Source organism: Schistocerca gregaria, chromosome 2, assembly GCF_023897955.1.
Source record: "Schistocerca gregaria isolate iqSchGreg1 chromosome 2, iqSchGreg1.2, whole genome shotgun sequence".
NCBI lineage: Eukaryota > Metazoa > Arthropoda > Insecta > Orthoptera > Acrididae > Schistocerca > Schistocerca gregaria.
Genome location: NC_064921.1, coordinates 27,339,596 through 28,493,028, shown reverse-complemented (window position 1 = coordinate 28,493,028; position 1,153,433 = coordinate 27,339,596). Strand labels below are relative to the sequence as shown.

Here is a 1,153,433-nt window from a genome sequence, read left to right as displayed (position 1 = left end):
GAAATGAATGCTAGTCCAAGGACTGTCAAAAACATTTATCTCTGTGATCAGTAGAACGCCACATACGTCCCCCTTCAAAATCGGGCAGCTTTCTGGAGCATAATGACACCGGCGCTTTCACGCACGGTCCGATTACTGTTTCTTAACTATATCACAGGAAGGCCGTTTTGGTTAGTGTTACAAGGCCAGATCAGTCAATCATCCAGACTGTTGTCCCTGCAACTACAGGAACGGCTGCTGCCCCTCTTCAGGAACCACACGTTTGTCTGGCCTCTCAATAGATACCCCTTCGTTGTGGTTGCATCTACGGTACGGCTATCTGTATCGCGGAGGCACGCAAGCTTCCCCACCAACGGCAAGGTCCATGATTCATGGGAGGAAATAAACAATATACCCTTGTGTTTCTCCCGGCGTATTTGATAATCAAAATATCCACGGGTGTACTGCCGGTCTATAGTGTCCAACGGGCACAATATTTCAGCGATCAAACATGTCGCCATCATCAGGTGAACTGACGGACTGAGCTCCTGTGAACGCGCCGGCACGGAGATCCGTACGCTATGGCTGCTCAGGGGGAACTGGGTTCGGTCGCGGCGGCGGCCGATTTAAGTACCCTCCGCCCGCGGCGCGCTCCCTCCGCCGTCCGCGCCCCGCGCCACGGTAGCGCGGTGGAACAGATTGCGACGGCGTCTGAGATGACGTCGGTGTGATGGCTCTGTCCGCCGTGGTCGTCACAACTATGCGTTTGCTCGATTTACTCTTGATTAACCCAATCGCTGGTTCCCAAGCCTTGCTAAGATTATAGCCACAGTCACGGTTTATTAGGTCGTCATTGGTGCGAATTTCGATGGCCTCTCTAACAACGCTTTCCCAGTATCTCGATGTCTGTACCAGAATCCTCGTGCGGTCATACTCCATAGCGCGATTTTCCGACAAACAATGTTGAGCGACCGCCGACTTGCTCGGATACATCAGTCGAGTGTGCCTCTGGTGTTCACGGCATCGATCCCCGACGGTACGCATCGTCTGACCAATATACGACTTGCCACATTGACACGGAATCTGGTACACGCCGGCCTTCCTCAAAATGAGGTCATCTTTGGCGCTCCCCACCAGTGCACAAGTTTTATTCAGAGGACAAAACACAGTTTCGACCCGGTGTTTCTTCAGAATGCGGGCGATTTTCCCCGAGAGTGCGCCTGTATATGGAATAAATGCAGTGCCTACCTCCTCCCTCGTGACTTCATCCATCTCAACAGGATGTGATGCAGTGGTTGGGCGGAGAGCATGTTGGATCTGCCACTCTGAGTACCCATTTTGCGAAATACAGTTCTCAGATGTTCCAATTCCTGAGGTAGACTCTCTGTGTCAGAGATAGTGCGCGCCCTATGTACTAGAGTTTTAAGTACCCCATTCCTCTGTGAAGGGTGGTGGCAGCTGTCTGCGTGCATATACAGATCAGTGTGTGTTGTCTTTCGATACACCCCATGACCTAGGGTGCCGTCAGCCCTTCTCCTGACCAAGACGTCAAGGAAAGGTAATTTACCCTCCGTTTCAGTCTCCATAGTGAATTTGATGTTGGGGTGTATGGAGTTTAGATGTGTAAGGAAGTCAAGGAGTTTATTCATACCATGTGGCCAGATGACGAACGTGTTGTCCACGTAACGGAAAAAGCAAGTAGGTTTCCATTCGGATGACGACAGGGCTTCCTCCTCGAAGTTCTCCCTGTACAAATTCGCTACCACCGGTGAGAGTGGGCTACCCATGGCGACTCCTTCCGTTTGTTCGTAGTATTCTCCATTAAAAAGAAAATACGTGGAAGTCAAGACATGCCTAAAAAGTTCAGTGGTATTCTCGTCAAATCTCTGACCAATCAACTCTAGCGACTCTCGCAGGGCTACCCTCGTAAACAAGGAAACGACGTCAAAACTCACCATGATATCTGACTCATCCAACCTGAAGCTATCAAGGCGTTTAACAAAATATACCCTTGAATTTCCTGTTATGAGATCCTTCCTCTCCACCAGTTTCCATGTATTCCATACACTGAATTGAATCCCCTAAATTGTTTTAATAAACAGTATTCCAAATAATGCCTAAATTGTTTAAACAATATTCCATACACTACAATCTAATTCCCTCCAAATGATCGATCAACTGAGTTTTTTCCCGTCAATTTCCGGAGGGGGAAGGTGGATGGGGAGGGGATTTACCAGAGGGTGGGAGGGTTTAATTAATTTATTAACTTAATTAAGTAGGGAAGCAAACTGATAAGAGTGAGAGGGGCTATCCAATAACTCAGACCTGAAAGTGTACCTGTAGCAGTGAGGGTGAGATTTCCTGAGGGGGTGGGCGCGAGGGAAAGCAATAGGTTAAGTGCCTGTCAACCAGAAGGAAGGATCCTTTTAGCAGAGCAATAGGTTGCATACCTATCAATCAAAATAGAACAATAGGTAAAGTACCTGTCAATCAGAGGAGAAAAAAGGTTTAACCCTGCTTGTATCACTGCTTCCGACGCAGGCAGCCCACAATGGATTTATCGAAGGTTTCCCTACTTCTTCCATCGGGAAACTTTTAGGGGGGCACTTATGTGCAGTTACCATTGTTAACAAAGTTGTTATCACCAAGCATGTTCGTCCGTGGTAGCTGAGTGGTCAGTGCGACGGAATGTCACACCTAAACGGCCTGGTTTCGATTACTGGCTGGGCCGGAGTTTTTCTCCGACGAGGGACTGGATGTTGTGTTGTCCGTATCATCATCACTACATTATCGACATGCAAGTCGCCGCAGTGGCGTCAACTCGAAACACTTGTACCAAGTGAATGGTCTACCCGACGGGAGGCCCTAGCCATATGGCATTTCCATTTCCATCACCAAGCATGAACGTGCATTTTCTTCCTTTAAATTCTTGCTCCTCGGGGATTAGGCAGGCTGTTAGTTTGTTGGCGCACAGAAAATCTAATAACAAATCAAACTTAAATAAACATATCTAAAACTGGCAGCATATTTACTGTGAAGCAAAAATTCGTATGGGACAGAAAGTCGGTATTTTTTTGTCGATATATCGGTAGATGGATACATTTCTTCGATACATCAAGAGCCGATGATTATATTTTTTTAAAATATCGATACATATGATTCCCGATATTTTTAAAAGCATCAACAGTCCTAGTGGAAGATTTAGCTAATGATGTGGCCTATCAGAGTGAATGGGATGGCCGTTCGTGGATCTGAAGCGACGCCCTACCGAATGAGATTCCATTGCACCACATCGCTTGGTGGTGTCACAAAGAGAGCGCTGTTAGTCTAACGTGTGTGTACAGGGTGATTATAATTAAAGTTAAACTTTCATACCGATGTAGAAGTAACACCATTGATCAGAAAGACGTCAGATTGCAACGGAATATTATCGGAGAAAGGAGGAAAACGTATGTTAGAAGAAAAATAAATAGTTACAAAATGTAGCAATAGATGGCACTGTAAGTATCATAATTTAATAGTGGTCTACTACAATGCCAAATGAATCATACAACAATCCCTAAGGTGTACTTTGACTTTAAACAAACTGTACTACTCAGTGTGCATGGGTGTGCACGTGTGGTACGGTTAGTTACGTAAGCCCATTCACCACGGCAAGGTCATATCACTTCGGATGGGAAAAATCGGTTTTTAATTGTCCTGAGGCTGGATTATTTGCGAGGATTTTTTACTCTGAGAAGCGAACCATTGTATGAATTCCTAATTAACAGGAACAGGTATTTCCTCGCAAACTTCCCGCGCGGGACGAGAAAAGACTAAAATATGGTTGGTCGGCGTTCGGAAGAATCTGTATAGATGGAGAATATTCTGTAGTTTCGAGAATATGATTCACCTTCTGCAATTACGAGGGAGGGAGCCGAGCTTTGTTGGGAAGCCAGCGGTGGAGAGAAAAATGTCTTCTTCCGCTTTGAGCGAGCGTGTTCGACGGTTGCTTAGTATGAGCTTTTGTTGGCACTGGTTGATTGCTGTCTTTGCTCTCAGATTTTATAGTTAGTGAACGGTTAGGCGTTGTACTGTTGCGAACTTATACGATTTTGGACTTCGCCTCCGAGTAGGGAGTTGTCGTTGTGTACGCACTTCTGTTTATACGTACGTTGAGACGTTATCAGAATTCCGTCCTTGTGGCTGGCAGTTCGTGTTTCTCTTCTGTAGAACACAGAGAGAAGAAGATAGTATTAGAGTACACTAGTCAGAGGACGGCCTTCTGCCGTTCTAGTGGTTGAATGAATTTTATATACATTCTTCCGTTGTCGCAGTCGTATACGAGAACCATGACTCCGACGCGCCGGATGCAGTACATACGGTTATATTGCTAATCTCTTCGGCGTATTAGGGCTATAAAGCTAAAGAGCTGTGATTACGTAACTTTATTTCCACTGAAGTTGCACACCGCTGTAGATCATCTTTGAAATAAGTGTATCACGTAGCCAGATTTCGGCAGTTGATCAGTAATATTAGCTAGGAAACTCATTTGTATCTCTTTGTGTCCATTGGACATTGATATATAAACATTTGTGATATATAAAGCAGTTTTAATCTAAAATAAATGTATAAGCAGAAAGAATATTTATCATTTTGTAGTTACTTGTTCCCTTACTCATTCATTTATGTTTTATGTTGTAATTTGTGTATTAAAGAGTAAGTTGGAGGAAATAATATCACCATTAAAATATCCTAAGATCTGCTTCAAGGGGTAGACAGACAGGGCCAAATCCACATTTTCGCGTTCAGTATTTTCCATTGAGCACATTCATTTCTAAACCTGCCTGGAGTAGCATGTTGGAATGCTGCGTCGCCACTCGTTGGTTCAGACATCTACGCTACAGCGCTTATGCCGATGACCCTTCTGATTGGCTGTCATCATCGAGACAGATTCTAGCACTTTCCCAGACTGAACACGGCACAATGTTGCTGTTGCATGTTTTCAACCGCTCACAGGAAATGGAGAGACGTCACAACAGAAATGCTTAGGGGATCCTTGGTCGACCGGCTATATTCCAAGACAATGTCGCTCCTCGGGCAACGGAAATTGTCCAGCGCATTGCTACAACACTTCTGCGAACCAGCAGCCCAGCAGGGGAGAGGTTAAGGCCTTAAGGCATACTGTATTCATAGCGCTGCGACGAGCCAGGCCCAGCACTGTGACCTCAGAGGTCTACCTCAGCGAAGGCAAATTCACGAATCTCACACCAGAAGCCACTAACGTTGAGTTTCCCTCCAGCACAGTTAAGAATATTAAGCTGCCAATTTTACTCATAATCGCAAAGTGATGTACGTTACGAAAGTTTCAAGATAATCTTAGGAACGTTGTAAGTCAGCCACTCTTTTATGCAACGGAACTCCTTGTAAATAGAACCATTAAGCTGTGATATAGTGCAACTATTCCTTATCATAATCAAACTCATGATGCAATTAATCAGTATTATAACGCTATTTGATTTCGACAGTGAAAAAGGAAATGAAGAAAATATCTCATACTTACGTAAATAGCGCAACTTAAACGCAATCATGGGATGAAATTTTGATATCCTTGACTAGGAACGTCACTCGTAAGATACTAGCAGAATTACTAAAAGTAGTAGTAGTCAACTTGTAGTCTATAGCTGTGGAATGCGGGTCGAGGCCCATCTTTGTAATTGCAATAGTCAAGTACGAAGAGTGAACGGTTGTTGACGATGCGCTTCAAAACTGTTTGAACGGGGTGCAGTTCGAAGGATTTGAAAACATATGCTTGTTAAGTAATACTGGCCATATCAACGGATATACATTCTGTAATTTAGTCGGGGAACACACACTTTATCGTCTCTGCTACAGCGTTCCTCCACACACCGGTTGTCCTTAAGAACTGCCTCCACAGCCGTACGAAGTACTTATTACTATAAATAAGAGGAAACCATTGGAGAAATGGAAGCTTTGGTTTACAGAACTGTTAAGTAGACAAAGGTGCCAACTTGCCACACGTGAACTCAAAACTGGGGCGGATAAAGTACATCTCAGAATATGAGTAAATATTTAATACATTGGCTTATTAAAATTAAAATGAGAAACAGCGTATGCAATTAGATCGTATAAATGTTTTCAAAATGTGGCAATCGTAGGACAGAAGTCACTTGGCTTCCAAAAAGCATGTGTACGTGAATTGAGAGTGTAAGCTATCACAATGATTCAAATATAATCACACGATTTCATGAAAAGCATGAAATGAGCTAAATAGCTCGAGACATTGATTGAGTTGACTGCATAATATTAGGGATTGGACGATGAGAAGAATACCCGGCGACCAACTTCAAACTCAACGAATCGACACAGACAGAAACTTTGTAACACTGCAAGCGTGGATATATGCCCGCCTTCCGAATTCGTAGCACGTTTAACACAAGAAATGTGTAAAATTAATCTGAGCGATGCAAATGCCACACGAATGAGATCACAGCAAAATCTTCACGGTGAGCAACCAATTTAATAACAGCAAATATACTGACTGGGAAAAAATCGCAGAACCAAGAAGCAGATGTGCAACATAAGAGAAAGTTGGTAAGCGTCTTTCTACATCTAAAAGATGATGTGTCTTCGAATTTCACGCTAGTCGCATGAGAGTGGAACTAGTAGTGCGGCTATTTGCCTTAAGCATACACTGTAATGGCCACGGCCGTTAGTTACCTCTGAGAATTGACGCGCTGAGTTTCCTTTAAGGCGACAAAGACACCATTACTCACTGAGTTTAAACAGGTCGTGCAGTAGTCCCTGTACACGTTTGCTGGCAGTGGTAGTCGCGGGAACCTACGGTCGCGAGAAGACTGAGGTCAGGACGGTCACGTGGCAGTACCGAGAGGGGTGACTATCGTGTTCGACACGTGGCTCTGGCGCATCGCACTGCATCTGTAGCAGCAATTTGGGCAGCAGCTGCTCCCAGGGCATCGCCTGTTATACTTTCCCGATGGTGCGCCCACCGGTTCTGACAGTTGTCATTCGAGGGATTCTAAACTCCCTTCAAAATGACTATGTGAAGGAGTCGCTTGAAGAGCTCGGTTTCGTGGCCACCGTCGTGGACTACCACAAGATTCCTGGCGCGAACAAGAAGTCGGGTTTGCGGGTCGTCGTGCTGCCTGACACGGACCGCCATCGTGAAATTTTCCAACTGACCAGGCTCTGGGCCCTGGCTGTGACGGTGGAGAAACTTCGGAAGTCACGTGGAGTCCTGCACTGTTATCGCTGCCAGGGCTTCAACCACGTCGCTCGCCATTGCACCATGCCGGCTATGTGTGTCCGTTGCGGCGGTGGTCACGAGAGTAAGGCCTGCACTCACCCTCGGCAGGAGCCTGCGAAGTGTGGCCTTTGTGGTGGGAACCACCCGGCCAACTATCGTGCTTGTCCGAAGCACAAGGAGGCCAGTCGGCGCCAGCGAGGGTTACCACCGTTGAACGCCAAGCGCCGCTCACCGCGAGGCACCACTAGGAACACCGTGGCGTCTACACGGGCGGCAGCAGACTCTCGCGCACAGCCGCCTACCTTGATGGAGCGGCGCCGAGCCTACGTCCTGCAGCGCCCTACGGCTGCCGATGTCGCCAGGGGTGGGGTTCAGAACCCCGCTCTTGCTCCTGGGTTGGACCTGTCGCAGACTTCTTTTCCGGCGTTACCACCGCGTCGCCTTCCGGATGCTGGACGTCAGCACCCCTCCGGGAGTCAACCCCACGATGCCGACTGTGACGTGAAGACTCTTCTTCACACTATGCTTGCTGCTCTTGCGGAGATGACCAAGGCCATTCACGCACTCCCAGCTACTATTGCAGCCGCGCTCGAGGCGACCGTTCGAGGAGCACTACGTGCAACCAACGAGGCACCCTCTACCCAGCATGGCTAGAATTAGACGCCTGGAGGATCTCTGCATTGTTACTTACAATGCCAACGGCCTCTACCACGACCTCCTGGACCTGCGGCACTTCCTTCTTGACCATGACGTGGATCTCTGCCTTGTCACGGAGACCCATCTGAAGCCTGCACTCCGGGCCAACATTGCTAACTATCGGTGCTACCGTACTGACCGACCGACGGCCGGGGGCGGCACTGCCATCTATGTCAAGGCCAGTATTCGTCACTATGCTGCACCCACGCCGCCGCTCCAGACCTTTGAGACGACTGCGGTCGCGGTTGAGACCTCTGCCGGCCTCGTGACTTTCATCGCGGCCTATCGTCCGCCACGTGGACCTCTCAACATGGATGAAGCCCGAGCGCTGCTCGAAGTTCGTGGCAGGCTCTTCGTCGCAGGCGATCTCAATGCAAAGCACGCCGCGTGGAACTCTATCACCACGACGCATAATGGCCGGCGACTTCTTCGCGTCCTGGACCAGGTGGACGCCTATGCCTGTGGGCCAGACACTCCCACCTGTTTTCCGTCCAGGGGCGCTCCGGATGTCCTGGACTTTGCGATCACCAAAGGGCTGCGGCAGTTTCTCACGGCGGAGTCAATCCATGCGCTGAATTCCGATCACGTCCCTGTCCTCTTCAGGCTTGCTGTCACCCCATCGTCACAGCCTGCTCGTCGGGACCTCAAGAGGACGGACTGGGACAGTTTCCGTGCCCGCCTCACGAATTCTGTTCATCTTCACCCTGAGGACGACGCTCGCGACGTGGACTGGGCGGTTGATGAATTCACCGCCGCTGTGGGGAATGCTTTGGATTCTTCCACTCCGCGCCCTCGACGATCTCCACCGCCGCGGCCTGGTCTTCCGCCGGACATCCTCGATCTCATCCGTGAGCGAAATCGGCTGTTCAAGGACTGGCGGCTTACAAGGGAAGCGGCATGTCAACTTTCTCCGCCGGACCATCAAGTCCGCCATCATTGAACATAAGAATCGTCAGTGGGCGTCGCAGCTATCCTCCTTTACACCGGATGCGCACTCCTGGGACGCTGTGAGATTTTTCACCAAACGGAAGGCCTCCGTTCCTCCCCTGGACGTTCCTGCCGGCGGCGCTTATGCACCTTTGGACAAGGCCAACGCGTTGGCCGACGTCTTTGAGGCGAACTTTCGCCCCATCGATGACCCCATCGATCTGCAGCATGTTCACCACCTGGAGGGGGCTATGGCCACGTACTTGGCGGAAGACACTGGCGAGGAGGACGATCTGCTCGTTCCCATTACTCCGGCGGAAATCAAGTCCACCGTTGCTGCCTTATCGTCGACCAAGGCGCCGGGTGCTGACGACGTTCCTGGTGAGGGTCCTGAAGGAATTGTCGCACGTCGCTTTCGTGATACTGGCCACTATTTTCAACAGCGTCATCTGGACGTCCACTTACCCAACAGCTTGGCGGCGTGCGATTGTTGTGGCTGTTCCTAAACCGGGTAAAGCCCGTCAAGATCCTCGCAACTACAGGCCTATCAGTCTGCTGCCTCACCTCAGCAAAGTCTTCGAGAGGCTTCTGCTGCACCGCTTACGGGTCTTCCTGGACCACCGACGCATTCTGCCGCCTGAACAGTTTGGCTTTCGGAAGGGGCATTCCACCTGCCTCCAGTTGATCCGTGTGGTGGAGGAAATTACCCTCGCCTTCAACAATAGGGAGTTCTACGGCGCCATCTTCTTGGATGTCTCGAAGGCGTTTGATAGTGTGTGGCATTGCGGGCTGCTGTACAAACTCAAGGACTTGGGCTTCCCGAAGAAGATCGTTCATCTCCTCGCCTCGTACTTGCAGGGATGCCGCTTTCAGGTGCGGATAGGCGACGCCCTGTCCACGACTCGGCTGATAACGGCTGGCGTTCCCCAGGGCTCTGTCCTGGGCCCCACGTTGTATTCCATCTACACGTCGGACCTCCCTCGGTCTCCCCGCGTCGAGAGGGCCCTGTACGCTGACGACACCCTACTCTACACACGTAGCCGCTGGCCAGCAGCTCTCCACCGTCAGTTGCAGGATGCATGCTCTGACCTCGAGACGTGGGCGACGAGATGGCGTGTCTCCTTTAATGCCCTCAAGAGCCATGCCGTCATTTTCACCAGACGACGCTCGCCACAAGTCCAGCCGATCCGACTGTTTGGTGTGGACATTGAGTGGACCGACGCCGCCACCTACCTGGGGGTCATTATGGACCGTCAACTGACGTGGCAACAGCAGGCAGCGGCTGTCCGCCTTAAAGTGCACCAACGTCTGGGGGCCTTGTAGCCCCTCCTCAATGAACGTTCTGCACTCTCCGTGAGGAACGGGCTTCTAGTCTACCGCCTCTTTATCCGCCCTGTGATGGATTACGCCAGCGTTGTCTGGGGCAACGCCGCCACTAAGCACATTCATTGCCTTCAACAGCTACAGAACAAGGCCCTCCGCCGTATTTTTCACGTTCGTGCCACGTTCCCATCTCGCTTTCTCCACGAGGCAGCCCAAGAGGAATACGTTCTGGCTCGTTTTCAACGCCAGGCCAGACTTCTCTATCGTTCCGCTGGGGACTCTGCGAATCCTCTCATCCGGAGCCTCGGTGCCCCGTCTGATGACAGAGACCGCTATAAGCGGCCCAGTGCGCTACTTACTCGCTAAGATGCAAAGTATCGCTCTCTTCTTGTGATTCAGATTTCTCCACCGCCTGCATGATGACATATAAATGAACGTGATGCCCCTTCTTTCCTTATTTCAATCTCCTGTTAGTAGTAAATGCCTCCTTGGTAAAAACTACCTTTCCTAAGTCGATGACACTCTGATGATGCGGACCGGGCAGCAGTTGGCACCACAGTTACACAACCAACTGTTACAAATCGGCTACGTCAAGCACAGCTCCGAGCTATACGCCGTGTAGTGTGCATGCTATCGGCCCTAAACCACCTCCATTTGCGACTTCATGGTGTCAGGTGAGAGTTTCTCCTGGAGGTCCGTTGTGGCTTTCTGATGAAAGCTGGTTGTGCCTCGGCGCCAGTGACGGCTGTGTGTCCGTTAAAGGGAGGCCAGTCGAGGGCTTGCAACCAACCTGTCTGCGTGCCGGACACACTGACGTACACCTGGAGTTTTGCTGTGGAGTGCGATCTCGTATGACAGCAGGACCCCTCCACAGTTATACCGTTCATCCCGACTGCAAATTTCTACGTCAATCTGGTGATTCGTCCTTTTGTGCTGCCATTCCCGAACAGGATTCCAGGGGGTGTTTTCCAACTCGATAGCTCTCACCCACATACCGTTGTTGTAACCTAACATGCGCAACAGAGTTTCGAAATGTTCCTCGGCCTGCTCGACCACCACAGCTGTCTCCACTCTAGCACATATGGGACGAAAACTCAGGCTTCATCGACAAACAGCGTTAACCATATGTGTTCTGACCGAGCAAGCGCAACAGGCATGGAACTGCATCCCACGAGCTGACGCTCAGTGCCTGTGCAACACAATGCACCCACGTTTCGGTGCTTGCATTCAACATTCAGGCGATTACACCTGTCATTAGTGTATCTCCATTTTATATTTGCAATTGTTTATCTTGCGCTTACATTAAGCTGCGATCTTGCAATGTCGAAAGGTCTCTGTTAGACTCCTTTCATGCTATTTTGCTCGATTTATTGTTGTTTACATTTGCACCTCTAAATTTACTGTCGTATTTCTAAATTTATCTGGGAGGAGACGCAGCAGTGGAATATGTTACGTTGACATATAAACACGAACAACTTGTCATACAACCCTTTCAAACACATTTTTATATACAATTCTTATCATACACTGTTGCCTATGAAACCCACATTCGCCTTCTTTATGTAGTGTACGTGATATTCTTAAGATATTGTCATCTTCTTCCCTTCTGGTGTGAAAGGATGAATGAGTGTTTTTGTAGCTGCATGCTCGGTGGTAGCAGAGAATTTATTTCTGCTAGAGAACAGCACTACCAACGTCTGAGAAGGAAGATTTGATTCCCAAGGCAAAGGTGTTTGTCTCCTTGGTGTGGTTCTCGCCATTCCTTGTCAAGTTGCTAAAGAAAGCCACCTCTGTGCTCACTTCCTATTGGATCTGTGGGGTAGCCTCGGACGGGACCCACGTTAGTCAGTCTGCGGGCAGTTTCCTGTGTGATAACATCGTCGGGTAACCGCGTGTTTGGTGAAATGAAATTCTTAAGTTTTCAGCCTAACTGAAATATTAATTACTTTTCTTATAGATTTATATCGAAAATGGTTTTTACATTACTTTAAATCGTGATGCAGTGCGATTTCAGTGTTCGTTTCGGACTTTATTGCGGTAGTTTCTTTGTTTCAAATCCCATAAAGGGAAGTGGAAGCACGTTAAGTCATGAGGAGTAATTATGATTAAAATCATCGCTATTTAGTGTATATGTGTGTATAAGCCTTTTTTCTCGTTGAGATTCTTCAGATTAGTAATTTATCGTTGTGTTCAACCCACGTGGTGTGTGCTTTGTTGTAACAGTACAAAATGCTAGTAAAAATTGTTTATCGGGCCACCAAGTCACTACTATGGCATTATTAACGCAGCTGGAAAGTTTCTTTTGTAAGTGTTGTGTTTGCATTTGACTTCATTAAAATTGTCGTGGACTTACATATTTTCTGTAATATAACTGTTCACGTGGAACATGTGGTGTAGTAACAAAACTAGCCTTCAACTAATCTTTTGCATAATATTTCGCGTATTCAAACTAATTAATCGCTATCCCGAGTATCTTTCCTGTTTCACAATTTCTACAAATATTTTTATAGGGGACTTTTGTAAGATTGTGGATATACCGAACCACATGATCTTTGTTTAAACCTCCAATAACAGTGTTTTTGATCCATTGAGAACACGATTATGCTAGGAGCAGGATTTCTTTGCCTAAATAGAACGGATTGGTGACAGTTCAGTTCCTTTTTTGTGTGTATCGTTGAACTATCATTGCGTGCTTGTTTGAATGCGGTATTCCATCCTGTTTCCTATTCTTTCGGTTTCCTATTCTTCCAAAATGACATTTTATGTCTCAGTAACAGTTTTCTTAATTAATTTACAATACTAAATAAGCCACCAGCTTTGAGACAGACGTAGCATGTGTTATCCGTTTATTGAACACTGATGAATTTTAAAATAAAAGTTTAAACTTGCTTTCCTTTTCTTTAATCTAGTTTACCCCATTATCTGTTTACTTAATATAATAATAAAGCGATAAAAATGAGCTGATATTGTGGGTGACTAGTGCATAGATTTAAAAATGTATAACAGTAATAAAAGTTTATATATCAGTCACCCATGCCTTTTTTTCACCCTAGGTTCGTTTTAAAAACACTAGGCTCATTATAAAGTTAATCACTTAAATGTGTCACCTTGACAAATGTATTCCCGAAATTTCATTAGTCTTCATTAATTAGTTTTTTGGTGTTGCGATTTTTTCCCGTCAGTGTAAATGCAACATTATCTTCAGTAACTGCAAATACGCCGCACTACAGCCAACTTCCAGCCATAACTGTCCCGTAGGATACGATAGATTGCAAGAATGTAATTTTAAATGCCAGTGCTCTGATTGGCTGATTGCGCCCTGATGCCGTGAAAGGTGACCACGTTCCCTCCACAACATCTGAAAGGTCTTAAAATCAATTAACCAGAGCTGCATATATCGATACTCGTTAACAAGTCGTGTTTGCGAGATTATCAGAAAATATAAGTTCGCTAATTACTGAATGAAAATTATTGATAAATTAAGAGTAAAGTGTTCATTGGAGCCATTCCACCCGTCACGAAACACACACCTTGGCTCTGTACGTTGTCATTAGAAGACTCTCCTTTCGTAACGCGTTCTGAATTGTAAGCCGTCCTTTGAAATCCATGTCACTGTCAAAGACCTATTGCTGAAGAGCACCCCAAAGTTAGAGGGCATAATCCTTAGGTCCGGAGTGGTAGTAACTCCATCGTGGTACATCGTCTGTGAATGGTAATGAAGCTTGACCGTAGCCGAATAGGACGGCAGAAGAGGGCAAAGCGTTAAGGGATTACACGGCTTCCCATTGTGTGGCGCGAGGACGCAAGCCAGTGCGCCGGAGCGGTCGCAGGCGGGCAAGTCGCTACAGATAATCCTGATTAATGGCCGCGGCGACGGGCCAGTTGCCAGCAGGGCCGGCTCACGTCTGCTGAAGAGCGAGAGGGCGCCACTGGCAGGGCTCCCGGGGGTTCCTCAAACACCTGCCACAGGAATGTTGCAGGTTGAGCTTATCATAGAGAAGGTTGCACGATAACAAGAAGCAGCCATTCACGCTAACGTTGTGGAGACCACCTGGAATAACTTTCTGTCCCGTTATCGGGGCCGTATTTACGCGCAAGTGTCCAGGCGAACGTCGTAAAGGGGCCAAAACAATAAAAATTTAAATGTAAAAGGTGAACGTATTTATTTTAACCCTGCAACGGAATTTAATGAAACGTTGAAATTACCTTGTTTGTGATTTTGTAAAATACACTGAAAAGCCAAAGAAACTGGTAGACCTGCGTAACGTCGTGTAGGGCCGCCGCTAGCACGCAATACGACGTGGGGTGAGCTCGACTGCCTGCGGTAGTGGTGGAGGGAAGTGACGCCGTGAATCTTAATGGGCTGCCCGTACATCCGTTACAGTGCGAGGGGTTGCAGATCTCTTCGGAACAGCACTTTGCAAGGCATTCCAGATGTGCTCAGCAATGTTGTGGTGGTGGTGGTGGTTTGTGTTTAACGTCCCGTCGACAACGAGGTCATTAGAGACGGAGCGCAAGCTCGGGTTAGGGAAGGATTGGGAAGGAAATCGGCCGTGCCCTTTTCAAAGGAACCATCCCGGCATTTACCTGAAACGATTTAGGGAAATCACGGAAAACCTAAATCAGGATGGCCGGAGACGGGATTGAACCGTCGTCTCAGCAATGTTCATGTCTGGGGAGTCTGGTGGTCAGCGGAAGCGTTTAAATTCAGAAAGGTTTTACTGGAGCCACTCTGTAGTAATTCTGGAGGTGTGTGGGGTCGCATTGTCCTGCTGGATTTGCCCAAGTCCTTCGGAATGCACAGTGGACATGAATACATGCAGGTGATCAGACAGGATGCTTACGTACGTGTCACCTGTCAGAGTCGTATTAGGGATCCTATATCACTGAAACTGCACACGGGTCACACCATTAGAGAGCCTCCAACAGCTTGGAGAGTCCCCTGCTGACATGCAGGGTCCATTGATTCAAGAAGTTCTCTCTATACCCTTACAGGTGAATCCTGCATAGACTCGACACAATTTGAAACGAGACTCGTTCGACCAGGCAACACGTCTTCAGTCGTCAACTAGTCCAGTGTCCGTGTTGACTGGCCCAGGCGTGGCGTAAAGCTTTCTGTCGTGCAGTCATGAACGGTACACGAGTGGGCCTTCGGCCCCGAAAGCCCATGTTTCGTTGAACCGTTCGCACGCTGACACTTGTTGATGACCCAGCACTGAAGTGCGCAGCAGTTTCCGGAAGGGTTAGACTTCTGTCACGTTTAACGTTTCTCTTCAGTCGTTGTTGGTACTGTTTCTGCAGAATCTTTTTCCGGTTACAGCGGTATTGCAGATTTGATGTTTTACTCGTGAAATGGTTACACTGGAAAATATCCACTACTTCGCTACCTTGCAGATGCTATGTCCCATCGCTCGTGGGCTTACTATGACACCACGTTCAAATTCACTTAAATCTTCATAACCTGTCATTGTAGCAGCTGTAACCGATCTAACAACTGTGCCAGGCACTTGTCTTATGTAGGCGTTGCCGAAAGCAGCGCCGTCTTCTGCATGTTTACATATCTCTATATTTACAGCCGTGCGAGGTAGCCGCGTGGTCAGAGGCACCTTGCTACGGTCCGCACGGCTCCGTCCGACGGAGGTTCGAGTCCTCCTTCGGGCAAGGGTGCGTGTGTTTTCTTAGCGTAAGTTAGTTTAAGTTAGACTAAGTAATGAGTAAGCGTAGGGACCGATGACCTCAGAGTTTGGTCCCATAAGACCTCACCACAAATTTCCAAATTTTCTGTATTTACATACGCATGCCTACACCAGTTTCTTTGGCGGTTTGGCGGTTCTAAGAATACACCCTTTCTTCAGGAAGCTCTCTTATGAGCTCAAATGCTAATTCTTTTATAAAATTACGTCTCGTTTTTTCATTCACTCAAAAATTACTCTTATAAATAATGAAAGTAATTATGGCAGCAACATTCAGTGCTGAGTAGAACATTACCAAAGGCCATCGTCTGTCTGGTACTCCTGGCCACGTCATGGAGAGATAATTCATCGCCACAGTCTACCCCCGCCTCGGCTGATTGTAGCACGATATGATCACTTGTTTCTTACGGCCGCCACGCTCTGTACCAATCGTATCACCGAAGTGCATAGAAGATAATAGATAATAATGTAGCAGTCTTTCCTTTCTTTGACACACAGGAATCACAAGTTAAGCCCTCTTTCAACAAACAGGAGTGCCATTTCGGTTTCTTGAGTATGTGCACTCTGGTGGAAGTCTGGCTTTGTTTTTTCTAACTGTTTCTAATATACTTACATTATGTTCAGTTTCCATATAAGAGGATATTACGTAAGATTTTAAATCTGGTGTTTCCGAATGGCCTGTAAGCTGTTTTCCTCAGTATTTTTCCAGACGTCTCTAGCAAATTTTGGCATCAACTAATGAAAACCTCTTTATGCCATATTTTTTGATGGGATGTAACCTTTTAATCCAAGTCTACCTCTGAGTGCTAAAAGCAAATCATCAAGTGTGGAAAATTCTCCCAAGCAATAGTACTTCTGACTGTAATCTAGAAAAGTTTGAAATAAATCTCTCACGGGTGCTAATCCGTCAACTTATCTTTCTGGCCTAAATGTAAGGTCATCAAGGTGAGTTACTCTCATCAGCAACCTGAAGCGAAAGAGTGACATGTGAGCAGGAAAAAATTCTATTCCTGAACCATTTTTAGCCCAGAACTCCTCAAGGTTTGTCCTTCCTCACTTAAACATACCCAACAAATACAGTATACCCATAAATTATCTTATTTCTTTTTCTGACATATCTCTGACTCTAGATTTATCAACATAGTCTTATTTTACATTATAAATATCAATGCAAGTAGTTTCAGTTATTTCTGATGTCATTGCTGGACTAACGACGAAGTTGAAACACTCACTGTCAATTTTTGCTTGTTTTGCGGTACCGACGACACCAGGAAGTTTCTTCACGATGTTGCAACTTCTAATTCGCTCAATCTAACAGGAAAAATTTTTCTTCCATTTTGCAACATTCTCCCCTAAATAATAACTTGCTTCATCTTGGTTTTCTGACTCGTTTCTGTCATCATCCACTTCTTCTTTGTCATCCGATGGCTCCGAACTGCTATTGGGATCGCTAGTTATGCAGAGAGTTGGGTCATATTCTTCATCTTCTCCACATTCTTTCGATTTTGCAACTCCTCGAGCAAAGCTGTTCTTATTAGAACATCAACGCACGAAAACATTTGTTAGCTTGACTCATTTCTGGAATTACAGCCGAAATGAGGAGTAGACATGCCTAATGATTATAATGAAACTTAGTGTCTATATCGTTATTACAACTAAAAAAATATTTACCTTTTCTATTACACATACACCAATGGGTGGCTTGGGTCTCCTAGACTTTTGGGAGAACAAGTGACACATAAATACAGTAGCAATGCCACCAAAACATCAACTGGTGCTAACCGTCACTTCTAGATACCAAACGAAGGCAGAAGGGAAAAAGTTTCAGTTGTGCCGTCTGTTGTTATCTGGTGAACTTGTTCATTTTCTTGAAGGTCTTCAGATTCAGTCCACCCAAAGTAGGATTAATGGCGTTCTGCATACTTCCTTATAATAGTACGAGACGTAGACGTATTCTTTTTTTTTGTGGACTTGTTCAGCGAACACCTATCCATCACGTCTGATTCATATTGGTTGTGTAGTCAACAGCCCTTTGGAAAACCGCTGTGAATTTAAAATGGTTAGTAAAATTTTCGTAAGTTTGAATTGAATTCTATTTCGTATTTCCTTGACGCCTCATTAGCCTTCACCCTAACTACGATCCACAGAATTTTTTTCTTTCCGTCATCACACGGGGATTTTTTTCTAGCTCTTACGTACGAGTAAAAACTATTTTCAGATGACTTTATTCCATGACGCGATGTAGCGGGAAATGTTCAAGATGTCATAACATCCAGTGAGTGTTTTAGTAGGAAAAACTGGATTCCAATAGACAAATCCTTTTTTAAATATAAATGAATCCTTATGAAAATATTTTAATTGGAAGAATTATACTACTAATTGAAAGCAATTCCAGAAATTTAACGACATACCTATTATAGTATTATGAGGGCTGCACCGGACACTGCTGTGCAGCACATTCCTGTGAGGCCTGTACTTTTCAACGTAGGGGAATAACTGCTGTATAACAGCACTGCCAGAAGAGATTTTCGTATTTTGCCATGTAATCCATCATCACAAATATGAAGATGTACATTTATACAATTAAATGCAAGTATGCTTGTTTTGCGTCATATGCGTTTCACTTCTTTTTATTTATGAAGTATTTTCGTCGCTCGTAATACATTTTTGTTTTATGTACCGGTACACACTAAATGTGAATGATTACATGTACGTTACTATGTTACAGTTTTTCTTCTTGTTCTCTTATTGATATGTAACAAACAACATTTTGGAGCACAAGTTTCTAAAGGTCAAATTACTGTTGGGTTCTCCTGACAATTTTGTGATCTGATTAATGCATGTGTGTCGTCCTGGAGTTTGTTTAGTTGCCTTGAGTAGGCGTTTTCGAACATATATGTGCTGAACACTTAGCTTTCACTTTGTATTAGTTATGTGTGTTTGCTCTGTATAGTGATGTCAACTGTCGTTATGTATTTTCGTTTGTATTTTGTTCCTGTTGCGGTGTTTCTACGTAGTTTCATATTTGTATCCTCGCGTGTGTGTGTGTGGGAGGGGGGGGGGGGGGGGTTACTGCTCTGGGGAACTGGGGAAAAGGGGAATTTCGAGTGGAGACAATAGCAAATAGTACGTTTTATATTATATTTAACTGTTTCAGACGCTGTGGTTCCGTTTGAAACCAACTAGGATTTTCACATTCCATGGGATATGCACAATAGCTACATGTGTAGCCACCCTTCAGGTCTTCAGTAGATGTTTCCCTATAGCGCCTTCAGCTTGAACTATTTTATATGTTTCGAAACTTATATGTTAGCAGTTAGACACGGAAACGTAGGAGCCACTTTTGTATGCTTTGCACAATTGTCCTTGTTTTCAAACTGTGATTGAATTTATCTCTAAAAGGCATGTTTTTCGCATAGATTAGGTACATAAAACTGTCATGCTTAAATTACACTGTGTATTGGGATAATAATTCAATTTAGGTATTTATTTTCATAATTATTGTGGTGGTTCCATTTGAAACCACTGCGTTCTAAGGGCAACATGATCAGCTGTGGCAGTTTATTGTATTTCTAGTTTAACACCATATACTCTAGCAGAACAAGAGAAGAGGATATTCTGGCGTGTCTTTTGTAAGAGGTTTCTTCTGATGCCGACTCAGACTGACAGTAGCAGTAAAAATGGAGATGATGTGTTAGCTGAAGATAGTGGCCTCGATTTCCGAACAAAAACATCAGTGTCGGCCTGCATTATTTCAGAAAATGAGGGCAAAGAACTATTTATTAAAAAAATATCTTAAACTGTTGTTTCCCTATACCCAACTGCAGATAGAAAGTGCACTTTACCTTACCACCAAAGTAATGACATTTCATACGCAGTGGCCAGGGCTGGACTGTCCACTAGGCAACGTAGGCAACTGCTTAGGGGCCTCCCGCCCCGGTAACAAAACTTTTTTTTGAAAATGTTTCTTAGAGTGAAAATTAAATTTGAAGATTTGTGTGTAACAAGTCATGCATTACAACTTAATCCTTGTTTTTTCATGTTACATCGTCATATTTCAGTGCATTTTGAAACGCATTTCAAATTATTGTAGGTCTACGATAATATTATACTTTATGGCGACGTTTTTATTGCCGTCTAATCAGAGGATGACATGGCAAGAACCTCTTTTTTTAACGAAACGCGCTTCAGAAATCCTACATTATGAATGAACATTTTCTGATACATGTAGTAATTTATTCTACGACACTTTCATGAGGTTGGCAGTACTGGTTTGCTCGACAAAGAGCACTGGGGGAGTCCCCGATTGGTTGGATACGTTTGTCGTATCATAAACAAGAGTTTCAAAACACTTTTAGTTGCTAAATTTTCATTTTGTCTTTGAGATCGAGAATTAATCGGGATTAAAGAAAACACGTGGGGGGGGGGGGGGGGGGGAGGTGGCCCAACTTGAAGCGTCATTTATCATTCCCAAACAAATATCTTTATTTAATAACAAATCAGCCACCAATCATTTGACAGTTACCAAGATTCTTGCGAAATACATACAAATACCAAAGATTTTTAAATTAAATTCATAGTATATAAGGACATTTGCATAATAAATGAAATTAAAAATAGTACTCAAAAAATGTCAATTGTACAACACAATCAGTTAATTAGTTAAATAAACTTGCGGCGGCACTCTGTTGCCGCAACTACATCGCTACTGTGGTCCAATCCCACAATACGACTTCAATATAAGTTCGACGAACTTATTCTGCTGTCATGTAGACAGGACACAGCCAAGCTGCCCAAAGGCTATCTACATGTGCAACAGAAGAAACAATAGTACCTCACTGATTGCCACAAGCCTGTTGAGTATTTAAGTACTTAAACTACGGGGTCCCTAAATACAATTAAACTAACAATAAAAATATTAAACCCCTAAATTTTTTATGAAATCAAGGAACTCAGAGCTCAGTTTTCCCAAAGACTTTCATCATACGCCCTCAAGGACCTTATAATAACAGAACTACTGAGTCCATTACTTCCAAATCCGGAGACACCCCCGCCTTGGCACGATACCAAAACAATAACAAACTACTAAACCTAAGGCTGGAACGGGAGTTCCGCAGAGTAGCGTGTGACCTGCCAATATTTAGCCCTCGTGCGATGACGATAAAGGTGCCAGAGCAGAAGGAAATCGCGACCCTGCCCCGGAGCAGCAGAACAGCAACACGTCGATCGCTGTCGATACAAGGCTGTCAACGTATACTAAACAACAAACAGCAAAACTAGTTTCATGAAAATAGACATACACAGTAATAGTTAAAGGGCCAACTGAAAATTCAAATATTAAAACTTCATTAAGATTGCAAGTTAACCTTCCCAGCAATAACAAGAAGTGATGTACAGGTCACCTAAAAGAATAATTACATAACAATTCAAACCAGATTTAAAAATTATATTCTTTTACTGGGTCCTATTAGGTGCTAATTGAGACTGCAATTCGGATACGCACCAAATACAGACGGCCGGTTAAACTGTACACCTATAACCCGAACGGCTCCTCAATGGGGGGTACGAGTGTGTGCAAGTACAAGCACGGTCACACACGTGACCCACACGTGCGTACCTTTACGGTGAGCGCACACAATTTTAGTTACAGGTCAAATCCAATAACTCGCTCCAGGAATGGCCATGAGGCTTATAAAAAACAGAAATTACAGTCAGTAGTATCAACTGCTCAATACTACCGAACTATGATTTGAAGTACAAGATCAACACTGCAAATTGGCGCATGCAGAAACCTTCAGATTTTGGCACACAGGAGTCGCCGAAAGCCATTATGAAACTGCATTCCTGGCCAGGTCACACCGGCTACAATTAACAGCCTTTAAGTAGAGGAAAGGTGCCTAATATGAGAGACACTTTTGTAAACCCATTTGAAAGACCTAAAAGTAAGTGCAGTTGTATTTTTTATGATGGTAATAAGATCTTACATTATTTATTATATGCAATAATAAACAATCTTTCAGAGTAGTTATTAAATCTTCACAAACAAGGCATTTCATAGAAATGAGATCAAGGTTTCCTAATATGAGAGAGTAATAATATTTTGCTTTAATTATTTTATTACATAATAATGACATATGAATACACAGTTTTTACATGATCATTCATTTGTTATCCTTCAATCATTTCACACTACTTAGGTTTATATTTACGACATCCGGGGCAAACAGAAATGTCTTCTGTGACACCGCAATCTTCGTGAGCCCAGCGATAACATTTCGTGCACTGTGCCCATTTCTCCCCGTGTTTGCCTTCAGAAAAGCGCCCACTACAAAACAGACACTCTGCATCGTCGTCATCACTGCTGTCTGACTCCCCACTGTCATCGAGATGGACATCGGATGCCGAGTCACTAGACGTTTCTTCTCCTTTAGGTCAACGATTGGAACATTTTCCACTCTTCTCCCCAAATAACTTTCTCGTTGCTTTCTTAGCTTCAGCCTCTGATTTCTTCTGTTTAAATTCTTGCAATTGCTTCACATAAGGAGTTGAAGTTAGTAACGCAGTAGAGCACGAAAGCTATGTTTGACCTATTTGACTAACTATAGATGGTTTTGCGATGTCTCGGAGAGGCCTGATGTCTGCCGGGCTGACAGCTTGACCATCACCATCAGTAGTTTCATTTGCGTTTTTGGCACCTCTTTCTTAACGAGCGTTAGCATGTCGATGAACTGAAAATTCATGTTCCCTAAAGATGTTTGTGTTGCATGGGATGAGACCTATTTTTCTGAAGGCATTCACAGATGCTTCCATTTTTGCTGCTCAGTTGTAAGCTGCCCTGAACAACTTGGCTATTAATAATGAGGTGATAACACTACCTGGGTTACTTGCCAACCACGTCTCTATCTCTTGGGCATAGTAGGTTTTCAAAGGCCCCATAAATGCGACGTCAAGTGTCTGCATTTTATGCTCTGAGTGAGGTGGCAAACATACAATATGAACATTATTTTTACGTGCTTTAACTAACACATCGAGATTCTTTGTGTGGGAATAACGCCCATCAAGAATCAAAATGACAGGGTCAATTGAAGATGGCTTTACATGACTCACAAAATGATCAAACCACTGAGTAAAAATGTGAGTTTGTATCCAGCCACTTGGATGACAAGCTGATATTGATCCTGCAGGTGGACCGTCCTTCAAGTTCCAGAAAACATTCCAATTTCTGATCATAAGACTAGTCAAAGTAATCCCTGTTTATGATAATTTAATCGAATTAAAATAAACGCAATTGCCAAAATTTTACTACAATAAATGACTAAATATTGTTATCTCATGATAGTATTGCGTAAATTACATATAAAAATTCGTGAGAGAACTAGTTCCCCAATATGCGGTAGTTATCGTAATATGCGACACTGTCGCGTAGTTGGATCCCCATACTATCGCATATTAGGAATTTCGCCATCTTTCACAAAGAATCACGAACTTGCTAACAACGTTCGTTGGAAAATGAACCTAATTGTCAATAATTATAGGTAATACCGTTACAAATAACAACAATCAAAGAGTGCAGTAATATCCACTCACTTTTAAGCTGAAATATTGTTTCAACACCGATGCCGCAAAAACTCCAAATACAAAAAATTTTGTATCAACCTCTACGTACTGTGTCCAGCTCAACTATGCCGTCCTGTGTCTCCGTCTGGCACGCAATAGACGTGTTTAAGAAACTCTCCACCAGAGTGCAACCCCTAACATGAACACAGTTGGGGTGTCTCATATTAAGGAACTTTCCTCTACAGTACAGTCTCCAGCGATAATTTCAAACAAATGCCAAGGATGGCCACAGCTTCAGGTCTTCGGACAGGCACCGGATAATACTGCCCTGCTGCTCGTGGCTGATAACAAGTTGTTCAGTACATCTCGGCGTATTTGGCAGACCACAACTGACACACGCACATCGTACCCAGGTTGCACGCTACGAGAGCCGCTCCTTGCCAGCTAAACGCGCCGATAGCCACGGTCAACGCTGCAGGGAGACGCGGGTCGCCCCTAGCCTGGGGTCGTCAGTGGCGTCGACTCGCAGTGATCGCCGGGAAGCCGAGGACTCGTGCACACCTGTCCAGCTGCAAGTCCGACCAACCACTCGCCACCACACAGCCCCAGAGAGAACACACAGCCGAGGGCAAGAGTCGACGGTACGGGCGCACAAGTGGCGCTAGTATGATCAAGTGCGCCCTCAAAAAGCTCGGTGCAGAAACTGCGATTTGCAAGTTTTGCGACCGCGAATTACATTTAAAAAGTTTTATTGTGGTTTGTGCTTCAAAACTTATGTATTGGGATACGAGTGTTAGCCGCGCAGGATTAGCCGAGTGGTCTAAGGCGCTCCAGTCATGGCTGGTCCCGGCGGAGGTTCGAGTCCTCCCTAGGGAATGGGTGTGTGTGTTTGTCCTTAGAATAATTTAGGTTACGTGGTCTGTAACGTTAGGGGCTGATGACCTTAGCAGTTAAGTCCCATAAAATTTCACACACGATATGACTGTTAGATGTTAACAAGGACTTCAAGTGCTTCTACTAAATCGGCAAGACGACGAGTGTAATAAAGTTAAGTTATGTAAACGATATCGCGTAACTTTAATTACGAGATTTTATGTTACATACTTATTTTTTCTAATATTATAGAATGTGATGAATGTGAACAGCTGAGACTGCTCCTGTGTAAATATACTCCATTCTTCATTTTGTCTCATTCGTCTAATAGCAAGGCAGAAAAATAATAAATGATGTAATGATACAAATGCAGACGATAGTTAAGCATTTAGGTTCAGTTAATTATATTTAAATGGGTGAGTAAGTGATTGTCAAATGAATTCTTCATTTGTATTGCCCTAGTGTCCGTAGTTGCTTTACTCACAATTTCATTTTACTTCTTGTTCCACACCTTCTTCTGTAACTCACACTCCATCACACTGCTGTGCATTTATGCCCATTCATCATGGTTTCTCCCTCCTTATGCTGAAAAAAAAAAATCCTCCATCACTACTCGTTCCCTACTCTTACACAGTATTTAAATACACAGAAACATAACTAAATAGGATTACAAACACACAGTAGTATATAAAAAAAAAAGAGTGTAGGTCTAAGAGAAAGTAATGGAAAGGTTATGTTGGCAAAACAACAAAACCCAAACCACAACAAATACATAGAAGTAAGAAAACAAACAGAATACAGTGGACTGTAAAAAAAGTGTTATGAAAAACATAAGAAATGCGTAGTGCTGCGGGACAACTAAATATTTCACCAAAATAATCAGTGTCTAACCTAGAAAAGTAACGATGTGCTAGCAGACGGCATTTCCCGATGTAAGCGAGAAATCAAAGGAAAATCAGTGGCCGCCCCGAATTGGCCGAGCGGTTCTAGGCACTTCGGTTTGGATCCGCGCGACCGCTACGGTTGCATGTTAGAATCCTGCCTGGGGCATTGATGTGTGTGGTGTCCTTAGGTTAGTTAGGTTTAAATAGTTCTATGTTCTAGGGGACTGATGACCTTAGAAGTTAAGTCCCATAGTGCTCACAGCCATTTGAACCATTTTGAAAATCACTGTAAGTACAAATCAACATATTCTTAACGAACTGCTTTTCGACCTAAAAGCAAATTAAAATTTGAATAATTCAATTAAAGACCACTGATGATGGTTTACTTCAATAAAGCGAAATGCGTCTGGTGGAAAAAAATCACACATTTTTTTCAGTTGCAATGACAGAACCAAAAAAAAAAAAAAATAAGTAAATAAAACATCCCAAGGATTGTCAAATATTATTTATTAATTTCAGATCCGTACACTGATCTGCCAATTATTTACCTTTTCTTTCAGGAACAAAATGTCGGGGTACCTGTGAAGAAAAAACACCAAAGTAATTGGGGAAAACGTATAAAGCGGCGAGAGGAACAAAAGAAGCGTGATGAACAATTAAAGAAGGCATTAGACGTTTCTCAGCTCTTATTTAGTCACAAACCACGGAAAACTAATTTTTCGTGTCCAGTTACGTCTGAGAGCCACACCCAGTAGAAAGCCCTTGAAAGTTTGCTGAACGGTCTGGTCAGAGTCAAGGAACAGCAGCTTCTGTGGGTGTAGAGGTAAGCGACGTCGATACCGAGGACTAGTTACTACACCAAAACGCAGTCCATCTAGGAGTAGACTGCCAGCAAGACACTCGTCTATGGCCAAACATTACCACCGAAATACAAAATTTTTGGTGTACTGTTTGAAGCCGACAATACGACGATAGCAAAGGTTTTTTCTCAACCTATGTTTTTTCGAAAATATATAAGTGGTAGTAAAATTTTGCGAGAGTGACTCACGTATCTCCGTCTACTGGGAAAGTGTGCTGCTTTTCATTTGGTCTTGTTGTTGATGCTCAGACCCAATCATAATTTCAAACTGGATTTTCTGATTGGAAGAATTCTTCGCTCCAGATTTAATGGCATGAGAATAATACGCTCCGCCGAGTATGTGTACAGACACTGATTATTAGTCGGCAACGTAATCACGGGCGAATCGACACCTCATTGGAAATTACATTCAACAAAGGAGGACAATACTGGGTGAAAGTCTCACTAAGAGTGGTCCTGGTGATGAAACTTTTGTCATCCCGTGGATTAGCATTGCGTTGTGATAAGGAATTTATTGGGACTCAACATAATGGCGACTCTTTGGAGAACTTCAGAATTAATCGCAGACTGCGACGCGTTTCTTGTTCGCATGTAGCCAAAAATGGCAATACAGGCAAGGGAAAACATAATTTTCTTCAACGATTTGCGAGGAATTTGCTGATATATTGGGCAATAAGATTTAAAAATCCATTTTTAATGTAATTATTGAAGCCAAATATTTCTTAATAAGCGTCGATTCGACACCGGACGTATCTCATACTGATGAGTCGTCTGTGTTGCAGAGATACGTTACGTCAAATGGAGAAGTAGCACAACGTTTTCTTGCATTTATTCTCATAGCAAGCCAGAAAGGGGAGGAACTAGCCACCACCATTTTAAATTTTTCAACCAATGTAACAATGATACACAAAATTTGATGGGCGAGACTTACGATATAGCGTTAAATGAGTGTGGTTGTTACAAATGTCTACAGACGCATGTTAAGAAAATAAATCACCCCGCGCACTATGTTCCACGTGCAGCACACTCACTGAATACGGCTGGAGTACGTGCTGCGGCTAGTTGTTTTGGAGCAATCTCATTCTTCGGATTTGTGCAGGCAGCTATACAACTTTTTTCGGCGTCAGTACATCCCTGGGCAATTACGCTTCAACGTCTTGAAAAAGATGATGAACGTAAGCAGCACTCGTCATTAGTTCTGAAAAGACCACCCGACACACGGGGCGCTTTGTCAAAAGGTTACAACATTTTCTAAGAAGCTTTGCAGTCTATTTCTGATGATGGGACTCAGATGTCGAAAGGGCAGATATCTGTTAAATGATAAGGAAGAAAAGAAAATGATGTAATGGCAGTATTCTGGGATGATATACTGGTGAGGAAAGAAGTTAAAAACTGATATTTATTTGCCTGTGCTCTTTAGAGAATCGTCGCTGTAACTAGAAGCATGCTAGGAAGTTAATACTCTGTCGCGATTTCTAACAGGTGCCTAGGCAAATACCAACCATAAAATTAGAAACGCTTGAGCAAAGTTTAGGGAACACAATTCCCACGACATTGAGCCTGAGTTTATAGACGCGATGATGCAGTTCACGTACTTCATCTTACAATTTGAGGATGCCACAAAAGATAAAACCGCACCTTACGGGAAATTGTAAAAAACTGATTTCTGCTAATATTGCACAATCAGCTTTCGAGAATGTAATAACAGCATTCCAGATATGTAAATAGAAGTCTGATAATTACAAACGCCATGGGCGAACGTAAATTTTCGAAATTACAAATAGTCAACAACTGTCTTCGTTCATGAATGTCTCAGAACCGTTTAAATTCATTGACGATAATGGCGCCTAAAATATATGTCGGAAACGATTAAAAATAATTGTTAACATTTAATCAAATTGTACTTTACGCAATGATTTAATAATAAATTCTCTTACTTTCCCTTCATTTCTTCCATTTTTTTTTATTGGATAGGCTGATGGTAGACCTTCGAAATGTTATAAAAGAAACAGCGTAATTACGAATAAAATTACGTTGTGATAGAAGAAAAATTTTTAGAAGCTTAGAAAGGGGTAAAGGGACTCGAAGACGTGCGTTTTCTAGGCGCGCCGCCAGCTTAATCCGAGCCTGGCTGTGACTTCATTTGAAACCACAACTTATGTGATCAACTAATCAGTGTTACACTTTTTTTTAACATTTCTTCATATTGATAAGCATTTGCTTATGGAATGCTTTGATTAAAAATGTTGCGTCTATTCCACTCTCGAAAGAATAATTCGAGAAAGGATTTAATTTAATCAAAGCAATAGCGGTTATAACGAATACGAACCTGCCATAGTGGATAATATCCTTACAAAGAAAACTGTTAAAATAGTTACTACACTCGGCACCTCTATCATTGAGTCCAGCCTAAAGAAGAAGTTTTTTCTATTCCTTACTTGGGGTCCATCTCCGATCAGATTCAACTCCTTCTTCGTAATAAATACAACTGTAATGTCACCTTTTCAACCAATAATAGTTTGAAAAAATTTTGTTTCGTAGTTCAAAATCGACACGTTCTCCTTGAAAATTTCTGGTGTCAATACGATTCTTTGCGGTACCTGCTCTTCTTAGTACATAGTACAAACAGGACGTGCCTTTACAGTCAGATACAAAGAACATCTTTTAAGAAAAAAAACATCTGATACAGGTCACACGCCTAAAGCTGTTCACGATATCGACATTTTGAGCGCTGAGAAGAAAGGGCGTAGATTAAATGTTCTCGAAGAATTAGAAATTTTTAAACATCTTTTTCGAAATGATGGCCTCATACCTAATGAACAGCTACAGCTACGTAATAGAAGCTTCTTCAACGGTATGATGCCATTACTTGATATTTGATTTCGTGTTCCCTCGTGCAGTTATCGAAATATTTTTTCTGTCTAAGTCGATTCATAATTGTTTGTTCATTAAAAGGTTTATATTAACTAGATTTCAAGTTATACCGTTTTTCTACTCGCTGAGTTATTCAGCTCCCTTTGCAATTCTGTAGTGGCGTTTTCAGATGTTATGTAGACAAATTGTTACCATATCTGCTGCTGTCAGATAAAATATTATCTCTTACTTGATGTATTAAACAATTTTGATCACAGTATTCGCCTGTCTGTATTTTGAATGTTAAGTAGCCTGTTTGTATTTGCAGCTACTGGACGGCACTCTTGGTGCAATGTTCACCTGCCCGCAATTGCTAACGCGGGCGCCTCAGCCTGATGATCCCGCAGCTCGACATGTGTGAGCAGTCCGTAGGGGCTTGCCTTCTAGGTTTTCTATTTTAATAATCTTTGACTAAAACATTATCGCTTGACATTTATTTTATACGTGACATGTAAGCACTATGCCTGTTCTTCTTATACTGCTAGTCAGTAATTACACCTAAGAAAAAAAATTTCCTAAAACTTTGTACTTACGTTATAGAGCAGTTTAAACGTTTTATTTCTGATGAAGGCTTTCTTAGTAGTGGCCGAAACCTAGGTCGAAAAGACATCATTTTTGTGACCGAGGCTGTTATCACGTTATTACTTTAATTTTATATATGAGATGCCTTGCAATGCGTTGTTCAGAAGAGATCTCCATGCCCTCATACTCTTACGGATGTAGGACAACCCTGCAAGATTCATGGTGTCAATTCCCTCCAGCACTACTTCAGACATTGGTCGACTCCATGTCACGTCTTGTTGCGGCACTTCTGCGTGCTTGAGGGAGCCTACACGATATTAGGCAGATGTACCAGTTTCTTTGACTCTCAGTGTATAAATTGCCTGAATCAAGACACGCGTAATGTTTCCAGAGCAATTTCTCCCAAAATGGAGGTTCCTACGTGGTCGTATACTCTTCCATTATTCTTTATTGAAGTGCAAATGTGCAGTTTCAAATGGTTCAAATGGCTCTGAGCACTACGGGACTAACCTAACTAACCTAAGGACATCACACACATCCATGTGCGAGGCAGGATTCGAACCTGCGACCGTAGCGATCGCGCGGTTCCAGACTGGAGCGCCTAGAACCGCTCGGCCACCCTAGCCGGCAATGTGCAGTTTAAATAAAGTGATTGAAACACAGAGGAATAGAGTAGCTCTTGGTCAAAAATTTGGGTAATGTGGTTTCTGTGGCCTTTGATACTGGACTACTAGAGTGAGGATCCGCCGATACTGATGCAGCACGTCCACATGTTGCGTTTGCCAAGTGAGCTTACCGTAACAGAGCGCTGTCATCAGTGTAGCCTGTGACAACCTTTGACAGCAATGATGCGCGTGCGGGAAGCTTGTAAGGTATCCCTTCTATTCAAGCCAGTTTTACAATCTTGAATCGTGTCTGGAGATATCATGCAGCGCTCAGTGAATAAAGCGGTACCGTAGGAGGCACACCACTGGGATATTTCTTCAATTTCCAAGCTGGCTGAAGGAGCTAGTGGACCAAATGGTTTTGCCAGTGGACGGTGGTGTAAGGTTCTGGGTCTAAACATGAGAACGTCCGTTGCGTCAGCAGGGAGATACGTAGGGAAAGCGCAGTTATGCTGGCGCTAGGCAAGTGATTGCTCAATAATTATTTGCTAATGAAAGTCGCTTTTTCTAATACATATATTAGGATAGGCCTACAGATCACATGTACTTTCTCACAACAACACTACAGCGCCACAAATGTTCAAATGTGTGTGAATTCCTAAGGGACCAAACTGCTGAGGTCATCGGTCCCTAGACTTACACACTGCTTTAAACGCTCACCCATGCCCGAGGGAGGACTCGAACCTCCGGCCGCGCATTTCGTTACGTGGCGCCTCTAACCGAGCGTCAAAACGTCACAAACAGATCATTTTAATAAATAAATGAATAATGTTTAAGCTAACAAAAATGTATGCACGCCTACGAAAAATAACGAGGTACAGGATGAGCCATCAGTCGCCGATACAATGCCTTCCGATCTAGAAGCGTCTGGCGTAAGGCCATGATCTCAGGAAATCGTTAGTTTTCAGTTAATCATTATTTATTGTTTAAATATTGTCAGTGTGTGGTGTTTAGTAAATAAATGCGTCTTAATGAGATCCGTTTTCAACGTTATTACTTATAATATAGCTTCCAGCTTCGTCATTTAGAATCACAGAATGTAAAATTAAACTTCACAGAGAACCCGATAATGCTTCCGCGAGGGACATAACTTCGAGAGCTTATCAACAAAATGGGTAGAAAGAACCCTACAAGCGGACTCACTAAAACAGTCCAAGAACGGAATTTGAATCCCTGCCAGACGACATGGACGTCGAAGACCCCTAGAGGTCTCTGCACCATTCCCCCGTAAGCTGTGGTAACGCGAGCCTCCTGGCCCGCTTTTAGTGTGAGGGCACCACAGTGGAACACGTGGTTGCAGCGGCCAATAGCGGTAGAGTACTTATGCGCCTGCCTGTCTCTCAGTCTGCCAGACCAACCTCACGTACGCCTCAGGACGTATCGCCTCGCATTAGACAGCGTATTTACGTGTTTTCTTTACGTTCTTTACGAGTGAACGTGGTTGTCTTGTTTGGTTTTCTTGACTCTGTTGTTCCGTTCTTGTTGTTGTTCGTTCTGTCCTTCGTTGGTCGTGTCCGTCCTCTCCCGTTGTGTTGTAATTCGCGGGTCGCTCCGCAGGTCCCGCCGCGTTTCCGTCACTTCAAGCCCGCGACTGTTCCGGTCGCCGTTACACCATGTCTTTCATACGATATTGTGCTGACAGCAACCCAGTATCAGAACGAGGCTAGTGGGCAGTGAGTAGTGTATACTGAGATCATGGATTGCAGCAGCTGGTGGTGGTGGTAAGTTGGATGTCACCTCTGTGGCACAACGAGGATTGGCAGGCGGCTTAGTATACACGACGCACAGCCCGAGGCGACCGCAAAAACGTGCAGGTGCCCCGACTCGAACGCAGGACCCTCAGAGTTGGGCTGGACTTTCAGACGATGATACCCTAAGAGTAGCCTCGCCTGGGTGAACACAGTTCGAAGTATGAAACCATCTGGGCTCTCAAACAGTTCGTACAAGGGGAGTTCAATAAGTAATTAAATGTATTTATTCCGAATACAGGTTGGCTTTGTTCAGGATTCCGGAACACCATGTTATTCCCCACACCTTGGCTGAAAACCCTATTTTACCGCATAATCCCCGTCCAATGCGACGGCCTTTCGGAACCTTACCGGGAGGACCCCGTTTGCTTTGTGGTACCACTCTGCTGGTCGACGTCGGAGCCAACGTCTTGCTGACTCAACAACCTTCTCGTCATCCACTTACTGTTGCTGCGGAGTGAGTCCTTGTTTGGGCCAAACAGATTCAAGTCGAAACGTCCGAGATCCGGGATGTAGGTAGGTGAGAAAGAACAGTCCTGTGAAGTTTTGTGATCTCCCCTCAAGAGCGCAGACTTGGGTGAGGCCTTGCATTGTCATGAAGAAGGAGAAGTTAGTTTGCGTTTTTGTGGCGACGAACGCGCTGAAATCGTTTCCTCAGTTTGCTGAGGGTAGCAGATACACTTCAGAGATGCTGGTCGCACCATGAGGGAGGACGTCAAACGGAATAACTCCTCCAGAGTCCCAGAGGACCATCCCCATGACTTCAGCAGTTCGTCAGTCGAAGGGGGGTGTAGCGCCACTCCACTAATTCACAAATTGTGACACGGTCGCGGTTTGAAACAGTGATTCAGAAACTCTAGAATGAATTTATTTTGTTTCTGCCGATTGTCACAAAACTTTTGGCCCTTAGACTACCGATTTCGATCAGCAATTGCCATCTTCAGATCTGTAGCGATGGAGACAGTATGAATTCGTCAGTACCGTGGTCCAGTTTACATCATATTTTAAAGATGTGTGACTATGCAATTCTGATTTTGTGTATATAATGAATATGTTCTCTAGACACTTCCTAAAGTAGCCTATAGTCTTCCTCAGCGTTCAAGCTATCTCCATATCAAATATCAACGAAATCGATTCAGTCGAAAAAGCATAACAGAGATACTGTCGCGTTTCGATACGTATTACTATTGGTTATCAGTTTTGATTCATTATTTAGTATTTTGGAGGGCTTTCTGGTATTTATGGTTAAGCCCTATTAAGCGTTCTGTATGCATTAGCCAGGAATTTTCTCATATTTTTGTTGTCTGTGTTTCGTTTATTGTAGGAGAATTTTTCATATTTTTGAGTTACAAGTTGAATGCACTGCAAAAATTTTTAAAATTGCAGCATGTCATCAGGCAGCGTACACATCGAGACAGGTTATTGTAAACTGGGTGCACGAATGCATGTCTAATGCACGTCTAACAAATTATTTTAGTGCCTGTGGAGTACATGATTCTAATTCATCTATTATTGTGTTAAGCCTGACAGCAATAACTTGTGTAAATTTCATTGTTTTCTGTAGGGAACAGCACTGACCTGTAACCATATAAAATAGTTTGGCTTTTTAAGGGCAAACAGGTTTTCATTGGCAGTGTCCACTCTTAGCTCCTCGCTGTCTTTGTTTCCAACATTTAAAAGCTGGTCCTCTCATCAACATCCTAGTTTTGCATTTGTTCACAGTTTGCCTACGAACGCTAACACGTACTCTCGTGCCCGAGGCGCAAAAGGTGAATCTAGGGTAGCGGTACTAGCTCTTCAATGGGTACTTATATACTCGACTAGGACCGATCCTATGCTTTCTCAATAGATCCAACAGACTGTGGAGCTGCATATCGTCTGACCGCATTTGCAACATCTGAACCGCCTCTTATTTGGTAAACTTATCTGTCCCTCAAGCTTTTATCCAAACTAAAAGGAAGGAACTCGACACCAGCACCACGGTCGTACTTCCTGCCACTGAACACACCTGATTCTTAGGACTGGGATACACGTGAACTTTTTGCTGCCAGGTTGTTTGCTACTCTCAGATAGTACTCGCAGAAATGTGTACACTACAGGGCGAATATTCGCTGTTAGTTGCCGTTTGATAGTTCCTTGCGTGTGCTTTATGTAAGTGTCTGAGAGTCTTGCGAGATCAGATGCCGCACGCGTTTACACACAGCAGGCTGAAAGTTGGTGTGAGAGCTGAATTATTACTCTCCGCGACAGTTTTCGGTTGTAGTTCTGTGCGCGAATGAAGAGGTCGCGACAGAAGAGCGTCGGGCTGCAACTGCACTTTTAATACGTTTATTGGCAAAGAAAGGGCGTAAACTACAGGGCTCGTGTTAATCGGAGAGAGGATCGGGTGGCGTCATGATTTTGGAGCATGCAAGAATCTCATCTTAGACCCTGTGATGGAAACTCCACAACAGCATCGAAATATTATAGGAATGACAACGCACATATGGAATAAATATTCTTCATAATTGGACACAAAACTACCTAATGGTTCAAATGGCTCTGAGCACTATGGGACTTAACAGCTGAGGTCATCGGTCCCCTAGAACTTAGAACTACTTAAACATAACTAACCTACATCACACACATCCATGCCCAAGGCAGGATTCGAACCTGCGACCGTAGCGGTCGCGCGGTTCCAGACTGAAGCGCCTAGAACCGCTCGGCCACTCCGGCCACCAAATCTACCTATCTAGATACTATTATGCGTAAATGCATTCGCGTTAAAGACGGACTGCTTGAGACACTAATATTTCTAGGATCAGTTACGTTCATTATCTTTAATATTTGGTAAAGTAACAATTACTTTGAAACAACATTACACAAATTTCATCTTGTACCCTAAGAAGTTCCAAAGTCAAATAGGTCGAATATCTGATAAATGTATCATATTAGGACACACATTTATTTGAACATTTTTACTTGTATTGACTTAAGGAATCTCTCGTAAATTCCTGAACGCCTGTTCTTCAAAACCCAATATAATAATACAAACAATAAATACCATGTCGGTAATACAGCTCTACGTAAATTCTATAATTATAAATACAGCTGTATTACTTGCAGTTAAAAGAAAGTTCTCCGAGTTGCAAAACTATTACTTTCAAAACATAACTTCACTTGCTTCTCTGTGTTAATTAGTTTATGCTATAAAACTAGTTTGCCTGATTTCTTCACTTGTTGATAATCTGGCAAATTTCTTCTATGGAGGTGTTCTCAGCAAACAAACTTTGCATCTTGTGTCAGTTCGGTAGTCCACTAACTATATGTTCCATAATGATGTCCTTTCCTCATACAGACTAATTAAATGCACAATTCCATACGTAGTCCAGTTCCTGGCATCTTTCTTCACTACTTTATTTATTATCGTGGGATCGAGTCTATTCAATGACATTTCTTTTTATTTTTTGTTTGTATGGTTCTCGAGCGAGACGTCGGATGACATGGTGAAAACTCCACAATACTTCATCAGCGCAACTGGCCGACATCTCCGGGTGCGACTAACACACTGTTAAGGCATTTTTTTTCTTTATTGTTATTTTAAACACCTTGTACAAAGGTGGGCTGTCAGCAGCATAATACGCTGCTCTTCAGCCGAGAGTAATACAATATAAAACATAATACAATACAAACGGCGTGCAAAACTGTAGACACTGAAAAACAATATACACGAAGCCATTCACACTGGACAAGAAAAAAACACTAAAACCTGTGGACACGACACACAAAACACAACACAGACGACTGCGACGGCACAGGTGAACAGTGGTGGCGTGACACAGGTGAACAGTGGTGGCATGACGGTGAAAGAACACTAAACACAAAACGAAGGCACACACACGAGACACTGGAGACACTGATGGCGATGATCTCCGGCGCGCGAATGTCAACTGAGCGTGTAGGAGTCATGAGAGGAGGAGGGGGGGGTGGGGGAGGGAGAGCAGAGATGCCACGGGCAGGGGAGATAGTGGCAAGGGAGGAAGGGGGTGGGGAAGCCCAGGGGAAGAGGGGTGGAGGAAGGGGGCATGGGGGGAAAGGAGAGAGAGGGAAGGGAGGCTGCCCAAAGGAAAAGACACAGGAAGTGGGAGGGGAGGGTCAAAGTTAATAGGAGGGGTAGATGGAGGGAGGGGAGGAGGACATCATCAGGGAGGGGAGCTGGTGGAAGCCACCTTGGGAGAGGGTAAGGAGGGTGGAGAGATGGAGACCGGGTGGGATGTGGGAATACAGGCATGGCAGCAAGGGGGGGGGGGGGGGGAGAAGATGGGTGAGACAAGTGGGTGAGGAGGATCGAGTTTACGGGAGGTATACACGATCCGTATCCTTTCAAGGAAAAGGAGGAGGTGGGGGAACGGAATGAGGTCGTACAGGATCCGCGTGAGGGAGGGGTTAAGGCATGACTAGAGCCCCCTATTTATGAAAGTCTTAGGCTGAAACTGCACATGCGTCGAGGCGCCATTATTCTATGGCCAATAGCGACGATATCAACCGATAGCTGCAAGGACCGAAACGCCACCTACAAGATGAAGAACCAAAGACTTCGGCGCACGCGCCGAGGCTGCCGCTGCTACTCTGTGCTGCCGTCGGCCTCCCCAGCGACCTCTGTCGGAAGCCGCAAGCAAAAATGCGCGCCCGCGTAGGCGCGTGTCAACAGAATATTTATGTTGCTGGCGAATCTTCATCCGTCGTATGACCAATAGTACTCCTCTCTGCTCGATGCGGCTTCAATATGGCCACTGCTGGATCCCAAGCTGTACTAAGCTGAAAGCCCGTGTCTCTCTTAACAAGATGTTGAGCTACGTATTTCAACTGCTTCCTTAATAACACTGTCCCAGTACGAACTCGTCGATGCGAGTATTTTGGTGTGTCGATAGTCCGTAGAATGGCCTGTACTGAGACAATGCTCGGCCACTGCATACTTCTCTGGTTGCTCCAGACGAGCGTAGCGTCGGTGTTCAGTACATCTCTCTTCTACAGTGCGACAAGTTTGTCCGATGTACGACATGCCGCAGCTACAACGAATCTCGCAAACACCGGGCCTTCTTAAGCCAAGGCTGTCCTTAGATGAGCCCAAGAGAGTTCTGAGTTTTGCTGGCGGACGAAAGACACATGTAACTTTATGCCTCTTCAATAATCTTCCTATTTTTGAAGAGATACCGCCGATGTATGGCAAGATGACCATTCCCCTTTTGTTCTTCACCTTCTTCCAGTTCCTCACGTTGGGTACCCCTCTTCGGGTGTAAGGCACGGCCAATCTCCCATTCGGAGTATCCATTTTGTTGGAAAGTGGTTCGCAGATGGAGTAGCTCATTGGATAAGCTGTCTGAGTCTGATATGGCTCGTGCTCTGTGAACCAACGTCCTAAGTACGCCACTTCGTACTTATCCAAAATATGGTGCTCTGGTCATGCCTTAGCAGTGTGTTCGTCACACCTGGAGATGTCGGCTAGTTGCGCTGATGAAGTATTGTGGAGTTTTCGCCATGACATCCGACGTCTCGCCCGAGAACCATATATACAACATGTCCATCGGGAAAGCCTCAAGCAACACTTTTTATTTTTGTTTGTTAATTCTATATAATATGCATATGATGTTTCTGTATGTTATTTGAAGTGTACAATTGCTTAAATCTAGAACCTTCAAAATAGGCTAACAGGTAGTTCTGTTCGTTTAGGAGGTAAAACGGGACATTTCTTCGCTGAAAATCACATTCTTCAAAACACACAGTTCTGCGGGTGCTTGTATTTAACATGTGCATGACGACGGCGAAGTATGTTATCAAGTACCTTACATTCCCTTAATATACAGGCCTCATATTCAGATGATTGGAGTTCGTTTTCAGTCACCACATTGAGAAGATACAACAAATTTTCACTCTCTGACTTAAGCCCTTAGATACTGGTTGCCGTCACGGCCCCGTACTTTAACGCCCCATTTCGAAACCTGATTACTGTTTTCATTCTTATTTTTCATTTATCTACCCGTGTCCGCAGAAGATTACTACGCGTTTTCCAATGTTTAACAATGTCTCCTTTTTTCTCAACTAGTTGTCCGTTTGGTGGATTAAGAAAATAAATAAATTAAATGAATGAATGAGAAAATTATTTGAAATTTTTTATGGCGAAGTTTGTGTAGTGTACTTTGACTCATAATCAAATCCAACCACCACTTTTAGCAGAAAGGATCCGTTATGCGTCGTTTTCCGTGAAATTATTGCTAACACGTGAAATCTTCAGCAATATCAATGACTTTCTTTTCCGAGTGAGATTCATACGGAGGAATGCCGCTGTGTCAAACCTGCTTTCACGCGATGCTCGTGTTATTCGGAATGACTTTTTCCAAAGCTGTTTCATAAAGGAAGACTACACTGTAGTTCCTTCTCTAGATTGTCGCACTGCTGGGAAGATGGCAGATATCGAAATAGATGACTGAGGGATATAAAAACTATTAAAGTCTTTCAAAAGAGGGAAGGCCGCTGGACTTGATGGTATACCAGTTCGATTTTACATAGAGTTCGCGAAGGAACTTGCCCCCTTCTTGCAGCGGTGTACCGAAGGTCTCTAGAAGAGCGTAGCGTTCCAAAAGTTTGGAAAAGGGCGCAGGTCAACCCCGTTTTCAAGAAGGGACGTCGAACAGATGTGCAGAACTATATCTCTAACGTCGATCAGGTGTAGAATTTGGAACACGTATTATGTTCGAGTATAATGACTTTTCTGGAGACTAGAAATCTACTCTGTAGGAATCAGCATGGGTTTCGAAAAAGATGATCGTGTGAAACCCAGCTCGCGCTATTCGTCCACTAGACTCAGAGGGTCATTGACACGGGTTCACAGGTAGATGGCGTGTTTCCCGACTTCCGCAAGGCGTTTGATGCAGTCCCCCAAAGTCGTTTAATGAACAAAGTAAGAGCATATGGACCAATTGTGTGATTGGATTGAATAGTTCTACACCTACATCTACATCAACATCCATACTCCTCAAGCCACCTGACTCTGTGTGGCGGAGGGTACCCTGAGTACCTCTATCGGTTCTCCCTTCTATTCCAGTCTCGTATTGTTCGTGGAAAGAAGGATTGTCGGTATGCTTCTGTGTGGGTTCTAATTTTTCTGATTTTATCCTCATGGTCTCTTCGCGAGATATACGTAGGAGGGAGCAATATACTGCTTGACTCTTTGGTGAAAGTATGTTCTCGAAAGTTTAACAAAAGCCCATACCGAGTTACTGAGCGTCTCTCCTGCAGAGCCTTCCACTGGAGTTTATCTATCAACTCCGTAACGCTTTCGCGATTACTAAATGATCCTGTAACGAAGCGCGCTGCTCTCCGTTGGATCTTCTCTATCTCTTCTATCAACTCTATCTGGTATGGATCCCACACTGCTGAGCAGTATTCAAGCAGTGGGCGAACGAGCGTACTGTAACCTACTTCCTTTGTTTTCGGATTGCATGTCTTTAGGATTCTTCCAATGAATCTCAGTCTGGCATCTGCTTTATCGACGATAAACTTTACATGATCATCCCATTTTAAATCACTCCTAAGGCGTACTCCCAGAAAATTTATGGAATTAACTGCTTCCAGTTGCTGACCTGCTATTTTGTAGCTAAATGATAAGGAATCTGTCTTTCTATGTATTCGCAGCACATTACACTTGTCTACATTGAGATTCAATTGCCATTCCCTGCAACATGCGTCAATTCGGTGCAGATCCTCCTGCATTTCAGTACAATTTTCCATTGTTATAACCTCTCGAAACACCACAGCATCATCTGCAAAAAGCCTCAGTGAACATCCGATGTCATCCACAAGGTCATTTACGTATATTGTGAACAGCAAGGATCCTATGGCACTCCCCTGCGGCACACCTGAAATCACTCATACTTCAGAAGACTTCTCTCCATTGAGCGTGGCATGCTGCGTTCTGTTATCTAGGAACTCTCAATACAATCACACAATTGGTCTGATAGTCCATATGCTCTTACTTTGTTCATTAAACGACTGTGGGGAACTGTATCGAACGCCTTGCGGAAGTCAAGAAACACGGCATGTACCTGTGAACCCGTGTCTATGGCCCTCTATATACTCCTTCCACCTTTCAGCTCTCCCTTCTTTGCTGAGAACTGGGTTTCCATCAGAGCTCTTGATATTCATGCAAGTGGTTCTCTTTACTCCAAAGGTCTCTTTAATTTTCCTGTAGGCAGTATCTATTTTACCCCTAGTGAGATAAGCTTCTACATCCTTACATTTATCCTCAAGCCATCCCTGCTTAGCCATTTTGCACTTCCTGTCGATTTCATTTTTGAGACGTTTGTATTCCTTTTTGCCTGCTTCATTTACTGCATTTTTATATTTTCTCATTTCATCAATTACATTCATTATCTCTTCTGTTTCTCAAGGTTTTCTATTAGCCCTCGTCTTTTTACCTATTTGATCCTCTCCTGCCTTCACTAATTCATCTCTCAAAGCAACCCATTCTTTTTCTACTGTATTTTCTTCCCCCATTCTTGTCTATCGTTCTCTAATGCTCTCCCTGGAGGTCTCTGCAACCTCCAGTTCTTTCAGTTTATCCAGGTCCCATCTCCTTAAATTCCCTCTTTCTTACAGTTTCTTCAGTTTTAATCTATAGTTCATAAGCAATAGATTGTGGTCAGAGTCCACGTCTGCCCCTGGAAATGTCTTACAATTTAATACCTGGTTCAAAATTCTCTGCCCTTACCATTATATTATCTACGATCTAGTTGTGCTCTGTACAAAATTCTACCAGGCGGCTCCCTCTTTCATTCGTTACTCCCATTCCATATTCACCTAGTACGTTTCCTTCTCTGCCTTTTCCAGTCATCCATGACTATTAAATTTTCGTCTCCCTTCACTATCTGAATAATTTCTTCTACCTCATCATACATTTCATCACCCTCTTCGTCATCTGTGGTGCTAGTTGGCATATAAACTTGTACTACTGTTGTAGGCGTGGGCTTCGTGTCTATCTTGGCCACAACAATGTGTTCACTATGCTGTCTGTAGTAGCTTACCCGGACTCCTATTTTGTAATTCATTATTATACCTACTCCTGCATTACCCCTATTTGATATTGTATTTATAACCCTATATTCACCTGACCAGAAGATCAGTTTGGATTCTGTAGAAATGTAGGAACACGTGAGGCAATACTTACCCTATGACTTATCTTAGAAAACAGATTAAGGAAAGGCAAACCTACGTTTCTAGCATTTGTAGACTTAGAGAAAGCTTTTGACAATGTTGGCTGAAATACCCTCTTTCTAATTTTGAAGGACACAGGGGTAAAATACAGGGAGCGAAGCGCTATTTACAATTTGTGCAGAAACCAGATGGCAGTTATAAGAGTCGAGGGACATGAAAGGGAAGCAGTGGTTGGGAAGGGAGTAAGACAGGGTTGTAGCCTCTCCCGGATGTTATTCAGTCTGTATATTTGTAAGTAGGCTGTTTAGGTTTTTTTATTGGTAACGCCACGTAGCGCTGTGTATGAAGATCACTGCCTGTGCTGTGTGCAGTCTGTGGCTGGTTGGCATTGTTGTAATACTCGCCGTTGTAGTGTTGGGCAGCTGGATGTTAACAGCGCATAGCGTTGCGCAGTTGGAGGTGAGCCGCCAGCAGTGGTGGACGTTGGGACAGAGATGGCGGAGTTTTGAAATTTGTAAGAATTGATGTCATGAACTGATATATATATTATGACTATTAAGGTAAATACATTGTTTGTTCTGTATTAAAATCTTTCATTTGCTAACTATGTCTATCAGTAGTTAATGCCATCAGTAGTTTGAATCTTTTGTTTAGCTGGCAGTAGTGGCGCTCGCTGTATTGCAGTAGTTTGTGTAACCAAGATTTTTGTGAGGTAAGTGATTTGTGGGCCATTCTTTCGTAGGGATTTATAAAAGTCAGATTGCGTTGCGCTAAAGAAATATTGTGTCAGTTTAAGCACAGTCGTGTATAATTTTTCTAAGGGGACGTTTCATATTGAGCAAGAAGTGAAGGAAACAAAAGAAAAATTCGGAGGAGGAATTAAAATCCATGGAGAAGAAATAAAAACTTTGATGTTCGCCGATGATATAGTAATTCTGTCAGAGACAGCAAAGGACCTGGAAGAGCAGTTGAACAGAATGTACAGTGTCTTGAAAGGAGGATATAAGATCAACATCAACAAAAGGAAAACGAGGATAATGGAATGTAGTCGAATTAAGTCGGGTGATGCTGAGGGAATTAGATTAGGAAATGAGACACTTAAAGTAGTAAAGGAATTTTGCTAAATGGGGAACAAAATAACTGATGATGGTCGTAGTAGAGAGGATATAGACTGGCAATGGCAAGGAAAGCGTTTCTGAAGAAGAGAAATTTGTTAACATCCAGTATAGATTTAAGTGTAAGGAACTCTTTTCTGAAAGTGTTTGTATGGAGTGTAGCCATGTATGGAAGTGAAACGTGGGCTATGATTAGTTTAGTCAAGAAGAGAATAGAAGCTTTCGAAAAGTGGTGCTACAGAAGAATGCTGAAGATTAAATGGGTAGATCACATAACTAATGAGGAGGTATTGAATAGAATTGGGGAGAAGAGAAATTTGTGGCACAACTTGACTAGAAAAAGGTATTGCTTGGTAGGGCATATTCCGAGGTATCAAGGGATAAGCAATTTAGTATTGGAGGGCAGCGTGGAGGGTAAAAATCATAGAGGGAGACCAAGAGACGAATACACTAAACAGATTCGGAAGGATGTAGGTTGCAGTAGGTACTGGGAGATGAAGAAGCTTGCACAGTATTAGAGTAGCATGGAGAGGTGCATCAAACCAGTTTCTGGAATGAAGACCACAACAACAACAGATTGAGCAAAATGGTTCAAATGGCTCATTTGACTTAACTTCTGAGGTCATTAGTGCACTAGAACTTATAACTACTTAAACGTAACTAATTGAAAGACGTCACACACATCCATGCCCGAGGTAGGATTCGATTGTGTGACCGTAGCAACCTCGTGGTTCCAGACTGAAGTGCCATAAACCGCTCGACCACCGCGGCTGGCCAAATTGAGTAGTAGGATCGGAAGACTACATCCTTGTTTTATACCCTGTTTTCATCCGAGCGCTTCGTTTTTGACCTTCCACTCTTACTGTTCCGTCTGGTTCTTGTACATATTGACCTCACACCTATTTTTCTTAGGATTTCGAGCACCTTACCCCATTGGATATTGTCGAACGCTGTCTCCTGGTCGACAAATCCTATGGACAGATCCTATGGCCGCTCTGGTGGCTTTTGTTTTCCTAAAGCCAAACTCACAGTCATCTAAAAAATCCTCAATTTTTCTATCCTTATGTATGTTATTATTGTCAGCTGATTGTGCGATAATTCTCACACTTGTCGGTTGTTCAAATGTACAGTATTGAGTTGGTCATGTTTTTCCGAAAGTCTGATGGTATACCTCTAGCATGACACATTCTACACATCTACGTGAATAATCGTTTTGTAACGAATTTCCCGAATGATATTAGAAATTCCAATGGAATGTTGTCCATCCAAAACTGGATGCTCTATCTCTTCCCTGTCGACTCCTGTTTCTTCTTGTATCGCATCAGATGAGTTCCTCCACTTATAGAGACCCTCAATATACTGTTCTCACCTATCCGCTCTCTTCACCACAATTAACAGTGAAATTACCATTGCACTCTTAATGTTACCTCCGTAGCTTTTATTTTCTCCGAAGGTTGTTTTAACTTTTCTGTATGCTGAATCAGTCGATCTTTCTATTTTGTCACTTTTTCGTGTAGTCCTTTTGCTTTAGCTTCCCTGCATTTCCTTTTTTATTTCGTTCCTCAATGACTTGCACCTCTGTATTTCTGAATTTCCGTGAATGTTTTTGCACTTCCTACCTTCGTAGATCAACTAAAGCACTCCTTCTGTTATCCATATTTTCTTTGCTATTGCATTCGTTGTACTTAGGTTTTTCTCTCCTACTTCTATGGCTGCTATTTTTAGAGATGCCCATTCCTCTTCAACTGAATTGCTTAATGAGTTGTTCATTATCGCAGTTTCTATAGCCTCAGAGTACTTCAAACGGATGCCTTCATTCTTTAGTACTTACGTATCCCATTTACTTTCGCATTCATTCTTCCTGATATGTCCCTTAAACTTCAGCCTAGTCTTCATCATTACGAAATTGTGATGTGTGTCTATAAATGACCCTGGGTATACCTTACAAACCAATAAATTTCAGAATCTCTGCCTGATGTTGATATAATCTAACGAAAAACTTAGTATATCTCCCGGCCTCTTCCAAGTAAATATCCTACGGGGGACTCAGTTTATTTCAACTTAAAGGAATTAAACTGTGGAGAACAATAGAAATAAATGAAATCTGTAATTATACAGGGTAAGAACGACATCCAGCGCTGATTAACTCAAAATAACGTAAATAAACTAGGCACAGTCCATTCAAAACCGAAAACACTAACCACAAATAATGAGAGACCAGTTCTAATTTCGTAGTTTCCACAGAAATCATACACCAATTAGTAAACGATCTCATGGGAAGTGTTCAGTCGCTGCAAGTTTTGTGAAGACAAGTGTTGCATAGCAGTGCCTCTGGACGGTCACTGCACCTGAACCCGTGACCTCACGGGGAGTGAGCCAGGTGCGGCCAGCGTCCAGCAGTCGCCGCGCTCCCTGCTTCCTTTTACCCCAAAATTACGTTGTGCTGCAGCTGACAGATGGAAGTTCCAATATCGTTTTCAGCACGGCTGCCAATAGCTCCCCCCACTTCTTCGTGTGCTCATCCCGTGGCCCTTCAACTGCAACGCACTTCCTGGCACACTTCCATCTCGTTGTTTCTGATATCACGACCTCTCCAGCTGGTAAAATTACGACTGACGGTCTCACATTTTGGCTGCCATTTGTTTTTCCGTAGGTACTGATATGGGGAAGACCACACTTGTGTCGGTAAATGGGTACTGTAGCTGCCTTGTCCTCTTAACGTTTGCTGATAACACTAACACAACGGGATGATATATTCTCTGTCTGAATAAGTAAATAAATAAGAACTTCAAATCAATACCAAATGTCTCTCGTTTGCTGATGACCTAGCAACAATTACCAGGTCTGTTACACGAGCTACACACGCCCTAGAGAAGCTTAGTGATATCGCTGTCAAAACTGGCCTCTAGATCTCTCAGAAAAAGAGAAAAAGACACAGGGGATGGAATTCAAGCACACAGAACAGATATAGCAACAACAACTCTTGTTCAACAGTTCATGTACTTATCGTAAAACTGTAAGGAACACTTGACAATGAAAAACAATAAAATTTACTTGTAGATACTGCGCAAAGCCTACTCTTTAACCTGGGGTGTGTATAATAGGGAATTCTGTGCCACCAAAGCTTTAAAAATGCACGACCGCTGGAAGAACAGCAGATTCGTAATGACAGGATGAAAAAGTTTTGGGAGGATAAAAACGTGAGAACTACAGCTATCTAACTTTTCTGGGTGCTGTCTAAATGGCCACACGAAATGACAATAATAATAGTAAAGGCGCCGCAGTGCTCTGCGAAATTAAACTCTACACTCAACCGTGATAAATTAGGGTCTTTCATAACCTGTTAAATTTGAACGTAATGCAGGCTTAATCGGTGATTATTGTATGTGTGTTTTCGCCTCTTTTCTTGTTCAATCAAATTCCACGCCACACTCAACACTAAGCAAACAATTTAAGCATACTGACCTTTCAAAAGTGTTGCTCTAATAAGGACACTGGTGCGTACTTGCTTTCAGTGATTTACTGAGAACCAGTATTCAGATCCCGCAAAACTGAAAGTAAAAATCACTTTCTTGACAATTTTTCAAAGAGCGCAATACATTTTACATCCTCGCAGCGGCGCAAGGATGACATTTGGTCGTTTTTCAGTTCTTCTACAGCAATACTGAATGTATTACGTTCTACAACATAACGAATGTCAAAAATTTTCTTCAAGAACTGACGTAGAAGTGGGTCGTGAACATGCGACTGTGTCAAAGACTGCCACAGTATCAGCAGTCAATCTGAAGATAAGTACGCTGGAATTATTTCTGTTTATGATGTTAGCACGAGGTGATATGACGCTGAATAAATATAAACAAAATGAGTAGTCGGGTGTCCATGTATACTCCTAACTAGAACGTTTATAAATATTACTTAATAAGGCTGCTTTGTTTCAGGTTTTGAGCGCTAGTACAGAGCTTATTAAGTTCTGTCTAGTGTTTACATAATTAACTACCTCTACCTTATACGCTTGTATATAATCCATGATTCATCACGAAAAAAGGGCAGTATTTTCCAGGCTGGTTTCTGCAATGTTAGATAACAGATGAAAACAAAATTGTGGCTTTGAAGATAAGATGAAGTGATTAGGATAACACACACATACCCACTGTCCATAAACGAAGTAAATCTACAACCTGGGCGGGAACTGAACCCAGAATCCCACAATCTGGATGCAGTAAGACCACGAGCCACATACAACTATATTGACAAATGGTTCGAAGACAACCGTAGCAGCCACATCCAGGGAGATAATGGAACAGCCTTACACGTGGTTGACAGCCAACACCTTAACGCTCAATATTGCAAGATATGATGTTACGCAGTTCAAAAAAAAAAAAAATTAAGAGTGACTGACGGATATCAAAACTCTAGAGATCATTGGGCATGCTCTCGATGAGGCTCCATGTGTGAAGTTCCTGGCTATCCAGCTGGGTAACGAACTTAAGTGGCAACAGCATGTGGATAAGTCAACCAAAAAGCTAAGTTCTCTGTGCTTTGTACTCAGAAATCTCTCTCGCAGTGTTTATCTGCACACAGGACTGCTAGTATACTTTGCGTACTTCCACTCAGTTCCATCCTATGATACAATCTTACAGGCTAACGTGAAAAAAGTATTTAGTCTAAAGAAGTGTACAAGAAGAATATTGTGTGAAGTTGACAACTGAACGTCTTACAGAAGCCTCTCCACGGACTTAGGAATCGTTACACTCGCACGGCCAACATTTATACTTCCCACTGATATTCGTGGTTCATAAAAACAGTGACTCACTGTACCACAATATAGACTATGTATCCCCCTCTAGTGTTCAGTAACGGATTTTATATTCTGGTGCAGAAGTGTATAAGAAGCTGCCAGTGGTCATCAGGCAGGGAACCGAACATCCCTAAATATTTAAATACAAAGTAATAGAATACTTCACTAGCCGCTAGGTTAGCTAATGCGCTGCTTCCTAGACTTGGGTACGCGTGCTGGCCCCGGATCGAATCTGCCTAGCGGATTAACAACGAGGGCCGGTGTGCCGGCGAGCCTGGATGTGATTTTTAGGTGGTTTTCCACATCACACTAGGTGAATACTGGGCTGGTCCCCACGTCCCATCTCGGCTACACGAGTCACAGACATTTGAAAACGTTCCCACTATTCCAAGGCTTACACTATACGCAGACAACTGGGGTACGCTCATTCCTCCCCAGGGGGGTATGGGGTGGCGACAGGAAGGGCATTGGGCCACCCCATGACAGTAACATCGCCAAATCCATAGTAACAAGGCCGACCCGACGTTGAAAGTGGGTCAAAGGCCCAAGAAAACGGTGATGAAAGTAAAAGAATATTTCATTACCCACTTTTGGGGTAGGGAGGAGCAGACAAAAGTGGCCTGGAGAACAAAGTTCCAGGTACAAAGAACCACAGCAGAGGAAATGAAATACAGTACTAACCTGACTATAGCAAATGCTGAAAGTGACCACCATTCGTCGTCTCTTGGCACTTTTGGGCCCTGGTCAGCAAGTTTCTGAAAATGGATCGAAGCTTGGCTCCTGAAATTGCTCCAGTCTCATGCAGTTCTTTAATACTATGAGGGTTGTTACGATACACATTATACCTAAGTGCTCCCCACACAAAGTAATCGCAGACTAACAGGCATAAAGATTCACATAATGTGCTCCAAGATTCGGCCGGCTGAATAGGCGGTTGCTCGATCCTGTTGGAAGTGACTGTCTTTCCCTCCTCCGTTAATGCTGCCTCAATCAGTTTCAAAGTGCTAGCAATGTAATACACCGAAGTCAGCGCCTGATGGAAGAAGAAGGGACCAGTAACGTGGCACACAGGCACTGTACACCAGATCCCAACCTTCTGATCATTCAGTGGTGTTTCGTGGAAGTTATGCGGGTTCTCCGCTGTCCAGAACCTGTGATATTGTGAGTTGACATAACCGCTCAGGAGAAACCAGGTTTCATCAGACGTAAAGAACAGATTCATGTTCAGGCCATTCATTATTATCTTAGTGAACAGCGACTCACAGAACTTGAATCACTGAGGAGCATCTGTTGGTTTTAATGCCTGGACGACAGGTGGAGGATTCGTCCGCATGATCGACGTGATATTCAGGTCTCTTAGGAAAGGCGTCGGGTTGACTTGATAGGACTCTGAAGCTTTTTCTAGTGAATTGCAGCCACATTTTCTGGTGTGCGGGCACGTTTCGGAATGTTTTCTTTATATGTTCAAAACAGATCCTATCTGACGCCATATTATAACTAAACGTTGCGTAGCACTCTTTGCTGGCACTTTGACACCATTAAACTAATCAGCAAACACACTGTTTCCAAGGCTTTGATGTCACGTAAGTTTCGAGTAGGAACACCTGCTGTCTCACTGTAAGGGTCATCCTCCCCTTTGTACTGCTCCACTCACACTGACCCAGCCCGCAATACACTCTGAACCTCTTGTTAGATATTCTAATGCGTTAATCAGAACCGATTTACACTTGAAAGAAATTGGTCCAATTTTGGCAAATCTGGCGCTATATATGCAAGAAATACGCATAGAAATGGTTCCGTATGTAATAGATAAGAACCAGGATGTAGACAGAATGAGACAAGTGTGAAAGGCATAATTTTAATTTTATTATTAACTACTGCTTACATAATTTGATCAATAGCAGCATGGGAAACATCGAAGAAATGCTGCTAAAACGACGTCATCAACAGTTGCTCGCAGCAGTTGTGGTTAAATCTGAGTTGCGTGCTCCTGTATATTGTACTTCAGATCAGGTAGAGGCCGAACGTGTTCTGGTAAAAGCGTTCTTTTAGATACCCGCAGAGCCAGAATGGATTTGGTTCATGCCATGCATCTGAGAAACGCCTGGAGGTAATATGTTGGTGGAAGTTTGTACTAACTAGATTGTTACTGGGAGAGCGACATGAGGTGTTGCCGCATATCGCACGAGGAAGGTGGTTTTCACAAAGTCGCATTCTTCCAACGCAGGAATTACATACTGGAGGTCTCGATAACGCTCAAACGACACGGTTCACATGACATGCCCTCTGGCTGTATTCTAAGAAGAACAGACTGAGAATGGAGGTGCTTGTGAATCCACGCCACACAGTCATGTAGGGCGAGTTCATCGACTCTTCGTGCACAACACGCAATTTAACAGTGTCGAAAATTCGGCAGTTCTGTGTATTCACCACACCCTGCAGTGTAATATGGGTCCTATCACTCCATAGAATATTGCCCAGTCACACGTCATCAAATTAGATCCCTACCAGAAACTGACGTGCAAACTCAGAACGTTGCTGTGGATCACGAGGTTTCAGTTGGATCTTGTAAGGGTACCAGTGTGAAACGGATCATGAAACTTCCCGTGCTGTTGACCGTACCACCGACAATTCCAGTGACACTGCACGAGCACTAGCACTACCCGAGGCGCTTTCTGTATGATCGGTTACAGGAACAGCAACCTCGTCAATAACCTCCACTCGGATTGGACTCCTTCTTCTTCCAAGTGCCACACCAATTTCACTCGTGTTTTTGAATTTCCGTATCATATTCTTTACAACATTTAATGATATCAAGCCTCTCCCCAGACCTTTTAGTCGGTGATAGTCTCTCAATGTATCTCTGTGATTGCTGCCATCACACAAAACAGTTTAACCAACAGTGCATTGTCTCTCTTCTCGATAGCCATCCCGTTAACTCAAGTTATGACTTGTCAAATGACAACTTAGATGTCATAGCGTCATACAAACAGTGCATAGACCCAGATTCGCAACTGGTGGCCAAAATTGTAACTAATGAGCTCCACGTTAACAGATTAGCATAGACAGGGTGAACACTAATGAAACCGACAAAATGCAGGGACGGATTCAGGAGTGGAAATGGAGGAAGAAAGAGCCTATGAACACGTATCGGAAGTGTACGGTACGTGTGCAACGACAACAGATGGTTCAAATGGCTCTGAGCACTATGGGACTTAACTGCTGAGGTCATGAGTACCCTAGAACTTAGAACTACTTAAACCTAACTAACCTAAAGACATCACACACATCCATGCCCGAGGCAGGATTCGAACCTGCGACCGTAGCGGTCGCGCGGTTCCAGACTGTAGCGTTCTTTGTCTTACACCATTGGCGGACCACATTTACTATGGTTCGTTTCAGTATCCTCTAGAAACCGGGCGTCCAAAACTGCTATAAGCACATTTCGCCGCTTCCGTGCACTTCTGTCAGTCTGAAAGGACCCACGAGCACACAACTCGTTGTGGGATGTGGTTGGTGTTCGTAAGGGTACTTGTTTTGTTACAGGAGCGCAGCCTCTCGACTGTTTCCAACTGCTTGGCCGTACAAAAACACCATCTCGCCTTGTGCCCGACATGAATACCGGACCATTATGCTGCTTACGATATGCTGCGTCAGTCATACAGCCCACAACACAGGACGAAAACACTGCACGTGGTCATAGGATCCTTCATTCGCCAGGACCCTCTACCATGAGAACGAGGCATTTCCGTGCACATGTTCATAAGATATTTTTTCCTCCATTGTCAGCCAGGAATATCAAGTATCGTTACCATACAATAGGTACAGCTCACATTGGACTACCGTGATTAGCTGCAGTTTTATTATAACCACGTCATTGGGATTTCCGGGAGGGGGCCACCAAGGAGGAGGTGACCATGAGAAGAAGACTGAACAACTAACTAAAGGATAAAGTTCTACGAGTCGGGGCGTGGAATGTCAGAAGCTTGAACGTGGCAGGGAACCTAGAAAATCTGCGGAGATAAATGCGAAGGCTCAATCTAGATACAGTAGGGGTCAGTGAAGTGAAATGGAAAGAAGACAAGGATTTCTGGGCAGATGAGTAGAGGGTAATATCAACAGCAGCAGAAAATTGTATAACATAAGTGCGATTCGTTATGAATAGAAAGGTAGGACAGAGAGTGTGTTAGTGTGAACAGTTCAGTGATAGGGTTATTCTCGTCAGTATCTACATGAAACCAACACCGACAACAATAGATCAGTTATGCATACCGCAGTCTCAAGCGAAAAGTGAAGAGATAGAGACAATATACGAGGATATTGAATATGTAATTCAGTCCACAAAGGGAGATGAAAATCGAATAGTCATGCTGGATTGAAATGCGGTTGTGGGGCAAGGAGTTAAAGAAAGGGTTACTGGCGGATATGGGTTTGGCACTAGCAATGAGGGAGGAGAAAGACTAATCGAGTTCTGCAATTAATTTAAGCTATTAATAGCGAATAATCTGTTGAAGAACCTTAAGAGTAGCAGGTATACTTGAAAAAGGCCAGGTGATACAGGAAGATTTCAGTTAGATAACACCATGGTCAGGCAGATTTCGAAATCAGATGTTGGATGGTAAGACGTACCCAGGACCAGGTACAGACTCAAATCGCAATTTAGTAATGGTGAAGAGCAGGCTGGAGTTTAAGAGACTAGTCATGAAGAATCAACATGCAAGGAAGTGGGATACTCTAGAATTTCTCTGAGGCTATAGATAGTGCAATAATGAGTAGCTCCTTAGGTAGTTCAGTCGAAGAGGAATTGACATCTCTAAAGACAGAAGCTAGAAATAAAACCATACTTACAAGACCCAAGACAACTGCGAAGATACCATGGATAACATATGCAATACTTCAGCTGATTGACGATAGAAGGAAGTACAAAAACATCTGGGGAAATCCTGGAATACAGAAATACAAGTCACTTGGGAACAAAATAAATAGGAAGTGTAGGGAAACTAAGACTTCGAAAAGAGAAAAAATTTTCGGAAGGACGTTTCAGCGGATAGAAAAGTCAAAACAACTTTCGATGAAATTAACAGCAAGGGTGGCAACATTAAGAGGTCAGTGGAAATTCCGTGCTTTAATGCAAAGATGAGGGCGGATAGGTGGAAAGAATACATTGAAGGCCTCTTCGAGGGTGAAGACTTGCCTGATTACGTGATAGAAGAAGAAACAGGAGCCGACACGGAAGAGATAAAGGATTCAGTACTAGAATCAGAATTTGGAAGAGCATTAGACAACTTAAGATCAGATAAGGCAGAAGCGACACATAACATTGCATTGGAATTTATAAAATCATTGGGGAAGATGGTAACAAAATGACTATCCAAGTTTATATGTAGAATGTCTGAGACTGGCGATATTCCATCAGATATTCGGAAGAAACATCATCCACACAATTCCGAAGATACCAAAAGCCGAAAACCACGAGAACTGTCGCACAATCAGCTTGTTAGTTCATTATCTAAGTTACTGACAGGAATAATAAACAGAAGAATGAAAAAAAATGAGGTGGTGTTAGATTATGATAAGTTTGGCTTAAAGAAAAGTAAAGGCACCAGAGTGACGTTGCAGTTGATAATGAAAGCAAGATCGAAGAAAAATGAAGACATGTTCATAATATTTGTTGATGTGGAAAAAGCGCTGGACAATGTAAAATGATGCAAGACGTACGAAATTCTCAGTAAAGGATAATATACAATATGTACAAGAACTAGGAGGAAGCAATAAGACTGGTAGACCAAGAACGAAGTGCTCGGATTGAAAAGGTTTTAAGACAGCGATACTGTCTTTCGCCCTTATTGTTCAATCTATACACCGAAGAAGCAATATGGGAAACAAAAGGAAGGTTCAAGATGGCATTAAAACTCAGGGTAAAAGGGATATCAATGATAAGATTCACTGATGACATTGCTATCCTGATTGAAACTGGAAAAGAATTGCAGAATGTGTTGAATGGAACGAATGTTCTAATGAGGACAGAATATGGATTGAGAGTAAATCGAAGAAAGGTCAAGGTAATGAGAAGTAGCTGAAATTGTAACAGCGAGAAACTTAACATTACCATTGGGGATCACGAAGTAGACGAAGGTAAGTAATTCTGCTATCTAGGCAGCAAAATAAAGTATGACCGGCGGAGCAAGTAGGACATCAAAATCAGGAAGCGAAAAAGGCTTTCCCAACTGAGAGAAGTCTTAGTATCAAAAATAAATCTTAAGGCATTTCTGAGCCTGTACATTTTGAGCACAGCATTCTATGATAGGGAGAAGTGGACTGTGGGAAAACCAGAACAGAAGAGAATTGACGCCTTTGATATATAGTGCAATAGAAGAATATTTCAAATTAGGTGGAGTGATAAGGTTAGGACTGGAGAGGATCTTTGTAGAATTGACAAGGAAAGGAATGTACGGAAAACACTGATGGGAAATAGGGACAGGATGACAGGACATTTGTTAAGGCATCAGGGGATAACTTCCATAACACTAGAGGGCGCTATAAACGGTAAAAGACAACCAAAAAATTATTGAGGACGTATCATGCAATTCTTACTTGGAGATGAAAAGTTTGGCACAGGAGAAGAAGAGAGGCCACATGAAACCAGTAAGAAGCCTGATGACTCGAAAAAAAAAAGGAGTACAGAACTGGAATATGTATGTGGTTGATGTACTGTACTTATGGACAGGTGCCACTAGAATGTTAAATAAATGTTTTTCAACATCTGAAGTCAGACCACAGTAACATAAAGAAGGAAGCTATCACCATTTCAGACATTAGCATTGGGGCAACATTCATATGGCCCCACTCTCCATTGTTGCCAGATGTATACTAGATGGCAGTGATGAAGTCATTAAGATGGCGGTGTGTAGACTTGGCAACAGCACATGACGTCCTCCAAGGTGGCTGCCATGACGTCATCCAATATGGCGGATTCTGGTGGAAAGTTTGAATTTTGCCTGGACCCCTCCCCAAGAAAAATAGCGAAAAGTTCAAATTTCAATAGGATAATGCACCACACCCCACTTATCTCTATTAAGCAAAGAAAATCGCGGGAAGATAGCTTACTTGGACTACCTCCACTAACCTGTCACCCGACCACCACTTCTTCCTATTAACTAGCGCCAAGTTTGAATTAAGGAGGTAAACGAATGACAATTAGGGTTTTATTACCAACCTAAGAAAATCGCGGGAAGATAGGTAATTTGACCTACCTCCACTAACCTAAGCCACACGACTGCCAATACTTCCTATGAGCCTGAATCTCGTGGTCGTGTGGTAGCGTTCTCGCTTCCCACACCCAGGTTCCCGGGTTCGATTCCCGGCGGGGTCAGGGATTTTCTCTGCCTCGTGATGGCTGGGTGATGTGTGATGTCCTTAGGTTAGTTAGGTTTAAGTAGTTCTAAGTTCTAGGGGAGTGATGACCATAGATGTTAAGTCCCATAGTACTCAGAGCCATTTGAACCATTTGAACTTCCTATGAACTGGCGACCAGTTTGAATTTTGGTGGTGAACAAAGGTCAATTTGCACATCTCCACTAAGTTGGGAAAATGGCGTGAAAGAAAGAACACCTGTACTAACCTCAGTCAGCCATCTGCCACCCCCTCCTAAGGATTCATGGGAAAAGGACTTGGACATAAGTCTTTATTTAATCATTTTCATGCTGTACAGCCACCTAGTGTGTTCGCCACGAATTCCAGACTCCAACTGACTTAGTACACATCACCACCAGTAGAGGGCGCTCTCATCTGTGACGTAATCAAAGATGGCGACAAACACTGTGCCCCCAAAGAGGTCTGGACTCAAACTGAGTTAGTACACAGACCGGCACCAGAGGGTATCAGATGATGACACAGTACCGTTATACAAGATGGGGGTATATGTTGTGTTCACTACAAGGCCCAGTACATATTGACACCACCATAGAGTGCTACTGTGGACTTAGAATGAGTTTTGGCGAAAGCCACGCACATCTGGACTGGGAACAAAATAGTTAAAGTCTCCACCACGATCCCCAACCGACCGCCACGTCCCCTTACCAACCCATGTTGTCGGGCTAACGTACACTAACGTGCACTAACGTGTACTAAAGTCTACTAATGTGTACTAACGTGCGCTAACATGCAGAGTGCATGACATCATCCCATAGAGGAGTGAAATGGTGGGAAAACACCTCTGAAGATGAGGGACATAAGTTTCTATTTTGCAGACAAAGTCTCTACCATGAGATCTAGACTCCAATTGACCTAGTACACATTACCGCCACCAGAGGATACTGTCATCCCTCCTGTGACCTAATCCCAGATGGTGGTCTGCAGGGGGACATTGGCGCAAAAATGACTGAGGCTGCGCTGGGCTTCTGGGGGGAGTAAAGAAGGAGTGCTCGCTATTTGTTTTAGAACATTTTGTTTAGGGATGGAATACATTTATCACACTGACACAAAACATTCCCTCTGATGTGCTTGGGGACACAATAAAAAGTCTGCAGACATGCAAACAACTACTAATTTTCCGAAATAATTTCAGTACAGACCTGCAATCTGCTCCTAACTAATGCAGCACAGTGATTTGTAGACACGCTCACTACTCGTAACCTGTCCAAATAGCACATGGCATATCCTACAGGACTGCTCACAAAATAACGCCATCAACACTCGAAAGCACAGCCCCCCCCCCCCCCCCCAAACCCTGTCCACTGGACCACAAAGTGACGCAGTCGTCAGCTGTCAGACCACGCACAGATGCCCACACGTATGATGTGGGGTTCTCCCTTTCACACTCCATTTCTGAGAAATTCCTATCCAAATACGTAATCACCTAGAGGCCGTTGTTGACGCGATCGGACAGGAGTGAAGACTTATATACAGAGCGCAGATGCTCCAAGCTTGGCCACACACATGGATTCGTATCTACCCTCCCTCTAACTGCGGTCCGGCAAAGACGCTGCAGAAATCCAGTCCAGAATAGCACAAGCTGCTTTCTCCTTAGCGATTCTAACGGAATATGTGTGAGGTGTGGCTGACGCATCGCAGTGCATAGCTACTTACTATCGCAAGCACATCTAGCAATTTTATTTTTGTTATACTGAAACCACATTGCTATCTAAAATAATAACCAAGTAGAATTCTAAAAAACTGCATAGTGTTCCAGATAATACTTACTCTGCGCTTTTGTAGAAGTTTTCGTGTTTTCTGGGCTCGTATGCACGGAAATTCTTGCCCAAACAGAACCTCTTTACGAAAATAACGCAGAATAACGTCAAAAGCAGTCTTCCTCAAGGACTTAACATGGTACCCACTCCATCCTGCTCTAAACATACGCAAATGTTCTCACAGCTATGTAGAGGCTCCTATATCCCAGCACAAAGGATGTGAATAAATCGAGCATTATGATTGGATGTTATTGAATTTACCTGCCGAATTACTGATGCCGCCGGTATCCAAACCCCATCCACCTCTTCTTTGTGGGACTTTCCACAGTAAAATTATTTTGCACAGATCGCTAAAGTGAATTGAGTTACACCCATAAACTTGTCTATAGATCATCAAATACAAGCCAAACTCACAAGGATATTGGAACCCAGGAACATATCTACCATTGTAACTACAATTAAATATTACCACTGTTGCTACAGTCTGACACTGTGACACTGTTGTACGGTTAATGTCTCCTCTTGATGGCTATTCTTCTGGAAGCAATCTCAGTATCTATAGCGCACGTGATTTTCCACATAAAAATCTCTCTCGTTTATCGATGTGCTGAATCTATACACCCCTCATGATAGAACATACAGTCATCCTCTCTAGTCATCCCATAACATAAACCACAGCAAATTTTCAATGCAGTATATACACATCTTACACAACGTAAGCGACAGTAACTTTACAACGCAATATATGCACATTTTACACTAACAGTGCGGTTACCTTTTATATCTGTATAGCACCCGAAAAAATTATTGTACGCCTACACTCACACTGACTTTGCACGATGCTCCTCAGTCGTAGGGAAGCACTGTCCACCTTTTCTTTCTTTCTACAGATGTGACATACAGTGGCAATAAACTATTTTACATTGATCGTCATATTGCACCAAAAACTAAACCTCGCAAAGTCCCATACATATCGTCAAATACGGAAAAACAGCTACTCAATTGCACTGTCCTCCCTCTCGGGCTAGGAGCTTGAATATTAGTGCCTGAAACCGATCTCCAACTCAGCAATACATCACCGCATACAGCGTCGGTGTAGCAAACATATAATTCGTATCCTATGCCATACAAAAGCAACACTTTTACATCAGAAAGCCGTCACTGAATCGAAGTCACTCTCAGAACTGATGTGTAAAGACAGGCGTGTTTCCCCCTCAGTACAAACACGCTACTGTTTCTGGTCCAGACCTGCTTGCTTGCGATTCTACACCCATCTCCAGACTCGGGGATTACAAGAATACAAGTATTTCTACATCGTTTGCCATATCATTATATCATTTTAGTGGTACTTCTCGATATCAAGCGCACACAGTAGCTTCCCGGTCACTCACGCAACATAATTCCGAAGATATAGACAGGAAATTATTTCTCTACAATAGTTTAAATAGTTCTAAGTTCTAGGTAACTGATGACCTCATATGTCAAGTCCCTTAGTGCTCAGAGCCATTTCAACCATCTTACTTCTATTTAGGCACGACCTAAGCACAGTCTGACCTTTCAGCGGTGGACGACACGTTTACCAATTAGATAAGAAAAAGCATACTTCAATCTGGTGTCTCATGTGAAATATTTTGAAAGTACGTCTCATGCGGCTAGAGGATGGACTTCCAACTGAACACTATCAAAACTATATATATCTTGACCACAGCCCAAAAGTAGTTGTGGAGAACTTAACGTTAACAGCAGCGGTAACAATTCACAATGGCGAATCAGAAGGACCTCCGCTATTGGTTTTCGGAGCGAGGTAAGGAGTGCAGCACCAAGCAAGGAGCTACTCAGTTAACCGGAATTAGGGGCCAGCCCGAAGTATGGGCACTTTATCCTACAGTTTAGTTTAATAAGAAGTAAATTGTTATCAGAATTGTTGCACTTTCTTCTCCAGGCCAACTCACACAATTTACTTCAACTCCAATAAAACTACTGTTGAAAAAAAAATCCCGTCAATTTTTGCAAATTTTTTCTCATTCTTAGCTACGAAAGACTGTAGAAGAAACTACAGCGTCTACGACAATGGAACGCCGTTCTCAGTTTTGCGCCATTTACGAAATGCAGATCGTCATTAGGCTGATGAAAGCCCTGCGAGTCGGTACTGCGTATTCGAGTTGCCTGAGGCGTGAAAACTTCCATTTTCATGAAGGGCACAGTGAGCTGCAGAAACAAAAGCAGGGAAATTTAATTAAGTCGTCTTGTTCCTGAGAACCGCAGCTGACAAGGGAGCAATTCTCTGCAGATGGCGTACGGGCACTGCAGGTCAACAATGCGCATCATGTCACAAAAAGGGAGGCCTCTTGCTGCTAGGAACTGGGGCAGCTGCCACAAGGGAGAAGTGAACGTCGTGTTACGTACTCCTTCATACATCTCGCTTTGTAAACAACATGAGTTGCGACGTAGCGACGAATTTGAGATACCAGATTCTTTGAAGAGCACACGCTCCGAAACTAACAGATTGTATAGGTATGGTGTAAAGATTTCAAGGTTCGAGTACGTTTTTCACAGAACAGCGTTGATTCTTTTCTTTAGGAAGACGCCTGTGCCGTCTCGTATGATGAATTTATATTGGGTCTATGTGGGTCCATTGTGGTTTCTTAGAGGATAGCAATGACAGTTATTGATCATAATGCACTGTTCATATATTTGGGAAAGATCAAGAACTACAGAGCCAGACCAAGAGTTCCAGCGACATAAACGGCTACTTTGCACAAAATCGGAATCAGAGTTAAGAAAAAAAGGTCGTTAAGTGATTCGTGTGGAGTGTTTTTCTTTGCGGCTGTGAAACTTAGACTGTGAAGAAGAGAAAAAGAAACAAAACTGAAGCATTCGATATCGCAGTTTGGGGAGAATGGAGAAAATGAAACGGGTATATAAAGAGAAGAACGGTGATGTACTGCAAAGGATAAAGGAATAAACAACCTTCCTGAAACTGGTTAAGGAAAGGAAAACAAAGTGAGCGCGTCATATACTACGAGGAAAAACAACTATAGCAACAGTTATAGTAGGTGCAGTGGAACGACATAATAAAGTAGGCAGAAGAAGAATAAAAATGCTGGATGAACTCAAAAGAGGAAGATACCAGATTATGAAGCAGTTGGCCTGAAACAGCCTGAGGTGATGACAGCAGTAGGGACAGGAACCTCCCAACAGGCAGAACCCCTTAAGATGATGATGATGATAACGATTACGATTGGTGCGAATATTATTCAGTAAACTCAGTCCTTTCGACTATGAAAACAAGAAACGTTGTAATAACTTGCTGCAACAGAATCACGAGCCATCAGAAATGCGGTCTGCTTATAGGTCTATTTGTAATAAAAATATTGGAACATTAAGTGCTAAATTTACACACAAGGAGAGAGTGCTGGCATTTGTGTGGATGTGTGTGTGTGTGTGTGTGTGTGTGTGTGTGTGTGTGTGTGTGTGTGTGTGCATAAGTTTGTGGAGACAGCGAAATTTTGTATAATTCTTTACTGAAGTATTCTTTTCGGATTCGAGAGATCTTTATTCTTTAGGCAGTTGACAACACAGACTCTTCTACTTCATGAAGTCCACAGAACATTTATTTTATTGTGATCTTTGTTCTATACGATATATAAAATTTGCAAAAATTGGTCTCCATTCTGAGGAAACTGCAACACAAAATCAGAAGTAATAGGAGCTTTCTCGTTTCTCTCAATGAGCATATCACGCAAGAAATAACCTGTCAACCACAGAAACTATCTGTTCTCCCAAATGACTTTTGTAATTTTTACCAGAGGACTGTCCTTCGATGAGCTAAATATATCGACATGTATACTCGTCGGTTTCTTCGGAATACCATGAAGAATTATTCACAGTATTTTTCATTACAGATACTTCGAGTTCTATGTTGTCCTGAGAAGCGGATACGAAGATCGAAGTACAACTGCTTGCGCGGACGAATCTCTAGTCCAGAATTAAACGCGAAGCACACTGTCCAAAAACAGCTATAATTATTTATCATTAATTATACAGAATGTTGTTATTGACATCCATAATTGTTTGTCGATGAAACCTATCTCAGATATGAACACTACAGAAGGTCTCAATTAATTGGATGGAGTACCCAGCTTTCACTACGAATTGCTGGAGTTCTAATGACGTAGTTTTATGGGTAACTAACGTATGTCTCACTGATAACAGGTGATAGGTCCGTCATCATTAGCTAATAGTGTACCACGTTACATCCCCTTATAATTCCCTCTTTAAAGAGAACGTAAAACTTGCATTGCAGTGACGGGCTTTATGAAATTGCAAATCCTTACTAAGCCTGGATTATGAAAAATATAATTATGTCAATAAATAACAAGTTTATTTAGAACGCGGACCTCGCCAATTTTAATAACTTTATCTGATTCACTAATAACTTTATCTGATTATCCACCACATATGCACAAATATTAATTTTTCAGTATAATCTGCTTATTTTAGAATTAAAATAGAACGTGTTTCATTATTGCTTCTTTGTGCCTCTATTACGGTAGAGATGTTCTTGCTCGTTTTTCAAGAAAAATTAATTTTCACATCCCTGACATGAGACTCGAAAGAGGTACTACTATAGACGGTGTATGACGTAGTCAGTCATACTCTTTACGAGCCTCTGGTTCTCTGGAACATTCGGAGCAGAGCCCGCCTTTTCCCGCAAGAGTCACTGTCTTTCTTTTTCGTTCTACGAACTCCAAGCGCTACCACTGACACCCCTTTATGGGAGGTGAAAGCAGTCGTTGAGGCTTTGTGTGGATCTAGTGCACGCTGCAAATGAATAGGGTGCAGATATTGATAAAAAATGAATTTTGAAATTTTCTCTCGTTTGGTAGAGCAGCAGTGAGCAATTGATTGGTATATTCGTTGATAGCGCACATAATTAGACATGAAATCAGTGGACAAATGAGAATCATTCTCTGTCATCCTCAGTTAGCAGGATGTACTGCTGGGCTACATTATTGTACTAACAATTATTACACCTACATGGAACTGTTTTAGCAGAATAATTTGATTTAGAAAAGTAACACAGCAACGAAAAACGTCCGTGTAAAAATAGAAAAACACGTACCTGCTAATATGAGCCTGGATGGGTGTAGCCATGTTAGGAAGCGCATTATTTACGAACATAATAAGCGAAGTAAATGGTATGAACTTTTATCCTTTCAAAGCTACCTTTGTCACCTAAAACTGAAGAACTTCAATATTCGTAAAAGCAAGACACACGCTTTTGTTTCAACACGGATTTCAGGTTTCATACAGAGAATGTTCTCTTTGTTAACTATGCCTAACTCATGTCTGGCAGTCGCAAAGAAAACCTTTTGAATTAAGAATCAGCAAAATACAACAGGAAGAAGATTGCACACTGTCTTCTCCAACTCCAGCGATTAAACTCATCATTTTAATCAGACTACTTATCGAAATCTCATGGACTATCTTACAAGTGAATTACTTTAGCAGTTCTACGATTCTCTGAGTATGAGGTGGTATCACAATCAGATCCGTTCATAATTCCTTTTCAGTACTAGTAAATGTAAATGTACAGTTTCTAGTGTTACGTAATTTGCGTTATTTGATATAAAGCTTTTAGCTCAAAATGCGAAAGGATGTTATACAACGATCAGAGTACTATACAGTTTGTATTAAACCGAGGGATTCCTCTAGGAATAAGGGAGATATGAAATGCCTTTATAACCATAGAAACTCAAAGCTAGCTCAAAATGTCAACAGTTCATCATTTCGTTAATGGCAAGGGGCGTTACAGACTGTAAACAAAGAAACAGAATCGCCAGCTGTGTGCAGAGCGTCCAATTCGGCTGGGTAAGCACAGCAGCGCAAGCAAACAAACAAATACGCAAAGTCTCTGCAACCAGTTATTCCTGGCCGCTGACCACGGCATAGCAACTGTAACTTTTTGATAGTAAACTGCGTGTCAATAATGGTTCTGAGCACTATGAGATTTGACTTCTGAGGTCATCAGTCGCCTAGAACTTGGAACCTAACTAACCTAAGGACATCACACACATCCATGCCCGAGGCAGGATTCGAACCTGCGACCGTAGCGGTCGCTCGGCTCTAGACTGTAGCTCCTAGAACCGCACAGCCACTCCGACCGGCGCGTGTCGATACCGAAGTAGTTCTGTCAAAAGATGCGTTAGAATCTAATGAGTTCCAACTGAATGACATTCAAAGGCAGCGATTATGATAATTACGGGGACGATATTTTTCTCTGTACCTTACAAAATAATGATCGAAAGGAACATTAATTTAGGTACGGAATCGTGAGAAACGTTACCTTTCCTGCGGAATTAGAACCATGAATTATTTAGCTACTTTAGAGAGAGCTGTAGCAACAAGTTATAATTCTCTGAATAGTGGCCTGTGCTCCCAGTTGGTGCACATCGACAGCACAGAAAGATACGTACATAGCTTCTTTTCTGCATTTACTTCGCAGATTCTTACTTACATTGCGTGGGAGTTTCGTATAGGAGGTGTAATTTCGAGTTTTAGTTACTGTAATCGTAAATTCAGGCAGATTGTAGCGCAGTTGTTAGGCATTTGTACAGGTTAGTTCATACATTCTTTGCGTGTTTCCCTTTCATTATCTAGGCACGGACTCGTGTTTCAGTAACTGTTGTTCAACATCGATTAGAATGGACAGGGACTGTGGTTGCTGTGTTGGCATACCTTCACTTACAGCTGCAGGCGGCGCTCACTTCGGTCGCACATCTGGAGGCTGTTGCCAATGGGCACCACTGTGGGGAGCCGGACTTGGGTATCACGAGGATGTCAACCTCGTCCCGTCTGTCCCCAGATCGGTCTGCCGCTGTGGTTGCCCCGGCTGCTGGCCGCAGTGGGGCTGAGCCCTCACCTGTGGTTGATTGGGAGGTCGTTCCAAAGCGTGGCAGGCTGATCAGAAAGCCTCCCCGGTGCGTCTGACAAACAGATCTCAGCTACTGTCTCTGGCTGAGCCAGATGCAGCTGCCTGCCCTGTTTCAGAGGATGATTCTCAGCCTTCAAGGTCTGGGCAATCACAGAGGGTGGGCTTATTGGTAGTTGGGAGCTTCAATGTTAGACGCATAATGGGGCCCCTTAGGGATATGGCGGCTAAGGAGGGGAAGAAATCCAGTGTGCACTCCGTGTGCATTCTGGGTGGAGTCATTCCTGATGTGAAAAGGGTCCTTCCGGATGCCATGAACATAGGGTGCAGCAAGCTGCAGGTGGTGGCACATGTCGGCATTAATGACATGTGTCGCTCTGGATCTGAGGAAATCCTCTCTGGATTCCAGCGCCTATCTGATTTGGTGAAGGCAGTTGGTCTCGCTTACGAGATGAAGGCAGAGCTCACCATCTGCAGCATCGTTGACAGAACCGACTGCGGACCTTTGGTGCAGAGCTAGGTGGAGGGTCTGAATCAGAGGCTCAGACGGTTTTGCTACCGTGTTGGCGGCAGATTCCTTGACTTGCGCCATAGGGTGGTGGGGTTTCGCGTTTCGCTGAATAGGTCAGAAGTTCACTACTCTCAGCTGGCGGCTACACGGGTAGCGGAGGCTGTGTGGCGTGGACTGGGTGGTTTTTTAGGTTAGAAAGGTGCAATCTCAAAGGGTGCATGGCAAATGCAGGACGTGCTTGGATCAAGGAACAGTCGGAATAGTAGTTGTAAATTGTTGTAGTTGTGCTGGGAAAGTCCCTGAGCTTCAAGCACTAATAGAAAGCACAGAAGCTGAAATCGTTATAGGTACAGAAAGCTGACTAAAGCCTGAAATAAGTTCTGCAGAAATTTTTACGGTCTCAGACGGTGTTCAGGAAAGATAGATTGGTCATAATAAGTGGTGGAGTGTTTGTGTATGTCAGTAGTGGTTTATCTTGGAGTGAAGTCGAAGTAGATACTCCGTGCGAATTGGTATGGGTTGAGGTTATGTTTAACAGCCGAACTAAGTTAATAATTGGCTACCTCTACCGACCCCCAGACTCCGATGATATAGTTGCTGAACAGTTCAGAGAAAATTTGAGTCTCGTAACAAATAAATACCCCACTCATACGGTTATAGTCGGTGGGGACTTCAAACTTCCCTCGATATGTTGGCAAAAATATTTGTTCAAAACTGGTGGTAGGCAGAAAACATCTTCCGAGGTTGTCCTAAATGCTTCCTCCGGAAATTATTTCAAGCAGTTAGTCCACGAACCCACGCGAATTGTAAATGGTTGCGAAAACACACTTAACCTCTTAGCCACAAACAATCCAGAGTTGATAGAGAGCATCATGACTGATACAGGGATTAGTGATCACAAGGTCGTCGTAGCTAGGATCAATACCGTTCCTTCCAAATCCATCAGAAACAAACGAAAAATAATTTTATTTAAAAAAGCAGATAAAGTGTCACTAGAAGCCGTCCTAAGAGACAATCTTCATTCCTTCCGAACTGACTATGCTAATGTAGACGAGATGTGGCTCAAATTCAAAGATATAGTAGCACCAGCAATTGAGAGATTCATACCTCATAAATTGGTAGGAGATGTAACTGATCCCCTATTGTACACAAAACAGGTCCGAACGCTGTTGCAGAGGTAACGGAAAAAGCATGCGAAGTTCAGAAGAACGCGAAATCCCGAAGATTGGTTCAAATGGTTCAAATGGCTCTGAGCACTATGCGACTTAACATCTGTGGTCATCAGTCCCCTAGAACTTAGAACTACTTAAACCTAACTAACCTAAGGACATCACACACATCCATGCCCGAGGCAGGATTCGAACCTGCGACCGTAGCAGTCGTGCGGTTCCGGACTGAGCGCCTAGAACCGCGAGACCACCGCGGCCGGCCCCCAAGATTGGCTATAACTTACAGACGCGCGAAATTTGGCGTGGACTTCAACGCGAGACGCCTTTAATAGGTTCCACAACGAAACATTGTCTCAAAATTTGGTAGAAAATCCGAAGAAACTCTGGTCGTATGTAAAGTACACAAGCGGCAAGACGCAGTCAATACCTTCGGTGCGCAGTGCCGATGGTACTGTTACCGACGACTGTGCCGCTAAAGCGGAGTTATTGAACGCAGTTTTCCGAAATTCCTTCAGCAGGGAAGACGAATTGAATACTCCAGAATTTGAAACACGAACAGCTGCTAGCATGAGTTTCTTAGAAGTAGATACCTTAGGGGTTGCGAAGCAACTCAAATCGCTTGATACGGGCAAGTCTTCAGATCCAGATTGTATACCGATTATGTTCCTTTCAGATTACGCTGATACAGTAGCTCCCTACTTAGCAATCATATACAACCGCTAGCACACCGATAGATCGGTACCTACAGATTGGAAAATTGCGCAGGTCGCACCAGTGTTTAAGAAGGGAAGTAGGAGTAATCCATCGAAATACAGACCTATATCATTGACGTCGGTTTTCAGTAGGGTTTTGGAACATATACTGTATTCAAACATTATGAATTACCTCGAAGGGAACGATCTATTGATACGTAATCAGCATGGTTTCAGAAAACATCGGTCTTGTGCAACGCAGCTAGCTCTTTATTGGCACTATGTAATAGCCGCTATTGACAGGGGATCTCAAGTTGATTCCGTATTTCTAGATTTCCGTTCCTCAGAAGCGACTTCTAATCAAGCTGCGGGCCTATGGGGTATCGTCTCAGTTGTGCGACTGTATTCGTGATTTCCTGTTAGGAAGGTCGCAGTTCGTAGTAATAGACGGCAAATCATCGAGTAAAACTGAAGTGATATCAGTGTCCTGGAACCTCTGCTGTTCCTGATCTATATAAATGACCTGGGTGATAATCTGAGCAGTTCTGTTGGGTTGTTCGCAGATGACGCTGTAATTTACCGTCTAGTAAGGTCATCCGAAGACCAGTATCAGTTACAAAGCGATTTAGAAAAGGTTGCTGTATGGTGTGTCAGGTGGCAGTTGACGCTGAATAATGAAAAGTGTGAGGTGATCCACATGAGTTCCAAAAGAAATCCGTTGGAATTCGATTACACGATAAACAGTACAATTCTCAAGGCTGTCAATTGAACTAAGTACCTGGGTGTTAAAATTACGAACAACTTCAGTTGGAAATACCACATAGATAATATTGTGGGGAAGACGAGCCAATGATTGCGTTTCATTGGCAGGACACTTAGAAGATGCAACAAGACCACGAAAGAGACAGCTTACTCTAACTCGTTCGTCCTCTGTTAGAATATTGCTGTGGGATCCTTACCAGGTGGGATTGACGGAGGACATCGAAAGGGTGCAAAGAAGGGTAGCTCGTTTTGTATTATCACGTAATAAGGGAGAGAGTGTGGCAGATATGATACGCGAATTGGGATGGAAGCCATTAAAGCAAATACGTTTTTCGTCGCTACGAGATCTATTTACGAAATTTCAGTCACCAACTTTCTCTTCCGAATGCGTAAATACTTTGTTGAGCCCAATCTACATAGGTAGGAAAGATCATCAAAATAAAATAAGAGAAATGAGAGCTCGAACAGAAAGGTTTAGGTGTCCGTTTTTCCCGCGTGCTGTTCGGGAGTGGAATGGTAGAGAGATAGTATGATTGTGGTTCGATGAACCTTCTGCCAAGCACTTAAATGTGAATTGCAGAGTAATCATGTAGATGTAGACATAAATGTATATTTTTTCAATCTTGTAGCTGTGTCTTTAAACCCAATACGTATAAATTTGTTTCAATCAAATGTGTATTAGTTTTAGTAAGGGAGCTAGAAAAATTAAAAGTTTTAGGGAAGATCTAATATGGTATACACAATTGGCTGTGTTGTGATGCACATGCTGTTGTCAGAATGTTCATTCAAGTAAAGTCTTTAAAGGAGATTCTATTTTACTGAACGCACAAATGAATTCACCTTCGAAACGACCTGTTGACGAGACTTGCAGTTGGTGGTGTCCTCTGTAATCATGTGTTCGTTACCATAAACAAGATTTTCTAAGTATTCCCACTAAAAGAAATCTGCGTGTATTCCAAGAAATCTGTTGTTAATTTGCTCACGACACTCGTTGAATTGTCTGGTGACCATTATGTTGCATCCACATGCTCCTCTAAAGTTTGGTCTGATATTTGGAAGGAGATATACTAGATCATCGATGAAAGCTCAATATTTCTTACCTTTCAGTGTATCTGCGAAGAAGTGTCGATCGATGATCTCATTTCCAAGAATTTCACACCACACCGTTATTAACTACCTCCTTTGACGATTAAATTGAAGCACCCACGTTTAGTCGGCGGGCAAGTAGGTTACGTGATGAAAGCGGGCACAGCAATATTGAGGATTGTCCTCGCAGCGGCAGACCTCGTTCTGCACACACTCCAGACAATGTGCAGAGAGTTAACGAATTGGTGACTGCTGACAGACGCATCACAGTGAATGAATTGTCACGCTATGTTGGGATAGGGGAAGGAAGTGTTTGCAGAATACTGAAAGTGTTAGCGCTAAAAAAGGTTTGTGCCAGGTTGGTTCCCAGGGTATTGACAGTGGCTCACAAAGAAACAAGAAAAAGGTATGCAGCAAACTTTTGGAACAGTACGAGAATGGTGGATATGAATTGCTTGGAAGAATTGTGACAGGTGATGAAATATGGCTCCATCATTTTTCACCAGAGATGAAGAAGCAATCTATGGAGTGGCATCATGCAACTTCACCCAAGAAAAAAAAACAGAACCACTTCTTTTGCTTGAAAAGTTATGGCTATGGTGTTTTTGGATTCCGAAGAACTCTTGCTTGTAGACATCATTCCAAGTGGAACCACCATAAATTCTGATGCATATGTGATGACACTGAAGAAACTTCAAGCTCGGCTGAGTCGTGTTTGACCACATAGGCAAAATCAGGATGTTTTGCTGTTGCACGACAATGCACGGCCACATGTCAGTCAAAAAACCATGGAAGCTATCACAAAACTCGGATGGACAACACTGAAACACCTGCCTTACAGTCCTGACCTGGCTCCATTTGACTATCATCTCTTTGGGAAACTGAAAGACTCTCTTCGTGGGACAAGGTTTGAAGATGATGACTCCCTTGTGCACTCTGCCAAACAGTGGCTCCAACAGGTTGGACCAGAATTTTACCGTTTAGGTATACAGGCCCTGGTTCCAAGATGGCATAAGGCAGTTGAGAGGGATGGAAATTATGTGGAGAAATGAAAATATTGTTCCTAAAGGATGTATCTACACACTGTAAAACTTTCAAACTTGTAGAATAAAAGAGTTAAAAAAATAGTGTGCATTTCTTTTGGAGTGACCGTCGTAGATGAAAAGCTGATACCAATTGTTGCAACAGCTTCTCGTAAGCTGACAGGAGGATCGTTGTTTATGTTAGTTAGAAAGCTTGTGCGTATCCTCATTTGTGGGCCGTCTTTGTCTCCTACCGCCGCAGCTTCTCAAACTACTTGTTTCTCGAAGTTGTTGTTCAGCACTTAAGAACGTAATGGCTACAGGAGCTCGTCAACCAGCAGTGACGGCTGCTTCATTGGCACGGTGTCAGTATTCGCCGAGCGTCAGCAACATATCAACGTAGTCGATGGACGAGAATGCTCCGTTTATTCTACGTCAGTACACATGGAAGACTAAATTTAGTTTGTTTCATCATGCCGAACTTCCTTGTTGCGGCGGAGTAAGGATAGATTCTACGAAAAACATGACTTCAATTAGCGTGTCGAGGAAGGTCGTCGCAGTTCAATATCTCGTCTGCACAACATTTAGAAGGTGCATTCAGTTGTGTATTCAGGGAAACTGACTCTCACTTAAACTCCTCATTCAAATGGAAGCAGTCAATTATGTACAGTCGTGCAAAATGAAAAAATGGCTCTGAGCACTATGGGACTCAACTGCTGTGGTCATCAGTCCCCTAGAACTTAGAACTACTTAAACCTAACTAACGTAAGGACATCACACACATCCATGCCCGAGGCAGGATTCGAACCTGCTACCGTAGCAGTCGCACGGTTCCGGACTGCGCGCCTAGAACCGCGAGACCACGGCGGCCGGCCGTCCAAAATGATCCATGGAACATGTAACTAACTAACTAACTACATACTGGCAGTATAACTGAACTGGGAGACTTTTTTACACGTGCTATACTCATAAAGTAGCAATGGTAGGATTTTTATCTTTACTTGTATTTTGACATCTTGTTTTTCCAAATTTCATAATTTTAGGTCAACGGGAAGTGCCCTACAGGTTTCGATGAACGAAATTTGTGACATAAATGGCTGTATCTTTTGACTGTATGGACTTAGAAGCTTAAATGCTTTACACCTCCACGGAAACATGTAACTTAGTATTGACATAAGTTTTAACTTGATACGTTTCCTGCTTCGTCAGAAAAAGGGGTCGTACAGTTGGTCAGATATACACATGGTCAATAAAGTGATCCTATAAGGGTGCCATTTATACCAAATGAGGTTTTTTTATTTTTTATTTTTTGGTCATCAGCCTTCTGATTGCTTTGATGCGGTCCGCCACTAATTACATCTGCTGCATGTATTCCAATTTCTGTCTTCCTCTACAGCTCTACACCTCCCTGTAGGACTATGGAAGTCATTCCCTGATGTCTTAACAGATGTCCTATCGTCCTGTCCCTTCTCCTTGTCAGTGTTTTCCACATATTCCTTTCCGATTCTGAGCAGAACCTCCTCATTCCTCACCTTACAGTCCACCTAATTTTCAACATTCATCTGTAGCATCACATCCCAAATGCTTCGATTCTCTTGTGTTCCCGTTTTCCCACAGTCCATGTTTCACAACCATGCAATGCTGTGTTCTCAGTTACTTCTTTATCAAATTAAGGCCTATGTTTGATACTAGTAGATTTCTCATGGCCAAGAATTCCATTTTTGCCAGTGCTAGTCTGTTTTTTATGTCCTCCTTGCTCCGTCCGTCATTGGTTATTTTGCTACATAGGTTGCAGAATTCCTTAACTTCATCCCTCAGGTTAGCAACGTCATCAGCCGAACTTATCATTGATACCCTTTCACCTTGTATTTTAAATCCACTCCTGAACCTTTCTTTTACTTCCATCATTGCTTCTTCGATATATAGATTCAACAGTACGGGCGAAAGTCTACATTCCTGTCTTACAACATTTTATATTCCGAGCATTTCGTTCTTGGCCGTATGCTCCTATTATTCCCTCTCGGCTCTTGTACATACTGTATATTACCCGTCTCTCCATATACTTACCCCCATTTCTTCTCTGAAGTTCGAACATCTTTCACCATTTTACATAGTCGGACGCTTTTTCTTGGTCGACAAATCCTATGAACGTGTCTCGATTTTTCTTTAGTCTTGCTTCCATTAACAACCGCAACGTCAGAATTGCCTCTCTTGTGCCTTTGCCTTTTCTAAAGCCAAACTGGTCGTCATCTAACACATCCTCAATTTTCTTTTCCATTCTTCTGTGTATTATTCTCGTCAGCAACTTGGATGCATGAGCTGTTAAGCCGACTGTGCGATAGTTCTCATACTTATCAGTTTTTGCACTATTAGGAATTGTGTGGATGATATTTTTCCGAAAGTCACACGGTATATTGCCAGACTCATACATTCTACACACCAACGTGAATAGTCGTTTTGTTGCCACTTCCCCTCAAGATTTTAGAAATCCCGATGGAATGTTATCGATCCCTTCTACCTTATTTGATCTTAAGTCCTCCAAAGATCTTTTAAATTCTGATTCTAATGTTGGGTCCCCTATCTCTTTTAAATCGATTCCTGTTTCTTCTTCTATCACATCAGACAAATCTTCCCCCTCATAGAGTCTTTCAATGTATTCATTGCACCTATCCGCTTTCTCCTTTGCATTTAACAGTGTAATTCCCGTTGCACTCTTAATGTTACCACGTTTTTAATTTCTTCGTAGACGAGCATTTGTTATACGATGTCATCACATCTTTCATGGAACCATTTCGTTTTAGCTACCCTGTAGTTCCTATTTACTTCATTCCTGAGCAACTTGTATTTCTGCATTCCTGAATTTCCGTGAACGTTTTTATATTTTCTTCTTTCATCGATCAGCTGAAGTATTTCTTCTGTTACCTGTGGTGTCTTCGAAATTGCCTTATTTGTACTTAAGTTTTTCTTTCCAGTTTTTGCGATTGCCCCTTTTAGTGACGTCCATTCCTGTGCAACTGTACAGCTAACTGAGCTATACTTTCCTGGTGTATCTACAGCCTTAGAGAACTTAAAGCGTATCTCATCGTCCCTTAGTGCTTCTTTGCCTATTAGTTCTTCTCTACTAATCTCTTAAACTTTAGCTCACTCTTCATCAATACTACATTGTGATCTGAGTCTGTATCTGCTCCTGAGTACCCCTTATAATCCAGAATCTGATTTCGGAATCTCTGCCTGACCATGACGTAACCTAACTGAAATCTTTCCCGATCACCCGGCCTTTTCGAGTATACCTCTTCCTCTTGAGATTCTTGAACAGAGTATTCGCTATTACGAGCTTAAATTTATTACGGAACTCAATTAGTCTTTCTCCTCTCTCATTCCTTGTCCCAAGCCCATATTCTCCTGTAACATTTTCTTCTACTCCTTCCCCACAACTGCATTCCAGTCCCTCATGACAATTAGATTTTCATCTCCCTTTACGTACTGTATTACCATTTCCATATCATCATATACTTTCTCTGTCTCTCTATCCTTAGCTTGCGACGACGGCGGGTATACCTGAACTATCGCTGTAGGTGTTATTTTGCTGTCGATTCTGATAAGAACAACCCTATCACTGAATTCTTCCCTGTAACCTACTCTTTGCCTTACCTTTCTATGCATAACGAATCCTACTTCTGTTGTACCATTTTCAGCTACTGCCGGCCTCTGTAGCCGAGCGGTTCTAGGGGCTTCAGTCCGGAACCACGCTGCTGCGGCGGTCACAGGTTCGAATCCTGCCTCCGGTATGGATGTGTGTGCTGTCCTTAGGTTAGTTACGTTTACGTAGTTCTAAGTCTAGGGGACTGATGACCTCAGATGCTAAGTCCCATAGTGCTTAGAGCCATTTGAACCATTTTCAGCTGCTGTTGATATTACCCTTGTCTTCTTTCCATTTCGCTTCACTGACCCCAACTTCATCTACATTGAGTCTTTACATTGCCATTTTCAGATTTTATAGCTACCCTACACCATTCAAGCTTCTGACATTTCACGCCCCGACTCTTAAGTCATTATACTTTGATTGACTATTCAATCTTTTTCTCATGGTCGTCTCCCTTTTGGTAGTCCCCTGCCGGAGATCCGAATGGGGGACTATTCCGGAATCTTTCGCCAATGCAGAGATCATCATGACACTTTTTCACCTGCAGGCCACATCTCCTGTGGATTCACGTTATGTGTCGTTAATGCAGTAGTTTCCAATTGCCTACTACATCCTCATGCCGTTGATCTTAGCTGTTACTTTCGCCTTTAGGGGCAGTTTCGCACTCCTAGGGCAAGAGAACGCCCTGGACCTCTGTTCGCTCCTCCGCCTTCGTTGACAAGGCCGTTGGCAGAATGAGGGTGACTTCTTTTGCCGGAAGTCTTTGGCCGTCAATGCTGATTATTAATCAAAATTTAGCCGGTGGCGGGTTTCGAACCTGGGACTGAAGGCGTTTTGATTACGTATCAAAGACGCTATCTTTTTTTGTTGAACTTATTTTGTTAATTATTGTTCATTGGGAGCGGACGTCCCACGACACCTGTTCAAGTTCATCATCTTTGATCTGTTCACTCAGGTTTTTATTACAGAGGGGAGCTAACCCGCTGACCTAACACTGTGAGCTACCGTGTCGGCGCCTCGAGACAACAGGTGTCCTTTACGCAACCCTAAAAATAATGGTCTGTCTAAAAGATTACATTTCGTTGCTGTAAGTCTCTGTAAAATAAATGGATAAGTGATGTATGTTCATAACACCGCAGAGAAAGTAGTGTTTCTTGCTATAAGCTATCTAAATAAATTTTCTTTGCAATTATTTTGTAATTTGCGACGGAAAACATTTTATGTGAAATCCATATAAGTGCAGCACATATATTGGAAATTAATTCTTTAACCATGCACAATGAATGCCTTTCCTTGGAGAAGCAAGTTCATTGAATTAAAATGCTTAATATAGGTGACGGTAATAGGTGGGTACCGTATGTAGTATGTCTCTGCTGATGATGAGAGGGAGCTATCAGTACAACGAAAGGAAACACTGAAATTTACGTGTCATCTCTGAAAATTTTATTTAATTTCTTTTAATTTACATCTTTTTGCCGTAGTTCCACTATGGATATTGTTGCTAGATGTCGGTGTATGGTAAGTAAAATTTTAATTGGTTATTTTATGTTCCAGTTTTAACTTGCACATATGTGCCGTTAGTTAAAAATTATGATGTTCAATACATGGCAAAAATACATGCTGCTATGAACCGATGTCCATTTAATGAGATGGCAGGGTTGTTCTAACTCCAAAAATCTGTAAATAAATTGATTAATTTGTTTAAAATCGTGGCACTACTTCAGAATGATCTACGTTGTTTCATTATGCACGTATACCGCGCATTCATTCATTTTATTGTAGCCCGAGATGACAGCATAAAATTCTATTAAAAACCAAGACATATTTTGAAAGGTAACAGGTCTACTATGTTTCAGAGAGAGTACTTAGACAATTACAATCAATGTTTCTTGGAGTCATAATATTGTTACATATTAAATGATCATTCTGAAAACAATTATGAAAGGCATAGAACGTAAATACATGTAAATTCTGTGAAGTATAAATGGTGTAATTGCCTCGAATAACGGAGCCGTTTGCTTCAAGTATCAACAAAATTACTGCTGCATTAAATTTTATGTTAGACTGTACAGTTAATATGGCAAGGCCATCCGTTAGACGATGAATTAAAAACTGTGCAATAAATGTGACAAGACCATCCGTTAGACAGTGAATTAAAAGAATGTGACCATTATAATGGATGTGTGTCTAAAAGATACTCCTTTTCAGCAGTGTTACGCGCCGGATCTGGTAATGACGGCTGATATCGTATCGGTTGTTGCCATTTAAGGGAGGCTGTGGATTTCAGCTGCTGACGGGCTGCACTGACGCGTGTCGTACTTTTATCGTGCCTGTGTGCTATCAGCAAATGGGTGGGATCTGACAACGTTATGACGATGGAATATAGTTACATTGTATCGTTATGCTGCTTCAACGATCAGAGCTTGCGCTAATTCAGCTGTGTTCGAGATAACTGATGAAATCATCGGCTATACTTCCGTTGAATGGACGTACTTAATTATTATTTTATAATGTTGTTGTCAGCTCATTGCAGTATACTTTTAGATTTTGTAACTTTTACCTCATCGACGACGATTAAGAGCGTCAAGAAAAAGTTATTAATATGTCATTGCCAAAACCTAACGTCAGAACTTTACTTTCCACCCTCGAATGGGGTAATAAAGAAATAAATTGTATTCTGAAATGACCTTATACTCCACTATTTATCTCGCTTTATGGAGTAGTATGTTGCCTTCAGTAGCAACAAGTACATCCTTCACATCATTTTGTTGATACTCAGCTTCCTCAGAATTGTCTTTAGAGTGTTTGCTATTGTCTCACAAGTATTTTATTCGCACAACGGTAGGCGCTTATAGCTAAAATCGAGCCACGCCTACCAAAGAGGCAGAAGCACAAACCCTCCTGAGAGATACATACGTCCACACAATTTAATATTTGTAAACGGTACTCAGCGTGTTATAGCTATCATCAACAGCTCTTTTTAATCGTATACAACGAATGCAATTACTGTTGTTACTAGCCATATAAATCATGGCGTATTACATAATGTGACAAAATGAGCGGACTATTTACAGCACATTATAAAAGTACATTCCATTTCCCCCAGCATAGCAATAAAAGTGTGAATGATAATTAGTAAAGAGATTACTGGTTTAAATTATCTTAACGGCTGCAGTAGCTCAAATCAAACAATGAAATCAATTTACGATATTTCATTCCTCTCATTAAAGCAGCATAAACTTGAAACTGAATTGGGCCACGTTATTACGGAAATTAAAAATGGTCGAATATATTTCACAACAATACTATAACGAAACGTTAACTACCCCGCTACGTCAGAGCATAACCGTTACAGGCTTACACTGAAGTCCCGAAGCATCTACGTAACATTTACGCGTTGTTAGAATGTACCAGTAACAAATCGGACAGTCCGCCCCTGAACTGCTTCGACGTCTTCCTACAATCCGACCTGGTACCAATCCCAAATACTCGACCAGTACTCAAGAATAAGTCGCACCAGCGTCCTATTTGCAGCAGTGGGCTGTGGGCGTGAGGGTACTTTCTTTCATTCCTTGTATTATCAGTCTAGATCATTTTCAGCATCATTCTAGAGCACCACAATTCACTCCCTTGGATTCTCTTCTCTTGCTGTATTCCGAGAATCTATGATTTACTACCACACAATGCTGTACCCAGACTTGTGGTGTCACCGCCAGACACCACACTTGCTAGGTGGTAGCCTTTAAATCGGCCGCGGTCCGTTAGGATACGTGGGACCCGTGTGTCGCCACTATCAGTCATTGCAGACCGAGCGCCGCCACACGGCAGGTCTAGTCTAGATAGACTCCCTAGCACTCGCCCCAGTTGTACAGCCGACTTTGCTAGCGATAGTTCACTGTATACAGACGCTCTCATTTGCAGAGACGACAGTTTAACAGAGCCTTCAACTACGTCATTTGCTGCGACATATCAAGGCACCATATTCTTCAAGAATGTATGCTTAACAGATAACATTGTGAATCATGTACCGTCAAGAGCGACGTTCATCATTAATGGATTAAAGTTAAGTATCAAACTAATTACGTCCGCTTTCTGAATTCTAATTCCTTGTCATGTTCCAGACCTCACGTCAGTATAGTCCTTCCCTCCTCACACCAGCCTGCGTGAGCTAAAACGCGTGCATTTCGGTCTCCTCTAGTAACACGGTGTTGGCTCTTCTGCCAACACAACAGAACTTAACATTCTCAGCAGTTTCTATCTCAAATTAAGAACAATATTTCGTACAAGTAGATGTTTTTTAGTCTTCTTGACTGGCACTAAGTCCGCCCCTATAGCTGAGCGGTCAGCACGGTGGGCCCGAGATCGATTCCCGGATGGGTCGGACATTTTCTCCGCTCAGGGACTGGGTGTTGTTTGTACCTCTCTGACGAGGTTATCCTATGACAAGGTAGAAAACAAAGTTTTAGTTTACTGGTACTAATCTGCCATTTACCTCGTCCTTGCTTCATCCGTATGTTTTATGTTATGTCCAAGAGGGCAGGGCTCCTTCACTTCATCTACTTACTGGCAAACTGTTATGATGTTAAGTTTATCACTAATCTGATTTCTGCCACTGGCAACACTTTTTCTTACTGTCAGTCCATGTACTGTACTCATTCCTTTCAACAACGTCATCACCAAATCTTATTATTGATATCTTTCCATCTAGGCATATAATCCCACTCTTGAATTTCTTTTGTTTCCAGTATTGCTTCATCTATATACAAATTTAATAGTAGGGGCGGATGACTGCGTTCCCGTCTTACACCATTTTAATCCGAACACTTCATTCTTGGTCCTCCATTCTTATTGTCCCCTCCTCGTTCTTGTACATATTGTACATTACCCGTCTTTCCCTAAAGCTTAATCGTATTTCTCTCATATTACACCATTTTTCTGCTGTCGAATGCTTTTCTGGGTCAACAAGTTTTACGAACGTCTCTTGATTGTTTCAGAACTGCTTCTCCGGTGCCTTTACATTTCCGAAAGACAAGCTGAGCGTCCTCAAACACATCCTAAATTTTCTTTTCTATTCTTCTGAATATTATTCTTGTTAGCAACTTGGATTCATGAGCTGTTAAGTTTGTAGTGCGATCACTGTCTCACTTATTTGCTCTTGCTCTCTTCTGGATTTTATGAGCAATATTTTTTTCGATAGTCTGCTCTCATATCTCAAGTCATATAGATTATTCTGCACATCAACTTTAATAGTACTATGGGTGCCACTTACCCCAATTAGTTTAGAAACTCCGAAGGAATGTCGTCTATCTCCTCAGAATTATTTGTTCTTAAGTGATGAAGACTCTAACACTGGATCCCCCATGTCTTCCATGTCGAAGCCAATTTCTCCTTCTATCACGTCATCAGACAAATCTTGCGTCTCATATAGGCCTTCAGTGTAGTCCTTTTAGCTATTTCCCTAATCCTCTTAGTTTAACGGTAGAATTCCCATTAGCTCTTAATGTTGACGCCTTGGACTTTAATTTCAGCGAAGGTAGTTTTTCGTTTTCTACGTTGGTGTCCAAAATTAAAGCAACAAACGGAAATTTGGCAAGGTTGCGTTTATTTTGCCCCAAAACAGTGTAAATAAGTGATTGTAAAGTAGAAAGAATGTAAAAAGCAAATAACGTAAACAACCGCAACGTGCATAACCGTAGACAAAAATGTTCTTTTTTCCGACTTAACGGATTTGCACACACATTCCGACAACTGGTTAACGTGCTCAGTATGGGGTGTGACCACCTGTGGCAGCAATATGCGCCTGATAACGAGGCATGCTCTGAATATTGACATCAATCTCATGTGAAGGCAATGACGCCCTTTCTTCCTGCAGAGCTGCTCGCAAGTCTTGTGGAGTGGTTGGCCGTCGCTGACGTGATGCAACTCGTCTCCCTAGTGCATCCCTCACGTGCTCTGTGGGCTTCAAACCCGGAGAGCGAGCAGGTCCCGCCATGTGCGCAATATCTTCCATTTGCAAGGAAACATCAACCACCCGAGCTCTACGAGGTCGAGCATTATCGTCCATCAGTACGAAGATTGGGTCCACAGCCCCAAGGTCTCATCAGGATACCTGACAGCAGTTAAACCCAGCCGAATGAACTGCACAATTTCATGAAGTGGTGTTCGAGTGGTCAACATAATCCCTGCTCGCAACATTACGGGTCTTCCTCTATATCGATCTCTTCCCACAACGTTAGGGTCCCGAAATCGTTTTCCACGTTCTCTACAGATGCATATCCACCGAGAATCACTCTCCAGAGCAAATCATCTCATCGGTGAAAAGAATATTGGCCCATTGTTCGACCGGCCAGGTGGCATGTTGACAACTCCACTCTAGACGCTCGCTTCTATGAAGACGAGTTGGAGGTGCACATACATCAGGTCCCTGACAATTAAGACCACTCTGCCACAGCCTTCTGTTCACAATTTGCCTCGATACAACATGTCCAGTGATGCTACGAGGTCAGATGCCAGTTGCAGTGCAGTACTAAGGCGGTACCGTTATGCCCTTGCAGCCAAATAACGATCCTGTCTTTCTGATGTCACACATGGTCGACCCTGACCAGGTCTTCGTGATACAGTTTTCTACTGCCCTGCTTTTATTTTTTCTATGGCTCTCCACTGCGGAGAGCGCGCGTGGTTGTGTGTGTGTGTGTGTGTGTGTGTGTGTGTGTGTGTGTGTGTGTGTCTGTTTGTGTGTTCAAGTGTGTGAATTCCTAAGGGACGAAATAGCTGAGGTCATCGGTCCCTAGACTTACACACCACTTAAACGAACTTAAGCTAAGAACAACACACACACATCCATGCCCGAGGGAGTCTCGAACCTCCGGCGGGAAAGCCCGCACACGCAGAGAGTCTGCTAGGCGTCTTCTCTGTGCCATACTCCACGGTCTGTGACTGTGTACACAGCGATTGTGGATGTGGGGCCATCCGGTAAACACTACCCCACTTGATAGGTGCCCTGACTTCAGTGTCGACATGGTTATCCGTTGACCGGTATGCAATCTTCCGTGCAGAACACGATCGTAGGGACACGCATTGATAGTTCGAGTGATTATATTGTGAAGTAGACAAAGGCTGGGGAAAAAGTGGTTTGTTGCGCAAATTTTGGACACCAGTGTATATGCTGAATCATCCCTTTCGATGGCAGGTTCCTTTTCGTTTTCTTCAGCTTTTTGCTGCAACCATTTCACCTTGGCTTCCCTGAACTTTATTTTATTTTTAAGACACGTAAATTGCTATACTCCTGTCTTTCCCTGATAATTGTTGTACTTATTCACTCGTCGATCACTTGAAGTATTTCCTCTGTTACTCAAATGCTCTCTGCAGCTCCTTTCCTTTAGCTATATTCGTCTGCCCAACTTCTATGATTCCCTTTTTTAGAGACATCCAGTACTCTGCAACTACATTGCATTCTGTGGTGTTCACTATCGCAGTATCTACAGGAACAGAAGTATCTTATCATTCGTCAATACTTCAAAAGCATTCCACGTCCCACATTAATTCTTGTGGACAATTCTCCAATTCTCTTAACTTTTAGTGGACTGTTTATCATTACTCAGTAATTGTGAATTGAATTTATATCTACTACTGGAAACGCCGTACAATGCACGATCTCATTTCGCAATCTTTATCTGATAATGTAGCACTCCAACTGCAATTTTCCAGTGTGCCCAGGCGTATTCCAAGTGTACTTCCGCCCCTTGTCACTCTTGAACAGAGTATTCGCTATTATTATATGACATTATTCTCCTCTATTATTCCTAGTAACCAAGTCCGTATTTTCCCTTATTTCTATCTTCATCCATTCCCTACCGCCGCGTTTCAATCCCCCGTGGTTATTAGGTTTTCATCCCTCTTTACTCACCGTTCAATACTTCCTTATTCTTCCTCTATCTTTTTATCTTCTGCTTGTCAAATCGGCATGTATATCTTGCCTGCTGTTGTTGGGGTTGATTTGCTGTCGATTGTGATGAAAATAAACCTATAACTGATATATTCACCTACCTTCCTACTCCTACCGACTCCTACGCCTGTTACGCCATTTTCTACTACTCCTGATATGAACTAATATTCGTCTGACCACAAATCCTGATCATTTATCCATATCACTTCACAGTCCCCCAGTACATCTAGATTGACCTTTTTCTTTTCCCTTTTCAAATTACCTAGCTTCCCTACCACATTCAGACTCGACCCGTAGAACGTTACCAGTTCGTTGGTTTTCAGTCTTTTTTTTCTCATGGTTTCCGCCCGCTTATTGGTCCCCTCCCGGAGTAAAGAATGGGAGAATAATCTTATCAGTCCACCTAATTTTTCACATAACTCTATAGTATGATATTTCAAGCGCTTTGATTCTCTATTTGTCCGGTTTCTCCACAATCCACATAATTCTTTGTTCCAAAGGTTCTTCCGTAGGAATTTCTACCTGAAATTAAGCTCAGTGTTTGATGTCAGCAAAATTCTTTTAGCGGGGAATACCTTCCCTGCCTCTGTAAGTTTGCTTTGTGTTCTCCTTGCTTTGTCCGTCAAGCGTCATTTTGATTCCAAGGTAGAAGAATTACTTAACTTGTGTACTTCATGGTGCCAAATTTCGACATTAAGTTTATCATTTCTCACATTTCTGCTACTCGTCATTTATTTAATTCCTCTTCGGTTTACTCATGATCCAGATTCTGTGCTCATTAGATTATTCGTTCAACACGTCCTGTAATTCCTCCTCGCTTTCACTGAGAGTAGCAATTTCAGCGGTGAATCTTATCATTGACATCCTTCCGCCCTGATTTTTGATCCACGCATGAACATCTCTTTCGTTTCTGTCAACGCTTCTTCGATATATAATTTGAACAGTAGGAGATAAAGACTGCATCCCTGCCTTACACTCTTTGTAATACTGGAGTATATTTCTTTCTGGTCCATTCTTATTTTTCCATCTTGGTTCTTGTACATATTGTATATTAGCCATCTTTCCTACTTTCCTTAGAACTTCGTATACGTTTTGTCATTTTATATTGTTAGCACGTAACGTCGTTCCTGTGTACTTTTTGATTTCGCTCAAAGCATTTAACTGCGTTTTTGAGCAAAGGTATAATGACAGAAAATGCCTAAAGCTGGTCACTCAGAGGGCACCTTAATTGAAACATCTCATATACTGTACAGATATCGACTGCACACGAATCCTCAAAGGAGAGTTTTCAGGGAAGAGAGGGAAAGGAAGGAGGAGTCTTGGGATACTGAGTGATCTTGAAAGGGTAAGACGTCAGTAGGAGATTCAGGAAGAACCACATACTTGTCACAGGAGAGATACACCAAAGAACAAGGAACCTAAATTGTAGGTCTAAGTGACACGAGACATTAAACGAGTAGGGCAGTTTCGCGGAGTACTGTCGGCATTTTTTGGGGGTAATGGAGTTTGACGTACTGTTTTTGCGGTGAAACGCGAAACAAATAATGACAGCCGGCTGAAATTCTCCGTGCAGCGCGCGAAACACAGATGCAAGGCCATAAAAACGGAGCGTAAACCCCAGGGACGGGCCTCCGTACTGATCGGCCTTTATTTCTCCTAACAGCAATAAACGGGGAGAGCTGCAATTTAATGTGCGGCCATTTCACGGCTAGTTTCAGAGACTCGGAATCCGCTGCGACTGGCCTCACATGGATGGCGGATCAACACACACGGCTCCCATTATCCTTAAATACTGCTCCGAGGAACGTGTCATCCTCAGAAATTTATTGCTCCCTCAATTGATAGTCTATGCGCTATTATTGCTTCGAAGTGATGGCGTAGGAAGGATCTTTCAGATAGTCATGAGGAAGGTATACGTCATGGAAATTAACTGAGATGAGTGACATGAATTCACCGAATGTTTTCAAACATCGTTTGAAAGTACAGAAAATTCTACCTCATTTTAAATTTGTACAACTGAAGTGCTTCATATGTAACATCTGTAAATTTCCAATTGTCACAGTAAATAGAATAACAAAAAGGTATAGATACTGGAATAATGCAGAGCAACAATTATCAAGACTCGAGCAAGGGGAGGTTTACGTCCCCAGGTTTACGTCACGTCGACAACGAGGTCATTAGCAGAGAAGCACAATCACGGATTAGGGAAAGATGGGGAAGAAAATCGGCAGTGCCCTTTCAAAGGAACCGTCCCGGCATTTCCCGAAGCGATTTAGGAAAATCACGGAAAACCTAAATCAGATTGGACGGACGGAGGTTTGAACTGTCTTTCTCCCGAATGCGATTCCAGTGTGGTAACGACTGCAGCACTTCGCTGGTGGCAAAATTCGAGATGATACTAAATTATTCTTCCCTCCATGAACAACGGACCTTGCCGCTGGTGGAGAAGCTTTCGTGCCTCGACGATACAGATAGCCGTACCTAGGTGCAAACACAACGGAGGGGTATCTGTTGAAAGTCTAACCATTCATGATGGAGTCCATTTGTTCTATATCGTGTCTCCCTACCACTTTCGCGCAACGACGCTCTGAGCGTGTTTTTTAGGGAATTGACTAGTTTGAACCTGGGACCTGTTGCTGGTAAGAAGACGCCAGACCACACATGACATGTAGAATTCAGAATAGTTCAGTGGGACTAGCGATGATATAACCAAATACTTACTGATTTCAACGTCAGATCCACTGCACTCCCTGTAAAAGAATCTTAATACTAAATAAATTAAGTGGAAGGGATTCAAGGCTTTCCTATTTTTAGTTAGCTGGTAAAATAACGTCGAAAAAGCCGTTAAGTTCACATTTGGAAATTTTATTCTACTCACAAAAGATTGTTTATAAATTGCACTATTAATAAAAGGAAGTGTTTTAATACAGGATGGTAAAAACCAACTGCGTTCAATAAAAATGTGAACGAATATTCCCTGAATGGGTTTCCAAGTTCTACAATGGGTCAAAGGATGACCTATGCCATATCATATCTATAATCTAGGTTTAAATTAAGTTTCACAAAAGAGCAAACTATCAAAATGGTCTACAGTGACCCTCAGTTATCTTTAATTAGTTATCTAACTTGTCGTAAATTACAGTGGCTGATGTGGCTTCTCAATAACTATATAACAGAAAAATCATCGTGTTTTAGATTTTTACTTCAAGTGGCAAATGTGAATACCATGAGCTTTAATTTACGATCGACACTAGTATTACGCAAAAAGGGGTTTAACAGATGAGACTTCTGCAGTTCTGAGTGAAGCCTTATGCGCTCAAAAATGCGGCATCGCGAGCGTTCATTACCTTGTCGGTGTTTAGACAGCGTCAGGGCAGCGGCGGGCAGCACAGCTCCGCTCACCTCGTCATCTCGGAAGCAACTAACTTCTCCTTACTACAACTTACCGAAATTGGTTTAAAAAAACTGTCTGGCTGTGTTTTCATCTGACCATTCAGGGTCTCAATGTTAATCTTAAGCTCCACCTACAAAAATTCTGCCTATCCAATGAGAAACGTTATACTTTTCCTGGTGGGGCAATGTTTTTAAAGTTTGCAACGTAACAGAGACGCGAAAAAGTCTCACGCTAAAACTTGCGGGTGGTGTGGCCCTTTTTGTGTTATCGTAAGATCTATACTTTTTTTCTTGAGGGCCTTCTAGCTTAACACGGTTCTGCTCTCGGCTTCTCTTTTCTCGTTTTTCCCCTCGGAACTGCGTCTGTCTCACGGTGGGAGGGTATGACATGCATTTAGGCATTCTCGTGTTAGTTTGTGGTATTCCATTTGCTCACTCGTTACTCGTATTATTTTGGTTGATTAAATGTCACGATTTATTCGGAGCTATGTGGCATACTACTGGATTTGCTTATCATGTCAGGGTTTTCATGGAAGGTGTTGGATATGCCTGACACCTTACATATCACCACCCTTCGGACTTAATTTTTGCACTGAATTTAGGCAATGATTGAATCGTTGTCTAAGTCAGTCAAAAAAGTTCTAATTTATCTAAATTTTGTTGCGTACTGTTCAGCCACGTTATTCTGTTCTATGCTAGTTTGTATTACTAATTTATATTTTTATATTCTTCTACATTATAATTAAAAATGACAAGAAAAGAATATTTTTATGCTATTATAAATTTTTAATTATTTTCTTTCTTTATTTAAGTGTTAAGTTTGTTTTTTAAGAAGTTTGTTATCGAAAGGGAGGACTCTTTCACATCGATTTTCTTGGAAATATTGTTTTTATGTATGTAGTAATTAAGTAAAATCTATTTCTAACACATTTTCAAAATCTCATGTACAAGAAATTTTTTTGTTTCTAGACACTCATTTCAACATTGTTACACTAACAAATATGAATTATTTCCAAGAATTGCTTTGACAGAGAAATATACATACACAAGTATTGAGATATTATCCTAACAAATGGTACAAATGTAAAAAAAAGGGAAAACATCCAACAAGAACTTTTGTTCTTTATATACTGTCCATTTCAGAACTAATGACTTATTTTTTCGACAGTCTATTTTTTACTTGAGTCCATAGTCAATGTCTGTTATTTTGTAGTTTATTAGCTGTCTGGTGTGCTTAACTTATGTAGTTTTTCACATGTTTCTTTTGGGCAATTCCTACATCACATGATTTGATTTCACACATTCACACAAGCCTACGAATGTTCAAGCATGAGGTCGGCGAATGTTTTTGTACGAAGGTGATGGACTTGAGCGAGATGGATGTGGGCAAGTATTTGATGTACAGCTTCGTTCGTCGTTCCTTGTTGGCTTTGCAAGTGTGTGTTGCTGTTGTGGAGTTCCCATAATGGAATGGAGCTGTGAGTGCATAATCTCGTGGTTTACTGGCTTTGTATGCGTCAAAGTCATCGCTATGTGTCACTGAATGCTGTCGTTTTTCGTTGTAATACTTCGCAGACGACTAGTTTACAATAGGATAGGGATTTGGGAAGGTATGTCGTCTATTCTTCAACCATCTTTTTTCTTGGTCTCAATCCTGTGACTGTTCAACTTCTGTTCTTCCTGTTTTTTCTCTGCTTCTTACTTGCTTCTTGGTTCTTCTCTGGGCAGGATATGGAAATATGTATTGATAACTAGTCGCTTTGAAGTTCTCCTCTTAGTAACAGTTTGATAAATTGTTTGGGCGTGTCAATTTTTACTTTGTGGAAGTTTTCTTCAGTTTCATGCATCAGCGTGCTGTTTAATAGCAGTAGTGTGACTTTTACACGTATTTTTTGCCAGCAGTGGCTTGACCAAGTGGTCGTTTTTTGCCCGGTGTTTGCTGGTCCATCCCTGCACCGGTCCCTTCAGCAAAAAAATTTACAAGGGTCCTTTGTTGGTCTCCCTTCTACCTTGGAGGAATCGTGTCTTGCTAATTACGTCCTTTTCTTCCTTGATACTTGTCGCATTGCAACTTGTGGGTCGCTATATCTGGTCTTTGTTGGAGTTTTTACAATGGTTCTTACAAAAAGTTTTACTTATAATCATCTAACATATGTCTAGTACGTACATTGTTTTGCGCCTTCTTAAAAAGCTTTACAAATTTCAGCGCCCTTTCCGTGTTACAATTCTAAGATATTTCGAGTCTTAACGTCTACTCAAGACTCCTCAAATTCGTTTTTTATTTTTGTGTAGCGTCGTGGTTTATAGCATTTTAGTATTTCATGCTGTTAGACTATCTACACTTTATCCCTTCACCTTAATCTATGGTACTATTGGCGTTATAATTGAAACTACTTTCTCTTCCCACCTTCCTCTATCTTCATTCTTCTTTCTCCTGACGATCTTATCTGCAACATAATCTTGCAATATTGTGCTGATTATTTACCAGTAATAAAATTAATCTTCAAACTTTTTGATATGGCTTACATGGTGAAGTCCTAAGGTTTTGTCTGTTTTTGGGTTCATTAGTTCCACAGCATTATCATGAGCAATTCAGCTAATTATGACAGGTCCTTTGTATGCAGCATAAAACTTATGTATTTTGTGTTTCTGTTTGCTGGATGGATGGTGTGTTTTTACAAATACTTTCTGACCTAGTTAGGCATGTGGTCGACCTTCAGTCATGGTATTTTACCATCCTGGCAGGGTCGCCATTTTCTAAACATTCATGGTGGTGTCTGTTTTTTCTATATCGTGTCTCCCTACCACTTTCGTGCAACGATGCTCTGAGTGTGTTTTTTAGGGAATTGACTAGTTTCAACCTGGGACCTGTTGCTGGTAAGGAGACGCCAGACCACACATGACTTGTAGAATACAGAAGAGTTCAGTGACACTATATATGATATAACCAAATACTTAATGATTTCAGCGTCAGCTCCACTGCACCCCTGTAAAACATTCCTAATACTAACTAAATTTAGTGGAAGGGGTTCAGGGATTTCCTATTTTTAGTTAGCTGGTAAAATAACGTCGAAAAAGCCGTTAAGTTCACATTTGGAAATTTTATTCTACTCACAAAAGATTGTTTATAAATTGCACTATTAATAAAAGGAAGTGTTTTAATACAGGATGGTAAAAACCAACTGTGTTCAACAAAAATGTGACCGAATATTCCCTGAATGGGTTTCCAAGTTCTACAATGGATCAAAGGATGACCTATGCCATATCATATCTATAATCTAGGTTTAAATTAAGTTTCACAAAAGAGCAAACTATCATAATGGTCTACAGTGACCCTCAGTTATCTTTAATTACTTATCTAACTTGTCGTAAATTACAGTGGCTGATGTGGCTTCTCAATAACTATATGACAGAAAAATCATCGCGTTTTAGATTTTTACTTTAAGTGGCAAATGTGAATACCATGAGCTTTAATTTACGATCGACACTAGTATTACGCAAAAAGGGGGTTTAACAGATGAGACTTCTGCAGTTCTGAGTGAAGCCTTATGCGCTCAAAAATGCGGCATCGCGAGCGTTCATAACCTTGTCGGTGTTTAGGCAGCTCCAGGACGGCGGCTGGTAACACAGCTCCGCTCACCTCGCCATCTCGGAAGCAACTAACTTCTCCTTACTACAATTTACCGAAATTGGTTTAAAAAAAACTGTCTGGCTGTGTTTTAATCTGACCAATCAGGGTCTCATTGTTAACCTTAAGCTCCACCTACAAAAATTCTGTCTATCCAATGAGAGACGTTATACTTTTCCTGGCGGGGCAATGTTTTTAAAGTTTGCAACGTAACAGAGACGCGAAAAAGTCTCACGCTAAAACTTGCGGGTGGTGTGGCCCTTTTTGTGTTATCGTAAGATCTATACTGTTTTTCTGGAGGGCTCTAGCTTTTAACATGGGCTGGGGGGTGGTCCTTGACGTAACAGAGACGCGAAAAAGTCTCACGCTAAAACTTGCGGATGGTGTCGTCCTAATGGTTAGCTGGCATCGTCCCTTATCTTAGGGCCTTCTAGCTTAACGCGGTTCTGCTATCGGCTTCTCTTTTCTCGTTTCTCCCCTCGGAACTGCGTCTGTCTCACGGTGGGAATATGCATTTAGGCATTCTCGTGTTAGTCTGTGGTATTCCATTTGCTCACTCGTTACTCGTATCACTTTGGTTAATTTAATGTCACGATTTATTCGGAGCTATGTTACATACTACTGGATTTGCTTATCATGTCAGGGTTTTCATGGAAGATGTTGGATTTCCCTGACACCTTACAAGAGGCCAGACAAACGTATGGTTCCTGAAGAGGGGCAGCAGCCTTTTCAGTCGTCTGGATTATTGACTGATCTGGCATTGTAACACTAACCAAAACGGCCTTTCTCTGCTATTACTGCTAACGGTTCAAAGCAAGGGGAAACTACAGCCGCGTAATTTTTCCCTACGGCATGCAGCTTTATTGTATGGTTAAATGATGATGGCGTCCTCTTGGGTAAAATATTTCGGAGGTAAATTAGTCCCCCATTCGTATCTCCAGGCGGGGACTACTCAGGAGGACATCGTTATCAGGAGAAAGAAAACTGGCGTTCTACGAATCGGAGCGTGGAATAACAGATGCCTTAATCGGGCTCTTATGTTAGAACATTTAAAAAGTCAATGGAGAGATTAAAGTTAGATATAGTGGGAATTAGTGAAGTTCCGTGGCAACATAGTGAACGCATTGTTGTGGCCAAGATAGACACGAAGCTCACGCCTACCACAGTAGCACAAGTTTATATGCCAACTAGCTCCGCAAAAGACGAAGAGGTTGATGAAATGTATGATGAGATAAAAGAAATTATTCAGATAGTGAAGGGAGACGAAAATTCAAAAGTCATTGGTGACTGGAAGTCGGTAGCAGGAAAAAGAAGCCAAGGAAACTTAGTAGGTGAATATGGCATGGAGGTAAGAAATGAAAGAGGAAGCCGCCTGGTAGACTTTTGGACAGAGCGTAAATTAATCGTAGCTGACACTTTGTTCAAGATACATAAAAGAAGGTAGTATACATGGAAGAGGCCTGGAGATACCCCAAGGTTTCAGATAGAGTATATAATGGTAAGGCAGAGATTTAGGAACCAGGTTTTAAATTGTATGACATTTCCAGGGGCAAATGTGTACTCTGACCACAATCTATTGGTTATGAACTGTAGATTAAAACTGAAGAAACTGCAAAAGGGCAGGAATATAAGGAGATGGGATCTGGATAAAGTGACAGAACCAGGGGTTCTACAGAGTTTCAGGGAGAGCATTAGGGAACGATTGAGAGGAACGGGGGAAAGAAATACAGTAGAAGAAAGATGGGTAGTTTTGAGGTATGAAATAGTGAAGGCAGCTGAGGATCCAGTAGGTAAAACGTCGAGGGCTAGTAGAAATCATTGAGTAACAGAAGATACATTGAATTTAATTGATGAAAGGAGAAAATACAAAAATACAGTAAATGAAGCAGGCGGAAAGGAATACAAAAGTCTCGAAAATGAGATCGACAAGAAGTGCAAAATGGCTAAACAGGGATGGCTAGAGGACAAGTGTAAGGATGTAGAGGCTTACCTCGCTAGGGGTAAGATAGATACTGCCTATAGGGAAATTAAAGAGACTTTTGGAGGAAAGAGAACCACTTGCATGAATATCAAGAGATCAGATGGAAACCCAGTTCTAAGTAAAAAAGAGAAAGCAGGAAGAAGGAAGGAGTGTATAGAGGATCTATACAAGGGTGATATTCTTGAGGACAATATTATAGAAATGGAAGTGGATACAGATGAAGATGAAGTGGGAGATACGATACTGCGTGAAGAGTTTGACAGGGCATTCAAAGACCTAAGCCGAATCAAGGCCCCAGGATTAGACAACATTCCATTAAAACCACTGATAGCCTTGCGAGAGCCAGCCCTGACAAAACTCTACCATTTGGTGAGCAGGATGTATGAGACAGGCGAAATAACATCAGACTTCAGAAGAATGTAATAATTCAAATCCCAAAGAAAGCAGGTGTTGACAGATGCGAATATTATATATTTAATAAGCCACGGCTGCAAAGTACTAACACGAATTCTTTACAGACAAATGGAAAATCTGGTAGAAGCCGGCCTTGGGGAAGATCAGTTTGGATTCCGTAGAAATGTTGGAACACGGGAGGCAGTACTGACCCTACGACTTACCTTAGAAAATAGATTAAGGAAATGAAAACCTAACTTTATATAATTTTTGACTTAGAGAAAGCTTTTGCCAATATTGAGTGGAATACTCTCTTTCAAATTCTGAAGGTGGCAGGGGTAAATACAGGGAGCGAAAGGCTACTTACAATTTGCAGAAACCAAATGGCAGTTATAAGAGTTGAGGGGCATGAAAGGGAAGCAGAGGTTGGGAAGGGAGTGAGACAGGGTTGTAGCCTATCGCCGATGTTATTCAATGTGTGTATTGAACAAGCAGTAAAACAAATAAAATAAAAATGTGGATTAGAAATATAAATCGATGGGGAATAAATAAAAACTTTGAGGTTCGCCGATGACATTGTAATTCTGTCTGAGACAGGAGAGTGCCTGCAAGAACAGCTGAACGGAATGGACAGTGTCTTGAAAGGAGGATATAAGATGAACATCAACAAAAACAAAACGAGGTTAATGGAATGTAGTCGAATTAAATCGAGTGATGGTGAGGAAATGGAGGCTTAAAGTAGTAAATGAGTTTTGCTATTTGCGGAGCAAAATAACTGATGATGGTCGAAGTAGAGAGGATATAAAATGTAGACTGGCAATGGCAAGGAAAGCGTTTCTGAAGAAGAGGAATTTGTTGACATCGTGTATAGATCTAAGTGTCAGGAAGCCGTTTCTGAAAGTATTTGTATGCAGTGTAGCCAACGTGGACGATAAATAGTTTGGACAAGAAGAGAATAAAATCTTTCGAAATGTGGTGCTACAGAAGAATGCTGAAGATTAGATGGGTAGATCACATAACTAATAGAATTGGGAAGAAGATAAATTTGTGACACAACTTGAATAGAAGATTGGATCGGTTGGTAGAGCATATTCTGAGGCATCAAAGGATCACCAATTTAGTACTGGAGGGTAGCGTGGAGGATAAAAATCGTAGAGGGAGACCAAGAGATGAGTACACTAAGCAGATTCAGAAGGTTGTAGGTTGCAGTAGGTACTGGGAGATGAAGAAACTTGCAGAGGATAGATTAGCATGGAGAGCTGCATCAGACCAGTCTCTGGACTGAAGACCACGACAACAACAAAATTACTATCGTATTAAGATTTTTCGTGTCTTACTGATACACGACAGTCCATTACCGGATTGGTGCATCTGAAGTTCTGGTTATAATTTGATTTAAAATCTACACTAAATGAACTTTATTCCCATCGCTTAATAAAATGTAATAAATAATCACGAATAGGTCGTGTGCTTCTACACCAATGACTTCTTCTTCGTGGTGGCGGTTTTGGATTTAATTTTCGTTGTTGTTCAGTGGGGTACGTGATGAGCCAAGCCATGCACAATGGACGAGACCAGTGACCCGATATTCACAAACACCTGCCTTTTCAGAAGCAAGTGCAAGGCTAGGTGATTGCTAAGAGCAGGTACCGGACCCTGACAGGCTTTTCTCAGCCGTTTCGCAGGTCAGCCGCCTACGTGCAGTTTTTACACGGTACTCGTCGTGCTACGCGGTGCGGGTTCTGCGCTACATTCACAGAATGTGCCATGACAAACACATGCTCTCGCAGAGAATCTCAGAATATACATGCTCTCAATGTACGATAATATAAGTCAACGTAGAAGATTAGGAAAAAGAATTCCGTATTGGTCGGGTACAGTCTTAGTGGCTTGTTTATTGACACAGTTAACGTCGATTAAATACACTGTCCAGTCATATTAATGCAGCTACTTGTCAGAAACCGGAATAACCAGGTTTTTCAGCGCAGACTGCTGTGAGACACGCAGAAAGAGAGTCAGTGACGACCTTCACAGAGTGACACGGCCGCGGAGCCCCGCCGACTCCAGTGCCGTAGGTTTCTCCGTTGAGAATCTGTGGCGCCGAGTTTGGTGGCTAGATGAGTACTGTGAATTCATTCTGGTGCCCTTTGAACGTCGCACGTGCACTCCGATCTGTTCTGCTGATAAATGTCATCGTACCGAAGAAAACCACTCTTCCACGAAGGGGACATGGCTGCCAAGCATAGATTCATACTTGTGTTCATTCATTTGTGGCTTCCGGAATGATGGCGTTGCCCAGGAAATGCCACTAAAACATTCCCCAGAACCTCCTCTGGCCAGGATCCTCCCGACGATCGTCGAAGGTCGTTTGCCATCTGGGAGATGAACAATAAAACGTAGATAATCTGAAAATGCCACCTGTCACTTCTCAGTGGATGTCCAGTTGCGAAACTGCAGTGCAGATTCGCAAATTCTAGCCTTTGCCACCGACGAACAGCAGTCCGCAGTGGTGGGTCAACCAGGAGCCTGCTACGATGTGCCATACTTAGCGACGTTCGCTGCACTGTCGTTGAGGACACACTGTTGGCAGCCCCTTAGTTCACCTCGGCTACCAGCTGCTCAGCAAGTGCGCGTCTGTTCGCCCGTACACATCCCCACAGCTGACGTTCACCCTGCTGTCCGTAACCCACGACGCACCACATCTTCCTTGGCGCCTTTCTTGCATTTCGCCATTTCACCATGCAGGCGGACTTCAATCACGGCAGCGTGCGAACAGTTTACCTACTTATTCTTTTCGAAAATGTGAAATGCCGAAATCCAAGGAGCCTACCAGTCTGGGCTTCAGATACACCATGTGATCAAAAGTATCCGGACACCCCCAGAAACACACGTTTTTCGAACTAGGTGCATTGTGCTGCCACCTACTACCAGGTACTCCATATCAGTTACCTCTGTAGTCATTAGAGATCGCGAGAGAGAAGAATGGGATGCTCCGCGGAACTCGTGCACTTCGAACGTGGTCGGGTGATTGGGTGCCACTTGTGTCATACGTCTGTACGCGACATTTCCACACTCCTAAACATTCCTAGGTACACTGTTTCCAATGTGATAGTGAAGTGGAAACGTGAAAGGACACGAAAAGCACAAAAGTGTACAGGCCGACCTCGTCAGCTGACTGACAGAGACAGCAGACAGTTGACGAGTGTCGTAATGTGTAATAGCCAGACATGTACCCAGACCATCAAATAGGAATTCCAAACTGAACCAGGATCCACTGCAAGTACTGTGACAGGCCGGAGGTCAGAAAACTTGGATTTCATGGTAGAGCGGCTGCTCATAAGCGACACATCACGCCGGAAAATGCCAAACGACGCCTCGCTTGCTGTAAGGAGCGCAAACATTGGTCAATTGACCAATTGAAAGACATTGTGTGGAGTGACGAATCACGGTACACAATGTGACGATCCGATGGCAGGGTGGGGGTATGCCGAATGCCCGGTGAACGTCATCTGCCAGCGTATGAAGTGACATTCAGAGGCGGTGGTGTTATGGTGTGGTCGTGTTTTTCGTGGAGGGGGCTTGCACCCCTTGTAGTTTTGTGTGGCACTATCACAGCACAGGCCTACATTGATGTTTTAAGCACCTTATTGCTTCTCACTGTTGCAGACCAATTATTGGATGGCGATTGTATTTTTCAACACGATCGAGCACCTGTTCATAACGTACGGCCTGTAGCGGTATGGTTAAGTGTCAAAAATATCTCTTTAATGGAGTAGCCTGCAGAGAGTCCTGATCTGAATCCTATAGAACACCTTTGGCTTATTTTGGAACTCCGACTTCGTGCCAGGCCTCACTGACCGACATTGAGAGTGGAAGCTGTCATCAACGCTAAGGGTGGGCCAACACCACATTGAATTCCAGCATTACCGAGGGAGGGTGCCAGGCCTCCGGATAATTTTGATCTCACACTGTATATCGCTCCGTTTCCCCATCACGACAACGACTGCACTCTTTTCCGCGTCCCCCCTAACGTGCTTCATTGACCCTCCAACGCTAATGCTGCCATTGGTGGTGTCGCCGTTATGTGACTGGACTGCATATGTAGACGTTACGCTGGAAAGCTATATGGATATGAAGCGAGGAAATAAGCTCGGTTTGTAGAGAATGCGAATGGTCCACTACGGTTTCTTGGGAGAATTCTAGGAAAGGAGATCGTGTAGGGAATACCAGTGCGATCAAATTTTGAGTACTGCTCGAACGTTTCGAACCCGCTCCAGCTCGGATTAAAGGAAGACCTCGAAGTAAGTGGGAAGCGTTCTGATAAATTTGTTACCTGTAGGTCCTATCAGTACGTTCGTATCACTGAAATGTTTCGTTAACTCGAATGGAAATCAATTGCCGTGGCGGGGAGGGTGTAAGATGACTTTCTTTTGCGAATAACTATTGAGCACGTTTAGGGAACTGGAAGACTGGATCAGAGAAATTAGGTGTCGTACGGAGGCTTAAAGACAATCGCTTATACCTTGATCAATTTGCGAACGGGACAGAAAAGGTAATGAGCAGCAGTGGCGCAAGTGCCCTCCGCCATGAGCGTCTGCTGTGTGTTTCTCTGATGCAGTGTACCGACTCTGCACTCTGGAGAAACTGCGCACATGCTAATCATGTTGACGTAGCTTTTGATAAGACCGGTCGCGTAATCAGAGGGTGCCTAATACGGACACCAGTCAATAAGATCAAAGTAGTACCTCTCGATTAAGAAGGCAACTAAGAGCACGTACTGAAATGAAGGAACATGAAAAATATCCAATGCATCCATTGTTTAGAACTCACGCTCATTATCCATCACGACTGAGAAAAAGATTCTTCCTTACAACAGCACTATTTCCGACTTGAGCAAAAGCCCACCAAACTGAACTGTGGAGAAAAAGGTCCCCAGGAAGATTACGGACAGCAAAAGACAAGCAACAACAGGCTGCTATCTCCAATAAAGAACTTGACAGACCCTCAACATATTGAGAAAAGGAGTGACAAGGTACAAAATAACTTTGAAGAAGTGGAGTGTCAATGATGATATTTGTGGATGTAGGGCAAAACAGGACTCTGACACACTTGCTGGTTTGCAATGATACGAGCGACCTCTAGGTAATGGCAGGCTTGTTTGCAGTCTATGATCCTGCCGTTCTGACTGCTCGACATTAGACTCACGAAGCGTGAAATTCTCTCAGTCACATTAGTCTGTAGTTCCGGGATTATATTGTGTTTTATTGGTTTCTTCGGCTCTGATAGGTAGATAAATAGATAGGTAGGTAGATAAATAAATAATTAAATAAAGCTTTATTGTGCCTTACCGAGAATGTGTTTATACGCAGATGTAGACCCACAAAGAGCGCCATGTATGCCACTCCTGTGAAGTTAAGCTCATACGAAGGACGAGGGGAATACGTGTCGTCTTTCCTCCCTCCGAGAGGTTGTAGAAAGTGCGTTGAGGAATAAATCCAAGATAGGAACCCATGACTAGAAACATTATTCAACGTCACTACAGAGCGTGGAAGTTGTACGAACCGGCGCCTGCGCCTGCCGCTAGGCCACCCCTTCGGCAGCAAACCTGGCTTTGTAGGGTGAAGGATCGTAGACAGAAAGTCGCGCAGCGCTCTTTGTTATTCATTGTTTGTGGCTGACTGCCATGATAGCCAATGAAGAAGATGTTGCATAGAAAGGCCTTGGCTCCTATGAATGCAACGCTCTGTTGCCTCATAGGATGAGGTATCAGACACGTGCTTCCATCCGCAGTTTATTTTTCTTCCGGAAACCTCTAAAACGTCCAATATTTTTCGGTATACAGAAGAAAATTGAACTGATGATGGTAGCCCGTGACCGAAACTGTCATCCACGAAGGCAACGGAGTATTACCTAGCAGCAGCTACTTCCATGTCCTCCATCGGCGGTCCTGGCAATCAGTCGCGAACAATGAATAACAAACAACATTGCGAGACTACTGCCTACGGTCCGTCAGTTTACCAAGTCACAACTGCCGCGCAAGGGGCGGCCTAGTGGCAGCCTTGTTGGATGACGCTTCCGGACTCGAGTTACTGTCCTCGATTTGTTCCTCAAAAGACCCTCTACAATGCCTCGAAGTTTGTCGCAATACTTTTGGCACACTTTGTATGTATTGCTAAGTGTTCCGTATTTAATTGGCGCTAGTAGCAGTGATGCGAGCTTCCAGCAGGTCAGCTACAGAGAGGTTAGTCTCTGGTGGAAAAGAAGTAAACACCCGCCGCAACTCTAGATAGCAGCAAAGCTTGACTGCAAAATATAAATCTATACATACCTTGTGTACATATTATAATTTATAGTACTGAGCGAGATGGATTTCTCTGTGAGGTACTGGAAGGGTTAACAAAAGATTTCCAACTCTAGGCATATTTTATGATTTAACTAAGGCGTTTGATTGTGTTGATCACAAAATATTGCTTCGGAAGTTGGACCATTACAGAATACGGGGAGTAGCTCACAATTGGTTCACCTCTTACTTTAGCAACAGACAGCAAAAAGGTCATTATTCGCAGTGTTGAGAATGGCTGTGATGTACGGTCTGAGTGAGGTATGGTCAAATGGCGGGTACCCCATGGTTCACTGTATGGGCCACTCCTGTTCCTTATTTATATCAATGATATGCCCTCTAGGATTACAGGTAACTCTACAATATTTCTGTTTGCTGATGACGCAAGCTTGGTAGTAAAGGATGTTGTGTGAAACATTGGCTCGGTTTCAAATAGTGCAGTTCACGACATAAGTTCATGGCTTATAGAAAATAAACTAACGCTAAATTACAGTAAGACTCAGTTTTTACAGTTTCTAACACACAATTCAACAAAACCGTCGTTTTAATTTCACAGAATGGGCATATGATTAGTGAAACTCAACAGTTCAAACTTCTTGGTGTTCAGATAGATAGTAAACTGTCGCAGAAAGCCCACGTTCAAGATCTTGTTCAAAGACTTATTGCTGCGATTTTTACTATTCCAGCGGTGTCTGAAGTGAGTTTCCTTTGCTTATTTTCATTCACTTATGTCGTATGGTATTATATTTTAGGATAACTCTTCCCATTCTGAAAGGATATTTTCGGCTCAGAAACGGCCGTTTCGGGCATTAAGTGGTGTAAATTCCAGAGGTTCTTAATTCCAGAGGTTCTTATTGACCCCTGTTCACGGGTCCGGATATTTTGACAGTGGCCTCTCTCTCTCTCTCTCTCTCTTTCTCTCTCTCTCTCTCTCTCTCTCTCTCTCTCTCTCTATATATATATATATATATATATATATATATATATTCCTTACTGTCATTTGTCATTAACAATATTAGCTTATTCCCAGAATAAGCAGCTCTCACTGAGTTAATACTCGGCAGAAGTCAAACTTGCATTTGGATCGGACTTCCTTAACTCTTGTGCAAAAAGGTGTGCAGTATACTGCTGCATCCATTTTCAATAAGCTACCACAAGAATTCAAAAATCTTAGCAGTAATCTACGCGCTTTCAAATCCAAACTGAAGAGTTTCCTCAAGGATCAGTCCTTCTATTCTCTTGAGGAGTTCCTCAAAAAATTAACCTGATTCTTATGTTATATTGTTGATTGGATTTACTTAAACCTATGGATTGTTTTTTTGCATTGATTAACATTTTATTTTTATCTGTTATTACTTTTATATTGTAATTTCATGTACTGACACTCTCCATGGCCTCGGAGGTTTGCTCCTCGATTTGGTCCTGCGGAACTTGACGTGAAAATGAAACAAAATAAAAGTGGCTCAGTGGTTAGCACACTAGACATGTATTCGGGAGGACGACCGTTCAAACCCGCGTCCGGCCATCCTGATTTAGGTTTTCTGTGATTTCCCTGAACTGCTTCAGGCAAATGCAGCGACGATTCTTTTGAAAGCGCATGTCAGACTTCCTTCCTCATTCTTGCCCAGTCCGACGATACTGATAACTGCGCTGTTCGGTCCCTTCTCCCACAAATCAACCGATCAGCCAATAAACTGCAGTCCCCAGCCTCGTTTTCTCGTATGTATGTAAAGGCCAAGCTCAGTAATTGATTCAGGAATTCTGATACGGTTTTCACTAAACGATACTCTGATTCACGAGGAAGGCTTTTGTATATAAGTTTTGTTGCTACACCAGAGAAGTCGTCCGGCCGTAGATAGTTAGCCTACCGATGGAAAACCGGAGTGAGTCGCTACCAAATGTATAACTGGATTTTTCCTCGTCCCTGAAGGATTTCTTTAATGTCGGGGTTCATGGTGAGCAGTGTCGCTGCTTGACCGACAGTGCGGCGCGGGCTGACTCACGCGCCGAGAAGTAGCACAGCAGACTCGGAGGATACGGCATCGCCACCGGCGCGCCGGCGGAAGCTGGGGGTGGCGGACGCTGGGTTCGTGTCCGTGCCGCGCCCGGCTGCCTGCCTGCCGGACGTCGCCCCCGGCGTGTCGTGCGTGTGGCTCACACGCAGCTGCTGCGTCAGCCGGCCCCGGGGGTCTCTCTGTCCGACTACAGACGCTGTCTGTCCGTGTACACGTCTCAACCTGGTGGGTGTACAGCCAGGTAGATCGGCAGCAGTTCTTCCATTTCAATAAACTGTAAACATTAGTTTTCCGTAAAAGAATAATTCCAAACAATAAACACCGTGTTCCTTGAATCTCGGAATGAAATCGATACATTTCCGCACTGTGGTTTATCGAAAAAAATACGAATTCACCGTATATCGGGTCAGATTTGTGATTGAATACAGAACTCCCTTACTGATAGAACTCAACATGACTTCTTAGTGGTGAACACCGACAAATGTAAAGCTAATTTCGGGTGTACCACAAGGTGGCTTATGGGGCCTTCACTACCTACAATTTATATTAATATATAAACAGTAATAGAAGATATATTCCGGGGAGAAGAACAAAGTGGATTTAGGAACGGAGGCGCCCAGAACTATAAAGTTTTCAGTATTAAAAGTATTTTAGGAAAGCGACAAGTAATCAGTCTAGAAACGCATGACTTCGAGAAATTTCGCTCATTAGTACCAGTTTATGAACAATAACGGAGGAAAGAGGATATCCCATGCATTTTATACTATCGAAAACTTAAATAGAGATTCCAAAATAATCCTAAGAACAGGTAGCTCAAAAAACACAAGAAATAATAATTAATCAAGGCGTCACAATGTTGGCGGACACTGTCAGTCTTTAACATCTGCATGAAGGATCTGATAAGAACATGAAAGAATGATGTAGATGAATGTATACAGCTAAAAGAAGCTGTCATGCTACGCTATTCAAAGACGATGCAGTCTTATTACAAAATAAGGAAGCAAACTTACGGCATTCGCTGCTTAGATTATAGGGACTAGGAGACAATACTGTTGTCTGAAAATATCCACCACTAAAACTAAAGTTATTAATTATTATGGAAAACAATTAGACCGATGAGAAACCTTATTGAAGACAGGTCTCCAGTTTCAGTTATTTAGCGTGCGATATGAAGTTAAATAACGATAATGATGTTCAGAGAAAAAAACTAATTTCAGTGCATATGAGGAACTGTAAATAAAACCTTAAGGATCAAGACGAATGAAGACACCAAATTAAAGTTTTACAAAACGATAGCTGTACATGCCTTGCTCTGTGGCAATGAATTTTTGTTGCAAAAAAGGATATCAAAAGTGAGAGATTCATAATATCTGTCAGAGGTAGCTTAGGGAAGGATCTTACAAAATATTGGATTACACGAGAAGAATTAGGAAAATTCAACTAAAGAAAAATGTAGGGAGAAATGGAGGCAAGATCTTAAAGGAATGAAAGAAGTCAGAATTCCAAGCAGTGTAAACAAGTCCAAGCCCTCAGGAAAAGTAGGCAATGGGAAACATAGAAAAAGATGGTGTCAACAATGTAAAGACGCAACAGGATACTTTCTAAACCTTGAAGTGAAGAAAAAGAAGGAGAAGAAGAAGGAGAAGGAGGTTAATAACCTAGTGGATAGCGCTGGAGGCTTTGCGAAGCTATTCGCGGACCGTGTTGTTGCCAATAGGAAGGCTGCAGCGCCAGAAGACTGTAGGGATCTGCGGGAAGACACGCGGAGGATCGGACACTGGTGCGGGGACTGGTGGTCCCTCCTGGATGTGGATCAAAATAGGACAAGTGTCCGCCACATTACTGCTGAGAAATCACTGGAGAGAGAAAGCGCACCGAGCGAGATGGCGAAGTTGTCACCACACTGGACTCACATTCGGGAGGACGAAGATTCTTTATTTTGGCTAACTGTGATTTCCGTAAAACGGTTCAGGCCAATGTCGGGATGCTTCCTTTGAAAGGGCGCGGCCGACTTCCTTCCCCACCTTTCCCTAATACGATGGGATCGATGTCCATTCCGTTTGGTGTCCCTCCCCCTCCCCCCGTAAATCAGCTAACCAACTAACAGTAAGTGCCTTAAATTGCCGAGAAGGAGCAGTCCGGGGTGACCTAAACTGCAAAAAAGAAAAGGGCAATTTTTTTCGGGAGAAGTACCGAGAAGCGCGTTTCCCCGTGGGATTGTTACTCAGCGGGAGAAAGCGTTTCACAGATGCTCAACAACTCAAGTGACCGACTCCGCAAGAGACGTACTGTGTATCACGGTTTAATGTACGAGTACTTGCAAAACTTAGACGATATTATTCTTGTATTCTTCCATTCCATGAATTCTCTTCTGCCAAACTTTCATCAGCTGTTTAATATTAGGCGTATTAATGTTAAACACAATATGTGGGGGGAATCCCCGCCCGTGGAATCATGCACAAGTGAGATGAGAGGTCACATATTGAATTACCTGTCCTCAAAGCATCATATCTAATCAGGAATCAGCTATGCCACGTTTCTCATCATGCATCAAAATGAAAGAAGTACGCTAGACTTATAAACTCTCTGCCTCTCTGGCAGAGATTTGACATACTTCACGTTACACACAAAAAAAGAGAGTGAAGAAGGCTTCTTTACTGGTATGGAGACATCCTGAATGCAATATCTCCCACGATTGCCAAAACTGCGCGGTTCCTTCGTGCCCAATTTTTCAGACAGCCCAATATATGTTCGTTCCTTATGATCAAATTACCGCCTATTTTCAACTCGCAGTCTCCTAACAAATCAGTAAACATTACTGCTACAAACTGACTATTCACACGTTTAAATCTTCAGCTGGATACACGAAATATCCACCACAAGTAGTTACACGTTTGTATGTAAGCTAAAGTATTCCATCTACTGCCGAAGGTTCTCTTTCATTTCTGACTGCTTCTTAGAGCAGCAAAAACGGTATATTAACATCATCTCTATTTTAAAGTCTTATGGAATTCATTGCTATTATAATCACTACTATTATTGCGAAATCCAGTCGATGTTAAACAAAATTACTGTCAACTATTTTACAACGGAAATAACATATGCTATTGTGATCTGATCATCATCTACATTAATAAAACAATGATTTGTGATGCGTGTCGGCTTCTATGTCAATCAGATTTTCCAAAATTAGCTCAATTTAGTGTCAAGGAACGAAATCTTCATACACCAGAACGCAGTCCAGTGGGAGGCTCCGTCTTACACCAACTAAACGTTTCACAACAAATCGAAAATCATCTGTAACTTGTTCTATAAATTTAACTACAAAAAATACAATTCTAATCATATAAAGTGACAAAATAATTAACCTTAAAGTGAGTTATCAAGTTAATAATCTCAAAAAAGTACTTAATTCCTCTGAAGGACTGTTCATAACGTATTAAAAAGTATATATTTTTTTAGCGTCACAGGAAGTACCTTTATCCATAATTTAAAAGCGAAAGTTTCGTCGCTCGAACCAAATACAAAAGCATTAGTACTCCTGACGTTATACAGATATCATAATATGTTTTTTACTTCAACTGAAAACAGTTTAAACATATATTAATCAAAATTCTGTAGGAAATAACTGCAGTACAATATGTTAAGCGCACAAAAATTGGAAGTATTAGATAGTTGTTTAGTAACACAAATGTTAAAATTTTAGCAAAAGGCAAAACTCGTTCAGAAACATGTGCATCTTATCTCACTTTTATGTGGTTTATCTAATCCATCTCAGACGAAAAATAGTCTGAATTAGAAAAATGATTAAAATTCAAAGGGCGAGGCTGTCGAGTGTGATGGTTGGTTGGCCCCACAGTCAGCTAAGTGAATACCTTGATGGTACACATGTCTCGTGCCAGATACCCCCTTGCAATAATTTAGAAACGTTCTCATACTTGAAAATGAGATTTTCTCAAACTACTGACAGATGGGGCAGAAATCCCTTACAGGTGTGGCGGGAAGGGGTGAAACAGGGTGGTTGTGGTGGCATCAGGAAGGGTATCAGGCCATCAATTGGTCACTAACATTGCCAAACCCATGTAACAATACCGATCCCGTAGAGTTCCGGGAAAGTGGTAAAAACTATGCTGAAGGAGAACAACACGGATCCTTATTCCTCACAGATTAGGATATCAGGTCACATGAGACTCTAAGCAAATAAACTAGTGGACTAGGCTACAAAGGAAGGTTGTGCTTCTAACCCTTTGCTCCTTGTTCTCTCCTCTCGCGATCTGTCACTGTTCAAGAGGAGGGAGGCCATGTGCTGGTGAGAACTAAATGGTTGGAAGTTAGTGGCGATAAGCTGAGACCAAGTAACTCTTCAGTGCGACGACACCTTCCTTCAGGCCAAGGAGTCACAAGCATTAGCACCACATGGTTAAGAGATGGACGCAGACCCTTCGTATATGGTTTTCACCTACAGTTGGGGAGCCGACCAGCATGTGAAATGTGTAGAACACAGATTCCAATACATGATATTTTTACTCAGTGTGTTTTATTTGCTGAGCAGAAGCCTACTTAGTGTCTTGCATACAGACTGTCCACTAATCTGTTGACAATGTCGTGAATGTGATACCGGTTCCAAGAAAACTTAGAGGAAGCTTTTAGTGTGTTACTAAGTAGATAGTCTGGAACCTTCTGTCCCACAAACCAAACAAATAAGTAGATAAGACAGGCATTATTATATAATGTGCCTATCCTGCCCCAGTTGTAACTTGTTGTATGCTATTGTCCTATTTATAAGAGACTTTACTGACTGTTATTCTGAAATAGTTTTATTAGTATTCCATTTACTGTTTTAATGACACCCCATTAGGTCAATATTATATTTTCTGTCTTGGTTGTTATGTTCGAGTGTTCACAGTAGGTGGGCTATGGCGGCGCCAGTCCATTTTGTTAATTCGAGTTGCCTACATCAGGGGCAGATATACACTCAAGGGCAAACCTATTGTTCTCCTTTGATTGACACGTACTCAACCTATTGTTCTGCTGAAAGGATCCTTCCTATTAACTGACAGGCACCTGACTTATTTTTCCCCACCACCCCTCCCACTCCCCTCCACACTCATGAAACCTACAACCAACCGCTCCCCTCGCTGCTACAGGTACACTTTCCGGTTTGAGTTGTTGGAATAGCCCCTCTGACTTGTATCAGTATGATTGACTACTTAATTAAATTGATCAATTAATTAACCTCTCCCCCTCTGGTAAATCCCGATCCCCTCCCACCCGGGCATTGGCGGGAAAAAGACTCAGTTGATCAGTCATTTTGAGGGAAATCGATTGCTGTGTACGGAATATTGTTAAAAAAATTTAGACAATGTGTCAAATATTGTTTATTTCAACAATTTAGGGGATTCAAGGCAGTGTATGGAATATATGGAAGATGGGGGCTCTTTGTGGACAGGAAGAATCTCATAACAGGATATTGAAGAGTATATTGTTTTTTTTTTTTAAATTAGTTTTTGGGGGGTTGGATTTCTCTTGCTCATCACTGTCTGCTGTTTGGAATCATAAGGTCTTGTAAGAAGTAATTACATGGGGCAAACATGTTTCATAACCTAATGTTTGGCATTCTACCCTCGGTGACAACCTAATGTTTGCCCCTTTGTCAGCACTTAACCTATTGTTCTGCTAAGAGGATTTCCATGCACCCCCGTTTCCTTAAACTATTGTACCACCTTTGCTACCAAATTAAGTAATTAGTTATGTCCTCCCAGCATTTCCTGGCACAGTTTTCGAATTTCATATGCTTTTAAACCCATTTCTGGCATATTATTCTTTGTCATCCACCCCATTAAATTATTGTACTACATTTTACATAATAATTATCCAAATTACCTGCTGTTCTGCTCCATGTCATTCACTCATGCACACTCTCCACTTAACTATTGTACCGCTAACACCACGTTGATATAACAAAAACTCATGCAAATTAATTAAATCGATATTCTTCTCATTATGGGGCAGTTTTTTTTAATTCACAGAAACCTAATAGTCGGTAAAACCAATGAAACATAGATCGCTAGTAAAAAACACATCCTGCCACTCAGCACCTAACGCTAGTGCTGCCACCTCTGCACAAGTCCTCAGGAGTCCGGGTGCGATGGCAGCCCCCACAAAGTGACGACACGGCTGTCAGCTACCAAGTGACACATAGGTGTCCGTTTTGGTCCCTCAAGCATGAGGTACAGGCATCCCTTTCACACTTGACACCTGAGAAATTCCAGAGACTGCTCTTGATGTCAATATCCTCGAATATATTTTGTTTAAATCTATACAAATATTTTTAAATTTGTTGAAACGTTTTTGAAATTTGTTGAAATTTATTATCTACCACAGCATTAGTGGTTTAGTGTGGCGTTACCGCCACAAAAAGATGTGATATTAGTGCTTGTTGAGCTGTTGGTGTTCATTTAGTGAGATGTTGGTGCCAGAGAGGAGGAGTTTTAATAACTGTGTTACATGCACTCATTCAGCCTGGAAATAAATGCCTTGCATTAAAGATGCATTATACAATGCATGGAAACATCTGTCTCTGCTGAAAGTGTCTGTCATTTCTAAAACCTACGTAGAAGGTCCCACCACACGAGAGACAACTGCCTCTGATCCACCGGACAAAAAGAACTGACCTAGTTTGGGAGTTCACCGCTAGAGGGCACTGCAAGAGGTTACATGATCGTGTACTTCAGTCCATAGGAGCACATCATTATGATGATGTCACGTGTTTATCACAGCTGCACCTCTGCCCCAGCCTTGTCATCCCCCCAGCAGTCTGGAGGGCAAAACTAGTGGGAAAAGCAATCAGCCTGGTCTGAGCTGCTGGAGAGAGGAAGGAGTGTACTTTATTTATTTTTTGAACAGTTTATTTACGCACGCATTTCACCTAGTTCATTTATTACATTGACAAAACTCTCGCCCTGTCAGCGGTCTGGAGGGTGAAAGTTGGTCGGAGAAGGAATCAGCCTGTTCTGGGTTGCTAGAGAGAGGAACGATTGTACTGTATTTATTTTTGGATTCATTTATTAAGCGACGGATTTCACCTAGTTATTTATTATACTGATGGGAAACGCTCAACCTTATATGCTTGGGGTCACAATATACAGTTTACAGACCTGGAAATTTCTCGTAAATAATTAAGTACACTGATGTACAGAGACGCAGACAACTTGTAAATTACCCAAATAATCCAGTACACAACATACAGATGTGTGAACTAATTGTAGATCACTGAAACAATGCATGCAAACACGCTCACATAGCTTAAATACCCGAAAATAATTCAGTGCACAAACACTCAGTCCACGTAAAACACTCAACTTATCAGTGACTCGAGCCCTGGTTGTACTGGATGGAAAGCCTAAGTGCACCCCCTCAAACATGGAAACTGTCCAGATGCGGGAGAGGAAGGTTAGTTTAGTATTTTATTTATTTTGCTCGGAAAACTGATACAAATATCCACACTAGTTACATAATTAATCACAAAGATCGGTCCTAAATACACAACTATACATACCGCTGCACAACGACGGCCTAAAGCCGCAATATGTCGCAAAAATTCACTATACCATACATCTGGTGTTACCCTACTGGGAAAAAAAATTCGCAATACGAGTAAAAACCAGTGACAGAAACACTCAAACTCTACCCTACACTTACGAGCTAGGATGAAAAATGCTGGGGTTTAAGGTACAATCTTTATTCTTCTTGGTTGGAAATACGTTCTACTGACTACAAGCTGGTGTTGGACAGACAGGTGTTTTAAAAAAAGTGTATTACCTGCAAGCATATAGCATGTAACCCTGTTTGACATCAGGGTTCACTACACATGCCTACGTAAACTCACACGACAGCCCAGTTAACCGAAGCCAATACACAGATGATGGGAAAAATGCTGCACAGTTATAATTACACTTCGCAATTGTAGCGAAAAAAACCAGCAATAGTATTAATCAGGTCATAATGCATCACATATATTGTGCTTAATCGTAGTCCTAAAAGACTGCAGTTTAACATGCATTCACAAACTGCAGGATTGAGCCTCCAGCCCAGTGCTGGACGCCACCCGCATTGATAAAATCATCCTTTGCCAGCATAAAAGCAGGTATAGTTAACTAGGAGATAAAAGGGTGGCTTTCCCCAAACACATCTTGGTCGTCTCAAGTATAGTGGCACAGCCATCGCTAATGGCTAGGAGGCGGCGCAAGTCCTCAACGCCTCTCGTTCTGTGGTGGAAAACACTTTTGTTTTTTACATCATGTAGGATGCTCCAGTAGGGACCATACGAGAGCAACAGCCTCGTAGGGAACTCGAGCGCCGTTCTGCGCTCAATTATTTCAAAAATGGTTCAAATGGCTCTGAGCACAATGGGACTCAATATCTCGGTCAACAGTCCCCTAGAACTTAGAACTACTTAAACCTAACTAACCTAAGGACGAGACACACATCCATGCCCGAGGCAGGATTCGAACCTGCGACCGTAGCGGTCGCGCGGTTCCAGACTGAAGCGCCTAGAACCGCTTGGCCACTTCGGCCGGCGCTCAATTATTTAAGATCAACTCGATTCCTATAACAAAGCAACTATTAAAAGGAACATTCGTGACCATAATAAATCGCCTCTTTGACACAGTTTCATTTAATTTTATGAGCAAAATTGGCATACTATCTTAGGTACGACTGCACTCGCATCTCGTTATTTTGTGAAATCCAGAAAGTGTACCACCACCGATCACAAATGATCAGAAGAGAGAAACTTATCCCATCTGCAAAGACCTTTAAGTGGAAACTCGAGAAAATAAAATAAAGGAAACTGATATTTCCACTCGCAAATACCGTAGTCGGTGATGTAACACATTCCAAATCGCCCCTATAATTGACTATGTGTGTTTCTCATGTCTAGAGAATCAGCAAACGGGTCTTCCGCATGTTAGATGCACACACCACAATCGATGTTGTTTCAACTATATAAAGATGCGAAATGTGAAGAAGCAGTCAACCAAGCAATTTACATGGGAGGGAACAACGGCACAGCGCAAACGCACCCCCATAATGAATCTTCTCAAATTTCCACTAGATCACGAAAGCTGTCCAAAACATATTTAATATTAGTTCGCTATTCGGACACAGGCCACCGTCGCGCCAAGCACACATAGACAGAATCATCCTACGAAATCGGTCACATATGTATTTGATCGCCATACTTACAATTAGGTGTTACGATTGCGGTTTCAGTTGAATGACATTCGAAAATGAGCAAAGTATCGGAGATAGAGCCTGCTGACGGCTGTCACTCTGGAAATATAAGTGTCTGTACCATTCTTATAACTTGATATACTCCTCGCTTTGCTATCACAGTATTGCTCGTCGAATCCATATCTTCCTTACGACTGGACATAGTCATTTTCATTTGATGTCTGAACACAAACACATACTTTATAAGCCTGATGTTCATAGCGAAAGTATCACACATCACCTACTACTAAGTGTAGTACTTCATCAATTACTGATTGCCTGCAATACGAAATAATACTGACCAAAAATCAACGATGGTTGGACATGTCTTGTAAGTTTTCTTGCAAGTGGTACCACTGTGTCCTAGAAAGAGAGGAGTAATCGCTTTACAAACAGCGAGATGTTAAAAAGAACAACCATTTTACATCACAAGCTGTCTTGTTTCTACATGTGTATACAAGTGCCGGCCGCTGGTGGCCGATCTGTTCTAGGCGCTTTAGAATCACGCGACCGCTATGGTCGCAGGTTCGAATCCTGCCTCGGGCATGAATGTGTGTGATGTCCTTAGATTAGTTAGGTTTAAGTAGTTGTAAGCACTGAAAGACCTGAGTCGAAACAAGGCCCCCGGAGTAGACAACATTCCATTAGAACTACTGACGGCCTTGGGACAACCAGTCCTGAGAAAACTCTACCAGCTGGTGAGCAAGATGTATGAGACAGGCGAAATACCCTCAGACTTCAAGAAGAATATAATAATTCCAATCCCAAAGAAAGCAGGTGCTGACAGATGTAAAAATTACCGAACTATCAGTTTAATAAGCCACGGCTGCAAAATACTAACGCGAATTCTTTACAGACGAATGGAAAAACTGGTAGATGCAGACCTCGGGGAGGATCAGTTTGGATTCCGTCGAAATGTTGGAACACGTGAGGCAATACTGACCTTACGACTTATCTTAGAAGAAAGATTAAGAAAAGGCAAACCTACGTTTCTAGCATTTGTAGACTTAGAGAAAGCTTTTGACAATGTTGACTGGAATACTCTTTTTCAAATTCTAAAGGTGACAGGGGTAAAATACAGGGAGCGAAAGGCTATTTATAATTTGTACAGAAACCAGATGGCAGTCATAAGAGTCGAGGGGCATGAAAGGGAAGCAGTGGTTGGGAAAGGAGTGAGACAGGGTTGTAGCCTCTCCCCGATGTTATTCAATCTGTATATTGAGCAAGCAGTAAAGGAAACAAAAGAAAAATTCGGAGTGGGTATTAAAATCCATGGAGAAGAAATAAAAACTTTAAGGTTCGCCGATGACATTGTAATTCTGTCAGAGACGGCAAAGGACTTGGAAGAGCAGTTGAACGGAATGGACAGTGTCTTGAAAGGAGGATATAAGATGAACATTAACAAAAGCAAAACGAGGATAATGGAATGTAGTCAAATTAAATCGGGTGATACTGAGGGAATTAGATTAGGAAATGAGATACTTAAAGTAGTAAAGGAGTTTTGCTATTTAGGAAGTAAAATAACTGATGATGGTCGAAGTAGAGAGGATATAAAATGTAGACTGGCAATGGCAAGGAAAGCGTTTCTGAAGAAGAGAAATTTGTTAACATCGAATATAGATTTATGTATCAGGAAGTCGTTTCTGAAAGTATTTGTTTGGAGTGTAGCCATGTATGGAAGTGAAACATGGACGATAACTAGTTTGGACAAGAAGAGAATAGAAGCTTTCGAAATGTGGTGCTACAGAAGAATACTGAAGATAAGGTGGATAGATCACGTAACTAATGAGGAGGTATTGAATAGGATTGGGGAGAAGAGAAGTTTGTGGCACAACTTGACTAGAAGGAGGGATCGGTTGGTAGGACATGTTTTGAGGCATCAAGGGATCACAAATTTAGCATTGGAGGGCAGCGTGGAGGGTAAAAATCGTAGAGGGAGACCGAGAGATGAGTACACTAAGCAGATTCAGAAGGATGTAGGTTGCAGTAGGTACTGGGAGATGAAGCAGCTTGCACAGGATAGAGTAGCATGGAGAGCTGCATCAAACCAGTCTCAGGACTGAAGACAACAACAACAACAAGTAGTTGTAAGTTCTAGGACACTGATGACCTCAGAAGTTAAGTCCCATAGTGCTCAGAGCCACTTGAACCATTTTTTGTCTACAAGAATCCATGTTCAAAACTATACCCACTTAATAATAGAGGTATGATATTACCTCTGAATGAGGTGGTTTTATGTCCAGATGAATGCCGTAACACTGAAAACAGATAGTGATCGCTGGAGTGTATAGTATCAGACCAACAGCGCACACCCACGTCGCCGACAGTGCATTCTCGTAATAAAATTACCCAACTTAGAAAGTGATTTGGCAAAGGAACGTGGTATGAAACCAGTATTTGAACCTCCCTCACGCCACCGCCGCTAAATATTTCTCCAGTATCTGTAACGCATTATATCTCAATGCCGTATCAGAGGTTCAGTGATACATCGAATGTTCTATAGGTGATGGTTGATTGAGAAGGATCACAAACAGTAGGTGGTGTGAAGATTGAGGCCGTAGCTTTTTAGATCTGTAGTGCTATGCTATCCGCTAGAAATGCTGTTTCTGATTTCAAATCAGAATATATTTATAGTACATAACATACATCCATCTTCCTGGGTTCTCTACGATAAACTATCGAAGTTTAAAACGAAAAACCTACCTCCTTAAAACATCTGCTCTGTGTGATACTAGTACAATATAGCTTTCTAGAGATGTATAGTATCCACTGATCACATCCGATCGCGGAATGTTTTGGACATCTTTCGTGATCAAGTGGAAATTTGAGGAGATTCATACTGAGGCTGCTTTCGCGCTGGGCCGTTGTTCCCTCCCATGTAAATTCCTTGGATGACTGCTTCTTCACATTTCGCGTCTTTATATAGTTGAGCGAACATCGATTATGGTGTGTGCATCTAGCAGGCGGAAGACACGTTTGCTGATTTTCTGGACATGTAAAACATTTTATTTGACATTGTAAATTATAGGGGTGATTTGGAATGTGTTACATCACCGACTGTGGTATTTGCGAGTGGAAATATCATTTTTATCCTTTATTTTATTTTTTCGAGTTTCCACGTAAAGGTCTTTGCAGATGGGATCATCTGTGATCGGTAGCGGTACACGTTGCTAGATGTCACAAAATAACGAGATGCGAGACCAGTCATAACTAATACAGTATGCCAATTTTGCTCATAAAATTAAATGAAACTGTGCTTTGTCTATTGACGTGGAAAGAGTTGCTTTGTTATAGGAATCGAGTTGATGTTAAAAAATTGAGTGCAGAAAGGCAGGCGAGTTCCCTACGAGACTGTTGCTCTTGTATGGTCCCTGCTGGAGCATCCTACATGATGTTAAACCAAAGTGTTTTCTAGACCAGAACGAGAGGTATTGAGGACTTGCGAAGTCTAGTCTGTGACAGACCCGCCTCCTAGCCATTAGCGATGGCTGTGGCACTATAGTTGACCACGATGCATTTGGGGAAAGCCATCCTTTTATCTCCTAGTCAACTATAACTGCTTGTGTTGGCAAAGTGCGATCATATGAACGCAGGCGGGAGCCAGCAGCGGCTCACAAGTCTGTTGACAGAGTAGCTCAAACGAATGGTTCAAATGGCTCTGAGGACTATGGGACTTACCATCTGCGGTCATCAGTCGCCTAGAACTTAGAACTGCTTAAACCTAACTAACCTAAGCACACAACACACTTCCATGCCCGAGGTAGGATTCGAACCTGCGACCGTAGCAGTCACGCGGTCCCGGACTGAAGCGTCTAGAGCGGCTCGGCCAGCGCGCCCGGGGGCAGTGTAGTTCCATCCCGTAGTATGTAATTGTACAAGAAGGACCACACATGTTAGGAAGACAGTTTCCCCCAATCCATGACCCCGATCTATACTAGTGCTGGTTCTTTTCTCGACAATTTCGAAGTGTAATTATAACTAGGACTCATTTTTTCAATCACCTGTGTAATGGATCCAGTTAGCTGGGCTGTAGGATAATTTTTAGTAGGCGTGAGTAGTGAACTCGCACGTCAAACAGGTTTACATGCTATATGCTTACAGTTAATACACTTTTTAAACTCCCCTCTGGCCAACACCAGCATCTAGTCAGCTGAATGTATTTCCCACCAAAAGGAATAAAGATTGTACCTTACTTCACAGCTTTTTTCACCCTAGCTCGTAGGTGTATAGTAGAGTTTGAGTGTTTCTGTCGCTGGTTTCGAGTGGTATTGCGAATTTTTTTCCCGCTGGATAACACCACACGTATGGTGTAGTCAGTTTTTGCTATATATTCCGGTTTTAGTCCGTCTTTCTGCAGCGCTATGCATATCGATGTGTAATTACGACCGGTCTTTGTAAACTATTATGAAATTATGATCGATATTTGCGTCAGTTTCGGGTGGTATTGAGAAATGTTTTTTCCAAGCAGCATCAGAAACGTTGTATGGTATAGTTAGCTTTAGAGATTTTATGCCGTTGTTGTACAGCGCTATGCATATAGTTTTGTATTTAGGACCGATTTTTTCATTTGTTACGTAATTAGAACGGATATTTGTTTCAGTTTGCTGAGAAAAATAAATAACTTACACTAACCCAACCTTCCTCTCCCGCAGTTGGACAGTTCCCATATGCCGGGTGGTGCACTTAGGCTTTCCATCCAGTAGAATCAGGGTTCGAGTCACTGATAAGTTGCGTGTTTACACGTGCACTGAGTGTTTGTGCACTGAATTATTTTCGCGTGTTCAAGCTATGTGAGCGTGTTTGCATGCATTGTTTCAGTGATCTACGATTAGTTCACAAATCTGTATGTTGTGTACTGGATTATTTGGGTAATTTACGAATTGTCTGCGTCTCTGTACATCAGTATATTCAATTATTTACGAGTTGTTTCCAGGTCTGCAAATTATGTATTGTGACCCCAAGCATATCAGGGTCAGAGTTTTTCATCAGCATAATAAGTAACTAGGTGAAATCCGTCGCTTAATGAATGATTCCAAAAATAAATATAGTACAATCGTTCCTCTCTCTAGAAGCCCAGAACAGGCTGATTCCTTCTCCGACCAATTTTTCCCCTCCGGACTGCTAACAGGACGACTGTTTTATCAGTGTAATAAATAAACTAGGAGTTCAAAAATAAATAAAGTACACTCCTTCCTCTCTCCAGCAGCTCAGACCAGGCTGATTGCTTTTCCCACTAGTTTTGCCCTCCAGACTGCTGGGGGGATGACAAGGCTGGGGCAGAGGTGCAGCTGTGATAAACACGTGACATCATCATAATGATGTGCTCCTATGGACTGAAGTACACGATCATGTAACCTCTTGCAGTGCCCTCTAGCGGTGAACTCCCAAACTAGGTCAGTTCTTTTTGTCCGGTGGATCAGAGGCAGTTGTCTCTCGTGTGGTGGGACCTTCTACGTAGGTTTTAGAAATGACAGACACTTTCAGCAGAGACAGATGTTTCCATGCAGTGTGTAATGTATCTTTAATGCAATGCATATTTTTGCAGGCTGAATGAGTGCATGTAATACAGACCCCTGTCTGGCATTGACATCTCGCTAATTCACACTGACATCTCTACAAGCACTCATATCACAGCCTTTTGTGGTGGTAACACCACATTAAGCTACTAATACTGTAGGTAGATAGTAAATTTAAACATATTTCAACAAATTTAAACAAATTATATTAGAATTGAATGACATCAAGAGCAGTCTGAGGAAATTCTCAGGTGTCAAGTGTGAAAGGGATGCCACCACCTCATGCTTGAGGGACCCAAATGGACACCTATGTGTCCTTTGGCAGCTGACGGCAGTGTCGTCACTTTGTGGGGGCTGTTGGTGCATCCGGACTCCTGGGGACGTGTGCAGAGGCGGCAGCATTGGCGTCGGGTGCCGAGTGGCAGGATGTGTTTTTTACTAGCGATCTTAAGTTTAAACTATGTTTCACGGTTTCACTAACCATTAGGGTTCTGTGAATTAAAAAAAAACTGCCCCATACATGTGAAGAATATGTGTTATATCAACGTGGTGTTAGCGGTACAATAGTTAAGGGGAGAGTGTGCTTGAGTGGATGACATGGAGCAGAACAGCAGGTTAATTGCAGAACAATATGTTAATTTGCATAATTTTTTATGTAAAATGTAGTACAATAGTTAAATGGGGTGGTTGACGAAGAAGAATGCGCCAGAAATGGCGTTAAAAGCATGTGAAATTCGAAAAGTGTACCAGGAAATGATGGGAGGACATAACTAATTAGTTGATTTCGTATCAAAGGCGGTAAAATAGTTTAAGTAACAGGGGGTGACATGGAAATCCTCTTAACATAACAAAGAGGCAAACATTAGGTTAAGTCACCCAAAGTAGAATGCCAAACATTAGGTTATGCAACATGTTTGCCCCATGTAATTATTTATTACAAGACCTACATGTTTCCAAACAGCAGACAATGATGAGCAAGAGTAATCCAATTCCCACACACTAAACTTTTTGTAAATAAACAATATACCCTTGAATTTCCTGTTATGAGATCCTTCCTGTCCACCAAAGAGCCCTCATCCTCCATATATTCTGTTACTTTCTATGCACCTTTCTTTTGAGGCCACAAAGGCACACGCAGCGCCCCTTCCATAATACGGCGACTGAAGACGTCGTGTAGGCAGGCTACACAAAACTCAACATTTCCACTGCTGAATCGATTCTAGGGGGGTGGAATGGGAGTGAGAAACCATGGATCCAGCGGGCGACGACGTTTGTGATGATAAAAGTGTCGTTCATGACAATGAAATTTGCTGGACTCGTAATTTCCACATTTAGCACTATAGGTCGTATTGTGGTGCACCAGACGACCAGCACATAGGACTCCTCTCCTCTTGTCGTTCTTTGTCATTAACGCTTGCCTGACTATACTGGAAGCTCACGCGCCGTCTAAACATGGCGTCATACCAGAGCACCGTTACTGCCGCAAACTTACATCAGTTCAGCGCGGACTCATGCAGCCTTGTTTCCCTTCCAACCCCACGTTGGCCTGCGCCATTTAGTTTCGACCACTGTCGCGACCGTCCATAATACTGTTGCACGACGTTTCCAGTATGTACAAGGACAGGAAACACTTAGCTGCAAAGAGATAAAAATGAATGAATTACGTTTCTTTATTTAATCGATGTTTCGTCAAGTTAACGAGGTCCTTAAGAGAGTCGACTATAACAAAACTTCTCCCATCTTGTGTCCAACATATATCAGACTGGGGAAATAACTACTGCTATATCCACCTGTTTGGTGTTTCTTCCACACACCACACACCTCGTGTCTGCAGCTGCCCCACCAGAGGATCGTCGGTAAACGGCTTTCTCCAGCAGAGAGATACGAGGGTTGGCCAGAAAGTAAGTTCCGATCCGTCGCTAAATGGAGACCACAGTGAAAATCAGAAACATTTTATTTGCAAATCTACACTTTCCAGACACTTCTCTACATAGTCGCCACTCAGACATTTGTCAGAGCGTTATACCAAATTTTCAACACCATCGTCATATAAGGCTGCCTGTGTTTTCCGATATTTCTCTACGCTGGTCTATAGCGCGTAGCCTGCGCCCAAGTGTTGTCTTCGTCTACAGCGTTTCACGTGAACAGAGATGATACTCAGGACGAGCCAATTAGGTCTGTGTTGTGGGTGATCGAACACCTCCCATCGAAAAGGCTGCAGGGTCGTCTTCGCTGCCCCTGAAGAGTGTTGCTGAGAATTGCCATGAAGAAGGAAATGCGTGGCAATTGTGTTAGGTGGGGTGCATTCAGCAAGGCGAAGCCTCTTAGTGGGCCCTCTACTTGGCAGGAGATATCGTTGTTCTAGGCACCTTTACTCGCTCACACTGCGCTCAGAACTGAAAAGAGCGTCTTGATGCGATCGACGGTCATACTAGAGACACTACCCAACACATCTGTGCAACGTATCATCGGGTTTTCACTGTGGTGTCCATTTCGTGACCGATCGGAACTTACTTTCTGGACAACGCTCGTATTTGCTTGTATCGTCTGGGATGTTTACCACGTAGCTACATGACTTCACAGCGTCTGGTGGCTGCAGCATGCCTGTCGCAGCAGAGAGCGTTGGACACTACTTTGCTACTCCACGTAATGTGAATTCGCAGTGCCATTGAGATATCTATTCGCTCCCACTATTTAGACCACCCCGGACCGTGAAAAGTCAATTACGCGCTACGCTTCAGGTAGGAAGTACCAGCAGTTCCGACCGGCTGCATCAGCTGTTCGGTCGCAGCGCAATATCGCACCAGCGCTCCATGCCGGCAGACCCAGTCCCGTTCGCCGTGGTCTACACCAGAAGTACGTCAGCCGTCACACGCTGGCAGCGCCGGCCCAGTAACGCCCCAGGTGCTGCCCATCACAACTTCAGGGCTCGTCGTGTAGGCACATCACTCGAAATGTCACGGGACAGATATTTTGTTGTACGTAGTTGTGTGGATACTCATCCAAGGACATTATAACTGAGTCTCTTTTTGTTAATAAAGTTATTCTTTTAAAAGTGTCTTAGACCACTACTTAGAACGAGAATATTTTAACTTCAAGAAAACTGTAATGTATTCCAAAGAAGGCAAGCGCTCACAGACGTGAAAATTACTGAACCATCAGTTTAATAAGCCGTGGTAGCAAATTACTGACACGAATGACTCGCAGAAGAATGGAAACCTTGCTAGATGCAGGACTCAGGTAAGATCATACTGGGTTCCAAGGAAATGTAGGATCACGTGATGTCGTATTGACGTTTAGACTTAGACGAGAGACTGAATAAATGTAAAACTACATTTCTAGCATTTTTAGAGTTAGAGAAAGCTTTAGACAGTGATGATTATAACTCGGTCTTTGAAATTTGGTAAGGTAGTAGAATAAAATACGGAGAGCAAAAAGTTATCTAAAAGTTGTTCAGGTATGTGACTATTTGTAGAGTGGAAGGGTATAAAGAAAGGTAATGCCTGAGAAAGGAGTGAAACGGGGCTGTAGCTTATCGCCGACGTTGTTCAGTCTCTGCATTGGGCAAGAAGAGGAAACCAAGCACACGTTTCAAAAAGTATTAAATTTTAGGAAGAAGAAATAATAAGTCTGATGTTTTGCGATGACACTATACTTGTGTCAAAGACGGCGAACCACTTGGAAGAGCAGTTGAACAGAATGGGTATTGGCTTTAAAAGAAGTTATCAGATAATTATCATCAAAATTGAGACAGTGGTAACGAGATATACACGAGTTAAATCAGAAGATGCTGGCAGAATTAGATTAGGAAATGAGACACTAACAGTAGGTGATGACATATTTTCATAAGCCGCTGCCTCACAACTCGTAAATATGTCAATGATTTACCGCCAGGAGGCCATGGTAAACGTTCTTTATTGAACAACCAGTCAGTCCATGGATCTTCATCTGGTTCCTAAAAGCAAGAACACAATACTTCGCGATATAAAATAAATCCATGAAGTCCGTAGTGTTATCAAGTAGTAGTAATAAATACATTCAATATTTCATGATACTAACGATGTAATTTTATTATCTGATGCCATCGATTTTACGCAGACTAGGATGATTGTAGTACGTGAACCGGAACTGGTAGTTTGATAAAGAAATTTTTGGCGGCAAATCATGAAGATATACTGTAATGGTTGAGTTTTACTATTTGAGCAGCAAAATGATGATGACCAAAGTAGAGAGGATATAAAATACAGACTGGCTAAAGCACGAAAGGTATTTCTGAAAATATAAATTTCAATGCTGAGAAATGTTTTCTGAAGTACAAACATGTGAATATCGTATGGCATTGTTGGCTGGTAAATCCCAAGGGGTGGGTTTAGGCATCTGTAGGAAAGAGTGTTCTTCGTCCGCGCACAGTTGACCCTTTCATTGCGTATATGTGCGATTTGTGTCGTCCGTGTGTTTGTATAGTGTAGATGAGTGTAATGCATGCGTTTATAATGTAGCGTCATGTTCGTTTTGTAATTTGATGATGCGAGTTTAACGTCCCCTTTGCACGGACAGATCGCTGTCATCAGTGTAACATACCGTTACATCATGAGACACTGAGGGAAAGTTTAGAATTTCATCCACGACATTGGCGCAAAGACATTTGGTCAGGAACTTCGCGCCACCACCTCTCCTTCCCTTGTCGACCAAATACTGCCAGTGAAAACATCATCCGGTACCAGGATGCGAACAGGCTTACGTTCGAGCAAAGCGCCAACGCACACTTGTGATGCGGAGGTGCCGTCCCTTTTCTATTTTTTTTTAATAGTCTCAGTTTGTTCGTTGCATTTGTTCGGGTCGGACGTCCCGTGACACCCGTTGAAATTCCTTGTTGTTCCGTTCCCTTAGTTGTTTTTACTGGAGCAGCAAACCCTCTGACCGAACACGCTGAGCCGGCCGCGGTGGTCTCGCGGTTCTAGGCGCTCAGTCCGGAACCGCGTTACTGCTACGGTCGCAGGTTCGAATCCTGCCTCGGGCATGGATGTGTGTGATGTCCTTAGGTTAGATAGGTTTAATTAGTTCTAAGTTCTAGGCGACTGATGACCACAGATGTTAAGTCGCATAGTGCTCAGAACCATTTGAACCATTTTTTTGAACACGCTGAGCTACCGTGCCGGCATTTTCGTCCATTACCTGCTCCTACCTGTGAACTCGTTGCAGCAGATCGCCTGTAGGAAAGCCGAGCTCAAACCTACCGTATCGCAACTCGCACCAGACTGCATACAATGTAACTGCTCCAAGAATCGGGAAAAGGTCTTAGTTTTGAATGAAAGGTAGAAACACTGGAAAAACATTGGTACATTCTGAACTTTGATAATGTACATGTTCATTGCCAAGTCCGTGCTAATCTTAACAGTCATGCACAAACCCTTTCATTCACGTTAGCAAGTTTATGGTAACGTATATCCCGAAATTTGAACAGGTACTAAGCACGGATTGTTCTTAAATGAAAATGCTCGTCATACTACTGTATTACGTTTATCGGTGGCTAATGCACTCAAGTTCTTAGTCATAGATATGCTCAATATGCCACACGAAATTACTATCTTCTCTCATACACAAAATTACATAAAAAATTTGCACTTTCTGCAAAACACACCGGAATATATATGTCCTTCCTTTAAAACACTTTTGAAGCATATAGCAAAACGAAAACCGGCAAATTATTACTTCCTTTCGAGCTCATACTACACACGACTGTACCATTAAAAGGCTGAGCTCCGACTACTTTAGACTGCTGTAAGTATTTTGTATCTCCAAGAGGAAAGACGCGCAAAGAGTACTCCGTTCTGACTAGTCAGTTATCTTTAAGGCCAATAGAAAACTATTATTCTCCCGCGTTAGACCGCGCTTTTCATGACAAACAAATCCACAAATAGCACACATTCCAACTGTGTTTTTGTCCGAAACAAATATTTAACATTCTGATATTTTGTTTATATTTTACATTATTAACTGTTTTCATTTGCAGTCGAATTAGCTTTCCTTCTACCATAAACTTACTTAACATATTATGATATCAAAATGGTTCAAATGGCTCTGAGCACTATGGGACTCAACTGCTGTGGTCATTAGTCCCCTAGAACTTAGAACTACTTAAACCTAACTAACCTAAGGACATCACACACATCCATGCCCGAGGCAGGATTAGAACCTGTGACCGTAGCGGTCGCACGGTTCCGGACTGCGCGCCTAGAACCGCGAGACCACCGCGGCCGGCTATTATGATATCAAATTCCCCGTTGTCTGCATTCATACTGTTAAAATTTTCTACCGCTAGTTCACACAGCGTTTATCAGTAAAACAATGATCTACATATTTGCTTTAGCCCACATTCACGCATCATTCACACCACTAGAATCATACAAAAAATTCTGCAAACATAAATAAACAAAAAAATCTTCAAAAAATAAACATAAAAATTCGCAAAAATATTCTCTTGTCCTGTTTCTTGAATGACTCTGTGCACTACTGTCCTCTAGCAGATGAAAATTAGAACTACGTACTCGACTGAACTCGCTTCAGACCATCTGTCACTGTGCGCTCGTGGGTCATTCTCCCGATACACAGGCTCTGGACAGGTGCGATATGAGGCGCCACGCCTCATTCAGTCGACGAGTTTGGCTACAGAGCTGGCCCTGAAGTTCTTTTTACGAAGTTTAGCCTTGTACGAAAGTGATGTCTCGAAAAGAACAGAGTATAGCACGAAAACATCAACTAACGTCAACCGAGTCACACTTCAAGCAGAACAACACAAGGAATTCAAAATTAATTTAAAGAGCATACACCACCAAGATTACGGTTTGAAGATCCAAAAACACAGAAGACTGCATTTAATAACACTGAGAACTGCAGAATACTTGCTGACTACTTCAAAGAGCTACACAACTGCGATCCACCAAAGGGAGAATTCCATTTTGATAATTTAACCCAGATACAACCAGACTCAAAGCCACCACAAATGGAGGAAATAAGAGGTTTGTGAAACAACTAAAGGATAAAGCATCAGGAGAAGACTATGTAGTTGCGTAAATGTGGAACATTCTGGTAGCAGTATTATTCTATATCTAACTAATGAAGTTGGGACAAGCAACAGCTTACTGTCAGAATGGACATCGTCATTAACACATGCACTACATGAAAATGGAAAGAAAAGTGATCCTAACAATTCTAGAGTGATCTCACTCTTGCCAGTGGCTTATAAGATCTTGTCCACGACACTTTTAAAACGAGCTGAAGGACTATTCGACTCACAACTAGGAGAGTATGAAAGAGGACTTATGTAGCTGTGTTCAGAGCAAATATTAAATCTAAAGAACATTACAGAAATGAGGAAAATAAGAAACCTGAAATATGTAATAACTTTTGAACTAACAGGATTTGGGGATTATGAAAAACTCGAAGAAGCTGAAAGAAGAATTGCAAGGAAAGTACTGGAATCTAGAAGTAGTAGTAATGTTGAATACAAATTAAGAGCTGTATTTGAAAATCGAAAAGCTAAATGATGTAATGAAGTAAAGGAGACTACCGTTTTACTGACACATGTACCGAATGGATAGTCACGGTCTAACAAAGCAGCTTATCAGTTTACTAAGGAACTACAAAGTCAAACAGACATGGTTCACCGAGTTTGACAGAGAGACCAAAAAGACAGGAATTAGAATGGGCATAGCAGAATATTTTTTGGTGAAGCAACACAAAAGCAGAATTTCAGTAATGAAAGACGTCTGCAAAAGAAAGAAACTAAACCCAGGAAGAACAGGAACAACACTCTCGACGAATGAGTCTGGGAGCAATGAAAATTAAACACAAACAAGCGAAACCAAAGTTACTATATCGTGCCCTCCAAAAGGTTTATTTAAATAAATAATGAGGAAGTACTGAATGGAATTGCGGAAAGAAGGAATTTTTTAGTATAACTTCACTAGAGCAAGTGATCAGTTGACAGGGCACAGTCTGAGGCATGAAGCGATCGTAAATTTTGTAACGGCAGGCATTGTGGAGGGTTCAAATTGCAGAGAGAGATCAAGGTTTGAAGACTATAAGGGTATGAAAATGGAAGTAGATCACTATAGTAATGCAGAGATGCTTGCACAGGTTGCACCAGCGTGAAGAATGCAATGAAGCCAGTATTTGTAAGGCAGAGCACAACGAGGACAGTTAAAACTTTACGACACCTCATTATTCTTTATGTCCGACGATATTGCTGGTGGAACGTGTAACGGTAGCGCGTAATCGTGTAACATAACAGAACAGCGCCTATAAAGCCTTGCGACACTCGTATGTTTTTTTATTGTTTATTAGCCTTGTCCAACATTAAGTAAGCAGAGATGAAAGAATCTCGTTGAGCTATCGTGTGAAAAGCACGCACCCGTATACCAGGTTCGCAGCATGTGTGCTATACTTAAGCGGGGTGGGAGAGACGGGGCAAAAGGGGAGGGGGGGGGGCGGTGGAGCAGAGGCAAGTAAGAGGTGATTAGATGCCACGCAGGGACGTCACTGCTCAGAGCGCATAAAAACGGGCTTTACCCGACAAGCGGTCGGGCGCGCGGTTGCCCGTAAAAACACCGCAGGCGCAGCGCGACAAAAAGCCACTTGGGCACGCGCAGCTCCGCGTCACACAGCCAGCCGGCAGGCACTGGAGCCTAGAGCTGGAACCTCCTCCTGCTCTGCCTCCTCCCTAATGTGGCACACATTAACGACCAGAGGCGCCAACAAAGGCGGGCGTCTCCAGGCGACGGGCGGCAATCGGAAGCCGCGAGCGCTGTCGCCTACGCGCATCGTTCTGCCAACCCTACACCGCCAGAACTAAAGGAGAGAGCACCATTATCATTCCTGTGCCCGCCTCACTTCTTTGAAGACACGACTTCGCCCTTCTGCTGTAAAGGCAACGTGCTGAATCACAGAGGACCAACACTATCTGACATGCCTATGCAAATGCCTAATTCACTGGCCAACACTCTAGATCTATCCAAGTAAAACATAATTAATTGCTATTCATTTCGATGTGAAATAAACCAATATGATGGATATGTTTGCTCATCTCTCATTCCCTGGGGAAAACAGGAATTAATTTTATGAAAGAGGAAAATAATGCAATTTTGGTAATTTTATTGTTACGAATGAAGACTATCAACATTGAGCATGTCATATTTTGTTGCTAAAGAAGCCGTCGGGATTACATAAACGACCTTTCTTATGGTTAGGGAACTTATCTGCTCTCCTTTCTCACTAATTTTCTGTTTCTGTAGCTAAATTTTTCCAAATACACGTTGAATCAGTCACAAACTTACATTATCTTCATAAGTGTAAAAGAATTACCCATAATGTCAGTTTTCTTAAGCAAATTTATTTTGTTCGTATTTCAGAGTAATTAAACTTCAGCTTCCTACGTATATGTGTTAACACTGTGAATAACTTTTGGTATGTGTGCGGTGTCGTGACTTTTCCTTCTCCATTGCATTGCACGTGCATTGACTCCATTTATATAGAGAGGACGTTACCATTATGTCTACTATAAAATGGATGAGTATAAACGTTAGGCACTAGATATTTGCTGTAGATCAAGTGCGGTATGTTACCGTAGTTGGTGAAACAAAACAGTAAAGTCAATGCCATTCACAGCTATTACGACAAAGAGCACAAAATTTCAACCCTGTTGTTAATTAACTTCTAAGAAGATACCAATAGCTACGTTGTAGTAGGATCCACTATTTGGACTCACAATGCGACTACTTCCCAAGCACTTGTAGCTGTGTCGGTAACGAGCTCAGAAAGCTCTTCCATGAAGACATTTCAGCAATCGAAAGAAAGTATCAGGGCTAGTTGAACCCATATACGCTTGCAGGCTATTGTGGGAATGTCATGAGATATGCGATAGAAGTAGATTACGAACGAAAACTAAAAACAGGAACTCTGAAATAAATAACAACAGAGGTAAGTGGCCAAAGGAAGAAGTTGCATATACACACGTCACCTCGGTTTTGAGAGGTCCTCAACCTGTACAGAAAATTGGAATAGAGATCAACATAAATATAATTTACACTCTTTTTATTGCTGATTAAAACCACACACTGCATGTTGTACCACCATATAACGAGACCTTCAAAGACCGTGGGTGGTCCAGACTGCTGTACACACAAGTACCTCTAATACCTAATAGCACGTCCTCTTGCATTGATGCATACCTGTATTCGTCGTGGCATACTGTCCACAAGTTCATTGGTCCCTCAGAGTGGTTGCTGGGTCACGTCGTCCATAAGCAGCCTTTTTCAATCTATGCCAGGCATGTTCGGTAGGGTTCATGTCTGGAGAACATGCTGTACACTCAAGTCGAACAATGTCGTTATCCTGAAGGAAGTCATTCACAAGATGTGCACGATGGGGGCGCGAATTGTCGTCCACGAAGACGAATGCCTCGCCAATATGCTGCCGATATGGCTGCACTATCGGTCGGAGGATGGCATCCACGTATCGTACAGTCGTTACGACGCCTTCCATGACCACCAGCGGCATACGTCGGCCCCACATAATGCCACCCCAAAACAGCAGGGAACCTCAACCTTGCTGCACTTGCTAGACAGTGTGTCTGAGACGTTCAGCATGACCGGGTTGCCTCCAAGCACGTCTCCAACGATTGTCTGGTTGAAGGCATATGCGAAACTCATCGGTGAAGAGAACGTGATGCCAATCGTGAGCGGTTCATTCGCCATGTTGTGGGGCCCATCTGTACCGCGCTGCATGGTGTCGTGGTTGCAAAGATGTAGATTGCCGTGGACGTCGGGAGTGAAGTTGTGCGTTTTTGCAGCCTATTGCGCACAGTTTGAGTCGTAACACGACGTCCTGTTCCTGCACGGAAAACAATATTTTACATGGTGCCGTTGCTGTCAAGGGGATCCCTTGGGTGGCCTGAGCGAGGCATGTCATCGACAGTCCCTGTCTCTCTGTTTTTCCTCCATGTCGGGACAATATCGCTTTAGTTCACTCCGGGACGCCTGCACACTTCCCTTGCTGGGAGCCCTTCCTAACGCAAAGTAAGAATGCAGACGTGATCGCACCGCGGTATTGACCGTCTAGACATTGCTGAACTACAGACAATACGACCCGTGTACTTCCTTCGTGGTGGAATGACTCGAACTGATCGGCTGTCGCACACCCTCCGTCTAATAGGCGCTGCTCATGCATGGTTGTTTACATCTTTGGGTGGGTTTAGTGACATCTCTGAACAGTCAAAGGGACTGCGTCTGTGACAATTTCCACAGTAAACGTCGATCTTCAGGAGTTCTAAAAACTGGGGCGATGCAAAACTCTTTTTAATGTGTTTATATCAACTAGGAGCTTACAAAAATTTCTTGTGTTATTATTCTTGTTGTCCTACTTCAGCTTGGTTGGAATTGACTATTTTTGCGTCTGTGACAATTTCCACAGTAAACGTCGATCTTCAGGAGTTCTAAAAACTGGGGCGATGCAAAACTCTTTTTAATGTGTTTATATCAACTAGGAGCTTACAAAAATTTCTTGTGTTATTATTCTTGTTGTCCTACTTCAGCTTGGTTGGAATTGACTATTTTTGTAAAGGATAGAGCCAACTTTAATTTTTTTTTCTTTTAGAACCAGTGAGTTGACCACTAGAACACGAGTTGCTTACTCGCCAGTGTAAACATAGGCGGTAAGTATTGCGGTGTCAGTAGAGAAGCACGAACAGCAGAGTGACTCGGTGAGGAGAGCTCAGGTGGCCTAGTCATCGGATGTCCCTTGAGTAACAAATCGATCAGGGAAATGTTTCCAAAACTGCCGATGTCGACTGTTGCAGATGTGATTGGGAAGTGGAAATGTGAGTGAACAATCACAGCTATATAAATCAAGACCCGTCAGACCTGATGTACGGACGGACAGGGACCTTCGAGCTTAGCGGACGGCGGCTCTAAAAAATCGCGTGCAGTTACCGGAAGGAATCACCCATGAGTTCCAGAGTGCTAACAGCAGACCAGACAGCACAGATACTATGCGTAGAGAGTTCAATTGCATGGGGTACAAAAGTGGAACATCTCTTCAGAAGCCACACTTTTCTGTACTCAGTGCAGAGCGGTGCCTGAGATGGCGTAGAGAGCGATGCCATTGCACAGTGGATGACTGGAAACTAGTCATTTTGAATGATGGATCACGCTGTACCCAATGGCAGTCCGATGGAAGGGTTTGGATTTGTGAGAAACCTGGAGATATTTTCTGCGTATCAAGTGTAGTGTCAACAGTGAAGTGCTGGGCAGTTGTCGTTACAGTTTGGAAGCGTTTCTCGTGATCAGAGGCTTGTCCTCATATTGCCCTCCTGGAAAATGCTGACAAGGGAACCCCCCCATCGCACCCCCCTCAGATTTAGTTATAAGTTGGCACAGTGGATAGGCCTTGAAAAACTGAACACAGAGCAATCAAGAAAACAGGAAGAAGTTGTGTGGAACTATGAAAAAAATAAGAAAAATATACAAACTGAGTAGTTCCTCAGCTGCTCACGCTAACCACGGGACCACGGCGCTCGTGAGCTTATAGTCTCCTTGATGTTGCCTATGTTGCCCATGGACTACTCAGTACATATATTTTGATTATTTTTTTCATATTTCCACACAACTTCTTCCCATTTTCTCGATTGATCTGTGTTCCGTTTTTCAAGGCCTATCCACTGTGCCAACTTATAACTAAATCTGAGGGAGGTGCGATGGGGAGGTTCCCTTGTGAGTACGGAAGGAGATGAACGCGTTTTACAGCACTGCGTACTGCGTACCACAGAGGAACAGTTGGGAGACGATGACTGTTTGCGTCAGCACTGAAAAGTGACCTCTCATGATACAGTATCTGTCACACTATGGTTTGTGGACAGTAAAATTCATGAAATGGACTGACCTCAACAGACTGCCGACCTGATTCCAATGGAGCACCTTCGGGATGATTTGGATCGTCGACTCTGCTCCAGATCACAGCGTCCAACATCACCGCCTTCTCCTGTTGCGGTTCTTAACGAAGACCGGGCTGCCAATGTCCACAGACATTCCAAAACCTCGTAGAAAGTGTCGCCACCGGATTTCACGCCGTCATGAAGGGAGAGAGTGGACACACACCGCATTAATGCCCGCTAATATGTGTTCAGATACTTTTGATCGGATAGTGTATGACGTGGATGTCTCTTTGGGTGATCTGCTGTTCATGCATTTTCTGTCGCATTATTCAAATGTCTTGGATCACAATATCAATTCTTTAGACGATGACCAGTTTCAGTCCCCCAGGATGTGGCTAAGCCATGTCTCCGCAATATCCTTTCTTTCAGGAGTGATAGTTCTGCAAGGTTCGCAGGAGAGGAGCTGTTAATTTTGGAAGGTAGGAGACGACCTAATGACAGACGTAAAGCTGTGAGGACGGGGCTTGAGTCTTGCTTGGGTAGCTCAGTTGGCGATCACTTGCCCGCGAAAGGCAAACGCCTCGAGTTCGAGTCTCGGTCCGGCACACAGTTTTAATCCGCCAGGAAGTTTGTAACGTTGTTGCATTAATTTGCTCTGCAAGCGGTGCTGCTATTCATGACCATAAAAGTGGGATAAAAGCTGTGAACTGTCTGGGGTTAGTTAACGTTGCATTACTGCGCAACTGTTTCACCAGGTATCCAGTCAAGCTTACCAAATTCTCAACCAGACTAACATTAATTATAATCTTTTAATAGTCATACGACAACCGGTGATATATATATGTATATAAAAGAGAATTTAAATAAAAAGAAATAAATCAGTTTATATTTGGAAATTTATTTTAACATTGATCATTGAAATTGCAGCATATTAAACTTGATTCATAACTAAACTGGTGCCTTATTTAGGATTGTGAAAATGCGAGATTGTAATCTTACGGAACTCATCAAATATGGAGCCGAGATTGGGAGACTGCGTACAACACTGTATTCATAAAATAACACACGAAGAACGTTGAAACATATGCAAGAGGAAATTCACCACAACCAACCGATTCAATTTTCACCCAAACAAGTAACGTTCGTAGCGCAATCCTGTCCGTCATATAATTACCACACACTGTTATACTAAATTCATACTAACTCTCTGTGAAATCTTCCCTAAAAGAATAGCTGAGGGCTACTTTGATGATTACACCACATGCTTCACGTGGTCAACTTGGCTTACACAAAGAGTGTAACTCCACAATAATTCTGATATTTAAAATAAATTAGATCGAAAAACGATTTACAAAAGAAAAACCTTGAACTGGTCACTATCGTCTTGCCATTGACCTGATGGGCCAAACAACTGTATAAGCACGTGGTACTGGTCTCACAAAGTACACCCCACGAGGGTTGAACATAAAGAAAAGTTGCTATATTGGAAAATATTGTCAAGACGAGACGTTATAATCTCACGCACATTCGCTTTTAAGATTGATGATCTTAGTTAGAGTTACTGATCAACACGTGGTTCCACATTACTCACAAAGCAGTGACAAAGCAACTACCGGAATATATTCTGAACTTCACACTCGAATTACACTGCGTTGCAATTTAAGATAACATTAGATATTTTAGAGCTAAACCTGAAGTAAAGGTGATTAAATTTTCAGTTAGGCTGAACTTAAGAAATCCATTGTCCTACGGACTTAGCAGACACGCGCTTAACCGGAAAGCTTACCACTTCAGACGCTCGCCACGGACAGACTGACCTGCGCTCCTACCGAGCGTGCTTACCAAATACAAACGGAAGTGACCAGAGAGGCAGCTCCCTATACCAACATGACAAGGGACGGACAGGAACATACTAAGAATGGAAAACCTCTCTGCTTCTAGAAACCGTAGCTACCTGTTCCGACATTGGTCCTACTGTTCTCTAGCAGACAGGCTAGTCTGCTACCCTCAAGCATGCAACTAGAAATACATTTACTCATTCATCCTCTCACACAAAAGGGAAGGGGGATGACAGTATCTTATCATATACAGTATATAAAAGAAAGCGGATGTAGGTTCCGTATGAGACTGTGTGACGAATTACATATAAACTGTGTTTTAAAGTGTAGTAGTGTGACAGATCGTTCTTGTTTATGTGTAAAAGTAACACGTTTCACTGCTCAGTCTCCTCCCAGGTAGTCAGAAACACCACAGTAAATTTAGAAGAGTTTTTATGCCGTAAATGGCAACGTATTTAAGAAATTAACATGAAAGGAATCCAACAGAGACCTTTGAAGTTTCATATTAGAGGTTATGTTTACTTGACAATTTTCTTTCGAATCACTTCTGAAACACCTTGTTTTTGGCCAATCCTTGTATCGTCCGCTGTGGATTGCACCGACTTAGATCGCGGCTGCAGACAGGAAACCCAATGAAAAGATTTCCACAGTGTGGTGCTGTCGCGTCTTACGTTAGCAACTTAGATGAACTGCACGCACGTACTGACGTTTGCCGCATCGCATGCGGTGACCACACTATGCACCTGTAATGTGGGTTAAAAGCTTGGAGCGGTGCTCCGTCCACTCATATGTATATATTTCCTGTGAGTCTTGTAGATTTCGCACAGTCATCTTATGAAACTGAGGAAGTACTTGGAGCTAAACGACTAATACTGTTTTTGGCTCAAATCGTCGGTGAATGTTAGAAGCCCCTTGTTATTGCACCCGCAAAAAGTAAAAGCGTAAATTTCACCTCACAGATTTGAACGGTGTCATATTAAACAATTACCTGATATTGTTTTTCTGGCCTTCTATGAGACAAATGTGCTTCTAAAGATTAAGTTTAGATCGAAATGGAAACAATATGAGTTTTTTGCGTAGCTTCTTAACGCCAATTTGTAGTTGTTTCACGGACTGACAGACCACGAATGTCTCATATCAAACAGTACCTCATGACTTTCCCCTGCTGTAAACAGTTGTCGTTCACACCCTGCACATACATGGTGGTTCAGTGATGATGCTGTAAATTTTCAGGGATGATGGAGGATGGTAAGTGTATGAATCTCAGGTAAGGAACACTGGTCCGGAAACGACCGCGTCGAAAGATACGACAGGAAACCGTTCTGATACCTCTCAAAGTGGTATACATATAGCATATAGTGAAGAACATGTACTGTTGTTGCTAGGATTACCGCACGGCAGGCAAGTTTCAAGGGTGGTAGTATGGAACAAACAAGAAAACATGGGTTCTAAAATGAACTTGTTCATTTTCGATACTGTGAAACGCATCTCTTTCACCAGAAAACTGGTCACGGTTCTCAACGTATTCAGATGTTGTTACTTCTATCCGCTATTATTTCCTGTTGGCTTTCTTTGTGTCATGGATGAAACAAAATGTCCGATTACACGTGTAAAAAGTTCATGTTATGTTTAATATTTGAATAAAGGTAATAGTACCGAAAAAATACACAAGATACCGCATTGAGCGGTGTACAATTTGGTGTTTTAATTTTAAAAAAACCTGTCGCAAAAGCCACTCGAACATCGGCGAGTCTACGTATCCATTCCCCACGGTACTGCCTCGTCTCAACCATAAAAAAGACTTTTTATTTCTATTTCATTTTTGTGTTTTATTTAATTTAATTTTTTGTATTTTTTGAATTATATATCAACGAGACAAGTCTGGGTCACCATATAAGGCCGTCCCTGGGCTAAATCACAAATTCACACTCAGAAATTGAACTGAAACTTGTTTAAAGGGCTGTCAGTCACTTACATCTACACATCGTCGATGTGCAATAAACAATTATTAGCAATGAATACTCAATTTGCTCCACCAATCTTTATACACAGACCCCGCCGCTTTCGCTGCACTATCGGTCCTAGCGCAAAGTATTAATATTTGCAAAATTTACTTTCATTCTGCATAGTAATTTATAAAATTAAATTATGATGCAACATTTGGTCACATTTGTTTATTTTATCACATATTTGAGGATGTGACTTTACCCTACGATTCCAACTTATTTTTCATAACGTGAACGACCAACGGGGTATGGGAAGTGTGGGAGGGTACATTGTGCTCACAAAAGAAATCATTAAAAGTGTTTATGTTTCAGTAAAAAGTTAAAACAGTTACGGACTCTGATATAAGAAACCATTAAAGACAATAAATATTTTTTCAAGGTTTTAAAATATAAAGTACCAGCCTGGATTACAATATTTTCAAAAGGTGGGCAAAAACTACACACTCCCTCCCCCTTCCCGCCTCGTTCCCCCTACCTCACCTCATTATTGCGAGGGTTAATGCTTATTTTACAGAATAATAGATGAGAACTGTTTGCTACTGCTGAAAGTAAGTCAGTCAGTACTTTCAGAATGGTGTTATCTAGTTCTCCATTATAAAATTTCTTTTTTGTAAATCCTTGTCGCCTGTTTTGTGAAGGCCTCGTCGCTAGTGGCGTGGAGACCGAGTCTGTGAGTTCGTTAAACGGTTTCTGGTGCAGTACGCTATTAAGACAACTTCTCCCTGCCACTATTACGAGCTATGCCCCAAGGTGAGGTAATAGGATAGGAGAACGAATGTTCTGCAACACTCCAACAAATTAGTAACAAAGTGTCAGAAATGAGTTAAAAAGGTTTTCTTACGTTTGTGACTTGTTGTATAATGAGGTCTGCAACCCTGCTTGTAATACAACACAAAAAAGATCCTCAATGGCTAAGTGCAAATAATCGTAGGTAAACTTCACGGTACATAGCAAATCATTTTACAACTGTGTGTTCCTTTCTAAGAGTTCACTAAAAGACGTTCCCTGCCTAAGTCAGCCCTGGACGATAATCTGTAACCAACTGGGCGAGAGATGCTCTTCTATCTTCCGAGTAGACTTCCGTCCGTCGTCGGCCGGTCATTGGCGGATTTATTCGGCTGGCAAGTGTCCGAGACGAAGTCGATGTCCTCACCTTGAGCGCTGCCCGCGGCGCTGGTGGAACTCGCGCAAGTGGCAGGCGAGTCCCTATGGCACTGGCGGCAGCTCGCATCTTTGAGCCTGTCGTATCTTTTTCGGACGACACAGCACTTTTAATGTTGCAATTAAAAAGTTTAATATTTTTCTAAAACACCTACATTCGGCGAGACCATATTCATCTCTATGTAGGAAGAAAATGTGCCCCTCCCACGTCATCACCGATGGGCCGTACAGGAACCCCCTATCCAATTGCCTATTTGGTCGACTGCAGTACAAAAGACATTTATTTTCAGAAATTCAAATTAACAGCCTTCTTTCACTAACTGTGTGAGACTAGTGTGATGTAAGTACGGTCCAAGAAGATATCGATGCTCGTTTGACCTCACACACCACTTTCCATGCTGCATCCTCAAGGACTGACGATGCAACATTAAGCAATTGAACAAGTAAAAAAATGTCCATCTAATATATTTGTTTATTATAATATCGTTTCGACTACTGCTTTCTTCAGATCAAAACTGAGAGCTTGTAATACAACGTTCGTTGGTAGGTTTTTCTGATACTAACTTCTTTGACTATTTACAAGCTTAGCTCTGATGATGATAGTAGCTGAAACCACGTTATAAATCCAAGATTATTCTGAACGATCTTGACTGCCGTATTTACGAAAAAATGTAATGTAAAAAAGTTGAAAAAGTATAATTAAGTGAATCAAATGATTAAAACTAAAAACTAATGGAAAAGTGTATTACCCATTAATTATTGAAAAATGAATATAAATTTTATGTATTTCCCCGAAGCGAACGAGAGACCCGGCAACATTATGTTCGCTAGTTACAGATACATGTTGCACGACTGTGTTACTCAATTAGCGTCATGAGCGCAATTACCACTAAAACGGAGGCCTTGTGAATAAGATACCGCCTAGACATGCAAGGATGTTTTTCAGCGTACATCACAAAGTGGATCCTTCAGAACTTTCTGGGAGAAAAAATATGTTGCTCGCAAATGAGCAGGCAGCCGACTACTTTTCTCTTCCCTCTACACTGGATACGAATCTTTAAGTAGGTTCTAGGGGGAACAGCCACCCTAGCTTATGGCACGAATTCTTGGGGACAACACGTACTTTCACTGCAGTCAGTGGAAGCGGCGTCAGTGGTAGAGGAATGAGGCATGCGCAGCGCGCCGAAGAAGAGAGTAGCAGCATACCGGCGTGCCGAAGGCTATTCAGGATGGTAGACGGACCTATACTGACAACGTGGTCGCCGTGCTGCATCCGGTAAATGGGCGCGTGTGACTAGTCCGTCAATCATACACCAACACTGTAGCAGATTCGTCGCTTCGGATGGTAGAGATCGGATCACCCGGCCTACAGACTCCATTTGTCACATCGGATTTTCACCTGCTCGCTGCATTGAAAGCCGCACTCTTAGGACGTCACTACCGATCCAATGCTGAGGTGGAGCAGGCTTGCATTGCAGCGCGCCGAATTTTACCAGAGTGGTTTCTTCAAACTGACCTGCCACGCTGGACTAGCCGAGCGGTCTGTGGCGCTGCAGTCGTGGACTGTGCGGCTGGTCTCGGCGGAGGTTCGAGTCCTCCCTCGGACATGGGTGTGTGTGTTTGTCTTTAGGATAGATTAAGTTAAGTAGTGTGTACGCTTAGGGACTGATGGCCTTAGCAGTTAAGTCCCGTTAGATTTCACACACATTTGAATTTTTTTTTTTTTTTCCACACTGACCAATGTTTCAATACCAATGGCTATCATGTTGAAATATAGTGCAAGGTGTATAGTTCACGATGGCATGGCGGATCCGTTAATAGCAAGTTTGCGTGTGAAAAAACAATTATGAACCGTTACTCCCATATAGGGTGTTTGAGAAGGAATTGCAAGCGTTCTAAATGTTCTAAGAGGTGGTAGTAGAGATGAATTCGAGTAAAACAATCCGTATCACATGTGTTCAATACAGATAGTTACAGAGGTTGGTTTTTTGATTTCGTGGGTTCGTTTTCCAGTTGCTATAGGTTTTTTGGTGACTCATTTTTGTTTCGCAGCTCAAGTTATGAAACTGCACTAAAAATTGCGTAGTAGCATATTTCACCTGTAACTGTTTTTGTGATCTGTTGGCCGGTTCTACTGTATCGCTTCAGCATACCGCACGCGCTTACAAATGCAGAGAATGCCGATGTGGTATTTATAAGCGGATATGGGATTTGTAATGGGAACGCTGTATCTACGTGTAGAGCATGAGGTACATGATTTGACAGCACAGTACCAGATCACAGAGTGTTTACTCGTTTTTCCACCAAAATGTGTGAAACTTCTTTAGTGCCTAACAATCATATTTCATCTGAATGTGTAAATGAACGGAGTGTAATTGAAATAGGAACCCAACAGTTATTTTTCATCTGAACTCGTAAATGAACGGCGTGTAATTAAAATAGGAAACCTTCAGTTGCTAGAACGTAGCCCTTCAACTAGCACACACAGAATTTCTATGCGCATTGGTGTTCCACAAAGAACAATATGGCGAAAATCATGTATGAGCGGCCTCTATCCGTATGATTTACAGCGGATTCCACTGTAATTTTGTCGTTGGTTAATTGTGAATTGCTGAGTAGTCTTATTAACACTGTTTACTGATAAAGCCTATTTCACTTGTTACGGTGCATATTAGGTCAGAATCCCGAAAATGTAGCCATAATTTTTAAGAAAGTTCAGAGATAAGAATTTTCGTTTAATAGGTTGGCTAGAGTAATGATGGGGCTGTCTAATTCCTCTCTTACAAGCGCCCAGCTATTTCTTCCGAAGTTTGAATCTCGTTCGGATGAGATATTTTTGTTCAGCGATGTCAGATATCAGACCGGCAGTTTTATAAGTGGAGGCTATTCCACAAAGTATGTACTTAACTAAGAACATTTATTTCGTTATTGAAGCATTAATAAACAACTGATTTTTATTAATTAAATTCTTGCCAGAATGCAAGAAAAATTTATAAAAAACAAGCCAAAAAAGTTTTAGTTAGATTCCTCGACAGTCTGCCTTCTTTTTGATTATGTCCTGAAGTATGTACTATTATCATTGCAGATTAGCCATATAATCCAGCTACTAGCCGCATTTCTGGCTTTCAGCCATAGGAATAGCAGCCCATTTTTCTTGAGGAACAGAAACCAGTGAAGTTAGCGATGTTGGATGCTCGTGTCTGAAACGAAGCTGACGTTCTAACTCAACCCAAAGGCATTCCATTTGGTTCCAATCAGGACTTTGAGTAAGGCAGTCCATTTTAGATATGTTTTTGTCCACAGAACGTTGCGACACAATTGCTGTTTCAGGGCAGATAGCATAGTGACGCTGATCCAGTTCCGTCTCAGAACTATTCCTCTGCTGCATGCAGTGCACTATGCCGAGAAACGTGTGGCTTATGACGAGCTACTCCACCACTGTACATCATCCTTTGTAACTCCCTACGCACTGTAATTGTGCTAGCTGGAAACGGATTTTGCTACCAAGACTTAAAATTGGAAATAGTTCTTTAGTGTCCTAAATCATCAACACGAAAAATACGGGGGACGATATCTTCACTGTAAAATAAAACAAACTTGTATTTCCCCAGGTCAATGTATGGAATCTTTACAGTGAGACAACTGAGGAATGTATACAACAAATTTCAGGTAGTTCCACGCTATTCACCACATTTGGTTTCCCATGGCTTTAACCTTTCTTTGCGTGTGTAAAATTTTTGCCCATGAGAAGTTATTCGGTCACAGATAATCGCTCAGTCTCCCTTCAGCAACGGAATTTGGAGACACTGGAAAGCATTTCCTCATTTAGAAAATAACGTAGAAACCAACGAAAATTTTAGACCTTTTAAATCTAGAACATATTTTCCTTCTGTTGCAGAACTGCAACTAAAAAAGGATTTTGTCGCACGTACCACGTTTTACCTAAATGTCATATCATGAGTATTTCTTGTTTCTGTATGAATTATCGAGTATGTTGCCTGTGACTATCAGACCCAACAAAATAGTTATATTTCATTTAAGTACACAGAATCAATATATAAGAAATTCGAAATCCATCCTTTCGACCAGTAAAAATGATATTTATATTAACATACATGTTTCATTTTGTTGATTTAAGACATCGTCATTGGTTTTCAGTCCACTACAAAAGCATCGTATGTAACTGGAATCAGACAAAAATAATGTACGTAAAAGCCACACTTCAGTACTTTTTACAACGAATTGCTTTTGGGTCTATAAAGCAAATCAAAACACCCGTAGCTTTAATTCACAACACTGGTGAGGTATTAAATGAGTAAAACGAAATGTAGATGGTGAAATGTATGTGCATTATTTAGTAGGTGTAAAGACGGATTTAAATACGTTTACTACTGGTAAACCAACTACATATATTATTGCCCACACAAATGAACAGTTCCACAGAAATACTAAAAAGAGAAGTAGTAGTCTATTGTCAGAAAAAACATGGACATAATTATTGTTTGCGTTAAACTACGTTATGCCTGTTGTTTAAGCGCTGAGAACGACAGATGCACGTAAACGCTTTTGCAAATCGTAAGAAGAAATTCGTGAAGAAATGTCACCTTATTCTCTGTCAGATTAAAGCGCTAAAAAAATGTAAACTGCGTTGCAAACGCTTCGGATAATTTTAGAGGAACTGTTTTATGTCATATTTAAGAATACGGTATGCCGTAACATCATCTATTCCTTTCCGTACATCATCTAAATAAGAAGTAATAACACCATCCAAATTCCTCAGAAAAAGATGTACCGCAATTTCTATTCTTGTCGACAGGGTTCGTCATTATAAACTTGCCGTACTTTGTTTAGTTACTCACTGAAGGTTTATTTAGTGAAACAGAAATAGCTTGCCTAAGGAGTCCCACTCATATTCCAGAGAACGCTGATTTCATCGCCGGTGCAATCGCTTGGAACAAGACTCTTTGTGTTCAGTGCACTTGACTGATTTTTTCGATGCTGCATATAAATGAACTGATTAAATAGTACATGAATATGGATGCCGCCTAATAACCTCTTGTTCCGAGGTAAAATCTGCAACAAACGAAAAACGTTCACAAATTGTGGATGGCATTAAGGTCAGCTCACATCATGCAGAGGGAGTGCCTATCACTAATTTGAAGCCGAATTTGAAGTGAAATTTCAAACTTAACAGTTGCTTATGTCGCCATACATTTGCCTGTACCTTCCAACACTAACTCTTCGCAAATTGCTAGTCGTATATTCGATTTCAGAATATATTTTTAATTGAAATTGTTAAATACAAGTTTTCAATTGATCGGAAGGATCCATTTACCTATTTTTGTTTTGAGTCATCGTTCTTCTCACTGGTTTGATGCGGCCCGCCACTAATTCTTCTTCCATACCAACTTTTTCTGCTCAGAGTAGCACCTGCAAACTACGTCCTCAATTATTCGCTGGATGTATACAGTTTGTACGCTCTACAGCTCCCCCTTACCTTATCAGTCTACCTAATTTTCAAAATTCGTCGTAGCACCTCATCTCCACTTACTAGCGGTCATTAAATTTGGGGTGTGTCTACCCTTCATTCTTATAATGGCTTTAACTATGCTGCCGATACTTTCGACGAGCTTTCAGAATGTCTGTCGTTGAGTAAATCTTGTTCTTCCTCGAGAGCCGTAATCAGATGGAGTAGTCAAGTTGTACGAAGTAGACGGTCTAACCCGCCCCACAGTTGTTATATTGAGTTCAGGTTGGAAGTCTGAGAGCAGGCCAGCCCATTTCAGGAATGTTACTCTCCACAAACCGTTGCCTACAGATGCTAGTTTATGACTACTTTCCAATTTCAATAAACTTCACCAACAGTCGTATACTTTAGGATATTTTATTTTATTCTGAACACAACCAGTTTCGGCAATTCATTTTGCCTTCTTCAGGCCCTATACGCCTTTATCCAAATACACGAACTTACAGTATAGCGCCATAAAATACTGGATACCGTGAATTCCAATCGTTATGCAGATGTTTCGTACGAAGACGTGACAACTTCGTATGAAGCATTTATATAACGATTAGAATTAACGATATCCAGTGGTTTATGGCGCTATACGATAAGTTCGTTTATTTGAATAGAAGTGTATGGGGCCTGAAGATGGCAAAATGAATTGCCGAACTGGTTGCTTTCAGAATGAAATAAAGTACCTTAAAGTATACGGTTGTTGGTGAAGCTTATTGACACTGAAAAGTACTTACCAGCCGATGTCTCCTGGCAGTGATCGACCAACAGAGATTAGTTTACAACAAGGTGTTCTTCCCACGCCCGGGTTCCCGCGTTCGATTCCCGGCGGGGTCAGGGATTTTCTCTGCCTCGTGATGGCTGGGTGTTGTGTGATGTCCTTAGGTTGGTTAGGTTTAAGTAGTTCTAAGTTCTAGGGGACTAATGACCTAAGATGTTAAGTCCCATAGTGCTCAGAGCCATTTGAACCATTTTTATAACAAGGTGCATGGTCACGCTGAACTGTTCCTCTAATGTGAACAATACAGAATACTTTAAGACGTGTTCGTATCCTTTCACATGAAGCGTTATCTTGAGCGCAATAAGGGATCAGTCTCTAACCGCAAAACACACCCCCATACCGTAACACCATCCACTCTGTACCTTACTATTGATGCCACATATGTCGACAGATAACGTTCTCCTGGCATTCACCATACCCAAACCCATCCATCGGATTACCACAGAGCATCGCGTGATTCATAACTCCGAATCTCTCGGTTCCATTCGACCACTGTGCGGCAGCGCCGCTCTTTGCTCCACTTGAAGCGCCGCTCAGCACTGACGACAGAAATGCGTGCCTCGTGGGGAACTACTGTACTCCTCTACGCCATTGCTTTTAACTCTCTACGCCTAGTTATTGTGCTAGCTGGACTGCTGCTAGCACTTTTGGAATGCACAAGAGGTTTCTTCCGCTGATTTCATGTAATTTTTTACAAGCACTCTCCCAAACAATCGACGGAACCTGTGCATCCGTATATGAAGTCTGTCGGGTCTTGTTTCAACTCTGGTTGTCCCTTTCACGTTTCCACTTCACAATCACATCGCCAACAGTTGACTTCGGCAGCTGTAGAGGGGATGAAATGTCACGGACGGACCTGTTACCCAAGTGACGTCCACCTACCGGCCACTGAGCTTCCCTGACCGACAAATTCTGCTGTTTCTGCTTTTCCGCTGACAACACTGAGCCGTGGTAAAATTTGCTGTTTTGAAGAGTGCGCCGCAGCGCATAGTGTAAAGCCTTCTGTTTCTGGCGGTGGCGACGCTGTGGCAATCGCAGCTTTGGTGTCTCCCTCTGGTGGGAAAGGAGAAAAGTTGCCTGTTCACGTGCGTTTAAGGGGCGCAATGAGCTCCACAGTCGGTCAGTCAGTCTGAGTCAGTCAGTCGGAGGCAGTTGGTCTGCCAGGGCAATCTGTCAGTCTGGGTGACTCAGGTCAGTTGGTCAGCCAAGTTAGTCTGGGTCTGTCTCTCGTCCGCATTGGTGAGGCGGTTAGGGTCTGTCGGTCGTCCGGAGTGCTAGTATGTGTTAGGCCGCCAGTCTGCTCGAGTTTTCTCAAGCAATGGGCATTGGTGGTTGGATCGATCGGTTGGTCGGTCGCGCACTGGGACACAAGATGACTTGTCCGCCTGGAGCGTCGGCGCATGTGAGGTCGCCACGTGAGTCCAGTGGCCGCACCGTATAGCGAAGCGTATTGGCTTCGCGACCGACACGAGAGTAACAGGAGTTAACCCACGACATCGGTCTTTCTGGGGCGAGCTGCGACGCCGTGAGACGGGAGATCGGCGCGCTTTCCTGCGTCCGTTGAAGCGGCTGGCAGCGGACGGTTCGGGAGAGTGTTGGGCGTGCTACGCCAGGTCTTCGCCAGAAATCGCAGTTATTAGAAGTTAAGTGATTCCTGATATGTTGTTTCAGTTTCTTTTTAAATTCTAATTGTTTCTTGGTCAGTCTCTCCTCCCCGGATTGCTCGTTTGTCTCTCGTCCGCATTTGTTAGGTAGTTAGTGTCTGTTTGTCGGTCTGCCGTACGTTAATAGCTGCGTCTGTCATGATTGTCGGATTCGGTGGTAACGAATTTATAGAATTAAAGTGCAAAGGCCGAATTCCTGAAATATGGTTTTATTTTGCCTATCATCTTGCGAGGCACTATATGTGCAATGTAGAGCATGTTGTACACTTTATGTAAGTCTGAATTTCATGGGTTTTACTTAAATAGTCATTTTTATAAAATTGCCACCCTTACACCGTAAGAGCCCTTTCAAAGGGCACTCCGGACGACAGACAGACCCTAAGCGCCTCACCAATGCGGACGAGAGACATACCCAGACTAACTTGGCTGACCAACTGACCAGACTCGCCCAGACTGACAGACTGCCCTCGCTGACCAACTGCCTCCGACTGACTGAGTGCGGAGTTTTTTTTTTTTTTTTCCTTTGTTGAATTTCAATTCACCCCGAAGGGGGCGGGCTGGCAGCAGCATAGTACGCTGCTCTACAGCCTACAGACTTTTTTAAAAAACGGAAGAAGTAAAGAAACAAGAGAAACAGGCGATAAAACGGTAACTTAATGTGTAAAATGGCGGAAAATTGTGGAAAGTTTAAACAGAAAGCAAAGTGGTTGGCAATGTTAATAAAATACACAGGAATCAGACAAGTAACATAGTAGACACACAATTAAAAAACATGGCGACAGTCTGGTTTCTGTTCGCAAGAGATTAAAAAAAATCACTTCCAGCGACAGTATGATGGCCGTTCGCAGCACAAAAGACACACAACACGGAACACACACTGTAAAACACTGCACGAAAATGCCGGTACAAAGATGACACTCCCTAGCCAAGGGCAGATGGGGAGAGGGGCGACCTGGAGGAGGGGGAAAACAAGGAGGGAGGAGAGGAAAAAAAACGAAAAAGTGGGGGGACCAAAGGAAGGAGAGGACTCATAAGGGGGGAGAGGGGCAGGGCAGATGCGAGAGGGAATGGGAAAAGGCAGAGGAGGGAAATGCAAAAGGACTTGGGGGAGAGAAGGGGGCAGAGAGAGGGGACGTGGGGGAAAAAATAGGAAGGAAGGGTGGGGAGAGGGAGCCTGGGAAAAGGACTGAGGAAAGGAAGGGGAGTGAGGATCAGAGGTGATTGGAGGGATAAATGGAGGGAGAGAGGGCATCATCCAGGAGGGGGAGTTGATGGAAGCCACCTTGTGAAAGGAGTTGAAGGGTGTAGAGATGGACAGTAGAGGGGACACAACAGTGAAGACGTGGCTGGGGGCGGGGATGGGAGAGGAGAGGAGCAACCAGGGGGTGAGAGGGGATCAAGGCGGCGGTAGGTCTAGAGTATGCGGATATGTTCGAAGAATAGGAGCAGATGGGGGAAAGGAATGAGGTCATAGACGATCCGCGTGGGGGACGGGAGGCGTATACAGAAGGTGAGGCGGAGTGTGTGACGCTCAAGGAACCTCTAGGGACTTACAGATGGGGGGAAGGGGGGGTGCAGATACCCAGGCGGGACTGACATAACAGAGGATGGGACGGGTTAAGGATTTGTAGGTGTGGAGGATGGCAGAGGGGTGCAGCCCCCCTTTTCCGGCCAGAGAGGAGTTCGAGGAGTCGGAGGCGGCTGTGGGCTTTGGATTGGATGGAGCGGAGATGAGGGATCCAGGTGAGGTGACGTTCAATGGTGGGGCCAAGGTTGGTGAGGGTGGGGGTGAGGCGGACAGGACGGACTAGGCGGTAAGGGAGAAATCCAGGAGCCGATAGGAGTGAGTGGTACGACCAACGATGATTGCCTGGGTCTTGGAAGGATTGATTTTCAGGAGCCACTGGTTACACCAAACGGCAAAAAGGTCAGGGTGATTCTGGAGAAGGCGTTGGGACCGTTGGAGGGTAGGAGCGAGGGCGAGTAATGCGGTGTCATTGGCATATTGCAAGAGGTGTACTGGAGGGGGGGGGGGGGTTGGGGCATATCGGGACCGCAAGGCTAATAGCGCCCCTTAAATGCACTTGAACAGGCAGCTTTTCCCCTTTCCCACCAAAGGGAGAAATCCAAAGCTGCGAATGCCACAGCGCCGCCGCCGCTAGAAACGGAAGGCGACTGCTTTACACTATGCGTTGCGGCGCGCTCTTCAAAACAGCAAATTTTACCACGGCTCAAACACAAAGTGCGCTGCCACCTTCCGTGACAATCTAGTCCTCAGTTCTACATTTCAAAGAGGTGTCAAAATACAGGACTTGACTGAGCTCGTAGTTAGTACTGAAAAAAGTTTTGTAGGTGTTGTACGGCCCATTGTCAGTTTGAGGGCCCGCACAACACATTATCAAGGTGGGTTGCCGACCTCCGTTCAAGAGCTCATATCAGAACATCGCCAGCGAATGTAAACATCAACAGAACTTTCGTATAAACACGTCACTACTTCGTGAAAAGCCATGTGACAGAGATCCACCAATTGGAACTAACGTGACTAAGGTTATAGGCATGCAAGCAGAGTCAGACCGCCAGTGTGTATCTGTAACTAGGACAGCTCCGACCAATACCTACTCTGGCTCTAGCTCAGTAGACACTCCCCGTAGTATTCCGTAGAAACTGATATCCAGTTGGCCATAACGCCACTTTGGAATTGCGTAGCGTAGTATTTTGGTTGTTATTATTACGTTTCATTGTCTTGTAAGTTTTATCTGGCTTTTGCCACCACAAGAAATATTTTTGGAAATTAGTGCACGCGAAGAAGGCGTTTTAGTTAAATAAAGTGTGTTCAAACTTGATCGTTAGTTCTTTCCTGCTGACTGTAGGACATTACAGTAGGGTACTTTTGAACAATTATATATGCTAGTTTTTGGCTGTATTTTCAACGAACCGATACAAAACTTACTTCAAGCTGGCGGATTCAGCACAATAATTGCGTCTTCTTTATTAAAACAGTACCTGTTTGGAACAAACATCAGACCATTGCCATTAACTATCGTAGTGCGTCCCAACATGATCGCCATTAATACTTCCTTCATGTTCTCAAGTTGCTGTTATTCCGCAACTGTAGTCAATTAATGTAAAGTTGATACAGTTATTTAATTAAGTCAACGACTGATTTCTGCCATTTTGAAATGGATCTGAAGCTTCCATTATTAGTGTATAATGTTGTTGTTGTTGTTGTTATGGTTTTCAGTCCACAGACTGGTTTGATGCAGCTCTCCATGCTACTCTATCCTGCACAAGCTTCTTCGTCTCCAGGTACCTACTGCAACCTACATTCTTCTGAATCTGTTTAGTGTATTCATGGTTCAAATGGCTCTGAGTATTATGGGACTTAACATCTGTGGTCCCCTAGAACTTAGAACTACTTAAACCTAACTAACCTAAGGACATCACACACATCCATGCCCGAGGCTGGATTCGAACCTGCCACCGTAGCAGTGTATTCATCTCTTGGTCTCCCTCTACGATTTTTACCCTCCACGTTGCCCTCTAATACTAAGTTGGCGATCCCTTGATGCCTCAGAATATGCCCTACCAACCTATCCCTTCTTTTAGTCAAGTTGTACAACAAATTTCTCTTCTCTCAAATTCTATACAGTACCTCTTCGTTAGTTATGTGATCTACCCATCTAATCTTCAGCATTCTTCTGGAGCACCACCTTTCGAAAGCTTCTATTCTCTTCTTGTTCAAACTATTTATCGTCCACGTTTCACTTCCATACATGGCTACACTCCATACAAATACTTTCAGAAACGACCCCCTGATACTTACATCTATACTCGATGTTAACAAATTCCTCTTTTTCAGAAATGCTTTCCTTGCCATTGCCAGTCTACATTTTATAACCTCTCTACTTCGACCATCATCATTTATTTTGCTCCCCAACTAGCAAAACTCATTTACTACTTTAAGTGTCTCATATCCTAATCTAATTCTCGCAGCATCACCGGATTTGATTATACTACTTTCCATTATCCTCATTTTGCTTTTGTCGATGTTCATCTTATATCCTCCTTTCAAGACACTATCCATTCTGTTCAACTACTCTTCCAAGTCCTTTGCTGTCTCTGACAGAATTAGAATGTCATCGGCGAACCTCAACATTTTTGTTTCTTCTCCATGGATTTTAATACCTACACCAATTTTTTGTTTTGTTTCCTTTACTGCTTGCTCAATATACAGATTGAATAACATCGGGGATAGGCTACAACCCTGTCTTACTCCCTTCCCAACCACTGCTTCCCTTTTATGCCCCTCGACTCTTATAACTGGCATCTGGTTTCTGTACAAATTGTAAATAGCCTTTCGCTCCCTGTATTTTACTCCTGCCACCTTCAGTGTATAATATGATACATAAATAAATACTTAACAAACCAGAAGCTGAGAAATGATGCTTATAGTATAAATACGAAATGATATATTATGTACACTGTGCAGGTGATGAGCAATGTGGAAAGCGAAAGAAAATGATAAAAGTTAGTTATGTGGCAAATTGCATATTGAGAAAAATGGGTGTGTCATGATTTTAAAAAAATCAGCAGTTCGATACATTAAAATTATTAGCATGCTTTAACTTAAAAAGGAAACGTTCTAAAATTGAAATTTCCTGCTCTTTAAGACTAAAATGCTAAAATTAGCTTTTTAGATTATAAAATTTTATACATGGATGGAACAGCAATCTTAGGATGAAATCTTTTTGTAGAAATAATAAACAGCAAGTCAGTTGCAAAACGGAAGGTTTATTAAGGCCCATTTACCGTCGTTTGAACGTTAATAAAAACGTCTTCTTCAAAAGGAAATGCTGTCAACTGCATTACATGTTGTAGCAGAGGTACATTATAATATCGCCAAATGGCGTCATTAAAATAAAAAATTTCGCTTCCATAAGAACTGAAACACTCACAAAATGGTTGCTGTCATCACAGGAGCACGTAAATGTCGTATGATGTGGAGCTTCTTGTTCAACAATGGCCTTTGAACTGTGTACTGCGAAACACAGGTGCTTGCACCCGCACTGTACATTATCGTCAGACCTGCCACAGATCGCTGCCTTCCTCCGACCTCTACGTTTTGTGACGAAACGTGGTCGTCTAATACCTTGCGCTCTACTCGTCATTTAACCATATTTCAACAGCTTTCCACAGGTGCTCACGACATTAGTACGCCAACAGGCGACCAGCTTCGCCGTTTAATAGATTATCTTTTCCAGCCGCGACGACACAACAATGTGGCCTTTGCGAAAACCTCTTATCACTGTATATTGCTGAAAATGTCGGTTTATATTGACGTAGAACTGCCATGTGCATGTCTAATATGTAGAGAACACCCAGGTGTTCACGAATATTGCCAGCAGCATCAGCGAAACGAACATCCACTTCTTCTGGAGTGTCTGTCGCTGACTCCTCCACCAAACGCTTCATCCTCACCCCCTAACACACACACACACACACACACACACACACACACACACACACACAGAGAGAGAGAGAGAGAGAGAGAGAGAGAGAGAGAGAGAGAGAGAGAGAGAGAGAGAGAGAGAGATACATACGTCAGTAACATCTCTAAAACAACATCCACGACACGTAAGTTTGAACACCGTCTATGAACATTACTAGCGACAAAATCGGTGGATCTGACTATCTACTGGATATTCCTATCTTCTCTAAACAAGCTAAACTTAAGTATGTGACACAGAAATACGATATCTGCATGCGGCACTGTTACACGGTACTTAAAGACTATTTCAAAAATTATGCGATAGAGTTATGTAGTACAAATGACAATGCACCAACTCTGGAACTCGGAACAATGAATGATGTGATGATGATGTGAAGTGCCATTAAACGTAAAGGGACGAGTAAAGAATGCAAGAGCTGCTCTGCAAAATGAGAAAGTTCGTAATTGTTTGATTCAAGAAGAAGTAAAATAAATAAGGAGGTTAAACAAGAAAATGTATGACAGTGGCGAATGGCGATGGGATGGTTTGACAGTCGTTAAGATTCGAGTATCAAAGACCCAGGGTATCGTGAAATTCGCTGAGTTATCCTCCATTTCACATGTATTGAAATTCATGTTAAAGACAGTGAATAAGACACTTGAGAGGTAGTAGAGAAGGTCCTGGTGGGGGACAGTAAAGTTTAGAAGGAACACAGGCACAGGAGATGGAATACGATTCGTACAAATTTCGGGAGAGAAATTTTCTGAATAGGCAAGTGGCTTAGACTTGGGTTTTATAGACCTGGAAAAAGCAGCTGATAATGGGGCTTGTGATAAGCTTACAGCCATAATGAGAGGAAAAAAGAGTGAAATGAGAAAGCAGGTGACTTATAAGCTCATATTTAAACCAAAAAGTGAAGTGAAACAGTGAGTAAATGCACCATTTGTACTAAATTAGAAAAGGGGGTAACACGAGGCTGTTGGCTGTCTCCTACGAATTTGCGTCCGTAGTCAGATACTTATATAATATATTTGAGCCATGTCCGGCAGATGACAACCAACTGTGGAATGAAAATGAATGCATAGCAAAACAGTGTAGACATAAGGCTGACTGGAGAAACAGTAGAAGATTTGAAAGGTTTATATGCCTAGGCAGTACAACCCGAAAACCACTAAAAATGCAGCATAGAAATTAAAACTAGGATTGCAATGGTTAAAACCGGTATTTGGAAAAAAATTGGTAAATTTTCTTGCAGAACAGTGAGAAAGATTTGAAGAAATGACTGTCTGATAAAATGTTTTGCACGTAGTGTCCTCCTTAATGGTGCTGAAACGAGGATAATGAGGGAGACAGGTAAAGCAGGGTTCGAGACTTTCGTGATGTGGACGTAGTGGAATATGCAAAAAATAAGTTGGGTTGAGAAGATGCAAAATGATAAGACATTGACAATAGTGTGAGGACAGAGGCAATTACAGACTAATAAGAGGAAGAAAAAGAAACTGGATAGTACATGTATTTAGGAAGAAGGAGTGGCTAATAAAAGCGATCAGAGGTGTTATAGGAAGGAAGAAGAGACGAGATAGGAAGAAATTTCAGATCCTGGACACTCTACTGGAAGGCAGCACATAAATCAAAGTTCAGAAGCCTGAAAAGTAAACGAGAATCACCTGCTAATATGGCAGAAAATTTATGACGACAGCTACAGGACCCTCTTCCATAGCACCCGTGTCCGTTTGCATTATATCTGGAGGTAACCACTTCAAATCCTGGTGGTGGAAGAGGTCTTCAATTCCGTATTTGGCGAGCACGGGCATGAGACCTGGTGACGTCAGGTTCCCGGTCACCAGAATTTGCACCATTGTTCCGCATTATATTCGAAGCCTCTCCTTAGTCATTCGTGAAGTGAGGGCACTTTGCACTGTGATGGTCAGTGCATCGGATAGAGATAGTTAGGCACCCGTCCTTGGTGCTATCGTTGACAAGTAGTCTATGTACCTACGCTAGGTTGACATTCTCCCTTCGCTTCATCTACAACAATACCGCATAATCACTCACCACTGCCAATCGCATTACAAGGATACGTCCTCGATACTTCATAACAAAAGGAACAACAACAATGGCAAGTCTTTTGTTCTGGAACCTTGTACAGCGACCACACTGCAATTATGGGTCAGAGGACGTGAAAGGGAAGCAGTAGTGGACAAGGGAATGAGATAGGACTCTTACCTACACCCAGCATCATTAAATCTGTTCGATGAGAAACCAGTAATAGTACCATAAAAAGTCTGGAAAGGGAATTTAAGTTCAGGAAGAAGAATCAAAAACTTGGAGAGTTTGCCGAAAATACAGTAACGCTGTCAGTGACCTCAAACGACCTGAAATAACAGTTGAACGTAGTGGATAGTGTCTTAACTCCCACTGTATAACCTTTTCTTTTTTTTAGGAAATCAATTTCAGTTATAAAAATGTGGTAGGACCTGACACACACACAATACTATATATACACAAAAAACTATGTCATACGGTAACAAACCGAAAATTTTCACTAATTATTAAGTGTTCAGTTATAGAGAAATGGAAACATAATCTGTATTGTCATTAAGCATCATCTTAGATACATTAAAAGTCTGAATAAATGTGATCTAAGTGGCAGAAATAATTAACTCTTTCAGGTATTTTCGCGTGTGTCTACGTCCACCCGCCTTCAAGCGAAGATGATCGATTTTCAAATGTTTCTGCCAACACAGTGACGCTAAACACAGTCAAGCTCGATGCAGCGACACTGTGTGTGTTGCCACACTTCAACATCATAAATATAGGTGTGGTTACCTTAACATTGTAGGTGAATTTACTGTTCGTTGCTAAATGGCAACAGAATACAATAGACGGTTAAGAAGAGGCTGTAAGGTGAGTATCAATAAGAGTGACTAAATTAAACCAAGGGATGCTGAGGGAGTAACTTAAGTAAAACTAATAATAAAGGCAATCTAGCAACTAAAGTATAAAAAATTAAATAAACACCAGCCTGCAAACACTCAGGTTGATAACCTCAACCCAAAATTAAAAGTAAAGTAGGAACTAATCTAGCCTCAAAAAAATATAAAAAGAAAGAAGACTTAATCTAGCAAATGAACAATAAAGCATAATTATTAAAATTAAAACCATAAAAACAAAAAAATTAGAATGATATGAACTTAAATAAACTGAACCTCTAGCAGTAATTATTAAAGAACAAATCCAAAAACTAAGCAAAATTAAAATAAAAGAAAAATAATCAATACCAAAATAATATCTAATTATATTCAAATCAGCATATGAATAAACACAAATTATAAACACAAAACTCGACAGAAACATTAAAGAATGAACCAACCATCAACAATTATTCAATAAACAAAGAGGGATCAAAAAAATAGTTATAAATAAATACTTTAACATAAAGGTAAACCAAAAGAATAAAAAATCATTACCATGAGAACGAATTATTGAAACTAAAATAGAAAGACCTAAAGCACCCTCACAAACAGAAAAAACTAAAAAAATAACAGGAAAAAAATAATCATAATCAAATTCAATAAGAAAAACAATAATTAATATAAATAAAGAAAGAACAATATATTCTAATCTCAAAAGAACCATTAATAAATGTTTACATTTAGAAGAAAAAACATAAACACCAGCAAAATAAAATAACAAAGAACTACAAACAGAGAATGTAAACATTAGTTTTAATAGTTTAAAAAAAAACGCCAGTCTTGTAAACTGGAAATAAGTCAAGCCCTCACTTTTAAAACTTCAGAGGTGGAAAAGCTTCCATCATTGGTCCCCAAAACCGATATTTTAAATAAACTAACCACTGAAATGATTAAAATAATAATTATATCAGTATCAAAGGTAATAAATATTAATTTTATTAAATTGAGACACCCAATATCAGTAATGCTTTTTATTATCCTTCAAACTTTCCTAGTTGGATTAATAACAGGAACAATAATACAAAGATATTGATTATCGTATATCTTGTTTTTAACGTTTCTTGGTGGTATATTAGTCCTATTTATTTATATTACAAGAATTGCATCAAACGAAATATTTCAACCTAAATCAGTTACTATAATTATTACATTAACCATCTGAGTATTTATCATATCAACATTAATTATTCTAGATATAACCATATTTATAGACTTTTTCAAAAATACTGAAACTATAATTATTGGTAATTCAATCAATTATCAAGAAATAACAATATCTTTAGAAAAATTATATAACAGACCAACATTCATTATTACAATAATAATAATTATTTATTTATTTTTAGCACTACTTGCAGTTGTTAAAATCACTAATATTAATCAGGGACCTATTCGTAAAATAAGATAACTCACTAATGAATAAACCCTTACGATTAAGACATCCTTTAATTAAAATTATTAATAACTCTTTAATTGACTTACCTGCACCAACAAATATTTCATTTTGATGAAATTTTGGGTCCCTATTAGGGTTATGTTTGGTAATTCAAATCGTAACTGTACTATTTTTAGCTATACATTATACATCAAATATTGAAATAGCATTTAGTAGTGTAGGACACATCTGCCGAGACATAAATAATGGTTGAATTATTCGAACCTTACATGCAAATGGAGCATCTATATTTTTTATTTGTATTTACTTGCATGTACGTCAAGGAATTTACTACGGATCTTATATATATATATATATATATATATATATATATATATACATACCTGAATAATTGGTACAGTGATTTTATTTTTAGTTATAGCAACTGCATTTATAGGATATGTTTTACCCTGAGGTCAAATATCTTTTTGAGGTGCAACAGTAATTACTAATTCTTTTATCAGCAATCCCATACTTAGGAACAGATTTAGTTCAATGAGTGTGAGGAGGATAATGCAACATTAAATCGATTTTTTACATTCCATTTTGTATTACCATTTATCACTGCTGCTATAGCAGCAATACATTTATTTTTTCTTCACCAAACAGGGTCTAATAACGCTTTAGGACTAAATGGAGATATTGAAAAAATCCCATTCCATCCATACTTTACTTTTAAGGATTATATTACATTTGTATTAATAACATCACTATTAATTATACTATGTTTAATCAGTCCTTACCTATTAGGAGATCCAGACAACTTTGTACCTGCTGACCCATTAGTAACACCAGTTCATATTCAACCACAATGATATTTCTTATTTGCATATGCAATTTTACGATCAACTCCTAATAAGCTAGGAGGTGTTATTGCATTATTCTTATTAATTAGAATCTTAATAATCTTACCATTTTACAATAAAACACCATTCCGAGGTATTCAATCCTATCCTATTAATCAAATTTTATTCTGAATTATAGTAGTTGTTGTATGCTTACTAACGTGAATTGGTAAACGACCTGTTGAAGAACCTTATATTATAACAGGACAAATCTTAACAATTATCTACTTTACATACTTCTTAATTAATGTCCATGTTGCAAACACATGAGATAAATTAACTAAGGAATAATAAAGTTAATTAGCTGAGGAAAAGCATGTTTTGAAAACATAAAATTAGAAGTTTAACTCTTCTATTAACTTTTCTCAAAACATTTCACTAAATAAATGAGATAAATAAAATCTTTAAACCAACAAAGAAAATAAAAAAATTTAAAGATAAAGGTAAAAAACTTTTTCAAGCTAAGTACATTAATTTATCATAACGAAACCATGGTAATGTACCACGAACTCAGATAAAACCAAAAGATATAATTTCAAGCTTAAAAAAATATAAAAGAACAAAAATCACCACCTAAAAAAATTAAAGCTAATAATATTCTTATGTAAACAATTCTAGTATACTCAGCTAAAAAAATTAAAGTAAAACCACCCACACCATATTCAATATTAACTCCTGAAACTAACTCAGATTCACCCTCAGCTAAATCAAAAGAAGTACGATTAGTTTCAGCTAAACAAGAAGCAAAACAAGCTAAAGCTAAAGGAAAAGAAATAATAATAAACCAACAATAAAGCTGATAATCATAAAATCAAACATGTTAAAACTACCAATTAAAATAATTAAAGATAATAAAATTAAAGCTAAACTAACTTCATAAGAAATTGTTTGAGCAACAGAATGAAGAGAACCTAATAATGAATAATTTGTATTAGAAGATCAACCAGCAATCATAACGGTATAAACACCTAATCTAGTACAACATAAAAAAATAAAAATCCATAAGAAAAAGAACATATATAAGTTAAATAAGGAAAAATTACTCAAACAGCAAAAGAAATCATGAAATTAAAAACAGGGGAAAAATAATGAATTAGGTAATTAGATATAATAGCAATTGGCTGCTCCTTACAATAGCATCTCTAAATGGTTGTGGAATTCCAATAAATCCTACCTTATTTGGACCCTTTCGACTCTGAATATAACCTAAAACCTTACGCTATAACAAAGTTAAAAAGGCAACACTAATTAATACACAAATAATTAATAAAAGAAAATTCAAAATAAATATAAATAAATCATAAAGTATCAATACTATTTGTAGAAAAAATCTACATAAATGAATTCTAAATTCAACACAGTAATCTGAAAAAATAGTAATAAAATTAATATTAATCAATACAAAAAAAATATTTCAACCATATGGTCCTTTTGTACTAATATGGATTAATAGTCTTAGGATAGAAACCGACCTGGCTCACGCCGGTCTGAACTCAGATCATGTAAGGATTTAAAGGTCGAACAGACCTAATCATTGGGCTACTGCACCCAAAATTTTTCTTAATCCAACATCAAGGTCGCAATCTGCTTTGTCGATATGAGCTCTCAAAAACAATTACACTGTTATCACTAAGGTAACTTAATCTTATGATCATAAATTATGGATCAAAACAACAAACGTAAATAAATGATACAATAATGAAGAGTTTATCTATTCTTCATGTCACCCCAACAAAACATCATCATTAAATATAGAAAGACAAACAAAAAACTATATAAAAGTAAAATGTCAAGCTCTATGGGGTCTTCTCGTCCTAAAGAAGTATTTAAGCCTTTTGACTCAAAAGTTAAATTCAAAAATTTATTAAGAGACAGTTGATTTCTCGTCAAGCCATTCATTCCAGCCACTAATTAAGAGACTAATGATTATCCTACCTTTGCACAGTCAAAATACTGCGGCTCTTTAAAAATACGCTCAGTGAGCAGGCCAGACCTCAAAGTATTTTCAAAAGGTCATGTTTTTGATAAACAGGCAGAAATCAATTTTGCCTAGTTCCTTATAATAAGTTCACAAGGTAAAAATTTTATACAAATAAATATACTAATTCTATCATTATTACAAAAATTTTAAAATGAAATTAATAATCTTAATAGAAAACCTAAAATATTTATAAAATCAAAATAAAAAATAATGAACTAAAACGTAATCTTAAAGATAGCTGGTTTAAAGCTTACTATTATATTTTTATAAAATAAATTATAGGTTATTAACTTCAAAGCTTAAAGAATAAATAAGTTATTATTTATATTTAAAAAAATTAAATAAAAACAACTAACTTTAAAAAATTAAATTCTTTCTTAAGAAACTAGATATCTTGGGAACAATTAACATCTCCTTTCTATAAATAATTTAATAATAATTATGATTCATTAACTTTAAATTTTTTATAAATCAACCCAAATCGAGACAAGTAAAATAAATACTAAAATTTTGATAAACCCTGATACAAAAGGTACAATAAATAAAACCTACTTAAAAAATTTAAAATAATATTTCATAAAACACTTACATTATCAATAAACTATAATTTAAAAAATCAATTCTATAAAATATACTAAGACAAAATCCAATAAAATTTTTTATATTAAATAATTCGATAAACAAAAAATAAATATAATAAAATAAATAATCAAAATATCCTGATTTGCACAGAAAATTTTTCAGTGAAAGTGAAACACTTTACTAATAAGTTATATCTTGAACCTCTTCCTAGATACACTTTCCAGTACATCTACTATGTTACGACTTATCTCATCTAAATTGAAGCTACTTTAAAATAAAATAGAATAATCAATAATGAGAGCGACAGGCGATGTGTACACATGTCAGAGCCAATATCAGTTAAATTAAATAAATTAAATTACTATCAAATCCACCTTCATTAACAGTATTTCACCATCAAATCTGTTCTAAACAAAAATCTATTGTAACCCACCTGCCCTTAACTATAAGCTGCACCTTGACCTGAAATATCTTATAATTATAAATCTTGAGAATTATAGCTCTAAAAAGATTCTCTGATAATGGAGATATACAAACAAATAAATTAAGTAGAGTAAATCGTGTATTTTCAATCACGGGGTAGGTTCCTCTGAATGGAATGAGATACCGCCAAATTCTTTGGGTTTAAACACCTTAACTAATAGTACCCTGGTAACTATAATTAACATTTAAAATAATAGGGTATCTAATCCTAGTTTATTATTTAAATTTCACAGATTCATAAAAAGAGCCACAAATAAATTTTAACATTTCACCTTACAAATTTATATTTTAACCCTAATAATATAAACAACTGTTTTAACCAATAATATTCACTTGTATCAATCGTATAACCACAGCTGCTGGCACGAATTATGCCGATACTAAATCAATTGCTAAATCCCAAATCATTTGATAATTAAATCAAATTACTGCAAAAAGAACATTTAGTCTAACAAAACTTACATATAATACAAAGAAAAAGTGAATAAACAACAAGAATAAAACTTTTAGGAATAAAAAATAAGAAATTTAAAAATTTATTAAACTAAGAAAAAATAAAAGATTCAAATATTTAAAGAAAAAAAGAAAAAAACCACAAACATTAACAAAAAAAAGAAACGCACCCCCGTATGACCACAACAACAATACATAATTAAAGATTAATATGGAACATGTATAGCAATAAATGTATTATATTCTTTCTTATTTAATCTATCTTTTCACTAATAAATAAAGAAAGATTAAATAATATAATAAATATATTTTATACAATTATGTAATTTAATATAATATGGTATTGATATGAATTCTTTTTATATTAAGTTAATTTAATCGTTTAATAATTAATTAATCTAATTATATATATTTTTAATTATATTATTATAATTAATATAATTATTTATATTAATATAATATTTTATATTTTAAGTAAATTATTTTATTTATTATATTCAATTATAAAAATATTAAATATTAAATTACATATTATTATATATATTATATTATAATAACCTATTTTAAGCTAAAAACATAAGTAGCTATAATCCTTGGTAAATAAATGTATTAAAATAATCACTTAATAGATATAAGATAAACTTATATGTATTTAAATTTAGTTAAATGTAATTTATTAATACAAATTATTTATTATATATACGTATATAAAAAAAGAAACAGGCTAAATTAATCCACAATAAACAAAATAATACATAAAAGAATTTCAAAAAAAACTTTCAATTTATATATTAAATAAATGAAGTGCCTGATTAAAGGGTTACCTTCATTGGGTAAATAAAGTAAATTAAATTACCTTCATTAAAATTACATAAGATAGAATTAAACTACCTCCTTTAGTATCAAAAACTAACGTGCATCATACACCTTAATGTAAAAAGGTAAGCTAATCAAGCTAATGGGTTCATACCCCATTTATAGAGGTATCAATCCTCTCCTTTTTAATGACCAACAACTCTACCAAACTTCTCTTCCTATCAACATTAATGATAGGAACGATCCTGTCCATTTCATCAAATTCCTGATTTGGGGTTTGAATAGGACTTGAGATCAACTTACTTTCATTTATTCCGCTCCCAACAAGAAATAAAAATATAATAATAAACGAATCATCAATTAAATATTTTATTGTCCAAGCAATAGCATCGACAATACTATTATTTTCAATTTTGCTGATTCAAATAAAATATCCAATAGGATGGGAAACAGAATTTATCCCATCAATAATAATCAGATCTAGATTATTATTAAAGATTGGAGCTGCACCTTTCCATTTCTGATTCCCAGAAGTAATAGGAGCCTCAAGATGAAATAACTGTTTAACATTAATAACATGACAAAAAATTGCTCCAATAAAGGTCTTATCCTATTGTATTCAATTAAGAACTTTCATTTGAACGTTTATCATCTTACGAATTATTATTGGGGCAATAGGAGGTTTGAATCAAACATCCTTACGACAACTTCTAGCATATTCCTCAATTAGGCATTTAGGGTGTATAATTAGATAATTAACAGTCAGAGGAAACATCTGAGAACTATTGTTTATTATTTATTCACTATTAAGATTAATTATAGTTTTATTATTTAAGCAAATAAATGTATTTTTCATGAACCAAATTTTTCAGCCACAAATATAAAAACAGAAATTAAATTCATAATATTTTTATCTTTATTATCTTTAGGTGGCCTACCACCATTCCTTGGATTTCTACCAAAATGAATTGTAATACAATCGTTTATAGAAAACAATATAACAACTATTATAACCATTATAGTTGTATTAACTACAATTACACTCTATTATTACATATGTATTAGATTCTCAGCCCTAATTATATCATACACAGAAAATTCATGATCTATAAAGATAGTCTCAAAAATCAAGAATCATTCTTCTTATAACAGTAATAATTTCAACAATAGGATTGATTTCAACATCAACCTTAATTTCATTATACTAAGGACTTAAGTTAATCAAACTAATAACCTTCAAAGTTATAATTAATAGAATGATCTTTTAGGCCTTAGTAAAATTTTACACCTCTAGAATTGCAGTCTAGAATCATAATTGAATATAAGACCTAAATATGGTAAGAGTGAAAACATCTCATAAGTAGATTTACAGTCTACCACCTAAAATTCAGCCATCTTACCGCAAAAATGATTATTCTCAACAAACCATAAGGGCATTGGTACTTTATACTTTCTAGTTGGAGCATTAGCAGTAATAGTAGGAACATCAATAAGAATACTTATTCGTGCTGAACTTGGTCAGCCCGGATCTCTAATTGGGGATGACCAGATTTATAATGTTATTATTACAGCTCACGCATTCGTAATAATTTTCTTTATAGTAATACCTATTATAATTGGTGGGTTTGGTAATTGACTTGTTGCATTAATAATTGGTGCACCAGATATAGCATTCCCACGAATAAATAATATACGTTTTTGATTACTACCACCTTCACTAACCCTTCTCCTTACATCTTCTATAGAGGATAACGGTGCTGGTACAGTTTACCCTCCTCTAGCAGGAGCTATTGCACACGGGGGTGCATCTGTAGATCTAGCTATTTTTTCACTACACTTAGCAGTTGTATCATTCTTGTTGCAGTAAATTTCATTACAACAGCAATTAACATACGATCAGAAAGTATAACTTTACATCAAACAACTTTATTTGTTTGATCTGTAGCTATTACAGCCCTACTTCTCCTTCTATCACCCTCAGTTTTAGCAGGAGCTATTACTATATTATTAACAGACCGAAATTTAAATACATCATTCTTTGACCCTGCAGGAGGGGGTGACCCAATCCTATATCAACATCTATTTTGATTCTTTGGACATCCAGAAGTTTATAGTTTAATTCTACCAGGGTTTGGAATTATTTCACATATTGTATGTCAAGAAAGTTACGGCTGTAGTTTCCCATTGCTTTCAGCCATTCACAGTACCAGAACAGCAAGGCCGTTTGGTTAGTGTTACAAGGCCAGATCAGTCAATCATCCAGACTGTTATCAGTGCATCTATTCAGGAACCACACGTTTCTCTGGCCTCTCAACAGATACCCCTCTGCTGTGATTGCACCTAAGGTACGGCTATCCATATCACTGAGACACACAAGCCTCCCCACAAATGGCAAGGTCCATGCCTTAATCGTGCGGGTAGGTTAGAAAGTTTTAAAAGGGAAATGGATAGATTAAAGATAGATATAGTCGGAATTAGTGAAGCTCGGTGGCAGGAGGAAAAAGACTTCGGGTCAGGTGAATACAGGGTTATAATTAAAAAATTAAATAGGAACAATGCAGGAGTAGGTTTAATAATGAATAAAAAATAGGAGCACGGGTCAGCTACGAACAGCATAGTAAAGACATTATTGTGGCCACGATAGACACAAAGCCCACACCTACCACAGTAGTACAAGTTTATATGCCAACTAGCTCCTCAGATGACGAAGAGATTGATGAAATGTATGATGAGATAAAAGAAATTATTATGATACTGAAGGGAGACGAAAACTTAATAGTTATGAGGGATGGGAATTCGATAGTAGGAAAAGGAAGAGAAGGAAAACTTGTAGGTAAATATGGAATGGGTATAAGGAATGAAAGAGAAAGACGCCTGCTGGAATTTTGCACGGAGCATTACTTGATCATAACTAACACTTGGTTTAAGAAGCATGAAAGAAGATTGTATACATGGAAGACGCCTGGAGACACTAGAAGGTTTCATATACATTATGTAATTGTAAGACAGAGTTTTGGGAAACAGGATTTAAATTGTAAGACATTTCCAGGGGCAGATGTGGACTCTGATCACACTCTGTTGATTGTAAACTGTAGATTAAAACTGAAGAAACTGCAAAAATGTGGAAGTTTAAGGACATGGGACCTGGATAAACTGACAGAACTAGAGGTTGTAGAGTTTCAGGGAGAGCATTAAAGAACGATTGATAAGAATGGGGGAAAGAAATACAGCAGAAGAATAGTGGGTAGCTCCTAGGGATTAAATGGTGAAGGCAGCAGGGGATCAAGTAGGTAAAAAGACGGAGGCTAGTAGAAATCCTTGGGTACAGAAGATACACTGAATTTAATTGATCAAAGGAGAAAATATAAAAATTGCAGTAAATGAAGCAGGCAAAAAGGAATACAAACGTCTCAAAAAAAAGGTCGACAATAAGTGCAAAATGGTTGAGCAAGGAAGGCTAGAGGACAAATGTAAGGATGCATAGGCAGGGGTAAGATAGATGCTACCTACAGGAAAATTAAAGAGACCTTTGGAGAAAAGAGAACCACTTGTATGAATATCAAGAGTTCAGATGGAAACCCAATTCTAGGCAAAGGAGGAAACACACAAACGTGGAAGGAGTATATAGAGAGTCTATACAAGGGCGATGTATTGAGGATAATATTATGGAAATGGAAGAGGAAGTAGATGAAGATCAAATGGGAGATAAGATACTGCGTGAATAATTTGACAGAGCACTAGATGACCTAAGTCGAAACAAGGCCCCAGGAGTAGACAACATACCATTAGAACTACTGACAGCCTTGGGACATGCAGCCCTGACAAAACTCCACCATCTGATGAACAAGATGTATGACACACGAAATACCCTCAGACTTCAAGAAGAATATAATAATTCCAATCCCAAAGAAAGCAGGTGTTGACAGGTGTGAAAATTTAAATTTAATAAGTCATGGGTGCAAAATACTTCCATGAATTGAGATGTGAAAATTACCGAACAATCAGTTTAATAAGCCACAGCTGCAAAATACTAACGCGCATTCTTTACAGACGAATGGAAAAACTGGTAGAAGCCGACCTTGGGGAAGATCAGTTCGGATTCCATAGAAATGTTGGAACACGTGGGGCAATACTGACCCTACGACTTATCTTAGAAAATAGGTTAAGGAAAGGCAAACCTACGTTTCAAGCATTTGTAGACTTACAGAAAGCTTTTGACAATGTTGACTGGAATACTCTTTTTCAAATTCTGAAGGTGGCAGGGATAAAATACGTTGAGCGAAAGGCTATTTACAATTTGTACAAGAACCGGTTGGCAGTTATAAGAGTCGAGTGGCATGAAAGGGAAGCAGAGGTTGGGAAGGAAGTGAGACAGGGTTTTAGCCTATTGCCAATGTTTTTCAATATGTATATTGATCAAGTAGTAAAGTAAACAAAAGAAAAATGCGTAGTAGGAATAAAAATCCATGGAGAAGTAATGAAAACTTTGAGGTTCACCGATGACATTGTAATTCTGTCAGACACAGCAAAGGACCTGGACGAGCAGTTGAACGGAATGGACAGTGTCTTGAAAGGCGAATATAAGATGAACATCAACAAAAGCAAAACGAGGATAATGGAATGTAGTCTAATTAAATCGGGTGATGCTAAGGGAATTAGATTAGGAAATGAGACACTTAAGGTAGTAGATGAATTTTGCTATTTGGGGAGCAAAATAATTGATGAAGGGCGAAGTAGAGAGGACATAAAATGTAGACTGGCAATGGCAAGGCAAGCGTTTCTGAAGAAGAGAAATTTATTAACATCGAGTATAGTTTTAAGTGTCAGGAAGTCGTTTCTGAAAGTATTTGCATGGAGTGCAGCCAAGTATGCTAGCGATACATGGAAGATAAATAGTTTAGACAAGAAGAGAATAGAAGCTTTCGAAATGTGGTGCTACAGAAGAATGCTTAAGATTAGATGGGTAGATAACATAACTAATGAGGTGGCATTGAGTAGAATTGGAGAGAGAAGAAATTTGCAGCGCAACGTGACTAGAAGAAGTGATCGGTTGGTAGGGCATCTTCTGAGGGAACAAGGGATCACCAATTTAGTATTGGAGGGCAGCATGGAGGGTAAAAATCGTAGAGGGAGACCAAGAGATGAATACACTAAACAAATTCAGAAAGATGTAGGTTGCAGTAGGTACTGGGAGATGAAGAAGCTTGCACAGGATAGAGTAGCGTGGAGAGCTGCATCAAACCAGTCTCTGCAACAACATTTAATATTCGATGTGTATGAGACCCTAGTCGATACGGACACGGAATTAGTGGCCAGAATTTGGCTGCTTTTGATGCGATTCGAAACACACCATGGATATTTTTCAGCGTGCGTCAGATCCTTGTCCGCTGATGTCATACTTGCATTGAGGTTGTTGGCCGTCAGTTTCAGCACGTTTTATAAGATACAGTACAAATGGTACGTTCATTGTGTCAATGACGATATTTGTAGTTAACTAAATTAAATAAAAATGTACACAGTAATGTGATTTTATTCCTATCGTCTCCTATATTCTTTCCTGAATGTTGTGAGTAGTCGAAGGCCACCACCTTCAGTGCCCTGCATGTTGACAAAACAAAAAATGTAAGCTTTCTCCCCTGGCGGAACAGAGCTGAGGTCTGCTCGTCGGTGACACTCTGCCTCAAACTGGAGACGGCCACTAAGCCACCGCTGGCAGCTATAAAGCAGCCGCGCGGCTATCTAAGCGGGTCAGGCGCTCAGCCTGTGCTCTGCTGGTCCTATCGGCATCCAGCCGATGGACAGCGCCCTACTGGCCGGCGGGAGTTTGCGGAGGAGTGGGGTTGGTGGTGGGGGGGGGGGGGTGAGAGGGGGAGGGCGGACTCCAATTCCAGCACCCCTGTTATTTAGGGTCGCACTAAAACAAAGTGGAATGCGGTACACGCCCTGTATCTCCGACGATTTCAGCGAGTGACAATTTATTTAATGGCACCAGTGCCCTAAACAACTGCAATAAAGTGACTCTCGTTGTCTCTCTCTCTCTCTCTCTCTCTCTCTGTCTCTCTTCCCTTGTCTCTCTTTGGCTCTGAGAACTGACGACATGCTCCAGCAACGACATACAAGAGCACTACTCAACATTGTGATAAGAGACCTAAAGCTATTGATTCGGGTGAACGACTTTACACCATAAACCTGATCTTTGTGCCAGTAGATACACGAATCGGTAGCTGCTTTCGCTGCACCTGCAGCTGGATCAGGTACCATTTGGTTTTCAATCCAGCTATTTTGCGTTTAAGATCTGTAGCTGCCAACGCATTTTCTTATTCGATAAAGTACGTTCACAGTCATTGTTGGGTGTCTCTTGGGATATGGCTTATAAGTTCTATTGGAGGTTTTGTTTCCTGTTCATCCCAGACACTAATTTTGGGTCGTTTGTATGTTTCCAAAGGAAATGTGGTACTTAACAGAGCAGCGCAATTTTACATGTTCGTCTACCACTCGCGAAAATCTGTGTAGTGTGTAATTATCATCCCGCATAAAATGGGACAGAAATGTGAATCGGAGAATTTATTCAAGGCTTAAGACAATCAAAGTCACAGAGGTACCTCTTCGATAAATATTCATGGCTTAAACTTATTCAAGTCTGTGTGTGAGTAACATTTACTCCTGTCGGAGAGGGCTGAGTGACTTTGATAAACTTTTTAAGCATATTTTACCCGGGTGTGTTTTCCTTGTGTCGACATCCGTTGAAAATTTAATTGTCATATTTGTCTAGAACATACAAAACTACAGATGTGGATGAACAGCTTCCCGTAGTAGAGAGTGCGCCTGTCTCTGCACACATAAAAAATAGTGTAGAAAATTAAAAAAATACATAAATACAGTCTAAGACATAAAACAAGACACACCACGAAGGAATTTTTGGAATGGAACGGAAATAGTTAGGTGTTCTGTTCATGTACAGACAAACAAATGATTACAATTACAGAAAAGATATATGATTTACTCAAGAAAACGCCTTCATAGATTGAGCAAGTCGACGATAACGTCGTGGTCCACCTCTGTCCCCTTATGCAAGTAGTTGTTTGGAGGCATGTCGTTCTAAATTTTGTGCAACTGGTGCCTTAGATCGCTTCTAACGTTCTCTGTGGGGGAGAAATCCTACGGTCTCGCTGGCCAAGGTAGGGTTTGGCAAGCACAAAGACCAGCAGTACAAATTCTCTCAGCGTGCGAACAGGTATCAGTTTCCTCAAATGTAAGCCCGGGATGGATTGCCATGAAGGACAAGGACACGGGACATAGAATACCATCGACGTACCGTTGTGCAGTAAAGGTGTCATGCTATGAAATGAAGTGACGTACCAGATCATGACCCGTGGTTGTCGGGTCATATGACGAGCGACACTGAGGTTGGTATTTCACTGCAGTCCGTGGAGTCTTCAGTCACGCCTTCGGCCTGGACTCTCATTGACTGGAATGCAAGTGTCTTCGGTGATGAGCCCCACTTCAAAATTAGCCCTGATGACGATCTAAAATGAATCGGACGACGCACAATATTTAGGATACTCCATCGTCTTGTGATATCGTTCCAAAGGCAAATGGTAGTCATTAAATAGTCCCATGGATTAGTATTCGTACCAGCAGTGCTCCACTCCCCCTGATTATTTACACAATGTAACTTCCACGTATGAAACAACTTTAAATGTCTAGTTACTATACAAATGAGTCTATGTGTTAAATATTTGATGCTAAACTTGTAAAACCTGAAAAGATTAATTTAATTACCGCCACCAGTCACAACCTTTGTTGACTATTGTATTACTTATTTATTTAGCGACTTGTTTCGAGCGAGTACCTCACCTTCCGGCTAAATGGCATTGTTGTTGTTGCTGTGGTCGTCAGTCCAGAGACTGGTTTCATGCAGCTCGCCATGCTACTCTATCCTGTGCAAGTTTCTTCATCTCCCAGTACCTATTACAACCTACATCCTTCTGAGTCTGCTTACTGTATTCATCTCTTGGTCCCCTTCTACGATTTTCACCCTCCACGCTGCCCTGCAATACTCAATTGGTGATAGCTTGATGCCTCAGAACATGTCCTACCAACCGATTCCTTCTTCTTGTCAAGTTGTGCAACAAACTTCTCTTCTCCACAATTCTATTCAGTACTTCCTCAGAAGTTAGCCTATGTGATCTACCCATCTAATCTTTAGCATTCTTCTTTAACACCACATTTCGAAAGTTTCTATTTTCTTCTTGTCTAAACTATTTATCGTCCATGTTTCACTAGCATACCTGGCTACACTCCATGGAAATACTCTCAGAAACGACTTACTGACACTTAAATCTATACTCTATTTTAACAAACTTCTCTTCTTCAGCAACGCTTTCCTTGCCATTGCCAGTCTACATTTTATATCCTTTCTACTTCGGCCATCATCAGTTTTCTTGCTCCCCAAATAGCAAAACTCATCTACTACTTTAAGTGTCTCACTTCCTAATCTAATTCCCTTAGCATCACCCGATTTAATTCGACTACATTCTATTATCCTCGTTTTACTTTTGTTGATGTTCATCTTATACCCATCTTTCAAACACTGCCCATTCCGTTAAAGTGCTCTTGCCGTCTCTGACAGAATTGTAATGTCATCGAAGAACGTCAAAGTTCTTCCTCTCTATGAATTTTTATTCCTACTCCGAATTTTTCTTTTGTTTCCTTTACTGCTTGCTCAATATAAACATTGAATAACATCTGGGATAGGCTGCTACCCTGTTTCACTCCCTTCTCCACCACTGCTTCCCTTTTATGCCCCTCGATTATTATAACTGCTAACCGGTTCTTATACAAATTGTAAATAGCCTTTCGCTCCCTGTATTTTACCCCTGCCACCTTCAGAATTTGAAAAAGAGTATTCCAGTCAACATTGTCAAAAGCTTTCTGTAAGTCTACAAATGCTTGAAACGTAGATCTGCCTTTCATTAATCTATCTTCTAAGATAAGTGGTAGGGTAAGCATTGCCTCACGTGTTCCAACATTTCTACGGAATCCGAACTGATCTTCCCCAAGGTCGGCGTCTACCAGTTCTTCCATTCGTCTGTAAAGAATTCGTGTAAGTATTTTGCACCTGTGACTTATTAAATTTAAATTTTCACATCTGACAACACCTGCATTTTTGGGATTGGAATTATTATTTTCTATTTTAAGTTGCCCGCATCTCGTGGTCGTGTGGTATCGTTCTCGCTTCCCACGCCCGGGTTCGATTCCCGGCGGGGTCAGGGATTTTCTCTGCCTCGTGAAGCCTGGGTGTTGTGTGATGTCCTTAGGTTACTTAGGTTTAAGTAGTTCTAAGTTCTAGGGCACTCATGACCATCGATGTTAAGTCCCATAGTGCTCAGAGCCATTTGAACCTTTTTCTTTTTTTTTGAACTCCGAGTGTATTTCGGCTGTCTCATACATCTTGCTCACCAGATGGTAGAGTTTTGTCATGGCTGACTCTCCTAAGGCTGTTAGTAGTTCTAATGGAATGTTTTCTACTGCTGGTGCCTTCTTTTCACTTAGGTCATCCAGTGCTCTGTCAAATTACTCACGCAGTATCACTTACGTCCTCTTCCTTTTCCATAACATTGACCTCAAGTACGTCGCCCTTGTATAAACCCTCTACATACTCCTTCCACGTTTATGCTTTTTGTTCTTTGCATCGAACTGGGTTTCCATCTGAGCTCTTGATATTCATAAAAGTGTTTCTCTTTTCTCCAAAGATCTCTTTACTTTTCCTGTAGGCAGTACCCATCTTACCCCTAGGGATATATCATCTACGTCCTCACATTTGTCCTCCAGCCGTCCCTGCTTAGCCATTTAGCACTTCCTGTCGATCTCATTTTTGAGATTTTGTATTCCTTTTCGCCTGCTGAATTACTGCATTTTTATTTCTCCTTTGATCAGTTAAATTCAATGTATCTTCTGTTACCCAAGGATTTCTCCTAGCCCTCGTCTTTTTACCTACTTGATCTTCTGTTGCCTTCACCATTTCATCAATCAAAGCTACCCACTGTTCTTCTATGGTATTTCTTTCCTCCTTTCTTGTCAGTCGTTCCCTAATGCTCTCTCTGATACTCTCTACAATCTCTGGTTCCGTCAGTTTATCCATATCTCATGTCCTTAAACTCCCGCCTTTTTTTGCAGTTTCTTCAGTTTAAATCTACAGTTCATAATCAACAGATTGTGGTCAGAGTCCACTTCTTCCCCTGGATATATGTTACAATTTAAAACCTGGTTCCGAAAACTCTGTCCTACCATTATATAATCTGTCTGAAACTTTCCAGTATACCCAGGACTCTTCCATATATACAACCTTCTTTCATGATTCCTCAACAAAGTGTTAGCTATGATTAAGTTAAGCTATGATTACGTCTTAGCAAAATTCTACCAGGCGGCTTCCTCTTTCATTACTTACCCACATTCAATACTCACCTTCTGCGTTTCCTTTTCTTCCTTTTCCTACCATCGAGTTCCAGTCCCCCATATCTATTAAATTTTCGTCTCCCTTCACTATCTGAATAATTTCTTTTATCTCATCATACATTTCTTCAATCTCTTCATTATCTGTGGAGCTAGTTGGCATATAAACTTGTACTACTGTGGTAGGTGTGGGCCTTGTGTCTATCGTGGCCACAATAATGTCTTCACTATGCTCCTTTCTTTTGTTCATTATTAAAACTACTCCTGTACTATCCCTATTTGGTTTTGCATTTATAACCCTCTATTCACCTGACCAGAAGTCTTGTTCCTCCTGCCAGCATACTTCACTAATTCCCACTGTATCTAACTTTAACCTATCCATTTCCCTTTTGAAATTTTCCAACCTACCTGCCCGATTAAGGGATATGACTTTCCACCCTCCGATCCGCAGAACGCCAGTTTTCTTTCTCCTGATAATGACGTCTTCCTGAGTAGTCCCCCCCCCCCCCCCCCCCCGCCCCCTGTGACACGATGGCGGGACTATTTCACCTCAGGAATATTTCACCCAAGAGGACGCCATCATCATTTAACCATATAGAAAATCTGCATGTCCTCGGGAAACATTGCAGCTGTAGTTTCTCCTTGCTTTCAACCGTTCGCAGTACCAGCACAGCGAGGCTGTTTTGGTTTGTGTTACAAGGCCAGATCAGTCAATCATCAAGATGCAACTGCTGAAAAGGTTGCCGTCTCTCTTCAGAAACCACACGTTTGTCTGGCCTCTCAACAGATACTCCTCCGTTGTGGTTGCACCTACGGTACGACTATCTGTATCGCTGAGGCACGCAAGCCTCCACACCAACGACAAGGTCCCTGGTTCATGTGGGGCATTACAAAAACAATTTTACAATAAGGTCATTATGATGTTATGTAGTGTTTTCATAAATGGTGTGGTTAACCTTTGGAAGAAGAGATAGTAAGAGGCGGTGTCACTTTGGAAGCTGGATTTATGTTTGCATGAAAAGGTTTTGTAACAGTCACTCACTTTGTTCTTCTGACGTGGCAGTCTTGTTGTGACGCTCTCAGGTGTTTCCATTTTCGTGGCTCTCTCTACTTTATTGGTCACTGTTCACAAATTTTCACTAACGTAACAGTATCTCGGAAACACGATCACAAAAACTAAACTGCAGTGCAGTGGACAAGATGGTGGTCGAATTACAGCTGGTTTCGATTTAATTATCAATTTGTCAATCAATGTCTGTCAGATGTTTAAATGTGTTCTGGACGTCTTGTTATCCTATTATAGATGTAGGTTGACGAAATACGTTGCAAACTGAGCACCTGTTACAATATTATTGTAGACATCATTATATAAACTATTTATTTTACATATTTCTAAGCTATTGCTGGGGCTAGAGACTGTTTGTTATGTATCTTTTATTTGAAGAGTGCTGTAGTGAAACTGGAAAAGAAATGTGAATTTTTGAAGTGAACTATAGATCAGATACTCACCTTAAGACAAATTCTGGAAAAAAACAAACGATTACAAAGTTGACACACATCACCTCTTTATAGATTTCAAAGCAGCTTATGGTAGCATAAAGAGAGAGCAGTTATATTAAGGTCTAGATGAACCGGGAATCTCAAGAATGTTGGTAAGGCTGGTGAGAATGACGATGAGCGAAACACAAGGTAGTGTAAGAATAGGAGGAATGTTGTCCAATACGTTGAGTATTAAAAATGGAGTGCGACAAGGGGATGCATTGGCATGCCTTCCCTTTAATGCCGCCCTGGAGAAGGTGATGAGAAACACAAACCTTCTGAATAGGAGAACGATCTTCTATAAATCAGTGCAGATACTGGCTTACGCAAATAACATAGATATAATAGCAAGAATCCAAAAAGCAATGGAAGAGACATTTACAGGTCTCGAACAGGCCAGTAGAAACAAAGGGTTAATTATTAATAAACAAAAAACAAAATATATGGCAGCTGAAAAAGCACATCGAGAAAATATTCCAAATGCAATAACAATGGGCAATTATACATTTGAGAGGATTGAACATTTCAAATACCTGGGTTCGACAGTTGCACGTCTTAATGACACCTCCTATGAAATTTAGCAGAGATTAATACTAGCCAACAGAGCCTATTTTGCCCGAACAAGACTTATATCCTCGAGGTTTCTGACTCGTACCACGAAACTGTGGTAAAAATGTGTAAATCACTTATACGACCAGTGCTTACATATGCCTTTGAAGCCTGGACATGACGAATTATCGGCCCAATCTGTGAAAGAGGAAGATGGAGGAGGAGATACAACCATGACCTGTATATCATATACAAAGACTAACCCATCAGAAGGATAGTAAATCATCCAGACTGCGGTGGGCGGGACATGTGGTTCGCATGAATGATACAGAAGTACCAAGAAAAATATTGCAAGGAAAGCCAGGAGGGCAGAGAGAACGTGGTCGACCAAGAGCCAGATGGGAAGATTGAGTAATCTAAGATCTTTGGAAGATGGGCTATAGAAACTGGAGAGTATTGGCAAAGGACCGAGAGAAATGGAAGGAAATTGTAGAAGAGGCCAGGGATCATCATGAGCTTTAGAGCCAGGGAAGAAGAAGAAGAAGTCATTTCAGTCAGGATCCCGTATTTCCCATGTGGCCATCTATGAACATTTGCATTTCTTTCAAGATGCCTGTTTTCCTGCTCTTTTCTAAATTATGTAGTACTTCTAGATTATTCTCTATTGTAAGAGGGTGTCCTGTTTCATTTATATGTTTCGCTAAAACTGATTTATTCCGTTTTCCAAGGCTGAAACGGTCAATGTATTCTTTAAAGCGGGTTTTAAAATTTCTTCCCGTTTGGCCAATGTAACATTTGTTGCAATGGCTGCATGTAATTTTATAAGTTCCTGATTTGTTAAGTTTATCTGTGGGACGCGAGACGTCATTAATCAGTTTCTTTTTTAAGTTTTTGTTGGTGGCAAAGGTGATCCTGATATCCTGATGTCCATTTTTTTTAGCAGCTTGGCTATTTTGTCTGATATGACACCTAAATATGGTAACGTGATGTACTTTGGTTTTTTGATGTTTTTCGAGGAAGCTGTGTCACATTCCTGGTTGTTATTTTTAGTTGTGCCTTGTGATAGTGCGTCTGTTTCATGTTCGTGATAGCCGTTATTATGTGCAATGTATTTGACAGTGTTAATTTCTGTCTCATAGTCGGGAGCATTAAGTGGGAATTTCGGTGCTCTGTTTAAGAAGGATCTGAATGCGGCTTGTTTATGTGAATTGGGATGTGTGGAAAATTTATTAATGACTGTGTCTGTTGGTTTTCTGTGTACATTGACATTTAGGGTTTGCTCTGTGTTACTCGTTGTCATCCCTAGAAAATGAATTTCGTTATCTTTCTCATGTTCTATCGTGAACTGGATGTGGTTGTGTAAATTATTGAAAATGTTTAATAGAGTTTCTATTTTTTCATTCTATACAATGAATGTGTCATCAACATATCTGCAGTAGTGTACTATCTTCTGGGTTTTATGTCTTTGTTGTTAAAAAGTTTATTTTCGAAGTGGTTAATGAAAATTTCTGCAATGATTCCACTTAGAGGACTTTCCATTGCTAGGCCTACATCTTGTTTGTAGATTTTACCATTAAACGTGAAGTAACTCTATGAAAGAACAAGCTCTAGGAATTCTATTAACTCAACTACTTCAGCTGTGTGCATACTCTGCCTTTTTAATAAATTATTTCTGAAATATCTATGGCTTCTTTGGTGGGTATGCTGCTATATAACTTTACTATGTCAAAGTAGATGAGCTTTTCATTGGATGGGATATGAAGCTCTTTAATACTTTAAATTGCTTGGTAGCTATTTTTCACTGAAAAAGAGGTTTTAAATGAATATTGTTTTTGTAAAATTGAATGCAGCTTATGCATAACTTATGCCTGGATGATTTATAGCACTGACAGTTAGTCTGATAGGGGTATTAGTGAACAGTGACCAGGGAAGTCAAGAAAGCCACGCAAATGCAAACATCACAGTGCATCACAACGAGGCTGCCACGAAATAAGAACAAAGTGAGTGACAGTTACAAAACATGTTCATGCTAACCTCAGTCCAGCTTTCAAAGTGACACCGCCTCTTGCTAAGTTTTCTCTTCTTCCACAGAATAACCGCATCATTTATGAAAAGACTACGTGATATCTTTATGACCTTATTGTAAAATTGTTTTTGTAATGCCATTTAGCCTGAAAATGAAGTATTCCCCGGAAATATGCCTCTAAATAAATAGTAATAAAATAATCAACAAAGTTTGTGAGTGGTAGCGGTAATTAAAAAAGCTTTACATATTTCTTGAGACAGTCACGGTAGAAAAATAGTCAAAATGGCTGAAGACTCAAAATGTTAATAATGTTGGTTTTATTAAATTCGGATACTACCCATAGTCTGTGTGGTCTGTAAGCGAGTAAAAGCTTAGAAAAGGTTTGAAATTCTGTCTTAGGCTCGTTGGAAGTTGCTATGTGGACTCATTCTCAAATCCTAGTTGAAAATAGCTGGTATAATTTGCGCGGCTTGAGTTACGATGAACCAAGATATTTACACAGATTCTAAGTTTTATACTCGTGTTACTGTATTAAACCTTAAGCTCAAGACTACGGCTGCTTTAGAGTAGTTTGTAACTTTATTTTAAATTCGGTCAGCGGTTATAGGATATGCTGAAAATTAAATTTTTGTTAGTCCTTGAAGCGATTTCGAACCAACTTTGATTCCATGCGGAATCCTTGTGCACAGCGACTGTATATTATTATAAGGCAGGTTAGGAATACAGCACTCCGTCGTAATCCCATTGGTTTTTCGTTACCTTCGCATGTCCAGAGAGACTGACATTTAAGGTCATCTGGCGTTCACATGCTCATAAAGCGCGTAGTGGTGAATAGCAGCGGTTTTAGGAGTTCTTAGACAGTCTCCTCTTTCAAGGCAGAAACGTCACGATCCCGGAGAGAACTAGTATCGAAATGTTCTACTTTAATTATGACAACACTAGGCATGGTAGTATGAGAGAACATAGCTTCCTTTTATCAGTAGGTCGGTTTGTGTTCCATTCTCTTGGCACTATGGCACTGCTGTATATCTGTGTTATCTTCAAACAAATAAAAATCGTACAACCATTAGCCTTAAGTGCTAAATATGAGTCAGTGTGTTCAATCGTTGTTTGCAAGTAGCGCACGACAACTGGAGCTACATCAAAACCAACGTTAAATAAGAAATTTACGTCAATAGACGGTGTTAGTATGTATTTATGAATTGTACCGGTTAATATAGCCTTGTCATGTTGATTGTAATTGTGGTGTCACAGCCAGACACCGCACTTGCTAGGTGGTAGCCGAAGGTGTAAGTCAACTACCCTGGCCAGCAAGATCTCCGGATCTGTCCCCCATTGAGCATGTTTGGGACTGGATGAAGCGTCGTCTCACGCGGTCTGCACGTCCAGTACGAACGCTTTTCCAACTGAGGCGCCAGGTGGAAATGGCATGGCAAGCCGTTCCACAGGACTACATCCAGCACCTCTACGATCGTCTCCATAGGAGAATAGCAGCCTGCATTGCTGCGAAAGGTGGATATACACTGTACTAGTGCCGACATTATGCATGCTCTGTTGCCTGTGTCTATGTGCCTGTGGTGCCTGTGGTTCTGTGAGCACGTTGGGTGGCACGGGATACATGCGGACGTACATTGTCCTGTTGGTACAGCAAGTTCCCTTACCTGTCTAGGAATGGTAGAACGATGGGTTCGATGACGGTTTGGATGTACCGTGCACTATTCAGTGTCCCCTCGACGATCACCAGTGGTGTACGGCCAGTGTAGGAGATCGCTCCCCACACCATGATGCCGGGTGTTGGCCCTGTGTGCCTCGGTCGTATGCAGTCCTGATTGTGGCGCTCACCTGCACGGCGCCAAACACACATACGACCATCATTGGCACCAAGGCAGAAGCGACTCTCATCGTTGAAGACGACACGTCTCCATTCGTCCCTCCATTCACGACTGTCGCGACACCACTGGAGGCGGGCTGCACGATGTTGGGGCTTGAGCGGAAGACGGCCTAACGGTGTGCGGGACCGTAGCCCAGCTTCACGGAGACGGCTGCTAATGGTCCTCGCTGATACCCCAGGAGCAACAGTGTTCCTAATTTGCTGGGAAGTGGCGGTGCGGTCCCCTACGGCACTGCGTAGGATCCTACAGTCTTGGCGTGCATCTGTGCGTCGCTGCGGTCCGGTCCCAGGTCGACGGGCACGTGCACCTTCCGCCGACCACTGGCGACAACATCGATGTACTGTGGAGACCTCACGCCCCACGTGTTGAGCAATTCGGCGGTACGTCCACCCGGCGTCCCGCATGCCCACTATACGCCCTCGCTCAAAGTCCGTCAACTGCACATACGGTTCACGTCCACGCTGTCGCGGCATGCTACCAGTGTTAAAGACTGCGATGGAGCTCCGTATGCCACGGCAAACTGGCTGACACTGACGGCGGCGGTGCACAAATGCTGCGCAGCTAGCGCCATTCGACGGCCAACACCGCGGTTCCTGGTGTGTCCGCTGTGCCGTGCGTGTGATCATTGCTTGTACAGCCCTCTCGCAGTGTGTGGAGCAAGCATGGTGGGTCTGACACACCGGTGTCAATGTGTTCTTTTTTCCATTTCCAGGAGTGTAGTTCTTCCCTCCTCACGCCAGCCTGCGTGAGCTAAAACGCGTGCATTTCGGCCTCCACTAGTAACACGGTGTTGGCTCTTCTGCCAACACAACAGTAATATCTAACAATGCTATTAACGCATCTTCCAAAAATTGATTTGTATGAACTTTTATATTTCGTTTAAATTAATTATTTCATGGATCATTTAACCACTGCGATGCTAGCTACTACACTGGATTTTAGCTTTTGACGAATTCAGGTTTGTATGTAACCATATTTGATCAAGACAATCTCCAAAAAATATGTTTTAATTTTTTATTTTGAATATGATGCATCAATTCCATAGGGAACAGTTGAATTAGTTAATAATATTCACATAAGATCTGATGGATTGTTTCATCACTAAAGTATGAATAAATACATTGTAAATAGTCGTTTCTTGATTATTGTAAAGGTAATATGCAAATGTATCTGATGATTTTATTTAATGAACAGTGGGTTTTACACTATTACATCGCAGAGGAGCAGAGTTAGCTAGTTTTTGGAAAATGGTGGGCGTTACTTACACTACATGATGCAAACTGTGGCTGCTGTAATTCCTGTAAAAGAACAACCTCCGTTTCCTGCTGCTTGTACACCGATGAAGTGGTATGGTGACATGCACTGTTGGAAGTTTGTTGGGTTGTAACTCACTCAGACGATATGCTCAGTACAGGAATCATTTCTATTGGGTAAAGTGAGGTTTTATTATTTATTTTATGTAAATCATTTCTGATTCTCTAACTTCCTTGTATCCTACTACCGAAGACGGCTAAGTATAGTTGAAATCTGTATATGAAAGAATAATAGTAACAAAAAAAGCAGTGGCACAGCGACTCATTGCTGTATTCCTGTCTATCCTTATAGCCAATTAATAGACAACCTGTAACTGGGAGTATACTTCCACCAGTTTAATGTTATAGATTTGTTCATAAAGACTATGGCCACATAAACCATGTGTGACTTACAGAGGCTTCTGAAAACCTGTTTTCAGTGGTCAGATGCAACTAGTGCCAGCAGCATGGAATGAATGCGTTTTATTAACACAAATACATTAGACATTGATGCAAAAAAGCAGAAAGATGCATATAGTGAGAGATCGGTGCCTGCTTGCAATAGTCTACCATTATGACCAGACTAATGCAAATCTGGTAAGAAATATAAGCAAACGTCGTAATCGAAATGTCAGCCAGTGGAATGAGTAAGTCGGCCAGATTGGCCGAGCTGTTCCAGGCGCTACAGTCTGGAACCGCTCTAGCGCTAAGGTCGCAGGTTCGAATCCTGCCTCGGGCATGGATGTGTGTGATGTCCTTAGGTTAGTTAGGTTTAAGTAGTTCTACGTTCTAGGGGACTGATGACCTTAGAAGCTAAGTCCCATAATGCTCAGAGCCATTTGAACCATTTTTGGAGTGAGTAGTCGCACCAATTGCAAAGGTTATGACAGAAATGTCTGCTGCTTGCGGCAGCTGTGCTTTAAATCGCACTTAACAAGAGAGCTGTACAATGAATGTTTTGCTCATTTTTTGGGCAGTTGCTGTGCACACTTACGAGTAGACTATACACCTATCTGATTTTTGTAATTTTTTGTATTTCTGGTACTTGAAGATCAGAAGTCAAATATACCTCTTCCAAAGCATTTCGATGCAACTCTGAAAAGTAATCGAGAAAATTGCAGTCATTATCAGTATTCTAAACTAACGTAATGTTATTTCCACAAGCATAGTGGCTATGTATTAGAGCACTCACCTTATGCGTGTGTGGGGGTGCTGATTGGAGGGGGGGGGGGGGGTGGCATAGGTTCAACAAAACATAAATGAAAATGCTATGAGAGACGAAAATGTAAAACGAAGAACTCAAAAAAATACAATAAAACATGTACTAACTGAATAAAATTGCATATTTCGAATCCTGACAGAAACATATTTTTAAATAATGGTACATATTTTAACGACCTTCTTTGTTATGCACAAATGGATGACACTTAATTGTAGTAAATATTCATGGAGAAAAAGTAGAGTTGACTGAGTCTCATGGAAGTTTTAAAGAAAAAATACTCATCTTGTTTTTCTAAGGATCTCCTTCAATCTATTGCTTGAAATTCCTCCCAACTGGAACTCAGTTTCTCTTTTAGATGTGGAAACCCTATACGTTGACGTGTTTATTGAAATAACATAGACGACAAACTGATTCGTATGCAGTTTTCATTTTTAATAGCCCTAGATGCCTTGCCGGCGAAATACATTCCACTTGTATTCAACTTCAGAAAAACTTGACATCTCTCCTTTCTTCTTTTCCGCCAGACATCAATAAAGATATAGTCATACTAAGATCAAAACACAGAACATTAAATCGAAAATAATTTACAGAAAATGAAACTTACTCAAGAGCACAATAGAACAATTATGATAACATATATTCACATACACAAAAATTTATCTTCTTGTAGTACAGTAATTTTATGAAATTTGTTTTTTAATCACAGGTGTTAATTGTGTTAGCACATCATATACTATTTTATAGTTGGAGTTTAAACCATTTCAGATAAGATAGGAAAAGGTTGAAATAGTAAATTTGAGTGGTCCATACCGCTTATTGCATGGTACAACCCCTCTTCACACCCAACCCCCTCCCCCACCCCCCAGCCCCACCCTTCTGAGAATTTTGCTCGCATTCCACTACGAGGGAAAGTCTCGCAAGTGTGCACAATGTTTACAAATTTGGAAAGTAGAACATGCAGTCAAACCAGTGTTTACAAAGTATCGCATTCTGTAGCCTGAATAGTTGAAAGCAGGTAAAAAGAGGCGTCTAGTGTGCGCTGATTTTGGAGGGTGGTGTCCAATGGTTCTTCATACTGCTGAAGGTCTTGATGACTTTTTAGGAGTGGACATATCTCCCAGGTTTTTCCTACAACATTTTGTAGTGTATTAGCTTCAGGAACCAAAGTTCCCTAATCACATATGTGATGGCTCTCAGAATCGGAATTAAAAACAAAACAAAGCAATGTCAAAATGACTCCTTAAATGATTTGAAGTTAGGTGAAAAGAATACTTGGCAAACTCTTAGGCAAAAGCAAATACTAACTCACCAATGGAAAAAAATTGAAAATGGTTACTTGTCACAAAAAATATTTTAGATTTTGTCTGATATAATTATGCTGATGAATTTTGTACAAATACTAATTAGCAATACTAAAGAAAAAATACTAATAGTGAGACGTAATTGTAAAGCAAATATTAGTGTATTAAGGGTAAAAATACTAAAACTAATACTCAACAATCAGTAAATTTATGCTTGAATGGAGAAAATAATAAGATAAATGATTTGTTCTCTTATACATTTTACTTCCTGAAATTACTCAAATTTTTGAAAAGTTAATACTATTTGGAAAACAGTCTTTTCTGTTACTTTCATCATAATTGTAAAATACTATACCACTTGCAATATTGTAGAATACAATACCAATTTCACTACCTAAAATTGCGATACTGTACCTCAGAAGCAAGTCATCTGTGCCCTTTTGGCACTACAATGGCTTACAGTAGGATTTTACTTTGCCATTAGTTCATGAAATACTGTGTGGAGCATAGACAGTACTAAAATGTCAAATAATTTTATAAAGTTCTGTGTGCTACATAACCACTACTCAGTTGCAGGATAGTAGATTACATATATAATAGTTCAAATATAAGTCTGGTTTGCTAACATGGCACAACTTCAATTGAGTACACCAACACAGTAAAATCTATCAAACAACTAAAAGTTCTTTATGACAATTTAAGTTCAAGTCCAGTTGAGGATACTATATAGAGTGTTTAAACACACAGGCAAGTTCAGTATCAGTTTTGTTCAACTCATGGTTTTAGGCTACTATATATAAAATAACATATTTATAAGCACAATGGTGAGTGTCCATACAAACATGTCATGTAATTAACACTTAATTCACAAAAATGAAAGTGTTCTTCCCAGATCATGGGGTTGTCTGAAATTTACATACAGTACACATATGATATTATGTATCAAATGTTGGGAAGCAAGTGCCGACAGATTTCAATAACTCTCCTGGTATCTTTTACACACTTTGGTGAAGATAGGATTTGTCTGTTTCGGAGTTCTGTGTCGTATACATCTATATAAAATTGCATGTTGCCTTTTGCACTGTTTACCAATAGTACAAAGACAAAGAATAGTATACATACATAAGTAGTTATTAGACAGTACATTGAAGGTATTTACACAATGATAAAATGTTATGCAGTGTTTATGGGGTATGGGTATAGTATTCAATGGCAAAGTAGTCTTTGTACTTGTTAGTATCTTTCAAGAATCACTCCCATACTCATAGTTGGTTATATAAATAACAAAACATCAAAGAAAATATGTAATAGCACTTAGATATTTACGAGTCATAGTGTGGGATATGGTTGTACTGAAACACTTAAAAACTAGAATTTCTGTACAGATCAATGTTGATAATTACATGTTTCAATAAGTCGCTGTATGGTTGTAACACTTGGTACACATCAAGCACGAGACAAATTTAGTATAAAGTCTCCCATCTGCGGTAAAATATTTCAAAACTTAGTAAATACCTCAGAAAACTAACAAAATAACTCCCACCTCTCATTAGATTTTCAGAAACTATACTGAAACAGTTATATGTCTCAAGTATATGGTCTGCTACAATAAGTAGTTGAATTTATAAAGTCTTTTGAGTACTGAATATATCAACCATCAAGGGTTTAGATGTGTCATCCTGACTTATCTTATATGATTCAGTGTAAGTATACAAAAATTCATATGTTCAGAAATAAACAGTTTTCACTTCTCATTACTGTACCTTTCAACAGTATACAAGTATGAAGTGGTGTATAGGTATAGTTGTCAATTCACTCAATTACTGTGTTTAAGTGTCATGTTCTTCACATTAATTATCAATGAGATGCTTAATCACTTTTCAGTGTAGATATTACAAACATTTTGCCTAATAAGAAAAGATGTCACACTTCACATAGAATCAACTTTTTGCATAAATGTAACTGAGTATTTTCTTGCATCTGCTACTTCCAATCAAAAACAACTTGTATTATAAATCTTGCTGACTACATGTGTCATCCATAAACTTTCTCCACAGTAAGTAGAAACAGGTTCACTAACCAGTCCCTACCTAACATCTTCTCCTCATTACATCAGTAATACATCAATACTTCATTAAACACATCAAATATTTCCTCAGTGCATCAACATAATAACCCCACACAATACCCTCATAATATCACTTCATTACTCCACTAAATGCTCCATAATAATAATCACATAAGGAAAAAAAACCTACTTCATCTTACACAGTAGATCAACCGCACAAAATAACATCACATAGCAGCAGACCTTACAACTGGTATAGCTTTTACTCTAATAACAGAAACAGACATTACACTATTAATATGTTTTATGACTTTACAGTATGTATTCATTGCATTTTTTGGTATAACTGAACAAGTTTTTTTACTACAAACAGAAAAGCATCCTCCTGCATTACATTTGTACTCAGAAAATTATCAAATATGTGTTGACTCTCCGAATTTTACATAATCAGTGTTGTATAGGTTTTATGTTTCTGTTTACTGTAAAAAAAATGACTGTTCACGAATGTTTCTGCCAACTGAGAGGGTTCCAGTTCAACCTATCACCTCGACTATCATTATCTCTCACGTCAGGGGCGACTGATTATTATTTGTCCACTATCCACCTCTATTTTCAAAATTCCTATTACCATTTCTTGTCATTCGTTCCCTTGTTATGTCCTTGGTTAAAATTGTCATTACCATCTATATTTCTGTTATGATTGTGATTACTCCAGTTTGGCCTCCTGAAATCAATACTGTGTTGGCCAAATACGTTATATGCCCTATCCAACTACTCTACATATTTTAGGAACTGGTGTACAGAATCACCTGACCCATAAACTACCCCCATTTGAATTTTTTCTGGTAGTCTTCTATTGAGTGCATCTATTTGAGTTAATTCATCAAAAGCTCAGTCACAGTGAGCAAGTTTCATGATCTGAGCTTTGCAAAAAAATTCTGTTATAAGCCCTCTCTGCTCCCTGAGAATAGGACCATTTAAGAACTCACTATTTATCCTTGCCTGTTCAGTGACAGACCAAAACTTTTTCAAGAAATACCTTTCAAACTCATCTATGGATAAATTGCTACATTCAAGTTGGTTGGCCCTTGCCAAGGCTTCCCCTTCTAATGATCTTTTAATAAACTTAATTTTTAATTCATCACTCATACCAGGGAGGAAACTATCATGGCAAAGCTGTCTAAAATCAACTGGGTGAAAATGTTTTGTCACCAGGGAAACACTTTAGTGGCATAGTAGGATAGTTTGGTTGCACTAAATTACAGAATGTTTTTGGATGAGCCCCATCTTGTAAACTCAGACACACTTGAGTCTGTTATATCGTCTGTCTTCTGAACTTTTTCATCTAAATCTGAGGTAACATTGTCTGTTTTTTCATTTAGCTTATTTATAAAGGTTATATCTTGTTTCCTAGTGTCTTCAACAGTATCTTTACATCTAACTTCAACAACTCCTATCTCAGATCTGAGATCATTGTCGGCTTCCCCTATTTTCGTTTCTAAAGATTGTATGATGGATTCTGAAGCTTCTACCTTCCCCTTTACTTTTTTCACACGTTGATCTACAGCTTCCACTTCAGAAAACACATCAGTTTTTTTAACATTTGAAACTTGCGCTTTTAAGTGCATTTTCAACTTCTTGCGGCGTAATGAATAGTCCATTAAATTTCGGGGATGCAGCCGCGCAAATAAAATTTCCTCCATTGATATTTCGGCTGCATATCGTACAGCCATCCTCAGAGTGAGTCACAAGACTGACGATAAGATGCCAAACATGACCTTATATGCTCCACCGGGACAGTACTGCGCATACGGTCACAGATGCTGGTCGGCAACAAAGAAATACGTTTACACATGCGCGGCCTGTGTCGAAAGCATGTAGACATTCGATTCGCTTATCGATGTAAGATCGGCGGCGGTGACACGATGACGACTTCTTTGCATTTTAATTACTCCAAGAGCCGGATTCCATGCTTCGTCCAAATTAAAACCATTATCTCTATTTATTAAATTACTGGCTAATATAGTCTCTATAGCTTCCTTGAAGACAGATTCCCAAAAGGAAGAGGTAGGTGTTAAAATCTTCACATCACTGTAATTCATGGAATGCCCTGTATCAATACAATATTCGCTTCAGCTGACTCGTCTGGCTGTAAAAAGCGTGTGTATCTTTGATGCTCCACACATCTCTCATGAACGGTGCGTGAAGCTACAGAGATTAGATTAGCTAATAATTTAATAAATATAGGTAATGGTTTTAATTTGATCAACGCATGGAATCCGGCTCTTGCGGTAATTAAACTGCATAGAAGTCGTCATGGAGTCACCGCCCCCAATCATCCATCCATAAGCGAATTGAGTGTCTGTATGCCTTTGCCACAGGTAAGTGTATTTCTTTGCCGCCGACCAGCATCTGTTACTCCCTTGCCCAGTACTGCCCCGGTGGAGCATATAAGGGCGCACTTGGCATCTTATCGTCACGCCCATCCGGCCTTGATCTCCACCCCCCTACCTTTTATAAATCCCTTCAAATCCTTGAACGCCATGCTCTCTGCCTCACCTATCGCATCCGTTTCCCCTCCCCCACGCGGATCCTGTAGGATCTCATTCCTTTCCCCCACCTCCTCCTTTTCCTTGAAAGGATACGGATCCTGTACCCCTCCCGCAAACTCAACCCTCCCCACCCACCTGTCTTGCCCATCCTCTCCCACCCCCGTCCGCTGCCGCTCCTGTATTCCCACGTCCCACCTGGTCTCCATCACCCTCCTTACCCTCTCCCAAGGTGGCTTCCGCCAGCTCCCCCTCCCTGATGATGTCCTCCTCCCCTCCATCTACCCCTCCTATCAACTTTGATTCCCCCACCCCCACTTCCTGTGTCCTCTCCTCTTGGCACCCTCCTTTTCTTCTCTTTCCTTTCATCCCATCCCCTTCCTCCACCCCTCTCCCCCCGGGCTCTCCCCCTGTTCTCCCTTCCCCCTATCTCCCCTGCCCATGGCATCGTTTCTCCCCTCTCCTTCTCCTTCTCCCTCTTCCACCCCTCCTCCTCTCTTGGCAGGTCCCCGGACTCGTACACGGTTAGTGAACATTCGCGCGCCGGAGATCGACGCCTTGTGTTTCTGTGTGTGCCGTCGTTTTGTGCTTCAGTGGTTCAGTGTAATTCGTTTTGTGCACCTACGTTCATATGTGACAAAATTTCATCTATGTCTGTGTCCAAGTGTCTGAACAACTTTTATCTTGGACTCTAGGCCCGTGAACGGCTCCTTGTATTTTAAAAAGTGTTTGTCTCCATTTACATGTCCACCATATTTTTTTTCTCGCACATTGTCTTCATTTGTATCTTGTATGTTTCTCTGCGGCCGAAGAGCGGCGTAGTATGCTGCTGCTGGCCTGCCTGTAAACAGGTTTGAAAATAACAATAAAGGAAAAAAAAGTCTTATCGTCAGCTTTGTGGCTCGCTCTGAGGATGGCTGGACGATATGCGGCCGAAATATCAATGCAGGAAATTTTATTTGCGCTGCTTCATGCCCGAAATTTAATGGACTAATACACATTAAGCTCTGTTCTAATGAGATTACATTCTGAAAATATTGACTTTTGGTTTTCACAAAGTTTTTCCATTCAAGACAGTTTTTTCAAGTTTTTCACTATTTTCCAAGTTTTTCATTGTTTTTTCATTGATGACATTAATGCAGTAAACATGTCTTGTAAATTTAACTGTTTAGGTTTTTCACTCAGCATTGTTCCACTTACGTGCGAGTGTACTTGTTTCTCACAGTCTGGACTCGAAACTAACACGCTACTGTCTAAAAATCCCGAGTCTGCACTGATTTCATTTAACTGTTTCGGTTGACTGTTGTGTAATACATCCTGAAACATGTCTTGATCGGCTATGTCCTGTTTCAAGATAACAGTTGAAGCTGGTAGGTCTGGCATATTGATTTCATTGTTATGATCACGATCCATGTTTCGTAAATTTGCCTGTAAATTATCAGCGCAAGAAAAACCTCGTCAAAATGTTCAGCATTTCATGATACATATCGCTTATTTTTACGCTTCAGTCGGTATACATTCTTCTAATCGAAAGTGTTCAGTAATTCTTCTTCGTGTGACACTTCGTCTGCTCACTGAACAGCCAACATCTGTGTGTAGTTCCAGGCTTCAAACGCATGAATTTCTTTCCAGGTTTTCCATTTGATTATTCTCCATCATATCGTGCAGCTTACAGCACGTAATGCAGTGCTAGAAAACTTCTCGTTCAAACTAAGACTAACATCAGATGCCATTTAATAACAGAATTCAGAAAACTCTGGGGAGGCAAAGACTGTTTCACTCTCGGTGCGGAAGAGAATGAGCGAATGTCGACGGGCAAATGTAAGTAGAGATTCGTGGGTTTGTAAAAAGATAGATGAGCGAAGCATACAACTGACATCGACACACCTTAGCAAAAGAAACTGACGAGAACCTGAGAAAATCCTGGTCCTAAGTAAAATCGCTAAATGGGTACGAGACTTTTAACCAGTCATTCGTTGACTAACCTAGTCGGACAATATAAGCCAGCAAAAGGAAAGCTGAAATTTTTAATTTCGCTTTTCAAAATCGCTCACGCAGGAGGACAGTATAAAAATACTGTCGATTGACCATCGTAGACTTCCGTGTGGAGGACATACCAATAGGTGTCGGGGGCTTGAGAAGCAAGTGAAAGAGATGAAAGCAAATAAATTGCCAGGTCGGGATGGAATCCCAATTCTGTTTCATAAAGAGCCCTCCACGGCACTGGCCCCTTACTTAGCTTGCATTTATCACGAATCTCTCGTCCACCGCAAGGGCTCAATCGACTGGAAAAAAGCGCACGTAACTCCTGTATATAGGAATGGTAAAAGAATGTACCCGCAAAATACAAACCAATAGCCTTAACATACGTTTGCTGCAGAATTCTTGAACACACTCTCAGTTCCGGTATAATAAAATTACGTGAGATGGGAAAACGTCTGTGCTCAAACCAGCATGGAAAAACAAAGGCGTTTTTCGTTGCGACGGGATCTTCTCATGAAATTTCAATCACCAGTTTTCTCCTCAAATTGAGAAAACATTCTGTTGGCATTCACCTACATAGGGAGAAATGATCATCACGATAAAGTAAGAGAAATCAGAGCTCGCACGGAAAAATTTAAGTGCTCGTTTTTCCCTCGTGCCGTTCGAGAGTGGAACGGTAGAGAGACAGCATGAAGGTGTTTCATTGAACCCTCTGCCAGGCACTTTTTGTGAATAGCAGAGTAATCACGTAGAAATCACGTAGATGATTTAAAAAGCGTAGCTCATGAGAAGCACAGCTTGCTGGTTCCTCGCACAGTATCCTGCGAACCATGGATGGAGGGCAACGGGGAGGTTCTATATTCCTAGATTTCCAAAAAGCGTTTGACACGGTGCCCCACTGCAAACTGTTAACGAAGATACGAGTGTACTGAATGGGTCCCCAAATACGCGACTGACTGGAAGTCATTTAGCAGTACGTTGACCTCAACGGCGAATATTCATCGGGGATAAGAGCATCGTCAGGAGTGGTCCAGAGAAGTGAAATATGACCGCCATTATTATCTATATGTATGAATGATTTGACAGTCAGTGTGATCAACATTCTGCGGTTGTTTGCCGATGATGCCGTGATATACGGGCAGATGTTGTCGCTGAGTGGCTGTAGCGCAATACAAGAAGACTTACTGTTAGACAGAATTTGTAGTTGGTGTGGTGAGACTTAAATATAGAAACATGTAATGCAGATGAGAAGGAAATATAATCCTATAATGTTCGAGTACAGCATTAGGGGAATGCTGGTTGCCACAGTCACACTCATTTAATACCTAGGTGCAATATTGGAAAGCGATATAAAATGGAACGAGCACATAAAGAGGGCAGCAGGGAAGGTGAATGCTTGACTTCGGTTTATTGGTAGAATTTTAGGAAAGTGTAGTTCTTCTGTATAGGTGGCCGCGTATAAAACACATGTGCGACACATTCTTGAGTGCTGATCGAGTGTTTGGGATGCCGACAAGGTCGGATTAAAGGAAGACATCGAAGCAATTCAGAGGCAGCCTGCTAGATTCGATCAGCACGCAGGTATTGCGGAGATGTTTCGGGAAATCAAATTGGAATATCAGGAGGGAATGCGACATTCTTTCGACTGACTCTGTTGAGAGAGTTTAGAAAACTGGCATTTGAGGTGACTGCAGGACGATCCTACTGCCGACAACACACATTTTGCGTTGTTGTTGTTGTTGTTGTCTTCAGTCCTGAGACTGGTTTGATGCAGCTCTCCATGCTACTCTATCCTGTGCAAGCTGCTTCATCTCCCAGTACCTACTGCAACCTACATCCTTCTGAATCTGCTTAGTGTACTCATCTCTCGGTCTCCCTCTACGATTTTTACCCTCCACGCTGCCCTCCAATGCTAAATTTGTGATCCCTTGATGCCTCAAAACATGTCCTACCAACCGATCCCTTCTTCTAGTCAAGTTGTGCCACAAACTTCTCTTCTCCCCAATCCTATTCAATACCTCCTCATTAGTTACGTGATCTATCCACCTTATCTTCAGTATTCTTCTGTAGCACCACATTTCGAAAGCTTCTATTCTCTTCTTGTCCAAACTAGTTATCGTCCATGTTTCACTTCCATGCATGGCTACACTCCAAACAAATACTTTCAGAAACGACTTCCTGATACATAAATCTATATTCGATGTTAACAAATTTCTCTTCTTCAGAAACGCTTTCCTTGCCATTGCCAGTCTACATTTTATATCCTCTCTACTACGACCATCATCAGTTATTTTACTTCCTAAATAGCAAAACTCCTTTACTACTTTAAGTGTCTCATTTCCTAATCTAATTCCCTCAGCATCACCCGATTTAATTTGACTACATTCCATTATCCTCGTTTTGCTTTTGTTAATGTTCATCTTATATCCTCCTTTCAAGACACTGTCCATTCCGTTCAACTGCTCTTCCAAGTCCTTTGCTGTCTCTGACAGAATTACAATGTCATCGGCGAACCTCAAAGTTTTTACTTCGTCTCCATGAATTTTAATACCTACTCCAAATTTTTCTTTTGTTTCCTTTACTGCTTGCTCAATATACAGATTGAATAACATCGGGGAGAGGCTACAACCCTGTCTCACTCCTTTCCCAACCACTGCTTCCCTTTCATGCCCCTCGACTCTTATTACTGCCATCTGGTTTCTGTACAATTTATAAATAGCCTTTCGCTCCCTGTATTTTACCCCTGCCACCTTTAGAATTTGAAAGAGAGTATACCAGTCAACATTGTCAAAAGCTTTCTCTAAGTCTACAAATGCTAGAAACGTAGGTTTGCCTTTCCTTAATCTTTCTTCTAAGATAAGTCGTAAGGTCAGTATTGCCTCACGTGTTCCAACATTTCGACGGAATCCAAACTGATCCTCCCCGAGGTCTGCATCTACCAGTTTTTCCATTCGTCTGTAAAGAATTCGCGTTAGTATTTTGCAGCCGTGGCTTATTAAACTGATAGTTCGGTAATTTTCACATCTGTCAGCACCTGCTTTCTTTGGGATTGGAATTATTATATTCTTCTTGAAGTCTGAGGGTATTTCGCCTGTCTCATACATCTTGCTCACCAGCTGGTAGAGTTTTGTCATGACTGGCTCTCCCAAGGCCGTCAGTAGTTCTAATGGAATGTTGTCTACTCCGGGGGCCTTGTTTCGACTCAGGTCTTTCAGTGCTCTGTCAAACTCTTCACGCAGTATCGTATCTCCCATTTCGTCTTCATCTACATCTTCTTCTATTTCCATAATATTGTCCTCAAGTACATCGCCCTTGTATAAACTTTCTATATACTCCTTCCACCTTTCTGCCTTCCCTTCTTTGCTTAGAACTGGGCTGCCATCTGAGCTCTTGATATTCATACACGTGGTTCTCTTCTCTCCAAAGGTCTCTTCAATTTTCCTGTAGGCAGTATCTATCTTACCCATAGTGAGATAAGCTTCTACATCCTTACATTTGTCCTCTAGCCATCCCTGTTTAGCCATTTTGCACTTCCTGTCGATCTCATTTTTGAGACGTTTGTATTCCTTTTTGCCTGCTTCATTTACTGCATTTTTATATTTTCTCCTTTCATCAATTAAATTCAATATTTCTTCTGTTACCCAAGGATTTCTAGCAGCCCTCGTCTTTGTACCTACTTTATCCTCTGCTGCCTTCACTACGACATCCCTCAGAGCTACCCATTCTTCTTCTACTGTATTTCTTTCCCCTATTCCTGTCAATTGTTCCCTTATGCTCTCTTTGAAACTCTGTACAACCTCTGGTTCTTTCAGTTTATCCAGGTCCCATCTCCTTAATTTCCCACATTTTGCGTAAGATTCAGGAATTCAAGATAAGAGAAATTTGGGCTTGCACCGGTGCAAATAGAGAGTCGTTTTTCTCTTGCTTTATTTTCGAGCGAAACAGAAAAGGAAATGACTAGCAGCGATTCAAAGTACCGTCCGCCACGCACAATACGATGGCTTGCGGAGTATGTATGTAAATGTGTGTACGTAGGTTAGAGCTGCTGTCCGTCTGTTGAGAGTGATGTTGCTGTTTGTAGAAGAAACCTTGCTGTCCCTCGACTGCATCTGTCCAATCTGACATTTAACTCATTCTTATTCTTAGCGCATTCTGATTCTTTAATTTAATAGCAGTTGCGATAAACTGGAAGGATGATTGGTTTATCTACATTTTTCTATAAGGCGTGCTCAGTAAGTAATGCAGCATGCTTTTTCTGAAAGCAGGTTTATTTTATTAGGGATTCCAATGCACCGAGTTATTCCTCACTCTTTTGGCTATGAAACTCCACTTTTCAACACAATCTTCGTTCTATGCTATGGTCTTACGCCTCCTTACTGAGAGGGCCTGTATGCCCGGGTGGTACCACTCCACTGGTCGACGACGGAGACATCGTCTTGCTGCGTCAGTAACCTCCCCATTATCCACGTAGTGTTATGATCTGCCTCGTAACGCGCAAGCCGTTCAACACAGGTGGGCCTTCGTTGCTATTTATGGCTTTCTGATAGGTGGGGGGGGGGGGGGGCGGACGTAGTGGGCACAAATCTTTGAGTAACCCAATGGTGGACGAGTCAGCACTACCAAGAGAAAAGTCCAGTTATGCAACGAGGGTTTGATTGTGATCCGTCGATCACCTTGAATGAGGGTGTACGCACGTTCCAACATGGCAGGAGTCACAGATATGTGCGGCCGGCCGGCACGTTGGATCTCGAACAGATTTGTGCGATCTTGTTGGAATGATGACAGACACCTCGCCCAACGACACACCGTGCTTTTGTTCAGTGCCATGTCTTGCAGACATTTGTAGCTCTCTGCTGGAACCCACCGCCGTTGCAGAGGGCAGTTTGAAGGCTACTTATAGCGCCAGCACCAACAGGAATTTCATGAAACTACAAGGACTGAACCAATAATATTCCACGATGTCCTACACCAAATTCCGCATTTTTTTTTTCAAGCGAAATTGGCTGAGAAAAAAAAATTGTTGCATTATTTATTCAGTGCCCCTCGTACATGTACTGCAGTTGTTATTTCTACATACTCCTTCATGATCTTTTGGGGAGATCGACGTTTCGGTGTTGATGGAGACATGTGAGATGTTTTAAACAGATTCCTTACCCCATACAGTTCCCACTAGTCCTAAAAATTTGTGATTACAAATTTTTAATAGTTACGAAAATATTTGCACGATTTATAACGAAAACCGTGCGACATATGCAACAGATATGGTAAGGAAGTGTATTATTCACGTATTGCATAGCGAGAGGATCAGGGTGCAGATATTTTTTACACTAGCAAATTAATTTTATTATTATTCCACTAACTCGAGTTTAGTCGTTCAAAATCTGTGCACTGTAGTGAGTGGTCGATCACCTTTAGCAGAGTTATCCTGCGTGAAGGAAATGGAGGTAAATATTACGAGGTAATACACTTTAACATAAAAAAATGTATATAAAGTAAAGACGACACGGTATATTATGCAGAACGGTGGTAATTTCTAATAATGCAAATTCATTTGCGAACAAATTATTTGTACTTAAATAACGAATAACGTAGAATGGCACTGTATTTTCTTATTCTACAGAATTATATAATGTAGAATCCCATGGTATTCACTGTGTTTACTTCTTTTACGGAATTCAGTAACTAGTGTTTGTTCCCTAGGCTCAATGTAGTTTCTGTTTGATAAATAATTTATTAGTGGCTTGTAGGGAAAGGTCCTCGGTGGGCTAAGATCCAGACTACAAAATTAAGTTATAGGATTCGATCCCCTGTACGTAATACGATTTTCTCTGTTAGTTATATCTTATTTCACCTATAACAATGACAAAAATGACAAGTTGCGCCGTACATGTTAAATGTAGGCCCGCCTCCAGCTGGCTGTGTAAGAAGTGAAAGTCAAGGGCACAGCACCACGCCTAGTAAAAAAAAGCATTGCAGTCTGAAACCAAACTAGCACCACGTCCCAAGAAGCAACTATAGGGTGCTTAACAAAGTTACACCGACTGTCCACAGAGAGCCTTGTGAATCACCCCCTGTGACGACGCTGTGCGCAAACATACCGGGGACCGAACGAGGTGGTGAAGTGGTTAGTACACTGGACTTGCATTCGGGAGGGCGACGGTTCAAACCCACGTCCGGCCATTCTGATTTAGCTTTTCCGTGATTTCCCTAAACCCCTTCAGGCAAATGCTTCTTTGAAAGAGTATGACCGATTTCCTTCTCCATCCTTCCCTCGTTCGAAAAGACTGATGACCTCGCTGTTTGTGTCCCCCCCCCCCCCCCCCCCCCCCCCGCCAAAAAGAAAAAAAAAACCCTTATGCCGGTGTGGGGGGCTAACTTCCCACAAAGAGCATTAACACCACATGGAATGCAGATACCAACACAAGAAACGTATATAGACAGAATCTACGCATATCCATCCACACTGTTCTAAACTGCTAGAGGGTATATTGGTTCTTCGTCACTCTGTGTGGCAGCTGTAGCGTTCGTCCGGGAAAGATACACTCCTGGAAATGGAAAAAAGAACACATTGACACCGGTGTGTCAGACCCACCATACTTGCTCCGGACACTGCGAGAGGGCTGTACAAGCAATGATCACACGCACGGAACAGCGGACACACCAGGAACCGCGGTGTTGGCCGTCGAATGGCGCTAGCTGCGCAGCATTTGTGCACCGCCGCCGTCAGTGGCAGCCAGTTTGCCGTGGCATACGGAGCTCCATCGCAGTCTTTAACACTGGTAGCATGCCGCGACAGCGTGGACGTGAACCGTATGTGCAGTTGACGGACTTTGAGCGAGGGCGTATAGTGGGCATGCGGGAGGCCGGGTGGACGTACCGCCGAATTGCTCAACACGTGGGGCGTGAGGTCTCCACAGTACATCGATGTTGTCGCCAGTGGTCGGCGGAAGGTGCACGTGCCCGTCGACCTGGGACCGGACCGCAGCGACGCACGGATGCACGCCAAGACCGTAGGATCCTACGCAGTGCCGTAGGGGACCGCACCGCCACTTCGCAGCAAATTAGAGACACTGTTGCTCCTGGGGTATCGGCGAGAACCATTCGCAACCGTCTCCATGAAGCTGGGCTACGGTCCCGCACACCGTTAGGCCGTCTTCCGCTCACGCCCCAACATCGTGCAGCCCGCCTCCAGTGGTGTTGCGACAGGCGTGAATGGAGGGACGAATGGAGACGTGTCGTCTTCAGCGATGAGAGTCGCTTCTGCCTTGGTGCCAATGATGGTCGTATGCGTGTTTGGCGCCGTGCAGGTAAGCGCCACAATCAGGACTGCATACGACCGAGGCACACACGGCCAACACCCGGCATCATGGTGTGGGGAGCGATCTCCTACACTGGCCGTACACCTCTGGTGATCGTCGAGGGGACACTGAATAGTGCACGGTATATCCAAACCGTCATCGAACCCATCGTTCTACCATTCCTAGACCAGCAAGGGAACTTGCTGTTCCAACAGGACAATGTACGTCCGCATGTATCACGTGCCACCCAACGTGCTCTAGAAGGTGTAAGTCAACTACCCTGACCAGCAAGATCTCCGGATCTGTCCCCCATTGAGCATGTTTGGGACTGGATGAAGCGTCGTCTCACGCGGTCTGCACGTCCAGCACGAGCGCTGGTCCAACTGAGGCTCCAGGTGAAAATGGCATGGCAAGCCGTTCCACAGGACTACATCCAGCATCTCTACGATCGTCTCCATGGGAGAATAGCAGCCTGCATTGCTGCGAAAGGTGGATATACACTGTACTAGTGCCGACATTGTGCATGCTCTGTTGCCTGTGTCTATGTGCCTGTGGTTCTGTCAGTGTGATCATGTGATGTATCTGACCCCAGGAATGTGTCAGTAAAGTTTCCCCTTCCTGGGACAATGAATTCACGGTGTTCTTATTTCAATTTCCAGGAGTGTAGTTTTCCCCACCAGGAGCGCCACTCGATTTTTAATTTATAGACACGCTACACCTCCCCAGCAGTTCCTGTTCGTTTCTCTTATGTGTGTAGACAAAAGGACTTCTGGGAGCTCAAATTTGGATAGTGGAGTTACTTTCAGCTTATTAAATTTGCATTTGCAGTTGTTAAGTGAATTTCAATGTAAAATGTGCTCCTATATGCTCTGTCTGAGAAGTGCATAATTTGTGTAACATTTTCAGTTACCCCTGTCGGTTTTGGGGAATGGGATTGGATTTCTAAAAGCGGCCCATTCCTGGAGTCTGCCGTTGACAGCTTATTGTAAAGCGATGCAACCGTGTCGTTGTCACTTTGGGGTACACTAATGAATGAGCATAAAGTTACTGTCGTTCTCTCGCCAATAATTGTGGTAAACTACCTAGCTCTCTTCCATTGACGAATTGCTGCCACTTGTAGATTGAGCTGTATTGAGTGGAACCACTTATCGTACATCCACAGCATGTCTTATAAAGTGGGTGTCAATATGTTTGATGGGATAGAAATGACCATGTTTCAGTCTAGAACAATGACCTCCTACAATCCATTGCTTGAATTACATTGAAATATCTGAAGATCCATTACACCTAGGAGATCCACTTGCGTTGTGAAGGGAGTCAATTCAAGCCTCTGGGCGTCTATTTTGGGAGAACTGAAGCTGGGGTAATGCATTTGAAACCCCTTACGCCGTGACAAGTATTCCTGACAGCAATTGTGGAGACAATGAAATCGACAGTATGTTACATTTGGGACAGTATCTTTAATGCGAATTGAAAGCTTCAGCTGTTGAACTTTATTACATAGTAGCTCACTTAACAACTGCACTTAAGTATCCAATTAATAAACTGGAAATAACCTGAGTACGAGCTTAGTGAAGTCTTTTAGTCTCCCTACGTATGAGAACTGGTCAGGAAATTGTGTGGAGGTATATGATGTTCTCAAAATGTAAAGCGAGCATTGCTCGATGTCGCTGCAGTTTCCGTACACGATGACTAAAAATATATTTCTCTTCCAGCAGTATAGAATCGGGGTGGGTACTCAAATTCGAAACCAAACTTCCCTCAATGGTTCAGTTATGAGGCGACAGACGACGTCATGAGAAGTCCCTGATAAATTAACGGTGATCAGGGGCGCAAGAATCTCACAATTACGACTTTTGTCTCCTCGGCGGAGATAAATTAGCCACAAGATGCAGTTTGACCACAGTTTTCTAAAGATCGATAATTGATATGAAACAACATTCGCATAATTAACATACTTTGAAACATTAAGTACTATAAAATTTTTGATTTATAAAACTCTATTAAATTAAATTTCAATATTACGTTAAAAACACATAATTTCCCGAGACTTTACGGAATTCCGGAAATTTATTGATATTTCCTTGATTTTTTTCCAGGTAAAGTGTAATTCCCTGTGAATTTCAGGTTTTCGAGTTATTCCAGAAAAATCGCCATCCTGACACAGTGTTCAGAGTTTTACGTAGTTTCTATCCACATTTATTTCTTGCGTTAGTATTATTAGTAATTTCTATCTGTGTTCCACGTAGCGTTAATGCACTTTGTGGCAAATAACGACCCTCCCGGGCATGTCTGCACACTGCATCGCAAGCGATTCGTAAGGCGCACTGCAGAAGGTCGGTATGTATAACTTTGTGAAACGCCCTGTAGTTGCTGCTTATACTTTTACAGTTCGTCACTTGCGACAACATAGGGATCCTCTTGTAACGTGTTCTCATACCACTGTCCAGTACACAAAAGCTGCTGCTATCCACTTATTTCACGTGCCTGCCAGCATCACTTCTAAGAACATCGCTTCTGCGTTATCACCCATTAATTACGACTTTTCTTCAGTACCACGATGAGTCAAAACTGAAACCAATATCACACTTGTGAAAGTGAAGTGCTGAGAGGAATTTCATGTTGAAACACAACGTTTCGTCTCCGAATGCGTGGGGCGTTTTCATGGGGAGGGGAGGAGACGGGAAGGGGGGAGGGGCCGTGGGTTATGGCTTTTTCGAAGCTCCCAAGAATTCTCGTTTTATCAGTAAATTAAATGGCGTAGTGGTCTACCCGCAGGGTATGTTACCGAGTTTTGATGACGTATCGCTACTTATGATGCTTCCGGTTGATGAGGTACTGGAACAGCTGAATCGCATTCTTCCTTCAAATGCTGCAGAACTATTTAAATATTGTCCCGCGACCGCTTACTTAATATGAAAAGATGAGTTTTACGAACAAATAGATGGGTTATAGCGAATGTCTTAAGTTCTGTGATGACACATTTCTTCATTGAAAAATTCGCAAATTTCTTTGTAGAACAATTCGAAGAACTGTATTAGGAACTATAAAAAAAATCGTGTATATGGGAGCGTTACGTGGATGATACATTTGTGTTGTATGGACATAAACGTTAAGAGGCACACCGGGGAACGGCTCTGAGCACGAGCAGTACTGCAGTAGCCACGGAAAGGTCATAGTGGCGTACAGACGTCTGCGAAATCCAAGGTTTTCCTGGTTTTCACAGATGATGTTACTGGCCGCATTGGGAAGATCTTGACGAAACGGATTATCGCTGTAATTTACAAACCCCGGATGATAAAGAAGCATTTAAAGTTGGCTGGAAAAAGGAGAAATTTACGGGAAACCGTGAAGTCACGCAAACGTGTACTAAAATAAAGGTACTAAAATAAAGATCGAAATACGACTACACGAACACAAGGGCAACTGGAGAAGGGAAGAAACAGAAAGATCAGCTGTTGGGGAACACGCTTTGCACTCAGGAGGCCACCGGATTCTGTATGTAAGACTCAGTCGCTGCCAGCCTCGAGCAGAGATTACGATAGGCTATACAGCGCCGGTAAAGATTAATAAACTCCCTAACAATTTTAATTGGAAAAAAGAGGCTATGAAACTGAATGGTAGCTGTATTCCGGAGCTGAAGAAACTGTGCACCTGTCGTCTTCCACCGTGGGGTTCAGCAACGGCAGGCGACAGCAACCGACAACGGCCAACTGGCTCGAGTTTTCAGAACATCTGACGTCATCCGTGGGACCATATCGGAACGGATTTTTACTTCCGTCAGTAGTCAGCCAGTGTGCGCACTGGACCTTCGAATAGGCTACAACCTCTCTGAAGATGTCCTTCACTGACGGGGCTGAAACGTTGGATTTCAACAAGAAATTCATCCGTGCATAGTACTTTAATAAGTTAAAGTAAACTGTTCCGTGATGGGCACGGCACCACTGAATTCAGCCTGAATTTTCTGGTTTTGCTGCCCAGCAATACAGGAGACGATGCTGTCATCACCTTTCCCGAGGTGGCCAGATACTGCTCGTCGGTGGAGGGTCTTCAGCAGCGACCGTACACTGAAGGCTTCCACGACAGCTTGCCTCAGTTGATGGTGAGTCTTCCGGATTGTATAGGGGTGGCTGCACGGAGTACAGCCACGTGACCCGGAAGACTCATCCACGGTGGGAGTTCCAGCAGACCGGCGTGTCCACAGCAGCCGTGATTTTTTTTTTTTTTTTTTTCATCAGTCTACTGACTGGTTTGATGCGGCCCGCCACGAATTCCTTTCCTGTGCTAACCTCTTCATCTCAGAGTAGCACTTGCAACCTACGTCCTCAGTTATTTGCTTGACGCATTCCAATCTCTGTCTTCCTCTACAGTTTTTGCCCTCTACAGCTCCCTCTAGTACCATGGAAGTCATTCCCTCATGTCTTAGCAGATGTCCTATCATCCTATCCCTTCTCCTTATCAGTGTTTTCCACATATTCCTTTCCTCTCCGATTCTGTGTAGAACCTCCTCATTGCTTACCTTATCAGTCCACCTAATGGACTATGGTGCAACGTTCACTCACTGATTTAGTGCTGTGACCTTCCATGTGGGAGCGACGAGGCCCTAGAATGTTTATGGAATCATCTGGAAGTAAACAGGTATTTCGTGTCGGTCACTGTTCGAAGAAACCTGATTGCCATTCCTGCTGTGTCATCATGGTTATCAGTTATAAGTCAGCGTTAAGTGGCGATTGTTGGCTTTAATATTCTGTTAGTGCTGTCTCTTTCATCTCCTTGCAGACAGTTATTTTAACACCTGTAATTACGCAGTTGTCCCAGCTGCTCATGCAAATAAGATGGTTTTTCTTACGGTATGCTGTTGTTATTTTTCTATATTTTTAGTTTTAAATCTTGGTAAATGAATGTACATTATTAAAATGGTTTTCGTTTCATTTTTCACAATTCTTGAAAGGTATTTTACTGTCTCAGGGTTATTTATTTTCATTTGTTCTTAAGTTCTGAAACTGGAGAAAATATGGTCGACCGGCAAGGGGAGTTCCAGAAAGAATGTCGGGATTTTGAACAAGTAAAAAATGTAATTCTTCATGCTTTCCCGGCGTTCTGTTGACGTCTTGGATATTCGGGAATCCAGCCGGATGTTCGCGTCGTTATCGCACGATATTTCAACAGCGTGCCTCGCTGTCTTCTTCAGGTGCTACCTGAGACTGATCCTTGGGTCGATCGAGTCCAGTATTTATGCCTGGGAGGAGCTGGGCGTTCCCTAATCGGTCCGCGCCGAGTCGAGTGTTCCATCTGTGGTCCGCGCCCGCCAGACGCGGCTACATTGTCCGTCTCTGGTCGCCGGAAAAAAAAACACAGACAAAAGTCGCTGAGATGTGCTGCCGAGAGAAGGACGTACCTGCGCTTGCTAGCGACATGAAGGGTGTGGCAGATCGCCGCCCGGCAGCGCTTGCGCCGTCGGCGGCCCCATCTGGCCCCCCACTTATGACGACCAGTGCTATGGCTATGGACTTGGTGGACACAGCTCCGGAAACTTTGAAGACAGCGCTGTCTGCTCCGCTCCCCGATTCTGAAGATGAGAGCTCCGCCACCCCTCAGCCACGCGGACGAAGTGGGAAACAGAAGAGGAGGGCAACAGCCGTGACGGCCGCTGTTCGCAGCTCGCCGATTGAGAAGAGGGCCAAGCAAGATTTCGCCCCTGACGCTGATGGTTTTGTCTCGGCCCGGCTCACTGCAAGACGCATGCAGTCATCGACGTCGCTTCCAACTCCCGTCGCCAACTCATTCGACGAGCTCGCTGACGCACCGGACCAGCTGCCGCGCGATCCTGCGCCGAAGAAAGACTCCCATCTTCCGCCAGTGGTCCTCCAGTTTCGGCCGCCCTATGGGGAACTGCAGAAGTTGTTGCGCAGCTGGACAACGGCCGTGTATACTGTGAAGCCTACGGACGAGACCTGTACAGGGTCATACTCCAAACTGCTGTCGACTATCGCCGGGTCACTCAGGAGGCGTCTGATCGTGGTATCCCGTTCTATACCCACGCTTCCGCACCTGACAAAGTCTTGAAGATTGTCATCCGGGACCTCCCATTCAACATGGAAGCCGATCACCTGCATCGCGAACTCGCTGACCTGGGCTTCTACATACGGGCAGTCGTGAAGATGAAGTCGCCTAAATCGTGCTATGATATGCCGCTCTTCCTAGTTATCTGCTCCGACACCGTGGCGAACCGCAAACTATACCAATTGACGCGGGTCACCGACGTTCGGGTTCAGACCGAAGATCTTCGCTCCAGGAGAGGCCTTGTGCAGTGCTTGCGCTGCCAGGGGATCATTCATGTCGTGCGCCACTGCTCTATGCCGGACAGATGTGTTAAATGCGCCGGCGCCCACGCAGGAAGAGCGTGCCCCCGTCCGCCCACTGAGAAGCCGACTTGTGCACTCTGTGGCGGTGCTCACGTGGCCAGCTATCGTGGGTGTGAGGTGTGGAAGCGTGCCATCGCTCGCCAACGTGGCCAAACACCAGCGCCACATCCGAAGAAGCCAGCAACGAGACGGCCCGGCGTCTCTTTCGCGGCGGCAACGTCAGGGGCACCCTCCGCCGTCCCGGCTGCGTCGGCTGCTCCTGCTCCTGCCGCGTCCGATGCCGTGCCGATACCTGAGGCTCCTGCGCCTCCACCACAGCTGCTAGTGGCCGACCGGGGTACTGCCTCTCCCGGGACGTCGGCCAGACCGCGCCCCGCCAATCGCCTGCGCGGGGGTCAGCGCCCCGTGGGTACCCAGCGCTCAGCACCGTCAGTCGAGCAGCCCCAGGTGGACTCTCCAAGCGAGTCAGCCACGCCTCCCCCTTCCAGCGACGGGGCCGCGCCGGCTGCCTCCACCGCTGACCTGGCCAACCTCGTCGCGCAGCGCACTGCCTTGGTGGACAGTGCTACGAAGTAGATGGAAGTCCTGTCGCAGCAACTCACCGCTGCAGTGATGATGGCCTCTCCGGCCCCGACCGCTGTCAACACTCACCAGCTGCACCATGGGCAGCGTTAGAGGGCTCACGGTCGTCGCGTGGAATGCCAACGGCGTCCGCACTCAAGCTGGTGAACTTCGCCAATTTCTTCGAGATGAAGCCGTCGACGTCTGCCTTATCAACGAAACCCACCTGAAGCCTGGGGTCGACGTCAGGGCGGCCAAGTACTCCAGCTATCGCACCGATCGACTGACGGCGGGTGGTGGGACAGCCGTTTATGTCTGCAATGGCATTCGTCATCACGTGATACAACTTCCACCACTGGCAACCCTGGAGGCCACTGGTGTCGTCGTTCACACCTCGTCGGGCGCCATCACGTTCGTCGCTGCCTATCGGCCGCCGTCTCGTCCACTGGACCCTGCTGACATCGATGCTCTGCTCTCCTTGAGGGGGCAGGTGTTCGTCGCCGGGGACTTCAATAGTAAACATGTCTCCTGGAACTCCAGGATCACCAATGCCGCTGGCCGCTGCCTGCTCCGGGTAGCAGAACGACACCATGCGCTCGTGGTGGGGCCGTACGATCCGACAATCTCCCCTGCCCGTGGCCTCCCGGATATCATCGACATCGCAGTCGTCAAGGGCATCCCTCATCAGATCACCGCCACGACGAGGACGGCTCTGTCTTCTGATCATGTCCAGGTGGTTTTCGATATCGACTTAGACGCCCTGCAACAGTGCAGGCGAGGCATCTCACATGCTGGCATCGACTGGGGCCGGTTTCAAGCAGCCGTGACGGACTCACTCGCCGCGGCGCCGCCCCTGCAGAAGCTGGAGCGGAGGCAGCACTTCTGCACTTTGCGGCAACCACGATCGACGCTGCCAACATAGCAACGCCACCCCGACCTCGAACTCCGCCTGACTACTCCTGCCAGCTGCCGCCGGACAAACTTGCGGCCATCACTGAGAAGAACCGGGTCTACCGGGAGTGGCAGCGGACAAGAAATGCCGACAGGATGCGGTGGGATATCCGGGTCGTCATTGACAACCATCGCAATCGCGACTGGAATAACAAGGTCGCCACCCTCTGTCTTGACGACGGCACGGCCTGGCAGACGACGAAGCGTTTCCTACGCCGCACGCAACATATCCCTCCACTGCTGGTCAATGGTCAGGCTGTCTACGAACCAGCTGCGAAGGCTGATGCCCTCGCAGACGTCTTTGAGGCTGCGTTTATGCCGATCGAAGACCCGACAAACGCTGTCCACGACGACCTGGTTGCTGACCGGCTCGCACGCTACTTGGAGGCACGCGACGACGTTGACGTCATTGAAGAGACGTCAGCGGAGGTGGTGTCGTCCATCCTGCGTGCCCTGAACCCCAGGAAAGCTGCGGGCCCAGACGAGGTTTCTAACGCCCTACTCCAGAAGTTGCCGCCGGTGGCTGACACTCATCTCGCCGCCGTCTTTAATGTAATCCTCTGGTCCTGCAGTTTTCCTCAGTGCTGGAAGCATGCAGAGATCGTGGCGATTCCGAAGATGGGGAAGGATCTGCGTCAGCCCGCGAACAGCAGACCTATTAGTTTACTGCCGGCCGTCTCCAAGGTCTTTGAAAGGGTGTACATCAGGCGGCTGCAGCACCACATTGACGAGGAAGGCCTCCTGCCCGAAGAGCAGTTCGGATTTCGCAGGGGCCACTCGGCAGTTCACCAACTCCTACGGCTAGTGGAAGATGCGTTCGTCGCCCTCGAGCAGCGCGATTTCTTCGGCGCGGTGTTCCTGGACGTGTCGCATGCTTTCGACAGTGTGTGGCACCGCGGCATCTTGTTCAAACTTTTTAGACTTGGGGTTCCAACGTCACACGTCCGTTTCATCCATTCCTATCTTGCCGATAGGACCTTCCATGTGCGGGCCGCGGATGGCTTGTGCTCCGTCCGCCGCATCAACGCCGGTGTGCCACAGGGCTCGGTCTTTGGACCACTCCTGTATTCGCTGTACACTTCTGATGCGCCGAAGATCGACCGTGTGCGGCTCGCCCTGTACGCGGATGACACGGCTCTATATACGAGGAGCCTCAATGCCGCCGTCATGCGACGCCGTCTGCAGCTCGCCATTGACACCCTGGCAGCCTGGGCCGTCAAGTGGAATCTACAATTCAATGGGGCCAAGACGCAGTTCCTGATCGTCACCAGGCGACGCGTTCCTGCGGGTCTGCAACCGCTCACCGTCGGTGGCAGCCCTGTCCCGTGTCGTCCCACGGCGCATTACCTCGGCGTCACCATCGACCGCCGGCTCATGTGGGTTCCGCACATCCGCGAACTGAAGGCCAAAGTGCGGAACCGGCTTCGCGTCCTGTACCCGATGCTGAACCCCGGCTCCCGACTACCACCGCGTCTGGGCATCACTCTCTACAAGGCGCTGCTCCGCCCTGTACTCCAATACGCCGCCGTCGTCTGGGGGAACGCCGCCGACACTAACCTGAAGAAGCTGGAGACACTGCAGAATCGCATCCTTCGGCTGGCCTTGCACCTGCCTTACGATTTCCCCACCGCTCAACTTCATGACATCGCGGAAGTACCTCTGCTCCGTGACCTCTTCCAGGCGGCCGCCCGCACCTTTTACGAACGTGCTGGCCGGTCACACAACGCCCAAATCCGGACCCTGGGCCGCAAACTGCCGCGCAGCGTCAACACCCGCTGGCCACACCTGCTCGCTGCATAGCTAGCACTGCAGAACTGTGCTGAGGAGACACCCAAGAAGACATTCTACATGTGACGACGCATTACATCGGCATGCATGGGAGGCAAAGCACTAACTGCTGCGAACTCCATCACACATCGGAGGAAAAGTTATCTCCGTGCAGATCCACGCGACTCTGGTCGCCGGTGTTCCCTCCACGGTCAGCGCCCAGCCTGACCGTCTTCTGAAGTCGACTACACGATCTGAATCCTTAGACGACAATAAAGAAAATCCTGATGCTCCTCTTTTCCGACCCTCAGTCGGTGTAGTAAATGCCTTCGGGTAAATGCTACATTCTAACACTTGATGTAGTTAGATGGTAGTGGACTGGAGAACATGATCTGGAGTGTGTCAAATCTGGTCGCTAATGTCCGACACCTTGTCTCGCGGCTGTTCTCTCGGTTTCCACTTCTATTTCTTGTAGAATCTCGGAGTGCCCTGCGTTGAGTTTTCACAAGCTCAAGCGCTGGATTCCAGGCAGTGCTGATTTGGTATCCTGAGTCACGGTTGATTAGATTGTCTGTGACCTTAATCTCAATGGCTTCTTTAATGACACTGAAGGAGTCACTTGAGCTTATTGGAGAGAAGTTCGGTGGGGCTCTTCTTGACCTATTCAAGCATGTACTGACATCGACGTACTTCCTATATGGGAGTTAGTTTTATGAACAAACAGAAGGGGTGGCGATGGGTAGCCCTCTATCACCGGTGGTGGCGAAGCTATTTATGGAAAGGTTTGAAGATAACGCACTCTCTATAGCCACATATCAACCCAAGTGCTTTTTTAGGTATGTGGATGATATCTTTGTCATCTGGCCCCATGATAGAGAGAAGTTAGATGAGTTCCTGCTACATCTGAACTCTTGCCATCCGAACATTCAGTTCATAATGGAAATGGAGAAGGATGGACTACTTCCTTTCTTGGATGTTCTGGTGCAGAGAAAGGCAGATTGCACATTTGTACATAGTGTGTACCACAAACCTACGCACACTGACTTATACCTACAAGCCAGCAGTTGCCACCATTCGGAACAGAAGAATGGAGTGCTCAAAACACTGGTACACAGAGCACAAACTCTGTCTGATCCTGATAGTCTGGCCATAGAAATAGAACACTTACAATCAGTGTTCAGCTGGAATGGGTACTCCTCTAGAGATATCCAGAAGGCATTTCAACCTGCCAGCCGGCCAAAGGATCCAGAAGAAGAACCAGAAGAGGCAAAGAAGATGGCATACCTGCCATATTCCGGACCTATCTCGGCAAAGATCAGCAGGATTCTCCAGAAATATGTCATCAAGAGCATATTTTGCCCACCCACCGAAATTGGGGCTATGCAGGGGAATGTAAAAGATGACCTGGGGCTACGCAAGCCAGGTATTTACAATATACCATGCCAGTGTGGGATGTCATACATTGGCCAGACCACCAGAACTGTGGACATCAGGTGTAAAGAACACCAGAGACATACCAGACTCAGGCAGGCAACTAAATCAGCCATAGCAGAGCATTGTCTGGAACTTGGTCATTCAATGGATTACAATGACACCAAAATTGTGACACAAACCTCAAGATTTTGGGACAGTGTCATTAAAGAAACCATTGAGATTAAGGTCACAGACAATCTAATCAACCGTGACTCAGGATACCAAATCAGCACTGCCTGGAATCCAGCGCTTGAGCTTGTGAAAACTCAACGCAGGGCACTCCGGGATTCTACAAGAAATAGAAGTGGAGACCGAGAGAACAGCCGCGAGACAAGGTGTCGTACATTAGAGATCAGATCTGACACACCCCAGATCATGTAGTCGACTTCAGAAGACGGCCAGGCCGGGCGCGGACGGCGGAGGGAACACCGGTGACCAGAGATGGACAATGTAGCCGCGTCTGGCGCTTGCTACTCAGTTCGAGTTAGTCTTCCGTAGAGAGCGGGTGTGCTACGCGTGCGCTGCGATGAGTACAGAGTCTTCCTCAGCGAAGGGTGTGGCGGATCGCCGTTCGGCGGAGCTCGCTTCGTCGGCCCCCCAACTATGACGACACGGCCAAGGAAACAGGGAAACGACCTATTGATGACCTCTCCTAGGACCCTGGACATTGAGATGAAATCGTTCGAATCGGTATCTGAAGAAGATATGGACATGAGAGACCAGCTGGAAGCTTCTTCCGCGGCGCAGTACCGCAAGACGCAGCAGGATACGCGAACGAGTGGTCGCAGGACGAACACCAACGACGATGGCTTCGAAAATCCGCCAAAGAAGAGAGTTGCGCGAGGGCGGCCAACAGATACGACGCCATTCAAGACAATGGGATGTTACCCACTGCAGATTCGGCGCAGCAGCAGCCACAACAGCAACAACCACAACAGCAGCAGCAAGCACAGGCGCCTATCCTGCGGCACAAAATTCCACCAATTGTGCTGCGGTATAAGGACTCCTACATGGAACTCCGCGAGTGGCTAAAGACTCAGTCCAAGCAGCCCTTCACTGTGAAACAAGCGGGTGGCGTTAAACTGAAACTGACAGTCACCTCAGATGAAGATTATCGGACGGTAGTTCAAATCGTCGGTGAAAAGGACATTCCAATGTACACTTTCCCGACCGTGAGACCAGCAGTACTGAAGACAGTCTTTCATGGAATCCCATTTTCAGTTCCACACGACGACATCAAAGAAGTTCTAGAAGATATGGGATTCACTGTCATGGTAGTTGATCATCACAAGATGCCAGGAACACAACAATACACAGGCCTACGAGTTGTTGTGCTGACAGACACACCGCATCATCGTGAAGTCTACAAGCTCACACGAATGCTTGACCTTACAATTTCCGTCGAGAATCTCCGGAGACCAAGAGGACCTGTTCAGTGTTTTAGGTATCAGGGTTTTAACCATGTAGCCCGGCACTGCACCATGCCGTTCGTCTGTGTGAAGTGTGGCGGCCAGCACGACAGCAGACAGTGCACACATCGCCGAGACGAACCCGCTAAATGCGGATTATGTGGTGGAAGTCACCCAGCAAGTTTTCGGTCCTGCCAAAAACACAAGGACGCTAGCAGACGTATGCGGGGACTCCCGCCTATGAAGAACAAGACACGCAACGTGACTACAACCGCTGCCAGCAGCAAACCATCACCACCTCCTCCACCCAGCAGTGCCAAGGAGGCGTGGCCGAGTCTGATGGAGCGAAGAACTGCAAGAATGCAGCAACAGATGGCAGCTTCAGGAGCTCCACAGCGCAACGCATGGGGTATACCCCCACCAGACGCATCATCTGCGCCCACAACAGTGGAGCATCGCTCATCCTCACAATCGCCTACGCCGCAAGAAGGACTTCAATCGCCGCAGCGGCCACAACTAGGAATGCAAGACATCGCCGCCCTTCTCCTGTCCATTTCTGACACGATGGCTCAGATGAACTCCGCCATGGCAGAAATGCACCGAGCACTGCAATCCATTCCCACTACAGTTGCCACCACAGTCGAGGCGGCACTCAGAAGTTTCATGCAAGCCAGCAATGTATCATCAGCCACTCATCATGCCTTGAGTTCGTCGCTATGAAGACTTATGCATTGCCACGTACAATGCAAATAACATCCATCTGGATCTGCTAGAATTCCATCAGTTTTTAATTGATCACAACGTTGATATCTGTTTGGTGACCGAAACTCATCTGAAGCCCGGTCTTAGGGCAAACGTCGCAAACTATAAGTGCTACAGGACTGAGAGAGCGACGGCCAAGGGAGGCACAGCCATCTACATTAAGGCATCCATCGCACATTATGAAATGCTACCACCAGCAATTCGGACAATAGAAACGACGGCTGTTGCAGTAGAAACTTCAGCTGGCATTATCACCTTCATCGCTGCATACCGTCAACCCAAAGGACTTTTGGTTAAGGACGACGCAAAATTGCTTCTTCAACAACCTGGCAAGCTGTTTATCGCGGGCGATTTAAACGCCAAACATGCGGCGTGGAACAGTATTGTCACCACCTACAGTAGCAGAAGACTCCTCCAAGCGCTGGAAGAAACCAACGCATACGTATGCGGCCCTGAAGAACCCACACATTATCCAGCCAGAGGACAGGGCACCCCGGACGTACTGGACATGGCCATTACGAAAGGACTCAGTCAGTTCAGGTCAGCAGATGTATACCATCTCCTCAACTCAGATCGTCTACCAGTTATTTTTAACCTGAATGTAGCACCAACTCAGAGACCGCAACCACTCAACACCAAGAAGACTCGCTGGGACGACTACAGTGCAAATATACAGGCTCACTTAGACGACACTTCGATCGACGAGACCACCGACATCAACGAGGACGTAGACACCTTCGTAACAGCCATCACCGACGCCATCACTCATTCGACGCTACCGCCCAGAAGAGGACCACCACCACCAACCCATGGCCTGCCGCAACACATCCTCGACTCGATTCGCGAACGGAATCGCCTCTGTAAATAATGGCGACTGACGAGGAATCCAGACGTCAAACGACGTGTCAACGCACTGAGAAGAGACATTAAGGCGGCGCTAGCCCTACACAAGAATCAGCAATGGGCCTCAAAGCTGGCGTCCTTCACTCCAGACGCTAATTCATGGGACGCCGCCCGTTTCTTCACTAAACCTCGGACGCGGATCTCACCGCTGGACACTCCCACAGGCACTGTTTACACGCCGGAAGATAAGGCCAATGCCTTGGCGGATGTGTTTGAAGCAAATTTTCAGCCAATGAACAATGACGTGGACCAGCAGCACATCGCCAACATTGAGACAGAAGTCGACGACATTCTCTCACAAGAAGACCGGGAAGACGACGTCATACCACCAGTGACAGCAGAAGAAGTTCAACTTTACGTCCGAGCCATGAACAACAACAAAGCCCCTGGACACGACGGCATGCTAAGTAGAGCGCTCAAGCAGCTACCTCCAGATGCATTTTGAAGAATTGCGGCCATCTTCAACAAAATTCTCCGAAGTAAACGTTACCCCTCACAGTGGATACATGCTACAATAGTCGCCCTGCCCAAGCCAGGGAAGAGCAGGCAACACCCATCCAACTACTGACCCATCAGTCTGCTGCCACAGATCAGCAAGCTCTTCGAGCGTCTACTTCTAAAACGACTGATGCTCATCGTGAATGGCCGCCAGCTGCTACCTCCAGAGCAATTTGGCTTCCACAGCGGGCATTCCACAACACACCAGCTACTTCGAGTTGTGGAGTACATCACTCAGGCCTACAACAACCAGGAATTCTGTGCTGCGGTCTTCCTGGATGTTACAAAAGCCTTCGATAGCGTTTGGCACAAGGGCTTACTATGGAAGCTAAACAACTTTGGAGAGCCTTTGCCCTTCATCCAGTTCTTCTCCTCATATCTCGAAGAAAGAAGCTTTGCCGTCAAAGTCGACGACTCTCAATCGACCATCCGCCCCATACGTGCCGGAGTTCCACAAGGATCCGTACTTGGACCGATGCTGTATTCCTTGTACTCTTCGGACCTGCCACAGTCTCCCAGAGTAGAGAGAGCCATATACGCGGACGACACCATGCTATATACAAGAAACAGATGGACCGAAGCAGTGCACCGACGCCTACAAGATGCATGCCATGACCTCGAAGACTGGTCCCGCAATTGGCGTATCGGATTTAACCCCCAGAAGAGTCAAGCCATCGTTTTTACGAAAAGAAGAGCCTTTCGCATACAAGAAATCTCTCTCTTTAACACCGTATTGGAATGGCAATCCACAGTTACGTACCTAGGAGTCGTTATGGATGCGCAACTCAACTGGAAACATCAAGTTGACTCTGTTTGGAACAAGGTCAACCAGAGGATTGGTGCTCTCTATCCTATGATTAATGAGAACTCCGCGCTCTCAGTCGAGAATGGTCTACTGATATTCAGGATGTTCATCAGACCAGTGATGGATTATGCGTGCCTAGTCTGGGGCACTGCAACACATACACATCTGCACCGACTTCAGACAATGCAGAACTGGATTCTACGCAGAATTTTCCACGTGCTCTACATGTTTCCCCATCGTCCTCTTCACGAAGCAGCAGGAGAACCAGAAGTCCTTGCCAGAATTCAAGCCACAGCAAGAAGATTTTACGAGAGGAAGGATGCCTCAAGCAGATAACTAATCAAGAAACTGAGCGCACCGAATGGAGACAGAGACCGCTGTAAGCGGCCCGTGGCCCTGCTGTTTCGCTAATCGCAACAGCATCCACAAGAAGATGAAATAAATCAAAGTCAGTACCCAACTACCACCGTAATAAAGATGAAATAAACACCCCATGAAGTCACAAAAACAGTCCTACACTCACAATAGTAGTCAATGCTCTCGAGTAAATGCTACACTAACACAGACACATAGTCTAAGAAGAAAACGGAACGGCCACGTCTGGCGAGCGCGGACCACAGATGGAACACTCGACTCGGCGCGGACCGATTAGGGAACGCCCAGCTCCTCCCAGGCATAAATACTGGACTCGATCGACACAAGGATCCTTTAAAAGGGGCCGAAACCAACGGAGTGGAGGGGCACGCACGCGACGCACACACACGCGGTCACGCATTCCGAGTTGCGATGTCGAGGCGGAAGGACGTGTTTGACGCTCGAGCGAAGGGTGTGGCGGATCGCTGTCCGGAGGGGTCAGCTCAGGCGACTGAGTTGCTCCCGTCGGCGGCCCCATCCGGCCCCCCACTTATGACGAACCGGCGCCGACTACCTGACGATGACTTGGATGTTTCCTCTGGTGACGTTTCTCGCTCCCAGGAGCGCATGCTCGTGCGCATGCACAAGCTTGCACATGGGGGTGACTACCCCGGTCGTGAGGACGACGTAGCTGCCGTGGTTGCTTACTGCAATATCCGGAAGGCTGCTGCACTGCCGGGCACGGGGCGACAGGAGGCAGGTGAGCCGGTGAGGGCCTCGCCGGGCGCGTTGTCTGCGTCCCTGGCGACGGCGCTCTCACTGGGTGCGCCACGAGGGGCGGCAATGCAAGAGGTCGGTTCTCTCGTGGCTGCTCCTACGGCCCTGCAACAGCAAGAACCCGTTGCTACGCCAGTTACTGCCCCACCCTGCGCGAAGGGCACTACCGCGGTCTGGGCGGGTGCAAAGCCAACTCAAGAGGCCGCCGTGATTGCCGGCGACGACGACTTACCAGACGCTAATCTTGCGGAGGCTATTGCTGACGCAGACCGACGTGACGCTGACGATGCTCGTGCGCTCCGGAAGCGCCGTGCAGACGCGGCTGTCGACTCCGATGTCCGCTCCCAAGCCTCCGACACTGCTCGGCCGCGGAAAAAGGCCCCTAAGGCCTCCCGACCCGCCGCTGCCGCCGCGGCCCAGCTGGTCGCGACGGCGATGCGCACGAGGGGGCAGCAGCCCTCCACAGGGCCTCCTGCCGTGCGCCACCCTGATGAGGACGGGTTCATCGCCCCTGCCAGGCGGCACACGGCGCGGGCAGCTGTCCTACAGCCTGCGCCGCCACTGCCGACCGCCAACGCCTTCCAGGACGCGTCTGCTGACGTCGCGGATGACGCTGGGGTTCCGCCCAGGAAAGCGGCCCCGCGACCCCCGCCGATTGTGGTCCAATGGGACGGCCCTTATAAGCCGTTCGAGCAGAAGATCGCTCAGGCGGCGCCCCCTGCCAGTGTCAGGACTGCTGGCACTGACATTTACCGTCTCTCCATGACCAGTATCGAGGACTACCGTGCAGTCATGGATGTCATCTGCAAAGATGGCCTCCATTGCTACACACATCCGTCAGAGCCGCTCAAGCTGTTGAAGGTGGTGTTCTGCCGCCTCCCACTACAGTGTCCGCCAGTGAGTGATGGATCGCTGGTGGCAATAGCTGCAGGAGGCGGTTCGTGACACCATCGGAGCCACCCGCCTTCTTGGGGTTGTTTCGGCGGCACTGGAGTCCAACCTCAGCAGCGGTGATGGGTGCGATCACATCGGCAGCAGTCCTGGCGGCGAGGAAAACCGGGAGGCGGTCTTCCACGATACGGTCATGGTCGGCATCAAGGACGTCCGCTATCGGGCGGAAGTTGTCGGCGAACACGTCGGCGAGGGCGTTGACCTTGGCGTCCGGGTCACAGACAACCTCGCCGCCGACGTGGAGCGGAGGAACAGGCTGATGGCGGCGGAGGAAGCGCTTGGCGGTCCGCCAGGCACTCCAATCAGTCGTGGTGAGGGTGGCCACAAGGCCAGCCCAGTCACGGTTCCGGTGTTGGTCGATAGCGGCCCGGATTTCACGCCGTGCCCGATTGAGGCGGCGCTTGGTCGCAGGCTGGCGAGTGAGCTGCCACTCACGGAAGAGACGGTTTTTGGCGGTAATAGCCTCCAAGATGTGCGGCGGAAGCTCGCGGGACATCTCGCGAGGCCGCCTCAGCTGACGGGGAGACGCAGCGGCAGCATCGCTGAGAGTGTGCCGCGTAAGAAAGGCCAGCGCAGCATCGGCCCCCTCCAGGGCAGGATCTGGGGCACCGTCGAAGCGACCGAGCAGTTCATCTCGGAAACGGGCCTCGTCAATGCCGCGGAAGGTGCGGCGGTCAGGCGGAAGGGAGGCGCCGACGATGTCCATGTCGTAGACAAGCGGAAGGTGGTCGGACGACAGGGCACAGCGGACGGTAGCAGACGTAAAGTGCCCAACGCCCTTCAGGACCGCGACGTCGAGCACGTCGGACTGCCTCTGTTGGGGAAGAAGGTGTGGTCAAACGGACCTCGGACGACAGCGCCATGACGTTGAGTGATGTGAAGAAGGCGCCGCCCACTGACGTTGGTGACGCGAGAGTTCCATTGCAGGCTCTTGGCGTTCAAGTCACCTGCAATGAACAGTTTCTCTCGCAGCGTCAGCAGGGCATCAAGGTCGGCATCAAGGTCGGCCCCGTTGAGGCGGCGCTTCGTTTCTGGCTGCCGTGTGAGCTGCCACTCCCGGAAGAGGCGATTCTTGTTTGTTATCGCCTCCAGGATATGCGGCGGGAGTTGGCGCGACATGTCTCGCGGCCGTCCGGCCGCCTGGGGGTGGCCGCCTCCGCCGCAGCTAGTGTGTGCCGCGTGAAGAAGGCTAACGCTTCTTCAGCCCCATGCACAGCGGGATCTGGCGCGCCCTCGAGTCGGGCAAGGACCTCGTCACAAAAGCGCGCCGCGTCGATGCCACGGAAGTTACGGCGGTCGGACGGCAGAGATGCACCGATGACGTCCATGTCGAAGACCACCGGGAAGTGATCGGACGACATGGCACATCTAACGGTGGATGAGGTGAAGTGCCCAACACCTTTGAGAACGGCGATGTCGAGCACATCTGACCGGCCGCGATGGGGGAAGACGGTGTGATCATAAGGCCCCACTACTATCGCGCCATGCCGCTGTGTGGCGCGAAGGAGGCGGCGGCCGCTGGCATTGGTAATGCGGGAGTTCCACTGCGTGTGCTTGGCATTCAAGTCACCCGCAATGAAGACTTTCCCGCGCAGAGCCAGCAGGGCGTCGACGTCAGCCTCCTGAAGCAGTCCCCTCGGCGGCCTGTAGGCCGCAACGAAGATGACGACCCCCGCCGTCGTGGTGACAGCCACCCCAGTGGCCTCCACTGCAGTGAGGGGTGGAAGCTGAACTTCATGGTGTTTGAGGGACGCCTTGATATAAATACCCGTCACCCCGCCGTGGGTCAACCTGTCGGTGCGGTAGCACCGATAGTTGGCCACCTTGACATGCGTTCCCGGCTTCAGGAAGGTCTCGCACACGAGGCAGATGTCAATTGCCTCGTCGCGCAAGAACTCCCTGAATTCCACTTGCTGGGGGACCACACTGTTTGCGTTGAAGGTGCAAACGGTGAGGCCATGGATGTGGGGATAATCCATGATGCGGTGGAGTTGCAACGCCGGCCTGAAGGGCCGACGTGACCACGGTGACGAGCACCGGAAGCTGCTCGAGCAGCTGGCAAGAGCAAGAGCGAACGGAGCTTGGCTGCGTCGGTGGCTGAGGGGGCGGTGGTGGCCGCTGGGGCGGCCTCCGCCACTGGGGTGGCCGTTTGCGGCCACTCCGTAGTAGACGACTGCCGCGGAGCATGGGCAGCCGGTTGCGGTTGCGGGGCAGCACGAGGTGCCGTCCTCTGCTGCGGCAGAGTGTCATCGGCAGTCCGATGTGCAGCGGCAGGGGTGGCCCGGTCCGCGCGCCCGCAACGCCTGGGCGGGGCGGCAACCCGCGCCCTCTGCGGGGGGGGTGGCCTGCCCCCCGGGCGAAGCCGCGGACGGCGCGACCGGTTGCTTCGTCCCGCCCGCCGTAAGTTCCGAACGTCGGGCGGTGGCGGCTGATGGTCCGCCCTTGGTGGCGGCAGTAAAGCTGGTGGACGGGTGCACCTTACGAGAACGAGCAGCCCCTCCGCTCCTGCACTGCACTGCACTGCACTGCAATTCTCTGGATACATCTACCAGGAGGGAGACAGGCTAAGCAGCGAATCTGCTGTTCTTGTGTGGACCTCTAGAACTATTGTGGGGCCTCACGCTTAGGATTGGCCTATGGGAGCGGCCGCGTGGGGCGGACGCTGTGTCAAATGCGTCATAGAGGAAGCGGGAGAAACTACTCCCGCAGCAGATCAGGCCAAAGCGTGGTTGGCCTGCGGTGGAATTGGTGACACAGTCCGCGGATAAGACGACTGCCAGAGTGTTCTGCAGAGGCATAGAACACCCTGGCGGACTGCCTGAAGCGATCCCGCAGCAACGGGACGCCAGCTTCCTCATGAAGGAGCCTTGTTGAGTAACGAGGCGGCCTGTGGAGAGCGAGCCGCAGCGCCCGATTCTGAACACGCTGGAGCATCGCAACGTGCGATGGGGCGGCATTCCCCCACACAACAGCGGCGAACTCGAGTACCGGCCGGATGAGCGCCAAGTACAAGCTCAGGCCATCCCGAGGCGGGAGCGTGGCTGAGGGGTTCAGTAGCGGGTAGAGCGCCCGGAGACGCCAAATCGCCCGCCCCCTGATGTCGCGGATGTGCGGCAGCCAGGTGAGATGCCTGTCAAGGGTCACACCGAGGTATGTGCCGGTCGGTGACCACGGGATGGGGCCTCCCGAGATCGAGACAGGGGCAGCTCAGGAGGCAGCCGTCTCCGAGTGAAAACGGCCGCCTGGCTCTTGGCGGCGTTTAACTTGAGTTGCCACTTGGTGGACCACGCCCCAGGACATCGCACGCCAGTAGATGTAACTAGAGAATTACAGTGCAGTCCAAGGATCAAACAGTTCGAGAGTTAAAAACCACGTCGCTGGGATGTGCAGACACGAGAAGGACGTACCTGCGCTTGCTAGCGACATGAAGGGTGTGGCAGATCGCCGCCCGGCCGCGCTTGCGCCGTCGGCGGCCCCATCTGGCTCCCCACTTATGACGACCAGTGCTTTGGCTATCGATTTGATGGACAGCGCTGTCTGCTCCGCTCCCCGATTCTGAAGATGAGAGCTCCACCGCCCCTCAGCCACGCGTACTAAGTGGGAAACAGAAGAGGAGGGCAACAGCCACGACGTCCGCTGTTCGCAGCTCGCCGATCGAGAAGAGGGCCAAGCAAGATTTCGCCCCTGACGCTGATGGTTTTGTCCCGGCCTGGCGCACTTCAAGACGCATGCAGTCATCGACGACGCTTCCAACTGCCGTCGCCAACTCATTCGACGCGCTCGCTGACGAGCCGGACCAGCTGCCGCGCGATCCTGCGCCAAAGAAAGACTCCCATCTCCCGCCGGTGGTCCTCCAGTTTCGGCCGCCCTATGGGGAACTGCAGAAGTTGTTGCGCAGCTGGACAACGGCAGTGTATACCTTGAAGCCTGCCGGACGAGACCTGTACAGGGTCACACTCCGAACTGCTGACGACTATCGCCGGGTCACTCAGGAGGCGTCTGAGCGTGGTATCCCGTTCTATACCCACGCTTCCGCACCTGACAAAGTCTTGAAGATTGTCATCCGGGACCTCCCATTCAACATGGAAGCCGGTCACCTGCATCGCGAACTCGCTGACCTGGGTTTCTACATACGGGCAGTCGTGAAGATGAAGTCGCCTAAATCGCGCGATGTTATGCCGCTCTTCCTGGTCGTCTGCTCCGAAACCGTGGAGAACCGCATACTATACCAATTGACGCGGGTCGCCGACGTTCCGGTTCAGACCGAAGATCTTCGCTCCAGGAGAGGCCCTGTGCAGTGCTTTCGCTGCCAGGGGATCATTCATGTCGCGCGCCACTGCTCTATGCAAGACAGATGTGTTAAATGCGCCGGCGACCACGCAGGAAGTGCGTGCCCTCGTCCGCCCACTGAGAAGCCGACATGTGCACTCTGTGGCGGTGCTCGCGTGGCCAGCTATCGTGGTTGTGAGGTGTGGAAGCATGCCATCGCTCGCCAACGTGCCCAAACACCAGCGCCACATCCGAAGAAGCCAGCAACGAGACGGCCCAGCGTCTCTTTCGCGGTGGCAACGTCAGGGGCGACCTCCGTCGTCCCGGCTGCGTCGGCTTCTCCTGCTCCTGCCGTGTCTGATGCTGTGCCGATACCTGAGGCTCCTGCGCCTCCACCACAGCTGCTAGTGGCGGACCCAGGTACTGCCTCTCCCGGGACGTCGGCCGGACGGCGCCCCGCCAATCGCCTGCGCGGGGGTCAGCGCCCCATGGGTACCCAGCGCTCAGCACCGTCAGTCGAGCAGCCCCAGGTGGACTCTCACAGCGAGTCAGCCCCGCCTCCCCGTTCCAGCGCCGGTTGCCTCCACCGCTGACCTGGCCAACCTCGTCACGCAGCTCACTGCCTTGGTGACCAGTGCTACGAAGTTGATTGAAGTTCTGTCGCAGCAACTCACCGCTGCAGTGCCGATGGCCTCTCTGGCCCAGACCGCTGCAACACTCACCAGCTGCACCATGGGCAGCATTAGAGCGCTCACGGTCGTCGCGTGGAATGCCAATGGCGTCCGCACTCAAGCTGGAGAACTTCGCCAATTTCTTCGAGGTGAAGCCGTCGACGTCTGCCTTATCAACGAAACCCACCTGAAACCTGGGGTCGACGTCAGGGCGGCCAACTACTCCAGCTATCGCACCGATCGACTGACGGCGGGTGGTGGGACAGCCGTTTATGTCCGCAATGGCATACGTCATCACGTAATACATCTTCCACCACTGGCAACCCTGGACGCTACTGGTGTCGTCGTTCACACCTCGGCGGGCGCCATCACGTTCGTCGCTGCCTATCGGCTGCCGTCTCGTCCACTGGACCCTGCTGACATCGATGCTCTGCTCTCCTTGAGGGGGCAGGTGTTCGTCGCCGGGGACTTCAATAGTAAACATATCTCCTGGAACTCCAGGATCACCAATGCCGCTGGCCGCTGCCTGCTCCGGGTAGCGGAACGCCACCATGCGCTTGTGGTGGGGCCGTACGATCCGACAATCTTCCCTGCCCGTGGCCTCCCGGATATCATCGACATCGCAGTCGTCAAGGGCATCCCTCATCAGATCACCGCCACGACGAGGACGGCTCTGTCTTCTGATCATGTCCCAGTGGTTTTCGATATCGACTTAGACGCCCTGCAACAGCCCAGGCGAGGCATCTCACTTGCTGGCATCGACTGGGGCAGGTTTCAAGCAGCCGTGACGGACTCACTCTCCGCCGCGCCGCCCCCTGCGGAAGCTGGAGCTGACGCAGCACTTCTGCAATTTGCGGCAACCACGATCGACGCTGCCAACATAGCAACGCCGCCCCGACCTCGCACTCCGCCTGACTACTCCCGCCAGCTACCGGCGGACATCCTTGTGGCTTTCACTGAGAAGAACCGGGTCTACCGGGAGTGGCAGCGGACAAGAAATGCCGACACCAAGCGCCTCCTCAACAGGATGCGGCGGGACATCCGGGTCGCCATTGACGACCATCGCAATCGCGACTGGAAAAACACGGTCGCCACCCTCTGTCTTGACGACGGCACGGCCTGGCAGACGACGAAGCGTTTCCTACGCCGCACGCAACGTATCCCTCCACTGCTGGTTAATGGTCAGGCTGTGACTACGAAGGCTTTTCCGGCGTAATAATTGATAAAATTTTTCTCGGGTATGCAGCCGCGGTTACGGCACCTTCTCGCGCACGCGTTGTGGGTCTTCTGCGGCCTATATAGGGGCCGCCGCTTGCGCTGGGAAGTCAGTTCCGGCGAGATCGTGCACGAGCACTCTCACTTGAAGATGGCGGCCAGTTGGACCGCGGAAATATTGTGTCATGAAGACGTTATGATCCGGCTGCATACCCGAGAAGAATGTTATCAATGGTCAGGCTGTCTGCGAACCAGCTGCGAAGGCTGATGCCCTCGCAGACGTCTTTGAGGCTGCGTTTACGCCGATCGAAGACCCGACCGACGCTGTCCACGACGACCTGGTTGCTGACCGACTCCCACGCTACTTGGAGGCACGCGACGACGTTGACGTCATTGAAGAGTCGACATCGGAGGAGGCGTCGTCCATCCTGCGTGCCCTGAACCCCAGGAAAGCTGCGGGCCAAGACGAGGTTTCCAACGCCCTACTCCAGAAGTTGCCGCCGGTGACTGTCACTCATCTCTCCGCCGTCTTTAATGTAATCCTCTGGTCCTGCAGTTTTCCTCAGTGCTGGAAGCATGCAGAGATCGTGGCGATTCCGAAGATGGGGAAGGATCTGCGTCAGCCCGCGAACAGCAGACCTATTAGTTTACTGCCGGCCGTCTCCAAGGTCTTTGAAAGGGTGTACATCAGGCGGCTGCAGCACCACGTTGACGAGGAAGGCCTCCTGCCCGAAGAGCAGTTCGGCTTTCGCAGGGGCCACTCGGCAGTTCACCAACTCCTACGGCTAGTGGAAGATGCGTTCGTCGCCCTCGAGCAGCGCGAGTTCTTCGGCGCGGTGTTCCTGGAAGTGTCGCATGCTTTCGACAGTGTGTGGCACCGCGGCATCTTGTTCAAACTTTTTGAACTTGGTGTTCCAACGTCGCACGTCCGTCTCATCCATTCCTATCTTGCCGATAGGACCTTCCATGTGCGGGCCGCGCATGGCTTGTCCTCCGTCCGCCGCATCAACGCCGGTGTGCGACAGGGCTCGGTCTTGGGACCACTCCTGTATTCGCTGTACACTTCTGATGCGCCGAAGATCGACCGTGTGCGGCTCGCCCTGTACGCGGATGACACGGCTCTATATACGAGGAGCCTCAATGCCGCCGTCATGCGCCGCCGTCTGCAGCTCGCCATTGACACCCTGGCAGCCTGGGCCGTCAAGTGGAATCTACAATTCAATGGGGCCAAGACGCAGTTCCTGATCGTCACCAGGTGACTCGTTCCTGCGGGTCTGCAACCGCTCAATGTCGGTGGCAGCCCTGTCCCGTGGCGCCCCACGGTGCATTACCTCGGCGTCACCATCGACCGCCGGCTCACGTGGGTTCCACACATCCGCGAAGTGAAGGCCAAAGTGCGGAACCGGCTCAGCATCCTGTACCCGGTGCTGAACCCCGGCTCCCGACTACCACCGCGTCTGGGCATCACTCTCTACAAGGCGCTGCTCCGCCCTGTACTCCAATACGCCGCCGTCGTCTGGGGGAACGCCGCCGACACTAACCTGAAGAAGCTGGAGACACTGCAGAATTGCATCCTTCGGCTGGCCTTGCACCTGCCTTACGATTTCCCCACCGCTCAACTTCACGACATCGCGGAAGTACCTCTGCTCCGTGACCTCTTCCAGGCGGCGCCCGCACCTTTTACGAACGTGCTGGCCGGTCACACAACGCCCAAATCCGGACCCTGGGCCGCAAACTGCCGCGCAGCGTCAACACCCGCTGGCCACACCTGCTCGCTGCATAGCTAGCACTGCAGAACTGTGCTGAGGAGACACCCAAGAAGACATTCTACATGTGACGACGCATTACATCGGCATGCATGGGAGGCAAAGAACTAACTGCTGCGAACTCCATCACACATCGGAGGAAAAGTTATCTCCGTGCAGATCCACGCGACCCAAGGATCAGTCATAGGTAGCACCTGAAGAAGACAGCGAGACACGCTGTTGAAATATCGTGCGAGAACGACGCGATCATCTGGCTGGTTTCCCGAATATCCAAGATGTCAAGTAAAAAATGGTTCAAATGGTTCTAAGCACTATGGGACTTAACATCTGAGGTCATCAGTCTCATAGACTTAGAACTACTCAAATATAACTAACCTAAGGACATCACACACATCCATTCCCGAGGCTGGATTCGACCCGGCGACCTTTTCGGTCACGCGGTTCCAGACTGACGCGCATAGAACCGCTCGGCCACAACGGCCAGCCTTGAACAAGCGTTACAGAAAAACTGTTCAAGATAATGAAACAGTTTGAATGTCAAATTGAAGAGACAAAAACGGAGCTCCTTTCATACCTTAACAAGTTTCCATGTGAGCTCCGTTTGTTGCTCAGCAAACATGAAAACTGTACTCGAACAACGCTGTGCATTTTGAGAAGTGCTACAGTCATGATGGTTGTCGAAATTCTGTCCTGCAGATGCCTCAGATTTCGAATTTCTTCTGCATAGACAATGTTCCTTCGTAGCCCCAGAAAAAGAAGTACAACGGGGCAAGAGCAAGACTTCTGGGACGCCAGAGAAATGGCGCATGCCTACCTATCCAACCATTTGGAAATCTGTTGTTCAGTGTACTGCGCACTTCCAGAGTGTGATGAGGTGGGGCGCCACCGTGCATGAAAATGGCACGTTGACCAGTTCGTTGTTCTGTTAATGCGACTTGCGAATACACGAACAGTTGAAGAATATCCAAATAAGTTATACATGTTCTTTCGGCGAACAAGAAAGGGTCCTTTAACTTGGCCATAAAGTAACCAATACCCCATGTTCACTTTTGATGAAATGAAATGTCGCCTGGTGCAAGTCTTTTGAGGTGACATCACTTTGGCGACTTGCGCGTCGATGAGGATGAAATGATGAGGATGAAGACGACACGAGCACCCAGTCTTAGGCTGACGTTTGTTTGTTGATTTTTCTGGCTTTTCGCTAGCCTGAGTGGCTAGCATTGTCAAAGTTTCTCCCTCCATTGCGGGGAACGTTCGCAGATTATATGTACCTGGCGCGCCAACGTCCGAGGGCTTTTATGTGGTCATTTCCGGTGCGACTCTCCTCTTGCTACCTGGAACGGTCGTTCGCTGCAGCACGGGAATCCAGGATCCGTTCACCTTGAGGTTTTCTTCTTTGTTGTTGATGCTGTGATAGCTCTTCTCTGCAGCCAGAACATCCGTGCCAGCGGATTTTGCAAAATCACACCCGCTTGTTCAGAGAAGCTACAGAAATACACAGACATGAAAACAGCTTCAACAAAAAAGACGAAAGCCTCAAGTGAACGGATCCTGCAGTCCCGTGCTGCAGCGAACAACCTTTGCAGTTACCGAAAGGAGACCCGCACCGGAAATGACCACAAAAAGACCTTGCACTTTGGCGCACCAGGTACGTATAATCTGCCCTCCGCCACCAGGCATGGAGGGCGAAGCTCTGACAATGCCAGCCACTCGTGCTGGCGAAACGTCAGAGAAGTCATCAAACAAACGTCGGCCGAAGGCAGTTTGTAAATGGTAATAGTTTTATGAACTACTGATTTCCCTGATATGACATATTACAACTCAGTACCCGAACCCCTTACAACAGATCCCCGGCGATCCATCCTGTAGATATACACTTGAAGAGAACAAATTTCAAGTATCCCCTATGGCCACCATTCATATGAAGGTATGTCTCCTCACAGAAGGCCGTACACGTTCAAAAATACTACACGTGTTCCGAATGCATTGACAGCCATCGACAACCCATTCCCGGGGTTCATAGACACCTCCAACAGAGCTGAAATAAATCAAAGCTTTTAAATATCCCCACACGAAAAACTCATTGGGATCAAGTTGAGGGACCTGCCAGGCCATTTTACTAGCGGTCCACGACTGATAAATAGTCGCTGAAACCCTGCTTACCAGAACTCAAGTTTCAAGAATGATACTAAGATCAAACGAGGGAAGTTTATGACTTTTTAATTTACACTTCATTTGCAGTGTTTTGAAATTAATATGGAGTTAGACATTAAGAGTGCTGCAACATTGGTATGACTGTCTTGGAGGAAACGCCCTACCCGGAAAACTAATGGTTCTGGACCTACATTCTTTAGGATTATTTGCTAGTTTTGTTGTCCTCGTCCCCGTAATATTAACACCAGTACATCAGCCCCGTTCTCCCGCTTGCCTTCGTCCTAGTTATTAAACCACATACCACCCCTAATGTTGATCATCGAATATTTTTAAGAGGCAGTTGCTTCATAAAAACTACTTTTTGCTGACATCCAGCCGCTATATGAAAAATAAAAGTTTAAGAACTCAGCCTAATACCATCAGTCCATTACATTGGGAATAACGTACTGTAACTTCTTGCACGGAAGCTCTCTCTTGCCTATTAGGATTCCAAGAACACAGAAAAATATTTTCATTTGAAATAAAACCTAAACTACAACATTTAATAAACCTCTGAAGTAGGTCAGTGCACCACAAGCAGTGAAAAATCTGCCCTCGGTGCCTTTCCTCGGGTATCAGTTACCTACTATCTTTGCATAAATAGAAGATCTAGCACTAGATTTATGCATAGCACTAAACCTTTCTCCACCTTTTTCTCCGTCCTATCGGTAGGATTCTGAATCAAACTATTCAGCGACCTACTTCTCTCCAGGTTAGGGACACGCAAGTCGCAGAAGTGTAATTGAACTGAAAGACTTGCACTATTCCATTGAACCAGACGAAATCTTTTTATTGCCAACACTTTACCAACTTCACTGACCCCATATATATCACTTTATTTTCTTTCCATGCCATCTAATAGCATTAATGTACTTCAATAGATTCCTCCACGACTGGAAAATACTGGTAGCTTTCACACGAAACTCCGCAAATATCCAAATTATAGCCCTATTTTGTGGTACACAATATTTTCCAATTTTATACGAAAAATAGATTGTTATTTAGATTCTCCTGATGAATAACGTACACCTCTTGAGATAATTAACGCTATATATGAGAGAGTCATTGTTTTCCACGCGCAGGCAGGCTTTCCTCTGTCGGAGAAGCGAGTGTGCTTGGGTGAGACGGTTGAGTGCTGCTTGCGCCCGCCACTTCCCACTCCGCGGCGCCACTATCGCTCCGCTCTCAACGGCCGTTGTTTATTTTAAGCACAGCGGGTCGGCCGTTGTCGGATCCTGGCGAAATTGAATCTGCCGTTCCAGAGATACGAGGACGGGAAATGGTTTCCTGAAGACCCATAGCGAGCGTGCACTGGAATGTTTCTCCTCCGTAGTTTCATGTGTGGGCGTGTGCAGTCTCAAACACGGATCACAAATGTCATCGTAAATATTATCCACAACAAGCTGATTTTCTCGTCTACCGTTCAACCGCTCTTTCGTTCATTTAGCCTGTAGAAACGCGTACGCTTCGTGCGAATTTAAATTCACTGCCTATTTATATCCCGTCGAATATCCGTAGATTACGTTTCATAGCTTTTATGTAGAAATACTGGAAGCGTCCCTGTATTTGGCTAAAATGGCTCTGAACACTATGGCACTTAACATTTGAGGTCATCAGTCCCCTAGAACTTAGAACTACATAAACCTAACTAACCTAAGGACATCACACACATCCATACCCGAGGCAGGATTCGACCGTAGCGGTCGCGCGGTTCCAGAATGAAGCGCCTAGAACCGCTCGGCCACACCGGCCAGCGCTGTATTTGTGAGAACATAATTGCATTGGATTTTTTTATAGTGAAAGATTTTTGAAAAGATATATTGCTGCAATGATATTCTGATGAATACCAGCTGCTGCATTAAACAACTTCATCACTACCTATTTTACCCTAAATGACCATGTTCTGTTACGTGAACATATTTAAGAGAGAAACATTAACAGTGGGTACAATTTCTACACAAAATCTTTAGAAGAGAACTGGAAAGTTTTGTGGTTAAATTTTAAAACTAGAAATTCATATCCCTGTAACTGTAGGGATATGAATTTCTAGTTGGGTGACAATACCGGAACCTGGAAGACGATAACAGTTGCAGGTTGCCTTTGTAATGGCTGTCAGGGGCACCAAAAATTTCATTTTCTATATTTCTCGTAATTACAGACCAAATTTAAAAATTTAAAATGCTGACTTAATCTACACATTAAGAGGTATAATTTTATGCTAAAAGTTCAACCCAATAAGATAAATATCAGAGTTATAAACAGTGTGCGTGTTTTGATTCAGTGTAAATACTCAGACTTTATCCATCTAGTATTTGAGTATGAGAGCGCTTAGCGTCTTTCAACAAACTTCAGACATGGTTTCGAACCTTTATGAAGCTTTTTGCCTCGCTGACATGTTCCACAAAATGAAGAATGGGAAAAAGTTTATCACTTACTGCCAGCTGGTTGTAACTAAAGTTCAGCTACTAACTGAGACTCTGTGTGGGCTGCAATAGACGTACGGCAGCGAAATTTGGTAGTATTCTAGTGCTTTAGTGCGGGACCTATTTAAGCTGGAGGAAATTAGTTCCAATATTGGCCACCAAGGGCTAATCTGGCGCTGCAGAGTAACTCGTCGACGTCTCCAGTGCTCGTATTGAAGAAATTGCATAAGCGGAGATCGATAATAAAATCAGCATTATGCATTTCTCTCTTGTTTGACCTTTTCTGCCCACAGCCAGTTACTAACACCTTACATATGAAAACATTTCTATCCGTATTTTTTGCATTCATAGCACCAGATTCGCACCTTGTGGACAAAACTGTTTGTTTCCCAGGATAATTTGGTTCTAAATTAATGCATTATAATATGTACCAAGTTTCACTGCTATACGATAATTACAGCCCACAATTCACTTCTGTGAGAAGCTACGCTTTAATTATAACCACCTTGTTTATTTTCGCATTTGTTATTGTGGTTTTCAATCCATAGATTTTTTGGATGTGGCTCTCCATGCTACTCTGTCTTTTGCAAACCTCTTCATCTCCAAATAACTACTGCATCCTACATCCTTCTGAATCTGCTTATCGCGTTCATCTCCTGGTCTCGATTTTTGCCCCCTCCCTTATACTTCCCTTGGTGATCCCTTGATGTTCCATAATATGTCCTACCAGCTGGTCCTTTCTTCTAATCAGATTTTGACTCAAATTTCTTTGGCCCCCAATTCTATTCAGTACTTTCTCTTTAGTTTCGTGAACTACCCATCCAATCTTCAGCATTCTTCTGTACCACCACATTTCAAAAAATTCTATTCTCTTTTTCTCTAAACTGTTTATCGTCCATGTTACACTTCTATACATGGCTACACTCCATACCTTCAGAAACGTTTTTCTTGCCATTGCCACTCTACATTTTGCCGCGCGGGATTAGCCGAGCGGTCTAGGGCGCTGCAGTCATGGACTGTGCGGCTGGTCCCGGCGGAGGTTCGAGTCCTCGCTCGAGCATAGGTACGTGTGTTTGTCCTTAGGATAATTCAGGTTAAGTAGTGTGTAAGATTAGGGACTGATGGCTTTAGCAGTTAATTCCCATAAGATTTCACACAGGTCTGAACATTTTTGAACACTCTACATTTTATATCCCCTCTACTTCGACCATCATCAGTTATTTTGCTCCCCAAAAACTAAACCTCATCTTCTAACTTAAGTGTCTCGTATCCTAATCCAGTACCCCCAGCATCACCTGATTTAATTCGACTACATTCCATTATCCTTCTTTTGCTTTTGTTGATGCTGATCATATATTCTCCTTTCAAGACCCTATCCATTCCGTTCAACTGCTCATCCAAGTCGTTTTCTGTCTCTGCTCTTCCAAATCATTCGCTCTCTCTGAGAGTCATCGGCAAACCTCCAAGTTTTTGTTTCTTCTCCCTGGACATTAATCCCTACTCCAAACTTTTGTTTTGTTTCCTTTACTTTTTGCTCAACGTACAGATTGAATAACATCGGGAATACACTACAACCCTGTCTCATTCGTTTCTAAGCGACTGCTTCCCTTTCATGTCCCTCGACTCTTATAGCGGACGTCTGGTTTCTATACAAACTGTAAATAATCTTACGCTTCTTGCATTTTACCCCTGATACCTCAGAATTTCAATGAGAGTATTCCAGTCAACATTGTCAGACGCTTTCTCTAAGTCTACAAATCCTATAAACGTAGTTTTGCCTTTCCCTAAAACATCTTCTATGAGAAATCGTGGAGTCAGTATTGCCTCGTGTGTTCCTATATCACTCTCGATTCAAAACTGATCTTTTCAGAGGTCGGCTTGCAGCATCTTTCCATTCTTCTGTAAAGAATTGGTGTAAGTATTTTGCAGCCATGAATTATTCAACTAATTGTTCGGTAATATTTGCACCCGTCAGCACCAAATTCCTTTTGGATTGTAATTATTATATTCTCCTTGACGTCTGAGGGTATTTCGCCTGTCTCATACATCTCGTTCGCCAGATGGTAGAGTTTTGTCAGGGCAGGCTGTACCAAGGCTGTCAGTAGTTCTAATGGAATGTTGTCTACTCCTGGGGCCTTGTTTCAGCTTAGGTCTTTCAGTTCTCTGTCAAACTCTTGGAGCAGTATCATATCTCCCATTTTATCTTCATCTACCTCTTCTTCCATTTCCATAACATTGCCCTGAGGTACAACGCCCTTGTATAGACCCTCCATGTACTCCTTCCACCTTTCTGCATTCCCTTCTCTGTTTAGAACTGGTTTTCCACCTGAGCTTTTGATATTCATGCAAGTGGTTCTCTTTTCTCCAAAGGCCTCCTTAATTTTCCTGTAGGTTGTACGTCTTTCTCCTAGTGATGTATGATTCTACATCCTTACATTTGTCCTGTAGCCATTACTGATTTGACATTTTGCACTTCCTTCCTATCTTATTCTTCGACGTTTGTATTCCCTTCCTGCTTCATTTAGTACATTTTTATATTATCTCCTTTTATCGCTTAAATTCAATGTCTCGTGCTACCCAAAGATTTCTACTGCCACTCGTCGTTTTACCTATTTGATACTCTGCTGCCTGCACTATTTTATATCCGAAAGCTACTCATTCTTCTTCTACTGTATTCCTTTGCACCGTTTTTCTCAGTCGTCCCATTGTGCTCCCTCTGAAACTCTCAATAACCTCTGGCTCTTTCAGTTTATACAGATCCCTTCTCGTTAATTTCCTACCTTTTTGTAATTTCTTCAGTTTTAATCTACAGTTCATAGCCAATAAATTGTGATCAGAGTCCACATCTGCCCTTGGAAATATTTTACAACTTTAAATCTAGTTCCGAAATCTGTGTCTCACTATTATAGAATCGATCTGAAACCTAACGGTGTTTCCAGATCTCTTCCACGTAGAAAACCTTTTTTCATCATTCTTAAATGAAGTGTTAGTGATGATTAAATTATGCTCTATGCAAAATTCTATCAGGCAGCTTCCTCTTTCATTCCTTTTCCTAGTCCATATTCACCTACTATTTTTCGTTCTTTTCCTACTACAGAAATCTAGTCTCCCATCACTGCTAGATTTTTGTTTCATTTAAGTGTCAGAATAATTGTTTTATTTCGTCATACATTTCTTCGACCTCTTCATCACTTTTCATGAAGTAAAACTTCAGCATCAGACACGACGCTTTATTTTATTACTTCTTTACTACCGCCTCTATTCGCTACGCCGTTTTCTGGCAGTATCCACATGTTGTTGTTGTTGTGGTCTTCAGTTCTGAGACTGCTTTGATGCAGCTCCCCATGCAAGTCTATCCTGTGCAAGCTTCACGAGTACCTACTGCAACCCACATCCTTCTGAATCTGCTTAGTGTATTCATCTCTTGGTCTCCCTCTACGATCTTTATCCCCCACGCTGCCTTCCAATACTAAATTGGTGATCACTTGATGCCTCAGAACATGTCCTACCAACCGATCACTTCTTCTGGTCAAGTTGTGCTACAAACTTCTCTTCTCCCCAATCCTATTCAATACTTCCTCATTAGTTATGTGATCTACCCATCTAATCTTCAGCATTCTTCTGTAGCACCACATTTCGAAAGCTTCTATTTCTTTTTGTCCAAACTATTTATCGTCCATGTTTCACTTCCATACATGGCTACACTCCATACAAATACTATCAGAAATGACTTTCTGACACTTAAATCTATACTCGATGTTAACAAACTTCTCTTTTTCAAAAACGCTTTCCTTGTCATTGCCAGTCTACATTTTACATCCTCTCTACTTCGACCATCACCAGTTATTTTGCTCCCCAAATAGCAAAACCCCTTTACTACTTTAAGTGTCTCATTTCCTAATCTAATTCCCTCAGCATCACCCGACTTAATTCGACTATATTTCATTGTCCTCGTTTTGCTTTTGTTGATGTTCATCTTATATCCTCCTTTCAAGCCGCTCTCCATTCCATTCAACTGCTCTTCCAAGTCCTTTGCTGTCTCTGTCAGAATTACAATGTCATCGGCGAACCTCAAAGTTTTTATTTCTTCTCCGTGGATTTTAATACCTACTCCGAATTTTTCTTTTGTTTCCTTTATTGCTTGCTCAATATACAGATTGAATAACATCGGGGAGAGGCTACAACCCTGTCTTACTCCCTTCCCAACAACTGTTTCCCTTCCATGTCCCTCGACTCTTATAACTGTCATCTGGATTCTGTACAAATTGTAAATAGCCTTTCGCTCCCTGTATTTTACCCTTGCCACCTTTAGCATTTGAAAGAGAGTATTACATTCAAAACTGGCAAAAGCTTTCTCTAAGTCTACAAATGCTAGAAACGTAGGTTGGCCTTTCCTTAATCTTTCTTCTAAGATAAGTCGTAAGATCAGTAATGCCTCACGTGTTCCAGTATTTCTACGGAATCCAAACTGATCTTCCCCAAGGTCGGCTTCTACTAGTTTTCCCATTCGTCTGTAAAGAATGCGCGTTAGTATTTTGCATCTGTGGCTTATTAAACTGATTTTTCGGTAATTTTCACATCTGTAAACACCTGCATTCTTTGGGATTGGAATTATTATATTCTTCTTGAAGTCTGTTTCATACATCTTGCTCACCAGCTGGTAGAGTTTTGCCAGGACTGGCTCTCCCAAGGCTGTCAGTAGTTCCAATGGAATGTTGTCTACTCCGTGGGCCTTGTTTCGACTCAGGTCCTTCAGTGCTCTGTCAAACTCTTCACGCAGTATTGTATCTCCCATTTCATCTTCATCTACATCCTCTTCCATTTCCATAATATTGTCCTCAAGTACATCGCCCTTGTATAGACCCTCAATATACTCCTTCCACCTTTCTGCTTTCCCTTCTTTGCTTAGAACTGGGTTTCCATCTGAGCTCTTGATGTTCATACAAGTGGTTCTCTTATCTCCAAAGGTCTCCTTAATTTTTCTGTAGGCAGTATCTATCTTAGCACTAGTGAGATAAGCCTCTACATCCTTACATTTGTCCTCTAGCCATCCCTGCTTAGCCATTTTGCACTTCCTGTCGATCTCATTTTTTAGACGTTTGTATTCCTTTTTGCCTGCTTCATTTACTGCATTTTTATATTTTCTCCTTTCATCAATTAAATTTAATATTTCTTCTGTTACCCAAGGATTTCTACTAGCCCTAGTCTTTTTACCTACTTGATCCTCTGCTGCCTTCACTACTTCATCCCTCAGAGCTACCCATTCTTCTTCTACTGTACTTCTTTCCCCCATCCCTGTCCATTGTTCCCGTATGCTCTCCCTGAAACTCTGTACAACCTCTGGTTCTTTCAGTTTATCCAGGTCCCATCTCCTTAAGATCCCACCATTTTGCTGTTTCTTCAGTTTTGATCTACAGGTCATAACCAATAGATTGTGGCCAGAGTCCACATCTGCCCTGGTTCCTAAATCTCTGTCCTACCATTATATGATCTATCTGATAGCTTTTAGTATCTCCAACGTTCTTCCATGTATACAACCTTCTTTCATGATTCTTGAACCAAGTGTTAGCTATGATTAAGTTGTGCTCTGTGCAAAATTCTACCAGGCGGCTTCCTCTTTCATTTCTTTGCCCCAATCCATATTCACCTACTACGTTTCCTTCTCTCCCTTTTCCTACTACCGAATTCCAGTCACCCATGACTATTAAATTTTCGTCACCCTTCACTATATGAATAATTTCTTTTATTTCATCATACATTTCTTCAATTTCTTCGTCATCTGCAGAGCTAGTTGGCATATAAACTTGTGCTACTGTAGTAGGTGTAGGCTTCGTATCCATCTTGGCCACAATAATACTTTCACTATGCTGTTTGTAGTAGCTTACCCGCATTCTTATTTTCCTATTCATTATTAAACCTATCCTATTTGATTTTGTGTTTATAACCCTGTAGTCACCTGAACAGAAGTCTCGTTCCTCCTGCCACCGAACTTCACTAATTCCCACTATATCTAACTTTAACCTATCCATTTCCCTTTTCAAAATTTCTAACCACCTGCCCGATTAAGCGATTCTACGCTCCAATCCTTAGAATGCCAGTTTTCTTTCTCCTGATAACGACGTCCTCTTGAGTAGTCCCCGCCCGGAGATCCGAATGGGGGACCATTTTACCTCCAGAATATTTTACCCAAGAGGACGCCATCATCATTTAATCATACAATAAAGCTGCATGCCCTCGGGAAAAATTATGGCCGTAGTTTCCCCTTGCTTTCAGCCGTTCGCAGTACTAGCACAGCAAGGCCGTTTTGGTTATTGTTACAAGGCCAGATCAGTCAATCATCCAGGCTGTTGCCCTTGCAACTACTGAAAAGGCTGCTGCCCCTCTTCAGGAACCACGCGTTTGTCTGGCCTCTCAACAGATACCCCTCCGTTGTGGTTGCACCTACGATACGGCCATCTGTATCGCTGAGGCATGCTAGCCTCCCCACCAACACAAGATTCATGGGGGGTGGGGAGGGGGTGGGCGGGGGGGGGGGGGTATCCACATATACCACTGAAAATACCTGCAAAATTGCACGGGACATGAGATACGAGGTCACAAATATTGAAAAGCATAATGAACTCGCCCTTGCAACAAACGCATTGCAAGCAACGAGACTATATTCATCCTGCACTGATGAGCCAAAATATTATGACCAGATGCTTAATAGCTTGTCTCCTACTTCGGAACGAAATACATCACAGATTCTGTGTATCAGGGATCGGACCGCTACGGTGAGGGCGCCCGAAAGCGACGCAGATGTGTTCCACAGGATTTACATCAGGCGAATTTGTTCACCCAGACATCAACGTGAGTTTACTATAAGGTTCCTAAAATCACTGTAGCATGGTTCTGACACGGTGACACGGACATCGCTATCGGGGAAGACACCTAGAACGAAGAGATGCTGATGGTTCGTAACTGTCAGCGTGTCTTATATTAATACCACAGTTATAAATGCAAGCACAGAAGATCTTTTCCCACAGTATAATACTGCTCCCATCAACATATGTCCATGCATGCTGCATGTTTCAAGCCGCACTTCAGCTCGTCGACGACGTTCACATTTTTAGCAAAAATGTGATTCAACCGAAGAGCCGACACGTTTCCATTGATCAACGGTCGATTCTCGATGGTACCGCAAACACTGCAGTCTTAATTGACGATGTTTTTGGGTCGACATATGAACACATATGGGTGGTTGCTGCCGAGCTTCGAGTTCAACCATGTACAGAGGACGATGTGTCCAGCATTGCGTTTTTTCGGTAGAGATGCGACAGATCACTATCTTACTTTACGCAGCAGAAAAGCCTCCGAAACCAACATTCAGGAATTTGACGACTAGTGGTAGTTTCACTGTCCTACCTCTTTCCGTAGATGCTCATAACAGAACCACGTAAATATTCGACAAACCTCGCCGTTTTCGAGATACTCGTCCACAGGCTCTGCGTAATAATAACCTGCCCTTCCTCAGAGTCGCTAATCTCAATGAATTTCTCTATTTACTGCCCATATCTTAGCTAGGGTGATCCCCCGTCCGTGTTTGCTCCGCTTACACACTTTCGCTACCTCGTCACGTATCCACAGGGTCACAAGGAGGTATCCAACATCGCGGTTGACAGTGGTCATAATGTTTTGGCTTATCAGCGCATGTTTCATAAAGAGAATGACAAAGTCAACCTTTGAGCATAAGATAGAAACTTTTGCTCACTTGCATACTTAACGTCAAATATTTAAAACATTTGTAATAAGACGTTTGAAGCTGTTTTATACATAGGAGTTCCATTCTTTGAAGAATCGCTTTTTTGTGTAGCACAAATATACATATTTAACTGCAAACATCACAAAGACGGCGGTGGCCACAACTGGATTTCAGATTGACTCATAATTGTCATGTTGGCAAAGAACTTTTCAGAAATGCACTGTCCCAAGCAACTGGCAAGAATCTCAGAATATCTTATGCAACATACACATGTAGTTTTATTTCAGTCATCATGTGCTTGTAACAGATGCGGCAGTGAAACCGGCGGTTTTGCAGTCCCGGAAATAGAACGTTGCATTAAGAATCAGAAAACGTGAGTGTTGCCATTTGGAAACAAGCCTTTTGCCATTGACCCTGATATCAATACTCAGTCGAGATGGCGTCATGGGCGGATGAACAACGTACTGTTGCCGTGAAGACGTTTTAAATAACCAATGACATCTACGTGGCCGCGCAGCAGCGTGTATTTCGTGCTCATTACAGTCCCGTACGTCATGCACCAGTCCCGGCGGCACGTGCTGTCCCCATGTGGATGCAGAACTTTGGTAAAACAGTTGATACGGTGCAAAAGACGGTGAAAGTTATCTGTTTAGTGTTGGTTGTATGCTGAAACTGTATTTAACTGAATTTCTCGCCAACATCTGAAAACTGTCTGACTTCTAAATTCCGATTACAGTTACAGTTCTAGAATCGGCATGGTTAATTTGCTACTAAACATGAATTTATTTATGACCATTAATTTTTAGGAATTTGATTTTAATTAAACTGTAGTGCATCTGAGTATCTATAAATAAGGTGACATGAATCAATGATTCCCAAGAATAATCAGAATTTGTTATTGTTATGTAATTTGAATGTGAGCTATTACAAAATAGCACCTGTTGAATTTACATGAAATTTCCACTAACTAAAACTATTCCTAACATTCTGTCAAAAATGTTAATTTGGGCCTTACAACAAATTCTTACGTTTCAACAGATAACTTGGGCTTGTTCTGGTTGCAAATGATGATCTGAAATAAATCATTACCTGGCAGTTTGCCTTCTTCTTGTTCTTTCTGGTAAGTTAATTTTTCAGGAAATTAATTTTTGATTCTCTTTTCAAAATTATTTATTATTGTTCGCACAAAAGTTCAATGAGTGACAATGCAAATTTTACCGAACATGTTTGTTTGAGCAGTGAGAATATGCTTTGTGAAATATTTTTAGATGACAAAAGGAAGTGTTTTGAAATCCAATGCCTTTTATTTTACTTTAAGTAGAAATTTTTCGATGACCTACGTATTTATTTACTCGTAATCGTACAAGTTACACGACGAGCCCATTTTGGCTATTTGCCGCTACGAAGCGTGCGTCTTAACTGGTATGACGTGGATCATATGGCATGTTGGAACACTAATGTCGGTTGTCTATTTGTTATGATATGATAACGTTATTTATATGTTTACTTTTTATTTGCGTGGACTCGTAAAGTTAGTTTTTGACAGCTTTTCTGACAGCTCCGGCGTCAGCAATAAACCAAGCATTCAGAAAATCTGTCGAAAAATAATCTTACGAGATCACAATAATAAAAATTAAACATATAAATAATGTGATACCATTCTAAGAAAAAGACAACCGATATTTACTCTCCAATACGCGAAATGAACCACGTCACACGAGCTAAGAAGTACACTTGATAAAGGCAAATAGCAGAAACGAATTCGTCCTGTAAGTTTTATCACTACGAGTAAAAAGATACAAAAGTAAATTTCAGCTAAAATAAATAATTAGCGATCTGTTCCTCTACATTTTCATATTCGATAATGTCTGCCCCTAAAAAAAACTCCACTACAAAAATATGTTTTCTTGGTTTATAATGCAATATTTTTAACTAGTCTAGATGGGGGAATGCTAATGAGAATATTGAACACGTGATTAATAGTTCTCCCTGATTACTATTACATAGGTATTATTGGACACAATGTAGTTCTTTCACAGCAATAATTACTGAAGTCTTGTTTGCGCATAACAAACGTAAAAAAGATACCTGTTTCTGAAGTCGTGTCTCTTTGTACAATCGTCTTAAAGACCATCCTTCATCCCCAGGCTACACATCATGGAACATCTGAAACAGAAATCCCTATGCGCTGCTTCCCATGTCCAAGCTGCTCATGCAACTACTGCTCCTCAAGGGTGCGACTGGACTCGACTCTTACCTCCTGGCTTTCCCGCACTTTTGCCAATAATGCTACCTCTACAAACCAGAGACTGTGCATTGATCATGTATTCAGCATACAAAGATGTTTGAAGAGACGATATTCAGAATAAATAGAGAGATTTCATTACATATGGAATCGAAGAAGCACCAAGTGGTAATATACCGAACTAACGTTATCGTGATTTACAATTAAGTCTTCTAATTTATGAATTTTTTATAACTTTCATACTACTAAAGATGAATTTTTTTAGAATGTTTCTTGTTCCTATCAAGTAAAATTTAAAAATTCTTTTACTATCAACCCTATATATGTTGGTGTATGACCATTTGAAAAAATACTCAAGATTACATGACATTGTGAATCTTACAGCTACCGAAATGAAATCTAAGTCACCTGTACGTAGACTGTTTAGGTTTTTATGTTGGTGACGCCACATAGCGCTCCTTATGAAAATCACTAACTGTGCTGTGTGCAGTCTGTGGCCCGTTTGACTCATTGTTGCAATATTCGCTTGTACACTGTTGGGCTGTTGGATGTGAACAGCGCGTAGCGTTGAACAGTTGGAGGTGACCCACCAGCAGTGGTGGATGCGGTGAGAGAGATGCCAGAGTTTTGAGAGGGGCGATCCGGACGTGTGCCCGTCAGAAAAAGGAAATTTGTGGGACTGGATGTCATGAACTGATATATATTATGACTTCTGAAAACTATTAAACTAAATACATTGTTTGTTCTCTATCAAAATATTTCATATATAACTATGCCTATCAGTAATTAGTGCCTTCAGTAGTTTGAATCTTTTATTTAGCTGGCAGTATTGGTGCTTGCTGTACTGTAGTAGTTCGAGTAACGAAGATTTTTGTGAGGTAAGTAATTCATGAAAGGTATAGGTTAATGTAGTCAGGGCCATTCTTTTGTAGGGATTATTGAAAGTCAGATTGCGTTGCGCTAAAAATATTGTGTGTCAGATACTAGTGATGATCAGAATAAGTAAAGAGAAAACTGTCTGAGTACGCTGCGTTTTGCTCAGCTGTTTGTAAATCAAATAACGTAAGAGGTTTGCCAGCACAGTATTATAAGTCGAAACAGTAATATGTGAAACAAATTTGATTAACCCTGAGAGTAGTAATGTCACTTGGGCAGCAAAACTAATATCACTTGGACAGAAAAATACTTAATAACAACGTTATTAGGAAGATGGTAATGAAGTGATATGCATTTAGAACCAAGAACTGAATTAAACCATCTACAATTGTTAACGTTATGTTGACGAAAAGGTAAAATTTCTTAAGAAGTGAGTTGTCTCTTTCAATTAAGATATAAAATACCTGTGGAACAATATCATGCATTAGGAAGTGAAAATGTTTAACGAAAGGCAAATGTCACATGTAGCACAAGTTGTCTTTGCAAGGAAGCATTATTTGCTTCACATATTAACACTTACAGAGGAATATCTCGACGAAACTTGGTAGTGCACATTGGGGCAGACACAAGGAGGACAAGAGCTGAGTTAATTTCTTCACTGTTAACCCTGTCATCGACTGTCATCTGTGTTGCATGGGGTCCATGTTTGATATAAAGCCAGGCAGTAAGACAAAGTAGTGAACCCACATTGCAGTAGTGTTTGCATAGTGGGACACTTTACAGGATGTCCAGGCAAATGTGTTCCTTCAGTGAAGCAAAAGTGGACTTTCAATCTCAATAACATCCATGTGAGAGTTTCTCCCAGTGTAGTATGTGCATGCATGTGATTGCCTTCCATGTAAACAATAGTTAGACATTATGATGACTTCATTTACATTCCATGCTGGAATAAATGATTAATTAGATATTTGTAGATATTTGATTAACTGTACTGAGGACCAGCTGTCTCATAAAACCGGATTTGCTTACAATGCCTTGGAGTTTTGTATATTTGTTTAAGTGTGGACATAGTGTCTATGTGTAGTGAACAGTTTGCATTAAACTTATTCCGTAGCTATACAGAACAATATGAAGGTTATGTACCTATAGGCTAACTATTATGTTCATCATGTAGAGATCTCGGTAGGTAATCGTAAGAGAGTAAAGGAAAAAGAGCAACGAATGTTTCTACTTATTAAGAGCATACAAACTAAAACACATGTAAAAGAAGAGTATGAAAAATGAAAAGTGATCAATATGGCTTTGATAACTATACTGTGAACATCATTCAGAACAAATACCACATTTAAAAAAAGTCATATATTTCTTATTCCTAAGTTAATGACATCTTAGTGCAAAGTGTAGTAACATCTCATCATAGCGTAAGAAAACCTGTGAGCTATAAGCTTTGTATTTGTGTGACAGTGGAATACTCGTAGGTCAATGGCAGTTTAACTCTAACTTTTGAAAATTTACTATCAGATAATGACCCTAACAATAGAACTACATACTATTCATCATTACCTTACTACTGTTTCATTGCATGACCAGAAGAAACTCAGATTTTTTTTAATTACTCAATAAGAACCTCTCTCTAAACAACAAACCTAGTGCTCCTTATTCTTTGTCATGTCTCACTATATTAGCAATATTAGTAATATTCATATGTTATACTTCATATTTTTTCTCGACTTCATTATTCACATCTCTTCATTTGATTATTACTTATGTCTCGTAACATATCCTTAGCTTTTCTATCTTCATTTATAACGTAACTTCACTTTTCATATCTGTAAATGCCCCAAAAACGTACCTCATTACTTTTTTCTTGCCTTACTCTTTCTCCTTGCAGATAATGTACTTATTTCTTATCAATCATTCAGTCAAGCTGTATTACATTTCACTCTTGTTTACAAGTTTTCATTTTAATATTATCTTAATACAGCCAAAATAAGGTTCCAGTATCATTTAAATTATGAAAAATGAGCTAATAAGAAAAATGCTGTAGCATAAGCATAGTGTACTAGCATTAACAGAAGAAGATCGTTATTATTTGTTATACTTTACTTGTTATTTACTGTTCAACTGATTCATATTACTTATCACATATTCCTTTACTGTTACTCTGAACTGTTAATCAAATGGTTTTACGGAATAATGCCTGCTTATACCTTAATCTACAGATAGGGAAGAAAGAAGAAGAGTGGATCTCGAAATTAGAAATAAAGTTCTACTCAGCTGAGAGCATACCGTGTGCCACTATTATCTGCCAAGAAAAGGAGCTGTTGGCTCCCTACACAATTAGACACTATTTTTCTTCAAAACTACTCCTGTTCGCTGTCATCCCTTCTTCCGTGATACTCTCATCACTTCCACTATCATCCTCATCGACCATTTCCATTATCTCTTCATTACTTTCTTCGTTCAACGTTAATAGCGGAAATGCTATCATCTTCCCAAGACAGTTTTCATCTTCTAATTCCTTTATCTCATCATTACCCTCTTCAGTCCCATGAACAGCAATAATACTCTCGTCTATCCGTTCACTAATCTCATTTTCTGATTCCTGTCTCCCTTTATTACACCCTTCAGTTACATAACTAATACTAACACAAATTCCCGATCACTGCCCACATCTTCTAGTTCCCTATCATAATGCCAACTTGAAATATCAAGTTCCTGTTCTTTATTACACTCTTCATCATTATGATTATTTTGTATATCCCATCTTTTCCTTCTAACTATACTTGTATATTTTTCCTAAGCCTCTTACTTAAATTATTTCGGATTTGTTTCATTTCACCATTCATCTCCATGTCTGATAAACCTGCTCCACAGATACCCTTACTGAAATCACTAATCCAACTTCTCCAGTTTGCAGTGTCGTTACTTAACTCATTGACTAATACCCACCTGGTTCCTTTTAGTTGTAACAATTCAGCTTGAATTAATTATATATATATATATATATATATATATATATCGACTCATCGTTAACCACATTGCATGCGTAAATTTCTGGAATCTTGGTGCAGACTGAGTGCCTTAGATCTGTAACTGAGCTGCCTCCCCCATAGCAGAAAAAGCATTTTGGCTACTGTTATTCTCTTCTGGTAAAGTACAGCTGGCGTTTGTCCTAAATGTATCATTTTTAAAATTGTTTCCTTCACATCTGCCAGTATGTCTACATATACTGCATTTAGTGGTAATGTCGAACAAACTCCTTTACTAAATACTCTGTCACTCATGACAGTAATTGGACTCCCGGAATCCAAAACAGGAGATAATGAAATCTTTCCAATAGAGCAGGTGATCAAATGGCGAGGTATTATTTTTGTGTATTGCCATTCTCTCTCTGTCTCAAATGTCTTCCAAATGCACTATTTCTTTCTGTTTGGTGGAGTGTTTCCTGTGTCCACAAGCGATTTGTTTGTTTATCCCCTTGCCAGTCATTGTCATGACCTACCATTTCTTCTTGTATTGTAACGTGTATCTAGTGATCGTATTTCAATTGTCTCCAGATTCCGTTCTGGGCTAAACCTTCTTTGATTTCTTTCATCCTAATACTGTTTTTCTTCATAAATGCTGTGTTAAAAACTTCTTTGGTTCTTTGGCGCCTTCTCTACTTCTGCCACGGTGACCTCCATGGCTATGAAGCAGCCCCTGGAATGTCTGTCTTCTTGTAAGGCTGATGTCTTGCTGAATGTCTGTTGTCATCCGTACTATCATAATTTTTTTTTCTTGCATGCCAATGTTACAGCTGATGATGGTGTGGGTAGTAGTTCTGTCTGTGTTTATCACTGTCATTGTTGTTCATCATCAGGCAGTGAGGGTAGTTTCGCCCGTCATTGTTGTGACGATCATTATGCAGCAGCAGTTTCTCATTGTCAAATTCCAGTTCCTGCAGCACGCCCTCAATGTCTCAATCATTTTTACGACTGCCAACGCTATTTGTCTTACACGATTAGGTAAATTTGTCAGACCTTTTCGTATTAGTTCTGAGGGGCCGTATGGATTTGTGAAAAGTTGGTTCTTCTGCACCATGAACTCGAAAAAGCGCGCAGGACTTGCAACATCAGACTGGTTGTATTTCTTAAGGATAGAAATGCTGTATTTAATATGGTCTTGTGTTGTCGCTGTATGCATTCTTGCGACTGGTTCACCGTATAAGAAACTGCACATGCATTCGAATGTACGACTAGTTGGCCATGGATGTGGAAGGGAATAGTCAAATTGTTATAGCCATCCCTGAATTTCGTATTTCTAAAAGCTTTGAAATTTCTAAATATGATCAAATGCCTGTAGTGAAGTCCTTTATTGTGTGAACATGAATTTTTTCTCGCACCACAGGTTGTTGTCCAACAATACTGTCTTATAATGTTGTCTTATTGCCGAGTACGCTTATCCTCTTACCATGAGTCAGTCAGCTCATCAGAATTTGCAAAATGGACATTATCTCACCTCTGTCCCAACAGTTTCATTTTCAGCATACAAAAGCTGTTCGCGAATTATCTTTATCTCATGAATGCGATTTTCACTCTGCAGCCGAGTGTGCGCTGATATGAAACTTCCTGGCAGATTAAAACTGTGTGCGGGACCGAGACTTGAACTCAGGACCTTTGCCTTGAGCGGGCAAGGGTTCTACCAACTTAGCTACCCACGCACGACTCACGACTCGTCCTCACAGCTTTAATTCCGCCAGTACCTCGTCTCCTACCTTCCAAACTTCACAGAAACTCTCCTGCGAAACTTGCAGGACCTGCACTCCTGGAAGAAAGCATATTGCAGACATGGCTTGTCCACAGCATGGGGGATGTTTCCAGAATGAGATTTTCACTCTGCAGCGGAGTGTGCTCTGGCAGATTAAAACTGTGTGTCGGACCGAGACTCGAACTCGGAACCTTTGCCTTTCGCGTGCAAGTGCTCTACCAACATTCTCGGTTCCACACACAGTTTTAATCCGCCAGGAATTTTCATATCAGAGCACACTCCACTGCAGAGTGAAAATCTCATTCTGGAAACATCCCCCAGGCTGTGACTAAGCCATGTCTCCCCAATATGCTTTCTACCAGGAGTGCTAAATTTTTTTTTTATAGTTCTGCAAGTTTCGCAGGAGAGCTTCTGTGAAGTTTGGAAAGTAGGAGACGAAGAACAGGCGGAATTAAAGCTGTGAGGACGGTCGTGAGTCGTGCTTGGGTAGCTTAGAGCACTTGCCCGCGGAAGGCAAAGGTCCCGAGTTCGAGTCTCGGTTTAGCACACAGTTTTAATCTGCCAGGAAGTTTCATATCTTTATCTCATGTTTGTCCTGCTGGTTAATGGTCACTTGATCTCTTTTCGGACATTGTAACTTCTTCGGAATCAGGAAAGGGGGCAGGCCGAGTATCAAAATTTTTATCCATATTTGTCGATAAATGTGTCATAAGCGTAGTGAGTTCAACTTAATTTGTGACCTTATTCAAATGCTGATTTAATAACGCTAGACTTTGTTTCTGTTTGTTGTATGCACGTATTATGTTGTTCTCTTTTCCTATCTGCTGCGCAGTTTCGACAGTATCTAGCTGTTTAAGTCTGGGATGTTTTTTATTCATCTTAAACATGACATCTTCATTCACTTCTTTTGTAATCCCCTTTATTAGATCCATAGAGTTAACCATTTACTCACCTCTAAGTTGTTTGTTATTCTCTTCCTGCGCTCTGCTGTTTTCTGTAACTACTTACCTGAGCTCTTTGTTACCTTCTTTAATCTGTTTAAACATGTCAGGTATACTTTGTATGTTACTCTCATTCTCCGCTATAGGCTTACTATTTCCTGAGGAACTGGTTACACTCGTCTGTGTAAATTGCAAGGGATCCTCTTACCAAGCGCCACACTATTACTGCAGGACGGTAAATTTGCATCAGTTTCCTTAAGTGCTACAGTGACAGGTCTTAGCCTTCGTACACTAAACGTGTCTATTGTGATTACTCAAACCCTGTAAAAATATTTTCACGTGTGAAATCTGCTATCAGTCCTCACGTTCGTCTCTAATTAGTCTACTGTGCTCCTGTCCAACTGTCGTCATTGCGCCTATCTCACTTGCACTAATAATTTGAGCAGGCCTCTGTTCACTTACTGTTTCTACATCTAATGTTTCGTTTGAAAAGCCAGATCTCTAGTATTTGTTTGTATCTGGTCGTTATCGTCGGGTTAAAACAATTTAGACGGCAACAAATAAAAAATTACAATTTTCGAATACAGTCAATGAATAATTACATTGCATTAGTAATTAGAAGATTGCAAAAATCCCATGCAACACCCATGCGTGATGTTACTGATTCGTGAAATACAAGAAAAAGATCAAATCGCATCAACTGATTTAGATTGTAAATGCACATAAAGAGCAGAACGTCTTCATCTAATGACGAATCCAAACAACCAGCAAAAAGCACGTGTCATGAGCAGCAGGGTCGAAGGATGGAAGTCATGTGTTTAGTGTTATTTCTTTGTTGAAACTATTGTTTAACTGTATTTCTCGCTAAAAATCTGAAAATGGTCTGACTTCCAGATTACGATTACAGATTGAGATCTAGAATAAGCGTAGTTACCACACTTCTGAACATGAACTTATTTATGCAGATTACTTTTTAGGAACGTCATTTTTATTCATCTGAAATGTATCCGACCACCTGTAAATTAGGATGCATAAAAGAAAGAAATCAGAAGAATATTCCTAATGACTAACTATTACGTAATTTGAAAGTGCCCTATCACAAAAAAGCATTTGCGAATTTACATGAAATTTCACTAGTCGAAAACTGTTAGAAATATTTGGTAAAAAATGTTTATTTAGGCCTTACAACAAATTCTTACCTTGCAACGGGTAACCTGACTCTGCTCTGGCTGCACTGCAAAAGATGACCTTAAACAAATCACTACGGTGGCTGCTTGCCTTCTTGTAGATCTTTGGTTTAAGTTGATGTTTTAGTAACTTCTCAAAATTATTAATTATTTCTGAAGCAAAAGTGTAAGGCGTGGGAATGCTAATATGTCACGTCTAGGAGACTCGTTGCTAGATCTACATCTACAAGGATACTTTGCAAATTTTACTTAAGTGCATGGCAAAGCGTTCATCGAACTACCTTTACAATAATTCTCAGTTATTCACATATCTTTCCATGCGAGCTCTGATTTACCTAATTTTATTATGACGATCGTTTCTCCCAAAATATTTTCGAATTCGGAGGAGGAAGTTGGTGTTTGAAATTTCGTGAGAAACTTTTGGCGCAACAAGAAACGCCTTTTTTTCAATAGTGTCCATCTGAAATCCTGTATCATGTCCGTGAAACTTTCTCCCACAATTCGCGATAATACAAACCGTGCTGCTCTTCGTTGAACCTTCTCGATGTGCTCCGTTATTCCTATCTGGTAAGGATCCCAGACCGCAAAGCAATATTCCAAAAGAGGATGGACAAGCGTAGTGTAGGCAGTCTATTTTATAGATGTTTTATATTTTTTAAGTTGTATGCCATTAAAACGCAGTTTTTGGTTAGCCTTCACCACAACATTTTCTATAATTCCCTTCCAATTTACATTGTTCGTAATTGTAATTCCTAGGTACTTAGTTGAATTTGCGGCCTTTAGGTTAGACTGATTTATCGTGTAAACGAAGTTTAACGGATTTCTTTTAGCACTCATGTGGATGACCTCAAATTGTTCTTTATTTAGGGTCGATTGCCAAGTTTTGTAGCATTCACATATCTTTTCTAAGTCGTTTTGCAATTCGTTTTGATCTTCTGATGGGTTAGCTAGACGATAAACGACCGCATCGTCTGTAAACACTCTAAGACGGTTGCTCAGATTGTCTCCTATATCGTGTACATAGATAACGAACTGCAGAGGACTTATAACGCTACCTTGTAGGGCGCCAGGAATCACTTCTGTTTCACTCGATGACTTTTCGTCAGCTACTACGAATTGTGACCTCTCTGACAATAAAACACGAATCCAGCCACAAAACATACGCGGAGAGCTAAGATAGTCGTCCACTTTGTGTTCGTTTGCCACAATATCGGAACAGCTATGTGCATTTCGTAACAAACCAAAAATGATTCCATACATCTTTGTGCAAAGACCGTTAGCAAGTTAGATCAATAATGCAACAGACCAGTGGTTTCCGAATTTTTTGGAACGAGAACTACAGGAACATAAACATCCACGGGTCCCTTTGCACATGACGTCTGACTAAGTGTAGGCTACATGAACATAGGTTTAAGAATTAATGTGTATAATCACTTCTTTATTCTCTGGTGGCCTAGTGGCCTAGCACTCTCTAATCAAGGTGTAATGTCATTAAAGCTTATTCATCCAACAAAATCAATAGGAAGAATAAGCTCACTTCTTCACCTGCAGTTCTTTAAACCTCAGCGACTCGATTCCTTTATTCTTGACATTCCGCCGCGATCGATATTGCGCGTTGATGACAGACAGCCATTGTTGGAAAACCTGCCTCATATAAGTAGGAAGTTGCTCAAGCTATCAAAACTTGTAGGGCCGTGTTACATACTAGCGGATACTGCTGCTTCACTAAACTCCAAAACTTAGGTAGTGATAAGGAAACGAACTTGACTTTCCATTTGGAGTCAAATGAAATATCAACGAATTGCTGTTGTTCCTTAGGACTGCTAAGTGTTATTGGAAGTTCTGAAGTCAAAAGATCTTTGATGAAGTTGTGAAGGTCAGCTTATTCTGGAAAACACTTCAGAAAGTTATCAGTGAGTTCAGTTAAATCAACCACAAACACAAACTTCAATCCTTCACTCAAATGAAAGCCATTGTCTTCTAAAACAGTTGGAAGAGCCAGAGAAATGACATGTGTATCTCCATTATCAGACATTTTCTTCCACAATAGGAGCTCCTTTCTGAAGTCTCGAACATTGTTTGGTTATTGCAGAGTCTTTGTCTCATTACCTTGAAGTAATGCATTCTGTGATCTGAGTTTTTCAGTGATGTCAGAAAGGAACGCCAGCATCCTAGCATGGTCACTGTTTACGACCTTCTATCTGAAAAGCTTCTCTTGAACCAGGTAAGAATAAGGTCTATTCCTGCGTTCATACTCCGTTTCCAGGAAATTCCTACGGGAAAGCAAGCAAGAGTTACTGTAATACTCTCTCGAAAAAAAAAAAAAGTGCAACACCCTCAAGAATAAGATAATTTCATTGAGAAACGAGGTGACATTTAGGTCATCGCTGTAGGAGTATGTGGTAACAAATTCAGACAAAATGAACCACACACATCACAATAAAGGGTGCCAAAACAGTCGCATTAATACGCAGTGTTCCCCCTGTCCTAAACGAAGGAAATGTGTTCTCGCAGGCAAACAATCATAAAGGTGCCGAATGACATCCTGCGATAGATTGTCCCAGGCATCGATGCAAGTCACCAATGGTCCTTGCAGTCCCTGGAGAGTAATTTCCCGCTTCGTCAGGTCCCATACGTGTTCAGCTGGCGACAGATCTGGTAACCTCGGTGGCCAGGGCAATTATACTCCACGACGAGCACATTGGGTCGCAGAGGCCAAATTTGGACCTGTGTTCTTCTGCTGAAAAATCACATCATCTTGTTGTCGAAAAAACGCCAGTAACATAGGAATAGTAGGCTGTGGAATACAGCGGACAGATGCTATTTTACCGTGGAGAGACATCAGATGTAACCGTTCTAACTGATGGTCCTCCATACCAAGAAACCTGGGATGCTATTTGCTTATCATAGGCGAATGCACTTTGGAATGGGCAGCTCACCAGGTCTAAGCCGTAAACGTGTACCTCCATCACTGGCCTACAGATAGAAGCTACTCTCATCACTGAAGACAAAAGAGCGCCATTCCATTTTTCCAGTCAACCCTTTCATGACATCGAAGTAGTCAAGCTTGGTGGTGTCACGGCGTCAGTGAGAATCCGGTTAGAGAGCCACGTAATCGTAATCGCGCTGCTAGCAGACAGTTTCCAATGGTCTTTGATGACATCAGGTGTAACATGTGCCCGAATTTCACTCCTGGAGGGTGTCGGTCGGCCACCACTGCTTGAACAATGCGCCGATCTTTACTACGCCGACGTCCAGAAGCTGATCTGCAGCTGTGGGAATGTTCGACGATTCGTGTTGAGAGCAGCGACATACCGCCGTAGCTTTGTGCCCGACATGTCTAGCAGTCCGTCAATACGTTCATCTAGTTCGTGGCAGGCCGACAGTGCGACTCCTTTCCAACGGCTGAAGCTATACAGCAAGAGTACGTGGTCGTACCCTGGAATGAATACCCTAGAGTGAATGTTCGGAACACTGGCACGGTCGTACCCTAGAATGAATACCCTGGTGCGAATGTCGGAAACTATGTTCCGCTGTAAACTCAGCAGAGTCACTGCCTGCAGAGCCAAAGCGAAAGGTGCACAGACTGGACTCCTGAGTGCCTTGTGATTGCAGAATACGGCAACAAATGAATCGTTAATACCACAGTCCCTCAATATGCACCTGGGGCCAATGAACACAGCCGTTGAAGCTGTCGCAACTTTTTTGTGGCAGTGTAAATTAGGGAAATGTTTTCAGACGCATATCAATGCACTTTTGTCGAAAACATGTCGACTGTAGTGGCCGACTTTTACTGAAATTTACCACCTTGGTCACTGACTGAAGAAACCTCATGAAGGATAGGGCTCATGCTTTTTTATGTCAGTGTCTCTCGGTGGAGAAAACGGTGTATCTAAATAGCGTGAGAACATTCTTTACGGATCAGAGCTAGCAATCCGATGCAGATAAAAACGTCTTCATGGAATTTGTTGTCATGCGTAATTAGGAAGTAACAGATTAGATGCGCATCACTGTGCCTTGATCCACTGAATAGGCGTTTTCCATTGAACCGATCATTAATACCGTCAGACATATCGAGTCTTCGACGACTAATAGTACTGTGTGACAAGGGCACAGCTTGGCATCTGACCCACCTGCCACAACGGATAACATGACCAGAACAACTGGTAGAATAATGTCTTCCGCTCTGGTGTGATGTTCCTTGCTCTTTGGTACACGGTACACAACTTGGTCAGAACAAAGAAGAGCCCCTTTAGGACTCGCAGCTTGTTTAGTGAAAGTTTTTTCTGTCTTTTTTTTCAATTTGTGACAAAAGAATTATTATGCGTTTTTCTTCTTTTTTTCCTTCACTTGACTCCAAACGTCGTTTCACCTTATTCCGCATGCTTTTAGTAGCTAAGACTTTGAAATAAGTGACTCACAGTTATCTTTCTTCACATCTGTGATGTTCGACTCTTTGTTCCTATTTCACAGCTATCGTGGACGCGATCAGACAGCCGCAGAGATTTCCATAGCCCTGCCTTCTCTACTGTCTTATCGAGTAGCACTGCCAATCGCATAATATTTCGATCTTAACGCTGTTGTCTGAACAACAAAACATCTGTTCCCATCAGAGCAAAATCCTTTCCGTCCCACTCGATTGTTCAGCCACTTTCTTAGAGTCCTTTTCAGTAACAGGAACCTGACTCTGGAATATCCTCCCACCTTATGTTAAAGAACAGAATTAAATGTAAAGCTCAGAAGACAGTTAATGACAGATCTACTAAAGCAACAATAAGGATTACCACTGACCCTGTACCCTCTCACTGCCCTAGTACATCCTTCTTTCCAGTCAGATCTGTATCTTTACCATTTTTAGATGATGCTATGTCCTTAAATTTACTCTCCCCAGAACACGCTACATCAAAAACATCTATTTTAACAGGTATAGACTGTTTCTATATTTGCCACTATCATTATTGTTACTATAGTTATTATTACCATTTCTTTCCTTTCTCAGACGTTATGTCTGGTTAAAAATGGAAAGTGATACGGACCTTGATCAAGTGTGACTTCCTTTTAACTGTACGGTATATGTTACATTGCATTTAGGTACTTTCGGGTAATTGAACATGTATCAATAATGACAGATTTCTGTAGTTGTATATATATGTTTGGATGTAGCTGTTTTGCGTTCATGTACTGGTGGATATTGCGTGGTATGTCTCCTGTAGTTGACAGCATAATTGGTATAATGTCAACTTTATCCTGATGTCACATGTACTTGACCACATGTCCTTTTTCAATTTTTTCTCCTGTTTTCTTGTGTATATTTGTTGTATTGGGTATGGATATTTCGATTAGTTGTGTTAATTTCTTCTTTTTATTGGTGAGTATGATGTCAGGTTTGTTATGTGGTGTTGTTTTACCTGTTATAAGAGTTCTGTTCCAGTATAATTTGTATTCATCATTCTCCAGTACATTTTGTGGTGCATACTTGTATGTGGGAAAGTGTTGTTTTATTAGTTTATGTTGTATGGCAAGTTGTTGATGTATTATTTTTGCTACATGTCTTCTGGTGTATTCTGTATTTGCTAGTGTTGCACATCCACTTCTGATGTGATCTACTGTTTCTGTTTGTTGTTTGCAAAGTCTGCATTTATCTGTTGTGGTATTGGGATCTTTAATAACATGCTTGCTGTAATATCTGGTGTTTATTGTTTGATCCTGTATTGCAATCATGAATCCTTCCGTCTCACGGTATATATTGCCATTTCTTAGCCATATGTGTCGCTGTGTACGGGTGCTTGCCATGTAGTGTTTTCTTTTTCCAATTTACTTTCTTCGTATCTGTTGATGTTATGTGATCTAAAGGGTTGTAGAAGTGGTTATGAAATTGCAAGGGTGTAGCCGATGTATTTATATGAGTGACTGCTATGTGTATTTTGCTAGTTTCTGCTCGTTCTATAAAGAATTTTCTTAAATTGTCTACCTGTCCATAATGTAGGTTTTTTATGTCAATAAATCCCCTTCCTCCTTCCTTCTGCTTAATGTGAATTTTCTGTTGCTAAATGTATGTCATGTAGTCTATATTTGTGGCATTGTGATTGTGTAAGTGTATTGAGTGCTTCTAGGTCTGTGTTACTCCATTTCACTACTCCAAATGAGTAGGTCAATATTGGTATAGCTTTCGTCTTGTTTCTTGCTGTCAATTCTGTTTTCAGTATTTTTGTTAGTCTTTGTCTATATTTTTCTTTTAGTTCTTCTTTAATATTTGTATTATCTATTCCTATTTTTTTCTGTATCCTAGATAGTTATTGGCATCTGTTTTTTCCATCACTTCTATGCAGTCGCTGTGGTTATCCAATGTGTAATCTTCTTGTTTAGTGTGTTTTCCCTTGACTATGCTATTTTTCTTACATTTGTCTGTTCCAAAAGCCATATTTATAGCATTGCTGAATACTTCTGTTATCTTTAGTAATTGGTTGAGTTGTTGATTTGTTGCTGCCAGTAGTTTTAGATCATCCATGTATAGCAAATGTGTGATTTTGTGTTGGTATGTTGCTGTAATATTATATCCATAATATGTATTATTTAGCATGTTGTATAGTGGGTTCAGAGCGAGGCAGTACCATAAAGGACTAATGAGTCTCCTTGGTATATTCCACGCTTAATCTCTGTTGGCTGTGATGTGATATTATTTGAATTAGTTTTGATATTAAGTGTGGTTTTCCAATTTTACATTGCTATGTTCAGGAACTGTACCAATTTAGGATCTACTTTGTATATTTACAATATTTGTAGTAAACATGAGTGGGGTATACTATCAAAAGCTTTTTGGTAATCAATGTATGCGTAGTGTAGCGGCCTTTGTTTATTTTTAGCTTGATATGTCACCTCTGCATCTATTATTATGTTGCTCTTTACAACCTCATGCTCCTTTGCAGCAGCCTTTTTGTTCCTCGACGGCCGCGGTGGTCTAGCGGTTCTAGGCGCACAGTCCGGAACCGCGCGACTGCTACGGTCGCAGGTTCGAATCCTGCCTCGGTCATGGATGTGAGTGATGCCCTTAGGTTAGTTAAGTTTAAGTAGTTCTAAGTTCTAGGGGACTGATGACCACAGATGTTAAGTCCCATAGTGCTCAGAGCCATTTTTTGTTCTTCATTTATAATTTTGTTCTGTGTTTTATGTGTCATTAATTTCTGTGTAATGACTGAAGTTAATATTTTGTATATTGTTGGTAGGCATATTATGGGGCGATATTTTTCTGGGTTTTCTGTGTCTGCTTGATCTTTAGGTTTCAGATAAGTTATTCCTTGTGTAAATGTATCATGGACTGTGTATGGGTCTGCAATGTAACTGTTAAATAATTTAGTTAGATGTGAATGTGTTGAGGTGAACTTCTTTAGCCAGAAATTTGCTATTTTATCTTTTCCAGGGGCTTTCCAATTGTGAATAGAATTAGTTGCTCGGGTAACTTCATGTTGCAAAATTATCACTTCAGGCATTTGTGGTATCATCTTGTATGTGTCTGTTTCTGCTTGTATCCATTGTGCATGTCTGTTATGATGTACTGGGCTTGACCACATGTTGCTCCAGAAGTGTTCCATGTCTGTTATGTTTGGTGGATTGTCTACTTTAATGTAAGTGTTATCTATTGTCTGGTAAAATTTCTTTTGGTTTGTGTTGAATTTTGGGTTTTGTTTCCTTCTATTTTCACTTTCTTTGTATCTTCTAAGTCGTTTGGCCAATGCTTGTAATTTCTGCTTCTTTTCAACTAATTGCTCTATCGCTTCTTGATGTGAGATTTACTTAACCTTTTTTGATTTTTTTCTGATATTTCATTTCTTATAAATTGTGTTAGCTGTCCAATGTGTTTTCTCAGTTTTTCTATTCTGATCTGTAGCCTGTGTTGCCATGCTGGTTTTGTGGGTTTCTTCTGTGTGTTGGTTGGTTCTGATCTCTGCCTAGTGTGTATATTTAGTGTAGTGAGTGCTCCTATATAAACCACTAGTTGTAACTCTTCCATAGTTGTGTTTTCATTTATTTTGTTGTCTATCATTGTGTTGATAGTTGTTATTGTTGTTTCGACTTGTGTGTTATTTGGTGGTCTATGCAAGAATGATCTAATATCTGTATTTGTGTTTTTGTATTCTGTATATATATCAGCTGAAATTTTTCTTCTGTATCTAACATGCTTGTCACTTTGTGTTCTATTGGTGCTTGTTCTGGTGGCTGTCTTAAGATTTCGGTTGTCTCTGATTGTTTAATTGATGTGTGTTGTTCTTTTTTTGTTTGCTCTGGGATGTTTGAGTCCATTACTGTATTTTCTTCTTCTTCTGATTGGACATTATTTTGTTCCAGTATTTGTTGTACTTGTTGTTTGATGTTTTCTAATTCTGACTGGGGTATCCTGTTAATTTTTATTATTACGCGGATCTGATGAGCTAGTCGTTGTTCTGTTAAAAATTTTAACTCTGGGTATCTGGTAATAAATGTTGTGTATACTTGTGATCTGTATCCAGTTGTGTTGGTTCCTAAGTTTGTTGTTTGGTAATAACAGAAAATGAGGTGTCGGTTAACTTCATCTGACCATCTCATCCTCTGTCTCTGTTTTCCTTCTAGAGTGATTGAAGGAAGCATATCCTGCAAAACACTTCTATTTGGATTTAAATCGTTTTCCGTGTGGCTAGCAGTGTCGTTACCATTGTGGACGGGCATAGGGTTCAAGCGTCGTCCCCGACCATGACAGCGCTTGTCCGAGGCTTCATTAGTTCTGTCCTGAACCAACTAATCACACTAAAAGGGGGGTTAGCCCTATTAGTGGTTTGTTGTTTTCGTCGCCTTTTATGACTGGCAGAACGTACCGGAGGTCTATTCTTTTCCCGGGCCTCCACGGGGTTTATTATTATTATTATTATTATTATTATTGTGGTTGTTATTATTGTCACCTTAGTGATAGCAGCTGCAGTCGTACAAATACTATCAGTATTTCTATCAGTTCATGGTGTTATTTACTCAGATTGTCGCTTCAGACACTCAACTCATTTTAATACAATCTGTCACATTATTGTTACGTTTTAGGTAACTATGATATAAAAAGAGATAGTGTGAAATCCTGTTCCAAAGTAAGAGGTGGCTGATGGCCCAAATCATGCCATACTATACAAATAAGTAACGAAAGCAAATAAATATTTCCAACTGTAATCAACAAGGAGGTTAGAAGGAAACATAAATTGGAATTCAAGTAGCTGTCGTCATACTTCCTACGTTTACCTCTCTCATGTCTTTAGAACTGCGTGATGCATTTGAAATACGCTGATAATACAAAACATTGTTACCACTGCCCACTGTGACGTTGGATGCCGTCTGGTGGTGTTATGGGCTTGTGACGCGGTAAAAATAGTATGTAAGCGGAGCAGATACCGACGGAGCATCATCGTAGCGAAGATATGGGCTGCAAATGGGGAAATCCATTGAGATAAGAGACGTTTAGAAAGGACAGACCATTATTACACAGAGCTTGTCAATGAATACTTCGAAAACGACGAAGCTGGTCATATGTTCACGCACTACCATCATGAGCATATACGGATAGAGGTATAAGGACAGTGAAACTACCACTAGGCACTAAGCGGTTTGACGTCCACGACCCTTCACAGAACGTGGGTTTCCGAGGCTTGTCTCCTCTGTAAAGTAAGCTAGGTGGTGACCTGTGGCATCTCTGCCGAAAGGGCACAACGAGGACACGCGCACAATTGTTTCGGAACACACCGTTCATCGTACATTGTTGAACACAAGAGCGCCGGGGCACACCATCCATACGAGTTGATGTGTTGACCCAACGGCATCGTCAATTACGACTGCAGTGGGCACAGGCCATCCGGAGTCGACCGTCGATCAATGAAAATGTGTCGGCTCTTCGGATGAGTCACATTTCTGCCACACTAGTTCGATGCTCGCCTCCACAAACGCCGTCATCGTGGTGAGCGTCAGCTCGAACCTCCAGCACGCCACGCACGCAGACTGGTCGCAGCAGTACTAGGCTACTGGAGACATTCTCCCGCGCTTTTGTGGGAACTGTAGCAGTAATCGAAGGCGCGCTGACAGCTGTGAACCACCCACACCCGTTCATGCTACGTGTCTTCTCCGACGGCTATGTTCGTGTCTCGGAGCAAGAACCGTGCTACTGTGGTTTGAGGAGCGTTGTTAAAAACTCACGTTTATGTCTCGGCGGCCAAATTCGCCTGATGTAAATTCTATGGAACACATATTTGTCGCTTTCATATGCCATTACCGCGTAGGCAAATCAGCGGCCCGTTATTTACGTGAGTTACATGACCTGTGCGTAGACATCAAATGCCATATTTCTCTACATCTCTATCAACATACTTCCCAATTCATGATACACAAAACCACCGATGTATTGCATTCCAAAGGCGGACAAACAAGCCATTAAGTAAGTGATCATAATGTTTTGGCTTATCAGTGTGTTACGTTTTGTATTTAGGTTTAATTGTTTGTCCACGCCGACAGAGGAACACAAATCACAGAAGACAAACAACAATTAAAAACAAAGTTAAATAGCTGTAAGATGACAGATTCTGAATACATCATTAGTAAAGGGATTTTTATCACATGTCTAGTAAATAAAAGCATGAGGGAACTTACAGAAAGGCGCCCTTTCATAAAGACCCACGAAACACAAAAGGCAATGATGAAGAGACTTTTAGTTCCTCAACTATTTCTTTAAATAACTGCAAAACCAAAAATTACAGTAACCATTGATAAACATTAATAGAGATAGGGAGTATAATTTTATTTTGACATAGCGGGATGTTTTAATTTACGAAACCGCGCAAACCTTGAATCTGGGTGGCCGGACGGGGAGTTGAACCATCGTCGTCCCATATGCGAGCCCAGTGTGCTGACAACTACGCCACCTCGCTTGGCTGATCCCTAGAATGCCGAAAGACATTTCAGAGAAAAATGTTTCTCGGGAAGGATGATCCTAAGTGTATTAAATTTATCGCCTTGGTAGTAGGCTTACGACGATGTGTCATTCAGGCCACGGTTCTAGACAAAGCGTTGTTGGCACAGTGGAGTATGAGGAGGTGCAGATGGATTGAGCGTGAGGTGGTTTGTGAATAATTACCTGTCAACTTTTCCGTGAAAGACCCATTTCTCGGAATACGATGTTGAAAATACTCTGTAGCACAAATTACCCCTCTATCGTAAACAGTGTGTGCAAGCAGAAGGGTCAAATGATTTTTCAGTCTATATTACCATTTATTCACTGGGTTGTGCAGTGCAGTACTCCACTGCCGAAATTCCTGAAGTTTGTGTTCTTCACAAGTGAAGTTGTGAGGTCATAGTATTTCCGGGATAACAGGACCCAAGGTAAATTTTTCTTTGTTTGTCCTCTGATGTAGTTTTGAACGTAATGGAAATCAGTTACAAATATCTTTTCTTTCCCGAGTTCCGGAGTACAGATCTAACAGCAATACAATCCCACACTGCAAACATGTTCTTCTAGAAACCTGCACCGCAACTGTGGGCTGCGCCATTTCGACGTTAGCGTGTCCTCATTTTTACTGAAAGCGCTTTTATACACTATGTTCGAGGTCAATGCTCTTCCTTTCCGAGCAGCATCGGTCACGTCTGTGCGACCGTGGTCAAACTGTTCGAGCCGTTTCAATACGGTTGGATGAAACATCGCATTTCGTCTATATGCCGACAGTAGTTCACGGTGAATCTATGTGGAATTTAGAAATTTTGATCACGGGAATTGTAGTAATCAGTGTACTTCAATTTCTGAGTACATTTCCAATGGGCGCGATATTTCATTCGCGCACTTGATGCACTTGTTGTACTTCTTGCAGCAGAATGTTTTTACAGGGAAAACATTTACTGTCTGCTGACAATGGGCTGCTCTTGTTGCGCGGAGGTCTTAGTGGAAGACGACATGTCTAACCTTAGAAAGTTAGTACAGCAGATAACTATGTGTATTGAATAGATAACACTTCAAAAATTGTTTTCTATTTCAATTAAGGAGACGGGTCTGATGTCATTTTCTAAATGCTCCATGGATGAATTAAAAAGACCAAAATAATGGTACTACCTGCATTCTGAGTACAGTTACTACAGCGTGAAATTACTTCGAGACAAATTGTCACTCATTTGTGAATGATACCCTCCCCGCGTCATGCATTCGTTAGAAATACATCTTCAAGGCGGCGTTGCTACTAATTTAAATGCCCGCTTATACGCGGCCTGTCACACTAATGGGGACCACTGGCTTCGCTGGACGCCTGTATACAATAACCAACAACAGGTGGCACGTCGCATTACTACCACTGCACATTATATAGGGTACAGCAAATTAAAGTGGCCTGGAGTACAGAGTTACTGGGTACAGATAAACGCAGCAGGGGAAAGGAAATGCAGTACTAACGTGACTATAGTAGATGTTGAAAGTGAGCACCATTCATCTCTTGGCCCCGATCAGCAAGTTGCTGGAGGCGGATAGAAGTTGGTCTGCTAGAATTGCTGTAGTCTCATCCGAAATCTTCTGCCATCACGAAGTAATCGCACGCTGACAGTTCTGGTGACCTGAGAGGCCATCTGGCGCCTCGATCAGACTGACCTCTGTCAGCAACTATGTCAGGCTTGAATATCGTGTAAACGGGCTGTAAGGTTCGGCCGGCTGTTGCTCCACCCTGTTGGAAGTAACTCTAGATCTTTTAGTGCTCCGTTAAAACTGCCACAAATTCTAATTCAATCTAGTCCGCCCGTCCGGGCCACTTTTATTTGCCCCACCCTGTATAAAGCGTGTCGAGGGGACGCCGAAAGCAGCTCAGCTGTTGTCATAACCGGAAACGGAGCGATTTACCTGACGTCCAAACCGGCACGATCATTGGCCTGCAGGCCAAGGGTGGAACAGTTTCCGAAAAGGCTAAATATGTAAACTGTTCGCGTGTCACCGTGATTGAGGTACGCCGTGCGTGGCAAAATCTCGGTATCCAAAACCGGTGATGTGCCAGAGATGGTGCGGTGCACCACGGGCCAAGACGACAGACGTGAGCAGCGGCTGCACAGCTGTGTACGGGCGAACAAGCGAGCAGCTGCTGAGCAGCTGACTGGCTACCAGCAATGTATCCACAACGACCTTTCAGCGAACACAGCTCCGTATGGACTTCCGCAGCAGGCAGGAGGGGATACGCTCAAAGATGAATTTGTTTCCTGCTCTCTGTCTCTCCCTCCCTCTCTCTCTCTCTCTCTCTCTCTCTCTCTCTCTCTCTCTCTCTCTTTCTCTCTCTCTCCCACCCTGTTTCTCATTTTCATATTAACCAACTAGGATCATGTAACAACTTCAGTTCCTCTTTTTTCTTTTTGTTTAGCATTCTTCCTATGCTCCACCTTCTCCCCATATAGTGTTTTCCTTGTTTCTCTCCACTTTCTTCCGATTCCTTATATCTGCTGCCTTGAAGGCCTTCTAAATTTAGTGTTCTACTCTTCAGAAGATTTCTGTCTGTAATCTCTGGTTCTTTGATTTTGCTTGTTTCTTTATCTTTCATTATGGCATTTTAGATTTTTTTTTCTAGGTACGGATTACTTGTTGTAAATGTTCTTCGTCAAAATTATGCTCTCTGTATTTCTTACATCTACTGCAAATTTTTCTATTCCATTCTGTTCTACGCTTCTTCAAGTTATTCAAGTGTATTTAGTTGCTGTATTTTACCTATTTGTGGTTCTATGAATTTAGGTACATTTCTTTTCTCGTAACTTTTGCTTTTTTCAGCCCACATTTTTTCTTCCAGAAAATTTACTTGAATAAGTGCATCTGTCAGATTTTCTGAAAGTATTCCAAATTCAGTTGCAAAGGCCAGGCAGTTTATATTAATTCCATTTATTTTCCTTCTTAGAATTACTGGCACTCTTTAAGTACAAATTCCATACCCTAACTTTTTTTTAGAACGCAGTTAAACAGGAAAAATGATAAATCATCCCCTTGTCTAAAACCAGTTTTTAATTCAAATAACAGCTCTCCCATAAATTTGATCTTACATACCATCTTTGCTAGAGTTTCATGAATTATGTTTGCTAATTCTCTAGTGATTTTATGTATTGTCTCTCTGTCTAGCGACTTAGATGTTTTCTTGAAATCAATAAACAATACTGTTATAGATTTACTGGTTAAAATTCTGTGGTGCATTATTGATTTTAGGTTCAAAATGTGTTCTGTGCAGGACGTTCCCTTTCGGAAACCTTTATATTTGTTATTGTTCATGGTGTACTATTGATGTTGGCATCGATGGTCAGCATCTGACTTCAGACTATCGAACTGGTGATTTTGTGACTTCTTCAATGAGTGAACTGTCATGAAACCAGTAATAATTTTTTTTTCTTTTTTTCTCCTACCGGCAGACTTTCATTTATACAGGCCGTTTCCAAGTTTTCTTTATACTGTTTGCTTCGTATCCTAGAAATGGAATGGACCAAACAAGCGACCAATTCAAGTATATATTGAGGAAAGGTGTATTTGTGATAATCGATATCCGCTGTATAGTAATAAGGTATCGTAGGAGGTACTAATTTCTGGGTAAATATGCATATAACTGTTTAGATTTGTATACATAGCGCCATAATTGACGTAAGTTCACCTTTGATTTTATTACACCTTTTACTTAATTTCAACATGCTTAGAAGGAGCAACTGGCAATATCTGACAAGAGAGTCCTATCGCAAAACGAATAAGGAAATGTGTATTTGCTTCCTTTAGACTAAGTGAAACTGGTTCCTACATTGCTGTGTCACTTGAGTGAATTCCTTCTTATGTCATCGAAATCAGATTATCAAAACATGTCATGTCCAGTTTCACGAAATTCTTGAATTTCTTCGCATCCTTGGCCTCATTTCCTTCATTAACAGGCCTTCGTCTCTTGTTCCCAGGGTCAAATAACAGCAACATCTGGCTTTTCGTCGTCGTTCTCTCTTAATTCTAGGGGCTACAGACGCTGTCCAGGTAACATCGTGTAAAATAAATGTGTCTTCTATGTGAAAAATGCTGTATAAATGTAAATTTAGGTAGAATAATCTTGCGCCGAGACTATAATTCAGAACAGGGAGAAAATGATTCGATGATAGCTACATAAGAGAACAACAATTACTTAACAAATAGGAACATGTAGCTCCCATATATATATACTCCTGGAAATGGAAAAAAGAACACATTGATACCGGTGTGTCAGACCCACCATACTTGCTCCGGGCACTGCGAGAGGGCTGCACAAGCAATGATCACACGCACGGCAGAGCGGACACACTAGGAACCGCGGTGTTGGCCGTCGAATGGCGCTAGCTGCGCAGCATTTGTGCACCGCCGCCGTCAGTGTCAGCCAGTTTGCCGTGGCATACGGAGCTCCATCGCAGTCTTTAACACTGGTAGCATGCCGCGACAGCGTGGACGTGAACCGTATGTGCAGTTGACGGACTTTGAGCGAGGGCGTATAGTGGGCATGCGGGAGGCCGGGTGGACGTACCGCCGAATTGCTCAACACGTGGGGCGTGAGGTCTCCACAGTACATCGATGTTGTCGCCAGTGGTCGGCGGAAGGTGCACGTGCCCGTCGACCTGGGACCGGACCGCAGCGACGCACGGATGCACGCCAAGACCGTAGGATCCTACGCAGTGCCGTAGGGGACCGCACCGCCACTTCCCAGCAAATTAGGGACACTGTTGCTCCTAGGGTATCGGCGAGGACCATTCGCAACCATCTCCATGAAGCCTGGGCTACGGTCCCGCACACCGTTAGGCCGTCTTCCGCTCATGCCCCAACATCGTGCAGCCCGCCTCCAGTGGTGTCGCGACAGGCGTGAATGGAGGGACGAATGGAGACGTGTCGTCTTCAGCGATGAGAGTCGCTTCTGCCTTGGTGCCAATGATGGTCGTATGCGTGTTTGGCGCCGTGAAGGTGAGCGCCACAATCAGGACTGCATACGACCGAGGAACACAGGGCCAACACCCGGCATCATGGTGTGGGGAGCGATCTCCTACACTGGCCGTACACCTCTGGTGATTGTCGAGGGGACACTGAATAGTGCACGGTACATCCAAACCGTCATCGAACCCATGGTTCTACCATTCCTAAACCGGCAAGGGAACTTGCTGTTCCAACAGGACAATGCACGTACGCATGTATCCCGTGCCACCCAACGTGCTCTAGAAGGTGTAAGTCAACTACCCTGGCCAGCAAGATCTCCGGATCTGTCCCCCATTGAGCATGTTTGGGACTGGATGAAGCGTCGTCTCTGCGGTCTGCACGTCCAGCACGAACGCTGGTCCAACTGAGGCGCCAGGTGGAAATGGCATGGCAAGCCGTTCCACAGGACTACATCCAGCATCTCTACGATCGTCTCCATGGGAGAATAGCAGCCTGCATTGCTGCGAAAGGTGGATATACACTGTACTAGTGCCGACATTGTGCATGCTCTGTTGCCTGTGTCTATGTGCCTGTGGTTCTGTCAGTGTGATCATGTGATGTATCTGACCCCAGGAATGTGTCAATAAAGTTTCCCCTTCCTGGGACAATGAATTCACGGTGTTCTTATTTCAATTTCCAGGAGTGTATATCGGGGCGGTTAGTAGACCCGCAACCGAGCGCCTCCCCAGGTGGCGGATAGGGGAATGCCTCCTAGATACAGGTGGTACCGAGGAAATGAAACACTCGGGGCGGACCAAAACTACTAGTAGTGTCTGTTCCCAAAGAGGAAGGGTACAAAAGGCGTCTGCTCCACATGTCAGTGGCGGCCTCAACCAACCTCCTGATCTGGAAAGTCAGGCTGTAGTCGGCACCATGTCATACATCCAACTACTAAACATCATGATGGTACAACGAGAAAAATCTCATTACCCCGGACCCCAGTCAATAGACTGGGATCGTCGTGAGCATCGGATTCCGGGGGCTCACGGACATCATGAGAAGAATCGGAGCTTCTCAAACTCCCTCAAGACCAAACGCAAACACTACATCGGTACACTCAACGTGAACACACTGATGAAGACAGGAAAGATGAAACAACTGACAGACAAATTTCAAATCAAAATATGTGCACTGCAAGGAACCCGATTCACAGACGAAGACCATTTCAACACAGAGAATTTCAGAATATACAAAGGAAAACCATCGAGACAACTGAAAAACCTAAGGCTTTTTGGCACAGGATTTGCAGTACACAGGTCCATCACGGACAGCATAATCGACTTTTCGTCACCAAACGAAAGAATCAGCACCATCACAGTGAAATCAGCCAATAAATCCTACACAATAATCAACGCACATGCACCGACTAATGACTACAACCCGGACGAAATTGATGGCTTCTGGACGACAATGGAAGAAACTATCAGAAAAATTCCTACACATAGAATTGAAATAATACTGGGAGACTTCAACGCTAAACTAGGAAAAGAAAAGATATACAGACATATTACAGGAAAACATACTCCACACAAGGACACCAACAAAAACGGAAAACATCTGATAGACTTTTGCAAAAGCCACGATCTCGCCATTATGTCAACAAAATTCAAGAAACCAACACGAAAACTTACCACATGGAAATTCCTCAGCGGAAAGCAAGAACTACAAATCGACCATGTAATAGTCCAGAAAGACTCACAAAAAGAAATATTGAACATAGACACCCGTAAAGGCTACTTTGACTCAGACCATCGCCTACTACAGATCAGATTCGTCTTTTACCCAAGAAAAAGCTCCAGCAGAATAAAATTGTTAGACCAGATCCAGAATACGTTACTTTAAACCAGACACAAATATTACACAAAATTAAAATGGAGAAAACGACAGACTGGACACAACTTTCACGTAGAATCCGAGAGGCCATGAAACTAGCACAAGCACCACGCACTCGGAAACGTCGTTGGTGGAACCACACATGTGACCAAGCTATTGACCAACGAATCAGTGCAAGGAAAAAATTTAGCAGCCATAGATCCCAAGAGAATTGGATGAACTTCTTGAAAACACAGAAGCAATCGAGCAAAATCATTCGCAGTGAAAAACGACACTATGATAAACGGCGACTGACGGAGATCGAATGGGACTTCATGAAGGACAATACAAGAAACTTCTACAGAACGTTCAGAGAAAATATGACTGGATATCAACCACCCAACTTGTGCTTCAGAAGACCGGATGGAACCCTAGAAACCAATACCAAAAACAATTGTGACATTCTGGCAAAGTACTTTGAAAAACTGCTCAACACGGACCCCCTATGGAAGAAATGATGACAGAAACGAGCACGTACAATCCAGATAGTGAACCTCCAACTCTATAAGAAGTTAAAGAAATAATCAAGTCACTCAAGAATCGTAGAGCACCAGGAGAAGATGGCATCATCACGGAAATCTGGAAGTTACAAGACCCAGAACTCACCAAAGACATCCACAGGATCTTGGAAGACATCTGGAAGACCATGAAAATTCCTGACGACTGGAAAACTGCCCTGATACACCCACTACACACAAAAGGTGACAAGACTGACCCGAACAACTACAGAGGAATATCCCTACTACCGGTCACATACAAGATCCTCTCTAAAGCTTTACCGAACAGACTACAATGCCAGACCGACCACTTGATTGGGGAATACCAAGCAGGTTTCCGTAAAGGGCGGTCCTGTGCGGAACAAAGTTAAAACCTGAAAAAGATTTTACAACACAAACAGGACCTGATCATTACCTTTGTCGACTTCAAAAAGGTGTACGACTCTATCGACCGGAAAACTCTCTTCAAAATTCTAGCAGAATACAAAGTAGACAACAAAACACGGGCTATCAAAGAGCAAACTTTAACCAACACGACCTCCAAAGTAAAGTTCTGTGGGGAACTATCAGAGCCCTTTGAAATTCGCACAGGTGTCCGACAAGGCGATGGCCTCTACCTCTCCTTTTCAATCTGGTGTTAGATAGGGTCACAAAAAAATGGGAAACATCACAACAGGGGATAACAACAAACAACAGGGGATAACCTTAGGAAACTTACAGATTAAATGCCTGGCTTTTGCAGACGATTTGGCGATTGTTACGATGTTACGAAAGGTATAAAGGAAACAAAAGACGCTATTGAAAAACTGTACGAAATCGCTTCCAAAACTGGACTACAGATCTCTTACGAAAAGACACAGTTTATGAGCACAAAGAGACTCTCATCTCTGAACACAAAGTATGGCATGATTTACAAAACAGCAAACTTCAAATACCTAGGTGAAACACTACAATGAGTAGATATAACAGAGACTCAAACGAAGAAAGGAAGACTAAACTGGAAAAGGCATACAAAGTAGTGTGGAATCATTACAACAAGAAGTCTATCTCACAAAAAGCCAAATTACGCCATTACGACAAGGTGGTGCTCCCCGAGGCACTGTATGCAGCAGAGACCACACTAATCCTAGGGCATACACGTATCAGACAATTAGAAAAAATAGAACGGAAAATACTTAGGAAAATATTTGGCGCAACTAACAACAATGGAATATGGATGAAGAAACCTACAAAGGAACTGTACAAACATACGGAGACAATCACAGAAAAGATTAGAAAACGCAGACTACAATTCTATGGAGCCCTATACAGAATGCCATCACACAGGCTGACCAAACAGATCTTTGACTGGGTAACCACTAGAAACAACAAATGGGTGGCAGAGGTAGAAAACGACCTGAACCAACTCAACATAACAGCAGACACAATAAACGACAGAATAAAATTCAGAAACATCATTAAGAAAAGTAAACTACATGAGATACAATGTGACAAACGAACAGGCATAAAATGGACCGAAGAACGCAAGCAAGATCACAGCCAGAAGATGAAAGAAATATGGGCAACCAAAAAGGCAATCAAGATGAAGCCGAAGACGCAAAGCCGACGAGAAGCATGGACAGAGGACCGGAAACAGAAACACAGCGAGCGAATGAGGGAAGTTTGGGCAACAAGGAAGGCAGCAAAAGGAACTGGCCATGTAGTTTAGTCCAAATGCGCTCTTTAAGGGCAAAACACCAATAATAATAATAATATATATATATATTTGATTTGGGTTAACGACTTAACACGAAATCAGACATTACCCTTTGTGTCACGAATATCCCATTTGTATCATGGAATCGGATGATTTGACCCAGTCTGCTGTATGCTTGGGGCGCTGCTGCAAAGGTGTACAACAATGAGTTTAAATTTCATAAAGTGGCTATCAGTCCGCCATGTCTGAAGCAAACTGGAAACCCATCAGCCATTTTATCTGTAGTCAGGGACGGTATTTTTGTTTGTATATGAAAATATGCAAAAGCGTTATAATTATTCAATTGCAAACTTACTTTTTGCTGCTGATGACTAAGTAAGAGCTTGATTGACGAGATGGTTGAAAGTCTGCTCTCTTGGCCCGGGTTGTACGATTTCATAATTTTTTCTTTGTTAAAGATGTGGAAAATTAAAGACAGTTGAAATTCCTTGAGCAAAAGAAGCTTCTAATCATTTGTGTCGTACATACATTTTACTTCAAAGTGATTTTAGCAGATGTAGCACGTTAGAGTTCGAAACAGTGTGTCCAGTTTGATATTTGCTGCCCAGCCCTACGTTAACTCCTGTCACTTCGATTCGTGTAACTGAGCACTAAAAACACTTTAGCTGTATTTTAATTTATATTTCGCCGAACAAACTGCATACAAAAATTAAACGATTCACTAAGTAAAGCAGTTAATGTCCCATACAGACAAACGAGACACTCATCATTCTTAGTGTTCTTCAGAACACCGTCAATTTGGCTACACCCCATACAAATACTTTCAGAAACTGCTTCCACAAGGAGCGCTGTAGCACGTGTGTTGGTCACTCTGTTGTTGTTGTTTTTGTGGTCTCCAGTCCAGAGACTGGTTTGATGCAGCTCTCCATGCTACTCTATCCTGCGCAAGCCTCTTCATCTCCCAGTATCTACTACAACCTACATCCTTCTCAATCTGTTTAGCGTATTCATCTCTTGGTCTTCCTCTAAGATATTTACCCTCCACGCTGCCCTCCAATACTATATTGATGACCCCTTGATGCCTCAGAATATGCCCTACCAACCGATTCCTTCTTCTAGTCAAATTGTATCACAAATTTCTCATCTCTCCAGTTCTATTCAATACCTCCTCATTAGTTATGTGGTCTACCCATCTAAGCTTCAGCATTCTTCTGTAGCACCAAATCTCGAAAGCTTCTATACACTTCTTGTCTAAACTATCTATCGTCCACATTTTTCTTCCATACATGGCTACACCCCATACAAATACTTTCAGAAACTGCTTCCTGACACTTAAAACTATACACGATGTTCATAAATTTCTCTTCTTCTGAAACGCATTCCTTGCCATTGCCATTCTACATTTTATATCCTACTTCGACCATTATCAGTTATTTTTCTCCCCATATAGCAAAACTCATTTACTGCTTTAAGTGTCTCATTTGCTAATCTAATTCCCGTAGCATCACCCGATTTTGTTCGACTACATTCCAATATACTCGTTTTGCTTTTGCTGATGTTCATCTTACACACTCCTTTCAAGACACTGTCCAATTCCGTTCAGCCGCTCTTCCAGGTCCTTTGCTGTATCTGACAGAATTACAATGTCATCGGCGAGCCTAAAAGGTTTTATTTATCTCCATGGATTTTAATTCCTACTACACATTTTTGTTTTGTTTCCTATTCTGCTTGCTCAACATACAGATTGAATAACATAGGGGATATGTTACAACCCTGTCCCACACCCTTCCCAACCACTGCTACCCTTTAATACCCCTCGATTGTTATAACAGTCATCCGGTTCTTGTACAGATTGTAAATAGCCTTTCTCTCGCTGTATTTTACCCCTGCCACCTCCAGAATCTGGAAGAGACTATTCCAGTCAACATTGTCAAAAACTTTCTCTAAGTCTACAACTGCTAGAAACTTATGTTTACCTTTTCTTTATCTACCTTCTAAGATAAGTCGTATGGTCAGTATTGCCTCACGTGTTCAAACATTTCAACGGAATGCAAACTGATCTTCCCCGAGGTCGGTTTCTACCAGTTTTTCCATTCGTCTGTAAGGGATTCGCGTTAGTATTTTGCAGCTGTGGCTTATTAAACCGATTGTTCGGTAATTTTCACATCTATCAACACCTGCTTTCTTTGGGATTGGAATTATTATATTCTTCTTGAAGTCTGATGGTATTTTGCCTGTCTCATATATCTCCTTCACCAGATGGTAGAGTTTTATCACGGCTGGCTCTCCCAAGGCTGTCAGTAGCTTTAATGGAATGTTGTCTACTCACGGGGCCTTGTTTCGACTTAGGTCTTTCAGTGCTCCGTCAAACTCTTCACGTAGTATCACATATCCCATTTCATCTTCATCAACATTTCCATTTCCATAAAATTGTCCTCAAGAACATCGCCCTTGTATAGACCCTCGGTATACTCCTTCCACATTTCTGCTTTCCCTTCTTTGCTTAGAACTGGGTTTCCATCTGAGCTCTTGATATTCATACAAGTGGTTCTCTTTTCCCCGAAGGTCCCTTTAATTTTCCTGTAGGCAGTATCTATCTTATCCCTAGTGAGATAAGCCTCTACATCCTTACATTTTTCCTCTAGCCATCCCTGCTTAGCCGTTTTGCACTCCCTGCCGATCTCGTTTTTGAGACGTAGTATTCCTTTTTGCCTGCTTCATTTACTGCATTTTTGTATTTTCTCCTTTCATCAATCAAATTCAATATTTCTTCTGTCACCCAAGGATTTATATTAGCCCTCGTTCTTCTATCTACTTGATCCTCTGCTACCTTCGCTATTTCATCTCTAAAAGCTACTCATTCTCCTTCTACTATATTTCTTTCCCCCATTCTTGTCAATCGTTCCCTAATGCCCTCCCTGAAAGTCTCTACAAACTCTGGTTCTTTCAGTTTATCCAGGTCCTATCTCAAATTCCCACTTTTTCGCAGTTTCTTCAGTTTTAATCTATAGTTCGTAACCAATAGATTGTGGTCAGGGTTCACATATGCCCCTGGAAATGTCTTACAATTTAAAACCTGGTTCCTAAATCTCTGCCTTACAGTTATTCAATCTATCTCAAACTTTCCAGTATATCCAGGGCTCTTCCATATATGCAACCTTCTTTCATGATTCTTGAAGTAAGTGTTAGCTATGATTACGGCTTCCTCTTTCATTCTTTACTCCCATTCTGTATTCACTTACTACGTTTCCATCTCTTCCTTTTCCTACTATCGAGTTCCAGTCCCCCATGACTACTAAATTTTCGTCTCCCTTCACTATGACACGTAAACTCGTTTGCATACACCTTAGATGCACCGTGCAGTAGGAACGTAAGGCCATTGTTAGCATGTGGCGCGATGATGGGAGTACATGATGAAGCATTTGTTGACATTAGGTGGCTGCTTACCAGGTGTATGCGAGTTTTCCGGTGCTGTATACGTGCGCTGGACTCATTTTGGCGCCCTGCCATAGGCGACTTGTGTCGTATGAGCCACGTTACGGCGCTCATCCGCCGTTAGGCGTGTGACACAGTGCAGTGGCCCGTTAACACGGACACGTCGGCGGTTGTGAGCGACCCTGAATAAGCTCGACGCAGCCCGTGGGCACAGAGCGTAACCTGAGTTGCCGTCTAGAGGGCAGTGGAGCATTCACCACGTTTATGTGACTACACAAATATGGATTTCTATGAACTGTTTTTGTGTGGCTGATCCCGGCGGAGGTTCGAGTCCTCCTCCCTCGGGCATGAGTCTGTACGTTTGTCCTTACGATAATTTAGGTTAAGTAGTGCGTAAGCTTGGGGACTGATGACCTTAGCAGTTAAGTCCCATAAGATTTCACGCACATTTGTACACTTTTATGAACTGTTTTCCTCTGCTACTTCAACACTCCAATGTCTATTCGTTTTCCGCCATATGTGCACAGCGATTCCGTTCTCAGGTTACTACTTGCTTCCTAAATTTTGGACGAAGTGGGGGTTCGCAAGTTGTGACATAACCACAAGAAAGTTCCCAGCGATCGAGGAAAATATTTCCTTTATTATAATTCCAGTCTTGGATATCAATGCTTCTTTGTAATCAAGTTATTAACGTTCGGTCGTTAATAACTATCTTCAAGACAGAGTAAAAACGTGTTGCGTTAGACACATCATGCTGTTACAAGCGATGACGAAGTAAAAATCATTAGCCATTTCGGTTTCCTCAAACAAATAAAACTATAATTTCATATGTTTGACTTAGGCAAAACGGCTGATGATGTTGACGGCGTCATCACATGTAATGACGTGACATGTATAATTGGACGCATTTTACTCAGGCCTGAAGATGGACATTATCGACCGAAATCAATAACGAGATTACAAATAAACATTGTGACCCCAGACCAGAATAAAGGATAGAAATGGTTTTGTGTGCAACTGAGGAAATGAAGTTGTACTTAAGTGATCAGAAACTTATAAATTTCCTTAACTAAACAGAGGAGAAACAAATATTTCCTTTATGAGGCGGAAAGATGTACACGCATCCCGGTACCTGAAACAGCAATTATACTGTGCCGCGAGGAAGTGTACTACGACGGCTGTGCGGGGATAAGTAGTTGTATGGGATCAAGTATTAGAGTCCTAGTTTAACAGAACTTTAAAAGACTTGTGATCAAGTAAGGCAGAAAAGATATATAACATTTCTTCCGATTTTCTGAAATCATTAGGGTAAGTGGAAATCAAGCTAGTGTTTGAGTTGTGTAGAATCTGTGGGTCTGAGACATACCACCAGACTTTCGGAAAAATATCATTCACACAATTCAAAAAAATGGCAGGGGCAGTAAGTACTAGAAGTATTGTACAGTCAGCCTAACAGCTCATGCATCCAAGTTGCTGATGAGAATAATATACGGAAGAATGGAAATGATAATTGAAGGCCGTGTTGCATGACAGACAGTTAGGCGTTTCGAAAACTAAAGGCACCAGAGAGGCGTTTATGACATTGAGATTAATAAAAGAAGCAAGAATTAACGAAAATGTACATACGTTCATAGGATTACTCGACCTGGAAAACGCTTTCGTCAATGTAAGATGGTTCAAGGTGTTCGAAATTGTGAGAAAAACAGGAGTACGTTAGAGAGAAAGGTTGCTGTACGACCAAAACTGAGACCGAAATGCTCGGATTTAAAAGAGTGTAAGGCAGAGACGTAGTCTGTAGCCCCTATGATCTAATTTCCACATGGAAGCAGCAATGACAGAATTAAAATAAAAGTTCAAGACTGGGATTAAAATTCACGGCGGGTGGACATCACTGACAAGATTTGCTGACAACGTTGCTATCATCAATGGAAATGAAGACGTATTAGAGGACGTACTGAGTTGGAATGAACAAAGTAAAAGTGAGCTTCGCCTTTTATAACACTTCGGTACTTTGCGTAGCTGAGCACTAACTGGTACACAAAAACTGTGCTTCGCATTACCTGTTTTGCTATGAGTGCGAAATCGTCTGAAGTTTCATAAATTTTTATCGATTAAGATGAGTCTCTATTCTAAAGAGAAAGTTCCGAAAATGAATTTTAAATTAACAAACTCCAAAACGACCGATCAGGTTTTGGATACCATTAAACGTATTAAGTAATTTTTCTCTCACAGGGTACTTGTGGTAAGACATTACAGGACACGAGAAAGCTTGCCGGTGTTCACATTGGGGCAGTTTAATGAACAGAGTAGACGCATAATAAGCAAGGAGCGTGCTGTAACTGCTTTTAGATGGAATACACACAAAAATACTAACCCTATGGTTTCATATGGGCAAACGATAATGAGGTATCGATCATCTGTCAGCAAGTATTTGTGGACTAAAGGAACGCATCATGGACGTGCAATTATCTACACACACAGATTCGAAAGCAAGGTCCACCACTTTCCATTACTAAATGAATAATCAGTCAGCTCGTGATTCACAGCTAAAAGAAACATGATAATTAACACACACGATATGAGACGTGCGTCATGACTGATCAAACATCGAATTTGTTTCCATCTGAATTCGTGGTAAGTTATTTCCAATCACAAAGTGCCTCGCCTCTGCGTACAGCGAACAACAAAACTTGGTGAGAGAGTACTGACCAATCACCCACCAATTTCTTCTAGAAGCATCAGGCGTTTTTCTCCAATTAGGAGAGAAAACACATAGTCCTTTCGGCCTAAAATTTTTCATTCGAAAAGCTAACCGCGAAGCGGCACGGCTGGAGACAGAGATCAGAAACGGGGCTAGTACGAGTCTATTGTTACAGCTTGCATACTTCTCAAATCAAGGCGCGTCTGTTACATCAGTACTAATGGGCTTCCGTCCCTCCCTCTATCATTCTGCGAGTATGGCGCGTCTGAGAGCTGTGGCGCTGCGGTCGCTCCATACTCGTCGACTCTTTCTCTCCTACTGAAGCCTGCATGAGTGTGACACTAAGCGTGAATAATTATTAGTACTCGATTTTGCTGCTATAAAGTAGCACCGACAAGATGAAATGACCGATTGTCGGGATCAGATGGCCTTTAACTAAGCTACGTTCTGTGAGACTGTGGAGGGTGTAAGACGAAAATTAATTGATGCAGAGTACATAACTGCAGAAGTGTTCCAGTAGAGGTTAAGTGATATCTAGATTAAGTTTCACGCTATAGTCCACACTTCAGACGAAGAACACACACATTTCGTCCACATGGCCGGGCGGGTAGCGCCGAGCTCTGGCGCGCCCTCTCACGGTCCGCGCGGCTCCCCCGTCGAAGATTCGAGTCCTCCCTCGGGCGTGTCTGTGTGTGTGAGTGTGTTGTCCTTAGTGTGAGTTAGTTTAAGATAGATTAAGTAGTTTGTAAGCTTAGGGACCGATGATCTCAGCAGTTTGGTCCCATAAGATCTTACCACAAATTTCCAAACATTTCGTCCAATTCAAACAAAATGCTTGGATTCTTGTGTATTCTGTTTCCGCCACGAGTTGACTTACGTGCTGCGTCAAACGAAAACAATGCACATAGCAACATCAATGCGACAAAAATAGAGCTGTTTCTCTAATGTTTTGGTGGTTACTGGCTAAAAGCTGGCTCCGTACCTTATCATTTGTTTTAATATTTATTTTAGCAATTAATCACCATTTTGAGATTGCACTTCGTTTTTATGTGAAAGTGTGTATATGTCAATGTAGACGTCAGGCATTCTCTGAATAAGGATTCTCTGAATTAGAGATTAAACTAAATTTACGGCAGACTTTGAGAAAGCGTCATCTACGTACATGTATGATAAACAGAAGAATATTCACTCCTAACCGATCAATCATTATTTTGGTACATAACTTGCTTCTGTCATTTAGGAACGCCAGCCGCGGTGGTCTCGCGGTTCTAGGCGCGCAGTCCAGAACCGTGCGACTGCTACGGTCGCAGGTTCGAATACTGCCTCGGGCATAAATGTGTGTGATGTCCTTAGTTTAGTTAGGTTTAAGTAGTTCTAAGTTCTAGGGGACTGATGACCACAGCAGTTGAGTCCCATAGTGCTCAGAGCCATTTTTTTTTCATTTAGGTACGTCAGACATTTTGTGTCATTTCGACTTGCATTTTAGAATAGCAATAACGAAGAAATCATGATTTAGTGCAATAAATGAATAGTAATCTGCAGTTTAATGGCGGAAATTTCTTTCGAAACGTTAGCGTATGTAGGGGGAATGCTGTGAGTGCCTGGCTACGTTTCCGAACTCGTGTGCGCGCCTTGCTTTGTGAGTGGGTCGAGTCGCCTTGCAGCCGGCACAGCAGGCTCGCACGAAGAGGAGCGGCCGGGACCCGCGGTTCTGGACTACGGGCACACGCAGGCGGCGCGTTCCGACCTGACGTCACGGGACTCGCTGGCGATTTTAAAACGAGTATACGGAGCTCATTTCCGAGCTCTGCTGGAAACGCATTTCCCGTACGACGACACAGTGTCGCGGCAGAACTTCACCACTGGAGATAACTTCCAAAATAACGTTCGATTACCATCCCAGGCTCCTATTGCAGGGCTAAACAAAGAGCCTCCGCCTGAATTAGCCTACTTGCATACATCTGTTATCGTTCAAAATGAGTGATCATCTGTGTTTGGAAGAGGTGGTTATAGGTATATATTGTGCTGTCAGTTATAAATGAGGCGAGAATGGAAATACACAAATTCAGGTCCCTTGTGTCATCTTCCTCCCTAGCATGGAAAATGAGCGAATGCGAGCAGAGGAACGATTCTCTGCCGAGGACGTTAAGGCGAAACCATATATGAGAGGCTTTTTTTCTTTTCTTTATTGTTATTTCAAACCTGTTTACAGGCAAGCTAGCAGAAGCATACTACGCCGCTCTTCGGCCGCAGAGAAACATACAAGACAGAAATGATGATAACGTGAGATAAAAAAACGGTGGACATGTAAACGGAGACAAACCCTTTCTAAAATACATGGAGCCGTTCACAGGCGTAGAGTCCAAGATAAAAGTTGTTCAGACACTTGGACACAGACATAGACGAAAATTGTCACACGTGAACGTAGGTGCACAAAACGAATAACACTGAACCGCTTAAGCACAAAACGACGGCACACACAGAAACACGAGGCGTCGATCTCCGGCGCGCGAATGTTCACTAACCGTGTACGAGTCCGGGGACCTGCCAAGAGAGGAAGGGGGGGGGGGAGAGGGAGAGGGGAGAGCAGATACCATGGGTAGGGGAGAGAAGGGGAGAGGAGGAAAGGGAAGCCTGGGGGAAGCAGGGTGGAGGATGGGGACGGGGGAAAAGGAAAGAGAAGGGAGGGAGGGTGCCTAGAGGAGAGGACACAGGAAGTGGGGGCAGGGAGGATCAAAGTTGATAGGAGGGGTAGATGGAGGGGAGGAGGACATCATCAGGGAGGGGGAGCTGGCGGAAGCCACCTTGGGAGAGGGTAAGGAGGGTGGACAGATGGAGACCAGGTGGGACGTGGGAATACAGGTGCGGCAGCGGGCGGGGGTGGGAGATTATGGGCGATACAAGTGGGTGAGGAGGGTCGAGTTTGCAGGAGGTGTACAGGATCCATAGCCTTTCAAGGAAAAGGAGGAGTTGGGGAAACGGAATGAGATTGTACAGGATCCGCGTTGGGAGAGGGGAGACGGATGTGATAGGCGAGGTAGAGAACATGGCGTTCAAGGATTTGAAGGGATTTATAAAAGGTAGGGGGGGCAGAGATCCAGGCCGGATGGGCGGTTTTGCCTACAATGATCGCCTGGGTTTTGGAGGGATTGACCTTGAGCAGCCACTGGTTGCACCAAGCAGTGAACCGGTCAAGATGGGGTTGGAGAAGGTGCAGGGTGGGGGCAAGAGCAAAGAAGGTGGTGTCATCGGCAAACTGGAGAAGGTGGATGGGGGTGACGGCTACGGCATGTCCGCCATATACAAAAGGTACAGAAGAGGGGAGAGGACGGAGCCTCGGGGCACACCGGCGGAGAGAAAAAAGGTGTAAGAATCCGTGTTATGGATGGTGATGTAGGAAGAACAGTGGGAGAGAAAGGAGCCGATCAAACAGACGTAGTTAATGAGAAGGGTGAAGGTTTGGAGCTTGACGAGGAGACCAGAATGCCATACGTGGTCATAAGCTCGTTCGAGGTCCAGGGAGAGGAAGATAGCGGAGCGACGGGAATTAAGCTGGTCAGAAACAAGATGAGTGAGGTGAAGGAGAAGGTCATCAGAAGAGAACGACGGCCAAAAGCCACACTGGGTAATGGGAAGGAGGCGGTGCTGGTGGAGATGCTGGTGGATGCTTCGGGTGAGGGTAGATTCCAGGACCTTGCTGAAGACCGAGCTAAGGCTGATGGGATGGTAGGAGGAGACAGCTGACGGCGGTTTGCCAGGTTTAAGGAACATCAGGATATGAGAGGTTTTCCACAGGTCAGGGTTGTAACCAGTGGACAGGACTACATTTAGAGGCTGGCCAAGGTGGAGAGGAAAGAGACAGGAGCTTCACGAAGGTGACGGTAGGTGACACAATTGTGACCAGGAGTGGTGTTGCGTTTTGTGAGGAGTACAGCAGTGAGATCCTGTGTATTGATTGGGGCATTGAGTTCTGTGTGTGCAATGTTGTCCAAGTACTGGAAACCAGGTGCGAGGGGAGGGACAGAGGTGGCAGTTCGATTGCAGACATCCGGGAAGAGGGAATAATCGAAATGGGGATCATCGGGGATGGAAAATACATTGGAGAGGTAGGAGGCAAAGTGATTGGCCTTACTAAGAGTATCAGGGATTGGGTGATCATCATGGAGAAGAGGATCGTAGGAGAAGGGTTTAGTTCCGGGTAGGCGACAGTAGGCTGACCAGAACTTGGACGAGTTGATAGGAAGGGTAGCATTTAAACAGGTGCATGTCTGTCGCCAGTCCCAGTGTTTTCTTGGTCGTGAACAAATTACGAATGTATCACTGGAGTTGACGGTGGCGTCGTAGTGTGGCCGGGTCATGTGTGCGGAGGAAGGCACGGTAGAGACGACAGGATTCACGGAGGAGGAGGACAGCCTGTGGTGGTAAGGTAGGGGTGGATGGCGACAGTAAGGATGTAGGCCTCCACAGCCTCAGACAAGGTCTGCTGGAGAAAGGAGGCGGCTTGGGTTACATCGTCAGGATGGTTGTAGGTGAAGGGGTGGCTATCGACCTGGGTGGATAGGGTATCCCGGTAGGCATTCCATTTGGTACGGGAATAGTCATGGACGTACTTAGGGGAAAGGTCATTTCGAGGGTCGGGGCGGGGGCGACGACCGTCTGAAACGGTGAGGAGGACAGGGAGATGGTCGCTACCAATAGGCTCCAGGACATCCACAGTTATGCAGCCAAGGAGGTTAGGGGAGGAAAGGATAACATCGGGAGTGGTGTTGGATTCGGGACGGATGTGCTGGGGGATGGGGATGAGGTCACCTTGAAGGGAAGAGAGGAACCGATGCCACCGCCGTAACTGGGTGGCGGAACGACTGTGGATGTTGAGGTCGGCGGCGATCACGTAGGAGAAGGTACAGTTAATGTGGGAGAGGAAGTCGAAGGGAATAGGGACGTTACGGCGGATATAGATTGTGGCGCAGGTGACGGTAAGGCCAGGGAAGAAGGGACGAAGGATCAGGTGTGCGGTGGGGTCGGGAAGGAGAGGTTGGAGCCGAACTGGGATCTAGCGGTGGTGACCAATGGCAACTCCGCCACGCGCAGTCGGGAGGGGATTATTGGAGCGGTGAAGGAGGTAGGGTGAAGTGTGGATGATGTGGTGGGGTTGGAGGAAGGATTCATTGAGGAGGAAGGCATCCGCCTGGTGGGTGGCAAGGGTGTGCAGGAAGAGGTTCTTGTTGGCGGGAAGGGAGCGGATATTGTTGAAAAGGATACGGTGCTGTTGCACCATGACAGGGAATTAGACGAGGGTGGCAAGATGGGAGAAGGTGAAATGGGCCTGGTTGTTTGAGTAGGTGGCATACATTTTTAGTTGGAAAACGGAATGGGCAGCGAGGGATATCTGCTGGAGGGTGTGGGGGGCACTGAAAAGGATTAACATTCTGAAGGACGATGGTGAGGAATCTGATGATGCCATCAGCGGTAGGGGGTGGGTGAAGGGAATTGCCTGGAGGGGTGGGGACGTCCAGAGGGCGGACAGGTACGGTGAGCTCAGGAGTGGTAGGAGGAGGTCGGGCCTTACATTTCTGGGAGTAAGTGGGGTGAGGGAGGTTACAGGTATTACAGGAGGAAGGGGGACTGGAGATTGGGGCACTGCCGTAAAAAAGTGGGCTTGCCTACAGTGCGGGCAGGTGGGAGCCTCACGGCACTCAGATGTCGGGTGTGCATTATACCGCAAGTACCTCTGTCAGCGGAGGGATTGAGAAGGGGAACACTGATATCCAAGAGAAACTTATATTCTCCAGATCTTGGACATCTTTTTTTCCAGGGACAAAAACGGAATACACATGAGGAAATTCCCAGTTTTTCAATTTTATGACAGATACTACAGAAATGCGAGCCTAATAGGAAGCATGTGGATGACCTTGTTTCACCATATATTTAAAATGTCCTGGGTTGCTTCTTGATCGCATGATTTTAGAAAATTCCCACCTATTTCACTACCTTCACGGTGAATCTTTTGTCCCTTCTTGCGATCTGAAGACAAAGTGGAGGCAGAATATAAAATTCCACTGGTTAATGGCTGACCAGTTAATGAATGGTGCATTGTTCTTGAAAAGAAATTTGTGTTACATACTATTCGTCTCTTCCTTGTTGGTCGCATTGTCATCCCCTCTTGTGACTCCTGTAACTTGGGTTCGTGACGATCGTGCCTCCCACTGATCGCAGTGTGCGTCGTCCCTTCTACCACTCCGCCCTTGCATTATTTTGTTCCAGGTTGACGTGAGCAACGTTACTTCGGCTGACACAAACTGTCGCTTCCTTGCCGGTTACTCTTGTCGCGCGATATTGTGGCGGAGGTAAGGCGGTGAGCGTATGCGCAGAGGTAGTACTGGCCATATGGAAAATATTGACTTGCTATTGAATTTTACTGTCATTGAGCAGTGTTTCATTTTTCGCCATAAAACCTCTCGATCTTTTTTTCTTAAATGTATCACATTTTTCAGTTATATCTGTATAGTTTTGCTGTTTTGTTTCGTTATTGATTCTCGTTTTTTTTTTCAAGAAGTGCATGCGGATATCACATTTTTACTGTAAGCCAGAAACAGTCGAGAGACCCACATGAATGACGATGTTTTAATTGGCGTGTAGTGACTAAACATATGAACCGTGACACAAACAGAAGCGCACGCGATGTGGCTCAGGCGCGCGTCGCTTCACCACTGCGTCCCATTCCAGGTTGCTGTGAAGTTACAGAAATGCACGCGGCCCTGCACCTCGCCACACATGCTACGCCCCTCTCAGTTTGTGTCTATCGTAACGATATGAAGTGACGTTTAGCAAAATTTTCGGCAGGAAGGATTACTGCTCAAGAACTTATGAAAGAATCAGGTTCGCCATTTAGCTATAAACCCGAAACAGACAGCATCCCGTTAAGGAAACAAGGAAAATGATAACAGGTTTACTAATGAAGAGACATTGAGCCACAATAAAACAGTCGAAAGAATTGATGCAAAGCAGAATGAATGAGGAACGAAACTAACGTTGTAGTGAAGCTAGCTGACACTCTCAGCTCGTTTTCTGCATATATGCTGTGAACTTGCGTTCAGTGAGTCCATGCACCAGCTTTACGTCGAGTGGAAAAGGGAGGGAGTAACAGAAATCCCTTACCTCAAAAATTTCCTCCCTTCATACCTCTTTTGTGTTACAACAGATGACGTGCCACTGATCTCATTTGCACAAAGACTGCAATACGCGCGAGGATCCTATTTGCTTCCAACGCCCTGAGTGGAAGTCATAAGTTCTGAATAATGTTCACCAACCTGCAGTCTTCCACAATTGTTGTTGTTCTCTGTGCAGAAAAGAGCACGTAGGTGACGATCCGTTATCTTGAGGCTGTAATAAACTCTTAGCGAGTAACTCGTATTGTCTATATGTTAAATTTTTAATTACTCGTAGTTTGTTTATACGGGACAAGAATCTTTTTTTTTTTTTTTTTTTTTTTTAAGCAGGATACGGGAACTGCACAGTTATAGCCCACTTTACGAATCAAAAATGATTCCCATTCTTCACACTTTCATAGACAATAAACAAAAAAAAACGAAATGCGTATTTTCGTAATTGCTGTCAAACTAATACCGACCGCGGCAGACAACATGTCTGTCCCCCGCTACTGCTGATCGAGTTCTGCTCATAAAGCCGAACAACGTCGTCCCCCAGCCAAGTTATACGTGATCCGAAGAGCTTCGAACTACTTCTTCTGCATTTTCGTTTAGTAACTGTTTACTTTTTCTAATATTAAAACAGAAGTTTATCATTTTGGCACGCTACGTCCGTTCGCAGCAGCCAGTCGAGGAGGAGGACCACAATTTAGGCGGTCTTTTTCGCGATACCCGTACCGAAAAAAACCATCTGTCGTCGGTACTCCACAGCACATTACGTCATCTTCATATTGCTGCCTTCTCAACTGCTCTAAGAAGAGCTTCTTGTGGCTGAAAATGGCTGTAAAGCAAGAAATATCACAGCTTGCGCTTTTCATTTTGTGGCTTTGTTTTCTAATATCGGTTCAGTGCCATCTAAAATACGCCAGAGCTTGGTTTATGTTCCTTGTTTATTGACTGAAGATGGATAATGACTGCGCCTGTTGTGTACACAAACAGGGGGAACTGGGAACTGTCTGTAAACGGCTGGAAGTTGTGTTGGCTTCAGACGACAGGCTTCAGGCTGATGCTGTGGGCTGCGGTGGCGTTGGGACACCTGAGACGAATGCTTTGGTACCTCTGGAACCTCCGGGATCCCTGATGCCGCTGTCTCCCGAATCGAAAGTCCCGGAAGTCGACAGTTGCCTGAAGGTGATCGGCGAACACTGGCGAGTTGCTAATCTATGGGCGGAAGGCGAACGTGAGTGCCGGACCCATGACTATGCCCTTACGCCTTGAAAACAGCTCTGAGTTTTTGCCTGCTACTCAAAGTACATTTGAGCCAGCAAGGGGTACCTCGGCTGTCGGGAATGAGGCCGATCTCCCTGAGAGATTGGGACAAGTGCGGAGGGTGGGATTGCTTGTAACTGGGAACGCGGGAAGTCGGTTATGGAGCCCGTCAACAAAAACCGGCAGTCGGGGAAAGAAGGCCAATGTACACTCTGTTTTCCTGCCGGGTGTCTCGTCCGAGATGTGAAGGAGGCTCTGTTGGCAGCGGCTGAATCGTTGCTCGTGTAGGCACGAATGACGCCTGCCGCCTGGGTTCACAGACCGTCCTCGGTACCTATAAGTGGCTGACCAGTTCGCTGAAGACAGCTAGACTCGCAATCAGGTGGAAGTAGAGCTATTGTATTGCAGTATCGTCCTCAGAAACTATTGTGCTTCTCTGGCTTGGAGGGGAGTGGAAGGTCTAAATCAGAGGCTCAGACAATTCTGCGACGATATCGAGCGCAAATTTCTCGACTTCTGCTTTCACGTGTAGAACTGGTATCCCTTGATAGGTCTGTCGTGCTCTACACGCAGAAAGCGACTACCAATATAATGGAGTAGATGGAGCATGCACATGTGAGTTTGTTAGGTTAGAGAAATCTGTCCATAGCTCCGATACAATGCCTGCTAAGTCCAGAAAGAGTTACATTTTTTGTAGCTCGGAGAAAGAAAATGTTAATACAGTATTAGCTAACTGTAGAAGCGTCTATGGGAAGGACCCGGAACTAATCTCGATTATGGTAATATTGTATACATAATTAAATTACATTGTATACATAATACTTAAGAGAGAATGCTGGCTGAAACCGAATGTTAACGGCAATGAAATTCTTATTTCCGGTTGGAATGTTTATCGCAAAGACAGGATGAACATCGGTTATGGAGGATGTTTATAGCAATAAAATTTGCGATAATATCTGGTGAGATTAGTAGAGGCTTAGAATGAGAAATAATTTGGATGGAGATCAATTTTAAGAGTGGCTCAAAGACAGTGGTGGGACGCTTCTGTAGACCCCTGCCTCAGCAACAACAGTGGCGGAACAGTTGAGCGGAAACTTGGAGAATGTTTCACGTAAATTTCTTGGTCGTGCTACAATTTTAGGATGAGATTTTAAATTACCAGTTACAGAGTGGAGGACTCAAGCGATCTGGACAGGTAGTAGCGAAAGCGAATCACATCAAATTGTTCTAAGGGCCTTATCCGAAAATTACCTTAATCAATTAACCAGAGAATCCGTGAAGATAACATCTTGGACCTGCTGATGACAAACAGACCGGAACTTTTCGATTCAGTTAGCGTAGAACAGGGAATCGGTGATCATAAGGCCGTTACTCTGTCAATGAATATGGCTGTAAGCAGGAATATAAAGAAAGGCAGGAATATCTTCCTGTTTAGCAAGAGCGACAAAAGAGATATCAGGTTACGGAACAGGGCATTACTAAAATTTCATCTCCGGCACTGATAATATTAAGCATTAATAGACAAAGTTCAGTAACATCATACAATATAATTCAGACAAGTATGTCCCGAGAAAAGATGTGAGAGATGGAAAAGACCCACCGTGGTTCGACAACCGTCTCTGGAAGCTGCTACGAAAGCAAAGAGACCTACACTGCAAATTTAAACGTAACCAACGTCTCACAGATAAACAATAATCAGACGAAGCGAAAATTAGCGCAAGGAGGGTATGCTTGAAGCGCTCAACCAAGTAAAATTTTAGCTACCACTTCACAGAAAATTCTAAGAAATTCTGATCTTTTGTTAAATCAGTAAACGAGTCGAAACCATCTGTCCAGAGACTCTGGGACCATAATAGCAATGAAACAGGGAATGAAACAGAAATGGCTGAAATACCGAATGTCTTATTCCAAAACTGTTTCACAGAGGAGGATTACACCGCAGTTCCCCCTTTAAATCGCCGTGCGGGCGAGAAAGCGATAAGATGTCGAAATAAGTGACCAAGGGATAGAAAAGCAACCGAAATCGCTTAACAGTTGAAACGCTACTGGACCCGACGGGATACTAGTTCGATTCTACACAGAAAATCCGAAAGAACTTGCCCCTTTTCTAGTAGCAGTCCCAGTGATTAAAAAAAAAACACATATCATTCCCGTTTTCAAGAAGAATCGTCGAAAACAAGACGAACAAAACTGTAGGCCTATATCTCTGACGTCGGTCTGTAGTTTAGTTTGGAACACGTTTTATGTTCGCGTGTTTTTGGAGGATGCAACATGGGTTCCGAAAACAACGATCGTGTGAAAGCCAACTCGTTCTGCTCATCCACGAGACACAGAAATCAATAGGTACAGGAGGCCAGGTGGATACCGTATTCCTTGACTTACGAAAGGCATTCGATACAGTTCCACACGGTTGCCTAACGAATAAAATACGAGCGTATGGAAAATCAGACTAACCATGTGACTGGACTGAAGAGTTTTTAGTACACAGAGCACAGCATATCATTCTGAACGGAGAGAAATTTAGCTTCGGGCTAGAACTAGGTGAGTTTTATAGGACTATTACTTTTCTCAATACGTATAAAGGACCTAGTAGATATTGTCGGAAGTTCCGTGAGGCCTGCAGAGAGTCGACGCTTGGTACAGGAGGTAGCAGTCGACCCTCAACATAAACAAATATAACTTATTGCAAATACAGGGACAAAAAGTTCTTTTATTGTTTTGTTTGCATTATTGTAGAACAATCACTGGAAGTATTTTCTTGCATAAAATATCTAGGAGTTTGTGTGTAGAGCAATTTGAAGTGGAAGGACCACATACAATTAACCGCGAGTTAGGTGGATGCCAGACAGGTTTCGTTAGAAGAATCCTCAGGAAATGTAGTCCATCAACAAAGGAAATAGGAATTGATAGAGGAAATATAAAGAAGAGCAGTACTTTTCGCTACAGCTACATTTACAGGAGATACAAAGAAGAGTAATACTTTTCGTTACAGGTTCATTTAGTAAGTACGAAAGGATCACGGAAATGGTCAGCCAACTCCAATGGTAGACGTTGCAAGTTACGGTTTACTGTTAAAAGTTCCGAGAGCTTGTATTCTTAGAAGAATTAAGTAATATATTGTTTCATCCTATGTACATCTCGCGAAAAGACCACGAAGATAAAATTAAGGAGGTACGAGTCCGCACTGGGGCTTACCATACTCCGTATGGTAGCTTGCGAAGTACAGATGTAGATGTAGATGTAGGAGAGATGAGGGAGTTGTAGAAGGGGCAGGAGATGGTGATGTTGCGAAGTACTGAAATGGAAAACGTGGTGATACTGATGTTGTTATCTGTTGTCATGGAAACGTGACTGTCAGCAGGACGATTTGAAAAGAAGTGCTTCCTGCTATGACGTGAAGGATGGAGGTAAGAGAGATGTCAACAAAAGGGGAAGAAAAGGACGAAGATGAAGATGAAGGTGAATAGGGAAAAAAGTAAAATGAAGCAATGGAGGTTGCAGTGGAGAGATCAATATTAGTACAGACAGATCGAACCTATTCTTCAGAGGAAGCAAAATCCAGTAAAGGTGCTTTCCATTGGGAGGTAAAGTGAAAATTTTATAGTGAAGACAAATTTAGTTAGAAAACAAACTTTTGGGGGAACGAAGCTTAACAGATGTATTAATCGATGAGAGGCTAGATAAGACAAGAAATCCTTTAGCGACAAGGTCAGTGCCTACAAGAGGATATACAATCGAATATTTACGTAGAAACAGGCGAGCCATCACAGAAATACAGTACTATGAGTTACTCAAAGTTCACGAATTCACCTGATGTTTTACCAAGGATAGCGCAAAATTTCTTGTGCTCGTTAGACGAAACGAAACGAGAGAGAGTAGCGTGTCATTACTTATAACTAAACAACGAGCAGATAGACTGCGTCATTTAACAAGTAAGACACGTCAATTAAGAAGGCACGTCTACTAAAACAGGATAATAACTTATATCTCGATATTTTATTTAAGGAGAGAAGTTTTGATAAGTTTGATATTTACGGTGTGCTTCATTAAATCTGTTTTTATGTGTAACTGTTAAGTAAGAAGAGGTATGTTGTGTGAATGCATGAATGCAAATCAGTGAACTTGAGACCTTACGATACAGTTAAGACAGTCAGCCAACACCTGAGCAGAGCGACTGCAGAGACTCATTTGTAAACTCTTGGGCGTAGGCCTACACGTCACGTGCTGCTGCGCGAGACGTCCAGGCAAATGGCAGTTGCCACGCCACACAGCGTTTGTAAATGAGACATCTGACTGGGAAAGGGGCTTGACCCACGAATTGCATGGACAACAGGAATGGGTGAGAGGGAGTGAAGATATGAGCGAATACAGTTCTGTAAATAATCTCATGTATGTAGCTAAGTAACAATACGAAATTCTAATAATAACAATTAATTATGAGAATTTAGAGGCATATTGGGGAATATATTAGTATTTATTGGTATTCATATAACAGACTCTCTGCATTGTAAAATTGTTAATACTCTCTTCATTTTTTAAAACTGTTTCCTTTACTAAGTAAATGTTGTATGTACAAATCCGTCACTAGAAATTGTTAAGTCAACTAATACTGTTGATTGGTAATATTATTTTAATGTATTTACGTATATTGATTTTATAATTCTGGAAGCTTTGGACCATTAAGGAAAATATCAAATAGTTCAAATGGATCTGAGCACTATGGAACTTATCCTCTGAGGTCATCAGTCCCCTAGAACTTAGAACTACTTAAGCCTCACTAACCTAAGGACATCACACATATCCATGCCAAAGGCAGGATTCGAACCTGCGACCGTAGCGGTCGCTCTGTTCCAGACTGTAGCTCCTAGAACCGCTCGGCCACTCAGGCCGGCAAGGAAAATGTCATCTAATGAAAAATTTTTCACGAACATTCTGACATACAGTTGATTAACGTAGCAGTTCATGATAGGACTCGTGGTGTACCGAATTATTGGAGGAAAAGGCAGAATAATTTCGTAGAAAAAACTATTTCTTGACAGCCATGTCTCGAAGTATCTAACTAAATAACCAAAAAAAATTATTTTAATTATGCTACCCGTACTTATATATTGTACATGGTGGGAGATAATGATTACTTTTATTAGCTATACCAATGAAATTATACACGAGGCTGGAATTTGATCGCTCAATATCTTTGGTTCATGAATTATTATCAAGAAAATTTTCGTTTGTATGTATGATAATGAGATAAAATGTTGTCTTACTTCATAATTTAGGAAATATTTGCCCATGCAACCTACCAGGAAAATCATCAAACAACTTTAACAATATGTCGCAAATTGTGGATTGCTTTTTTCTTCAGATATACAGTATGGTTAAATGCCGATGAGGCCTACTCAAAACACTCCCACAAAAAACTCAGTTGTCTCAAAATATTTTTTAAACTGAGTTGTGACTGGGACTGCGTAAATTAAACAGACGACTGAATACCTCTTTGGTTTCAAATTAAATTTTCAAACAAATACTTACATTAATTCAGCAACGAACAGCAATCATTACAAGAATGAAATCACCCAAGGAATGCGATTCGCATGTGAAAGAGAATGCGAATGCAAATGGAAGAGTCTACGTTGTTTCGTCATGTATACACAAATTGTGAAAAAAACATTCTCGTCGCTTTATTATGTAGTTTGTGCTACGTCTCTACGATTTTGTTTCTCCTTACTCTCACATAATCTTAGCCGCTGTGTTTGAACATTAACTGTTATCACAAATACGTATCTAAGAAACCGTAAAAACTATGTAGAAACTCTTAAACTTAAGAAAAGAGGCGCCACGTGGAGGAGATTGGAATAAGTGAATGTGCTAGCTGCATGACTTAAGTATTTCAAAGTGCGACTTGGTAGCATAGAGGACCGGTCGCGAATGTGTTGTAAATCGATGGAGGGTTTAACGAAGTTGTGGACTATTTTGTTTGAAAGATTATCTCAGTACTATTAGGGCCAAGGTCCTAAGTAATTAATTTAAAATTAATAATCAACCACTTGTCCTTGTGAAAATTGGAAACCTGTGTTCACCATACAGACCTAAAGCAACCTGTCCTACACCTTTTCCAATCAGTTAAAGCTCATTTACCATGTACGTAGCCAAGATAGAGAACAGTGGAAAGTGTATATTTTTATTTTATTACAGTTTTGCAATTTTCGTTTAGTTAGTAGTTAGCATTAGAATAGTTCAAAAGAAAAAGCCAAGCAGTACATGAATCAGTTTTGAGAAATCCTAGTCAGATTAATTTTCGCTTAACATCCTCTTGTGAAATAAAGCAAATCATTAAATATTTGAAAAATAAATGTTCTGTTGGAGTAGATGATATCTCTAGCAAGATATTAAGACAAAGTGGAGCAGTTATAGCTGATGTTCCGAGTCCCATATGTAGTGCATCACTAACTCAAGAAATTTTGCCAGACTTAAAATATGCCGTTGTCAAGCCCCTCTACAGAAAAGGAAACACCACAGATGTCAATTATTACTGGCCCGTATCCTTGCTTACAGCATTTTCAAAAATCATCGAGATAATTATGTACTCAAGAGTGGTTAGCCCTCTCAACAGTAGTGGGATACTTAGTAAATCACAGTTTGGATTTCAACACTGATGTTCCACTGAGAAAGCAATATGCAATTTCATGTCCCATATAATAGAGTCTCTATATAGTAAGTCACCAACAGGAAATTTCTGTATGAACCATGAAGTTACGTTACAGAAACTACAATTATATGGTATAAGTGGTACAGCTTATGAGTGGTTTAAGTCATATCTACAAAACAAGTAGCAAAAAGTTTCTTTATATGGTTTAAGTGATTTAAGGAAGTTTCTCATTTCATCTAACTGTTCTTGATGTTTGTGAACGACCTCCCTTCTTATCTGAAATAAGAAGATAAACTGACACTGTTTGCTGATGATACAAACATCATTATTAATCCAGTGAAAGAAACTCCAATAGAAAGTTTTCTGCCAATCGGCTTGAACTGAACTTTGAAAAACCACAGTACACCCAATTTTCTACTTCAAGGAGTGCAGTTCCTTCAATAAACATAATACATCAACAGAAGTTAGTAGCCAGGGTAGAGCGTACTAAGTTTTTGGGTGTATGTATAGGTGAGAATCTTAATTGGTGAGTTCATATTTTGGATCTCGTAAAATGACTAGCAACTTTTACAATCAGAATAATTGCCGGTATTGAGGAACAGAAATTAGTAAGCTGACATACTTTGCATACTTTCAATCCTTGATGTCATATCGATTAATATGTTGGGGTAACTCAATACTTAGGCAAAAAGTATTCACTGCTCAAGAGAAAGTGGTTAGAATAATGTGGGGGGCCCATTGTCGTACATCTTGTAGAAATCTGTTTCAAAGGTTAAGAATTCTTATAACAGCCTAACAGTACATCTACTCAGTAATGAAACGTGTTCTCAACGACATGGATTAGTTTAAAAACAACTGTGACATCCATGATTATAACACCAGAAAAAAGGAAGACTTACGCTGTCCTCTACTTAACCTTTCTTTGGCACAGAAAGGGGTAAAATATGCTGCTGTAAAACCCTTCGATAAATTACCAGATGAAATAAAATGTCTGACAGACAGCAGTAATAGTTTCAAAAATAAACTGAAAACGTATCTCCTTGATAACTCCTCACATACCACAGATGACTTCTTGAATAGGAGTAAATACGTCTGGAGGTATAATATATGCATTTTGTGTCATGTAAGGGAATGAGGAAAGTAACAAAAATTTAAGCTTAAAAAACCTTTATTCATGCGTGCATTTCTTATGTTGTTGACACGTTCCACATCATAACGGTTACTGTGAGATTGATCAATGGGACAAGTACCTAACTAACTATCTCTCAGCCGCCATCTCATAGGTGTCTTGCACAGAATCAAAAATCCGACAGCGGCTCAGAGAATGATATCAAAGACGATATAAATTCATTTGACCTTATGAATTTAAAGATAGGTACTGTTGTGAAACAATAACAGTACAAAGCGTCCAGCTGACATACACGTTAAACTGAGACATTATATAGTAGTGGTATTATAAAACATATGCGTTCATCGACTAATCATGAGTACAAAGTGTTTAACTCCAGCTATAGTTCAAAGTGTTCCATGCTTCTAGTACTCACACAATTACAATCATTCTAATCTTGTACTACACTCTGTAGATCACATTTGCATAAAGGTTTTGAATTATCATCCCACACATCTACTTGTGACAGTTAAAAGTTTACTAACAGCAATCAGATAGTACTTGTGTCTTATTTGTTTATCCGTTTCATTGTGTGTACTGTTTTGTTAGGCTGATAGTGGATGTGTCATTTTGTTGCATTGACCATTATTTACCATATGCTTTCATAGGTTTCTTCGATCAATTTCGGAAACCGATTTGACTGAGGTGCATCTCGCATCAAGTTTATTCACTCAGTTAGTGGTTGTTATGGAATGTTTAGGTACTGAGATACTGTGTAAAGACAGTGTAGTGCACTCTGGCATCGAGACGATTAAGTACAGAGTGATATGGATATTGGTTTTCCAGTACCTCTTAACTACAAGCAGATGTAATGTGGAACACATCAGCTATTTACAGGCTCTGCAAACCTTCGCCAAACTGTCCTAACCTATACAGATAAATTCGTAGGAATTACCGTCAGCAGATGAAGCAGTTAAGTCCATTTTAAACGGCTGAAGTTTTTTCAGAGTACAGTAGATAACAAAACAATAAAATAAATTTGAAAAAATGAGAGAACAGAAAAAGAAAATATATATAAAATGGTATTAATAAATAGCAGTTACTCAAGTCTGAGACGAAGAAGTACAACATCTCTGACGCTGAGGATAGTGAAAAATGTATGTTTTGGCAGAATAAATAGTATGGCAAACGATGGACAGTGAATGTCGAAAATTTAAAAAAAAATTGTGTAAGCAAACAATGATATGACTGATTTAATTTTTCAGCTTACATCGGTTATATAGACACATATTAATGATAATTCGGAATGTTTTGTGGAAGAGAGGTATTGACTAATACTGATACGTCGTCATAGATATTACTTTTGCTTCCTTGCTGCAGAGAAGATACGATAAATGATTGGAATTTTATTTTTCTCATTTAAACAGTGGATTAAAGTTAATTCTATGGCGATACTCAACATAGACGTCTATACATCATCTGACTGTATAGTTAATCGTATTATGCGTAATAAACCAACGCAGAATTATCATGGGGACGTTCAGCCGCCGAGTGCGAGTCTTATTCCAGTCGACGCGACACTGGGCGACCTGCGGGCCTGCGATGAGGATGACAGGATGACGAGGACAACACAACACCCAGTCTCGAAGCAGCCGGGAGTCGAACCCGGCCACGCTGCATGGGAGGCAAGCACGTCACCACCCAGCTCAGCAGGCGGACATAATTAATATTTCGGTACTGTAGTACACTGTAATCTCTCATGATGCTTGTGATACTGGTATCCAGTCACACAGAATCACTAACAAATAGTCCGAGGTCCAGATAGATAGTCGGCACAGTTTCTTTAAATTAAAATTAGTTCATCCAAACGATGTTACTGAAGAGTTTTGCGAGGGCACACGTGACTGATCTGTCGAATTTACAAGTATATGCGAATACAAGTATCGCCAGTAGTAAAATTTCAGCTACAAGAATTATAAGTCTCTCTGAATCAGAATGATCTTTGAATTATGATTAAATCCACGTTTGTTACTTCTGTAACCACTGTGACGTGGTTGACTGTTACCTGAACGAGGAGACATGAATTTTCAAATAACACTCTTCATAATAAATCACTGATACTGTAAAACAAGCATCTATCAGGGTCAATGAGTTGATCGTTTCCCAAATGCCGCAATTTACAGTGTTAAAGAAAACGCTTGTGCACTGCATGTGGCTACCACCACCAAGCCTCATTCAAGACTCTCTCTCTAACAATTACGTCCCGTTCCGTGCTCTCGAGAGAGCGGCTGTCGATACTGTGGAGACGCGTGCAACGATATAACTGTCTGCTTACACATTATGTTAGAGCCAATTTGATATTCGTTTCACGGTGCTGCAGTTGGTGTCCAGGAGTGTATATCTCCTCCGCAGTTTGTTCCAGAAGTGCTCACCTACATGCGCTTCCACTCTGACGCCATTAGCCGCGGACATAGTTCCGAGTGGCCATCACTGCGGCTTCTGATCGAGTGTCAGGACGGAAGAAGTGCGGCGGGCGACGGCCGTGACGCAGTGGGAAGCAAGTTGTGAGTGGCGGCGCGCACAACTTGTGGGCAGAGTCCACTCGCCGGCGCCACGCTCGGGCCGTGTTGACGGGCCGCCTCTGGCGCCGGCTCCGTGTCAGCCGCCATTAGCCGGCCCGGAATCAGGATCCGGGTAATCCCCGCCAGCGCCGCCTCTCGCGCTTCCGCTCGCCGATCGCCGGCGACGGCTGTGATCGATCAGCGAGCTCTCGCAACCTAAGCCCTGCCCGGGCGTCTTAATCGCGCTCCCGAGGGAATTTCGCTCTTCCAGGGTGCGGCGGAACCAAAACAGCACTCCTCTTCTCACAAGCGATGCCACGTACAGCGAAATCAAAATAACACTCTTTCTCCACAAGGGATTAAATATGTGGCTGTTAAATGTCACTTGAACAACGTGTTCACTGTTAATAACTGAAATTTATTGCAAAATTCAATTAGCCTTTTGCTCTCTCACTCCTAATACCAAGCCCAATCCTGCCGTAACCCATTCTTCTACTCCTTCCCCTAAAAACGCATTCCAGACCCTCTTGACTACTAGATTTTCATCTCCCTTTACTTACTGAATTAACCATTCAATATCCTCATGTATTTTCTCTACCTCTTTATTTTCTGCTTCCATGCAAACTGAACTATCGTTGTCGGTATTGGTTTGCTATCTATTCTGATGAGGAAAACCCTATCAGTGAACTGCTCACAGTAACTCACTGTCTGCCGTACCTTCCTATTCGTAATGAATCCTACTCCCATTATAACATTTTCTGCTGCTGTTGATTTTACTCTATACTCCTCTGATCAGAAATCATTGTCATCTTTCCATTCCACTTCACTGACCCCTCTATATCTAGACTGAGTCTTAGCATTTCCTGTTTCAGATTTTCTACCTTCAGTAACACGTTCAAAATTCTGACATTGCACATCCCGACTCGCAGAACCTTATCGTTTTGTTGGCTACTGAATCTTTTTCTTATGGTTACTTCCTCATTCTCTGTCCCTCCCAGCGATCCGATTGGGGGGACTATCCAGGAATTTCGTGCCAATGGAGAGATCAGCATGACACTCTTTCAGTTGTAGACCGCATGCTCTGTCCATACATATAATGTGTCTTTAATAAAATTGTTTCCATTGTCTTCTGCATGCTAATGCCGTTGATCATTGTTGATTCTTCTGCCTTAGGGACCGTTTCCCACCGCTAGGTCAACAGAGTGCTCTGAACTTCCGTCGCTCCTCCGCCCTCTTTGACAATGCCGTTGGCTGAATGAGCGTGACTTCTTACGCCGAAACTGTTCTGTCACGTTTATATAAAATCTATTTGGTGGCGGTGTTCGAACTCAGGAACGAATATGATTTGATTACCGTTCAAAGACGCTACGCCTAGACCACGAATGCATGAGAGACGAAAAAAAGACGAACTGAGTTCTTCAGTACGTTTCAGCTAGTAATAACGAATACTCTCTTCCAGTATGACAAGGAGGGGACCTGTACTTGGTAAAGGCCGGTATATGCGAGAAGAATTCAGTTATATTAAATCATGGTCATCATATACTGGACTGTAAGGCGTACTCAGGAGCAGATGCAGAATCATACCGCAATTTAGTAGTGACGAAGAGTAGACTGGACTTTAGTCAGGAAGAATCAATGGGCAAAGCAGTGGGATACGGAATTACGAAGGAATGAGGAGATACGCTTAAGTTTTCTCTGGATATAGACACTTCGATAAGGAACAGCTCAGTAGGCAGTTCAGTTGAAGAGGAAGGGACTTGTCTAGAAAGCTCAGTCACAGAAGTTGAGAAGTACATAGATACAAAGAAGGTAACTACAAATAAGCAATGTGTAATATGGAGTTTCATCCAATCTAAGAAAACAAGGCCAAGATGGTTCGAAGAATGCGAAAAAGGTCTTAGGCAGATTGGTATCTCAGGAAGAGAAATTCCTGACAGGAACAAATTTAGAATGGCATCAACACCCATAAGACGGAGAGGCCCATTATCCGAAGACCATGAACAGGCATTTCTTGGTGAGAGCAGAAGATACTGACAGGAAGTCAGAGGTGGAACAAGAACAAGACTAAAGACACGAAAATGAATTTCGTTGTTACCACGCAATCCATAGAGGCTCAACTCGACAGTAAAACAATAAAAAAAACTTCAGTTGATAGATGAAAGAAAGAAGCACAAACATGTTCTCGGAAATTCAGGAACATAGGAATACAACTCACTTAGGAACGAAACAAATAAGAAGTTAAAGGAAGCTAAGGCGAAATGGTTGAGTGAAAAACGTGAATAAATCGAAGAAGAAATGATTGTCCGAAGGACCGTCTCAGCATATAGAAAAGTCGAAACAACCTTGCGTCAAATTAGAAGCATGGGTATTAACATTAAAATTGCAATGGCAGTTTCACTGTTAGAGGCAGAGCAGAGAGCAGATAGGTGGAAAGAGTACACTGATTGCCTCGATCAGGGGAAGAATGGTCTGACGACGTGCTAGAAGAAGAAACAGGAGTCGATATAGAAGAGATAAGAGAGCCAGTACTAGAATTTAAAAGAGTTTATGGCATTGGGATAGATAACACTCCATCGGAATTTCTAACGTCATTGGGAGGAAATGGTAACAAAACGACTACTCACGTTGGTGTGTGGAATGTATGAGTCTGGCGATATACCATCTGACTTCTGTCATGCTAACAATGCCAGAGCCGACAATTGTTAGAAGTGTCACATAATCAGCTTAACAGCTCTTGCTCCCAAGTTTGTGACATTAATAATGTACAGAAGGATGGAAAAGGAAATTGAGGATATATAGATGATGATCAGTTTGTTTTAGGAAAGGTAAAGGCGCCAGACAGACAATTATGACTTTGCGGTTGCTAACACAAGCAAACCTAAGAAAAACCAAAATGCGTTCATAGCATTTTTCGACGTGCAAAAAGCATTCGACAATCTCAAATGTTGCAACATGTTCGAAATTGTGATAAATGTATGGGTAAGTTATAGGGGAAGATGGGTAGTATACAATTTGTACAAGAGCCAAGACGGAGCAATAAGAGTGGAGGACCAGCAATGATTGCCCGAATTAATAAGGGTGTAAGGCGGAGATGTAGTCTTCCCCTCCCCCCCTCCCCCGCCCGGCACTGTTCAATCTAAACATCGAAGAAGCAATGACGGAAACAACAGAAAAGTTCAAGTGTGGAATTAAAACTCAAGGTGAAGGGACATCATTGATATGATTCGCTGAGACATTGCTGTCCTCATTGAAATCGGAATTACAGGATTTAGTGAATGGAATGAACAGTTTAATGTGTAGGGAATATGAGTTGACAATAAATGATATACGAAGGAAAGCAGAAGCAACAGAAATGAAAAACTTAACATCAGGATCGGTGATCACAAAGTAGATGAAGTTAAGGAAAGCTACCTAGGCAGCAAAATAACCAATGACGGACGGCACAAAGAGGATATCAAAAGCAGACTAGCATTGACAGAAAGATCATTCCAGATCAAGGGAAATCTGTTGGTATCAAACATAGGTCTTAATTTGAGGAGTAAATTTATGAAAATGTACGATTGGAGAACAGCATTACATGGTAGTGAAACGTTGGCTGTCGTAAAATCAGAGCAGAACAGAATTTAAGCATATGAGATGTGGTGCTATAGACGAATGTCGAAAATTAGATAGACTGATAAAATGAGGAGTTTCTGTGTAGAATTGGTGAGGAAAAAATGGTTCAAATGGCTCTGAGCACTAAGGGACTTAACTTCTGAGGTCAGCAGTCCCCTAGAACTTAGAACTACTTAAACCTAACTAACCTAAGGACATCACACACATCCATGCCCGAGGGAGGATTCGAACCTGCGACCGTAGCGGTCGCGCGGTTCCAGACTGTAGCGCCTACAACCGCTCGGCCACACCGGCCGGCTTGGCGAGGAAGGGTATATAGGGAAAACACTGACAAGAAGAAGGGACGGGATGCTAGGACATAACGAAATAAATTGCGTGGTACCAGAAGGAGCTGTAGAGGGCAAGAACTGTAGAGGAAGTCAGAGATCGGAATACGTACAGCAAATAATTGAAAACGTTTGTTGCAATTTCTACTCTGAGAGGAAGAGGTTTGTACAGGAGGCGAATTAGTGGCGGGCAACATAAGCTTGTCAGCACTTCCGTTACTACAAAACTAAAAGAAAGTTCTTGGGTCGATGGTAATTTAAAGAATGGTTTTTTAGTTTATTTGTTCCTGCTGTTAAAAATACTTGAGATCAAAAAATCTACCACACCGTGCAGTTGTACTGTTAGATAACGCCCCAACCATCCCCTTGGAGTCTGCACTTTTACAGGGTGACAGTAGCTGCATTCTTTCCCCGTCCCCACTATCCTCGAAATGACTTGAAGAAGCTAAAAAACGGACCAGGATGTTACTGGATTGTTCAAGTGATGTTACTGGAGGAAGTCGTCAGCGTTTTGTTGGAGTAATGTGAAGAGTGTTGTGATCCTTCTGAAGAAATGGAAACACATACACAAAGTATTGAATTTACACAGTTGCTGAAGGTTTTTTACCATACTCGCGGGGAAAGGTTCGTCCTAGAATAAATCAAGAGCTAGAAACTAGTAAGTCGGACAATACAGATTTAGTCACGGATTTGCAAACATTTGATAATGATATCCAGCCTGCTGATGTAGATGTTTGGCTAGCGGAAGATAAATCCACAGCTGTCACCAATGAATAATAAGAAGATGGTCAAATCATCGATTTTGTTGTGTAAAAGTATAGTATTGACCAAGAGGAGCCAGACGATAAGAGCAGGAAGAAGATGAAAAAAATTCGGCCAGTCTTCAGCAAAAGTTGCCTTAGTGACTGCCCTCAAATATTTGGAACAATGGCCTCGCAAATTAAGGTTTAAGAAACAGAAAAACAGTTTATGCTTTCTAACATAGTTTTCAGTATCTACATTTCTTTGTTTTCCTTTCTCTTTATTCGAATATATATAAGTTTTGAACTCTGTCAATGACGTGTTTCAATCTCCTACGATTATACGACATTTTTAGCATTCCGACCACTTCACGGTCACAACAGTGACGCTTAATCGAAGTTCTTCTGTAGTTCAAAAATCTCGCGTCCTTGTGCGATGTAACAGTCGCAAGATAAAAGTAACGTGTAGGTCTTAAGTTTATTGCATTTAGTGATGACTGCATGGAAGTACAGTGAAACAGGCTAAGGGTTGTATCTGATCTAAATAATGATTTCGGTGGTATGTGTGGATTACAATTGTATTTATTATAAACATATTCAGTCAAAGAAAATAGCAAATTAATGTATACTGTTAGGTAAGCATGCATACATAACAAATCCTGTCATTTCCATTAATTGAAATTCAGTCTTTTATCCCTTTATAAGTCAAGTTTACGGATTACTAACATATCAAAAGACAATTTAACCACTTGTGAGCTGATAATATAACTTGCTTTGCTCGGGATAACCGAGCTTAACCGTGCACATTCTGACGCCATCCCATCAAACAGTACTGTGTACAATAAAAGGTAATTAAAATTAGGAGGCGTTTCCGGCCAAGCGCTCCTTGGTTATTGTTGAGTGGTCTGACGGCCAGTGGGATGCTCGTACTCCCCTTATACACTTGTTGCCGTGTCGTCACCGGTACTCGCGGCATCGCCGTATGTGGGCATACGCTGACTCGGCGTTCGATGTACAGCTTCAGCTGCGTAACTGCTGGATCCCACACCGTGCTGAGCTGCAGGCCACCTTCTCTAGGGTGTTATCGGTGATTTTGGTTTGAACGGCTTCCTTAATTATGCAGTCCCAAAAGTCCGAGCCACTATAGATGTTTCATCAGATTTTATCAGGTAACTATTTTCTAAAGCACGCTCCATTAAAGCAAATTTCTCGTAGTTGTGTAGCCGATAAAACCTCCCATACATCCATCTGCGTATTGTTTGCCAGAAGTAAGACCGGCCACACTCGCAAGGTATCTTCTAGACTCCAGGTGCTATGTGACCTGCGGCGTCTAACTAGTCTCAGTAATTGACGGATTTTCGTCGGAGGCCTGAAAGTCCATTTGATCTTTTGGCTTTTCTGCAGGCGGCTTATCTTGCCCGACACGGAGCCACAGAACGCACTCTGGAACAATGGAGAAAGGAGCATGAGAGGCTTTATCGCCAAAGTTACCGCGAGAACTCTGATTTAGCCGAGCATGCTTTAGAAAACGGTCACTCGATAAAATTTGACGATACATGCGTCATGGCTCACACTAACGGATTCTGGAACAGTGTAATTAAAGAAGCCGTTGAAATAAAATCATCTGTAACACTCTAAATAGAGACGGTGACCTGCATCTGAACACGGCTTGGGATTCAGCTATCACGCGGTTGCAATGGGAACATCGAACACTGAGTTATGCCCACATACAGCCGTGCCGAGAGTACCAGTTACTTCACAGGCGGCAGCTGGTGTACATAAGGAGCGTACCAGCAGCCCGCTGGAAGAAACACCTCTCAACAATGGCCAAGGAGAGCATGGTCGAAAGGTCGTGTAATTTTAATCATTTGACACGGCTGGAAATCCGCTAACTTTTCATTCAGTGTTACCACTGCGAGACAGAGTACTGTTACATTAGCATTGTACAGGCTGTTCCCGTAAGAGCGTGCAAAAATGTAACAGGACGTAGGGAGTGCTCCACTGAACAATTTGAAGCAGGGAACCTGGGGTCGGAGAGGCCAGCTTAAGGAGATATGGAAGTAAACTTGTCAACCGCTTTTTCTATCATTACTGTTTTCCAGCTTATTTACAGCTAACTTGCGTACAAGGTAACACGTGCTGTGCTGTTTATTTACATGTACATTATTTCCTGTGAAGTAAAATAACTGATGATGGTCGAAGTAGAGAGGATATAAAATGTAGACTGGCAATGGCAAGGAAATCGTTTCTGAAGAAGAGAAATTTGTTAACATCGAATATAGATTTATGTATCAGGAAGTCGTTTCTGAAAGTATTTGTTTGGAGTGTAGCCATGTATGGAAGTGAAACATGGACGATAACTAGTTTGGACAAGAAGAGAATAGAAGCTTTCGAAATGTGGTGCTACAGAAGAATACTGAAGATAAGGTGGATAGAGCACGTAACTAATGAGGAGGTATTGAATAGGATTGGGGAGAAGAGAAGTTTGTGGCACAACTTGACTAGAAGAAGGGATCGGTTGGTAGGACATGTTTTGAGGCATCAAGGGATCACAAATTTAGCATTGGAGGGCAGCGTGGAGGGTAAAAATCGTAGAGGGAGACCGAGAGATGAGTACACTAAGCAGATTCAGAAGGATGTAGGTTGCAGTAGGTACTGGGAGATGAAGCAGCTTGCACAGGATAGAGTAGCATGGAGAGCTGCATCAAACCAGTCTCAGGACTGAAGACAACAACAACAACAACAAGGAAACAGGGAATTGTCAGAACTGTAGCTGCCTGTATGTGATTCGAAACACACCACACATTTGTCTTTTCCGCCGATGTCATGTTTGATGTGAGGTTGATGGCCGTCAGTTTCAGCACATTTTGTAAGATAAGTACGAATAGTACGTTCATCGTGTCAGTGATGGTATTTAAAGTTAACTGTAACAAAAGTAAATAAGGAAGTACACAGTAATGTGAACTGATTCCTGTTATCTCCTTAAACTGGCTTCTGCGTCCCCGGGTTCCCTACCTCAAACTGTTCAATCTTCTATGACCAACAGGTAAAATATATTAATTTGTGCACGCTGTTACGGAAACAGCCTGTACAATCTGCGCAAAGCACTTCGCTCGTGTGCATGTATGGAGAAGGGGGGGAGTTGGGGGAGGGGGAGTGGAGAGTATCTTCTATTGTTTCTGAGTCATCGCTCTTCCGACTGGTTTGATGAGACCGAGAAAAAATTCCTTTCTTTTCTCCATCCTCTCCTATAAGAGCATACTTCCTCAACTATGTGTTTGACCTTGCTGTAGTTGGGCGCAACTGACAGTCCGTACGTATGTATTTCTCTCTTTCTTTTCGGTCTCTTAAGACCTAAGAGTCACATGACCCATGTACCTTCCAGTAATCAATACTCTCAATCAATTACTTTGTTTCAGTTCCTTTAGAAATATGGTTGTCTCTCCTGCCAACCACAACATTATACATATAAACTTAGTAAAAAACACAGAGTCACTTGTTAAAATGTGAGCAGTTTTCCCACTGGGGTCAGCTCAGCTGTTCCAAGTGCTATCACAGTCTGGATGGATGTGCATTATCTGAGGATGGTCTGCTACTAGAGGCCGAAACTGGTCACATTTTTAATAAATGACTGTGCGATTGGGACTGTTCTCTTTACTGATTTCAGTTAAATGGCAGATCGCTGCTTGCCAATGTTTTCTAAATTACTCGTTATATACCTGCATTTATTGGTGGGTAGACCGTTCGCCCACCGTTAGCTGAGTGGTCAGCGCGACAGAATGTTACTCGTAAGAGCGTGGGTTCTATTCCCGGCTGGACCGGAGATTTTTTTTTCCGCTCAGGGACTGGGTGTTGTGTTGCATCGTTTCATCCCCATCGACGCGCAAGTCGCCTAAGTGGCGTCAAATCGACTTGCACCCGGCGTACGGACTACCCACTACCGTAGTCACACGACATCCCCCCATCCCATATACATATTAGAGTAATATCTCTTTTCGTTCTTTACTATTGATAAACTTATTGCTGCGTGTTACGTTGTTTCAGATGTAAATTAAGCTGATGCATCGTTCGGGGTCCACAACTGAGCAAAAAAGTTTCCTTTGTGGCACTTGAAGACGAAAGGAGCAGAGGCAAATGTTAACGACTGTTTGCATTTCGTTTTGATGAAGAGGCGTTGATGAATAATCTATTTATTTATTTTTATTATTTGGGTGTGCGTCTCGTGCAACCCGCAGCGCTGTCCTGCGGCTAGGATTGCAGCCGGCGCGAGGAGGTGGCCAGCTAGCGCCAATGTCCGCTCTGCACCGGCGGCCGAGCCACCTCCTCGCGCCGGCTGCCCACCTGGCTGTTGGTGGCAGCGCCAACGCGACCTGCCGCGACGACGTCGCCCCTGATATTTGAGTGAGTGGGAACCCTTTGAGAGCGAAGTCGCAAGTTCAGTCCCTAGCGAGAGTGCATTAACAAATATGTCAGCAAAAATATTTGCTGCTGATCACTTACCGTGTGCATCAGGACAGCGACAGAAAATGAATGTTTGGGAGGTGCAGCAGAGATCGACCTTCCTACGTGATGTAGTAGTCTGTCACAAAACGGACATCTTCGACATTCAAGACATGAAACTTCCTGGCAGATTAAAACTGTGTGACGGACCGAGACTCGAACTCGGGACCTTTGCCTTTCGCGGGCAAGTGCTCTCCCAACTGAGCTACCCAAGCACGACTCAGCAGCCTTCCTCACAGCTTTATTTCTGCCAGTACCTCGTATCCTACCTTCAAACGAACCATTATGTTGCACTGTGAACACCGAGTGAAAAGTGGCGTGCCACAGCGATCACAAAGCTTTGCAAAATCAAGATCTAGGGCGAACTCTTTGGCAATTACAAAACCGTGTAGGACTTTCAGCTAGACATTCACTCATAAACAACGCATATAGAACAGTATTGGTGTAACGGGGTGATGAAAATTGATGGAATGATGGCTGCCAACCGAATGCATATCAGTCTGTAGTGCGCCTTGTCGTGACAGTGGCTATCGAACTGCAGATACTACGATAATATCTTTTATAGGCACGGAAAAGGCACAACTTACGTATGCTGAATTTGTCCATTGGTTCCAGGTGATACCAAGTACAATGTCACACACTTTTCAAGAAGAATAGTTTGCGCTGAAGGACTATAATTTTCATATTCAGACCAGGACTCAAGCAAAAGCAGTTATTTTGACCAGCTATTGGCCAAAAGGAGCGCTCATACCACAGTAGTTTTTACGCCCATTTTCGCAGTTGCGTACTGTGATGTAATAGTCCCTGCTACCCATGCAAAATCACGCACATGAAAAGAAGTCGTGGGGAGCAGAGCACTTCCAACTTCTCACAGTATAATAAATAACCCTCTTGTTAATTTACAATCCAGATTAACAGTCCGCATAATTACATACGAATGTGTTAAAGTATTGATGTTAGCTGACCTTGGTATCTCTAATTTCCAGGCACGTTATACCCATATTTGTACTTTCAACTAATTGTTTTTGTAACTGTATTAACTTTTTACTATTTTTTGTGTCTGTAGCTCTAACCATTGCTTAATTTTAGTTACTGCTAATACTTTTTTCATTTTCTCAGTTTATTCTCTTCCATTCTGTAATAATTCTATTGCAATTATTAGTCTCTCCTTTAGTTCATTAGTCACCCATCTCTTCGGTTTAAATTGTTCATAACAAAAATCACTATCAGTATCACTTCAGCAAATTTAAATCTAATATTAGCTTCCTACGATAATCACTACCAGTATCATTTTAGTCAATTTCAATTTAATTCTAGCTTCCTACGATAATCTATTAAATATTAAACTTACTTCTCTCTGCTGGCAGCATCGGCCTCTTAAATCACTCCCCTTTCCCTTATTTCCACCCTAAGCTGTTTCAAATACGCTAATTACATTTCTCCTCTTACGACACAGGATACTCAGTGACACACAGCAGTCACTATTTTGGTCATATTCTCCTTGCACCGAATACCACTAATCCATTTTCTATACTCCCGCAACCTCAGGAAGTCTCTTGCAGTCGCCTTTCTTTCGGCACTCGCGGAGTCACAAACAGGGCGCGCAAAATCTCGGACACCCCTGTGTCATGTCACTTGGCGGAAACACCGGCCAGTGCCCCTCGTGGCAGGTAGTGCCTAACAAAGGGACAAACCAGTCTGCCACCCTACTCCAGGCTGCTCAGCGGAACGCGTCAGAGCTTTTAGCAGCTCACTGCAGCATTCAGTCTTTACCTGCGCATTACGAAGAACTTAGCCTCCTCTTCCACCAACTAAACTACCACGTAATCCTCTTATCCGAAACGTGGTTGAAACCACACATATCCTCTGCATCTATTCATCTCCCAGGGTACACATTTCTTAGGGCAGACAGATCAAAAAAGCGAGGTGGCGGGGTCGGCGCGTATATACGAACAGATCTCAAAGCGAAAGTGTTATGTACGTCAAATCCTGCTGAAGAAAAAGAGGCTGAATTCATGTTCATTGAAATAAATATACAAATTCGGAAATTCTTGACTGGCATCGTGTACAAGCCGCCAAAAATAAGCTCAATGATTTCCTTCCAGTCGGAATTACATTCACTTCAGTGTCAATACGAACATGTCATCGTAATGGGTGACTTGAACATAGACCTGCTAAGAGACACTCCCTCTGCAATAAACCTAAGAAGATTGTTTAGTTGCAATAGCATGAACATTCTTCCATTACAACCTACACACCATACGGCGCACAGTCATACTCTTCTTATAGACGTAATCGCAACGAAACAGACTGACAAAGTAAGAGATGTTGGTCAATCATCGGCCCCTGGCCTCTCAGCACATGATGTAATATTCCTGGCCTACTCTGTGCAGCTCCCAAGGATCAAATCGCGTAGGAACATGAAACGTATTGACCTTGACGCTCTAACAGCCGATTGCTCAGAAATCTCATGGCATCAAATAATCAGAGAAACTACAAACTACGGCAAAATTAATGAACTTGGTGATAAACTCACTGCCCTCTATGACAAACATGCACCTGTGCGCACAGTCCGTGTAAGAAAATCTCCTGCTCCATGGCTGATAGCTGAATTACGTCAAATGATGACTAATAGGGAAGCTGCCCACAGGCGTTTCAAGGCAGATCCGAAACCCGAGCGTTTCGAAGAATATAGAAAGCTACGGAACAGAGTGAAACAATGCATTCGCAATGCCAAAATCAGGATCGCTCGCTCCGTTGTATGCAGCGATCTGACACCCACGACTCTATGGAAGAATCTCCGTAGCTTGGGGGTCGGAAAGGCAAAATCGGAAACTACTTTTTATGTGTCAGCTAACGAATTAAATTAATTCTTCTCTACACTTCTGAATACCAGCACGGCTGATAATTACCGTCCACAAGAATCCCCAAACAGGATAACTAACAACAATACCGTCCATCTGAAACATATAACAACAAATACGGCAAGAAAAGCAATAATGAGAATCTCTTCTTATGCAATAGGCAACGACAGTATCGGTATAACCATGATTAAGAATGTTGCCGATATCTTAGTACCTGTCTTAGCTGACATATTTAATTTTTCCCTCGTGAACGGAATATACCCCACTGCATGGAAAAGAAGCATAATTCGACCCATCCCTAAGATCGAAAACCCGCAACTGCCTAGTGATTATCGACCAATTAGCATACTGCCTGCTGTTTCCAAAGCACTTGAATATATTGTTCATGACCAAATCACTGAACACTTGCATGAATTCAGTCTATATGACAAATTTCAATCCAGTTTCCGTAAACATCACAGCACAAACACTGCTCTAATTAAAGTAACTGATGACCTGAAATACGCCATCGACAATCGAAAGGCAACAATATTGACGCTACTGGACTTCAGCAAAGCTTTTGACACTGTTAACTTTGACACATTGCTCAGAAAAATGCAACAGCTTAATTTCTCTGATAGTGCAATGAGATGGTTTGAAAGCTATGTGTTGTCTGCGTAAATGAAAAATCTTCCTGGAAACACGTTTCTTCGGGAATGCCACAAGGATCAGTCTTAGGACCACTTTTGTTTTCTTTATATGTTAACGATATTTCGTCGGTTCTGTTCTCCTGTAAATATCATTTCTATGCCGACGACCTCCAGCTCTACCTAAGCGTCAGACCTGAAGATGTAAACACTGCAATCGCTCTGATGAATGATGTCTTCAGTAGTGACATGGGCGAAAAACCTGGGGCTTAATCTAAATGCAAAAAAGACGCAAGTAATCTTAATAGCCCATCAGAAATTAATAAGTTCAGATTTCCGCGAACGGCTACCTCCTATTCTGCTCGACGGTAATCCAATACCATATCAGAAAACAGTGAAGAACTTGGGTGTAACTTTGGACGAGCATCTCAACTGGGCGGAGAATACAGTCGCAGTGTGCCGAAAGACGTCTGCTTGTCTCTATGCTCTCAAAAAGTTTCGGAACATATTTCCACAGGACTTGAAACGCCAGCTCGTGCAAGCACTCGTTCTACCGATCCTTTACTATTGTGATGTGATTCAACAAGGCATGAGTAGTGAAAACAAAAGACGGCTAGAGCTAACCATGAATGCCTGTGTGCGTTACACCTGCAAAATTCGCCGACATGATCATGTTAGTGCTTCATACTCCGAGCTAGGGTGGCTGCGGCCGGACAAATTGCGTGACTACCACACTCTATGTCTACTTCACCGACTCCTCGTCGCGCAAGCACCCCAGTACCTAGCTTCAGAGATTAAAAACTTGTCATGCCATCATAATCGAAACACGAGGTCACTCTTATTTGGTATACTATCTGTGACCACTCACAAAACAAAAACTTTTGCAAAACTCCTTCTCAGTTGCCGCTGTCCGCCTCTGGAACAAACTGCCCCTTACCTTGAGGAAAATTCAATCTCCTGCTGCTTTTAAGAAGAAGTTGAAGCATTTCCTACTATCATCCTCATAAAGTTCTCCACAAAATTAATGTACAAGGCCAATCCTCTCATCTGTCAAATAGCAAAGCTAGCGTCTCCTATCTTGCTCCTCAGATGCCTTCCTCTTCATCTATCTCTGTTAGCCACGCAATCTTCTTTTCCTTTATATTTCCTTAATTATGTTTCATCATGTCTCTCTATTCTTCTCCTTCCTTCACCGTGAGTCTCCCTCATACTCCCTGCTGCCAGGACTCCTATCTAAAATCTTTCTCTTCAATAATGTATTTTTCCAGGTGTACCTTTCTAATTGTTTATTTCACTTTTTGTACTAGATGTAGTTTAACATGCCTACTAAAACATATGAATGTAAAATAAGTAGAATGCCTGGTTAGATGTAAGAGAGGGCCAGATGGCCCTAATCTTGCCAGGTTAAATAAATAAATAAATAAAATAAATATCTTTGTTTATCTAAATTTTCGAACCGATTGCGCAGTTTGCTGTGCACCGCCAAGTCGACGCTTTGTTCGGAATTTCGTTATTTTACATGTTCAAATACTGTGGCATTGTTTGAAGTTATACAACTATCCACTGATTCCCATGAAATCACTGTAACCTGTCTTTGATGTGAGTAACATAGCAGGTCACTATCATGCACATTCAGTAAATTGTATCCAGCGTCCTTGAAACGCTGTGTTGCTTTCTGACTATACGTCAACTTCATCAACTGTAATGTTTGCTTTGTTTATTGTTGCCATTGCTCTGTTTTGTATCAACACCACCAGTGTTGTAGCATTATTGTGAGTCACTCGTCGACTAAGCAGCTCAAGTAAACTCCATAGCCTCATGCTGTGTTCACTGTTGGATAACTTCAGTCGCATCCCCTTTCCCCACCAGCAGCCAATATTGTGGTTGCATGGTAGACAGTACATTGGGTGTCGAATACCATTAAAATCATTAATCTTCTGTGTTCCTTGTGTGTCAAAACTTAAATATAACAGACATAACTGACAGAGACTTGTGTCAGTCGGTTGCCTACCTTTGAATGAAACCAGTCAACTTGGAACATGAGGAAAAACATTCATATAGCTAACATGGCCACATACACTAGTTTCTGTCTATCCTTTTATTCGACTGGAAAAAAAAAAAACGACAGAATGATGTAAACATCCAACTGAGAGCTCAGTTGTTAAAACCAGTGGGTTGTTCCAATCGTACTGTTGTGTTGTGAAGAGATCCAATGCGCTCACTAAAAAGTGTTATATCACAGTTTCCCATGCTTACAAGACCTTTGAATTGCTCTTAAAAAAGTAAATCCATTTCTTTCTTACCTAGTTAGTCGACCACAATATTATTGCACCTGGGAGTGAAGGGTATTCAGTCGAATTATCGTGAAGTTTTATTGTATATGTCAAGAGAACGTGTTGAACCACTTGACATTAGTTGCATGAGTATCCTGAAAGCATTCTCATTGTTGTTTTCCCTAATCACTGCCGTACTTATTTAATGTAAAGTATCCCACGTTTCTGATAATGGCTACGGGAAGCCATGTGCAATAATAGCATCGTTAGGTAGTACTTGCTTTAAGAATGCCTTCCCTCAAGGATCAATGCTAGCGCCTGCACTTTCCATCCTGTATGTATCAGACAAACCAGAATCAAAAGGGTGTAACTTTGGTTATACCAACGGCCTGGGCATAGATGTTCAAGCTGAATGGATGCAGGATGCAATCTCCCTTCCCAAGATCTTACAGATGTGGGGAAATTCTACACTGACTGGAGACTGAATGTCAGTACAAATAACATATTTTCACCTGAACAGCAAGGCAATACTCAAAATCTCCAAAGGTCTACTTTAACAATAAACTGCTTCCTCAATATCAGTTTCCTAAGGGCTTTGCCATCATATTGGATCGCACCGTGTCCTTTTGAAATATGTTGAAGCAACGGCAGCTGAAATCAACACATGCAGTAATATCTTGTGTAATTGTGTGGCAGTAGGTGGGGAACACGTGCCTCCACACAGAGGGGTTGTGCCCTCAAAATTGTGTACTCTGTCACGGAATACTACTCTTCTCTGTTGTTGAATAGCAGCCATGTAAGAAGATTAACCCTTAACTCACGAGGTGTGGTCTCTCAGACCGTGCGAAAATTTTCGAACTCGCTCTCCAAAACGAGCTGTAGTGGTATGATTTTATACTCCCCCACCCTTCTTAAATTGCCAAGCCTACTGTGTTTTGTTGTCGGTTGCATTTATCGTTGACACGTGTTACTGACAGGTGTCTGAGTCTCCTACACCGCGCCTCATGAACTACGTACCTGTTTTCTTCAGTGTGGTATCATACAGCTCAAAATGTGTTGGCATGAATGGGTCATTTTTAACATTCCCAAGTTTGATGAAATTGTTAGTCGGTCTGTGGAGCAAGATGTCAGTGATATAGATCAAGAAATAAACGTAAAACACGACGATTTTACATTAGCCAGTGGTGACAGTTCTGCTATGGATCAAGTCTGTTATTCAGAGAAAGTTATGATTGGGATCTGTCTGTTTTTTCAATGAAATACTTAAAGTGTCTGTTAAAATCATATGTGTACTGAGTGGTGATAAGAAAAATGTAGTTCCCAGCTAGGAATGTCAATTTGACAGACTTTCTTTTTCTACCTATCGGGTGGAAAATTTAAACCCTGTAATTTAGTTTTATTTGGAAATTTATTTGCTATAGAGATTGTATAATTTTTCAGAATGTAAAATTCAGTACTCTGTCAATTTATGTGTACTATTTAAAAGAACCACACAAAATTATGTGCTTTTGTGTGATAAATAGTAAAATGATGCAGGCATTATTTAATACGATAAAATATACTACAAGCATTTAAACACTTAAATAATTCTAAAAATAAATGTTATATAGCGTAACTTAAAAATTTCAAATGATTTTTGCCTTAAATCTTGGTTTAAACATGGGTGTCCCAGAGACTCCACCTCGTGGTATACGTTACAGACAAGTCACCCCACAAGTTAAGGGTTAAATGTAAAACTAAATAACACGATGCGTGTTACGGAATACTACTCTTCTCTGTTGTTGAATAGCAAACGTGCATCAGAAGTACAGCCATGCAGTGATTACCCATGCTGAGCCACATTGCCCCATCTCCAATTCACAGAAAGGGCTTCTCGGTCTGTCAAATGAAGATGATTCAAAGTAGCTCAGAATTCGTAGTGCAAAAGGACATTCCTCATACATCACTGAGAATATTGAGGACCAGGAAAGGCCCATTAGTATTAGCAGAGGGACTATTAGACACAGACTGCAAGATCATTGCAGTCTGGTAGACAGACTAGAACGCCAAAAACTTGACGAGTCACTGGACAATTTCTGACCCCATACGAAGACTTACTGGTTTAGAACTTCCTAGTTGACAGTGATACGCCCTTAAAGGGATTCACACATCAAAAGGAGTCTGCCAGGGCCTTCTATGCAAATCCTCAGGCCCTCAACGTAACTGTGATGCCCTGTGTCGGACAGCTAACTATACTGCGAGTGACTGTGAGATAAGACCATACCCAGCATCAAAAATAATTTTTTTGGAGGGCTGAAGGAGTCTGCAGATTCCAGGTTGGATGGCTTAGACAGGACACATTCGAGTTAAGCATATTATAATATAAAATGTAATAACCTGAGATGTAATTGAGGTTTATTGGAGGTTGGCTTCTACAGATGTGATAACACAAGAAGTGTTTATGCCAAACAATAAACATATTTAAGAACACAGAACATATAATAGTCAATATGTATTTAAGAAATTAAGAGCTCCTCTGGCTCCTAAATTTCCCATGAACTTCGTTTTCATGTTGTAACGTATTACTATCTTTACGACGTTGCTCATCGAGGCATATACGTTATCTCGCATTTCTCGCTGCTTCTCTCACACAAGTAATGATAAAAATTAAGAAATTCTTTGGCGCCACCAGTCCAAGCCCTTCATAACCATATAGAAAAAAAGGAGCTAGAAAATTATTAGTTTAATTACTTTAATAATTCAATTACAAGTACGCAATTTCATTAAGCAGCAGATAAATAGCACTCCGTGTCGTGCATGAAGCAACTTGATTAATTCAGGCTTGGAATTTGGAGTAAGGGGGTAAGATCAACACCAAAGAATTTATCATTCACGTAGATTATTTCTTGTAACTAAACATTTGGTTGCACATGCTAACTACACATAACTGGTGCCTGACTCGAAATATTTAAGAAAGAATTACGTGAGAATCAAACAGAGCACAATTTAACTACAGCAAGAAGAAACACAAACGACGAGGGTGGGAGACAGTTATATTATCATCTCCTTTGCATTAATACCATGAAAATATCTCAGTGGGATTCGCATTACGATTCTGGACAGAGGTTTAACCAATGCACGAAGTTGTGCGATGATTATTCAACATACTAACTGCGTCTGCTGCTTGCAAGCGGCCGAACAAGAGCACGTGGTGCATTCTGACTCAAACCGTTGTGCTGCTTTGTAGAAAGCGCACGAAAGAACAGATATTCTTGCAGAAATTGTAGCTCATTATACAAGCAAACTGTTAATATAAAACCTATTATGGTGTCGTGGTGGGCCAGAAGGGTCATTGATTACCAAACACGTGGCACAAAATCTACACACAAAGACAAAAGCTGACATTCTTAAGTATTTCATCAGTTAAACATTACGAAGTCCTCAGTTAAGCAGACATTCTTAAGTATTTCACCAGTTAAACATAACGAAGTCCTAACTCAATCTGATTCCTATCACCTGAAACTCCCCTTAAGAGCTACGTCTGTACTCACCAATCGTTCACCGGAGAGTGCCCCTTTCTCTTTCAAGATTACCTAGCTCCCCGTACAGCGGAAGCTACCAGAGGGGTAGCCCTTCGTCACCAACCTCACACACAAAAACAGCCTTCGACTAAGGTGGGTAAACCTCTTTGTTCAGGCATTGGAAGCCTAAGTTGGTCATCCTGTGTTCTTCTTCGAACGAGAAGCAACATCGTCTGCTCGCAGCAAACGATGACCAACTCAGCGTTTCCCACAAAACAAAACCGAAACCCCACATTAAAACACACATCTAATATTCAATAGGCCTAATTTGAGTGCTCAGTCTTTCTGAAAGAACTCACGAATTGACCTAAAATCAAGTTGTAAAGTAAATAAGTTGTACAGAATTCGACAAGCGTCTTATGAAACGACTTCACAGAGACGTTTCATCACACCGAACCCCTCGTCAAAAAGACTGTGCCGGGAACGTTATTGTCATGCTATGACTTTACCCAACAGGCTTTTCATCTCTTAAATTTCATTAACAAAACCGTATGAGTTCAGGCAACCAGTAATTCCGAAAGTTAAGGTTAATTACAAGTTTACGCTAAAATCATTATATTGTGAATTAACTTGTGGTACTAATTTACTGAATTAACTACTGACCACATTCGGTCGGCAGTGAAACAAGCAGTTGTAGACAAAGTACCACAGCAAATATGGTGTGTGGGTGTGACCCAAGACATTGTACATAACAGGACATTTTATATCCTACCATATTTACTCAGTAAGAATTTTAAAATTTATACTGAAAGTTACTCGCGGTACTAATTTACTGAATTTACTGTTGGCCTCATTCGGTCAGTAATGAAACAAGCAGTTATATGCAAGGTCCACAACAATTGATAATACACAACATCAAAATATGAATTATACACATTATGTTACATAGTATGCAAATTAGAACAATTATAGTACTAGACCGCTACATAGGTACAATGTTGTACAATATACAAAATAATAATAAAGAAAAATAGTGCATGAAAACACAGTAACATGGAGGTAATCTTGTATAACATATGAGAGTCACAATAAAGTAAACATATATAATATTTTGACATAATATGACATAGTATACAAATATTGTAACCAGTAGATCATGAAAAAAGGTTCTAATGGGTTTCAAAATTTAAGGAATATGTGTCTTTGTAAAATACATTATTTGAAACCTAGGTTCCTTAAAACGGAAACTCCTAAAAATGTACAACTGATAGTTTATGAAAGTACTCTTTCTTTCATTAGAACGATGGATGTGGCAGAAAATGCTAAGAAAAAATTGCACACTTGTTTACAAAAATCACTTGTCATACGGATATTTGCACTGCACAATCACACTTCTTTGTGTTCACATAGAGATGGAGGCACCTTGTCGAACTAACTCGCAGTTGTGTGTCCAACTGTCTGTTATACCGACGACTTTAATTGTTTTCCTTACTCAGCAACATCCGGAGAATTCGACCAGCTTCTATCGTCACCGAGAAACGACAAGTGGTAATTTGTTGTTCAGCTTCCACTTGTGACGATCATATCGTCCTCAGTATTGGCAATGTTAGATAATTTTCTTGTGGCTACAGCTGGTTTTGGTCATGTAGATGCTCTGGCACAAGAGCGACACTGATTGGCTCTTGTTTGTGCCACCCTCTGCAGCACAGAACTTCGACCAGTATGTTGTACAACGAAAGTCTAGGAGCGGTCAATCCCGAACTATCAGGTGACGTTGTGGTGAGTAAGATGTCCTCGCGCACGAATGGTGCTAAATCGCTCGTCTACACGCCATCCTAGGCAGCAGAGGACATCGGCTATTTTGCACCTTCCCCGTCTTTCCACAGCGCCTGTCATTAACTATTTGTGTGTACGCCGCCGGACCGGCTGCATTGGTCTCACTGGGCGGCTGGCGCACGCACGGACTGCGTCTGGTTGATTCACCTGCCGGGGTGTGCGCGAGGAGAGGAAGGTAGGGGTAGCTGCTCTCTTCCTTCAGTGGCCCCGGGCCGCCAGCTGGCCAGAGTGAAAGTATTCTCCGGGGCAGCCCCGCTGTCTTCCGTTGCCGGGCTCCCACTGTCACTTTCCGCGGCATTCGTCCGGATGCTCCACCCAAACAATTCTGCACGGACAAAAATTTGGGCAAACAGTAATATGTTTGTACAATAATTTCCGTCTCGAAATTCCATCATTTCACATTGTTACATACAAACATCATTAAAAGATGAAACTTGACTGGACCAGTAGGACTTCATATAGTAACATTTATCAGGTTTCTACTCCACTAAGGTCTTGACCCCTAATTGTCAATTTTTATGAAATACAAATAAAATGATACAGTATTCTAATGTACTATGAGTCTTAATGTTTACTTGCAACAAGCGCAAAAAGAATCTTATAACAGGTCTAAAATTTATCACGTTAAAATATTTTTTTAACCAATTATTCAGTGGTCCCACTAAAGAAATTTTGTCAAGTGTGTAATGCACTGATTTACTTAAACACAAGAACCTCACCAGAGATAAGGTGAATTGTACAATGTTAATTACACATTATCTTCTGCTCAGACATCAATTGAAACTTACTTAACTAACTAAGTAAATTGACATTATTCACAACAAACAACAATCTAAAAGAGCAATATTTGAGCTCTGTCAACATGGATGTCATCACCTCTTTCTTTTTGTTGTTGTAGTAGTCTAGACAACACAAGGAAATTCATTAGTGATACTCCAACACTTACTAGCTACTTTTAACTACTATCCACATCGCTCTTAACTAGTGTCTACACCAAATCATAATCAAAATCTACTTGTTATTCCACAGAACACTTCTAGTAATCTACTCCATTTGCGCTACATGCATGATACTGAATACTACCACTATCCAGGCTTGCGGTGTGCCCTTTCCCTATGGGCGTGGTCACTCAGCTCCTGGTATCGAATAACATTGTTGATTTGCGCTCCTTTAAACATACATACACGTCTTACATTAGTTCACTGGTAAATCTTACACAAAAACTTCCTGTTCAAAAAAAAAAAATGTTATCACAACATGTCATTATTTTAACTCTTTAATTTATTCTCTAAAGCTACTGCATTCATTTACTCATTTGTAATAAACTGTTGATTGGCATGCTAATAAAACAAAATATGTTTAAATGTGTCACTCTCTGTCACCATGATTAACACCCTCCTGTCCTCTCCTCTCATTACCTGCCTCGACAGCCTGCTTGTAGGAAAGCTACTTTCAACATAAGTTTTAGACAGAAACAACAATTACACATACACTTATATCTTTATATACAACACTTTTTCATTACCTGACAATGATTTGAAACGCTTTATTGTCCTTGGTGTTTCAACAAATACACTTGCGTGGTTTGATATAATCTGACAACGCTACACGGTCCCCATTCGCATTTTCGGAACAGGAAATTCTTTCGTTCATAATATTGCCAAAACTATCATCCTCACACTGCTCAGAGAACATCGAAGCCGGTCCATCAACCAGGTTAACGTTGAACTCGAGTTCGGCTTGCGATTCGGTACAAACGGAAAATCTCAGGCAGCTCGTTTCGCTCCCATTGCGCAACACGCGCTCATCAAAATTTAAACTGACGGGGTTACCACTAACCTCCACTGTCATAAATGCACCACTAACGTGAATTCTTGGATCATGTGCACACATAAAATCGGTCCCCAGGATGACCGCCACCCGCGTCAGTGGTACAATATAAAAATTAAATTCAAACTCGTAACCTTGGCATGTGAAGTTAATCCGAGCTTGCCCTTTCACTTCCACGCTTTTCCCCGAGGGTTACTCCTCTTACTCTCGTCCCTCGTCTCACACTGCCTGAATGTGTCTTCACCAATAATTGAATATGGACTCCCTGTGTCCATAATGAATCTTAATTTCAATTCACCAATTGAAATCGTTACAACGGGCGTAATTACCGCCACTTCTCTGCCTGGAGCCTCCCGTAATAAATCCTCCCGTACGTCTTCGTTCAACAAGTACAAAATGCTTGTGTCTGTCCTATTTGCAGTTTCGCTCCGTTCCGCGCCGGTCTGGAGTCAAAGTTCTTGCCTCTCATTTTGAATTCACTGATTGAGTGCCCCTGGCGGTACTCGCGCATCCCCGTTCCTATTCGCATCGCTTTCTCTGCCTGGTTGGTTTCTGGATTCCTGGTCACTATTTCCACCGTTTCCGGGGTTCGTAACATCATTTCCGTACACTCTTTCATTACCAAATTGTCGGTTGCTATTGAACATTTTGTTCCTATTATCCCCACGGTTTTGCCACCCGTTATTATTCTTTTTATTCTGTCGATCATCAGTCCGTGATCGGTTCCGTTTGCGCCCCCTATTCCACTCTTGTACTTGCGCACTACGGGGTTCGCCCGCGTAATTAGATGTATACGCTTCCCAGTCAAGTTCCTGTAAAATTTCTTTGAAGGCCTCCACATCATCTTTGCATCTCGCAGCAAGGACGATATGGCGTATATGTGCCGGCAGTTTAGTTAAGCAAATTCGGATCAGCTCTGCTGGTCCGAACGGTTCATACAGATACTGATTCGCTTGTACCATATAATCAAAAAGCCGAGCTGCACTCGTGAAACCTGAGTTTCTTAGGATAGTATCATGAATATTTTATGTTTTATACTGTCCTGTCTGGCTTCTGACCAGTAGGCCGAAAGGAAAGCTAAATTGAATTCGCGGGTTCCCCTGCTAGAAAACTGCACATAAATTCCATTTGTGCGTACTGGGCCACGACGGAGGTAGCACAAACTCAAACAGCTACGTCCAAGCAACGAGGTGGATCCCATCACTTGCGTTGCTGAACACATCGAACTTTCTCAGCGAAAGAAAGTGTTTGAAATCCACATACTCCCTTTCTCTTCGCGGAGAACGTCCGCTTAAATTAATTGCTCTCCCCCATGAGTTTCCTGCGCCTCGCTTTCGCTACTGTTCCATCCGTTCTCGTGTTCAGAGTCTTTTTCCGCACATTCGCGTGTTTTATTACGTCCGGGCACCTTTCGACTACGTTCAACGTGTGCTTCAAGGTCCCGTATACGCTCAACTAAATCACAGGCTACTCCCGCTTGCTGATGGTTTATTAAATACTGTCCATTCTGGAACTTCAGCATGGATCGCACCTCTTCCTTGTTTTCGCTAGTACCTGCCACCGAACAGTTCCCTACCATTTCTGCGACCTTCGCAAGCTCATTTCTTATATTCTCGGTTTCAGAAGCGTTTCCCTGTTTGCTTCGCTCCAACTTGTCTTGGAGAGCACTAATCCCGGTGCTCTTGAGGTCCACTTGGGTCTTAATGGCATCCAGACACTGCACGCCCGCTACCTGCATCTTAGACAATTGCTCCTCGCGATCCCTTTCCGCCTGAATTTCCAAAGCCTGAAATTTCTCCATGATGATTCGCGCCTGCTGTTCGACCACATTATTCAGTCTTATCTGTTCATTTACCACGTGCCCGATACGTTGCTTCACAACACTGACAGCTTTCCCTATCTCTGTGGCTATTTCTTCACGCAATGTAGTCTGAAATGCCTTCAGATTATTCACAACATTATTTTCAAGTTTCTCAAATCGTTCTCATTCGCCTCCAATCGCTTTTGTGTCTGTTGACTAGCCTCTATCGTAAATTTATGAATCTCGTCGATCTTGCCTAATTACCCTATGATGTTTTGTAAGAGCGCCACAATGTCTACTCCCATACTATTAAATTGGTTATTGGTGGGTTCATTGCCTTCCTTCTCTATACTGCATTTATTCTATTTGCTATTTAGACCCTCCATGTCTTGTACTTGGTGACAATCTGAATCGACGGGACTTTTTACTGCTTCCGTTTGTTCGACTGAGTTCAGCATCGTGTTTGTCACGTGTTCTACGGGCTCATCATTCGCATTCATCCTGTTGCTACTGTCGTCCTGATTATCCCGACTACTATTTTTTACACGGCTGCGTGTATCCATAGTTTTAGAGTTCAAGAAAAAAAAATCCACACAATACAAGAAAGACATACGCGTCCCCTAATCACGAGAGCACACGTTTACGTGACTGAATAAGAACACAAATTAGATGCAGCCTGAGCTTAATTTCGTCACACGCAAACCAATAACATATTAACACATCCCACAATTTCCAACAAAAAAAAGGCACATACATAAATACAATAAACAACAAACAACACCGTTTACAACGTCGAAAGAAATACTCTCTCTCAAGCAACACAGAAGTTGTTTGAGCGCTGTAATTTTTTTTTTTTTTTTTTTTTTTTTTTTTTTTTTTTTTTTTTGTATTCTAGGCCAGGGTCGACCATCTGTAACGTGTTACTAGCTTTACGACGTTTCTCATCGAGCCATATACGTTATCTCGCATTTCTCTCTGCTTCTCTCACACAAATAATGATAAAAATTCAGAAATTCAGGGTCGCCACCAACCCAAGTCCTTCCTAACCATTTAGAGAAAACGGAGCTGGAAAATTATTAGTTTAATTACTTTAATAATTAAATTACAAGTATTAAAAACTCTTTAGGCAGCCAGATAAATAGCACTCCATGTCGTGCATGAAGGGACTTGATTAATTCAGGATTGGAAATCGGAGTATGGGGGTAAGATCGACACCACAGAATTAACCTTGCACGTAGATTATTTATTGTATCTAAGTATTTGGTTGGACATCCTAACTACAAATTCCTGGTGCCTGACTAGAAATATTTAAGTAAGAATTACGTGAGAACGTAACAGAGCACAATTTAACTATAGTAAGAAGAAACACAGAAAACGGTGGTGGGAGACAATGACACTATCATCTCCTTTGCATTCATACCATAAAAATATCTCAGTGGCATTCGCATTACGATTCTGTGCATGCACTGTTCTGGACAGAGGTTTAACCAATGCACGAAGTTGTGCGATAATTATTCAACATACTAACTGCGTCTGCTGCTTGCAAACGGCCGAACTAGAGCACGAAAGAACAGATATTCTTGCAGAAATTATAGCTCATTAAACAAGCAAACTGTTAAAATAAAGCCTATTGCGGTGCCATGGTGGACCAGAAGGGTCACTGATTACCAAACACGTGGCACAAAATTGACACAAAGACAAAATCAACTTCCACTAAATATAAGATTAAAATCATTAAAAACCATACTCGCCTCGACACAGTATTACACTCACGTAAGGTTGAAGTGATCCTAACCAGCTTTTCCTAATCAGATTTACCATTTGAAATTCTGCTTCATCATTGTTCAAAATGAACAAAGTAACTTCCACACTTCTAACTCAAACACCCAAAAATCGCCTATTTAAAGCAATATAATTATGTCACATTCGAAAAAATAACTCGCTTCACACGCTTCAGTTAAGCTGAAGTTCTTAAGTATCTCAACAGCTAAACATAACGAATTCCTAACTCAACCTGCTTCCTATCACCTGAAACGCCGCTTAAGAGCATCGATCCGTACTCACCAAGCATTCACCGAAGAGTGCCCCTTTTTCTTTCGAGATTACCTAGCTCCCCGTGCAGCGGAAGAGGGGTAGCCCTCCGTCACCAACCTCACACACAAAAGCAGCCTTCGACTAAGATGGGTAAACCTCTCAGTTCAGGTATTGGAAACCTACGTTGGTCATCCTGTGCTCTCCTTCGAACGAGAAGCAACATCGTCTGCTCCCACAAAGCAAAGCCAGAAACCCACTTTAAAACCCGCATCTAATATTCAATAGGCCTTATCTGAGTGTTCAGTCTTCCTGGAAGAGTTCATGAATTCAGCTAACATCAGGTAGTAAAGTGAATAAGTTGTACTGAATCCGACAAGCGTCTCATGAAACGACTTCACAGAGACGTTTAAGGTCTCATACAGCCTTTTATCATCCACTGAGGAAATCATGATCACAACTGTTTTAATTGGACCTTAATATCCCCAATATCTCTTTTGTTAGGCGGTCTATTAGGGTTACAGCCAAAACTTCCGTCTATTCATGTACTGTTAAAATGCATTTGGTTGCCTACTCTTTAAAATTACCGGGATGGCGCCAACTGTTTCCTTACTGCTCTCGTAATTACAAATGGTATGTGGCACCACTACGGTTTGTAAACGTTTGGTATCATTTCCCTGTTATCAATAATTTAGAACATATGACTGTACATCAGTTGAATATAAACACTGACTACTGACAAGACTTCTTCGAATATTTTTTTATGTACACGAAGTCAAACGATGAAAACTCTAGGTGGGAATATCAACAATGAAGGTAAAAGTAGATTGTTATTTTCCTTGTAGAAGACACGTTAAGTTGCAGACAGGCACAATTAAAAGTCATTACGTAAAGCTTTCCGCCACAGTCTTCTCAGCAAATTAGAAACACACACCTTTCATACACACAAGCAAGCACACACATGGACACATGACCGCCAACTGTGGCAGCTCAGTCCAGTCCGAGCTGTCGAAGATGGCGGTCATGTGTGCATGAAGTGTGCTTCTTTGTGTGCATGATAAGTGTGTGTTTCTCCTTTGCTGATGAAGGCTATGGCCGAAAGCTTTATGTAAGTGTGTTTTAATTGTGTTTGTCTGCAACTTACCGTATCTTCTTTACGGTAAATACCTATCTATCTTTTCCTACTTTGTTGTTTATGTCCACTAGAAAGTTTTCTCTGCTTTCCAGACTCATCTTCAGATGGTGGGCACAGAATTTACATATTTTGGTAGCGTGTTGGTGGATACTGGATCTGCGACGAGAGGATAGGATGCACTTTTCTGTCATTTAAATGTGTGGATATTAACTACATTACCACCCATAGTGCCACAGAAATCGTTTTCTTATCCAATTTTCCGCATAAAAATCACGCTTGATGATAAATTAAAGTGTTTACTAACCAATATCACATTACAAACACAAAATGTGATTTCTGCGTGTATGACCTGAAGATGGGCCTAAAACCGCTAGAGGACTACTTGGTGGAAATACACAAATATTCACGGAGTGACTAGTCTCAGTTACCTGTATTGATATTTAACTTGATGTCACTTTGTTAATTTAAACTCCGACCAACCTTCTGCACTTTGACAATATATCAGGGAATCTGTATTACTACCACGGACAAAATCGTACTTACAGGTTGTCTAGCCAATAGAGGAAACAAATATTTGACTTTCAGTGTTTCATATACTTACTGTCCGAATTTAAAAATTTAAAATGCTGTCACAATTCAAAGGGGTAAAACCTTACATTAACGGTTTAACACAATAAGACAAGTATTTAAATTATAAACTGTGTACCTGAACTCAGTGCATGCAAATTACACAGACTGTATTCATCCAGTATTGTAGGCTGACAGCACTTAGCGATTTCCAACAAACGTTTTCGAAACGTAAGACACTGCAGGGCACTCTCACTTCTGATTCGGTGTAGGGAATACGATCTACTGCGATTTGACTTCATACATTATGATGGAATGGTGGGCAGCAGTTTATGGTCTTCTTTGCGTGCTCTAGGGAAGGAAATACAGTAAGTTTTACCTGCGTTCAAAGGAACAGGTTGCCGATTTAAACGACTTCATAAAAAGCACGGCGTTGGTGGGCCGACAAAGCGCATTTTTTGTAGAGAACAGCGAGGAGACATTTCCAGACAGCTGCGTGCCGTGGTCACATTGTGCAGAAACACATTAAGATGGCGCCAGGCGACGGGCAGACGTCACGGTATGTGGCCTAGCACCGAAAGGTCGCCGACAGTGCATTGCAGGCCGTGAATAAAGCACAGGATGGACCCTTGTTAGCGAGCAAGCCACCAAAAGAAATGTAAACGTTCTGCAAATATCCGTGGGACAGGGAAACTGGCGCCCAGACGTCCAGACTCTGTTTCAAAACATGTTTTGTCAATGGACGAAGCTGTTTGTGAGTTTATGGTCATTCTTTGCAAACTTTGAAATGGACGCAACAGGGGAGATGACAAGCTCTTCATGGAGGGCTGTGCTTCCACCCTGTATTGTGTTAGTAAAAGACACAGCAAACGTTTGGGAAAGAGGCTGGGAAGCTGAATTCTTTTTTCCATTTTCTGCCAATTAACTTTAAACTCTCTGATTGATCAAATTGGTTTGCACTGCAAAGACTATGCTCCGAGCTTAGAATGCGGGGCTCTAGCTCGTGATTGGCTTGTGTGAAAGTGGGGGAAGTCAAAAGAGAGAAATGTGCTTTTGGAACCGAGCTGAGGAGCAAACAGGGAGAAAGCAAAAAAGGGCACTGTTGTACAAGTCTCTTGTACTGGCTCTTTGCTAGTAAAGAATTGCCGGTCTCTGCCTAAACGGTGAGACTTGTGTTCTTCGCTAGTGTGCGACTTAGAGCCTGTGCCAGTAACCTTCTGAACCGTCAGAGGTGCCGCTTATATCATCTCGGTCACAACGAGTGACGCGTGCGTGTACTTATTTGTCTTGAGTCAGCCGTCTAAACATTTGACGTATTCCGACATGCACATCCATGGCACAGAGTCAAACTGGTTTGGCAGACCAGCAAACAGGTCCACTTGCACACAGGAGTCCATCAGGGTTTCAGAGGCTAGCAAGGAAGCATCTGTATTTTTCGGGAATGCGCATTTAACAACAGATTGCCACTGCCCATGACTTCAGTTGCCGAACGCATCGTGGTGAGCCACCTTGACCAGTAGGATGGTAAAGTATTCGCTGCAGCGACATAGGGCTATAATTTATATTTCTCAGCATCCTGTTATTTCTAACCACATTTTTCCTTTTTTTATATGGTAGAATATAGATGCTTGGTGGTGGCGTAATTTGATGCCATAACATGGATTCACGTGTATGAAGTGACTATTGTTCTGGTTAGTGTCATGTGTCGATCCCCAGCAGATCACTTTGTCCATCATAGATCCCATGTCAGTAAGGTGTTTGTTAAATAAAACATTTTTTTGTATGATGTTTCTTTAAAAATTTTGTTGTCTTGCCTTGTTTAAGATCAATAAATCGATTGTGAATTTGACTACAACTTCTCCCTGAGTTCTGATTAACAGTCCCTTCACATTTTTATGGCAATCTAGATCTGAAACATAAGGAATAGCTTTTTCACTTCCTGTCCTCTGCATGGAGATTTTACTTCATTAACAATAATCATCTTTCAAACTTTTTGATTATTCTTTAGGTGAATAATCTGAAACTAATAAAACCATCGTAATTAGGGTTTGCACCTACTACCATAAAGGTTTTACATGATTGACGTCAAATACTTAGCACATTAACTAATCTGTAAACTAATCAGTTGTCTTTATACGTGGGAGTTAGAGGTGGAGGGAGGGGGCAGTGGTACTTGTGGGGTGGGGGTGGGTGGGGGGGTTAAAAATAGATGAAGTTTGCTATTTGGACGGAAAAATGACAGATGTTCGACGAAAAATGGAAGTTATAAAAATATACGAGCATAAGTCTGCCAATGGCAATAGCAACAGCTTTTTTGGAAAACAGAAATTTGCTAACATTGTAAGTAGGCTGTTTAGGTTTTTATATTGGTAACGCCACATAGAGCTCTGTATGAAAATCACTGGCTGTGCTGTGTGCTGTGTGCTGTCTGTGGGTGGTTGGCATTGTTGTAATATTCGCGATTGTAATATTTGGCAGCTGGATATGAACAGCGCATAGCATTGCGCAGTTGGAGGTGAGCCGCCAGCAATGGTAGATGTGGGGAGAAAGATGGCAGAGTTTTGAGAGCGGATGATCTGGACGTGTGTCCATCAGAGACAGTATATTTGTAAGACTGGATGTCATGAACTGATATATACATTATGACTTTTGAACTCTATTAAGGTAAATACATTGTATGTTCTCTATCAAAATCTTTCATTTGCTAAGTATGCCTATCACTAGTTAGTGCCTTCAGTAGTTTGAATCTTTTATTTAGCTGGCAGTAGTGGCGCTCGCTGTATTGCAATAGTTAGAGTAACGAAGATTTTTATGAGGTAAGTGATTCATGAAAGGTATAGGTTATTCTTAGTCAGGGCCATTCTTTTGTAGAGATTATTGAAAGTCAGACTGCGTTGCGCTAAAAATAAATGGTTCAAATGGCTCTGAGCACTATGGGGCTTAACTTCTGAGGTCATCAGTCCCCTAGAACTCAGAACTACTTAAACCTAACTAACCTAAGGACATCACACACATCCATACCCGAGGCAGGATTCGAACCTGCGACTGTAGCGGTCGCCTGGTTCCAGACTGTGGCGCCTAGAACCGCTCGGCCACCCCAGCCGGCCATTGTATGTCAGTTTAGTGATGATTAGCATAAGCAAAGAGAGAAATATATGAGTACGTTCAGTTTTGCTGAGCTGTTTGAAAATCTAATAATGTAAGAGGTTTATCAGCACAGTAATTTATTAATTTTTCTAAGGGGATGTTTCAACTCCGAATATAAATTTAAGAGTTAGTATTTCTTTTTTGATGGACTTGTCTGGAGATAGTCTTATCTGGATTTTAAATGCTGACTGTAAGCAAATCATATAAGAAGCTAATACGTGGATCTGAAATACGGTTCTGCAAAAGCATGATAAAGATTTGGTGAGCACATGGAAAACTATAGAGGACCTAATGGGCCTTGACTTTCGTTCTTATGCTTCGACTTACAACTACAGTCTGCTTACAGTACAAATAAAAACCATGCCTCAACGCACTGCCCAGGCTGATGATACCTGCAGCAGACACCAATCAGGTGGACCGTTGCACATGTTTGACACTGCTACAAAGCATTGGCTCAAATACAAACTGAAGCTTTTTGCAGCAGTTTTCCAAGTATAACAATTTTTGTGATGTTCAGAACTCGTTTTTTCTTCGGCATTTGCATCAAGATTTTCCTCTTAGTGCGAATCAGAGCCTTCCTCTGAGATCATTGGGATCCTTGGTAAGTATTTCGTCTCCCAGGTGATGGCACAGTCGTTGCCTCCTCCTACAGCATTGGGGCAGCGCTGTCCCACAAGAAGACTGTCGCCTCAGACCACCCAAATGTTTTCACATTGAAATTGCTGAACAAAGCTCAAGTGAACAACATTCAATGAGAGAAGATGGCGTTGACAACAGCCTGCGACTTTTCCCAGTCTCATCAGTATCGTTAAGGGAGGAAATTTTTTCTGTCACCGGGCAATAAGCCCACTACCAGTTTATTCCAACCAGCAGAACCTGCGCCCATCAGGAGAGAACAGAAAATTCCAGAGTTGGGAACTTACCATGGCCAATTATAATTATGAATTTTTCTATCACGGTGAAGCATGCCATGCCAATATGCATACTTTATCTCATCTCCTCAGGGAGCTTCAAAGGCCCTCATCAATAGTTTATTGTCTGGCTCCTACCAGACGCCACTGGCAGTGACTTCACATCGATTGCACACGGCTCTTTTGCGGTTTGCCATTATTTCTCATAGAGGATGCCTTTTACAAATTTCTGTTTGTGGCTCCTATTATTTCCACAACGTCAGGCAAATCGATTCGGGATTTAGAAACTATATACTGCCAAGAACGATTACCAATCACCATTGTATCATATAATGGTCCACAATTGCCTGCCTTAAAAGTCTAAATTAAGGCAGTCCCATTCTAAAGAAAATTCTCTGCTCCTGTTCTTATCGACATACTGTAGAACACCTCAGGGAGACAAGACGCTGACTGAACTACACTGCTTCTCCTACATCCTCCACAATTCCCAGGCGCTTCTCTATCTCCTTGAAAATTCCAGGCCAATGTCAAGGTGTATTTCAGCGTTTTTAACAGTGGTCATTAGAGTGAAACTCGGATTATAGTCAAACCTATGTTGTTTGTGACAGGTTGGGACACGATTATTACAAAAGCCAGAATCTGTTATTCCCGATCCTACTGAAGACCTTTCTGTTCCAGAGCTTGTAGCGCAGGCAGTTTCCCTCCCGGCAGTTACTAGTGGTGAGTTTCGTCCCACATGCCGCTTACTACCAACAGAGCTGTGGCATTGCGGCCGCTGTTCCACAGCTGCCACCATCAGAGCCTGGCTCACCTCAGGCATGGTCTGCTTCACCACTTGTATACCCAGCCAAATTGTTCTGGTGCTGCAGTCTCCGCTGTCAAAGCCCGACGTGCTGCTGTCGCCGCCATGGACAATGCAGCTTCCACTGTCCCAGCCACGGCCATCATGATCTGTGACGTCGTCATCGCTGGAATTGGACTCACCTATGCCATTGGGTGAGAATAGACTTAGCTGGAGACGCATTCTGTCACCAATTTTTCTGAAGGCCCTTGCAGAAGATGCTGAAATGTGGATCAGCCTGTCTGGATCCAGCTCCTGCCTCCAGCCCAAACTTTCCCAGCGCAGCTGTGGCCTCTCACTGTACACCACCACGGTGAGGTTTTTTGTTTGGGGAGGGGGGGGGGGGGGGGGGCATCATCAATGTCTACGCGACGGCGCCTACTGCCACACTGCCGCAGGTCACACGTTAAGCACTCCACAAGCCGCAGTGTGCGCCTCATGTGCAGTGCCGCCCAGCTTGACAGCTCAGCGCGGCTCTGCACACTGCTGCTTCCGCCGTATTATAGCAACATCGGTGGCGCACCATCGCAAAACAGCTACACGCCAATACCGCTCCAATCACTCTCTGCCACGCCAGCACAGTCTCATCGATGCCAGGCATATTCTGAAGCCACAACGGCTTTATAAGCCCATGTGGCACCAGGCAGTGTAGGCCTGGACTAGAGTACTGATGTTACCTGGACGCCTCACCACTCGGATCGCAACCGTCTGGACTTCGACACAGCTTGGAACTGGTCTATTTAGGGATTTGTGCTACTCGGCAGTCCTGTCACTGCATTCAGCCAAGGACTTTGCTAATGTAATCACTGCCCCAGTGGGAATGCTAGCGCAGTCATTGAACTTAGACTCTGTATATTACTATTTCTGCATTTACATCTACATCTGAATGGATACTCTGCAAATCTCATTTAAGGGCCTGACAGAGGGTTCATGGAACCACCTTCACAACTCTCTATTGTTCCAGTCTCGTATAGCACGCGGAAAGAACGAACACCTAAACATTTCCGTACGATTTCTGATTTTCCTTATTTCATCATGGTGATCGTTTCTCCATATGTAGGTCGGTGTCAACAAAATATTTTTGCATTCGGAGGAGAAAATTCGTGATTAGAATTTCGTGAGAAGATTCCTCCGCAACGAAAAACACCTTCGTTGTAATGATGTCAATCCCAAATCCTGTACCATTACAGTGACACTCTCTTCCCTATTTCGCGATAATACTAAACGTGCTGCCCTTCTTTGAAGGATCCCATACCGTACAGGAGTATCCTAAATTAAGACAGACAAGCGTAGTGTAGGCAGCCTCCTTATTAGACCTGTCACATTTTCTAAGTGTTCTGCAATAAAACGCAGTTATTGGTTAGCTTTCGCCACAACATTTTTTGTGTGTTTCTTCCAATTTAAGTTGTTCGTAATTGTAATTCCTAGGTATTTAGTTGAATTTATGGCCTTTAGATTAGACTGATTTATCGTATAACCGAAGTTTAACAGATTCCTTTTGGCACTCATGTGGATGAGCTTACACTTTCCGTTATTTCCGGCCAATTTCCAATTTTCGCACCATACAGTATCTTTTCTAAGTCGTTTTGCAAATTGTTTTGATCTTCTGATGACTTTATTAGTCGATAAGCGACAGCGTAATCTGAAAACAACAGAGTGCTGCTCAGATTGTCTCCCAAATCGTTTATGTAGATAAGGAACAGCAAAGGGTCTACAACACTACCTTTGGGAACGACAGAAATCACATCTGTTTTACTCGATAACTTTCCGTCAGTTACTACGAACTGTGACCTCTCTGACATCACGAATCCAGTCACATAACTCAGACGATATTCCATAAGCAAGCAATTTCACTGCAAGCCATTTGTGTTACAGTGTCGAAAGCCTTCCGTAAATCAATCCGAAATCCCTTGTCAATAGCACTCAACACTTCATGCTAGTAAACAGCAAGTTGTGTTTCACAAGAACGATGTTTTCTAAATCCATGTTAACTGTGTGTCAATAGACCGTTTTATTCGAGGTAATTCATAACGTTCGAGCACAATATATGTTTCAAAATCCTGCTGCATATCGATGTTAATGATATGGACCTGTAATTTAGTGGATTACTCCTACTATCTTTCTGTCACCTTGGTGTGACATGTGCAACTTTCCAGTCTTTGGGTGCGGATCTTTCGTCGAGCGAACGGTTGAATATGATTGTTAAGTTTGTAGCTATCACATCTGCATACTCTCAAAGGAACGTAATTGATATAAAGTCTGGACCAGAAGACTTGCTTTTATTAAGCGATTTAAGTTGCTTCACTACTCCGAGGATATTTACTTCTACGTTAGTCATGTAGGCACCTGTTCTTGATTCGAATTCTGGAATATTTACTTCGTCTTTTTTTGTGAAGGAATTTCGGAAGGATATGTTTAGTAACTATGCTTTGGAGCACTGTCTTCGATAGTATGTCCATTGCTATCGCGCAGAGAAGGCATTGATAGTCTCTTGCCGGTAGTATACTTTATATACGCCCAGAATCTCTTTGAATTTTCTGTCAGGTTTCGAGACAAAGCATCTCGCCTAGACGTCCGCACTAAATTTCGACCTTGTGTAACAGATCGCCAATCTTTGGGATTTTGTGTCTGTTTAAATATGGCATGTTTGTTTCGTTGTTTCTGCAATAGTGTTCTGACCCATTTTGTATACCAAGCAGGATCAGCTCCGTCATTTGTTAATTTATTTGGTATAAATCTCTCAATTGATGACGATACTATTTCTTTGTATTCAAGCCACATCTGGTCAGAACTTACACAGTTAATTTGGAAGGAGTGGAGATTGTCTCTTAGGAAGGTGTCAAGCGAATTTTTATCTGGTTTTTTGAATAGGTGCGTTTTTCGTTTATTTTTGTAGGATTTGGGGATTACAATATTCATTTTCGCTACAACAACCCTGTGTTCACCAATCCCTGAATATGTTTTGACGCTCGTTATTCACTCAGGATTATTTGTTGCTAAGAGGTAAAGTGTGTTTTCACAGCCGTTTACTATTCGCATGGGCTCGTGAACTAACTGCTCGCAATAATTTTCAGAGAATGGGTTTAGCACAGTTTCGTGTGATGTTTTATGTGTACCTCCGAAATTAAACATATATTTTGCCAACATATCGAGGGTAAATTAAAGTCACCGTCAACTATAATCGTATGAATCACGTATGTGTTTGAAATCAAACTCAAGTATTCTTTGAACACTGCAGCAGTTGTATTATCTGAATTGGTAGATCGGTGGCCAAGAATGACTTCTGCCCATACTAACTCACAGGAACTACCTAGTTCAACTTCTCGAGAAGGTAAACTACTTCAAACAGCAACAAACGCGTCACCCCAACAGTGTTTAGCCTATCCCTTCAGAACAGCGTTAGGTTCTTTGCAAACATTTCGGCTGAGCTTACATCCGGCTTTAGCCAGCTTTAATTGCCTATAACGATTTGAGCATCAGTGCTTTCTGTTAGTGCGTAGAGCTCTGGTGCTTTCTCAACACAGCTACAACAATTTACAGCTGTTATACCGATGTTTTCTGTATCTACGTTATTCCTGTGTTCGTCCTGCACCCTTTGTGACTGAAGCCCTGTTTGTATTTTCCCGAGATCCTCTACCATAAAAAAACTGCCCAGACCACGCCACACAGCCCAGCTACCCGTGAATCTGCCTCCTGCGTGTAGTTGACTCCTGACCTATTCAGCGGAACACGAAACCCAACCACCCATTGGCGCAAGTCAAAGAATCCTCAGCATTTCTGTTTTCGTTTGTCCAAGAATACTGTGTTCTTTACTCGCGCCTTCTGTTATACGTTGTACTTCCGTTCAGTGATATGACAGTAACCTTTTGCTTCCTGTATTTTATCCCTAATAACTTAAGAATTTCGTGTAACGTATCCAGCCAATATTGTGAAGAGCTCTTTTTAAATCTACTTCTCTTTCCGCAGTACTTACTGCCTTGTAATCATTTGCATATTTCATGCAGCCGTTTCGTAGAGCTGGTAAATATTTCACGATTAGTTACACAACAGCCAAATGATTGACTAAAGAACTTTATATTTACACGTAAACTGCTTAGCGAACAAAAAATTTCATTTAGTATCGTTTTGGATGTTACCATCACCTAATAAATACGAGATTATTTAAAAAATCCATTTGTGTACTCTGTAGCTTACTGGTGTGTGCAAGGCCGTATTGCGAAAATTTAGAGAAACTGCATTCGAGACCGACTGAAGAACGATTCTTCTGCCGCCAACCAACGAACATTTTGCGTGAGGATTATGAAGATCAGTTGGGATAAATTAGAGGTCTAAACAGGAAAGGAAATGACTAACAGTGCATTCGAGACCGACTGCAGAACGATTCTTCTGCCGCCAACCAACGAACATTTTGCGTGAGGATTATGAAGATCAGTTGGGATAAATTAGAGGTCTAAACAGGAAAGGAAATGACTAACAGTGCTACATGGACCCCCCCCCCCCTCCCCCCCCCCCCCCACCATGAACTGTATGATAGTTTGTGGTGTATGTATGTACATGTACATCTTAATACCATTTCAGTTAAGCATAGTCTTCGTGGGGTAATTTTCTCAAGTATTAATATATTATCTATGAACGCTACAGTGAAATCATTCGTTGTGTCGCGCATAATAAACATAAATGAAACAAAGGTTAGCATCTTATATTCACCCATGCAGCTTGTCACTGCGTGACTTGGTCATAAATCTTATATTTGTTCTTCTGCAATAAATCGTAGGTGAGTGCACTCCCCCAGCCACGGCACAAGGTGGTACTGGTGACATACTTCTAAACATAAGTCGACATACACCAGTGAGCCAGACCGTAATGGCCGCTACCCACAGCGAGGCTGAGAGCCTACACGTGGCAATGTGGGCACATGATGAGATAGGGAAAGTGCCATATAAGCGGATCAGAGGGGAATGGGGAAATCCTGTGACGTAAGCGACATCGACAAAGGGCACATTGTTATGGCCACGCGCCTGGGACGAGCACCTTGTAAGCGGCGAAGACAGTCGGCTGTCACGAGAATCCGTGGAAGGTGATTGGAGAACGGTGAGACGACGAGTCGTCGACAGGCATCGCACTCCACACCTCCTCACTGAACGTGGAGGTCGGAGGACTGAACGCTCTGTACAGCAGGACCTGTGACGTCTCACGGAGGGGCGCAGCGTCGGTGTAGGCACAGTTGTCTCGTAGCACACCGTTCAGCGCCTGGGACTCCCATGTTAACCGAACGCCATCAGTAAATATGGTTGCAATGGGCTTGGGATCATCGAGGTTGCGCAGAGTGTCAACAGAGATGTGTAGCCTGATCGGATGAACTACGTTTCTTCCTACACCACGTAGATTGTCTGGCTCACATATGTCATCTTTTAAGCGCATGGTTATTAAAAACATGCACCGTGCCACTGACACGGGGCTGTGGTGGCCATATAATGGTAATGTGGGGCATTTACCTGGGCCTCCATGGGAACTGTGCTAGCACTCTAAGGCATCATGACACCTTTGGACTAAGTGAACATTATTATGGACAACCTACACACCTTCACCCTTGGTGTTTTTCACTGAATTTACTCATTTTGAGAGTGCCGAAGGCGATCTGCTTAATTGTTAAAAACCATTCAACAGCCAAGATCACAAAGAGTATTTTTAGTAAACTATAAGCGCTAGATTGCATTCGTTCTACAGTATTTCGATAGATTAATTACATACAGGGAAAAACTTTTGTTTCAATTTGGGGTTAGAGGTGCACTCACGTTACTAATCGTAGATAATTTCTTGTTCTGTCGCGAAAAAAGATTATGAATTAGAGCACTCACACTTTGACGAACTTCACGGTCAAAATCATCAAACTCATATGGGTGTTAACGTCGATGCGATAGCCATGTGTACCACTTTCAGATGAGTACACCCGTTGTCACGAACACGATATCATTTCTTCATTTCCTCCTCTACCCAAGTATACCTAGAGACCTGAATGGCTTTATTTGCAGTGGCAGTTGTTCCTCTTAACTTTTTGACGACGTACTTCGGTGTAATTTTGCTTTTCAAACACTTTTTGCTAAACGAAATGGCTTGTGCTGAGTTTGCTTTTTGTCGCAGTAGTCTACTGTAAAAAACGTTAATTGTCCTGTGGTGGCACATTTTATTATGTTAACTGAATCTTTCGTCGGTTCTTGGTAGAACAACATTATAATAAATGAAAACCACTAATTTTCTTTTGTTCTACGTTATACATTATGATAAATGAAACCCGCTAGTTTGCTTTTGCTCTGCAGTATTGTATAGAACAAAAGCAAACTAGCGGTTTTCATTTATTATAAGGTTGTTCTACCAAGAACCGACGGAAGATTCAGTTAAAACATTTTTTATTTTTATTTTATTTTATTTTATTTTATTATTTAAGATAATCAGTTTCAACAGACTATTTCGTCATCTTCAGATCTGTAAGAAATTGCATATACGTGGAATACGTTCTATAAGTTAAGATGTAAGATTTCATAAAAAAACTTTTTAATTTGTATTGTAAAAACCGAAACTGAAGCTGTCTATTTACATACCTAAAAATATTTTTGTTGATGTTTTCCTGATGCTTAGGAACCTTCCTGGAGAACAACAATCTTTTTCACAAGGTAGGAATTATGTTATTTGAGGAGCATGATAGTAAACTCACGTTCGTATCTTGGCCACCAGATTCTCCCGATAACCCACAGGTATAGGTCTGACAAATCACCGGCCCTTAATTTTAAGAAAATTGCATCACCTGTGCGTAAACATCTAGTAGCACACACGTCCAGAAACGTACCATGGATTTGTAGAATCCACGACACGCACGATGACTACTGCATTGCGCTCCAAAGGTGGACGAACACGCTGTTAAGAGGGTATATGTGACATTTTGGGTCATAAGTGTATGCTGATTACAGAATTGTCTTGGCAGCATGTGACTAGTAAATTGAAGCTATCAAAAATAGAGTGGGTAAAGTAGTGGGAACCGAGTCTAAAGGAGAGGTGGTGGATTGTAACAAAGGATGTCATCACTAGGTTTCCTTTAATTTACGTCTAAGGCCACAAACATTTTGTTAACAGATTACCGGTTTCGGTCTATAATGACCATCATCAAATCTTTTTTTTTTTTTAAAAAAAAAGGTCACTGTTTCATTCGCAACAATGTCACAGCTTGTGATGTCATCATTTAAAACTTCCGGCCTATTAGGCTGTGGTCGATGTATAAAAGTATCTCCTAACGTTTTCTCTCCGACGGCGGGAGGCATCTTCAGAGGTAAAATGAGTAACTACTACCAGAAGACGAGGGAGCGCCGATTATGTAGACAGTGTAGGGGGCACCACAGTCTGCCACGTGACGTTGACTACGAGATTATCGCTGCTATTGCCAACATTCTGGACTGAAAGTATCGATCGTCACTCTTACGTTGCAGTGTTGACATTTAAATTTTGTCTAATTTAACACCTTCCTCTTTTCGGTTAAAATTATTATGATGTTTATAGATCTCAACACGTATACATGCATGATAATGCGATGTTTTCCATATGATGTCAGTACCAGCCGTGAAACCTTATAATGGATGATGTAACAAAGAATGATAAGGTAAGGGAAAGGTGGGGAAAGAATATTAGCCGGCCGATGTGGCCTAGCGGTTCTAGGCGCTTCAGTCTGGGACCTCGTACCGCCAGGTCTGCAGGTTCGAATCCTGCCTCGGGCATGGAAGTGTGTGATGTCCTTATGTTAGTTAGGTTTAAGTAGTTGTAAGTGCGCAGGGCCATTTGAACCATTTGCCAAAGAATATTACATGAAAATATAAAGTCTGAAACAAAGACCATAGACTGTCACAAACGAGGTGAAGCCTAACTCCGAGTGCAGAATACATTTGTTTGTCGTGCAGCTGCAACAGGTCGACTCGTTTACTTATTTAGGAAGCGAGACTATGGAAAGAAACGAGGAAAAAGTAAGAAACTCAACTACCCAAGCGTTAAAGTGCCTTCGGTAAAAAGAAGTAGATACTACAAAAAAGTAACAGCCTAAAAATAAGATAGAGGTTTCTCAAAATGTACATTTGCATAGTTGAAGTGTATGGCTGCAACACAATTACTCTGGGGACTCTGGAAACAAAACGATCGCCTTGTCTTAATGTGTAGCCTTGACTGCATGAGCTGTTGATCTGATTGTGCGATGCGATAGTGCACGGGGTAAGACGGAGTGGGCGATACCCATTCCAAACTCAGCTTCTTCGAATCCGGTATCATAGACTCTACACATTAACTTGAATAATCGGTTGGATGCAACTTCGCGCATTGATTTTGGAAATGGCGAAGGAATTTGGTTTAGCCATTCCGCATTTTTTGATAGCAAGATGAGGACTGACGCAGACGGACGGAGCTGTACTCGCGATGGGCTGACAGGCCGCTGACGTGGCGCACTGTGGGTGGAGCTGCGGGGGCGGCGCGTGCGGAGCTGTCTGCTCGCACGGCAGGCGTCGCGTCAGTCTGCTGCCCGCGGAATGTGAGGCCCGCGAAGCGAGCCGCTTGTCACCCGGGCGGCAGGTAACGGCACGGGCTGCTGAGAACGGATTTCCCCGTGCAGCTGGATGTTGCTGGCCCGCACCTGGTGTGGGGAGTCCGCTATGGCACAAACTAGAAGGCACAGATCATGTCACGGCCGCTTCTTACGTTAACGCCATATTAACAAAGGTATTGAATAAACAATGGTACGAAGTAGGGAACATGAATGCATTTAATTTCATTAATAATTGACGACCTCTGGACACCTTAATCTAAAGAATACTTTTCCAGTGTGGCAAAGTCAATAGTGGTGCGAGAATGCGCACATTACGTGAAAGGTGCGTTGAAAATAATCGCTAAATTTACCCTCCGCAACCCATTACGTCACCCACAGCCGTTGTATTTCCAGAGGACGTTCCGTGGATTACTCTGTCGCTCAAATCTTGGTCTCGACGAGATCCTTCTGGGATTCAGTTATTAAGGAATAGGAATCGGAAGCGTTTAACGCAAGATCTTATTAATCGTGATGGCGATTGTCTACTGGATAAGGCGTGGTACCCGGTGATTTCTTTAACATTGTCAACAGAAAACGCTTGAAAATCACTGTTGGATAACAGTTGTAAAGTATCTTTCAATGCAGAACACTCTCAGTTATAAAGCAGGCTGTTGATTGAGATGGTTAAAAGACATTTTCTAGTGTAAAAGTAAATTGCCTTACATCAACTGTAGCGGCGTTTTTACACAATAGGCGACAATAACTACGTGCAGACATTTGTTACTCGTTACATTTAAAAAATATGAAACGGCAGAGACTTTGGATTTCTGATTGGTGAGTCGCTGAGAATTAAGGAAACAACCATTCTGAATATATGTAATTGCCACAGACGTAAAATTCAACGTGAACAATAACGAAGAATGAAACTCAAAGGAACCACAATAATTTACGAAAACTGTGAAATTCTGTCTTTTAAACATCTCGAGAATTCTTTATCTTTAATTTATAACAAAGCAAAACTTTTGAACTTGATAGAGACTAGAAAAATCGGTTCCAGAGTCACTCTCAGGATTTAATAATTATTTTGGTTTTCTTATAATTCAATACTACAATGAGAAAAATACGTGCCACACTTCCAAAATTAAAAAAAAAAGCTTTCAACATAGCAGAATATTGAATTTAAAATAAGAAAGGGAGCTATAGTAAAATGACAAGAATAAGCAACTCTTCACAGGAACGACCAACGACAAATTCAGACCAAATAAAGGGGCTAAATACATGTGTTACCCAACGCACAGTAATCGGTCTCTGCACAGGTTCCTCAATGCAGTACAGACATAAAATATACCTTAATTTTACGTAACAAATGAATGTAAAAAACACATGGGCCTCCAACCAATGCAGAGAGAGTTAGGACAGACAACTAAGCCCGTAAATCGGAGGAGTACTTAATGTTAACATAGTAAAATTCACATAACGAAATAAATTACAACATGCATTCAAGCCTCTTAATCCTAAATCATGCATCCTAAGGAAATAGCTAAGTTCTTGTGGGTCACATAGACTCAGTTAACTGACAATGAAATATTTTAAGGGAAGTTGGAGCCACCTGGCCCGACAATGTTAAATTTCGTGACTTGGCTTCCCTGTATTTCAGGAACCACTGAAGCCAATGACATTAAACTTTTACAGGACACTAAACTGTATGTTATGAGTCTACTGAACTACAATAACTGCATTTCAGCCACTGCTTTCTGAAATACAATATTTTAATTACACGGTTAAAATTTTTTGTCCTTTTTTGTACGTTATCCTAAATAATTTTGATCATACATAACATTATGTTCTTCTTTCAGTTCAGTAGATTCCCTGAAAAAATTAATACTCTACTAGAAATGGTTTCTCAGATTTAGGGAAAATTGCAACAAAAAATGTAAATTTTCCGGAATGGCTTCTAAAGTTTCAAAAGACTGCAACTCATTTAATATGTGCTTTTTTTATATTTTTAGTCACTCACAACCACCCTGCACCATACTGTAAATCATCCTTTTGATCTTTTCCCAATTTTTTTCTTCTTTCTGGCCTCCTTAGTGGCCAACTTTGCTGCATACTCTGCTTTATCAATGCGAACCTTATCCATCTGTTCAAGTACTCTGATGCAGTTTGCTCCAGGATTAATTCCTGTATGCAGTTACGCTTGCACCCCAGCAATGTTGCCATAATTAAAAGCAATAACAGTATCACTGACCCCCCCCCCCCCCCCACTTTAGAGTCTTCATTCCAACAAAAACATTTTTTGTCCATCGAGTACATGTAAGACTATTGAACGACTCATACGGATTTTGAGTAAGACCATGCAGACACTTCTTCATTAACTCAGGATTTGACGGGTCTCTTAAATAGCTTTTATGACATCCATGACTGCTGCTGGGATGGAATGTTTATGGCTGTATGAACTTTTTGAGTACTAGGCGTTACGGTAATTGCACCATGAATCAGATCCAGGAGGGCAAAGGTAGTGTACTGTTTTTCATTATTTCTAATGGCCATCCCATAATACTGCTGTAGATCATGAACCATTTTGCCTGTCAGCCTGCCTCTTATGGTTTTACCGTCAGAAAGTTTCTTGTCTTTCAAACTTTGTTTCAACTTTAATCTTTTTCACAGTGCTACCGAGACAAATATTACAGGAATTCAAAGCATTCTATATAAAAAGTTACCGATTTTATTAGATCTTGAAGTAATGCATGTAAAAATATTAACGTTTTCACGGGCGTAGATTATATTTAAAAAATTAAATAAAATACTTGCCAAGTGAATTAATTTTTTAAATATAATCTACACCCGTGAAAACGTTAACACACACACACACACACACACACACACACACACATATATATATATATATATATATATATATATATATATATATATATATATATAATTTGTTTTGGGAAAATAGCAAATTTTATACTGAGATACAAATTTGAAAATGTGAAAAAAATTTCTTTCCGTTCCAACTTACCTTAAGATACCTAAATCTACAAAGTACATGCACCAACAATGGAAATAAATGCAAATCTTTCGAGGTCAGATTAAATTATAAAGATGCTTAAACCTATGTCCCAATGATGCAGGTAAAAGCAAAGCTTTCAAGATCGGATACCCACCAACAAGACTGGGTAAAATGCAAGTTCATTGACAAATGCTTGTTTAGGATGGGAATATCCTTATTACTGCGATGCTGATCCACGTTAAGGGCATTGGGCAAAATAATGGCCAGTGTAATAAGTCAGGCCAGCTTACAGTAAGAAGAACACACAAAACTCAGTAACAAAGATACGAGAGTTTTCACGAAAACCTACGGGCATTGGCGCAAAACAAAGCATGGTGCTCAACATTACTCCTTCCTTTGGGCCTAGGAGAATTAAGTACAGTGTGTGGCAATGTGCACCAACCAGGGCAGCTGGAAACCGGCATTATCGAACTGCAAGGTATGGCTGCTACCACAAAAGCAGAGTGATGTGGAAACACTCCAGTATGCTTACATACTCTCTGCAAAGTAAACACCCCCCGTCCAAACATGGCAGACAGGCACAATCGGAAGATCAGGCCACGATCTAAGCGGTCTCGCTGACTGTGAAACCCCAGGAGACCCCTAGCGCGAGCTGCACCCGTGCTCACACCACGGCCGATATGCTGCAGCACTGCCGCCTACCGAGATAGCAGAGAAACTGCAGCTGCGTGACGAAACTCACAGAAGATAATTGTAAATAATGATAATTTTGACTGTCTCACTGAATAACAGTCAAATAAATAAACCGAAAAACGAGAACTGCTACAAAGGACTAACGTCACCACGAAAAAGCTGCCGAAATTCTAGTCCTAATTCACGTGCAACACTTAATGTAATTTCTATTAGTTATGAGGTTTGTGTGCAGCCAACGAAGACATTAATGAACGAAGACATTGTTCTATACTTGACATAAGAAGTCCATGAAACTGAAGTTTTTTAACACTTCAAACAAATCAGAGCATAAGTGTTAGTAATCGAAAGTTTTCTTATGTGTATCTTTTATAATAATAATTAAACTGTCTGTAATTTTGTAAGTTTTTCAACGGCAGATCAAGCACAGCAGACATTTTAGCCCAGGTTTGTTCTATTTCAGAGGTTGGCAAACAACTGGCAGCTGCTGCCAATCAGAGTTTTGAGAATAGTATGGTTCTGGTACCAATTGAGTATTGGGGCAAGGCTATTTCTGACCCAGAGTGCCGCTATTCAAGATGGCGGCGATGACGTCATCCAATATTGCGGCCGTGACATCAAAGAGAGCCGATTTTGGTGGAAAGTTTGAATTTTAATGGGAAGATAGGTCAACTGTGCTATCTCTACTAACCTAGCCCCCCTCTTCTCCCTCAGAAAAATGGCGGTAAGTTCAAATTCCATCAGGACAATGCATCACACCACAGCTACCTCTACTAACCTAAGAAAATGGCGGGAAAGAAACGGCACTTGGGGTACCTTCAACCTAAGTTATCCGACTGCCACCTTGTCCTAGAAACTGGCTCAAGTTTGTATTTTCGCTGGAAGATAGGTCAATTGGGGTATCTCTACTAACCTAAGAAAATGACGGGAAAGGAAGGTCACCTCCACTAACCTAAGACACCCGACCGCCAACCCCTCCTAGGGATTTCAAGGCATAGGACTCGACAAGTGCTGGACCTAAGTCTTTATTTACACAATTTCATGCTGTACACCCATCCTGTGTATTCACCACAAGGTCTGGACTCCAGCTGACCTAGTACATACTACCACCAGCAGAAGGCCCAGTCGTCCAAGATGACAGACATGACGTCAGCTGATGACGTGAGTACCGTTATCCAAGGTGGCGGGAAACAGTCTATTGACCATGAGGTCCGGATTCCACCTGACATGGTACACAGTACTGTCACTAGAGTTTACTCTTATCAGTGATGTAATCCAAGATCGTCGTTTGCAGTATTTGTAAGTCCAGTCACCCCCTTCCCTACGTGCAGTCAAGTGCTGAGAGAGAGATGTTGCAACCCTTTCTTTCTCATGCGATTCCAAAGGGCAATGCAGCACGTGTATAGCCCGCGAGCACACAAATGCTAACGTCACAGAGTTAGCCTGCACACGCATACTGACATCACAAATCATCTTTTAGAAATATTGTAGCGATTCTAACTGAAAATTTATGGTGTCTAGCTGACACATCACGCATCTAACATATGAATTAATGATGTACTTAATTCGAATCCGATTTTAATGATATTCGATAACTGACTGTATCACTTGGAGATTCAATGACCAAATGAGAAGTTCGAGGTTTTACCACTAAGAGCGCAGTCATCACTCTTTCATGACCTAGCACCCAACACCCCTAGAATGCTCCACTCGTATTGGCTACTGCATCAGTGATGTGACTCGACATCATAGAAACTATATATAAGACTAGCCACAGTCTAACTCACTGTCATTCTGGTTCTGTACTTCTACGAGTTTCTCAGAGGTCAATAGCTTGTACATTCATCATCATCATAATCATCATGAAGCATACTAACAGCTTCAGTAGTGACAGCAGCAGCAGTGGCAAGTGTCGCAGGGCAGACGAAGATCAATCACCTGGTAAGTACTTTTTTGGTGTTCAAATATCTGTCTGAAACACAGTTCACAGATTGGTGTGTCCTTTAACAGATTCTGTGTCTGTATTATGTGTTTTATGTGTTCAGATATCTGTTTCAGACACAGTCCACAGACTGCTGCGCCCTTTAACAGATTCTGTGTCTGTGTTTAGTGTTTATCAAATATCTGTTTTGGCCACAATCCACAGACTGTTGCGCCCGTTTACAGATTCTGTTTCTGTGTTATGTGTTTTCTGTGTTGTCAAATACCTGTTTTGGCCAGAGTCGACAGACTGTTGTGTCCTTTAACAGATTCTGTGTCTGTGTTTGTCAAATATTTGTTTGAACCACAGTCCACAGACTGCTGTGCCTTTTAACTGATTCTGTGCCTACGTTATGTGTTTTCTGCATTTGTCAAATATCTGTTTGGGTCTCTGTTCCAACCTCTAACGGATTCTGTGCCTGTGTTCAATGTTTGTTTGTGAAATGTCCGTTTGGGCCACAGTCCACAAACTGGTGCGCCCTTTAACATATTCTGTGTCTGTGTTATGTGTTTTCTGTGTTTGTCGAATATCTGTTTCGGCCACAGTCCACAGACTGCTGCATCCTTTAACAGATTTTGTGTATGTGTTACGTGTTTTCTGTGTTTGTTAAATATCTATTTGGCTTACAGTCCACAGACGGTGTGTGTGTGTGTGTGTGTGTGTGTGTGTGTGTGTGTGTGTGCGTGCGTTTTTCCATACTGGATATTATATTCAGTCTTTTCCAATTTTATAGAATTCATTCCTCACATGTGAATGTATGCTTTCGCGGCGGATACAGCTGGCGAGGAGTTCTCGGGCTTCCAGCCGGCGGTGTCTATACAGCTGGCGAAGAGTTCTCGGGCTGGAAGCCTGAGAACTCTTCGCTATCCTTCACATGTTGGCTGAGCTAGGTCATCAGCTGGAGGTTGAGAGGGCTGGAGCACAGCACAAATGTAAGTACATTTGTAAAATGTAGTTCTTAGATAAAATAATTTTGTGTTATATATATTGGTTTTCTAAGTGCCTAGGTTGAGCTGAGACATATCCTTTTCTTTTCTTTCTAGATGATTGTATGGATAGGGAGGGAGTCACCGAGCGTGTCATACAATCAGAGCAACGTGGGGGTGAAATCCCTCATTGGGTTCATGAGATGGCGGCCGCTGCGGATGAAGAAGAATCGGAAAGGCCGAGCGTATGACCCTTTAGGTGAGGTGGATGAAGTACCGGAGTGGGTGGGAGACCTCACTGAATGTGCTGATGAGTTGTTCAAGCCATGGAACCAGAATGGAGAAGGTGAATATTTTTAAACTTTATCATTACAACAAATAATTACCATCATTTTTTCTTCTTATTTTTTTTAAAATCTGGATCATTAAACTTATTTTTTATTTATGTTACAGGCATATCACACAAAGTACATCTCGTGTCTAGAGCAGTGGTTGCGGGGGCGGGAACAGGCTACACACCATACAGACACATAGCGCCGGGTATGGCACCGATCACAGCTGCACGAGAGGCTGCAGCAGCACCTACCTGCCCTCGCACTGCCGCAACCCCTCTGGCGCCCACCTCAGCGGGCTGAAGACTAAGAGGGGCATCTGCCTGCCACCTCGCTGCTCGGTAATGGGGACATCAGACCCCGGGAACCGTCGTCACAGCCCGGTTGCTCCCACCTACCATCACTGCCTCCACTGCTTCAGACAGTTCGCCCCTGCTGTCAGCAAAACGTGCGTGCACCAAGGCGCATACCCCTTCCTACAGCAGATGCTTCCTCACTAGCCCCATCATCGACGGCATAGACTCCTATTTGTAGACGTAGTAATACTAATATTCATTATTCTATTGCTAGCGGTAGTGCTCCCTCCCATCCTATTGATAGTGAAGGACATCAGAATAACGGTATAATGACACACCCCTAGAATACTCAGCAGTTGCTAGGGCTTTTGAGGGCCGTATCTCACTGACAAGGATTGAGAATTCGGGAGGAAGGTACTGTGACCCTGTCGGGTTTTTAGAAGGTGCCTCCCTGTCTTGGAGACCGAGCTCCTCAAAGTCCTAGACGATCCTAGATATAACGCCATTAACTGCAGTGCAGTACTCTGCTGCGAACTTAATTACCCACCTAAACATCCTCGTGATGTAGAGGCCACAACTATGCACTACATGTGGGGTGATAATGGCGTTATTTCTCGGAGCACTGCCATTGTTGAGTGGTATCATTAATCCACCTTCAACACTATTATGGCCTGGTTTTCCGAGATGGAAGTTCGAGGATCAGCTAAAGCGCTGAGCAATATATCAATCTTTGACATCCATATACATGTCTGTGATCCGGTAAATAGAGGGTCTAGCTATATATATCAAACTCCCTAAAGACATAGCTAACAAGAAGGCATGCATTAATGTCGAAAATCGATATGATAATCTTTGTTTTGCATGGTCAATCCTGAAGCTATGAGAGAAATCACAAGAAACATTCACAGCGTCGTAACAGTTACAAAGTCTGTGATATTATGACATCTTATAACTTCAATGGTATAGAGTTCCCCGTAAAGATACAGGACATACCTAAATTTGAGGCTCAGAATACCGGAATACCGGTTCACGTTTATAGCCTGGAGAAGAATAATGACAAGTCAGATGAGCAGGGCAAGCATACGGTAGGTGGACCCCTCCATTTCTCAAAGTTTGCAGCTGCGCATATTCAGCATGTAAACTTGCTGCCCTTCTCTGAGGGTCATAATTATCACATTGTGTCGATCAAAGACATGTCCCGACTCCTTTCCTCCGAAATATCAACTACTTATCGTCCAAAACATATTTCTTTAAGGTGTCTGAATTATTTTTCATCAGACTAGTTATTAGCGATACATCTATTAGAATGTGCTTCCAAGGACCCTGTACATGTTATTATGCCCACAGAGGAAAATAACTTCATTAAATTTCAAAATGTTCACCACCAGTAGCGATGTCTTTTGTAGTGTACGCCGACTTTGAATGCCTGCTGACTCCTATTACTCTATTTGAAGGGAACCCCTTAGCCTCACATACAACCTTCACACAAAAACACATACCTTATGTGGCAGCATTCCAACTTGTATGTGGATACGATTCTAAACTTAACCGCTACGATTCATATGTTGGGGATGATCCTGCGGTTTGGCTCCTCACTGAGCTTGAAAAACTTTCATGGGAACTTGATAAGTTCTACAGCACCAACATTCCCATGACCAAATCAAAGGAAGATGATGAGTTGTATGAAAAGGCAGTTAATAGTAATATTTGTGGACTGCTGTTAGATAGAAAAGCGGAAACTCCCTATAGAGATCATTGCCATCTTGTGGGAAAGTTCCGTGGTGCAGCTCATAACACATGCAATTGGAAGTATAAGTTCCGACGGCACATATCTGTCTTTTTTCGCAATTTGAGTGGGTATGGCTCATTTCGGTACGAAGAATGATCAGATCAGTGTCCCGCCTGAAAGTGTTGAGAAGTACATGTCTTTCTCAAAACGAATGACGCCAAAAATTACGCTCCGATTCCTTGACTCTTTACGCTTTATGCAGACTTCGCTCCAGAGACTCGTTGAAACTCTACCTCAGAATGATATGCGTATCATTCGATCAGCATTTCCTGATGAGGAAAAGTTCCAACTTGCTACTAGGACAGGACTTTTCCCATATTAGTATTTTGAGAGCATGGCAAAACCCCATGAAACCAGTCTTCCCGACATATCTGCACTCTCACATTCGATGCCGTAACTACAGCAGATTATGAGCATGCCATGAATGTCTGGCGGGAATTCAACATAACCAATATGGGAGAATGTGCAAGACTATACATGGACACAGATGTGCGTTTGCTTGCAGATGTTTTCGAAAAGTTCCGGAGTGTATGTTTTGCCACGTACTCTCTTCACCCCACCTTTTATTACATGACACATGGGTTGTCTGTTGTCTGGTACGCACTGCTAAAAAAAAAAAAAAAACTGTTGCAGCCTAGAACTTTTCACTGATGCTGCAGTGCTTCTATTTTTGAGTGCGGTATCCGTGGGGGACTTTGTCAGTGCGTCCACAGGCATGCCAAGGCAAATCCCCATGGATGGGTGTCAGGTTTAATGCATCCCTAGATTCGAGTTACATTACGTACCTAGATGTGAACAACTTATATAGGCACACCATGATACAGCCACTGCCGGCTGGCAGGTTTCGATGGGTATCCGAAGATGAATTGAAAGGATTAGGTGGAAAAATAATGGATCTTGCAGGCGATTCTGATGCATGGTATGTCCTTGAGGCAGACATCACATATCATAATTATTTGCATGAAGAGACAGCGACTTGCCATTATGTCCAGAGCAACAAATTCCGCGAGGAAGCACCATCCCTAAACAGTTGGCTACTATTGGAGATAAGCAGAGGTATGTTATCCATTATCGTAATCTCCAGCAGTGCCTCAGCTTATGGATGAAGCTTGTTAGAATCACCCGGGCTATCTCCTTTCATCAATCCCCCTTATTGAAGGAGTATATTGAACTAAATACCGAAAAGAGAGCTGTCGCAAGTAATGACTCTGAAAAAGTTTTTTATAAATTAATGAACAATTCAATTTTCGGATAAACTATGCAGAATCTAAGAAATGAACGTGATATTTTGATAATTACTGCATGGGAAGGGCGTTATGGCTTGAGAAAGTGTATAGCCAGGCCAAATTTTAAGTGCCCACCATCTTCAATGAAGACTTTGTTACTGTGGGGATTTCGAAGACTGCAGTAGAGTGTATGAAGCCTATTTATTCGGGGATGTGCATACTGGATATCTCCAGATTCTACATATACCGCTTCCACTACGAGCAAGACCTCATTCTGTAGAACCAAAGTTGCTTAATATATAAACAGACAGCTTTATCTACTGGATCAAGAACTGTGATCCATATGAAGTAATTAGGTGCAACAGCAAAGAATTCGACACATCTTATGAGATCGATAATCCTTAAGGTATTGCTCGTAAGAAGAAAAAGGTTATTGGTCCCATGAAAGACGATGCGAATTGTTTACCGATTGTAGAGTTTGCGGGACTGAGGTCCAAAATGTATGCATATCGTACAATAGACGGGGCCACCCAGAGGCAAGAAAAGGGCGTTCGACGTGCAGCATCTTGTGCCCTCACAGTTGAAGGCTATTTGCGGTGCCTGAATGTTCAAAGCGTTCTAGGCGCTCATCTGCACATAGTTCGGCAAACTAGTATTCGATGGCGAGGTCACAAAGTGGACACTGTACTGCAATCTAACGTCGAATTGTCTCCTCATGACGATAAAAGAGTCATTTGTGAGGATAGGGGTGGAACCCTCCCAAACTCACACTATTTACTTGAAGCAAAAGTAGGAGTGGGCGATACTGATTGAGAGAGAGTGACAGAATGTGTTAATGGGATGGGTTTTTTGTGTCAAATATTATGGCTCTTTTATCATAGTGTAATTATTGGTTGGTGTGTGATGTGTGCTGTGAGTGTGTGCGCGTATGTGGGAGTGTAAAAATATGTATGAATCTGTGTGCATATGTGTGTGAGTGTGAAATATGTATGAATGTGTATATACATCTAGTTTTCCATGCGCTGAAAAAAAATAAATGCAAAAATTATTTCCTCATATATATAAGTACCATGTGCTGGAAAAGAAATTGCGACTTTATTAATATATAAGCAAAATGTGCTGAAAAAATTAATATTATTGTCGCTCTTTCGTTATTCATGTGTGTGTGTGTGTGTGTGTGTGTGTGTGTGTGTGTGTGTGTGTGTGTGCGCGTGTAAACAGAGTAGTGTTTAAGTTTTACCTAGCAGTAGCCATCCAGTCAAAGGAGCTTGAGTTCCATAATTATAATTTCTTTTTTTTAGTACAGCTGTCTGGGTTGGACACTTTAGAGCCACCCAATTAATTGTTATTATTAAAGTATTTCAGCTGCCTGTGGTGGAAAATGTTTAGAGCCAACCAGTTCAAATAAAAAAAAAATACTTAGAGCTGCTGAGTTAAGTTGGGGCCATCCAGTTAAATGTTAAATGTTGTTATTAAAGTGTTTCAGTGATAAATGAATATTTCAAAGATATATCTCGTTAAGTTGGAGTCATTCAATTAATTAATTATTTCACAGAAAATGTCTACTACAGAAAACTTTATAGCCATCTAGTTAAGTAGAACGTCAATTCACAGAGCAACTCAGTTCAGTATAGTCTGTTAGGATGGAATTTCATTAGTAATAGTATTTAGCGTGTAAGTTAGTCTATATGTCTGCTCTAGTTTTAAGTATGGCTCTACAATGGAAAATAAAAATCATTCCCTTCAAGGAATCTCCAACGCGTGTTGGATTCTAGTAGTAAGTTAAAAGTATCTCTGCACTGAACTGTATCTCAAGAAATATATATATATATATATATATATATATATATATATATATATCACGAACTAAATTGTAAACTCAAGAAATGAATGAAATAAGGAAAAAAATTTAAAAAATTCGTTAATCTACATCATTGCTGATATTTAAATTGTTTCTTTTTTAAGCAGAAGGCTCTAGGCTTTAACCTAAAACAGTATTTAAGCCCAAGCGATATAAGACTTACCTAGTCAGGTAGATTAAGTTTTTAAAAGCCGCCGAAGTGCCATAAACTTAAAACAACATAACTACAATAAATTTTCAACAGGGAGAAGGCCTACAGCTTATCTTGAAAGCCTGTAATACTTGGTAAGTAAGATCCTTAAAACTTAAAGCGGCTGAAGGCCGATGCTTTTAAAAAACAATACAATAAATTTTCAACAGGCAGAAAGCCTTTGATTTTAAAAACACAATTACAACCATACAAATTCAAACCACCGGCTATGAGCCATTAAAAACACACAGTTAAACGCCAATAAGAAAGGCAGTACAGGCAACGGTGCTCAGAAGTTTCCAGGGGGCTCGGTCTGCCCTTGAAACCTTAACGATCGCTTAGGTGACGCAAGAAGTCGACCCAACCATAGTGGATACACCGGAAACACAACCAAGAGACAGTCAGGGGCCCACCGACAAGACGACTTGCTAACCACCGACCAGTATACGTTGATTCAAAAGCCAAAACTTTACAGACACAGCGCCCACAACCAAATATACGTTAAGCTATCACAAACTACACACCACGTTGGACAGTGACAACAGATGAAGTAAGGACACTGCCTGAATTTATGTCAGCGACCAGGGCAGATAACCGGTACACTAACGGCCACAAGGCAGAAAATTCCGCTGGCGCATTTGAATTTTAAATGGACAAGTATAGTTAATTCCACCACACGGCAGCTAAATCGTTACCAACTCGAACACTCGCTGTTGCTCCCAGGAATACCACCAACCAACGGGACAACATTAGCAGACGTGGCTTCGGTAATTAAATCACCACTCATGTCGTCCAGTAGGATGATCCATGAAGACTGTCCCTGGCTCAAGTGATGCGCGGTGGCAACAGTCGGGCGAGCCACGGATATCCAGGCCTCACTGCTGCTCCAGCCCGACTGAACTAGTGCCGCGTTCCAACTTCACGACAGCAGGTCTGAACTGCCCTCCTGGCACATTCCAACTGACTCCACGACTGACAACAGGGAAGTAATAGCAGTGCAGCAAAGATAACACGTGAGGGCTATATCGATAGGCGCTGCTGCTGCCGCTGACGGACAGACAAAGCTGCAGTGACAACAGAAACTGAAACTAACATAATGATGGGGCAACACGAAATAAACAGGATGTAAAATAAGAGATGGCACAAGCACGAGTCACGCACGGCTTAGACATCGGTCTCAAAAAAAAGTTAGGAAAAAAATTCATTTATTTCTCATCAAACTTAAAAGTAATTTTACATTTTCATACGTAGATACGGCAACACTCTTTTGATACTTGTTCTTGAGTTGATGGAGAGAAGGACACCTGTAGAATTCCAGTTCTTGAATAGAAGCAAATTTAAAGATTCGACACATCCGTGAGATCTTCTCCTTTCCCTTCACGTAGATGATGGTGTCTGTGTGATCGAATAATTTAAGCACAGTCACCAAATCTTCATAGGGTATGCCAGGATCATCCCAGTGAATTTCATCGTAGAAATGTGTTAACCACTTTGCACTTTTTCGTGTCTTAGCATACCTCACATGATTGAAAGACCCTAGTGATTCAATGTTTGCTGAGAATGTCTCTATTTTTTTAGCATCTTGTGTGTACACTCAAACGAAACATCTTTAAATACGAACTGTTTACGCTCGCCGTCATAGAAACCCTGAGTTCTACAAAGATTTTTGTTTTGTTTTGTTTTGTTTTAGGGCGCAAAACTGCTATGGTCATTAGCGCACGGTCTGAGACTTATGAAGAGGTGAAAAACAAAAATGGAAACCAGCAGCAATGGGAACGAAACTCAAAAAAATGGAGAAACTAAAAAAATATGGAAAGCTTAAAAAACCACTACAGTAAGGGGTTGGTTGTCCCCAAAAAGAGCTTCAAATGGCTGACGTCATCCCATTGGCACTAATAAACTCGAGAAGGCGATCGGCTGAGTGCGTGTCATCTGCTAAACTGGACGATCTTTCAGGCGACAGCTGTAGACGGGCGCATAACTGAGTAAAATAGGGACACTTAAGTTAAAGGTGTCTTACCGTCCACAACTCAGAGCAGTTGGGACAAAGTGGGCGAGGATCGCCGCTTAAAAGATGTCGATGGCTAAAAATACAGTTTCCTATCCGGAGTCTAGTTAAAATTACCTCCTCCCGACGACGCGTTCGGGAGGAAGAGGTCCAAGCACAGGGAAGAGCTTTCACGTCCCGCAATTTATTATGAGGAAGTGTCGACCAATGTGGATGCCATGAAAGAACAACACGACGACATAAAACACTCCGTAGATCGGCGAAGGGAATCGTGCGAATAGCTGGCCGAAGAAGAGAGACTGCAGCCTTGGCCGCTATATCGGCCGCCTCATTTCCGCAGATACCAACGTGTCCTGGGATCCAGAGGAACGTCACCGAGACGTCTCCCAAGTGGAGCAAGTGGAGGCAGTCCTGAATCCGGTGGACCAGAGGGTGGACAGGGTAGAGAGCTTGGAGACTGAGGAGAGAGCTGAGAGAATCTGAACAGATAACATACTGTATCCGCTGATGGCGACGGATGTATTGGACAGCCTGGAGAATAGCGTAAAGCTCCGCAGTATAAACCGAACACTGGTCGGGAAGCTGAAATCGATTTGGGGTGTCGCCAACAGTGTAAATAAATGTGGCTTCCTTCATTTGTGCACATGGAGCAGAAAATGCCCGACGATAAACAAGTGAAGGGGTACCATCCTTGGGAAACTGACAAAGGTCACAGAGCAGGCAGGTCCGGGGACGGAGCCAAGGCGGTACTGTACCCCAAGTTGTCAAGAAAGTTTTAGGAAAGCGGAAGGAAAGAGAATGAAGCAGTTGACGGAAGCGGACTCCCGCTGGTAGTACGGAGGAAGGGCGGCCTGCATACCCTAAATCCAAAGAGGCGCCGAAAAAAATGCCATGGGCCGGATTAGCAGGCATGGAAGACAGATGGCTAGCATAACGACTCAGAAGGACAGCTCGCCGATTGGACAGCGGAGGTTCAGCAGTCTCAGCAAAAAGGCTTTCCACAGGGCTGGTGTAAAACGCTCCAGTCACTAAACGTAATAGAGTCGACACGCCGAAGATTAGACGGCCGAGCAGAGGAGTAAACTATGCCTCCATAGTCCAATTTCGAGCGCACTAAGGCGCGATAGAGGCGGAGAAGGACCACTCGGTCCGCTCCCCAGGAGGTACCATTCAGGACACGGAGGGTGTTGAGGGATCGCAGACAGCGAGCCCAAAGATAGGAAACGTGGGAGGACCAGCACAGTTTTCTGTCAAACGTAAGACCCAAGAATTTAGCGACGTCCGAAAACGGAAGGTGGACAGGTCCTATACGTAGGGAAGGTGGAAGAATGTACGACGCCAAAAATTAACCTCGGCGGTCATACTGGGAGAAAAGCGGAAGCCTGTATCGATGCTCCAAGAGTGGAGGCGATCGAGACAGCCTTGAAGACGTCGTTCAAGAAGGCTGGTCCGTTGAGAGCTGTCGTAGATCGCAAAATCGTCCACAAAGAGGGAGACCGAGACATCAGGAAGGAGACAATCTATAATTGGATTTATGGCAATGGCAAACAGTACAACACTTAGCACGGAGCCGTGGGGTACCCCGTTTTCTTGGGAGAAAGTACGGGAGAGAGCAGTGTTCACCCGCACTTTTAATGTGCGCTCTGCCATAAATTCGCGAAGAAAGAGGGGCAACCGACCGCGGCCGCCAGCAGTGCGCCTCAGCGACACAGAAGACGGCCGAGGGCGGTTACTGCCAGGTGGTGCTGTAGATGAGACACGCCGTGCTTTCTTGGAACCATGATGTTTAGATGAAGGAGGAACCGATGGTTGTGAAGTTCGGGTACGTAAAAATTCTTCACACATATGCTCTTTTTTGGAAGTCCGTGTGTCTGACTTTTGGGATCGAGATTTAGCAGAACCCGATGAAGGGTAAGCCATAGATTGAGCAGGCGAAAGTGGGAAGGTTTAACGGGCGGTGTTTGCGCTGGCCGATCTGACGACCGTGTCACTAAAGGTGAGATCCTTTGTTGGACGAGTAGAGGCAAGGACAGTGCTGTATTTTCCTGTCTGAAGCACAGTAGACTTTTGACTTGCGAATAATTTTCGAGCAGCAAAGGTCGACACCTTTTCCTGCACTTTGATTTCCTGAATGACCTTTTCGTTTTTAAAAATGGGGCAATCTCAAGAGGAAGCAGCGTGGTCACCAATACAGTTGATGCAACCCTGGGATGGATGTGGACAAGCACCCTCATGGGCATCCTTGCCACACGTAACACATTTGGCCGGGTCGGAACAGGACTGGCTGGTATGATTGATCTGCTGGCACCGATAGCAATGCGTAGGGTTTGGGACGTAGGGGCGAACGGAAATTATCTCATAGCCCGCTTTTATTTTCGATGGGAGTTGAACTCTGTCAGTTGTCAAGAAGACAGTACGGGTTGGAACGATGTTCGTGTCAACCCTTTTCATGACTCGATGAACAGCCGTTACGCCCTGGTCAGACAGGTAGTGTTGAATTTCCTCGTCAGACAACCCGTCGAGGGAGCGTGTATAAACGACTCCACGTGAGGAATTTGAAGCGCGGTGCGCTTCCAACCGGACAGGGAAGGTGTGGAGCAGTGAAGTACGCAGGAATTTTTGTGCCTGGAGGGCACTGACTGTTTCTGACAAGGTGCCATTCCGTAATCTGGAACAAGACTTCACAGGACCTGCAATTGCGTCGACACCTTTCTGAATAATGAAAGGGTTGACTGTGGAGAAGTCGTGACCTTCGTCAGACCGAGAAGCAACAAGGAACTGTGGCAACGATGGAAGAACTGTCTGTGGCTGAGACTCAGTGAACTTACGCTTGTGAGCAGACATAGTGGAAGATGAGGAAACCATTGCGAAGAATCCCCCATGATTACCGGCGTGTCCGATGGCGCTCTCCTCCCTTGTGAGGGCCCTCTCTGAGGGCACTCCCGCCTTAGGTGTTTGTCACACCTCAGGTCACAACTCCAGAGAAACGGACGGAGGGACCAATCGGCATGGTCGGAAGGTATCAGCCCGATGAAAATGCGTGGGTCGGTTTTCAGACACGCACAGGGAGGAAGAAAGAGAAAGAAAGGGAAAAACAAAGAAAGGGAAAGGAAAGAAGAGAGGTCTCAAACGCCGCAGCAGAAAAAAGGTTGAAAGAAGAGGTAGGGTAGAGAGAAGAGGTAAGGAAAAGAGGACAAAGGAAGGATGAAGACATGCAAGCAGAGAAGGCAAAGAATGCGTTACATTTACGAGCGTCCGTCTCCGGACGTAGGCACAAACCATACTCCCAGAGGGGGAGAAAGGGAAGGAAAGAGCCAGATGTGAGGGGAGGGGGGGGCGAAGATGGGGGATAGGGAAGGATGCGGAAAAGGAAGGTATGCAGCCCGGAAAGGAAGGAGGGCCACATTTGCTCGGGGTCCCATGTTCGCTACACGTGATCCACAAAAGAATTGTGGACCCCTGGAGGGGGGGGGGGGGGGGAGCTGCAATAATGTTCACACCTTGAGACATCATCGTGAAATGCTCTAGGTATGGTGCAGCACCTGTTCATTTACACAGCTCGTTGCACAACACTGATGAGCTGGCAGTAGTTGATCACACGGTCATGTAGAACTAGAGCATACATGGCAGTGTGTTCTGGGAAATTTGTCGATGATTCAAATTCAATTCACACATCTATAGTTCCAGACTCAATTATCTCATTCTGTTTCGAGCAGTCTATTATGATGATCGGTGAAAGCTCCTTGAACTTACTTGGACTGTGTAGACACCCTCCTCCCTCTCCTTCATCAGTTTCATAGAAAGGAGCGCGAAACCTTGCATACATGTCAAATGCTAGACTCTATACATTTTGATTCCACTGCAGATGTAGATTGTCATATGGTTAGAATTCTGAATTGAGGTAGACGTTGGCATTAGTTAACTTGCAGTTGTCAAACATAGTGAAATAATTTGCTATATTACCTCCTCTATCAGTCTGAAACGCAAGTATGACGAATCTAGGTGCCTCTAGATGGGAGGAAGTTTTAACAGCCCATGTGTGTTTGCTCGCAGTCGGTAACACTGGATACTCGAAAACTGCCCATGAGCGAAATGTCAGTGACAGAAATGTACCTGAATTCAGGACTTTTAAAAGCTTCAAACGCTCCTCGTCTGATACAATGATATGAGGCATTTTCCATATTATCTTGCTGATTGTGATCGTATTCTGCTATTGAGCTCCTTGAATGTATGTGTTATTGTCTGTCGCACTCCTTACCAGAATGAGTTCCTGTTTAGCGTTCATAATAATCTGCCTCATGTCCTCAAAGTACCCAATAAGCATTTTTAGAGGTATGTAGGCAGTAAATCGCTTGTATTCTGCAACTGTTCTATCCTGTGGATAGTCTATGAACTATTCCGCATTGTCTAAACCATGCAGATCTGCTGGTGATGCCGAGACGTATATTTTAAGTGTTGATGTTATGTCGACATTGTGTGTACTATCGATGTCAGACCCATTGAGTTCATAGCGTATCTCTTCGAAAAGAAATTCCAAAAAGTTACATCTCAGCTTGGATCCCACTGCATCGCTGCCGTCGGTTTTCTTGAATGACCCCTCTAGATATATGAAACTCTTGCATGGAAGTGTGAGTGCGTCTTGGTGCTGGACGACAATCCTAATTTCATCGTTCTTGTTAAATGTTGTTGAAGCATAAGGTTTATGAGAGTAGTATTCCTCACGTATAATTCTCTCATCATACTCTACTGGATTGGTCACATTGAGTGAGGACGTCATTACGCGGTTTCAGGCCAACTGATTTAAGAAACTCGTAGCTCGCACATGTTATCACTTTGCTGACTGGTAGCGAAATGGCATGCTGTGGTTTGGGTGCACTTGTTTTATATCGTACGCCCATCCTGCCTTAGTTGTAATCGTACAGTGATTTCCTCACTACGAAAGTCCAGAAGTTGATTGTTCTGGTCCACACCTACGCAGCTCCAAATAGTCCAATGTCTGAGCTGTTACTGGAAGCTATATTGCATTGGCAGGGGTCTCAACAATCTTATACCCTGTTGCAACTGAGGGGAAGAATCCGTAAATAGGTGAATCAGACTATAGTTGAGATAGGAGTTCGTTGCAGTGTTACACTCGACACGGATTGTGCTGGCGGGGGCAGTATGTCTGCAGTCTGATCTGATCTGTAAAATTTACTTGGATCCTTCTTCAAAACCTGCCCTTTTGTGAAACCCAGCAGCCGCCCTATTGAATCTTTCTGGTTAAAGTCAATCGTTGCATTTACAGTCCATATTTCAGATTTAAGTGTATTGATGTTTGCACATAGTTCAATACCTTTTCCAAACTGTTTTAAGACTGCGTTTAAATCGTCAATATCGTATGCACCCGGTTCTATTTTCACAATATCTTTTTCACCATTAATATCCAGATGCAGTCTACTGTTAGTCTCAGTGACGTTTGGGATGCTGTTGTACGTCTCCAGTCCAGTCAGTGCAATACTCCATCCACTAACGCTCAAATCAATTGGCGGCAAGTAATTTGCACGCAATACAGATGATCGTTCTTTTAACGTCAAAGTGTGCCACATTGCATCTGAACCTCAACTGATGAAAGAATGTTTAAACCTCATCCTTATAGAGCATGCTTCTTCTTTTTTGTGAACGTCAGGATAAAGATGATGCAAAAATGTCCACAGGGATGTGTATTAAAGTCCTGATAGCGTCGATAATTGTAGAGCACACCTCTTCTGTGAGTGGAGTATCTCTGTAATTCTTCTGGTGGTTACGGGTCACCAAATGAGCCATTTTTCGTAACATATGATACCCAATGGGTTCCTGGGCCTCCAGCAACATCTAAGTCCACAATACCTGATTCACCAGTTTTCCACATTGTCTTCAATAATGAATCCCATAAACTCACAACGGAATCTTGTTATCTTGAATTTGACTCTAACAAACTTAAGAAGATCAGTATTTGTGAGTGGTCGATCTGGACTTTTTTTTATTATTTATGAATAGACCAAGCGCTTTCCTGTACGATTTCAAGTATAGTCCTTTTCCGATGGCTGCGGCTTCCATCATGCCATTATGTTTTCTTGTCTCTTCTAATTGTGCTTGGGGTTTTGCGCGTTCTTGACCGTTCGAGGAATAGCTACAGCGCCACCAGAGAGGGAACCTACAGCTGAGAGCGCAGAGAGGGCCGGGGTGAGAAATGGAATAAAACAGCCAGATGCCTTGGGTATTTGTAGAATTCTAGGTGCTTTAACCGATCCTCTCCTTCTTCTTCTTCTTCCCACATCTTTCTGCTTTAGTGCGTTTTTACTGCATACACCACTGTCAGGATACAGTTTTTCAAACAGCTCTGCTTCCCGCCCTAGTCCTTCTTCTTCTTATTTAGTGCACAATGTGCAGCATTCATAGCTCGCTTGAAATTCATCACTCTTAAACTCAACGTAAATTTTCCACCCATGGTTTCATGGTGGTTCATGGTGTGGGTTCCTGTAGTCATGTCCTAGTTCATGAACCACGGGCAACGTATGAGTGGCCAAGTAAGTGGTCCCGACAGTCGGGATACCAGTTACTTCGGAATAAGGCTGGGCATCTCGGACATATTCTGAGTCGTGGTCACCCTTGTGCTCATACGGCGAAGACTACCAAATCGACCGGTTAGTCCCTCAACCGTTAGGGGTAAAACCCAAAAACCCAATGGGACTCGCGGCAAGTAAGGCTAGCAACCTGCTTTCCTGGTACTATAAATATGACGCTGGCAACAATCAGAGCAAAATGCCTCGGACCTTTGGAGGTGACGGAGTCCCATCTCTAACTGACAAACCAGGGACTCCTTAGATACGACTTGCCAAGCAAATGGTAATGAGATGGGGAGCTATTAATATCAATGGGGGCTACTCTGGGAAGAAGGTAGAGCTGGCAGAGGCTGCAAGTAAGATGGGGTTGGACGTTTTAGCTGTTAGTGACATTCGGGTAAGGGGTGAGAAAGGTCTACCTGTCAGGAGTCAAAGCAGTAATTGCACAATGGGGTGTAGGGCTTTACATCAGGAAAGAAATGGAACCCAGCGTAGTTGCAATAAGGTATGTAAACGGACGACTGATGTGGATAGATTTGACAGTGTCTCGCAAGAAAATTAGGATTGTGTCAGTATATTCGCATTGTAAAGGGATAGATCAGGATAAGATGCATAGTTTTTACGAGGCACTCAGTGATGTAGTTGTTAGAGTAAAGGACAAGGAAGTGTTCCGCTCATGGGTGATTTTAGCGCCAGGATTGGAAATCGAACAGAAGGGTATGAAAAGGTTATGGGTAAATTTGGAGAGGATATGGAGGCCAACAGGAACGGGAAACAACTCTTGCATTTCTGTGCCAGTATGGGCTTAGTAATCACAAACTCCTTTTTTTAAACATTCACCGGTATACTTGGGAAGGCAGGGGAACCAGATCTGTCATTGACTATATAATAACAGATCAGGAATTCAGGAAGGCTGTGAGGGACACACGTGTATTCAGGGGATTCTTTGATGACACTGATCATTATTTAATCTGCAGTGAAATTGGTATTGTGAGGCCGAAAGTGCAGGAGGTCAGGTCCATATGTAGGAGGATAAGAGTGGAGAAACTTCAGGATAAGGAAATCAGGCACAAGTACATAACAGCGATCTCAGAAAGGTACCAGTTAGTTGAATGTAGTCAATTACAGTCATTGGAAAAAGAGTGGACAAGGTATAGGGACACAGTACTAGAAGTGGCCAAGGAATGTCTTGGAACAGTAGTGTGTAAAAGTAGGATGAATCAAACAGCTTGGTGGAATGACACAGTCAAGGCAGCCTGTAAAAGGATAAAGAAGGTGTATCAAAAATGGCTATATACTAGAACCCAGGTAGACAGAGAAAGTTATGTTGAAGAAAGAAACAAAGCCAAACAGATAACTGGAGCATCCAAGAAGAAATCTTGGGAAGACTTTGGAAACAGGTTGGAGACTATGGGTCAAGCTGCTGGAAAACCATTCTGGAGTGTAATTAGAAGTCTTCGAAAGGGAGGTAAGAAGGAAATGAGAAGTATTTTGGACAGGTCAGGAAAACTGCTGGTTAATCCTGTGGCTGCCTTGGGCAGATGGACTGAATATTTTGAAGAGTTGCTCAATGTGGGTGAAAATACGATCAGTAATGTTTCAGATTTCGAGGTAGAATGGGGTAGGAATGATAATGGAAATAGGATTTGAGGAAGTGGAGAAAATGGTCAATAGATTGCAGTGCAATATAGAAGATGGGGTGGACGAAATTAAGTCGGAACTCATCAAATACAGTGGAATGTCAGGTCTTAAATGGCTACACAGGATAATTGAAATGGCCTGGGAGTCGGGACAGGTTCCATCCGACTGGACAAAAGCAGTAATCACACCAATCTTCAAACATGGAAACAGAAAAGATTGTAACAACTACAGAGGTATCTCTTTAATCAGCGTTGTGGGTAAAATCTTCTCAGGTATTGTTGAAAGTAAAGTGAGAGTATTAGTTGAGGACCAATTGGATGAAAATCAGTGTGGGTTTAGGCCTCTTAGAGGTTGTCATGACCAGATCTTTAGCTTACGGCAAATAATAGAGAAGTGTTATGAGTGGAACAGGGAACTGTATCTATGCTTTATAGATCTAGAAAAGGCATATGACCGGGTTCCTAGGAGGAAGTTATTGTCTGTTCTACGAGATTACGGAATACAAAGCAAAATTATGCAAGCAATTAAAGGCCTTTACATGGATAGTCAGGCAGCAGTTAGAGTTGACGGTAAATTGAGTTCATGTTTCAGAGTAGTTTCAGGGGTAAGACAATGCTGCAACCTGTCTCCACTGTTGTTCATATTATTTATGGATCATATGTTGAAAACAATAGATTGGCTGGGTGAGATCAAGATATGTGAACACAAAATAAGCAGTCTTGCATACGCGGATAACTTAGTTGTGATGGCAGATTCGATTGAAAGTTGCCAAGTAATATTTCAGAGCTAGATCAGAAATGTAAGGACTATGGTATGAAGATCAGCATCTCCAAAACGAAAGTAATGTCAGTGGGAAAGAAATATAAACGGATTGAGTGTCAAATAGGAGGAACAAAGTTAGAACAGGTGGACGGTTTCAAGTGCTTAGGATGCATATTCTCACAGGATGACAACATAGTGAAAGAACTGGAAGCGAGGTGTAGCAAAGCTAATGCAGTGAGCGCTCAGCTACGATCTACTCTCTTCTGCAAGAAGGAAGTCAGTACCAAGACTAAGTTACCTGTGCACCGTTCAATCTTTCGACCAACTTTGTTGTATGGGAGCGAAAGCTGGGTGGATTCAGGTTACCTTATCAACAAGGCTGAGGTTACGTATATGAAAGTAGCTGGGATGATTGCAGGTAGTAGCAGATGGGAACAATGACAGGAGGGTGTCCACAATGAGGAAATCAAAGAAAAACTGGGAATGAACTCTATAGATGTAGCAGTCAGGGCGAACAGGCTTAGATGGTAGGGTCATGTTACACGCATGGGAGAAGCAAGGTTACCCAAGAGACTCATGGGTTCAGCAGTAGAGGGTAGGAGGAATCGGGTTAGACCAAGGAGAAGGTACCTGGATTCGGTTGAGAATGAATTTGAAGTAGTAGGTTTAACATCAGAAGAGGCACCAATGTTAGCACTGCATAGGGGATCATGGAGGAATTTTATAAGGGGGCTATGCTCCAGACTGAACGCTGAAAGGCATAATCAGTCTTAAATGATGATGATGATGATGATGATGGTTTCATCAACTGTAAATGCTGCAATGCATTGACCTATACCAATATCCTTTCTCCTCCGTGTCGTCTTAGCCTTATCAGCTAAAATCCTATCTGCTATGTGACGACTTGATGGATCTTTATTTACAGCGTATGCAATGTCGTGTTCCATACACGCTTCGTCTAGCAGATAAACCCCCTTCTCACCGCCCGCCAAGCGTTTCTGAAGCTTTGTCCCAGGTCCACTGTAGTTATACCCAGGGATGTGCAATTCCACTGGCAGTTTGTATAGAATACCACCACCTCCTCCAATGCGTCACCTGGCACGCATGTTATGCTCCTACAGTGGTTGTGGACTACGCACGCCCATTATATAGCAAATCGTCGGCATCAATCCAGCTGTTTTTGTGTAGCAGGAAGACCAAGCCATTTGACTAGGGCTTTGTTTCCCCGAAGTCTTATGACTCTCTCCACGAGAAGAAAATCCGGTTCTGAGCTTTTCTGCATCTCCTTGGTGTAGAAGCAGCCTGAAGCTTCTTTAACTTTAACTACCCTTCGTTGCACCTTTGAAACTGTAAATATCTCAGTTGACCCCGTTCGGTGGGTATGATGTCTCAAATGCCGTCTTGTGTTTTGAGATACGCACCAAATCATCTACATTAATCTTCTGTTTTGCGTGGGATCCAGCTCTTAATGCGATAGCACACCGTATCCATGAGTCCATTATCACGATCGATTGGTCTCATTTTTATTGTGGTATGTTTGGCTCGATTATACTGAGAAATTATTTCTGGGTGACCTGTCCATTTGTATGAGCCGCGAAGGTTAAAACGCATACACATTCGACCTTTTATTGTCCTGTTCAGACGCTCCACGATACTTGCCTTCAGGTGAGTGAATGTTGAGCAGTGATGTATTCTGTACCGCTGCATCACGGTCTTGAAATACCTATTGTAGAACTCGCTACAGTGATCTTTTTGGAGGTTGCCTGGGCATCGATTTGTGCCTGTCTGTAGCAAACGCTCAAAAACATCGGCGACGTTTCTACCCGTTTTGGTTCTGACAGGTAATGCCCAGGCAAAATTGGAGTATGTATGAATAACCATTAAAATATATTTGAATCCATTATTCTCATGTGAATATTCCCTCATATCTACAAGATCAGCTTGCCACAAGTCATCCAAACCTTTAATCATAACATGCCTGTGAGGGTACAGGAGTTTCCATGGGTCGCAAATCATAAACAAGGCAAAGTGGTAACTGTGGCAGTAGTGGGAACTACGTTGGGCACTTAACTAGGTGGAGCCAGGCCCTGCGCGACAGGCACAATGGGTCATATAACGCATTAGATAAACCTTATTTTGGGTGTGCAGGATTGTGCTGATGTAGTTGTTTTCGCCTTCAAGTATTGGTTTTATAATGGTTTTATATTTCTTGTTGCTCAGGCTTCTAGTGATCTTATGTACGTCAGTCATGTGCAGTAATTCACTGTATGTTTCCCTATCATTAACTGAATAACTTATAGGTTTTTTGGAAGGTCTTAGGAAAATAAGATTCATTAAGCTGGGCGTTCTCTCAATCCGACGATCACCAATCTGTATTGCGTCATCAGTTACAGTTATAGGACGCATACCTAACATGTAAGGTCGTCCCCTGCTAACGCCGAATGTTCTGTCTATCTGACCGGTGGTGTGACGGATAATGAAATCGTCAATGGCGACACCCTCGTTATCATGTGTTTTTTGTTTTTACTGACAGCTGTCGGAGAGCTTCAGTAACCGGCGTAAAGGTCTCTCTTAGTGTTTGCTGTCGATCCATATGCCCTAACCACACCAACCGTAATTTCTCACGAACTGTTTCCGCGCTTGAATCACTTTCTGCTTCGTCGACATCTCGGTGTATACTAATGACATCTCCGCAGCATGTGGCTTTACATACCCGGTCATTTGTTTCTTCCTCTTACTATGTGCTTGCTCCCCCTTCTCAACAACAAGGAACTTTACATCTATTTTCCCTCAATAGCCTCGACCTTTTCAGTTATGTCGGCTACTTTGTTACCGACTTTATTAACTAACCCATTTGTCGCATTCACCATTCCCAAAAGCCGCTACGGTCGCAGGTTCGAATCCTGCCTCGGGCATGGATGTGTGTGATGTCCCTAGCTTAAGTAGGTTTAAGTAGTTCTAAGTTCTAGGGTACTGATGACCTCAGAAGTTAAGCTCCATAGTCCTCAGAGCCATTTGAACCATTCTTAAAATAGTCTGCTAATATGTCTTGTTTCCTGCGCATACCTCCAGCTTTATGCACAGTAGCCTGAATTTTCGCATCCAAGTACAGGCGAATGTTCTGTCTGTGTACACCCATTCTTTCGGGTTGAGAGCTAGACATTTGTCCATGGTGTGGCGTATACTGATGTACTAACATCTCCTACCGTGCTATATATGCAAAAAACTCTTAAAAGTTTCGCCTGTACCTATCATCACTCTTTTCTTGTTTTATCAATAACAAGAAACCCATACTGTGAAAGATTCCAGCAATCAGCACAAATCTTTACAAAATCATTGAACGACATGTCGGTTCCGACTTGAACCTGGTAAATGTGTTTTAAATTCAGGCTGTCTTGTTTGAAGGCTATAATGAGGTTTGCGTTATCCCTAACCTGCTGTTTGACGATTCCGGAAAGCGTTTGGCTTAAATAAAATACATCAGCACCCATATGACGACCGAAACAGAAATATTTTCGAATTTGGTCTTGGTTTTCCACAGAAACATCGTCAAATATAAAGACAGTGTTTGGCTTTGCTTTTTCAGGTGGAGGGATATCACGGCTTCCACTGAATGTCGTGTATGTAACATCATCTACACCGAGCAATATCTCCTGCAATAGTTGATACTTGGGTTGAAACAGTGTTATTGAGAATACACAAACGTGTTCAAATGGGACTCAGTCTACATGTGTTACCAGACTTATGAGGACATTAGACTTCCCACAACTGGATGGACCTACAGTAATTGCGCGTATATTATCAGGAAGGAGTATTCGATTCTTCTTCTCTTTTTCTTCAGGTCTTCTTTTGCATCTTCACAGGACCAGTTACCGACGACAAAGTCCTTGTGGTGAGGGTGCTTCATCCAACCTGTCATCATACTAACTACGCCAGGTACCGACAGGTAGTTCAGATATATAGAAAATACACTTGAAAGGATAATAATAGTATGTGTAGCCACTATTGTCCCATCAATTAACCAACTGAGCTATATTGACTACAGAGAGAAAACAGCTATATATTTTATCCATGAAGAGTAACTTGATCAATCTTCATCTCAATAATTCCTATATCATTGAAAAAAATTAATAATTGTAATACTTTGACTATAATGAGAGAGGTACGAAATAAATCACAAACACGGTTTGAGATTATATATACATAAATTATTTATTTCTTTAAATATCATACATGGGGTGTAGTATTTCAGGTATATCATTACAATTTGTATGTACAAGATCTTCTTCTTCGCACCTGTACAGCATTTAGCAAATAAATCTTTTGGACATGCAATAAATTCAGCGTTTATCTCACTCAAGCCGATAAATGCCTCACAGTACTCAGGTTTTTCACACACACATTTAATCTGTATCTCTTTAGGTTCACCGTTCATGTGCAAAGAAAGGTGCTGCTTCTGATCATCAACATGTAGAGTATGCACATGTAGGGAGTTTGCAACATCATTGTATTCTGAGCCTATGCCAGACAACCAATGGCTCAGTCTCTCCAGTGCAAGACATATGGCAATATCCAGGTCGTATAACTTCATAACTGAGGCATGTTTCAGATAAACAAATTTGTCACCCGATTTCACACATAGTGCGCAGTCATCATACACTGTTGCAATAGAATGTGCCACATCAGGAAGGCGAATGTCTGGGGGAGAACGAGTTGGAAAATACTCTGTAGTCATCTGCTGAGTGCTGTAGCGCTCTGCACGTCATATTTACTCCCAGTAGAAATCGGAAATTGGCACTTTAACACACAAGGATAAATTTTCAATCTGCATCCTCGCATGCAAGCCCCAGACATAATACGCTTCTACAGCAATGGCTCAAATGGCTCTGAGCACTATGGGACTCAACATCTGAGGTTATCTGTCCCCTAGAACTTACAATTACTGAAACCTACAGGGTGTTTCAAAAATGACCGGTATATTTGAAACGGCAATACAAACTAAACGAGCAGCGATAGAAATACACCGTTTCTTGCAATATGCTTGGGACGACAGTACATTTTCAGGCAGACAAACTTTCGAAATTACAGTAGTTACAATTGTCAACAACAGATGGCGCTGCGGTCTGGGAAACTCTATAGTATTTTCCACATATCCACTATGCGTAGCAATAATATGGCGTAGTCTCTGACTGAAATTACCCGTAACCTTTGATAACGTGTCTGGCGGAATGGCTTCACATGCAGATGAGGTGTACTGCTTCAGCTGTTCAATTGTTTCTGGATTCTGGCGGTACACCTGGTCTTTCAAGTGTCCCCACAGAAAGAAGTCACAGGGGTTCATGTCTGGCGAATAGGGAGGCCAATCCACGCCGCCTCCTGTATGTTTCGGATAGCCCAAAGCAATCACACGATCATCGAAATATTCATTCAGGAAATTAAAGACGTCGGCCGTGCGATGTGGCCGGGCACCATCTTGCATAAACCACGAGGTGTTCGCAGTGTCGTCTAAGGCAGTTTGTACCGCCACAAATTCACGAAGAATGTCCACATAGCGTGATGCAGTAATCGTTTCGGATCTGAAAAATGGGCCAATCATTTCTTTGGAAGAAATGGCGGTCCAGACCAGTACTTTTTGAGGATGCAGGGACGATGGCACTGTAACATGGGGCTTTTCGGTTCCCCATATGCGCCAGTTCTGTTTATTGACGAAGCCGTCCAGGTAAAAATAAGCTTCGTCAGTAAACCAAATGCTGCCCACATGCATGTCGCCGTCATCAATCCTGTGCACTATATCGTTAGCGAATGTCTCTCGTGCAGCAATGGTAGCGGCGCTGAGGGGTTGCCGCGTTTGAATTTTGTATGGATAGAGTTGTAAACTCTGGCGCATGAGATGATACGTGGACGTTGGCGTCATTTCGACCGCAGCTGCAACACGGCGAACGGAAACCTGAGGCCGCTGTAGAATCACCTGCTGCACTAGCTGCGCGTTGCCCTGTGTGGTTGCCATACGCGGTCGCCCTACCTTTCCAGCACGTTCATCCGTCACGTTCCCAGTCCATTGAAATTTTTCAAACAGATCCTTTATTGTATCGCTTTTCGGTCCTTTGGTTACATTAAACCTCCGTTGAAAACTTCGTATTGTTGCAACAACACTGTGTTCTAGGAAGTGGAATTCCAACACCAGAAAAATCCTCTGTTCTAAGGAATAAACCATGTTGTCCACAGCACACTTGCACGTTGTGAACAGCACACGCTTACAGCAGAAAGACGGCGTACAGAATGGCGCACCCACAGACTGCGTTGTCTTCTATATCTTTCACATCACTTGCAGCGCCATCTGTTGTTGAAAATTGTAACTACTGTAATTTCGAAAGTTTGTCCGCCTGAAAATGTACTGTTGTCCCAAGCATATTGCAACAAACGGTGTATTTCTATCGCTGCTCGTTTAGTTTTTATTGCCGTTTCAAATATACCGGTCATTTTTGAAACACCCTGTAACTAAGCTAAGAACATCACAGACATCCATGCCTGAGGCAGGATTCGAACCCGCGACCATAGCAGTCGCGCGGTTCTGGACTGAAGTGCCTACAAACGCTCGGCCGCAACGGCCGGTTGTAACAATGTTCACATGCTTCGATCCACTGGGAGTTAAATTGTATGTGGTGGTGAAAAGTATAGGTGCACTCGACACCTTATTATCCACAGTAACTGCATTCTGTAGTTTCACTATCACAGGGATGTTCAGCTAGGAGGGGTCATATGTTGGTGACTAGTACTGACCTCCACCTTGATGTTTAACACCGCCAGTGACAGCATTTGGTGTGTCGGGGGCAGATCGCATGTCCTCATCACACAAATGGATGAGTGGGACAGACAACACCAACTCCTTGTCCTGCTTCATCAAGTGGGCTATGTGCGCTACCAGATCCCACAGGGTCGCTACTGGTTCACACAATGGACGCTGTTGCTGCAGGTCAAGACAAGATGGCAGCTGAGGTTGCTACATGTACAGAGGTGGCAGCAGAGCTTGGCATGTTGGTGCTTGACCCAGTTGAACAAAGACAAGGAAGCATTAGACATGGACCAAGATGCGAAAATATTGAATAATGATAATAATAATACTTAGGCTAACGAGAGACAAAGATGTGATATGGGAGGCTTACTTTTCCATTTAATCCTGTTCTGAGTGACTGTGCTGGAGTGCAACTTCTGTTGACCGTTCATTCTTCTTCTTTTTCTTCTTCTTCTTCTGCTGCTGCTGACTGACTGAGGTCCCAGAGATGCAAAACCTCTCCTATATCTCCTACAATGACGTCACCAGATACTCCTACTGGCTGAAGTCGAGCATGTTACCAGATTAAGGGCCCTTTTTGGGTCCCACCATTGTCCCGCCATTGTCGATTACATCACAGAACAGACGACAGTGCCCTCTGGTGGTGGCACTGTGTACTAGACCATTTAGGATTCATGGTGAACATTCTGTTTCCTGCTGTCTTGGATAACGGTACTTGCGTCATCAGCTGACATCATTTCCGTCATCTTGGACGACATTGCCCTCGGCTGGTCTGTTGGACCTTGTAGTGAACACACTGGATGGCTGGACGGCATGAAATTGTTTAAATAAAGACTTATGTCATGCACTGGTCGAGTCCTATGCCTTCAAATCCCTAGGAGAAGTTGGCAGTCAGGTGACGTAGGTTAGTGGAGGTGACCTTTCTCTCCTGCCAGTTTCTTAGGATAGTAGAGATACCCCAACTGCCCTATCTTCTCATCAAAATTCAAACTTGGCACCAGTTCCTAGAAGGAGGCGGCGATCGAGTGACTTATGTTAGTGGAGGTACACAAAGTGTCCTTTCTTTCTCGCCATTTTCTTAGGTTACTAGAGGTAACCATCATGTGATGCATTGTCCTGATGGAATTTGAAATTCCCGCCATTTTTCTGAGGAGGGGAGGGGTCTGAGGTTAGGTTAGTGGAGGTATGCCAACTGACCTATCTTCCCACCGAAAGTCAAACATCCCACCAAAATCGGCCACCTTGGATGACGTCATCGCCGCCATCTTTGATAACGGTACTTTGGGCCAGAAAACACATTCCCCCAATACTCTAGGGTACCTCAGGTGCTATCCTCTATTGTATGGGACTTGTCATTACTGCATCCACTTGACTATGAGCGACATTTCAATGGTAGACCCAGGTGTACTATGCAGTGCGGATGAGGACCAGGAAGCCCTCAGGGTGTTGTACCGCTCCAAGCGTCCAGCAAGTCTGAGGTGCTGTCCTTAACTGAAACTATTCCACTGGGACTCATTTCACCTGTTTAGGGGGAACATGTTTTGTCTGGTGTCAAGAGTAGGCAAATGCAAATGGATAGGGGTCTATTAATCATCAGAGGTTCGCAAATATGGTGAATGAAGATACTCCTCAGAGAAATGGTGGCAATGGTGAGGAAACGACACTAGGTACACTCAGTATGTGTCCTGGGGGTTCTTATTCAACATGTTGGAGATGCTATTCTAGCAGCCATTGAGAGAACTGGGTACAACTAACTCCAGATAGTGGAGCACATGTCACTACACATCAGAGATGGCTACCTGGGTAGTTGACTGTGTGGAATGCACAAAAGGATATTTTAGATAAGGAGACAGTCCATTAAACGATAGCTGTAAGAAATCCAGCCATATCAGTGTAAGATCGAAAGAAATGCCTTGTACAAGTGAGAGTATTAAAGTCCTAGTGGTAAACACCCAAAGCGTTGAGAATAAAATTCCAGTGCTCTAATTGCTCATGAAAAGCAGTGAAGCTCACGTGATACCAGATACAGAAATATGATCTAAACTTGAAATTGACAGCAGTGAGATAATTGGGGAAAATTGAAGTGTATATCTGAAGGATTGGCTAATGGTTAGTGGAGGTGGTGTATTTTTTGCAGTAGACAAGAAACTGAAATCCAGGAGATAGAAATTGAGACTGCATGCGCGATTCTCTGTATTTAATTGTGATTTCTTTCGTAAATGTTGTTGTTGTTGTCTTCAGTCCTGAGACTGGTTTGATGCAGCTCCCCATGCTACTCTATCCTGTGCAAGCTTCTTCATCTCCCAGTACCTACTGCAACCTACATCCTTCTGAATCTGCTTAGTGTATTCATCTCTTGGTCTCCCTCTACGATTTTTACCCTTCACGCTGCCCTCCAATCCTAAATATGTGATCCCTTGATGCCTCAAAACATGTTCTACTAACCGATCCCTTCTTCCAGTCAAGTTGTGCCACAAACTTCCCTTCTCCCCAATCCTATTCAATACCTCCTCATTAGTTACGTGATCTATCCACCTTATCTTCAGCATTCTTCTGTAGCACCACATTTCGAAAACTTCTATTCTCTTCTTGTTCAAACTAGTTATCGTCCATGTTTCACTTCCATACATGGCTACACTCCAAACAAATACTTTCAGAATCGACTTCCTGACACTTAATCTATATTCGATGTTAACAAATTTCTCTTCTTCAGAAACGCTTTCCTGGCCATTGCCAGTCTACATTTTATATCCTCTCTACTTCGACCATCATCAGTTATTTTACTTCCTAAATAGCAAAACTCCTTTACTACTTTAAGTGTCTCATTTCCTAGCCTAATTCCCTCAGCATCACCCGATTTAATTTGACTACATTCCATTATCCTCGTTTTGCTTTTGTTGATGTTCATCTTATATCCTCCTCGTCTCTGACAGAATTACAATGTCATCGGCGAACCTCAAAGTTTTTACTTCTTCTCCATGAATTTTAATACCTACTCCGAATTTTTCTTTTGTTTCCTTTACTGCTTGCTCAATATACAGATTGAATAACATTGGGAAGAGACTAAAACCCTCTCTCACTCCTTTCCCAACCACTGCTTCCCTTTCATGCCCCTCGACTCTTATTACTGCCATCTGGTTTCTGTACAAATTGTAAATAGCCTTTCGCTTCCTATATTTTACCCCTGCCACTTTCAGAATTTGTAAGAGAGTATTCCAGTCAACATTATCAAAAGCTTTCTCTAAGTCTACAAATGCTAGAAAATCTTTCTTCTAAGATAAGTCGTAAGGTCAGTATTGCCTCACGTGTTCCAACATTTCTACGGAATCCAAACTGATCCTCCCCGAGGTCCGCATCTACCAGTTTTTCCATTCGTCTGTAAAGAATTCGCGTTAGTATTTTGCAGCTGTGACTTATTAAACTGATAGTTCGGTAATTTTCACATCTGTAAACACCTGCTTTCTTTGGGATTGGAATTATTATATCCTTCTTGAAGTCTGAGGATATTTCACCTGTCTCATACATCTTGCTCACCAGCTGGTAGAGATTTGTCATGACTGGCTCTCCCAAGGCCGTCAGTAGTTCTAATGGCATGTTGTCTACTCCGGGCGCCTTGTTTCGACTCAGGTCTTTCAGTGCTCTGTCAAACTCTTCACGCAGTATCTTATCTCCCATTTCGTCTTCTTCTACATCCTCTTCCATTTCCATAATATTGTCCTCAAGTACATCGCCCTTGTACAAACCTTCTATATACTCCTCCCACCTTTCTGCTTTCCCTTCTTTGCTTAGAACTGGGTTTCCATCTGAGCTCTTGATATTCATACACGTGGTTCTCTTCTCTCCAAAGGTCTCTTTAATTTTCCTGTAGGCAGTATCTATTTTACCCCTAGTGAGATAAGCTTCTACATCCTTACATTTATTCTCGAGCCATCCCTGCTTAGCCATTTTGCACTTCCTGTCGATCTCATTTTTGAGACGTTTGTATTCCTTTTTGCCTGCTTCATTTACTGCATTTTTATATTTTCTCCTTTCATCAATTAAATTCAATATTTCTTCTGTTACCCAAGGATTTCTAGCAGCCCTCGTCCTTTTACCTACTTTATCCTCTGCTGCCTTTACTACTTCATCCCTCAGAGCTACCCATTCTTCTTCTACTGTGTTTCTTTCCCCCATTCTTGTCAATTGTTCCCTTATGCTCTCCTTGAAAATCTGTACAACCTCTGGTTCTTTCAGCTTATCCAGATCCCATGTCCTTAAATTCCCACCTTTTTGCGGTTTCTTCAGTTTTAACCTACAGGTCATAACCAATAGATTGTGGTCAGAGTCCACATCTGCCCCTGGAAATGCCCTACAATTTAAAATCTGATTCCTAAATCTCTGTCTTACCATTATATAATCTATCTGATACCTTTTAGTATCTCCAGGATTCTTCCATGTATACAACCTTCTTTTATGATTCTTGAACCGAGTGTTAGCTATGATTAAATTATGCTCTGCGCAAAATTCTACCAGACGGCTTCCTCTTTCATTTCTTAGTCCCAATCCATAATCACCTACTATGTTTCCTTCTCTCCCTTTTACTACTGAAGAATTCCAGTCACCCATTACTATTAAATTTTCGTCTCCCTTCACTACCTGAATAATTTCTTTTATCTCATCATACATTTCATCAATTTCTTCATCATCTGCAGAGCTAGTTGGCATATAAACTTGTACTACTGTAGTAGGCATGGGCTTTGTGTCTATATTGGCACAATAATGCGTTCACTATGCTGTTTGTAGTAGCCTACCCACACTCCTATTTTTTTATTCATTATTAAACCTACTCCTGCATTACCCCTATTTGATTTTGTATTTATAACCCTGTATTCACCTGACCAAAAGTCTTGTTCATCCTGCCATCGAACTTCTTAATTCCCACTATATCTAACTTTAACCTATCCATTTCCCTTTTTAAATTTTATAATCTACCTGCCCGATTAAGGGATCTGACATTCCACGTTCCGATCCGTAGAACGCCAGTTTTCTTTCTCCTGATAACGACGTCCTCCTGAGTAGCCCCCAACCGGAGATCCGAATGGGGGACTATTTTACCTCCAGAATATTTTACCCAAGAGGACGCCATCACCATTTAATCATACAGTAAAGCTGCATGTCCTCGGGAAAAATTACGGCTGTAGTTTCCCCTTGCTTTCAGCCGTTCGCAGTACCAGCACATCAATGCCGTTTTGGTTAATGTTGCAAGGCCAGATCAGTCAATCATCCAGACTGATGCCCCTGCAACTACTGAAAAGGCTGCTGCTCCTCTTCAGGAACCACATGTTTGTCTGGCCTCTCAACAGATACCCCTCCGTTGTGGTTGCACCTACGGTACGGCCATCTGTATCGCTGAGGCACGCAAGCCTCCCCACCAACGGCAAGGTCCATGGTTCATGGGGTAGTTCGCAAATGTATATTGCCATATACCGCACTACGTCATCGTGTATGAGTTTCAACACTGTTGCGTTGTACTAGGCGTGGCTGTAGCGCATGTAATATTCTGTTGTCTTCCTCTCACCGTTTAACTGCCTTATCAAAACATTTTGTAGGTGGAGACGTACGGTTTCATCTGGACTCCAGAACAGGTGCCACTTCGCATTTTCCAAGAAACCATTTCACTTCCAGTCGTGTAATCAGATAAAGGTGACACTAAAATCCTAGAACCGACTAAGTATTCGAAGCAAAAGTGTTGGATGTGTAGGCTGACACTAATCAGCCACCGCCTGTTTATATCTTTTGGTTACTGTAGGTTACAAAAGTCTAGTTTTTACGGGAAGTGTAGTCCGCCATTTTAGCTTGGATGGTGAAAACGGGCACAATAACACCACAGAAATTTTGATGCATCTTTTTTTAGAAAATAAATTGAAAGTTTGAAAAGATTGTACCCCAAGCTCTAAAGTTCAAGCTTTTGCAGTTATTGTCAGATGAGCCATGGCTATGAAGGACCTAAAACCAAAGCCTCCTGGGAAAATTAATTTACCAATATAAGAATCATGACTGGGGACTCAGAATACACATCTAACTTCTGTTAATACTGTTTCGCCACTCTAAGTGTCGACAAGCTTCGAAGAATACTAAGTGATAAAACAAGAAACCACTAACTGTCAGAATTACAAGCAGAAATTAATTTAAAAAAGCAGCACTTTCCTTTCAGTTGACGGAAACAAAATTATATATTTTCAGCGTGGTCAACTTTGTGAAGGAAGCGACTGATTATTGGATTAACAGCTACGGAAAGAGAATCTTCAAGGCGATAGACTCTGCAGCTATAATGGATTTTTTGAAAGATTTCATGATGCCTTCAGCTGCCATTCTCTTTATTTGATGTACGATTGTTGAACTGTGCTACAACCATCGACAGTCTGCCCCACCTAAAATGACATCTTTGTTTATGTATAAGTGGTCTGGAGCAGCGAGCATATGCGGTGGCTCTCAACTTTTTTTGATTTTATTTATTTTTTTGACGCAGCGAAAGCTAAAATGATGTTACATCCATTAAGGCACTGTCCTTCCTTCCAGCAAGTAGCACATTACGAAATGGTAGCCGAGTGTGGTTTACTTTGGTGGTGGGAACTGACTGGAACTTGTATCTAACATCATTGTTGTTTCATACAGTTTATGATATTTTGTAATGTGTAAACTGTTCTGACAGAATCTGTTTGCATTCGACGTGTTTCAGGTATACTCATTGGACACATGGAGCTGAGAAGGGTTACTAGAATCAGTTATCTAAAGAGGGACCAACTGAGGTACAAGTTAAACATCTTTAGAGAACCAAAATAATGTGATGCGATGGAACTAGCGACATAACTGTGCACAACGCTAGGGAGGCTAATGTAAATTAACATGGTTGCTGTTGACCAGATGACTCAAGCGTTGCGACGTGGATATTGAGAAAAATTTACTCCTTTTGGTAGTCAACCTCTGTGAATGCAGGTGTACTGCGTCCAAATTCTGATTGCAGATTGGTTCAGTCGGATAACTGATTTGAATTTGGTGGTTACTGAACCTAAACAGAAGTTGTAAGTTAGTGAGTTTCAGGTGCGAGTGATGCAATTACAGATGACATTAAGCACATTAGGGTGGGTTGGGTGTATGGGGGAAAGCGATAACGAAACTCTTGTCTCAGCAAATAATGCTAGCATTTCCTGTAATGCGGAACATTATAGTTTGATTAATTCCTGTAATTTTGTTAAATTACCAAAACCTGTCTGAAGTGTATTGCACAAAGTGGAGAATCTTGCTATAAATACCATGAAGAATGTGGTGAAATTTTTGCTGTTTTATATTGAGTTACAAAGGTAGGTTGGGAGGTTGTTTTCCAATTACTGTACGCTTTGCGTTGAGGTTCCTGATCTGAACTGATAGGAGATATACTGGCACAAGGGGTGTTGGCTTGATTTGCGTTTCCGCGTCTCAAGAGGGAGATTGTCAGGATTAAAAATGAGGTGATTGATGAGTACTTTTTTCGGTTTCAGCGTTCAGGTGAGCCATTGGGGAAGTATATACGAGAGGTGAGCGCACTACCGAGTACTTATTTGGGAGTACTGATCACACGTGGTGTTCACGCAAATCAGATCGCTTAATTACCGACACCGGCGGCATTAAGCAAGCGGACTCGAGACAGCGATGTGGTGGGTAACCTATAATGTGACTGGTGAGAGCACCCAGTTAGGAGATTTGCCTGGAAGTGTTAATTCTAATCAGGGTAGTCATTTTCGGTGCGGGGAACCTGGCATTTTTGCGCACCAGTGACGCGCTGGAGTGAAACAGCAGTCAAACAGCCGACGCCAGCAGAGGCGAGGAAGATGCTGTAGTGGTGTTCCGCCTCAGGTTGTACTAGAAATGCCCTTCCTCGGGTTTGTGCTGGTACTAACCATGAGCCGGCCACTGTGACCGAGCGGCTCTAGGGGCTTAAGTCTGGAACCACGCTGCTCCTACGGTCGCAGGTTCGAATCTTGCATCGGGCATGGATGTGTGTGATGTCCTAAGGTTAGTTAGGTTTAAGTAGTTCTAAGTCTACGGGACTGATGACCTCAGCAATTAAGTCCCATAGTGCTTAGAGCCACTTGAACTAACCATGACGCAGTGTGCATGCTCTTGGACTCTGGTAACAGCAGGTATTCATTGACTTATCAATAGTATCTCAGACACCAAAGTATTTTTTTAAAATTCTCAGTTAAATACTCACGCTTGTAAAACGCTAAACGGTCAGGTGATGTCTTCAGTCGGATTATTTTTAAACTTTCTTAGCCTTTGGATGTTCTTGTGATGAAGGGGTTGCGTACGGTACCAGTTTAATACTGGGCTATGATTTGAAGGGCAGTGATGTGTTAATTTTTGGTTATTCTGGAGTGGAGTGTTACTTTTTATTTAATCCCACTTGTGTCAGCAGCACGATAGAGATTCCTGGTGCGGTGCTGTAGTCAGTGTATCCACGGCATTTGATGTGGGTCATTTACCATTTTCGTCCTGCTACATTCTTCCCGAGGTGTTCTGCACGTACATACGCCAGGCGCTTGGATTTTCCTACAGCACCGCGGACGTCTGAAATTGTCTTCAGCTGCCGACCTCTTACTGCTGCGGACGAGTTACTACCCTACGTTGGTGAATAATAAATTTTGAAGCAGTGGCGACGAGACTTTTTGTAACGCGACCCAGTATTTTCCTGTAAAAATTTTCATGACTCTGTATATACATATGTATACACTACTACTACAGTTACTACACAGTAGTTAATAGTAATATAAAAACTATAAGAAAGGTGAATCACTAACTGTTGCCACCAAGAATAGCTTCGAAAGTATGATAGGAGCTGAAAAGTTTGTGGGACAGATGTTGCATGGGACAGCGGGGGCCATAATATGATGATGGTTTTCTGTTACTAGGTGGGGTCGCTTCAGAGATATGAAGGTCAACTTTGCTTTTTAAATGGGATGCTGTAGTTTGGTTCTCATTTTCTAACAGCGGCTATCGAGACGAATCCAGTGATGTGTAACAATAGTAAGGTCTTTGAAGGACAACCAAGGTCACAAAGATGGCATGAACGTTCTTTTACCAAAGTTATTCGATGTGATGACCATTGGTATCACTGCCGTTCTGCAATCTTCTCACCATGGACCAAGCTGTATTCCTTATCAAATCGGCACTTATCGAAGCACATGCTCTGACAATTCTCTCTCGCATATCCTCAGGTGTAGATGAACGTCTTTATAAACAAGAAAACGCGGAGTCGTCAAGTATTCGAACGAGCCGGCCACGACACATCTCCTCCGCATCCAATCCAAAGATTTGGGAGTTGTCTATGCAACTCATTTCTAACCGTCAGCGAAAAACGTGTCGGACACCCATCTCATTCTGTTCCATGTTCCTAAAGGTATTTCTTCCAATAACAGACGTAATGTTTCTTGGAGTAATGTGGTGTACTTCCTACCGTTAAGATTTCGTTCGATGAAATAGGGGCCTTTAATTCTGTGCTCGAGAATCCCACACCATACATTCAACTACCACGGTTTTTGGCGTGCAATTTGCCGCAGCCAACATTGATATTTCAGTTGCCCAAAATACATGTTATGGAAATTAACATTTCCATGGTTCGTGAATGTAGCCTCATCAGTAAATAAAGGAAATTAATAGATGTGACATCACTTTGAATCTGAAGTTGAGCCATCGGCAGAATTCAACGCGACGCAAATAATCCGTACCAGTTAATACTTGGTGGATACTGATATGGTAAGGATGATATTTTTGGCCATGTAGAACCCTAACAACACTACTCTGGCTCATGCCAGATTCCCTCGCGATTTGACGTGGACTAATACAATGATCTCGGACCACAGTGGCAAGAGTACCAATTTCCGTTTCCTCATAAGTAACTTTCCTTTGCTGGATATCTTTCCGGTGTTCTCCAGTTGTTCTCAATTTATCATACACGTATGTAAGTGTACGGCGTGAAGGGTGAGTACGTTCAGGATATCTTTCAGAGTATAAGTCTCTAGCTCTCACTGAATTTCGTTGGAATTGTCCGTAAATGAGAAGCATACCGACTTGTTCTTCGAAGGAATACATCATTCACATTCGGTTGATTCGACGATACTACTCTTACCGTTCCTATTAGTGTTGTATTGCGAAATCGTCGAATGGTGTTTACATGTCAATGGCACATTAGATGGATACGCCGTATTTGGCGAATATTGACTATTTGCGCGATATACGAGAGAGAATTGTCAGACCATGTGCTTCGCTAAGTGCCGATGTGATAACGAATACCACTCAGTCCATGATAAGTAGATTGCAGCACTGCATTGATATCAATGGTCACCCTCCGCCACACACCGTTAGGTGGCTTGCGGAGTATGGATGTAGATGTAGATCACTTCGAACACTGTCTGTAAATCGACGTTCATGTTACCTTTTTGACCTTCGTAGACCTTCAAAGACCTTACTGTTACACATCATTGGATTCGTCTCGATAGCCGCTATCAGAAAATAAATACCAAACTATAGCACCCCATTAAAAAAAAAAGAACAACGAAGTTGACCTTCATATCTCTGACGCGACCCCACCTAGCAACAATAAACCAACGTCATATTGTGGCCCCACGGACTTTTCAGCTAATATCATACTTTCGGAGTTATTGTAGGTGGCAACAGTTAGTGGCTCACCCTGTATAATACGAAACTCAACTCAGTATTGTATAAAAATGCTCTGCTGAGTAATAATTTTGAAAATGGTGAAGGGAATATAATGAAATAAATGAATCAATATTTTGGCCCATAAAAATTGTTATTTCATGCCAATTAAATGGTGAACTTAATGAGATCTGTGGTACTTTTCGGACTTGGTGTTGATGACACTGTCTATATCTGGATTCAAGTTTGCTCGTTTCAGTGTTAAATCGTTTTCTGCCCAAAGTTTGCTTTTATATTTGTTTTTTCAAAAAACCTAGCTAGGAAAACAACTTCACATAAGTAAGTAGTTGTGAATCCCATTAGTTGCTTAAAAGCTATGTTTGCAAGCATTCGATGGTCTCCCTTTAATTTGATACAAACTGGGTGTAGGCTTACTTTTTGAAATAAAGGTTTCAAAGAAGAATCATACGATAGTTCTATCGGGGAGTCTTCCGCAGGTGTCGGCAGTTTTAACTTCTTAAGGTTTTCCTCTTCAAACGAAGTTCTTATCCACACCAGTTCATCAGGAATTCTTGGAAAGTAATACCTACAACAAGAAATCAATGTTAAGTAACACACTTGAATAAGCGAACAACTATCAGTGGGATTAACATGAAACTGTCAGATTCTTTTGAGTTCGCTATGTTGGGGACAACCTAACTATCACTCTGAAAATGGAGGTCGTTCAACTTAATTGTTACTTTTCCATATTGGGTGAAAAACAATAACATGAAAACTATAAACATGTTTAATAAGGAATGCTTCCAATCTAACTGATTACTAGTAAAATTATTTCAGAATAAGTACCTGAAACTAGAGGCGAGTGCTTCAATATGTTCCTTCACGGGAGCTATTGTTTCCTCGTTAACTTTGATTCCGTATGTTTGTAAGACATCACTGAGGAGTGGAATGCATCAAAGCAGCTCCCTTTCACTTTACTGGACCGTCTTTCATGTTTTATGACAGCTGCTTCTATTTTATCTTGAACATAGAACTTGTGGATATCCTTACCAAATTGAGGCTATTAAAAGCACTGAATATGTCACCCAATTATGAAAGACGTATTAACCAGTTTTCGTCATTCAACATGACCAAAAACTGCTCAACGATTTCGCGTCACTTTTGTGCTCCAACAGGAAGGTTCTCAGCTCACCTCGGAGCTCAAATAATCTTTATGGCACGTTCCCTCTTGACAACCAGCGTACTTCACAGGGCAGGAGAAGTGTTTTGTGATCACTGCCCGTATCATCGCACGATATGGCAAATAATCTTGAATTTTTAGATTAGATTTAATGAAATTCGGAATTTTCACTGCGTCATTCATGATTTTCTTTAGGCTTACAGACAGACTTTTTCATAAAAGGGCCTCTCGGTGAAGGCTGCAGTGAGTCCACTGAGCAGAAGGGGAAACTGCCCTAACTTTGACAATCAAACTTGAGTAAGCGCCAGGCATCATCAGTCGCCAGTGCAACATATTTTGTCCACTCTATTTCACTTTCTACCATAAAACCATCAACACGTTTAAAAATTTCATCTCCTGTTGTTGTCACTGGCAGACATTTACAAAAGAGCACTTCTTCTTCTATACTCCCCTTAAATTCAAACCTAACACTCGGGCAGCTAGACGTTGCCTGTCCCCTCGAACGCCTAGAAGGGTCATTTTGACCCCTACCATTTAACAAACGTTTTCTGAACTATTATTTCGAAATTTTAAGCAGTTATTATATTTTTATGTTTACAAAATTTACAGCCATTTCAGACACATAGTTGTGAATTAAAATAACAGACACAAATTTTATTATTTATTGAACATGGTAACACCCAAACAAGTGTAAGCAATTTACAGGCTTTTCTTTGTTCTAAATTCATAAGAAACTGAACTGTTCATGTGTACAGAAACTTCAGCTACTTCATTGTCTTACACAAGTGACACATTTGTATTCAGTTTCCTTGGTACATTTACCACAAACTACCTTCTTCCAAACACTGCACTTGGAAACAGTTTTATTACATTTGCAAAATTCGAGAACTTGACATTTACGGCGCTTCTGTGGCATTTCGTCTCCATCTTCATTTTCATCCTTTTCATACTTGTCTGTGGTCATACGAGGAAAGCGACTCTTCACGTACTCAGACCATAGCTCATCTGCAGGCTGCTGAACAAAATGTCTTCTTTTGGTCTTATTCGCAATAACAGTCCTAAATACTACATGTGCATTTAATCCTGCTACGTCAAGGATATTGTAGAAGAAGTGCACTGGCTATCTTCTTGAGGAAACCTCGATTGAATACTACCTCGTCATTTTGGCTACTATGTCAATCCCCAATTTTAGTTTTGTTGCAATAATTTATAGTTTGTGGTATTTTTTTCTCATTTGTATTTATGGTAACACTAGGATGAAGGGAAGACATTTGTAGCTCATTTTTTGCTTTTTTCCCTTGATAGACTGTCAAGGAAATATCATCATGTTTTAAAACTGTTGTGGAATACAGAGGACTCTTCAAGGACTTCAGAGCATGTGATATTGCTCTTCTTGCTCTATTTAGTGTTGCTACAATGGAGGTTCACCTTCCTTTCGATTTTTTGGATGGTTTGACTGAAGTGAAGTAATTGTCTGTAGTGACATTTCAGCCTTTGGCCAGAAATGGTTCCATAAGACGCATCACTAAATCATCTCAAACTTTTCGTCTTGGGATCTACGAAGATAAGGGAAACCATTGAGTGTATACTTGCTTTCGACATCTGCGGCTAACCAGTATTTTTGCCGATATTTGTCGGGCTTTGAAGCCATGAATTGCGTGAACTGGCACCTAGTTTTACTTGGGAAGAGCTGCTTGTCTGTTCATATGTCACTTCCAGTTTTGTAACACAGTGTACAGTTTTCTATGAATTTGTTCCAGACAGCGAAAACCAATGTAAACTTGTCAATCTGTAATCGTACAGAGTGTGTAGATGTCTCGTAGAACCTCAGGAGTCTAATAATTCCTGCTCATGGATTCCACACAAAATGGTAGGTGCCAGGAATCTGACCACAAGCTGTGAAGGTCTGTAGTTCGGCTAACACTTACACTAGTTCTTCCATGGTCATTGACGACCTGTCATTTCCTAGTACTCTGTGCGCCTCTGTTATAGTACATTTCTAGATATATTTGATTTTATAATTGTCTATGAATACGTATCAAACACTTGATACAAGTTCATCACTTACAATTCTTTTTGCATGTGTTGTAGGTCCAGGAGATTCTCTCAAAATATTGTGATTAGGAAGACGTCAACCTTGTGAATTAGGCACTGCTTCTATGCAGACTCTTCCATTAGGAGCAACTTCTTTATGTCTTTCATCAGATGATGAAGAAGCAGTCACTTGTTCTACACTCCGAGGAACAGGATTATCTCCTCTTCTGTTACATGGTTCTTCTCGATCTATAGAGCACGAATAATAGAATAAAAGTAAGAAAGCCACCATAAAATCAAAATTAAGTACAGTAACATTATATACAAATAAGAATATGATGATCATAAATTAGCAGCAATAATAATAGTATACTTAGTACACTGTAAACTTCCATTATCTGTATCTGAAGAATCAGAATCATTAGTAACAGATGATTCATCCTCTATCAATGTCTGCGGTAAAAACTCTTCCTCTGAATCGTCAGCAAAAAGTTCACCACCATCTGAATCGCACTCCAAAACTCTTTGTAACTCTGCAAGAATCACTTCATTTCGTAGATACTGTGCGATTCATTTCAATCTTCAGCTCACAAGCACCTTAGAAAGAATTATTCTTACTAAGGAATTACCAACAACGGTGAACCGAGTCCATTGTTGTCGTTTAATACTGTAATAATATGGAAAGAGAAAATTATTTCGCTATAAAGTAGCCAAGGATTGAGAATGCCTGAGATAAATGTAAGGCATAGGTATAAAAAAAAATTACAGCTTTTTTTAAAAGGGGTCAATACGACCCCTCTGGGCGTTAAAGGTGAAACTGGAAAAAAGTGATAATCAATTAGGCGAAGTGCACTGTTTTTTAATATAATGAAAGTGCATGTCAAACAAATAAATGTCACACAAGTAAAAGTCGCTTGAATCATTCTTGAGAACATAGTTAGCACTTAAAAACCGAAATGGATCATTTTGTCCCCTCTGGGTGTTCGAGAGCTAACAAAAGCTGAAAGAGTAGCCTTGCCGACTATATCTGTGCTTTCATCAAGCTGAAGTGACCAGTAGTCACTTTGCTTGGAAACTGTGATCATGGGCTATTTTACAAACTCTGACATTTCATCGGTCCCTCTCTTTGCCGTTGTGTTTGATAGGGGTATTTCGTCAATTAGTCTTACATGCTTTTCACTAAGTAGAGTGTCAGATATTTTGTTGGCCGCTGGTAAAATAATATCCTCTCCTACGGTGTGAGCGGCCCCTTTCTTGGCTATCAGTAGTGACTGTCGATATGAAGCGAGTGTAGCTTCCTTATTTTGTTCACCGGAAGTCGATTTGGTCATCAGTGATATTGACTTTAAAAATTCTCGTTTTTTGATGTGGAAAAAATTGATTGACATACTTACGTATTCTGGATGTTTCTTTGATAAAATCGTTTTCATATCTGCACCAGAAAACACAAACACATATTTCAAATAATCATCATTGCATTTTCGAAAGTAAAATATTGCTTTATTCTGCAAGGAGTTCAGATCACTAACGTTGCTAACATAGTTACCTTTAGGTGTATTACATGATTCACAGGTACCGGATATGGAAGGTTCCTCGTAATAACTAAACGTCTGTCTTTTACGGCACGAACCTGTTTTAATCCACGCGCCTGTGGTGAAATAAAGTGAAACATGCCGCCACAATAAACACGCATGCACACACTGTACCAGCAAACAAGCAAAGCGCGCTCTCGCGGTGCTGAGTGGCACCGCCGCAAGTGCAGGGAAAGCCGTGTTGCATTACCGCAATTACTGTCGAGTCCTGCGCCTGCGCTGCTCTCGTATCGCCCAGAGCACGTTATTAAGCCACAATAGTTTCCTGCTTAGAATGATTTTGTATATAACTGTTCATATTATAAAATTTCATAGTTCCAGTCGGTAAAATATTTTACTTAGTTATTTTAAAAATCGCCAGGCGACCCACTTGTGGGTCGCGAACCACTGTTTTGGAAGCACTGGTTTAGGATATTTATCATACAATCTATGTGCCTCTTTGCGTGCTATCATTTACTGAAAATCTCATTTCGATTCCTTGAATCGTTTGTGAGATATGACAATTGTTATGACCACATGACCCGCGATGCGCAAGGATGTGAATGGGCACGTCGTGCGCGACTGTTCTTCTGGTACAAAACCGAATAACTAGAGAAGGAAATGAGATGCCCTTCTACTCTGTACTTTACTTAAATTTCAATATCTTATTTACATTCCATTCGCTGTTATTGAAGCCAAAATCAACCGTACGCAAAGTTTATGCCGTATGTTGTTACTTTTGCAAAATCTTTAAAATTTCGTCTAATGTTTTACTTAATTTGATGCTGCACAGTGACTATGGCATATAACGAGAAGAAATTCAGTCTATCATCAAGCGAAGGTGTCAGACTGGAAGAGGTGGAAAAAATTCACCTGATAGTTGTCTTAAATTCGGATGATGAATGTTTCATACCAACCTGCAAGTGCGCATGGATGGAACTGGGCACGTAAGACCCGACCATCCATCGGATATGAAACCCGCTAACTCGAGAGGGAAATGAGATATCGTTCTGCTTTCAATTTTAAACAAAATTCCGACATGTAATCTACATTTCAGTCACTGCAATATGTGAGATAAAATCAATCTTACTCTAAGTTTATGGAGAGCGCTTTAGCCTCTGCATACTCCCCAAAATCTTATGCAATGTTTTATTTAATTCGATGTAAGGCGGTAAGTGTGATGGGTAACAAAAAGCAATTCGGTTCTTTATCGATTGAAACTCGCCGACTGTAAGATGTGCAAAAATCAAATTTTTTCCCTTAATAGCTTTTGAAAAATCGGATGATGAGTATTTCGCGTCGGACGGAATGCCGCCTCTCACAAGGGAGACCCCCCGTCGCATTAGATTTAGCGCTCAGATGTTCCAGTGGACGGCCCGTCAAGAACTGAACACAGATCGAGCACGAAAACTGGAAGAAGGTGTACTGAACTGCGAAAAAAAGAAGTAAAATCGAAACAGTTAACGATCCAAGCACGAGATGTGAAATATCGAGCGATTTGTAGAGCCGCAGGTCCGTGGTTATGTGGTCACGTCTGTGGATTATGGCGTGGGAGACCCGTGTACAAATTTCCCTCGTGCCCCACATATATATTTTTTTCTTTTCTCCAAAAATTATGAAATGTGCGTCCGATCATTGACAGTCTTTTGGCTGTGTTCAAGTTTGTGTCTGTTTCGTGGGTAACGTCCTTTTGCAACAGTAAGGTGTAAGAAAGAAGCTTCCAGATGTACGTACCTCCTATTTGTTCTTCGCAAGTTCCACAAGTTATGACTCTCGCATTGCGATTTGGTAGTGTTAACTCTTGAATTCCTTTGTTGGAACGTAGCTCGCAGCCGTTTATTTGTTATTTTCAGTTCTGTGCGAGATCTATGCCGCATCAGGCACGCTTTCACTATTCATCACATTTATTTGCAACGGTAATATATTATTACAGCATTACCCATATTCTGTACCGAATGTATAGTATGATAATTTCCAAGACTACGACAGGAGAACAGACACGTCAATGACTGGACGGACAGTTCGTTATTTTGTGAAAAAGATAATATGGGACATGAGAGAAATTTAAATACGTATCTCCCGCTGCATAGTCCTACACGGTGACCGTCTAACCACGATCGCGGGGCTCCACAAATTCGCTCGATGTTGCTCATCTTGAGCTTGGACTGTTGACTGTTTAGATTTTGCTTCTATTTTCACAGTTCCGTGCAAGCTCTTCCTGTCTTCATGCTTCATCTGTGTTCAGTTTTTGACGGACTATCCAATGGGCCATTTTACCGCTAAACCTGGGGGAGCACAAGCACCAGCATCTGATGAGCAGTATACCCATAGCGACAGCAGTCTCTGCAAGGAATGCAGAGCTCGTCTGCAGCACCCGAAGAGTTACGGGTAAGAGATGAGACGACGAGCTGGTTCCCTCCAGTGCATATGAGCCAAGTCAAAGCTGGCAGTTCAAGGCAGAAAGAAATTTAAATGTTGTTATCGGGTCATCCCTTAGCTGGGATGAGTGAGTTTATTGGCGGTGGGTGTGACTGAGACATGACTCGACAGTCATGTGACGCCGTAAATTATATCTTTGCTTATGTGCGGTCGAAGTGGTCTGGGGCAGCGAGCAGAGATGGTGGCTCTCAGTTGGTTCTCAGCGGGCTTGGAGGAAGAGGAACGGATGCAAGCTGGCGACGGCGTGTTGCTGAATGGGCACTATTCTACAGCATCTATTTGTTGAGGGGTTTCGGTGTTGTGCTTCGTAATTTGCGAACAGCTTAACCTTCTCAGAATTTTAGGGAACATATGGTGTTAGACTGTCCGTCAATGTGTTTCCATTTGGAGTGGTTTCAGTATCTGGTTATCTTGTGCACTTTTACCCTTCGCTATCTTGTACTGAAACTGACTGTCGAAGCCTCTCGATTGATAAGCCTGCATAATTTGATCTTGAGGAGTCTTTAAGTAGTAAAGGGTGCTAATGTTCATAAGTTGTCCTCACTGACTAAGTTGGATCTGGTAATTGCTGAATTGTTTCACTGGAGCCCAATGAAGTTTTGCTCTAATAAGTTACTTTCATTAATGGCTTTTGATATACTTCCTTTGTGTGTCGTGGCTAGAAAGGCTGTTGTCATTTTGGAGGTTAGATAGTTTGGTTCTTTGACCCCACTATTAAGAAAATTGTAAAGGGGCTATTTAATTGTGTCACTTACCTTAAGCTGGATTCGTGTCGCTTATATTGCAGTGGAAACTGAAGAAATCTTTTGGATTTGTAATTAATCTAAATGTGCTTTATATTTCTTAAATTTGCATTGGCCTTTTATGTTCAGATTAATTGCTTCAAAGATTATTTTACTGTGTGTCGTAGAAGCGGGAGCTCGCAGTTCTTGCAGGTTATCCCTGTTGTAAGGCGTCCCGAAGTTTTTCGGTAACATCGGGCATTCATCTCCAATACCGAGTATCTCCTTACTTGTGAATCTACTTCATATTTTACTATTGTGATTCAAATTTTCATTTTTTGTATCTTTTTTGGTGAATAGAGATTGGATTATATAAATAAAAATATTAAAATACGCATGCAAATATCCATGAAAAATGATTAAAACTGTCGAAATATGCAACATCAAATAATAAAAAAAGATGATAGTTGCTGCGTGCTTTGTATCTCAAAGTCGGACCTGTGCATATCAGTTACGAAGAAGAGAGTCGACCACGCGAAAAATCAGTACTTTTAGAACGCTGATATTTTCTGAATACTTTTTGGCAGAGGTTAGGAAAATTTCCGAAATGGGAACGCATACCATGTTTCACGATTTTCTCCTTCTTTACTATTGTTGTTGGTAATAAGAGGATGTGATGCGTGTGAGTCGCAGCGAAACAATCGACATGTACAGGACCAAGTTCGAGATATATAGCAAGCAGAGGGGCATGCTCGAAATCTCCGTAACATTTTATTTAGAAAACAACATACAATCATAAATTTTTGAACAGCATTAACTTTTAATTAATACTATTGGTCCAAAGCATCATTTACAATTTATTTTACATTTTTCTACTATTGTAAACATAAACGACCAAGTACTGTTCCAAATCTTCGGTAGTAAGATTGTGTCTTCGATCACGCAAAACATATTTGTAAGCAGAAAAGGATCGTTATACATCAACTGAGGTAACTGGGCAGTATTTGAAGTTGGGTTCTATGTTAGTACTTATTGTTTCTGGTACAAGTTCGCCCATCCAATTAATAAAACTGTCAATTTGGGACCAGGGTTCAAAGCGTGGGTTATTGTTTAAAATGTTTTCAAACTTTTCTTCCGGCAATGAGGAATTAACTAGAATAAGTTAATTCATCAACTGAACAGATTCATTCAACACCAAACCGTCAGTTTCAACCTTTTTAATACTTGCAGGTATATGGGAAAATGAGTGCCAACACCGGAATCATTAAAAGCTTCCTTGCACTGGCAAACTGCCAAAACCTCTGCATTATCGAAGTCGTTTACTAACCCTCTAATGGCCTCGACATGTTCATTGTAAAGCAACATAGCTTCGACCCACGTACCCCAACGAGTTACCACTGGTTCTGGAGGTAAAGGCACATTTGTTAGTTTTTCTTTGTAGATCTTGATGTGAGTAGCACCCTTTAGAAACACTTTCTTTGTGGATGAAATCATTTTATTTTACATTCACAAACGTACGTGGAACGTACTTCTTCAGCAAGGCTATGTACTCTATGAGCAAAGCACGTCACATGAATCAGATTGGGATAAAATACTCAGAAGGCTTTTCCTGCTTTGATCATATAGGGAAGCAGCATCTGAAATAAACATTCTTTCATCTGCAGATAATTAATATTCATGTTTTAGTTAGTCATTTTCTTACTAAGTCAGCTGAAAGGTAATAGGAAAATTGTGACGGTTTTAATAAATGCTTATAAGCATAATTGTTATCAATGATGTTCAATCCCTTAAGATTTGATCCTTCCTTCCAAATGAAACAAAACGCAAGTAGCGCTTTACAGTCGCAGAATTTCAGCTTTAGACCACTTTTAAGTATCTATAGAGAAGCATTATACACTGGATGCATTAGTATCATTTATGATTTCAAAATAAGGAAAGGGCTTATGTTAAAAACTTAAGTGATACTAATGCATCTGGTGCTTAATGCTTCTGTTTTAGTTACTTGAGAATGGTCTAAGGCCGAAATTGTACAATCGTACATCAGATAACGAGAATATCCACTGAAAGCATCACAGACTATTGAAAAAAATAAGGAAATATTCTTTAAACAAAATTACGGACACTGTTTGTTGTCGTAATAATTTCTTAACAGGCTTTAAATCTACGTTTGTAATAACTGCAATAGCCTTAGCCTGACGCGACAAATAGGAACTTGAATTAAGAAGAAATACAAAAAAAGGCCGACTATGTGAGTTTCGTTTCCACCTTGCTTCCAGCATACAACTGCATCCTGTTCTTAACCTGCATCTTAGGTTACGTTTCCGTGCCTCCCCTGCTTTCACACCTGTCATCTGGCTGCTATAGTCCACAGAACTCTATGCTTTTTGGCAGCTGTGAACTTCTTACCATGAATCAGATTTCTTCCCAAGAATATTTGTAAAAGACGTTTGTCGCCCTTCTGCTATCACTCACAAACAAACTGAAATTGAAATTCGTATTTTAAATTAACGTTTTAATGGGGACGCAGCAGAAGGACGTGCATGGAGCACTGCGGATGGCCACTAGCGCCGTTCTTTTCGGAGGTCAGGAATGTCTTATTTGAGGACGCTGCCGGTGTGGCGAGGTGCTTCGAAATCCCACCCCGAGGCACACGCTCGACAAAGCTCTGCCGCCCCGTCGTCGCCAGTGTCCTCACAGGAGGTAAAGGGCAACGCATGCAACCGGACCTTTACAAATTAGAAGCACGCCAGAAAGAGATACTCTGGAAATGTTTTAACTTTCTCACCTGTTTTCTTATTTTCTTTTAAGATTTTTCAAACGAATATCTTTAACTAAAATAATGAGCGCCAACCAATCCGCTGCTGTTGATAAAAAGTTGTTTATTTTACTTCACAACCAATTTAGGCCTTGATTCTGACGCCATTTTCGAGTGGAATATGAAATTGACGTTGTACATAAACGATAGAATGAGAATTTGAATACTCTACATAAAGGGAATGTTGAAGTTCTGACATGAAAATCTGTAAGTTCACGCATGACAGTACACATATCAGTAGAAGTCCGTTATGGGAATACTTAGCAAACTATAACGGGACAGTCGGCCGGAAAGACATCATACATCGTGTGAAGAACTGCTTTTTAATTCCAGGTAAGTCATTCCGGAGTACCGTGAGGACATATCACGCTTCTCCATGCATTTACTCCGTGGGTACTACAGCAGTAACATTAGATAGATTAGCTACTGTGAACAGGGAATACCAGTCCACATACGTGAACAGAATAGAGAGGAGGGTGTGAATTTTTCTATAAATCAGCTCACAATACATTTGTGAGTCATGTCATACATTAGTGAACCCCTTTCCATCGACACGCCCGCTCTTTTCACACACTCTTTCTCTCTCTCTTTCTCTCTCTCTCTCTCTCTCTCTCTCTCTCTCTCTCTCTCTCTCTCTCTCTCTCTCTCTGCAGACACACACACACACACACACACACACACACACAATGTAGCTCTTTGATGAAGAAACGTCAAGTAATTTTGAAAGTAAAAGACTGGCAGATTTAAAAACATACAATGCACAAGTCGCAGATAAATTACAACCATCACTGCTACTTCTTTTTAAAAATGACGTTAACTCAAGACTTATCTTTAAATGCTAACAGACAGAAAATGTACTGCTCTCACTATTATGATGGCTGCATAGGACACGCAACAATTAATTTTAAACAATGATAGAGCGAGATACAGATTTAATAAATATAAACATAGGAAGTGCATCAACCTTCGCAAATAACCTCATACAAATAGCCACATGCTGGCACTATCGAAGAAAACTTCGTAATTCTTCATGCAATGGAAAGCTGTAGTTAATTGACGTATAATTTGTGCAGAAATAGTTATTCATAATCACACAAAAAAGTTCAGGGAAGAGAGATAACGAGCAGTGCACATCGAGAAACACCTGTCTCCTGCATATGTGATGACCCGTTATTGATAACGTGCACTCCTCAATGCCTCCGGATGTTGCAAAACCTGTTGTTGCCTTCTAAGGATTTCACGCTGCGTCCCCTGCAGGTCCCTGTGTGCTAACTTTTCGCTTCCTATGGCACAGAGCATAATTTTACGCCGAGCTTGGACGCACCGTTCACTGCATTTGGTATTCCACCACTAACTCCCCCCCCCCCCCCCCCCCCCTCTCCTTGCCACACTCAGCAGCGATTCTTAATTCCTTAAATAATGAAATTCCCGTGCATGAAACAGCTTCAGATGTCTGATTACATTACAAATGATTAAGTAGTTGACGTTGAGCATGTAAATTCTTTTACAGTAAAGATTGCGAAATCCCAATTGTTTTTATTCGTTTAGTATTACTCGCCGATATTGCTTCCATTCTCAAAAACTGAATATAGTCTCGGTTATTTGGGCATTGTGAGTTGTACTGCCTCAAGACGTATACACAGTTTGTAAGTTTTATGCCTGTCTTATTATGCTAAACTCTAAAACTTCTTACTGTGTTAATGAGCAAATGCTGAAAGCATTTTCAATTTTTAAATTTGCTCAGTAATCATGTCAAATTATGGGAATTAAATTTTGTTTCTCTGAAAGCCATTAGATAGGCAACCTTCAATTGGCACAGGGTGACGTTTCAGCCATTCAATAATATCTACATAAAAACTGGAAATGTGTATAAATTTTAAACAGTTTCACAGTCTACTCATTGAGAGGTTTAATCTTACGTTAAAAGTTTAACACACGAACTCCAGTATTAACACCACAAACAGTGTATACATCTAAGGCAACGGAAGTGACACTGAAGAGATTACTCAGGCTGTATTCATCCAGTAGTTGAGAATGTGAGCACTCAGCGACTTGCAGCAAGCTTTACACGTAATTTCACACCATTTCGAAAAAAAATTTCTCATTGAAACCGTACTTAGAATTATGAAGGAAAAAAGTTTATTGTGTACAGTATTAGGGTTTTGCTGGTCCTAGAGGAAGACTTCTTCATCAGGCAAGAAAAATTAATTTATTATTCCTTTAATGCTAAATCTGTTAGCAACACATTTTGCAGATATCGTACACAGAATTTGTTTACGATAGGATATTGTACGGCACATATTTCAAGGGATATGACGGTATAAGCTCTCAGTTCTCATAAAACTGAGCGTACTCATCCAGAGTCAAACGTTTAACACATGGACTCATTTGTAAAGTAATCAAATTTTGGAAGCTATTTTATACACGGCAGTTCGATTCTTTAAAGATGGGCTGGGACAGTTACTGCTCGATTTAACATAATCATCTGCATTCTGCTCTTCATTGGTAAAGGAAGCAATGCAAAGTTTCGAAAATGTCAAAATATGATTACTTTTAACGTTAAAGCACATTAATGCTTTTAATGTGTCAAAATTTACAATTTTTTTTATCATGACACATCCATGGTTCCTACATTATCATCAGTCACGTCAATTTCAAATGTATCCAGTTTTTACTTTCGTCCTTTCAGCACAGTACTTATACTGTTCATGTGTAAACATAGAGGTTTTAATGTCGAAAGTCCTATGCTGTTGTACCGTTAAATATTTAAATATTCATTGCATCATGAATTTCCAATACTAGTTTCACATTCCACTAAAAAAAAAGCCTTAAATGTAAAAGCCGAGGCCGGACGCTAGTGAAACAAAGAGCTTTTTAGCAATTGCAGTGGATATCCATTAATTCTGTACACAGTTTCGGAGAAGCATTGAAACAAATGTCAAATTTAAGCTTCAGTTTAGGATTCTGTGAAACAAAATACACAAAGAAAATCACATGCTATTAACGGTAAGAGTCAACTTCTCAGAACTTGTAGAGCAGTGTTCTCTGACGTTGTTCCTACATCGTGTAAACCTACTTAGTAAGTACGAGACGACAGCAGTTGTGCATAATGACGTAGGAATCTTAGGCTTCCATAGTTCCAAGTATATTAAAACGGAAGTCTGAAACATGTTGTGGCAGAAGTTGGAGGCGTGGGTGGAGTCCAATATGCGCTGCCAGTTAAAAAGTTTCAGCGCTTTCGGCGCATTATTAAGAGGATGTTTGCAGGTACAAACAATAGCCGTCGGCGTTCTGCCGTCCTTTTAACGAGAAAGTTTGCTGCGTGTCCTGCAAATTCAGGTTCGCCGTCTTGTACCAACATCCTCGTTACCACCCGGTTCAGGCGTAGTAACGAAAGATTGCAGTCTCGAAATATGCTGAACTGATAAATAGAAAAGCTGGGTGAGCACTGACTTTGGAACGCTCTGACAACTCTGCCATAGCGACACACGAACTGTGTTGAATTTTCCTCATCTACATGGTAAACATAATTGAAGTAGCAGCTGACGAATAATGACTCCAAGTATTACGAACACCAATGATACCTGTCAAACATTTCCACCGCAAACCTGTAACACAGTAAAGAAAAAAATTATTTAATTCTACAGGGCAAAAAAAAAGTCAAAAATTCAACAAAAAGTGGAAACAATATTATCTGATTCCAAACTGCAAGTACGTAAAGACAGGTATTGATTCCCAAGCAGCACACAAAGGTTAGTTAGCAGCGCATGGATCTCATTACTTGTAAATATAGTTAGATCATTTAAATCACTGATCTCATGGTGGCCTCACTCTTGGTCCTTGTAACTTTTTTGCTAAATCATTTTTAGCAATTTTTGGAATTCCTTACGGGTTCCTTTTCTGCTTGCTCAAATTTGTAGTGTCAGTACTGTCTCGCATATTTCTGCGTTTCTGTGGAACTCAAACAGACCTTCGCCGAGGACGGCTTCTACCAATCTTTCCATACTTCTGTGAATGATCTGTATCACAGTTTACACGGAGGTGTCACAGAAAAGCCAACCTTAAGAAGACGTACGATGAGGAAACTGGTAACTTGATATCAACTTTCAAGGCTCGCTTTACTGATTGCTAGATTTATTTAGAAAATCCCTTCCCCATTTCCCTTGAAAACGAACCGGAAGTGGTGCAGTTGGAACTTGTTTATATGCAGAGCTGTGTGACACTGCGAATTAAACTCGATGAAGCAGATCTGTTAACTTTCTATCGTTATATCGACGAGACAATTGTAAATTATTAGTAAATGATGCTTTAAAATGCGCTTACCTCTTTGGGTCAACTTAGACTACCAGTATATGCATGCAAACTTTTCCCACAGTAAAAATAAACAAATCAAAATAAAACTGGCCAATTGCGAGTATGACACGCGGACCTTGTGTTTCGCACAAACTTAATTATGTGTACAGCTAATCCATTCCGGAAATCGAGGATCCAGATGATTTTTACGTCTCATCGACATTGATACTGGCACGATATCGATATCAGGGATTCCCCGACTTTCGAGAATGTCGTAATTTCAGTCTGAAGTCGGATAACAAACAACAAAAGAAATATGTTGTTCCCGTGATATGATTACAGATTAACAATTTTCTTATTCTTTTCCGTTACTTGTACTGTAATACCTTTCTTATTGCCAAATTTCATGCTTGTGGGTCGGCTACGTATAGCCGTTCCTGAGGAAAAAGTGGTCTTAACAGACGGAGGGACCTACACAGTGTAGGATAACAAATCACAATTTTTTTCGTGTGATATAATTATACAAATTAATAATTACGGATTTTTTTCCTCTTTACTTCTCTCTTCTTGCCGAGTTTCATGACTCTCGACTAGCAGGAAGCACCATGCAGGTTTTTATGAGCGAGTTCTCCAGTGTCAAAATAAGTGGTAGTAATGTCTCTGTCTTTTGAGTGCACTCACGTGGAGCTTCACCTTTCTACGTCACACAGGGAACGTAGCCTCAGTATCTGACAAAGTTCAGCTTGACATGTCTACCCGTTTCTGAGATAAAGGGTTTTGAACAGTCCGACAGAGAAACACACGAACAACAAAGTGGTCCTAAAAGGGATGCATTTTTACAGATTGAGGTATGGAAACGCAAAAGTACGAACGGCTTGACGAACATCAATTTAGAGACAATTTTGCCCTTAGCCAAGACAAAAATTGAGCCAAACATAAACGTCGTTGTGAAATTAATGGTGTTGTAATTACATTTATGTTATAAAATGAAGTCTTGTGCACAAATGGGGTGAACTTGTTGTATGTATATGCACACTGAAGAGCCCAAGAAACTGATACAGGTATACGTATTCAAATACAGTGATATGTAAACAGGCAGAATGCGGCGCTGCGGTCGACAACGCCTATATAAGACTACAAGTGTCTGGCACATTTCTAGGTCGGTTACTTCTCCAACAAGGGCAGATTGTCAAGATTTAAGTGAGTTTCAACGTAGTGTTATAGTAGACGCACGAGTGATGGGACACACCATCTCCCAGGCAGCGATGAAGTGGTGTTTTTGCCGCACGACCATTTCACGACTGTATCGTGAATGTCAGGACGCCGGCAAAACATCAAATTTCCAACAACACTTCGGCTGGAAAAAGATTCTACAAGAACGGGACCAACAACGACTGAAGAGAATCGTTCAACGTGACAAGTGCAACCCTTCTAGAAATTTCAGTGATGGGCCGTCAACAAGTGCCAACCTGGGAACCATTCAACGCAACAACACCAATGTGGGCTTTCAGAGCCGGAGGTCCACTCGCGTACCGTTGATGACTGCACGACAGAAACCTTTACGCCTCGCCTGGATCCTTCAACACCGACACTGGACTGCTAATGACTGGGAACGTGTTGCCTGATTGGACGAGTCTTGTTTCAAATTGTATCGAGTGGATGGACGCGTACGGGTATGGACACAACCTCGTGAATCCATGGACCCTACATGTCAGTAGGGGACTGCTCACTGCTCAAGCTAGTGGAGGCTCTATGATGGTGTGCGGCGTGTGCAGTTTGAGTTTATGGGACCCTTGATAAGTCTAGAAACGACCTTGACAGATTAAACGTACGTAAGCATCCTGTCTGATCACCTGCATCCATTCACGTCCATTGTGCATTCCAACGGACTTGTGACGCTCCACATGTCCAAAATTGCTAGAAAGTGGCTCCAGGAACACTCTTCTGAGTTTAAAGACTTTCGTTGGCCACCAAACTCTCCAGACATGAACATTATTGAGCATACCTGGGATGCCTTGCAACGTGCTAATGAGAAGAGATCATCCCCTCACACTCTTACGGATTTATGGACAGGCCTGCAGGATTCATTGTGTAATTCCCTCCAGCACTACTTCACACCTTAGTAGTGTGCATGCCTCGTTGTGTTGCGCCACTTCTGCGTGCTGGCTGGGGCCCTACACGATATTAAACAGGTGTAGCAATTTTTTTGGCTCTTCACTGAATATATGTATGGAAAGTCGTCACTGTGAGTAATCCGTGTCCGTGTTGCTAACAGGTTGTACGCCACTAAGTTAAATGAAGAGCAAAACATTACAACAATCCTTAGCGAAAATAGAAATATTTGTATTGCAAATAAAAGCCGTCTTTTCTTGTCACAGTGTAATTTATTTATCCCAACGCGTTTCGCTTTTTTTATTTTATTTTTTTAAATTCTAAACCATCTTCAGTGAGCTAGTCTGTTGGCATCTGCGTTTCCGCTCATCTGGTCTGGAGGTCAGACTAGCACATCATTTCCGAAACATTAGCAAATAACAGGAAGAAACATGTAGTGAACTCACAATATTTACGTCTTTAAGACAACAATTTTCGAACAAGTATCTATAACTAGTGGCAAAAGAGTAACAGTGTACCACAAAAATAAGGGTGAAAATGGTGAACAGTGTGAAGGAAAACGGTCGGCATATGAAAATGCGCTTATGATAGTGCGACGTCCAGACCAGATGAGAGGAAACGCAGGTGTCAACAAACTATCTCACTGAAGATGCCTTAGAGTAGAAAAAAAGTCAAAAAAGGTAGCTTTATTAAAAAAACTGATAAAATATATATAACTAAACGATTTTCTTTATGTTATGGGCACCTCATGATCTCTGACATGAATAAATGACAAATGTTTTGGTTTAAATGTAATCAGTATTCATTTGTAAAAGTTGGAATTTTTCTTATGCACATGAAAACATAGTTGTTGTGAGAACCGAAGAAGAATGGCTGCAGATATTAACAGCAGCAGAACTGACTACTTACCTACGACTTAGAATCGTCGCGCAGGCTCCCTCGAATACAGATTCAATAAATTTACCCAACACGGTTCCGTGAGAAGAATATCGTCTCTCTTCTAAGGATTCCCATTTTACACAGCTTGACAGTTGCTAAGGGACAACTGAGACTTCCTAAGAAACGACTGTCAACTGCTATAGAACAGTCAACAATTGCTACGGAACACCTAACGAGATAATCATGCACTACGATGTTTGACGAAGGCTGTTGTGGAACCAGTTAGTACAACATCCCGTGTAGCACGGCAACATGTCTGTGAAATATAATTTCAGTGCTTACGATCGCCAGTGTACAATTGGACGGCTCGAAACCAGTCGAAGTGTCACTACCGTGGCCACAATAATGGCTGCTTTCAAAAGCGTCATCTCGCGATTGTAACAGACCGGTGAAGCTGGGGATGGTACGGAAAAGTACGCGGTGATCGTCAACTGATGGTCAGACTACAAGCAGATCGATATGTAGCCCTTGTGATGAAAAAGAACAGACAGCTGACTCCTAGGCAGATTGCTGCAGCCCTTACAACGGCTACGGGTATTTGTGTCTCTGACAAAGCCACTTAGCGGCAATTGTATCAGTCTGGCCTGTATACTCCGAAGCCCGTCAGGTGCAGCGCACTTGAACTTCTCCATCGTCCAGAAAGAGTTCGTCGGTGTGGCGAGAATGTTGGCTGGGATCAGCAACAGCGGTCCAGAGTGATGTGCTCCCACGAATCCCGCTTCACTGTGTCAAGTGATTCTGGGCACAAGTTAGTGTGGAGGGAGAGGCTAACACGTCATACGCCACATAATGTTGCTTAATTTCATCGGTATGGTGTAGGAGGGAATTACGCACAAAGACCGAACACCACTGCGTATCTTTGCGCGAGGTACCGTTACAGTGCAGCGGTATTGCAGGGAGATTATTCTGGGTCATATCCGTCTGTTTTGGTGTGCGGTAGATGGTGAAACACTTAACTGGTCCCGTGTCCAAATTCACTCATTCGACAACTGTTGTTATCTGTTAATTTTGGGAAATGTTTAGTCGTACAATGTCATGTCTTTGTGTATATTACAAATGATCTTTATAAATGTTCCCAACTGTAGTTTAGTTGTAAAATGCCAAACTACAACTCCAAAGGTCGCGAGTACGATACTCCATCAATCTTACGAGTTTTGTCATAGAGGTGTCACATCTGTTCCTTCTGACAGTGTTTGCTGATGTGAAAAATGACGAGTTTCACGGTGGTTGGGAATCCAAATTAAAGTGCAGGCCACCCTATAACCGGCTGGGTAAGTCATTTCAAATGTCGTAGGAACGCAAGTGTTCACTACCTCCAACAGGTCCATGCTTACCTAGTACAGCTCTGTGGTGTTGAAAATAGTCTTCGAACTGATATGACTGCTTTACTCAGGAATGGACTGTATGTAGCCTGTAACGGCGGTACAGTAGTGAGGCAGTACATTAAAGTGTTCGTATAGTGTAAACTCGGTACTGACTAATGTTGTTAAATTCATCAGGTGAAAGTGCCAGTCACAATGTCATTCCTAAACTAGCTCTCTGGGCGTCTATATCCCTCCAAATTCGGTCTAGAGTTAACAATTTTTATATGTGATTTCGCATCTATTTATCTCAAGGATTATGGTCATGTTTTATTAGCACAGAACTGGCAAAACGCTGTTTCTGTATAGAATAAAACACCAACGCATGAACAACTGTAGACTTGTAATTACTGTACAAATTAGTTAATGTGTTACTGAAGTTAAGCATGTAGCGAGAAAAAGTTTTGAAAAGACGTGAAATTATTTTTAAAGTGCATAGCAAGTACTCTCATTATCAAATACTAGATGAGTATAGTCTTGCGCTCCGTTTAAAGTATAAGCTACTTTTTCCCCATGTCAGTGATTATGCCATATCAACTATCAGTCGTAACAGGAGCATTAATGGGTAACAGAAGTCTACTAATATCAAACATGGGTCTTAATTTAAGGAAGATACTAGTGAGAATGTGCGCTTGGAGCACAGCACTGTATGGCGAAGAGAATCGAAGATTGTCTCGTGCAATGATACAATTTTGCTAGTACATTCAGTGGTATATGCGTCCACTGCCTGCAAAATACTTTAAAGTAGAGTTAGTCCTGAAGAAGTAAAATAAATTAGAACGTAGTGCCGGACGCTTAAGTTTTACTGCATGAACAATTGTAATGTAGTAAGCGGTAAACTTGTTTTTCCTTTTCACCATTTTGCGGGCAGAGTTAGAGAGAAAAACTTCGTAAGGATTTGGTACATTGGTAGTCGCTAAGCGCTCTGATTCTCAAATATTAGATGAATGTAATTTTGCTAATTTGTGTGTCGTTATCAATGATTCCTCAAGTCATACACAGGTTCCAATTGCGATACTTCTCTTACGGTATTATTCCTTTTAGTACATTTTTACAGTGTTTTAAATGTTTTGCATAGGGTAAATAATTTACGTAATATTGAAAGTCAAATTTTTGCTGCTTCTGGAAGCCGTTTGATAGTCAACCTGCAAGTCGCACCAGGTGGAGGTGCACAGGATTATCCGTTTAGCAACACAGGTGGCTGTAAACCAGCTCCTCTGTCTTTGTAATGATTGTCGTGTCACAATCAGGCGACATCCAGCAACTATGGCTGTCCGCTTCTTCCCCGCTGTTTCCCTTTTACTTCGTACTTCCTAAGTTTTCGTGATGTCTACTTCCATTCTTATCTACATCTACGGCTGCATCATTATTACAGACGGCTCATCGAACCACACTCAAACTACACTAATGGCCATATTAATGGCTACACCAAGAAGAAATGCAGATGATAAATGGGTATTCATTGGACAAATATATTATACTAGAACTGACATGTGATTACCTTTTCACGCAATTTGGGTTCAGAGATCCTGAGAAGTCAGTACCCAGAACAACCACCTCTGGCCGTAATAACGGACTTGATACGCCTGGGCATTGAGTCAAACAGAGCTTGGATGGCGTGTACAGGTACAGCTGCCCATGCAGCTTCAACACGATACCACTGTTCATCAAAAGTAGTGACTGGCGTATTGTGACGATCCAGTTGCTGGGCCACCATTGACCAGAAATTTTCAATTGGTGAGAGGTCTGGAGAATGTGCTGGCCAGGGCAGCAGTCGAACATTTTCTGTATCCAGAAAGGCCCGTACAGGACCTGCAACATGCGGTCGTGCAATACCCTGCTGAAGTGTAGAATTTCGCAGGGATCGAACGAAGTGTAGAGCCACGGGTCGTAATACATCTGAAATGTAACGTCCATTGTTCAAAGTGCCGTCAATGCCAACAAGAGGTGACCGAGACGTGTAACCAATGGCACCCCATACCATCACGCCGGGTGATACGCCAGTATGGCGATGACGAATATACGCTTCCAATCTGCGCTCACTGCGATGTCGCCAAAGACGGATGCGACCATTATGATGCTGTAGATAGAACCTGGATTCATCCGAAAAAACGACGTTTTGCCATTCGTGCACCCAGGTTCGTCGTCGAGTACACCATCGCACACGCTCCTGTCTGTGATGCAGCGTCAAGGGTAACCGCAGCCATGGTCTCCGAGCTGATAGTGCATGCTGCTGCAAACGTCGTCGAACTGTTCGTGCAGATGGTTGAACTGTTCGTGCAGATGGTTGTTGTCTTGCAAACGTCCTCATCTGTTGACTCAGGGATCGAGACGTGGCTGCACTATTCGTTACAGCCATGCGGATAAGATGCCTGTCATCTCGACTGCTAGTGATACGAGGGCGTTGAGATCCAGCACGGCTTTCCGTATTACCCTCCTGAACCCACCGATTTCATATTCTACTAACATTCATTGGATCTCGACCAACGCGAGCAGCAATGTCGCGATACGATAAACCGCAATCGCGACAGGCTACAATCCTACCTTTATCAAAGTCGGAAACGTGATGGTACGCATTTCTCCTCCTTAACACGAGGCATCACAACAACGTTTCACCAGGCAACGCCGGTCAACTGCTGTTTGTGTATGAGAAATCGGTTGGAACTTACCTCATGTCAGCACGTTGCAGGTGTCGCCGCCGACGCCAACCTTGTGAGAATGCTCTGAAAAGCTAGTCATTTGTATATCACAGCATCTTCTTCCTGTCGGTTAAATTTCGCGCCTGTAGCACGTCATCTTTGTGGTGTAACAATTTTAATGGCCAGTAGTGTATTTCTCTACCGTTTCCCTCTCGGCAGGACTCGGGAAAAACCAACACTTAAATCTTCCCCTGCGAGCTTGTGGTGTTTATGCCACATCGCTGCCCACGTTTATTACATTTGTTTGGTGCTATGTCATAATACACAGTGTAAGAAGATTTTATTACGGGGAGACTAGTGAGTAGCTAGGATCACAAAGCAGACTCATCGAACAACGGTCCAGATGGTCATTTAGTGTGAGAACAGCTGTGCGAGCAAGATCATTATCGTATTGAAACAGAGACAGGCAGTGGGATTCGATTACACGCAGGGCGCAAATAAGCGAATCCTTTACCGTTTATATTCACTATTGAAATATTAATATACACTTTCAACCGTGCTGATGACATTTTTTGCACTGAGAACTTGTTAATAATAGTCTCAATACCACACAATACATCAGGAAATGCTAGTTAAGAATTTTAGTTAGTGTCGGTGTTTATTGATGGGAAACGTGTACCAAAGTGTGTCCTGAGAGGACAGGCGCCAGACTGCTTAGACAGCTCACTACTAGCCTACTATCGGTTTCCGAGGAGGTAATACATAAATCCAAGTATAAAGCCTGATCTCTTGTAAAGACTGAAGAGTTTTTTGAGAAATTGCCTCGGATGACATATTTGTGTGATTTGTGTTAATCCAAGGCAGTCTACATTGGTTTTCGACGTGTAAAACTCAGCGTAAAGACGGAAGTAATTTAACTTGCCTCGGAAATCATATCTGTGCGATCTCATGTTGATTCTACCATCGCGTGAAGCATTTTTGTGACTTTTGACGTGCTAGGGAAGTAATGATTAATGACCGGGAAGCTGGTTATGAATATTAACGATAAATCGGCTCCAGAAATCTTTTCACTAATTCTGCGATTGGTGAAATAAAACAAAATTAGCTAGCATTCAAATGTTTTACGATTCTTATTATGCTTAGCATTTGAGCCTACCCACTTGTCACATTATTATGCACTGTTTGTCGCACAAGCGTTAGAGCTCGCGACCGACGGGGAAGAAACCAACTGGGGCACCGCGTACGAGACGCGGAATAAGCGAGATGGCCACAGTTCAGTTACGAGAGGCAGAGGTGGAAGTACCAGACTCATCTGCAAATCACACACAGCACCACTGTGCGTCCTCATGTACACATTGTGGCAGTCGATATTTCGAACATTCATTCACCTGTCTGCTACGATAGTGTTACAAACTCTGATTTCACTTGCCTTATTATGGTGAAAATTTCCCCCTTACAGGAGTGCGCAACAGAGTACCTACACATCATGAGGAGAAACGTGTCGATTGAAATTTCATAAGAAAATCCTGTCATAACAAAAAACGCCTTTGTTTTAATGTTCGCGTGCCATATCCGTGGCACCCTCTCCCTTATTTCGCGTTAATACAAAATGAGCTGCCCTTCTTTGGACTTTTTCGATGTCTTACGTCAAATCAATCTTATGCGGATCCCACACCGTGCAGCAATACTCCAGAACAGGGAGGACAAGCTTGGCGCAAGTAGCCTTTTTAGTAAAAGTGTTGCATTTTTTAACTGTTTTGCCAATAAATCGCGGTCTTTGGTTTGCTTTCCCTGGAACATTATGTATGTGATTATATCAATTTTAGCTATTCGTAATTGAAATCCCTGAGTATTTGGTTGATATTCCCGCCTTGATTATTGTGATTTATAGTGTAACCTAACTTTACCAGAGTGCTTTTATTACTCATGTAGATTACTTCAAACTTTTCATTACTTAGAATCAATTACCATTTTCGCACGATACAGATGATTTGTCTAAATCATATTGCAATTGGTTTTGATCATGTGATCATGAGAGACAGTAAATAACATCATCTTAAGACTAAGAGGACTGCTCAAACTCGGTCTTAAATCGTTTATGTAGTACGAGGTGCCGGCTGGAATTTGTGTGTGTGGTAGCGCAGAGTGGTCCGTTGGTAAACTAGTGCCCTTAATCTGTGTTCTGTTCAGAAATAGGCAAAAATGGGACTTGAATATACTGAACCTACTGTCTTTTTATCACATCTATTAATGAAGATGTCTTTCCCTGTAAGTGCAATGGCCACACAGTTGAGAGTCAAACTAGGAGGAATTTATGCTCTGAAAACAAGTAAAAAATTTGTTTATTCTGATGCAACGGAAGCAAATAAAACAGTATGGCCTTATGGAGATGAACCCAATATTTAGTCGTACCTCATACACAATGAAGAGCCAAAGAAATTGGTACACCTGCCTAATATCGTGTAGGACCCCGTCAGCATGCAGAAGTTAGCAACACGACGTGGCATGGACTCGACTAATGTATCAAGAAGTGCTTGTGGGTACTGACACCATGAATTCTGCAGGGTGGAGATCTCTTCTGAATAGTACGTTACAAAGCATCCAAGATATGCTCAATAATGTTCATGTCTGGGGAGTTTGTTGGCCAGATGAAGTGTTTAAACTGAGAAGAGTGTTCCTCTAGTCACTCTGTAGCAATTCTGGACGTGTTGGGTGACCCATTGTCCTGATGAAATTGCTCAAATCCGTCTGAATGCACAATTGAAATGAATGGATGCAGGTGGTCAGATAGGATGCTTACGTACGTGTCACCTGTGAGAGTCGTATCTAGACGTATCAGGGGTCCCACATCACTCCAACTCAATATGCCCGACACCATTACAGAGAGTTCACAAACCTGAACAGTCGCCTACTGACACGCAGTGTAAATGTATTGATGAGGTTGTCTTCATACCCGTACACGCACATCCGCTCGATACTATTTTAAACGAAACTCGTCCGACCAGGGAACGTGTTTCCAGTCATCAACAGTCCAGTGTCGTTGTTGACGGGCCCAGGTGAGGTGTAAATCTTTGTGTAGTGCAATCATCACGGGTACACGAGTAGGCCTTCGGCGCCGAAAGCCCATATCGATGATATTCCCGTTGAATGGTTCGCCCGCTGACAGTTGTTGATGGATGGCCCAGCACTGAAATCTTTGGCAGTTTGCAGAAGGGTTGCACTTTGTCAGGTTCAATGATTTTCTTCTGTCGTCATTGGTCCCGTTCTTGCAGGATCTTTTTTCGGCCACAGCGATGTCGGAGATTTATTGTTTTCCCGGATTTCTGATATTCACGGAACACTCGTGAAATGGTCGTACGGGAAAATCACCACTTCTTCGCTACCTCGGAGATGCTGTGTCCCATCGCTCCCACTATAATACCACGTACAAACTTACATAAATCTTGCTGTCCTACTATTGTAGGAGCAGTAACCGATGTAACAGACACTTGTTGTCTTATATACGTGTTGCTTACCACAGCGCCGTATTCTGTGTGTTTACATATCTCTGTATTTGAAATAGAATACCTGCACCAGTTTCTTTGGCGTTCAGTGTATACGTTTTAATCCATTGCCTAATGAATCTGAAAATGACCTGGGTGGCTTGAAGTAAAACACTGAATTTAAACCTTTAGATTTATTACAGTTAGTTTTTGTGTGGAGGAAGTCTAATTGCCGCGCGGGATTAGCCGAGCGGTTTAGGGCGCTACAGTCACGGACTGTGCGGCTGATTCCGGTGGGGGTTCGAGTCCTCCCTCGGGCATGGGTGTGTGTGTGTTTGTCCTTAGGATAATTTAGGTTAAGTAGTGTGCAAGCTTCGGGGACTGATGACCTTAGCAGTTAAGGCCCATAAGATTTCACACACATTTGAACATTCGAAGTTTAATTGCGTAACAAATACTCTTCTAAATGCTACTGTTGCTTACGAAATTACGAAATACAGACGCCACAACAACTCAGCAGACGACGTGATCAGCATGGAGAGGGGGGGCTCCGAATGGGAACAAGGGAAAGGATTTTATAAGCTTGTGCTTGATCCAGAATGTTGCAGCACAGATAATCGCTACTGAGTGGAAAGAAAAAGACAGAGTATTGTTATTATTCATTCACTGAAATTCGCTGTACTGATACACATGAAACTTCGTTAACCGATTTACACGGGGCAAGAGCAGGGCAAAGGAAATAAAAGATGCTAATAACAGTCATTGAAACAAGAGAATAAGCACACTGCTCAACCTAAAACAGGGCCGAGTATGGAATTTAGCTTACGACACATGTCGCAAACGCTTCAGCACGGAAAGTGTTTTGTACAAGGAACTGGGACTACTAACCAGCTCTGATCATGAACTGACTAACTGCACACCAGTAAGCAATCACGCTGTGTCTCGCCAGCATTGACTCGTGGTGCAGCTGCACAGCGGTTCCCGACAAGTCAACGTCACCTCCAACGCGTCCAGGCTGTAGCTCGTCCCGTCTTCCACTGCCACTGGCACTTTTCCGCGAGAGGACGCACTTTCTGCTGCATCTTCCAGCCAATCACTGGTCTAGCTTCCAGGAGCAAGACGATGGCCAATTGGCTACCGTTTAAAGCGCGCCCTATGGAAGCTCTGTTGACCCATTTTAACGAGAGACCTCGAAACTTTTGCCACAAACTTCCAGCAACCGTTGGAAAACGCACAGCCACGAATTCTGCAGGAGAGATCGTTCCACCTACGTGCCCCAAGTCACATCGGCCAAGACAGAGAGGGTTTGTGTCCTCAGCCACCACCTGTTTCCTTGTTCTTCCACACCTCCCCCCACCCTCTCCTGCTACTGTCCTGTGAATTTCGACGGTTCAGCCCTACGTTTGTAAGCTTGGAGAGAGCAGAAAAATCGCCTTAGCCCACAATGAAACAAACAATATGAATTTCATGCAAGACAGGGGGTGTTCGTAAAATAGAGGCTGCTGACCATAAAGGAAAATTCAAGATTAAAATAAAATACATAACCCAAACATCCCTTCTCAAAGGCACTCGTCCTAGAGGAAAGTGATAAAAACAGTATATGAAAATAATAATATGCCGGTCTTGTTGAAGATGTACTCAAACAAACGGCCGTCTATCGGTAGTTCAGGAACTGCGGAAGGACTATAACACCTGCACGGGGAACGCTAAATATTATTTTTGTTGAACTCCGTCGATTATTATGAAGTGTGACTTTTTGGGAGGAATGAGAAGTGTCTGCTCTTTCAGACATGTCTGAAAGAACAGATATCAAGCATTCATATACCTGACTCCCGTCGATGGGCAATGAATTCACCACCCTTGGTGTTTATATACAAAATCACGTTAGGACTGTGGGACTGGAGGCTGGTGGCAACGCGTTAGTCCGGGCAACTGCAATAAACACTATGTCCGGGTAGCACAATGGTTAACGAAACTGCCTAGTAAGTAGGAAATCCCGGTCTGGCACACATTTTCACTCAGCGCTACTGACTCCCCATAAAATCCCGATGCAGCTGACATCACATCATGAGTTTCTTTCCTTTACTTCCCTCCACCATCTATTTAAATAACATGTGATCTTTCTCACAGAAAATGACAAATCCAGTTTCACAACTGAGACGATACTGATGGCATGCAGTTTGATTCGAAATCGCTTGTGACGAACGACGTCAAAAGTCTTCTGGAATTAATTTGACATCTCCTGTCGACAGCACTCGTGAGAATAAAGACCTAGTTGTGTTTCAGAAGAACGATACTTTCTGAATCCGTGTTACCAGTTTGTCAATAAATAGCTTTGGTTCAAATGGCTCTGAGCACTATGGGACTTAACATCTATGGTCATCAGTCCCCTAGAACGTAAAACTACTTAAACCTAATTAACCTAACACCCAGCAAAAAATAGCTTTCTTTGATATAATTCATAATGTTCGAATACAGTGTATGTTCCAACATACTACTGCAAATCGACGTTAGCGATAATTCAGCGAATTACTCGTATTTCCTTTATTGGGTATTGGTGTGACTTGTCAACTTTCCACTCATTAGGAAAGGATCTTTCGACGGGCGAACGATTACACGTTAATGCTAAATATGGAGCTGATGCATCCCATGCTCTGAAAGGATTCCGACTGGTATACTGTCTAGACTGGAGGCCTTGCCTTTCTTAAGTGGTTTAAGCTGCTTCGCTACACCGAGAAGGTCTCCTACTAAGTTACCCATGTTGGCACTTGTTCTTGATTCGAATTCTAGAACGTTTAATTCGTCTCCTTTGGTGAAGGAAGTCCGGAAAACTCTGCTTTAGCGGTACTCTCATCAGTAAGATCACAATTGTTATCGCGCTGTTAGGGAACTGATGGAGTCCTGCCATGTTGTTCTATCGAGAAATCATGAAAGAAGTGTCAGTTTTGTTCTGAAATTAATAACTGAATACATTACCGTATCCCGTGATCTTCGTTACCTGCAGTAACAGATGTAAGATATATTGCCTTTATACAAATAGTGTCACGTAGCTGCAGAGTAAATTACAGGGTGCTACAAATTGTTTCACTTCTGCCATACCCCTGCCAGGTATTGACTATATATTACGATGTCGTCAGAAGTTTCATTTTCAACATAAAATTAATATCGTTGTGATGATTTCGACTCTAGCAATATGAAACCTGCAAAACGTTTGTCGTATTGCACGGAACGAGCATGTGAAAACTATGGTAGGGAAGGCGAATTGTCCACTTCGGCTTGTAGGGAGAATTTTAGGAAAGAGTGGTTCTCCTCTAAAGGAGACAGCGTGTAGGATGCTGGTGTAATTTTTTCTTGAGAACTGCTCGAGTGTTTGCGATCCGTACCAGGTCTGACTGAAGGAAGATATCGAAGCAGTTCAGGGGGAGGTTGCCAGATTTGTGACCTGTGGGTTCGAACAAAACGTAAGTCTTATGAAGAAGCTTCCGGAACTCAAATCGAAATCTCTGGAGGGTAGGCGATGTTCTTTTCGAAAAACAGTATGTGAAAATTTAGAGAACCAGCATTTGAAGCTGACTGGCGAACGATTTTATTACCGTCAACATATATTTGCGACTGGAACAGGAGGAAAAATAAAAGTAGTGGTACAGGGTATCCTCCGCTACGCACCGTACGGTGGCTCGCGGAGTATCTATGTAGATGTAGATATTACCTGCGAATGGACATGAGCAAAGGTCAGGAAAACCGTATGCCACTTGCAGAGAAGATTTTCACGTACGTTGCAATTTGTTTTGACTAAAGCACTGTCTTATCAGCAAGAATTCCACGAGTTTAAAATGGTTCAAATTGCTCTGAGCATTATGGGACTTAACAACTGAGGTCACCAGTCCCCTAGAACTTAGAACTACTTAAAACTAACATCCATGCCCGAGGCTGGATTCGAACCTGCGTCCGTAGCAGTCGTGCGGACAGAAGCGCCTCGAACCGTTCGGCCACCGTGGCTGGCAATACCACAAGTATCGAGCTTATAAAACACCAGCTGAAGCTGAAGTCGATTTTGTTGACTTTTGGAAAGCCATCAGCGTAGTTCAACTCGGAATACTCGAAGCAGATACAGGTTGGGCAAAATACTGCAGGTGCGGAAAATATTTACAATAAGACCGACAAGGGAATTGAAACGCCCGCTAAATCCGCTGGGCAGAACAGGTGATTAGGATTGTGGAAAGGAAGTAATAAAGTGGCGGTCAGTTTCACTTCGAAGTTGTAATTTATTGTAATTTAATAACACATTTCAACCAAAACCGCACATAGCCGAAACTTTACAACTATGTATTTCCAAATCCAATTCTTACACGGCTGAAGGCCTCCAAATAAAAAATATTAAAAATCAACAAGATAAATTTCAAGTGACTGAAGACACGCAGTTGAAATATATAGCACAGCTTGGCTGAAAGCTTCAAGGCAAAAGTGGATAGAACAAATAATACAAGATGCAATACAAACGGCTGAAGGCCACAATTAAATTTCAAAATTTTAAAATGTATTACCATAATCTTTTAAGGCAGAAGGCCACGATATTTTCCCATAAGGGGAAGTTTTGATAATAAGGCTTTAAGCGGCTGAAGGACCACAATTGATTTTCCAAAAATTCAAAATACCTTAAACCCTTAAGTTTTAAGTGGCTAAATGAAAAAATAGCACAAAAACAGTAACTTTCAGCCAGAATTCAAACTTATTTACGGGTTGAAGGCCCTTGATTTATATAAAACACATTTTTTTCTTTTAAAGCATTGGCTATAAGAGATTATCAACAGACCATTAAACACTCATGAAAAGGACAGTATAGACAACGGCACTCACAAGAGGAGGCCACGACGTTTGGAACGCGGATTTACTGCAAACTTCGTACAATCGTAGTACTCCATCAGGAGAACAAAATATGTGAGCAGTAGGAAGTACTTCTCAAGCGTTATTGAGAAAATCGCAAGATAATTTCGGTCGTCGAATACGTATATCTGTGTGTGGCCACTTTAACCATGAAGAGGGTGCAGCCCAGTGGTGCCGGCACAGTAGCTCAGCGTGTTCGGTCAGAGCGTTAGCTACCCTTCATAATAAAAAAGCTGAGCGAACGGATCATCGACAAACTGAATGGGTGTCATTGGATGTCCGCCCTGAGCAAATACAATGAACAATTAAAAATTTTTTTCTTTTATAGAGGTATTTGGCGTTCAAGCCGCTGGATAGCTGGATCGAATTGCGTTCGCCAGCTTCTTTTTTTTTTTTTCAACAGTCATTTTCCTTATTATTTATATTACAACTGATATAATGGGGAAGCAGTTATAATCGGATGACATTTCATTAAATCTACAATGTTATTTGGCAGTCTACTAATTTTTATTATCACAAATAATGTAATATTTGTAACTATCGACTAGTAAACAACCAAATGCATAAAGTCATAATGAAAATGTATGCTTGTCCGTGATTTGAGAAATCCCTCATACCTGGAAGGAGCCCGAAACGACTTGTTACCTCCAAGTTTTGACCGGCACAGACGGCTTTCCAAAGATGTACAATTAATCGTCGCTTTCAACATTACGAGTTCAAGTTGCAGGATGGTAGTTTTCGTAAAAACATGGAAAATAAAGTTAAACGGTGCCATCTCCAATGAATAAATGCTATGTTTTCTCATACGCAAGGTCTTTCGACGTTTTCTGTGGAAAAACAAACCTTGTTAACATTTTCAAAAACCTCTCTTTCAGATGATAGTTTGGAAGCAAACCATGCATAACGCAGTATTTCCTTAAAAATCGGTGCTGATAATTGGGATAATTGGTTATGCGTATCGAGTGCATTTTAATAGCGTCTTAAAAAGAAAACATTTTGCTTCATATTGTTTGCTGAATTTGTTCAGGGTGAACGTCCGATGACACCCGTTCAGTTTGTTCGTTCATCTGTTCGCTCAGTTCGCTTTATTAGAAGGAAGCTCACGCTCTGACCGAACACGCTGAGCTACCGTGCTGTCACCACTCGGCTGCAGTCGCTTCATGGTTAAAACGGCCACGCACAGATATATATTCGACGACCCAAATTATCTTGCGATTTTCTCAGTAACTCTTGAGAAGTACGAGCTACTGCTTACACATTTGGTTGTCCTCAAGGAGTATTACGAGTGTACGAAGTTTACAGTAAATCCGCGTTCCAAACGTCGTGGCTTCCCCTTGTCAGACGCCTCGAGGAGAGAGGGGAGGGGGGCCTGCCCTTTAAACATTAACGTTCACTTAGGTGAGACAGATGGTGGGCTCAACTACACTTGAACCGTCGGTAACCCAACCAAAAGACAGTCACAGACTGACCGACCAAACGACTTGCTAGCCACCAATCGGTACATGACAACTCAAAGGCCAAACTGTTATGGACGTGATTGTCCACTATAAAATATGTATTAAGCTGTCAAAACTACACACCGTGTTGGACAGCGACAACAGGTGCCTGAAATTAAGTCAGTGTCCAGGGCAGGTAACCTGAACACTAACGGCCACAAGGCAGAAAATTCCGCTGGTGCACTTGAATTTTAGTGTACCGATATGGTTAATTGCACGGCACGGGGGCTCAATTTCACCACTACAACCACTCGGTGTTGCTCACAGAAAAAGCTGCCCAACAGCGAACCACAGAAACGAACGACACAACATGAACGGACGTGGCTTGGGTACTTAAGACACCATTCAATTCTGACGTCCTGGGTCGGTGAGCCACCAAGCTCGTAGCGATCGGACAGCTCCACACACGCCCCGACACTGCGCAGGGACCGCCAGTGGACCCAGCCAACTGTGCTGCACGGAGATAGCCTCCCTGGTCCGCACCAATCGACCGACTCCCGCGCACACCCTAGCCGGAAACTGTATGCACAAGACTGACGATGGTACACTGTGCAAATGTCGATACACATCGCTGCTGCCACACGTAGAAGGAGGAGGAACCATGGCATAACCGCAACAACGGCGGGAAACCAAACGTAGATAGACAGCCAAGTTCAAGGAAACGCATAGTTTGGAGCGAGGACGGTTCAGAAATGTCACCGATTTGACCCCATATTTTAAGGACAAAGAGAAGTTCATCTGCAACACATCAGCCCCAGAAAACAACCCAGTGCGAAAATCTAAGCCATATTTCTGAAAGTAAGCAGTTACGCTCTTCTGAATGTAGAGCTTTTAAACTTCGCGTTTCCCCGTTGTTAGTCCGTCATTCCACTCTATTGCAGCCGACCGATACGGCACAGTGGAGTGCGTAAAGTGCTTTGTTAATTGTATCAAAGTGCGCGGTTCTGAACCTGTAGATGGAGCCAGGGATCTCTTCGCTTGGAATATTTGTATTTTGCGACTCACAAATCCAGTGTAAACGAAAGAATGTGTCATTAAAGAGGTAGTGCAGCGCTACTTAATTATTAACGTCGCTGTTGTACGTTATTTTATTTGCATGTCGGTGTTAACACTTTTAAAGTGAAGTACATTTTCAGGAGATGCGCTGTTGTTCAACGAGACTGGCATGATTAAATTGTGAAACGAAAATCATTAACAGAACTTAATAAAAATTCTTCAATTGATCAGGTTTATTAACTTTGATTCTGAGTAGTGCACATAGTTGCAACACATCAATACGTAAATATATTTAAAATAATATAGAACGGATTGTGTGTAAGGTTGACGTATTATTTACACATATTACACTACCGGACATTAAAATTGCTATACCAAGAAGAAATGCAGATGATAAACGGGTATTCATTGGACAAATATATTATACTAGAACTGACATGTGATTATATTTTCACGCAATTTGGCAGCATAGATTGTGAGAAATCAGTACCCAGAACAACCACCTCTGGCCGTAATAACGGCCTTGATGTGCCTGGGCATTGAGTAAAACAGAGCTTGGATGGCGTGTACAGGTACAGCTGCCCATGCAGCTTCAACACGATACCACTGTTCATCAAAAGTAGTGACTGGTTTATTGTGACGAGCCAGTTGCTCGGCCATCATTGACCAGACGTTTACAGTTGGTGAGAGATCTGGAGAATGTGCTGGCCACGGCAGCAGTCGAATATTTTCTGTATCCAGAAAGGCCCTTGGAGGACCTGCAACATGTGGTCGTGCATTATGCTGCTAAAATGTAGGGCTTCGCAGGGATCGAATGAAGGGTAGAGCCACGGGTTGTAACACATCTGAAATGTAACGTCTAATGTTCAAAGTGCCGTCAATTCTAACAAGAGTTGACCCAGACGTGTAACCAATGGCACCCCATACCATCACTCCGGGAGATACGCCAGTATGGCGATGACGAATACACACTTCCAATGTGCGTTCACCGCAAAGTCGCCAAACACGGATGCAACCATCATGATGCTGTAAGTAGAACCTAGATACATACGAAAAAACGACGTTTTGCCATTCGTGCACCCAGGTTCGTCTTTGAGTACACCATCGCAGACGCTCCTGTCTGTGAGGAAGCGTCAAGGGTAACCGCAGCCATGGTGTCCGAGCTAATAGTCCATGCTGCTGCAAACGTCGTCGAGCTGTTCGTGCAGATGGTTGTTGTTTTGCAAACGTCCCCACCTGTTGACTCAGGGATCGAGACGTGGCTGCACGATCCGTTACAGTCATACGGATAAGATACCAGTCATCTCGACTGCTAGTGATACGAGGCCGTTGGGATCCAGCATGGCTTTCCGTATTACCCTCCTGAACCCACCGATTCCATATTCTGCTAACAATCATTGGATCTCGACGAACGCGAGCACCAATGTCGCGATACGATAAACTGCAATCGCGATAGGCTACAATCCGACCTTTACCTTAGTGGGAAACGTGATGGTACGCATTTTTCCTCCTTACACGAGGCATCACAACAACGTTTCACCAGGCAACGCCGGTCAACTGCTGTGTGTGTATGAGAGATCGGTTGAAAACTTTCCTCATGTCAGCACGTTGTAGGTGTCGCCACCGACGCCAACCATGTCTGAATGCTCTGAAAAGCTAATCATTTGCATATCATAGCATCTTCTTCCTGTCGGTTAAATTTCACGTCTGTAGCACGTCATCGTCGTGGTGTGGCAATTTTAATGGCCAGTAGTGTACTTAGCCATTTCTCGCCTACAGTAACCTGTGTTCTCGAACAAGATATCGGATGAGGTATGGCAGACGAGACGTATCACCTTCCGTGCCTTGGAGATAGCGCGAGTACAGGGGCTCTGGTTGTCAGCCCGCTGTGCAGTGCTTCGCGCTCCGGCGTCAGGCGGCTGCAGTGGGGGCGCAGCGAGGGGCAGCCAGCTGGGGCACGCGAAGTCTAAAAGCTGTCCTTCCAGAAGGCCATAACTGGATACTATCACAATTGTAGCCCGAAGTTTCGCACAGAGTCGATTTCTGGGACTCCTTGTTTTCCACGTCTGTTGCCTTGTTAGTATTGACGGGGATTCTCTGACACATAATGGCGCATTCTCGTGTCTTCACATAACCTGGCACGCTGGACCAGACACAATCTGAAGAAATTTGTTATTCTGAACGATTCCTTTATCGAGTCAATTTACAGGCCTTGATTAGTGTTAATATTAATGAACACATTATTATTTTTAGTGCTATTCATGCACCTACACTTTTTTGTGCTAGCGACCAGTAAGTAGAAATTAGTTGATGGAATAGAAGAAGTTGTCCAGGAGATACGATTTTAAATTAGATTTTAAACTTGCGTCGCTATCTGCCAGACTTCTTAGGATATTGGACAAATGATCAAAATCATTTTTTACAGAACATTGCACTCATTTCGTAGCCGCTAACAACTTTATCAGTGGGTTATAAAGGTCACTTTTTCCTCTAGTTTTGTAGGCGTGTACAATTTCGAAAGCGCATATACGTTGGTATGGCTCTACTTGATGTACAGGAATGAATGTAGCGTTTTATTTTCCTTTTTTCAAAATTCAGCGAGAGTCCATTTTCAGAGAACAACTTAATAATTTACCAACTCCTCTGCTGGTTTCTCTCTAAAGGGATCCATTATAACGCCAGTATGGTCTCCGAAAAGTACCAATTTTGCTTGTTGATTGTCAAGTGGAAGGCCATTCCTATATCTAAAAAATAGAAGTGGATCCATAATTGAACCATGTTTATTATTATTATTATTATTATTATTATTATTATTCCCGTGTCAGAAACATACATGTACATGTACAAACATTTTACACAGTTATGATTAAATTACTTATGACCAAAACGTGGCCATTTCCAGTGCATTTTCTGTTGCTTGCTGAAGATCGTCTTCTGTACAGGAGACTGGGTACAATCGACGCAGAAGCATGTGCCGAACTGTCTGTTCTTCTCCACAGTCACACCGAATATCATATGGATCGGTGTCACCCCATCTTGCCAAGTTAACTTTTGGTTTTCCAACTCCGGAGCTCAGTCTAGTCAGGGACTTCCAAGTTGTCCATTATCCGTCGTGGCCTGGAGGTAAAGCTTCAAAAAGTTTTTTCGAACCAGGCGGAAGGTAGGAACTCCTTTTGTGACTTTTTCCCCTTAGTCACTGAAATTGTATACCTTTCCTATGTTGTCTGGATTATTGAGCAAGACTTTTTGCGTTCTGTTTGTTACAGATAATTGAGACCAGCTGTGTGTATAGCTATCAATTCCACAAAACTTGAGTTCTTGTAAGAAAGTGTGACGATCTACACGATGAAACGCCTTGGAAAGATTACGATAAATACCAACCGGCAATGTAATACTATTTAAGGTATAAAAAATTAGGATACAAGACTATTGATTCCTCTTGACTCAGAAATCACCTGGAGAACTCAACAAACAAAAGTTCATCTCGACGCCTTAATGGATGAAGAACAGTAAATTTGTAAGGCTACAGGCGCAAGTCCTTTGTGATAACATTTGGAAACGACGATCTCTTAACTCCCACTTACACTGATAAGTAGAGTGGAGAAAACGTTCAAATGTGTATGAATTCCTAAGGGTCCAAATTGCTGAGGCCATCTGTCCCCAGACTTACACACTACTTAAACTAACTGAAACTAATTTACGCTAAGAACGGCGCACACCGCCATGCCCAAGGGAGGACTCTAACCTCCGGCGTGAGGGGTCGCGCAATCCGCGACAAAGCGCCTCAGACCTCGTGGCCACTCCGGGGGGCTCAGGGGTGAGATTTCGTCTGTCTTCGTTTCATACTTTTCTTCAGTCAGAAATGTTTCTTGATGTTAGACCTGTTTTCGGACAGGTACGCTTTTCATTCGCTACAGAACCCTATTCACTCCATTTGACCACTAAAAGTTTTGCGTTGCAGACTTGGCTGGAGGTTTTGCCAAAACACTTCCAGCATTAAACTCTTGCGCAAATCGCTCTGCCATTTCCACAAACTGTGCTTCACGTATCACCCGACTATGAGCAAGCAAACTTTTGTCGTGAGCATGATTTTTGATCGCTGAACACGTCTGCTCCTCTCACTCAGCCTTACGTAAGGACACAGCCAAGTACTCGGGACCGAGCACGCGGGAGATGTGCATGCTCAGACATGTGACAGCAACCGAACAGTGCCTCGGGATCAAGATTTGCAGGATTTTCATAGGTTTACTACGACTTTCACAGAATGTCACCTCCCGTCTAGTTAATCTGGTAGGTTTCTTTCTTTTAATATTCCCATAAACTTCTAAACTACTTCCTTTTTATATCCGAATGATTCTTGGTGCACACTACAGGACTCGTCCACCTTTCGAATCTCCGAGAGAGGACTGCCAAGGGAAAGGCGGCCATGAGAACAGATTGAATAATGGATAACGTTTTACGAGTTGGGGCATGGAATGTGAAAAATTTGAACGTGGTAGGACAGCTAGAAAATCTGAAAAGAGAAATGCTAAGGCTCAATCTACATGTAGTGGGGTCAGTCAAGTGAAATGGAAAGAAGACAAAGATTTGTGATAAGACGAGTATAGGGTAATTTCAACAGTAGAATAAAATGTTATAACGGGAGCAGTATTAGTTACAAGTAGGAAGGTAAGGAACAGAGTCAGTTCCAGTGAACAATTCAGTGGTAGGGTTGTTGCCATCACAATCAACAGCAAACCAACACCGAAACAAGAATTCAGGTATACATACCGACGTCGCAAGCATAAGATGAAGAGATCGACGGAGTATATGAGGATACTTATAATTCAGTACGTAAAGGGTGATGGAAAAGTAATAGTCATGGGGGACTGGAATGCAGCTGTAAGGGAAGGATAGAAGAAAGGGTTACGGGAGAATATTGGCTAGGTAGGAGAAATGAGAGGGGAGATAGACGAACTGAGTTGTGTAACAAATTTCAGCGAGCAATAACGATTACTCCCTTCAAGAATCTCTAGAGGAGGAGGTATAATTAGAAAAGGCCGGAAGATACGGGAAGATTCCAGTTAGATAACATTAAAGCCAGACAGAGAGTCCGAAATCAGATTGCTAGGCATACCCAGGAGCAGATATAACCTCAGGTCACTATTTAGTAACGATGAGAATTGAGTTGTATTTGAAGGGCTAGTGAGGAAGAATCAATGGACAAAGAAATGAGATGCAGAATGAAGAGCTACGTTTGAAGTTCTGTCAGGCTATGGATACTACGGCAATGAATAGGTTAGTAGGCTGTTCAGTTGGAGAGGAAGAAAATGCGGGGACAAAGAAGGTAGCTGCGAAGAAACCACGGGTAATATAAGAAATACTTCAGCTGGTGGACGAAAGACGCAAATATAAACATGTTTGGGGGAATTCAGTAATCCAGAGCTACATGTTACTTAGGAATGAAGTAAATGGGAAATACAGGGAAGCTACAGCAAACTGGCTGCACGAAACTTATGTCGAAATCGAGAAAGAAAGGGTTGTCGGAAGGACTGACTCAATACATAGAAAAATCGAAACAGCCTTCGGTGAAATTAAAAGCAAGTGCGGTAACATTTAGGGAGCAGTTGGAATACAATCATGCAGAGGAGAGAGTAGATAAGTGGAAAGAGTACGCTGAAGGCCTTTGTAAGGAGGAGGATTCGTCTAATGGCGTAGAAGAAACAGGAGTCGACAGCGAAGAGGTAGAGAATCGAGTATTAGAATTTGAATTTTAAAGAGCTTTGGGAGACTATAGATCAAATAAGACTGAAGGGACAGACAACATTCTACCGGAATTCCTAAAATCATTGGGGGAGGTGGCAACGAAACGACTTTTCACGTTGGTGTATAGAAGTCAGACTGGCGATGTACTATGAGACTTTCGGAGAAATATCATTCACATAATTCCGAAGACAGCAAGAACTGGCAATTGCGAGAATTACCCTACATTCAGCGTAAGAGCTCATGCGTCCAAGATGGTGACAAGAATAGTATACAGAGGAATGGAAAACAAAATTGAAAAACCGAAGGAAACATAGAAGCACTAGAGAGGTAGTTGTGACGCTGTGGTTGATAATGAAAGTAGGACTGAAGAACAATCGAGAGCACTCATACGATCTGTCGACGTGGAAAAGACGTTTGACAATGTGAAATGGTGCAGGGTGTTTGAAAGTCTGAGAAAAGTAGGGGTAAGCCCTAGTGAAAGATGGGTAATATACATTATGTGCAAGAACGTAGAGGGAACAGTATTACGGGAAAGCAAAGAACGAAGGGCTTGGGTTAAAAAGAGAGTAAGGCAAGAGTGTACAGTATTTCGACCCTGCAGATCGGACTATGCTTCGAAGAAGCAATGGCGGAAATAAAAGAAATGCTCAAGAGTAGGATTATATTTCAAGGTGAAAGGATATCAGCGATAAGATTCGCTGATGACATTGCTATCCTCAGTGAAAGTGAAGAGTAATTCCAGGATATGTCGAAAGGAATGAACAGTCTAAAGAGTACAGAATATGAACTGAGAGCATTCCGAAGAGAGGCGAAAGAATCGGCACACAATATACACTCCTGGAAATTGAAATAAGAACACCGTGAATTCATTGTCCCAGGAAGGGGAAACTTTATTGACACATTCCTGGAGTCAGATACATCACATGATCACACCGACAGAACCACAGGCACATAGACACAGGCAACAGAGCATGCACAATGTCGGCACTAGTATAGTGTATATCCACCTTTCGCAGCAAAGCAGGCTGCTATTCTCCCATGGAGACGATAGTAGAGATGCTGGATGTAGTCCTGTGGAACGGCTTGCCATGCCATTTCCACCTGGCGCCTCAGTTGGACCAGCGTTCGTGCTGGACGTGCAGACCGCGTAAGACGACGCTTCATCCAGTCCCAAACATGCTCAATGGGGGACAGGTCCGGAGATCTTGCTGGCCAGGGTGGTTCACTTACACCTTCTAGAGCACGTTGGGTGGCACGGAATACATGCGGACGTGCATTGTCCTGTTGGAACAGCAAGTTCCTTTGCCGGTGTAGGAATGGTAGAACGATGGCTCGATGACGGTTTGGATGTACCGTGCACTATTCAGTGTACCCTCGACGATCACCAGAGGTGTACGGCCAGTGTAGGAGATCGCTCCCCACACAATGATGCCGGGTGTTGGCCCTGTGTGCCTCGGTCGTATGCAGTCCTGATTGTGGCGCTCACCTGGACGGCGCCAAGCACGCATACGACCATCATTGGCACCAAGGCTGAAGCGACTCTCATCGCTGAAGACGACACGTCTCCATTCGTCCCTCCATTCACGCCTGTCGCGGCACCACTGGAGGCGGGCTGCACGATGTTGGGGCGTGAGCGGAAGACGGCCTAACGGTGTGCGGGACCGTAGCCCAGCTTCATGGAGACGGTTGCGAATGGTCCGCGCCGATACCCCATGAGCAACAGTGTCCCTAATTTGCTGGGAAGTGGCGGTGCGGTCCCCTACGGCACTGCGTAGGTTCCTACGGTCTTGGCGTTCATCCGAGCGTTGCTGCGGTCCGGTCCCAGGTCGACGGTCACGTGCACCTTCCGCCGACCACTGGCGACAACATCGATGTACTGTGGAGACCTCACGCCCCACGTGTTGAGCAATTCGGCGGTACGTCCACCCGGCCTCCCGCATGCCCACTATACGCCCTCGCTCAAAGTCCGTCAACTGCACATACGGTTCACGTCCACGCTGTCGCGGCATGCTACCAGTGTTAAAGACTGCGATGGAGCTCCGTATGCCACGGCAAACTGGATGACACTGACGGCGGCGGTGCACAAATGCTGCGCAACTAGAGCCATTCGACGGCCAACACCGCGGTTCCTGGTGTGTCCACTGTGCCGTGCGTGTGATCATTGCTTGTACAGCCCTCTCGTAGAGTCCGGAGCAAGTATGGTGGGTCTGACACACCGGTGTCAATGTGTTCTTTTTTCCATTTCCAGGAGTGTATTACGTGCTTAACAAACTTTACATGAACGTGGATGTTCAGAGGCGTAAATATGCCGCTAGCTATTAATTATATAATGAATTATATGAGAATGCAGGCTTTCTCGGCGAATCTTGAAGATAAATTCTTCTCGGGTTGACAGCCGAGTCAATGCGTTGTTCTCCAGCAACGTTTCAGCAAGTAAGAAACTTGCTGAAACGTTGCTGGAGAACAACGCATTGACTCGGCTGTCAACCCGAGAAGAATTTATCTATATAATGAATTGCCAATAGCTAAGTGTCGGGATAGTCACATCTGGCCTTCAACATTAAAAATATTCGATCCAATACCTGTAAACGTACAAACTAAAATACATAATTATTATTATTTTGCCTTGTCTTGGGAAGGCAATTAAGTGACAATTGCACACACAGTCTACCGATTTGAAGTTAGACCTCGAGCAATACTGCTGCCTACATGTGGACAAATGCTTTGACTAAATCTCACCGATTCTTTCCAAAAATTGTATTGAGTCCGATTATGTGAGGGTTACCACATAAGAGTGGGAATGCCAACCATATGAAAGGTCATGGTAATAAGTTAGTTACAAATAGATATAATTCTGTAAGTGGATATTGACCAATGGTACATTGGATGTATAAGATTACGATAAATTCCAGGAACCTAAATGTTGTACTTTCATGTATGCACTTGGTAAGCACCTAGCCGCAGAGATAAATGAAGTTTTCATTACTTTTTCTTTCATGAGATCTCTTTATATTATTTACATTGTCATACATTTTGTCGCCGCCCACTGTGACCGAGCGGTTCTAGGCGCTTCAGTCCGGAACCGAGCTGCTGCTACGGTCGCAGGTTCGAAACCTGCCTCGAGCATGGATGTGTGTAGGTTAGATAGGTTTGAATAGTTCTAAGTCTAGAGGACTGATGACCTCAGATGTTAAGTCCCATAGTGCTTAGAGCCATTTGAACCATTTTTTTCATTCATTTTGTACTTTTTCGGTTTTATAAATTGAATAATCCTTTGTTATTACCTTTGTTATTACTGCCACTAAGATAAAAACTGCCTAATATTTCTTCGATTTCCGTAACGATTCATAATGTTGAAGATGCTGGTGGTAAGTTCCTATGGGACCAAACTGCTGAGGTCATCGGTCCCTAGGCTTACATATTACTTGATGTGACTTAAACTAACTTACGTTAAGGACAACACACACACATATGCCAGAGGAAGAACTCGAACATTCGTCGGCGGGAGCCGCGCGAACCGTGGCAAGGTGCCTGAGACCACGTGGCTACCACGCTCGGCTATTGAATACGAGCGAAGCTCCGTAAACCATGGCTTGTTGTGAAAACATGTAGCGTAACATGTTAAAATGCCGTTCATTATGTGCATTGTTACACATATTAAATAATTTTCAGTTTAATTATCTGTTGTTACCTATTACCGTATAATGTCCGCCCCCGGTAGCTGAGTGGTGCCGGCACGGTAGCTCAGCGTGTTCGGTCATAGGGTTAGCTGCCCTCTGTAACAAAAAAAAACCTGAGTGAATGGATCAGTAACGAACTTCAACGGGCGTCAGGGCGACGTCCGCCACGAACAATTGCAACGAACTATAACGAACAAAATAAGATTTTAAAAAAGTGGTCATCGTGACAGAATGTCAGCCCTAAGAGCCCTGGTTCGATTCCCGGCTGGGTCGGAGATTTTTATGTGCTCAGGGACTGGTTGTTTCGTTGTCCTAATCATAATCATTTCGTCCCCATCGACGAGCAAGTCGCCGAAGTCGCGTCAAATCGAAAGACTTGCACCCGGCGAACAGTTTACCTCACGGGAGGCCCTACTCACACTATATTTACATTTACCGTATAATTACGGTAAAATTGTCTGTCATTAGTTCTACCTCAATTGCGCCCATAATGTTGCATGTAGACATGTAATAAAATTAAAAATATTTTAAGGTTGTGGTTAACGCCGGCAATCCATTGTAAAATATCAATACGATAAAATATTACATAAAATTATATTCCTTGGTTTATGTAACGTAGGCAGATTGCTATCATGCTAGCTCTCATCGTTATTGTCCTGTTGTTTTAATTGAAGACGAGGAGTATTGTTGTCATCTGTTTAGATTTAAATTAGTTTTCATCTTGTTCCTTAAAAGATTATCAGAAAATGTAGATTTTATGTAAGTTTTAGAGACAGCTGCTAACGCCATCTGGCAGTCTTCGCGTCAAGCAAGCGCATCAAAACTTAATGGCCGTCAGTCGCAGTTTCGCTACAGTACCGGTCAGGCAGGTGTGCACTACGTATATGCCGAATGTTGCATTTCTTGAATGTTGTTATGTGAGTCGGCTGCCATACAATCGACATGTTCTACGTTACAGAAGCATATACGTGGTGACCTCTGCTACGAGATTATATAATTACTAATTGTATCAGTTACTAAGTTTTAAGGGCATAACGTCTTCGGTAAGACGATACCATTTTCATATAGTTATTTTAGTGGCTAGTTCCTTATGCGAATACTGTTCTTCTGTTTTCAGTACCTGTTCTCTACATTAATGCATATTTTCGGTTTTATGAACATCGTTCAATTACATGGTTACTAACGACGAAAAGCTGTTTTAACTATGTCATGTATGTGGTATTGCCATTTTAAGAAAGATTTTAATGATGTGTGAAGCCGTAATGGTGCCAACACTAATAGAGGACGTTTCATGACATGTATTCTTTAATTAATTCATGTATATACTCTTGAACCGTGCTACAATATTATGTACAGTTCTGTAAACTGCTGTATGTTGCTTACATGAGAAAAGACTGTTTTATATCTCAGATCTGAAGATGGATAGATTGTTAGCCCAAACTAGTAATCTACGTACGATCTTGACTTCATGGGATTTCAGTCGCTAACATAAAGATATTACAACAGATTACTTGTCTACTGGTTGACAACGTCATCAAACTTTACTTCTTATTTGATTTTTAACTCCACAGTACGAACGTTGTTATGATGACTATAGTAAATTATTCAATCATACATCATTGTGAGTGACTGATTGAAACATGTACATGACCAGGTTCAATTCATTTAACGGTTCATTTCATTTATTTTATTTGTGTTCCTTAAATGTAACTTCTTTGCGAATCGACTATAAAACCTCTACCCGACTTTTAATGTTTCTGGCTTTACAGCCATCCTATTAAGCTACAGCAGTGGGAAGATATAATGTGGTGTGAGGTATCGACGATAGAAGGTTTGTTCATTATCGCGAGAAAGACCGCCTAGATTATGGTCCTCCTCCGCGATTGGCTGCTGCATTCGGAAACAGCGCACCAAAATGATAAATCTTCTGTTATTAATGTTAAAAAACCCAACCAGTGAATTTACTAGCATTCCATATAAAAGCATATCTCAATAGCATGCTATTCCACTACTTTAAAAGTATTGTTAACCAGCAGAATAATAAACATCTGGTAAACGGAAAGGCCGACGAAGCTCATCGAAGATCTTCGGATCGAATCTAACTTGGATGGCGGGTGAAGTGATTAAGGTCAGAGCTGGTCGGCAGTCTCGGAGGACAGACACATTGTCTGTCACTGTCGATACTGGTTAAGAGCTTTATTAGCAACCTCCGGTTACGTGACATGTAATTGAGAACTAGCGGGTCATTGTTTTGTTTTTTCTATGAAAGTGTGAAGAATGGAAATTATTTTTGATTCAATAAGTGGTACATAATTTGCAGTTTCTAGTATTCTGCTAATAAAGAAGTGAGTGGTAATCCGTATAAACAAACTATTTACAAATTTAATTATTTATAAAATATCAGTTCCTCGCTAAGAGTTTATTACAGCCTGACAATAACCGATCCACGACCTACGAGCTGTTTTCTGCGCAGCCATCAACAACTGTAGAGGACTGCAGGATGGTGAACATTAATTACAACTTATCCATCCCACTCACGGCGGTGGAAGCAAACAGGCACCTCACATGTCTTAGTACAAACGAGATCAGTCACACGTCATCTGCGGTAACACAGAGGGGGTATGAAGGAGAGAAATTTTCGAGGGAATGGGTTTAACGCACTCACAAATCTCCCTCTCGCTCTATTACCCTCTCATCCTTTCTTCCGCCTGCAGTAGACTTTTAGAAGCTGTACGGTTTTGGATCAGCATCAAGTGGAAATATCCTGCTCGGTTCTAAATTACAATTTCTGAATGAGTTATTGGTGTGAAAGCCTTCGTTGTGGGACAAAATAACGCTGAAACATTCTACCAAAATATTAGGGTATATGATATACCATGATTCAAACACTTTCTTTATCCAAATAGTAACGTATTTTCAGAGATTACATTCATCGATTTCATTTATAAACTGACAACAGAAATACATAAATATATTTATACAAGAACATGAAATGTTATTTTATTATCACATCTGAAAAACCAATCAGAATATTTTTCACTATTCTGTTCTTTTCAATGGAAATGAAGAAATAGTTATTTTTCCAGTGAAACGGAGATATATGTTGCATTTAGTGCACTTCTCAAATGTGAAAAACAGATAGTCCACACCTGAAACGACTTTCCTGGTTTTACTCGTCATCTCAGGTAGGTGCATGGTGTATATATATAAAGTGTAATGTGTCGTCCTGATCCCATCTTGTACAGAAACGTAGTCTATGGAAAAAGTTTTCATCAAACCCTACAGAAACTGCTCACGGCGTATGCCGTCCCGTCCATAAAAGGATTATACGATGTAAATGCATCTGCAAAATGCGATTGGGATCAAAAAGTTGAAAACTCCCAATGCCTGTCAACTGGGCTTCGGGAAATAAATGGAACGATGAATAACTGAAGCTAAGAAATTTTACTCTGGTTGCTATTCCGGCAAGTTGAAAAAGAGAGAGTGAGGAGAAGTGATATATACGTGCGTATTCCCTCAAAAACGATGTGTCAATGATCTAATTTGTATTAAGATTGCAGTACACGCGTGGTGCCTACTGGCTTCCACCGCCATGAGCGCAATACGTAAGTTCTTATAAAAGTTCACAGGAAACAGCACATTCGTAGTGAATCCGTAGTCTTGAGGCTGTAAGAAACACTTAGAGTAAAACTGTTATTTTAGAAATAATTTCCAATCAATTTTTTTATACGGGATGGCACTCACTTTTTATTAGCAGAACATGATAAACTGTACAACTGAATTCCACTTCAGGGTCACAAATGATTTCTATTCTTCAACAAATTAATTGCGTATTTCTGCAATTAAAGGCACACTGTTCTCAGCTACACGTCCATATAACCATACATTGCTTATGAAGTCTTATCCTGGCGCCGACCGCGGCAGACAACACGTCTGTCTTCCGAGGCTCCCGAACCTGCTCTGATTTATACACGATACATTGCTAACTAAGTCTCAAATAGTTCAAATGGCTCTGAGCACTATGGGACTTAACATCTAAGGTCATCAGTCCCCTAGAACTTAGAACTACTTAAACCTAACGAACCTAAGGACATCACAGACATCCATGCCTGAGGCAGGATTCGAACCTGCGACCTGCGACCGTAGAAGTCGTTCCGTTCCAGACTGAAGCGCCTAGAACCGTTCGGCCACAGCGGAAGGTCAACTAAGCCTCAACTGACCGCGGCGGACAACATGTCTGTCTTCCGAGACTGCCGAAAGAGCTCTGATCTTACAACCGAGATAGTTCGCCCCCTATCCAAGTTAGGCGCGGTCTGAAGATAATGCAAGTGCTTCGTCTGCCTTTTCATTTCGCAGTTGTTCATTATTCTACTAATTATTAATACTTGCGAAATAATAGAACGGTAACAGCTATTCAGAGATGCTTTAAATATGACATGCAAGTAAATACCCTGTTTAGCTAGTCATGTTAATACACACATCAAAATAAGTTTTTCATCAGCCAGGTTCCCAGAATTCCTGAAGATAGGCGTTAACTGTGGATTTATATCACAGACACAGTCCCTTTAATTGTGCAGAGATGTCTCTGAACCCGCCCAAAGGTGTAAACAAACATGCATGAGCAGCGCCTATTAGACGGAGGGGTCCGACAGCCGATGAGTTCCAGTCATTCCACTAGGAAGAACGTAAACGGCTAATGTTGTCTGTAGTTGAACCATGCCTATACGGCCAACACTGCGGTTCGATGGCTGTCAACAAGGGAGGTGTCTAGGCGTCTCGCATTGAACCAAAGCGATACTGTTCGGACGTGGAGGAGATACAGAGAGACAGGAACTGTCGGTGACATGCCTCGCTCAGGCCGCCCAATGACTGCTTCTGCAGTGGATGACCGCTACCTACGGATTATGGTTCGGAGGAACCCTGACAACAATGCCACCATGTTGAATAATGCTTTTCGTGCAGGCACAGGACGTCGTGCTATGGCTCAAACTGTGCGCAGTTGGATAACATAGTTTACTGGTAGAGAAACCGAGAAGGAGGACTGTGTGTCCTATGGCAAGAGTCCTTCCATATTTGATGATATCTATGGTGGATTGTATGATTTAATTGTCAGTGCAACATGGCGTTATGTGCAAAATAACGGCTGAAAGTCTAGGCTGCAAAAGGAAAAAAGGTGGTCAGTTCTTCGATATTGGAGGTATCAGTAATGCTGAGGGTAAATTCGATAAGAGCGAATCACAATGCTCGATTAATTCACGTCCTTTGTGCTGGGACATAGGAGCCCCTACATAGTGTTGAGGACGTTTGCGTATGTTGAGAGCAGGAAGGGTTTCACGTTAGGTGCACTGGGACGAGTGGTCTGGATATTTTTGTAAACAGATTCTGTTAAGGTAAGATTTTCCGTGCATACAAGTTGAGACATGTAGAAAGCGATCGTTAACTATTTCTGGGGCAGTATACAATTCCCGAGAGGTCGACATGGCCCTCATTTTTAAAAATTTTTTTAAGCTATGTGTCGAAAGAATAATATTGAGAAAGTTTTAGATGGCGAGTCACCACACAGACATTCGTGGCGAGCACGCTGGGTAGTTAAGTATGGTTAACCGGGTGTGTCACGTCGCGCTAGGAGCAATGCGGCCTGTGCTATTCTCTCATCGGCGGTAAAGACATCTGCTGCTTGCAGGTGTCTCGTGTAGGTGCGTATGGAATTCCGTGACGTCAGTATAAGCGTGAGTGTATAAACGAAAACAGAGGCAGGTAACTTTCACGTGCGTTCGCTGGCGGCTGCGACTGTGACAGTCCCTGGCCGGTCGCGTCAGGCCATGTGTCTAGGTGAACATGTAAAGCGATAGTAATTTCTCTGGCGTCAAGTATGAAAAGGGATGTGACCGCTTCATGCTTGTGGGACCCAAGCCGAGGGCTGTGCGTGGTCTGACAGCTGACGGCCACGACACTTCGTTGGGGTTGCCTGTGCCCTCTACCGGACAGGGGTTGGCAGAGGGTGCTTGCGCATGTTGATTGCATTATTTTGAGAGTGGGCCTGTAGGCTGTGCTACGCATAATTTGGACAGTTTACGACTACTGAGCATGTCTACACATCCCTGTGCTGCATTAGTTTGGAGGAGTCTGCAAGTGTGTAATTAAATCATTTCGGAAAATTAGGAGTTGTTTGCGTGCCTGGAGAGCGTTATTTAGAAGTCGTTTACAGGTCTATGGGCTGTGTGTGATGGCCCCAACCATGTATTTTGTATCAGAGTGATCAATGAAATGTTCAAAAATAAATAGAGTGCACTCCTTCCATACTGTCCACAGATGACCAGCGCAGGCTGAGTGATTTTCGCGCTATTTTCCTCCTACAGACCATCATCTGGGGTTCTATGACGTAATCACGTGATTAATGCAGTAGCTAATTGGAGAGCAGCATTCCAGCGGTCGGGGGGGGGGGGGGGGGGTGCTACGTAATGTGCCGTAATGGTACCGTGCAGGGTCCATGTGTGTCCTAGAGCACTTGGAGAAAAAATGTATACACTAATATTGAGCAACAGTACCTGTGTCATCACTTGAGTCACGGTAGCGCCCTCTGGCGCCGACGGAATGTATTAAGTGAGTTGGGGTCTGGATCTTGTGGTGAACAGACAGGGTGTTGAATCTGGATAACGGTACTTATGTACCTGATGACATGAGAGCGCCCTCTGCTGGTGTACTAAGCCAGTTGGAGTCCAGACCAAGCGGCGAACAGATCTGCTTGAAATTGGTTAAATAATAAAGAGAATTTTTACCAACGAATTCGTGGGAGGAGGTCGGTTTAGTACAAGTGTCCTTTCTTTCGCGCCAGCAGCGAAACCCCAAGTGACCTATCTTCCCAGCAAAATTCAGACTTGGCGCCAGTTCGTCGAATGAAGTGGTGGTCGAGTGACTTAGGTTAGTGGAGGTAGGCCAAGTGAGCTATGTTCCCGCCATTTTCTTTGCTTAGTAGAAGTAACCGGGATGTGATGCATTATCCTGTTGGAATTTGATTTTAGTGCCAAATTTCTGGGGGAGGGGGGCGTGGCACTTTTCCACCAAAACTCAAACTTCCCGTTATCTTGAATGACGTCATGGCCGCCATCTTAGATGACGTCATGCCCTGTTGTCAAGTCTACTCTTCGCCATCTTGGATGACGGTATCTCCGCTATCTTGGATACATCTGGCAACAATGCAGAGTGGCCTGGTGCCCATATTGTCCCAATACTTTGGCCATCGTCTTCATGGACGACAATTCGTGGAACCATCGTGCACATCTTGTGAATGACTTCCGTCAGGATGACGACATCGCTCGACTAGAGTGGTCAGCATGTTCTCCAAACACGAACCCTACCAAACATGCCTGAGATAGATTGAAAAGGGCTGTTCATGAACGACGTGACCCACCAACCACTCTGAGGGATCTACCCCAAATCGCCTTTGAGGAATGGGATAATCTAGATCAACATTGCCTTGATGAAGTTGTGGACATTGTACCACAGTTGCCTTCTAAACTGTTCTTAGTAGAGCTTCTTGTACATCAATATGATGGTTGCAAAGCCAGAAATGTTACATTGTGTCACCAGAGATTATGGAATGGAAGAAACTGTGTAACTGCTGTTGCACCTGGTGCAGGATGTAATGCTCTGGAGTGCATTCTTTTTGAAACTGCATCATTTTTGTCATCAGATTCGTCCTTTTCTTCGTTACTCTCTTCTTTCTCTGCGTCCATTCCTGTGAATCTGTAAGTAGAGATACTTGTCGAATGCAGAGCCAGTGCTACATCGAAAAAAAGAAACAAAACCATCGCCGTATGATTGTCTGGAAATAAGCAATCACTCACTCTTTAGCGTAGGGTGTATTAGCATATTACGGCATATTCTAAACACACTGAACACATTCTAGTTCAAAATTACTAAAAAGAAGTCAAATTATCTTCACTTTGGAAGCCATGCTGACAGTAGACAGCCTTCTTTGATTAGATGTTGAGACGCACTAGGAGCTTGCAGAAATGATACCAAGTGATGTACACAAAGCACATGATTTAAATTTCACCCTAAAATCAGGGCCATAAGTTTAGGTAACTACCTGGACTAAGAGGGTTAACATGAAAAACGGAGGAGATCCATTGAAGAAGGACGTAAATCCTCTTACGGTTACAGATAATAAACTTCAGTGGCAGACCTTGTAAACATAAGTTATGCGAGTCCATGTTGCAGCACGCGTTATTGCAACAGACATATCGCAAAACGACCACGGTGTTGCAATCGGAGTATGTCGGGAATATACCGGTTGGTGGGGCGTGCAGTACGCAAATGGAAATCCATTGTGGTATATCAAGTGTGCTCCAGTCCGCTTGCCCGAATACGGATGTATAGAACGTCTATAAAGTGTCTTTGAGTAGAGTCTGACCAGGCAGCCACATACCGCAGAGTTTTTGTAGGGCATTTGCACAGAGTGACGAATGCATCGCTGTATCGGAGGGCCGGTTTCGGTAGCTGAGAGTCGCATAACGTCCTATCGCACCACAAAGCGCAATCGTGCACGCGATGCGACCTCAGTGCCGATTAATGCGTCCCCATTCTTGTCTATTGGTAGGCAATAATCATTCGAGGTGAGATACATAGCTGGCAATTACCCGTTAAGCGAGCACTTAGCGGGGGTGGTTAATTAAGTAGCGGGGCCCACAGGGCGGGCGCGCTGAAGGAGCCGAGGGGGCGACAGGTGTTGCGTGCGGCGCATGCGCGGACCGGGGTGTGGGCGGCGCCTGCGCCCCTGGCGGCGCGGCGCTGGAAGCTGAGCGGGCGCGACGCCGCGGCCGGCACAGTCGACGGCGCCCTGCCACCACGCTGCCTGCTCTGCCCGCTGCGTGACGCCGAGCCGCGACTACGGTGCTTCGAAGGATACCGCGGTAAGAATCTCCCGCCAGGCGGCGGCTCGCTAGCACCGCTCCGTTCTGCCAGGCATTCTGTAGTTGCGCTGCAACTCTGAAAGGTGCCTTTCCTTTTCCTACTTCTAAGTAGTAACAAACTATGACTGGTTTTTCAGACGTAAGTTGAAATTACCACTTTCTTCGACAGCCACAGAACTGCTACGCTGTTTACAACAAATAAATGCTTTTGCGCTCTTAACTTATAATAGGCTGTATCAGTGTTCAAGAAAACGCCTTTTTAATGAAGAACCATGTGCATGAGCTACCTTTATTTGGTCTCTCTTTATGAAACATCAGCCCGTACTAACGTGAAACAATAATATTCTTTTGAACACGAAAAGGAAAATAAACACTTAATTTAAATGAAACGGGAAAACATGCAGTGTAGTGCAACATGCCTGACAATGATTTTTCCGCTTTTTACTTCATTATTATATGCTTTTCCATGTCTTTTTCGCCTTCTCTAATATTTCAAAACGTATGATAGTAAAATGAATGTAGAAACGAAACCCAACGAAGACTGACGAAAAATCGAATCCTGTTGCAAAATTTGTGATGTTTTTATGCTGTATCAGATTTCAATTTTTTCTATTTGCATGCTACATTTATGCAATTCCTCTTTTCAATTTTCCTGTTAAATCTTCTCCGAAGAGCAGCCGTAGCGACTGGCAGTTGACTGTCATCTATTACCCAAGATGCCCAACTCCACGGCAGTCAGTCAGCCCTAGACAACGGCCGGGAAGTACTCAGCCGGAAGCTCGTGCAGATTAGTGTCCTTCTCGCTGATGGAAGCTTGAAAGACATCAAGAGCCTACATTTCGACGAAGCAACGCATTCGTATGTTTATGTGTTGTATGTACACCTTAGTAAAGTATAGTTGTTGCAGAAAGTAACATAACAGACAGGTTAAAAAAAGGCAAGAATTTTTTATCCTAGACTAGCCATGTTGATAGAAATGGCGTACTCGGAGCGATGGTAACCTCTTTATGTCTTCGTTTGCTTCCAAAAACCCTTGGAATTTCATGAATTTGTCCTGTTGCAACAGTAAACCATATGATTATTAGCAACACTTTTACCTCTGAAAAAAAACATCCCTGTATTTACATTTCCTTCTGTCAGAATGTGATTTTGCTAAACGCACCAAATGTTTCCTTCTGAAGTCACGATGAGGAAATCAGGTAGACACAGCATACAACACGAAGTGGAGCACATGTGTAACATGCCCCCACAGTTTTTATTTACCTAATAACAGCAGTCTTTATGTGTTGCGTAGACAAGTCCTAAAGCAAAGACGTCTAATAAATGAGTCTACATTGACAAATGAAATCATCGTCCTGACAAGTGAGTGCTGAATATTTGGAGAACAAATTATGAGGTAAGTTCAACTTACTAATAACTTGAGTCAAAAACCGAAGACGGAGATAATGTCACAAACTGAAGCTATGTTGATGGTTACTCCTGGAAAATTTTTGAGAATTAATTGACTTTAGAACACACTGCCATAAATTTCGCAAATATGCACGCTTTTGTGCCAACCTCTTGCCATTGATGAAACGCTGAGACCCGTCATAGTTACTTTAACAACTACGTGAGACTGATGAGTCGGTCGCCTAAATATTTAGCAATCTCTTAGAATAACAAACCAACAATATCGTGACATTCACTACAATAATGCTGTGGCCTTCCTGGATGAGTGTACTGACAACGGAACTTAATTTCGTCTTTCTTTTTTATTTTATTTTATTTTACACTTTTTTTTAATTTTTTACTCAGTCTTCTGACTGGTTTGATGCAGCCAGCCACGAATTCCTCTCCTGTGCCAGCCTTTTCATCTCAGAGCAATAATTGCAACTTGTGGCCTCAATTATATGCTAATATTTGCTAAATGTGTTCCAAATCTCTGTCTTCTTCTGCAGTTTTTACCCTCTGCAGCTCCCTCTATTACCACAGAAGTTATTACGTGATGTTTTAACAGATTTAACATCAAATTCTTTCTTCTTCTCAGTGTTCTCCATATATTACCTTCTCGCCAATTCTGCAGAGACCTTCCTCACTTCTTAGTTTATCAGTCCACCTAATTTTCAGTATTCCACTGTAGTATCAAACCTCAAATACGTCGATTCTTTTCTGTTCCGGCTTTCCATAGTCCATATTTTCCTGCCAAAGAATACTGTGCTAAAATGTATATTTTTTAGAAATTTCTTACTCAAATTACGGCATATGTTTGATACCAGTATATTTCTCCTGGCCAGGACCGCCATTTTTACCAGTGCTAGTCTGCGTCTGATGTCCTCCTTGCTGCCTTGGCAGCAGAAATCGTTAACTTCATCTACTTCGTAATCATCGATCCTGATGTTCAGTTTCTCACTGCTCTCATTTCTGCTACTTCTCAATACTTTCATTTTCCTTCAATTTAATCACAGTCCTTGCACTGTACTCATTAGACTGTTCATTCCACTTAAGATCCTTCAATTCTTCTTCACTCTCAGTGAGGATAGCGATGTCGTCAATGAATTCTCATCCATTCATCTTGAATTTTATAACGACTCTTGAACCTTTCAACGTTTATCTTATTTCCTTCATTGCTACTTCTATGTACAAGTTGAACAGTATGTCCGAAAGACTACGTCCCTGTCCTCCAACCTTTTTAATCCGAGCACTTCGTTCTTGCTCTTCCACTCTTGTTGTTCCGTCTTGGCTCTTGTAAATTATTACCCGTCTTTCCCCATATCTTTACCGAGCGAGGTGGCGCAGTGGTTAAGACACTGGACTCGCACTCGGGAGGACGACGGTTCAATCCCGTCTCCGGCCATCCTGATTTAGGTTTTCCGTGATTTCCCTAAGTCGTTTCAGGCAAATGCCGGGATGGTTCCTTTGACAGGGGACGGCCGATTTCCTTCCCAATCCTTCCCTAACCCGAGCTTGCACTCCGTCTCTAATGACCTCGTTGTCGACGGGACGTTAAACACTAACCACCGCCACCACCCATAGCTTACGGCTATCTTTCTCATAATTTCGAACATTTTGTACCAATCGACATTGTCGGAAGCTTTTTCCAGATCGACTAATCCTGTGAACGTCTCGTGATTTTTCTTCACTTTGTCTGGTGCCTTTACCTTTCCTAAAGCCAAAGTGTTATTATGTAACAGATCCACAGTTTTGTTTACTGTTCTTCTGTGTATGATTCTTGTCACCAACTTCCAGCGGGGTAGCCGACGGTCTTGAGCGCCTTGTCACGGTTCGCGCGGCTTCCCCCGTCAAGAATTCGAGTCCTCCCTCGTGTGTGTGTGTGTGTGTGTGTGTGTGTGTGTGTGTGTGTGTGTGTGTGTGTGTGTGTGTGTGTGTGTGTGTTGTCCTTAGCAGAAGTCGGTTTAAGTTAAATTAAGTAGTGTGTAAGCTTAGAGACCGATGATCTCAGCAGTTTGGTCCAATAGAACTTACCACAAATTTTCCATTTCAGCAACTTGGATGCATGAGCTGTTAAGTCGACTGTCCGATAATTCTCGCACTTGTCGGCTCTTACTATCTTGGGAACTTCATAGATGATGTTTCTCCGAAGTTCTGATGGTATGTCGTCAGTCTCATACATTCTGCACACAAACGTGAATAGTCGTTTTGTTGCCAATGGTTTCAGAAATACCAATGGAGTGTTATCAATCCCTACTGCCTTGTCTTATGTTAAGTCGTCGAAAGCTCTTCTAAATCCTGAGTAATACTGGATCTCCCATCTCTTCACTATCGACTCCTCTTGCTCCTTGCATCACGTCATCAGACAATTACACCTTGCAAAAAGCAATAGCAGATGGTCTTCACGTTAAAATACCCAAGCTGTGTAAACTTTGTGTTACAGACCGCTTTCATAAGTTAGTCGGCATTAATAGGAGACTTCCTGCTTATACATCACTTGCCCGCTCATTTCCAAATGCCGTTAATCATAACTTACTTGTACCAATTGTCACCTTCTTTTAATAAATGTGGTCGAGATGAAACATGGAGATTGGCTTGAATGAAAATGGCTCTTCTCTATTCGCGACCCATCCATGGCAGTTATTCATTAAAGTAAATAAAATTAGCTCTGCCACAATGTCCTTAATTGAAGATTATCGATTCTGGAAGAGCAATCCTCCATTTTTACGCATTTCTTACTATCACATAGCCTCACGTCACTGGAAGGATTACGCTGTGGCTATAACAGTCTATGGCCAAATTCTTGGAAAATTACTCTTAGGAGATCCGTAGTGTTTATTAACGGGCATTTCGGCAGTTTCATTTACTAGAAGTAATGTAGCTTGAAATTCATGAAAGCAGAATATGCAGCACACCACTTAAAGTGTCGCCAGATTTGTTGGAAAAGAATTTGTTAAACGATCTACTTCTTTCTCCGCCTACTCAGAAAATGTAACAACTAAACCATTTATTTTTCTAGTTTTGGGCTGTATTCCAGTGAACAGAGTTTAAGAAAAAATTTACAGTTACGTTCAGGTAAATCTGCATGTTAAAATCCGGAATTCGACCGAGGAATTTCTGTAGATAGTTGAGATCCAGCTTTCTGTGACGTCCTCGACTTCATCCTTGTTACCAGAGCAGCACCACAGAAGATATCGCTTCCAGCTGCCTGAAAAATTTAACAAGCGTCGGCTGTAGACGGGGATGCCGTGGTTACGACGTGGCACAGTTTACGGTCCACTGAGGTGTAACGAGGTGTTGCCCTGGGGACAGCTTGGCCGCCATGTCAGTGGTCGCTCGCTGATTTGCCCTCCGTATGAGGAACCGTGTGTGTCGTCGCAGTTCCCGTCCTTGAAAAATCACGCAGGACCAGCGCCGAAAGTTCCATTGTCCTTTGAAACAAAGGCAGTTCTCGACTTCCGAGACCACGTTTGCAGGCACATTCGTTTTAACAAGAATGGGGTGGTAAAATCAATCTGTAACGGCACTTGTCAGTAAGTTCATTTTATTCCCTGTGGGCAAAATGTATACGCCAATTTCGCAAAATCTGTCTGTTCAGATTTCCTAATCACTTCGCTCAAATCTCGGTGCACACCTACTGGCCGATGCTTTTCAGTGCACGGTGTCTTATTAGCTCGGTCCACTGTCAGCATTGCTGCATTTACTTCAGTAATTCCCCTTTCCCCGAAATTGAAAATAAGGAATTCTGCACAGTTTGTTTCCCTTTGGGGGGGAGGGGGGGATGAAGACGTATAACACCAGCCAACAGCAGCACTTCTGACACTGGACGGACAGCGTGAATTGAGATGCTGAGTAGAAGATAGCAGAGTAAACTTACAGTACATGTAAATTATAAAAGCAAAACACGTGGGTGTGTTGGAAAGCAATGTCTCCGAATCTTTTTTATTCTGTTCTCACCATCGGTTTAGGTATTACTGCAGCTCAACTGTTCCGCTTCGCTGGCGCAAGTGTCAACGCTCTGCCGCTAAAGGGTACCGAATTGTAACGAGTAACATGGTGGAGTGTAGCGGAACTGTGTCGGTGCGACAGCAACAGCGTGGTGTAATAGAGCTACTGTACGCACGAATTCGACGAGTTCGTTCACACACAGAGCATTCTCAGCATGGGAATGCCTGACCACACGTGATCGTTGCGACATTTGCAACAATCAGGCGCCTTGGGTTCACACTGCCTTCGCTCACCCTCCTTACAGTTTCGACTTGGCACCGTACGATTTTCACCTGTCGCCAAAAGTTAAAGATCAGCTCCGAGGACTTCGCTTTGATAGTGATGAAGCGGTACAAACAGAGGTGAGGCTGTGGCTCCGTCAACGAAGTCAGACATTCTGCACTGACGCTACCAACAAACTGGTCTCTCGTTGGGAAAATTTGTTCGTTGCTAGTGCGAAACCGTTGAGACATACATATGTAGATTTGAAGAACAATGATGTGAAATGTTACTACAGTTTGTTTTATATAAAAAGCCTTAAGAGTTGTTACATGTGAAGTTCGGAAGCATCACCTTTCAGCACGCCCTCCTAATCGACAAACGCATAAATCAAGAAACATAGGCATAAGAGAATTACACGCAGAAGTGTGGTAAGAAAACGTCAAAAATATCCCGAAGTATTGAGATCTACAACTGTTAGTTGCTTATTCTACGCGGATCGTGATATCGTAAACTGTAACGGTTTAAGGACCATAATAATTAATGAACAGATATAGACAGTGTCCTAGTCACTTATATATTTATTTGTACTCCTATCGCCTGCGGTCGAAATTCGACCAACTGAATGACTGTACCTGGTGTCCGTGACGGGATGGCGAGCGCGGCGACTCGGGCGCACCGACAATTTCTCGAGCCTCTAGTGCTCAAGCAATTCTCGAGAAGCTCACGAGAAACGGCGCGGCGGCGTGTGCGCTGCGCGCTAGTTGGCTGGGACAACACACGCCGCGCCGCTGTTGTTTTATGAATTGAATGCCGCCGCTGGACAAACACGCTCGCTGTGCTCGTATCTAGTAAGTCTCGGGTTTCATTCGAGTAAAGTTGCTATTCAAATCAGTATGGACACTAGAAAACGAACGTCATGGTCCTGGCAATACTTTACGGAGGATGGAGATAACGTTACTTGCAACATTTGCCGTAAAAATCTACGTAACGTATCAAAAAATACAACGGGCATGATTAGACATCTTAAACTGCACAATTTATCGAGCAATAAAACAGCGACGTCCTTGGATACAGTGGCTCATTCTTCCAATAGTGCGAGGCAGACAAAATATCCAGGCACGTGTGGTACAAAACGTGAATTCCGTGCAAAAGTTCGGATAGTGTCCGAAGCGATCCGCCACGCTTAAAAAACATTAGATTTGTAATTTTATTGGCCTAGTTGTCGAACATAACGTATCCTCTCGCAGGAGTACTGATCTAAATCTTACGTTTCTCTTCATAGAGGGAAGTAGACGGCAACAACAGGTATATGAAGCACTAGTGGCCATGATAACAGACGATTTTCAGCCGCTTTCAATCGTCGAGGACACTGGTTTTCGACGTTTTGTTTCACTGTTGGACCCACAATACTCGTTACTAAATCGAAAAAAGTTGCGCCTCGTGATTGAGGACGATTACCATAAACAGAAAGGGGCTGTAAACTTGGCCGTGGAGGACTCTACTTGTGTTTCTTTAACGACCGATATTTGGACCTCACTAAATAGTGAGGCATATTTTGCAGTAACTGATCATTTCATTAACACTAATTGGTGCCTGAAAGCTTTAGCTCTCGAGGCATTCCGTTTCCCAGAAAAGCGCACAGCGCTAAATATTAGTGAGGAGTTAGATAACGTGATTTCAAAATGGAACATTGAAAACAATGTTGTAAGCATCACAACTGACAACGCCAGTAACATGACGGCGGCCGTACAACTTATTCACAGCGGCAACATAGATATGCAACATGTGCCTTGTTCAGCACACACCATCACTTTAGTTGTGAGAAGTTCTTTGAACAGCAACAGTGAGCTTTGCATAACGCGAGAAAAGGCCAGAAAAATTGTTAGCTATTTTAAAACAAGTTGCAATGCTAATAAAAAAAACCATGAGATCATGGATCTAATGGAAAAAGCTGTTCATAAATTGATTCAGGAAACCGAAACCCGATGGAACAGTACGTTTTATATGGTACGACGTCTAGTGGAGCAAAAGGAATGCATTGCAGCCTGTTTATCATCTTTGTATTCAGGTGTAGAGAACCTCACAGCTGACGAGTGGCGAATTTTGAGCGAATGTTTATGTGTACTAGAGCCGTTTGAAGTGGTAACAAGTGAAATCTCAACTGAAAACTATACCTCTCTTTCGAAAGCTATTCCAGTAATCAGACAGCTAATCCTAACCATATGCAATGGGAAGTGGGCTACAACGACAGCGCAAGAGCTACAGCAACATCTGCACAACTCACTAATAGCCCAGCTAGGATTGATAGAAACAAACAAAGTACATGCCGTCGCCACAATTCTCGACCCAAATTCAAAACGTTACCATTTACGAAATCCATTCATTCAAAACATGCCGTTGCAAGCCCAATTGCAGAGTGCACAAACGTGGTAGAGACCGTACGATCTACTCATTCGGCTGCTAACGACACAAGCCACGAGTACCATCTCGTACAAAACGCCAGTAGTTCCTTATGGGCTTCCATCAATGAAGAGGTTTCCAACAAAAATCTAATGAAAAGCGGTTGTGATAGCATAGACCTGGAGGTACAACGATATTTGTAAGAACCGTACCTACAACGCAATGATAATCCTTAACACTACTGGGAAAAAATGAAAACATTTACCCAGGTCTAGCTGTCGTGGCAAAAAAGTATCTTGCAATACCTGCAACTTCTGTTCCCAGCGAAAGAATATTTTCGAAAACAGGACTACTTATAAACAAACAAAGAAGCAGACTAAAAGGCCAATTGGTTAATGAAATCATATTTCTAAACAAAAATCGGCGGCGGTGTAGCAATGGGATGTAAAAATGCCTTCTGCTGAAGAACTTTTGTTTCCTTTCTTTCTTCGGTAAGTAAACACACGTACGCAGTTTCTGTATATAAAAAAATGCTATATACCTTCTATTTTACGTTTAAGCTGCATGCATACATGCAGAATGTACAAGGTAATTTATTTTGTAAGAATAAAGCTTCTGTTTTATGCGAATTCTGTGCTTTGTTTTAAACAACAATTCTATGATTTTTATGTTATGAGACATATACTAATCCTTCAGTAAACATTAATAACGGTAGTGCAGTTGATATCTATCATAGAATTTCAAAGTTTTCCGAGCACGATCGTACGACAAGTACGACCGGTGCGGCTCAGTGCTTCGTGTACTGAAGGTTTGCGCAATTTCTCAGAGAGCGCAGCACTGTCAACTTCTCGAGCGTACCCCAGAAATTCTCCAGAAATTGCCTTCGCGTCGCGCGTTTTTCCAGCGCGATCATAGCTCATCCCTACCTGGAGTATTAAAAAGTATCTTAAGTAGCTTAAAGCGGTAAAATCCAAGTAAAACTTTGTGTGAAATTTTAACCTGACGACTGACCGAAAGCTAATGATGCATTTTAGCTTCGACTCTTCCTGAAATAATTCTTTGATTTACCTTTAACTCATCGATCACTTGAAGTGAGTCCTTGATACAATGCGTTTAAAAATAAAATTTGTATTAACGGTGATAGTACCGCTAAAATAATCACCGATGCGAAATAATTTGCATTACAAATTTTTCACTCTAAATTCACCAAACTGCAATTATAACTTGTATATTTGAAAATAACAATAGTATTATCATTATCAACCGTCACATTATTCACATTATTTTCTCTACACCAAAGTCGTCTCTCAAGCTCTTCGTCTTTCAGTACACACATAAGCGTCCTTCTTTGAGGCATAGCCTAAAACGAATATAGTTTCTGCGTAATAAGGGAAGTCGTAGCTATTGAAAATGAAGAATGTGAAAATTAGGAATTCTTCAAATTTTGTGGTGTTAGCGGCAAACAAACGCAAAGTTAGTTCTGTTTACTTCTAGACAAAAGTAAGCGAACGAACAACGCCAATAAACAACGTTTGTTATACCTGACGGTTTCGTTACTACGATGTTTTGTTTTCCACTGCTGATAACATCAAGGACCTAGCACTTGTGTCATTGTAGTTGCCTAGTATGCGTTTGTTACTGTAGATGAACTATCTGGAACATTTGAACATTAACGTCCCTAGGATGCGATTTCACAAAACGTAGTTACTTTTGTGTGTCATTTCCACCATACCAATTGATCGCTGCGTACAGCGGAAGCTGATAAAAGTTCAACATCCGATGTTTTCATTTTGGAGAGTTTAATGCGTGATAGATAAGGTATCATCAGAGTTATGAATATGAAAGCATCTACTTACTTCTACCACTCCTCACGACTACTTATACACGTGATTTCTTCTTTGTGTACATATATTGCAAAGTATCTTTTGAATTAATTGAGTTTCATTAACCTCCTCATACAATTGATATTAAAAATCGGTACTTCAATTTTCGTGTTCACGTATTAGTATTATGATGGTTCCGGAACAAATTCCGTGCAAACTACGGCAGTTCAAGCGCCGAAAAAGGCTTGGATTTTCCGTTGTAGAGAAAACTGGGTATTTCTTATAAGTAGGTGTACAAATATTGGTATCTAGCGTTCCTTAGACGAGGAGGTCAGAAGAGACCAAACACACGCTCATTCTGGCGTAGAAGGGCAATACAATTGGCCTTGAAGTTCTTGAAGGAATTATATCGCCATTTTCTCACAGAATCTTAGAACATTTCACAAAACATAAATCTGGCTGGTCGGGCGCAAGATTGAAGTCTTACTGAACCGTTGGTTTACATCCAAAATCTTTTCTTAAAGAATTTACTTTATTTACTAGCGATTCGTCAAGAACATCAACACATTTAATCACACTATTTGAACGTGGAAGTAGTTGCCAGTGGGTAACTGATGAAAACAAATTTCTTTCAACAAATGGAAATTTTGTTTCTAAAAACCCTTTCTTTATTTAAAAAAACCGATTTAAAAATTATAATCAGAAAGTACCCTCTAAATATCAAGTTACAATTTATTCAGAGGCAGAAATAACAATTTTTTTTGACAGTATGAGCTTTCGGCCTGAGAACCTTGCCGCTCCCTTTTAACACGGCCGTAGTCAGGACCGCTCACAACAACCTTTGAAAGATTACACTGGTGCAAATCTGCAGTAAACCAGATTACTTTAAACTAAAAATTTTAACAACTCACACAAACACAAACTATGCACCCCGTAGGAGGGATGGAAATGGTACAAAACACACATTTAAAATAAAATAAAAATTACTTGCCACCGAAAGTGCAACTTTTTTTTTAAAAAAAACTCTTACGGTGGAAGAATGGCAACTTTATATACTAAAATGACCATTTAAATAAAAACCCATGAAATTCAGTCTTATATAAAATATACAAACATGCTCTACATTACACATATACCGCTTCTCAAGATGATAGGCAAGATAAAAACATTTCAGGAATTCGGCCTCTACATCTTAAGCAATAACGCCGAATTCGACAAACTTGACAGAGGCAGCTATTAACGTACGGCAGATTGACAGGGGGATTACTGAACCACCCGAACCGCAGATTGCTCTAACCCGCCCCTACTCCACAAGGGAAAGACGGACCAACCAATTCATAAATAACCACCTTCCCGCGGGTGGGAAAATGAATAAGAATGGTGGGACGACATCCAAAACAAAGCGGCTGGTGACCTCACCAAGAAAACAAGTAGAATTTAACAAGTAAATGAAACAACATATCACCAATCACTTCCAATAAACTGCGATGTCTGGTGAAGACCTGGCGCAGCACCCCCAAAACGCTCTCCCGAACCGTCCGCTGCCAGCCGCTTCAATGGACGCGGGAAGGCGCGTCGATCTCCCGTCTCACGGCGTCCAGCTCGCACCGGCCAGCCCGATGTCGTGGGTTGACTCCTGCTGCTCTCGTGTCGACCGCGATGCCATTACCCCTTTCTATACGGCGCGGCCCACTGGACTCACGTGGGGACCTCACGTGCGCCGACACTCAAGTCGGACAAGTCATCTCGTGTCTCGGTGTGCGACCGACCAAACGATCGATCCAGCCGCCAATGACCGTTGCCCGATAAACTAGAGCAGACTGGCGGCCTAACGCGCAGACTCAGACGCCGGAACAGCACCGACCGGGCTACCATTAACTAAGTTTGGATACTGGCGGAGTGGCAAGACTCTCATTTTCTGGCTTTAAGTTTCATCCAAACGACAGACATAGTAGCACTCCGACGACAGGCACACACTAACTGCCGCATAAATGCGAACGAGAGACAGACCAGCAACTGGTGACGCGAGGCTGACTGAGCCTCACTCCGACTGAGCATCTGCCACCGACGAGCTGATAGCGCCCCTTAAATGCACGTGAACAGGCAACTTTTCCCCTTTTCCACCAGAGGGAGACACCAAAGCTGCGACTGCCACAACGGCGCCACCGCCAGAAACGGAGGGCGACTGCTTCATACTAAGCGCTGCGGTGCGCTCTTCAAACCAGCATATTTTACTACGGCTCACTTACTCCACAGGAAAAGGATAGTAGTACATTGACTTTTGCACTACCTATCTCGGCAGTAAGGTCTAGCAGAAGCGTCCAACATTCTGACTGAAAATACCTGCCGCTTAAAGAACTCCATCAGTTGCGGCCCCAGTTCTCCGACCACAGGCACGCTGTGACGGCGTTTGGTACCTGAGATGAGATGGACTTTTATCACTTTGAAAAATACGCAAAACAAAATATCTTCCTTCGTTTCATTGCTTAGTCTCGAAGCTTCACAAAAACGCATATTACGGGAAACAAACGTCACGTCCGACTTCAGTACGCCAGGCGTAGACATTCCTAAGTGCACATCTCGTCTTTCATGTAGAGGGAAATCTGTTATGTGGCGTTCGTCTCCCTGACCTCCCGAAGTAGACCCAAGTTCAGAATTTCATTGAACATCATATTGCCGTCTATAGCCTGCAAGAATTTTATGAAACAGGTATTATCTCTTTATCAAATCGTATTATTCCAAAGTACCATACCAAGCTCACGAAGAGGTTTCCATTACTGTTTTATAACACAGAAGCAATGGAATAACGTCTAAAGAAAATATGATGTTATCTAAAGCTTTATCTTTCAACGCCGAAGAAAGAATCCTCAAGCATGGAGGATGTTTTGTGGCAATTCTCTCGGGTTACCAACTGCGTCAAGTGGTTTAAAGTGCTCTCCCTTTCTCCCGAGTACCCTCCTCGGCCATTGTCAACTTTGTGGATTTTGAACCACTTCACGCAGCTGGAATCCAGAGGGAGTTTTATCAGTATATATCGACACGAATATTCATTGCAGCCCGTCGAACCATGCGCATGAGGCATCCTTAAGGAGAATTAACTAAAAGAACTGCACCCAAATTCCACTTAATTAAAGGTATGTTCAAGTAAAGTGGTGAAAAATACGTTCACAGTCTACTCTTAATTCGTAACTGAAGGTATGTTTCAGGAAATCGTGATCTCCGTTGGTATAGCGAATGAAGAGCACCGTCTGTACCGCTATGTTTTTTTTATTATTATTATTAATGATGACCAGTTGCAATCTGACTGGCAGTTAGTATTCAGGTCAAGTGCCGTGACGTGCACTTTCTCCAGTAGTAATTATATAAGACTACGTGTCACATTCGTGCCACTACTGAGAGGCAGCAGCTTGTCCCACCGAAGCTGAAGGTGAAGTTCGAAACCAGCCATCACACGTTGCTTTTTTCTCTTTTTTTTTCACTACCCTAAGTATGATCACATTTGATATTTTCGAAGCTGTGATTGTCTAACTCTATCGATCATGGCGGGAATCTGCTTCATTAATACAGGTAAAAGGCTCTCTTGTGCTGACAATTTGTGTAAGATCTACATGACTCATGATCTGCCGCCAAAGAAAAAATATACGGGAATCAGATGATGACGATGTTTGGTTTGTGGGGCGCTCAACTGCGCGGCCATCAGCTGTCGTACAATTTTTACACAATCCAATTTTTCGCAGTCCAACTAGCCACTGTCACGAATGACGATGATGACGAAATGATGACAACATAAGTTCCCAGTCCCTGGGCAGAGAAAATCTCCAACCCGGCCGGGAATTTTTTTAATGTCTATAAACTTTTATTTACAGGTTTTTAACAATTAGATTTTTGCATTAAGTGTTCTGCTATATTAGAAAGCGAAGATAGGCATTTTATGGTTTTTCTTTTGTTAGTGTTCTTGAATTGTCTATCGGTAAGTAAGAACAATTTTATTCGTTGAATGTCCTTCAGATGATTTTTGCGTAATGTGTTCACACATTCGTTACAAACTTGCCCTATTTTTTTTATTTTGAGTTTAAATGTTTTGAGTTTCAGGTACATACTGTGTGTAACTGCACTTATAGTATCATGTTCGCGATATGTGTGACAAAGAAAAAAACTCATGTATGTGTGAATAAGTAAATGAAGTAAATGAAGTAATGGCCGCTATCGACAGGGGATCTCAAGTTGATTCCGTATTTCTAGATTTCCGGAAAGCTTTTGACACCGTTCCTCACAAGAGACTTCTAATGAAGCTGCGGAGCTATGGGGTATCGTCTCAGTTGTGCGACTGGATTCGTGATTTCCTGTCGGGAAGGTCGCAGTTCGTAGTAATAGACGGCAAATCATCGAGTAAAACTGAAGTGATATCAGGTGTTCCCCAGGGAAGCGTCCTGGGACCTCTACTGTTCCTGATCTATATAAATGACCTGGGTGACAATCTGAGCAGTTCTCTTAGACTGTTCGCAGATGATGCTGTAATTTACCGTCTAGTAAGGTCATCCGAAGACCAGTATCAGCTGCAAAGCGATTTAGAAAAGATTGCTGTATGGTGTGTCAGGTGGCAGTTGACGCTAAATAACGAAAAGTGTGAGATGATCCACATGAGTTCCAAAAGAAATCCGTTGGAATTCGATTACTCGATAAATAGTACAATTCTAAAGGCTGTCAATTCAACTAAGTACCTGGGTGTTAAAATTACTAACAACTTCAGTTGGAAGGACCACATAGATAATATTGTCGGGAAGGCGAGCCAAAGGTTGCGTTTCATTGGCAGGACACTTAGAAGATGCAACAAGTCCACTAAAGAGACAGCTTACACTACACTCGTTCGTCCTCTGTTAGAATATTGCTGCGCGGTGTGGGATCCTTACCAGGTGGGATTGACGGAGGACATCGAGAGGGTGCAAAGAAGGGCAGCTCGTTTTGTATTATCGCGTTATAGGGGAGAGAGTGTGGCAGATATGATACACGAGTTGGGATGGAAGTCATTACAGCATAGACGTTTTTCGTCGCGGCGAGAGCTTTTTACGAAATTTCAGTCACCAACTTTCTCTTCCGAATGCGAAAATATTTTGTTGAGCCCAACCTACATAGGTAGGAATGATCATCAAAATAAAATAAGAGAAATCAGAGCTCGAACAGAAAGGTTTAGGTGTTCGTTTTTCCCGCTCGCTGTTCGGGAGTGGAATAGTAGAGAGATAGTATGATTGTGGTTCGATGAACCCTCTGCCAAGCACTTAAATGTGAATTGCAGAGTAGTCATGTAGATGTAGATGTAGATGAAGGATGCTAAAGTACTGCATTTAGGTGCACGCAACAATTTGCACGCACATTAATGAGGCAAAATGTATATGTGAGAAATAATAAATCACTGCTACTTTAGGCACATGAGGAACAGAAATTATATATATATATATATATATATATATATATATATATATATATATTAAGAACAAAAAACGTAACCTGAGGAGAGAGAGAGAGAGAGAGAGAGAGAGAGAGAGAGAGAGAGAGAGAGCACATTAATATATGAAAGACACCATTTAAATATGTTGTTCCATTATTTCCCCTCTTAGATGTCCGTTGGACTGTATTTATCACCGATCATTTTCTCCTGATTTATTTTGCTACGAGGAAAGGACACTATAGCGATAGGGTTGGCACATGTGGCACAAACTTTGGTATTGCGACACTTTCACCTTGTACTTTGCACACGTTTCGTCACACGTTTTTTATATTACACCGCTCCTGACGTTGGGGTTTTGGAGGGATGGGTGGGCGACGTCCTCAGCACCAGGGGTGGGTGTTTGTCGTGGGGGGCCGTCGGTCACGGCGTGTCGAAGGCGTCCTAGAAGGCGGCGTCCAGCGGGACTTGCTGGAAGTTCTCTATGGTCTCGCGGTACTTACAGCGCTGTTTGGCCCTCCCACAGATCCGTGAGGAGCTGAACCTTGTCGGTCTGGCGTTTGTGGACGACGGCGCATGGTGACAGGGCGATGATCCACATCGTGGCCAGGCGTTTCGGGTTGGGAATGGCTTCGGTTCAGGGACCGTAACAGATGTGACGTCTACTGCCTTTACGTCACTTCTGTTGATGTGGGCAATCATTCGAACCCGGGACCCTGCGACCCAGAGGGAGCAACGCTAGCCACTAGACCACAAGTTAATCAGTTGAATCCACTGTCCAAGCAATAGGTTCTATCCAACCCTCACTTCGTTCCCTGAAACGAGAATTAATTCTGCTACGTTTCACTTTGTAATGCGCTGCGTCTCCCTCATGCTACAACTAAAGATTGCTGCACGAACACATATATTATCGTTAACACTTTTTTTTTCGACTCATTCAGTCATGAAATACTTTGAAACATTAACGGCATCGGCTGTCACTGGGCGTCATCGGAACCGCGACGAGAATGCAACAAACTGTGGTGTCACCATTCGCTGTTACCACTTCACGATTTCTTTTTTAACCTGTGAAAGATAGTATCGGTTAATGTTTTTAAGGTGTAGGTGAACTTGTCAAATTAAAATAACGTATTAAAACTTGAATTAATCACATTCTCCGACGACAAAATGTCACTCTTTCTAATTTGAAGATATTTTTAAAAAATCGGATTAACTTTCTTTAGTTACGGCGATGAACTTGCGGGTCATTAGTACACGAAAATAATCAATTTGGCGATTGATCGTAAGAATCGAATGTGTCAGATCACCAATAGAAGCCGACACTGTGACAAATGTGCACACTCTGACACCTGTGGACATACGTGTCGTGGTTACTCATTTACACACGGACAATCACCCACGCTCACACTCCATTCATATCCTCATACTGTCTCGCACTCATCCATACATACTCTCACACATATAGAATAAGATCATAATTTAGTTGTGTCAAAGAGTACACTGAAGTTTAAGAAACTCGTTCCGAAGAATCAAAATGCTGAAGCACATAGGAATGATGAGAAGTGTTCGAAGTTCTCTGAAGCTATTATCCTGCAGGTAACGCGAAAATGAATACCACAGTAGGTAGTTCAGGGGAAGAACAAAGGATATCTCTAAAAAGACAAATAGTTCCAAGAATTATAACTGCGGAGACGCCTTAGATAATAAAAGAAATACGGTACTTTAACTGACCGATGAAAGACGGAAGTACAAAAATGTTCGTCAGAACCTTCGGTGGAATAAAAAGCCATGGAGGTTAATTAAAAGAACAGTGGAAATTCCCTTGTGAAACGCACGGAAAAGAAAGGAACAACTGCTGTACCTGTTGTATGGGATGAAGATTCCTAATGAGCACACAATATGACCGGGAGTAAACCGAAAAAGGCGTTACTGACGACGAGCAACAGAAATGCGACAAGCAGAGGAAAAACGTCAATATTGGTGACCAAGAAGTATCTTAAAAGCAAAATAATACATGAGGGACGAAGTAAGAACAACATTAATAGCAGATTAGTACAGGCAATGAGGCTATTCCTGGGTTAAAGTAATTTACTAATATCATCAAACGGTGGCCCCAATTTAAGGACGAAAGGAGAAAGTACGTTTGGAGTGCAGAACTATGCGAAGGTGTCTCATAGACTCTGAGAAAACTGAAAAGAAGACAATCGAAGCATTTGCGACCTGTTGCTGTAGAAAGATGTTGAAAATTAGTTGGACAGATAAGATAAGGAATGAGCAGGTACTACGCAGAAATAAACATATGGAAAACAATGAAAATGAGAACGAACCGGATGATAGAAAATGTGTTTAGACATCAGGAAATGGCTTCCATAATTCTAGAGGATGCTGTAGAGGGTAATCATTGTAGGGAAACCCAGATGTTGAAATACAACCAACAAATAATGGTGGACGATGGGTGCAGCCCCTACTCTGAGATGAAGCACTGGAGAGGAGGTCGAGGCGGGCCGCATCAGCCCCGTTAAGCAAAAGTAAAAGTTAAAAGAAAAAGAAAATGTTCACACAGGCTCAGTCATTGGTAAAGTTATTGGCAATCTCCCTTTTATTCTTAGGATAATCAAAAATATATAGCCTAAAAATGATCGTGGAACTCATCCTAGAATACTGATAAAAGAGTGCGGGAACCACACCAGATAAGTATAATAGAGGATATTGATCGTATACAGATCAGGGCAGCGTGAATGATCGCGGGTTTATTTGACCTTTGGGGCAGCGTCGTAAATGAATGAAGATGTGAAAATCCCCCAAAACCGAAATCATATTTCGAGCACCACGGTCAATAGAAGGGTATATGAATACACCACTGGCGTCTGCCTACCACTGCGGTAAGACCAGGAGGATACCAACAAGACTGCCTACATGAAGCATAGAGACACACTTCTTACGATGAATATGCTACTGGTTTGGGAAGAAACCTTAACACATGATGCAACTGGAAGTAAGTACCGTCATGCCATTCACGTTGTTCTGCAGATTGTGGATATCGATTTAGAAATAAATGCATGATGATTAAGGAACTAGCTAGCACATGAAAAAGTTTTCCATTGCACGCATCCCTTTGGTCATTCAGTTTATCATAAAAGTGGGGTATCCTCATGTCACGTATTCCTACGCCGAGAAGATTAGCGAGAGGGCTCCCGTTTCCGACAAGGGTGAGCAGAGGTACGGCGGTATGGGGATTCCCGTTAGAAAACCACTGCTCTCTCGGGTTTACCTGGAGTCCCTTACGTTGCTGGCGGCCTCAAGGCCAGGCACGAGCTCGTCAGCGAGCTCCAGCGATTCGTAGTCCATGCTCGATCTGTAATCTCGCGCCTGAATAACAAGTGGTAGGATACAGGGGAGGCTTAGGAGCGGGGTACCTGCTGGCTGCGGTGCATCGCTTATCGTGACTAATGCACAGCTCAAACAAATTACTGTCTAGGAAAATATGATTCACTGTACGTCAAAGGCTGTCAGCATAGTTCTCAGATACGATATAGAAAAACAGGAGAGAGATTCGGATGACAATTTGTCCTTAAAGTTCAGCTACACCTGGGTATGTAGTCTTTTCAATTGTTTCAGGGCTAGATAAATGATGTAATGGACAGTGTCACGGTGACTTTCCCCTGACGAGATACTGTAGCTGCACCTCAGTGCTATGCCACCATGGGGCAGGCTACCTCCCATGGTACCGTTTATCGCGGCTTTTTCGTGTTCAGTTCCAGCATGGTCCATAGGAAGAATGATTGTTTAAACATCTCTCTACACACTGCAATGAATATAATAGTACCCTCATGATCGCTACTGGAGCTGTGTCGGTAGATTTTCACTTAAAGCCAGTTCTTGAAATTTGATAATTTGGCTTTCACGTGACGGACTGTGTCTGGATTTATGTGCCTGACAGTTCATTTTTTTTTTTTTTTTTTTTGCTTCCTTGTGATACTCTTTCACGGCAAAAAAAACACCTGTGACAATTCATGCGACCTTCTTTCGACATTCTTAGTATCCCTTGTTAGCCCCATTTACTGTCCGCCGACCTGAGGTAAATTCTACGGTGGCTCGCGCGAGTGTTTTGTAAGCAATTTTCTTGAGACTGATTACATTTCGCTTGTATCCTACCAATGAAGCAAAGTCTTTCACTAGCTTTACCTACAGTTGAGGCTATGTGATTGTTTGAAAGATGACAAGTATTTTCGACCCACTTTATTTACTCTGTTGGAATGATAATCACCTGCTCAATACTCAGTGAGATTATTAAAGAGGTTGATAGCGGCTGTAACGTTGAATTCATTCGTAAGTAGATGCACGTATTTACTTGAGGTGCACAAGACGAGCGCTTGTTACAGGTCGGGCAGTAGGGGCCTTGTCGTATTGTCTCTTTAGCCAGAGGAAAACTGTGTGGTGCCTACCAAAAGGCACTCAAAAGAGTAGCAAATCACATTCTGGGGAGCGCTTGTAGTTAGACACAACTTGCAGACAAGGAGATGGTTCATTGTCTATTATTCACCATATTCGCTTAATGTAGAGTCGCAGGCAAATCACCACTTTCGCGTACTGTCCTTGGTTCTGCCAACTCAAAGAGCACAGTCTGTTGAGTCTCTTCTATATAGACCAACTTTCTTCGTAACCTGGAACGAATTTACTCTGAAGTGTGAAGACTGTTCAGCGAGGCTTTCTGTCGCGTGAAGCAAGCTCTATCTAGACTAGAGCCATTGGGTTCCTGATTGAGACAATATAAAGCGTCGCTCCTGAAATTCAGTGCTGTACATTTCTCGCAGTCAGTACACACTTCCAGAAAGATGAGGTATGTTTTCTCTTTGATTGGGATGCACTCAATTTGAATACAATGGACAAACTGTCCTCTGTAGTGGAAATTAATTTATCCAAAGGAGTGGATCTGTTACCACCAGTCAGAAACTATTGATTACCATTCAGAGTTACAGTCAGCGATCGGTAGGACCTTTGTAGCTGTAACGCACGTTAAGCGCTCGATCCAAATTACGTTGTGCTATAATGACTGTACATTTAACTTCTTCTTCCGTTGAAATGAGAGCAATGCTGTCGTGTTAGTGGCCAACTGTAGCGCGGCGAATTTTCCTCGAGAAAAACGCCGATAACTTCATGTGGCGTGCTTAAAAGGGCATACCAGTTAGTTTCCCCTCGACACGTAGGAACCATTATAACGGCACGCTCTCAGAACACGCTCGCTGCAGTTTACCGTGCTTTGCCTCAGCTGGTGAGTATGCCTGGTAGTAGGTGTCAGGAACGTGTGCAGTGCTTCCCTTTCGTCTGGATGTGCGCCGAGGACTGGGTCATTGTGCTGCAGCGGAGGCTTAATCGCAGAGTGACTCATCATCTTCAGTTACCGCCATCGCTTTGTCTCGCGGTACGCTACCGTGTAGTCCGTCCATTGACCGTTAAAATGTCAGCTATCGCACAGAGATCCCTATCAGACCTATTTTGCTAACCGCCGAAGTTGAACCTAGCTATGGCAATATCGCTTGAGTGGAGGTACTCACGACAAGTCGACGATACGCTGACCCCAGAAATTATCCTGTGCGCTTAGGGTTCGGGGACGGGGAGCTACGTGTGTACGTCTGTCCTGTTGACATGAAATGCTGTTTCGCACTCCTGCAACGTCATGCTCCAAATGCCAGTGTCATAACCGGTTTCTGTCGAAGTTTAGATATGTATCTTGTATTCCATCACCTTTCTGACGCGCATCCGCGCTAGTACTATTATAGGATTACTTCATCTTCGGGTTTATTGGCTGTACTTGACAATACCGAGGAGTAAACGCGCGTGAGAGACACCATCGTCGGCAGAAAGAGCGTCAGTCATAAGTAAAACTTTATGCGTCTAAAGAGTAAAAAACAAGCGAACAATAGTGTCGGCAAATCCACAGAGCTTACGAATTATGTGGTTGATTACAGAAATGGATGGCATGTGTTTAAATGCCAGGAAGTGAAAGCTAAAAACAATAACCTCAGAGTACAGACGTGAAATGAGTGCAGCCCATGATTTTTCGAGCTGAAAACCGTAGTCTCAGTTGAGTAGCTTATCTGCTAATTGCATTTCCACAGCCTCCCTTTTCACTGAATGCCAGCACGAGGCTGCCGGAATCTTCACTTTCCCGAAACACGTAGAAAAGCCAGTGGTAATACAATGTTCAGCCACTGCAGATTTGTTAAGCTGTACAACATAAGCGAAGCAACGACGTAGGTGTAATCATTTCAGCAAAATTACGGGCCGCAAGTGGGGAAATCTACTGGCTTCACCGACTATGATAAAGAGTGTGATTCAAAGAGTCTCAGCATGAGTCTACTGTAGTCTCCTGGCCACCAAACTTCCCGGATTTAAACCGAATCGAGAATCTCTGGGACGGACCACCTCGATCGCTCTGTGGATCCTCATCCGAGAAACCCAGCGCAGCTAGCCACGGCACAGGATTTTGTGTGGCTCCACATCCATGTCGGTACCTTCCAGAAACTCAATCACTGTTTTCTCGTACGTTTCTTAGCGGACTGTGCTGCAAAAGCTGGCCATTCAGGCTTTCTATCGGTGGTCGAGTTACAGTACCCGTTCAGAATTGAATGTTGCTTGCCACGGTAAATTTTTCACACATTGTGGCCACATTATCGCTCCGTGTGCCTGATTTACTTGGAACATAGATGCAGTATCATCCGAACGATAACCCACAGGATGCAGCACCTCAAACCTGCTCAGCTCCACAGGTCCACAATAACTTCGTGCGTGCGGGCGACTGAGCCTCAACAAGTTCACTCTCAACTCGCGGTCGGGAAAGCGCCTGTTTTTATGGCCCAGCTCAGTGAGCAGCAGACACACGAGCCACAGTAGTCAGCGGCAAAGTACACTAAGTGTTGCCAACCTAGAAGAGTAAGTGCAAGTACTGCCACACACGGCACGCCATTGATCCACGGACCAATCTCGATGACCCCGTGTCCAATAACGTCGTAACTGACTGCGCCCGTGGCTCAACATGGGGACCGGTAGGGGTCGTCTGCCGCGGAGCACCTAGCCGAACACTGTGTGGCGTACAGCGAGCTCAGAAGCATTTCTGGCTGCGTCAGTACTGCTCTGTATCGTGAGATCTAACACTAATAGCTGTCAACCCTGATTTACAGAGCGGGCAAGCCTTGGACGCTCAAGACGTGGGCTTCTAATATCTTGTCGCCTACTCCGCATTTCGTCGTCCTTGAGCCACTTTCCACATAGGCTCACAACAGTAGCACACCAACAGCCGACGACCTTCGCCGTTTCCGTACTTAAATGCTAGTTCACACAAGCCGAACCATAATAGACTGCCCTGCGTCAAAGTGCGTTATGACAGCAGACTTCCCTATTTGCGGTCCGTATCGTAGCTAGAATGATTTCCCATTCGTCTCTGCTTAGCTCATACCAGGCGGCACTGAAGCTCGCTATGAGCAGCCATCATAATGTGAATCTTCATATTTTCGTGGCGCAATAGTTGTTCCATAAAATTTCGGTCGTGGAGCCGCATAAATTTCACTTCTTCTTCTGAAATTTTGGTGGTGTACCATCCAATCATCTTCAGAGTGAGCTGGGTGACTGACGTCCGGCTCCTTCCTTTCAAACCCGCTGATCGCGCCACTGCGCATGCGGGCACAGATACAAAAGGCGTCAGAAACGTTGATTGGCGGCAAAGAGGTACGACATATGCATAAAATTATATCTATCGCTGCACGGTCGCTCCACACGGTGACACCGATGTATCACTGCGAGCTCCACCGTTGCGACGTCTGTGTGTGTTTGTTACAGAAAGTGCCGCTTTCCACGATTAGTCCAAGCTGAAGCCACTACCTGTATTAAATTCGTCTCCAACCGAATTTCAGTTGCTTCTTTCATTTCTGAATCCCGGAGTGATGAAGTTGAGGCTAAAATTTCGACGTTGTTGTAGACCATAGAGTACCCAGTGTCAATATAGTGTTCTTCTACCGCCGACTTATTGGGTTGTAAGTGCCGGGTGTACCTACAGTGCTTTGTACATCTCTCATAGACTGTACGTGTCGTCATTCAGATGTATGAACGGCCACACTCACAGGGGATCTTGTGTGACCTTTAATACATCGGACAGACTTCATGCACAGTCCATGAGTCATGCAGGTACACCCGGCTCTTACAACCTAATAAACTGGCGCAGACAGAGCACTGTATTGACACTGAGCACTCTAAGGTGTACAACAACGTCGAAATTTTAGCCTCGACTTTACCTTTCTGGGGGTCAGTAGTGAAAGAAATAATTGAAATATTGAAATTCGGTTGACGATGAATTTAATTAATGAAGGTAGCGGCGTCAGCTTGGACAGATCATGCAATCCGTCAATTTCCGTAGGAGACTCGCAAAGACGTCGCGGCGGTGCAGGTCGCAGTTATACACCGATGTCACCGTATGGATCGATCGTGCAGCCATAGACATAATTTTATGCTTCTGTTGTATCTATTTGCCGCCCACCGACGTCTCTGGCGCCTTATTTATCTGTGCCGCACACCCAGTGGCGCTGTCAGTGGGGTTAAAAGAAAGGAGGAAGAGCTGGAGCTTCAGTCACCCGGCTCACTCTGAAGATGTCTGGACGATATATAGCCGAAACATCAGAAGAGCAAGTGAAATTTATGCCTTTGCACGCCTGAAATTTCATGGAACAGTCGTGATAATGTTGCGGCTCATCAGTGAATCCTTTGGTTCACAGTTTAGAAATATCAACAGATTATGTAATTATGTTTGGAAAACGCTGATGGACAAGTTTCCGCTCTTCTGTTGGTACAACCTAGCATGGACGTAAAAGAGTAAATGCTTTTATCCTGAGACACGTCTGGACTTTATGACTATGTGCGTACTGAGTGCGTTTAGTCTTTTTAAAGGAAGGGAGATTGCGGTTTAAATTGTCGTCCCCAACGATGACATTAGAGACGAATATTTGGTCGTCCAGGTTCGATGATCGTTTAATCGAGTTACGACTGTTTTCCGTTTGTGACCAGCGTCAATGTATTCCAAACATCATACTTTTCTTCCTTGGCTTCTCGGTTCTCCACAGTCTTAGTTTTATATTGTGTTGTATCTCTTAGTGCCTCGTTCTTCTTTGTGTTAGCACTTGCAGGTACCAATATTACCTCCTTACGGTCGACTAACGACGAATACTTTCTCTAGTTTCACGAACGATAAGCAAAACCTCAAGTGAAGGGGAGGAGAAACTTTTTTTTCTTTACAGCCTCACTTGCAGCTCGCAGGCGACCGGCTGGCGGGAGCGCCGCTGTATTACTCCGGCGCCCAGGAGAGCCGCCGCCGCCTCTACGCGGTGCTCCAATTTCGCGCGAAATGTGGACCGTTTCCCTGCAGTCGTGCTGCTGCCGCGCTACAAAAACGTGCGCGACAACCTCTTCCTACCAGCTCCCTGAGTAAATGAGCGAGCCGCGGCGTCTGCTGCCTTTCAGAAGCACACAAATAAAAACGAAACATCCCGCAATGAAAGTGAAGTGGAGTGAACTACAGAAATGAACTTGCTCCTAAAGCATGTAACTGTGAATTTATTAGGTCCCACTTTCGATGCAAATGTTTGTGTTGAGTGATTTAGTTACGCTCCACGCTCGTCGCACAGATATTTAACGATGAATCTTGCTAGGGTCCCACGTTAGTCCCCAGCAATGAGCTATGGAATTCCAGAATGAGATTTTCACTCTGCAGCGGAGTGTGCGCTGATATGTTTTAGTTATGGAATTGTTTTTCAAGATTTAGTTACAGAAACAAAATTGTTCCTTTAGATTTCACAAGACTATGTCTTCTACGTAGCTGTACACTAAGAGATCAAAGTACCCGGACACCGGCTTATGCTGTAGAATTGACCACTATATGCCACGAAAGAGGGATAGGGACACTATAGTATGAAAGGAGACGAGTGAAGTATTAAGTTATCAGTAGTGAAGCGGGAACAGCAATACATTGCGGTAAGGAGCGAACAGTGACTTCATGCGTGGACTGGTCAAGGAGTCCACCTGGGTAACAATCCATAAGGGACATTTCAACCCTTATAAAGCTAAATGAGTGTAGATCTGTAGTTAAGCTGAATAGGTCGCATAAAAAGTCATACAGCAGGTGAAGAATGAGTCTTGGTCACAAAGCATGCAAGAGGCGTTTCGCAATTATTTCCGTCTTTAGAAATCCAGGAGCACAAGGAGAAGAGCGTTGCCAGTTTTGACGATACGTTGGATTACAGACTTTCTGATCAATAAAGTTATTCTATATCTTCTGTATGCCCTTTCGACCTGGCCAGCTTAACTACGCATATTTCCTACTCGTGGAATGAATGACCCCTGTCCTCCCACGTGACTTTATGTCAGACCTGTATTTGTTCTATGCTGTCAAGTCGACTGTTGGTGTTGTGACTGCGAATGGAAAGACGAAGAAACACCTACGCCAAATCAAGACCAGGGAGACCTCGAACTGACGGATAGAAACCGTCCAGGGTTGCGGAGGGTGGCTGTAATAAACCGCTTCACATCAACTCAGGCATCATTCGCGAGTTCCAGAGTGTCGCCAGCAGTCCACCTAGCACAATGGCAGTACGTAGGGAATTAAGAAGAACGGTGTACAATGGCCGAGAGTACCTCGTAAACCACACCTCATTTCTGCGGTTAGTGTTCTGCAACGCTTGAGGTGGTATAGTTATCGACGCCCCTCCTAGGTATTGCTGAGCCTTTCAACTTTCCAGTCACTATGCACATAGCGAGCGGTTGTATATGATTGCTAGGGCTAAAGCTATTGCAGCAGCACACACTGAAAGGAAGCTGGCTGGTATAGAATCTGCACCAGAGGTCAAGCCTTTATTAAGTGACTGCCTTCAAGTTGTCCCACCGGGCAGGCCAGTCCATTTTAGCATGACTGGAAAACCGATAGATTTCGAGTGATCAATCACACACTGCACACTGTGGAGTTCCGATGGAAGGGTCTGGTTTTGCTGAATGACTGCGGAGCTTTACGTACCGTCAGATGTAGTGATAATGGGGCAGTAAGAATGAGGCAGTGGTTCGGTAGGGGTGCGTTGTAGTTAGAATATGGTCCCGCCTAGCTCTTAAGAAAACGCTAAATCCGAAAGGAAGTACAGACATTTTACTGTGTTGTGCACTGCATATAGTGCAGTAACAGTTCAGTGACGATGACTGTATTGGCGTGACAATGACTCTTTCATAGGTCAGTTCCTGTGGTGCAGTGGTCTGAGGCCAGTACCATTGCTGAAATGGAATGGCCTGCCCGGAGTACCAACCTGAATCCCATCACTTTATAAAGGAAAGGCCTCTGGGTCCAGATTCTATTCCAGTCAGGTTCCTTTCATGGGGTGCTGATACAATATCTTTATTCATACCAATCATATAAAACCGCTCACACGTCTAAAGGCAAGGACCCAAAGACGAGGAAAGTTGCACAAGTGACACCAATACCGAGAAAAGGAAAAAGGAGTAATCCACTGAATTACAGACTCATATTGCTACAATCCATTTGTAGTACGATTCTGGAAGATATACTGTGTTCTATTATTGTGGGTTACCTCGAAGAAAAAGATTTATCGCAAACAGCCATCACGGATTCTTGCGAAACTCAACTAGCTCTTTATTCTCAAGAAGTAACGTGAGCTATCCACAGGGGATGTCAAATTGATTAAATATTTTTAGACTTCCAGAAGGATTTTGACACAGTCCCTCACAACCGACATCTAATCAAGTCGATGGCCTACGAAGTTTCGTCTCAGCTGTGCGACAAAATTCGTAGTAGTTGACGGAAAATCTTCGAGTAAAATGGAAGTAACATCTGGCGTCCTCTAAGGAAGTATTATAGGACCTCTGCAGTTTCTGATCTACATAGATGTTTAGGTAACGATCTGAGCTGTCCTCTTAGACTGTTTGCAGATGATGCTGTGATTTACAGTTTTATCGAGACGTCAGACTGAACCTGTGGTCTAGGGATGCTGACACAGTAGCTCAGCGTGTTCGGTCAGAGAACTGTCTGTCCTCCGTAATAAAAAAACGGAGTGTAACAAAAAAACTGAGTGATAGTCTCTAGAATGAACTTCAGCGGGTGTCACGTGACCTCCGCTCAGGCCAAATGCAACAAGCAATACCGAACAAAATGAATTTAAAAAAGGGGTAGCGTCTTTGATTCGTAATTAATACGTTTCCAGCCCCGCGTTCAAACCCCGCCACTGCTTAAAATTGGAGAAAAAAAAATCAGCATTGGCGGCCAAAATCTTCCGGCATAAGAAATAACCCTTATTCAACCAACGACCCTGTTTGAATTTTCTCATTACTAGAGTCCCGAAGGGCGAACTGTTTTAATCGTTAAAAAGTCTTCAAAAACCAAGATCGCATACAAAATGTTGAAGACCTGAAGATGACAACTAAGCCCATTGAAAACGGTTGTTTTGAATAAAAAAAATGTTTTGTGCTATCTTGGCTTTTGAATTGTTTTTAACAACGGCGTTCTCAAAGAGGGCGAAGGAGCGGATAGAGTTCAAGGCACTCTCCTGCTCTTGGGGTGGGAAACCACCCCTAAAGGCGGAAGAATCAGCAATGAATAACGGCATGTGGAAGCAGAAGGCGATGGCAGCTACTGCATTAAAGACACATATCTTGTGTTCACAGGACATGTGGCCAGTAACTGAAAAAGTCTCATAATGATATCTCCATTGGCAAAAGATTATGGAATAGTCAACCATTCCGGTCTCAGGGAGGTGACTGCAAGCGAGAGGTGAGCATTCCAAGATGACTGAATAATAAACGAAAGGATAACGTTCTATGAGTTGGGGTGTGGAATGGCAGAATATTGTAAGTGGTAGGGAGGCTAGAAAATCTGAAAAGGAAAATTATAAGGCTCAGTCTAGATATAGTGTCAGACAGAGAAGTGAAATGGAAGGAACACAACGATTTATGATCAGGGGTACGTTTTAGGGAAAGGCGGGTGATATACAATATATACAAGAACCAAGAGGAAACAATAAAGCCTGGAGGAGCAAGAGCGAAGTGCTCGCATTAAACAGGGTGTAAGACGGGGGTGAAGTCTTTCACCCCTGCTGTTGAATCTACACCTCAAAAAACAATCATGGAAATAATGGAAAGGTTCAAGAGTGGAATTAAAATTCAGAGTGAAACGATATCGACGATAAAAGTTTTGCTGATACGCATGAATTTACGAGTAGATTATTTTATGAGTGGCTTAATGTGGGCCGCAACGACTTCTTCTCCAACCAATACTGGAGCAGCATTTAAATTCAACGTCCTTAATTATTTGTGGAAAGTATTCAAATCTCTGCCTTCCCCTAAAGTTTTTACCCCCTACAGCTCCATCAAGTATCGTGGGAGTTGCTGGACAAAAGTTTGAGCGGAGCGAGAACAGGATTCCCTAGTAATTACATACTGATTTCTCTCCGAATTTTCATACACAAAGAAACTGCGAGAACCTGACAAATGTATCAGATTGAGGTCTTCTTTTGCAAGAAAACTGCCTGGAAGTAAACAGTGTAGTTATCAAAAACTTAATTAGTGATTTGAGGGAAAAAATTGAAATATTTCACAAACAGCTGTGGCTAGCTATGTAAATGAAGTGTAAAAAAATATCAAATCAGAGGATAAATTGAAACTTCATTGATATATCTTGGCCGATATACTGTTACTAATAAAGAAATACCGATCGATATTTAATAAATCTCGCATATTATACTTCATGCTTTTTGACAAAACTTGAAAATAAAATAAAAAAGATTAATAAACGGTGACATATGTTTTGATATGATTTGTCTGAATGTAAGAAGTAAAACATTTCAGAAAAACATTTAACACGCCTGTGACTGAAGATCGAAATCATCTACAGCAATTGAGCTATGACTGGCACTTTAAAGTTAAATGTTTACCTTAGAATCACAGGGTTTTAAGGAGTACTGGAGGATATTTATCTGGTGTGATTTCACTCAATAGCCTCCTTACATGTCCCGTGTATGAACATCTTAGTTCTTGTTCTCGATTTCGAACATAATCCAAAGGCATGACAAATGTTTCTCCTGTCTATTTTGTTTCTTAGTTTTAAACAAATCAATTCACGAAACATTTGACCCTTTCCTTTAAAAACTTTTTATTCCTTGATGTCTTAAGACATGTCCTATAATTCTGTCCACATCGAGCGAGGTGGCGCAGTGGTTAGCACACTGGACTCGCATTCGGGAGGACGACGGTTCAATCCCGTCTCCGGCCATCCTGATTTAGGTTTTCCGTGATTTCCCTAAATCGTTTCAGGCAAATGCCGGGATGGTTTCTTTGAAAGGGCACGGCCAATTTCCTTCCAAATCCTTCCCTAACCCGAGCTTGCGCTCCGTCTCTAATGACCTCGTTGTCGACGGGACGTTAAACTCTAACCACCACCACACCACCACATAATCTTGTCCCTTCACTTTGACGATGTTTCGCACTCTTCTCCTTGTCGATTCTCCGTATAAGCTCCTAATTTCTTACCTCACTAGTCCACCTAAGTTTGAACATCTTCAAACAACACCACATACCAGACACTTTGATTCTCTTCTTTCCCAGTTCTCCCACAATCCATGATTTACTTCCATTCAAAGCTCTACTTCAAACGAACATTTTCAAAAATTTCTTGTTTAAACTCTTTATTGAGTCGTCCTTGCGTTGTTCATCAAGTGCCATTTTGCTTTCAGGGTGGCAGAGTTCCTTCACTTTGTCTGCTTTGCCGTCCGTAATTTCCATGTTACATTTATCACTAATCTCATTTTTTGCCCCTTATTACTTATAATTTTATGGCTAGTAAAATGTCATTTTTTGACTGGCGGCGGCACCCTTTTCACCTATTTCATGCCTGATGTAACAAATTATGTATCACATGTGGTACCACAGCAAAACCAACACAGCACTTCAGGCTCCATTCTCCCACAGACGGATTATTGGTATGGAGCGGCAAAGCTCCGCAGTCCAGAAATAAGTCTTCTTTTCGTGTCCCAACACACAAAGCTGTCTGTCGCAGCGAAACAGGTGGGAGCGCATTTTATTCTGTCCCGCGGAGGAAAGTTACCGCCGCCCGATGGCAGCAGCGCCGCAGCGCGCTCAGCCAGCAAGATGGGGGAATCCCCGAATCCCCTGAGCGTCAGCGTCGCCTCCTTCTCCTCCCGTGGGACAGGCGCCACAAGCCACGGGGAAGTCCCTAATTTACGAGCCCCGAACGCAACGTCGCACGGCGCGCTGTCTAGACGCCACGTAAGAGGTAAGAGGTAGGTAGGTGTCCGTTGCGTCAGCGGAGAACTGCTCCGACACAGCGACGTACGGAGGGGATGAGGGCATAGTGAGACGGGCACCCAGCGAGGGCGCAAGCACGAGCAAAAACTGACCGAAAAATAAAAACCCGAAGGGAAGACGCTCTTAGTTTGTGAGATCTCCTACCCGCGCTTTCCGATATTCTGCCTTCGAGGAGAAGCGTTTTCCTCGACCTGCGACTGTAAATGCACGTTTTTGTTACAGTGCCTGCTACGTAAGACACGTATATCTCTAACGCTGCGAACGGGACAGAAGTGCGCTCGATTCGTACAGTAGCCGCCAACGCAAGTCGCTCATGTTAACGATTTCTGAGGACAGATGATTGGAGCGAGGCAGGACGGTAGAGAAAACAGCCAATGAAGATGCTCGGGATTTCGTAAGTGATTCACTTGCTGCTCTAATCGGTATTTCGGTGTTCCCAAGTTTCCACTGATAGGACACGTTGTGTAAATAAATAAGAATTCCCTTCTGTTGCTGATTAATAATATTACAGGAATTATCAGTCGTTGTGTCTGTAGACAGCCGTGTTCTGTACAGTTACGTTTAATATTAGTGCAAACAAACGTATGTTCTACAACTTGTCATCGGCTACATTGGCCAAGGATCTGGTGTTTTAATACCACTGTTACTATGATGTTAGATACCGTGTGGTTGTAATTAAAGGGCAGCTATTCGCAGAAGCTCCACTGTGGACTGTAATTTTCGTATGGCAGCGAAACTCAACAGACATGCTAATGTGTTCGTGTGAAACTGAAGTACACTGTAACAAAAATTAGTTCCATTTTTGGCCACCGGGAGCAAATCTGGCCCTGTATACCATTTGTATCAGGGTGTGACCTCCGTCCTGCCATTTGACAACCCATAACGTGAGTCGACAGTATAGCTTTCGAGTGGAGAGACCATGAACTGTTAGTGAAACTGTTTTACGTGAACGACAGCAATTACAGAGCGGCATTGAGACAGTATTGCCAACTGAACGGCCTGAGGAGAGGCCCTTGCTTCAAGAAAGATGATATTTAAAGTCTAAAACACGATTAAGCTTGGTGTGACACCTGGAAGAGGAAGGCGTCGTATCCCAGTGGAGACCACTACACACGGGAAGCGGCTACACGGGTAGTGGGGGCTGTGTGGAAGGGGCTGGTCGGTTTTTTAGGTTAGAGGGTCTCAGGAAACCAGAGAGCGGCGTCCGTCTAAAAGGGGGCAGATAAAACACAGTAAGGTAGTTGTAGAAACCATCGGTATTGTAGTTGTAAATTGTCGTAGCTCCAAGCCCTAATAGAAAGTACTGAAGCTCAAATAGAGCTGACTAAAGTCGGAAATAAGTTCAGCCGAAATTCTTTCAAACGATGTAACAGTGTTTAGAAAAGATAGATTAAATATAGTTGGTGCTGGAGTAATTATTGCTGTCAGAAGTAGTTTGCCATATAGTGAAATTGAAGTAGATAGTTCCTGCGAAATAGTATGGGTAGAGGTTAAACTATTAACTACATCATTTCACCACCCCTCAACTCAGAAGATATAGTTGCTGAACAGTTCAAAGAAAACTTGAGTCTCACTTCAAATAGGTGCCCCACTCATACAATTATAGTCAGTGGCGACTTCAATCTGCCCTCGATATTCTGGAAAAATTATATGTTTACAGCCGGCAGCATTCGTAAAACGTCATCCGAAATTGTACTTAATGCTTTCTCAGAAAACTATTTTGAACAATTACTTCATGAGCCTACACGAAACGTAAATGGTTACGAAAGCATATTTGACCTCTCAGCAACAAATAATCCTGGACAAATAGGGACACCTACAATCATCAAAAAGAAACGCAAAGTTCATCTGTTCAAAAAAGCTGATAAAAATGCTCTTTTTAAGAGACAGTCTCCACTCCTTCCGAACTGATCACGTAAGCATAGAAAAGATGTGAAATGATTTCAAAGAGATAGTGTCGACGGCGAGAGATCTATACCACATAAATTAATAAGTGATGGTACTGATCCTCATGGTACACAAAACGGGTCAGATCGCTGTTTCAGAAGCAACGAAAAAAGCAGGCGAAATTTAAAAGAACGCAAAATCCCGAAGATTGGCAAAGTATTGTAGAAGTTCGAAATATAGCACGTGCTTCATTGCGAGACGCTTTAATAATTTCCACAACGAAACTCTGTCACGGAACCTGGCAGAAAATTCAAAGAGATTCTGGTCATATATAAAGCACACCAGTGGCAAGACGCAATCAATACCTTCACTGCGCGATAACAACGGTGAAGTCACTGATGACAGTGCCACTAAAGCAGAGTTGTTAAACATGGTTTTCGGAAACTCCTTTACCAAAGAAGACGAAGTAAATATTCCCAAATTCCAATCAAGAACAACTACGAAGATTAGAAACATAGAAGTAGATATCCTCGGTGTGGCAAAGCAGCTTAAATCGCTTAATAAAGGCAAGGCCTGGGGTCCAGATTGTATATCAGTCAGGTTCGTTTCAGAGTATGCAGATGCAATAGCTCCATATTTAGCAATTACATACAAACCGCTCGCTCACAGATAGTTCCGTACCTAAGGACTGGAAAGTTGCTCAAGTCACACCAATACCCAGAAATAGAAATAGGAAGAATTCGCTGAATTACAGGCCCATATTACTAACGTCGATTTGCATATACTGTATTCGAACATTATGAAGTACCTCGAAGAAAACGATTTATTGACACATAGTCAGCACGGATTCAGAGAATATCGTTCTTGCGAAACACAACTAGCTCTTTATACTCATGAAGTAATGAGTGCTATCGACAGAGGATGTCAAATTGATTCCATATTTTTAGATTTTCAGAAGGCTTTCGACACCGTTGCTCACAAGCGTCTTCTAACCAAACTGTGTGCCTATGTAATACCGCCTCAGTTGTACGACTGGATTCGTGATTTACTATCATAAATGTCACAGTTCATAGTAACAGATGGAAAGTCATTGAGTAAAACAGAACTAATATCCGGCGTTTCCCAAGGAATTGTTATAGGGCCTCTATGTTTCCTGATCTATATTAACGACATAGGGGACAATCCCAAAGAAAGCAGGTGCTGACAGATGTGAAAATTACCGAACTATCAGTTTAATAAGCCACGGCTGCAAAATACTAACGCGAATTCTTTACAGACGAATGGAAAAAACTGGTAGTTGCGGACCTCGGGGAGGATCAGTTTGGATTCCGTCGAAATGTTGGAACACGTGAGGCAATACTGACCTTCTGACTTATCTTAGAAGAAAGATTAAGAAAAGGCAAACCTACGTTTCTAGCATTTGTGGACTTAGAGAAAGCTTTTGACAATGTTGACTGGAATACTCTATTTCAAATTCTAAAGGTGGCAGGGGTAAAATACAGGGAGCGAAAGGCTATTTACAACTTGTACAGAAACCAGATGGCAGTTATTAGAGTCGAGGGGCATGAAAGGGAAGCAGTGGTTGGGAAAGGAGTGAGACAGGGTTGTAGCCTCTCCCCGATGCTATTCAATCTGTATATTGAGCAAGCAGTAAAGGAAACAAAAGAAAAATTTGGAGTAGGTATCAAAATTCATGGAGACGAAGTAAAAACTTTGAGGTTCGCCGATGATATTGTAATTCTGTCAGAGACGGCAAAGGACTTGGAAGAGCAGTTGAACGGAATGGACAGTGTCTTGAAAGGAGGATATAAGATGAACATTAACAAAAGAAAAACGAGGATAATGGAATGTAGTCAAATTAAATCGGGTGATGCTGAGGGAATTAGTTTAGGAAATGAGACACTTAAAGTAGTAAAGGAGTTTTGCTATTTAGGAAGTAAAATAACTGATGATTGTCGAAGTAGAGAGGATATAAAATGTAGACTGGCAATGGCAAGGAAAGCGTTTCTGAAGAAGAGAAATTTGTTAACATCGAATATAGATTTATGTATCAGGAAGTCGTTTCTGAAAGTATTTGTATGGAGTGTAGCCATGTATGGAAGTGAAACATGGACGATAAATAGTTTGGACAAGAAGAGAATAGAAGCTTTCGAAATGTGGTGCTACAGAAGAATACTGAAGATAAGGTGGATAGATCACGTAACTAATGAGGAGGTATTGAATAGGATTGGGGAGAAGAGAAGTTTGTGGCACAACTTGACTAGAAGAAGGGATCGGTTGGTAGGACATGTTTTGAGGCATCAAGGGATCACAAATTTAGCATTGGAGGGCAGCGTGGAGGGTAAAAATCGTAGAGGGAGACCGAGAGATGAGTACACTAAGCAGATTCAGACGGATGTAGGTTGCAGTAGGTACTGGGAGATGAAACAGCTTGCACAGGATAGAGTAGCATGGAGAGCTGCATCAAACCAGTCTCAGGACTGAAGACAACAACAACAACAGGGGACAATCTGAGTAGCCCTCTTAGATTATTTGCAAATGATGCTGTCATTCACCATATTTTTAAGTCATCAGATGACCAAAACGAATTGAAAAATGATTTAGATAAGATATCTCCATGGTGCGAAAAGTGACAATTGACCATGAATAAAGAAAATTGTGAAGTTATTCACATGAGTACTAAAAGAAATCCGCTAAATTTCGATTACGCGATAACTCACACAAATCAAAAGGCTGTAAATTCAAATAAATACTTAGGGATTTCAATTACAAATAACCTAAATTAGAACGATCACATAGATCATGTTGTGGGTTGAGCAAACCAAAGACTGCGATTCATTGGCAGAACACTTAGAATATGCAACAGGTCTACCAAAGAGATTACTTACACTACGCTTGTCCGCCCTATTCTGAAGTATTGCTGCGCGGTGTGGGATCCACATCAAGTTGGACTGACCGATGACATAGAAAAAGTACAAAGAAGGGCGGCTCGTTTTGTATTATTGTGAAATAGGGGAGATAGTGTCACAGACATGATCCATGAATTGAAGTGGCAATCATTAAATCAAAGGCGTTTTTCGTTGCGACAGGATCTTTTCATCAAATTTCAATCACCAGTTTTCTCCTTCGATTGCGAAAACATTCTGTTGGCACCCACCTACATAGGGAGAAATGATCATCACAATAAATAAGAGAAATCAGTGCCTGTTTTTTGCGCGTGCCGTTCTAGAGTGGAACGGTAGAGAGACAGCTTGAAGGTGGTCCATTGAACCCTCTGACTGGCACTTAATTCTGAATAGTAGAGTATGTCCGTCAGTAGATGTAGATGTAGATGCAGATGTAGGTCACTGACGAGGTTGCTGTTGCTGTAACTGGCCACGCTGCACGTGCCCCAGATAGTGCTAGCCGTCGTGCAGCGCCACGAGGATTGTCCATCCCATGTTCAACACTACGGAAAGTTTTGCCGTCTATTTCACACTGGTGCCAGTACAAGATCCAGATGTACAGAAACAGAAACCTCATGATCCGTAGCAACGGTCTGAATTTGTTCTTGTGTTTCTGTGCACACGGCTATGGAACTGGCTGTTGCGCACGGAGAGCCATTGTATTCTCCGTATGTGACTGCAGTGTGGGCTTACAAGCATCTTTATTGTCGTCCGGACTTTGAATAGAATACACCTACAGGTCTGTCAGATGTACGGTGACCGTGCATCTTATAGAGACCCCCTTGTATAACACGTGATCACTGCTTTGGAAGAGCGCAATTGTGTGGAAACCACTGTTTTGGTGCAAGATGCGGCAACACCTCATGTCGCCAATCCAGTGAAACATCTGCTTAACACAACGTTGCACGGACGTGCAATCTCCAGAGGTTTTCCAGATGGGTGGCGTGCGTGGCAAGGCACACGTTCAGTGCCTGCTTGTTCTGAAGGCCAGTGTGAGGAACACGTTGCTCAGGTGCCAACGGGAGTGCTGCGAGCGAGGGTTGGTCACGTCGTGTTACGTATCCAGCATCTCGTCGAAGTCTCCAGTGCTCATACTGGAGCCGGCCGGTGTGGCCGAGCGGTTCTAGGCGCTTTAGTCTGGAACCACGCGACCGCTACTGTCACAGGTTCGAATCCTGCCTCGGGCATGGATGTGTGTGATGTCCTTAGGTTAGTTAGGTTTAAGTAGTTCTAAGTTCTAGGGGACTGATGACCTCAGAAGTTAAGTCCCATAGTGCTCAGAACCATTTGAACCATTTGAACAAACGATAATATGTAGAAATATTAACTTATTGAAGAAGTGGCTACACATACAAGTCACGAGCTTTATACTCTCTCAGATGTTAAGTCCCATAGTGATCGGAGCCAGTTGAACAATTTTGCTCATACTGGACAAATTATGCAGCTGTCAGATAATAATAAAATTCACATTACGCTTTTCTCACTTATATTCACATTATCAAATTTGGACCTGGTGGCCAAAATTGGAACTAAAGTTTTTTTTCCCAACGTAAATTCGTTCCACATTAACGCATTAGAATATCTATCACTTATCGCTGCCGTACGGTAATTACAGCACACACTGTACCTCGGTGATTAGCTGTACTTTAAATGTACCCACGCGGAATTTTGTCATCCAAGTGCGAACGAAACTTTAACATATGTTAATGCAGGGAAGATCTTAAGTTTGCCAATCTCGTTGCTAAACGTTCAACCCATGAAACTGTCGTATCGTATCTTGGTGCACGGTCCGTTCCGCTGTGCTTCATTTTTATTAATCCTACTCGGTAAGTTGTTCAATATACATAGAAAGAAACCGTTAAGAGATGGTTTTTCATGGTGGGGGGTGAGTGACGGGAGGGGGGGGGGGGGGCAGTTGGGAGTTGAGCGGAAGGGTGATTGACCGCCTCGTCCTGTGCCATTGCTGACCTGTCTACTCACCCTGCTTACGCAGGTGTTCTGAAATTCGTGTTACAAACTTCTAGGACTTGTATAGGGGAGTGAGTAGATAATATTTTGATTTGGATGTCCTGTACGTCATTTGAAAACATGTTGCTAATCCGATATCTTTTACAAGTAATTGCTTAGGCATGACCATTTAGATCACTTGTTTTACAATTCCACTCGTTAACAGCGAAAAGAAATTGCTGGTGTACTAGTTGATTGGTTGCCTTGAACATGATGCGGTAAGGCCCCTTGCAGTTTCGGTGTTCGGCGTCTCTCCTTGGAGCACCACCGTCAAGCCTGCTCACGGTGAAGGTACCGTTTCTCGACGCAGTTGCGTAGTTGTGGTGAAAAGGGTATGCGATGGAGTCGGACGTTATGGAGAACGATATATATAAGGGCGACGAGCTGCTCTTCCATTGCCGTGAGCCTCTGCATTCAGAAGAGTCGTGCTGGTGAATTCTACGAACGTGTACTCAACCATGTTGCTCTAACTCTCACTGACACGTGAATGAGGCTCCAACTAGATCATAGAGGTAGGAAAGACGTCAAATGACGTCAGCCTCCCCCCACTCCATTCCGATGGCTATCCTGTTGCATACCTACCTGGCAAAGATGTTTCGAAACGGCGTATCGCGGAAACGGTTCGTACAGGGGTTCCTGTTCAGAAACAATCTCGTACTCGCTCCCCTCGACAACGTCGACACGTTTGTGACGGGAACTCCGTAACACCTCGAATGTCTATCCGCAGCACCGGTTCGAGAAGATTTTTCCACCAAAGTGGCTCATCATGTGGCTCCGCTTCCCACCTTGCCGCCCTTTCCCCTCGTACATTGCAACGTCCGTCAGTTTTCGCTGCTAATTGTGAGTACGAATCATGCGCTGCGGCCCGTTTGCGCCCCTCTCAGCTTGGCGCCCCGAGCGGCTGCTTCCAATTGCGAGACATCCTGTGCAGAAAGCTCATTGGTGTGGTTGGGGGCTCTGGTGGCCCTCTCAGGTTGGCGCCCCAGACGGGGGTTCGTGTCGTTTGGGCTGTGAACAGGCCTTTCTGTCCACCACACTGACGGAAAAATTTTCAGAGCTGTTATCAATTCAACCATTGTATGAATTCCATTTTATCACTAAAATATGTTTTCCCACTTACCTATATTACACACCAGCAAGTGACAGTAATGAAAATGATTTTATCATTAGGGCATTACAGTAACATGCAATGGAAAATTCCACTGAAAGATAATTACGTTACTATATACGGATCAGGACAACTGTCAACCCACGACTGACCAACCTTACCGAATAACTGCTTCAATTTCTTCCACAACAAAAGAAAGATTTATAACCAATAATTGCCATATAATTCGATTATTATTGCACTGGTGTCCAAAATTAAAACAACAAACTGCTATTTCCCGGTCCTGTGTCTAATTCACGGTATAATCATACAAACTGTAAACACATATCGGTACGATCGTGGTCTGCACTCGAGATGGGATTCCGATCAACGGACAACCACGCCATCAGTGACGTCAGGGCACCTATCAAGCGGGGTAGTGTTTGCCGGATAGTCCCAAATGCACAATCGCTGTAGACACGGTCACAGACGATGCAGTACGACGCAGAGAAGACCCTACAAACTCTCTGCTCGATGGCCATAGGTAGAAGGGAAGCAGGAGACTCGCGGACTGATGTGGCCGATGGCTTAATGTGAATCGTTCTGCTGTTTCTCGGATGAGGCGGCAGTTTATAGAGATCGAAACTGTGTCCCTGATAGGGCCAACGACGTGTAACTTCAGAAAGAGTGAACCATTATTTGGCTGCATGGGCACGATGGTACCGCCTTACTACCGTAGTGCAACTGGTATGTGATTCCGTAGCATCCCCTGGACGTGTTGTATCGAGACAAACAAACGGTGTACAGAAGGCTTTGGCAGAGTGTCCTTTATTGTTGGACACTTGCTCTCTGTTTACGTCTGGCGTGTCTTCACAGAAAAGTACGTGTAGAATGCAGCCGTCAACAAGCCACCTGGACAGTCGAACGATTGGCCAATGTTCGTTTCAGAGATGAGTCCCGATTTTGTCTGAAGAGTGATTCTCGACGGATTAGCATCTGGAGGACGTGTCGAAAATGATTTCGGGACCGAAATACGTTGAAACGAGCGAGGATCCCTAATGGTGTGGGCCGGAATTATGTCGCTACTCTACGACCTCTTCATGAAATGGCAAACGTGAATCAGCAAGATTTAATTGCTGTCAGGTACCTGGAGGAGATCTTGGGGTCTCATTCGCGGTTGCTGCGAGGTGCCCAGACGTCTTGTTGATGGACGACAAAGCTCGACCTCGTAGAGCACGGGTGGTTGATGCCTTTTTAGAGACGGAAGATATTGCACACACGGTGTGGTCTGAACGCTCTCTTGATCTGAATTCTATAGGGCACGTCTGGGATACACTAGGGAGACTAGTTGCTTCCCGTCAGCATCCACCAACTACCCTCCAAGACTTGTGACCAGCTCAGCATGAAGAATGGGCGTCATTGCCTCAACATGAGTTTGAGGACATCATTCACAGCGTGTCCCGTCGTTGTCAGGTTTCTATTGGGGCCAGAGGTGATCACACCCCATACTGAACACATTAACCAGTTGTAAGAATGTGTGCTCAAATACGTTAAGTTGAAAAAAAGAAGAAAAAGAAACAACAATTTTGTCTACCGTTATGCATGTTGCAGTAGATTACGGCCTGTATTCTTTACATTGTTTCTACATTATTATCTTCTGTTTATACTGTTTTGTGACAAAATAAACATCAGTTTAGTTGTCCAGCTATGGTAATGTTTCAAAATATACCTACCGTATATTTTTCATAAGGATAGATAACTGATCAAAATTTTAGTATTGCAAAGTCTCCACAAAATTAAAGTTCGTATAACGAGTACGTGAGTTAATCGCACAAACAATGGTCTGTTTACATATCAGAGAATTACAGTGAGCTATATACACAGATCCAGTAACTATTTTAACGGCTTTGTACCGCAGTAACAAGCTGTCACGTATGCAAATGGAGTTACCTCATAGGATATCAGCATTCAGGAAAACACCTTTGAAATGTAAATCTGTTCCCTGAGTAGGAGATTCAACGTAGAGAGTCGATACGCTGGCCAGCGAGCTGGCTGACAGTAACCAACGGCACATCCAGCTGCTGAAGAGCGCTTTTAAACACGGTTAACTGCACCGCACCGAGCGAGGTGGCGCAGTGGTTTGCACACTAGACTCGCATTAGGGAGGACGACGGTTCAATCCCGCGTCCGGCCATCCTACTTTAGGTTTTCCGTGATTTCCATAAATCGCTCCATGAAAATGCCGGGATGGTTCCTTTGAAAGGGCACGGCCGACATCCTTCCCCATCCTTCCCTAATCCGATGAGACCGATGATCTCGCAGTCTGGTCTTTTCCCCCCAAAACAACCCCACAACTTGATCGCAGTGGCGTGGGAGAAAATAAGAAATTGGCCACAAAGCGATCCTTGACCGGATTCAGCTTTCCCGAGCTGGAGTCAATATAAAGGTGTTTCCTGGTGATGTACCGCTCAAGAAGGACGCGGTGAGAAAGACAAAGAATAATACTGCCCCGTGGGCTGCAGTTAAGCATACAGTAAATTCAACTTTTTAACAAATAAATTACCTGAGTCAAATTGCCAGCAATACACTGAACACACGTATTGTCCCAGTGTTTTTGTGATACAAGAGTACAAGTCAAACAATTAAACACCTCCTGAGTAGCCGGATACACTTCGAATTAGGAACCAAAAAATATTTTTTGGATTTCGTTGTCATAAACTACAAATTCATTTACTTTTACCAATAATATCTACTACGTATAAAATTAGACAGGGCCTTACAAAGGAGGGTAAGTCATTAATCATTACCAGGAACAGAAATAATTGTAACGAAATAACACCAGTTTTGGGTACAGCATTGCCTACTTCCTCAGTCAGTTTAATAAAGGAAACAACAACAGTTATAGAGAACTGCTCATTTTATCATTTCTTGAACCGCTGGAAACTATTTATTTCTTGGTTTTCTAATAGGTAATAAAACGCTAGGACATAAACCATTGCACAGCGAAAGTTGTTTTTAAAACAGAAATTACAATATTAGTCAGCCCTAAAAGAACGCACTGTTCCCTTAGGGGAGTCGTAGATCACTTATAACTGGCACCAATGGTTCCTGTCGACATTACATTTGTACTACTGCTTGGAAAAGTGAAACACCAAGACCGATAACTGCGATCTCCGTGATATTTTTCCACCTATTAGTGACATGACACTGCACAAATGACTAGCATTACAGACCTGTACGTGGACTGTGACTGTGGGAATTCACGACGGAGTAGCGGCACCATGTACACCAGTCGGACCCGCCAGACTTCGTGGCATGCGATCAAAGAACGTCTGAATGTGATGCCGGGGAATACTCTGCCACGCGGTTTACAGGTGCGTCGACAAAGCTTCAACTATGGCTGCAGGAAGACCTGAATGAGCAAGTTGCCGACTGACCGTATCCCAGACACGTTAGACGGGTGGCAGATTCGCGATAAATCCAACAGCATAAGATGTAGGTTACTACCTAGGTAGGCATAAATACGAATATATCAATCATAAAAAAGGATAAAAACAGAGAAAAAGCTCGTCATTTTTTAAGATAAAGTACTCAGAAAAATACATGGATCAGTGAAAGAAAATGAACAGTGGAGAATAAGCAGAAACAGAGAACTCAGACAGTTATGCACAGTACCTGACATCGTAGCGAGTGTGAAAACTGAGAGACTCGGGTGGTAAGGACGTGTGAGGAACAGAGAGGAGAACACGTTAATAACGAGGGTAATGGATGGAGAAGCCAAGGGAAGGAGGCCACTACGTCTGCCGAGAACAAAATAGAAGGATAATACCGTGGGAAACATGCAGATACTGGTTCTGGAAGATGAACATGCAGCTGACAGGAAGCTGTGGAAGATTGGACTCTGGTTTGTATGGCCATTATAAGTAAGTAAGTAAGTACGTACTTAGCACACCAGTTTAGCCAAACGCCTATCAAACTTCAGTTCAGAGAAATATAGCATTTAAAAAGCAATTTTTTAGTTATAGGCTCGATGCGCAAAACCTCTTCATCTCAGAGTAGCAATTCCTTCTCGGTTTTCCGCATAGTCCATGTTTGATTACCACACACTGCTGTGCTCCAAACGTACATTCTCAGAAATTTCTTCGTCGGATTGTATCGGGAGAACAGCGATTTAAATCCGCGTCCGACCGTCCAGGTTTCCCGTAATTTTCCTAAATCGCTCACGGGAAATACCGGGATGTCTCCTTTGAAATGGCACGGCCGATCTCCTTCTACATTCGTGAAACAGTACGAGCTTGTGCTCCGTTTATAACGACCTTGACGTCGACGGGACGTTAGCCCTAATCTTCCTTCTTTCGTTGTTCTTCCTTAGATGAAGACCGATGTTTAGCAGACTTCTCTTGGCCTGGAATGCCCTCTTTGTGTGTGCTAATATGCTTTCTATATTCTGCTTGCGCCGTTCTTCGTGTATTATTTTCATTTGGGGGTAGCAGACTCTCTTATCGTGATCTACTTCTTGGCCCCGAATTTTGAAGTTTATCGCTGTTCACATTACTCCTCACCACTTTCATCTTTCTTCGGTTAAGTGTCAATCCATGTTCGGTACTCATTAGAATGTTCGTACCATTCAATATTCCAGTAAATCTTCTTCACTTCGTCTGAGAATAGCAGTGCCATCGGTGAATCTTATGACTAATATTCTTTCACACGGAATTTAATCTCACTCTCTTTTAATGGCACTTTTTTTAAATTTTCTCCATTGTTTCTTCGATGTATAGACTGAACAGTAGCGGCACAACACTGTATCTCTGCATCAGCCGCTTTCTATTCCCAGAATTTCATTTTTCATCTCCCATTCTTGCGGCGCAAGGTAGCCGCCCGTTCAGCGGCGCCTTGCCACGGTCCGCGTGGCTCCTCCGGTCGGAGACTCGAGTCCTCCCTCGGACATGGATGTCAGTGTTGTCCTTAGCGTAAAGTACTTTAAGTTAGATTAATCAGTGTGTAAGCCCAGAGACAGGTGACCTCAGCAGTTTGGTCCCATAGGAACTGCACACGTTTCCATTTCCATTCTTACTCTCTCCCTTGGTTCTCGTATACATTGCATGTTACCTGTCTTTCGCTGTGTTATTGTGTTGCTCAGTCCAAGGACTGGTTTGATGCAGCCCTCCATGCTACTCTATCCGGAGCAGTCCTCTTCATCTGCGAGTAACTGCTGCAACCTTGATCCTTATAAATCTGCTAATTGGATTCATATCCTGGCACCCTCTACGATATTTACCTCCCACGCTTCTGCCCAGTACTAAACTGGTGATCCTCCGATGTCTCAGAATGTGTCCTTCCAACCACTTCCTTATTCTAGTCAGGGAGTACCACAAATTTCTTTTCTCACAAACTTTATTCAGTACCTCTTCATTAGTTACGTGATCTACCCATCTAATCTTCAGCATTCTTTTGTGGAACCACATTTCAAAGGTTTCTATTCTCTTCTTGTCTAAACTGTTTATCGTCCATGTTTCACTTCCACAGATGGCTACGCTTTAGACAAACAGTTTCAGAAAAGACTTCCTAACACTTAAGCCTATAGTCAATGTTAACAAATTTGCCTTCTTCAGTAATGCTTTCCTTGCAAATGCCACTGTAAATTTATATCCTCTCTGATTCTTCCATGCCGGCCGCGGTGGCTGAACGGCTCTAGGCGCTTCAGTCCGGAACCGTGCGACTGCTACGGTCGCAGGTTCGAATCTTGCCTCGGGCATGGATGTATGTGATGTCCTTAGGTTAGTTAGGTTTAAGTAGTTCTAAGTTCTAGGGGACTGATGACCTCAGATGTTAAGTCCCATAGTGCTCAGAGCCATTTGAACCATTTTTGCTTCATCCATCATCAATTATTTTGCTGTCCAAATAGCAAAATTAATCATCTACATCTACATGACTACTCTGCAATTCACATTTAAATGCTTGGCAGAGGGTTCATCGAACCACAATCATACTATCTCTCTACTATTCCACTCCCGAACAGCGAGCGGGAAAAACGAACACCTAAACCTTTCTGTTCGAGCTCTGATTTCTCTTATTTTATTTTGATGATCATTCCTACCTATGTAGGTTGGGCTCAACAAAATATTTTCGCATTCGGAAGAGAAAGTTGGTGACTGAAATTTCGTAAAAAGCTCTCGCCGCGACGAAAAACGTCTATGCTGTAATGACTTCCATCCCAACTCGTGTATCATATCTGCCACACTCTCTCCTCTATAACGCGATAATACAAAACGAGCTGCCCTTCTTTGCACCCTCTCGATGTCCTCCGTCAATCCCACCTGGTAAGGATCCCACACCGCGCAGCAATATTCTAACAGAGGACGAACGAGTGTAGTGTAAGCTGTCTCTTTAGTGGACTTGTTGCATCTTCTAAGTGTCCTGCCAATGAAACGCAACCTTTGGCTCGCCTTCCCGACAATATTATCTATGTGGTCCTTCCAACTGAAGTTGTTCGTAATTTTAACACCCAGGTACTTAGTTGAATTGACAGCCTTGAGAATTGTACTATTTATCGAGTAATCGAATTACAACGGAGTTCTTTTGGAACTCATGTGGATCATCTCACACTTTTCGTTATTTAGCGTCAACTGCCACCTGACACCCCATACAGCAATCTTTTCTAAATCGCTTTGCAGCTGATACTGGTCTTCGGATGACCTTACTAGACGGTAAATTGCAGCATCATCTGCGAACAACCTAAGAGAACTGCTCAGATTGTCACCCAGGTCATTTATATAGATCAGGAACAGTAGAGGTCCCAGGACGCTTCCCTGGGGAACACCTGATATCACTTCAGTTTTACTCGATGATTTGCCGTCTATTACTACGAACTGCAACCTTCCTGACAGGAAATCACGAATCCAGTCGCACAACTGAGACGATACCCCATAGCTCCGCAGCTTGATTAGAAGTCGCTTGTGAGGAACGGTGTCAAAAGCTTTCCGGAAATCTAGAAATACGGAATCAACTTGAGATCCCCTGTCGATAGCGGCCATTACTTCGTGCGAATAAAGAGCTAGCTGCGTTGCACAAGAGCGATGTTTTCTGAAGCCATGCTGATTACGTGTCAATAGATCGTTCTCTTCGAGGTGATTCATAATGTTTGAATCACCTGATTTAATTCGACTACATTCCATTATCCTTGTTTTGCTCTTTTTGATGTTCGTCTTATATCCTTTCGAGACACTGTCCATTCCGTTCAACTGCTCTTTCAAGTTCTTCGCTGTCTCTGACAGAACTATAATGTCATCGGCAAACTTCAAAGTTTTTATTCCTTCTCCCTGGACTTTAATTCCTAAACCAAATTTTTCTTTGGTTTTATTTGTCGCTTGATCACTATACAGACGTAATAATATCGGACATAGACTAAAACCCTGTCGCACTCCCTTTTCGACCACTGCTACCCTTTATTGGTTTTCAATCCGATCTCTTGATATTCATACAGATGATTCTCTTCTCCAAAGGTCTCTTCAATTTTCATGTAGGCAACTTCTATCTTTGACCTAGTGATATGTGCTTCTAGGCCCTTACATTTATTCTGCAGCCATTCCTCCTTAGCCGTATTGCACTTCCTTTCAATAACTGCCATCTAGTTTCTGCACAAATTGTAAATAGCCTTTAGCTCCCCGTATTTTACCCCTGTTACCTTTAGAATTTGAGAATATTTCAGTCAACGTTGTCTAAAGCTTTCTCTAAGTCTACGAATGCTAGAGACAAAGGTTTGCCTTCCTTAACCAGTTTTGTATGAGATGTCGTAGTGTCAGTATTGCCTCGCGTGTTACTATATTTCTACGGAATCGAAGCTGATCCTCCTTGAGGTCGGCTTCTAACAGATTTTCATTTCTTCTGTAAGGAATTCGTGTTAGCATTTTGCAACCGTCACTTATTAAATTGACATTAGATAGCTATGCATCTGTCAACACCTGCTTTCTTTGGGATTGGAATTATTATATTCTCCTTGAAGTCTGAGGGTATTTCGCCTGTCTCATACATCTTGCTCACCAGATTGAAGAATTTTGTCATGACTGGCTCTCCCACAGCTGTTAGTTATTCTAACGAAATGTTGTCTACTCCCGGGGCCTTGTTTCAACGTAGGTCTTTCAGTGTTCTGTCAAATTCTTCAAGCAATATCATATCTCCCGTTTCGTCTTCATCTACGTCTTCTTCAATTTCCATGGTACTGCCCTCAAGTACATCCCTCATGTAAAGACTCTCTATATATTCTTTTCACCTTTCTGTTTTCCCTTCTTTGCTTAGGACTGGTTTTCCATCTGACCTCTTGATATTCATACACATGGTTCTCGTTCTGCAAAGGTCGCTTTAATTTTGCTGTAGGCGACGCATATCTTTCCCCAAGTGATGTTGTTGTTGTCGTTGTTGTTGTGATGGACTTCCGTCCAGAGACTGGTTTGATGCAGCTCTCCATGCTACTCTATCGCGTGCAATCTTCTTCATTTCCAAGTAACTACTGCACCCTACATGCTTCTGAATCTGCTTAGTGTATTCATCTCTTGGTCTCCCTCCGAGATTTTTACCTTCCACGCTGCCCTCCAGTATTAAATTGGTGATCTCTTGATGCTTCAGAACATGTTCTACCGTCTGATCCTTTCTTCTAGACACGTTGTGCCACAAATTCCTCTTCTCCCCAATTCTCTCCAATTTCTCTTGCCACTGCCAGTCAACATTTTATACCCTCCCTACTTCGACGCCCATCAGTTATTTTGCTCTCCAAATAGCAAAACTCATCTACTACTTGAAATGATATATGCTTCTAAAGCCTTCCATTTGTCTTCCAGGCATTCCTGCTTATCCACTTTTACACGTTTTGCCGTTTTCGATTTTTAGACGTTTGTATCCCCTTCGCCTGCTTCATTTATTGCATTTTTATCTCTTATGTTCGCCAGTGATTTCTACCAGCCCTCGTCTTTCCTATAGGTTACTGCTATTTTTCTCACTTTCCAACGTCTTGCACCATTTTTCAGGTTTGACATATCCACGAGCGTGTCTTCATGTTTCCGAAGTCTTGGTTTCCTTTTCAGTCACAACCTCGGAACTGCTCCTCTGGTGCCTTACTGTTCCAAAAGAAAAACTGATCGTCATCTAACTGATCCTCAACTAACTGTTCCATTCTTCTGAATTATGATAGTAACAAACAGTCATAAGTGCTACAGTATAATATCAAACAGAGCACTCAGTACAGCGGTTGGATAAAAGACAGTGAGACATTGCCGTAACATGAAGAGCCTGCGTCAGATGGGATCTGTGCTGTATGTGGCTCGTAACAGGTCAGCTGGTGCAGTGCGGTGGGCGGCGACCCTTGTGTCTGAGCCACTAGCAGGGTGTGATGTCCGGAATTGCGGGAGGCCAGTTCTAGCGTCCTAAGAGACGGTCATTACAGCCTACTGTTGCAGTTTACCGCGATATCACCTTCGTCCAACTCTGAGAAGGAAGCGCTGACACCTTCTGTCACTGAATGCCATTGTCCCTCATGCAATTCAAGATGCCACACAGCGAACCCCGTGCACGCTCCTGAGTGCATGGAGGTGTGAGATACTGGAACATCCGACATATTCTGTGTGATTACGACCTGATCGCCAAAACGAAGGAACTTCATCGTGGTGAGCGCTACAACACATCATCATTGCCGTAGGGCGGTCTCTGCAAGACGTCGACAGAGATGGACAAACTGATGGCGTACGACGCCTTCCATCTGTGTGGCGGAAGGTGATCCACACGTGAGCCGATTATATCGATGAACGACTGTCGGTAAAGTCTGGTATGAATCGTGTTGCCACTATTTTTATTCAAACCAAGTATTTCACTGAGTACCCCGACTGTAAATAGACATGTAAGGACTGCTGCGACGTTGGCGTGTAAATGAGGGGAATGCTTTTTCTATTGCTTCCCTCTACGTTCAAGAACTTAATCATGCTGTTATTTTTTTTTTCTTCGTGTCCATCGAATCTATGTTCTTACGAACCGCGTCGGGTCTGTTGTTGATAGCAGAACGATCAGCCTTGGGATGTACGCTTTTACTACTACCATACACGAGGCCAGGTCCTCGCAGAAGCAACTGAAAAGATTTCCTTTGTTAAATACAGCCTCTAATCTGTACAGGGTGATTCAGCTGCCCTACCGCTGTCGCTATATGCAACCCGCTATGTAATAACTGGCCTTCAGAAACCACGCGTAAGTTTTTCATATCCTATCTCTCGCCACTAGCCCTACAGAAAAAATGAAAACGCCACTTTGTTAGGAAATCTAATGTAGTTAAATTTTGTACTGCGATACTTTTCGCTAGAAGCCGTAGTTTTCGAGTTATTCAAGAAAAAGGTACGGAAATGAACTTCAAACGTAGCGTCACTTCCACACTCAGTCCCCACCAGTGAGGATTTCTAGTATGTTGTTCATGGCACTCCTACCTTTGTACAAATATCTGCGACTGTACGAATCATCTTCCACATTTCACCTGTTTTTGCTCGTAACTGAATGACTTTATTACGCCACTGGCGTACTCAAGCATTGCGCTCAGGTGCAAACTCTTTAGCTACATCTTAATCACAGCAAACTGTTTTCATCGTACCTCATATCTAAGCCTCTACACTGAAATCTAGGGGTAAAATGCCACACTACTTACTGATCTCCTCTAGCATTCTGCAAAGTTTTCCGTGCGCGTGACCGTGCATCTGACTGTCCCGCTTAGGTATTACTTCTCACGAATCGAACAATTCAACAGTAATTTTCGCATACCGCACTCTTTTCACAACTAGAAGAACATAAAGACTTGCATGTCTCCGTGCGATAAATTGTATTTTCGTCGATATCTCCAAACGTCCCAATTTATCCTATCGTAATGATGCTTTTGGAATTGCACGAATGTCTGCATGCCAAGCACGGCCTGGACGTGTCTCCGTCTCATTCTTCCCAGTACAACACTGGCACTGGTTGGGCCACCTGTGGCAACTTGGCGCTGGCACTAGACACTCGCTGCATGCTGCAACAGGGGCATCCATGTACTCTTTTTTCCCATGCAAAAGTCGCACTCACTTTTCAAAAAAATTTATCTTGCAAGTAAATTCTCCCTAGTGACTCAGAGCAATGCGAGGAATCAAAATAAATGAAATAATACATTAAATACAGTTCTGTTTGCTGACGGTCAGATCATTTTTGAACAAAGTGAGGGTGAACTTCAGAGGTGTTCTAAACAAAACAGGAAGACTATGATGCTTACAGACAAATATTTGACAGAAAGAAATATGCCTAGCTAGCAGACCTACTAAGCAAGTGTCCAACTGACAGTACCTTGGTTGTGACATAAGTGATGTTGATTTAGATATCGATTAGAAAATGAGTACGTACCCTAAAGTAGTAAAGCGATATACTGCGTTGTCGGATGTCGCCCAGGGAATATGCAGAAAAATCCGGAAACATTATTTAGGGAAACAAGGAAAGTAAATACCGTTGATGATTTACACATACTGGGATGATATTCTTAGTAAAACAGAAAGAGTTGTAATTTTCTCGGCATGCTCCATACGTTGTAAACAGTGCTTCTTTACAATTACCCGCGTGTCTTAAGGCTCCTGTAGAAAAACAAACTCGGTTTACATCCACAAAAGGTTCTCCCTCATTGCACAGTTTGGCAGCAAACCATGTCAAATATTGGCGAGGATAGATTCTGATGTTCAGTAGAATGTATTTTGATGCAGTCTTCTCGCAATGTTATTAAGTTTTTCCCCTGGACGAAATAAAAGCAGTTTTGAATATTTCCGATCAAATTATTTATATTCGTAAAAATGGACATCGCAGGGTTCTAATAGCGAAATGCATTTGGGAGGAATCACTTGAATCCATCTCGAAAAATCTCGTCGTATAATTGTAGATTTGTTTGTCCTTCCAACAAATTAATCAACAGAGGAAAATTGCTCTCCTACACGCACGGCTTAATCACAAGAGCAAAATTTTTTTTATATGAGGCTGTTGTAAGTTTCTCATATTTTACTGGGATAATGACAACATTTCTGTATTTTCTCGCGTACTCATCAATCGTTTTTTGAATCCTCGTTCAAAAAGACTCAGTGTTCTCTTGTAGGCATACGGAAACCGGCGCCAATAAGTTTCTAGAAAGGGTTATGGTATTCTGCGCTGTTTACGAGTGGTTTACTTCGTTCATATCCTGTCGTTTCATTAGAAATATTTTTGCCCCTCTATGGTCCAGGGTTCGGTTGTAAGACGATTTGTACTGGCAAGCCGGAAAGAGAATGTACGAATATAAATATTTTATTGTACATAACTGATTGGTTTAATGCGGCCCGCCACGAATTCCTCTCCTGTGTCAACAATTTCGTCTTATGGATGTATTCCAATCTCTTTATTCCTCTACACTTTTGCCTTCCACAGCTCCGTTTAGTACCGTAGAAGTTATTTCCTGATGTCTTAACTCATCTATCATCCTGTCCCTTCTCCTTGTCAGCGTTTTCCACAAATTCCTCTTCCTTCGGAATCCGCGCAGACCCTACTCGTTCCTTGTCTTTTCACCCCACCTAATTTTCAACATTCGTCTGTAGCACCACACTTCAAATGCTTCGAGTCTCTTCTGTTCCGATTTTCCCACAGCCCATCTTTCACTGCCAAACAATTCTGTGCTCCAAACGTACATTCTCAGAGATTTCTTCCTCAAATTAAGGCCTATGTTTGATACTAGCAGGCTTCTCCCGGAATGAATGCCCTTTTTACCAATGCTGTTCTACTTTTGATGACCTCTTTGCTCCGTCCGTCATTGGTTATTTTGCTGCCTACGTAGCAGAATTCCTTAACTTCATCTACTTCGTAATCATCAGTCCTTACGTTAAGTTTGTAGCTGTTCCCATTTCTGCTAATTCTCATTACTTTCGTCTTCCTTCGATTTACTCTCAGTCCGTATTTTGTTCTCATTAGACTGTTCATTCCATTTAGCAGGTATTGTAATTCTTCTTCACTTTCATTCAGGATAGCAATGTCATCAGCGAATCGTATCATTGATATCCTTTTATCTTGAATTTTAATTCCACTCCTGAACCCTTCTTTTATTTACATCATTGCTTCTTCGATGTACAGATTGAACAGTAGGGGTGAAAGACTACATCCCTGTTTGACACCCTTTTTCATCCTTGCACTTTGTTCTTGGTGGTCCACTCTTGCACATACTCTGTATTACCCGTCTGTTCCTATAATCATTCATACACCATACATTTGAGTGACATCGGTGATGACGAGTAGGTGAGGTCTCCTTGTAAGTGTAAAATAAAGGAGGCAGCCGAGAAAGCAGAGCGGTCGTCCAACGTGAGTCACGATTTGCTACACAGGCTCTCGCTGCCTTGGTTGCGTTATTCCAAGCTTATAACGTAATAGCGGAGCTGCCCCACCGAGCGCCGTAAACACCACAGCACTGCAGGCAGACGACAGGAGGGGCTCGTAGAACCGCGGCGCGAGCAGCTGACACAACCAGCGACACGTCACGACGCAACTCCCACCACATTTGTCGTTGACAACTACGAGAAGTTCACATGGGAGTTATCAATAATGACACGTAACACCCCTCCCACATGACCCTCTCCCTCCCTCTCTCTCTCTCACACACACACACACACACACACACACACACACACACACACACACACACACTCACTCACACGCACATACAAGCAAATTGATTACCGTATGTCTAAAATTCCAGAAGGATTTTGACGCTTTTCCTCTGAAGCAGTTTCTGCTCAAGTTGCGTGCCTCATTAGTATCGTCTCAGTTGTACGACTCGACTTGTAATTCCTTGTCAGATAGGTGACAGTTGCACAGTTGGTGGTAAATGACGGAAAGCCATCGACTAAAACAGAAGTGATATCCATCGTTCCCAAAGCAAGTGTTATAGGCCATTCATAACACGTTTAAAAAATTTAGGAGACATGTTTTCGTGAGGGGAGGTTCAGAAACCATAAAGTATTTTATAAAATGCATTTTAACATTCAGCTGTTTATTGGTCCTATTAGTTGTCTATCAGTTCCGGCTATGTACCATCATCCACGATATAGGGTACAAAAGATCCCATATGATGAAAGTCTTGTTTTACCTTTGATTATTTGATATGAGATATGACTGTCACTATTCTAAGAGAAATTATCTCAGGTGCTTGTACAATTTCACTAGATAATTTCGATGTTGTTCAGCTTCACAGACATATGGGTTGCTTTTAACTAACTCGTTGTACCCTTCATTTTGGGTGATGGTTAATAAACGAAACCGGTAGATAACTAACGAGCCAAACAAAAGGCTGATGGTTAAGATGCTTTCCACAAAATTTAGGGAACCGTCTGAGGAATTCTCTTAGGTTATCTGCAGGTGATGTTGTCCTTTACTGTCTAGCAAAGTCATCAGATGATCAGATCCAATCGAAAAATGATTTAGACAAAATACCTGTATGGGGCGAAAATTTACAACTGGCCCTAAACGATAAAAAGTGTGACGTCATCTTCGCGATTATAAAAAGGTCTCTGTTTAACTTCGATTAAGCGATAAACCGTGCCAATTTAAAGTTAGCAAATACCACTAAATACAGAGGCATTACAAGTTTGAATAAGTTAAATTGGAAACATTAGACAGATAATATGATGGGGAATGCGAACCAAAGGCTACGTTTTATTCATAGAACACTCAGAAAATGCAGAACATCTGCTGGAGTGGTTGCCTACATATGCTTCTCGAGTAATGCAGCACTCTATCGGATGTTTACCAGACAGGGCTGACGGATGGCATCCAAAAAACTAAAAGAAAGGCGTGGCATCCAAAAAGTTGAAAGAAAGGGAGCTCGATTGCCAGTATAGGGAGAGAATATCACGGTATGTACACATTGGGGTGGCAATCATTAGAACAAAAGGGGTTCTGTGTTGCGCCGAGATCTTTTCACTCAACTTCGACCACCAGTTTTTTCCCAGAATGAGAAATTATTTTTTGGATGTGCACTTACGAAGATAAGATTAATATTTGGGATAAAATATGAGAAATCAGAGCTCTCACGGAATGATTGACGTGTCTGTTTTTCTCGCGTGCTGTTCGAGAACTGATCGGCAGAGAGGTAGACCGAAGGCAGTTCGATGAACCCTCTGCCAGGCACTTAAGTGTGAATTGTAGAGCAGTCATCTTGATGTATATGTACGTCAAAACGATCAGCCAATTTTGAATTACAAACATAAAGCACGAACAACACGTCAAAACTAGGCACTTTGATGAAACTTTGGAAGTTTTACGACTTACGACGCCGCCACAAACCCAGAAAAATTGGGCCGTGAAAGCCAAGGCTCTGCGCAAGTTCTTTGTTGTTTCGGTCTGGTTTGTTGCAGCTCTCAACGCTAATCAATCCTGTCTAAGTAACTACTGCAATCCATGTCTATCTGAAATTCATTACTCTGCCCAAGCCTTGGTCTCTGTGATGGTAGAAGCGGGAGGGAGGTGATAAGATTCTGGGCCTGCATTACGTTACGTATTTTACTTATAATAATTTCTCATACAGAAAATTTAAATTCAACATTAAAAACCAAAAAAACTAGGTTTTAACTTTCACAGGGTGAATAACACAAGCCACATACTTCGTATTTAAATTTATGATGATATCGTGCAAGAAGAAATGTTTAACAATGTGTTTGTCGTCCACATGAAAGCAAGATGAAAGCACATATTTTATACATTAACTATATCTCAGGAAAAGAAAGTTTCAAGCTGCCACCAAGCGTAGTTAACGAGTATAGAAGTTGAAGCCTGCGTCAGAAAACTCAGCTGCGCTTTCAGGTACAAGACCGACTATCAGGTGACGCTTCCCGTATTTTTAACGACGCCTTAGTCATCAAGGTGGCCTCTACAATCCGTTAACAAAGACGAACGTCTGAGTAAAAACACCAGAAACGTAGATTTGTTACCACAAACAACCAACATAAACCAAAGGATGGGACTTACACACTAGTTAAGTGGAATAGCTATTTACAAAACACGACAAACTTGATGTCAGACCACTGTTCAAAAGCTGACATGAGAATAAACGTAATTTCACTTCCAGATGTAACCAGGGCGCGGGAACAATATGACTAGTACCAAAAGTTTCACCGCTTTTTGGAAGACTGGGTAGAAGGAAATAATAGTCCCATAGCTGATACCTCACAACAAGGGTTGTGATCATTTTAAGGAGAAACCCACGGAAGATGGACCCACATATTTCGTCATTTGTTATTTCATGGAACAGGCCGCGCGGGATTAGCCGAGCGGTCTGCCCGCTGAAGTCAAGGACTGTGCTGCTGATCCCGGCGGAGGCTCGAGTCCTCCCTCGGGCATGGGTTTGTGTGTTTGTCCTTAGGATAATTTAGGTTAAGTAGTGTGTAAGCTTAAGGTCTGATGACCTTAGCAGTTAAGTCCCATAAGATTTCACATACATTTGAACATTTTGAACATTGAATACATTTCATTGCTTAACAACAATCATTGTGATCGGAAGTAAAAAAAAAACTTTTTCAAAATGAAAACTCTCACAATAATTTAAAAAACTTGAACAGGATCAAGTCATCAATAAAAAACTTTATCAATTTATACCGTTAAGTATATGGTTTAAAACTAGAAATGTACATGTCATCAAATGCAAATAAAAAGTCAGTCAACTAGGTGTGACTGCAAGATGGTTCAACAAACTGAGTTTCACCAGCAAAATGATTTACAAAAAAATGGTTCAAATGGCTCTGAGCACCATGGAACTCAACTGCTGTGGTCATTAGTCCCCTAGAACTTAGAACTACTTAAACCTAACTAACCTAAGGACATCACACACATCCATGCCCGAGGCAGGATTCGAACCTGCAACCGTAGCAGTCGCACGGTTCCGGACTGCGCGCCTAGAACCGCGAGACCACCGCGGCCGGCAAAATGAATTACAAATGACTGTCACTAAAAGTACTAACAAGTTCGAAGCACGGATGAAATTTTAAACAAACAGCAACGCCCACTCAAAATACAGAAAGGATAAAAGTCACATCATGATTGTGGCTGTTGGCAAGCCCTTAACAATTTATAAACCTTAATAAAATCCGCTAACAAATAAAATACACAATCCACCAAAATACAAGAAAAGCTGGGAAGGCATACAATTCAAACGTTGTGTCCTAGCTGATACACACCAGCAGAAACATTAATAATGACAAATAAATATGCAATCCCTCAAAAGGCAAGAAAGGTGACACATTAAAGCAACCAGTTATCACAGCAAACTGGCAGCAACCACGCAAGTTTGACAATGTATGGAGCTAGCTAATGACTGTGGACAAAAACACTGAACAGTTCATACTCACAACTAAAAGCATTTAAATCTCAGCATGCTCCAGAAGTAGCAAAATAGGGCCTACATGGCTTAAACAAGTTGTTAAAGGGCAAATATAGTCAGAATGAACTTCGGACTTGTATAACACACCTAAAGGCTGACGTGCACGTTCAACTCTCAGTACGTGAATAGATGAGGGAGGGGTTCTGGAATTAATTGGGCGATACTCCGCAGTGGCACGTACCAAAACAATCAAATTTATCCAACACGAGGCAGCTGATAGGTGGGCAAACCTAGGCGTCGTCCAGGAAGGGAACACGTGCCTGCTCTGGGCCCAGGAAACATGAAAGCGTGGGCCGCTGGCAGAACTATCCTGACAACGTGAATCGGAAAGGAAATAGTAATTTGCCGAAATAACGCTACAAACGATAATAGCCGGCCAGAGTGGCCGAGCGGTTCAAGGCGCTACAGTCCGGAATCGCGCAACCGCTACGGTCGCAGGTTCGAATCCTGCCCCGGGCAAGGATGTGTGTGACGTCCTCAGGTTAGTTAGGTTTAAGTAGTTCTAAGTTATAGGGGACTGATGACCTCAGAAGTTAAGTCCCATAGTGCTCAGAACCATTTGAACAAACGATAATGTGTAAGATGTAGAAATATTAACATATTGCAGAAGTGGCTACACATAAAAGTCACGAGCTTGATGCCCCGTAATATTACACGAAAATTGACGACGTGAACCACAACCACCTGCAACTCCAGTGGAAGACTCTGCAGGAGAGACGCTCAGTAGCTCGGTACGGGCTTTTGTTGAAGTTTCGAGAACATACCTTCACCGAAGAGTCAAGCAGTATATTGCTCCCTCCTACGTATATCTCGCGAAGAGACCATGAGGATAAAATCAGAGAGATTAGAGCCCACACAGAAGCATACCGACAATCCTTCTTTCCACGTACAATACGAGACTGGAATAGAAGGGAGAACCGATAGAGGTACTCAGGGTACCCTCCGCCATGTAGATGTAGATATCGGGGCACACTTTCTTTTAATAGTGCATTGCCTCCCATATGGGCTGTATTGCAGTCCCAATTACATCAACTCAGTTTGCAACAGAGCGTATTCATACACTTGCATTTAATGTGATGTGGAACAGACAGATTAAAATCAGTTACAATGACCAGTCAACATCCACATAATCACTCGGAAGCGTAATGAACATAGCGAGTCTGAGTCAAGATTTACAAAGACGTGAGCTTACGATAACAAATATCAATAAAGGATCAACACTTAGCTCCACTCAGGTGCTAAGGAGGCACGACTTCCAGGATTCCAAGCAGAGGTGTTACTGCCACGCAGGTGATCTGTAGGTAGCGGAGTGTTTAAGCTTCCAGAGTTGGCCCGGTGCTTGCTGATCAGTTTGCACGCGCCGTCAGCTGCCCTTGCCTCAACTTGCCGCTATCAATTCTTAATCCAGCCGGAAAACTTTGCCTGCGACGAACTTAACAACTCGCGGCTTCACGAGCCCCACGCACGGGCAGCAGCAGCGCTGCAAAAGCTGACTCGCAAGCCACGTGGCCTCCCGCTTACTACAGTACCACAGCCCGCCAAACAACACACTCCTCGACCAAAGACCCTAGCCATGGAGTACAGCCAGGATCGACTTAGGCTGCACAAGTACCTACTGGCGCCAGTGGAGTGGCATGACTGCCAAAATTTTTAGCCGCCACGGATCAGTAGCTTAGCTCTCTAGACCAGCTAACATTAACACGATGGCGACACGATACCAGAGTAAGAATACCCAAACACTCCCACAATAGTCCGAAACCAGTTCATAGCACACTCAACAAGAGACAGCTCCACAGAATTCCAAAATAGCACACAGCCTACTGATCTGCTCTTCGGGTTGCTAATGGAGCCCTTCGAGACACCCGCGTGGTAGCTGCGGCAAGCCAGGCCACGGTGCTACACAAGCAACAGCCACCTCAGACACACTGCCGCCCACGGCCCCGGCGCCTGACGTCACAACCCACGTCACTCGCGCCACCTCGCGGGCAGTCGCCACACAACCCGCGGCACTACTCTCCAAGTGAGAAACACGGCCTACGCGCACGAGCGCAAATAGCCTCTCTAGGTCGCTCCACAAGGAACCCTTCGACGTGAAATTGTCGGCTGAACAATCGAATTATCCTAAAAGTTAGAAGGCTCATCAGAACCACCGCAAAAGAAGTTGATAAATTCAAGCTGGACGCCTCAGTCTCCCTCCACAATTTTACCCTCCCCCCGCACTTCCTTTCATTACCATACTGACGAATTCTTCGTGCGTCGTGTTCTATAAAACTACCCCTTTTTTTAGTCAATTTAAGCCACAAACTTGTTTTTTCCGCAGCCTAATTCAAAATGTGCGCATTACTTAAGTATCTATCTGATCTTCAACATTATTCTGTAGCGCCACATTGCAAAAGCTTGAATGGCCTTCTTGTTTGAACTATTGTCCATATTTCACATCCGTTCAAGGCATCGCTCGAGAAAAGTACCTTCATAAATGACTACCTCACAATTTTTGGAAATTTCTGGTAACTTCCGATGGGATCAAACTGCAGAAGCCATCGATACCTAGGCTTATACAGTACTGAATCTAACTTTGACTAACTTACGCTAAGGACAACACACACACCCATGCCCGAGGGAGGACTCGAACCTCCGAGGGGGGAGCCACGCAAACCGTGACAAGGCTCCTAAGACCAAGCGGGTACGCCACGCGGCCCCTACAATTAAATTTTTATTCTACGTTAGATAATTCATCTTCTTCAGAAATGCATTTGTTGCTGTTGCCACTCTGAATTTTATATCATCTTTACCTTTGACATGTAAGTTATTTTGCTGCCCAAATAACGAATGAATAGGTACTTTCAGTGTCTCATTGCTGATCTAATTATGTCAATGAAACTTCCTGGCAGATAAAACCTCTGTACCGGCCGAGAGTCTAATTCGAGACTTTTGCCTTTCGCGGGCAAGTGCTCTACCAACTGGAGTCCTCCAGCACGACTGACGACCCGTCGTCACAGCTTTACTTCCGCCAGTACCTCGTCTACCTCCCAAACTTCATTGAAGGTCTGGCTTGCCGCAGCAAGACTTGCAAGGTTCACAGGAAGTAAGGCTGTGAGGAGAGGTCGTAAGTCGTGCTTGCGTAGCTCAGCTGGTAGAGCACTTTCCGGGGAAAGGCAAAGGTCCGGATTTCGAGTCTCAGTGTGGCACACAGTTTTGATCTGCCAGGAAGTTTCGTTCAGCGCACACACCGCTTTAGATTGAAAATGTCATTATGTAATTTTGTCACCATCATCTGGTTTAATTCGACTACATTCCATTATGTGTTTTTTTTTCCTTTCATTTTTGTTCATATTCACCCTAAGACTGCCTCCATAGCCGAAAGCTTCCGGCACGATAGCATTACATTTTGGGTCAGGGGCTGGCTACCGTTTGTAATAAAAAAAATCTCAAATAAGTCCTCATCGGCAGACTTCAAAATTTGTCATGTGACTTCTGCAAAGAATCACGTAACAACCAAGAAACAAATCTAAAAAGTATGGTTAGCGTCACTTCCTTGGGTATAGGAGGTTCAATTTCCACTAACTCTTCAGGCTTTTTTCTGAGGTAGGGAGGTCCGAAACGGGTTGCAATGAACGTCTTGAGCCAAATGATGAGCCGCTTGAATAAGGATGCTGCGTTACGGTTAGGATTCATCCACTAGCAATAACGTCTGCAGGAATTCGCAACATGCTGATGACATGTCCCACGATCATAGGTCGCTCGTTGTACTTCCTTGAAGCCAGCAGTCCGCCCGTGGGAACAGGGTGAGAGCCTAATTAGCGTGTGGTATGTGCACTGTACATCCCGTTCAGCTACTCATCCAAGTTTTGTGTTATCTCTGACAGAAATACACTATGATCAGCAAATGTCAGTGTTTTTATTTCTTTCACCTGAACTCTAAATCGCCTACCAAACTGCTCCTTCGTTTCCTACATCTCTTGGTCAGTATGATGCTGAATACCATTGGGAGTGATTTCCCTTTGGAAGGGCACAGCTGACTTCCTTCCCCATACTTCCCTAATCCAATGGCACCGATGACCTCGTTGTTTGGTCCCGTCCCTCAAATCAACTAATCAACCAACATGAGGGACATTTTGTGCCTGTCTGTCTGTCAGACCCTTCCACGTTTACATCCACACACAAACTCCACAAGCCACCGTCTGATGCATGGTGGAGGGCACATCATTACCTTTCCTGTTCCACTCGCAAATACAACGAGGGGAAAAGACTCTCTGTATTCGCAGTACGAACACTTACTCGCATATTTTTGATCTTACGCGAAATGTACATGGGTGGCAGTAGAATCGTTCGGCAGCCAACTTTAAACGCTTGTTCTCTAAATTTTCTCAATAGCGCTCCTCGAAAAGAATATCACCTTCCCTCGATTGAATTTCAGTTCCCGAAGCGTCTCCGTAATGCTTGCGTGTTGTCCAACCTACCTCCCGAACATTGGAAGAGTACTCAACAATGGGTCGCAATAGTGTCTTCTAAGCGGCCTCCTTTCCCAAAAATTCTCACAATAAACCGTACTTGACAATTCGTCTTCCCTACTACAAGCCTTACATGCTCATTCCAGTTCATATTTCTTTGCTTTCTCGTCAACTACTTCTCTCTGACACCCTCACACTCTTATAACTAGTTACTGTTATGGACTGTTTCGACCACATTGTGATTTACTCCCCCCACTTTCACAATTTCAAAGTGTTTGTTCTAGCCCAAGCGTCAAAAGCTTTCTCCAAATGTGGAAACTCTATAAACTCAAGTTTACTTTTGTTCATCGTATGTTCTAGAAGAAGTTTTGCCCAGAGAACCTATATATCTCCGGAAAACAAATTGATCTGTCCCAAGATGCCTTCTACCAGTTCTTTCATCCATGTGTAAATAAATCTTGTCAGCATTTAGCAACATAACTCTGGAGCGTGCAAAAGCCTAGACGCTGATTCCCGGACGAAGATTTCAACAAGCGCTCCTGCACAGACGCGACTGGTACCTCGTTCGAAGAGCTGTGACCTGTGATTCGAACGAGGACTGAAGCACCGGTTGTAAACGCATCCGCTGGTACTGGAGACGTGGGCGTCGTGTTCGGACACACACGGAGCGCGGCGGTCCAGGTAACTGTCGCCGCAGCCGCACGCTCCTTTAGTTTACGACTGTAGTGGATGGTCGCCATCCACGAAGCGTATAATTACGAGATGCTATCTGGCTTGCAGCGAGGCGCCCGTAATCACCGGGCTCCTCGTAAATCAGACAGAACTGCCGTCCGGCTATCTTCGCAACCGGCGGAGACGAGGCACTCACTTCCTTGACTCGCGCGCCGCCGATCTCCTCCGTGCGCTCGCCGTGTCGCAGCCACCCCCTGCCGCGCACTTCGACTCTTTCCGTCTCAGATAATAACCCCTCCAGTCTGTAATCTATAAAGGCGAAGTTGCCGCCCTCTGGATATCCATCCACTTTATTTTTTGCCTTTTGTGCCAGAGACGAAGACGCATCCAATAAAGTGAAGAATTCGGGCGCTGAAACTCGTCGAGGCGACTCCACGCCCGCATGACGACAATTCATATTTTCCTTTCCCGATATTGATGCGACATTCCACAGTTTTTCCATTATCTTCCTCCAGGTTCGCTGGGGAGCAATATTTGTGTGTTACTGCCGGTAAAGGTAACCGTGTCACAGTATCATATTATGCAGACATGACATTTTTTGTTTAAAATCGAGAAGAACATTTTGAAATATCACCAGTGTCAGAGCTTGGTAACGACGTTGTATGTAACTTAACTGTTGTGATACATAAGTTATTGTAAAATGTAAAATATGTAGTTTTTTGGCAATAACCTCAGCTATTTATCATTTTCACTCGACGACGTTCTCTCGTGTACAAAATTCGTCATCACCTACACCAGCATCCGCAGTTATCTGTTGTATGTACTCCAGCCTCTGTGTTCCAATACAAGTTCTGCCTTCAGCAGTTCCATCTTGCAAAGTCCGCGCAAACTGCGGTGGCACCAGCGCCGAAACGCATTATCGTCCTCAGCGCTGGAAGATTCCACTTCGTTGTTCCGAAGGAGCAGCAGCCTGAATAGACTGTTGGATCCCGACCTGCACACTTCAAACATTCTCGTTCTATCTGTTTACAAGGTAGCGTGGCTGCATTTGTTTACAATTCGTGCAGGTAATGTTCTTAATAATGAGGTACATGTACAAGAGCGACAATGGTGGGGAAAGGGGTGGAGGGGGGAGGCAAGACTTTAAAATTCCCATTCTTTACATAAATTTGCTGTCAATAAGTGCTATGTTTCGATCCATATCGCTCCAAAAAACCTAAATTTTATAGGTGACGCAAAAGACTTACTATATCCGAGAGGATTAATGGTTATGCACTACTTTATTTATTTGTGTCAGAGGTATACAAAAATGAACATATATAAAATACATACAAAGAAAACTATACAGTATTCATCCAGAATTTGGCAATTTTGATAGCATTGGGAGCTGCAGACGTTAAGTTCTTCATTCTACAGCTGGTTAGGCATGAGTTGCATTTAAACAGATGCCGGGTTGTCTGCAATTCACAGCATTCGCGCAGTGTTGTGTTGGCATTTGACATATTGAGATCGTCCCTCAATCTTGCGACTTCGGTCCGTAGTCTGTTCAAGGACTTCCAGATGACCCATTTCTCCAAGTGTCAATGAGGCAAGGATTCTTGTGGCGTCATCCAGTTTGACAGGTGCTGGCATCTTTCTTTCCACTTGGTGAGTCGGGTAGCCGCAGCTGGTCCTTCTAAGGGCTGTGAAATTGTTAGGAAACTCTTCCTGGACTTCAGTCGCGGCTTGGCAGATTGATGTCCAAAGAGTGGATGTGAGGATATGCACTGAACATACGAGAGCCGTTAAATAAGTGATGCGACTGTTTTTCTCAAAGCAGGTTGGTTTTATTTAACACTCCGATACATCGTATTATTCCCCACGTTTTTCGTTACAAAACCTGTATGCCCCCATAGTACCACTTGTAAGTAGGCTGTTTAGGTTTTCTTATTGGTAACGCCGCTTAGCGCTCGGTATGAAAAATCACTGGCTGTGCTGCGCGCAGTGTGTGTTTAGTTTGCATTGTTGTCTGCCATTGTAGTGTTGAGCAGAGGCAGCTGGATGCTAAGAGCGCGTAGCGTTGCGCAGTTGGAGGTGAGCCGCCAGCAGTGGTGGACGTGGGGAGAGAGATGGAGTTTTGAAATTTGTAAGAATTGGTGTCATGAACTGCTATATATATTATGACTATTAAGGTAAATACATTATTTGTTCTCTATTAAAACCTTTCATTTGCTAACTAAGCCTATCAGTAGTTAGTGCTTTCAGTAGTTTGAATCTTTTATTTAGCTGGCAGTAGTGGCGCTCGCTGTATTCCAGTAGCTTGAGTAACGAAGATTTTTGTGAGGTAAGTGATTTGTGAAACGTATAGGTTAATGCTAGTCAGGGCCATTCTTTCGTAGGGATTTTTGGAAGTCAGATTGCGTTGCGCTAAAAACTATTGTGTGTCAGTTTAAGCACAGTCGTGTAATAATTTTTCTAAGGGGACGTTTCATATAGACCAGTCTTGTATAATTTTTCAAAGGGGACGTTGCATATTTTTCAAAGGGGACGTTGCATACTCTACTGGTCGAAGTTGGGGCCAACGCCTCGCTGCATCAATAAATTCCTCATCATACACGTACTGCTTCCGCAGAGTGTATCCTTCAATGGGCCAAACATAGAAAAGCCGGAAGGTGCGAGATCCTTCCTGTAGGAAGCATAAGGAAGAATCCATTGTGAGCGCCCCTCTGGTGCACAGATTTGAGTGACGCCTTGACTTGTCATGGAGAAGGAGAAGTTCGTTTGCAGTGTTGTGGCGCCGAATACGCTGAAGTCAATGTTTCCATTTCCTGAGGGTTGTACAATACACTCGTTGTACCACAAGGCACGATATTAAACAGTCCCAAAACACCGTCGTCATGACAGCTGAGGGTGCGGCTTCGAACTTTTTCTTCGGAGGAAAGGTGGTGTGGCGCCGCTCTAGGGATTGCTATCTTTGACCCATATTTCGTCTTCTGTCACGCTGTCCGACATAAATTGCAACGGTCAGCGCTGTAAGAAATTCTGCACAGACGGTCCTTCGTTGGTCTTTGGTAGGCAGCGGGTACCCAGCGGCCACACACCTTAGGGTTCCCCATTTGGGGGACGTGTGTGTTAGCACTACCAACAGATACGTCCAGTTGTCCAGCGAGGTATTTGATTGTGATCCTTCGGTCATCTCTAATGAGTGCGTCTGCCCGGTTCAACATTGCAGCAGTCACAGCTCCGTGTGGCCGGCCGGCACGCGGAAGATCGGACAGGTTTGCGCGATCTTGTTGCGATGATGACAGACGCAACCCTCCCAACGACTCACTGTGCTTTTGTTCAGAGTTAGGTCTTCGTAGACACTCTCCAATCACCAATGAGTATCTGCTTTACTGTGGTTTTCCGCCAAAAGGAACTCTCTGCTTGGAAAGCGCCTCCGTTAAAGACGCCATTTTGAAGGCAACTTCATGAAGATATAGAGGTTGAAGGGGGCATATTCCACGATGTCCCACAAAAAGTTACGCAATGTTTTACACCGACATTGGCCGAGGAATAAAGTGTTGCATTAATTACTGAACGCTCCTTTGATGAATAAAAACTCTGTACTACAGATGCCACGGAGAACACCTATGCATATGTGATTACATGCAATGCTATTGAATTATTATCACAAGAGACAAACGAGGAAACTAAAAATATCATTAGAACTATACTTCAGTATGAAACTTCCTGGCAGATTAAAACTGTGTGCTGGATCGAGACTCGAACTCGGGACCTTTGCAAAGGTTCGGCACACAGTTTTAATCTGCCAGGAAGTTTCACATCAGCGCTCACTCCACTGCAGACTGAAAATATCATTCTATACTTCAGTATGTTGTAGGAGCCGCTAGCTGTTCCAGTTTCTCGAGAAACCGCGTAAGGAAAGAGGGGAAAAATGCACCTACAAGTACTTTTCAACACTTCACTTCTTACGAAGTGCAATATGTGTTTAGGTGACTTTAAAAAAAGTCAAGAGTCTGTCATTACAGTATAAAAGTAGAACAAATCCATTTATGCACTCTGAACAATATGAAACCGTTTGAAATATATCAATGAAGGAAGATTGGGTTTAATGTCCCGTCGTGGACATCGAGACCATTTGAGACGGAGCGCAAGATGGGATTGTGGGGTCTTGCCCACCCGTCGATAATAGGGTGCGTAAGGGATGCAGCGTTCTCTGAATGCTATACAACAATTCAAACAAATAACATTTGTAGTTTTATTTCTAGAAAGCAAATTGACAACACTTAACTTTGGAGATTTACAAGTGGTACTCGCAGGCGAGGCGCGACATGTAAACACTAAACTTCTTGCTAAACACAAAGTCCAAGTACGCACTTGATACGGATCACGACAATGTAACAGCGTAGCACAAATGTCCGTTGCAGAGTCGGGCCGATCTGAGCGCTCGAGAGTAGCAGGAGCGGCGCTTACGTTCACTTCTTCCAGGTGTCGCTCTTGGCGCGTCGCTGTCCAATTCCGGTCACCACTGGCCGCTGTTCCCCACTGCCTTCTCTGGTTTTGCTTTCGGCATCTTCGTTCCAGCGCTCGTGGTTACGCCAGGACATTCCTCCCCCCCAAAGTGACGGACCATCATCGTGTATGGACTGCGACCACGGCGGGGGATGCAAGAGCGTGGACGGTCTGACGGACCGGAAGCTGTGGCTGCACGGGACGTCAGACTTCCGGTTGTACCCCGCCAACCGGGCTGCGCTCTGGCGGAAACGTCCCCCGGAAAACGACCAGAAGGGTACGTGACTAGCTTCTGCTGCCGTGAACCAGATGAAGAAGGCGGCGACTGTTGCGGTGTGGGCGGGTGCTGCTCCATGGGTAGGACGAGTGAAGGCGGAGGAGGCGAAGCATCCGTCTCCTTGCGTCGTCCCGCGGTGTCGTAATGTCACCCCCTGGCGGCTGCTGCGGCCACTCTGACCTCTGGACCCGTGAATTTGGGGGAAGAGACACTGAAAAATCGTAGTGTACGTGACAGAGACGGGTTTGAGTTTGATGGCGGCGCTGAAAACCATCTGGACCTGAAACAAGACACATGCAAGCTCCAAGACGACGGACGATCTCGCCTCGCGCCCACCGTCTGTTGCCGCTAAAAACCCCGTAAAAGACAATATAATGCGGCGCAGAGCGATACTTGCGGTCTTTCTGCGGCGCCGGATTCTCAGGACAGTGGAGCAGGTGGAGCAGTGTGCGTTGGCGGCGGCAGTGTAGCAATTCCGCGTGCCATGGTCCATCTCTTGGGTGCGAAAGATATGAGGCGAGAAACAGTTGCAATGTTTGATCCCTGGTGTGTACGGAGCGAAGTTTGGCATTTTCTGCTTGAATGTTCTGACAAAACGTTCCGCTTCGCCGTCTGATTGTTGATAGCACGTTGCACTAGTTAGATGCTGTATGCCATTGCGTTCACAGAATGTTTGATGTGACGTGAACTGAAGTCTGTTGTCTGACACTATTACTTCAGGTAAAAAATCGATGACAGCACCTGAATTGTGCTACGGGACGTTGTCGAGTTCATGGGCACAGCAAAAGGAGACTTGGTATAAGAGCCAACCACAATTAACCACCGAGTGTTCCAAAAGAGTCCCGCAACGTCTATGTGCACACCTTGACACAGTGATTGCGACTTAGTGCAAGCAAAGAACTTTTCTAGTGGAGCGGACTGATTTTCCGCACACGCATGACACTGTGACGTCACCTGTCAGCATTACCATGTTGAGTTGTCCGGCGATGCGCAAACTCTTATTGGTATTGAGACAACAACAAAGCCCACCTTTGCAATTTTTGGGCACTTTGTACAGGAACCGGTTTAGTCGGATGAAACAAGGACTGCAAAGGCCTGTGATCAGTTGTTAAGTAGAATTTTCTGCCACACAATTAGTGGTGGAATTTGGTGACACCATACACAATAGCCAATGCCTCTTTTCGAATTTGTGAATAGTTACACTGAGCTGTGGCCAACACTTTTGATGCTAGGGCAATAGGCCTGTCTTCATAACCAATTCTGTGCGATAGCACTGCACCTATTCCATAAGAGGAAGTGTCAACTTGCAATACAGCTGGTTTTTCAGGAACTAAGCATCTATCACTGAGGAATGAATCTTTAAATTTTTGAAAAGCTTCTTGGCACTCATATGCCCAGGCAAAGGGGACATTCTTGCGATGCAACCGATGCAATGGAGCCGCTATTTGTGAATTTTCCCTAAAACTAACTGCAATTCTGTGATATTACGAGGAACTGGCAAATCTCATCACGCTAAGAAATGCGACTGCAGAGGACGTACACCTTGACTGTTTATGGCATGATCAAGATACTGCAACTCAGGTTTCAAAAAACCGCACTTGTCCAGTCTACACTTTAGTCCTGCACCAGATAACACACGAAACGGAGCACGTAAATCTGCAGTGTGTTCTTCAGGTGTCCGACCTTCTGCTGCAATATTGCCCAGATAGTCTGAACAGTTTGACACATGTCCAGTCAGCTGTTCCAAATAACATTGGAAAATGGCGGGTGCGGAAGCACTGCTAAAATGCAAACGCAAATATTTAAACAAGACCAAATGGGTATTTACTATCCATAATTTTTGAGATTCTTCTTCGAGCGGTATCTAAAGATACGCGTCGCGCAAATCAGCTATCTAAAAGTAGCGTCCAGCTCCTAGTTTATCCATGAGGTCCTCTGGACGTAGCCATGGATAAGTATCAATGACAATTTGTGGGTTGACTGTAGACTTAAAGTCAACACACAGGCGAATGCGACCTGAAGGTTTAGGAAGAAAAACCAATGGACTTGCCTATTGACTATCTGATACGGGCGCAATAAATCCGCCATCTAGCAATTCTTTAAGTTCAGTTGCGACTTTGTCCTGTAATGCAATAGGAAGAGTTCTGGCTCTGCAAAATTTCGGCTGAGCATTGTCTTTCAGCGTAATATGTGCAACAAAATTGTTAGCTTTGCCTAAACCTTCAGGAAAGACGTCCAGGAATTCTTTTAGCAAGCTAGCGTCACCGTCTTTTGCATGGAATACAAACACTGACAACACATTGTCCTGAATGTTAAAGCCAAACAAATAAAAAGAATCAATTCTAAATATGTTCTCACACTCACGTGGTTGTAGCACTGTAAAAGTAACTGTTCGCGTATGTAAGCGTTTCATGGCAGGCAATATACACTTTCTGACAAGGGAACCTTCCCATCGCACCCCCCCCCCCCCCCCCCTCAGATTTAGTTATAAGTTGGCACAGTGGATAGGCCTTGAAAAACTGAACACAGATCAATCGAGAAAACCGGAAAAAGTTGTGTGGAACTACGAAAAAAATAAGCAAAATATACAAACTGAGTAGTCCATGCGAAAGATAGGCAATATCAAGTACATTCTGAGCTCAGGAGCGCCGTGGTCCCGTGGCTAGTGTGAGCAGTTGCGGACCAAGAGGTCTATGGTTCAAGTCTTCCCTTGAGTGAAAAGTTTACTTCCTTTATTTTCGCAAAGTTACGATCTGTCCGTTCGTTCATTGACGTCTCTGTTCACCGTAATAAGTGTAGTGTCTGTGTTTTGCGACCTCACCGCAAAACCGTGCGATTAATAGACGAAAGTACGTGCCTCTCCAATGGGAACCGAAAACATTTGATCGCAAGGTCATAGGTCAACCGATTCCTCCACATGAAAACACGTCTGATATATTCTATACGACACTGTGACGGCATGTGCGCAACATGACAGAAATATGTTGTCGACCCACCTAACTTCTACACTTGGCGAATGGGTAAAAAAATTCTTCTACCTTGCCCGATTTAGGTTTTCTTGTGGATGTGATAATCACTCCTAAACAAGTGATTAAAACATAAGAGTTTGTCACATAAACTGCAACAAATGAGTGTAACAGTTTCACAGTCACACAGTTTTCCCTGTGCTCTGTCAAAACATATGTTTTTAAAGTTTTCAAATTTTTCCGTGTGTAGACCATCAAATCCTGCATATCTCCAAGCAAATCTGAACATGTCCTGGAATTTTGGAGAGCGAAGTTATTATGTGTGAGTGCCTGAACTTTGATAATTGTCTGAAAAGAAAAATTTTCTCACTCGAGTGGTGACTTAAACCATGGACCTCTCGTTCCGCAGCTGCTCAAGCTAACCACCTTTTTTTTTTTTCGTGCCGCCTTCCTCCCCTACAGCCCGTCCTTCCGCTCGCCATTTGTGGCTTCTTCGGCTAGCTTCTGTGCTATGTTTGTTCCATAAGAGATAGTTGACCAACGAAGTAAATGTGTACAAGTAAACAAAATCCCTTATTTTGGGGTTGTGGAAAGAAAATAGGTCCGCCACATTCTTCCAGCATTGTGCGGGAGCCATTTTTCTACGAGAGCCAGGCGTACCTCAGCCTGTTGGCGTCTCATGTTTGCGTCAGCAACCTATTAGTGCTTCTACACAAGGGCAAAGGGTAAACGAAAATAGCCACATTGTTGGCGTAAATTGAATGAGAAACTTAATAGATAATTTCATAAAGATAAAAAATAATAAAAGGACGCCTGATATTGTACAAAATATCGTTTAATTGCTCTTCAGCTCTGTCGGTAAGACAATGTTCGGTTCAAGAAATTTGCGTATTTTCTTTGTATTTCTTTTGTCGTTCGAGCTTTTGATGTTCTGTCATCAGGTACATCCAATAATCTTCTGCACTCTTCGTCATAGCCGTTGAGATGTAATGGACTGTCAGTCCTTTGAGCTAGTTGGCTGACCTTCTTTTAGTTAGGATATGGCACATCATCTGGCGGAAGGATGTGTGTCTGTGTAATCGTGTTAGGTGACGTGCGGAACACATGTGCTAGTTTTTGCCTGAAGATATTCCACACGTCTTTCATATCGTCGCAGATGAGGCGATGTTCTTCAGTGTCGACGACATTGCAGCTGGGACAGTTTGGTGTGTGTGCCAGACGTATCGCGTGCAGTTTAGAGTTGTTGGGGATTTTTCTATTGACTGCGAGGTACCACGTCGATGGATGGTAGATGGGGGTCAGATATGTTTTCCCATATGTTTTTCCAGTTATAATGTCGAAACTTGTTTTCTATTCGATTGCGCAATTTTCCTTCCAGCAAGATGTTGTAAACCTCCTTAACCTGATACACGTCTTTCTCCGGTATTCTATGGCGTACATAGCTGTATTCCACAAGAAAATGTTTATAGTGGTACAGCTCGTGGGGGATGTGATGCACATCGATTGGTGGATCTCTGCTGACAGGGGTGATTTCACGTAAGAGATGAGCCACTAAGGTCCGTCACTGTTTATAAGTTTTGCTAACGTATACCGTTTGCGCCCTAAGGTAGATGTCTGTTAGATGTAGCCCTCCATTGCGTGTCGGTAGCGTCAAATATCTGACCTCTGCTGACAAAATAACCAAGCGCTGCTTGCATTTAGTGTGCTATGGTTCGTGGCAGAGGCAGCACTTGAGCAACATAGTTTACTTTGGAGGTTATTTAGGTATTGGCTAGTTGCACTTTTTGAATTGCATTTAAATTATGCAAGCTGTGTTGTTTTATGCTTGCTCGTAATTTCTATAATTGAGAGCGGCCGTGCGGCGGATATTATTCGTATATTCTATTCCAAGGCACTTCATTTTTTCCACAGTGTTGATACGTCCAGCGGCTCTGATCTCTATACCCCGGCCAAGATTCATAATACCAGATTTATTGCGGTTGAGTTTAGCTCCTGACGCCAGTTCGTAGGTCGCCACAACTTCAAGTACTGTTTCCACCTCGCCTTCGTCAGCCACCAGTACCCCAACATCGTCCGCGTAGGCTTGACATATGATCTTCTGTCCGTGTATATGTAGTCCACGGAGTTGCCGAGGTTCAAGCGCAATCGCGAAAAGCGTCATGGACATGGTGCAACCTTGTCTTACCGAACTCTGAATACTGATCGGGTGATTGAGTTGTCCGTTGACACTGATTCTTGACGTGCTATTCGTCAGTATGTTTTTCACGGAGGCTATAATTTTCTGTGGGAAGTGCATGGATGTCATGCACCGGAACAGGTACGAATGATTAACTTTATCAAAAGCTTTTTCAAAGTCAAGCGACATCAGAGCACAGCGAATGTTGCAGGCTTCCGATATCGCTATAATGTCTCTGTAGTCGCATAAGGTCTGAAATACACTTGTCTGGTAATCTCCTGTCACTGTACGAATAACTGAATTGAACCGTTGCAACATGATACGGGCGAAGATTTTATAATCATTACTGGAAGTGTTATGGGTCGAAGATTCTCCACGGTTTTGCCTCCTGGTATTTTGGGGACTAAGACCACTGTATCTTCACAGAATTCCTTCGGAAGGTCAGTGTTGGCATTTAGTATTTCATTGCAGACGAGTGTCAATTTAGCAATTATCTGTTAGCGAAAAGTTTGATAAAATTCAGCGGGTAGCCCATCTGGTCCAGGTGATTTATTTTTTGGGCTCCTCGAGATGGCATCTTCGACGTCTTCGTCCGTTATTCTTGCTGCGAGCACATCAGCTTCTTCTGGAGTGAGTCGCTCTGTCGTCCTAGCAGTGAGAGCTTGCTGCGCTGTTTCGTCTGTCTGTGTATTGGCCAGCAATTCACTAAAGTGTCGATGGATCTCGTCTCGTATTGCAACTTGATCTGTCAAGAGCCTCCCGTCTGAAGTTTTGAGTTCCGTCGGAATTTTCCGTTTTTGTCTTTTGTTCTTTTGGAGGATGTGGTACATCGATGTTGTTGCTTCTTGTGTAGCGTTCTGCAAACGCGTTCTTATTTTACAGCCTTCGAGATGGTGTCTCTGCAGGGTGAGCAATTTTGCTTTTATTCTGTTGATTTACCCATATTTTGTTATGACTGTAGCATCCCGAACGCACAAGTCTCTCAGACAGCTGAAGTAAAAGTCCGCTTCGGCCAGGCGACTTTTTCACGGGAGTAAGTTTTCATTGTCTTTATTATTGCGGGCTTCGCGCAGTTTAGCCACCAATTCAGTGCCGTACCGTACAAGTGGAACTTCCTTTCCCATTCTGCCCAAGTGGTGTGGAAGGCGGCGTGACATCCAGAATCCGAAAGATGAGCAACGTTTAGCTTCCACTGACCTCTCTCCCTGTAAGTTTCTTGTTTCTCTAAATTTAGCGTACATATGTACGCGATATGATCAGAGAAAATAGTGGGCCATAGCTCAGACTGTAAAACGTGTCTCCTTAAATTGGATGTTGCGTAAATCCTGTCGATACGACTGGCAGAATGGCTGGTGATATAGGTGAAGCCTATATGATCACCATGTTTAGTTCCCAACAGATGGAATTCTCTGACGATGTTCTCCAGCTCCAGAGATTTGTTAAAATTTGGCGTCTGATCTTTGGGACTCAGCACGCAATTAAAGTCACCCGCAAATATTATTTGTTCAAATCGCACCGCGAAAAGGGGGGCGATGTCCTCCTTGAAAAATTCGGCCCTGCGGCGCTTGTTTCCGGTTCCTGACGGGGCATATATGTTGATAAACCTGGTGTTGTTTATCGTGACAGCGAGACCTCTACTGTTCGGCAGTTTCGCCGCGTTGTAAGTAGGATCCCCTCTTTAGTCAAAATCGCTGTGCCGAGGCTATTGTCATTGCCAGGATTTGTGACTGCGTTCTAACCAGTGATGTCGTCCAAACGGAGAGCCGTTACTTCTTGCAGCATTAAGATGTCAACATCAGCGGTGTACAGAAAATCTTGGAGATTTCTCAGATTGAGGGTGCTGCTAATTTTATTTATATTCAAGGTCGCAATTCTGTACGCGTGCAAGGACGTCATGTCGACTATACCGTGTCATGTGGGATACTGTTTGGCAGGTGAAGTGGATGTTGCTCTACTTAGAAGAAGTCGGCATCATCATCTTCTGCACGAGCGTCTTTGATGGTGGTTTGTTGCCGGGTGGACACATCCTGTCGACGGTCGGGTGCCGTCCGTCCTGAACGTTGTGCTATGTCAGCCATCTCTGCATCATGGCTTTGCTCCTCCATGTCATCCGCCCAGTCTCGCGTGCACCTAACTTCCCACGTGTCCGTTTTTGGTACAGGTGGAGAGTCCTTCGGACTAGCTGTACCGTCTGGAATGTGGATTCCACGGTCGCGTTCAGTGTCCTCGTTTCGGGTCTTCGTTTCTGTTGTTCGATCTTTCAGAGGAGTTGCTTGTGTCGTCTCCGCCAGTTCTTGGCCTATCTGTTTCGCCTTTTCACGCAAGATGTGAGCGATTTCTGCTGCTCCCTGACGGGCTATTCGACGTTTCTTCCGTTTCTTTGGTGAAACTGTTGTAGGCTGCTGGGCATTATCCTCCGACGTGGCAACCGTATCCTCTTTGTGTTGTCCGACTTCTTCGAGTGATTTCCACATGCCTTCTTCTGCCGTCTTAGCCTGGTCTTGTTCTCCACGCCTGTCAGTTTCCTCGTCTTGTGAGTGTGCTGGACCTGTAGCTTCTGTGCTGCTAGTATCCATGGCTACACTACCATCGGGAACGTCGGCATAAGCAACTACCGCCGTGTCGAAACACATGTCTGGGGCGACGTCACTGCGAAGTGCGGCGGTGTACGTCACGGGTAGCGTGGCCATCTGACTAGGCGGGTCTCGCTCCCCAGTCGGCAGTTGCGTCACACGCCGTTGAACACACTGCGCGCGGACGTGTTGGGTCGAACCACAGCCCGAGCAGGTTCTCGGCTGGCCATCGTAAATGATGATCGCTCTATATCCACCAATCCAGAGATACGATGAGATATGGTTCAGCATGTCAATCTTATCTTGACTCCACTTAATACTGGATACTTGTGCAAGCTAGACCATTTTTCGGCGACATAGCTGATAATGGCGCCATAGTCTCTCAGTTTGTTGTTAATCTCCTCGGGGGTTATTTCAAAGGAGAGCTCAAAGATTCGAACCGTTCTTATTCCCATTCCGGCAAGTGAAACCGCGATCTGCCCTATGCGTCCGTCTGAGTGTTTGAATTTTGCCACCCCACTTGTCAGAACTGGATAACTTAAGGAACACAGTCGGACTGACAATCGACAGGTGAGTTCCAATAAATTCATCCACTTTGATCTGAAAAGTTTCTTCAAAAAAGTGCCTCAACTTTGTAAGATTTCGGTCGGGCGTAGTTCGGATAGAAAATCAACTTCGAAGTATCGCGTCGTGTTATCTGTTCCATTATGTCATTCTAGAATGTGATCGTGGACTATGACTAACGCAGAAAGCGCGCACTCACCACGCAGCGCCGGCCGGCCACAGCGACGATGTAAAAACCGCAACAGCCGCTCCGCACGCCCGCACAGCACGGCCGCCGGCGTTGGAATGGAACCAAGAAGCTCCTCTGTTCATATGGTCCTTAATGTTGCCTATCTTGCACATGGACGACTCTGTTTGTATATTTTGCTTTTTTTTCATAGTTCCACATAACTTCTTCCTGTTTTCTAGATTGATCTGTGTTCAGTTTTTCAAGGCCTATCCCTCATGCCAACTTACAACTAAATCTGAGGGGGGTGTGATGGGGAGGTTCCCTTGTGAGAACGGGAATGCCTTGTCCATTATAAGGCTCCAGTTGCGTGCTAGTTTTAGACAGGCGTGGAGATCCTAACTGTTCATACATGCGACGATTTACCAATGTGACAGAGGCACCTGTGTCCCACTGAAATTTCAAAAGTGCCCACAAATAAATAGATGAACAAGAAGTTTCTTTGACTGGCCTATTACTGTAGAAACTGCACGCTTGCTAGTTGCAAACTTTGAATATACGGCATTAATAACACGTGCCTTGAGGCGAGAGTGTTGTGAGTGGGCAGAATTCTTATGTTTGTTCCGTTGCAAATATACGTATTGCACATGTACTTTCCGTCTGCTAGCGTAAAGCGTAACACCGAGCTTGTCGGGAGGGGCAGTCTTGGCGTTTGTGCCGTGTATAACAGCGAGGGCAAGACTTAATTCTATTCGCCCGTGTAGCCGCCTGTTTAGCGAACTGCTTATGCGGCGTAGAAAGTTGTTTGCTGTGCGTGGCTGGAGCATGCCACCGGTGCGAAACTGAGCGATGACAACTAAGGGACTCAATCCGACAAACAGCTGGCTGCTAAAATGTATGAGCCGACAAGGCACCGGAATCGTATTGTTCTAATATTTGCACTACCTGCTGAAATGATGAATTGGACTGTTTCAAAAGTTGTTCAAATGGCTCTATGCACTATCGGACTTAACATCTGAGGTCATCAGTCCTCTAAACTTAGAACTACTTAGACCTAACTAACTTAAAGACATCACACACATCCATGCCCGAGGCAGGATTCGAACCTGCGGCCATAGCAGCAGGGCGGTTACGAACTTAAGCGCCTAGAACCGCTCGGCCACAGTGGCCGGCTCAAAATTTGTTCTCTGCTTTTGGCATCAGGTACATTGTATACGATCGCATCACGCAACATAATATCTGATTATAAAGGAGTACAAGTACATTTCAATTTGCATATCCTTGTCATACCCAGGAAATCTGTTACCCACTCGCAGTATGTTTTATTCTGACCGTTTTTTGCCATTAAAGAATTGATATCTGCCTGTTACCCCATTCCCTCGTTGGTCATAATAGATAGTTAACGAAGCGATTACTTGTTCGTATGACAGCGCACTTGGAGTGGCGTTAGGATGTAACTTCTGGATAAGTCTGAACACTGCACTTCCTTCCGTTAGTAACAGATAAGGAAGTTTTACAGTACCTAGTACATTGTGGGCGATGACGTGTGCCTCAAACTGTGAGAGCCACTCGAGCCATTCCTCTTCCTGTTCACAAAACTGTCAAGAAGGGGAGATGGCGGCTGTAGCAGGCGGTGCTTGTTCTGTCGGGCGCGCAGCGTTGGCGAGTAACTGCTGTACCGTGTTGAGCAGGGTAGAAATCGGGTTCGTCTGAAACTGAAACATCTGTGTTATCTGTGTGGCATCTAACGAAAGGGCTCCCCCTCAAATCTAATTCGGAGAGGGTTTCGTGTCGTATGGACACAAAATTACTCTTCGTGGACTCGGCAGCGGTTGGACACAATGCTCTTTTCTGATGAGACCCTATCACTTCCACGTTGATAATACTGAGATCCATGTGTGGACACAACGAGGATAACGTGTACACCTAACTGTATCTTCGATCGTCGCCCTCATCAAGGCACTTCAGTCATGTTTTGGGTGGGAGCATGTATTGCATAGAACGTCCTCAGTGTCACTTCATGGGAGGGTACACTGTTGTGATATATCGGGACTAGATGCTTTCACACACTGTCGTGCCATTTGGTGGACATACTGGAGCGGGATTTACGCTGATGGACGATACTGCACGGTCCCATTGTCAAAATCTTGTGAACACCTTCGTAGTGAGTTGGAATGGCCTCCATATGCTCCAGCTCTTTATGTGCTAAGTTAAAACAAGAGGTCTGCAGTTACCCTGTCCCAACTAAAACGTTACAGAGCATCACAGAGGCTGCCAACGGCCTTGCCGCAGTGCTAACACCGGTGCCCGTCACATCACCCAAGTTAAGCGCTGTCGGGCTGGGCTAGCACTTGGATGGGTGACCATCCGGTCTGCCGGCCGCTGTTGGCAAGTGGGGTGCACTCAGCCCTTGTGAGGCAAACTGAGGAGCTATCTGATTGAGAAGTGGCGGCTCCGGTCTCGGAAACTGACATACGGCCGGGAGAGCGGTGTGCTGACCACATGCCCCTCCACATCCGCATTCAGTGACGCCTGTGGGCTGAGGATGACACGGCGGCCGTCGGTACGTTTGGGCCTTCGGAAGGAGTTAGTTTATCATAGAGGCTGCTGTGGAGGAATCCAACAAGATCCCATAGGCTTATCTGGGCAATGTAGTAAGCAGTATGTCTACCCTTATTCAAAAGTGTCTCTAGCTACGAGGAGGGCCCATTGGTTCACAGACAATGAGTTACGCAGGACGACAACGAGAAGAAACTGTTGTGTTTGCGATGGAATCTTCTTAAGGTTTTTTGTGTTGCTCGTTTCTGTTTATCTACAAGAAACGTGTTTCTCATTTATTTTTGTTCGCTTATGAATGTACCTGATAGAGCAAAATCAATTTTGCTTTCTATTATGACCAGTACTTCTAATAAAGCAATATGCGACTTTTATTTTGACAACTGCATGATAGCAGACATATGAAGTGTCTTGTTTCAGCCCATGTACCGAGTATTCCACAAACAACTGAAGCACTGTGTCTGGCACTCTGCCGAAACCAGCACTGGATCCGTTGGTTGCATGTTTTCCGAACGTTCCTCGGATTGTAAGATCTGTTTTGGTCAGACTAGTCCAATTTGTAGCGGCCTAGAAATAACTCTGATAAGTTGGGTGTGCCATTTAGCACTTCCGACACCCTGTGTCACCAACGTCTGTTAACAGACCTGTGCACAAACTGTCACTGAAAACTCATAGAGAAATGGTAGCGCATCGACTGATCGCGTTAGACAACGTAGCTCGGCGCGAGTAATGCAACTGGTTAAATAGCCGTTAGTCGTTTGTGTGCATCACGGAGAGGGTCATCCTGAAACACATCCAACTCTCTCGCCGCCCCCCCCCCCCTCTCGGTGAAATTCAATTATCGACGTACGGGAACTCACAATCCATTTGACGTTATTGTTCTGAAAATCATCATTAGTTACGTCAATTGCAAAACGATTTAGTTATCTGTACGGTGCAAAAAACTTCAATTGACTCTAAATAACGAGAAGTATTAAGTCATTCACTTGAGTACGAAAAGAAATCCGTTTAATTACGGTTACACGATAAGTAACCCAAATTTAAAGGCTGTAAAATCAACTGAATACTTTGGGATTACATATGCGAATAACTTAAACTGGAACGATGAAGTAGATAACAGTGTGGGGGAAGGTAGTCAAAGAATGCGAATTACTGCCAGAACAGAAAATGCAATAGGTGTACTAAAGAGACTGGCTACCTACGCTTCACTGTCCTCTTCCTGAGTAATACAGAGCGGTTTCGGATCCTTACCAGACAGGATTCAATCATGGCATGTAAATGCACAGAGAAGGACAGCTCGTTTCGTATTATTGCGAGAGAGTGTCACAGATATGATACGCGAATCGGGATGGCAATCATTAAAACAAAGGCGATTTTCGTTCGGCAGGATCTCCCCATGAAATTTCTGGCGTGTCGCAAGAGCCTCCAAGCACTCTCAGGCGCAGTTATCAGTACTGCATAACTGTTCTTCTTCCGCGGCCTCTTCTGTGACTGATCCTGTTTCTGGAAACTGTTTCCAGATTCTAGAAACCTCTACTTGATTCACTGCAACATTCGCCAACATTCGATACGATGTCCGCTAGTATTACATTTCAAACAAATCCTCATCGATATCATAATGTGTTTCTCGATTACAACGTTCAGTATTAAAATTTCGGCAATATGCAGCACTTATTTCGATCACTGTATTTACCTTGTGAAAGGCACAGACTGATCATGTGCATTGGCGTGTCATCATCTGGAGTAATCCCCATGTGACGACCAAGGAAACGCACTCCATCGCATCCCATATTATGTTAGAATGAATTACAGGACACAGTATGGACGTGAAAAAGCTTGTGTCTACGACCCCCGCCCACTCCAGCAAACAGGCCGTATGAGCGCAGTCCTGTTGAAAATATCTGGGACATCACGTACGAGATGTGCACCTTGCAACTATCTGACACCACTGCCAGTATTTCCGATGGAACAGCACGAATGGGCTTGTTAACTGACCTTGTGCAGGCAATGACGCTCTCGAATTTAACCACGATACTCGAGGCGAGCGTGCCTCTGCACCCCAATCGAAAGTAGAAAAAAGTACGCATTGCCTTGAAATTACAATAATATTCGGGTTTACAACAGGGGACACACTGACAACTTGCAAAAATCAATAATTCAGATTTGTAACAGAGTAACATCACAATGCTGTTGCGTCAGCACGTGAAGAAATGGTAACGTACGATAAAACCACTCCAAACCGTAAAACTAAAATATGCTCCCAACTATGTGGTAATACCGTGGAAGTCACTGGTAAGACGCTTGCTGCTTCAACTGATGTAATGAATGCCGCAGACAGACAAGAATGCGCTAATGGACGCTACAGATCGTCCATGCTCATCCGACTCTGTGCCTCATGGCATCTCACAAAGTGAACGATAAAATGAAGTTTTATGGGATTGATGGCTTAACCAACCGATAGATAATGTCATATCTAACCAAAAGTATGCAGAAATCTTTACTTAGTAGTTTAACCAATATAGTCCAGGGATGTAATTCCCACTGGGAAGAAATCACGCAGGGGATTCCTAAGGATAAATCTTAGGCCCAATTTTGTTCCTCAAACTATTTTCCGTCCAACATACAACAAACAGAATTAGTTTTTGTTTTTTCAAGTGACACTAGTATGAGCCCAAGCATATTACAGAAGAGAAAGAATCATTGATTTTCTACGGATGGTCTCACCCTCAATTTTAAAAATATACGGCATATTCACTTGTGCACATCTAGGCGTACCTACACCAATGATAGGTATAGCACACGGTGAGTACATAATACATAAGATGGAGACTTCAAAATACCAGTGAGAATTTAAACTGGAAAAGGCACAGCCACATTCTCACGTAGAACCATTGCTAACCTTGGGGAGAGACAGATCAGTAAGTTAAAATCAGTTGCATAATTCCATTCAATAATGTCAGCCGGCCGCGGTGGTCTAGCGGTTCTAGGCGCGCAGTCCGGAACCGCGCGACTACTACGGTCGCAGGTTCGAATCCTGCCTCGGGTATGGATGCGTGTGATGTCCTTAGGTTAGTTAGATTTAAGTATTTTTAAGTTCTAGGGGACTGATGACCACAGATGTTAAGTCCCAAAGTGCTTAGAGCCATTTGAACCATTTGAACCAATAATGTCACATGGAATCATGTTCTGGAGCAAATCAGTTTTAAGAAACTAAGTCTTCTTTGCTCAAAAACTCGCTGTAAGGATAATATGTGGTGCTCACCCTACTTTCTTGTATACATCTGACTAAGGAGTTGGGCATTCTGACTACTGCTCACGTTATGTTTCTTTCCTCTTGAAGTTGGTTGTAAATAACCTTCTACAGTTCGAAAGGAACCATGATGTACATAGTTACAATACCAGAAGAAAAAATGACATTCATTGCCTCGCATTAAAGTTGTCTTTAGCACAAAAAAGGGTGCAGAATGCTGCAACTACAATTTTAATCACTTAGCCACTGACCGAGCGAGGTGGCGCAGTGGTTAGACACTGGACTCGCATTCGGGAGGACGACGGTTCAATCCCGCGTCCGGCCATCCTGATTTAGGTTTTCCGTGATTTCCCTAAATCACTCCAGGTAAATGCCGGGATGGTTCCTCTAAAAGGGCACGGCCGACTTCCTTCCCCATCCTTCCCTAATCCGATGAGACCGATGACCACGCTGTCTGGTATCCTTCCCCAAACCAACCAACCAACTTAGCCACTGATAGAAAAAGTCTGACTAACAGCAAAGTAAAATTTGAAAACAAACTGAAAAAGTTTCTCCTTGACAACTCCTTCTGTTCCGAAGAATTTCTATTACTGTAATGTGTAAAAGGTGATGTATAGGATTTACTAACCCCCAGGTGAGTAACGTCGAACAGAACAAGACAGCAACTCTTATTCTGCTCCCCACTCAGTAATCGAACAACGCAGCATATACACAACAGGACAGTTGACACAGGAATGAAAAAATAAATCATACGAGTAATTAATGTTTAAGAATGGTAGTTGCATTAAATCATTTCAACAGGAAGTACGTAATTTTTAGGACAATGTTTTGTTGGTATGGATTTCAGCCGTTCTTTTGCGCAAACAACATCATCATCTGAGAGAAGCTAACTCAGAATTTACTTGGACGTCTGTTCTTCGACATTTGACAACAACTGTCAACAATGGAGGCATTTATATTTGCAAATGAAACAGTTAGTTACAGATTATTACAAACGTGAAGGGAAAGTTTAGCGGAACACTGACTCACGAAAGCACTCATTTCTTTTCGGTAAGTGCTCTGGCGCTGCAGACGGCTTGCGCCCGGCTTAGATGTAATGGCAGCAGCCGTCAAGAGTACTCGTATGTAGGTGTGGCGAAGGGTGCGCAAACACAGCCGTGAGAGATTTTTTTCCCTGAGGGATGCGAACGAAGACAATGATGGAACAGGCTCATGGGAGCTGTCTGCCCTAGCCCCAGCTTCACGGACCCGCACAATACCACACCAGAGGACAGCACACCACACTCCCGAGATGACGCCGCCGTCCACCGACAGGCGGTCCCACTTGTTTTTGCTATGCCGACAGCGACGCTACTTTTACAGTCGATTTCGCATTCGCGTATTTTCCAGTGCTTTTACCATTTGACATTTATGCATTTTCCAGTGCACTTTACCATTTCTTTAATTCGTTTGACACTACCGCAGCACGAAAATCACTGTCAAAAAGAACACCAGCCAGTAAAATAACAATAGATAAAAAATTTTCATTTGTTCAAAAGTAAGACATAAAATAGATTAGACAAACATTTTACCCACCGCATTTGATGTACATGAATTCGAGCATCATTGAAAGGGCATCAGATGTTTCCATGAACTATTTTATTTCTTACTTTTAGAAATAGCGTTTCACTAAAACATTTGATCGACTTTTCTCCATCTCTTTTTTACTTTTCAGGCTTTGTTTAGGAAACGTGAGCTTACTGACAGGTGATTTGCTTTTCTGAAATCTTCTGTGCTCGGATTATGCTGAATTTTGTACCAGATTCGTAGGAAATCATTTTCACAGTAAAATATTAAAATCAACATGTAATAGAAAAGTAGCAGTCCTTGAAAAGACAAAGTTTTTGACATCTAATGTGCCTTTCTAGTGTCTAACGTTCTCTAAACGTCCTAAATTTAATACTTGATGCGAAGGGAGCCATTTTAAAAATAAAATATCACACCAATGCAAATTTGTGTAGGCAAAATAGGCACTCCTTGAAGAGATAAACTTTTTGACGCTCATTTGTATTCCTATCGTCTTCTCTTCTCGAAATGTCATAAATTTAGTACGTAATTAGAAAGAAGTCTTTCTGACAGTTAAATATCACATCAAAGTAACATTTTATGAACTAAATAGCTAGGCCTTGAAGAAATCAACTTTTTGAAACTTTATTTACGTAGCTAGCTCAGCCATTCGTTGAAAAATCCACTTTCACCTCAAGTAAATAACAAACATTTTCATGATTTCTTTTATTATTTTGAAGCTACGAATTTTTTTCCGCACCTAAACCTCATGCTGGTCAATTTGATTACCCATTTCTTCATTTCCATTCTTCGTGTGGCTATGGAAATTCGGACAAAAATACATTGAATCCACTGTGCAGTTCCTGAAGAGTGTTGTTTTCGATGTGCTCAAACATCTGAGCGAACAGGAGGAAAACATTAAGTGGTAAAAGGTGGCTACAGAACAACTCGTGAGCAACGTTAGAGCGGTGATGGATCACGATAGTTCCAAGGCTTTCAGTTCTTCGTGGAAACCACGAAAGGTTGGTATTATTCGGGATTCCAGAACACCATATAATTCCCCGTTCTCTTGAATACAAAACCCTATTTTTGAACACAATCTCCGTACAATGCGACGGCCTCGCGCCGCGTTGCTGGGAGGGCCTGTATTCCCGCATGGCACCATTCTCCTGGTGGACGTGAGAGCCAACATCTCGTTGCCTCAATAAACTCCACATCATCCACGTACTGTACCCCGGGAAGTGCATCCTTCATTGGGCCAAACGGAGAGAAAGCCTTAACCTGCGAAATCCAGGCTGTAGCGTGGATGAGAAACAGCAGTGCAATCAAGTTTTGTGAGTTCCTCTCTGGTGCGCAGACCGACAGAGACGTCCAGTTGAGCAGCGAGATGCTTGTGATCCGCCCATCGCCTCGAATGAGAGCGTACGCACGTTCCAGGAGTCACAGCTGTGGGCGGCCGGCCGGCACTCGGGAGATCGGGCAGGTCTGCACGGTCCTGTTGCGACGAGGACAGACGCGTCGCCCGTCGACCCACCGTGCTTTTGTTCCACTGGCAGGTCCCTGTAGACACTGTGCAGGCGCCTACGATTGTCATCTCTCGTTTTCCGCGGAAAGAAACTCAATGACAGCTGTTTGCTTGCTAAGCACCTCCGTTGGAGACGCCATTTTGAATTATAGCGCCGCCTCCTGTCGGAAGTTCATGAAGATATAGGTACTGAAACGGCAACATTCCACGGTGTCACACAACGAGTGTCGCAATTTTTTCAACAGTGAAAAAGTGTTGAATCATTTACTGACCGAGCCTCGTATACAAGATGAATCACCTAACATCTACACTGTGAATACTGCAGTAAAAAGCGCTGTTGATGTGCGGTTTTCACATAGTGGATTGGTAGTTAGGGGCTCATTAGCCCAGCAACGTTTTTTTAAACGGAACAATGCCTATTGACTTTAAGAAACTATAGTAAAATAAATTAGAATGTCAGTGGTGTTGGTTGCAGGATTTTAGTTACAGTCATGTACGGGATATCCTATTTTCAAAAGTTTACACGCCGACATTTGTTTGTGCCAATCAAGTTGCGTAGTTGCTAGGTACGATGTTGTTTTGTTTTCTTACAGTGTGCTGGCGTGTTTCTTGAGAGCATTGCGGCTTGTTAGTTAGTGCGTGACAGTCCAAGCAGTAGTTCTTGAGTGGACGATGGGGTTTACCAATGCAGAAAAAGCCGACCTGCTCATGGTGTATGGAGAGTCTAGGAAAAATGCAGTTCATTCTTGTATGGTATATGCAGCAAGTATCCCAATAGATATCAACCAGCTGGGAAATTGTTTATCAACTTCCCCAGCCAGTTACGTGAAAGTAGTAGTGAAACACCTAGACAACGTAACAGAAGGAAACAAGTGACGACGAAAAAGGGGAGAATTAATGTACTTGCCGCTGTTGCAGTTGATCTGCACGTTATCTCCCGCACAATCGCGCGAGGAAGTGACATGGGTCAGGCAAGTGGCCTATGCATTGTCCGTCGACATAGATTCCATCCTTATCACATCTATCTGCATCAAGAGCTGCATGGAAACGATTATGAGAATCGTGTTCTGTACCAGGGCATTACGACAATATATTCTAGATGTATCATTTATATTATTTACTGACGAAGCCACGTTTACCAGTTACGGCCACGTACCATCCCCGTTGGTATTGTCAGGTGGAAAGTCAGTGTACATGGAGTGTAAACGGTATAGTATGGGGAAGTTAATCATCAGCTCACTAGCCCGTTCCTTAGACGGAACGCTGAAGACGCACAAGTCTCGCAGCCTCGTAACATATCATCTTCCACGGATGCTAGAAGACGCTCCTCTGCAGACTAGGAAGAAACTTTGGTATTAATATGATGGTTATGCGGTCCATAATACACAAAATATAACAGAAAGTCTTTACAAATTGTTTCCAAGTCGTTGGATTGGACACAGAGGACCTGTACCTTGGCCGGCCCATTCCACGGATTTGACGCCTGTGAACTTTTTTTGTAAGGAAAGACACTGTCGACAAGGACATTCCAGCTACAACCGATGATATGCAATGACGTATCACTGCATCCTGCTCGGACATCTCCGCTGAAATTCCAGCAAATGAGCAGCAGTCGTTTCATACCAGACTGCAAGCTTGTCTTGCGTCGGTGATAGTAATTTTGAACGCGGTTGTGATGATCAATTTTCTGGTTATTGGTCAGAATTCACATAGCTATTGTGTGCACTTTTTTATGGTCCTTGGTGTGTACTACTACAGGTATTGTATAAGTGTCGGGTATGGGAACTTCTCAATCTTCTAAACGTCTCGCACTAGAGTCCTGCAACAAACACCATTGACACTATAATTTACCCTACATCTAGTTTATTAATATTTTAGGATTTGTTCCATTTAAAAAGTGTGTGTTTTTACAGAAAATACACTTTCTAAATATTATTACAATCTCTTTGTTGGCTAAAAATACGAGCCCCTGACTTCCGATCCACTCTGCGAAGACCGCACACCAATAGAAATTTCCATTTCTGCAATATTTGCGGCGCAAGTTTTAGGTGATTCACTCTATATATATGAATGATCCAAAAGACAATAGACGCTGGGCAACGCGAGGTTGAATGCCACCTGCTACCGTTGTGGGCTCGTGACGTGGTAAGGAAGGTATAGAAGCGGAGCAGAGACAGATGAGGAAACACTGTAGCGACGGTAAGGACCAAACATGGGGTCAACGCCTCACCCCAGAAGGTGGAGGTCAGAGGCTTGCCAGCTCTGTAAACCAGGACAGGTGGTGGACTTGACGAGAGTGTACAAAGCTGGTGAAGGGGCAAGTGTTTCAGGGCACACTCTTACGCGCACATTTTCGGATATGGGATTCCGTAGCCGATGCCTCCAAAGCGTTCAGTTGCTGAGTCAACGACGTCATTAAATTTAATTACAGTGGGCAAGGGATCATCTAGACTGGACTGTAGATCAGCCTAACCGTGTCGCCTTGTCGGATGAATAATTTTTACACCAGGTCGATGGCCGTGTCTGGACACGCCGTTATCGAGGCGAATAAGGTATAAATAATGAATGAGTTTCCTTGACCAGAATGACCTCCTCAATGCCGACCAGCACGCATTCCAAAAACATTGTTTAATGTGAGAAGCAACTGGCACTTTTCTCACATGACGCAGTGAAAGCTCTGGATCAAAGCATTCAGCTAGGCGCAATATTACTTGTCTCCGAAAAGCATTTGACTCAGTACCACACCTATGCTTTTGCTCAAAACTACAATATTATGGGGTATCAAGTGAATCTGAAATTGCAGACTCTTGAAGATGGGCGTAAGCCAATCCAAGAAAGTCTGACAGCAAAGTTTCAGGAACCGGCTTTAAACGATGACTCTAGGAATATACTACAACTCCCTGCGATACCTAGGGATGGTGAGGATAAGATTACAATAATTACTACATTTGCTGAGGCATTCAGACAGTCATTCTGCCCACGCTCCACATGTGAATGGAGCGGGAAAAACTCCAACAACTGGCACAATGGGCCTTACCCTCTGCCATCCACTTCAGAGTGGTTTGCAGAGTACAGATGCAGGTGTTGATGTAGAACCGTTGACCGAAAAATTAACTGCGCAATGCACACATATCTGCGAGGGCAGTATTATTCCGTGTCAGACATTGTCCTGGGTTTTCATGGCACTGGCAGACCTAATCGAAGGCACCGTGACAGATGTGGAGTACGATGAAATTACTGTGTACCACCTGGATCCCTTAATGTATGGTGTCTTTCCCGCCAGCATCTTTAGGCTCGATAACTACGTATCAGCGTCGCAGGGACAGAATCACGCAACATTCGTTTGACAAGCTTGGCAATGAACACACGATGATGTCTTGGCCACTAGTTTCTCCTTATCTGACCTTCCTTCATCAAAAGAAAAAAAAGCGCCACTACTGCCTTTCTAGCTGTAAACCACTTACCTAATACCGGAGGCATGTAATTAAAACGCAGCTATTCGCGCACATCGAGCGTGGCCAGTAGTTACAGTATGGCAGCGAAACTGGGTAAACTCTAATGCGTTAATGCGGAACCGACTTGTGCTGAAAAAAAATTATTTCCAATTTTGGCTACCAAATACATATACGCCGCTGTACACTGCCGTCATTTGACAAGTCGTAATGAGTGAATAGTCTACCGAGATAGTGGGACTGTTTCATGTTAGCGGCAGCAGTTAGAGTGCTCCTTGAGAGAGTGTCTCCGCTCGAAAGGTGTGAGGGTCGGCCCGTACTCGTTCCACCGAGACAGGGCGCCTTCATCTTGCAGCTGCCACACCAGGCACACCCGGGTTTTCGAATTTAAACATCTCTACGTCTATCTACCTCTATACCCAAACTCCGCAAGCCACATGACGCTGTGTGGCGGAGGGTACCTTGAGTACCTCTATCGGTTCTCCCTTCTATTCCAGTCTCGTATTGTTCGTGGAAAGAAAGATTATCGGTATGCCTCTGTATTGGCTCTAATCTCTCTGATTTTATCCTCATGGTCTCTCCGCGAGATATACGTAGGAGGGAGCAATATACTGCTTGACTCCTCGGTGAAGGTATGTTCTCGAAACTTCAACAAAAGCCCGTACCGAGCTACTGAGCGTCTCTCCTGCAGAGTCTTCCACTGTAGTTTATCTGTCATCTCCGTAACGCTTTCACGATTACTAAATGATCCTGTAACGAAGCGCGCTGCTCTCCTTTGGATCTTCTCTATCTCTTCTATCAATCCTATCTGGTACGGATCCCACACAGCTGAGCAGTATTCAAGCAGTGGCCGAACAAGCGTACTGTGACCTAGTTCCTTTGTTTTCGGATTGCATGTCCTTAGGATTCTACCAATGAATCTCAGTCTGGCATCTGCTTTATCGACGATCAACATTATATGATTCTAAACATTCATGGTGGTGTCTGTTCTATATAGTGTCTCCCTACCACTTTCGTGCAACTACGCTCTGAGCGTGTTTTTTAGGGAATTGACTAGTTTGAACCTGGGGCCTGTTGCTGGGAAGGAGACGCCAGACCACACATGACATGTAGAATTCAGAAGAGTTCAGTGAGACTAGCGATGATATAACCAAATACTTAATGATTTCAGCGTCAGCTCCACTGCACTCCCTGTAAAAGAATCTTAATACTAACTAAATTTAGTGGAAGGGGTTCAAGGCTTTCCTATTTTTAGTTAGCTGGTAAAATAACGTCGAAAAAGCAGTTAAGTTTCACATTGGAAATTTTATTCTACTCCCAAAACATTGTTTATAAATTGCACTATTGATAAAAGCATATGTTTCAATACAGGATGGTAAAAACCAACTGCGTTCAACAAAAATGTGAACTAATATTCCCTGAATGGGTTTCCAAGTTCTACAATAGATCGAAGGATGACCTATGCCATATCACATCTACAATCTAGGTTTTAATTAAGTTTCACAAAAGAGCAAACTATCAAAATGGTCTACAGTGACCCTCAATTATCTTTAATTATTTATCTAACTAGTCGTGAATTACAGTGGCTGATGTGGCTTGTCAATAACTATATAACAGAGAAACCATCGCGTTTCAGATTTTTACTTCAAGTGACAAATGTGAACACCATGAGCTTTAATTTACGATCGACACTGGCATTACGCAAAAAGGGGGTGTAACAGATGAGACTTCTGCAGTTCTGAGTGTAGCCTTATGCGCTCAAAAATGCGGCATCGCGTGCGTTCATTACCTTGTCGGTATTTAGGCAGCGTCAGGGCGGCAGCGGACAGCTCGCCGTCTCGGAACTAACTCACTCCTAACTTCTCCTTACTACAATTTACCGAAGTTGGTTTAAAAAAGCTATCTGGCTGTTTTTTCATCTGACCAATCAGGATGTCAATGTTAACCTTAAGCTCCGCCTACAAAAATTCTGTCTATCCAATGAGAAACGTTATACTTTTCGTGGTGGGGCAATAATTTTAAAGTTTGCAACGTAACAGAGACGCGAAAAGTCTCACGCTAAAACCTGCAGCTGGTGTGGTCCTTTTAGCGTTATCGTGAGATCTGTACTGTTCTTCTGGAGGGCTCTGTCTTTTAACATGGGCTGGGGGGTGGTCCTAATGTAACAGACACGCGAAAAAGTCTCACGCTAAAACTTGCGGGTGGTAGTAGCCCTTTTTGTGTTATCGTAAGATCTATACTGTTTTTCTAGAGGGCTCTAGCTTTTAACATGGGCTGGGGGGGGGGGGGGGTTCCTTGACGTATCAGAGACGCGAAAAGGTCTCACGCTAAAACTAAAACGTGCGGATTGTTTGGCCCTAGCGGTTAGCTGGCGGCGTGGGTGTCCAGTCCGTCTCTTATCGTAGGGCCTTCTAGCTTAACACGGTTCAGCTCTCGGCTTCTGTTCTCGTTTCTCCCCTCGGAACTGCGTCGCTCTCACGGTGGGAAGGTACGACATGCATTTAGGCATTCTTGTGTTAGGTTGTGGTATTCCATTTGCTCACTCGTTACTCGTATTACTTTGGTTAATTTAATGTCACAATTTATTCGGAGCTATGTGACATACTACTGGATTTGCTTAGCATGTCAGGGTTTTCATGGAAGGTGTTGGATTTGCGTGACACCTTACATGATCATTCCATTTTAAATCACTCATAATGCGTACTCTCAGATAATTTATGGAATCAAGTGCTTCCACTTGCTGACCTGCTATATTGTAGATAAATGTTGAGGAACCTTTCTTTCTATGTATTCGCAGCACATTACATTTGTCTACACTGAGATTCAATTGCCATTCCCTGCACCATGCGTCTATTCGCTGCTATATTGTAGATAAATGTTGAGGAACCTTTCTTTCTATGTATTCGCAGCACATTACACTTGTCTACACTGAGATTCAATTGCCATTCCCTGCACCATGCGTCAATTCGCTGCAGATCCTCCTGCATTTCAGTACAATTTTCCATTGTTACAATTTCTCCATTTACCACAGCATCATCCGCAAAAAGCCTCAGTGAACTTCCATGTCATCCACAAGGTCATTTATGTATATTGTGAATAGCAACGGTACTAAGACACTCCCCTGCGGCACACATCTGAAATCACTCTTACTTCCGAAGACTTCTCTCCATTGAGAAGGACATGCTGCGTTCTGTTATCTAGGAACTCTTCAATCCAATCACACAATTGGTCTGATAGTCCATATGCTCTTACTTTGTTCATTGAACGACTGTGGGGAACTGTATCGAACGCCTTGCGGAAGTCAAGAAACACGGCATCTACCTGGGAACCCGTGTCTATGGCCCTCTGAGTCTCGTGGACGAATAGCGCGAGCTGGGTTCCACACGATCGTCTTTTTCGAAACCCATGCTGATTCCTATAGAGTAGATTTTTAGTCTCCAGTAAACAAAAGTAGATGATAATCAAATTCGCTGTAAGGGGAAGGTGCCCTTTGCCGGTGGAAGTCATTGCGGAGGCCGCTGTAGCGTAGCTGACCATGTCGCACTTGCCTGCGCCAGGAAGTGCTAGTGCCCCTACAATGTCACGAGGATTGTCCACCCCGTGGACAACATCGTGCAAAGTTTCACACTGGTACCAGTATAAGATCCAGATGGTGCAGCAACTGAAGCCTCATGACCGGCAGGAACGTGCTGCATTTACTCTTCGGTTTCTGCCACGAATCGAAGTTCACGACATGTCGCTGTTCAGTACTCTACTGAGTCACGGGGCACATTTTACACTACAGGGTGCGGTTTATACACAGAACTGCGGAACAGGAGTACCGTTAAGCCGCCTGTTGTGTGCGAAGAGCCACTGCCCTCGCCGTATTTGATTGTGTGATGTGGAATTGCACCCACATTTTTTCTCTGCCCGTTCTTCTTTCAAGAGAAAACAGCAAGAGACCTCCTTGTGCAGCATGTGATACTTTGTGGAAGAGCACAACTACGTGGAAACCACTGTTTCCATGCAGGATCGGACAATTTTTCATGTCGCTTGCCCAGTGAAAGATCTACCTAATGCATCCCGCAACGAGTGTGTCACCTCTAGAGGTTTTCCAGATGCACGGCCTGCAAGATAGTCTCATGTGATTTCATGCGACTTTTTGCTCTTGGGGTGTCTAAAAGAAGTTTATCAGAGACGCAGTCGATCTCTACCTGATCTGGAGGCAAGTACACAGGAGCATTTTGCTGCGAGCAACTGGTGATCATATCTACCACAGATGGAGCATCTCATCGACATCTCTGGTGCCCATACTGAAAATTTTGTTAGGCGGTCAGGCCGCATCGTATTGCTCTATTAACTTCCCACAGCAGGACGGGATTAATTCTGCAGTGTAATTTTCCAGTTAGATACATATAGGGGGGGGGGGGGGAGAATGAACCATACTGTAGGAAAATAAACTCTTTTGTGAAGGGCCAAAGCATTCTTTTCGAAACACTACGCACAGTAAAAGTATCCGCCACTGGAATACTGATGTGCTTCGATGTCAAATCGCTTACCAACATAGAAACAGCAAACAAATTTTAAATATAAGAGGGAATTTTATAGACAATGTGACATTGGCCTCACATCTACAGTCTACAGCAGTTGTCATTTTTAGGGAACATTTAGAGGAAAAGGCGTAAAGTAAAGCAGAATAAAACAGTCTTGCTGCCTGCACTATGTGGATGGCATTTTTGTAGTATGGCCACACAGCAGGAAAGCGGTACATAAATTTTCTGAACAACATTCATCCGAAAATCCGATTAATGGTAGAGATGGAGAGAGAGCTCGGTCTCCCGTATATACATGTGTTGATTTGCAGAAGACCTCGTGATACACCATACACTATATATATATATATATATATATATATATATATATATATATATATATATATATATATATATATATATATATATATATATAGAGTCGTATCACCAACTATTTTACATTTCATAGCAAAACCTTTACCACGGACAAGGACATAAATATTATCACCGTATCAATAAAAAATTTGTCGATGTTTCACCAACACCACGAACTTGAGAAATGGTTACAATATCATGATATCACTCGTTTGCTCGGTCCCCTTGTTGTTAGGCCGCCCGCCAAGCTGCCGTCGCGTATGCTAGAGCTCCTTCGCGCGACGGCAGGATAAGCGCACCTCCGCAGTCCGTGACCTTGGGTGACTTGTCGTCTATAAATAGCGTGTTCCCAGTAGCTAACGCACAGTCGGCAGCATGCTTCGTCGTAGGATACATCGTGTGTTCCGATGGAAGCCTACTATTTACAAATTTATTTTGGGTGTAGAGACTGAGTATTACATGAACGTCAGGTCGTCCGTTTTGGTTGATGTGTTGAAAGGAAATCTAGCAACGCAAACAGGTGTATACACAAGGCTTCACTCCATCACGCAAACGCTCTGAACACGCTGCCTTCGAGTGCATTCCACAAGAGTGACAGTCATAGCTTGCCAACAGAGGTTGATTTTTTTCAGCGAAACATTGTTAAGCAACCGTAGTGTCTTTCTGTAAATAGGCCCTCGAAGAAAGCGGCAAGAATGAATTAAGGTGACAAAAGTCATTTGATACCCCCTAATACCGTAACGAACCTCCTTTAACCCAGTTAAGTGCAGCAACTCAATGTGGCTGGAACTCAAAAAATTGTTGGAAGTCCTTTGCAGAAATATTGAGATATGTTGCTTCTATAGCCCTTTATAATTGCGAAAGTGTTATCGGTGCAGAATTTTGCGCATCAATTGACCTCTCGATTATGTACCATAAATGTTAGATGAGTGATCGAACCTTTACGCTTGAATTGTTCAGAATATTCCACAAATTAATTGCGAACATTTGTGGCCCTGTGACATGGCGCATTGTCATCCTTAAAAATCCCATCGTTGCTTGGGAACATGAAGTCCATCAACGGCTGAAAATGGTCTCCAAGTAGCTGAACATAATCATGTCCAGTCAACGATCGGTTCACTTGGACTAGAGGACCCACTCCAAGGCATCCACCGTTATGGAGCTGGCACCACCTTGCGCAGTTTGTTGACAAAGTTCGTCCATGGCTTCGTGAGGTATCGCCACACTAAAAACCTACCATCAGCTCTTATCAACTGAATTCGGGACGCATCCGAATAGCCTACAGTTTTCCAGTCGTCGTAGAGTCCAACCAATATGGTCACGAGTCCGAGAAAGGCGCTGCAGGCGATGTCGTGCTATTAGCAAAGCCACGTATGTCGGCTGTGTGTTTCCATAGACCATTAACGCCCAATTTCACCTCATTGTCCTAACAGGTACCTTCGTCGTACACCCTACATGGATTTCTTTGGCTATTTCATGCAGTGTTGCCTCTCTGTTAGCACTCTCGACTCTACGCAAACTGCGTTGTCCGTGATGAGACGCAAAGCCTGAAATTTGATATTCTCGGCACACACTTGACACTGAGGGTATCGTAATGCTGAATTCGCTAATGATTTCAGAAAGGTGATTGAGCCGTGCTGCGGCTCACGTGGGTGCTATTTGTAGGTTTCTGTCCTCTGTTGGAGGCCAGACCGTATCGTTTAATTGACATGCTTGCGGTTGTTTGTCTTCTTCTCGTGTTGACTGGAGCCACTTGGTTTCGGAAGCGTTGCCTGTCCGCTAGTGGCAGCAGCGGCGGTTATCGCTATTGTAACGTTCCCTCTTTCTGTTTATTTAGGTTTGATTTGTTTGATTGTTATTCTTTATTTCTATTATTCGGAATCTTTTTTTTTTTTTTTTTTTTATTAAATTGAGCCTGAAACTTACGTAATAAATACTTCGCGTGAAGTACGATTTGCAGCATAAACAAAAATTAATTTCGGAAATGTAATCCACTGAATATTAAAAGTAAAGCTTTTGAACAACGCGCGTGACTGACTAGATACATTCAGAGGGTACGTACATTCGCGTGCGAGTGGTTGCGGTCTGATGAGAAATTTTCATTGTGAAATAATTTCGTCGTAACACACTCGGAGATTGCGAACGTACATTCAGAGTAGAGGCACGTACGTTCTATCATTCCCCGTGGCCTGGGTAAAAGAATGGCAATTATTTAAATCTAAGAGTATTTCTTTTGCATCGGACTAGTATTTTTATAAGAAAAAGAAGATTCCTGTCTCCTAGTGGCAGCAGCGGCGGTTATCGCTATGTAGTAACTGTGGCCCTATGTTTGGGGCGACGTGCTTTCGGGTCGTGTCAGTGTGCAGGCCGCTTGAGGACTCAGGAGGAGCCAAGTCAGCGCAGTGCGAGAACACTCCGGGACGTTGGCGGCACGCACGGACTGCCGGATGGAAGGGCTGTGGTCACGAGGGTGCACGACCTCGTCGTAAACCGGATCCCGCAAGCTTTAAGCTGAATGCATTTGGATTCAAGTAGAGAAACCTCCACCATTGTGAGATCTTCAGATTCTCCAGTGACTTGGGTTTGTGTTGCTGCTCGTAGTGTTGCCGAGGCGAATAGCAGCGAGGGGAATGCTTGGGGAAGGCGGATCTAATTTGCTTTCCTGGACTTCTAATTACTATTTATTGCGATCAGTTTGTTACTATTTGTTAACTTCAAGCAGTGGCATTTTTTCTGTCTCTTGGCCGCTAATGCCCAAGTTACTTACCCTGGAGGGGGGGAGGGGGAGGGTAGTGTATGTAACGACACTGTACGTTTCCTCGCCTTGCCGCTGCTGTCCGGTGAGGTGTGTAGTTTTGACAGCTTTCTTGATTGTGGTTTGGTTGGCGATTCTTCTACTCTGGCGGTAGTGATTCCTTTCTCGTTCCGGGCGCTCGAAGCACAGTATTCTGCGGACGAAGTCAAGACCGCCGGTTCCGGCTTTGGCGCATTTTTACATCTTTGCATTTGGTTTATTGGACGACAAGCAGCCTCAGCAAGATTATCATTAGTGAGACTGCCACTAGTATGAGTTACCATCTCGTGAAGTGAATGCAACTCTTGGCTGCCTCTCTCATCGCTCGAGAAGTGTCTTTTTGACGGACCTACTCAGAGGTTGATTCCTGGTGCACTGTCCGTGACTGGCCCTTGTGTTTCATTACTGTATTTGCTGTTTTATTGTCTGTTTCTAAATTTTTTATATAATTGCAATTATTGGCGTTACAGCAGGTTTAAATGATTGTAATTACAAGTTGACCATCATTTTGTCTCACCTGTTTGGTGATCAGTTTCTTGTCGTTGTAAATTAACCTTTGCTGTTGTATTAGCTGTTTTACTGTGCGTTTTTTTTAATTTTTTTATGTAATTGCCATTATTGGGGTTGCAACAGGTTTAAATGGTTGTACTGCCAAGTTTACCATTATTTTGTCTCACCCGTTTGGTGATCAGTTGCCTGTCTTTTTAAATTAACCTTTGCTATTGCATTGCTGTTTTGTAGTGCGTTTGTTAATTTTTTATAGTTGATTTTCTTGGCGTTAAAGGCCTTCAGCCATGTCTGTGATTACTTGCCTTAAAATTCAAATTGGGATCACATGGCTTGTTTTTAAAACATTATTTGCTGTGTCTGTATTTTATTCTCATTTGGTAAATTGTAACGCACTGGAAGCACTATTAATTACACAGTTGTTTATTCTCCCGTTAATTGTGATATCTTTATTGCTGAGTATGGAATTACCGTTTAAGAAAAAAGTGTGTAACTGCAAAAGTAAACCATAAGTAGCTGATTACGGCCCCGTCCACCATCGTAACCGAATCCTGCCTTCCTTGACTACCAGGTTTCAGTTATATACCATGCGTCTAATACCACCTATTGTTCCTGCTCAGTGTCTTTTAATTCCCGTCGTATGCCCATTTTGAGGTCGGATACGATTTCACGTGATCACCCCAATACAGAGGACAGTTTTCCCAATGCACTGTTCTTTTACGCCTCGTGTACTACCACCATGCTATTCCATGACTTGTATGACGTCAGTGTAATAATGAAAACAAAAAGAACAAGGCAGCTCCAGCACATTCTGTAAGATTACCAGAGTAACCGATCACATAAGCAGGGCGCCTCGGAAGAACGATATAGGGAATGCATTTTTCAGTCAACGCTAAGTAAAACACTTCTAATATACTGCGGACGTACATATTGCCTCTACACTCCAGGAAAATATGAAGTGACGTGTGGTTGAGGGAAAATATACTGGATAGCAGTGAAATTGAAAGGACAGTAAAATAACGCTTCGAAGAGGACGAACGCCACACACGTTTAAGACAGAAGATAAAATCAGCGGTAGCGGAGCGTGACGAAGATTGTGACCAGGTTATGGATTTTAAAAACATACGCACTCTAGCCAGAGAAAGGCATATTTATGGAAGGAAAGTCCGTGTGATTGTCGAAATGTCGGGGCACGAATATAATATCAACAGAGAAGACAGCTACAGGCTTTCGTACTTCTGGCTACCGGTTACCACGGAAGTAAATAGTCAGCCACGACGAGCGAAGAACGTAAGCAGCCATGCGGCAACAACCGAAGCGGCACAGCAACAATAATATTTTGCGTTCCATCTCTCTGTCAGCATTCGGTTTCAGAATTTACCCATTGATGACGTTCCACCAGTAGCACAAGAGCGATTTTTGCTCACTAGCCGTACTTCCCGGAGAAGAGCGGAAAGTGTAGCCTTTTATAAATAAACGCAACACTGTCCTTCGACAGAGTTCAGCCATCCATGGACACCAGAAGAAAATACCAGCAGAGGGACAGAAATGTCGAGTGAATAAAGTTACAAGAAGAATATGACCCATTCTAACTACTCAGAAGACTTTACCATCAATCTCGTAATTTCTTACAAACAGCGCATTTCATTTTTCAGCAACCTTTTACAACAGCGTATCTCATACATGATTAGAACATAAACGACAAGTAAATGAGAAGGCTGGGTGCCAAGTACCGAGAGGAAGAAATCAGTCACATGACCGAAAACAAAAGAAGAGAAGCTAGGAATTAAAAGTACCAACAGATAATTGTAATTTCTGTCTCAGTAAGAAATAAATAATATGTTATTGTAGTTGTTAGGTGCGACCAAAAGCAGTTGTCTGCAAAGTTTATCAAAAGTGAATGAACGATGACGGAGGATCTGGAAAATCGCCAATCCGACTCGCTCTTTGCTTCTGAAACGGCTTCTGCATGGACTGCAATATCCGGTGGCGACACAGCTCCTTAGCGGATCCTTTTTCTCAATAAAGGAATGGAGAAGATGATCTATTGGATATCCGTGGCAGTTGTCGGGAACTTTATTGCAGCTCAGCGGCTCCTTTCCCCCGAATATTTCCCGCTTTCAAATCTTGGTTTCATATTTCTGAACGGGAGAAATACTTGCAGTACCTTTCACGGATTCAGAAGCACACGCCGCGCGTTTAATGTGAGTGTGTCTCAATGTTTCTAAGAAATGTAATATTGCTGCAGGCTTGTTTTGCTGTACCGATTATTAAGATACAGAGGGTGGGCCGTTTTCGGCGTCTCTGTAAACGTGAGAATTATATAGCAGGACTACATTAAACTATTAAGACTAACAGGTTACATTGTTTCAGTTAGAGCCAGGTAATAGGTACCACAAATTTACAGATTATTAAGTAGCTTTCATGTGGTCATGAAATTCGCTGAAACTAATGTAGTAGTTAGAATTACCGGTAGAAATGCTTTTTTTGTGTTTTATGTGATGAAAGAATACATTTTGAATTAATACTTCTGTAAGGTTCTTACTAACGTATTCCTTATTCCTTCAATAAAAAGGGGCCTTTGTTTTAGAAATAAAATATTTTCTACTCAGAAAACTGAATGCAAAATTGTTGTTCTGTACTTCGCTACAATGCATCACACGTTGGCATTGCAAAACCTGCAGGGGCGATTGTGAATTTTACTGAGACTGGGTCGATCATAAATCAGGCACACCCTTGAACTCAGGGCTCAATTTAATGTGCACAACGCATTTACTAACGCTATAATTTATTTAGGCCTTTTCGGTGAATCTGAAAGTGGCGAATTGTCGTAATACTTGTCACTGAAAAGCACTTAAAGTGATGATAAATTCAAGATTTCACGCAACCCATGGTTTATTACAAAAAATTGGAAAAACAAAGTACTGAAAACAATTATGTGAATATCAGTGTTAGAGTTACATACTTTCCGATGATAACTGCAAAACAATCTACGGGTTGTCAACGTTACCCATTGAGATATCAGGGTCTGTGAAATTTTTGTAACGAAAATGAACTGTATGACGATTGCAGTGACTGTTTGTCTGGAACAAGAGCCTAACAGTCTCAAAACTCTGAGGATGCAATGACAAATATGAGACAGTGAAACGTATCTCGAATTTGAACAAAAAACTCTCTTGTGTCCTAAGATGCTGGAGCTGTAAGTGACGCATACCGTAATCCATGGAACACGTGGAGACACTGCACGTGCCTGGTATGAAGCTGAGCGCAACGATTGTGCAGCTGAGGACTCGAAAACCAGGCGCCAGACAACTTCCGAGTTAACAGCACAGCCTGCAGAGCACCGATCTGTTCACCTCCACAACCCGACTTCTGCTCACCATCTGCCAACTGCGGCTACACATTTTCAGTTCTCTAAAAAGAAGCTTGCCTCTTACATCCTACTAACAAACGATGGGCGCCAACCTGCTGAAAAGGTTATGTGACAAAATATTCCTCAAAAAAAAAGGCAAAACGTCAACGAGCCCATGAACTGAGTTTCCTCCTCTCTCCTGTAAAAAAATTCCCGGTAATTTCTACATCTCCCTTCTGTCACTTTTATCACAACAGTGACACTATCCAGCCCCTGTTTCACTTCCTTAGGCGGCTGAATTTCCAAGAACACTGAAACACTTCCATATCGTTTCTATCCGAGAAGCCAAATATCAATTTAGCTTCAAAAATTCTTTCACAGTGACAAATTTTTATAAAACGTTTCACCATCTATTTCACCCTCGTGAGGATTACATTTCTAAAAGCAGTAAGATGCATATTTTTTATTTCTAACAGTGAAACCAAATACAAATTTTCATAGACTCGGCTTTCAAAATGATTTCACAATGAAATATGTTCAATAAACATTTCATCCTGTATTTAACCCCTTAGGGGTTCAATTTCCAACAACAGTGAAACACTATTTTTTTATTTGTAACCGAGAAGTCAAATACCAATTTTCAATAGACGTACCTTTACAAACATTTCAGTAGTTCTTTAATAAAAATTTATTAAAAAACTTTTGCCCACTGTTTCATCCCCACAAAGGTTAAATTTCCAAAAATGCTTAAAGAAATATTTATTTGTTTCAGACTGAGACCAAAAAATTTGTCTTAATAGCGATATAGTTTCAAGACACGTTTCATCCCCTATTTAATCTCTTAGGAGTGGAGTTTACAAAAATCCTTTCTTAAACGACGCCTACAAGATCAACACCCGCTCCAAATTTCAAGTTTCTGTCCTCATCTGTTTGGGCTGGGCGATGCTGAGGCAGTCAGTCAGGACACTTATAAACAGCACATAGTGTTTGGTATCAATAGAAAAGTACAATAATGAGTTGTCACTTAAAACATGTATCTAATTTGTACATTTGCTAATAATTAAGTGGGGTCCATTTGTTAGATTTTAAGTGAAACTGTGCGGTAACAGTGGGAAAGCCGTTTCGACTTCAAGCTTTCTGACTGGATCTCGGGAGCGAGGGAGGATGCATGGAGAAATTGGAAAGACACTATGTGGGGGAGGGGGGGGCACTAAAGGAGACATCACGGTGCATGCTGTGCATGGGGAATGTGGACGCGTCGGACGTGGGTAAAGCGTTGAGTTCCGTACGGCATGTACGCGGCAATCCTTTAAATTTTGCTGATAAAAATTTCCGGGTGATGTCGGATTTAAGCTAAGATATTTTTGGAAGGACCAGTGCTCTTCCGTTTGTCTAAGGAAATTGCCCTACCAGTAATTTTACGCATTTGTGTAAACTTTACTGTATTCGAGAATCATTAGTTAACGGACACTCTGTAGGACCACCATTTATAAGTGTCGATTTAATAAATCAGTACGTATACCTTAAAACTTCCGTTGTCACCTAAACCAATTATTTACTTGAGTTGAAACCTTTTAATTTATTATTCTTATTTTAACATGCCTGAGATTGTGTTATTTAATAATTCGAATGGTAATGCTTGGCTAATGTAACTGTTGGATCACAGAAAAACTACAATATCGCAGTGAAATGTACTGCTGCCATGAACGAAAGATATTTGGAGCGGCATTTGTTAATAGAGCCGTACATCGCCCAAGGATCAGTCTTGACCTTTCTTCGTTGTACAGATTGAATAGTGGGGACGAAATACTGCTAAACGTCTTCTCAACTTGAGCGCTTCGTTTTTTACCTTCAGTTGATTATACTCACTTCATTGAAGTACGTTAATGTATTTTTGTCTACATCCCTCTCCGTAATGGTGTACATCTGTCAACGTGGTTATCCGAAGATGACAAAGCCAACGGATACGCCACTGTCAACTGAAGCAACAATTTGCTCTTACAATGATCAGTAAAGTAATTGGCAGGTGTTGCTTCAGTCATTTTCTACAGAATATTTTTACGGCATTTCAATTCGTTGTTGTAACACATTCCCTCTGTTCACGGTCGTTATAGAAAAAAAGTACTAATATGAACATGGACCTTAATGTCATTTTTTAGTTAATAATCAGGCTCTGGCTTCAAACAAATTAGGGGAACATAAAATAGGATACGTATGTATGTATATTCTTCCAGCAGGAAACAATTTCGGTGGCTGTACGACTGTACCACATCGCTCGGCGAAAAATTCTAGTGCTTGTAACGCAGCTGTGGATTTCAGTAATTAGTAAATCTGCTAATTAGGAATGTGGACCGTGAGGCATATCGGACGCGCACCGTGTTACGTGCAGCGGGCGTCCATACGAAGCACCAGTACTGACAAGCGTACAGGTTCAGAAGAAAACCTGTCTACAAAGATTCCTACGGATCACGGGAATGGAAGAGAATAGTTGATTATATACTATGTGAGCGACAGACCAAGTCTACGTAGAATACAAGATCACAACCTTTTCACGCAACACAGTACTGGAAACATTCTCCAATTACTGGACAATACAGTAGTTAGACATAAACATACACTTTACACTTGCAACCCAAAATGAGCTAATGTAACATAATATTACATAATCACAGAAGCAGCGTAGGTCAGTAGTACATGTTAAATAACATAATGAAACAATTACATGTTATGTGGTAAACTTTGAGAATCGTACTTCAGGTTTCTCTTTTCAGGTAATCCACATAAAACGATACATCTTTTCCACCTCGTAATTTCGCAGTTATTAACTACAATTAAGAAATTGACGGTCAATTAAACAATGTTGTTACTGATCACTGCTTTTATATCACATGGCAATGTAGGAGGCACTGGCAATTACACAGTTAGACACGTTTTTTAAGAGCAAACTAAACCGCTTCTGTTACCTCTTAATTTCTAGCTGGACACAACTTAGTGTTCCTCCTTTAAGCTTTGTAGGATAAAATCTAGTGGCTTTGGTAAATGCATATGTATGTCTTTTTTCCTTTCCAAGCGATCTTTATGTTTCTAGTAGATCATTGTAGTGGAGTGAGGTCGACACAGAAACTGCTTGCATTTAGATACTGAAAATAGCCAAACTGAAAATTTTATCACTTCACGCAAACCACTGACAGAGAAAGATAATCCTACTTATTAAGGAGATCAATACTCTTATTTTATTTTTTGCAGTGTGTCAGCAATCATTCTTAACGACAAGAAGTGTAACTACTCCTTGAGTAGGACTGAATAATGCTTTCATAAAACATAGACAGTCATTTTCATTACTGAAGAGATAAATCGCTACAGGTCTCGAATTATTTGGTTTGTGCGACTGGTTTCGCTCATCAGATTCGAGAATCCTCAGGTATTCGTTAGAGGTTCAACGCACTGCGCGGCACCATATCAAATATGTAACTGTCTTATATCCGCCGTGGAGTGAAATCTTGAAACGTCGCAAGCCGTTTTATCGCATCGTATGCACACTGCCTAACGAAGAATCTGAAGCTCTCAGAAGGGGAGAAAGAACTCCAAGGTTTGAGAGGAGATTTAATGTTATTTCGGTGAATAAAAAGTCGAGTCAAATTTACAGAGAACTTGGCAGTCAGAGTAAACTTACCAGTGTGACGTCGCACCCGCTCTGTCCTGGACACATACAATGATTCGGTTGGGAAGGGCGCCACCATAAAGCCGTTATGCACGCTCCTAGGGCGAGCTGACCTGCAGCTGTTCTGACCGGCCCTCGACACGCTGGACACTGACGCCGGAGCAGGAGTGACGTCCGAGCTGGTCCCACACACGTCTTATGCTGGAGACAGACGTGGGGAACTCGCCGGCCACGGCTCTGCCTTAATATCAGCACACGGTTCATACACGTGCCGTGCGTACACCGTTGCCAAATGGCATCACGATACTGTTACATCAGAAGTAACACGTCAGAATGGAGGATGTGCGTGACGTACTGTTGTGCCATCGCAGTTCCCTCGGCCAGAGTCAGCTGTGACAAAGTCATATCCGATAGTCGCCCACATCACGACACACGAAGTGCCACAACTCTGGCTCTCCAAAACATTGGAAGATTAGAAGCTCGTCGCCATTCCCGCCGAAGATGGTTTTCTGATAATGCTGAATCACAGTTCGTTGCTGACATCTATGGTTTCCCGTTCACTACATCACCCTAAAAGCAGCCGACTTTGTTGTGGTGTTAACAGTAGCCTGTGCATGGGACTATAGTTACCAAGTCCAGCTGACGTCAGTGCCTGAACACTGCTGCAAGTTGACACAGAATGTTGGAGCGAGTCTGTTACTTGACGGTAAGTGCAGAAGTGAAGGGGTTACGATGTGCTTGGAGCAAAATCTGCCGAGCCTCCCTTGTGGCGGCGAAATGCAGTCGACCGGAACCTTGAAGATGAGTCCTCGTATTGCCAAGGTGTCCAACATCGGACTAACGTCACATCTGAGTGCCTCGCATCTCTGGATATTGCACGATTCGACTATCCATACAAAATTGAGAATGTAAGTGAGGCCTTTTTCAAACTTTGACAGGTGCTGACAACGCTATCTCACATAACTGAGTGGCCCCTCTCTGTTTCTTCACAGTGCTAATTCAACATCCGCCGCGTCTTACATACCCTGGTAAGTTCTGGAAACAACACTAAACACTAACAAAAGTAATGCACAGTGGCAACCGTTCTACCTGTGAAAGAGAATTCCAACTCCGCCGGTTGCGTGTTCGTGTACGAAGTTAGACAGACATCTGACCACGTCTTCTGAGTACTTCACATTTTTTGTCAGGTAGTATACGATCATAAATATTAGCGTTCTATCACGGAAGAGTCAGAGAACGCTCGCATCTGCCAACACCTCCTCACTGAGAGTGTCGTACTTCGCTTTTGTTTCTAAGTACATCCTCAATCCAATCATGTATCTGTTCGTACATTCCGCATCTTCACCTTTTATTTAGTACACAACTGCGTTGAACGCATTCTGGAAGTGAACATGGCATCAACCTCAGCATCATATTCTTCGTTCTTCTCAATCAAAAGAATGAACAGGCCGTGCCGAATCCTGAGGAGTACAACAAAGAACAAACCTTCCATTCCTCCATCAACATGGCTGAGAACTGTTACATGGTCACTAGTGCATGTGAGCGCGCTACAAAACTCACACGTGCTCGATGGAATTTACATCAATAAAACGAGGAGGCCAGTCAATTTGCCGAAACCCTCTCGTTCCCAGAGCTCCTCCACCTGCGAAGTCCAGTGCCCTTCCTCGTTATCTCCCATGAAGATGGAGTCACGGCCGAATACAGCCCTGAAAGGCGCACATGACGAAGAAGTGCAGTGTCAGTCCTTTCATATCTCACTTTCACACAATTCAGGCTTCCGCAGTACATCTTTTCCACTCTGCTTATTGGCTCTTTTTCCACTACCTTCTTTTCTAGTGCTACCCATACGTTTATTCTACGGACGCTATCAAATACTTTCTCTTACTGAGTAACATTTTTAATCTCATTAGCACTCCACCATCAAAGACGAGTTTTTCTTTTTCTTCGTACTTCAGTCTCTATGTGTAACATCTTTTTCAGTATTATTGACGAATATAGTATTATCTTTGAGGACAATAGTCAACTAAATACTGTTGATGGGCTTGTAAGCCGAAAAATCGGTTAACAAAACAGAGTAACACTGCCGAAAATCTACGTTGTTGCGCTCTTCATTCATATTTATGGCGTTTTCCTAGCAAGAAGAGACGGAGGAATCATTTAACATGAGAATACTGTAACTGTTATGCCAGAAAATAATTTTAAAAAATACTTTTTGTTTTACTAAAAAAACGCATTTTTGTAACTTTTGAGTTACCCGTTAAAGTGCTTACCAAAGATGGTACGTAAACCGTCCCTAAGCTATGTTGCAGACACTATGGATTTTTTAATTCTTGCTCGTTTCCACAGTATCTAAAAGATAAAAATAAAATTACCTAAAAATAGTTTCCCTAACTTCAAGAGTTCAACAAACGTTGTAGTTTGTACGAGTTCTAGTTGGGATGAAATGAGGTGCAAAATAAATGAGCTTCTTGAGAAATCTAACACCAAGCTGCCGAAATTCCCTTAACCATTCTGTTACCAATTTTAGCGATATTTCCCACTGACGTGCTGCGACTTTGATCGAGTGCCGCTGGGAATTTGATGCTGAGGTAGCATCGAGTTTCAGACGTGAATGCTGACATAATTATCGTCAGCTGTCCTCTGAAAAATTCAGTACACAGAGCCATATAAAATCATTAGGTCCACGTCTTTCACAACTGTCAGAGCGCCCGCTCCTCGTTATTAAAACTCAGTGTTTTTGTTTTCAGTTTTTACGATGCTGACGCCTTTGCGGCTGCTACCCAGAAAACCTATCCGTAAATGCGGCGCTGGTTATTGGGCTCGAAAAATATAGATACTAAATTATCTTCATACGGATTACCCGTTTCTGCAGAATTCTGTCACGGTTTCAAAACGTAAGTGCGGAATCAAGACATTGCAGTACGTCAAATAGTACATAATGGTACCAATTATAAGGGCTTTCTATATGAAGACTATTTTCCAGATTTCTACAAGGACCGCTTGTAATCCATTAATAACTCTAAAATAAATTTGTATTGTTATTAGCGGCTGCGGAATTCGCTTGTACTCTACTGGTCTGTAATAGTACGCCTGCGCCAACATTAGCAAGCATACCATAGTAAAAAAAATAAAGCATTAAAAATACATTTCTTGCATGATAGCATACACTTCATTTTCAATGAGGACACTGGCCATAAAGACGTCTGTGTTTTCCTTGAAAACGAAGTTGTAACTACGAAAAAAAATGGCTCTGAGCACTATGGGACTTAACACCTGTGGTCATCAGTCCCCTAGAACTTAGAACTACTTAAACCTAACTAACCTAAGGACATCACACACATCCATGCCCGAGGCAGGATTCGAACCTGCGACCGTAGCAGTCGCGCGGTTCCGGACTGCGCGCCTAGAACCGCGAGACCACTGCGGCCGGCTGTAGCTACGAAATGTACTGTACTAAATATACATCTCTCTCTCTCTCTCTCTCTCTCTCTCTCTCTCTCTCTCTCTCTTTCTCTCTCTCTTTCTCTCTCTCTCTCTCTGAATCCATTCTCTGCGATGCGAACCACTATGAAGCGCGTGGCGGTAGGTTAGGACTCGGAACCAAATTGTACGATTTCTACCTGTTCCAGTCCCGTGTGGAGTGCGGTACGAATAACTCGTTAAATGCTTCTGTGCGCTGTAATTGATCTAGTTTCCTATTCCTGTTTGATGCGGGAGCTGAAGGTCGTCTCCAGCTTCTCCTGTTAACGCTGGCTCTTCAAATTTTGTAATTTCCGGTATTATTGGCGTCTAGTATGGCATATAAAAACATTAGCACCTCCTGTTTAATAACGCAATCGTTCACCTTCGAAACGCAGTGAACCAACGACTCGGTGTGACATGGCTTTGACAAGTTCCTAACGCTCCCGGACGTCTGACACCAGATTTCTACGCAACTGGTCACGCAGTTCCCGTGAACTACGGGCCCATGATTTTCGACTCGGAACTGACAATTGATAGTGTCCCATATGTGTTCTGTCTGGTTCGGATCAGGCGAATCTGGTGTTCAAAACATCAATGTAAGCACGCTGTCAAAGTCCTCAAACCACTAAGGCACGATTCTGGACGTATCATATGGACACTAATGATATTGGAAGATGCCATCAGTGTCGGGGAAGACATTAAACATAAAGCGATAGAGGTGCTCGGGTTCAACGTTCATATAGTCCACAGCGGTGCATGTAGTTACTACCAGGGATCCCATGGAAGCTCAGGAGAATGCCCCCCCCCCTCCCGCCTTCCACTTCCAGCATAACTCTGCCCAGCGGCCTGTGTTCATGGTGAGTTCTGTGTTTCGAGTAGCGATTCGTCTCGAAGATGGCATATATGGACGGCAACCGATATGCTCTGACGAGAAACGTGATTCACCCGAGCAGCTGACATGTTTCCACTGATTCAGGGACCAGTCTCGAGGATAGTAACGATTCTCTGCTTGTCAAGGATGTGATCTGATATCGCGAATCTGGTCGTGTTCCCATAAATAAGGGTTCATATACACCTGGAAGCGTGTTATTAGTCAAATATGGATTGCTTCAGCTGCGGTTACCCTCAACATAAAACTATTTTCAGGACATTCGTACAGTGAAGCAAACATTTGCGAACTGAGCTCCTCGTTCGATGTAAATGCCATACCAAGTCCATGGGAGTACAGCTCGTCGTTTTATGCATCTGGGTTAAAACACTGCCTCCAGCAAGTGAGTGTCAATTTAAGGTACCTCCTTGGTTATTCTTAGATATTCTCAGTAGAAAGACAGGCGATCTGTTGGTTTAAAACATGTGTGGATAAGAATGCTACATCAAGGTATCAAATTCTCTTCATTGATTGCAGGATTCGGTACATTAACGAGCCATCCTCAGATCTAAAATACCAAAACTTTCGTATAAAAACTGAACAATAAAAAACATGCAGTGAGTATTTGAATTTCATAATAAATACATTCCAATCTAAATTGTTGTTGTGCGTGTAGAAATCATTACAGTTCGTCGTGTTCTTAGAAGTAAGCCGCGCAAACTCAATGAAAACGCCATAGAGATCGATTGGGAAAAATATTAATACGTCACACAATAAAAACATGGAAAAATGCATGGCCAGTGATATCTAAAATCAGAAATCGTTGTTTATATTAATTGACAGCGTTAATCACTAATCAAATATTGATACAGTACCCATGAGCGCCATTCTGGTTGCCAATTTACATAACTAAGTACTATTTTTCATTTTAGGTTAGGTATTTCATATCAGTCAGCATATATTTTTGTATGTTTTTATCTTGTCAAGTTTTAATATTTCTTCCGATATGTTTATGCAACTTTTTTATGTAACTAGGGTGATTTAGTCCTAAGTGTACGACGAAGCTTAATGATCCTTACATACTGAAGAAGATTTTTGAACTGGAATCTATTGCATTATGAAATTCAAATACTGAATGTATATTTTTGTTGTTCACTTTTTATTTGCTATTTTCGGTATTTTGGGTCCGAGGATCTCTCGTTAATGATCCGAAATGGGTAATCGGTGAAGAAAATTTGCGATCTTGACGTAGGCTTTTTATCCATACATGTTTTAACTCCATGATATTTGTGTGTAATACGTAGAAGTTTATCCAGAAATATTTTATGAGCTATGGTACCATTTCAAAGAACCACATATCTGTGTCTAACTTAGTTAATCAGAAACAAATTTTTGTAATTAATGAATTACTTCATGTCACGCTGTATTCCTCGCTTACACGTTGGAATGTCACATCCCAATAGCGTCATCTAGAGACAGCTTGTAAGAACGTAAGAGGTGGCTGTCTTAATTCGAAGGGAAATATTCTCTGCTGTTGTCGGGACAACCACCAACCACCGGCCGCCAGGTGAAACCCGAGTCCTGCGCCGCAGCCTCTAACAAGGGAACCTCCCCATCGCAACCCCCTCAGATTTAGTTATAAGTTGGCACAGTGGTTAGACCTTGAAAAACTGAACACAGACCAATCGAGAAAACAGGAAGAAGTTGTGTGGAACTATGAAAAAAGTAAGCAAAATATACAAACTGAGTAGTCTATACGCAAGATAGGCAACATCAAGGATAATCTGAGAGCAAGAGCTCCGTAGTCTCGCGGTTAGCGTGAGCAGCTGTGGAACCAAAGTCCTTGGTTCAAATCTTCCCTCGAGTGAAAAGTTTAATTTTTTTAGTTTCAGACAATTATTATCTGTTTGTCGACCGTCCGATGCGAGGTAACTGGTGGGTCGACAACATGGGTCGACAGCATATTCCTGTGATGTGACGCACATGCCGTCACCAGTGTCGTATAGAATATTTCAGACATGTTTTTCTGTGGAGGAATCGGTTGACCTATGGCCTTGCGATCAAATGTTTTCGGTTCCCATTGGAGAGGCACGTCCTTTCGTCTACTAATCTCACGGTTTTGCGGTGCGGTCGCAAAACACAGACACTATACTTATTACGGTGAACAGAGACGTCAATGAACGAACGGGCAGATCATAACTTTGCGAAAATAAAGAAAGTAAACTTTTCACTCTAGGGAAGACTTGAGCCGCAAAAATAAAGGAAGTGAACTTTTCACTCGAGGGAAGACTTGAACCGCGAAGATAAAGAATGTCAACTTCTCACTCGATGGAAGACTTCAACCGAGGACCTCTCGTTCCGCAGCTGCTCACGCTAACCACGGGACCACGGCGCTCCGGATCTCACATTATCCTTGATGTTGGCTATTCTGCGCATTGACTACTCAGTTTGTATCTGTTGTTTATTTTTTCGTAGTTCCACACAACTTCTTCCTGTTTTCTCGATTGGTCTGTGTTCAGTTTTTCAAGGCCTAAGCACTGTGCCAACTTATAAGTAAATCTGAGAGGGGTGCGATGGGGAGGCTCCCTTGTAAGTGGCGGCGGTGGAGTGTTGCTGCGGTCGGCCCGTCACTCGACGGTGCCCGCGTTGGAGCACGGCTCACCCTCTGCCAGACAAGTGGTGGCGGCAGCGCAGGGCGGGCTGAGGGCCCCAGGGCTGGCTGGCGCTGCCTCGGGAGCCCGGGCTTGTTACCCGAGCGTCGGCAGGCGCGAAATGCGAAGCGGCTGGCGCGGCGGAGGCGGCGCAGGTCGCCCTCCAGGGCCGCCGGGCCGCTGTCTGGTTCGGTGGCTAACGATGTCTTGCGGCCTGTCGGATACCCGAGACCCGCAGCCGCCTCGTTATTACAGCCTACCGCCTCTGGCTGCATAGAGGGGGGCGGGGTAGAACTGCTGGCGAATGGTGTCGGTCCTCCGTACCAAAGTCTACTTCAGTTTCACTCTGTCCCACTCCGTTTCTATCGGTCTCCTCCGTTTTTCTGGCTCTGGGACCCATGGTAAACATTCGCGAAGGTGCAGCAGTTGACACGTGACGTCATAAAGTGGAATGAGGTGTGAGCAAATGGTTCAAATGGCTCTGAGCACTATGGGACTCAACTGCTGTGGTCATTAGTCCCCTAGAACTTAGAACTACTTAAACCTAACTAACCTAAGGACATGACACACATCCATGCCCGAGGCAGGATTCGAACCTGAGACCGTAGCAGTCGCACGGTTCCGGACTGCGCGCCTAGAACCGCGAGACCACCGCGGCCGGCAGGTGTGAGCAATGTATGGTGCCACGACTATACCTATCGCGAGAAACTGAGCGAACTACTCTTGTAATCCAACTGGATGCTATGACAGAAGACGCCGCCGACGTGCCGAAACTCACATATTCATTCGTAATTATTACTATACTTCAAAAATTGGTTCAAATGGCTCTGAGCACTATGGGACAATATCTGTGGTCATCAGTCCCCTACAACTTAGAACTACTTAAACCTAACTAACCTAAGGACATCACACAACACCCAGTCTTCACGAAGCAGAGAAAATCCCTGACCCCGCCGGGAATCGAAACCGGGCGCGGGAAGCGAGAACGCTACCGCACGACCACGAGCTGCGGACAGTGGTCTGTTACGACGCTTATAGAGTACCGGCTCACAAAGGCAGTGGTTGTGCTGCCGAACTGTTAAAAGAAGGAATCGTCGGTCCTAAGTTACCTTCCGTCGGAGCTGACGGTCAATACAGTCCCGTTTGATGAGCGTTTATGGGCCACCAAGCTCGTTGAAGTGCCGAGGAAGGACCGTCTTATACTCGGGGGAGGTGAGCTCGTTGTTTGGAGGAAAGCTGGGCACTACACAGTACGCGGCTGTTTCAGCTGCGTTCTGCGCCCCGGCGCCTAGCACCCGCTCTTCGTCCCCTGCCAACCGCTGCACGCACCCGCACGCGACCTCGCGCTGCTGCAAGGCGCCTGGATCCCACAACACGGCAACAACCATGGTGTACATTCGAGGGTAATGGTGAACGGTGCAATGTGGCGCAGTGGTTAGCACACTGGACTCGCATTCACAGGACGATGGTTCAAATCCGCGTGCGGACATTCGTGGTTTCCCTAAATCGCTCCAGGCAAATGCCGGAATAGTTCCTCTGAAAGGGCACGGACTAATTCCTGCCCTAATCTGATGGGACCGATGACCTCGCTGTGTGGTCGTTCCCCTCAAATCAACCACCCAACCAGTTTACGGATCAGAAGGGACACGTACTTTATCAGCCACTTGGAAAGTGGCATATATACAGTGTACGTATCATGAGGGCTCCGCGGGGCCACTGTTGATGCTGAGATATGGCCAACGGCTTTTCCTGACCGCCAGATTTATACCTGCGGCGTTGCCTTGCCTCGCCACAGATAAGATGCAGTATGGGACCATGAAAACTGAACGTATCCCACCTCTTCGATGAGCCGTGTGGTCATAAAATTTCGGGTACTTTGCGCAGATGGCAACGACCTTAACTATCCTACAGTTCCACGATGCTCTGGTGGATTAATTGCGTCAAGGCAGCCGTATCCAGGGCGTTTATGAGCTATAGTAAATTCCGACTGACAATGAAAGGCTTCAGAATTTTATTACACGGCAATAAGGGAACTAGAATTGGAAATCAAGACACGTTCGTTAGATGTGTCGACCTGTAGAAAGCGTTCGACAGTGTAAAATGGTGCAAGGTTTTCGAAATTCTGAGGAAACTGGGTTTAAGCTGTAGGGAGAGACAGGTAATATACAACTTCTGCAAGAACCAAGAGGGAGTAAGAAGGGTGGAAGACCGAGAACGAAGTCCTCAGATTGAAGGGGATGTCAGGCGGGGATGTAAGTTTCCTCCCTACTGCTCAATCTGTACACAGAAGAAACAATAATGGCAATAAAAGAAAGATTCAAGACTGAAACTAAACTTCAAGGTAGAAGGATATCAGCGTTAGTATTCCCTGGTAACATTGCTATCCTCAGTGAAAGTGAAAGAGGCTCACTGGATTTGCTAAGCGCAATCAACAGTCTAATGGGCACAGAATGTGGATTGACAGTAAATCGGAGAAAGACTGAAGAATGATTATAGCGAGAAAGTTCATATCAGCATTGGTGATCACGACACAGACGTGAAGTTCAGTAACTCTGCCACCAACGCAGGAAAATAGCCTATGCTGGACGGAGCAAGTAGAACGTAAAATGCAGACTGGCAGTGGGAAAGGCATGTCTACTAATATCAAACATAGACCTTAATCTGAGGAAGAAGTTTCTGACAATGTATGTCTGGAGCACAGCATGCTATTGTAGTGAAACACGTACTGTGAAGCATTTGAGATGCACTGCTACCGAAGAATACTGAAAACTAGGTCCGCCCCCGGTAGCTCAGTGGTCAAAGCGACAGAATGTCAATCCTAAGGGCCCGGGTTTGATTCCCGGCTGGGTCGGAGATTTTCTCCGCTCAGGGACTGGGTGTTGTGTTGTCCTAATCATCATCATTTCATCCCCATCGACGCGCAAGTCGCCGAAGTGGTGTCAAATCGAAAGACTTGCACCAGGCGAACGAACGGTCTACCCGACGAGAGGCCCTCGTCACACGACATTTCATTTCATTTCGCTGAAAAACAGGTGGACTCATAAGATAAGTAAGGAGGAATTTTCGCTCAGAATTGGAGAAGAAAGTAATATATGGAAAATACTGAAAGAAGAAGGGACAAAACGGTAGGACATCTGTTAAGAATCACGGAAAAACTTGCATGGTACTAGCAGGAGCTGTAGGAAGACAGAGATTGAAATGCACCTAGCAAATTACTGAGGATAGAGGTTGCAGGTGCTACTCTGAGATGAAACGTCAGGGCAGCAGACGAACATCAAACCATTCAAAAGACTGATGCCCCGCGGAGTGGCTGCACGGTTTGAGACACGATGTCACGGATTGCGCGGCCACTCCCGCCTGAGGTCGAGTCCTCCCTAGGGCATGGGTGTGTGTGCTGTTCTTAGTATAAGTTAGTTTAAGTAGTGTTTAAGTCTAGGGAACGATGACCTCAGCAGTTTGGTCTCTTAGGAATTAACACACTCACACAAAAGACTGATCACTTTTAAAAAAATAATGGTCGTGGGAGGACCCGTCCACTGAGCAGGGCTGCTGAATGGTTGTAGCAGACAGAGCAAGGTCGGGTGGCATACTGTTTCGCTGCTGGAGTCCGGTAATTCTTCCTTTCTACTCACCCTGTTGACACGTACAGATAATACGAATATAGTGGTAGAATGGGAATGCGAAATTCCAGTTAAAAAACGTTTTGTTTGCAGTGGGAAACAAACCAACTGGGTGTCGCATGAAAGACACAGTATTGGTTGGGCTGGCGCCAACTATACATTGAAAACTATAAATTACAAAAATCTACCGAAATTTTAGAGAGTATACGCCTGACCACTTTTAGACGGGACACCCGACGTACAGGGTACAAGAACCGTTTCTTTGTTGGTGACTGAGGTCAATATATGGAACCACAATGTATGTAACTTGAGTCTTACAAACTACTATGGTGCATCACAGTATTGCTGTAAGTGAAATGCAGATTATCTGAAACACGATGAAGAAGAAAAAAAAAAGCTTTTGAAATTTGGTGCTATCAAAGAATGTTAAAAATTAAGTGGACAATTGGAGCTTTAAAAAAATAAATACTAAAAGGAGTAGGCGAGGAGTCAATGAAAAGTTCACTGGGACATCTGCTACGTCATCCAGGGGTAGTTAGCAAGGCACTGGGGGAACAGTAGAGTGGGAAACAATTGGTGGGGGCAGAGCAATGATTACAATATCCAGAACAGATCATGGAAAATGTTCTGTAGTAGATTTGCACAAGAGAGAGGATGAGACAGTACCAAACGAGTCGAGAGACTGACGAGTTATTTAAAAAAAGTTATTTGCTAATTTTTACCATCGCAACCAATTATCTTGTTATTGTTCAGTTTCATTATACAAGCCGAACAAAATAAAACTGGACTGCCAAATAGTTTATGCATCTTAAGATATGCAAACCAACTTACATCAAATGCTTAGTAAACATTTACAAGATCTCGCTCGATTGAAGGCTGGAAAGCTGCAGAGCTCACACATATAAAGAAGAAAGGAATAATCGCTTAATTACAGACCGATTTAAAAAACCTCGATTTGTAGTATTTTAAACATGTGCTGTGTTCGAACATAATGAGTTCCCTCGATCCCACGCCCGGATTCCCGAGTTCGATTCCCGGAGGGGTAAGGGATTTTCTCTGCCTCGTGATGGCTGGGTGTTGTGTGATGTCCTTAGGTTAGCTAGGTTTAAGCTAAGTTCTAGGGGACTGATGACCACCGATGTTAAGTCCCATAGTGCTCAGAGCCATTTGAACCATTTGAACCAGTTCCCTCGAAGAAATTAATTAATTCACAAATAGCCAACACGGATTCAGAAAATATCGTTCTTGCGAAGCAAAACTAGCTCTTTATCCTCACGAAGTAATGAGTGCTACCGTTAGGGAACCCAAAGTGATTCGGTATTTTTAGATTTCCGGAAAGCCTTGTCACCGTTTTTTACAAGCGACTACAGAGTGTTGTCTTAACTGTGAAACTAGATTTGTGGTTTCCTGTCAGAAAGGTCACAGTTGGTAACAGTTGACGTAAATTCGTCGAGTGACACAAAAGCGGGATTTTGCGTTCCCCAGGGAAGTGTCACAGGCACCGTGCTGTTACTGAGCTATATAAACAATTTAGGAGACAATCTGAGCAGTCCTCTTCGAATGTTTGCGGATGATGCTGCCATTTATCGTCTCGTAAAGTTATCTTACAATCAAAACCATATGGAAAATGATTTAGAGAAGATATCAGTACGGTTATTGACTCTCAATAATGAAAGGGTTGAAATCACCCACCTGAGAAATAAAATGGCTCCGCTTAATTTCGGTTACACCATAAAGCACACAAATCTATAGACTGTGAATCCAACTACATACTTAGGGATTACAATACCGAATAACTTAAACCTGGAACGAACACATAGATAACGCTGTGGGCAAAGAGAATCAAAGACTGTGATTTATTGAGTGAACAGAAAATGCAGTAGGTCTACTAAAGAGACTGCCTACACATAGCTAGTCCTTCCTCCTCTGGAGTAATGCTGCACGATGGGGCATCAGCTTCAGCATTGACGGAGGACAATGAGAAACATCAAAGAAGGGCAGCTCGTTTTGTGTTGTTGTTGTTGTTGTGGTCTTCAGTCCTGAGACTGGTTTGATGCATCTCTCAATGCTACTCTATCCTGTGCAAGCTTCTTCATCTCCCAGTACCTACTGCAACCTACATCCTTCTGAATCTGCTTAGTGTAGTCATCTCTTGGTCTCCCTCTGCGATTTTTACCCTCCACGCTGCCCTCCAATACTAAATTGGTGATCCCTTGATGCCTCAGAACATGTCCTACCAACCGATCCCTTCTGGTCAAGTTGTGCCACAAACTTCTCTTCTCCCCAATCCTATTCAATACTTCCTCATTAGTTATGTGATCTACCCATCTAATCCTCAGCATTCTTCTGTAGCACCACATTTCGAAAGCTTCTATTCTCTTCTTGTCCAAACTAGTTATCGTCCATGTTTCACTTGCATACATGGCTACACTCCATACTAATACTTTCAGAAATGACTTCCTGACACTTAAATCTATACTCGATGTTAACAAATTTTTCTTCTTCAGAAACGCTTTCCTTGCCATTGCCAGTCTACATTTTACGTCCTCTCTACTTCGACCATTGTGAGTTATTTTGCTCCCCAAATAGCAAAACTCATTTACTACTTTGAGCGTCTCATTTCCTAATCTAATTCCCGCAGCATCACCCGATTTAATTCGACTCGTTTTGCTTTTGTTGATGTTCATCTTATATCCTCCTTTGAAGACACTATCCATTCCGTTCAACTGTTCTTCCAAGTCCTTTGCTGTCTCTGACAGAATTACGATGTCATCGGCGAACCTCAACACTTTTATTTCTTCTCCATGGATTTTAATACCTACTCCGAATTTTTCTTTTGTTTCCTTTACTGCTTGCTCAATATACAGATTGAATAACATAGGGGATAGGCTACAACCCTGTCTCACTCCCTTCCCAACCACTGCTTCTCTTTCATAACCCTCGACTCTTACAACTGCCATCTGGTTTCTGTACAAATTGTAAATAGCCTTTCGCTCCCTGTATTTTACCCCTGCCACCTTCAGAATTTGAAAGAGAGTATTCCAGTCAACATTGTCAGAAGCCTTCTCTAAGTCTACAAATGCTAGAAACGTAGGTTTGCCCTTCCTTAATCTAGCTTCTAAGATAAGTCGTAGGGTCAGTATTGCCTCACGTTTCCAACATTTCTACGGAATCCAAACTGATCCTTCCCGAGGTCGGCTTCTTCTAGTTTTTCCTTTCGTCTGTAAAGACTTCGCGTTAGTATTTTGCAGCTGTGACTTATTAAACTGATAGTTCGGTAATTTTCACATCTGTCAACACCTGCTTTCTTTGGGATTGGAATTATTATATTCTTCTTGAAGTCTGAGGGTATTTCGCCTGGCTCATACATCTTGCTCACCAGATGGTAGAGTTTTCTCAGGACTGGCTCTCCCAAGGCCGTCAGTAGTTCTAATGGAATGTTGTCTACTCCGGGGGCCTTGTTTCGACTCAGGTCTTTCAGTGCTCTGTCAAACTCTTTACGCAGTATCGTATCTCCCATTTCATCTTCATCTACATCCTCTTCCATTTCCTTAATATTGTCCTCAAGTACATCGCCCTCTATATACTCCTTCCATCTTTCTGCTTTCCCTTCTTTGCTTAGAACTGGGTTTCCATCTGAGCTCTTGATGTTCAAACAAGTGGTTCTCTTATCTCCAAACGTCTCTTTAATTTTTCTGTAGGCAGTATCTGTCTTGATCTGAATGACATCTGGATGCCGGTGCTGAAGAAGATGTGTACCAGTCTTCCGCCATGGGATGATAGCAACAGCGGACGGCGGCAACCGACAACGGCCAATTGCGCTCGCGTATTCAAAACATGTGACGTCACGCCTATGCGCGGGAGCACGCGAAAACAAAAATTTGCTGCAGTCAGTAGTGAGACAGTGTGTGTTTCGGAAGTTAACAGAAGCCACGAACCCCCTTGAAGATGTCCTCCGCAGATGGGGACGAAACGTCGGATTACAATGCGAAATCCATCAGACCACGGCATAATAGCACGGAAAAGAATTTTATTAATCATGACAGTTCCGGCCGTGAAAGTTTACATTTTACAAGTATCTGTCTTACCCCTAGTGAGATAAGCCTCTACATCCTTACATTTGTCCTCTAGCCATGCCTGCTTAGCCATTTTGCACTTCCTGTCGATCTCATTTTTGAAACGTCTGTATTCCTTTTTGTCTGCTTCATTTACTGCATTTTTATATTTTCTCCTTTCATCAATTAAATTCAATATTTCTTCCGTTACCCAAGGATTTCTACTAGCACTCGTTTTTTGACCTACTTGATCCTCTGCTGCCTTTACTACTTCATCCCTCAAAGCTACCCATTCTTCTTCTATTGTATTTATCTCCCTGAAACTATGTACAACCTCTGGTTCTTTTAGTTTATCCAGGCCCCATCTCCTTAAATTCCCACCTTTTTGCAGTTTCTTTTTTTCGTTTTGTATTACCGCAAAATAAGGCAGAGGGTGCCTTGGATATGATACGCCAGTTGCTGCATAAATCTTTAAAACAAAGGCGTTTCTCGTTGCTACAGGATCCTCACATGAAGTTTCTATCACCAATTTTCTCCTTCGAATGCGAAATAATTGGTTGTTTCCCGTCTGCAAGGGAAAATAAACTGAGAGAATAAAGAGAAACTAAGAGAAAAGGGAGAATAAAATGAGAGAAATCAGAGCTCGCAGGAATGATTTAAGTATTTGTTTTTCTCGCACGCTGTCGAGAGTGGAACAGTAGAGAAATAGTCGAAGGTGGCTGGTTCGATGAACCTTCTCCCAAAAATTTAACTTTGAACTGCAAATAAGTCGTGTAAATGTAGACGTTTATGGCCAGCTAACGAATGATATAAGGGGGTTGCCTATCTTACGGTGCAGTGTTTTTTTGCCTACCTGCACTTGTTCAGGATCCTGCTCTACACACACTTTAACATAGTATACAACACTTTCCAGTTTACCGAAGCACGACACACTGAAGGTGGTGATTGCATGTCATGTAATTGAGTTTTAGAAATGAAGCCCATGCAGTGCCAAATCAAGATTGTACGATTCCGTTTTCAGACAGCTTAGGTCCTTATTTATATGATTCTACTAACTCTCTCAAATCAGTTTCTATTCACGTAGATATGTCTACACCCCTGTTAATGATAAAAATTTTGATTTATTGAAATTAAGTGATGCTCAATTAGCTGAGAGGGCACTGAATTTCTCCGATATCAGTGGTTATCACACAGTGATCTGCGAAGGAGAAGTGGTTTAAACGTGTATCAAGGATCTTGATTTCTCAGTCTACGTCATCCAATGATTTCTCAATATAACTTCACGGTTTAAGTTGAACAGTTTCCGACTGTTTAGTATAATGATGTCATATGAAACGTAGTCGTTAGCCTTGACTACGATCGTTTCTTAATTGTGTTGTTTGCTTTTCCATCGAGCAGTATGCGATTATGCTGGTTAATAAAGATGTGGATCTAATTGCCGATCATTAAATTTTTGTGCTACGACCAGGAGGAAAAAGACAGCCTCCTTTGTTCCGAGTCATCTACTGAAATTAAACTTCTTCACGCATGATTACCTCTTCTCCACACCAAGCTGTGGAGTGTTCCAAGGGACAATTTCAGACTATCTCACAGTAGACCGAATAATCTGCAGTTGCTGCGGTGTAAAGTAATGAGGACTAGCAGAAATGAGAACAGCGAGAAACGAGTTGATAGTCACGAGGTAGATAAAATTAAGGAATTCTGCTACCTAGGGGACAAAATAACCAATGGCGAACGGAGCAAGTAGGACATCAAAAGCAGGCTAACACTGGCAGCAAGGGCATTCCTGGCCAACAGAAGTCTACTAGTATCAAACGTAGGACTTGATTTGATAACGAATGTCTTGAGCACATCATTGTGTGCTAGTGGAATATGGACTGTGGGAAAAACGGAATAGAATACAATCGTAGCATCTGGATTTGGTGCCACAGACGAATGTTGAAAATTAGGTGGACTTATAAGGTGAGGAATGAGGAGACACTGTGCAGAATTGGAGAGGAATGAAACATGTGGAAAGGAGAAGGGACAGGATGATAGGTCATTGTTCAGCATCAGGGAATTGCTCCCATGGTACCAGAGGGAGCTGTGGAAGACAAAAAGTGTAGAGGAAGACAGAGATTGGAATACATTCACCAAATAATTTAGGATACAGGTTGCAATTGCTATTCTGAGATGTAGAGGTTAGCACAGGAGAGGAATTCGTGGCTGGCCGCATCAGGCCTGTCAAGAGACTGATGACCCAAAAAAATAAAAAAAAAACGGCAGTGTTCAGCATTCGACTTGCTTGGCTAATTTATAAAGATGTACTTCGTGAATAAGCCGAATTACAATTATTGTAGTAAGCTCGTTGATTAAGATTTCACTGGTCATCTTTTTTCATCATATGAGTTTGGAAATACTGCTGATCAGCTGTTGTTTCGCTCTCTTTTTGTGTTTCCAGTTGTATGACTGAGATAGCACTCTACGCTATCGACAGACGTAGCTGACGTTTCATTTATGGACAGCTGCCTTTTACTCAGATTACATAAAAATATTGTTATTTGTTCCACAAGGTATTATCCTTCATTCTATACGCATGATGAGCTACAGTAATGTTAGCTTGACTTAGAAAGTAAACATCGCACGTGGCGAACCTGGGGCATGTGATCTGTTTCACAGCCGATGAGCAATAAAGCTTCACTCACAATAACAGCTGATCACTGTTAACATTCTTACGAGCAGTGCGTGAGCTGAAGTGAAAACTACTTTCAAATAATAATGATAGCCGCAAATATAAATATGATACGCCACATACAAATATGTTGAGTCGTGTTCTATGTAACCCACATCTCCCGTTCGTAGAAGAATAACTGTACCATGTAATTTCATGTAAAATTAAAATGCATGGTAGAAGTATAAATAAAAACATTTTATCACGGTATGCAAACAACATAACATATTATTACTTTATACAACACACTTCAAAATTAAATCTGCACTTTTTCAGTACGCAAGGCTTCATTTCAGAGTGAGCAAAAATGTTGTTTCTGTGAACCGAGCGTAATATTCCAGATCTGTCATATTAACGCGACGGCCGAATAACAAACGATGGCAGTTTGTCGAAATAACACGCAATGGAATGACTTAATTATATTGTGAAAGCGTCAACCACAAAGTTTCGCTTCCTTACACAGATAAATAATAATAATGTTACTTGCATTGCATGAAAATACAGGAAGAACACTTGGTCGCTGTTTGTAGTGTAACTAGAGCGCAGTTACATTTAGATCATCGTATTGCTGGGCATGCGAGAAACAATTTGAAATAAGCGAGTGATCAGCATTTCAGCACAACCACAGAAAGTAGGAAGTCGTCCTGTTATCTGAATTCTATATATGTAGATCGCTAAAAGTATAAGACCAACACTTGTCACGCGATGAGAGTTGCAGGTTGCAATAAAAAATTTATTTTCAGTATTTCATATAATTGTTGAAGCAATTTTAAAATTTAAAATGGTATCCTAATCGACGCATTAGGACATATAATCTTAAGTCAGAGGTTGAACATAATAAGTCTAGTATTAGGGTCAGAAACTGTGTTCAAATGGTTCAAATGGCTCTGAGCACTATGGGACTTAACATCTATGGTCATCAGTCCCCTAGAACTTAGAACTACTTAAACCTAACTAACGTAAGGACATCACACAACACCCAGCCATCACGAGAAACTGTGTGTATGTGTGTCTCACGGCGAGAAAACTACAGAGACTATATTCATTCACGGTTTAAGAATGACAGCACCTACTGCTTTCTAACAAATTATGCATACAATTTCGACCTTTTTCTAACTTGCGCCATATCCCCCTCCCCCTACCCCCCCCCTTCGCCCCAAACACACCCAGAATAATGAAGGGAAAAAAGTTTACGATCATAACATTTTCACTTCTCGTGCAATAAACCTTCAGAATTTGGCGTTAAGTTTTAATTTATTACTTATTTACTACTAACTCGCTTTGCAACACATTTTAAAGACAGTACTCATACACAGTGTTGAACGTACCTGAAAAATTATGTCATTGTACGGCGCGTACTTCAGCAGATATGACATCATAAACATTGAGATGCGTGGAAAACCATCTGTAGTACCTGGGAAATCGTTTCTTTAAATAATCAGGGGTGACAAGAATAAATGCAAATAAAGGTTACACAGTGGGCTTATCAGTCAGAAATCGCGTTTACAGCTTGGTTCATTCTAGAATGTTCGTGTTGCGCCCCTTGTTAAAAGGAGGAACGAGTAGTAGTATTTGTTGTTGGAATACACAGAGAATAACGAGCTGCCGTGTTTCCGTAGTTGTTTGTGTTCGTGGTTTTTTAAGAGATGCAGATCGGAATTAGGTCATCGCAAACCCAAATCTATAGTAAAGTTATACACATTGCCATCGATCACTAACATCAAAAAGAATGAAAAATAAAATGATATATGTCACATGTTCATTGTGGTTACACAAAAAGTTTATGCTGGAAAAACAATCGGGAGTGGTGCAGGTCACGTCATCAACCGGTCCCTCAATACAAGTAGGCTTGATGCGTGGCGCAGTCGTCTCAAACAACCACGGAGTCAGGCGTTGCTTCTGTAGGGCGGACACCGCGGGTACTGGGGAAATGGGGAGTGGTGCGGAGTTTAGGCGCTTAAAAACACAGCGAGTTGCAGGAATCGGCTGGAGTACTAAGATTCGCCCCGAAGTTGCTAAGTTGCTAACCTGCTCAGGGGAAGTACAGAACACGTTCTTCGTGGAGGGAGTCAATGGACCGACAAGGAGGGCACGCTTTCTCTTAAGATGCCCAACACTGCACCACTCCACACGCCGAAACGATTCTCAGTAACGTATTCGTCCACGAGAAACAAATGCAAGCCCGTTTTGTATGATATAATCGTTGTAACGTCCGGCAGCTAGTACTGAGTAATAAGCGGTGACAATTATTCGTTTGAACTTTGACGCCTAAAACTGTAGATATTATCGAAAGGTCACTCAGAAAAACCGAAGAAATCCTGGTCATTAGTGGAGGTTGTTCGTCGAACTACAGTGAGTGTGCAGACACCCGTGGACGAGACAGGAACTGAACCTAAGGGCAGCAAAGCAAATGCAGTAATGCCACGTTTTGTTTGAAATGTTCTTTTACAAAGGATAAGCCATAAATATTACTCCAGTTTAATTCCCATACCAATAAAAACATGAATTATGCAGACATTCGTGTAAGTGGCATTGGTAAACAGCTGAAATCGTTAATACAAGAAACGCATCGACAGCTGTGAGTATAGACAACCATCAGCAGTATAGTGGAATGACGACAGTGAATATTTGCGCCAGGTCAGGGCTGAAGCCCACCTGATGGTGGGGCGAGCGCTTACCGCGGGCGGAAATTCCCGGTTAGAGTCCCGGTCCAGCACAAATTTTCACTGTCGACATTCCATTACACTGCTGATGGTTATATGTATTTATGATTGCCAATACATTTCAAGTATTTCCTCGTAATTCTGAGTACCACACGCATTGCAGTATCGCTTCGAAAACTCTAAAATCGGTCAAAGCTACAGGGGTCAATGATATCCCTATCAGATTGTGTATCAAATTTTCGTCCAAAATCCTCGGCAGCCATTTATTGTAGAATCTTAGAACGTTTTCTGAGCTCAAATTTAATAATGTTCCTCAAACTGAATGTCCTACTCCATGCCAACCATCATAGTTGTCGAAATATCGATCATGTGAAACTCATGATTCTTAGAAGCCATGGATCAAGGAATTCTGAGTAGCAGTATTTCTACACTTCCTAAAAGAACGTTACTTATAACCACACATATGCTTATTATCAAATGTTCGATTATGTGGAGATCTTAAGTGAAGTTTGGACTGAGAGGACGTAGCAGATTTTCTTGGACGGAGAGTTACCAGCAGATGCATACGTAACTTTAGGTATGGCCCAGCGAACTGTGGTGGGACCACTTCTGTTCGCGTTGTACGTTACTGACCTTGCAGGCAATGTTAACAGTAACCTCAGACTCATCGCAGATGATGCAGCTATCTACTACGAACTATTGTGTGAAAATAACTGCAGAAACATTCACTGAGATGTTGATAAAATTTCAGAGACGTGCAAACATTCACAACTCACTTTGAATGTTCGTAAATGTACAGTTGCGCGTTTCACGAAACGAACAAACGTAGTGCCGCGCAGGAAGAGCCCAGCGGCCTGACGCGCTGCAGTTATGGACCGTGCGGGGGATCCCGTCAGAGGTTCGAGTCCTCCCTCAGGCATGGGTGTGTGTGTTGTCCTTAGGATAATTTAGGTTAAGTAGTGTGTAAGGCTAGAAACTGATGACCTTAGCAGTTAAGTCCTATAAGATTTCACACATATTTGCACATTTGAACAAACGTAGTATCCTATGGCTACAGCATCAATGAGTGACAGTTTAAATCCAACAAATAAATAGCTGTAACAGCTTATAGGGACGTGAAATGGAAAGATCACATAGGCTCAGTCGTAGGTAACGCAAGCGGCAGACTTCGGTTCATTGGCAGGGAAATGCAGTTAGTCTACAAAGAAAATTCCTTACAAAACACTCGGTCGACCAATCCTAGAATACTGCTCTAGCGTGTCGCACGTGTGCCAAATAGAGCTAACAGGGCATATTGAACGTATTTAAAGAATGGGAACGCAGATGGTCCCAGGTTTGTTGCTGAAAAAACTGCTCTGGGAAATGCTTTGATACAGACGCAAAATATCTCGTCGAAGCACACTTAGTAAGTTCCAAGAACCAACTTGAAGCGACACGTCTAAGAATATACTACAACTCACTATGTATCGCTCCCGTAGGTATGGCGTAGGCGTGGTTAGACTACTTACAGCGTACACAGAGGAGTTAAGGAATCATTCTCCTTCCGCTTGCCAGTAATTACATGCAACATAAAAAGGCCCTGATAACTGGTAGTATAGGAAGCATCCCCTGCCACGCACTGTACAGTGGTTTGAAGAGCATGTATGTAGGGAATAAGTACATGGTCATCATCTTAGTAACTCTACCTGCTTTCTTAACAGGTGGTAAGATATGTAAATTCACGGAATAAAATTTAAGAGCTATTAAATATTTACTCAATAAAAATTCCGAGTACTATGGAATGTTACATTAGTGTTTTCTATGTGAAGTCCTACGGCAGCAGCACATGCATCGTTACAAGATGTGTCCGAAGTACCCTCCGCTATGCATCACAGGCTTGCGGATCTTCGAGATGTATGTAGACTTATATTGTGCAATCAGAAACGAAGTCACTAACAAACATATAAACATTACGAAGCTAACCAACTCTACTGAAGACTGTGGGAAAGAATAAGTACCTGAAAGGAAAAGCAGAATGTTAGTGAAATAATCTTGGCAAAACAAAGAAGAAAATAAAGTAAATGAAACGTAGGCGAAAAGTATCATTATTTCCGTAACAAGAAAACTTTGCGGAAAAGCAGTGCATTTTTTGTACTAGGAAATTAACCTATGAATTAAAATTTAAAAATAAAAAAAATGGCTCTCAGTTTTCTGCATGGCCCCAAGGTGAGAATGAGACGGAAAGTACTTTATATTTTTCCTTCTATACGGAGGAACTTTGGATAAGGTCAATCATAATGCAACATCTTTCAACCTGTAATTATGGGTCGTCACCGACACGGCAGTGACGTTAGAGAAGCACCATGTACTGAATATCTAGGCCAGTGTCACAGGGATGTATTCTTGGCAGGTAGTTAGCGGTTACGACGATACCTAATGGTTGCTGCTAAGCAGTTGCTCTTCCTAACAGCATCATCATCCCAACGAGCAAACCACTTGTGTCTTTACTCGTACTCTAAATACTCGAGCTATGCCCAGCGCTGTTGCAAAAAGAATAGCTTGATGTAGTCATAATGTGGGGCCGCGCAACTAATTCGCTGCAAATACACTCCTGGAAATTGAAATAAGAAGACCGTGAATTCATTGTCCCAGGAAGGGGAAACTTTATTGACACATTCCTGGGGTCGGAAACATCACATGATTACACTGACAGAACCACAGGCACATAGACACAGGCAACAGAGCATGCACAATGTCGGCACTAGTACAGTGTATATCCACTTTTCGCAGCAATGCAGGCTGCTATTCTCCCATGGAGACGATCGTAGAGATTCTGGATGTAGTCCTGTGGAACGGCTTGCCATGCCATTTCCACCTGGCGCCTCAGTTGGACCAGCGTTCGTGCTGGACGTGCAGCCCGCGTGTGACGACGCTTCATCCAGTCCCAAACATGCTCAATGGGGGACAGATCCGGAGATCTTGCTGGCCAGTGTAGTTGACTTACACCTTCTAGAGCACGTTGGGTGGCACGGGATACATGCGGACGTGCATTGTCCTGTTTGCCACGGCAAACTGGCTGACACTGACGGCGGCGGTGCACAAACGTTGCGCAGCTAGCGCCATTCGACGGCCAACACCGCGGTTCCTGGTGTGTCCGCTGTGCCGTGCGTGTGATCATTGCTTGTACAGCCCTCTCGCAGTGTCCGGAGCAAGTATGGTGGGTCTGACACACCGGTGTCAATGTGTTCTTTTTTCCATTTCGAGGAGTGTAATATACTATAGCTGCGATTCTGTAGTCAAACAGTATGTGCATTGGTTAGAACTGCGAGTTAATAAAATACGCATAAGTGCAAAATTAAATATAAACGAATAATTTAATAAAAGGATTCTATTATAACATCTGTAATTGATGTAGATGACAGAGAATTACGTTGAATAATTATTCAGAAGTTACAGTAATGTAGCGGCCTTTCACCAACCAGAAACAGTCACCTATATGTCTTCCTCCATAGCGCAGCGGTAGCTTTATCGCCTACCACTCAAATGGACCCGGGTTCGATTCCCGGCTGGGGACTGGGTGTTGTGTGTTGTCCCTCGTCATTATTTTCATCACCATCATTGACACGCAAGTTGCCGAAATGGCGTCAACTAGAAAGACTTGTAATATGGGGGCCGAACCCTGAAGGGGATATCCCGGCAAACAAATGCCACACGGTCATTTCATTTCATCACCTATATGATTCAGTTATGAACATTACTCTAGACAGGTCTGCGTTCTTCCAGAATTCACCACGAAGTGTCCAGAATCACTCCCTTGAGCTGCCCATTCGAGAAGTTCCAGTCTCTACTTGACTCCCGTAGCGTTCCGCTGCTATCTGCTTTTCCATTGGTTGAATGCAATCCCCACCAAAAATATATCGTCCTTAAGCTCTACGGACATGGTTTGGAACAAGTTGACGACTTCCTGGACTAAAGTAATATATAACAACAATATTTACATAAGGAAATGTCAAAACATTCAGTCACGCTCAAATCATTTACAATGTATGTCAGTAATAGTTAGTTCATAGATAAATAAGCCAGCATTCTTGTGCAAGTGTTTAAACAATTATTTATGCTTTCTTGACAGAAGCGCCTTCTACTTCTTTTCAATTGTGGTGTCCGCTAATACATGCGCTTGTAAATTAGCAGAGTTTTCTTAATTGCACTAGCAATGAACATTTAAATAAAGTTACTGGCAAAAAAATACATTATTCATTAAATGAAAACACAATATGACGAAATAAAAGGTGCAGAGTCCATTTGCTTTGTAAATGTGGGAAAAAAGAGAGATATGAAAACGTAATGAATCAAGAAATAAAGTAGATAAAGATACACTGAAGCGCCAAAGAAACTGGCATACACATGCATGTTCAAATACAGATATATGTAAACACGTATAATATGCGGTCGGCAACAACTATTTAAGACAAGTGTCTGGCGCAGTTGTTAGATCGGCTACTGCTTCTACAATGGCAAAGTGAGTTTGAACGTGGTGTTATAGTCGACGCACGAGCCAAGGGACACGGCATCTCCGAGGTATCGATGAAGTGGGGATTTTCCCGTGCGACTACTTCACGATTGTACCGTGAATATCAGAAATCCGGCAAAACATCAAATCTGCGACAGCGGTGCGGCCGAAAAAAGATTCTGCAGGAACGAGACCAACGACGGCTGAAGAGAATCGTTCAACGTGACAGAAGCGCAAACCTTCAAAATTGCTGCAGATTTCAGTACCGGGCCATCAACAAGTGTCAGCGTGTGAACAATCCAGCGAAGCTCCATCGATATGGGCTTTCGTAGCCGAAGGTCCAGTCGTGTACCCTTGATTACTGCACGACACAAAACTTTACACGTCGCCTGGGCCCGTCAACACAGACGTTGGACTGTTGATGACAGGAAACATGTTGCCTGCTCGGACAAGTCTCGTTTTAATTTGTTTCGAGCGGAAGGACGTGTATGAGTGTGGATACAACCTCTGTACGAGTCCGGAGACAACTTCATGAATCCATGGATCCTGCACGTCAGCAGGGGACTGTTCAAGCTGGTGGAGGCTCTGTAATGTTGTGGGGCGTGTGCAGTTAGTATGGCATGGGACCCTGATATGTCTACATACGACTCTGACAGATGAAACGTACTTAAGCATCCTGTCTGATCATCTGCATCCATTCATGTCCACTGAGCATTCCGACGGACTTGGGCAATTCCGTCAGGATAATCCGACACCCGACATATCCACAATTGCTACAGAGTGGCTCAAGGAACATTCTTCTGGGGTTAAACACTTCCGCTGGCCACCAAACTCCCCAGACATGAACATTATTTAGCGTATCTGGGATGCCTTGCAACGTGCTGTTCAGAAGAGATCTCCACCCTACCATACTTACGAATTTATGGACAGCCCTGCAGGACTCATGGTGTCGCTTCTCTCCAGCACTACTTCAGGCATTAGTTGAGTCCATGCCACGTAATGTTGGGGCACTTCTGCTTGCTCGCGGGGTCCCTACACGATATTAGGCAGGTGTACCAGGTTCTTTGTCTTTTCGTTGTATGTAGCTTTCAGAGATATAGCTACCGTGCAGTGCTATCCTCAGAGAGATAACGTTTGTTGAAACCGCATGAAGCGATTAAAAGTTGTTAATTCAAAGGGTCATTGTGAAAATGTTTATTCGCTGTGAGATATTAACATCTCTTGTTGTAAAGATATTGAGATACTGTTGTGTCACGGGATGAGCCTAATTTCTCTGAGCTGGCAGATGTATTCATATTTGAGTTAATCTTTCATGTGAATTATTGTCAAATCTCAAAGGGTCACAATCTTTAAGATTGACTCACATTTCATCACTTCTTGAGCAGCTCCTCCACAAAGGCCTTGCGAATAACAGCCGTCCTAATTCCCACTTCTGTCCACTTCTGTCGAGGCTGTTAGTCTTTGTATGTCGACTCGTTCCTACCGGTTGTCTAGCCGGAAGCGCGGCCTGAGACCTGTGCCCGCTAGCATTCAGCGACCTACCTCGTACGAATACTGGGCGGCTGATAACATCGACTAAATATACGTAACGTTACACGATTAGTACCACACAGGTAATGGCGTCAGACGTGGAGATTTCCCACAGAATCAACTGGTAAGAGGCGCACAGGCTTTTGTACCAGCGTCCCTTTACGGTAGCAATAGAAAATAGTCTGCACCCTGACAATTTGCTGCTTTTTTTTGGGATCAAGTTTTTAAACAGGACGCAAAAGGGTAATCGAGTGTCAGTTTTATCTCTGGTGTTCCGGAACAGTCAGCAAGTAGTGTCGGTATCTGTCACAGAGGACATCGTGGGCTGCCGTCGGCACAAGGTGGCGACATGCTAGAGCCCACAGGCTGGGTAAGATGCCGTCGTGCTACACTGTTGCTTCTCATTGGTAGTGTTGCTCTCTCTCTCTCTCTCTCTCTCTCTCTCTCTCTCTCTCTCTCACTCACTCACTCACTCACTCCTCTCAACCTCATAGAGGATTCAGTGGTTGCATTTTTGTAACTTTTTAACTTTTATATTCGCTAATGTGTTGTATTACGTAGGTATGCGCAGAGAGGTTAGCGTGAATAAGGTGCACAATATCATCTTGATACGTTTACTAAAGCCAAGATATCTGAAATGCACATTACGTTACTGACCACAAGCAACATTACACTCTCTTTCTGTTCATCAAAACTTGTTAATCTACAAAGGCAACTCATTGGAAATGTTGAAAACGTTCTATGAATTTTCTCAGCATGCAGTGGCCGCAGTACAGTCACATCCATACGGACCGATCTAAATCTGAAGCGGGTGTGTGATAGTCTTCTTTTGCCCTTCCAGCGGCTCCTACCAAATATTTGCGCTTTCACCTGAATATCATATCTACACGGCTGAGCTATTGGCAGTCAGGGAAGCTATTCATTATGGTATCCGGACATTCAACTTCGTCGTTAGAGACTCTCAAAGTGTGCTTCAGAAACCGTAACATCCCGCGTTTGATAAACAGATCAATAGGTATGTTCTCGACGTCTTGGCGGCCGTAAGAGACGTGCAAGACCTTTTGCACTGCCGTTCAATTACTCTGGACTAAAGGACATCATGGCCCTCTTCATAATGAAACTTTTGATCGCCTTGCCAAGAGGAGTATTACACCCAATGCCGACCCCTTGTACGGATCTCAAAATGACGATACGGAAGGCTGCTTATCAGGCTTAGAACTGTGAATGGCATGTCTGTCGGCACTTTAAGGGCGGCCACCTGGCGGCCGTACAGCCTAACATCTCCTCCCGACCGTGATTCGCCTCGGAGCAGCTTCACAGACGTTACGTGACTTCTGTCACTCGCAAGACGCTGGGACACGGGTGTTACCAAGCACACATAGATCGGTCGAAGATTATCACGTTTGGACGCTGCAGTGAGAACGGCAGTACCGGATGTTAACCACACCACATTGGTGTGTTCCAAGTACACGACTACACAGTCAGACGTGCGTAAAAAACTGGTTGTGAGAGGTTGCCCTCTCCCCACCAATCTTCACCGCTTTGATAAATACGACTCGTTCACAGACTATTTGAAAGCCGTCTTTGAAATGTTTGTGGAACAATTTCCTAAAATGTTCGTTCCTTACGAAAATGTCACATTGGACGAGCAATTGGTTTCATTTAGAGCAAGGTGTCCCTTCCATCAGTACATGCCTTCAAAACCGAGAGAAAAATACGGAATAAAATTATGGTTGCTATCTGATGTGAAAACAGCATATGTTTGTGCTGCAGAAGTGTATACAGGAAAGCCGGATAACGGTCCACGAGAAATAAATCAAGGGAGAAATGATGTATTGAGGCTTGTGGAAAGTATTGAGAAAACTGGACGAAACGTTACCACCGATAATTTCTTTACGGATTACACCCTTCTAAAGAAAAATCTAGCATTAGTTGGAACTCTCAGAAAGGACAAAGCTGAGATTCTGAAGAAATGCTGGCAAACAATAGCAGACCAGTGTTTTCAACCATCTTTGGATTTCAGAGGGATGTAACGCTGGTTTCGTACGTGCCAAAATAGAATAAAGCAGTAGTATTACTCTCTACGATGCACCATGATTGTATCTTGTCTTCAGAAGAGCATAAGAAGAATTAAGTAATATTGCATTACAACAAAACCATAGGTGAAGTTGACACGATAAACTTGTCAGCAGTTATTCCTGTAAAAGGTGTACTAAGAAATGACCTGTTTTTTTTGTTCTATGACATCCTAGACATTGCTGCAATAAATGCTTATGTATTGTAAGTACACACTAATCCTGGCTGCAATGAAAACAAGTTGTAAAAAAGTAGGTTTGGAAAATATTGCTGAAATGAGTTCAGGAACAAGAGAACAGAAGAGGGACCGGTGCAAAGAGAGTGGGCGGGAGAAGGATCGAAAGACTAATAAAAACTGTGACAGTTGTCAGTCATTCTACTGCCAAGAGAATGCAAATATTTACTGCAATAACTGCGTTCTCTAATACCATACCCATAGAAACTAATTTAAATATAGTTCCTCAGAAATCAAATATCATAATTAAATTTAAATTTTAAGATAATTGTGCGTATAGCAAAAGATAAAATTTAATCTATAACATGCGCGTACATGCAAAAATCGTGATACAAACACTGTTTTGAAGTACCATTTATGAACACTTGCATCTCAAACTAAATTTTTATAAAACATTTTTATATTAAATATGTTCAGTAAATGTTGTCTGTTTTTCTACATAAAAGTGTGTAGTGTGAGGAGGGCTATGCGACAGGCGTTCAATGAATTCGAAAGTAAAGTTCTATGTACTAACTTGGCAGAAAATCCTAAGAAATTTTGGTCTTATGTCAAAGCCGTAGGTTATCAAAACAAAATGTCCAGACACTCTGCGACCAAAATGGTACTGAAACAAAGGATGACAGACTAAAGGCCGAAATACTAAATGTCTTTTTCGAAAGCTGTTTCACAGAGGAAGACTGCACTCTACTTCCTTCTCTAGATTGTCGCACAGGTGGCAAGATGGTAGATATCGGAATAGACAACAGAGGAATAGAGAAACAATTAAAATCGCTCAAAAGAGGAAAGGCCGCTGGACCTGATGGAATACCAGTTCGATTTTACACAGAGTAGGCGAAGGAACTTCCCCTTTCTTGCAGCGGTGTACCGTAGGTCTCTAGAAGAGCGTAGCGTTCCTAAAGAATGGAAAAGGGCACAGGTCATCCCCGTTTTCAAGAAGGAACGTCGAACAGATGTGCAGAACTATAGACCTGTATCTCTAACGTCGAACAGTTGTAGAATTTTGGAACACGTATTATGTTCGAGTATAATGACTTTTCTGGATACTAGAAGTCTACTCTCTAGGAACCAGCATTGGTTTCGAAAAAAACGATCGTGTGAAACCCATCTCGCGCTATTCGTCCACGAGACTCAGAAGGCCCTAGACACGGGTTCACAGGTTGATGCCGTGTTTCTTGACTTCCGCAAGGCGTTCGATACAGTTCCCCACAGTCGTTTAATGAACAAAGTAAGAGCATATGGACTATCAGACCAATTGTGTGATTCGACAGAAGAGTTCCTAGATAACAGAACGCAACATTTCATTCTCAATGGAGAGAAGTCTTCCGAAGTAAGAGTGATTTCAGGTGTGCCTTCGGGGAGTGTCATAGGACAGTTGCTATTCACAATATACATAAGTGACCTTGTGGATGACATTCGAGGTTCACTGAGGCTTTTTGCAGATGATGCTGTGGTGTATCGAGAGCTTGTAAACATGGAAAATTGTGCTGAAATGCAGGAGGATCTGCAGCGAATTGACGCATGGTGCAGGGAATGACAATTGAATCTCAATGTAGACCGGTGTAATGTGCTGCGAATACATAGAAAGATAGATCCCTTATCATTCAGCTACAAAATAGCAGGTCAGCAACTGGAAGCAGTTAATTCCATAAATTATCTGGGAGTACGCATTAGGAGTGATTTAAAATGGAACGATCACATAAAATTGATCGTCGGTAAAGCAGATGCCAGACTGAGATTCATTACAATAATCCTAAGGAAGTGCAATTCGAAAACAAAGGTACGCTTGTTCGCCCACTGCTTGAGTACTGCTCGGCAGTGTGGGATCCGTACGAGATAGGGTTGATAGAAGAGATAGAGAAGATCCAAAGGAGGGCAGCGCGCTTCGTTACAGGAACATTTAGTAATCGCGAAAGCGTTACGGAGATGCTAGATAAACTCCAGTAGAGGACTCTGCAGGAGAGGCGCTAAGTAGCTCGGTATGGGCTTTTGTTGAAATTTCGAGAACATACCTTCACCGAAGAGTCAAGCACTATATTGCTCCCTCCTACGTATATTTCGCGAAGAGACCATGAGGATAAAATCAGAGAGATTAGAGCCCACACAGAAGCATACCGACAATCCTTCTTTCCACGAACAATACGAGACTGGAATAGAAGGGAGGACCGATAGAGGTACTCAAGGTGCCCTCCGCCACACGCCGTCGGGTGGCTTGCGGGGTATGGATGCAGATGTAGATGTAGAGAAAAGCGACATACAAAATATAATTTGAAGGATCATCTAAGAATATATAACCTTTTCTAAGATGCCGGTGTAACAGATCCATCCACAATATGTGTGTTTCTGTTTGAAACACAATAGGAAGTTTAATGAACCGCACTGTGATCTTGTTTCACAGTTACAAGGGCCTGAGACAATGTAATATTAATTAGTCTTAGGCCCTTGCATAAAATTCTCGCAGAATACAAGTGGCAAACAGGTATTGCTTTATGGCAATATACACGCGCAACGGAGGCGGTGCCCCAGAGCACCGTTACTAACTTATTTGAAATAACGGTCGGGTATCCACAAACACCGACGCTTGCGACGGTTACACATCGAGGGAATAAGAGCTAGTGGAGTTTAACACATTCTGCACTTCAGCACTGCAGAACGTACAGTAAAACTCAGTTGCAGATCCAGATGTAACGAGACAGAAATACCGCGCCTCTTCCAGGAGTGTCGGCTGTGGAATTCATGCCCTGCCGCCCGGTAGTCGTTTCCTATTCCGCCCACATTAATGGGGCCAGGCCGACGCCCATCGAGCAGGGTTCCCCTCCAAACAGCAGAGCTGCAGCTCGCGCCGAACTCGCCGCGCTCCATTACGACGCGGGCGCCAGATGTATCGCGCGGCGGGCGAACCTTGCTGCCTCTCCCGGATCCTGCGTATCCCGCCCGTCCTCTCGGTGGTGCCACTGCCGCAATCAAAGGATCTGACGCACCCGGGATACGGCACAGCGTGGTAACTTGTGAAATGATACAGAACATAGTGCACTCTCTCCTCAAGATCCGAGTGCTTAATATTTGTTTTTTGTTGTTTTGTAAATATCGAATGCAGAATATATCGCATTGTAGGAGTCTAATTAGCGTTCCCATTGTTATGATTTCGTTGCTGCCCTCCTGTTCACAAACATCTCTACAATGAGCTTCGATTAATCAGTGTACAAAGTGATTGCTTGAATCACGCCTGCAAGTAGGATCGCGTCAGATGCTTCGAAAGCCGCGATGTATGTTGCTACTTTCACTCAGTTCCATTTGTTCGCTAAACCGATGGGAAAATGCACTATAACACCGAAAAGTAAAATATTATGAAAAGCAAGTCCTGTCATCCTGCCTTCTTTCTTGTCAGTTTTTTCTACATATTTCTTTCCTCGCCTAACCAGCGGAAATTCTTCTCATTCCTTATCAGTATATCTAATTTTCAATATTCTTCTGTAGCACCTCATCTCAAATGTTTTGATTCTCTTCCTCTCCGGTTTTGCCACAGTTTCTGTTTCACTACCACACTTTTCTGTGCTTTGGTCGTACATTCTCAGAAACTTCCTCCTCACATTAAGTCCTATGTTTGATACTAGTAGACTTCTCTCGGCTGCGAATACCTTTTTCGCCAGTACTACTATGCTACTTCTGTCCTCCTTGTCCCGCCCATCATGAATTATTTTGCTGCCTAGGTAGCAGAGTTCCTGAACTTCTTCTGCAACATGATCACCAATTCTCGCTATACTCATTTCTACTACTTCTCATTACTTACGTCTTTCTTTGGTGTACTCTCAGTCCGTCATCTGTACTCATTAAACTATCTATTCCTTTGAATTGTTCCTGAAGTTTCCCTTTACTTGCATTGAGGATAGTAATGTCATCAACGAATTTTGCAATTGATATCTTTTTACCTTGAGTTTTAATCCCACTCTTGAAACTTTCTTTTATTTTCAGCATATATTGAAGAATAGGGGCGAAAGGCTACATCCCTGCCTTCCAAGCCGCGCGGGGTAGCCCGTTGTCTGGGGCGCCTTGCCACAGTTCGCGCGGCTCCCCCGTCGGATGTTTGAGTCCTTCCTCGGGCACTTGTGTGTGTGTGTGTGTGTGTGTGTGTGTGTGTGTGTGTGTGTGTGTGTGTGTGTGTGTGTGTGTGTGTGTGTGTGTGTGTGTGTGTGTTTGTGTTGTCCTTAGAGTACGTTAGTTTAGGTTAGATTTAGTTGTGTGTAAGCCTAGGGACATATGACCTCAGTAGTTTGATCCGATAGGAAATCACCACAAATTTCCCCCTCTTACACACTTTTTAATCCGAACACATCGTTCTTGGTCTTCCACACTTACTGGCTCCTCTTGATCGTTGTACATATTGCGTGTTAAACGTCTTTCCCAATAGCATAGCCCTATGTTTCTCAGAATTTCGAACATCTTGCACCATTTCACATTGTCGAAAGCTTTCTCCACGTCGACAAATCCTACTAACGCCTCTCGATTTACCTTTAGTCTCTCTTGCATTATGAACCACAACGTCAGAACAGCGTCTCTGGTATTTTCGCATTTCCTAAAGTCAAACCGTTCGTCATCTAACAGATGCTCACCTTTCTTTTCCATTCTTCGGTATATTATTCTTGTCAGCAACTTGGATGCATGAGCTGTTAAGATGAATGTGCGACAATTCTAGCAAATCTCGGCTCTTACGAAATTCGCGATCTTATCAAGACACCAAGCTTCGTATCAGATTCGTTTTCCTACACAGTTCCAAGCAGAGGAGGTTAATCAGCCACCAATGGGGGTCGGTATGTGTGTAGTGAGTGAGTGTGTGTGTGTTGCGCCTGGTCGAACAGCACAAAGATACTGCCTAGTAGAAACAGCCCTTCGGAAACAGAGCAGCAGAACCACGAAGCCTGGTTAGAGTATCCTTTTCGTGATAATTCGTAACCGAGTCACGTATCGGCACTCTCTTGCTTTCCGCAGTGAGAGATACCGTTTTATTGTTAACAGGTGAATCGTGAGGAATTGCAAATGAGACCTTGTGCGGGGTTGCCAGCTGCCGTGATTTTCCCGGGATGTCCCAACTTTCAGGGGTGTCATGAGACGAACCGCGTAAGCCTCAGACTTAGCGATAAATGTTTCGGCTGTAAGACGCAGATGTCATTTCGAAATATAATGCGTACTCTCTTAGAACATAGTAGAGCACGTTAGAATTCGAAGCAAATTTCTGAACGGGTTGATGGCGAAACCTGGAAAGAATACGGTGCGCCAAGAGGTCGCCTTTGGGTCAGCTCGTTTCGAAAACAGTCTGCCGCGTAACTTCCACGGTTGTGCTACCGCCGCCACTGCCGTGTTTTCTGGACATTGTGTCAAGTCTTCCTGACACACGCTCGCGGGCCCACCACGACTTATCTTGTCGCGCCAATTACTGCCTTGCTCCCGATCGCTGGTGGTGACCGCCCTTCGTGCCTGCACGACTTAGTGTACAGTCAGGAAGAATATACCGGAGGTACGTGACCTTCAGGTGTGTGCACAACGTCCAGCGACATTGTTAATTAACTCAGTCACTGCAAATTAATTGAATATATTTATATTTCGAAACACAATAAAAACAAAATTTGCATGAATCTTCATGCTAGGTGGGTGTATTAAGTACCGTATACTAACAAGTCTCAACATCTGCCTATCTTATGCGAAAATTCGTGAGACGCAAAGCATACATTTCCTAAATATATTATGTTTCTTCATCTTCAACCCACTTAATACTTTTTTTTTTGTACTACTGATTTTCTTGTCAGCAGTCGAATTTATGAGTGTGATCTAATTTCATTTTTCACAATTTTTTCCAACCTATAGTGGTACTTCTGATAAACGCGAAAGAACTTTTGAGTACAGTTGAACCACTGTACCAAGTTGGTTTATAATATAAGAAAAGATACGAGAACGTAACAGGAGATCCGTACTGCATTTGTAGATTATGAAAAACCTTTCGGTAGAGTGCACGGGTATATGCTATGGAATATAATGGAAAGACAAACTATCCGAAATATTTAAATAAGAAAGTTTTACTTAATTCCGAAAATGTGAGAACAGGACCAACTGCATTTAACAGAGGATTACGACAAGGTAGCAGTCTGTCACCCACTTAATTTAATATTTATAGTAACTTCGTTGTTAGACAGTTGGAACAAGACGTTAATCCAAGAATAAAATTAATTTCTAGAAACACATTTAAATACTGTACTCTTTGGTGATGACGAAAAACAATTTGCATGAAAAGGAGAACGATTTTCCTCTACATCACTTTGATGTAAGAGACAAAATCTATAACTTAAAAATATATTAAGAAAACATCAAAGTTATGGATTGTAAGGGAAAATACCGAATACGTTCTAAAATAATGCTATATGGAAAATCAGTTGAACAGATGTCTCACTTTCAATTATTATTGTGTGATATACATTACGATAATGACATCTGCAGTAATTCAAGTTTCAAATGACATGTGACACTATGGTTAGAACGTTAGAAAAGACACAAAGACAAAATTTCTACGAAGTATTCGCAACACCTATGTTCACAGGCGGAAGTGAGAACCGGTTAGTAGCTTAGAAAGACCACAACAGGATACAATCAGCTGAAATGAATGTCTTAAGGAAAGTAAAAGGCTGTACTCTGAGATATTAAATAAGGAATTCTGAAATAGGGAAAGGATTAAATATATTTTGCATTAATGAAAGAGTAGAGTACGGAATAACAAAATGGAAGAAGATTATGTAAAAAGTGGGGGCAGATAGAATAGTCAGACATGTAATATACTATACACCTAAAGTAAAGAGAGATACAAGAAGACCACGGAAAATGAAAATGTGGCTTATCTGAAGACGGAACATGTTAAAGTGAGTAATACAAGATAATACTTCACAAGATAATTACTAATGGTTGAAAATTCAGGTCCTTTTTATGTCTCAACTTTTAGGTATTGCAGCTCAGATTTTTTAAATCATCAACTTCTGTGTCCCGATGTTTTGCACTTTGCATCTGACGCTCCCAGGACGAATGTAATATGACTCATCGTTGCAGCTACTGACAGCTTCGCGAGTGTCGTGATTATTCTGATTGCTTTCTTAGCTCATCCAGATACTAATTACTGGAAACCTCCACAAGGGTTCAATTATTTATTACATTAACTTAAAAACTGAACCAAAAATTCAGTGACCAACGAGAACATAAAACACGAAACATGACGAGAGCGCTTTGTGGATTTAACAGCAGATAGGCGACTACCAGCGCAACAAATAGAGCGTAAATTCAATTCCTTACAGGAACAATCATTGAGCGCACAAACCGTCAACAGCCGCCTTTCCTCTAGGACACAAAAGAAACTTCTCGAGTCATATTAATTTGCTCATAGCGCATCAGTAGATATGCTAACATCTCATCTAACAAGCCCATCTGAGCTGAGGAGTATTTCTTCATACTTGATAATGGAAGGATGGACTGCCCCATGCTTATACAATATATATGTGGTTATACTTCATATTGATTCTGAAATTTTGTGAGAAAGCGAGGAGGTTAGACTCGCAGTGTGGTAGTCGGTGGTTCAAAACTGGTCCAGTCAAACGGATTTAACTTTTACGTGATTTCCCTAAATCGCTCGAGTATAATGCTGGGATGGTTCCTTGAAAGGAGCACGACCGATTTCCTTCGCTGTCCTTCTCCAAACTCTAGGTTCTGCTGTGTCTCTAATGACCTTTTAATAGACGTGAAGGTAAACTCTGATATTCTTTCCTTCCTTTCTGCTTTGTATAGCTGAATATGGAACGCTGTACCTTCTAAATCGATAGCATTTAAAGTGAGAAATAGTAACTACAGTTAATAAAAACGAAGTTACTAATATTTAGTAGATGGTGCCAAATTGATAGCTGATCACGTCCCACCTCTTTTTCACCACAACAGAAGTTACAAAACCACAAGCACTTGTGAAACATTACTTCACCTCTGTGGAATGAAAGTGATTCACGATCAACTCTAGTGAAACAGAACTTCTGTTCATATTTTCAAACGACTGGTATCATGCTGTCTGATACGCAGCCATTAGTTCCGAATACGAACGTTTTCTTATAGATCTCCGGCTTTACAGAGTGCAAATTTTAACTTTCTCCCTGAGACTGTGTAGCGCTTGTACAGAATACAGTACAAGAAGCAAAGTTTTACAGTACAAGTAAAGGAAATAATCCGAAAACTATTAACTTGTAATTATTTCATACGAAAAATAATTTTTTTCATTTGTTATACGTCTGTCCATCTCTCTGTGGGACAGTTTGGCGTATGAAGTTGAAATTTAAATGCCTATAGTCTGATGGTGATGTACAAGATTTAAGCTTCCAAGTAAATGCAATCAAAAGATACGGCCTTTGGTGTCACATATTTTGATACTTGCAAACTCACTCATCAGTAGCTATAGGGCCCTTCCCGTTGATCTAGTCATGAGATTTGGCAAGAAGCAACGTTTTATAGCACAAATAAAAGGAAAAATTAGAACATTGTTAATATGTAATTAAATTACAAGAAAAAAAGACGCATGATGTAGAAATTTCTATCACATGCTAAAGTCTATACTCCCTTGGTGCAGTACAAAATTTAACCTTCTACATAAATTCACTGAAAAGGTACGGCGATCTGGTTCACAGATTTTGACATTTTTCCATTATCGTATTGATAATAGGAAAAATTGTAGAAATTCTTGATTACCCGGAGAGATGAACTGCCTATGTACACGATTAAGCTTTTGTGGAATCCTAGGTGCGTGAGTCCTCCTCGTACTTTTGTGAACTTTTTAAGAGCTCTCGGCAGGATGTTCCGTTGAGAATCCCCGAAAAGTGATTGGCGAATGAAAATTTGCAGAATAAAGTAATTGCTTTTGAGATCACCTAAACCTGTAGTGCAGGTGCACATAATTATGGACATATGTGTTGTGCAATTATGGAATATGTTTTATCCTCACTTATTATGGCATTTCTGGAGAACGAAAATATCCCTGTGATAATCAAAATGCATTACAGAAACAGAGCTCTCACGAAACTCAGCATGCTCTGTTCCTCTATGAGGTTCACAGCGCCTATACACCGGTGTCCAGGTGACTTCAGTAAGGCGTTTCATGCAGTTCCATAGTATCGGTCAGTGAAAAAATAAAATACGGGCTTACCGAGTATCCCAGTAGATTTGCGACTGAATTCAAGACGTTCTCCTAGAGAGAACTCAACAGGGCGCTCTTAATGGAACAAACTCAACAAATGTGAAGGTAATTTCCTGCGCACCCGAGGAACCGTGATAGGACTGTTGCGGTGTACAATAAACAGAAATGAAATAGTGGGCAACGCCGGCAGCTTCCTCCGGATGTTCCCAACCTCCTTCAGAGGTCTGATTATCAGTACGAGGTCTGGCAGTTCATGCTGAACGTACAAAACGTGCAGCGACAACCGCCGGGAGCGACTCTGAGTGGAGTGACCGCCTAAAATGAACTGTAGGGAAAGCAAATACCAGGTTGAGAACCATACGGATAATCTTAAGGTCACGAAGCAAGTGGCTTGCAAATCATTTCCTCTGTGGTCTCCTGAATATTGCTCCTCAGTCTGGGATCCTTACGAGGTTGGATTAATAGAAGAGACAGACAAAACCCAACGAAGAGCAACGCATTTCGTCATGAATAGAAGCGTTGTGCATCACGGGCAGGTTAACTACAAAAAATTCTAGGCAGTACGTACTGCGAAGAGTCGGACAACATATTACTTCCACCTACAAAGGTATTGACAAATGGCCACATCGAGAAAATTCGAGAAATTAGTGGCAATACAGAGGTTTATCGACACTCACTCATACCAAGCTCAATTCGTGAATGGAACAGGGAATGGGGGAAAAGACAGTGGTAACAGAAGTGTCCTCTACCACACACACACAAAGGTGGACTTCACACTATAGATGAAGATGTGGATTTTTCAGAATTGCTTATTAAAACCCGTGCGATCCATATTGCAAAATTGCTCAAGTGCTGAAGTGCTTGGGACGCATACCAAATAGGGGTAACAGGGATATCGAAACCATACAGAGAAGAGCAGCACGAATGTTCACAGGTTTGTTTGACTTACGGAGTTAAGGAAATTCTGAAAAACCTAAACTGTGCAGATGCTTGTAGGCAGACCTCAACTAACTACTTACAAAATTTCAGGAACTAGCATCAAACGTGGACTCTAGCGATATAATTTACAAATGGACTGCGAAGGCGAGATTAGGTCGAGTACAGCGCGCATCAAGGCTTTTGGGTAGTCGTTCTCCTTGCACGCCGTATGCTGATGGAACTGTAAGAAACCCCCATTAAAACGCGATACAATGAGAACTGATCTCTGCTATACACTTCAAAGCGATTTGCAGAGTGTCGACGTAGCTGAAGAGTACTTTTCGTCGTCGCACTACAAAATATGAAGAAGGGTTGTACGTTTCTTCACTGTGGGACTTTTTTCAGTGGAGTAAAGAACTATTCCGCAGTTTGCAGCAAAACGTGAAACATGGTGTATCACGTATAGACATTGTGTTTTTCTTTTTTGTTTTTTGTTTTTTTATCCAGTGCGTCAAATTTTTAAGATTCGAAAATTTTTGTTTCCACTCAACTACTTGTCGAGTAATGACTAACAGGATAAAATGAGAGACAATAGTTTTTGTCAGAAGGCGTAGGGACAGCCATGCAAAGGGTTGTAATAACATCAGCTTTTATAAAAGACTACATGCGTAAACAGAATAAAGCAGCTAAGTTGGTTGCAATACTTTGAAGATTTTACTACAGTACTGATTAAATGGCTGCCGCTCTAATATGGAGAAGTTGTTTGAATAGACAGTCATTTCTATCTTTCACCGTGCGGGTGTCGGGCAAGAAACGGTACAGTAATGTTGTTTCCCCGTTTATTCTCTTCCACACTGGCTGCAGCGACCGGCGAGACACAGATGTCCGAAATCGTGAGGCGCTTTGACGGAAAGTTCTGAGAACCAAGCGGAAATATGTTCTTCGAATCCGCTGAACGATGTCTTCTCTCAAGATCAGACGCAGCACCTGCAACCATATTGGATACATTTATTCTGGGCCTTCTCCCATTCAGGTTCTCAGGACATCTTTATATTGCTCAGGGAATGGGCAAAAGAGCCTGATACGAATCTTCCGTTCTTTCTACAAATTGTTTCAGCTTCTTCGGTGGCTTTGTGCGATTCAGATGCGATGATTGGCATATAATCTAAGGCTGCGCGAGGGTATCATAACCAAATGCGTTTATAAACTAAAAATGTTCGCATTCTACACCGAGAACTATATATTCTATGATAACAATTTTATTTACAGAAATCTTATATCACATTTCTCATTTCGGTACCAATTTGTGAATGTACATTGGGTTTTCATTCTCATCTATACATCTGAAGGCGGTCGCATAGTGCTGAAATTGTCAACACTAATTATATTTGTATTTTATTATCATTGACTGCAAATAAAATATTGACCAATAATATGTTTAAGAACACTGCTCGTTTCACAGGCATAACGACCTATTCTTTCTGTTTTAGTTCATCGCCATACCATCTGCGTGATACCTAACTCGTATATCACTTTAACAATTCACCCCAAAATATGTATCAGATATTAGTCAGTCGAGGGGTATGTATGTGATACTCTGTTTACATGGTATAGAGATTTCGCTCAGACTCTTTCGTTTACCTTTGTAACTGTAATGAATCCAGCTGCGACCATCCCCCTCTTCCCCCCCCCCCCCCTTTCTCCCCACACACACACATAAGTAACAGCCAATTTTCCTAAATTTATTCGATCATAGAAGTACCGCATAGTTCGGTTCTCAAATGATGCTAGATATAGTTGTTGTGTACATCCTATGTGATTGAATACTATAATATACGTATGGCTTTAATACCCAGATCAGGTGGTTCTTTCATATCGTTCTCAATTGCTGTCTAGATGGTACTTGCAGACCTACACATATATTCAGTTTTCTAACCGCAGATTTTCAAACTGTTCTTACAGGACACACAAAATAACATTTTATTGGTTATGGAGATACATGGTCATTTATATGGACTGAACTGAGATTATCCCAAATGTTGATAAATGGTGATTTGTCCTGTCTAATTGTGTTACCAGCAGGATTTTCATCGCATACTACCTCTGTGTATCCTGCGTTACATTTCCTTTTGTTATTCGTTTCACTGTACTGTGGATCTAAAATTTGTGTTATGTTGAAATCTTTCCTTCGTTAAGGAAACCACTTAAACTAGTATATACCTTGAATTGTCAAAACAAACTATACTACAAAAAGTACAGTGTTGAGATGGCTCTATGAGTACATTTCGAAAGCCAATAAAGTAAAAAAAACAGTGCTAGATTTATGGCTATCCGGTATTCTACAATTCACATAAAAAAACGAGGCAGAAATGGAGTGCACTCCAAAACATATAATTTTCGCGGTTTTAGCATCGAGTGTAAACCAAAATTGTACACGTAGATAGCTTACAGTCATGTATTGTACGAATCAGAAATCTCGGAGGGAAAGTGGAAAACTACTTCATGTCAGTCGACTGTATTGTAATAACAGACTCCGACGACACGCGTGTTGGAAACGTTTTTCCTAGGAACGTTGTGCCCAGTGACGCTAGCGTGAACAGTTCGGTGGTTAAGCTACCTGACTTAAAATTATCACCAGGGGAGAGTGTTCACCCTGAGAATAGTGTAATTAGGAACACGTGGGGTTTCCTTTTCTGTGTGGCAATCTGATGACCAGTTTTAAAATTACATGAGAGAGTGCTTGTTACATAGCGCCACAAGCAATTTCCGCCGTTTTCTATTTTTGTTATTGTGGAAGATGTGCTTGTGTTTCTACATTTACATCTACGTGATTACTCTGCAATTCACATTTAAGTGCTTGGCAGAGGGTTCATCGAACCACAATCATACTATCTCTCTACCATTCCACTCCCGAACAGCGCGTGGGAAACACGAACACTTAAAACACCTAAACCTTTCTGTTCGAGCTCTGATTTCTCTTATTTTATTTTGATGATCATTCCTACCTATGTAGGTTGGGCTCAACAAAATATTTTCGCATTCGGAAGAGAAAAATGGTGACTGAAATTTCGTAAATAGATCTCGCCGCGACGAAAAACGTCTTTGCTTTAATGACTTCCATCCCAGCTGGCGTATCATATCTGCCACACTCTCTCCCCTATTACGTGATAATACAAAACGAGCTGCCCTTCTTTGCACCCTCTCGATGTCCTCCGTCAAACTCACCTGGTAAGGATCCACACCGCGCAGCAATATTCTAACAGAGGACGAACGATTTTAATGTAAGCTGTCTCTTTAGTGGACTCGTTGCATCTTCTAAGTGTCCTGCCAATGAAACGCAACCTTTGGCTCGCCTTCCCCACAATATTATCTATGTGGTCTTTCCAACTGAATTTGTTCGTAATTTTAACACCCAGGTACTTAGTTGAATTGACAGCCTTAAGAATTGTATTATTTATCGAGTAATCGAATTCCAACGGATTTCTTTTGGAACTCATGTGGATCACCTCACACTTTTCGTTATTTAGCGTCAACTGCCACCTGCCACACCATACAGCAATCTTTTCTAAATCGCTTTGCAACTTATACTGGTTTTCGGATGACCTCACTAGAGGGTAAATTACAGCATCATCTGCGAACAACCTAAGAGAACTGCTCAGATTGTCACCCATGTCATTTATATAGATCAGGAACAGCAGAGGTCCCAGGACGCTTTCCTATGGAACACCTGATATCACTTAAGTTTTACTCGATGATTTGCCATCTATTACTACCAACTGCGACCTTCCTGACAGGAAATCACGAATCCAGTCGCACAACTGAGACGATACCCCATAGGTCTGCAGCTTGATTAGAAGTCGCTTGTGAGGAACGGTGTCAAAAGCTTTCCGGAAATCTAGAAATACGGAATCAACTTAAGATCCCCTGTCGATAGCGGCCATTACTTCGTGCGAATAAAGAGCTAGCTGTGTTGCGCAAGAACGATGTTTTCTGAAACCATGCTGATTACGTATCAATAGATCGTTCCCTTCGACGTGATTCATAATGTTTGAATACAGTATATGCTCCAAAACCCTACTGCAAACCGACGTCAACGATATAGGTCTGTAGTTCGATGGATTACTCCAACTACCCTTCTTAAACACTGGCGTGACCTGCGCAATTTTCCAATCTGTAGGTACAGATTTGTCGGTGAGCGAGCGGTTGTATATGATTGCTAAGTAGGGAGCGATTGTATCAGCGTAGTCTGAAAGGAACCTAATCGGTATACAATCTGGACCTGAAGACTTGCCCGGATCAAGCGATTTGAGTTGCTTCGCAACCCCTAAGGTATCTACTTCTAAGAAACTCATGCTAGCAGCTGTTCGTGTTTCAAATTCTGGAATATTCCATTCGTCTTCCTTTGTGAAGGAATTTCGGAAAACTGCGTTCAATAACTCCGCTTTAGCGGCACAGTCGTCGGTAACAGTATCATCGGCACTGCGCAGCGAAGGTATTGACTGCGTCTTGCCGCTTGTGTACTTTACTTACGACCAGAATTTCTTCGGATTTTCTAGCAAATTTCGAGACAATGTTTCGTTGTGGAACCTATTAAAGGCATCTCGCATTGAAGGCCGTGCCAAATTTCGCGAGTCTGTAAATTTTAGCCAATCTTCGGGATTTTGCGTTCTTCTGAATTTCGCATGCTTTTTTTGTTGCCTCTGCAACAGCGTTCGGACCTGTTTTGTGTACCATGGGGGATCAGTTCCATCTCTTACCAGTTTATGAGGTATGAATCTCTCAAATGCTGTAGCTACTATTTGTGCAGAGTTTGTAAATACTTTAAAATGTACACATTTAAATGCTGTATAAAATATTAAAAGTACCTGGGAGATATTGCTAAGTCGTCAGTTACAGTATTTTATGGTATGTACAATTTTGTACTGGCGTAAAAAGGAATCACAGCATCAAGAAAGAGTTGTGTGACAAACGAAAGTTGGTATGCGTGTTACTACGTCTGAAAGATGATCTCTACTCAAATTTCACGCCAGTCGCATAAACGTGGCGACAGTAGCACCTCTACGAGGATGCAAATGAAGTTTGCTTTAAATACACACCTTAATAATCGTAAGTGTTATTTAACTTTGAGATTGGACGCGGTGAGATGACGTCAGTGAAGAATGCTTTTAAGGCGACATAGATGTTATTGTCAGCACGTGACCGAGTCTGAACAAGGTCGTGTATCAGGGCTACGATATTACAGGAAGATCTGGCAGGAATACAGCCACTGAACATGACTGCTGGCAGCGGTGATCACGAGAATGTACGGTCGTAAGAACACCGGCCTCTGGACGGTCACGTGGCTCTGGGAATACTGCGTTCGGCGTGTGGCTCTGGCGTATCGTACAGAACCAATCTGAGAACCAGTTGGCGCCACAGTGACACTAAGAACTGTTACAAATTGGTTACTTCAAGGACAGCTCCGAGCCAGATTCTCTGTAACTCTGACTTCCACTGATCCCAGACCACCGCAATCTGCGACTTCAGTGGTATCAAGTGAGAGCTGATTCGAGAATCGGGTGGAGGTCTGCCACGTTTTCTGATGAAAGCTGGTTCCAGCTCCGTGTGTCGGTTAGAAGGAAGCCAGGAGAGAACCTGCAACCAGCCTGTGTTCGTGCTAGACACTCTGGACCCACACTTGGAGTTGTGGTGGAGTTGGGTGGAATTTCGTACGATAACAGTAGCACTCTCGTGGTTATCCCACGGACCCTGACTGCAAATATGTACGTTAGTTGGCGGTTCTACCAGTTGTATTGCCATTCATGAATAGCATTCCATGGGGTGTTTCCCAACAGGATAACGATCTTCCACATACCGCTGTAGTAACCCAACATGGTCTACAGAGTGTCGATATGTTGCCCTGGCCAGCTCTGTTCGCAGTCGAACACATATGTAACATCATCTGACGTGAACCACAGCGTCTTACACAAACAGCATTAAGGGCCCCTGTATTGTCTGACCAATGGCAACAGGCATGGAACTCGATCCTACAAACCGACACATCGCACCTGTACAAAACAATGCGCACGCGTTGCGTGCTTGCATTCAACATTCAACAACGACAACAACTAGCGCTTCACATTTTCAGTGTCTTATTCGCGCTTACATTACATATGTTACACAGAAAAATGTATTCCAAAATTTCATTACCCTGAGTTTCTTCAATGTCATAACAATTCTTCATGTTTTTTAAGTAGAAGCCCGTGTTTGTTATCAATAGCTTCTGTTTGAATGTGTATGTAACTTGTAAACAGTTTTTGGTAATACGTCTGCTTAATTTAAGTTGCCTTACTGATTATTGATGTTTAGTAGACACATAATGTAGCAGATAGAAAGTTAGATACACTAAAGACAAGGTTTTGTCTCGACTGCAACACTTTTAAATTTCAATAGAATATTTCTTTCGAGGTCCATGACCATATTGTACCTTGGTACACGCTTTTCCAGAATTATTTTTGTAATTTCAGAAATATACTACACCACACATAAAATGAATATCAAATGGTTCAAATGGCTCTGAGCACTATGGGACTTAACATCTGAGGTCATCAGTCCCCTAGAACTCAGAACTACTTAAACCTAACTAACCTAAGGACATCATACACATCCATGCCCGAGGCACGATTCGAACCTGCGACCGTAGCGGTCACGCGGTTCCAGACTGAAAAAATGAATATCGTCTTCTAAAAATGGAAGAAGAAAATATATTAAAATTCCGTAACAATGGTGCCTATAGCCGAAAGTCAGAACAGTATTCCAAGATAGAACACTCTCTTCTACAAGTAGGTGGCTGGTAATGTCAAATTAAAGAAAAAGTTCAGTTGATGTTAGAATATATGGAAGGAAAAGTCAGGATTATGATGCGTGTCGTAACAGCGGAGGAATTAGATGAAGGAGTAGAACAGAGGAACAGATTAATACTGAAGAAGTAGAACAGAGGAACAGATTAATAAACAAAATGTTTTAGAATTCTATGATAGATGTGTATGAATTACTTTAGCATCTCCAAAAACATCGATAGTGAAAGCAAATACGTTACAACAAGACCTGTGTATGGAAGCGAAAACGGTATTAAGTAATTCATGGTTACAAAATGATGACACGAATTATTTGCAGCAGCCTAGACACCAGTACAATTTGACCTAAGAAAGTATTACTTTCGGTTCCGGAGAGCTGCAAGAACATACGAGGCAACACTTGTCTTAGAACATAGATGGAAAGGGGACACATTTAACTTTGTAGCATTTCTTGATTTAAAGATAGCTTTCAACAGTGTTGACTGGAAAACTCTCCTTCAAATTTTGAGGACAGCGAGGACAAGGAAGGAGGAGGAGAAGATTGGTATTTAACTTCCAGTCTTGGCTGTGCACAAGCTTGTATTAGGGAGGGATGTGGAAGGAAAGGGGCGTGCCCTTTCAAAGTAACCATCGCGGCATTTGACTTAAGATATTTAGTAAAATCACAGAAACCCTAAATCAGGATGGCCGCATGCGGGTTTGAACCGTCGAACACAAGTCCAGCGTACTAACCACTGCACTGCTTCATTCGGTAGAAAAAAAAATAAGTTGTAGAATAAATAGACTCCATCTATAAAAGTGGAAATACACGAGACGGAAGCAGTGCTCGAGAGAGGAGTGAGATGGGCTTGTAGGCTATCCTCGGCGTTGTTTTCATCTGTACGGTGAACCGACGGTAAACGAATACAAACAGAAATTTGAAAGAGAACTTAAGTTCAGCTTGAGGTAGTAAAAGTTTGAAGTGTGTCAGATTCCCAGATAGCAATCCTGCCAGAGATAGCGCAGGAATTGGGAGAACAGTTGAATGGAATAGATAGTGTCTTGAAGAGAGATTGCAAGGTGAAAAGAAAAGCAAGGGCAATGAATGAAGTCGCATTAAATAAGGAGATGCTGAGGGAATCAGATTAGGAAATGAGACATTAAAAGTAGTAGATGAGTTTTGCTGTTTGGGCAACAGAATAGTTGATGATGACCAAATCAGAGAGGAAACGAAGAGAAGAGAAACAGCAAGAGAAACAAGTATGAAAAACAGTAATTTGTTAACATCGAATATAAATTTAACTTTTATCTTTAAATTTGTGGATATATTCGTCTGGAGTGTAGATTCGTACGGAAGAGAAACTTGTACGTGAAGCAGTTCAGAACAAGAGAATAAAAACTTCATAAATGTGGTTCTACATAATAATACTGAAGGTTATAGGCATAGATCGAATACCTAATGAGAAGGCAATTGGGTTAATGTATGGCACAACTATACTAGAGAAAAGGTTCTGTTGATGGGACACATCTCAAGGCCTCAAGGAATTGTCATTGTCGTAATTTGAGAGAGACAGGAATTAAAAATTGTACTTGAAAACTAAGGCTTGAGCCGGCCGGAGTGTCCGTGTGGTTCTAGGCGCTGCAGTCTGGTGCCAAGCGGCCGCTACGGTCGCAGGTTCGAATCCTGTCTCGGGAATGGATATGTGTGTTGTCCTTAGGTTAACTAGGTTTAATTATTTCTAAGTTCTAGGCGACTGATGACCTCAGAAATTAAGTCACATAGTGCTCAGAGCCATTTGAACCATTTTTGACTAAGGCTTGAAAACAGTAAGCAGGCTCAAATGGATGTAGGTTGCAGATGTTATACAAAAATGAGGAATTGCGCATAGGACTGAGTAGCGTGGAGAGGTCCATCGAACCATTTTTGGAACAGAAGACCAGACCAACTATAGCAATGACAACAACAACGTATGGAAGCCAATACTTTGTCCTCGACGGCGAGTGTTTGTGAGAGACAAGGGTATCCTCAGCAGTGCCCCTGGGAACTGTAGGACCGCTGTTATTTTCCAGCAGGCCTGAGTGGCCGTGCGGTTCCAGGCGCTACAGTCTGGAGCCGAGTGACCGCTAAGGTCGCAGGTTCGAATCCTGCCCCGGTCATGGATGTTTGTGATGGCCGTAGGTTGGTTAGGTTTACATAGTTCTACGTTCTAGGGGACTGACGACCTCAGAAGTTAAGTCCCATAGTGCTCAGAGCTATTTGAACGACTTTTTGTTATTTTCCATCTACATTTAGATCTGGCGGTCAGCAGTCTGTCTCTAATTGCTGGTGTTGGTGTAGTGTATGGGAAGATTCCTTCGTTGCGTGACTGTAGGAGGATACAAGGTGACTTAGACAAGTTGGTGTGGCTTAGACTAGTTGATGTGATGAGTGACAGCTAGCTTTAGATGTAGAGAAACGTAAGTTAGTGTCAATGTGTGAGGGAAAAAACCATAATGTCTGAATACAGTATTAGTAATGTGCTGCATGATACATTCATATCGATTAAATATCTGGGCGTAACGTGGCAAAGTAATATGAAATGGAATGAGTACTTAAAGACTGTAGTACGGAGACAGAACGGTCGACTTGGCTTAATTGGTAGAATTTTCGGAATGTGTGGTTCTTCTGTACTGGAGGCAGCATACAGTGACCCATTGTTGACTAATGTTGGACGGACTGCTGGATTTGTTGCCGGCAGGTTCGCTCAACACGGAGTATTACGTCGTGACTGCCGTCTGCGTCACGTCTGCTGTGCAGCGAGCTACATTAATTTAAGTATTAACTTTATTTTTCTTATTTGTCACTTCTTCTTCCATGTGTTTTTGCTTTTAGGAAGCTTTAATTGTCGAGTGCTAGTAATAAGGTTCCATAGATTTCGTGTTTGTTTTGAATACAGTCCAGAGACAGGCAGTGCTATTTTCATTGTTTTCTACAAGAAGTGTCTAGTAACCACAGTTTAGTCAACTATCAGCCGCCTTTAGTGAATTAGCAGTATAGTTAAAAGTTGATTAACTCTCTACAGTAAATTGATTCCTTAGGCTGGATAGGATGTGTGACTGCTGTGTACGGACGCAGGAGGAGCTGGCCACTGTTGGCGAACATTTGAACGTGCTGATGGCTCGGTCAGCCGTCTTCAGGCTGCTGCCTCGGAGTGTAGCGGCAGTGGGGAGACTGGCGCGTCGCAAGGTACACCCCAGGTGTTACATGCTTCACCCACGGTCCCTGCTGTCGACACATCTTCGCGGGTACCGGGCGCGGTTGGGCCAACCTCTCCCTAAGGGGAGTGGCGGGTTCAGCGGCGTTCGCGGCGCACGAGGCGGAGGGTCAATGTGGAGGCTGGCCGTGTGGCATCGCCCGCTCTGCCTGTGAGTGGACATGTGGCTGCTCCTTCAGCAAGGTCCGAGCAGGTACACGGGGCGAGGGGTCTATTAGTGATTGGGAGCTCCAACGTTAGGCGGGTGATGGAGCCCCTTAGGGAAATAGCGGAAAGGTCGGGGAAGACAGCCAGTGTTCACTCTGTCTGCCCCCGGGGGGGGGGGGGGGGGGGGGGTCGCATATGAGATCTGGAGGAGGCCCTGCCGGCGGCGATAGAGAGCGCTGGGTGCACCCGACTGCAAATTGTTGCTCATGTGGGCACCAATGACTCCTGCTGTCTAGGTTCAGAGGTCATCCTCAGTTCATACAGGCGGTTGGCGGAGTTGGTGAAGGCGGAAAGCCTCGCTCGCGGGGCGGAATCTAAGCTAACTATGGGTAGTATCGTTCCCAGAACAGATCGCGGTACTCTGGTTTGGAGCCGAGTGGAAGGCTTAAACCAGAGGCTCAGACGATTTTGCGGAGATCTTGGGTACAAATTTGTCGACCTCCGCTATCGGGTGGAGAAATGTAGGGTCCCCCTGAATAGGTCAGGCGTGCACTACACGCAGGAAGCGGCTGCAAGGGTAGCGGAGTACGTGTGGAGTGCACATGGGGTTTTGTTAGGTTAGAGAATTCCCTCCCTAGGCCCGACAAGACGCCTCCTGAGACGCGGCTAGGCAGGAGTAGGCAAAATGCAACAGGGAATAACAATATTAATGTGCTAATAGGAAACTCCAGGAGCGTCTATAGAAAGGTCCCAGAACTGCTCTCATTAATAAACGGTCACAATACCCACATAGTACTAGGGACAGAAAGTTGGCCGAAACCAGCTGTAAACAATAATGAAATCCTAAACTCAGATAGGAATGTATACCGGAGAGACAGGCTGGACAGTGAAGGGGGAGGCATGTTTATAGCAATAAGAAGTGCAATAATATCTAAGGAAATTGACGGAGATCCGAAATGTGAAATAATTTGGGTGAAGGTCACGGTTAAAGCAGGCTCAGACACGGTAATTGGATGTCTCTATAGGCCCCCTGGCTCAGCAGCTGTTGTGGCTGAGCACCTGAAGAATAATTTAAAAAATATTTCGAGTAGATTTCCCCACCATGTTAAGGTTCAGGGTGGAGATTTTAATTTACAGGATGTAGACTGGGAGACTCAAACGTTCATAACGGATGGCAGGGACAAGGAATCCAGTGAAATTTTTTTAAGTGCTTCATCTGTAAAATACATTGAGCAGTTAAACAGAGAACCAACTCGTGGCGATAACATATTAGACCTTCTGGTGACAAACAGACCCGAACTATTTGAAACAGTTAACGCAGAACAGGGAATCAGTGATCATAAAGCGGTTACTGCATCGATTATTTCAGACGTAAATGGAAATATTTAAAAAGGTAGGAAGATTTTTCTGTTTAGCAAAAGTGACAAACAGCAGATTTCAGAGTACCTGAAGGCTCAACACAAAAGTTTTGTCTCAAGTACAGATAGTGTTGAGGATCAGTGGACAAAGTTCAAAACCATAGTACAATATGCGTTAGATGAGTATGTGCCAAGCAAGATCGTAAGAGATGGGAAAGAGCCACCGTTGTACAACAACCGAGTTAGAAAACTACTGCGGAAGCAAAGGGAACTTCTCAGCAAACATAAACATAGCCAAATCCTTGCAGACAAACAAAAATTACGCGAAGCGAAATATCGTGTGAGGAGGGCTATGTGAGAGGCTTTCAATGAATTCGAAAGTAAAGTTCTATGTACTGACTTGGCAGAAAATCCTAAGAAATTTTGGTCCTATGTCAAAGCGGTAGGTGGATCAAAACAAAATGTCCAGACACTCTGTGACCAAAATGGTACTGAAACAGAGGATGACAGACTGAAGGCCGATATACTAAATGTCTTTTTCCAAAGCTGTTTCACAGAGGAACACTGCACTGTAGTTCCTTCTCTAGATTGTCGCACAGATGATAAAATGGTAGATATCGAAATAGATGACAGAGGGATAGAGAAACAATTAAAATCGCTCAATAGAGGCAAGACCGCTGGACCTGATGGGATACCATGTTCGATTTTACACAGAGTACACGAAGGAACTTGCCCCCCTTCTTGGAGCGGTGTACCGTAGGTCTCTAGAAGAGCGTAGCGTTCTAAAGGATTGGAAAAGGGCACAGGTCATCCCCGTTTTCAAGAAGGGACGTCGAACAGATGTGCAGAACTATAGACCTGTATCTCTAACGTCGAACAGTTGTAGAATTTTGGAACACGTATTATGTACGAGTATAAAGACTTTTCTGGAGACTAGAAATCTACTCTGTAGGAATCAGCGTGGGTTTCGAAAAAGACGATCGTGTGAAACACAGCTCGCGCTATTCGTCCACGAGACTCACAGGGCCATAGACACGGGTTCACAGGTAGATGACGTGTTTCTTGACTTCCGCAAGGCGTTCGATACAGTTCCCCACAGTCGTTTAATGAACAAAGTAAGAGCATATGGACTATAAGACCAATTGTGTGATTCGATTGAAGAGTTCCTAGATAACAGAACGCAACATGTCATTCTCAATGGAGAGAAGTCTTCTGAAGTAAGAGTGATTTCAGGTGTGCCGCAGGGAGTGTTATAAGACCCTTGCTATTCATAAATGACCTTGTGGATGACATCGGAAGTTCACTGAGGGTTTTTGCGGATGATGCTGTGGTATATCGAGAGGTTGTAAAAATGGAAAATAGTACTGAAATGCAGGAGGATCTGCAGCGAATTGACGCATGGTGCAGGGAATGGCAATTGAATCTCAATGCAGACAAGTGTAATGTGCTGCGAATACATAGAAAGAAAGATCCGTTATCATTTAGCTACAATATAGCAGGTCAGCAACTGAAAGCAGTTAATTCCATAAATTATCTGGGAGTCCGCATTAGGAGTGATTTAAAATGGAATGATCATATAAAGTTGATCTCGGTAAAGCGGATGCCAGACTGAGATTCATTGGAAGAATCCTAAGGAAATGCAATCCGAAAACAAAGGAAGTAGGTTACAGTACACTTGTTCGCCCACTGCTTGAATACTGCTCAGCAGTGTGGGATCCGTACCAGATAGGGTTGATAGAAGAGATAGAGAGGGTCCAATGGATAGCAGCGCGCTTTGTTATAGGATCATTTAGTAATCGCGAAAGCGTTACGGAGATTATAAATAAACTGCAGTGGAAGACTCTGCAGGAGAGACGCTCAGCAGCTCGGTACTGGCTTTTGTTGAAGTTTCGAGAACACACCTTCACCGAGGAGTCAAGCAATATATTGCTCCCTCCTACGTATATCTCTCGAAGAGACCGTGAGGATAAAATCAGAGAGATTAGGGCCCACACAGAGGCATACCGACAACCCTTCTTTCCACGAACAATACGAGACTGGAATAGAAGGGAGAACCGATAGGGGTATTCAAGGTACCCTCCGCTACACAGCGTCAGGTGGCTTGCGGAGTATGGATGTAGATGTAGATGTAGAGATGCTTCGGGAACTCAATTGGGAATCACTGGTGTGAAGGGGACTTTTTTTTTTTCTACGAGTACTATTGAGAAAATTTAGAGACCCGGCGTTTGAGGTTGACTGCTAAACAATTCTCCTGCTGTCAAAGTACATTTCGCGTGCAGATCCTGAAGATAAGAGATTTAAGGGCTCGAAAAGAGCCATATAGATAGTCGTTTTCCCTCGTTAGTTTGCGAGTGGACCAGATTTCCAGGAGCTGTACAAGGTACCCTCCACCACGCACCGTGCCGTGGCTTGCGGAGTATGTTTATAGATGTAGAGCAACGACAGATACCATTATATACAGAATATATCCCTGAATAAACTCTGAAATTTTGTCTGTAGAGTTCGGCTGCACATTGCGAGTAGATATAGAAGAATGTTGCATCGTGCTTGGAGCGAGGGCCGAGACACTTTCCGGATGAAACACACAAAGCAGTGTGCTCTTCCGAGTTTGTAAATTCCTGGCGCGAGGAAGAGGATTAAACGGAGACGGGACAATAGGGCGGTACTCCGTTAGCGATGCGGACGTGAGACAATGTAGACGGCTGCCGATGTGTAATCCGTGGGACGCGACGCGCCGGCAAGTCGACAAAAGTTCTCGCCGTCGCCGGCCCTTGTTTCGGGGAATTCCCTGGCGGGGTGGCGGCTCGGCGCGTGGCTTTCTTTAATAACGCAGCGAGAGATAGCCGTGAGTGTGGCACGGTGAGGGGGGGGGGGGGGGGGGCTGAGAAGGGGCGCCGGTAACGGCCCCCGGGCTCGCAGCTGCTCCCTTTATGGCGGCCCCCGGCAGCCACTGTCACAGGCGTTTCTTCTGGCCGCCCCGCCTACAATTCCGCATTCATGTTCCGCCTAAGAATACGGCGATTTCCTCCGAAAGCGCTTCCGCGCCTGACGTACTGCATGCACCTCCTCCTCCCACCGCAGTGTTCTGCACTGTCGTCTCAACCGGTGGCTTTTACTGCCGTGGCTTCTCATTAGGGACGGCTGTTGTTGTTGAAACAACCGGTTTTCCGTTATATCGGTTTTTTTCAACGCCAGTTTTACTCCCAAAAAACCGGTTTCTAAAATAACCGATTTTCAATTCTTTTATTCCCAGTATTTCCTATAATAAATGTAGAAATCGAACAAAGACTGAAAAATTTTGCTGCCTCGGGTTCACATCACACGGAATCAAAATACTTGCCAAACAGAAATAAAATTTATTCCATCCACTGTTCGCTGCTTTCCTCGAAATGTGAAAGGTGTTTGAATAAAAAAAAATCACCAGTAGTCATATATTGCTTCTAATTTATTGTAACTCCCCAAAAATTATGTTGCAATCAGGGATTCTACCACTATTTGGACACTGGAAATAGTCACTGCTAAAGGGTGAAAATTGATGTCGAGGAACTCTATATTCCGTATTAATTTGTCCATTTTTAAGGGCTACCAGCAGAAATAGGCATATTACATCGACACAGGAAACATATCAGCCACTTTCAGATTTTTTATAGTAATCTATGAAAGAATTGATAAGTTACAAGTTTTCTCCTTATATGGTGTCGCAAGTTTTTGCGGCTCCTCCCATTCCTGATGTTTTGAAGGAAATGGAGGATTGTACCCCAATGGTACTGCGCTTTGTTAAACACTTCCGCACGAGGGATGTTATCATTCTGTAACACAACTAATGTCCGACGACGAAAGCGTGAAACCGTCACACAGACCAGAAGGGACAAGTCTCACACACTGCATACAAAGGCATGCTATCCAATAAGCCACGCCACTGGTAAAAGGTGCATTATTGTCTAAGCTATGCTGTACCAATTGTTATCCCATACTTTTGTTGTTCGTTTCTGTCGGCATTGTTATTAAAATATTGCTTACCGTTTTTCCCATTTTGTGTAGTAGCGCAATATTTCGAACTAATAGAAAGAAATGCTCGTTTTCTTTAAGGGGTTATTCAAAAACCTAAAAAATTTGCAGTGCAGCTACGGCTAATTGATATTTCGATTTTTAGTAAAAAAATAAGAGGCACCTGCTGTAACTGAAACCAAACAAATACTTAAAAATGCGAGTTTCAGAACTAAAACACCGGTATCAGTTTTAATCGGTCGGATTTTCCCTTCTCTATTTCTCACTGACGTAGCCTGTAAACAGTACTTCTATACGTCATTAGTCAAGACATTATATACGTGTAATATGTCTACCGCTTTGAGTGGTAACGCGCTTGCCTACCATGGATGGACCCCGCGTTCGATTCCCCGCCGGGTTGTAGATTTTCTCCGCTTGTGTTCTGGGTGTTGTGTTGTTCTCATCATCCTTGCACCATAATCACCGACACCCAAGTCGCCCAGTGTGGCGTCACCGTAAACAAGACTTGCAACCTGGCCGCCGAACTCCCCCGGAAGGGAACTCTTGGCCAATAATGCCACACGATAATTTCATTAGCTGTAGTATGTATATAAAGTCCATCACCGGTAGCCTGGTACTCATGAAGTTTTATCTGTGCCATCGATGAAAGTACAGCAGAGTGAGTGCGAAATTACTTGGTCTGTAACTGCAAAGACAGCTGCGTAAAAGAGAGGGCAATCGCGGTAGTGATGCCGTCCACAGCACAGCAGGTGGCTGTGCATATTGACAACTGAAACATATGGACAAATTGTACGTGTCGCATGCTTGTAAGCTACACCTAGCGAGTCTGGAAACGGTTGTATTAAAAGAGGTTTAGTCTGTACGACCAGTTACACTAGCCGACAGTGGAAATCTGTTAAGTAGGTTGAAATAAATTATCGTTAACTATATCAACCACATTGATAACGGAAACGACAGTGAAAAACTTCAATTACCTCTTGTCTCCTTGTATTTTATTAGCATTCATCGTCCATCCCTTCCCGTATCGGCCTCGAAAACTCACTGTTGGTAGCCAGAGTCATGAAACTTCAGGCAACTATAGCTGTGTGTATTTTGTCGCTGTTTTTAGCCTAGCCTCCTAGCAACAAGGGTAAGTGGAAGACGTAGGGAATAGCATAGCATGTTTAATTTAAGAGTGTTATGTTTTTCTTGCACGCTGTGTGATTCTTTATTAGATACAGGGGAACGGAACAGATGCCGGTAATGAACAGAGAATTCAGATATTAATTTATTCTACATCTAATATCAAACAGTAAAAATAATGCATAACTTTGTTAATCAAAATATCCACGGGTGTACTGCCGGTGGGGTGTACTGATGGCGACATGTTTGATCGCCGAAATATTGTGCCCGTTGGACACTATAGACCGGCAGTACACCCGTGGATATTTTGATTATCAAATACGCCGGGAGAAACTCAAGAATCACATAACTTTGTTGTTGTAGGTTAAGTTGCAGCGTCAGTTGCTAACATTAAGGTGCGTTCACACTGCGATTTGTATCGGCACATGTATGAGGTACATGCGCCTTTGCGACATGTACCGCGACTTGGATGAGTTGACAAGTATCAACCTCATACATGTATGAGCGTGCGTTTACACTGGTTGATTTGTATCACTGTGCGATGGCTTCCGACGACGATTTGGAAGATTTCACATTTTTATGTGCTGGTACACTTGCTCTTTTGGAAGATGATAGGAAGAAAAGGCGGAGGAAGCGTAGATGGTGGCACAGAGAGTTTCTCGCGAATTAACGCTAGAGGATGGCGCATATTTTAGAAATTATGTTAGGATGAGAATGGAGGATTTCCGCGGTTTGTTATCACTTGTGGCTCCTCTTGTGTCCAAAACCAACAGAAACTTTCGGGAAGCGATTCCACCAGAGGATCAGTTGGCAGTAACACTCCGTTTTTTAGCCACTGGGGATTCCTCGTAAAACGAAGATTTCATGACAAAACATTTGCATTGCCGCGCGATTGCTAATGCCAACGTCTCACACACGATTGTCGGCGGTAGCATCCGTTGTCAACATTATCACGCGAGGCCGGCGGAATAATAGCAAAGAACTTATATAGTGCCAGATGCATGAAAAAATTATATAATGTATTACATACTCTGATATATATACAAAACTTTTACCTTCACTTCTTGGGATAAAACTTGCACACTGGCCTCGCAAACACGAAGAATAATGTTGCATATGGCACTTTTTGATATTCTATGCAGATACATTAACGTCGAAACGACAGTGGGCACCTCCAAAACTCAAACAGCCGCCAAAGAGCCTGGTACTACGCATGCGCTAATCGTCGAAATAAGCGGCAGTCGACAGGACGACAGGAAATGATAGTACTGCGCATGCGCGAGTTCTTCAAATCTTACTCATACATGTCGCGTATATGGCCAAAAAGCGATATACAAAATGTATACGCGACATTTATGAGCTCGAGGGTCCGCATACAAGTTCCGTGAATTTTTGTATGAGGTGATGTATCGCGACATGTCAAATTGACATGTCGCTCATACATGTTGCGATACATGTATCCCAGTGTAAACGTACCTTTATATCTGAATTTAGAAATATATACAGAGACAAAAGATTTATAAAACTGTCACTCTTCAGTACAATGTATATTCAGAAAAAATCGAACCCTGGCCACTATGAAAGTCTTAAGTGTTACTCAACTGGCAAAAGAGGATGCTTGCATCTCTTTGGCAGTGGCGTAATCGTTCGTGGCAGGGCCCGCGGGTGCAAAACAGACGCCGCGCGTATCTGCTAGTGCGGAAGCCTGGGTAGTGGACGATACCGCAAAGCGTAGTTTCAGTCCGTTACAAGATGTGTTCTGTTCGTATGCTGGAAGAACGTGTTATTTAAGTGCAGTTAGTGCCTTTGGTCATTCTAGTTCCTGTAATTCAGTATGCCTCGCAAATGTGTGAAGTCCTGACAATTTGTGCTACATGCGCGGACAGGTTTCATCGAAATCGGGTAGAAGGCCAATAACGCCATTTTTTTTTTGTTTGTCACCAGTCTTCTGGCTGGTTTGATGCGGCCCGCCACGAATTCCTCTCCAGTGCTAACCTCTTCATCTCAGAGCAGCACTTGGAACCTACGTCCTCAATTATTTGCTGGATGTATTCCGCTCTCTTTCTTCCTCTACAGTTTTTGCCCTCTACAGCTCCCTCTAGTACCATGAAAGTCATTCCCTCATGTCTTAACACATGTCCTATCATATTGTCCCTTATATTAGGAAGGCGTATAGTTTTTAGCTCGGTTGCGAAACTGGGGAACAGGACAAGCTCTGGGCTCCATGTATACGTTGCATATCTTGTACCTCGAGCCTTCATCGCGGCTGAATTGTAAAACATCTTCCACGCGCTTTTTTATAATCTAGCCAGAAGCATCAAACCTTGTTATTCCTTTACCACATCGTGTTTCCAGGAGAAAAAGTCTTCCATGACATATCCCAGCATTCCGTTGGCCGCGCTGTAACTTCATTAACACACGGTATTTCCAAGAAGAAAACATCTTCCTTGACATATCCTGACATAACATCGGCCATGCGGCTCTTGCCTCACGGAGACGTACTGGCAAAAAAATGGTTCAAATGGCTCTGAGCACTATGAGACTTAACTTCTGAGGTCATCAGTCCCCTAGAACTTAGAACTACTTAAACCTAGCTAACCTAAGGACATCACACACATCCATGCCCGAGGCAGGATTCGAACATGCGACCGTAGCGGTCGCTGGCTTCCAGACTGTGGCGCCTGGAACCGCTCGGCCACTCTGGCCGGCGCGCGCTGGCAGTCCCGGTCCCGCCTGCTGTGACAGTGACGAGGGCGGCAGTGCAACAAGTGCTGCACCACCACCTTCAACTTCCACTTCTTCCTAAGATCCTAGTTTTCTGTGTAACTGTGAGTGTACAGATATTTACAAAATAACACGGGGTGAACTTAATGACCTAGCGAGAGGTCTGGAATTGCCGAAAGCTGGGTTGTTGGCGTCAAGACTACAACAAAGTAACTGTCTTGACAGGACCCTAAATATGAACGCGTTTCGTAACCGTCATATTTTGTAGTAATGCACAGTGACTAAAGGCAGTTATACATTAACTATAAAAGTGATCAGTGGTGGTTGTTCGTCGACTCTTCCAAATTAAGTTCAAGTGTGTGCCGCTGCATAATGGCGATGTGTTACTATCGATTTCGACTGTATATGTGCCTTACGTGAAATAAACGTAACATGAAACACTTGAACTACGACAAGGTTAAACGGCAGACTTCCGGGGACCTCAAAGTCATAGGCGTATCACTTGGGTTACAACACGGCTACACCAAATTCTGTTGTTTCTTGTGTTGCTGGCATAGCCGCAACAAAGCACGTCATTATAAAAAGAAAGATTGGCCTAAGCGTCAATCACTAGAACCAGGACAACACAATGTTATGCAAGAAGCACTTGTCGAATCTAACAACATAGTTTACCCTGCTCCTCATATAAAGTTGGTGAACCGTGAATTTACTTTCAAAATCTTTTCTTAAAGAATTTACTTTATTTACTAGCGATCCCTATAGAATATCAACACATTTAATCACATTAAGTGAGCGTGGAAGTAGTTGCCAAGGAGTAACTGATGAAAATGAAATTACGTTTAACAAATAGGAATTTTATTCATAAAAGCATTTTGAAAACAGATTTTAAAATTTATAACCAGAAAAGCACCCTCGAAATATCAAGTTACAATTTTATTTAGACGCGCGAAGAACAATATTGACAGAAGGAGCCTTCGTGCTGAGAACCTTGCCGCTCCCTTTCAACACGGCCGTAGTCACGACCGCTCACAATAACCTCTGAAAGATTACGCTGGTGCAATCTGCAAGACACCAGATTACTTTAATCTAAAAATTTTAACAACTCACACAAACACATTAACTATGCACCCCGTAAGAGGGATGGAAATGGTACAAACACTCACACTAAGAAATTATTTGCCACCGAAAGTGCAATTTGTTTTTAAAAGGACTCTTACGGTGGATGGGTGGTAACTTTACAAAAATGACTATTTAAATAAAACCCATGAAATTGAGACTTACATGAAATGTACAACATGCTCCACATTACACATATACCGCCTCGCAAAATAATAGCCAAGATAAAAACATTTCAGGAATTCCTCCTTTACACCTTAATTCTATAAATTCATTAACATCGAATCCGACAAACATCACAGAGGCAGCTATTAACGTATGGCAGATTGACAGAGGGATTACTGAACAACCCGAACCGCAGGTTGCTCTAACCCTCCCCAACTTCACAAGGGAAAAACGGACCACCCAATTCACAAATAAGCACCTTCACGCGGGTGGCAAACGGAGAAGAATGGTGGGACAGCCCCAAAACAAAGCGGCTGGTAACCTCACCAAGAAAACAAGTAGAATTTAACAAGTAAGTGAAACAACATGTCTCCAATCTCTTAACTTCTAATAGAGTGTGATTTCTGGCGAAGACACCCAACGCTCTCCCGAACCGTCCGCTGCCAGCCGCTTCAACGGACGCAGGAAGGCGCGCCGATCTCCCGTCTCACGGCGTCGCAGCTCGCCCCGGCCAGCCCGATGTCGTGGGTTGACTCCCGTTGCTCTCTTGTCAACCGCGAAGCCACTACCCCTTTCTATACGGCGCTGCCTACTGGACTCACGTGGGGACCTCACATGCGCCGACGCTCAAGGCGGACCAGTCATCTCGTGTCTCGGTGCGCGACCGACCAAACTTATAGCTTATAACTTCAAAACGAAAGCTAAATCTGCATTTTCGTTAGCATTTTCGCTATCGGCATACTCGATAAAATAAAGTTAGCTATTATCATGCCAATTACGGAAAAAGTAAAATTATGTTGGTTAGTATTTTTCAGCACTTATAAACGTTATATGTCAATTGCTTCTCACTACAGTACCGATTAAGAAATAGTCACATTAATCAAAGATCAGGCAGAGTAAAACATTACCGACCACATGCTGCCCGAATGAAATCTCATGAAACAAAAAGGGGATAACAATGTTGCGTAGCGGGCAAAGTTGCTTACTACAATGTAGAAAATCGTAGGCATGTGCAAAGGGCGTGAGAAACAAGAGGAGTCATTTGCCTGCTCTTGGAATGTGAAACACATGCTTTTTATATAGTACAGAGTTATTCTGAGCTTCTGTAAATGTCTGTCTGTGATTCTACTTGACTGCAGACTTCCATTGCTGAGCAGAATGGGAAATAATGTGGCCTGATAACCATTACGTAACATGGGTATATTTGTATGTTTGAGCGTTCACGAAAAATTGCACCATTTCCTTGGCACATGTTCATTTGCGGTAATGTGCTCTGACCCAGGTGGATCCAACTCTTTGCACAGCATTGCCGAAACGCACTCCACGAAGTGTCGTCTATCGCTTCCTCGTATAACTTACTGGTCTCCCCAGTTCGTGACACTAAGTAAACACGTCTGCAATACGCTGCCAGAAATCCGTCCCCCTCCTCCTGTTGCATGACGTACTCGTTGCAGTATCTCACCTTTTGTTTAGGAGAGACGGGAAAATTTTTTATAATTTATAGCCTGAAGGAAATTTCCTCAATGTTGTAGATAATATAGCAATTGAAAAAACCTTTTTCTTAATTTATTTTCTGTTTTCCAATTTGAGGAATATTACGACAGCATTTTTATGGATATTTTTGTTGTTTGTCCAATAGAATTTTCTCAATCGGCCCGTTTTTTTTTCTATTTTAGAGTCTTAGTGTTCAGAGTGAAGCCAACGTTTTTGGTGTATCAAAAAGTCCTTAGATTTCCTAGCTTTATTTCGCTATTCGGTCCACAAACTGAGTTTAATCACATGAAGACGTCATTTCAGATTGTTAAGACAAAAAGGTGGAAATAATCTAACAGTATAAATCTATTTTTTGCGTGTCCTGAAGAAATATTTTATATAATCAGTTGATAACTAGAAATCCTTTCATACAGGATGAAATTTCTGTTAACGCAATCAAAATTTTATTCTTGCGGCGTTAAATATTCGAAACTTGACAGAATGAGTTTCATAAAACAATTGCTGCATTAGAGCTTTGACTCTTCCTGGATATATTTCTGCAGAAGCATTTAATTACTGTCGCAAAGTAGAGTGTATACCATACAACAGTATGTCAACAATGAAAATTATAGACTAGTAGTATGTGTAAAAATTATGACCGGTAATCGTAAGGTTTTATGAGTAGAGGCAAGTTAGGTACAGTGTGCACAGATTGACTTGGCCCACACCTGTGCCGCTGGCGTTGTGGGGGAAGGGACAGCAGTAGTGGTGGGGGAAGGCCACTGCATGGTAGGGAAGCTGAACTCCGACGACCGAAGCCTGCAGACCAGTGCGTATCTCGCCTAACTTGTAAAATGCCGCTACGGACTCATTGGAGTACCCAAATGTAATCAACCAATTAAATGCCGTAACAGAAAATTTCCGGAACAGGTGTCACCTCACAAAACTGACCTCCACAACTCCCCACCTCCAGCCCTTCACTTTTCTCCCACTAAGCGCGGCATCGATGGCTCACTTATTTAATTCGAAACAGTTGTTGCGAAAATTTGCATGGAAGCTGCTACGAGATTGTTGGTGAGAGGAGAAGGGTGCCAGATGTGATAGGGACATTCCCTACAGCCCGGCGCCAAGAGCACAGCACAAAATGTGCGTCCGCTGTTTTCGGCGCTGTGTGGCCGCGTCGTACCAGCTGTGTGAGGCGCTCTGCCTTGGCCTGTGCAATGCTACTTCCGCTGGCGGCTCCTTCACCCCACCTCCGCTTCGGGCGCAATCCTGAGCTACACTATGTGATCAAAAGTATCCGGACACCTCCAGGTGCATTGTGCTGCCACCTACTACCAGGTACTCCATATCAGCGACTTCAGTAGTCATTAGACGTCGTGAGAAAGCACAATGGGGCGCTCCGTGGAACTCACGGACTTCTAACACGGTCAGGTGAGTGGGTGTCACTTGTGTCATACGTCTGTACGCGAGATTTCCACACTCCTAAACATGCCTAGGTCCACTGTTTCCGATGTGATATTGACGTGGAAACGTCAAGGGACACGTACTGCACAAAACCGTACAGACCGAACTCGTCTATTGACTGACAGAGATCGCCGACAGTTGAAGAGGGTCGTAATGTGTGATAGGCAGACATCGATCCAGACCAAAGTACAGGAATTCCAAACTTCATCAGAATCAACTGCAAGTCCTATGACAGTTAGGTGGGAGGTGAGAAAACTTGGATTTCATTGCCGAGCGGCTGCTCATAAGCCACACATCACGCCGGTAAATGCCAAACTACGCCTGGCTTGGTACAACGAGCGAAAACATTGGACGACTGAACAGTGAAAAAACGTTGTGTGGAGTGACGAATCACGGTACACAATGTGGCGATCCTATGACAGGGTGTGGGCATGGCGAATGCCCGGTATATGCCATCTGCCATCGTGTGTAGTGCCAACAGTAAAATTCGGAGGCGGTGGAGTTATGCTGTGGTCGGGCTTTTCATGGCTTTCACCCATTCTTTCTTTGCGTGGCACTATCACAGCACATGCCTACATTGATGTTTTAAGCAGCTTCTTGCTTCCCACTGATTCGGGGATGGTGATTGCATTTTTCAACACTATCGAGCACTTGTTCATAATGCACAGCCTGTGGCGGAGTGGTTACACGACGATAACATCCCTGTAATGGACTGACCTGCACAGAGTCGAGACCTGAATCCTACAGACCACCGGGATGTTTTGGAACGCCGACTTCGTGCGAGGCCTCACTGACCGACATCGATACCTCTCCTCATTGAAGAACTCCGTGAAGAATGGGCTGCCATTCTCCAAGAACGTTCCAGCACCTGATTCAACGTATGCGTGCGAGTGTGGAAGCTGTTATCACGGCTGTGGGTGGGCCAACACCATATTGAATTGCAGCGTTACCGATGGAAGGCGCCACGAACTTGTCAGTCATTTTCAGCCAGGTGTCCGGATACATTTCTCAATTAGTCTATGTGGTTGGAGAGCCATACAACGGACCGATTTGAAAACAGAAGCTATAAGGCAGTCATTGTCTTGTTACTAGTGAATCATTTACGCTCACACTCTCAGTTTGTCTCGATGGACACTGCCATGTCATCGTGTGAGCACTTTTCCCATCAGATGGACCCATCTCATCGTTACCTGCCCTTGTTGCATACTCCAACCTTCCAACACTGGTTACGCTATTGATAAAATGCATCTTGGGGTTAGTAGCTGGAGAAGAACAATCTTTTCTTCCTAGGTTTCATATAAAATGTATGTGTGTGCCCCATAAAGTATTATTCCAGTTAATTTCATGGCATCCTTTACCCACAGCTAGGTGTCAGCTGTAATGTAATGATCACGGTTCTGGTAGACCATTTCTAAATATGTTGTCGCTTCTAAAAGCGTCCACAAACTTCTATTATGTGGTTTACTATTATAACTATCAGTTTTTATTCTGATGAATAACGGCGGCAGGAAGGAGTTAGCGGCAGGAAGAAGTAACCTTACCGCTCATAAGTCAGGGTAAACAGGAAAACTCGTATCACCAGAATTACAGAACACAAACAAATAAGATCGCAAGACTTGTGCAATGGAGAAATTGTATATTAATTCTCGTTGCGTAAGAAATAATTTCCCACTCACAGCATCCCCAGGGGACTATTCTTTCTCCTCATCTATCACCATCTGTTCACTTTGACACTCCCGTGCTACCGTAGTACGTTACGAGCTGGTCCGGAACAAAGTTTAGATGATAAACAGACGTATGGTGCAGAAAGGATTTCCAGAAAGAGAATAAAGCTAATAGCAAAAGCGTGGATGTGCGAATGTGTATCCTTAACGCATGGCCACAATCAGATTACAAAGCACCATAGAAAAATAAAGTTTTGCGTCTATAGTGGTGTAATACTGTGGACATCAGTATTCAAACCTCTTATCATGGAGAATTAAAGCTATTTATTCTCTTTTGTTAATACTATCCTCAGGCTTGTAGCGTGATAATTAGTGTATAACACATCTTAAGTGTATCAGGTACCATATTTAGGTGAACTTGTCGGTTCTGGGTATGTCATACTTGGAGACGTTATCTGATAAACTTTCGGATGTATGATTTGATTATGAGCCATGTTAGGAGGAACCTGTTGGGCTTTTTATTGACTACAGTTAGTGTAATACGACGAAATGTACAGGGTAACGCCTAATTCTGCAACCTCATTTATTCCCGAAACGAAAAATGTTTGAAAAATGCCATTGGCCGAGGGTGCACATGTCAGGGGCTCGCAGAACTGGCAGGAATGCACAATCCATAAATTTAAAGAAACATCATTTCCAGTCTTGCATGTCCGGAGGAACAGGCACTGCGGCGACTGCATGCATGTCCGAAGGATCATCCCAGTGCATTTCTCAACAAAGCAGGCATTGCAATGCCGTATTTATCCGCCGAAACCGGGCAAGCAACTTTCAAGTAAAATTGTAAGAAAATCATACACCTACAGCCGTCCTTATGATGTCATTTATTGTCAAGCTACCAGTTTCGGCTGTTCTGTGCACCATTTCCAGGCCTTAGTTGATGCTTAAGGGGTTAACACCATCGGTATAACGATGCATCAGTGGCCAATATAACTAATTTACGGAGGCTACCCCCGCCACACACCGTTGGGTGGCTTGTGGAGTATAAATGTAGATGTAGAACTGTTATGTCGTCTCTCCAGGCAACGACTTTCTCAACAGTTGACAGCTGATGGTTGGAGAGGCGGCAACACAGTTACAGTTAGAATGAGATTTTCGCTCTGCAGCGGAGTGTACGCCGATACGAAACTTCCTGGCAGAATAAAACTGTGTGCCCGACCGAGACTCGAACTCGGGACCTTTGCCTTTCGTGGGCAAGCGCTCTACCATCTGAGCTACCGAAGCACGACTCACGCCCGGTACTCATATCAGCGCACACTCATTCTGGAAACATACCCCAGGCTGTGGCTAAGCCATCTCTCCGCAATGTCCTTTCTTTCAGGAGTGCTAGTTCTGCAAGGTTCGCAGGAGAGCTTCTGTAAAGTTTGGAAGGTAGGAGACGAGGTACTGGCAGAAGTAAAGGTGTAAGTACCGGGCGTGAGTCGTGCTTCGGTAGCTCAGATGGTAGAGCACTTGCCCGCGAAAGCCAAAGGTCCCGAGTTCGAGTCTTGGTCGGGCACACAGTTTTAATCTGCCAGGAAGTTTCACATCAGTTACAGTTAGGCAGCGTAAACCGGTTTCTTTGGCCATTGGTGCATCAAGTATACGGATGCTATTAGCCCCTTCGGCATCAACTATGGTGCACGGAAGCGCCGAAACTGGTAGCTACAGAGTAAGTGACACCATAAGGAACGCTGTTGGTATTGTATTTTCTTACAGTAGTGAACGGCCGTAGTCCTCCAGACCTCCAGTCACAAGGATGGGCATAGAAAAACTTCAAGTAAAATGTCTCCCCTGTACGGGAATATACATAACTAATTTACCAGTAGAGGTTGTAGATACATGGTTGACAACATATGGAAGTTTGAATCTGGCCGTGAGCTGTGCTGGGGTAGCCAAATGGTAAGGCGACCGCTCCGAATAAACAGAAAATCCGGGTTCTGGCCACGGTCCGGAAAAAAATGTCTGTGTCGTCATTCCATCATACAGCTGAAGGTAGTCCATACTCTTGAATGCGACTACATTTCGTGCTGTTGTAACTCGTCCTTGAAACCCTGTGTACTGGCCCTGAAGCGGAGTTGACGTCCACGCTGGTCCTGCACACGCGGACAGATTTGGGAAGCCTTCTGGCCACGAGAGGGTCTCAGCATCACGCAGACAGTTCGTAGACGCACGTGTTCTGTGTGTACAAGCACTGTCCTTGTTGAAAAATGGTACTACGGTAGTGGCGTGAGAGATAACACGCAGGATTTCCGCGACGCACCATTGTGCCCGCAGACTTCCCTCAATTGGTGCGAGAAGTGACTTGAAGACATACCCGGCGGCTTCTCACTCCGTGACACAAGGAGTATAATCGCTTTGCCAATACAAAACATCGGAAGAATGTGACCCCTCCACAGATCGCCATCGTACTTGCCGACCATGGTCACCCAGGGTTGCGCAGAACCGCTATTCAACTCTCAATATAATGCGTCGCAATGCATGAACAGCCAGTGCTTGCCGGTCAAGACAGCACTCGAAATTCTGCTGTTTGTGTAGTGGTATTAACGGCAGCCTACGCGAGGGATGGTAATTGCCTAGTGGAGTTGCTGCTAATCACAGACCAAAGATGCTGGATGACAGAGGGTGTTTCATGACGTCAGTAAATTGTCCTCAGATGGCAGGAGCAATGTGAAAGAGTGTCAATGTGGATGGTGTGCAATGTGGTGGTCAGATGTGATCAACCAGAGCCTTAACGACGAATATGTCTATCGTCACGTTCCAGTACAGTCCAAATTCGGAGAAGTGCCAAGTGCGAACTCTGTACAAATCTGGATTTTGTAGAATTTGACCTACAGTGGGGCTCCTCTGAAACTCCGCCAGGTGCTGACACAAGTACTCGGCGCTCAACATCTGACGCTGTTCACACCCGTTCCACTGAGGATAGTGAAATTCTCATATGCAGACGGCGGCAGTATCGTCTGGACAAGGAACAAAAGGGCAGCGCGTTACGTAGTTGTTATTTGTGCTACGGTGATTAATGTGAAAAGGTTTCCGACGTGATTATGGCCACACGACGGGAATTGACAGACTTTGACCGCGGAAGGGCAGTTGTAGTAGCTACACGCGTGGGACATTCCATTTCTGAAATCGTTAGGGAATTCAATATTCCAACATCAACAGTGTCAAGAATGTGTGTATCGAGAATACGAAATTTCAGGCACTACCTCTCACCATGCCACCGCAGTGGCCGACGACCTTTGCTTAGCGAGTGAGAGCAGCGATGTCTGCGTAGTCAGTACTAATAGACAAGCAACAATATGTAAAATAACAGCAATATTCAATGTGGGACGTACGACGACCGCACCCGTTAGGAGAGTGCGGTGAAATGTGGCGATGATGGGTTATAGCAGCAGACGACCCACGCGACTGCTAACAGCGCGGCAGCGCCTGCAGCGCCAGCAGCGCCTCTCCTGGGCTCGTGAGGGTATCGGCTGGACCCTAGGCGACTGGAAAATCGCTCCCCTGTCAGGTGAGTCCCGGTTTCAGTTGGTAAGAGCTGATGGTAGGGTTCGACTGTGGTGGTGACAACACGAATCAATGGACCTAAGTTCTCATCAAGTAAATGTGCGAATTCGTGGCAGCTCCATAATGGTGTTGGGTCTGTACATGCTATAGGTTGGGTCCTCTGATCCAACTGAACCGATCATTGAATGGGAATGTTTTGGCTATTTTGAGAGCATCTGTAGTGATTCATGAATTTCATGTTCCCGAACAACGATACCTCGTGTCACCAGGCCAATTGGTTTGAACAACCTGGACAATTAGAGTGATTAATTTGGCCACCCAGATCGCCCTACATGAAGCTCAGCCAACATTATCGAACATAATCGAGAGGTTAGTTTGTGCTAAATAAGACACTGACAACGCTTTCGCAGTTACGGGCGGCTGTAGAGTCAGCTTGGCTCAATATTTCTGCAGGGGACTTGCAATGACGTGTTGAGTCCACGTCTCGTCTAGTTGCTGCCCTATGACGTGCAAGAGGAGGTCCGACACCATGTTAGGCGGTATCCCATGACCTTTCCCAATTCTGTGCCATTTTTTCTGTTAACGCCAATAAACGCGAACTACGCTAATGCTCTCTGCTGGCCATTCTGCCTGTCACAGCAAACTGCAACTGTAATCATTTACATTCTCACCGCAACTACACGGAGTTGCATTGACACCCGACAACGTCTTCTGGTTGGTTCGCTTTCTGGTGAGGCAGTGCGGCAGCGTCACCGAACCGTGTGTGTGTGGGCCGGCACCAGCTCGAGTGTGGGGCGACCCTGGGTTCCACCGCCAGTGAGAGGGGAGAAGTATGCGGCGATTGATCAGCGGGCCTCGCCCCGACACTGTAGCCGCGTCAGCCGCTCCGGGCACTGGTCCAGCCAGCGCTGCTCGCTGCTGCCCACCACTCCCCTACCCTACCCTCCCCTACAGCCCCCTTTAATTAAATGCACGAACTTGGTGCCATAATTCAGATCGCGCCTTTCCCTCTGTGCTCTGGACCCCGAAAAGTGAATGTTCGCACCGAAGATGCGAACTGTAATGGAGTGCTGAAGTATGCAGTGCATGTTACGTATGGGATCTCACTATTTCACTGCTGATTGGGGAGAGGCTGGAGATACGATCTCCATAAGCAGATTGGATAACAGTTGGTCTACCGTGCAAGTGTGCTGCATGTGATAATTCATGAACTATTGTAAAGTTTCCGACTCTTAATTTATAATAGTCATTCAGAGAATCTGCATGGCTCATCTAAATGGCTCAAACGGTCACCAACTTCAGTGACATACCGCTCAATGGCCAACGAATATCGTATGTAAAGAACGTTATTTTATTCGATCTGGAGACTTACTTGATCGATTGTTTTGAAAATAATTTCTTGTCCCACACAACCCTGCTAATTTAAGCGGAAATGACTGGTTTCGGCAGCCATCAGTCATCTTTACGCTCGCTATACGAGACTGGAATAACAGAATTGTGAAGGTGGTTCAATGAATCCTCTGCCAGGCACTTAAATGTCATTCGCAGAGTATCCATATGGAAGTTGACCCTCAGATCTAAAAGATAAATAATTCTAATTTGTAATATCCACCTGACGATGCGTGATACTGGCGAAAGAGGTCATTTCGATTGAAATTAATGTGACTGAGTCACGCTATGATTTATTCTCGGACAGCTTTTGAAGGAGAACTGACGTACTGAAAACGAAAGAGCCACTATGTTGGATGTAGTGTTCATTTCGCACACAATAACGTACACGTTGAGCTTCGATTCAATAAAGTGCGCACAAGACGGCCGCACTGCAGATTTACTGTTGGATTTATTCTTAGCGGCGTCGCATCGACGCCTGTGAGGAGCCGCTGAGTTCCTTCAAGGTCGAAGGTAACGCATTTATGGACAGAATTCTCACAGGAGATGGAAACTACGTCGCCTGTCGACAACCCGAAACGAAAAAGTCGAGAACCGAATGCCATCATATCTTTTCATCAAAATTTTAACGTAGGCAGGGAAGTCCCCCTCATTCTGTTTTGGGGACCAAACGGATAACTTCGCAGATCTGCGTGGAACTGACGAATAATGATCACTAAGTCATCCAATATGGTAGAAATCATTTTCGCCCTGAAATCAGTTAGGACTTCTGACTAGAGGTGACTTGTTCTGCATGACAATATTCCTCCGCATGCTCTCTGTACAACCGTAGCAGCAACGAAGGATATAAAATTTGAGTGTCTCGAACACCTGTGTTACTGGCTAGGCTTCACCCCAGATTACTCTGGAGTGTTCTGACGGTTCAAAGAAGCACTGGGGGACAAGCACTCAGGAGCGATGGAGAGGTAGGAAACAGCGGGTCACGGGTGGCTGCAGTCGCAACGAAAAGAATTCTTCGTACGAAGTCCGCGTGCACTTCCCAAGAGGTGGAGTACGTGCCTTCCTTACACATCGTGTCGACTACATGAAAAAATGATGTATCTCTCGCCTTTCTGTATTTTTTCAATCACATAATAATAAATAATTGAGATTTTGATTCGAATCATCCTCATAAATAATCAGTGGTTAGGTAAGTGTGTCTGATTCCTAAAACCAGACAAATTAATATACATTAAATTTATTCGTAAAAAAAATAAGGACAATCATCAGCTGTGGAATGGAATGACGACAGTAAAAATTCGTGCCGGGCCGGGAATCGAACCAGGATTTCCCGCTTATCGCGAGCAGTCACCTTACCGTTCGCCTATCCGTGCACGGCTCACGGCCACAACCAAACCTCCATATGTAGTCAACCATACCTCCACGACCTGTACACGTACATCCATTCATCAGATGATGGTTGTGCTTATCCGAAATTGCTCCTACATTTAATGTATTTCATAATGGCTGCAGTCACGGCAGTGGCAGTTCCTTTGGACATGCATGCAATTTTAAAAATTGGATTCCAATTTTTAGCTAGCTGAAAGCCGTTACCACGATTCATTGAATTATAACCAAGACGTATTTCCACAGATTCCTTAACTGCAGTGTCCCAGAAACTGGAAACGGGGGCAAAAATTTTGGTATTATTGTACTCCATTGAATGCCCCATGGAAATGCAATGTTCTGCTGCTGCTGATTTAAACGTTGGCGCAGACGATTGTGTCTTTCGTGTCCTACACAGCATTCCTGAACTACTCGTGTCGTCTGATCTATATATGCAGACATACAGTCACAGTGGATTTTATAAATACTCGACTTCCCCAATTGTAAATCGTCTTTAACGGATCCGACTAAAGCCCTGCTCTTCGCTGGCGCAACCTCCTCATTCCTTACCTTATCAGTCCACCTAATTTTCAACATTCGTTGGTAGCATCACATCTTAAATGCTTCGATTCTTTTCTGTTCCGGTTTTCCCAAAGTCCATGTTTCACTATCATGCTGTATTCAAGACGTACATCCTCAGAAATTTCTTTCTCAAATTGAGGCCGATATTTGATATTAGTAGACTTCTCTTGGGCAGGATTTCCCTTTTTTGCCATAGCTAGTCTGCTTCTGATGTCCTCCTTGCTCCGTCCCTCAATAGTTATTTTATTGCCTAGGGAGCAAAATTCCTTAACTTCATCTACTTCGTGATCATCAATCCTGATGTTAAGTTTCTCTTTCTTCGATTTACTCTCAATCCATACTCTGTACAGGTTAGCCTGTTCATTCTATTCAGCAGATCATATAATTCTTCTTCACTTTCACTCAGCAATGCCATCAGCGAATCGTATCATTGACATCCTTTCACCTTGAATTTTAATTCCACTTCTAAACCTTTCTTTTAATTTCATCATCGCTTCCTCGATGTACAGATTGAACAATAGGGGCAAAAGGCTACATCCATGTCTTACACCCTTTGTAATTCGAGCACTTCGTTCTTGGTCGTCCACTTTTATTATTCCCTTTTGCCTCTTGTACATATTGTATAAGACCCGTCTTTCCCTATAGCTTACCTCTACATTTTCAGAATTTCGTACATCTTGCACCATTTTCCATTGTCGAATACTTCTTCCAGGTCGACAAATCCTATGAACGTCCCTTGATTTTTCTTTAGCCTTCTTCCATTATCAACCGCAACATCATAATTGCCTCTCTCGTGCCTTTACGTTTCCTAAAGCCAAAATGATCGTCATCCAGCACATCCACAATTTTCTTCTGCTTTCTTCTGTATATTATTCTTGTAAGTAACTTGGTTGCATGAGCTGTTAAGCTGACTGAGCCGTAATTCTCGCACTTGTCAGCTCTTTCCGTCTTCGGAACTGTGTAGATGCTTTTCCGAAATTCAGATGGTATGTCGCTAGACTCATACATTCCACAAACCAACGTGAATAGCCGTTTTGTTGACACTTCCCCCCTATGGCTTTGGAAATTGTGATGGAATGTTATCTATCCCGTCTGCCTTATTTGATCTTAAGTCCTCTTTTAAATTCTGATTCTAATACTTGATCCCCTATCTCTTCAAAATCGACTCCTGTTTCTTCTTCTATCACATCAGACAAATCTTCCCAATCATAGAGGCTTTCAATGTATTCTTTCCACCTGTCCGCTCTCTCCTCTGCTTTTAACAATGGAATTACCAACGCACCCTTGCTTTTATTGTCACCTGAGTTTGTTTTGACTTTCCTGTATGCTGAGTCTGTTCTTCCGACAATCATTTCTTTTTCGATGTCTTCACATTTTTTCTGCGGTCATTTCGTCTTAGCTTCTCTGCACTTCCTATTTATTTCATTCCTCAGCGACTTGTATTTCTGTATTACTGAATTTTCCGGAACATTTTCGTACTTTCTCCTTTTATCTATCAGCTGTATTTTTTCTGTTATCCATGATTTCTTCGCATTTACCTTCTTTGGGCATGTGCTTTTCTTCCTAACTTCTGTGATGGCCCTTCTTAAAGATATCCATTCCTCTTCAACTGTACCGCGTACTGAGCTATTCCTTATTGCTTCATCTAAAGCCTTAGAGAACTTCAACCGTATCTCGTTATTCCTTAGTACTTTCGTATCCCACTTCTTTGCGTATTGATTCTTCCTGACTAATGTTCAGCCTACTCTTCATCAGAACTATATTGTGATCTGAGTCTATATCTGCTCCTGGTCATTCCTTAGTACTTCCGTATCCCACTTCTTTGCGTATTGATTCCTTCTGACTAATGTTCAGCCTACTCTTCATCAGAACTATATTGTGATCTGAGTCTATATCTGCTCCTGGTCATTCCTTAGTACTTCCGTATCCCACTTCTTTGCGTATTGATTCTTTCTGACTAATGTTGAGCCTACTCTTCATCAGAACTATATTGTGATCTGAGTCTATGTCTGCTACTGAGTACACCTAGAGAGAAGTATTCGGAAGGCATCGATAAGAGGATAGGATGTGACAGTTACATGGAAATGAAAGGAATAGCTTATGACAGGAGAGTGGTTGCATCGATACAACACTAGCCTTTAGAATATATATCTGAGTGAGTCCACCGATATTCCGTGTAACACACGTTCTCTCAGCTCTTCCTTGCCGTGGTTGATGTGATGGTCGGCATTGATATTAATGAACTGAGGCCCCGACGGAAACCTTTGTTTAAATTGAAACCTCCATCCCTGTTTATTACATTTCCCGACACCTTTATTTCGCTAGGGTGCTTAATTACGCTGCCCTGAAACTTAGTATTTGCATCGCAATACTAGTTTCATTATGTTTCGCTTGATTATTAAATTCGATGCACAGCTCGGCGAATAGACTGTATCTTCCACTTTGCAGCGAGAGTGCACTGTTTTGCAACTTTTTAGCGGATTAAAATTGCTTACCCGACCGGTACTAACACCTGAAACTTCACCCTCCTGCGAGAGAGGTACTCGCCAGAGTAAAGGTGTGAGTGCGAGCCCTGACTATGCACGAATTGTGTTAGGAAATCATTCCGCACCCACCTTATTCATCTGATCTTGCGCCCACATACTTTCACGTTTTCCCCTCTCTACTGAATAACCTCCAAGGAGCTCGTTTTCCGGGTAAAAATGCGCTCCGAACGTGGCTCAATGAGTTCTTGGCCTCAAGCCAAGTGATTTCTACAGCCGGGAATCCAAACGTTACCCCAGCGTTGGATCACTGTTGTAAAAAGTGGAGGAGGATACATTATTGATGAATGAAATCACAGTATGTGTATTGTTTGTTTTATTAAACTTATGGAATAACGCTACGAACTAACGGATCAACCTAATATCTTGTCACCACTTTAACGTAAAGTTATACCCCTTAACCAGTAATTTTAATATTTAATTTTTAAACTCTGTCAGTAATTTTGTGGACTTTTTGTTGCCCTGGTAAGCCGTTGGGTAGGCAACATGCGACTGGGGTCGGTGGCCAGGTGAACATTTTAACCCTTTAGTAATGTGGGTTTATCGGGTCTGGAAAACAATACCCTGTCACACAAAATCTTGAAGCAGAATAAGCAGAAACAGGGCGCAACGAACCACAATTTTTTTTTCTGACTGAAAGCGTTTTAAATCCAACTGCGTTGGTAACACAAAACAGGGCAGACAGCTGTCTCCAAAACAAGGATCGTCCGTTCCGGTTTGTGTGCCCAGTTTCATTACCTGCACATTAGTCCAGGCGAACACGATGTGGCTTCTTCCGGCTGTACTGCCGTCACTTCTCTGCCTCTCGGTTAAACTGACTCAGCGCAGCGAACGGCTTCTAATAACTCGAGTATAACTGAAACACATCCTCGTCCAATTATAAGTGCACTCAAAAAATCGGTTTAGCGACGACAACGGTAGAAATAGAAAGGGAATTATTATCTGAGAAGAAAAGTAAATAGCACTGACAGGACTACAAAAGAAACACCAAAAAAAAAAAAAAAAAATACAACACAACAAAAACGAACTCTGTCTCTTAACCTGCTCACATTCTGGTGTGACTATCGGTTCATCAAGATCAACCCATCCATAAAAAAGCTGACAACTACTATAGGACGAACTAACCGTAGCTTCGGTCGTCACGATTTCCACCAAACCGTTTACGATCGTCTCATCCTGCTAACCAACGCACCATATTACCTCGGAGTGGGACTCATCGGCAACTAACTTCGGTATTGCACCACCTAATCATCCAACAAAAATGCACAATAAACTAAAGCCACTAAATCAACTAAGCGGCTGAACAGTGAGTCTGCATTCGTCCATTACCCTCCGCCCCTTTAAAATCTTGATTCGTCCTTTCATCCCATACGCCAGTATTCATTGGATATCCGCTCTAGTGTTCTGTCAAATCGTTGACCGCCACGCTCTCCGCACTGCTTGCCGCATCCATCCAACTCAGACTGATTCTTACCATCTCGTCAAATCGTACACCTTCACACGTTCTAATCTATTCGCAAACTCTGTTCCAGAAGACCTATTGATTCTCCCCTAATTTTAATCTTGGTAAGCTATTCTCTTGTACCAACTCACTCCAGCAATGACACACCTAAACACCACAGTGGCTCCATCCTCTCCCAATATTTATGCATCCTACTAACTGTAAGTGTCTCCTCGCTATCGCCATCCTATCCCTACATTTATCCATCCTACTAACTATAAGTGTTTCCTCGCTATCTCACCCACATAACAGTTCGCTTCCCATCTTTCCCTTTACCCTTCCTATTCATGTTAACTCAACGGACGCTTTTGCATGTTCTCCCGTCCTACAACCGTACAATAGCTCCTCCATCCTTCAGTAAAACAGCAGTTTCTTGATTGTAAGTTTTTTATGTCCATCCTATTTCGATCATCATCAATTATTTTGCTGCCCAAATAGCAAAATTCATCCATTGTTTCCTAATCTCTCAGCATCACTTGATTTACTTGACTACATTCCGTTACTCTTCCTTTTGTTGGTGATCATCTCATAATCTTTCCGTTCCCTTCATATGCTCTTCCAGGTGCATTCTCGACTGACAAACCTCAAAGTTTCTGTTTCTTCTCTGTAAACTCTTAATTTCCTTTCAAAATTTCTCCTTTTCTTTACTTGCTCAGTGTGTAGATTGAATAACGAAACCTCGTTTCATCGCTTCTCAACTTCAACTTTTGTTCGCGTCTTCCGGTTATTATAACTGCAGTCTGTGAACTGTAGTAATTGTAAATAACGTTTCACTCCCTGTATTTTATCTCTGCTGCCTTAGGATTTTCAAAGATTGTACTCTTGTCAACATTGTCAATAAGTTTCTCTAAATATGCAAATACTATAAAAGTATGTTTCACTTCCTTCAATATATGCTCTAAGATAAGTCGGAGAGTCAGTATCGCCTCACATGTTCCTAAATTTCAACGAACTCCAAACTGATGTTCTCCATCGTCGGCTTCCACCAGTTTTTCTATGCTTATGTAATAATTCGTGTCAGTATCTTTCAACCATGACTTATTAAACATGATTCAGTAATATTCATACCTATCAGCCTCTTCCTTCTTTAGAACTCGATTTATTACACTCTTCTTTAGGTCTGGGGGTACTTCGCATCTGTCACATATCTTGCACAGCAGCAGGAGGAATTTTTCCATGACGTGCTCTCTCAAGGATCTCAGTGAGTTTGAGGGAATAAATCCTACAGTAGATGCAATATTTCATCTTAGGTCTTTCAGTACTCTGTCAAATTCTTCTCGCAGTGTCCTCAGTATAATACCAAAAGACCGCAAATGGCACTCGATTTGGTCTATCGAGTAAATCACATCCTTCCGTGATATAAAATTTGATTTTGATTGATGTGACTCATGCTAGTGGCTTTTATTACGCTGAATGCAAATACGCTAAAAATCCATATAAAATTGTTTTTGATCATTAATCTATATTTAAAAAAATTTATACAAACTTTAATGCCATATTTCTCATATTTGTTTCAGTAACCCATATGAAGTTCAAATTTCGATAGCAGAAGTCGTTCTGGCTGATATGTATCGTAACTGGATTGGGAACTCCTTTTCTGCAGTTTTTTGTTTTAAAATAACGTCATCTCACTTTTCTATCTGCTAGTACATCTATTAATAAGAGTGGTTGTTACATTGATAACGAGCTCATGTTCAAGAAACATCAGAGGGACGTCACACATTACCCAAGAAACTATAGTTCTTATTTCGAAAATAAAGTCGATGATCGAAGTAAAGCATGAGTGCCCCATAAAGTATGCCCTGTATGGGTTTACTTCGTGAAAAAAATCCTCAGAAAAGAAAATCAGTTATTCACGTGTACTATTTCAGCGATATGGAGAGAGCCTATAAACCATTCTAGTTGTTGTTACATAAACAACATTGACGCTATTAGTTGCATATGATACCCCGACCTCCTGTGCGTCATCTAGACAATGGACCTTGATTGTTTAGTTTCTAAAAGTAGTTTAAAGGCTGCTTGACAACACCGTGGTAACAACCTACGTATTAATGCATGTTGTCCTTTCTTCACAAATGATGGAAGTCATTGTTTACTGTTTTATATGTAATGAAATTTATCTGCACGTAGTTAAAACCACGTGGCGATTTAAAAGTGTCATGTATACTATTTCGCAAGAAGTATGAGTTTACTATATACCCTCCTTTGGCTCTGAGCACTATGAGACTTAACTGCTGAGGTCATCAGTCCCCTAGAACTTAGAACTACTTAAACCTAACTAACCTAAGGACATCACACACATCCATGCCCGAGGCAGGATTCGAACCTGCGACCGTAGCGGTCATGCGGTTCCGGACTGGAGCGCCTAGAACCGCTCGGCCACTCCGGCCGGTTGAAAAGGCTATGTCAGTGCGACTACAATACTAGTATGATAAGAGACTACGGTCGAATTTTTCACCAAAACTCAAGACAGGCACGTAATCGGAGAAAAAGCAAAATGAGATAGTGTAATGTTGTTGCATTAATTTGTTATGAAGGCGGTGCTGATAGACAATAAAAGCGGGTTAAAAGCTGTGAGCTGTCTGGGGAAGTTAACCTTGCATTACTGCGCAACTGTTTCACCAGGTATCCAGACTAGATTACCAAATTCCCAACCAGGCTAACATTAATTATAATCTTTTAATAGTCAGACGACAACCGGTGATATATATAAAAAAAAGAGAATTTAAATAAAAAGAAATAAATCAGTTTATATTTGGAAATTTATTTTAACATTGATCATTGAAATTGCAGCATATTAAACTTGAGTCATAACTAAGCTGGTGCCTTATTTAGGACTGTGAAAATGTGAGTTTGTAATCTTACGGAACACATCATATATGGACCCAAGATTAGGAGATTGCATACAACACTGCATTCATAAAATAACACACGAAGAACGTTGAAACATATGCAAGACGAAATTAACCACAACCAACCGATTTAATTTTCACCCAAAGAAGTTACGTTCGTAGCGCAATCCCGTCCGTCATGTAATTACAACACACTGGTATACTAAATTCATACTAAATCTCTGTGAAATCTTTCCGAAAAGAATATCTTAGGGCTACTTTGATGATTACACCACATGCTTCACGTGGTCAACTTGGTTTACACAAAGAGTGTAACTCCACAATAATTTTGATAATTACAATAAATTAGATCGAAAAGCAATTTACAAAAGAAAAACCTCGAACTGGTTACTATCGTCTTACTGTTAACCTGATGGGTCAAAAATTGTATAAGCACGTGGTACTGGTCTCACAAAGAACACCCCACGTGGGTTGAACATAAAGGAAAGTTGCTATATTGAAAAATATTGTCAAGACGATACATTATAATCTCACGCACATTCGCATTTAAGATTGATGATCTTAGTTAGAGTTACTGATCAACACGTGGTTCCACTTTACTCACAAAGTAGTGACAAAGCAACTACTGGAATATATTCTGAACTTCACACTCTAAATACACTGCGTTGCAATTTAAGATAACCTTAGATATTTTGGATCTAAACCTGAAATAAAGGTGATTAAATTTTCAGTTAGGTTGAACTTAAAAAATCCATTGTCCTAAGGACTTAGCAGACACGCGCTTAGCCGGAGATCTTACCACTTCAGAGGCTCGCCGCGGACAGACTGACCTGCTGGCTCCTACCGAGCGTGCTTCACAAATACAAACGGAAGTGACCAGAGAGGCAGCTCCCTATACCAACATGACAAGGGACGGACAGGACCGTATTAAGAATAGAAACCTCTTTGCTTCTAGAAAGCGTAGCTACATCTTCCGACATTGGTCATACAGTTCTCTAGCAGACAGGCTTGTCTTCTACCATCCAGCATGCAACTAGAAATACATTTGCTCATTCATCCTCTCACACAGAAGGGAAGGGGGATGACAGTATATCATATACAGCATATAAAAGAAATCGGATGTAGGTTCCGAATGAGACTGTGTGACATGAATTACATATAAACTGTGTTTTAAAGTGTAGTAGTGTGATAGATCGTTCTTGTTTATGTGTAAAAGTAACACGTTTCACTGCTCAGTCTCCTCCCAGATAGAAACACCACAGTATATTTAGAAGAGGAATTTATGCCGTAAATGACAACAGATTTAAGAAATTAACATGAAAGGAATCCGACAGAGGACTTTCAATAGTTTAAAGAGAAGAGAGAAAGATAACCTATTTCCCAAGTAAGAAAAATGGGTTTTCATTTTCATACCCAATAAAAGATTTATTCATTCTGACAAATCAAATTACTTTTCACTTCAATTACACGTGTTTCGATTATTATCTAATTTACAACGAAATCGCAGTGTGACGAAGTGCACACGATGGCAAAAGAAACAGAGTCAATGTACTGATTCTCTCCCCAGTTCATGTTTAAGTCATTACAATAACAAACAGTAATCAAAATTTATTTTGTCGTTGGCCTGGAAAGGAAAGAAAAAAAAATTACAGAAGACCGGTGACTACATGGAGGAGAGTAATCAAGAAGAAAAGCATTAGCAAAGCAAACAATTGGACAGAAGTAAGGTCTTTGCACAAGATTAGCCTGACTGGAAAATACTTTTAATAGGCTAATGTTCCACTGTGGAATAAGAGGAAACGTTAATTCCTAAGTGAGTGTGTGTGTGTGTGTGTGTGTGTGTGTGTGTGTGTGTGTGTGTGTGTGTGTGTGTGTGTAATCTTATGGGACTTAACTGCTAAGGTCATCAGTCCCTAAGTTTACACACTATTTAACCTAAATTATCCTAAGGGAAAACACACACACACACACCCATGCCCGAGGGAGGACTCGAACCTCCGCCGGGAGCAGCCGCACAGTTAATTTCTAGTGTCAAGCATATTCACTAGGGATCGACTTCAGGATCATTCGGTATTACGGGAACCTCAGGAAATCCTCTTGGCGTTGGATTGGCACTTTTCATTTCCTTTATTTCCTTAAACGTTTCAGTGACTTCTGTTTCAGCTCTTCACAGGGTGAACGTGGCCTGTTTTAAGATTTATTGATTAGCCTTTATGGTAGACTGTCCTTCCTGTGTTAACAAAAACTCTTTTTATAAGTTTGTTAATAATATTGTTGACGAAAGTAGGTCAGTGCATTGTTCTTGTCGTAATTTAACATGTATTTATTACACACTCAATCAGTTGCGAAATTACTTACTGCAGAGAATCAAAGGTAGATCCACAGATTATCGAAGCAAGTACAGGAAGATGAGCAATACAAAGTGAAATTAAGTAAGCTTGTGACCGTCACCACGATGATGTATTATTCAAGCGACTTTTCTGAATGCAACCTTAGACTTCACGCCTTCCTCACGAACGCTGATCTGAACTTCAAGTTTCCAGACTCCATTCCAGATCTAATCGCCAGCACGCCCTCCTCATGCTCCTAGTGACAATATCTACTTCACAATGGATTTTTACGAACTGAGCCTCTCAAATGGTTAGCCTTCGGTTAATTTACGCCACTGAAACCGGCGTCTTCTTAGCCCCCTTCATGCACCAGCGAGGTACCGGAGGTAACATTGTCTCCACGGAATAGAGTTCGCAGGTAATAAGGCGTGCGCTCGTTGTAAATGATATCGACCGCGGCAGTTGTGTTGAATGTTTCATTCGGTAGTCTAGCTTACGCTACAGTAGCGGCACATCTGCTTATTGCTGATTACAAAGATCACTGTCAATGGTCTTTTATCTACAGCTACAAATGTGTGTACGTCCGTGGGAAACATTTGCGGCTATGTCCACATGATCTTCTTTGCTCTTTTTGGGACCAGGCGAAACTTCTTTCATCCGGCCACAAATGTGGGTTCCTTGATCACTTTCGGGGGAAGGATACGTGAAATGTTAGTTCACTTCGTCACATAATTGAATAAAATATTTACTTTAACTCCCTTGTTTGGCACAGGAGTACTGCATAATTTACGACTCTCATGGACCGGGTAAGTATCACTCGATTCTCTAGTCAACAAACTCTTCACTTGAAGCACAAATGCAACAGCTATGAAGTACATTTCATCATAAAGTAACAGTCACTGTCCCACAAGATGATGCTTATTACTGCAGCTGAGGTCTGGAAATGGGGCTGACCTCTCGGTAGCTTGACACTACATTAACCTCAACGTGAGGGCGCAGCTAAGTCTAGAGGGGAGGTTTGGTCTTCGGGAGCGGCCCCCACAAGTCGTTGCGGACTGCAGAGAGTCCTCACTAATATCTTTGGTATCGATTGCCAACTGTGGTGTGGCAACGCCATCTCTGTATAGTACCACAACTCATTATTCTCTCAGGGATCATTCCCTGCAGTTAGTCGCCATTTAGAGGAATAATCCTGTATAGAATGGCACTTACACCGTGCCTTGTATATGGCGTCTACAGAGGTTGCCAAAAATATAGGAACACCACCAGAAATACACGCTCGAACGTAAGTGCAGATGCACAAGTATGCAGCTGTATTTGACCTTGTACAGCATCTCTGCAATGACCTCAGTATGTTGCGAGTATCAGCCATAGTCAGAACAGTGTTGTGCGTAGTTTTCTGTGTTTTATGTCAGAACCATGTGAAACCGAACGTAGGAAAACTGTTGGTGCTCGTATGGTGGGTACTTACGTAACGGAGGGGGCAGAGATGTTTGGTGTTTCAAGAGCCATCCTATCGACGATCTATGCCTCATACAGGGAAAGCGGTGAAACGTCATCCTATAAGTCACAACGCAGAAGAAATTATGTGTTGAGTGATCGTGTCAGGCGGTCTATGGAGCATCTGCTGTAAACGGAAGTACAGTTTAGTCATTGGGCGCAGAGGGTGAGGTCAACAGAAGGCGGTTCGGCGGAGCTCCACGATTTGCACCTGAGATGAAGCAGCGAGGTGATGCTTTTATTCGCGTGGACGGACGTATTACGACTCGGCAGTTGGCGCTGCATCTGTCAATCAGCAAAGGAAGTGTGCATGCAATTATCCACACTCTTGGATATTCAAAAGTGAGTACAAGATGGGTCCCCCCGTGTCTAACGGTGGATCACAAATGGCACAGAATAAAACATGTGTCTTAATTTGTTGCAACGTCTTCTTGTCCTGGATTGTGACAGGTGATGAAACCTAGGTTCACAATTTTGAGCCACGAACAGAACGACAGTCGGTGGATTGGCACCATTCCTACTCCACACAGAAGAAAACATTAAAAGGAACTACTTTCGCCGTAAGGCCATGATCACCTTGTTCTGGAACTGTGAACGTGCTATTCTCATTTATGTGATGCCAAGAAGCGGTACCATTAATTCAGAAGCATATTTTAACACAATAACAAAACTCAAGGCCCGCTTCCGGCGACTTCGGCGCCACAGTAACACGAGAACGCTCGGACCCACACAGGTCTGAGGACTCACAAAACATCGTTGGACGGTGTTACCCCATCCACCCTGCAACCCTGACCTAGCGTCCTCGCACCTGTAATTGTTTGGGCCATTAAAGGATGCTACTCGAAGAAGACATTTTGAGGGTGATGGGGAGGTGATTTACACAGTGAAGTACTGACTCCGCCATCGGTATAAGGATTGATACCGACAGGGCATACAAGCCCATAGAACGGGATGAAGGTTACGTGGAAAAATAGTGAGTGCAGACAAAACACCATTCTTTTGTGTGTGTAGTTGTCATTATATTCAAAAACGAATAGATGAAGAAAAAAATGCGGTGCATTACTTTGTGGGCAATCCTCGTATACTCGTGTATAGGAGCCATTCGGTGCAGCAGGTGAATCGTAGCAAGGAATGTCCCCGCAGTTTACTACGAGGGTCAGTCAAAAAGTAATGCCTCCTATTTTTTTTCTACGTTTTATTGTCAGGAAATTTAAATGCAATTACATAGGTTGAAAACTACAACATTGAGGATCATTTTGTCATTTTTCAATGTAATCTCCGCCCATCTCTACAGTTTTGGTCCATCTTTGAACAAGGGCATGTATCCCAGCACGGTAAAAATCACAGCTCTGCTTCCTAAGCCATTGATGCACGGATGTTTTGACGGCCTCCTCATCTCCAAAATGAATCCCACGATGAGCTTCTTATAGTGGCCCAAACAGATGGAAGTCTGATGGTGCCAGGTCAGGGCTGTATGGGGGATGAGGCAAAACTTCCCATCCAATTTTGACAATCTCGTCAGAGGTCTGACGACTGGTGTGTGGTCTTGCATTGTCATGCAAAAGAAGAACATCTGCCATTGATTTTGTTGGGTGAACTCGCTGAAGACGTGCTTTAAGTTTTTTGAGGGTTGTGACGTATTGAACAGAATTTATTGTGCATCCCTGCTCCAAAAAATCAACCAGAATCACACCCTCTGTATCCCAGAAAACTGTTGCCATAACTTTCCCTGCTGATCGCACAGTTTTGAATTTTTTTCTTCCTCAGCGAGCTTGTGTGACGCCACTCCATTGACTGCCTCTTTGATTCGGGTTCAAAAAAATGCATCCATGTTTCGTCCCCGGTCACAATTTTTTTCAGAAACTCATCTCCCTCCAAACGGAAGCGCTGCAAGTGTTGGGAGGCTATTGTTTTCCTTGCCTCTTTATTCTGACCGGTTAACATTCTTGGAACCCACCGTGCACAAACTTTTGAGTACCCCAATTGTTTAATAATCGTGATCACACTGCCTTTACTAAGAAAAATAATGCGACACACTTCATCTGCAGTCACCCGACGGCCACCACGAATGATGTCATCAACTTGCTGAATGTTGTGTGGAGTCACTGCACTCACCGGCCTGCCGCTCCGCTTTTCGTCAGTCAACGGTGTTTGCCCTTCAGCTTCCTTACAACGACGAACCCATCGTCTAACAGTGCTGACATCCACTGTCACAACACCATACACCTTCTTCAGTCTTTCATGAATGCGTATGGGCGTTTCACCTTCTGCATTCAAGAATTCAATCACACAACGCTGTCTCAAACGAACATCGATGTCGGCCATCTTACAAACTTCTGCTGTGCTGCCACCTGTTGACACAGAAAGTTACTACTGCAGTGGATTGCAGAAGAAGGTTTGAGGAATGGCGCCAAATTCAAATTTTCCACTTAACTTAATTTTTTTAAGTAGAAAAAAATGGGAGGCATTACTTTTTGACCGACCCTCGTAGATCTACGTTGTCTGATCTTTACTGAGTGCCTACAGCTCGATATGAGGCATCTGAAGGAACTTGCGTGCACTTTTCCTCGCCATACGCAGCTAGCTATCGAGCCTGGAGACGTTGTCACGTGGTATCAGCAAGATGACTGAGGCAACCGAGTGCCCTTAAGCCTTGCATGATAACCGCGTTTCGAAAACAGCCTCCAGCCAGTGAGCGATCGCAAAAATATATATGTAATTTTTTGCTTAGGCGACGACGCCTCAGGCAGAGGTCCGCCGGCGAAGAAAACTGCCTCGTCCGCCCTCCGCCTACAGCTTTCTTTAATTAATGCGAAAACTTTGCCCCATTACTCAGAGCAAACAGCTCACCTGGCGTGGGAGGCGGGGAAACTGAACGGCCCGGGCAAGCGCGAGGCGCCCGAGATGGGGATTAGGGGCGCGCGCTAAACGCGGCGATGCGTCTTGTCGGCGTGGCGTGGCGTGGCGCGGCGCGGCCGCCGATCCATTTTGTAAGTTGTGCCCGCCACACCGGCGCACCGGCCGTTGCAGGCTACAAGAGGTCCGCCCCAACGGGTAAACAAACGCAGCCGAGAGGGTCCTATCCCCAATCTTTCCGACACCTCACCCGGCTACCTGCAATATCAAGACTCTATTCTACTCCCTCAGTCAAAAGCTTCCTATCCTGACAGGTGACGTCGAATGAACTGCTCAGTCAACAGAAACGAAAATAACACCCTTGCACCTCGAGTAAACCTAATAGAAGGACGTTCTGTACACGAAAATAATTTTCGTGATGATTATGCAACTAATAAAATATCGCCAGTAGGCAATTTTCGTGGTCTCTCAAAGGTACCTGAATAGGTCATATAACTCTCTCGTGAAAACTTATGTCGGATAGGCTACGCTCGCTAATTGCATGAAAGCAATCTTCACTCTGAAGACTAAAACAATGACAACATATTTGCTTGCTATCCATTCGAAATCGATAAGCTCATATTTTCCTTGAATAACTGTTCCTTGTAAAGCAAATAACTGTTTGTGACATAACAACTATGATACGTATAGCCGTTCGCTTAAAGAAAATCAACACTTAGCATATATTCTAAACGTCTCTGCCAGTGATTTACCGATCTTCATGTTGTATATCCGCACCCATACTCCGCAAGCTACCTTATGCTCTAGGCACCTTACTTACCACTGCCCTGGCCTGTTTCAGTCGCGAATGTAGCGCAGGAAAAACTATTGTTGGCAAGTGTCTGTCTCCAATCGAATCTCTGTGATCCTACCTTCACGATATCTTCGTGAGATATTCATAGGAGGAAGCAATATATTAGAGAGGAACATTCACTCTTCGAATTTTAACGGCAAACCACTCCGAGACGAACAACGCCCCGCTTGTACCTCGGTGAGCATCTCCGTGATATTTTCAAGTTTACTAAACAAAATAGTGACAAAATGGGATATTCTCCATTGGATCTTTTCTATATCTGTATCAGTCAGGATGTAATTAAAACGTTCCTCCTCCTTCATCCCGTAACATAACACCCTTACAACAATTTTTTCAACTATAGAATATTATTCGAAACTTGCATGTGAGAAATAGATAATCGACTTCATTACACAAGATTAATATACTTGGAGTTCGTCTAAAGAGCCATGAATCCGTTGCTTGTCGTTATGTTATAAATGTCACAAAAATTCCCTACAAATTTCACTAGTACAAGTAGACTGTTCGGTTCGGAAGGAAGAGGAATTTATTGACGCCGTGACGCCGTTGTAGTATTGCATTTCCCGATCTCGTAGATCTTTTGTCCGGAGGGATCGCGTCTTTGTACCGTTCCAGGAAATGCCGATTCCTTGCGTTCCACGAGCAGGATGCGTCTGCGACGAAGAAAGAGGGCGTCTTGTTCTGCTTGCTACACGAGGAACCTATCAGGAAATAACCTTCGAGGTCTTTCAGATGTGCTGCCTAGGAGCTGTATTAGAAAATAAAACCGTTGCTGTTCCAGTGATGGAGTTTACAGAGAACGCAAAGTTATCACTGAAGTGGCGTCTCCACTAGTGCTTCTGTAATGAAAATTTCAATTCTAAAGTAAGGCTAACCAACAGATTCTCCTTTAGTTTCTCCAACTCTGAAGGCACACTCCTTAGTGCGTGCATTATGTAGTGAAAATCTAATAAGAAGCTAAAAGCGTCTAAAATTTCCTTCCTCCGATACAGCTGCCACCACGAAAATTGTTGGCTGAAGAAAACTAGTAGTGATATATGGATGGAAAAACCGGAACAAAAGAGAACAGAAGCGTCTGAGACGTGGTACTATACAAGAATGTTTAAAATTTAGGTGAGCTGAAAAAATGAGGAACTTCTCCCCAGGTTGTGCGAGATATATGGAAAACTGACAAGAAGAAGGAATAGGACATGTGTAGAGGAAAAAAAAGAAAGAAAAAGACTGATCAATAACGGTACGTGTCATAATATTTCATCTGTTTGGCTTCATATTCTTTCTGTCTTTATGTAGAAGTAATAGATCAGTAACGCCGCTTTCTTAAGTTTCGATGGAGGTATAAGTTAAGCATTCCCCCAGTATGCGTAACAGGAATACGTGAGATGATAAAATAGTGCTTCTCTGCCATAAATCATGTCGAACATTCAGTTAAAATAGCTGTTACTCGTTTCTAGGCCTTTGTGGAAATTAAATAAACCATAAAGTTGCACCTAACAATTTGTTAGTCTGACAGATCCTAGTGTGTGACACGACGGATTTGTGAGCCTGGAATCATATCGTTTCGACCAATAGTGTTCTTGTTCCTTTTGTAACATTTTGAAACCTAGGTAACTGGTTACATAAAACTAGGAACAATAATGGACAGTGTAGGTCTTTCTTCATGTACAATTTTCCTGCCTCCTAACTCACTTGATTTCATGATCTACTCAAAGCGCAGCCTTTGATTTCAGAAATATATATATTAGAAAACGAAGGAATAGAAGCAAATAAGCGCTTTTTATAGGCTATCCATTTTTTTAACAAGTATCCTGCGGCCATTGACGACGTACAATAACACAGTCTCAAAGAATACGGAATGAGAAATTTGTTTGGGTACATCTAGCTGGAATAGGATTCCCCCGCTTGAATTCCGTATAATAACATCATATGGGCTTTCCGACGTATGCCCTTTAACCGAAATGGTAATGGAGATATCTTCTCCATAGGTCCCGTGAGCGTAAAAATCTCGTTTCCCGACACAAATGGAAATTCAAGATGGCCTTTAGATACTTCACATGTGAAACCGATATTTCTGTAATACTCACTGTCTGTCCTTCGCCTTGTTTTTCCTATTTCCGACCGTACAAGAGATATGTCCTTAAAAGCATAACACTACCTTCAGTATGCTAATTTTCCTCTATTATGGTTAACGAAACGCTGCTTCAGTATTCCTTGCGTGGGCAGTTACTTCTGTTCTACGTCCTAGCTAATTCGGTTAGTAAGCACATAAAAGCTTTGTTCTCATTTAGTCTGCCGCACTCAGATTTCATCATTTTAAAATAACTGTTCCCTCGTTTCCCCTTTGCTGCAAGATGTGTGCGATACCCACGGATGTTATGTAGCATCTGTGTTCTTCTATTCAATAAAAATCGAGTCATGTAGTATTTTACACAAATTACATGTGTTTTTCTAGAAATTGCTTTCCGAAACGACTCTTTTTTTTACTCTCTGTAGCTCTCTCTAGTACCATGGACGTTATTCGATTAAGTCTTAAGAGATGTACTATGATCCCGTCCTTTCAGTTCCTCAGTGTTCCTCTCTTCGCCGATTACGAGGAGAAACATTTCTTACCTATCGGTCCACCTGAATAACAATATTTTTATGTACCATTACATCTCAAATGCTTCGATTCTCTTTTGTTCTGTAGTTTTCCCACAGCCCACACAGCGCTGTGCTCCAAACATTGAGGCTATGTCTTGTATTGGTAGACTTCACCAGGAAAGCCCTTTTTCCAGTGTTGGTCTGCTTTTATGTCCTCCTTGTCCTCTTTGATCCGTCCGTCATGGGTTATTTTACTGCCTAGAAAGCAGAAATTCTTGACTTTCTCTACTTGGTAATTCTCAATTCTGGTAAGTTTATAGCTGTTCACATTTCTGCTGCTTCTTCGACTTCTTCTTAATCTATATTCCGTACTCATTAGACTGTTTATTCCATTCAACAGGTACTATAATTCTTCTTCGCTTTCTCTGAGGAAAACAATGTCATCAGCGTGTCTCATTACTGATATCCTTTCACTCTGAATTTTAACATCGCTCTTGAACATTTTTTCTTTATTTCCGTCATTGCTTCTTCAATTTATAGATTGAACAGTAGTGGCGAAAGTCTACATCCCTGTCTTACAACCTTTTTAATCTGAGCATTTCGTTCTTGGTCTTCCAGTCTTTTTGTTCCCTCTTGTTTCTTGTACATATTGTGTATTACCCGTCTTTCCCTATAGTTTTCCCATTTTTCTGAGAATTTCGAACAATTTAGACCATTTTACATTGTCAAATGCTTTTTCTAGGTCGACAAATTTTGTGAACGTGCCTTGATTTTTCTTCAGTCTTGCTTCCATTGTCTATTGCAACGTCAAAACTGTCTCTCTGGTGGCTTTACCCATCCTAAAGCCAAACTGATAGTCATCTAGCAGATACGTAATTTCCTTTCATTCTTCTGTATATTATTCTTGTCTGCGACATTAACTATAGCATTTCTTGCTGATGATTTTTGTCTTCTCAGTGCCGCTTACTAAAGCAAATAGCCGGTACAAACCTGAATGTGACTCAGGTGTTTGTCGACGAGGATATTTGACGAGAAACTCACATAAACAACGCAGGGTCTAAGGTAAATGACATTTCCCACCTTAAGATGAGCCGAGATGAGCAAACGACGTGGAACTTAGTAAAAAATGCCGGCGATCACTTTTCTTCGCACAACTTACTTAGCTCGCGCCTTGTGTCTCGCAGCTGATGTCCCAATCACTTTCTTCCTCGCTGGTTGCAGGCTTCGACGTGCAAGCAATAAACAGTGCTTAACTATATGGTAAAATGGAAAGACTTCAGTGCTACTGAAATTGCGAAGTAGAGGGAAGTCACTTGATTTTATTTCTGTTCAGGAAACTGAAAATGAAGAAATCTTTCTGAGAGCCAGGCTACCATCGTTAACGCAGGAAAGTTTCCGACTTCTAATTAAATTTAGAGCACCTTAAAACTATTACAAATCTCACAGTTCAGAAGAGATAACACACAAATGATTTCCGAAGCAACGTTTTTAACGACTTGATTAGTTTTTACTTTAAATCGCACTCGGCACATTGAAGCTATTTGTTTCCTCTGCGGAAACAGATCAGTTGCGTGACCCAACGTGTTCACTACTCGCTACCGTACAGCGAGATGAATCTTCCTGGACTGAGCGTTAAAACGTAGCAATAAAAATGCAATAAAATGTAGGCGGAGACGTGATATAAACTCCACAGTTCCTGTGACTGGTTAGATTATACACGAAAAGGTCGTCGATTTTACTGCGTTAGTCACTCTTATTTTAAACATCACTATGCATTTCGATAGTCATGTCAACACAATGAGATGAACGAAGATGCTTTTACAATGTGCTGTTTATTCTGAGTGCAAAACTTAAGGACGAAAGTGACTACGAAGCAACATAGCTCGATGCGAATTGGACCGTTGATAAAAAGTTCTACTACATTACAGAAGGTAAATGAAAGAAACAGCCTATCACACGAACAGAAATGGTACTTTCATTCAACGACAATAACTTCAAGATGATCCCTACGATATTAGAAAAAGTGGAACATGGCTCTCGATAGGGTGTGTGATCGCATTGTCATTCTCAAAAATGAGGTCAGGACAGACTGCAATCCTGAGAGGACGCTGTTGGCGAATGGGTACAGTGTCGGTGTTCAAACGTTTGGAGGTTAATATGGTCACGCAACACTATACCGCCCCACACCATAACACCTTCTCCACCTCCCTCCCCTCCCTCTGCTACAATTCATGTATTTTTACAGTATCACATTTCATCATTTAAAGTTAATATTTCCTGGACATCTACTAGAACTTATCTTTTTACCTATTTGATTCTCTGCTGCCACTCTGTCATCTCTCAAAGCTACACATTAGTCTTATACAATAGAGTCTCGATTATCCGACCGAAACCGGCTGCGAGCTCGGATAAGCGGGAAGGTCGGATAACAGGGAAAATAATACAAAAAAGAAAACACAAAAATTAAAGTAGGCCAAATAAGTTAAACATTTAATACGATACAAATCAAATTAGACTGAATAGATATTTACTGTGTGAAGAAGTTAGTAATTGTCTTTTGTTTGCCTTTTCCGCTAAATCACGTTGTCTCTTAAAAAGTAAAACCTCGGTAGATGATGTTTCCTCCAGTTGCTCTACATATTTTAAAGCAGTTTCTTTGACCTTGTGTCCTGCACTGTGAGAAATCTTGGGCGCACTACATCCGCTTCTTCGTCTTCTTTTTCGTTTACCATGTTGACTATTTCTTCATCTGGCACTTCAAATTCTTCATCTTCGACAATCCAGTCATTTATGTCAACTTCTGTGGTGTACTTTTCGTAACAATGAAAGCAGGGTAGTATTTTCTGATTCAGTCTGCTGCTGTAGATTTTCATCATCTGGAGAATTTTCTTGATTTTCCTGTAGCAAAATTTTCCAGGATTTTGGAATTGTATTTGCTCCAACTCTCTCCCGAGACTGGGCCACGTCATCAGCTATGTCTCTCAAATTAATACGGCGCAACTGCTCTAGCATGTCTTCTCCCTTGTCCATAGCATTAATTGAAGAGGAAAGAATGTTTCTACGGTAGTTTTTCTTCAGTGTCACTAAGGTCCCTTGGTCCATAGGCTGTCATAAGGATGTGACATTTGGAGTCAAAAACATGGCCTTTATATCTTGATCTTGAAGCCCATCTTCATTAGGATGACAAGTGGCATTGTCTAAAAGCAACAGTGCTTTCGGGGCAAGTTGTTGGCTTTCAAGAACTTTTCAGCTTGTGGCACGAACTCGTTAAAAAAACCTTTCTTTAAAAACGTCTGAGCTGATCCAAGCATTTTTGTTGTTGTAATATTTCACCGATAAAGCATTTTTAGATACATTTTTAAATGCTCTCGGATTTTTTGGCTTACCTATCAGACAGTTTCATATTCTAATTTTCTGTGGCGTTACTACATGCAAGAATTGTCCTCTTTCTTTGTACGTTTGTAGCCTGGCGCTGCCTTTTCAGCCTTTGAAGCTAATGGTTTTTCAGGTAACATTTTGTATTTGAGACAAGTCTTGTCGCAGTTAAAAATATGATCGCCTGTTAAGTTTTTCTTGTCCAGTACCTTGTGAAGTTTATTCCTGAACAATCGAGCAGCTTCAAAATTGTCTGAAAGCTTTTCACCACAGACATTAAGTTGCCGAATTCCGTATCTTTTCTTTCAACTATCGAGCCAGCCTACACTAGCTCTGAAATCAGGTTCACTTCGTTTGTTCGTTACGAAACTTTAAGTCTTTTTCCTGCAAAATAGGTCCCGACATGTGTACATTTTTATCTCTATGGTAAGTAAACCATAAGAACAAAGCTTCACTTAGTTTTTCATAATCACATTTTTCATGGTTTTCCGGTCTTCCAAAACAGCCAAGGTTGCTCACTGAGAACACCACTTCTCAATTTCATTGCGGTTCCTTTTCAGTCTCCAACTGTTGTTTTCCCGACGTTATAATCTTGCACCATTCTTAATAAAGTTTCACCATTGTCTATTCTTTTTAAAGCTTTACGTTTTTCTTCCACTGAAACGACCACCTTTTTCCGTTTTGAAGCCATCACCACAAATTTTTACAATAAACAAAGTGCAACACGTCCACTCCACTACAGACCTAAGTTAGCACTGAGGAGTGAGGAGTAGCAGACGGTGACAATGAACTGAGTATCAACAAACAACACGTTAGTCACTGACCTGTTGTCGGCTTTAGCACGGCCGGCGCGGTGAAAGGGTCGGATAACACGGTAGGTCGGATAACCGACGATCGGATAATCTAGACTTTACTGTATTGTTTTTATTTGCCCTGTGTCAGTTAAATGGTTGCATAACGCTCTGTCTGGAATTCTCAACAGCCTCTTGCTTATTCAGTTTATCCAGGTCTCATCACCTTCATTTCCTATTTTTTTGTAATTCCCTAAGTTTTAGTCTGTTGTTCATAATTAATAAATTATGGACGGAGTCCACACCTGCGCCTGGTAATTTGTTACAATTTAAAACTTGGCTTCGAAATTTCTGTTGTGTTACTATACAATTAAAGTGAACCCTTGAAATGACTGCAGACTTAAATGTTAATTGAAGCAAATGTTAACGTTGATTAAATTATGGCCTGTCCAAAATTGTACCAGATGGTTCTCTCTTTCATTCATTTTCTTAGTCTGATTTCCTGCTATTTTTCCTGCTCTCCCATTTTCTCATATTAATTCCAGTCCCACAACAAATTATCACGTTCCTTAAGTATGTGACTAATTACATCTCCTCATACCTCTTTCAACCTCTCCGTCTGCAGATTTATACGTCATACAAACTTTTACAATTGTAATTGTTGTTGGGTTCTTGTCGATCTTGGCTACAGTAATGGGTTCGCTGTGTTATTCGTAGTAGCTTATTTTCGCACATATTTTCTTAATCATTATTTGGACCTGCTCCTGCATTACACCTATTTGAGTTTATATTTATAACCCCATACTTATCTGAACGAAAGTCCTATACTTCCTCCAGCCGAGCTTCACTAATTCCCACAAAGTGTAACTTAATTCTAACGTACCTACCAGATTAAGAGGTCTATTATCCCACGCCCCGACGCGTAGGACACGTTTAAGTTTTCATTATGACGACGTCCTCCTGAGTAGTCCCCGCCCGGAGATCCGCATACCTCCGTTATGTTTTATGCAAGAGGATCCCATAACAATTAACCCATGCGATAGAGCTGGATGCTCGCGGGAAAAATTACAGCTGTTCTTTCCCACTTGTTTTCACCAGCACAGCAATGGCATACTGGTTGATGTTACCTGGCCGCATCAGTCAGCCATACAGCCTGTTGCCTCTACAACTTTTGAAAAGGGTGCAGCGGCTCATCGGAAACCGCGCCTTTTGTAGCCTCTCAGAAAATCAATAAAAATCCTCTCGATTGCGTTTTCATATTTTTTATTCGTTGGCAATCGGTTTCGGCCATTTCCTCAGACCGCCATTTGGGCTGCTGGCGGCAGCACACGGAACGAGATCCGTGGAAGTACGGTTGAGTGACAACCGTCCACTAAAAAATGCCTTTAACTTGGTAAGATGCCGCTATTCTAGCTGATGTGTGATTATTCCTGTTGACAAATGGGGAAAGACGTTTGGCATGATTAACCAGATATTCAGAAACGTTAGAGACATGCGATATAAATTTTTTTTTAGATACGTCACATGAGATTAACAAAAGTTGAGGTAAATTTCTTTACCTTCTACCTTAATACATTCGTTACCTGATCTTACAGGTACGACCTCCAGCCTAATTGCAATATCGGATTCTTCAACCATTTCCAGCACAGCAATTACAAAAAAAAAAAAAAAAAAAAAAAAAAAAAAAATTATGTGGGATTTTCTCTCGTAGCTCTACTCATGGCTAGATAGAAACATTCTTTTTGTTTTGCGTATAATATTTATCAATGCATCTTCAAAGATTGTCAAAGCAAGTATTATTTTTTATTGAAATGTACCGTAACTATTTACCCGATGCTATAGAATTTGACATCATTCCATATTGATCCTTTTCGAAGATAACTAGGAGCCTGCAGTCGTATGAAGAAGAACTCTGTGGAGCTCAAATAAAAAACTTCAGTAGACGCTCAAAGGCGGTAAAGCTATTGGACCTTAAAAACATTGCATTACGTCAGTCCCGTAGAGAGGGCCTGTGGGATATGGAAAGAAGTGAAAGATCTACTTTTAATTAAATATGATGCTCCTTTGATATTTGAAAATGAGGTTATAATTTGAAAGAGACAGAAACGCTGCGAATTAACCGAATACATAGAGTCTTGAAACAAGATGAAAGTCAGCAGAAATAAAACAAGGATAGTCGACTGTAGTCGAATTAAATCACGCGATGCTGAGACATTTTTGTTAGCAAATGAGACAAGAAGCAATAGATCAGTAATGATATTTTGGCAGGAAAATATCTGATGAAGGCCGAAGTTGAGAAGATATACACTCCTCGAAATTGAAATAAGAACACCGTGAATTCATTGTCCCAAAAAGGGGAAACTTTATTGACACATTCCTGGGGTCAGATACATCACATGATCACACTGACAGAACCACAGGCACATAGACACAGGCAACAGAGCATGCATAATGTCGGCACTAATACAGTGTATATCCACCTTTCGCAGCAATGCAGGCTGCTATTCTCCCATGGAGACCATCGTAGAGATGCTGGATGTAGTCCAGTGGAACGGCTTGCCATGCCATTTCCACCTGGCGCCTCAGTTGGACCAGCGTTCGTGCTGGACGTGCAGACCGCGTGAGACGACGCTTCATCCAGTCCCAAACATGCTCAATGGGGGACAGATCCGGAGATCTTGCTCGCCAGGGTAGTTGACTTACACCTTCTAGATCACGTTGGGTGGCACGGGCTACATGCGGACGTGCATTGTTCTGTTGGAACAGCAAGTTCCCTTGCCGGTCTAGGAATGGTAGAACGATGGGTTCGATGACGGTTTGGATGTACCGTGCACTATTCAGTGTCCCCTCGACTATCACCAGAGGTGTACGGCCAGTATAGGAGATCGCTCCCCACACCATGATGCCGGGTGTTGGCCCTGTGTGCCTCGGTCGTATGCAGTCCTGATTGTGGCGCTCACCTGCACGGCGCCAAACACGCATACGACCATCATTGGCACCAAGGGAGAAGCGACTCTCATCGCTGAAAACGACACGTCTCCATTCGCCCCTCCATTCACGCCTGTCGCGACACCACGATGTTGGGGCGTGAGCGGAAGACGGCCTAACGGTGTGCGGGACCGTAGCCCAGCTTCATGGAGACGGTTGCGAATGGTCCTCGCCGATACCCCAGGAGCAACAGTGTCCCTAATTTGCTGGGAAGTGGCGGTGCGGTCCCCTACGGCACTGCGTAGGATCCTACGGTCTTGGCGTGCATCCGTGCGTCGCTGCGGTCCGGTCCCAGATCGACGGGCACGTGCACCTTCCGCCGACCACTGGCGACAACATCGATGTACTGTGGAGACCTCACGCCCCATGTGTTGAGCAATTCGGCGGTACGTCCACCCGGCCTCCCGCATGCCCACTATACGCCCTCGCTCAAAGTCCGTCAACTGCACATACGGTTCACGACCACGCTGTAGCGGCATGCTACCAGTGTTAAAGACTGCGATGGAGCTCCGTATGCCACGGCAAACTGGCTGACACTGACGGCGGCGGTGCACAAATGCTGCGCAGCTAGCGCCATTCGACGGCCAACACCGCGGTTCCTGGTGTGTCTGCTGTGCCGTGCGTGTGACCATTGCTTGTACAGCCCTCTCGCAGTGTCCGGAGCAAGTATGGTGGGTCTGACACACCGGTGTCAATGTGTTCTTTTTTCCATTTCCAGGAGTGTAGAATGCAGTCTAGCAAGAGCAAGAACAATATCGCTGAAAAGAGTATTTGTTGACTATAAAGAAAAATGCTACAAGGTATTTTCTGAAGTTACTCTTCTGGAGTGTAGTTTTGTTTGGAAGTGAAACGTTGGCGATGAGCAGTTCATACAAGAGGGGAATACAAGTTTTTGAAATGTGGTGATTTAGAAGAAGCTTGCAGATTAGATCATGAGGTACTGAATTGAATTCGGGACAGAGTCATTTATTGCACAACTTGACTATTAAAAGGATCGGCTGAAAGGACACACCCTGAGACATCAAGGATTCGTCAGTTTGGTATTATATCAATTGAAGGCATGAAGTCTGAAAATGAGTCCATGATCATATTGTAGCATCTCATTTTAAAGGTCCGCCTCGATCACCCAAACTTCACTGCTACTGCCATCTCCAGATCTGTTACAAGCAAAAACAGTGGTGTAGTGAACTAAGTTCAGTTAGCTAAAGATAAATCTACTAGGGTTGGAACTTAAATAGTAGCAACTACATCCGATACAAAAGAGTTACATGTTTGCATCTTTTACTGTCGTTCAAAGTGGTCACCAGCGTTGTGTAAAACCCGTTGCCAGTGATGTGGAAGCCGTAGTATACGGTTAGTAGAGCCTATTCCGTTGATGGAAAAATCCTAAGGAAAACTAAGTTCACTCACGAAAGAGGTAGCTTACCAAAGCCTGGATGACTATTTCAGGTGTACCGTTAGGTCAGTTGAGGTTCAGTTTTGGTTGCCTTTGAGCTAGGATTACTAGATGACGTAGAAGAAGATACAAAGACGAGCACAGTGTTTCGTCACGGGGAATGTTTGGTAGAGAGCGTCCAGCTGCAGTGAAAGATTACTCAACGAAGATGTAGTGAATCACAGTGCGATTTATGGCTAAAATTCAAAGGAACTGGAGGAAGTTTAAAGTTAATCTATTTTCTCCCACAGTCGTATCATGTTAAGAGTAGGCGCTAATATCAGACTAAATCGAGTTTGTACGGTTTATCGCCGCTCTTCTAGTATATTATTTGTCGAATACTATCCGTAACACACATAAGATTGACTAATGTATTCGTAACTTCCCTTACTCTAACTTGCAGCTGTCTGTTGCTAAGGTTTGCCATTCCTCATTTAGTTCCTTTTTTGCTAGAGTTGTCTTAATTCACAGCATTTCTCAGCAATATTTACGTAGAAGCAATGTGTTGAATCTTTCTACATGTCACATTTGGCAACTCTGAGCTCAAGTGGAGACTTAGAGAAAGTCGTTTTCCTGCATACCGTTTGCAACTCTAACAGCGAACGAGAAATTCAATATTGGTTTGCGAACTACCTTTATTCCTACACATTAAGGGGAGTATGTACTGTGGTGCGTCGCCATGCCGTAGTTTCTTATTTATTATACACACATCAAAATAGTTTTGCATTACGCCGGTTCCCAGAACTCTGGAACTGTGGATATTGTATCACAGACACAGTTCCTGTGACTGTTTTGAGGGGTCACTAAACCCACCCAAAGACAAACGACCATGCATGAGCAGAGCCCGTTAGATGGAGAGAGTCCGGCAGCAGATCAGTTCCAGTCATTCCACCAGGAAGGAGGTACACGGCTCGTGTTGTCTGTAGTTTAACCGTGCCATACCATTAATGTGAGTCCCGAAGCCCCAGGGCGATGGGCATCTACCGCTTGGCATACGTGGGGAGTTAACGGCGCAGGCACCAGCAGAGAACCCTGTGTGGTCAGGGGGCTACAACCAACAGGGTACATGGCGGCCTCACCTCAACGGACTTGCTACCGTGCTGGGTATCAGGTGCAAAGAAGTCCATGGTCATCATCGTCGCAGAAGTCAACACTGTATAGTGCATGGTGGAAAACGCACCCAGGAAGGGGTTCTTGCCCAAGGGATGGAGAATGGGCGGGACTGCAATGCGACGACGAGAAGTGGGCTAAAGATCTCAAAGCACGATGGACACGATGCACCTTGTAAGGCGCCCTTCCCAAAGTGGCTCGCTCTTCGGGAAAATTTTGAAGAATGGAGGTCAAACCCTACCGGGGGCCATCATATAAAGGCTGAAACGTGTGAAACTCCTTTTAGCCGCCTCGTAAGACAGGCAGGAACACCTCTAGCCTATTCTAATCCCCGCACCCGCCGGGGGCCTCTTTAATTGAACTACTGCGCAATAAAACGATCCAATAAATTTGCGGCTCGGCCACAGAGGGCCTCTGCGTACAGCAAACGCGAAACAGGTGGTGTGCGCAATCGCGAGAAAGGTCGATCCTGCTGCAGACATTTTACTGCGTATGTCGTGTCATTTACGGCCAATCGAATGCAAGTCTACCTCCGCCATACAAGTATTTAGAACCACGCCATCCCCGATCCAGGAGGACGTAGCCTTCGCTGCGGCTGGGTGGCGCCCGTGGGAAGAGCCCCTGGTCGGAGTGGGTGGCATCAGGGCGGATGACACGCGATGAAGCGTAGTGCATCACCTCTTGCTAGTGGTGAAACACCAGCAATCTCTAAACGTTCACGAGCTCAGCTCAGCGCACAGAAGTACGACCCCAAATTTTCCCCTCCCTGGCCACACCATGGGAGGAACGTCAGGTTAAGGATGGCAGTGGATCTTATTCGCCCCAGTACCTTGTATGTTCGATAGCTGATGGGGAATCTTTCGTAACGATGAAGCTTGAGTATTTTTTTGAGCATTTAGAGGACAATTTCGGAGAGGCGGAGGGCTTGTCCAAAATGAGATCTAGGTCTTGATGAAAACAGCATCATCTGTCCACTTACGGGAGTTACTCGCTTGTGACAAGCTGGGGGATGTTTCTATAACCATTACGCCCCATAAGAGCTTTAATATGGTGCAGGGTATCATATTTCACAAAGACCTTTTCTACTCCGACCATGAACTGCTCGCCAATTTAGAGTGGCGGGGTGTACAAGTTACCACCGGTGACTTCATCTTGGCCTTTCAGGATGATACATTGCCCGAGAAGGTGAAGCTGATGGTGTGATGTAAAGCCCTGTATCCTTCCCCCGATGCGGTGCTTTAAGTGCTGGAAGTTCGGCCATATGTCTTCCCGCGTGACATGCCGAGATTGCGGACGCCCATCACGTCCCGATACTCCATGTGCCCCGCCTCCCATCTGAGTCAACTGTGGAGAGTTCGCCTGACTGAAGGATTCTCCAGAAAGAAAGGAAAACCGTGAAGTACAAGACTGACTGACCTACACTGAGGCAAAGAAAAAATTTGAACGCCTGCATCCTGTGCGTATGACATTGTTTTACGCCGCCGCTACAGTAGTTTTGGCACCATCAGCTCCGCCAACCCTGGTCACCTCTCAGAGCCAGAAGACTACACCTGGCCCCCCTTGATGGTGGTGCGCATTTCCCTCCCTGTTGCTCCTGCACCACCTACTTCTGGAGCAACCCCCCCCCCCCCCCCCAACCATCGGGGGCGTCCGTACACACTTCCAAGCCATAGAAGCGTAAGTCTTCTTTGGCTTCTCTCGCTAGGAAGGGGTCCCTTGAGACACTCCCTTTCAAGGTTTCTTCTAGTGGGAAAGACGACACCAGCAAGTGGCTGAAGAGCCCAAAATCAGATGGTCGTAGGGCTTCACGCTCATCCTCAGTTCCGGAGGCTGAGCCAGTGAAGTCCTCCCAGCCAGGAAAAACCAAGGAGCAGCGAGAGAAATCCAAAAAGAAAAACCCTCAGACCAAGGAAATTGCGGTGACACCCACACCAGCGCTACCTACAAGCTCTGTGGCTGAGGATGGGGGTGGAGATTTTGGCACCCACTGAGGACCTAGATCTCGCGAGTCCCTCAGACAATAGATATAGACTGCTCAGGCAATAAATTGGTGGCAGCAGGTGACTGAGGCTTAAACTGCCTCAGTGAATGTTCCGTACCTTCCCAGTCTTACGATGTCATTCCTCCAGCCGAACTGCGGCTTTTTTTTCCATCGGCTGGTTGAGCTACGTTAACTGTTAAGTTTTACATCTTCTATATGCATTGCCTTCCAGGAAACCGAGTTCCCCGCAATTCCGACCCCTGCCCCCTGCGGCTATGAGGGATATTATAGGCACTGTAGCGACTGTAATAGAGTGTCAGATGGAATTTGCGTGTACGTCCTAAACTCGGTCTGTAGTGAACATGTGACCCTTCAAATCCCTCTTAAAGCTGTGGCTCTTAGAATAAGAACGACGCAGGAAATAACTGTCTGCAATGTATATCTTCTTCCTGATGGTGCAGTATCCCTGAATGTATTAGCTTCACTGACAGATCAACTCTCTAAACCTTTCCTACTTCTGGGAGATTTTAATGCTCATAACACCTTGTGGAATGGAACCATGCTTACTGGCCGAGGCAGAGATGTCGAAATTTTACTGTCGCAGTTCGACCTCTGCCTCTTAAATACTGGGGCCGCCACAAATTTCAGTGTGACTCATGGTAGTTACTCGGCCATTGATGTATCAATTTGCAGCCCGGGACTTCTCCCATCTAACCAGTGGAGAGCACATGACGACTTGTGTGGTAGTGACCACTTCCCCATCTTCATGTAACTGAATCAGCGCCAGGCAAACGGACCCCTGCCCAGATGGGCTTTGAACAGGGCGGACTGGGGAACTTTCGCCTCTGCTGTCACCGCTGAATCTCCCCCACGCGGTAACATCGATGTGATGGTTGAGAAGGTGACTAGCGCAATCGTTTCTGCGGCAGAAAACGCGATCCGTCGCTCTTTAGGGTGCCCGAGGCGTAAGGCAGCCTTTGTTGGTCACCGGAAGGCGCTGAAGCAATTAAGGAGCATAGGCGAGCTCTACAGCAGCATAAGCGGCACCCTTCCTTGGAGCACCTCATAGGCTTTAAACGTCTCCGTACCTGTTTTCGCTAACTTATCAAACAACGGAAGAAGGAGTGTTGGGAGAAATACGTCTTCACCATTGGGTGCCACATGTCATCTTCCCAAATATGGGCAAAGATCAAACGTCTTTGCGAGTACCGGGCCCCAACAACTGTCTCCGGTGTTACCATAAATAGCGAGTTATGTATCGACGCAAACGCGATTGCTGAGCACTTTGCTCGAGACTGTGCGTCGGAGAATTACCCCCAGTCTTTCACACACTTAAGCGGCGGCTGGAAGGGAACGTCCTCTCATTCACTACACGCTACAGTGGATCCTATAACGCCCCATTTACAGAGTGGGAGCTCTTCAGTGCCCTTGCAGATGGTCCCGACACAGTTCCTGGGTGTGATCGCATCCACAGCCAGATGATTCAACATCTCTCATGTGAAACTTCCCGGCGGATTCAAACTGTGTGCCGGACTGAGACTCGAACTTGCCCGCGACACTCCGCTGCAGAGTGAAAATCTCATGAATCATCTGACTACAAGCGACATCTTCTCGTCATCTTCAACCGGCTCTGGTGCGATGGTGTCGCAGTGCCGGGAGAGCCTGTACTCAAACCCGGTAAAAACCCGCTTGATGTGGATAGCTATCGGCCCATCAGCCTCACCAACGTTCTTCGTAAGGCGCAGGAACGTATGGTACGTCGACGGTTGGGTTGGGTCCTGGTGTCACATGGCTTGCTGGCTCCATGTCAGTCTGCCATTCCAACAACCTTTACCACCAGAGGGAAACACGTGATTGCCTTTTCACTTACGTAAAGAATACGACACGCCTTGGCGACATCATATCCTTGCCACATTGTATGAGTGGGATGTGATCCATAAAATTACTACTAGTTCACCAAGGGTTATTGATCTTAATCAATACACCAAATGTAAAGAGAAAGTGGGTGCCAAGGAATAACTGGTGAAATTACACACAATTTTTAGTAACACTTTTTATTGAAATTTGGTGCAAGACTTTACGATATTTTTAAGAAAAAAACAATCATTTAACAAATAAGTCACAATTTAGGACAGGAAAGGACTTAAATTATTAAATCACTACAAAAAATTTCACTCAAGTGAAAGGCAAGTACAGGCAAGCAATTTAACATATACAACGTGAAGCTGTGTAGTATTTCAAGCTCAGCTAAATCACAGGTGAATGTCACTCCATTCATTAAATGGCACGGAATCTAACTTGTCTGCAACATATAAAGACAATCCTGTTTACAAAAGTTCTCGAAATAGAAAAACTAAAACGCATGAGTCATGCACACGGGGGGGACACTCACAGTTAATAACATTAACATTTCCAAAACAAACAAAAAACAAATTTTACAAATTTCTGCCAGTTAACTTACGGCAAACACACGCTCGACAGGTAGAACTTGCAAACATTTACAACATTCACCTTTCAAGGCAATAATTTCTACCCGTAATGAAATGGCGAAGTTTTGCATGGCAAGTAAACACACTAATAACCAACTACCTGTATAAAACACATAAGCACGTTGAGTAAAAGCCTTAAAAGATATCTAATTGAGAAAAAAACACACAACAGTTTTTGCTTACCTTTTACACGTGAGTCTAGTAATACCAGTTATGGCAGGCGAGAGAATGGCTCAGGTCTCAGTGCCTTACATTTTAAACAGTACAGTCATTGGTGCCTTAGACTTTTGCAGACATGGCGGAGGCTAACAGTCGAATAAATGCTGCGTTCTGTTATCTAGGAAGTCCTCAATCCAATCACACAATTGATCTGATAGTCCGTATGCTCTTACTTTGTTCATTAAACGACTGTGGGGAACTGTGTCAAACGCCTTGCAGAAGTCAAGAAACACGGCATCTACATGCGAACCCGTGTCTAAGGCCCTCTGAGTCTCGTGGACGAATAGCGCGAGCTGGGTTTCACACGACCGTCTTTTTCGAAACCCATGCTGATTCCTACAAAGTAGATTTCTAGTCTCCAGAAAAGACATTATTCTCGAACATAATACGTGTTCCAAAATTCTATAACTGATCGACGTTAGAGATACAAGTCTATAGTTCCGCACATCTGTTCGACGTCCCTTCTTGACAACGGGGATGACCTGTGCGCTTTTCCAATCCTTTGGAACGCTTCGCTCTTCTAGAGACCTACGGTACACCGCTGCAAGAAGGGGGGCAAGTTCCTTCGCGTACTCTGTGTAAAATCGAACTGGTATCCCATCAGGACAAGCGGCCTTTCCTCTTTTGAGCGATTTTAATTGTTTCTCTATCCCTCTGTCGTCTATTTCGATTTCTACCATTTTGTCATCTGTGCGACAATCTAGAGAAGGAACTAAAGTGCAGTCTTCCTCTGTGAAACAGCTTTGGAAAAAGACATTTAGTATATCGGCCTTTCGTCTGTCATCCTCTGTTTCAGTACCATTTTGGTCACAGAGTGTCTGGACATTTTGTTTTGATCCACCTACCGCTTTGACATAGGACCAAAATTTCTTAGGATTTTCTGCCAAGTCAGTACATAGAACTTTACTTTCGAACTCATTGAAAGCCTCTCACATAGCCCTCCTCACACTACATTTCGCTTCACGTAATTTTTGTTTGTCTGCAAGGCTTTGGCTATGTTTATGTTTGCTGTTAAGTTCCCTTTGCTTCCGCAGCAGTTTTCTAACTCGGTTGTTGTACCACGGTGGCTCTTTCCCATCTCTTACGATCTTGCTTGGCACATACTCATCTAACGCATATTGTACGATGGTTTTGAACTTTGTCCACTGATCCTCAACACTATCTGTACTTGAGAAAAAACTTTTGTGTTGAGCCTTCAGGTACTCTGAAATCTGCTGTTTGTCACTTTTGCTAAAGAGAAAAATCTTCCTACCTTTTTTAATATTTCTATTTACGGCTGAAATCATCGATGCAGTAACCGCTTTATGATCGCCGATTCCCTGTTCTGCATTAACTGATTCAAAAAGTTCGGGTCTGTTTGTCACCAGAAGGTCTAATATGTTATCGCCACGAGTCGGTTCTCTGTTTAACTGCTCAAGGTAGTTTTCAGATAAAGCACTTAAAAATATTTCACTGGATTCTTTCTCCCTGCCACCCGTTATTAACATATGAGTCTCGCAGTCTATATCCGGCAAATTAATATCTCCACCCAGAACCATAACATGGTGGGGAAATCTACTCGAAATATTTTCCAAATTATTCTTCAGGTGCTGAGCCACAACAGCTGCTGAGCCTGGGGGCCTATAGAGACATCCAATTACCATGTCTGAGCCTGCTTTAACCGTGACCTTCACCCAAATCATTTCACAATTCGAATCTCCGTCAATTTCCTTCGATACTATTGCACTTCTTATCGCTATAAACACGCCTCCCCCTTCACTGTCCAGCCTGTCTCTGCGGTATACATTCCAATCTGAGTTTAGCATTTCATTACTGTTTACATGTGGTTTCAGCCAACTTTCTGTCCCTAGTACTATATGCGCGTTGTGACCGTTTATTAATGAGAGCAGTTCTGGGGCGTTTCTATAGACGCTCCTGCAGTTTACTATTAGCACATTAATATTGTTATTCCCTGTTGCATTTTTCCTACTCCTGCCTTGCCGCTCTCAGGAGGCGTCTTGTCGGGCCTAGGGAGGGAATTCTCTAACCTAAAAAAAACCCCGTGTGCACTTCACATGTACTCCGCTACCCTCGTTGCCGCTTCCGGCGTGTAGTGCACGCCTGACCTATTCAGGGGGACCCTATATTTCTCCACCCGATAGCGGAGGTCGAGAAATTTGCACCCCAGCTCTCCGCAGAATCGTCTGAGCCTCTGGTTTAAGCCTTCCACTCGGCTCCAAACCAGAGGACCGCGATACTACAAATAGTTAGCTCTGATTCCACCCCGCGAGCGAGGCTTTCCGCCTTCACCAACTCCGCCAACCGCCTGTACCAACTGAGGATGACCTCTGAACCCAGACGGCAGGAGACATTAGTGCCGACATGAGCAACAATTTGTAGTCGGGTGCACCCAGTGCTCTCTATCGCCGCCGGTAGGGCCTCCTCCACATCTCGGATGAGACCCCCCGGCAAGCAGACAGAGTGAACACTGGCCTTCTTCCCCGACCTTTCCGCTATTTCCCTAAGGGGCTCCATCACCCGCCTAACGTTGGAGCTCCCAATAACTAATAAAACCCTCCCCCCGTGTGCCTGCTCGGACCTTGCTGAAGGAGCAGCCACATGTCCACTCACAGGCAGAGCGGGCGATGCCACACGGCCAGCCTCCACACGGACCCTCCGCCTCGTGCGCCGCGAACGACACTGAACCCGCCACTCCCCTTGGGGAGAGGGTGGCCCAACCGCGCCCGGTACCCGCGAAGATGTCTCGACAGCAGGGACCGTGGGTGAAGCATGTAACACCTGGGGTGTACCTTGCAACGCACCAGACTCCCCACTGCCGCTACACTCCGAGGCAGCAGCCTGAAGACGGCTGACCGCGGCCATCAACACGCTCAGCTGTTCGCGAAGAGTGGCCAGCTCCTCCTGCGTCCGCACACAGCAGTCACACATCCTATCCAGCCTAAGGAATCAATTTACTGTAGAGAGTTAATCAACTTTTAACTAGACTGCTAATTCACCAAAGGCGGCTGATTATTGACTAAACTGTGATTGCTAACCACTTCTTGTAGAAAACAATGAAAATAGCACTACCTGTCTCTGGACTGTATTCAAAACAAACACTAGCACTAGCACTACTGGCGCTATGACTGACTAAAGGGGCTCTCTCTCTAAATGTATTCAAAACAAACACGAAATCTATGGAACACTATTACTAGCACTCGACAGTTAAAGCTTCCTAAAAGCAAAAACACACGGAAGAAGAAGTGACAAGTAAGAAAAATACTGTTAATACTTAAATTAAGGTAGCTCGCTGCACAGCAGACGTGAAGCAGACGGCGGTTAGGGCGACACAGACACTACTAATTAACAAGAATAAGTAAATTGAATTCAATTAAACTTCATAAAATCTGTTATCAGACTCAACTTCTGGTGCGTTACGACTCCTAGGTCTGAGCGAACGCAGCACCTCCAAAAGCTCTTCCGAACTGCCCGCTGCCAGCCGTTTCAACGGAGTCAGGAAGGCACGCCGATTTTCAGAACCTCCTCGCCGGTCGACAGCATACGGCCGAACTGCAGATTAGCCCCCTTGCGAACCCACGCGCAGATTCCTTTCACGACGAGCAGTTAACGCCCCATACCACGGAGGCGCTGCTCGCGTCGCTTACGCTGATGCCGCGGTCTGCGTGCTGTCCCTCTAGCATCGGCAGAGAAGTCGCTTCTTGATGCCCCGACTGCCAACGCTCTACGAGAGCCCATACAGCCACACCTTAAACCCACGCGAACCGCCCACTTTTCCCCTTTCCCGCTAGAGGGAGACACCGAAGCCTTCAATTGCGACAACGGCGCCACCGCCAGAAAACGGAGGGCGACTGCTTCACGCTATGCGCTGCGGCGCGCTTTTCAAAGCTAATTTTACTACGACTCAGGATCTCCGGTGACCACTTCCGATTTTTATCCAAAATTTGCTGTCGCTCCGTCCTTTCCGTGTCCAAGTTGGTGACTCCCATAGTTCCATCCATATCCAGGAGAATGGAGTCCCGCAGGGCTTTGTATTGTGTGTCTCTCTATTTTTAGTGGCCATTAACGGTCTAGCAGCAGCTGTCGGTCCCTCCGTCTCCCTTTTTCTGTATGCAGACGACTTCTGCATTTCGTACTGCTGCTCCAATAATGTTGTTGCCGAGCTGCACATCCAGGGAGCCATCCACAAGACGCAGTCATGGGCTCTAGCCCACGGCTTCCAGTTTTCAGCCGCAAAGTCGTGTGTCATGCACTTCTGTCGGCGTCGTACTGTTCATCCGGGACACCACTTTACCTTAATGACAATCTATTCACTGTAGTGGAGACATATCAATTGTAAGACTGGTTTTCGATTGACTTGGCTCCCTCATCTTCGTCAGCTTAAGCAGAAGTGCTGGCAGCACCTCAATGCCCTCCGTTGCCTGAGCAACACCAACTGGGGTGCAGATCGCTGTACGGTGCTTCACCTCTACAAAGCCCATTTCCAATCCCAAATTGATTATGGGAGTGTGGTTTATCGTTGGGCAGCGCCTTCAGCATTATATTTACTCGACCGTGTGCACCACTGTGGGGTTCGATTAGCGACAGGAGCTTTTAGGACGAGACCGGTGTCCAGCCTACTGGTGGAGGCTGGGGTACCTCCACTGCAGATGAGACGTGCACAACTGCTCACCAGTTACGCGACAGATTCATAGTTCCCCTGAGCATGCGACCTACCGTCTCCTTTCCCCGCCCGCGGCAGTGCGTCTCCCGCATCGGCGGTCCAGATCGGAGCTAACGATCGCGGTTCGCGTGTGGTCCCTTCTCCCCGAACTGGAATCCTTCCCTTTCCCACCTCTACTTGCGGTCCGTCCACGTACGCCTCCATGGTGTACGCCTCGGCCGCGGCTTCGTCTGGAACTTTTGCTTGGCCCTAAGGACTCCGTTAACCCCGCTCCTCTCGGTTCTGGAGGTGTTCCGGGGCTCTGAAGCGGTTTACACGTGAGTGGGTTTTGTACTTCTATGTAGGTTTTACTGCCTGTCCTTTGTCCCTCTGTGCCCTTCACCCTTGTGCTCATAGGGTGGAGATTTTAAAGTATTGCATAGTCGCTTTTTCCCTTTTTATTCTCGTGGTTGACCAGCCACTGTAATCTTCTTTCGTGTTTTACTCTCTTCTGTTTCTAGCGTCTTTGTTTTCTTGTCCCCTTTTGCTCCTTTTAGTGTTCGTTGGCTTCCCTTCGTTCTTGTGGCTTTTTCTTTCTTTCCGTTTCGTGTTATATGTTTCGTCCGTTTTCTCACACTTGTGGTATTGTTTTATTAGGAACAAGGGACCTATGACCTCGTAGTTTGGTCCCTTCTCCCGCCTTTAAACAAACAAACCAATCAACCAACCAATTACAGAGGCTGTGCTTCCTGCAGCACGTCTAGCAGAGGTGTGTTGGAGGGTGGCTTCAGCGACACGCCACACTGATGAGCCACAACGTTACCGCTACCTGTTCAATAGCCTGTTGATCCACGTTTGGAACGCAATAGAGTAGCGATTCCTCGTGGAATGGATTCGGTTAGTTCTTAAGTTACCGGATATCTGTGGCAGGAGATGTATATGCACAGGAGATGCAAAATGCGGACTGGTTGTACGTGGCGGCAGAGTAATGCCTCTGACAGGGGTTCAGATCAGGCGAATCTGGTAGAAAAGATATCAACCCGAGTTCACTAAATTGCTCCTCATTCCTTTGCGCTACAATTCTGGCCTATCAAAGTTAGGTATCGTGCTGGAAAATGCAATCAGGGAAGACAACAAGCATTACGGGATGCAGAAAATCCACTGAAAAGTTCACACAGTCCACATCTGTTATGGTGACTTCAGTCACTATTACAGCTTTCATGAACGCGCAGGTGTATATTCTCCTATAACCTATTACCACCCCTGGCATACTACGTCGGTGATGCTCAGAATATTTGGAGAAGCCATTCGCCTCGATGGCCACTGTGACTGGTCACGACCATCGACATGATGTAGCAGTAAACTCGATTCACCGAACCAGGAGACGAGTTTCTATTGTTCCACTGCCCGGTTACAATAGTCTTGTGCACACTACGCTCATAATTGGCGACGATATTGGATCAGCATGGAAACACTGGGATACGTCTGGTGCAGAGCCCCGCCTCGAACAGTGTGCGCTGAACTATGTGAGCCGCAACAGCACTGCACCATCACCAGATCTGTCATAGGTGGCCACTTGTCCTGCCGCTCTTCCACACTCCGTGATGAGGCGTGGCCTCTCACTCTGTTCCGTGATCAGGCCAGGCATACATCTCCAGCTTGTAGTCGCTGCACGTACCATCAGACACTATCCTCGGATCTCACCGCTGTAGCACGTGAACACTCAGTGAACTTGTTTGCTTTCAAGATGGTCCTTACAAGGCACAAGTCCATCAGTCAGTAATTCTCTCCATCAGTCAGTAATTCTCTCCTGTTAGTGATCCCCAATATCTCTGGCTATCGGGGCTACTGGTTAACTTTCTACAGGAGTTAGTACCGTGCCCATGACGTAATTCATCACGTTTGCCTATGGACACGGCAAAGAGAGCAGCTCTACAATATATATATATATTCTGCTCATTCTTTTCTCTCAATCGCGACCCAGTATTTTACGGCCCTGAAAAAATTCTTCTTCGCCATGTTTTTTTTCGTAGCTCTTTCCACGTACCCCACGGTCACCGTCTTCTAGTTAGATCTCTGACGTAATGCTCCGGCCCGTATGTTCTCATTGTTCAATATCTGACCCCAGCTTCGTCTCCTTTGTTCTCAAAGTTGTTGAAGCGGTAGTATAATCGCCGATCACATGCTCCACCACATTTGTTCTTGTAATTTGATCTCTAAGCCCCAAAAATTGTTACAACAGAATTTCGGTCTCTGAACCTCTGCTACATCAGCTTTGTTACCATAGTTTATTCTGTGTTCCCAATGAATGTATACTGTATAAATTGGTGAGCGGCTGTCATCTGGCTTTTGAGACTCTTTCTGCCATTGCTTCATAAAGACACGAAATACAAAAATCGATTCTTGTTTTCAGTATGGAACTACCCATAGCTTTAAACCTTTTTTTTTCACAAAGCGTTAAAACATGAAACAAAGCTATCATCTGTTTTCAACGTCAGCTTACGTACTAGTGTTCATAGTACCTACATCTAATACGGAAAATTAACAAAATTAGAAACTAGTATCTTTCTGACCTCCTGGTCCGCCAGGTTTATCATCATAGCACAGTCTGACTCCTGGTCCGTCCCTTTTGTTTTCATCCGTTGATCTTTGGACCCTGTTCCACCATCTTCGTTCTTGTAAGTCGGTCTCGAAGCTACCAAAGTTCCGCCACGTCAGGTGGCAGAGTATGACTCAAGTATGTCCGACTTTACTTGCAAACTGTATTTGAATAAATATTTCTTAATTTAATAGAAGAGAACTTTCGTGTGTTCTTGGGATGGTGAGGTTCAAAAGTAGCCAAAAGCGAGTAGCTGAAGACATGCCGGTCTCCACTTTATACCTATATGGGACAGTGGGAGCCAGTGTCAGCTTCGAAAGCTAGACTATAACTGTCATATATATATATATATATATATATATATATAGTGTACATTCATGAGCTACATAGACCGAAGTACAAAAATGTTCAAATGGCTCTGAGCACTATGGGACTCAACTGCTCTGGTCATCAGTCCCCTAGAACTTAGAACTACTTAAACCTAACTAACCTAAGGTCATCACACACACCCATGCCCGAGGCAGGATTCGAACCTGCGACCGTAGCAGCCTAGAACCGCACGGCCACACCGGCCGGCACACGGAAGTACAAGAATGAAGATAGCAGAGTAGAGGGCAGACGTAGAGTTTCGGTTGTAACGTTTTCAATTGTCCAGAGATCAATCGGCAGGAACAAAAATGATGAAACAAGGGTCGAAAAGTCGAACTGTGACAGTAAAGGTAATGGAGCAAGGTTCAGAGACTGAACCTGGAGGGGGAGGGGGTTGTCAGGGATTAAACTAGCAGAGCAGGGCAGGGGTTCCGGCGTGCACGGAAGGAAATACGAGAGAAAACATGGCGGAGCATTAATGAGAGAGATGGAACCTCTGCAGTTCTAGTGCCAATGGAGCACATAGAAGGAACTAAAAAAAGTGGTGGAGGAGGGATCTGAGATTGAGCTAGGAGAGCATGACTGCGCTGTGGTACACGTTAATTGTCTGTTTCATTTTTTATGATGGTGAAGTAATGAGTCGCGAGTCGAATATATATTTTGTGGGTGTGCGTGTGTGTGTGTGTGTGTGTGTGTGTGTGTGTGTGTGCGCGCGCGCCGTCATAACTCTGCGGAATAAATAACTTTCCGCTCCACGTTGGTAACACGCATCTGTAATGTCACAGGTTTACTGCAAAGGACTGGAGAGCACTAAGATTATCAATTGTCGTCACTGCTCCGCTGACGTACTTCACTTATCGCGTCCCATGACGCAACTCCAGCAAGTGTTACCCATTTTCATGGCGGTCAGTGGTCATAATGTATAGAGCCAGCAGTGCTTATTGCATTGGTGACGTAATTGCGACGTCTGATTAGATGTTAGAGAAGGGTGAGGGACTTCCAGATGAAAGAAAATCGATAAGTAATAAACGTTGAACTACTTTTATAAGCGATGTCAACTGCCCGCCACAGTGCTGCTCTCGGTAAGCCAGCCTGGAGTGCACAATACCTGGAGAACAGTTGGCGGCTACCTGGTAGCCGCCTTTCTGTTTGCCCGCTAACATACTGTACAGCGGCTCTCTTCAGAGTGGAAACTCTCCTCGTGGGAGGGGCTGGAGTGGACTATTTCTCAGCGCAAGTTGCGGATAGTTGGCGCGGCGCGCAGTGGCTCTGCCGAAGCGCTCCCCGCGGAGTGCCTGGATGAAGCGCGCCGACGTCTGCAACGGCGGCGGCCCCTGCCGACAACTTGCTCTTGGCTGCTCCTGGCTGCCTCCGCCGCCGCCAGAGTTTGCGGCTCTCTCGTGACTCCCCCTGTGAGCAGGATAAGGGTCACTGCCGAGCTCAAGCAGAGTGTCGTGTTCTGGCCCTGTCTAGTAGTTTACTGGTTCTTACGTTACTGTGCACTACAAGAATAAAAGGTGTAACATTTACAACTGTTTCTTCGCAGTGTGGATCACAAATATTTGGTGATCCGATGACTATTCTTAAATTTTTATCATTCCAACATAATAAAGGTACAAAATTATCACTTGTTTTTAGTTTTTTTCATGTAGACTGGCACTATTGACGTCGCGCTTGATAATAGAAGCAAGAATTAAGAAAAATCAACAAACGGTCGTAGTATTTGTCGACCTATAAAAGGCGTTAACAATGTAAAACATGTGCAAGGTGTTTACAATTATGAGAAAAAATTGGTGCGAGCCACACGGAAACACGGGCAATGGATAAAACTGTAGGAAGACGCGTCGTTGTTTAACGTTGTTACAAAAGAAATTCTAAAAATAGTAGACCGATTTACATCAATATTTTGCGTGATATGCAACAACATCGCCGATTATGAGTGTATGAGTGTACAGTGCACGAGACTGAGATAGACATATATATTTTTAAATATATGTAGTATATGAGTATATGTGTAACATGTAAAGGAAAAATGTTGCTAGTAAAAAATCTTGAGAAGCTCCTGTGTACCAGTCCTCTATTAGGGGGGTGACAGCGACAGCTGACTACGGCAGCCGACAGCGACCAGCTGCGCTCGGGTATTCAAACCATACGACATCACGCCACTGTGCGGGAGCACGGGTAAACGGAATTCCACTGCAGTCAGTGGTGAGTCAGGGTGTGAATGGAATACTCAAAGAAGCTACGATCCTCCTCCGAAATCTCCTACTCAGGTGGGGACTACATATTGGGTTTTAATGTGAAATCCGTTCGACCACAGTATAATAGCCCGGGATGTTTAGTCAGATACTACACTAACACGACAGTTTTTCACATTCTGATCACAAAGTTCTTTTACAGAGAGGCTAGTCATGAACTTATAATCATTACGCAACAAAAAAATTAAGGAATTTGTGTTACGTATTGTGGTGTGCGTACTGTAAGACCTTCGGTACACACACTATCAGATTATTTGACTTGTCGCTCTAGCGAAGTAGACGAGTGTCAGCAATGTGTCTCGTGGTCTCATCGGGGCATGTTTATCTTCCGCCGTTAGGTCAGGCGATAGAAATGCCAGTTGCACGCTTAGAGTAGCAGATTGACGGTGACCAACTTTAAACAGAACTTGATTAATTTTCACACACATTTATTAAAATAATAAAAAGGCATTACGTAACTTGATTCTGAATGCTGTTTAAAATTGAAAATCTGAAGTTCCTTTGATCTTGGTACATTAATCTTATTCTCACAAATCTATAATACTTGACAAAGTGTCTATACATTTCTCTTCATGGCTTTGTACAGGAATATGATAATCTTATTAAGCGAAGACTGAAACTTGACTATAGACTAATGTAGACTGACTAATCGGAGGACTGTACACTCGTTATAATACCTCGAGCGTTCAGGTATCACAGCTCGAGTGTGATCCGTGAGGAGGAAAGGTTCTGCGTTAGCAGTAATCTTATTGGCTGCGTTACATATTAATACGCGGATCGGCGGAAGCAGAATTTGGTCCGCCTCTAAGACAGTGCCTTCTCGTTGTGCGAAGACAGACGAGCGCTGCGCCTTCGCTGTTGTGCTTAGCGGGGCGCGCTCTAGTGGTAAAGTTGTGTACGCGCTGACTACGCGGAACTATGTACACAACACGGATATACCTGCAGCCTTGGTACACACTGAAGTACTCGCGACATAGTACCGTACCACACCGCTAGGGGATCCAAGCGTAACGGCGCAACACTCAAATGATGAAGTGCACTATTCTGTGGTAACTCGTTTTCTTTATTTGTCGTGGAACACCAGTGGGACGATCCGTGCTGATGTGGTGGAAGTGCACGGTGATGGTATCACAGACCCCTCCAGTGCGGTCGAACGCGTGTAACCGACGAGGGAAGAAGTGGGAGACGATGTCTCAAGGACCAGGACTCCCAAGTGAAGAAAGGCTGCCGCAACACAATCGAAGCGATAACCCATAGACAAGTTTTGTAACACCTTGCACGACAGTTTGAACATGACGAAGTTCGCCGGCCGATAGTCTCAGCGATTTCTCACACTCTTCTAAACACCCCGTTGAGTAAAGAGGCCTTGGTCAGACCGAGCTACGTGGCGTCTGTAATCACTTAATCATCATGGAAGAGCACTAAATATATCACTATGATCCCGAAACAAAGGTACAAACCAGGTAGTGGAAACATCTGGATTCACCACGACCGAGAACGGGAGAGGCTCAGCCTAACCGACCAATTTATCGCTGTTTTCTTTTTGGTTACCGTGCTATGGTGCTAACAGATAACGCTCGTAAGGGTCATACCGTGAAAGGAGCGTACTACAGAGCCATGACATTTAAGGGCATGAATGATACATGGTACTGCGTAGGTGTTCCTAGTACGACGACTATTCTCGAATGTACCATCGAGGAAAGACAAGAAAAAGTATACAACAGGCATCTGCTGCTGATGCCATCAGTACGAAGACTGGTTTCATGCAGCTGTCTGCGTTAGCTTATAATGTTTTGCTCTATCTTTACATAACTATTGCAACAAAAATTCACTTCCACATGATTACCATCCAACCATATTCAAACCTAACCCTCAATTTACAGTCCTCTGCATCCACGCCCCTTCCCACCGCTGTTCCTTCCATTACCAAAACGAATGTTCCATGATACCTCAGAATATGTCCTAACAACCAATTCCGTCTTTTTGCGAAGTTATGGCAGAGCTGTACATCTCATTTGTATCTTCCTTAAGATCATTTAATTTCGTCTACACTCCAAAACCCTTAATTTCCTTCGTTTTCTGTTAATAATTTCAAGATATAACCTATTCCGTTTTACTAATCTTCCGTCTCGAGCAGAACTACGTCACCGGTAGACTTTAAACTGTATTCTTCTTTAATTCTTTACCAATTTCAGCTTGGTTCCCTTTAATGCTTCATCAATTTACAAATATCACTCCCTGTATTTTATGCCTTACACCTGCATAGTTTGATGCATAGCGGGAAAATGATACTTTCGAATCCTTTATCCATTGCTAAATGTACATTCTGCATTTCTCCGCGTATATGTTGTAACATAAAGTGATGTTTCTTCTGTTCCAGAAGTACTGCTGCTTCTTCCGCCATGAAGGTGATAACATCGCTGCTGGCGGTCTCCTGCTTCCTGGGGGGTGAGTACCGCATTGTCCACACTAACAACGGCTGCACAGCACTGTGCGAGGCTGTGTAATGCAGAGCTAGTGTTAAAACGCCGGGTGTTAAAATTACCTGTGGAACTAGGTGAAGAATTCTAAAGATTCCATTACAAAGAGCACGCCAATCTATCCTTGAAACAGCTCTTTTATTGACACCACGTACTTGGAAGAAATACGTACCACTCTCGTTAGTAAATTCACTCATTCAGGTTACAGCGTTACAGCATTATGCATACGTAATTTAAGACTAAACTTAACAACAAGGAGTATTAAACACTAATTTAATCACATTTCATTTTTTTAAAATTACATTATGGAAAATGAGGTAGTTCCATAAAAGTAAGTTCATCCTGCAACCAAATAAGAACGTCTTTGACAAAAGTGAAGCAATCGTTTGAAGATAAAGAGGACAAGATAAAATTAGAACAAAATGGAAATCTACACACACATACAAATATCCAGACAAAATTCTTGACGCACCAACTGGCGGGAAACTTTAAAATTATATGGACACCTTGTTTAAATTATAGAACACTACAACGGATAAAACAAATTTACAGGCGGAGACAACACGACTGAACATTAGGAAAGAATTGACCTGTGCCACACACAACTCCATAGATGAATAAGGCACCCACAGAAAAATGTAACATCGGTGACTTCACTGTCAATTGAAGCATTCAGACATACGGAAAATATTAATTCAGTCTTAGTGAATATTGCTCAGCAATAATTTCCACTGCTGAAACATCTAGAGAATAAAAATTTCGCCTGCGCTACCACCTACGATAACCAGCAATACAAGGTACTACACAATTACTGCTTTAACGATGTTTGATGAAAGTAAGGTCTGCGGCAGATATATACAAAATTGTTATTAGTTGCAGGAAGATAGATATATGCTGTAACAACTCCATATGCTTGAATGTAGCTTCATAATGGCCATAAATTCGAAATAAGCTGATAGCACCAGAAAATAACACCTTAACAAAAAGTTTTTGAACAGAGCACCGCTTTGACTTACTAAACAAGTAACGCCCTGATAAAGGATAACCGCAGTTAACCATAAGCTGCAGGCACATTTAAGAATTTCCTTCTATGGTCAGTTAAATTTCAACAGTCAAGAGGAGGAGGATGCTAAAATATTTTATAAAACTCATCCTATTTCTACAAATGATGTAGGTACAAATGTGACGTAGATAAAGATATTTTTGTCAGCCGATTTCCTCACCGACATACTTCATGTTCATGGCCATGTCTACGGCAGGGATATGTTCTGTTCCCTCTCATAACATATGAAATCCGCTTCTATGGTAATGTGCAGTACCTCTTTCTCTGTGTGTGCTCTTAGATTAACCACATCCCAGACACTATCTTTCTGTCCCAGAGAAAAGACGGGAATTAGATTTCCGTCCCTCGAATGAATGGTTGTTTCTTTGTGAATGATCGTCGTCTTCAATTTGACACTTTGTAAGCATTACCAGCTACAACTAACTCAACTGTTTGAACTTTCTTACACGGTAAATATTCTTCCCATTATTCTTTCTGTATGAGAAGGAAGAGTTATATTTCTTATGGAGCTGTACTTTCTCGCTCCCTGCTCCTTCTCTTGATCATTTATAGTCACTTCAACATAGACAGTCAATGGATTACGTTGACAGAAGAAACCTAGATCTAAAAAGAGCTACATGGTTTTAACCATAAAGTTCAGTAAAGCATTTTTGTTTATAGTAATAAAACTTTACGACTGTCATTTCTCTTTTTTAATAATTTCATTGAAATTAAAGTTTTTGTTTCCATGTATACCACAAACTGTATTATGTATTCATTAGAAGTCAAGAATTGCAGAAGTAATAAGTGTGAAACTAATTAGCTCTCCTTTGAGTTTGAACAATAAGCTTAAGTGTGGAATACCACACTATGATTCTTTTAACAGTTGCTATAGAAAACTTGGCTCTGCGACAGAGCGCAACAGATGTAAAAATATCTTCTGAAACCCAATCCGTCCGAAGAATGAATACTGCCTGGCACAAAACAACTAATATCATGGTTTCTTTTGGCTGCAACCGATATCTATATTTCAAAGCAGATTCGTATGCGACACTGACTAGTGTCAACCATCGGAAAGACAACAAGGAGCACTGCAGGTGAAATGTAATACATGATAGTGAAGATGATACCTGGGTTTGATGAGAGAAACATTTTGCAGATGATCTCATGCTTAAACACTAGTGATCTATTGTAAGTCCAGACCCCATCGAATGTAAACAGGACAGAATGCTTAGCAGCATGGCCTAAGCCCTAAGGAGATGAGGAAGGGAAAGTGGGGATCATGACGACGATGACGACAATAGATACTTAGGTGAAGAAGTGTAGGTGAGGAAGAACATGATTATCATGAACATGAATATGAAGATGTAAACGAAGGTAATGACATATCCCAGAGGCTAAATGACGTGGAATCCTAAGCGCATGTAATTGCGAGCAGCTCTCCATATCATTGAGAAGTGAAGGCTAGATTACAGGCAGACGAAAATTTCCGTAGTCCGACCGGCATTTGATACCGCCACTTTCGAAACAACCGCTTTACTTCTGGACCACCCGGCCCCACACAATGAAGACAGAAGTGGATAATTAATAAATACAATATGTCAGTACAATGACAGACAAATGAACGTAGAGTGCGAAGATAAAAATTATATTTACGTTTACGTTAGCCTAGTCATGATCTACACGGCGACCAAATTATTAATAATCGCCCGCCGTATTATCTGTGATTGACGGCACAAATTTTATTAGTAAAAGCATGCCTTAGCAATTAACAATCGTTCTTCCCCTTGGAAAACGCGAGCTCTCTGTATTACCATGTGACTAGGTAGTAAAATTTTTTAGTAAATCTTACCACTGATATTTTAATTAGTAATTGTGGGGTAATGTACAGAGGGTGAACATTGACGTAATAAAGTATCCTCGGCAACGAGGAAATGGAATAGGCACTGAGCTATTACGAGATAACTTTAAAACAATATCGCCGGCCGCAGTGGCCGTGCGGTTCTAGGCGCTGCAGTCTGGAACCGCGAGGCCGCTACGGTCGCAGGTTCGAATCCTGCCTCGGGCATGGATGTATGTGATGTCCTTAGGTTAGTTAGGTTTAAGTAGTTCTAAGTTCTAGGGGACTAACGACCTCAGAAGTTGAGTCCCATAGTGCTCAGAGCCATTTGAACCATTCTTTTGAAAACAATATCACAGCAGCTGCCTACGAAAAGAAAACGAAAGTCCATACGGGACCGAGGTCCCAATCTAGTGTTTTTCCTACCTAGTGTGGTAGCCTTGCTTCCTCAGCTGCTAGATTTTATGGTTGAAGAGGGGGTTGGGTTGTTTGGCGAAGGAGACCAGACAGCGAGGTCATCGGCCTAAAAAGAATGGTTCAAATGGCTCTGAGCACTATGGAATTCAACATCTGAGGTCATCAGTCCCCTAGAACTTACAACTACTTAAACCTAACTAACCTAAGGACATCACACACATCCATGCCCGAGGCAGGATTCGAACCTGCGACCGTAGCAGTCACGCGGTTCCGGACTGAAGTGCCTAGAACCGCACGGCTACAACGGCTGGCCGAGGTCATCGGTCTCATCGGATTAGGGAAGGAAGTCGGCCGTGCCCTTTGAAAGAAACCATCCCGGCATTTGCCTGGAGCGATTTAGGGAAATCATGGATCAGGATGGCCGGGTTGAAGAATCAAGCGTGTTCTGGTAATGGTTTTCGTATTGATGCTTTCGACACATGAGGTGAGTTTCTTTTTTTTGGAACTTTCGATGTAAGTATTCACGATGTAATTGTTGGCGATCTGTCTGCTATAACAAAATCCCAAGTAATTACGAATGGCTCTGAGCACTATGAGACTTAACGTCTATGGTCATCAGTCCCCTAGAACTACTTAAACCTAACTAACGTAAAGACATCACACAACACCCAGCCATCACGAGGCAGAGAAAATCCCTGGCCCCGCCGGGAATTAATTAGGAATAATTCGTATTTAATGTACGCACCTGACTCTCGCTTTAAGCTTAATTATTACTTTGACATATATAGCAACAGTTACCAGACGTTGTCTTTTCTATCTTCGGTTTTACCTGAGCGCGTAACATTAACGTATTCAATGGACCTTAATTTATGGGTCACTGTTTCACTTCGACTAAATCTGTACAAAGTCTAGTTCAATTTCATGTTACAGAAACTACGAGAGAAAAGTTCCTCCAGACCATTGTCTTTTAAAACGTTCGAGGAGGCTAAGGATCCAATGAAAAGTGGATATTCCATTAGAAATGCACCTAAAGGGTTTGGAAGTAGTGAATTCACATTATGTAAAACACTTAAAGCAGGCTATGTGGTGGCATCATTGGGACGATTCAGATGAGTATTTTCTGAGACAGAGGAAACTGGATTGGCAGAGCACTGTATCAAGCTTGATTCTAACTCTGACCTTACATTTTAACATTTTCGACATTTAGCATATCAGTTTGCCGAAAGTAATGCCGTAAACCACTCGTTTAATGTAGAAACCTACGTCTGAGGCCTTAGAAAATGAGCATCGGGACGATAACTGCGTTGAATAAAACAACTTGGAAACTTCTGAATATAAACATAATTTTCCACCCCAGCGAGTCTACAATGAAGACGGAGCAGGAATAAAACCTTTATAGGAAACCTAGAGAAAAGTATTCTAATAAAAGGGCAAATAGTAATAATAATAATAATTATTATTATTATTATTATGTGCCAAAACTAAACAAAGTGCTGAGACCAGACCCCGAATACATAAAACTCAACAAGGAAAACATCTTACAGGAAATTAGTCAGACAAACACCACAAACTGGACAGAACTTGTGGACGTCCTCAAATCCACGATGAAATTGGGTCAACCCCCGAGAAGGAGAATAGACAGTTGGTGGAATATAATATGTGACCAAGCAATAGAAGAAAGAAACAATGCCTGGAAAAACTTCAATAGTCGCAAAACATCAGGAAAATGGCAACAATTTCTAGTAATCCGAAAACAACATCGAAAACTATTCGGAGGGAAAAAAGAAATTATGATAAACGGCGACTAGATGAGATAGAACAAGACTTTAAGGAGAACAACACCGGGAATTTTTATAAGACGTTTAAAGAACATATTTCAGGATACTACCACCCAATCTTTGTTTCAAGAAACCGGATGGTCCACTAGAAACTAACACGAAGAATAGCTGCCAAATCCTCGCAGGCTATATCAACAAACTTCTCAACTGCGAAATACCTACAGAGGATATTCACTACGAGACGTCTACACCAAATCCTGACGCTAAACCGCCAACCATCAACGAAATAGTAGAAATTATCAAGACACTCAAAAACAATAGAGCCCCAGGAGAAGATGGAATTATTGCAGAACTAAATGATGAAAGATTAACAGGAAAAATTCACAAAATCATATTAAACATTTGGGAAACAGAACAGATCCCTTCTGAATGGAAATGCGCTCTCATCCATCCAGTCCATAAAAAGGGGACAAAACTGAACCCAATAATTACAGGGGTATCTCACTCGTACCGGTCACATATAAAATCCTATCAAAAGTTCTCATGAATAGATTAGAAGAACAAGCTGACACACAAATAGGAGAATACCAGGCTGGTTTTCGCAAGGGACGATCATGAATAGAGCAGATCTCCAGATTAGAAACACCCGAAACACAGTGGTTACTTCTGTACATTTTAAAAAGGCCTAGACTCAATAGGCAGATTAGCACTCTGCAAGACGGTGGAAGAGTTCAGCACTGACAGAAAGACAAGAGCAATCATTCGGGAAACATTAACTGACAGTCTCCAAGTTTAAATTTATGGGGTATATCTCGGAAACATTTGAAATCCAATCTGGAGTGCGACAGGGTGACGGACTTTCACCATTACTCTTTAATATCATTCTTGAAAAAATTATCAGGACATGGGAAAAAGAACTCAAAGGAATCCAAATTGGCATTAGAAAAGATAATAGATTCAATGTGAAGTGTTTAGCTTTTGCGGATGACCCTGCAATCCTCACAAATAATAGAAAATAAGCCACTAACGCCATAGAGAAGTTACACGAAATTGCACAAAGAACTTGCCTGCAAATCTCATATAAGAAAACCCAGTACATAGAAAGAGTGCCACAAGACAAATTGCCTATTGTGACAACCCACGGGTAAATCGTACAAGTACCATATTTTACGTACCTGGGAGAAATCATCCAGCCATCAGGGATCAAACTAAAGGCCAATGAGGAAAGAATAAAAAAACTACAGAAAGCATATAAACTGAAGTGGAACTATTATAGCAAAAAGCCCATATCCATTAACGCAAAATTGAGGCACTACAACACTGTCGTACTTCCGGAGGCACTGTATGCATCTGAAACGACACAAATAAGTGGGCAAAGTAGAATCAAAGAAATAGAGAAACAAGAAAAGAAAATTCTCAGGAAAATTTTTGGCCCGATACAAGAGCAAGGAATCTGGAAGAAGAGACCAACATCAGAATTATATAAATACACAGACAAGATTACGGATACAATAAGGAAAAGAAGAATTCAGTTCTACGAACATATCCACAGGATGAATGAAAACAGAATTTCAAAGCGAATTCTTAAAGTCATCAACTCAGGCAGGGGAAAAACAAAATGGGTAAAAGAAGTAGAAGAGGACCTCAGACAAGCACACATAACAGAAACTAGAACTGAATTCAGGAACATAATAAAAAACAAATTTGACACCACAACACAGAAGAGACCAGAATGCAAATGGACAGCGGAGCGAAAGAAACACAGTGAACACATGAAGAAAATTTGGGCTCAGAAAAAACAAACAATCATAATAAAGGAATTCAAGTTAAAACGCTCTCTTAAATGGGAATAATCGAAAATAATAATAATAATAATAATAATAATAATAATACGTGCTTCCTTCTGTTAAAATGTTTTCTATGTAAATTAGTGACACGCTAGTATTACGATTACATTTTTAATATGATTTCGTTGATGGATAAAATGACTACAACGTTTCCGATGATTTCAATATAGTAATACATTACACGAGTTAATAATGGCAATAACTGACAATTACTGTAATTACCTTTTAGTCTGTCGTAATTATAATAATTTATTTTGTGTGGAATGTTGCCCCATAACAATAGGAAGTTTACACCAGGCTCGAGGCCTTCTGCCTTTTGTTCAATATAACGTTAACACATCATATTGAGCTTATGGTGTTGTATAACGGACGATCTCAGGTGTTCCACAAAATTTTGGAAAACGGCCGAATGTCTGTAACTTCCTGACACAACATTCCGGCGCACAGTCTTCTGGTCATTCGTCCCAGCAAGTGGAGAGAGCACTTGAAGCAGGAAAAAATCGTTTCCATTTATTCGTTGACGAAACACTGCATTAAGCACTGTTTGAATTTAATGAAGTAAAATTTGCTCGTTTGTCGTTTCGTTATCTTCCATTTGTCTTATGTAGTGTGCTCCATTGTAGTAACGAGGTTTGCTGGACCTCAGCACTTAATATGCATAAAGTGACTATAATAGTTCTGCCAACGTTGCCACCATTAATACAACTACGGAATGTCCGTTCAGAGTCAGTTCACGCCATTTATTCCAGTATCAATTATATGCTATGTTTACTGTCGTTTGGAAGAAATAGTACATTAGGTCCAATATATGAAAACATGTGCATGACTCGGAGTCTTAGTACGGTTGACAGACCCTTCCAGGAAATTATTCTAAGTCGATTCAGTAAGCTACGAACTGATGGATGATCAGCAACCGACGAAGGCTGTTTACAGTCTGTCCAAGTCCACTGACGCTCATCTTGACTTGGACGCCTATCGTCTGCTTCAGAAGAAGACCCGCAGATTGCCTCTTCCGTCGACTCTGCTTATCGGAACGTGCGGCCCACGTAAATACCCGATTTTGATACCGACCTCCACGAATCCCTCTCCAGTGGCAACCTACTCGTCTGAGAGAAACTCTTGTAAAACCACCATTTACAATTATTTCTTGGATGTATTCCAGTCTCTGACTTGTCCTACACATTCCACGATCTACAGCTTCCTCTGTACCTTGGAAGATATTCCCTGATGTCTTAACACCTGTCTTCTTAACAGCATTTTCAATAAATTTATTTTGCTGTGACTTTTAAGCTACGGATTCCTTGCATATGAAGTTTATTTCCTCACCGATTCTATCACCAAACTTCTCTCTTCTTTTTAAACTCTCTGATCAAATTACGGCCCATGTTTGATACAAGCAGGAAAACGACCCTCATGCTAGTCTGCTGGTTACGTCTCCTCACTTCGTCCATCATTCGTTACTCGGCTTACGAGGCAGCAGAAACTCGCCTCTGAATCTATTAGGAGGCAGGTCCTGTATGTCCTCACCGTCGCTGAGGACAGCCATCCCATCAGTGAATCTCATCATTCTAATTTTAACCCCAGTCTCGAATATTCCAATATTTTCCGTCATTGGTTTACCGAAGTATAGAGTGAACGGTAGATGAAAAGAACTTTAATCTAGGCTTATACTCTTCATAATTTAAGGAAATCATAGGTGGTCTTCGGTTCTTACTTTTCCCGGTTGGCCCTTGTGCATCCTGCATTTTACGCCCGTTTTTCTGAGAATTTCGAACATGTTTCAACGACATAAAGTGTGGAACGCTTTCCCTAGATTGAAAAATGGTGTATTTACACTGTCTGACAATTCATAGAAATACCTGCCATGTGTGGACGAGCATTGTGCTGTTGAACAATGGCGCAACAATGCTGTCACGTGACAGGTGACACATGAGGAGACAATGTTCGTGGCGGACTGTTGTGGCGTCGGCTCACAACCGTGTCCTGAAGTCATGCCTGATGCCTTCAGACACGATAACGTGGGAGCACCAGTGTACCTCTCCAAAGCATTACAAGAACGGAAGACGCCCGTCCGGTTTAGTACAGGTCGCCTGTTCGTCGCAGAACACTGTGCGGCGTCTTCCGTCAACGAGCCTTGCTTCCTGGTAGCGCTACTGCTTGACACGCAGCCGTCTGTTTTGTTGTGGTAACGGAAGGCTGGAACCGGGAGCCTATTCATGGGACGATAGTTCCCTAGTTCAGCTGGCCTTTGCCACTCACCTATGACGCGCGTTGACACAATGTTGCAGGGAGTGCAGTGGCAGGGGTTACGATGTACTGGGCGCAAAAAACGTCAGAGGTGGTTGACTGGAACCTTAACTAAGATTATGCGTACAGTCACGTTCCTATGCAGTCTAACGGCGGACTGCTGTCACATCCGAATGCCCCACAAATACGAATTTTGCACAATTCAACCAGTCGGCCAAATGGAGACGCAGAGTGAAGCCCCATTCGACTGTCGAGTGTTGGTAATGCTTTTCGACACGAATACGTATGATCCCCGTATCCTATACGAAGGTCACTCAACATCCGACGTTGTTCACACCTCTTCTATACTCTCCCATCCTGGGCCGCGCGGGGTAGCCTCGCAGTCTGAGGCGTCTTGGCACGGTCCGCGCCTTTGACCCCGTCAGAGAAGTTCGAGTTCTCCCTCCAGTATGGGTGTGTGTGTGTGTGTGTGTGTGTGTGTGTGTGTGTGTGTGTGTGTGTGTGTGTGTGTGTCGTCCTCAGCGTAAGTTAGTTTATGTTAGATTACGTACTGTGTAAGCTGAGGGACCGATGACCCCAGCAGATTGGTCCCATAAGACCTTACCACAGGTTTCCAGTTTCTCCCATCCTTTTCCAGGAAAGAAAAATGTCCAATGAACGTATAGTGAGGACACTGCTGCTAACTCCCCCACGCCTGGTAACAACGGCAAAAGCGAACAACGCTAGTGCAGTCTGGTGCCCGTTATACCTGCCACAGAGAATTGCAGTTCCAATGATTTGCATAACCGCCACACAGACATCCAAGCACGGCCTCTGGGCGCTTCACTTTTTTGTCAGGAAGTGTCCTCTCAACCATCTCTGGATGCTCTTGAGTGGTCCCCCTTCAGCTTTGAAGTGTCTGAGACTACACTACAACTCTTAGCGTGGCTTAGTCATTTTCGTGACCTGACTCCAGTAAACACTATGGAGATATCAGGGCACAGAAGCCGCATTCGTTGCCTCTGGATCGCGGGCTCCCGCTTCGATTCCCAGCCGGACTGGGGATTTTCTCTGCCCTCGGACTGGTTGTTCGTGTTGTCCTCATCATTCCATCATAATTCGTGAACGTGGTGAGATTCGAGTGTGTAATGATTGGGACTTTGCACGGTCGCTGATAACCGCGCAGTTGTGCCCAAGAAACCAATCATCATCATCATCATCATCATCAATCATCTCAATTGTGCTTGCTAGCTGAAGGAATGCTGATGCAGATCTTTTTTCACGACCGAGAATCGAACTAGCCACTTCTGAGTCGGGCACCAGCTCACCGGCGACCGTCAGCGACCTCTAATGCAGATGCTCACGCGGCTCTGCTAATGCAGTGTAAATTATCGCCCGCTCCCACAGCGACGGAGGACCAGAATGCCGACTCGATGACAGCGGCTGGGCCCATATCTCATTTTTTGCATCGCGGCGCCGCCGCCGCCGCAGAAATGTACGGCGCCGGCGTCTCGGTGCGCTGCCCCGGCAGTAAATCTCCGCGGGAGCGCGCGGCGGCGGCAGCTGACGGTGGTCCGTACCGGCCGCCACAAGTGTCCCGCCGCGCCGCCACCGCCGCCATGACTCACGTCGCGAGGCGCCTGGACGGATACACTCGGCTCACCAGAGCAAAACCTTTGCGGCTCCAGAGGCCTCCCCCCCGACAGTCTGGCACGAACATCCTCCACACAACGGTGGCGTCTTTCGTCTCCAGCAGACGCCGTACTTTGATTTAGAGTCGGATCGCGGACTTCTCGAGAAGCGCAGGATGGCTCACCTCGGTTAAGAGCGCTATTCTAACATGCTCTGCTTGCGTAAGTTACGAAATGGGATGTCCCTAAATAAACCGCAGTTCTGTGGACTAACATGATGGCAATGTAATGCAGTGGGAAACGTTAAGGACAATCACAAAAAGGGCTCGCTTTATGGTGCCATTTGTAAGGTGTCAGGCAAATCCAACACCTTCCATGAAAACCCTGACATGATAGCAAATCCGGCAGTATGTCACATAGCTCCGAATAAATCCTGACATTAAATTAACCAAAGTAATACCATCAACAAGTGAGCAAATGGAATACCACAGACTCTCACAAGAACGCCTAAACGCATGTCATACCTTCCCACCGAGTTCCGAGGGAAGAAACGAGAACAGAAGCCGAGAGCAGAAACTTGTTAAGCTAGAAGGCCCTACGGTAAGGGCCAGACACCCACACTACCGGCTGACTGCCAGGACCACCCCCCCCCCCCCCCCCCCCCAGCCCATGTTAAAAGAAGAACAGTATAGATCTTACGATAACACTAAAGGGCCACACCAGCTGCAAGTTTTAGCGTGAGACTTTTTCGCGTCCCTGTTACGTTGCAAACGTTAAAAACATTGCCCCAACACGAAAAGTACAACGTTTCCCATTGGATAGACACAATTTTTCTAGGCGGAGCTTAAAGTTAACATTGAGACTTTGATTGGTCAGTTGAAAACACAGCCAGATACCTTTTTTTAAAACCAACTTCGGTAAATTGTAGTAAGGAGAAGTTAGGAGAGAGTTGCTTCCGAGAAAGCGAGATGTGTGAGCTGCACCACCCGCCGCCCCCTGATGCTGCCTAACCAACGACAAGGTAATGAATGCACACGATGCCGCATAAGGCTTCACTCAGAACTGTAGAAGTCTCATCTGTTACACCCCATTTTTGCATAATACTAATGTCGATCGTCAATTAAAGCTCATGGTACTCACATTTGCTACTAGAAGTTAAAATCTGAAACGGGATGATTTTTCTGTTATATAATTATTGAGAAGCCACATCAGCCACTGTAATTTACGAACAAGTTAAATAAGTAATTAAAGATAATTGAGGGTCACTGTAGACCATTTTGATAGTTTTCTCTTTTTATAAAACTTAACTTAAACCTAGATTATAGATGTGATATGGCATAGGTCATCCTTCGATCCATTGTAGAACTTGGAAACCCATTCAGGGAATATTCGTTCACATTTTTGTTGAATGCAGTTCGTTTTTATCATCCTGCATTAAAACATTTCCTTTTATCAAACAATGTTTTGTGACTAGAATAAAATTTCCAATGGCAAACTTAACTGCTTCTTCGACGTTATTATACCAGCTAATTAAAAATAGGAAAGCCTTAAACCCCTTCCACTAAATTTAGTTAGTATTAAGATTCTTTTGCAGGGAGTGCAGTGGAGCTGACGCTGAAATCATTAAGTATTTGATTATATCATCGCTAGTCTCACTGAACTCTTCTGAACGCTACATGTCATGTGTGGTCTGGCGTCTCCATACCAGCAACAGGTCCCAGGTTCAAACTAGTCAATTCCCTAAAAAACACGCTCAGAGCGTCGTTGAGCGAAAGTGGTAGGGAGACACGATATAGAACAAACAGACACCACGCAGAATGTTAGACATTCTGTTGTGGATAACATACTGTAACCTAACTCAAGAGATATTACTCACTGATGACTTCATTGGACATATCTACATCCGCCTTTACAGCCACACTCTTGCAAATCACAGTGAAATACATGGCTGAGGGTACTTCTCATTGCGACAATTATTACAGCTCCTTCCTGTTCCATTCAGGTATAGAGCACGGGAACGTTGATGGTTTCAACGCCTCTGCATACGTTGTAATTGGTCTAATATAGTTAAAAAAACTAGAATTGTTAGAGAATTTTTGTTTGTTGTACTATGCTTAGCAGCTCTCAAACGTTTTTTCCTTAATCCTTTGTTGCACCTTTAACTTACTGCGTGTCAAAATTGTGACAGACCAGGAGAACGCACAATATGTTATGAGTGATGAAGAATCCGAATCTATGACAATTGAACTGAGCAAATACTGACGCCAGCATGGCAGAGCGCACCCGGCAAAAGCAAGAATCATGACGTGGTTCAAAACTTCATAAAGTCAGGCAGCGTCAGAGATCTCCCTCCAAGTGGATGTCACACGTTTTCTCAAGCACGTGTTGACGGAATGCAGTCTGCATTTCAATGCTGCCGCCAGAAATGAATTCATCGTCCATTACGTGCCTTCCAGGACAGAGGATCAACTGTCCATTAAGTTTATGTACGTGTGGTTTTTGTTCTTTTAGACAAGTCCAAAAGAACAGACATCATTCTTGAGCCCACAGCTGTACATATAGATGTCTTAACTGAAAAATTCTGACATCGCCCACAATTGGGCACTGTAATGAAATGAGTTCATTAGCGAAAGGTGAAAATTTATGCTGAACAGGAACTCGAGCTCAGGTTTCTCCTTTACACGAGCGGTCACGTCGACCGTTCGGCTAACCGAGCACGCTTTCCGCCTGGCGGGAATTCCCTGCTTGTCGCACACAGTCTACGTAGCGTGAAACGTCCCCTTAGAAAAATTTATACAAGACTGTGCTTAAACTGAAACAATATTTTTGGCGCAACGCAATCTGACTTCCAAAAACCCTACGAAAGAATGGCCCTGACTAACATTAACCTATACGTTTCACAAATCACTTACCTCACAAAAAATCTTCGTTACTGAAGCTACTGCAATACAGCGAGCGCCACTACTGCCAGCTAAATAAAAGATTCAAACTACTGAAGGCACTAACTACTGATAGGCATAGTTAGCAAATGAAAGATTTTAATACAGAACAATGTATTTACCTTAATAGTCATAATATATATATCAGTTCATGACACCAATTCTTACAAATTTCAAAACTCCGCCATCTCTCTACCCACGTCCACCACTGCTGGCGGCTCACCTCCAACTGCGCAACGCTACGCGCTGTTAGCATCCAGCTGCCGCTGCGCAACACTACAATGGCAGACAACAATGCAAACTAAACACAGACTGCGCACAGCACACCCAGTGATTTTTCATACCGAGCGCTAAGCGGCGTTACCAATAAGAAAACCTAAACAGCATACTTACAAGCGCTACTGTTCAGGATACTCTTTGCTCCCCGCATCACGATGGATTCCTGCAAGAGTTCAGGACAGAGACGACATCCGCACTGAACTGATCGTAATAGGCCTCAGGCCGTATACATTTATATATAGTGATTCAGCGGCCCTTACCCCTGGGTTTTGTGCAAGCCACAACGCCTTCAAATACCAAGCACAATATTTTCGTATTCTCTCGCTCGCTACTCGCAACCTATTAATTATACGGAAAAAAATGAGCAGAACCTTTTTGTAGGAAATTTAATATAGTTAGATTTTGTTCTGGATTGAGTTTTCGCTGAGGCTCCAGTTTTTTAATATTATTTAAGAAAAATATACAAAAGTGACCTTCAATTACGTTTTCGTGAATAACTCGAAAACCGCAGCCTCCAGCAAAAATATACCCCAGTACAAAATTTAACTACATTCAATTTCATACAAAAGGTCCTATTTATTTATTCTGTAGGACTAATAGTTTGAAATGAATTCAACTGCAGCTTGCAATAGTTGAAGCGGTCAAGGTGACCTCTCGAGTAAAGCTGGAAATTCGGGTTCGAGTCGTGCTGTGGCACAAATTTTCACTTTTTACCATTGAATTTATTTCAATGCTCAATTGCGGGTCATATCAGAATTTATCTCATTTCATCATGTCGATAAGGAATTACATAAGCGGTTACGCCTTTTTGCATAGAAAGTGCTAAAGCTCCAAACACTGCAGCCAAACGATCGGTCTGTGCGGCGTACTTTCATGTGTTTAATGTTTCCGTTCAAAGACGCTGACAGTGACTGCCTGAAAAACCGCCTGTTTTAGGATGGAGCAACGTTTCACGTTTCTGGACATTTTAATCGCCATAACCTCAGGATTCGGAGCTCCGAAATTGTAGACAATACACTAACACATCAGTGATGGCTGGTGTAACCTATAACTCGATATGGAGATCGGGCAGTTTTTCTTCTCAAAGAAAATCATGACTGGAGATTTTTATGTGAACGTCCTCTAACAGTTCCTCTTACCACAGACAGGGGAGCTGCCGCCGTCTGTCAACGTCCATCAAGCACATTCGAAATGTGCTGCATGACACGTTTCCTTAGAGGCTAAAGGGTACTGGTGATTCCATCGCATCGACCCTGCGCTCTCCCGATGTCACAGCGTTAGACTTCATTTTCTGGGGTTATGTATAGGGTCGAGTGAACGGAATGACACTGATATCATTCGTTGGTGAATTAACGAAACTGGCTGAACTATTGTTACTGGGGTGCTGACCCTCGTGTGGGGAGAACTCGAATATCATCTTGATGTTCTACGAGGGACGAGTGGGGCACACATTGAAATTTTGGTAAAACACAAAGAAGCTTTTAGAAATGTAGGCGTTTTACAACAAACTACCATACCCTAACAGTCTCCACGTTACGACTTTTTTCGAATGACAGCAGCACCCTATATATTCCTAGATTTATCGTTTAATGTTCGTTCTTGAAATTTTATAAATACATACTTGGCGCCTATCTTAAATGGTCTACCAGTTGTGTTTCTATAGTATCTCCGTGACAGTCTCATGTGTCGTCAAACAACCTGAGACCGTTCGTGCAGCCCTTCTGTGTACACATTCAATACCCTGTATTATTCCTCGCTGAAATCGGTCCCACGAGCGATATTCTATAATGACTCGTACCAGCTTATATCTACCTTGGATCGCATTGTCCCTCGACGTCATTCCTTTGGAAGGACGCACCGCCATCTGACTATATTGCTGTATTTTTCTTCCATACAGTATAAATTTCGGCTTTTACGCCATTATCAAATACAGTTTTCATTAAAACGTTATATCTGGTAAAGTCGGAACAAGGAGTAAACGAGACTACCACATGACTTTACCATGTAACTATTAAAATGATGCCGGCCGCGGTGGCGAGCGGTTCTAGGCGCTTCAGTCCTGAACCGCGCGACTGCTACGGTCGCAGGTTCGAATCCTGCCTCGGGCATGGATGTGTGTGAAGTCCTTAGGTTAGTTAGCTTTATGTAGTTCTAAGTTCTAGGGGACTGATGACCACAGATGTTAAGTCCCATAGTGCGCAGAGTCATTTGAACCATTAAAATTATAATGTCGTAAAAGACGAAGTCTAGATTGTAGAGAAGAGAAATACACTACTATACAGTCAAACGGCGGTGTACCCGTTCAGAAAACACTATGACTCCGGCTCAGCACCACCGAAAACTCTTATCATTACTTTGGATTAACATGCGTTGAGTCGTCAAATTCAAATGATATATATGCAGCAGATATTCCCAACCAGTGACACACCGCCAAGGCATCTTGGAACTATGTGAAATTATTCGAAACCATCTGGATTTTATAACCATGGCGCAACAGGCCATGATACCCTGAGAGAAGATATTTTACACACTTGTTACAGCTATATGACTCGAGAACTTTGTAAAATTTTAGATCAGTCAAAAATAAAAACACAGTATGTTTGGACATAACATTGATGTAAACTCTTATCGTGCTTAAGTATAGTGAATCCGTCGCCAAAGAGGTTAAATCATGTACAGTAAATGTTTGTAGTACCAGGCATTCTGACTGGTTAGACGCTCATGCGGCTTCGGTTTATATATATTTGTTTCCGATCTGAGTCTTTTGATTTGCTTTCAACCTACTTGCAATAATTTTATACACGTTCTTCGATAAATATTTCTGGTTCGTGCTGCTACTCGGCGCTAGTATATCGTGGAACACGTAATTACGTTTTATAAAGACAAAAGTACCATGCCAATACCGATTCAGTATCTGTAATACACGTTAAACTGAGTTGATTAGGCGATGTGCTGGATAGGGTTGTTAGGAAATTAGTGTATAATGTTCAGCTATGGACAATTGTTACTAACATTCGTCCGTGTTTAGTGATTTTGCGTTGTTTGGACTTGAATGGACACGGTTGTGTGCTCGCTCTATCACTGATTCTTGTACATTTTTTAGGAAAAGCTAAGCTACACATTAGCTTAGTTACAAGCAGGTCTAGCAGAAGATCAGATTCATTCTCTGTTAGAGGATATTGATTTGAGTGGCGTCTTTCAGTGTTTACTGCACTTCGTAGGTGTTTCAGTTGTAACTGATGATTTCTGTAGAACCCTGGAAAGTTGACTGCGGGATAGAGCGTTGCGTATCTTCTTAAGAATGTCTTTTTAAACGCCGTTTTGGTCTGCAACACAGAGGGCAGAACGAGGGCAGAAGAGTGTGAGGCTTTGTTAGAAAATGATTTAGGTACCTTAATAAAAGCAAAAATATACAAACATATTGCTAAACTACGCCAGAGAAATCTATTCGGGGTGCATGATGTTTGGCCCACAGTGGCTGACATTTTGTCGTCACAAACATGTCAATATGAGCACTGCAAAAGGAAAAGTAGAAACTCATAACATGCAACCAAAACCTGTGTCTTACGAAGGGAGGGAATTGTTTTAAACTTTTTTAGAAAAAATGAAGCAGTTTTCACCACTTATTTGCGTTACAGAATTTATATGTTTTCGGCTGTTTTTATATATGCTGCGCCATAAAATGTTTTATAAGCTGCGTAATGCTATGCTAGCATTTCTGTGAAATTGAAGTAAATCAAGCTCTTATCGAAAATTCCTGGCAGATTAAAGCTGTGTGCCGGACCGAGACTCGAACTCGTGACCTTTGCCTTTCTACCATGGTAGCCCACTTGCCCACGAAAGGCAAAGGTCCCGAGTTCGAGTCTCGGTCCGACACAGTTTTAATCTGCCAGGAAGTTTCATATCAGCGCGCACTCCGCTGAACAGTGAAAATCTCATTCTGCAAGCTCTTATTCATCACTGCTTCTCGTAGTAACAGATAAGTTGCAATACGTAAGAGGACAATTAAACAAATAAAATCCGACCAGCACGATCGTGTTAGTGCATTAAATTTTTAATGTATTAATTTGTAATATGCCTTTCATTGGCTAATGTGACAAAATATTCAGGGAATTCATTTTATAGTTTCTTGAAACAAAACTTTCAGTGTGGAAAGGACTAATCCCAACTCAGGCATGTCTGTGCATAAAAAGAGCCATTTAATGTCCTCATTGTGACTGAATACCAAAACAAGGACAGGACTGATCATTAATGCTTACGTAGGGTGGACAAAACAATAGTAGCACGGAAAATATTTTAGGCGTATTAAGATAGGCAACGTAGTTTACGTCAGCATTATCTGTTGGTACCATAAGCTGAGTTGCCGACCTTAAGGTGCACGAAATATTTTTCGTGTCGCATTTTGCTCTCCGCGTCTGTGAAAGAATGCATAAAAAAGGACTAAATTGGTTTATTGTTTAACTAGAACCATATAGGAATTTTAAAAATTCCACTGTTTCCCTGCACTTCGAGCCGTCGCTGGCGCTGCCCGGTTTGGCAAGGCGAGAGAAAACAGCGGTAATTGCTTTCGATGGCCGCGGTAATGCGTTCACCTACGCGCCGTGGCGTTCGTTACCCGGACAAACATTTCCTCCATTTAGTTCATTTGTGAACGGCAGCCGGAAGAGGATGGAGCGCTCCCTTCGCAAAGTGGATTATCGCGAATCGACGGCTCAGAGGACTGACTCATTCACCTGCCGTGGCAATCAAAGTCTCTGCTGATTATCGTACGGGGGACAGGCGAATGGATCCGACAAACTCTGCTTTTTTTACAACCGAGACTTTCAGAATTTCGCATCTCCCATGTGTGGCGGTTCCCTTCATTAAAGTGAGGGTTGAATTTAATTAACTGTTGTTCAATACCCAGTGCTAAATGAAGAAACAATTTAGTTCTGAACCACCGCAGTAGGTTGCGTATAACGAAAATCTCGAAAATTTTGTTGCCAGCATAAAACTCTTAATTAGGGCCGTAGATTAACATTTGACTGCGTTAGTAATGTTCCGCCCCTAAGGGCGTCGCTAAGAAAAAAGACAACTGAAAACAAAATGATAAAACAAAGGGAAAATGTTCGCCTTCGTTGCACGCAGCGATTTAAAAGTGCACATTATGGAGTATTACTGAGAATGAGTAAGTGCACTGTCATATATTCACTCTATAAATTAAACAACTTCCCAGTGAATTAAAAATACAATACATTCTTCCAGTAATATTACAGACACTGCTCCTCGTAGAAACAACGTCGCTGTCAGTTTGAATAACAATTATAAATGCAATAGCCGTGGCCTGGAGCAAGTATAAACACGCCAGTCCACAGTGAATACAGTACAAACACTGTTCATTACAATTTTCTATTCTTATTACTTCTTTCGCAAGAAATCCCTAGTCGTGGGTGCCGTGCCTCTTACGTCACTGTGTCTTGGCTGCAGCGCAGTCTCACAAATTTCACGAGTACTGCACTCCCCGGAACGTGAAGATGGGTGGAGGTTCGATGTTCTTAGCGGTGAACAAGAAACGATTTTTTCCGGAACTATCAAAAGAATTTTTTCTCGTGCCTGTCGACCTTCTCCCTTCACACAATTACAGTTTATTATTCATCACCCACACTTCATATTTCAAACCAATATTCTTCACATTTCAGATCAATACTTTTAGCTGGGAATAAAAGAAATCGTATGGGACAGCACCGTCACTCATGCAGCACATTACTCGAGTGTACTTCCAATTTTCAATCGGACGCTTGTGAAAAAATAATTATATGTTCAAAATTTTCACTGTAAATGTTTTCTGCTATTCCAACCAGCGACTGAATACATTAGACAACACTTTCAATCGGCGTGTTGGATTAATTTGTGACGAATTAAGACTGAAATACACAATATTTTCTGTAGGATTTGTCAATTTTCTTCTTATACAAATAGTTCAAATGGCTCTGAGCACTATGCGACTTAAATTCTGAGGTTATCAGCCGCCTGGAACTTAGAACTAATTAAACCTAGCTAACCTAAGGACATCACACACATCCATGCCCGAGGCAGGACTCGAACCTGCGACCGAAGCGGTCCTTCGGCTCCAGACTGCAGCGCCTAGAACCACACGGCCACTCCGGCCGGCTCTTCTTATACACTGAGCTCTGCAGTGCCTTGTATCAGCAAAGTAACAGCTGTAACATGGCTATTTTTTGATGATGTTATTGGATGTGTTAATATTTGTAAAGCAAAACGATATATTTGAAGAATGGTGACCAGAGAAACGGTTGTTAGTCTGAAATTGTTTCCTTTGATAAGTGCCTCCCTAACTGAAATTTCAGTATTTAATTGTAGAGTTGCGTGTTTCATTTGTATTGTGTGTCAAAATTATGAACGCAATTGCCCGTTCCAACTGTAGTTAGTTTTGAGAAGTATTTTTTAAAGCTATTGTGGAGTCCTGCTGTTTTGTTGTTTCCGCCAGTACTTCATTTTGCAGGTGAGATTCGTAATATGTTATTGTATCGTTTCCTTTGCGCAGTGTAGGTTGTCAGTTTCATTATTTTACCAGGGATATACGTATGTGCAGAAAGTTGTGTGTTTCAGGTTATATTCTTATACTAGTCGATATAACAGTTTGATCTGTTTTTTATACGATTAAGTTCTATTTTCAAACAGTTTGCACTGAGTCTATTGAGCGTGAAATTATTGATTTACTTATTTATTTGCTTATTAATGGGATCGGTTTTCACACATATACACAGGATTATTTTCAGTTTCATGAAAGTGATGTGGCTTTGAGCTCAGTAGCACATTTAGGTTTTCAATTTGCATTCCCAGGTTTGTGGTTACGGTAACACAGACGCAAGTAAAGGTTACCCACTTACACAGCCGAATAGCAGGAATCCTTTGGGGAAACGGAGTGAAACGTACGGGGTTCCATACAAGGACTCGTACTGAGAAGGGCGGTTCAACTCCTCGTCTCACTACCTAGATTACGTAAATCACTGAATAAAAACATCGGGACATTTCCTTTACAAAATCGCACGGTCTATTTCTTCTGCAGCTTTCTGGGCCGCTGACTATCCCATCGCCGGATCATTAAAGACTTCGACGCAGTTTTATATTCTGCAAAAAACTATATTCCTCCGACGTCCTACTCCCGAACCAGTTTCTCCACACCGTTGTAAATGACAAGCTGATGTATGCTTGTGCAAAAGTCTACGTTGTTGAAATTGATAACGATTTCTGGACGAGTACAGCGTGTAGAAGAAGTGGATGAATTGCACACAAAAAATGTAGTGTAGTGGAAGAACTCACTGTGGCAAATGACAGATTTTGACGTGTTGCTAGTGGCAGATGAGATCGATTTTACACAATGAAAGGGAAATAGGCATTACGAATGTGGAGATATAGCTTCAATGCTTCGAGCACACGTTCTGAATTGAATGTTCTTAGACAACATGTTTTTGTGGTGCACACGGCCGTGCACACATCAATGAACGAGACCTACAATCGGCGGTGGTTCCAGTGAGCACCACCTGCCACCACAGAACCCTGTCCAGTCGTGTTATTTGCATGCGACAGTGAAACAACATCTGTATAACCAATGCAGGAGATTACCACATCGCTCAGTCGTAAGTCCGCTGTGATACGTATTTCACACTGCCGAAGCAGAAAAACTACTCTCAGCTGCGATAAAGATTCTGCAGTGTCTTCATCGACAAATCGAGGAAATGTTTCAGGGAGATATCAGAGCTTGCGGCGTTAGCCATCTCGAGAAGTCCAAGAAGATGGATTTCAGCTTTTTAGACATGAAATCGTCAGCTGTCATTGTCTAACGAAGTGACGAGATTTATAGTTCACCAATATCTTACCTGAGACGTATCATTCCAGTGAGATCAGCCCCTTGGCTAAGTGAATACTTCCCCAGCAGAATGAATGGACCAAACAGTTGTTACCCGTACTTAGACGCTTCTGCACGCGGAATGCTACGATATTCCAGTACTCAACTAATGAGGCTGGAATGGAGCGAGCGTCTGCTCCATACCACAGTCCGATCGGTGAGAGTACTGAGTTCAGTCGTGCACTTATTGATAGTGGGTTATGGTGGCCGTATTTTCACTCCCCCTGTTTTATGGTTTGTATCAGTTCACCAATGTAATCTTCTGACTGAAATTTTTGTGCAGCTGGTACTACTTTTTCTTAGTTTCTATGACGTTGATTTTGTTCTCTTTATCTCGTTGCATATATGGGTGGTATCTTTTATTTTCTGACACTTGTACGCTTCCCACGCCGCGCTCTGGCTTGAGCAGCTTCATTCACAGAAAATCCGATTACTCATACACACACACTTCTTAGGCAGCCGCCTCGTCATCACAGCGGCGAATGTGAGAGTCGATCATGGAGCTTGCCAGCAGTGGCTGCTTTACGTTTTGGCAAATCCGGATTTCGTGACATGTCGCTTAATCTGCAGATCAGCTTTCATATTAAGCCTCTCTCCATGTTCTCCGTATATGTATGTTAGTTTTGAACCTGGGATTACCGTGTGTATCACGCATAAATACTGGTATAATACAGCAAGCAATGAGCTCAGTGTGGTGATGTACAATGTCACAAAAACGTAACAGTGGAACCAGAGAACACAATTTTATTGGATTTATTGGAGAAATTCTTAGCGTTTTCACGAAAGTTTTATAAAGACAGCAGATACGACAACAGAGACCTTAACCATCAATAATATACTCTCCTTCACTATTCTTAACAGTCCGCCAACGCTGCGGTAACTTTAAGACAATACCTTGGTTATAAGGCGAAGAACTAGTCGAGCTATGTTCGCAACTTATTTTCATCCGGGAATGAAGTTCCTCGAGGGTTTTTTGGTGAAGCGTGGAAAATCTGAAAATCTAAGGGCGCAAGGTGAGGCGAATTAGGCAGGTGCGGAATGACTTCCCAACCCGTCTCCTGTATACTGCGTTCTGTCAGTCTAACAACGCGGGCAGGCGTTATTGTGAAGGAACACCACTTCGCGCAGTCTTCCTGGTCTTGTTCTTGGATTACATTTGCAAGACGTCTCAGTTGTTGACAATAAATGTCAGCAGTGATGGTTACATGTCGGTGAAGCAATTCCTAGCGCACCACAATGTCTGTGTGCCACCAGTGGCATAACATTAACTATTGTGGATGCTCGCAGGTCTGTACGGGCAGTTGCTCCTTTTCCACCTTACGTTAGAATGAAGACAACACACCTCTTCGCTAGTAACGAGAAGGGACAGGAACGGTTTGTGTCTTCCACGAGCGTTTGGTAAGGAGCAAGCAGAGACGCACATGTGGCCACCCGCTGGTTTTTGTGATTTGGGATCAGAGCAGGCGGAACCATCAACCACGCTTTGGACTTTCCCCATTGGATGCAAACGTTGCACGACGGTGGAATGGTCACACTTCATCACATATGCCAGTTTTCGAGTACACTGATGTGGAACATTATGGAATAATGCATTTAAACGAGCTCTGTAAAACGACGAAGGTCTTATTGAAGATCACTAATGTTAAAATGATCGTCCTTAAAACGAGGACACCATTTTCTTGCAGTGCTGTGTCCAATAACATTATTATCCTCAAACACAGCGTAAACGTTTCTGGCTGCCTCCGCTGATGCCACCCCTCTACTGACCAACAGAAGAATACGTCGGAAATGTTTCGATTTCCCCACTTAGCACTCATTTTCTATCTTCAGGCAACAAAATAACATCATGTAAACTCAAATAGCAGTACTGAACTACAAATAAAAAATGAAAATCTATAAATAAACCCAAAGCGACCGGAATACTCACATGTAAAACAAAAACGGTACGACGTTATGCGCCAACCTGATATTTTTAAAATTGTATTGCAAATAGTCAATCTTTAACATGTTAAGTCTAAGAATCTCAAACGAATGCGAGCAAATGCTCAGTGCAACTTTACAACTAGAAATTGAACTGTTTTACTCGTGGTATTAGAACGTTGAATGTCACTTTACTTACATGGCTCTGTTTAAAGGCAGAATAAATAAAGCAACAAAAAAAGCATGCCAAATTTAAAAGAACGCAAAATCCCCAAGATTGGCAAAGTTTTACAGAAGTTCGAAATATGGCGCGTACGTCAATGCAAGATGCTTTTAATAATTTCCATAACGAAATTCTGTCTCGAAATTGATAGAAAACCAAAAGAGATTTTGGTCATACATAAAGCACACCAGTGGCAAGACACAATCAATAGCTTCACTGATGACAGTGCCACTAAAGCAGAGTTATAATAACGAGCGTATGGCATTGGTGGCCGGGAGTTCCCTCGCGGGGCGGTTCGGCCGCCGCTCCACAAGTTCTTCAACGCCACTACGGTGACTTGCAAGTGCATGAGGATGAAATTATGATGAAAGACACACAACACTCGAGGCAGAGGAAATCACTGCCCCGCCGGGAATTGAACCCGGGATCCCGTGCGCGGGAAGCGAGAATGCTACCGCAAGACCACGAGCCGCGGACAGCACAGTTATTAAACACGGTTTTCCGAAACTCCTTCCCAATCAAGAACAACTGCCAAGATGAGAAACATATAAGATATCCTCGGTCTAACAAAGCAGCTTAAATCACATAATAAAGGCAATGCCTCCGGTCCGGATTGTATACGAGTCAGGTTCCTCTCAGAGTATGCTGATAAAATAGTTCCATATTTAGCAATTATATACAACCAATCGCTCACAGAACGATACGTACCTAAAGACTGGAAGATTGCACAAGTCACACCAACACCCAAAAAGGTAAGTAGAAGTAATCCGCTGAATTACAGACCTGTATCACTAACGTCGATTTGCTGTAGGGTTTTAGAACATATACTGTATTCTAACATTATGAAGTGCCTCGAAAAAAAAAAAAAAAAAAAAAAAAAACGATTTATTGACATATAGTCAGCACGGATTCAGAAAATATCGTTCTTGTGAAACACAACTAGCTCTTTATACTCATGAAGTAATAAGTGCGATCGACAGTGGATGTCAAATTGATTCCATATTTTTAAATCTCTAGAGGGCTTTCGACAGCGTTCCTCACAAGCGTCTTCTTATCAAACTGCTTACCAAACTGCGTGCCTACGGAGTATCGCCTCAGTTGTGTGGCTGAATTCGTGATTTCCTCTCAGAAAGGTCACAGTTCGTAGTAATAGACCGAAAGTCAGCGAGTAAAACAAAAGTAATATCCGGCGTTCCCCAAGGAAGTATTATAGGTCCTCTATTGTTCCTGATCTATATTAAGGACATAGGAGACAATCTAAGTAGCCGTCTTAGATTGTTTGCAGATGATGCTGTCATTTACCGTCTTGTTAAGTCATCAGATAAACAAAACGACTGCCAAAATGATTTAGGTAAGATATCTGCAGAGTGCGGAAAGTGGCAATTGACGCTGAATAAAAAAAAAAAAATGCGACGTTATTCACTTGAGTACTAAAAGAAATCAACTAAATTTCGTTTACGCGATGAGACACACAAATCTGAGGGCTCTTAATTCAACTAAATACTTGGGGATTACAATTACAAATAACCGAAATTGGAACGATCGTGAATTGGAGTGGCAATCATTAAAACAAAGGCGTTTTTCGTTGCGACGGGATCTTCTGATGAAATTTCAATCACCAATTTTCTCCTCAGATTGCGAAAACATTCTGTTTGTGCCCACCTACATAGAGAGAAATGATAATCACGATTAAATAAGAGAAATCAGATCTCGCACGGAAAAATTGAAGTGCTCGTTGGTCCAGCGTGCCGTTCGAGAGTGGAACGGTAGAGACTGTATGAAGGTGATTCATTGAACTCTCTGCCAGGCACTTTATTGTGAATATCACCGTAATCACGCAGATGTAGATGCAGATGAATATGAAATGAAACAGACAGAAAAACCGCTCGGTTAACAAGCGTTACGTAGTAATAAATCAAATATGAAATAAACATTTAGGGATCAAACCAAATCAGGCAACGAGGAACTATAAACAAATTCTGTGAAACAAATGGGCAACAATGGAAGACCTAACTAAACACTGAAGAAAAACTCCAAGTTGGCAACAACCACAAATAGTAAAGTTAACCATGAGTAACAAAGCCAGCTCAAATAATACTGATAAGTAATGAGTACAAACAGAGCTCAAAGCCCACAGACAGAAATGTAACATGGAGAGAGAAACCTTTAGCATTGTACACACCTAGATTCTAAATTGTGATTACGCAGGCTGCTTCCATAAAAAAAGTGTATGAATAAAATTAGAACCAGAATACCCACATGGCTTCAACTAACACAGGAAACTGAACTTGCAGTTTCGCTGAGTATCGAATAGATTACAGAAGTAAATATAATATTCATGTGTCATCTACAGGGCTCAGTACCAATACATAGAAATAAGTGACAAAACTGTCACCGATCTAAGTAAGAACAATCGATTAACTCCCTTTAAATAATACTGGGATTAACTGAAACAGAAAACACACAGTGTAAAGAGACCTCCAGCACAGCAGATGCTCCGAAAAGCAGCGCATTGCTCGCCAAACAATTCCATACGATTCAGCCGAACCACTGTGGGCATGATTTTTGTAGGTGAAAAATAGCAGAAGAAATGCTAAAGCCGTCTTTCACCAAATCCGAGCAACCTGTTTCTCAGGCACGTAAATTGAGAGATCAGAAAAAAACACACACACACACACACACACACACACACACACACACACACACACACCATCTCGCTCTCCCTCTCTCAAATCTCTATCTCTCTCAAATCTCCATCTCTCTCCATCTCTCTCCATCTCTCTCCATCTCTCTCCATCTCTCTCCATCTCTCTCCATCTCTCTCCATCTCTCTCCATCTCTCTCCATCTCTCTCCATCTCTCTCCATCTCTCTCCATCTCTCTCCATCTCTCTCCATCTCTCTCCATCTCTCTCCATCTCTCTCCATCTCTCTCCATCTCTCTCCATCTCTCTCCATCTCTCTCCATCTCTCTCCATCTCTCTCCATCTCTCTCCATCTCTCTCCATCTCTCTCCATCTCTCTCCATCTCTCTCCATCTCTCTCCATCTCTCTCCATCTCTCTCCATCTCTCTCCATCTCTCTCCATCTCTCTCCATCTCTCTCCATCTCTCTCCATCTCTCTCCATCTCTCTCCATCTCTCTCCATCTCTCTCCATCTCTCTCCATCTCTCTCCATCTCTCTCCATCTCTCTCCATCTCTCTCCATCTCTCTCCATCTCTCTCCATCTCTCTCCATCTCTCTCCATCTCTCTCCATCTCTCTCCATCTCTCTCCATCTCTCTCCATCTCTCTCCATCTCTCTCCATCTCTCTCCATCTCTCTCCATCTCTCTTTCCCTCTACCCCCCTCTACCTCCCCCCTCTCTCTCCCACTCCCTACCCCCCCTCTCTTCCCATATCCCCGCCTCTCTCTCCCTCACCCTATCCCCGCCTCTCTCTCTCTCTCCCTCTCCCTATCCCCGCCTCTCTCTCCCTCTCCGTATCCCCCTCTCTCTCCCTCTCCCTATCCCCCTCTCTCTCCCTCTCCCTATCCCCCTCTCTCTCCCTCTCCCTCTCCCCCTCTCTCTCCCTCTCCCTCTCCCTATGCCCCCTCTCTCTCCCCCTCCCTCTCCCTATGCCCCCTTCTCTCCCCCTCCCTATGCCCCCTCTCTCCCCCTCCCTATGCCCCCCTCTCTCCCCCTCTCCCCCTCCCTATGCCCCCCTCTCTCCCCCTCTCCCCCTCCCTATCCCCCCCTCTCCCCCTCTAACCCCTCCCTATCCTCCCTATCCCCCCTCTCTCCCCCTCTCCCCCTCCCTATGCCACCCCTCTCTCCCCCTCTCCCCCTCCCTATCCCCCCTCTCTCCCCCTCCCCCTCCCTACGCCGCCCCTCTCTCCCCCTCACTCAGCCCTCTCCCTATCTCCCCTCCCTCCCTCTCCCCCTATCCCCCTCCCTCTCTCCCTATCCCCCCTCCCTATCCCCCTCTCTCTCCCCCCCTCTCTCTCCCCCTCTCCTCCCTCTCCCTCTCCTCCCTCTCCCTCTCCCCCCTCTCTCCCCCTCCCTCTCCTCCCTCTCCCTACATCCCTATCTCTCCCTACATCCCTATCTCTCTCTGTCTATCTCTCTATCTCTGATACTGAATTACAGCAGTTTCTTACAGCGTCCATGTGCCACATAACTGACTACACTTGTCTGCAGACGGCCATCTTCGAATCATCACTAGTCAACGGCTGAGAGCGAGCCTACGACAGAACACAGTCAAGTCGACGCGGTTTGTGCGCGTCAAGCCGCCTGCCGAGATGGGAAGCAGGTGGTTGCTTAGCTACCTGCAAAGAAGTTATATCGCGCTTTCAACTACATTTCGAAACAATGAATGGATGAAATATGGAATGTGAACTGTACAATTTGAAAACCGGAAATAATAAGCTAACAAACATTAAGTTTGACGGTATAATGAAAAGATGATTCTGATTTCAATATTGTGGAGTGGGTATCTAGTCGTAGCTGCTTGGATCGCAATAATCACCAGGCAGAAGTAGAGATATAAGGAAAACCTGTAAGGAAAGCAGGGGATCAATGTTCATAATTCCATTCAATAGCATTTATTAATACCAGGACATAATCCAAAAGGAGTAGAAAAAATGAAGATTCCACATAGAAGAAAGGGCGGAAGCTTCACATGTTTAGACGTGTGATAAGTAAACATTCTCATTTTTAAGGAACAACTACAATTAAGAAAAATGTTTCTCTAACCCTTTAAACCTTACTCGCAACCGCATGAGGTTGCGGTTCACCATCTTTTTCAGTTACATTTCGGGAACTTGTTTTTTTTCCTTTACTTAGAGGACTCCTGTATTTCATTACTGATAGGACGCCGGATGTCAGTTTACTCTTGTTACGCAGGTTTTACGAAAATAATATTTTTCTTTACGCACACTGAAATATACTGTTAAGTCTTGCCTTTGCTTTTACGCTGTGTCCAATTCGTTCTATTTAAAAATAGAAACGTGTCACTGCTTCAGTTGACGTATTTAATACGGCTGAGCGTTTACCGCGCCGGCCGTTGTGACCGACGGGTTCTACGCGCTTCGGTCCGGAACCGCGGTGCTGCTACGGTCGGAGGTTCGAATCCTGCCTCGGGCGTGGATAATGATACGTGTTACAAACCGGACCCAATGGGAAGGACCAGGCCCCTTTGCTTTTTTCTTTTATCACTCATTCATTACATCAGAGAAATACACATGTTAAGACAAAATTTAACTACATGAAATATTGCTCCCAGTAAAGGTTAACATAAGCAGTGACAAAACTTAGTTGTCTTAAGGCTTTCTGCTGGCAATAAATTTTAAGGAGGCAATGTAAAGTTTATATCAGTTCAGCTCAAACACGTAGCTAGTGACTGAATCACGACACATACACTTCAACAATTTCGGTAACAAATAAATCGCGTGAATTTTTACTCAGTCACCAACCAATCAAAAACCTTGCCATTGAATAAGCAGTAGGCCAATTGGAACGAATTAGCAACATCCCGCAACTAGGGGAGTTAATACCAACACTCTTTAAATATCTTGCTCCCCATTAAATAAACAAACTTAGAGTAACTAAATGAATAACGAATCAAACACACTACGCTCCACTCAAACTCTTCAGTGGAAGCCAGCCAAAATGAAGAGTCCATTAACTGACTAACACTGAAGTCCCAGACACATATGGGGCAAACTTATACAAGACAAGATTATGAAGGGAGCACATCAGTAAATCCGGTAGTGGAGCTACCTCGTTTCACTGAAAATTAAGGTACTAGACCGGGGCACAAAGTTGTATACAATGAGGTTGCCTTAGTGCTATACTGCGCTCCAAAATATTAATTCAAATGGCCAATTCAAAATTAAGTGCACATAAACCAGCATTAATTAACGAGGAGTGACACCAGATCGCTCGAAGGGATGACAACACTTAACTGGAAAGAGAAATGTCGGAAGCGGCAGTAACATGAAACACCTTCTCCGAGTTTTAACCAGGAGTCACTTCCCGCTATACAAGTAAACATTTAACCAAGCACAAGGAAGGAAACCTAAAGAGAAAATTCAAATAAAACTCCCCAAAAGATTATAAAGGACAGGGAACCCCAACTATTAAAATTAAAATAATTAGCTCTCCCCAAAGGCAGTGTAAACATGAAAGCCACACTTAGGAGGCCACCAAAACAGGTTACAAAAGGTCATACATTTGCTCCTTTTCTTTAAAGAAACACAAGGCTACTTAACTTCTGCTGGACGACCGGTATGGCTCGTGATTCACCAGGCAGCAACCCAAGCTAGGCGGTCGCAAAGCGCGGCGAGCAAAATCAGGAGAGCGGACAGGCAGGCAGCCAACACCTATCGTCCATGCTGAACCGGCAGACCGCGTACAACCAACTCCACATATACGTGGTTGCTTCCACCTCGTACCTCGCGGCGTCTCAGCAGGTAGCCCGAGCAAACGTCAACTGCCACTCGCCCCGGGAATGCAGAAAACAAGGCAAGCAAAGATAAGAAACATCGAAGGATCGACAGTGGACATCCAAGAAACTGGCGCGCCAGTAACGAGCACCACGGCTCAGATGTGTGTGACGTCCTTAGGTTGGGTATAATTAGTTCTAAGTCTAGGGGACTAATGACCTCCCGGGAGGAGGCACGCTCTACGCTGGTTTTACCTGCCGTCGTAACTAGTTGCGACACATTTAGTCCCATCTCTGGTCTTGTAATAATCTGTTGTTGTGGTGGGAGTAGTTCCTGATGTTTTCCATGGAGGGCTAAATCTATGATTCCTGCTATTTGACTAGAGCTTTTTAGCTCATAACGCACGCATATATTTTTAACGCAAGTTACGTTTACTACGTGTACTACAACTCACTCTTGTAATGTGTAGGTTATTTTAGACGTTTATTTTAGAACACGTTTAAAACATTATAGGTGACTTTATTGCTTCTGAAGAAGATATCCATAATAGTGAAATCTGAACAAGGGTTATCGCCATGAACTCTATGCAACCGATTGGCTTTATACATCATTTATTGAAACTTTACTCTAATTTATGGTTGCTGGTGTCAACCATATTTAAACCAGTGCTCCGTAAAATGAATGTCTTGGTCGACAAGCTATAAACCGGGTGTGTGACTTGTTCTCTACAGACAGAAGGGAATACTTTGCAGTATCACCCGTCTTGTCGCCGCCCCCTTACAACTGCAGTTGTTTTCTCCGTGCCACCTGGTAAAGCTGAGATAATCTGTTTTGTGGACGCCGTCTCGGCTGCTGATTCTCTCTTCACAGAAAGAGTCATGGTATTGTTAGCATGAAGACCCTGACGGCTTGGTTTAGCTGTCTGTTTTCTTCATCCACCTGGAGTGTCCCTTTTCAAGCGCTTCGTGAGGGTTGTGTCGCAGCGGTTAAACGTATTTGACAGTTACGGACTTTTAGTAAGGTGTATTTATGTCCTATGAAGACGAGAATAGGGAGCAGGTAAAAGCTGTTACCAGCTCCTCTCTAACAGCACCAAGGGAGCTTGACATCAGTATCTGATGGATGGGTCACCATGAACAGTGTCACTTGCCCTCACTTCAAGAGACTTTGAAGAAAGATTTTGAAATTTAATGCACAAAGTCTGGTGAATCAACAACTTTATATCACCACCTGTCTTTCTCTTGCCTGTCATACACCGAGGGGAAAGTTACCCCATTGCCAAGATTCGAACCAGTTACCACCGAACCTAAGGCCACCACAAAAACCTACGCTAGCGACCACTCATAAGAAGGTGGGTTGTTATGTGAATAATTTATTTATTCGGATACTTATGGCTTTGTAGAGTAGTACTTGATTTCTTCGTCTCCTGCTACGAACACTACAGGTGGTCAGATGGCTTCACCGTATTTGAACTGACAGGGAAGTCAGTGTGCAAAACCTATACGCACGGGGGAGTGAATGTTACAGAAAGATTCCGCAGAATAATATTATTAATTGGTGCGTCATGGGCTACTCGGAGCTGCGCCCTTGCTACTGCGTGTTTCCCCAGCACCCACTTTCATATAACTTTATCCCTTTGGTGTTGAGGGGAAACAGTCAAAGGGAGCCCCTGCCGCCTCAGCAATTTAATCAGACCGGTAAACACTTGCAGGGCTGAGCCTGAGTAGACGGACGTTGCTCTAAGTTCTCGCAAGACAGAAGCGGCGCTGACACTGAAATTGGAGTCGCCGTTCAAATGGCTGAGATATTGAGTTTCCTGATAAATAAGTCAGTTATAATTAAAAGATAACAGCAAGGAAACAATCTTCCATTAAAAAAAAACATGTTCTTCGTCATGAAGAAAGCTTAAACTTTTTAAAAATCTCTGACATCCAAAAAGATCTCGAATGGATAACGGTTAAACTGAAATCCGTTATAAGACAGCACAATGCATCTCTGCGAGAGCTGTAAAACTTCCGTAGGCTACTGTAGAACGTCGTAACTACGTGTAGACTGCGGTAGTTTTCCTAGTTACTTTGGTCAGTTAAGGTCGTACCAGCATTACCTTACATTAGGTGTGTTGCTTACCTATCCGGCGTTATCTCATAACGAACGCTTTCTTTGTGCATGCGGCCACTGTCTTACTAGATTCCTCTAAAAACTGGAAGTGCTGAACTGTCGAGAAACAGAGTGAGGATACATAAAGGGCCAGGTAACTCACAGAAATTGCAGTTACCCTCCTGTCTCTTACTTAAAAAGTAAACAGTATTTATAGCAAAACTGAAAGTGTCAATATTTAACTCATGTTTTATTCAAAAATTGTTGATCTGTATTGTGAAACAGAGGGATGCTGTACTAAAAATAAGCAAAACAATACAGATTACTTTATCATGTAGCCCTAGAAACATTATTTCCTCAACAAAGAGGTGCAATAAAAATAACACAGATAACTTTCTGTTGAGTACAAAATAACAATAACTACACATATTTTTAATCTCTGTGCATGTAATCTGTACTTGAATTAAAATTAATTGCTTTGGTTGCATAAAAGGTAGAAGTTAAGCAATCGACCAGTTTTTATTAGTTATGAAATGTAACATATTCTGCGAAGACGTAAAATACACTATGAACTAACGCTGAGTGGGCCGGCCGCTGTGGCCGAGCGGTTCTAGGCGTTTGAGTCTGGAACCGCGCGACCGCTACGGTCGCAGGTTCGAATTCTGCCTCGGACATGTATGTGTGTGATTTCCTTAGGTTAGTCAGGTTTAAGTATTTCTAAATTCTAGGGGACTGATGACCTCAGAAGTTAAGTCCCATGGTGCTCAGAGCCATTTGCACCATTTTTTGGCTCTAATTATGTGGCAAACAAACAAAAATACGTTGTTGGCTGCGAGATTCCCTATTACACATTCATTTGTTTCTTTCCCCACCAGTACTACCAGTAATCCTACCATCCACTACATCATTTATGTAGAGTACCAAAACTACCGAACTGTAGGAATGCCCCTCAGAGAAGGGGCTGCAGTGTGTCAGATAACCACGTAGACTACGGGGAGTGTTCTCGGCGAAGAACCGCGAGTATGAAACCATTATGTTTCACTTGGTGCCTTCTCCACAAGTGTACAAAAGAGTTGCAGTAATGTTACAGTCCTGAGAGCATCTCCTAGCGAAACTTGCACGTAAGGACGCTGAATATTTCCATGTTGAATCTCAAAATTTCTTGTGGCATCTTCCAATTCACAGAAATGTCCCATACCTGAACCGAGGGACGAGTCGGTTCTGGATGTCTGGTTCCTGCTGCGGACATGCTGGACGTCCACATCTTATCACAGAACGTAGGGACCGGAAGTTTGCCTGCTAACGCAGATACAGCGCAATACTGGAGATGGCAACGGTTCAATTCACATTGTGAAATACGGGCTCCCAAGTCGATCGTCTTCTGTGATTAAAGTGAATAAGGCAACATGGGTGTTGAATGTGGATCAATGGAAGCGTGTTGTACACCAGGTTGATAATTTTGTCCGGATAGGCAGTCGTCTAGGCGAACGGGTACTTGAAACATGCACGTCGCCGAGGAGACACGTCTTTGGGGCAGAATTAAGCTATGATACCATACCTGGGCTTCCACGTCACCTGTGGAAATAAATGAGGACACGATGACAGCTGTGGACTAGGCGAGAGCTATTGCAGAACACCTGATCCCTTCGTGCTTGTTGTGTTCCCTAACGGGAATGGCGTCTTCCAACGGTGTAACTGTCCGTGTAACAAGGTCAGTTTCGTGCTAATGATGTTTGAGGGGCATGAGAGTGAACTCACTTAGATATGAACGCGATGGGAAACACCTGGACCCTGTCGGCCACTAGGTCATCGTCCACAAACCACCGCCCGTAAATTGGAGGAACTGTTCGACATGTGCATGGACATCTGATGAGACACATCTTTGGAAATATCCCAAGACGTAGTCGATCCGAACAGCTGTACTTCAATTTCTCTTCATTGGAGCCAGCAGCGTAATATACTTGACTTGTTTGCGAGAAACATGCACCAGAATATTAACAGAATCTTCCGTCGGTTCGTGGTACAGCAACATTATAATAAATGAAAAGCACCGGTTAACAATAAAAGTAATATTGTAGAACAAAAGCAAACTGGTACACCAGAATATCTGCTTACAAAAATTAATCTTTATTAACCACAGATTTCTTCGGTATTTACCGCCATTATCAAGTACCTATGAATACGGCTTTGGTGACACTGTGTATGAATGTGATTGCCATTTGTATTAAAGTGACTGTGCTGTAATGACGTCTCGAATGATCTAACGTCCATATTAAGTCATCAATGAACTATAACTGTCAGTGTTTCGATTAGATGATCAGTAACATAATTATATTGAAAATAATGCGTTGATTATATTTTGACAGTAGTTATCGAGATCTACCCTTATTCCGTAGAAATATTGGAACACGTGGGGCAATACTGTCCGTACGACTTATCTTAGAAGCTACATTAAGGAAAGGCAAACCTACGTTTATAGCATTTTTGACAATGTTGACTGGAATACTTTCTTTCAAATCCTGAAGGTGGCAGGGGTAAAATACAGGGAGCGAAAGGCTATATACAATTTGTACAGAAACCAGATGGCTGTTATAAGAGTCGAGGGACATGAAAGGGAAGCAGTGGTTGGGCAGGGAGTGAGACAGGGTTGTAGCCTATCCCCGATGTTATTCAATCTGTATATTGAGCAAACAATGAACAAAAGAAAAATTCGGAGTAGGTATTAAAATCCATGGAGAAGAAATAAAATCTTTGAGGTTTGCCAATGACATTGTAATTCTGCCAGAGACAGCAAAGGACTTGGAAAAGCAATTGAACGGAATGGATAGTGTCTTGAAAGGAGGGTATAAGATAAACATCAATAGAAGCAAAACGAGGATAATGGAATGTAGTCGAATTAAGTCGGGTGATGCTGAGGGAATGAGATTAGGAAATGAGACTCTTAAAGTAGTAAAGTAGTTTTGCTATTTGGCGAGCAAATCAACTAATGATGGTCGAAGTAGAGAGGATATAAAATGTAGACTGGCAATGGCAAGGAAAGCGTTTCTGAAGAACAGAAATTTGTTAACATCGAGTGTTGATTTAAGTGTCAGGAGTCGTTTCTGAAAGTATTTGTATGGAGCGTAGCCATGTATGGAAATGAAACATGGACGATAACTAGTTTGGACGAGAAGAGAACTGAATCTTTCGAAATGTGGTGCTACTGAAGAATGCTGAAGATAACATGGGTAGATCATACAACTAATGAGGAGGTATTGAATAGGATTGGGGAGAAAAGAAGTTTGTGGCACAACTTGACTAGAAGAAGGGATCGGTTGGTAGGACCTATTCTGATGCGTCAAGGGATCACCAATTTAGTATTGGAGATCAGCGTGTAGAGTAAAAATCATAGAGGGAGACCAGATTAAGAATGGTGTAGGTTGCAGTAGGTACTGGGAGATGAAGAAGCTTGCACAGGATAGAGTAGCATGGAGAGCTGCATCAAACCAGTCTCTGGACTGAAGACCACAACAACAACAACAACCACCTTTAGACGTTCTATATTTACAAGTATTATACTGATGAACAGCGAAATTATTAACTAAATTTTGTCACATAAAAATAAAAGGCTGATGGTCATCTACAATGACACAGTTCACTAACGAAGTAATATGGACAATACATAATTCTACACGAGAGTACAATATAGTGACTGTCGTATGACATTCGCATTTATATACGGTCTCCGGAAAACATGTACGCGTAGGTCCTTTCCAATGGCAACAAAAGCTAAAACAGTCTGTCGTTAATAAAAATTGTTATGAGCAGCTATTCTGTTACATCTTTCTAACAAGCCCTGTAATTTATTCCGAACGAGGGCCAGCACGCCATTAAGCAGTTTGTGATTATGTTTCGGCTACCTGGTCTGTTTATATCTACATCCGACCAGAGTACGTTCTTATGCTACACGAGAGACGAGATAATGATGGGTTGTGGAGTACAGACACACGTGTTAGATTTAATTTGCTTTTCATTAAAAGTTTATATACGTTACTCCCTTAAAAGGGGAACATGATCGTTAATAAATGCGTTTAAGTACGGTGTTTCGCCTAAGAATCTTACCCAGGAACATAAGTATGACCAGACACTGCACATCAATATGGCTAGTTTGTTCATTAAATTACCTCGTTTGATTCATCAATTCGGTAAAACTTTTCCTGCAAGGATTAATTTGCAGTCAGAGATATAAATTTTATGTAAGCATTATTTCTCATTTTGAGGGCAGATCTTACAGCACTCGTTGGCCTGCGTAATTTCTCGAGCATTGCAATGCATGATTTGGTCGTTCAGGTTAAGTTTAGTGCCAATAATTTTTGAAGTGGTTAGTGGACAAAAATGAAATCGTCTCCGACGCTGCATGTCCTAAGACACCCTACCATGAATCAACAAAAACAACTCAAGTTGACAGAGCACAAAAATGATTAATATTCAGGTTTATAATTCTGACTGGGAACAGTTAATGGCGATAGCTACTCTAACCATAATCTTTTATTCCATTTTTCAACGTATATTGATAACTGGCAGTTTTGAATCGTGTTATCGCACTAGAATGAGAGGAATATTGTGTTTTGGTGGTTTTTAATCTCTTAATTAGTAGCTAGTAACACACATTCTCTCCCCTTCGTTGTAGATTATGAAGTAGCTGTCGCATAACGGAAATAGATAGTTTTATTAAAAAAAACATTACGATCAAGATATATTAAAAATAATACTTCACTAATATTCGTGTTGATACATAGAATACAGTTAGATCGAAGACAATAAGCACTGACGATTAAGATATCACAACATAATGGAAAGTTGGTGAACGTATCTCTACGTCTGAAAGATGATATCCACTCAAATTTCGCACGAATCACATAATACTGGCACTATTTGCGTTTCTATAAGGATGCAAATCAGGTTTGTTTAAAAATACATGTCGTGTCAGTTTGAAATTGGACGTAGTGCGGTGATGTTAGTCAAGAATGCCTTTAAGGGGACAAAGATGCTATCAGCACGTCACTGGGTTTGAACAAGATCGTGTAATAGGGCTACAAAAAGTTGGAAGTTCCTGGGATATTGCACGAATATTTGGCATGAATGTGGCCACTGAGCATTATCCTTGGCAGCTGTGGTCAGGAGAATGTGCGGTCCCAAGAAGACCAGGCTCCAGACGGTTTCGTGTCACTATCGCGAGGGACGTGTGATGGGCTTGCAGCTCTGGCGCATCTTATTGCACCTGCAGCAGCCGTATGAACTGTAGTTGACAGTACAGTGACGCAACGAACTGTTACTGACGGCTATTTCAAGGACTGCTCCGAGCCGGATGCCCTGTGGCGTGCATTTCACTGCCCCCTTTGCGACGTAAGTGATGTCAAGCGAGAGGGTGGAAGTTTGTTGCGTTCCCTGATAGAAGCTAGTTAGAAGAAGGGCAATTGGAGACATGCAGGCAGCATATTTGCGTGCTAGACATTCTGTGTGTAATTTTGTATGACAGGAAGAGCAGGCTCATTGTTATTCTCCGCATCCTGAATGCGAAAATGCACCTCATTCTGATGTTTCGACCCTTATGCTGCCATTCCACGGGGTATTTTCCGTCAGAATAAGGCTCGCCCACATACCGCTGTTGTAACTGAAGATACAGACAGTCGACATGTTGCCTTGGCCTGCTCGACCACACGAACTGTCTCCAGCCGAGCACATGTGGGACATCATCGGACGACAGCTCCAGCGCCATGCACGAACAGCATTAACTGTCCCTGCATTTTCAGAACAAGTGCAATAGGCATGGAACTCATCCCACAGACCGACATGCGGCACTTGTATAAAGTACTGCGTGCACGTTTAAATGCTTGTATTCAAAATTGTGGCGTTTACACAATGCACCAGCAGTTCACATTTGCTGTGGTTCATCTCGCACTTACATTAACCCGCGATCTTGCAACGTTAATAACCAATATCTCAACTAGACACATGTAGTCTGGAAATTTCATTAGCCTACACTAATTGATTTTTGGTGCTGCGATTCTTTTCCGTCAGTGTACGACTCTAATTATTAACACCTCTGCCGTCAGAGCTAGAGAGAGGATTTAACATTATTAGCAGCAATAACAATACGCAATCAGAGTTCTGTACTGAAAGCATTCACACAGTACCAACACAAATGACGTACTGACCTTGAGGCCCATGACAGCGGCCTCCGACTATTCCCTGCACGTTCCGACACGGGGCTCCATATGTTACCTGGCGGCAAACGTTGGCCGGCATCCGAAAACTCGGCCTCAACCCGAGGTGATGCCACTGTCGCGGATTTGAGCGGTGCCTTTGCATTTCCTGCAGGGCGCCGCTTACGCCGGAACCCTCCAATTTACATGGAAAACGAAAGCAGCGGTAATTGTGTCTACCGGCCGCAATATGCGCCTGTTTACGCTCCGCTGCGCTCATTACACGAGCAAACATTTCCGGCAGCCGGTTCATTTGCAGACGCCGAACTGCCGGCCGAAACACGCCGCTAATGGAGGGCCGCCGATTTGTTCATTAGCGCTAAACCCCGCGAAAAACAAAGGACCGGCGAAGGCATGTCTCCCGCTGAAAAAATGGTGGCGTCCCGCGCAGGTGCCGATGCTGCGACAGGTACTGTGCGCGGCTGTTCCGGACACTGATACCCTTACGCACTCGAATGGCTCAATGAAACAGTCGTACGATCGGTGGTACATGCCATGGAATGTATAAATACAATGACGGAAAAAGTCGCAACACTGAAAAATAATTAATGTAGACTAGCGAATTTCGGGATATTTGCAGGTAACATATTTAAGTGATTAACACTGCAAGACCAGAAGTTAATGTGTGCACGAAGTAAACCACTGCAAATTTGAAGTGCCGCTGTAACCTCTAGAATGTTGAATGCTTGCATGAAAACGTGCATGTATGGTGCCATACAGGTTGTGGGATGGGGTTCCACGCCTGTTGCTGTTCGTCGGTCAATACAGGGGGGAGATGACGCATTTTGTGCATGATGCTGGAGTTGTCCGATGATGTCGATTGGGGAGATACCTGGTGACACAGGGCAAAGAAACGTGTTGACACTCTGTAGAACATCTTGGGACATAGCAGCGGTATGTGGGCGAGCGTTATCCTGCTGGAAAACGCTCCCTGAAATGCTGTTCACGAATGGTAGCGTAACAGATCGAATCACCAAACTGTCGTACAAATTTGCAGTCAGAGTGCGTGGGATAGCCCCGAGAGCTCTGCTGCTTCATACAAAATTGCAACCCAGAATACAACCTCAGGTCCAGTGTGTCATGAACGCAAACAGGTTGGTTGCAGGCCCTCAATTGGCCTACCCCTAACCAACAGACGGCCATCACTGGCACCGACGCACCTTCCGTCAGGAAACACAACAGACCTCCACCCTATCCTCCAATGGACTCTCGCTTGACACCAGTTAAGATGCAAATAGTGGAGGTTTGGGGTCAGTGGAATGCATGGTACAGGGCGTCTGGCTTGGAGCTATCCTTGAAGTAATCGTTTTGTAAAAGTCAGTTGTGTTACTGCGGCGCCAACTGGCGCTCTAATTGCTGCTGCCGATGCAGCACAATACGTCAGAGATACACGCGGAACGCGATGATCTTCCGTCTCAGCAGCGTGACGTCGCCGTTTGGAGCCCGGTCTTATTGCGGACTTATATTCACATGACAACAGCTGCCAACAATCATGCACAGTAGCTACAGTCCTGCCAAGTCTTTCTGCGGTATTGCAGAGGGGGATAAAGTTTCTCGTAGGATTATTGCACGACCTAGTTGGAATTCTGCGAAGTGCTGGCAATGGCGCGTGTGTCACCTTAAATTCATTCTTGACTAACGCCAGCTCACCACGACCAATGTCAAAGGTAACTAACGTTCACGGCCGTTACAGGGCGGATTCAAAGAAAACCCGACTGGCTGCGTCATAGCAGCGCTACTAGCGCCACTGTTACGCGAGTGGACTTCATCTCTCAGATGTAGAAAAGCGCTTAACCAACTTTCGTTTATATCGCACTACTTCTTGGCGCAGCGTTTTTTTTCTGTTAGTGTACACTAACTGAGTGGCTATGCTCTCTGCATATGAAATAATTAATTTAAAAATTACAGTAAAATAATGCTGCACGTCTGAGATACAGAACATGGATAAGGCAGCGTGTGTCATAATTAATGGCGTGTAATCATATAGCTGTAAGTACACGACACTAGACGCGATGAAGTCTCAGAAGCAGTAGATCCACAAACGAACCGTTTGCAAGATAACTGCGACTTTGTGGTTACCAGTCATTAATGACGTGTTTCTGTGTGAACACAACATGCCGGTCCGTGTAGTGGCCTATGTTTACATTTTCCTGTCGTGGAGCTGTAAACAGAATGGATACGACAGTGCAGTACCCTGAATGGCACTAATCAGTTGTGTTGTAGGCTTGTTGATGGTAATATGGAACACTACTCAACGAGGAGTACGCGGATACACATTTCATAAATGGTGCGGCTGACGGCAGCTGCGGGAACCTTGTACCAAGAAGCATGCCACGCCCGAAGGCGTCCCGAGAGTCGAACGTTTATACGGTTGCATCAAAGCTTTCGTGAAGCTGGGAGCTTTGCACATGCTGCGAGAGCGGGCAGGCTCGAAGATAGGGTGCTGGGAACAGCCAAGTCTCTTCACAAATCTCGACAAGGAAACTTGCCAGATATATTATTGAAATGACCCACACAAGTGTATATAGAATAATACATCGGAATGCAATGTACCCATACAACCTCCAACGATTTCAGTGTACTACTGCGTTGAATTAGGTCCTAGACTAGCGTTCTGTCAATGGATCCAACAGCAAGCTGGAACCAACGCTACGTTTGACACCATTTTTCTTGCAGATAAAACGGGGTCAGGTAGTCAGTGTGCTTGTGGTTATCATAATTCTCACGCTTGGAGTCTCCACATCATAGCTGTTCTTCATTGAATGTGCGGTTAGCGGTATTAGGTAACTGTCTTATTGGCCCCTACATGTCACCAAACTAACATAGTGGACATAATTACCTTCGGTTCGGTATCATCCTGCAAGGTTGTTTGAGGATGTTCTATTACAGCAACGTCAAGGAACGAGCTACATGCATGTAGGAGCACTGGCATATCATTTTGTTGCTACGGTTAGACGACATAAACGTGCGTGCCGAAAATGGACGAGGAGATCCTAAACCTTGGCCTCAAATATCACCTGATCTGAACCCCATGGATTTCCGTATTTGGGGAAACATGTAAGTTCTAGTGTACGTCTTTCCAAGTAATACATTTGAAGAACTGGAGCAGAGACTTGTCAGTGATTGTCAATAATCTCGAAATGATCCAAGTGTATCTGAAAGGATTTTGAACTCATTGCGGCGATGCGTACAGGTTTGCTTCTGGGTAGAAAGACTATGAGTACAGTCATGTAAACTGTCACGTTCATTCATAACACGTGCACTTCTAACAAAGTATCTCCAATAACATTCCTTAACGTTCGTCAGTACTGCTACATTCTGCCAACTGGGATGACGTTTACACGGAATAAAGTCAGTGACGACCAATAACCACGGAGTCGGAGTTATCTCGTAAACGGTTCGTTTGAGGATCTGCGTTGACTGAAAAATGATGCCTCCACCTTCGTAACTCTTCAATAGTAGGCAGCATTGATATGCGGCAGATACTGGCTTGTTCCGTAGCCTCTTATCTACAGGTCCAGTTGGCGGGAAGCCTTAGCATTGAAAGGTTGTGTTGTTACAGTGTAAAGTGTGGGACACTTCGCAAACGGTCGGTCAATGCGATTTAAGCAACGTGAAGTCATTGAATTCTTGTCAGCAGAAGGGGTCACCCCAAAGGAGATTCATCAGAGAAGGAGAGCAGTTTATGGTGACTGTGTTGATGTGAGTACTGTGCGTCGTTGGGCGAGTAAGTTTAAAGTTGTTGAGGCGGAACATCTGACCTGCGTGACAGACAAAGAGCTGGACGTCCTGTGACAGCAGCCACCAAGTTTCAGATGCAAAATGTTGATACATTGATTCAGGACGATCGTCGTATCACTCAGAGAAATTGCAAGCACAATCGGCATTTCACAAGACCGAGTGGCTCAAATTATTGCTTTGCTTAGTTTTGCTATCGAAAGATTGTGCCACCACAGCTGAGCTTCAAAGACTGAATCTCAGCACCGTACGGCATCCTCCATACATTCCACATTTAGCACCGTCTGACTTCCATTTCTTCCCGATAATGGCAGACGATCTGCGGGGACATCATTATGCTTCCGATAAAGACGTTGAGAGAGCTGTGAGACTGTGGTTGCGGAAACAGAGTGTCGGCTTCATCCGTGACGGCTTCACAAAACTTGTTGATCGTTGGCAGAAATGTATCCAACTGGCTGGTGATTACGAGGAAAATGAAAATTGATAATTAAAGATCACATGTTAAGGATTATTTCTGCGTTTTATTTATTAAAGTATTGCCATCCTAACCCAATTAACGAAGGTGGAGGCATTACTTTTGATTCAACCCTAATAAGTTTACCGAGACATTTTTACATGTAGACAGGAGTACAAGAGCAACTATTAAGGACGGTATGATACTAGCAAACCAGCCACAGGTATTTTTGTGAGCACTCTTTCTAGTGACACGTTTTGAAAATATCATCAGTCAACTAACGTCTGTCATATTGAATAGGAACTCTGTTCAATATGCCACAATTAAATTGACTCGGTACATTGTATGGTGATGTTCCCTTGACTGAATCTGATATTTTCGAAACGCGTAGTAAAAATTGGTCACAAAAAATCTGCGGATATTTTACTACACTCCTGGAAATTGAAATAAGAACACCGTGAATTCATTGTCCCAGGAAGGGGAAACTTTATTGACACATTCCAGGGGTCAGATACATCACATGATCACACTGACAGAACCACAGGCACATAGACACAGGCAACAGAGCATGCACAATGTCGGCACTAGTACAGTGTATATCCACCTTTCGCAGCAATGCAGGCTGCTATTCTCCCATGGAGACGATCGTAGAGATGCTGGATGTAGTCCTGTGGAACGGCTTGCCATGCCATTTCCACCTGGCGCCTCAGTTGGACCAGCGTTCGTGCTGGACGTGCAGACCGCGTGAGACGACGCTTCATCCAGTCCCAAACATGCTCAATGGGGGACAGATCCGGAGATCTTGCTGACCAGGGTAGTTGACTTACACTTTCTAGAGCATGTTGGGTGGCACGGGATACATGCGGACGTGCATTGTCCTGTTGGAACAGCAAGTTCCCTTTCCGGTCTAGGAATGGTAGAACGATGGGTTCGATGACGGTTTGGATGTACCGTGCACTATTCAGTGTCCCCTCGACGATCACCAGAGGTGTACGGCCAGTGTAGGAGATCGCTCCTCACACCATGATGCCGGGTGTTGGCCCTGTGTGCCTCGGTCGTATGCAGTCCTGATTGTGGCGCTCACCTGCACGGCGCCAAACACGCATACGACCATCATTGGCACCAAGGCAGAAGCGACTCTCATCGCTGAAGACGACACGTCTCCATTCGTCCCTCCATTCACGTCTGTCGCGACACCACTGGAGGCGGGCTGCACGATGTTGGGGCGTGAGAGGAAGACGGCCTAACGGTGTGCGGGACCGTAGCCCAGCTTCATAAAGACGGTTGCGAATGGTCCTCGCCGATACCCCAGGAGCAACAGTGTCCCTCATTTGCTGGGAAGTGGCGGTGCGGTCCCCTACGGCACTGCGTAGGATCCTACGGTCTTGGCGTGCATCCGTGCGTCGCTGCGGTCCGGTCCCAGGTCGACGGGCACGTGCACCTTCCGCCGACCACTGGCGACAACATCGATGTACTGTGGAGACCTCACGCCCCATGTGTTGAGCAATTCGGCGGTACGTCCACCCGGCCTCCCGCATGCCCACTATACGCCCTCGCTCAAAGTCCGTCAACTGCACATACCGTTCACGTCCACGCTGTCGCGGCATGCTACCAGTGTTAAAGACTGCGATGGAGCTCCGTATGCCACGGCAAACTGGCTGACACTGACGGCGGCGGTGCACAAATGCTGCGCAGCTAGCGCCATTCGACGGCCAACACCGCGGTTCCTGGTGTGTCCGCTGTGCCGTGCGTGTGATCATTGCTTGTACAGCCCTCTCGCAGTGTCCGGAGCAAGTATGGTGGGTCTGACACACCGGTGTCAATGTGTTCTTTTTTCCATTTCCAGGAGTGTATTATCAAGGCGTTCATAATAGCTATTCTTGTACTCCTACCTAATATTACCATGGACGCCCACCTCATCCGGTATTTTACATTGCAAATGCAGTTTTTACGTCCAGCATCTTGTACCTTCAACAGCATGCGTTTGCGTCATTACTTAGGATACTCACTGTGATACAAAATGTTGAAGGACGAAGAATGGAATGGAAGACTAACGACAGTCCTCAGGTTGATAAGGGAGTAACACGGGGATGCGGTCCTCCGCCTGTACTGTTCAGTCTATAGCTGGTTAGTACTGAGTTGGTCCATCCCTGGAACGAAATCCAGCAGCGATTCTGCGTGGTACAGATACGGGAAATCTTTGGTGGGTTACCAAACGTTTGCAGCACGAAATCTCTACAGACAGATCTCGCAAATACCGTAAATTATGGTCAAGTGGTTGGTGGGAACGTACTCCATCGGGTTCCGATAAAGTGAATTTGGTGAACAAAATATCAAATTGAGTTAAATATCATGTACATGAATTTACTGTAGTATGATTCTCCCCTTGCGATACGGAAAGGTGCTGGAAGATGTCGCCACCGTCGCAGAAGAGATCAAGCGTGAAGAGATCCATATTGACCGCAGTAATATTCACGTAGTCACTAACGTCTTAGCTGTCTTGGTGCTTTCTATTACTACTGCAGGTGCCATGGAAGCGCAGGAGAATACCTCCATAATAAAAGACACCTACCGGCGCGGAACATTTTTCGAGCAGAACGTCAAATCAAACACTTTTGAGCCGTCTAATTCCGAAACTTATTTTATTTGGCTACCAGTTTCGGCGATTTACTACGCCATATCCAGGCTCCCTGACCGACGTGTTGCAACAGTCCAACCTCGGTTCCGGTCAAAATAGGAGCCAGTATTCAAATACTGGTATCTGTACATTTCTGCTTGATGCAGCGAAATCTTCAACCATCTAACAGTTGGCAGGTGATGGTTGAAGCGCTCTCATTATCAAGCAGCAGTATTTGAATACTGGCCCCTATTTTGACCGGAACCGAAGTTGGACTGTTGCAACACGTCGGTCAGGGAGCCTGGATATGGCGTAGTAAATCGCCGAAACTGGTAGCCAAATAAAATAAGTTTCGAAATTAGACGGCTCAAAAGTGTTTGATTTGACGTTCTGCACTTAACAGACGGCTCTGGGGAGGTGGACATACAGGTGTCTCGAGCTGGCGTCTGCATAACGGCGTGTCTGCACACGGCCATCGACCTGGTGTAAAAAGAAATTTGATTCATCCGCCCAGTAGACACGTTGCATTAATCCACAGTCCCATATAAATTGTCCCATGCCCACTAGAATGGTAATTGGCAATGTCGCTGAGTTAACACTGCTCTGTCCAATAACATTACTGTGATCACCACCTATATTCGACATCACCGTCCAATAACCACTCATAGACGGCAAGTGGAAGCCCGAGCAGTGGAGGGTATACAGGAGTGTGCGAGGTGCATGGAAATCATGGCCATCGTTCTCGTAATGCGGAAACGGACCCATTATTGTAATATTAAAAAGGGCATTATAACTGGCGTTCAGATCAAGGGAGGAAGCGTATCCGAAATGGCTAAGTTTGTAAAATCTTCCTATGCCGCCATGTTTAAAATGTACTGTGCATGGCAACAAGGCACTCTCCGAAACCGGCTCCGAGACAACGATTTTGCTCTACTGGCCATAGACGAAAGAGGGTGAACGACGGTTGCTCAGATGGGCACGGGAGCATAGACGTGCGCCGTATGGGCATCCCAGTTAATGTTAGGTGCTGTTAGTCTCCGACGAAGCCTGGAATTTCCGCGCCAATACCTCAATTGGACACCCCGTTAGCGAAGAGAGGTGGCGTTTTCAGATGAATCGCGCTTTATACTCCACTGGCGTGAAACGTTTGGAAGCAAGCACGCTGCAGCAATTTTCGGGAGTGTCCACCGTGAGGAGAGAGAGCTATGGTCTGGTGAGTGTTTCTCTAGCATTCCCTGGGTGATATTGTCATTCTGGTAGACACAGTGGAGCAATCAATTTATGCAGCTATTCTTGCCTGGTGTATCCTTGGGGACAATGTCCACCGCTGCATGCAGTTTGTTTTTCTTCGGCACGACGAATTTACCAGCAGGACAACGGGGAGCGTCATACAGCTCGCAGTGTGCATGTGTGGTCGAAGAGAATGAGGAGAGTTCCTGGCCACCAAAATCCCCGGATTGAAGCCCAACCGAGAAATTGTGCGCCCACCTGGAGCGGGCGGCTCGCGCCGTGGATCCTGAACCGAGAAACCTGGCGCAGCTAGCCCGGCGCTGGAGTCGCCATGGCTCCACGTCCCTGTCGCTGCCTTCCGGAACCTCACTGGCTCTCCTCCTGCGCATCCTGCAGCAGTGCATCGCGGAACCTTCCGTAGACCGCGCGCTACGCTCCTGTTAGAGCGAACAAGCTTACTGCCTGCAAGTTCCGCATCAGGTGTGGAGTGGTCTCCCACTCTCAGTTTTGCTGTCCTCCTACTACTTCACATAGACGCCCTTGACGGTAGCACGTGTATCACTGATGACCTTCGCCGTTTACAAGTAGCTCGTTCCAAAACTTCAGGCCATAACAATCTGCCCTTTGGCAAAGTTGCTTACGTTACTGGATTTCCCCATTCGCTGCCCGTATCGTCACTAGAATGCTTCCACTCTACCCTACTTTGCTCATTTACCCTCTTTATCGCTTCACGTGCCTGGACCTCCATCAGACAGCCCACAGTCTAGTGGTGGGCAGGGGTCATAACGGTTCAGCTCACGAGCGTATGTAGTTGAAAGATACACGGAGGCTACTGACATGAAAAGTAACGTGAAGAATCACCGAATTATGTGCAGCTTTGTCATCGCCCAGCACTGTATTGTCTGATCGGTTTTCCTCCAAACGGTGACTGTAAATGTGCAGTGCAGCTGATGAGACACAGTTTGACGAATTGCTTATACGAAGTAGAGTCATGTTTCATTAAGAAAAGAAGTTATTTGTAGGTGATGGGTAGTTAGTATTTCAAGTAAAATGTTTAGCAGCTTGACAAGTGTTTCCCATTTAGTTCATGTTCCATAGATCATTTTCACGTTAAACCGTTATGATGTGGAACGACTCATTTCACGGTCACATCACAAATTTGGTTGTACATATAACTGCATGCTGAACATTTTTTTTAATACACAGATATGCATTAGGAATTCCTACATACCGCCTTTTACTCTTTACAGTAATAGAAATTCTTCTATGGAATAGGAGTAGTAAAGGAGAAAGTTTCACAGTTTTTTATGAAATTTTACTTTGCTGTCAGACATTTTATGTCACTAGGTAAGTGATCAAAAATTTTTGTTGCAGCGTTTTGCACCCCTTTCAATGTTAAGACAACCTTAATGTGCAGTAAGGGATGTTATTTTTCTTTCTTGTGTTGTAATATGACTGTAAAATAAGTAGAATGCCTGGTTAGATGTAAGAGAGGGCCTGATGGCCCTAATCTTGCCAGGTTAAATAAATAAATAAATAAATAAATAAAAATAATTATGCACTTCATTGCCCTTTTGTACTACAGTGGATTACTGACAACGAATATCATGAGGGAATAAATATGCTGTGAAATAGTGGTTATAATGCCCAACTCCTTAAACACATGTCTACGAGATGGTCGTGGGTGGCCATCAAATATTATTCTTACAGCACGTTTTTGAGCATCAAGTCTTTCCTTCTTAAAGATGACTTACACAGAACATAAATCTGTATGAGATTATTGAATGAAAACGTGCAAAAGATGTGAATTTACTGTCTCTTCCCAAGGTTTTCAATGATTCTAATTGCAAAAGCGGTTGAATTAAGTTGTTTCAACAGTTCCGAAAGTTTTTTTTTTTTTCAATTTGAATTCTGATCAATATGAGCCCCTAAAAGTTAGAAGTTTCTACAGTATTTATTATTTTCTCAATGTGTATTATACTTATCATTGGTGTAGTACCTCTAGATGTGTAGAACTAAATATATTTTTTCTTTTTAAAACTGAGGTTGAGACCATTCGCAGAAAACCAGCCATTGATTGTTTCAAAAAATTTGTTTACCATTTCTTCTCTTTATGGAAGTATGCTTAGCTTGGCTTACCTTAGTTTAAGATTTTCAAATAATCGTTTGATTTTATTATGACATAGACAAAATTTTATGTTAGCATTTAGTCCCTTATAAATTACATCCCATGTCATCTCCTGTAATATATTTTTAAAAACATTTGTCCTGGAGTCATTACGTATTCTGATTTCCACTGAGGGATAGCGATACTGTAAGGCATCATGTATTTTATCCAAACAGTGCATCAAGATGAGAGATAGCATATGTTACTGAGTAAATATTTATTTTCTTGGTTTGAAATTCATCAAAGGAACCATTATTAATTAGGATTCTACTGTCTTTATCCATCTTTGCTGGTAAGTTACAGAGATGAAATTTTAGGATCCAAATATTCTTATCAGAATCCCTTAGAAAATCTACACTAAAGCCACAATTGACTATTAACTGCTTACTGCTGTCTGACCGATAGTATAGTAAGGAATCTAGATTCCTCATGAACAGTTCAAAATTTCCTAGTAGGGATCTGTATACAGTTGCACTTAATATTGAGCTGTTTTTCAGCATTATTTCATAGGCGCACACTTCTATGTGCTGATCACTACAAAATCTAGCTGCCTCAGTATTTTTCTGCTTTTCTTCTGTCTTTATGTACGTAACAACTCCTTATTTTCCTATGTTATTTCTCAATGAGCAAGCTGTGGTAGTGTAATCTTTCATACGTAACGTTTCTAATCCTTTGGTTATGTGGTGCTCAGACAGACACAAGATGTCTATCCTTTCAGATCTCCCTACATTTTCCAAACAGACAAGAAGCTGTTCTATCTTACTACTCAACTCAATATTTTGATGAAATAAGCTATCCACACTTTTCTGTGCATTACTAAACATTTTCTTTGGGCTCATCCATTGTTTTCACTGATTATAACGTAAAAAAGGCTTCCTGCTGACACCAGTAGCCACAAGGTGGCCCACTGTATATTATCTGCAAGAAACTCAGCCAATCCATCTTTCCCTCCCCTATTCTGGTGTCGACCATGCCTAGTATCTCCCCATCTCTCAAATGTAGCCACAGCCATTGCAATCATGAGGTCTGGTTTCAGTCAGCAGCAGTGTACACAAGTCAATGTTCACACGGCTCACAGAAGTGTTACCCGGAGCTGATTATACTGTTGCAGGATCTCCACAAAACTCACATTTGTGTGTGTGTAGCTGCTACTTCTATTTCATCCAGGTCATTAACCAGGCTGTCTCCTGCTCTATCAACTATAATAACCAGATCCTCATGGTAAAAACATTTGCTCAAATCCCTACGTCCTCTGTCACCTGGCCAAGGCTAGCACTTGGCTTCACAATACTTGTGACTTGTCCTGTACCATATGGCCTACACCACTCCCATGATTGCTACCTAGCAGCAAGACTCTTTTCTCGCTACTCACTTTCGGTAGCGACCTACAGTGAGTTTCTTCGCTGGACGTCCAGTGCATCCTACTGTGACCTACAGCTGGATGGCTCTGGTTGGTTGGGTGTGGTACTGAAGGGACCAGACTGCTAAGGTCATCGGTCCCTTGGTCCACGATAAAATCACACGAAATAAAAACTGTCAGTCGTTAAAAACGGAGAACTGAGACAAGGGACGACACAATACAAGAAAGACAGACAAAGACCAGACAAACGGAACTAAAATCACACCGAGTGTGAAGGTGGTTGGCCGACCATGAAAATAAGGAAGAGCCAACCACCAAATGACATTAAAACCCACAGTTTAAAACCACAGGCCAAAGGCCCAAGTCAAGACAGGAAATAAAAGGAAAAACACTCAAATCATACGATAAAAACCCCCTGCCCGAATAAAACTCAACACGAGGTCCGCCATAGCAACGTCATCACATAAAAGGGCAGGGAGGGTATCAGGCAGCGCAAACGTCTGCCTGAGTCCTGTTAAAAGCGGGCAGTCACCCAAAATGTGGACCGCCGTCAGAGCTGCCCCGCAGCGACATAGCGGTGGGTCCTCCCGGCGCAACAAATGGCCGTGCGTCAGCCACGTGTGGCCAACGCGCAGCCAGCAGAGGACGACAGAGTCCTTCCGAGAGGCCCGCATGGAGGAGCGCCACACACCGGTCGTCTCCTTCACCGCCCGAAGTTTGTTGGGCGTGGGCAGGGTGCGCCACTCGTCACCCCAGGCACCAAGCACTTTCTGGCGCAAAAGCGACAGGAGATCACACTCCATAAGGCCGAGTTCCAGAGCCGGTGAACTCACTGCCTGTTTAGCCAGCGTGTCAACCCGATCATTGCCCGGGATGCTGACATGACCTGGGGTCCAAACAAAGACCACGGAGCGGCCGCAACGGGCAAGAGCATGGAGCGACTCGTGGATGGCCATCACCAGACGGGAACGAGGAAAGCACTGGTCAAGAGCTCGTAAACCACTCAGGGAGTCACTACAGATGACAAAGGACTCACCTGAGCGGGAGCGGATATATTCTAGGGCGCGATAGATGGCAACCAACTCGGCAGTGTATACACTGTTCCCGGGTGCCAGCGACCGTTGCTCACAATGATCCTCTAGAGTAAGAGCGTAACCAGTGCGACCAGAGACCATCGAACCGTTGGTATAGGCCACGGCAGATCCGGGAAACTCGGCAAGGAGAGAAACAAACCGGCGGCGGAGGGCCGGAGGAGGGACCGAGTCTTTCGGACCCTGTGCCAAATCCAGCCGAATGCATGGTCGGCGCACACACCAAGGGGGCAGACGGAGATTGGCCCGGAAAACAGGCGGGAGAGGAAAAAACTCAATCCCACACAGTAGAGCCCGGATGCGAACCGCGATCGTACACCCTGACCGGGGCCGCCTGTCTGGAAGATGGACGATCGAGTGCGGGAACAGGAGACGGTAGTTGGGATGCCCTTGCAAGCTACAAACGTGGGCAGCATAAGCGGCCAGAAGTCGGTCGCGCTGGATCCGCAATGGAGGAACACCAGCCTCCACAAGTGAGCTGTCAACAGGGCTTGTCCGAAATGCTCCTGTGGCGAGTCGGATCCCGCAGTGATGGATGGGATCCAGCAATTGCAACGCTGATGGCGATGCCGAACCATAAGCCACACACCCATAATCAAGGCGGGACTGGATCAGCGCTTGATACAGCCGGAGAAGGGTGGACCGATCGGCACCCCATCCGGTGTGGCTAAGGCAACGGAGAGCGTTTAAATGCCGCCAGCATGTTTGTTTAAGCTGCCTAATATGAGGCAGACAAGTCAACCGGGCATCAAATACCAGTCCCAAGAACCGATGCGTCTCTACCACAGCAAGAGGTTCACCGTCAAGGTAAAGGCGTGGCTCAGGGTGAACCGTGCGACGCCGGCAGAAATGCACAACGCAGGTCTTAGCGGCCGAAAACTGGAAGCCGTGCGCTACAGCCCACGACTGCGCCTTGCGGATAGCGCCCTGCAGCTGGCGCTCAGCAACTGCAATGCCAGCGGAGCTGTAGTAGAGGCAGAAGTCGTCTGCATACAACGAAGCTGCGACGGACGATCCCACCGCCTCAGCGAGCCCATTGATCGCAATTAAAAACAGGGAGACACTGAGGACAGACCCCTGTGGGACCCCGTTCTCCTGGACCCGGGAGGAACTATGGGACGCAGCAACTTGCACGCGGAAGGAACGAGACGACAGAAAATTCTGAATAAAAATCGGGAGCGGGCCCCTAAGACCCCACCCATGAAGTGTGGCCAGGATGTGATATCGCCAAGTCGTATCGTACGCCTTCCGCATGTCGAAGAAGACGGCAACCAGATGTTGGCGGCGTGCAAAGGCTGTACGGACGGCAGACTCTAGGGAGACCAGATTATCGACGGCAGAGCGGCCTTTACGGAACCCACCCTGAGACGGAGCCAGAAGGCCTCGAGACTCGAGGAGCCAACCCAACCTCCGGCTCACCATACGTTCTAGCAACTTGCAAAGAACGTTGGTGAGGCTTATGGGGCGGTAGCTGTCCACCTCCAGCGGGTTCTTGCCAGGTTTCAACACGGGGAGGACGATGCTTTCTCGCCATTGAGACGGGAACACACCCTCAACCCAGATGCGGTTGAAAACATCTAGGAGGCGTCGCTGGCAATTCACAGAGAGGTGTTTCAGCATCTGGCTGTGGATGCGGTCTGGCCCAGGAGCTGTATCAGGGCAAGCAGATAGGGCACTCTGGAATTCCCAGTCGCTGAAAGGAGCATTGTACGACTCCGCGTGGCGCGTGTGAAAGGAAAGCCTCCAACTTTCCAACCGCTCTTTCCGGAAGCGGAAGCCAGTGGGTAATTCGTAGATGCGGAACACTGAGCAAAATGCGCTGCTAACCGGTCCGCAATCGTGTCGGAGTCAGTACACACCACTCCATTCAGCAAAAGCCCAGGGACAGAGACAGGCGGCCGATAGCCATGGAGTCGCCTAATCTTAGCCCAAACCTGCGATGCAGAGGTACGGACGCCAATGGTGGAAACATACCGTTCCCAGCACTCCTGCTTCCGTTGGCGAATAAGGCGTCGGGCACGGGCACGGAGCTGTTTAAAAACGATGAGGGTCTCCAAGGACGGGTGCCGCTTATGGCGTTGAAGAGCTCGCCGGCGATCTCTAATCGCCTCTGCGATCTCGGGCGCCCACCAAGGCACAGTCCTCCGCCGAGGGGACCCGGATGAACAGGGAATCGCAGATGCCGCCGCAGAAACGATGCCGGTGGTGACCGACTGAACCACCGCATCAATGGTGTCAGGGGAAGGAGGTGCGATAGTGGCGAGAGAGGAGAACAAGCCCCAATCAGCCTTATTCAGAGCCCATCTGGAGGGGCGTTCAGAAGAGTGACGCTGTGGTAGTGACAGAAAGATGGGGAAATGGTCACTACCACATAAGTCGTCATGGACACTCCAGTGGATGGATGGTGAAAGTCCGGGGCTGCAGATAGAAAGGTCGATGGCCGAAAATGTGCCATGGACGACGCTGAAATGTGTCGGCTCTCCCGTGTTTAAGAGGCAGAGGTCAAGCTGCGAGAGAAGAGTCTCGACATCTCTACCCCGGCCAGAAATCGCGGCGCTACCCCACAGGTGGTTATGGGCGTTAAAGTCGCCCAGTAACACAAAAGGAGGAGGCAGTTGTGCTATCAATGCAACCAACACATGACACGAGACATCACCATCTGGCGGAAGATACAAACTGCAGACAGTAATAGGCTGAGGCGTCCACCTCCTTACAGCGACAGCCTCTAAAGGTGTGTGAAGAGGTACACATTCGCTGTAGACAGAGTTAAGGATGTAGACGCAGACTCCACCAGATACCCTCTCATAAGCTGCCCGGTTCTTGTAATAACCCCGATACCCACGTAGGGCAGGGGTCCGCATTGCCGGAAACCAAGTTTCCTGTAGGGCAATGCAGAGGAAAGGGTGACTGCTGATGAGTTGGCGAAGCTCAGCAAGGTGGTGGAAAAAAGCGCTGCAGTTCCACTGGAGTATCGCTTTGTCCATGTCCGAAAAAGGCGTGAAGGGGCCGAGGAGGCAGATCACGCCACTGGGTCACCTGCTGCCACCGATGGAAGACCAGTACAATCTGCTTCCATGGTGTCCGAGGGTCCGGCGAGATCCAGGTCCTCAGCGGACGCCCGGATCTCCACCTTATCCTCGGACGCAGAGCCTGTAGGGAGCAGTGGGGTGGATGCCACCGAGTGGTCCTTGGCCTTAGAGGTCTTCTTCTTCGTCTTGTCTCTCTGGTCCTTGGGTTTCATTGGCTGGGAGGACTCCAGCGAGTCAGTCTCCGGGACGGAGGAGGAGCGGGAAGCCCTGCGACCAGCCGCTGGTCTGCTTTTCTTCCATTGCCTGACGTCACCCTTCCCAGAGGCGGAAACCTGGGAAGGAAGGGACCCAAGGGTCCCTTTCCGTGCTATTCGAGCTGGGGAAGTTTGAGGCTTCCCCAGCTTAGAAGTGGGGACTGATGTCCCCGATGGTTGGGGGGTTGCTGCTCCTGAGGCAGGTAGTGCAGGAGCAGCAGGGAGTGAAGTGCCCCCCACCATCAAGGGAGCAGGTGTAGCATTCCGGCTCTGAGAGGTGGCAGTCTGAGGGAGAGCTAATGGGGCCATAACAGTAGTAGCCGCGGCGTAAGAGGCAGGCATTCGAACAGGATGGAGGCGTTCGAACTTCTGCCTGGCCTCAGTGCATGTCAGGCGGTCCAGGGTCTTATACTCCATGATTTTGCGCTCTTTCTGGAAGATCCTGCAGTCCGGCGAGCAAGGCGAGTGGTGGTCTCCGCAGTTTACACAGATGGGAGGCGGAGCACATGGAGTATTGGGATGTGATGGGCGTCCACAATCTCGACATGTGAGGCTGGAAGTACAGCGGGAAGACATATGCCCGAACTTCCAGCACTTAAAGCACCGCATCGGGGGAGGGATATATGGCTTGACGTCACAACGATAGACCATCACCTTGACCTTCTCAGGTAAAGTATCACCCTCGAAGGCCAAGATGAAGGCACCGGTGGCAACCTGCTTATCCCTTGGACCACGATGTACGCGCCGGACGAAGTGAACACCTCGCCACTCTAAATTGGCGCGAAGCTCGTCATCGGACTCCAATAGAAGGTCCCGATGGAATATTATGCCCTGCACCATATTAAGACTCTTATGGGGCGTGATTGTAACCGGAACATCCCCCAGCTTGTTACAATCGAGTAACCGGCGGGACTGGGCGGAGGACGCCGATTTGATCAAAACCGAGCCCGAGCGCATTTTGGACAAGCCCTCCACCTCCCCGAACTTGTCCTCTAAGTGCTCGACGAAGAACTGAGGCTTCATGGATGTAAAGGATTCACCATCAGCTCTCGTACACACCAGGTAGCGGGGCGAGTATGGTTCGCTGGCATCCTTAGTCTTTCGTTCCTCCCACGGTGTAGCCAGGGAGGGGAACGATTTGGGGTCATATGTAGTTGCGTTGTATTGAGCCCTGGATCGCTTAGAGACTGCTGGCGGCTGGCCGCCAGCAAGAGATGATGTACCACGCTTCATTGCGGGTCATCCGCCCTGATGCCACCTACTCCGACCAAGGGCCCTCCCCACGGGCGCCACCCAGCCTCAGCAACGACCACCTGGCAGGATGGCCATTGCCGGGAGTCCCAATGCCCCAAGGAGATAGGCATCTACTCCTTGGCATACGTGGGGAGTTAACGGCGCTGGCATCAGCAGAGCGATCCCTGTGTAGTCAGGGGGCTACAACCAACAGGGTACATGGCGGCCCCACCACAACCGTGCTGGATTTCAGGTGATGTAGTCCAATATCGTCATTGGCGCATAAAGCGACACAGCATAGCAGACTGCAATAAACTGCACCCAAGAACAAATCCACGCCCAAGAGATGGTAGGTGAGCGGGACTGCTAAGCGATGACGACAAACCTGGCTAGAGATGGTAATGCATGATGGACACATCGCTCCTTGTAAGGCGCCCTTCCCCAATCGGCTCGCTCTTCGGAAAATTTAGAAGGATGGAGGTCAAACCCGTTAGGGGACCATCTCACAAGGCCAAAACGTTTGAGACTCCTTTTAGTCGCCTCTTACGACAGGCAGGAATACCGTGGGCCTATTCTTACCCCCGAACCCACAGGGGGCTGGATGGCTCTCTCTCTCCCTCTCGCTCTCTCTCTCTCTCTCTCTCTCTCTCTCTCTCTCTCTCTCTCTCTCTCTCTCTCTCTCTCTCTCCCTCTCCCCTCCCCCTACTTCGGATGAAAAGTCAAATTTATCCGATACTGAAACTTCCTGACATTAAAACTGTGTGCAGGACACAGACTCGAACCCTGGACCTCTGCATTTCTCGGGAAAGTGCTCTACCAACCAGTTAACCAACCACGACTCACGACCCCTCCTCCCAATTATACTTCCGTCAGTGCCTCGTCTCCTACCTTCCAAACTTCACGGAAGTTCTCATGCGGAGCTTGCAGGACTAGCACTACTGGAAGAAAGGATACTGCAGAGACGTGGCTTAGCCACAGCCTGCCAGGAAGTATCACATCAGAGCACACTCCGCTGCTGAGTGAAAATTTCATTCTGGAAACATCCCCCAGGCTGTGGCTAAGCCATTTCTCATCAATATCGTTTCTTCCAGTAGTGCTTAGTTCTGCAAGTTTCACAGGAGACCTTCTACGACGTTTTAAAGATGGGACACGAGGTAGTGGCCGAAACAAAATTGTGAGAAGTTGTCGTGAGTCGTGCTTGGGTAGCTCCGCAGTTGGTAGAGCACTTGCCTGCAAAAGGCAAAGGTCCCGAGCTCGAGCCTCAGCCCTGCACTCAGTTTTACTCTGAGAGGAAGATCCAAATCAACGCACACTCCGCTGCAAGGTGAGAATTTTATTTTTATTTGATACTACTGTTAGCTCAAATTTAGCTGAAGTTAAAAAGTTGTTCCCCTGTCGCCCTTGCTTGTTACCGTTATCCAGTTTCGTAAATCTTTTTCCTCCTTCAGCCAATCTAGTCAAAATTTCGCATGATCTAACGATGAACCTTTGCCTTGTGTTCAGCGATTCTCTTGGCTCTTTTGCAAAACCTACAGTTCTATGGGAGAGCGTCGCTCAGTTCCCCATTCCGTTGCTCTCTACAGTCACCCCCGTGAAATTCCAGTTCATGGTCTAAACATACCCCCACTCCCTCTTAGGCTGCCCTACGGCGACATCCATATTTACAACGCAATGCAACACAGCTACACGCTTGAAAATAGAGTTAAATCACCACGATTTACACTACACCAATTTTCGTTACTTACGAGCAGCGAAAATTAGATCTACTTGTTAGCAATGCAGGTGTATGGTATAACGTAACTTACTTGTTTCGCTTAGAAGAAGAATTTAGTACTCACTCAGTTGCAGTATCAGTTAAATTATCTTAATCACAATAGAATGTAACTATATCCTACGCAAACTGCACATTCGCAACCGACTAGTGCGAAAAATTCTAAATTCAAAAAAATTAGGGAGATACGTTCAGCACAGATACGCACGTAACAGTGAATCGACAACTCAAATTAAATTGCTAGAAAGAGAAACAGAATAATTCAGAATTATTCTCTAAGTTAATTTCGTCGAAACGTAAACAAATACACGATTACGACCCGATCCTATGATTTTTCGCGGTTTCTGAACTAACGCATAAAGGATTACGATATCTTTATGTTGTAAGCTTAAAAATACACAGATACAGTTATTTAATGAGTAATATTTGCTAAACAGTTATTACAGTCTAAATAACTTATCTTAACGAAAGCGCAAGAACTCACCTGGCGCAGGTTACTGTTACAACACGTTTTTAAGAAATGAAAACTTCCTTAAACATCAGCTACTTCCGAAAATTATTTCGTATGACATTACTGAATAAAAATAAGCAAAATGTGTCAACTTAATGATTTTTCCTCCTCAAAAATTTCAAAGTGCGAAAATTGACGAACTAAGTTGTTTTAGGAATTCCAGATGATGCCTTTCCCCACTTATATTCTCAATAATATGAGCAACTAAAAACAAGTTTCCACCCTATTAGTAATTTTCTCACAATGTGTTAAACTAATAATTACTCTCATAAAAGACTTAGCACCTCTACATTTGTAGCACTGCATACGTTGCGCCTTTTTAAAAATTGAAAGTGAGCCCATTTGCATTAAATATTGTGTGATGTTTGTGGTCACAGCTGACCAAGAACAGGCATTCTACATAAATTGTCCAGAGGGTTTAAGAAGTATTCGGAAGCATTTATACGAAGACAGATAAGCTTATTTCTTCGTTCCTACTAAATCTTATACAAACGTTCGTTTTACCCATGAATAGTGCGCTTTGACAAGTAAGCAGTAGGAATACCCTTCGCAGGCTTAAACTGAAACCTGTGTGACGGTGTGCTGTATTGACACGTAATTGTTGCTTAAAGAAGAGTATGAAAACTTTTTCGTTAACTTTCCCAAAAGCTTGCTCACTGACTCAACTGTGAATTTTCGTACAGAGTACAGTCACATTAATGTTGAAACCGCTTGTGTAAGATGTCAACGAGCAATAACCACTCACAGAAGGCTAGTAGTGGAGGGTAAATAAAGCGTGTCTGGGATGGGGGGGGGGGAGGGTGTAATGCGGAAAACGGTGCGGTGCAGTCGTTGTCACAATGCGGAGAAGGAGCGATTTATCTGACGTTCAGAGGATGGAGAAGTTGGAAGCTTTTGCGAAACGACCGGCTTTGTGAATTGTTCGCGTGCCGCCTTGGTTACAGGGGTGAACGACTACTGCAGAGATGTGTACTGACAAATAGACGTGCAGCTGTTGAGCAATTAACCATCCAGATCAACCAAGGGGCCATCTCAACGACCATTCAGCGAACGTTGCTGCGTAGGGACCTCTGGTTCTAATACCCATGCCGGTGGCTGTCAATCGGCGACGGAGACAGGTATTTGTACACAGATACTGTAACTGGACGTCCACTGAATGGCGGAAGGCGGATGAAAATGAATGTTTTGTGCTCTGTTGAACAAATTGCCGATGGCTTGTATGGCGTGAAACGTCTGAAAGGAAACACCCATGTGACAACCGGTGGTAGAGTCCAGGCCAGAGGAGGAATGTTAGGTCTGGAAAACGAGTTTGTAGCATTCCCTGGTTGACCTCGTCATTCTGAAAGTCACAGTGGATCAACACAAGTATTCATCTATCCTTGGGAACCATATTCAGGCTGTTGATAGATGGTCACACTATTGTGGCTGGACAGTGAACAATTCCAAACATCGTAGCTGCCCATGTGACTGTGTCGTATGAATTACGGCTATTTCAGTTGCTTAGGCCCTGCCTCTTGCCACTTACTGACGGAGCCTATCATGAACGCCCAGTTTTCGCCATTTACACCGCAATAGCGGGTGCCGGCTACAAAATAGTTCAAATGGCTCTGAACACTATGGGACTTAACTTCTGAGGTCATCAGTCCCCTAGAAGTTAAAACCACTTAAACCTAACTAACCTCAGGACATCACACACATCCATGCCCGAGGCAGGATTCGAACCTGCGACCGTAGTGGTCACGCGGTTCCAGACTGAAGCACCTAGAACCGATCGCCCACCCCGGCCGGCGTGCCAGCCACAGTTCCTTTCAATTTTAACATATTCCTCAAAGTTGCAACGCTCTATTAGCAAGGGGTGCGACACTGTACAAATTTCCTTTTAAAGAAAATTTACTATTCTACAAGAAGACGAGCGCATACTTACTCCAGTGCCATGAGTATCAACCATATAACTCAGTTAAGTGGGGACCTATGACCGTAGCAGTCTGGTCCCTTTAATCTCACAAACCAACCAACCACAGTTAAGTGTCACTTTCGAATTTCCATATTCTTACACAACTTAGCCAATACACAGAAATGACATTAGGTGCATCAGCCGTTAGGAATGAAAACATTTATAAATCAAAGTACTTTATTCACACAGTAATACTATCGTTCTGTGTTACAAGTCAGTTTTTAATTGTTACATCAAGCACCCTCACGCAGCAGTTATGAGCATGTTACATTCGAAGATATTTCCAGAAGATAGGAAACTTATTACGATTAAGCTGATGTTCGACCACGAAGTCATTAGAGAAGATGAAAACACTTCAAATAGATTAAAACGCATTAGTTTTTTAAATAATTTGCCATATTTGTACCTTCCACGGAGTTGGCTTGTTAGGAAGTTTTGGGCATATTTGCGGATCAATGGTAAAATCACTCGCGATGACTGCAGGAAAAGTTTAGACATCGTGTCTGGAGTGCACATAGAAAAATCACCTCATCAGCAGTGACTAGTTGTAGTTCATAGCATGTGTGTTCCTGTCCAAATTGTTGAATGTAATTTTCTCAGAAATAACGATAGAACAATAACGTCCAAAATGCGAGACCCCTCTGTCATCAACATTCAGCAAATTTCGTTTCTTTAGTACCATCCATGTAACAGTTGACTGTACAATATCATTATGTGGAGACCTAATGCTAGCTGCAAGGCTAGTCACATTGCGTACTCGAAGAGCCACGCGTCAGCACGTACGGCCCTTTTATATGCACCAGATCTGCACACACCACTTCATGTCTCGACACACTGGCGTGATTGTACCAAGGAAGGAGAAGGGCAGTATACCTGGACCTCCCATTTGGTCCATAAAAGTTAAAACTATCTTCACAAACTGAATTTTAATTCAGCTTCGCTAGAAAGGCATACGTATTTCAATAAATGTTTCAAGAAAGTAATGTACATGTGCAGCCGTTGGTTACGAAATGTCAAAAAAAATTGTTGTTCGCTGCTTTTCTTCTTACAGCTGTAAATAAAGATGGATCTGGGTTCTGGCAACCTCTAACAACGGCGTACCTTCAATTAGCAGCGTTTTATTCTATCGTTACCATCCATTGTCATAAACGACCACAAATTTGCACTATACACAGGTCTGAGTGTTTGTAGTTTACGGGTCTCAACGACGATGTTCTCAGCACCCTTAATCAAATAATTACAAATGAATGTGGAAAAAATTCGTAACAAATTACTGAGAGATAATCTTACTTAATACTGCATTCAGTCCCTCACTCATGTTCAACCACCCATCCTTTGAAATATTGCAACTGTCTCTAAATTTTCTGAAATAAGAATGAGCCGCTGGCTGATTACAAACAAAAAAATATGAATGAGCCAGCCACCTCCGTAGTCCAAATTCCAACCATATTTGGCAGACAAACTGAACTGAAATGCGTATCAGCATTTTGGGACCTACAGCGTCCTTGTTCAAGCAGGAGCCAAAGTACTAGGAAAAAAATAATGTTTTTTTTTTTCAGCTCATGCCATGGGCTATCTCACTCGATGGGCTTGTTGTGTGGGAATATTATCAGTCGGCTAAATAGACGTGCTTTGCGAAAGATCTAAGAAACGGTTTTCCAGCCGCCAGTGAAGACGCTGCCCTGGATGACAGACATGTTGTGTTGGAATAATATTGACCTACTTCATCGCCTTACTATGCATGGCAACCTGTGCGTTAGGGGCAAACAGCGATTTTCAAGCAGCTGATATGTAGGCTGCCCTCCACGGCAGTCACGTTGTGTGAGTATATTCATCTACTTTGTCGGCTGTTTCACTGCGTCTACACGTGCAGTTGGACATGACTGTGCGAATGTTGAGATGGGAATAGACAGGGAAGTGAGGCAGGGTGATGAATAGGAAGTGAGTCGCAGTTGGGGATGAACGCAGAGAGGAAGAGAGAGAGAGAGAGAGAGAGAGAGAGAGAGAGAGAGAGGGGGGGGGGGGAAAGGCAAGAACAGAGGGAGATGGGAAGATATGGTTGGAGAGAAGGGATAGAGAAGATGAAGAGACAGTGATGGTTTGAAAGGAGGATATACAGGTGAGAGGAAGATGTGGACAGAGAGACAGAGGAAATAAGAAGTGAACATGAAGAGGGCGGATGTGTATGCGATCTGTGTGTCGAACGCATACCCAGGCGAATCTTCGAGGAAAAGCCTAGTTAGCGCAACAAAAACGCCTCATTAATATTTCAGGTAGCAAATCAGACATCTCACAGAATCCTAAGTCGTAGGACATTAGTCTCATTGTCGGCTAAATCTGCACATGAATTAACTGCTGCCCTCTTGTCTGAAAATTAAAAACATGTTGTTGTTGTTCTGGTCTTCAGTTCTGAGACTGGTTTGATGCAGCTCTCCATGCTACTCTATCCTGTGCAAGCTTCTTCATCTCCCAGTACTTACTGCAACCGACATCCTTCTGAATCTGCTTAATGTATTCATCTCTTCGTCTCCCTTTACGATTTTTACCCTCCACGCTGCCCTGGAGGTGATCCCTTGTGCCTCAGAACATGTCCTACCAACCGGTCCTGTCTTCTTGTCAGGTTGTGCCACAAACACCTCTTCTCCCCAATTCTATTAAATACCTCCTCATTAGTTATGTTATTTACCCATCTAATCTTCAGCATTCATCTGTAGCACCACATTTCAAAAGCTTCTATCTCTTCTTGTCTAAACTACTTATCGTCCATGTTTCACTACAGTCCATACAGATACTTTAAGAAACGACTTCCTGACACTTAAATCTATACTCGATGTTAACAAATTTCTCTTTTTCAGAAACGTTATCCTTGTCATTGCCAGTCTACATTTTATATCCTCTCTACTGAGACCATCATCAGTTATTTTCCTCCCCAAATAGCAAAACTCCTTTACTACTTTAAATGTCTAATTTCCTAATCTATTTCCCTCAGCATCAAACGACTTAATTCGACTACATTCCATTATCCTCGTTTTGCTTTTGTTGATGTTCATATTTCATCCTCCTTTCAAGACACTGTCCATTCCGTTCAACTGCTCTTCCAAGTCCTTTGCTGTCTCTGACAGAATTACAATGTCATCGGCGAACCTCAAAGATTTTATTTCTTTTCCATGTATTTTAATACCTACTCCGAATTTTACTTTTGTTTCCTTTACTGCTTGCTCACTATACAGATTGAATAACATCGAGAAGAGGCTACAACCCTGTCTCACTCCCTTCCCAACCACTGCTTCCCTTTCATGTCCCTTGACTCTTATAACTGCCATCTGGTTTCTGTACAAATTGTAAATAGCCTTTCGCTCCCTGTATTTTATTTACCTTCAGAATTTGAAAGAGAGTATTCCAATCAACATTGTCAAAAGCTTTCTCTAAGTCTACAAAAGCTAGAAATGTAGGTTTGCCTTTCCTTAATCTTTCTTCTAAGATCAGTCGTAAGGTCAGTATTGCCTCACGTGTTCCAACATTTCTACGGAATCCAAACTGATCTTCCCTGAGATCGGCTTCTACTAGTTTTTCCATTCGTCTGTAAAGAATTCGCGTTAGTATTTTGCAGCAGTGACTTATTAAACTGATAGTTCGGTAATGTTCACACCTGTCAACACCTGTTTTCTTTAGGATTGGGATTATTATATTCCTATTGAAGTCTGAGTGTCTTTCGCCTGTCTCACACATCTTGCTCACCAGATGGTAGAATTTTGTCAAGACTGGCTCTCCCAAGTTCCAATGGAATGTTGTCTACTCCTGGGGGCCTTGTTACGACTCTGGTCTTTCAGTGCTCTGTCAAACTCTTCACGCAGTATCTTCTCTCCCATTTCATCTTCATCTACATCCTCTTCCATTTCGATAATATTGGCCTCAAGTACATAGCCCTTGTATAGACCCTCTATATACTCCCTCCACCTTTCTGCTTGCCCTTCTTTGCTTAGAAGTGGGTTTCCATCTGAGCTCTTGATATTCATGCAAGTGGTTCTCTTTTCTCCAAAGGTCTCTCTAATTTTCCTGTAGGCGGTATCTGTCTTACCCCTAGTGAGATAAGCCTGTACATCCTTACATTTGTCGTCTAGCCATCCCTGCTTAGCCATTTTGCACTTCCTGTCGACCTCATTTTTGAGACGTTTGTATTCCTTTTTGTCTGCTTCATTTACTGCATTTTTGTATTTTCTCCTTTCATCAATTAAATTCAATATTTCTTCTGTTACCATAGGATTTCTACTAGCCCTCGTCTTTTTACCTACTTGATCCTTTGTTGCCTTCACTACTTCATCCCGCAGAGCTAGCCTTTGTTCTTCTACTGTATTTCTTTCCCCCATTCCTGTCAACTGTTCCCTTTATGCTCTCCCTGAAACTCTGTACAACCTCTGGTTCAATCAGTTTGTCCAAGTCCCATATCCAACTATGTGGCGCCTTGTCTAAACGTCACGTGCACGAAACATTGGGGATTCCTCCTGCCCTTTGCAATGTCTACGTGGTTATAAGGAGGTACGTCTCGGCTGCGTTGTTCACTTTGCCAGCCACAACTCACTGTCCATCACTCCAGCCACTCTTCTCCCCACCTACACACGACAGTCTCTACAGCAAGGTGACATCACTACACATCTCCTGTGGCCTGGTACACAGCACAGTACTCCACCTACCCTTGTCCTCGTAAGTACAGAAAAGCGCCCTGCATGTTTCTAAGTACTTCAACTCCTGATTACAAGTATTGTAAGAATGAAGGGCATGCAGGATGAGGAATAGCAATTTTTCTTTCAAACACTTGTCATTCCATACGCTAAAAGATTCCATAGCGTAAGAATAAAAACGTCTTCTCCTCCCCACGGCCTTCCTCTCCGTCGCAGATGTACTGCGCAACAGCGGCTCGTCTCTTTGCTGCTGTTAGCAGCACCCACACTTAACGCGGATGTCTGAAAAGGGCTCGCCCCAGTCTACAGGGGAGATAAGATTAACAAGCCCGTTGGATTCGAAATTAACATCCTATTCAGTCGCGACTGTGAACGGCGTCTGCTTACAGGAGGTCCCGCATTAATTAGGAGAATGAAAACGGTGGATAGATGGCACAACTCGAATTAACGAGAAAAGGTTAAAAATTGACAGAGAATAGTAAGTCACAATTGTGGCCTAAGTGTAGCCTCCATTGGCGTTTCAGCCGTACCAAGAAATACAGGGTATATTGAAAGAGACATTAACCAGAAGTTAAAAGTTAGGATAGAACCGGACTCAAAGTAACTTAATGAAAACCATCACTGGTACTGTGTGCATTGTGCATCAACGGAACTGTATCAGCTGACAGAGAGGGTGCTTGCTGTGAGTTCTTAGCACATGATAGGCGCTGCCGGTTTTCGACTGGATTGTGACGCAGATACGCAGGCTGGGTAAAAACGGTGACATCTACATGCGAAGTACGTTGAGACATTCTACTCAAAGTAGCTAAGAGGCATGCCGTGACCAGCTGCAAGGCAACAAATGCTTGGAACGAGGTGTGTCTGCGCGGGCGTTGTGACGGCTCTCGTGGGTTCGCATCGAGGCTAAGCCACATGGGGCTACGGTGGCTGCGCCTGTGGCTTATATGGAACCAGGGATGCTGCTCAGTGAGGTGTTCCCAGAAAACAGTCCCTTGCCATATACGGGAAGGGCTACATGTTGGAACTAACCGTGTCTTTGCTGAGGTTACAAATCCCTGCCTCGGTTCCAACGGTTCAAAAACAAGTCTCACTATTTCACTATCCTCCTATGCTTGCACAAAGAAGCAAAGAAGAATCCGTCACTATAACGGCCGCCTCGCAAACTCCAGACACTGCCCCCTCTCTGTACGCGCTGAAGGATCGCTGGTGTCGCAGTGGGACGCTCTGTCGGTGACCACAGTCACCTTCCAGAACTTCACTTCTTACTATCCACCTCTGTCTCGTTGTATGACTGTCCTCCCCCTCTTATTCTATCCAGATTAGGGATATACGTACAGATATGATCACTAGTATCTAGATACGTACCAACTTCAGTCTGTCAATTACTTTTTTCCTCTGCGTCTAACAGTCTTCCCGCAAACGCATCACATAATTTACTATCTGATGTTTCCTGTACAGTCGTAACTGCATCAATGACTACACTTCTCTGTATGTACTGTCCATTTTGCATCCATGCATCCACAATTCAATACCTGACCTGTTGCCCAGTCCGTCTCTAATGACCTCGTTGTCGACGGGACGTTAAACACTAACAACCACCACAACCACCACCTGTTGCCCAGGGGAAAATAAATATTAATGGCTTGCTTGTGTCATGTGTACTTGGACGTACTAACCAACCTAAAAATATTACTCCTAATAGCAACAACTATTGATCTGCAGATGAGGTAAATACTGAAGTAATGTTGTGAACATTGCCCTCAATCATCAGTAGAAACATGTGTAGTGTTACAGGCATACCATGTTGTATGTACGCGCTGTATAGTTTGATAACAGCTCGATCATAACTTAGCATAAACCATAATTTCACCTCAACCGCAATCCACTTCCGGATTACTGTTTGTCAGTATTTCAAGAATCAGTTTAATACAGTCTTCTTCCTATTAGAATTTTTACTAAGAGGATTAAATTGGAACTGAAATGTTGAGGCTCGGAGTAAAACTGACTACTCAAACGAAAATTAACCCGTTGATTGGCAATTATCAAAATGGCGAGACTCTACAATCAGACAACTGTGTGAAAAACTTAGAATCAAACTACCTTTCGCATGATGTGTTGGTAGATGCTGACCAACATTTCGGCCATTTTAATGATCTGTTCCCGCTAGGCTGACCGAGAGAGAGGTTGGTGCTGATTAAGTCAGATACAGACATGAATCTGTAGCACAACTAGTTGTAAGTTGTTGTTGTGGTCTTCAGTCCTGAGACTGGTTGGATGCAGCTCTCCATGCTACGCTATCCTGTGCAAGCTTCATCTCCCAGTACTTACTGCAACCTTTATCCTTCTGAATCTGCTTAGTGTATTCATCTCTTGGTCTCCCTCTACGATTTTTACCCTCCACGCTGCCCTCCAATGCTAAATTTGTGATCCCTTGATGCCTCAAAACATGTCCTAACCAACCGGTCCCTTCTTTTTGTCAAGTTGTGCTACAAACTTCTCTTCTCCCCAATTCTATTCAATACCTCGTCATTAGTTATGTGATCTACCCATCTAATCTTCAGCATTCTTCTGTAGCACCACATTTCGAAAGCTTCTATTCTCTTGTTGTCCAAACTATTTATCGTCCACGTTTCACTTCCATACATGGCTACACTTCATACAAATACTTTCAGAAACGACTTCTTGACACTTAAATCTATTCTCGATGTTAGCAAACTAGTTGTATAAGGAGAACAAATTGGCCGTCCCAAGTGAGTCCTGGGTTTCGGTTCTCACAACATCATTAAGAATTAATAACCGGAGAAGGGTCAACGACCTACTGAATTGATGGACTTTGTCCAGATTAATTGCAATTTTATTTGATTTACTTGAGCCCACACATAAAAAAGGAAAGGCTACAGATTTATATGTATAGTAAGAATATAAAGAAAGATCAAAACGGATGTCAGTTACTGAACATTGAAACGTTTTAATTGGCAATCAGATCAGGATGACAAGGCGCACAATAGGAAACATATGAGTGACTGTCATGTCAACAGTTCTTCTAAAATCCACAATCATGGCTGGGAATGCAGTGTGTGCTCCGATCGTAGCATAACAAATGGTGTAGATTCCACGTGCAAATGTCTAAACTTGCTGAGTCATGAATGAGCGCTCTAATACAAGGCTTGTACATATTGAATCTCAGTGAATCACCTTGTTTAATACGAGATGAATAGTAAATACTTAAACAAAAGCGTTCCACGATTACCGACGTTGCGGGATATTCTCGCCAGAATAAACGACTCAGGGAGACGATACCAGCCTCGGCCGCGACCTGCTAGCTGCAACAACTCGCCAGTAATGTTGTGGTGATCTGACTCTCGAGACGGCAGGTTGTGGCTCTCCCCACATCTCCCAGTGAAGTTCTTGTGCTTCCGGTATCCACCCAGAGTATCTCAAAGGTTTTTCACTTCCTCTCGGCCCCATACAAAGTTAGCACACATGCTCTTCCACGAATGGGAATGGTTCCGCCAATGAATAACCAACAAGTTTTTTCATGAACAGTGGTCCACCTTCCCACCAATGAGATTCTACAAGTCGCCCATTGACCTGCCTCCCTCTGTACGACATTTTGAGAACTGAAATTCTAGACTTGCACCTAGTTGCTACTGTTTGAGGTTACCCAATGAGCTGGCTTCCCACATCACGAAACAGAAATTTGCTGTCCGCAGTAGCGATGTCCGGATGACAGTAACTGCCGCATAGTTTGCCACGTGAAAGCAGCGAGGTGACCATCTTTCGGCCATCCCATATTCTTTAAACGTTCTCGGAAGGAGTAGTTTGAGCAGAAATATCGACTCGTAAAATAATTTTTCTTAATTGGCCCAGATGCTTGTCATTTTCCCCCAGACAGAGAATTCTGGATGCACGCGGCCCGCGTGGAACGGTGACAGACATCACATCGTGTCCAGCACAGCCGACGTGCTGGCCAGCACTCAGGGCGACGGCCCGCTCTCTGAACGGCCCACCCCTCAGGCCCCCTCCCTCCCTCCCCAGCGACTCGACCGCTGGACACGAGCGACCGCGTCTTACTGTGTCATGTTTCTCGCCATCGGCACGGCAGAGACACGTAAGTCGTTAAATAGAGGACTTCAACTAGACATAAATAGTGAAAAATTAACTGAGATGTATGCCCGTAGCTTGATATTTGTAGGCATTGATATTCCCCATGATACCATTTCAAGTGTCTATCAGTCGGTACGGCCATCATACGGATTTTGATAAATTCGTCTAATAGCAGTGACACATCAAACGTATCAGTCCAAACTTGACTGCCGCATTTGTGTCACTGGCAACTAAATAGCTCGATGAAACTTGGGCCATACAAAGAAAGAACTGCTCCGGCATTTTACAGACGATAACTGAAGGAAATGCACAGAGAGATTATCAGAAATGGCACTGTTATCCCCAGGAGATAAAATCACTGTAGCTACAGCAATATATTATGGTCCTCTGGACATGACAATATGTCGGGTGTGATGGCAACAGACAGTAACATGCTCACATGCTGACCTTAAGGTGCGAAAGGAATTCTTGTGGCAGGCCGCTCCTTTCATCCACTACCGCTGTTCACAGCAGTTGGATGGTCGTTGGCGCATGCGGACGTATTGCAAATACGTCTTCACGACGCATCTCACAGTGCTCGTGGGGAATTTAAGTCGGGGGAACGGGAAGGTCGGTGCATTCGCCGAATATCCTCGCGTTCCCTTCCATAAAAATGAAATCTGGGCCGAATGTGCCTACAAGACGCACATTGGGATGCAGTACAGTAACACAATGACATTGACGGGTGAGTGTACTGTTGCACAAAGATTTGGAGGTCAGCACGTCCGTGAAACGTCACACCTCACCACAACATAACACCTGGATCACCGAAACGATAAAGTTCGACAATGTTTATGGCTGCATTACTAGCTAAGCATCTCGCCATAGAAGGCTACGTCCAGAACCACCCCTCAGACTGAATCTACTTTCATCCGAGAAGAGCACGCGGTTCCTCTCCTCGGTAGTCCGGTCGCTGTGCTGTTGGCGTCACCGCAAACGGTGTCACCTCTGTACACGTGTCAACAAAAGAAACGCACTGCTCGTCGGGCAAAGAGACCATTTCCTTGCAGTCGCCGTGGCACGGTGGAGAGTGAGACTGCGTTCCTTGGAAGCACCTTCTACGTGGCTGCATCTGCACCCGCTGTTTGACGTGGGTCGCTTCTTGTCTGTTGCCTGATGACCGCGGTCGACCACCACCTCTCTTTCGGACAACAGTGCCTGTGGTTTGGAACTCTTCTCAATCACGTGAAAGACTCATGTGAGCAATTCTGGACTATGCTCGTCATACGTTATCCTTCTTCCAGTCACCCGGTTCCTTCCCATGTGAAGAAATCCAAGTGATGTCTCCACGCAATAACCACTACCGAAGTGCTAACTACACGCATATCGACACAAACTGACTTCACCCGTTCGCTCAACTGCCTCATTTTGTGGGAGCAGCCACATTTGGGGAGACCCCTGGTAACATACTCCCTTTCTTTCATTGAGAATGGTTCAATGCGGCCCGCCACCCATCTCTCTCTAATGCCAACGTCTTCATCTCATTGTAGCGCTTGCACCTAAGGCCTCAGTGATTTGTCAGACTTATTACCCTACAGTTTTTATACCCTCTGCAGCTCCCTTTAGTGCCACGGAACTTAATTTCCAATGTCGCAAGAAACGTCCTGTTTTAATATTTCGTTTTATTGCGGAAATAAGTGTGTCAGATACTGTGTGTAGGAACCAAAGACGTCCCTCCTTGCATAAGGAAAAGCGAGCATTATCATATCATTATCTCCGATTTTTATCATCTCTGTTGTTGAACGTAATGTTAATGACTTCGAATTTGTTCTTGCTCTCATAAAGACGAAGGGACCTCGTAATTGTGAATGTAACGTACTAAACTCGACTGTGCAAGATGTATTCGAGGATATATAAACGAGTGGTCATAGATGATAAATAATTATGTGAGACTCGAACGTAAATATTACTCTTTATAGCCATTGTAATTACTATAGAAGTTTTAGCTACATTACGTCGACGTGGAGTGGAGAGACACTGAGGAAATTAGCGAACGATCCTGCAAATAAACATGGCGACTTCCAACGGACTCAAGAACGCGCAAGAAAAAATCTGCCACAGCCCTTTTCTAACTTGTTTTTTTGTGTCCTCTTTGCTTCGTCCGCCATGTGTTATTCAGCCTCCAAGGTAGCAGAATTCCACAATTTTGTATAGTTCGTTGTCCCCAGTTTTGTCTGTTTTCTTGTTAATCTCATTTTACTACTGTCATTACTTTTGTCTTCCTTCAGTTTACTCGCCGTTCACGTTCTGTGTACATAAGACTGTTCATTCCACTCAACAAGTCCTGTAAGTCGTCCATATCGTTGCTTTTAGCAATGTCATCAACGAATCTTGCCCCTGACATGGTTTTATTGGAAATTGTGAACCCACTCTTGCACTTCATTTCCGCCACTTTTTCCTTCATTTATGTACTAAAGCAGTGGGAGTGAAGGGCTGCATCCATGTTTTACACCGTTTTTAGTCTGAGCATTTCATTCTTGGTCTTCCATTCTTATTGTTCCCTCTTAGTTCTTTTACATATTGTACATTACAGGCTGTTCAGTATAGCTTAACCCTGTTTTCTGAGGATTTTTAACATCTTGTAGCGTTTTACTCTGTCGAATGCGTTTTCGAGGGTTACAAACGCGTTTTGACTTTGCCTAAGTCTTTCTTCCATTATCAATCGCGTCGTTAGAACTGCGTCTCTGGCGCCCTTACTTTTCCAAAAATGACTAACAGAGTTGAAACTTTTTTGGAGAGATCAGAAAAGAGAAAACTCATCTTTGTCTCAGGCCTTGAAGACACGCACAGGTACGCGTTCCGAAACTTGATCTGGGTGAGCTTTCAGCAGTATTTTGCTAATCATATACACCGAAACGTGCACTCAGTTATCGGTTAGGTAGTATGAAAATCATAAATTCCGGATGTTTATAATTAAAGTGCACCCACTCACCGAGGTCCAGCGTGGGCTGCAGTTGTCGTAGGGCAGAGAACTTACTAGATATTCTAATACGTTAATGTGGACGCGACTTACGTTGGAAAACAAAGTAGTTGCAGTTTTGGCCACCGGACGCACAACTGACGCCGGGAATGCAAGAAAAACGCAAGAAAATGTTCCCGTATTTGATTAGTAAAGGTCAAATAAGTCATACAATTATAGTTCTGGCGTCGTTCCTGACCACGGCTTCCACACTAAGAGATGCGGTACAGCGCCAGATTTGCACCGGGTAGGCGAAAATTTCCAATAAATTTTTTCCAGCATAAACTGGTTCCGTTTTAGTGTATTAGCATGTCTACCAAGTTTCGCTATCATGAGTTCATTAGAGCCCATACTTGAACCCCAAGAGTAGCTGCACTTTAATTAGAACCTCCCGGTATTAGTTTACTTAAATCAGGATTTTATAGTTGTGTTGATCACTTAATCGTCTCATTTGTATCTTACTACATTTTTATTAATATGACCAAAATCTGAATTGCTTCTGCCTTGACCTGTATTATAATTTGCATTTAATTCCTTTAGGTGGACTGCTCCAAGAAAAATAGCCTCCTGGGAACACAACGTGAAAATCCCTCATGACACGTTCCGCATCATAATGGTTTTTCCTTTCTATTGGTCACTGGAACACGTAACTAACGAACTTACAGAATCTCGTCGATCTACGAGCGTCGTCCTGATGTCGTACCCCTGTTCACTTGCTATTCGTCAGCTTCAGCTGGAGAATTGACCAGAGTAGGAAGCTTTGCAGCTCGGCGACGACTGCAGCCGGGCTGACGATATTTCATTATCGTCTGTTTCCATCTGTTGCAATTACCGCGCTGCGCGAGGCAATATCGAACTCGCAAACCGGTTGAACAGGTCGCCACCGTGCGACGCGGAGGACGCCATTCAGAGACGTCAGGGCGAGTCGTCGACCAGGACGCCAGCACCAGCTGTGATTAGGCGCTGTGAGGAACACAAGAGGCGACCGAGAGAATGGTGGGTACAGGGAGGGCAGGGAGGGAAAGAGAGGCGGCGGGGACAGAGGAGGGCGCGCGAGGTCGGAGACTGCGCCATCAGGCCGCCCAATTACGGCCCGTTGTAGCGGCCCGGCGCCATCAAGCGCTGATGAAGTTAGCAGAACTGATTGGAATTATCCCCCGGGTCCGCTCGTGGAAACAAAACACTCCCTCTGCAGGTCAACACTGGACGCTGAGTGCTACGAGTGGTCGCGCATGCGTGCGGCTGTTCCCGGTCCAAGGCGATATTTGCTCTGGGCTGTAGCCCCTCACAGGGTCTGTCAGCAACAGTCCAGCGCATCTGCCACGCAGGTTACGACGGACAGCTAATATACATGCACGTTCACATTTATGCTGCGCGGCTGTTGTTCTGCACATGTCAGTGGTCGCTGGAATGTCATTTTCGATCTTCTCACTTCGTGCATATGAGTAAAAGGTGCAGCTGAAAATATCGGTGAATAGTCTCGGAAAATGAAAGGAACAAGATTTTTTCTTTATTCTCTTGAGGACTTCTGAATGGCTTGATGCAGCCCTTAACGAATTGCTATCCTGTACCAGACTTTTCATCTTGTAGCAGCTCTTGAAACCTAAGTACTCAATTATTTGAAGTATTCCAGTCTCTGTCTTCCTTTACAGTTTTTGTCCTCTAAAGTTCCCTCTATTATCAGAGAAGTTATTCCCTGATATTTTAACAGATGAACTACCATCCTGCTCGTTCTTCTTTTCACTGTTTTCCACATATTCCTTTCCTCAATGCTTGAAGGGAGACAGCCTGGTTCCTTACGTCACCAGTTCCTTAATTTTCAACGTTCTTCTGTAGTACCAAATCTAAAATGCTCCCATTCACTTCTGTTCCGGTTTCCCACATTCCATGTTTCACTATTATACAATGATGTGCTCCAAATGCACGTTTTCAGAAATGTGTCTCAAATCAGCGCCCATTTTTGACACTAATAGACGTCTTCTGGCCAGGAATTCCCTTTTTTCAGCTATTAGTCTGCTTTTTATGTCCTCATTGCTCTGCCCGTCCTGAGCTCTTTCGTTGCCTAAGTAGCAGAATTCCTTAACTTCATATTCTTCGTACTCACCAATTATGATACAAACTTTCTCACTATTTTCATTTCTGCACCTTCTCATTACTTTAGCCTGTCTTAGATGTACTCTTAAGCCATTTTCTATACTCATCAGATTGCTCAACTCATTCAATAGATTCTGTAATTCTTCTTCACTTTCACAGACAACGATGTCACGAGCGAATCTTGTCAAGGATACCCTTTAACCATGAATTTCAATTACACTCTTGAACGTTTCTCTTATTTCCGAGATTGCTTCTTCTATGTATGAGTCCAACAGTAGGGGCAAAAAACTACATCCCTGTCTTAAACCATTTTTAATCCCAGCACTTCATTCTTAGCCCTACCTTCCTACTGTTCCCTCGTGGTCATTGTATATTAGCCGCCTTTCCCTACAGTTTATCCCTATTTTCCTCAGAATTTCGAACATCATTTGACATTGTCGAATGCATTTTGCAGTTCGACGAACCGTAAGAACGTATCTTGATTTTTTTTCAGTCTTGCTTCCATTATTAACCGTGTCAGAACTGCCGCTGCTGCCTTTGCTTTTACTAAAGCGAAACTAATCCTCATCTAATAGATCCTCAATTTTCTTTCTCATTCTTATGTGTATTATTCTTGTGAGCAACTTGGACACATTAACTGTTAAGCTGATTGTGCACAATTCTCACACTTGTTCGTTCTTACTGCGCTCATAATTCCGTGTATGATACTTGGAAAGTCAGATGATACGTGGGAAGTCTCATAGATTGTACCCACTAACATGCTAACATCAATAGTCACTATGTTGCCACTCCCCCCCCCCCCCCCCTGAGGTACACAGAAAACACCTGTATTGGCCTTCAAAGTAATCACCATTAGCTATAACTCACTTCTAACATCTTTTATAAAGCTACTGGTAACTGCAAGCAATTTTTCTTACGGAATCGCTCGAAGCATCGTCTTCACGCTTTGTTGAATATCGTCTGAGAATGTACGGGCACAATAATGCTTGCACTGTCTTTAATTATTTTCAAAACTCCTCCTGTCAGCCCCAGACACCGCCGACCATGCGAAAGTATCAGTCGCACTCGTCCGATGTAGTCTGGGATTGTGTGTGTTGAACCGAACGCGACTCTCATTGACGTCTTTCTTTCTGTCTCTACACTGTTTAAACCACTCGAAAACGTACGCACAACTTCAACACCGTGCACTTCCACTAACATTCCACGAGTCTACGTCGCCGTTTTCTCTCACTTCAAGAAAAACTTTGTTAACGCGTCTCTCCATTTTGCGCTGCATTTTATGACAAGTAATCTGTATGGATCAAAAACTCGTTAGGACTGCGAAATAGAGAGAGGAAGACAGACAGAGAGAGAGAGAGAGAGAGAGAGAGAGAGAGAGAGAGAGAGAGAGAGTCTCAATCATGATATAAGAGTAAAAGCTCTGTGGATGTAATATGGAACATTATGTGTACCGTGAACGTACTTCTCATTGGTGACAAGTAGATAAAAACACCTGCAGCCATCCTTATGATTTCATTTTATTTTGTTGCTACCAGTTTCAACACTTCAGTGCGTCATCTTAAGGTTGTTTTTGATGCGATACAGATTGATATGATCCCCATGCATTCCACATCGGTTGTCGGAATTACTGGATACGCAGGTAATGTGTCAACACTCCAGCCATGAAGTGCCAACCAGTTGGTTGGAGTGCTGACACATTACCTGCGTATCCAGTAATTCCGACAACCGATGTGGAATGCATCAAAAACAGCCTGAAGATGACGCACTGAAGCGTTGAAACTGGTAGCGACAAAATAAAATAACATCATAAGGACGGCTGTAGGTGTTTTTATTTACTTGTCACGGTAATAAACAGCCTTCGTCCCAGAGACCTCCTGCTAAAAGGATGGACATACAAATACTTCTGATTCGGAAATGGCAGAGAGGAATTGAATGGTGTGATCGCCGCTGTACTGTAACTAACGTAATTGTTGGAAACTGCCATTTTGAATACTGAATGTAATTTGATTAATTATAACATTCCATGTTGTACTAGAGAGTGATGTATCTTGAAGTGTAGCTATGAAGATTATTTATGGAAAGATAGAGTTAAATGAATCGAAAAGGTATGTCTAATTTATAGGTTATTTTAATTTGTCTCTTGTCTGCGGATCACAACAATATTTGGCGTGACGTAACTCGTAGGGAACTTTGTATCCTCGGAAATTGATGAAGCGTGCTCACGATCGTACATGCTTTATTTTGAGAGATTAATTTCTGGAGTTTCACCAGTAATAATGCACAACTTGGACACTGATTCCCCTGTTGCAGAGTGAGTACGTCATAGCATTCAAGACAGCTTCCACACGGCGGACGTAAGATTGTCATATAGTTATTTTAAGAATTTTCAGAGTCGACGATCGCTGTAATTCTGCATAGCCATATAAATTTAGACATCGAGAGGCAGTCAGAGTACGATTACGAATTGTAATTGCCCTTTGCATGCCATTAATTATTTTGCTTTATAGAGAATTCAAACACGAATTAAATTAATCTCTGGGTGTGTGGGAGATATTCATGTTAGAAGTACTGGGGAAGCAATTTCTCTCTCCCAAAAGTTTCCATTCAGGTAGCCAGATATTATTAATTTAACTTCAGTTTAATGGGGAAAAAAGTTAAAATTGTTATCGGTCACTCGCCGGCGCTGCGGATATCCAGCAACTCGTGATCGCTATGGTTCCAGCGATTTCACAGGAAATGTTTGTTGACCGTTTTCAACAGCTTTACAACATATTTTAGAAGCGTCCTGTAGTTAATGGAGATAAGTTTGAAGGCCAATAAATGCATTTCGTTCGTAATCCTTGTTCCGTAAATTTTCTGACACCGTTCCCCAAACTTTTGAGACGCGCATTACATCATTCGCAAGGCATGACATCGAAGTTTCTCGCAGCGTCATCGCCGTGCAAAACCTTCACGGTTTTCAAACCACGTCAAATCAGAGCTGCAATTCGAGTTCTTCGAAGACGAAAACCGTCTTCTCCATCAAGAGATGACTGTTTTCCGGCAGGTAAGTTCATTGTCGGAAGATGTCACTCGGAATTTTAACGTCTGTTGACGATCTGGCGTCACCTGAAGCGCAGCATACCGTTCTACGCATATTTCGTAAATATTGTACGGTGTCCAGTCACATTAATATGACCACCGGCTGCGTTCGACGTCGGCGTGCAATAACCGGTCACAGGCAGCACTAGCAGTGGTGGGGGATACTGGGAGCTTGTTGGGGAGGGTGGAGGAGGACACGTAGTGCAGAAATGGAGCCATTTATCTGACGTCCGAAAGGGTACGGTCATTGGCTTTCGGGCCAAGGATGGAACCATTCCCGAAACGGCTAAGTGTGTAAACTGTCCGTGTGCCCCGATAGGTACAGTACACCGTCAATGGCAAGGTGGCGCAATGTGAAACCGAGGCCGAGGCATCTGTGGTGCGTAATGGGCCGTAGAAGACTGGAATGAACAACTGCTGCCGAGATGTGCAAAGGCGAATAGAAGTGCCACTGCTGAGACACGCTCGCGGCATGCTGACTGCCGTCCACCGGCGATGGCGATTGAAATTTGCACGCCGGTACCGCAACAGGAAGTCATGGCGACAAGTAACCTTTCCAGGCGGCTCACTTGTTATCCTCCATTGGAGAGATGTCCGTTGGCGAGTGCGGGTGAAACGTCTGCAGGCCAACCAGGTGGCGCCGGTATGGTCGGTAGGATGTTTTCTTGGCATTCCCTGACCGATCTCGTCATTCTGGAGGTCGTAATGGACCAACACGTGCATGCGCCTATCCTTGGGGACCACGTCCGCCCCTACATGCAGTTCGTTATTCCTCGGAACGATGGTATCTACCAGCAGGAGAACGCAAAGTGCCAGACAGCTCGCAGTGTACGTGCACGGTTCGAAGAGTCCCTGGGTGAGTTCACCGCACTCCCCTGGAATCCAAGCTCTCCGGATTTAAACCAGTCGAGAATATGTGGGTCCAGTACGATCGGACAGTATGAGCCACCGGCCCTCGGACACTGACGGCAAATTAAACACAGAAATCTTAGGAAACCCTCGATAGTGGAACACAACCTTATAGAAGGGCACAAGACAAATTTAGTGAAATTGAATGTCCTCTCCCGCGCATCGACCTCATGGGGTTGTGTAACAAAAGAAATTGGTGTGTTCAGTAACTAAGTAACAGAAGAGGAGGTTATGAACTGAGTGGTGCCTGGAGACTTGTACTTGAGACGGAGCTTCTTGAAAGAAATATAACCGAAAATCGTAGCTCTTAAGAATGGACGTTGATGAAATTGACCAAAAATGTCAATTTTCGTTTTGTTTTTTGTTAGTGCAACTCATGGACAATAGGTTCCCAAAGTTTCAATGTTGAAATCACGCCCGGATTACCTGAAAATTAATTAAAAGTGTGACGTTGCCTCCCTGCCAAGCCCAAGCGGCACTTGAATACCAGCTCAGTGAACAACTATTCCGTGTATTACTTTCAACAAAACGTGTGCGAGATACATCTAGAAGGCCGCGTTACATACTCTTTGGTTTGATACATCATATTTGGCCGATCCTGCACTTCTCAAAAACTGTGTTCAAGGCAAAACCCAAAATCCAAATGAGTCTCTAAATACACCCATATGGAAACGATGCCCTAAAAACACGTTTGCATCCGTTACAGTTCTCAGAATTACAAATTATGATGCAGTTATTGTATTTAATGACGGGAACGTCGGGAGGATGAAGGTATTAGAAAGAATGGGCTTCAAGATAGGCAGTTTTACTCAAGATATTCTGAGAAAAATAGATGCAGCTGAAAAGTCAGTTGAAGACCTGGTAAAGGAAAGAAGACAGACAACAAGAAACCATAAGAGAACACTTGAAGGTAAAGACGACCCTGAGTACAAATGTGGTGCCTTCTGAAGAAGTGACATAAGGAAAAAAGTTAGGTTGAACATTAAATTGCTTTTCCTGTAAAGGAGGCCATGTATAAGACGCAAGTGCGACCTCTCTCGAGTATTGCGCGAGTGTTTGGGATCAGTATCTGGTCGTATTAAAGGAAAATTCGAAGCAATTCAGAGGCGGGCTGCTAGATTAGTCACTGGTAGGCTCGAACATCACGCAAGTGTTATGAAGGCGTCACTCTTTTACGGAACAGCTATTGAGAAGATTTAGAGAACCGGCATTTGAAGCTGACTGCAGGAAGATTCTGTTGCCTCAGACACATTGCGCGTGAGGGCCGTGAAGATGAGATACAAGAAATCAGGCCTCATACCGAGGCATACAGTCAGTCGTCTTTCCCTCGGCCTATTTGCTAGAGGAACAGGAAAGGAGATATCTAGTACTTGTTGCGTCGGCCAGTGTGGGAGCCAGTACCGACACAAACGCGGAAGGAGTTCGATGGTCGGTGGCACGAATCCAAAATGATCTGTCCCTTCAAATTAATAAACTCTTTATTTTTAAGAAGGAATTTCTCGTTATGAAGTGGTTTCCTGTGCCTCGAGCATGAAATTACCTTTAACTACAACTGCTCGCAGCCGCACGCTAAGTATCGTCTTCCTATTAACCAGTACTGGTACTCTCGAAGTCTGCGATCGAACTGGCCCGGCCAGCAATGGGCGGCTGCTTAACTCAGCGTCGACAGGAAGACATGGCGCTGCCCACTCTTTTCCAGTGGCGCGCGGGTCGACGCCTTCTTATTGCCGTTTCTCGTCGCTGCGCCGGTCGGTGTGCAGTCGTTTCTTTAGAACTGCGTGATGTCGATATGGGGTACATCAGTATTATGTCATGTACGAATATGACTCAGTAAAAGTACATCACAACTGGAAAATAACACTTAATATCATATGACGTAAAATTACAAGTACAACAAAAAGTTATATATAAAGGGCGAGTGACGTAAGAAATAACACCCCTTTTACTTCGAGAACGGTTTTAAATATGGAACAGAGGCTTTCGGCAAAAGGTACTACGTTAAGAGTACCTTGGTATGTAATAAAGACTCTTAGCTCTAGTATCGATCGAAGTATTGAAGGAAGTACGTCTTTTTAATTGGAATTGCATAATTTTTCGACGGCATGCGAAATCGCTTGAAACCATGATACTTTTCACAAAACAATCCAAGAAATATTCTAAAATTCAAACACAAGTCGGCCGAAATCGTGTATCACGGTGTAAATACGCCCATGCCAGGATACGTCGTTGTATCAAGCCTTTAGACTGTTTACTTGTCTGCACTGCAGACGTAGCATTAACTTCGTTATTTATCGGCAGATCATTAATGATTCAACATTTTTAGAATGCAATGTGGAGAAATTAGACATGCTACTTTTATAAGGCGAATGTCACTCATATGCTTTCGAAATGGTAATGGATAACTGCCTGACGAAACTGTAGTTGTTTAACAGCAACCTAGAAACGTATGTGCATTTCGAATGGTTTTCCTGAAGCCCATCTGATGTTTCTTAATTTGAGGTAGAGGACCAAGAAGCGAGGTCCCATCGGATTGCGGAATGATGGGGAATGATATCGTCTGTACCCTTTCAAAAGAACCATCCAGGCATTTGCCTAATATGATTTAGGGAAATCACAGAAAACCTGGATCAGTACCCGTATGGCCGTACGGGGGTTTGAACAGTCGTCCTCCCGAATGCGAGTCCAATGTGGTAATCATTGCCACACCTGCTCGGTTCACATCTGATACGCTAGAAGCTAGCATATGAGGTAGGTCCACTTACAAAGTGTCAGCTGACCCTGTGCCTAGGCACTGTAGGACATAAAATTTTATGTTAGTAGCGGAGGCCTGTCTTGCTGCATCAGCCTTGCACGAGAGCTCTGCCCGACGTTCTTTACAACCGCAGTAACCGATACTGGCTACTTTGGTTTCCAATTTTAGTGCATTTCTCGGCCGGCCAGTGTGGCCGAGTGGTGCTAGGCACTACAGTCTGGAACCGCGCAACCGCTACGGTCGCAGGTTCGAATCCTGCTTCGGGCATGGATGTTTGTGATGTACTTAGATTAGTTAGGTTTAAGTAGTTCTACGTTCTAGGGGACTGATGACCTCAGCAGTTGTCTCATAGCGCTCAGAGCCATTTGAATTTCTCGAATTATTTTAGGAAAGGTTTGAAATTGAATAACAACTATCACTATGTCACTGCAATAGTCCTCCCAACAGCTACTGAATGCTACTATGAAAAGTATACGGTTCCATTAAAAAACCATACTTCTTCCAATATTCAGCTTGTAAGAGTTCAGAGCGTTATCCATAAAATCTTCGGTACTGTAAAATACATAGCTTCTATTGCAAGCTTTTTGCTTCCCATATTTTGGGAGGTGTTAATACCCACTAAAACAACAAAAAAGTTGTCTAATAAACATGGGATCTAAAGTTAAAATGAAATTGCAGTGTAACATCAACAACATCAGATAGCGTTATTACGGGAGTAGGGTTCGTTATGAATAGGATGATAGGCCACAGGTTCTATGAGCAATTCAGTCATAGGATTGTTTTCATCAGAATTGAGATCAGTCAAACGCCAATAAAACTTGTTACAGTGTGTGCAGAAGATAACTCACGCCATTCGCCGGCGTGGTGCGGGATGAGTCAACGGTAGTGTCCGATGGTCTGTTACGGACCACTGCCATGCTGTAGGAGACTTCCAGCTCGACAGCCGAAGTCTACTGAGAAGTGCGTAACTCGCATAAATTGCAAGCTTACAGCTACCGAGTCTGCAAAAGATAGTATTGGACGGTTGTGTCAGTATGACGAATTGTAACACACACTTTTAGTGTGCACACACACTGCTTGGCGTTGCCAGAAAGATTGCTTTCTCTAGGCACAGAAACCAAAGAGAGAGCAAAAGAAAGTTAGTTGGGATAATCTGATTAAGTCGACCAGTACAGAGTATAGGCCTGTTATTCGATTAACTGGAAAGCTGATTAATTAAAACGCGTGATGTGAGCATGATAAGTAATTTTCTGTGACCATTGAAGCAAGCCGGTCATGCCTTCAAAGCGTACTGTCGGGTGGAGGCGGCTAAATAATTTTCCCGTTCCTCTGTTAATTAATATTATAATTCCAGTTAGCGGGTTGCCCTGAGTTTTTTAGCCGTTAGTTTCAAATATGTCTAGCAGGGACGCGGTCTCGCAGGAACGCCAAAACGGTGTGTCCTGTAAGAGCTGACGTCTATCATCCATACAGCCCCGGTAATCTAAGCTTCAGACGGCCCACACGCCTCCAGCCCGGTGCACAGTACCATTAACTCCTCCGGTTGAGCTCGCACGGTGCACCTCTTCGCGTATTGCGAAACTACAATGTAAGGGGGTGTCCCTGTTAACGTAACTACGAGGAGACTAATGATTTTGCTCCCAGTTGTACTTACTCCTTCGGAGGTGCCGCTTCGTAAGTAGCAGTAACGCGGATGTGGTCTCCATTTTAGTCCAGACCGTCCCTCGAACACGTAGAAGCAGTCTCGCGCGTCGTTCGATAGTTGCCGTGTACGATGAATACTGCATGCAGCAGCGACTACGGGGGCCGCTTACGCGCCATTACGCGGTGCTCGCACCCAGATTCGCCGGTACGACGTCGGTAACGCAGTCGGCTACAGCTTGCCGCGGCTGCTCCTGCTTCGTCTCAGCCCTCGTGGTACACCTTTAATACGATCGACCTAAAATTCCTGCTCGGTTCTCTCTCTCTCTCTCTCTCCCCCCCCCCCCCCCCCTCTCTCTCTCTCTCGTACAATTCACAATTGCACCGCTTCTTAGAATTTTCTGTCTTTGCCGTTTAGGTCTCATAGCCTGCCGAGGGATAAAAACTCACCTTTTAAGTTAGCATTCGTGGTGGTACTGTCTATTTGCTTGTAACAGGACTGCCTCTTACGGATACAATATGTTCCAAATTTAATCTCTAAAAAGACCTCTCGCTTTCTCTATCTTTCCCCTAAAATCCTCTTAGCAAACTATACAACTACATCCAATGCAAGTAGGTGGAGAACCAGACAGCCTACGGGATAAACGATCATATACCAGTAGGCGAGTCAAAACCTCCCTGCCCTTCAAGGAAATGTGTGAGGTCCTTTACCAAATTTCATTCCATTCATTGCAGGCGTCTCTACTGTTCGATACATTAAAGTGCTACGCACAAACTCCAGTCGCTACAGCACAATTCGACGAAAGCAGTCATTTCTCACCTGTGTACAAAAAAATCGTCACATGGTTCAAATGGCTCTGAGCACTATGGGACTCAACTGCTGTGGTTATCAGTCCCCTAGAACTTAGAACTACTTAAACCCAACTAACCTAAGGACATCACACACATCCATGCCCGAGGCAGGATTCGAACCTGCGACCGTAGCAGTCGCACGGCTCCGGACTGCGCGCCTAGAACCGCGAGACCACCGTGGCCGGCAATAGTCACATGAACTAAAGGTGAAAGTACGAGTTGTGAGCAGCCCGTTGTTAAAATTCAAATTCCAATAATGTACAGAAACGAATGCGGGACCGTAACCTACAGACATTCTACCAATTTACCAGATGTTGCCGTATTATGACGCCCTTAGTGCCTATCACGTGGCCACAAGCACTACTTACAAAACAGCGAATATCGATGTTTCGTTTAGAGAGTGTGCTGTCAGTGAAGTCCTTGTTACAGTATTAAATTCTGCTGCTGAACTTAATCTCAGACTTCTACGGTCCTTTGGAGATTTCTACATCGGCGCTAGCAGTGTCCCGAGATGGATGAAGCATTTCAAAGAGGGGAAAACAGTATGCAAGGTGAGCCTCCAAGCAGTCGTCCGCGAACTGCGTTCACGGAACGCAACAAGGAAAGAGTCGTGAACTCATTACAGGAGACAGGCGTGTCTAGTGAATAAAATTGCTGCTAAGCTTGCAGTCGCACACAGTGTAGTGCAAAGACACGATTCGAAGCTTATGTTATCGAAAGCTTTGTGCCAAGTGGGTCCCACATTTGATTTAAGACCACAAACTTCAGAGAAGAACAGTCAGGCAAAACCTTCTTCAAAGATTTCAAACCGAAGCTGATTATTTTTTGACGAGTACTGTGACAGGCGACGAAAGCTGTAAAGGAAGAGTTGCGAGGCTAGTACTGCGAGATAGTGGAGGATAATCACAAATCCGTACGTCAGTGTTTTTGTGCAGATCAAATGGATTTCTATCGTAAAGATTTTGTCAAACTTTCATAACGATGGAAAACACGTATGCAAAGAAACGGAGACTATGTTGAAAAGTGAGAGAAAAAGTTGTATATCATGATAACGTACTTTCTTTCTCTAAAGAATCAGTATTAAGAGATTTAAAGATTGTTGTTCTATTACATGCTGCCAGTAGGAAACATCTTCAAACGAAGAAGATGTAAAGAAATGTAGTGTTGTGGACTATGTCGCTTACTGTGATACTGAAAATGTAAAATGAACATGTTCCATGTAGAAACTGTGTGTCAGTCCTATGACAATATTACCTAAATACAAAATTTCCTTTTTCTGCATCTTTCCTGGAGTAGAGGAGCCTTGGAAATTACTTGTGGCTATGTTCTCAACCTCCATGTTTGTTCTTTTCACCGTGTGATTGAATTGGCTACCGTTTCCCACATCTCTGAAGCACACTGTTTAACCTTCCGATAGGCGCACCTTCTAGTCAGACAAGGGCGGTCGCGCTTATCTCGCAGGTATCACTTGTTCTTAATAAACTTTTTGAACGTAAAATTTTTGTCGTAAAAGCAAAACAGATGTTGTTCGTGGGTTATACATGTGGTGTCACCGCCAGACACCACACTTGCTAGGCGGTAGCCATAAAATAGTATGTACCCGTGGTCTAGGGGTAGCGTCTTTGGTCCCGGGTTCGATCCCCGCCACTGCTTAAATTTTGATAAATCTCAGCATTGGCGGCCGAAGACTTCCGGCATAAGAAGTCAGCCTCATTCTGCCAACGGCCTTGTCAAAGAGGGCGGAGGAGCGGATAGAGTTTCAGGGCACTCTCTTGTCCTAGGGGTGGGAAATTGCCCCTAAAGGCGGAAGAATCAACAATGATCAACGACATGAGGATGCAGAATGCAATGGAAACCACTGCATTAAAGACACGTAACGTGTATCCACAGGACATGTGGCCTGTAGTTGAAGAAGTGTCATGATGATCTCTCCATTGGCAAAAGATTCCGGAATAGTCCCCCATTCGGATCTCCGGGAGGGGACTGCCAAGGGGGAGGTTACCATGAGAAAAACATTGAATAATCAACGAAAGGATAATGTTCTACGAGTCGGGGCGTGGAATGTTAGAAGCTTGAACGTGGTAGGGAAACTAGAAAAACTGAAAAGGGAAATGCAAAGGCTCAATCTAGATATAGTAGGGGTCAGTGAAGTGAAGTGGAAGGAAGACAAGGATTTCTGGTCAGATGAATATCGGGTAACATCAACAGCAGCAGAAAATGGTATAACAGGTGTAGGATTCGTTATGAATAGGAAGGTAGGGCAGAGGGTGTGTTACTGTGAACAGTTCAGTGACAAGGTTGTTCTAATCAGAATCGACGGCAGACCAACACCGACAACGATAGTTCCGGTATACATGCCGACGTCGCAAGCTGAAGATGAACAGATACAGAAAGTGTATGAGGATATTGAAAGGGTAATGCAGTATGTAAAGGGGGACGAAAATCTAATAGTCATGGGCGATTGGAATGCAGTTGTAGGGGAAGGAGTAGAAGAAAAGGTTACAGGAGAATATGGGCTTGGGTCAAGGAATGAAAGAGAAGAAAGACTAATTGAGTTCTGTAACAAGTTTCACCTAGTAATAGCGAATACCCTGTTCAACAATCACAAGAGGAGGAGGTATACTTGGAAAAGGCCGGGAGATACGGGAAGATTTCAATTACATTACATCATGGTCAGATAGAGATTCCGAAATCAGATACTGGATTGTAAGGCGTACCCAGGAGCAGATATAGACTCAGATCACAATACAGTAGTGATGAAGAGTAGGCTGAAGTTCAAGACATTAGTCAGGAAGAATCAATACGCTAAGAAGTGGGATACGGAAGTTCTAAGGAATGACGAGATACGTTTGATGTTCTATAACGCGATGGATACAGCAATAAGGAATAGCGCAGTAGGCAGCACAGTTGAAGAGGAATGGACATCTCTAAAACGGGCCATCACAGAAGTTGGGAAGGAAAACATAGGTACAAAGAAGGTAGCTGCGAAGAAACCATGGGTAACATAAAAAATACTTCAGTTGATTGATGAAAGGAGGAAGTACAAACATGTTCCGGGAAAATCAGGAATACAGAAAACCAAGTCGCTGAGGAATGAAATAAATAGGAAGTGGCTGCAGGAAAAATGCGAAGACATCGAAAAAGACATGATTGTCGGAAGTACAGACTCAGCATACAGGAAAGTCAAAACGGTCGTATCATTAAGAGTGCAACTGGAATTCCACTGTTAAATGCAGAGGAGAGAGCAGATAGGTGGAAAGAATACATTGAAAGCCTCTATGAGGGTGAAGATTTGTTTGATGTGATAGAAGAAGAAACTGGAGTCGATTTAGAAGAGATAGGGGATCAAGTATTAAAATCGGAATTTAAAAGAGCTTTGGAGGACTTACGGTCAAATAAGGCAGAAGGGATAGATAACATTCCATCAGAATTTCTAAAATCATTAGGGGAAGTGGCAACAAAACGACTATTCAGTTTGGTGTGTAGAATATATGAGTCTGGCGACATACCATCTGACTTTCGGAAAAGCATCATCCACACAATTCCGAAGACGGCAAGAGCTGACAAGTGCGAGAATTATCGCACAATCAGCTTAACAGCTCATGCATCGAAGCTGCTTACAAGAACAATATAAAGAAGAATGGAGAAGAAAATTGAGAATGCGCTAGGTGACGATCAGTTTGGCTTTAGGAAAAGTAAAGGCACGAGAGAGGCAATTCTGACGTTACGGCTAATAATGGAAGCAAGGCTAAAGAAAAATCAAGACACATTCATAGGATTTGTCGACCTGGTAAAAGCGTTCGACAATATAAAAAAAGTTGGGGTAAGCTATAGGGAGAGACGGGTCATATACAATATGTACAACAACCAAGAGGGAATAATAAGAGTGCACGATCAAGAGCGAAGTGCTCGTATTAAGAAGGGAGTAAGACAAGGCTGTAGCCTTTCGCCCCTACTCTTCAATCTGTACATCGAGGAAGCAATGATGGAAATAAAAGAAAGGTTCAGGAGTGGAATTAAAATACAAGGTGAAAGGATATCAATGATACGATTCGCTGATGACATTGCTATCGTGAGTGAAAGTGAAGAAGAATTAAATGATCCGCTGAACGGAATGCACAGTCTAATGAGAACACAGTATGGTTTGAGAGTAAATCGAAGAAAGACGAAGGTAGAAACGAGAACAGCAAGAAACTTAACATCAGGATTGATGGTCACGAAGTTAATGAAGTTAAGGAATTCTGCTACCTAGTCAGTAAAATAACCAATGACGGACGGAGCAAGGAGGACATCAAAAGAAGACTCGCTATGGCAAAAAAGGCATTTCTGGCCAAGAGAAGTCTACTAATATTAAATACCGGCCTTAATTTGAGGAAGAAATTTCTGAGGATGTACGTCTGGAGTACTGCATTGTATGGTAGTGAAACATGGACTGTGGGAAAACCGGAACAGAAGAGAATCGAAGCATTTGAGATGTGGTGCTATAGACGAATGTTGAAAATTAGGTGGACTGATAAGGTAAGGAATGAGGAGGTTCAACGCAGAATCGGAGAGGAAAGGAATATGTGGAAAACACTGATAAGAAGAAGGGACAGGATGATAGGACATCTTCCATGGTACTAGAGGGAGCTGTAGAGGGCAAAAACTGTAGAGGAAGACAGAAATTGGAATACGTCAAGCAAATAATTGAGGACGTAGGTTGCAAGTGCTACTCTGAGATGAAGAGGTTAGCACAGGAAAGGAATTCGTGGCGGGCCGCATCAAACCAGTCAGTAGACTGATGACCAAAAAAAAAAAAAAAAAAGCCTTAAAATCGGCCGCGGTTCGTTAGTATTCGTCGGACCCGCAAGTCGCCACTATCAGTGATTGCAGGCCGAGCGCCGCCACACGGCAGGTCTAGTCTAGAGAGACTCCCTAGCACTCGCCGCAGTTGTACAGACGACTTTGCGAGCGATGTTTCACTGACTAAATACGCTCTCATTTGCAGAGACGACAGTTTAGCATAGCCTTCAGCTATGTCATTTGCTACGACCTAGCAAGGCGCCATATTCAGTTACTATAAGAACTATCTTCAAGAATGTATTCTGAACAGATAATATTTTGAATCATGTACCGTCAAGAGTGACGGTCATCATTAGTGGAATAAAGTTAAGTATCAAACTAATTACGTCCGCTTTCTGAATTCTCATTCCTTTTCATGTTCCAGACCTCACGTCATTATTGTTCTTCCCTCCTCACGCTAGCCTGCTTGAGTTAAAACGCGTGCATTTCGGCCTCCACTCGTAACACGGTATTGGCTCTTCTGCTAACACAAAAGTACAAACAAATTCAAAGTTAAGTTTCATAATATTTATTCCCTTCCCACGCCTTCTCTAGGTACTGAGACATACTTCCAGTGTACGAATGTCAAATTTATACAAGCTTATGCTTGAAATTTTGTTTTTCAATATACTAAAGTTATTTATAAGTTGAAATACAATCAATGCAAGCATTTCTTGAATGATGTATAGAAAAAAGACCGTCTATATATCTCTCATTGGAAACAGGCGATTATTTAGAGCCGGCCGCGGTGGTCTTGCGGTTCGAGGCAGTCGCCTTTCGGCACGCTAGCGGCACGGACGTCTTGTTTACGTCCTCGCCGCGCAGCTCGCTCGCGGAGTTTGTTTACGTGATTCTGCCGTCTTAGCGCGCTATATTTCATTCGACAGAGAATGGCTTATGCCCACCGAAAATCGACACTGAAGATTAGCTTTGCACCTGAATATGCCCGACCAAAAGCACTGGAAATCGAACAGTTTATCAGAGATGAAGTCAAGATTGACTGCAACGATCTTGTTGGCATCCACCTTTCTATAGTGAGCAGTGTGGTATACGTGAAATTGGTCAACGAAGACATATGTGAAAAAATTCTAGATGCAACTCGAAGTGGTCTTAAGTTCCGTCACTCTGATGGACACATCGGTGACGTAACTGTGGAACATGCGGGACTTGGACTGCGCACGATACGTGTTTTTGAACTCCCTTTCGAGGTGCCTTCAGAGGTAGTGGTATCTGCATTCCATCCATATGGAAAAGTGATTAGCCACACAGCTGAGAAGTGGGTTCAGTTCACTACATACCCGGTTCTCAATGGAGTACGGCAGATCCGCATAGAACTAACCAAACATGTGCCGTCCTACTTATATATTGGTGGCTGCCGTGCAGTTATTATTTATGATGGACAGCCGAAGACATGCTCGGGATGTGGCAAAGAAGGACACCTCCGTTCCAGCTGTCTGCAGCGCAGAATCACACAGTTACCGCCTGGGGACCTGCCGGCCACGACCGCTCCGACGTCGCTACCGCTGACGTTTGTCGAAGCTCTCCATAGCGACCCCCGACCGCGAACACCACTGGCTCCTACTACTGGTACATCGTCGTCTCCGGTACTGCCTCAGGCTGTTGCGAACGGACCGACGCCCTTGCCTCCTCCTCCCGACGTGTGCAGTGGTGAGCAATCTCAAGGACAGGGGATGGCCCTTGACTCCATGATTGTGCCTACCGATGCTTTTGTGCCTGAACATCCGGATCCCCAGGCGTCTTCGGACACTGAAGATCACGTGCGCAAGCAACGGTCGCCGAAGAGACGTCGGAAACGGCGGATCGCCCCGTCTGACACCTGCAGGACGCAGTCTCAAGACGATGAAGATCAAAATTATCAAGTTGTTCCCCCGAAGGACGAATCCGTGGTGGAAGCACCAATTTGCACTCCGTCGGACGTACAACCATCCTTGCATGCACCAGGCGCTGTACCTATGGACGTCGAACAACAGCTGAGCCAGGACAACTCTTCCACCACCGACGTGACACTGCCTTCGGACTCTGCTGGTACTCCACTGGACGCACACCATCCACGCACCCTTGCGTGATCTGACGATGTAGCCGACGAAACACCAACTAGTGAGACAGCTTCGAATGCCGCTGCTCCAGCCCACGACTCCTAATCGACAGGGTTACAGGATGGGGATGTGCAGCCTACTGGGACAACATTCTTGTTCGCTGCTGCTCTTCGTGCCTCCATGAGCGTCCCTGTAGTCCCAATTCTACGACAAGCTTACAGGATTGGCTCCATCAATGTCAACACCATTGGCACCCCTGTCAAACTACAATTGCTCCGTGATATGTTGAGGGCGTCGGACCTAGATGTTGCCCTTTTGCAGGAAGTTCGCCTGGCGACGTTTCCTAATGTCTATGGCTATGTTTCCTACCTCACGCCGTGTGCCGACGGTGGCAGTGGGACAGCTATTCTTTTAAAGGAAGGCATTGATGTAGATGACGTGATTTACCTACCATCGGCTAGGGGTCTTGCTGTGACTTTCCACGGTGTTCGAGTCATCAATGTTTACGCTCCCTCGGGCACGGCCAAGCGACGGGAGCGGTCGCGATTCTATTCAGAACAGATCGCTCCTTTGTTTGTCGGACGCTACGACCATATTGTTCTTGGCGGCGACTTCAATTGTGTGTTATCCCTAAAGGACCAACATCCCCATTTCACCACATGCCAGGAACTCAAGCTGCTTGTGCATGAACTGAAACTCACCGATACTTGGGACCGCGTGCATGGCGATCGGCCTGGGTATACGTACGTCACCAGCCATTCAGCAAGTCGTCTTGACCGTGTCTACGTGTCCCCAGGACTCGTAACTGCCACGCTTGACGCTGAGTTATGGCCTACCGCCTTTTCCGACCATATCGCCTACATTTGCACTGTTTCGCTCCAGAGACAGAAGGTGTGGCGCGGTCGAGGCCTGTGGAAGCTGAATGTGGCCCATCTCAAGGATCCGGAATGTAGGCAGGTCGTAGAGACGACGTGGAACAACTGTGTGAGACGCCTTCCAGCGTATCCTTCAACACTTCGGTGGTGTATCGACTGCGCCAAGCCTGCTTTACGTCGTTCTATGATGAATTACGGTCGCGATAAAATGTTATGGCACCGACATACCATGGAATACTATTTCACAATTCTCCGGGAACTCTCAAACCTTGCCCCCTCAGTTCAACGACAGGTTGAAATTCAACGTATTAAGGCGAAGATAATTTCTCTTATGCGTCACCGCCTTGAAGGCACAGTAGTACGCGCAAGATGTCACGAATGTGTACCAGGAGAGCTCCCGTCCATGCATCATGTTATCCGAGAGAAGCAGCGATGTCGTAGAAAGTTGATCAACGCCCTTGACATGCCAGATGGTCGTCGATTGACGTCCCAAAATGACATCGTAAGAGCCTTCGTGGATCACTACAACGAGTTCTATGCAGCAGAGGACCGGAACGTGGCGGTAATGTCTGATGTCCTCCGTTCCTTGACAGATACCCTGGACGAGTCTGCTGCGGAGATAAGAGTGTTCTTGATTTTTGGACATTCCTGCAAGATCGCTTTACTTTTCTCATGCACCATCCGCGATACCGTCAGTACTATGCCAACTTTTTGGGTAGTGCCTTCTTCGATCCCCCCTGCAGCTGGGGTGTCCCAGGTATGAGAAGATGACTTCAATGAGAGTGTGTAATACCAGGACTCAGTCCCATGTACCGGAAAATGCAATATTCTTCGTGAAGACGTGCCTGGAACATGCCTGACTGCCTTGGGATTCGGTGTGCGTCTGCCCACAAGTTGGCGGGACGCGGATGCTGCTTTGTCTGTTCTGCCAGGAGGGCGTTTTCTTTAATTCCTATAATTCCCTTTCTATTTTATATGTTACTGATGGTAATTCTATGTGATATGAACAAATATATGTAAAATAACTAAATTAATTCATAAAAAAAAGGCTAGTGGAAGTAAGGTGCCACTCAAATTAATAAAGGCAAACAAGAAGTTACTTTATTTATTTTATTTTAGAGATGCGTCAAGTAAGAGGGCTGTTCTGTTGGAAAAAAAAAAAAAAGTTGGTAGAGCACTTGCCCGCGAAAGGTAAAAAAAAAAAAAAAAAAGGCGCGCTGTCCGGAACCGTGTGACTGCTACGGTCGCAGGTTCGAATCCTGCCTCGGGCATGGATGTGTGTGATGTCCTTAGGTTAGTTAGGTTTAAGTAGTGCTAAGTTCTAGGGGACTAATGACCACAGCAGTTGAGTCCCATAGTGCTCAGAGCCATTTGATTATTTAGAATTTGAAATACAAACATTAATTGAATACTGTAAACAAACAAAGTGCAGTATCTACATTTTTCACATCTGAAACAGTTGATACTCATTTTCTTACTAACTAAACATGGCCTGCATCTTTTCTTACAAGGCTTCCGAGGTTGATCTTCTCCTCTTCCTTGTTGCTGTAGGTGCTCATCATCTGTGCGTGACACGTTTGAAACTTTTGTTCGGGGTTCTCCTGTTACTTTAGTACTACTCCTTTTTGCTTGCTTCTGCACAAATTTGGTTAAAGATGTGTAAGATATTTTCTTTTCTTAAGATTATTGTTGGTGTTTCCCTTCCGGATTATAAGCGTTCATCATCGAAGAAAAAACCTCCAGAAGCCATCGCTTCGTGTTTCTCGTAACGTTAAAGAACGCCCAAAATTTATAGACAGGGTCAACTCCTTTTGTGTGATTATAAAGAGATAACATTTCTGGTATCTTGAAATCGCCTGTTTCTATATCGATTTTTTCATCGTTACGCAGGCTGTATTTCAGGAAAGCATGCTTGTATTTTCTCGACACTCCTGAAACCAAAGAGACTAGTGGGGCTCTCGCTTTCTGGTCACTATGAATTCAGAAGAAATCTGAGGCTTATTTCTACGCAAAGTGCTAACGTTTGAAAATTCTTCTGATTCTATTTGCTTTACAAAAATGGTTCAAATGTCTCTAATAATTATGGGAATTAACATCTGAGATTATCAGTCCCCTAGACTTAGAACTACACTACTGGCCATTAAAATTGCTACACCACGAAGATGACGTGCTACAGACGTGAAATTTAACCGACCGGAAGAAGATGCTGTAATATGCAAATGATTAGCTTTTCAGAGCATTCACACAAGGTTGGCGCCGGTGGCGGCCCCTACAACGTACTGACATGAGGAAAGTTTCCAACCGATTTCTGCTACACAAACAGCTATTGATACGCGTTGCCTGGTGAAACGTTGTTGTGATGCCTCGCGTCGGGAGGAGAAATGCGTACCATCACGTTTCCGACTTTGATAAAGGTCAGAGTGTAGCCTATCGCGATTGCGGTTTATCGTATCGCGACATTGCTGCTCGCGTTGGTCGAGATCCAATGACTGTTAGCAAAACATGGAATCGATGGGTTCAGGAGGGTAATACGGAACGCCGTACTGGATCTCAACGGCCTCGTATTACTAGCAGTCGAGATGACAAGCATCTTATGCGCATGGCTGTAACGGATCGTGCAGCCACGTCTCGATCGCTGACTCAACAGATGGGGACGTTTGCAAGACAATAACCATCTTCTACACGAACAGTTCGACGACGTTTGCAGCAGCATGGACTGTCAGCACGGAGACCATGGCTGCGGTTACCCTTGACACTGCATCACAGATAGGAGCGCCTGCGATGGTGTACTCAACGACGAACCTGGGTGCACGAATGGCAAAACGTCATTTTTTCGGATAAATCCAGGTTCTGTTTACAGAAACATGATGGTCGCATCCGTGTTTGGCGACATCGAGGTGAACGCACATTGGAAGCGTGTATTCGTCATCGCCATACTGGCGTATCGCCTGGCGTGATAGTATGGGGTGCCATTGGTTATACGTCTTGCCACCTCTTGTTCGCATTGACGGCACTTTTACCAGTGGACGTTACATTTCAGATGTCTTACGATCCGTGGCTCTACCCTTCATTCGATCCCTGCGAAACCCTACATTTCAGCAGGATAATGCACGACCGCATGTTGCTGGTCCTGTACCGGCCTTTCTGGATCAGAAAATGTTCGACTTCTGCCTGGCCAGCACATTCTCTAGATCTCTCACCAATTGAAATCGTCTGGTTAATGGTGGCCGAGCAACTGGCTCGTCACAATACGCCAGTCACTACTCTTGATGAACTGTGGTATCGCGTTGAAGTTGCATGGGCAGCTGTACCTGTACACGCCATCCAAGCTCTGTTTGACTCATTGCCCAGGCGTATCAAGGCCGTTATTACAGCCAAAGGTGGTTGTTGTGGGTACTGATTTCTCAGGATCTATGCTCCCAAATTGCGTGAAATTGTAATCACATGTGAGTTCTAGTAAAATATATTTGTCCAATGAATACCCGTTTATCATCGGCATTTCTTCTTGGTATAGTAATTTTAATGGCCAGCAGTGTACTTAACCCTAACTGACCTAAGAACATCACACACATCCATGCCCGAGGCAGGATTCGAACCAGCGACCGTAGCAGCAGCGCCGTTCCGGACTGAAGCGCCTAGAACCGCTCGGCCACAGCGGCTGGCATTTCCTTTACAAAATTGTAATTTCTAAAACAAATTTTTCGCCATGTGGAAAATATATACTGCTAATATTTTTAAAAAGTCTCACGTTTTATTGCTTACACGAAATGGGCCCTCTGATTGGGTTACGGCGAATATTTCCATAAGATATCAATAGACCAAAGCATAAAATTGTACTCCGTATTTACTTGGCTTTTTGGAAATATGTTGTATGAAACAGCATCTCCCTCGAAAAGACTAGAGTTTTTCATCGATTGTGACATTTTCTCTAAGTGAATAGCATTGTTGGTGGTTCCCAAAGAATTCTTCAGACATACAGTAGCTAGGCGGTCAGTTTTTCTTCGTTCTCCTCTCGTTTCCATAACATCAAAACGAATAAATCGCTTTAAAAATTAAAGTCATTTTATTCTCACGATGGTTAGGAAGACATTCATCTTCCAAACGTTGTAGAGATTCTGACGATTCGAGTGGTACACCACAGCGCGATAAAGTAAGGGTTTTATTTCCTCAGTCTCTGCCTGTTGAGCGTCCCTTGAACGTGACTAGTTGTATTGTAAGAATAAATTTGTAAGTATTTTCTACGATACGTTGAACCATTGTGCCCGAGATGAGGTACTTCCATTCATCAAGAATATTAAGCACGTTTATCGCAGGACGCATTACTCGGAGAAGATGAAGTAGAATATTTTGTTTAGCTCGTCTTCGCCTGTTCCACTTTTTTCCGTAATAAGACCTCAGTTTTTTTTTTATTTTTCCTTTGAAGAGTTTGAAATATCGATCAGATGATCTCATCTTCGTCGTCTTCTGAACTTGATTGAGCACTCTGTTCCGTATCAGAATCTCCATTTCTTTTCGATACGTGTTCAAATGGTTCAAATGGCTCTGAGCACTGTGGGACTTTTCATCTGAGGTCATCAGTCCCCTAGAACTTAGAAATACTTAAACCTAACTAAGTACATCACACACGTCCATGTCCGAGACACGATTCGAACATGCAACCGTAACGGTAGCGCGGTTCCAGACTGAAGAGTCTAGAACCGCTCGGCCACACCTGCCGGGGATACGTGTGCGTCTCTAACAGTACACTGTCCTCTATAAACCTGTTGCCCTGGTCGTTCTTATCGGCGGTATGACGCAGAATTGCATTCATCATAGCTTCAAAATTCAAAGGATTGTTTAATTATACGTCTTTTCCCCCCATAGTACCTAAGAATAAATATGAAACAACATGACGCATTCATTGAAGTTCGTGCGTATCTGACAGTACAATTTCGTTTTAATTTTATTTTCGATTCGAGACACATGTAATTTCACAACTACTTTAAGGTAATAATAAAAATTAAAAATTTAGCGGCAAATCGTCGAAAATAAAAAATTAAAAACTTACGTAGGTCCTGCGTATTCCTCAGATACGAAACACTTGTTACTAGCTTCCTGTTCACCATAGCGAGCAGCGACCAGGACTGAAGTAGGATGGGGTAGAAAGAGGAGCGTAAAGCAGAGGGGGATTTACCTCCCTCCCACTTTCCATAAAAAGTGTAGCTAACGTTGTCGCTGCGAATCTGGCACATACGAGCGCCTATCGGAAGATTCATGAGAATTTTGATTGCTCGTTTGTCTCTTCTGTTATCAATTTAGTGGCATCGCATGTAACCACAGGTGCCAGACTATTACGTGGAACAGGCCGTGGAGCTATGATGTGTGAAATTTGCATTGCCATGCTATGGAGTAAAGAAACAGCATCGAGAATGCTCCAAGTGCGCAGGTAAAGCAGGCAGCCGGCGGCCACTCAGGTGGCGTAACCAGCGAAATAATTGGGATGGGATCGACCAGCGCTCACAACGAGGAAGTGTTTCCGCGTCAGAGACGCATTCCTCCTGACAAGCTCTACGCACAGATGTCACAAGCAGAAGATAACGGAGTACACAGGAGCGCTGATGTAATTCGGTACATACAGAGAGGTTTGAACATCATAATTGGGGAAGGAATGCAAGACAGTTACAAGGACAAGACTATTTTACTTTCTGATATAAGGTGACCATATCTTCAGAAACCTTGGACATCAACTCATATTTCGCCAATTGAGTAACAACTAAATCTCATGTATAGGTAAATAAATGGCACCGTTTCTAATTTGCAGTTCGAAAGAAAAACAAATAGTTTGGAGGAATATGGTGCTCATCAGCCAATCATAAAAAGCCATGTTGTGCAGGTCGTCGGAAAAACAGGAAATCATGCAGTGCAGGTGTCGCGTCAGAGCAGAATAGAGAAGTAGAAGTAAGGGTGACGGAGGTGGAAGATACGGGAGTGCGGTACCATATTGAGATAATTGACAATTAGGACAGAATGCTGAGGACACAAGATACGAGAGGCTCTTGAGTGAGAAAAGTGTCGATTTTATTTTTACAAACTGATCAACAAAGTGAAATAATGAGGTACGTCCAATAATAAAGTTGTATGATAACCGTTGCTACTAGAAACAAATTAGAGATAAGTGACAGGAGAAAATAATAACGATAGGTATATTATTTCATTTAATAATTGCCTATGAAATAACATGAAATATCGTAGACCTTCTACGCCCTCAAACTGAGCTCATGATCATCGTAAAAGTATCACAGGCAAATTACACACGCGCATCACATAACCGTTACTGACTCGGGGAGCCGTAGCATTCACTCTCATACCTTTCTCACTATTTAGAAAGACTAAGCTCAGCTGATAGGACGTAACTGATAAACTGAGGTGTGGATAACTTTCACTTCTTAACAAACTTTTATATAGCACACGCCCTCAGCAGTAAGAGATCATACACAACATTCACATTCTTTTCATTACATTGCTTTCTTAACGTCAAAATGAGACAATGCAGAAGAATCACTTTCTACACCTGACTTGAATCAATAATGAGAACCAAGAGAAATGTTTCAGGCTGTGTTAGTTGAAGTCGAGCGTGGCACACAAATGGATGAGCATGCGTTTAGCAACAGCTATGCGTTTTGGTGCAGGCAGTGCCGAAACGGTTAAGACTTTAATTGCTCACCAGGTACGTAACTTTCGAAGTACCACGACTCAATAGATTGTGTTGAAAAGGTATTTTATTATGTGCTGTAAACAAACCTTTGTGAACCGTATGAACATTAACTGTGAACAATGTGGCATGTGCCTCTTAGTCGAATATTTATTATATGGGCTGTAGACAGTTTATGATTTTATCTGTCAATTTATTCCATTTAAGTAAAGCTTTTGGGATCCCTGAACTTTAAACTGGGCGTCTAATTCAGTAATTACAGGCTCAAATCAAGAGAGCCAAACACCGTGACCTACAATATGTGATCAAAAGCATCTGGACACATGGCTGACAATGACTTAAACGTTCGTGGCGACCTCCATCGGTAATGCTGTAATTCAGTATGGAGTTGGCCCACCCTTAGCCTTGATCACAGGTTCCACTCTCGCACGCATACGTTCAACCAGGTGGTGGAAGGAGTCTTGGGGAATGGCACCCCATCCTTCACAGAGTGCTCCACTGAGGAGAGATATCGATGTCGGTCAGTGAGGCGTAGCACGAAGGCGGCGTTCTAACACATCCCAAAGGTGTGCTATAATGTTCAGGTCATGCCAGTCCATTACAGGGATGTTATTGTCGTGTAACCACTCCGACACAGGCCGGGCATTATGAACAAGTGCTCGATTGTGTTCAAAGATGGAACAGGTATCACAGAATTGTTCTTCAAGAGTTGGAAGCAAGAAGGTGCTTAAAATATCAATTTAGGCCTGGGTTGTGATACTGCCACACAAAACGAGTGCAAGAACCGTCCATGAAATACACGACCACAACAAAACACCACCGCCTCCGAATTTTACGGTTGGCACTACACACGCTGGCAGATAACGTTCACCGGACATACGCCATACCCACACTGTGCCATCGGATTGCTGCGTTGTGTAGCGTCATTCGTTACTCCACACAACGTTTTTCCACTGTTCAATCGCCCAATCTTTACGCTCCTTACACCAAGCGAGGTGTCGTTTGGTATTTACCGGCTTTATGTGTGGCTTATGAGCAGCCGCTCGACCATGAAATCAAAGTTTTCTCACCTCCCACCTAACTGTCGCAGTACTTGCTGTGGATCCTGGAATTTCTGTGTGATGGTCCGTACAGATGTCTGTCTATTACACATTACGACCCTCTTCAACTGTCAGTGGTCTCTGTCAGTCAACAGACGAGGTCGGCATGTACACTTTTGTGCCGTACGTGTTACTTCACGCTTCCACTTCACTATCACATCGGAAACAGTGGACCTAGGGATGTTTAGGAGTGTGGAAGCCTCGCGTACAGCCGTATGATAACACAAATGACACCCAATCACCTGACGCGTTCTAAGTCCGTGAGTTCTGCGGAGCGCGCCATTCTGCTCTCTCGCGATGTCTAATGACTACTGAAGTCGTTGTACCTGGCAGTATGTGGCAGCATAATGCACTTAATATGAAAAAGTACTTTTTTGGGGGTGCTCGGATACTTTTGATCACATAGCGTATGTCCTATCACTGGACATTATTTTCGTCAAGACATCGACTTGGTGGTCAGCTGAGGAACATTGATGCGGTAGAATTACACGCTCTGCAATTGAAGTACAAATATGGACAGGAGCATATAATCGATAGTAATATCGTGGAGGGGATACGCAGAGTGGACACTAGGATGCCCACTGTGACGTGCGTTACCACTTATTTCCCTTGGGTTACAAAGGTTAACTACTTTCTGAAACAGTGTCCACCAAATTAGCCACCCTTGTCATATTGTTCCCCCGTACCTGACATCACTTGCGCACATCAATAATTAATAGTTCTCTGATGACGTGATGCTCGAAGTGGCTAGCGAGGACAGTGAAATATTTGTACTGTGATTAAACGGGTAAATGAATGGTATTTTGTCTAGCGAGTGATGTTTTGTTATGTCACGAGTGTTGAGTATGAGGCTATTTGCTAGAGTTTAAATTAGGGACTACGAACTGTGTTAAATTACCATCCATGTGCGCGGTCACGGGATTACTTGAGTGGCAGGCACAATTGTGAAGACTTCGTCGCTAAATGGATCCACGCATCACAGGAGGCAAAAAGGGCGAGCAGGCTGCAGTGAACGAGACGCACTGTCGAGTCACAGAGAGCAGCAGGTATTTTGAGTATAATAACCTCGGAGCGCAGGAAGTCTTCGTTCTGCCAGGTAAGTGACAATTACCACGTCCCCCATTTAAATGGTGATAATGTTGAATTTTCTTTTCGTGTTGCCAGCTGAAAGATTTGCAGTTCATTCTCATTCACTATGCACGCCTTCCAAAATGCAATTCTTTCATCATTTTACAATTGCAGTGGGGTGCCTTTTATGGCTAGAGAATTTTCTATGGCAATATTACTCAGTGAGAGAGGATGAGGGCAGGCTATTATTCATTATTTGTGAACTCAATTTAGCACTCTCCCTGGACTTGCCACGATGGCTTCCCTTTTCCCTGCTTGATACTTCCTATAGGGAGCATGTGGAACCAGTTTGATTGCTATTTAATGCTATGTAGTGGCCAAAGTTGTTCCTTTCTAGTCTCACAAGTTGTAGTACCACCCGTGAAGCTTAACTTCTCACTTCCTTTTAATGCTGCAAAGTAGCCTCCCTGAGGAAACTCTGACGGTCTTCCTCCTGTGTTCGCGTGGCTACCCAAAACGACATTGTGTTCAGCGGCAATCCCGTGGCCTCAGATTGATCGGGTTAAAAGCGCGCCCGTTCTCACGACCCAACCCCCCCTCCTTCCCTTCGGGGACGTGGAACCTCGGGAAGTTGTGTCCTGTTCCTGCTCTCTGGTGGAGACTTGAGGTCCCGATCCTCAGATCGTAAGCATATGTGTACTCAGTGAATGCCAACATATTTGGTTATTATGCGCTTAGAGAACAAGGGATTCGTTGGCGAGCTCACTATTTTCTTTTCGTTTCTCATGAATTTTGTTTCGTAAATTCTAGAATTCACGAGTAATGTTGGCGTCTGACCTTCAAACGCGAGATTAGCTATGGGCCATATCAAGATAAAGACTCTTGTTCTCAAAGATGAAGTATCGACTTCAGTGTGTCTCCTTTAGTCTTTTTCTTGTGATACGCGTCTGGATTTAAGTTTCTAGACTGTAACTTCGCGAAATTATCTCATGGTCCTTTGTGCTAAAACATACGGCCACGTGGCGAGCGGTTGGTCTTGCGTACTGCTAGTTCCATAGCAACTTCATATCCTTGTAATGATTTTAACTTCTTCGCTTAAACGAGGGTTGCTGTGACGGACATTCACGTGAGTTACCTGGCACTTTCCTATTTGGGATTTATCCCGCACTCTGTTTAGTCTATGGTAGCGGTGATTGCATGATAGTAATTCCACTACATTGCGAAAATGGTAGCGTATGTATTGAATCCCAACGATCAGAACATTTATTCCCCTTCCCGTCACTCCTCGTTCTTTACCATTGTGGAGAGGGAAAACTGCTGAATTACCCATTCCTTTCTCCCGCAAAATTATGTTCAATAGTATCTGAATGAGCAGAAGTAACTACTTATTTTCCTTTCTATTTATGCAACTTCTTGTCTACGGTCCATTTGTAATAAAGATGTCACTAATATCTATCTCCATTCATAAATTCAATGAAGCTCCCCTCCCACATAAGAGCAGCTTCCAACGCCTCAGTAAACGTTGTTGTTGTTGTTGTTGTTTTCAGTCCAGAGACTGGTTTCATGCAGCTCTCCGTGTTACTCTATCCTGTGCAAGCTTCTTCATCCCCCAGTACCTACAGCAACCTATATCCTTCTGATCTGTTTAGTGCATTCATCTCTTGGTCTCCATCTACGACTTTTACCCTCCACGCTGCCCTCCAATACTAAATTGGTGATCCCTTGATGCCTCAGAATATGCCCTACCAACCGATCGCTTCTTCTACTCAAGTCGTGCCACAAATTTCTCTTCCTCCACTTCTCTTCAGTACCTGCTCATTAGTTATGTGATCTACCCAACTAATCTTCAGCGTTCTTAAGTAGCACCACATTTCTAAAGTTTCTACTTATCGTCCACGTTTCACTTCCATACAGGGCTACACTCTATACAAGTACTTTCAGAAAACACTTCCGGACACTTAAATCTATACTCGATGTTAGAAAATTTCTCTTCTCCAGAAACGCTTTCCTTGCCATTGCCTGTCTACATTTTATATCCTCTCTACTTCGACTATCATCAGTTATTTTGCTCCCCAAATAGCAAAACTCATTTTCTACTTTAAGCGTCTCATTTCCTAATGTAATTCCCACAGCATCATCCGATTTAATTCGATTACATTCCATTATCCTCGTTTTGCTTTTGTTGATGTTCATCTTATATCCTCCTTTCAAGACACTGACCATTCCCTTCAGCTGCTCTTCCAAGTCCTTTGCTGTCTCTGACAGAATTACAATGTCATCGGCGAATCTCAAAGTATTTATTTCTTCGCCATGGATTTTAATTCCTGCTCCGAATTTTTCTTATGTTTCCTTTACTGCTTGCTCAATATACAGATTGAATAACATCAGGGATAGGCTACAACCCTTTCTCACTCCCATCCCAACCACTGCTTCCCTTTCATACCCCTCGACTCTTTTAACTGCCTTCTGGTTTCTACACAAATTGTAGAAAGCCTTTCGCTCCCTGTATTTTACCCCTGCCATCTTCCTTAATCTATTTTCTAAGATAAGTCGTAGAGTCATTATTGCCTCACGTGTTCCAACATTTCTACGGAATCCAAACTGATCTTCCCCGAGGTCGGCTTCTACCTATTTTCCCTTTCGTCTGTAAAGAATTCGCGTTAGTATTTTGCACCTGCGAGGTATTAAACTGATAGTTCGGTAATTATTGGAATTATTATATTCTTCTTGAAGTCTGAGAGTATTTCGCCTGTCTCATACACCTTGATCACTAGATGGTAGAGTTTTGTTAGGACTGGCTCCCCCAATGCTGTCAGTAGTTCTAATAGAATGAGTTTACTCTCGGGGCCTTCTTTCGACTTAGGTTTTTCAGTGCTCTGCGAAACTCTTCGCGCAGTATCATATCTCCTATTTCACCATCATCGTCATTTTCTTCCATTTCCATAATATTGTCCTCAAGAACATCTCCCTTGTATAGACCCTCTATATACTCCTTCCATCTTTCTGCTTTCCCTACTTTGCTTAGAACTGGGTTTCCATCTGAGCTCTTGATACTCATTCAAGTGGTTCTCTTTTCTCCAAAGGTCTCTTTAATTTTCCTGTAGGCAGCATCTATCTTACCGCTAGTGATATGCACCACTCTTACATTTGTCCTCTAGCCATCCCTGCTTAGCCATTTTGCACATCCTGTCGATATCATTTTCGAGACGTTTGTATTCCTTTTTGACTGCTTCATTTACTGCATTTTTGTATTTTCACCTTTCATCAATTAAATTCAATATCTCTTCTGTTACCGAAGGATTTCCATCGGCCCTCGTCTTTTTACCTATTTGATCCTCTTCTGCCATCACTATTTCATCTCTCGAAGCTACCCATTCTTCTTCTACTGTATGTATTTCCCCCATTCTTGTCAATCCCTATTGCTCTCCCTGAAATTCACTGCAACCTCTGGTTCTTTCAGTTTATCCAGGTCCCATCTCCTCAAACTCCCACCTTTTTGCAGTTTCTTCAGTTTTAATCTACAGTTCATAACCAATAGATTGTGGTCAGCGTCCATATCTGCCCCTGGAAATGTCTTACAATTTCAGTCCTGGTTCCTGAATCTGTGTCTTACCATAATATAATCTATCTGATACGTTCCAGTATCTCCAGGTTTCTTCCATGTATACAACCGTCTTTCATCTTGAACCAAGTGTTAGCTATGATTAAGTTATGATCTGAGCAAAAGTTATGATCAGGAGGCTTCCTCTTTCATTCCTTACTCCCATTCCATATTCACCTACTACGTTTCCTTCTCTTCCTTTTCCTACTGACGAGTTCCAGTCACCCATGACTATTACATTTTCGTCTCCCTTCACTATCTGAATAATTTTTCTTATCTCATCTTACATTTTGATAATTTCTTCGTCATCTGAGGAGGTAGTTGGCATATAAACTTTTACTACTGTGGTAAGCGAAGGATTAGTATTTATATTTTCCCAAGAGACGCCATCATCATTTAACCATACAGTAAATTACGACTGTAGTTTCCCCTTGCTTTCAGACGTTCACAGTACCAGCACAGCAAGGCCGTTTTGGTTAGTGTTACAAGGCCAGATCAGTCAGTCATCCAGATTATTGCCCCTGCAACTACTGAAAAGGCTGCCGCCCTTCTTAGAGAACCACACCTCTCAACAGATATCCCTCCGTTGTGGTTGCACCTACGGTACTTCTATCTGTGTCGCTGAGGCACGCAAGCCTCCCCACTGACGGCAACGTCCATGTTTCATGGGGGGGGGGGGGCAGTAACCCTTATGATCAGGAAATTAACTAGTTGCTTAGTCAGTCTCCGTAAGGTCGTGCTGATCTCGCGCTCTTGTTCGTTGGGGCATAGTTTGTTCTCGCGACCATTGCACTCACAAAACCACTTACAACTAAATCAAATTCTTCCCTTCCGATTAAGCGAAAAGTCGTGGTTAACTGCGAGTCATGAACAAAATTCCAGCCTATGTGTTAAAAGTAGGTTGCCTTATTCCGAGTAGTTTGAATTAAGTAATTGTCTCCTATTCGCTAAATTTATTTGTTGAGCAAGCTTTCCACTATTACCAAACACAAGTGCTCAAAACAAGGCACCACTTTTAAAGACCTTTCCCTTCTTTCATTTAGAACTTCACATACCTTCATTATTCTTCTCTCTCAGAGATAGGATAAGGAGCAACCAACTTCAATATAATATGAAAAGAAACAACGTAACTTTAAGTAAATTATTAGATCTGTTGATCTGATATGCCATAATATAACCAAATATAAAATTCATACGGACACGACATGATACTAATGATATGGGACTACGATCTACAAAATATGATGTAGAATTATAAAGAAATGTAATGAACACAGATTTTTTGAAAAAGGGTATGTCTGCAGTAGGTACCACTGAAAACGCACTAGCAAGGACTTTTCGCTTAGGAGAAGCACTCTCTCCTCAGTTGACTAAGGTAAAGCTGAAATATTTTAGAGCTCAAATAAAACTGTGGACCGCCTTTTCATGATAAATACGGAAGGTTGGTTCAAATGACTCTGAGAACTATGGGACTTAACATCTGAGGTCATCAGTCCCCTAGAACTACTTAAACCTAACTGACCTAAGGACGTCACACACATCCATGCCTGAGGCAGGATTCGAACCTGCGACCGTAGTGGTCACGCGGCTCCAGACTGAAGCGCCTAGAACCGCTCGGCCACATCAGCCGGCAATACGGAAGGCGTTCAGTAAGTAATGCAACACATTCTCTTCCTGAGAGGAGACTGGTTTAATCCAGTATTCCAATACAGCGTATTATCCACCTCTCTTTTGGCTACAAGACTATTTTTCAATCCGACGGCCTTACCCACCTTCTAGGAAGGCTTGTAAGCCTGCGTGGTACCACTCTACTGATGGACGTCAGCGCTGTCTTTTTGGAGAAGTCGAAAAGTGCGAGATCCGGGACGTTGGGTGGTCGATTTAGAACCGTCCAGTGACGTCGTGTGAGCTCCACTTGGTTGCGCAGACTTGTGTGAGGTCTCGCGTTATTTAACTGCGATCCATCGACCACCTCAAATGAGTGTCCTCACGTTCCACCATTGCAGGAGTCACAGTTGCTTGCGGCAGATCGGCACGAGGGAGATGGAACAGGTTTGCCCGACCTTGTTACGATAATTACAGACGGCTCGGCGAACAACTCACCGTGCATTTGTTCGCTGTCAGTTCTCCGTAGACAGTCTATGGGTAGCTCATATGCTCTGGTTTTCAGCCAAAGTAAGTGAATGACAGCTCTCTGCTTGGAACACACCTCGAATAAAAACGGTTAATTTTGAAAGCTATATATAGCGCCGCCACCTGTCAGAACTTCATGAATGTATAGGGGCTTGAACGGCAATATTCCACGATGTCCACAACAAATTCATTTTTCAACCGAAATTCGCCGAGAAGAAAAATGTGTAGTATTACTTATTGAACGTCCCTCGTAAATATACATATGCTTCAGTTACATGCCAGATGTTAATGAATACAGTAAAAAGCAGTGTTTAACAAAAGAAAAAGTCCTTCCGATGATAAATATAAATCCATAAGGGTAAATAGATTGAGTGGAGTGCTACGATAGAGAAGAGGTCAAAACGATGCGTTTCTTTTTATGACATTATTACAGGACGGCACTGTGGCGATAAGATGATTACTTTGAGTAGAGCCAGTAGTAAAGTCTTCAGTGATTAATGGATTGCTATTTTAAAAGTCCAGCAGCAACTTACGTTTGTAGAAGTTTAGTCAGATAATACTTAAAGGATTTTTGTAGTACATACTAACTGCCTGATCAAGCATTCTGTCCTTAAAACGTTTTCATTCAAATGACTCATTTGTATCGCAGTATCCAACATTTCATGGTGTTGATTAAGTAAACGTAAAAAAAAAATAGACATAAGAGCTTGCCATAAGAAAATATTCAGTGTATGAATTATTTATATTTTGATTATGTTTACAGAAAAAGTCAAAATTATTAGCTCAAAGAAATCTTCCCTACAGCTATGCATTTTCGTAACATTCACATGATGCAATGCAGATGCAGAATTTCATGTGCCTTTTGTATGCCAACAATGAGCTCTGAGCGAACTATTTAGGCCTTCGTTACCTGGTGTCGAGTGTGGGAAGTGAATGGCGTTTTGTCAGCTGCTGCACATTTCGGTGTAGGAAGTTTCGCATGGAATAGATCTTATTTGCTCACCAGGTACCTAAATATCGATGTACTTTGACTCCACTTACAATGCACGGCAGATTGTGTAGATAGGAGTTTTTATGATGTGCTGTATTTAAAATTTTATGAACTATATCAACATTAATTGCGAGCAGTATAACGTATGAGTGTGTAGTCCAAGATTTACTATATAGTTATAACCGGTAGACAACTTTGTCAACTAATTTATTCTGTTTAAGTAAAGCTGTTGACGTGACCAAAAATTAGACTTCTCCTTCCGTGGTCGGAGAACCTTAGCCCAATAGCTAGTAACTCATTGCAGTCTCTAGTCAAAAGAGCCAGACAGCACAGTCCATGTGGTCTCGTTGCACTCCATCATCATCATCATAATCGTCATGAAGACAGTGTCTTGGTGGACAATTAGAAAAAAATCTGGAAATTTGTGGTAAAGTCTTATGGGACTAAACTGCGGAGCTCATCGGTCCCTAAGCTTACACACTACTTAATCGAACCTAAACTAACTTACGCTAACGACGACACACACACGCGCACACACACACACACACACACACACACACACACACACACACATACACGCACGAGAGTGGTCTCGAACCTCCGGCGGGAGGGGGGAGGAGCCGCGCGGACCGTGACAAGACGCCTAGACCGCGCGGCTACCTCGCGTGGTGGGCAATGAGAACTTAAGAGTATTCTACCTTGATGTGAGAGAATGCAGATACTGCTCTTTTCATGCTCTGGATTCAGAGAACAAATCTGGAGAGGAAGGGACAAGATGGACTCTAAGACACTTGTTTCCATTTGGTTGCAAAAGTTCACTAGCTTCAAAAGCAATCAGTGGCTACCAGTTTGGCCACCCCACATCAATATCGTTCCGCCATAGTATCAGAACATTGATTCAAGATAAAGAATTCAGAATTACATTGATTCAAATTAATGTTTTCATGGAGCAGGGTCTTTCACGAATCTTGCATAGTAGAATTCCGTTTGAGAAATGAACTTATAAAAATAGTCTTAGAAATTCGAAAACTGTAGAAATGAAGCAGTAACCATGTTATATTTGACTCCCCGTGCCAACATTTAAGAGACAGAAATAACAGGAATGGTCTTGATAGAATCCCATGGCAGGAAAAGGCACATTATACTGATATTCTCTGGGGGGGGGGGGGGGGGTGTACTGTGAAAAATTTCTGGAAATTAGCTTTTATATTTTATTACTCGTTCAATAAGCAGCTCCCATAGAACTTAAAAAAGTAAACACACTGGTTCACGCACGCACAAGGGACACATTCAGACTTGAAAGCAGTAATAGTAGTCAGCGTACCGATTCCTCGCAAGCAGCGCACGAGGGAAAAGGGGTGGGGGGGGGGGGCTGTGCTGTAGAGTGTAGAGTGCAGAGCTGAGCTGCCTGTGTGTAAGCCACAGCGCCGCCACAACCACGGCGGGCAGGATGTGTGAGAGAAGTTGCAGTCGAACGGGTGAGGGCTGTGGGTGGAGGGTGAGTTCTGGTGGGGAGGGGGTGAGGCCCTCGTGTGGCCAGTTGGGGCGCAAACTTCACGCTCCGGCTGACCCGTGGGCGCATTCTGCAACTCCCGCCGAGCGGACGCTGCACCGGCCGGCCGCACAGTTCGTTTCGCTTAAAACTTCCACTTCGTTAATACCGCCTGCCGGCCACGACCGGGGCACTGCCACTTTTTTTTTATCGCCTCACTGGTTAGATTTCGTCTCTTTAGTTTTTATTTCGAAGCGGCGGCGGTGGAAGAAGTTTACACAGCAGGTGCAAGCTGTGCGATGGAGATAGCGCACCAGTTCCCCGCACTACCCTGCCGTCCCCCTCATCCCCTGCACGTCGCCCCGTTTTTCCCTCTCCGACCCTGCAGGCAGCTCGGCGAAAATTTTTCTGTCGGAAAATTGTGAGTGGCACGCCTGCGTTTTACTGCCTCCGCCGGCGCCGGCTTGTCGTGACCTCTGTTAGGAGCAGCTGCTACGGGTCCGGGGGCAGTGTTACTCAATCGATTGTGAGTGGCGTGTCGATAAAAAAAGGCAGTCTCACTCGTTGCGGAAACTGCGCTGCCTCAGGCTCACTCTTATTGGCCGACCTCTCTTTCATTTCTCTATCCTCAAAGTGAACGATTTTTATTTTGTGCACTCTTTGTTATTTCGTGTTGGTTACAGCCGAGTTCGAAGCTGTCGCCACTGGCTCCACTCGTCAAGTGCCTTAACTGCATAATGGAGGTTACGGTGACAGCGATTTCTAGCGGAACGGGACATCGAACTTAAGCTGTCTAAGAGTGTCGTCATTATACTTAATATCTTGCCCAACTACAACGTGGTAACCACGAAGTGACACTGGAATGCCAAAGAAAATACACTGTTCAAAATAATTAGGGAACACTTGTATCACCGTCCGACATGTTAAACCTATATTGATACAGCTGGTACCTGTGGTCTTTTTGTAAGGCTTGAGTTCTTCGCTTTGAAGGTAGGCAACAAATAGTCCTTCGCCTTCTGTTGGTTATGTTAGGCATCCCACTGTCCGGTGAGTCCTCGAGTACCGGTGTCCCAATGCTTGCTACAGGCGTTCACAGGTGGCAGTTGTTTTCTGTGGACGTTGTTTCAACCAAGCAAATGCTATGTGACATCTTCCAAGGTGCAAGAGCGCACTGTTTGAACCAAAAAGATGGACTTTCGGTCGTGTTATTGCAGATACCAATGCCTCTCGCTGTGTCGTCCAAAGGCTATCGGCAAGCTACGGGGAGACAAGATAACCACACAAGGCGAGTTGGACAAGGTAGCCGACCCATTACAACCCCATGTGGAGACCGATATCTGAACATCTCTGCATTGCTGCGACGTACGGATACCGCCAGAGCACTGCATGTCGATCTCAGAAAAGCCGTGTCCGATCAGGTTATAATGAATAGGTTATGACAAAAAATCGTACGACCCAGACTTACTATTAGAGCACGCCGCTTGACACGACATTCTGCAGCACACCATCAGTTTTGCTGTTCCCATTCCAAGTGGCAACATATTCACAGATGAGTCCAGATATCCCACGACGCAATGTTACGTCTTTGTTCGTGTGCAAAGACACATTGTGAATTGTACAGAAAATCAGCAGATTTCCTAGGTTCTCTGATTTTACTGGACGTATTCATACGGACCTTTTTGTTGGCCATGGTCGCTCTTCTTTTGAGTCATCAGTCTTCCGACTGGTTTTATGCGGCCCGCCACAAATTCCTCCTCTGTCATCCTCTTGCAACCTACGTATAAATTGAGCTGTTAAATAATTTGCTAGATGTGTTCCAATCTTCCTCTATAGTTTATGCCTTCTGCAGCTCGTTCTACAACCACGGAAGTCATTCCCTGATGTTTTAACAGATGTGCTATCATCTTGTCCCTTCTCCTTTTCAGTGTTCTCCGATTCGGTGCAGAACCTTCTCATTCCTTATCTAAGCAGTCCACTTAATTTTCAAATTTGTCTATAGCACCAGATCTCGATGCCACGATTCTCTTCTGTTCCAGTTTCCCACAGTCCATGTATCACTACCAAATAATGCCGTGCTCCAGACGTACATTCTCATAAATTTCTTCCTCAAATTAAAGCCTGTATTTGATACTAGTAGACTCCTATATGCCTGAAAGGCCCTTTGCAGCACTGCTAGTCTCCCTTGCCCTGTCCGTCATTTGTTATTTTGATGCGAGGTAGTAGAATTGCCAATCTTTATCCAGTTCCTGACCACCAATTCTGCTGTTTAGTTTCTCTCTCTTCTCATTTCTACTACTTCTCATTACTTTCGCCTGTCTTCCATTTACTGACATGCATATTCTGTACTCAAAAGATTGTTCATTCCTTTCAGCAGATCATGTAATTCTTCACCTTCACTCAGGATAGCAATATCATCAGCGAATCGTATCATTGATATCCTTCCATCTTCGATTTTAATTCCACTTCTGACGCTTTATTTTATTTCCATCATTAATTCTTCGATGTACAGATCGAACAGTAGGGATGAAAGACTACGTCCTTGTCTTACACTCTTTTTAATCCGAGCACTTCTTTCATAGTCGTCTACTCTTATTTTTCCCTCTTGGCTCTTGTACATACTGCGTATTACCCGTCTCCCCCCTTGTTTACACCTATATTTATCAGAAAATTGCACTATTTTACGTTGTCGAACGCTTTTTCCAAGTGGACAAATCCTATGAACGTGGCTCGATTTTTCTTGTCTCGCTTCCATTGTCAACCGCCTAACCGGTAGGCAGTACATTGAAGAGATGCTGTTGCACCGTCTGGTGGTTTCTACATAAGGTGTTGGCCCTGAATTCCTTTTAAGGCCAGGACCCACGTGTCGGGTGCGAGCAGTGATGCTCTGTAAAGCCTGGTCGTTGAAGTAACTGTGAACCGCCGGCGGTGACTCCCGTCCTAAGCTCAAAGGTGTATAGGTGGGATATGGTTGACAGATGGTGTTCGTGGTCGTCCTGTTCCACCAGACACTCCACGAACTCTCATCGGTTTCTGTTGAAGAATGGGAACGGATACCACAGGATGACCTCCGCAGACTTTTACGGAGCACAGCTTGGCCAGTTACCTTAATATCTTCTAGCGACTTGCGACAACTGTTTTGTCTACGCTGTCCTTTAATGAACTCCTTTAAAGTAAACCTGATTTACTTGTATTTTATTCATACACATTCTAAAGACGTTTGTTGCCTGCCTGTTTAGAAGACCGTTCGTCTATCATCTTATACTTATTATAAAACACTGTTATATGGGGCACTCTTGAGTTACGTACTTAATCGTTTATCCTTTTAAGAGACTGTTTCATCAGTTATCAATAATTGTTCTTAAATTATTTTATTTAACTGCATGGTTTTGTCTTAATATGTCAAGGGACTCTTGACCTAAATGATAAAGTTAGTTTCCGCGAGGGTTGTTATTAATAATCTTGATACGAATGTTGTTCGCTCTACTCTCAGGTAAACCCACACCATTAGTGCTTACGACACATGAGCCTGTTGTATACAATGTTTGAGTTATCTGAAGAAAAACGAGATCGACAGCTGCAACTGTAGTACAAGAAAGTTTTTACTTCTGCTGTATCATTTGAAAAATATCCGCGTGATCCGTAAGAAGATTGATTCCCGGTTCTATCTCCTGTATGAAGAAACGCTATGGGATGCGGCAGAGGTAAACAAAGTAGATACAGTACTGACCAAACTTTTAAATACTTATAATTATCCGCACGAATTATAATTCACAAAATCAGGAGTCGTAAATGTTGCAGACACCAGTTGAACAAAGCTGAATTCTTTTTTTGGTAGGCTATTAACAAACATTGCGTAAGAACGGAGCCTGTACTGATTAACTATAAACTGCATTAAACTGATATTAAAATGTAGAATGGCACCTACATTTCACTCAAACAGGAAATAACGATCACGTACTTGGCATGATAACCACCAATTATTTGGTCGTTGTGTCATTATGATATGTATTGAAAATTTGACAGTCTATTTCCTTGAACAGGATTTGAATGATGAGTTTTTAGGAAACTCACCTCCACTTATGGGTGCTATATTTCGTAAGCTTTGACAACACAGACTGGGGCGTTCTGCATCACGGTGTGGTTTGATATCAGAATTCAGAAAGCGTCCGTACCAAAAAGTGTTAACCAGTATATTTCTCCCTCCTACAAATATCTCGTGAAGAGACCATGAAGATAAAATTAAAGAGCTTCGAGCCCACACGGAGGCTTACAGCTGCACATAAAGTGCCCTGCACGGAGTATAGATGTTGATACACGTACAAAGCGAAGGGTTTCTACAATCGTGTATCAAAAAACACGAGGCAGACCTAACGTAAAATTCGCGGCTTAAGTAAAGAAAAAAAAGATTATTCTGGTAACGTATGCCTCTTCTAATTAAGTGTAACAGTATCTTGTTTAGGTAACAATTCGTTGATACATTTCCTGTTATAGATTATGTCATGTAGATTGCCATGTGAAATGTGTAAATAGTCTGTAGCCACGTACGGATGGACCTAAGCTTTCTGTCGAAATACAGAATTACTGACGATGGAATGCATAGGAAGAATCAGTAGGCTCGCGGGAGTTCTACGCTGAGACCAGAGTTCGACACCCGGGTAGTACAGGGTAGAGATAATGTTGGTGAGCAAGTTCGTGTCGCGTTTTCTCACTCCAAGAAGTGTCACGTCGAGGCACGGGATTTAATGCTGAAACGGGCACATGATTTTATGATCAGCAGATTCACGACACTGCGCCCCCCCTCCCCCCTCCCCGCCACCAACATATTCATAAACCAGTCATGATCATTTCTTTCGTCTCCCACATGCAACCCAAACAACGACAACAGAAACCTAACTGCACTAACGTGCGTTGTAGACTTCCGCCACAAGTTCATTTTAGAGTTCGCCGTCTGTTTCTATTACGCGTTGATATTGCAACGCTCCGCAGAGGTATGACGCGGTGGCAGTCGCTGGCTGGCGGCGTAAGTGGCACCGGCCCCACCTACACCATCACTTGTAATCAAACATTCCTGGTTTTCTGTAGGCTGCAGGACTCATTTACGTACTTACAAACTACTGTATCTACCAGAAAAATTACGTATGTATAAATAGGGGAACACTCTGCTGAAGCAGACAGATCATTCCCGTCTGTACTTTCGTGTTTGCTCGAAACACGTTCCATTAGTGTGAAGCCTTATTTGTCGATAACGACCCTCCTCCCGTTACTGGCATTTGATTCCAGATTCCACAGGGCAAAACACTGCCAGTCGTAACTGTGCACTACTTAAAGAACTTTTATGTGGAATGTTCTTATAACAGACGGATGGATATCATGTCAGTAGCTATTACATTTTGATTTGCAAGGAGAGGTCCCGATGCGAAGGACAGATTTTTTTAAAAACCAATTATATGATACTGTAGGTGGTGGTATGGTGGTGGTGGTGGTGGTGGGGGCGGCGATTTTTATATTATGTCACTAAATGACAAGATCACTAGCACCTTATCGTCTTAGGTCAGTTAAGGTGCAGAATAGAGTTCCGGGTGTCACATCTTGCAGCTATTACCCTGGTTGGCTCACATTTGCAGGTGATCGACAAAACAAATTTACGGTATTTCTTACGATCGACTACAGTCTTGAAATTCAAAGCGGTGCTGTAGCGCATTGATTAATTTACTTGGCCGATATACTGAAAGATGATATTACAGTCGATTTATATCGCATGTAAACTAAATTTTCTTTATCTCTAGCAAAGCGACTGTCATTGTTATTTCAAATCAGTTAAATGGTTTAAATGTAATTAGTTTTATTTCTTTTCCTTTAGTATGCAAATTTAATCATGGTAGTAACGTTTAGTTGCTTTCCATTTTTTACTTCATTTTATTTGTTTTTCATTTGGAATCTTGGTTCATCTCATTTTAATTATTTTTATTTGTCGACCATTAATTTAAATGATTGAAAACATGGATCTGTCATATAAAAAATAAAAGGCGGATAATTTGTTAAAAATCGTGTGCAAAGGTATCAAAACTTTATTTTTGTTAAAAGATGAGCAGATTTTTCGATTGTAATCGCCTTACAAACATTTTAAACAAAAATTCTTGTCCTGCCATGACAAAATAGCGAAGATGAAGATTTACAGGAAGAATAATTTATAAATAAAGTCATCTTCAAGCAAAATAGGTAACAGAACAGTGATCGTAGTAAAATGGACAAAATATTAAATAGGAATGAATTGATGGGAAAAGAAATAACAAATAAAAGAATAAAAGAACATAAACACAGGTTGGAAATGGGCATGACCAGTCCAAGAAAGAAAATCTAAGAAAAAGTTAATACGGTAAGTTAAAAGGCTCAAAAATGAAACAAATTATGTTAAAAACAATCTGTGTGAAGTGACGATCAGTCTTTTCGATAAAAACGAAAAAATTAAAATTGCACCTGATTGGTTTCGAAGCCACTACCTTCAGTGCATAAATCAAAAAACGTAACTGCTACGCTTATCTTCTACGCAACCGATCTGGAGTCGTTGATGATTACAGTCATCTAATCAATCTCAATAAATTCTTAGGTTTTGTTTTATGAACTACTCGCAAACAACGGCCAACCAGGGTGAATGAGGTTGACTAGAACCTGGATACCTCTCCTTGTTAGGTCAATATCCGTGAAAGAAATAGCATTATATACAGTCGATATTTACACCGTTAAAAACTGAAAAAAAATTGTGTGATTTGTCATGAGCTGCTGTAAACAAGAAAACGTACTGACGAACAGCTTCATAGTGAAGTAGGTACTTCGAATGAGAAAGCTGACTTGTTTAGTGGATCTATAAGAATTTTCTAAGCGATCAGCAACTGTATCCAGAAATAATCTCTTCTACGTTGCGCTTGCGCTGACAAGGTTCTGATAAAATGTATTCAAATGTTTGTATTGCACTCATACACGCTATCGGTCGGTACACGTACAATAATTTCCGCAGGAACGTTTGCTGTGTGCAGTCGCCGTCAGTTCAGAAGTTTTGTCAGTAACTCTTGAACACTAAAAATTTGAGTTGTGATAAACCAGATTTGTGAAAACGAAGTCCAGAGACGACTAAGTTAAACTTCACTATCCGGACTGGAATAAGTCATTCTATAGAAATATCTCATGATAATTCGTTTTCAAAGCTGTTGGTAGTTCCTGCAATAGACAAGAAATTGGTTCATTATTCACTTCACAACAATAAATCAGCTAATTGACAACATAACAAAACAGTAACAACGTAATGACTACTGTGAGGGAGAAAACCTATGCAGTATTATCATTATTATTATTATTATTATTTATTTTTACAAGTGGCAGCGGTTATATGCAAAGTGTTGGCAACCTGAGATCTTCCAGTAGAAGTGAAGAGTCAATCAATCAAATCATTTTGAGACAGTAAACACAGTGAACTCATTTTAAGGAACCTGAATTTTCACTTTAAATGAGAGCGCAGAGTGTGGGTGAAGAAAGTGTCGCTAGGGAGACGGACAGTGTAGAGGAGGTATATTTTGAAACAAGTTTCTATCCTCAGTGCAGATAGTAAGTTTTCCCTTATGATGTGAAGTTATAGGTAGCACTCGCAATCCACTATAAAACATATTGTTAAAAATACTACGAAATCATTGTCACTGACTTATTAGTTCGTGATTTAATAACACACCTACGTAAGCTACATACCATTTTGAAATAAGATAGTCATGAATGAAAATTCATATATATATGGCAATGACAACGCAAGAAGCAATGTGGTGAGCCAACATCAGTTGCGTAATGACATTAAAATAAAAATTATAGAAAAACATCATTCCTACCGTCAGTAGACAAATAATAATTTTTATCTTAATGCCATATGCTGGCATTAAAGGACGGATGCTGGCTCACCCCGAAACTTCTTACGTTAATCTGAAGGTGCCAACAAGGACGAATCGCGTCATTGCCAATAGCCAGATAAAACTATTTGCAATCAAGACCGCCTTATTTCAAGAAATTTATAGCCGGGTGTTCTACCAGGCGCCCAGCATGCAATGGAACTAATTTTACTAGATATCATTCATCTTTCGCCAACTTAAAAATAAAAGTGTTCAAAGAGAATTATTTTTCTTTGTAAAATTTAATTAATGTCGTTAATAGTTGGAGAGAGGAGGGGGGGGGGAGAAGGGAGGGAGGGAAGAGTGGGGTACTAGCTAATATCTTATTGCAGTTAGGCGTCATGTCGCCAGATAGATTGGGAATCACTGGTCTGCAGAAACCAGGAACAACGTGCACGCCGAAGCACTCTCAATAAAGCCACGGGGCACAGTGACAGTTGAAAGACACAACTAGAGGCACCTTGCGGCGCAAGTTTGTACTGATGTTTTGGCGTAATATTCAAATTTTCGGAAATTGTCGGTTGCACCTCTTACACTAAGAGACTTGTTCACTAACACTGAGCCTCCTTCATTGAAAGTATGTTTCGCTGTTGTAGCTTTCTCTGATTTCTGTTTATTCTGTTATAAACCTGCGACTGAAAAGTGAAATACATAGTAAAACCAATGTACAATACCACCGACGTCAAATTAGAAGCGTACGTCGCTACGTACATTAATTTGGAGCCGGTGCTGCGAAACAATTCCTGGTCGGCCACACGGAAATTCGACGTGCGGGCGGGGGTCGTGTCACAGCCGGCCGACCGCCGACTGCAAATTGGATTTAAACGGCGAGCGCGCCCGCTGCGGCCGCGGGCCCCGCCGCCCGCATTGCCGCCATTCCGCAGTAATCAAATTTAAACGCGGACGCACTCGTGCTGATGACGTTCCCCCAAATGTAACGCTCGCGATCGTGTCGCTCTGCTGTCCCAGGCGCCCGGCGGCGTATTTACGGCGTAATACCACATTCCGAAATCTGCGATGTTCCAATATTAATCTTAATACGGGAACTTGAAAAACGAAACAGGAAGCTTAGGTGTTGCTGTCAATATTGGCAGAATTCGCCCACATAACTGAAGTGTATCATCTGTCTAAGAGGCGTGTACCGACTACACTCTATTTGGAACGGGGAGCCAACTCAAAGCTAAGGACAGTAGCTTGTTCGACCGTTAATGTCACAGGGTAGTTTTTGCGTTTTCGTAGTGAGCAAATTGTGGTTAAACCCATGCAGTTGTTGGCATTGTGGTCTTAAGTCTAACGTCAGTGCTGATATACACTGAAGAGCCGAAGAAACTATTATACCTGCCTAATATCGCTTACAGCCCCCACGAGCACGAGGAAGTGACAACATCAACACGACGTGGCATCAACTCAGTCTAATGTCTGAACCAGTGCTGGAGGGAACTGACAACATGAAGCCTGCAGGACTGTCCATAAATCCGTAAGACTACGAGGGGGTGGAGATCTCTTCTAAACAGCACGTTGCAAGGCATTCCAGCGGAATTGTTTAAACTCAGAAGAGTATTCCTGGAGCGACTCTGGTGTGACCCATTGTCCTGCTGGAACTGCCCGAGTCCATCGGAATGCACGATGGACAACAGTGGATGCAGGTGATCAGACATGATGCTTACATACGTGTCACGCGTTAGTCATATCTAGGTGTATCAGGAGTCCCATATCACACCAACTGCCTACGCTCACACCGTTACAGAACCTCCACATCAGCTTGAACAATCCTCTGCTGAAATGCAGGGTCAATGGATTCATGAGGTTGTATCCCCATACACGTCCATCAGTTCGATACAATGTGAAACGAGACTCACCCGACCAGGCAACAGTTTACAGTCAACTGTCTGTGTTGACGGGCCAGGCGAGGCGTAAAGATATCTATCATGCAGTCATCAAGAATAAATGAATGGGCCTTCGTCTTCGAAAACCCATATCGATTATGTTTCGTTGAATGGTTCGCACGCTGACACTTCTTGATGGCCCAGCACTGAAATCTGCTGCAATTTACGGAAGGGTTGCACTTTGTCACTTTCAACGTTTCTCTTTAGGCGTCTTTGGTCCCATCATCGCTACCTCGGATATGCTATGTGCCATCGCTCGTGCGCCAACCACGTTCAAACTCTTTTAAATCTTGATAACCTACCGTTGTAGCAGCAGTAACCGATCTAACAACAGTGCCAGACACTTGTTTTCTTACATAGGCGTTCTCGGCCGCAGCGCCTTACTGCGTCTATTTACATATATCTGTATTTAAATACGCATGCCTACACCAGTTTCTTTGGCGCTTCAGTGTACTTACTATACAGCAGTACACAGCCTTGAACAGAATCGCAGCGAGCCAGTAGAAACGTCAGAAATTCAGTTGTTTTAGTAGAGTCTCAATATGGTAGCGTGCAGGGTGTCATCTTTCAACGTGATATTCTGCGATCTGATGATGGGCTGTGGTTCAGCTGAGAGTGACGAGATGTGCACTTGATCGATTGTATCTGTAAGGGCGAAGGGAAAACAGTCGCTACTGGGGGCTTCATCTCGGCGTTAGAGGATGATATGTTGGGGTGATACGTTGCCTGAGAAGGTCAAGGTGATGGTCTACCAGTATGACGTGAAACCCTATGTTCCTCTTTCTCCGAGATGCTTCACATGTATGAATCTCAGACGTATGTCTTCCCCTTGTACTGCTGCTCAAGTCTCCAAGGATTGTAGCCGTCTGCTGCAAGCGAACATTCCTTATGCCCCTTCGCCAATCTGTGTAAACTGCGGCGAGCTCTAGTTTGTGTACTCACCAGATTGCTCCGTTTTTAAGCTTGAGAAGAAAATCTGAGAATATATGGCAATGGACAAGCTCACTTATCTGTGATGACCGGGTTTTGTGTGATGTCCTTAGGTTAGTTAGGTTTAAGTAGTTCTAAGTTCTAGGGGACTGATGACCATGGATGTTAAGTCCCATAGTGCTCTGAGCCATTTGAACCAAGCTCACTTATCGAGAGGACAGAAAAAGCTATGAGCATCTTAATCACATGCAAATGACATGATTTTATGCTACAGCTGCAACGTCTTCGTATTCTGCGGACAATGTCTTCTGTTGTGCCCTCAGAGCCATCCACTGATACCTGCCCCCCTCCCCCCAACCTGCAAGATCAACTGCAGAACCTCAGGTCCATTTTTGGAGCTAATGGCTAAGATATGAGGATGATACACTGAACCATGGCGCCGAAGGAGGAGGGCAACAGAAAAATGCAGAACGAAGCACCAAACACCGTCGTGCTGCCATATGTACAAGGGGTTACTGATCGTCTTCGCAAAATTCTCTGTCGGGCAGGTGTTAAGCCGATTTTTCGTAGCAACAACAAAATAACACATTCTGGGTTCGACGAAAGACACAACTGACAAGGTCCATGCCTTCGCACTTTATGGAATCGGGTGCGAATGTGAACTGGTGTATGTAGGTGAGGCTGGGCGTCCAATAAGCACAAGGTTAACTGAACTCGGCAGGTGTATCCGCCTCACACAATACAACAAATCAGCGGTGGCAAAACATCAGGAACAGTGCAGAATCGAATTTCGAGAGTCCCGCGTACTGGCGAAACAGCCGTACTGTTTGAGGAGGAAGATTAGAGATTCTATAGAAATAGCCAAGCGACCCAAAAACATAAATAGAGAAGACCGGTACCTACTTCCAGCGTCTTGGCTGCCAGCAGTGACAGCTTTGCGGAAGGACAGCTCTCGCAAAGCGACAGGCGCGCGGTAGGCCACAGCGGTGGAGGGTACACAGAGCTGACGCGGTCTGGTCGGTACTAGGCAGTTGGTAAACAACGCCACGCTGCAGTCGCCGATTTCCACCAATGGCAAGCAGTAAAGGAAACTTCAGTGGTAAACACCTATTTCCGTCAATGACCACATGCAATGCAAAGACCAATAAAATGAACTCCTAATTTCCTTTCTCCTGACCCTCACATCCAATGACAACACTCCTCCATAGTATATAAGGAACCAAACTAGTGCTAATTCAGCAGTTAGCAGTACATAATGAGGAAGGCGCCTAGCAACAGTCTCCGAAACGTCGGAAATTTATAGATGACAATGCGGCCTCAACCCCAGAAGAATTTTATTGACTATAAAAAATGTTGTACTAATAATTATAGTATACGATTATTAAGGATCATTTGCGGGTACAATAACTGCACGCGAAGTTTTGTTCTAAATTAATTTTTTGTGCACTGTAAGTGTAGTGTTCTCTGTATTCATTCAAGAAGACCTGTGTGTGTGTGTGTGTGTGTGTGTGTGTGTGTGTGTGTGTGTGTGTGTGTCGTTTAGTCTGGTTTTGGTAGTTAGTTTGCTGCATGTCTATTCGTAAGTAGTGTGGCACTGTGAGCATTCAAGTACACAGAATACATTTCAAGTATTTCGAGCATTCCTGCTAGATTTTGCTGCTAATATGGTTCTGTCGTTATGTTTGCTCATTGCTTATCATTTTAAAAATCGCTTGTTTTTGTCTCCTGTGTGGGTGGTATTACCACACAAAAGAAACCTCCCTGGAGCTGCCTTGTGGTCCCCTCTCTGTCTTTATCGATATTTCTTCTATTGTGATCGTAATATGCCACCCGCAACAGTTTTTAATTCTGATCATTTTCTAATGTCCTACAGTGATGGTCTGATGTCTCCATAAGTGAACTTCAGCTGACTTGTGTGGTTCTGGATATGGATTCGGAGGCCTGTGTGTTGTGGATGTCCATATTCTCAGCAACCTAATTACAATCTACACGGTGGTCAAAATAAAAGTACCCTAAAATATTCTCCTTAAGATACACCACCAAATATAAACCATATTTCCTGGGCGCATATGATGTAACTTGCATTTCCTATCTTAAGGAGCATGAAATACTTTCAGGGCCGCTTTTATTTTCCATGCTGTGTAATGTCACAATTAATTTCTCACTCTGCAACGGAGTGTGCACTGTTTCAGAATAAACCGATACTCTAGCCAGAAATCTTGCCTTTCATGGGCCTCTCTGATACCTACTGAGCTATCTAGGCTGGAAACGCGACCTGTCCTCACAGTTTCAGTACTTTATCTCCCTCTCACATATCCCGTGGAGGACAATGTTTTGATCTTGAGTCCCAGAAAGGTTCACGGATTCATACGAGGAATAACTTTTAGATAGTAGCTAAGGAATTTCTTCCCTGTGTTATTTCTTCCGTGACTGCCAATTTAGCAGAATATGCAGAAGACAGTCTCTGAATTGTGAAATGTGGGAGAGAGGAAGTGGTAGAATTGAAGTTGTGAAACCTACCTGAATAGCAAAGTCAGTAAAAGCTTTGACCTCAAAAGACAAGATTTAGGGTTCGCATCATGACATTTTACAGAGTTTTAATCTGTGAGACAGTTTCGTTGTGGTTCCCTGGTCAGATTTAGAACTAAATGTCACGAAGACTTCACTTGGACCACGTTTTGTAGAGGGCAGTCTTCAAGACGCCATGAGGCAGCTCACACACAGACTGCAAAGGCAGCAGTGTTGAATGTGGCACAGACGGCCACTTCAGCACCTTGGGGATTCTTTTGCGGCGAGGAAATGTTCATCGTTGACCAGTACCTCGATAGTAAAAACAATCACAAGATAATAAATATTTGGTCTTACTGAACGCGACTGTACACAATGACGTGTTTTTCTTGTTCAAATATTTGCTAATCTCAGTACTCGTTATCCTTAAAACGTGCCCCGTCTTCTGGTAAGGTCTTCCGCAGACATCTTTCCTGGCTCATTCGTCTTAGCGCCTCTTCATTTCTTCTGTAAATCATTTTTGTGGACCAGGAACCCGACTGATATTCGAGATCTGTTATGATCAGCTAGCGTGAATTCTCTCTTGCTGTGAAGCGTAAAGTTCAGTGTTTTCTGTTAGTAAGTTAAACTGTCCAGTAAAACCATCATCACCTTCCACTTTCCCACTGCCAAGCTATCTATCGCTTCAGATACGACGTTTTTGGAGTACAAGATGATGATCCTCAGATGTGGTCGGCCGAAACCATGACGATTATGGCGATTCCCAATACTGTACCAGTGTCAGATCTGAGTTCCCCACGTACCTGTGTACTGCACAGTTTTATCAGCCGACCAAGCGGAGACACATGGACAGGCCAGTTTCAAACTCACATGCTGATAGCGCTTTGTTTGACGAATACGCGGTGTCTCCGTGTGCTTCAGTCTGCACTGACCATCTGACGCTGCTCACGTCCATCATCTGCTCCGCCAAGCCTGGTGACAAAACTGAAGACTATCAGCAACACTGTAATCTGTTGCGTCACAAGAAAGTGAATTTTTCTTGTGTATTTACACACCATGCAACTGTATGTACCTATGCAAAGTTAGAGAGCTTCCGACGTGTCTTCTGGGTGTATTTAGTTTCCTAGGCTTTAGATCCTAAAGCATACAAACGTTCATAGACTTCTATTGCTAGTGTCCTAAAATAATTTTGGGTATCAGGACCCGTCATTGCAAGCTACACTGAAGAACCAAAAACTGGTACACCTGCCCATGAGCGAGCACGCAGAAATGACACAACACGACATGAAATGGACTCGACTGAAATAGTGCTGGAGGGAATTGATAGCACGAATCCTGCATGGCTGTCTATAAGTCCGTAAGAGTAGAGGGGGGTCGAGATCTCTTCTCAACAGCACGTTGCAAGACATCCCAGATATGCTAAATAACGTTCATGTCTGAGGAGTTTGGTGGCCTGCGGAAGCGTTCAAACTCAGGAGAGTGTTCCTGGAGCCACTCTATAGCAGTTCTGGATGTGTGGGGTGTCCCACTGTTCTGCTGGAACTGCCAAAGTCCTTTGGAATGCACGATGGACATCAGTGGATGCAGGTGATCAGACAGGATGCTTACATACGTGTCACCTGTTAGAATGTATCTAAACGTATCATGGGTCCTACATCATAGCAACTGCCTACGCCCCGCACCGTTACAGAACCTCCACATCAGCTTGAACAATCCCCTGCTAACATGCAGAATCCATGGATTCATGAGGTTGTCCCCATACCCGTATACGTCCATCCACTCGATTCAATGTGAAACGAGACTCATCCGACCCGGCAACATGTTTCCAGTCATAAATAGTCCACAGTCAGTGTTGACGGGCCAGGCGAGGCGTAAAGCTATATGTCGTGCAGTCATCAAGGATACATGAATGGGCCTTCGGCTCCGAAAACCCATATCGATTTTGTTTCGTTGAATGGTTCGCACGCTGACACCTTTTGATGGTGCAACAACTTGCAGAAGGGTTGCACTTCAGTCTAGTTGAACGATTCATTTCAGTCGTCGTTGGTCCCGTCAACGCTACCTCGGAGATGCTGTGTCCCATCGGTCGTACGGCGACTGTAACACCACGCTGAAACTCATTTAAATCTTAATAACCTGCCGTTGTAAGAGCAGTAACCGATCTAACGACTGCGCCAGACACTTGTCTTACATAAGCGTTGCCGACGGCAGGGCCTAATTCTGCCTGTTTACGTGTATCTGTATTTGAATACGCATGCCTACAGCAGTTTGCTTCGCGCTTCACTGTACTATTCAGAAGTGCACGGCCCTGAAGAGGATCGCAGAGATTCAGTTATTTTATTAGCTGGCAGTGACGTGGTCCAGTACACAAAGTAACTTTATCCGAAGGTATATAACTTACGGGTGACGCAGAGAAAGTAGAAAAAGATCACGTTACCTTAGCCACGGAAAACATCCAGAATTATCCTTCATAATATCTTTCCTCCCTAAACACGGAATCATAGCTATTCCCTAATATTTAACATAAATAAGTAAGCTGATACAGATACAGGAAAAATTCTTGTGTCCTGAAGGTGCATTAAATTCGCAGACAAATTTACACTGTCACTTGGTGGTCATGTGTCTCTGTTAGCACAGCGATGCGCATATTTAGGTTCTGTCAACAGAAGGATTTCATCGGGAAGAAATGCGCTGCGTGTTTGCTTTTCGGTGCTGAGACTTCGCGACAGCCGAATCGACTGAAACTTTTCCCCAGCAGTTCCGACTCTTCGGGTATAGGAATTTTATTTAAAGTTCCTCTTCAGCGATTCCTCTATATTGCTTGGAGTTGCGAGAAGCTTGCGGAAGTCTATATTCTCCTTCTTTGAGGCTTAAATTTTACGGTGTAGTTTTCATAAAGTTGCACTAACACACCGAGTTAGTCACAAAAACAAACATCGACTGGTTTTAATACCTATATCCTATAGAATTTTAGAAATACGTCACGAACCTTAGATGGGTATCGTATTGAAATGAACATCATAGATATGAGTGAAAAGTATTATATGCTGTTCTGTCCCATCGACTACCAGGATCGTTTTCAACACCAATCGGTATGCATCGCTTTGATATCGAGTTGGAAATTCTATGGCTGGGAGAAAAGGAATAGTATTGATTCTTGGACACTTGTGACATATGTCCTACAGATAACCCGAACATGGGACTTCTACTTCAACAACACTGGCTAGTGTAAAATAAGCTAAGCCAGAAGTAAGGGAAACCATTTCAGAATATCCTCAGTATACCGCAGTCTGCAAGAAGGTGTTGGACAATGCGGCCAAAGCTATTTTCAGTTTCGGGAAAATTTATAGTGTCAACAACGAGTTTGTATTTCAAGAACATACAAGAACATATGTTTCAGGAGTACGTTATTTTCAAGTACTCTTTCAGTCTCAAGGGAATTTTTAGTTTTCAAGAAAAACATAAAACTTCAATATTGCAGTTTTCAAGGATATTACTGTTAAAGGTCTCCAGTTTTCAAGGATATTATTGTTAAAGGTCTCCAGTTTTCAAGATGTTTTATTAGCTTTCAAGAAATGTTGCACTGAAAGATGGTTTTAGTTGTCAAGAAATTCTCATTTTCAAATTTAAGTTGCATATTGTCATTCATCTCATATATAGAGTACGTTTGTTGCCTTATATTACAAATAACACCTTACTAAAAAGTTATAAAAACAATTGAGTGAGGTGGCGGAATAGTTAGAAGGTTGAACTATGAGGAGCGTGGTTGAAATCCCCGTCCAGCGACAAAGGTTTATAATTCCATGTTTTCCTTGGGCTGTTTAAAGCGAGTGTCAGAATTATCTCTTGAAAGAGGACCAACCAGTTCACTAGAAATTACACGGAAAGCAACTAGAAAGAACATTTTATTAAAAGAGAAAAAGTTAAATTGATCAATGAAAGAAGGATGTACACCTTTCGAGGAACAAAAGAACACAACAATATAAATCACTCAGGAATGAAGTGCATGGATGCTAAGGCAAAACGGTTCCAAGAAAAATGGGAAATAATCGAAAAATGTATGGTCGTTGTAAAAACTTATTCAGCTTACAGAAAAATAAAAAAATGACTTCGGTTAAATTAAAGGTATGAGCGTGCAATGGAAATAACACTGTTAAACGCAAAGGAGGGGACAGGTGTAATTAAGTTGAAGATCTCCAGAAAGCCTATAGAAGAAGTGGGAGTCGATGTGAGAGGCATAGGAGGGCCAATAGTCGAATCAGCCTAACTGAAATTAGGACTGACGACTAAATAAGGTGGAAGGCAAAGATAACATTCCTTTGTAATTTGTAAACTCGTGGATTCTGTAAACTAACTGTTATGGTCTCTTCTTTGCCATTTTCGTCAATGGGTCCTGAAACATACCATCAGATTTTCTCAAAAATATCATGAATACAAAGCGAGGGAAGAGAGAATTGACAAGTACGAGAACTAGCAGGCAATCAGTTCAAAGGTTCATGAATTATAGTTGCTAATACGAGTAGCACTAAGAAGACTGGAAAAGAAAATTGAGGATCTATTAGATGGCACTCGGTTTGGCTTTAGGAAAAATTAAAGCACCAGAGGCAGTTAAATGTCCTTCAGTGTATTTATTTCGCAAACTTTGCGGCTATCGGACTCCAGTAAGAAAGCTTTACACAGAAAACACGTATCGTTTCTGAATAATCCTGACCACGTGACTCTTAAACTTCTCCAATATTAAGGTTTCTTGTTTAATAGATGGAAAAGGTGGAAAACGTCACTTTCAAATAAAAAGTTTTTCGTAGTCTTCAGCCTTCTGACTGGTTTAATGATGCCACTTCTTGATCTCAGAATGGCACTTAAAACCTATGTCCTCAATTAGTTGATGGATGTATTCCAATCTCTGTCTTCCTCGACAATTTACATCTTAACAAATTTCCTGTCATACTGTGTTTCCATACATTCTTTTCCACGCCGATGTTGCGGAGAACGTCCTCATTCCTTACCTTACCTTACCTTACCTTACTACCTAATTTTCAAATGGCTCTGAGCACTATGGGACTCAACTGCTGTGGTCATTAGTCCCCTAGCACTCAGAACTACTTAAAGCTAATTATCCTAAGGACATCACACACATCCATGCCCGAGGCAGGATTCGAACCTGCGACCGTAGCAGTCGCACGGTTCCGGACTGCGCACCTAGAACCGCGACACCAACGCGGCCGGCTAATTTTCAACAGCCTTCTGTAGCAGAACTCCTCAAATGGTTCGATTCTCTTCTTTCACGGTTTTCCCATAAACAGATTCTTACAAATTTACTCCTCAAATTAAGGCCTATATTCGATAGAGTTGCCTCCTCTTGGCCAGGAATGCTCGTTTTTCATCAGTTCTAGACCGCTTTTTAAGTCTCCCTCGCTCCGCTATTCAGGGCTTATTTTGTGGCCTAGGTAGAATAGTTCCTAGACTTGGTCTGCTTCCGGACCCTCAATTGCGATGTTAAGTTTCTCGTTTCTTTCTCCTTTCTTCTTACTTCGGTTTACTACGTCGCTATTCTGTCTTCATAAGACGCTCAAAGTTATTCAACGTATCCTTTAATTCATCTTCACTTTCACTGAGGATAGATTTGTTGTCAGCGAATCTTATCATTGATATCCTTTCACATTGAATTTTTGTTCCACCGTTGAACAATGCTTTTATTTCCGTCATTGCACCTTCGATGTAATGACTGAAGAGAAGGGGCTAAAGACTACATCCGTAGTCTTTAAACATTTTAATTCAAGAATTTCGTTGTTCGTCTGCCATCATTATTGTTCCTTCTACGTCACTGTATCTTCTATTATTATTGTATCCTTAACCTTCTTGTACATTACCTGCTTTATCCTGTTGTCTACCAATATTTTCCTTAGAATTTAGAGCATCTTGCACCAATTTGCATTGTCGAACGCTTTTTCCACGTCGATACATCCTATGAACGTGTCTTGATTTTTCTTGAGCTTTGTTTCCATAATCAATCGCTACGTCAGAACAGCCTCTCTACTGCCTTTACCTTTCATGAAGCCTATCTGATAGCCATCTAACACGTCCTCAGTTTTGTTTTCCATTCTTCTGTATATTATTCTTGACAGCAGCTGGGCTACATGAGCTAGTAGGCTGACTGTGCGATAATTCTTACACTTCTGAGCTCTTTCAATCTTGGGATTTGTGTGGATTATGTTTTTCCGAAAATTTGACGGTATAGTGACTATTTCATACATTCTATACACGAACTTGAATAGTCGTTTCGTTGCTGCTCCCCCATGAAATTCCGTTGGTATACAATCTATTCCTTCTGCCTTATTGCATTTTAGGTCGTCCAAAGCTAATTTAAATTCATATTCTAATACCAACCACCCATCTCTTTCATTTCGATTCTTATTTTTTCTACTGTCATGTCATCAAGTAAGACATCTGCCTCTGAGTCCTTCACTGTACTCTGTCTACCTATCCGCTCCGTTCTCTGCATTTAACGGCGTAGTTCCCATTGCACTGTTAATGTTCCTGCCCTCGCTTTTAATTTCATCGACGGGTGTCACCCCTTCGAACAACCATTTCATTTTCAATTTCTTCATATCCTTAAAGCAGCCACTTCGCCTTAGCTTCCTATTTATTTCATTATTCAGTGAGCTGTATTTCTGTGTACCTAAATTTCCATGAACATTTTTGTACTTCCTTTTTTGGTCGAACAACTAAAGTATTTCTTCTGCTACCCAGGGTTTTTTCGCAGTTACCTTCGTTGTACCTATGTTTAACTTTTCAAATTCTGTGATTGTCCTTTTTAGAGATGTCAATTTCTCTTCAATTGAAAATGCGCATTGAGCTATTCATTGTCACAGTATTTGCAGCTTGAGAGCACTTGAAGCGTATCTCTTCATTCCTTAGTACTTCCGCATCCCACTTCTTTGCACATTGATTCTTCCTGTCTAGGCTCATGAACTTAGCCTATTCTTCACCATTACAAAGTCGTGATGAGTCCATATGTACTCCCGGGTATGCCTTAGAATCCAGTTTCCGATTCCGAAATCTGTCCCGGACCACTGGAATCATCCATTACCTTCTGACTTTTCCAAGTATACCTCCTCCTCTCGTGTTTCTTGATCACAGTTTTCGCTCTTAGTAGCTGAAATTTACTGCAGATCTCGATTTGTCTTTCTCCCCTTATTCCTACTTAAGGATGCACTGGCCCGTAACCCTTTTTGCCGTAATCCTTTCTTCTGCTCATTCCCCTACTGCTCATTCCCCCACGACTTCATTTTCATCTCCTTTTACATGCTGAAGTACCCGTTCAGTGTCCTCATATAGTTACTCCATTTCTTCATCTTGTGCTTCCGTATATACACGAACTATTGTTGGGGATGTCTGTTTGATATCGATCCTAAACAGCCGTATCACCGAACTGATCCCAGTAACTCACTCTCTGCCCTACCTTTCTATTCATAACAAATCATATCATATATAGCTTCAACCTTAGCATTTCCCTTTTCAGATTTTATAGCTGTTCTATCACGTTGAAACTTCTGGAACGCCACTCCGTTCGTAGAACGTTACACTTTCATTGTTTATTCAGTCCTCTTCTAATGGTCTAATGGTCACTTTCCCCTTAGCTGTCCGGTCACGGAGATCCGGATGGGGGACTAGTCCGGAATCTCTTGCCAACTGAGAGATCATGAGGACACATGTCCTTTTGATATACACTGGGTGTCTTTAATGCAGTGGTTTCCGCTATGCTAGACACATTCATCGGATTTACTTACCCGTAAAAAGCGTTCGACACTCTAAAATGGTGCAAGAAGTTCGATAGTCTTAGCAAAATTGATAATACGCAGTACGTACGAGAACCAAGAGAGGAAATAAGAATCCAAAAACAAGAACGAAGGGCAAGGATTGTTTAATCTGAACATCGAAGAAGGAATAAAGGAAATGAAAGAAGGGTTTAAGAGTGGGTTAAAAGACTGAAAAGATACTAATGATAGGATTCGCTGTTGACAATGCTGTACTCAGTGAAATAACAGAAGAATTAAATAAAAAATCTTTAGAGTGAGAGTTATTTATTTATTTAGCGTATGGCAATGCACATCATTTTATGCTTCTTACAAATGTCTAAATAAAGATGTGCAGAAAAACCACAATAACATATGCCTTATAAGAAGTATAAAACATACAGATAATGGGCAATACAATCAGAGTGCCGACGTGTGTGGTGTGTCTGCCGAGAGGCCCCAAGCAGTGCCGCACAGCATCCGGCGAATATTATGCCTCGCCTTTAGTTTGGCTGCAGTATTTTCCAGATGTCATTGATAAGTGAGTGCTCTGTCCAAAGTGACTCCAAGGTACTTCGGATGCTCATTATATCGGAGCCGATTTCCCTCGAGACGAATGTCAAGTTGTTTGATTGCTAATTTATTATTGAGTTGAAAACATGTAGTTTCGGTTTTTGTATGATTTGGCTGTAATATCCATTTACCAAAGTATGTAGTTAATGTTTCCTGGTCAGATGTCAAGGTTGTTTCCATGACCTCAAAATTCTTGTGTTGTGTTGACAAGACCCTATCGTCTGCATACCCAAACTTCCTGGAAGTTGTGGATGGCATATCGGCAGTATACAAGCTGAACAGTAGTGCAGCCAACACGAAGCCCCGTGATAGGCCGTTCAGGGTTGTTTGGACGCTTATCTGTTCTCTCGTTACTCCTTGGAATGTTCTGGCAGCAAGCATGGCATCTATAAGTCTGGTAGTTCTCAGGCAAGGGATTGTTTGCAGGAATTTGTACAGCAGCTCATGTCTCCAGACAGTGTCGTAGACAGCAGAGAGATCTATGAAAACAGGTGATGTTTTTAATTTCCTTTGGTACCCAGCCTCTTTGTAAGCAGTTAGTGACACAACCTGGTCTGTACATCTGCACGCAGAGTGGAATCCGGCTTGCTCCAAGGGAACTGGCTCCAGAATTTTGGTGGCAATGCTGTTATAGAGACGTCTTTACAGGGGATTTTAGGCAGACCTCAATAATGCGACTGGGTGGTAGCTCTTTGATTCGTTACTCGGCTTCCCTGGCTGTAGGAGAGCAACGATTTTTGATCGTTTCATTTGCTGATGGTCTGTCCCGTGTGTTATAATATCTGTAAAGAATTCTGCTTACCATCTTTTCTCATACTTTCCGCTGTTCAGAAGAAACTCTGGATAGACTCTATCAAATCCACGTGCTTTTCCCGATTTTACGTCTTTCAGAGCCCCAGTTATGTCTTCTGCGGAGAATGGAACGGAAAATTCCGTTTGGTCATCGCAGAGAGATTTTAATGTTGTGAGCTCATACTTTATCTGAATGGTGTGAGCTCTATCTCGCAGAGTTTTAGATATTGATAATATACGTGGGGGGGGGGGGGCGAGCTGTCTTGTTTGGATGTGTTGGTGTTTCTTTGTGGACGCTCTTATTGCCGTCTTTTAGTTTTCTTAAGAGGGACCATGCTTGACTACTAGACGTGAAGTCTAAGTTATTGAACGGTTTGCCTCCATCGTTCCCGTCGAACCACATCAAGATTGTGGAGTAGGTCGTCAGCAGTTTCCTGGTCGTTGCTGTTGAGAAATGTCTGGCACTGATTTTCACATTCTTTGTTCCAACCTGGGATATATTGTTTCCGGTACCCTCTAGCTTATCTGACAAACCTCTTGCAGTTCTTTAGTCTAGGAGGTGTCCATCTCAGGCACTTGCCTAGGTTGTTAGAAAACATTTCCCAGTTTGCTCTCTGGAAATATCACCGAGGGCCAGGAAAGGAAGTAACCAGGGGAATAGTTATTCCAGTCTCTATTAGAGCGGGTCGTTGTTGGCTGTGTGTATGAAGTCTGGTAGAATATTACGAGAGATTCTCAGCTGTATGTTTTCCTTGTCTGTGGTCAGGAAGCATATATCCGGGTTATATCCTCGTCTCCATGCTCCCGCATAGAAGGAATCTCTAGCCTTTGAGTCAGATACGAGGTACATATTGTTCTCATCCGCCCAGTTCGCAAGTGCCTCACCACTGTCATCGTTCTCTGTATTTCCATCAGGTGTGATGACTGTTGTAGTCGGTAGTCGCCCACACAGACAGGTGGATTTGCAGTAGCGGTAGGACTTGTGGTGGCCAGGAGGCTGCAGGAGGTTTGGGTGTGTTGCGTATGGTGTACCCTCAGATTTGAATAACCACTTCGTGTATATTGTTGTTGGTAGATGTTGAATGCAATTCAACATTTTCGACATTGGATCTCTCATAAGTTGCCATACCATAAGGGTAGTGGTATGTGGCACTAACTAAGTCGTAACCGTATATTTTACCTAATTTTCTTACTTGTTCCTCGTTCTCCTTGTGTGTTTCCTGAATGGCAGCCACGTCATTGTCCTACTTATTTCTTCTACATTTAAATGGCAAATCTTGAGGTAAGGTCCAAGGTCCCTTATCATGTGGCCATGAGAATGATCGATGGGTTTCGTCTGTGCCATTTCGATAAGAATGTGCTATTAAATAGCGAGGAGATCAATATGATTGTCTGGCTGCCAGTTAGCTCTAGTTCATTGAGTTCACATCTGTAATTAGACGCTTTCCAGTGTGCACGTGAAGTATTCTTCTACGGACGCGAGCTAGCCTTACACCCCAGTTGAGAGTTAACCGAAGCGAGAGGAAAATAATGAGGGGTTGCACAAATGAGATTAACTATAAACTCATAAAGATTTGTAACCACGAAGCAGATAAAGTGAATTAACTCACGCGAATGGTCTCGTTAATAATCACATCATCGAAAGTTACACAAAAACTTGGACAAAGACACAGTGCAAAGAGACGCACTCTTTTCGTTTATTCCGACAATCCACATGCGAGACACGATCGCTTAAAAAGGCCTTTCAGTAATGGTGTATGGCTTATTCACTGACTTATTCACTGACTCTCATATGTGGGCCCGCAGAAACATCGTTGAGATATTCCGTGGCGTATTTGAAGGAACACTAGTATCGCAGGTTGTGGCTGACAAAAGTGTAGAATTTGTCGTTACGATCACGTGGACTGCAGATGAAACTGCATCACAGATCACTGGAGACATTCTGAATGGTAGGCAACGATAGGGCTGAAATCTGGTTGGAGCTATCGCTTTTGCTGACTATCCAATGACATACAATTTTGTTTATTAATTCACCCACGGACTGTGACAGTGACAAATCATATTAAATAGGGTGCAATAACGTTCGTAATACTTTTGTACTGCTCAAGTTGAAAAAACAAGGTATCTATAACATGGTCATACTCATTTCCAAAGAATGATTCTTAAGAATCTTAAAAAATGTTCAAATGTGTGTGAAATCTTATGGGACTTAACTGCTAAGGTCATCAGTCCCTAAGCTTACATACTACTTAACTTAAATTATCCTAAGGACAAACACACACCCCATGCCCGAGGGAGGAATCGAACCTCCGCCGGGACCAGCCACACAGTCCATGACTGCTGCGCCCAAGACCGCTCGGCTAATCCCGGGCGGCAAGAATCTTAAATTCGCCCATCATTTAACATACAGCGGTAGAGTAACAACCACTGAGTGTCACTATGATAAATCACGAGGTTTTTATTACTTCTTTCACGAGATACGCCTAGTGCCATGTATTCTCGTGCTCAACTAAATCATCAAAACTAGCAACAAAGCTGAATTCTCTTAGAAAGTGTTAACAGATTAAAGTTTTAACTTCAACAGCATCTAGTCTTTGTGTGCTGATAACTCTTTATGTGCCACTAGCAGTCAAGCCTGCTTTTAGAGATATCGCAACGTAACTGTTTGCATAAAAAGGAATAACTTATTATTTCACTGCCAAAACAATATGAAATCAGTCGATGAAAATTTTAGAACTGACTCACATCTGACTACTAAGAAAAACTGATTTTGGTGCATGACCATACTCTGATTTGAATATATTTTTAAACGAACAAACAAAAACTAGTATGGCAATACTGGACCACTGCTTACTTATATTTCGGATGTAATCTAATGACTGACATAAGGATAAGTCACAGAAGAAAAGCGAAAAGTCTGAATAATGCTCTAACCATCTCCAACATATGCCTTCGACTCGAAAGGAAAAAAAATAGGGACAAATCCTATACGGCTCCACCTCCTTTACCTCTATACGTAAAAATTGTCGTTGCCTTCGAGCTTGCATTTAACTATATCTCCGGTACTCCATAGTATTTCACAAGTTGTACTCTAAGGGCAATAACTGAAGTTTGAAGCACACTGCCTTGCACATCGCCTATTGACGTGCCAGTCCAGAATACATTACATCACTGTGCTTGATGTGTTGTTCAGGATTAGCTCTAGTGGGCAAACAGAAACGGAGCAGTAAAATTAAAATTGTTTATATAACTGAAATACTTAAACTCGCCCCAGGACTCAGTGCCCTTATTGATTAGCTGTTAGGTTACAAAATAACTGTAAAGAAAAGGAATTCTCCAGAAGAATATTGCATTCCTCTTACGGTCACTAAAAAACACATTTTCTTATTGTCGGCCACTGCGAAATTTTTAAGTAAGCATGGCATGACGCACAGATGGATACACTCTGCCGAAGCGACACCACCGCAGTGTAGGAGAGCGAAGTGAACCGAGGCAGTTAAAGGAGTGACAAGTAACGCAGGAGTGTGAGCAAAGATACTGACAAAAGTAACATTTGCGATTGAATACCGAGGATGCAAGGGCAGATACAAGTACTAAAATCAAGTTTCGTTGGACAAAGTATTTAACATGATTAATCAGCGTTGTACAGTTGGTACAAGTAAATTATGGGACACAGTATTTGGGTTACAGTGGAGCTTCGCAGATCGCTGTGCAAGCCTGAACTTTTAATCAGCCTTTGTCTTATTAATCCATAATTTCAAATAGCAGACTGCATGCGAATAGAGCAAATTTTGTGTGCAACTTCTTGCAATAATTAACTTCTGATAACAAAGTACATGGTAGAAAACAAAACAACTTTTCGCCTTACGGCAATAAAATAATCTTATCTCCAAAATGGTAATAGTAATATGCAGTAAAAGCTTAACGTAAGATACAGGTATACATTATATAGATGAAAAAGTATTGCTTCTGCCCAGAAATTAATTTACGAGGGCAACCGTATAAAATAGGAACAAATGTAATGGCTCACCAGAATAATCCGTACTCCCTCAATATCAGTACCTCAACTGCATCCCAGACGGACAAGGGGAGGCAAGCTACACGCTCATACCGTCTGCTTTAGAATACGAGGAAGATGCATAAACAAGCGAAAGGCACAAAGCCTTGTCGCTAATACACAACGATTTCCCAACAGCTTCGGCAAGATTTCAAATTAAAGACAGAAATGGTGCACTCAGATATTTCCCGACCACGACATTACTGCACTTGGCCCCGCATGGTCGTAGTGGGAAACATGGAGGGACATTACTGTAACCAAGTACGTTGGTGACTAAGGAAAATGCATTGCACTGTGAAAGATTTCAAGATAACTGTGCGTATAATACCAAATGTCAAATAAAAACTCACGATAAGCCGACAGAAGCGCCCTCACTCCCTGGTTCAATAACATTGTGGTTGACTAATGTCACGGACACGCTGTGCAGTTACACCTCAGTATAGCTGTGGCCTAATTAAACCATTCACGTGTTCGCCACGCGCCGTCCAGGGTGGCCGAATGGTTCTAGGCGCTACAGTCTGGAAGCGCGCGAGACCGCTACGGTCGCAGGTTCGAATCCTGCCTCGGGCATGGATGTGTGTGATGTCCTTAGGTAAGTTAGGTTTAAGTAGTTCTAAGTTCTAGGGGACTAATGACCACAGCAGTTGAGTCCCATAGTGCTCAGAGCCATTTGAAACATTTGAATCAAAGGTAACGAACCTGAGGTCGGAGAAGCCAGCTTAAGGAGATATGGAAGCAAACTTGTCTACCGTTCTGTATAACATTACTCTTCTCCAGCTTGTCTAAACATTCATGGTGGTGTCTGTTTGTACTATATCGTGTCTCCCTACCACTTTCGCGCAACGACGCTCTGAGCGTGTTTTTTAGGGAATTAACTAGTTTGAACCTGGGACCTGTTGCTGGTAATGAGACGCCAGACCACACATGACATGTAGAATTCAGAAGAGTTCAGTAAGACTAGCGATGATATAACCAAATACTAAATGATCTCAGCGTCAGCTCCACTGCACTCCCTGTAAAAGAATCTTAATACTAACTAAATTTAGTGGAAAGGGTTCAAGGCTTTCCTATTTTTAGTTAGCTGGTAAAATAACGTTGAAAAAGAAGTTAAGTTTACTATTGAAAATTTTATTCTACTCACAAAACATCGCTTATAAATTGCACTATTGATAAAAGGAAATGTTTTAATACAGGATGGTAAAAACCAACTACGTTCAACAAAAATGTGAACGAATATTCCCTGAATGGGTTTCCAAGTTCTACAATCGATCGAAGGATGACCTATGCCATATCACATCTATAATCTCGGTTTAATTTAAGTTTCACAAAAGAGAAAGCTATCAAAATGGTCTACAACTATCAAAATGGTCTACAGTGACCCTCAATTATCTTTAATTACTTATTTAACTTGTCGTAAATTACAGTGGCTGATGTGGCTTCTCAATAACTATATAAAAGAAAAATCATCGCGTTTCAGATCTTTTCTTCAAGTGGCAAATGTGAAAGCCATGAGTTTTAATTAACGATCGACACTAGTATTAAGCAAAAAGGGGTGTAACAGATGAGACTTCTGCAGTTCTGAGTGAAGCCTTATGCGCTCAAAAATGCGGCACTGCGTGCGTTCATTACCTTGTCGGTGTTTAGGCAGCGTCAGGGCAGCGGCGGGCAGCACAGCTCCGCTCACATCGCCATCTCGGAAGCAACTCTCCTCTAACTTCTCCTTACTACCATTTACCGAAGTTAGTTTAAAAAAACTATCTAGCTATGTTTTCATCTGACCAATCAGGGTCTCAATGTTAACCTTAAGCTCCGCCTACAAAAATTCTGTCTATCCAATGAGAAACGTTATACTTTTCGTGGTGGGGCAATGTTTTTTTTAAATTTTGCAACGTAACAGAGATGCTAAAAAGTCTCACGCTAAAACCTGCAGCTGGTGTGGTCCTTTTAGCGTTATCGTGAGATCTATACTGTTCTTCTGGAGGGCTCTATCTTTTAACATGGGCTGGAGGATTGTCCTAATGTAACAGACACGCGAAAAAGTCTCACGCTAAAACTTGCGGGTGGTAGTGGCCCTTTTTGTGTTATCGTAAGATCTATACAGCTTTTCTGGAGGGCTCTAGCTTTTAACATGGGCTGGGGGTGATCCTTGACGTACCTGAGACGCGAAAAAGCCTCACGCTAAAACGTGCGGGTTGTGTAGTCGTACAGGTAGGCTCGCGGAATGGGTGCCCAGCCCCTCCCTTATCGTAGGGCCTTCTAGCTTAACACGGTTCTGCTCTCGGCTTCTGTCCTCCTTTCTCCCCTCGGAACTGCGTCTGCCTCACGGTGGGAAGGTACGACATGCATTTAGGCATTCTTGTGTTAGTCTGTGGTATTCCATTTGCTCACTGGTTACTCGTATTACTTTGGTTAATTTAATGTCACGATTTATTCGGAGCTATTTGACATACTACTGGATTTGCTTATCATGTTAGGGTTTTCATGTAAGGTGTTGGATTTGCCTGACACCTTACACTTGTTTACTACTAACGTGCGAACACGTTCAGGCGTATTACGCTGTTTATTTAGACGTACATTTGCTATTTCGTGCAAGGAAACAAGGAAGGTGAGCCTTCTAACCAGGAAGTCATGATGCTGGTTTTACTTTAGGCTAGTTCTCCGTAAGGTGGCTCTGCATCGTTGTGTTTACATTGTTCTGTAACTGAAGGTGCTATGCCTCAACGACAGACCCATTCATTACTCACTGCTATTCAGAGACGTACAGTACAGTACGGTGGAGCAGTACCGGTACAGTTTTTCATAACTCACTGACATGCAATTTGTGTATGAGGGAGTACGTTGTTGATCTCGCTGCTGAAAGGCTCTACAGCGAAAGATTTCCTAATAGGCATCATCCGTCACGACGAGTGTTTACTCCTCTCGATCGATGAATACGGAAGACTGATTCATTGGGCAGAAGAAACTTGGAACCTGGCAACATGAGGATTCGATTTTGAAACGGTGGTGCTGGAACGTGTTGCAGCGATCCCTACCACCAGAACTCGTTGTATTGCACGTGAAATGGGCGCCGCAGATGCTACTGTGTGGCGACTAATCCACAAACAACAATTACAGCCGTATGACCCACAACGAGTCCATACAATGCTTGCGACTGGGTCGCATTGTTGGTGGTTGTTCCAACAATGGGACAACAGATTTCCTCCAAATTGAACTGTTTATTGACGAGGTCTCATTTGATCGTGATGTTATTCTAACACCAGGAATAGCCACATGTGGGGTGAGGAAAACCCTCACTCTGTAACAGAGTCACACCATCACCTATGTTTTGCTGTGAACATCTGGGCCAGTGTTGTAGGCGACAGTCTCATTGAGCCATATCTCCTGCCTTGCCGTCTGAATGGCCACCTGTAGTTTAGGTTAGTGCAAAGAGTTCTGTCTGAGTTCTCGGAAAACGTACCCTTGGCTGTTTATGAGAGGATGTGGATACAGCATGACGAAGCACTGCCTCTTTAGTGTGGATGTCCACAACCATCTCCAGCTACGGTGGATTGCCTATATTTCTTGATCCCTGGAGTGGAAGGCGAGGTCATATTCCATGGCCTGTGAGGTCATCTGAACTGAATCCCTTTGCCATTATTTCATTGGGGATATCTAAAGTCACGTGCGTATGAGACGCCGGTAGATACAAAGATGAAAATAGTTCCCAGAATTGTAGCTGCCTGTGATGCAACTCGAAACAAACCGGGGATATTTGTCAAGGTGTTCGCTGATGTTATGGTTGAATTGAGGTCGATGGCCGTCAGTTTCAGCACATTTTGTGGGATGGAACATTAATTGTGCGAGTTATTGTACTTGCAGTTAACAAATGTAAATAAAAAATTGTAAACTAAAGTCATTTTTATCCTTATCACCTCCTTAAAATCGCTTCTCAGACTTTAGGTTACCTACCTCAAACTGTTCACTGAAGCATCCTTCATGTTCTGTTAAATTTTTGCACCCTCTTATGGAAACACCCTGCATGCATGCCGCCCTGCGTACGAAGTGCTGCCTCTCTCAGCGAACGATTTTCCCAGGTTCCGAGGAAAGTGATTAATAGAGGACAGAAAAATTTTTCTGTGTTAAAAGAATTTCGTTTTACACTGAGTAGGAGAAATAAATGCTCAATAATATACTCCAAGTAATTTCTTCAAATGTTATTTGCTGCTGAAGTATACACATTCAGTTAATAATCTATCTCATTGAAGACGTTTGTTCACATTTTCAATATCTTCATTTTAAGAGGAATATTGGGTCCTTGTTTATAGATTTCTCGGCCATTACACACGTAAATTATACTCTGACACAGGATCACTTTCGGTAAAGCAGAATCGAATTCGAAAACCAACTGAGCCTTCCCAAAAGCAGTATTGCTTATTTTATTCAGACAAACCAAATAAATAAGAACAAAACTTACTAGTGTTGATACGACTGCATAAAATAGGTAGTGAATATCTGAGAAGCGGGTTATTTTTGTCAAGCGTTGTCATGTTAAGCGCTTTCCACTGCACTACCTTCAAAATATGTCTTCTTGGAGTGAGATAAAACTACCAACATCGTGTCTAAAACGTAGTAATAATTCTCAAACAAACAGTTTCGTTCATGCCGCTGCAAGAAATCGTCAGTAATTTGACAGTCTACGTAAATAAATGCCAATTCACAAACAGATGCAAGAATCGACAACCGATTTAGGGATAACATAAAACAAAACGTGGTGTACAAAAATATTTAGAGCATACTCTTCCATTCATTTTCTCGGGTGCTGGAATTGGTGTGAAGAAACAGAAGAGCGGTAACATTGTCGGGATGCAGGAAGTGACTGTCATGAGCCTCGAATGACACCCGCAGAACTAAAATATATCTCTGATTCAAAGCTGGACGACTGTACACAAATTTTTTTCTTGCAATTTCCTGGAGAACCGAAAACTTTCCCTTTTTCATTGTAATTAGAAGCCGCATTTTCGACTGAGCCGTGTCGGCTCGCTTACGGGCGCCCGAGTGTCTAAGCAGGCGGGGGTCGGTAGAGCTGTGCTGGTCGGCAATATTTGGGCCTAATGTCGTTTCAGCCGGTCTCCCTGGATTAAGGAAGGTCATTTTCTGGTGCTGTCTCTTCTGCCTTTTGGGGTAAGGCGCTCGTAACTTGATTGACATTCGTGCTTCCGTGTGGAAGTTGCTCCCGCTACGCTGAATTCCCTGTGGTTCTTTGTCATTCTGCCTCAAGTATTAAAATTACTTTCTTGTACCTCTGTTTGAAATTATCTGAGTGCCATATTTGATGTATTTTAAAATCTCTTTCAATTGCAAATTGTTCTGTGTCTGCTTATCATGTCATTCGGGCAAGAAATTGTCATACGTTCTAGGCTGCCACGTCTATTAGTGACCGCTGAGATCGAAATTCAATCTTATTTGTACTGAAAGTTATTGCTTCCCTGACTGAAATAACGACTATAAAATTACCTATGGGTGTGGTAAGCAAACGCTAGCGGCCCAGTGAATCTTGGGTCACTTGAATAATTACGTTCCATAACTCTGGTGGGATTTCGCCCCTTTCAAAAAAATTAATATTCATCGTTCTAAATACAATTAGTATTGTAGTTGGGTGTTAGCTCTCAAGATTTGCCTGTTACCCTTCAAGTCAGTTTAGATAATGTGTGTGAGTGGCCCTGTGATATCTTGCTATTACATTATTTGTTGTTACATTTTATTGTAAGATTGTAATATTCTTGTTGTAATATGTAAGTCATGGTTGGGGCTTGGGGCCACACCGACATTGAATTTCCTGTCTTGGTTTGAACATTTTCATATGTTTCATAATCATTATGGATGAATTACTTGCGTGCTTGTTTTCTCTCGGCTTTTCGAGCTGTTCGTAGCGTTTGGAGGCGCTGTCCCGGGGTGTTATTTGTTACCAACCCGTTCATCGGGCGTAGCCTGCGCGCGTCAGATGCGTATGTGCGTCTGTGCAGCCTCTGTGACGTCCCGGCCTCCTGGCTTGCTACGGCACCGCTCATGAGTTTTCTATCTCGTAGAAATCGAGCGTTAATTTCACATAAAGTGCCAGTCATTCTAAACCATCTTACTCACACCTGCCCTACCGTACCTGCCCCTTCCATGTTTCTCACTGTCTCAAGTTTGGTTTTAAAGTAACAGTTTCAATATTGGTGTAACGCTCAATTTTTTAGGCGGTATTTTTTTTCACGTTAGTATCTTCATAATCCCCCTAGGGACTTCTCTGGTTGAGAAAATATTGGAGATTTGTTCCTGTGTTCGTTGCATAAAATATTAGTACTTAACGGGCCTCAGCAAGTCAGATAGACTTCTGAAATTTCATGTTACTACACTTCTTGTAAGTCATATTCATAAATGTAAAGCACCCCGTTCGACCAGCCAAATGGAATTCTAATCTTTAGAATCATTGCTGTCATTGTTTCCGCAGCGCTAATCACGTGTGTGAGTTATATTCGATTTTACTACTTGCTTGTTAGTGCTTCCTAAATCCGTTCACTTCATTAAATTAACTAATCAATCATCAATTGGTTTAACTGAAGAAATTTTGGTGTAACTGCCTGAATGCCTTTTCTTAATTATTTTATCTAACTTTCTGCTGAAAATTACAAATAAAATCTGTTGCTAGCGCTAATTATTTTCACTCATTAGTTACGCCTTCTTAATGTCGTTTATTTCGAGCAATTATTATCATTTTTATTTTATTAGTGATATTAGTATCTGTACAATAACACGGCTGGACTCTAATGAAGTAACAATTGACTTGTGAAAGATAGCTTGCACCTTCCCATGCCCGTTTAGTTGTTTCTTCATCCTGGGGCGTCACTGGTGTTTCGTGACCAATTTGTAATTCTTGTCCAAGTACATATCTAAATCATCTGTGTGAGTCACTGTTGTCAGTATCCACTCACAAAGCAAACTTCCGTACATTCGTTGGTGGCAGTGGTAGTACTATACGATAATCTAATGACTACATTGCTTCTTCAATTTTTTTACTTGCCCCTTTAACCATAAGGCACTTCACCTGTTAATAAAATAACAGACTTCCAAAAAACTGTTTGGAAAACCACCAGAATGTGAAAGTACTAATGAAAAGTAAAGCATATGTTCCGCTCTTAAAAAATTTTGAATTATTTTGTAGCATTTCAAAATTTCGCCAATGTCGCTCTCAAAGTCCGCCTGGACAGCCTGATAAACAGTTCAAATAGATTTCGTTAAACTTCAGGTGAGAATATTCCCGAAGTGGCCATCTGTTCTGCGCCTAAAGTCGGTTTTGTTTGGTAGACGGCTCTTCGGGAGGGAGCATCCATTTGTGACCGGTCATTCGAGTTATTTACCTAGCAGCCAGTGGATTGTAGGCCTCACCTCTCCCATAACTTAATGCCTCTGAGATCCAGATAGCATTTTCAGATATCGAAAACATGCCAACAAGAAAGTAGGCAGCTCGCGGTGGCTCTCAATTATTATCCTTCCCTATACGTAGGTGGATTCATAAAAAGTTCATTTCCGATGCTTCTACGTCCTGAGGTTCTTCAATTAAGAGTTCCAGGAGCTTCATTTCCCATGGGAAAAGGAGGAGAATGTAGCCGATTGCTTATATTTCTTTTGAGGCATCCTTGAAGGGGTGTAGGAAAATCCCTGCTTGTAAATTCCTGTACTAATTTACATACTAACGTATGCCAGCTTAATATAGAAGCACTATAGCATGTATACTTTCAGAAGAGAAATGAGTTCGTCCGTCAGCGTGATGTCAGCGACTCCTGGTCTCTCTATTTCTCCTTTCACAGAGTCTTTTCACACAATGCTGAGTATTGCCTTTTGACCGATTCAAGCATAGTCAGTCACGTCTTCCAACGAGTATCGTTCGACTGCTCCAGAGTTCTGTCAAGGCTGTGAACAAGGCCACTTTGCTTTACATATATCATTAGTTCCTTCACCGCATCCAGAGCAAAATGATGTTGCGGGCAACCTGCCACGAATTCCTCTCCTGCGCCAACCTCTTCATCTCAAAGTACGACATGAGACCTATGGCCTCAATTACTTTCTGGATGTATTCCAATCTCTGTCTTCCTCAACAGTTTTCGCCCTTTTGCAGTTCCCTGTAGTACCATGGAAATCATTACATGATGTCTTAACAGATATCCTACCATCCTGTCCCTTCCCCTTGCAGTGTCTTCCACATATTCCTTTCCTCTGTGATTCTGCGTAGAAGCTCCTCATTCCTCACCTTAGCAGTCCACCTAATTTCCAACATTTGTCTGTAGCACCACATCTCAAATGCTTCGTCGATTCTCTTCTGTTCCGGTTTTCCCACAGTCCATATTTCACTACCATACGATGCTGTATTCCAGACGTACATTCCCAGAAATTTCTTCCTCAAATTAAGGCTGCAGGAATGCCTTTTTGCCATAGCTAGCCTGCTTTTGAAGTCCTCCTTGCTCCGTCCGTCGTTGGTCATTTTAGTGCCTAGGTAGCAGAATTCTTTAACTTCATCTACTTCGTGATCATCAATCCTGCTAAGTTTCTCGCTGTCCTCATTTCTACTACTTCTCGTTACTATCGTCTTTCTTAGATTTACTCTCAATCCATATTGTGTACTCATTAGACCATTCCGTTCAGCAGATCATGTAATTCTTCTTCACTTTCACTCAGGATAGCAATGTCATCAGCGAATCGAATCATTGATACCCTTGCACCTTGAATTTTGTTCCACTCATGAACCTTTCTTCTTTTTCCATCATTGCTTCCTCGATGTAAAGGTTGAAGGTTGAACAATAGAGGCGAAAGGCTACATCCTTATCTTACCACTCCGTCTACAGGCCACATGTGGCCCATCGAGACCATCCGACCGCCGTGTCATCCTCAGTGGAGGATGCGGATAGGAGGGACGTGTGGCCAGCACACCTCCCTCCCGGTCGTTATGATGGTATTCTTGACCGAAGCTGCTACTATTCGGTCGAGTAGCTCCTTAATGGGCATCACGAGGCTAAGTGCACCCCGAGAAATGGCAACAGCGCATGGCGGCCTGGACGGTCATCCATCCAAGTGCTGACCACGCCCGACAGCGATTAACTTCGGTGATCTCACGGGAACCGGTGTATCCACTGCGGCAAGACTGCCCGCATCCTTATCTTACGCCCTTTTTAATACGAGTACTTCGTTCTTGGTCGTCCACTCTTATTATACCGTCTTGGCTGTTGCACATATAGTATACGACCTGTCTCTTCCTACAGTTTACCTCTATTTTTTTCAGAATTTTGAACATCTTGCACCATTTTACATTGTCGAACGCTTTTTCTAGGTAAGCAAATCCTATGAACGTGTCTTGATTTTTCTTTACTCTTCTTCCATTATTAACTGCAACCTCAGAATTGCCTCTCTCGTGCCTTTGCCTTTCTTAAAGCGAAACTGATCTTCATCTAGCGCATTATCAATTTTCTTTTCCGTTCTTCTGTATATTAGTCTTGTAAGCAACTTTAATTCATGAGCTGTTAAACTGATTGTGCGATAATTCTCGCACTTGTCAGCTCTTGCCGTCTTCGGAATTGTGTGGATGATGCTTTTCCGAAAGTCAGATGGTATGTCGCCAGACTCATATATTCTACACACCAACGTGAATAGTCGTTTTGTTGCCACCTACCCCAACGATTTCAGAAATTCTGATGGAATGTTATCTATCCCTTGTGCCTTATCTGATCTTAAGTCCTCTTTTAAATTCTAATACTGGCTCTCCTATCTATTCTAAGTCTACTCCTGTTTCTTCTTCCATCACATCAGCCAAATCTTCCCTCATAGAGGCTTTTAATTATTCTTTCCACCTATCCGCTCTCCTCCTCATTTAATAGTGGAATTCCTGTTGCACTCTTAATATCATCACCCCTGCTTTTAATGTCACCGAAGGCTTCCTTTCCTGTATGTTGAGACTGTCCTTCCGACAATTTCTTTTTCGATGTCTTCACATTTTTCGTGCAGCCGTTTCGTCTTAGCTTCACTGCACTTCCTGCCGATTTCATTCCTCAGTGACTTGTATTTCTGTATCCCTGAGTTTCCCGGAACATTTTTGTACTTCCTCCATTCATCGGTCAATTTGAAGTGTTTATTCTCTTACCCACGGTTTCTCCGCAGTTACCGTCTTTGTACCTACGTTTTCCTTCCCAACTTCTGTGATGGCACTTTTTAGAGATGTCCATTCCTCTTCAACTGTGCTGCCTACTGAGCTATTCGATGTTGCTGAATCTATAGCCTTAGAGAACTTCGTATATCGTCATTCCTTAGCACTTCCGTATCCCACTTCTTTGCGTATTGATTCTTTCTGATTAATGTCTTAAACTTCAGCTTACTCTTCATCACTACTAAGCCTATATTATGATCTGAGTTTATATCTGCTCCTGGGTACACCTTACGATCCAGTGTCTGATTTCGGAATCCGTCTGACCATGACTTAATCTAACTAAAACCTTCCCGTATCACTCGGCCTTTTCCCAAGTATACCTCCTCCTCCTGTGGTTCTTGAATAGGGTATTCGCTGTTACTAGCTGAAACTCGTTACAGAATTCAGTTAGTCTTTCTCCTCTTTCATTCCTTGTCCGAAGCCCATATTCTCCTGTAACTTTCTACTCCTTCCCCTACAAGTGCATTCCAGTCCACCATGGCTATTAGATTTTCAGCCCCCTTTACATACTGTATTACTCCTTCAATATCCTCATACACTTTCTCTATCTTCAGCTTTAGTCGTCGGCATGTATATGATTGACCAGTGTATTAGGATGTTTTTATAGGGCACTAGCATCCGCAACAAACGTCGCAGAACGTTTCAGAGAGAGTTTTAAGTACAGAGGAAATAAATATCCAAATTATCCTTTAGTTATAGGTGGCGACTTGAACCTGGCATCCACTGACTGGGAAAATTACACGTTTATCACAGGGGGGGGGAGCGGGGCAGAATGAATGACTCGTCTGAAGTTATTCTAGGAGCGCTCTCAACATACAACCTTGAGCAATTGGTAAGAAAACCAACTCGAGATGGGAACACATTAGATATTTTGGCGACAAACAGACTTGATCTTTTTGAGGAAGTTAATCTAGAACAAGGTATTAACGACCATCACGTCGTTGTGGCTTCTATGTCAGTGGAATTTGAAAAAAAAACCACAAAGATATTGAACATCTTTGGTCGGTATTTAAAGGTATTGTCTACCACGTGCTAGAGAAGCATGTGCCTACCAAAAATATAGGGGAGGGAAAGGAGCCACCTTGGTACAACAAACATATTAGGAAGTTGCTAAGAAAGCGTAGAATTTTGCACAGTCGTTTTAAACGTAGTCACTGCCTCGCTGACAAGTAGAAATTATGTGAAATGAAAGCAGCTGTCAAAAAGCTAATGAGCGATTCTTTTAACGAATTCGAAAGCAATATTTTATCTGCAGATTCTAAAAATAATGCCAGAAAATTTTGGTTGCACGTAAAATCTATGAAAGCGATAAATAATTCAATACCTTTTCCTGCTGACAGTAGTGGTAATGTAACGGATGATGATAAACAGAAGGCAGAAATTCTAAATCTAGCTTTCAAAACCTCGTTTACGGTAGAAGATTGCAACACCATTCCAGATGCCAGTTATAGAAAAAACGCGAGAGTGGCTCACATCGTGTTTAGTGCATCTGGGATGTCAAACAGTTAAGATCCTTAGACGAATGGAAGGCATCTGTCCCAGGCGGTATCCCTGAAAGATTATATGTTGGCTATGCTACAAATATAACACCATTCTTATCCATCACCTATCAGAGATAACTGGAACAGCGGAAAGTTCCACGTGACTGGAAGAAGGCCCAGGTCACAGCAATCTATAAAAAGGGTAGAAAAACGGATGCACATAATTACCGGCCAATTTCACTGACATCGATTTGTTGTAGAACCATGGAACATATTTTGTGTTGAGAAATAATGACCTTTCTAGACTCTGAGAAGCTTATATGCAGAAACCAGCACGGTTTTAGGAAACAGTGGTCATTCGAGGCACAACTGGACCTCTTTGTCATTATATTCAATAGGTTCAAGATACCGGCTCCCTGGTTGATGCCATATTTCTCGACTTTCGAAAGGCTTTCGACTCAGTTCCGTACTATCGCTTGCTCCAAGAAGTGCGCGCTTACGGTCTGTCCGATGACATATGCGGTTCGATAGAAAGTTTTCTGATAGACAGAGAGCAGTATTTTGTCCTGAATGGGGCGACTTCAATAGAAGCAAGCGTAACTTCAGGTGTGCCCCAGGGCAGCGTAATAGGTCGTCTGCTTTTTACGATCTACAAAAACGATATGGTTGATGGTATTGACAGCGACATTACACTGTTTGTCGCTGATGCTGTAGTCTACAGGAAAGTAGTATCACACGAAAGCTGTGAACGATTCAATGAGGATTTGCAGAAAATTAATGCGTGGAGTAATGGCTGGCAGTTATCTCTCAATATTAGTAAGTGTAACCTATTGCGTATAACAAGGCGAAAATCCCCATTTATGTACGAGTACAAAATAAGTGCCCAGTCTTTGGAAGCGGCAACATCCGTCAAGTATCTGGGTGTGACTTTTCGAAATGATCTCAAATGGAATGATCAGGTTACACAAGTAACGAGCAAGCGAACTCTAAGATTTCGGTTTATTGGTAGAATCCTGAAGCGATGCAGTCCTTCAGTAAAGGCAATTTCTTAGAATACGTTAGTTCGTCCAGTATTATTATTCGTCTGTATGCGACCCTTACCGGTTGGGTCTGACTCAAGAGATTGAGAAGGTCCAAAGAAGAGCGCCAAGATTCGTGACTGGGTACATTCAGCCATCGCGAGAGCGTTACAGATCTCATAGAAAGTTTGAAGTGGGACACACTTGCACATAGACGACGCGCTAAACGGAAGGAGCTGCTCACTAAATTCCGAAATCCGATCTTCGCCGAGGACGTAGAGCATACACTATTACCACCAAGTTTCAAATCGAGCAATGATCACCATTCAAAGATAAGGGAAATTAGAGCTCGTACTGAGGCGTTCAGTCGTTTTCTCCCTTGCGCGACTCGCGAGTGGAACAGAGGGGCGTGGGGGCGAATATGACTTTGGCGCGAATTGTGCCCTCCGCCACACTCCGCTTGGTGGCTTGCGGAGTATATATGTAGATACGATGCAGATGTATACCTGAACTATTATTGTCGTCGTCGTCGTTGTTGTTGTTGTTGATTTGCAGTCGAGATATACTACACATTAAACACATTTCTTGGCACCGTGTTCAGCATGTGACAAGAACAATGTAGTCTACAATATCCATGTACGTGTCAGATAATGATTTCTCCTTGCATAACATATCCACAGATCTGTGGTCGCCGAACATTCACCTCTGTTGACGTAATAAATTACCCCGGGCATAATTTAATTCCTAAGGTTTTCCGCTTTTTCTGTGAAGTGAAGTGACGTGAGACAGAGTGAGGAGAGGCGTAATAATATTTGCGGATTGTTTTCCGTAATTCGCTGCAGCGTCAACTAATGTCTGATGCAGATCCAAAAACCCTTCACTTCCAATTGCTTCAAATTACCTCGAGCACACAATGACACGGATTTGTCTGTAATCTTGCTTTCAACAGGTTTGGGAATGCGATTTTGGTCGTCATATGCTACTTGTTTGTTAGACACACACGAATGGTGTGAAATATGCTAAGCGTCAGATGACCCTTTTGCGTGAACGTTAAGTTCACTGCCTTCCACACGAAAAACGTACACTGATCAAAAGAAGTTCTGCGTAATCTCAGTTCCGAGAGTTCTGGACCCTGCACAGAAAATAGGAACAGAGATCGATACAAATATCATTTCCGCCCTTTCTATTCCTCATGAAAACCACACATTGCATGTTGTACCACCATACAGCGAGATCTTCAGAGGTGGTGGTCCAGATTGCTGTACACACCGGTACATCTAATACCCGGTAGCTCGCATTGATGCATGCCTGTATTTGTTGTGGCATAGTATCCACAAGTTCATCGACGCACTGTTGGTCCAGATTGTTCCACTCCTCAACGGCGATTCGGCGTAGATCCCTGAGAGTGGTAGGTTGATCAAGTCGTCCATACAGTACTTCTCAGTCTATTCCAGGCATGTTGGGTAGGATTTATGTCTGGGGAATATCCTGGCCTCGTTATCCTGAAGGAAATCATTCGCAAGATACGCACCATGGGGGCGCGAATTGCCGCCCATGAAGACGAATGCCTCGCCAGTATGCTGCTGATATGTTTACACTATCGGTCGGAGGATGGCATTCACGTATCGTACAGCCGTTACGGCGCCTTCCATGACCGCCAGCGGCGTACATCGGCCCCCCCATAATTCCACCCCAAAACAGCAGAGAACCGCCACCTTGCCGCTCTCGCTGGACAGTGTGTCTAAGGCGTTGAGCCTGATCGGGTTGCCTCCAAACACGTCTCCGACGATTGTCTGGAAGAAGGCATATGCGACACTCAGCGATGAAGAGAACGTAATGCTAATCCTGAGCAGTCCATTCGGAATGTTGTTGGGCCCATCTGTATCGCGCTGCATGGTGTCATAGTTGGAAAGATGATCGTCACCATTGATGTCGGAAGTGAAGTTGAGCATCATGCAGCCTATTGCGCACAGTTTGAGTCGTAACACGACGTCTTGTGGATGCACGAAAAGCATTATTAAATATGGTGGCGTTGCTGTCAGGGTTGCTTCGAGCCATAATTCGTAGGTAGCGGTCGTGCACTGCGGTAGTAGCCCTTGGGCGGCCTGAACGAGGCATGTCGTCGACCCTGTCTATGCGTATCTCCTCCATGTCCGAACAACATCGCTTTGGTTCACTCCGAGACGCTTAGACACTTCCCTTGTTGAGAGCCCTTCCTGGCACAAAGTAACAAGGCAGACGCCATCGAACCGCGTTAATGACCGTCTAGACATTGTTGAACTACAGACAACACGAGCAGTGTACCTCCTTCCTGGTGGAATGACTCGAACTGATCGGCTGTCGGACCCCCTCCGTCTTAATAAGCGCTGGTCATGCATTATTGTTTACATCTTTGGGCGGGTTTAGTGACATCACTGAACAGTCAAGGGGACTGTGTCTGTGACAATATCCTTAGTCAACGTCTATATTCAGTTCTGGGAACCGGGGTGATTCAAAACTTTTTTTGGTGTGTGTAGTTAATATTGTTGCCACCAACATTTTCTATGGGCTTAAACAATGATCAAATTGAGCTTCGGAGATTTGGATCCGAACCTATGGTTCTGTACTCGCCAGCCATTAGTCTGTGTCTTCTTTACCGTTTTCTGCACACATTTTCCCTTCTTTTCGAACCACCTGCTATTTGCGCACGCATTTCCTATAGCAATAAAAACGTGGAGCTCTGTTAATGTAAGTATTATACCATCATTTCATTTGACAAATAATAAGAGAAAGTGTTTTTACAAATCACTAAATGCCAAGTTTCGTAAACAATTTCCTACAATTTATTAACGATTCGCGCCTCATTGGTTTGCCTCCTTAATGATAAGACTGCTATTAATTGTGTTGGAGCAGCAGCACCCCGGGGGTACGAAGCGTCTGTTTTAATATGAAGACCGTGCAGTGTTGTTCAAATGCTGTCAGCCTGATTATAAAGAAAGTTAAAAAAGCGTAAACAGAATGCATGAATATGTATGAGGCGATTAGTGTCTCTAGGGATGGCGATAAAGTTGCCGATGTGAGGGAAAACGGCAACGGATTTAGAAGCAATACGTTGCATAATACAGAATGGCAGTTTTTGACGAGTTTTTCTGAAAAGATAAATAAGAGCCGTACTCTGCTTTGATTTAAACTCCAAAATGAGACTGCAGAGTTTCAGACGTAGCTGTGGGTAGGGAGACAGAGATGATAGTACGTATAATTCTGATCCCGATTTAGACTGGACGTGAAATAATATGAAAATACATGGGAGAAACATAGCGTTAGAGGAACATATAGAAAATCGAGAGAAGAGAGGGAACACGTTATTATACGAAGGAATAGAAACAGTTTTATAACTGAATGACGGTTGCAGATGGGTCTAATGAAATTAAAAATAAACTTGCGGTGTAGGAGGAAGAGAAGTGGACACGCACTCGGATTTGTTTTCCGATGTTTCGATACAGAATCAATAAAAATAATATCCTCTGATTAATAGTGACAGAGGTCTCAGGAGACCTCTCAGTTAACAAATAAAGCTATAATAATATCTTCGACTCTCTGTACCCAGTAGTGAATTCTTCGACGTATTTCCCTGACCTAACGCATTTTCCACCGTATTCTTTTTAAGCAAAGAATTTTTGAACGTATGTCGACTAGACTTCTCTTGACTACAACCTTGGGCAACTTCTACTATAGACTTGCGGTATTCTGTGCTATATTTCATATGTTACATAATTAAAATACACATGAAGCCAAGGCGGCCGCGGTGGTCTCGCGGTTCTAGGCGCGCAGTCCGGAACTGTGCGACTGCTACGGTCGCAGGTTCGAATCCTGCTTCGGGCATGGATGTGTGTGATGTCCTTAGGTTAGTTAGGTTTAAGTAGTTCTAAGTTCTAGGGGACTAATGACCACAGCAGTTGAGTCCCATAATGCTCAGAGCCATTTTTTAACATGAAGCCAAATCCCCAACTTTCGCGAATAGAAACAAATATTTGCGTGTTCACAACAGCACACTGCAGCAATAGAAACGTAAAGTACTTCTTTTCTTCAATACACGTAAGACAAGACATTAGGATTTCTTACACTCGAATTCGTCATATATCAACTTCAGACTACAGAAACTATACAAAGGTTCAGAAAACTTGGTTTGCTAAAATTCATAAAGAGTGTAACAGATAAGTACAGGTACAATAAAAATTAAAAATGCATTACGATATGTCAGCGGCGTGTAGAAGTTGTATTTGCAACGTTTGGGTCGCGCGGAGTGGGCGTGGGGTTTGAGGCACCATGTCACGGACCTCGCGGAGGTTCGAGTCCTCCCGGAGGCATATGTGTGTGTGTGTGTGTGTGTGTGTGTGTGTGTGTGTGTGTGTGTGTGTGTGTGTGTGTGTGTTTGTGTGTGTTTTGTTGTTAGCATAAATTAGTTTTAGTTTAAGTAGTGTGTAAGTCTATGGACCGATGACCTCAGCAGTTTGGTCCCTTAGGAACTCACACACATTTGAACATTTGAGCAACCTTCGGCGGAGTACGTTGACTGAAAACGTACTTCCCAGCATAGCTGTTAACTATACTTTGAGAGGGCATATCACAGCGTGCAGTTTTGATTGAAATGTAAAAGTAAAACTTCATTTATGAAGCAGAAGTACATAAATCAGCGAGAAAATAATGTATATGTTTCCAGTTCTGCATAAAAGGTAACGTTGCGGGTAAGCACATTTAAAATTATTGTAGAGGTGCGCGCACCCTCTTACGCGCAGTGCGAAGCAGCGGGCCCGCACGGTGACGTCACGCCCTCGTACGTTCTGGCAGTGCGGTGTCAGCCCGTGGGCCGGCCCGATGTGAAGTGACGAGAGGGCTGGTGGCTGTCCCGGCCCGCCGCAGCTGTCACAAGCAGGTGGCTAGCGCGGCCTGTGCGGTGACGTCACGGGCTCGTTCCGGTCTAGACTGCGGAAGCCCAGTGCGGCGGCTGCCCGTGAGATGGGACGCTTTGCAGGTCCCTCTGCTCTCACCTGCAACTACGGCACACGTCGCCTAACGCTCTGCACTGGGTTGCAGTAACTGGAACTCTCCACCGCCCTCGCTCCCTGTCTACACGCTGCCATCTGCCGGATGCCAGAAGGGACACACAGTCTGCTACGCCAGCTCGACGATGTCTGCGTCACAGTAGGCCATACTGCACACTGACCGTTGTTACGCACTGCTGCTGCTTCGCCTCAGCTGTCGGCCAACACCTTTAAACAGCCACGCCAATAACCAAGAGAAAGCATGATCGATGCACCATCCAGGCCAGGCACCGAATCCCAGAGCTTATTCGCCAAGGTGCTGGTCCAAACAGCTGTTGCCCATTGGCCTCAGTTCTGTCGGCTCCTGAGCTGTCACACCCTGCGCCAGCCTACCGCATCCGGGCAACACTGCCTGCCGTGCCAGTGCGTGACCACTGGCGACTCACCGCAGTGCTGAGAGCCGCTTTCACACTGCGCTCCCGATGCTTGCTTCTGTATGTTGCGTCCGATTCACCTCACCGCTTCCAACTTTCAACCGCCACGCCACACCGCCTCTGTTCTCTCCCTATCGCACACGCCCTCTGGTGAGAGTCTGACGCGTGTAGGCTCGACCGTGTGGGCAGCAGCGAAGAGAAAATTAGAGCGAATTTTCAATTCCACTTCACACTCATGTCAGTGCGACCAAAAGAGTGCCCCCTTTTTATTTTTCGTCTTAGCGTAGGAAGGATCCTCGACTCTTTTTATTTCAGGTCCAGCGAAAAGTACACTACCAGTTAAAAGTGATATGGATTCCACTATCCGATTTTATTTCATAGCTTCCTGAGCCACACACTTTGCTTCGTTCTATTTTGCTGCGACAGTAGCAATATACTACGTTCTGTTAGTCCCTTCCATACACTTATCTCCCGAATCTGATGCAAAAAGTTCACTACACAGTTGATCTTTTCTGATAAAACAAAACACACTAAAAAGATAAAATGCCAGACATAGAAGCATAGTTTTCACTTGATGCAGAAGACATATTTTTATTGTATGTTTGGAAAAGGGTTTATTTAAAGACGATGAAGCCGATTCGAAAAGTCACACGCTGGCGACGGAAAGGTGGGACGATTAGACGAGGAAGGAGGCGAGAAAAAAAGCAAAAATAAAAAACAATGAAAAGACAAAAATACAAAACAAGAAAAATTAAACACGAAGAAGAGAACTAACCGGTTAAGGCAACAGCTCATGAGAAGCGGTAAATTTCGGTGGCAGTCCTTGTTTGGCATAAAATAAAAAAAAAGAACAATTGTAGAAGACTGATCATGACACTCTTTAAATATGCAGGGTGTAACTAAATATCTCCGAAACGACGCACGGTTCGAAAAAATTGTTGGTGAAGAATTAGTATTAGTAAAGGGGACCTCTCTGTGCTACAACTGGCCACCTGCAAACCACTCGTCATGCGTGAGCGGGGTCGACGTTTTATTGTCGAATGGGAACCACCCATTTTTATTTGCATGTTCGGATTATACGCCAAAAAAATACGGATGGTTTTCGCAAAATATTGTTTCTCTTTCGTGCTAGATGGTGCTCTAATCGATGTCGAGTGTTCCTGATCTTGCAGCTTAGCTCCGGCGCATATGAGCTACGTTTCATTTACGATATAAACGTAAACCTTTGTGTTCTAACGGTTGATATTTATGTTCGAGATAAAAATGGGTCTGAGCACTAGGAGACTTAACATTAGTCCCCTAGAACTTAGAACTACTTAAACCTAACTAACCTAAGGACATCACACACATCCATGCCCGAAGCAGGATTCGAACCTGCGCCCGTAGCGGTCGCGCGGTTCCAGACTGAAGCGCCTAGAACCGCACGGCTACTCCGGCCGGTCTGTTGGAGATATATTTTAGTGTTGCTAATTAGATTGTACAGTACAATATGGTTAGCCGCTTCGATGTCTGGTCAGAAACTACATTCAGCGTGTTCCAGAGACGACAAAATGGGCATAATAGTTTTCCGATCCCATCGGGATGCTTGAGATGAGTGAGTGCCCTTGACGTTCACCACTGGGGTGCTTGATTTCGGGGACTTGCCTTGGTTCTTGCAGCCTCACCATCAAGTAAAATTACTTTGATCTTCTTTGCAAAAGATAAAACATCCATTACGCCAGGTGAGCTACAACAGGCTCCAGAGATGAGGGGCGCCGACACATTAGGTGTTGGTGCTTATAAAGGCCCCGGCGCTGCAGTCGGGCGTGCTGATTGTCGGGGCGCTGAACCATGGGGCGAACGTGTGAGTGTTCACATGACGTGTGTGTATCCATGGCACGTGCGCCTGTCACAGTGGTTGCGGTTTGTGTTCCGGCGGTGGCCGCGTAGCAGCCATCGCGAGAGTTGCGAAATCAGTTACCTGATGGCGTGGTTCGAGCGCGGCCATCAAGATCACCGATTCCGATGCTTTGGGGTCTTACCACAATCAACCTCGAAGGGAAAAGAAAACCACGTTAACCTACCACTACCTAATTTGACAGAAATGCCAATTTCTAGCCTTATTATTTGTACTCTGCGATCTTATTGTGACACTCAAATAACGTTTGAACATCAGTATCAACCATAAGAACACAAAGGTTTACATCTACATCTCAACTGAAATGTAGCATCACATGTGTCGTTCTCAATGCTGCAAAAACAGACACGTTAAACATTTGTCGATTACAGAACCGTCTACTACGAACGGAAAACAGTGGTTTGAGTAGACCACTCTTTATTTTTGGTGCGCATTGCGAACATGCAATATAAATATGGAGGAGGTTCCCATCTGAAAGTTCAAAGTTGACCCCGCCCACACAGGAAGGGTGGTTAGGAAGTGGCCAGTTGTGTCTAAGACAGAGGCCCCCGTTACTAATATTAAATTTTCACGTAGAACATACTTTTTTGGTACGATACTTAGTTTGAAAAGGGAGAGAAGGAAACATAGTAGGTGAATATGGATTGGGGGGAAGAAATGAAAGAGGAAGCCGCCTGGTAGAATTCTGCACAGAGCATAAATTAATCATAGCTAACACTTGGTTCAAGAATCATAAAAGAAGGTTGTATACATGGAAGAACCCTGGAGATACTAAAAGGTATCAGATAGATTATATAATTGTAAGACAGAGATTTAGGAACCAGGTCTTAAATTGTAACACATTTCCAAGGGCAGATGTGGACTCTGACCACAATCTATTGGTTGTGAACTGTAGATTAAAACTGAAGAAACTACAAAAAGGTGCTAATTTAAGGAGATGGGACCTGGAGAAACTGACTAAACCAGAGGTTGTAGAGAGTTTCAGGGAGAGCATAAGGGAACAATTGAAGGAATGGGGGAAATAAATGTAGTAGAAGAAGAATGAGTAGCTTTGAAGGATGAAGTAGTGAAGGCAGCAGACGATAAAGTAGGTAAAAGGAGGAGGGCTAATAGGAATCCTTGGGTAACAGAAGAAATATTGAATTTCATTGATGAAAGGAGAAAATATAAAAATGCAGTAAATGAAGCAGGCAAAAAGTAATACAAATGTCTCAAAACTGAGATCGACAGGAAGTGCAAAATGGGTAAGCAGGGATGGCTAGAAGACAAATGTAAGAATGTAGAGGCTTATCTCACTAGGGGTAAGATAGATACTGCTTACAGGAAAATTAAAGAGACCTTTGGAGAGAAGAGAACCACTTGTATGAATATCAAGAGCTCAGATGGAAACCCAGTTCTAAGCAAAGAAGGGAAGGCAGAAAAATGGAAGGAGTATATAGAGGGTTTATACAAGGGCGATGTACTTGAGGACAATATTATGGAAATGGAAGAGGAGGTAGATGAAGACGAAATGGGAGATAAGATACTGCGTGAAGAGTTTGACAGAGCACTGAAAGACCTGAGTCGAAACAAGGCCCCGGGAGTAGACAATATTCCTTTAGAACTACTGACAGCCTTGGGAGAGTCAGTCATGACAAAACTCTACCATCTGGTGAGCAAGATGTATGAGACAGGCGAAATACCCTCAGACTTCAAGAAGAATATAATAATTCCAATCCCAAAGAAAGCAGGTGTTGACAGATGTGAAAATTACCGAACTATCAGTCTAATAAGTCACAGCTGCAAAATACAAACGCGAATTCTTTACAGACAAATGGATAAACTGGTAGAAGCGAATCTCGGGGAAGATCAGTTTGGCTTCCGCAGAAATGTTGGAACACGTGAGGCAATACTAACCTTACGACTTATCTTAGAAGAAAGATTAAGAAAAGGCAAACCTACGTTTCTAGCATTTGTAGACTTAGAGAAATGTTGATTGGAATACCCTCTTTCAAATTCTGAAGATGGCAGGGGTACAACACAGGGAGCGAAAGGCTATTTACAATTTGTACAGAAACCAGATGGCAGTTATTAGAGTCAAGGGACATGAAAGGGAAGCAGTGGTTGGGAAGAGAGTGAGACAGGGTTGTAGCCTCTCGCCGATGTTATTCAATCTGTATACTGAGCAAGCAGTAAAGGAAACAAAAGAAAAATTCGGAGTAGGTAATAAAATTCATGGAGAAGAAATAAAAACTGTCAGAGACAGCAAAGGACTTCGAAGAGCAGTTGAACTGAATGTACAATGTCTTGAAAGGAGGATATGAGATGAACATCAACAAAAGCGAAACGAGGATAATGGAATGTAGTCGAATTAAGTCGGGTGATGCTGAGGGAATTAGATTAGGAAATGAGACACTTAAAGTTGTAAAGTAGTTTTGCTATTTGGGGAGTAAAATAACTGATGATGGTCGAAGTAGAGAGGATATAAAATGTAGACTGGCAATGGCAAGGAAAGCGTTTCTGAAGAAGAGAAGTTTGTTAACATCGAGTATAGATTTAAGTGTCAGGAAGTCGTTTCTGAAAGTATTTGTATGGAGTGTAGCCATGTATGGAAGTGAAACATGGACAATAAATAGTTTGGACAAGAAGAGAATAGAAGCTTCCGAAATGTGGTGCTACAGAAGAATGCTCAAGATTAGATGGGTAGATCACATAACTAATGAGGAAGTATTGAATAGGATTGGGGAGAAGAGAAGTTTGTGGCTCAACTTGACCAGGAGAAGGGATCCGTTGGTAGGACATATTCTGAGGCATCAAGGGATCACCAGTTTAGTACTGGAGGGCAGCGTGGAGGGATAAAATCGTAGAGGGAGACCAAGAGAGGAATACACTAAGTAGATTCGGAAGGCTGTAGGTTGTAAGTACTGGGAGATGAAGAAGCTTGCACAGGATAGATTAGCATGGAAAGCTGCATCAAACCAGTCTCAGGACTGAAGACCACAACAAGAACAACTTAGTTTGAGACATTTAGTTGCCCCTGAATGACTATAGAATTCCGTGCTCAAAACTAAATATAGTAACGCAAACTCTATCAGTATCTTTTCTTTCCGCAGGCAGATTAAATCGTACAGAAAATACAAACGTTGCATAAATAAACTGTGGATCTGACATTCGACAGGTACAAATTAATAGCGCATTTGGATTACAAAACTTCAGTCGATACATACACCCAAATTGGCAATACAGAAAAACCTTGTTTTTCTTGCAAAATATTGCATCGTTGGATTCTTGCGCCCTTCCATTCCGTGAGGAAGTTTTCAGTGCCGAACTTATAAGGCGGAAGGTACTGGCGCCGTCTGTAGTGGCACCAAAAATGTGAAAGAGTGAAAGTGACCGTGTCAAATCAGAGGCAGCGTTCATATTGTTTTTGGAACAACAGACTATGTTCGGAGTTTTCGCTGCGTTCAGCTTCTCCATTACTTTCAGCAGGCAGTGCCCGCAGCTGTCATATATTTCAGGCCTGTGTAAGTTTAATCTTTTTTGACGACTAGTTTCTGTCATATATCATCATCAGGGTGGACTCAGCAACGAAAACTATGAAATCACATGACATATACTCGTAAATATAATGATAAGAAAGTGCGTTTACGTTCGCAAAACATGTAGTTACAAGAAATGAATTGAACATAGAAGGCCATCAAAAAATACAGTGTTTGATGGTACCATTGTTAGGAGTAATATTTTAGTTACTATAAAAGCTTGTAATTGATAACGGTGATAGAAGTGCTGTCAGTTACATTTCTGCGACAATGTCTGAAATGTAACTGAATGATTAGGAGTTGATGTCTGAAATGTAACTGAATGATCCGGAGAAATCTCGTATACAGTTCATGTGAGGAGTTTTTATTGACCTAGCTGAGCGAAGATTTCTCTCAGTCAAATTAAGAATAAAAATATACAGAAATTACTTTATGGAGTCTCATCAGCTCCGTATTACAGTACAAAGTTAATGAACACGCGCATGCTCTTGAAGCGTAATCGTTAGATTTATACTGTAGTCAAGTGCACGCTTAGAAAGTAATGTGGTCTGTGAGTGCGCCACCAGGCTATTCACCCACGTTTGTGTTCCTTCCCAATATGAGGTCGCCTGTTACAACTTTGCCGACGACGTCGTTAGATGCGGCGCTAACACCGGAGACGAGCTGCCCAAGTCGGCGCCTCCGGCTAACTTTGGGTGACATCAAAAACAGAAACACACCGCCATTAAGTGCAAATAAACCCAGAATAATTACAATTTTCCAGCACTGGGTTTACTGACCGCATTAATATGGATGCTGCACAAATTAACTGAAAACAAATTTCGGCTCATCGCTGCGCCTACCGAATAATGAAGCCCTGCGCGCCAGTGATGCGTGCAAAAAATTGCGTTCATTTGGGTACCCCATATCGGTTCGACATTTATCAGAAATAAAAATCGCGGTATTTTGCTATTCTGCATCGCTGCCGGCTGTGCAATTTTGAATCGCCGTAATTCAACACAATACAGGGAGCAATTAGCCTAATTTCTACATCACTGCTCTGTCAGCCATTTATCACCTCGGTCAGTTAAAACAGGGCGTTACTATTCTCATTTAAAACTGTATCTAATGACGCGTATAAACTGGCTTGCGGGACAATGCATTGCACAATAACATTTTCGTATGACGGTCGTCACGTGCGCCTAGAAAGAGAATAATGCAGGAACTGAAAATGTCACGGACCACGGACAAATGGTTATTTTAGGCTCGTGTCACTATTAAGGACTTTCATGAAATCATTGCCAGTGTCTGAGAAACGGAGTAAATTTCTAAAGTGTGAAAACGTCATCAGTGCATTTCCTCCACAAGAGAACGAATTTCGACATCGTGAGTACCATTTGCCTCCTTCAAATTGCATAAAAATATTGCTCTTCTGTGTGAATTACTCATCACTAAAATTAACGGGGGTTGTGGATAGAAAGCTCAGAAAACATAATTATGTCTAGACACTGTGTTTACTGTGGAGATGCTCAATATTAAATCTCCCATACAGTACTAAATACCTATTGATAGTGGTGCCTGGACTCTTCGCACTTAAACTGTGTCCTTCAAAAAGTTTGCGAGGGAATGGCGCAAGGAACTGACTAGTTTAGGTGTTAAGAGTGATGTCGTTCTGGGATGTAAGGACGAAGGACTGATTGTAGATTGCCTAGCTTTTGCAGATGTCATGTCACTGATTGCTTATTCACTTGAAACAGCAGCAATGCAGCTGAACTGCCTCAGAAAACAGGCAGTGGATAAAACAGAGTTCTTCACCATCATCAAAGAAGATTCATAGAGATGTTACTAGGCCAGGGAAACATCAAAGGGACTCAGAAGTATCTATGCCAGTGGACTGAACCGAACGTATCAGAAAATACTTCAGTAATCATGAGAGTCAACAAGTTGGAACTAGCCTGTCGACTGACTATGAACACCTACAACGAAAAATGCCTGTCACGATCGAGCGAGGTGGCGCAGTGGTTAGCACACTGGACTCGCATTCGTGAGGACGACGGTTCAATCCCGTCTCCGGCCATCCTGATTTAGGTTTTCCGTGATTTCCCTAAATCGCTTCAGGCAAATGCCGGGATGGTTCCTTTGAAAGGGCACGGCCGATTTCCTTCCCAATCCTTCCCTAACCCGAGTTTGCGCTCCGTCTCTAATGACCTCGTTGTCGACGGGACGTTAACACTAACCACCACCACCACCACCACCTGTCACCAAACCTGAAACTTAAGCACTACGCGTCAGTCATACGGCTAGAAGTCCTATATGCCGTGGAATGTATTTCCATGAACCGGAGAGGTCTGATGGAGAAATGCTCAGGAAGATCCTAGGCCCGGTGGAAGAAGATGGGAAATTCAGAAGGCGACATAACTCGGAGCTCTACGAACATATAGCGAGACTGACTGTGCAAGAAAAAGAAGGGTAGGTTTCCATAGCCATGTTGCAAAGATTGTCTCCAAACAGATTTACCAACCGTCTGTTAACCTTCTGGAGAAACAAGAAGGTTTGGACCACTTGGCTGCAGAACTGAAAAGGACAGTAAAGAACTGGGGGTAACTGATCGCCAGAACAGTCTGCGAGACGTATCCTGAAGGATTTCAGGAGGAGCCCCGAAGGAATTGTATCCGCTGGACAGAAGAAAGGCAGGACTCTCATCGGCAGAGCATGCGATAATACTGGGCACAGATCAAAGCCCAACAGTTGAATAAGCGTGGTCCAAAGTAGGTCCATTCGAAACAAGAAGAATAAGTGGTGCCCTTTACAGGAATGAAATAGCTTACGGGGCATCTACATATACGCCGTATGGTCAAAAGTATAAAGAAAGCTCTTAGTGGACATACGAGTAAATGTGGGGTGTGTCTAGTTTTCGACTTTACGACGCACTAAACTCTGGGGGAAAAAGTTCCATGTGGTGTTTGTGTGTCTGTGGAGAAATGACACAGTATTGTACCTCAAGAGCCGAAATCTGAGAAGGTAGTGTTGTTGAATTCTGAGGTCCGGAGCGAAGTCGACATTCTCTTTCGAAATATGTTCCATTGTATTGAGACTAGACTCTAGGTAGACCGTCCTATTTCAGGACAGTTACTGACCACAGACCATTGCCTCACAGATGCTGCTTCACGACAGGCTGCGCTGTCACGCTAATACAAACAGTCTTCCTCCCCAAACTGTTCATCTACTGTGCGCAGTACACAATGGCAAACCTAAACTCTTCCACTGGATTATTACATAGGAAATACTGATTCATCACTGCAAAGCACTCTTTTCTAGTAATGTACTGTACAGTTGCGTAACTGTTTACACAACCTCAAGAAAGAGTCGCTTAGCATTGACTGTTACACTGTGTGACTTACTAGGAGCTACGAAACCATTGTATCCCATCCTTTTTATCTCCCTACACACAGTCATTGCGCTACCTGGACTGCTGGTAGCACTTTGGAACTCGCGAGTGATCCCTTTCCTCTGATTCCGTGCGACTTTTCACGACCACCCTCAGCGGTGCTCGCTGTCCGTCAGTACACGAGGTCTACTTGGTCTTGGTTTAGCTGTGGTTGTTGCCCTCAAGTTTTCACTTAATAACCACATCAGCAGCAGTCGATGTGGGAAGTTTCAGGAAGGCTAAGTTGTCCCTGATGTGTTTGTTCCTCAGGTGACATCCAACGACTCGTCCGCGTTCGAAGTCACTGGGCTCTCGTGACAGACTCATCCTGCTGTTGCTGATTTTCTACTGACAACACAGTACTGCCTGCCTCCGTGTATACTGACCGGTCCATCCCTCGGAACATCTGCTGGCTTATTCCGCAGTGCATAGCGCTTTCCGGATATTTGATCAGATACTGCATTACTGCATTAAAATCTGACGCCGAATTTTTCTGTCTATGTGTAAAGGGTAATATTAAGATATACTGCAAGAGCTACATGTCGTTTATATTAATGGAGAACTGATTCAAGAGCGAGTTTTGGGTATATACTAACAAATTATAAAAATGTATGTATGTAAGTTTGTTTGTTCCACATCTCCCAAACGGTTGGACCGTTTTGAGCCAAACTTGAAGCTCACATCATTTAACGTCTGTCTGCAAAGAATCACTGTAAGGGTAAAAAACACCCATTTATCAAAGAGGTGGGAGTGGGTGTGAAAAATGAGAGTGGCAAATGAGACGTGAAAACCCACAATTCACTCACACAGGCCGGCCGTGGTTGCCTAGCGGTTCTAGGCGCTCAGTCCGGAACCGCGCGACTGCTACGCTCCTGCCTCGGGCATGGATGTGTGTGATGTCCTTAGGTTAGTTAGGTTTAAGTAGTTCTAAGTTCTAGGGGACTAACGACCTTAGAAGTTGAGTCCCATAGTGCTCAGAGCCATTTGAACCATTTCACTCACCCAGTATTTAAGGCTGAGAGCTAGCAACAAACTTAAAACAAAATTTCAAGCCTTTAAGAACTTTTTCTCACTGACGACACCCCCAAAATAACGAAAAAAATGTTTATACTGTTTATCCATTACTAAGTTCTCGCCGTTCATGCAATAAAATTGCCGCCTGACACATGACGTTTTAATGTATTGCTTCTTTACTACTAACTGTATCCGCGACAAATTTTACAGACACTGTTTTTATATGCCATTGAATGTACCAGAAAAATTACATCATTGCACGACACTTTGTTCAGAAGATACGTCATAAGCACTGAATGCGTGTCAAACTACGGCATCATGCAAGATGTTTAAATGTATTACTTTATTGCTACTAACTCTATTCACATATAGTTCAGGACGTATAACGTCTGATACTGAAGTACAAGGAAAAAACTGCCGCATCACGCATAACGTTTTAATTTATCATGTTTTCGCTATGAATTCTGTACGCAGCACATTTCGCAGACAGCATCCAAATACACAGCTGAATATACCTAGAAAACTATAACATTGTATCATACATGGTTCAAGATAAATGACGCAAATACTGAGCTGCTTGAAAACCTGCCACATCCTGCATGACTTTTTAATGTGTTAATTGTTTTTTACTAATTCTATTCAGAACACATTTCACAGACAGCAATCACATATACGGCTGGATGTACCTTAAAAATTATTTTATTGTAGAGCACATCGATGAAGATTTAAGACTTGATAAGCATTACGACGCGTGAGAATGAAATTGCAAGGATACATATTAGTGAATTACGTGTACAAATACATGTTAACTATGTTAAATACATGTGAAATACGGGTATGTTTGACATGTGCGTAAGCGGACGAAGCGCCTGGTATGAATCTCAAACGCCTGGAACGATTTCAGTCAACTTTTGTTCAGACATCAGAAAGAAATATTGTAAGTACCACGAGCCTGCTGTTGGGATGAGGTGATATAGTCGAGAGAGAGAGAGAGAGAGAGAGAGAGAGAGAGAGAGAGAGAGAGAGAGAGAGAGAAGAGAGAGGATGATGAGGAGATGAAAAGATTGAGAGGAGGAAGGTGGAGAAAAGTGTACAAGGAGGAGACAGACAAAGAGGAAGGGGAAATGGACAGACACATTGGAGGAAGAGACCGGCAGAGAGATGGGGAAAAGGTAATGAATAGACAGGGAGGAGGAATGCGGACAGAGAGAGGGTACGGAGGAGGAGGTTAACAGAGCAGGTTGTGGGCAGAGAGAGGGAAGCATGGAGGCGATGGACAGGGAGAAGGGGGTTGGACGGAGAGAACAGGAAGGAGAGGTGGGAGAGGTGGATAAACAAAGAGGAGACAGATAGGAGGAGGAGGAGGACAGAGAGAAGGGAGAGGGAGAGAGGGACAGAGGGAGTGGGAGACGGACTAACAGAAAATTCCAATAAATAAATTTCTGGGCAACGCCGGGTTTCTTAGCTTTTAACATATACTGTATATTTCGTAAACATTGTCTGAGCTATGATGAATTGTGTAGCCTCGCTGCGTTTTTCTGTCTGTATGTTAAGTCTAATCTCAGGAACTTCTCTAGCGGTTTTGATACAGCTTTTAATTAATAGCTAGTTTGATCCCCGAGGAACGTTCGTGTGTATAACCAATAATCCCTGCAGCAGACAAGTCGTCCGGATGTAGGTACTCGGTGCCACGTTGGAAAAGAGAGGGAAGAGAGCTTGCTTTTTCCACTAACATTGCGGCACCAACAGAACGTTGATAATCCAGATCAGAATGTTTGGATAGATGCTCCGAAAAAAACGAACGCAGCAGATCAAGCTACAGTAATAACACAAGAGGGAATATGGGTAAGAATTCCTTGGGGCTGTGTCAGGACAGATTAAAAGTAACAAGAGATTCAAGTAGTTTGGCGTGGCTACACTAGGGTGTGGCTTAGAAATTAGAGTACACTGGAGAATGGTGTAGATAACGCTACTAGATAACGCTACTTCTGTAGACTGTTTAAAAATGGAAAATTCTGTAACCTACAACAAGACATAAACCATTTTACAGTTACAGGATTTACTGGTCATCAGACAGTAGTAAAAATTTAATTGCCAGTCCTTGTATCTGAAAAAAGAAATTGAAATGTCAAGACGATAAAAGAAGTGGAAGTATCAGAAATTCAGCATTCATAAGATGTGAATTCTTATCTATCAAAGATTTCGTTTTCGAACAACAGTATCGTTCCCTTCAAAGTAGTTTCCCTTTGGCTGCTACACTCAGCGGAGTCGTTGTTCCCAGTCTTGGCAGCAGCACTCAAACACTTAAACTGGTAGGGCATTTAACATGTTGGTCAGGTTCTTTGAATGTTCTCTAGAGAAAAGAGAAAAACCACATGGACTCAGATCAGGGAGTATGATACAACATGAACGCCTTTTGAGGTAAAAAATTCCGTGATATGGGGTGTTGTGATGGTGCAGCATACACTTGTCTGCAAAATCCGGTCTCACTCGAGTCACCCTATTCCTGGGCCTTTCAGAGAAATCTCTGAAAAACATTTGGCAGAACGTCTTCCTTAGGCGATGGGCAAAAGCATGTACAAATTTTTAAAAAAAGCCTAACATCGTGCTGTCTGTAGTAACGTTATTTTCCTACCGGTTTTGGTTCTTAGGTTCTGAACCATAATCAACGGCGAGAAAGGTATCAGAGAAGAATCACATGCCGTACATGATTTAAAATAAGTTGTAGCGCGAACCATAATTGCCAAGATACTACAAAATCGAAAATTGCGCATTGACACAATATAAGTCAAAGAACTTGAAGGTCAAAGATGATACACTTAAAAGTGAGAAGTGGCACATTGTCACATCTCCTCGACCGATAAAAGCTCGAATGAGAAAATCAAAGATCAAAAAATGCCTAATTCCGCTGTTCCATTTTAGTAACACACAACGAAAACACAACTTCGCTGATGGCGCTCTCCAAAGTCACGTTATGACAGGACGGAGCTGAAACTCCGGCTGAGCATCTCGAAGGGATAAACACACCGGTCTGCACAAGCGGAACGCAGCGTTGCCAGATTGCTTGCAGCGTTGTCAGTCTCATTAATTTTCTCTCATATGTCGTATCACCGAAATTAGTGACTTTGATAATAACGTAAGCAAGTTTCCAGAGCGCTGCACAAGACATAGATCATGGTAGCGCAGGTATCCGCAGGAAATGTCGAGAGTATCACTCGTAACAGATCACTGGTGACGTAATCTCACAGCAGTGTAGCACGACAAGACAACGAGACTGAGAGAGTGCAGTGGTGTGGAGTGATAGCATTATGGGAGTCCACATGGAGTGGCGGTGAGTCGGCGGCGCCGTGTCTTACCTGCCTGAAGTGGCCACCTGATGGGAACTGACCGTTGACCGCTGGCTGCTCGGACACCATCTGACTCCCCCAGGAGGTAGACTTGCGTGGCAGGCTGTCACCAGTAAAGTACTGTGTAAAGGAAAGTTGGCCGCCCTATTCCTCTGCATTTGCCGCCGTCCGCAGTTCAGGATTGGCTGAAACCGCGTCACGTGACATTAGCAGCCACTGCGGGCATAAGCGTTACGTGTGAAGCATAGGAAGTGTTGTGTATTTTCAAAGTCTTAAGTAGAATCATGCCCCAGTGCTGTGATTTTGGTGTTCGTTTCGAGGCGAAAAGGGAGGAAAACTGTACAGAGTTGCTTCCGAAGGGAGATATGCAGCAGGGAGAATACTGGTCGCAATGGGAAACGTTGCAGGAACTCGACTTAATGGATAATTTTATTGATTTCTGGCCTTTTGTCATTGTCTTCTTTTTGCATTTCCGTTTCCTAGTTTGCAATCCATTGGAACAGCAGAAAAAGTCAGAAGAGCCAATACGATGGTTTAACGGTAATTTAATTTCAAAACAGAAATCTTAGAGCTAAAACTGTACGGTACACTCACTGTTCTTCGTTTTATGTGCTAACAGTGGCAAAGTTATCACGACTGGTAAAACATTTAACCTGATTGACTGAACAGTATGGTTTAAACTTACCCTTAGGATGCTCACAATAATAAATTGTACATTGTTCCACACAATATAATGTACAAAAAGAGAAAAAGAAATTTCACTCGGCGAGTAACGAACCCATGAACTTCCATTAAGTAATCATTAACGTTACCAGGAGACTAATTTTACTGTTGTAACCTGGCCGCTAATCTATATTGTATTAATACGAATACAATTGCTACTGTTTCCTGCAGCCTGCTTTTGGTCGTAGGCCTAGTTTTATTCGAACACATTTTAAAAAGTATTTTATCGTCTTGTGCTTTCGTAGTCATTCTCTTAATGTCATAGAACAATTTGCAGACAAATTTTATGGGATAGATATGTCAAAAACATAAAACATGCGTAATCATATAGGCACGTTTATGTTATATTTACTAAGGTGCAGCGCATATCAGTGTATTTAAATCCAATGTTTATATCGTATAACAAGAAAGACATTAGGCGAATTTTTGTAGTAGGTACAATAAATAAGTCGATATAGAGCTTTAAATTAGCGATGGATTTTTGCTTGCACTTGCGAACTAATATTGATTACCTTTCGTCCTGTTGACTATAGGATAGGACCAATTTCAAGCTAATTAAGAAAACAGCTGCTCAAACTCGATGCCACAACAAGAACTGTGAAATCTGCTTTCGTTATTAATAAAGGATAGCAGGAAAAAAATTGTTTCATGCTTCCCACGACAAATGGTTTTAGACTCATTTAGCTTAAATTTGTTGAGATTCTTTGTTGCTAAATATCCGACATGTTCCGTTTGCCACTGATCAGTTTTAGCAGTGCATTGAGTGCACTTATTTAATATACATGGCTAAATACGCTGCAGAAGTAAAAGCATCATCATCAGCGGCGCAGTGGCAAGTTGGCTGTACGTTCCCTGTATGGACCTTCAGTTACCACGCGTAGTCAGCGCTGCTTCTTGCAGAGCTGCCAAACCTACACTTTACATGGCTTCCGCCATCGATGCGTCTTCAGTCATCGTCGTGATTCTTTGCATACTAAGAGTGCAAAATGTCTCCCACAAAGTTGTGTCCCGTGTATTTTTCGCTAAAAAAATGGACTCCAGAGAGAGGAAATCTGGCAATGACGGTGATCACGTGTATGATAAATGTGCTCATTAAATAAGTTACAGCTATGTTGCCTAGCTAGTGCATAAGATTAATTTCTGTGGTAGACTGCTTGAGTCTGCTAGTTCGATTCCTGGTGTAGATGTAGTTTCTTTAATTTCCTAATTTTAGACTGCTTGGTAGGGTATCTGGTTTCTTGATCGTTATGCACCAATTACAGCGCGCCTTATACAAAAGATGTGACATTTAGTACCAACACAGGAATGAGAGTACAATTATTTTCATGATTCAACTTTGAAGTGAATAGATCAGAGAAACGTGAACCAGCGATTCGCTAAAGTTTGGAATTGGAGGGTGGCCAGCCAGAATCCCTCCCCCTGCACTTTACTCTTTATCAAAGAGCTCCGATCGCATTCTACGTCCTCAAATATTTTCTGGATGTATTCCAATCTCTGTCTTCCTCAGCAGTTTTTACCCTCTGTAGCTCCGTCAGCTTCCGTGGAGGTTATTCCCTGATGTTCTGTCATCCTGTCCGTTGTTCTTGTCAATGTTTTTCGTATGTTAACTTTCTTCCCCGGTTCTTCGGAGAATCTTTACGTTCATTATGGCAGATAACTTAACTGATTATTCTCCTTTATCAATACTGCTGACAAGTCTCACCAAAAATTATGTTCTTCCTGTAAGAATCGTATTAATGGGATATTTATCGTTTAGTAAACGGTGTGTACTTGGGCATTATTGAGTAGATCAAAATTAGAGAAAGCTTCTGAACCCATAAGACAACTCGTTAATTAGAGTATTGTTACTGTGCACATTAGTCGCCGCGCCATCTGGACAACTACTTGGTGTGTGTGTGTGTGTGTGTGTGTGTGTGTGTGTGTGTGTGTGTGTGTGTGTGTATGGGAGTGGGTGGGTAGGTGGGTGGGTGGGTGGGTGGGTGGGGGGGTGAGTGGGTGGGGGGGTGGTTTAAGTTTTGCAGACATCGTTGGCACAGTTTAATATCACCGGTGAAGTGGCAGGATTGTTTGGACCGACAAAGTGCCATCTTCCGGTAGGAATCGAGTGTGGAGTACAAACAATAATATTTTGGATCTTGAGGTAGGAATCTATTGTTCATTGCAAACAGACTGATATTTTATACCCTGTGTATATAATTTCAAGTGATGTGATTTCGAAAACATCTACACGTTCTTTGTTGTATTCTTGTGAATGGTGTTACTGAAATCGATACAATTTTAAATACATATAAAACTAAATGTAAAAGTAGACTACTATTGAAAAATAGAAGCGATACTTACCATTGTGCCAATGTAAAATAATTATGGATCGATAAAATTACACTTCCCACAACCGCAAAATAAGGACAACACCCTGTGTTTTAAATACAGCGAATATCAAAAAGTATGTTCCAAGGCGACGTAGTTGGTAGACGGAAACCATGTGAACTGTGATACTGTTACATGTGAGGTGTCACACTATGACGCACTCCACAGTCTTACACTCACAACGGTAGACTACAACATTGTCTTGTCTTCCGTAGCTTCATTCTGTACGTAGTTTTTAGTCAGTCATGTGACTATCGTGCAACTGGAATGAAAAATGGCGTCGTGTATAAGACTGCAGCGTACACAGAAATGCTTCTCGTATACGGGAGTGTCCAAAGAACTGCAAGAGAGCCGTACTGGCTCTCTGAAGAACGTTACCTAAACTGACGAAACCCAGCCCATATCATGATTGGTATGTTAGAGAAGCATTTATGTGAAACGGGCAACTTACGTCCTAAATTCCCGAGGACACGCCGTAAACCGGGAACTGGACAAGCTGTGCGTCACGTTTTGCAGAGCAGCCTCTTACGAGCAGTGTTACACGTTCTGCACTATGAGCGGATTTATGTGATGACTCAAGATGCGTTTCCTCGTGCGTCAACTTTTGCCGGTGGTTGTCCGGACGAAGTAGGCAGGAACCCAACTTTCTACGACGTATCCTGTCTTCTGACGAGTTCACCTTTAGCAAGGATGGCAAGTTAAACACCAGAAACAGCTACGTTTGGATGGAAGAAAATTCTTCCATGCTTTATATCTCAGGTTACAAACGTCACTTTGCTGTCAATGTTGGGGCGGGACGCGTTGAACACCACGTCATAGATCCGTACATCTGCCCACGCGTGTTGATGATCCTAATTACCTCGTATTTCTACGGGAAATCTGACCCGAGTTGTCAAACGTGATGCATTTGCTTCCAGCTGCATGGCTATCCTGCACATTTCAACAGTACAACAGATGAACTGAATCTGACGGCGCTACAGCCTACTGGACCTGAAACCTCTGAGTGTTCATTTGTGGGGGTACAAGGAAACCTTGTTATACGAAACATCCGTGGGGCACGAATAAAAGGAGGAGATTATACCGAATGTGGAGGCAGGAATCTGTTCGTTATCATCGAATTCCGCGGATGAAATCAGGAGTGAAACAGCCAGAATATTACGCCACGCGAAACCACCTATCAGCAATTTGTCTCAAGCGGAAAGGAGGCCACTGAAGGAGATCAATGCGGATAAGAGCATTATTGTACTTGCAGCTGATAAAGGAAATGCTACGGTTTTGCTAAACACCGAAGATTTATCACAAGAAGATTAGTGACCTTTTCGATCCCGCTACGTATAAAAAGCTTCAGAAGGATCCTACAATCAAAATTTTGAGAAGTACCAATCAACTGATAAAACAATCTTCTCTTTCTTCGGATGATAAAAAAACAACTCTGCAAAACGGACTATATGGACTCCCAAATGTACATAAACCACAGGTCCCATTGAGACCTATTGAGAGTGCCATAGGATCTCCAGCACAAGAGTGGCCAGATATCTCGCCTGCTTGCTGCAACCACACATTCGCGGAACGGACAGTTACATTAAAACTTCGGTCATTTTATTGAATAACTGAGGGAGATTAACGTCAGCTCAAGTGATATTCTTGCGAGCTTCGGCGTAGTGTCACTGTTTACCACGGTGCCTGTAAACGAAACTATTTCATATATAGCAGATATTTTTCCGACTAACATACTGGCTTTATTTAAACAATGTCTGACGGTAACTTATTTCCAGTACAACAAAGAGTTTTACGAACAATTCGACAGATGTAGCTGAGCATGTTTTTCGAGATGGGAACCACGAAATGAAATTTAATGGACAAGCTTTCCAGCACGAACATCCCATTATCATGCGCTCATGTATAGAGAAGCAATAGAGATTCATAAACACCATAACAATTTTAATAGAAAAGAGGAAGTTTTAAAGCTAGACAAAATATGAATGTCGACATTGCGCCAGCAGAATGACAATCGATTACTCTTAATCGAGAATGATGACGTCTTACAAAGATAGGCATACCGTCGGCAATACGTGACGAATGGGGCTGCCCTCTATGCGCTCTATAAATGCGAGAGTATCTGGAGCTTCAGTGGCAGTAGCCGGACGACCTCAGAAGATGTCTCCCGCAGCTGGAGACGAAACGTTAGGTGGAAATTTTATACATCGACCACGGCCTATCAGCGCGGAAGTTTCAACTGAAGTCAACACCGGCCGTGAAAGCCAACATCGTCTTATTAACACCTCCTGTGCCAACGAATGATATATGATATGAGTGTTTCGCCACTGGTCAGAATATGGGCCAAAAGGGCCCCAGCGGTATTCGACTGTAAAATTTGGAACATGTGGCATCGTTCTATGGTTTGCGCCAGAAGAGAATTGTTGCAAGACAGACGAAACAATGCAAAATGCTACTTTTTTTCGACCTCAATAACAGCTTTGACCCATTTATATTGTGGCACCCGTGAGCCTTTTGTGGCAGCGAAAAAAAAAATTGCTCGAATGGCCAATATATCTAATTTAAGTCTTTTTTTCTTTGATCTATTTCTGTGTGTGCCAAATAGTGTTAAAGAATCTGGAGATAATGAATGATTATGTATATGTAGGTTCTTCGGTCAATGACACGGGAAGTTGTGATAAAGAAATAAAACGACAAATCGTCCTTGACCGAGCTGCACTACTCTCTACTATCTGGCAGAACAGGGAAATATTCATAGCTACGGAGATGGGCCTGGTGCAATCGGGATGTCGGAGAAAGATGTGACGCCTACCATGGGCAGGAGAAGCAATGAGTGCTCCCAGTAGAGAAGAACACAGCATCACACGTAGTTCACCTTCAGGTGTCAGCCAAAGCTGTTTCCAGTTCCTTCTGCATATCTCGAGAAGAGAGGGGGATAGTTTTAGAAAAGGCGAAATCGAAGGCAGAAGACCGTGAGGAAGCGCAGAAGTAGGTGGTTGGCTTAAGTGAAAGAGATTACCGGTCTGTCTCTTCACGTTATATAAATAGGAGCTGAAGATGGCAGTGGATGGATACGTCAGGTCATTTACTTAAAAACCGAAGGAAGAAATGAGGTCACGGTACCCAGCAAGCAGTAAACAGTCTAACGATGATGATGATGATGATCATCATCATGGTCATGATCATCATCTCTAATAGAGTGAGTGTTGATCAAAAATTTCAATCAATGGATTATCAGATGCCGTCTTCTCTCATGTACAGTAACGCTTTTATAATAATAATTATTATTATTACCATCAGTGTTTGGTGTACACGCGATAGAGCTATATCCTAACATATCTGACGATTGTTTTAAATTGTGTAAGAACTGACACACAATGGTAACTAACAAGACATGCAGTTTATTTATACTGTTGAAGGAATGAAACACAAATAATAGTACAAATGAAATCTAATTACAATATTGCTTGCATACACAACAAACTTTCACCATACACTGCACGCGATGGTGCAGAATGCATAAAACTAGCGTGCTCCATTGGCGTTCCTGTATCTAACATCTTTTTTCCGTATTTTCGTTTCGAAAGTTCTGCGGTTTCCGCACCTGCTGCGCGGCACACGTCTCACGGAAAAGGATTTCCATACAGATGCACTCACCGATATTTACAGCCGGACCAACAAACACATTCATCTTCTTGCGAAAGCAAAGTTCACGGCTGTTTTCATGTCTGTTTGGCAGGAGGAACGCGAATACCATCGTGTCCTGCAAATACTGGAAGATATGCCGACAGGGGAGGGCGCCTGTTTATACTGCAATTCCTATTCAAAACACATCACCGTGTTTGCTTCGTGGTAGCTGTCCGCATTTCTGCTGAAACAGAGCCCGCGATCTGCGGGAGGAAATGTGGTTCCATATCGGGAAACTCGCTGTTATTGCTGTCTTCTTCGTTTACAGTGTCAATATTTCCACGTCTGGGTATGCGCTTAGCCAAATTCTTATGAGGCACTCTACGCAGTGAATTGAATGATAACGCACGTCACAGCTAATTTCATTAGTTCTAGGTCGCTGCCACCGTACAACAAACAGGTTACATTCTAGCTTCATCGTTCGTACCCTAATAAATACAGTATCTCACTTCAGTATTAGGCCACTGTCTTATGGCAAATTTGAATTTGAATATTTCGGAAAATATTCAAAATGAACCGTTCATGACGGTATGACAAATACCGAGCAAGGTGGCGCAGTAATTAGACACTGGACTCGCGTTCGGGTGGACGACGGTTCAATCCCGCGTCCGGCCATCCTGATTTAGGTTTTCCGTGATTTCCATAAATCACTCCAGGCAAATGCCGGGATGGTTCCTCTGAAAGGGCACGGCCGACGTCCTTCCCCATCCTCCCCTAATCCGATGAGACCGATGACCACGCTGTCTGGTCTCCTTCCCCAAAACCAACCAACCAACCAAGGTATGACAAATGCGTTTTTTAGGGAAATAATTTCACTGCGTCAGATTTCGTTGTGCCTATTTTTCATTTAATAATTTAAATGAAGTCATCTCATTTTAAAATTCAACCACTAGGAAAGCGAGCGGCTTTCTATCAACGGAATAAGAAGAAAAATCACCTGTATACATTGAAGTGCAACAGTTATCGTTTTATCACTATGACAATACCAGAATTCTAAAGAGGCGAAACGGCCTGAATATCTGAACATCTGTATGTACAGCTATAATCATACACAATAAGCAGAAACCCGCATGAGCAGCAGCTGCCTGTGTTATAAAAATCACCGTATGGGAGTGTATAAGTTCTACTTCTTCCCCTAAACCACTGGATCATTTTCAACCAACACGTTGTGTAAGAGAAGCACTGTGGAGTATGAAATACTTACTCTCACAGGGTCGAGAGTGGGGGTGAGGTTACTTAGAAGCATAACTCGGGAACGGCTAGAGCAATTTCAAAAACATTTAGTTTTCTCAAGATTCGTTATTTGACTGCGAATACAGTGAGAGTAGGACATCCCTGCCACCTGTAGAGGTGGAGGCATGGATGAGAAGATGTGACAGAAATATACGAAACCGGTCTTTTTCTTCGCATTCTTGCTGACTTAGATTGCGCTTCATACTTTTAAAAATTTCCGTCCCTTATTTGTGTTGCTCACTGCCTCGACCACTGTCACGAGAATGAAGACAACAGCTTCACATGTACATACACATAATTACTCTGCAATTCACAGTTAAGTGCATGGCAGAGGGTTTATCGAACCACCTTAAAGCTGTTTCTCTACTGTCACACTCTCTAACAACTCACGGGAAAAAACGAGCACTTAAATATTTCTCCGCGAGGTCTGACTGCTGTGATTTTATCATGATGATCATTTCTCGCTTTGTAGGGGGAAGCCAACAGGAAATATTTGGTGGAGAAAGTCCATGACTGAAATTTCACAAGACGATTCTGCCGGGACGAAAAACGCCTTTGTTTTAATGACTGTCACCCTAATTCACGCATTGTGTCCGTTCCACTCTCTTCCATATTTCACGATAATAGAAAGAGAGCTGCCCTTCTCTGAACTTTTTCAGTATCCTCTGTCATCCCACATCGCACAGCAGTACTCTAGAAGAGGGTGGAAAAGCATGGTGTATAGAGTCTCTTTAGTCGATCTGTTGTTTTTTCTAAGTGTTCTGTCAATAAATCGCAGTCTTTGTTTTGCTTTACCTACAACATTATTTGTATTATTGTTACATTTGTAGTTATTTATAATTGTAATCCCTAAGTATTTAAATGAATTTAAAGCCTTTAGATTTGAGTGATTTTTCTTGTAACAGAAATTTAGTGGATTTCTTTTAGTACGCATGTGGATTGCTTCACACTCTTAATTATTTAGAGTCAATCGCCACTTTTTGCACCATACAGGTATCTTGTCTGAATCATTTTGCAATTCGTTTTGATCATCTGATGACTTTACAATACGGTAAATGTCAGCATCATCTGCAAACAATCTAAGATGGTTACTCAGATTGTGTTGTACATCGTTTATGTAGATCAGGAACAGCAGAGGGCCTACAATATTTTCTTTGGGAACGCCAGGCGTTACTTTTGCTATACTCGATGACTTTACGTCCATTACTACGACCTGTGACCATCCAGTCCGACAACTGAAACGACACTCAATAAGCACGCAATTTGATTAGAAGACGCTTGTGAGGATCGATGTCGGAAGTATTCTGGATATCTAAAAATGCCGAATCAATTTGACAACTCCTGTCGATAGCATTAATTGGTGAAGGTAGAGAGCTTATTTGTTTTGGACTATTGTTTGTAAATTAAAATGAAAGTTGTTTTCCAAACTCCTCGACTATTCATTTAAATCCAAATTCTTGCTTTAAATAAAATTTAAAATGTAGGAATGTGAATCAATGAAACAAATCAGATAAAATTGTTACTCTATCACAAATGTAAAAATTGCTTCGAACATTTTCACACCTTGCAAGGCGGCAAGTACCTGAATCCGAATTCGAAAGCCGTTGACGTTTTCTGAACGAGTAACTGCTGATGATGGCTGACGTGTCCTTATTTATGGAGTCATTCTGACCACCACATAGTAAGCTTGCAAAGTCTCGCTAACTGCTGAGAGAGGCAGCAGTTCTACCTGCTGAGGCACAGAAAGCAGACGATGCCTTCGTTCCTTAGACGTTTAACTCCTCGCTAGGCGCCAAACCGCCCCGAAAGTCGACTTTTCAATCAAAATACCTCTTCAAGAAGGACAAGTCTTCCAAAATTTTAGCAGGAGTCTAACGATAGTCATCATTTAGGAAATAGCTAAGTTATAATGATCGTATCATAGGCAGATCCATCGATGTAGGGAATCTTGCTATGATAAACTCTTTACTCTTCAATTTTTCTTACATCGAAGCAAAATTAAAAAAGAGTGTTAATTGTAATGAGTGAATCAATATGACGTAGGACTATGAATCTAATTCAGCTAATTTTTTATTTCTTTGTTGTATAACCTTACACGAGCACTCATGAACGGATCTCGGCACGTCGTGACGTCAGGCTGGCTTGTGTCGTAGCGTTACGTTGCTTCCTATCCAGAATAAAGAATGATGGTCAGCCATAGCAGTGAATAGTCCGCCATATAAATAGCTTCGGAATTTACCGATTGCTCAAAAGCTGCAAGAAAGCCTCATCGGTAGAGTACTGCTAGGGTGTTAGTTGTCACTCCTTCAGCGCTTCCCTGGATTTCAGCTCGGCCTGCACCATCCTACAAATCCAGTCTTGGCACTCTCATCAAAATGCCATTTGTCACTGCCTCCTTGAGTACACAGAAAATTTCTTCTTTATCCTTAGTAGAAGAATATATTGCGCCTTGCAGTACCGGACGCAACAACTGAGATCCTTTACAAAGCGTCTGTAGTAGGAGCACGCACTGAGAAAGCCCCCACCCCCCCATCCCCGTCCCCCCCACCCCCATGTCACACATAGGCCGCCACATCTGTTGCTGTGCTGTACCATTTTGTAGGTTACAGTGTAGCATCTAGAGTTGCTAGTCCTCTGCATACTACAGCACTTAGAACACGGAGGGGATTATATCAGTCCTGCTAAGGTGGCTATGACAATCAGAGCGACTGAGTGACGATTCAAGCTATTTATTACAGAGTCAGTTGCATACAACACTAAACCCTCGTTTGGAAGAGATCCGACGTCAGGTGTTTTATTTCACAAGTATCACGCTAAATCAAAAGCCTAATGCTGTTCCTGCCTGTGTAACGCGGTACGATAGAGCTGCCGCAAGGCGCTGCTGCCACGCAAGTCAAATGCATCTCCGGCCTGCGGCGAATCCATATTCGCAGACATACGGGCGTCTCTCCGCTTAACGCCTGCTGAGCAGGCAACCCGAGCAACATTACTGTACAGCGTGGAGCATCTGCGCCCCATGGGGTAAGCATTCGTTGTCCTTCTCTCTCCGGATCACAACGAACTCCATTTCCATTAACTAAGTGTACCGAGGCTTCCGTTTCTTGAGCTATAAATTTGCACTTCCTCGGGAAGAGTCACAGTGTAGATACGCTTCAGCCCTTCAAATATCTGAGAAAACAATGTCTTCTAGGCAACAAAGCCACGTCGCTCATTCAAGATCGCGTAGAATGTTGTGCATCCTGCAATCTTAAGTGGATGGAGCGTTGCACAGACCAAATGGAACAGATATGAACTTTTAGACGCCATCAGGGGTTCTGGAAGCAGTTTTTCGACAACCTCGATGGAACCTCAAGATACAGGTTGGAAAAGCAAAGAATTACACGGAAGGGTGGGTCCACAATTCTTGCACCATTTGTCCTTTGAATGATCGCTTCTTTTTACAGTGTATCTGATAGCACCAAATAAAATACAGTACTCACCAAATGCCTTCGAATGTAAGAGGGTGTTAAATGAAAATATGTTTCTTCAAATTTTAACCAAAGACTGACAAGACGAAATTCTGAATTCTTAGTACCCCCCGGCATTAATGTAAGCAGCAAATAAAAAATATATCGTAATACAACCGCTCTTAAACAATGAGTAAGTAAAAGATAACTCTTGGGCATTCTTCTTAAACAGTTACAGTTACTAAGTTAAGAACTGTAATTTAAGCTCCTATGCATGGCAGATCTGACAAATTTTCTTACATCGGTAGAAGGGATACAACGACAAATTAAGCTGAAGCAAATAATAGTGAGATATAATGAAAAATAGAAATCAAAGGAGGTGGCAATTAGAGCGGAAAATACATTAAAATTTTCCTCACTGCACCAAGTATATACGCAAATATTTCAACAGGCATATGGATTACCTTAACATTCAATAACAACATGGCTCACATACAGACCTTTACGCAGAATATTAAAGCAAGTACATGGAAATCTTAAGAGGATATATGCGAAACTTGAAGAGGCAAACCGTAAAAATGAACAGTTCCACTACAGCAACTGCGGACACGCCTGAGACACTGCCAGTAGACATCTGCAGGGGAACGACAACAACACACCTTCGTGGCCGACAGCCACTCTGATGCCGGGCTCCCTCTTCACATGTCTAAGGGACACTGCTAACGCGACACCACACAGGTGAGATACAGGCTGCAGAAATACAAATTTCATGTAGAAAAATTACCATCTTAAGAGATCATGACTATAAGCGCAAAAAAATATACCATAAAATAAGGTAGCAAATATTACTCCCAAACAACTGTCTAAAGGAAATACATTTTAAATCAATGGTAAATGAGTATAAAAATGTGATAAGTAACGTCTCTCCTAACAACTTACTTAAATTTTACACCATAACTGCGCGGCCATGTACTTACTACATACAGCAAAAAAAGTTTTGCGTCACTTCGTTTCCGAGAGTTCGGGAAACTGTACAGAAAATTGTAATAGAGATCAACATAAACATGGTTTCCGCACTTTTTATTGATCATGAAAACCACACATTGCATGTTGTACCACCGTACAGCGAGACCTAGAGAGCTCGTGGTCCCACCAGTACCTCTTAATACCCATTAGCACGTCCTCTTGCATTGATGCATACCTGTGTTAGTCGTGGCACACTATCGACAAACTCTTCAAGGCGCTGTTGGTCCAGATTGTCCCACTCTTCGACGGCGATTCGGCGTAGATCCCTCAGAGTGGTTGGTGGGTCACGTCGTTCATAAACAGCCCTTTTCAATTTGTCCCAGGCATGATCGATAGGGCTCATACGTGGAGAACACGTTGGCCACTCATGTCGAGCGATGTCCTTATGTTGAAGAAAGTCATTCAAAAGATCTGCACGATGGGGGCGCAAATTGCCCATAAAAGCAAATGTCTCACCAATGTGCTGCACTGTCGGTCGGAGGAGGGCATCCACGTATCTTACAGCCGTTACGGGGCCTTCCATGATCACCAGCGGCGTAAGTCGGCCCCCAAATAATGCCGCCGCAAACAGCAGGGAACCTCCGTCATGCTGCAGTCGCTGGACAGTGGGTCTATGGCGTTCAGCCTGATCGGGTTGAAGGCATATGCGACACTCATCGGTGAAGACAACGTGATGCCAATCCAGAGCGGCCCATTCGGCATGTTGTTGGGCCCATCAGTACCGCGCTATATGATGTCTTGGTTTCAAAAATAGGCCTAACCATGGACGTCGGGAGTGAAGTTGCGCATCATGCAGCCTATTGCGCACAGTTTGAGTCATGACACGACGTCCTGTGGCTGCACGAAAAGCACTATTCAACAAGGGGCGTTGCTGTCAAGGTTTCTCCGCGCCATAATCCGTAGGTAGCGGTCATCTTTTGTAGTAGTAGACCTTGGACGGCCTGAGCGAGGCATGTAATCGACAGTTAATGTCTCTCTTTAGCTCCTGCATGTCCAAACAACATAGCTTTGGTTTACTCAGAGACGCCTGGATACTTCCCTTGTTGAGAGAACTCCTTGTCGCAAAGTAACAATGCTGACGCGATCGAGCCGCGGTATTGACTAGGCATGGTTGAACTACAGACAAAACGAGCCGTGTACCTCCTTCCTGGTGGAATGTCTGACACTCATCGGCTATCGGACCACTTCCGTCTAATAGGCGCTGCTCATGCATGGTTGTTTACGTCTTTCCGCGGCTTTAGTGACATCTCTGATCAGTCAAAGGGATTGTGTCTGTGATACAATATCCGCAGTCCACGTCTATCTTCAGGAGTTCTGGAAACCGGGAGGTCGCAAAATTTCTTTTAGTGTGTGTAGACTCAAACAGATGGAACAAATAAACGATTAAACTTACCCCTCCAAGGGAATAGAAAATGACTACGTATTACAAACACCGTTTTCTTTAGTCAGCCCTCAGGCGTGAGAACCCCCTAGAACCTTGTTTCAAACACACATATTAATACAGGGATTTCCCTTTAAAATAATTAAAAATGTTATAAAACTGAGTAAATTACTTTATTAAACGCTAAAGCTGAAAGACAAAATCTTAAACACCAAATTGCCATATGCACGAGGTGAAAGTTAAGTTCACTAGTAAACCATCGAACGTGAAAGTACTGTAGGGCTTATGCCCATTGTAATACACAACAAGTAAAGGTGACAGTGGTACACTTTGCCGCCAGTACACGGACAGTCATTAGTATACACCCAAAATTTCCACTAATTACATAAACGCAAAAGTACGATAGGGTTGCGGCGTAGATTAACCACAATACGTTAAAATTTTCCGCTGATCCATGACGCACCAACAGCACAGGCACAGATATCAGAGCGCGAGCCATACTGACCGCAACATTTTCCAATAACGGTCTTGTATACGCTGAAACGATTAGGGTAAAACTGCAAGCGCCCAGGTCCGCACAGCATGGATAAACAGGGAAGTGAAAATCCACTGAAGGTGTAGGACAATGGCGTCGATACAGCAGTATCATTGCCACTAACCAAAGGGGGGGGGGCGGGAGGGGGAAGAGTCGGTCTCGACACAAACAGAACTGAATGCCGAAAGATCCGCTGCCCGCGAAAACCCACGCGTGATACCTCATGCTCGTTCTCACCTCACAACCCACTGTCGGCGTATTTCTAACTCTGAGCAAGCTAAATTCTCGCCGCCAGTTAAACAAGGCACCCGCAATATAAAGATAAAATGGAGCCGCCAGGGCTCACTCGAGCTACCGGTGGCCAGCCTGTGTCTCAGTACCAGGAAACACCTCGCATCCCTCGCGCAGTCCAAGGTATCATCATTTCCGGCTAATGTGTACACGTAACTGCTGATTGATCTTTCAGCCATCGGTAATCGACACCGAAACGCCTTGTGCAATCTTTCTTTTTTTTTTTTACAAAGGACCATATGTATACAGATCGGCGAGTGTGTATGACTCAAGTGTGCAATGTTTCAATTTTACAGCTCTCAATTCAAGGTTTGTCTTTTTGTCAGCACTTGGAAGTTCAACATTTACGTTTCTGTGTGTCAATCACCAGTGCAGTTTGTAGTGTTCTGTGTTTTCATGATAGTTTGCTCATGTACCAACATGTCAAATGGTAAAAGGCACAACGGTACTGACAAATTTATTCATAGGTTGGAACCTTGTCTATCTAAGGTACGTGACGAGGAAACCACGACAGAGGAACGAGAGAAACTGCTCACTCAAATTTAGTGGAAAATTTTTAAATAACTCAGTACAGACAGATGACGAAAACAGCATTTAAAAACATAATTTTTCGAAGCAATTATGGCAAAGAGATCCCCGTTGAAATCTGAGACGTCACCAACAACTTTTATGAGCGACCGTTACAGTACAATCGCCTGAGTTTCTGTAGGAGTAAGACACAGTGTATCTCGTATGAAGAGAGGATGCCGAGCAATTTCAGTGTGGCTGTCATTCTGGTGAGCAGATATCGATTTTTCTTTCAGAGAACGATACTCATTCATACCAAGGATGTAATAATAATCCTACGTCTCAATCCTGTTCATATTTGAAATGATGGTGCACTGCCTCACTTTCATCAGACATTCCTACAACTTCTCGAGTTTCTTTATTTACTTACAATTTCGGGTGATTCAGGAGAGTAACACACTTGTTGCAGTAATACCCATTCTGTTCGGTCGAAACTGTTGAAGCAACTGAAGTTACGAACCTCTCAGATACCTACGTCTATACAACTAATCTTGTGCAGCTAAACCGGAACGAATGTTTCAAGAACTGGAGAGCAGGGACTTTCAAATGCATGTCAACTCACGCAAATGATTCGGAAGCATTCGAAAGTTCTCGCAAGTCAGTACGGAATACAGCATTTGTAACTGTATGATGCACCGATTGGTTTCTCATTGAATGCAAGTTTACCTCTGCCGTAGTATCCAATAAGCATTTTACCCAATTAGGTCTATGGTTACAGACAACTACGTGATCAGTGTTTGGTGCCAATAAATTTGCAAACATCTCACCAACGATTCGTTAGCAGATCCATGTTTACTCAGAATTTTTTGAAGTATCATGTACTTTCAGCTGTCCGCTTGTGCCTTTAACGATGACACCTTTTTATATACTAAAGAGGATTGATGATTTTGCCAAAAAGTAAACAGCAGCTTATCCACTTGTTGTCATCTTTTCGAAGATTGACAGGTTAAACTGCCAGATCATCAGCGCCCTATAATTCCGAAGGATCGTTTGCTTCAGCTTTGCACGTAGTCTGTCGTGGACAAGACGTTTCATCCCTCTACAACTACTACAACCTCCACCCACTTGGAACTGTTGACTGTAGTTAAGCCTCGATCTCTCTGTGCAATCTTTACCCCATATACTTCACTCCATTACCTAACTGAGATTTCGTTGACGTCCCAAGAAGTGTCCTGTCAAACGATCCCTTTGTTTAGTGAGGTTGGGGCATACATATGTTTTTTTCGAGATTTAGTTTCAGCAACTTGTCATTAGTTACTCGACTACCCGTCGAATCTGCAGCAGCGTTCCTAGTACCCCACTTCAAAGGCTTCTACTGTTTTTGTTTGAACTGTTTACTGTCCACGTTTTAGATTTGCTCAAGCCTGCACCATGAAAAAATATTCCCTGCGAAGACTCCCATATACTTGTTTCTTTTTAGGAAAAACTCTTTCTGGCCGCTGCTAGCCTGTTCACTTTTGATTTCGTGTCAGTTTGCTGGCAAATAACAACTTCGTTATTTTCAGTGTGCCATTTCCTAACCCAGTTCCATCAGGATCATCTAATGTATTTCCGTATAATCTTTTACTATTTTTTTTCTTTCAAACTTCATCTTGCAACACATTTTCGCAGCTCTGTCTAATCAGCTTAATTGATCTTCCAACGGCTGTGCTGTCGTCAGCAGGGTTGATCGTTAACAGCAAACTTGGAAGCTATTATTTCTTACCATTCAATCTGAACTACTTCTCCAAATTTTTCATTAGTCTCCTTTACTGTTACAGTGTACAGATTGAATGACATGAGTGGATGGCTACAAGTCTTTCTCACTGCATTTCCAGATGGTGTCGGTATTTCACATCATTTGACACCTACAACTGCAATCTAGTTTCTATACAAATTATAGATTACCAACCACCCGTCCCTTTTTTCCTTTGTAACTTCAGAATTTCAGAAAATATATTTCAGCCAAAGTAGTCAGTAGCGTTTTTTAAATTTACAAATGCTATAGAATGTAAGCTGGTTTTTGTTCAATTTGTTTTCGAACAGGTTACCGATGATGGTAATCTTCTGCATGATTCTGGTGCATACTTATACTACTTCTTCTTTCTTCCCAGGCTAAAGCCTTTGTCCTTCTATACACCTCAGTGTCTAGCCTGAGGGTGTGCCCCATCTTTCCCTTGGACGGTCAATATTTTGTTTTACCAACTGGTAATTTATTTTTTACGATTTTCACAATTTTCGATTCCTCCATTCTGTCTGTGTTCGTTCCATTCATGTTTTCTCTCAGGTATCCACTCATTAGTGGATTAATGCATACTTGCATGTAACAAATGCTGCCCTAGTTCGATACACTTCTCAAGTTTTTCAAGAAATTGATGTTCGATGTTTTACGAGCTTGTTCAAAATCGTACGGATGCTCCGACTACCGAACACTTCTTTCATCATAGCTGCGTTAGAGCGTCGTTACTTATTCCTTGAACTTTCACCCAACACTTCTGCAGGCACAACAAATCATGTTTCTTTGCGAAGGAATGGTAGTGATGGTAGCTATAACGGTGCATTCGGAGCGAGGTATATTTATAATTCTACGCGGCCATTCTAAGGGTTTCGAGACAGGATTGATTAAAAAAAAAACTGGTAAAAGTTAAGATGGAGATTTTAATGCTTCAGGTCTCTTCTCACTTGATTACGTCGCGCAGAACGTTCGTATAACCACAGAAAATTGTCAGAAAAGACCTCTTCAATGTCGTCACATTGTCTTGAACATCGGTTATGTCATCAAAGCGTTCATCCTTCATGTGAATTTCTGAGCTTTGTCAATTTGTGGCAGATTCGTATTGATAACACCAAGTCTCATCATTCTGCAGACTGCCCTGAACTCTCGATTTAGAGATGTTTCTCGTTGCAACTTCTGATAGCACAACGCTGACGAACTGTAGTCGCACGTCCACTATTTGACGCTGCCTGCCCACAACTGACTGGACACTGCGTGCTCCCCGCTGTCTGTTCGACTGCACATCAGTTGTTTACAGTCGCTAGTTCAAGGTACAAACGTAATTACTGCGCTGACGTCGCTTACACCCCAGGAATAAAATCGGATGGTGCAGATAATTTTTTATTTGCATCTTTTATTCTCATTCCTGAAGGGATGTAACTCATCCACGAAAAAAGGCGTTAGAAGAGACGCGTTGTGAATCACGGAGAGAGATAGTATTGAAATTTCGGGACACCAATTTTCAGGAGAAATCGGACAACATTTTACTCCCCCCACACACATCTCACGTATTGACCACGAGGAGAAAATTCCAGAAATTAGGGCCAATACAGAGGCTTATCGACAGTCATTCTTCCCACGCTCTATTCACGGGTGGGACAGGGTTAGAGGGATCAGATAGTGGTACCGTAAGTACCCTCCACCACACACCATTAGGTGGCTTGTGGAGTATGAAGTAGATGTAGATGAGAGTGGGCTGACGAGAGAGCTTTGATTTTTTTTTCAAGCACAAGGTTAGTTTTTCTGTCTTTGTTTTTACATGAAGAAAAAGAACTTTGAATTTATTGCTTTTCTGGTTTTCTTTGATTTCGATTTTTGGTTTGAGAGGTTACATTAACATTCCGGAAGTCACGATTGAAGTGGGGGAAACCTTTCCGAAACCTCCCCACCATAATGATTTCACTGCGATACCTTTCTAATATGTGCATGAATGTGTGGATAAATAAATGTTAATGTCATCGCGATTGCTTATTATACCTAGATCATTTTTATTATATTACAGTAGCGGTAGTGGCCTGCCTTGGAAATCCGAGGCAACGAATTAAATGGAAAACTTAATAATAAATTCTGCCTCCTGCCTCTATAGCATTTTTCTTGCGCCAGGGCACATTTTGGAGTCCCAGTTTTATCATCAAGCTTTTCCGTTGTTACGCAAAACTCCTCATTGAAACTCCTAGGGGTAAACGCCAATGTTCAATAATTACATGAAGGTTGGGAACCCATTCCACATCAAATTATTTTATTGATTCCCAGAGTTTCAATATTTACCTTCGAAAACTGTGTCTGTTAAACATACTTGAGCTGAAACTTCATGGAAGATTGAAACTGTATGCCGGACCGAGAGTCGAACTCGGTCCCTCGTTCGCCTCGCAGGAAGCACACTCCGCTGCAATGTGAAAATTTCATACTTCAATATTAGTTGCTCTTTTCGAATGCTGTACGCAAAAGAAATTTAAAAAATACACTCTGATTCGCGTTTCTGGCGTGTTGACGTCTCAAAGGACGCGCTCACGTAACAACGGAGAGTCCTGATGAATCTGCAGCTTCGAAAAGTACTTTGTCATAACAAATGCCCTGCAAAGGCAGCAGACGTATTTTATTAACACGTTTTCCATTATTATCATTTTTCCTTTATGAAAAAATACGATGCTGGCACCCGTTTGATTGTCTGGTGGAAGGTAAAAGAGAACTGACAGGGTTATAGTTCGCCGCTTTAGCCGGTTGCGCTGTCCAGTGGCTGTTGCTTTCGTCTGGTATGCAGTGGGTTTGATTTCTACAAAATGTTTCAGAACAACATCATCAGCAGTTTTCATTACATCGACGTATATAACATAGTGGTTGTATATCCTACGCCAGGCTGCTGTAAACCTTGACGCTTGTGTATTCGGATGTTTACAGAGACCGAAAGTCTGCTCTGTACGCAAACAGCTATTTTGTGAAGTCCAGGTGCCCACGTTAATGCAGTGTTCCTTGAATTCCAGATGTTGTTCGACGCAGTTCTTCACTGCCTCTTAGTGTACAAAAATCGGCCAGCACTGTGCGTGGATTCAAGAGTTGCTTGCGAGCAGACCGGAGAATTCTCAAGACACACACACACACACACACACACACACACACACAGAGAGAGAGAGAGAGAGAGAGAGAGAGAGAGAGAGAGAGAGAGAGAGAGAGAGGTCTTCGCACCAAAAAGTAATTTCGGGCGTCCGGCAAGGGAGTGCTACACTAGGCTTCCCGCGATTGATGCAGTTGTATACAGAGAAGTCGCAACGCTAGAAAATCGCAATGAAATGCAGGAAGACCTGTAAATCATCAGTACTTGGTGCAGGTACTGGCAGTTGCCCCTCAACATTACAAAATGTAGTGTACTATGCATAGACAGACAGAGACGCCTATTATTGCTTCATTTCAGAAGAATTACTGTAAGCAGTCACACCCATTAGAAACCTGGGAGAATGCATAAGGCACTGTTTAAAGTGGAACGATCACTTAAAATTTATGGAGATAATACAGATGCAGACTGGGATTCATTGGAAGAGTCCTCAAGAAGTCCATTCAATACGAAGGCAGCTTACGAGACCGTCGGTCTATAAAAGGTAGAGCACTAGTCATGTGCCTGATGTGCGTAACTGGTAGCTTTGGTACAGAAAATAGCAAGATTCGAAGGTAATTTTAAATCAAGGGCAACGACAGCTAAAGCAGCAGTAAACCCAGATGTTAAAATAGGTAAAACTGGTGAACACACCGGTGACTGAAAAATCTCGTTTATCCACTATAGCTGTACTTATTGAAGACCTTGTAGACTCGCGCCATCGGTTCCGCAACACTTTTATTTGTACCTTGTGGTGCATCTCCGTATAAAAATGACCAATGCTATTATAAGTCCAAATAAGTAATTAGATAGTTCGAAAAAATTATTTGTGGACTGACTAATCAAGAAAACATATGAAATTGGACATAGATTGTCCAGCAACTGTGAAACTTAAAATAAATTCTGAGGATATTGCGCGTCGGCATCGATCGTTACAGCTTGTCAGCCATAAACTACAACAGCTACATGTAACAGCAATGTAAGTTAATCCGCAGAACATCAGTGTTTGTTCAAAATAAGTAGGCAAAACTAATCACTTATAGGCTTACAACACAACAACTTTACGTTTAACACTAAGCACATTGGTATTCTGGTTAATGCGTGTTCATTTCACCTCCTTCACTATCTGGGTTTTACTGCCTGAGAGTTCTGTAAACTATGTATAAGATTCAAAGAAGTAGCCACGAAAGAGGTTTCAAGCAAAGCCCCCATTCAACCGTTAATTCAGTACAGCATGTCATTATGGAACCTTTGCCAGATAGATAGACATAAAAAATAGAGAAGATCCAAAGAAGACCAGCGCGTCTTGTCACAGGTTCGTGTAGCAAACGCGAAAACGTCACCCAGACACTCAGCCAACTATAGTGACAGACGCTAGAAGAGAAGCGTTGCACATACGATGTTGTTTAGTGTTAAAGATTCGGAGAGAAAACGTTGTTAGAAGTGTCAACCGATATATTACTCCGCCCTACCTGTATCTCTCGAAAAGACTATCAAAATAAAAAGATTCTAGGCCACACGGAGACTTACCAGATCATTCTTGCAGCGGTCTATTGGACACTGGAACAGGTAAAGGAGCGAGTGACAATACTACGCAAATTACCTACCACCACACACGATACGGTGGCTTGCGCAGTACGGGTGTAGAGCTTGTAATCATGTAATAATACGCGATTTCACACCTATCTTCGGAAATCAGAAGGTGACACGCGTAAAGCTGAAGTACTAAACGCCTTTTTTCAAAGCTGTTTCACAGAGGAAGACCGCACTGCAGTTCCTTCTCTAAATCCTCGCGCGAACGAAAAAATGACTGATATCGAAACAAGTTTCCAAGGAATAGAAAAAGAACTGAAATCACTCAGCAAAGGAAAGTCCACTGGACCTGACGGGATACCAATTCGATTCTACACAGAGTAATCGAAAAAACTTGTCCCCCTTCTAACAGCCGTGTACCGTAAGTCTCTATAGGAACGGAAGGTTCCACATGATTGGGAAATAGCACAGGTAGCCCCAGTTTTCAAGAAGGGTCGTCGAACAGATGCGCAAAACTATAGGCCTATATCTCCGACGTCGATCTGTTGTAGAATTTTAGAACATGTTTTTTGGTCGCGTATCATGTCCTTTCTGGAAACCCAGTATCTACTCTGTAGAAACCAACATGGATTCTGGAAACAGCGATCGTGTGAGACCCAACTCGCTCTATTTGTTCATGACACCCAGAAAATGTTAGATACAGGCTCCCAGGTAGATGCCATTTTCCTTGACTTCCGGAAGGCGTTCGATATAGTTCCGCACTGTCGCCTGATAAACAAAGTAAGTGCCTACGGAATATCAGACCAGCTATGTGGCTGGATTGAAGAGTTTTTAGCAAACAGAACACAGCATGTTGTTCTCAATGGAGAGACGTCTACAGACGCTAAAGTAACCTCTGGCGTGCCACAGGGGAGTGTTATGGGACCATTGTTTTTCACAATATATATAAATGACCTCGTAGATATTGTCGGAAGTTCCATACGGCTTTTCGCGGATGATGCTGTAGTATACAGAGAAGTTGCAGCATTAGAAAATTGCAGCGAAATGCAGGAAGATCTGCAGCGGATAGGCACTTGGTGCAGGGAGTGGCAACTGACCCTTAAGATAGAGAAATGTAATGTATTGCGAATACATAGAAAGAAGGATCCTTTACTGTATGATTATATGATAGCCGAACAACACTGGTAGCAGTTACTTCTCTAAAATATCTGGGAGTATGCGTGCGGAACGATTTGAAGTGGAACGATCATATAAAATTAATTGTTGGTAAGGCGGGTGCCAGGTTGAGATTCATTGGGAGAGTCCTTAGAAAATGTAGTCCATCAACAAAGGAGGTGGCTTACAAAACACTCGTTCGGCCTGTACTTGAGTATTGCTCATCAGTGTGGGATCCGTACGAGGTCGGGTTGACAGAGGAGATAGAGAAGATCCAAAGAAGAGCTGCGCGTCTCGTCACAGGGTTATTTGGTAAGCGTGATAGCGTTACGGAGATGTATAATGTTTAGCAAACTCAAGTGGCAGACTCTGCAAGAGAGGCGCTCTGCATCGCGGTGTAGCTTGCTGTCCAGGTTTCGAGTGGGTTCGTTTCTGGATGAGGTATCGAATATATTGCCTCACCCTACTTATACCTCCCGAGGAGATGACGAATGTAAAATTAGAGAGATTCGAGGACGCATGGAGGCTTTCCGGCAGTCGCTCTTCCTGCGAACCATACTCGAGTGGAACAGGAAACGGAGGTAGTGGCACGTAAAGTGCCCTCCGCTACACACCGTAGGGTGGCTTGCGGAGTACAGATGTAGGTGTAGATGTAGAATCGAACTGCTGTTCCCCAGCGTCGGCGTCTAGCAGTCGTTCCACTCTTCACCAGTTTCCCAGAGCTCGTGACGTGTGAAGACGCGGGCGTGCCGTTACGGAGTGACCCAGTCAGGAGGAAGGCCGAGTGAGCGGAAAGGGGCAGAAGTCCGGGCGCTGCGCAGAGGTCGGCACCGGCTGGCCGGCCGGCCGCCTGCTTTTATCCCCGCTGTCCGCCCTCGAGCCATCACGCGCCCATACGCTCGGAAACTCCAGACACAGGCCAGCGCAGCACTCCCAGCCGCCGAGGGCCGAAGCGCAAAGCGGAAAGCAGCGGCGCCCGTCGCTGTTAGTTGTGTGACGTCGGCCGGAAGAGACGCCGTGTGCAGAGGTGAGACCCTCCTCCTCACGGCGCCCACACGCAGGCCCGGTGCTGGATGTCTGCGTCTTCCCGCGTCACACATCCGGCGCTCTCACAGTTTCCGAGGAAGAGACGTCCAATAGGAAATCACTGGAATTTCCTTCCTTTTTCTCTTTTAGCAGAACACGGCAACATACAGGGTGTTTCTTAGGGAACAGTAAATACTAGCAAACTCCACTCCCCGGATTTTTCAAAGAAACTAACACCCGTGTATGAAAGAGCTTCAAAGCTTGATTACTTCACAGTGGAATAATGTTGTAGGCATATTCAGTGTTTAATATTTTTTGTGGAATCTAAAATTTAAAAACCTCTCTCACACCGACCTGATTTAGCTTCACTGATCAGGATAGTAAAAACAAGCGTATGTTAAGGGAATTTACATTCACAAAGCAGGCTTATCACATTCACACAGTTCAATACTGTTCTATCCTGATTAAATTGAGCTTAGCTTAAATTCCATAAGGCAGTGAAGCAATTTCGAAGTCTCGGTGCGACTAAAATTGACAGTCGATCTCCTGAAGACATTTGTAATAATTATTAACTTTCGGTGATCACATGGGGAAGACCGGAGATCTGCTGGTAAGACCGTGTTAGCCTATTTATTTGAAGTAACTGGATATCTTGAGCATACAAAACGGCAGGTTCGTCCAGTGTAAATCAGACGTTCCCCACTGATCCCGTGCAACACAGAGTAGTAAGCAGACACTGTCAATACTAATCAGTTAAATAATACGCGAACACACTTACTTTAGTTTAGTTCATGTATTAAATTCCTTCTCATACAGAATCTCATCAAGATGGCGACTAGCTCAACAATACATACATATACATCCTCCTTCTTTCACGACTAATCGGCAAGAAATTCCTTCATTCTTTTCATAAGAGAAAAACATAGATAGCAGAGAAGGTATTCCAGGGAGTAAATGGACGCTCCAAGGAATAACTGGGCTTGAAACTACTTTGCATTGATAATCAGTAAGATAAGAAGAGATATTTCGAGATATGTACTGAGTTATATAATTTATAAAATTTCTGAAAATATCGCGGAGAGAACACTTCAAGTGACATTACAAGTGGTATATGAGCAAGCTGTCTAAGAAACTTTTTACCGAATAGGTTACTAGTAAAAGAATTAATAAAGACTACTCAGGCTTCCAGACACATCAGATGGTTAAAATACGACAAAATTTCGACCGAGCTCTCCTCGGCCTCTGTCAAGTTTTGAATGACTGCCGCCCTGGCCTCGCCGTTATATGGGGTGTTCCAGAACGAATAATAAATATTCGTTGATATGGCAAGAATGATCATTCGAAGCAAGGAAGTCAACTAATATGGCGTTTCAAATGCTATCGCCACTTCATCTTCGATACTGTAAAACAAATATCTTCTACTGCAAGCTCGTTGCTTTTCATAATTTGGGAGGAGGCAGTAAGGGCCAAAATAAAAAGAAATTGTTTAGTAATCATAGGCTCTAAAATGCTTGTCCTAAGGAGCTGTGAATAGTACAGTAGGTTTTTCACAATAGCTATGATGATAAGTGCTCATAACCCTTAAGATATACAGTTTAGTGGCCATGTTTACTGAACATTTTGTTCTTGTCTTGGTCCATACTGCCACCTCACATGACATGAAAAGCAAAGAACCTGCAGTGGAAGAGATTCGTTCACACAACATTGTGCTGACACAACCATCGTCTCCGAACTGTTTCTCAACTGTGAGCAGTACGCAGTACTGCGAAATCTTTTTATATCGTTCGGCATTTCGCGTTTTATTGAGTACAATAAGAGGACTGAATCTTAATGGCGAGAAACATCACCTTAACGTAACACTACATCCACCATGTTTCTCCGAACCCAGACTCTTCCATAGGGTTGTTACAACGAACAGTGTGTGTGGTTCGTCGCTCAAGACACTCGGCTGCCTCAGTCCGCTGCCCAGTGATGTCGCTTTTGACTCCATCCCAAGCGTCGCTTAGCGTTGATTACAGAAGTGCACGGCTTACGAGGAGCTCCTCGACGATTCCGCACCATTCTTTTCAACTTCTTAGCCGCACTGCTTGTAGCATTTTGGAATTCATGAATGAGTCCTTCCGCTGATTTCACGCATTTTATTACAACCACATTCTGCAATATTCTCTTCTATCCCTCTGCGTTAGTACGTAAGGTGTGTCTGCTCTTGGTTTAAGTGTTTTTTTTTCTTCCGCGTTTCCACTTCACAATCACATCACATTATCAGCAATCGACGTGAGCAGCCTTAGAAGTGTTGGCTTAGTTACTAAGGAGACATCCAGTGACTACTCCACGTTCCAAGACAAGAGCCCGCCTGACCAACTCACTCTACTGTTACTGCTGGTCTGCTTACAACACAACATTCCCCAACTCCCTTTACAATGGCCGGTTCAGGTCTTGTGCCCAATTTCGCATACATTGGGGAATCTGAATAGCTTTTCAAAGATAATGTATAAGGCTCGTTCCGAAAGCAATGCCTCCTATTTTTATTCATAGAAATGACAGGAAATACATAAATCACAACAGCACAACCTAAATAGAGCATTTCAGCTACAGCCTGTCATTTTTCCACTCAGTCATCACTATTCGTTATGCGCATCTGTCAACGATTTATTTAATCTAATGGTCATCTGCCAGTCTCTGCATTAAGCACAGATCTTCTGCAGGTTTTCTTGCATTTGGCTGGAATTTCCGGTGTTGGGACTTCCCTGTCCAGGGTGTTAGGAAAATACTTCTGGGGTTTACAGTGGGGAGTGGGTACACAATATTTTGAATGAGAACCCATGTCTGCAAACTTACCATCTGCTTTTTAAGACGGTTTCAGTTCAGATGTTTAACCCAGCCACTTCTGCTAGAGGAAGAGAATTAGGCGTGATGCTCTGTATAATTATTAGTTAACAATTCGATAGAAAACATAATGAAATAACCATTTATCACTTACATTTGTTTGTGTTAACACTTAAACATTACGTTCTGTACGTAAAGTATGCTGCTTTCCTTTTTAGTTTTTGTATAGTGAAAACACGTAATGTTTAAGCGTTAACAAAAACAGATGTGCTTAGCTGATAAATGGATGTTTCGTTATGTTTCCTTTGGATTGTTACCTAGTAATTGCACTGCATCAGGGCTAATCCGGTTCCTCTAAAGAAGGAATGAGTTAAATATCTTAAACGAAACCATAGTAAAACGTGTTCCTATTCAAAATATTGTGTTCTCACTCGCCTCTGCAATCCCTTGAAGGTCGAAACGGTGATTTCCGAACACCGTATGCCACGACATCATATTTGTATGGCGTGACGGTGCTTTATCTCTCCCTTGGCATACGACCGAAGATACTTTCACGTCAGAACATTTCTGTTAGGACTGCTTTGCTCTATGTTCTAGGAAATCTTCAGTCCATTCACAAACCTGGTTTGATATTTCGCTCATATATATTTGTTTCCACTAAGCGACAGTACTGAAATGTGTAGGACGTTTTGGAAAAGCAGTCCTGTTTGTATTATGGTTTGTTGTATTAAACGAGGAACCGTGGCCCAGTAATGTTTCACAAATAACAGTTTCGTAGCGTACGCGGAACAGCTGAACCGCTTCCGGTGTTATGCGCGAGAACAGAATCGTGTGGAGCTATCTAGCAAATAACCGCCAAGCCGACGGTTGGCCGTGTTAATAACTTGGGGGTGACGGACATTACGCGTCGCTTGTCGGCGAGCGGGACGCCATGACTGATGCACAGGCGCCGCTGCGTGCGTTAATTTACATACTAAAACCATTAGAACCAAGACAGGAGCAGCACGAAGACGTATGAAGGGTCCTCTCCTAACGATCATTGCGTTGCAGCCCTGTACTGTCGGGACACTAAGATTACTGCTGACGTCGGACAACGTTGTACGATAAAATTTGTAATGTTAATCTCGTTCCTACCGTACACATTTAGTAAAGGTCTTGACATAGATATATTATACCCAGTAGCCTTATGAATAAAGAGAAGAAGATTGTGATGTACACCTAGCACGGTTAACGTAGATTTGTTACGTGGCCACATTCTTGGAGTACCAAGATTGGGATCCTTCACAACGTACACTATACGAGTGTTATCCATATAATTTTAGCTGTCACCTCGAAATACATAATTACATAATTAACTTTCTAGTTACTTACAAATATACTCCAAAATTCACCCGCCGCAGTACCGTACCACACGGCTAGACTCTCAAAAACAAAGTCCAGTCTACTGACGAAATAATGTATCGTGCGGTACTCTGCTTTTTGAATTGGAATGAGAAGAACTCCACAACAATCTATGCAGGATTGGTGAAAGTAAAAGTTGATAAAGAATCCTGCGCTTTTTGCATTTGAAGGGGAAGAAGCCAACAAAAAATACGCTACATTGGTGGAAGTAAACAGAGACAATGCATAGACATATGCATATAGCTATGGTGGCGCAGACTCTTCTCTGTGTGAAGAACCGGAAATCGTACGTAAAATGTGGTGGTCGAAGACTAGCGTATCACAGTATTGGTGATTGTATAAAATGGTCATACCAGATATAGATCTGTTTTAAACATCTTGCACGACATTTTGGACGTGACAAACGTCACCATCCTCTGGATTACGCGACTGCTCCTGCACAGCGATAAACCCCGCCGAACCAAGACGGCAGCGGTAATACTGCAGCCAAGTGAGGCAAATCCAGACTACTTTTCACCGTGGACCAATCTTGGGTGTGTTACTACGACCCCCAGACAAAAGAATAAACCAAGCAGTGCAAACACATGGATTCACCATAGCCGGAAGTCCCTAACTCCATTTTACAAGCCGATGCTTAGTGGTATTTTGGATCTGTCCTGATGTGGTACTAAGAGATTATGCTCGTAAGTAGACAGCTGCCATTGGATCATACGACGTATGACGAGGCTAGGAAAGGCTATCCAGAATTTAGAACTACTTAAACCTAATTAACCTAAGGACATCACACACATCCATGCCCGAGGCAGGATTCGAACCTGCGACCGTAGCAGTCGCACGGTTCGGGGCTGAAGCGTCTAGAACCGCTCGGCCACCGCGGCCGGCTAATAATTTAAGGACTGAGTGATCGTTGTGAAATGAGTTACAGCAGGACACAACTGCTGAAAGCAACACGCAGGATTGTGGAAGACAGTACCCCGCACCTGTTGTGGAATTTTTCGTGGCTTGCAAGGTAAGTCGTTGGAGTGAACCTCTAAAGCTAAAAACTGACTTGACTCTCCTGCTTCTCATGCAGTGGCGGCTTTGTCTCACAGTACTGTAGCGGTTGGTGGCAGAAATACTGCAACCTGGGTCCTTCCTTCAAAGTGGGGAACCTGAGTTGAAGATATTTGCTGGAAGTATAAGCAGATGTCCTGTGGAGAAGCTGGTGCGAGGCGACCAGGAGGAGAGGAGAAGAGTATAGATGAACTGTGTATTTACTGTGCGACAGCATCCGCCTAGAAAGCTTTCTCTTCATCTGCCCATTAGCGATCTCCAGTGTCCGTCCCGAAAGTTCTACAGACAGCAGCACTTTCTGTGCAGGTTGCTTCTCACTCCATCTCAAAAGCCATTCTCGCAAGTGGCCGGTGCGGGAAGCTTCCCAGTTGAGGAATTCGCACAGCCGTCGGCCACTGTATGATGGTCGCCCTTACCTTAGCGGCCCTTTCTAAAGAAGGAGCGCGGCAGGGTGCCTGGCCTCCCCGGCATTCGATTCACTGACCATATCGTACAGTTTCCCCCCCAAATCATTTCAGTACTTCCCAATAGTATTTCTATACTACTGCAAGTAACTATCACTCACAGATTTTAGACTAATTACATACGCATGCCTCTAATTTGAATCCTGTGAATTTGCATATGTCCATTCCGAAAACAGGTTCCTTAACACAATAGACCACCCGAACTGGAGATGGAAAGGAACGGCTAAGGTAGCAGGTAGAGGTTCAGGGCACTCTCTTGTCCTAGGAGTGGGAAATTGCCCCTAAAGGCGGAAGAATCAGCAATGATCAACGACATGAGGATGCAGAAGGCAATGGAAACCACTGCATTAAAGACACGTAACGTGTATCCACAGGACATGTGGCTTGTAGTTGAAGAAGTGTCATGATGATCTCTCCATTGGCAAAAGATTCCGGAATAGTCCCCCATTCGGATCTCCGGGAGGGGACTGACAAGGGGGAGATGTCAGAAACTTGAACGTGGTAGGGAAACTAGGCTCAATCTAGATATAGTAGGGATCAGTGAAGTGAAGTGGAAGGAAGACAAGGATTTCTGGTCAGATGAGTATCGGGTAATATCAACAGCAGCAGAAAATGATATAACAGGTGTAGGATTCGTTATGAATAGGAAGGTAGGGCAGAGGGTGTGTTACTGAAAACAGTTCTAATTAGAATCGACAGCATACCAACACCGACAATTATAGTTCAGGTATACATGCCGACTTCGCAAGCTGAAGATGAACAGACAGAGAAAGTGTATGAGGATATTGAAAGGGTAATGCAGTATGTAAAGGGGGACGAAAATCATGGGCGACTGAAATGCAGTTGTATGGGAAGGAGGAGAAGAAAAGGTTATAGGAGAATATGGGCTTGGGACAAGGAATGAAAGAGGTAAAAGATTAATTGAGTTCTGTAACACGTTTCAGCTAGTAATAGCGAATACCTTGTTCAAGAATCACAAGAGGAGGAGGTATACTTGGAAAAGGCCGGGAGATACGGGAAGGTTTCAACTAGATTACATCATGGTCAGACAGAGATTCCGAAATCAGATACTGGATTGTAAGCCGTACCCAGGAGCAGATATAGTCTCAGATCACAATATAGTAGTGATGAAGAGTAGGCTGAAGTTCAAGACATTAGTCAGGAAGAGTCAATACTCAAATAAGTGGGATACGGAAGTTCTAAGGAATAACGAGATACGTTTGAAGTCCTCTAACTCTATACATACAGCAATAAGGAATAGCGCAGTAGGCAGTACAGTTGAAAAGGAATGGACGTCTCTAAAAAGGGCCATCACAGAAGTTGGGAAGGAAAACATAGGTACAAAGAAGGTAGCTGCGAAGAAACCATGGGTAACGGAGATTAAGAAAATGTCCCACTCCTTGCAAAAACTTTCTACCCTTACTCACTCTACCGTAGATGTATTCTAAGGAGTGTGGGTCCTGGCGTTCGTTTTCAGTAAGGAATTCTTATTTTCCAGTGTTTCCTTGCCGATAACGCGTTCTCAGTTACATGTCTTCCGGAAAGGTGAGTGAAGATTTCATGGTATGGTTTCGGAAGATTGCTTGTCTGATGAGTCAGAAACTTCCATACAAGCTACTTGCTTTTTGAATCGATACTAATCATAGAAGGGAAGTAAGTGATGGAGGGCGGGGGGGGGGGGGAGGGGGGGAGGGAACATTCAGATAATTCTTGTCAATCAGTGCAGATGGACGATTTAGATTTCGTATCCAATTTAGTAGAGGATGATTCTGACGACAGCTAAATAATTACTTGCTTCAGCACAACTGACATTACATATCGCTGCAAAACAGAGGACAGGGACATAGCCTTAATAATTAACACCTATCTGTTTCATATTTTTAGTAGAATTGGTTTATTATTTTCTATGGTGGAAATAGCAGAGAAGACAAGTCAACTTCTACCTCTAATTTAGGAGTTACATCGTTATTGAATATACGTTTAATGTATGTACGCTGAAAAAATGGAACAGTCCTTTAGAAAAAGGGAAGGGAGTTACAAGTTGCCTATACACTGCGGAAAATAATTTTAAAAATCCAAAGGGCAGGGAAGCTGGTTACTGAGGGGAATATTAAATATGAAGATTCCGTCGGTGGGATTTCCAATGTGGTGGTCAAAGCCTGACGTACACTCATTGCAGCAGAGTCCAGTGTAGCAAGTCAATACTGAATCGGAAACTATTCTCATGTAATACTGAAGATTGCTTCTAGCTACTTCTGAAACGCCAACGGCCGGTGACCAGCACTGTCTAAACATTCTGGTGGCGTCTGTTTGTTCTATATCGTGTCTCCCTACCACTTTCGCGCAACGACGCTCTGAGCGTGTTTTTTAGGGAATTGACTAGTTTGAATCTGGGACCTGTTGCTGGTAAGGAGACGCCAGACCACACATGACATGTAGAATTCAGAAGACTTCAGTGAGACTAGCGATGATATAACCAAATACTAAATGATCTCAGCGTCAGCTCCACTGCACTCCCTGTAAAAGAATCTTAATACTAACTAAATATAGTGGAAAGAGTTCATGGCTTTCCTATTTTTAGTTAGCTGGTAAAATAACGTCGAAAAAGCAGTTACGTTTACCATTGGAAATTTCATTCTACTCACAAAACATCGTTTATAAATTGCACTATTGATACAAGGAAATGTTTTAATACAAGATGGTAAAAACCAACTGCGTTCAACAAAAATGTGAACTAATATTCCCTGAATGGGTTTCCAAGTTCCACAATGGATCGAAGGATGACCTATGCCATATCACATCTATAATCTAGGTTTAAATTAAATTTCACAAGAGAGAAAACTATCAAAATGGTCTACAGTGACCCTCAATTATCTTTAATTACTTATCAAACTTGTCGTAAATTACAGTGGCTGATGTGGCTTCTCAATAATTATATAACAGAGAAATCATCGCGTTTCAGATTTTTACTTCAAGTGGCAAATGTGAACACCATGAGCTTTAATTTACGATCGACACTAGTATTACGCAAAAAAGGAGGTGTAACAGATGAGACTTCTGCAGTTCTGAGTGAAGCCTTATGCGCTCAAAAATGCGGCATCGCGTGCGTTCATTACCTTGTCGGTGTTTAGGCAGCGTCAGGGCGACAGCGGGCAGCACAGCTCCGCTCACCTCGCCATCTCGGAAATAACTCTCCTCTCCTAACTTCTCCTTACTACAATTTACCGAAGTTGGTTTAAAAAAGCTATCTGGCTGTGTTTTCATCTGGCCAATCAGAGTCTCAATGTTAACCTTAAGCTCCGCCTACAAAAATTCTGTCTATCCAATAAGAAACGTTAAACTTTTCGTGGTGAGGCAATGTTTTTAAAGTTTGCAACGTAACATAGACGCGAAAAAGCCTCACGCTAAAATCTGCAGCTGGTGTGGTCCTTTTAGAGTTATCGTAAGATCTGTACTGTTCTTCTGGAGGGCTCTATCTTTTAACATGGGCTGGGGGGTGGTCCTAATGTAACAGACACGCGAAAAAGTCTCACGCAAAAACTTGTGGGTGGTAGTGGCCCTTTTTGTGTTATCGTAAGATCTATACTGTTTTTCTGGAGGGCTCTAGCTTTTAACATGGGCTGTGGGGTGGTCCTTGACGTAACAGAGACGCGAGAAAGTCACACGCTGAAACTTGCGGGTGGTAGTGGCCCAGTGGTTAGCTGGCGACGTGGGTGTCCAGTCCGTCCCTTATCGTAGGGCCTTCTAGCTTAACACGGTTCTGCTCTCGGCTTCTGTTCTCGTTTCTCCCCTCGGAACTGCGTCTGTCTCATGGTGGGAAGGTATGAAATGCATTTAGGCATTCTTGTGTTAGTCTGTGGTATTCCATTTGCTCACACGTTACTCGTATTACTTTGGATAATTTAATGTCACTATTTATTCGGAGCTATGTGACTTGCTATTGGATTTGCTTATCATGTCAGGGGTTTCATGGAAGGTGTTGGATTTGCCTGGCACCTTACAACTGTACTATTTCTGACTTAACTACGTGTATGAAATTTCTGTGTGTACAGAACCTACACGGTGTGCACAAGGTGATCTGAGCCGCAAAAGACCACGAATGAAATTAGGTCCTTCCTTTTACATCAGTGGTCGTAAAGGAGTTCCGTCATACCTTCCATCGTGTCGCCGTCCCAAGAACACTGCACAGTTGTAAGAGATGGCAGTCTTTATTTCCTGCTATACGGACAGCGGAAGTAGACTACCGCTCTAGCATTGGTGGACACTGACAAAGTAGCCCAAGAGAGAGAGCCGATCGCTGAAGGAACGAGGCGTTCTAAGTTTTCTAGAAAAGTTGTCGTCAACCGAATCATTACAATCATTGGTCTATATACTACATCTAACGTATTATGACCTGTCTGCAGGCAGGAAATGTGATTCACAGGAATCAACATGGATTCGGCAAACAACGATCGTGTGAAACCCAGCTCTCTCAGAAACAGACAGGACAGTATCTACCAGCGCCGCGGTCAGTGCTGTGTCCTTGACACCCGGAAGGCGTTCTGTGTGATGCCACAACGTCGCCTGCTGGACGTACCGGATGGCAGACCAGTTGTTTGATAGGAGTGTAGAGCTAGAACAAAAAAAAAAAAAAAAAAAAAAAAAAAAAAAAAAAAAAAAAATCGCTTGTCTTATTCGAAATGGACAAAATCTTCAGACGTACAAGTAACCCAAATGAATGATATACGACCGTTATTGCTCATAATGTATACATAAATGACCCAACGGATAACGCTGGAAGCTCCAAGAGGCCATGGGCGTATGATGCTGTTGAATACAGAGACGCCCAACACCAGAAACTGTTGCTAAATGCAGAAAGACGAACAGAGCATCGACACTTTCTGCAGGGACTGGCAACTGCTTCTCATCAGGAACAAAAGTAAAGTATTGTGCATAATTACGTGGAAAGATAAGTTATTGTAAAGGTGTGGCGAATAAAACTAGTCCGGACGAGTGGATTACCAATTGTGGCAGCATTAAAAGGGGGGGGGGGGGGAAGACCTATAGTTACTTACAATACAGTGGAGTAACCGCCCTTACAGACAGCCGAATTTTGGAGCACGTTTACACACTCTTCACGCCTGACAAGAGTTGTTGGCAGACGTCAGTCTGGTCGCGGACCTAGCTGGCCATTCAGGTCACCTGATCTCTCTCTGCGCGACTACTTTGTGGGAGGAGCCCTCAAGTCTAAAGTGTATCGTAACAGCGCTCACTGTCTTCAAGAACTGCAGCAGAACATTTCGGAGGAGACCGCAGCAATTACAGCGGACTACTTTCGATCCGCCTTCAGCACCTTGCTGACCAGGGCGCAAAAGTGCAGAGATGCGGACGGTGGTCACTTTCAACATCTGCTGTAGTTAACGCTTTATTTCCTTTGCTGTGTTTCCTTGTACCCTGGAATTATGTTCTCCGGGCCACTTATTTGCCCCGATTGCAGAATGGTCACTGAGCGCAGTCATACGTATTAAATGACCGGAAGTGGAAGAATAGTCACGAGAGAACTAACTCACACAATATCTGGGACTCTTACAGAGGGAACTGTATTTGGAATAGAGATGATCCAAAGCAGAGCAGCGTGTTAAGTCACAACAAGAAAGCATCACGGATATGGTCGTCCATTCCAGTCACAGATACTAAAGACTGTGTCCACTGCTATTAAAATTCTAAGTGTGTCGTTCCTGAAGGAGGTTATCAATAAATTGTTTCCTCCTATGCGTACGCTGTACCTTAATCATTTCAATTTCTGTCATTTTTGTAATCTCATCACTTCGTTAAATCAAACAATTGTTTAGTACAATTTTATGCACTTAAATACTAAACATTAAATGCTGCAGTATAGGCTTTTAATTCTCAAAGTTACGCTACAATGCTGTTTTTTGGGGGTTGCTTATCACAGAATTTTCCGTCATAGGGTCCACAGCACAGGTTCATCCATGGTTCAACAGACCCTAAACATCACCCTACGTCGGGAATCCAGTGACATGGCTAGTCGAATTCTAAATGTCCCATTTGACACCGAAACTGGCCTAACTCTCGCAACGAATTCTCAGTTAAACAAGGAATGAATTACTTAATATGTGTGATCTCTTCTGGGCTCGTTCCTGAAACAGTTCTTACAGAGGTTGTTTGTCACTGATACATCGTTCGCCACATTTCTCAAAAAAAATTGGCTTCACAAACAGATGTTGTGGGCTGGTGAGAACCAGAATCACTGCTCGACCTGGTAATCAAAGAAAAGTTCTCACTCCCAGAGCAATTTCATCAGCTACATTCGAAATACAATCAGACTGAAATTAATTATAATGGTACTGACTAGCGGTCCGGCCAGAACTTTGCGCACGGCAGTAAGGGACAGCCTGTGGCCAGACCCGGGTCCAAATAAATCGCAGCCAGCCAGCCAGCTATTTCCATTTCCCGCCGGTGCACGGACTCATCAGCGCCGCCCCCGAAGCTACAGACCTTCATTACGCTAAACACAATCCCAGAATTTGGCGCATCAAATTCGGCCATATCTTCTGTCACTCACAGGAGCCAATGAATAACATTACTAGGGTTTACTAATCTCGAGAGTTGTCCCCAGTAATTGAATAATAATACAACCGCGCTCGCCAACAATATCGGATGTCGACCCCGTTAATTCGTTTCCTAAAGCGATTACCGCTGGCGCTGCATTAGCGTGAAAGCCAGGCTCCCGTCCGTGCGATGACAATTCAGTTAGGCGTGATGCCAGTTCGGCGGGCGGCCGCCGGCAGAACTAGCGGCGCTGGTGTCGGCTTTTCGTGCGAGCGTTGACAACACCGTGTAAACACCCGGGCCGCAAATTGGTGTCGCTGTGTGGCTGTCCCCGCGCATGTTTTCTGTAAATACCATATGTGACGTGTAGTTCGTTTCCTGAAAGCTGCATCAGTAACACGTGAAATATTTTAAATCTGCCTGGTAACAATGGCTCATTTCTCTCTCTCTCTTGATCTTACTAACACCCTCTTTTGGTGTTACGAGCTGTTGTTGTCCTTCTGATGCGTATGAGGTGATATGAACCTCTGCTGTAATAAGAGACAAGAAGCTTGTTATGAGAAATTTCCCTGTAAATTTTCATTAAAGTGAAATAAAGTACGATCTGTGAAAAAAGAAGAAAAAGGGATCGCCATGGCTTAATTGTCCGAATGGAAAGGAAATCGGTACATGTTACGTAGGTGTACAGACAAATAAATAATAACAATTTGAAAAAAAATTGAATAATTAATTCAAGACAGAGAGAGAGAGAGAGAGAGAGAGAGAGAGAGAGAGCTTCACAAGTTGAGCAAGCCCTAACGAAAGCAGTTATTCGGACTGGCATTGATTGAGTTGTTAGAGGTCCTCCTGAGTGGTATCACGCCACATTGTGTACAATTGGCGCATCAGATCGTGAAAATCTCAAGCTTGTTGGAGGGCCGTGTCCATAATGCTCCAAATTTTCTCAGTGGGTGAGAGGTCCGGCTACTTTGCTGTCCAAGGTATGATTTGGCAAGGAGGAAGAAAAGCAATAGAAGCTCTCGCCGTTTACGGATGGCCATTGCAATGGTGATATGTAACCCCAGGATGACTTGCCATGAAAGACAACTAAAGTAGGCGTTGAATATAGTCTCTGTGCCGTAAGGTTGCCTCGGATGAAAACCAAAGGAGCCCTGTTATGAAAAGGAATGATACCCCAGACGACCCCTCTTGGTGGTCTGGACGCATAGTGTCCCATGTTCGAGATGATACCTAACCGCTGTCTGGAGCGTCTCCAGACACACATTTGCTGGTCTTTCAGGTAAGTCATTGCTGCCAAAACCTACGGTAACGCCATATCTAGAAAACGACAATTCTGCTTAAAATTTTATTCTCAAAATTCATCAATCCGAGTTTAATATTGTTTACTTGCGAAGTGAATGCTAACAAGGGTTAGCGTTGGGTTACAACTATTTGCTTGCTGGGAGAATTAACTAAAAAAAGTATTTTTAAATCACTCGAAAACACAAATTTCGAAGCTGTAAATTGTTTCAGGTTCTTGTACTAATAGTTTCTCCAAAAATGTTTACAACAAAATCTAACATCCTGAAAACTTAATCTTCGCTTCAGTTCAATATCAAATCAATTTTAGCAAGCACCTTACTACAGCAGGTAAACAATTTTAAGGATGGACCTTAACATTTCCACCAACACAGTCACTGAATCCACGTAAACTGTGGTAAGGGACACCACATTGTTTACTTGAATAACATTGTTTGCTTACATAAATATTTAGAGTTACCTGATTAGTAACAACTTTCGAAGGGCATTCGTGTTCAGAACACACTCAGGATCTTCTCCACTTCATCCTCAGATTCGTACAAATCGTGGCACGAACACACGTTGCTATTAAAGAGAATCTGAAATTAACAGATCTGCCATTTTGCGGTTTATCGTAACTATCAACTAACGTGAATACAGTAAACCACATGCCATGTCTTAAACACAAAAATCCTGTTTGACGTCGATTGTCCCCTACAACTTTTTACAGCGGAAGTCTATATATTTGTATGTTTCGTACTGGTTAAACAGAAACGTTGACCACGTTTTCCTCCCTCTTCTCACAACCCACGTACAGCACAGGACACACCAAATGTTATCGATCGAGAAGCTAACGAACGTTTCTCTTTCGAGATTACTGCTAATATGTGGCCGTAAGAGATTTTCTTACTGTCTGACTTGCTTGGGTGTGAAACGATATCTTGATAGTTGTTGAAGTGAGATACTCTTCATTTCTTCCATACGAAGGACCTTTAAGCTATTATTACACAGCGTAGGTAAGTGCCGTGACGTTCATTTGATGGAAAGCCTTCCCAAGAAGACTAGAAACGACGCAGATCTACTTGTTTGTGACCATTCGTCTCTAATGATTTTGATCTGGCAGTCATAAGAGCAGTTCTTTACGTCAGACTGTTGGGGTGCATTGTTTAGTCAAGCTGGTTTACCATAAAGTCCATTCTTTTATTTCACCATATATTACGTGAAAGCGATGGCTGATTATGACATCCGACAACATAGCGAAGGTCAGTGTTTATTTGCTGAAACAGCTCCAAGAATTTTTTTAATCTAATTAACTACCTTTCATTTCTATCCCTTTCGATCATGTTACTAACCCCATTTTAGTTATGAGAGGTGCTTGTTTAGTCAGACTGCTTTACCTGTGTGGACGTGAGATTCTTTTCATATCTGGTCTACCGGAAAGCTTCTCTTGTTTTCTGTGTGTATGTGTTTGAAGTGACTATGAGGGCATCTCACTAACCTTCCCTTGTCAGCTTCATCATTTACAGATCTCAAGAATTACATTTGCCATAATGGTTATTACAAACACTAAAAACCAAAAGATGTATTCAATCATAGACTACTGTAAAGCTACTAAACCATCCTAAGGTTAACTATTCCACAGCTTATTAAAAGGCAGTCGTAATACAAAGATTATGCATGAGTTAATTACAATTATTAGATCTCTAATGGTATGTTACGTAGCAAACTGAGTACGAAATGTTCTGCTTTTAACCTACTGCCATAGTAAATTTTACGAGGGCTTAGTAATGTAGGGTTAACCGACCTGACTGTGGTTTCCTGGGGAAACATCGAAACTTTTACAAAGATAAACACACTTTTTTTGCTTAGTTCCAGATTTTTTTCTCTTGCGAGATCTCTAGTGTTCAGCACGAACACTATAAAATGGTCTTCCAAGTCATCAACATACATCATGTACAAAATAAAGTTGTGATATGATGACAAGAAAGTGTATTTTCTTCTACAATATAATCTGTTCTGCTCAAAGGGTGCTGTCCATACATGCAGTACTAGGCAAGAGTTGCAGACAAATGCAGAAAATGAAGAAACAAGTCTTTTGAAAAGTGGGTGGTTCCTAGCAGGATAGAGTTCCCTGTAATTGCCTACAGTATGAGCTCCATCTGTGCTTCATTAGCAAGCAAGCGTAATCCACAAATACATAGTACCGTTGTTTCCGCGCCGTGCTTGATACATAAACAACAGGATTAAATTTGGTAAAATATGATTATAGAATTTGTTTAAATGTTAAAATTCCTACGAATCTGTAATACAATACAAAATATATTTCCATCTTTTCGTGTATCTCTGTGGCATTTTGCCCAGAAGGTGGATATATTAATAAACCAAACTATTCATTACTGTACTGGGCCTTTGCATGTGTATGTATTCCTGTAATTGTTGTTTGTCAGTGGCGTATTTCCTACCATTTTTTTCTTGTAATAGGACAACCACGAAGAAGATTGTGCCATTAGCTTTAAATGTTTGCTTTCGGAATAGCCAAAGACGTCCAATACGAAAATGTGCATGACGACGGTATCTGCGTGCGCCTAGTTGTCACCCACAAGATCAATGAACTGACCCCTCAGGACGCTGGTTCGTAGAGCGTATACCATACCTGATGCGGATAGCTTACCTCAGAAATCTGAACACCTTAAGAGGGGATATAGTGGATTTTGGTCCAAAAAATCGATTTTTCAAAAATATTATTTTCTTGATTTACGCAGTTTAATCTATGATGTGTGTGAATTTTATCGTGATAGAAGCTTTATAAGTGCCTTTAAATTATTAAACTGCTTCGCTCTGCGCTGGCGGCCACTCCGACCCTTTCCGACATTTGGGAAACTGCATGTCTCTTTACTTTTTGACAATACTAACACATATTAGTAGGTATGGGTGGTGGAAAAACTGTGTTTAGAAAACGGAGTTTTCATGGCATCGGTTTACCAACAAAACAGGAAGCAGCTCGAAATGACGAACATAAGCTCTCAGCTTCAGCATGTAAACTTCGAGCAGGGGAATTGTACAGGTGACTTTATGATTATGATATGGATTCCACTGGATTCAGTCTTATTGATTCTGAGCTTGTCTGCAAGGCTATAAGGTTCTCATGTTCATGTGTTAGCTGCAATTTTTTTTATGTCTAAGCAACATGTTGCGTATACGCACAGCACTATCAAGGTGAAGTATTAGGGGATGGAAAACCACCAGGGGAAAAAGGCTGGCTTACTCTGAAAAAAATCGATTCTCTTCAGTTATTTTGTGGGAGAGGTATCAGGAAAAACACACATAATTTTAGAGGCAATGAGGCGTGCTTTGTTGGCAATTTTTTCCCACAAACTATCCACTGACCAAACACCAAAAGCATAATCTGTGTCCGAAACAAGATTGGTGTAAGTTCAACAACATAAATGAGACGTATTCACATAAACATTCCTTACCAGAACCTGTTATAAATGCAATTAATTCAGGTTTCTAGCAAACCCTGATTTATTGAGAAAGTGTCTTCACGGAAAGACACAAAATGCAAATGAAAGCCTCAGTAATTTGATTTGGATTAGATGCTAAAAAAGGACATTCTGTGGACTTGAACTACTCAAAATAGGTGTCTTCGATGCCATTTTATGTTACAATAACGGAAATAATGTCAGAATTGAAATGCTGAAGAGATTTGGTGTAGATTCTGGTGTGTTTACGACAAAAGCATTTAAGACCATCGACGAGAGCAGGATCAAGAAAGCTAACAGATCAGTGTCTTACCTTCAAATACAGGCCACGCAGATTCGAAGAGGAGAGAAGAGAAACCTGGAGGATGACGGGTATCAGTATGGAGGATTTTAAAATTGAGGTAAGCTTATTACATGTAGAAGTACGAGAAGAAAATCTTTGAACCCCATTTTCTCTGTATTACATTTGTTACAATATTAGAAGCTTTTACCCAAAAAGTATGTGCGTTAAAGCTATGAAATTTTCAGGAACTGTTTGCACCGTCTTTCTGTCTCCCTGGAGCTAAAAAATACGAGATACTGCAATTACAGTCTGATTTTTAGATGATTGTATGTAGAAAAAAGTTAATTTTGGATGTGCAAAATTAAAAATTCGGTTAATGATACAATTTCTACCATAAATTAATAACTGTAGATTCGCGGTCTTAAACCTTCTCAGGACTCTACAGTAAAATTTTCAGAATAATTACATGATTAGAATTTGAGTTATGGCTTTCCAAGAAAAAGACAATAAAAAATGAAAAATTCAAATTTTTGGCGAAATATTAATCCTGCATATTTTATTATATTTTTCCGTTAAAACACAGCTCTTTTGTTGAAAAATTTTAGATCTGTGCATTAATAAATATGGCTGTAATGATTTTTAAATAAATGTTTATATTTTCCGTTACATCCCCTCTTAGGACAGTATTCAAACGGAACTGTTTCTCGGACAAATTAATCTGTAGTGCCTTGGAGTTCGGACCATCACCGAAAAGTGCAGCAAGACTAATCTGCTTCAGTTTTTTCCTGCCGTGTGCTGGGAGCGTGTCAATTAATCTAGAAACAATTTTGAGATATTTTAACATTATGACTGTGTTCAATCCGTAAGATGAGTTAACTACTCTTTTTTGTTCTCTTAAAGATAATACAGGGTTAAGGAAGCCCGGTTTTCATGACTCCATCCTACTATGATAATGGGTACGTTGATGAAGCGTACTGTTGAGGGGACGTGTAGAACATCTACGTCGACGTCTACACCTCCACTCCACAAGCCGCCTTACGGTATGTGACGGAAGGTACCTGTCCCACAACTAGTCGGTACCTTTCCTGCTCCACTCGCAAATAAAGTGACGGATGAAGACTATCTATATGCCTCCGTACATGTCCTAATTTCTCTAATCTTATCTTCGATGTCCTTACGCGAAATGTACGTGAACGGCAGCAGAATCTTTCTGCAGTCAGCCTCAAATGTCTGTTCTCTAAACTTTCTCAATAGCATTCATCGAAAAGAACGTAACCTTCTCTCCAGAAAATCCCATTTGAGTTGGCGAAACATCTCTGTAACACCTGCGTGTTGTTCGAACCTACTGGGAACAAATATAGATTGCTTAGATGTCTTCCTTTAATCTCAACAGGTGCAGATCCTAAACACTCGAGCAGCACTAATGAATAGGTCGCACCAGTGTCCCTATACAGATGAACCACACTTTTCTAAAATTCTCCTAACAAACTAAACTCTATCTATATACTAAGAAGGTATCTGTTCTTTCGGACACGTCAGAAAGAAGAGATACCATCTTAGTATATATACAGTTAAGGCTCACCGGCCACTTGACCTTCTTCTGTGCGAATGCACAATCAGTGCCCGAACTCTTACGGGAATTGGCAACGCGCCGCGAGTAATAATTGGCGGGGGCACTACGAATGTAGTGCGGGACAATACGTTGAGAATGTGGGTTTCGCAGGAGGCGTGCCAGAGATAAATCCCTGCAGTCGCGCTATCCTCTGCGGCTCAGATGCGCAGAGCGTCTGCCATGTAAGCAGGAGATCCCGGGTTCGAGTCCCGGTCAGGGCACACATTTTCATCTGTCCTCGTTGACGTATGTCAACGCCTGTAAGCAGCTAAGGGTGTTCAGTTCATTGTAAATTCTATCATTCGGCTCACCTATCACAATCCTCACATGCTCGTTCCATTGCACCGAGCGAGGTGGCGCAGTGGCTAACACACTGGACCCGCGTTTGGGAGGACGACGGTTCAATCCCGCGTCCAGCCATCCTGATTTAGGTTTTCCGTCATTTCCCTAAATCGATCCAAGCAAATGCCGGGATGGTTCCTTCGAAAGGGCACGGCCGACATCATTCTCTATCCTTACCTAATCCGACGAGACCGATGACCCCGCTGTTTGGTCTCTTCCCTCAAACAACAACCCAATCATTCCATTGCATATCGCAGTGCAACGTTACGCCCAGATATTTAAACGACGTGACTCTGCGAAGCAGGACACTACTAACGATGTATCCGAACATTACCTCTTTTTTTTCATCCTGTTGTTGTTGTTGTCTTCAGTTCTGAGACTGGTTGGATGCAGCTCTCCATGCTACTCTATCCTGTGCACGCTTCTTCATCTCCCAGTACCTACTGCAACCTACATCGTTCTGAATCTGCATAGTGTATCCATCTCTTGGTCTCCCTTACGATTTTTACCCTCCACGTAGCCCACCAATAATAAATTGGTGATCCCTTGATGCCTCAGAACATGTCCTACCAACCGATCGCTTCTTCTGGTCAAGTTGTGCCACAAACTTCTCTTCTCCCCAATCCTATTCAATACATCCTCATTAGTCATGTGATCTACCCATCTAATCTTCAGCATTCTTCTGTAGCACCACATTTTGAAAGCTTCTATTCTCTTCTTGTCCAAACTATTTATCGTCCATGTTTCACTTCCATACATGGCTACACTCCATACAAATACTTTCAGAAATGACTTCCTGACACTTAAATCGATGTTAACAAATTTCTCTTCTTCAGAAACGCTTTCCTTGCCATCGCCAGTCTACATTTTATATCCTCTCTACTTCGACCATCATCAGTTATTTTGCTCCCCAAATAGCAAAAACTCCTTTACTACTTTAAGAGTCTCATTTCCTAATGTAATTCCCTCAGCATCACCCGACTTAATTCGACTACATTCCATTATTCTCGTTTTGCTTTTGTTGATGTTCATCTTATATCCTCCTTTCAAGACACTGTCCATTCCATTCAACTGCTCTTCCAAGTCCTTTGCTGTCTCTGACAGAATTACAATGTCATCGGCGAACCTCAAAGTTTTTATTTCTTCTCCATGGATTTTAATACCTACTCCGAATTTTTCTTTTGTTTCCTTTACTGCTTGCTCAATATACAGACTGAATAACATCGGGGAGAGGCTGCAACCCTGTGTTGCTCCCTTCCCAACCACTGCTTCCCTTTCGTGTCCGTCGACTCTTATAACTGCCATCTGGTTTATGTACAAATTGTAAATAGCCTTTCGCTTTTTCTAAGTCTACAAATGCTAGAAACGTAGGTTTGCCTTTCCTTAATCTTTATTCTAAGATAAGTCGTAAGGTCAGTATTGCCTCACGTGTTCCAGTATTTCTACGAAATCCAAACTGATCTTCCCCGACGTCGGCTTCCACTAGTTTTTGTATTCATCTGTAAAGAATTCGCGTTAGTATTTTGCAGCTGTAGCTTATTAAACTGATTGTTCGGTAATTTTCACATCTGTCAACCCCTGCTTTCTTTGGGATTGGAATTATTATATTCTTCTTGAGCTCCGAGGGTATTTCGCCTGTTTCATACATCTTGCTCACTAGATGGTAGAGTTTTGTCAGGACTGGCTCTCCCAAGGCAGTCAGCAGTTAAAATGGAATGTTGTCTACTCCGGGAGCCTTGTTTCGACTCAGGTCTTTCAGTGCTCTGTCAAACTCTTCACGCAGTATCGTATCTCCCATTTCATCTTCATCTACATCCTCTTCCATTTCCATAATATTGTCCAGAAGTACATCCCCCTTATATAGACCCTCTATATACTCCTTCCACCTTTCTGATTTCCCTTCTATGCTTAGAACTGGGTTTCCGTCTGAGCTCTTGATATTCATACAAGTGATTCTCTTTTCTCCAAAGGTCTCTTTAATTTTCCTGTAGGCAGTATCTATCTTACCCCTAGTGAGATAATCCTCTACATTCTTATATTTGTCCTCTAGCCATCCCTGCTTAGCCATTTTGCACTTCCTGTCGATCTCATTTTTGAGAAGTTTGTATTCCTTTTTGCCTGCTTCATTTACTGCATTTTTATATTTTCTCCTTTCATCAGTTAAATTCAATATTTCTTCTGTTACCCAAGGATTTCTACTAGCCCTCGTCTTTTTACCTACTTGATCCTCTGCTGCCTTCACTACTTCATCCCTCAAACCTACCCATTCTCCTTCTACTGTATTTCTTTCCCCCATTTCTGTCAATTGTTCCCTTATGCTCTCCCTGAAACTCTGTCCCACTTCTGGTTCTTTCAGTTTATCCAGGTCCCATCTCTTTAAATTCCCACCTTTTTGCAGTTTCTTCAGTTTTAATCTACAGTTCATAACCAATACATTGTGGTCAGAGTCCACAACTGCCCCTGGAAATGTCTTACAATTTAAAACCTGGTACCTAAATCTCTGTATTACCATTATATAATCTATCTGACACCTTTTAGTATCTCCAGGGTTCTTCCATGTATACAACCTCCTTTCATGATTCTGAAACCAAGTGTTAGCTATGATTAAGTTGTGCTCTGTGCAAAATTCTACCATACGGCTTCCTCTTTCATTTTTTAGCCCCAATCCATATTCACCTACTACGTTTCCTTCTCTCCCTTTTCCTACACTTGAATTCCAATCACCCATGACTATTAAATTTTCGTCTCCCTTCACTATCTGAATAATTTCTTTTATTTCATCATACATTTCTTCAATTTCTTCGTCATCTGCAGAGCTAGTTGGCATATAAACTTGTACTACTGTAGTAGGTGTGTGCTTCGTATCTATCTTGGCCACAATAATGCGTTCACTATACTTTTTGTAGTAGCTTACCCGTATTCCTATTTTCCTATTCATTATTAAACCTACTCCTGCGTTACCCCTATTTGATTTTGTGTTTATAACCCTGTAGTCACCTGACCAGAAGACTTGTTCCTCCTGCCACCGAACTTCACTAATTCTCACTATATCTAACTTTAACCTATCCATTTCCGTTTTTAAATTTTCTTACCTACCTGCCCGATTAAGGGATCTGACATTCAACGCTCCGATCCGTAGAACGCCCGTTTCCTTTCTCCTGATAACGGCATCCTTTTGAGTAGTCCCCGCCCGGAGATCGGAATGGGGAACTATTTTACCTCCGGAATATTTTACCATCATCATTTAATCATACAGTAAAGCTGCATGCCCTCGGGCTAAATTACGGCCGTAGTTTCCCCTTGCTTTCAGCCGTTCGCAGTACCAGCACATCAAGGCCGTTTTGGTTATTGTTACAAGGCCAGATCAGTCAATCATCCAGACTGTTGCCCTTGCAACTACGGAAAAGGCCGCTGCCCCTCTTCAGGAACCACACGTTTGTCTGGCCTCTCAACAGATACCCCTCCGTTGTGGTTGTACCTTCGGTACGGCTATCTACACTCCTGGAAATGGAAAAAAGAACACATTCACACCGGTGTGTCAGACCCACCATACTTGCTCCGGACACTGCGAGAGGGCTGTACAAGCAATGATCACACTCACGGCACAGCGGACACACCAGGAACCGCGGTGTTGGCCGTCGAATGGCGCTAGCTGTGCAGCATTTGTGCACCGCCGCCGTCAGTGTCAGCCAGTTTGCCGTGGCATACGGAGCTCCATCGAAGTCTTTAACACTGGTAGCATGCCGCGACAGCGTGGACGTGAACCGTATGTGCAGCTGACGGACTTTGAGCGAGGGCGTATAGTGGGCATGCGGGAGGCCGGGTGGACGTAACGCCGAATTGCTCAACACGTGGGGCGTGAGGTCTCCACAGTACATCGATGTTGTCGCCAGTGGTCGGCGGAAGGTGCACGTGCCCGTCGACCTGGGACCGGACCGCAGCGACGCACGGATGCACGCCAAGACCGTAGGATCCTACGCAGTGCCGTAGGGGACCGCACCGCAACTTCCCAGCAAATTAGGGACACTGTTGCTCCTGCGGTATCGGCGAGGACCATTCGCAACCATATCCATGAAGCTGGGCTACGGTCCCGCACACCGTTAGGCCGTCTTCCGCTCAAGCCCCAACATCGTGCAGCCCGCCTCCAGTGGTGTTGCGACAGGCGTGAATGGAGGGACGAATGGAGACGTGTCGTCTTCAGCGATGAGAGTCGCTTCTGCCTTGGTGCCAATGATGGTCGTATGCGTGTTTGGCGCCGTGCAGGTGTGCGCCACAATCAGGACTGCATACGACCAAGGCACACAGGGCCAACACCCGGCATCATGGTGTGGGGAGCAATCTCCTACACTGGCCGTACACCTCTGGTGATCGTAGAGGGGACACTGAATAGTGCACGGTACATCCAAACCGTCATCGAACCCATCGTTCTACCATTCCTAGACCGGCAAGGGAACTTGCTGTTCCAACACGACAATGCACGTCCGCATGTATCCCGTGCCACCCAACGTGCTCTAGAAGGTGTAAGTCAACTACCCTGGCGAGCAAGATCTCCAGATCTGTCCCCCATTGAGCATGTTTGGGACTAGATGAAGCGTCGTCTCACGCGGTCTGCACGTCCGGCACGAACGCTGGTCCAACTGAGGCGCCAGGTGTAAATGGCATGGCAAGCCGTTCCACAGGACTACATCCAGCATCTCTACGATCGTCTCCATGGGAGAATAGCAGCCTGCATTGCTGCGAAAGGTGGATATACACTGTACTAGTGCCGACATTGTGCATGCTCTGTTGCCTGTGTCTATGTGCCTGTGGTTCTGTCAGTGTGATCATGTGATGTATCTGACCCCAGGAATGTGTCCATAAAGTTTCCCCTTCCTGGGACAATGAATTCACGGTGTTCTTATTTCAATTTCCAGGTGTGTATATCCTACATATACGCATTAACTTACGTTTTTTTTACATTTATGCCAGTTGCCATTCATCACACTAACTTAAATTTTGTCATAGTCATCTTTTACCGTCCCATAACCATTCAAATTCGACTTCTTCCCGTACAAGCCATCATCATCATCATCATCATCATCATCATCGTGATCAAACAACAGCAGATTGCTGCCCACCCTGCTCGCCAGATCTTTTGTTTTTACAGAAAATACCAGTGGTTCTTCCCTGGGGCAATTCTGACGCTAACCGTGTCTGTAAACACTCGCCGTCGAGAACAACAAACTGTGTACCGTTACTCAACAAGTCTTAGAGCCACTCAAATATCTGGGAACCCGTTAAATATGCTCGTACTTTCATTAACATTGCCGTCATACGTATATAACAATCCGAAAAATTCGTAGCAGCGGAGCCCTGCTTAACCGAGCGCCACGCAGTGAAATATAACGAGAAAAAAGTTGTTCTTTTGTTTCACGTTACCCTTCTCGAGTTCCGAAGGATACCACTGAAATTAGACCAGCTGATAATCTTGCTTAACAGGGGCAGGAGCTACTCGTACAATGTCGCGGTGCCCTGCGCTGACCAGCTTTAAAATAAAACGCCCTCAGTTGGCAGAGGTTTTGGCGATCACTCATGGCTTAAGGCAATGGCAGCAGCAGCTGGTTTCCGTCTGCCCTCGCGGCCTTGGGCGCTGCCAGTACAAGAGGAGCAGCGCTTACGGCACTTTTACGCATGCGCCGAGCACTCCCTGCAGGGCTATACAGGTCGCCGCCTCCAGCGCAGTACCCGTTTCAATATTTATATCAATGACCCCGGAGTCCAACAAGGCATCAAGCTCTCCCAGTATGCAGATTACACTCTACTGTTCACACCTGGACGACAGCGCTTCTCTACCGTCGCTAGACTCCAGACTACGAACAGCAACAAGATGGTTCCGGATAGTCCTCAACACTGACAAAAGAATTGCCGTATATTTCTCTCGAAATCGGCTACCACTACGTCAACTAATGATTAATAATGAGCAAATACCCTGGCCAAATTGGATAAAATGTCTATGCGTAACCCTAGACAAAGGCTCACATTTTCTCCGTCATGTCACAGAGCAAAGAAAGAAATGGTCAAAAATGGCAAAGACTCCAGCTGCATTCCTTACTAACACTGGTTTTGAAACGAAAACAGAAACCTATGCTGTCTTGCGGCAGACCATTCCACCCAGTACACAACAAAATTCCGAGTTAGATTCTAAGGTGTCAGGCAAATCCAACACCTTCCATGAGAACCCTGACCTGATAAGCAAATCGAGTAGGATGTCACATAGCTCCGAATAAATAGTGACATTAAATTAACCAAAGCAATACGAGTAACGAGTGAGCAAATTAAATACCACAGACTCACACAAGAATGCCTAAATGCATGTCGTACCTTCCCACCGTGAGACAGACGCAGTTCCGAGGGGAGAAACGAGAACAGAAGCCGAGAGCAGAACCGTGTTAAGCTAGAAGGCCCTACGATAAGGGACGGACTGGACACCCACGTCGCCAGCTAACCACTGGGCCACTACCACCCGCAAGTTTCAGCGTGAGACTTTCTCGCGTCTCTGTCACGTCAAGAACCACCCCACAGCCCATGTTAAAAGCTAGAGCCCTCCAGAAGAACAGTATAGATCTTACGATAACTCTAAAAGGACCACACCAGCTGCAGGTTTTAGCGTGAGGCTTTTTCGCGTCTATGTTACGTTGCAAACTTTAAAAACGTTTCCTCACCACGAAATGTTTAACGTTTCTCATTGGATAGACAGAATTTTTGTAGGCGGAGCTTAAGGTTAACATTGAGACCCTGATTGGCCAGATGAAAACACAGCCAGATAGCTTTTTAAACCAACTTCGGTAAATTGTAGTAAGGAGAAGTTAGGAGAGGAGAGTTACTTCTGAGATGGCGAGGTGAGCGGAGCTGTGCTGCCCGCTGTCGCCCTGACGCTGCCTAAATACCGACAAGGTAATGAACGCACGCGATGCCGCATTTTTGAGCGCATAAGGCTTCACTCAGAAGTTCAGAAGTCTCATCTGTTACACCTCCTTTTTTGCGTAATACTAGTGTCGATCGTAAATTAAAGCTCATGGTGTTCACATTTGCCACTTGAAGTAAAAATCTGAAACGCGATGATTTCTCTGTTATATAATTATTGAGAAGCCACATCAGCCACTGTAATTTACGACAAGTTAGATAAGTAATTAAAGATAATTGAGGGTCACTGTAGACCATTTTGATAGTTTTCTCTTTTGTGAAACTTAATTTATACCTAGATTATAGATGTGATATGGCATAGGTCATCCTTCGATCCATTGTAGAACTTGGAAACCCATTCAGGGAATAATAGTTCACATTTTTGTTGAACGCAGTTGGTTTTTACCATCCTGTATTAAAACACTTCCTTTTATCAATAGTGCAATTTATAAACAATGTTTTGTGAGTAGAATAAAATTTCCTATGGTAAACTTAACAGCTTTTTCGACGTTATTTTACCAGCTAACTAAAAAATAGGAAATTCTTGAATTCCTCCCACTAAATTTCGTTAGTATTAAGATTCTTTTGCAGGGAGTGCAGTGGAGCTGACGCTGAGATCATTAAGTATTTGGTTATATCATCGCTAGTCTCACTGAACGCTTCTGAATTCTACATGTCATGTGTGGTCTGGCGTCTCCTTACCAGCAACAGGTCCCAGATTCAAACTAGTCAATTCCCTAAAAAACACGCTCAGAGCGTCGTTGCGCGAAAGTGGTAGGAAGACACGATATAGAACAAACAGACACCACCATGAATCTTTAGAAGATGCAGTGGACTCTCTGTGGGAAAAATGCACAAGACTCTGGAGGAACAGGAACTGAAAACACATTTTAAAATAAACGCCGATAAATTTTACTATAATGTCAAAAACACTATCGCACTAAATGAAGCCCACGAAACAGAAGCAAATCAACAGAATAGAGAAAACTACTGTAATTCCCCCTGTGTGATGGAATGCGAATGCGGCTAGTTGAAGACTTGAAGAAAAAGAACACCAAGAGCCGTGACTCTGTTTAACTATTTAATTTATCTACCAGTTTCGGTGCCTCATTGCCTGCATCTTCAGGCCTTTACACATGAAACTATGTAAGTCAAAAACGGTTCAGATGGTTTTGAGCACTATGGGACTTAACATCGGAGGTCATCAGTCCCCTAGAACTTAAAACAACTTAAAGCTAACTAACCTAAGGACATCATACACATCCATGCCCGGGGCAGGATTCGAACTTGCGAACGTAGCAACGAGCGGTTCCAGTCTGAAGCGCCTAGAACCGCTCGGCCCCACCGACCGGCTATATAAGTCACCTAATCGTTTGTGTTATTGTTTCTGTAGACGTAGCGGTGGATGTGGGCCCATCACACCTCTAACGACAACTGTCCTCTTTAGACTTCAAACAGGAAGGTGAAAAATGTAAATAAAATTACGGCTGTTCGTACCTAGTTTCTTCAAGAATAGGCAAAAGGAGCCAATGAAATTTTTTTTGCACTTAGACAGGCAGTGTTATTCTTTTTCGCTGTCTAGCACTAAAAGAGTTCGGATAGTAGGACTGAACGTATCTGATGCGCACCTCCCCCCCCCCCCCCCCTGCCCCCAAAGTAACGAATGATAAGTGCCCTAAAACCTTAACTAAAAAAGTCTGAAACCATAGAAGCAACAGCAAAAGAAGGAAAATAAATAATCTCAACCTGAAGATCTGGCTGGAAACCTCAGTCGAACATTTAGTTATTCTATTGGCAAAGCTTATGAAGTTACGTTTAGGATACTTGGGGACAAATTCCCCGAAGCAAAACAACGAAACGGTTCGTAGACAGTTACCGAGGGACATGGCAGGGATCTAACACTCTGCACTCGCATTCTGGAGGACGACGGTTCATATCCCCGTCTGGACATCCAGATGCGCGATTTACCTAAATCTCTTAAGCTAAATAACACCCTTCAAGCGATGCAATACTGTTCTTCGACTCTGATCACAACTTCGCCAAGTGGACATTAACATCATCTTTCCTTCTGAATGTGAATAAAGGTGACGCTTCGGTATTGTATCAACAAATCCAGGACGTACTAGGAGAAATTACTGATATTAAGGTATACGTTAAGGAACGATCATTCGAAGGAAACAAGTAAACTTGGGCTCTGAAGTGCATACGCACCTCACAAAACATGGAAAGCAAAGAGCTTGCACTAAAAGAGATTTCCTTCACAGTACTCATCATGAAGTGGTGCTCATTTATATTAAGATATGCACTTTAGAGCCCATGTTTACCCGACGTTTTGCTTCGAATCGTCGCTGTGGTGTCCCTGACCATCGCTCCTGGGACATCTTGTACAAAACACGCTGTGTGACAAAGGACGTGATGCAACTAAAAAGGGAGGGGGAAGCAATATGACACACTTCAAAGGTTGAGAGAGCATGTGTTGTTATTTCAGTGATCATAATATCAACTCAAATTTACGAAGAATTCGGTAGTATCATCCCACTTGATAGTATAATGTTGCACCCTCCTCTAGTCTGGAGGCATGCGGTTGGGAGGGCTGTCATGAAGCGTGTGGCGAGGAAAGTTGGCCCGCAACTGTTGTGACTGCTCCTTGACATCTTGCAGCTGGGACAGAACTGACGTCGGAACTGGTTTCACACGTGTTCTATCGTAGCCGTATCTGACGAGGTTGGTGGACTCGATAGTGCCTCAACAGTTGATAGAGACGCGTTCCGTGTGTGGGCAGCATTGTCCGGCCGAAAAATGGCGCCGTGGTACCGCCGCATGAGAGATGATATAAGGCGCCGGGTCCATGGTTAACATTCAGGGTATCACTCCATACGTAGTCGTTTGTTTTGAGGTGTAAGGCAGCCTACGAGTGGGACGATAATTCCTAGTCCGCCAAGGTGAGAGATGACAGAGAATGTTGCAGGGAGTTAAGTACATGTGCTCGGATGGCAGGCGCGGATGTGAAGCATTTACGATGTGCTGGATAAAAAGTACGTCGACCTTCCCCTGCGGTGGTCAGCTGTGGTCGACCAGAACCTTGACGATGAGTGTGTCGGCCTTGACGTTCCCCTGCAGTCCAAACTGCCACATCTGAAGGTCCACGAATCTGGGTATTTCGCGCTCAGACGTGCAGGCCAGATGGAGACCCCTAGTGGGATCCCTATCAAACATTGTCAATTGCTAGTAACGCGACATCATCGGTGTTCTCCACAGTGATCACTCAACGAACGACGCTGCTCATGCCTTTTTTATATACTCTACCAAGACAGGGAACAACACTAAATACGAAGACACTAAATGCGAACAACGCTACATACGAACGACACTAATGTTCTTTGGCAGTTGCTCTGCCTTTCACAGGGACCGACTCCTAAACTCTTGTTAAAGGTAAACAGTAAGTAAACATAAAAGGAAACAAAATCACCAAAACGTTAACACTGACAAAGAATTATGGTCGATAGAAGCGATGATGTACGTATGGTAAAACAACCTATTTGCTTATTTTCATTTCTTAATGTAATATGGTATTATATTTTGGGGTTACTCTTCCCATTCTCAAACGAAATTCTTGGCTCAGAAACGGGTAGTCCGGGCAATAACAATAAGTGGTGTAAGTTCGCGAACCCCTTGTCGACCCCTGTTCACTGGTCTGGGTATTCTGACATTGGCCTCTCAGTATATGTATTCTTTACTCTTGTTTCTTGTTAAATATATCAGCTTATTCCCAAGCGTTAGCAGCTTTCACTCAGTCAATACTAGGCAGAAATCCAATCTGCATTTGGATCGCACTTTATTAACTATTTTGCAGAAAAGTGTGCAGTATACAGCTGCATCTGTTTTCAATAAGCTACCACAATAATTCAAAAATCTTAGCAGCAATCCACGCGCTTTCAAACTGAAATTGAATAGTTTCCTCATGGGTCACTCCTTCTATTCTGTTGAGGATTTTATAGAAAAATTAAGCTGATTCCTATGTTATATTGTTCATTGCGTTCACTTAAACTTACGGCCACATATGTTTGGGTTCATAAACATTTTATTTTTTCTGTTATTACTTTTATTTTTTAAAATCATCTACTCACACGTTCCATGACGTTGGAGATTTGCTACCCAATTTGGTCCTACGGAACTAGACGCGTAAATAAGTAAATAATAAAAATAACAAACGCTTGGATTCTGTTCTGTTCCGGCTTTCACTACCATAAAATACTGCGTTCCAAACGTATATCCTCAGACACTTCTTCCTCAGATTATGGCCAGTGTTTATTACCAGTAGACTTCTCTCGGCTAGTAATGCCATTCTTTCCAGTGCTAGTCTGCTTTTGATGTCCTGCTATGGGTAAGATACCCGTCGATGATGTGAGCATGTACGACCATCATGATTTCTGGGTGATTCACTTTTCTTATGAGGTTTTGTACGACCAAGACATGAGCGTTACACCGATACATTATAGGTAATAATTGTGGATAATAGTTTCCATGTCCAGTGTTGCTAAGCGCAGTTAGGAGATAATGTTTCGTGGATTTCTTTATTACCTGACGGGGCACCACTGCCTTGGATTAAGTTTAAAACGTGTCTGTGCAGTTTCCAGGCGTGATACGTGTGGAAATGTTGATGGTAATCCGCCTATCGGATTGGGAAGTAAAGCTTAACTCTGTTATTTCAGAAGACCAACATGTATGCTATAACTTACCCATAGCTATTTCTCTACTGTAACCATTTTACACTACTCTACGTTTCTATGATTATATCTTGAATTTTCTTGAAACTTGTCTTTGTTACCAAGCGTCCGTCAGAGGTGAATGTCTGGTGTCTATACTACCTGAAGTGCTGATGGCATAGATGGCAACCGCCTGTGCTTTCCACTAATTCTCAAAGCTGGTTTGCAGCTCGTTGCCTGCGGGAAAATCTTGTCTTTGTAGCCAGCAGTTCATGTCCGCAGAAATGAAAATCAGAGGGAGTCCAGTCTTGGCAGTATGGCAGGTGGTCAAACACTTCCCATCAAAAACGATGGAGGGGCGCCTTCACAACCCCTGCAATGTGCAGCCGAGAATTGTCATGAACAAGGAAATGCATGACAGTTACGTTATGTGGGGTTGCATGATATCAGGCGAAATCTCTCGCTAGGCACCCACGCTTAGCGTGAGACAGTATTTTTAGAGATAGTATTGTCTAGCATCTACGCGTCGAAAATGTGCGCTGAGAAGCGCAAAGTTGACGGTGACGGAATCCACAGATATACTACAGATACTCCCCAACTATCTGTGGAAGGCTTCATTGCATTTTCTCTCTGGTTTCTATTTCGCGACAGATGGGAACTAGAAACACCTAGGACAGGGCGCTTTCACTAGTACCTTTACTACGACAGCAATACCGGTTTCTCCCACTTGTTTCCTGAGTGACGGTGTAATTTATCAATAATACACATTGAAATTTGGATTTTCATTTTCTGTGTAGTTCATCTACAAGACCTATAAGACAAACAAGGTAACCACAGCTTCTCGTTTCTCTCTATAGTATCGCATCAAAGGAGGGTCAAAGCTACTAAGAAATGGTTTTAGTTAAACATAACTTCCAGTTGTAGACGAAAAGCAGCGGACTGTGCATGTTTTACAGTATTAGTTTATTTCATAATCCGGTTTTCGGCTATCATCAGGTCTAAACTGACGATCGGCGTCAAAAAGGGTACAATACTAGTGAACTGTACAGCAAAATATGTTACATACCAGGAGTAAGAAAAAAGCACAGACTATCTTCTTTGTCACTGCAGTGATAATGTGACTAAAAATGTTGAAGAGTAAGTAAATATAAAAGGAATAAATCACAAAAAAGAGTTATGACTCGTAAAGAATTAGTCAGTAGAAACGATAATGTACGTAAGGTAGAATAACCTAGCCTACACAATAACTTAAGTGACAATAAAAGAATTAATGCAAGACAAGAACACTGAAAAATAGGTTGAAGTGCATACCAGTCAACGCTTCATCAGTAGTGAAGAAGCAGCTTTTCAAGCTATTCTTCAGTAGTTTTGTCTTCAGCTGATTTTGGTTTATTGTGACTTAATTTAAGCTATTGTGTAGGCTACTAGGTTGGTGTACTGTGTGTACATCCTCTGATATGTTGAGTGTTATGCTCTCCTAATTTTGTCTTTCTCCGTTCCAGCTGAACTTTGCGCGCTCTGCACACAAACATAAAGACGCATATATATATATATATATATATATATATATATATATATATATATATATATATATATATATATATATATATATATATTTTCTGTCACTCCCTGTTCTGCAGGTTTAATGTTAATGTTTTTCTGTGTCCTTCCGGTGTGTTCGGTCTTGTATTTCCCTTTGTATTTATTTACCATTTAACTTACCATTTTCACTACCCTTACCGCTTCACTGTCAAAGATGACATTTCCTCTGTATCCGTACCTCACTGTCGGTGTACAACATCTTTCTGGGTGTTGTTCAGCTGTATTGCACCCTCTACGACGTTGATAGTTCAAATCTGATTACGACCATGAAAGACGAAACCTGGTTAACGAAATGAATTAATACTGTAGGTCATACACAGTATTGTGCTTCTCATTTCTATTTACGATGTTTTGTTGGCCAACTACTGCTATTCCACACATGGAATACAACGGAAGACGATTAGGACGGCATGTAGATGCTGCAGCCTGAGAAGAGTAAGACAAACATTCGGAACACCTCTTTGTGCTTCCTTCCTACAGCCCCCCTCCTTTTACAATCTGCGTAATGCACCACGGCCTGCCGGCGACGCCATCGCTCAGCGCTCTGCTTCTCTGCTTCCGCGGAGGACAGTTCCCGCGGCGCCGACTGCGACCGCTCCTCACAGCTGCCATCCGCGCATTTGTCGCCGCCAGCGCCATCTGTCCTGGGAGGGCACTTGTGGGATGAAAATCCGAGGAAAGCTCCTCCCACTCGTCCGAGGGAGTTGGCACAGCGTAAGACGCTTTTCAGTACGCCAACGGGAAAAATTCAAGAGTCACTGTGAAATCTTTAGTGATTAATTGATCAACATTCCGTGACCTTGTTCAGTTTACAAACGACAAGCGACATTGCCTTGATTTCATGTCTCATGTGCGCTACTTGTTTCAATTCTGCATTGTGCTTACGCCAACAGGAAGCTGAAATATACAGGGTGACACTGAAGTCCGTGCCGCCGTGGTGCACTTGGGGGACAGAGCACTATTCTCCGGCATTAGAGGTTCCGAGTTCGATCCCGAATAGAGCTGGGAGTGATGACTCGTTTCGTTTCCTCCAGGACGGCCGTTGGTTCTCTTACAAGGGAAACTCCCCATTGCACCCTCCTCACATCTTGTGATGAAATTCTCCAGTGGATAGCTCGTTAAGAAATGAGCACAGATAAAGAATGAATTCCAGTCGCCAACTTTTTCCTCCGAATGCGAAAATACTTTGTTGACACCGACCTACATAGGGAGGAACGATCACCACGATAAAATAACGGAAATCAGAGCTCGTAGGGAAATATATAGGTGTTCATTATTTCCGCGCGCTATACGCGAATTGTGAATGTGGTTCGATGAACCCTCTGCCAGGCACTTAAATGTGATTTGCAGAGTATCCATGTAGATATAGATGTAGGAAGAAGGTGTACTAAAATGTGAAAAAGAAGCAAAATAGGAAAAGTGAACGCTCGAAGTTAAATACGTGCAACATCGAGCGAATTTCAAGAACACGGCGTCGTGGTTGTGTGGTCTCGGTGTTGGACTGGAAAGTTCCAGGATTTACATCAAATCTCGCTCATACGCCACATTTTCTTTCGCAAAATTGTGAATTTTCCGTCCGGTCATTGAAGTTCTGTTCTCCTTCTGTAGCCTTACAACTGTAATACTATATATCGGTTACAGAATATCAGTCATGTGGTAGGAATATATTACCGTCTCAAGCAAATGTGATGAACAGTAAGAGGAGGCGAGATGGCGCACAGACATTTCACAGAAATGAAAACAACAAATAAGCTGGTGTGAACAATGTTACAACAAAGGACATCAAGAGTCAAAACTTCCAAAAGGGAGCGCAAGAATGATAACACCTTACACCTCGCTTTTGCAGATTCACGTTGCTACACGACAAAAACATAAATTTGAATACAGTGAAAAAAGAAGCGTCAGTGACCGGACGGACCGTTCATAAATTTCTGAAAACAAATATGTGACACGAGAGAGATTCGAACACGGATCTACCTCCTTCACATTCCAACACCGTGGCCACATAACCACGAGTAGCTGATATTCCAATCCGTTCAATGTGGCACATGTTGAGCTTGGGCAGTTTATGTTTCTTCTTCTAAATTCTTTATTATTCCAATCTCGTACAAAGTGCGGAAAGAAGGAACCCGTATATTACAATATCCACGACACTATGTTCTAGCCACAAGATGTTAAAATGAACTAAGTGAACAAACCTTAACAAATATTATCGATACTTCGTATAAAAGAACTGTATCGTGTAAAAATTAGGATAATTATTTCATTCTTTCTGTAATAATTTAATTTCTGTGTGAATTACAATTATTATCAGAGAACTACATTCATAGATAACGACAATTATAGTTTTTCTTTGTTATCTGTGATAATTGTGGTTCAGTTGTTCTTCCTGTGATAATGGATGAACTGTTCAGACGTGAGACGTGTGAGGTTTGTAAGACAAAATTATATATATTGTTAATTATTATTTGAAAAATAGAGTCGCTATTGTCTATACGTGGATTTGTATTTATTTCAGTCGTAATCCAATCTAATTAATGTTTTTAAGTGTTAATTTTCAGCTCCGCAGTTAGGAGTGCTTAAAGAGTATTATCTAAATATATTACCTTGATAACATAAATCTAGAATAACAATAGACTAATTGACTCTCGCCTCTCTGCCGCCATCTTAGCAAAAATATCTCCGTAGCAGTTTTGAATAGAGAATTTAAACAAGCATAAATGTTGTTAGAAATAAATGAATGGAATTAAATGTGCACCGGGAGTCCCGAATCTACTTTAAAAGACAGAATTCAACTTAGATCGAATCTTTAAAAAAGTGTTCACAGCACGTTACGTAGTATCAATTTGATATTTGCTAGTGTATGAAGCCTAAATATTTCAGACGATTTACATGAAATATTTTAATAGGCGATAGATGTCAGTGTTGTGCGCGGGTAGTATTTTGTGACAAACTGTTCCTTTTGCTAGAGAAAAGTGCTTCCACATTAAGTAACAGTTGTGTAAAATCTGATAAATAATATGCAATTTAGTTCCACTCACACGAATTTACAGACAACATTTGTACACAACGTGAAGTGGAGATTTCTTTAGCATAGTAACAAATATTAGCCGGGATAATCATTTTTGAGATCAAACGAATTGTTACGCTGACAGTAGGTAACTGGTTTTATATTTTTTTGATCTACCTTAAATATCATTTATAAGTTATTAAAGTCACTAAATACTATAAACCGGTTTCCGCCACAATATCGTTCCGTACGAGCTATGATTTTCCTTATTTCATCATGGTGAGCGTTTCTCCGTATGTAGGTCGGTGTCAACAAAATATTTTCGCATTTGCAGGAGAAACCTGGTGATAGGAATTTAGTGAGAAGATTCCTCTGCATCGAAAAACGCCTTCGTTGTAATGATGCACCCCAAATCCTGTATCATTTCAGTGACAATCTCCCTATTTCGCGATAATACGAAAAGTGCTTCTCTTCTTTGAACTTTTCCGATGTACTCCGTCAATCCCATCTGGTAAAGATTCCACACCGCGCAGCAGTGTCTAAAAGAGGACAGACAAGCGTAGTGCACGCAGTCTCCATAGTACATCTGTCACATTTTCTAAGCGTCCTGCCAATAAAAAGCAGTTTTTTTCTTTAGCCCTCCCCACAACATTTTCTATGTGTTCCTTACAGTTTAAGTTGTTCGTAGTTGTAATTCCTACGTATTTCGTTCAATTTGCGGCCTTTAGATTTGACTGGTTCATAGTGTAACCGAAGTTTAACGAATTCCTTTTAGCATTCATGTGGATGACCTCACACTTTTCGTTATTTAGGATCGTCAATTTTCACACCATTGAGATCTCTTTTCTAAGTAGTTTTTCAATTTGTTTTGATAATCTGATGACTTTATTAGTCGGTAAACGACTGCATCATCGGCAAACAAAGTAAGACGTCTTCCCAGATTGTCTCCCAAATCGTTTATATAGATAAAGTACAGCAAAGGGCCTATAACACTACTTTGGAGAACGCCAGAAATAATCTCCGTTTTACTCGATGACTTACCGTCAATTAGTACCAACTGTAACCTTTCTGACAGGAAATCACAAATCTAGTCACATAACTGAGACTATATTCGATAAGCCCGCAATTTCACTACAAGCCGCTCGTGTGGTACCGTGTCACAAGCCTTCCGGAACTCTATAAAAACGGAATCGATCTGAAATCCCTTGTCAATAGCACTCAACACGTCATGCGAATAAAGAGGTAGTTGTGTTTCACAAGAACGATATTTTCTAAACCCATGTTGCCTGTGTGTCAATAGACCATTTACTTCGAGATAATCCATAACGTTCGAGCACAATATATGTTCTAAAATCCTGCTGCATATCGGTGTTAACGATATGGGCCTGTAACTGAGTGGATTGATTACTCCTACTACCTTTCTCGAATATTGGTGTGACCTGTGCAATTTTCCATCTTTGGGCACGGGCCTTTCCTCGAGAGAACTGTAAACTATGGAGCTTATGCATCAGCATACTCTGAAAGGAACCTAACTGGTATAGAGTCTGAACCAGAAGACTTGTTTTATTAAATGATTTAAGTTGATTCACTACTCCGAGGAAATTAGTTCTATGTTACTCGTGTTGGCGGCTGTTCTTAATTCAAATTCTGTAATATTTACTTCGTCTTATGTACAGGCATTTCGGAAGGCTGTGTTTAGTATCTCTGGTTTGGCAGCACTGTCTCCATTGCTATCGCGCAGAGAAGGCATTGATTGTTTCTTGCCACTGACGTACTTCACTACGTAACATCTTTGCACTTAGGTACTCTTTGACTTGTTTAAAGTCTGTACAAATGTCAGTAGTTCAAGAACAGTCTTAATCGCATTTATTATTGTTATAATACCGCCAACAGGTTTCAACCCGAAGTAGGGGTCATCTTCTGGGCGTATACACTATAGTTTCACTATAGTTTCCTGCCATTATGTAGACAGGAGTGACACCATCAGCAGTCGACCAATGGTGTAAACGCCAGAAAATGATCTCTACATCGGGTTGAAACCGGTTGGCGGTATTATAACAATAATAAATGCGATTAAGACTGTTCTTCAATTACTGATTAATCATACCAATCGCTGCTTCTCTCCACAACCATGTTGTTCAAAAATCTGTACAAATGTGCTATGAAAGTAAGTGAACATGCATATAAACTTGTTTTTCATGCTTTACCTAAAAACATTCTTGGAAATAGTAAGCAGTTATCTTTGTTGTCTCATTTTTGTAAATTGTAGCTAGATTACAACACAGTTCATCACTCAATGATATTCTTTATTATGCTTAACAGGACCAGTGATAATTTGATTTCAAAAATGATGTAGAACTGACGTCAAGCACTGGAAAATGGGAATACTGGTTTCTAACTGCACCGTGCATTGCAATACAAAACACGATTAGCGAATGAAGGTGATACTTCTTTTTCTTTACGACAGTAATGGAGTCGGGGCGAAAATACTGATAACAATAGACAAAGTTAAATTAAAATATGTTCGGTTTATTACTCCTAATACCTAAGTTTCAGTGAAAACTACCTCGCGACAATGAAGAAACCTATAATATGACTCTCCAAAAAGTACAACACAAAATACAGAGAACGCAACAACCTTCAGACTATACACGAACTTTTTTTAGCTCAGCTCAGCGTGCCGTACCGCCCTTCATTCAATGAACACGAGGTGCATATCGTCCAACTCTTTATCAGTAAAACTATCCGTTCTGCATTGTATCCTTGCTAATGAACAAGTAGCAGTGTTGGACAAAAACAAACCCGACACAGAGCCGAGAAGTTCCTCACTTTGTCAACGATAACCTTTTTCAAAAAGGACAGGAATCGATGCTACCAATGACTACAACTACATTGCAAAAGAAAGTGCATGCAATGGACATTTAAAGTCAGGTACTTCGGAAATAGCCGTTGCTCAAAGACGCACAAACAATTACACGCGTCCAACATTCGGACATAAAGTTTTTTGCAATGTGTGTGTCAAATTTTCAACTGATTGTATTTTTTCGGTGCTGCTGTGCTTTTACTAAAGTAAGTCTCTCTAAGATGGCTTCAAATTGAGCATCTCCAGAAGTTTCCAAATGCAGAAAGCGATCTTCATTAAACTTAACTGTTTTACTGTGTCTTACAAAACGTTTCTTATTGAGAAACTGTGACATCACCATTGCTTCGATATCCCTGTCACAAATAATTGCCTCAAGTCGTGCACTGTGTCGCGCTCCGCTCTTGCAATGCTTGTCGATAACGTCCCACAAGCACCAGTGCGTGGTGCAAAATCACTTTCCTCAGTTCGACGCGCCATATCGCATTTATTGAAATGTCACCTAGCCCAAAAGCTCAAGCGACTGATTTTCGTGTCGTGAAATTTGGAATTCCCCGAAAATAAATTGTTTCACCATCGACTTCCGCAACTGGGGGCCGCGCATGCGCAGTGGCTAGCATTACAGTTGCGAAACTTCGTACTGTTCCTCTGTAAATTGGATCTTAACGCCACAGAAAATGTCTAAGACCATTCGGAACATCGGGTGAAACTTAGCAGTCAACATCTTAATTTATTAAATCTAAATTAATTAAAATCCAACAAAGCTCCCGGGACCCAATGGACTCGCTATGAGAAACTATACTGAATCTGTGGTTGAGTTAGCCCTTTTTCTTACTCTAATCTATCATAGATCCCTTCAAGAAAGAGCCATGTCCAGTTCTTGGTAGAATATATTCTGAGTGCAAGCATAATGAGGTATCCCGCAGAGAATGACCTCCTCCATGCCAACCGGCATTGATTCGGAAAACATAGATCATGTGAAACCGAATTCACAGTTTTCTCACGCGACGTACTGAAAGCTTAGGATAGAGGAAGGTAGATATATGCCGATTACCGAAAAACATTTGACTCAAAACCACATCTAAGCTTATTTTCAAAAGTACGGCCTCGTGCTGTATCATGTGAAATTTGTGACTGGATTGAGGACTTTTTGGTAGGTAGGACGCAGCATGTTGTCTTGCATGGAGAATCGTCATCAGATGTGGCGGTGACTGGGAAGTGTGTCGGGACGCTTGCTGTTCACGGTGCGTATTAATGACCTTGCAGACAACATTAACAGTAACCTGAGACCTTTTGCAAATGAAGCTATTATCTGTAAAGAAGTACTGTTGGAAAGAAGCTGCAAAAAAACAGTAAGATCAAATGGCTCTAAGCACTATCGGACTTAACATCTGAGGTCATGAGTCCCGTAGACTTAAAACTACTTAAACCTAACTAACCTAAGGACATCACACACATCCATGCCCGAGGCAGGATTCGAACCTGCGACCGTAGCAGCAACGCGATTCCGGACTGAAGTGCCTAGAAACGCTCGGGCACAGCGGCCGGCACAGTAAGATCTTCATAAGCTTTTAACGTGGTGCAAATATTGGCAGCTTGCTCCAAATGTTCAAAAATGAACAATTGTGCATTTCAAAAAAACCAATAAAAGTACTGTCTCATGATTATAACACTCATACAAAATACCTGAGCGAGGGATAGGATATGGTATGATATGAAATGGAGTGATGATATATGCTCAGTTCTGGGTAAAGCACGTGGTAGATTTCGGCTTATTGGTAGCATACTGGGGAAGTGCCGTCAGTCTACAAAGGAGATTGCTTACCGATCACTCGCGCGATGGGTTCTAAAATATCGCTGAAGTGTGTGGGATCCGTACGACAAATAGTACACGCAGGATATTGAACGTATATAGAGAAGAGCAGCACGAATGGTCACATGGGAGTGTGTCCCGAGATACTGTGGGGACTTAACTTGCAGACTCTTGAAAATAAACGTAAACTATCCCGAGAGAGTCTATTAACAAAGTTTCAGGAACTGGTTTTAAGAAATGACTGTAGAAATAGACAACAACCCCTACGTATCGCTCACAAAGGGATCTTGAGGATAAGATTGGAATAATTACTGTAGGCACAGAGGCATTGCATCAATCATTCTTCCCGCGCTCCGTATGTGACCGGAACGGGAAGAAAGACTAATAGCTGGTACATTGGGACGTGCAGTCTCCCATGGACTTCACGGTCGTTTGCGGGACATAGCTGTAGATGTATATCTCCACAGTTCGGTAGCTCTGCAGGATCTGATCATCAAAGAGTGACTGCAGCTGGATATAGCGTTCCTGCACAAACTTATGGAGACGTCTCCCGTTCGGCCTACGTGGCCGCGATCCCTCCTCCAGGGAATTCTACCGCCTGGAGCAGTTTTTTTTTTTAATTGACGCCATATCGGCGACTTTCACGTTGATGATAATGAAATGATGATAACGCAGTCACACACGGTCCAGAGCGGAGACAAAGCCCCAAGGGGCTGCTGATCACGTGACGACGATATGCTGACGCAATGTTCCCTGGCATTGACTGACGCTTTGTCAACCTCGCTCGCTGCTGCTGCTCGTGGGTGACCTTGCGCTCCCGTTGTGTTGCAGTGCTGGCCCGAGGCAGCTGCTCGTCTGCGGACGCGCCGCAGGGCCCGGTGTTCCTGCAGGAGCCGCCGCACCGCGCAGACTTCTCCAACTCCACGGGGGTGGCGCTGCAGTGCTCCGCCCACGGCAATCCGCCGCCGGTGAGTGACCCCTGGCGCCGGCTGCTTCGCTGCAACACCCACTCACTACAACTTCCGGCGGTCTGCCCGCGCTGGCACTGACGTTACACTACTGTCAGTTTCATTTTGTTTTCACGCAAGTGTCTCTCTCTTCTCATTGCGTTAGCTTTTGTATAGTATTTACACTTATGCACTTACTACAACAACGTTGTATAGGATGGTTCGGTGATGATAATACATACTTTCAGGGATGATGGTCAGGCACCTTGGTCCGGAAACAGCCAAGTCAAAAGTTGCATTCTCATACGTCTGGCATTGAACTGGATGTACCAGTGCCGGTGTTAATACTGTAGTGTACAAAAGTCAAAGAGGTGGTACTACGGTTCAAAACAAGGAAGAACTTATGGTAAACATTGCCCTGAAATGCATACCTTAAGGGATATGAGCACTTATTCATCTCCGATACCGCCAAACACATCTCTTCTACTGCAAGCTCTTCGGTTTCCATATTTTACGAGGAGCTAATATGGACCCAAAAAAGAAAAATATATCGAGCGAATATGCGTTCTACGCACACAGAACATAAGGCGCTTAGGAATGAAATAAACAGAAGTGCTGGGAAGCTAAGGGGAAATGGCTGCATGAAAAATATGAAGAAATCGAAACGACATGAATGTCGGAAGGACTAACTTATCATACAGAAAATTAAGGTCAAGGGTGGTAACATTGAGGGTGCATTGGGAATGCCACTGTTAAACGCAGAGAAGAAAATTAGTCTGATGTGATAGAAGAAGGAACAGGATCCGATTTAGGAGAGATATGAGATCTAGTATTGTTGTTGTTGTTGTCGTCTTCAGTCCTGAGACTGGTTTGATGCAGCTCTCCATGCTACTCTATCATGTGCAAGCTTCTTTATCTCCCAGTACCTACTGCAACCTACATCCTTCTGAATCTGCTTAGTGTATTCATCTCTTGGTATCCCTACACGATTTTTACCCTCCAAGCTGCCCTCCAATACTAAATTGGTGATGCCTCAGAACATGTCCTACCAACCGATCCCTTCTTCTGGTCAAGTTGTGCCACAAACTTCTCTTCTCTCAAATCCTATTCAATACATCCTCATTAGTTATGTGATCTACCCATCTAATCTTCAGCATTCTTCTGTAGCACCACATTTCGAAAGCTTCTATTCTCTTCTTGTCCAAACTATTTATCGTCCATGTTTCACTCCCATACATGGCTACACTCCATACAAATACTTTCAGAAATGACTTCCTGACACTTAAATCTATACTCGATGTTAACAAATTTCTCTTCTTCAGAAACGCTTTCCTTCCCATTGCCAGTCTACATTTTATATCCTCTCTACTTCGACCACCATCAGTTATTTTACTCCCCAAATAGCAAAACTCCTTTGCTACTTTAAGTGTCTCATTTTCTAATCTAATTCCCTCAGCATCACTCGACTTAATTCGACTACATTATATTATACTCGTTTTGCTTTTGTTGCTGTTCATCTTATATCGTCCTTTCAAGACACTGTCCATTCCATTCAACTGCTCTTCCAAGTCCTTTGCTGTCTCTGACAGAATTACAACGCCATCGGCGAACCTCAAAGTTTCTATTTCTTCTCCATGGATTTTAATACCTACTCCGAATTTTTCTTCTGTTTCCTTTTCTGCTTGCTCAATATACAGATTGAATAACATCGGGGAGAGGCTACAACCCTGTCTTACTCCCTTCCCAACAAATGTTTCCCTTTCATGTCCCTTGACTCTTATAACTGTCATCTGGTTTCTGTACAAATTGTAAATAGCCTTTCGCTACCTTCCCATCAACTCCTTCCCTTTCATGTCCCTCGACTCTTATAACTGTCATCTGGTTTCTGTACAAATTGTAAATAGCCTTTCGCTACCAATCCTGCCACCTTTAGAATTTGAAAGAGACTATTCCAGTCAACATTGTCAAAAGTTTTCTCTAAGTCTACAAATACTAGAAACTTAGGTTTTCCTTTCCTTAATCTTTCTTCTAAGATAAGTCGTAGGGTCAGTATTCCCTCACGTGTTCGAGTGTTTCTACGGAATCCAAACTGATCTTCCCCGAGGTCGGCTTCTACTAGTGTTTCCATTCGTCTATAAAGAATTCGTGTTAGTATTTTGTAGCTGTGGCTTATTAAACTGATTGTTCGGTAATTTTCACATCTGTCAACATCTCCTTTCTTTGGGATTGGAATTATTATATTCTTCTTGAAGTCTGAGGGTATTTCGCCTGTTTCAAACATCTTGCTTCCTAGATGGTAGAGTTTTGTCAGGACTGGCTCTCCAAGGCTGTCAGTAGTTCCAATGGAATGTTGTCTACTCCGGGGGCCTTGTTTCGAATCAGGTCTTTCAGTGCTCTATCAAACTCTTCACGCAGTATCGAATCTCCCATTTCATCTTCATCTACATCCTCTTCCATTTCCATAATATTGTCCTCAAGTACATCGCCCTTGTATAGACCCTCTATATACTCCTTCCACCTTTCTGCTTTCCCTTCTTTGCTTGGAACTGGGTTTCCATCTGAGCTCTTGATCTTCATACAAGTGGTTCTCTTTTCTCCAAAGGTCTCTTTAATTTTCCTGTAGGCAGTATCTATCTTACCCCTAGTGAGATAAGCCTCTACATCCTTACAGCCCTCGTCTTTTTACCTACCTGATCCTCTGCTGCCTTCACTACTTCATCCCTCAAAGCTACCCATTCTTCTTCTACTGTATTTCTTTCCCCCATTCGTGTCAATTGTTCCCTTATGCTCTCCCTGAAACTCTCTACAACCTCTGGTTTAGTCAGTTTATCCACGTCCCATCTCCTTAAATTCCCACCTTTTTGCAATTTCTTCTGTTTTAATCTACAGTTCATAACCAATACATTGTGGTCAGAGTTCACATCTGCACCTGGAAATGTCTTACAATTTAAAACCTGGTTCCTAAATCTCTGTCTTACCATTATATAATCTATCTGATGCCTTTTAGTATCTCTATGGTTCTTCCATGTACACAACCTTCTTTCATGATTCTTAAACCAAGTGTTAGCTATGATTAAGTTGTGCTCTGTGCAAAATTCTACCAGGCGGCTTCCTCTTTCATTTCTTAGCCCCAATCCATATTCACCTACTACGTTTCCTTCTCTCCCTTTTCCTACACTCGAATTCCAGTCACCCATGACTATTAAATTTTCGTCTCCCTTCACTATCTGAATAATTTCTTTTATTTCATAATACATTTCTTCAATTTCTTCGTCATCTGCAGAGCTAGTTGGCATATAAACTTGTACTACTTTAGTAGGTGTGGGCTTCGTATGTATCTTGGCCACAATAATGCGTTCACTATGCTGTTTGTAGTAGCTTACCCGCATTCCTATATTCCTATTCATTATTAAACCTACTCTTGCATTACACCTATTTGATTTTGTGTTGATAACCCTGTAGTCACCTGATCAAAAGTCTTGTTCCTCCTGCCACCGAACTTCACTAATTCCCACTATATCTAACTTTAACCTATCCATTTGCCTTTTTAAATTTTCTAACCTACCTGCCCGATTGAGGAATCTGACATTCCACGCTCCGATCCGTAGAACGACAGTTTTCTTTCTCCTGATAACGGCATTCTCTTGAGTAGTCCCAGCCCGGAGATCCGAATGAGGGACTATTTTATCTCCGGAATATTTTACCCAAGAGGACGCCATCAGTAAAGCTGCATGCCCTCTGGAAAAATTACGGCCGTAGTTTCCCCTTGCTTTCAGCCGCTCGCAGTGCCAGCACAGCAAGGCCGTTTTGGTTATTGTTACAAGGCCAGATCAGTCAATCATCCAGACTGTTGCCCTTGCAACTACTGAAAAGGCTTCTGCCCCTCTTCAGGAACCACACGTTTGTCTGGCCTCTCTACAGATACCCCTCCGTTGTGGTTGCACCTACGGTACGGCTATCTGTATCGCTGAGGCACGCAAGCCTCCCTACCAACGACAAGGTCCATGGTTCATGGGGGGGGGGGGGGGGGCGTAGTATTTGAATCAGAATTTAAAAGAGCTTGGAAAGACTTACGATCAAATAACACAGAAGGAACAGATAACATTAAATCAGAATTTTTAAAGTCATTGGGGGAAGCGTCAACCAAACAACTATCAATGTATGAGTCTGGCGAGGCACAATCTGACTTTCGGAAAACTACCATCCACAAGACTGCAAGAGCTGACAAGTGCGAGAATTGTCGCATAATCAGCTTAACGGCTAATGCATCCAAGTTTCTAACTGTAATACTGCACAGAAAAACAGAAAAGAAAATTGAGGATGCGTTAGATGATGATTAGTTTTGGTTTTGGTTTGGGAAAGGTAAAGCCACCGCAGAGACAATCCTTACGTTGCGACTGATCATGGAAACAATACTAAAGAAAAATCAAAACTCACTTATAAGATTTGGCGATCAGAAAAAAGCGACCGACAATGTAAAATGGTGTAAGATTTTCGGAATTCTCAGGAGAATAGGAGAAGTCTTAGGGAGAGAGGGGGTAACATACAGCATCTACAAGAGCCAAGAGGGAATGAAAAGGGCAGTCTCTTTCGCCCCTGTTGTTCAATATACACGTCGAAGAAGCAATGATGGACCTCTTTCGCATCCCTTGTTCAATATATACGTCGAAAAAGCAATGATGGACATTAAAAAAAGCGTGAAGAGATGAATCAAAATTTAAGGTGAAAGGATATCAATGATAAAATTCGCTAATAACATTGCTCTCCTCAATGAAGAATATTGACAGTATCTGCAGAATGGAATGAACAGTGTAATAACTGAATCTTCGTATTAATCCTGTTGAGGTGCTTGTGAAAACGACCTAGTTCCTCTGTGCCACGCCTCCACAAAACAGACGTGTCCTTCTGTTGCTTTTAGGCAATTTCTAATGCCTGCTCCTTGAGTTTTCTAAAAAGACTGGGATTAAGGTGCCCCCGCAGCCACTTGATCCGTCATAGCACAGTTCATCGTTTGATTTGGAATACGTACTAGCGAGGCAATATCAAATCTACTCACCTGAGGATGGCCGAACGTCTCTGGGCCGAAGTATCGTGGCAGAATGTTGATGGGATCCGGCTGCAAACCCGCAAATTACTGGAATATTTAAACAGTTCTGAAATGTCGGGAGTAAATATCCGATTCAGCTGTTGCAACACCTCATTGTCCGGACCTATTGTCAATAGTGATACCACATGTAGTATGTTCGAACTTCCATCATGCTTGAATAGCTTTGGTCAACAACTTCTGTTAACCAGTAGTATGAAAAACCAGTCCAAGTTGCAAATTGTTACTTTTTATTCATTCGATGACTAGTTCCAGGCCGTGAACCATTTTCAAATCATCATAAAGCCGGAAATGGCACTTCGGAAGATGTCGAAATTTGCAATGAACAGTGTTAGTTATCTGTATGCACTGTAAATGTTCATTGCACATTTCGACATCTTCTGAAATGCCATTTTCGACTTATTTATGATGATTTGAAAATGAGTCTTGGCCTGAAACTGGTCAGTGAATGAATAAAAAGTGAAAATTTGCAAGTTACACAGGTTTTTGGTTCTGCTAACTAATATTCCCTTCGGGTCGACCACTACTCCGTTTAAACACCCAAATAATTGTAATAGGAGGAGGAGGAGGAGGAGGAGGAGGGCGTGAAACTGAATGACAGCACATGATTGCCGGCTCTGGAGAAGATGTGTACCAGTCTTCCACCATGGGTTGATAACAACAGCGGAACACAAGGGCCGGTTGCGTTCGGGTACATGTGACGTCAAGCTCCGGCGTGTAAGCACCCGCGGGCGGAATCTCACTGCAGTCATGAACGGTCCAGGGCGTGGGTCGGAAGCTCGCAGTAGCTCGGATCCCCCTCTCGCTCTTCCCAAGCTCCTTACCTCCGACTAAGCAGCCAGCATCACCTACTTAGGACACCAGTGCTACTCAAGTTTCAAATGGAAATGTACTTTTGTAAAAGTCGTACTTCAAGAGGAGAGTTCGTAGTTGTGCGCGTCAAGTGATGATTTAGTGTTCAAAGACACTAATACTAATTCGGCCCATTCTTGTGGCAATGGACTTCATAAAGGTAAGTGAATCTTCTTATCATACTTGTAATAAAATGATCTGATCTTTCATATGTTGTAGTTCCGACCAGCCATCTCCCAGAGCAATCAAAGAACCCACTGTTATGACCAGACAATTGTAGATAAGTCATGTGTGACACTCTGCAGTTAGTGAAAGAAATTTGTGGACATGGTTGTCGCCCTTCTTGCATGTACATTCAATACCCCGTATTTGTTACAGGTCCTACGCACTTGCGGTGCATTGTAACCAGGGATGTACAACTGATGTGTAAGCAGTCCACTTCGTAGACTGTATTTTCCCACTCTTCTGCCAAAGAACAGAAGTCTGCTACCTGCCTTACCTACAATCAATTCTATGTGATCATTCTATTTCACCAATAAATGTCAACATGGTCCGTAGTAGCCTGTAATGCGATGTTTGTTTAACAGTGTAATTACCTAATTTCGATCTAGCGTCATTTTCAAGCACATTTGTAACATCTGCATTTCATGTCATTTTCAAATCACGCTTGATCACATCTAAGAGTGATTTGGAAATGACATGAAATACAGACGTTACAAATGACAATGACGCTTGGACGAAGTTAGCTAATCAAATGGTTCAAATGGCTCTGAGCACTATGGGACTTAACTTCTGAGGTCATCAGTCCCCTAGAACTTAGAACTACTTAAACCTAATCAACCTAAAGACATCACACACATCCATTCCCGATGCAAGATTCGAACCTGCGACCGTAGCGGCCGCGCTGTGTCAGACTGTAGCTCCTTGAGCTGCTCGGCCACCTCGGCCGGCCGAAGTTAGCTAATCGCACCGTTAAATATTGCATTACAGTCGGCTACGGACCAAATTTACGGTTATTAACCATTTTGAGGCTGTGGATCCCCATAAGTACACCTTTTTGTTTCAGTTCCCTGAAAGCACACAGCATTTGTATAAGATGACAATTATGGATAATTGATCTTGTATTCGTATATTGTTCCTTTTGTCCGCTTCGTGTAGTGCACAGTTTTGGATTTTTGTGTATTTAAAGCAAGTTGCCAGCCTTTGCCCAATCCTAAATCGTAGCGAAACTTGCCTGAATATTTCTACAGCTTTTATTGGACAGAAATTCGTTACAGATAACTGCATCATTAACGTGAAGCCTAAGATTACTACTAATAATGTCGACGATGCCTTTAATATACAACATTAACAATAAAGGTCACTGAAGTCCGCGTAACCATACACGATGATCCATTTCAGCTTAGAACTCTGTGGCAAACCTTCACGATAGCTTGAAAGCACTATACAAACTATGCTTTCCTAGGCAATGGTAACACGGTTGACATGGAACGGTAGTGTGTGGGGGATGACGGGCTAAAGTTAAATAGAATATAAAATTGCGACTGATGCCAATTTTAAACGTCAGAAATTGTGGGGCGGGTGGGTGCAAAGAGCGAAGCATCCAGCAATACTGAGCAGTTATACAATGAAAACCTCAGGACACGCTCACAGCCTGTTTCCATCTACCCGCCGAGTATGAAACGTCAGAAATTCCTTGTGCTTGTCAAATCTGAATACTCGACGGGACGGACGGAGATGCCGGGGCCAGACGCAAAACACGGCCGCACGAGAATGCCGAGCACGTGCCGTGAACGTGAACGTGAACACGGCGCCGTGCTGCAGCTCGTGGCCCTCCGCATCAATTTTCGCGTTCTGGCGTCTGTCTCGCTGCCTGCGCATATCAGCTCGTTCTTATTCTCCTGCTGTTCACCCCCTTCCCCGCCACCACCCAACCACCCCTCCTGCTCCGCTATTGTACGTTCCACCGTGCGCTCGCATGCTTCATACCTGTCATTCACAATACTATGAGCTAACAACCGCATTGTTGAATAACCTGGAAATGTAAGACATAAATCCCTGGCTAGTGAAACTAAATATGTTTCTGAGGCATGCGGAAAAAATTTTCTTCAGCTGCTGCGAACCACGAAAAATATAAATTACTCCAAGCAACGGTTTTACAATAGGCGTAACAGAGGTGAAAAGAAAGAAATTGTGACTGAATGGAGATCTGGTGAAACTGTCACCGTTTGAGAGAATAAAACACGAGCCTTGAAAACAAAGGAGACTTCGCGAGAAATGCATGCTTTAAGCTAAATTCAGATGCTAGCCAAAGTTTTGCAGTGTTCTTAATACACGACAAGTAAGAGGATGACAGCTGCAGACCTGAACGTTGCATTTAAGAAGCGTGTCAGCGTCTGAAGAACACGAAGCGAGCGTCCTAACAGCAGCGCGATCAGTAACGGCATGACTATTCATCAGTGATGCAAATGCCCATAAGAGGAAAACGTGGTGTCGCAGCCATAACATCTGGACTATACAGCAATTCGGACGAATCTTACTTCACACTGTTTCCAACCTCTGGCAGAGTTTACGTACCAAGAGTGAAACATGATGGCGGTTCGGTGATGATTTGGGCAGCCGTATCCTGGTATCCCATGGACCTCATCGTCACTCTGCAAGATGGTGTTCCTTACAAGGAGAGTTTGACCGTTTTGGCTGATAAGGCCCACCCAATGGTATGGTGGTCATTGCCCAGTGGTGAAGCCATGTTTCAAGACGACAGCACCACTGTTCACATCGCATCGTCCTGATTTTGTGAGCACGAGGATACATTGTCGGATCTCTCCTGGCCACCATAATCGCTACATCTCACAAATATTTAGCCTTTATGGTTACAACACTGAAGAGCCAAAGAAACAGGTAGACCTGCCTAATATCATTTAGGGCTGCCGCCAGCACGCACAAGCGCCGCAGCACGACGTGGCATAGACTCGACTAATGCCTGAAGTAGTGCTGGAGGGAACTGACACCATGAATCCTGCAGGGCTGTCCGCAAATCCGCAAGAATACGAGGAGGTGGAGGTCTCTTCTGAACAGCACGTTGCAATGCATCCGAGTTACTCTCAATTCATTCTGGGGAGTTTGATGGTAAGCGGAAGTGCTTAAAATCAGAACGGTGTTCCTGGAGCACTCTGTAGCAGTTCAGGACATGTGGGATGTCACATTGTCCTGTTGGAAGTGCCCAGTCTGTCGGAATGCACAATGGGCATGAATGGGTGCAGGTGATCAGACAGCATGCTTACATACGTGTCACCTGTCGGAGTCGTATCTACACTTGTCAGAGATCCCATACCACTCCAACTGCACACGCCCCATGCCATTACTGTGTCTCCACTGACTTGAACAGTCCCCTGCCGACACTCAGGGTCCATGGATTAGTGAGGTTCTCTCCATAACCGTACATATCCATCTGCTCGATACAATTTCAAACGAGTCTCGTCCGACCAGGCAACATCTTTCCAATCATCTCAGTGCTAATGGGCCCAGGTGAGACGTGAAACTTTGTGTCGTGCAATCATCAAGTGTACACGAGTGAGCTTTAAGCTCTAAAAGCCCATATCGATGATGTTTCGTTGAATGCTTCGCGCGCTGACACTTGTCGATGGTCCAGCTTTGAAATTTGCAGCAATTTGTGGAAGGGTTGGATTTCTGTCACGTTAAACGACTCTCTTCAGTATTCGTTGGTCCTGTTCGAGCAGGATCTTTTTCCAGCCGCAGCGATGTCGGAAGTCTGATGTTTTACCTGATTCCTACGGTACAGTCGTGAAATGGTCGTATGAGAAAATCCCCACATCATCGCTACCTAGGAGATGGTTTGTCCCATCGCTCGTGCGTCGACAATAACACCATGGTGAAACTCGCTTAAATCTTGATAACCTGACATTGTTACAACAATAATCGATCTAACAACTGCGTCAGACACTAGTCTTATATAGGCCTTGCCGACTGCTGTGCCGTATTCTGTTGGCATATCTTTGTATTTCAAGACGCATGCCTATACCAGTTCCTTTGGCGCTTCACTGTACGTGCAGAAAGGAAAGTGACGTAGGAGACAAGATGTTGGGCGTCCACGTATCATCACAGAACTTTGAAGTCGGTAGCTTGACCATTCCGTAAAACAGAAAAGTTGGAGATCTGTGGTATATCTGACACAAAGGACAACTCTGGTGAATGTAAGGTACCCATTATCTGCAGATAAGAGCGCATTTTATTTTGTATCCAGTTTTACTATTTCACATAAGCAAAATGACTGTATCGGCGCTGCAGTAATTACGGTAGGTTCCCTCGCTGAGTAGCAGAGGCAGTCGGCCATCTGGCTCTTTTAGAGCCAATGGGATGAGGTCTTGATGTATAAATCGGTCGTGACATCAGCAGAGAGATAAGTATGAAAAGTGCATTTATTCTGCCGCAAATCAAGTGATTGTTATTTGCTGCCGGCCGGTGTGGCCGTGTGGTTCTAGGCGTTTCAGTCTGGAACCGTGTGACCGCTACGGTCGCAGGTTCGAATCCTGCCTCCGGCATGGATGTGTGTGATGTCCTTAGGTTAGTTAGGTTTATGTAGTTCTAAGTTCTAGGGGACTGATGACCTCAGATGTTAAGTCCCGTAGTGCTCAGAGCCATTTGAACCATTTGTTATTTGCTAGTAAACGTTACCTTTCGCCTCTCATACACTAGTAATAGTCTATGGGTCATAAATAGCATCTTTCATTAATTTTACAATGCCAGAAACGTTAATATTAATAAATAAATTAATTACGTTGGCATAACCGAAGATGTACAATCTTGAAATTTCGGGACAGCACTTTTCAGGAGGAGTCGGACAATATATTACTTCACCCCAAATACATCTGGCATATTGACCACGAGGAGGAAATTAGAGCCAATACAGATGCTTAACGACAATCGTTCTTCCCACGTACTTTTCGCGAGTGGAACAGGGTCTGAATGACAGACAGTGGTACCGAAAGTACCCTCCGTGACACATCATTAGGTAGCTGGCGGAGTATGATGTAGATGTACATGTTTTTATACGAACTATACCCATTGTACACTCGAGTTACCTACTGTACGTCACAGTCGGCGGTCATCGATAGGATGTCTTTCGATCTAGTCGTGCGGTAGACCATGCTCTCGTACCGTTGATAGTTGGCTTGCAATCAGTCTGAACAAGTTTATTTTACGGTGTTTCTTAACTAAACGCTCCATAATGGCATCCCGTGTAAAAATTATTTGCACAACAAACTTCTTCCTATTTCATTAATAAAACGTAGACAGTAGTATTGTACTTTCAGAATATGACGGCGCTGCTACGGTTTTGCAAGTCGACATACAACTGCGAGAGCACCTCCACGTAATAGATAGTAAGAATTGCTACTGGGCGATTCACTCCGTGGCGATTCACTAAGTCCGGTCAAGGACGGACTGGCTTAATTATTGCAAAACACGGGTGGGGAAAGCGTGACCATTTGTACTGTACGCCCCTTATATCACCATCAACGGACTCACCGGCTAAATTGAGATATTACTGAAAGTTTAGTACGAGTGGGGGTTTCTTGCATGCAGGAACAAGTATTTTAGAACACACCGCCAAGCACAAATTTGTGAACAGATCCAATAACATCGTCAATACTGAACAGCGGATCAGTCGTGACACGACATCTCGTCGGATGAAACGCATTTCTTGTTACACCAAGTCGACGTTAGTGTCCGGTTACTCCGCTATCCAGACAAGCGGCTGCGCGAAACATGTGCCACACCGCGGACGCAAGCCCGTCGGGCAGCTTTTCGCTGCCTTATGGGGCCGGCAGTCATAATATAGATCCGTCGTCTTCGTGGAAAGTATTGTGGACAATCTGGATTCCCTCATGCTTGATGTATTCTAAGACGGCGGCGATGTGTACCATTACGATTACACAATTCTGTTTCTAGGACAGAATTGTGCAAGAATGATTTGAAGAGCATGAAACTTAGCTCACGTTGAAATCTTGGTCACGCAGTGAATCACATCTGGGACTGCGTCGGACGCCAGCTCCACACCCACAAATCCTTCGGCCCCTAATTTTATGGAAACTGCGTGCCCTGTGCATGGTGCCACAGACCTTTGGCAACCCACCAAGGACTTGTTGAATAAGTGCCGCTCATTATCGTTGCTGCAATTCGTTTGAAATGTGGAACAATACGCAGTTATGAAGATAGTCCTGACGTTTTGGTACATCCCTTCATTTACACCAAAAGAAGTAGGAAATTTTGGAAATCTGTGGTAAGTTCCTATGGGACCAAACTGCTGAGGTCAAGTCGCTAGGCTTTCACACTACTTAAGCTAACTTAAACTAACTTACGTTGACGAAAACACACACATCCATGCCCGAGAGAGGGCTCGAACCTCTGACGGGGCAGCCTCGCGAACCGTTGCATGGACCCTAGACCGAGCGGTTAGCCCGTAAAGCAATAGAGGAAGGTGTGGAAATTTTTACATATGAAAGCGAATAGACATTTTCTCTAATCGCGTAAAAAGTCAAACGGCAATATTTTCTAAGTGTATGCTCATAGGTACAATGAAGAGGGTTAAGTTACGAACATTAGACTTCTGCTGGCTAATAAATGTGCACAAGCTGAAAATAAATTTAATCGATTTTAGGCATCCCAAATAAGAGATGAGTTTGCGACGGTTTCTGGCTTGTGCTTAACTTCTGAGGGCCGAGAAACAACGGAATTTTCGGCCTTTCTTCAGTTCCTCATTTATAAAGTTGGAAGCGATACATCCTAAAGAGAATTTTCGGAACACCATACAGAAAGAGCATAAAATTTCTCAAAGAATGATTTACTCAGAAGTTAAAATGCATTATCGTTTAGCCACAACCTCTTACAAAATATCGGGAGTTTTTACCAGCTTGAGGGTAGAGCGAGTTATGCTCACGTTCCAACGGCTATAATTCAAAAACGTGATTCCAAATAAAAAAATGCCATTCATGAAAGTTGTAGATTATCACATTATACGTAAAAGGAGCTCCCAACTTTTAAAATCCGCTCTGTTCTGTGCAAAGATACAAATAAAAAAAGTTCAAATGTTCCTGAAATCCTAAGAGACAAAACTGCTAAGGTCATCGGTCCCTAGACTTACACTCTACTTAACCTAACTTAATGGTAATAACAACACACACAGAGACACACACACATGCTGTAGAGACGACTCGCTCCTCCGGTGGGAGGGACAGCGCAATCCGTGACATGGTGCCTCCAACCGCACGGCCACAATGCGCAACTACAAATAAAAACTTGAAAGTTCCCGTAGCGCTAAATACCTGCTAAAACTTACTGGTAAAGTCAAATTACTTTCGAAACATAAATCATCGACTTACGTCCAAATACTCCAGGGCAATTTAGTTAGGTATCTAACTAGGTAGTCAGCTCTAGCAATATTAATGACTTACCATGACAGTCTAAGAGATTATCAGGTTTAAAATTTAAAAAAACCATGTGAAATGGAAGGCTTCATTAATGGAAAAATCCTTCAGTTGCTATATAAAATCTTTAAGAGGTAATTAGTTTACAAACATACTTGAAAAAGTTAGTTTTCTATGTTGTTGTTGTGGTCTTCAGTCCTGAGACTGGTTTGATGCAGCTCTCCATGCTACTCTATCCTGTGCAAGCTTCTTCATCTCTCAGTACCTACTGCAACTTACATCCTTCTGAATCTGCTGGGTGTATTCATCTCTTGGTCTCCCTCTACGGTTTCTACCCTCCACGCTGCCCTAGAATACTGAGTTGGTGATCCCTTGATGCCTCAGAATATGTCCTACCAACCGATCCCTTCTCCTGGTCAAGTTTTGCCACAAACTTCTCTTCTCCCCAATCCTATTCAATACTTCCTCATTAGTTATGTGATCTACCCATCTAATCTTCAGCATTCTTCTGTAGCACCACATTTCGAAAGCTTCTATTCTCTTCTTGTCCAAACTATTTATCGTCCATGTTTCACTCCCATACATGGCTACACTCCATACAAATACTTTCAGAAATGACTTCCTGACACTTAAATCTATACTCGATGTTAACAAATTTCTCTTCTTCAGAAACGCTTTCCTTGCCATTGCCAGTCTACATTTTATATTCTCTGTACTTCGACCATCATCAGTTATTTTACTCCCCAAATAGCAAAACTCCTTTACTACTTTAAGTGTCTCATTTTCTAATCTAATTCCCTCAGCATCACCCGACTTAATTCGAGTACATCCCATTATCCTCGTTTTGCTTTTGTTGATGTTCATCTCGTATCCGCCTTTCAAGACACTGTCCATTCCATTCAACTGCTTTTCCAAGTCCTTTGCTGTCTCTGACAGAATTACAATGTCATCGGCGAACCTCAAAGTTTTTATTTCTTCTCCATGGATTTTAATACCTACTCCCAATTTTTCTTCTGTTTCCTTTACTGCTTGCTCAATACACAGATTGAATAACATCGGGGAGAGGCTACAACCCTGTCTTACTCCCTTCCCAACAACTGCTTCCCTTTCATGTCCCTCGACTCTTATAACTGCCATCTCGTTTCTGTACGAATTGTAAATAGCCCTTCGCTACCTGTATTTTACCCCTGCCACCTTTAGAATTTGAAAGAGAGTATTCCAGTCAACATTGTCAAAAGTTTTCTCTAAGTCTACAAATGCTAGAAACTTAGGTTTGCCTTTCCTTAATCTTTCTTCTAAGATAAGTCGTAGGGTCAGTATTGCCTCACGTGTTCGAGTGTTTATACGGAATCCAAACTGATCTTTCCCGAGATCGGCTTCTACTAGTTTTTCCATTCGTCTGTAAAGAATTCGTGTTAGTATTTTGTAGCTGTGGCTTATTAAGCTGATTGTTCGGTAATTTTCACATCTGTCAACATCTCCTTTCTTTGGGATTGGAATTGTTATATTCTTCTTGAAGTTTGAGGGTATTTCGCCTGTTTCTAACATATTGCTCCCTAGATGGTAGAGTTTTGTCATTACTGGCTCTCCCAAGGCTGTCAGTAGTTCCAATGGAATGTTGTCTACTCCGGGGGCCTTTTTTCGAATCAGGTCTTTCAGTGCTCTATCAAACTCTTCACGCAGTATCGAATCTCCCATTTCATCTTCATCTTCATCTACATCCTCTTCCATTTCCATAATATTGTCCTCAAGTACATCGCCCTTGTATAGACCCTCTATATACTCCTTCCACCTTTCTGCTTTCCCTTCTTTGCTTAGAACTGGGTTTCCATCTGAGCTCTTGATATTCATACAAGTGATTCTCTTTTCTCCAAAGGTCTCTTTAATTTTCCTGTAGGCAGTATCTATCTTACCCCTAGTGAGATAAGCCTCTACATTCTTACATTTGTCCTCTAGCCATCCCTGCTTAGCCATTTTGCACTTCCCGTCGATCTCATTTTTGAGAAGTTTGTATTCCTTTTTGCCTGCTTCATTTACTGCATTTTTATATTTTCTCCTTTCATCAGTTAAATTCAATATTTCTTCTGTTACCCAAGAATTTCTACTAGCCCTCGTCTTTTTACTTACTTGATCCTCTGCTGCCTGCACTACTGCATCCCTCAAAGCTACCCATTCTTCTTCTACTGTATTACTTTCCCCCATTCGTGTCAATTGTTCCCTTATGCTCTCCCTGAAACTCTGTCCCACTTCTGGTTCTTTCAGTTTATCCAGGTACCATCTCTTTAAATTCCCACCTTTTTGCAGTTTCTTCAGTTTTAATCTACAGTTCATAACCAATACATTGTGGCCAGAGTCCACAACTGCCCCTGGAAATGTCTTACAATTTAAAACCTGGTTCCTAAATCTCTGTCTTACCATTATATAATCTATCTGATACCTTTTAGTATCTCCAGGGTTCTTCCATGTATACAACCTCCTTTCATGATTCTGAAACCAAGTGTTAGCTGTGATTAAGTTGTGCTCTGTGCAGAATTCTACCAGGCGGCTTCCTCTTTCATTTCTTAGCCCCAATCCATATTCACCTACTACGTTTCCTCCTCTCCCTTTTCCTACACTTGAATTCCAATCAACCATGATTATTAAATTTTCGTCTCCCTTCACTATCTGAATAATTTCTTTTATTTCATCATAGATTTCTTCAATTTCTTCGTCATCTGCAGAGCTAGTTGGCATATAAACTTGCACTACTGTAGTAGGCGTGGGCTTCGTGTCTATCTTGGCCACAATAATACGTTCACTATCCTGTTTGTAGTAGCTTACCCGCATTCCTATTTTTTATTCATTATTAAACCTACTCCTGCATTACCCCTATTTGATTTTGTGTTTATAACCCTGTAGTCACCTGACCAGAAGTCTTGTTCCTCCTGCCACCGAACTTCACTAATTCTCACTATATCTAACTTTAACCTATCCATTTCCGTTTTTAAATTTTCTTACCTACCTGCCCGATTAAGGGATCTGACATTCCACGCTCCGATCCGTAGAACGCCAGTTTTCTTTCTCCTCATAACGACGTCCTCTTGAGTAGTCCCCGCCCGGAGATCCGAATGGGGGACTATTTTATCTCCGGAATATTGTACCAAAGAGGACGCCATCATCATTAACCATACAGTAGAGCTGCATGCCCTCGGGAAAAATGACGGCCGTAGTTTCCCCTTGCTTTCAGCCGTTCGCAGTACCAGCACAGCATGGCCGTATTGGTTAGTGTTAAAAGGCCAGATCAGTCAATCATCCAGACTGTTGCCCTTGCAACTACTGAAAAGGCTGCTGCCCCTCTTCAGGAACCACTCGTTTGTCTGGCCTCTCAACAGATACCCCTCCGTTGTGGTTGCTCCTACGGTACGGCTATCTGTATCGCTGAGGCACAAAAGCCCCCCCCCCCCCCCCCACCAACGGCAAAGTTCATGGTTCATGGGGGAGTTTTCTATATTTACATTTATTTGGTTTTTTGTTGTGGTTTCCTGTGATTCGGGAAACATGGTGCCTTGGAGGAATTGCTGTCCAGTTCTTCGTCTTCTTCTCTGTGGGATGTACATCGATTTTCTTCTCGACGGTATCAACTGTAGATTAGCGGAAATCAAATAAGAAATCCTTTATTGAAAAGGTACCATTACCAGTTTCGAATCATTACAATTCATCGTCAGACGGCTTTCATGCTTTCATTAGAACATGTGGACCGCTTTTATTAATTATTTATCCTAGAATTTAAATAGTATGTAATTATAAGCACGCTACACAGATGGTTGCGTTACAGATCTGCACTGGGATGTGACTTAAATGAAATATCGGTCTGGAATATTTATTTTCATAGTTTTCGTCCAACAAATGAAGTTCTTTTATGATCACTACCTGATAGGTGGTACATCCATCTGTGGCACGGATAACAGCGGCGACGCGCCGTGGCATGGAAGTAATGGGGCCCTAGTAGCTCACTGGAGGGGGCTGGCACCATATCTGCACACACGAGCCACATAATACACGTAAATTCCGGGGATTGGAGGGCGATGGGCTCTGACACCACATACAGTCACATCCGAGATGTCTTAGATTGTTTTCAGATCTGGCGAGTTGGGGGGCTCAGCACATCAATCTGAACTCGGCATTGTGTTCCTCGAACAATTCCATCGAACTACTAGCCTTGTGACATGGCGCATTATCTTGCTGAGAAATGCCACTGCTGTTGGGTAACATGATCATCATGAACGGAGTCTGCAACCGGCGTGCGATACACCTTCGCCGTCGTTGTGGCTTGCACGAGTTCCAGCGGACCCACAGATGTGCCCGTTTCATTCGTGGTTGTCGATGTTGAGGTGCTAACATTGGCACATGCATGGGTCGTCGGCTGCGGAGAGGAGTGTCAGGAGTGTTCGGTATACTGTGTTTTCAGACAAACTTGTACTCTGCCCAGCATTGTAGCCTGATGTTATTTCCGCCACAGTTCGCGCCTGTCCTGTTCCACCGGTCTCCTCAGCGTACGACGTCCGACGTCTGCAATGAGAGGTGGCCGCTCTGGACGTGGTCTCACCTTGGTTTCGCCACAACAATCGTCGAACACCTGACAAATCGTGCAATTTCCGAGATACTCAAGCTGAGACTCCGGGCCTTCACAATCTCTCCTCTGTCATACTCAAGTAGGCAGCCTGCTTTCCCCTTTCTACACACAGCCAGCACGCTCACTGATACTACACGCGCCGTGCGTTTGCTGTCTAGCGGTCATTCTTCGACAGGTGAGGCTGCTGTCGCCTGGACGGGTTGATGTCGATAGTAGGTCGTTGGTAATAATGTTCTGGCTGGTCAGGGTATGTCGGACCATTACGCAGACGCTTTCGTGGAGGAACAAGCTGCTTGGCATTTCTTACGTGCAGGATACTGTGTTGAGCAGTTCCTGTAACTCTAGCGGTTGGGTGGTTGCAGTAGTGATCAGTGTCCAGCCCTATTATTCCTCCAGATCTAAACCTGCAAGTGAACCATGAGGAAGTGCTGGCGAACGGTGGCACTGGTGAAAGACAAACATTCCAAACGGAAATTATTTTTCGATAAAGCGCTCTTGAGCAGTTGCAGACAACTTCATTTAAGGTGTAAAACTGCAATCAGTGTTCAAACACACAATGAACGTTACTCGTGCCTTAGTTGTCTTATCTTGGGATCTCTGAAGTCTGAAGCGACATGTTGGGCATACGCATTCTTTTGAAATGTCTTTGTTGTTGTTGTGGTCTTCAGTCCTGAGACTGGTTTGATGCAGCTCTCCGTGCTGCTCTATCCTGTGCAAGCTTCTTCATCTCCCAGCAACCTACATCCTTCTGAATCTGCTTAGTGTATTCATCTCTTGGTCTCCCTCTACGATTTTTACCCTCCACGCTGCCCTCCAATATTAAATTGGTGATCCCTTGATGCCTCAGAACATGTCCTACCAATCGATCCCTTCTTCTGGTCAAGTTGTGCCACAAACTTCTCTTCTCCCCAATCCTATTCAATACCTCCTCATCAGTTATGTTATCTACCCATCTAATCTTCAGCATTCTTCTATAGCACCACATTTCGAAAGCTTCTATTCTTTTCTTGTCCAAACTATTTATAATCCATGTTTCACTTCCATACATGGCTACACTCAATACAAATACTTTCAGAAACGACTTCCTGACACACAAATCTATACTCGATGTTAACAAATTTCTCTTCTTCAGAAACGCTTTCCTTGCCATTGCCAGTCTACATTTTATATCCTCTGTACTTCGACCATCATCAGTTATTTTGCTCATCAAATAACATTCCATTATCCTCGTTTTGCTTTTGTTGATGTTCATCTTATATCCTCCTTTCAAGACACTATCCATTCCGTTCAACTGCTCTTCCAAGTCCTTTGCTGTCTCTGACAGAATTACGATGTCATCGGCAAACCTCAACATTTTTATTTCTTCTCCACGGATTTTAATACCTACTCCGAATTTTTCTTTTGTTTCCTACACTGCTTGCTCAATATAAAGATTGAATAACATCGGGGAAACGCTACAACCCTGTCTCACTCCCTTCCCAACCACTGCTTCCCTTTCATGTTCCTCGCCTTTTATAACTGCCATCTGGTTTCTGTACAAATTGTAAATAGCCTTTCGCTCCCTGTATTTTACCCTTGCAATCTTCAGAATTTGAAAGAGAGTATTCCAGTCAACATTGTCAAACGCTTTCTCTAAGTCTACAAATGCTAGAGACGTAGGTTTGCTTTTCCTTAATCTAGCTTAAGTCGTAGGGTCAGCATTGCCTCACGTGTTCCACTAGTTCTGCGGAATCCAAACTGAAATACTGGAACACGTGAGGCAATACTGACCCTACGACTTATCTTAGAAGCTAGTTTAAGGAAAAGCAATGTGTTTATAAATTTCATTTAGCCTTGTCAAAAAAATGTACAGATTGTGTCAGCTACTGAAGGCGTGAAAAATTTCCAGGTTTCACAATATATCCGTGACGAGTTCTTGCTGCTCATTAGTACCACCTATGTGGTCAGTCAGCAAGACCGACAAATCAGCACCTTCCTCGTGAATGGAGACTTTGTCTACCTGTCTCGCCTTTTCTATGGCTTCTCTAACAATCAAGGGGCTAGCGTCAGTGTTGCGTGACCGGATACCCATCACAATATAATTTTTCTGTTTACGTTGAGGTAAATGGGACGTTTCTTATTTGTTTAGTAAGAAATCTTCTTTTCCCATAGTTTCATCAAATATCACAGAAGCAGATGACTTAGCTCGGCCTCTTCGGGTGCTTTCGACAGATTTTATGCTTTTCTCAGTTCCCTCCTCAGGGAATCCATCAAATACTATGGTGAAATTGCACTCGATGTGTTTTTCACGTAGTTCACGTACTTTTCAAGGATAGGGGAAAACACTTCATCATATTCCACGCCACTTGGTTGAAGAGAAGCCCACCGTTCAGGGCAAAATCTATGTTTCTTGTGATTTTCACATTTACTGGATTCAAATGGTTCAAATGGCTCTGAGCACTATGGGACTTAACATCTGTGGTCATCAGTCCCCTAGAATTTAGAGCTACTTAAACCTAACTAACCTACGGACATCACACACATCCATGCCCGAAGCAGGATTCGAACCTGCGACCGTAGCAGTCACGCTGTTCCGGACTGTGCGCCTTAACCGCGAGACCACCGCGGCCGGCTTTACTGGATTGAACAGTTTAAAGAGGTCTACTTTTCTTGTCTTGGACACTATTCGGTCGTCAACAAGGAGAGTTAATAGATATGGCGCTAATTGAAAGGCAAATTACGACTCAAATTGTTGTGGTGACTTCATAAGGATAGGGATTCGGCGGAAAATTGAACTGGTTCACGATTCTTCCTGTCAGTGCACTTTAAGATTCGCAAGGGCACAACACGGCTCTTCCACCAGAACTGAACCTCCTCAAACTTTCCCCATGAATACTGTCCATTCTTATTTCCTTTTCTGTTAGATAGTTCTTGCATGATTATGATAAACATTACAAATTAACAAAAGACACATTAACTACAAGAATATTACATTAATAAATAGACGTAATTACCCAGTTAGGTAGGTAACTAACTAAATTGCCCTTACATTTGAATATGTGGATCAGTGGGGATAATTTCGAGGTTCAAAAGTGATTTGTGTCCACATGCAAGTTTTAGCAGGAATTCTGCGCTACGAACTCTTTCACGTTTATAATTGTACCTTTGCAACGCAGTGAGCGAATTTTGAAACATAGGAGGTCTTCCTAAGCAGACTTTGATAATCGACAACTTTCATGAATCGAACTTTTCATGCGGAAAAGGAGTTTTTCAGTTACAAACGTTGGCACATAAGGATAACTCACTTTTCTGCCAAGATGGTAAAAACTGCCGATCTTTGACGATCTGTTGTGGTTACACAGTCGAACCAGTTTTAACTTTTAAGGAAAGCATTCTACGAAAAATTTTATGCTCCTTCATTTTGGTGTTTCGGGAAATTTTTGTAGGATACATTGTCTTAGAGTTATAAGCGAAAAACTGAAAGAGGTCCAACATTTTTGTGTTTTTTCGGCTCTCAAAGTTTAGCACAAGCTAGAGACCGTCAAAGGGCAATTTTAATTTAATTTGTGACGCTTAACATTGCTTAAAATGATTGACACCATGTGCATATGTGTATTGGCGAGCGCAGTCTGTTGTCGGGCTTATTTTTCTGGGCTACAAGACGTTATTTTACTGCAGGAGACATATCCTCCCATACGACCCTTGTGCTTCGATTCTGCCTATACAGGAATAGTCTTATGGTTTCTGTCTGTACCATGTTCTTTGGTCACCGCGATATGTAGCATATAGTTATTGGCAATTTTATATAAATACACTCATGTTCATAAATTAAGGATAATTGCAGAATGTGGTGCCACACAACGTGGCACTACACAAAACTGGCGCTAATAGCATAGGCACATAGGGAACACACACCGCACAGATCAGTAAGTCCACGGTATTGGTGATAAGTTGAGAAAACCGTCCCGAAACACATGTGCTCCAAAACGCCACTGCTTCCTTCGCATGTACCCCGACATCAATATGGGATATTATCACCATTCACACATACACAGGCCGCACAACGGGTTGGCATACTCTGGATCAGACAGCCGAGCAGCTGCTGGGGTATAGCCTCTCGGAGCTCGTGAAGCGTCGTAGGGGTTTGAAGATGTGCAGCGATTGTCGACCGAGAGCATCCCAGACGTGCTCGATGTTGTTTAGGTCTGGAGAACAGGCAGGCCACTCCATTCGCCTGATATCTTTTCAAGATACTACTCAACGATAGCAGCTCGATGGGTCCGTGCGTTATCATCCATCAGGAGGAAGGTGGAACCCTCTGCACCCCTTAAAAACCGGACATACTGGTGCAAAATGACGTCCCGATACACCTGACCTATTACAGTTACTCTGTCAAAGACATGGAGGGGTGTACGTGGGCCAATCGTAAACCCCACCCCACACCATAAAACCACGACCTCCATACAGGAGACTTTCAAGGACATTAAGGGGTTGGTATCTGGTTCCTGGTTCACGCCAGATGGAAACCCGTCGAGAATCACTATTCAGACTGTACCTCGACTCGTCCGTGAACATAACCTGGGACCACTGTTCCAATGATAATGTACTATGTTCTTGACACCAGGATTTACGGACTCTCCTGTGACCAGGGGTCAGTGGAATGTACCTTGCAGATCTACGGGCGAATAAACCATGTCTGTTCAGTCGTCCGTAGACTGTGTGTCTGGAGAAAACTGTTCCAGTGGCTGTGGTAAGGCTCCGAGCAAGGCTATCTGCGGGCACTGATGGTAAGATATCGGTCTTCTTGTGGTGTTATACATTGTGGACGTCCCGTACTGTAGCTCCTGAACACGTTTCCTGTCTGCTGGAATCGTTGCTATAGTCGTGAGATCACACTTTGTGCACACGGAGGGCCCGTGCTACGACCTGCTGTGTTCGACCAGCCTCCAGTCGCCATAGTATTCTACCCCTCATAACGTCATAAATATGTGTTCTTTGAGCCATTTTCAACACCCGGTCACCATTAACACGTCTGAAAACGTCTGCACACTTACTCGCTGCACCGCACTTTGACATGCACCAACACACCTCTGTGTATGTGGACTGCTGCCAGTGCCACCGTGCGACGACCGCAAATCAATGATTACTGTGTAAATGCAAACTTTCAAAATACTGCTTGTTTTCCAGTTTCTAACATACATTCACAGAAAATTTCAAATTACGAAACACCTCGGTCCACTGATTAAGTATTTGTCTTTGATTGAGCAAATGAAGGAAAAGAAGCCAATGAATCATAACCTTATAATAACAAATGCTGCCTGAGTCTAAAGATCCATTTTGAAACAACTGCTTTAATCTTTCAAGTGTCAGTTTCAGATGACAAAAAGAAACAAAACTTGTATTTAGTCTTCAAACATGTGACACTGCGGTTCCATGAAGGTTTCTGAAACGCAAACTATCCCAGGTAAATTCACTATCCACGAAAAGCCTTGTGGCCCACACGTTTTCTAGAGCGGGGTTTAGGTTGAGTGGGATTCAGGCTAGTAGTTATGCAAACGTGAGCTCAGTATTTTTATCATCCTAATTACATCACGAAGACCAATTTAGTCAGAAAACAATAAATAAAAGATTCCTTGAAGCCAGAACAAATATGAACAGGCATTGAACAACACGCAATCTGTTCTTCATATAAAAACAATAATTCAGTCTTGCCCACATGGGCAACACAAATAACGATATTACACTTCACAGTACACGGCATTCTTCCTAAAATAGTTCTGAGAATGGTAACGTACTCTGCCAGAAGATGCTGAGTGAAATCGCCTGCCCGGGTATTACTAGCTACCCCTAGTGACCAAGACACCAGCTACCAGCAAACTACCCACGCTTACATGTAAGTGATGAGCGCGCCAGTTATACACATAAAAAATTCATTCATGTAGGCATGTACAAGAGTTGCCCGGCTGGACGCACGCGCGCGTTGCCACGCCGCTTCAGGGGTTCGGAACCACCCGGCGGGTTAACGACGAGGGACGGTGCGGGGGCGAGCCCGGATACGTAAATACCGGGCGGGCCCGTACTCACGTCCCTCCTCAGTTACACGACCCGAGAATGCTGTCACAGTTTCATTGGGATAATACCAAAGGCAGATAGTTGGGATGTTCAAAGTCCGTCCTGGGGGGTAAATGAGTGCAGACAACAAAAGGTACCGGCCACCTTCTAACACTGACAATGCGTACTACGGCTATATCCTGTAGGAACAGGATAAAGGAAAAAGAAGAGGAGGAAAGGAAGAAGAGAATGTAAGAATTGGCAATACACGTGAATGAACAGTAGGCTCAATAACGATATCCATACTGAATCAACATAAGGACCACCGAGCATGGAACAAATCTTAATTGCATTAAGATTCAATTACATTTAAACTTGAACAATCACGCACACTGCACGTATTGACAGGAATCAGCTTTCCTTCTTCTTCTTTTTTTTCTGCCTTTGTTGTCAGTCTGCGCAAGGTCTGAATTGTTATTAACGGATTTGGAATGGTTAATTTAAGGGCTCGACGGATTCCTCTCGTACCGTCACCTCGATACACACTGGGATAGTGTGTGTTAACCCCACCTGTTTGCAAGCAGACTTACTCAGGCGAAAGTGTGCCAGTTTTCTGAATGTGTGTGAACCATGTGACTGAAGCGGGATTGGGGTACCACTCCAGTATTCACTAGTCGCATGTGGAAAACTGCCTAAAGACAACCAGACTGGCCAGCACGCCGACGCTCGTAGTTAATCCGCCGGTTACACCTCCCCACCTGTGCGCTCTCGGTATTGGAACTAATGTTCTATCACTTTCAGCTATCCAGGAGATTTTTTTCATCACTTTTCTATTATGTATGATTTGATGATGCGGCTTGCCGCCAGTTCCTTTCCTTTCCTTTTCATCACAGAATACCAGTTGCATCATACGTCCTCAACTGTTCGCTGCATTTATTTCAAACTCTGTCTTCCTCTACAGTTTCCACCCTCTACATCCTCCCTCTAATACCACGGCAGTTATTTCCCTATGTGGTAACAGATGTCCTGCCGTCCTATTCCTTCTTCTTGTCTGTGTTTTCCATATATTATTTTCCTCGTCGATTCTGCGGTGAACATCCTCATTCCTTACCTTGTCGGTCTAACTAATTTTCAATATTCGTCTGTAGAACCTCATCTCAAATTCTTCGATTCTCTACTATTGCGGTTTCTTCAAAGTCCTTTTCTGCTAGTGCTTGTCTGCATTTTCGTTTCTCCTTTCGCTGTCCATTATGGGTTACTATGCTGTTTAGGCAGCAGAATTCCTTAACTTCGTGATCCCGACTACTAATGATAAGTTTCTCACTGTTCTCATTTCTGCCGCTTCTCGTTACCTTCGTCTTTCTTCGATTTTCTTTCAATCTCATTGCATTGAGCAGATCCCGCAGTACTTCTTCACTTTCACTCAGGACAGGAATGTCATCAGCGACTCTTATCACTAATATCCATTGACCTTCAGTTTTAATTCCATTCTTGAAACTTCCTTTTATTTCCTTAATTGCTTCTTCAACGTATTGATTGAACAGTAAGGGGCGAAAGGCTACATCCCTATCTTACACCCTTTCTAATCCGAGCACTTCGTTGTTGATCTCCTACTCTTACTGTTCTCTCTTGGTTCTTGTACATGTTGTATATTACTCGTCTCTCCCTATAGCGTACCCCTATTTTTCTCAGAATTTCGAAATCTACATTTACATTGTCCTCAATTTTGTTTTTCATTCCTCTGTATATCATTCTTGTCAGCAACTTTGATGCATGAGCTGTTAAGCTGTTTGTGAGATATTTCTCGCACTTGTCAGCTATTCCAGTTCTCTGAATGTTAGACTCCTACCTGATGAACAATCGCCATCCAGGGCAACACACTGGGTTCTATTACTCAAACCTTGATGAAGGCAGTCACATATCTGAGAACGTATCCCTTATGTTCACAGCTTTGTTAATAGTGTGTACTGTGGTGCAGTGTATCGTACGCTTTCAGGAAGGAAAGTGATATAAAATATCCCTGCTCATTTCCAACAATGGTGCAAAGAATAGAGAGTTTAAAAGACAAGTGATGAATGTCACACGAGTGATGGTTCCGAAATCCATGCTGACTTACAGACAAAACTTTTCTGTCTCTGTCTGGAATACTCATGACATTGAAGCTTATAGTATGCACAAGGATTCTGCAGCAGACGGACGTTGAAGATTGGTCTATAATTTTGCGTATGCGTTCTTTTACCCTTCTTAGCACTAGAGCAATCTTCGTTCAGTCTTTTGCGATTGTTCACTATGGGAGCAATCAATACATATTATTGAAAGTGTGTGTGTGTGTGTGTGTGTGTGTGTGTGTGTGTGTGTGTTTGTGTGTGAGTGTGTGAATTCTGCATCGAAACTCGGTACAGGTACCCCCGGGAGATACGAAGTCATAACCATTGAGATGCGTGAAAAACTCCTAATCATGCTTGACGCTTAAATTTGTAACATTTGTGCTGTAACTATTTGAAATAAGTTTTGCAGACAGTATCTATGTACAAAATTGTATCGTTGAATTACAGATCAGGAGATATGACGTCATAAACACTGAGATGCGTGAAAAACTACCGCATCACACATGACGTTCAAATTCATTACTTCTTTACTACTAACTCTATTCGCAACATACGTCGCAGGCAGTGTCCGTATATACAACTGAATATACCTACACAAGTTTATCGTTGAACGACACATGATTCGAGAGAGACAACGGCATAAATACTGAGATGCTTAAAACAATGCATGTATGAAGTATTAATACATGTATTCTTCATTACTAAGATGCTAATGCAGTCGAGTCAACTTACGAAAATCCTTGGCACCTACCAGCGCTTCTGACAGTTTTCAGCTGTGAAATGCAGACGGCTGTAGGCTTAAACAGAAGCCGCGTAGGAGAGGTTTGAAGAGGTGATGTCAGAGAGACGTTTACAGATACGCGAGATAGCGGCGTCCAATAATTGGAAACTGTCCAGGGTCGTCTCACACAGAGCCTACTGCAGAAGTACACATAAAGTTTAGTTTATAATAGAAAATTTGCTAAATAAATACACGGGAAATGCTGTTTTCGCCAGCTAGTTGACAATAATGCAATCTAAGGAAGGGTCAGGTTCCGCAGAGCACTTTCTCTAAAGCAGTTACGATCCTTGAATACCTTAACCCTTAAGTCACGAGGTGTGGTCTCTCAGGCCGCGCGAAAATTTTCTAACTGGCTCAGCAAGTCAGTTCAGGCGGAATGCTTGTATACCCCACTCTACCCTCCTTAAATTGCCCACCCTACAATGTTTTGTTGTCTGTTGTAGTATCGCCTTCTTTGTTTTCTGTTGACAAGCGTTACTGAGACATGTAGCGTTCTCAGAGACGTCGCCTCGTGAATTACGTACCTGTGTACGTCAGTACAGTACAAAATGTGTCAGTTTTAATGATCTTAAGTTTTGATGGAACTGTTACTCAGTGGACGTAAGATGATGTCAGTGATGCAGATGAAAAAATCGACGAAAACGACGACGACTTTACAGTAGCCAGTGATCATGGTTCTGTCCGCAGCTCGTGGTCGTGCGGTAGCGTTCTCGCTTCCCGCGCCCGGCGGGGTCAGGGATTTTCTCAGCCTCGTGACGACTCTGTGTTGTATGATGTCCTTAGGTTGGTTAGGTTTAAGTAGTTATAAGTTCTAGGGGACTGATGACCATAGCTGTTAAGTCCCATAGTGCTCAGAGCCATTTGAACCATTTTTTTTTATCATGGTTCTGCTAGCGAACAAGAAGATAATTAATAATACGAAATTCTACACAGTTCTGTTGCTCCAATAAAATACTTAAACTGTGAGTCAAAATCAAATGTATTCTGAGAGATCATAAACAAATTGTAGATGTCAGCACAGAATTTTGTATTTGTTTCATGTGAAAATTTACGTGTTATAGAGAGGTTCTCCAACATTTCGTTTATGAGTACTATTTGGAAAAATAGTGTGATTTTGTATGATACTGCAAGTTTTACTTAGTGCAATAAAATCAAGGAGTAGTTTTCATGTACCTAGTATATAACTGTAAGAGTAAGTGTTATTCAATGTAAATTAAAAATTTCAAATGGTTCGCGGCTTAAATATCGGTGTAAACATAGAGCTCTCAGAGACCCTACTTCGTAGAATATGTTACGGAAAATTCACCTCATGAATGAAGCGACAATATGCAGGTATTGTGTACGTAAGAGAGCTAGTCACACGTTTCGTTACCATTGAAGAAGTGCACAAATACACATTCCATTCAGCATTCAGTAGTTGAAGGAGGCGGTACGAGAGGTTCCGTGCTGAGCCACGACGTTTATTTGGCACGTACGGAGCTGTGGGTTAGTCATAGTTAATAAACAGTCGAGGAGCCTGTTAATCTGCCCCCTGCCGTCAATACGCATCACCGCGGATTCCCGACATACAGGAGTCAGACGCGCGTGCGAGCGCGGCAGGCGCCGCAATACCACAGGCAATCAGGCCAAGTGCCGGCGCCAGGTGGTTAAGACACCAATACCGGGGCTGGCGCTGCCGCTGCCACTCGGTGCGAGTGGCCGATAATCTGTGCTAATGTCTGCGCGCCGGCCATTAGTACCTGCCGAGGGCAAACAGTCTAGCCGCGGGCCGACTCCCCGAGCACGGCATGCGCTTAGCGTGTCCCTCCCACTGTTTGACGCACGGCTACCCGGGAACTTTTATTTGTGCAGTTCGCTGTGCCATTTTCACAGATTCTACGTGTCGATACCACGCCACATGACAACGGTAGGTAATTCCGTGATGATCAGACTGTTCCCTTAAAGATCCACATCATTATTTTCTTCTTCTTATTCTTCTTCTTCTCCTTCTTCATCTTCTGCTTCATCATCTTCTTCTGGCTTTAGATTGGTACAAGCAAGTTCTTGTTTCACAATATCATCTTGACTCTACCAACGCACCTTCCTACAAGTTTATAATGTAACAGTATCAACACTGGTGTCTAAAGTTAAAGCAACGAACCGCTATTTCTCTGTCCTGTGCCTAATTCATGAACGATACAGTCACGCAAACTGTCAATATGTGCCCATAAGGTCTCGTTCTGCACGGAAGATGGCATTTCGGTCAACGGAAAACCACACGTCAGCACCTGTCAAACGGGCTAGTGTTTGCCGGGCAGTCCCACACCCACGACTGCTGCGTACATAGTCACAGACGGTGCAGTATGGCGCAGAGGAGGAGGCCTACCAGACACTCTGCGGTGGAGGGCCACAGGAAGAATGGAAGCGGACCAGTCGCAAACTCATGTGGCCCGAGGGCTTAACGTGAATCGTCCCGTTCTTTTTCGGATGTGGCGACAGTTTATAGAGACTGTATCACGAAGACCAGGGCAAGACCGACCGCGTGTGACGTCAGGGAGAGAGGACCATTATTTGGCTGCGAGGCCACGACCATAACCCATTACTACTGCGCGGCAACTGGCATCTGTCCTCACATCATTCACTGCACGTATTGTGTCGAGGCAAGCGGTGTAGATGAGGATCTGAGATAGTAGCCATTATTGTCGGAGACTTGTTTTATGTGTGCCGCTTCGCAGAAGGGAACTTCTAGAGTGAAGTCGTCATCATGCCACCTAGACAGTCAGACAATCAAAGAGTGGGCTAATGTTCTTTTCGCCGGCCGCGGTGGTCTCGCGGTTCTAAGCGCGCAGTCCGGAACCGTGCGACTGCTACGGTCGCAGGTTCGAATCCTGCCTCGGGCATGAATGTGTGTGATGTCCTTAGATTAGTTAGGTTTAAGTAGTTCTAAGTTCTAGGGGACTAATGACCACAGCAGTTGAGTCCCATAGAGCTCAGAGCCATTTGAACCATTTGTTCTTTTCACAGGTGAGTCCAATTTGGTCTGGAGAGTGGTTCTTGATGGATTCGCATGTGAAGGGAATGTGAAACACCATGTCGACACTCGAACATTGTGGAAAGAGAACGACATCGAGGAGGAAAGCTAATGTTGATCACTTGAACATAGATTCATGAAATTGTACAGATGAATCTGAAAGGTTTAACTGCTGCCAGACACCATAATGAGGTCTCGGGACACCATGTCGGCTGCTGCGAGGTGCTGTGCGCCCAGACGTCGTACTCATGGACGATAATGCTCGACGTCATAGTGCTCTAGTGTTCCATGTTTTTCTTGGAAACGGATGATACTGCACGCATAGAGAGGCCTGTTCGCTCGCCCTATTTGAATCCCATAGAGCAGATCTGGGATGCACTAGGGAGATGAGCTGCTTCACGTCAAAATCCACCAATCACTGTCCAAGACTTGCGAGCAGCTCCTCAGAAAAAATGGAAGAACGGGTGTTATTACCTCACATGATATCGATGACGTTATTCACAGCATGCCGCGTCATTGTCAGATCTGTATTACGGCCAGAGGTGGTAACACCTCATACTGAACACATTAACCAGTTGTCAGAATGTGTGTGCAAATCAGTTAAGTTGCAAAAAACGAAGAACATTTTCGTTTAATCTTATGCTTGTTGCAGTTGTTTACGTTCTGTATTCTTGACATTGTTTCTACTTTCCTGTCACCTTTTTGTTCTGTTTTGTGGCAAAATAAATGCAACATAGCAAAATTTCCATTTGTTGCTTCAATTTTGATCACCAGAGTACCTCTACATCCAGAAAGGTATGGGAAAAACCGACCGGCTAAAACCGATTCCGGTATTTTAGTTCTTAATAACGAGTGTTATTCAGTACTTGTTTGGTCTCGTTTATAGCAGGTGTTCATTTTTTTAACTAGTAACCAAGTAAAGAACCGAAACAATAATTAGCCATAGCAGCAGTTTATAAATTTGTAAATTTGTCCATTTTAAATAAACCTTGCAATTCTTATACATAAAATTTGCATTGGTTTGAAATATTGTGTTATAGAAAACGGGAAAAGCGATCAGTGCTATTTTAACAACTTCAACAGAAACTAACAACAAACAGGTGGCATGAGACCTGGTGCAGTGTTGCTGCGATGGTAGTATCCTTGCTGGCATGTCTCGTAGCTTAAGGCACATTTGTACGTGCAGTGTGAAAAACTCCCCCCGCCCCCCCCCCCCCCCCCCCTCCCCACGTACATGGTCTATACGGTAGCTTCTCGCTGTCGGCGCCGGACTTCCATTGTACTGGAGAATGTAGCAATGGAGTACAATGTTTCATTAGCTTTAAACATTTAAAGATTTGTCTGCCATTTGCACGAAATAAAAAAAGAGGAATGAAATAATGGTAGCACTAATAAATTAAAAGCTTAACAGCAATTCATTCAGAGTGTAAAAGTGGAAACTAGCTGGTTTCCTACCTATGTCTATATAATATGCTTTTATGTTCTTGTAGCCCTTGAAAGCGGAGAAATTAACACGAGACGAGTTCTTTAACGTCAGTTTGCACGCTATGTAATGATGGTATGATCACCGATTATAGCACGACTTTTGAGCAGAGTTTCAAAAAATCAGTATCAGTTGCATAATACTCCTGGCGGTTTTTCCTAATATTCAATCACCTATCATATTTCGAGAAAAGAGCGAGTTTTTTTATTTGCCTGTTTACTTTAATATTTTCATTCTGTTTTCTTGAAACTGAATCTTTTTTTTTTCAATCTTCGTTCGATTTCTCCGTTTATTACAGGCAATAACAGTAATGAAAAAAACGAAAATCGACTATCCCAGAAACCTACATCCACATCTGCGTCCGTAATCTGCGAACCACTGTCAAGTAATCGGAGGAGTGTTTTTTCAGTTCAGTTCGCCCATAAACCGCGGGAGAATCGTTGCTCAAACGCCCATATGCGCGCTGTGATTACTGCACAATTGTTGTAGCGATCCCTGCGGTAGCGACACATACGGAGTAGTAGCACAGTCCATTATTTCTCACTTAATACTACTTCTTGGAACTCAGCAAGCAGACTTTCGAGGGATGCTGAATAAGTCCATTTTAGCAGTTTGATTTTCCTTCCGATCTTCCACTAATGATTTCGATATGAGCAAAACTAGTAAAGAACAAAGTGTAATTCGTACAGCTGTTGCTTATAGATCAGTTCTGCAGGTTTATGACGGCTGTAGCAAGGCACTGTATGGGGGAAAAATGGTTTCAGTGTACAGTTTACGTTTGTCTTCAGACTTCTGCCAGTTCAGCTGCTTCAGGATCTCCGTGACAACCGCCCACAAGTCATATAAATCTGTGATCACTCGTGCAGTCCTCCTATGTATAGATGTTCAGTACTACACCCTGTTAATTCGGTTTGGTAGTGGTCCCACACACCAGTGTTATATTCTACGATGGGTCGCAAAAGTCTTTTGCAAGCAGTCTCCTAGGTAGACAGATTGCACCTTAACATTATCCTACCGATAAACCGAAGTCTAGCACCTGCTTTAGCTACGATTGAGCCTACGTGAGATTTTAGTTCGTATCTCTACAAATTCTTATCACTTATTTGTATCAGTTGACACGTTCCCGTTGTGACTCATTGATGTTGTAGTCAAAGTATATTTTAGTTTGTTAAAGAGCAAAACTGTACGTTACTGAACATTTTAAAGCAGCTTGCACCACTTTGAAAGTTTCTCAAGATCGAACTGAATAGTTGTGTGCCTTTTTCAAACATTTTCTTGTTGTAGATAAGAGCATCAAGTGCCAGAAGTTTGATGTCACTACAGTTGTGAATAAACAGCCACAACAGTAACGTGATCTTCGATGTATGCAGCGCTCTTCCTTCCATCTTTTTCGTTTTATGCGGCTGCATTCGTCGTAGGAAGTGTTTCACAATTCCTAATACAGGCTTCTGGGGTTTGTAGAGGGTACTTGGTAGATAAAGTTTTGTTAACGAACTATATCCTTAAACGTACCGGTTGTATGTAAAATAAATTTGAATATCGAATCACTTTCAAATCTCCCACTTAACAGCTGGGTACGTAATGCTCGAGATCCACAACGTATGTATCGAGAATGTTTCCCCGATGTGGCCGAGCGGTTCTAAGCGCTTCAGTCTGGAATCGCGTGACCGCTACGGCCGTAGGTTCGAATCCTGCCTCGAGCATGGATGTGTGTGATGTCCTTAAGTTAGTTAGGTTTAAGTAGTTCTAGGGAACTGATGACCTGAGATGTTTAAAGTCCCATAGTGATCAGAGTAAAAAAATAGTCAATGTTTTCCGGATAACCTCACTCCATCACGTTCACCTTTTGCCCAGCTAAAACTACGCGTGTGAGAGACTGCTAAATTCGGCGCTACGGCGGACGGACTGGTGCTACACCGCATGCGCACCAAGGTTTCTGAACGGCGTGTACGAAAGCATGCGTGGCAGACAGACTTTGTACAGTGAACAGCAGGGTCACCTTGTGGAGTGGATCCTGTATAGAAAACAGGTCGGAGCTCACGTTTTCCGCCGTGTGCGCACGACGAAACGGGAGACGCTAAAGTGATACCAACTCCAGACTGATTTTATACAAAAACGGTACACTTCTGGACATGGGCTTCTTATCAAAACAATCTACTATGTCGCCTCTACAAACCATAGAAGCCTGTAACGGGAATTATCAATTGCCCTGTAAATTATTCACTTAATTGTGGTATTATGTAGATGCTCCTGAATTTTTCCTGTGTTGTAAAATTTTGGGATCTAATGCTGACATTTGCCTAAGACAGGTTTTTCTTGAGGAACAGCATTGTGCTCCATACAAAAAAATAGCTACTTCAATCACTTTATAAAATATCATTTACGTCCCATTCCTCCATTTCCCTTTACGGGCTCTTCCAATTCCTTTACGAGTTTTCTGATAGTTCTTCGTTGTCGTTTCTATTTTTCTCTCGTCTTCGTATGTTACGTCGCAGGCTAGGTTCTGGAAATGAGACCTTCTGTAACGTTTAACCATCGATACTGATTTTTCATCTACTTGTGACTTTCGGCGGAAAACCATTAAGTTCATGTAAGAGAATAATTCAGCTAAAGCACTTGTAAATTCTTTCTTTTTCTTAGTGAGGGATTATCTTCTGACGTGATGATTCGACTTCCTCACCAAGACTAATTATCCTTCTCCAATCTCTTCGTCTCACATAACACATACAATGCCGTCAGCTATGTTATGGACATATTTCAGACCCCTCTACAACACCTATAAGTTTATAGTAGGAGTTCTGGAAAAACCTTATACATTTTGTGTCTAATTACGGTCTTACACAGACATTCCTGATTTTGTTCTGTGTTGTGACGTTTTACAGATGTAATGCTTACTGTTGCCTAAAATATTTCTTTCTTGAAGCCCAACATTGTGTTCCGTACAAAACGGGGGAACTGCGATTACTTCATAAAATTTTATTTGCGTCTCTTTCCTCCCTTTGCTTCTGCAGCCTTTTCCAGTTGCCACACACATTCTCAGACGTTTCTTTGCTTTCCGTTCTGTTTCTTTGTTCTCTTAGTACACACATCAAAAAAGTTTTGCATCACCTCGGTTCCCAGGGTTCCGGAACCCGTACAGAAAATTGGAATACAGACCAATATAAACAACATTTCCGCCCTTTTTATTGCTCATCAAAGCCACACATTGCATGTTGCACCACTATACAGCGAGGCCTTCAGAAGTGGTGGTCCAGATTGCTGTACACACCGGTACCTCTAATATCCAGTAGCGCGTCCTCTTGCTTTGATTTATGCCTGTATTCGTCATGGCGTTCTATCCACAAGTTTATCAAGGAACTGTAGGTCCAGATTGTCCCACTCCTCAACGGCGATTCGGCGTAGATCCCTCAGAGTGGTTAGTGAGTCATGTCTTCCATAAACAGCTATTTTCAATCTATTCCAGGCACGTTCAATAGGGTTCATGTCTGGACAACATTCTGGCCACTCTAGTCGAGCGACGTCGTTCTCCTGAAGGAAGTCATTAAGAAGATGAGCATGATGGGGGGCGGGAATGGTCGTCCATGAAGACGAATGTTTCGCCAATATGTTGCCGATATTGTTCCACTATCGGTCGGAGGATGGCATTCATGTATCGTGCAACCGTTACGACGCCTGCCATAAGCACCAGAGGCGTACGTCGGCCCCACATGATGCCACCCCCAAAACAGCAAGGAACCTCCAACTTACTGCTCCCGCTGGACAGTATGCCTAAGGCGTTCAGCCTGACCGGGTTGCCTCCAAACACGTCTCCGACGATTGCCTGGTTGAAAGCATATGCGGCACTCATCGGTGAAGAGAACGTGATGCTAATCCTGAGCGGTCCATTCGGCATGTTGCTGGGCCCTCCTGTACCGCGCTGCATGGTGTCGTGGTTGCAAAGATGGATCTCGCCATGAACGTCGGGAGTGAAGTTGCGCATCACGCAGCTAATTGCGCACAGTTTGAGTTGTAACACGACGTCCTGTGGCTGCACAAAAAGCATTATTCAGCATGGTGGCGTTGGTGTAAGGGTTCCTCGAAGCCAACATCTGTAGGTAGAGGTCATCCACTGCAGTAGTATCCCTTGGGTGGTGTGAGTGAGGCATGTCATCGACAGTTTCGTGCCTCTCTGTATCTCCTCTATGTCCGATCAACATCGCCTTGGTTCACTCCGAGACACCTGGACACTTCCCTTGTTGAGAGTCCTTCCTGGCACAAAGTAATAATGCGGGCGCGATCGAATCGCGGTATTGACCGTCTAGGCATGGGTGAACTACAGACAATACGAACCGTGTACCTCCTTCCTCGTGGAATCACTGGAACGGACCGGCTGTCGGACCCCCTGCGTCTAATAGGCGCTGCTCGTGCATGGTTGTTTACATCCTTGTGGGGGTTCAGTGACATCTCTGAACAGTGAAAGGGACTGTGTCTGTCATAAAATATCCATAGTCAACGTCTATCTTCAGGAGGTCTGGGCACCGGGGTGATGGAAAATTTCTTTTGATGTGTGTATTTTACGGCGATTGCTGGAACTGGATGTAACGTGTTACCAGCCATACTGATTTTTCATCTACTTGCAACTTAGGGAGGAAAACCAGTACGTTAATGTAAGAGAATAATTGTGCTCAACATCATTTGTAACGTCTTTCTTTTTCTTTGGAGCATTACCTTATGAGTGGTGTGATCCCATGGCTTCCTCTCCAGGACTAATCATCATTCCCCAGTCTCTTCGTCTCACTGTACTAGTTACGTCTGAAGTCCTTAATTACCTTTTTGATAAATTTTAGTTCTTTTTGCCTCCTGTGTCTTTTTCTCCATGGTGGTTATACCTGATGCCTCAATACGTGTCTTGTCATGCTGTCCGTCGTTCCTGACAATGTTTTCCACATAGTCCTTTCCTCGCGGATTCTGTGCAGAACCTACAAATTTCTTGTGTCGTGAGTCCACGTGCTTTGCAGCATTCTACTGTGACACTACACCAAACGTGCTTCTATTATCTTCATTTCCATTCTGTGCCGTGCTCCAGTTCAGCTGTACATTGCGTTCACCAAATACACTTTCCGTCAGAAATAAATAAGATGGCAGGAAGTAAACCCCTTGCCACAGGAAGCAGTTGCTGTTAAGAGGAGGCTCACCTGCGCACAGCAGCTATACAGCCTTGTCACAGGACCAAATAGGCGTAGGAAACAGCTATGGCATAAAATATGAGGCGACACAAATTGGAAACAATATACAATAATCTATTAAAAGAAATTCCACACTACTTGAGTACGAAGCTGGTGCTCGGCGATAGTTTCACATGCACCGTGGTTTAGTCCTGAACCCACTGAATAACCACTACTCCCAGAGTGTTTCGTTCGGCTCGTCTTGGCGGCGAGTCTAAATGCGGTCCTGATCCAGTCTTGAGGTACTGTCGCCGGCCGGAGTGGCCGAGCGGTTCTGGGCGCTACAGTCTGGAACCGCGCGACCGCAACGGTCGCAGGTTCGAATCCTGCCTCGGGCATGGATGTGTGTAATGTCCTTAGGTTAGTTCGGTTTAAGTTCTAGGGGACTGATGACCATTTTAAGTCCCATAGTGCTCAGAGCCATTTGAACCATTTTGAGAAATAATTGCTGTAAGCAACATAACATGTGTAAAATATGACTCAGTTTGACATGGTGTGGACCTGAAACTTCTCTACTGGTAAAGAGCAATTCTGAGATAGTTGCCAAGTTATTTTTTCACTAGCACGATCATGTTTCATTTTCGTTGACTCTGTACGAACCTATGCAAAGCACAGATAATGATTCGTATATGGGGGTCCTAAATCTGTTATAACTCATAGGGGACGGCTACGTAACTGTATATGGGCATATAGCCGAGCATCTGTTTGTTAACTGACCACCCAGATGAACCAAAGGGCTACTAACAATGTCTCCTCAATGACCGTTCAGCAAACGTTGCCGCGTATGAGCCACCTCTGTAGCAGGTGCTTGGTTCATGCACCTGTGCTGACTGCCGTTCATTGGCACCGAAGGCTGTAATTTGCTCACCAGTAACGCAACTGAACTTCCGATGAGTGGCGACAGGTGGGCTTTTCAGAATAATCGCTTTTTATACTCCATCGGACAGATGGCTGTTGACGTTTTCGGCGTAAAACGTCTGAAAACCAAGGTTGCAGGCTGAAGGTGGGAGCATTAATGTCTGGGGAAGGTCTTCGTGGTGGCATAAAATGGGTTAGTTCGTCATTGTGGAAGGCACAGTGAATCAACACAACTATGCTTAGATCCACGGTGACCATGTCCACCCCTACATCTACATGCAGTTTGTTTTCGTCGGCACAATGGCGTCAATCAGCAGGACACGAAAAGTGTCACACAGCTTGCAGTGTACGAGGGTGGTTCGAATAGGACCAGAATCAGTTTGCCGCACCCCGCTGGCGACCAGAGTACCCGCATTTAAACACAGTCGAGACTCTTTGGGACCGTCTCGGTCGGGCTGTTCGCGCCACGGATCCTCAACAGAGAAACCCAGCGCAGCTAGCCACGGCTCACTCTTCCTGTACGTCTCGCAGAGGTCGGGCTGTTCGCGCCACGGATCCTCAACAGAGAAACCTAGCGCAGCTAGCCACGGCTCACTCTTCCTGTACGTCTCGCAGAGGTCGGGCTGTTCGCGCCACGGATCCTCAACAGAGAAACCTAGCGCAGCTAGCCACAGCTCACTCTTCCTGTACGTCTCGCAGAGGTCGGGCTGTTCGCGCCACGGATCCTCAACAGAGAAACCTAGCGCAGCTAGCCACGGCTCACTCTTCCTGTACGTCTCGCAGAGGTCGGGCTGTTCGCGCCACGGATCCTCAACAGAGAAACCTAGCGCAGCTAGCCACGGCTCACTCTTCCTGTACGTCTCGCAGAGGTCGGGCTGTTCGCGCCACGGATCCTCAACAGAGAAACCTAGCGCAGCTAGCCACGGCTCACTCTTCCTGTACGTCTCGCAGAGGTCGGGCTGTTCGCGCCACGGATCCTCAACAGAGAAACCTAGCGCAGCTAGCCACGGCTCACTCTTCCTGTACGTCTCGCAGAGGTCGGGCTGTTCGCGCCACGGATCCTCAACAGAGAAACGTAGCGCAGCTAGCCACGGCTCACTCTTCCTGTACGTCTCGCAGAGGTCGGGCTGTTCGCGCCACGGATCCTCAACAGAGAAACCTAGCGCAGCTAACCACGGCTCACTCTTCCTGTACGTCTCTCAGAGGTCGGGCTGTTCGCGCCACGGATCCTCAACAGAGAAACCTAGCGCAGCTAGCCACGGCTCACTCTTCCTGTACGTCTCGCAGAGGTCGACGCAGTGAAAGGTGGTTATCCAGGCTTTCGACAGCTGGTCACATTAATATGACAGGACAGTGTACTTTATATACAAATGGTCCTTTTCCAAACACTAAACATGTTTTTTTTTTGTTTCAAATTACTTTAATTAACGAATCCATTGAGTGTTTTCATCAAAGCGATGCAAATGTGTGATACCAAAATGAGAAATGCACTTTGAAGAAGTACATCGAACCTCGACCGACTATTTCCCAAAAAATGAAAGGTGTTAGCCAGCTTGGCTGTAGACTGATACAGTGTATTCTATGTCAGTATTGGTCTTACCATTCTCAGACCAATTAATTTTACAATATATTCAAAATTGTCTTTTAGCTTTCCGAAGTAGTTTGCATCCAAAATCAGTACACGAGTTAAAGTATCGTAAGCTGTTCACTTACTTCTCTATTTCTTGTTAGCTTCTTTGTTAGTGGATTGCAAACATGTAGTACATCGGTTTTGTCTATTACGCGGTCATACTGCTGTGGCCCATATCAAAAACTGTGGGGAAGAAGTGCAGTGCCGAAAAAGTTGCCAAGCCATAGAGGGACGAACTGTCGACGATCATGTGACTGCAGTTAGAGGATCCGCCAACGTTGCCGTGGTGTATTGTCGGAAATATGCTGTTCCTTTAGTCAGCGTAAACGTATCTTTAGACGTAACAATCCAGAAGAAATACGCCTGGGAAAAACTGAAACACCCTGAGGTAGTTTCTTATGCGTCCATGTAATAAATCCTGTGGACTGTTGCGCCGAAATAGAATTGCCAATAATTTGGGAGGAAGCGGAAATCTTGAATGGCGAGTAATAACTTTAAAAACTGGCGGAATGACGTATTAGTCAAGATGAATTGTGTATAAGGGAAGAAAACTGGTGCTCCAGAAAGTGCGGAATAGCCCACGCTGAACATCGGCAGAAATGGAGTGTCGGGGGAAACTCCAGGATGGCAGGGAAGGAAAAACTACCGTAGCCAGAGCTGGCCAGCAAGAAGCAGAAAGGCGCGCAAAGTTGCGCTATTCACAGACTTCCGTTGCACAGCCACCGAAGTTAGCAGCAGTGGAGACGTCTCCTGTTGTAGCCGTGTCCAGCGATCATTCCTGGCGATACAGTTCGCGAGGAGTAGCGACACATATCACATCGACGTGAAGAGATAACCTACCAGCAATAAGACCAAAGATTCGAAAGCGCCGAAGTTTGACAGTCGTTACAATCGCCACCCGTAAGCAGCAGTATTTTTCACCTCCGCCACAAGCGGAGAACAATGCCGCCTCAAACACTTCCCGCACTTCCGTCGTTTTACCTGTCACCCACAAGTCTCTGCCCTAAAAGCGAGCACTCACATAAACAGTTTGCCGTAGATAATAGTTACACTAGCAGTTCTAGTTGTGGAATAGAGACTCAACCTATGCTTTCGATTTGGTTGCAAGATTCCTAAATCACACATCCTCATCTACGATTTATAACCTGCAATGATTTAATCTCACTGTAGTTCGCTCTCTGCTTCATTTTAAATTGTGTCCGTAAATGAGGTCAACTCCAATAAATCAGCAGATGTTGGCTATAACTTCTTTTACTTCAGCTAGCTCCACTTATGGACCACAATCTTGCACGACAGATAATTAACAATGCTTTATGGTGACAAAGATTCAGAGACGAAGACCGAGGCATTCTATCATTAAACATCACCAAGTACAATGTACATCAATACTACAAAACACGGCATCGGGCATCATTATTTATACCTAAGTAACAAGTTCTCACACTCCTGTACATATGCTGTTCCCAACACATTCAGCCAACACTTGTAGGTACGATTCAGTCAGAAAACATTGAAGCAGAAGAGCTGCTTTGTATAACGTGAAAAAGCAAGCGCCACGTGTATCGACCAGGTATACTGGGTTTCTTTGCAACGAATCTTGGCAGACTGAAGTGCAGCTATGACTGTCAAACCTACAGTACGGCACACGAAGGGTTGCTGCTGGACACCCAATTTAGCCGAAATATGCACTCAGCCATTTATCGAATACGATATATGCACGAGGCAACAAAACTTCCTGCAAATGTTCTCACCTACATGCTTGCGTAATAGAGTATAAAACTACACAGCTGTCATATAACAAAAGCTACAAAACTTACAAAACGAATAGATTGTAATAATATAACGCTGCATTACTTAACTCAATTCATAAACTGAAAGCAGTTTAAAGTAAGAATTTTAATACAATGTGAAAGAAATTTCAAAGAAAGATTCGTTTAGCACCCCAGTGTATAAATATGAAAAGTGAAGCTAGCGACATTCTATCATCGTTATATGCATAAAATTAACTATTTGCCACTATAAGGCAGTGACGTCAATACATTTTATGTTCAGAGTAAAAGCTTTCTAATATATTTGGCGTCGTAATGAAAAAGATGCCAATAAAATATAAAAAACTAGTTAATCAATCATCTGTCAAGCCTTTAAAATAGGGCGAGAGCAAGTGAAGTGTCTACCATTTCACCAGAAACTACAGGCAAGCACTTTTATCAAATGTGTAACTGCATAGAGAGGCTGCAGGCTGGCAGAACTTACATTTAGCATTCCTGTATTACGTGTGACATTAGTTTAAAGTACATACATTATTTGAAATTCTGAAGATAGCAGGGATAAAATACAGGGAGGGAAGGGTTAGTTACAACTTGTACAGAAACCAGACTGCAATTACAAGAGTCGAAAGACATAAAATGGAAGCAGTAGTTCAGAAGTAACTGAAACAGGATTGCTGCTTATCGCCAGTGTTATTCAGTCTACATTCAGCATGCAGGAAAATAAAACGAGGAGAAATTTGGAAAGGGAATTAGAGTTCGGGGAGGAGAAGTACGGACTTTGAGGTCTGGTAATGGAGTGTAGTCGAGTGACATCAGGCGACAGTGGGGAGATAGATTAAGAAATGACACTAAAATTAGTTTTGATATTTTGGCAGCAAACAACTGATCGTCGACAAGTACAGAGGGTATAAAAGTGACAGACTGGCAATAGCAAGAAAAATATTTCTTAAAAATAAGAATTTGTGAACATCGTAAATAAATTAAACTGTTAGGAAGTCTCTTCTGAATGTTTTGGTGTGGAGTGGAGTGTTGTACGGGAGTGAAACGGGGGTGATAAACAGTTCAGGCAACAAAAGAATATAAAAAAATGTGGCGATACACAAGAATGCTGAAGATTACACCGATAGATCGAATAGTTAATGAATTAGGTCTTCGTGTAAATTGAGAAAAATGAAATTTATAACACAATTTGGCCAAAACAAGGGACTGATTAATGGGAGACATCTCCATTACAAATCTGACTATTCCTTGATGTCGCAGGATAAGTGTGTGTGTGTGTGTGTGTGTGTGTGTGTGTGTGTGTGTGTGTGTGTGTGTGTGTGTCCGCAAAAAATTTATTAGTAATGTCACAGTTTATCCGATAGTTTGACGGTACTAATCATTATTTTTCAAATTTGGTTGTGAAGTTATTACTCATCGCCGTCATGTTGCTAGAATTCTACGGCTGGCGCAGTTTCTAGCTTCGCTATCGTGGTAGTGTATTGTTGTTGTTGTTGTTGTTGTTGTGGTCTTCAGTCCTGAGACTGGTTTGTTGCAGCTCTCCATGCTACTCTATCCTGTGCAAGCTTCTTCATCTCCCAGTACCTATTGCTCCCTACATCCTTCTGAATCTGCTTAGTGTATTCATCTCTTGGTATCAAATGGTTCAAATGGCTCTGAACACTATAGGACTCAACTGCTGTGGTCATCAGTCTTCTAGAACTTAGAGCCACTTAAACCTAACTAACCTAAGGACATCACACACACCCATGCCCGAGGCAGGATTCGAACCTGCGACCGTAGCAGCAGCGCGGCTCCGGACTGGACACCCTAGAGCCGCACGGCCACCGCGGCCGGCTCTTGATCTCCCTCTACGATTTTCACCCTCCACACTGCCCTCCAATACTAAATTGGTGATCCCTTGGTGCTTCAGTACATGCCCTACCAACCGATCCCTTCTTCTAGCCAAGTAGTGCGACAAATTTCTCTTCTCCCCAGTTCTATTCAGTACCCTCTCATTAGTTAGGTGATCTACCCATCTAATCTTTTGCATTCTCCTGTAGCACCACATTTCGAAAGCTTCTATTCTCTTCCTGCCCAAACTATTTATCGTACACGTTTCACTTCCATACATGGCTACACTCCATACAAATACTTTTAGAAACAACTACCTGACACTTAAATGTATAATCGATGTTAACAAATTTTTCTTCTTCAGAAACGCTTTCCTTCCCATTGCCAGTCTGCATTTTATATCCACTCTACTTCGACCATCATCAGTTATTTTGCTCCTCAAATAGCAAAACTAATTTACTACTTTAAGCGTCTCATTTCCTAATATAACTCCTGCAGCATCTCCCGATTTAATTTGATTACATTCCATTATCCTCGTTTTTCTTTTGTTGATGTTCATCTTATAGTCTACTTTCGTGACACTGTCCATTCCGTTCAGCTGCTCTTCCAGGTCCTTTGCCTTCTCTGACAGAATTACAATAACAGAGGTGATCTCACAGTTTTTGTAACTTCTCCATGGATTTTAATTCCGAATTTTTCTTTCGTTTTCTTTACTGCTTGTTCAATATACAGATTGAATAACGTCGGGGAGAGGCTACAACCCTGTCTCACTCCCCAACGACTGCTTCCCTTTCATGCCCCTCGACTCTTATGACTGACATCTGGTTTCTGTACAAACTGTAAATACCCTTTCGCTCCCTATATTTGACCTCTGGTTCAAATGGCTCTGAGCACTTTTGGACTTAACATGTGTTGTCAACAGTCCCCCTAGAACCTAGAACTACTTAAACCTAACTAACCTATGGACATCATACACATCCATGCTCGAGGCAGGATTCGAACCTGCGACCGTAGCGGTTACGCGGTTCCATACTGAAGCGCCTAGAACCGCTCGGCCATAACGGCCGGCTTATTTGACCCCTGCCATCTTTAGAATTTAAAATAGAGTATTCCAGTCAACATTGTCAAAAGCTTTTTCCAACTCTGCATATTCTAGAAACGTAGGTCTGCCTTTCCTTAATCTTTCTTCTAAGATAAGTCGTAGGGTCAGTATTGCCTCACGTGTTCCAATATTTCTATGGAATCCGAACTGATGTTCCCCGAGGTCGGCTTCTACCAGTTTTTCCATTCGTCTGTAAAGAATTATCGTTAGTATTTTGCAGCTGTGACTAATTAAACTGATAGTTCGGTAATTTTCACATCTGTCAACACCTGATTTCTTTGGGATTGGTAGCATTTTTATTGGCAAGATTTTACAACTGAGTCAGTATGCACTCATCTGATTAACATCCGCTGGGCTCGAGACAACGGAACGAGATGAGTGCATTAATGAGCGCCTTTTAATGTGATTAGTTGGTATTAAAAATGTAAGGTATTGCAGAGCACGGTGAGCGCGGCTGTGGTGAATGGATAAATTGAGTACATAAAAAAACGGATACATATGTTATGAATAAGGTTATGCAGATATACTATAATGTATGCTGGGTCTTGCCCATTCGTCTGGTACAGTGTGCTTTAGGGATGCGGCTGTTTCGGAATGCTATACTACAATTCTACCGAATAACATTAGTAGTTTTATTTCCATAAATGAGATACACAATACTTTGGAATTACATCGGTGTCAGGAGTGACATGCAAACAGTAACAGTCTCCGCTACAGACAAAGTCCAAGTAAGCACTTGACACTGACTGCTGCCATCTGCTCTGTGAGTGCTGGTCTACAGCCGTCCACTAATGTCCGAATACCGAGCCGATCTGAGAACTAATGTCCGGCCGAGGCTGGCCAGAGTGACCCTCGTATTCACTCCTTGCAGAGGTCGCTCCTGGCGTGGCGCGGTCCTCGTCAGCGGACTGCCTGCTGACGCTTCCTCACCTCCTTCTCTGGCCTTCGGTTGTTCGTCTTCGTTCCGGCGCTTGTCTTGTGGTTACGCCAGAACAGTGTCTCTCACAGGGCACAAATACCCAAGCCCACAACCATTCAGTATAAGAGCACTTAACGACTTTCAGCAAAGATTGCACGTAATTTCAATCCTTTTGCAAACTTTTCCCCGATGACACCCTCCACAAAATAATAAGAGCAAGGAAGTTTATCATTTACTACATTTTATAACATTTTCAAAGTAGTAAAACTTGAGCATCAGACATAGCATTTCAATTCATCATTTCTTTACTGCTGAATCAATTAGCTATGTACTTTGCAGACCATTTCTCCACATACCCACATACCACTGAATGTAAATACAAAATTACATCATTGTACGACATATATTTCAGGAGATATGGGGTCATAACGATTGAGATGCATGAAAAATTAGGTATTCTTAAAACGAAATTGTTTTACACACCGGCGTTCGATTCTTCTATTACAGACGGAGGTAACTGCTTAAAAACCAGCAAAATGACTAGTTGTTAGCTCTGCTATTAATTAAACTTCCCAATTGCTTAAAAACTTGTTCAATTCTGATAAAACTTTACTAGTGGAGAGCTTACAACGAGCATTCTATTTTACTAGGGCCGGTTTTGTACCACCACTACTGGCGCAATGTGTGCAACTTGCGTTTGAGGTACTCTCCGCGGATTTTACACGCGCTGGTGACGTATGAAACAGCTGCCGGGGTGAGGGATAAGCGTTCATTCCTCCCCCCGCATCGCTTTGTCCCGGGCTGCCAGGCCGTGTGACACAATAGCGTAGGTCGGTGAGCGGCGGCCGGCATCTACCGCGGTGTCGGCGGTCGGATGTCGCATGTCGGGCGGGATATATCTGTGTGGCCGCCGCGGCAGGTATCTAGCGGCAATAGCGAGCGAGCGGACGTGGTGGCGGCAGCTTTTGCGAGAGGGATGACGGCCACTGTGTGCCGCAGAAAGCCGCTGCGCGTCGCCGCTGATGGCTGGGATTGTGGCCTAGCTCGAGGCACGGAGGCAGCACGGGCATTCCAGAGCAGGGGGGAGAGCTGTGAAGCATGTCACGTGCAGGGCCGATATTAAACTTGCTAAAATAGTACTGCGCCATCTGTTAGCCCTTTTTTTTACAAGCAAAACAATAATTGTTTGAAAGAAATTGAGGATACATTAGGTGACAATCTTGGCTTCGAGTGAGGTAGAAAAAAAAGGGGGGGCTGCTCTGACGTTGCCCTACATAATAGACGCATTATGCGCTATTGCCAGACATGGCGCTGCCACACAAAGTCGCCAACGCATATCGATTCGACAGGCGTTAGCTAGGGCTCGCTGCAATCTGTAATGACATATGAAAAGTGTCTCTATCCCAGCACTTCAGCGCCCTCACACTGATTTCAATATAGAGCCGAGCTCGGAAGAGTTTCGCGCAGTTCGAGACTTCAGCGACAGCAGTCAACCGGCTGTGGTGGCCGATAGGTTCTAGGCGCTTCAGTCTGGAACCGCGCGACCGTTACGGTCGCAGGTTCTAATCCTGCCTTGGGCATGGATGTGTGGAATGTCGTTAGGTTAGTTAGGTTTAAGTAGTTCTAAGTTCTAGGGGACTGATGACCTCAGAAGTTAAGTCCCATAGTGCTTAGAGCCATTTTTTTGACAGCAGTCAACATCATCATGTAGGGTAGTGACATATAATACAGTTTCTGATGAAACGTTCATTCGCAAAGGCTGCATTTTATACTGAAAGAGAACAGTTTGTTATTCTGTGCCAAAAGACAAGCTTTCATAATCAATGGCAGTTCTAAAATATAAAGCAACTCTCAGGCAAAGAACTGTGCTTCAGTAAAGTAAATCCCTTATTCATTTAAGTAATAAAGTGAACAGATATTAAATGTGCACTGGTTTGACGAGTCTTCTCTCAGAGGATTAATCAGACTAGAGCACATGAAATCCTCAGAAAAACAGGTGTAAGCTATATCAAATCAACTAAGAGAATGAAACATGCAGAATGGAGTACCTGAATTAAAAAGTGAGTACGGCGGGGATGTAGGTTTTCCCTCCTACCGTTCAATATGCAGAGATTCAGCATGAGACATATCAGTTATAACATGGCATTGCTATCCTCAGTGAATGTGATGAACAAAAGCAGCATATTTTGAATTGGATGAATAGTCTAATGAGCACAGAATATGCATTTAAAGCGAAAGAAGAAAAGATAGTATTAACACTGGGACGCCCAACTTCAATCTACCCCCAGGACGTGCAACGGAGGCCACTTGACCTCTGAAGTTTTTATTGCATTTTAAACTTTTTTGCAAAATGTAAAGATATTTCGCGTTTGTTGTTTTTAATAATGCTTTCATTATTTTTTCATTGCTAATAATTAAGTGAGCACATTTTTATTTGAACCTCCAAAATTCTGCTTTATGTTACACCATATAAAAATAAGTGACGCTGTATTAGAGGTACTTATAACTCCTTACATTTTCAGTGTTTATGATTTACGTCATATGGCAATATGTGGCATTTTATTATCACAGGACTGCTTAACTAGTCGCTAATTATGCTTTTCTCATATAACAAATGAACAGTTTTTCACGAAACACCTCAATATGGAGAACCATGTATATTCACGGAATTACATTTTCTCCATATCTTTTGCTGAAACTTGATCCATATGCAAAGTTTCCGCAGGTAAAACAATTATCTCTGGTTTTGCTTTTCTCTCAAACTGGATGGAGTCTGGATTTACTGAGGACAACAACTAACTGATCGGTACAACTAATTCCTCCACCGTTTTCGTTATGGAAGACAGCCGAAAAGTGGCCAACTTGTACAAGGTGTTGGCACTGATCGTTCCCACGCCTGGAGTGTTATAGGACACATGTACGGACCAGCGCCTCGCCATGGTTCTTAAGCTCTATTTGCGTGCCATTTGGTCTACCACATCTACGCCGAATTTGGTGTTTGACTCTTTCTGCAGTTCTCTTTGTGTAGCCTTTTCGTCTATATATATTTGACTATATAGAAAAAGAATAGGCACATTGTTCTTAGTCTTCCCTTGGCGAAACAGAGTAATGTTATCAAGCTTGTAAATAACGCTTGAGCGAAGTACATCTTGTTCCTTTCTCACAGATTGTGCACTTCCTTTCTATTCCAGTCCAAAGTGCTTACAGTACTTCTAACCTTCTTTTTCAGTTGTTTTGCCAGCATGAGAAAAGTGAAGAAGCTGCTCTCCACTTTCGTAAGGTAGTAACAGACGTAGCGTAATGATCTCCAAGCCTAGTAAGTGCAGGTTGCGTTTCGTCATTTCCCAAATACGGGAAACCCAGCACTTATCCAACTTCAGCATCTCTGAGCAGCCAGTACTTAATTTGCACCTTCGGAAAGTTCATGACTGCGTTGGCGATCCGTTATATTTAGCAGTCGAACCGTTAGTGACAAGAAGAGCAAACAGACGCGCTAAAACTGTAACGCGCGAGGTTGTGCATCGTTGTCGGCTTACAAAAGCGCCGAATAGATAAGGTAAAACGCATTTCTGAGGGAAGTGGTCATTTGATTGCCGTGAGGGAATCACGGCAAATGTGTAATTAGGTTAAAAAGTTGTAGCTACAAATCAAAACGAGTAAGGCATATGAAAACTCCCCTAAAATAATTGTAAGTCATAAAGTCAGCAGGAAAGACTACTTTAAGCACTGAAATAATTAAATCACAAAATAAGAAGCTATCAATTGACGTCTACCGGACGTTATATTGTTAAGTAGCTGAAGAAATAGGATTAGCGGCAAACACAACACAAAAACTGGGAACCGCGAAGTAGGTGAAATGCAGAAATTCAGTTACTTGGGAAGGGAAGGAACACGTTATGAGAACGAAATAAGGACATAAAAAGCAGATTAGCTGAGATAAAGGGGACATTCCTGGTCAAACCAAGTCTCCTAGTATCAAATGTCGGTCTTCATTCGAGGAAGAAGTTTCTGAGAATATGCAGGGGTTGAGGGGTATAAATGCTGACACTTTTAGTAGTTACAGAGGACAGTGAACTGAACAACTTTACATTGGTATTTAGTTTATTTGTAGGTTAATAAACGTATATGTTAGGAGTAATAATTTTTAGCTTATCTAGTCCTCTATGTACATGTGGCGAGAGCAAGCCATTTATGCTTATTGCCCTGGGACGTGGGTCATGTATTGGAGTGTGGACTCGTGGACACAAGAATGTAAGTCTATACTGACAGGCGTAGTCCACTTAGTGTGCAGTTACGACCGCGCACAAAGCATCAGGTAATAAATTCTGTGGAGGTTCTCAGGAAGACTGTTAGATGCAGAGAAAAGAAACAACACTCATTGAAGTGAGTAGATATTAAGGTAGCAATTATCACAATATCTTCACTTACACCCTTAACATCCGTATGTTTGCAGCACAGAATTGAATGGGAGTCAGTTACGGATTAAGGGAAAACTGGAGGAGGAGAGGTTCAAAGCGTTTGAGATAAGGTGCTATAGAAGTTTGTGGAAAATTAGTGTCAATGATAAGAAAGGATCCCAGCACAATCGACGAGAAATAGAAGCTAACTTTGGGAAACAGATAAGAAGGAACAGTGTGATAAAACCTCCAGGAGAAGGCGGAGCTTGGAATGTACCCAATAAATAACTGTGGACGCTGAGTGAAAATACTGTTCTGAGGTGGCATGGGAGGGGAAGTCGCTGGCGGATCGCTTCAAACCAATTAGAGGATTGGTGACAGAAAAAAAGAATGTAGGCTGTAGGGGTCTTTGGTTTGGTAGATCAGATGGTGAATGCTAAATCCACACATCATATTATTATTTTGAACATACGTCCCTTACATATTGCATTCACTTATGAGCCAGAACATTATGATCACTTATGTTATAACCTGTATGTCCACCACTGGCGCGGATAACAGCGGCGACAAACCGTGGCGTGGAAGCAACAAGGCCTTGGTATGTCGCTGGAGGGAGCAGCACCACATCCGCACACGCAAGTCACCTGACTCCGGTAAATTTCGAGGAGCGGAGCGATGCTCTCTGACGCCACGTTCAATCACATCTCAAATGTGTCCGACAGGGTTCAGATCTGGCGAGTTGGGGGAGTCAGCGCATCAATTGGAACGCTTCACGGTGTTCCCCTAACCACTAGATCATACTCCTGTTATTGAAAAATGCCACTCACGTCGGGAAACGTGAACGTCATGCAGGAGCTCCATTGGGCCCATGGACGTCCAAGTAAATGTTCCCCAGAGCGTAATGGAGCTGCCTCCAGCTTGTCTTCGTCCCGCACTACAGGTGCCAAGGAGCTGTTTCCCTCTAAGAGGACGGATTCGCGCCCTGTCATTGGCATGACGAAGAAGGTATCGGGATTCGCTCTACCACTGTGCCAATCTCCAGTGTCGATGGTCACGTGCCCATTTCTGGCGTAGATGTAGATGTCGCGGTGTTAACATTGGCAAATACATGGGACATCGGCTGCAGAGGCCCATCATTAAGAGTGTTCGGTGCACTGTGCGTTCAGACACACTTATAATGCGACCATCAGTTCCGCCACAGTTCGCCGCCTGTGCTGTTTACCAGTCTTCCCAACCAACGAACATTGTAATGAGAGGTGGCCGCCCAACCCCACGATGCCTGGACGTGGGTTCACCTTGGTTTCGACACTCTCTGAAGACACTCACCATAGCACTCCTCGACCATGCGGCAAGTCGTGCAGTTTCTGAAATGTCGCACCCTCCCAGTCTGCCCCCTATCGAACTCAGTTAGGTGGTCCACCTTCCTCTTTCTACACACGCACAGCGTGCTCCTTGAATTTCAGTCATTCCACGGCAGGTCACCCAGCTGTAGCTCGGTGGTCACAATGTGCTGGCTAATCAGTGTACATACGAACAGGTCGCTTAGAGTTCGTCTTAAATAGCTCCATTTGATTTGAAATGAAGTAGAAGGGAGTGTTGTACCTCGAAACACCCTTCAGACGTTTGCGTCTCGCCAGCCGTATACAAAAAGAATAATATATTTTCATATTCCAGTTTTAAATTATGGCATTCAATTTCTATGTACAGCAGTCTTTTTCTGAAATTTCAAAAACTATTCCATATAATTAAGGGATTTTCCGAATGTGAAAACATGTTCCAAGATGCAACAGGATCGTATACCGAGGAACAAATATTCCGCTGAAATTTAAAGACATTGCAATCTAGGAAATCTTGTGTTTAGTGTACGCAGTTGTCTGTCTGATATATTAGCACTCCGCTATTCGCCAATAATCAGCAACACATAAAAATAATTTCGAGTTAAATACATTTTTAAACTGAAGATGTCTGAAACGAATACAAATTTCCATTTTCAAGTCAGGTAAAATTGTGAAAACATTATTGAAACTATCACATGTTACATGACAGAACTTCTTCTGTTTCAAGGTACAAAATATGATTTAGCCGTCCACAACTAGTTTTAAAAGTATATAGAAATGTATAGAATATATAGAAATATATACAATTTCGTTTGTGAAAAGATCTGTAACTCTAAACAGCTTTGATACATTATTCAGCATTTACATAGGCAGAACAATAAATACAAATGATGCACAAAACACAACGTCTTGTCTAACAACAAGAAATGGCTCTGAGCACTATGGGACTTAACTTCTGACGTCATGAGTCCCCTACAACTTAGAACTACTTAAACCAAACTAACCTAAGGACATCACACACATCCATGCCAGTAGCGGTCGCACGGTTCAAAACTGTACCGCCTAGAACCGCTCGGCCACCCCGGCCAGCTAACAACAACAGATACTGTAGAAAACGGCGAAAACTGTTTACCGCGGTCTATAGTGTGCATTTCTTCCTGTGTTGCTAAAATTAGTCACTAGCCCAAAAAAAACATCATTTTCTAGGTACACTACCCTCTAGGTACAACAAACTTCTCTACTCTGCTGAGCAAGCTAAATTTTTGGAACTGTATCTCACGGAGTAAATTGGTAATTAGTTCCTTCCATTTGTAAATTGGGTCAAATGTGACGTAAAATTTGGATTATGCGCAGTAATAGCCAGTAAGTACAAGTGTGTGCCGAAACGTAATGGATACGAATGTTTTATTTTGTTCTCAATATCTGTTGTGTTATTTCGCGCCATAAACTTTAATCGATCAACTTGCCTGCTACGCTGGCGCAACCCTCTGCCACTCACAATTGTACCGTGTTAACGTGGCAGTGTGTATCGCAACTACGTCGCTACGTGAGAAACAGTACGCTGTAATCGAGTTTATAAACGCAGAAAACGCACCTCCAACTGAAATGCCTGGAAGAATGAAAGATGTGTACGATAATGATCGTGCGTCGTTGGGTTGTTCGTGCTCGTAATAAACGAAACGCTGGTGCTGACCTCAACGCGTCTTGCAGAGCTCAGAGTGGACGACCACGAACGACAACCGACGAGATTCGTCACAGTCGGGTTGGTTTATTTATTTATCCGAACCCCAAGAACACGTAAAACACAATATAATAAAAACTACAATCAAATATTAGCTGCAGAGAATGTCACACTTTGTAAGTCCAGTGTCCTGCAAACAGAATAGCCCGATCTTTCGCTGTAAACAAGATTCAGAAACTCGATTCAAAAACATTCTCTCCAGAAATTCATGCTGAGCTGTGCGCTGCTTGCGCTCATGCCGTTTATTGTTCGTCATCTTGTTTTTGTTGTTCTGTCGCCTCGTTTTTTTCTTTAATTCGATTAACTGGCGTCACTAGGTTGCTGGTTCGTTTGCCCGTCAGTGGCAGCAGCAGCGCTTACCGATAAGTGCACTGTCGTACCATCTCTGTAGCGACCGCTAGTATTTTCGGGTCATCGTCTGTCTGGAGTTCAGTTGGCAGTTCAGTCCGGACGCAGCAGCAGTGAAGTCGGGGACGGAGCGCCAGTGAAATACGGACATCCAGTGCTCGCCGACCGCTGGCGACACACATGAACTGTCCGACGGAAGGAGACTGGAGCGGAACGACCGTTGGTTGGTCGTTCTGTTGGTCGTTCTGTTGGTCGTCTCATCGGGCGACGTGTATTTGGTCTTTTGACCGTTCCTGGGCCTCGTCAGTTGGTCATCTTGCCGGACGTGGATCGGTTCCTTCCTTGTGCTGGGATGTCGGGTGGTCAATGGGCAAGTGTTACCTGTGCGTGGATGGTTCCGAGCCAGGGTGCCCGGGTCGCCGTGTCTCCGAATTCCGAACGGACATTTAAGTCAGGTCGGAGCTGCAGTCAGCTTCGGACAGCCAAGACTCGCCCGACCGTCGACGACACACGTAACTTCAGTGGGAACGACCTGGGTGGGTCTTTGGATCGGTCGTCTCGTCGGACGACGTGTATTTGGTCGACGACCGCTTGTGGAAACTGTGGCGAATTGATTCGTCCTTGTTGTTCAAAAGTGATTGCTTTTATGATTGTTCGAGTTCTTGTGCAAGTGTGTTTACGTGGAACCGTGTGTAGCTTCATGTGATTTCCACTGAGCGGATTAATGCTGTCTGCGTACTGGAGTAGTCAGTGGGTCATTTGAAATAGAGCAGTGAGTGTGTCGGTGGAGCCGGCCGGGGTGGCCGTGCGGTTCTAGGCGCTTCAGTCTGGAACCGCGTGACCGATACGGTCTCAGGTTCGAATCCTGCCTCGGGCATGGATGTGTGTGATGTCCTTAGGTTAGTTAGGTTTAAGTAGTTCTACGTTCTAGGGGACTGATAACCACAGACGTTAAGTCCTGTAGTACTCAGAGCCATTTGAACCATTTTGTGTCGGCGGAAGGGAATTGATTAGGGTGTTGGTTGGTTTGTTTTTCAGTCGTCCCTAGGTCGTGTTGCCACCCGATTGTTTAGTCTTACGCTTGGCTGCCTGTATCACCTAAGCTGTGCATAGTTTCCTCCCTAGGCCGACCCTTGATAGCGATGGAGTGGTGCAATCGGAAATTGTGGCTGCGTTAACAAAGTCAAACATTATTCAGTGACAGTATTAATAAAGGCGTACACCGCTCGGAGGAAGTGTTCGTCAGCAGGATGGCAATTTTGAGAAATAAATATGTAGAAATGAAAAATAAAGATATAGAATGTTAATAAACTTTGTTTTATATTAAAAACCTTATGGGTTTTCACATAAAAAATTCGGAGACTTTTGAGCACGTCCTCGTAATATACTCTTTTGCACAACTTTACAGAGCAGCAAAATATAAGGAGGCGATCAAAACGTTTAGTAGGTCGTACAGTCCAGAATCGGTACGTGAATCAGAAAAAATAACCGTGGCCATTAAGGAGATCATCCCATCGACGCACTAGGTTGAAGATATACGTTAGGTAAAACATAACGTCCAGTTGCGTGAAGAAGTCAGTAACTGCCCGCTACACATCACCGTCCGACAGGAGTGGTTGATCCTTCAGGGTCTTCCCTGAGGAAACGAAAGCGTGATAATCGTATGGGGAGAAATCAGGAATATAGTGCGTGTGATCGAGTTTTTCCCACTTGTATTGGCGTAACTTCTGCATTATCACCTTTGCGATATGGGAACGATCATTATCGAAAAGCTGCACCATATCGCAGTTTTTCCGAACGTTTCGCCTTAAATGCATACTCGCTCACTGTCTTCATTGTCCTATGGCTGTCTAGCCGCGTTTCTCCTTCTTCAGCTAGGAAAAGAGTAACAGCACATTGGTCCCGGTTCGACGCGTTTCGTCGCCGTAGTTCACATTTCCGCATTTACCGCACGCACGTCGGAAAGACACGAATTCCACACTAATCCCTTGCTTATATGCTCTTGCTTGCATACCCCTATCGGTGTCGCGCTAGGTTGCATACAAGCTGCAGCAACGGCCTCAAACGGAAACGTTTTGATTGCCTCTGATAAAACTGGCCCTGAGAATATAAAATGCTCCTTAACACGGGCAACCCTGCCTACAACATCTGCTCCAGCTACGGATGATGCAACTTGGGCTGCCTGTCTTAACTTTCATGAAATATGTTTCTGGCCAGTTTTATTTTCCGCACGTTGTACACAACAACTTCCATGCCTGATGCCGCAGAAATAACGAATTAGTTAATTGCTTATAATGTTGTACATTCGAAGTTTTTGTTAAGTTCTTACGGAACAAAGCATGTTCAAAGGTAGTGCATGTCTGAGATATTAGCACATTCATTAGCCATTTAATACTACTGTCTTATCACACCAAAAAAGAACTGAATACGTCTTTCACAGTGATAATTTGTCATAGTGCTGAACATAGAAACTAAGTATAAAATGTAAAGGGATGGAGATGGGAAGAACTTTAATGAGCCTCTTGCACAAGACAAAATTGCTTTCTCTGGAACAAGGCAGAGTTTAAAGAAAAAAAACATGAAACGTAAACAGTCATTATTTTGTTTCTCTTAGTACTATCGCATTCTGGAACTGCAACCCTCCAATTCTTTTTTCCGTCCCACATCACTTGCTCACTCTTATTCATACATCTCATTTTGCTGTTGCTTTACATTATTTTCAGTACATTCTAAAAAGCTTCAATAACGGTTAAAAACCATTCAAAAGCCAAGATAGCATAAAATATTATTTATTCAAAGCAATCGGTTTCAATAGTCTTTGCTGTCATCTCCAGGTGTTAAACACCTTTTTGCAGTAAAACACGCTCATTTTACGTTGAACCTCATGCACAAGATGTCAGGTGGATAAAACTCAGCACATTATAAACGTTTGTTATTACTAAAATATTTAAAAACAAAGCACCTTGTCCAAAAGACATGTCCCTATACTTACTGCTCACAGACGCTTGTTACATGATACAAATACTGTACACAGCAGCACATGTTAACATCTGCTGGCCACATACGAAAAAGACTGTTAGGATATGTCCAGCATACAACAGTGCCGAATATTATGATTGTTTCTGGAGGCTGCTTACTGGAATCAGTAGCGCCCATCAATGGCATATGTTTCCGTTGTTAACGGAAGTAGTACTACCAAATCTTCGGTGGCCAATGTCTCCATAGATTCCGGAAATAATTCATTTAAATTTCGAGTATCCCTAGATAGCAAATTCCACCATCATACCCGAATGTACTTCATCTAAATCTATTCTGTCCAAAGGTGGCGAAGGGTTCCATAGAGTGTAGGGTGGGATGTAGGTCGAGTGTGGTTAGTGTAGGAGTTTATGCAGAGATAAGGCTCAATGTGATAACACTTTGCTACCCACCAAAAATTTCAATTAAGAGAACAAAAAACCTTTATAATAAAGCAGATACAATGCTCTGTAGCCAGAAAGAATTTAAATAGGGCTAAAATAATGATGCTCAAACTAAACTTCTGACAACAACAGACCGAGATTAAATACAGAACAAATTACTCTGGCCATACAATGGGCCACCGGACAACAAAATACTGTTATAAATGTTTAGCACTCTGCCACAATGAGACATTACAACATAAAACTTAAGATTCGGCATAACAACTTATTTAGGATCGGTAGTATAGCCTCTAGCTATTACTGTCAACACCCGAGATCTAAGACACTACCTATCAACATTATTACCAGGCTATTTCTGAATGATTCCTTATACAGTATATACATGGTGCCCCACCCCAAAAAAAAAGTCAATGCTTAGTATTTTTTGTGGGAAGCCAACCTTAACAATTTTCAGGAGGGAACTGGAGGGAACTAATATCCAGATACGCACGGCTTGAGTGCTGGTGAGAATGGAAGTCTGAGAAGAAGCGGTTGTGGCGGTTTTTCCTGATGCGTTTTGGTGTCTGAATACGATGGATACGCTACCATTTAGCCATTTGTGCACTTCGGGCTACATTCCTCCATAGCGCCCTTGTGTGCATCCTACGGCGAACCTCACATGGTCTGCCAGTGCAGTAATGTTTTTGACAGCAGTGTAACATGTACAAGATGTTGCTTGCACACGGCAAAGCGGACTGTAATTGGGAGAGCTGCTGCTAGATTGTATGCGAAATGTTTTCCGAACAGATGCACCCCACATTATTCCACATTCGCGGCCATTGAGAGACTGCTCAGAGAAGCTGGAAACTTGCCTGAAGTTGCCTGGGCTGTGTTCACTGTACAATAAAGTAGCAGCACTTTGTGCCTGGTACTTACGAATATATCTTCCTCAGCATATTGTTTATGCTTTGTTACGGGGCCGAGACAGGATGTGGGCCTTCCACCGCCAGCTCGAACACCACGGTTTAGGGAGGCCACGCTGGCAACGTTCCAAGAGGAACCACCAACCAGCACTCTCAGTAGGTGGCACAGCTGAGCACACGGGTAATGGCTGATGTGGCGTCCTCTCTATGAATAACGGCACCATTCGTACCACCTGCACAGTCCTGGCATTACGGGAGGAGGACTTCCGACGACCCTTACAGTTTGCGCAGTAGTGCTTACAACAACGCATACTCCAGCCAAATACCTCGATCCTGTTTCTGTTCATATTTACTAGGGACGGCGCACTATACTCCTACTAGATGCATTTTCCAGAGGATGAAAATTCGCATGTGCAGGTGATTAAAAATCTGTATTACGACCTGAGCCACGATAACTGGTGACCATATCATTGGGCCATATCCACTGACATTAAAGGACCGATCTACTTCACATCTTTTACAAATGTTTTTCCTGCCCTGATCAATGTAGTGCCACTAAATGTTCAGATGGACATAAGGTGCAACAGGACGGAAGTTCAGCACACTTTCATGTCGATATGCAGAATCACCTCAATGTCACAGACCAATTCTATGATCAGCAAAGGCGCCAGATCTGACACGTCTCGACTGGTCTTTGTCTGGTATCAATGAAGAGTGCAGTGTATGGCACATCTGTAATGTCAGCTGTGGACATTATTACTAGAGTTCACAGAGCGATTCAAATACTTCAAACACAACCCCACGTATTGGCTCACGTGCGTGAGGTCCGCAGCTCGTGGTCTAGTGGCTAGCGTTGCTGCCTCTGGATCACGGAGTCCCTGATTCGATTACAGGGCAAGTAGGGGATTTTCTCTTCCCGGGGACTGGATGTATGTGTTGTCCTCATCATTTCATCAACATCATCATTCGTGACAGTTCCTAGACTTGATTGAGCTAAAAATTCGACTGTGTAAAAACTGGGACTTTGTACAGGCGCTGATGACCAGCAGTTGAGCGCTCCGCAAACATCAACATCATGTGCGTGAGGCTCAGCAACGCCGATATAGGCTCTGCATTGACAAAGGAGCTAATCAGTTCAATGGCTGGTTGTGATGTAAACAGCGCTATATGCTACTCATGTTGGGTTTATTGACCCCAACGTGGAACGCAAATCGACATTTTCCAGAGCTACACCCTGTATATGAATAATTATTTCTGTGGTGTAGGGACAGCGATTTTGATTGGTAATCAAATCGTCCTCTATCCCATGTTCGAACCCCGGCACCGCTTAATTCTGAATAAGAATCATTTGCAATGGAAGCCGAAGACTTCCGTCGTAAGAAGTTACCCACATTCAGCAACGACCTTGTCAAAGAAGGCGGATGAGGGGACCAAGATTCATGGCACCCTCTTGTCCTTGGTGTGGGAAACTGCTCCTGAAGGCGGAAAAAATCAGCAACGATCAATGACATGGGGATGTAGAAGGTAATGGAAGCCAATGCATTAAAGACACATAATGTGGTAATACCAACAGCAGCAGAAAATGGTGTAGCGAGAGTAGGACTCGCCATGAAATGGAAGATAGGGTATAGCGTGAGTTATTGTGAAGAGTTCAGCGATAGGGTTATTCTCACCAGAATCGACAGCAAACCAACACCGACAACGATAGTTCAGGTATACATGCCGACATCGTAAGCCGAAGCTGAAGAGGTAGAGAAAGTATATGAGGATATTGAACGAGTAATTCGGTATGTAAATGGAGATGAAAATCTAATAATCATTGGGGATTAGAATAGGGTTGTAGGGGAAGGCGAAGTAGAATGGGTTACCGGAGAATATGGCCTCTATACTAGGAATGAGACAGAAGAAAGACTAATTTAGTTCTGCAAATAAATTTCCGCTAGTAATAGCGAATACTCGGTTCAACAATCACAAGAGGAGGAGGTGTGCTTGGAAAAGGCCGGGAGATACGGGAAGATTTCAGTTACATTACATCATGGTAAGGTGGAGGTTCAGAAATTATAGTTTATAAGGCCTACGCAAGAGCAGATATAGACTCAGATCACAATTTAGTAGTGGTGAAGAGTAAGCTGAAGTTTAACAGAATAGTCAGGAAGAATCAGTGCGCGAAAAGATGTGATACGGAAATACTAAGGAATGAAGAAATATGCTTGAAGTTCTCTGTCTACAGATACTGCAATAAGGAATAGCAAAGAAGGCAGTCCAGTTGAAGAGGAGTGGACATCTCTAAAAATCGTAATCACCGAAGTTGTAAAGAATAAGATAGGTACAAAGAAGCAAGCGGCGAGGAAACCACGTGTAACAGAAGAAAGAATGTGAAGCAATCCAGAAAGTAATGATCATCGCAACTACTGACTTAGAGTATGTAAAAAGTCAAAACAACATTCGGTGAAATTAAAAGCAAGTGTAGTAACATAAAGACTTCAATGGAATAGGTGGAACGATTACATTGAAGGCCTCTATGAGGGGGGAGCATTGTCCGATTAAGTGGTAGACGAGGAAACAGGAATTGATATCGAAGAGTAGGGGATCCAGTATTGGACGACTTGAGAACGAAAAAGGCAGAATATATACATAACACTCCATGGATTTCCTAAAATCTTTGGGGAAGTGGCAACAAAACGACTGTTAACGTTGATGTGTAGAATATATGAGACTCGCGGTACACCATCCACACAATTTCGAAGATAGCAAGAGCCAACAACTGTAAGAATTGTAGCACAATCAGCTTATCAGTTGCGACAAGAATGGAAAAGAGAATTGAGGATCGGTTAAAAGTTGATATGTTGGCCTTAGGAAAGGCAAAGGAACCAGAGGGGCGGTTTTGACGGTCCTGTTGATAATGGAAGTAATACTGCAGAAAATCAAGACTCGTTCATAAGATTTATCAAGCTGGAAAAAGCATTCGACAATGCAAAATGCTGCAAGATGCTATATATGGTGAGAAATGTAGGGGTAAGCTATAGGGAGAGACAGTTAGTATACAATATGCATAAAAACCGAGGGAACAATAAGAGATGGAGCAAAAAATGCTTGGATTAAAAAGGGCGTAGAAGCCTTGGCTTAAATCTTTCGTCCCTATTGTTCAGTCTGTACATTGAAGAAGGAATGACGGAAATAAAAGAGAGATTGAAGTGTGGCATTAAAGTTCACGGAGAAAGGATATTAATGTTAAGATTCGCTGATGACATTGTTGTCCACATTGAAAGTGAATAGGAAATGCTGAATGGAATGAATATTCTAATGGGCACAGAAGACGGATTAAATCGAAGAAAGACTAAAGGAAAGAGAAGTAACAGAAATGAGTATAGAAATAAAATTAACAACAGAATTGGGGATCACGAAGTAGAGTAAGTTAAGAAATTCTGATGTCTAGCCAGCAAACTAACCCATGACGGACAGAGGAAGGAGGACATAAAAATCAGACTAGCACTGACAGTAAGGGCATGCCTGGCCAAGAGAAATCTACTTGCATCAAACATAGGCCTTAATTTGAGGAAGAAATTTCTGTTAATGTACGTTTGGAGCATAGCACAGCATGGTAGTGAAACATGGATTGTGGGAAAACCAGAAATGAAGAGTTTCGAAGTATTTCAGATTTGGTGCTACAGAAGGATGTTGAAAATTAGGTGGACTGATAAGGTAAAGAATGAGGAGGTTCTCCACAGAATAAGTGGGGAAAAGAATGCGTGAAAAACACTAACAAGAAGATGGGACAAAATGACAGAATACTGTTTAAGAAACCAAGAAGTGACTTCCATGGTACTATAAGGGTCTGTGGAGGGTAGAAACAGAGGGGGTAAAGACAGAGACTGGAATACATCCAGCAAATAATTGTTGACGAGAGATGCAAGTGCTGCTCTGAAGTGAAAAGTTTGGCACAGGAGAGGAATTCGTGGCAGCCTGCGTCAAACCACTTAGAAGACTGATGATCGAAAAAAGGGCAATAAAAAAATTGCAATGAATCGGCGTGAACCACCAGTTCAGTCACCAGAATTCAATCAACCCTTAAAACCACAGAATAAACGACTGCTTCACCCTGTGACAGTCCTAATCAATTTCTATTTAATTATCTTTGTCCTGCCCACGCTCTGTGCTGACACAATTGTGCCTATTCTGTATCACAAACAAGCCATTACTCAGCACTCAGCAGTCTTCCACTAAGGTTTTTTTACAAGTGGCTACACTCAAAGAAGATTTGCACATACCGCGGTTGGCCAGCAGGCTACCACCATCAAATGCGAAACCGCTCAGCGAATGCCAGCAGAAGCCATTTCTTCTCCTCCTTTGGAACTCCTGCACGTCTAGTGAGGTAAAGACAGCAACTGCTCAATCACACCAGTTGTTGAGAGAAACCTCAGACTTAAGTTGCCCAAAACTTGTTGCTTTGTGTCACTCTAGCAGCTAACGATGAGACTCTCTGTTTCTGCTGTATGCTGCACAGTCCCACACTTCCCGTTGCTGCCCTTCTGCATGCACAATTCGAGTCGCCGCCCTCATCTACCACTTCAGTACTCCACGCCCTGCTCTGACGGCTGACGAAGATGTGTGGGCAGGTGTTGGCTTCTGGGAGCTGTTGCTAGCTGCGCTTACAGTAGTTGACTCCCCACCGCCACTCGCAACTGTTCCCAGCTCAGCCTCAGTGATTCCTGCATCCACCATGTGCCCTGTACGTCCACCCTCTCGTGGCGTGAGAACAGCAGGTGACTTGAAAATAACTGCAGGATACGGGGAAATCGACCATGTTGTAAAACGCAGCACCAGAGTCTGGACTTCAAGCGTTTAAATGTTTGCTATTCCTAGCTAACTTGTAGTCGAACCAGAACATTAGGCAGGCACATCGCCTATGCTGTGTAGAGGATCTCTTAACCGTCGTCAATCAGCAGCGTGAACTCTGGAGTAGCCAGGTTGCGGCAGCTGCTGGATAATGGTACTCTGCTGCTGACCAACTCGTTGGCAGACCGGTACCTCCAAGACCATATCACCATTCCTGTTGTTTGGCAGAGTATATCGTGGCTGGTGTGGGATGACAGCAGGTTCACCGAGGCGGTCAAGCTGTATCAGGTACTGGACGATGGCACTCTACCAGCAGACTGTCTCGCATTGTTCACTAGTGGGACTCGTGGCTAGCTATGCCACCGAGATGGCCACCGTGCAGTAGCTATGCCGCACCGGGTAGCCGTGCGATCTCGGGCGTCTTGTTACGGTTCACGCGGCTCCTCCCTCGAGCGTGTGTGTGTGTGTGTGTGTGTGTGTGTGTGTGTGTGTGTGTGTGTGTGTGTTGTTCTTTGCGTAAGTTAGTTTAAGTTAGATTAAGTAATATGTGTGGTGTGCGTACTGTAAGACTTTCAATGCACACACCATCAGATTATTTGACTTGTCGCTCTAACGAAGTAGGTGAATGTCAGCAATATGTCTCGTGGCGTTTTTATCTTCTGCCGTTAGGTCTAACTATAGAAATGCCACTTGCACGCTTAGAGTTGCAGACTGACGGTGACCAACTTTAAACAGAACTTGATAATTTTCACACACATTTATTAAAATAATAACAAACAAAAAAATTACTTAACTTGGTTCTGGATGCTATTTACAACTGACAATCTGAAGCTCCTTTGGTATTGGTACGTTAACGTTATTCTCACATATATCTCTGATACTTGACATAAGTGTCTATACATTTATCTTCATGGCTATGTACAGGAATATGGTAATCTTATTAGGCGCAGACTGAAACTTGACTACAGACTGGTACAGACAAATGTAGAACTAGTACAGTCTGGTACAGACTAATGCAGACTGGTACAGACTGGTGCAGACAAATGCAGTCTGACAAATCGGAGGTCGGTACACTCGTTATAATACCTCGCGCGTTCATGTATCACTGTGCGAGTGTGATCCGCGAGGAGAAAAGGTTCTACGTTAGCAGCAATCTCACTGGCTGCGTTACATATTAATACACGGATTGATGGAAGCAGAGTTTGGTCCGTCTCTATGGCAGCGCAATCTCGTAGTGCGGAGACGGACGATCGCTGCGCATGCGCTGTTGTGCTTAGCGGGTCGCGCTGTAGTGGGAAACTTGTGTACGCGCTGACTAAAAAATGGTTCAAATGGCTCTGAGCACTATGGGACTCAACTGCTGTGGTCATCAGTCCCCTAGAACGTAGAACTACCTAAACTTAACCAACCTAAGGACATCACACACATCCATGCCCGAGGCAGGATTCGAACCTGCGATCGTAGCAGTCGCACGGTTCCGGACTGCGCGCCTAGAACCGCGAGACACCGCGGCCGGCCTACGCGCTGATTATGCGGAACTATGTACACAACAGTGTGTAAGCCTAGGGACCGATGACCTCAGCAGTTTGGTCCCATGAGTCTCCAAAAATTGCAGTACCTGCATATGGCCAGGCTTTGGCAGGGTTGCACGATGGTGCTTTAGTGCTACTGCTGCTGCTGCAGATGGGGACCGTCTCACTGACGGCCCCCTGATATGATGCTTTCAGGACGACCCTTTGTGTAGTGTCTTATGGTAGAGACATCTACGATGAGGCCACACTGTGGCAGCTATGAACAATGGCACAATGCTGCTGGAGCCCTTCCTGGCATTCTGTCCCAGTAACAACCACCCTACCTACCGTTTTGTTGAGAATCTCGTGACTGGTTGGAAAGCAGCAAGGCCATTGAAATTATCAGGCTGCAGAAATTCTTCTACAATAGCACGCAGCTGCAGGCGCCCTTCTCGGCAAGCCAGTACCGGCCATAGTGTCTTACTAACATCCATCATGCCTATGTTTTGCAGAGGATCTCGTGGCTGGTGTCTGACGGCAGCGAGGCTCTGGACGTGCCCGGGCTGCGGCAGCTGCTGGACAACGGCACGCTGCTGCTGGCGCCCTTCTCGGCAGACCAGTACCGGCCAGAGGTGCACAGCGCCGCCTACCGCTGCGCCGCCCGCAACCCGGTGGGCACCATCGTCAGCAGGAGAGTGCAGATCCGGGCTGGTGAGTAGACAGTCTAATGCTTCTTCTAGTGAGAGGATTCCTAGCTATAACACACAGAGCGAAGCTAACGCTGTAATACCAGCGTTTACTATGATCCACCAGACCAACCCTGACCGATATTCCTGACGAAACGTTTACACGCATGCAATCACCGTGCAATGTAGCTTGGGGAGTATTGTCTGGAGTGATTGTTCAACTCTGAATAAGGCGTGAGAGACCTAGTATATCATCTATCTCATTGTGCCCATAATATCAGAGGGATGTTCTTCTCCATGATTTTCATGCACACTTTTCGCTTTACACAACGCCACCAATCGAAAAATTATTGAACATCCCTGACCAAAAACATCTCTAAGTTTCTTCTGAAAATACGTAAGATGCAATGCGGTGGAGCTCTTTGTAATTTGGTTCAAATGGCTCTGAGCACTATGGGACTCAACTGCTGTGGTCATCAGTCCCCTAGAACTTAGAACTACTTAAACCTAACTAACCTAAGGACATCACACACATCCATGCCCGAAGCAGGATTCGAACCTGCGACCGTAGCAGTCGTACGGTTCCGGACTGCGTGCCTAGAACCGCGAGACCACCGCGGCCGGCCGTTGTAATTTGCTTTATAAGCGACATCATCAGACTTTTTGCCACAACAAGTGGACGTACAGCGAAATACATTGTATCAAAACATACGAAACCTCCAGAATCATCGCTATGCACCTTATAGGGCTGAATATCAACTAGAAGGAGCCATCAGTAACTAAATGCTTGTATAAAAAATACAACGACAAAAAGAATAATTCGCAAACTTTTATTCAGTAGAGATCAAAAGAAATCAGTTCATGTTATTGATTTATGTCAACTTAGCTCGTTAAATAATATGGCGATATAATTAATATTTCCTGGATAAATATTTGCATATCTGTCCGTAAGTGAGAGACTATGATTTTGAATGTACATGTGTATTACATGAGGGAAAACTGCAAATCAGAGATAACACAAAGTGCTTTCCTACACAAGTGGGATGAATTTCTCATAATATTAGAAAGAGAGCTGACGACGAGAAGACGTGGAGACAGGGTTTTTGGTAAAAAAAAAAAAAAATGGCGGATCGCACGCCCGAGATGCTAAAGTATAACTCTGCAAGTGACGTTGAGTACAACTTCGGCATTTATTCCACAAAGGAAAAGTCTTAAACCAAAGTTCTTCACGCAGATTTGCGTAAATCAGCTGTCACGCAGCATTCCATTCAGAAGAGCAGCGCACACTTTCTGCTGGTCGGTTGGAATGGTTTCACATTAACGTAGTCGGGGCGAACAGATGCTGAACAGGTCGCAAAACTGTGTGCAAATAAGAGATGTGATTGGACTAGCAAACGAGAAAGACACTGACGATTTTAAGACTTTAATATTCTTCCATATTCTGAGAGATAAGATGCGTATCTTAGCATATAGTGTGTCTCTGTTTGAATATAACCTGAACGTCGACCTCCGGGACACGTTATTATATCTTCTGAACATAGAAGCGCTACTCAGATACAACAAAGCGCTTCGTCGTATCCGTAAGTATGAATAATAGCAATCATAATAAAAACAAAAATGTACTAAACTAAGCACTACAGTCAAAACGACAATTAATTCAAAAGAAATGTGTTTTCCCTCATTAAACGGTACATTAGTATTAGCAGAGTGACAGAATGCAATTTTGTTTGTCAAACGACATATCCAGTCCGCGCCTAATTGTTGTACTTAATTCAGAGTATTCAGTAAACAATACTTTACAGGACAATATTTTAATCGATTCCAACTTCAGCTGTATTGTCAATATTGGGTGTTCAAAAACATATCACAAATATGAGAAGCAATATGGAACATGAGAAGCAATATGGAAAAAATATAAACTATCCTTCTGCTGCTATAACAGGAACAGACTAAGTAAGAAAACGTGTCAAATGTTAACTGGAAGACACAAATTTTGACTTACAATCAAATAGGCTATTTACACTCACCGCTATATTTCTATTCCACAAGCCACATTACGGTGTGTGGCAGAGTCGGTTTATTTAACACCTTCACTCCCTCCTTTTCCGTTGTAATCCCGAATTGCCCACGGGAAGAACCAATGTTGGTAAACCCCGAGTGAGTATCAATCTCTTTAATTGTACGTCTATGTCCTTTACACGATATACGCGTTGGAGTAAGGAATATACTTGATTATTAACGTACACATTTGAAATCTGAACAGTAAAGCAGACAGTAATGCGCAACGTCTACCTTGTGGCGTCTGCAGTTACGTAAGCGTCTTGTTCACGTTTCCGCGTTTACTGAATACTCTGAGCTGGCAGAAGTCAAGGGATGGCGACATCCCGATATCCAGTTGGCGGCAGTGTCGTGTACACAAGGTACAAACGGGCAGTGCATTGGCGGAGCTCTCATTTGTACTCAGGTGATTATGGCCGCACGACGTAAATTCACAGAATTGGAACGCGGGATGCTAGTTGGAGCTACACGCACCGGACATTCAATTTCTGAAATCGTTAGCGAATTCAGTATTCCGAGATCCACAGAATCTGCCGAGAATACCAAATTACAGGCCTTACCTCTCACCACGGACAACAGTGGCCGACGGCCACCTCTCGATCGAGAACAGAGTGCTGACAGACACTTATGTTCTTTGAGACCATTTGCAGCCATTCATAGACTTCATGTTTCCAAACAAAAATGTCATGTCACCGGGCCAGAATTGTTAGCAATTGGTTTGAAGAACATTCTGGACGATTCGAGCGAATGATTTGGCCACCTAGATCTCCCAACATGAATCCATTGAATTATGTTTGAAAAATTACTAGTGACACCAGCGATCAAAATATAATCTTCAAAAATAATTCTCAGTCTAGATCACAAGGCACATTAATTGAAAGGTGGTGGTTTTCGCCCATTACATGATCGTCTTCAGCCCTACAGCCACACTGATGGACAATGTCTGTTGTGCATTGTGCAGGAGCCGCTGGTTGGCAATAGCCAATTGCTGGAGTTACCTACCGTTATTCAGCTGCTCCGGTACCATGCACAGACTTTGTCCATGAGTATGGCTATAGATCTGAAGATGAGACAATTACCATCGAAACCGGTCACCTTCCAATAAATGTGCCTTGCGATCTAGACTGAATGTTATTTTCAAAAGTCCTACGGAACATTTAAGGGGCGTAAGTTCTTGCACAAAATCGTGCACCAGTATCACTTTCGGAATTACGGACGGCTGTAGAGGCAGAATCGCCTAGCATTTCTGTAGGGGACTTTCTGAGTCCAGGTCACATCGAGCTGCTGCACTACGTCGGGCAAAAAGAAAGTCCGACACGAAATTAGGAGGTATCTCGTGACATTTATCACTTTAGTGTAAACCTCCCCCTCCCCCCTCCTGAACCATGGATCTTGGGCCCTTGCCGTTGGTGGGGAGGCTTTCGTGCCTCAACGACACAGATAGCAGTACCGTAGGTGCAACCAAAACGGAGGGGTATCTGTTGAGAGGCGAGACAAACGTGTGGTTCCTGAAGAGGGGCAGCAGCCTTTTCAGTAGTTGCAGGGGCAACAGTCTGGATGATTGACTGATCTGGCCTTGTAACACTAACCAAAACGGCCTTATTGTGCTGGTACTGCGAACGGCTGAAAGCAATGGGAAACTACAGCCGTAATTTTTCCCGAGGGCATACAGCTTTACTGTATGGTTAAATGATGATGGCGTCCTCTTGGATAAAATATTCTGGAGGTAAAATAGTCCCCCATTCGGATTTCCGGGCGGGGGCTACTCAAGAGGACGTCGTTATCAGGAGAAAGAAAACTGGCGTTCTACGGGGCGGAGCGTGGAATGTCAGATCCCTTAATAGGTCAGGTAGGTTAGAAAATTTATAAACGGAAATGGATAGGTTGTAACTTGTAAGACATTTCCAGGGGTAGATGTGGACTCTGACCACAATCTATTCGTTATGAACTGTAGATTAAAACTGAAGAAACTGCAAAAAGGTGGGAATTTAAGGAGATGGTACCTGGATAAACTGAAAGAAACTGAGATTGTACATAGTTTCATGGAGAGCATAGTGGAACAATAGACAGCAATGGGGGAAAGAAATACAGTAGAAGAAAAATGGGCAGCTTTGAGGGATGAAATAGTGAAGGCAGCAGAGGAACAAGTAGGTAAAAATACGAGGGCTAGTAGAAATCCTTGGGTATCAGAAGAGATACTGAATTTAATTGATGAAAGGAGGAAATACAAAAATGCAGAAAATGAAGCAGGAAAAAAGGAATACAAACGTCTCAAAAATTAAATGGACAGGAAGTGCAAAATGGCCAACCAGGGATGGCTAGAGGACAAATGTAAGGATGTAGAGGCTTATTTCACGAGAGGTGAGACAGATACTGGCTACCTGAAAATTAAAGAGACCTTTGGAGAAAAGAAAACCACTTGCATTAATATCAAGAGCTCAGATAGAAACCCAGTTCTAAGCAAAGAAGGGAAAGCAGAAAGGTGGAAGGAGTATATAGAGTGTCTATAGAGGGGCGATGTTCTTGAGGACAATATTATAGAAATGGAAGAGGATGTAGATGAAGATGAAATGGGAGATATGATACTGCGTGAAGAGTGTGGCAGAGCCCTGAAAGACCTGAGACGAAACAAGGCCTTGGGAGTAGACATCATTCCATCAGAACTACTGACAGCCTCGGGAGAGCCTTATCCTGACAAAACTCTACCATCTGGTGAGCAAGATGTGTGAGACAGGGAAAGTTCCCTCAGACTTCCAATCCCAAAGAAAGCAAGTGTTGACAGATGTGAAAATTACCGAACTATCAGTTTAATAAGTCACAGCTGCAAAATACTAATGGGAATTCTTTACAGACGAATGGAATAACTGGTAGAAGCCGACCTAGGGGAAGATCAGTTTGGATTCCGTAGAAATGTTGGAACACGTGAGGCAATACTAACCCTACGACTTATCTTAGAAGAAAGATTAAGAAAAGGCAAACCTACGTTTCTAGCATTTGTAGAGTTCGATAAGGCTTTTGACAATGTTGACTGGTATACTCTCTTTCAAGTTCGAAATGGGGCGGGGTAAAATATAGGAAGCTAAAGGCTATTTACAGTTTGTACAGAAAGCAGATGGCAGTTATAAGAGTTGAGGGACATGAAAGGGAAGCAGTGGTTGGGAGGGGAGTGAGACAGAGTTGTAGCCTCTCCCCGATGCCATTCAATCTGTACATTGAGCAAGCAGTAAAGGTAACAAAAGAAAAGTTCGGAGTAGGTATTAAAATCCATGGAGAAGAAATAAAAACGAAGGTTCGCCGATGACACTGTAATTCTGTCAGAGACAGTAAAGGACTTGGATGAGCAGTTGAACGGAATGGAGAATATAAGATGAACATCAACAAAAGCAAAACGAGGATAATGGAATTTAGTAAAATTTAGTCGGGTGATGCTGAGGGAATTAGATTAGGAAATGAGACACTTAATGTAGTAAAGGAGTTTTGCTATTTGGGGAGCAAAATAACTGATGATGGTCGAAGTAGAGAGGATATAAAATGTAGACTAGCAATGGTAAGAAAGCGTTTCTGAACAACAGAAATTTGTTAACATCGAGTATTGATTTAAGTGTCAGGAAGTCGTTTCTGAAAGTATTTGTATGGAGTGTAACATGGACGATAAATAGTTTAGACAAGAAGAGAATAGAAGCTATCTAAATGTGGTGCTACAGAAGAATGCTGAAGATTAGATGGTAGATCACATAACTAATGAGGAGATATTGAACAGAATTGGAGAGAAGAGGAGTTTGTGGCACAACTTGACTAGAGAAAGGGATCGGTTGGCAGGACATGTTCTGAGGCATCAAGGGATCACCAATTTAGTACTGGAGGGCAGCTTGAAGGGTGAAAATCGTAGAGGGAGACCATGAGATGAATACTCTAAGCAGATTGAGAAGAATGTAGGGTGCACTAGGTACTGGGAGATGAAGAAGCTTGCACAGGGTCCTTTGTTCAACGGAGACGCTGACTAAATTTCCAATAAAAATCGTCAGCAATTGCGGCTGAAGACTTTTGATACATGTAGTCACCCTCGTAATGATAACTGCCTTGTCAAAATGGACGGCTGAGCAGACAGTGTTTCAAGGCAACCTCTTGCCTTTGGGGATGGGAAATGGCCCTAAAAGGCAGAGGAGTCAGCAATGATTAACGTCATGAAGTTGCAGAAGGCAACGGAAATCACTGTAGTAAAGACACACAACGTTTATGTACAAGAGATGTAGCCTGTAATAGAAAAAAACATCACAATCTCTCCATTAGCAGAAGATGTGGAATGAGTCCGTCTCCGTGAGTCAGCTTCCAAGGGAGAAGCATCCAAGAGTAAAAGATTGACTAACTAAAAAAGTAATGTTCTACGGGTCGGAGCGTGGAATGGCAGAAGTTTAAACGTGGCAGGAAATTAGAAAATTGTAAAAGGGAAATGAAATAACTCAGTATAGACGATGGTTAGTAAGGTGACATGGAAAAAGACAAGATCAGACGAATAAAGGGTAACATTAACAGGGAAGAAAATATTGCAGCAGGGATAGGATTCGTGATGAATAGCAAGGTAGCCCAAAGAGTAAACGATAACCAACCACTTCGTTGGTTGAGATTTTCTTACCGTGCACGGGTGACAAATCAGAGCCAACGAAGCGGTGGGCGTTAGTTGTGGTTCACATTGTTTTCGTCAGGCCCCTATCTCTATCTTGTGTGGTCGCGCGGGCCATGTTGGTCGGCTCAGTAGCGATTTGTTGTGTGTGTAGAACCCGTGGGTACTTAAGTTTTTCGGGTGTGTCACATATCGCACTTAGTATGTTTTATTGACGAATTTTGACTTTTGATTTATGAAGAGTAGCATCAGAAACTCTGGAATTTATAGTACAAAGTACAGTAGTTGGCTGTTACTTTAAAGATCGAAAGCAGTCAATAAAATATGCTTGTGGCTGTCCTGTAAAAATTTCAACAGTGTCTTTTTCCCATGCAGGCAATGCCAGCTCTCGCTAGCGGTGTGCTTTTTGTGTTCAAAAATACTGGAGTATACTGTGGTATAGCGAGAAAGTGTTAAAGCTGGTAAAGTTTTATAGTGAAGGGGAATGTTAATGGGGCCCTACGATTTACGACAATTAAAAAGAAACTGAAAAGAACAGACGCTTCGAGAGCTATCAGAGAGCGGCGAACGACAAAGAGAAACAAACGTAACTGGGATTTACTATAAACTTCCTACTGGAGGTACAGCTCTTTTAAAACAGGTGTTCCCTTTGGAAATTTTAGGGCCTACAAAATTTAATAACAATTCGAAATCTGTAGTTTTCCGTTTGGGAAAAATTATGAAATAGCGCGTATTATAATTCGGCTTTAAGACAAACATATGTTTTGTCCCACCACACTGCTCCCTACTTTTTTAAAAGTGAGGCCGTCCACCAGCGGCGTTTCTTCTTCTTCTCCTGCTTCTTCTGTTTCTTCATTTGGGTTGATCAGCTTCTTGCAGCAAGATAAATGCTGCATATGCGACAACTGATAAATTCTCTTCTTGCTTCTTAATGTTGGCCGCTGAGATTGTAATTAAAAGTATACTTCATGACAGCTAAGAAACGGAATCGTCGGTAGGTTATCAGAGTCAATTGCGATTCCACATGGCCGAATCCCTTGGCCCCAAGCCCTTCGTTTGCTGTGGATGTGAAGCCGAACGGCAATACATTGGCGACCAACGCTCGGCCGATTCCAGTCTCTGTCATCGTTGGTCTTCATTGGCGTAGTGCGTGCGCGCCTAAATTGAGAAGCTGACACAACTTTCGGTGAAATTAAAAGCAGCATTAAGCGTGGAATGAGAATAACGATGTTAGACGCGGATGGGAGAGCAGAGGGTTGGAAAGAGTACACTGAAGGCCTGTGAGAGCCGGCCGCTGCGGTCTCGCGGTTCTAGGCGCGCAGTCCGGAACCGTGCGACTGCTACGGTCGCAGGTTCGAATCCTGCCTCAGGCATGGATGTGTGTGATGTCCTTAGGTTAGTTAGGTTTAAGTAGTTCTAAGTTCTAGGGGACTAATGACCACAGCAGTTGAGTCCCATTGTGCTCAGTGCCATTTGAAGGCCTGTGAGAGGGGAACGAATTTTCCGATAAAGTGATGGAAGAAACTGGAATCTGTATGGAAGAGATAGGGAATCCAGAATTAGAGTAGGAGTTTAACAGAGCATTGGAAGACTTGCGATCAAATAATGCTGAAGAGATAATAATTTCCCTTCGGAATTTCTAAAACGCTGCGGGAAGTCGCAACCAAACGACTGTGTAGAATCTATGAGATAAGAGAAATACCATCAAAGTTTCAGAAAAACATTTTCCCCTGTACAAGGATGTTGAAAATTGGGTGTTCTGTATGGTCCGCCTGCCGCTCGCTCGTTCCCGGCCCAGTTCCCGGCAGACCTCCGCGGTAGGCCGACAAGACGCCGTCCCACTACGAGGCCCCAGAGAAATGCAGCCACTGCGCCGCCGCGCCCCGGGCTGCAGGCTTCTGTTAAAAGCCCCGAGCCGCGGCCGGCCCTCGATATAAATATTTAGCGCCGCGCTGATGGCGTGCGTGCATTTGTAAGTAGCGCCCCTCAGGGGAGACGCCGGGCCAAAACACGCTCGCATATTTTCGCTCAAATTTTGCGTCCCACGTGGCGATCATCGTTTCCTGCGTTTGGTACGGCAGAAATTGGGATTTTTTTCACGCGACAGATCCTTTTATTAAAATACCTGTTTGTTTATGACTGTTGTGATCGGTGTCCTTTTGCTTTGTGTTGGAACTACTTCTTGTCTCGTATCCGTTGTACTTTGGATCACATAAAAAAGTTAAAGGAGCTATTCTTTCGAATGAAATCCTTTTTCCGATTTCCGCAGTACTTTTTTATTCTGTCCTTTTGATTTTTTTTCTTTTTTTTCGTCTTGCTGAATTATCTTCCAGGTTTCCTCACTTTTCTCGAGAACCCTTCAACTATCCCATTCCTGTTCCCATTTTTTCTCATTCTATTCAACTCTACTAAGACTTTTTAAGCATCTTTGATCAACTGATTTCTGCTACAAAAATATTGGAAAATTCATTTGTTTAACCTAGTTACCTACATTCTATATCTATATCTACATTATTACTCTGCAATTCACAATTAATTGCCTGGCAGATGGTTCATCGGGCCCACCTTCAAGCCATGTTTCTACCGTACCACTCTAGAACGGCTCGCAGAAAAAACCAGCATTTAAATGTTTCTGTGCGAGCTCTGATTTCTCTTATTTTATCGTGGTGATCACTTCTCCCTACGTAGGTGGGCGCCAACAAAATATTTTCGTAATTGTTGCAGAATGTTGCTGATTGAACTTTCACGAGAAAATCGTGCCACAACGAAAAATGCCTTTGCTTTAATGGTTACCAACCTCCGTTCACCATATCGTGTTCTGCGGTGCTCTCTCCCGCATACCGCGATAATACAAAACTAGCTGTCCTCCTTTGAACTTTTTCGATGTTCTACGTCACTCGTGTCTGACGCATGTCCAAAGTAACGGACACGCCTTCTCGGAATTATGTGTGAGGATTTGGGAAATTGTCAGTTCTTGCTACTTCTTGACTTCTAGTTGCCATTTTCTTTCCCTAATTCTTTGTAGAATTTTCCTCTCTTTTTCTACACTTTTCTCTATTTCTCCTACTTTACACGTGAGAATGCATTCTGCAGCGTGGAGCGCTTGTGATTTTATAGTGTCTAATTTTCACATTAATGGAGACTGATTTGGTACTGTCGCTGACCTCGGCAAGTTGATACGCCATTTACATCTTCTGGAATATTTGAGCAGTCAACTGATAGAATTTTCCGAGGTATTTAAATTTTGCAACTTCGTTGATTCCTCCAAAATCCTGCTTTCGACTGTTTGGAAGCAGTTACGATAGTCTACATGCAGTCTGTTTAAAGTGTCGCGATTTGTAGACGTCCGTTCTTCGATATTCACCGAGGAAGTTCATTTGGGAGGTAGCTCATTCCGTATCGTTGGTGAGGACTGCAAGTTCATGTGCAAAGGTGAGGCACGTGACTTTGATATCTTTGAGTTTCGTATATAGTTGATTCCTTCTTGTTTCGTGGCAAGTGAGATGAATGCGGATTCCTCATCGAGGTGTTAATCCTCCCCCTTCTTTTTCAACCGTGCTTGGGAGTTTCTCATGGAGCAGCAACATGTTGTCTTGTCCTCAGATTACTGTGTGCAGCTCTTTTTATTGGAAACATGCGTTTGCGTCTGTTATGACTGGTTTCCTTTTGTTCTCTTTTGTTGTTGAATTATTTTTTGTATTTTTAGCATATCATCCAAATGATATCTGCTTAGCCACATATTAAGTAAAACAAGTGCGAGTAACAAATTATGGAGTAATTTACAGGATGAAGTCATTTCGCCGGATTTAATATCTACGAACAGGTACAAGGGTCGTATAAAAGTGATAAAATTCGGATTTAGTAGGGGATATTAATAGGGGAGACAGTTCTGCCATTAAACACATTTCAGACTTTTGCGTCTAGCCAGCCCTGTAATAGAAATTTAATGCATTTTCTTATTCCAGTGTGAAATGATGGCATTCACTTACTATATTCCCTATTTTCTTCGGAAAATTGAGGTTTTTCCAAATGTGGAATCATGATCCTAGGTACAACGTAGTCATGTACCGAAGGACAAGTAATGAATGAAGTTTAAAAGCACTGCAATTGAAGAAATTTTGTCAGTAGCGTATTTCATCGTCTGTTACACAATTACTGTATTAGATACCAATAATTCCTAAAGGAAATCAAATTAAAAAGAAGTATTACCATAAATCAGTTTAATAAAAAGCTATTGGTTACTAACACATTTACGTTTTTAAGACTGGTAAAACTGATAAGACATTTACGATCTTCAGTGATGTGCATTCCATGGTGAAAGATCTTCTGTTTCAAGTTTCAAGAGGGTGCACGACTGAAGAGGTATGGCTAAACCGTCCACACGTTTTAAAAATTTACAAACTTTTGCTAGCCATAAAATTCTGTAACTGAAAAATTAAGAATATATTTGAAATAGCTTTGATATATCATACAGCATTGACATACGCACAACGCCAAATATTGACTATTGCTGCAGAAAACACAACCTCATAGCTAGCAACAACAAAAACAGTAGAGCATGGTGCAAATTGCTTATGGTGGTGTCTAGTGCGTATTCCTTTATGTTATTCTAAAATCAGTCACCAGACTGACCAAAACACGTCATGTGTTCGTAGAGGACTATTCTCTACAGAAAAAAATACACATTCAATCTTCAGATGTACTGGTTTACGCCAGGACTCTGACTTTTGAACCTGTTACAAAAATATTATTAAACTGCCAATGCTTTTTACCAGTTAAACACTTGGGATACTTTAATACATAGTTGAATGTATCATACTTTCTAAGAGGTACAGGTGTACTTTTTGCATCTTTACTCACTACCACGAAAACTTTTGTGCCGCGCAGCGCCTGACACTGAGAGAAAACACTTCGGACCTCCTTTAGCCCGGCGTACGCCATCCACTCGACGTGGCGTGGACTCAACAAGTCGTTGCAAGTGCTCTGCAGAAACATTGAGCCACGCTGCCTCCGCAGCCGTCCATAACTGTGGAAGTGTTGACGCTGCAGGATTTTGTGCAAGAAACTGCCTCTAGATTATGTCCCATAAATGTTCGACGGGATTCACGTCGGGCGATCCGGGTAGCTAAATCATTTGCTCGAACTGTCCACAATGTACTTCAAACCAATGGCGACCAAATGCGAAGAACTGTGGCACAGAGACACGCCACATTGTCATCCATAAAAATTCAGTCGTTGTTTGGGAACATGAAGTCCATGAATGGCTGGAAATGGTTTCCAGGTAGCCGAACATAACAATTTCGAGTCAGCGATCCGGTCAGTTGGCCTAGAGGACCCAGTCCATTCGAAGTAAACACAGCCTACACCATTCTGGAGCCAACACAGGTCTGCACAGTGACCTGTTCACAACTTGCGTCCATTTCTTTGTGCGGTCCGCGCCATAGTCGAACCCTACCGTCAAATCCTAACAACTGAATCCAGGAATCACCTGTCCATGGTTTTCCAGTCATCTAGGGTCCAACCAGTGCGGTAACAAGCCCAAGAGATGCGCTGAGACTTTGTCGAGCTGTTAGCAAATGCACTGTTGATCCTCTGCCGATAAGCGAATTAGAGATTTTGCCTCACTAACCTATCTGATACGTTCATCGTGTCGCTTGTGTGTCAAACCTGATAACTGTTCGGAAATGCAGCTGCTCTCGATTGAACGAAGGCCGTCGTCCGCTGTATTGTCCGTGGTGAAAGGTAATGCCTGAAATTTGGCACATTCTTCACACTGTGGATATCGGAATATGAATTTCCTAACTATGTCCGAAATGAAATGTCCCATGTGTGTAGTAGCTCCATCTACCAGTCTGGGTTCAACTCCCGCCGTGCAGTTATAATAACGTCGGAAACAAAAATGGTTCAAATGGCTCTGAGCACTGTGGGACAACATCTTAGGTCATCAGTCCCCTAGAACTTAGAACTACTTAAACCTAACTAACACAAGTGCATCACACACATCCATGCCCCAGGCAGGAATCGAACCTGCGACCGTAGAGGTCGCGCTGTTCCAGACTGAAGAGCACAAGTTTCGCACAAGTCACTTGAGTGCAAATGACAGCTCCGGCAGTGCACTGCCTTTCATACGTAATGTATACCTCCGCCCTCTGTATGTGTGCATATAGCTATCAAATGACTTGTCGCGTCAGTATACAGTACGAGGACGAGCTCTTTGTGTGTCGATCAGTGATCTCTGCCTGAACACGATGTGAAACTGCAGCTGTCCGCGCCTACCGACTGAAGATACTCCACTCTTCGCCTAACTACAACAAAACATGTCAATAGATGTCACTATAACGTGAAAGGAAACTCCGATTCTGCCCCAAGTGAGCCAGTTACATCGTATGTTCCAGATATCTGGAGAACAACAAAAGGAACTGTTTCAAAACCGGCGCTAAAAACGGTGACAGTTCTGCATTACCATTTCAAAATTGTATTGTGATCTTAAAATTGACAGTCTCATGAATAAATCCATATTTTGCATCTAATTCACTCATACATTCCGTTTTCGTGCACAAATGACATGATACTCAACACATGTCGATCAGTTAGACATTATGTTCGTCGAACCTTTACAGACAGGTGATTCATAAAATCAAGTGTCGCAAGCAATCCCAACACCTTCTCGCCATAGTTGTGGTCATTTTCTTAGATACGCCGTTACCGATGCTGGAAAAATAAGATTGTGCTATTCACGCATTCATCGAGTATAAGCTGCGATTGAAATGTGGTAGTGCACCTGATACTCAATCTAAAACGCAATGCATTTTTGAATACTTGGGATCTGAAGTGATGCATTGGCTATCAGTAATTACATTGTAACTCAGTGTAATGGAGACACCGAAGAAGCGACGTTGCATTCTCCTCAATAAGACCTTAAATATCCACATAAGTATATAGTTCTGGCAATACTGGCCATGACCTTCTTCTTCTGTGCTGATGCACACATATTCCCCGAACTCTTACTGGACTTTGTGAGAATGTCTTCCACGAGTAGTGAATGTGTTGGGGTGGGACACTACGAATGTAGTCTGTGGACATACAAGGTGAGAATGTGTGTCTTGCAGGAAGCGTGCGCGAGATAGTCCCTGCAGTCGCACTATCCTCTGTGCCCTCGGTGGCTCATACTGGTACAGTTGGCCTTTGGCTGTGGTGCGGTGAGGACGCGCTGTTTGTGTTCCTGCCGCGGAGCGAGCGCTCTTGTTGTTTACATCGTACTCGGCCGTTTCGCGCGTGCCGTACTCAGCATATAGATCACTATGGCGCTCAAATACAGAAAATCGACGCTCAAATTTACGCTCCGCAACGAATTTGCACGGCCCAAAGCACTCGAAGTAGGATTTCTGTGAGAAGAAGTTAAAATCCCGGCGACCAACATTCTCAGCGTTCACTTGTCCATTGTGAGCAGTTTCGTATGTGTCAAGATCATCAACGACGCAACATATGAACGGATCCTTCGGGAAACGAAGCAGGGCAGTGACAGCGGTGCGCCCCTACGGCACGGTGCATGATCATATTGCAGAAAAAGTGACGCCATTCCAGACATATTCAGTGCTGAACGGAGTCCGCCAGGTCCGAATAGAACTTAAAAGACATGTATCTTCATATCTGAATATCGGTGGCTGCCGTGCCATCCTCATCTTCGATGGGCAGCCGAAGACCTGCTCTGGTTGTGGGAAGGAGGGACACCTCAGATCAGAATGTATCCAACGTCGAATCACTCAACTGCCGCCGGCTGACACGGACCCGCCATCGCAGCCGACGCTGCTTCCCGTGACTTATGCAGCAGCGCCCACGACAGCTACCACTTCACCACGACAGCCGACATCCACGATTGGGTCGCGGCTCCATCCTCCATTACAGGGCGATGACGCCACAGCCGTTCTACAAGCTACGGATTCAACTCCGATGCCGCCCCCCGTCGACGGATAACAACAGACATGACGATAGCATGGCCGTAGACTCGCTTATTGTGCCTACGGCTGCCTTTGTGCCGGAACGCCGTGAATCTTTGCCATCGTCTGACACAGAAGGACACACCAGGAAGCAACGCTCTCCGAAGCGACGGAAGCGGAGGCGTAGAGCAACTTCCGAACGGGATGCGACACAGCCTCCAGAGGACGACGACTCCACCTTCAGTGACGACGCTACCACAGATGCAGCCACCGAGTGAGGTGGCGCAGTGGCTAGCACACTGGACTCGCATTCGGGAGGACGACGGTTCAATCCCGCGTCCGGCCATCTTGATTTACGTTTTCCGTGATTTCCCTAAATCGCTCCAGGCAAATTTCGGGATGGTTCCTTTGACAGGGCACGGCCGACTTCCTTCCCCTTCCTTCCCTAATCCGATGAGACCGATGACCTCGCTGTCTGGTCTTCCCCAAACAACCCAACCCCAACAGATGCAGCCGCCATTTGCTGCAGTGTGGCACCACCGAATGGAACTGAGGACACACCACACATATCTGTAGTGGCAAAATCGGATGCCGGTATGCAGGACAGATGCTGCCCACCACCTTCTGGAGTGTAAGCACCCATGCCGTGTCCTGAGGAAGTTAGGGAAGCCGATCTTGCTTTGAGTTCCCCAACGTGGGGACTACGACGACGACGGAACCATGCAAGTTACGCCAACAGGGCCCACACCATTGGCGCCGGCTCTCTAGAAAGGACTGCAGGTGAGGTTTGGGGGGAAGCGGAGGTGTCAATACAGTCAGAAGCATCATAGGTAATTCCAGTCTTAATGGATAACTTAACACCTGCGGTTCGGTAACAAGCTTATAGTATCGCCACGCTTTAACTCAATACGATACGAACGGCAGTGAACATCCAGTTGCTGCGTGAGATGCTTCGTTCTTCGGATGTTGAGATTGTCCTGTTGCAAGAAGTGTGTATAGCCGCCCTCTCCGTTTTCTACGGTTATGCGACATATGTGTCACCAGCGGACCGAAATGGCAGCGGTACGACAATACTAGATAGCGACGGAATTGCCATCGAAGAGGTGACTTACCTTCCGTCAGGAAGGGGGCTGGCGATCACAGCACTGGGCACGCGCATCATTAACATTTACGCTCCAACAGGAAATGACCAACGATCGCTGTTCTACTCGGAGGATATCGTCCCCCTCTTTCTCAGACGCTTCGATCAATATATCTTCGGCGGCGACTTTAATTGTGTGCTCCACCCCAAACACCAAGTCCCACATTTCTCGACTTGTCAAGAACTTCGGCTCCTGGTTCGAGATCTGCTTCTCACCGACCCGTGGGAGACAGTGCACGGTGGCCGTCTCGGGCCGACATATCTTACTAGTCACTCAGCCAGTCGCCTAGACCGCATTTATGTCTCACGAGCTCTAGCGCCGGGAGTATTGGACGCCGAACGTTGGCCGCTTGCCTCCTCCCATCATAGCCTTTCATATGCACACTCACTCTACAGCAGTAGCTAATATGGCGCAGCCGAGGACCCTGGAAGCTGAATGTGACACATCTTTAAGCCCCTGAATGCCGTCAGATTATGGCCAACACATGGATGGATTACGAACGTCGTCTTCCCGATACTCTTCGACTCTAGCATGGTGGGTGGAATGTGCAAAATCAGCGTTTCGGCGTGTGCTCACACAATTCGGAAAAGATATCGCAGCGTGGCATCTCACATTGTTTATTACACGATGCTCCGCCAACTCCCCAGCCAACCACCGTCTCCAAACCGACAAATGGAAAGCCGCCGAATTAAAGGTAAAATATTGTATCTTACGAGGAAACGTTTGGAGGGGGTCGTCGTGCGATCGCGACGTCACTACCTAGCGGAAGGAGAAAACCCGTCTATGCATCATCGTGCTCGACAGCCGACGCCGACAGCAGCTGATCATGGACCTCGTATTGCCAGGTGGTAGGGTCGTAATGACTCTGGCGGCGGTTAAAGAAGCCTTTGCAGATCACTATCGCCGGTTTTACGACGGACGATCACGACATACTGCAGCACGTGTCGCACACTCACAACAATGCAGCAGCGGCGACGCTTTAGCTGGACTTACACGGGACGACATCGAGGACGCGCTTAACAAGGGACCAATCAACAAGTCGCCCGGGCCATACGGACTGCCGCTCGAGTGTCATCGGACTTTCCGCGATCTAATGATGCCCCGATGGATCATCATGTACCAACAACTGATGACCCCCGGTTCGCATGTGCCACCTGCATTCGTGGAAGGTCTCGTTATTCCGATACACAAGCCTTCCAGAGGTCGGACGGTCGAGGACTACAGGTCCATTACAATGCTCAACTCGGACTATAAAATCTTCGCCCGACTACTCCCCAGCCGCATAAAGAAGGTTCTGCCCCTACTCCTCTCAATGGAGAAAACGACACAGGGCGGAGTGACCAACATGCAAACGGCAACAAGCAGGGATTTAATAGTCATCGCCACATCCTGTCGCCTTCGAGCTGCTCTGGTCTCCATTGATTTCGACCACGCCTTCGACAGAGTTCACCACAAGTTCCTTCTGTCCGTTATGGCCCGCATGGGCTTCCCACCTGACTTCCTCGACATCTTTCAGCGCCTTTCCCGTAGAGCTGCATCCCGTGTACTGGTGAATGGGCGGATTGCGGGTCCCTTTCCGATCCGACGATCAGTTCGACAAGGATACCCACTCTCCATGATCCTTTACGCGATCGCACTCGAACCACTTGTATGAGGGTTGAAAAACAGGCTCTCGGGCACGTCACTGAGGGATCACACCTTTCACTGCAGGATATATGCTGATGACCTTCTATTACTTGTCCGATCTGGTGACGAGGTACGCTCGGTGATACAATGGATAAATCGCTATGGATTGGCAGCGGGCAGCCTCATGAATGTGGCCAAGTCGACAGCGATGCCCATTGGGGCACGTCTACAGGAGGACGCTTTAACCTCACTCCCACTAGTCAACAAGATCCGGTTCCTGGGCATAACATTTACACAGGATGTGCACCGCACGGCTGCCATGAACTATGCAAGATTGATACAGGCAATACGCACAGAAGTTCGCCGGAACCTACTTCGACGGATGGACCTCCTACAGCGTGTGGAATACCTCAACCATCACGTGGCCACTAAGATGATCCACATGGCCCAGGTCCTACCGACATCGAGAGCGATGGCACACAGACTGCAAGCAGCGTTTGTATATTACCTTACCGCCGGACACCTATTCAAAGTCCGCTACGAAACACTCACCCTCCCGCGCGTGATGGCGGACTGGGACTTATAAATATGTACGAGCGAGGGCTACAGCGTTATACTTGTGCACAGTGATGAAATTGTGGACCCAGAAAGATGCTTCCATTGCGGGACGTCTGTTAGAGGAATTGCTGCGTCTCTTCTGCCACCTGTGACGGTTGCGCACATTTCACCCTCACCCTCGCACCTCTCGGCATTTATTCTTGAGTATAGTTACCTGCACCCAGACCTTCTCACCACTCGCACTCCCAAGGCGAGAGACGTTTACAGGTTGCTGCTAAGGTCCATCCCTCGCAATATGATTGAGAGGAAGAGCCCTACGACCCTATGGCCTGCAATGTGGAGAGCGGTCCAGAAGCCGTTCCTCCCCACGCGGGTACGAGCCGCGTGTTACCAGGTGATGAACGGGAAGGTTGTAACACGACAAAGGCTGCACGCTGTTGGGATGACGGATTCCCCCTTTGCCCACGTTGCCACCTCGTGGATACTGACGAACATCGTTTAACATGTGGATCGGCGTTAGGGGTATGGCTGCTAGTGCTGAAGATCCTCGCCTGCTAGCTACGTATGGCGGCTCGCACAATTGAGCCACGGCTCCTCCTGTGTCCAGAGGATCCTTATTTCCGACCTGTGAAGACTCACGCTCTCACATGGTTTAAAGGCATGTCCATATACTACCTCTTTCGAGATGATGAGAAGATGGTACTTGGAAGGAGAGACAGCATTGGTCGTATTCTTTTGTTTTATTAAGCGCAAAATCGATTTTCGGTCACTTAGTGACCATTCTCAGTGCCGTAATCAAACAAAAAAATACGACCAATGCTGTCTCTCCTTCCAAGTATATCCATTATCTGGTAGTGGTGCACAGTACACTCCATGGAGTCGCCAATCAATAAGATGGTGCTTGATTACTGGCAATTTCTCCAGGACAGTCATACCACACTTGAGTGTACACCCCGATACCGACAACTATTTGCGAAATATTTGCGCAGTGCCTTCGATAAACCCCCCCCCCCCCCCACCTCTCAGTTGGGGAGTACCGGGCAGAGGATGACCGCCGTCGTGGAGATCCACACGCTGCGAAACGTTTATCAACTTGGAACATGGAATCTGTACGCAGATGGGCCATGCACATGGAAAGGCGTGCGGGATTTGGTTACATTTATCTTTCTTTATTATCTGTCATCATAATATTAGTTTCAGATTCTATTTCATAGTTTAGAAGGAACTCTTGTTCTGTTGTTGCTACGGATGTACATTCTAATTTTGTTTGTCGTAACTGCAAGACGTCTTTTTCCATATAAAAAAAGTTGGCAGAGAAACTAATTTACAAATAAAAAAAATGATTGTCGCCAGTGTTTTCCGTGCACCCGTGTCTCTCCGTTTGTGTTCAGTGTCTTCGTCAGTGTTTCCTACTACGGTCGTGGCCCCACCTGGACGTCTTCATTTGTTTTCAACTGGTGCTACGCTTCATTACAGTGTCTTCCGTCGAACGACTTGTGATTCCTTGTGCAGTGTTCATCTTATGTTTACCGTTTTTTTATGTTTTCTATGCCTTCTCTGTATTTATGTTGGGTTTTTTGGCCGAAGATTGGCGTATTTAGGCCGCTGCCGGCCCGCCTCAGCTGAGGCATGAAATCGCAATAAAAGAAAAAAAATTTACTCAAGTGGGACAGGCTAAGGAAAGACTGTTCATGCAGACAAAGCTTTTCTTGCACTGACCTTAGCACATTGTATAGAGAAGAAAATGGAAACAAGATACTGTTCGATGGACTGGGTGAAACTGATAGACAAATATGGTGACATCCATTAATTACGTGAGGGTTTCTTTTAAAATTTGGACCCCCTCCCCCTGTACCCATTGGCGAGATTTGGTGAGATACGGTGGGATCCCTCTCCCCTCCCACTCACGTGAGGTTTACTCCGCATTCGGGGAAAAGTTCACAAAAATGATTTAAACATTGGTTAAAAACTTTAATACAACAATGTTTCATCAATATATTAAATAGTGTTTTCAATACGGGATTAAAAACGCTTCTTTTTAAACAGACCAATACTAATGAGCATTCGGATGGACGGACAGAGACAGAGGGATAGAAACGCTTCTCGGAAGTAGTACGAACCGTTTTGACGGAGCCCTGTAATGCTGATCTCTTTATTGGTATATTACAAACATCAAATGTCACTGAACCTTCACTTACTTTGCAGATAAAGGACAACGTTGTTTGTACCATCCTTTGAACCGTATGATTGCGCAGTTTTTCAGTCTCTTGATTTATATGATCACTAAGATAATTATCGTCGGTGAACTTATGCTTAACTTCTTTCACAGACGATTAACTTCTTGCATGCTTCTGTGTTTCGACTTGTCGATATGCAGCTTAAGATACGCACTGTAAACGCTTTGATACAAAGTCATTTAGAACACAGTAATATCGGCTTTATATGAGTTGCAGAATATAACAAAAAAAAAAAAATATACGGATAGAGTGTCTGCCATGTAAACAGGAGATCCCGGGTTCGAGTCCCGTTCGGGGCACACATTTTCACCTGTCCCCGTTGATATATGTCAATAACCATCAGCAGCTGAAGGTATTAATATAAATCTAATTTCATTAAATATCGAGTTTTCAGGAAGACCATATGCACTTCTGCGTAATACATGTGGTTTCACTGGATAGAGAATAAATCCTGGTCATTTTATAAATAATGGAAAACTTTTATGAATATCCACCTCTAGAAGCTTTGGACAGTGATACAAGGTCAGCATTGCATAAAGTACTGAATGAATTTGGTACCTGCGACAGGCTAAGAAGGTTAGTGATAACAATGAAGGAAACAAAGCTGAAAGTAAAGGTGAACAAAGAAATGACCAATGGCTTTAAGTTTACAGATAGAGCGAAACAAGGTGATGGTCTGTCTGCAGTCCTAATTATCGGAGCCGGCCGCGGTGGTCTCGCGGTTAAGGCGCTCAGTCCGGAACCGCGTGACTGCTACAGTCGCAGGTTCGAATCCTGCCTCGGGCATGGATGTGTGTGATGTCCTTAGGTTAGTTAGGTTTAAGTAGTTCTAAGTTCTAGGGGACTGATGACCACAGGTGTTAAGTCCCATAGTGCTCAGAGCCCTTTTAGCCAATTATCGGAGCACTACTGCAAATGGTGTGTTTGAGCACAATAGACAACAAACGTACAACAGTCAGCTATATGCAATGCCGATGATACTGGAATTGTGGTTCAGATGGCTCTGAGCACTATGCGACTTAACATTTGAGGTCATCAGTCCCCTACAACATAGAACTACTTAAACGTAACTAACCTAAGGAAGTCACACACATCCATGCCCGAAGCAGGATTCGAACCTGCGACCGTAGCAGTCGCTTGGTTCCGGAGTGAAGCGCTTAGGACAGCTCGGCCACCGCGGCTGGATGGAATTGTGGAAAGAGACGCAAACACATATAAAGGAACGTACGAAATAATGAACTCATAAAAACAAAAAAACAAAAAACAAAAATTGTGCGTCCTGTAAAGGAAAAAAAGGAAAAATAGATGGCCATGTGATACTCTAATGCTACAAGCACACCATATGACGCCTCATAGTTCGCCTGCCAGTGTTGCGTTTATCGCTGGGTAATAACACTTTGCCACAAAGTTTCGTATCAGAACATACTCCGCTGCAGAGTGAAAATTTAATTCTTGAATACTTAATCCGATTTAACAGGTCATGTTTGCAAAGTACACGAATCATTTAAACGTCGATGGAAAAACTTTAAGAAGCTGACCTTACGGAAGACAAGTTTCGGAGAAATGCAGCAAAAAAATAAAAAAAAATGAAGAAAGAAAACAACGAAGGATTAATTTAGAAATTGAATTCATGATCAGGCAGAAGAAATGGAAAGTTTGTCGGTGACAGTCAGAGATGGCAAAGCACTTGAAAGACAGATTGGGCAGATTGGACAGTGTTCTGAAAAGCAGTCATGAGATGAACATCCAATAAAATAAAACAATCGTAAGGGAAGGTAAATGAATGAAATCAGGCGAAACTAAGGGATTTAGATCAGGAAAAGACACATCAAAAGTAGTAGATTATTTATTATTATAGTAGCAAAATAACTATGATGATCGAAGTTAATGTACGAGAGTCGTTTTAGAAATAGTGCCCCAAATTTTTTTATACAGTTTCAAAAGGAATGTACGTATTACAAATTATCATTTTGTCCATACTATCGATCGCTGCACCTCGGCTCGGCTAATGGAGAAACGAATACATACTCTAGTTCAAATTAATAGCTGCTAGATGTCAATTGTCTTTTGTTTTGCTTTGTAACCGCCGTATGTTTGAAATGGCTTCTCTGCAGCAGAAATCATTTTGTGTTCTCGATTTTGTGAAGTGCAATTCCGTGATTACAGTGCAAAGACGTTTCAGGTTGAGGTAGCAAAGTCACCGGATTTGACACCCTCTGACTTCTTCCTGTAGGGTTTCGTTAAAGACAACGTTTATGTCCCACCACTCCCACATAACCTGGAAGAGTTGAAGAACCGGATCCGTACTGCCATGACAACAGTGAAGGAGGACATGGTTGCCCGACTATGGGAGGAATTTGAGTATCGATGTGATACTGTTCGTATCGCTGGTGGAGGACATATTGAACATCTGTAATCTCAACCTGAGAGGTTCGTAAATATGTGTGTAAAGTTTCATATTCGTATATCTTAAAGTTTAATAAATATATGCATTCTAAATACGTATATTCTTTTTGAAACACATTGTACACTCGTTAATACAGTGCCGCCAAAGTACTAAACACGGCCTTACGAAATGTCTTTACAAAAGAAGACGAAGTAAATATTCCATAATTCGAATCAAGAACAGCTGCAAATATGAGGAACATAGAAGTAAATGTCCTCGGAGTTTTCTGGTCCAGGCTGTATACCAAATAGGTTCCTTCCGGAGTATGCTGATGCAATAGATCCATACTTATCACATACATCCGTTCGCTGGACGAAAGATCCGTACCCAAAGACTGGGAAGTTTCACAGGTCACACCAATATTTAAGAAAGGTGTAAGACGTCGTGGTCTCCTGACCTTCATTGCTTACATGTTTCGCCCTCACAATCACATTCCGCACATCAAGACGCTTCATTCGAACCCAAACTCGATAAGATAAAGCCAATGTTGTATGAATTCATGTAAACGATATGAAATTGACAAGTTAGCGCACCGTGGTTAAAATACTCGAGGCTGGCGTGCACACTTACATTCCAGACACGACGGTCACAGAGGCTTTTAGTTCGGGAGAGAGACCGCACAACGGGACTCCAGGACCTTCAGAGGACGACCCAGCCCATTTCGGCATTTGACCACCCGCAGCGAACAGCGTGGCCCCGAGTGGAAAGGGGGGAATGACCCCGTGTTCGGCTTAAAGGCAAATTCCACTACATTGTGTGGGAGCGGCCAGCCTACGCATTCTTGACACATAACACGCAGTTTCAGAGATTTTCACAGGGAGATAGCAAACGCCAAAAGCCAAAGCTGCAAGTATCCGGATTGGTCGCCTTAAACGAAACGTCACTCTCCCATTTTAGAAGAGCAATGCTGATTGGCAGACGATATTTCTGACGCCTTGAGCTGAAGGAATAATGAAAGAGACCGAAAGATATACCCGTTCACGTCTGGCGTGGAGAGGCGCCCGTACCGTTGTCGCTCTTGGAGTGAGAACACCTAACAAGAGCGTGCGCGCTCGTTAAGTGGACTCGAAAGGGCGAGGAACAAGTCTCTCCTCAGTACTTCACTGATAGAGCACCTCTGTCAAGAGCGAATCAAAGGGCGACTCTATACTGAGCCCTTACGATTAAGCATTGTTCACCGTGTTGGCCGACACACTTATTGTGCGGTGTGAACGGACAGAGTTATAGTTAAACGTCTCCGAACGAATTTTGAGTGGCATCGCGGTGGACTGGTTGTCTGACCGGTGTACCACGCCAATACTTAGATTAGGGGCGAATAGGTATCCTTGACTTCATCAAGGCATAGGGGAGTTTGATTGGCGAAGGTCAATCCAGATATAACGAGAGTTACCTTATTTGTCAGCAGCGAGCGGCTCAGACAGCAGTCATCGCAGCTTACGGTATTGTGCGCTACAGCTATTGCGAGCCTCATATTTCCTCCACAACAGTACACTTCACTGCATTTCACACACGACAGCCTCGACCGTACCGAGCAACATTCTAAAGGATAGTTATTCAAGTTGCGTAGGCGCGCCTCTCAGACATTCTGCCAAGCAACAAGCATCTTAAACTTTGTATAGAAATTTCATTAGCGAATCCTATCCATGAAAGGTAACTTCACATTCCAAAAAGAACCAGGATTTCTCAGAATTTTTGGAAAATAAATACTAACTTTCGTTAGTTTCATGTTTTTCTTACACTAACTAGCACTACTCCAGTACCCAAGTATCCCACTAGTTACGTAAGAAATTTTGTGAATTTTTGTGTCATTTCCTCACAGCGGACGACTCTAGAAGATATTTATTGCTGAAAGTTTTTCAGGCATTTCTCTTTAGAACGTTAGGAGCGTCTGTCTGACTTCTGAAGTAGTGTGGGGGGTGGAAATTGCATCTTGCAGGAACCACAAGTTAAAGGGGTACATCTCAGATTAATTCGTTGTGCTGAATAACAGATCAACCCCACACCTCAGAAAGGTAGTAAGAGTAATCCACTAAGTTACAGGCCCATATCATTAACGTCAATATGCAGTAGGATTTTGGAAAATATATTGTGTTTGAACATTATGAATTGCCTGAAGAAAACGATCTATTGACACGCAGTCAACATGGGTTTAGAAAACATCATTCTTGTGAAACACAACTAGCAGTTTATTCGCATGGGATTTCAGATTTATTCCGTATTTCAGGATTTCCGGAAAGCTTTTGACACTGTACCATACAAGCGGCTTGTAGTGAAAGTTCGTGCTTATGGAATATCGTTTTTTATGACTGGATTTGTGATTTCGTGTCAGAGCGGTCAAAGTTCGTAGTAATTGACGGAAAGTGATCGAGTAAAGCAGAAGTGATTTCTGGCGTTTACCAAGATAGTGTTATAGGCCCTTTGCCGTTCCTTATTTATTTAAACGGTTTGGAAGACAATCTGAGCAGCCGTTTTAGGCTGTTTGCAGGATGACGCTGTCGTTTATCGATTAATAAACTCATCAGAAGATCAAAACAATTTGCAAAACGATTTATAAAAGATATCTGTATGGCGCGAAAATTGGCAATTGACCCTAAATAACGAAAAGTGTGAGGTCACCCACACGAGTGCTAAAAGGAATCCGTTAAACTTCGGTTATACTATAAATCAGTCGAATCTAAAGGCCGTTTATTCGAGTAAATACCTACGAATTACAATTATGAACAATTGAAATTGGAAGGAACACGTAGAAAAAGTTGTGGGGAAGGCAAACCAAGGACAGAAAATCTAACAGACCTGCTGAAGGGACAGCCTACCCTATGCTTGTCTGTCCTATTTTAGAGACTCCTGTGACTTGTGGGATCCATACCAGATAGGACTGACGACGTACATCGAAAACGTTCAAAGAAGGGCAGCATTTTTTTTTTTTTTAATCGCGAAAGAGGAGAGTGTCACTGAAATGATGTTACTGAAATGATACAGGATTCGGGGTGAACATCATTAAAAGAAAGTCATTTTTCGTTGCGACGGAATCTTCTCCCGAAATTCCAATCAACGACTTTATCCTCCGAATGCGAAAATATTTTGTTGACTTAGGGAGAAACGATCACCTTGAGAAAATAAATCAGAACTCGTACAGAAAGATGTAGGTGTTCGTTCTTTCCACGTGCTACACAAGATTGGAATAATAAAAAATTGTGACTGTGGTTCGGTGAACAGTCTGCCAGCAACTTAAATGTGATTTGCAGAGTATCCATGTAGACGTAGATGAACAAACGTCCTTTTAGTTGCTGGAGATATGAGTTTTCACCTGCACGCGTGTGAAGGTCTGAACAGTTGAGACAAATAAGCGAGCCATAGTCAACTTTAAACTGGTGGCTACTCAGTTCATACTTAACAAGTACCGTAATGTGTGTTAATTGAGTTCTTGGTTGTGGAAAAGAAAACATTGTTAACATGATTAACGTTTGTGGGCAGTGTACGCTGATGATACAGTTCGTAAGAGTGCTATTAGGCGATTAAAAATAGTTAAAGCTTTAAGTCCACCTCACACGCAGTAAGTTTTGCAGAGCGCTTACTGGCTAGCTCACGCGATGTCTTCTTTGAGGCGTGTCGCCTGCTAGCCGGCTGCCGTGCAGGGAGCTGTGCGAGTCTCCTGTGACAGGTCTGGTGCTACTTTTCTTGTGTGGCCTAGCACACTTCCCTGACTGCTACCTGGCACTGGCCACTCACGAGTCCTCTTAGGTGACTGACATCACAGCCTGCAGGGCCGCAACTCTCAGACAATGCCAGTTAACGCCCCAGATCAAACAGAACGTCACCCGCCTTCCGGCCGAATGCGACCTTTCTCAAACTATTTCTAAAGAACTATTCTGTAGAAAAAAACATTCTTGCACATCTTATAGCTTCATTCGTCAGCCTCATGATAAACTGCCCATCATCTTATTAATGGACATATTTATTGGGATACTTCAGGATTAAGCAAACTACTGCAAGGATTGTGGAAACTTTGCAGTGAGAAACAGTAGTCGCTTCGAATTTGCGTTTGGTACCTGTTACATCGTATGCTGCGTTATATTAAATGTAGATAACATATTTAATATTTCTTTAAACTTTGATAGATTTTGCTATCTATAACCATTCTCGAGAAAATGGATTGTATGTAAAGCGGTTCGTCCCGAACTCGCGCTCCAGTGAAAAAGCCGGAAGGAAATATTCACAGAATGCCTCATATTTCATAAAAGGTTTCAGAAGTGAAACAAAGATTTTGGCAAGTGGCAGTACGGAAGGAGGAGAGTATTTCACCTATGATTATTATGAAAACTTCCATATCTACTACGACAGTCTAGCAAGTTCACGTTTTTTCAATGAACTAATGTAATATTGAAGCGCCACCGATAGCTACTGAAAGGAGAATTATTGTGGGTTTGGAACCATATACGCTGTGTGACCAAAAGTATCTGGACAGCCTCAAAACATACGTTTTTCATATAAGGTGCATTGTGCTACCATGTACTCCACATCAGCGACCTCTGCAGTCATTACACATCGTGAGAGAGCAGAATGGGGCGTTCCGCGGAACTGGCGGACTTCGAACGTGATCGGGTGATTCGCCGGCGTGGTAGCTCAGCGTGTTCAGTCAGAGGGTTAGCTGCCTCTGTAATAAAAAAACTGAGTTAATGGATCAACGACGAACTGAATCGGGAGTCTTGCGACGTCCGCCCCGAGCAGATGCAACGAACTAAAACGAACAAAAGAAAAAGCCGGCACGGTAGCTCAGCGTGTTCGGTCAGAGGGTTGGCTGCCCTCTGTAATAAAAAAAAAACTGAGCGAATAGATCAATAACGAACTTCAACGGGCGTCAGGTGACGTCCGCCACGAACAATTGAAACGAACAATAACGAACAAAATGGGATAAAAAAAATGGTCAGGTGATTCTTTGTCACTTGTGTCGTGCATCTGTACGCGAAATTTCCACACTCCTAAACACCGCTACGTCCACTGTTCCCGATCCGATAGTGAAGTGGAAACGTGAAGCACAAAAGCGTACAGGCCGACCTCGTCTGTTGACTAACTGGACACCGCCAAAGTTGAAGGTAGACATCTATCCGGACCATAATATAGGAATTCCAAACTGCACCAGGACCCACTGCAAGTACGATGACAGTTAAGTGGAAGGTGACAAAATTTGGATTTTATAACTGCTGCTCATAAGCCACACATCACGCGGGTAAATGCCAAACGACTCCTCTCTTAGTGTAAGCAGCGTCAACATTGGACTATTGAACACTGGAAAAACGTTGTGTGGAGTGACGAATTGAAACGTCTCCTTAGAAAAATTTTACACGACTGGTCTTAAACTGACACACAATAGTTTTTAGCGCAACGCAATCTGACTTTCAAAAATCCCTAAAAAAGAATGGCCCTGACTAACATTAACCTATACATTCCAAAAATCACTTACCTCACAAAAATCTTCGTTACTCAAGCTACTGCAATACAGCGAGCGCCACTACTGCCAGCTAAATAAAAGATTCAAACTACGGAAGGCACTAACACTGATAGGCACAGTTAGCAAATGAAAGATTTTAATAGAGAACAAACAATGTATTTACCTTTATAGTCATAATATATATATCAGTTCATGACATCCAGTCTTACAAATTACAAAACTCCGCCATCTCTCTCCCCACGTCCACCACTGCTGGCGGCTCACCTCCAACTGCGCAACGCTACGCGCTGTTAGCATCCAGCTGCCGCTGCCCAACACTACAATGGCAGACAACAATGCAAACTAAACACAGACTGCGCACAGCACAGCCAGTGATTTTTCATACCGAGCGCTAAGCGGCGTTACCAATAAGAAAACCTAAACAGCCTACTTACATAGCCCCCATGCTCCCCACAAAAAAAAATTACAAATTGTTTTGGGCAGTGGCCAATACAGATTTGAAATTTTTTTTCATAATTACAATAACAAAGATATCAAATGCACACTTATTGATACAATGTTGGTCAAAAGCTAAAATTTTCTCACAGTCCATAAAGACAGTCCTGATCGTTCATCACAGTAAAATTGCAGTGTTTTTCTCAGAGTCTGAGCAATAAAAGAAATTGCACTTGGAAGTAGTGCATTTCTAAGCAGTCTTGAAGCAGTGTTGTCCTTCCAACGGAAAGACTGTGCTGACTCTTGACATGCAGACAGGTAATGGGCTACAGCAGATTCAGTCAACGTTGAAGACTATCGGTAGGTAGGTCATCACAGAGCAGACCCACTGTAGTCCTCGTAGAGATTACTATTGGTGGGCCACCAGAGGTGCAGACCCATTGCAGTCCTTGTAGAAATGATGGTATTGGTGGGTCATCAAAGGTGTAGACCCACTGTAGTCCTTGTAGAGATGGCCAGCAACCATCTGTTTGACTGTGCAGGTGCACAATCACCACCTAGTGCACTCACAAAAAATGTTTTTGAAATGTTCTTACAACCAGCAATGCTGTTATCCAGCCCCTTACTGAATTATTAACACATGTGCAAACACTATCAGTCCCTACTTCTCACATATTGTCCATATAGTATGACCAACAGAAACGTGTGCAGTGAAATGTAATTTACAAGTTACTTAATTTGATAAACTGGTGTCAATTACAATTTTATAACATAAGAATACAATAACAAAGGTACAAAATACATCATTAAAGAACATAACAATACAGATAACATTAGCAGTAGTACAGGCTTCACAAAAGAATCGAAATAGCAAATACATTAGTGTTACAAAATTACGACATAAGTACATACATAAAAGATCAGAATAACTTTTGAAACATCAACTTCACATGTGAGCATTAAAACAAAACACAATAAATAATGTCTGAACATATTTACAAAGAAAAGAACATAGTATTTGAAAAATTCTACAACATAAATCTTATTAGCTAAACACATAAAGACAGGAAAAAGACAAATACACAAGGGTACATAATACGAAAGGAAAGGGCAGGGTTTGTTTTACTGCAGTATTTTGCAAACAAAACTTTCTTTACTTCTCGGAGATCTCCCTTCGTTCTTCATTATTTCCAAAAAGTCCTATCTATACCTGCTTTCTGTACTTTTCTCATATAACCTCTCAGTGCATTTCTTCAAATCCATCGCAACTCATTCTCTTATATAGGTTACCCCCTCTTAAGCTAACTTAAATCTACTGAGCTCAGATGCTTAACTAAGGGACGAGGCAATGCAGCAGCACAAAACAATTTACACAAACAGCAATTTTAAAAAATGGAAATTGGCAAAAAAAGGCAGCAATATTACAACTAATATAAGGCAATGCGCAGCAAACAAGAAAAATAAATCAGTAATAAAATTGGCTTAACCTAGTAATACAAAGTGACATTCAGTAGCACTATGAATGGCAAACAGCCGCAGCAAATGCTATAACTTATATCTAAACATGACAAAGCTCAAGCAGAAAAAAATGTACACTAAAGACAACAATGCAGACACGGACAATGTCCATTCACATCTTAAAGTCTATGTAATTAAAATGGTGCACCACAAAACTAATTCTACAACAGATATTACCAAGTAGTTGAAAAGAAAACTAAGTATTCAGTTACTGTTATTAATCCCTTCTTATTGTTCTTTCCTTTCCAAGTGCTCCTTTTTCGAAGAACGTGGATTATAAAATGATTATTTAATAGATCTGTTGACAGAAAGTGTTTACATTAGCAAATGCATTTAATTTTATTTTATATAACCAATGCTGCAACACAGCTGGAAACCAGATATCAAATGAAATAAGCAACTATGAAAGACAAAGTATAAAAATATCATTCAATAGTCATGTGACATTTCATAAGTTAGTACAAATTTTCTCAACTCTCATAGAAAGACGCTTGTCATTATCCGGTGTGCAGATGTAAGAAAGTATCTTTCCAAGTAATGAGCCTGTCGTTTTTGCGATGCTTTCTACAAAGGAATGTCTATAGCGAGGATAAAGGCCTCTTTATTTTTTTCTCCACCTGTGCCTCTGAAAGGCACACACTGATGGCTTTCTTTTGTCAGGTGGTTGTCGTGCAGCTGGGTGCCTACGACGCATTACGTGCAGGTGGTCACTTAACTGTCTTATCGAAATATTTACGACACCAGTTTCCGCTACAGTGGCAGTCTCATATAAAAAAATTCACAGGTCAAGAATTTGCGTTACAAATATGTAGAAACAAAATCCTTTAAATAGAATAGTGTCGAAAAAATTTTCGCCAGCATAGTGATACATTCACGCATATACACTCATTTCATAACTCTTAAAGTACGATTCTCGGTTTCCAACATCCTTTTTCACAAATCAGAGTCCCTAACCACTACTCATTATTTATTACCTTATTACACATATATATATAGTCGTCGACACTTCTTGAATATTTCATCATAACAGATACGTAGCATAACCAAATAACTCATATAGCATCAGCTTAAACATACCTCAGCAGCATAATTCACATCGTCATCGTAATAATAACATCATAACACCACAGTCAAATTCTCAAAATCTCCGTAACTTCCTCCAATAATTTCAAAACCTAAAAAAAATTCTCTGCTCATGTCAAAAGTGTCATCTGCCTCAAACGTACTTTAAAAATCATGATCCCATACCAAATATGTCATTCAAAGCTCTCATAGTATCACAATGGTTCCGAAAAAATATGAACAGTTCACAAAGTACAGACAAAATACAACTTCGTAAGTGTGAAGTTATCCAATGGTGTAATTATGTAAACATATGTCACTGATGTAGTAAAGTAAATGTTTGTCTCTCTTAGTTAAATGATCAGATAGCTGTGTAATTTATGTGTTAGAGAAATATGGTACCGATGTGTAAAGTTGTATAAACAAATACCATATTAGCTAGGGCTCCTTGTGCTTGCCAAACACATGGTACACAAAGTAAGCGTCTACCCCCCTGAGGAATAATATAATTATATCCTCAGGTGTTACAGATTACAGCAATGGAATGAAATGTAGCACGGAAAACTTTCTTTGTAATTCAAATATGTTGAAAAATAAATAGTTTAATGCGTGTCCTGTAGCGCTAAATGTGCGTCTTGCTGTAAGACAATCTCTGTGGAAGTGTCGTAGTTATTGTCCTCCGAAAGCTAAGTTCTGCAGAAGTCAATGTACTTACCTCATGATAAACGAAATTGAAATGCTATGCGTATAGATATCTTAGTTATTACGCTTATTGCCGTGATGAAGTAAGTACTGTACTGTACGTATTGTTGTGCTACAGAAAAGGCTGTCTCATTGTAGCTATACCACAAACGTTACTACTAAAACATGTTTTACTTTCCAGAAAAATTCAGAAAAACTGTGCAGATATAAAACAGATAAACTGCAAAAGCAACATTGTAAATTGTCACTCATTAGTAGCGTCGTGATAAAATCGTGTAGTTGTCACATAAACTAACCACTGTATCATCTGGTATCTCACAGAAAGTACTTTAAATCCAGAATGTATTTTCAAGTAAAGAAAAATGCTGCATTAAAACCTCATTAACAGTATATGTTCTAAGTATGTAAGCCTTATAGTCGTTACATAATCTTGCAACTAACAAGCAAGAATGTACAAATAACAACACTGTGTCGTCTGTTCACTATAACAATGCATTCGTAATTTCTGTTTAAAAATGTTCCCTAGGTTCTAGACTGGATAGTTAACTTCAAACATTGTTGCATGTTAACAATTTCTTAGTCTGACAACGCATATTAGTAACGTGAAGTGAGAAGTTTTATGGCAAAGACAAAGTTAAAAAGCCGATTATCTTTCAATAAACGGTTTTACATGTGAAATGTGGTGTAAACCTTTACTCTTCACAGTATTCAGAGTTTCAACTTGAACGCAATTATTATGTGGTATACGTCGGTAAGGAACACTGGAATTTTGCTCAAGGTTAGCTTATGTTATTTTTCTCTGAGCCAGCCGTCGCACGTGGCTGCCTGCGGTGCGAGTCATCGTCTGTCTCTTTGTTGGCGCGCGCCGTTATTGGGATTAGGATACCTAACTTCTACTAATTCACCTTTTCGAGAGGGCCCTGCCCTGTTTGAAGCTCGCCAGTTCTGATGGAATTCAGGTCTGTCGTTACGATCATATCGTCTGTCGTCATGTCGGTAATTTCTGTAATTAATTTCTTGCAGGTCACGTGGTGGAGAATTTCTCCCTGAATCGTAACTGCGCGCTGGACCGTTGCGTCTAAAGCTATTCTGTCTCCCTTCATAGTAATTATTTTGGTTCCCATATTGTTTGTTTCTCTGATTGTCTCTGTGATAGTCACTACTGCGGAGAGGTGATCTTTCCCTGTAATTATTACTACTCTGCCAACGGTTGTCATACGGGTGGTGTCTGTTTTGGTCACGATTTGTATTGTGAGAATAGCCTTGTCGTGTCCAGTTATTTCTTTCATCGCGGAATTTCGACGGATGTGACCTGTAATTGTTGTGTTCCTGCTTTCGCGTTCCGCGATTGTCAGTGTCAATTCCTAATTCTTGTAAGAGCCCCTGAATAGTTTCAATGTCGTCTTTGCAACGACCTGCCAAAATAATATGCCGTAAATGTTCGGGTAATTTGATTAAGCAAATGCGGATGAGTTCTGAGGGGCTGTATGGGTTTGACAGGTACTGATTCTTGTGCAACATGTTTTCAAAATATTTCACAAGACTGGAAAATTCAGATTGTTCGAAATGTTTCATCATTATGATGCCATGTTTTACTCGGTCTTGTGTGGCTTGGGACCAATATGCTGAGAGGAAAGCATGGTAAAATTCTCCTTCACTGTGGCAATCGTGAATGACCGATCGCATTCTTACAGCTGGTTCATTCTCTAAGTAGCCACACATAAATTCTAATCTGTGTTCTAATGACCAGTTGGGAGGAAAACAATGAGAGAATTGATGGAGCCACGCTTGTGGATGAATGTCGTTGCCAGAATTCTTAAATGTTTTGAATTTACGTGCACTAATGAACAGCTTATAGTCAAAATCATCGTGTCGGTGGGTAGCATATCGGTCATTGTTACGTCGTATCGGCGGTTCCATCTCAAAATTCGGTGCACCTTGCCAATTACTTTCATGATTTCCGAAATGCCCTGTGTTATTATTTTGTGGTTGTTCTGTATTGCTATGTCCCTCTTCCCATACTGGGGCGCGAGTGTCCTCTGAAATATGTAATTCTTGTATTACTTGAGCCAACTGATCTTGTACTTCCCGGATTTCTCTTTGGTGTTGCGCATTAATTTGATTCTGATTTTGTTTGAATTTCCTAATTTGTTCATACTCTTCAGTGTCAGTGAAGGCTACAGGTTTTGTGTCATTCAGATCATCATCTACCTTCGTAGATAAGTTAGTGAACTGATCTGAAAGTTCGGCTACTTTATCCGACAGTGAAATTATTTCCTCTGTGTGTCTTTCTGAACCAATTTTCAGAGTATCTACTGTGTCCTTTAAGTTCGCTTGAGTTTTTGCAAGTTGCGTGACCGAATCGGTAGATGCAACTGAGTCAATTTTAGCTTTCAAGGTCTCATGATTTTCATGAACAATAGTTTGCAGTTCTTTTATGGCTGCTTCGTGATTCTGTAATGCATTTTCATGCCGCGAAAAAATAGGTTGGAAATGCTCACAAATTTGTGTTTTTACGTCATCACAGACTTTTTGACATTTCGATTCGATGTTATGTAACTCATTAGTTAAATCTTCACGTGTTTGTTCAAGTGTGGTGTCTAACTTTTGAAGCTTTTGTTCCATTGTGTCTAACGTTTGAAGCTTTTGCTGTGTTTGTCTCTGATTTTGTTCCACTGTGTCTAACTTTTGATGATTATGTTCCATTGTGTCCAATTGTTGCTGTGTTTGTCTCTGATTTTGTTCCATTGTGTCTAACTTTTGAAGCTTTTGTCCCATTTGTTGCATTAATTGTAATAACAGTACACTGGTGTCTGAAACATGTTCCTTAGTGGTATTCGGCAATGCATTTGAACCGCCAATATTCGAAGTTTGAAAAACAGAAAATGTGTCCTGATTTATTTGAGAAAACGGTGAGGACGCAAAATCTGAATCTACAGTATTTGCAAGATTGTGTCCTGTCATTTCGGATTCCTGACGCGAGCTGTTGCCGACCGATCGATCGATAATGCTTCCCTGTTCACTAACTGTTTCACTTCCTACACCATTATTTGCAGCCCGCTCCATTTCCCTATGCACTATTACCAAATTACTACTTTGAACATTTGTGAATTCATTACATGGTGGCGCTAACACATTGCTTTCGTCTTCACTGTCATTTCTCAGTTTACTTTGTAGCCTAGTATTACGTTTTTCACACGCCATTATTGTCACAATATTTCACACGATAACACAGAAAAGCACAATTTGAAGAGCAAAAATAAGAGAACACATTAACATAGCACTGAAAATAATATCTAGTTAATTGCAAGCGCAGCTTCGAAATACTTCTTGCAAAACTACATGCATGCCACAACTATTTTACTGTACAACAATGAAAGACTGCAACTACAAAGGAAATTCTCTCTATGATTACGCGCTAGCAATAAACAAAGGCTACACTAACTACACAAACTACAAGAAAAAATCAGAAGATTCCAGTGAGGTATCCTTGGCTAAGGGTCGACATATGAAACGTCTCCTTAGAAAAATTTTACACGACTGCTCTTAAACTGACACACAATAGTTTTTAGCGCAACGCAATCTGACTTTCAAAAATCCCTACAAAAGAATGGCCCTGACTAACATTAATCTATACATTCCAAAAATCACTTACCTCACAAAAAATCTTCGTTACTCAAGCTACTGCAATACAGCGAGCGCCACTACTGCCAGCTAAATAAAAGATTCAAACTACAGAAGGCACTAACTACTGATAGGCACAGTTAGCAAATGAAAGATTTTAATAGAGAACAAACAATGTATTTACCTTTATAGTCATAATATATATATCAGTTCATGACATCCAGTCTTACAAATTACAAAACTCCGCCATCTCTCTCCCCACGTCCACCACTGCTGGCGGCTCACCTCCAACTGCGCAACGCTACGCGCTGTTAGCATCCAGCTGCCGCTGCCCAGCACTACAATGGCAGACAACAATGCAAACTAAACACAGACTGCGCACAGCACAGCCAGTGATTTTTCATACCGAGCGCTAAGCGGCGTTACCAATAAGAAAACCTGAACAGCCTACTTACAGAATCAAGGTACACAATGTGGCGGGATGTGAGTATGGCGAATGCACGGTGAACGTCATTTGCCAGTGTGTGTAGCGCCATCAATTCGGAGGCGGCGGTGTTATGGTGTGGTCATGTGTTTCATGGAGGGGGCTTGCACACCTTATTGTTTTGCGTGACACTATCACAGCACAGGCCTAAATTGATGTTTTAAGCACCTTCTTGCTTCCCATTGTTGAAGAGCAATTCGGGAATGGCGATTGCATCATTCGACACGTTCGAGCTCCTGTTCGTAATGCACGGCCTGTGGCGGAGTGGTTACACAACAATAACATCCCTGTAATGTACTGGCCTGCACACAGTCCTGATCTGCATCCTATAGAACACCTTTGAGATGTTTTGGAACGCTATTACTCACAGACGAACATCCATACCTCTCCTCAGTGCAACACTCCGTGAATAATTGGCTGCCATTCCCCAAGAAACCTTCCAGCTCCTAATTGAATGTATGACTGCGAGAGTGGAAGCTGTCATCAAGTCTAAGGGTGGGCCAACACCATACTGAATCCCAGCATTACCGGTGCAGTTTCAGCCAGGTGTCCGGATACTTATGATCGCTTGCAGTGTATTCTTATACTCGTAATGAGCATTTTCATAAACAATTGATTTGTCTTTACATCAGTTGCTGTTTTGTGATTCTCTCGCAATTACAACTACATCAGAATGTTAGCGAGTTGAATACACTCCTGGAAATTGAAATAAGAACACCGTGAATTCATTGTCCCAGGAAGGGGAAACTTTATTGACACATTCCTGGGGTCAGATACATCACATGATCACACTGACAGAACCACAGGCACATAGATACAGGCAACAGAGCATGCACAATGTCGGCAATAGTACAGTGTATATCCACCTTTCGCAGCAATGCAGGCTGCTATTCTCCCATGGAGACGATCGTAGAGATGCTGGATGTAGTCCTGTGGAACGGCTTGCCATGCCATTTCCACCTGGCGCCTCAGTTGGACCAGCGTTCGTGCTGGACGTGCAGACCGCGTGAGACGACGCTTCATCCAGTCCCAAACATGCTCAATGGGGGACAGATCCGGAGATCTTGCTGGCCAGGGTAGTTGACTTACACCTTCTAGAGCACGTTGGGTGGCACGGGATACATGCGGACGTGCATTGTCCTGTTGGAACAGCAAGTTCCCTTGCCGGTCTAGGAATGGTAGAACGATGGGTTCGATGACGATTTGGATGTACCGTGCACTATTCAGTGTCCCCTCGACGATCACCAGAGGTGTGTATTGGCCCTGTGTGCCTCGGTCGTATGCAGTCCTGATTGTGGCGCTCACCTGCACAGCGCCAAACACGCATACGACCATCATTGGCACCAAGGCAGAAGCGACTCTCATCGCTGAAGACGACACGTCTCCATTCGTCCCTTCATTCACGCCTGTCGCGACACCACTGGAGGCGGGCTGCACGATGTTGGGGCGTGAGCGGAAGACGGCCTAACGGTGTGCGGGACCGTAGCCTAGCTTCATGGAGACGGTTGCGAATGGTCCTCGCCGATACCCCAGGAGCAACAGTGTCCCTAATTTGCTGGGAAGTGGCGGTGCGGTCCCCTACGGCACTGCGTAGGATCCTACGGTCTTGGCGTGCATCCGTGCGTCGCTGCGGTCCGGTCCCAGGTCGACGGGCACGTGCACCTTCCGCCGACCACTGGCGACAACATCGATGTGTTGTGGAGACCTCACGCTCCACGTGTTGAGCAATTCGGCGGTATGTCCATCCGGCCTCCCGCATGCCCATTATACGCCCTCGCTCAAACTCCGTCAACTGCACATACGGTTCACGTCCACGCTGTCGCGGCATGCTACCAGTGTTAAAGACTGCGATGGAGCTCCGTATGCCACGGCAAACTGGCTGACACTGACGGCGGCGGTGCACAAATGCTGCGCAGCTAGCGCCATTCGACGGCCAACACCGCGGTTCCTGGAGTGTCCGCTGTGCCATGCGTGTGATCATTGCTTGTACAGCCCTCTCGCAGTGTCTGGAGCAAGTATGGTGGGTCTGACACACCGGTGTCAATGTGTTCTTTTTTCCATTTCCAGGAGTGTATTTATAGTCAGCTGTATTTTGGTGTAAGAAACTGATTACTGTGACAACAAGGACGCTTACGTATTACTCAAAACTTGTCACTCATAACTTTTCTCTGAAGTAAAGGCGATAAGTCTGCTTGAGCGCCTTGCCGTTCACAGAGTGAAGCCAGCCAGCTAGCCTCCATACCAAATAATGCAAGATGTGAGAGATTCAGCATGCGAGGTAGCCCATCACGTCCAGTTGCCAGTTGGAAGTCAGGCGCACTATCGAGCAAACTTTCGACTCCGCGTGAGACGAAGTGTAGGAAGTAGAGAAATAGAGCTCCATGACCGGTCACGATCGGGACATCCTTTTATATATGCCCGAAAGTACAGACATCATGTATTCATATAACTGAATCGCCTTGACGGGCAATGAATGCATCACCTTCAGTACGGATTGATTATTACGTTTGACTTTCTGCAGGAATCTCAAAGTAGGGAGCATGGATGACATGGACACGGACTACGGATAGGTGACAGTCTGGACATTTGCGATAAAAACTGTGGAGGTCAGCGCAGCTGCCCAGTAAGCAGGAGATTCCGCAAAGCACTAGTCCCGAGTAGGAACCCAGAATAGCACCTTTGTTGTAATAAAGCGCATGGGCGGAAACCGACGAGGATATCTGGAAACAGTTTAAAACAGCTTCTCATTTGGCTGAATTTATACGACATTACTTCGGGGAAATAAACATGGGACTAAAGTACTCACGGCGTTATGGCCTACCAACAGTTGTGGAACATCAGAGTCCTGGTTGAGGCACAACTACTACGAGGGTGTGGTGAAATGTAATGCAGCCAATTTTTTTATGTGAAATCTCTTATAAAGCTTTTTAAATAAAGCAAACGTTATTAGCGTTCTACATCTTTGTTCGTCATGTCTAGAGATTTGGTGCCCTCTGATGTTAGAGTAGTCAGAGTTGTAGCATAACACGGCGGCATGTAACGGAACCACAAGGCTGGAAAAAGATTAGTGGGCCCTCAAGTGGGGACTTCAAGTTCATTGAATCTTTTTGTTGTAACAGTGGATCTGGAGAACGTGAAATGTTACATTTGCTGTGGCCTCAGTGGAAGAACGGCTAGACATGTCAATCCCAGTAGTCTCAGTGCTAATAAACGGTTCGCAATAGTTCGTGTTGACCCGTCTGGGCTCACAAGCCCTCTTACCTGTGTTGTGGTAGCTACACAATCTGCCACTGCTACCCTTAAAATACGACGATCCTAGCGGGCGTCCCCGTGCTCTGTGGACGTTCAGAACGTCGTCTACAGGTGTGAGAATGTTCACAAGACCACCGATAACAGCATCGCTACACAAATGACGCAGCACGTCCAACTTGTGTGGCAATTCTCCCGAATAACCATCTCTCCACTCAGAAGGCCACAGTTTGACCCTTTCAAAAGCGCTCAGTTGTCTGTAGGAAGCACAAGTGCGTCTCTGTGGTATAGTTGCCTGCTTGCTTCACACGTTTGCACTGAGCCTTCAAGCTGTGAACATTTCCTATTAAAGGTTAGATACAAACGGAGCTCTTGTAGTTATGCAGACGAGGTTGAAACCATTATCACTACATCTAATACCCCCAGGTGGCGTATGCCGTCATCGGATAAAAATCGACGTCGTCTTTCAGGGTTGTAACGTAGCAAATTATTACGAGTCGCCATCTTCATTGAAAGCGTAGCTCTCCGTGGAGCCGGGAGCAGACTTTGGTTCCCACGCCGACACAGCTGACTGGGCTACTGGGCTACTGGGCCCAGCGAACCGCTAAGTTGCCTAACGCTGCATGCAGTGCGGTACACACACTCTCTAAACATCTGCAGAAGTACTACTAAATATTAATCTATCTGTCTGGTACTTTGTATGGATTTTATGGGTAGCACAATCATACTGTTAAAATTTCAAATCAATAACTTCAATACTTTCGGAGAAATAAATTTTTACCGATAATAATAGTAATTGTGCTGGCAACGTAAAACTGAATCGGTGACTGTAATGTATTCATCCATAGTACCAATTGAAACATCAACCACGAGGATATGTTCATATAATGTAATTTTCTGGAATTTTCTTTAGTTCCATTACCATAGAATTGTGATGTGTTTAAACGTACTTTGGAAAATTATTATTTCATCGTGTTTTGGAAAGAGAGTTAATGGAGCACTAACGTAAAGTGAGAATGTGACAGCCGGCCGCGGTGGTCTCGCGGTTCTAGGCGCGCAGTCCGGAACTGTGCGACTGCTACGGTTGCAGGTTCGAATCCTGCCTCGGGCATGGATGTGTGTGATGTCCTTAGGTTATTTAGGTTTAAGTAGTTCTAAGTTCTAGGGGACTAATGACCATAGCAGTTGAGTCCCATAGTGCTCAGAGCCATTTGAACCATTTTTTTTTTTTTTTTTTTTGTGAGAATGTGATATTTTATTAAAGCCATGTAAATGTGTGCGTGAGAAAGTTGTGCAATAGTGAAGTTTGTGACGTTTGTCTGCGTGTGCTTGATTTTGTAAAAGGTACCCAGAAGAGCCGTTGAGTATTAAATTTATTTTCTGGAAAGAATGCTTTTTTTTCAATAAATTTTATGTAGTTTCTGAATTACGAGATTTCTAGTATACATTTTTTTGGTAATCAAATTGGGTGACAGAAATACCGCGAGTGTAGAAGTGCTCGAGGTGATCTGATTGGCTGCTTAACATACTAGCCAACAGGAATTCAGAATTTCCCGAGCGTTTGAGAAGGCCTTTCTGTCTCGGCTCTGGAGCAGTCTTTTGGTAAACACCCGCGTTAAACCTCCCTGATCAAATATGTACTATATTAAAGAAATTCGTGCGGTTGATCGATTCTCGTTTCGACCACAGTATTGAATATTTTCTGAAAGTTTGATGTTTGTCAGCAGTTTATTTTAGGAGATATTCACGTGTAAACATTTCATTTCGTACATAAAATCCGTGAGGCATGTTTGTTGCAGATTACGAGACACTATGGGAAGCACTTCTTTCCAAGTAGCTTACTGAACGACTGAATACGTTAACTTTCAAGCAGTAGTTGATCGGTGATTGTTCAGAATGTTCAAAATATCGTTGCGTACTAAATATCTTCTGGATTCTTTCTGGTGTGAACTTTTAACAGAGACAGTTACTAACGTTGTATGACTGACGTCGGTATATTAAATACGGGCTTGATAACCATGTTCCATATTTTTCAGACAATAAGCCAACTTAAAGAAAATTCTAGACTTTTTTTTCAAACGAGTGGATCAAGAATCCCGAACGCTCGACAGCTTAACTGACTTCCAGCTACTGCCCATGGACTGGAGTTGTATGGTCTTTGCGAGGTTGGTATTAAATCGAATTTTCCTCAACGCTGCTTTTGTCGGCTAAACCAGTATCTACCATCGCAGAGTGATTGAGCAGACTATGTGTAATCTAAACAGGTAGCTGGACTGATTGTTTAAAGGATAGTGAGAGACCAACCCGACCCGCCTCAAGGCGCACTATTTTATTTTATTTTTTATTTTTTATTTTTTTTCGGCTGTGCACGTCGGTGCATGAGAAGCAGCGTCCTGTGACAGAGTTTCGAATTGAAGGATTTAGTCCACACGTGGAGCCCTCTATCGTTCCGTGTAACAACGCCAGACCACACACGAGCGCTTCAAGATCTGAAGCATCCGACGACTTGGGTTCACTCTCAACGATCATCCTCCATACAGTCCCGACTTGGCCACATCCGATTTTCATGTCTCCAAAACGTAAGAAGCACCTTAGAGTACTTTACTGGTCTCTCGTTTGGAGAAATATGTTCATCGCCAGTGTAACTACCTTGAGAAATAATTAACTAGGCATGAAGAATGAAGATGTAAAATGTTAATTATGTTCGTTTTATTTAAAAGCTTTAAAAGTTTTCACATAAAATATTAAGAGGCATTACTTTTAGCACGCCCTCGTACTATTGACGTCACTTCTGTTACTTGAACCGCTATTTAGAGGTAACAAAGGGAACTGCCAAGTCTTAAGCCTCCAGAGCATACGAAATGCAGAACAACAATGTATTACCAATTTTTGTCATCTTTGTTAGTTTCAACAAATGGATGCTGTTTCATTTCTACGAGGTACTATGTATGCTCTTACTAATGGTGAATTCGATTCTACCAACAGTGAAGAAAATAAAATTGAGATCCAGATGAAAGTCATAGCATGTTTCACATATACTGGGTGTTTCCGCTTTCGTAGTACGCACTATCAGAGATAATGTGTCACTAAAAGATACGAAATTTAGGTCCAGCAGCAACTGACTTGAAATAATTCATTATGTTTGGGCCATTGTCAACATCAAATTTTTACTGTTACTAAGATGAAATTACTATACAGATCCCAATTGTTATGAAGTTAATTTACTGAATTTTCTGTCTGTGCTTGAGAGAACATGATTATAATATTAAATAAGGAATACATTTCTAGTGTTGCGCGAAATATTATTTATTTGGTCACGAACTCGTTTTACGCTTCTTAGGAAACTGAATGCTGAAAGCACAGATAAAAATGACATGTGATTTACACAGATGTTGCTCATTCGGATAGAGAAGGTATAAAAAATGAGATACAGCGTGTTGTCACACGAAAGAATTACTTTTTTATATCTCGCTGAAATCTTTACGTTTAACAAAAACATAAATATTAATGCTCTTATACGGACATAATTACATGTCAAGAAATGTGGAAAGGAAAGTTGAATTTATGTTAAACTAACATTTACACACATGAAACGTAATTTAATAGAGAGGAGAAAGTACATTGTGTTTGAAACCGAAGACTAAGATAGCATTCTAAGTCATAATTTTAAGACTTTTAAAAGATGATAGATGTTAAATTACTTAATAGTTTATATTTTTCGTATTACGACTATTTTTAAATACAATATAACGTGATGTTTTTACTATGTGCATTATGACAGGCATTTTGCCAGTGCACGTCTATTCTATGCAAAGGGTGTTAGTTTCCTTTGCCTGCTCTTACTTCCGTGAGTTACTCTCCTTTGGATCCACTCAACGACAAGTAATGGGAGAAGATGGGGCGCATTAATTATCTCTGCGAAGTGCGAGATTTCCTGTCGCTTTCTCTCGATTGAGTTATTTAACCCCCGAGGCATTTAATTACAAATCTTGCTCGAGATTCCCAATGAGAAAAGCGAAATTATTCAGAAGACGTGACATTTCCGCAGTAAATCGGGAATGGAATTCTCCTTCCCATCTCACTGAATGTGTACCTGAGAATTTGAGTCCCTGCTTAAAGTTTCATGCTACCACCTCTTGGCGAGGTAAGGATGCCGCAGGAAGCTCTGTTAAACGACGCAACAGCCAGAGCTTGGGATATCAGAGTCCCAGCATGAAAAGGATTCAGGTTTTTACTCGGAATTACGGCTCCCACTCTTCGCTTTCTAAAAAGAGAGTTCTTTTCAGGAGGATAAAGCCTCTTTTCTCGATCTTTATTTTCGCTACCCAAGAGAGAACATAGAATATAATGCTAGAAATACTTATTTCTTTACCACGAAGTCAACACGGTAACTTTATTAATAAATGTACTGTAATCACTATTTCTTGTCCTATACTCCACATTTATTGATAATTTTCGACTGTCCTGCCTCCAATAGTTTTTCTACTAGCTTATTCCATCGCTACCCCATTTCCTTTGGAAGACTTTTCCTTCTGATTTATTTGTTGAAAATTGGCTGTGTCTGAATTAATAGCCACAAAGATTCCTTTCTTCTTTTTTCAATACTTGCTGTGACGTTTCTTTGCTCATTAATTGCTTTCCAATCATCTTCATCTGATGTTCTTTCTGATCAGCTGGACCACGTCAGCCTCGTTCAGAGCCGCATGTTCGTCCCTTCCAGACGACTTATGTCTGTCTTCAACAGCGTCCAACTTACACAGCGTACAACGCCACTTACCAAATGAGTGTTTTCATAACTATTTTCTTTTCTACTCTAAGCGGCGTGTCCGTTAATAAGTGACTCCTTTCACTGAAAGTATCTTCTGACATAGCGCCGGCCGAGGTGGCCGAGCGGTTCTAGGCGCTGTAGTCCGGAACCGCGCGACTGCTAGGGTCGCAGGTTCGAATCCTGCCTCGGGCATGTATGTGTGTGATGTCCTTAGGTTAGTTAGGTTTAAGTAGTTCCAAGGTCTAGGGGACTGATGACCACAGATGTTAAGTCCCATTGTGCTCAGAGCCATTTGAACCATTCTGACATAGCAATTATTTTTCTGATCTTCGAGCCGTATCTGTTGGCTTCTGGTGGTGGTGGTGGTGGTGGTGGTGGTGGTGGTGGTTAGTGTTGTAACGTCCCGTCGACAACGGGGTCATTAGAGAGGGAGCGCAAGCTCGGGTTAGGGAAGGATTAGGAAGGAAATCGGCCGTGCCCTTTCAAAGGAAACATCCCGGCACTTGCCTCAAACGATTTAAGGAAATCACGGAAAACCTAAATCAGGAGTCGGGATTGAACCGTCGTCCTCCCGAATGCGAGCCCAGTGTGCTAACGACTGCGCCACCTCGCACGGTGCTGGCTTCTGTTGCTGAAGAAATTTTATCGACTTTCCTATAATAGTCCTTCAATTTGTGAATTATTTCGAATTTAAAAAGTACATTTTGAATGTCTTTGCCATATAAGCTATTATGGCAACATCAACAAATCGTAAGCAGTAAACAGAGACTTTTTCGAAGATTTTCGTTGGTGTCTTTTTGCATCAAAAGGTTAAACAGCCAGTTTAGTTAATCCTGTTTACTAATTAGAAACCAAAGTCAAATATTTACGAAGAACTTGACAGTAACATCCCACTTATCAATACGACCATATGATTATGGCTGCTTGACGGGAATTAACAGGCTCTGAACGCGCAATGGTAGTTGAAGCTAGAAGCATGGGACAATCAGTTGCGAATATCGTTAGGGAATTCAATATTTCTCCAGCCACAGCGCCAGTAGAGCGCAGAGAATACTACATTTCCGGCATTACCTCTCACCACGATAACGCAGTCACCGACGGCCACAAATAACGACAGTAGAGCGCAGAGAATACCACATTTCCGGCATTACCTCTCACCACGATAACGCAGTCACCGACGGCCACAAATAACGACAGTAGAGCGCAGAGAATACCACATTTCCGGCATTACCTCTCACCACGATAACGCAGTCACCGACGGCCACAAATAACGACAGAGGTCACCGGCGTTTGCGTAGAGTTGTTAGTGCTAACAGACAAGCAGCACAGGATGAAACAGCAGCAGAAACCAATGTGGGACGTCTCACGAACATATCTGTAAGGACAGTGCGGTGAAAATCGGCGTTAAAGGGTTATGGCAGCAGACGACTGACCCCGGATCCTAGACGACTGTGTAAGTAGGATGTTTAGGTTTTTCAGTTGGCAAGAGCTGATGTTAGGATTCGAGTGTTGCGCAGACACAACGAAGCCATGGGCCCAAGCTGCCAGCATACTGATTTGGGCTGTGTTTACACCGAATGGACTAGGTCCTCGGGATGTTAGTCTGCTTGGAGACCCTTTTCAGCTACCCATGGACGTCATGTGCCGAAACAACGATGGAGTGTTTCTGGATGACAATGTGCCATGTCAATGGACCACAATTGTTCCCGATTGGTTGCAACAATATCTTGGACAATTCGAACGAATGGTCTGGCCAGTCAGATTACCCGACATGAGTCCCATAGAATAATTTGGAACATAATCGAGACGCAAGTTGGTGAACAAAATCCTGCACCGGCAATACTTTCGAAATAATGGACTTCCGTCGATGCGGCATGGCTCAGTATTCCTGTAGGGGCTTCCAACAACTTGCTGGATCCATTGAGCCCATGCCACGTCGAGTTGCTGGACTTGCCGGGCAAAAGGAGTTCCGACACGATATTGGAAGGTATCCCAGGTCTTTTGTCACCTCAATACTCGTCACGGAGGTGGCGCTGAAGAATTACCGCTCGTATTTGGGAAGTCGTCGGTTCAAATTCCCATCCGATCACACAGGTATCATCACCTTCCTCTTCCTTTTATATAGAAACTGTTTAGAACTTCTCATTTCTGCTGTCCCAAGGAAAGATTCATTATATGTCGATACAATCTCACGTTCATTTATACCAGTAAAGCCACAACTCCCGATCCTTCTAAGATCTGATCTTCTTTGTACAAAACTGCTTCAAACGTTTGATTACTGTATAAATAAGCTAGTGTGTTAACCTCTTTGGTGTTAGGCATACAGCGTCATTCAGCTGCCCCTACCACTGTCGTTATATGTAACCCGTAATGTTATTTCTGGAATTCGAAACCCATGCACAAGACTTTCATATTCTCTCCGCACACACTATTAGTCCTACAGAATAAATGAGCAGGTTCTTTTCTTAGGAAATTTAATTTAATGAAGTTTTGTACTGAGATACGTCTTCGCTGGCGGCTACGGTTTTCGAGTTATTCAAGAAAATCGTAGAAAAGTGGCCTTCAAACGCTTCTCTATGCGCACACTCATCCATCAGCAGGTAATAATTCTGGCACTGCCTCCTACCACCGCAGAAAAATTTCCGACTACGCAAACTATTCGCGACATTCGACGTCTAATGAATGCGCTATTGCATCACCAGCATAGTCGACTATTTCGATATTATTATTAATTGAAACGTGCACATTAGGACAACTAAACACAAACGACTTTTGTAAAGGTCACGCTAAAACTAATTACGTTCACAATTCGATCCTAACTTAACCTTTCCAAGCACAGTCGTATCGTAGTCACAGGGCCTGACGAATGCGATGATGTACTTGTTGACTTTATGCTGTTAAAAGTTACAGAATTACTAGGTAGAACTTCCACAAACGTCAGTTTTACAGTTTGTAAGTGCTCGAGTAAGTCGCTGCCATAATGAAAGCAGCCAATGAAGACCTAAAGAGATCGAATGTGGAAAGTAGTTCGCAGAGTCGCAAATTTTCGTGCTGTGGTAAGTGGGAGTACCGCGAACAAGTTACTAGAAATCATGACTGGTGGGGGCTGAGTGTGGGAGTGGGGGTGTGTTTGATGGTTACCTTCGACGTTTACCTCGAATGATTCGAATATTACTGCCTCTAACTAAAACGTATGCCGGTACAAAATTTTGCTACATTGAATTTCGTAAAATTAAGGTCCTGTTCATATGTTCTGTATGACTAATAGTATGAGCATAGTGAAAGAAAGAAACTGAAAATTCCGCCCGTGGTTTTTAAAGGCCAGAAAAAACATTGCGGGTTGAATAAGCCAGAAATACTTTAGAAAAGATTTCAAAGTATGTTTAAAATATTTTTGAAAGTCTCTAAGTGCTCTCGTTACCATGACAGTCCACGTAATTTGCCCTCCGTCCTAAAGAGAAAAGCTAGTTTTTCACGTAGCTCTGTGTTCATGACGTCATATTCTCTGAACTATGTTTCGCAAAGTGGTATAATTTTGCAGGTACATTCAGTCCCACATGTGGACACTGCAAAATGTGTTGCCAACAGTGTTAGCAGTAAAGAGGTAATAAATTAAAACATGCGACTAATGTTAAAGTTTCAGTGTGTTAACAGCGAAAACGTCTTAAGCGAAACACTTTCCTTCTACTGGAATTTTAACCGTGCACCGGGTTACCCGTCTAGTGGCATGGTTGTTACTAGACAACGAACCTCAGATGAGTTGCGTTTAACACATAGGAATTAAGAAAGAGGTAAATGAAATGATCGTATGGCGTTTATTGGGCGGGACATCACCTTTGGGGCTCGGCCGCCGTATTGCAAGTCTTTTTAGTATACCAAGTGTTCTGAAGCAATTTAAAGGCAACGTATTAGCCATCGCACCGAACGAGGCACGCTGGATTTGCATTTGGGAGGACAGAAACAAGCTGCATCCGACCATCCTCAATTAGGTTTCTTTGATTTCCCTAAATCGTTTAAGGCAAATGAAGGGATGTCTCCGTTTAAGGGTACGGCCGAGTTCCTTTTCCATCCTACCCTAATTCGAACTTGTGCTCCGTCTCTAATGCCTTCGTTCTCAACGGGAAGTTAAACACTAGTCTCCTTCTCCTTCATATTCGCTGAAAATTTCAGCGCAGTTCTTTTATCCACCATATCTTTCTCTCGGAAAAAAGAGTCCTCTGTTTATAAGATAGAAGACGTCAAAAAATCTATAAAAAGGCCTGCAGAGACGATCCACAAAACTACCGTTCAATATGCCTGACACCCAATTTTCTAGAACATACAGCGTATACTGACCCGAAAGTGAAACGTACGGTATGTGATCTGAAGTACCCGGACACCCCCAAAAACATACTTTTTCATATTAGGTGCATTGTGCACCAACTGCCAGCGACCTCAGTAGTAATTAGACATCTTGAAAGAGTAGAATGAGGCACTCCGCGAAACTGACGTACTGACTGGTGATTGGGTGGCACTTGCGTCATACATCTGTACGTGAGATTTCTACACTCCTAAAAATCCCTTGCTCCATTGTTACCGATGTGATAGTAAGTGGAAACGTGAAGGGACACGTACAGCACGAAACATCGTCTGTTGACGCACAGAGACCGCCGGCAGTTGAAGAGGGTAGTAATGTGTAATAAGCACACATCTATCCAGACCATCAAACAGGACTTCTAAACTGCATCAGAAGCCACTGAAAGTACTGTGCCAGTTAGGCGGGAGGTGTGAAAACTTGGATTTCATAGTCGAGCGGCTGCTCATAAGCCGCACGACGTTGTCAAAAGACGCCTCGGTCGGTTGAAGGAGCGTCAACATTGGACGAAAACCGCTGTGGGGAGTGACGAATCACGGTACGCAATTTGGTGATCCGATGGCAGGTTCTGGGTATGGCGAATGCACGGTGTGTAGCGCCAAAAGCAAAATTCGGAGGCGATAGTGTTATGGTGTCGTCGTGTTTTTCATGAAGGGGGCTTGTACCCCTTGTTGTTTTGCGAGGCACTATCACAGCACACGTCTACATTGACGTTTTAAACACCTTCTTGCTTCCCACTGTTGAAGAGCAATTCGGAGAAAGCGATTGCATCTTTCAACACGATGGAGCACCTGTTCACCTGATGGAAGGCGCCATCAACTTGTAACTCATTTTCTGCGAAGTGTTCAGGTACTTTTCATCACATAGTGTATTGACCTCCTTTATGCCAACCAGCACGGATCTTATGAAACCCAACTCGCGGTTCTGTCACACGAGATTCGTAAAGTCACTGGTCAGGGCAGTGAGATACGTGATGCACGTTTTGACTTCCGAAGAGCAGTTGACTCAGTACTTCACATAGCTATGCTTATCGTCGGACGTGCGGTGGTATCATGTGAAGTTTGTTATTGAAGTGAGGATTTCTTGACAAGAGACGACGCTGCGTCTTACTTTGGTTGGTGAGTCGTCGACAGATGTAGAGTTAACGTGGGTTTCCCCGAGGTAAGTGCGCTGGGACTTTGTCGACGATATCAGTAGCTACCTCAGACGTTTCACGCGTGTTGCAGTTATCTATAATAAAGTGCTATCTGAAGGAAGTAGGAAAAATAATCGCTCAGAATTTGATAAATATTTCCAAGTGTTGCAAAAACTAGTAACTCGCTTCTGATGTTCAGAAATGTAAAAGTTTGCTCTTCACAAGACGAAAATACTAGTATCCTATGAGAACAGTACCAAAGAGAAATGGTTGAAGCCGGTCAACTCATACAAGTACCGAGGGAAACAGTTTGTAGGGACATGAAACGGAACGATGTCGTAGACAGAGCACTTGGGAAACTTCGGTTCGGTGGTAGAACAGTGGGGAAACGCAAACAGCGCGCGACGGAGAGTGCCATCCATCCTAGAGCGTTGTGCACTCGTAAAAAATAGGGTTAACAAGGGAGATTGAATTTACAAAAACAACGACTACACGAATAGACAGTGTTCTTTTACCTGTGAAAGAGCCTCACGAAGATCGCGAAAAAACTGCAGTGGTAAACATTTGAAGGTCGACGCAAAGTGATGAACCTATGAACATACGAGTATTACAAAACCCTACTTGTCGGTTCCGTAGTTTCGCGAAAATAATACACGGCGAAGGAAGAATGCTGCACTTGGCGGTAGCATGCAATTCCTCATCTAAATTCAAGACAAACTGGTATCTAGTGAAATCTAGTCCCGCCATGGGTTTATTAGAAATGAGATTTAAATACGAGATTTTGGTATTGCCGAAACGCAATGCACGGTAGCTATTACGTCGTGCACATCTATGGGTGGAGTACTCAAACTTGTTCCGTTCAGTATCTCCACAAATAAATAATATATTAAGATCCGGTAAACAAAGAGGCGAGAACAATGGACCTCCACGATCAATCCATTTACTCGGAAACGCTTCATTTAAATAGTCACCCACTTTCGTTCCAAATTGTGGTGGTGCACTCACATGCTGAAACCATAGCTGTCGTTGAACACGAAGTAAGGCAAACTATTGCAAAGAAACGTACGCTTTAAGGCCGCATTGACCTTGTCCGGCAATAGGTAGGGGACCAAAAGGACTCCTCGCACGATTCCAGTCAACAGGTTTATACCAACCCGGCCTGAAAGTCACGTTCACTGGTGAAATTGGGGTTACACTGCGACCCCTAACGACTGTACGGAGGTTGAAAACACCTTCACAAATGAGTCGTGATTCGTCAGTCCATGTCATGTTCCATTTCTTTCAAAAGCCATTTCGAAGCTGTACTTCTCGAATGCAGTCTTCTGGCCACTAGTGTTGATTTGACGTGTAGTGATACGAAAGCAGTTCTAAGTCATGGAACATTTCAACGCGTAGTATTCACGAGTACGTTGCCAAGGTACCTGATGTACGATTTCCAGTCGTGTGCTCTGTTCGTGGACTATGTGTAGTCCTAGGACACCCTCTGTCCCTTTCTTGTGGACGAAGGTTACCGGTTGGTCCAGGATGCCGCCTTTGATGGCTCCCTGCAACATACGCACAAGTAACAGCAACAGCTTGGTTATCGGATGTCCCAAACACCAACACCATATCGGCGTACTCATCGTTTGTGTACTCGATCGGGAAGCCACCGTACATGAACTTAGTAGGACCAGGTACGGTTGTGCTCTGTGCGGTTAATAGACACATACATGAGGTTCAGTGGATCACAGTCCGCCCCCGTTAGCTGAATGGTCAGAGCAGTGGAATGCCACGACAAGGGGCCCGGATTCGTTTCCCGGCTGGGGCAGGAGATTTTCTCCTCTCAGGGACTGGGTGTTGTGTTGTCCTCATCATCATTTCATCCCCATCTCCGACGCGCAAGTCGCCCAATGTGGCGTCGAATGCAATGAGACTTGCTCTCGGCGGCCAAACTTCCCTGAATGGGGGACTCCCTGCCCACAATGCCGTACGCTCATTTCAGTGGATCACAGTGCTATGTCATACGCTGTTGTCTTGTGACAAAATATTGTGCTCATGTAAACGATGAAAACTAGAGAACGGACGTAAAAAATTAGGAAAGGAACCTGACGAAGGTTCGAAGCATAGCTCCATGGAGGATGTGGATTGATGCCCAACACAACACTCAGTTAAAAAAGAAATAAATAAGTAAAAATTTAATGAAGATTAAGACGACTATATCAAAATATTCGTAATATGTGCTGCAAATTGAGAAAGCAATTAATTATTAGTAATAAAATAAGAGAATCAGATTCTCAGTAAACAAGAAATTTTCTATTTATTGTGTAATCCTTTTAATTTTTATATGTTCGTAAGGAAGAAAAGTGTGCGAAACAAGGATCACGTGAATGGGCACCATAAACAGGGATAAATCACAGGGGCCTCTGGAAAGGATATCAACACCTAAGAAACTGAAAATTATAAAATATTCCCGAATATGTCCCAGTTTCTGGTTAATCCGCCAATCAATGGGAGGAGTCAGACTGACGAGCTGGAGACAGGAAAATAAACAGGATGCCATGCAATACTCGTTGACCTAGGACGGCTGGTACGGTAGTGCAGGTTGATACACATTCCTTTATGCATTCCGGGGAAAGGAGGAGGAGGAGCGGGGAATTAGTTGTTAACGTACCGTCGACATCGAGATCATTGGAGAAATGACGGAACACAATCTCGGATTAGGGAATAATGAAGAAGGAAAGGACCTATCCCTTTCGAAAGAACCATCCCGACATTTTCCTTAAGCGGTTTAGGTTGGTTAGTTGGTTGGTTGGTTGGTTTGGGGGAGGGGACCAAACAGCGAAGTCATCGGTCCCATCGAATTAGGGAATGATGGGGAAGGAAGTTGGCCGTGCCCTAACGAACCATCCCAGTATTTGCCTAAAGCGATTTAGGGAAATCACGGAAAACCTAAATCAAGATGCCGGCCGCGGGTTTGAACCGTCGTCCTGGCAAATACGAGTCCAGGGTGCTAAACACTGCGTCACTAAGCGGTTTAGGGAAATCACGGAAACCATAGAATAGGATCGCCGGACGTGTGTTTGAACCGTACTCCTTCCAAATCCGAGTGCAGTGAGCTAACCACCAGCGCTACCCCATTCAATCTCTACATTCCGATGCGCTGTACCATATGAGAGTGTTGCCAGTTCCTCGTTTTCATACATGTGTTTTCGAAATGTAGACGATCAGATTTTGCTAGGTAAACGTTTTTCTTGACTATGGATGAGGACTCGTCTACCAACCACTAAGTGCAACAGTTTTTCGTCACCCTGTGTCAGAATGATTACAGCGTGCACAGAGGCGTTTAACAAATAATTCTACACACGCTCCACACCTGAGTGTGGGGAGGAAGTCCTAATAACATAAATGGGAAGTACTCTCTGCCATGCACTTCAGATCAGTTTCCAGAGTATAGATGTAAATGTGGAAGTACATCTACACAAACATCAAGATCAGGCGTAGCACTATTTGTAGCCGTGATCAGGACCACTCATCTTGGCACTGAACACGACGAGAAAACAAAAGCATTAGGGAGTGCACTGGCTGATCTCTGGTAGCGAAACGGTGGTCCTGAACTCAGGCGTCCTTGTTGAAGGCGCCACATATTCGATGAATATCGTCGATGAATCTGGAGCTCGGGGGCTACTGCATAGTATTGACAATAATAAATCCACTGTGACGGGATAAGCGAACGATCAACTAGAGCAGCTGTGTCCGCCCACTGAGGCACATTAGGCGAACATATTGGCAGTTAACTTCTCCCTTGGGAGGGTGGCGAGATGCACAGCTCTGGATGAATGGTGGCAATAGCAGCAGCTCCAGTTGTAACTGCTTAATTTTTAACCAGAAAGGGAGAAAATCTCAATTTTGCGCCCGAACGTGGCCATTTATGAGAGACATTGCAATAACGGTGGTCACTATATGAGAATGATGAGATTGCTGGCTTTCTCGGCGAATTTTGTTGATGAAATCTTGCGTTATAAGCTGAGTTGTGCCGCAAAGTTTCGACGAGTTTCATGGTCGTCCTCTTCAGGTGATACTTGTGGTTCATCTCAATTTCGTTCTTTCGTAGCCGCTGGACGGCAGATTCCTCTGCAGATGGCCCAACGGTTGGACCAATATCACATACCTCTGGGAGATGCCGCGGCCGGTGGTTGAGGGCCCCCCAGTGGAACGGAGGGCGAGGTGGTGTGGAAGGGTTGCGGGCGATATACATATAATGTTATAGGTATGCTTAGTGGTATACGTGGATAATGACTGTAAAGTGTTGTGATTGGGAGGAGAGACTACACCTTGGTACTAAAGGAGGCCGAAAGGCACGCGTTTTAGCTCACGCAGGCTGGCGTGAGGTCTGGAACATGACAAGGGAATTAGAATTGAGAAAAACGGACGTAGCTGGTGGAATACTTATCTTTAATCCATTAATGGAGAACGTCGCTCTTTATGGTACATGATTCACAATATCAGTAGTACGGATACTGGCGCCTTGCTAGGTCGTAGCAAATAATGTAGATGAAGGCTATGCTACCTATCGTCTCGGCAAATGAGAGCGTAGAAGTCAGTGAACCATCGCTAGCAAAGTCGGCTGTACAACTGGGGCGAGTGCTAGGAAGTCTCTCTAGACGTGCCGTGTGGCGGCGCTCGGTCAGCACTCACTGATAGTGGCGACACGCGGGTCCGACGTATCCTAACGGACCGCGGCCGATTTAAAGGCTACCACCTAGCATGTGTGGTGTCTGGCGGTGACACCACATAAAGTGGGTAACGAATAGTGTTAGTAGTAAAGATGAAATAAATCAAATGTCATACCTGACACTGGAATTTTACTACAAGAATAAGGAAGATCTAGTAAACGATAAACTGTTTTCCTTTCACTATTTTGTGGCGGTGTAAGCGAGAAAAAGTTTATAAATTTGAAATTATGAATAAGAGTTCTCTCATTATCGAACACTGGATAAGTACAATCTTCGTAATTTGCTCTTCGTTTTAATAAAAGCTTTTGATACATCTCCATATTTATGACGTATGTTCTGAGTCGTAGCATGATATAATCATGCAGGTAAATTCAGTGGTATATATGGACTATGTCTGCAAAATGGGGCGCGAACAGAGTTATTAGTAAAGAAGTAATAAAGTAATATGCCATATCTGATGCTGATGTTTTACTGCATGAAAAGTGAAAACGTAGTAAGCGGCAAACTTTCTTCCTTTCAAAGAGAAAAATTTTCCAGAACTTTTGAAATTAGGTGCAAGCTTCGCTGGTAGCTGCTAAGTGCTCTCAGAGTTACTGTGTACAATACATCTTAAGTAATTTCCGCGCCGTGCCTTACGCTGCCTCAACAGAGGTAGAGTTTTGAATGTAATACTTGACTTACTGTGTTTTGTCTTTAACTTAAGCCTATCTCTCTTAGTCAGTAGATAATACAGTAAGAACTTTCAGTATTGCAGTGCGTCAGCAATCGTAAGTATCGAAATAACTCGGTGGAGAGCCTGTGACCATCGTACGTTGGCTGGGGTGAGGCAGCACACACAGGGTTGAGATAAGTAATATTATTGACTTGGTACGTATGTACCGTGTATTTATAAAAAACAATTATGGGGTGTTGCCGCTGTAGGTGTTGATTTTAGCCTTTGACACTGCCCATTTAGGCAAGCTGTTTTATATTTGTTCTGAAGAAGGCGTGGTTACCCAAGCTGAAACCTAGGTACACACCAGGTAGTTTGTGCAATCGAGGTAGATTTTTCATAATTATTTAGATAACGACAGTCTTTTAAATTTTTAAGTTCGGTTAGTAACTTCATGAAACACTGAAAAACAAACTTTTGTTTCCCCTGAAAGCCGTTAGACAGGCAGTCTGTAACTGAAACTGGCTGACAGTTTCGTTTTGGCAGTTTTGTAATGTAGACCTTTGTGTAGCCGGGAGGACTCCTCCATTTGTTCCTATAGGTCTTACATTATTTCTGTCCGATAACGATATTTCATTACAGAATTTTCAGCCTTCTCTGTATCAACCAAGTGATCACGAAGATACCGGGTAACCATCGCTATACATCTCGTAGAGGGCACCAAAATTGGATGTCCGCTGTGCTGAATCTTCTTTCCTGCCCTGGTGTGACCCGCGCCACCACATCAACATGAGAATAATACAAAATTGTTAAGGCTTTCGTGACCACTTGTTGGCAAACTGCCTATTGGCTTCGGTCTCAAATTGTTCGGCCGACGTTCATCTGATGATTTTTCTGACGTTTCGCCAGAACGAGTGGCTGGCATTGTCGAAGCTTCACCCTCCATTGCCAGTGGTGAACTGGAGCCGAGCTCGTGGCTGCAGACTATATGTATCCAACGTCCGAGGGCTTCTCCGCGGTCATTTCCCGCGCGGTTCTCTTGCTACCTGCGACGGTCGTTCGCTGCAGCACGGGGGGCAAGGATCCGTTTACCTTGAGCATTTCTTCTCTGTTGTTGAAGCTGTTCTCGTGTTTGTGTATTTCTACAGCCTCTCTAAAGAAGCGGACGTTTGCGCGCCCGGTACACACAGTCTGAGGCCGCGAGCTTGGCTCCAGTCCACCACCGGCAATGGAGGGTGGAACTTTGACCACGCCAGCCACTCGTGCTGGCGAAACGTTAGAAAAAATCATCACGCGAACGTGGGTCCAAGAACCCAGACGGACAGGCCGTTTGTCAAGAGAGTGATAGCTCGTCCTACGATTTATTTTGAGATGAAGGTACGGTAATTAGATCATTCCAGAGTGTGTGTTTAGAGTATTTGGAGTATTTGAAACTGAAGTTAGCACGTGGCTGCGTGTGGTAGCGTGGTGAGCTCACCACACCGATAAAGAAAAAAAGAAAAAAACATATTTACAGCATTTATTCGCCTCAGCGGGTTTAAACCATATTAACAGTAATGAATGCGAGAACCACAATAAAGTTATTAATGAATATTTCAAACAATTAAGAAAATTCAAACAAATGTTACACATAAACAGTGAGAGAATGAATACTGACAGAATTTAAAAGTTCTATAACTATTTTCTGTTACTGAATAGAGACGTTAACTATCAGTATTAAACCTGAATTGAAGAAGCTGAAAACAAATGCATTTGGTTATTGGTCAGGCGCTGACGTAAGGTGACCAGTTTGAGCTTAGCACAGCTATCGCTCATCCCTTCGTTCAGCTCAGGTTAGACATTCTAAAACACACACAGGGTAAAATTCAAAACCACATAGCCACATGACAACCACTACGGAAACGAATTACAAATAGACACCGAAAGATCTCATAAGATCCCTTCAGACTTTATCTGTGACAATACAAGTTTTACATTTCGACTCAGTGATCATTAAAATAATGATGGTAGTTTAAAATATCATTTTCTAATAGTAGATAAACACTTTAAGAGATCAATCTCTCATAGTAGTTTTACCATGTGAGCCTTCAAAAAAAAGTATGATTGCAGCAGTTAGAAAAAGTTTGTTTACAAGATACACTTCTCTATAAGTAGTCTTAAAATAACTTGGGCATATACTGGTAATTGGGAATGCTGATCCACATTTAGGACTAAGAACAATATGAGGGCCTTTAATGAAGACTGCAAAAGCGTTACACGAGAGAACTCAAATTTCTCTAATAAAGCCTCATTCAAAGAACAGGGGTTTTCGCAAATCACAACCAGTATTTCACCTGCACGTAACAAAATGTGCTTTCTAGCCCGGTCGTTGGCTGTATGTTAAATGCTGCCAGCTTGACATTCACAAACCAAAGTGGAAAGAATAAGCAACGTACCGACTCAAGAGGGACTCAAGTCAGGGGGAAGCAGTAATTCGCCTGATGTGGTAGGCACACGTTCTGCAGTTAAGTCACCAACCAGGACACGAAAATCCGAACCTCAACCCTCGCTGAGCTCCTAGTTACCATGCGGGACAGCATCCAAACATTCCGAAAAGGAGGGAGGGAGAGAGAGCGTGCCTGCGGGTAAATCCACTCGGCACACGACTATGCAGCCTCTTGTGGGGTGCGGCCAAGCCCGTCGCTATGATACAAGGCAAGAGAAGTTTATTCAGAATCAGATGTCGACACCAAAGCACCCATGGCTCAGTATTGTTACACACTGACGGGAAAAAAGTCTAACACCAGAAGGGAGTTGTGCGACATAAATGTAAGTTGGTAGGCGTGTTTCTCCTTCGGAAAGATATCAACTGCGATTTCGTGCCAATCACGTAAGACTGGCTCCAGTAGTACCACTATGAGGATGTAAATCAGGTTTGGTTTAAAAACACGTTGTAACCGTCTTGAACGCTTGTTATCTTTGAGATTGGATGCTGTGAGTTGATGTTAGTCACGAATGCGTGTCGGACGACAAAGACGCCATTATCAGCACCTCACTGAGTTTGAACGAGGTGGTGTAACAACCCTATGATAAGCGGGTTGTTGCTTCTGCGATGCTGCAGATATGCTTAGCACCACTGTAGCCACTGTACATGGTTGCTGGCAGCGGTGGTCACCAGAGTGTACGGTCACAAGAAGACTGGGCTCCGGACGCTCAAGTGGCATACCGAGAGAGAAGAACATAGTGTTCGGTGTACGGCTCTGGCGCATCGAACTGCAGCTGCAGCAACGATTTGAGCAGCAGAAGTTCGGACAGCAGTGACACAACGAACTCGCGTTACTTCAACGACAGCTCCGAGTCAGACGCCCTTAGTGTGCATTCCAGCGACCCCAAACCACTGCTATTTGCAACTTCGGTGGTGCCAAGCGAAAGCTCATTGGAGGGTAGTGTGGAAGTCTGTTGTGTTGAAATTGGTTCTGCGTCGACCTCAGTCACGGCTGTGTGTTGGTTAGAAAAAGGCCAGCTGAGGGCCTGCAACCATCCTATCTGCTCGTTTCACACACTGGACCTGCACCTAGAGTTACAGTCTGAGGTGCGATTCCGTATGACAGCAGGAGAACTCTCGTATTTACCCCACGCACCTTGACTATAAAATTACTACGCCAATCTGATGATTTGACCTGCTGGGGTGCAATTTATGAACAGCATACGAACGAGTGTTTTCCAACAGAATAACACTCGCCCACATACAGCAGTAGCAATGCAACATGCTATACAGAGTATCGACATGTTGCCCTGGCCTCCTCAATCACCAGATCTGTTTCCAATCAAGCACATATGGAACATCATCGGACGACAACTGACGCACCATCGACAAACAACATTCACCGTACCTATATTGACCGACCAAGTGCAACACCCATGGAACTCCATCCCGCAAACTAACATCTGGCGCCTCTAAAACCAATACATACATGTTTGCAAGGTTGCATTCAATATTCTGCAGTAACACCTGTTACCAATGTACCATTACACTGGTAATGGCTTATCTGGCGCTTACGTTAATCTGTGACCTAGCAATGTTAATCACTTAAACGTGTTAACTACACAAATTTGATTCCAAAATTTAATTGCTCTACGTTAATTGTTTTATGGTGTTTCGATTTTTTTCCCGTTTGTGTATTTTAATCTCTTTTCAAATTTTACTATTTTACCACTTTTAATTGTATCTCATAAAGATCTTAGGACGGGCGCGAAATATCGACTTTCCGTGCACCAAAAGAAGTTTTATCGTGATCGATATTGGGGTATTTTCCAGGTCAGCTTAATGTGAAATTGCTGTTTATTATTTTCACGAAAGTATTCGCAGCTGTAGCCCCGTGGACGCACCGTGTGAAATCCTGTTGATGCAGTGGGAAATGCTCTGAGCCTGAACACTGCAAGTGGTATTCGTAAAGTTTTAGTTCTCACCTCAGAAACACACGATTACGTAACTAACTGTGTTTATTTGCAGGAACCTGTCAGGAGTAGTGGTACATACTGAAATCCGCGCGCCAAAATACACCAGCACCCCACTAGCGGAGACGAAACAAAATGGCGCTGACTGTGGAGCACCGTGCGGTAATCGGTTTCGGCCGAAGCGGAAATGTTACAACTGCGCCGTGTTAATTTAAGTGACTCCTTTAGCCGCGTGCATCTGCCGGGCGCCGGGCGCAGCTGCAACATTTCCGCTGCTGCCGAAACCGATTACTGTACGGTGCTCCACTTTACCAACAGCCAGTTTGTTTTGGCTCCGCTAGTGGCGTTCTGCTGTACTGTGGCGAGCGGATTCTGGTGTGTACCACGACTGCCGACAGGTTTCTGCAAATAAATCCAACGTTAGATACGTAATTATGTGTTGCTGAGGTGATAAATGAAACTTTACGGGTACACCTCCTACATGCCCTAAGCAATTGCTTACCGCTCAGTCATCTACAGGAGGCTCGAGTTATATATCGATTTCGACATTCTCGATGAATCTGATTTCTTTGTAAACTTACCTAATTATCTCTACTTGCTCAATATCACAAGGACTATTCGGAAAGTAAAGGTCCCTCGCGTGCGACATAGAAATCACAGTGAAAATCCTATGAATCATTGCACAGATGTTTGAGCAGTTTCTCTAGTATGCCCGTCGAACGCGTCACATTGCTCTTTTCAGTTGTGACCGCACAACGAGCACGTAAAGCCCCTAGATACATAGTGTCTCCCGCCAGATATGAGAGCCTGGTGAAAAATTCCGGCTGATATTATGCAGCACACATAACGTAATTGTCATGCGTTTCCTTCTTCTTGACAATTCTCGGCCGCACTCTGCAGGGGCAAAGCAAGATGCTCCTGCAGCTTTTAAGGTTGGTTAGTTGGTTTGGGGGAGAGGACCAAACAGCGTGGTCATCGGTCCCATCAGATTTTTCGATGGGAAGTGTTTGTGATGACCCACAGTACAGCCCATAATTGCCTCCCTGTGAGTTTCATCACTGCTCACCTGAACCGCTGGCTATGAAGTCAACATTTTGGCACAGACAACGAGCAGTAGACCAGTGTAGAGAATTGGCTGAAAGGTATTTGGAAGAGATTTGAGAGCTGATGCAGCGTTGTGAGTAATGTCTGTGGCGGAGCTGCGACTATGCAGAGAAGTACCTGGAAGGTGTAGCTAACTGTTGCAAATAATACATTTTTGATATTTGACAGCAGTATCCATTTCGCGACCGACTGGACCTTGCTTTCCGAATAGCCGTCGTATTAAAGCATGGGCAATGCTCTCATCCTCGTAACGAGACCAACTTCTTTTCTCACGTTCAGACACCTGACACTTGAAGTACAGATAACCCTTAATTAATAAAGATTATTTAAGTAACACACGTTTTCTTCACGTTTCTCTAAAGTAACAGGACACATTCTCGCTAAAAACAGTGGGACTATATGCACATGTATGCAGACAAACTGTATCTCTTCTTGCGTTGGGTGGAAATAACAAAAGCAGCGGAGAGAATCATCCGCTGTTTACAATACCAGTAACGTGGAAGGTATTTTGCATAGCAGGCGAATCGTTCAGAACACTCTGAGAGTAAAGTAAACCTGGCTGTGGTAACACGATAGCGGGTATGTTACATTACAACAAGCGAACAACTAGAACGTAGCATAATATGACGCATCGAAGAGAGAGATCGTATTGTGGTTGCGTTCCTGCCTTAAGCTACTTCTGCTGTCTCAAAACGTTCTCTGCGACAGCTATACCAATAACTATGCTGCCGTTTCCTTAGCGAACAGCTCCTTTCTTTCAGTCACCACTCAGCTGCGCGATATCGACATTTTACATAGCTTAATTATCTATCGTTATTTCATAGTAACACGTACTCATGATGAAAGCAGATACATGATGATGATGGTGCTATTGCTGTGTTGTTAATACTTGTGAAATATGAGGGATTTCGGTCACTGTACACCTCATTCTCGCACGGCTAAATCTAATACCGCAGACGGAAGTTTAGGAAAATTCGGATAAAGTGAGTCATAAAATGTGCCATAGCTGATTTATGGCTACAAATGAATTTAAAGACTGATGAAGACAAAGGAGAAGAGTTTTGACTACTCTGCTTACTCGCAAACAATATTAAATGTCAGGTAATAGATAAGCAGAGCTGAGAAACCGACTGTGTCAAGGGGACTATTCATCTACAGAAGAAATCTCCTCGTGTCAAACGTTTGCCTAAAACGGATAAACAGTTTCTGAAAAAACGTTTGGTACGGCTCTATTTTTCAGTTTCCCTTGTATGTTTTTGATTTATTACCAGTGGAGATGGGCAGAAACCAGAAAATAAGAATCTGTTGGCCACTGAATGTGGTGGTCTGTTTAAATAATCACGTAGAGAAGTAAAGAAGTGAAATACGTAACGATGATAGTTGGAGATACAGGTCTTTTGGAGATCGAAAAACGCGTCTATTCTGCAAATGACCTAAAATACTGGACCAGTTTTGAATACATTAATGACTTCATAGCGGCAAGGAGCTGTCATGTGCTCTAGAATCTTCGTGCGTACCCGAAAACGGATCGTTAGATTTCGCCCACTTCGAAACGATGCTGTAGTTACCGTCACATATTCTGTCAGACCTTTTAATGGTAATGCTATCATAAGGAGGAAAGTGGAAAGGTCTGGAAATTTTAAAGGAAAACAGGAAAACCAGCAGAGGATCGACCCTCAACGAATCGAAATCTAACATACCGAAAATAAAAGGTAGAAATATCCACTATTGTTCGGTCACATGATCAACTATCGATTACTGAAAGAAGCCGCAGTCGGAAAACAGCTCAGGTTACAGTGGAACGACCACATGAAACTAACTTTGGCCAAAGTAGTCTTGGAGATTCATCGGAAGAATAAAAAGGAACCCATTAAAGAACTTCCTTACCAAATCGACTTTGGACAGACAACGTATTACTGTTCGCCCTTTCCAGAGAGAATTAATAGAGAGCCTTTTCGGAAGCTTGCTGACAGTCATTCTTCATACGCAACATTAGCGAAAGCAACATAAATAATTATTCAATGGAAAAACATTTAATATAACAGGTTTTTAAAAACGACTAAAAGTTTAAATTAATTTCTCATAGTGCCTTACAATCCCTAACCCCACTCCGATAGCCCTATAAATTTGTCCTTGTGAATTTTTAATAGCTATAACTCTACTTGCAAAATCTAATTCGAAAAAATGGGGGTACTTGCAGTAGATAACTGATGCACGAGTAATCCACCTAATTCACTAATAATTTTATTGCATTTCAGGTGATATGAATTGTTTTCTGATTTTGGTCAATGAAAGCTATTCTCTACACTCCTTACTGTTCTTTGTCGCATGTGCCCTAAGTTGTTCGTTCCATATTTTACGAGTATTGTCATAGCTATTAAGAATTCATAAACATAAATTTTCAGGACGCTGTAAGGAGCTATCAAAAATTATTTTATACTTTACAGTCCGTTTTAAAACTATTTTACATTAAAAATGGTTATTTAATTTATTTAAATAATTATATTCTGCTTTTTAGTCTCCTGTGTGTGTGGTAAACTTCCGGTTTCTTTCAGTTTATCTTCCCATGAGACAACCAGTATATCGCTTGCTCCTACGTATATCTTGCGAAAAGACCGTGGAGATAAAAATTAGAGAGAATCGAGTCCACACCGAGGCTTACCAGCAATCGTTCGTACCGGGAAGCATTCGCGACTGGAACAGGAAAAGGGGAAAATAGCAGCGCTGCATAAAGTAGCCTCCGCCATGCACGAGACACGAAGGAAAGTTAATACTGCATTGGCATTCAGCCCTGAGACACGCTGAAAGTTTAAAGTCGCTATCTCACCTTGAAGTTGCTTTAGAATCACTTGCAAAACCTGTGCCAAACAGACAAGAAAGAGACCACATACAAATGCGTTAAAGGGAGGACATAATGGCACTACAGAGATTTTTCTGTTTAGCAAAAGTGACAAAAAGCAGATTTCAGAGTACTTGACAGCTCAACACAAAAGTTTTGTCTCAAGTGCAGATAGTGTTGAGGATCAGTGAACAAAGTTCAGAACCATCGTACAATATGCGTTTGATGAGAGTGTGCCAAGCAAGATCGTAAGGCATGGAAAAGAGCCACCGTGGTACAACCATCGAGTTAGAAAACTGCTGCGGAAACCTAGGGAACTTCACAGCAAACATAAACATAGCGAAAGCATTGCAGACAAACAAAAATTACGCGAAGCGAAATGTAGTGTGAGGAGGGCTATGCGAGAGGTGTTCAATGAATTCGGAAGTAAAGTTCTATGTACTGACTTGGTAGAAAATCCTAAAAAAAAATTGTCTTATGTCAAAGCGGTAGTTGGATCAAAACAAGACACTCTGTGACCAAAAGGGTACTGAAACACACAGACTAAATTTCTTTTTCCAGAGCTGTTTCACAGAGGAAGACTGCACTGTAGTTCCCTTTCTAGATTGTCGCAGGGATGACAAAATGGTAGATATCGAAATAGACGACAGAGGGATAGAGAAACAATTAAAATCGCTCAAAAGAGGAAAGGCCGCTGGACCTGATGGGATACCAGTTCGATTTTACACAGAGTACGCGAAGGAACTTGCAGCGGTGTGCCATAGGTCTCTAGAAGAGCGTAGCGTTCCAAAGGATTGGAAAAGGGCACAGGTCATCCCCGTTTTCAAGAAGGGACGTCGAACAGATGTGCAGAACTATAGGCCTACATCTCTAACGTCGATCAGTTGTAGAAGTTTGGAACAAGTATTATATTGGACTATAATGACTTTTCTGGAGACTAAAAATCTACTCTGTAGGAATCAGCATGGGTTTCGAAAAAGACGACCGTGTGAAACCCAGCTCGCGCTGTTCGTCCACGAGACTCAGAGGGCCACAGACACGGTTTTCCAGGTAGATGCCGTGTTTCTTGACTGCTATTACTTCCTGGTCGTTGCCTGTCGTAAGCAGTTCGGGTCGCGAGTTCGGGCTGCCAGTCAGTTGGAACGCGCCTGGAGCGCAGTCCGGACCTGCCAGTCGGGGAGCTGCAAAGCGGCACTAGTGCAGTCCGGTTGGAGCTGCGAGTTCTGCGTCGACATGGCTCGCCCGAGCATTGCCTCCACGGATCACTTGAGCAGGGCCACGGTCTTCGCGGATCGTCGGTACGTCGTCCTACCGGACTATGCGTTTTGGCTCGCCGATCGTTCATGTGTCGGCTGTGTGTGTGTGTGTGTGTGTGTGTGTGTGTGTGTGTGCGTATGTGTGTGTGCCCACCGACTCCTGATTTGTCTTCGTGGGTCCTTAGTTACTGTTGGGTATCGTTCAGGTCTTCATGCAAGTGTTTGTCAGGTTGTGCGTCTAGCTGTCGTTATTTCCACTGACGACTATTTTAGATGATGTCGGCATTCTGCGACTAGTCGGTCATTTGGTGGGCACCAGGGAGGATATCTCCGCGCGGTGCAGTCGGATGGGTCCGCTGGCGCTCCCTGCGCAGTGTCGGAGCGTGTGTGGAGCTGTCTGATCACTACGAGCTTCGTGGTTCACCGACCCAGGACGTCAAAGTTGATTAGAGGTTTCAACTACCTAAGCCACATCCATTCATGTTGCGTAGTTCGTTTCGTGGTTCGATGCTGTGGAGGTTCCCTGTGAGCAACACCGAATGTTTGTATTGCTGAAATTTAGCCGCTATGCGGTGGAATTAACTATATTGGTTGACTACAATTCAAGTGCACCAGCGGAATTTTCTGCCTTGTGGCCATTAGCGTTCCGGTTACCTGCCCTGGCCACCAACGTAATTTCAGGCAGCGTCCTTTAATCACCTGTTGCCGCTGTTCAACACGGTGTGTAGTTTTGACAGCTTAATACATATACATATTGATTGTGGATAATCACGCCCGTAACATTTTGTGTTTAAATTCTCGTGTACCGATTGGTGGCAAGCAAGTCGTTCGGCGGTCGGTCCGTGGGTTGTCCCTTTGTTGGGTTCCGATGGATCAAATGTAATTGGGCTCACCACCTGTCTCACCTAAGTGAACGTGGCCAGACCGACCCCCTGGAGGCTTCTGAGTGTTTTTGTCTTTACTGGCTTTCTCACCGTTGTTTAATTGCCGGTTTATAATCTATCACAGCCAATGATAAAAAAATTCTTGGTTTTACTGTGTTTTATGTAAGTAGATTTGAATTCCGGCAAGTGGATATCTGCTGAAAGGTTATTGCCGTTGTGTCGTCGTTTCTTTCAAATGGCTCTGAGCACTATGGGACTCAACTGCTGTGGTCATTAGTCCCCTAGAACTTAGAACTACTGAAACCTAACTAACCTAAGGACATCACACACATCCATGCCCGAGGCAGGATTCGAACCTGCGACCGTAGCAGTCGCACGGTTCCGGACTGCGCGCCTAGAACTGCGAGACCACAGCGGCCGGACGTCGTTTCTTTCATTCTGGTCTTAGCTACTTAAAACTTAAGGCTTGTGGTTATATATTTTTTAAATTTTGGAAAATTAAGTATGGGCCTTCAGCTTTGGAACCTTATTCTTAAAAGTACATTTCAAGCTTAAACATTGCAGCCTCCTGCCTCTGAAAGGTAATGGGATTTTTATTTTAAAAATTTGAAAATTTGATTGTGGGCTTTCAGCCGTTTGTATTGCATCTTTTTTATGTTCGTCTATCCACCCCTGCCTTGAGGTTTCCAGCCCAGCTGTGATACCACATATATTTCAATTATTTTATTTGGTATTCAACTGCATTTTTATCTTGTTGATTTTTAAGATTTCTTATTTGGAGGCCTTCGGCCGTGAAAGAATTGCATTTCGAAATTCGTAGTTGTAAAGGTTGGGCTATGTGCCGCTTTGGTTGTAAATGTGTTATTAAATTACAATAAATTAGAATTTTAAGGTGAAAGTGATCCCAACCTTATGTGGCCCTTTCGACAATCCTAATCACCTGTTCTGCTCAGTGGGTTTAGCGGGCGTATCAAGGAACTGTCGGTGACGTGCCTCGCTCAGGCCGCCCAAGAGCTGCACTGTAATGGATGACGGGTATCTAAGGATTATGGCTCGGAGGAACCCTGACAGCAACGCCGTCGTGTTGAATAATGCTTTTAGTGCAGCTACGGGGCGTCGTGTTCCGGCTCGAACTCTGCCCAATAGGCTGAATGATGCGCAACTTCACTCCCGACGTCCACAGTGAAGACCATCTTTGTAACCACGACACCCTGCAGCGCGGTACAGATGCACCCAATAACATGTCGAACTGCGAGCCCTGAATTCTCTTATAATGTCGTGATGATCATTTCTCCCTATGTAGGTTGGTGCCAGCAGAATGATTTTGCAATCGGAGGAGAAAATTGGTGATTGGTATTTTATGAGAAGATCCCGTCGCAACGAAAAACGCCTTTGTTTTAATGATTGCCAATCCAATTCACGTATCATGTCTGTGACACATCACCCCTATTTCGCGATAATACAAAACGAGCTGCCCTTCTTTGTACTTTTTCGATGTAATCCGTCAGTCCCACCTGATGCGGATCCCACAACTCACAGCAGAACTCTAGAATAGGGCTGACGAGGATGATGTAAGCAGTCTCTTTAGTAGACCTGTGAACCTTCTAAATGTTCTGCCAATGAATCTCAGTCTTTGGTTTGCTCTACCCATAATATTATCTATGTGATCGTTCCAATTTAGGTTATTTGTAATTGTACTCTCTAACTATTTAGCTGAATTTACTGCCTTCAGATTTGTGTGACTTAACGCGTAATTAAAATTTGGCTGATTTCTTTTAGTACTCACGTGAATAACTTCACACTTTTCATTCTTCAGTGTCAATTGCCACTTTTTGCACCATACAGATATCTTATCTAAATCATTTTTCAAGTCGTTTTGAAGCGTTCTTGTTGTTTCATAAGAGATCACTGTCTAAGCACAGATCGGAAAATAAGAACAATTATGAGAACAGAATTCGAAGCACTGTCACACAGGAGAGAAAAATGGCTGGGATTTTCCGTCTGGAGATGACCTGATACCACAATGGAAGATGAGGGACAGCATCCCGCCAGAGATGGATGGGCTGCTTCAAGTTGTCTTTGAACATTTGAACAAAGAAGATAACAATTTACTCTCAGAAATCTGTAGAGGCTCCAATGCTCCTGCACAAAGGATGTCATGTGAATGAATGGAACATTATGACTAACTATTACTGAATTTACCTATCAAACTGTTGCTGCTGGTGTGGGAGCACTGTCTGCCATGTTTTTTTTCTGCAGACGAGAATTTCAGCAGCGAAACTATTTTGTACAGATCATCATATTGCACTGACAGTTAAACTCATCAAAAGTGGTCTACAGATCGTGAATATGGAAAGACCTTTCCTCGATTACACTATTGTCGAGAAAAGCTTGCATATTTTAGCGTGAAGCCGACCTCCGGACAAGTGCTATCTCTACAGTCCATATCAATGTAGTAAACACACAATTCGTATCCGGCGCCATGCAAAATCACCACTTTTCCATCCTGCAATCCTACAGATAGCTATCGATCGCCAGACACTCATCATACCACGAAGACAGACAGTCTAAGTACATGCGCCGTATCTACTCCTCGTAACACTAGATATTCCCCACGAGGTTGGGTCGGTGGCGTACATGTTCCGCTGTTGGCTGCGGGAAACTTGCTTGCCTGCCCATATTACTGCTGAGCTGCGCTACGCAGCCGCTTAATCTGCGCGCGTCATTGTGGTATTATGAACGTTAATTAAAAGTTTTTATTTTATCTGAGCACCAAAAGACAAACCCCAACTTTCAGGTCAAAAAATATTGGGTTTTGTTTGTACATTCTTCCTCTACGCGTATATTTCGGGCTAATTATCTATATAAATAAAAATGAATTGCCAAATCTGTGGATAAGCGTAAAACTCGAGAATGGCTGGACCAATTCGGTAATTTTTTTTTTTTTTGCTGTGTTCGTAATTCTCAGGACAAGGTGTTTATGAAATAAAATGTTTGGAAAATCGACTGAAAAATTGGAAAATTTGAGAAAAATTTTTGGTTGAGCGAACGTGTTATATTGGCTGTAAATAACCTTGATGTTAACGAAATTAAATTTCAGATTCAAAATGTGGTACCTGGCGAATTGATGACATACAAGTCGGTTTATTCCGTTAATAACCAAGATGATGTAGTCAACTATCCTACGGAATTTTTAAATTCGCTGGATTTGCCTGGATTACCGCCTCCCAATCTGCAATTAAGTTGGATCAGCAATCATTATGTTACGATAGGTAAACCGGCCACGTCTTTGTAATGGCACTCGGCTTACGGAGAAGAAATTAAAGAACAACGTAATCGAAGCCACAATTTTAAAAGGAAAGTACAAAGGTGAAGACAGTTTGATTCCACGTATCACTATGATTTCGATTGAGATGCTATTCGACTTTAAACGATTATAATTTCCAGTGCAGCTTGCATTGGCCATGTCGGTAGATAAATCGAAAGTGCAGTCGTTATACGTTTGTGAAAATCATGTTTTTCACATGACCAATTATATGTCGCATATTCCCCTGTCGGGACACCTCCAACATCATTTGTTTACGCACTAGAAAACAAAACTCTCAATGCTGCGTATCAAAAAGTATTACAATAAATGCTACCTAGCAATAAACTTTGACACTGCTTCACTGGTCACCACAAAATTTGACAGATATATATGAGTTTTCATGGATAGGTGAAGAGGAGAGCAGGCCGAAGTGACCGTGTGGTTCTAGGCGCTACAGTCTGGAACCGAGTGACCGCTATGGTCGCAGGTTCGAATCCTGCATCGGGCATGGATGTGTGTGATGTCCTTAGGTTGGTTAGATTTAATTATTTCTAAGTTCTAGGTGACTGATGACCTCAGAAGTAAAGTTGCATAGTGCTCAGGGCCATTTGAGCCATTTGAAGAGGAGATGAGAGAGAGCGAGGAGAAGGATAGAGGGTGGGGGGAGATGGGCCAAGGGATGGGAGGGGAGGGAGGTGAACAGAGAGACAGTGGGAGAGGAATAAATGGATAGGGAGAAAATAGGGGAGGGAAAATGGACTACGAGAGTATGGAATAAATAAATGCCAAGGCAACGCAGGTTTTCAGCTAGTTGTCAAACATAAAAGGATTTCTTCGAGACTTCATAATCTGGATATTATCAATTCGAACCAACATCAGAGCACATCTCAAACAGGTTTGGTGAGCAAGCAGAACAATCACAGAAAATGGTGCTCCTTTGAACCATAAAAGCTACAGATAACCACCAGGGGCGTAGATAACGTGGAGGTGGGCAGCCCCCCCCCCCCCCCCGCCCTCTGAACTGTATGCATTACAAAATTTCTATCACAGAAATTGACGCCCAGAAAACACAAGAAAGGAAATTGCACTCTTAATTAGTGAATTTGCACTCAGACTCATAACTTCCTGCTTAATTTTCTACTGTATCACTAATGTGTCTGCTGATTAGTGTTTGAATTAATTATGACGAGATCGTTAAGTCTGTCTGCATTAAGACGTGCTCGTTTTTCGCTAATTAGGTTTCCAGCGCAACTAAAAATTCTCTCACTAGAGGCGTTAGTGGCCGGTATATTTAATATTTTTCTTGCCACACGCGCAAGTCGTGGAAGTCGTTGGTAGTTATTTTTCCACCACTGTAGAATATCTCCCTCGTTCACACAGTGTTCTTGCAAGTATCTGCTGACTTCATCATGTAGGAGAGGAGACTCTTCAGCCCAGTCCTCAAATTTCGCGGTTTTGTACGGTCCTGGATTTGTTTATTGGGTGCTGTGATTGGGCACTTATACTGAAACTATACAGGCTCCAATTAATATTTGCAGAATAATGTGAAGATCGTACTACACATAGTTGGAATTATAATAGTTTTTAGATGATGCTATCTTTTATCGTACAGTAAAGTCACCAGAAGATGAAAACAAACTGCAGGACGATTTTAAAAAGATATTTATTTTAGGTGTGAAAATTAACATTTGGCAATAAATAATGAAAAAAGCGAGGTTATCCGTATGTGTACTGAACTAAGTCCATTAAACTTCGTTTACTCGATCAACCAGTCAAATCTAAGGGCTGCAGATTCTACTTAATACCTCTGATTACAATTACGACCTACTTAAATAGGAATGGACACATGGAAAATGTAGTAGGCGTTTTAATGACAAAACACTCTTTTGTAGCACTGCTACGCAGTTGGGGAGCATTTTCTGGTACGATTGATGGAGGTGGTCGAAAGAGTCTTAAGAAGGGTAGCTCGTTTGGTATTATCGTCAAACAGGGGAAAGAGTGTCGCGGAAATTTTACAGGAGTTGGGATGGATATCATTACAACAATGGCGTTTCTTGACGTGGCGTGATCTATATATGAAATTTCGATCACCAATTTACACCTCCGAATTCGATGATATATTGTTGAGTCCCGTCTACATTGGAAGAAATGATCATCACATTAAAATACAAAAAAGTAGCGCTCAGACGGAGAGATGTAGGTGTTTCATACCGCGCGAAATTCGAGAATAGGAGACAAATAAGTTGAAAGTGGTTTGATGAACCCTCAACCAAGCACTTGCGTGTGACTTGCAGAGTACCCATGTACATGTAAATGAAGAATATATGCATTATCTTAGGAGCTTACCTTCAGAACACATTTGTCGTGCTGCTTCGTAAACATCAAATTTTTCATCCTCCGTTTACTTACCTAATGTGCGGTAGTTAGGCACCATAAACGTTGCAATTTTATGCAACATACTAACGCACGTTTTCTGTTCTAGGAAGGCACAGGCGGCTTGTTTCAAAGGTTTCATGTCCTGAAAATACATTTCATCAACATACATATTTCACAAGTGGTTCTATAATATTCAGATGGAACAAAATCGTTATCCCGTACAGTATAGTGAGCTTTTAAGGCGTAAAACCACGGTAGACGTAAATGTAGGGTTGGCTCCTTGTCACCCTCTAGATCAACTGTGGCTTGTTTAAACGGCTTAAGAAATGCTATAAGCTGGCCATTTATATGGTGGTCATAAGCCAGCATCTTATCAGAGGCACCTTCGTTAGGTAAGACAGCCTTCACTGAATCAACCTGAGAACGGACTGATACAAGCATGTCAAAATAACTATTCCAACGAGTTGAAAACCACTGCCTTAAAGATAAGTTCAGTGACACACAGAGACCTCTTCTCTTGAGATAGGAAACCGTAGCCTGCACTGTATTAGGAAGGGCTAATATATTTGCAACATTTTCTTTCAAAAACTGTTCGCTCAGAACATGTTTCAAGACTGTGTTTATACTATGAGCCATGCACGAAAGACGCTGATATATTTCGAGAGCTTTGACAATGTTACTGCCCTGGTCTGTGACAAACATAATTTTGGCAATGTCTTCAAGAGAAACACCCATAGTTTCTAAGCGATTTTCCAACTCATTTCGAATATTCGAGCCAGTTTTTGGGCATTGCCTCACATGTTCCAATATTTCCAATATATCCAATATATCAAAACTGATCTTCCCCGAGGTCGGCTTCTACGTTTTTCCATTCGTATGTAAAGAATAAATCATCCTTACACTTTACAAAGTCAACTAAGGTGTTTCTCATGTGTAGAGAACCAGCAAATGTGTCTTCCACACGTCTTTCACTTGCTAGTTGTACACAACACACACCACAATCGATGTTCTCAACCAAGTAAAAATGGGAATTGTGCAGAAACAGTCAACCAGACAATTTAGACGGGCGGGAATAATGCTCTAGCGCAAACACACATCCGTACTGAATCTTCTCAAACTTCCACGGAGAACGCATGTGGCCACGAAGGCTGTCCAACGCATACTGAGTATTAGTTCGCTATTCATCTGTCTGGACGGCTACATGGTTTTGTCAGCTGTATTCCTGTACCCCGTCCGGCCTTTCCATTCCGACGGCTCCTGCCGTAAGCCAGAAATGTGAATCGTTCCCGCCACAGGGCACCGCCGCCGCCGCACGCAACGTTCTCCCAGGAAGGATCATCCTAGCAAACCAGCCACATACGTATTTGATCGCAGTACTTACAATTGAATATTACGATTGCAGCCTCAATTGGACGACATTCGACAATGAGTGAAGTATCGGAAGTACCACCTCCTGACAACTGCACCTCTGGAAATATAAGTATCTGTATCATTCTTACGAATTGACATAATTTTCCAAGTAAAAAAAAAAAATCTTTCACTTGCTTTGTCGCTATCGCAGTTTTCCACTTCATACTCATACCTTCCCTTATGACAGGACATACCCATTTTCCTTGCACAATTGAGAACACATACACATACTTTATAGGCCTGATGCTCAAGGGGAATCTTCACGCATCCTCTACTACTGAGTATAATACTTCTCAGATAACTGAATGCTTGTGATACTAAACAATACTGAGGGAAAGTCTGCCATGGGTGGACATGTAACATAAGTTTTTCTTTTGACTGGTACCACTGTGTCTTAGAAAAAGGAACGTAATCGTCTTACAAGATGCCACATGTTAAAAACATGATTGCAATGGCTATGTTACTATCACAGTCAGTCTTGGTTCTACAGGTGCTCGGAAGTCTCATTAAAGATATCCTTGTTAAAAACTATACAAGGCTTATAAATCGATGTATGGCATTATCTCCAAATGAAGTGGTTTTTCCACACAAATAACATGGCACTGAATATAGACGGTGATGGCCGGAGTGTGTGTTAACAGACCAAAATTGCAGTTACATGCCGCATAAGGTGTAAGCTCGTAATAAAAGTACCGAATTGAGTAAGTGATTCGGCTAAGGAGCGTGGTATGAAGCCAATATTTTCAATTCTCTCATGCCAATGCTAGATATTTCTCCAGTATCTGTAACACATTCTGTCTCAATGCCACATCAGAGGTCCTGCGATATGTCCACTGGGTTATAGGCGATGGTTGATTGAGAACCATGTCATATAGTAGATGGTGTGCTGTTTGAGGCAGGAAGAAACGTACACAGGGTTTTCGATCTATACAGTCACTCTTTCTCGTAGAAATGCTCTTTGCGTTGAATCCTATGAAGATGCCTTTTCATGATGACAGCCACTCGTGAGTCATATTCGTAGCAGTTTCATATCGAATCAAGTCAATGTTGTCGAGCCTGTGTGTTACAGTACAAGTCCAATGTGAATTTAGATTGTCCCTATACATAGTGCAATTGCTCCACAGACTCTACCCTGCAATCCCTGTAGCTTTTTGTATGTTACCGCCCCAATTTAAGTCGGAGAGAGCCATTCTGAAACCCGATTAGAAACAGGCTAAGCTGGGTTAGTGCGACAGGACCGTTTTTTGACTATTGGGTGGAAATGGCAACATGTTGTAGCTCCACCAACCATATACGATGTGTAAGGTCAAAAGCAAATGAAGCCTGCCCTTGCAACATGAGGTAATATGAAGGCAGTACGAACAGTAACGATGGTGTTCCTTATCGGGAAAGTTAGAAAGACTCAACATCACACAGTCCGAAGCAGATCTACGTTCCTCAGCGTCCATTCACGTCTATCACACCAATAGTCTATCACCGTTATTCTGTACCATCCAGCAAAGAAAAATTACCAACTATAAGATCTCCGCTAACTTCATCCGATAGAGAACTCGATAAGATTTTTACCGCATCTCTGTCTTCCGATACATCGAAAACAAATACAGTACACATGCAGGCATTGAGTATATGCTGCGATGCTATTATACAGGTATAATTGCATCGCAGAGACCAGTGTATAGTGTCAACGCCCGCACTGTAGGCAGAGGAGGACAATATCCCACAGACTATCAATTGCAAGATAGCTAACTTTGACTCTGTGTCGTTGTTTGAAACATCGTTTTTCTCCTGCTGTAACGCACTTTCTACACTGCCAAACATTTTGTTTCTTCCACCGCAACTTCGAGGTCTGTGTCAGGTTCTGACTGACATTAACATATTCTGATCCATTGCGTCTCACAGATAACTAGATGTTGCGCGGTGTAAGTCATGTTGTTGCTGCTGCTACAACACACACACACACACACACACACACACACACACACACACACACACACACACTGTATGATTTTGAATAAAAGACCGTCATATCATAAGGAAACTGGGAAACTTCTGTGGCGTTGTGGAGCATTTACAAACTACTGTCCAAAGGTGGTTGACGACATCTACATTTGAACTCATTTGACAGGAGAGCCGATGGTTCTGTGTTCCGTTTCTATTAATTCCTCATATTGCAGTCATGGACGCAATCACTGTTTCAGTGCTAGCCATCTCAAGAAGATGTTGGCCCTCCACCAAGACTCTTTCTCAATCTCAAACAAACGTTCTCAGTCAATCATTATGAGGCTGCCGACCGTATACCGGTGACCAGATGGGATGGAAAAGATATCCTAGATGTATCATAATAATAAGCATCACGGTTAATTAGCGTGAATAGTATTAGCATTTTTACCTTAATTTCAACACCACTCAATTTTCAGTACGTCCATTCACTGTTAATTCTCGAATATATATCAAAATATACTGGACAGTGATTTACATATTTCAAGAAGTTCGAGCATACTGCATAATTTACGATCTTTCTCTGTGTGGATGGGGGTCTCAGGGCATTCTCGCACTCTTAGGACAAAGTTAGAGACTGGAAGGTCTCCTTGCAGTGTCTTTGACCAGCCCGCCCTGCAGCCCTGTCACCGATGTAATCTGCAGCTGAGCAGAAGTAGACCACTACATTCCGCGTCCCGCGAAAGTATGGACTTTACAGAGTCCATATCTGCTGTTAAAGTGCACAAGATTTCTCCAGATAAGCACATGCCAACGACATTAGAACTCCTTATTGGTGTACAGTAGTAGATATGAAAGTATTGTAATGTAATAGCAGACGTTTAAGAAGAACAAGAAACATGTGGTTTTTTGCGTAATGGAGCTTCAGACAGACAGAGTTCGAACCATTTTACGTAAACAAACTACACTATCAATTCTAAAGAATTGTTCTAGTGTCTGGGGTCAGTACCAAGAAGGTATTTGGGTATTTGTAAAAGCGAACATAAAGACACTCCTAAGGCTGCAAATTTCTGCACTTTAAATAGGCTATAATAATGTTAGATCGTTGCTGTCTCCAACCTATTAGCCATGTGGAAAGCAACGCTGTTAATATTCAAACATAATAAATATATTCCCCGGCGCATGAATACATCCTTCTTGCAGGTTTCTCTACGACAAACTATGGTGACAAACTGTAAAATGACGAAACTACTTCGTTAAAAACATCGATTCTGTGTGATACATACACACTATAGAATGGTACCGACATTACTATTTCTAGAAGCACATAGGGGTCTCTCCGATATTTCACTCGTCTCCGACACTGCAATCGTAATATTTAATTCTAAGTACAGAAATCAAACATATGTGACCAGTTTCCTAGGACGATTGTGTCAGGCAAGCAGGGCTGATGGCCTGTGGTGGGAACAGTTCACGTTTCTGACTTACAGCAGGAGCCGTTGGAATGGAAGAGTCGGTTCGGGTCATAGAGTAAATATCTCTGGACTGAGCATTGCGTTCTGCGCATGTTGTCAACATTAAACCAGGATTGTCACGTGTTTTCGGGACTTCGCTGTCCGTGTGTGCTTTGTGCAGCGATTGAAGTTTGTAATGTCAAGAGTTTTTGTTGTGTTTCACAGTTTGTTGATAGTGTAATAGCGATGGTGATTTTCTGTTGCTTCTACGGATGCAAAGAAATTGTGAAATAAGTGTGCAGATGAGTGATTAAAGTGTGTTTTATTGAAGTTGTGCGATTTTAAAGGAATAATAAATGTTAAATACTGTGTGTCAATAATGATAATCTCATTTTCCACATGTTAAGCCGTCCTATACCCGTAATTTTCCGCCACTTATTTATTGGTAAACACTTGTTGGAGAGTGACATGCCGCCCCCTCCTCCCTTTCTCCACAATCTTTGTGTGACACTGACCTGTAACATATCCCGAAGTTTAGATTATGCATTTTGAGGCTGTTGATATGAAAGTGGGAAGTACAGATCTTCCAGTTAAATGAGGAATAGCTTAAGTGCATTACTTGAAAGCAACACAGGAAAGCTAACTTATGTAGGTGGTAGTAGTGTCTGCAAAAAGTTCTTGTGTGTGAAGTTGCCATGTAGAACACCAGGTGCAAAACTTTTCTCCAGAGTCTTGAACTGTGTCGGAACGAAAGTGAGGCATTCATATGACAGTAATAATGTTTTCATTTCGATGTCCGAGTTCTCCTGTGTTAACATTGCAAAGTCCTTTAGGCATGTGGAGTATTAACCAAAACTGTCATATTGGAAACAGAATCAAACACATTTGTTACTTTACTTGATATTTTCAGGAGAAAAAGGCAATGTTGCTTCTTATTAATATAATACATTCAGAGTCACAGCTGTGTTTGACCAACCATAACTGATGCTGAATGTGCATGTCGTCATATAATATGAAGGGCTTATTTCAATAGTGGTACAAGTCCATTTTTCTGTCTATAATGCTTCTGAAATTAATGCTCCAAACAAACATAAATAAAGGTTCATCTCTAGCAAGAAGCCAATGCTTGAATATTTCTGGTATCTCAACTGCAGATTTTTCAGCGCTCATTTAACTGTACGACTCTGTATCTTAAAATGAACAAAAATGGACTTATACCGCTATCGAAATAAGTCCTTCACATGCACAGACAACACATCAATCTCGTGAGGCACTAAGCTCTCATAACGAAGTACGTACGTCGGTCAACAGATGGTACTGGGAAAAGAATGTTAACTGCGCTTTTTAGTTGCGATTTGTCACAGAAATCGCAGTTGGACTCGATAGCGTGTCGCAGAGATGAGCGTAGTACGAACTTTGGCCAACAGATGGCACTGTTAACTGCGCTTTTTAGTTGCTATTTGCGACTCTTAGTTGCGACTTGTCACTAAAATCGAAGAAAGCAGTACGGAATTCGGCCAACAGGCAGCTCACGGCGTTGAATGTGAAATGCTACTTGCGACTGCTTACTGTGATTGAAATCGCAGTTAGGCTTTGTAAAGATGTTATTGTGATATCTGTGACTTGTCAATCACTGTGATTTCTAACATACGAGATTTCCTGCCCACCACTAGTGCAGTAGTACTAGAGAGACGGTCAAGAATGGTGGTGGAGTGAGTAGGAAACGGTAAATTCACCGGAATTTGACAAATGAACGCGTGCCCCTGATCGTCGTGGGGTTGACAGTCATCGATACCGCTTCGCGAGTGATATGAAACCAAAAGTGACGAGTGCCGAATTTCGTGTTTCGCGTCAACAGTGTCGGCCAGCAACAACCATGGATTACAGTGAGGATTGTTGTGAATGTTAGCCATCATCATAATTAGACGGGTAAGGCGAAGGTAGCAACTGTCTCAGAATTTGTGTATTAGTAGAAAATAAATATCAGTTTGTACATTGCAACATTTGTGGTCGTTAATAATAGACAAGCTTTCAATCATTCCACTATTCAGTCTCAGAACAACCGCACTCGATTGAAGTACCTCCGAAACCACAGCAGAAAAACCGATGGCCTTTCATCCATTAAGCACACGGTCATTTAATCATAAATATTAACTGTTTGGCAGTTTCGGTAAATCACACGAAAACCCAATAAAGAACATAACGGGGGTGTTTCACCTTGGCTCCCGTGCCAAGGACAGGTGCAATCTGCGGATCCGAATAATGGTTTAAGCACCCTTTTGGTTTCAGTGGAAAGACACTTGCGATTATCGGACGATTGTATTGCTAGAATAATTCCGTATTGTCGTTACCGTGGCTAAAATTAGACTATTTCAACTAGAAACAGTGTAATATAACGTATTTACTGTGGAATTAGAAATCGCGGGAACATAGCACTTCATATGCACAATACAGTGCAAAAGTGGCTGAGGTACAGTAACCGATTTGTTTTTAAAAGTTTAACTGAGAAAATTAGTTTTAATAAGCAATGTATTGAAGTATGGACACGAAAACCTGCGTGAATTACTGTACAATTCATACTCTAAAAAGGCGCGTTTGTGCATAATCGCGAGTGAACCAGCCAAATTTCCGTTACTAAAGTATTAGGAGTATGTTCTCAACTGACCTTGTATCCGAAATTGTCTTTTGAACGGTGTAAATCGCTCAATTTGATGTGGACCTTTAAACTGTTACCGCATTTGCGAGTTTTGACTCTGGCGCAATTGTTGGATGACGTCACCCACACTCTGAGCGGCTAGCCGAAGCATCTGAAGCAGTGAAGAACGTCCACACGCCGCAACAGCAAGGATTTGGGTAGCGGAGATGTGCCACACTGACCGGTGACTACAGCGGAGCCAAGTGGCTGAAGTAGAATAAACGACTACGCGGAGTTCGACATCCAGTGGTGAACTCCCGAAGTATACGACGCCTGCGCCACCTACCCGCCGAACAGCGAAATACGTAATAGCAACTCTATCCAGTCGCCAACCACCGAACTACGAGACTGTGTAAGCAGGGCACACGGCACCACACCAGCTACAACGACGCTTCGCTTGACAGCCGCCGTGCCGGAGGAGCCAACGTCAACACGACTAGTAGCGCCTAGCGCGACTTCAAACGTCGAAACATCGTGACTTCGACGAGCGTTGAGGGGTGAGTGAGGACGAGACTAATTAGTATTGCACTATCTTGAGAGCGCGGAAGAGGTTTAAAATTAAATTTGTCAGTTGCAGAAAATATAAAAACAAAATTTTTTAAACATTTCTTTGCGAATTTGCTCTGAAGCAGTGCAATATAATGTGTATGCTAAAATGCTTGTGTTTTCATGCTGTACAGCACAGAATAGTGTCTCATTTGCATAATTTATTGTAAACTGCATGTTACTTCGAGAAGTGTATAGAAGAGATGTCTAAAGGAAATGAAGGAATCAAGAAAGAAAACAAAGAAATGCTAGATAAGCATCAGATGGAACCAATTGCAATCTCAAGATGTAGGCCTGCCTTCAATCCGGCCAGCCCGTCGATGAAGGAATTAAATCGTTTATGCAGCATACACTGTCACAGGAAGCACAGGTCATGGAAGGAGTACCTGGGAGAATTTGAACGTGTCAGGAATCACCTCCCATATGACTCGACGGGATTTGCACCGTGTGAGATCTTACTTAACCAACAACCTGATAGTGTGTTTCGTGAGCTATTAGATTATCCACCTGGAAATGACATAACACGGGAGAAGAAATTAGAGTTAGTGGAACTGAGTATGAAAGAGAAAACAAAGAGGTGACAGGAGAGACATGATAAATCGGTAAAGCCAATAACTTCTACATCTACGTGATTACTCGGCTATTCACAAAAAAGTGCCTGGCAGAGGGTTCAATGAACTACCTTCATGCTGTCAACCGTTCCACTCCCGAACGGCACGCGGGAAACGAGCACTTAAAATTTTTCCGTGCGAGCCCTGATTTCTCTTATTTTATCGTGATGATCATTTCTCCCTATGTCGGTGGGTGCCAGCAGAATGTTTTCGCAATTGGAGGAGAAAACTGCCGATTGAAATTTCATGAGAAGATCTTGTCACAACAAAAAACGATTTGGTTTTAATGATTGAAACTCCAATTCATGTATCATGTCTGTGACACTATCTCCCCTAATTCGCGGCAATACAAAACGAGCTGCCCTTCTTTGTACTTTTTCGATGTCATCCGTTAGTCCCACCTGATGCGGATCCCACACTGCACAGCAGTACTCCAGAATAGGGCGGACAAGAGTAGTGTAAGCAGTCTCTGTGGTAGACCTGTTGCACTTTCTAAGTGTTCTCCCAAGTCTTTGGTTTTTTCTACCCACAATATTATCTAAATGATCGTTCCAATTTAGGTTATTTGTAATTGTAATCCGTAAGTATTTTACTGAATTTACAGCCTTCAGAATTGTGTGACTTAACGCATAATTGAAATTTAGCTGATTTCTTTTAGTACTCATGTGAATAACTTCACATTATTCTTTGTTCAGGGTCAATTCTCATTTTTCGCACCATACAGATATCTTATGTAAATCATTTTGCAAGTCGTTTTGATCATCTGATGACTTTACAAGATGGTAAATGACAGCATCATCTGCAAACAATCTAAGACGGCTACTCAGATTGTCTCCTATGTCGTTAATATAGATCAGGAACAACAGAGGGCCATTAACACTAACTTGAGAACGCCGGGTATTACTTCTGTTTTACTCCATGATTTTCCGTGTGTTACTACGAACTGTGACCTTTATGACAGGAAATCACGAATCCAGTCGCAAAACTGAGGCGATACTCTGTAGGCACGCAGTTTGATTAGAAGACTCTTGTGAGGAACGGTGTCGAAAGCCTTCTGGAAACCTAAAAATATGGAATCAATTTGACATCCCCTGTCGATAGCACTTATTACTTCATGAGTATAAAGAGGTAGTTTTTTCACAAGAACGATATTGTCTGAATCCGTGCTGACTATATGTCAATTAATCGTTTTCTGCGAGGTACTTCATAATGTTCGAATACATCATATGTTCTAAAACCCTACTGCAAATCGATTTTAGTGATATAGGCCTGTAATTCAGCGGATTACTCCTACTTCCCTTTTTGAGTATTGGTGTGACTTGAGCAATTTTCCAGTCTTTAGGTACATATCTTTGTGTGAGCGATATGTATCTTTCTGTGAGCGAGTGGTTGTATACAATTGCTAAATATGGAGCTATTTTATCAGTATACTCTGAGAAGAACCTGACTGGTATACAATCTGGGTGATTTAAGCTGCTTTGTTACACCGAGGATATCTAAAAAATGGTTCAAATGGCTCTGAGCACTATGGGACTTAACTGCTGTGGTCATCAGTCCCCTAGAATTTAGAACTACTTAAACCTAACTAACCTAAGGACATCACACACATCCATGCCCGAGGCAGCGGTCGCGCGGTTTCAGACTGTAGCGCCTAGAACCGCTCGGCCACTTCGGCCGGCTCAGGACATCTACTTCTATGTTTCTCATCTTGTCAGTTGTTCTTGATTGGAATTGACGAATATTTACTTGGTCTTCTTTGGTGAAGGAGTTTCGGAAAACCATGTTTAATAACTCTGCTTTAGTGGCACTGTCACCAGTGACTTCACCGTTGCTATAGCGTAGTGAAGTTGTTGATTGTCTTGCCACTGGTGTGCTTTATGTATGACCAGAATCTCTTTCGATTTTCTGCCAGATTTCGAGACAGAATTTCGTTGTGAAAATTATTAAAAGCATCTCGCATTGAAGTACGCGCCATATTTCGAACTTCTGTAAAACTTTGCCAATCTCGGGGATTTGGAGTTCTTTTAAATTTGCCATGCTTTTTTTCAACGATCTGACCCATTTTGTGTACCATGGGGGATCAGTACCATCACTTATTAATTTATGTGGTATATTTCTCTCAACTGCTATTGATACTATCTCTCTGAAAACATTCCACAACTTTTCTACACTGCCATGATCAGATCGGAAGAAGTGAAGACTGTTTCTTAAAAAGGCGTTAAGAGCATTTTTATTAGCCTTTTTAAATAGATATACTTTGCGTTTCTTTTTGGTGGTTGTAGATGTTACGGTATTCAGCCGCTAACCCCTGTATTCGTCACAACACTCACTATTTGTCCAGGATTATTTGTTGCTAAAAGGTCAAGTATGGTTTTGCAACCACTTACGCTTCGAGTGGGCTCATGAACTAACTGTTCAAAATAGTTTTCTGAGAAAGCATTCAGTACAATTTCGGATGACGTTTTATGCGTGCCGCAGGCTTTAAACGTATAATTTTTCCAGCATATCAAGGGTAGATTAAAGTCTGTATGAGCGGGGTACTTATTTGAAACGACACTCAAGTTTTCTTTGAACTGTTCAGCAACTATGTCTTCTGAGTCGGGGGTCGGCAAAACGATCCAGTTAATAGTTTAGTCCGATTGTCAGGTATAACCTCTACCCAGACTATTTCACATGAACTATCTACTTAAATTTCGCTGCAAGGCAAACTACCTGTGACAGCAATAAATACTCCACCACCAACTGTATTTAATTTATCCTTTCTGAACACTGTTAGATCGTTTGAAAAAATTTCGGCTGAACTTAAATCTGGCTTTAGCCAACTCTCTGTACCTACAACTATTTGAGCTTCAGTGCTTTCTATTAGAGCGTGGAGATCGTAGACTGCCTTGGATTAACACAACATCGTACGTCATCCGAGGCAAACTGTCGACAGACTGTTCCGTCTTTACAAGAGATCAGATTTTATAGGCGGATTCACGTATTACTTCCTCGGAAACAGATCGTAGACTACCTGGTAAGCTAACATAAGCGATTGGTGCCTACCATGGGTGCACTACTGACTGGTGCGCCTTTTCCATCAACAAGCACTGACGATAACTAAGATTTGTAAGCAAAATTTCCTGATGAGGTGAGTGATATTGAATTATTATTAACAATTTTTCAGTGCAAGTAACGTCATCAGCACTGATGGAGCTGTATATTAATATTTAAAAAGTAAATATAAAAATCGAAAGTTTCGCTTCTTGGCGCCCAACGTTGTACCTGACTCCCTCTGTGTCTCGGGTCCAAGTACGATACGTCTGTTGCTCGCCCGGCAGTTCTCACGCTTTGTGCCCATCTGGAGCGTCGTTCCATGAGACTGTCTTGTGATCCTACTTACTTGCTAGTCCCTCGTTACAAAATCTTTCTGTACTCCGCAGCCGGCATGTGTGGCCGAGCAGTTCTAGGCGCTATAGTCTGGAGCCGCGCGACCGCTACGGTCGCAGGTTCGAGTCCTTCCTCGGGCATGGATGTGTGTGATGTCCTTGTGTTAGTTAGGTTTAAGCAGTTCTGAGGTCATCAGTCCCCTAGAAGTCCCATAGTGCTCAGAACCATCTGAACCATTTGTACTCTGCACTAAAATGTAGCAACCGAAACGTAAATAATGTGGGTAGGGATGTGTTATAAACGCCACAACTACATCGGAAGGTACAGCTGAATCACGATGTACATGTGTTTTGTGCTTTTACTCCAAATGTATGAGTGTACACCCGGCCTCGCTAAGACTCTTAGCCTTGTTTGGAGTACCCTCCACTTACCGACGTTCAGTGTATTTCCCACCTACTCAACTGGTGTCTCTCATAGGCAACAAGACATTGCCCTGTCATAATGTGGCAAAAGCGAGGCAGTGGACGGCGAGTGGCAATACACGCCGCAAGAGAGTGGGCAGCCAAACTATGTGGCAACAGCACTTCGTCGGATTAAAGCAGCAGAACACTCAGCACACAGACTTTATACGCTGTCCTCTCTGCAGCGATGCAGTCCCCGGCGCCAGAGTGCTGATCTTCGCCACAACACAATTTAGCCTTTTGGTTCTCCAATTAGAGTGAAACACGATGTGCCCCTTTGTTTTCGCCTGTCGGGATTACGCGCCTTCTGCCAGGCAGCTTAACTGGTCACGTTAATTAGCCAGTACTTCGCAGTACGGAAGTTCGGACCACGTGTCGTCTGTGGAAATCCATGAATGTACGGCGCTGGGGGCAGCAATAGTGCACTGGCAGGGATCAAGACAAAACAACGAAGAGGCTTTACTCTACCAGTGAAGTCTCTCCAGAAAATATCAGCAGCCAATTACTGCAAAATTGACAGGATACATATTTCAGCTGTAATGACATTTCAGTTCAGGAATTAGTTAGGGCCTCGTGTGTTACAAATAGCATATTCGTTGTGTGGAAAAATTTCCCTTGTTTTTTTAAAAGACAATGCAGGTTAAATTCATTACCAAAAAGGCTGTCAAAACTGGTTTCACGCAACAGTTACTTTGAGGACTGGTGAGGTGGGAGGAGTTGTATCCCTCTTTGTGTCTCACGGAGGCATTATAGAGGGTAGCAGAAGTCTTATGCTAAACCACCCGCGTTTTCGGAATACTGAGTCCCATCTTGCAGGGCAACTGCCACACTCACTGACACTATAATTTTCACTTGGGGAAGATCGGTGTATTAGTGTCGTCCTCCATTGAAATAGTTTACATTGTTCGTGTTTCTGTAGTTATTTGGTCCACAGTGACTGGCTTTGAATAAGTCTACACATTTATGTAAGGTAATACCATATTTGAAATATTGAAGGTAGCAGGAATAAAATATAAAGAACGAAAGGTTATCTACAACGGTCGAGAGTTTATTTAAAAGAGCTGGAGGAAAATTTTGGAAATTTGTGGTAGGTTCCTATGGGACCAAACTGCTGAAGTCATCGGTCCCTAGGCGTACACAAAACTTAATCTATATGTACTTATGCTAAGGACAAAACACACACACACACACACACACACACGAGAGAGGAATACCCTCCGGGAGGAGCCGCGCGAACCGTGGCAAGGCGTCCCAGGCATCGCGGCTGCCACGCTGAAGTAGTCGTAGAGTAGGAAAGGAAACAGGGCTGTAGCGTATCTCCAATGCTATCCAATTTGTACATTGAGCAATCACTAAAGGAAACCAAGGAAGAATTTGAAAAGAGAAGTAGAACCCATGGAGAAGAAATAAAAATTTGAGGTTTGCTGATGATATCGAAATTTTGTCACAGACCTTAAGACTGTGAAAACCAGTTAAACGATGCACATAGTGTCTTAAAACAGGAACGAAAGTAAAGCTAGTGTAATGGAATGCAGTTGAATTTACTCTGCGAATTTTGATTAGTACAGAAGTAGATGAGTTACACTGCTTCAGGTGCAAAATAACTGACGATGGCAGGAATATAGGAGGTATAAAATACAGAAAATTTATAAACAGCAAGCAAGGAGTTTCTGAAGAAGAAAAATTTGTTAACGCTGCATGTAACGTCGTAGGAAGTCTTTTCAAAGATATTTGGAGCGTAGCTTCGTACGAAAATGATGACTAGATGATAAAATGTCAAGCAAGTACAGAAACTTTTTAGATGTAAAAAACATTGAATTTCAGATGTGTAGGCTGTTTATCTGGTAAAGATATACTGCATCAAACTTCGGAATTTAAAAAGGAATCGTCAGTATGGATGATGCTGAGAAGTGCGCGGATGGAGAGGGGTACAGTTCGTAATCGGAAAGCAAATATTGAGTATAGAAAGAGGGATATGTTGGATAAATATCGCAGCAATTAATGAAGAGACTCATAGAGGTTATAATGACGTGGAGAGCTGTATCAAACCGGTCTTCGACTGAAGACTGCATCGTTATCAGTGAGAAGATAATGAAGAAATAATGACTAACGGTTCTGTACATACAGTCCGGTAATCACAGGACATTATGTAGCGGATGGCACTTGCTACCAATAACAGCCACTTCGAATCCAGTCCTTTCACGTATGGAGAGGACGGAAATGTTACAGTATGTATGCTTCCGCATGGCGCCCCGTATCTCTCCTCTTAACGATTCCTACTCTAGATAAATGCTGAAAGTGAAGTCTTGCATCCTCTAGCTCATGTAACAGTTCTCTAAATGTACACTACTATGATTCGTGAGAATAACAACGATTTCGTTGCAACGTTTTTCCTTTTATCTCCACCGAGCATAATTGATAAGGTTTTGCACAAACTACGCTGATCTGTTAAGTTGCTAGCTGATCGTCCCGCGTAATCGACCTCCGGAATATTTTACCCAAGAGGACGCCATCGTCATTTAACCACACAGTAAAGCTGCATCCCCTCGGGAGAAACTACGGCTGTAGTTTCCCCTTGCTTTCAGCCGTTCGCAGTATCAGCACAGCAAGGCCGTTTTGGTTATTGTTACAAGGCCAGATCAGTCAATCATCCAGACTGTTGCCCCTGCATCTACTGAAAAGGCTGCTGCCCCTCTTCAGGAACCACACGTTTGTCTGGCCTCTCAACAGATACCCCTCCGTTGTGGTTGCACCTACGGTACGGCTATCTGTATCGCTGAGGCACACAAGCCTCCCCACCAACGCCTAAGGTCCATGGTTCGTGGGTACTATTGCCACTAAGGTAGTTAAATGGTGGATAAAGTTTTTTTGGAAATATTTTATTAAGAAAGGATTTTTCAAAGTAAATCTCTGAAAACATGTATTTGGCTTTTCGTTTATGAAACAATAAAAAATAATAATAAAGGTTTCAGTGTTTCTTCGGAGTTCAACAATAAGGGGGGAGAAATAGGGGATGAAAAAAATTACGAAAATATTCCATTACATTAAAACATAGTTAAAACTAAATCTATGAAAATTGGTATTTTCTTTCTAAAGAATTATGTGTTAAGGGAAAATAAAACCGCGTGGCCTGAGGCGTCTTGTTACGGTCCGCGCGGCTCCCCCCGTTTGAGGTTCGAATTCTCCCTCGGGCATGGGTGTGTGTGTTGCCCTTAAGTTACTTTAACTTGGGCAATTTGGTCTCATAGGATCTTACCACAAATTTCCAGTTTTCCAAATAAATAAATCTGTTCAGACCACAGAGCCTACGGAAGCTAAACAGCAGACGCTAAGCTAATCTAACATATCTGGAGAGTTCCCTCAGAATTCTCTTGCAAAAGTGAACTATGTTTCGAGTAACGGCCGTCTAAATTGGCAACAGGAAGGAACGTAACCTCAACAGTATGCTGTTCACTGGTACTGACCCAGCAGATGCAGCCCCAAGTTATTAATGTTTTCTGGAGCAGGCACCGCATAATGTTCGCAGAGAGTAGTCAATGTGCATCCCAATGAAAGTAATGTTGGAGCCTATGTCAGCGAAAGTACAATACTGCCTGTTTAAACACTGAGAGAAATACTAATCTAACTCGTGAAGTTTACCGTTCCTGTGGCGTCATTGATTTACTTACAAGCAGGCCCGCAATCTACAGGTTTATGTAAACTACCCACAACCTAGGTCATATTTCGCTGTCACTTCTCAGTTGTTCAGTTTCTTCTGTAGGTGACTAAACTCCATAATAACGATCTTGCCTTGTTTTAGGATTATGGCTCAGGTGACCTGTAATAGATGATTATGAATACTTGGGAACTCTTCCTCTGATTTCAGTCCACGACGTTTCTGTACTGAAGTAAGTGTAAGTCTTTGCTGCACAATGTATTTTATTATCTTGTCAAATATGAGATCTTCCCGATATTACGATTTTGGACTGTCCCTTCCTGGCCGCGTGGAGTGGCCGCGCGGTTTGAGGCGCCATGTCACGGACTGCGCGGCCCCTCCCGCCGGAGGTTCGAGTCCTCCCTCGGGCATGGGTGTGTGTATACGTTAGTTTAAGTAGTGTGTAAGTCTAGGGACCGATGACCTAAGCAGTTTGGTCCCTTAGGAATTCGCACACCTTTTATTGTCCCTTCCTGTTCACTTGTATATCTATTTTCTTTTAGGGTCAACAGTTTTCGATTAGTTCGATGTGGCCTCTCACCACATCCCCTCACCGATTCATCTCGTAGTAGCGCTTGAACCCAATTAGTTCAATTATTTCTTGCATATAGTCCACTCCCTATTTCACCTATAGTTTTGCTCTCTATGGCGCCCTCAAACACTATGGACGTAATTTCCTGATGTTCAGCACACGTCTTACCGTCCTGTCCCATCTTCTTGTTAGTGTTCGCATTTGTTACTTCCTCGCCGATTCTGCGGAGAGTCTCTTCATTCCCTGCTTTATCATTCTACCTAAGTTCCAACATTCTTCTGTACCGCCATAATTCAAATGCTTCGATTTTCTTCTTTCATCGATTTCCCATACTCCTTGTTTCATCCCCACATAACGCTGTGCTACAAACGAGCAACAGAATTTTCTACCTCGAATTAATGTCAGTGTTTGATACTAATAAATTTATTTTTCCGAGAATACCGTCTCCGCCTGTGCGAGTCTGTTTTCATGTCGTCCTTGCCTCATCCATCATTGTTCTGTGAGACGTGAGTTTCTCCATGCGTATATGATATTCACATAACTTACAGGAATGGAGCTGGTTGAGGTCGTCCACAGCGGTTGATATTCCGACAGACGCATACCTTGCCATTGTCAAGGCATACCTGCAACAAGTAAGCGCTTACTTCCTACTGTTGTCTAAAAATTGGTGGTGGTCACCTGTCCAAATTGTGGCCGTTGTCGACGACGTCACCCGGCTGCATTCCCTTGAGTTATTTGAAGTGGTCTTATTTTGCTTTCAGGGTAACAGAATTCCTTTACTTCAGCTACTTCTTGATCACCTGCTTCGCTGTTGCGTTTGTCTGTGTCTTCAATTCTGCTACTCCTTTTCCTTCCATCTTTCTTCGTTTTACCCCAAGTCCATATTCTGCTGTCACTAGACTGTCCAGTACATGCAAGAGGTCCTGTAGTTTATCGGCACTTTTACTGAGAATGTCAGTGTTATCAATGAAGCCAATCACGTATGTTTTCAATTTGAATTTTTATCCAGTTCTTTTATTTCCGTCATTTCTCCTTCACTTTACTGACTAAACAATGGGAGAGAACGACTGCATCACTATTCTACACTCTTTTTCAGCGCAACACTTCGCCTTGGTCTTACATTTTTCTTTTAGTTTTTGTATACATTGTACATTACCCGTAGCTAATGACTAGTTTGCCGATGCTTTAGACGATTTCCCACCTGTTTACATATCATAAACCTTGATGAATCCCTGCACCAACTGTGTGCTTGAGTCACCTGTAAGCCGGATTGTATACGATGCTTTCGAGACTACGTGATTCGGAATTCTTTTTCCTTTTTATTTTACAGCATTGGGCTCACTATGGCGATATTTACACCCGTTCCTCAGCCAGCAGGACTTAAACTACAGAAGCAATTTTAAAAAAGCAACATCAAACAGGTGTTGCAGCTTGTATCGTTAAACTAAAATACCGATGAATTTCTTGGAGTTACCTGGAAAGATGCAATTTGCTGTGATTAGATCTACACAAACAAACTCATGTCTGATACTGGAGTTTAGCGTTGATGATAGTGGTGGGAGATGACTTTGGACCGAAAGTTCGATTGGAGGAGGATGTGTGTAATAGGTGATTCGGGGCAAAAGTGTGCAGAGGACAAGGATTGGTAATCACGGAAGAAACACTTGGGTGGATGCAATTGGTGGATCCTGTCAAGATCGATGGCACTGTAGAAAATCCGATAGTATTCAGTATTGCAGAGGTGAGAGAGGGAGTGATTAATAATTTTGTATCCCGCCCGGATAGGTGGCGTGTGGGTCTGCTCCTGTGAACTGCTTCTGTAATATAGGCCGAGAGTGAAGGAAGCGAGTAGGAGCAGGAGAGCGGAAGCACTTCGGTACTGCATGTAACTAACACTTTTTTACTAGAGTCAAAAAGCAACAAGTAAATAAAGGCTTAGCTAGGATGAGCACGTAGGTGTGAAGCCGTAGTCCATGTCTGATCGAAGCCTCAATACCAAGCTGGCCCACTGGTTAGTCGAAGCGATGTTTCCAGGTAGTCTGCTCTTGATAAAATCGGCAGAAATCAGGACTGAGCTACGGAGAGGTGCAGGGCAAATGCAGGAGACATTGGCATAAGAAAGAACATTCTATTAACCCTTTGTAAGTGTGCAGGGATACAATCTTCATGTTTATTCGGCCTGAATTTTCGGTTTGTGAGTACATTGGCTGCTTCTTGTTGCATGGGTAGTAGGTGAGAATTCTGCGTTAATTTATCGTTGAAAGTTAGCCTGCGATGCTTAATAATAAGTTAACTGTGAAGGGCTGTTACGAACGAAAAACTGTTGGGTCAAACTGGAACGGATGATACTGGGCTAACAACAGTAGATATTCAGATAGGGAAAACAATGGTCACATATGCAATGGTCACAAATGCGTATTTATTGTGGAAATACACAACCACATCGCACTATAACAATGTAGCTCATAGCAATTTCTCAAAGTGACGACCGCCAGTCTCAAAGCATGCATGGCCATGGCGCATGAAGTTCTGCCGCACTGTCTAAAAGATCACTGGTGTCTTTACTACCAGGAGACAGGGAGTTTGGACAGTAGCAAGGAGGCCTTTGTCCGTTTCTATGAAGATTTCATACACTAACCCCAGAGAAAAAGTCCAGAGGTCGTGCGATCGCATGGCTAAGAGACAGGAACTCCCCTTCCAATTCAACGGACACGATACGTGTTGTTCGGATGCTCGCCGACATTAATATCAAAGTGGGCTCTTCCGCCTTCGTGTTGAAACCATTCTCCAAGATCTGTGGCAGCACATCTCGCAAGAACGCCAGATAACTTGGAACAGTAAAGCAGGGAGACAGCAAATAAGCAGTTGATCCTCGATAACGCCCACACTTTCACAGAGAATCGTTGACAGTGGCGAGCAATGCGGACGTCGTGGGGATTGTTCTCACTCCATAGACGGCTGTGAAAACACCATCACGCCTGTGCGCAGTTCGGCGTTACAGCACTAAGGTGGGTAATGGAATGACAGAGGTGCACGTGGGGCTCAACATCTGTTGGTCGCAGTTCTTGCACAGGTTCTTTATGATAGGGGTGTAATACCTGCTCCCTAGTACTCTTCACACAATTACTATGAGTTGCGTTGATGTTAGGGTCTAACAGGCGCTGCTCGTGCATAATGAAACTTACATCGTGTGTACGTATCTACAGTATTACGAGTGGTAAAAGGAAGTTGGTGATTTCATATTCATAACTATGAGGTGCCTTCTCCATCACGCATTAAAATCTCCTATACGTGAACCGCAAAAACTGAATTGCTACCAACGTCTGCCCAGCGTACCGATCAGGTGCTATGATAGAAATGATACACGAAAGTAACAATGTTCAGTGAAATCACAGTCTAGGTGTCTTCATGTTCACAACTACTAGGTCGATGACTTCAACAATGGAAACCAAATATTTTATTAAAGGATGCCTGTTGCGTTGTTATTTCGCTTCCTTTTCTGTAAGAGTTAACTTTGTAGTCATTTTCCCGCGATACCAGAAAATTTGAAGTAGGTTCTTAGTTTTCTATTTCTTCATTTTGAAGAATTACGATATCCGACTTCATGTATATCTGAAAACTGTATTTGCTTTAGGCTATGCCTAGGAGGAGATCGCTAAAGGGTCAGAATGAAAGACAAAGATCCAGAGCGAGACAGTATTTGCATAAATGAAGTAATAGGAATAATGTTGGTACTGATGATCAAAATTTTATTGTTATTCTGGAAGACACATTAAAATGATCACTGAACATAATTAGAAATAAGCATTTGATGAATTTACAGTGCAAAACAATTCACATATGAGGTTGCTTTACGTGATACAACAGCATTCACATTGTGTTGTCATAAAGGAAATGTTAATTTCCTGCTGTTGGTACAAAGTTTATTTTTCAATGCACTATATGAAAGACTCACTTGAAATGATCGTATAATTAAAGAGAAACTGAAGAATTACTTCAATAATATTCGTAGCTCTGAGGATAAAATTTCAGACACAGCTTTACTTTGAGTAAGTCACTTTAAGATACATAACAGTTTTTTGGTCATAGGTAAAGTCTAATTACTCCTATGTATGGTTGTTTTCCGTGTCAAGGGCAGTTATATTTTTATGACACAGACACTGCTCGCTCTTCGCCCTTTTTCCTCATAGTATTGTGGTAAGAACTAAAAATCTGCAACTGTTCTTGTAAGAACTAAGAATCCGCATACGAATAAATTCCAGTTAATTAAATGAATAAGTTGGACCTTCGTTACTTTATAAACACAACTTGTCGAATTTCGACTACAGATAACACTAGTCCATATTATTGAGCATAAATCCCATTACCATTTAGATAAAGAGGAGAAAGTTACGTAATCCAATAAGTGTTGATGTGTCAGTTCACTGACACGTTAAATGCTTGAGATTTCCCCGTTATGGTACGAGAAACAGAATATTCTCTCCGCCAGGGAAACTGGCAAAATCATACTCGTATACCACATGTTACGTAGTGCTGCACGTTGAGGTCGAGTGTCGCAAATCCGTCGATGCTTCGTGCCTCACAGAGTGACGAAGCGTTCGACGGCAACCGAGATGAGCCACTGCCTGGCGCCCCTCGCTGGAGGACAGGTGAAGAGAGAGCGCGCCGCGCCGCGCCGCCTTCCGCTTTGCGCAGCCTGCCCGCCTCACACGCCGTAATCGCGGTGCTCGTCCCGCACTCACGGCAACAATAGCGTCGCCGATGATCAAAGACGCTTCCAATTAAGGCCACTCGACGCGCCTCCCGTTTCTGCCGCCATTAATTCCGAAGCCCGGCGGCCTGTCATGTCGTCGCTTGTTAGGTGGGCGTCGTCAAACAGGCGCCGCGGCGCACCTCGCGACAAAGCAGGCGCCGAAGCCACTTACGTCACAAGGCGGCGGCCGACGACGCCCGGCGTCTCCCGCGGAAAGGCAAACCGTGTCTGCGCCCTACAAAGGCGTCGCCGCTCGGTCCGTGCGGAGCCGCCCCCGCTACCTTTGTAATGCCGTATTTACTGGACCACCTGCAGAAGGTTTGCCACTTTGCGGTTCGGTTCCGTCGGTGGCGGTATCTCTGTGCACAGTTCCCTTTTATTACTACATGTGGCTGTCAGTGATGACAGCTCCGTGCGACAGACAGAGATTGATAATTTTCTAGGTACACCGCCACCTCCCTCGGCTTCTCGCGGTGACTACGGTCCGACGACTTCTGCCGTAGCGGTAATTTCCTTTATAGCCAACCGGTTGTAACTAACATTCAGTCAACAATGTTAGGTAACAGAACATTAGCGCTGTAGCTCAGGACATAGATGGAGTGGGTTTTGCGCTGGTAGTGGTGCAGGGCTTGGCTTATCTTACAGTAGCACTTATTTTACAAACAGTAACATCCACAGAAGTGATAGGCAGTTAATAAGAAATAAACAGTATTCTGTACAGAAATGGTAGACCTACCGCCGTAAAAATGGGCGCTGCATTGTAATAAATAACAAAATAAGAAAGTTAGTGGAAGCAAATATAATATGTACAGCTGTAGTTTGATTCGGCCTCTGCGACACACAAGTGAGGACCAACCACGAACAACAGACCAGGAATCACAAACTTCACAATTTCAGACCGTAGTACACTATAATCGGAGAACCTTAATAGCACAATATAACAAATGAGTAACTCACACAGGATCCACCTCTACTACCAGAACCCCCACCACCTACTCGTTATTGCCACGGACATCTGGAATGCACGTAGTCCACAGACATAAAACATCAACATAAAAATCACAAAATTTACAGTTGTATGCAATAGCTGAATACACTTCTAGCGTGGTTACAAAACACAATACGTAACCCACTGACAGCACACTCTTAACGCCGTCACGGCCACACTGTGCGGTGTCACTGCTTGTGACGTACACACACCAACCAGTGGCATCCTTCACTGTGCTCAGTACCGCCACGAAATAAGATGAGTCTGAAACCTTGTCTGCTGTCCATGTATCACTGTGGACAACCTAAGCAGGCCCAAGTGCTGAATACACTACAGTAATTACAAATCTCCACTGTTCCCCATTTCTGGCTGTACTTGTCTTCCTCTCTGGCATCGAAGAACAGACACCCTACGCCATCCAGGTAGGATGTGTCCACGATAGGTCGGTCACGTCCTGCGTTGAACGCTGCGACTGTGTAGGTTATCCCGCCACTCAGCACGTCACATCGCAGGCAGGAACTTCTATATCTTTATTCTGCAAACCACTGTGACGTTCACGGCAGAGGGTACGTCACATTGTACCATTTATTAGGTTTTCTTCCGATTCCATTCACATTCGCAGCGCGGGAAGAATGATAGTTTAAATGACACAGTTCGTGCTTTAATTAATCTAATCCTCTTCACACGATCCTTGTGTGAGCGACATGTGGGGGAGGGGGGGGGGGGGGGGGAGCATTAGTATACGCATTCCCTGTTACACCTATTTGCTAAACGTGCGAGAAACTTGAGCAATATTCTACAGTTGGTCACAGTCATGATTTGTAACCAATCACCTTAGTAGACCAATTGCATTTAGCCACTAGAACTGCATTTCGCCTGTCATCTACCAATAAATGAAAGTCTTCAACCTTCTTTACTCCAGACTCAGGCTATGTGATCGTTTCATTCCAACTCTCAACAAAATGTTACATCATGGCATTTGTATTAATTGATAGATTCCTGCTGTCAGTCATTTACATTACATTCATAACATACTTCATTTTCTTCTTTTTGTGAACTGCAAATTTCTGAACATTTAAAGCAAGTCGCCAAACTTTGCATCGTTTTAAAATGTTATCAATATCTGACTGCTTATTTATGCGGATTCTTTCAGACACAACTTCACTACAGATAACTGCATCATTTGCGAGTGTTCTGGGGTTGCTATTAATATTGTCTACAGTGTCATTAATATACAACATGAACAGATAGGGTCCCAGCGTACTTCGCTGGGGCACACTCGAACTTATTTCAACATCGGTCGATGACTGCCAGTCCAGGGTAACTTTCTACGTCCTACCTACCAAAAAATCCTCAATGCATTCACAAATTTTGCGTGAAATCGCACATCATCATAGTTTTGCTAATAAGCGTAAATGTCATGCTGAGTCAAATCTTTTCGGGATTTAGAAATACTACACCTACCAGGCTGTCTCGATCCAAGGCTTTTAGTATGTCATGGGAGAAAAGCCAGTTTTATTTTACACAATGAATGTTTTCGAAAGCTTTACTGGTTGGCATAGAAGAAGTTATTCTGTTCAAGATACCTCAGTTATATTTGAACTCAGAATACGTTGTATGATTCAACAAACCAACGTTAAAGCCGACAAGAACTCCTGCTCTGCTCTAACTGTGAGCCGCGATGACAACTTGGGCGCGCCAGGCTGCATCTACGAGAAGTGTGGGCAGAGCCGCATAGCAGGACCGGCGCCACCCGCCGACTTGTTCGCCACTAACCAGTGCGGCTTTCTGGCGGAGGCTGAGGTTGACGTTACTGCATCCCTCCGCCTGCTGAACATATCATTCAGGCGCAGCCCGCACACACGAACAATCCCAGCCGCCGCTCCTATACTCGGCCCCGACAACGCGCCTCCGGCTCGTCAACCGCTTTCGCCGCGGTGGCAGCGGTGTAGGGCTCCAGATGGTGATGTCGTTATCTCACGGTGCAGCTGGCTAAACTCTTGCGTATCGCGTCACTCGAGACAGGCTCGTAACAGTGCTGCTGCAGCTCAGAACCCATCAACCGCAACGTCTGGCCAAACTACCAGCGCCATAGACAGCACTACCGGCACTGCGCTACAATTCAACATATGCTACTGCGTTGTTGAACAAATGACTTAAAGGAATACAAATGTCAGCAGTAGATTTGTGTAGGAAAGTCACAGGTACTGCTCCGAGGAAAACTGTGATCCTCTCCTGTAATTCGACTAGAGTGGGTGGCTTTCTTCTTTGGCCCAGTCTACCAAGAAGTCTCTGGCGCTTGAGATCAGGACTTCTTCGAGGCCACTCATGCGGCTCTCGCCTTCCCAGCCAACGCCCTAGAAAGTGTTCATCCAGCCAGTCACGAACAATGCAGGAAAAATGATGATGTCTTGCTGAAGGACATCTCGAACAATTGTCGCAATGTTAGTGCCTAGACATATTCTTTCAGCATCTGGTGATACCGAATCCATGGTGACTCGCAATATAGATGGGCCAATGAAACGATCCGCGGTCATAGCTCAGACTCTCAATTTTGGTCGACTTGGTCATTTTTCAACTGTCCAAATTGTGCGATATTTCGGCAAGCTGACTTTTTGACATTTTCAAGCACTCCTATTGACTGATGTTCCGGAACATGTCGAACATGTCGCCTTCCCATGGAGGATCGGCTGAAAGTCCCCCCCCCCCCCAAAAAAAAAATTGCATAATACCGCTCCACGCGGGTTTAGCCGAGCGGTCTTAGACGCTGCAGTAATGGACTGTGTCGCTGGTCCCGGCAGAGGTTCGAGTCCTCCATCGGGCATGGGTGAGTGTGTTTGTCCTTAGGATAATTTTGGTTGTGTGTAAGCTTAGGGACTGATGACCTTAACAGTTAAGTCCCATAATATTTCACACCTGCGTCTGTGGCGAGACGCGTGTTTAGAGCAGTTGTCCGTTCTAGATGACGGCGTATCCGGGCACGACTACATACTTGGTGCAACAAGGAACGTGTGTCATCTGATCAGACGGAACATGTTCCCGCTGACCGACGGTCCAATCTTGATGATCCCATGGACTCTGCAATCGTATCTTGCGATGTCGTTGGGCCAAAATCGCACGAAGGGGCTGTCTGCTGTAGAGCCCTAGGTTGAACGATACGCGCTGAGCATTCTCAAAAACGGTTCAAATGGCTCTGAGCACTATGGGACTTAACTGCTGAGGTCATCAGTCCCCTAGAACTTAGAACTGCTTAAACCTAACTCACCTATCACACACATCCATGCCCGAGGCAGGATTCGAACCTGCGACCGTAGCGGTCGCGCGGTTGCAGACTGTAGCGCCTAGAACCGCTCGGCCGGCGCTGAGCATTCTGCCCCGAACACTTGTGCCTGCGCCAACACTGTACTCTGTTATCAGATCTGCCTTAGATCACCGCCTATCCTTCTTTAAAGAGAGGATAAGCCTCCGACCTACTGCGACGAGGCGTGGACGCCAAATATCTCCTCGCTTACCCTTGGTGTCACTTTGCTTCACCCACTGTCTACTGAGGTACGACCTCTGTGAATAATCGAAGTTAACGTTTTATACCACATTAGAAATATGTTTCGTGCATATAAGTTGAAACCGAAATCCGTAATAGATAATAAAATAGTGATTAACTTCAAATACATTATATTATCTTACTTTGTAGGTACAAATACAATCTCGACTTGCATTATGTTTCGACATGTACAGTCACAGTTTGAAATTGCGAGATCTTGACCAACACAAAAACTGCGTGCTTCTACTCCGAGTTCAAACATTTGCAGTAGTCACATACGTTCTGCCACGAGAAAGCAGAATACATTTAGACTGATGAAAAGGTGGAATTGAATATTGAATTTCCACGCAATAAAAACAGTTTGGATATCTTCTCAAGTGAAATATCCAGCTCCGTCAAGCTGCAGGCTATTGATGTAGATTATTCATACAACATACATGATTCATTACGGCATACGCATTACATTCTCAGACGAATGTGGGAAAGCAATGACGCCTACATCTATGCAAATGACAGATTACAGTTCGACAACATATATTACCTGAAAAAAGTAGTAACACTATTATGACAGTACGTAAGCCGATTGTAGTCGTATACAGAAAATTCGGAAAATTATCGGTAAACTAAACGGCATAGTGGTACAGCCGGAGGACACATTACTTAGTTTTTGTGTCGTATTGTGTATTATGTATTCACAGTGGTTCCGCTGAACGAAATATTACGACACTTGAATCGGATTTTTTCTCCCGATGTTGCAGAACTGTTTACATATTTCGTCAAAACAACTCACTTCAAATGAAACGATGAGTTCTATAAAAAGACGGATGTTGTCGTTACGAGGAGCTATGGGGAGCTGCTTCAGCCCAGCTAAAACGAAATTCTTTATGGAAAAATTCGAGTCGAAGGAATTTGAATCTGCGAACAAGAAACTAAAAATTTAGTTCCGGTACTTCGATGATACGTTCGTTTTGTGGCGGAATGGCAGGGAGGAACTAGATCGATTTCATAAACATCTCAACGGGATCAATCAAAAGATTCAGTTTACCATGGAGGAGGAGACAGGCGAAATTGAATTTTCTTGATGTGCTAGTTTTCAAGAAAAGACCGTTACCTATACTAGGAATCGGACCATCTCCAAGAACAAAAGCAAGGCTCCGTAAGAACGTTGGAGGATTGAACAAGGAAAATCTGCGAACCAGAGTTGCTTGACGCAGAATTAAAATATCTAACCAACGCTTTGGTCAAGAAGGATTATTCTTTCGCTAAGGTGAAAAGAGGGTTGAGACCACCGTATAGAAATCAAACCGATGCTTGGGCGCCGGTGAAATTGGAAGTTTTCCTCGCTTTCATTATAACGTTACTGACAGCACGGGAAAATTTTCGAACAACCGAACATCGCGTTAGTCTACAAATCCACCCGAAAATTACAAGGTCGCCAACAGCTGGAAAAAGCACGGGTTTACACGTTTCAGTGTAGTCGTAGGGATATGTAAGGGGGTACTACAAAAGGGAAGGTAAAAAACCGACTAGAAGAGCACAAGGGCAATTGCAGAAGAGTGGTGATTCACCGATCAGCCGTTCCGGAACATGTTTCGCAGCCAGACACCACATTTATTTTGATACGACTCAAGTACCGGCAACCACAAGCGGATACCACTAAAGGTCATACAGAGAGGCCATAGAGATTGTATAACGCACCAGGAATTTCAGTAGGAAGGAGGAGAGCGTAAAATTGATTGATATCTGGATGTCGATGCTGAAGAAGATGTGTACCAGTCTTCCATCATGGACTGATGGTAACAGCGGACGACGGCAGTCGACAGTGATCAGTGTCCTCACGCAGTCAAAACATGTGACGTCATGTCACTGCGCGGAATTTTACTTTAGGCAGTAGCGAGCCAGGGTGTGAATTGGACATTCAAAGAAGCTACGATCCTGCCTGAAAATGTCCTCCGCCTTCATGATAGCCCGGAACATTTTATTAATTGTGAAAAAAAGTGAAGCAAGCAGAATGGAAGGAGGAAATGCAATGGTTGGTTGGTTGGTTTGGGGAAGGAGACCAGACAGCGTGGTCATCGGTCTCATCGGATTAGGGAAGGATGGGGAAGGAAGTCGGCCGTGCCCTTTCAGAGGAACCATCCCGGCATTTGCCTGGAGTGATTTAGGGAAATCACGGAAAACCTAAATCAGGATGGCCGGACGGGGGATTGAACCGTCATCCTCCCGAATGCGAGTCCAGTGTCTAACCACTGCGCCACCTCGCTCGGTGAAATGCAATGAAATGAATATGTGATGTCGTTTCAGTGAGTGCTAAATGGTGTCAAATTTACGAACAACTTGAAGAATGCGCCCACTTAGTGTGACGTTGCACTTCTATGGGTGGGGACTGTGTCGCGTCGGCAGTAGTGTCGCTTGCGGCTCGCGACTTCACCTTCGGCGGCGCGAATCGAGTGCGTGTCCGACGCCGACAGAGGACGCAGCTACTCGCTGGCAGGTGTCTTGGTGGCGCAAGCGATGTGGGGTGCAAGGCTGTAGCGGGGGGGGGGGGGGGGGGGGGGGCAGGGGGTGCGGCTCGACTTCGGCTACAGTGGCGCCGTGGACGACCTCGGACGGTCGGTGTTTGACAGCAACTGGGGCACGCATGGAGAATTGTGTGTCCTAGCTGTGATCACGTCCAAAGGAAGTGGCAGTGCCACCGAGAATGGTGCTTCTGATGTCGGAAATGGGCACTCTGTGTCCTTGTGGATTACTGTCCAACTGACCACCATTCAACATTGCCGCTGAAGTTTGTAACAGGTGGCATTTTATTGCACTGTGATCTTCCGCGAGCACAAAAAACTTATGTATGGGAGTGCTATTATTGGCGGGAGAAGCAAGCAGGAATAGGTAAGATTGAAATCTTATGGAAGTATTTGACTCCGCAGCAACACTCTGATAGAAGTGAAGACACGTTGCTTTATATCATTAATAGTGTATTTGCAATATTTGTTTTTGTTCAATGCTAATAACATTCTTTCACTTGAAGAACTAATTTCAATGCACCGTAATTAAATACTACTCTGTCTTTTATGTTCAAAATCAAATGTTTAAATGTGTGTAAAATCTTATTGAACTTAACTGCTAAGGTCATCAGTCCCTAAGCTTACACACTACTTAAGCTAAATTATCCTAAGGACAAATACACACACCCATGCCCGAGGGAGGACTCGAAACTCCGCCAGGACCTGTCGTTTATGTAGTACTGTTACTGGTATCATTGAACGGACATACATACAGGGGGCTCTAGCGTAGGGGAGCACTCCCTTCGTCACGTTTTATACTGTTATTGCTTTTTATTATACAGAAGTCGCCAAGTCCTTTAAGCGATGAATTGTGTAAATTTTCGTATTGTTAGCTGACGATCTTTCATGAAATATCAGTTTATAATTCATAGTTGGAATATTTTCTTATTTAACATTTGCTTATGTCAAGGAGCCTGTGGGCTGCAAATCTATTGTTCAATATAAATTTTTAGTGTTGTGTTTTTCTGAAATTATGCGTTATTTGTTACTGAATGATTTCAGACACTACTGCGTGTTGCATTTTATTCCATTTTGGCGGGTCTTTTGATTTTTTAAACAAATGTATATCCGTTGTATACTCTCCGAAGACCTACAGCTGGCTCTGGGTGGAACTGACGTCTCAGCTGGTCCCTAATGTTGGGGGGTAGGGGGGCGGCGCTGACGATGCCCCATTACTTGTAGTCGAATGACTCTGATATGCAAATTGAAGATGGAGAGGGGGAAGAGGGGAGAAAGGAAACAAAGGAGGTGACCACTCCTATCGGCTGCATCTGCACATTACGGGGTGTCAGCGGCGCCCGGTGAAAATGTGTGTTGGGCCGTCTCTCGCGGACCATCTCGGCACGCCTCGTGGTCAGTCCACATCGAGCGCCATTATCCGCAATCCGTGTCCATATTCTCTCTTCAGAGATTCCTACGTCTCAGACGTATTTGTGCACTCGGACTATAGAACGTGGATGTATAGCATAATTTTATTGGCCCAGCCGGGCAGTGAGCCCTCCTTCAGTGCAGCTGTACAAATACGTCCGATCACCTGTGGGGACATCAGAAGAGTGCGTATGCACAGGAACTGCGGACAGGTGGCCCTCCACGGAAATGTGGGTGCCGAGACGGTCCGCGAAGCTGCGGTAACGCTGTGTCCCGGACTGCGCAGTGGTTAACGCACGTGCGTAGTAAGCAGGGGATCCAGGTCCGGCACACGCTTTCACTTGTCACCGCTTATTCCGCGTAATGCCCCAGTGCAGCTGACTGCAGTGATCCCGTACCTTTCCTTTCCTTTCTTCTCTCTCCATCTTCAATTTACATAAAATCTTCGCCGTAATCAGTCAACATCTGACACTATTCACGGCCTTTGCATACCCTACCAGACCTAGTAAAAGCAACAATAACGATTAACACTGACGCATTTTGGGGGCCGCTTTACGCGTCACTTTACATGAACAGTACTTAGAAACCTGTGTCTTCTCAGTGCTACGGGTTTTATGTTAAACAATGTATAGTGGTGCAGTACAATTTCTAAAAGCTGCGCTGGCCACTTCTCCTTTAGCTGGCCAAATTCTGCAAATTCTGACAATTAAAATTCACTCTCCGTCAGCCTTTCGCTTCTCCACCAGCAATTTCAGGATTCTGACGATTTTGGCAAAGGCGAGACCCGCAATTCACGAATTTGAACAGCGGACAGCACTTTCCATCTCTCTGCAGTAACGCCCACGACCGTATGGATGGTATTGACACACGTCACTGCTGTTTTGAGAATTTTTTGCTGTTCGTTCACAGTGACTGGTTTTATAACAGAATGCGTCACAAATCAGAACCGCCTCGAGGCGTATCCTGTGAGTAAGCGTACGAACTGACAGCAATTGACAGGTCTATACAGATGCTCTCTAAAAGTTCCTCGTAGGTCATATTTTATAAAAAAATTTACGAAGTAACGTGACTCAAATTGGGACACAAGACGAAAGGAAAAATAAATATACTGACTCCAATGAAATTTTAGAAACACGGAAAAAATTGAACTGAAGACAGAATACCTCTTCGGCCACAAACTTGTGTAACAATGAGTACTGTCACTCGTCACGGGAAATCTAAATGTGGAAGTCCAGACGGGGACGTGGACCTATGGAAATCTAAATGTGGATGTCCAGACGGGGACGTGGCCTATGGAAATCTAAATGTGGATGTCCAGACGGGGACGTGGACCTATGGAAATCTAAATGTGGATGTCCAGACGGGGACGTGGACCTATGGAAATCTAAATGTGGATGTCCAGACGGGGACGTGGACCTATGGAAATCTAAATGTGGATGTCCAGACAGGGACGTGGACCTATGGAAATCTAAATGTGGATGTCCAGACGGGGACGTGGCCTATGGAAATCTAAATGTGGATGTCCACACGGGGACGTGGACCTATGGAAATCTAAATGTGGATGTCCAGACGGGGATGTGGACCTATGTAAATCTAAATGTGGATGTCCAGACGGGGACGTGGACCTACGGAAATCTAAATGTGGATGTCCAGACGGGGATGTGGACCTACGGAAATCTAAATGTGGATGTCCAGACGGGGACGTGGACCTATGGAAATCTAAATGTGGATGTCCAGACGGGGACGTGGACCTATGGAAATCTAAATGTGGATGTCCAGACGGGGACGTGGACCTATGGAAATCTAAATGTGGATGTCCAGACGGGGACGTGGACCTATGGAAATCTAAATGTGGATGTCCAGACAGGGACGTGGACCTATGGAAATCTAAATGTGGATGTCCAGACGGGGACGTGGACCTATGGAAATCTAAATGTGGATGTCCAGACGGGGACGTGGACCTATGGAAATCTAAATGTGGATGTCCAGATGGGGACGTGGCCCTATGGAAATCTAAATGTGGATGTCCAGACGGGGATGTGGACCTATGGAAATCTAAATGTGGATGTCCAGACGGGGACGTGGACCTATGGAAATCTAAATGTGGATGTCCAGACGGGGACGTGGACCTATGGAAATTCAAACGTGGATGTCACCGTGAAATGCTGAGTATATCGACAAGAGTCTCAGATGAAGATCCGGATAAACCTCTTGGATCAGCACTGTTCGCAATACACTGTTTTCTTTTCCTCCATCAAAGTACAACCTTTTCATTAAATCTGATCTTAAACGTTTTTAGGAGTGGGATTTATAGTGTTTCATACACTACATCCTCAATAACCCTTAAAACCGTTGGTAAACGTAGTAGGCCGACTTCACTATCTTCCATTTCCAAACTATAATTTGAAAACTGCACTCGAATCATCATGATTGTCGGCATGGATTAGAAAAGACACAATTCATGGTTCAAAATGGCTCTGAGCACTATGCGACTTAACTTCTGAGGTCATCAGTCGCCCAGAACTTAGAACTACTAAAACCTAACTAACCCAAGGACGTCACACACATCCATACCCGAGGCAGGATTCGAACCTGCGACCGTAGCGGTAGCTCGGTTCCATACCGTAGCTCCTAGAACCGCACGGCCACTCCGGCTGGTCAGAATTCATGAACTACTTTGTCTTCGCAATGTCTCATCGTGGATATTGTACGAAAGCAGCATTTACGGAATTATAAAAAGAAATTCTTATCGTGAAAGTGTCTGATTAAAGTGCATTCAGACAATACTCAGGATATGTAAGGAAAACATATGAATTGTGTATGTAAGCAGCTATACGGGGGTAAAAAGATAACATTATCATTCCAGTAAGTAGTCCAGTAACTAGTACCTCATCGTCATTTATAAACCTATAATAAAAAGAGCAATTTCTAACGACGTTTATGACTGGAGTAATATCTCTGTTTGGAAACGCCGACGGTAATATGCAGAGAACATTTCGGCTTTTATTGATACTGAAAGTACTTACTGCTTACAGGAAACATTCGCAATGAAATCTAACATTTCCCGTTGCTGTTGGAGCAGTTTGATTTACTTCGTATATTTACGAGAGTCTGAACGGCGGAAGCGCATTCTTCAGGACGTTGGAGGTCACTGGGAGGTAACCAACATCATAAAACTTCTGGGTTCCCTATGCCATTGGTGAACAGGATAAATATTTCCTAAAATAAAGTATTTAATGTCCAAAGTCCTGCCTCCCTGTCACCTCAGTTACACGACTTAATAGGCCCAGTCACTTAGCACGACGTACATGCTGTCAACTAGGAAAATTGTAGTTTCCTTGAACAAATACGCAACACACGTGCAGAAATGCACCGAAAGTTCAGAAATTATTACGTTACGTCCAACGTAATGCAAGGTTCGTCGACTGCAACGAAATGTGAAACAAACATAAATTAGTAAATAAGAGTCCGTTACTATCATTAGATTCTGCTCTGCATTCACTCGAGAAACATTCTGCGCTATGTTCACGCGAGAAACACAGCACTAAAAGACTAAAATTTTGTCAATTCACAGTCATTCATCGTTATTACCTGGCTTTTCTTTGTATAGTTTTAATAAATCATCTTCGTTCATCTATTGCATTACTCTGTTTCCATCGTTTCACATTTACCATATTTTGATATCTTTCCATTTTACTCCAGTTAGTGCTTCCCCACATCTCTCTACTTTGCGACTCTGAGCAGCTCATCTCCGTTCTTTATTTCTTCCACACTCGCGATTTTCTGCAACTTTAATCTGGGAAAATCTCTCAGACATTTATTTTAATTTTTAATTTAGCAAACTTCACGAGTAATAGGAAAGAGCGTTATACTTCAATCGTTGCATACGTTAAACCAACTTGACCAAGCTGTCTTGAAAACTTAACATCAATGTGCATAACAGGAAATACGTTAATTTGAATTCCTGCACAATGCTGAAGTTACAGAAGACTTTGATCATAGCACTTTGGAAGCCACTTCAGTCTTCACCTCCGTTAGTGGGCCCAACTGTTCAAGTGGTTAGATATAATTAGAACAGAGAGAAGTTAAACCGGTCGCAAGCCCGGGGCCTCATCTTACAAGCGATGAGGAAGGAGGAGCGAGAGGAGTAACACCTCGTGAACCGGGGTTCAGCACCCTGTAAGGGCCCCTGCCCGTGGTACAGGTCAAAACTGGCCAGCGGCTTCCAAGGCGGATGAAGGTGGTTGATACAATGTCAACGGCAAGGAAGGCGGAAGAACCACAAGGGGAATGTTGGTCTCCATAGTCTGGGAAGGCAACTAATCTAAGGGAGTAAACCCTGAAATCAAACCTACCGGAGCTTACAACCTCGGTAGTAACATAATCCTAATCCACCCAACAACATTTTCAACGAAAGCATGGAGGAAAACACACCAACATGTACAAGGATGAGTCGGAGCACCCTGAAACCTCTAGAAACAAGATACGCCATAAACAATGCATCTACTTCACCACGCTGAACGTTAACTCGTTGCTCAAGATGGCAAGTTGAAGCACAACACAAGATTTTTATCACATTGGTACAAGTGATCGGGTATACAGACGAATATGCCTTTGACTCTCAGGGTTATTGAATCTTCAAGCGCAAAGTGGGATGTAGGAAGATGAAGAACGTCCCTCGCCTGGGAACTGGATTCATCGTCAGTAAGAAAATACTAGATTCAGTTATCGACTTTCATTCACCTAATAGTCGAGTGTGTCTATGAACATTTCGATGCTCCAATAAGGTCTAAGCCATTGTGAAAGTATATGTACCTATTAACCATGACAACAAGAAAAACCCTGAAGGCACAGACCAATTTTGGGAAGAACTCGAGGACCATATCGGCAAGATCCCAGAGCGGAATACAGTCATATTATTGGGTGATTTTAACTCCTAGTTAGGGAAAGAGCGGAAGTATAAATATATATATAGGAGAGGGGGGAGGGGGAATAATCAGCTCACATGTGCACTAACAGAAATGGAGAACGACTTGTGGGACTCTCTAAAGCATTTAACCCAGTAATGAAATCAACGGCATTTAAGCATCTACCAAGAAAACAGAAGACATGGACCTCACCCAATAAACTTCTAGGAGACTTTTGAATAGATCATGTGGCCATTTCAAGAAAGTCCTGTAGAGAAGATCAGAATGTGAGTGTGTTAAGAGGGGCGAACCTGGACTCAGACCACTACCTCTCAAAAATAAAGTTCCGATTTCTACCTAGGAATACAAGAAAGTCTCATACTCCCGAATTTACCAAATTTGGCTTGGAACAACTGAAAACATGCAATATGCTTGGAGAGAGAATGCAAGCACTAGATCATGAATGGAACAACTGGGACCAATAAAGGGCCAAATTAGTAAAAGCTGCAACAGAAGTCGCCACACTAAAAAAAACAAAAAAAAACCCTCCTTTATCTGTCAAGTCAGTCCCAGACAACCAACAGAAGAAGAAGTGAAAAACATCATTCAATCCCTGAAGAATAACAAAGCACCAGGAGAAGGTGCTATAGTTGGAGAGCTGTGGAAGCAGGCTGGAGACAAAGCAATCAGCAAGGTGACCGAGATAATACAGAACATTTGGGACACTGAGAAGTTACCAGATGACTGTACAGCTGCTATGATCCACCCCTTACACAGGAAGGGTGATCTGACTGACATAAACAATTATATAGGGATCTCATTAATTCCATCAATATAAGATATTATTTAAGGCATTACTGAACAGAGCCGAACCACAATTGGACCCAAACGTTGGAGATCATCACGGCGGTGTCAGAAAAGAACATTCTTGTGGTGAACAGATCCTTAATTTGAATTCAAATTAAACTAGCGAATAATCAGTACGTAGTTACTTTCTTTGACTTCAAGAAAGCATACGATTCAGTCGACAGACATACTATTATGAGAGGTTTGCAGGAAATGGGCCTGGACCAGAAAACCTACAGCCATATCCAAAAGACTCTTAGTAACACTAGATCACGAGTTAAGTTCAGGGGAACGCTTTCAGAAAGCTTTGAAATGAAGACAGGAGTTAGACAGGGACACGGACTTTCGCCTCTTCTCTTCAACTGTGCACTGAACAAGGTGATCAGAGAAGAAAAGAAATGGCGAAAAGAAATGGAAGTACAAAATATACCGAGCGCTGTTTACCTGGGACACACACGGAAGGGTCTAGTGATAGACTGTTTAGCTTTCGCAGATGATCTCACACTTACAGCAAGCTCAGTGGATGTAACAGTAAAGCAGCTCAACATGCTCAAACTCCAGGCTGCCAAGGCTGGACTTCAGTTGTCATTAGAAAAGACAAAATACCTCACCAACATCAGTGATACTCCCAGTGAACTTCAGCTGGAACAAGTTCAAAGTGACAAATTTGACAGATTCAGGTATCTAGGAGAATGGCTGGAATATAATCAGAAGGAACAGCACTAACAACTCGGATTAATAAGTTACAATTAGCATATCCCTTCACAAAGAACTTCTATAATAAGAAATGTCTGACCCGCAATTCCAGACTAAAACACTACCAAACAGTTGTTGTTGTTGTTGTTGTTGTTGTTGTTCTTGCGGTCTTCAGTCCTGAGATTGGTTTGATGCAGCTCTCCATGCTACTCTATCCCGTGCAAGCTTCTTCATCTCCCGGTACGTACTGCAACATACATCCTTCTGAATCTGCTTGGTGTATTCATCTCTTGGTCTCCCTCTACGGTTTTTACCCTACACGCTGCCCTCCAATACTAAATTGATGATCCCTTGATGCCTCAGAACATGTCCTACCAACCAATCCCTTCTTCTAGTCAAGTTGTGCGACAAACTCCTCTTCTCCCCACTTCTATTCAATACCTCCTCATTAGTTATGTGATCTTCCCATGTATTCTTCAGCATTATTCTGTAGCACCACATTTCTAAAGCTTCTATTCTCTTCTTGTCCAAACTATTTATCGTCCATGTTTCACTTCCGTACATGGCTACACTCCCTACAAATACTTTCAGAAAAGACTTCCTGACCCTTAAATCTTTATTCGATGTTAACAAACTTCTCTTCTTTAGAAACGTTTTCCGTGCCATTGCCAGTCTACATTTTATATCCTCTCTACTTCGACCATCATCAGTTACTTTCCTCCCCAAATTGCAAAACTCCTTTACTACTTTAAGTGCCTCATTTCCTAATCTAATTCCCTCAGCATCACCCGATTTTATTCGACTACATTCCATTATCCTCGTTTTGCTTTTGTTGATATTCATCTTATATCCTCCTTTAAGGACACTGTCCATTCCATTCAACTGCTTTTCAAAGTCCTTTGCAGTCTCTGACAGAATAACAACGTCATCGGCGAACCTCAAAGTTTTTATTTCTTCTCCATGGATTTTAATACCTACTCCGAATTTTTCTTTTGTTTCCTTCACAGATTGAATAACATCAGGGAGAGGCTACAAACCTGTATCACTCCCTTCCCAACCACTGCTTCCTTCTCATGCCCCTCAAATCTTATAACTGCCATTTGGTTTCAACACAAATTGTAAATAGCCTTTCGCTCCCTGTATTATAATTTGAAAGAGAGTATTCCAGTGAACATTGTCAAAAGCTTTCTCTAAGTCTACAAATGATAGAAACGTAGGTGTGCCTTACCTTAATCTACCTTGTAAGATAAGCCGTAGGGTCATTATTGCTTCACGTGTTCCAGTATTACTACGGAATCCAAACTGATCTTCCCCAAGGTCGGCTTCTACTAGTTTTTCCATTCGTCTGTAAAGAATTCGCGTTAGTATTTTTCAGCTGTGAATTATTAAACTGATGGTTCGATAATTTTCACATCTGTCAACACCTGCTTTCTTTGGAATCGGAATTATTATATTCTTCTTGAAATCTGAGGGTATTTTGCCTATCTCATACATCTTGCTCACCAGATGGTAGAGTTTTGTCAGGACTGGCTCTCCCAAGGCCGTCAGTAGTTCTAATGGAATGTTTTCTAATCCCTGGGACTTGTTTCGACTCAGGTCTTTCAGTGCTCTGTCAAACTCTTCACGCAGTATCATATCTCCCATTTCATCTTCATCTTCATTCTCTTCCATTTCCATAATATTGTCCTCAAGTACATCGCCCTTGTATAGACCCTCTATATACTCCTTCCATCTTTCTGTTTTCCCGTTTTTGATTAGAACTGAGTTTCCATCTGAGCTCTTGATATTCATACAAGTGGTTCTCATTTCTCCAAAGGTCTCTTTAATTTTCCTGTAGGCAGTATTTATCTTAACCCTAGTGAGATAAGCCTCTACATCCTTACATTTATCTTCTAGCCATGCCTGCTTAACCATTTTTCACTTCGTGTCGATCTCATTTTTGAGACGTTTGTAGTCCTTTTTGCCTGCTTCATTTACTGCATTTTTATACTTTCTCCTTTCATCAGTTAAATTCAATATATCTTCTGTTACCCAAGGATTTCTAGTAGCCCTCGTCTTTTTCCCTACTTGATCCTCTGCTACCTTCACTACTTCATCCCTCAAAGCTACCCATTCTCCTTCTACTGTATTTCTTTCCCCCATTCCTGTCAATTGTTCCCTTATGCTCTCCCTGAAACTCTGTACAACGTCTGGTTTAGTCAGTTTATCCAGGTCCCACCTCCTTAAATTCCCACCTTTTTGCACTTTCTTCAGTTTTAATCTGCAGTTCATAACCAATAGATTGTGGTCAGAGTCCACATCTGCCCCTGGAAATATCTTACAATTTAAAACCTGGTTCCTAAATCTCTGTCTTACCATTATATAATCTATCTGATACCTTCTAGTATTTCCAGGGTTCTTCCATGTATACAACCTTCTTTCATGATTCTCAAACCAAGTGTTAGCTATGATTAAATTGGGCTCTGTGCAAAATACTACCAGGCGGTTACCCCCAATCCATATTCACCTGCTACGTTTCCTTCTCCCCCTTTTCCTAATACCGAATTCCAGTCACCCATGATTATTAAATTTTCGTCTCCCTTCACTATCTGAATAATTTATTTTATTTGATCATACATTTCTTCAATTTCTTCGTCATCTGCAGAGCTAGTTGGCATATAAACTTGTACTACTGTAATAGGCGTGGGCTTCGTGTCTAACTTGGCCACAATAATGCGTTCACTATGCTGTTTGTAGTAGCTTACCCGCATTCCTATTTTTTATTCATTATTAAACCTACTCCTGCATTACCCCTATTTGATTTTGTGTTTATAACCCTGTATTCACCTGACCAAAAGTCTTGTTCCTCCTGCCACCGAACTTCACTGATTCCCACTATATCTAACTTTAGCCTATCCAGTTCCCTTTTTAAAGTTTCTAATCTACCTGCCCGATTAAGGGATCTGACATTCCACGCTCCGATACGTAGAACGCCAGTTTTCTTTCTCATGATAACGACGTCCTCCTGAGTAGTCCCCGCCCACAGATCAGAATGGGGGACTATTTTACCTCCGGAATATTTTACCCAAGAGGACGCCATCGTCATTTAATCACACAGTAAAGCTGCATGCCCTCGGGAAAAATTACGGCCGTAGTTTGCCGTTGCTTTCAGCCGTTCGCAGTACCAGCACAGCAAGGCCGTTTTGGTCAATCATCCAGACTGTTGCCCTTGCTACTTCTGGAAAGGCTGCTGCCCCTCTTCAGGAACCACACGTTTGTCTGGCCTCTCAACAGATACCCCTCCGTTGTGGTTGCACCTACGGTACGGCTATCTGTATAGCTGAGGCACGCAAGCCTCCCCACCAATGGCAAGGTCCATGGTTGATGGGGGGACGAAACAGTTATCCACCCTGAATGCTTGAATCTGAATAGGAAAGGCTTGACAGATAAACTAGAGATTCAGGAGAGGAAGATCCTAAGCAAAAATTCTGGCACCGGTAAAAACAGACGGTGAGTACAGAAGACAATCAAACCAGGACCTATAAAACCATACCTAGAAAATCACAGATGTAGGCAGGAAGAGAGGTCTCGCTTTCTACGGACATATCAGAAGGATGGACCAAACAAGACTTAACCAACCGTCTTCTCAACTACTGGTAGCCGTGACACCATGGTTGATAGAAATCAAGAAAGACATCCAGGAACTGAAAATAACTGAAAGTGTCATTAGAAACCGAGTACTTCTCAGAAGGATACTAAAATAAGAGGTTTCGGGGCAGATCACCCCGTAAAAAGACCCGCGTCCTCTGGGCAAAGGAGAGAAAGGAGAAACATACGAGATCATTACTATTACTTTACAAAGATCATTACTATTATGACAATTTTGTATGACTCTAATATTGATGATGTAAGTTACCAATAATTACTTTTCCTCAATTAGTAGAATTAATTGGAGGTTACAGGTTCCCCACGTAGTCCAACCATTATACACATTTGTTCTGCTTTGCCCCCCACATAACTGATGTGAAAGTGAAACATATAAATGAATTAATTGGTTGGGTGATTTGAGGAAGGGGCCCAAACAGCGAGGTCATCGGTCTCTGAATTAATTGACAGGACGACACAGCAATGACTACATAATAACTACTATAGTACTGTCCACAGTAACTCTATTTCAACTTGTTTGATTTTAAATGAGATTGCAGCGTGCAGGTCAAGTTAGCGCCGCAATGGAGAGGAGTAACGCAGGGGAAGTGTGTTTTGCAACAAGTGTCTACTCTCGCTGTGGATAGCTTTTTTATCTGAGGAGGCGGTTTCGGTAGCACTTGCACTCAGGGGTGATGGTCTAAACGACCAGCTAATGCACATAGCTGAACTTGCAGCACTGTTTCTAAGTCTTTTCCGCTTTCATTAACGTAATAACTAGCGTAAAGGCTAGTGACTGTGCAGTGCAATCCTCAACACTGAAATTCCTTACAACCACTTGCAAGCGAAATCATGGTAATATTACCGATGATCGAAAAAAGCAACGGAATCCTTAAAAAATCTCACTCGGCTAAAGAATTAACCTTTAGTTCTACTATTAAAACGTCTATTTATCAAACATATGCTCAACTTCATGAGTGCAGCCGAGTAACTTCTCCAACATGCTTAAATCACAGAATGAGATTTTCACTCTGCAGCGCAGTGTGTACTGATATTGAATCTCCCTGGCAGATTAAAAATGTGTGGCGGACCGAGTCTCGAACACGGGACCTTAGCCTTTCGCGGCACGATGGGTCGCTAGACGGTGGCTCAGCGTGTCCGGTCAGAGGGTTTACTGCCTTTTGTAATTAAAAAAACTGAGTGAATGGATCAACTATGAACTTTAACAAGCGTCACCGGACGTATGGCTCAAACAAATACAATGAACAGTAACGAACAAAATGGGATTTTAAAAAAATCGGTAGATCACTTGCCCGCAAAAGGTTCCAAGTTCGAGTATCATTCCGGTACACAGTTTTAATCTGCCAGGAAGTTTCATATCAGCGCACACTCGGTTGCAGAGTGAAAGTTTCATTGAAACATCCCCCGGGCTGTGGCTATGCCATGTTCTTCCAGCAGTGTTAGTTCTGCAAGGTTAGCAGAACAGCTTCTGTGATGTTTGGCAGGTAGGCGGCTAGGTACTGGCGGAATTGAAACTGTGAGGACGGGTCGCGAGTCGTGCCTGGGTACAGCACTTGCTCGAGAAAGCCAATGGTCTCGAGTTCTAGCCTCTTCACGGCAAACAGTTTTAATATGCTAGGAAGTTTCATGCTTAAATTAGTTATTAAATCTGTGAAAGTTAACCCTGGTGGTAATATTTAAAATGGTTGAAGTTGTAGGCAAAATTTAGTGTACTAACATTTATTTTCCCAAAACAGACATAAATAATGCTAAATAAGTTGTTGATTGAATACTATAAACAACTAACAGGTGATTTAAGACTACACTGGACAAGGATCCTGGATTGGCAAAGACGGTGTAACTCTGGTCCTAAAAATGTGGATAACGCAAGCTGAATTGATCTGACCCTGAGCAGACTTTGACTGATCAAATCTACTGAAGTTTCTCTACATAGGAGCAGCTTAGAGCAAGTAGCGATTGACATCTGTATACCACGACAATGCCGGAGTGGCAGTATGTTACCGTGTTTGCTTCGTGCGGTGATGTAACTTGCAGTGGCGAGGTGTGTGCGGCGGAGCTCTGACGTGGAGGCAGCGCCTGTGAATCGATCGTGGCCACGAAAGAAATGCAAAAATCTCGCGATCTAGCGATCAGGCTGACAGATCGCAATTTACTCTCTACCAGAGCCCTGGAATCACGGTAGATTTCAATGTGCGACACACCCGTTCGCTAGTCGTACCAAGGTCAAATTTGACCCACTTATACGACAGAGCGCACAAGGATACCAAACGTCAAGACTGGTAAACCAAAAACGAATAAGTGTGCCCTCGGCAAACTAGTAGTCCGAGACGTTTGAAGTCACACTGTCAGTACAGTAAGAACTTTACCACAGGTTCTCCAGTCTAAACTACTCACTAGTGAAGTCAGTCTCAGGACGTCCCAAGTACCAACCACATACACCAGAACTTCGATCAGAAGTCCATACCAGAGGAACGTCCTGCACCTCTCCAGAAAAAAATCTGTTTTCCGCACAAAGTGCACGAACGACACCGCCTTCATTCCGTCTTGAGCCGATCACAGGGCTCTAGAGGCGCTAAATCTCCCCCCCCCCCCCCCCCACATGACAGCACAAACTCATGTCCAACCAGGGCAAGAGTTGAGAAGGTCTCTGGAAAAAAAGAATGCGCTGATTACTGCGCCAATACCTTCTACGTTGTCCAATTGAACTCTCTGCTGTGTGCTGATTGGGTGAAGCGGAGGTTACCTCGTCGGTGGATCTGTTGACCGTCTGTCGGTTGGGTTGTCGTCGGATCGACAATGGTTGGTGTTTAAATTCCAGGCCGACCATCGAAACGTCAGAGCGCCCTTGGGTGTACTGCCCTTTCTTGTTTGTTCTTGTTGTTTGCACTTCTATGGCTTCTAGCCGATTGATGGATTAAGATTGTTTTGCGCTTGAGGTGTCAGAAGGTTTGGGTCTTCAGCGTGATTTAAGAACAGTTTTACGTAAAGTCTTTGTCAATTATAGCATTAATGTTACTGAGTCTTAAGTGTTGGGCCTTCAGCCGATTTTGAATTTATGTTGCTTTGCTCTTAAAGTGTCAGATTCTTTGGGCTTTCAGCCTAATTAAGGAACTGTTTCAAGATAAGGCTTTGCCTTTTAAATTTCTGATTTTGGTTGAGCTTTAAGTTACCGGCTTTCAGCCGCTTATAAATTAAAGTGGTATTGCCCTTAAGGCATGAGATTGCACGTCGCATTCAGCCGCTAATTAAGTTCCAAAACTAAAGCTGTATATTTTTTATTTTTTTTATTTCTATTTTTTAATTCTTGGCTCCTGTAATGTTTGATGAAGCAAAAGGGCATATGTTCGACTGTACCTGATAGCCGCTTATTTTGGCTCCTTTCCACAACTTAAACTACCTGCCGTGTCCTGCGGGTTTAGCAGGGCGTCTCAGTGCCCACTAAATGTCTTAATTTTGTTGCATGCTGCCGAGAACTTGCACTCAAGAATGTTTAAACTCGTCTGAAATAGTTACTCGCTTCCTGCCCTAGACGGCTGCTGGCACTTGTAAGACCTGCAGTGTCACGTGGTGTGACGTATGTGTCACGGCCTGTCTTTCTCGTGGGCCTGGCAGAGTATCGGTCTTACGTCACTGGGGCTCAGGCGGCGACTGCCAGAGAGAGCCCTGTATCCGCGGACGACACGGAATCATGTTGGCCCGCTATAACCTACAGAGATAAGCACACTCGATCTGTCGCACTCGAGACAGTATCAAACTGGCACATCCAGCCGGGTTTTGATTTTTAAGTCGTCTTCTTGCACTGAACTCATCTTTTCATTTCTACAAGCCTCCCACTGACCTTGATAATCTGTTTCGTCCACTGCATTGTTTTTGTCACTAAAACTTTCCCCTTACAATACTGCAGTGCAACTATTTCTCGAGTCAGTAGAAAATGTTACGCAAACCTAGCCTTCCTTCTCATTAATCTGTTTCAAAGATTGCTTGTTGCGCATGCTCTTTCCAATACACCTTGGTTTAGTATTATAGCTATGCACTTTCTTGCTAACATCTGTGTGTAGTAAAAATTTTACATGCTTTTGGTTTCACCTATTCGTTTTTCCCACGATTCATATTTCAATTTCACACAATTTTTGCTTCAGATGTACACATTCAGAAAATTTTCACTGATTTTCATATGAGGACTTGACAATAGTTGACGCTCAATGTCTAAGTGAGCAACAAACTACTAAAACATAAGTCCAGGGCTCAAACCACAGCCGGTCTTAGGATTACTGTGTCAATTGTGGCTTCTTTCCAAAAATGGCAATGATACGTATATGCTATGGGCCCGAGTCCACATTAAACTATAGGTCGCATTATAAGTATATTGGTACGACAATTGAGAGCTGGGATGCAAACAGGCACATATCACCACTAACAGGATCATGCGTAAACAAATGTTCAAATGTGTGTGAAATCTTATGGGACTTAACTGCTAAGGTCATCAGTCCCTAAGCTTACACGCTACTTAACATAAATTATCCTAAGGACAAACACACACAGCCATGCACGAGGGAGGACTCGAACCTCTGCCGGGACCAGCTGCACAGTTCATGACTGCAGCGCCTTAGACCGCACAGCTAATCCCGCGCGGCCCTAAACAAATCTGTTTGATATTAGGGACCAACCGTCGTGTTGATGATAGCTTTGAAAAATTAATGCCTGTAGAGGTTTGTACCCATTCAGCACACGTAGGCGTTAAGGAGCGTTCATTTCTCTGCAAGTAATAGCTTTCACTTTTTCTTTCATTACTCGCACTGCGTGTTTATAAATATTGTAAAGGTTAGAGCAATAGTGAGGAAGCTTCACTTTTTAAATATTTTCATCCGCTGTGTGTGATGGACGAATAAAAGATTTACGGGCGACACGTTTTCTTTTATTCACAGGTGAATGCTTTGCAGATTTCATAAATCGATGCCGTACATAAAGCATAACACGTGAACAGTGCCATCCGAAAGAACAGCACCGATCTAGCGAGCACTGGGAGAGACATACAACACCGTACACATTATTTTATGACTCCGCGTTGATCGGGTATTAACTGTCCGCCCCGCAACGGAAAGAAATAAATAAATGTCACTCCTAGCCCTTTGAGGAAGAAGGACTGTAAAATTAATAATTAACAGAAACTACATGAATGCTCCTGCATCTACGTCTACAGTGCTTCACCGTGACGATGTATTTACAGTCTCAGAGCGTTTCGGACGTCTCATACGCATTAGAAAGGCAGTAACTCATTTATAAACTGATGCGATTCCTGCATCTCATTCCTTCACAGCACGGAGTGTAAAGTGATTTACGACTTAAACAGAATAACAGCCTTTCAGACTGTAGGATACCCAAATTATATAAAGAAATTTAGAGTTACTCGAGAGGTTCATAGAGATGATGATAATGGTTGAAGACGCAATGTGTATACTTAAGTATCAAGGAAAAATAAGCGGAAGTAAAGTAAGCTAAAAATTTGTGTGGGATAATCATTAGTTTCTAAGTACGCAAATATCAGTATTAAGGAGTCCGGACAAAAACTTCGTCTTACACATAAAATATTTTGCTTGGACTAGTAACACCGCCTCTAGACTTAGTGAAGTCCTCAATTTTGCGAGGAAGAGCTAAGACGTACCATATCCATCTGAAGGTAGCTATTGATGATTACATTGCGTAGAGTTAGTAAATTTGGGGAATGGTCCAAACAGGCCCACGTGTTTTGTATGGGATTAAGACGGGCTCACTTAGTTGATCAATCGAGCTGCGACAGGATTCCTGAATGTTCTTCAAACCAGGAACGTAGGTGTGCAGACCTTTGAGCACGGCTGTGTCGACAACATAAACACTGTGTAGACTCTAACAAACCTACCACAACAAAGGTCAGAATTTAATGGTTGTGGTGTTGCTCACGCTGCTAAATACTGCATTTTCGGGCAACAACTACGTTATTGTGTGGCAGGTGTCATTAGAGCACAGTTAGTAAAGTCATTTCATGTAATAATCAAAAAACTGGGCACTCATCTTTCTGTGTTTCCCACGCTGATCTCGTCGCAAAATCATGGCTCAATCGTTGAAAATCTAGGTGGTTATGATTCCAAGCTCGGATGCAAAGAGGCCTAGGTTTTATTCTGTTATATTCAAAAGTTTTGTAAATGGGCTTCACAAACCATTCTTGAAGCTTACACTCTTACTGGACAATAGTGATGTAAAAAAGTAATCAGCACTCCGAATTTGTTACACTTTCTTTTAATTGCTTTTATTGCAATATCACGTGACACACAAACATCACTTCACAATACAAAACATGCTTAAAAACATCTTCCTCACATTTTATAAGCCAACTACAATATGATCTTTCCAACATGACGTCCAAGACTTGACTTTCTCAACGTCCGACTCTCTAACAAGTTAACAACTAACTATCGCTTACGCGCCCAAAAATCAGAGTTACAAGTACGTCAAAGATCATAGTGACAAAAGAAGGAATACACATAAGAATAATATCATTGCAATATAAACATATCGATGTATCAAAAGTGAAATCAAATCTGAATGTTGTCTCAGAATAGTTTGCCGTGATTTCCCTGAATCGCCTCAGGCAAATGATGGGATGGTTTCGTCCAAATGGATCGGCCGACTTCCTTCCACATCCTCCACTAATCCGATGGGAGCTCACTGTTTGGTCACCTCCCCCAAACAAAACAAAACAACCAACGTCACCTCCCTTCCAGGCATTTCCATTTGAGTTACCAAACATTCCCCGTAACACTTGCAATCTAACAGCCCAACTTTGAGTTTCCTCGACGTCTTCAATACGACCTGGTGGGGATTCCAAACACCACTGCAGTACTCAAAAATGGGTCGCTCCCTTTTATCAGATGAACCACACTTTAAAATCCTCCGAATGAACCGAAGTCGATAATTCGCCTTCCTTACCAACGTCCTTACGTGCTTGTTCGGTTTATCTCTAGATATTGAATCACCATAACTGCGACAAGAAGCACATATGGTGTGCAGATTTGACAAATTACGGAATTTTTTTCACAAGCCATACCCATTAAGTGACATTGTTCTAGAATCAAATCGAGCTGCCATTCATCGTACCAACTAGAACTTTTCTTTGTGTCTATCCTCCTACATTCCCTCAACGACGGAACTTTACCGTACACCACACAGCGCCATCAACAAACAGCCGCAGACTGTTGCTCATCCTGTCCGTCAGATCATTTGTGTATACAGAGAAAACGGGCGGTCCTGTCACACTTGTATGGGACACTCCTGACGATACCCTTGTCTCTGACGAACAGTGGCAGACGAGGACAAAGTACTGCGTTCTGCTGGTTTTACTTAAGAAGACTTCGAGAAATTCACATATCTGGGAACCTAATCAGTAAGCTGTGACCTTTAAATGTCTGCGGGGGGCACTGCATTAAATGCCTTTCGGATATATAGGAATATGAAATATCCCTGTTGCCCTTCATCTATGATTAGGATGTCGTGTACGCGCGATGCTTTCTGAATCCATGTTGATTTTTGGACAGAAAATTTGACGTCCTACGGAAATTTAGCCTTTTGCGGGGTACCAGAGTCCATGCAAGTCCCGTTGCAGTGTTTGCTCAGAAACTGTTTGAAATTGAACCCTAGGCCTCGAAACCGATTTTTATTGACATTTTTCGTCTGTAGGCTAAGATGATCTTACGAGGATTATTCTTGCGTCATGAGACTGCGAGTAGCACACCTTTCCCTGTACACATGTCGGACAGTCCGCGCTTATACACCGGCAAATCGCGCTGCTTCATTCGTGGTAGAGTGAGCGCCTGGTCCTGCATCTTCGACAGCGCTTAAAACCGACCACTGTGTACAGTTAAGGGAGTGACCAATACTTTGTCGAATGAGCTTAACGTTATGTATGATCCTGAGGCCATCGAGAGATGGCGCTAAAGTGATGATCTTCCTGTCGTACAGGGTCGTTATTCCATAACTTTAGAGGCTAATAACTTACCAGTTATCAGCAAGATGCTTGCTTCTATGTAAAGGAAGTCGGATGACACTCACGTCGAGTCTCCAGCCGGAAAACGTCGCCTTGAACAAAATTTCGGCGGCCCACCTGGCCGCCATCTTCAGGTGGGTAAGCCGTCGCAGTACCTCGCAGGAGCTAATTTTCACGCTCACGATGCAGTGGAAGGAAAAAACGACCTCACGCCGTTACAATCTAACATAGCGGCTCCTTCACAACCCCCTCTAAAAAGATCCATTTAATTTGGTTCCATTTGCGCTGTGGATTGCTTTTCTATAGGTCAGTCTTTACATAAAACCCAGAGACAACTACCAACCTACACCTTACTGCTGCACTCCGAGAAGGCATCATTCGCTTCCGTAGTCGGTACAGTTTAAAGCCAGGCCACACAGACGTAAAGCACCTAACCCCATGTTAGTTTATCTAATGAGTTCTGAGACTTCAGAAGAATAAAGAAAAAGCAATAAACTCAGTGAGCAATTACTTCGTTCGTCTTGCCAGTCGCGAATTGAGATTCTAAATATGCCGATATAACGCTGGTAACACCAATGGACGATGATCGCGAAGCGTAGATGTCGGACAGTTATCCTCCTGGAAGATGTCACCGCCATCTGGAGAGGGATGACGGTGTCCACAGTAATGTTCACGTACTTCACAACTCGTGCGTTGATTACTACCATAATTCCCATGGAATTCCAGAAGAATGTCTCCCCCATGGCGTAAAATTGTTCCAATGGAACTGTCCGTGGCATGGTTAAAGTTTTGGGTAGCCCTTCATCTGGATGACAGTGTATTTGGCGATGACGATGTACCCGGTGTAAAAAAAAGTCGTTCGAACGACCAGGTGGCATGTCTCCATTGATCCACAGTACAGCCTTGGTCATTGCATGCCTACTACAGTCGTAACAGACGACGACGTTGGGTCAACATAGGTTCAGAACTGGCTCTGAGCACTATGGGACTTAACTGCTTAGGTCATCAGTCCCCTAGAACTTAGAACTACTTAAAGCTAACTAACCTAAGGACATCACATACATCCATACCCGAGGCAGGATTCGAACCTCCGACTGCAGCGGCCGCGCGGTTCCGGACTGTAGCGCCTAGAACGGCTCGGCCACCCCGGCCGGCCGTCAACATAGGAACACGTGTCGTCTGCTGCGGAGCTCCACATTCAACGGCGTCTGTTGATCGGTGAGCTACGAAATACTTGTGGCTGCACAAGCAGAGTACCCAGTCGCCACATCCGCAGTAGATCGCCGCCTATCCTGCTTTATAGAGCGGGCAAGTTTTCGATTCCGCTGGCCGGGGTGGCCGAGCGGTTCTAGGCGCTACAGTCTGGAACCGTGCGACCGCTACGGTCGCTGGTTCATATCCTGCCTCGGTCATGGATGTGCGTGATGTCTTTAGGTTACTTAGGTTTAAGCAGTTCTGAGTTCTAGGGGACTCATGGCCTCAGAAGTTAAGTTCCATAGTGCTCAGAGCCATTTGAACCATTTTTTTTTTCGATGTGAGCTGGAGATCCAACACTTTCTCGCCTATTCATTGTTTCGCCATCCTTAATCACTTCCCATCGATGCTCACGAGACTATCACGCTTAAATCTGATCAGCTTCATCATTTCGGAGATGCTCGTTTCAAGCCTCACGGCCATAAACAGTCTGCCATTCGTCAGTCAGAGTCGCTTATGTCGGCGTTCCCAATTTGTTCCTGTTTTAGTAGAGTGTCACATGTTCGTGACGTCACCAGGATGAATTATAACTCGTGCTAGTCATTGGTCACAGTGTTTGGCGCCTCTCTCTCTCTCTCTCTCTCTCTCTCTCTCTCTCTCTCTCTCTCTGTGTGTGTGTGTGTGTGTGTGTGTGTGTGTGTGTGTGTGTGTGTGTGTGTCGCTCATAATGCCAAATTGTATAAAATCTTCATATAAGTCCATCTTGGCAATTGGGAACTATATCTCATACTTTGGTGTACCATAGTCCAGAAATAACATTTTGGTTATGGTTGGTTTATTTGGGATTTGGCTAAGAGCAGAGGATACTATAGAAGCTGAACTTCTGTTAACAAGTCTTTCATGAACTACCACACCGATCCACATCCGATGACGCAAAGGAGCATCGAAAATAAGGGGGCCAAAGCCTCTTGGTAAGCTAAACACATTGTCATCTTCGAGTCGCGGCACTACGTCAACCACAAACTGACTTATTTGTTGGAGAATTCGTTAATTTTCGTACATACAAAAGGAAGGAAAAAGCAAATATGAATTACTGACGATCGAACAACGCTTTTGAAGGGGTAAATACTGTCTTTAAATCACCCGTGGTCTAGGGGTGGTGTCTTCCATTCGTAATCAGAACATTTTCGGCCCCGTTTTCGAATCCCGCTACTACTTAAATTTTGATTAATAATCAGCATTGGCGGCCAAACACTTCCGGCATAAGCCGTCACCCCTCATCCTGCCAACGGCCTTGTCAAAGAGGGCGGAGGAGCAGACAGAGTTTCAGGGCACACACTTGTCCTAGGGATGGGAAACTGCCCCTAAAGGCGGAAGAATCAGCAATGATCAACGGCATGAGGATGCAGAAGGCAATGGAAACCATTGCATTAACGACACGTAACGTGTATCCACAGGACCTGTGGCCTGCAATTGAACAAGTGTCATGATGATCTCCCCATTGGCTGAGGATTTCGGAATAGCCCCCACTCGGGTCTCCGAGAGAGGACTGCCAAATGGGAGGTTACCATGAGAAGAAGACTGAATTATCAACGGAAGGATAACGTTCCAATAGTCGGGGCGTGGAATGTAAGAAGCTAAGTGGCAGGGAAGCTAGAAAATCTGAGAAGGGAAATGCAAAGGCTCAATCTCGATTTAGGAGTCAGTGAAGTGAAATGGAAAGAAGACAAGGATTTCTGGTCAAATGAGTATAGGGCATATCAACAGCAGCAGAAAATAATGTAAGGGGAGTAGGATTCGTTATGAATAGGAAGGTAGGGCAGAGAGTGTGTTGTTGTGAGCAAGTCAGTCATAGGGTAGTTGTTATCAGAATCGACAGCAAAACAACACCGACAACGATAGTTCAGCTATACATGCCGACGTTGCAAGCTGAAGATGAAGAGATAAAGTGTCTGAGGATATTGAAAGGGTATTACAGTATGTAAAGGGATATGAAAATCTAATAGTCACTGGGGACTGCGATAGAGTTGTAGGGGAAGGAGTAGAAGGTTACAGGAGAATATGGGATTAGGACAGGGAATGAGAGAGGAGAAAGACTAATTGAGTTCTGTAACAAGTTTCAGCTAGTAATAGCGAATACCCTGTTCAAGAATCACAAGAGGAGGACGTATGCTTGGCAAAGGCCGGGTGATACGGGAAGATTTCAGTTAGATTTCGTCATGGTCAGACAGATTACGAAATATGTTACTGGGTTGTAAGGCATACCCAGGAGCAGACGAAGACACAGATGACAATGTAGTAGTGATGAAGAGTAGGCTCAAGTTTAAGACATTAGTCAGGAAGAATCAATACTCAAGGAAGTGGGATACTGAAGTACTAAGGAATGAAGACATAAGGTTGAAGTTCTGTAAGACTATAGATACAGCAATAAGGAATAGCTCAGTAGGCAATACAGTTGAAGAGGAATGGACACCTCCCAAAAATGGTCATTACATAGATACAAAGAAGGTAACTGCCAAGAAACCATGGGTAACAGAAGAAATACTTCAGTTGATCGATGAGAAAGGGAAGTACAAAAATGTTGTGGGAAACTCAGGAATACAGAAATAAAAGTCACTAAGGATAGATACAAATAGGAAGCGCAAGGAAGCTAAGACGAAATGGCTGCAAAAAAAAAATGTGAAGCATCGAAACATTAATGATTGTGGGAAGGACAGACTCGGCATACAGGAAAGTCAAAACAATCTTCGGTGACATTAAAAGCAAGTGTGACAACATTAAGAGTGCAACGGGAAATCCATTGTTAAATGCAACGGAGAGAGCGGATAGGTGGAATGAATAGACTGAAAGCCTCTATGAGGGGGAAGATTTGACTGATGTGATAGAAGAATAAACAGGCGCCGATTTCGAAGAGATAGTGGATCCAGTATTAGAATCTGAATTTAAAAGAGCTTTGAAGGATCTACGATCAAATAAGGCAGAAGGGACAGATAACATTCCATCAGAATTTCTAAAACCATTGGGGGAAGTGGTAAAAAACTGCAATTCAAGTTGTTGTGTGGAAAGTATGAATCTGGCGACATAGCATCTGACTTTCGGAAAATCATCATCCACACAATTGCGAAGACGGCAAGCGCTGACAAGTGTCAGAATTACCGCACAGTCAGCGTAACAGCTCATGCATCCAAGTTGCTGACAAAAATAATATGCAGAAGAATGGAAAAGAAAATTGAGTATGCGCTAGATGGCGATCAGCTTGGCTTTAGGAAAGGTGAAGGCACGACTGAGGCAATTCTGATTTAGCCGTTAATAATGGAAGCAAGGCTAAAGAAGAAATCAAGACAAGTTCACAGGATTTGTCGATCTGGAAATAGCGTTCGACAATGTAAAATGGTGCAAGATGTCGGAAATTCTGAGAAAAGTAGGGGTAAGCTATAGGGAGAGACGGGTCATATTCAATATGTACAACAGCCAAGAGGGAACAATTAGAGTGGACGCCCAAGACCGAAGCGCTCGTATTAAAAATGATGTAAGACAAGGATGTTGCCTTTCGCCCCTACTCTTCAAACAGGAAGGAATGGTGGAAATAAAAGGAAGGTTCAGGAGTGGTATTAAAATTCAAGGTGAAAGGATATCAATGATACGATTCGCTGATGACATTGCTATCCCGAGTGACAGTGAAGAAGAATTACATGATCTGCTGGACAGAATGAACAGTCTATTCAGTACAGAGTATGTATTGAGAGTAAATCGAAGAAAGACGAAGGTAATGAGAAGTAGTAGAAATGAGAACAGCGAGAAACTGAACATGATGTGTAGATGAAGTTAAGGAATTCTTCTAGCTAGGCAGTAAAATAGCCAATGATTGACAGAGCAAGGAGAGCATCAAAAGCAGACCAGCGATGGCAGAAAGAGAATTCCTGGACAAGAGAAGTCTACCAGTCTCAAACATAGGCCTTTATTTGAGGAAGAAATTTCTGAGAATGTACATGTGGAGTGCAGCATTGTATGGTAGTGGAATATGGACTGTGGGAAAACCGGAACAGAAGAGAATCGAAGCAGTTGAGATGTGGTGCAACAGACGAATGTTGAAAATTAGGTGGACTGATAAGGTAAGGAATGAGGAGGTTCTACGCAGAATCGGAGACGAAAGGAATATGTGGAAAACACTGATAAGGAGAAGGGACAGAATGATAGGACATCATGCTACGACATGAGGGAATGACTTCCATGGTACTAGAGTGAGCTGTAGAGGGGAAAACCCTAGAGTAAGACCGAGATTGGAATACATCCACCAAATAATTAATGACGTAATTTGCAAGTGCTATTCTGAGATGAGGAAGTTAGCGCAAGAGAGGAATTCGTGGCGGGCCGCATCAAACCTGTCTGGAGACTGATGACAAAAGCTAACACCGAAAGAGAGAAAAGCAACTGTCGTGATTTTACCGAGTGCTTACGACAGCATCGTAGTAGACCCAACAGCTGACGAACTCGATCTAAAAAGTCACTGTTTACTAATTATTATTATTACAACATACACTGACGGGAAAAAAAATGCGAGAGCAAAAAAAATTGCTATAGAGTAATGACAGTTCGCGAATACATTTGTCTACGTAACATGTTTAAGTGATTAACATTGCAAGATCATGGTTTAATGTAAATCTGAGAAAAGCCATTGCAAAGATGAAACGCTGATACATTAGTAACCAGTGTTGAATGGAAGCTTGCACACATGCTTGAATTGTGTTCCACAGGGCGCTGGATGTCAGTTTGTGGGATGGAGTTCCATGCTACTGCACTTAATGCTGTTTGTGGATGACGCTACAGTTGTCGTCCCAATGACGTCCCACATGCGCTCTATTGGAGACAAGGAAACCTGTCGACTTCCTGCAGATTATGGTGGGGTATGTGGACCCCAGGAATGGTGTTTGTGAATGGTCGAATCACCAGACTGACGCACAGATCTACAGTCAGGATGCGTGGAATAGCCACGAGAGTGCTCCTGCTGTCATACGAAATAGCACGATGGACTGCAACTCCAGGTGTAGCCTCATTGTGTCTATCACTCAGACAGGTTGGTTGCAGGCTCTGAATTTGCCTCCTCCTTATGAACACATGGCAACAACTGGCATCTAGCCAGAACCAGCTTTAATCAGAAAACACAGCAAAACCTCCACCCTGCCTACTAATGAGCTCTCGCTTGATTGATTCCGCAAACAGCGGTAGTTTGGGATCAGTGGAATGCAAGCTACAGGGCATATGTGTCGGCGCTGTTCTTGAAGTAACTGACTTGTAACAGTTCGTTGTGTCACAGTGGTGCTAACTGCTACCCAAATAGCAGCTGTGGGTCCAGTGCGACGCCCCAAACCCATACGACGAAAACGACGGCCTTCCCTTTCGGTAGCGCCATGTGCGACCATATTTCTCGTGAGCACCGCTGCAGGCCATCACGTACAGTGGCCACATTTCTGCCACGTCTTCCTGCTGAAGGAACAGCCAGCTTCACGTAGGCCTATTACATGATGTCGTTCAAAATCAGTGAGGCACTGACAATGACGTCTTTGTCTCGTATTCTTGTATAACATCAGCTCACCACATCTAATCTCAAAGGTAACGAACGCCCACGGCCGTTACAGCGGCTACTTAGAGAAAACCTTCATACTGACGCTACTGGCACCATTCATAAGCTCAAATCGTTCAAATGGCTCTGAGCACTATGGGACTTAACATCTGTGGTCATCAGTCCCTTAGAACTTAGAACTAGTCAAACCTAACTAACCTAAGGACATCACAAACATCCATGCCCGAGGCAGGATTCGAACCTGCGACCGTAGCAGTCGCGCGGTTCCGGACTGAGCGCCTAGAACCGCCAGACCACCGCGGCCGGCCCATTCTTAAGCGACTGCCACAATATTAGAATAGACATCGTCTTTCAGACGTAGAAACACGCCTACTAACATTCGTTTATGTCGCACAATTCCTTCTTGATGTCACGCTATTTTACCCTCAGTGTATATTATGCGACTTTTACTCCTATATGCAAGTTAAAACCTTTATCAAGCATCTTCACAATTAGTCATATTTGGTTGACAACGAACGAGAAGTTTCTTCTCTTGAAGATGCTATTAAAATGCATTCACTCGTAAATCGTCAACTCTTGGCACCAGTGTTGACGAAAATGTTGCGTAATGCACGGTTTGCATCCTAACTGTCGGAAGAAAGAGAAATTTTTCAAAATGTTAAGGAGCTTGGTTTTTCGTCTGAAACTATGCAGAAGTAAAAAAGTATGCGGGAAACTTGCCTTTATTAGATGTGACACACGGCGTTTTAACTTATTCTTGCCGTGTCTGCAGGATGACTGTCATCCTGCAACTCGTAAAGCCGAAATCACTTCCGACGATTAATCGCACATTGCCCTTACATTCTGGCGTATTGTATCTCACTGTATCCTTGAATAACGTATTTACACCTTTATTTATCGGTGTTTGACTTGAGCTTTCCAATCCTGTTCCTCGTCCTTGAAATCTGTGTCTGCAGATCGTAGTGTTCGGATGGAACGCAGTTCTCAGTACCTTACCCGATTGCAGGTACATAAGGGATTTCGGATATCACTACAGGCATACATTTTCAGGAAAAATGATGCGTTTGGTTGTTTGCTTGTCGACAGTCATAAATATAATATTTGTTGTGATAGTAAAAATTAGCAAACACCGAAATATCGTCGGAAATTCAGTAAAAGTTCATGCAAATACACGTGCCTTTTCATGATTTTACTTTTCAAATGTAATGTTTATAAAATAATATAACTAGTGTTGAAAAAATGTAAAATAGACACGCAGGACTCGATCCAGCGATGCACCGATTACGGAGCTTGAACGCTAACCGCATGACCGCCGCCATCTCGTGCTCTGAACCGTAAAGCACCGCTTTATTGCCTGCAGATTATGTTGTCCTAACGGACTTGTAAAGGTGTACAAAGTCTGAAATAAAATCAGTGATCCGAACGTCGTGATCCCCCTTTTAAGATTGCTGCCACTTCAACACACCCCACGACTTATCCTGCGAAGTACATCCTCGTTTGAGTACAAAAGATTTTATAATAAACCTCTAAACGAACTACAGATGGGCGCTTGTTTTTACCTTTTTTTCTCTCGATACTTTTTCAACGCTTTGGATGAAGTTTACGACGACAGATCTGTATTCTAAATATGGTGTTACTAGTAACTTCTACAGTCTCCTGTAGTTCTTCGGTGTCATGAAATATGTCACACATCAACAGATTTTCGGAAAGATTGAAAGTATGCTTCCCTTTCTTTTGTTGTCGTTCGTCGTTAAGCTTATTTATGCTTGCTGAACAATCCAGTGAAAGGGGGAATGTAAACAGGACGATGCGTGATGGATGGTAGGCAGTCAAGGACACGGCAGGAACGATCATTCGAAGTAAAAAAAGTCTAGTAATCACGCGCTCTATGATGTATACCTTACGAGGTATGAGGAAGGTCCTTGCTTTTCATATTTTGAGAGGTGGGAGGTCCCGTAAACTTGAGCTCTAAAATACACACTTCAAGATATATGAGCACTCTTTCACCTTCGCTGCTGTCAAACACGTCTCTTCTATTGAACAAGTGCTCATAGCTGTTAAAGTAGGCATTTTAGATTTTATGATTACTAGATTTTTTTGTTTCGAGTCGACTTTCCTGTTCTACACCTGAATACTGACCATTCCTCCAGGGACATCCTGTGTATTTAACTTCTACTCCTATGCGACAATAAGCTTCTTCATGCCTTCTGAGCAAGCTCACTGCCTGATATACGCAAAGGATAATGCTAACGCATTCCACGGATTGTGCCTCCTTGCCAACCACCAGGGCTTACAGGTGTTCAGTTTGCCGCACTTAACCAAGTGGATGGGAAGTTGCAAATAAAAGGCACAGATACTGCTAAAAACTTCAATATATTTAAGCCTATATTTTATAGATACAGAAATACTCTATTACTAACAGCAGAAGCTGAACCGAACATACATGGTGGGGAAGACATGAGAACAACTTGCTAGGTTCTAGAGAGCCCACGCAACACGCTAAATTGCATGAACGCGACTAAATTTCAGGCATTAATGATCACTTGGGAATAGAGAGATAACCTTGTTTCTAAGAATAGATCAAGCTCAGGCTGGTCGGAGGACCAAATGTGGGGAAACACGTGTTACCGAATAGGAACAAAAGAGAAGCGGGTTGCAATCTCGCTACACAAATGACAAGACTCGAAAAATTTAATAACCGAAACAAAAAAGCAAAACTGCCATAGTCATCTTCGCACTTCAGGCTATGAAAATCTCGGGCTAGTATCCCGCTTGTGCGCCAAATTACGGGAAGTGAATGCTACTGCAGACATAAATTCACATGATTTATTGGATATTCCACAGAACTTTCATAATGGGCACGTTCCAAACTATAATACTCTCGAGTATATTGTTGGATGATACTCGTAACTTCTTTATGAACCAATATATTAACGAAACTACAGCCGGTTTAACTGGGAAGAAGATTTTTACCAGCATTCCAGAGAGGCAATGAAAGTTATTACTCTCATTTATGTTTTCAGCTGAACTTGTTTTGAAAACGAGGTGGAAAGTGGGTTCAGTGATTCACTCTCAACCACCTGCTGAGTATTATTAACAATAGCATCACTTTACTGTACTCTCAATGAGGAGGATTGTCGACGGGACTTACAACCTTCATGTTCCTTTCTTTCTTTCCTCTCTCTCTCTCTCTCTCTCTCTCTCTCTCTCTCTCTCACTCTCTTTTCCCCCAATGATGAAATCTTTACCCCTGCCCGACCTGATGCAGATATTACATCTGATGCAATTGCTGCTTCTTTGTATCTCTTAAAGTGAAACACAGTATATATACCTTCAGTAGGAAACGGTAAAGGGAGTGAAGTTGGAATTTCGACTGATGACTTAGTCGTACGGACCATGTACGGAATACCCCATGGAGGCCTACTGTTTTCGCTACCCTCCTCCCGTGACGCTAACCACACTCAAATAGCAGAGCAAGCGTAGCGGCATTCACTTCTGATGGAACTCTTACACATCATCGTAAGGAACATCACACATCTGTACGTGCTGTATTAATGCTTGGGGCAAGTATGGCGAACGCGTTCGTAGAGAGAAGAGCCGTGGTTCGTATCCCTTTCAAGACACCCACTCCGTCACCTCCTTTCCCTATTCCAGCCAACAATGTGCGCAGAAAGAGTGATTGCTGGGAAGCCTTTCTGTGAGATTGATTCCCTCTCATTAGAGTTTATCTCCATTGCCTTCTAGCGTCATACACGGTGGAGGAAGCAATATGTTTCACTCTTCTAGAAAAGTACGGTCACGAAAGTGCAACAATAAACCATACAGCGATGCAAAACGCCTCTCTTCTAACATCTGCTACTGGAGGTGAACGACCATATCCATGAGGCTTTCGAATTTACTAAAAAAAAAAAAAGTAACGAAACGCGCAGCTCTTCATTCTACCTGTGCTTCTTCCACGAATTAGTTCTGGTACGGATCACAGACTGACCATAAATATTAAGGTACCAGGCGTACAAGGACTTCATAACCTGTTTAAACACCGATAGGATCACGCGAGGAGGGCTGCGAACAGTAACAGGCCATCCTGGACCATTAGAAAATTCTGGAAATTTGTTGTGAGATCCTATGGGACCGAATTACTGAGGTTATCGGTCACTAAGATTGCACACTACTTAATCCAACTGAAACTAACTTATGGTAAGGGCAACACACACACACACACACACACACACACACATGCCCAAGGGAGAAATCGACCCTCCGACGGGAGGGGGGGGGGGGCGGGGAGGGGGAACCGCGCGGACCGTGACATGGCGCCCTAGACCATGCGGCTACCCCGCGCGGTGAGGACCATTCGAATAGAAGTTTCAGCGCACTAACGAAACTAGAAAGTCTGACAAGGGAAATTCAAGGGCTCAGTCTAGTTGTAGGGGGGGGGGGGGGGGTGTCATGAAGTCAAACGTAAAGATTACATAGACCACTAGTCAGACGAATTTCGGGTAATATAAACAGCAGCAGCAAATGGTATAACGGGGATGGGAAAGGAATGTAGAGCAGAGCCCGAGGCACCATCAATCAGTTCTGCAGCACTGACAGTTCAAATCTCTCGGAGCACTATGGGACTTAACGTCGGATGTCATCAGTCGCCTAGAACTTAGAACTACTGAAACCTAACTAATCTAAGGACATCACACACATCCATGCCCGAGGCAGGATTCGAACCTGCGACCGTAGCAGTCACGCGGTTCCGGACTGAAGTGCCTAGAACCGCTCGGCCACGGCGGCCGGCCAGCATCGACAGTAAACAATAGTTCTGATACACATACAACCAGAAGTTGAAGTCGGAGAGAAAGTGTATGAGCATAGTGAACGTGTAATCCAGTATCTAAAGAGAGGCGATAATGTAATTATCAAGGGGGACTAGAATGTAGTACTAACCGAAGAATATGGCCTCGTGATTAGTAATGTGGCTTTTTCTGCTGTAATGGATACCGCAGTAAGCAGTTCAGTTTCAGATAAACGTAGAGCTCTAAAAAGAGCAATCAAAGAAGTTTTAACACAACAAAAAAGGTGTAAGGAAGGTAATTGTCAAGAAAACTTGTGTATCAGAAGAAATATTTCAGTTGTTAGACGATAGAAGGCACTATAACAATTTCAGCAGAAGTCAAAAATAAAAGAACACTCAGGATAAGGAAGTGCTTGGAAGCGAAGGTGAAAAGGCTGCAGGAAATATAAAAGGAAATGGTCATCTGAAGTACTGATTCAGCGTATAGAAAAGCCAGTTTTGCCTTCGGAGAAGTTAAAAGCAATGGCGTCAGCATTAAAAGTGCTGTGGGAATTCCACTGTTAAACACAGAATAGAATTCAGATAGGTAGAAGCGGTACTTTCAAGGAGTCTGTGAAGGGGAAGAATCGTCCGATGGCGTGATGGAAGACAAAATATGTGCCTCTAGCCAAGCTAGAAGATCCAAAATTAGAGCTTAAGAGAACTTCAAAAAACTTGCGAGAAGGTAAGGCAAAAGGTGTAGATAATATTTCTTCGGAATTGTTAAAACCATTGGCAATAAAACCGCTGTTAGAGTCGGAAAGATAAGGGAACGAGAGGGCAGTTCAGACTTGATAATGGAAGCAAGACTTACGAAAAATCAAGATACATTCATAGGATTTGTCGCTGTAGGAAAAGCACATTGCAAAATACCGAAACACGTTAAAAATTATCGTAAAATAGAAATAATCTGTAGAGGTAACAAGGGCAATGCACAATATCTAGAACAACCAAGTGGGAACAATAATAATTGAGGACCGTGACGAAGTGTTCGCACTGGAAAGGGCGAAAGAAAGAGATGCTGTCTTTCGCCCCTAATGTTCACTCTTTACATCGCAGAAGCAATGACGAAAATAAAAAGAGGTTCGGAAGTGGGATTAAAAGTTATATTGAAAGGAGATCTATGGTAAGATTCGCTGATGACATTGCTGTCCTGACTGAAAGTGAAGAATAATTACGGGCCGTTTGAATTGAATTAAGTCTATTGAGCACAGAATCGGGATTTAGTGTTAACCGAAGAAAGATGACTAATCAGCAGCTGCAGAAATGAGACACGATAAACCTGAAGAAAAAACCGACATTATGACCACGTAGTAGACAAAGTAAAGGAAGTCTGCTACGGTGGAAGTAAAATAAGACATGACGATCGATGCAAGGAGGTAATAAAAAGTAGGCTATTACAGGCATTCATATCCAAAATATCGAATATAGCCCTTAATTTTAGGAGGAAATTTTTGAAAATGAAATTTGTCCTACGGTAGTCAGTCATGGGTTATCGGGAATTCCGAAAGGAAAAGAATCCAAGGGTCTCATATCTGATCCTACAGGAGGACACTGAAAAATTGGGGACTGAGAAGGTACATGATGAAGAACCATGTGATAAGATATCTGGGAATAAATTAGACAATGCCGACGGAGCTGTAGAGGGTAAAAGCTGTAGTGGAAGACAGAAATTAGATTCCAACCAATAATTAATGGGGGACTTAGATTGCAAGTGCACTCTGAGGTAACTAAAAAGCAGCCTCCATCGTGAATGTAGGGCATTTACTGAGGATTTTTCCCAGTGAATCCCAGTCTATCACCTATCTTGTTCACTATTAGTTACGTGCGTTCGTTCCACATTAAAATGCTCCTCTTCCATATTGTGAACTAGGTAATAAATGTGTTTCCGATGCATATTCGGCAATCATATGATCGCAAAGTAAAGTGAATTCCGCCTGTTTATGCACAGTACAAAACATTTATCTACGATGCTTGTGAAGTGACTCTCCCTGCACCAAGCATTGATAATCGTCTATTGTTCTTCCTGTTTCGCTACATTTTGCTAGCGTTGGAATTTATCTGTTTATGACAGCATCGTGGAACTTCAGAAAATATCCACTAGGTGATTTATAAGGCTTTCCAAAAATGTTGCGACAAACGTCGGGGGGGGGGGGGGGGGGGTCGTAGTGGATATTTTGACAAACAAATGGAGGATACGAATCCGTGCCCGAAAACATCATCCAACGATGCTACAAGGGACGAAATTACAAGCACCGGCCGCTGCCACTAAGTCACTACTTCGGAATCAACGTGCCTTTGTACGGTGACTGTAGGCGGAACGTCTTGGTATGTTGCAGCAAATTTTGTATTGTGGCCATCAACAGCTTTAGTATTGAGCCACGATGAATAAGACCGCTTTATCTGGATGATAAATCTTTATTTCTGATCCAGCTAGTTTCACGGTGTTTGAGCCATACCGTCAGGAATACAGATTCATAATTAATTCCAAACGATAAGCATTTATTCCAAGTGATGAAACTGTAACCATCAAGAGGTCGGTAGTTAAATTTAAAATAAAGCAGAATGTGGCGAACACCGTCCCGAGACAGGGAAACTAAGGTTCAACATCGTAATGGAAACACGAGGTCCGCAGTGACGGCGTAGAGGAACTGGCATCTAGCTTTGACCCTCTCTATTGGCGTTGAATGACGTTTCCAGGCACGGGCTCTACCATCTACTTGTTCCTAAAAACACCCCCTACTACCCTTCGAAGTTTGTCGTAACAGTTCTTGGCTTTACTTTCACGGACGATGACTTCTCTCCTTCTAGAATGGCATGCTGTTTTCCGTTTGCTGGGAACTCTTCAGTTCGGTCGCAATGGTGGCCTGATATTCGGTACGCACGTTATTTCGTTCATTAGGAGACAGTGAGGATCTGTACGGCACGCCCTCCGGATTTCAGAGAGCATAACATTCAGCGTAGGGCAGATAGATACTGCTCTCTAAACTTGGTGGAGAAACAAGTAGTGCTGTGTGTCACACGGTCGCTCTTTGCGGAATCCATGTTGATTACGATGGAGGTGGTTTTCTGTCTCCAGTAAGACACGCAACCATAAAACTTCTCCTAAATAATGCACCACTCTGACGTAGCGACATAGACCTTAGTTCTTTGCGGCTTTCATACAATCCTACCTCAAAACGAGTGCACGAGTTTCTGTTTCACCTTTATTTATCCTGTTGTCGACGAGACTTCAATTCTTGAGATATTTCTGTCAAGAACAGCCCCAACTCAGTTCGAAAGAAAGGGAAAAGAAGTCACCTCACGTGATGGACACAAATTTGCGAACATTGTGTCAGTAAACGAGGGTATTTATACCAAAGTAGTTTGAGAGCTGTTGGTGTCCTTAGCCTGATTTTCAAAGTGCTTACCGCCGAGACTTCACCTCACCACCGATCCTGGCTCACGTTTCCTTGAGCGTCTTTTCTTGCCTGGAAATATCGCCCGGCAGCGGCGTTTCACACACGACAGGTGATGTGTCAAAATGAGTGAGGGGCCGCATTACGTGACGCGAGATGCGACGCCGGCGGCAAAGTGTGTCGCCAGCGGTGACGTAGACAAACATCCCCCGCGCGTGTTCACACGCTGACGTCGTCGGAGGCGGTGTGCGAGGAGCTCGCCGCCGCTAAAGCGTTCCTGCCAGCAGCAGGCGTTCCGGTCCGTCATGGCTGAGCAAATTTTCGCCGCGACTAAAAAATAAAAAATTAAAAAAGATTACCCTTCAGAGTTCGCGCACGCGCGCGCGCGCGCGCGCGCGCGCGTGTGTGTGTGTGTGTGTGTGTGTGTGGAGAGAGAGAGAGAGAGAGAGAGAGAGAGAGAGAGAGAGAGAGAGAGAGAGAGAAGTAACTCTGAGAGTAAAAACGAGCAAGAACAACAACTACAACAGAAATAGATAATAATTATTTAAATAAAAATGAATGTTTAATGTTAAGTTTTTAAATCTCAGTAATACTAGCCCCACACAGATTTTTAATGCGATTCAAGAACTCCGAAAATTTGTGACTGTGACTATTTAATAGCTGTGAAAACACTTGTGTAAGATTTAAAATGAAAAACGTAGGTCGCATGCATTACATACCAGTCACGAGGAAAACTATTCATGCATCAGTTACTAAGTAGTTTAAAAATGAGAAGCTGAACTGTTTATGCATCAATTATATATTACATGCATCCCACGTTTTTCATTTTAAATTTCTCAAGTATTTTCATAGCTATTAATAATTCACAATCACAAATTTTCGGGACTGTCCATAAGGGGGCTAGGAATCTGTACGAGGCTAGGAGCAATAATTTTATACTTTTTAGTCCGATTTTAAAACGTGGCACATTTAAAATGCAATTTTATTTAATAATTAGTTTAGTCTTTTTAGTCTTGTGAGTGTGACATTTTTCAATCGGTCTTAAACTTTTTGACAAGCAGAGACATACGGTAAAGTTTCAGGTTTATCTGAATTTCTCTTCATCTGAATCAACGAGTATATTATTTCCCCCATGTATATCTCTCAAAAAGGCTGTGAAGATAAAAATAAGAGTGTCAAGCTTACATGGACGCTTGGCAGCCATCTTTCTTCACAAAAAATTTTCGTGACTGGAACTGAAGAAATATGAAACGGCAGTGGTACAAAAAATACCCTCCGCCACACACCGAAACGAGTTTATGCTGCATTGACGTCCAGTTTTCTGCTTTGTTTGAACTTTGTCGTGTCTAGGTCATCGGGGAGTTACTTTAAAAGGCACTGCAAAATTTGTACCGAACAGACAGACAAGTAAGCGATTAGTATCTCCTCTTCCGTCATCCCTGTGCTCCGCCGTGCATAACTCGCCAGTCGTGCAACGCAGCTGGGATATGAGTATCATCAAAGTTTTCCGTTCCCGGGTCTACCCCTACCGTTGTCATCCAGCTTTTTCTTGTATTAAAAAATTCTGGGCCGGCTGGAGTGGCCGTGTGGCTCTAGACGCTACAGTCTGGAGCCGAGCGACCGTTATGGTCGCATGTTCGAATCCTGCCTCGGGCATGGATCTGTGTGATGTCTTTAGGTTAGTTAGGTTTAATTAGTTCTTTTACGCGACTGATGACCTCAGAAGTCGCATAGTGCTCAGAGCCATTTAAAAAATTCTCAAAGTTTATTATAAATAGACAGACAAAAAAGCGACCTAATAAGGAAGTAGCAAAAAGAAAAACGTAGGGAGTTAAATTTCTCGCTAGTTCAGCAACTTCAAAATCTCACAAGACTAGACCTTACTGCAGGCCGAATGAGCAACACCAACATGTGGAAGGAAAAGTAGGAACATCACCCAATATGATGTTGCCCTTTGATGCAGAGTGAATTGATGCAAATCATTTCTTGAATAACAGGCACATTGTATAAAATGCATATTGTATGTTATCCGTCTTTCCCCATAGCTTACTCATATTTTTCTCAGAATATCGAACGTCTTGCACTGTTTTACATTGTCGAACATTTTTTCGAGGTCGACAAATCCTATAAAAGTGTCTCGATTTTTCTTCAGTCTTCCTTCTACTATTAATTGCAATTTCAGGAGCTCCTCTCCCATGGCTTTGCTTTCCTAAAGCCGAACTGATTATCTTGTAGCAGTTCCACATTTTTTTCTTTTCGCTTCTTCCGTATGTAATTTTTGTCGGCTACTTCGATACGTGAACCGTTAAGTTCACTATGCGATAATCTTCGCATTTATCTGCCTTTGCGACTTCCGAGATTGGGCAGATGATATTTTCCCGAAAGCCTGACTCTTGGATTCTACACCCCAGCCTGAATATTAACTTGTGTGCCACTGCCCGCAATGAGTTCCGAAGGAATGTTATCTATCCCTTCTGCCTTATTTGTTCGCAATCCCGGCCAGAGTGGCCGAGCGGTTGTAGTCGCTACAGTCTGGAACTGCGCGACCGCTACGGTCGCAGGTTTGAATCCTCCCTCGGGCATGGATGTATCAGTGCAGCTGAGACAGACGAAATAACCTTGGGCTTGGATGTGTGTGCTGTCCTTAGGTTAGTTAGGTTTAAGTAGTTCTAAGTTCTAGGGGACTGATGACCTCAGATGTTAAGTCCCATAGTGCTCAGAGCCATTTGAACCATTTCTTTGTTCGCAATTCTTTAAAAACTATGTTAAATTCTAATGCTGGATTGACCATGTTTGACACATCGGCGACCATTTTTCCTTCAGTCACATCAGCAGACGCGGGCTCCCCCTTGCAGAGGTCTTCAATGTACTCTTTCCACCTTCTCGCTCTCTCTTCTGCACTTACAGCGGAATTCCCTTTGCACACTTCTGGCTAGGCATGTCAGGTCAGACGTTGGAGGAACGTGACGGGAACCCATCTACAACAGAAGCGTGCCCAGTACAGTAACGTTCTGTCCAAACGTCATACACAACAATACACTCAAAATGGCTCTGAGCTCTATGGGACTGAACTTCTGAGGTCATCAGTCCCCTAGAACGTAGAACTACTTAAATCTAACTAACCTAAGGACATCACACATCTATGCCCCGAGGCAGGACTCGAACCTGCGACCGTAGTGGTCGCGCGGTTCCAGGCTGAAGTGCCTAGAACCGCTCGGCCACTCCGGCCGGCAACAATATACTATGTTTGTGTCTGTTCAGTTCCTCGAACATGAATATTTTGAAACTACAGCATCACACTAGCACAGACTCTTCTGTATTTTACAATATGTATGCTCGTATGATATACGTTGGTGCTTTACATACCAGTTGACATGTGATGTTATCAACAACGATCCTGCTGTTAATCTGTTTGTTTGATGTTACAGCACTGACTATATAAGAACGTTTAAGAATTTTTTTTCTTATTTTGGTGTGAAATGTATCGTCACTGTAGACATGGCTTCAGCAATGAGAAGAATATATCTCGGTACGATTCCTTCTCGAGTCAACGTTTAGAATTCATATTTGTAACTATATCTGGCAGCACGCTCTTTGAGTTCAATGGGCAATGACTGCCGATTATTTTAGCAGTGGCAGTTCAAGCTGAAGTAATAATTATGAATGAATTGTTTTCAGTAACACAATACATGTAAGTATTTAAAAATTCGGGAGATGACATATCGCTTTAATCTTTATTATTTGTAAGCACTAATGAATTTTATTTTTCCATTTCTCTTCATAAGGGTCTCAATTTTCATTTTATTGTTCTTTGCGGAAAATTTTTGTGACATGATGCTTTGCTTCGAACATTAGCAAAATTTTCCACAGTGCAAACCTAAGTCTCTAAAAATTACTGGACGTTTTCATAGGAAATGGCTCTTCACTGGCATCAAAAGCTACAAGTATTTTGCTCTGGTTTATCGTCTATAAAGTTACGACAATATTACAGCTTTATTCGCATTTCACTACTATAAAAGTCTACTTGTCTTGCCGCAGTGGAAACACCGGCTCTCGTCTGAACACCGAAGTTAGGCGCTGTCGGGCTGGGCTAGCACTTGGATGGGTGACCATCCGGTCTGCCGAGTGCTGTTGGCAAGCGGGGTGCCCTCAGCCCTTGTGAGGCAAACTGAGGAGCTACCTGATTGAAAAGTAGCGGCTCCGGTCTCGGAAACTGACATACGGTGTGCTGACCACATGCCCCTCCACATCCGCATCCAGTGACGCCTGTGGGATGAGGATGACACGGCGGCCGGTCGGGTGGAGTTTTTAGTTTTGAAAGTCTACTTGTTACTCAACATTAGTCTCCGCCACACACCGTCAGGTGGCTTGCGGAGTATGGATGTAGATGTAGATGTCGGAACACAAACTTTGCGATTTGCCGTGTCACCCTTGCACAGAAGCTGTTCCAGGCTAGAAATAATTGAAATTCACATAATATGTAAGGATTGAAATTGTTTAGATGGCCCTGGTCATTTCTTTTCATGAATTTAATGGTTTTACATCTCTTTTCAATACACACGGTGTTTACAGCTAATCTTTTTACAGTCCACAGTAAATGGAAAGTTGTAAATATTTCTGTGTGTAGCAAATCTAAGATATTGTTTTCTTTGCATGGTTAATGTTAATAAAAAAAGGGCCTTTTGGTTTAGCAATGTAAAATTACATAAGCACAGAAGTGCAATTCTTCGCCAGTCTGTCAATGACTACCCATAGGAAAGAGAACTTCATTCACTTTAGCGTTTAGGAACTAATTGTAACCGAACATGAGGCGAGCCATACATGAAACCGTTTTCCATTAACATCATTTGTGCAGTGAAACAATCTTCTTATAATTTCTTGTTAAAACACTGTTAACACCGTACACGTAAAACAACAAACAAACAGAAAATCTGTTTTTGAGATTTATGCATCAATGCATGAAAAAAAACTAAAATCTTTAACTTTTGCTAAGTTGCTACTTGACACCTTTATTATAAATATTTTATACTTATATCTACTTTTAATAACAGGATTACAACTGTTGACGCACTCATGGCGACGTTCGTTGAACCGTACTTTTCATCATAAAAGTACATAGCATCTATTACCCGAAAACAACTGTAATTTAACATTGAAGGACTGAAAAACACTAACATCTACAAACCGTATATTTTTCATTTTATCTTTTCTGTTCAGTAACTTCCACCTCGGTTGGCTGTAAAATTAATAAATTTCTTTTACGCTTGTGAGGTCGCTTTAAATGTACCGCCAAAATTTCATTAAAGCTGCTCTGCATAGGCACTCTCTCTAGGGTCTCTATGGTTTTATTTATTTATTTATTTTTTCTATACAGTATTCTCATGCAGCATGAAAGCTAGCATACACGCTCTTCATATTCCGATTTAAAAGAAAAACTAAGAAAAAACACTAGTCTATCATCGCAGTCGTTAGCTCAGAAGTGCAAGACTCGGGTAATCCAGGGTTATCAAATCACTAGCGAGTCGGGTACAGTTTTTAAATAAATGGTAGAGACATTGCAAATCCTTACCTCTGCGCATCGAGGACCGTACAGTTTACTTCTTGAAGCGTTGCCCGATGTTAAGTGAACTGAGAGCGGAGGAAGTTGGATTCTCCAGTGGAGGGGCATTATGCGCCCGCCCGCCTTCCCTGGCGCTGCGACTTTTCCTTCAGAGCTGAGCAGCGGCTCGCCGTCTGGTATTCAGTGCGCGTTTCCTCCTCCCCCCTCCAAATAGGCCCTGCCTTCAATCTCCTCCGGGGAGCGGCAACGTATTGATTCCGAATACAGGCTTCCCACGCTTGACGAGTCGCATGTGGCTATTCTCACAATAAAAAGGCCTCCTCATTGGGTTACCATAACACAACAAATACTTGATACACAGAAAATTGAACTGTAACCTTTGTAACGCGAGCTACGAAACTGTTAAAGTATGGCCAAATACGTGTCATACGATCGACGTTTGGTTGTGACCGATGCTCAGTTCTAAACTTCCGTGATGCACCTTAGGTACACACGCGCCGTCCATCTTGTGTGTAACTGAGACTGAGTGACGAACACTGCCCAAGAAATTGCTGACAAATCATTTCTTTTACCCTTTAATTCTACATCCAAGCAACGCAAAAAACTGACCAATAAAGCATAGTTCGATAACTGAACATATAAAATGAAACACGTAAGGATACAAATCAAGAATGTTCCAGTTGGGTGTATCGGTTTGATTACACCGTCAGTGATTCAGTAACGGCCTAATCTGACAACGTTAGGGATACCCCAGTACCAAATCCGATACATCACATTGTATTGATACAATTACTTAATATTGACATTGTGTGTTTATGATATGCTCTGTAACTGATACTGTTCATTTTGTCAATTGTAAATTAACAGTGTAATTTAACACGTTTTGTGCACCTCAAGAGAGATCAACTTGATTTTTCTGATCTAATGTAAAGACCATAAATTCTTTGAGTATTGATAGTAGTATCTTTGTGTCAGATGTTGATTTTCATACACACTCGTTTCCTGACGATACCTCAGTATTTCTAAGGATAGTTCGAAATAAACAAATACTAGTAGAGAAAAGGCAGTTAGTTTGTTTTTCAAAATTAAAAAGGTGTTCATGGCTATTAGCTGTATGCATATGCTTCTCTTTCAGTTGTTTTTTTTCTTTTTTCATCAGTTTTCCAATTGGTTCGATGCAGCCTACCAGGAATTCCTTTGTTGTGCTAACCTCTTCATATCGGAGCTGCGCCTGCAACCAAGATCCGCAACTATTTGTTGAACAGGTTCCAGTCTATACCTTCTTTGCAGTTTTTACCCCTTACCTCCCTTCCCTCTTACGATTCTTCATTGATGTCTTAACATGTGTTCTGTCACGCTGTCCTTTCTTATCAATATTTTCACACGATTTTACGAAGAAATTCCTTATTTCTTACCTCTGCACCTAATCTTCAAATTCCTTCTATAGTACCACAGCTCAACAACTTGAGTTGTGTTCTACAAAGTTTTACACACTGTCGATGATTCACTTCTGTACAGTGTTCCAAATATACATTCTGAGAAATGTTAACATCAAATCAAGGATGATGTTTGATAGTAGTAGAGTCCATTTTGTGCCCTTGTTGCCTCTAACTTCCCCCTATCTTCCACCCTTCGCCTGTGATGCGTAATTTAGCTTCCAAGGTAGAGCAGTTCTTTACTTTGGTCTGTTTTGCGGTCTCCAGCTTTGATCTATGTTTAAAACTAGCCTTATTTCTGCTACTCTTCATTACATTGGTTTTTCTTCGCTTTCTGCTCAATTCGTAGAGGATAACAGCGCCATCAACGAAACGTATCATTGATATCCTTACACTCTGAATTTTGCTCCACTGCTTGACCTTTCTTTTATTTCAGTCACCATTTCTTCGACGTACACATTGAACAGTAGGGGTGAAAGTCGGCATCCTTGTCCCATACCACTTTTACTGCGAGAACTACGTTCTTGGTTTTCGATTCTTCTTTACCCTCTTGATCCTTGCGCCTTATATATACCCGTCATACTCGATAGCTAACTCCTATTTTACTGAGAATGTAGATCTTGCACCCTTTTACATTGTAAACCTGTCCTGAAGGTCGTAAAATCAACATGCCAGCATTTGTCTCGAGTCTCGCTTCCATTATCAGGCAAAACGCCAGACCTGCTCCTCTGGCGTCTCTACCTCTCTTATAATCAAACTTATCACCTAAGAGATCTTCACCTTGCTTTTTTCATTTTTCTGTATATATTTCTCGTCACCAGCTTGGGAGCATGAGTTGTTACACTGATTGTATAAGACTTCTCACTCTTACTTGCAGTCGTTGTCTTCGGGTTTGTGTGGAAGATGTTTTTTCCAAAAATCTGATGTCGTGCCTCGGCACTTATAGATTTTACAGACCCTCTTCAAGAGTTGCCACTTCTTCTAATGGTTTCAAAATTTCCATTGAAATGTTAACAACCCCTTACGCAGGTCTTGATTCCATGTTTTCCAGACTTCTGTTCAAGTCTACTACTGCTTTCCTATGTTTTTCAAGTCGAATCCCATTTCTTCTTCTATCAAGTCATCAATAAATGTTCTCGATTATTATTTCACCGTTGTGGCCGTTCAGCTGAGTCTGTCGTTGCTGTTGCGCAGATACACAATCTAATCAAAAGCGTCCAGACTTCTGTTCGAGAACGTTTATAATATGCGCGTTCGCACTTCACCTGTATGACAGACTGAACTCTACTGAGAACACTTTCGGTATGGAGTCTGAAGAGAGTGGCAGCCCATTCCTACTCAAGAGACGAAACCATGAAAAGGTAAGTGACCTTGGTCGCTGGTTTCTGGAGCCAAGTCGACATTTTGACTGATCCCGAAACTGTTCCATTGGCTCCAGGATGGGAATCTGGACAGGCCTGTCCATTTCTGAACGTTGTTGTTCACTGACAATTACCTCACATGTGTTGCTTTATGACAGGTTGCATTGTCCTGCTGATACCGTCTCTGAACTGTTCCTTTACTGTACGCAGTACACAATGCTTTAAAATGTGTCCTGCATTTTTTCTTAAGCGCTGTAACGGGGCCACAAACTCACCATGAAATACACCTCTGTACAGCACGACGTGTCCCGTGTACTCCACTGACGGTACTGCACGCGATGTGCAGGTAACTTCCTCCAAGCATTCTCCAAACCCAAACCGTTCCACAGCACTGCCACAGTGTACAGCGAGTTTCTTCACCACCATGAAGAATGCGAATCTATTTCGTAACGTTTACGTCAGCTGTAATCGTCAGTGACAGTGTCTGTCCCTCTAGACATGCGTGCATTCATGCAAGCGTCACAGTGTTTTTCATCTAAGAGATGATAAACATGAGATTTGAAAGTCGTTCTCGCTTCAAGTTTCGACTTCAGTCACACCACCAACACTCAGTCTTGGCCGCATTGAAGGATTCGAACCTGCGACCGTAGCGGTCGCGCGGTTCCAGACTGTAGCGCCTAGAACCACTCGGCCACCCCGGGTGGCCTCTATTTTGGGAATTTGCATTCAGTCTTCTGTTTCCACATTTAGTCTTCATTTTTTTTTTTTTGGTTCTTCTAGTCCAGCCCACGAATGGTTCTTTTTCGCCGCTTAGCTGCTCTGTTTCCATGTTCTTATGCATATGCTATTACTTTCAATTTATAGCCCGCGTTCTATGAATACCTTTTATTTTTTTCTATTACGAAACTAGCTTCTAACAAAAATATTCTACTTTACCGATAACAGAAATCACCTTTAGTTGTGTTCACTGGCACTGTAGACTGCAATGAGGCATCATAAGCTAGGCAGTGTTCTGGGTATGAGATGGCTGAGCGGGTGGGAGACAGTATTAGGAAGCTTGTGGATCCCGGCACGTGAATCCAGTGCTGACGGATAGGGATGGATTCTCGGCCTCATCGAATATGTGATCATTTTTAAGAATGGCGGGACTGTTAAATCGAACAGTGGCATTTTTACACTAATTACTAGTATAAAACGCACCTGAACGTTGGGGATATGTTTCGAAGAAAAAAGCGCGTGTCATCGTGCGTAAAACTCGGTGTGCGCTGTATGTACCTACAATATATATCACTGAAAGACACATTGTTCAGAAGTTATGATGTCGTGAACAGCGAAATTAGTGAGAAACTACAGCATCTTGACGTTTAAATTTATTATTTCGTTGCTAATAACTCCATTCGCAACACATTTTGCAGATAGTACCCACATATGTCGTTCCTACCTACAAAATTATATGACGGTATAGCACATTGCTCAGGAGATATGACGTCATAAACATGAAGCACAAGGCCAGATGCTGCGTGGCACGGGCGTTGACGCACAGCTATAAATAGACACGTGGGAAAGTCGGGTGTGTCTGCTAGTATCCATATGAAGTGTGTACAAAGAGTGATCAAAAAGTCATGTCTCCTAGGAAGGGGTGTACATAGGTGATTCTACAGTCTTGACCCCTAGGATGAAGTCTTATTCAGAACGATAATTCAAAGCTAAAATGCCTAGAAAACATGGGTTGTAAGAGCTACGAGAACTTTTTCAGTAGAGGAGATATTTTTCACTGTAGCGAAGATAAGCAAGTGCTCATAGCTCTTAAGTTATGCACTTCAGCGTCCGTTTGCTAGACCTTTTTTTTCTTATTTCGGTTCATACCACCATTTTTCAAAATATGGAAAGCAAAGAGCTTGCAGTAAAAGAGATTTGTTTCATCTTAAGAAATGTGAAGTAGTATTCATAACTCTTAGGTTACGCATTTTATAGCCCATGTTTACTACACTTTTTCACTTCGAATGATCGTACCTGTCATTGTCCTATGGGCCAAGACTGCTGAATCACCAACGTACACTTTGGCGTACGGGACATGACTTTTGAATCGCCCTGTGTAAATAAAAAAAACAGTGGGCAGAAGGCTACTCCGTTACTGATGAAAGGCACACCAGCTCTTCATGTACGTATAACGTAACTATTGTGTTTTAGACCGCTTCTTATATTATGTTTATTTTTGTGTTTTATGTTTATGTTCATTAAATGGCGGGGGTGCCGTCTTTTCTTCATCGCCCTTTACTGGTGTTCTCTATTGATCTTATCGAAGGATTTATCCAAATCAGTTGATGATACATGGGTCTCTCGGTTACATTCTCAATATTTTTGAATGTTTTGTAAAGGCCTCGTCGCTACTGCTGCGGAGGCCGAGTTGCGACTGTTGCTACAGCAGGCAGAGTTCGTGATTTCGTGAAACACCGCTGAGACCATTTCTGCCTGCCACTCTTACTCAGCTATGTTCCAGTGTCAGTCTAACAGGATAGGAGAACGAAGGTTAGACAATACTCCAACAAATTAGTAACAAAGTCATATAAATGAATTAAAAAGGTTTCCTTATGTTCGAGACTTGACGAATAATGAAGTCTGCAACACAGAATGTAATGCAACACGAAAAAGACCCGCAATCGCTAAGTGAAAATAATCGTAGGTAAAATTCACAGAACATTTCAAATGCAATTTAAAACAACTGTCTGTTCACTTCTAATAGTTCAGTAAACGACGTTCCCTGCCTAAGTCAGCCCTGGACGAAGATCTCTAACGACGTTTGTGAGGGCTGCTCTTCTAACTTCTGTCCGCTGTCGTCCAGTCGTTGGCGAACTGTACTCGGCGGCAATTGTCCGATCCGATGTCGATGTCCTCACCTTGAGCGCTGCCCGCGGCGCTGGTGGAACTCGCGCAAGTGGCAGGCGAGTCCCTATGTCACTGGCAGCAGCTCGCATCTCTGCGCCTGTGCTGCTTCTGCCCTGGCTGTGTCTTGTTCGGACGACAGAGTAGAATGACCTGTGCGCCTTTTGTCGACCTTCAACTACAGAAACCGATTTATTGTTTACACTGATACTCCTTTTAATCTGCTGCTCAGGATCCTATCCACACTACTGGCCATTAAAATTGCTACACCACGAAGATGACGTGCTACAGAGGCGAAATTTAACCGACAGGAAGAAGATTCTGTGCAAATCATTAGCTTTTCAGACCATTCACACAGGGTTGACGCCGGTGGCGACACCTACAACGTGCTGACATGAGGAAAGTTTCCACTCGATTTCTTATACACAAACAGTAGTTGACCGCCGCTGCCTGGTGAAACGTTGTTGTGATGCCCCGTGTAAGGAGGAGAAATGCGTACCATCACGCTTCCGACTTTGATAAAGGTCAGATTGTAGCCTATCGCGATTGCGGGTTATCGTATCGCAACATTGATGCTGGCGTTGGTCGAGATCCAATGACTGTTAACAGAATATGGAATCGGTGGGTTAAGGAGGGTAATATGAAACGCCGTGCTGGATCCCAACGGTCTCGTATGACTAGCAGTGGAGATGACAAGCTTTAACGGATCGTGCAGCCACGTCTCGATCCCTGAGTCAACAGATGGGGACGTCTGTAAGACAACAACCATCTGCACGAACAGTTCGACGACGTTTGCAACAGCATGGACTATCAGCTCGGAGACCGTGGCTGCTGTTACCCTTAGCGCTGCGTCACTGACAGGAGCTCCTGCGATGGTGTACTCAACGACGAACCTGGGTGCACGAATGGCAAAATCCTCATTTTTTCGGATGAATCCAGGTTCTATTTACAGCATCATGATGGTCGCATCCGTGTTTGGCGACATCGCGGTCAACGCACATTGGAAGCGTGTATTCATCATCGCCATATTGGCGTATCACCCGGCGTGATGGTATGGGGTACCATTGGTTACATGTCTCGGTCACCTCTTCTTCGCATTGACGGAACTTTGAACAGTGGATGTTACATTTCAGATGTCTTACGACCCGTGGCTCTACCCTTCATTCGATCCTTGCGAAACCCTACACTTCAGCAGAATAATAAACGACCGCATGTTGCAGGTCCTGTACGGGCCTTTCTGGATAGAGAAAATGTTCGACTGCTGCTCTGGCTAGCACATTCTCCAGATCTTTCACCAACTGAAAACCTCTGAACAATGGTGGCCGAGCAACTGGCTCGTCACAATAAGCCAGTCACTACTCTTGATGAACTGGGGTATAGTGTTGAAGCTGCATGGGCAGCTGTACTTGTACACGCCATCCAAGCTCTGTTTGACTCAATGCCCAGGCGTATCAAGGCCGTTATTACGGCCAGATGTAGTTGTTCGGGGTACTGATTTCTCAGGATCTATGCACCCAAGTTGCTTGAAAATGTAATCACATGTCAGTTCTAGTATAATATATTTGTCCAATGAATACCCATTTATCATCTGCATTTATTCTTGGTAAAGCAATTTTAAAGGCCAGTAGTATCCTTCCTGTACGCTGTATCCAAAAAGTTTCTGTCTACATAATTCTAGCAGCTACGTTCCCTTTTTTAAACAGCAGTATAACCTCTGCTTTTTGCCATGTTCTGGGTATGAGATTTCTTTTCCAACACATACTGAATGGAGTTAGTAATCTCAGATCGAGAGAAGTTCCACCCTGTTTTACGAGTTCTGTGTTGACGTTATCTATGCCTGTACATTTCCTGTTTTTCAAGGTAAGCATCCGGCGACTTCTCCTACTCCGTACCTGACGTACTTTTATAGTCCATGTTCCCATTCTCTGCCTCATCGTCTCCATACCAAAGCGACTTGTAGTATTCGACGCATTGTCGCTGTTCTGTTACATTTTCTACTGTTTCTCTGCTTTGTTCAGCGTTTTCCTACGGGCTAGTGCGTGTCTTCCGTGAACGTCATCTTCAATTACATTTATAATCTCTTCAAAATAGTCTTGTGTTGCATCTTCTACCGCCTTTTTAGCAATTTTCTTCCTCTGCTCGCAAATCTAACGTTTTCATCTGCCTGGTTTGAAACCAGCCAGGGGTGGTCACCTTTAAGCATTGTACTAGTTCCTACAGTGCACTCATGGTTGTGTTTCTTTACTTTTGTAACCAGTGGCTAGTATATTTCAGTAGTTTCATTCAAATCAGCTCTCTAGTATAGATGTTAGCTTTTACTCGTTTTTGTGGTAGCACCTATAATTTGTTTTGTACTGAAACTCCCTGGTTGTCATAACGTAAAGATACTTTTTGTTGTTATACTTCGGAAAGTAATTTCATCGCAATCAGCTCAATTGAAATTCATGTGCTTCCATTGTATCTTGTGTGAGAAAATAGTGTAGAAATACAGATTCTGTCAATGGAGTATTAGACTGTGTTATTTATAGGTTCCAACAGGAATCTAAAATCGTTTCTTTTTGTAAAGCCCTATCACATGTTGCAAAGTAGCTACTAGTGGTAAAAATGAAGTATTACAAACAAACGAGTATCCACGCTACTAACCGAGAGCAATAGTCTCAGAATTTATTACATTTTTGTTTTTTTACGTCTGCGTGGCAAAGGGCAGATTGTTATTCATCCATTAACAAAGATAGAAACAGGAATGGCTGTTAATTATCGCATTGCACTTTAACGAGCTACACAACTTCCAAGCAACCCCGTGAGTGAGAGGTCGCAAATTCAATCATTACTAAGGCTCATTTTAAGGTGTTGTGTTAAGGATTATGACAGGAAAACCGTTAGCTGCTAATGGCTCAACATGGGCGTCAGAAGGACGACAGAAAATGAGTGCCCGGGAGGTGCAGAGGTCAACCTTGTATGGGACGTTTGTATTACACGTCACGAAATGGACATTGTCGACATTCAAGAAATGTTTCCGGTCGCACCATCACGATCGGAGGCGAACTCCTCGAAAGTGCAGCACTTTCAGCTCGGGAGAATAAAGCTTAGTGTGGCGGGGTGATGAGAAGTAACAGAACGTGTACATTGTCTGCTGAAGCGAGCGTATACGACACTGCACATTCCACTGACTAATCTTGCACTGCCATTTCTATCTCATTATTGTTATGGAAGCAGAGTGTTGGGACCCAAACTAATTACTCTTGGAGTCGATTAATTGAGTATGCAGTAAAACGACAGATTTATTTATCTGACTGGCTCATCTGTAAATAACATCCTTAATGCAATGTAATGTCTGCATGTTGATATAAGAATGACTAATAGGGTAAAACTACTAAGAATTGAATTGCTACAGCAAAATATTATCAAAAAAACATTTCCAACATCTAACATCCATAGTCAAAGATAATAGAATGTTAAGGCAAGAATCTTTATAAACAAAATAAACAAAATCCAAAATTGCTTTTATAAACCATAATACAAACATCTTGATTTATCCCCTTTATTGAACAACCATAATCACGGAACCCTTCGATTTTTCGATCCAGACGAGAACCCTGTGGATGAACACCCTTTACAGAAATGCAAAGATATGTAATGAATACAAAATGGTACAGCGCGCCAAAGCCGCTGCCGCTATCCTGTCCAGTCACTGAGCAGCAAAAAAGTGTGTTTTCCTTTTTCAGAAGCAACATTACGTGGAGTTAATCGCTACAGACCGTAACCCTATGTACTTAGTACTTAGAAGCTGATTTCATTAACCCGCAGCAGGTATTTGTTACACACTGTAAATCACCACAACATTTCATCAGCTTAACAAATAATATAAAGGCATACATAATAATATCAGTTGCGTCAGACTGCTACCAATACTACACACATCAAAAGAAGGTTTGCATCACCTCGATTCCGCGAGTTCCACAAGGTGTACAGAAAATTGGAATGGAGATCAACATGAATATCATTTCCGCCCTTTTTATTGATCATGAGAACCACACATTGCATGTTGTTCCACCATACAGCGAGACCTTCAGAGGTGGTGGTCCTGATTGCTGTACAAACCGGCACTTCCAATACTCAGTAGCACGACCTCTTGCATTGATGCGTGCCTATATTCGTCGTGGCATTCTATCCACAAGTTCATCAAAGCACTGTTGGTCCAGATTGTCCCACTCCACAAGGGCGATTCGGTGTATATCCCTCAGGTGGTTGGTGGGTCACGTCGTCCATAAACAGCACTTTTCAGTCCATCCCAGGCATGTTGGATGGGGTTTATGTCTGCGGAACACGCTGGCCACTCTAGTCGAGCGATGTCGTTATCCTGAACGAAGTCATCCACAGGATGTGCACGATGGGGGCGTGAATTGTCGTCCATGAAGACGAATGCCTCGCCAGTATGCTGCCGATATGGTTGCACTATCGGTCGGATGATGGCATTCACACATCGTACAGCCGTTACGGCGCCTTTCATGACCACCAGCGGCGTAAGTCGGCCCCACATAATGTCACCCCGAAACAGCAGGGAACCTCCACCTAGGTGCACTCGCTGGACAGTGGGTCTTAGGCGCTCAGCCTGACAGCGTTGCCTCCAAACATGTCTCCGATGATTGTCTGGTTGAAGGCATAAGCGACACTCATCGGTGAACAGGACGTGATGCTAGTCCTCAGCGGTCCATGTAGTTGGGCCCATAGTGTACCGCGCTGCATGGTGTTATGGTTGTAAATATGGTCCTGGGGGTGAAGTTGCGCATCATGCAGCCTATTGCGCACAGTTTGAGCCGTAACACGACGCCCTGTGGCTGCACGAAAAGCATTATTCAATATGGTGGCGTTGCTGTCAGGGTTCCTCTGTTGTAGTTGGCAGAAGAGCCAACACCATGTTACTAGAGGAGGCCGAAATGCACGCGTTTTATCTCATGCAGGCTGGCGTGAGGAGGGAAGAACTGTACTGGCGTGAGGTCTGGAACATGACAAGGAATTAGAATTCAGAAAGCGGACATAATTAGTTTGATACTTAACTTTAATCCATTAATGATGAACGTCGCTCATGAGGGTACATGAGTCACAATATTATGTGTTCAGAATACACAGTAACTGAATATGGCGCCTTGCTAGGTCGTAGCAAATGACGTAGCTGAAGGCTGGCGTCTCTGCAAATGAGAGCGTATGTACTCAGTGAACCATCGGCTGTGCAACTGCGGCGAGTGCTAGGGAGTCTCTCTAGACTAGACCTGTCGTGTGGCGGTCTGCAATCACTGATAGTGGCGACAAGCGGGTCCGACGTATACTAACGGACCGCGGCTGATTTAAAGGCTACCACCTAGCAAGTGTGGTGTCTGGCGGTGACACCACATCCTCCGAGCCATAATCCACAGATAGCTGTCATCCACTGCAGTAGTAACCCTTGGGTGGCCTGAGAGATGCATGTCATCGACAGTTCCTGTCTCTCTGTATCTCCTCCATGACCGAACAACATCGCTTTGGTTCACTCCGAGACGGCCGGACACTTCCCTTGTTGAGAGCCCCTCCTGGCACAAAGTAACAATGCGGAGACGATCGAACCGCGGTATTGACCCTCTAGGTACGGTTGAACTACAGACAAAACGAGCTGTGTACCTCCTTCCTGGTGGAATGACTAGACCTGATCGACTGTCGGACCCCCTCCGTCTAACAGCCGCTGCCCATGCATGGTTGTTTACATCTTTAGGCTATTTTGTGACATCCGGAACAGTCAATGGACTGTGTCTGTGATACGATATCCACAGTCAACGTGTATGTGAAGTGTTCTGGGAACCGGGGTGATGGGTTCTGGGAACCGGGGTGATGGAAAACGTTTTTTGATGTGTGTATTAGGGAAGTATCAGCATATTAATATGGTGCCTTGTAAGGACGCCTTTAGCGTTCCTTTTGAAACACCATTGGCATACTGCGAAGGAGTGACCCCTGTAAAATTAAGCAGTCGGTATTTCACAAGAGACAGACCGAGGCAACAGCGGTGAATAGTTCGAAGATGCTTTTTCAGTAAACTCTCAGTGGAGACACAGTACATACCTGCCTTAATTCATACGTCGCCTTGACACGAGCTAACAACGTAGAAAAATGCAGCTCTCACGTTCCCGCTCAAGCACCGATACTTCTGCAATAACACTGTTTTAACAGGGCTCCACATTCCCTGCCTGCCCCACACCAGTGAACAACCACGACAACCGATAAGCGCCGACATGGTACATTTCACGAAATTCCTTTGGCTCCTTTATGACGAAATGTCAACTTTGACAACTACTGTTGCACATAAAATGCAACGTTTTCTTTTTTTATCGTTGCCATTGCTCTGCTTTGTTTCATCACCACTAGCACAGTAGTAGTGTTGTGAGTTACTCGTCGACTAAGCAACCACGTTCCGTACCCTGATGCTATGCTTGCCAAGGGATACCTCCAGTCGCCCTCCTCCCCCCCCCCCCCCCCCTGTTCCCATTACTAGCCAATATTGTGGTGGCATGATAGACAATACGTGGTCCGTTGAATGCAGTAAACATCATTGGCTTTTTGTGACCATGCACTCAATGGGTTGCTTGTTAGTAGTGGCTGCTATAGCGGTGCTGCGGTGCGAGGTTTTCAATGCGTGCGAGGAATGCAGACACTTACTTTCAAACAAACAAATATTTGCGCGAGTAACTTTTGGGAATGCAGCCGAGTAACGCCGGACAACCGTCGATATTTCAGCAGGAGCACACTCTGCCATTTTCAACACAAAACCACAGTAAGTAAGCGCTGTGCAAGGGAATTGCCGGCCGAGGTGGCCATGCGGTTCTAGGCGCCAAAGTCTGGAACCGCGCGACCGCTGCGGTCGCAGGTTCGAATTCTGCCTCGGGCATGGATGTGTGTGATGTCCTTAGGCTAGTTAGGTTTAAGTAGTTCTAAGTTCTAGGGGACTGATGACCTCAGCAGTGAAGTCCCATAGTGATCAGAGCCATTTGAACTATTTTTGCAAAGGGAATTTAAAACATCGGTTTACAGAGAAACTTTGGAAAGATAACACGATCTCACACTGTAAACACTAGCGCAATCACAAACCAAAGAAGAACGACGTCAGAAGTTCTCGATAGTGTGATTAATAATCAACGGATGGGGCAGCGTTAACTCTATTCCTCTGTTTATTGAAAATGGAGAGAGCAGGGTTCCCTGCCGAATTTATTTCTGAGGTTACTTGCTAATTTAATTTCAACGTTTTCTTTCTAATACTTTTCTAACATCTCGAAGTGCATACCAGAATCTCCGTGTTGTCACATCGCGTAGGATGACCGGTAGCAGTACAGTCTTCAACAATGGCAGCTTTGCTCGGCTGTTGTAAACGTGTGAAGTGCTTAAGTCCGGTACACCGGTAGTTCACAGTCGCGCAAGTCTGACCAGTATAAGACATGCCACAACTACAAGGAATGCGGTTAACTCCAGCCTTACTCAAAGATCATTCTTTCCAGAACCTGAAAGGACCTTGATCTTAGATGACTGTCGAAAAACACACTTGCCATTATATTTCCGCAGTGTACGACCAATCCTTTTCGAAGTGCTCCCTGTGTAAGGCAAAGTGGCTTTAGATGTTGGCGCCACCTCAGTATTATCAGCACGCACCCGGTGCGCAGTTAGTTGATAGCAACGTACATCTGATTTCTTTCACTACAACCATTCTGACGAAAGGTGGCTTGGGGATGGGCTAACTCAGCTGACAAACTCTCAGAGTCTCAGATGACATCGGCCCTGTGAACCAAGGTCCGAACTCCCCGCCCTGTGAACCAAGGTACGAACTCCCCGCCCTGTGAACCAAGGTACGAACTCCCCGCCCTGTGAACCAAGGTACGAACTCCCCCTTCGCGTTGAGCCGGATGGTGAGAACTGTCAGCCTGCAGATACAGGTCAGTGTGAGGAGACTCCCTATATTCGGGTGGGTTGAATTCAGGTGTTCTTAAAAGCCATTCATATTCTCACTGCCATGGGGTCAGGCATCAGATGTGTCGTTTACTTCTCTGAAAAAACGCGCAAGTTTCAAATCGTCCGACTCTAAGGCACGTTCCGCTATATCTTCCATAAGCACTGTACTCCTGTGTAAATACCAGCTGTTGTAGCGACGCCACTCGGTAGCATTTCCGTAAGTTATCTGAACGTTACACCTTTTTTTTTTTGTTAAAGGCAAAATGGCTTGATTTTTAAGACCGTTATTCCAATTACTAGCTCCGGATTGTGCTGTCATGTTTAAAATGGCATTGTACTTTGCTTAGATGTATGTTCATGTACATGTTTGGTCGACATTTTGAGAACAAAGTAAGTGGATTAAAATCCAGCCATCTTGGCTCTCAAACTGTACATGTAAACAGGGATCGATGCAACGACATGTGTTCAAAAATGGTTCAAATGGTTCTGAGCACTATGGGACTCAACATCTTAGGTCATAAGTCCCCTAGAACTTAGAACTACTTAAACCTAACTAACCTAAGGACATCAGAAACATCCATGCCTGAGGCAGGATTCGAACCTGCGACCGTAGCAGTCCCGCGGTTCCGGACTGCAGCGCCAGAACCGCACGGCCACCGCGGCCGGCCAACAATATGTGTATGGTATACATCTGAACACTGTATACGCCGGGAGAAACTGAGGTCTCCCAAACAAATAATTGCATAACATTCTTTTCTCGAAGTCACAGTTAAAATTTTATGAATACCCGTAATTTATTATTCTTTTTTGCAGCTGTGCCCATCATTTTATAAATCGCCTATGACTGCAGGGGGGAGCACGTAAAAACAAGTACTCGCGGAGGCCGCAAGTTGGCCATCATCATTTAAATTCGTATTGCAACTTCTCCTCTGCAAATAGGCGCATTCGCAGCGAGAGAGCTTGTATTGCGAGCAAGGTCTGCCACCGCTGGCGAATCTTAGGAAACGGCTGCTGCGTTCCCAGAGTGTTGGATCTGCGCTGGGGAAACGCCCTGCACCCCCCCCCCCTTACCCCCCCTCCACCCCCCGTCACAGCAATGCGAGAGCCGGTGCGCGGCCACCTTGTTTTGGAATGATAAGCGAATGTGGCTGCGTCTCAGCGCCCGCGGCGATAAGCGATCCATTTGCTGCAGAGGCAGCGTGCGGGCACAGTGGTTCTGCTGCGCAGATCCCGACTCGCAGATACAGAGACACTGTCTCTCTCTCTCTCTCTCTGCGAAGGAACGGTAGGTAGCGCCCGCCTGTCTCCGCCGACAAAGCAATCGGCTGCGGCGAGCTCGGAACAACGCAAGCCGCGGCGTGCACAGTGGAGCGCTAGTTTGCAGAACGCGCGCCAATTAACAAAGCAGACCCACAGCGTGCTGAGGATTGCAACCTCATCTGAGAAATCCTCCAGTTTGCGATTTTTAAGCGCCTTGACTTGAGAGAGGTCCACCGAGATATCGTCTCTTTTTTTCGTAGACATTGTGTGTGAGTGGAAGTCCAGTCTGTAGCGTATCTTCGAGAAAGTGTTGTACTGTGCTGGTGCGAATATACACACACACGGCAAGTTAACCGTTGTTTTCAACTTCTTAAAACTAATTTAAACTGGTTCATGGCCATTCTTGCACAACACTGTGATAACGCCATCTGACCCTGAGGATTTTAGAGACAAAGTTAAACTTCCGTAAACGCAAGGGAGGTTTATTGGGAGCCATTTCTGAAGGTAACTGATTCATTAAACTTTGTTTAGAATTCTACATGGCTAATTAGTGCTTCTTACATCTTTCAAGCTCGGGCAGTGACATTTTTTGGAGTTTGCAAGATCTGAATCTAGGCATAGATGAAAATTAAAATGAAAAATAAAATCGACGACGAAATTTTGTTGAAAGCCGATGCAATTGTCGCTAACGGCGGAAACTGCATCCACAAACTGCAGTAAAACTGCTCGCCGAGGAGCTCAAAATATTGCGTAACATACAAGATAGTGTGACGTGACACAAAGTGCGTGTATTGGGTTGGGTTCTTTGGGGGAGGAGACCAGACAGCGAGGTCATAGGATTAGTGAAGGAAGTCGGCCGTGCCCTTTCAAAGGAACCATCCCGGCATTTGCATAGAGCGATTTAGGGAAATCACAGAAAACCTAAATCAGGATGGCCGGACGCGGGATTGAACCGTCGTCCTCCCGAATACGAGTCCAGTGTGCTAGCCACTGCGCCACCTCGCTCGGTCGTGCGTGTATTACTCATAGAAAATGAGCCATTAAATGGTATAGTAAGAAACGTAAAAACCAGCACTGGTCATAAAAGTAAACTCACGTAGTTCCAAGTTCACACAAAAAATATTTTAATATGATTAAAATAGGAATGTTAATACTTTCTTTTTATATAGGCCATGTAATATTCAGGTAATATGGTTACGTGACAGCCACACCTTAATACAAGACTGAAAACCGTCTGCAAACGTGACACACAAAACACTGAGCTGAGAACTAAAGTTATCAGCAAACTCGGCTTTGCTAATACGCTCAAAAAAAATTTAAAGAAAGAGGACTATACACGAAGGAATTATCCGAACGGGGAGAAAATCGGTAGACGTACGAGTATAGATAGATGACTACGATTACAGAAAAGTTGCATATTTTATACAAAAGCAAAAGCTTAACTAATAGGTCCACCTCTCTCCATTATGGAAGCAGTTATTTGGCTTGGCATCTACTGATAAAGTTGTTGAGTCAGCTGCTGTGGCTGAGCGGTTCTAGTCGCTTCAGTCTGGAACCGCATGACCGCTACGGTCTCAGGTTCGGATCCTGCCTTGGGCATGGATGTGTGTGATGTCCTTAAGTTAGATTAAAGTAGTTCTATGTTTTAGGGGATTGATGACCACAGATGTTAAGTCCCATAGTGCTCAGAGCCATTTGAACCATTTTGAAGCAGGTCGCTCCAAGCAGCTTGTGGTTTCGAAAATGTAATGCAGCAATTGGACAGAATTTAGCACGGTATACTTCAGGACGACATCCAACAACTCTGTCATTCAATGCCAAATCGAATAACTGCTTACATAAGGGCCAGGGGTGAACCAGCGCTTTGATGACTTTGTCAACTTGTGAATCTCTTTCTCTTGAATAAATTATACAGTCTTTCGTTAACTGCAATAATTTGTGCATTTGTACAAGCCCATCACATTTACTCATCTCATTTGGATAATACCTGTTGTGGTTGGCAGGAGAGCCAACACCGTGTTACTAGAGGAGGCCGAAAGGCACGCGATTTAGCTCACGCAGGCTTTGCTTGAGATCTGGAACAGGACAAGGAAATTAGAATTTAGAAACAACGGACGGAGCTGGTGGAATACTTATTTTTAATCCATTAATGATGAACGTCGCTCTTGACGGTACATAGTTCACAATATCAATAGTAACTGATAATGGCGCCTTGCTAGGTCGTAGCAAATGACGCAGCTGAAGGCTATGCTAACTATCGTCTCGGCAAATGAGAGCGTAGAAGTCAGTGAACCATCGCTAGCAAAGTCGGCTGTACCACTGGGGCGAGTGCTAGGAAGTCTCTCTAGACGTGCCGTGTGGCGGCGCTCGGTCTGCAATCACTGATAGTGGCGACACGCGGGTCCGACATATTCTACCGGACCGCGGCTGATTTAAAGGCTAGTGTGGTGTCTGGCGGTGACACCACAATACCTTCCTTTCTTTGTCTTACATTGTATGTTGCAAAATGCCCAAGGATATAGGTTGCTGCGTTGTTCTTCCTGAGCAGGTTCTTGAGTCATTCCGGTCCTTTGACTTCATGATATATATATTTACAAGAGTTTCTTGTCGATCACTAAACTGAACTCGCATTCGGGAGGTTGACGTTTCAAATTCGCGTCCGGCATCCATACCTATGATTTCCGTAATTTCCCGAATTGCTTGAAGCAGATACAAAAATGGTGTCTGTGAAAAGGCACTGCCATTTTCATTCTCGATTCTTCCCTCATCCGAGCTTTCTTCTGTCTCCAACGACCCCACTTCGACGGAAACTTACGCTTCTTTCTTCCATCCCTCTAGTTATCATAATCGATTTCTGACGGAGGAAATTCCACGTACCACCTGCATGTCCAAAGAAAATCTGTATCAACATTTCTACATATAATACAGTCGTCTGTCTGACAGCGGTCTATTTTGTGGAGTTTCTGATTAGTCGGGTATTTGTCATTGACGATGATGCACCGTTAGATTTCACGGCCGACGTGAGCCGAAGGTTTCTCGGACGCTGTTGCAAAACACAGTGAGGCTAATCATATTTTTGTCTCTAATGAGCTCGAAAAGCACACTGACCCACCCCAATGAGACTCTCAGCAATATAAACTGAAATAGGGAACATTGAAAATTTCACAGTAAAAGTTGAAAAAGCCCTGAAAAAATGGAAATGTAAGGGGCAGCAAATGGAAACAAGACAGGTGGAAAAACTAAGAAAACTGTATATTATTTCAAAATTAATCGCCGTACCTATTACTCCATGCATCCCATTCTGTAACAAGATGGTCGATGCCTTGATGGAAAAATGTATGCTTTTGCTCAGGGTAACATGAAGATAATCGATTGCCACGACTCTTTCTTCGCGGCTCCAAAAATATGGAAATCACACGAGGAGAGGTTGGGAGCCTATGGAGGATGTGTAAGGGTTCCCAGCTTGTCTTCTACAGCATAGTCGGAACGATCTCGGCAGCACGTGATCGGGCATTATGCTGCAACAAGATAATGAAGTTTCGATCGTAGTGCAGAAGATTCTCAGAGAAACCTTTACACGTCCTCCATAGAGTCCCCACATCTCTCCGTGCGGTTTCCAGATTTTTGGAGTCCTTAAGAAAGACATTCGTGGCCGTCGATTTGCTTCGGATGAAGAGGAGCACGCCTGGGCCCAACCATGGCTCCGTTTTTTGAGTCATCAGTCTTCTGGATGTTTGACGCGGCCCGCCACGATTTCCTCGCCTATGCCAACTTGTTCACCTCAGAGTAGCACTTGCAACGTACGGCCTCAGCTATCAGCTGACTGAATTCCAACCTCTTTCGTCCTCTACAGTTTTTTCCCTCTACAGCTCCGTCTAGTAAAATGGTAGTTATTCCCTTATGTCTTAACAAATGTCCTATCATCCTTTGTCAGTGTTTTCCACATATTCCTTTCCTCTCCGATTCTGCGGAGAACCTTGTTTTTCTTTACGTTATCAGTCAATATAATTTTCAGCATTCGTCTCTAGCACCACATCTCAAATGCTTCGATTCTTTTGTGTTCCGGTTTTCCCACAGTCCGTGTTTCACTACCACACAGTGCTGTACTCCACACGTACATCCTAAGCAATGTCTTTCTCAAATAAAGGTCTATGTTTGAAACTATTAGACTTCTCTTGGCCAGGAATGCCTTTTTTGCCATTGCTAGTCTGCTTTTGATATCCTCCTTGCTCCGTTCATCAACGGTTATTTTGCTGCTTAGACTGTTAGAATTCCTCAACTTCCTCTACTTCGTGACCATGAATCCTGATGTTATGTTTCCCTCTGTTCTCATTTCTTCTGCTTTTCATTACTTTCGTCTTTCTTTGATTTTCTCTCATTCTATATTCTGTAGTCAACAGATTGTTCATTCAATTCAGCAGATCATGTCATACTTCTTCACTTTCACTCTGGATAGCAATGTCATCAGCGAATTGTATCACTGATAATCTTTCACCTTGAATTTTAATTCCACTCTTGAACTTTTCTTTTATTTCCATCATTGCTTTTTCGATGTACGGGCTGAACAGTAGGGGCGAAAGATGGCGGTGTTGGTTTGCTGTCGTTTCTGATAAGAGCAACTCTATCACTGAACTGTTCAGATTAACGCACTCTCTGCCCTACCTTCCTATTCATAACGAATCCTACTCCCGTTATACCATCTTCTGCTATCGTCGATATCACACTATATTCATCTGACGAGAAACCCTTGTCTTCTATCCACTTCACTTCACTGACCCCTATTATGTCTAGATTGAGCAATTTGCTTTTCAATTATTCTAGCTTCCCCATCACGTTCAAGCTTCCGACACTCCACTCCCCAACTCGTTCAATGTTATTCTTTCGTTAGTTATCGTTAGTTATATATGCTTTTGCTGATGGTCACCTGCCCCTTGACAGTCCTCTCCCGGAGATCCGAATGGGGGACTGTTCCGGAATATTTTGCCAATGGAGAAATCATCATGATACTCTTTCAGTTACAGGCAACGTGTCGTTTTGATACAAGTTATGTGTGTTCGACGCAGTGGTTTCCGTTGCGTTCTCCATCCTCATGCCGTTGATCATTGCTGATTCCTGCACCTTCGGGAGCGGTTTACCGTCCCAGGGGAAAGAAAGTGCCGCGAAACTTTGTCCGTTCCTCCGCCCTCTTTGAGAAGGCCGTTGGCAGAATGAAGGTGACTTCTTATACCGCAAGTCTTATGCCGCCGATGCTGATTATTGGCTCTGTAGGCAACTTCAAATATTTCTCCATGAAGCCATTGGTCGTCTTGTCTCACGCTGGCGGAAATGTATGGACAGTCAAGGCGATTACTTTTCCAATAATTAACAATGTACTTCTTAGTGACCCGTTCTCCAATCGGAACCCTTGCAGGATCACGTCGTAGTTCGTTTGTTCGCCTGTCTCCGTCCGACTTTTTACGGCCCTTTTTCTAAGGGCGGGTATACAAGTTGGAATTTACATCTGATATTAAGGTCTATGGTCCCTTCGCGATGTAAAACAATGGAGCTTCTAAGTTGGTTGGTTGTAAGTTCCTATGGAACCAAATTGCTGAAGTCATCGGCGTTGTAACAGCGACCGAGACGGTCGCCGTGTTGAAGAGACGGAAAGCGCGGCGGGACCCGCGGAGAGGCCCGCGAACAACAGCACAACGGGAGAGGACGGACACGACCAACGAAGGACGGAACGAACAACAACAAGACCGAACAACGGAGTCACAAGCAAACCTAACAAACACGTCCACTCGTACACAGAACAAGAAAGTAAGCGGTCTAACGCGAGGCGGTGTGTCAACAGACGTGCGCTTGATCAGACTGGCTGGCTGAGCCTCTTCTTTTTTTTTCCCTTTATTGTATTTCGATTCCCTCCGTAGGGGGCTTGCTGGCAGCAGCTTATTACGCTGCTCTGCAGCCTATAGACTTTGTAAAACGTAAGAAAGAAGATAACAAATCATAAAAGCAGGCGATAAAACGGTGACTGAAATTGTAAAACGGCGGAAAATTGTGGACAGGTAAAACATAAAGCAAAGGGTTGGCAAAGCTAATAAAATACACAGGAAGCAGACAGGGAACATAGTAGACAGACAATTAAAAAACATGGCGACAGTCTGGTTTCTGTTCGCAAGAGATATAAAAATCACACCCAGCGACAGTATGTTGACCGTTCACAACACTTCGGAGAAGACACACAACACTGAACACTCACTGTAAACACTGTACTAAAATGTCGGCACAAAGATAAAACACCATGGCTCAGGGCAGATGGGGGGGGGGGGGGGGGACCTGGGCAGATGGGGTGGGGGGGACAAGAAGGGAGGAGAGGAAAAACGAAGGGGAGGGAACCAAAGAAGGGAGAGGACTCAGAAAGGGGGGGAGGGGCAGGGCAGACGCGAGAGGGGATGGGAGAAGCCAGAGGAAGGAAATGCGAAAGGACTCGGGTGAGAGAAGAGGGGCAGAGAGAGGGTAGGTGGGGAAGGAAAAAGAGGATGGAAGGGGAGGGAGAGGGAGCCTAGGAAAAGGACAGAGGAAAGGAGGGGCAGTGAGGATCAGAGTTGATAGGAGGGATAAATGGAGGGAGAGAGGGCATCATCCTGTAGGAGGAGTTGATGGAAGCCACCTTGGGTATGGAGATGAAGGGTGCAGAGATATAGGGTAGTGAGGACACAACAGTGAAGACATGTCAGGGGGCGGGGATGGGAGATGAGAGGAGCAACCAGGGGGTGAGGGGGATCGAGGTGGCGGAAGGTGTAGAGGATGCGGATATGTTCGAGGAATAGGAACAGATGGGGGAAAGGGATGAGGTCATAGAGGATGCGCCTGGGGGACGGGAGGCGTATACGGAAGGCGAGGGGGAGTGCGTGACGCTCAAGGATCTGGAGGGACTTATAGATTTTCGGGGGGGGGGGGCAGATATCCAGGCGGGACTTGCATAACAAAGAATGGAACGGATTAAGGATATGTAGGTGTGGAGGATGGCAGAGGGGTGCAGCCCCCATGTCCGGCCAGAGAGGAGTTTGAGGAGTCGGAGGCGGTTGTGGGCTTTGGATCGGATGGAGCGGAGGTGAGGGATCCAGGTGAGGTGACGGTCAATGGTGGGGCCAAGGTAGGTGAGGGTGGGGGTGAGGCGGACAGGATGGACTAGGCGGTAAGGGAGAAATCCAGGAGCCGGCTGGCTGAGCCTTTTTTTTCGTTTCGATTCCCGCTAAAGGGGGCGCAGCTTATTATGCCGCTCTTCAGCCTACAGAATTTGTTTTAAAAAGATGAAGATAAGAAAAAATAACAGTTGGCGACAAAATCGGTCTTGAAGGTAAAATGGCAGAAAATTCTGGAACTTAAAACATAAAACACAGGGTTGATGATGCTAATAAAATACACAGCAAGCAGAAAACTAATAGACAGGCAATTAAATAAACACGGCGACAGTCTGGTTTCTGTTCGCAAGAGATATAAAATGCACACCCAGCGGCAGCATGATTTCTGTTCGCAACACTGTGGAAGGACGCACAACACTGAACACTCACTTAAACACTGCACTAGAAAGGCGGCACAAGGCACAAATATGACATACCACAGCCGAGAGCAGGTGGGTGAAACTGGACAGATGATGGGAAAATAAAAAAGGGGGGGGCTGGCTGAGCGAGAGGCAGGCGCTTAAGTACGCTATCGGGGGCGCCGCTATTGGCCGCTGGGACCACGTGTTCCGCTGTGGCGGCCTCACACTAAAAGCGCGCCAGGAGGCGCGCGCCGCCGCAGCTTACGGTGCAGAGACCTCTAGGGGTCTTCGACGTCCATGTCGTCTGGCGCGGATTCAAATTCCGCGGCGCGCGGTACCAGAATCGGTGCCTAGGCTTACACGCTACTTAATCTAACTTAAGCTAACTCACACCCATGCCCGAGGGAGGACTCGAGCCTCCGATGGGGGAATCTGCGCGGACCGTGAAATGGCCTACACAGCGCGGCTACCCCGCGCGGCGATTCTAAGTCAATCTAGTCAAAGGGTGTGGCCATTTATGTCACGTATTTTGATAGTCGCAAAGAGTCCCACTGAGACGAAAACCAAAGAATCATTAAATGTGGCAAGAAGAAAGATTTCGCAGAACAAGAAAACTGTTAATTTTATGATTATATGACAAGAAACAAATATTTCTATTCTCATTTCTTATGCGAGTTAAAATCTGAAATTAACACATTCTCGAAAGTCGTGATATCCGTGGGACCTATATCCTGCAAGTACTAATGTCGAGCTGGCCTGGGTGGCCGAGCGGTTCTAGGCGCTACAGTCTGGAACCGCGCGACCGTTACAGTCGCAGGTTCGAATCCTGCCTCGGGCATGGATGTGTGTGATGTCCTTAGGTTAGTTAGGTTTAAGTAGTGCTAAGTTCTAGGGAACTGATGACCTCAGAAGTTAAGTCCCATAGTGCTCAGAGCCATTTGGGACCAATGTCGATAACAGGCAGAAATGGCGTGGATTCGCAGTTCCTGCAATGGACGAACTGTCTATATACACAATTGGGTTTCTACGGAATACTCAATGCTCTTGTGCAGCTCGCTGTTCACCACTTTTTTTCCACCATCTGTCTGGTTTTCATTTGACTAACTCTTACACATTAACATGATAGTTATCTGCAAAACAGCAACCGTAGAACTTCGTGAGTTACATATTATACGAAAATATCGTAAATAGCAACATGACATTCCCGAAAATTTGAATTGCGCTTAGGATGGACACAAAATATTATTACAGTTTCTGCGGGGGATGTCCACTTAAACAAACGTATTCATAAGAGTATCCGGGGTATTCACGCAAGCGTACAGAGTCTAAAACGGCAACGGGACAGAGCTGGTGCGGGAATTAACGGCGAGACGCATGGCAGGCGGAGCATGAAGCCGAAGCTGTGGCGCGGGCGTGCGACTGTTGGCTGCACCGAGACGCAGCGGCAGGTGTGGTGTGGTGTGGTGTGGTGTGGTGTGGTGTGGCCTGGCCTGGGGTGGTGGTCTCGATGCGAGACGCGGCCGAATCACACCTGGGGGAGCGCGCCGGTGGGGCTCTTGCGCATGCGCCCGCGAACGCCGGAACACGCGGCAGCGGCCACGGCCGCGGCCGCTGCGACAGGCCGACATCGCTGCCGGCACTCTGTTATTTTCGTACACCGCAGCACATTGACAGCGATTCTGTGCATGCAAGCGATGGAGTTGGAGTTTCGCAGTTTAATTTATAGCAGCTCTGCCAGGCATTCGTTGCAGTGGAGTACCCTGCGGCTAGGTAGACACACACAAGGAGAGATATTTACATGTACAAAATAAATGAAAGACAACGCTGTTTCGCGCAACAAATTAGTTGCGAGAAAGTTCATTCAAAAGTACTTCTGGATGTACAATATTTGACGTCTTTCCGTCTCCCGCAAAATAAATTAAGTTTTCAGATGTCTGTCTCATGAGCATGACCCTGTGAAAAGCATTAATTTTCCGGATTTAATCAACCCACTTACTATTTGCCCGCGGATTCGCCCGGATTCGCCCGTGTACGCCTGTGGAATATATACAGAGTGGAGCAAATAAACGTGGCCCGGAGAACAGAGTTCCAGAGTACAAAGAAACACAGAGGAGGAAAGGAAATACAATATTAACCCAACTACAGCAGATGGCACTTCGCATTAACAAGTTGTTGGACGCGGACAGAAGGTTTACTGCTGGAATTGCTGCAGTCTCATCCGAAATGCTGTGTTGCAGATCGCCGGCCGAGTGGCCGTGTGGTTCTAGGCGTTACAGTCTGGAGCCGAGCGACCGCTACGGTCGCAGGTTCGAATCCTGCCTCGGGCATGGATGTATGTGATGTTCTTAGGTTAGTTAGGTTTAATTAGTTCTTAGTTCTAGTCGACTGATGACCTCAGAAGTTAAGTCGCATAGTGCTCAGAGTCATTTGCTTCAGCTCTTGAAGGCTATGAGGGTTAGTGCGATACATCTTAGACGTAATGGCTTCCCACACAAAGTAATCGCACACTGACAGATCACGTGACCTGGGTGGCCAGCTAGGACCTCAAACAGATGGATGTCTGCTAACAACTTTGTCAGGCGTGAAGATGTGTAAACGTGCTCCAAGGCAGTTGGCAGTAACTGAAGGTGTTCCCTTCTTCGTTAATGCTGCCACAAATTCACGTCCAATTGTATCCACTCGTCCGGGCCACTTTTTGCTCCACCTTGTGCTTCACATGCACACATGTAGTGTGATTCCTATTAACGTTTAAAAACCTCAGAAGACACATAAATGACACTGAAACAAGTAATTTAATATGAGACGCATGCGGACGCAGATACGGGAAATATCCCAAAAGTGAAAGAGAAATACTGAATATGTAGCGTCACCAGCTGACGTACTTGGCCGTAAGTGCAGCTGTGGAGCTATCGCTCTTCACACCTTGTCACCCCAGCAAGAGTAAAGTACTAACGTTCGCGTCTTGCGGCTGGCAGCCAGTATTTTTTCCTTGAGTTAGGCCATTATGTAATTCAGATAAGATTTATTATTTTATTTACTCGTCTCGGCGTTTATTGCAAAGTACAGTACAAAAAAAATTTTAAAAAAACCAACAGTATCGCGACACAAGTAAATGAATATCGTCTTCCGAACTATGTCGACAGCAGTAAATCACCTACGTTTTCTTTACTAAATAATGTCTATAAGTAGCAAAAGAAGGGACAAAAGGACAGAAACACAAAATAACAATAGCTTTCGCTTGGTGACCGCAACGACGATAATTTTGTGACTCGTGGCTTTACAACAGATCACATTTGCAAAATGTGTTCCAATTTTGCACCGTTTGCTGGGATACAAGTATTCCATCGCCCAATGATACCATCTCTTCATGCCGAAGTCCAATACTGCACGTGTGGCGAGGTGCGTTATGTGGTGGCGTCTTATGTTCACTATTTCTCTTTCACTGTTGTACTACTTCCCGATATGTCTCCGAAGTTAAATTACTTGTCTCAGCGTCATCTACGTTCCTTCGGAGTTTTTCGAAAGTTAATAATAATCACCCTATATGTATATAATATAATTTCACATACAGCTAAGATAAGCTATGCATCATCTACATCTCTAGCGAATGTCTCCTTGCATCTTCACATGACGCCTGAGCAATCTTGTAAGTATGCCAGTAACTGATTGACATCCGTTGCGAGAAAAAGGGCCGTCGCTGGAAACTGTCTGATGCTCTGATGATTTACACGATGCGACTCAGGACAGGATGTTAAATCTATCTGTGATATTGAACAACGCGGCATGGTCTTTAGCACCGAAACACGATGTAGCTGATGCATGGGCAAGGGTACAGGAGAGTATGGGCTTGGAACGAGGAAAGAGAGAGAAGAAGAATTCAGTTCTGTAATAAATTTCAGTTCGTAATAGCGAATACTCTGTTCGAGAATCATACTAGGAGGAAGTATACTTGGAAAACACCGGGTGATAAGGGAAGATTTCAATTAGATTACATCATGGTCACACAGACATTCGGAAATCAGGTACTGGACTCTAAGGCTTACTCAGGAGATACAAACTCAGATCACAATGTAGTAGTTATGATGAGAAGGCTGAAGATAGAGAGACTGATCAGGAAGAATCAGTGGGCAAAGAAGTGGGACACGGAAGTACCAAAGAATGAAGACATGTGATAGAAATTCGCTGAGGCTGTAGATACTGCGATAGTTCAGTAGGCAGTTCGGTTGATACAGAAATACAAGTCGTTGAGGAATTGAAATAAATAGGAAGTGCAGGGAAGGTAAGGCGAAATGGCTGCGTTAAAAATGTGAAGAAATCGGAAGAGACATGATTGTCCGAAGGACTGAGTCAGGATATACGAAAATCGAAACAACCTTCAGTGAAATTAAAATCAATGGTCGTAACATTAAGAGTGCAACGGGAATCCCGCTGTTAAATGCAGAGGAGAGAGTGCACAGGCAGAAGGAGTAGAATGAAAGCCTGTATGAGAGGTGCGATTTCTCTGATGTGATGGAAGAGCAATCAGGAGTCTATTTAGAAGAGATGGAGGATCCAGTATTAGAACTAGAATTTAAAAGAGCTTTGGAGCACTTAAATAAGGCAGAAGGGATGGACAGCATTCCATCACAATTCCTAAAATAATTGGGGGAAGTGACAACAAAATGACATGTTGGTGTGTAGAATGTATGAGTCTGGCGGTATACCGTGTGACTTTCGGGAAAAATATCATCCACACAAATCCGAAGGTTTCAAGAGCTGACAGATGCGAGAATTATCGCACAGTCGGCTTAATAGCTCACGCATCCAATCTGCTGATATGAATAGTATGCAGAAGACTGGAAAATAAAATTGAAGATGGGTTAGATTACGATTTATTTGGCTTTAGGGAAGTTAAAGGCACCACAGAAGCAATTCATACGTTGCCGTTGATAATGGAAGCAAGACAAAGAGTAATCAAGACACTTTCTTCGGATTTGTCAACCTGGGAAAATTGTTCGACACTGCAAAATGATGCAAGACGTTCGAAATTCTGAGAAAAGCAGGAGTAACCTATGGGGAGACACGGGTGCTATTTCAAGTCTTCAAGAGGCAAGAGGCAATAGTAAGAGTGGACCACCAAGAACGGAGTGCTTGGCTTAAAAAAGGCGTAAGAGAAGGATGTAGACTTTCACCCCTACTGTTCAATCTGTACATCGAAAAAGCAATAATGAAAGTAAAATAAAGGTTCAGGAGTGGAACTAAAATTAAAGGTTAAAGGATATCAAACATAGGACTCGCTGATGACGTTACTATCCTGAGTGAAAGTGAAGAACTGCATGATATGCTGAATGGAATGAACGCTCTAATGAGTACAGGACTGAAATGAGAGTAAATCGAAGAAAGACGAAAGTAACGAGAAGTGGTCAAAATGAGAACAACGAGAAACTTAACATCAGGATTGATGGTTACGAACTAGATGGAGGTTAAGCAATTCTTCTATTTGGGCAGCAAAGTAACCAGTGACGGACGGACAAAGGGCCCGTCAGAAACAGACGACGACTGATAGGACGGGTCCACAGCCGTTTATTTGTTGTTTACATCTGTATGAGAGGTTTGTGCGGCATCTCGCTTACTCTCAATACTCATCAAATATACTTGCGAAGGGAATATATTTTTACCACACAACTCAAATTCTATGACGAATAGTGAGAGCATACGCGATGCCGCATAGACCTCTCACAGAAATGGAAACAACAAATAAATGGATGGGAACTATGTTACAACGAAGGAATTAAGAGTCAAAACATCCAAAACAGCTCAAGAGGCATAACATGCGGTACCTGTGTAGAACAAATAGGAGGTACGTACGTCTGGAGGTCCCTTCGTGACACGTCGTTGTTGCGAACTGACGTTACACCACGACACATACACAGATTTGAATAAGCGAACAGGCACATCAATGACGGTTAGTAATTCTTTTTTATTAAAAAAAAAGGACCAAGTGAGAATTAAACCGAACTCTCCCCTTGCGCAGTCGAACACCGTGATCACACAGCCACGATACAACGCTGCTCGGTATTGCGTATGGATCGTTTTGCTTCTTTTCTCCATAGTTCAGTGCACCTTCATCCTGTTTTCATGTCTGATCTCATGAATTTAAACAACGAAAAGAAGCCGCAGAAAGTAACCCGGTGAGTCCATCGTATGCTACATCACTTCATTTGTAAGATTAGGAATGGAAATAGCAGTGTATTTTGCAGATATGTATGATAATAAATGATTTATAACTTTTCTGCTGTTGAAAGTATGCTGTTAACATTGTTTCGTTAGGAGGGGGGAAGTCCAGTGACCCATTGGCTGATAAAAGTGCCATCTCTTATTCGGTTGTACAATACGGTCAGATTTAGACATTCTCACGTGTGGTGATCCCAACAAATCGAAATCTCGCAAAATTTCGGATTTGAAGTAACGTATTAAATTGTTTATTTCCCAGGTGCGTATAACGCCTGGCAAGTATTAAAACCAAGAAAAGCTTTGTCTTTCTAGGTCGGAGGATATGTGAGCCAGTGTTCACGAAGTGAGAGGAGGCACAGTACCCCTTGAAACTGTCGCCAAACGATTTACAGTACCGAGAAACACGCTGCGTTCAAGAGTTCTGAATGGCAACGAGTCTGGTCGACGAAATGGGAAAGGAGCCACCCCGATTGCTGCTGTAGAGGATGACCTCGTAAGGCATTTCTTACTGCTGGATGCCGAAGGATTTGCGTTAAGTGTTACTGATAACAGAGAACTCGCTTTCACGTACGCAGACAGAAACAATATTTCTCATACATTTAATTGCTCACAATAAATGGCAGGATTTGACTGGGTTCATTATTTCCTAGAAAGACATCCAAAATTAGGTATGAGAAAAGCTGAGGTACTATTTTATGCTCGCTCGAAGGGACTGAATAAAGAAGTGGGGAAATTTTTTACAAATCTCAGAACTATGTACAATACGCTCGGATTAAGAGAAGGTCCGGGAAGAGTTTTAAATGCGGTCGCAACTGGACTTCAGCTCAATTTTTAAACGGAAAAAGTCATTTCTGCGAGAGGAAAGAAGGACGTTTACTATGACAGGTTTTTCTGTGGCCATAATGGTTTGCAGCAGTACTATAGGGAGTCCGATTCCGCCTTTTGTAAACATGTAATGCGTTAGATAGAAGCCCTCATATTCAAAAGACCTGCCACTTGGACCATCAATTCAGATGTCCGAAACTTCGTCCACCATTACGCCGGAAAGGGCATCACGAAGGAAGATTTTGGTGACATATTCAAACAAGCTTGGAACAAGTCAACAATTGCAGGCAGTCCAACGAGTGTATGTAGAAAATGTGTGATCTTCCGATGTAATACAGACCTATTGGCTGGTGATGTGTCTGAATATGCACTAGTCAATACATCAGACGATACTGCTGAAGTGGAGTACGAGATGACATCACTGTTGCTTATGACCCCTTCTGATCAACATCTACTCAGTTGTCATTTGAGGAAACATCACAGTGCTATCTGTACAAAATAAGGTTTATGGAAGAAGGCGTATAGTAATCTGTCGTTCACACATCCAAAAATTACTGAAGACAACTTCGAGAGAAGGCATCCACACAGAAATCGAAGCAACGTTAGGAAGAAATGTAGCACTTTCTTCTGCTGAGTGCCAAAAGACAAAGTGGTCAATGTGTTGCTACGTATTATGATGACGTTTCTTGACAAAAAATGTATCAAGTGTGTTGCCCAGTGCAACAAATGTTTCCATGAGATGTGTGTTGGAAACGATCAACTCAATTTAACATGCGAAAATTGTACATAATCATTTTGTTTGCTTTATGCAGATTTTATAATTTAACTAGGTGCTAAAATTTATTGTCTCTTTTTCTTAAGTTGTATTGTTATTTGTTTATTTTTGTTTCCCACTTCCTCTGTCACACGCAACTGTTTGTAAAGATCTCCCAAAGAAATGGACATTCTGCTTTATTTTCTAATAATTAAAACATTATACGACCTGTGCTAATTAAATATTTAGTTCTGTCAAATAAAGAAGTTAAAGTATAACATATACTCGGGAAAGTCTATTTTTTACATTTTCTTGAATAATGGTCCTATAATTTCAATTTCCTCCCTAGGGTATTGAGTTCTCCCAAAATTATCTTATATCAGGTAGTAAGAAATCACTCAATGAATGTTAGTCTTTTTTTGTTACGTTTTCATTACAACTTCTGGATACTGTTTCATTGTTTATATGCATCCTCTATATACATAGGATGGGCACGTAATAAAGCGAATTAATGTAGGATTCACAACAAAAAATTCATTTCATAAAAATACGCTTGATAGAAGAGTGGGCGGAAAGAGAATACATTTTTAAATATATCCACTACAGTGAATGTTCATTTACTTGTTTCATTGTAAGATCATGGTCGCAGCTGGAGATGTAGTATAGCTTCACGCATCTCGTTGCGTGTTCTGCCGTCGACCACCTGCGTATTTTATCGGGCAACGTGATACACCCGCGCCGCTCGAAGTATAGCAATCGACACATCTTCGCGACATGCATGTAACAAGGAAAATAAAAGAAACGCTTTTTATATACATTTAAACAAACATTTATTTTTTATTGTCGAACTCGTTAGACTAATTATACAGTGTGTTACAAAAAGGTGCGGCCAAACTTTCAGAAAACATTCCTCATACACAAAGAAAGAAAATATGTTATGTGGACATGTGTCCGGAAACGCTTACTTTCCATGTTAGAGCTCATTTTATTACTTCTCTTCAAATCACATTAATCATGGAATGGAAACACACAGCAACAGAACGTACCAGCGTGACTTCACTTTGTTACAGGAAATGTTCAAAATGTCCTCCGTTAGCGAGGATACGTGCATGCACCCTCCGTCGCATGGAATCCCTGATGCAGCCCTGGAGAATGGCGTATTGTATCACAGCCGTCCACAACACGAGCACGAAGAGTTTCTACATTTGGTACCGGGGTTGCGTAGACAAGAGCTTTCAAATGCCCCCCATAAATGAAAGTCAAGAGGGTTGAGGTCAGGAGAGCGTGGAGGCCATGGAATTGGTCCGCCTCTACCAATCCATCGGTCACCGAATCTGTTGTTGAGAAGCGTACGAACACTTCGACTGAAATATGCAGTAGCTCCATCGTGCATGAACCACATGTTGTGTCGTACTTGTAAAGGCACACGTTCTAGTAGCACAGGATGAGTATCCCGTATGAAAACATGATAACGTGCTCCATTGATCGTAGGTGGAAGAAAATGGGGCCTAATCAAGACATCACCAACAATTCCTGCCCAAACGTTCACAGAAAATCTGTGTTGATGACGGATTGCACAATTGCGTGTGGATTCTCGTCAGCCCACAACATTACCTTCCTTCAACTGGGCCAACTGGCGGTGAATCGAGGAAGTACAGCACATACTGATGAAACTAAAATGAGCTCTAACATGGAAATTAAGCGTTTCCGGACACATGTACATATAACATATTTTCTTTATTTGTGTGTGAGGAATGTTTCCTGAAAGTTTGACCGTACCTTTTTGTAATACCCCGTATATAGTCTCATAATTGTGTTCTGTGAAACAGCCCAACTTCTCTGTCACTACACACTATTGATACTTCTTTCTAATACTTTTTAAAGCGGTGGTGGACCGAGAACTTTGCCACGCAATGCGGCTGCGAAGTGCTGTGTGAAACCTTTGTGGTGTCTGGGTGATGGAATGCCGTGAAGCCGCGTTGACACCAGGTATCCAGACGGACAGGGCCACAATCGCTGCGGTGCTCCCCCATCGAACCGTAAACTTGCACACCTGCTACTCGAGCCGTACGGGCGCCTTTCCTTCAGTGGTTCTACACAGTTCTCTATTACTTTCTTCTAAATCACTAACATTATCATCTCAACACTCCGTTTTCTCCAACTAATTTAATTTTCTTTGTAACTCATTGTTATTACCCATGTTTTATAGCTCAAAACAAGTTTTGATAGTAATAAGGAACAAAGTGCTATTACGTGTAAAACTGTATTATGTACGGCCTGATTTTTAAAATATCGGGCAGCAGGTCTTCAAATACATAATAATTGAAATGAAAATGAAGTATCTACATCTGAGTCTTTGTCACAGCATCAAGCCGCACACGAACTGAAGTTCTCCATGAAGACAGACGTTTGTCGAAGCAAGAACATTCGAGTCCACTCTAAACCATTCTTATGCCGAAACTGCGCCAGTCAGTAATGACGGGACATAACAACACTTGCTTTTACGAGTATGTCTTTCGTTTACTTAATGGCTCTTTTCATTCTAACGTTCATAGGATTCGTCGATGCAGCGAAAGTGTTCAACAGAAAAAATTGTGCAAGATATTAGAATTTGTCATGAAAATGGATGTAAGCTATAGGCAAAGAGAGGTATTATACAATACGTACAAGAACAAAGGCGTAAAATAAGAATGGAAGACCGAGAACAAAGTGCTTGGATTCTAAAAAATCTAACACAGAGATGTAATCTTTCGCCCCTACTGTTCAATTTGTTCAGTAAATAAGAAATGATGGAAATGAAAGTAAAATTATATGAATATCTCTTAATGCTCTTAATACTGAAATACTGTTCTTCCATTATGCATGTATAAAGGATGTATTAACCGTTGCTCTTCTTAACGGAAACTCAAATGGGTATCTCTTCACTGCCTGCCGCTCTCTCTCTCTCTCTCTCTCTCTCTCTCTCTCTCTCTCTCTCTCACACACACACACACACACACACACACACACACACACACACACACACGCACACACACACACACACACACTCAACCACATACACATACATAAGTGTAATATTCTATCAATATTTACAGTATATGTTTAGTTAGACATGAAGATTAAGTTTCGATTCGCGCAGAGTTACGGAGTATTAATGTCGCTAGTATACATTTTCGTACATAAAGCTATAAATGTTTGACCTGTTACGAATTTATTGATACTTTATTAAACAATATGTATATGACTACTTACATCTCAACTGAAGCTGCAATATGAAATCGCTAGGTATAGCTAAATTCCTATCAGAGCTTGCATTCGCCCATGTTCCAATCGGGGACTTCCGATACATTGCTGTTGTAGTGGAGATGGTGACATGCAATACTCGTGAACCTCCTGAGACAACTTAGGTATAATACATGTGGGGTCGTGCCTACTCGTCTCGTATAAGGTGCGTAAAGGTTGCTGCGTTCTCGGAATGCTAGACATTAATTCAAGGAAATCGTATTAATAGTTTTTATTTCAATAAAAATGATAGACAATACTTAACTTTGTATTACAAGAACGTGTCGCAAGCGATGGGAGACAGGAAAACAGTCAGTGTCTTTCTGACTATACTGTGTCCAGGCAAGTAATGGATGTGGATCACAAGTAACTGCTGTCGTAGTACTCTCCCTTTGTGCCGGTCAGTACTGAGCAGACGAGGCTGGCAGGAGCGGCGCTCATGTTCCCATCTCGTAGAGGCCGCTCCTGTCGCGGTGCGGTCCTGGTCCGCGGGCTGTTGGCTGACGTCGTCTCACAGCCTCCTCTGCTCTTGTGTTCTTCATCTTCGGGCTGGTGTTCGTCGATACGCCGGAACAATGCCGTCTCTCACTAGACGTTGGAATGAAAAGGGCACTGCAGCACTTTCGGCGTGCAAAGAAGAGTCTCATTTGAATTCCATACAGAAAAAGTAAGCATCTCACCGCGACAGATTTTTTTTTTTAGGAAAACGATAGTACTTGGTTTTAATATTTAATATTACCTTCAGGAATAACAGACACTATTCTATTGCCCTTTACTGTTAAGTATATTGAAATATTGCCAGCCGTTTGTCATTAGCTTCACTTGCTCACACTCCCGTCTGTTACGAAAATGGCTTCTCCCCATCTCTGACAGAAGCAGTGGTGCCAGATGAAGATGACTGTTCATCTCTGGCTATGCAATATGTCTCCACTGATCTCAGAACATGAGAATATGGACAAGAGTAGTTTCGCAAGCACGAAAATTCTCAAAAAAACGTCAATGCCCCAAACTGTTACCTCGTTGCTGCTCAAACTCCTTCAGACTCCTAGAAAATGATGTTGAAATGAGATCCACTGGGTTAATTGACAAATACGCACTTTTTTTCATAACAGTGGAGGTCCACACAGTAATTTACTACACAGTGTGGCGTGAATTTATTAAATATTTCACTTCCAAATTAATAAGTGCTCTGATAATTATTACACTTTCCCAAGGTCGTCTTTCCTAGTACAAATATCGAGTAATGGTCACTTCTATTTAGACAGTTCACTACTATGTTATAGTTTACTGTTTCTCCTCTTCCCTCAGTCAAGATAAACAGCTTTTACCTTCTATGGCGCTGCTATTCCTCTGTACAGTCAAATTTCCTTGAGAATTCTCACAATTCTTCTTTTTCTAGTACCTCGGTTTCTGCATAACTTGATGATCTTCGGCGTCGACTCTCTTGATTAATCTTCTGCGCCGTAAACATTAGTTCTCTCTTCTGTCTTCCTTCTCTCTCGTCAGGCCCTTTTCTCTTACACATTTCGATGTTTCGACATACAAGTCAGCAACTCGTTACAACAATGACGCCATCACATCTCTCTGGCAACATCTTCGATCCGTTCGTCGCTAAACTTTCAAAACTGCTTCCTAGTCCCTCAATATGTGGACTCGCTTCTCCGCAGTATGCTATCCGAACATTACCACGAAGAAATAACTTCCACGACATGCAACTAGATTCTACGCTAAGAAACTGTAAACTCCTCTCCCTTCGTCTTTCCACTTCAGACTTTCGTCAGCTGTCTCTCCTCTCCTCTTCGATAAAGTTAAGGAGATTAATGTGAACCTACAGAACCATAGCACTTAATATACAATTACATAGAACTTACATTTGAGTTTAGGGAAAAATAACAAAGTGCCTATTTGGGTTCGATTATAATTACGCTGCAATTTACAATTACTGTAAATTCGTATAAAACCAATGAGTTACGAATTATATTACCTAAAAAAAGTATCGTCGATGACCGAAAAAATACAATATTTATTTACAGTGGACAAAAGATGGTGGACACTTTTTTGCGGTAACTTTTTTGCGAAATTTTGGCGGTTTAAAGTAAGTGCAGCGGTTGAGGACAAACGCTAAACATTTTGTGCAAAAGATGGCGACAACTTTTTGGCGACAGTTTTCCTGCGGCCACACGCTAGACAGTGCAACTGACGAGTTTTCTTATAGAAAACTGAACTGCATTGTTGAAAAGCTTAGAATTGTTTGTGTTATAAATGGATACCAAAGAGTTCAAGAATTTCATTGCAGAAGTACATTTTCTTAGTGGGTTGAGTTATTCGTGCAAAAATTAAGCTTTGGAGTGCTACACAACTTATATTCAATGAAAGATAGATGCACAGATAAATTAGATAAGGAGAGGATATCCAGTAATAAACAAAAACTGTCAGATAATTTCATTCGTGTTGTCCAACATAAACTGGACTGGAAAGAGATTGCATTGTTGCGGAAATTATCTCAAGAAATCATGTGGGAATTTCAACATGAAGCAGACTGGACAGTTATTTCACGTGAACAGAAATTATCTCAAAAATTTATTCGTGAATTTAAACAGAAAGTAGACTGGAAATGAATTTCATACTCACAAAAATTATCTGAAAAATTCATTCGTGAATTTCAACATAAGGTAGATTGGCACAAGATCACAAGTTATCACAAACATTTTTTTTTTTTTTTTTCATAAAGAATGCACTGACCGGTAGCGAGGCCGGTCGGTGTGACCGAGCAGTTCTGGGCGCCACAGTCTGGAACCGCGCGACTACATCGGTCGCAGGTTCGAATCCTGCCTCGGGCATGGATGTGTGTGCTGTCCTTAGGTTAGTTAGGTTTAAGTAGTTCTAAGTTCTAGGGGACTGATGACCCCAGAAGTTAAGTCTCATAGTGCCCAGAGCTATTTTTTTGAACCAGTAGCGAGGAATGCAATAAAATTGTCCAATGTGTAGAACACCTATCTTGTAGAATAAGAACAAAAACAATAACAACAACATGCGCAATTTTTATTACTTCTTCTAGGCGTCAGAGTGAACCTTTTTAATGGATCAAGATTCATTAAATAACACTATACCTCTCAAACCGTTTAAAAAATTCTCAGTAATTATTCCGTGCGTTAAGATCATAAGTGAAATTCCTCTTCCCGTACATAAATATGTACGCCAAAGAGCAATCAGGAATAGGTTTCTTAAAAGTCGCAGACAGTTTGTAACACGACCGGGGGTACAAACGGCGATGGTCCCTTAAACTGTTCTCGGTGTGACCCTGCACCCTGTCCACGGTTCAGTGTACATGTGGGTGTGGTTGACATATTCCACGTAGAATAAGAAGCGTTTTAAAACAAGGTTTCAAAACACGCTGGCCAGCGCTATGGCGCCCTAGACATCAGACGCTGACAGTACCACGCACAACTTCCTCGTCGTGTGGGTTGCAGCGAGTCAGTCCCTACAGCCATGACGCCATGGAACTCCACAACAGTAGAACTCCACGGCCAAATTAGTAGACGCGTCAGCAGCTCGCCGGCCAGATCACTAGGTGGCATGCACGGCGACGGCCGTAGTCCCTGGAAAACTGCAACTCTTCATGCATCCGCCATGTCACATGGTGAAAAAAAAAGCTGCTTGTGTCTGTCCACGTGGTGGCTATTTAGGCCGGCAAACGAGGTCTCGACAACGGTTCTGTCGCAGCCAGCAACCTGAACATTTCCACTACATCGCGCGAGGGACTGGGCAGTAGGCTTCTGGTCAGCAAGCCGTCACCGCGGCTGGGACTCCAAATGATGAACGGAGTGGTCTTGGAAACTTGATATAACGGTACTGTTTTTCTTCTAGCCGACAAGAGAGTGCCGAACTTAGATATTTAATTAGTGTTGACTCTCAACACTTCTTTAGCGAAGTACACCTAAGTACATCGGAGGACTGTGCTAGGAAATGTACCCATCCCCGTTAAAACCGTAATCCGCGTTAACGCTGTGAACAGATTCATATCACGCAGAGATGTCTGAACAACTTTTACAGATTGATGACTTAATTTCCATTACGATATTATTACAGTGTCTAGTTCATGGTTTTATCATCTGGCGTAACGATTTTATGTTTCGCCTAACATGATGCTGTGGATACTTTTATGAACCTGGTGGTGGTCAGACGAATGAAACTGGTTGTGTAAATAAAGTATTTTACCCGCAGCTCAAAGCGGTAGTATGACATTTTTCAAAATATTTCCACATTCCTAGGAGAAAGTTGGTGATCAAAATTTCGTGAAAAGATCCTGCTGCAACGAAAACCGCCTTTCTTTTAATAAGTGTCACCCCACCTCGGATATCAGTTCCGTGACACCCTCTCCCTGTTTCACGATCAGCAGAACAACTTAACGTTCCTGAAATTCTACGTGTTCCGTCAATCCTATGCGATAATGATCTGTACCGCCCAGCAACACTCTAGAAGAGGATGGACCATCGTAGTGTAGGCAGTCTCTTTAGTGGACCTGTTGTGTCTTCGAAGTGTTCCGTCAATTGAACACCGTCTCGTTTCGACTCTCCCACAATATTATCTACATGATCGTTCCAACCTACGTTGCTCGTAATTATAATCCCTACGTATTTAGTTGAACTGAAAGTGTTTATATTTCTGTGATTTATCGCGTAACCGATACTTAACTCTGTGGTACAGTTGTCCAGTTGTTTCTAATCAGTTCTGAGGCTGCAAATGCACACAGTCCACTCCGATGTGTACTCCCTACTGGTGCCGTGCGCTGTTTGCACATCCATCCTCGTGACTAGACTAAAAACGCCAGAGAAGCGACACTAACAGGTGTCCACTGCAGTGTGAAACTGCACCATAGGGTATCGTGGTCGTCGTCGTCTCCCGCTCCCCCCATTTGGCACCATATCGATGTCTAAACCATTCTGAAATTGGTTTCCTTCTTCTGACGACTTTACTAGACGGTGAACGGCATCATCTGCAGACCATCTAAGAGGGCTGTTCAGATTGTCTCCTAAATTATTTACATAGATTACAAACAGCAGAGGACCCGTAACGCTTTCTTCGGGAACTCCACATATCATATTCGTTTTCCTTGATTACGTTCCGCAAGTTCTGACAGGAAATCATGAATCCAGTCGCACAACTAGGACTATACTCCAGAGGCACGTAGTTCGACTAGAAGCCGGCGTTAAAAGTTTACTGGGAACATGGAATCCAACTGAAATTCCATGTACGTAGCACTCATTACTTCACGTGAGTTAAAAGCTGATTGTGTTTGATAAGAACGATATTTACTAAACCGTGCTGAATATGTGTCATTCGACCGAGTTCTTAGAGATAATTCATAACGTTCGAACGTAATATAAGGTGCTGTCAGGTGGAAACGAAACAAAAAAATTTAAGTAATCTGTTTATTGTTTCAAAAGTAATCGCTATAACTGTTAATGAATTTGTTACACTGTGGGACAACACAGTCATTGCCTTCATCAAAAATGTTTGCACTTGATTACGGAACCATTGTGCACCCAGGAGTGCACTTCTTCATCCGAAGAAAATCGACGGCCCCGAATGTGTTTTTCTCACCTTCAAAAGTGCGGGATTCGCAGGGAGGGTGAGGGGCTAGGAGATGACTGTATGGCGGACGTGTAACCTCTTCCCAGCAAAACCTTGATAACGACTGGGCCGCCCACGCTGCTAACGTTCCACCTTCCATACAGTCCCGACCTCGCCCCATGCAATTTTCATATTTGTGAAGCCCTGAACAACGCAGTCATTGCCGTCGATTTGCTTCGGACGAAGGGATGGATGCCTGGGCACATTCATGGTTCCATGTTGTTGTTGTTCTACATCTACATGACTACTCTGCAATTCACATTTAAGTGCTTGGCAGAGGGTTCATCGAACCACAATCATACTATCTCTCTACTATTCCACTCCCGAACAGGGAGCGGGAAAAACGAACACCTAAACCTTTCTGTTCGAGCTCTGATTTCTCGTATTTTATTTTGATGATCATTCCTACCTATGTAGGTTGGGCCCAACAAAATATTATCGCATTCGGAAGAGAAAGTTGGTAACTGAAATTTCGTAAAAAGGTCTCGCCGCGACGAAAAACGTCTATGCTATAATGACTTCCATCCCAACTCGTGTATCATATCTGCCACACTCTCTCCCCTACAACGTGATAATACAAAACGAGCTGCCCTTTTTTGCACTCTTGCGATGTCCTCCGTCAATCCCACCTGGTAAGGATCCCACACCGCGCAGCAATATTCTAACCGAGGACGAACGAGTGTAGTGTAAGCTGTCTCTTTAGTGGACTTGTTGCATCTTCTAAGTGTCCTGCCAATGAAACGCAACCTTTGGCTCGCCTTCCCGCCAATATTATCTATGTGGTCCTTCCAACTGAAGTTGTTCGTAATTTTAACACCCAGGTACTTAGTTGAATTGACAGCCTTGAGAATTGTACTATTTATCGAGTAATCGAATTCCAACGGATTTCTTTTGGAACTCATGTGGATCATCTCACACTTTTCGTTATTTAGCGTCAACTGCCACCTGACACACCATACAGCAATCTTTTCTAAATCGCTTTGCAACTGATACTGGTCTTCGGATGACCTTACTAGACGGTAAATTACAGCATCATCTGCGAACAGTCTAAGAGAACTGCTCAGATTGTCACCCAGGTCACTTATATACATCAGGAACAGCAGAGGTCCCAGGGCGCTTCCCTGGGGAACACCTGATATTACTTCACTTTTACTCGATGATTTGCCGTCTATTACTACGAACTGCGACCTTCCTGACAGGAAATCACGAATCCAGTCGCACAACTGAGACGATACCCCATAGCTCCGCAGCTTGATTAGAAGTCGCTTGTGAGGAACGGTGTCAAAAGCTTTCCGGAAATCTAGAAATACGGTATCAACTTGAGATCCCCTGTCGATAGCGGCCATTACTTCGTGCGAATAAAGAGCTAGCTGCGTTGCAAAAGAGCGATGTTTTCTGAAGCCATGCTGATTACGTGTCAATAGTTCGTTCGTTGTTGTTGTCTTCAGTCCTGAGACTGGTTTGCTGCAGCTCTCCATGCTACTCTATCCTGTGCAAGCTTCTGCATCACCCAGTACTTACTGCAACCTACATCCTTTTGAATCTGCTTAGTGTACTCATCTCTCGGTCTCCCTCTACGATTTTTATCCTCCACGCTGCCCTCCAATGCTAAATTTGTGATCCCTTGATGCCTCAAAACATGTCCTACCAACCGATCCCTTCTTCTAGTCAAGTTGTGCCACAAACTTCTCTTCTCCCCAATCCTATTCAATACCTCCTCATTAGTTACGTGATCTATCCACCTTATCTTCAGTATTCTTCTGTAGCACCACATTTCGAAAGCTTCTATTCTCTTCTTGTCCAAACTAGTTATCGTCCATGTTTCACTTCCATACATGGCTACACTCCAAACATATACTTTCAGAAACGACTTCCTGATACATAAATCTATATTCGATGTTAACAAATTTCTCTTCAGAAACGCTTTCCTTGCCATTACCAGTCTATATTTTATATCCTCTCTACTTCGACCATCATCAGTTATTTTACTTCCTAAATAGCAAAACTCCTTTACTACTTTAAGTGTCTCATTTCCTAGTCTTGACTACATTCCATTATCCTCGTTTTGCTTTTGTTGATGTTCATCTTATATCCTCCTTTCAAGACACTGTCATATTCCGGTCAACTGCTCTTCCAAGTCCTTTGCCGTCTCTGACAGAATTACAATGTCATCGGCGAACCTCTAAGTTTTTACTTCTTCTCCACGAATTTTAACACCTACTCCAAATTTTTCTTTTGTTTCCTTTACTGCTTGCTCAATATACAGATTGAATAACATCGGGGAGAGGCTACAACCCTGTCTCACTCCTTTCCCAACCACTGCTTCCCTTTCATGCTCCTCGACTCTTATGACCGCCATCTGGTTTCTGTACAAATTGTAAATAGCCTTTCGCTCCCTGTATTTTACCCCTGCCACCTTTAGAATTTGAAAAAGAATATTCCAGTCAACATTGTCAAAAGCTTTCTCTAAGTCTACAAATGCTAGAAACGTAGGTTTGCCTTTTCTTAATCTAGCTTCTAAGATAAGTCGTAAGGTCAGTATTGCCTCACGTGTTCCAACATTTCTACGGAATCCAAACTGATCCTCCCCGAGGTCCGCATCTACCAGTTTTTCCATTCGTCTGTAAAGAATTCGCGTTAGTATTTTGCAGCTGTGACTTATTAAACTGATAGTTCGGTAATTTTCACATCTGTCAGCACCTGCTTTCTTTGGGATTGGAATTATTATATTCTTCTTGAAGTCTGAGGGTATTTCGCCTGTCTCATACATCTTGCTCACCAGCTGGTAGAGTTTTGTCATGACTGGCTCTCCCAAGGACGTCAGTAGTTCAAATGGAATGTTGTCTACTCCGGGGGCCTTGGCAACCGGAAACGTTTTCCCATAAGTGCATCGACCGTCTTGTCTTACAGTGTGATAAATTTGTTAATATGTATGGCATCACTTTAGAAATAATAGACAGTTTACTTACTTTTTTCCATCTACCTAATTTTCATTTCAATATCCCTTTTCCTTGTCCAAAATTCTTTTCCAAATTGATGTCAGCGTTACTGGTCTGTAATAAGCAGATTCCTCCTGTTTCCTCTCTTATGTATTGCTACGAGTCATTAGTCTATGCTGCTTCGCTACATTGAGGATATCTACTTCTAAGTTGCTTATGTTCGCAGCTGTCCTTCTGTGCAGTTCAGGAATGTTTACTTCTCTTCTTTGATGAAGGAATTTTCAGCTGTAGAGAAACTAACCCTGTTTGTCGTCAACAACAAATGTAACACGGTTCGTGAGTCCACAGAGTAGACCTGCAAAAACCAAGTTGTTTTATGTAGGATGGAAGGGGAAAAATCATCCATACATAAAAAAAAATACCAGAAACGTAGGCGGCAACAGCTGAAAATAATAGCGCCCCCCCCCTTTAACACGCTTACCTGTGCGTGTAGTGTAGTGTAGTGTAGTGTAGTGTAGTGATATGTGAATACTGACTGATACGGTGGTGACTGGCTCCAATTTTTATACTTCGTAACTTATGACGCAGTGAAAGTATTGAGAGTTTGCTGCTACCGTGCTTCTTAAATCAAGTGTAGGACACGAGTAAAACTAAAATTTTCGGAAGAAGGAGTTTAAATTATGTACTTTCTGAATCGTAATTTCTAGAAACTTATGTAAAAGCGATATGGTATGCACTGGTGTAAAAAATTATTGTAAAGTATTTTTATGTTTAACATTTTATTGTTACTTCTATCAAAATTGTAGGCTTTAGTGGCAGGTCAAAAGTGCTGATGAGGACAAATTACTGTGCGTAAGGGGGAGGGGGGGGGTCAGTTACAAACCATGACTGCTCCTCCCAGAACCCTAAATCTGTGGCATTTCTGCAGTTGAAGTATGTTGCGCAACATGTTTAATACAACTTTTAGACATTTTTATTTGCGCTACCTGTAGTTTAGGTTAAAAATGCAGAATCATGGTACTGTCACATGTCATGAAACCTCCCCTGAATACAATCTTAGAACTTCAGATTAACACAGCTTTCTGTCTTTTTTCTAGTAAAACCGAATCCAAGACTGATGCGGCTCGTCCAAAAGTGTATACTGGATTCAGTATCAGTTGCAGCACGTTTAACAACGATCGTGAATTTTATCAGTTTTTAGTGAACGAAATATTCGTCATGAATAATTTCAAGACTAAGACCTCGAAGTCCGAATAAACGTCTGCCAGACAACACAGAAACCATCGGTTTGATACAATCACCTTGAGAGAGCATGACGATTGTGTCATTTTTGTACTGTAATCTATTCCCGCTAGGTTCTTTGAGAGACTAATCAAGCATACAAATTTATGCTTTGATAATATTCCATGAGGCTAGATGGAATATAAAAACCTATTTTTACTTGCTAGTGTAATTTATATTTTGAAGTAGATGATATAGGTAATGCAGTAATGTCGGTAAAACCACGAAACTAACGATGAGGTTATTAGAGATGAAGCACAAGTCGGATTACTAATACATGGGGAAGGATATCGTATGTGCCCTTTTAAGGCAACCATCCCGTTATTTGTCTGGGAGGATTCAGGCAAATAAAGGAAAAACAATGCAAGATGGCCTATTGGGGATTTCAACTGTCGTCCTCCAGAATGCAAGTCTAGTTTGCTAACGACTGCGCCACCCTGTCGGTGAAAGCAACAATGACAAGGTGGAATATAATAAAACTCTCAGACATTGAGTGTGTTGTTACTACCGTCGTATTTCACAAAACTTAGCAGAGAAACGAGTGAAAATACAGTCTGCTTGCGTCATTGAAAAGCAACGATCGATTAGTAATCAGGCTTGATTACATTGTAATCTAATTTATCTGACGTACGAGAAAACCGTTGCCCAGTTTACGCAATCTGTCGTCGTGGATACATTAGATAACAGGCGCAGCAGGGTATCGTAATAACGTTAATGCTTTCATAGGTTGAAAATAACTCTGAGCACAACGACTGCAAGACACGTCTGGGCTTAGCCAGCGCAGGCTGAATACTAAATAGGATTAACTTTCTGTCGAGGCTGCAAACTGTCCCAGGCACACAGCGGCGCGAACTGTAGGAAAAAAGAAAAACAAAAAACAAAGAGAGAAGAAAAACGTAGCAACATCCGTTTAGGTGCTGTTCTCTTTACTCGTGTGCTGGGTTTAGCAGCAAACAGAATTAAGGACGTTCTGCAGTGAGATATTCAATTATCCGATGACACCACTACGGTTACACAGATTATACAGTGTGTAGCAATTTATTGTTTACTCGCTTATAAATATGTATAGCGAGAAAGTGGGGCCACGACGTTATCACGATTTCGTCATTTATGTAATATACAGTAGCTATGGACGTCAGAGCGAACACATAATATACGTTATCGCCAGGACCGGCTGTGGGGATTAGACTGCTATTGGCCCGAAAGAAAGTTAAACCAAACTACTTAGTACCAAAGAAAATAATTACTAAATACTCGACGTAACCACAAAGTATGTGAACTAGATGACATTAAAGATGTAATCCATGAGAGTTCATGACATACGTCGTATAAATTTTCTGTATCCATGTTCGTACATGTTGGATACCCATTTCAGTTAAACACTGCCAGACTTGCAGTTGAATGCTATAACGCAAATGAATAAAAATTTTTGTCGTGATGATGTCATTACAGTCATGTAATTTCAAGAATGTAAAGTAAATGCACTACATGCAGAGTGGATGACAAACTGGGACTATTAAATTGGCGACTTATGAGGATATAATATGCTATCTGGCGCTTTCCTTAAATTTTGATACAATTTGTTTTTCTGTATCACTAACTAATTTTCAAACTACAGCAGATTCGTCATCAGATCGAAAATGTTGAGGAGCGTTATCTGGACAACGTCCAATATTTTCGTTTCATTTTTCTTTTCCGGCAGCTAAATTTCCGTTATTTCCGCCAGACCCGCGACAACAGCGTCTAGCTGCACGTGGTCCAGACAACGTGCCTGTAGTACCTCTGTGATGATGAAACTGAACTTTCTTAAAAATTATTTATAAAGGAAATAAATCCTGTCGAAATTTAAAAAAGAAGTCACTGGTTGCACATAATATCCACACAAATCACTGAGTATAAGCAATAGCTGCAGAATCCATCGCAAAGAAAATGTTCGATTTTCAGAGATGCTATGTGACCAAACGACTGCTAACACCCTCCGACATTCGTTCCAGAGATCTCTACAAACTAATAGTGTGTGGAGCTTCTTTTCACTACCGTCCTTGAGCAAGGCCTTACAGTAGGGCGAGATACTCTTGGTTTTTTTGTCATTGTTCCTAAAGCCTTGGCAGTGTTTGTGTCTTGAGTTTTTGAGCGAGCTAGTGTGCACTCTTTGGATTTCTTAGGCTACCCTCCAGAGGTGTTAGAGGTGGTTCAACTGGAGACTGCACAGACCACCTGAGTTTGTCCACTGCAGTTGCAGTTTCATTGTGGAGAATTGTATAATCGCTGTTAGAAAGGAAAAGTCGGAGTGTAATCAGTTAACTTAGTCAGGAAAGCATGATGTCTTCTGAAAAACAGACAAGTTCGTTTTATATTCAAAGGAAGCTTTACCCAATCACATATGAGATGGGACCAGTTGTGCCTAAGGGACTCCATATCACCGAAAATTTGTTTCAGGACACATCAGTTTGCCTGCATAATACTGTGAAGTGGGAGATTTGAAGGTGATACAATGTTCAGACTTATTTTATATGCAAACCTTACATTTCCGGACATGTCCTCCTTATAAATACTTTATCTAGTAAGTTCCCTCTACAAGTCTGTAATATGAATTGCGAAACATTCTGAGATGAGATGTTACAGGAGAAACAGCAAAATTTTTTAGAGCTGGTAGTATAGATCAAATAAAACACTCCATTTAACAAAAATGATAAACTAGAAAGTTAATTTTAATAAATTCCATCTCCGACTTCCACGCAATTTCGAATTCTCTTGACAACATCATGTGTAGCTCTTCGATGGTGGCGCGCTGGGTAGCCATCCGCTATAAAGCGCCTTGCCATTGTTCGGCCGGCGCACCCCGTCAGAGGTTCGAGTCCTCCCTCGGGTGTGTGTGTGTGTGTGTGTGTGTGTGTGTGTGTGTGTGTGTTGTCCTGAACGAGTCCTCCCTCGTGTGTGTGTGTGTGTGTGTGTGTGTGTGTGTTGTCCTGAACGTAAGGTAGTTTACAAAAAATTTTCTTCCATGGTCATCATGGAGTTCTCTTAAGAGAGTAACAATTCGTCCCTTGTGTTTACTTTTGTTTTAGACTTTGCCTGTCTACTGTTTTCATACGCAAAAATCTGTAAGGGTAAGGTGTGATGATCTTTGGTTCCCATGAGAAGTGGCTATATCTGTCCATCCGTCTTCCGCGGTACGTTAGGTGCAGATGAAATGTCACCCTACGACTAAAATAAGCAGAGTTCTCGTCATACTGGAAGCCATAACCATCCCTATACCAAAATGAACCTCTTCGAATAATGCTGGAAGCTCGTTTCCAGCAAAGTTTAGATAACAGTGTCCAGTAAGAGGCTTTGGAAACACAACAGGCTTAATCGACTGATCGTCTATCATACCACATCACGAATTTACAGAGAAACGTTGTTCAAAATGTGTCCCCACAAAGGCTTGTGTGTTTTCATAGGACCTCCGATGTTCTTTACGAGTGTTCTTGTCGTCACCACTAGTGAATCTGGCATCATCAGTAAACGGTATTGGTCATTTAAAATTAGCGAATGACCAATTGCCAAAAATTTACCTTTATCTTCTTCTCGCAAGTGTTGAATGCGCTGTAAATGACAAGGACAGAAACTGAGAGACGTGCGCCATATTCTTGTCAGTGAAAGTCCGGTATATTTCTACATCTGCCTGTGCGCTTTTTCAAGGACTAAGTTCTGTGATCTGAGTAATATCACCTAATCGATAAGCACACTTCTTTTTGTTTTATTTTGCGAGTTCAGTAAAAAAATATAACCGGTGGGCACTGCAACCAGTCTCGTGCAGTTTACTGTAAACACAACACTACTGAATCTGGCTCTCTGCGGTTAGGTAATTCTCTATCTTGTTCTCTACAAGCAAAATCAGTGTTTTCATTACAAAACCAGCACACGCAATCCATACGGCATACTCGGCGTTTGAAAATGCATGCGGCATACTTAAGATACAGTAGAACCTGTAATAAATATCAATCACAGTTGAAAAAGTCTAAATACGTCAATTCAAGAACGCTTCCAACTTGAACTTCAAATTAAAAAAAAAGACAGTAGTAAAACCTCTTTAACCAACTTTATGTCTGCAAACAATAAAAATCGGGCAGATGTAATATGGAATTATTTAGATGGTACATCAACTCCTACAGTATATACCGGAAACAGTGTATTGGAGAGTCTGCTTAGGAAAGTAACACCAAACATACACGGGGCGAGTGACTACATCGAGCTACGGTTTTCGCTAAGTTATAGCGGAAAATGTGTGAACATTTCCTGACGTACGCAACGAATCGTTAATGTCACGTGACTGGCTTGACGGAACAGCCGCGACTTCCTCTCCAGTGCCAAATTTTTCATCTCTGATTGTGACTTACACCCAATATCCTCCATTGCTATCTGAATATACTCCAAGATACGTCTTTCTCTAACGTTTTTATCCTGATAATTAATAAAGAAAGAACAACATATTTTAATGACAACAGAACTTGGAAAGAAACGTAAACACCAGCAAAATAAAGTAATATAGAAGGACAAACAGAAAATGTAAACATCAGTTTTAATGGTTTTAAAAGAAACACCAGTCTTTTTAAACGGTAAATTTCCCTCTAGTTCTATGGAAGTTACTCCGAGCACTTAGTTATTAACCTTCCGTTCTTGTTGTTCTTCTTGGCTTATTTACATATTGTACATTATTGGCATTTCCCTGTACTTACTCCTAGTTTTCTCGGAATTCCGAACATCGCGCATCAGTGTACTCTGTTTATAGTTCTACAAATCCTCTGAAGTTCTCTTGAATTTTCTTAAGCCTTGCTTCCATTATCAAGCGCAACGTCAAAACTGGACCCTTTATGTCTCCTAAAGCCGAATTGGTCGGCACCTAAGAGATTCCAGTTATCTTTTCCGTTCCTCTGTATGTCATTCGTGTCAGCAATTTTGACCCATCACCTGCTAAGCTGATTTTCCTATAATTCTCTCATTTATCTGCCCTTTCTGTCTTCGAAATTGACGTTTTTCCGAAAATCTGGTGGTTTGTCGCTAGCCGTTTGATTGCCATTTCCCCCATTGTTGTTAGGAATTTTGGTGGAATTTCACCTATGCCACCTCCCTTATTTGGTTGTAAGTCATCCAAAGCTTTGTGAAACTTCGAAATATTCTATCATCTATGTCTTCCATATCGGCTTCCATTCATTCTTAAATCATCAGAGAGTTCACCCTACACGCAATGGCTGCAGTGTATTCCTTACACGTCTCTGCACTCTCCTTTACGTTTGATAGTAGACTTTCTCCTCTGCTCTTAATGTTGACGTATCTGCTTTTAATATCTCCCAAAACTGATTTGACTTTTGTGTATGCTGAATGAGTCCTTCCGACGACCTCTTCTATTTCCATTTCTTCACAGCTTTCCTGCAACCAATTCACCATCACTTCTCTGGACATTCCGCTTATTGCACTGTTAAATGGCTTATATTACTGTTTAACTGCCTCTTTTCCCTCGCCATTTTTGCACTTCCTTATTTCGCCGATCTTTTGAAGGATTCCTTCTGCCGGCCGCGGTGGTGTAGCGGTTCTAGGCGCGCAGTCCGGAACCGCGATACTGCTACGGTCGCAGGTTTGAATCCTGCCTCGGGCATGGATGTGTGTGATGTCCTTAGGTTAGTTAGGTTTAAGTAGTTCTAAGTTCTAGGGGACTGATGACCACAGATGTTAAGTCCCATAGTGCTCAGAGCCATTTGAACCATTTGATTCCTTCTATTACCCAAGGTTTCATTGTAATTACTTTCTTCTACGTGCATTTGCCTGTCATTGCCCTTTTAGAGAAGTCTACTCCTCTTCCGATGGAATGCATGTCGTCTTATTCATTGTCACATTTTTTACAGCCTTAGAGGCGTTCAAACGTATCTCATCATTCCGTCGTACTTTAGTGCCACACTTCTTTAGACATTAATTCTTTTGGACGATTCTCTTTTACTTCAGCATACTCTTCATCGTTATTAAATTGTGATTTGAGTTAATATCTGCTCCTGGGCACATCTTGCATCCCAACATGTGACTTAGGAATCTCTGTATGACCACGATGTAATACAGATGGGATCTGCCTCTGACCTTTTTTCATGTATGCCACCTCCGCTTGTCATTTATTAGCAGCGTATTACAATTACCAGCTGAGGTTCACTTCAGAACACAGTTATTCTTTCTTCTCTCTCATTCCTATATCTGAGCCGATATTCTCCCAGTTCCTTCTCCTACGGCAGCATTCTAATACCCTGTGATAATTATATTGTCATCTCCCTTTACCTACTGAATTACCCATTCAATGTCCTCGTATACTATCTCAATTTCTTTAACTTTCGTTTGTAACGTCTGCAGTATTGTTGTTATGCTGTTGATTCTGATGAGAACAGGTCCGGTTTAAGGCCCAAGCGATACAAGGCACCGATTGGGATGTTACGTGCCATAACTGTAAGATTTCTGTACAAGACGTATCACATTTAGTAGTGACCACTTGGAGCGTCAAGCTGAGTGGAGCGGCAGATGCGCCCAAGTGGAATACTTGTATGCTGTATCACAAACCCTAGTGAAACTCGCGTAGTTGTATGTGTAGAAGGGAAAAGGGGGGACCGAGGGTGGGGGGTGGGTGACGCTTGTCTGTCATAAAGCTCAGAAATCTTGGCTTCGTGCCGCTACCCGCTTTCACCTTGGACGTCATTTGGCTCCTGAGGACACTACTCCAGACTCGCTCTATCGCCGTAAGTTTCAGGACCTCCTCGCGGAACTTCGCGACAATAACTTTCTGCACACTGATGGCTCACGGACTGACTGTGGTGTCGGGTGTTCCTTAGTCACTGGCACCGGCGTTTTTCGGTATCGGTTTCCGGAACACCACTCAGTATTCACAGCAGACCTAATCGTCCTGTATCAAGCCACGGAGTACATCCGGCGACAACACAGGCTTTTAAATAGTGTCATTTGCCCTCAATCTCTCGGTGCCCTTCAGAGCCTGTGTGCGATGTACACCGTACGGCCCTTCATGCAACGGGTCCAGGAAAGCTTCCACTTAATCATTCTTGATGGAGCAACTCCGCTGTTTATGTGGGTTCCTGGTCACGTCAGTCTGACAGGAAACGAGGCCGCTGACGCCGCTGTCAAGGCAGCAGTCCTGGTACCTCGGCCCGATAGCTCTTCAATTCCCTCCGATGCTCTCTGTGTGACCGTCTGTCAACAGGTATTGTCATTTTGACATCACCACTGATCTTACCTTCATGGGAACAGGCTCCGGGGAATTAAATCTTTTGCAGCAGCTTGGCCGACATTCGTTCGGCCCTCTCGCCGTGAGGAGACAATTTTAGCTAGGTTGCTTATTGGGCACTTCCATTTTAGCCTTCGCTATTTGTTATGTGCTGCTCCCCCAGAACTTTGTGCTCACTGTCCTCACCTTCTGACGATTCACCATTTCCTGACGGAATGCCCTTTTCTTTAACCACTCCCTTTATAATTTATGTTTGACATCTGAGTTATCGGCCGTTTTACGGAAAGACGTGCGGGCTGTCGATCGCGTTTTAGTTTTTATCCGCTGTAGCAAATATGGTTAAGGACATAAGTTCAGAACCTCCGTCGTTTCTATGGCGTATGTTACGCACCTTCTTCCTAGTATCTGTTTTAGTCGCTTTTAACTAGTTTTTCGCCTTCGTGTTCTGCAGTTCTGACATGGCGCCGCATGACCTTAGCTGTTTTCCCGCCATAAATCAAAATAAAAACAAACCGGCTCTGGATGAGAATAGTTCTATAACATGCTTAGAGGTGCTGAAATAATTGACAATGATAATGGAGTTCTTGTAGTTAACCCAGAGCGATGTACCACAGGGCTTTCCTGCCTCTGTGTGGGTACTTGTTTCGTTGCTGTGTGCACTTCTTCGCCGCCTGCTCCATTTGCTGGTTGTCCGTGTGTTGCAGCGGTGGTGAAGCAGTACTACGAGCTACAGGTGTACGACGAGTTCGTGATGGCTGGCAACACGGCAGTGCTGCGTTGCCACGTGCCGTCGTTCGTCAGGGACTACGTCGCCGTCACCTCCTGGTTGCGAGGGTCTCGTGACCGCATCGTCACAGACATCGACGCAGGTGAGCTGTACTGCATGGGAGGCGACCAACCAAGTATATGGTAGCGATGGTACATGTTCAGGCTCAGAGAACTCGAGTCTTCCATAAAATTCTTCATAGAATTTCGACAGTGATGAACTCTCTCAACACTCATACAATGTAAGCTTTCACGGCCGGTATTGTCTTCACTTAAAACTTCCGGGCTAATAGGCCGTGGTCGAAGTATAAAACTCTCTCCTGACGTTTCGTCTCCGAACTGCCGCTTTACCTCCGAGGATGTCTCCCGCAGTCGGAGACGAATCGTCAGGAGAGAGTTTTATACTTCGACCACGACCTATTAGCCCGGAAGTTTTAAGTGAAGAGTCTCTCAACACTCGTCGTACAAAAACTATGTTGTGAAGTATTTCGCAAGTAGGAGAAATATGGCTCGATAACTATTGTGTTCAAATGATTGTCTTTGAGCACAGGAGTTCTCTGACCGCCATTCAAAGGCAATATCCACGCAATCTAATAGATTTTAGAAAATATTTAGTTAGTAAATGTGCAATATTAAAAGAATTTATATTGCAAGAAGTACTAATCTATTCATGTCTTTATTTTGTCGTCCTTCATCGAAGAAAAATGTGCAGGTTTTCAGCTACTCAGAAGTGTCTGCGACAGAAAACTCTTGAGTTTTTGACTAAGAACATTTTTCTTGTTTTTCTGTGAGCGATAACCCACCAAAGCTTGTAACAGTACTTGTGATACTGCCTAACTAATTCATTAGTGTGTCAGCATTTCAGCAGTATAGCTCTTATATATCTGGATTTATCTATACATGTATGTTTGTGGATACTTACTTCATCATCTCACTTAGTAGAACGTGTTTGGATTTTGTGACAGAATCTTCATCCACTGTTCTTTAAATAGTATTCACGCTGACCTCTTGTGCATAATACGTGGAATGATCCACACACAATATGCTGAGTGATTGCCTCAGCACACATAAGACGATTGTGTAATATTATGTTTCTGTAAATGTAATAACTGTGTAATTTATGTCTCTTTACATACAATTATAACAGCAAATAGTATTTGAAATGGGAAACGAATTATGACGCATTTTGATGGTATGGTCACTTTGAAACAGAATGTGACTAATTTTGATGGAATTGTCACTTCACCGTAGTTAACATGCGTGATTTTCTTATTTCAGTGATCTAGATCAGTAGGAAGAGGATTTCTGTGTTTATGAATTTCATGCAGGCGAACTAAAAGTGTTGCTTTACTCTTAACAAATTTTACAGATTTTTTAACAGGAAAACGAATATCAGTGAAGTTATTCATGCATATGCTCCTCATTCACTTAAATCTTAAAATTCTGAGATCCTTCTGCTTACAGTAATTGTGTTTAAGAGAGAAACTTTGTAATTTTGATATATGTTGGTGAGAACATTTCTACTAAATTCTACTAACTACAGCGACTTACTGATCCGTTTTTTGTCTTACAATTTCAATTACACTGAGAAAAAAAAAGATTGTGCACAATCGAATTTAAGTGGCTACCGACGGCTTTCATGCTAAGTGCGCTAAAACCTTCCAATCATACAGCCCTTTGAAATACTGGTTTTTCAAAATTTTGCTTTCGAAATTTCATAATTTTTTTTATTAGTTGGCCTCAAGCAATGCTCTCTAGGGAGAATATACACATCTTGTTGTTGTTGTCTTCAGTCCTGAGACTGGTTTGATGCAGCTCTCCATGCTACTCTATCCTGTGCAAGCTGCTTCATTTCCCAGTACCTACTACAACCTACATCCTTCTGAATCTGCTTAGTGTACTCATCTCTCGGTCTCCCTCTACGATTTTTACCCTCCACACTGCCCTCCAATGCTAAATTTGTGATCCCTTGATGCCTCAAAAAATGTCCTACCAACCGATCGCTTCTTCTAGTCAAGTTGTGCCACAAACTTCTCTTCTCCCCAATCCTATTCAATACCTCCTCATTAGTTACGTGATCTATCCACCTTATCTTCAGTATTCTTCTGTAGCACCACATTTCGAAAGCTTCTATTCTCTTCTTGTCCAAACTAGTTATCGTCCATGTTTCACTTCCATACATGGCTACACTCCAAACAAATATTTTCAGAAATGACTTCCTGACACTTAAATCTATATTCGATGTTAACAAATTTCTCTTCTTCAGAAACGCTTTCCTTGCCATTGCCAGTCTACATTTTATATCCTCTCTACTTCGACCATCATCAGTTATTTTACTTCCTAAATAACAAAACTCCTTTACTACTTTAAGTGTCTCATTTCCTAATCTAATTCCCTCAGCATCACCCGATTTAATTTGACTACATTCCATTATCCTCGTTTTGCTTTTGTTGATGTTCATCTTATATCCTCCTTTCAAGACACTGTCCATTCCGTTCAACTGCTCTTCCAAGTCCTTTGCCGTCTCTGACAGAATTACAATGTCATCGGCGAACCTCAAAGTTTTTACTTCTTCTCCATGAATTTTAATACCTACTCCAAATTTTTCTTTTGTTTCCTTTACTGCTTGCTCAATATACAGATTGAATAACATCGGGGAGAGGCTACAACCCTGTCTCACTCCTTTCCCAACCACTGCTTCCCTTTCATGCCCCTCGACTCTTATGACTGCCATCTGGTTTCTGTACAAATTGTAAATAGCCTTTCGCTCCCTGTATTTTACCCCTGCCACCTTTAGAATTTGAAAAAGAGTATTCCAGTCAACATTGTCAAAAGCTTTCTCTAAGTCTACAAATGCTAGAAACGTAGGTTTGCCTTTTCTTAATCTTTCTTCTAAGATAAGTCGTAAGGTCAGTATTGCCTCACGTGTTCCAACATTTCGACGGAATCCAAACTGATTCTCCCCGAGGTCCGCATCTACCAGTTTTTCCATTCGTCTGTAAAGAATTCGCGTTAGTATTTTGCAGCTGTGACTTATTAAACTGATAGTTCGGTAATTTTCACATCTGTCAGCACCTGCTTTCTTTGGGATTGGAATTATTATATTCTTCTTGAAGTCTGAGGGTATTTCGCCTGTCTCATACATCTTGCTCACCAGCTGGTAGAGTTTTGTCATGACTGGCTCTCCCAAGGCCGTCAATAGTTCTAATGGAATGTTGTCTACTCCGGGGGCCTTGTTTCGACTCAGGTCTTTCAGTGCTCTGTCAAACTCTTCACGCAGTATCGTATCTCCCATTTCGTCTTCATCTACATCCTCTTCCATTTCCATAATATTGTCCTCAAGTACATCACCCTTGTATGAACCTTCTATATACTCCTTCCACCTTTCTGCCTTCCCTTCTTTGCTTAGAACTGGTTTGCCATCTGAGCTCTTGATATTCATACACGTGGTTCTCTTCTCTCCAAAGGTCTCGCTAATTTTCCTGTATGCAGTATCTATCTTACCCCTAGTGAGATAAGCTTCTACATCCTTACATTTGTCCTCTAGCCATCCCTGTTTAGCCATTTTGCACTTCCTGTCGATCTCATTTTTGAGACGTTTGTATTCCTTTTTGCCTGCTTCATTTACTACATTTTTATATTTTCTCCTTTCATCAATTAAATTCAATATTTCTTCAGTCTCGTCCGAATTTGCCACACTACTAAGCTAAACTTGGGACCCTCCAAAAAAGCTTCCTGAAGCCGGGGGAATTTCGATTCTCGTCCGAATTTGCCACACTACTAACAGGAATTTGAGGGAAATGCTAATTTCTCGTGCATCTGGCGTCTCTGGGAAACGTATCTCAAATTTAATGCAGGTAACAACGCAAGGTATGATATCCATCGCTCTGACATCATATGGAAAATTCTATAATTAGGCCTGATTGTTTTCTGATGTTGTGGGAGTATGCTCATCGCTCCATATCGAACAATATTAGCATGTTCTAGGTGCAATGTCCTCGGTAGGCCTACGTGACTGTTTCATAAGAGTTAGCAATTAGTTGTCTCTATAAGGCTTTTTAAAACTGTTGTGATCTTCATGTTGATCTCAAACGTATAAACTGAAATGTGGCATCATCATAAAAATACACTCTAATTAGAAAAAAAAGGTATTAACCACGAAGTAATCGGTGCAAATCGATAGATGTGATGTACTCGTACATTTACAGTCAGCCAAATGATTACAATTAAAAAAAAACTTGGCAAGTCAATAATGCGTTGGTGCACTTATAGTCCAGGTATTCGGCTTGACGTCGATTGATAGATAATTGGATGTCCCCCTGATGGATATCGTGCTAAATACTGTATAATTGCCGAGACAGATCGTTAAAATTCCGAGATGGCTGGATGGTTCTGTCCATAACGCTCCAAACATTCTCAGTTGGGGAGAGATCCGGCTACCTTGCTGGCAAGAATAGGGTTTGGCAAGTACGAAGACAGCAAAAAGTTTCGCCATGTGCAGGTGGGTCTTACCCTGCTTTTTCATGAACGGCAACAAAACTGGGCACAGAAAATCTGTAGCTTACAGCTGTGCTGTAAGGATGCCCCGAATATCCACTAAAGGGTTTCTGCGATGAAAATGAATGGCGCCTCAGACCATCACCGTTCGCTGTTTGGTATCCTACTGCTTACGTGGCCGACTCCAGACACGTCTTCGGCATGAAATTTCGTTTCACAAGAAGACCACTTTGGTTGTCATCCGCGGCATCTTTGTATCACAGCGGCACGTCGACGGTATTATTTTTTTGTCCCATTTTGTTGCCTTTCACGGCAAACCACCCGAGCTTACACTGCAACAAGATAATGCCAGCCTCCACAGTGTGAGAGTGAGCCGTGGTAAAATATTTGCTGTTTTGAAGAGCGCGTCGCAGCGCGTTGTGTGAAGCAGTCGTCCTCCGTTTCTGGAGGTGGCGCCGCTGTGGTAATCGCAGCTTTGGTGTCTCTCACTGGTGGGAAAGCGGAAACGTTGCCTGTTCACGTGCATTTAAGGGGCGCTAAGAAGGGAAAGCAGAAAGGTGGAAGGAGTATATACAGGGTCTATACAAGGGCGATGTACTTGAGGACAATATTATGGAAATGGAAGAGGATGTAGATGAAGATGAAATGGGAGATACGATACTGCGTGAAGAGTTTGACAGAGCACTGAAAGACCTGAGTCGAAACAAGGCCCCCGGAGTAGACAACATTCCATTGGAACTACTGACGGCCTTGGGAAAGCCAGTCCTGACAAAACTCTACCATCTGGTGAGCAAGATGTATGAGACAGGCGAAATACCCTCAGACTTCAAGAAGAATATAATAATTCCAATCCCAAAGAAAGCAGGTGCTGACAGATGTGAAAATTACCGAACTATCAGTTTAATTAGTCACAGCTGCAAAATACTAACGCGAATTGTTTACAGACGAATGGAAAAACTAGTAGAAGCCGACCTCGGGGAAGATCAGTTTGGATTCCGTAGAAATGTTGGAACACGTGAGGCAATACTGTCCCAACGACTTATCTTAGAAGCTAGATTAAGGAAGGGAAAACCTACGTTTCTAGCATTTGTAGACTTAGAGAAAGCTTTTGACAATGTTGATTGGAATACTCTCTTTCAAATTCTGAAGGTAGCAGGGGTAAAATACAGGGAGCGAAAGGCTATTTACAATTTGTACAGAAACCAGATGGCAGTTAAAAGAGTCGAGGGACATGAAAGGGAAGCAGTGGTTGGGAAGGGAGTGAGACAGGGTTGTAGTCTCTCCCCGATGTTATTTAATCTGTATATTGGTCAAGCAGTAATGGAAACAAAAGAAAAATTCGGAGTAGGTATTAAAATCCATGGAGAAGAAATAAAAATGTTGAGGTTCGCCGATGACATGGTAATTCTGTCAGAGACAGCAAAGGACTTGGAAGAGCAGTTGAACGGAATGGATAGTGTCTTGAAAGGAGCATTATAATATAATAAATTGATAATATAATAGGATAGGGAATGAATGATAATAAAATGTTGGAATGTGTGGCTTTTTTAAAATGGATGAATTAAAGAGATTAATTCTTTGGCATGAAGGACAAGCACAATAAGCTAGGCATTGCCTGCAACGGGAAAGGAATCATTTTAGTTTATATTTATATTAATAAATCGTCTTCATAGTATTTTATGCGTACCAATTATTAATATTATGTCCGATCGCCGTCTCCTTGACTGTGGCCGTGTTGTTATATTCGGATCTTCGTAAATTTTCCGAAGTACACAGGTGGGCTTCCGTTCTTCTTATTGCATTACTACTTGAAATAATAATAACTCTCACAAATATTCTGTTAATAAAACACTACTATATTTCTGTTCGATGCACACAGAAAATACACACAATGGCGGTCTGCAATTACTCGCTAAAAAATGGCGGTTCTCACTCGTTCACTCACTGAGCGAAACCTTCCTTCCCACAACTCGTACAAGAACAAAAAAACTGCTCTCTCTTTTAACATCTGAAAGTCAAAAATACCTGACGGTAGGCACAGGCGCTATGCTGGGCTACTACCACCTCATCTTTTCTCTTTGCTTTTAAAGAGGATGAAAACATAAAAGTAAGAAATGCAAAAGGTATATCACAGCATATAAGATGAACATCATCAAAAGCAAAACGAGGATAATGCAATGTAGTCGAATTAAGTCGGGTGATGCTGAGGGAATTAGATTAGGAAATGAGACACTTAAAGTAGTAAAGGAGTTTTGCTATTTGGGGAGCAAAATAACTGATGATGGTCGAAGTAGAGAGGATATAAAATGTAGACTGGCAATGCCAAGGAAAGCATTTCTGAAGAAGAGAAATTTGTTAACATCGAGTATAGATTTAAGTGTCAGGAAGTCATTTCTGAAAGTATTTGTATGGAGTCTAGCCATGTATGGAAGTGAAACATGGACGATAAATAATTTGGACAAGAAGAGAATAGAAGCTTTCAAAATGTGGTGCTACAGAAGAATGCTGAAGATTAAATGGGTAGATCACATAACTAATGAGGAAGTAGTGAATAGGATTGGGGAGAAGAGAAGTTTGTGGCACAACTTGACGAGAAGAAGGGATCGGTTGGTAGGACATGTTCTGAGGCATCAAGCGATCACCAATTTAGTATTGGAGGGCAGCGTGGAGGGTAAAAATCGTAGAGGGAGACCAAGAGATGACTACACTAAGTAGATTCAGAAGGATGTAGGTTGCAGTAGGTACTGGGAGATGAAGAAGCTTGCACAAGATAGAGTAGCATGGAGAGCTGCATCAAACCAGTCTCAGGACTGAAGAAAACAATAACAACAATGAGCTCTTTAGAAGAGAGTCGGTCAGTTGGGGCGAGGCTAGTCAGTTGATCAGCTGGCTCTGTGTGGGGCAGTCAGAGTGTGTCTGTCTGTCGTCGGAGTGCGAGTATGTCTGTCATTTGGATCAAACTTTAAGCCAGAAAATGAGAGTCTTGCCACTCCGCCAGTAACTGAACTCAGCTAGTGGTCGCCCGGTCGGGGCTGAGTTTCTGCATCTGAGTCTGCGCGTTAGGCCTTCAGTCTGCTGGAGTTGCTCGGACAGCGGTCATTGGCGGTTGCATTGGTCGGTCGGCTGAGACACAAGATGAATTGTCCGCCTTGAGCGTCGGCGCATGTGAAGTCCCTACGTGAGTCCAGTGGGCAGCGCCGTATAGAAAGGGGTAGTGGCTTCGCGGTTCACAAGAGTGCAACAAGAGTCAACCCACGACATGGGGCTGGCCGGTGCGAGCTGCGACGCCGTGAGACAGGAGGTCGCGCGCCTTCCTGCGTCCGTTGAAGCGGCTGGCAGCGGTCGGTTCGGGGGGGGGGGGGGGGGGGGGGGACAGGTTTTCGCCATAAATCCCCGTTTATTTTAACTTAAGTGATTGGAGATATGTTGTTTCATTTACTTGATAAATTCTACTTGTTTTCTTGGTGAGGTCACCAGCCGCTTTGTTTTGGGGTTGTCCCACCATTCTTCTCCGTTTGCCTACCCGCGGGAAGGTGGTTATTGTGAATTGGGTGGTCCGCTTTTTCCCTTGTGGAATTGGGGAGGTCCCCCCCCTCCCTGTCAATCTGCCATACGTTAATAGCTGTCTCTGTCATGTTTCTCGGTTTCGGTGTTACCGAATTTATAGAATAAGGTAAGGGCCGAATGCCTGAACTATGTTTTTATCTTTCCTGTCATCTTGAGAGGCGGTATATGTGTAGTGTAGAACATTTTGTACACTTTATGTAAGTCTGAATGTCATGAGTTTTATTTAAATATTCATTTTTATAAAGTTGCCACCCTTCCACCGTAAGAGCCCTTTTAAAAACAAATTGCACCTTTGATGGAAAATAAGTTTTTTGTGTGAGTGTTTGTAACATTATCATCCCTCTTACGGGGTACATAGTTAATGTGTTTGTGTGAGTTGTAAAAAGATTTAGTTTAAAGTAATCTGGTGTGTTGCAGATTTGCACCTGTGTAATTTTTCAGAGGTCGCTGTGAGCGGTCGTGACTACGGCCGCGTTAAAAGAGAGCAGCAAGGCAAGGTTCTCAGCCCGAAGGCTCCTCCTGTAACAAAAAAAAAAATTTGGTCTGCCTCTGAATAATTGTTACTTGATATTTCAAGAGTGCTTTTCTGCTTATAATTTTGAAACTGTTTTGAAAGGGCTTTTAGGAATAAAATTTACATTTGTTAAATTGTAACTTGGTATTTCGAGGTTGCTCTTCTGCTTATAAATTTTAAATCTGTTTTTGAAAAGGCTTTTATGAATAAAATTTCCAATGGTTGAAATTTAATTTGTTTCCATCAGTTACTCCTTGGTAACTACTTCTAGGCTCACATAGTGTGTTAATGTTCTTGATGAATCGCTAGTAAATAAAGTAAATTCTTTAAGAAAAGGTTCTGAAAGTAAATTTTCACGATTCAGAGAGTTTCTACTGTTTGTCTGCACGCCTGCAAAACTTTTCTTTGGCCAGAAAGGTCGTCGGATCGCTCCCCAGATGAAAATCGTTGGAGCTCTTTGGGCTCGCACTATATTCATCTTCTGATTGTGTCGATCGAACGCACCAACTGGAGAAAATTTTGCACGATATTCCTCAGGAAGACATCCAACAACACTATCAATCAATGCCAAGCCGACTAACTGTTTACATAAGGGCCAGATGTGGCCCAATGCGTTACTGTCTTCCTCAGTTGTGAAGCTCATTCTCTTGAATAAATCATCAATTTTTTAAACAAAATTGTGATCATTTGTTTGTCTATACATGTACATTATAAGTACCGTGGTGCGTCCATATCTTTCTGTTTTAGACTGTGTTTATTTTAGATATGTATCGCCAAGGAAAAATCGTTCAAAATACAAAAATGGTTCAAATGGCTCTGAGCACTATGGGACTTAAATTCTGAGGTCATCAGTCTCCTATAACTTAGAACTACTTAAACCTAACCAACCTAAGGACATCGCAGACATCCATGCCCGAGGCAGGATTCGAACCTGCGACCGTAGCGGTTTCGCGGTTCCAGACTGTAGCGCCTAGAACCGCTCGGCCAAAACGCCGGCTTCAAAATAAGAAGGCTGTTCTTTCATTTTCAACCGTTCACAATTGGGCGGCTGAAGACAAAGATTGCGGTGTTTGTAATGGATGAAGATGGTGAGTCCTGCTGTATACACCTTGTCTGTTTTGAAAAATAAGGTGCTATGATAATTTCATCAGCAGTGGTCTTCTATTATGAAAAGAAATGAAACAAACATGGGTACACTGCCAAAATAACTTCATCCCACCACAGTTGTAATTGACCAGTTTCGTAACATAAGTACTATTTCACGTCAATGGAAAACTGCGAAGGAATATTTTTTTCATTTTGCAGCTTTATGAGGAACAACGATAGGTATAATTTTGTGACATTTAATGACGTTGTTAACGTTTTTACATTGTATATTTCAGTGTCATACTTCGACAATCGCACTACAGTACTGCTTCTGTTTTTATTTCTTTCATTAGCCTTTAGACTGAACTGATGCGGTCCGCCACGACTTCTTCTCAGGTGCCACCTTCTTCATCTCGAAGTAATATTTACGCTCAGTATATTTACTTGTTGAATATGTAACAAGCTCTGTCTTCCCCCACAATTTTTGCCCTATACGGGTTTCTCCTCCTCCTCCTCCTCCTTCTTCTTCTTCTTCCTCGTTTTTTAACCATTAGCTTGTTGGCACTACGTCCTCCTTAGAATGGTGTAGATGTGTAGCTGGTACGGTCCTTGAATTGGTTGATATTTTATAGTCTCGATCTGCCTCTGGTGTTCTTCCCCCTTACTGTACCGTCGATGACACTTTTAATGATACCTTCATGTCTCAGCAGATGGCGACTCAAGTGTCCCTTCTGTCTTGGATACGCTTCCAAAGACATGGCTTCTCTGCCTCCAGTGTGTGGAGCACCTCATCATGATACTTTATCCACGCGGGCAATATTTAAGATTCTGAGGTAGCATCACATCGCGAAGGCTATTATTTTGCAGTTGTTTTTTTTTTTATTCTCAAAGAGTCTGTGTTTCACTCCCGTACAGCAACACAAACATCGTTATGAAGTATTTCCTGAGATGTTTGTGCAGTTGGATATGAAAAGGTTCCTCTTCATGTTAAAAATTGCCTTTGCCAGACAGATTCGGCCTGTAGTAGCCTTCTTTTTCTTGCACTTAACATAATTATACTTCCTAGGTATGCTATAGAGTCGACGTTCTCTAGTCACTTACTGTTAGGTGATCATTAAACAATGATATTTTTTCTACTTCCCCTAAGATTCTTGTTTTAGTTATATTAATTTCTATGCTACAGTAGGAGCAGGGTCAGCAAAGTTTCTAATTTCTCTGCACCTTCACTTGACACAACGATATCATAAACAAATCTCAACATTGTCCTTATACTTACATCCTATTTAAACATCTCAAAAGGCTGTCGCCAGTCTACTCTGTCGAACGTTTGTCTCGATTCAATTAAGGGAAATACCTTTCTGGAAAAAAATTCAACTTTCTCAACAGATCTGGCGATCTTGCTGTCCAGGACACTTGTTTGTACACCACGAAAAACACGCTGTGTTGCAGCAGCAGTATGTGGAGCTGCAGTGTCCTGCTGATAAAACACATTAGCTTCCTGTCGAAAAGCTGGCAGAAACACGAGTATAACAACCTATGCACTACACAGGGCGCTGGTTATTTTACCTTATGGAAATGCCAATTGTGATCGCGGGTTACAGATGATGGTCCCCACACCATGAAGCCAGAATAGGACCTGTGTGTCGTGGGCGAATGCACTTCGGAATAGGCAGTTCATAAGATGTACACCGTACTCGTGTTCGTCTATCACTCGCGTACAGACAGAACCTACTCTCATCACTGGGGAAAACCGAGCGCCATTCCATTTCCAGCCAATTCCATCACAAAACCAGAGTAGCCGTGCCGGCGGTATCTCTTCGTCAGTGGCCGCCTGGAAAGAGTTACACGTGATCATAATCCTGCTGCAAGAAGATGGTTCCGAATTCTCCTCGCTGACGCAGCATGTGCTCAGATTTCATCGCTGGGTTATGTTCGGTCGGCCACAGCTGCCCGCACAATGCGTCGATCTTAACATTTCTGTACTACGCGGACGTCCAGAACCTGCTCTACAGACGTGGGAAGGTTCCACAGACCACTATTGAAATCAGCGACCCCTCCCCCAATGCGTAGCGCCCAACCTGTCTATACGTCTATCCAACTTCGAGAGGCCCACAATGTAAGCGCATTCAAATGGCTGAAGCTGTTCAACAGGAAAACATACTCGTCCGTGGGGCATGGTTGTACTCTAGAGTGAATGTTGCAAACGTTGAACACCTCTAAACTAAGCACAGTTACTCCCTACAGAGTCAAAACAGAGGGTGTACAGGTAGGCCTCCTGAGCGCCACCTGACCTCTCATGACCGTGACAAGTGCGTCAACACTTCGCACGCTCAGTATGCACATGCACCGACAAAAAAGAAATCGCTACACCAAGGAGGAGTTATGCGACGTATACGAAAGTTGGTAGGGGCGCATCTACATTTTAAAGGTGATGTCTGCTCAGACTTGGTGCCAGTCGCGTTAGAGTGGCGCTAGTGGCTCTGCTATGAGGAGGCACATCAGATTCGCTTTTTAACTAACGGTACTTAGCGTCGGTTACCTTTGAGAAGGTCAGTTGATGTTGGTCACAGAAACTGAACGAGGTCGTGCAACAGGGCTACATATGCTGTATGTTCGCTCTGCATTACTGCATAAGGACTTAGCAGAAATGCAGCTATTGTACATTATTTCTGGCAGCGGCAGTCACGAGAGCGTACGGTCGCAAGAAGACGGGACTCCGGATGGCCAGTGTGGCCCTACGAGAGAGACCACCACCTTGTTCGGTGTGTGGCTGCGGCGCATTGTACAGCGTCTGCAGCAACAGTCTGAGCAGCAGTTGGCACAACAGTGGCACAACGGACTGTTATATACAGGTTACTTAGAGGACATCTCCGAGCCAGACGCCGTGTGGCGTGCGTACCACTGAACCCAAACTACCGCCATTTGCGAGAGGTCACTGGAGAGCAGGGTTTTTTTCTGATAAAAGATGGTTCTGCCAGTGATGGCCGTGTGTTAGTTAGGAGGCTAGACACACGGGATCCTCACCTGGAATTACGGTCTGCTGTGAAACTACATTTGACTGTAAGAGCGCTCTTGTGGTTATCCCACGCACCCTGACTTTAGATCTGTACGTCAGTCTGTTGATTCATGAACAGAATTAAACGGGATATTTTAAAACAGGATAACGCTTGCCCGCTATCCTAACCCAACATTGTATTGGTCTGCTTGATCACTAAATCTGTCTCCATTTGAGGACATTTTTGGGTCATCATAGGACAACTCCAGCGTCATCCACAACCATCACTAACCGTCTCTGTGTTAGGCGCCCAAGTGGCACAGGCGTCCCGCAGACTGACGCCTGGCACCCGCACAACACAATACATGCACGCCTGCATGCTTGCATTCAACATTCTGGCGGTTACATCGGTTATTAGTGTACCTGCATTTCATATTTTCAATGGCTTTACTGCGCTTACATTAGCCTGTGATCTTACAATGTTATCCACTTACATATGTTATAGAGACAAATATATTCCCGTCATTTTATAAGGCCTGTGTGGCTGGTCCCGGCGGAGGTTCGAGTCCTCCCTCGGCCATGGATGTGTGTGTTTGTCCGTAGGATAGTTTAGATTAAGTAGTGTGTAACCCTAGAGACTGATGACCTTAGCAGTTAAGTCCCATAAGATTTCACACACATTTGAACATTTTATTAGATCCTGGTGCTACTGAACACAGTCCTTGATAGTGATGCACTTTTTCCGGCGTTGTGTATGCCCTGAGCCTCATTTAGTCTTTTCTCAAAAATTAATCGTTAAGTCGAGTATTGCTTCTCCTGTGCCCACACTGCATCTGTCCTGCCTTCAATCCTCCTTTGAATGGTAGAGGTCAAAAACTTGGAGGCAAGTGTTACCAGTTGAGGGTCCTGTATATTCACATATGGTTTCATAAACGGATGTGGATATACAGGACCGTTTGCAAGCGCTTTCACCACGCGAAGTGGCGCTGTGGTTAGTATACTGGACTCGCATTCGGGTCGACGACAGTTCAAACCCGCGTCCGGCCACCCTGATTTAAGTTTCCCGTGATTTCCCTAAATCGCTTGAGGCAAATGCTGAGATGGTTCCTTCGAAAGGGCACAACGGACCTCCTTCCTCATCCTTCCGTAATTCCAGTGGAACCGACGACCTTGCTGCTTGGTCCCCCTTCTCCCTAATCAACCAGCCAACCTACAAATGTTTCCTTGGTGCTCGCACTGTAACATATTTTTAAATACTGTTGGCTGCCTCCCAGTTTCATATTTAACTTGTATGAGGCGAGACATTACAACACGTAGCTGTTCTCCAGCATTGTTGGTGAGTTCTGCTGATAAATCATCTACTGCAGTGGCTTTCACCGGTTTTGGCTACCTGACTGCATGGACGGACGCGTTGTGCAAGATATCTCTCCCTCGTCTTCTGAATCGACTTCCTCGTTGTTATCTAGTATCAGATCTTCGTTACTTCCTGCATACTGCTTTCCAAGGTATTGTTTCACTTTTCCGCCATGTCTTTCCTTTTTATTCTTTGCTTTCTGTCTCCCAACTACTTCATTTGCTGCTCATAGATATTATTTGTCAAGGATTCCCATATTCCTTCAACGTTTCTTGTGTTGTTCGTAACTGTAATGTTTGTTTGTTCCTTGTGTGCCAACTTAACCATACCATTCATTAGTCTATTCAGATCCCATTTCTGAAACGTTTTTTGAATTTTAAATCAGATTTTTCTATCACAACGTTATGATAACTGTCGATATCTGCGCCTGGGTAACTTCTGCAGTCTCAAATTTGATTGTGGAACCTTTAACTAGGGTGATGTCGATCGGGCACCCCCTCCTATTTCCAGGGACCTACAACGAATACCTTCTCCACGGATGGTGTTGAAACCGGGTCTTGTGTATTGTAGATTTATGCCGTATGCTTTGACTTCTGGGTGGAGTACTTTGATTGTAATCTTTAATTAAATAAAAGTGGCCCTGTATGTCTGAAATAAGTAAACCATCACCCAACAGAACAATAATAAAGAAGTTTATCTGACTATTAAATTAGACGAGGATCTCAATCAATTTAGTATATTATACATGAACATAATTAAATTCGCATAAACAGGTGCTTTAACACTCACTGAAAGTAGTAAGCTGGACAAGGAAATTGGAATTGATTCAAGTGAACGCGTATCCGCAAAAAACATTTACTTTTGTGGCTGTCGTACCATGATTTCCGAAGGTCAGTGAATAGATATTGAAAATACTACAGAAGAATATGTGAGAGCACCTATTGCCGGAGTTGAACTTCAGTTCACTCTTTGTTATGACTGGATCTCATCATATTCTTAATCTACAATTGGCAGCTACCGTGGCTGCAAGATCAGTCAGCGACTTTGAACCAACAACACCCCTCTGTCTGCGTCTAAGCTTAGCTTAGTCTAATGAAAGCCTCTCACGCTCGCCCATCAAGCGATTGTCTGCAGAGCGCCTCCGAAAAAGAAAACTCGGTGTTCTGCATTTTTCAGCGTAGCGTAGTTTGTGAGCGCTGAGAAATAAGGTCTTAATAGACGTAGATCACCCTCCCTTACTCGCGTTGCATGTGGTTAACCAGTTACGAAACTATTTAGTCTGGGTGCTCCAAAATGTGTCCAAATTACTCCCTTTCTCTGCCTACTTTCGTGCACTTTCTAAACTCCAAGGACCGCCGAGGGCACAGTGGCACTCCTTTCTCGCACTTCTACATTAATTATCTTCAAACGGGCGCTAAACTTTCTGCTCCGATTCCACTTTTTAAATGCTATCTGAACAACCCGTGTTTTTCTGCGAATTTTGACTGCCCGCTGCATCTCTCCACAGTTCTTCTGAGTCTGCCGTTGAGCGGCATGCATCCCATGATTATGAGCTTGTTGAAAACAGTTTCTCGTGTCCCTGCGCGTCCTGGAGATGTGGTCTGCATTGAACGGCTTTGGATAGTTGGCGACATGGTGCCCTCCTGACAAAACACAACCCATCACGACTGTGTGCCTGTTTGGAGGGTCGCTTCGCATTGGGGCAGGCGGCTACTCTGTGAACAAGGGCGGGGGAATGACTCCCTGCACTTTGTGTCTCTGCTGCCTTCTCCAAAGAGTCCAACTTGCTTCCACAGTGGTTTCTCATTTACCTGCACATACAGTTTAGTGTCGGGAATTGTAGTGTGAGTAGTTAAGTACTGACAATCAGTAATACTGACTAACATTTCGTTATCGAGTGGGGATTAAGTTATTCCAGTTATATTTGTCTCTTTCTTATGGTTTATATATAAGTAACAGAACAGCTTAGTAAGACGGTTGTGAAAAAATAGTATTTTTTAAAGTTTTGTACAGAATTCTGTTAAGCTGTGTACACTAAATTTTGTAATGCGGGCATCCGCAGCTGTAGAAGTCTACCAGGATGAATATGACCGCTTCAGCCGTGTGATAAATCTTTGTTTCTCGTCCTACTAGTTTCGCAGCGTTAGAGGTTCATCTTCAGGCATATATATTCATATCATAATTTATTCTAAACGATAAGATGACCCACCATTCTTTGTCCAGCTGTGAAAAAAATGTTTAGCCGTCAAGAGATTAGTAGCTCAATTTGAAATAGAACAGAATGCAGGGACATGTTAAATTCGTCTACCGACCTCTTGACGGTTAAACATCTTTTTTCACACCTGGACAAAGAGTGCTGGGCTATCTAATGCTTACCGGTTGGAACAAATTACGAAATAAATATATCTCTCTGAAGATACAGCTCTAATGCCACGAAAGTAGTTGGACCGGAAATAAAGGTTTATCATGAAGCTGAAGCGGTTTTATTCATCATGAAGCTATCTACCAATTCCTTTCCTTCTCTAAGACGAAAAGGTCCTATTATAGTGCCACCTCCTCTTTCTTCATCAGACGCATTTCAGTCTCCCACAACAATATCCTGTGCTTTACTTATGCACATTTTATCTCGATGTACACTCTCTCCTCTTCTTCAACATAGGTTGATGTCAGTTTGTATCTTTGCATTTGTGGGCCCATTTGTACAGATAGTATTCTTTTGTTTGTTTGTTTGTTGGTACGTCTGCGCTCTTTGTAAAGGACCGCTTCCATCCCTCCTTCGCCAGACTACTACTCTATGCCGCCTGTGTGTACGACTCTGTAGTCGCCACTCCAGATGTCTCCACCATCTGGCCATCTCACTTTGGTCCCTCCTAGCTTTTCAGTTCTCATTCTTTTCATCTCCACCCTCAGAAGTGTTTGGATATTACATTGGGATTTGTTTTCTCGTACACTTCATAACCTTTATTTTAGTATCAGCACAGACTTCCACATTCCCCTCATGAAGATGAGGACTAGGGGACTATTCCAGAATCTTTCACAAAAGTGCGCTTCATATTCGTTTGATGAAACTGCTGTTTTCCTTTGAATTTTTAATATGGTGGATTCCCCCGAGGACCACATCGTATGCCATTGACACTTGAAGAGTTCTTCCTCTTTGAAGAGGGATTTCTCCTTCCAAGGTATAGTGGGTTCCCTAGGTCTCTCCTGGCTCGTGCGCACACCGATGTTGCCGTTAGCACTACGTAGGGTAAGATTACTTATCCAGAGAATCTTTCGCTACCTGTGCTTATTAGCTGTTAGTTGTGACAAATGTTGTCCCTGTCTGCCTCATCAAGGATTTTCCTTTCACCAGGCCTAGGAACAAGACATCATTTCCCTGTCTTTCCGGTACTTTTAGAGAAGCTTCCTCTATTCCCATGCACACTATTTCGTGATGTCTTAACACATCCCCCGTCGACCTGTCCCGTCTCCCAGTAAACGTTTTTCACTAATTTTTGTCTTATCAGTAGAAGTAATTTTCAACTTCCATCCATAGCATCATCTATAAAGCCTCGGTTCTCTGCTCTTCTGGCCTACAGTTCACTTCAATTGTTGTGTTTGAAACAAGTATTCACAGGTACTGGTTCTTGAAATTAAGGCCTATGTTTGATCCTAAAAGACTTCTTTTAGTGAGGAATTCCAACTCTGCTCCATGGTAGACTGTTTCTTCTTCTTTCGTTTCACCCTCTTTGGGGTACGCTGGATCAATCATTTCTTTGTGCGTTGTTCTTTTCTTAGGGCCCAGTATTTCTTCTTTCTTTCTGATCTTTTTCTCCTCTCTTCTTCCGAGATGAAGTGTTTGGACTTTTGTGTGGATTTGTCTTGGAATCTTATGTTTTCATCTTTAGTAATTAATTTAGCAGTTCGATCAATAAGTGAATTTTCTGAAATATTTAATTCCACTAGGTCTTTCTCAGTTTCTTTAAACCAGTTGGGCTTCGTTTTGCGGTTACGGAAGAAGTCAAAGATTTGTTTAGTTAATCTGTTGGAATTCATTCTGAGAAAATGACCATAAAAATTTATTCTCCTTTTTCGCATAGAATCTGAAAGTTTTTCAATTTCCTTGTAGAAAGTTTCATTTTTGATGTATATAGTCTTATTGTCTCGAAATTTTGGCCCAATGATTTTTCTTAAAATTTTTCTTTCCTTTACCTCAAGTTTCTCCATTTGGCCTATTCATGTTAAGTGTTTCTGCTGCATACAGTGCTTCCGGCTTAATCACTGTCTTGTAATGTGTAATTTTGGACCCCCATGAAAGGGACTTTTTGTTGTATGTATTTTTTGTTAGTTGGAAGGCCAATTCAAGTTTATTTTTTCTGGATTCCATTGCTTTGCTTTCCCCAGCATTCTAACTAATCCATTCTCCGAGATATTTGAATTCTTTTACTATTTCAATCTTCTGTTCTTGAACTTTGAGGTATTTACATGAGTGCTTGATGTTTGTCAATATCTTGGTTTTTTCAAAGGAGATGTGAAGACCAATTTTAGCTGCTTGTTTCTTTAGTTCAAGGATTTGCTCCCGTGCTTCTTCCATTGTTTCAGCAAACAGGGCCATATCATCTGCAAAAGCAATGCAATTTACTTTAAGGTTCTTCTTTTTGCAACCCAGTCTTATACCACTCTTAATATTTGTGTTCCATTCTCTGACTACTTTCTCAAGCGCACAATTGAACAGCAACGGCGAGAGCCCATCGCCCTGTCGCACTCCCGTTTTTATTTCAAAGGGTTCCGATAGTTCGCCCATAAATTTAACTTTCGAAAATGTATGTGTAAGGGTCGCTTTTATAATACTATTTGTTTTCTTATCCAAACCCATTTCTTCCAGGACTGACAACAGAGATTCTCTATCAATCGAATCATAGACTGTTTCTTATATCGTACTTGTTTAAAACATAATGCATTCACTTCGAAGGTAACAGAATTCCTTCACCCCATCTTCTTTGTGGTCTCCAATTTTGATATCAATTTATTGCTAATATCATTTCTGCCACTCCTCATTCACTGTTCCCTCAGTCATAACCGGTGTTTATTACACTTTTCATTCTGTTCAACAAATGTTGTAAGTCTTCCTCAGTTTCACAGAGGACAGCAATGTCGCCAGCGAATCTTGACAATTATATTCTCTCACCCTGAACTTTAAGTCCATAGCTGAACTACTTTTTCTCGTCCATATATCAACCATTCTTTTATCTCCCATCATCCACTGGTGGCCGAATCGCACAATAACCGTGAGTTCGGTGTGGGGCGGCGATGGGGTGAGTGGACTGCTGTAGCTTTTTGTGGGGTTGTGAACCACTGAGGGCTACAGCGGGAACGAAGCCTCTCCGTCGTTTCTTGGTCCCCAGTTCCATACAAAGAACAGATGAGCGAATAGCTGTTGATGCAAACTTTATAGACTAAACGTATTAAAAGATTAAAACTAATATGGAAGGCATACCTAGCACTACCCTAAAACAAATGTACGAGTATCATCACAAAAATTCAGCCGCAGGAACACAAAACATTAACACACACAAACAAGGAACATAAACACACGTTAAGGAGAATCATCGGCAATAATAAACAGATCGTACTCTCGTACGACACCAAACCAGGTCACAGGATATATAACATAATCTCAAAACAAGGACTGAAAATAGCATAAAAATAAATAATTCAATACAGAGTAAACCGAGGACTACCGATTTTCTCAGCAAGTCTGATTAACAGTGCGGTCCAGGAATTCGGCCTAGTTGTTTCCACTTTATGTACCTTTTTTCATGTCCTTAAATACAGTTTTCCATCATCTTCTTCATATTATCCGTAGTATCGACATTTAACTTTAGTATAAAAGATCATCTGACAGCAGTCCACACTTTATATTACGTCCGTTGCGTTGCCCATGTAGGCTGTCGGATATAAATTTTCCTCGTCCCCCCGCAGATATGTAACCGCCAGTGGTTCCTTGTTGGAGATACTTCATGTAAGCATCACTGCCTTGCTAACTGCTGTGCAGGCTTCGTGGTGAAAGCGTCCTGTAGCTTCCTGTGTCAGAGAAGCTGCAATACGCTCCAAGAAGGTGATGTAATCTGATATTGGTAACATTAATGGAGTGGATGCTAAATTCAGCTCTTCATGAAGGACCTTCACAATATCCTTGTCCACGTGTTTGCCCGTCAGATTAATTATTAATAATTACTGTAGCTCCCTGCATCTGCTCTTGGCTTTCTGTGCAAGCCATCTGATTTCGTTTTCTGACGAGCAGAAGTTTTGAGGCACATAGGTCATGCCTGTGATCTTTTCGATTTGTCAAGCCATTCCAAAGGGTCTCCGTAGCCGACATAACAAAGCTGTGAGGAAAGTGGAGCCTAGCACGGTTATCACAACTTCGCTCTTGTACTAGTAGCATATTTACTTGCAAGGCACGTAATCCTGTTGGCCGCTGGTGAATTACGATTCTGGCGAACTTAGGCACAACTTGTTCATATCGACACCTTGTTAGCGTACTAAGAAGTAGATTTTTCTTCTGTCGGAGCTTGCCGAATTTGTGAACGTTGTGTAACTTGTGCTCCCTAAAGTGAAGGGGTGTGATATCCCACGTTTTCTCAGTATGATTGATTAACGGTGTGGCCCTAAGTGTTCTGACAAGTTCCATTTTACGCACAATATTTAGGCCACCGACGCATTCGTTGTTTTGAGGTGCTGAGAGATATACTGTAATGTGTACTCACTCCTCAACCGGCAACGAAATATCTCGGCTGAAAGCTCACAATTAACCTTGATTTTTTGTGGCCTTTTGCTATCCAGCGGGTCATTCGACTGAGATTGGAAGTGCGTGACACTGAACGCTCAGAACCACACGCTGAAAACAGTGGAAGGAGCCATCCACGTGCAAAACAGCACGCCTCATCACAAGAGACATTGGAAAGGCTACTGACCCGACATGTGAGGAAGGAGCCTTGATAACACGAACAAGTAAAATAACAGTGTAATAGGACAAACATCTCAAATATTTTTGTGTCCAGACTTACATATCCCTGTGTTTAAAACAATGACTGCATCCATTAAACAATTTTTTTCTCACCTAATAATGTTACACAGTCATTCAGTCTTCAAAGTGCAGGTGTGGGCTTCAATGAATCGGTCAATGCAAATTGGAACAGAACAACGTACACATGCGACCAAACCCACTTTTTCACACTCAACGTCACTTCTGCATTGAAGCAGTCCACATCACACACCACCCTAATAATATTCTGAGACGATGATATTGGTATTGTAACACATATTTGTACTTCGGTGCAGAAATTTGATTGTATAGCACAGAGAGAAGTCTGACGATGATCATGTACACTTACCTGTTGCTTTTTATATCGTCATCTTACGAAATCAACATCCCTTCTCATCTAGAGCTTACATTGCTGGAATAAGTACGCATCAAGAGTGTGAAAATTTGTTGTGTTCCACGTGTTTTCGGTCCTACTATATTGATATTTGGTTTCTTCGCGTTACGAATGTTTCTGTCTTATACACTGAATAGTATATCGTTCCTCTGTCTTCTTTCGTAATTAGGTGCTTTGATTTTAGTGTAAGATTTGCTCAGGATTGTTGAGGTGCTTTGATTTTAGTGTAAGATTTGCTCAGGATTGTTGAGAAAAAGGTAAAGGATATTTAATACACTGTTGGCGTCCCGTATATTCTGCATGCTCTTAAATGCGGTTTAGATATCAAGGTTGCTACGCAGGCGCAAATATTAGTAAAAATGGTTACAGTTTTGCTGGTAATGATTTAATTACGGTATCCAAACTCGCAGCTAGCTCAAAGATAATCAGAAGCACCATGAAACTGTTACTGTTACTGCCCGTTAAATTAATTATTGCGAAGAGAGAGAGGGGATATAACTACCTACGTAGCGTGAGGATAATTACTGACGATAAAGAATTTCATTGATGTCACACTCGTTTTAAGTTAAGCATGTAAACTCAAAGATGTCACGAAGAAAGCGTAAGCCATGATGCCTACTGCAGTTAAATCTATCCATGCCATTTCGTAAAAAATTTGATACAATGAACTTCGTAAATATTAAAGCGTGAAAATTGTTGTCGATGTTCGAAGTACTTATTATGTTAACTTGAGGGTGAAGCCCAATATTTAATATTTTAATTAGATTCCGCGTACTGGCCGCCTGTGCGCCATTATGACAAAATAAATGCAGATGGGCAATCATCTACACAAGACAATTTTCACTTAAATATTTCCAGAGGGAGGGTGAAGTTTTGAATAAGAACAGGAGAAATTCACTTTTTACCGTATATTGCTACAGAAATAGGTACATCAAATACTTAGTGCGACTTAATTCTTCCACAAATTAAACTCGACTCGAATAGGCCATGAAGCCTCAACGGTACCGGACGGCCGCCGGGTCATCCTCAGCCCACAGGCATCACGGGTGTGAATATGGAGGGCCACGTGGACAGCGCATCGCTCCCCCGGGCATTCGTCACTTTACGAGATCGTAATTTTTCCACAGCAGAGACAAAAATTGTATTCCATCTGTCAACCAAGTGTTTTTTAACCTTAATGAGATAAGATATCCATGGTTGCAAAGAATGTCTTTACATTGTATAGTTACTCCTTGATACTAAAATACATTTTATTAACATTTTTAACACAAAAAGTATCATATTAACGATCTGTAGATTTCATAGTCATCTTATCGACAGAAACACACTCAACTGTCAGTGTCAATAAACTTAACCAACAGCCGTGTAACTTACGATGTTGTTTTATTTTATTTTGAAGGCTACTAGTTACAAAAATTCACTATGCCATCTTCAGGCCCGATGTGCATCTCTCCTAATAAACGAAAATGTCATATATATGTCGTGAACTCAGTCGTTACACTAGTACTTCATTCGAAGACTTGACAGCAACTCAGTTGTCCGTGATCGACCAACAGAGATTGAAATACACTTGGTTTTGTGCTTTCTTTACTGTTCACATTTACACCTCTGGTAGGGCTTTCCGGGAGACGTCACAACAGGTGATGGTTCGAATAACTCTCGTGGTAAGACGCGTAGTTTTGCACGCGATCGTCTCTTACCACTGTTTTTGGGACGAGCGCATTATATTCCGAGCACATGTTCGTGTGGTTCTGGGCGTTCGAGTGACGCACTTTCCTTGTTAGCGGCTCCTACAGCGGCCGTACAGTAGGCTGGATACAAAAGCCGGGCACTCCCTCAGCACTCGATGGGAGCGCAGCGAGGAAGTGGAGGTTTTAGCGTCGACGGCATAGCGAGACGGCGCCCTCGTTTTGAATGGCTAAGCCGGGTCGCGACACAGAGCTGGCTGAAGGCCAGACATTGCCACAGGCAGCCACGTCCGCCGCCGGAAGCCGGGGGCAATAATTCACGTGAGGCACTGGGAGGGAGGGAGGATGTGTCCCACCGCACGTGGAGGGCGAGGTGGAGGTGCGCCGGGCTTCAAAGGCACGCCCGCGCAGCTTAGCGTCGAAATGTGACCTGAATGTCGAGGCGGCCGGGCCGCAGTGTGGAGCCTGCCTCCTCAGAGATGACGCCCACGTAGCGTCGCGCAGTCGCGGCCCGGCCGTGTATTATTAGCACGCGCCGCCGCGTGGGCTGGTGGCCAGCAAAGGGGATGTGCCGCGCGCCAGCCGGCCCGGGCCCTGCGAGGCAGTGCGCTGAACTCTGGCTAATCCGGTGCCGGCCGGACTGAGAGTGCCGGCCTAGTGGGGGGAGGGGGGGGGGGGGTTCGTGGCATTTCTCAAATGACCCGCCAGCCACGGCAGTGCTGGGAACTCACAGGTGGCGAGCACAGGGAATTAGCTGCACTGCATTCACCATGCATACGCTTCAGCCGTCAGAGTAGTCAATGAAATTTTGATAAACAATTTTGGAATACAGTGATCAATAGACTATTATATTTTAAGTTCAGTCTTGATCACAACACTTATGTCTCAAAAACATAGGTGACCGGTTCCGGTTATATTTGTAAAACTATCTTCAGACCTGTCAATTAATTTTAGAAAATACTAGAAACCAATCTTAAAATAAAATGGAGAGTGTCTATTGACGATACAATTTTAACAAGATACAATAAAAGGTATTAAACCCATGGCTTTCTTCGGAGGATGGTAGGCGGAGCTCTCCTCAGCTGCTACGAAGTCAACTGATGGTTATGAGTGCTGAGCATGAGCTTAAATATGCAGAGGCTCCGCTTACTTCCTCTCACACTACGTCACAACTGCCAGTCTGCCGGGAGGCCCTCGTCACACGACATTTCATTTCATATGACGCTATCGTCAAAATATAAAAATACGAAATACACTAATAACATAAAATTGATTCATTTAAAGTGTCTGATTAACAGATAGTTAGTATGTGTAAAACTTATTTATATTTTAGATGAAAACGGTAAATTACGATGTGTAACAGCTGTGCCCTCTATGGGCAACCTTAATACTATTACAGTGTCAGTTAAATCAAAGATGTAAAATTGATTATTATGAAAACTGTTAGATCGATGAGTTCTAAATATTTAATCAGGGCTCTCATCAGTTATTCAGACATACACAATGCGGAACGTACTCGTGGCTGCTACCCTACTGTTATAAAAAATGTTACTATGAAACCTACAGTTAAAGTAAGACAATTCTGAAACATCCTTCAAAGATGCAATTGTGATGCAGGCTACTCAGTATATTCGATATATACCACAACTCCAAGGACTTTTACATCTTTGATTTAACTGACACTGTAATAGTATTAAGGTTGCCCATAGAGGACACAGCTATTACACATCACAATTTACCGTTATCATCTAAAATATAAATTAGTTTTACACATACTATCTGTTAATCAGACATTTTAAATGAATCAGTTTTATGTTATTAGTGTATTTCGTATTTTTATACGTTGACGATAGCGTCATATTATGAACGGTGATTGGCAGTTGTGACGTAGTGTGAGAGGAAGTAGGCGGAGCCTCTGCATATTTAAGCTCATGCTCAGCATTCATAACCCTCTTCTCACTCTCCCTTCGCCTTCGCTCTTTGTCGCCCCCTCTCTAGCTTCTTCCTGCCACTCCTCTCCCTCTGATCCTTTCCCCCCACTCCCCCAGCCTGTCACTGCAGCCCCAGCTAGGGTGGTGGCCCGTCGGGCCACTGCCCACGCCCAACTCTCCCCATCGCCTTCGCCGTCACCGCCACCGCCGTCGCCTTCACCGCCACCATCTCCGGCGCCGTCTGCTGAGTCCACGCCGGGACCTGCCCGTTCCCGCCACCTCCCTATAGCTCCTATCCCTCATGTCACCACCCACCCTTCTGCCGCCGTTAAACGCCCTAGTGGCACCGCCACCTCCTCTGCTCCCAAAAAGGCCCCGCCCCGTCCTCCTTCCCCCTCCCAGGATGCCATGGATGTCGCCCCACCTGCCCCTGCTCCCTCCGCTTCCTCCTCATCCACCCCTTCATTATACAAATACCTCCCTTCCCTTCTTGAGGCCCAGAATCTCTCCCTCCTCCTCCGTCAACACGTCCCTGGTGTTCCCGTCTCTCTCCTCACTCCCAGACGGGATTCCGTTCTCATCTCCTCCCCCAGCCCTACCCTCCATACTGACATCCTCTCCCGCCTCCCCATCACCCGTTTTGGCCCCAACGCTTCCCTCACCCCTGCTCCTTCTCCATCCCCCAACCGGCAACCCCAACCCCCGCGTCGCCCGGCGACCCTCACCGCTGTGATCACTCGGCTCAGTCCGACGATCACGGAGGAGGAGGTGTTGCCGGAGCTCAAGGCGCATCCCGCACTGGAGGTGCGGGCAGTCCGCCGCATTTTCACCTCGTCCGGCCCCACCCGCCTTATGCGTGTTTTCTTCGAGGATGCCCCCTCCATTGACCGTCTATTGAAGGAGGGTGCCCTCCTCTTCCACCACCCCTCCCGTTCTCCTCCTCAATCCCTGTGCTGCCAGAGGTGTCTGCGCTATAACGCACACCCAACAGCTGAGTGCCGCGAGGCCCCCACCTGCCGGAATTGTAAACAAACACACTTCCTCCAGCAGTGCCCTAACCTACAATCCCCTCCCTCCTGCAATACCTGCAATCTCTCCCATCCCACCTACTCCCAAAAGTGTAAAGGCCGACCCCCTCCGACCACTCCTGAACTCACTGTACCTATCCGTCCTCTGGACGCTCCCACCCCTCCTGGAAATTCCCTTCGTCCCCCCCTTCCACCGCTGAGGACATCATCAGGTTCCTCACCATTGTCTTACAAAACGTCCACCCTTTCCAGCGCCCTCACACCCTTCAACAGGTATCCCTCGCCGCCCATTCCATTTTCCACTTGAAAATGTATGCCACCTACTCCAACAAACAGGCCCATTTCACCTTCTCCTGTCTTGACACCCTTGTCTAAATCCCTGTCATGGCGCGACAGCACCGTATCCTTTTCAACAACATCCGCTCCCTTCCCGCCAACAAGAACCTCTTCCTGCACACCCTTGCCACCCACTGCGTGGATGCCTTCCACCGCAATGAAACTTTCCTCCAACCCCACCACACAGTCCACACGTCGCCCTACCTCCTGCATCGCTCCGATAATCCCCTCCCGATTGCGCGTGGCAGAGTTGCCATTGGTCATCACCGCCGGATCCCAGTACGCCTCCAACCTCTCCTTCCTGACCCCCACCGAACACCTGATCCTTAGTCTCTTCTTCCCTGGCCTTACCGTCACCTGCGCCACCATCTATGTCCGCCCTAACGTCCCTATTCCCTTCGACTTCCTCTTCCACATTGATCGTACCTTCTCCTCCTACGTGATCGCCGCCGACCTCAACATCCATAGTCGTTCCGCCGCCCAGTTTGGGCGGTGGCATCAGTTCCTCTCCTCCCTTCAAGGGGACCCCATCCCCATCCCCCAGCACACCCGTCCCGAATCCAACTCCACTCCCGATGTTATCCTTTCCTCCCCTAACCTCCTTGGCCGCATAACGGTGGATGTCCTGGAACCTATTGGTAGCGACCACCTCCCTGTCCTCCTCACCGTTTCCGACGGTCGTCGCCCCCGCCCCAACCCTCGTAATGACCCTCCCCCAAAGTATATCCATGACTATTCCCGTACCAACTGGAATGCCTACCGGGATACCCTCTCCACCCAGGTCGATAGCCACCTCTTCACCTACCGCCACCCTGACGATGTAACCCATGCTGCCTCCTTTCTCCAGCAGACGTTGTCTGAGGCCGTGGAGGCCCACATCCCTACTGTCGCCATCCACCCCCACCGTCCTACCTTACCCCCACAGGCCGTCCTCCTCCTCCGTGAATCCCGTCGTCTCTACCGTGCCTTCCTCCACACGCGTGACCCGGACACACTCCGACGCCACCGGTAACTCCAGCGACACATTCGTAATTTGCTCGCCGCCAAGAAATGCCGGGACTGGCGACAGACATGCACCCGTTTGAATGCCACCCTACCTATCAACTCGTCCAAGTTCTGGTCAGCCTTCCGTCGCCTTGCCAGAACAAAACCCTCCCCCTACTATCCTCTCCTCCATGATGATCACCCATTCCCTGACACCCTTAGTAAGGCCAATCACTTTGCCTCCTACCTCTCCAATGTCTTTTCCATCCCCGACGATCCCCAGTTCGATTACTCCCTCTTCCCGAATGTCCGCGATCGAACTGACACCTCTGTCCCTCCCCTAGCGCCTGGTTTCCAGTACTGAACAACATTGCACACACAGAACCCAATGCCCCTATCGCTACACAGGATCTCATTGCTATACTCCGCACCAAACGCAACACCGCTCCTGGTCACGATCGTGGCACCTACCGTCACCTTCGTGAAGCTCCTGTCTCTTTCCTCTCCACCCTGGCCAGGCTCTACAATGTCGTCCTGTCCACCGGTTACTACCCCGACCTGTGGAAAACCTCACATATCCTGATGTTCCTTAAACCTGGTAAACCGCCATCCGCCGTCTCCTCCTACCGTCCCATCAGCCTTACCTCAGTCTTCAGCAAGGTCCTGGAATCTATCCTCACCCGCCATATCCACCAGCATCTCCACCAGCACCGCCTCCTGCCCATCACCCAGTGTGGCTTTCGGCCGTCCTTCTCTTCCGATGACCTTCTCCTTCACCTCACTCATCTCCTTTCTGAACAGCTTAATGCCTGTCGCTCTGCAATCTTCCTCTCCCTGGACCTCGAACGTGCTTATGACCGCGTATGGCATTCCGGTCTCCTCCTCAAGCTCCAAACCTTCTCCCTTCCCATTAATTACGTCCGTCTGATCGGCTCCTTTCTCTCCCGCCGTCCTTCCTACGTCACCATCCATAACACGGATTCCTACACCTTTTTTCCCTCCGCCAGTGTGCCCCAAGGCTCCGTCCTCTCCCCCCTTCTGTACCTTTTATATACGGCGGACATGCCGCCGCCGTCACCCCCGTCCATCTTCTCCAGTTTGCCGATGACACTGCCTTCCTTGCCCTTGCCCCCACCCTGCAGCGCTCCCAACACCTTCTCCAATCCCATCTTGACCGATTCACCTCTTGGTGCAACCAGTGGTTGCTCAAGGTCAATCCCTCCAAAACCCAGGCGATCATTGTAGGCAAAACCACCCCTCCTTCCGCCTCCTTGATTTCTATCTCAACGTCTATGGCCGTCCTATCGCCCTCACCCCCACCCTCAAGTACCTTGGCGTCACCCTCGTCCGTCGACTCTCCTGGACCCCACATCGCCAGACAATCCAAGCCAAGGCACGCTCCCGTCTCCATCTCCTCAAGCTCCTTTCTGGTCGTACGTGGGCTCTAGACCCCTCCACCATACTCCACACCTATAAATCCCTCATCCGCCCTATCCTTTGTTACGCCCATCTGGCCTGGATCTCTGCCCTCGCTTCCTTTTACAAATACCTCCAAATCCTTGAACGCCATGCTCTCCGCCTCGCCTATCGCATCCGTCTCCCCTCCCCCACGCGGATCCTGTACGATCTCATTCCATTCCCCCACCTCCTCCTTTTCCTTGAGAGACTACGGATCCAGTACCCCTCACGTAAACTCGATCCTCCTCACCCGCTTGTCTCGCCCATCCTCTCCCGCCCCCGCCCGCTGCCGCGCCTGTATTCCCACGTCCCACCCGGTCTCCATTTCTCTACCCTCCTTACCCTCTCCCAAGGTGGCTTCCGCCAGCTCCCCCTCCCTGATGATGTCCTCCTTCCCTCCATATACCCCTCCTACCAACTTTGATCCTCCTTCCCTCTTCCTGTCTCCATTCCTTTGGGCATCCTCCCTCCCTCATCCCTTTCTCCCCACTCCTCCCCCGGGCTTCCCCTCCCCTGTCCCTCTACTCCTCCTCCCATGTCCTCAGCCATTGGCGTGTTTGTTCTCCCCTCTCCACCCCTCCCCCCGCCCCTCTTCCCCTCTTGGCAGGTCCCCGGACTCGCACACGCTACGTGGACTTTCGCGCGCCGGAGATCATCGCCATCAGTGTCTCGTGTGTGCCATCGTGTTTAGTGTTCAGTGTTCACCATCGCACTCCATCGTTCACCTGTGCCATCGCCGTCTTCCGTGTTTGTGCGTCGTGTCACCAGTTTTAAGTGTGGACTATCGTCAAGTGTGAACGGCTCCGTGTTTGCCTTTCTATGTCACCTGTTTTCTTGAACACCGTTCTGCAACCTATGTGTAATCTTTCTGTTTGTTCTCATATGGTATCTTCTGGCTGAAGAGCAGCATAGAACGCTGCTGACAGCCTGCCTGTTGTACAGGTTTTAAAATTACAATAAAGAAAAGAAAAACACTCATAACCATCAGTTGACTACGTAGCAGCTGAGGAGAGCTCCGCCTACCATCCTTCAAGGAAGCCATGGGTTTAATACGTTTTATTTTATCCTGTTAAAATTTTGTCGGCATTACACATTTTCCATTTTATTTTAAGATTGGTTTCTAGTATTTTCTAAAATTAATTCATAGGTCTTAAGATGCTTATATGAATATAACCGAAACCGGTCACCTATGTTATTGAGACATAAGTGTTGTAATCAAGACTGAACTTTAGTTAAAATATAATAATCAATGAAAATTGCTTCTAGTGAGCACGAAGCTGCACATTAAGCACATCTAAAAGACAAAAATTGTATTTATTTTATTTTCGAAATAAGGCGTTTTCTAATACTACACTGAAGAGCCAAAAGAACTGGTACACCTGCCTAATATAGTGTAGTGCCCCCGCGAGCACGCAGAAGTACGCAACACGACGCGGCATGGATTCGACTGATATCTGATGTAGTTTTGGAGGGAACTGACACCATGAACCCTGCAGGGATTTCCATAAGTCCGTTAGAAGACGAGGGGCTAGAGATCTATACTGAACAGCACGTTGCAAGGCATCACAGATATGCTCAGTGATGTTCATGTCTGGGGAGTCTTGTGGGCAGCGGAAGTCTTTAAACTCAGAAGAGTGTTCCTGGAACCACTCCATAGTAATAATGGACCTTTTGGGTGTCGCATTGTCTTGCTGGAATTGTACAAGTCCGTCGGAATGCACAATGGACATGAACGGACGCAGGTGATCAGACGTGTCACCTGTCAGAGTCGTATCTAGACGTATCAGGGGTCCCATATATTTCAGCTGCAGCATTACAGGTCTTCCACCAGCGTGAGCACTCCCCTGCTGACATGCCATTCTTTCATGAGTGATGGAGAATGGCAGATCCATCAATCTGAGGTCAGGCACCCTCGTCCGGGAACGACAGAGTCTTAAGTTAAAACGAAATGTCGTTCTGATATCTCTACAGTGGACCTTCTCTACTACAAGCGCTTTGGCTTCAGTTGTTACGGAGGAGGTAGTATGCAACAAAACAAGAAGTAAAAGTCTAATAAACATGGTCTCTAAAATGCATCCTTCAAGAGCTATGAACACAGTTTCAGTAGAAGTGATATGTTTCCCAGTAGCAAATATGACCAAGTTGGTTCAAATGGCTCTGAGTACTACGGGACTCAACTTCTGAGGTCATCAGTCCCCTAGAACTTAGAACTATTTAAACCTAACTAACCTAAGGACATCACACACATCCATGCCCGAGGCAGGATTCGAACCAGACTGTAGCGCCTACAACCGCTCGGCCAACGCGGCCGGCGATGAACAACTGCTCGTAGCCCTTAAGATATGCTCTTTAGAGACCATGTTTACCGAAAAAAATTTTCTTGTTTTTCCATACTACCACACCTTAAAATATGGAAAGCTAGGAGCTTGCACTAGAAGTGATCCACTGTCAGGGGTATCAGAACAAATTTAGTTTATAGCTTTCAACTAGTTCGTTTCAGGACCAGGGTCCCTAAGCTCAAACTGATACATTTACCCTACACCATCATTCGTGAGAGTTTGTAATACACTCCTGGAAATTGAAATAAGAACACCGTGAATTCATTGTCCCAGGAAGGGGAAACTTTATTGACACATTCCTGTGGTCAGATACATCACATGATCACACTGACAGAACCATAGGCACATAGACACAGGCAACAGAGCATGCACAATGTCGGCACTAATACAGTGTACATCCACCTTTCGCAGCAATGCAGGCTGCTATTCTCCCATGGAGACGATCGTAGAGATGCTGGATGTAGTCCTGTGGAACGGCTTGCCATGCCATTTCCACCTGGCGCCTCAGTTGGACCAGCGTTCGTGCTGGATGTGCAGACCGCGTGAGACGACGCTTTATCCAGTCCCAAACATGCTCGATGGGGGACAGATCCGGAGAGCTTGCTGGCCAGGGTAGTTGACTTACACCTTCTAGAGCACGTTGGGTGGCACGGGATACATGCGGACGTGCATTGTCCTGTTGGAACAGCAAGTTGCCTTGCCGGTCTAGGAATGGTAGAACGATGGGTTCGATGACGGTTTGGATGTACCGTGCACTATTCAGTGTCCCCTCGACGATCACCAGAGGTGTACGGCCAGTGTAGGAGATCGCTCCCCACACCATGATGCCGGGTGTTGGCCCTGTGTGCCTCGGTCGTATGCAGTCCTGATTGTGGCGCTCACCTGGACGGCGCCAAACACGCATACGACCATCATTGGCACCAAGGCAGAAGCGACTCTCATCGCTGAAGACGACAAGTCTCCATTCGTCCCTCCATTCACGCCTGTCGCGACACCACTGGAGGCGGGCTGCACGATGTTGGGGCGTGAGCGGAAGACGGCCTAACGGTGTGCGGGACCGTAGCCCAGCTTCATGGAGACGGTTGCGAATGGTCCTCGCCGATACCCCAGGAGCAACAGTGTCCCTAATTTGCTGGGAAGTGGCGGTGCGGTCCCCTACGGCACTGCGTAGGATCCTACGGTCTTGGCGTGCATCCGTGCGTCGCTGCGGTCCGGTCCCAGGTCGACGGGCACGTGCACCTTCCGCCGACCACTGGCGACAACATCGATGTACTGTGGAGACCTCACGCCCCACGTGTTGAGCAATTCGGCGGTACGTCCACCCGGCCTCCCGCATGCCCACTATACGCCCTCGCTCAATGTCCGTCAGCTGCACATACGGTTCACGTCCACACTGTCGCGGCATTGACACTGACGTCGGCGGTGCACAAATGCTGCGCAGCTAGCGCCATTCGACGGCGAACACCGTGGTTCCTGGTGTGTCCGCTGTGCCGTGCGTGTGATGATTGCTTGTACAGCCCTCTCGCAGTGCCCGGAGCAAGTATGGTGGGTCTGACACACCGGTGTCAATGTGTTCTTTTTTCCTTTTCCAGGAGTGTATAATCACGGAACCACCATGTATAGATTTCCGTATGGACCCTGTACGCCCTGATCACGCAGTGCTTTTAGGTTCGTTCTCCTGACCTTTCGTGTGGCTTTCATTCTCTCAATATGTTCCTGTCTACAAGTTTCGTTGCTCCCACCTGGGTTTTCTCGAGATCCTTTCAACTAGTTGAATCCAACGCACATTCCTTAATTTTCTTACATAGGTCATATTTACATTTGTAAGCCGCATCATTGGCATTCTTAGAACATGTCCATAAAAGTTGTCTTCGTTTTCTTATGTCTACTGCCAGGTTTGATAGTTTCTCTGTTACGTTACAGCATTTCAGCCCATTTCCATTTACCGTTTCATCCGAGTCAAGAATTTTCCTCATAACCCCTCACTCGTCCTTCCGGAAGTTCTTCAGATCGCCTTTTCGTCTGCGAATTAGGTTTTCGCTTGTGTACAAAGCTTCAGGTTCGACCGCAATGTTGTCGTGTCTAATCGTTGAGTATATGGTCATGCCGTACTGTTGTAGATGTAGATGCTGAGGTACTTATCTCTTATTGTTTCCCCGATTTGTCTTTGATTTCTGAAATTTAAATTCAGTGCTAATGAGCTCAGTTTTTTTTTCTCTGCAAGAGAGATTTGTAGGCTAGCTACTCCAGCGCATTCACTGAGGACTTGGTTCAAAGCAAGCGACCTCAGTGTCATATGTAAGCCGTCCAAGCTGAGTAGGCTCCCAGAACTGGTTTTTAATTCTTTTCCCCATTCCCTAACGGGTTTAACTAGAGTGAGGTGCCGCAGTCATTAGCACACTGGACTCGCATTCGGGAGGACGACGGCTCAAACCCGCGTCCGACAATCCTGATTTAGGTTTTCCGTTGTTTCCCTACATCGCTTCAGGCAAATACCGGGATGGTTCCTTTGAAAAGGCACGGCCGACTTCCTTCCCCGTCCTTCCCCAATTCGATGCGAACGATGACCTCATTGTTTGGCCTTCTCCCTCCCCCCCCCCCCCCCCCCAAACCAACCAACCAACCAGATAACTGAGGATGAGGCTGAAGAGGAGTGCTGAGAGTCCATCTCCTTCGGGAACACATGTTTTAATTGCAAAGGAGTGTGATTATTCTTCCATAAATTTTAATTTCGACTTTGCGTCCCTGAGTGTTCGCTTGATCAGACTTACTGCCTTTGGGTCTATTCCCTTCCCTTCCCGTCCTGGACGTCAAAAAGAGAAGGTCGGTCAATCAAGTAATATGAATTATAGTTCAGTATTGTTTTAGGTCTAAGATTTTATTTGCAGGGTCTTCGGAAATTTCCGTTAAAACCTTCTAGAACTTGTAAACGGGTGAGAGTACATAATATTTTCAGCAGGAACCCATGCCCTGAAACATACCGCTTTTATTCGAAAACTGTTTCAGTTGAGATGTTAAACTCTTTGACTTCAGTTTGACGAATTGAATTAGGCGTGACGTAGTGAAATTATTGGGTAACAATTCAAAAGGAAACATAACGAAAAATCGATTTACCACTTGAGCACATTTGTTTTAACAGTTGAACATTATTTGTCGACATTATTCCAGAGTAAGAGAGAAACCCTTCTCCCCACTGTGCCTACACAACAGCGCTGGCTGGTGCGTTACAGCAGCGACTGAGACACTGTACCTGTGAATCATTTCTGGAACACTCTGGTGTCCCCAGAATATCTATCACAGCGGCCAGAACTCATGCCAGCTGATCTTCCTCTTCTTCAACAGGAATCTTGTAAACTGACCTTTGTATACGACCCCACAAGAGGTAGTCCATAGGAATTAAATCCGGCGATCATGGCGGCCACGCGGTTGTACCACTTCGGTCTGTCCATCTTCCGCCATATCGTCTGTCGAGATGTGTCCGAACCGCACATGAGAAGTGAGGTGGTGCACCATCACGGCGAAATCATATTCCCTGTCGTGCATTCAGGTGTCCATCCGACGAAGTACACATCATCCTGTCTACCCTAGTGCTTACCATGAGGAGCAACTCTGAGACTTATCTCTTTCCCTCAGCAGACGTAGATGCGTTATACATAGGAACTAAATCCCTCGTATAACGAAAAAAGTACTTTTGTGGACACGGGTTTCTCTTCACAATATTATGTACTCACTCCTGTCCACAAGTCCTTGAAGTTTGTAACGGGTATTTCCGAACACCCTGTATGACCATCGCAAGTAACGTTCTGCCCAGAAGTAAAATAGAAATATGTAGCAAACAAACGGTATGTTCGGTGTTGCAGTGCCTGTGTTATTCAGAAATACGATGCAATGTTCCCTCGGACACGCATGAATAACACAGGCAGTGCAAAATAGTATTTATCCGCCGACATCGCTGTATGAATATCCATATGAATGTACGAGTGGAGGTTGTAGACACATGGTTGACGACGAATGGGATTTTGAGTCTGGCAGTGAGCCCTGATCAGAAAGCTAATGATAAGGCGACCGCTTGCGAAAAGTAGGAAATCCAGGTGTGGCTCAAATTTTCACTGTCGTCATTCCATTATACAACTAGTAAAACTAAGATCTGCCCGAGAAGACCAGGAAGGCCCAACGTTACCGACCGACCGCCGTGTCATCTTCAACCCACAGGCGTCACTGGATGCGAATACGGAGCGGCATGTGGTTAACACGTCGCCCTCCCGGCCGTATGTCAGTTTACAAGATAGGAGCCGCTACTTCTGAATCAAGTAGACCCTCAGTTTGCCTCACAAGGGCTGAGTGCACCCCGCTTGCCAACAGCGCTCGGCAGACCGGTTGCTCACCCATCGAAGTACTATCCCAGCCCGACAGTGCTTAACTTCGGTGACCTGACGGGAACCGATGTTACCATTGCGGCAAGGCCGTTGGCATTACACAACTGATGGCTGTCCATATTCGCAATTCCGAATACATTTTAATGTTTATTTAGATAGCACCCTATATTTAGTTATTCGGTAACCCACTTTTCCCCTGCAGATGTGTTCAACAAAATTTCACGGTCTACCATTTACGTAAACATGACTTCATTAAGAACATGGCTTCCATACTCCTGTGGTATCACAGCTTGAAGATACCCAGGCTAACATAACTCGTCCGCTTGCTGGAGGTGACAGTAAAGAAACAGAAACATAATGGTGAGTGGGCGAGTGTTCATCGGAGGTGTGGTAGGTCCGCTGTTGATTTCTATCTACATAATGATCTTTTGGATAGGGTGGATAGCAATGTGCGGCTGTTTGCTGATGATGCTGTGGTGTACGGGAAGGTGTCCTCGTTGAGTCTGTGTAGGAGGATACAAGATGACTTGGACGGATTTGTGATTGGTGTTAAGAATGGCAGCTAACTCTAAATATAGATAAATGTAAATTAATGCAGATGAATAGCAGAAAGAATCCCGTAATGTTTGAATACTCCATTAGTAGTGTAGCGCTTGGCACAGTCACGTCGATTAAATATTTGGGGGTAACATTGCAGAGCGACATGAAGTGGGACAAGCATCTAATGGCAGTTGTGGGGAAGGCGGATGGTCGTCTTCGGTTCATTGGTAGAATTTTCGGAAGATGTGGTTCACCTGTAAAGGAGACTGCTTGTAGTTGTTTGGTCTTCAGTCCCTAGACTGGTTTGATGCAGCTCTCCATGCTACTCTATCCTGTGCAAGCTTCTTCATCTCCCAGTACGCATTGCAGCCTACATCCTTCTGAATCTGCTTATTGTATTCATCTCTTGGTCTCCCTACACGATTTTTACCCTCCACGCTGCCCTCCAATACTAAATTGGTCATCCGTCGATGCCTCAGAACATGTCCTACCAACCGATCCCTTCTTCTTGTCGTCCATGTTTCACTTCCATACGTGGCTACACTCCATACAAATACTTTCGGAAACGACTTCCTGACACTTAAATCTATACTCGATGTTAACAAATTTCTCTTCTTCAGAAACGCTTTCCTTGCCATTTCCAGTCTACATTTTATATCTTCTCTACTTCGATCATCATCAGTTATTTTGCTCACCAAATAGGAAAACTCCTTTACTACTTTATGTGTCTCATTTCCTAATCTAATTCCCTCAGCATCACCCGACTTCATTCGACTACATTCCATTATCCTCGTTTTGCTTTTGTTGATGTTCATCTTATATCCTCCTTTCAAGGCACTATCCATTCCGTTCAACTGCTCTTCAAAGTACTTTGCTGTTTCTGACAGGATTACAATGTCATCGGCGAACCTCAAAGTTTTTATATGTTCTCCATGGATTTTAATACCTACACTGAATTTTTCTTTTGTTTCCTTTACTGCTTGCTCAATATACAGACTTAATATCATCGGGGACATGCTAAAACCCTGTCTCACTCCCTTCCCAACCACTGCTTCCCTTTCATGTCCCTCGACTCTTATAACTGCCATCTGGTTTCTGTACAAATTGTAAATAGCCTTTCGCTCCCTGTATGTTACCCCGACACCTTGAGAATTTGAAAGAGGGTATTCTAGTCATCATTGTGAAAAGCTTTCTCTAAGCTTACAAATGCTAGAAATGTAGGTTTGCCTTATCTTAATCTAGCTTCTAAAATAAGTCGTAGGGTCAGTATTGCCTCACGTGTTCCCATATTTCCACGGAATCCAAATTGATCTTCCGCGAGGTCAGCTTTACCAGTTTTTCCGTTTGTCTGTAAAGAATCCGCGTTAGTATTTTGCAGCCGTGACTTATTAAACTGATAGTTCGATAATTTTCACATCTGTCAACACCTGCTTTCTTTGGGATTGGAATTATTATATTCTTCTTGAAGTATGGGGATATTTCGCCTGTCTCATACATTTTGCTCACCAGATGGTAGAGTTTTGTCAGGACTGGTTCTCCCAAGGCTGTCAGTAGTTCTAACGGAATGTTCTCTACTCCCGGGGTTATCATATCTCCCATTTCATGTTCATCTACATCCTCTTTCGTTTCTATAACATTGCCCTCAACATTGCCTTGTA

The 1,153,433-nt window shown here is 43.2% G+C and overlaps 1 protein-coding gene across 1 annotated transcript; it reads left to right on the top strand.

The window, feature by feature from the left end:
• The first annotated feature begins 413,459 nt into the window (after nt 1–413,459).
• On the top strand, nt 413,460–1,109,862 carry LOC126334590 (Down syndrome cell adhesion molecule-like protein Dscam2). The gene is made up of 5 exons (XM_049996981.1): nt 413,460–413,537; nt 629,735–629,802; nt 860,686–860,822; nt 924,545–924,743; nt 1,109,807–1,109,862. The coding sequence occupies exons 2-5, from the start codon at nt 629,757–629,759 to the stop codon at nt 1,109,860–1,109,862; spliced, it is 438 nt and encodes a 145-aa protein (XP_049852938.1). The 5' UTR covers nt 413,460–413,537; nt 629,735–629,756.
• Nucleotides 1,109,863–1,153,433: the final 43,571 nt, after the last annotated feature.

What these genes read in the sequence shown, in the direction of transcription:
- LOC126334590 (XM_049996981.1), top strand. Translation starts at nt 629,757, where the DNA reads ATGAAGGTGATAACATCGCTGCTGGCGGTCTCCTGCTTCCTGGGGG. An exon ending in GGTCTCCTGCTTCCTGGGGG is followed by an intron (nt 629,803 to 860,685) that starts GTGAGTACCGCA and finishes GTTGTGTTGCAG; the next exon opens with TGCTGGCCCGAGGCAGCTGC. An exon ending in GAGAGTGCAGATCCGGGCTG is followed by an intron (nt 924,744 to 1,109,806) that starts GTGAGTAGACAG and finishes TGGATTTCTTAG; the next exon opens with GCTACCCTCCAGAGGTGTTA.